The sequence below is a fragment of the Zootermopsis nevadensis genome, unplaced genomic scaffold, assembly GCF_977971745.1.
Source record: "Zootermopsis nevadensis isolate Lab colony 2312 unplaced genomic scaffold, Znev_1.0 Znev_ptg000002l, whole genome shotgun sequence".
Lineage (NCBI taxonomy): Eukaryota > Metazoa > Arthropoda > Insecta > Blattodea > Termopsidae > Zootermopsis > Zootermopsis nevadensis.
The window spans coordinates 3,922,402-4,957,044 of NW_028259134.1; the positions used below are offsets into that span (position 1 = coordinate 3,922,402).

General features: G+C 38.6%; 4 protein-coding genes and 2 long non-coding RNA genes across 22 annotated transcripts; 5 read left to right on the forward strand and 1 right to left on the reverse strand.

Moving 5' to 3' along the window:
- Nucleotides 1–1,481: 1,481 nt before the first annotated feature.
- Nucleotides 1,482–189,402, forward strand: LOC110828401 (5-hydroxytryptamine receptor). Of its 2 annotated transcripts, none has more exons than XM_022061118.2 (5): nt 1,482–1,612; nt 2,069–3,393; nt 142,010–142,253; nt 182,410–182,786; nt 187,361–189,402. In XM_022061118.2, exons 2-5 carry the CDS (start codon nt 3,036–3,038, stop codon nt 187,891–187,893), a joined length of 1,512 nt encoding a protein of 503 aa, XP_021916810.2. In that variant the 5' UTR covers nt 1,482–1,612; nt 2,069–3,035; the 3' UTR covers nt 187,894–189,402. The 2 variants fall into 2 exon arrangements, with proteins under 2 accessions (XP_021916810.2, XP_021916811.2); XM_022061119.2 differs by having other exon boundaries at nt 3,070–3,393.
- Nucleotides 189,403–200,874: 11,472 nt separating this feature from the next.
- LOC110833858 (5-hydroxytryptamine receptor) lies at nt 200,875–702,244 on the forward strand. 7 transcript variants are annotated; one of them, XM_087354865.1, is made up of 9 exons: nt 200,875–200,981; nt 201,462–201,799; nt 340,943–341,008; nt 415,388–415,444; nt 512,429–512,488; nt 609,751–610,240; nt 636,593–636,726; nt 693,257–693,366; nt 697,788–702,244. In XM_087354865.1, exons 6-9 carry the CDS (start codon nt 609,778–609,780, stop codon nt 699,037–699,039), a joined length of 1,959 nt encoding a protein of 652 aa, XP_087210991.1. In that variant the 5' UTR covers nt 200,875–200,981; nt 201,462–201,799; nt 340,943–341,008; nt 415,388–415,444; nt 512,429–512,488; nt 609,751–609,777; the 3' UTR covers nt 699,040–702,244. The 7 variants fall into 7 exon arrangements, with proteins under 7 accessions (XP_087210991.1, XP_087211010.1, XP_087210983.1 ...); XM_087354857.1 differs by lacking the exons at nt 200,875–200,981; nt 201,462–201,799 and adding an exon at nt 295,167–298,353; XM_087354884.1 differs by lacking the exons at nt 200,875–200,981; nt 512,429–512,488 and having other exon boundaries at nt 201,696–201,799.
- A 6,223-nt stretch (nt 702,245–708,467) lies between these two features.
- LOC110833861 (uncharacterized) lies at nt 708,468–739,188 on the reverse strand. The gene is made up of 3 exons (XR_002544369.2): nt 739,037–739,188; nt 714,102–714,400; nt 708,468–709,011 (listed from the first exon to the last, which is right to left on the reverse strand). It is a non-coding gene; the product is annotated as an uncharacterized LOC110833861 (long non-coding RNA).
- Nucleotides 736,590–859,557, forward strand: LOC110833860 (uncharacterized). Its single transcript, XR_002544368.2, has 3 exons — nt 736,590–737,522; nt 850,496–850,564; nt 858,820–859,557. It is a non-coding gene; the product is annotated as an uncharacterized LOC110833860 (long non-coding RNA).
- Nucleotides 859,558–905,136: 45,579 nt separating this feature from the next.
- On the forward strand, nt 905,137–970,120 carry tn (tripartite motif containing protein thin). Of its 9 annotated transcripts, none has more exons than XM_087354718.1 (11): nt 905,138–905,400; nt 909,254–909,352; nt 939,406–939,562; nt 942,587–942,865; nt 944,404–945,807; nt 953,499–954,969; nt 957,913–958,229; nt 960,793–960,933; nt 963,403–963,620; nt 968,599–968,831; nt 969,332–970,120. In XM_087354718.1, exons 3-10 carry the CDS (start codon nt 939,428–939,430, stop codon nt 968,810–968,812), a joined length of 4,179 nt encoding a protein of 1,392 aa, XP_087210844.1. In that variant the 5' UTR covers nt 905,138–905,400; nt 909,254–909,352; nt 939,406–939,427; the 3' UTR covers nt 968,813–968,831; nt 969,332–970,120. The 9 variants fall into 9 exon arrangements, with proteins under 9 accessions (XP_021928085.2, XP_021928086.2, XP_087210844.1 ...); XM_022072388.2 differs by having other exon boundaries at nt 905,138–905,358; XM_087354710.1 differs by having other exon boundaries at nt 905,138–905,344.
- Nucleotides 970,121–973,198: 3,078 nt separating this feature from the next.
- On the forward strand, nt 973,199–981,306 carry LOC110833855 (tRNA methyltransferase 10 homolog A). 2 transcript variants are annotated; one of them, XM_022072384.2, is made up of 6 exons: nt 973,200–973,641; nt 973,727–973,892; nt 973,977–974,120; nt 976,353–976,499; nt 977,930–978,035; nt 980,990–981,306. In XM_022072384.2, exons 1-6 carry the CDS (start codon nt 973,382–973,384, stop codon nt 981,163–981,165), a joined length of 999 nt encoding a protein of 332 aa, XP_021928076.1. In that variant the 5' UTR covers nt 973,200–973,381; the 3' UTR covers nt 981,166–981,306. The 2 variants fall into 2 exon arrangements, with proteins under 2 accessions (XP_021928077.1, XP_021928076.1); XM_022072385.2 differs by lacking the exon at nt 976,353–976,499 and having other exon boundaries at nt 973,199–973,641.
- Nucleotides 981,307–1,034,643: the final 53,337 nt, after the last annotated feature.

Sequence of the window (1,034,643 nt, forward strand, 5' to 3'; positions counted from 1 at the left end):
GTACAGTCCACACGAATTCACAACCCAGAAGATCAACATCGATTTGTTTGTTTTCCGACTTCACTTACGTCTAATGGTTTTCTGTTCTCCGTTGCATTAAACCACGTATTTATTTTAAGATTAAGTTTAAACGAGGTTACTGAATTATCATTTTTAAATAGAACATTAATTTACTTTATATTAATTTTTCAATCTCAACGTTTTACGTTACCGCTAATTTTAAATTATTCTATATTTAAGCCCTAATGAATTAATAAACGTTTACTGCAACTACTCTTAAGTACGTACTAAGTTTTGAAGAGATGCTCGCTTCTTAACTGTTGTTTATTCTTACATTTGTGCACTGTGCATTCTTTCGTATTAACTCACTTGTTTATGAGTGCCATCTGCAGTTTCTCTATAGTTACTAAACTCTCCGTGTGCCTGCCTCTGTCTTTAAGCTCCACCATTAATATCTTTCCCATTTATGGTCGCTGAAACTCTTGCCCAATTTCATGATTCCTTCTAGAGGATTATTCCTTTCACGTTTTCGTTAATTTTATTAATTTAAACCTATTACACATTTTAAAATAATTAATATCTTCCATCATCAACATCTACTTTCATGAATATTCCCATAATCTTATCCCATACATTGTATTTTTTGGGTGTTTTCCTACAAGTATAAAAATAATTAAATTAGACTGAAGTATGAAACCGATTTTACACGTCCATCAAGTTTAAGAAATGTGCGTGTTTACCTAAACGACATATATTCTCCTTCATAGCGTAGTGCTTAAACAGTTCCATATCTTATTGGCATTTTGCTCTCTTTCCTAGAGGGTAAAGACAGCGGGAGCATGACGCTGGCCATGCAATTCCACCGAGTACTGCGATTAAGAACGTATTTGTCGCCCCTGCAACTTATGCAGCCTGATGGCTTCATACGAGTGGTCGGATTAGAATTTGGCATGTTGATACACTATTCTGAAAGGGTTTTCCGTGGTTTTACTTAGTCCCTTTAGACAAAAGTTGCGATATTTCAATAAAATAGGACACGCACGCTTTATTCCACGCCAGTTCAACGTTCTCAGACCATCATACGTTCCACCATTTATCATTACATAACCTAAAGAGTTTGAAAGCGCCGGTGGACAGTTCACGAATCAGATTAGTTCCTGGCATGGTTAAGTTCTAACCATAACAGCTTACTAGCAATGATAGCAAAACGCGAATGTTTGAAGACACTAAAACCAAAACGTGCCTATTGATACAATTTTGAAGCTTTGTGTTATGCACTGTTTTGTGAGCGTGCGAATTTTGGGAATGTTTTTGCCGTGCTCTACTGATTTTCGTGTCAGCGGAGGTAGAGTGCCGGTTTGAAGCGCAACGGCTCGGACCGGTCAGCGCATGCTCACGAGGGATGTGCTGTGACGTAGCACGAGGAGGAGGAGTCACGTATGTCGTGGCGGGCGTAACACGTAGTCGGTGGACCAGTTTGACAAATGCACATCTCGCCCGCACGTTGCAGCGTGTGTAATAGTGGACGAGAGTTGTTTTCGTCAAATGCTTACCAGCTTGTGTGTGTAAAGTGTTGCGCTGAACATTTGTAGTTTCTTTATTTTTTAATCAGGTACAGTTATGAATACATTTAAAACCTTTAGAATCATAATGTGCAGTAATGAAAATATTTGTTTGGCTTTAATGCGAATTTTATTGTATGAAGTTCAGATATAAACAGCCTTCTTAATTCTGATGAAGACTGCCTGATATGGGGGACAAGTTTTCTAGAGTGAAATAATTTGACAGCTTTTGAAACTCAATAGACATATTTATTAATGAACTCTTTGTTTAATATTTCGATTTTTTACATGTGCACTAAGATAAATGTCGTTAACAATGTGGGAGAACTAAAGGCAAACGGACATAGTGGTTTTGTAACTAGCATCTAGTTTACAGATCGTGATCCATTAACTATTGAGTAAGCATGCGTTCTCTTAATTATGTAAATATTAGTTTTATTTCACGTATGTTACACTGTGCTATAATTAACACAACTAATGAAAGTGATGTGATGGTTATTTATCAGGAGTGGTGCAGTTGAAGTAAAGTTTCTCCTAACTGTGTAGCACTGTGAATATTTTACATATTTACAAACTGTACATTACGCAAATTCGTTAGCCGTGTTTATTATTAAACAAGACGCGAAAAGATTTTTCCAATCTGACATCATTGTTGAAGTTGTTTGCTACGAGGACGTGTGTTCTGAACAGCATAAAGCAACTTTAACTTTCTGTCAGTCATATTATACCCGAGGAAAAGCAGACTTTATGTAGACTACAGACTGAAAACGAAGAAAGAAACCGGAAGTGAAAAGTGAATAACGCAGAATAATAGTGCAGGAATGAGGACAGACAGAGAGGGGAAGACAGAAAGTAGCTAAGTTTTCGTGGGAAAAAAACAACCGACTCTTCGTAACAGAATATGATACGTAAAGGAAGTTTCCAGTAGAAGTGGCAGAAATACTTTTGTTGCTAAGAACGACTGTTAAACAGAGAGGTCGAAAGCCAGCGACTATACGATCCTGGACACAGCACGTAGCTAAGTGAAACCAAAATGAAGGCATCACGTTACTAAATTTATCTGTGTGTTTGTTTAGTGCTATAATAATGCCACCTATATAATATAGTGATTGATACAGCGTCGTAAAATAACTTAATTGAATGATGCAATGAAACTGGAGTTGTTTTATCTAAAGATGCAACGTATAAACGCATTATCGAACTCTGATTTGCGACTTATCGAACGTAGTACTTATGAAACGTAACTTTAATCCGAAGTGCGCGTCGTAATCTTGCATTTGTTTTGATAAGAACACGAGTTAAAATTGATGTTTTTTTAAAAAAATTAAGACAGTTGTTTATAACATGTTGCGAAGGGCAGAAGTTACATCGATATTAAGACCAGAAAATCTTCAAACGTATGTGTAAGATGCCTGGAATATCTGAATGTTCTCGCAGACGTAATATTTTTTCATAAAAGTAACATGGATTCAAATGGCGCCGATAAACAAATTTGTTTGCAATCTAGACTTTAACTCATTACGAAGATCAATAGAAGTTATGACGGCTAACAATGGGACTCGTCACGTCGTCAGTTATTGGACAAGTGCCGATTATTCAGATATCGATAATTCGTCAGTATCGACAGTAGAGGTACTTGAAAACAACGGGTCTATTTTCATTATGAATGGAACCAACATCGCCTCACATGCGGGACGAGTTGAACTAGACGCTGCGACGAACGGGACCGAGGATGGGGCCGGACTGTCTGACGAGGAAGCCACGATCGAGCTCATCACCATGGTAGCAACAGCCTTCGTCCTTGGACTTGTGATACTGGCTACTGTTATTGGTAAGTCGCACGACTTTTATTTCAGTCGAGTCATAAATCCTGGAAACGATACGTAAACCATATAAAGTCAGAAGTAGCATCCACTACTCGTAGCTCAGTGCTTATTTTACCCGCCAGGGGGGATAATTTATAAAGCAACGCTTGGGATTCGACTGAAGATATCGTAAATTAACCATTTCGTGATCGGTTTGGTTATTGGCACGTTCGTTAGAGACCCTAACAAAATATATATAGAAATATTGATTGATATTTTAGTCTCGCGGCGATGAATATGATCATATGGATTTTGACGACACGTAGAATCGAAGGTAGACGTTAACGTTTCTTAGAAACAAAGACAAAAGAACATCTTAAAAGTGTTCAATATAATACGCAAGGGGATGTAAGAACGAAAATTTAAATTGACACATGGATATTTATTAAAGTGTAAAATTTACATCTGAATTTAATCAAATTAATTACTGATTAGCGGAAAGATGGTTTTGAGGTTATCCCGTGCCGAATATGAAGTTGGTTGTCTTTCGGGTTTTGTGCCGTGTAGTGCGAAAGGAGTTTATCGACGTTTCGGAGGTAATTACTGCCTCCACCATGAGGGCACTGACGGTGGAGGCAGTAAGTTCCGACGAGACTAAACATCGCGACATCCCGGAAGACGGTAATCTTTGAATACGTAAGTTGAATACGTAATTTTGATCGGGAATAACATTTACTAAATGTTTATTTAATGTTTAACGAAATGTCATTTTATGTTAATTTCTAAAGTAAAGAGGTCAGATAAGAAAAGGAGTCTTAATGCAGCTTAGTGCAGTTAGATGTCGAAATTAACTACTTTACTTTGTTTAATCAAAGTACATATAAAATACGTCCGATATTTTAAAATCCGCACCTTATATATGTCACGATTTAATTGCGTATTTGTTTAACGACGTCCTTTATGGTGGACTTCCTGGAATCGTGAAATTACGTGTGTGAAACTTAAAGACGGAAATTGCTTGAGTAGACTCACTCGTCTTAACAGACAAGGTAATTTGACTTGAGACTACAACTTGTGACGATGACGTCACAAGATTGTTTGTCGTAAGTGTCCGCTTAGCAGAGTTACCGGAGCAAGGATCTGCATTCTGAACACAAATCCCGTCCGTTTGGATTATTCCATAGCTGTCGTCTCCTTCCTATATAAGGGGACATGATTCCACCGTGACATTATTTGCTGAGCAGAGACTAGACGTGTTTGCAACTAATTTGTTCTAAAGGGAGACACGCCATGTTACTCTAACTTGGCAACAAGTAATAATGCATTTGTAACAGGACAAACTCCAGTTATATCTGATACGTATTCAGTGTTCGGACTTTGGTACGGATCTTTAGGGGAAGAAAACTTTTGGAAAACCTAGGTGTAAATAGGAGGATAATATTAAAATAAATTTGCTATGAATATGTTGCAAGCATATATGCCACGGTGGTCTAGCGGTTAGAACGCTGGCCTTGTAATCCTGGGGGTCTCGGGTTCGATTCCCGGCGGTGCCCGAATTTATAACTTGTGTTGGGCAAGGCCGTGGTCTAGGCAACACGGAGTTTTCCTCCGGGGGCATCCCAACAATTACTCCATTCACACACAGAAGAAGGCAATGGCAAACCACTTCTGGATCATCTGCCAAGAACGTATATGAACAGGTCCCAGTCCGAGAAAAGGATGGAAGGATCCTGTTCATATGGACCTGTCGTCAGACAGAACACTAAATAATAATAAGATGAGATGGTATAGCGGTCAGAACGCTGGCCTTGTAATCCTGGGGTCTCGGGTTCGATTCCCGGCGGTGCCCGGGTTTATAACTTGTGTTGGGCAAGGCCGTGGTCTAGGCAACACGGAGTTTTCCTCCGGGGGCATCCCAACAATTACTCCATTCACACACAGAAGAAGGCAATGGCAAACCACTTCTGGATCATCTGCCAAGAACGTATATGAACAGGTCCCAGTCCGAGAAAAGGATGGAAGGATCCTGTTCATATGAACCTGTCGTCAGACAGAACACTATAAATAAATAAAAAATATTACAAGCGTCTGTAACGCAGAACCGATTAAATATGGATGGGAGTCTACTCTAAATTTTTTTCAGCGTGTTCAATTTGTTATGCATTCGGTTAATATGAACACTATTGTATATGTATGTCGCATAGAAATGTACCGACTTTTAAAAATCACTACATAACATAAATGTACTACATTAATATACATGTTTATTGCTTAAACATTTTTATGTATGATGAGTATTTAAGGATATGAAAAGCATATTAATTTATGATCTGAAGTGAAAACACTATTTGGATAGGCCTAGAAATTGATGGAATAATGTGTTAGTTGTTCAGGAATTGAATTGTGAGAGTGTAAACTGGATTCATGTGGTTCATGATCGTAACCCGGTTGAATGGTGGATCCTTGGGAACAAGGAATAAAGACTTAGCGTCTCTAGAAAGGTGGAAAGTTCTTGACCAGCTGAGTGACTGTTAGCTTCTCACAAGGACAGGCTCTACCTATTCTCAGTGGTTTTGCAGCAAAAATAAAAATCAGATCTTAAAGAAAAAGAAGTTACATTATTTTTATTTTATTTATCTTATATTATCGTAAACTGGTCCAAATTGCTTTTTAGGCAGACTGGATTGGTTAATAATTGTATTTGATAATATGAAGACTCGGAAATTGTACTTTTAAGACAACTCTACTTCGGAGCTGCCCTTTGCAGGACACGTATCCTTCGTCCTTAACTCTTCGTCATCTGCTGAGACTCCAAACAAATTTCCCTTCACTTGTTCTGACCTATCTAATATGCCGGACGCTTTATTTATGATACAAACTTTAAGCGAGTTATCACCTTAATAATTTTAGACTATCTTCACTGTATATTGAACGGTTTTAAAGCTACTTATGAAGTACGTCTTCCACCCGTTTGTATCTTATGAAAGGTTTCTTCTCTCTTTTCTGAATTGTCGACAGTACCACAAGCCCTTGGTCCTCTTTTATTTAACAATTTCATTAACGTTATTTCTGCTAGAATGAATAACACCAAATTTATCTTGTTTGCCGATGATCTGAAAGTGTATCAAGACGTAGTATGCTGAATACTGCGAAACTCCACAAGGAGGCACTGATTTGGTACACTAATGGTGTGTTGAAAACCGTGTGGAGCATTTAGAATATTAAGATCATATGTTTGTAGGAAAGACATTGGTATTATGTTAAACAGTAAATTGTATTTTCACTGTCATCCTGATTATGATTTTTCTCAACGCACTGACGAAATTAGGTCGAAGTTGTTGTGTGCCTCTGTCATATGGAATAATCTGACATCGATGGACTCCAATGAAATAGAAAATACATACGACGAAAATCTCCCAGTCTATATTATCTTTTATGTTGCAATATTGGGTCATTTATTTTTTCAGATACTTTATTTTAGGAAACGTCTCGATATTTTGTTTTTTATTGTATTCAAGGATCAAATAAATTGACATTTTATTATGGACACTGTTAATATTCCTGTGTATACAAGGCACATAAAAGAATTTTATACTTTCAAAATGAGCTGTGCACTAAGACGTAGTCCTTCAGATAAATGCGTTATTGATGCAAGTGACATGAATTTTTGGTAAAAGCGATGTATTTTTTTAATGCCATTTCGTCACGAGAAAATGTTCAGACTGGTTTTATGTATTTATAAGATAGTGTAATTGCGTCATATTGTGAATATTATATCAATTATTTATTTTAATCCGTCTGATCACAATATAATTTTTATTTAAAATTTCTTATAATTAAGATAATAAAATATCATTCATGTTCCTTATCGATTGATAGTGTAAATGTTCCGAAATGTAAATCGATCAATCGATAAGGAACATGAATGATATTTTATTATCTTAATTATAAGAAATTTTAAATAAAATTATATTGTGATCAGACGGATTAAAATAAATAATTTATGTATTTAATTGAATAAAAATTTACTTGGATATTATCTATCGTCTAGTAATAAAACGTAAAAAACGTAAAACGACGTTTCGGAGATGAGGCTCTATCTCCGTCTTCAGGTTCCTACTCAGTTGGGCCCACTAGATAGAGCTAATCCCTATCTATTTAGTTTAATATCCTTTTCACATTATTGTTATTTTCTGTCCTTAGTAATTATTTTATAGTGTTCTGCTGACTGTTTAATTGTCTTTTGAACCAGTTGAGCCAGCACGTTAAAGTAAAGATCTGAATTATTATTAATATGCCGTTTTTTGATATATAGTAAAACATTTCATTTATATTCTTCAAATTTTAGTGGTCTGGTGGTTTACTGCTAGCCAGACCGGAACAATTTCTTTGCAAATGAAGACTGTTTATTAAAAACACGAATAAGACGCGATATATTTCAAATTTATTTCGAGTTTTTATCCTGAATTAATGACATAGGACATGTGCTGATAGATCAAAAATTCTCAGAGGGGTGTCTAGTGCCCTGGTGATATTACGGTTGAGTGGCTGATAATTCCCCATCATGTATGTCACTTCTGCGCGCAGAGACCCATTAAGCTCGTGATTTTTGTAACATTTCAGCCGACATTTTAATGTACCGACGAATTTTACTACAGGTCCCGAGATTGAATTTCTTCAAGATCCGTTCAGCCGTTCCAGATATCTGAAGTGTAGAGAGACAGACAAGGCGAACCGAAGAACCACTTTTCCTTTTTGCCACTCTTAGTTGCCAGCGCTCGTCAAAAGGAGTGCATAAAGGATCTGGATCATTTTTTACGGACCCTCTTACATCCGGTCCCTTGAAGACTCCTTGAGGGCAAAGAGGCGACGCGGAAGAGTTTTTGGAAACCTTTATTTCTGTGGTGACCTTTGAAATGCACAGTTCAATACCGTAAATTTGTTTTTCATTGGATAATAGAAAAACTTATTTGATTGTTAAATGGCAACTGACGGACTGATTCGGGAAAATTAGATGACGTCACTTGAGTGGGTTTTTGTGTAACCACAGCGGTAATGTATGTTTATTAATCCAGTCTAGTAATATTGAATTGCAACCGTCAATAAGTATTTGAATATGGATAACGTGACATTTTAATCGTTCTGTGTGAGAGCATCCTCCTGTGGTATAATAATAAATAATCTGTATTATTTTATCCATCGGTGAACACACAATACTCTTACCATATCATTAACAGTGTATTATACATTGTTAATTTACAGAAGACCAACTATTATCTTGACTATGTTGTAGTAATTTTCATAGTTCCGATACAAACGTTTGAAAAGATAATCAGTAGCTTTAATGATATATTAGTATGAATAATTTCTCACTAAAATTTAGTATTTGAGTAACAAATATTACTGTATCACAGTCGATATATTTCGTTTATATCGATTAATATTATAGGCTAAATTTAAACTGTAGATTATACACAACAATTTTATTTTATTAATCGATACCCAATAGAGATCTATTGCTCACTGCCAGACGTTGACAAAATAAAAACTATAAATATGAATATAGTTAATTAATACTGCAAGAAAATGTAAAATTGCTTGTATAGTATGTAAAAAATTATTAAGTTCACTCAAGAATCTTCCCTCTGCCATAAAACCTTTTCTAGACCTCTGTATTGAAATACAGATGCAAGTCTCAGCTGGTCGATTGGTAATTGTCTAAATTCAACTGCCTTAAATTGTTGAACATCAAGCAGTCGGAATCGGATGGTTAGTAATTGGGTTAACGTTGCGGGTATAATAGTTCTGATCCTCCCTTTATCAATTTCTGATTTCAGTTAACTAAACACGAGAGGTTCATGCTGAATATTGTCGTTGAATTCCTGGGTTGCGTATTGTAGATGGATTCATTACCGGAGGAGAATTCTCGGCTCACGCCACACCTAATCAAAACGGCCACAAGGAGCTATGTCCCAGACAGGAATGTTCGATATATCGATCAGTTAGAGTTACTGAAACATCTAAATACTATTTACGAATGTTTATTGACTATGATATTAATGAATTCAGTCCCGACCGCTAAGAAAACACATCACTTCACCATTACGAAGATCAACTGGTTAATGCTGTTCAAAAAAATAATCCCAAGTTTACACTGAGAATTATGAATACAATGTGTAGAGTTACCTGTAATGATTGTTCAAACAGAATAATTTCTAAGCTATATAGTCTGAGGTACTGAAAAAACTATAAATAAATTAATAAATTCCGAGGAAGATATTTAGATTCAAAGACAAATTGTACAACGCGTGGAAAATACGATGTTTAAAACTTGTGTTTCTCACATAATACATTTAACGTAGTGTAATTCAACTATAATTTTGGGACATACATAACACATATATGGAAACGACGTTTCGGTTGAAAAAAAAACTAATGTGTAAATGCCTCTTAGTTGACTGAAGCGTATATGAGAGAGTACTATTAAAATAAACATGCTCTAAAAGTATGAAGTAATTTAAGTGATTAAATTGTACTGTAAGTGGGGTAGTTTGAGAACATTGAATGCTATTAATTTCACACAACAGCGGAAGTTTTGCATAGTTCAATACTTTATATTGTCCGCTGTTCAAAATTAATGGAAGACTGTAGTATGAATAAAAGTAGGTCGTTGTTTTATATATGTCGGATCTCACGTACCACTCTGAGCATTCATTGAGTTTCGAAAGGTTCAAGTACTGAATTACTAATATCTAAACCATGTATTAGACCCGAAACAAGTTTTTATTCATCCCTCGGTTATCCAAATATTAGCATAGCAGATCGAGGTTTTGTGGACTTTGATGACGTGAAATTTTGTAGATGTACTAGTTACAAACGCCTCCATCTTCAGAGTGAAATAGAATAGTCTTTACAACCCAGAAGACCAAGATAAACATTTTCATCTCTTTAGAACCTGAAAATTCTTAACACAGTTCATTACAAATCGTTATTATCTCTCTAAGGGCTCTTTTTTATTATTATTAGTGTTCTGTCTAACGACAGGTCCATATGAACAGGATCCTTCCATCCTTTTCTCGGACTGGGACCTGTTCATATACGTTCTTGGCAGATGATACAGAAGTGGTTTGCCATTGCCTTCTTCTGTGTGTGAATGGAGTAATTGTTGGGATGCCACGGAGAAACCGGGGAAGTCCTCCGGAGGAAAACTCCGTGTTGCCTAGACCACGGCCTTGCCCAACACAAGTTATAAATTCGGGCACCGCCGGGAATCGAACCCGAGACCCCAGGATTACAAGGCCAGCGTTCTAACCGCTAGGCCACCTCATCTTATTATTATTTAGTGTTCTGTCTGACGACAGGTCCATATGAACAGGATCCTTCCATCCTTTTCTCGGACTGGGACATGTTCATATACGTTCTTGGCAGATGATCCAGAAGTGGTTTGCCATTGCCTTCTTCTGTGTGTGAATGGAGTAATTGTTGGGATGCCACGGAGAAACCGGGGAAGCCCCCGGAGGAAAACTCCGTGTTGCCTAGACCACGGCCTTGCCCAACACAAGTTATAAATTCGGGTACCGTTGGGAATCGAACCCGAGACCCCAGGATTACAAGGCCAGCGTTCTGACCGCTAGACCACCGTGGCGTTAAGGTCTCTTTATCTGACATTAAAACGCATGAGTTGTAAATAATATTTAATAGTTAATTTTGTACCGTAAATAAAACACCACAATACACCATTACAAAGATAACTGGTTAATGCGTTTAACTAACTAACTAACTTATCCCCTGGAAGCAGAATTCGCAGGTTTAACACCGACAACTGCTGTCACCATCATCAGGGCTTAAATCTTACTTAAATTATCTTCTACGCACATCGTGAAATTAGTCATGACATTTAGATTTCGGTACATGACGGTAATTCCATGTGTGAGATCAATGTGTCTGACCGCTACTGACTTGTTGAATCATGGATGCAGCTCGTTTAAGTTTCTTTAGTGGTTTGATGTTAAAGCCAGAAACGAGCTCGTCCACTGCTTGTTACACTGCCCCCCCTTCTTCCCTGAGAACAACGAAGTCTAAAATCATTGTCTTGTTTCTGTTCGAAATTGAGATCGCTTGTCGATGTTCCTGTGGACTGTGACGCCGTGTACACTCGTAAGCAGATAGCGATGTTTCGAAGAGAGACAGTCTGTCATTGTCATCGCAGTGAAAATAGGAAATCTCTTAAGGCGACTTAATCGAAAAATAAACAGACCGATTTTATGTACAGTGTTTTTTATTATGTGATTTATTATTGTTGTTTATGATTAATTTATAAGAAAATATTGTTATCAAATGTGGCTTCCTCTTCGAGAGTTTCTGGTTTCGATTCTCGATTTTCAGATCAGATGAGATTTCATGACGGTGTCTCCGAGGTACTTAGTCAGTCCCTCTGGTAAATACTGGCATTGTACTTTAAAATAGGTCGCGACAATTTTATTGCGTATACTTTCTGAAGATTAATCGAATTTTGTCATCACAAAAACTGATCAAATAGGCATTTATATTATTTTTCCTCAACTCTTTATTTATAGTCATTATGACTTATAGGTTCCGTGTTCGAATCTGACTGCAGATAAGCAATTTTTATTTTCAAAATGCTTACTTTGTAATTGTTTTGGTTTGTAACGTATACTAATGGCTTTAAAAAATCGCAGGTTAATATTTTAGCTATTAAATGGATGTTGTTAAGATATAGAATCTTAAATAAAAGTGTCCAGGTCTGAAGTGTAACCCTATAAAGAGCCAACATAGTAAATCATATTCTTAAAAGTCACAAGTATCCTTTGCGAAGCAAAAACATTTTTAAAATATAAATGAAATAGTTTGTCTGCGGTTGGATTCGAACGCTGAACTTTTAAATTAGAATGACAGTGAACAGATAGTCAAGGAAAAATAAAGAAAATATCTGATTGCTTCGAAATTCTAGCTTCACCAATTTACCTCAATTAATACATTGAAAATGCTGACGGAATACATTTTGCTCGTAAATAAATAGTTGATGGCATGCACTCGCTATACGGACAATCTACAATTGGACATTCTTTATCGAATATCACAGTGTGAATATTTCGAGTTGCTCTTGGTATGAATTTCACACGGACGCTTTGAAACATATATTGTCAAATACTATATATAAAATCACACAATTTTAATTTGTGAGAACGCGACGCATGTTTTAAAAATATATTTCAACGTTGGTATTCGATATTGCAAACATGGTCTTTGCACCAGCTCTGGTCCATTGCCATCTGACGAGGGAACATGGGCGTGTAACCGAAGTGTAGCTTTCAATTGTTTTGCTTTGAGGGGGATTTGGAAAAGTCGTTAATATTAATTTTTTTTGAAATTCGTCAATCGTGTAGGCGTCTTTGATCAACAGACGTCTGGAATAAATGAGTGTAGTCAATTGAAGGTACAGGAAAGTCACACACTGACAAATGCAGTGATGAATTTTAACTCCAACTGTACTCTTACATCACTTCCGGTTTAGAAAATGTTCAAGTTTTGTTTTACGGAGTGTACACTCTTTTTCCGTTGTATTCAATTGAATGAAAGGATTAATTGTTTTTAAATGAAAAGAATTTCATTAGTCGAAATAATGTCAGATCCGATAAAATGGTTACTGTGTTACGTCCTCTGTGTTATCTGTGAATTTCAGTTCATTTGAATTGTCAGACAGCAGACTGTCGCATTTGCAAAGAATGACCACCACATAGTCGCTTACGTGCCACGTACAGTAGGGCACATTTTGTCAAATTGCGGAATACGTTACTATTTTCAGGCGGCATCAGAATCTTATTACTCGCACACATGGATGACTAGTGTTGCTAACTACTTCAGATATTTTAGGAACAGAAACGTAATTGCATGATTGCATGATTTAAAACAAAAATGTTAAAGCTGTACAGAAGGAATTTTATTACTTTTTGATGGAGTGAGTAGCTCCAAATTAGCTACTTAATTCCATACAGCTCACTCCTTTCAAAGAATCTGGTAGACAGATTCTTCGTCGATAATTATGTTATTGCAAATCAAAAAACGTATTAGCAATAACCCCTTTGAAAATAGCATGGCGTTAATATCTTAGGTTATGTTCGGCAACTATTAGATATTGGATGTACATAACTAACTAACTAGATGGCTTACCGAACACGAAGGTTCATCACCGAATTAACCAAAGCCCTCCACCGGACCCTGTCCTGGGCCAACAAAATTCAGTCTCCTTCAACTCCTATCTTCCATAGATCTCGCCTGACATTATCCTCCCATCTACGTCTAGGTCTCCCCAGCTGTCTCTTCCCTTCAGGCTTCGCAACCAATACCTGGTGCACACCTCTTGTCCCATCCATGCGCGCTACATGCCCAGCCCATCTCATTCTTCTCTACCTGAGAAGTAGCAAGCATTTCCGGAATTTAGTCTCCTCCTAACTTCCTCACGAGTATCATTTTGATTTGTTATTGTTGTTCCCAGATATTTGAACTTTTTAACCCTTTCAAAGGACTTATTAGCTACCCTAAGATAATTTTGCCCGCCTGTCTTCTGATGATGAGATACTAACTTGTACTTAGTTTTTTCTGAATTTACTTCTAGCCCCACTTGTCTACCAGCCTCTAGTAAACCTTCTGCGTTCCTCTTTATGGTATTCATATCGTCCCCCAATAAATTAACATCATCAGCATATGCCAACAGCTGATGTGTCCCGTTCAATTGCAAACCTTCCTGCCTATCTTGGACTTTGCTGATGGCATATTCTATCGCAAAGTTAAAGAGCAATGGAGACAAAGCATCTCCTTGTTTGAGACCGTTCTTGGCGTAAAATGAGTCAGATACTGGATGTCCATACTAATAGGAAATCTATAAAGCACCTGTTGCCGAGTTTTATAACTTCAGGGGTTTTTTGTATTGTACAAAAAATATGCGTACTAAATTCGTTTAATAAAATTTCGATTTAATAACAATTTTTATATATATATATATATATATATATATGTGTGTGTGTGTGTGTGTGTGGAGATGAATTTATTCGCTCTAATGCCCATATACACATGTGTGTAAAAACATGCAAAAAAATACTACATAAATATAAGTTTAATGTCCTTATAAGTTATGTATATAAAATTAAGGAACGTCTACAAGAGGAAATTACATAGAATTTGTAGGAAGAGACGGGAGTTATTCCCCAAAATCTGAAATTCGTGTATGACAGACTGAATGAACATATATAATATATATTTATTCATTACGGCGTCGAGATATAAATTTCGCCTAATATGAAAATATTATCGGTTATGCCATTTCTATCAGTCATAACATTTTCTATAATCTTTAATCCTGGATTCTGTGCATGTCATTAGCACTTCGTAACAAAATCGGTAGTCAGATAATAAATTTTTGTTTATAGAAAATATTAAATAATATCTGTGAACCATTTTTGTAACATCGTATTGAGTAATCAAAAATAATGTATCTGGGATAAAATATTACATGTGAGATGAGTGTAGGTTTGGGAAAATATATTAAAAATGCAATAATTTAAATGAATCAAAGCTTCTGGCAGATATTAGACTAAAAGTACAACTAAGAATATAGACTTAGTGGAACAAGAATCACACTTAAAAATTTGAGTCCAAAATCGGAAATGATATAGGCATCATAATTGCACTCATTCGTTATCTCCTGGTGTTTGCATGCTGCTTTCCTGTATTTATTAATTAAAATTTTTTGCACTAGAGACACCAATATGTGTACCCAATTAAAAAAACAATAAATTTAATTAATGCTAATTATATTTCCAAGACGTGAGACTAGGTCCCACAGCAAAGCGAAACTGAAGACTGTACTTCTCTTCGACATGTATTCTCACTTGGTACGAGAGAACAGTGCAACAGACTTGCGTGGCTGTCCCATAATTGCATGCTTCAAAGTCACTGGAAAATAGTAACCCGTTTCAACACGAACAGCGGAGCCCAATGCCAATGAAGACAGCTCACAACTCGCACTGTAGCAAAGCCAATAACGCTGTACTGTTTACTTACGGCTAGACGGGTGGAGGGGCGGTTGGTGGCATATACTGTAGCTTTAATGCGAAAGTCAGATATGTGAGTTCGATTCATAGGAGATGAGATATGTTTTTAATGCATGCATTACATTCGCTCAAATACTGAAATTGATTAGTTATGCATTATTTGTAAATATGTTTCAAAATTCCCATGCGAAGCTCATAAAAAGAGCAATTTTGAATGGATACCGAAATGTAGATTGTGACATTTGAAAGAGAATGTGTAATTATTGTTTGTATGTAAAGTATACGCAGTAACGTAACGAGCATAAACCAGCCGTCAGTATTATTATCCTCATTATTACTCTATTATATGTGCTCTATTGGTGAGGCTTCATGTGCGAGAGAGGTCCTCACACCTTTTATTCCTTATTATTATTTAATCGTCATTCTAGTTCAAAGGTTCCGTGTTCAACCTGACTATTATTTATTTAATTTATTTAGTGTTCTGTCTGACGACAGGTCCATATGATCCTTCCATCCTTTTCTCGGACTGGGACCTGTTCATATACGTTCTTGGCAGATGATCCAGAAGTGGTTTGCCATTGCCTTCTTCTGTGTGTGAATGGAGTAATTGTTGGGATGCCACGGAGGAAAACTCCGTGTTGCCTAGACCACGGCCTTGCCCAACACAAGTTAAAAATTCGGGCACCGCCGGGAATCGAACCCGAGACCCCAACCTGACTATAAACCAAAAAAAAAAAAAAAAAAAAAAAAAAAATTGCAAGAAACATTTTTGTTTCTTGAAATACATATATTACTTATACAAAATATAAAGTAGTATGGTAGTTAAAGGTGGGTGTTAAGTTCAACAAAGAATAGTATATACAGCTAAGACAAATTTTAAATTTTAATGTTAGGATTCTAATAAGAGACAAAGTCAGAAGCGAAGAAATGAGGAAACGATTAAAAATGAAAGATTATAGTAAAAAGGAATTAAATAATACAGCAACAAATGGAAAATCCTGAATATTTACCGAGACAAAGCAAAAGGGTTTTTTCGAAAGCTTTGGAACAGGATTTTATACCCAGTCCCGTGTTCAGGAAGGGCAGTTTGTTGATTTACGTTTGAACGTATTCGTACTTACAGGCTGAATACTAACGTGGCTAGACAATTTCACTTCACAGTGATTTTTGTTATGTACCTGAAGCGAAATATTATGTAAAATACCCACAGGTTCACCTGCGTTGTTTCCTACTCACTGACAACCCACAGTATAGGTCGCGCGAGTATTGGTGGCACCTACATGCGCGGTGTGTAAGCCGAGACAGGGGAGTTCAGTAGTAGTGGGGTGTCGGACAGTCTCAGCTGCGGCGACGCACCGATCTAAACGCAGCTAGAGTTACAAACCAACTGAAGCTGACACCCCTCTAGCGCATGATCGGACGACCAAAATCAGTCCTTTGCGCAAGTGTCACCACTTCTCGCGTGGCCTCTACTTCATTCGCATTGTTACGGGCTATATAGGCCTGTAGCAAGTGAGTTTCAATGACTGGCCTCACTTTGGACACCCGCGGTTTCCGAAATGTTAGAAGGCACTGAAGTGAATAATCGTAAAAGGTAATCAGCATATAAAAAGTAAACACTCTTTTATCCGCCGTGAATTCGGTTCTTTGATTTCAATAAATTTTATGTTTCAAGTACGATGTTCAGTCTTTGTATCAGCGGTTATTCGCAGATATCGATAACGTTAGCTCGCTGTGAACGTAATCAGGCGCCCGTCAATTATAACGAGGAAGCCTATTAAACTTTACAGAATTTTTGTGTAAATGGAGAGAGACCTTTTTTGTATTACACACACTTATATTTTCTATTTTATCATCACCAACAGTAACCTGTTTCGATCGCCAGCTTTGACCACTTGATCCTTCCATCTCTTCTATGGTCTACATCTTTTTATTCCCAGTAGGACGGTAGTCAAACAGTTTCCGAGGAAGCTGCTTTTATACCAGAGCAAACAACGCTATCTCTCTGTCAATAGATCGTGTTCTGTGTAATATACGCAGATGGTACATCGTCGTTGAGTACTCCAAGAATACTCCGTCACTTAGTTTAATAACATTATGTGAAGATTGCAAATTATGAAACTTATAATTATGTATTTTTTGTCTGCCTTTAAGTATGCATTATTTTTTATTTATTTGTAGTGTTTTCTCTGACGACAGGTCCATATGAACAGGATCCTTCCATCCTTTTCTCGGACTGGGACCTGTTCATATACGTTCTTGGCAGATGATCCAGAAGTGGTTTGCCATTGCCTTCTTCTGTGTGTGAATGGAGTAATTGTTGGGATGCCACGGAGGAAAACTCCGTGTTGCCTAGACCACGGCCTTGCCCAACACAAGTTATAAATTCGGGCACCGCCGGGAATCGAACCCGAGACCCCAGGATTAGAAGGCCAGCCTTCTAACCGCTAGACCACCGTGCTTCCCTTGTATCACCCGAAGCTTTCACGGCGACTGAGTATAATATATTTTTCTTGGTCTACCAGCCTTGTTAAGGTGGTTTCATGGTAAAACACCAACGTTTCGAGAACCATCTTTGTCCTCGTCTTCAGGGTACTGAAGTTGTTGTCTCCTGGTAGCCAGACGAGAATTCATTACCCTCGTCCCTTGGATTTATCCCCCTGACACCGATCCCCTCTTGGTTCCCATACGTCGTTAAATTGGATGTCACGCTTTGGCGAATGACTGCAATGAATGGACACGTGTCTGTTACTGAATAGCAGAATTCAGTTTGTTTAGGCTTCTGTGTCAGTTTTATCATCATTATTGATGGATAGTCAGCATCGATAGCTGAAGAAGTATCAGATAGTGTTTGATCCTGTTTCTATGTGCGCAAAGTCTATCAAAAACGGATACACTACACATCTATCTAAAATTGCGAAGTTTATTCAGTATAAACTCTTTGAAACAGCATTGGCAGGCTCTCTTTGGATGCGTTGTGGAAAAACAAATTTATCGAAGTACCTGGCTGTTTAGTCATGTCCGTCCTTGTGTCCGCAAAAGGCAGGGACCTGATTAGAGGATTAAATTTATACTAAATTTTGTCTAAATTTTATTTGGTAATTTTATTAATAATGAAGGCCTAAATATGCTTTATGTATGCTGACTTTTTATATGTATGACGGGCTTTATGTTATAATTATATGAATTTGTTGAAGTTCCAGGAATATTTTTGGGTACCTCACGGATTATTCGCCTTAGTGAAACAAGTATTGAACACAGAATACAAATACAGAATAAAAACAATTTAAAAAGAAAAAAACTTTCGATAAAATCACTAAATGTAACAGCAATACCGATTAACTTCAAGCAGAAGTCTTCCTTTAGACGCAAATATTCCATGAAAGTTCTCATAGTCAAGAAATTAATCGCTTTGAAGGTCCATATCCTGTTCAAAATAGCTCAAAATGTACTCTAAACTGAGACAGCTGAATCCAGTACGAATGTTACACCAAATTCCCTTAACCATCTTGAGCTAATATCGTTCTCCCATCAGCGCTTAGGTCTCAGATGTTTCTTTCATGTTTTTTTGAATAAAAACGCATTCATTTATCATCAATGCTTACATTTGTTATCAATCTTTATTGACCGAAAGCTTTAGTGAGATTCAAATCCAGGTCACTTTGTTTTTGGTTTGTGACTTCAGTTTCTGTAATCTGCTCGCCGAAACAAACCATTGCGATGTTCTATCGTGCTTAATTTCCAATCTACAGAAATCGTCTTCGCCGGGAATCGAATTCAGTGTAGTTTTTCTGGTCTCTAGCCACAGTTTCTCCAACGTCGTCGAAAGAAATAACATTAGTCTTGGCGACGTTTTTCTATCGTTGCTAGTTTCCAAGATGCAGAAACCACCATCATCAGGTTTCAAACCTATCATATTTTTTAGTGTATCCCCTCAGAGATTTATTCCTGATTTAAAGGAATGATCATGCCAAATTTGGTTCATTTCGGTATATCTGTTCTTGAGCTATAATCGAACACACGCATACACGCACATTATTATATAATACAGCAGCGGTTAGAACGCTGGCCTTGTAATCCTGGGGTCTCGGGTTCGATTCCCGGCGGTGCCCGAATTTATAACTTGTGTTGGGCAAGGCCGTGGTCTAGGCAACACGGAGTTTTCCTCCGTGGCATCCCAACAATTACTCCATTCACACACAGAAGAAGGCAATGGCAAACCACTTCTGGATCATCTGCCAAGAACGTATATGAACAGGTCCCAGTCCGAGAAAAGGATGGAAGGATCCTGTTCATATGGACCTGTCGTCAGACAGAACACTAATTAATTAATAACAGTAGATAAGTACGTAATGCAAATGAAACTTGCCATTCTATTACACACTAAAGGAGGACATGCCAGTACTGTTGCTGTGTTATGTCTGTCGCCAATGCATGTAAAAAGTCACGAAAAAGAATGTAGATGGATTATATTCCAGGAACGGGTACTTTGTTATATACGTGTCTTTAGTTTTTCTCGTAGACAGGATTCCAAATAAAATAAACGACTTCTTTACAAGAGGATCCCCCTCCGTGCGGTGTGTAAGCTTGTGTCATTCATACTTAAGACGAAATATATACAGCGGGGTGTCGGCAGTCATGAACCATGTCTCCCGTCTAGACACCACAAAGGAATTTTCTAAATTCTGATTCTGACTAAATTTAGTGGGACATGAGAGGTGTTTTGAACGCGGGATTAACATCCATGTCAACAGGACAGTGTGTTCTGCTTAAATATAAGGACGACAGTTGAAATGGTTACCGAAACGTTGGAAATACTTGAGCAATTTACGTGGATTATTAACTAGACGCGGAGTTATACGTCAGCTCTGTTAATATATTTTTCATGCAGAGCGCATGTATTTTGTCATTAGTTGGTCCATTTTTGTGCCATTCTTTCCTGATTATTCTCTGGGTTACTTAACGAGTCTAATACTGTAATTAATCGAGAGAAATTTGAGAGATAATATTTGTTCCTAATTTTAAAGTATCATATTTACTTAATGATTTAACAAAGCTATATCAATTGTTTTAACATATTTTAAGGCATAACTTTCTGTGCACATCTAAAGACGCTGTATCAATCGGGAAGCTAGTATTAATGCAGAGTGGCTTGTGGACGGATGATGAGTAATGAACCGAGATAAACATAAGACTTCTTGTGGCTTGTTTCAAGGTACTTATCAGGAGAAACACGTAAAGCGTGATTTGGAATAATTCATCCCCAGCCGAGATTCAAGGTAGGCTGTCCAGCATCACCGCTGCCCCGTTAGTGGTCACCTGACAGAGCCATTCCTGCTTTAAATCACTTGTCATCCTCACACTTCGCGTCCGAATTTCAATATCTAGACCGAGATAACACATTTACGCCAGTGTAACTGTCGGTTATGACGTGGATGATATCAAGCAAGCAAGCAAGCAGATTAAACACTTGAACACCAGTAAACTTCCATGGGTTATTCACCACAACTTTAAGGTTTTAACCCTTTGAAACCCGAAGCACATTTAAATAACTTAATATATGAATCATCCGCAAGGACGCAAGAAACCCTAATAATTTTCATTATAAATATGCATTACATGTGTGAACTAAATGTGATTCTGAGTCTTTTGCAGACCGTGCTCTTAAGGGTCAGTAATTTAATTAAATTCTTTGTTATTAGGTTGCTGCATCAGTAGCCATGAGATAGATTACAGATGCAACAATAATAATTATAGCAAAATAAAAACAGATAATCAATAAATTACGTGAGCGTAGAGAAAATTATTACACAAAGCCAACTTCTGAACATATCAGTATTATTTTAATAGTATTTTCAGTTAAATTAAGTCTGTAGTTTAAAAGGAGAATGAAACATACAAAACAAAAACAAATAAACTTGGTAATAAATCAGGGAATTTCTGTAATTAGGATGATTACCCATAATTACTCACTACTCAATAATGACAACAACAGCAAAATACTTTAGCACTGTGGTGCGTCTATCGTGGGGATTTAATGCTACATTTATAGGCAGGACGTGACTTATAGGCCAGGATTCCCACTGCTAATTTGCATCTGGGACTTCTATATTGTAAAAACATTTTAAAAATTCTTCTCAAGACAAATAAGAATGTCAACCGATAACTCTGAAAGGAAGATTCCACTTGCAAGATACAGTCATAGATGGAAACACGGGGCTAATATTGAACAGGATCTTCAGAAACGGGGCTCAAGTAACGCGGGGTAAGACCTAGTTGAGGGCCCTAGTAAACTTGAGAATGACACTTCTGGTTCGGTAAACGGTTGGAAGTTTTTCACTTAACTAACTAGATGGCTTACGGAACGCGAAGGTCCATCACCGAATTAACAAAAGCTCTTCACCGGACCCTGTCCTGGGCCAACAAAATCCAGTCTCCTTCAACCCCTATCTCCCATAGATCCCGCCTGACATTATCCTCCCATCTACGTCTAGGTCTCTCCAGCGGTCTCTTCCCCTCAGGCTTCCCAAATAGTGGACCCAACCAACCAGATGGCTTACGGAACCCGAAGGTTCATCACCGAATTAACCAAAGCCCTCCACCGGACTCTGTCCTGGGCCAACAAAATCCAGTCTCCTTCAACCCCTATCTCCCATAGATCCCGCCTGACATTATCCTCCCATCTACGTCTAGGTCTCTCCAGCGGTCTCTTCCCCTCAGGCTTCCCAAATAGTGGACCCAACCAACCAGATGGCTTACGGAACCCGAAGGTTCATCACCGAGTTAACCAAAGCCCTCCACCGGACCCTGTCCTGGGCCAACAAAATCCAGTTTCCTTCAACTCCTATCTCCCATAGATCCCGCCTGAGATTATCCTCCCATCTACGTCTAGGTCTCTCCAGCGGTCTCTTCCCCTCAGGTTTCCCGACCAAAACCTGGTGCACACCTCTTGTCCCATCCATGCGCGCTACATGCCTCTTCTATCCTCCATACCCCATCGTCTTCTCTCGTAAGCCCAAATATCTTCCTCAAGTCCTTATTCTCAAACACCTGCAATCTGTGTTCCTTCCTTTGAGTGAGAGACCATTTCTCGCACCCACACAAAGCAACAGGCAAAATTATTGTTTTGTATACTTTAATCTTCAGGTCCTTAGAAATCAGACGTGAAGACAAAATATTTTGAAGGAAGTTTCTTGGCAGGCTGAGAAACTTAAAAGTTTTTGAAAAATAACTCACGAAATTAAGTAATCCGTTAAATAAATAAAATCCGTCTACAAATATTAACAATATTGGTTTTCCGGGCGCTGGAAAGGTTATTTTGAATCCTCAACAAGTAGTAAATTGAATAATTTGTTAAGACATGAAGCTCAAGGACAATTATACCAATAGTTTGTATTGATAAACAAGTATTCGGGAAGTCCCGGATTCAAATCTCATCCCGGAGAGCGGGTATCCTGGCTGGGGTTTTAGTGCTTTTCCTCAGCCCCACCACTGAAATTCCGGGATAGTGCCTTAAATTAGACCACGGCCACTTTATTCCACATTCTTTCCAATTCGTTATTCACTGTCGTAGAATAAACTGTAAATAAAACGATAAACAACCGGCATAAACATTTACGTATGCAAACCCCAAAATACCAGATTTGAAATTAACCCATACAAATTTGCAGATTATTTGCTTATTTAAAGACGTAGAGGAAATTTACCCGGGAGCCGAACAAATATCATATGCTCAATAAAGCTGGTCTGGGAGTTAATCAGTTGATTGAACCGCCGAATCTCCTCAGGTCAGCATTCTAGTAGACTTCAATAAAGACCCAGCAATCAGGACGACCATCGCTCATTCTCTGCGGTGCAGACAAAACGGTCCCTGGGGCCACATTTTCAGGTTCTGCGTTTCCTTTCTTAAATCGGTTCCTCTAAATTCACGGTTCTGTGGTTTGCGGGCGTGATCCGTTGCTCAGTTAGAAAAAAAGACGATATCCAGTCAGAGGCTGCAAACATTGAACACCATTCTCATCAGAATTCAGAATGGCTGATCGACCTGTCTTGGTGGTTGCGTGGTATCAGGCGCGAACAGTTCAGAGCGCTCAGACACCGAGTCTGTGGGTTCGAAGACCGTTTTGAACTGGATAATTTTACTGTAGTTTCAGTATTTATTAAGAATCCACTAGACTTCCTCTGCAGTTTTTCACCGATAACAACATATTTTGCTAAAATAGATAAGCTGCTTAAGACATAGTCCATTACGTGATGAAGACAGAAATAGAAAATATGTAAACAAATTAGCAGTTATATCTAATAGAATCTAACACTTAAAGAGAACCATCTGAAGATAAGGTCGAATTAAGGTCGAAAGATGTAATGAATTCTAAATAAACATTAAAACTCTTATAGAAAATTGTTGTGTGGACGAACTGTCAACCTAACGATCAACACACAAAAGGATACATCCCTTAAAACTTATTAAATATATTAATTTGCTTACAGATTAAACGGAAGGGAAATGTCTCTTATTCTTTGTGGTATAACTTAATTTTATTCCATTCATTGCTAAATATTCTTTCGGGAGAGTTAAGCTAAATATGCCATGTGCATGTGATGTGGTCAGCTTTTTGTCAGAAATTAAAACCTGTTAATAGTTAACACTTTTTTGATAAACTTAAAGATTTATTTTTGCGATTAGATTGCAAGCCTGAACGGATTTGCAGAGTTCACGAAAAATGCAGGTTGCACCTTAACAAAGAGACCAAAGTACTGGGCCAAAAGAAATAATATTTATGTACACGAGCCGGGGGATGGGGGGATATTTCGACAGATTCACGTGAAAATACAGTGAGGACTGTTTTAATACAATTCTTATATATTAATTTTTAGCTTTGGTATTTGAATTTAAATGTTTCTGGAAGGAACATTTTGCTTGGCCGTTTCTTTCAGTAAATAATTTTTTATAAATCACAAAACTAAGAGTATTTTTAATGTAGCTGAATCAGTTTTATAATGTCTACATATATCGCGTTTTAATAATGAAGGAACATAATTTTATCATAGCCATATTCCGTTTAAATAAGTACCTTACAAAGTTTTAAGCCCAATCATGCAGTTTTATGCATAATTGAAGCTGTAGTTGTCAGCTGTCAGCATTCATTGCTCTCATTCAAATTAAATAAAACTCTGACGTTACTGAAATAGACTATATTAAAAAGTAATGTATTTATTTGTTAAACTAGCGGAATTAATGGCAATGCACTACTCTTTTTTAAAATGAAATAAATTACAAAGCTTTTGTTCTCCAATAGTTGTTACGATAACAAATGTTTCCCGATAAATAATTAAGCTTATTGTCTGTCAGCTTTGCTGATACCGCTCTATAATACATTTGCGTTTAAGGCTTTATATTACAGAACTCTTTCTTTATTTGTGTTGTTTTATCTGGAGTTGAATATCACGTTTCAAAACTCAATTTGTTACAGTTATCCCAGGTGTCAAAGCAGAAAAGGTATAAAGGGATCTGTAGTAAATCTCACCACCGAAACAAGAAATTCATACCCAATTTTTTTGGCATGGTGGGGTTTGTGGAGGGGGTAATGTAAAGTGGATAATTGCATGGACCAGAAATAGATGCAAATCAATGTTGAAATTAATTTCAGGAAACAGTTTTAGGGTTATTAATTGCGTTTCTCTGGATCGTGTTAATTGGTCTTCCAAAACGGTGATTCTCAAACATTTTCAGTTCGCAGAACATCTGAAAGTCGTGATACCTTCGAGGAAGCCCGAGAATTGGGAACAATATTACGAGCGGAAAATATGTTACAGGCCTGTTGTAGCATTTAGGATTTTCACGATTGTGAGTCCGAAGGTTGTAGCGCCGTGTAGTCTGGTAGAAGTTTGCCAACGTTTTATATGTCCTTGCTGCCTCCATCACCAGAGCGATAATGGATAATCAACCTGATGATGGAGGTATAAAGTAAGAGCTTTTCTGGCTGAAGGACATATACTATCAGAACCGTGATGTCAGTAAATATTATTAAAATGCCGCTATTTAAAAGTAAATTATTTGTTTTTGTAAACGTAGAATATTTATTCAAAATATAAACTAAATTCCACAGTTTATTCGGAAATATATTTTTAAAAAAAATTAATTTGTTACAACAAATTCGGAAATATATATTTTTTAAAAAATTAAGTTGTTACAACAAATTCGGAAATACATTTTTTAAAAAATTAAGTTGTTACAACAAATTCGGAAATACATTTTTTAAAAAATTAAGTTGTTACAACAAATTCGGAAATATATTTTTTAAAAAATTAAGTTGTTACAACAAATTCGTAAATATTTTTTTTTAAAATTAAGTTGTTACAACAAATTCGGAAATACATTTTTTTTAAAAATTAAGTTGTTACAACTAATTCGGAAATGTCATTTTTTACTCTTTCTTCCTGTATCCATGAAGAATTCATGAACCCGGAATTTTTGATTTCATTGGATATTTAATAATTTAAAAGATCTCTATTCCAGAGGGTAGAAGTCCAACTCATCCGTGACTCTTTGCTACAGTCCGCCGTTTGCGTAAAACAAATTGTATGCAGTCGTATTTAGTGAATACACTAGTAGTACGAATTCATGCGACCAAAGGTCGCAAGAATTTATATCCAGTAGCATGACAGGAGGTTTAGCTGGAATACTAGTCAGACAGCCAGCGAACGCTTGCTTACCGCCAGACAGATCGTGAGGTGCAGTACCTCTAACTGTGGCGATGAAATGCCTCACACAACCAAACGTCACTTCCATTCTAATCCCCTATGCTTAACATCTGACAGTAGAACCATTTTTAATGCATTCAGAGGAATGGTATTTATTTACCATAGATATAACCTCTATAGAGTATAGTTATTTTTTACATGCGGATATTTTCTCAGCTGGTGAAGACCCGAATGATCCTTTTATAAACGGTATTCCTCTGCCATGTCAGTCCAATCCCTTCTTTATTTAAAATCAATTTTAATATTATCATCGCAGCTGCACTTTGGTATTTAAAGTCGTGTTTCGGTTTTTCGACAGCTTTATCTCTCATCTCTCCGATGTACCGCCACCAAAGTCTCCTTGATCGCCCTGATGATGGAGGCAACAAAGATATCTGAAACGTTTGTATTTTTCTACCAGAGTACACGGCGATGTAGCCCAGAAGACAGCCATCTTCGGACTCAGCGCCGTAGAAACCTCAAATCGTACCCTAATAGAGCTTATGGTTTATTGCTCTGTGTAATATGATAGGTGTTTATAGACGTTTCAGAGATGATTGCTGCGTCGATCATCAGGGCGGTCAGTGCCATCTGAAACATCATTTTTTTTCAAGGATAAATCGTTGAAGAAATTACGTCACAAGTTGGTAGTTTCCAGAGCTAATGTACAGTGCCAGCCTGTCGGTTTCTGTCTTTACTTTTTTGGGGGGATAAGAAGTGGACGGCGGATTTGCCACAAACATGAACAGCCAGTAACTACTCCAAGTTAACTCTTCCAGCAAATTGCTTTGAGCAACAGCGACCTACGATTATGTTTCGCTTCATTTTAGGATGTAATCTCAAACGTACCTCTGCAAGAGGTAGGATTTTAGATTCTCACGGCTGTGTGTCCGAAGATGGCTGTCTTCTGGGCTACATCGCCGTGAAGTTTGAGAGACCTAATCGCCCTGATGATGGAGACAGCAGTGATGTATAAAACTTTGGTAAACTACTACCAGATTACACGGCGCTACAACCCAGAACACAGACATCTTCGTACTCTGTATTGTCTCTGGAGATTTAACTTCCAATCATCTGTGATTCAAATAAAATTAAAATAAGTGCTATCTTATATGAGTGTTAAACTTGATCTTTAAGAGGGGGGGGGGTGGATTGAAGGTTTTTGGAATCAAAGTGCTGAGAGGGATATTTTAATCACAGACAGTGGAATAAAGATGAAGCTGGAGAAAATTGAATTGTGAGGATCGTAATAATTTGTAGTTTTTATGGATAATATGACACTAATCATCAAATCGAGGAGGATGATATGAGGGCAAAATGTATAATACATGTGGGAGATGAATATAAATGAAACCTGAAAAAAAATAACTATTTGCTATACCTGCATGTGCGTCCGCAGGAAGATAATTTTGAAACGCGTAAATAAATTTGTCTAATTTGATGATAATATTTGAAGCAAAGACAGCTTTGGTCTGCTGCCACTTTAGAATAGTCCCGTCATGCGAGAACGATTAAACAACGTTATTTGTATTGATGAAGGACAGAAGATTTTTAATAAATGTTTTAACCCAGTCCAGTAATTGTATTTTGTACTTTTCTTTTTGGCGTTACGTAAATTCTGAGATGTTGTCCACCCTGACCTATGTACTGAGTAAAATGTCACTCAGTTTCGTGGAATATCTCGACATCAGAACATATTTAGTAGAGCTGTAGACCACATTTAGGCTTAAAAATACTATCCTTTGTCAGTCCTGTTTCTCAATTCAGTGCTTTCAAATTCTGCTATGAACAAGTTGACGTTTACTTGTTTTAACTTGACTATTTGAACATGTTTTAGCTTTGTTATTAAAAGGAAGGTACTGCTGTTAATGTTTTGTTACCCTTTTTCTGTTTAGCTTTTCTGTTCACAAAATCCTGTTAATCATGTTAAATTCACATGTTCTGTAATCTATATTGGTACACAGTCGTAACTCATGAAAAGAAATGTGTCATTTTACCCAGGGCCTTGGACTAAAACGACCAACTGTAGATATTTTGATAACCTTTTCTTTAACTATCCGCATGAAGACCAGTTTCATTTTTAAAACATTTCTTCACACTCCAAAAATTACGGAGAGCAAACAGTCGTACGTCTAACGACCAACGCTAATGTGTTAAACCGATTTGTATTTAATTATATTATGTCGTTTTAAATGTCATCCTACTTTACGGAATAAGAATCAATTTCAAGACAGTGTGTCCACTTCTGTCCAAAATAAGTAACTAGTAATTAATTAACTCATGGGCCGGGATTGCTCAGTCAGTATAGTGACTAGCTACGGGCTGGACGACCGGGGTTCGATCCCTGACGGGGGCAGAGGATTTTTCCTCTAGCCTCTGCGTCCAGACCGGTTCTGGGGCCCACCCAGCCTCCTCTACAATGGGTACCGGGGTCCTTTCCCGGGGGTAATGCCGGCCGGGGCGTGATGCTGACCACTCACCCCCATCTAGTGCCGAGGTCAAAGAAGAGAGGAGCTATACCTCCACTCACCCCAAACGCCTACATGGCGTATAGTTGGACAAACTTTACTTTACTTTAATTAACTCACGGGAACAGTCTTTCTAGAACATGCCTGCCCAACCTGTAGCTCGCTGGCAACATGTTGCCCGCGATACAGCGGAGACATTTGAAATTAGAAAACGTCTTTTAACGCTGAGGTAATTCCACCCGTTTCCTGGCAAACTAGGAAAGAAAACTTACCACTACTTCAATATTATCAGGTGAACCTATCATAAATCCTTATTTGTTAGGTTAGGATGTTATTTGCCGGGATTAAAATAACTGTCGACTATTGTCGGCATGTATTCTTACGGGGATGTTTTCTAGTCGACGAGTTGCAGATGTGCGTGAACCAACGCGGATTCTTTCTGATATTTTCATTGCCGGACTTACAGTCGGTCTTATTGTGCAAAAGATCACAACTAAGTTAAAATCTATGCAATAATAGTTTAAAAAAAGATTACGAGCTTTATATTTATGAAGACAAAAAACAGTACTAATTCATTTTGTAAAAATGTGCTAAAAATAAGCACATTTCATTTCTTTTAAAGATTTTTCACGTCATTACCAATATATTTGTATTGTATATAATGTAGAGAAAAATACGCAGATAAAAGTATATATATGTAATTATACGTATATATTCTACATTTTATATATTGAACTTAATGCTGCCCGCATACAGACCAAGTTTTGCCGAAGTTGCCCGCACAACAAAAAAGATTGGGCAGGCCTGTTCTATAGACTATCTGCCAGTCGCCTAACTGTTAAAGAAGTTTCCTCGTTTGTGGAACGCCAAAGTTCACTGCGATGATTATAAGAGCCCGCTGTTGGACCTCTCTCGAGTCTGTTGAATTCAGTTCACTGTCTGACACTCTATTTATCTTAACACCCGATTTAAGCTTATGTACCATCTATATCTAGGTCTCCGGAGTGTTGTCTTTCTTCCCTTCAGGTTTCTCGGTTAGAATTTTATATATTATCTTTCGCACGCCCAGTACATTATCCGATAATCTTCATTTCATCAAATTAATGTGGCGGTAATTGGCGAAGAGTGCATACTATGAAGCTCCTCATTACGTATTTTTTCCCATTTTCCGCTTACTTTGTCCCCGTAGGCTGTCTCCCTGTTCTCAGACATTCTTAGTCTTGTTTTGATCTTCAAACTGAGAGACTCTCCTTTGTCTTAAAACAAACTTTAATAAAGGCCGTGTGTTCCAAGCTCTGGTTCGAAGTCCCAGTGTCATAGTCCCCGTTTTACGTGTTGTGCTACCTGGATATATAGCAAATCTTACGAAGAATTCACGCCCCACATGAAGCATCCTATCTCTTCACTGAACAGGCCTGTAATTTGGTACATGTCTGCTATTGGAATGTGAACTGTAGTACCAAGAAGGGTAAAGGAATTTCATAACATCGTAAGGTCTCTGAACACGTCGACACAGGATCGAGGGAGGGTAATTTATATAAAGAAATATGAGAAGAGCTTCTATGTTTAATCACTTTGACTGATGAGTTTGTCATGTTTACTCCAACATAATAATATGCCCCAGTTTCTCCCTCTTAGCAGGCCTCGTGATCAGCGTAAAACATTTTTCGCACAAACATAAACAAACTTAAATAACGATACACAAAACAGGCTTCTTACCAGTCTACGTTGTGTAGAACGCAATACGAAAACATTGTTCAAGGAGGGGTAACATGCCAGCCTTTCAGTGAACTTGAAACTAACAAACAGGTTTCAGTACCCAGAGTGCACTTTGCAGGGGCGATGGTTCAAGTTGAATAACGTAAATTGTTGGTTTTGGGGTCAGAATTGCATTTAATAGATTCAAGATTAAATTACTTTGATCTTTTTTTTAGAAATACGTAACAAGGAAGATAAAAACAACACGAAGGGTAACAATAATTTGTAGTCTTCGAAAAATGTTTTTTGTATAGAATGATCAGAAATTGAATATTACCTGAGAGTGACGATTTAATCGATAAAGAAGTGAGGGAAAATGAAAACTGCAATAAAAAAATTGAAGGTTAAAAGGCCACCTGAAGAAACTGTAGCTTAGATAAGTTCTGAAATTTTATACTGCAAATGTACCCGAATGTGGTAGAACAGCGGTCTTTTACAAAGACAGAATTTGAGATTTGTGTTTCGTAATAGTAGGCGTTACCTTTAACAGCTGAATAATTACCATTTCCATATCCAAAACTAGGAGTGATAGAATCTGTCAGTTATCTAGATACTTGGAAAGTTGCACTGCGAATGAGAAAAATTTCTTCTTAATAGCCTAAAATATTAATCAAATTACTTTCGGTGAAGATAGATGTGTTACGAGCTTCCTGTTAGTTTAATTATTCGTGTTTTTTTCCCGTCTAATCACAATTGTATATAAATATATAAAATTTATACATAAGATATTAAAATATCATTTACATAATTGGTACATCTTTTTACTACATGTTTCGGTTACATAGAACCATCTTCAGGTGTAAAGTTAAAAGTTAAAAATTATAATCTTATAAACTAAAACTTAATTACTGTTGTTGTGTAACTTCTGATGATGTTTACTTCCAAATTCATTGGAGTGAGGGTATATTTTGAAGTGATAGTGGTTCAACATTGGCCTGTAACGCAAATAATTTAAAATATTTTTTTAATTATTACTGAACTTGAAAGAACGATTATAGAAGACAAAATGTAATAAGATAAAAATAAATAATGGAAAGTAAAAATGTAAAAAAATGAATGAACATACCGAGGAGGAGCGTAGATATGTCCTGTTAGTTACTAATGACAACAGAAAGAGACTGGTAAATGTATAACTTTCTGTGACCACACATTACATTTTTAAGGGCTTATAACCTTTTTATTTAAGTCACGTAACGAATTGATTAAAACATTGAAGTTTTGCTGATAGCTTAATTGGTGTCCCAAGCGACTCCAACCATTGATGCTGGACACATGACAACGGACTGGAGTCTCATCGTGACGTATGTAACCTCACCCCACCATCAGTAACAACCGAGTAACAACCACTACCACCTACGACTGTACACAAATAAACCCGAAAGCAAATCCATCCCCCAGTAACCCCCCCTCCCAGAACACGTACACACGAATTAAGGTCATTTTAGTTGATAGGCCGCTGCTGACGTCAGTTGCGCAAGAGGTGTACAGGCGCGAACGTGTTTTAATCGCAAGCAGAACGTGCGTTCATTCTCGAACAGTTATTTGGTACCGTTCGTGAAGTGTTTAACGATGCGTGCCCTGACGATAAAATACCCAATAAGACAACAATACAGCGACTGTTAACAACATTACGGTCACAGGAGGCTTTCGTCTGTGACGAGTGCTTCACAGAGCGACAAAATGGCCGAAATTACGTCCCTACGGATTTCAATCAGCTGCAAACAAATTTTGACACTGTTGCATTAATTCAATATTGCTGGTGCCAAGGGGTTTGTGAGTACGAGGTGCGATCGGAAAGTTTCAAGACTGCGCGTATAAAAACCCGTACACTTATCTCAGGTATTAAAGAAAGATTTCCAGGGATGCTTCCAGGCTTGGCAGCGGCGCTGGGATCGTTGTGTTCACTCCCAGGGGAACTACTTCGAGGGTGATGGATGAATTTAATATCTGAGATAAGTGTACGGGTTTTTATACGCGCAGTCTCGAAACTTTCCGATCGCACCTCGTAGTAGTTAGGGCTGCGTTTTAAATCAAACATTTTGGGCTCTCTGAAGCCGACTGATTTCCCGGTAGTCTTCTACTGAGACTCTTTACATTATATTTTATAAATGTTACATGTTATGCATTAAGTTTGTTGTGTAATTTACGAAAATCTCATTATGCAGTATACTACTTTATTTCAGTTTTGTCTGCGTTACATTGAAAAGCTTTTCACATTTAAAATATATAGATTAATCACACAAAACTTTACTGCTATCTGACTAGGCTACCGAAAGACGCGTGATACCATTCGGAACAGCTTTAAAAGAACGCAGAACAATCAACTTTGTTGCCTTAGTGATAAACCTTTTTGGTGTTGACCTATTTTTATTTAACGATGGTGTCACTAACTCATGGCGCCAAGTGATAGCATGACTATTGAACAATGACTTGGAAAGGCTATGGAAATAGGCGGTGGAAGACTGATTTAACTTACTATCTCGTCATTTGTTTGGAGAGACTGCGGGAAACCACGTAAAAGTCGGTCAAAATGTCTGATTTTCGGATTCTTCCTAATAGAAACCTCGCTGTCGAAATTATTAATGTACCATGAATAATACAGAAGCATTTACGAGTTGAAGTGTCAGACGTTTTTGCGAGCACTCGTACAAGAGTTAAAATAAATATTGCAGGAAGGGAAGACAAATAGCGATAAAACATTTGCAAAAATGTCGGCGGTCAGTAAATAAATGAAAAAATATATTTTGTGCTTTCTTGAACAACGCGTTTAGCTTTCGTTATTAACTAATGGACTTCTAATTATTTATTTTATTTATATTTTATTTAGTGTTCTGTCTGGCGACAGGTCCATATGAACAGGATCCTTCCATCCTTTTCTCGGACTGGGACCTGTTCATATACGTTCTTGGCAGATGATCCAGAAGTGGTTTGCCATTGCCTTCTTCTGTGTGTGAATGGAGTAATTGTTGGGATGCCACGGAGAAACCGGGGAAGCCCCCGGAGGAAAACTCCGTGTTGCCTAGACCACGGCCTTGCCCAACACAAGTTATAAATTCGGGCACCGCTGGGAATCGAACCCGAGACCCCAGGATTACAAGGCTAGCGTTCTAACCGCTAGACCACCTCATCTTATTATTATTATTTAGTGTTCTGTCTGACGACAGGTCCATATGAACAGGATCCTTCCATCCTTTTCTCGGACTGGGACCTGTTCATATACGTTCTTGGCAGATGATCCAGAAGTGGTTTGCCATTGCCTTCTTCTGTGTGTGAATGGAGTAATTGTTGGGATGCCACGGAGAAACCGGGGAAGCCCCCGGAGGAAAACTCCGTGTTGCCTAGACCACGGCCTCGCCCAACACAAGTTATAAATTCTGGCACCGCCGGGAATCGAACCCGAGACCCCAGGATTACAAGGCCAGCGTTCTAACCGCTAGACCACCCAATTATAATTTTTGAGGCCTTTGCGGATAGCAAGGAACATTAAGTAATGTAAAGAAAAATAAAAAGATTTAGGACATCGCGTACGAATCTTTGGAAAATGCTGGACATTGTTTTTTATTATTCATCTTATCAACTGTAAAATTGAAAGGAAAATTGAAAGGAACAAACAAGTTTACTTAAGCAAGTGACTTGCGGGCAAAGTAGGTTGTTAAGTTACCGGTATCAGGTACAGAAAAGTTTATACAATGTAATTATTCGATTTATATAACTTATAACATTTTCCATTAGGTGCTTCATGTGAAATTCGTTTTCGAAATCGTATCTGAAACAAAGAAAGAAAAGATAAATACAAAAAAAAAATGTACGGAAGCCCATAGGATATTCGTATATTTTTAAGAAACGAATTTATATTTAGAAAATTTGATAGGCTTAATAAAACATAATCTGATTCAAGTTTTATGCTCGAGGTTCTAAAACTCAACATTAAATTGAAAGAAGTGATTAAGTGTTTACTTTCGACTAACGAAGATTTTGAGACATTGTGAACACAGTATTAAATACTGGGTTTCTTGAATCAGGAAGTTTTTAAACAGCTTAGTGACTCTTAACTTCTATAGGGCGACCTTGCACAGTGAAGTTTAATTACTCAGTTACTTAAGTACTTAGGTATCGAATTACACAAGAGACGACGAATACAGAACTTTTGCTGTTAGAAATGCATTAGGTCAAGCGACTTTTATAGAAATTGTTGCTTGTCTTAGTTTAGTCTTAGTGAAATTAACAGTGAACGTTATTATTAGTTGCACTCCTACAAACTGATCTTTGTGTATTTTTTTAATTTCTTGCAACTTGTCTGCATGTACTTCTGAGTTTCGTCCATCACGTGCTTGGCAGTTCCTAAGCACAAGTGCCGTGTAGGCCGGAGACATTCTCTGCGGAATTTGGGAAACGTTTTGAATAATCTCCTTTAAATTTCGGACCTTGACTCCTTCGAGCCTATGGGAACAGTTATTGAGTGTAGAAGGATTCTTCGTTTTCACGGCGATATGAGTTAAATTGTGGTTTTCTGGATCCCTGCCCTGTGCAATCTTCTGGTTGTATATCAGAATTTCGGAGGAACGTATTATTTTTATTACCTAAGTCTTCGGGTTTGAGTTGAGATATTTTCACTCCTGATTGCCCAGCTCCGCTGCTGTTTCCGTGGCACCAACCCAGTGTTTTATGTTCTCTGACCCTAGACACTACCGGCTTTTGAACCCTCTGACTACTGTACTGAAGATGGAAACTTCATGTTTCTCCGAAACACTGTTTTGTAACGAGAAGACTACGATTTGTTCGTATTTGGAATTATCCAGTGAGAGACGATAGTTACTGAAAGTTATGGTGATTTTACTCAGTCACCTCTGCGAACACTGGTATAAAACCTTACTGTTGTGGTTCTGAAAGATTTTACTTCATAGTTTTTAATACAATTTATACATATATTTTATAAGTATGTGCTTATGGATATTTATTGAAACGCTGATAATTTCTTTTATGACTAAGAATTTCGTAGCTTAATGAATCAGAACTTTCTTTACCGTGTTGCCAATTACCTGTTATTGAACCCTTATCTCAGCCAGGTAGTCAACACCTGACACCTAATGTATTGAAATACCATTTTAATATCATTTGTTCTTCTACTCCTATGTCTTCCAATTGGTCCTTTTCCATCACGTTTAAGAACCAAAAGTTCATGTTCGATTCTCATTTTCACATGCATGGAACATACCCCTCATATCTCATGCTCTTTGTTTTAATTCCCGTAATGCATGTTGAAAGAGCCTTTGTAGCTCAGTCAGAAATGTCTGACTTTAGACCAGGATTCGATCCTTGGCCGGGGAAAATGAGTTTACTCCAGCTTCTGCATTTCGACCGTCTTTGGGGCCCACCCACACTCGTAGTCATTAGGTGTCAGGGGTTGTTTCCCCAGTTGTAAACCGCGGCCTGGGCGTGAGGCTGACTCCCACTCATCTAATGCCAAAGTCATGAATGCATAGGATAGTCACCCATAAAAAGCTCCTTGGCGTGTAATATGACAGCTTTACAAATATTTGACTAAAAAATCAATTTGTGAAGATCCTTCTGTTACTAATCCTCTTTTCGGTCCAGCTCTTTGTTCTTCAAACTCATCAATTTGTTTTCCCCTTAAGGTGAAAATCAATGTTCATACCAGTATAAACATTTAAAATCGCATATGCGTTGAAGTAAAATCAGAGTTTTTAAAGATGGCCGTCTTCTGGCTTATTGCCTCGTATAGTATGGTAGAAGTTTACCGGCTCATCGCCATGATGATGGAGGCATCAAGGACCTCTGAAACGTCGGTAAACTTCTACCAGACTACACGAGGCAAGAACCCAGAAGACGGCCATCTTCGGACTTACCGCCGTGAGAACCTCAAATCCTAAAGAATTTTTAAATTTTTATATGCGTAACTTACGGTAACATTTTATTCATTTTTGATAAAAAAATTCATCAGAATGGATAGACACACTTAATGGTGGAATATTAAGCAAGAAATATGATAATAAAATTTGCTTATTTCAAGTCTATATCCATATGTGCCTATAAAAGTTTAATTTTTTAACCGATGGTGTTCCCTCTGTAGAAATAAAATTACTACAAACGATGTTGATGCGTGATGTCATGAGTGTGATGTGTAAACGGACGTTGGAGTAGATAGTAGTGAGCTGGGGTGAAAATTAATTGTCCCTGAACTGTACGGTGGTTGCAAAATACGTTTCACTATTCCCTGAATTCGTGATTGGTTAGTGCTTTAAAACAGGCGTTAGACAACGACCTTTGTGATTTAATTGTTCGCCTATTTAAGAGTACAAACAAACTGAAGTACCATCAGATACGCGTAATATTCAATAAACATTACCCATATTGCTCGTGTTGTGTATCACCGCATTTGGAGCACTGTACATCGACAGTATTATGTGCATTAATTGATATTTGCGAATGCAGAAAAAAACATTTTATGGATTTGGCATTGAGTGGCTGTTAACAAATTAAATTTACCATAATTGTGAACAACAATACGTTTTTAAAAATCCACAGTATTTCCTGTGCTTGAAATACACAACACGCGCTAAAGATTTTATGCTTAATTATATTAATAAAATAATGTCGGGGTATCATCTACTGTGTAAGTTAATTAAAAATCACCAGAAGGAACTTGGTCGGTACAAAATCTTCGGTTGTCTCGGACACTCTGATTGAACTTCATCTTAACGCCAGGATGTTACCTGTTACTGATCGTCCCATATACGAGGTGCGATCGGAAAGTTTCGAGACTGCGCGTATAAAAACCCGTACACTTATCTCAGGTATTAAATTCATTCATCACCCTCGAAGTAGTTCCCCTGGGAGTGTACACAACGATCCCAGCGCCGCTGCCAAGCCTGGAAGCATCCCTGGAAATCTTTCTTTGTCAACCTGTCAAGCACCATCTGCGATTCTGCCTGAATCTCTTGCCAAAGACTCGCCAAAACGGCTACGGAAACCTATGAAATGCTAAAGCAAGCATTTGGGGAGTCCGCAATGGGTCGTGCACAAACTTTTGTGTGGCATTCACGTTTTAAAAATGGCCGAACCTCTGTCGATGATGACGAGCGTTCTGGACGACCATCTTCGAGCACAACGCCCGAAAATGTTACGAAGATTCGGCAGGCCATTCACGAAGATCGACGTCGTACCATCAACGACTTGTGCGACATTGTTGGGATAGGCTATGGGACCTGTCAGCTGATTCTAAAGGAAGAACTCCACATGCGACGCATCCTGTCTGAGGACCAGAAGCAGAATCGACTTCTCGTTTGTCAGGAGCTCAAAGATCTTGCAAGAACCGACCCCAACTTCCTTTCTAAGCTCCGTGTGACTTCTTCCTCTTCCGAAAGATGAAAATTCAGCTAAAGGGAAGGAGATTTGAGACGATAGAAGAGATTCAGGCAGAATCGCAGATGGTGCTTGACAGGCTGACAAAGAAAGATTTCCAGGGATGCTTCCAGGCTTGGCAGCGGCGCTGGGATCGTTGTGTTCACTCCCAGGGGAACTACTTCGAGGGTGACGGATGAATTTAATACCTGAGATAAGTGTACGGGTTTTTATAGGCGGAGTCTTGAAACTTTCTGATCGCACCTCGTAAAGTGATCTACACCCGTACGCTCCTTCTAGAAATTTTTCCACCCATCTGTAAACTTTCTTCTGGTTCATACACCTACTGCCATACTGTACAGGTCATCGTTCCGTAAATTTCAACCTCTCTTTTTCACACACTTTGACCATAAAGGTCGGATTAGAGATTTTGTTCTTTCATGGATTTTATCAATTTAGGAACAGCCATGTTGAACGCGTCATAGTGTTATCACTGCTCATAAGACAATGAAACCCAACTAAGTGGAAATGAGAGAAAGTTCATATCATTTATTTCCGCCACATTTGTCAGTGCTGCCAACATGACTGTAGAGGTAAACTAAAACTCCCGTTCTTTTCTCTTATGTCAGTGCTTTTCTGGTCGTGTCATTTGATATCAGGCGACTAACCGAATGTCGTGGAGGGGAGGTCGTGACCCGTGCTTCGTACTATGATGGTCGCTGATTCAAATCTCGGCACGGAGACCAGGTATTATTTTCGTTTCACTAATTATCCTCTCATTCGAGGCCATGCAATTTGAGGTAGTCACTACATTCTTAAATAAACCACAGATAAATAAATAAATAAAGAAACAAATACATTAGGTATTTATCTGAAATATACAAAATCATGCATACAAACAAAACTGTTTACACTTTGAAAAACACTAAGTCCCAAACCTCATGAGGTCGAAACGCGTTTTGCACTTAGTGTTTTTCAAAGTGGAAACATTTTTGTTTGTATACTGGGATACTGGGAACGTCCCGTTCTTCAAGTGCCTGAGCACTGCGGGTCCCAACTTTTCGTTGGCTCGATCTATAGACATTCGGTAGGACTCCTTGGACGAGGGATCGGCCTGTCGCAAGGTTTTGTTTGTATGCATGATTTTGTAAATTTCAGATAAATATTCAACACTGCACGGTATACATTGCTTAAAAATGTTAATATATTAGGTAATTACAAAACAAAATACAGTTTCAAACATTAATTGAATAAAAATTTACTTGGATATTATCCATCGTCTAGTAACTATAAAACGTAAAACGACGTTTCGGAGATGGGACTCTATCTCCGTCTTCAGGGTCCGGAGATAGGGATTAGCTCTATCTAGTGGGCCAAACTGTGTAGGAACCTGAAGACGGAGATAGAGTCCCATCTCCGAAACGTCGTTTTACGTTTTATATTTACTAGACGAGGGATAATATCCAAGTAAATTTTTATTCAATTTACTCTTCACCATCGTTAAGAAGTTTTAGATTTGATATTCAATCATTAAGTTATAAAATCCGTTCTTTAATTTTGTGTTACAAATTATTTGTTTATTGCTTGTAAAAATATACTTTTGAAACGAAAAATAATCAGTAGAGATACACCATAGAGCACAGTTATAAGCTAACGACAACTTTAAATTCTTCAACGTTTAATTTTAGCTTCCTATACCAATCTTCACAGCCACGGTGGTCTAGCGGTTAGAACGCTTGCCTTGTAATCCTGGGGTCTCGGGTTCGATTCCCGGCGGTGCCCGAATTTATAACTTGTGTTGGGCAAGGCCGTGGTCTAGGCAACACGGAGTTTTCCTCCGTGGCATCCCAACAATTACTCCATTCACACACAGAAGAAGGCAATGGCAAACCACTTCTGGATCATCTGCCAAGAACGTTTATGAACAGGTCCCAGTCCGAGAAAAGGATGGAAGGATCCTGTTCATATGGACCTGTCGTCAGACAGAACACTAAATAAATAATAAAATAATAAATACCAATCTTCATTGAATGCCATTAATTTGTTCAAGAGATGACGCCATCTGTCTCTCAGGCGTCCACTTTAAGCATGCCATGCATGTTTCTGCAAGCGTTGTCACTTGAAGCCTTCGTCTGTAACTTTGCAGTCTCAGAAATATTTGTCCGCCCCGTCATAAAAACGTTCAAGCGAGAAGTTAAATTAAGAAGTGAGTTTAAATAGCCACTAGCTAGCTTTTCATTGCGTGGAGAAAAAACAGCTTGAATGGATTCGTAACTACACGAAAAACAGAGATGAAACGTCACACTTCGCGAAACCAGCTAATGAGGTGGATTCTTTTCGGCGAAACTTAGTTTGAAAATAATCCGTTTCTTGGTACGGTCTGTGTTGAAGTCTTTAAGAGTTTCAGTTGACCTCTTAGTTGATAATTTTGTTCACTGTATATTCTAAGAAGTGTTGCAGAATCACATTTATTCTGCATGTGAGACCTAGCAACATGCATTTTAGAAAATAGATTTGGTATGGATTTTATTCGGCAGTTACAAATCTGTCACTTTTACGCGCTTTTGAAAAAGTAACCCTAAACAAAGCGCATGTTTCAAGTAAACAATTTCAGTACCTGCGTTGCATATCGCCTAGAATTTATCATGTGCGTGAATAATGCATGTCCACGCATGATAATAGGAAATTAACAGCATGAAGGTGTTATCATTATCTGAGGAACACACGTACGTTATTTGAAATTCTGCATTTCATTTATCATTTATTTCGATGTTCATTTATTGCAGATACAAATCTATCAACAACGCTTGAAAAACATTAAAAATATATTTCGCTAAGATACATTAATTCTAACAACACGACATTAATGAGTTGATAGCTGTTCAGCTGATTAAACAATGTCCTGCGTCCCAAAGGATCATTACTCTGCTCACATGGTGGTTCCAGTGGGCTGTGTCGAAAGCCAGATTAATCCAATCTACTACTAAACTTATTCTTCGTTTACTTACATTCTGTTTATTTCCCTCGAATACAATATTTTTTATATAACAAAAATATATGTAATATAAGAGATGCAGATATTAATGTTACCAATTTCTGCACTACATATATAAATTATTTTTCTGATTAATACTTTTAAGTAAGTTTAGGTCTGTAGATTTAGATTTCCTATGAGTTTGAGATTACAGTGGACTGATGTTGATTTAGACGAATTCAAATTAATGCACAGGGTGTTTCTAAAGACACGTTCCAGTTGTAATTACATATAATTACCTAACTACGTAACAAACGTCGCTGTATTTGGTGTCTTTTAGTTCAGTATTGCTGGGAGAATATGTTGCAGTTTACAAAGACAGTCCGCACACAATTTAAGAATTGCAACAAGACATTTCGGCACAAGTTTACAGCGCCAGTGTAGAAACTTGAGTTGCAGTTATGCGAAATTTCCCACATAGGCTGGAGATGGTCTTGGACGCCGGTGGTGGTCATATTAAAAATGTTTTTATGTGATTTTATGTTTGCCAAGAATACTGAACTCATATATACCAAATACAGCAATTTTTTTTTAAGATTCCTGTGTTCTGGGTTGTAGGAGCGTGTGGTCTGGTAGAAGTTTACAGAAAATGAAAGGAGTTTATATGGCCTGAAACAGATTTGAGGTGCTAGACAATTCAGCGTTCCATAGTTCCTAGCCTGTTAATGCAATTGCCAGTCCTCGGAACGCTGTATTTTAGATTAAACACGTCATTTATAATTTAAGTAGCTTAATGCGTCCACGTTATGTTTATGAACCTAAGAATCAGTGTATTTTGCCTATCTGTGTACCGTAAGGCGCACAAATTCTCAGGCCTTTAAAATGATTGCCAATTTTAACACTGCTTCGGAGCAATAACTTTGGTCCTTTTGTTCTGCTTCGTTTATTATATACGGAAAGATTGGCTTATATTGACACACGGTAACTTTGTCTGCCCGCCTAATAACATACGCAGGAATTATGGAATTTTATTAAAAGTATAAAAATCATTACGTTATAAGCTACCCCTGCTTTGTACCTTTAAATTTCATATTTAGTAATAAGATTCATGGCGACCGTGCGAACTTTAAATTTCCAGGCGACATCAGAGCCATTGATGAGGTACAAACGCATGATCTTGAAGATGCGAGACAGTAGATCTGGAAGGAGGGAGGGGAAGTGAAGAAGTTTCTTTGGGGTTTTCTCTGTTGACATCACCATAACTACAACGCGAAATCTACTGTATAAATTTCAGCTTAATTACTACGCCTGTAAATAATATCTCATATTTAATTAATTAATTATAACATTTCATTTGCATCTAACACATTGTGATTAAAAATGGAGCTTAATAAGATAATTTAATTTTCATACTATAATTAATTAGTAATATTATTAGGAAATCTATTAGAACGTTAAGCGTTAAACTAATTTTACCATGTCTACCACAAATAGACTACATCACATAATCAAATGTTATTTTAATTTTGTGAAGTTGAATCTTATCTAAATATGTCTAATATTTAATTTCTGTTTCCGTACGGCAAATAAAACACCATATTTTAACATTTTAAAGATTAAATCATGCTACTTAATTAAATAATCCTTTGCACTGATAATCTTAAAAAAACAAAAACAAATAAAAATGCAGACTTATTGATTATTAAAGCAGGTGGGACATAACAGTATCACCACGCTTTAAAAACTTAACTTGTGTGGTATACGAAGCAGTGAAGTGATAGACAGAAATTTGTCCTAGATTTTTCTGAGTTCGTCTTACGCACTCAGTACACAAGAGGCAGGATTTGTTTGGGTGCGAAGGCTGGGTATAATGCAATCCCGCCATGCACTTTCCAAACTTCGCTTCATGGTTCAGTAAGCATATTTATAATTGCCACCAGCGTAGATCGATAATTTATTTTGTAACAAGCTGTTATTACATCATTTTCCTGTGTAAAATAACCCTCATAGGTTTTCAGTAATTTTATGGAGCTTTTGATTGCAAACATAAAGCCCTCTTCAGTGCACTTTATAAATTCCTTCCCAGCAACAGTGTTTCTGACTTGATCAGGGCCTGAGTGGGTTTAGAGTGTCATCCGAACCTAGTTTCTGGTCCATATGGCTTGTACTATTGTCCGCGAGGCACGAGAGTAGACCTGGCATCTTTGAGGGAGGTGGGGGTAGACTTCTGTGCTACTAGCGGACCGAAAAACACCCGCACCTTATACAGGTCGTACGTCGTGAGCTAATGTACTGACTGACTGATAGGACAATGCTCTTAGGTAAGGAATACATCACCAGCGCATGCGCAGAACCCACTTTCCCCCTGCCACACAAGCAACGGCTGACAAGGCCACGTCTACTCTTGTGCCTCGCGGACTATAGATACATGAGAGGATGGAACCTTTTTCCATGCATCCAGTCTCCTCGGCCTGTTATGCTTAGGGCGAGCAGAGCAGACTTGCAGCACAAGTAATTCACGTAAAGATTAAAGAACCTGTAAGATTTTTTAAGGAGACATTAATTTATAGAAATTATTATAAAATCTGTGGTAAAAAAACCCGAAATCAAAGACCGTCGTTGAAAAGAAAGAAAAAGCCATTGGACATATTCCTGTTCAACTTCCACCATCGCAATTTTTTTCGATAGTTCGTATCGTATTCTCCCATCACTTTCTTTGTCGTCCAAGTGCACGTTTCCTAAAAGCCTCGCCCTACTTCTGTCTTTCTGCCTCCCCCCTCACGTAACCAAACACGAAACCCCCTGTAGCTTCATAGCTGTCAATATCATGACAATTGTAGGGAGTTTTTTAAATTAGGAAATTTCTTGTTTTATAATTTTTTCGCTAACTGTAATCTTATTGGCACCAAATATATTCCTAATAACTTATTTTCAACTGACATAATGTATGTTCTTCAATATAAGTAATATATCGATTTAATATCAACATACAGTTAAAAACGAAATATTAATTTTATTCAAAAGTAAACCGCATTAAATTAGTCGTTCTGTCTTCCATGTCCTTTTCCTCAACTTGTAAGATTTTTAATGTTAATCGAGGGAATTTTGAATTTCATATATGCATTCATTTACGAGATGGGTAATTGTATTATCTATGACGTGAGGTTTCTTCCACTATGCACTTAATTCTGTGCTCTGTCTGCGAAAAGATTGCAATTTTTTAGTTCAGTTGTCACACTTCTTTCAACTAGAGCCCTCTACTTGAGGGACAAGGTGAGATGTAATTCGATTATCCGGATTTCCACTTTAAAACGGAATAGAGACCGCTTAATGAACTTTACGTCAGACACGACGAAGAGAGACATCACGTTTGAAATTACACGTCGTGTTCCAGAGGAAGGCCGTCTCTCATGTCAGATGAATTTTAAGTTTCTGACAAGTGAAAAACCGATAAAATTCTTCGAATGCTATTGAGAGCAATGCGTTAGTTATTTTGTCTTTCCCATAACTTTTTCATCCTTTGTAATTATTCGTACACGACTATTTATAAAGCATGTTTTCCGTTTCCCATATCAAACGGGTCTTCGTTACTTATTTGGTTACTTTTCGTCCGTATATTAAAGAAATCTGGCCTTCTTAATGTGTGTAAGCTTTCCATTGAGGTCCTTCGTTACAGTTATTTCCAAAAGTTACATAAAATTATTAATATCTAATTAATTTTTGTGTATTTACTTTCTCTTATTTATATTGTTTATTGTTTAAATCTTGTCCGTCTAATCACAATAAATTCTTATTAAATATTAAAATATTATATTAATTAACATTTAAAATATTTAAAATATTAAATGATGTTCTTTATCGAAATATTCGATTTATATTAGACCATCATTTTTCACGACATGTTTCAGTTCCTAAAAGAACTATCTTCAGGTGTATATAATTATATAAATCAATAATAACTTAAATACAATTTCTTAAATACAATTTTTATATATTATTTTATTTACTTATTAATCTTGCTTGTTGCTCTTTTTCTGTTTGGTTTTGCCCCCAGTTTCTGTCCCTTTTACATATTTTTTCATCTTCTCTGTAAATTGTCGTGTTCAATACCAACGTCGCGTTTTCCTTCCGCGCTTTGTGCCCATTTTGAACGGAGCTCTTGTTACCACGTCAAGGTTTTTTGGTGGGTGTTCGAATGGAGGTTACAGTCTCAAAATGTGGATGTCTTAGGTGCAGTCCGTATCGAGATACACAGTGTCAACATGCGTTATTTGCGTCTTTGAACTTAAACTGAGAAAACTGACTTAAACTAAGTAGGATTTGAAGTTTTCACGGAGGTGAATAGGAAGATGGTTTTCTTCTGGGTTACAGCACAGTGTAGTCTGGTAGAACTTTTCAGATGTCCTTGCTGCCTCCATCGTCAGGGCGATATGGAAGTCGCGCTCGTGGGATTGGTCCGAAACGCTGGTAAACGTCTACCAGACTACACGGTGCTACAACCCAGGAGACAGCTAACTTCTGACTTCCAGTAAATTGCACCTCGGGTCTCTACAACTAAGCGTCCTCGTAAGGGTAGCAATAGATCAGAGACTACGAGGAAACATTGCCGTGTACTTCAAACCTGAGAAAAGATTTGTTTGTCAACTCTTGCTCACTTGTTATCTTATTCACAAAAGAAATTGTAGCGAATTGCAATCCAACCTGCGTAATCTTCAGTCTTGCCACTAACATACAAGAAATACTGGAAAACGTCTACGCTTTTGAAATGTTTTGTGTCTTCTCTAATGAATAATTTTTTTAACTGAAAATGATGTTGGAGAACACCATGGTTTTAAATATAGAGCCTCGACATTTCTCTGTCACATACCAATCAACTACATGAAACATACGAAAATTCTCGATATATATCGATATTTCTTTTAAAACCTGAAGATTTAAAGAAGACATATTAATAAAACTAAACATTCGTGCCACCTCATTCACCTAACTTTTATTTGTGACTTTACAAATCACGCGTTCTAAAAGTATTCTTTAAGTAATATAAATCTATACTTCTATATCACAATGAATTTAGCTCTGAGGTACCTTAGTGGACTTGTGGTCAGATGGCAGTGCGATCGATTAATGACAGTAGGATTTTATTGTTATTAATAGCAGGCGTCCATATCTATTGTTTTACATTGACAAGGAATTTCTTAAGAAGTTGTGTATTTTTCGACGATGTAATACAGCACAACATTTCGTGACCGTTCGTGTATTAAGGATCGCATGTATGGCTTATAGCTTAAAAGTTCGTTCACCAGCTGCGATGGTATTATCGATTGTACGAAATTAAATTTACGAAATTTGCGGTACATTATAATGAAATAACTTCCACACATTTTAGACTAAATGTTTTTATTCAGTGGTTCCGGAATTTAAACATGCGGACGGACAGGCGTTTATTTGATGATAATCGCTCAAGGAATACTTGGTAAGCGGTTGTGGACTGCCGATAAAGGGTGGTCTATCAATCAGTGTTGTGCTGGGGTGTTAAGAATTCCTTCCGAATAAAACCGTAACAGTTTATGAAATGTTTTAAGAACTGGGCCTTAGACTTTTACAAATTCTTCGTATGGCCTGAAGGAGGTAACGTGTATCAAGGAGAAGTAGAACTGGTTATATCAAGAGTCCTTATACGTCAGGCATTGCATGTTGAAAACTGTTCGGGAGACCTAAGGATAGATTAAAGGGTAATAATAGGATTTGAAGGTGTGGAGTGGATTCATCTGGATAAGGACAGGGTTCAGTAGCGAGCTTGTTTAAAGACGGTAATGAACTGGATTCACAAAGAAATATTGACTAGATGAGCAACCATTTTTCATGGTATTTTAAAACGGATTGTGCCCCATATAGTTGGTTTACTATCTCTTATGCTTACACTGTGATTAAAAGACATCTCGGCAGAAGTGAGATTTTAGGTTCTCACGGCGTCGAATACTAAAATGTCTGCCTGGGTTGTTTCCCTAATCTTACAGAAGTTTACCTACGCTTCAAAGCGGATTGTTGCTTCCATTTTCAGAATTATGATCCATTTCCGTCATGACAGAACTTACCGGAGGAGATTCCTAACACGTCGACGAACATTTCTGATTAGCCTGCAAGAAGATATATTTGACAGGCCGTTATATTCTTTGTCGGAGGACGAGTTCCCGAGTCCTTGATATCGTTCAGGTACCGGGAGATCACTGAGCGGCTGTGTGGCCTTCTCACGAGTAAACCACTTTGGAACGGATATGTAGGTCAGGGGTCACAGTAGACGATCAATAGGGTCCTTATGAATCCTTTATAGCAGTCCGGGTGAATAAATCAACAGCGATTTTTAGTTCCAAGCTCTGACAAGGACATTTAAGTTGTCACGAATGTCTGATGAGCTTGTCTGCTAGGTTATCTAATCACGTTCATCGCTTCCGGTGGTATTTCCAAAAGTAGAGATAATGCCGAAATGTAGGTCATTTAAATTTGTTGTGATTTATTAATTTATTTGTCTGTGTTTCGTATTCAAAACCGCTAAAAAATTCCGTGAAAGTTTTGCATAGCGTGTCAGCATGTAAATGTGTAAGGAAAATTGTATTTGCTTTGCTCATATCGGTCCATTATAAATACAGATTTACATGGAAGTGGATGCTTCTACATGAACGTGTATGAAATCCAACATGCAGCTCACCGCAAAGTGCTGCTTTTTATTTTGAAAAAATCACCCATTTTTTTTTGTAGAAATTTACCGTCTTTTAGGTGTTCTTTACGTTAATGTGAGGGCACGAAAACTCTCAGCCCAACTCAGTTGTGGAAATACACGACATGTTGCCAAAAATAATCCATTTCTAGTAAATTCTAAGTTTGTATATTGCGAGGTGCGATCGGAAAGTTTCTAGACTGCGCCTATAAAAACCCGTACACTTATCTCAGGTATTAAATTCTTCCATCACCCTCGAAGTAGTTCCCCTGGGAGTGAACACAACGATCCCAGCGCCGCTGCCAAGCCTGGAAGCATCCCTGGAAATCTTTCTTTGTCAGCCTGTGAAGCACCATCTGCGATTCTGCCTGAATCTCTTCTATCGTATCAAATCTCCTTCCCTTTAGCTGAATTTTCATCTTTGGGAAGAGGAAGAAGTCACACGGCGAATAAGGAGGGTGCGGGATGACGGCCATGGTGTTTGAGGCCAAAAACTGCCGAACTTTGAGGGCGGTGTGCGCTGGCGCGTTGTCATGATGCGTCGCATGTGGAGTTCTTGCTTTAGAATCAGCTGACAGGTTCCATAGCCTATCCCAACAATGTCGCACAAGTCGTTGATGGTACGACGTCGATCTTCGTGAATGGCCTGCCGAATCTTCGTAACATTTTCGGGCGTTGTGCTCGAAGATTGTCGTCCAGAACGCTCGTCATCATCGACAGAGGTTCGGCCATTTTTAAAACGTGAATGCCACACAAAAGTTTGTGCACGACCCATTGCGGACTCCCCAAATGCTTGCTTTAGCATTTCATAGGTTTCCGTAGCCGTTTTGGCGAGTCTTTGGCAAAATTTGATGCACACGCCATTCCGAAATCGCAGGAGGGTCGGTGTAATGCACTACCAAAACGCCCGTAACTAAGAAACAAATGCTAATTCGATGATGCCGGCTGGCACACTGATTCACTATGAATGTAGGCCGCACCCCTAGCGGCAGAAGCTCGTACTACATCCGGTTCGCCCTCTATTGACACAGTCTAGAAACTTTCCGATCGCACCTCGTAGTTTATACTGGTTTTATTCCAACTGAAATCCATCTAAATGAAATCAACATTTTCATGTGATTATGAGGAGAATATGGGAACTAAATATACACAAAATACTCAAGTTTGGAATTGCTAAAACTACGCAGTTATGATTTTCCTTACCCTTGTAATAGACATCTAACAGTCGTCCCTTTTTCGCACTGGATGTCGAGTTTGATTTACCTGCTTTACCATAAACGAGGAACATCTATGGGCCCGCCCTTGTCTCCGATTCTCGTCTCTCAGTCCAGATCATGCTGCCATATCATGACCCGAGAACGACTGTCATTTTATCATGAAATTTGGTATTGTGGTTATGCCGTTAGGGGACAGTCTTTGACTTCCAAAAATTTGACAACATCAACGCAGTGGCGGATGCTCAAAGTTGTGAGATAGCTCGATGACGAGGTTATTATAATCTGCGCATGCGTAGTGACCTCTTATCGCATTAACCTTGGATCTCATTGATGTCCGTTTGACGTTTGCAGAAACGCGAGAATAACGATGGATTTCAACATAATTTGGTATGGATGTTAAGCCTCCAGTCCTTGGTCTTTTATTTTTGTCCTTTCTAATTTTCTTATTCGTTAATTCCAAAGATCATAATGACGTCATCGCCCGTTACAACATCAATAATACTTTTGCAATATCAGTGTATTCGAAGGAGTACGCGTTCAAAGTCTTTTATAGAAGGTGAAATGTCATTATCGTATTCATAAAACCTGCCATTGCACCCAGTTTTGAACTAGTTGAAACCATAATACCCCTTCATATTCTATGAGACGTGTAAGACATTTTAATATCATATTTCTCTCTACTTCGGTGTCTCAGAAATGGACTCTTCTTAATGTTTTCGGCTAAAACTTTATTTTATGTGTGAAATTCTCAGTTCATCTTTGCGTCAGCCGGTCTCATCACCTTTATTATAATTATTCAAGACAGTGTGAGAGGAAGAGAAATCATTATCAAGTTCCTCAATGTGCAGTCTCTTTCCATCTTCCTTTTAATTCCTTCCTCCAATTTAGATATTCTCTTCAGAACATTCCATACAAATATTTAAAACACCTATATACAGCTGATTTGTTACGAAGCCGTCGCAGAATTCTTTAATTGATTCATAAGCTGACTCAGTTATATTCAAACAAATTGCAACACATGTTTATTAGAGATACATTTTAATATTATATTTTAATATACCCGATTTTCGTTTAACAATAAACAATTTTCAAGGAACTTCACGGTCCAGTGGGTATTGGGGAGTCTGAAGACGAATAATGGCGTGGTAATAATCCTCTTGCCGCTACGTACGACACACTCTCTGCGTCAAGGTCATTGGATGACTCGTTTCATCTTCGGTCTGGTCTCTGTATTTGTCGCCGTTGAGCCACAGATTGTATCCTGTCGCTTTCAGAGGTGATGACGCATACATACCTCAATTTTTCTGTTTTCACTTTCTTGTATATTCTGATATTGGCGCTGTTTGGTCGCCACAGTGGCTCTGTGCCAAAAAAGTGATCGGCTTATAAATTCGATACGAAGTCCTCAGTAATAAACTCGATGCTTAAAGTGATCAATTGTCAGTGTTAGTGTACGTACAACAAGCCACGGTGGTCTAGCGGTTAGAACGCTGGCCTTGTAATCCTGGGGTCTCGGGTTCGAGTCCCGGCGGTGCCCGAATTTATAACTTGTGTTGGGCAAGGCCGTGGTCTAGGCAACACGGAGTTTTCCTCCGGGGGCTTCCCCGGTTTCTCCGTGGCATCCCAACAATTACTCCATTCACACACAGAAGAAGGCAATGGCAAACCACTTCTGGATCATCTGCCAAGAACGTATATGAACAGGTCCCAGTCCGAGAAAAGGATGGAAGGATCCTGTTCATATAAACCTGTCGTCAGACAGAACACTAAATAAAAAAAAAAGTGTACGTACGTAGTTATAAAAGAAATGAGTTGTAATAGTCGGAGGTTATTGTTACAACACTATTCCGAAATTATCTCTTGTTATGGATAGATCTCGGGGAAGACGTAGTTGGCAAATTGTACCGGTTGTTGTAAGCGTCGTTGTTAAATTTTGGTGGTTTTTTTTTTGTTCGTCTGGTTCGAGGAGCAGGCAGTAAGTGTCTTCTGTCCCTCCGTTGTAACAACTTCTGCTTCTGTATTTGTAAAACTTCTCGGTCTGGTAAAAAATTCTTGCAATCTCCGTTTCTGTAAGCGAATCGCTTGTTTAAGGTTAATGTGATTGGAGCTAGCAACGCCTCGTCTCATCTCTTGAACACTCAGGTCGCCCACTCTCAAGAAACGTGCCATCGAGTAGTTACCACATTGTGGGAGTCCTGGTTTAAAATATCGACCTGGAGACCGGCGAAATTTATAGAAGATATCTCATGCGCTCCTTTAGCCATACCACGCGAAAGCTAAAATTATATTTGAAATGAACCAAATCTGCCATTGGAAATAAATATTAACATTAAAATATTTTATAACAAATCTAATTTTGTGAGACGTCATGCTATAACAATATAAGAGCAAAACTTCAGTTAAGCAATAGAATTAATTATTATATAATATCAGAATTAAATTACTTATAATATCTTATCTTAGAACACTGAAGGGTTATGAAAATAGATTATAATGTTATACCAGAATTAGTTCTTAGCAGAAATTTAGGGGCGCAGACGTCATAAAAATAAGAAAGAGTGAGAAACAGCGCTACTTTTCGTGCCATTTTAGAAACATCTAAAATGTTTAGATAATTTTGGAAATAATTGGAAAGTTCATAGTAAAATCTCTGACAAAAAAATGAGAAAGACAATGACGAGAAGAAATATATGACAAATTATCAAGTTAAGTGACACTCGTAACTTTTATTTGACACTAATATTGATATTTATGTCCCGTTGATAACTACGGGTCATGATCTCAGTAGTTGCTGTGTGCAGTCCTGTGTACCAGTATGGATGATTTTGGCCTACAGAGGGCAATGCATATTTTGGTTCGCAGATTTGAAATTTTCTGTGTGTTCAAAGACAAATGTTTATTTCTGTGGGTAGGAATCACCGTTATCTGATATAATGATGGAATATTATCGAAACAAAATAGAAGCAAAATGAACATTGTGATTTTCATTGTTTTTAAGTATCTAGATTTTGTTGATAACCGAATGTTGACGGTGTTGATAGATGGTTGATTTGTAATTTATTCAAATATGCTGAATAGATTTAGGAATATACCGATAGTTCAAAATGTTAAATTCAGTAACACTAGTGTCGGTTCTAGATTACAACTTTGCAAAGACGCCATGTTAGAATTTTTGATGATTTGCAGATGGCAGAGTTAATGCACAAGTTAATTATATTTTAAAACATTATGTCCATGGTGGAGGACATCGGTGATATCAGAGTTTCTGTATTCAGTCACAGATCAGAGCAGGATAGAGTCGATTCAATTATTTATTACATGGCTGAAGAATATTTTATAGTTAGAATTATTTGCAACTTCAGATACATGGTCTGTTCCAGATAAATGATTCGATCGGTGAGACGGATTGAGCATGAACCGATGATTTTACAGTTATCATAATGGCTTTAACAGACGCCAGACGCTAGACGGCTGTCGTCATCTGTGATACAGATTAGCAGACGTGGAATTAGTAATGCGGTAATCCATTCTTTGATGTATTCAGTTATTGAAAGGTTTGGTGCAAAAAGGGCATAGCTTTATGATTATAAAACTTGCTGAAGGAAGATGTTAAGTTCCCTTTGTGATACAGTTTAGACTTGTCAATCAGCTGGTGATGAGTGGTCAGCCAGTTTATTCCAAGTGAAAGACACCCAGGCAGGTGGCTGGGTAACCCAAAGGAGCACAGAACAGTCGCTAATTTTGAGAGTTAAATTTAGGTAATCCAACTTGTAATTACTCCCTTTACTGACTGAGCTATTGTGACGTATATAAATGTGTACGGAATAAATATGGGTAAAAAATGTGTTTGCAAGGCTATATATATATATATATATATATATATATATATATATATATATATATATATATCAGCGTTTTACAATCTATGGTAGGCGTACCACTGGTGGTACGCGAGCCAATGTTGAGCGGTACGCGAACTAGGTAAGAAAATCAAAAGTTATAAAATATAAAATATAAATTAGTTTCCCCTGAACGCATCTGGTTAGTGGTAAATTTAATGTGTTAAATCAGAATTAGTGGCACGCCAGCGAAAAAGGATGAGAACCCCTGCTATAGATAATATAAATCACGTTAAATCTGTATGCGGTAACATACGCATCTGTTTGGTGTATCAAGTCATATTAAACATGAAGAACGTGCAGATGAAGTTCTGGGGTGGAATTAAAAAAGATAGGTTTTGTTTGCACATGGCGTATGTCTGCTCTGCAGGTATGCAAATTGAGTTGTGGTACAGCTGTACAAACAGGAATACTTTACAGATAGAACTTTTGTATAATATACTAGTAATAATTTTAATAAACTGATAATTTTTTTAAAATATTTAATAAATAAATTAGTCCGTATAAGTTTAATTCAAAATGTTATTCTTCTAGATAATTACAAAATATTTATCCACGTTTTGTAGCAAGTTATTTTCATAAACTTCTGTTTCCAAGGTGATATTTCTGTTCCTTCATAGTCGAATCTTTTCAAGACGTCTTTTCGTTTCGTGTGATAATATTTTAAACATGTAGACTAATGCTTATTTCATGTTCGTAAAGACCGTATAAATCACATATGTGCTTCATCAAATCTTTCTTCGCTCCTCTGTCTTCATTGAACAGGCCTCGGTTTCGTATTGTGACGTAACCGGTGATTACACAATGGGTTCTTTACTCTAAAAACAAGAGGAATTTATTTGGCACAAATGCATTCTATTATATCCAGCATTAATGTCTATCGCATCACACATCGCAGACCTGGTTGTCTCGATATAAATGCTATCCTCACGCCGTATTGTTATTCCAGTTTTCAAACTCGGTCGGCAATGCAGACGCTCCACAGTGAGGATCTCAGGTCTCACAAAAAAAAAAAAAAAAAAGATTAAAAAATTAAACCTGACGCGAAATTCTTGATTCGCTGTTTCTTGATTCGGGGGAATATTATTGGATAATATGCAAAATGATCTCTGCATGTACCGGGTTTACGACTGAAGAAATAACTCGATAAAGTCACGTACAGAAGTTCAAAAATATTCCTATAAACAGGTTCGCCCCCTTGTAATAGACTCTTCAAAAGTATCCGTTGTCATTCGAATCAAGATTACTCTCGTTGCTAGGCCTCTGACCATGCCAATTGAGCAAGTGATAGGCAATTGCGAACATGTGGTCACAAGCGGGATGTCTGTTCATTGTCGAAAATTGTTTACTGAAAAGGAATTACTGAAGATGGCAAAAATATCATCACGGCGGCTAGTATCAAGATGGCTGTTTGCTGTGTTGTTGCGCCATGTAGTCTAGAAGGTTGCCGACGTTTCGGATGTGCTTGTTTCCTCCGTCACCATCTTACAAATACTATTGTAAGAGTTGTGCTTTAAATTGAACACCCTGTACGAACTTGTAGGATTAAGATAAGAATAGGATGCCCGGGTGTTGTGATGACCTCCGAATTTTGTGAAAGGGAATTTCTCGATCAGCTGAATAAACACTTACTTCTAAAGACGGGCCAATAGAATTGAGTTACATTCCAATGGAGCCCTAAGGAACACGGAAATAAAAAAACAGAAAATAAGGGGAGCAAAGGTCATTTTATTGTAGAAATAGAAAGAAATAGAGAATTTCGGAGTAAGGAAAATCCAGTTTCTTTACGTGATGAAGCTCGCTTTTAAAGTCCTTGTCCTTGTTGCGAAGCTTCTCATGAATGTTCCATGACGACGAAGACAGATCGCAAAAGCACGCACTCTTGGTCCGATCCACGGCTAGCACCGCTCGATGAGAGACTCATTCACACATCGCATCCGCGTCCTTTCTCTAACGCCCCGTTTAGAGATGTTTAATTACTCACTGCAGTTTATCGCAACACATTCTGCTTTCAATCCCTGTGAGTTACTGCCCTGCGTCATTTTTATCGGCACTAAAATATTTCTGCTTCAGTGAGAATCCATTACGAATTTACGTTTAATTTTGATGGATTTTCTTAATCTGATTGCTAAACCTTTTATTTTATGTGTGTGATGTCCAACTTGTGTTTCAGGCTTGTATTGATATAATATTATTTAAGAATAACATTTAAGAACAGATAACTGCCTTCTTGGGCACCTGATAGTCGCTAATCTGATCAGAAGATACGTCTCCACTTGTAAAATATAATAATCCATTACTGTGTACACAACAGCTAATCACTAGGCCCTACCATGAGTTTAAGATTGTGTCTATTCGATTTCTGGTGCAGTAAATAATGTGAAATCAGTCTCTCTGATCCACTGATGTGGTGTGGATTGAAAAATTGAACGAAAGGCAAAAAGGAAATATTTGTGAATCCATGCAATATCCGACTCTTGTGAACAACACTTTTCGAAGGCAGGACAACTTTTGACTGAGAAACGGTGTCGAGTAACGTCGTTAAATTTGTGAAAAATTGTACTGAATTACATTAAAGATTATCGAATAACCGCTGCTTTAAAGTAGGCCTAAATGTTTTACTTTAATGTAGTATTACTTATAGGTATTTTTACTGAATTATTAGAGCAATATTATTATCACTTATTTGTAAATTACAATTTAGTTTATCTGCTTGTTGAAACTTAATATAATTTTGTTTTTGTTCAGTATCAATGTATATTTAATACAATATACTACGGCAAAGAAATACCTTTATTTTTAATGTGAAACCAGCATAGTCTAACAAATTTAATATAGTATTTTATTCTCCGTTTTTATAACTCCAGGGTTTTTCTTCTTTTCGCTGTCTTAACTAATCTTATTCTTTACATTCGTGTTTAACGGTGTTTTACTTGGGAAAAGGCAGCTGTGGAGAAACGTAACCCTAGAGAAGAGATGATAGTTTTATTTGACAGAGAAATGAGTTCTTTGGGTCCTAAGAGAGGGATTTTCTGCTGAACGACGTAGACGTTGTTGGAACTGAGAAATGATTCGATGCTCAAAGGAAGGCATGGACAGGTCTCTCCAACTTTTATTTCTTTCTTTTTCAATTCCTACGTCATAGAGAACTAGTCTACATCGAGTCGCATTGGTGATCCAGTCCGAATGAAATGGGTCCTCTAAAGGAAATTTATTTAAATAAAATTAATATAAAAATTTTGCTAAGGTCTATGTTATTTCCAGATAGGATGTTCCGCTGTTGTCTCATGTGAATCTACCTTACAAAATTCGTACACACAAAGCAGGAAATACCTTTTGAACCGAGGTAAAGAACAAATTTCAAATTTGTAGTAAATTGATAAAAAAACGCGTTTGTTTGTAAGAGAAAATACATGATAAGGACTAAAGAAGGCCACAGAAAAGTGTGTGTGAGTTATAGCTCTACGTCTCGTTTGGTATTATTTATGTACCAAATTAATTTACCTTAAATTCTGTCGTACCTCGAATTTTGCAATAAGAACTTCGTCCAGAATTTGGTGGAGAATGCGACATCTTGGAAATTCTACAAAGCATTAAACGACTGAAGTGAAGGGCCTTGCTATTAGCGTGGTTATGTCTGATGGTATTATCAAATAATTAGTTACTTAATTCCGTGAGGGTTCGCTGTAGGCTATTGAGATAAATAATAGGGAGCTTTTTGTTTCGTTGCGGTTTCACGATCTGCGTGTTTCATTCACATTTCTGGAATCCGTGACCCCATATTGCCTTCGTATATTCATGAATAAAGTATTTCTTACACGCAAAATATCAGCTATCTACAATCTCAGTTCATATTAATAATTCTTCTGCATTGTACATTGTGCATTCGTCTGCAGATATCGCAAGCGTAATGTTCGAATCCAATCAGCGTGAAACAAACATCAATTACGAAATCGACCCAGTTTTAGTTTATTTTAAAAAAAAACAGGTTGATAAAGTGGGCAGATCATTTAGCGCTTACGACAGAGATGGCGATGACGCGTGATTTTTGCAAACACTTGAAGGTAATGGGCCTCTTGCAAGAACTACAATCTCTGGGATGACAACATTAAAATGGATTTCAGAATAACATGACATTAAATTTTGACAAGATTGAACTCTTTCCCGATTGGATTCATTGGCGGCATCCTGTGAACACGTAAATTAAACTTTTGGTGTCGTAATATCAGGAACTCTGCTGATTTTGGATAACGCTCGTATATAGCGTGTGATTAACTACTTATTTTCGAATTATTACGAATCATTTAGTCCTTGAAGTCTGGAACGTGAACATCAAACCGATTACGCACTGCATAATCATCGCATTCCACAAACATAAATTTTAACAACTTAAACATCGTTACAGTAAATTCCGTGGTAACAAATCCTGGAACATTTATGAACATTTAGAATGTCAGTTCCTGAACAAGCTGCTTCGTAACTCCTTGTTCTATGTGCCCTTCCAAATACGCTTTATAATACTACAATACGCTGGCCTTTTAAGCCTGGGGTCCCGGGTTCAATTCCCGGTGGCGCTCAGATTTATAACTTGTGTTGGGCAAGGCCGTGGTCTAGGCAACACGGAGTTTTCCTCCGGGGGCTTCCCCGGTTTCTCCGTGGCATCCCAACAATTACTCCATTCACACACAGAAGAAGGCAATGGCAAACCACTTCTGGATCATCTGCCAAGAACGTATATGAACAGGTCCCAGTCCGAGAAAAGGATGGAAGGATCCTGTTCATATGGACCTGTCGTCAGACAGAACACTAAATAAATAATAATGCAGCCAAAATACTTTTAGAAGCGGGTAGCTACCCCAGTTACGAGTACCCATAGCTTCAAAATGACTCCTTTGTTGGTCCTCTGTTGCGGAAACCAGTGTAGTGTTTCAGTTCCTAACTTAATTAATCACGTATTTCATAACAGAGAAACATATTTCTTTCTTATGTTTGGTTAAATAAACACATTGCAGAAATATTACGCGCAATGAATTTGAGAGATATTGATATATTCCGCGTTAAATAGGCTTGTTCGGATTTTTAGAAATTTAACAGAACTGTTTTTCAGCCTTTATTAAATTAACGCTGTGTTTGTGGCGAATAGACGCGCAGATGAAATGAAAGTTATAAGAAGCTTCCAAGGACGTGGCAGATTAAATAACAGCGGGAGGTATCTGGAATTGAATTGTTATTCTAACCGCGGGAGAATTTATGATTACAGCAAACAAACGATTAGACCATTTGAACAGAATGAATAGTGACAAACCAAAAGGACGAGAGGTTACTGTAATTACGACCAGCCTTTGACGCCTTATTCTGTTTAGATCTGTTTAAGCTTTGTACTCCTATCAACACCTATATATAATAAATTTCCTCTTTGCTCGAGGTTTAAGACTAAACTTTGTATCCGTTTCTACTCTTCAACTCACGTTTTGCAAGTTGCGTACGTCTTGTTCATTCCATATTTGATCGCCATATTTTTTGATAAAGAACACAGATTTTGTGACATGGTTGCAGGAAATACAGTTACTTTTTGCTGCTATTATTATTACTCTACTTAATTGCAATAGTCTCTTACATTTACTGGAAAATTTAGGGAATAGAGTGCTTATTATTATTCCATCTATTCACCACTTTATGGGTTATGTACTTCTATGTACCCGAGACAAACCTTGTCCCTAAGGTACATAGGGCAGCAGCTATTTCCAGGATACATTTCGTTGTTAATATGTATTACATGTATTATATTATTTTATTTTACGACAGCGTCTTTCTTATGATGTATGAAGTTCCCAAAATGGCGGTCTTCTGTAGTTCCCTGATGTCGTGTTCGCCCGTGATGTTGGTCAAATATTTCCTGAGTGACCTGGAGACAGTTCCAGTTGCTCCTGTGATTATTGGGATTATTTTTGCTTGAACCTTCCACATTCTCTGTATTTTTATGAGAAGGTCCTTGTATTTCAAGATCCTCTCTGCTTTCGTCTTAATCACATTCCTGTCAGTCGATATTATAATTATTATTGTTATTATTATTAATTGAATTGAATTATATAATATACATAGTTTTAAAGAGTTACTGGTTCTTCGATAATTACACCTGTGAGATTGATAATCTTTACGTAGGACGATTAACGTCGGAAATAACAGTAACCTCCCGATTATCACTGGCCGGAATAAGTGGGTTGCCGTTTAACCGGGGGTCGTCCCCCTGATGATGAAGTCAGCAGTTACCTATGAAACGTTATTAACTTCCACCAGACTACGCACGACAATACAACCCAGCCATCTTTGAAATCATTTTTTTTTAAAACCTGAATCTAACGACAATGGAACGTTATTAGAATCCATTGGTATCCTTTTTTTAAAAAAAATAGTTGGTACACATGTACTGTATTAAATTTTGTATATAATTTTTAGGAAGTATTTACAAATTTAAGTTGTGTGTATCTGTGAGTAAATTACGTCTGAGGAGAACTACGAGATATTTGAGTTGCCGGCTGCTGCGTTGAGAGTCGAACCCGATATCTCCCAAATAAAAAACTGTGGTGCCAACCGTCGTACTGTTCCTTCTCAAGATTTGTTAGGCGTAAAATTAATTTGGATTTGTGTGATAAGAACTCCAGGTTATGAGTTACCACACACAAGACGCAGAGACCGGATCAAGCCGAGGGGATGTTCCGATTCAAACCATCGGCTGGCTAGCTGTCGCGTGGACTGTGCCTGACCGTCAGACTTTCAGATCATCTTCCTAAGATTTATCTTAAGAGTCTGAAAAAAATGCGACACGCTGAAGGGCAGAATCCGGCCCGCGTCATGTTTACATATTTGATACTACAGACTTTATAGTTACTACATTTTTGTTCTTAATATGTTAAGAATATATTATTTTAAGAATGTCTCATCTCCGAAAAAAAGATTAATAGAAACAGAAATTCTGCTGTAAATTAAAGTTTTGTTATCAGTAGGTCACGTATTTTAATCTTATATTCCTAACCTTGAGTGGGGTCCATTATAGATGCAATTTGATACATGCATTATATTGAAAACATCGGATGGCATTTTTGAATATCGTTTCCGAATTGTTCACAGTATTACGTGTACGATTTTCTGCATATCTAAAAGAAAAATAAGATAAACTTATGTTTTGCTATTTTTAAACAATACAGAGCCTAAAATTCCAACATTTGTGTATGTTTATACAAATAAAATAAAATAATCCGAAAATAAACGAATAATTTGTCTAACTTTTTCTGAAAGCCCGTACAGTCGACTGTCATTACCAAGCTCAATTAATGTGAAATGTGACAAGTGTTTCATGTTCCCTTTTTTTTTGTGAATTTGCAATTTTTTTGTTGCAAGTTCCATTACTTTATTGCAATTGCATTGGAGCTGCACGCTTTTGAAAAAAAAAAGTTTGTACCTTCGACCTTTGAAGCATTTAGTTTCACGCTTTAATATCACGTTCTTCAAATAAAAAGGTAAAAATACGTTATTAAATTAAAAGTTATGATGTTTCTTTTCGAAGCAACGTTGTATTTTAGTTTCGTTTCAATTCACCTTATTTGATATTGGAGTGGGGGGAGAGAGAGAGATAGAGAGAGCTTTACGTGGAGCAACGGACGTGTGTGTGTGTTTGCCCAAACAATTGAACGAGCTGAAAGAGATTGGACTCTGCTGGACCAAACGGAGAAGCGGTATTTGTGTTCTCTCTTTTCATCTGTAACATTGCAGATGATGCTCCATGGTGCCTCGTTCTGTAATTTACCTTTCAGTCCTGTGCCTCTCAGCCTTTTCAGTTCGTTTTGAGAGCGAAGTTTTCTGGCCTATTCGTGTAACTATCTCTATTATTTCACTCAAATTATTTTCCTAATTAACATATTCATTCGCGATTTTTAATTTCTTCATTATCCTCAGATTAAAACGCAGAATAACATCAGTAAGTTACCAGATTCTACATTTGCATTAATGATACGTATTCGGTTTGAAAATATGTGAAGAGACGATCCAGTTCTCATAAGCATTTCTTGTTTTAGATATTTCGCAGAAAATAAAATATTTATGTGTGTCTTAAATTATAATATTCAGGAAATTACGAAATATGAAATGTGAGAGGACATTGGGATATGATATAACGACGTACTCCTTCACTTACGCTGGTCATAAATTTTATCTTAATATGTATTTATTATTTTATGTTCCAGTTTAAGTGATTACCTGTCATATATCACACACGCTTTGAAACATATTCGAACATAAATCAAATTTTAGTCGAAAAAATAGTAACAAATATTCCCTGACTATTTAATCGTGCATTTAATGGTTCAGATGAAATCTGCTTACTGTTTGCACTGAAAAGTACGGAAATTGTCTGCCTTTGTAAACGGGATGACAGAATTTCACACGTTCGGAGTAAAACTATTTTATGAGGTGTAAACATTTGTATGTGTGTTATAAGTAAATTTATTTTTGTGTAAATGTTTGTTTTTTTAAACAACACTGAGACGCCACACACAGCAGTGAGCAAAATTGTGATGAAACAGAAAATTTCATGATTCCACAACTAATGCATCCCGTTATTTTGTTATTAAATATTACGCTTAAAGTGGTCTGAATTGTGTACGTCATATTTTCTCAGCAAGATTTATGTTGCAATGCCGTTGGTAATGATTGCCAAGTTGCCAATGCGTTTAATAAGTATCGAGATTTTTAAACTTTAAAGGTAAGATTTTCTAAAGCCATATACCAGTAGTTAGATTGTTATTTATGGTACTGATTATATTTTAAGAACACTTTATTTCTGTTGTGTCCAGATATGAAACGAACGTTCGATTGCTTCTCTCTGTAAGGGTTTAAATTATTTGATCTAACAGCAAAAGTTAACGTTCTTACATCTATCCCACTGTCTAGGGCCCGAGGTGATAGAAAATAATGCTCTTTGGGTAGACTTTACTTAAAAAATGCCCCGGAAAAGTGAGGTGTAGCGTTTATGTTCAGCGGGTGGATGATTTATTAGCTTTCTTGATATACGACTGACTCAGCAACCGATGTTTAAAACTGCCCACTTTATCCTCATAATTTACTGTGAAAAGTGATGTGTACACTCTTACTACTCCGTGAACCAGAGCTCTTTTTGAGAAGTTAACAGTCGCACACCCAGTACAGAACTACTTCGTCTTTAACTCTTTGAGAAGAGAGAGAGAGAGAGAGAGAGAGAGAGAGATAAGAAGGATAGCAGAAGAGTAGAAGTTGCAAAGAGGAAATTTGTGGGTGGAGAAGTGAGAGACACTTCGATTTAAGGGCAGAAGAAAGAGAATCTTATAGTCAGAAGGTCCCCAGGCAATGCCCGCTCGTCCTTCTGGTATGAATAGGTTTAGTAAGGGCAAAAGATTTAGAAGGAGACAGGATTGAGTAAGAAATGGAGAGGGGGTTGTTCAGGGTCTTTGCGTTAATTTTGAATTTTGATATTGGCCTTGGAAGGGCGGCGTTTGGGAAAAGATTTACGTTAATATGGGGGGGGGGCTACTACAAAACGGAATTTTGATGTTAACACCGGGAAAACACCAAACTTCACAAATGGAACCCGTAGGTTCATTAACAAGCTAACAAGAGTCCACAGCCTCTTACGCTGTTTCCACAAGATCCATCTGAATAATATCCTCCCTTCTACGTCAAAGGCTCTCATTATAATTCTCATCCACAGGTTTCCGATACACGACTTTGTGTGAGTTTTTCAAATTCCTGGTCCCTTCTTCTTGTCCGATCAAATTTATGCTCACAGATTTTCTTAATAATTTTAGACGCAGAGTACAGATTGTGAAGTTCTTTGTTTATCTGTGTTTTGTTTATGGTATATTTGACGAAAATTTTCAATTATTGTAGCCAACGTCAGGGCCGAAAATTTAACCCGGGACTTTCACGGCTACGAAACCATCCACTCGATAGCTGCCACGGAATGTAAAATAACACGGTAAGCAGTGACGTTGCTCAACTCCTGTCCTACGGTCTTTACGTCGAGGAGACGAGATTCTGGCAGGGATTAACCTACTTATTTAGTATGGAACCACAAAACTGATAAAATGTCAGATATTCGCCAAGAATCAGCCTTGGGTAGCTCTCCTTTTCTCTGTCATTGGAGTAGCGATGTTTCTCGGGGTTTGAAACCGCCCGGATTGAATCGATTTTAATTTAGTTACGATCTGAGCCAGAGGTGTTGAAATTGTTTCAGGAGCAGTCAACCGACATTTATACGACCACAGCTGCAACACTCGTAGCACGTCCGATGGATTCGCTGGACCAATGTCTGACCTCCTTTGTTTGGTGACGACATTGTGTTTCGGCGGCCTCGGGAGATCATCAGAAACAGCTCTGGGCCGTATACAAAATTTTCATGGTCTTATGCCTTATTTAAATGGGCGCGGATCTCTCCCGGGAATGTCGAAATAATGTAACACCATTTTTCTTTTTCCGCGATCTCATGTTTTGGAGGGAAATAGACGAAGGTACGAAACAGATGAATGTAAGAAATACAGAGTGTACAAACCGAGAGAAAAAAGGGAACCAGAGAGAACCAGAAAAAGATGGTCTCAGACGTTAGCCGGAACAGGATATTTAACCTATCTAATAAATTTGTTCAATTTTATCAGTCTAATCACAATAAAATATTATTAAATATTAAAATATTATTACAATTAACATTTAAATATTTAAAATATATTAATATATATATATATTATATCTAATAAATCTGATGATAATGACAGGCAGAGAGAAAGGGATAAACACGAAATAAATAACACTGGTAGAAAAGGGTTAGATACAAACGTCCTTCAAACCTCAGAAGCGTTTTACTTGTGTTTTTGTATATTTTATTCAATATTTCCTTATTCTTCCTAGTAAAGATGGCTGTGCGAAGTAATCTAGTCTGTGCCTGTCTCTCATTTTTGGAAGTACAAGGAAGAATATGGTTAAAGCCTGCTTTAAGATAATGACCTAGTTATTTGCTAGTGGGACTGAATAAAACCACGGTAAGGACAGGAAACAAACATCTGGAATGAGAATCGAACCTGCAGCTTTCCGAATGTGATCCATTAATCGACAACTTTCGGCGTTTCTGTTCTTGACCGACGAATTATCCCGAAATGTATGACACCGGTCACTTCTTTGCCAATCATACATTATTTTTATATTTAAAAATTTATAATGTGTTAATGACGTCTATGTTATTCGTGCTATAGAAATTTAATTATATTATAATTTAAATTTTAGGTTCTCACATCTGCGAATATGAAAATTACTCTTGTGGAATGTTGCGCCGTGTGGTCACATAGAAATCGACCGACGTTTCGGAGGTGCTTTCTGTATTGGCCTTATGATGGCGGCAGTGAAATGCATTTAGTTTGTTTGCTAATATATGGGTTTATAGAGTTCAGCACGTTATATTTTTATAGACAGTGGTCCTCTTATTCTAAATTACACAAAAAAAATAAGAAAAAGAACATTAGGTGTAAGAGATTTTCCATAATCAGGAGAACATTTTTCTCGTAGGTTTTACAGTCGGTAAGTAAACCCTTAAATGCAGTTCCAAGATACGTTACATCGATGAAAGAAAGTGCATTAGTAAATGGCAGCGTCGATTATATCGATTCTTCATGTCCGATATGTCGATAGATTTGTATTCTTACATCGAAGTGGCCATTGGTGGCATAGACGAAAGTTGAGTGTAACAATATCTGAAAAATATAAAGATCAGGTAATTGAACAATTGAAAGTTCTAGAAATTATATTCTAATAAAACCAGTTATATTGAGTAACAACCTTAGTATATGTTGGGAGTTTAGAGGCTGTCACTAGAAAGATTAAGTTTTACCGGAACGCGCTTAGAATGACAGTGAGTCCATGATGGATGTTCGTTCTCTCGTCGCACGGCTTTTGAAGTGATTGCAGAACTGGGGTTTACTGAGTTGTGTAAGAAGTGGAAAGAGAGAGGATAGAATTCGTTTCAAGTGTTTAGATTTTCATGACATCAGAAACGTGGACTGTTTTCGTCAGCTTTTTATCGGTCAGTTTTATTTAGCTGACGTATTTTATCCCAATACATACACGTAATACGACAACCAAAATAAATTTGTTAATAGGGAACTTAAAATTTATTCTTTAAATCAGTTTTATGAGTACAATAAAATAAAAATAATATGAGTACAAGACCCTTTGAAACCTAAATACTTCTAACTAATATTTGAGAATTCGGTCCGGACCTAAAAGAAAACACAACACTATATTACAAAGATAAATCTGTTAATGCTGTTTAAATAAATAATTCCTGTTTGCATCGAGAAACAGACAATGCAAATAAACGCAAAACGCTCAGTTACTCTTTCTTAAAACACCTGGTACGCGTAATTCCCACTGGGCTTTAAGTTTTAAACAACACATCCTGAAGGTTAGACCCGACGCGTGGAAGGTACGATGTTCTCAGTGGGGTGACGTCATACACCGTGAGCGCAGTCCCACGTGTGTACATGAGTGTGTTTCTTCTATGGGCATCTGACACTGTGAGACGTCGTGAGTGTCTTCAGGATGTAATACCCTTTCTTGCTTAATCATTTCCAGCAGTTTTAACCAATCTGTTAGAGTCGTAGTGCCGTGGAGCTGAAATTATTGGTTTCTACGGCAACTGAGTTCACCCCCCCACCAATATCTTCGTTCCCAAACCCGAGTTCACACGCCTGTCTGATCTTTTTAAGAGTTGGTCCCCCGTTGCGGATGTTTCCATAGCAACGGAAATAAATTCCACGATAGATAAATTTAAGGAGCAGCCATTGCACACATTTCAGACACTTATCTAAAAGTAATAAGTAATGCAATTATTTTTTTTTTGTAATTGTGCGCCCTGTATTATGTCTTAAGAATATATTCTTTGTTTAAGAGTATACAGATGCATGTCCAAACAAAGTGTAATTTATATTATGTAGTCTGTATTTACCGCCATGATGGTCTAGCGGTTAGAACGCTGGCCTTGTAATCCTGGGGTCTCGGGTTCGATTCCCGGCGGTGCCCGAATTTATAACTTGTGTTGGGCAAGGCCGTGGTCTAGGCAACACGGAGTTTTCCTCAGGAGGCTTCCCCGGTTTCTCCGTGGCATCCCAAAAATTACTCCATTCACACACAGAAAAAGGCAATGGCAAACCACTTCTGGATCATCTGCCAAGAACGTATATGAACAGGTCCCAGTCCGAGAAAAGGATGGAAGGATCCTGTTCATGTGGACTTGTCGTCAGACAGAACACTAAATAAATAAATAGTCTGTATTTATGTTGCATTATAGTTAAACAGTGTTTTAACTTTAATCTTAAGTTAATGTGTAAATTGTACAGTTATATCTGTGCAGATTTTTTTTAAAAATCGACGAAGTTGATTTGAGAGAATTTTTCGAAAATCTTTTTTTTCGCTTGTAAACCAAAAGGTAAAGTTATTGGACGTGCCCGGTTCTCGGTCTCGCTGTTCGATAACTGTCCAGACAGTCAGATTGCTTATTTATATTGACACTTCGTCTTTCAATGTCCAAGGTTCTGCTAACTGTCGGTAGAGGGCACAGATGGTGTTTGCATTATAAAACAATATTTCCGTTAACAAGTCTTATTAAAAAAAGGAAAAATGGAGAACTTAGACGTAAGGATACGAAGTCAACATTTCGCAGGAAGTTGTGATGGGAACGCTACGTAAAAGTCATAGAGTGTAACATTAAAACAAGACAATAGATTAAAAACGTAATTATATTATCAAATAAGGAGAACGAACGATGCATGTATGATGGCGATTATAGAAGCATAAAAGTTTTCAGTAATGACGTTTCGTGACAAAATCTTATGTACCACTACCATTAAACGTATTTTTTGTCGAATACATTAAGAGAACGTAGTACAGTCCACACATTAGGAGAAAATCCCTGCTAGGAATTCGTTATACGCGCATGCGCAAGATTTCGCGGTGAGTTACGACCCATCTTAAAAACATTCGTTCCACAACCACTGAACGAACAACAGACAGACAGTTTAGCCCATATAATATCTAGGAAATGGGTGAAGGAACTTCTTATGAAATCTGGTATATATGCTAAGCCTTTTGAGCTTGGACAACAGTATTCCTTCTCCATTTCCAAAAATTTGTGATACAGACGTGACGAATTCTGAAAACACAAGTTTCGTTAAATGAACGAAAATAAAAATAAATTAAACGCATTAAATAATATAAACTGAGTTAACGGAAAAATTTATCATGTGATTGTGATAATAATATAAGTAGGGTTTGAGGTTTTAACGGCGGTGATTCTGATAATGCCTGTCTTCTGGGTTTTTCTGCATCGCCCTGATTATGGAGGCAGCAAGGACCTCTGAAACGTCGGTAAACGTCTACCAGGCTAAATGGTACAACAACCCAAAAGACTACCATTTTCAAATAATGTAAGTTGTTCAATTATTTTAATGTGAAGAGAATGTCTTCGGCAAAGAACGTAATGTATTCTGCATGAAGGTAGATGGTTTCTAGATAGGTGTGTAGTAAAATTATATTCCTGCATACCGAAGTTTTCTTCTCTGTCTTGATCCGGAAGTATAAAAGTCCAAAACTTTGCAGACAATAGGCCTAACATGCTAAAGAAATGGAGGCAGAGGGGTGGTAAGAGAGATGACTTTGCCTTTAGCTCGTCTTGAAGACGCTTGAAATATCAGAGGTACTTTCCTGCTGGAGAATTTAAAGTTGCATGGATATTGCTTTACTTTTAAATGGCTTTCGGAAACTTTGACAAATCCACGTCTTCATATGTCTTGAATAAAATAACAGTAACTATCAATATAGTTGATTAAAATGTACATAATTTACAGTAAGCCAGAATGATCCAACTTTTTTTTTTAAATGTCGTGTGACAAAACACAGTGATGTGGCTGTGGGCTTTGTCTGCAAACAATTTAGATAAACTGCAGCCATTTTCCGAGTTTATTCCACAAATTCCTTTCTCTCTCCTTTCTCTTCTGTACTCCCAACTTATTCCATAATGCATGATTGTTCTGTTTCCCCCCCCTTTTTATTGCCTTCTCGCGTCGTAACTTTGTACTAAATCTCAGTCATTTATTTTACTATTTCTCCTTATTCTTTCACTATTCTCATTTCATTTCTTTTTACGTGTCATTTATTTTCGTGTACATTTTTATCCACTCTTTTACCAGAGTGCGTGGTTCTACATTTTTAGACGTTTTAGTAAGTTCCCTGTTTATGTAAGGTGATGAAGGTACCTGATTCTTTTGTTACCTTATATGCCCTGACACAACTGAGCTGTGAGGCAAATTCTCGGAGATTTCCTTTCGTTTCAGAACACTCTAAGGTATCACCTTTATTGATAAAAGTTTTTCTCAGATGTTCTCAGTCCTAAAAAAATACCAACTCAATACGTCAAATTGGAAACCACAACCCTAAAGCTTCCTTCTGAATCTGTCATAATTCACTGTTTATCATCATCCTACTACATGACATTCTCCGAAGATAACCCTACAAGTTGAGATGGCGTCATAATATAAAGTTGACAAATTACTGAAACGAAACAATCTTGGTAGAAGTACTGCGTATGTGCGTGTCTTTTAGGTAATAGAGCACGCAGGACTGACTTTCTAGCCGGAATCGCGAATTCAAAATTATGTTTTTGCAGACGTTAATTTTTTAATTGTGTTGAGCTTTTAGGATCTCACGGCGATGGGACTGTGACGCCGTGCGAACTTGTGAGTGGACACCAGCTTTTCCGAGGAGAGTATTGGTTACATTTTCAGGGCGAAGTGAAGTTAAAAATTTGTATAATTGTGTCGTAATTTAAGGATTTATCCTAATTTTAATTATTTCGACTTTATTGCATTATCAGCGGAGAGCTTTGTATTAATATTATTCCTCTGTAGGTCCTAAATATGTATAAGTTATCAAATAATTATTTTGATGTATGTTTTGTTTTGAGATACAAACGTAAATGGCAAATAAATTTTAAAAAAATGTGTTCAGGAAATTAGACGTATTTGCACTTGAGATGGTCCGCATGTTATTAAGGAGGAATTACGTGATTTTTGTAGGGCACATTATTACACTTGCGAAGCCTGCGAGGATAATATGGGCCGGGTGCGTAGCAAGGGTTGGTGCAGAAAGGAAATGCATATAAAATTTTGGTGGGGAAAGCTCTTAGAAACTGGCCGCTCTGAAGAGTGTAAAGGATTTCAAAAAAAATACATTAATATCCGTGTTAGTAAGAAAGGTTCTTAGGTTGAGAGATTGGTTGAAGGAATTTTGTCTAATTCGGGTCTTCGTTGTTTACAGTTTTCAGTTTCTGATTTCAATATCAGAGATTTGACAATATCGGCTCCGTTCAAAATGATTGGAAAACTCCTTGCAACGTTTAATTTCCTTGTGGATCTCTTTTCAATCCGGTGGTAAAGTATAGTATTTCTTCTCCGGATTCCAAGTCAATATAAGACTGTCTTTTCTTTAATTTGTCTCTAAGAAGTTTTCCCTGACGCTCAAAATAATTTCGAGACTCCCTGCTGCATAAAACTGCTTCTGGAGAAACTGTTTTAGATTAAAACTTAAATTCAGGTGTGACATTACTTGAAAAGCGAAGTCCACTTTGCGGACTAGGTCGTACATTGGAGGGTAATAAGTTATTAAAATGAATCTTTGTGTAAATTTGAATGTGGTGTGGATTTTTATACTTCAGATACGGTCTAGTGGCAGGATTTGTTAGACATGTTCATGAGCCTTTAGGTTATACAACACTAAAGAATTTTGTTGACCAGCTGAGCGACTGTCATTAACTTTATAGGAATGACCGAGCTTAAAGTAGTAATTATATTTATTTAATAATATACTTACATTAGATAAAGCAGTATCCCTTTTCTGCTTCAGAATAAAAAAGTTCTATACACGGAAATGACATATGGACAGGCGTCCTATATGTAAAACTATGCATGAAGTTCTGTGTGTGTTTGTTTATAAAGAAAATAATGGGATGAATCTCAGTTGTTTCTCATGAGAGAGTCTTCTGTGACTTCCAGAGGCGGAATTTGTACCTAGGTTTATCATAAGAAAGATTCATGGAGTCTGATATCGATTTGTGGCCTTATATATCTGTGTAAGACGTGAAAGAAAATATATTTCCCCATAAACTCTAAGCCATATTCCAATAATGCAGAAAATCCGTATCTAGACTGATCCTACTTATAAATGAATTCTTTTTTGGTGTAGGTTGGAATCCACCACAATATTTCTCTACAATTCAAGGAATGAAATAAAGAAGTTAGAGCTACATTTTGTTCCTTTATTCCTTGAAAGAGATACTAGTTTACTTTAACCGCATCCTTCTCACACCCTAAAGAAAGATCGAGGGTATAGGGTGTTTTAGAAGTAAGTGTTGAGGAAATTAATTTAACCAAAGTAAGATGTAATAATAAGAAAGTGTAGCCTCTGTGACCTACGAATAGACGGGACTATTTGTTGCAACATATTTTATTATAAATACAATAATTTTAGGAACTAACAATAATAACACTGATGTTAATAGCAACAATAGTAAGGTCACTTTGAAAAGAAACTTTTGCTATAATAATTTTCAATTGAACATAAAACATTAACATGGAGTCATGGCGATTTATGTATTTATCTCTCGTTTTGACGCTGGTAACTGCTCAACCATTCGAACCAGACATACGTATGAAACTTATTAATGTATATAGGTTATAAATTACCTGCAAATATATGATGGAACAGATTTTTCTGTATTTTAAATATAAATATGGTTACCGCACGAACGTTTTATGATGTATGCGACAAAATTAATGTGGTAAGCGTAGGTTCCTGTGAAAATTTATGCACATAGTTAGTACATTTTCGTAGGCTTACGTCGGAAGAAAGCAATCATCATAAGTTCTTTACACTGATTTATTTATTTTTATTTTGACTGGCTGTCTGGAGCATCCTGAAATATCTTCAGTGCGTCACAGGTTCGATTTACAGAATCAGGAACGGTTCAGTAGTAGCGCTCTCTCGATCGTCATTTCATTTTCCTATCATGCCTGCCAGCAGTTTCCAGTCACCACTTACGCCACCCTTCTAACCCCACGCCTCACCCCCATCTTCCCGTCAAGACCTCCTGTTCCATCGCCAATCGACATCAGATATACTGAATATCGCCGGCTTTCACTACCTCATTTCAAATTTGCATTGGATTCTAGCCTCGGTTTTCACTGTCAGATTACGAGGGGTTCAAATGCCTCTTCGATTTCTGCAGATGCCTGTTAACTGAAATCAAGCCACATTAATGAGCTGTTCACAGAATTTACATGCAAGGAGAAGCTGACATTTTACTAGTAATTAATGACCTTGAAAAAACTTTCTACTCTAGTTTGTCATTACCTATTTCCTGATTTATATTTTACAGTAATTTTAATATATCTGATCCTACGCTACGTAATATTAGCAGTTAACAGTGACATAAGATGCTATCAGACATCGATATTAATTCCTTATTTAATATTTGAAACGACTCATTTGAAATGTTGAGAACTGGTTAAATTTTCAGTATCCTCTGTATCGATTTAGTGAATCCGTCCGCTGAGAAGGCTGAATAATACCACATCCACCTCTGTTATACAAGGTGATCGGAAAATTACGCAACCCATATTAAATATTTATTGATGATTGCAATTCAATACAATTCGGCTGAATCAATAGACACAAAATATCGCTGAGACCATACGAGATCCAAAGCAGGTCTCGTCATGTTGTAACCTGCTCGCGAAATTCCGTCCTTTGTCTCGCAACAGTCGAAGTGCAAGGATGTCTTTTGGACAAGTGCAAATGATGTTCATTGTGGAACAGTACCTGGCATCTCGTTGTTACTTCAGTTGCCAGAATGGGTTTAGGGATACATTTTCGGATCCTCCTGTGCCAAACAAATCAATAATATCTCGTCTGGCGAACCCTTTACCCGACACAGGAAACGTTCAGGGCAGAAACCATTCCAGTCGAATTCCGGCGTTAACTGGCGATATTTTGGATGATAATCATCAAAATTTGTTACGCTCTCCACGAACGTCGCTGAGAAAACTTTTTCTTTGGAGTAAATTATCCTACGTAAGTGTAATTACGGCTACAGAAATTTATAACTTCGTCCATTTCGTGAACATCTAATGCGCAAACTCAAGGAAACTGATAAGGCAAAATGACTTCAGCGCTGCAGATAATTAACGCATTTAATTCGGTGGGGTACGCACATTTTAGATAAAGTTTTTATTGTTGTTTAGATTTAAGATTCTCACATGAGAAGAATTTAAACAAAATACTGAGCTTCGAACGTCATTACAGAAACTCTTCACTGGGTTACATCAGACACGAGGAAAAGAGGAAACTCATGCATTGCTGAAAGCCTTGGACATTTCCGACACAAAATAAAACACTGTCTTTATTTTCTGGTTTAAATGTAATTTACGAGGTGCGATCGGAAAGTTTCAAGTCTGCGCGTATAAAAACCCGTACATTTATCTCAGGTATTAAATTCATCCATCACCCTCGAAGTAGTTCCCCTGGGAGTGAACACAACGATCCCAGTGCCGCTGCCAAGCCTGGAAGCATCCCTGGAAATCTTTCTTTGTCAGCCTGTCAAGCACCATCTGCGATTCTGCCTGAATCTCTTCTATCGTCTCAAATCTCCTTCCCTTTAGCTGAATTTTCATCTTTGGCAAGAGGAAGAAGTCACACGGAGCTAAATCCGGCGAATAAGGAGGGTGCGGGATGACGACAATGGTGTTTGAGGCCAAAAACTGCCGAACTTTGAAGGCGGTGTGCTCTGGCGCGTTGTCATGATGCGTCGCATGTGGAGTTCTTCCTTTAGAATCAGCTGACAGGTCCCATAGCCTATCCCAACAAAGTCGCACAAGTCGTTGATGGTACGACGTTTATCTTCGTAACATTTTCGGGCGTTGTGCTCGAAGATGGTCGTCCAGAACGCTCGTCATCATCGACAGAGGTTCGGCCATTTTTAAAACGTGAATGCCACACAAAAGTTTGTGCACGACCCATTGCGGACTCCCCAAATGCTTGCTTTAGCATTTCATAGGTTTCCGTAGCCGTTTTGGCGAGTCTTTGGCAGAATCGCAGATGGTGCTTGACAGGCTGACAAAGAAAGATTTCCAGGGATGCTTCCAGGCTTGGCAGCGGCGCTGGGATCGTTGTGTTCACTCCCAGGGGAACTACTTCGAGGGTGATGGATGAATTTAATACCTGAGATAAGTGTACGGGTTTTTATACGCGCAGTGTAGAAACTTTCCGATCGCACCTCGTATGTTTCGACAAACAACACGTGTCAGAAAGGGTTGCGTGACATTTGGATCAGCCTGTATTTTGTGTATAGTAACCTGAGTTTAACTCCATACTGTTTGTGCAAGAAACAATTTCAGTGCTGTGTTCACCAAATCCTTCGCAGTCACCAAAATGTTCCGCGCATCCGAATTCAGAATTCTAGACATGGCTGCTAGCCGAAAGGCCCTGTTGTTATTTCGGTTAACATAATCATCACAGCAGTTCACCCGACGTTAGGATATACCGTCAGTTGATATGGCATCTTTAAATAAGAAACTTAAGTGTGCGGTGTTAGCCCGGGTTTACTGTCACCTATAACTTTATGCGTTTTAATTTGTTCCTGTTACTTAGCTAGGACAAAGCTGTTTCTTCTAATTTCTTTCTACCAGAAGCTGCACCATGAAAGAAACTCTTTGAGTTTTATGTCCGGACCGTCTTCTATGCAGATTACTATAATTTTAAAGAAAAGCTGAATTTGGACTAAATGCTCACCGTGTTCAGGTGAAATGCCACAGAATTTTCATTAGCTCTCACTGACATTGTGAGCGCCTAACAGCCTTCAATCGTCTCTAGTGGCCACTGTGCATCTACAAGCGGAGGATTTACTATTCTTTGTGAATAGAAGGCTTCGAGCTCTGTTATAATCATGATAAGTCGGTCTACATGTAGTCTTGAGTTGTGACTAATTTCAGGTTCTTTAAATTTACAACACCAATGTTGATTACGAATGGTAATTATTAAAATAATAACATACACACATTTAAAATCAAAATTTTTTGTTGAAATATGACAAAGTTCCTCAGAGTCATCGCTTACTCTACGAATGATTAGGTAAATCATTGAAGGCAATTTCGTTTTAAAATATAAGAAAATATTTACACAAGTGTTAGACATGTATGCTGTTGTCCAGGAGTCCACAAATTCTCTAATCGTATATAAATAAAATATTTTGGTTTGGTCTTAAGACATTCTTGCTCCGCTATAATCAATGACTGATCTAATATCGATTTTCCAGTTGTCCTGGATTCTCTGATCGATTTACTCGCATAATCAAAAACACTCGTCCGCCCTGCTTTGAATTATTCTACCACTGACGTATCCTGTGACTCATACAGTTAACTTAATGTTATACAGTCATTGTTCAATACATTTTCCCATTTTTGCATCATATGACGGAGAATATCGAATTAAAGATTGTTGTTATGCGATACGATAATGGCTCATTTGGATGAAAACGCATTTCTTATTGTTAAGTCATATCACTAGCATTTGCTACTCAACTTTTCATACCTTATAGGTTTTACTCAAAAGGAAATACGTAAACTTATGGTAATACCATAACCTGTTATGGTTTTCCATTATAATTGAAAACCATAGCAGAAACTAACTTCGAAATGCAAGACCTAACAAGATATTAGTTTTAACAGATATTTACGATACTCTTTGAAACAATCGATTGTAATGATCCTTATTATGGCCCCGTCCAGTCTTATAGGTGGTTATTCTGAAGATAAATGCTTTATATTCCTTTTAAAAAAATCTTGGTAACCATTTACAAATCCACTCGGCGTTCAAACAAAGATCGTCATATCTTAGTTTAATTTATGTAAAGTCTTACTTTTACCTTTTTGAAATCAAGTACAAGAGATTAAAGATGTTTTTAAAGTGATCAAAACATTTGTGCTGCTGACCGAAGTTTTTCTGAACAGTGGCGCCTTTTTATAACAAAGATTGTTGCAAACAATGCTGTTAATTTCACAAGTGTCGTATTTCTCTTTGTTGATTTTGTCGTGGCCAACTTTTGCAGATATTTGTTTGGAACTCGACGTAACCCGTACGTTAATCCTGAAAATCTTTTTGCGAGTTAAATTCTTTGATCACTGGAACATAAGTGCGATATTTGGCTTCAGTGCTTTAGACACACGTAAGTGCTCGCCCCATTATAATGTTCGCTTTACACGTGGAATGTGATCCATTTATTAGATTTTTCCATGATTTCAGCAAGTGGTATTGCTTTGCATACAATCACAGTTTTTCTGTGTATTCTGTGTCTCAGGTCTGTAATCCCAGATCATGTACAACGCTTAACAAGACCTGCATTTATTTACAACAAAAGCTCCTCTAACGTCTCGGCTTACGTCCATGAAAATGTTCAGATAATCCCAGTCTTTACTCGACAGATCAGCATTAAAAGCTTTTCTTAGTCTTTACTTGCACTACCCGTAATCATACCCTCGAACTCATCTCTGACCAGGAGCTTTCCTGGTGTCTAGTAAGAAGTCGCACCTTATTACGTCAGACCGCCTTAATTGCCTGGTGCTTCAGCACAGAGACATCTTTAATTTGCTACACGTAAAATATTCTGTGAATCTACTTTAGAAATTCGCCAGTACTTTGTGCTATAGGTTATGACGACGTAGACTAGACCAGTGGTATTCAACCTTTTTTGTTCGCGTACCCCCAGATATAATTTCTCTTCAACTTTGTACCCCCAAAGTTGTTGGTGTATAATTCAAGTTATACATAGTATATAATCTGCATCTAAAATAAATAAAATAAATTACATTACTGATTATTCAGTGTTTATCATAAAATAACATATATATTTTTTAAATTTCACGTACCCCTTAAGATGTCTTCGCGTACCCCGAGATATAATTTCTCTTCAACTTTGTACCCCCAAAGTTGTTGGTGTATAATTAAAGTTATACATAGTATATAATCTACATCTAAAATAAATAAAATAAATTACATTACTGATTATTCAATGTTTATCATAAAATAATATATATATATATATTTTTAAATTTCACGTACCCCCTAAGATGTCTTCGCTTACCCCCAGATATAATTTCTCTTCAACTTTGTACCCCCAAAGTTTTTGGTGTATAATTAAAGTTATACATAGTATATAATCTACATCTAAAATAAATTAAATAAATTACATTACTGATTATCCAGTGTTTATCATAAAATATTTTTTTTTTTTAAATTTCACGTATCCCCTAAGATGTCTTCGCGTACCCCCGGGGTTACGTGTACCCCAGGTTGAAAACCACTGGTCTAGACTAATCTTCTCCAAGACCAATTGCCAGTGGAGGAAACGTACGAAAACATTAATGGACCTTGGGGTTAAATATAAGGTTTGAAATTTATTTACTAGGAAAGCGATTATTAGCTTCTGAGCGAGGACTCTTCTCCGTGGGGCTAGTTATTAAATAAATGAAACGTGTACCATACAAAGAGACCTGTTTGTGTCTTGTTGTCTATGGCTCACAGTTTTACGGCTACTGCTAGGCGTCGTATTCCCTAAGGATCTTCCTGTTCATATCCATTTCCGCTTCTACAATTTTACAGCCACACGGACCGAGGAAATTGGAACATAAACACTCTGAGATGGGGCCATAAAAGCAGGCCATGTGACCTTATACTTGTTTTGACGCATGTTGAGTTATATACGGCCTGAACGTTGCTTCTCGTGTGTTATTCCTCTGAGTGTAGCTGCTGCAATTACATCAGAATATTACTCATTACGGCGTCCCTGGAGACAGGACATGGACACAAATATTGATCAAGCGGGGACGTCTCATTGGGTCTGTTGGGTCACAGGTGCGCCTACTGCTACTCTCAGTTTAGTTTGGCTTACAGAAACTGCAGGCGCCTCACGAATGTAATTGGAGGCTTTGCCTCTACGTGTCGAAGACCAGGTACCGCAAACCTACGCACCTGGAGCAAGGTTTGTGTCGATGGCAAAGCTCTTCGGTGTAAAATACTTGTTTCCTTCCGTACAAATTGGCAAAAATTGTTCTCTCTTCAGTTATTTAACGACGCTGTGTCAACTGCGGGGGTTCATAGCATTAAAAAGTGGAGAACAGATAAGTATTTAGTAATGGCTGTCGTGGAATTCATCAACGTGATGACGAGAAGGTCTCTTGTTTGGAAATGGAGTAACTTTTGCTGAGTCGTACATACGAGGTGCGATCGGAAAGCTTCCAGACTGTGTGAATAGAGGGCGAACCGGATGTAGTACGAGCTTCTGCCTTTAGGGGGTGCGGCCTACATTCATAGTGAATCAGTGTGCCAGCCGGCATCATCGAATTAGCATTTGTTTCTTAGTTACGGGCGTTTTGGTAGTGCATTACACCGACCCTCCTGCGATTCGAATTTCGGAATGGCGTGTGCATCAAATTTTGCCAAAGACTCGCCAAAACGGCTACGGAAACCTATGAAATGCTAAAGCAAGCATTTGGGGAGTCCGCAATGGGTCGTGCACAAACTTTTGTGTGGCAGTCACGTTTTAAAAATGGCCGAACCTCTGTCGATGATGACGAGCGTTCTGGACGACCATCTTCGAGCACAACGCCCGAAAATGTTACGAAGATTCGGCAGGCCATTCACGAAGATTGACGTCGTACCATCAACGACTTGTGCGACATTGTTGGGATAGGCTATGGGACCTGTCAGCTGATTCTAAAGGAAGAACTCCACACGCGACGCATCATGACAACGCGCCAGCGCACACCGCCTTCAAAGTTCGGTAGTTTTTGGCCTCAAACACCATGGCCGTCATCCCGCACCCTCCTTATTCGCCGTGTGACTTCTTCCTCTTCCCAAAGATGAAAATTCAGCTAAAGGGAAGGAGATTTGAGACGATAGAAGAGATTCAGGCAGAATCGCAGATGGTGCTTGACAGGCTGACAAAGAAAGATTTCCAGGGATGCTTTCAGGCTTGGCAGCGGCGCTCGGATCGTTGTGTTCACTCCCAGGGGAACTACTTCGAGGGTGATGGATGAATTTAATACCTGAGATAAGTGTACGGGTTTTTATAGGCGCAGTCTAGAAACTTTCCGATCGCACCTCGTAGCTAATCTGATCTACGGAGTGGCTAATGCTGGACTATAAATTCCCCGTCTTTTATGAAACACGGATATTTATACTATTCTATTACAGAACTAGCCACCAAACTATGTTGTAAGCCAGTCGAGTTAATTCCACAGCTTACATTATTTTGCTTGAAGCCCTCTCTTAATATCGTCTTCCTTCTATGCCCTTAATCTTCCTTGTAGCTCGTTCGCTTAAGTAGTTTTGACTTAAGTTTTGTTTGCTTGTCTGCTAATCTGTGCATCCTATATTTCGAAACTGACACATAAAATAAATTATAAGTATTCTACATCATTTGATTAATTAATTTCTGTATATCTTTTTTGGTTGTTAATATTGTTCTAAATTCGACTGTGTACCTACTCAACTGACACCTGGGAATCATTTCGGTTTCGATTTAATCGATACAACAGAAGTAACAAGATTATTAAAATCGTTTGATTACTCCTGATTCGACGTAGTGTTACCCTGTAAAGGGCTAGTTAAAACTTTGAATTCTTGCTTTCGATCACATCGTAGACTGCTAGAAAATTCGTGCAGCCCAGAGTATTCGTTTCATTTGAGATAACGAGAAGCTCCACGCATCGAATACGTGAGACTTTGTTGTTAAAAGAAAAATAAGAAATCTCATTTTGACTGAGAATAGGTAAAACGGGACGGAAACACATCAAATGCCTTTTATTGAACAACAGAACTAATCATATGTTGGAGCCTCATTCATTTGACTCTAAAATGTATTATTATAATATTGGAATGGCGGATATAATTAACATTTCTACTTCCACGGTTCTCAACCTCGTAAAATCTGATAATGAAAATTAATTTCTTATTACTAAAGGCGAAAATTTGTTTTACAGAAACTGCCTGACGTGCTTTTACTTAAATCAGTCGAGAGCAGCCTGTGGTTTCTCACTGTCGATTGTTTATATAACTTTCTCTTTAATTACTTTAAAATATAATAATTGTATTGAATGAACTATTCTGTAGCTTAGAACAGACCTTTTTGCTAGTGTTAGATTTCGCATCTTCTGAGAACAAGGAGACCAGATACCCCTAGTTTATAAGACTCTTCTCCTGTTTTGAGTTTATTTAACCTCGCTGCCAGCCGCCGTCATAAGAACCTTATGCACCTCAGTGAAAACCAGAACATAAGCTGTCACTACTTCAAAAAACACGGAACGAAGACGCTTTTGGCCACTTTATCTCCTTAGACCCCATTGGTTGAACGCCGGACTGGCGTGGACACTGGACACAGCTGTGGCGAGGCAGGGAACTCACTGCTCTTACCAAGAATCGAACTCCAGTCACCCATCCCGTAACCAGTCACTGTAATATCGTGCACCACAGCTGTCGTCCTTACAGACACGCAACACGTGTTCTTACTTCGTTCAACGTGTTTTATCCACAGCGTCTGTTATGAAATTTATCTCCCATTTTGGAAGATTTCATCATCTTGTCCGACCAGAGGAACTGTAGAGCGGAGAGGGGTCGAAAAGAATAAAACTTCCCCATGAGGTAAAGTTTTCTTTCAAAAGTTGGCAGACGTTCGGTTGACCAAAAACGTAAACTATGCGTTGTTTTTATTACTATGTTAAAAAAGCAACCACCTTAGAGACCTGGATGATAAAATATAAATTGAAAATTTAACCTCGTTGATTGAAAGTAAAACCCTTAAGATAACACGTTCTGTTTTTCGTGCTGTTTGTAGTTTCTGGCTTTATGATGTGACACTAATTCTTGCTTCTTATCCCTTGTTTATTCCTTATGAATCAGTTTACGCTGCTGTTTAACTCTCGTCGTATTTTCTCGAGATCATTTCATCTTTCAGTTACTCCCGCATTTATCGTCAGCCTTAGACTTTTATGGCTTAACGTCTAACATGCCGGCTTCAAACAGAAGCACGGCACATTTTGAATGTTTCTCAGTCTGTCAGGGATTTCATCTAACACCTTGACAGTCCTCTTCAGATTCCTGTGTGTTGTGCTGTAATGTGTGGAGAAGCAGCTTTTCGCTTTGGCGAGCCAGAGAAAATTTCGCGTGTTTAAACTCGCTCTAAATACGTCCAGATATTCATGATTTATGTAGAATTCAAGTTGAGTCATTCCATTGAATTTACATACACAGTAATCACGAACTTTATTCAGTAACAACGAAATATTTAATAATTAATGCTCTTATTATATGTGATGGGAATATAATATTTGGAATACTATTAACTTTCTAAGTGCTTTTGTGTTAAACGCAGCGGTACAGTGGTTAGCACTCCTTCTTTTCCGGGTAGTTCCAGGTAAAAATATCAGCCCGGTGACTGGGAGAATTTTTGTGATTTTTCTCAGTAGTTTTTATAAATGCCTGAAAGATACCATAAATTATTATTCAGCCACTGTCCTGTCATTAACGCTATATAATTTCTGCTATTGAAAGCGTCATCGAATAAACCAAGTATAAACTTAATCATTCAGATTTATTTAATTGTCAATTGAATAAAAATTTCCTTGGATATTATCCATAGTCTAGTAAATATAAAACGTAAAACAACGTTTCGGAGATGGGACTCTTTGTCCGGAGATAGGGATTAGCTCTATCTAGTGGGCCCAACTCTGTAGGAACCTGAAGACGGAGATAGAGTTCCATCTCCGAAACGTCGTTTTACGTTTTATATTTACTAGATGATGGATAATATCCAAGGAAATTTTTATTCAATTGACTCTTCACCATCGTCAAGAAGTTTTAGATCTGATATATTTAATTGTTGTTCAGTGATAAATGACGTATTCGCAGAGCCATCTGTATTTCATGTGCGGAGTCTGACTCAAAGCAGGGACACTTCATTTAACTTCTCTCGCGAGGAGACAGGAAACGGTACATATTTTCTCTTATAAGAAATGGTAATGAAATGAAAATTAAGTGGCAGACGATGCAAGTCTATTCGTACAAACAAGATGCTTTAGTTTAATGTCTATGAAATTCTTGTCTTCTATTCGTGTGAGCTGTGTCGACATTGTGGTTCCTGGAAGTAATGGCTTGGCAGCTCTTTGCCAATTTCTTCTGGAAAGATAACACATGTTTGAGTGGAACTCTCACACAAGAACAAAAAATTTAATAAAAGTTTATTTATTCGTGTTGTGGCAGTGTTTTATCGACGTTTCAGAGGTGCTTGCTGTCTCCATCATCGCCCTGATAATGGTGGCAGCATGCACCTCTAAAACGTCGGTAAACGTCTATCAGACTACACGGCGCAACATCCTAGAACAGGGGTTCTCGGCCAATTTCTCCGGCGTACAATTTTTTCTAATTTAACACATTAAATGTACCACTAATTAAATGCGTTAAGAGAAAACTATTTTATGTTAATATTATCTTATTATTTTCTTCCTTAGTTCATTTATCACTCAACATTGGCTCGCGTACCATAGGTTGAGAAACGCTGTCCTAGAAGACAGCCATCTCCTTACTTGTGTTTGTAACCAGAGCTAATGAGCCAAGCTTGTTCAGTATAATTACTGATAGTCCTAACTATCGGGGAATGGATTATTCCCCGATCAATTGATATTGAGAGTAAGACGATTGGCCACTCACCTTCATCTAGTTCCGACCTAAGAATGCGTGGAGCCTTACCTCTATTTTTTGTGGTCGTTAAACACGGGTAACGCTGCTTTGTTCATCGAAGAGAGCTGAAATGAAAAATGAAAATCTTTTTAAGTCGTGAATTATGCTGTTTACCTACCACTGTTACGATAATTAAATCAGTGGTGGATATAGGAAAGATTAAATGTTTACATTTTTTGGCGGGAGGATCATTTACACGTTAGTCACTTATCACCACTAAATGACATTGGTCTTGAAAATTTAAACACTTTCTTGATAAGATGATAATGTTGCGTCATATTGTGATGATTATAATTGTTTAATTTTAACCGTATAATCACAATAAAATATTTTATTAAATATTAAAATATTATTACTACAATTAATATTTAAAATATTTAAAATATATTAAAATGATGCTATTTATATCGAAATGTTCGATTTACAATTAGAGCATCATCTTTTTCACGACATGTTTCGGTTTTCAATTAACCATCTTCAGGTGTATAATCGATATAAATAAACCCGAAGATGGTTCATTGAAAACCGAAACATGTCGTGAAAAAGATGATGCTCTAATTGTAACTCGAACATTTCGATGGAAAGAGCATCATTTTAATATATTTTAAATATTTTAAATATTAAATGTTAATTGTAGTAATAATATTTTAATATTTTAATATTTAATAAAATATTTTATTGTGATTAGACGGTTAAAATTAAACAATTAAACAACTTTCTTGATAGTTAATGGATTGTCCACAGCTGCCAAGAAAGTGTGTGACCCGTGTTCTAAAATGGAGAATGTGACTTAGTTCCAGTAGGATCAACGATTGTTTATGAGCAGTCGACAGCGTACTTCCAGAAGACTGCAGTAAGAACGACTTTGTGTATTTAGACAGTGTTTTGTTCTCGGTATGTTCAGAGTCCTGTCAGAACCCACACTACAGTTTTGTTAAAACTCTGTTCTGTAATGGATTCACTTTCTTACAGGAATTTAACTTACAATAATAGAAAGTTTTCGAAATAGGAGACAAAGAATGTGTTTGAGATATACAGCAAATCAACATGAATTTGCTGTTTACGTGGACGTGCGCCTTGTACGTAGTTTGTCTGATCCACATTTTCAGAAAGTTTACTTCTTTCCCGTACCTGAAATGCGTAATGTTCCATAGAACTTCTGAAACTGATTATCTCAGTTGGAGTTGATTGATAAACTCTCCTCGTTTTTGTAAAACCCGAAATGTAGTTTCCCTCTTTACAAAAGCTTACTTCTAGTCCCTATACAGAGCCACATGTACCAAGTCCTATAACTTTACGATCCTTTTTAATATTATATTTCTGTCTGTGCCAGATCTCCCAAGAGGCTTCCACGCTTTGTTTTGTGTGCATTTATCATCGTCAAACGTACAGGTTGTTCGAATTTGGTGGGACGAAACTCGAAAAGAAAATTATTTTGTATTCGGGATATACTTTAATGAAACGGAAAATTACAACATTGCGACCGCGGAAATAATTTTTGGTTGTATGTCTGTAGCGTAAGAATCACTGAAATTCTGCACGTGTAATTTGTACGGGTGACATGTTACTCACGTCGCACGATGGCGAGGATTGGAATAATTCCGACGCCTCTGTCGGTACTCTGTTCGACTACCGGTTGGCACTGGACAGTCTTAAATGTACGTAAATTTTTCCTGTCACGCGTGAAATAGACCATGGCACATTTCTGCAGATTGTTTGAAATTCACCGATATTGATCTCATATAATTTTTCACTTAAGTCCTCTGTAGTAGATACAGCGTCGTTAATTATTCGACTCTAATGTCCAGAATTCCATTCTTAATAAGAATAAAGCGATTTAAGAACGTAAATGATCCAGTGTTTAGGAACCATAAAATGGACAGCAGATTCTTCGAGCATTTTAATAGAACTATTTATTGTTTACAGACTCAAGTTTTTTGATTTTGTTTGCCTCAGAGAAACGTAAGGATAAGGATTGTCCACATACTCTGATCCGTTTAAGTGTTGTACTGTTGGGTGAGTTGCGTGGAGGCACGTAGATATGGAACCATCGTCCCATTAAGTAATATTCGATGTTTATACTCGGATCAGATAACTAAGTGGACATGCATTTAGTACGAGGACACGCCATGCCAAACATATTTAGACAGTCTAATTTCAACGGCCTGCAATATATAGTGTACGCAGTTGGCTGAGAAGTTCTTGACAAACTTCTCGTTAACTCCGTGGGTAAATTTGAGTGAACGTAAACAGTCACCAGTTCAGGGTCTGAAGGTTACGGCAATATATATCTAAGAGAGGTAATTAAATAAAGTTAGTTGTGACACATTTATTAACAACCAAACCGTCAGGTACACAAACCCAATTCACAGTAACTGCTGAAAGCGTCCTCCTTGGCATTCTGTGCATCGGTATTGACTGTGTGGCTTTAGCAATGCGTGAGGGTGTCCACGTCTGCAAGGACGACGAAGCAGTGTAGGTCCTCTGTCAGCCTAAGCCTCAATAATTAGAGCGCCCTGATGATGAAACGTTGGAAAACCTGCCAGACTACACGGCGTTACAACCCAGAAGACAGACATCTTCATACTCTGATGACGGAGGCAGTATGACCTCTGAAACGTTGGTTAACATCGACCAGACTACACAGCACAACAACCCAGAAGACAGAAATCTTCATACTCATCGCCCTGATGACGGAGGTAGTATGACCTCTGAAACGTTGGTTAACATCGACCAGACTACACAGCGCTACAACCCAGAAGACAGAAATCTTCATTTCTTGTAAGTTCTCATTTGATATTACTTACAGTCTCGATGAAAGTTTCACTTCTTTGTGGAAAATAGCATTGCTTTATAACCTATAATTCTATTCTGTTTTTCCTAAAGCCTGTTTTAAATTAATTTAAATTAAAATTAACTCGTCAATGATGGGTGTTGAGATGAAGATCCAAGCACGAGGTGAGGTTGGGTGGGTAGCTTCCAGATCCAGCTGCATTTACTCCCAGTAACAAAAATATAGTCGGCTCAGGAATTGTCTACCACACAACCGAATATCGAAGCTTGGCTGTTCAGTCCATGCCATGATTATTATATTTATATTCAAAGCCGCATGCTTAAATGTGATAAGTACGGTTCAAATAACCTAGTGTTGCTCTAGACGGATGTAAATTCGGTTTTGTTGACGTCACTCCTCGTACACGACGACGATCATAGAACACACGTCCCACTAGAAAGTATTTCACTAAATTTCAATATCTGTTCTGTTCCTCCAACAGCTGTAGCCTTCTTACGCTTGGCTTCATTCTGCAGAAGTTGCTTTGAAATCCATGCAAGGGACACCCCACAGTGAGTGTCTTCGTCGAATAGCAGTTTATCTTCCTTGTGTCCGATTTAACGTCTCTCTGTCTTCTTTCTCTGTCCATCAGCTTATCTGTGTTCTCTTTGTGCACTCCCTTGCTTTGAAGTTTCTCTCTACCTTAAAGTCTGTTATTGAATATACATCCCCTCCGATAGAGCCAGAATCTTCTATTAAATTCCTAGAATATATATCTCATTTCAGATTCCGATAATTAGAATTAGGACAGCTTCGTACAGGAGTCGATAAATGTTCTTGCATTTAAGCTTCGTTGCAAGGCAGTCTACGTAAATCTGTACCAAACACCATAAAAGCCATTTTGGTGCATGTGGGGTGTGTTTTGTTTTGCGTTGGCTGGTGAGATCATTAAATGGGCGTGGACTTCTGGTGAAATGGAATTACATAATACAAAGTGACAGCTGATACTTCACATGATTGTTCTCATTTTTCGAGCGGCGTTATTATATCGTAGATACAGGCAAACTGCTTGGGGCATGGGCGACTGTAATGGGAGTTTAGTGGTGGAAATCATGGCCACGCTTTGCTGAAAGAACTTATTTCAGGTTTCGGGTCTGGGTAATAGCCCAGTCGGGAGCGTGTTACACGATTATTCTGTTTGCGATCTGAGGTTCTGATTTATTTAAACACTGTAATATTCATATATACATATATATTTGTTCAAACGGTTTATTTCTTGAAGTCAAATGCTGTTTGAATGAACAGTAGAACACAGTCAGTGCTCTATAATTGTGACGCCAAAGTCACACATAGTTTGTATCTTATTTGCGTCATGTTTGTATTTGATTAAATATATTTATTTTGTACAGTCTATACACAAACGTTTGAAGTTTATTGGTGTTGTAAAAATTATATAATATTAAAACACCAGACACAGATTCGCTTCACCAGCTATCAGACGCACGTTACTCTACACAACATCTCTTGGTATGTTCCTCGTTTACTATTTTTAATAGATATTTATACGATTATTTATTTATTTCCTATGTCAATTCATACTCATTCCAAGAAAATAATTAAACATTAATTCCACAGATAAATATAACGTCTGACTACAATAAACAACTTACCATGAAAATGGAAAGCTACAAACAGAACTACGGATCATTATAATATATTGCATCAAATATCTAATAGCTTTTAAAATATTTTAAATTGATAAAAACCTGAAGACGACGGTATTACCCGTCGAAACATGTCGTTTTAATAAAAGCGCTAAAAAAATATAATGTAAAATCGTATTTACGATTAAGAGCGCTAATATAATATTTTACACAATAAAATGTTTTAATATTATATAATTTTTACAACACAAATAAACTTCAAACGTTTGTGTATAGACTGTACAAAATAAATATATTCACACATAGTTGTTTCCTGAAACGTTTACACGTGGACAGTTTTAGATTTGTAATACAGAGTTCAACAAAAATGCAACAACCTCAGCAAATAAAATTTTCTCTAAATTCCTATTAATACCAGATCTGCATGCAAAAAGGTACATTCTATGACTAAGGCAGAGATAAATATTAATACACAGAACTTAATAAAACTACACTACACAAAACTGTGAATAATCTTAATAACATAAATTTATCAACGTCTCGGTGTTACAGTTGTTAATGGGAAAATTAAAGGGATGGGAAGAATAACATCATTTGTTGGGGATCGGAGCTTTGACATCGCTACCTTGGTCTCATAAATAGCAACGTTGAATTTTACCTCGATTTTAAAATTTCATGGCCACGGACACAGAGTTTAATTGTGTGTGACTGTGTCACGTGTGGTAAACACTATTTACCGAGGCGTAGAATGGATAGTCAAGAACTTCAGGGTAGGAGGGAGGACGTACTGGTCGTACAAACTTCTTTCTGAAACCACAGTTTGATCAGTGTTTATTTCAGTGCAAGATTATCTGCATTTCATTCAAGAGGTCAAGATCGGTTATATAGACCGCTCTGTTTGTGATGAATTATATTAAAATGTGTGTTGAAGATGAACGTAATAATATCATCATTATCTTCTTTATCCAGCTCTCCTGCTCACCGCCTTCTAATCCATATCTTCCTGTTTTCGCTGTTGGCTTCATCCAGCCACCTTGCTTTCTGTCTTCCAGTATGTCCCTTCGTCCGCCTGGCTTTGTACGTATGTAGGAGTCGCTTGGACGTTTGGTTAACCCCCATGCGTTCTACGTGACCAGCCCAGAGGAGTCTTGTAAGTCGTATGACTGTTGTCAACTTTGATTCTTTTAATAACACGTATAATTCGCCATTATACCTATTTCTCCAGATGCTTTTGTTCTGCAATGGGCCATAAATTCTTCGTAGCGCCTTCCTCTCAAACCCATCCGATTGTGAGTATGTCCATCACTGGAGTAATAAGGGTTTCATATAATTGAATCTTAGTTGTTGTTGATAATAATTGAGATTTAAGTGTGCTTTGGAAAGTCAGAATAACTCCTATTTGTAGCCATTATTATCGTTTCTATCTCCTCCCCAAAAGGTGTCCTGGGTGTTTACTGTTGTTCCAAGGTATGTGAATGACTACTTGTTCAAACAGATATTCTACAGAAATTACGAGGCGTGAGATCTGGTGATTTCCTTCCTAGTATTTTGGGGGCTGCTAGCATAAATTTCATATTCTCTCGATTAATTTTGAGACCAATTTTCTTGGCTGATTTTTCAAGTACTGAAAATGCTTCTATTAAAGCAGTTTTTGATCTGACTACTGTGTCTACATAATTTGCATAGGCCATTATTTCGGTCGACTTATTAAATATATGCCCAGTGATCTGTATGTTTGCTTCACAAACAGCTTCCTCCAATGCTATATTAAATAGCAAACAGGCCAGTGGGTCTTAGCACGTTATTAACATTCAACAGTTCTCGAAAGAGAAGATGAAATCCGAACCTCTGTTACGTTATTCATCATGAAGATCTTGGTTATTTTAATAAGATTCACAGGCATTCCCAAATCTATCTATCGGCTTTATACAGTCGTCCTATCTTGACAATGTAATATGTAACTCTAAAATCCACAAACATTTAATCAGTTTCGATGTTATTATTCATGTTTTTTTTTAATTTGTCACAGAGAGATGATTCGGTCTGTTGTGGACTTTCCTCTCCGAAAGCCAGCCTGATAACTTCCTAATTCTTTTTCGAGTGAGGGTAAAAGGCGGGCATATAGGATATTTGAAATTATTTTTATGCGGAGGTCAGAAGAGATAACTTATGACTTATTTTTATGTATTGGCTATAAGTTGCCCATCCTCCATTTTCCGGTAGACTCTCTTCAATCCACACTCGTGTAATCACCTGGAGGACGTATTTACGCAGACCCTCTCCACCAAATTTTGTGGGCTCCACCTGAATGTTGTCAATTGCCGGTGATTTATTGTTTTTCATCTTCTTGATTGCAGCCTCAGGCTCCTGGAGGAATTTTCCTCTACCTCCTCTCTCCCTACATTCGATGTTCTTGTGGGAAGATCTTCTCCTTCTTCCTCAGAATCTACATCTCCATGTATTTCCCCATTCAGTAACTTGTCAATGTATTCTCTCTATCTTCCTAAGATTACGTTTTTATCTGTTATCAAATTTCCATTTTTGTTCCTACGCGTAGTATTTCTTGGCTTGAAATTATTTCTCACGTCGTTCTGTTGTTTTCCCACGTAACTTCCGGTTCTTTTAGTTTTTCCACGTGGTGACTTGTCTTCTTCCCCAGTGTTCTTTCTGCTGCTCGTACTTCAACCTCCTCGAGGAGTCTCCAGGTTCCTTTAAACACTTTGGGCTGTGTTGGTAATTCCTTTGTAACCTCAGATATTCTTTCCTTACAGTTCTTCGCCGTTGACTAATCGCTTATGCTTCCTACATCGTACCTACTTATTCGTTTTCCATTATCTTTCCTACTATTTAATATTCTCGAGTAAATTATAGCTACCAGAAGCTGGTGGTCTGAGTCCACATTGGTTCCTCTATACACTCTGACATCTGTGAGATTAGATCTGTGTCTTACATCCACATGATAAATTTTATGAACTGTCAGATGTTAGGGCGTTTTCCATGTTCCCATGTGGATTTTTGTATGCGGAAAATGTGTGCCTCGTGAGCTTGCGAAGTCCACTAGTCGCTGTCCATTATCACAATTCTCTTCATGGAGACCTTCCTTCCTACGTTGGGCTCACAAACGCTGTCTGTGCCTATTTTCGCATTAAAATCACCAATTACCACCTTTATGTCGTGTCTCGGGCATCGGCCAGTCTATCTTCCGTATTATCGTATATATTTATTAAATTGAAGTTGAATAAAAATCCAGCAATCCTGATGATGCATAATCTACGTCAGTGGTATTCAACCTTTTTTTGTTCGCGTACCCCCAGATATAATTTCTTTTAAACCTTTTACCCTCAAAGGTGTATAATTCAAATTATACATAGTATATAATCTACATCTAAAATAAATTAAATAAATTACATTACTGATTATTCAGTATTTATCATAAAATATTTTTTTTAAAAAAATTTCACCTACCCCCCTTAGAAGTTTTCGTGTACCCCCGGGGGTACGCGTACCCCAGGTTGAAACCACTGATCTAGGTGGAATCGGGTTTAAGTCGGTGACCGAATACAGTGTTCGAATATTCCAAGAGTATAATTTTATTTCCTTTACTCGTGTTCAAATGTTGCCGGTTCGTCGTCTCCAATAACCGTGTCCGAGGCTTCTTTTAGGTATCATAACAAGATGATTTTTACGGAGTGGGGTTGTTAACCCCACGCCCAACCCCCGGCCATTCCGGAGGGCAAACCTCGGGGAATTTCTGTGAGGGTTCACTCCCTTAGCCAAGTGCTCCCGTTTTAAGGCGCCGGAAGCTAGCCCCTCACCCCACGCCGTTAGCTGCACTCCGAGCCGCCATGACAGAGTGCATTGCCCAGGGTCACCACGTAGAAATGGATTTCGGATTCGCCGACAGAGCCATATTTATCAGGAAGGCGTGCTGGTATTTAGAGGGGCATACCTATTGGGATGACTGTACCCCACCAGCGCCATGTCGGCACATTTGACCTCACAAAACTAACATAAACATAAGTATATGCAGTGTGTGTACGAATTAATTAAAATTGTCTCAGGTAAGAAATAAGATGTTTTTATTGTTCAGACAGAATAGAGAATGGCTACTTCGCTAGTCGATAATGATGATAGTGATGATTTTATGATGATAATGGCAGATGTGAAGAATTTATTGTAATAAAATCCGCTTTGGGAGGCTGAATTCCTTTCCACAACTTCGATGTATTCTCTAGTGTCGAGTCCTGAAGAGATATTAGTGATTAATAACCCCTGAAACATTTCGGAGGAAATTACATTCTACACACTTCAGCAACGAGGTCATGAATCCCTCAGTATCAATGAATCTGCTATGCAAACAGTCATATTTATGTCCTGTGTTCGATAGTAGGGGTCCACAGTGCCCGCGCGGTCTGAGGCCTGGGCCTTGTGCCGCGTGGTCGCTGGGACCGTAGGTTCGAATCCCACTCAAGCCATGAATGTTATTCTGTGCTGTGCTGTCCTGTGTACAGGTAGAGGCCTTGCGACGGGCCGATCCCTCGTCTAAGGAGTCCTACCGAATGTCTATAGATCAAAGCCAACGAATAGTTGGGACCCTCAGTGCTCAGGCACTTGAAGAAGGGGTCGTCCCAGTATCTCAGTATAATTCTAACTGTACACAGTGATTATCTTCTTGCAGCTTTAACCAGTTTATCTTTGTAATGGTGAAATGTTTTTTTCTGTGCAGTGCGGTGAGGACTGAATTATTCAATTTTATTTGAGCAGAATCTGCCTTAAAATTATAATGAATCTCTGAACATAGTTTTCAATATTTTATGACCACTTTAAGGTTTGTATAAAGAAGTGTTCAAAAGCACCTCTTCAATTTTTCTTACTCGATAATAAATTTTCATCTTCCGTTACCTCAGTACATCGTCTTGGTGACAGACTGCGTCCTTGTATCACCTGACAGTTGATACTGTTTCTTTAGAATACATTACAGTTTTTATTTTATAACACTGAATTCATGAAACTAAATGTTTCGCGAGTACTCTTTGTATGTATATTACAAAAAAAAAACAGTTCCATAACATTGTTAAGATGGCCACGGTGGTCTAGCGGTTAGAACGCTGGCCTTGTAATCCTGGGGTCTCGGGTTCGATTCCCGGCGGTGCCCGAATTTATAACTTGTGTTGGGCAAGGCCGTGGTCTAGGCAACACGGAGTTTTCCTCCGGGGGCTTCCCCGGTTTCTCCGTGGCATCCCAACAATTACTCCATTCACACACAGAAGAAGGCAATGGCAAACCACTTCTGGATCATCTGCCAAGAACGTATATGAACAGGTCCCAGTCCGAGAAAAGGATGGAAGGATCCTGTTCATATGGACCTGTCGTCAGACAGAACACTAATTAATTAATAATATTGTTAAAGGTCTTTTCAAAACCTATGTAAGCCATGTGCGTTTACATGTTATATTTTCTTCTTTTTTCTTAATTGTCTATCCAGGTATGATCCTTTCTGTATCCCTTTTGTTCTTCGAAATATTTTGCGCTATTTCATTCAGTGTTGTAGAGTACAATTTACTACACGAACCAACCATTTTTATTACATTAGTTGTCATGTTATAAAGACACTAAGTTATTTAGCCCTCATGAAACCATCAACAGTGTTTCAGTCAGTGTTTCGTAAGTTGTTAAAATATCTGTTTACAACCTTATGGGCATTAATGTCACATTGTCGTATTGTCAAGTACACTATCAGAAATTTTATATACTAATATACAGTGTTACCTGCCCTGTTGTATAATTGATGTTCACTGGCCACACGTGTTGCAATAAGATTAACTAAATGCTTAAATGAAAAATTGTATAAAATTTATTTTTGACGAAAAATGTGGCATTGATTTGGATAAGTTTTTGAAGATACGTGTTACTAAACTTAAAACATTGAATTAGGATTTCTGAACGAGGGTCGAAACAACGACTGTGTCTGCATACCGTGGCAGTTGTTGTAATTAAAAGTACTTCCATGTGAAATGACTATTTTGTAGGAGAGCATTCCAAGTTGTTTAAATACATTGCGGTTGTCACTTGGTTTCATTTTAATATGACTTAATCATTTCTAATATGTATTCCTGCCACGCGCTGTCTATCGCTAATACTTGAGATTGACACAAGCCTTTGTACAGTATTGTTAAAGAAAACTGCAACTGCATCTTGCAACCTGAATGAATTATTGCTGTTCCGTCTCCTCGAGAACGTCATTATTTTTAAGCAAATGGCAGTCTGTCCGATCCGTCCACAAACTTCGATAGTTCTCATATGTCTCACTTTACAGAATACGATTTTGTCCTGGGACCCAGAGACTGACCAATGAGAAAATTAGTTATTCAAGTCACTACAAATATTGCTCGTTCAGAATTACCAATCCAAAGCAGAGAGCTCACAATTTCTGTGACCTAGAAAGTTCACGAGATGCAAACATCGGTTTGTCCATTTCTACTGTTAACTCATACGTCACTGTCAACATTTACAATTTATGCTGAAAAACGTAAAGGAAATCCAAAATCCAAGTTTGTATTTTAGAATCTTAACGCATAACTGAATAAAACGAACTTTAATTAATTACGCATAATTAAATGCGAGTGGTCTGTAATTCAAGAAGACCGATAGACCATTTTGTCTGGAAAATATAAGTTCAATATTTTTGATATATTTAAAGTGAACGTCTTCAGTCACTGAGTTAACATATTTTATTGGTTGTCTTAGTCACTTCGGTCACTCTAACTCCTGTAGTTACTACAAACATGGCCGCCGACACCCCGCAGATCAGTTACAGCTCACTGACACAACTGAGTTAATTCAACCACAGTCACCCTGTGCAGTAATCCTCTGGCGGCCGGTTATTATCTTAGTCTATTATCTATTCATCTCACATAGCTAATTGAGTATTACCTAACTCTGTTGTCCCGACTTACCTCGGTTCATTACCTTTGGACTAAGATATTTCCCTAATTATTATTCCTAATAATTACAAAAGCATTGTAAGATCGAAAAAGAAAGGAAAATGGCTTGACTGTCTGCAAACCTCTGGTGCTTTTTATAGGCCAGACATATTTTACATACGATTCACTTTTGATACAGTCTCCGGCAGATCTCATAAACCCCACACTCTGTATAAACGTGTTAATATTCTTCTCTCTCAAACAGATGCTAATAATAATAATCCGTGGCGTAACAGCCCTCTGAGAGCCAAAGCCGACTAGCTTGGCTGCTGACCTCACGTTCACATGCCTAAGCAGAGGTGAACGATCATCCAACGAGATATAGGGTGACATGTGGTCAGCACGACTAACCCCCCAGCTGGGTTGGCACCGGTCCCATACACCGGTCGAAATTCTCATGAGAAAATTCTTCTCCCCCGAGACTCGAACCAGCGCGCATTCCGTATCGCCGGTCCGAAGCCTCAGACCGAGCGGCTACGGCGTGGGGCCAGATAGATTCTACGTACATTATATTGTAATAAGTATCAAATTGGCTCATTTTTTGTCATTGTCATTATTTTTCTCCGAACAAATTGGACATACCACGTCATTAATTGTCTTCTCCCCCTTTAGCATTATAGTTCCCGCTTGTTGTCAGTTAACCATTCCAATTTATCTTATTCGCACGTTTTCTCAGCTCGTAAAACTGTTAACGTTCTTCGCTCCTTTGGTCTTGAGGGAGACCGTCCTAAACAATCCCTCTTCATTAATTTTGATAACCACTGTTCCCCCTGTTTATATAATTATAACTTTGAATCTCTTGCTGCCATTTATTATGTGTTAGCACACCTACGCCAGCGTAATAATCCTTGTCTTTTCCAACTCCGCTCTGAATCATCACATGCCTATTTACTTTAAATTATTTTATGTTTCTATGCTAATGTTCATTTATCTGCTTTTGAGTTCCCGTGTTAGTTAATACTCATTAGAATACAGGGGCTTCTGACATTGAAGGTTATTATTATTATTAAGTGTTCTGTCTTACGACAGGTCCATTGCTCTGTCCAAAAAGAGCTCTCCAGTTGTCCCTATTCTCGGCTTCTCGCTTTAATTCCTGGAACGTCATCTTCTTTCCTTGTTTAAGATCGTCGGTTAGGTGCATCCGTCTTCTTCCTAGTCCTCGCTTTCCTTCAACCTGGCCTTCGATGATATCACTCATTAATCCATTCCTTCTCATAATATGTCCCAGCCAGTTAGCTTTCCTTCGTGTAATCGCCTGCAGAATGTTTCTTTGCTCGTTGACTCTCCTCAATACTTCTTCGTTGGTCACTCGATCCGTCCACCTGATCTTCTCTATTCTTCTCCAACACCACATTTCAAAACTCTCCAGGTATTTCTGTTCCTTCTTCCTGAGTGTCCAAGTCTCTGCTCCATACAGCGCGACACAAATTTAAAAATATGTTCAACGTCGTTTGTCTCTTTGACGTAGTCCACGATGTTTATCAGTAAATCTGTTTTTAAATCCTGCAAATCCCCAAACCTTCGAGACTCAAGTTTGAATTTATAGTATGTCTTCTGAATGAGTTCTATAACTGAATCTCTTCCCAGATTTGTTGCCTTCACAACTGTTGTCAAATCCTTTGTATGATACTCTCACAAGTAAATCATGTTTGGTCGACGAATTGTGGGTCGCTGGAACGCAATGGTGATGACTGCCAGGCCCTCTATAGACCACCCTATTGCTGGAACATGGGCGCACCACAAAAAGTCGCCAAGGCCGATGCAGGAATACAAATGCGTCAAACCGCTTGAAGTGTGGGCCATGTTCCAGCAATAGGGTTGTCTTTAGAGGGCCTGGCAGCCATCACCACTGCGTTCCAGCGACCCACAATTCGTCGACCAAAGATAATCCACTTGTTTCTATACACTTTCCTTCTTGTACCTAGTAGACGCGACATCCGAAGTGTGGTCGCCTCTGTCACTAGACGCTGCGCCTCCTGTGACGACGCACTAAAACCAATGAAATAGATTTAATTGTATTTGAAACGATTTCCGCGGTAAGGCAAACATTCGTGACGTTGGGCGATACAACATGTACATTAGCATTCTGTACTATTAACTACTACGGTTATATACCACTGTTTATTAAGATAATAGACAGCATAAGTGGTTAAGTATTTGAGATTTTCACGGTTCTGTAAATACGGTTGATTTTACGGGCTGTAAAACCGTATAAACTTATAGGCAAATGCAAAATTATCTTAGAAACATGCTACCTCCACCTTCAGGACTGAATTAAAACATTAAAGCCGGCCTTTCAACTTTGAATGTGTTTTATCTTCACAAAAATGATACGTAATTAGCAGAAAAGATGTTGAAGGACACATTTAGAGCGACATGTCGTGAACTGTATGTAAAAGGTGTGACAATTAAGTTCCCGGAATGACCCCGTAAAAGCTGTATTTAATTACTCATACATTAATGATTGCTGTCTCCTTCGAAGTAAGCTCCTTGCCCACCAATACACTTCATGAGTCGGTGTTTCGTCTGCTCAAAACATTTCTGCAACTCCTCTTCTGGAATGCTCTTCAGGATGATCGTCTCATGTCACTGAATGTCGGCAGTGTCTGAAAATCTGTGGCCCTTCAAAGCGGTCTTCAGTTTTGGGAATATCTAAAATTCGTACGGGGCTAAATCTGGCGAATGGTCCAATTTAAATATCGATTTGTTGACCAAAATCTCCCGGAGACCGAGTGCGTCGTGAGCAGGGACATTTTCAAGATTCATGACACAAGCATCAAGCCGAACGTCAGGTCTTCTCCGACGAAAATCTTCACGCAACCTTGCCAATATTTCCAAATAAGAATTCTAGTTCATTGTTCGACCTTGTTCAAAAACCTCAAAGTAAAAAAATCCCTTCTTTTACACTTTTTGCCGCTCAGAGACACTCGGATTTTTCATAGCACCAGAAACATCTATTATCATCTGCAGATTTTCACTCGCAATTTTCTTAACTTTTCCCAGAACTATAATTCATTATTCAGCCGGGACGAATACACACGTTTCTGTAACCCTGCCACTGCTTAACCACTACTGCCTTATTTGCTTCATCAACAAACTTGACTCAACCACAGATATGACTTAACACATAGCTGATTAATTACTGCTCACTCGTCATTCCATTTGACATTTGTGGGCATTCCGGAAACTTAATTGCCTATAAATGGTTATAAAATCACCAGCTGATAAGATACAGGCTTTTTTTTATTTGTAGTGTTCTGTCTTGAGGACAGGTCCATATGAACAGGATCCTTCCATCCTTTTCTCGGACTGGGACCTGTTCATATACGTTCTTGGCAGATGATCCAGAAGTGGTTTGCCATTGCCTTCTTCTGTGTGTGAATGGAGTAATTGTTGGGATGCCACGGAGAAACCGGGGAAGCCCCCGGAGGAAAACTCCGTGTTTCCTAGATCACGGCCTTGCCCAACACTAGTTATAAATTCGATATTAGATATTTAATTGACTTTAGTCCAGTGTCTAATTATTTAGGACGATTAATAATGGTCGAATGGTTATCACTTGTGCTTTACATTCGGGAGTTCTCAGGTGATATCCCTACTGAGAATTTTGTGATTCTGCCCAGTCACTAGACAGTCTTGTAAAAATACTACGACCTCACCCTCTTCACATATTTTTAGTCATTTGAACCTAGATGACCTATGTGGCTGTAAAACCTTGTTAAAACACCAAGAATGAGCCAATCATGTTATTGTATGTAAGTCACATAACATTTAAAAAACACGTTGTGGAACTTTAAAATCCTTTTTAACAGTGTAATAAGAAAACATTAGTAACAAAGACGAGGTAATGAATTTTGATTAAAGATATCTGGTACCTTATAAAATAATCTTATTACGTAGACGTACTAGTATGATATCTTACTTTAAACAGAAGTTGACGTAGTCAGTAAAATATGTAAATTTTATTTTATATACGAAATGAATTAACAGAACACAAAGCTGACATTTTAAGAATTTATTATTATTATTATTATTATTAAATTGAATTATTGTGAGTGAAAAGCCTTGAGAAAGGAATGTGGGAGGAAGATAGTAAAAAGATTAAGATAAAAGTCTTAAAAATTATGTATACAATGTAAGAGCATGTAAATGATGGTTACCAGGTGGTAACAAACATAGGCCTCTTACACAAGTTGATGAACAGAATAAATTAATGTTGGTTTGGCCAAACACGGCTGTTTAATAATTGATGCAGAATCAACTTTACTTTTGATTGTGTGGGGATCATGGCCGAGCGTCTACTTGTAATTTACTCTCGGAGTGGCGTGCTGCAGTTTTAAAGCTGACGTGTCATTCGGACGTTTCAGCCGTTACTGAGTTTTCTTTCACCCGAAGGAACTCTCGGGATAAAAGGCTCTTATTATACTTTTAAAGTAGTGTAGGTACCAAGGATAAAGGATGTAATGCGTACAGATGGGTTTTATTATGGGTTATGATATATACAATTTTCCTTGCTTATCTTTTAAATAAATTTGACGAATATTGATTTCAGTGACAAAAAAACTAAATTCATTCTACAGTTGCCTGCCGTCTTTTATTGAAATTCAGGCCTGCCGAGTTGAGCGACATCGGGTTTGAGGGGGGGGCTTTGTGGTCCAGTGGATATTTCTCCTGCTTCATATTCTGTAGCTACTGACCTAAAATTTCCTTCCGAGTACTGATTATCCTGACATTTTTCATCCAAACTAATAGTGAGATAATATCTGAAAGTTTTCCACGTTCACTTCTCCCCTGCTGTGTTTATATTTCATAATTCACTAATCACCATTTCATTAGACGTTGTATAATTTTATGTAGTAGCACATAACTTTTTTATAATTCAATTCAATTCATTTATTAAAGTGCTTAACAACAGCCAAAAAGGCCAATAACAGCCAAGCACTAACAATACAAACATTACAATACAAAAACAAACAAACAATAAACTAAATATATAAAATTATTTAAATAATAATAATAATTCAATTCAATTCAATTCATTTATTAAAGTGCTTGATAACAACCTAAACGCCAATAACAGCCAAGCACTAACAATACAAACATTACAATAAAAAACAAACAAACAAGAAACTAAATATATAAAATTATTTAAATAATAATAATAATTCAATTCAATTCAATTCATTTATTAAAGTGCTTAACAACAGCCTAAACGCCAATAACAGCCAAGCACTAACAACAATACAAACATTACAATACAAAAACAAAAAATATATAAAAAACTGAATATATAAATATACAAAATTATACATCCGCTTTAGAATGAAGAGTTTTCTCTTAATCCCTGGACTCATGATTACTGGCTTATTTGTCCCTGATTGCGTCACCCCAACTATCACCTAAGGATCTAATAGGTTTTATTGCAATTTTGAAAAGCAACCATAGTCTCTTGTTACTACGTACAAAACCACATGGAGTCACAACACAGAAACCAATCATTTTACTGTAATTCGTCTTCATTAACTTATAAACATAAATTTCCGCGAGATCGTTTGAGTTGGTAGTGACATTTTTGCTGGCTGAGTGTAGAGATTTAAAAAAATTGTATGGCTGTATTAACCGTGTTTTTCTTAAAGGTAATTTTGTAATGTAAAATATCGTGGCAGCCACGAGAAACTGTACTTAACTTTCGGTATGACATTATTACCTAACGACCTGTTGAGGCTAGACGTTTGAACATTGATTAAGAACGAACCCAGACAATGTTCTTGAAATGTGCTTTGTACGCTATTAACCACAATTATGGCGATAACGCGAAACATTGAGGTTATATTTGAGAAAGTTTAATGTAGTCGGTATCTGTATTAGTTGGATGTTATGATTGTCTAAATTACTTCTTAGGCTCGTCACGTAGAGTGAAGTTATATTTATTATTTATTTTATTTAGTGTTCTGTCTGATGACAGGTCCATATGAACAGGATCCTTCCATCCTTTTCTCGGACTGGGACCTGTTCATATACGTTCTTGGCAGATGATCCAGAAGTGGTTTGCCATTGCCTTCTTCTGTGTGTGAATGGAGTAATTGTTGGGATGCCACGGAGGAAAACTCCGTGTTGCCTAGACCACGGCCTTGCCCAACACAAGTTATAAATTCGGGCACCGCCGGGAATCGAACCCGAGACCCCCAGGATTACAAGGTCAGCGTTCTAACCGCTAGACCACCGTGGCCATCATTTATTTATTTAGTGTTCTGTCTGAGGAGGTCCATATGAACAGGATCCTTCCATCCTTTTCTCGGACTGGGACCTGTTCATATACGTTCTTGGCACATGATCCAGAAGTGGTTTGCCATTGCCTTCTTCTGTGTGTATATGCGTCATAAATTCTTCACAGAACTTATTGGACTATTGCAGATGATGTGCCTTGATCGTTTGGAAGTAGCTCCTTCGTCTATAGTGACGCTGTTACACACTTGACTATTCAAACACCAATGCCACAAGTGCTAACACACCGTCGCTTTGTGAACCCAGTCTTACACAAAGGACCATAAATCAGCAGCCATGAATTTGCGACTAACAGATCGGCCACCATCGTTTGGCGCGGTCAGATGAACTATAAATTTACTATTGTTAACCTGTCATGCTGCAGTGTTCAGCACCTGAAATGATAAATGGTATAAATACAGGGATGGGCAAATGTAGTTTCAGTGTCAGACCCAAGCTTTACACTTACTCTGATAAGACTAAATACATAATTGAATGCGTGGTATTGAAAAGGGCACATGTAACTATTATTGGAAAATAGCGTGTTTTATAGAATATCATTCTTTAAGTATAGACATATAAACTTATATAATTAAACGACATATATCGCATTCAGATCTATTTTGTTAGGGTTTCTTGGTGTTTTACAAATTTTATGGGATGGTAACTTTTTCATAACAGAAACTGTGACCTGGTAGTGGGATCTTGAACTACAGATGTTAAATAGAAAAAGCCTAGTAAATTTCTTATCTAATTTGAATTGTAGACAAACGTAGAGTTTCGTATTTTTATGGATTTTACGCAAAATCTACCGTTCTCTCACGTACCAATGCATGAGATATTTTATCTTCGCCAGCTGAGTTCACATGAGACTGGAATTATTGTCCTAAGAATAATAAGTCTCATTGTCATCATAAAGGGAAAACTAACAGAGGTCTCAACTAAAAGTGTTTATTTTTACTGAATTATATCACAAATCGCGTATCTGAAACTGTCGAATAACTTAGTATATTTTCATGAAGTATATTCTTGTCAGATTCCTTCAAATATTAGCTGTTAATGGGAAATTTTAATTAAATTTTCCAAAATTTCCCTGTCAGAGGACAGTATTGGTTGTTATAAACACCAGAATAGTACCGCAAATTGACAGAGAAATCAAAAAAGAAAAGATAAGTTTTCAGAATTCCAACTAGCGCACACAAAATTTTGATCTCAAAAACCTGAAGCAAAGATTTCAATTCATTTTTTAGAAAAATTAACACTTTCTTGCCACGAACGTGACAAACGCTTAAACATTTTATTTCTTCAATGTTCTGCTTTGTGTATGGCATTTACGATGAAAGTGGATGTATTCTGTCCTTTAAGGCAAGAGTTCTCAGTACCTAGCAAAGTCAAATTTCAGGTTATCGTCTGAATCCTCTTTGAAACATTTTCTATCTCCTGGAATGTAGGCTTAGAAAAGAAATAAACAACTCACCATAATGTAACACGCTAATTGTCTCTCTCTTTACTACATAATTCAGGTTCCTTCGAAAATACATAAGATTTTCGTATTTGTCTGGCGGCTGGTTATTTGTGGCTTTAAGAATAATGAAGGCAGTCACATGATTTGTTTAACTCCATTTAATAATTATGTAGTACGGAACACATTGTTTGTTTTATAGATCAGTTTTGAATCACATTTCAAAGCTAAATAGAGTATGCCTAGTTCATGGAAGTACTTCAAACTTTAAAATTCTGCTATGGGATTCTATATGAGTTATTCATCATGCAAACTCTGTATAATACCAGAATGCGATGCTGTCAGGTCAGGAGATTGATCACGTACGAATAAACGGAGAAAGGAAAACAGAACAAACTACGTTAAAAGCTACTACGGATATTTCTCTCCTTTGTATACAGGTATTTTTTACGAAACTGTATAATAAATAAATATGACAAATATTTCTGTGCTTTTTATTCAAAGTGAATAAAATGAACTCAAAATAGAAAGTGTCTATCCATACTCCCCTGTACACCATTATGTCTTACGAACATTTTGATGGATTTTCTTGAAATTTGGATTTACATTTATGAAATAAATTCATTAGACATAGAAAGTTTCAGAGACTTTTGTCAGATTTATTAAAATTTCTCTCTTGAAATACGCTAAGTATAGGGCTGCGTTATTGTGATTAATAAATTTTATTTTAATTAATATGGGAACATAATAATGTTTGTACCTTCGATAGTAATAGGGAAGTATTTTAGGCACTGTAGTACTCTATTAATTAACTCAGGAAATCCTAGGTTCGTGTCTATAAAAAGTGCACGTCGAGATGAATGAGAGACGCAAAATGGCAGCGAAACTTGTGATTGTCAGTGGTCCTCTGCTCTTCCGACCCGGCCACTCCTTGAATTAGATTCATGCCCCTTTTTGCCTTGCGGTCTCCCTGGACCTAATTCATTCTGACCGAAACTTTACACCAGGTTATAAGACATTACCTAACTTTATAATGCAGTTTCTCTCTGCCTCTCGAAAACTTGTTACTGAGCTTGTCAAAAAAACTTTGTGCTTTTGTGGAACCAAAATGAAAATTACTGTGACCACAGAAGATCACCACAGGCCCCTGTCCTCAGCCAGCTTAATCTCATCTATATCCTCACACTATTTCCCTAAGATTTAACATATTATGAATTAATTACTTTAATATTGATCAATATTAAAGATTTTTCTCTTAATGGTTGAAATTGCTCCATCAAGAAGCTGTAAATATATAATTTTCATCTTTTTAATAATTTATTTTTTCTGCTGAATTTAACGGAAGGGATAATTAATGTGGTGTACCTTTATCATGAGCCACGGTGGTCTAGCGCTAGTTAGAACGCTGGCCTTGTAATCCTGGGGTCTCGGGTTCGATTCCCGGCGGTGCCCGAATTTATAACTTGTGTTGGGCAAGGCCGTGGTCTAGGCAACACGGAGTTTTCCTCCGTGGCATCCCAACAATTACTCCATTCACACACAGAAGAAGGCAATGGCAAACCACTTCTGGATCATCTGCCAAGAACGTATATGAACAGGTCCTAGTCCGAGAAAAGGATGGAAGGATCCTGTTCATATGGACCTGTCGTCAGACAGAACACTAAATAATAATAAGATGAGGTGGTCTAGCGGTTAGAACGTTGGCCTTGTAATCCTGGTGTCTCGGGTTCGATTCCCGGCGGTGCCCGAATTTATAACTTGTGTTGGGCAAGGCCGTGGTCTAGGCAACACGGAGTTTTCCTCCGTGGCATCCCAACAATTACTCCATTCACACACAGAAGAAGGCAATGGCAAACCACTTCTGGATCATCTGCCAAGAACGTATATGAACAGGTCCCAGTCCGAGAAAAGGATGGAAGGATCCTGTTCATATGGACCTGTCGGCAGACAGAACACTACAAATAAATAAATACCTTTATCATCATCACTGTAGCACGAAATAATGCATTGTTTCTTCTATAAGAAATCATAGATTTTATACTGGAGTCAGAGCCTCTAAATTCATACTTTTACAATTTCACATCAGTTGTTTTGATGTTCGTTTGTTACTGCAGATACAAGGAATTTTGGGACTTTGCCGATGAAATATGAACGGCCGAAGGAGACTTTAAATGTGAAGGAAGTGTTATCTTGGCCTAACGCTTGACTGATGATGGTGAGGTTATTTAACGAAGTTCTTCGAGCTACAGGCATGGTTATATAGAATCAATTGAGTTGGAAAGACGATCATAATTGGTGAATATGCATGGATTTAACGGACGCCCAAATGTTATGTTGAAGAATTTACTGGAAACACGGAATGCACCTCAGAATATCTGACGAGTTTTCGAACACATGTGCTCGTACATAAGAATACGGACATAAATGGTAACGTATACATTCACGTTGCATTCTGAAGTAGTCAGCAGATTGCGTGCAGTAATGACGTATCTCTACTGAAACTTTTATTTTTAAGCTACAGTTGCTTTAGTTAGAGTAATTTTAAATTTGTCAGAATTAAACTAGGAACGCATACAGTACTGAGAGCGTTTTATGTAGAGGTAAACAGCTCTGCCCTGCTTTCCGCTAGATGGCAGTGTAAACAGTACGTAGAGTACTCTAGCGAGTCTTTAACTTTGATGAAACAGTCTCCAACTGTAGCTAAGTGCAGCTGTCCGTTCAGAGTTGTGGTTAATGTGATTTTAGTTATTTGTAATAGAAATTTAAACCCTTCAACACTAACAATAACTAATTGTTATGGAAACAAGGAAGTTGGATTAAAAATTTCACAGAACGACGAATATAATTTTCAACTTTTAACTTTACACCTGAAGATGGTTCAATGTAACCGAAACATGTAGTAAAAAGGTGTACCAAATATGTGAATGATATTTTAATATCTTATGTACAAATTTTATTTATATACAATTGTGATTAGACGGAAAAAAACACGAATAATTAAATTTTAATTCACAATATGACGCAATTGTATCAACTTAAGAACGAGGAGGGTAAAATTGAGGTGGCACACAAACGTAAGTATTGTGTATGGATGAAACTGGCTCAGGACTGAGCATAATTACGGAATTTAGTATTAGCAGTATCGAAATTTCCGGCTGTGGTATCAGCGAATCGGATAGTCAGATTAGTTCGGGTGACCTGTTCATTTCAGCTGAAAATGGTTTTAACAAAATATTTTCTATACCGTACTGACGTCTGTATTTTATGTCAAGTGCTTATTTCGGGACAATGGAATATGATTCGAGGCCAGGAAAATTAAGGTATGACAAAATATAAACATTTTCCCAAAACGTGTAGTGACCATAACTAAATTTAATCGATATCGATTAAATGATTTATGATATGATACATCTTATCAAGCGAATTGCAAATTATAATGCTTTCAGTTTATTTATAGGCTGCACATGTGACATGTACTGTTGCATATTTTCAGTGATAGTCAGTAGTTGTTTAATTTAATGTTTGAAAATCGACCTGATTGCTCACTAACCAGGTTGTTGAATCTGAAAGCTCACTGATTTTAATTAATGCTAATAAGTCATTACATACATCGTACAACAACAAAGCACGTAAAATGACAGTTACTGCATTCTGTACGTAACAATACAGTGAGCCAAACGAGAGGAAATCGATTAATTATTTCATTGTCGATCGCTTCTGGTCCGAACGAGATAATACACATGAAATTGTTTAATGTTTACTGATTATTAATGTAAGTATAGCATCATGCTATGAAAATTCAATAGGCTTTATCAGAGCAGCTGATTTTAATATCAGGGTCTACAAGATGGGTCGTGCAAATATTACTTAATCCCCCAACAAAAAGAGCTAATGTTTCCAACAAAAACAATGAAATAATAAAATAATTAATAATAATATGGTGCTGTTATGTTATATAGGAAAATATTAACGTTAAGAGTATGGGAGAGATGGACATACGCATATTTTATTTGGGTAGCGTGGAAAGCAGACACAACCTAAAAACCTATGCGTAGATGGTTGGATAATATTAAAAATAATATTAAAAATTAATGTATGTTGATCTGGATTGGATTCATCTGACTCGACATTACATTCTGTTTCTGGCTTTTGTGAACATGGTAATGAATTTTCGGGTTGTATGAAGCACGGATTTTTTTATCAGCTGAGCAATACTGTCAACACAACATATGTAGTAGAGTACATGATCATTTAATTAAATCAAAATACAGGATAATAAAATCAATTAAGATATGATGAATTGGGCATTGGCACTTGGAAGACGTGAGAAATATATACAGAATTGTCTTTGGAAATGGTAAAGGTAAGAGACCTCTCGGAAGATGTAGTAATACATGGGAGGATAATATTAAAGTGGAAATTAGATAAATAGTTTTTGGGAGGGAATGGATTGCATCTTTGCTGGGAATAGGAACAAGTCTGGGGGCCTCGTTAGCGCGATATGAACCTTTGGTTTCCGTGAAGCTGCGACTACGTGAGCGTGGGCTACTATCAGCTTCTCAAGAAAGACTTTGTTCCAGGCGAGCAAGTTTGCTCAGTAGCAAAAGTACTGACTATACGGTTTCCAGAGGTATTCCTAATAAATGTCGTGTTAGTACGTAAATTACCAAATGACACAACGATAATAGTATTAATATTACAATATAAATATTATAAACAGAAACAATAATTATCTCCAAGGCCAACGTTTGACGCTGACTTGTACAAGTACACTTTATATCATGGTATGGTAGTATAATAATAACAAGAAGAAGAACAATGACTTGTGTTCTCTAATTCAGTGGTATTCAACCTTTTTTGTTCGCGTACCCCCAGATATAATTTCACTTCAACTTTGTACCCCCAAAGTTGTTGGTGTATAATTCAAGTTATACATAGTATATAATCTACATCTAAAATAAATTAAATAAATTACATTACTGATTATTCAGTGTTTATCATAAAATAATATATATATATATATTTTTTAAAAATTTCACGTACACCCTAAGATGTCTTCGCGTACCCCCAGATATAATTTTTCTTCAACTTTGTACCCCCAAAGTTGTTGGTGTATAATTCAAGTTATACATAGTATATAATCTACATCTAAAATAAATTAAATAAATTACATTACTGATTATTCAGTGTTTATCATAAAATAATATATATATATATTTTTTAAAAATTTCACGTACACCCTAAGATGTCTTCGCGTACCCCCAGATATAATTTTTCTTCAACTTTGTACCCCCAAAGTTGTTGGTGTATAATTCAAGTTATACATAGTATATAATCTACATCTAAAATAAATTAAATAATTTACATTACTGATTATTCAGTGTTTATCATAAAATAATATATATATATATTTTTTAAAAATTTCACGTACACCCTAAGATGTCTTCGCGTACCCCCAGATATAATTTTTCTTCAACTTTGTACCCCCAAAGTTGTTGGTGTATAATTCAAGTTATACATAGTATATAATCTACATCTAAAATAAATTAAATAAATTACATTACTGATTATTCAGTGTTTATCATAAAATAATATATATATATATATATATATATATTTTAAAAATTTCACGTACACCCTAGGATGTCTTCGCGTACCCCCAGATATAATTTTTCTTCAACTTTGTACCCCCAAAGTTGTTGGTGTATAATTCAAGTTATACATAGTATATAATCTACATCTAAAATAAATTAAATAAATTACATTACTGATTATTCAGTGTTTATCATAAAATAATATATATATATTTTTTAAAAATTTCACGTACACCCTAAGATGTCTTCGCGTACCCCCAGATATAATTTTTCTTCAACTTTGTACCCCCAAAGTTGTTGGTGTATAATTCAAGTTATACATAGTATATAATCTACATCTAAAATAAATTAAATAATTTACATTACTGATTATTCAGTGTTTATCATAAAATAATATATATATATATATTTTTTAAAAATTTCACGTACACCCTAAGATGTCTTCGCGTACCCCCAGATATAATTTTTCTTCAACTTTGTACCCCCAAAGTTGGTGTTTAATTCAAGTTATACGTAGTATATAATCTACATCTAGAATAAATTAAATAAATTACATTACTGATTATTCAGTATTTATAATAAAATAATATATATATATTAAATTTCAAGTACCCCCTAAGATGTCTTCACGTACCCCCGGGTGTACGCATACCCCAGGTTGAAAACCACTGCTCTAATTCATATAGAATTTTTTCAGACACTTTTCAAATCTTTTTCTGCATTTGGTATATTTTCACAAACGGAGGTGGAACCGCAACCCGCAAGACCTCTACAACACAAAAAGTATTTACACACACACGTACATGTCTGTGGAGTGGGATTCGAATTCACAGTCCCAGTGATAGAGCCTTAAACACCCCGGACAACCCAGTTGATATACAACACACAGGCCCATAGATGTATAGAAATTATAGAATTCAATTTCCTTATGTACTCGACTTTAGTGTTCCGTTCCAAGACGTTGTTCGTTATGTGTATCTTGAATTCCTGAGCTTTTACGATACGTATCGTATAAGTTAGCAGCCATTTTAAAGTATTAAAACCATGTACTAAACATCGAATGGTCTATACAGTAAGTTTTATTATAATGTATGTATGCGTTATGGTTTATCTTATACGATACGTAACGTAAAAGAAAATAAAAGATTAGTTTTATTAACCAAGAAAAGTTCAGTATAATTATCATATAATAATTTTCTGATAATTATTGTAATAAATACATTTTTTAAAAGTTTATTTATTTAAATCTTACAGTTATGTTCACTATACGTTTGGCATCTGGAACTCTATTGGCGACTTTAAGAAATTTTGAATGAATTCTGACGTTCGTTATAGGGAATGTTCGTAAATCGAACGTTCGTAAACCGAGAGTTGCATGTATTTCCTCGTTTACACCGAAAATCTATCTCTTTCTTATCGCGACGTTAAATAACATTTACAAAGCAAGTTTCAAACCTTAAATATTTCCGAACTGGCGATTTATTTAGCCTGTACGTGTTTCAGGTGCCAGGAGTCGGGCCTTACGTTGCGTTAATTGGCTTTATCGGTTTTCCATTTCAGTGAAGTTTCTTGTTTCTGTTTTTAACGTGTTTTAATTAACTACTTCCCAATGCACGGCAAAATTTAATTGCCAATAATATTAATTTTTTTAGCTTGTTAACCTCAGGTATGAATTTAATACTGTTGATTTATTAATTACAGGCATAAATTCTGACACCTATACGCGGGACCGCTTATAAATCTGAAGTAATTTTCTGCTGTAACAATTTCACTTTTAAACATGATGCCCCAATTATTTGATGGAATTTTCCCATCATGCATTTATGTGGAAGTCGTGTTAAGTTAGACAAAACGTTCGCCGTCTTTATTCAACTCTAAGATCGGTTGTTCTGGTTACAAGTGTCAGTCACTGGACTTTTTTCTGAGCTAGATGAATCCAATCCATTTGCTTACACCTTATTTCATTACACTCATTATATTATCCTCGCATCTATTCCTAGCTCTTCCAAGTAGCTCATTTCCGCCGGGACTTCAAACGAAATATTATATAAATTTCCCTTTTGCATGCAAACAGATATTTCCAAAAATTTACACAGCTCAATACTTTTTCTATTCCTTCAACAGAGAAGGCGTTCCCGTAACGTTACGATGTCAACATAACGTAATACATTGTAGCAAAGTCTCTGATGGATAGCAGCACGAATAAGTCGTATGTTCACAGACAGATGGCAGCACTGGCGATGACGTCGAAACGTTTTAATGTAGATGCGATATAGAATTGTTAATGTGACCACTGATAACAGATGGCGTCACAGTTAATGGCGTTTAGGCGGAAGATGACCCTCCCACCTGACGAATTCCAGCATACGCCACGTTAATAATAGCGATTGTACGAGGTGCGATCGGAAGGTTTCCAGACTGCGCGTATAAAAACCCGTACACTTATCTCAGGTATTAAATTCATCCATCACCCTCGAAGTAGTTCCCCTGGGAGTGAACACAACGATCCCAGCGCCGCTGCCAAGCCTGGAAGCATCCCTGGAAATCTTTCTTTGTCAGCCTGTCAAGCACCATCTGCGATTCTGCCTGAATCTCTTGCCAAAGACTCGCCAAAACGGCTACGGAAACCTATGAAATGCTAAAGCAAGCATTTGGGGAGTCCGCAATGGGTCGTGCACAAACTTTTGTGTGGCATTCACGTTTTAAAAATGGCCGAACCTCTGTCGATGATGACGAGCGTTCTGGACGACCATCTTCGAGCACAAGGCCCGAAAATGTTACGAAGATTCGGCAGGCCATTCACGAAGATCGACGTCGTACCATCAACGACTTGTGCGACATTGTTGGGATAGGCTATGGGACCTGTCAGCTGATTCTAAAGGAAGAACTCCACATGCGACGCATCATGACAACGCGCCAGCGCACACCGCCCTCAAAGTTCGGCAGTTGTTGGCCTCAAACACCATGGCCGTCATCCTGCACCCTCCTTATTCGCCGTGTGACTTCTCCTCTTCCCAAAGATGAAAATTCAGATAAAGGGAAGGAGATTTGAGACGATAGGAGAGATTCAGGCAGAATCGCAGATGGTGCTTGACAGGCTGACAAAGAAAGATTTCCAGGCTTGGCAGCGGCGCTGGGATCGTTGTGTTCACTCCCAGGGGAACTACTTCGAGGGTGATGGATGAATTTAATACCTGAGATAAGTGTACGGGTTTTTATAGGCGCAGTCTTGAAACTTTCCGATCGCACCTCGTAGGATATTAAGAGTTACGAATTTGGCACAGCGTGATCAAATCAGCCGTTCTCGAATTATTGTATGGCAGAACGTGTGGTTTGTAGGATGAAAGATAGATAGCAGCACTATTTCGGCTAAAGGACGTGACATGCAGAAAGATGCCAGCAAATCTAATATCGGGAACAAGGCCGGGTTGGACCATGGTATAAGTCTGGTCAGCAAAGCCACTGGAGTAGCAAGCTCAGAGGGCAAAGCCCAGAGTAAAAGGGTTTTAGTTAAAGACTCGAATTGTAAAGCCTCGGTGTGGCCAGCTCCGTTGGGAACAAGCCTTGTGGGGGTGTTCCCAGGGAGTGCAAGTCTTGGTGATGGTGCAGCCTCTGGAGGGGGGCAGTCCGTGGGTGGCAACGCTGGGGTGCTGTGACCGGACGATTTTAGGCCAGGGATGTCCAAACCCAGCGAAGACAAAGCCACCGATTTTAATACGTCCGGATTTGGATGGGGCACAGAGGAAAACTCGAGGGACAGAACTCGGAGGAGAGAAATGCCCGGGGGTCAAACCGTAGTGAGTGAGCGTGAATGTAGACAGAGCTGTTCAAACGAGTGATTGCAAAACCATGGATTTTTAAACTCTCGGGAAGGGGAGTCACGGGTGATGAAGACTGAGGGCAAAGCTCCAAAGGCCTCAATGTGGGGGGGGGGGGGTCCAAGCCAGGGGAAAGTTGTATAACACCGCGGGGTTTGCGAGTTCCGGTGCGAACCAAGGTATGAGAATTAAGCCTGGTGGACAAAAACTTAAAAGGGGGAAGGTTTTGGCTCCTGGAATCGCTTTGTTCTTTGGGGAAGACCTAGGGGTTTAATAGTTTCTTGGGGACGCCCTCGGATGTGTCATAAGGACTCGAAAGACAGGCAGATATAGACTTGCCCTTAATTTGTCCACTGTGAAGCTTAAAGGACATTTTATATCGTAATCTTTGTCATCATAACTCTGCTAAGGGTGTTGTGATCTTTATTATTATTGTTATTAGTGTTCTGTCTTATGACAGGTCCATATGAACAGGATCCTTCCATCCTTTTCTCGGACTGGGACCTGTTCATATACGTTCTTGGCAGATGATTCAGAAGTGGTTTGCCATTGCCTTCTTCTGTGTGTGAATGGAGTAATTGTTGGGATGCCACGGAGGAAAACTCCGTGTTGCCTAGACCACGGCCTTGCCCAACACAAGTTATAAATCTGAGCACCACCGGGAATTGAACCCGAGACCCCAGCATTACAAGTCTAGTGTTCTGACCGCTAGACCACTGTGGCGGCACGTTGTGATCTTATAAGATAATATTTACGCGAGTGTTTGAGTTGAGGTACGGTCTTACTGTTGCGTATCTGGTATGGGTGTTAATATTAAAAACCTACCGCTGTAGAATTGACTGCTTCGTAATAAAAATGTAAGGAACGTACAACGGGAGTTTGGGGGGGGGGAGATGTTGGTGGGAAATTGAATTTGGTTTACGAGACTGGTGCTAACGGTATTGTTGGTGGATGAAGGAGTGGATCTTGTTCTGGGACCAGGAGACGATTTATTATATTTTAAAGCAATTGCGGAAATAGGAAATTAAGATTATTACTGGGCATTTAGGCCCAGAATTTGATAAGTGAATCGAGGTGATGAATTAAGTGATTACTGACTGCTAGAAAATTGAAAGCGGTGAGAGAATGGGAGAATTGCAGCGGATGATAAACGGTGAAACAAGTCACCTTTAGGAAGAACAGAATATCAATTTTTTGTTGGAATGAAGAGAAGATGGGGTCAGTTTCTAATAGTCATTGAACCTGAAAGTTCGAACGGAAGCATTTTCTATATAATAAGGTTGTTCTGTTTCTAAAGGACGGAAAGACAAATTGGCTGCAGATATTTTTGAAATAGGGCGCGCTGGTAGTGGAAGGGCGAACATTCGATTGAGAGTAGACGACTTCTCAGGAACAGCGTAGACAGTTGTTCAGTAAAGAACAGGAAGTGGTGGATCCGGTTTCGGAAGTCTCAATGTGACACAGAAAGACAACGGCGTCTGGAAGAGAGGACGATAGGAGGCAGGAGTTTCTATGACGCAGCTTCAGAAGAGTAGCAAGATATCTTGTCAGAGCCGACGCGAAAGAAAATTAGGGTCACAGCACCGCGGATTCCGGTAAACAGCCACGTCGATCATATGGAAAGGAGTGTGACGTAATTACCACCTTCTGAGAGGCTGGCTTACCAACGACCGCGGAAGAGTTGATCCCACAGGAAAACGCGTGGTGAGCTAATGGAGGACAGGGTTGTAATACAGAGCGACTGGGGAGCGAATTGGGAAATATGGTTTCATTTCCTGAACTGTGTGAGCCTTGCGGTCTAAATAAGTTCTTTGACACAAAGCTGTAGTGCATTTCTTTGTCTACTTATTTATTGCTTAATTTTTAAGTGGTTTTCGGTTGGTCGTTGTGTTACATTTGTGATTTTTGCTTAACATATAGGATTTGATTAAGATATAAAATATGGTAAGATAGGAACTGAGTGATGAATTATATTAAATAAAGAAGAATTGAGATGTTTGTCATGATACGAAGAAGAACAATGATATGGTAATGATTCTGGAAAATTTAAGAGAACTTACGGTGAAACAGAATATCGTAATGCTTTTATAGATATTAGTGATCAGTGGTCATTTTGTGTACAGGAGCATTTATTTAATATGAAAGAAGACGGATAAAGCTGGTACTAGGATGCTGAGGGCAGAGGAAAGGATTTGAATATGGCCTGCAGATGAGATTATGTTGAGTTGAAACAAGAAGGGGGGGAAGCATTTCTTGAGATGAAATTTGTTTTGTTATAAAGGATGAAGGTGCTTAGGAGTTTGTAAAGTATATGTGAATGAAATTACAAAATAAGTTTTTTGTAACAGGGAATAGGGAAGGGTACAATTCTGTTTATTAGGTTTCACAAACATTCGGGATTTTACGGTAACATATGTATTGTAAAATACGCGAGAAAAAAAATAATAGTTTTGTGTATTGTCGTATTTTTGTATGAATCGGAAATTAAGCGATTCTGAATTGAAGAGAAGTATTCGTGAATTTTTTTTTTATTTTATATCGTACTGTTGTGCGTGTATAGTATTTCTCAGACAATGAGCAATGTATATCACAATTTTGTAAAAATGAATTAACCATTTTAGCATTCCTTAAGAGGATTATAATCGATTTGTTACGGCCGTTAAAATTATGTTACACGAAACGGAGTAGAATGTCTGTAGACACAGCCGTTTGCTGACATTTACGTTATCCTCTTCCAGACACTAAGCTAACTTCATTAAATATTTTTAAGACAACATGGAGGGCGATAATTACGACATATATAAATATAATAATTTTATTCACCGTCTTTACACAAGCTTATAGATTGTTAAAATCACATAAAATTATAACATTTCTTCATTTGATATTGTTACATTTTAAATGACGACATGTTTCGATGTTCATCCCATCATCGTCAGGTCTATCAATTAAAATTTAAAATCTGTTGCACTTGCTGCCCTGCGTATACTGATTTGTTCTACCCATTAGATTTTATTTGTTTAGCCTTCAGGCTTCTTCCATTAAATTTGGAGGCTGCGTCTAGATGCCTTAAATCTGCAAAATCAATTTTAATTTTAATTTTCATATCGTGATTCTGGATAATGACATAGGAAATGGAATAATTTTAAAGAATTATTACGCAATATATCGTAATACAAGCAAAAGAAAAGTAATCACAAAATATTTAAAGTATTATAACATACCGGGTTGTGTGTGATGTGCGTGTCCGAGTTCAGTTTCATATATAACAAACATTTATGGAAAACTTTAATTGTTAGTAAAAATACTGACGTCTGAGGACGAGGTTCGTGATTTGTTTTTTGAAAATAATAACATCTGGAGATTTATTTTATTATTTACTTTTGATGTGGATTAATAGAATTTTGAGTGTTTTTTTGTATGATTACGAGACTTGGTTTTTTCTTGTACTTTAAAGGAAAAATATAAATTGTGTCTGGAAAAACAGAGCTCGCGGGAAAGTATTTGACCAAAGAAAGCTAAAGCGAGAAATTCATGACATTTCATAACACGGAAGCTAGTGATTTATACTAACGAGCTAACGAATGTAATATTTTCTGGAATGATAAAATGTTAGAGCCAAGCATATTTCACGAATATGGGAGTAAAGACATTTGTACAGAATGCGATTAGAAGGAAAACTTGCTAGAGTGTTATTACTGGAACGGGTGGAATATTTGTCATCAGCATTCCTAGCCTACCTCCTATTAGATAATGTCTAAGGTTGCTACTGTAATTAAAAATACTTGATAAGCTGTAATAAACAGTTTCTGTAACTGATAAACATAACTCGTCTTCCAAGTTCTGAGCAAAATTTTTGTCCAGGTCAATTGCCTTTTTACATTAAACTTTGACACAGAGCTGTGACAATAAAAGTATTTACATTCGCGTGCATTTCTTTCAAATTTAACTTCCACAAAACCTTTTGAATCATTACAGTGATACAAATTGTCTCCATTTCCTACAGAAGTCTTCAATTCTAAGCCTTCCAAAAGAATATCAGAAACAAGTACGCATTTGCTTTGGTATTAAAATGTAACATAAACTGCTGCTGATGAAGAGGTTTCTGATTAACTGTTGAACTCCACGATGAAGGAACTTGCTTGAAAATTTAATAGATTCTCTATGGTCGAGAAACTACCTGCTTTTAGACAACAAAACAACCATAAATTCATCATAATCTTTACGATAACACGCCACTGGTACCTATCTTAAACCAGTTGAAACCAGTCCATAATTTCTCTCATTGTTTTTAAAATATAAGTTTTAATATTATCCTTTCACCTACGTCCAGGGGAACTACTTCGAGGGTGATGGATGAATTTAATACCTGAGATAAGTGTACGGGTTTTTATACCCGCAGTCTTGAAACCTTCCGATCGCACCTCGTATGCCTATATTTTATTTTTCAGCGGAATGTGGAAAGAAACTGGACGATCGGTTTTGGTACATTTAAAGGTTTATTTTGTTGCATAATTTAAAGTTGCAGGCTTGTGTTTTACTGGAAGGAATGTGGAAGGAGTCGGTAATGACTTATTTTGAAATGCTATCGCAGATTTTACTTGTAGGGCTGAGTGAAACCACGAAAGGCCACAGTCAAAGCACCTGGGGTCTGAGTTCATTTTCGAACCGGGGATCTGTTGAATACGAAACTGTGCTGGTCACTGCACTCGGTGGTCGATGGGGCAGAAAGAGGTTCCTGGCTGAATGTTACTAAACATTCCCCGAAATTAATCTACTCTTAATTTAGGTAGGAATGCCATTTAAATCAATACCACTTCTAATTATTTGCATGATTTATAGGAATGCGTTATTTAATTACATCGTGGACCCCTTGTTTGCTGCAGTGATAGATTACATGCCAGCCGTGTTGAAGTCACAGCTCGCCGATGAATGCGAGAAAACAATATATTGCATGCAACGCGGCTCGAAGGCCGTTGTTTGAACACAAGCCACTGTTCCGATGTGTGACGACGTTGGAACCCCGCTGAGCTAGCCTCGCCATTAGTCCACTCCCTTCTGATCGATGAAGCTAATTACCGAAGACAAGGAAAACTGGGTTTAAACTTTACCGTTCCGAGGCATTATTACGTAATTCAACGTGGCTCCACAGAAAATGTCTCGGTTTTAATTTACGTTGGTTGTTTATAGTACTACTAAGTCCACACAATTGTGGATTTAATTATGAAATTAATTTCTGTTCTGCTTATAGTACAGAAATGAGACAACGGATTTTATGATGAATCGATGAGATGAAACGGGAAGATTATTTACTATAAATTGTATTAAAATGAAAGAGTTGCGGTTTATTTCAGATGAAAATCACTTTGTAAGTGTCGAAGAATCGATTAAAAAGACCAGCAGGTTACAAGGAGTGACTGATATAACTAGAATCTTGTGCAATCTTGTGCCTCGCAAATATAAGTTGGATACTCCATGTCAATGAATGTTTAAGTCCTAACAGAAATATATCCGGTCCAATGACCACTATGTGTTCCAAAGCATGAGTCCTTAAGCATCAGCTGTTTTTAAAAGTATTTATTAACTATATATATTTATCATGTGGTAAGGTAGTATATTTGCGTCATATTGTGAATTAGGTTAATATTTTAATATTTTCCGTCAAATCACAATTTTTAATAAGATAATAAAATGTAAAATATTTAAAATATCATTTCACGTTCCGTTGTAAATCGATCATTCGATGCGGAACGTGAAATGATATTTTAAATATCTTATTAAAAATTGTGATTTGACGGAAAATATGAAAATATTATCATGTGGTGTCACTTTGTCCTGCATAATGATATCTATTGGAATTACACATTCGAAGCACGAAGTAAACTTCTGGCTGAAATCAGTCTCATTTAAGTGCCACGGAGTTTTAAGCTAAGTAGGTTATATGCTGGAATCTTAATACCTTTCTCTAGACCTAACTTGGTTTTTATGCAAATGAATTGTTTACCTTGCATCCTCCATTAATTAGATTCTCTGACGTCTTCATCTTTTAATTGAACTGGATGTTCATGCGTGTTTGTAAGTAAAAGTAGGCGGGGTCTCCTGTGGATGGAAGGCTCTAACGAGATCGGAGGTCGTGTATGCTGTGATTAACTTGGGAACGCATAGCCGTTCGGTGGCGCACGAAAGGGACGTGACGTGTTTCCCGAAGAGCTTCATTCAGCGAGGAGATCTGTTTAGCAAACAAATCTGCCCGTCAGTCCACAGTTGGGATCCTTCCCACAATGAATATTGAAGATTTAAGTACGTAACTTACAGACTTGTTTATCGTGGTGTCGCGTCCCACCGACAAAGCAGAACGCGAACTGAGGATTTCTTGTCGCATGTTTGAATTCAACGTTGATTTTTAACATGTGGTGAAATAGACAATTAGAACAAGGATGAAAGGCAGGAGAAGGAAGAATATGAGACAGAAGACAAGGAGGAACATAAGGCGAATAAAGAGAAAGGAGAAGACAGAAGGAAGATAATGAGGGGGATGAAGGAGGAGACAATGTTAAGGAGGACAGGAAAGTGTGAGAAGGGGAGGGGAAGGAAAAGGGAAAAGAAGATGGGGAAATAGAGTAGGAATAAATCAATGAAACAAAGACATGTTAATGTGTTATGCTATGTTAATCTTCTAGCTCTTACGGGTTTCCACCATTCCGTAAACATTAAATCAGTTGCTTACCTGGGACTTTATGGAATAAAATATTATTTGTATTTTGTTTGAACACTTAAAAATGTCTGAACAATAGTTAATTGCTAAAATTAGAACTATATTTTTCTCATTTGCGCAAAAAACGGAAACTCTGTTAAGAGACTAAGAACATATAAGTCAGTTTTAAATTAAGGTCGCAGGTATAGTGAACTTTGAACCGAGCCGAACTAAATCAGAATCAGAAAGGATCCAGACACGGAGATGCAAGGAAATCGGCAAAGTAGCATGGATGGTATTATTAACGGACGGACATGGCGAAACAAATAGATAATATTTTATTTGTATTCAGAATTCGTCAAAAATAATGCAGAAGTTCAAAGATTCAAAATACATACCTATTGAACCGGAGACAAGTTTACGGAAGATATTTTATGTGCAGAATGTTCACTTTATATTGGGACTTGAGCACCGCAGAGTCGATTGGCTTCCCCCCGATGAAGCCATAACCTCGGTAGCGCTGAAGGCCGATTAAGCAATAAACTGCTCACCCGGTATCAGTTTTTTTTTTTAAATCTGTTATATGAGTTCAAATCCTAGAATTTCCGCGTAGTTCTGAGACTGAGCCCCCTGTAATTAGCCTAATTACTGTTCAGATTTAGCAGTCACAAAGGTACAATAGTTGAGACACGTTGACGTGAATCTGAGCACTTATAAACATTTTGTTGTAGTTGCCTGATTCTAACCCGATGTCCCTAAAATCGATTTCCAATGCAGAAGCCCACTGGCCCCGGGGAACTTTGGTGATGGTTGAGTTACTTGGTACGTCCACTCCGAACGGGAAATTAAGCTTCGTTGTTTCGTGCTTAACACAAAATACGCGCATTATGCATTGTTTCCAAATGTGGTTGTTTCGCTTCTTGGGGTTTTATATGTGACTGTCAGTTTTCGGTAAAATCATTACTACTCTATTTTTTCCATTATAAATATGTTTTGCTTTTAGTGTGTTAGAGGTGCACAGACTATACTTAACATGGATTCACATGGCTTCTTACCTGTCATACGAGGTGCGATCGGAAAGTTTCAAGACTGCGCGTATAAAAACCCGTACACTTATCTCAGGTATTAAATTCATCCATCACCCTCGAAGTAGTTCCCCTGGGAGTGAACACAACGATCCCAGCGCCGCTGCCAAGCCTGGAAGCATCCCTGGAAATCTTTCTTTGTCAGCCTGTCAAGCACCATCTGCGATTCTGCCTGAATCTCTTCTATCGTCTCAAATCTCCTTACCTTTAGCTGAATTTTCATCTTTGGGAAGAGGAAGAAGTCACACGGAGAATAAGGAGGGTGCGGGATGACGGCCATGGTGTTTGAGGCCAAAAACTGCCGAACTTTGAGGGCGGTGTGCGCTGGCGCGTTGTCATGACGCGTCGCATGTGGAGTTCTTCCTTTAGAATCAGCTGACAGGTCCCATAGCCTATCCCAATAATGTCGCACAAGTCGTTGATGGTACGACGTCGATCTTCGTGAATGGCCTGCCGAATCTTCGTAACATTTTCGGGCGTTGTGCTCGAAGATGGTCGTCCAGAACGCTCGTCATCATCGACAGAGGTTCGGCCATTTTTAAAACGTGAATGCCACACAAAAGTTTGTGCACGACCCATTGCGGACTCCCCAAATGCTTGCTTTAGCATTTCATAGGTTTCCGTAGCCGTTTTGGCGAGTCTTTGGCAAGAGATTCAGGCAGAATCGCAGATGGTGCTTGACAGGCTGACAAAGAAAGATTTCCAGGGATGCTTCCAGGCTTGGCAGCGGCGCTGGGATCGTTGTGTTCACTCCCAGGGGAACTACTTCGAGGGTGATGGATGAATTTAATACCTGAGATAAGTGTACGGGTTTTTATACGCGCAGTCTGGAAACCTTTCGATCGCACCTCGTAAATGACATCTATGAGATGCTATGCAGTTGTTAATTACTAGTTGATCAAATGGGAAAACTAACCAGTTATAAAAAAAAATATTTTTCGCTTTAAAGCATTTTTACTGTCTAATTCTGCAATAATATACAGTGATTAAACTTGAAACATTTTCAGGGAATTATATTTCGGACCTGACGTTATGCACAGTACACGTATCGCATTGCTGCCATGATGGTTTTCTTAAATACAAAGCGTGAGAAGGAACAAATATTATTGGGCTCCGGTAACATGATATTCGTGATTATCAGTCATTTGTTTTATTGTTGTCATATATATTTGTGTGTCTCCATATTTGAATATAGGACTTAACTCGTAATTCAGTGTCCAACGATAATACAAATACAACCGAAACTAAGCCCTATGTTTATATAATATAATGTGTATTCGTGTTGTCCATAATTCCACGTTTTGTTTTGATATAGACCCATAGTTTAATATATGTACATTATATTTTATGGAAACACGTAACAAATTTATATTTTATTGTTGAATAATAGACGATAATAGTGAGAGGAAAATAAATTATTGAAGTTAAAAGTAGTTGTATTTATCCCTTTGAAACACGAAGTTTATTAAAATACTTTATTTCTTCCTGCCAAATTTTAGGTCTTGTGGCTTAATGCGTCTTAATTTTCGGCTCGTCTTTTCATATCGATCTTGTCTCTCCTTGGTCGATAGTTTAAAATTGTTTTCAGGAATATTTTCATATAAAGAGCCCTTTAGGTTAAGTTCGTACATAAAAAACGGGACTTCATGCAGTGATCAGTTGGCAAAATTGTTTCTTTTGGAAATATTCGCTGTTTATTATGAGAATGATATAGATTCATTCTGTGAGGGAAATGCGAAGTAACCGAATATCAAAGCTAACAGATGCAGTGTGTTTTATTTATTTGTGGTTCATTTACCGACGCTCGGACTATAATGGCGTCGAAACTCAGTACAAAACAGTTATATAGGAACACGAGAAACGGTATCAGTGTAACAAAGGAAGAGCAGTACAGGCAGATAAGATAACAAAAAAGGGCGGAACAAAATCCTCCTCCTGTCTCCCCACTTCATAGAAGCACCCCAGAAATCGTAGTGACACGACGCATCGATCCACAATGAATGACGCATATCGAGAACTGATCGACATAATTGGATCAGAGTCTGCAGATCTGTAGAAAGACACACGAAGCTTATGACGAGGGTTCAGAAAAAAACAATTAAATGAGTCCAGTTAGTTTCCGGGTAGAATTCCGATGCTAACTGACATCAGGCAAATAACTTTTCGATGTTAAAAACAGAAGTTAGAAACACGTGTTACATGACTCACAAAATTTGTATCCAACCAGGTTTATTACTTTTCTGTGTGTTTCCGGTGATGCCGTCAGTGGTTTACATATTTTTTTTGGTATCACCTAATAAAACTACTTTTGATTATTCATGCATTTCAGTGATTTTTAACCGATATTGCTGGACAAATAACAACTGACTATGAGGCCTACGAGTTTTAGTACGACACAAGATGAAACTAAAAATTCTGAAGCGAAAAATGAAGAGTGCCCGAAAATTATAAAAGCTTGTCGGACAAGAATAACGCATTTGTTGTGACGGACCAGATATTGGGCCGGATTTATATCGTATCAGTGCGCCTTACCACAAATAAATTTCAGCAGAGCGACTGTTATAGCCAAGAACGTAAAACACATGTGCATTCACTTTTTATCCAAAACAATTTAATATACAGGGTGAGTCAAAAGTGTGTTTACAAACTTAGTGGGCGTATACCTGGATCAAAAACAAGAAACAATGTTCCTATGAACATGTGGGCGCGAATGATTCTTTTTGAAAATGATAATAATATATATATATAAAATGAACCCAGCTGATATTTTCAGATGATTCTTACATGCACAAAATATATTTTCTTCAAAAAAATTATAATGCTACACTTTAGGAATTACAATGGCAACGGTTAAATTTTATGGCCTTCAAAATATAACTGCGGTGAATATATTGCTCTGACAGATTATTGAAAAGGGCATTTCAATATCTCTGTGAGATCAGCACAAAGTCACAAATACGTATCTCAATTAGTTTACAAGTTATGCTACTTTTTAAAAGACAATTTGTGGTTTGAATGAAGTTTTTAAAAACATTGGTATCTGCTGTCAAAAAAGTTGTGTCCATAAACAGTAAAATTTGGCTGGAATACGGTTGCAATCATATATAAATGTAATTTAATACTGAAGATGTCGTGTTGTAACCTGTACTGATTTGACACTGAATGATCCATGCTATTATGGTTTCTCACGCCCAAGACTTCTGAAGAAACCAAACTTCCGTTTGAACAGTGTAGCAGAATGGCTTGCCTGGTGTGAATTTAATTATTCTTTGATTCTACCGGAAGCAGTCTTCGCTTGAACCTCTGTCCATGTTACGACCGATTACACATCGTAAGCCACCTTTGGATTTCTTCAGCCATTTGTATATGTTCCTCAGGCCACACTAAATAATAACTCTTTCGTAAGTTTTACTAGTTTCAACATTCTTGACAAACCTCTCGATATATATTATAGGGTTCGAGGTTTTCACAGCGGTAAGTCTGAAGATGGCTGTCTTCTGGGTTGTTGCGCCTTGTAGTCTGGTAGAAGTTTACCGACGTTTCTGAGGTCATACTGCCTCCATCATCAGGGTGATTCATCTTCTGTCTTCTGGGTTGTTGCGCTGTGTAGTCTGGTCGATGTTTACCAACGTTTCAGAGGTCATACTGCCTCCATCATCAGGGTGATTCATCTTCTGTCTTCTGGGTTGTTGCGCAGTGTAGTCTGGTAGAAGTTTACTGACGTTTCTGAGGTCCTTGCTGCCTCCATCATCAGGGCAATGAGTCGTGATGACTAAGGCAGCAAGGACATCTGAAACGTCGGTAAACTTCTACCAGACTACAAGGCGAAACAACCCAGAAGACAGCCATCTCAAGAATCGTATTGTTTATGTTCGGTCTTCCTTTTGGTGTCACAATCTTTATGTTCGTAGAAAAATACAATTGCCTCCAGTCTCCGAATTTCCTTCGTAGTAAGTACCTTGGATTTGTAACTTAAGAGAAGATGGAATGAATATCATTAAGATAGAATGCTGGAATCGGGAACGGTGTAATTGATTTCATATTTGTGGCGTCTTTCAAAGAAACAGCCAATGGCAGAACACAATCTGAAGAATGCAGTATAAAAGTTACTAAAGAAGGTGAATTTTGGATCAAACTGTGTTAGTCGATTAAGCCCTGAACTTCTGTGGAGTTTTTGCCGCGCTGTGTGTAATGGAGTGCAGATTCCACTGAGAGGGTTCAAGCAGTAACGAGATGCGATCTGCCTCTCCCTTAGACGGAAATAGATGAACGTGAAATCACAAGGGAGACATAAGAAGAGTGTTCAGCACTGACTCAGTGAAGATGATGTAAGATGTGATTTCTGAAGTCCAGTGTTAGCTGTGGGTAGCCAGGCATATGAGCATCTCGAAACAAACCTGGCAGTATTTTATCTTATATTAGCGCTGTTTTCTACTTATAATCGTATTTCTGCCTTTAAAAACGGAAAGTTTGTGTTTTGTTGTATGATACGAGGTTTTCACAGCGGTGAGGATGAAGATTTCTGTCTTCTGGGTTGTTTGTTGTTTACCAACGTTTCAAAGGCAGTATGATCTCTGAAACGTTGGTAAACATCTACCATACTACAAGGCTCAACAACTCAGAAGACAGAAATCTTCATGTGTTTTGTTCTCAGTATGAGAAACTTCGTGAATGATAGGGAAAATCTTCTAGTGGTAGTCGAACTATTCCGAAGTTTGTAGAACAGGCTCGTAACTTTGAGAAAGGCACAAAGTTATTTAATTCTGGGCCGCCCGAATTGAGACAACACTCGATTAACATGTGACAGTGATGATTGTAGACTGTGAAGTGTTCTGGGGCCGAAAATGCTGTATTACAACGAACAGGAGAATATTTTTATCCAGATAATCAGGACTATGTGTTTTAAAGTGCAATAGTCAATTTTAATAGTGCAAAATAAACCCTTCGCGTATTTTGAACAAAGAACCTGCTGTGTAATGTTACCATACTTTTATAAAATCTTGACTGAAGCTGGCTTTATTACAAAGATATCACTCATTTTACGCATAGCCGATAACTGCGTTTTTGTTATAGAATTTCTAGAACTTGTCTCTAGATCCCTTATATGCTACTTATACATACGAGATCAACCCTAAATTAATTTACTAATTCTCGTGAGTTCATGACAATCCCTTGGTGTTCATTAAGAAGATCTCACGTTGAAAATAACTTAAGCTACAAGACACTGACTTCTTTTCGCAGAGTCCGGGGTTCAGTCGAGATTGTAACCGCTCATCCGAGTTTAGTTTCGTTGTAATTAATTCATTTTTTGTATATTTAATCTTAACCCTTCATTAGGTTATATTTATTTTGTACTTTTATGGCGTGTGAAGAAAGTACAGATTACGTAGTTGAAAATTCTGAAGAACAAACATTGTGTAAACCTTGTATAATAAAGAGAACGCGTGTATAAAAATTGATATTTCAGGCAAGGAGTCTACCGGATTACACGCCTATAATCTGTTAATTTAAACAACACAACTACGTTTTTATAAAACGTCCGTGATCAAATCTCAGAAATACAGTTCTGGGAAACGTCTCTTTCTCTCATAAACCCCGACCTATCGGGACGACGTGTTCAAACAGACCAAATCCCCCTTCTTCATCCACCACAATTCCGCTCGCATTCCTCTGGTTTCGTTTGAGGGTGCATGTTGATTGAAAGCGGAATTAGGAATTACCTGCTGCGTTATCGTTCGTTCGGTTCAATCAAACTACGTTGCTTTCACCCCCAAACTTCCTACCCTCGTCAAAACATGAAGAACGTTACAATCGTGTTTGAAAAAAATTCCATTCTGTTATTACTAACTGATTGAATTCACTTCCATTGTTTGGCGAAACACTAAAAAAACACTAAATCGATCACTACCGAGAATGGGTAGGTCTCAAATAAGACTTCGTGAATTAAAATGCATATTTTATTTTTCATTTCTGTTTTCTGTTCATAAACGTTTACCTTTTCCAGTGGAGCCCAAAAACTTAAAAATTGAAGTATGCAAAATTTAAATTTGTGTGTTATTTTGTATGAATTTGAAATTTCGGTCTGTTGGCGAAGCAGAAGATGAAGACTGAGGCTGTGATAAATTAAACAGGAAACAGTCTTGCTCTAAGACGAAAAAATGGTAGTTTTGTGGAAAAGTACGCATCTCGGACTCCATATTGTTACAATGCTGAAATTAAGGTGTGCATTAGTAAAAGAAGTATCAAAGTTTCATTTAGTTTGGATGCAAGAAGTCAGATGGTGCAAAGGTTTTACAAAATAAGCGGGCGATTATACAGTTTTATGGAATCACTTAGGGGTAATCTCTTTGTATATAAAGAATGAAATCAGCGGTTAAGACTTCGTGGCAGGATGCTGTGGTGCAATACACAAGGATCGTCTGTCGATGTTCACGGATGAACGGAGGATGAAACTGATCATACAAATTGCAGATTTTATGACTAACGAGAGTCTATATTAGGTCACTCCCCTAAGTACAACACGAAATCAGAAACCCCACCCATAAAATGCGAATGGTTGTCTATTTGCAGAGTTTCTTAATATGGGTAGAAATCACTTGATCAGCTAATGAATTCACAAGGGATTAACGATTTTACGTGGACTTAAACATACGTACACGCAAGAAATTATTGAAGACAGACAGACTGTATTTCGACGTAATCCACCAGTCACTGATTAGATATTCTGCGGAATCAGGTACTCACGAAAAAAAATTCGAATTCAGTTAGATCTGCTATTTAAATACTTGGAAGTCTTTGATGTAGTTTGTGGAGAAGCAGTGTACAATTTTCTCATTGATTTCGGAATACCCATGAAACTAGCTAGGCTAATAGTTTAAATGCGTCATGTTTGTGTTTTATAATTAAAATATATAATATAATTCAGGTCTATACACAAACTTTATTTACAAATGTTAAAATTTAAAATTTAAAATTTGCGCTATTTATCGTTACTACGATGTTACAATACTGCGCCTTCATTACTACATGTTTCGATGCGTAGCATCATCTTCAGGTTTTTCCTTTAAAACTACTTTATATTTCAATGCAAGTTTTTCATTTATTCATCTGTTTTGTAAATTTACAAGTTTTTCATTTATTCATCTGTTTTGTAAATTTACAAGTTTTTCATTTATTCATCTGTTTTGTAAATTTACAAAACAGATGAATAAATGAAAAACTTGCATTGAAATATAATAATTTATTCACCGTCCATACACAAACTTAAAATGTTGTTAAAATTACTTAAGATTACATAAAATTACAACATTTTTTTAGAATTAGATCTTGATACATTTCACATTTGACGACATGTTTCGGTGTATTACACCATCATCAGGTCAATCAATTTTATTTTAAAAACTGTTTTAAAAAACTGTTGTACATCCTGCTCCGCGTATATTGATATGTTTGACTGTTTTGATTTTCTTCCTTTTAATGCTTGGATGTTTATATCTGTAAAATTAATTTTCAAATCATGATTTTTGGATTTTGACATAGGAAGTTTGTGTATGGACGGTGAATAAATTATTATATTGATTAAAACACAAACATGACGCAGTTAAGATATATATAAAAAAAAATTGCATTGAAATATAAAGTAGTTTTAAAGGGAAAACCTGAAGATGATGCTACGCATCGAAACATGTAGTAATGAAGGCGCAGTATTGTAACATCGTAGTAACGATGAATAGCGCAAATTTTAAATTTTAAATTTTAACATCTGTAAATAAAGTTTGTGTATAGATCTGAATTATATTATATATTTTAGCTAGGCTAAGTAAAACGCTATAATTTATAAAAAATGTTTATCGCACCTTGTTCATCATTTAAATCATACCAAAAATATCACGTTTTGGAACCTGAAGTATGCATCTGATTTATACCTGAAGACGGGAGAAAAATCCAGGTTTCTAAACGTAATTTTAAGGTGTTCGAGAAATGGGCGCTGAGCAGGATATTTTGACGCAAGACGGAGGAATTAAGAACAACATGGATAAAACCGCGTAATGAGGAATGCCATGATTTGTGCTGTTCGCCAAATTTTATTGGGGTGTTAAAATTAATGAAGCTGATATGGGCGAGATATGAAGTGTCCATGGGGAAGACAAGTCCTCGGCTTGAAAACCTTTAGGGAATAGACACCTTGGAAGACGCAGACGTAGATGGTAAGGTGGGCAGAAATTGATGTTAGGGACGTAGTGTGGAAATGTGTGGATTGGAATATTTTCGGTCAGGACAAGGTCTGGTGGAGTGCTCTTCCGAGCTAGGTTATGAACTTTCGAGTACCTCAGTAGGCGGGGAAGGTCCTGAGTAGCTGAGAGCACTGTCAGCTTCTGAAAGCGTATCCTGCTGCGTGCAAGGACGATTGTGTGAGGAATTGTAACATGCTAGCGGGAGATGAGAAGCCACACAAACTGCTAGTTGGAAACACCAAAGGAAGACGCCACTTGTGCGTGCGTGCCTGTGTGTACGAGGTGCGATCGGAAAGTTTCTAGACTGTGTCAATAGCGGGCGAACCGGATGTAGTACGAGCTTCTGCCTTTAGGGGGTCTGGCCTACATTCATAGTGAATCAGTGTGCCAGCCGGCATCATCGAATTAGCATTTGTTTCTTAGTTACGGGCGTTTTGGTAGTGCATTACACCGACCCCAACTTCCTTTCTAAGCTCCGTGTGACTTCTTCCTCTTCCCAAAGAAGAAAATTCAGGTAAAGGGAAGGAGATTTGAGACGATAGAAGAGATTCAGGCAGAATCGCAGATGGTGCTTGACAGGCTGACAAAGAAAGATTTCCAGGGATGCTTTCAGGCTTGGCAGCGGCGCTGGGATCGTTGTGTTCACTCCCAGGGGAACTACTTCGAGGGTGATGGATGAATTTAATACCTGAGATAAGTGTACGGGTTTTTATAGGCGCAGTCTAGAAACTTTCCGATCGCACCTCGTATGTGTATGTACGTATGTATGTTACGACGAATGTGATGTGTGCCTGTGACCCTAAAATGGTCTGTTGTTTCAAAATATTCCCAACTACAAATTTGTATGCGCGTCTCACTTCTCCCGACCCCCGAGCTCGTATTCCACATTTTCCGCTATTTCGTCCTCATGATTCGATTGCTGTCAGACGGGCTGTTCGCTCGTCCTAGGAGTCCTACCAAATGTCTAAACCGATCATGCAACCTCCAAAAAGAGAGGGAAAAAGGAGACCCCCGCCTAAACGGGACAAATGCTAAGAAAAAGAAGATATTCTCATAATTTGTGGAATACGCGTGAAACTCATTTACTTTCTCAAAACTGACGTCCGTGTTAATAATTCTTACAAATTCAGTTCCTACCTCATCCTAAGGACAGTGGGTTCGTGTTTTATTCTGATAATCATATGAAATCCATAAATAAATTCTGATAACAAACCTCTGAATAACTAAATGTTACAGTAGGTGGTACATGTAATTACCACTGAGTTTTGGAGAAATTTACTTTTTTCGATGGTCCTGTTAATTCTCCTCTCTGACGTCCAAATATCACCTTTATCATGTCTTAGTTGCCATTGAGAAATGTTATTAAAGAACGCCAAGGCCCACGTTTGTCATTATATAGATTATCATGGAGAATTATAGTTGTGTGTGATTTATTGTTCAGTTTTAAACAGGCCTTTGACAGGATTATTCAAATCGAATAATATCTTAACCTCTAGAACAGTGGTATTCAACCTGGGGTACGCGTACCCCCGGGGGTACGTGAAGACATCTTAGGGGGTACATGAATTTTTTTTTAAAAAATATATTTTATGATAAACACTGAATAATCAGTAATGTAACTTGTTTAATTTATTTTAGATGTAGATTATATAATATGTATAACTTGAATTATACACCAACAACTTTGGGGGTACAAAGTTGAAGAGAAATTATGTTTGGGGGTACACGAACACAAAAGTTTGAATACCACTGCTCTAGAATGTAAGGAACGAGTAATTTCTTGTTTATATTACTCTGCATGAGAGTGATAAAGGGGGTTGAAGACTTGCACAAAAACCACTTAATGGAGAGAGAGAGTTCTGAGATGGATGCCGCCATCTTCATTGGCTGCAGGGACAAATACTCACGTGACGTCTTTTACGTAACTCATAATAAGTTGCTTTTTAGGAAGCACTTTCCGCGGTGCTCGAAATTTCGTTAAGCTTTCTGGATCCCCGCTTCAATAAACTGTTCCTCCTATTGTAGCTGAACTACCGTTTGACGTATGCTAAATATTTCAATCGGATTCCGGGAACATTTATTGTTTGTTCCAATGCCTTTGTGTAGCCGAAACTGCGCGTGCGGTAACTTCCTATTCTACGGAGAACACAAACGATTTGTGAAACCCTATTAAGAATTTCTTAAGTGAATCTGACAAGAGAAAGGAAAACTTTAAGAACAAATCTAAAAGGAAATTAGTTTTGAATTCGAGTATTCTTCAAGAGCGTTTCTTCGTAGAATGATTATGTTTCTTGGGTTATTTAAAGGGCGATTTCTCAGATAGGTTGTGTTGATTCGAGCGGTGTGTTGACAGCGGATGATGAATTAAAAGGAATATGGACTCGACAGGAGGAATCTCAATTAAAATACAATCCGAAAATTTCAGTAGAAAGACTGAGCTAATCCACGAAAATCTCATTTAATTTAATCCGCTTCTAGGCCGACAATATAAGACGGCATTTCAACTACTCGAGGTCGGCGACAGTTATGTGGAAGTATATTTTGGGATAGACGCCATAACACACTCGATAAATGTGGAATCCTCTTCAACTTCCAGATTTATTAGTTATTTATACCTGAATTGAACTCGCAGCTTGAAGTCAAATCCGTTAGTGTACTGAGACGTGTTTTAACTGGAAGGTTCTGAAGTGATCAAATTTTCTTCGATAGTGTTGAAACTGTTGCTCCTTTGTGACTGCTAAATCCGAACAGCATTCAGGTTAATTGAAAGTGGCTCAGACTTCTGAATACCACAGAAATTATAGAACTCCAACACACAGAAACTGATGGAAATGCTTTTAACGCTCACAAGTACGAAACTCATCAACCAATTTGAATAACATTTGGTATTACTGATCTCTGCTAAAAATTGTCTAAATTTCATTTCGACCCATAATGGTCTGTTTTATGTAACGCTTTGTAAAAAATGAGGACTCGAATTTTTTTTAAAATTTCTGAACTAGTTTGTTTAGTGACTAGCTACGGGCTGGACGGCCGGGGTTCGATCCCCGACGGGGGCAGAGGATTTTTCCTCTAGCCTCTGCGTCCAGACCGGCTCTGGGGCCCACCCAGCCTACTCTACAATGGGTACCGGGGGTCCTTTCCCGGGGGTAAAGCCGGCCGGGGCGTGATGCTGACCACTCACCCCCATCTAGTGCCGGGGTCAAGGAAGAGAGGAGCTATACCTCCACTCACCCCAAACACCTACATGGCGTATAGTGGGACAAACTTTACTTTTTATATTTAAGATTCCTAACATTTCATAGTAGCCTGTATATTTCATGAAATACAAGCACATTATTCTATGCAGCTTGCTATGAAGAGCATATTTTTATTTGTATTATTATCGTTCGGGAGCGCAGAATTGCAAATAACCAATTTATAAAACGACGAGTGCTGTTAGTTGAACTATATGCTTCAACGCTTGCCGTTTTTATTATGCTGAATGAACTGTCTTCATATTTGATCACAAAAGATGCAATAAAATATAATTTATTTTGATTTATTGTGTTTCAAAATACTTCAACATTGATCAATAATCAAATCGCAGACAATTCGATGTGAGCGCTATATAACTAAGGCTCCGTTTTAAACCAGATATGACCTCATATAAAACTACTAATCCTGTGATACTTTTAATTAAAACTGTTTGAAGGTAAACTTGAATGGTCGGATGTAGAGGGAACTGAATGGCATTTCAGAGCATTACGACCCTCTCTTATTCCATTCCAAAGACCCACATTCAATTACGTAGTGTTATTGAACGATGTAGAAAATACATGTTAGAACTATTAAAAGTTCATGAGTTAAAATAATTCTAGAGTTATGTTTTATTCAGGTCGGCGATTATTTTTGATATGTATCCTTCACAATATGTCTGAGTGTTTTTCAGCATTAACTTTTTAAAACCCGAAGGTAATTATATACACCACCTTATTTTATAATTAAAATGAACGTGTTTCGTATTATCCCCACTGAAATCAGAGATTATTTCTCTGAACGGCGTTAACAAATTGATAGCTGTGTTCAGAAAGTTTCTCTTTTCTGTATGGTGCCTACTAAATTCTTCAGTGCTGTTTAGACGGTCATCGGTTTCAAATGATTTATTCTAACTATGCACCAGTTGATGCAATTATGGCAATGGATCTATCTGATGACACATTTTGAAACTTTATGTGTATTCATACGGTTCTCTGAGTGCAATGAAAGAACATGCCTTCATTAAAATATGGAATATTAACTTTGTCATCATTCTCTGTGTGTTGTGTTTACGAGGAGAACCTAGTGTGGTCTGAAGTTAACAGATGGTACCGCAGTTATTTTTCCCGTGATTCAGACGCAAAATGGAGGAGGGTAGATTGACTTTCGAGTCTTAATGTAAATAATAGTTTTGGGACACTCTGTATTAATAATTCGCTGCACACTTTATACTATCGAATTATTAGAACTTGCATATTTAATTACACAAATTTCATGTTATTTTATAACATTTTTTTGAAACATAAAGCATGGGAGTGAACTATAATCTGTTTTATGTATCTGTTCTGAATTCTAGTGATTAGACATAAAAATACTCGTTGCTATAAATCTGTCAATTATCATCATAAGCGAAATTAATATATGTAGAACGTGATTATTCGGAACCTTAGAACGCACCGTGCCAGAGCCGCATTTATCCACGCAGAGTGTATTTCTAAAGGCGCTGATTGAATCCCTCCGCTCGGTTGATAACGTTGCTTCCATCTCACGTTTTGTTCAGAAAGGCCTCACATTCAGCACATACAATAAAGTGAAACTAGGAGATAAATCCATTGCTAGCAGACGCCCGGAGCCAGTGGCTTGTGTTGCGTACACATTGAAAAAAAGTTAGATCCGTTTGGTTGGCATTGGTTCTCCATAACGCCGAAATTTTGTCTACTAGCTTGAAAATAGACCTGAATACTTTTGATTACTTCTAAGATGCTCTCCTCGGTAGATACAAAGCTTTTTGTACAGGATCGTTCCATCCTTTTCTCGGACTGGGACCTGTTCATATACGTTCTTGGCAGATGATCCAGAAGTGGTTTGCCATTGCCTTCTTCTGTGTGTGAATGGAGTAATTGTTGGGATGCCACGGAGAAACCGGGGAAGCCCCCGGAGGAAAACTCCGTGTTGCCTAAACCACGGCCTTGCCCAACACAAGTTATAAATTCGGGCACCGCCGGGAATCGAACCCAAGACCCCAGGATTACAAGACCAGCGTTCTAACCGCTAGACCACCTCATCTTATTATTATTTAGTGTTCTGTCTGACGACAGGTCCATATGAACAGGATCCTTCCATCCTTCTCTCGGACTGGGACTTGTTCATATACGTTCTTGGCAGATGATCCAGAAGTGGTTTGCCATTGCCTTCTTCTGTGTGTGAATGGAGTAATTGTTGGGATGCCACGGAGGAAAACTCCGTGTTGCCTAGACCACGGCCGTGCCCAACACAAGTTATAAATTCGGGCACCGCCGGGAATCAAACCCGGGACTCCAGGATTACAAGTCCAGCGTTCTAACTGGTAGACCACCGTGGTGGCTCTTTCTTTAGATTACTGCACGAAAATTATTTTCTTACAATCTTGTTTCCTTCTACATGAAATTCGAGTTTCTTATTAAATGATTTTAGTCGTGACTCATCAAGGATTATAGTCCATTAAATGTTCAAATTTGAACACGTCTTGACACATATTTCATTCCTTGTGTTACATTAATTTCATGGAAGGTTTAAAAAGAAGTTTAAGATACTCTAAAATTTTTCTATGTAGTGTTTTATTGATAACTTGCTTTACTAACGTCTGTCACTATGATGACGCTGGAGCCATTCAGTGCAGCAGAAAGCAAGCAAAGTTTTGAGATTCGCTGACGAGAGTAATCTAATTCACAATGCCTCGCAGACGCTTTCAGAAATTAATCTGATTATTATTGGAATTGAGTATCTTCGACAATTGTTCTGGATTTTATTTTGCTCGTTAGTTTTCGAGAGTGATTTAATATTTTAAAAAAAGAGGTACAATAGGCCAAATTACAGAATTTGAAACTGTGTTAAAGTGCGATGTTGATGTATATTTCAACTTTCAAACGTCACTGCTGTGCTTTAGATAAACATCTGCGGAAATATTGTATCTGCATCCATCTTCAGGGTACACTGAAAGAAATACTGCAAATGTAAAGATTGCAAAATGAAGTTATTTATGTTTTTTCAACTTTTATTTCTGTCTTTTGATAATATTTAACAATTTATTCGATAAAGTTAACAAAAAAGTGTTTATGTTAATGATATATTTAGGAGAAAGACAAATCATGAAATTATTATTACTACAAAATCCAAAAAACCTTTATCCCATGGTTTTATAAAACTCGAATGATCAGGATTTTCAGAGAAATAATTTCCAATTTGTGTTTATGGCTCTAATACGTAGTCCTATTTTGAGGGGACAATATAAATTGCAGGTGTCTCAAGGCAGTGCTTGGTAAAATGTTAGGATCTAAGGACGATGTGAGTGGACAGTTAAATGTATCACATAACGACGAACTTAATGACGTGTACCAGTTTCGTGATGTTGCTAGGATATTAGGAGGATGCGGTAACGTAGGCATGCAACTAGGTAAAGGGAAACAAGAATTACTTGCAAAAATTTGGTTAGGAAACGAATTTAAGGAAAGGGATGATAACATTAATGCGGATCTTAGAGAACAGGTTGTGAGGATGGGAGGGTAATACGACGACCCCAGGAACGTGTGCAGTGATGGCCTTTCGTGACAGCGGCGATAGACCTCAGAGGTCTGCAGCCAATTATTTGCGTTGGTTCATGTTAATTGATGACGAATGTAATCGGTTGTAGCAATGCTATACAGAAGGGTGGCATGATTACGTCATATACGAGGTGCGATCGGAAAGTTTCAAGACTACGCGTATAAAAACCCGTACACTTATCTCAGGTATTAAATTCATCCATCACCCTCGAAGTAGTTCCCCTGGGAGTGAACACAACGATCCCAGCGCCGCTGCCAAGCCTGGAAGCATCCCTGGAAATCTTTCTTTGTCAGCCTGTCAAGCACTATCTGCGATTCTGCCTGAATCTCTTCTATCGTCTCAAATCTCCTTCCCTTTAGCTGAATTTTCATCTTTGGGAAGAGGAAGAAGTCACACGGAGCTTAGAAAGGAAGTTGGGGTCGGTTCTTGCAAGATCTTTGAGCTCCTGACAAACGAGAAGTCGTATTCGGAAAGTCTAGGCATGTACTTCGTTCACAATGCTTGTTTATACGTAATATATTTCTAACATTTAGGAACAATTAAGTAAAAACCTTGGAAACGCATAACAAATGCAGGAAGGAAAAGCTGGAGATCTGAGAAATAGCATTCTGGCAGAGTGCGCGTTGTTAGGTAGAAATCCGTCTCAAACAAATTTTTTCCGGAGTTTTTACACTCATATCTCTTGCTGGTCTCAGTAAATACGCGTGCAATGTCTGATGTAACGCGGTATAATAGTTCTCGAGCTATATGCTAACAAGTATTTTTAAGTTTGTTTATGCGAGCTTCAGCTGAAAGCGTAAATATACATATTATCTTTTCTTATTTTACGTTTTATTCTCTTCTGTTGCCTCTGTAATTGATTCGTATATCTGTTAAGTTGGTAATTTAAAATGAAGAATTAAATTTAATTAAATTATTAATTATAGTGTGCAGTTCCATGTAACTGAAATTATTTATACTTGTGGTATAATGTAGTATGCAGTATTATTTAACTGGTAGATCGATGTTTGAGGGAATGTTTCCTGTGATTAAATATCCAACATGAAAGGGGCATCTGCCAGTTCGGTTGACCTGGCCTTTCAGATTGTCTCTTCCGGACCGTTTCGACCGCATGAAATGCGCGCTGTTATCTGTCGTCCCCTACTGCTAATCTGTAAAGAACTGCCTGTCGGGATTACAGAGTTATGGCGGCCGAACAGTACATTGTGCTTTGAAATTTCTCGTTGTCTGCATTGATTAGCAGGTGGGAAATATTATGCTTTCTGTGTTACGTTACATCCAACGGATAATAATGACGTCAGGTCTGGTCTTATGTCGTCTCCTTCTAAACCAAGTATTGAATTTCGATAAAATTTAAAACGAGGAACGTAAAGCAAACAATTTTAGGTCGACCTTTGTTTCCATCCGTATCGGATGAAATATCATCATGACTTCTGCATCAAATGGAACACAAGTCTATTTTGATCAAATTTATCAAAATATATCGCCATATTATTCGGGCATATGATGCATTTGTTACCACGAAACCCGATGCAAACGGAACTCAAAAAAATATTGGACGTAGAATTTGGTGCAGTGCCAGTGTTTTAGACCTTACGCCGTACACGCGCGACGCAGAAGTTGCCGGACGAGTAAGGCAATACTCATCCATCTCACTGACACGTTGTTTTGAAGAAATATGGATCGCGTTAAATATTGAAATTTATCCAGCGTTTCCGAAAACATTTCAGTGACCACCTTCAGAATTAATATGCATTGGGGAATTGGGGAAAGTCTTTTTAGATCCTATCTATAATAATTTGAATCAGGAATATGTTATTTATTTATAACTTCACCACGCGCATAAGTGAGGAAGACAAAATTGGCTTCATGCTTTCGTTATACACCGAAGCTGTTTCGGCTACAGAAGTTATAAGATGACAAGGTTATCATAAAATTGTAAAATTGCAATGATTTGTAAATATAAAATTATGGTAAGTGTAAATACTTTTCCAAAATTTGTCTCTATAGAGACCTACGAAAAATCTGCCAAGACAGAACTTATTATCTCCTGAGTATAAATCAAAGAATTTTAATAATTTATTGTGCAATTGATAATTATTAAGTAACTTAGAAAATGCCTGTTATTGGATCCGAATATTTATGATTAACCTGATATTGAGTTGTGTCGTAAGCGAATTCAATTCGTTTTGACTTCGCCACATCCTAACGCTTTAGAACAGGTTACGAGGACCTCGTAACACATCCTTTCAAAGCCACCATCCACGATCATGCAGATACATTATAATGTAATAATTTATACAACTGAATAAATTTCATTAAATAAACCAAAAAATCAATAAGTCATTCGCGATACAATTTCCTTCTATAAACATATTTGTTTAAATCTTATCAGTCTAATCACAATAAAATTCCTATTAAATATTAAAATATTACTATAATTAACATTTAAATATTTAAAATATATTAAATGATGTTCTCTATCGAAATGTTCGATTTACATTAGAACATCACTTTTTTACACATGTTTCAGTTATAAAAGAATCATCTTCAGGTGTATAAAATTATATAAACTTAAATATAATTTATTAAATGCAACTTTTAATCAGATGTTTATCAGATTTCAAATGATGTTTTCTTCCAGATTTTATTGTATTTTTTTAATATCGTATTCGAAGTTGTTCTGTATGTACGTCGTGCTCAACATGATTTTGTGTGGGTGAAGGTTTTGTTGTTGTTTTTGTATCATCCTGTAAAGTAAATAATATAATATAAAGACTAAATGAATATTAATAAATTAGAAATAGAAAATAAAGTAATATATTGATAAATTTATTGATTGATTTGACTGACAAGATTTAAACAAATATATATTTATCACAATATGACGCAACTTTATTATCGTCTGTAAACATGTCTTGTGATTTGACGATCCACTTTACGACACACACCACCCCAGTACAAAATCGAAGTTTGAAAGATGATGTGCTTCTAACGGATCACCATGAGCTTAATTAAAGTCCCCCCCTCCCCCCGCTGGGCCCTGCTCTGTATTTATGTGCTGTAGGATCTGCCCATAAGGGCCGAAAACTGGCTGTCACACGCACGTAGGAGTTGAAAGGTAGAAACCGCCACATTGACCGCAGTCTCATGTCTCGTCCCTTTGCTGATAACATTATTACATCACTGTTTTGTACATGCAAATGAAAGGTTAGGTTAGGAACGACACAGGTTATGTCCTTTGTTTGACAGCACGAAATGGTACGTTGCATATCCGAACGGGAGAATACAGTCCTATTTTACCTTCAGCTTTATCATAAAATATTAAAGGAACTGAGAAAAATACAATAAACCAAGTAACTTTTATATCAAACTGCTTTCATGTCTATCATATCCTTGATTAAAGATTTATTCAGTGATGAATTTGCTACTTTTAATATCAATAAAAAGAGATTTATATCTGTGAATACAGAATTTATTGTCGTGTAAAAGAAATATATGTGTATACGAATATATTATACAGAATGCTTGGAAATATAATGTGTCTTTATTATCAGCGTTTTTATTATGAAGCATTTTTTATTATTAAGTCTTTTTTAGTTGTTATTATATTTCCGACAAATTCTTGATTTGCCATAAATTTGAAAAATAGCGTTCTGCTTCAAAGTGTAGGTCTAAGACTGTCCTTTGTTCCTTCGCATTTCTGTAGGCTTATTAGCCTATTGTAAGATCCTCATACCATTACTGTGGGTTTCCGTCTTTTGTAACCAACCACTTTTCCCTGTAGTCGTCAGTACAGAATACGGACAGAATGCCGTCTCGTAGGCTTCGTAGTTGCCACATCCTAAAGAATATTAACATTTAATTCTCCTTAAAATCATATCTTTTGATTCTGAACACTTTCGTTATTCAAAACAACACAATTGCTACACACTTATAGAAGTTCTACAACATACATCACTTTGTATGCCAATACATTACTTACTGCCCTAGCTTTTTAGGTTTAATAAACTCTGACAATGACACAGTCCTTCCTCTTCAGGTACTCAAGATTTTTCTTGTTGAATCCGTTAAATTCAGCTTACACTCACGCACTGTTTTTGTACTTTAATATTATATTGTCATATACGCCTGTGTCTCCCTGGTAGTCTACCTTTCAGTGTTGCTAATTTCTGTTTTGAATTCACTTATCGTCTTCCCGTGATCATTACATAAACTATGCTTGTAATTTTCCTTGATTTGATTATTTAATAATATTAGGGAATACTGAGAATTAGAGAGCTCATAGAACCTTGTTTTTGCAAATCTTTTACATTAGGGTGAGAGACATTGACATAAAACAGCAATATTTGAATTGCAATTTTTATTTTTCACAAAGGAAGATAAGATATTCTGAACTGAACTGAATGGAATTTTCACTCCTTACTTCGTTTCCATGTATTTTAACGTTGTATTAATTTCGTATTGTTTATTAATCAACTCCTGTTTCATACCTTTTACGAGACGTAAAATTCCTCTTCATGAGATTTTAGGACCTCACAGGAGTGGACATTTGGATTTTGTCTGTTAGATTGTAAATTTCGTGCAGCTTTGCAGGTGATTATCAGCGTTTCGGAATAAAATATCTCCTGCTTGTTCAGGGTGATTAGAAAGTGTTTTAATTTGAGAGAGCCGAATTAACAGGGGACCGAATGAAGTTTTATACAGGCTGGGGGTGTTTGAAAACAGGGTGTTCAGAATATTTGGACCTAAGAGGATACAGTGTGAAGAGACTGGAAGAAAATTGCATAATGAGGAGTTTTATAATTTATTCTGATCTGTTAGTAGTATGATAAAATGAAGGATAGATGGGTTGGGCATGTTGCGCGCGTGCGTAAGATGAGGCGTGTTTAAAAAAATATTCGTTGGAGTGTTTGGATGAATGAAATTATTGTAATGATCTTCGCATTTGTGGGAGAATAATATTAAATTGACTTAGGGGAACAGCGTTGAGGGTTTGGATTGAATTAATCTGGCTCAGGATAAAGACGAATGACCAGTGGACTTTTGTGAAAATAGTAATGGACCTTCCATAATAGTTGAGAAATTCTCGATTAGCTCAGCGTACTATCTCAAGAAGGATTCTTGTCTGCGGAGTTTGTTAGTGTGTTAAGGTGAGGAATGGCTTCATATTGATGAGGACAGCGTCCAGTGGCCGGGTGTTATGAACACGATAATAGACTTTCAGATTCTGCAGAAGACGAGGGAGTTCGTGACTAGTTCAGCAACTATCGCTTACATAGCCACGGTTTTTAATGAGACTCTTTCTTTCAACACCACGTGGAGTTTTGTGTAGTAACAGAAATTACAGTGGTTGTTCCTGTCACAGCCTTACTACGTCAACCAGTGTAGGCAGATTTCATGAGGAAGATTAATTTAAACTTCAATTAATTATACATGCAAACGTACTAAGCTCAGGTAATTAGTGGAACAAAACAACGCATATCATTTTCATTCAAAATGGCACCCTAAATCTTATTTGATAGAAAACGTCAGTGTAAGGTAGACTTTATCGAAGACGGTATCCTGCCATATGGATTGAGTTCGTAAATGAATCTTGCCATAACAATACAAGTTCGTGGAGTACAATAGCTTGTACCTGTCTCATAGGCGGAAGCCAGCGGAGTTTAATTGGAGGAACTCACATTCATCCAGGATAGCAGTTATAATCCTGTTATTATTAATGTCCCTTGTCATCCATCAGACCCCCGTGAGTCAAGATTTTATACGCAATACATCACTTTACAACTATACAGTAGAATCCTTCTTGAGAAGCTTATAGTTTCTCACCTGGTAAAGAAACTAACTACCTTTTATGAGACATGAGGATTCATTACTGTGTTCACAAGAGCTGTAACACCGCGGAAGGCAGATGAAAATAAGTGGGACAGGATTGAAGGGTGGTGGTAGTTGAACATCCGTCTCTCCTGGACGGGGTTCAATGCTGAAGATCTGTAACTGGCGGAGCAGACTCAAGTAATGTTGCTTCAGTCATAAAGACAGAACTGAAAGTGGCTTAACGTTAAGTTTGTGCCGAGTTCGCAGTCCAAGATGTAAAGAAACTGTCTCATATGACAGTAAATGTCTCCCAGGGTACATAATTACTTGAGATATGTGCTCTTTGAAGGCGTAACTGGAAACTCTGTAGTCTAGTGTTGCCTTCTGCGTTCACTATCAAGGTTCATCAATACATTATATCGTACTTTAACTTTTTAAAGGGGAGTATTAGGCTTATATTATCACTGTTTGTGTGTCTGCTCACGTTTGTCTTAATTATGTTTATTCTACTCTTCTTTGTATGAAAATTTAATTATAATAAAAACTGTTTTATAATTATGTATTTAAGAGAAAATTTAGTTATATAAAGAACTTAAAGAAGCCAGGTTTTTTTTAAATTCATCAGTAAATGCGATGAGGTCAAGAATTTTTAATAAATACGTATGAAGTTTAGAAATTCGATCTCTGCATAACTTTCATTTGTCATCGTATGTATTTTAATTATTACTATATATATATATATATATACTATGTTCATAATTTTTAAAATAGAAAATCATTTTGCATTTTAAACTTATACGAACATTTATGAACTAAGACCCTTCTAATTTTCACGTGTTTAACTCCAGTGGTTCATTAGTTACAATCGTCAGACAAGGAGTTAATATAAATGTCACGTACAATTTTACACTCTACAAAACATTAACTTGAGAGAAAGTGAATATTAGTTAATATATTATCATAATTTTAATTCCGGCTAAGAAATACATAAGTCAATACACTGTACTTACGTCATTCTTCCTTAATGAGTACCAAGATTTAATTTTGTATCCCCTTTTAAGTGGTCACACTTCCACCTAAATATTCGCATAGCCGCCATATTGACATTGATGATGGAATTAATGTTGTTATGCTTATAATAGATTGGTGTTCATTGTACGTTACGTGCTCAGGAAAGAGGCAGGCGACACGATAATACCATAAGCCTGATGTTTCCTTGTAAAATAATAAATATATTTTACAATTTGAGAACGGGATTAAGCAGCCTTCTTCCGTTCGGTGCAGAAGGGACGCTGGATTCGCTGGATTCTTTAGAAAGAAAAATAGAAGAGATAAATGTTTAAAGCTCAGTAATGTATTGATTCTAGTGTTAGCCAGATATTTATGTTTTCCTGTACTTCTTCAAAGTGCAGTTCCATCTAGGAACGTTAGAATTACTTTTCAACTCAAAGCATGAAAACATTTCCAAGATTTAATTCTTTTTCTGTTCTGCATAATATACTTCTAAAGATTGCTTCCAAGGTTTCATCCCCCCACCAAGTAGCGGAAAATAAATGCAAAATTCATGCAATCCTGCGCCACAATTGATATACCAATTCCGTCAAAAACCCCATTGAAACAGATAAATATTTACATTTAAATTTGTTTTTAGTCAGTCGAAGAAGTTCTTATACCACTAACACAAACGTGAGTCAGCCTAATCTAGACATATTTAATGTCCACATTAGTCCTTCCATCTACACCTGGGTCTTCCAACTACTCTCTCTTCCCTTCAGGTTTATCAAATTAAACCTTGTAATATTTTCTTGTGTCCCGGCTCTGAAATGGTCATGGACCAGCGTGCTGATGCTGTGTGTACGAATCTAAAGTGTTTGTCAGATCCAGGCGACAGGACCGAGCGACTTGCCTGGAAGGTCGAACGACGTAGAGGCAGTTGATTTATTACGTTTGCCCGACTCAGCGCTCGGTTATCCTCTTTCAACACACTTGCCTGTCCGTGTGTTTCCTTGACCTTTGTAGAGAACTGGGAATTGTCTTTATTTTACCTTGCAGCGTTAAATTATGTTCGCTTTTATAGTTCAAACCTTATGTCCCCAATTACATATTTTCTTTTTCGTCTGAGGTCTTCTGGATCCTGAGACCGTGTAGTCGTATTCGAGAGTTTCGACGTTTCGTAGGGACCTGTAGTCTCCGTTTGTATAATTACTCTGACCGCGGCGTCACAAGTCAGAAGAAGGTAGTTCCACTATTTACGGTTGTAGAAAATCCTCACGTCTCACACCATTTTATTAGTAGTAAATTGTCTGTCATTAATGACGAGAAAATATTAAATAGTAAACACTCACAACCATTGATATTGTGATATTGTCTCATAAGATTTGGAATTCTTTCTCTGAATTGTATACGAAAGTATGAGAGTGGAAATTGATCTCTCACGTTGAGGGAAGAAAACAGATTGATTGGGTTTAAGAACACGTATCTGAGGAGAATATTTGGATCTAAGAGAGATGAAATGATAGGAGGCTGTAGAAAAATCTGTAATGAGGGGATTCAAAATTTGTTATTTTCACAAAATTCTATTAAGATAATCAGATGAAGGTGGATGAAATGACGATGATATGCACAGCGCATGGAGGAGCTGAGAAATACGTGCAGAATTTTCGTGGAATAACCTGAAGGAAACAGAATAGTCGGTAGACCTAGTAGTAGGTGGGAAGATGATATTAAAATGGGCCTTGTGGGTATACGGTTTGAGGGTGTGTACTAAATTCGTCTGGTTTTAAGGGAGGATCTAGATTGAGCTTTTGTGAACGCGGTATTGAATATTCGAATTCCAATAAAGGTAAAAAAATTCTTGATTAGGTGAGCGTCTACTGTTAGTTTGTCAGGAAAAACTGTACTCCACGGAGTACTTAGTGATAAATATTAAATTTCGTGCAAGATATAGTATCTCAATTAAGTATACATTTTCAAAAAGCTGATAGTCTTTCAGGTGTCTGTAAATTCCCAACATTTTTACGAAACCTAACTGAGCACTACCGTGTTTAACAGCCCTTCATTAAACCTCATGCTGAAGCAGCTCAATGATGTCCAAACCATCGCACACTAGTTATTAAAGGTCCGTTTTAATATTATCCTTCCATCTACTGATATGTTTTCCAAATGGACTCCTTCTTTCATGTTTGCCGACTGATATCAGCGCGCTCTCTATGTTGTCTACCTCGTTCTCTTTGGTTTGAGTGCAGACAGAATATTACGTGAGAACGAGATATCTCGTGTTTAGCAGTCGTTGAGATGAAAGTGCTTTGTTTTGGCAGGGAACGTGTTCGTGATCGCCGCCATCCTACTTGAACGCAACCTGCAGAACGTGGCCAACTACCTCATCCTGTCTCTGGCCGTGGCCGATCTGCTGGTGGCCTGTCTCGTCATGCCTCTCAGTGCCGTCTACGAGGTCAGCAAGCAGTGGACCCTGGGTCCTGAGCTGTGCGACATGTGGACTTCCAGCGACGTGCTGTGCTGCACGGCCTCTATCCTGCACCTGGTGGCGATCGCCTTAGACAGGTGAGACGCCTCATCGTCGTTACAAAGTTGAAACATCATACCCGTACCTAAAAATAACGTTATAATAGCATGAATATCTGGTAGAGTCAACGTTAAGTTCTTAAACTCGACACCGGATTCAAATGAACGGCGAAGTTGGTGTTCCAGCTGCTGTTAATGTGAGGAAAGTGTCCAGCGCCCTCTGGGGGAACGTCAAAGCCGATGTTGACGTAATGACGATAACAAAATCTTCTGTCCTTGTTGACGTTCGAACATCATCCAGCTCGTAGACCATCGCCCTTTCTTACTGTGGTACCCCCATCTTTGGATTGCATGAATCCCGTTTAAAATCACCGGGGAACCATTCTTTTGTCCGAATCTCCATTACCGACCATCTTGGTATCACTAGAGTAGAGACTTTCTTCTTAAATTATATAAGGATGCACCACGCTGACTTATGGGTCGGAATGCCGGACCCTTAACTACAAGCCAACAAAAAACAGATTGATGAAGAACCGACAATTCTTTCACGGGCAGCGGTTAACAGAAGTGACTGAAATTACTACGAAGACATTACAAACGATTGCATATCTTTCCATAATTTAAGAAAAAAATATTTCAGGATTTAGCGGTAGCAATGTAATATAAAGACGACAGCACAGGAAGATGATATTAAAAAAACAGGGGTGTACAAGATTACGCTATTACTATATTTTTCGGTCTACGTGTAGGAGAGAATTTTGTTCATATCTTGTGGCACAACTGGATACCCATCAGTTTAGAAACATTATCCAAAGCACGGTTAAGTTAACCAGACAACACGCAAAATGTTGTACTGTTATACCCTGGTGTCTCGAAGAAGTTTAGAATCAATTTGGTTAATAAGAAATTTACAGGCGTGTTGGAAGTGTTTTAAGGCTGAGGGGGTGTTTTACGTGAAAAAGGAGGTTTTTGTTCTGTTTTTCGTAAGTTTAAATGTGAATATGCAGAATGTGTAACGAAACAGCTGGTAAACTTCCGGTGGGTGTCCATGGACTTATTTCGAGTGAAAAATGCCTTACCAACATTGGGTTATACATCTCAACCGTTGGGAAGTTTTGATGGATAGACGAAATATATAAAAAAGGGTTTGTTATTTTCTGTGACTGTTAGACGTGATCCCGTGCCGTTAGAGCAGAAATTATTACATTTTGTGTTTGATAAAGGACATTATTTTTGCCTAAGAGAAACGACGTATCAGAAAATCAGTGACGATTTACGAACGTAAACATGGCCTGCATTGAAGAGATATAAAATGTGCTTCGTAATTTTGTTTTAAATTTGGAAGTCTTGTAGAGAAACTGATAGTCACTTATCTTGCCAAGAACTTACTTAACGTCTGTGGAACCCGAAAATTTATATCCGGTTAAAGGAGCTCGAAACAGTGTCCAGCTTTTATATTATTTAGTGTTCTGTCTGACGACAGGTCCATATGAACAGGATCCTTCCATCCTTTTCTCGGACTGGGACCTGTTCATATACGTTCTTGGCAGATGATCCAGAAGTGGTTTGCCATTGCCTTCTTCTGTGTGTGAATGGAGTAATTGTTGCGATGCCACGGAGGAAAAGTCCGTGTTGCCTAGACCACGGCCTTGCCCAACACAAGTTAAAAATTCGGGCACGGAATCGAACCCGAGACCCCAGGATTACAAGGCCAGCGTTTTAACCGCTAGACCACCGTGGTCTGTCCAGCTTAATCCAATAAAATTTCTAACAATATATTTATCTAAGATCCATTTCTCTATAGCTCTGCATTCCACATTTAGATGTCTTTACGTTGTTTTCAGACAAAAATTTTATATTCATTTATTTTATTCCCATCCGTCTTTTCCTTCGCGATGTGAAAGAACACGAAAGGGCAGTCAGGAGGCCTGCAAGCTGCATGGTTAGGGATTTGCTCGTATCTAGATAACGACCTGGGGGGCGCCCTCTGTCAGATGCTCAAGTTACGCGGCACCTGTTGCAGCTCGTGGAGTGGCGCTGTTGTCTGTCAGATCGACGCTATGCGACGCGACGCCTCAACCCTGCAAGACACACCTCATTACTAGAGGCTAATGCTTCAATGAGTCACGCATAAAGTTGAAGCTTACAGCTGTCTCGGCTGGCACATCGCCGTACGTGAGACGGAACATTTAAATTTGGACCGAAATTCGAATTATACAAATATGGGAGCTCTTCGTAACGTATAACTACACTTTCATTCTTCCGAAGTTTGTGGTCTGTTACCAGACGGTTTGTTGTTAATGTTGCGTGATTACAGTTGTCTTATGATTTTATGCTGGAGTTAATAAGAGACCATGGAATTTTATGAATTTTACCACAGCATAGAATTAACTTTTTCTCCAAGTCAGTTGACCTCAAATTCCATCTAACTGCTATACTGTTTCCTTTCCATTACCTTCAATTATTATTCTGTTTGTTGTTTCGTATGCACGTATAATTTGATTTTTAACTATCCGGAAATAATTAAGATTGTGGGCGTATGACAACAAAATGCTGAGAAAAATATTAATATAAGGTTTTGAGAAAGATTAACTACCCAAATAATTGACAAAATTTCACGATAAGAAGCATCAGAATTCATACTATTAATCTAATATTTTTATATTATTTAAATCTTGTCCGTCTAATCACAATAAATTCTTATTAAATATTAAAATATTACAATAATTAACATTTAAATTATTTAAAATATTAAATGATGTTCTTTATCGAAATATTCGATTTACATTAGACCATCATTTTTCACGACATGTTTCAGTTCCTAAAAGAACTATCTTCAGGTGTATATAATTATATAAAGATTCAATATTAATACTTAATAAGAATTTATTATGATTAGACGGACAAGATTTAAATAATATATTTATTATATCACAATATGACGCAACTTTACCATCTCTAATATTTTTTGTTATGATTAAATTAAGAATAATAATTTACACAGGGAATGAAGCAAGCTTTGGATAAAGAACATTAGTTTTGAGTTCCTCGTGTAAAGTGACAGATGGGAGTTAGTATAATGACAATATTAAAAAGTATCATGGAGGCGAAGCGTGTAGGATGTAGGATTTGATGGAGGATGTTTGTGGTACTTCGGATGCAATGACAGTAAATAATTTCTGTAACAGTGGACAGCTAATGAGAACCCTTTAACATTCAGTTTGTAAATTGTTAGGTTACTAACTCAACTGTATTGATGATGAGGTGTTCATTTCTAACTTAGACTGAACTTTTGTACTAAATGCGGAAATGAAAGAGCGAATGTGGTTTCTCATCACTCGTCGAAAGCCGTCTCATACAGGACGGCAGAGGAACGCTTCAACTGTGACTAACATTTTATTTTGTTTTAATCTTCAGCTTCTCTGTGCCAAATTATGTTCTAGTACGTCGTATAGACACGTTTAAAAATTTTATGATACTTTAATTTATATTCCTCTCAACGTAGTGTGAAATAAACACATGTGACGTGTGTATTTATTCATTTGTTCTAACATAATTTAGGGATTTACAATTGTGTATGCCTTATAGTAGCCATTGTTTAGTAATAAGACGATGTCAATTTTAATTTCTATTTAAAATGTTTATCAACTACATCGTTCATACAGTATTCTGTACACAGAACAGAATATTGCATTAAGTGTCTAGGGATGCTCTGAGGAGGATGTTGTTTAAAGTGCAGTGCGTTACAGTGCTGCCACGGAACTTCCAAGCCGTCGTCATTTCCGGCTGTATAGGCCTACATCTGGAACAGAAGTAACTTGGAAATAAATCCTCTGTGGCTCAGGTAACGTTACTTCTGGACCGTCGTGTCTTAGTTCGTACTTGCCCTAAGCCCTGTTTCCTTGCATGCTACAATGCAATAATTTGATCCCAAAACATAAAACAGTTTTCTAGGACAACGTAAACTGTATATAACAGTGTTCTTTAAAATGTTGATAAAATTCTGTGTGGGATGGTTAATGTACCACTAAATATCAAAGTACATTTGTGCACAGTATGCTTTTGGTTTTAAATAACAGAGCAATCTAAACGAACAAGCATATATTTGACTCTAAGAAACTGACGTATTATTTTAACCTAATGCTTAACCCCACCCCCAACAACTCCCTTTCACTTACCCCCCCCCCCCCCCCCCTACAAACAACCACGATCAATAGTGAACACAGTTCAGTTCAAATACGATAGTACTTCCAGACAGTCGGAACTCATCTACACCTCTCATCTCAGACTGATATAAAAAACATCAACAAAAACATTCACCGACCTAAAAGTTTATTTGAATACGACGCACATATATAGAACAACTTCAAATATATTAAAATGGAATCTGGAAGTGAACACCACTACTAACTGTTAAACAACTACAAAGAAAGTTGCATATAAGAAATTATGATTAAGTTTTAAGTTTATATAATTGTAATTTTTACACACCTGAAGATGGTTCATCTAAGAACCGAAACATGTAGTGAGAAAGTGATGTTCCAAATGTAAATCGAATGTTTCGATAAGGAGCATCACATGGTATTTTAATTATCTTAATTTTAAATTGTGATAGACGGACAAGATTAATTAATTAAATTAATTAAATATTAATTAACTAACGGAACTGGGTTACTTCATTAATTTATTCAAGTTATTTTAGAAAGGTTACTTGTGAATGGTCTTACGTCTGCATGCTATCATATACACTTCTGAAAATTACGAACTATCTCTAAGTAGGACGTGCAGCTCTGTAACCCAGCGGTCTGCCTTATGTATGTCTGTTCGTAACACTGATGATAAAAGCAGAGAATATTACAGGTCAGAGTGGCAGGGTGTCACTATTATTCAAGTATGAACGTGTAACAGCTCCCCAGTTCTTATACGCAAGAACTGGACATTCAACGAGTAGTCAAAGAGAGGGACGATTATTAAATCGGGCGTATCGACGCCATGACAATCTTTTTTCTTAAGTTTTCGTTCGGTGGATTTTATTTTGCGCTCCCTGACAGTTTGGTGAAAAGAGGAAATAGAACTGAGCACATAAACGTCTGCTATCTAAATTTCATATAAATCTGGAATTAAACCGGCGCCGATGGTTATCATACGTTAATTAATTTGATGGTTCGTGGTGATTGAAATGTATTGTTACACACAGCGTAAATTGAATAGCAGTGTAACTATTCTATACAAAATCATCACAGACTGAGAGATCTGTTGCACAGACTACACCAAATCACCACTCCATAATCATCAGTGTCTCTGGTTTCAATTATATAATTGTTCATCGGCCGGCAGAAACCTTTCTCGATCAGCCAGCTCTCGTTGTAAAGCGCAACTGTACATATCTGATTAATCATTGGAGAGTTATCATCAGGCAATGAAACTCATTTATAATTATTATTCTTATTCCTGTAGAGCTACAGCCTTATAAGTTTGGCCTTGGCTTCCCTACCTGTCTTGTTTGTTACAGATGTGATTATAAGGCCATATGTGGTTATAATGCATACGAGCATAGTTTGAGCAGGAAAACGTATAAACCTGAAATTAAAGGATAAAAGTAAACGTTTTATTACACTCGCGAATAAGCTTATGCGGAATAAATAATTACCTGAACTTGCTTGTTTATTTATTCGTGTCTTATTTTAAGATAGTCACATTATCTAACACCGTGCTCGTGTGCAGTGTGGAATCATGGGATGATAAGTGAATAATTAATTGGAAAATCTGTGAAACGAAGCGATTGTAGCCTGATATGAGGCACTTATCTGGCATCTCTGTGCCCTGTGAGAGCAGAATGGAACCTCGGTCGCCCACCCAGGGGTTAGAAGCGTACCTGGGGGAGGTTGAGTCTCCGTTGCTACGGGAATTAGGAGTTCCAGAATATTTTCTCGTCTCTTTTCTTTTCTTATTGTTATCTGTAGGGAACAGACGAGTTATTTTCTTGCTTGAAGTGCCCTAGTTTCGTGATAATTTACCAGCTCGTATAATATCAGTTTTAATTAACACAATAATTTAGAACTTTTGTTAAAGGAAATGATAAAGCATCTCTGCTTTTACTGAAACATACACCAAACTACCACAGAACTAGAAGCCATATCTGTTACCTTTGTACAACTACGCTGAAGTTAGATATAGACGGAATGAAGTACAGAATTATATTTAACTGATGTGTGAGATATTTCTTGTCAATCAAACTCTTTTATAATCATAAATATTAAAATTCTGTTCAGTTATTTTTGTTATTAAATGCTGTCTGATACAACAAAGCAGGATAACTAAGTGATCTAAAGCTAATTGCTACATGGTGAACAGTCAGGTTTCGATTGCGCGGTAGGGACATGGTTTTATCCAGATCGGCCCTAGGGCCCATTATCCTCATGTCAAATGGATAAGATGGGGTACTTAGAGGGAGAGAGAACAGAGACGTCTGAGAGTGAATCTGAGCAATCAACGACATCTTTTGACGAAATTACGAATACGTGGAACTGTAACACTGCTGTCCATGTATTTTTTTATCCAGGACCTAACACAGGGTAATTTAATCAACGTTTTGCATGTATGTTTACCACACAAAAAGTAAGACAAACGTAGCAGACAATTTGGTATTGCTTACTAATATAAGGGAAGAAATTAGCAAGGCTGGAAAGTAATTTTCTTTTGGTGCAAGAGTTAATTTGAAGCCCCCCACCGCGGCACAGAGCTCGCTTTGTAATTAAAGAGTTTTGTATATTAATAGACGTTTTCTTACGTAAATAAGAAACGAATGACAAAGACTTGTTGCTCGCTGTGGATATTAAAATCTCTGTGGTACGACAAAGTGGTCTCAGCCACTTTAGTCATGGTAATATAAAGTTTCATTTCGAAAAGAGTGCTGCAAAGTCCCCCCCATCTCCTGTACCGATCCAAACAAGACAAACTTTCTCCTTCTCTTTGATATTTTGCATAATCTCAATAGTGTGGGGCGGGACAGCTAAGGTGGGGTAGACGGTGGAAGACGTTGCTGGGTTCATCATGGTTTTGAACCCACCCTGGAGCGAGGAAGACGTAGACCATTTCTAACAAAAACATCTGAAGAGAATTCAAAACGACGCTCCGGTTACTGTGTACATAAATGAAAGCAAGAGTCTCTTCGTATGCGGGGCGGGGGGGGGGGTTGTGTCCTGAGTTAAACCGCGACGTAAAGATTTTGTCGCCACGTATTGGCCTTTAGATCGCCCCCTTCTAGATACCTATCAATTCATTTCACGTGATGAAGAGCTTCACACTTCAAACTTTTCACTGTATTATTTATATCAACCACTTCAAAGCGGATGAGATGGGTGGAACATTGACGGCGTAAATTATGAACATGTACAGACATTTTATTGGAAAATCGTAAGTCCTGAGGCATTGACGTAGGTGGGGGAAAGTCTTGAACTGAAACTGTAAGAGATAGAATCTGAGTGTGTGAAATCTGTTGACCTAACTCAGGGTAGACACCAATGGTGGCATTATTTAACTGCCCTAAATTGTTCTCAAAAGTTCCGCCACAGTGGTCTAGCGGTCAGAACGCTGGGCTGGAGTCCCGGTTCGATTCCTGGTGGTTCCCGGATTTATAACTTGTGTTGGGCAAGGTCGTGGTCAAGGCATCACGGAGTTTTCCTCCGGGGCTTCCCCGGTTTCTCCGTGACATCCCAACAATTAATCCATTCTTATCTTCATCATCATTGCGGGTACAATGTGAACTCGCCACCATTGGGCGCACCCTGGGCAACGCCACTCGGCGGAAAAGTAGTTCACTACGTCGCAGGACTTCACGGCCAATGACGTAAGTCAAGAGCCACTGCATTAGAAAAATTGTTCTCTAATTAACCTAAAAGTTTCTTACCGTCCCCTTTTTCTAATATTAATAGATGCTGTAATAATAAACGAAACTGTTTGACATGTAATACTGTATTAAGTGTGTTCCATTGGAAATATTTTCTAATCGCCTGCTATCCCACTGCCATCTAGCTGCTGTCTCTTACAATGCATTGGATGCACCAGAACAAGTGCAAGCAAACAGATTTAACGTAAAATTTAGCTATGAGTATACATTTTTTTTATAATTTAGTATATATTATTCAATGCGTTTAATTTAAAAAACTGTAATAAAATATACGCTCTGAATTCTACAGCAGTGTAAGACAACTAAACTGCCTCAACCAAACAAAGGATGTTATAAATGTTTCTCCATATTTCGTTAGAAAAAGATTTTCATACAAACAACACACCCCCCCTCCAGAAAATCACTTGGGGCCTCCCAAGGGGGCGCGCCCCACACTTTGAGAAACTCTGACCTAGGAAGAAGACAATCGTAATGCCTAAAATTATTGCACAATTTTAATGCCTCCCAAAATAATGCATTTCTCGTTATTTTCAAAAATGATATAATTTTACACCTGAAGATGGTTCGATGAAACCGAAACATGTTGTAAAAATGTTCCAAATGTAAATCGATTATTCGATGTGGAACATAAAATGATATTTTAATTATCTTATTTGTAAATTTTAAATATAATTGTGATTAGACGGACAAAACCGAATAATTTATTTAAATAAAACTACATATATTTTAACTAAATTCTTTTAGTTGGTAATGGACAAGAATGCGTAGCATTTAATCTAGGATTAGAATGTATGCACGGTGACATAACGACTGTAGAAGCAAACGAAACAACAAAGCTGGATGTCAAACATTGTCGTCAGCAGAGCGAGAAAGAACATATAACAAGGGAGATGTGCAAACTGAAGAGATTATAAGAATAAGATAGGATTACAATTTGGAAAAAGAACTGGGTCGCTTTGAAGGAAGAAACTGAGACAATTGTCTGAAAGGAAGAAAAACCTTTAAGATCCTAGGACCAGGTGGAGATGTAGCGCTTGGAGAAATCCGTATATCAAGCGATAAAAATCGTTGTCTAAAGTATAAAATATTTGTATGAGCTGAAGCCGACTTAGGCACAATATCCCTGTATATCTTCTGCAGCTTTTCATTGAAGACTATTTTTGAAAGCGATCTGAAGGTTCTTTTGCAGAAACAGTCTGTTTAATCAAAACTTGTATATACCCAGCAAAGGTTTTAAGCTTATACTATGATGGACCATGTTTCTAAAATGTTTGATGTAACCTTAACTTGAGACTTGTCCAAACTGAAACTTTCGGGACCAAACAAAGTTCGCGGCTTTTCTCAAATGATCCAGCAATTGTTACGCAACTCTAACAAAACTTTTAATTTTCCCCTAAAATATTTTGACCTTAAAATTCCCGCTGTACAGCTGATGTATTCAGGATGTGCACAGAACAGTCAACCAACAAACTAACAGGCCAACTACCGAATTGAATCTTCAAGGCTTAAGACGGTGGTGCATTATAACGAGGTACATAAAGATAATATGATCAGTGCACGAAATATGACCAATTCTCTTCCACAGACTCTTAACAGAAATTAACATAATTATGTTGCAAATACTAAACAGTTCTGTCGATGGTGGATTGCACTTAAAATTATTCACTATGAACTTTCTCCATTGTCCTTTTTAAAAGAAAAAACCACGACGTTTCGGAGACTAGCTCTTTTTCCGTCTTCAGGCGAGGGGTACCTACTCAGTTGTTGTTAGACGCCATCACCAGGACTACAAAGGATTCATCGTGACTCTAACTGTTAGAACACAAGTAATGAACGTGCCATTATGTTCGTACATTTTAAATATATTCATTTGGTTAAGACTGAATCAAAAGAGATATGTATCTAATTTTATATTTTATGATTAGATTTCACGCAATGTTTTGTTATATCTCCTTTTTGTACAGGTAGAAATAAACATACCGTGTGTGCGGGTTATATAGCGAAACTTGCCAAATAAATTAACCGATTTGTTTTGATAAACCAAAAATAAAAACCACTAATGCGATTAGACGTCACGGACAAGACTAAACGTATTCATATTGTCGAGAAAAATGTTACAGGTCAAATTTCTTCTTTTTATAATAAAGATTTGTCACTTCATTTTAAATTAAACAAAAAAATGTATTGTCGTTGATTTTAGGTTAAAATTGTAAATTCGTAACAAGTTTTTAATATCTTAAAACTTTGCATATCGTGTAGTGTAATGAAATATAAAAATAAGCATACAAACAAACTGTTTACACTATAAATGACACTAGTGTAATTTATAGTTTAAACAGTTTGTTTGTATGCTTATTTTTATAACTTTTTAAAATCCATAGCTATTAATTTTTGCATTTATATCTGAATTTACATATTTTAGAAGGAAGAATTCGATTTCTTCATAATATCTTCATTGTGCTGGTAAAATGACCAAAAGCACGCCTTTGAGAAAATAATTACTTTATATCACCGTTAATAAAAGATAAAGGTTATAATATATGTTTTAAAGTAGCTAATTAAGTCCTGCATTGGGTGTTTATATAAATGTTTGTTTTAATTTAAGCCCTTTTCCATATCGTAAAAAAATGAAGAAAGTTACATATAAGAACTACCAAATATCAGTTTCAGTTGTGAACTGATCTGAACTACAGTATTAATTCCAAGAACTTAATGAGCTCTCAAATTATTCGAGGGTGCAATTTTGATTTGCTACTATTTCATGAATTTAGACACCATTTATTAAAATGAGATCTGAAGTGTAATTATGGAACGATGGAGGAAACCTTTTGCAACGGACTTCAGGAAGAAAGTATGCCTAGATACTACAAATTTTGTGTTAGGCGTATTCTCTTGAAGTCATTAAATCCGGAGGTAGACTGAGGAACGAGGAAAACAAACTTTTTAATGACATGGAAGGAACAGGGCAGGTGCTCGAGTGTGTAATGGCGTAGGAAAAGCATCGCGGATGAGAATCTTGCAGTTAATGTACGAAAAAAAAATTTCCACGAAATAAAATGTTAATGTAAAACAGACGAGCATAATTTTAATTCTGTTTAATGTCTAATCTGTAGCAGCGAACGTAGGACATGACAATTTAAGAAAGAGTTCAGCAAATTTACCAAAGGAATCTCAGAAGCGATGATTCGGGTGTTTCAGTATGTAACAGTTGTGTGAGATTCAAAGGATGTCCAATATTTTCGGTCGGTACAGTGAGCCTGATTGTTTGTACTTATGTATATAAATTCTATAACAAAATTCCGCAAGACTAATAAGAGAAGGAATTTCATAGGACAGTCATTGAATAAAAATTATAAATCTGCTCCAATAACTTCTGCCACATATTTTTTTTTCAAGGCTTCAATTCGAAACCCCTTTTGACTAATGTTATTATTGTAATGAATTTTATTCTGCGACAGAACCAATTGATTGGGATTAAAATGGTATTGTTATAGTGGTGGTCATAAAACCTGGTGCCCATATTTTTCAATCAGTTAGTTAATTTTAAACCTGTCAAAGTATATTATATGGCACATGTTTTTAACTGTTACTAGCCTGAATTCCTTCATAACATGAAAGAAATAAAACATTCCTTGTACTTGTATTTACACAGCAAATTAATGGCACTGTCAGGTACATTTACAGAAATGTAATTCTGAAGCGACAGACTTGCAATTACTTATGTACAACCTCATCTTCATGGTATGGTGCTGAATGAAGGAAGGGCAACCCTAACCTACAAATCAGCAATAATCTGCTTAGAGGCGAAACTACTATTAATGAGATTTTCTCACCTCTTTCTTGATGTGTTGGTGGCATGAAGATTATACAGGCTGAGTCAAAAATATGTTTATAAATTTTGTGTGCGTGTTTCTGTATCAAATATAAGGAAAAAATGTTTCTCTGAATATGTGGTCTCAAACTCTTCTTTTTCAAAATAATAGCAAAAAATATAAATTTCAATATATGCCTTTATTGCCCAGTATAAGGACGCACGTACGCACTCCACCCACATACATACGTTACCTATACTACACTGTAAATATATCTGTCTAAAACAGAAACTTATCGTACGTGGTGAATTCTAAAGTTTAATATTCGTTTAGGGTTCTCGTGACTGTATTTGAGCTAACCCTCAAATAGGCATAGTCACGTTGTATTATAGCCGTGCGCTGAAATATTGGTAGATTACTTTTTATATTCAAACTTTCTTCTTGTAAGAAATAATTCACATCCTCCATATGTTCTGTATAATATAAAAATTTCGATGCAAAGTACATTGTGTTTGTATATTAAAGTACAGCCATTATCTCTGCAGAAATATAAATCATATGGTTAACGAGCTAACTTACACGTAGAACAGTAAAAATAAACAGAAACTACGAAAAATTAATCCAGTCGTAACTCGCTTCAAAGTTTTTCTCTCTTACTTACATCTTCTCCGTGGCTTGAGAATAAAGTAAGAACCCTTACGAGCTTATTTCAATTTTCATTACCATGAGATAGAAATATGTTTATTAAAATTTCATATGGTATTAATCCAAAACTTTTACATGACATTTGTAATAAATCTAATACATTGAACGAAACGTAACTTTAAATGTACAAACTCAGCTACTTCTAGATGCTGCATACACTGTGTAATAAATTCATTTCATAATACACAATTAAGAAGCTATAAATAAACTGATTATGAAGATAGGAGATAGGGACTAGCTCTATCTATTGGGCCCAACTGAGTAGGTACCTAAAGACGGATATAAAGCCCCATTTCCGAAACGTCGTTTTATATTTTATTTTACTTCTTCTTTATTACGCCGCCTCCTTACAGAAGGATGGCGACATATTATGAACAGGATCCTTCCATCCTTTTCTCGGACTGGGACCTGTTCATATACGTTCTTGGCAGATGATCCAGAAGTGGTTTGCCATTGCCTTCTTCTGTGTGTGAATGGAGTAATTGTTGGGATGCCACGGAGGAAAACTCCGTGTTGCCTAGACCACGGCCTTGCCCAACACAAGTTATAAATTCGGGCACCGCCGGGAATCGAACCCGGGACCCCAGGATTACAAGGCCAGCGTTTTTCTTTTACTAGACGATGGATAATATCCAAGAAAATTTTTATTCTAATGACTCACTATCGTCAGAGACTTTTGGATTTGATGTTTATGAAGATGTCACTAGGGGCTGTGACTCAGGTTTCTGAAATCTCCGTTACCCACTTAAGGAAAATTCTGGGGCAGCGCGTAGACGGCGCCTTAGCAGAAGCTTTCCGCTTTAGGAATCGCAGTCAACTGAAGATATCTCTTTAAATAATGTAAACATCAGTAGTTGAAAACAGTCATTAAATAATCGAATGAACATGAAGATATTCAAATTTTCACGTCTCGCAAACTTTGAGACTACAATCAACTATAGAACAGTCTTTATACGTCACTTAGGAAATTACATTAGTCGTCAGGTCTTCAAACGGAATAATATTCCGGCTTGCACGATGTCAGGAACCCGATTGCCGTCGGATTATTTCCCCTTCCATTACAACAACGTGTTGATAATATTATTGCCATATTAAACAGAACGCCATTCATTCGTATTTATACGGATCATCAAACATTTTTCATTTCTTCGATTTCTCTCTCTCCACTTCTGTTCTTTAAAGAGTCATGTTTATATTCCTCCCGTGTAAGAAACGTGTTGGCAATAAATCACCGAGTTCTGACGTCACACGTATTCGTTATATGGAATATGAATTATTAGGAAAAGTATCGGGATTTTATTCTGGATGTCCTGTCACCTACTTGTTCTGTATGAAGCAGTAGACAGAGAGTGTTCTGTGTAATGTGCAGAACAATAAATACACTTACGATTTAAGTGACTAGACAACAGGAGATTCATAAATAAAACTTTATCACGTGATGGCTGTACCAGCACTGTTTTGCCGATCTGACTTGGTCATCGAAGTATCCACCAGAATGTATAAAATATAGAGCAATTTAGCTGTTGCCATTGCCTTCTTCTGTGTGTGAATGGATTAATTGTTGGGATGCCACGGAGAAACTGGGGAAGCCCCCGGAGGAAAACTCCGTGTTGCCTAGACCACGGCCTTGCCCAACACAAGTTATAAATTCGGGCACCACCGGGAATCGAACCCGAGACCCCAGGATTACAAGGCAGCGTTCTAATCGCTAGACCACCTCATCTTATTATTATTTAGTGTTCTGTCTGACGACAGGTCCATATGAACAGGATCCTTCCATCCTTTTCTCTTTTCTCGGACTGGGACCTGTTCATATACGTTCTTGGCAGATGATCCAGAAGTGGTTTGCCATTGCCTTCTTCTGTGTGTGAATGGAGTAATTGTTGGGATGCCACGGAGAAACTGGGAAAGCCCCCGGAGGAAAACTCCGTGTTGCCTAGACCACGGCCTTGCCCAACACAAGTTATAAATCCGGGCACCACCGGGAATCAAACCCGGGACACCAGGATTACAAGCCCAGCGTTCTGACTGCTAGACCACCTTCCTCATACACATTACTAATTAACCTTCAATAGGTATGAATATTATCTATTGCATTTTCTTACAATTTTTCGTCATTTATGTTAAGATTTGTCCAATCCTCCTGATTGTATTACATGTGCGTTATTTTTAAAATTTATACGTCAGAATTTTAAATTTATAAATTACATTAAAATTTGTTTTTGTTTTTGGTCAGGTCATTAGTATATAACAAACATTTCATTACTCCAGCACAGGGAGCATGTTGCCTTTTCTAGCCCCCTTCTAATCCGTCTTAGCCACCAAACATCCGTTTTCATTCAAATTAATACAATTTCTTTAATTTCTGGAGCATAATTCGATATACTCTAACCCACCCCATTTCTGCCTAATATCTTTGTAGAATAATAATGACGTCTTTTTGGACGTAATTGAAAATAAATGTATTCAAGTCCTATACTTTTAAGTCATCTTTCATCTTCTGCGCCAAGCTTTCAAGACTTCTGTCATTCGCATATTCGTAAGGCTGCAACGTTATTAACGGCAGAAATGTAATTTAATAAATGCACTGCCTCACAGGTAAATTTATTTTACAATGAAAGGTATCATGATAATGTACGATGTGCTTTAAAGTAATTATAAGCCAACAGGAGCATTATATTATGATGGATTTAAAGACGCATGGAACGTAGTAGGGATTTTGTAAGTTGCATCCTGTTTGTTAGTTTGTTTATCTTTGATTTCTGCTTCCGAAGTGTCGACTGAAACATCCAACTTTGTGAAGTACTTGCTACCCTGATAAGTGTGTTCCTCGTCGCTAAGCCATCGCCTGTCCTGTCGGAGGATATGGAGACGACCTACAGACGTTGAAGGGAGACGTAAATACGCTGAAAAAGCAGTTTTGGAAGCCGATGAGAGCGATGGTCCACCAGCTCGGCGGTTGGGCGTGGGATAAGAATTCTCTGTTACGAAAAGTCACACAGAGAATCGGAATTTGTCGGATTTTTTTTTAAAATTTTGTTTGGCAATGCAGTATTTGCTGAGACAGATCTAAGCCAGATAATGAAAAAGTGGACCTTGAGGTCTTATATGTTCTTTGCAAAAATTGCGTGACTTTTACTCACATTGGAAAGGATTTCAGCTTAATTTGGTTTCCAGTAATATTCTTGGGTAGTGTTTCTTTCTATGCTGGCTTTTAAATTGTTCTTATTTGAAAGTATGCATGTGAAAGAAACGACTGTTGAAAGGTCAATACGTCAAGGTCACAAGCGAGGTCTGCAATTATGCTTCCATACACATTGATATTTAAATTCATTTTTTCCGTTCCCAAATTTGTGTTGTTTTTGTCATTGGTAGATCTATTGCACAGAACACAGCTTAAGTCAGTATAGAACTTATAAGACTGCAACATATGAAAATAGATAAAATAAATGCCAGTTTGCCCACACAGATTTTTATGCAAATTTCAATCTTATTTGTCTTTTCACTGCATGTTGCAGTCAACATTTCCACGACGTCTGGTGATACAGCCTTGTGTGAAAGCTGAAATTGAACTGTCTAACATGTAATGTTAGAAAGAAATTAAAATAATAAAACACTTTAAGAGCAGTAGAATTTGAGGTTCTCACGGCGGTCAGTACGAAGATGGCCGTCTTCTGGGTTGTAGAGCCGTGCTGTCTGGTAGGAACTTTGACACGTCGGTAAACGTCAACCAGACTACAGGGCGCTACAACGCTTAAGACTGCCATATTCATACTCCCCGCCGTGAGAACCTCAGATCTCACCAAGATATAATTTATCTCACTTACCGTCCGCGTCAGATTTCTTCAAAATGCTTCATGAGTTCAGTTCAACCAATCGGAAAAGCAGATTGAGGGATACAATTATTCATTATGATTTATGTTTTTACTGTAAAGAACGCATTAATTTTTTTTTTTTGCGTTTCATTTATTTAGTAGTTGTTTTGTTATGGGATGTTTGCATCGAAATCTGTCGGTGCCCTACGTCATGATGCGAGTCACTTGATGTTAGTAGCAGAAATTAGATCATCCGTGACGGACAACCGATAAACCTCACATCCGGTGTGATTACAGAGCGCCACTGTAGCACGCTGCCGGACAGTTAGTGCTAATATAATTATGAGAAAATTAGATTTCCCTGTAGAGAGCAAATTTCTGTAGTAGTCAGAGGGGGAACAGGATTGTTGTGCATCGTGACTCGTTTACCGGAGGCACAAATGATAGTACAATAGTAGGCCCGATTGAATTGCCTATTAAGATAGACAGAATTGTATATTTTCTCAGAATATTATTATTATTATTTAGTGGCCTGTCTGACGACAGGTCCATATGAACAGGATCCTTCCATCCTTTTCTCGGACTGGGACCTGTTCATATACGTTCTTGGCAGATGATCCAGAAGTGGTTTGCCATTGCCTTCTTCTGTGTGTGAATGGAGTAATTGTTGGGATGCCACGGAGGAAAACTCCGTGTTGCCTAGACCACGTCCTTGCCCAACACAAGTTATAAATTCGGGCACCGTCGGGAATCGAACCCGAGACCCCAGGATTACAAGGCCAGCGTTCTAACCGCTTAATTTGGTCCACAACATGCCGCTAAAGTACAATTTGAAGACATCTAGGCTGTACCTTTTTTACAAGCAGACATACTTTGCATGAGGTAAATAGAAATTTTATTGTACGAAGATGGCTGTCTGCAGGGTTATAGTGCCGTGTAGTTGAAGTTTAACAACGTTTCAGAGGCCCTTGCTGCAGCCAGAAGACGGCCATCTTCGGACTTACCGTTGCGAACACCTGAAATGCTAGAAAAGGTAGTCAGTCTGACTGCACGTTTTATTTCCAAAATCGAGCAGTGAGATTCGATTAAATGTGGTTTAAAGACTATGCAGTCTTAACATGTGAACAAACTCTCGCTGAGAAGCTAATATCCATGCAGCTGGTCTACAAAATTTCTCCGCATTTTATATGACCAAAAGATTCATTCTTTTTGTAAGATCCGACTACTGGAATCAAACTTCATTCATTTTATTCGAATAAGCACGTCTAGTGACAGAGACTAGCTCTATCTAATAGACCTAACAGAGTAGATACCTCTCACCTGAAGATGGAAACAGAAATAACCTCCGAAACGTCGTGGGTTATTAAAGAAAAGACGATGGAAAGTTCCTGATAGTGAATAATTTTACGTTAACGAAGATTATTTTTATATCATCCATCAAACCGAACGTCATGATAAAGTCTCTAACAATCTGGCTACTTATTCTGGAGGTCCATGCTTCAAATCTCAACAGGACTGCCTGTCCTTTAACGGAGCTTCCTTGGTTTTCCGCAGGTACTGTAGGAAATACTGGTTCAGTGTGACCTTCCTTCCACGTCTGTTCTAATTCATTATTCACCAATCATGTAGTCATTCAACGCCATGAAATGTGATAAATTGAAGCCTCGTTAAATCAACCAACAGTCTTACGTATCAAATTATATTTGTTGTGGGTTTTTGTGTATGTGTATGTTCGCTTATAGCTAGAAAAGAGTTCACTAATTTTCCTCATACTTGATATGCTTATAAGTTAAAAAGACATGAACGTGCTTTATAGACGTCAAAACTCTTAAAAGTGTCCTAGGTTTGAATCCCAGTGAGGATGTTTTCTGTACTTTGGAAACTAACGATTTGAAGCAACATACACACTGGCATGACACGCTATTTCTCGCAGAAAAGTGTCCGCGTTTTGAGTTCTGGTGAAGATGTTTTTTCTGTATATTAAAAACTAATTGTAGATTATAATGTGAAGACAGAAGAAACTAATATGATGAAACAGTGTATTGCCAAACTTTTCTTTCGGAGAGGAGATTAACATTAAAAATTATGTGATGGGACAAGCCTTCAGGTTAAACATTTAATTAATATATTAGAATCAATCATTTTAATAGAATGTGCAAAAGATGAACTGAATTTATTTACAGAAATAGTTTCTTATATTAAGCTTCATCATTAAACTATTGCAAATATTAATCACTACTCAAGTATATTCTTGTGTATTTATAGATTCTAATAGTTAATTTCATAAATTAAACTTCCGTTCGAAGATTTAATGATGTATTTGTTACTTTATGGGTAAGATTCTGACGAACATTTTTAAAACTAGTTAAATTTCAGGCACTCTGCCACTTAGTAAATAATATTTACTCATTTACAAAGTCGTATTTCCGGGGTTCGATCCCCGACGGGGGCAGAGGATTTTTCCTCTAGCCTCTGCGTCCAGACCGGCTCTGGGGCCCACCCAGCCTCCTCTACAACGGGTACCGGGGTCCTTTCCCGGCGGTTAAGCCGGCCGGGGCGTGATGCTGACCACTCACCCCCATCTAGTGCCGAGGTCAAGGAAGAGAGGAGCTATACCTCCTCTCCCCCAAAACGCCTACATGGCGTATAGTGGGACAAACTTTACTTTACTTTTACAAAGTCGTATTTATGTTCTACTATAATTCTGTGGAAATTTTGTCACATTTAGGATACTGAGTGATTTTCATATTCTCGCGACTGGAAAATCCGCCGTTAGTTACGTTGAAGCTTACCAAATTTTCAGAGAACTTGCTGCCTCCATCGTCAGGGCTATACAGCAAGGTAATTCCAGGTGTTTGGGAGGAATATACTGTCTCCCTCTTCATGGCAACAGATTGAAGGAGTGTGATTCTCTGAAACTTTTGTAAGCAGCCGGAGGATAGCCCGGAATATCACCGTCTATAATTTGCATTTTCCCTGAAGCTGTGTATTGTTGTGAAAATCATCATTTTCCAAACTGGACATGATGCGAGAAATGCAACGTGCACTACAATATTTTTGTGATGGGTACAAATAGATCCCTTCCTCTCTCGATTCACATAACACGCACGGATAAACAGATGACACCAATATATTTGTAATTTTGCGTTCACCGAATGACCAGAGTATTCAGCTCACAAACGTCACTTCAGATTCACAACTTTTAATTACACTTTTCTAGATTTTGAGGATAAAGTAGGGTTGCTTGACAGTGGCAGTTCTGCAAGGAACAAGGAATTTACGTGTTATTTGAAAGTGGCAAAATACGTTACTAATTTATGTAAAATTGCGTGTCTCATATCCACATCTGTCTACCAGATATCGATTAAATTATGTACATAATTATACGTAGTGCACAAAAATACATTTTCACGTATATTTCGTATGATCTGAAACTGCCATCTGTCATGTCAAGAGGAGGAACACAGATTGATGTTTTTTCAGAAGAAATTCTGAAAAGAATATTTGAACCTATGAGATATTTCAGAGCAGATTAGAATTGAGTAATGTTTGTACCATTCAGTTCAGAACCTCTCGTATTCTCTCCCAGTCTAACAACTTGAAGATTAAAATATGGAAAGCTATAATTTTATTTGTTGGTATTTTTGGCTTACAAACATGAATTACTTATTAATAACATCGAACGAGGAGAATATTTCGAACTAAGAGAGAGGATAAAATAATTGCATGGCGAAGACATGAATAATTCTTACTCGTTATACTTAGTACAGATAGCTTTAAAAAAAATTACGTCTTTTTGTCATGCGACATGCATAGAATATATTAGATGCAAAGTTGAAGATAAGAACCGACTTCGGAGCCCAGATATAGATGTAGGGTAGTCTAATATTAAAATGGATGTTATGGCGATGATTCATGAGTGCGTGGGCTGAATTCATTTCGCTCATTTTGGAGTCCAATGGTGTGTCATTGAAAGCGATAATGATTCATCTGGTTCCGTAACTGGAGATGAATTCTTGACCAGCTGAGGGACTATCAGCTTCTCGTAAAGGACTCTGCTCCATGGAATCGGATCTAATGAAACACATTGTCTGTTTCCTTGCTGATGATATCGTAATTTTTGTCTTTCTATCCTGTCATTTAACGACGCCACAGCAGTTTCTTATGGTCCATGACTGAAGTTCTGACAAGTGAACTTGTAGGACTATGGTAGAACGCGGTTAGTTTATTAACCCGGAGGTCACAGGGGAAAATTTTTAGAAACTGTAGTAAGTTAGATTTGCCGGTATTCAAACCCGGTACCTTCCAAATGCTAATATTACCTGTTTGATCATTGTCTGTTCATTCCTTGAGGTGATAACCCATTCATTGTTGTTTCTTGTGATATAGGTCGCGCGAGTAGTGGTGGCACCTACATGCGCGGTGTGTAAGCCGAGAGAGGGGAGTTCAGTAGTAGTGGGGTGTCGCACAGCCTCAGCTGCGGTGACGCACCGATCTAAACACAGCTTGAGCTACAAACCAACTGAAGCTGACATCACTCTAGCGCATGCTCGGATGGGTCCATCTCACACGACCAAAATCAGTCCTTTGCGCAAGTGCCACCACTTCTCGCTCGGCCTCTACTCATGATCGGTTATGCTAACTGTTCAGTGTTGTTTCATTTCAATGGCCTTTGTCATCACATGACGAGGTGCGGTGGTAAATACTCTGACATATTCGGAAGGTGGGAAGTTCCAATCTCAGCTTGAGCGCTGACTGTCGCGCCTTGTTTTCTGCGTGGTTTTTCTCAGTACCGCCAAACACATTTAGTTACGGTGAGATATAAAACTTGCATTTGCTTGATTAGAATTATATGATTTATGCACACAGAATTTCTCGCTAATTAAATTATAAAGCATTTAAATTGGCCACGACCTTTAACTTCTTGATTTAGCATTCGCAATAATTTTTCTGTATACGTAACTTAAGCAACTAGCAGCTGTGAATAAAGTTTTGTTTGGTAATAATACAGAATTAAATTATTTATATAAATTCAATTAATAAATAAGTAACCCTGTGAAAGGAAATAATTTTTTAGAAGTTAGTAGCCACTGAGAATATAAAGAGAATCCCTGATTTAATAGAACCCCAAGCTTCCTTTCCGTGTGACAAAGGATCTCACCATTAACCCTGCTTAACAAGTTTAATCCGATGTGCTACTTCTCTTACATTGTTTATTTGTGAATCAATTTAATATTATTCTGTAATCTACGTTTAATTTCCCAAACTGATTTCCCGTAAAATTAATATAAATCATATGCAGGTTCAATAACACTTTTGTATCCTAACTGACGTAAAGGAGAATGTTCTTTGAATTACAAGATAGCGTAATTATCCGAGATTTGAGTTTCTTGTGGTCGTGAAGATGTCGTCAGAGGTCTTCTGGGTTATCACTTCGCGTAGGGACCGACGTTCTTAACCATCAGAAAGAATCAGGTGTATCTCTTGTCCTTTGTTAATCTATTGCATAGGGCAAAATGGTGATTATACTTCAGTAATACCTTTCTCCGGTCCTAGCGTTTGCTGTTTAACGCGGCAAACATATTAATCACTTTTCCTAACTCGATTTGCTATGCGTTGAATCCCGAGTCGCTTTAAACACATCGCCATCTTTGTTCACGATCACGACCTACGCACGGCAGACCAAACCAGTACCGTGACTATTTAATGACGTTTATTTATTTCGATGAACATAGTAAGTGAGTGGTTCGCACTCCTTAACGTATCAGATTCGACTCTCATCCCAAAGATCGACTATCTTCACTTGACCTTTGTGAATTAAGATGGTCTGAGATAGGCCACGGCCGCTTACATTTACATCATTTGCAGTTTACCATTCGCTGTCATCCAAGCGTTCGACGATAACTTGATACAGGCATAAAAGTTGCCCTATATAACCGAGTAACCCATTTGTATGTCGTCTTCATCGACATATTTGACCATTTAAATCCAAGTGGTATAGTACAATCGGTGATTATTTACGTAAACATAATCAAAATTTTGTGTTTTTAGAAAATAATAATGCAATTGGTCCACTAAGAACTATTTTAGGTTTTATTAATTTGTTAATTATAGCGCAACGTGTTTTTAGCAAAATAAGGTCATCTTAAGGTGGGTGCTGTATATTTTAGAATAGTAGTGACTGTTAAGAACAGTGCGAATTATAAAATACATAATTAATAGTTAAAAATTGTTAAAATTAACGTGTAATAAAATTATTAAAAATAACTTTAACAGTTGGATATGATAGCACTGATGGAATTGTATTACAAAGTTTCTGTTTATATTTGGTTGATGTGATTCGGTGTTATTCTGTAGATGTTTGTCTTCTGTAACAGGTTAGGTTTCATATATGCGCTTGTGCGTGAATATTCTAGACGCCTAAATCTCACGAATTTCATGAGTAAATGGAAACATAAAATGTAGAAGTTACCGGTTAATGAATCATTAGTGGAAGTGCGTGCCCGTTCAGCTGTGAAGTGACTCTGATGGCGAGGGCGGAGGGGGGGCCTTCATCTCTCTCAGGACCCTGAGCTGATGCGTGGAGGAAATGACACGTGTTCTGTGAAGAACTGCAGGATATCTTCATCCTGGCATTTTCGCGTTTGCAGCAAGTAGAAATATAAATCCACTTTTTTTTTTGCGAATGGTAGATTTCACTCTTCGCCTACCGTATAAATTATAAAAAGAAAGGATTGGATTTGGCGATACAGAAGTTCTGTACTTAGCTAAAAATCCCAATGCTCACACCGGGACCTAAACCCGGTTGCTAGCTCATTTTGCTGACGGAAGCAGAAATTCCTATTCGCCACTTTACATTGCTTCTATATGCTTTTGGTAATCTTATTGTGTTAAGAATCGTATATAACTATATGTGGTGATAAAACAAAGGATTAGTACGGAAAGGTTCGTGGTATTTTTGAACACACAAACCCGGCATTCGCTTGGAGAAAATGAAGTCATCTACAAGGAGACTTTTTGATCCGCGTTCTGTTCAAGTAGAAGTCAGGTTTCTTTAGAATTCAAATTAAGCACAAATAACGTAAGATTGGAAATAAAAGAATTATTTACTTAATTTGTATCTTATATGCGTCATGTTTGTGTTTGATTAAATATATTTATTTTGTACATTCTATACACAAACGTTTGAAGTTTATTGGTGTTGTAATTCCACAGATAAATATAACGTCTGACTACAATAAACAACTTACCATGAAAATGGAAAGCTACAGACAGAACTACGGATCATTATGGTGTATGGCATCAAATATCTAATAGTTTTTAAAATATTTTAAATTGTATAAAAACCTGAAGACGACGGTATTACCCGTCGAAACATATCGTTTTAATAAAAGCGCTAAAAAAATATAATGTAAAATCGTATTTACGATTAAGAGCGCTAATATAATATTTTACACAATAAAATGTTTTAATATTATATAATTTTTACAACACCAATAAACTTCAAACGTTTGTGTATAGACTGTACAAAATAAATATATTTATTTACTTAATTAATCGTTTCTTAAAGAATTGTTGGCCGGTATCGTATGGCTGACACCCGGTCAAGTATTAATGAACGTCCACACTACATGACTGTAAAGTCAATAATTTTAAATTGCAGTTTTATTAATACATTAAAACTTACATAAAATTGTCAAAACAGTGGATAACTCACAGAGACAGATAAGTGAACTATAAAACAAAGAAATTCATTGGGGAAATTGTGTTTAAATTTAATTTTCATTGGACTGAAAATCATCTACAGTTATTATTTTTTTAATGTTCGCTGAACACTGAATCAATAATGACTACAAATTATTTAAAACTGTTATTAGTTTTAATTACTGCATATGTCGCTGAATGTGACGTCTAAATTCAATTTAAACCATTCCCGTATGCAAGCATGGCGTTAGCAGTCCCGTAGCTGATTGTCAGTAATTAAAATGTTTCCCCGGGTAATGAGGCACAGACGCTCGGCCGACGGCTACCGCAAACAATGCCAATATTGTTCTGCAAAACCGCTCGCAGTTCAGGGGTCCATTACTGGTTACGTTTCTCTAACACGCCTTAAACAATCTTCCATCAAATACCAGTTACCGTTAACATGATTTAAGGTTTTATGGCGGTGAGCGTCAAGATTGCTGTCTTCCGAGTTTTTGCGCCGTGTAGTACTCATCGCCCTGAAGATGGTGACAGCAGGGACCTATGAAACGTCGGTAAACTTCTAACAGACTACACGACGCAACAATCCAGAAGTCGGCCATCTACCACTTACCGTTGTTTAACAAAAATACTTTCGATGGTGCCTTGATATTTTCCGTTTTTCTAAAATTTATCGTAATGTTAGTTGCTTAAAGTTTTTAGACATTTGCTCAAATGTTTCTATTACCAATAGATTTTCTCGTTGCTGCTTACGTGTTATGGATTATGTGACATTCAGTTTCAACACGAAGACAGTGGGTTTTTTTTTCAACGAGAAGCATTTGAATTACATATATTCTGTGTGTGTTTCATGTAACATGATTTTGACGGAATTTTTTAGATAAATATTATGTATTATTTTACTAAATTCTTATCTTACGCATGTTTAACAGTTCTTTTTTACTTACGGTGGTCTAGTGGTTAGAACGCTGGCCTGGTAATCCTGGGGTCTCGGGTTCGATTCCCGTCGCTGCCCGAATTTATAACTTGTGTTGGGCAAGGCCCGTGGTCTAGGCAACACGGGGTTTTCCTCCGGGGGCTTCCCCGGTTTCTCCGTGGCATCCCAACAATTACTCCATTCACACACAGAAGAAGGCAATGGCAAACCACTTCTGGATCATCTGCCAAGAACGTATATGAACAGGTCCCAGTCCGAGAAAAGGATGGAAGGATCCTGTTCATATGGACCTGTCGCCAGACAGAACACAAAATAATAATAAATAAAAACATGGAACAATGCATTAATTCCTCATTTTTTAATCTGGTTTTACACTCTTACATACATACAGGCAGGGAATAACTAAGACTGATGGATAGTTTGGTTAAATTTTTACCGAAAACAGTATTATGGCTTCCATGCTGGTTATTACCTTATTAGTACTAACCAGTGCTTTCTAATGGCAGTGATACTTAGCAAATGGAAAACTTCGCCATCTGTCGTCACGTTCAGGCTCTGTAAAGACACCAAACGTGCAGCATATGAAGCAAACATTAAACAGGGTTTATGTAACCCATTAAATCATCTAATAATATTTTGGGCAAATGTTCTTCGTGGTAACTCTAATGGAACTTAATTGTAAATTGAGTTATATAACACATAGCCTCTTGAAGACTGCGTATTTTAGTGAAGACGACTTTTTATATCAAGTTCAGTAGATATGCATTGTGAGAGACGAAACATGAAGCTGAAGTTGTATGACTCTCATTTTGAATTTCTTTCTCAAATTGAGTGTTAAAAATAATAAAAAAAAAACACAATAGCAAGCACAATGTGGGTAATTTCATCGAAAAATACAATCTCCGATGTCAGGATCCATCTATTCGTAATATAATATACAATGTCCGTCACGCTTCACTCTACGAGTGACCCATTCACCTTCATATTATTGCCATAATAATATTAGATGAAAATAAATTATGAAATGCCCTGCAACTTTATTTTACCTCTGTCTTGGATCCAAAAATTCCTCCCAGTGCCCCATTCCCATACTACATCAAGTGGGATAGGCCAGATTTTACTCAATTACGAAACAGTTGATAACGATATAGTTTTTATTATATTTAAATGTTTTGGTTTATCGGATATAAATCTGGAAAAAAAATATATTTTATGCTGAATTGTGCGAAGCACTTCTCGAATTTAATCTTCCCTCAATTTCATTTTATTTTGATTTGTTTCTGTCTTGCCCCGGTAAAGTGAGAAGCAGCACTAAGAGAGAAATAGTTGTTTGTTTTGGAATAAGTTGATTAAATTCATGTTTCCAATCCAGTAAATCATCCTCCATACTCGTCTTTCATAAAGGCGACGCTGAGCAGGATAGTTGTTTTGAGGGCGAACTGCCGAGGGCAGAGAGCAGCTTCCCTGGCTTCAGAACTAAAGTGTCGACTATCGATTTCTCCCTCTTTTGAGCTCTGCGTTGTCTCGACTGCATTATTAAGGGGCCTGCTACCCCTGTTCGCATGCAACACACATGCCAAGAAATGGAAATGAGCTACTGAAACGTCTTCCGGCAACGCTTTTTGTTTAGTCATGCGAATAAATTTCATGAAGTTACTTAGTGATCCTTTCACGCAATGAATAAGATTAATGCAAAATAAGGACTTTTAATATCCGCCTGTATCATCCAACTGTGCAATAGATTACAATAAAAATTGATATCCAAAGCGCATATTAAAATTTGTTGGAGGAACTTAGTTTTATTTTACATGGGTTCTCAATTAAAATCGAATTTTTGACTAGGATTTGAGATTTTTACGACGGTGAGTCTGAATGTGGCTGTTAACGAGCGAAACAAATTGTAAATATTTTCATACACATTTTCGATATGTGCTTTGTGCTGCATTAGCTGTTATTTATTAGCATTTTGGTTTAAAGTTTCCATGTTTGAATATGACTGTAAATCTATTCCAATTAATTCCAAAAAAACGTGAATTAGCATGCCATACCTTGAGGTATTGTTCAAAATCTGCCATCTTTAGTAATATGTACAGAATTGCTGAAAATTTCCGGTTGCTATTGGTAATTTTGGAACGTATGGTTGAATATTTATGAGACTACAAAATTTGCATAAAATACATGTGTCGATATCATGGCTGGAACTCAAATTTGACTCACCAATCAACATTCACCTTCTGTCATACTCAGGTTCCACTAGCGGATATGGATGTCCAAACTTCGCCTTCGTATTGCCATAAAACTGAATAAAATGTCTTGGAAATGTCATGAGTTTCTATATATTTGGCAGAGGTATCGATATATTTTCTTACCACACACCCGACACAAATATTTTTAATTAATAGAACGTGGAGAAACACGACATTGGACAAATATGAAGAAATTACAGGTTATTGAAATTATGTCTCCAGCTGTACGTTTACATCATTTCCGATTTTAAACTTTTAATTTTTAAACACTTGATTTTTTTTGCACAGCGTATGTACATATTTTTTATCTTCTTCGGAAATATCCCACTATTCCGGGCAGTATACACTGTATGTCGACATTACGTTTTTGCACAAATATTTTTCGGGAGAATTAAAATATATTACTTCCACATGGCATTAAATTGTGTTGTAACTGATAATAAATCTCTGTTACGTATCGGATATTATGGAATCCGATAAATCAATAATTAGTAGAACGGATGGAGTAACAATTAAAAACGATATTTATGATAAGATTAAAAACATATTAAATTCAGGAAATGCTTCTTATCATACGATACAGAATCTCTTTGTCGTCCTATTTTATATTTGAAAATAAAAAAATGTAAAATGAATGCAAAGCCGTAAGTTTATATCTTAGTTTCGTGGCGTGTTAAATGACTCTCGCTTAAAGAGAACACAAATTGAGAATAACATTAATAATTGTATTGAAGATAATGGTGGTTATAATATTTTTAAAATTTTCGGCGTTTCGGAAACTGGATCTGTTTTTTTCTGAACTTTGTGCTTGAAAAGAAAAATAGACAGATAGTGTCCACAATAATTATCATGGTTATAACAACACATCATGGTGGAAGCATTTAAAATAGCCTAAGAATCTTCGAGAACAGGATAGGCGTGCATACCTCTAAAATAGACATATGTTCAAATCCTTTGCTTCACAGATTGTCTTTATTTACATTTTGTTCCCATCTTAATCAGTTCGTCATATTCAGGCCCTACACTTTGAATGAATTTTGTATTATACAGGATGTGTTTGTTCCCTGCTGTGCAATCGGCTGTTTAAGCCCCAGTCTGTCGCGTCTTTGCGGCTGTAGCAGTCGGTGACAAAATCATATTTTAGCCAAAATTAACTCACTTATTAGTATTAACTAATATATTCTTCCTTGCGGTAATGCTTTAAGTATGTATTTTCTTTAAAAATAAGAAGATTAATAAACATAACACATGTAAGACTTGAGGTTCTCACAGCGGTGAGTATGAAGATTTCCGTCTTCTGGGTTGGTTAATATCGACCAGACTACGCAGCGCAACAACCCAGAAGACGGAAATCTTCAACATAACACATGCTTTGCATTATATATTTGGATGTTATGTAATGATATTCACTAACTGTAGGCAGTACCGAGAAGAGAACTTTACGTAAATGTCATAAATGAACGAGAAAATATATTTATATCGTATTTGTAAATCGTTCTTGTTAAATGAAATGGTAGTACGACCTTCTGTCAGATAGTTTGCACGATAAACATTTCTTGCTAAAATAAATTTTTATATTTCTTTCGCATTAGGTATTGAATTCTATAAACTGTTTATGGTAAATCGTCGTTTCATGTTTCGTACCATAAATCAGTCTTGCAAAAATCAAAGTTCGATTTGATTTTCATGTCAGAGTCCCATAGAATAAAAGCTCATTCTAAAATATTATATTTTACCTAGGGCTATATATATCCGATACAGCAAATTTTAATTTATTCGACAGATTTTTGTGTGGATGTCGAACACCAGATTGAAGTATGATTTTTTCACTAATGTGCCGGGTTTTACCCGCAAGAAATAGGCATTTGCTTGGTGAAAGAAATGAAAAACAAACGTGATCAGCCTTCGATTTTATTTCGGGAATTCTTAAACGTAGCTGCCAGGAGAATGTTGGTTCTCTCATATCCACCGCAGAATTTTAAACTTTCATTAAAAATTTATTTATTATAAAAGTTTCTTCATTCAAAAAATTGATACATGTTATAGGTAAATTTTAATTCAAAGCGTGCTCCGACGAAGATACAGAAACTATTCGTGGAAAAGCTAAGAATCAGGGCCGCTGTTCTTCTCAGCAACGTCATTAAGACCTCTGGAGCCCATGAATGACGAAAATCATCGAAATAACTGTTATAAATGCGGTTATTATTATCAAAAGTAGCAGGCATTGTCACCGTTAGAAATGTAGGAATATTTCATTGATCGTACGGAAAAGTTTGATGTATTTTCTTAAAAGCAAACTAATTACTTTATTATTATAATTTTATGGTACTTGCATTTTATCACATTATTAACTTCCCTTTTCTCTGTTCTTATATGCAACTAATGTAAAAATGTCTGTTTGAATAATCTTTGATATATTGTATATTTCACGAATTCTCTGTTTACCAGTAATAGATTTTAATACTTCCTGCAATTATATATATATATATATATACTATTGATTTATTTTATGAGCTATATATGTCTTTTGCAAACTTCTTAATTTTTCCTTCTCCACAAAGATTCGTTGGTTTAAAGTTCGTTGACAGATTATAAAGTGTTTTGTTCTAATTAGCGAAATTACATCTCGATCAGGAGATCGGACATCCTGACGGAGACCTTTAATGACCCTTCTCAGTGCCTCCAGGAAAGTGTCGGTATAGTAATTTAAATAGGCCGTAACCACGTCTGTCCATATCCTTTCAATGTATTAATCTTCCATTCTAAGGCATAACACTGTCTGAACTGCCGGCAACATCGTTAAATAAACAACAAATCCTTTCTCCATGGTGTCGAGTCCTTCTTGAAAAGCCAACAGTCGCTCAGTCGTTCAAGAAGTTCCTAACATTTTATGAAACCCGAAGGTTCATTACAATGCTCACAAGAGTCCGCCACTGGTCCGTATCCTGAGTCAGATTAATCCAATCCATGCCACATATCTCATTTCTGAAAGATATTAACTTTAATATTGTCCTCCCACCTATTTATACGACTTCTTAGTGGTATATTTCCTTTTGGTTTGCCCACAAAAACCGTGTATCCATTCATTATCTCTCCCATGCGAGCTGCATACCTTGCCCATCTCACCCTCCTTGACTTTAATTATATTTGGCGAGGAGTGCCTTCTAGTATTTCATCCGTCTTAGGTCTAAATTTTCAACTCGGAACCGTGTTTTCAAACGCCCTCAGTCTACGTTCCTTCCTTAGTGTCAAACATACAAAACTACGGGCAAAATTATAGTTTTGTATATTTTAATAAATAATCCACATATAAAGGAACGAAATTGCAGTGTTTAAGCATTTCAAGCTAGCGAACAGGTCGTTTGGATGGTCTTTATATTGCAAGCTGAAGCACGCCTTTTCGACTTTGTGTTTGCACAGACAGCCCAGCGAAACGATATTGCTACTCTTGTCGGAACAAATAACAGCTTCTTTAAAACGGTGCAAAGTTTAGAGACATTGGTTTTGTTTTGTTCCTGAGTTCAACGGAAATTAATTTTACTGTGGCTGGTACAACACACCGCCATGTTAACCTCCACGTTCCGATGGCGGGTCTCGTGCCGCTGAGAAGCACGACTGAGCGGAAAACACAGTAGCATTCTGCAACTTTTCTTGTTTCTCTGTTTAACAGATTCTGTGATTCTCACTGTTTAAATGTATTCCCTGTGAACATTTTTCAATTCCTCACGGATATCTTTTAACCATCATTGTTTTATCTTCCCATACCACGTTTTTATATAGTCTTTGGTGATTTAGTAAGATGAATGGACCTGACGCTGAATCATCTGTATAAGGTGTTTAAGGTCGTGAAGTATGATCGAATGATCAGGTTCGGTGAGCTTTAAATGGTCTGTTTTTGGCCGAAATTGTTTGTGGCCTATTTTAAGGCACTTTTATTTATATTTAGTGTTCTGTCTGACGACAGGTCCATATGAACAGGATCCTTCCATCCTTTTCTCGGACTGGGACCTGTTCATATACGTTCTTGGAAGATGATCCAGAAGTGGTTTGCCATTGCCTTCTTCTGTGTGTGAATGGAGTAATTGTTGGGATGCCACGGAGAAACCGGGGAAGCCCCCGGAGGAAAACTCCGTGTTGCCTAGACCACGGCCTTGCCCTACACAAGTTATAGATTCGGGCACCGCAGGGAATCGAACCCGAGACCCCAGGATTAAGGCACTACCCCCCAAAAACTGAACTGAATCTATTTCGCGGAGGGAGTTAACGTCTTCGGACGGTGAACAGGGTTTCGTTCTACCGAAGCCAAGATATGTGATACCGTACCTAGAGATAAATGGCACAGAAGAGATTTTAGCAGGGTCGTTAACGATCCACCTTTGGGGCAGCTGGCAGAACGTCAGTCGTATTAATGCTTTCCACCCGTATGGGGCTCTGCGGGCGGTAAAGTTTGTTCCCCGTCTCTCGATAAACAAAAATGGAACACTGGAAATAACGAGAAACAGCAGAAGCCGTTCAAAGGAGCTTTCTAACACAGAGCCTTTGTCTAAAAGCTGATTTCTCTCAGCAGAGAGCCAGATATTCTGATATATCGCCTGGGGTGTTAACAGTTTCAGCCAATTCGGGGAAGCTGAAAATCTTACCGGGTCAAAGGTTTACCTGCTGTGAGAAACCTACATTTAGTATTTAAAGAGGTCACCTCCCAGTGGGCCAGTAGTTCTGGCATACCATAAAATGGAGCTGACGTTTTCACCAAGCCTCTGGTCGAAGGCAACCCGCAATATGTAACTTTTAAGGTAGTCAGGTTTCGTCTGACAAAAGCCAAGTTTCTGTAAATGCCAGGATCTCTCAGCAACCGGGACACGTGACACTACCCAAGTCCAGGGTGGCCCAAACTAGAGTCCCGAAAAAAAATAAGTTTTAGTGCAGTCCCCTAATTAAAGGGTCCAACCCTTTTCAGACCCAGGGACTCTACGATTCCAGATATCTATAGGCAGGGCTTGATTGTGGATAGAAATGAAGGCGATTTCTAACACCTTCGTTCTCAAAGTTGATTTCTCACAGCAGGAAGCCGCCATTTCTGGCATACTACCTCGCTTCTCTGACAATATCAGCCAACCCGGGAAGCTGAGATGATGACACCTGTTACTCGTTCCCCGTAGGGTTAACTATAACATGTAAATTAAAGAGAAAGTATTGCAAGCCTCACGAAGCGGCCATCTGTCAAAGAACCTCCATCAAAAGTTAATTCCTCTCAGTAGGGCGCCAGCATTTCTGGCATGCCACCTCGGAGAGCTGAGAGTATCGGTCAATCTTTGAACGCTAAAAAGCAACCGAGGGCAGGGAGACTACGACCAGAGTGCCTACACCACATTTAAGTGCACTAATTGAAGAGGTTCCTATTAACCTCCAAAATGACCCAAGGACTACACAAGATCAGGGACATACAGAGAGACAATCAACGAAACAGAAATTTCCCTCACATTTTCTGTGTTTCTGTAAGGAATTGAGTGAATTAAGATTTCGTCAGTTGGTTGAGAACGTTATAATTACGTGATTATTATTGCACTTAATGGTACATACGGGACTACTGTATTGATATCATTTGAGCTCGACCAAGATCCGAACATTGTTCGAGCTACCAGTTCGAGACCCGGGAGACTCTTAACCTCGAAGCAGAAAGATTAAAACTCCTTAACAGACTCTCGAGGTTGTGCCAAATTTACGGAAAAATAGAAAATTGAATCAGGAGCTTCCTTCCCTGCGTGGAAAACATTGTCAACGCTCTTCTAAGTGGACGTTCACGTGAGTGAGCATGAAAATGAACCTTAGGTTCTTTCCGAGGTGAACAATGGTGAATGAGAGAACAGAGTTGTTAGATTCTACTTGAAATAGACAAAGAACCCGTCGTGGGAAGGCGTGGTTATTTCCTCCCACTCGAAACTTTTCTTTTCTCGATTTAAGTATATCTCCTCCCATTGCATTCTTCCACAAGTCTTCCAGTTCACGAGAGACCCGTACATTTTCCCAGTTCCCAGAGCCGAGCGAACATTCCACTGAAACACGCTTAAAAGCGTCATTTATTTCCAGTACAAACATGGATGTCTTTTGGGCTGTCTGGTAAGAGTTTACCAACGTTTTATAGGTACCTGCCGTCTCCATGATCAGCGCGATTGGAAGGCGCATATACGAGGCTCGTCCTTAAAGTAAGTTTCCCTGGGGCCGTTTACAGAAACAAAACACAATTTCATGGAAATATTTATTGCAACAGATACAGCAAGTGTCCAGCTATTTTTCAACATATTCGCCACCGGAATTGAGACATTTGTCATACCGTGGGACCAACTTTTGAATACCTGTGTCGTAGAAGTCTGCCGCCTGGGATTGGAACCAGTGTGTGACAACCATCTCCGCCTCTCTGTCATTCTCAAAACGCTGACGCTGACCGGACAGGAATTTCTTGAGGTGTAGGAAAAGATGGAAATCACTGGGAGCGAGGTCCGGGCTGTAGGGTGAATGATTAAACACCTCCCAGCTGAACTCCTGCAGGAGACTTGCTGTCCGTCGAGCCATGTGCGGCCTAGCGTTATCACTGACCGCACTTCACAGTCGGCGGGAGCTGGAATAAGAACCTCCATCTTCAACAGCTGCAACGATGCTACTGTGAGAACGCGGGAAGTACCGTTAGTGCATGCGCCATGCTACGTCATTGCTCTATCACGTACGCAGAGTCGCTTCGCGCAATATAAGGTTTGCTAGCTGTGGGACGAGTGGGAAACTTACTTTTGGGACGCGCCTCGTACCTCTGAAACTTTGGTAAACTCCTACCAGACTACACCCCGCTACAACCCAGAAGACAGCCATATTTATTCTAATTCGTGTTATGAAGGGGTCTCTGCAGTCACTGCATTACGTCGTGTTTTAACACTACGTTCAGTCTTACGTCGTGTCTTATCTTAGCACGTAGCGAGCGCTGTGTTGTGTGCTGTTACTTCACGAGCTGTCTTCAGGGAGAACACAACAAATATCTTATAATTAAATTTCTACCAAATAATATGCAGATGAGTTAATAGTCTCTAGTTCAAATTTATACCTAATGGTTGGGTTGAGATTGCACGAAGCACATTAATAGAACAAGACAGGCTGCAACTTAAAGCTGGCATCTAAATATGTGTATATTGCCGTCATGCAAGGAATCGTAAAGACTAAATCACTCATCCGGTTGACATCCTCCTTCGCAATATTTGCTGTTAGACAGGAGTACTAAACGTATAGTCCACAACCCTCTAAAGCCCAATGGATCAGTCTTGTATGTTTGTCACTGATTTTTTTCCTTAAATATCCTCACGCTGTTATCTTTGTAACAGTGAAATGTGTTGTTTTCTTTGCGGTACGGACTAAATATTAAATATTTTTTAAATATTTTTAGCTTTAAAGGGTCTAATGCATTTAATTTAGATACTTGTAGGATTCTCATTTTATTTATTTAGCGACCTAATTGCTTAGAATAGATTAACAGAACGATGTGAATTGTGAAGCAAAATGTATATCCAACATTGGCCTACGTATTTAAAGAAAGACACAACGAGAAGGCAGGAGATTCAGTGTCATAGTCGAAATACGAATCGGTTTGCTTTAAGATGAAAGCCAAACGTGTCATCGCTTCTTTTCATTGGTTCTCTGTTTAATGACTTTTATAACCCAATAAATTTTGTACCGTCGTATGCTAGGATGATACGTTAATTTAATTGAACGTCGAAGGAAGAGGGTGTGACATTGTTTAAGGTAGGGCTATTTCTTTACCCTGCATTTGTTCACAAATACTGAGAAAACTTGTAACATCTTGGCCCCGATCCGTGACCGAAAAGTAAGAACATTCTTCTTATTCTTCCTAAAGCAGTCAATTTGAAATTTAGGGTGAATGTGAGAAAAAATTAAATTTGACCTTGGAAAAGATAATACGAGGTGCGATCGGAAAGTTTCAAGACTGCTCATATAAAAACCCGTACACTTATCTCAGCTATTAAATTCATCCATCACCCTCGAAGTAGTTCCCCTGGGAGTGAACACAACGATCCCAGCGCCGCTGCCAAGCCTGGAAGCATCCCTGGAAATCTTTCTTTGTCAGCCTGTCAAGCACCATCTGCGATTCTGCCTGAATCTCTTCTATCGTCTCAAATCTCCTTCCCTTTAGATGAATTTTCAGGCTGATAAAGAAAGATTTCCAGGGATGCTTCCAGGCTTGGCAGCGGCGCTGGGATCGTTGTGTTCACTCCCAGGGGAACTACTTCGAGAGTGATGGATGAATTTAATACCTGAGATAAGTGTACGGGTTTTTATACGCGCAGTCTTGAAACTTTCCGATCGCACCTCGTATACTTCAGTTTCGTAGTAACTTGTTCTCTGCGTGCCGATACAAATTTGTGCTAAAGTCGTTCTACAAACATGGCAGCCGATTATTTCCTTGAACAATTCTCACCGTAATGAAACGTAGTTTTACACGTCTTAGTAGACCACTCGTTCTGGTCCTGCACTGAGGGAAATCCGTGAATCGCATGCATTACTCGTAGCATGATACAGATTTCATGCAGAAATTGTGACATCGGTAGATTTCCAACCCTAAAGCTGTGATTAATGCCCGCATGAAACAGGATTTTGAACTGTCATAAAGCTACTGATATTGAGTTTATAGAACGTTTTATCTATCGATCTACGTCCTTAATGTCGTTTCCTGTTACAGTGATGCTTGTAGCAGTTGTTATGAATGTTCCGACTACTGGCTAAATGCGTCAGTTTGGAAACTTTCCAATCACGTGCGTACCTATTTAAATAACAAAGTAAGGACACTGTTATGCGGGTTGCTTGTTACTACGGCGCGCCGCGGATGGCGTAGAAGGCCTCAAGTTACGGAAAGCAGTTGCGAATATGTTGAATAAGTAGTCGCGGATAGCCTACAAGGGGTGGTCCTCCAGCTCGGGAATTTAGCGTGGGGCTAAGAACCCCCTCACCGTAAAAACTAATTTTGTTACGAAACGTCTAAAAGAGAAGCTCTTTACAATATTTTGCTTGAATCTGGTATACCTAAGAAGATAGGCTAATTAAAACATGTTTGATTTCAAACTCTAGCAAAATTTGTGTAGGTAAACATTTGTCCGATACATTTCCTGTTCCGAATGGCCTGAAACAGGGAGATGTTCTATTGCCACTGCTTTTAAATTCTGCCTTAAAATATGCCGTCAGGAAAACCCGAGACAATTGGGGCAGTTTGGAATTTAATGGAACACATCAGCTGCTGATCTATTCTGATGATATTAATCTGTTGGGCGATAATATAGATAATATAAAAGCAAAAAAGTTACTCTTAAGGGCTAGTATCAATGTTGGTCTAGGAATGAATGCAGAAAAGACTAAGTATATGATCATTTCTCGGCATCAGAATTCAGGACAGAACCAGAATATAAGGACAGGTAATGAATAGTTAGAAAATGTGACTAAATTCAAATTCATGACGAAACGAGGATCAGATTAAATTCAGGGAATACTTGATATTATTTAGTTCAAAATCTTTTGTCCTCCCACCTTATATAAAAAAATCTAAAGATTAAAATGCACAAAAGTGTAATTTTGCCAGTTGTGCTGTATTGGTGCAAAACTTGGTCTCTCACTTTGAACGAGGAACATAGATTGAGGGTCTTTGATAACAGTGTGTCGAGGAGGATATTTGTACCTAAAAGTGAGGAAGACGGGTAATGGAGAAAATTGTATACTGAAGAGCTTTACGGCCTGTAATCATAACCTGATATTGTTCGGGTGGAATCGAGGAATATTAGTGGGCGGGAGAGGGGTGTACAAGTTATTGGTTCGGAGGCCTGAAGGAAAGAGACCGCTGGGAAGACCTAGACGTAGATGGGAGGATAACATTATGACAGACCTTACGGAGACAGGAATCGATGGAGCGAAATGGATGGAGCTGGCTCAGGATTGAGTTCTGTTGCTAGCTTTTGTAAACATTGTGATGAACCTTTGAGTTCCATAAAGAAAGTGGGCTATCTCTGATAAGCCAAGTATACAATCGAATTTTAAAAGATTGAGTGAGTGATATGAAATTAAGGAAACTGGTTATTAACGACTAACTAACATTAATAATTCATAATAATAATAATAATTCACTAATAATTAATAACTAACTACCGGATGAACTAACCTTATAAATAGAAGCTGTGAAAATAAGTTCAATAGTAATAATAAATTAAGTATCGGGAGAATTAAAACCAATATAAATCTCTACTTACCTTTGTAGCAAAGGAAGGCATCACAAGTTCTTTTCTTTTCAATACAAGGTCTAGACAGCTGACCCAATATTTTCCTCAGTAGCCCCATGTCTCTTCTTCCACATATTTCGTAGTTCAAGCCTTGCTCTGAAATGCAATCTCCATCCGAAATTTAAACACGCTCTTCCCATTTTATTACGCTCACTTATTTTTCCCCTTATTCAGTAAATATGTCTGATACGTAAATGTCTTATCCAATCTGTTACACTACAAACTTTTAAAGGTCTCAGAGATTTAATCTCTGCTGCTTGCATCCGTTATCTGGTGTTTTGTTTTAGCTGTCAATGACTCTTTGTCATATAACAATCCTTGGCACCGCCATAACTTTCCAGAACTCGGCATCGTTTAAGTTCTGCTCCTTTTTAATGTTCTAGATAAAATGCCACGTGTTTTAAAGTTTGTTTTTATTTTTATGTATTTTTACCCTTCGACATGAGTAAATAAATCCTTCTGGGCCCTTTCATGTCTGTCTGTCTGTCTGTCGCGTCTTTGATGACACTGTCACAGTGTCCTAATATTACATTATACAATTATCTTAAATTTAATTGTTATATCAGTGCTCTTAGATACAATTATTTCCTTTAATAACAGTGTTGTTTTTGATAATGATGAGCTTAAAAATCTGTACACCTCCCCCAATATTGTTAGGGTGATTAAGTCGAGAAGAATGAGATGGGCCGGGCATGTAGCGCGCATGGATGGGACAAGAGGTGTGCACCGGGTACTGGTTGGGAAGCCTGAGGGAAAGAGACCGCTGGGGAGACCTAGACGTAGATGGGAGGATAATGTCAGGCGGTATCTATGGGAGATAGGAGTTGAAGGAGACTGGATTTTGTTGGCCCAGGACAAGGTCCGGTGGAGGGCTTTGGTTAATTCGGTGATGAACCTTCGGGTTCCATAAGCCATCTGGTTGGTTGGGTCCATTATTTGGGAAGCCTTAGGGGAAGAGACCGCTGGGGAGACCTAGACGTAGATGGGAGGATAATGTCAGGCGGTATCTATGGGAGATAGGAGTTGAAGGAGACTGGATTTTGTTGGCCCAGGACAGGGTCCGGTGGAGGGCTTTGGTTAATTCGGTGATGAACCTTCGGGTTCCATAAGCCATCTGGTTGGTTGGGTCCACTATTTGGGAAGCCGTAGGGGAAGAGACCGCTGGGGAGACCTAGACGTAGATGGGAGGATAATCTCAGGCGGGATCTATTGGAGATAGGAGTTGAAGGAGACTGGATTTTGTTGGCCCAGGACAGGGTCCGGTGGAGGGCTTTGGTTAATTCGGTGATGAACCTTCGGGTTCCGTAAGCCATCTGGTTGGTTGGGTCCATTATTTGGGAAGCCTGAGGGGAAGAGACCGCTGGGGAGACCTAGACGTAGATGGGAGGATAATCTCAGGCGGTACCTATGGGAGATAGGAGTTGAAGGAGACTGGATTTTGTTGGCCCAGGACGGGGTCCGGTGGAGGGCTTTGGTTAATTCTGTGATGAACCTTCGGGTTCGATAAGCCATCTGGTTGGTTAGTTACCTTTGATAGTCCCTTGTTTTCACCACTGATGTATACAATCGTATGTGTTGTGGCGTTAAGACCACTTTTTTAATTTTAGGGTACTAAATAATTAACCTTTCTAATATTGTTTATTTATGTTTTTATTGTATTTTTATATAACAACACAGCGAAGATAAATATGTAGTTTATTCTAATAATGTATCATGTAACACTGTCTTGGAACGTTTTTTTTAAAATCCGTAATCTTTGATTTTATGGCAGACATTTTATAATCATTATTTAACTCACACCCAGTTTTTTGAATGCAATAATTGCTGTCTTTTGTTGGAAGTAAATCGAAATAAGTGACGAGGCTTTAAAATAATATTATTTCTTGATTAAAATTCTACGTATATTTTATTCAGGTTTCGTATTGCATCGTATAGATTTACACAGTGAACACAACTGATCTGAGAAGTTTCAAATATTTATTCAGCAAAAACTAACCGGAATGCAGAAATGAAACTTACACCACTGGAAGCAGAACTTCAGAAAGTGTTTCACTGCTCTATTCTCGTTCCGTCCGTGGCTTTGCACACATCAAAGCGACACTTCATTTCTTGCCAGACACTTTCCAGAAACACACTAGGAACTTTACTCATTCCATCCCTTAAATTTAACAACGTTGCTCTCAGTGGCGGAATAACTTGGTCCTTCGTAGAGCCCCAAAAGATGTCGTGTATTCGAACTCCAACATATAAAACGTTTTCTTGGACTGAGTCGCCATTTTACAGACGTCAGCAGTTGCGCTCCTAGTGGTTACCTCTGGAGTTACGTAAATTCTTTCGTATACTGCAAATATAAAAAAGAAGAACAAATATGTTGTCCCTCCAGTAATGTAAGTTTAATTTCTGTGTGATATTTAGATTTTGTTAAATATTTTGAAACCGCTCGGAATGTTTGTATTTACCCTCTATATTTGGAGAACCTTGAAATCCGATTCATCATTTACTGTAAGTCGTATATTATTCCCAGAACCATCCAGTTATCAAATATTCGTCCTGAAGATGGTAATTGAATTGTTGGCCGAAACGTTGGATGAGTTGTAACGTGACCTGGACAACATGTATTTGTAACATCTTTCGTTATCTCAAATTAAGACACCACATTTCACACCTGTTTGCATATGCCAATAAGAACTACTCGTTGAGCTCATAGTTACTTGTCTTCAAAATAAAATTCCCACATTGTCTTTGCAGGTATTGGGCGGTGACAAACATTGACTACATTCACCAGCGGACTGCCCGCCGAATCGGTCTGATGATCCTCGTGGTATGGTCTGTTGCATTCTTCGTCTGCATAGCGCCTCTGCTGGGCTGGAAAGACCCGGAGTGGGGGACGAGGGTGTCGGAAGATCGAAAGTGTCTTGTGAGTCAAGACGTCGGCTACCAGATCTTCGCCACAGCTTCGTCGTTTTATCTGCCTCTTCTCGTAATCCTGTTCTTGTATTGGCGCATCTTCCAGACGGCAAGGAAGAGGATCAGGAGGCGAGTCGCGGCGACGGCGGGATCAGCCGTGGGGGGCGCTGGCGGCGTGAGGAACCCTGCCTCCGGGGGCGTCATTGCGGGGGCAGCAGGTAAGGCAACTCGCGTCATCTATGCATCCTGTGTGGAGTCACGTGTAAAACACGACCTTCATAAGCCATTTACAGAATTGTTTTTTTTTTCCTGTACCATCGGGGTCGGAGCCGACCCCTGGTGACATTATGAACAAGTTCCCTCTGATAGGGAGCTGTTCATATACGTTCTTGGCAGATGATCCAGAAGTGGTTTGCCATTGCCTTCTTCTGTGTGTGAATGGAGTAATCGTTGGGATGCCACGGAGAAACCGGGGAAGCCCCCGGAGGAAAACTCCGTGTTGCCTAGACCACGGCATTGCCCAACACAAGTTATAAATTCGGGCACCGCCGGGAATCGAACCCGGGACCCCAGGATTACAAGCCCAGCGTTCTGACCGTGTCGGTTTACAAAACTGTAACTCTACGTTATTTTATTTGAGTATGAGGCTTTGTCTTTCGTCCTGAGGAAGGTACGTAGATTTAACGTAGTTATGAGCAAACTATGAAGGGAATTATTTCGACCTAAACGACAGGAATAAACAAGGATAGAAACAATTATTTAACGATGAAACTAGTAATTTTTGATCTCCACCCTAATACAGTTGGATTCATGAAATCGAGAATGTTTCAATCATAACGGAGCCGGAAGATGATTTTCGCCTGAAACCCTGGCGGGAAAAGTCTGTTTGTCAGACAAAGGAGTAGAGAGGAAGATAATATTAAAATGGATAATACTGGAATTTTTTTTCGAGGATGTGGGCAGGATTCAACAACTACAGGATAGAATCCAGTGATGGGAAATTATGAAGACTGTAAAGTACATTGAATTTCCAGTAAAGTGGAAAAATGTTTTACATCTGAGCGACTAACAATTTCTGAGTATTGTTAATTCATGTTAATTTTTAATTTAGAATAAAGTTTGTATTTTTATTGTTATCCTCTGGACACTTAGCGGGAATTATAAGGTGAGCATTTTAAAGTCTAATAAATGTTCTGTACTGAAGAAAATGTACAGTGTTACGTGGTGCTTGATTCTTACCAGAGCAAAAGTCTTATAAGAGGTAGAAGGAATTTATGACGTAAAACATTTACTTTTTATTCTCTACAGGAACGCCAGAACCAGCGAAACGTTTGTAAAAGAAAATTGAAATACCAAAGGTGACAAAACGGAGTAGACTTCATATTATGCATTACAAAACTTCATTTTCCTCCTATTCTGATTTGACTTTTCTTGTAATCCCTTTAGATTTACACTGTATATTGTAATGTTGAAACATATTAATTTTAAATTCACCAGGGAATTACTGAATAAGGCTTATCAAAAATTAATATGTTAAATTTTCCATCGTGGGAAATATTTTAAGCGTAAGATTATAACCTGTTTCAGAAGTTTGAATTTGTCCCTTTTTGCTGATTCAAATTCTGATTGTTCGTAATATAAGTGCGTAAACACTTTGTTTAGACTCTTGAACTTCGCGATATTACACATAGCAACTGCTGGATTATTCGAACAACGTAACAATAGTTGTACCGCCTCCCACAGAATTAGCACAATTTTAGTGATGTTTCAATATTTGGCAACAAAATGTGTGCTCATTTATGACGATGCCCGAGTATCAGACACCCCCCCCCTTCCCGACCTAACTACTGAATTTGTTACGTTTCTATCATTGCTGTCAAAGGCCATACTAATATTGCTAACTTTCAGTTTTCTGTCATCAGTAATAAATCGTGGTAGCAATATTTCTGTTGGGAGCAACATATGTGCCACTTAATTTATGATTATGAAATTTAGTAGACATATGAATCAATATCTTAATGAGGAAAGCAAGAAAGTCATGTAGAGCTTTCCGCATGAGGTGGTAAGCAATGAATCACTGTAACTATAAAAGTGAAATAAGTCATCTTTTTTTAGATCGTAAGCTACTTAAGGACCGCAACGGTCGTCTAACGGTTAGAACGCTGGCCTTGTAATCCTGGGGTCTCGGGTTCGATTCCCGGCGGTGCCCGAATTTATAACTTGTGTTGGGTAAGGCCGTCGTCTAGGCAACACGGAGTTTTCCTCCGGGGGCTTCCCCGGTTTCTCCGTGGCATCCCAACAATTACTCCATTCACACACAGAAGAAGGCAATGGCAAACCACTTCTGGATCATCTGCCAAGAACGTATATGAACAGGTCCCAGTCCGAGAAAAGGATAGAAGGATCCTGTTCATACGGATCTGTCGTCAGACAGAACACTAAATAATAATAATAATAAGCTACGTAAGAGTTTTATACAAATATTAACATGAATGTCCACTCCCCTTATTTCTTACTTCTCACCGTAGTCTTTTCCCCTTAGGTTTAAGCTGTCTAAATATATTATTAAAATTGCACATTAAAAAGGTCTTCGCCTCTCGTACGTCCAAATATTCACCTGAGCACACTGTTCTGAAATACCGTAATTAAATTGTATTTTTTCCGTGTGCAGGACATGGTTTAAATCCTTAACGTCGTGATAGCAGAAACGAAAGAATCAGTCCTGCCAATATCAAAGCGCATCATTGGTCACAATCTGATCCAGTGAGATGTTTATTCATGTTATCTTAAAAATACTTTCTTCGTCTTCAAAGTGGCTGTGTTACGACAATATCACGTATTTTGGCGTGTTTCTGAACTGCCATGTGATTCCTCAATGTCTTTCGTCTTGTATGCCACATGATGCGAGAGATTGTTTTGCCACTGAGACTTACAAAGACCTCTGGCGACAAATTTCAAAAGGTGTGTAAACGTTAGAATCACATGATAATTTCTGCTTCCCAATTTAGAATCAATTCAGCGCAATTAGGTACAAGAAATTACTCTTAAACGTTATCTTCATTCATCAGAAATGACGTCTAGTTTTCCTAATGACTTATGAGTTTCCAGTCCCCGCGCCACACAGAGTGTTATAAAACTGTTCACGTCCGTCCCTTCTAATTTAGTTTTCACTAGAAGTTCCACGATACATTAATCAATACATAAACTTACGTAGACCTAACCTAACCTAACCTACACAATTACAAACTCACTTTCTGAACTGTGCAATGCAATGCAATGCAGTGTCATCTCCGGCAATCAGCTAAATCGACATAGAATGAGTTGTTTAGGAAACTTTCACGGCCTACATCATCAGGAATTGATATGTTGTGGACAGAGACTGATCCCAGGGGATTTTCAGATGTGATATTGTTTTACATCGCCTTTCATCCTGCGCTGAATAAAATCTCCCGATAGCTTATAATCTACGAACCAACAAAGCTTCGACTATTTAATAATAATTATTACAATTATTATTATAGCTATCAATGTGGTTTTATTTTGACTTATCCTGTATTACACACTGCATCACTCGTTAATTGCTGTAAATGTAACAGAAATAATTCTCTGTACACTAATAAACCTTTTATTTGAAGCGATAACATTACATTAAGCACGTATTTACAATTATTTTTACATTTAATTTCATTCTACCACGAGTAAGGATTTAGCTTGAGGAATAATAATTAGTTAACGTATTAAGTGTGCTTAAATACGAGGTGCGATCGGAAAGTTTCAAGACTGTGTCAATAGAGGGCAAACCGGATGTATTACGAGCTTCTGCCACTAGGGGGTGTGGCCTACATTCATAGTGAATCAGTGTGCCAACCGGCATCATCGAATTAGCATTTGTTTCTTAGTTACGGGCGTTTTGGTAGTGCATTACACCGACCCTCCTGCGATTCGAATTTCGGAATGGCGTGTGCATCAAATTTTGCCAAAGACTCGCCAAAATGGCTACGGAAACCTATGAAATGCTAAAGCAAGCATTTGGGGAGTCCGCAATGGGTCGTGCACAAACTTTTGTGTGGCATTCACGTTTTAAAAATGGCCGAACCTCTGTCGATGATGACGAGCGTTCTGGACGACCATCTTCGAGCACAACGCCCGAAAATGTTACGAAGATACGGCAGGCCATTCACGACGATCGACGTCGTACCATCAACGACTTGTGCGACATTGTTGGGATAGGCTATGGGACCTGTCAGCTGATTCTAAAGGAAGAACTCCACATGCGACGCATCCTGCCTGAGGACCAGAAGCAGAATCGACTTCTCGTTTGTCATTAGCTCAAAGATCTTACAAGAACCGACGCCAACTTCCTTTCTAAGCTCAGTGTGACTTCTTCCTCTTCCCAAAGATGAAAATTCAGCTAAAGGGAAGGAGATTTGAGACGATAGAAGAGATTCAGGCAGAATCGCAGATGGTGCTTGACAGGCTGACAAAGAAAGATTTCCAGGGATGCTTCCAGGCTTTGCAGCGGCGCTGGGATCGTTGTGTTTACTCCCAGGGGAACTACTTCGAGGGTGATGGATGAATTTAATACCTGATATAAGTGTACGGGTTTTTATAGGCGCAGTCTTGAAACCTTTCGATCGCACCTCGTATGTACTGAGAATGTAATTAATAATCAACTGAAGGTCAAAGGGTGTGTAGGAGTAGAACCTTGCCAGAAACAAACGCGTTGGTGCATGGCGGGAAAGTAACTGTCGAAGAACAAAAGAATTCTAAGTACCGCAATGTGTTATTTCAGGTACAACAGGAGGAATAGCAGCGGCGTTGGTCACCGTGATCGGACGACCTCTGCCCACAATCTCTGAAACAACGACCGCCTTCACAAACGTGTCCTCGACAAACACCAGCCCTGAAAAAGGTTCTATCGCAAACGGACTGGAGCCGGACGGTCCAACAGTGACGGACTGCAATATTAGCCCCAGCTACCAGCAGCACCACCATTATCCTACCAAGAGAAAATCAAAGGACTCAGCCGACTCTAAAAGAGAGCGGAAAGCAGCCAAAACCTTGGCGATCATCACCGGAGCTTTTGTGATATGCTGGTTGCCATTTTTTATAATGGCGATTCTCCTGTCTGCCTACAGCTCGTACGAATTCAACGAGTACATGATCGCGTTCTTTCTGTGGTTGGGTTATTTTAATTCCACGCTTAATCCCATCATTTACACGATATTTAGTCCCGAGTTCCGTCATGCTTTCAAGAGAATTCTCTGTGGAAGGCGCAGTTTGAAGAGGAGAAACAGGCACTTCGGTGTGAGATATCTTCAGTAGATACCAGAACGCAAATAGAAATATTAGAATTAAAACTCGTTCCGTGTTCCATTTTTATGCTCAATTCTAATTGTAGTTTTTGTGAAAATTGAAAGAACTTGTGATGAGTGACACGAAGGAGGAGACTGCAGAAGTTTTATCAGGATTATTTTTAAATTTATTAATAATTTGTTTGCGTTATTAATGTTAATATTTAAATGAAAAGCGTTGTTTTATTAAATATTTCTGTTTTAACATAAATTAAGTTGAGATTTACTGCAGAGTGTTGGTTTAAAGTATCATCAGATAGCAGGATTATGTCACAGATGGAAGCTACTTTAAAATGATTAAGACGAAGACATGGAAATTTTTAATCTCAGGTTAACATCCTGAACTTGTCGGTCCTTGTATTATCATACCACCGGTTCGAATCCCTTTCGATAAAATTATGCTTACTTGATTTTTCATGCTTTCTGCTTTCAAGGGGAGAGATCTTAAATTTTTGCTGTTAGCAATTTCAATATCCGATTAACAGAATTAATTTTGATTACATTTCGCACTTCATATTTTCCACTAATTTATTGAAACTTCTTGCCTTTGTTCAAAAACTGAGGATTTGCGGACCAACGTGTAAATGAACTTACAAAATTGTTTTTGGATGTAAAACTAATTACCAAAATTTTGCACGTCTAACACAGAATTCTGTATACGAAGCTCGTGATAAAATTTATATTTTATCAGACAAAAGAAAAACATCACTTATAAGTGTGCAAAAATTAAATTGTGCATTTTAGATTATAATAAATTTATAATATGTAATTTATGTATTAACTTAGCACTGTCTCTACTGATACATAGAATTCGTAGCGTCGTGAACACAAAGGTCCATAGGTCCTTCAAATAATGTAGGCAAAGTTACTGGAAATTCCGGTAAGCGACTCCTTAGTCATACAGTGATTAACCGGAAAACTTATTCAATACGAAACAAGAGAGAGTAATGCTCAGTAGGAACTAAACTCAAATGATCAAATGAATGTGAAAATCTTTCACGAAACTACTCAGGCATGATGGAGGGATTCAGCGTTTTGTATTGATAATTTGGTCATTTAACACTTCCTTCTAGTCTGGATCTGGCTTCTTATTTAAGATAGTCGAAAGAAAAGTGCCACTTCATCTTCTAGCAGCTAATGTCATCCACTCGTGACTTTTTAACAATATAATTTATACGTTGTCATGGAACTATAAAGTCAAAATTAATGAGAACTGATAACAAAATAAAAAAAAACGGAAATACGCACGGGAATATTTTTAAAGTAAATGCATTGTTACTAAATACGGGTATAAATCAAAAAGCTGGTTTTGAAAATATACGCTTAGTTTATTTTAATAGACCTACAGATAAGCTTTAAATTTGTTTTAGAATAATGCTCTTTTGTTTCGACAACTCTTCAGTGACCTGATATACGAGGTGCGATCGGAAGGTTTCAAGACTGCGCGTATAAAAACCCGTACACTTATCTCAGGTATTAAATTCATCCATCACCCTCGAAGTAGTTCCCCTGGGAGTGAACACAACGATCCCAGCGCCGCTGCCAAGCCTGGAAGCATCCCTGGAAATCTTTCTTTGTCAGCCTGTCAAGCACCATGAAAATTCAGCTAAAGGGAAGGAGATTTGAGACGATAGAAGAGATTCAGGCAGAATCGCAGATGATGCTTGACAGGCTGACAAAGAAAGATTTCCAGGGATGCTTCCAGGCTTGGCAGCGGCGCTGGGATCGTTGTGTTCACTCCCAGGGGAACTACTTCGAGGGTGATGGATGAATTTAATATCTGAGATAAGTGTACGAGTTTTTATACACGCAGTCTTGAAACTTTCTGATCGCACCTCGTATAGGCCACACGGCGGTCTTCTGTTGGTTTAACAGAAAGTTCGCTGTATCAATTATTTTCATTAATTTGTATTTTGCGCTGTTCGTCAACATGTTTTCAGGATCATTCTTTCACACAAACAACATAAACCCCGATAAAAATTAAATCGCCCCTGCTCATGTTACAGACTTTCACGGGATGTTGTTTTACGTGTCGTGTATATTTCTCTGCAGCGATCATTTTTTGTAAAAGGATCGTTTATTTCTATTTGAGTTTCATATAAAATGGGGGTTATAAAAACCCGACACGTACCAAAATGGTATGAGTCAGATAAATTTACTGTAGCCCCAGTGAAAAATACAATCTTAATTTATTGAACAAATTCAGTTCCCCTTAATACCAAACGTTTACTGCAGTAGGAATATCATGATTTTAAGTACAGAGATTAGAATTTTACAAACGTATTCAAATAAATTATTTGTATGTAAAAGGTAAATAATATTTTAAAAATTACGTGTTGTAGATACGAAGAGCACTGTGATATAAATGATTTTCTATTGGATTCCTCATTTAAAATTACAAGACGATAAACCCCCGAATTAATACAGAGGGCAGAAGGATTGTGGGTTGAAAACCGTGGTTGAAATTTTGATAGCTAAACCAACCTTTCTTAAAATGAGTTTCTTATATAAATTTCATGAGTTATATTTAAGTCTTACACAAAATTGTGGTTACAGTGGGCTAATATGTACCAAAATGGCAAATTGTTTAAAAATCTGTTAAGTTATTTTGGAAGTAAATCATTTGAACGTAAAGATGGACCCGAAAACAGATAAGCAGATTTCTTGGACGTAATGAACCGTTATCATTGTTTACATCAGTGTTTTCCTGTTATTGGCTTCTTTATGTTGGGAAACACTTAAATAGATTAGTTGAAATGAATTGAATTAGGGATGGGCACGTAGTTTTTATTTGGCCGTCGGATGGACAAACAATCTCGCGTGGAGAATATTGTTGTTATCAGAAATGTGAAGATTTCTGAAGATTATGCACAGAAATTGGTGAAGGTCTCTCGGAATTTATGTATCGTCTACGTGGTATAAAAATTACGACGTTTCGGAAATGGTTATACTTTCATTTTTAGTTGAAAGGAGAAAAAATGCCTAATCTATTCGACACCTCGTTTCAGTTAGTCTCAAACCTCGACTAGCAAATCTCAGATCTGATCAACCAGGGTATTAAACAAATATGTTTGTCATCCTTTCACCTGAAGGCCGGAGTAAAAACCTGCTTCCGAAATGTTACGGTTTTAAGAACACATAGACGATGTTAAAACTCGCTGTAGTTCTTCATTTCGCCGAATGCCGGACGAAAGGTTTCTGGGAGAATTTTGGTTGCAAACGTCCTATGCGGTATCCTCTAAAAATGTTATGCAGACGATGTGTGTGTGAAATGAAACCGCTGTGAGAACACCTGGTGAATTTGCCCCTGTTACAAATTGCCCGTGTCAAATGAAACAGAACTACATTACTCGGTTCTCTCTTACTCAGCCGCTTTGAAGCCACCCGTGGAGAAAAGCTATTTCAAAGAGAAATCTCAGGATTGGAATGGAAGAGGACGGTGACATTTATTTTAAATGCAAACGAGCACAAACCTCTCTTCAGCCAACTATAGCTAGTCACAGTTCAAGCCAGACTTCTTGTTTAAGTAAATTTCAGTTCAGTTTTGCTTGCGACAATTTTGTGTACTTAAAACTTAATCTTACTCAGCTGGAATAATGGAAGTTACAATTCAACACCTATAAAACTCAAACGATGGTACATACCTTTATTTTTTTGTGGAGTAGAGTTGTTCTTGGGAAGATGATTGTCGCTTAGCTGTGAAATCCAAAGATTTGTTACCGTGTTCACAAAATCCCTCCACGATGCAGTTTCGGCGGAATTCAGTCCACACCCTGGAACCTGTTTATTTACAGCAAACTTTCGTAGTTGATAGCAGACGTCGACAGTTTCTTAATAAAACTTGTTAATAACAGGGTAAGGATTATATATTTCTCGTATTTACATTTGTAATAAATCATATTTCTGATATGTACGCAGTTTTGTGACAAACGATACGTCTGTTAAAATACCGTCGATAAGATCAGGGTCGATTTATATGTGGCAGTACCATTACAATCGATTGTTACCCCACTAATTATTAAACTTTTATCCATCAGCCACACAGTAGTGGAAGATTTACACAAAAGATGTCAGAACATACTAGACTTTGTAAATACATGCACAATTACATTTGCATGCTTAAATTTAAAGACGATATACGGATTTGTATGTATTTTCACACTGCATCCATACTTTTTTCATATAGGCTTGTACGCAAATTTACGTAAACATCTACTTGTTACAATTTTAATCTCAGTGTAGTACTTCGGCACACCGTTTTTATAGGTCACAGTGTAACTATGACGAAATAATAATATTAAGATCCGCCATTCGACATAATTTTGAGCCAGTTAAATCCACTTCTCAATGCTATAAACGGTTTCCTAAAGATATGTCTCAATGAAAGAGATGTCCTGTTACAAATGTTACGTGTAATGTCACTCAGGTCTAGATACTCGCGTAGTGAATCTTAACCTCCAACACAGAATGCCTGCTAACTTATGTCAATGCGTCTAGGTCTTATTTCTGTGGTCATACCTTTTCGTAAATGTCATGTTAACTGACATATTCCTGATTCAAAACAGAAACGGAGCTACGGGTAATTGAAATTTAACATTTTTATTTTTCCTTCAAAGTATAAGGTCGTGTTTCATAGCCACGAACAACATCTGGAAAAATTATTGTGTCATGTATCGACTTGTGCAGTCTCTTCAGCATCGACTGTGTTCTCAGAGTACAGAACTTCCCGATGATATATGTGATGGTAATGACGCTATTTTAATAAACTATAATATTTACAGTTGTAATAATTGTGATATACAATCATAAAATTCAGATTTCCACGTCTTTAATTTTATCTAAGTAACATATAACTTCTGATGTGGTAAGAGAAATTAGTAATAAATTATATCCAGAAATTCTCATTCCACGTGATCATAATAAGATAGCAAATAACTTAGCTAGAAAGTGTCTTCTTAATAGAAATTCTTAATATTTTGATAAAATGTGGTTAAATTTAGAAATTTGAACATTTAAATAGGCACTAGTTTGTAGTTAGTTAGAACGTGTAACTGCACTAGAAAATAAATTATCTGTCGACAAAAAACATGTTGGTTTGATGCAAAAAGAGCGGTACTACAGGCAGTCCCAATTTTTCTGATATTTCTAAAAATAAATATTTAGATTTATGACAACGTCAGAGAGTTTGCAAGGTCCCACTAAAAATGTACCTTTTACTTTTCTGTCATTATATTCCAACGTATGATTTTGACATGTTAATCCTCCGTTTTATATATGTAAATATCCTTCCAACGTGGTCCATGCGTACGTCTGAGCTGTGACCAACTCTGTCGTCTTCTGTTTATAATCTAGAAACTTTGTTGAGTAAAAAACGTAATACTTTTATAAGTTACATTCCAAGAAATAAAAAATAGCAACAAGTATTTTGTTCTGTGAAGTATTTTAACTTGACGTTTAGATATTTTATTGTGATATATTTCAAATTCAGTGTAAATAGTCTTATGGCATATGAAACATGTATTTTAGTTCATCTTGTGATAGCAACGCTTAAAATATTCTGGAAAATGTCCGTAATTTTGAAAATTTATTCGAAAAAATGTCACCGGTCGTGAGTAAATCTGAGAACAGTTTACATTTTCATATTATACAGCTGAATTATTCGGCTTAAAAACATATATAACTCCACGCACAGTATAGAGGCTATTTGAAAATTTTAATAAACAGAAAATATAATTAGAATACTTCTTGTATTAATTTTATGGGTACGATTTTTATGACGTTATGGTGTTTAATGTCATTAAAATGGGATTAATATGCCATATAGGACAACATATCAGTAACAAAATAGGAGTAACCAACAGAGTCCTCTTCAGTCGGCGAAGCAAAGTCACTGACTCAAGATGGCTCTCTTCTGTGTATTACGCCGTGTTGTCTGCTATAAGATTACCGACATTTCAGAGTCAGTAATTATCTAACTGATGATGGAGGCAGCAAGTACCTCACGATCTAAGACTTATGTCAGGCAAGGTCAGGAATAGACTAACTAAAGTTAAGATATTATCAAGTTATGTTTTATTCTCTGTATTTATTGTTTTCAGTATGAATTTTTTTTTAAACGGGTAGTGTCTGAAGGTCCTGACTTATATGAGAACATTTACGTCAAAACTTCTTCAATTAATTTCAGAATTCTGCGTTCGAATGAACACACACTTGCAATTAAAAATCCCCTAGTTAGTTATTTTCCTTCTGGTATATCTAACCAGAGGTATGTTCTACATTTAGCCAGAAAATAGGAATTATCAAATGTGAGAAAAATCAGTCAAAGCTCGAAATAAACTGATAAAATTTGTTGTTTTGGACATTGTTAAAAGATACCTGTCTCAACCACGCATGTAAACCCTTGTTGATTTCAGTCGTGGTGATGTTTTCCCACGTCGTTAGAGACGTCTCTATCTAATATATTCATACTTCATCATTATTTGTTTTGTAATTGGTCCACTGATCTACAAATTTTCTTTCGATATCTGTTTATTTTAAGTTCAGGTGTAATTTGGTCACAGTAATTGTTCGCGTGTCACCTAAAGCGAACTTGTGTCCTATAAAATTAAACAATATGGAAGATTTCTCTTTTTACGAATTTGTTAATTTATTTTCTGTGTAAATTTATATGTGTCGCCATATTGGGGTTTTTTAAATTTTAAAAACAATTCTATAAAATGTAATTAGAATAAAAGTGTTTAGGGCTACAGGGATTACAAGGTGATGAATGAAAAATAGTCTGAATATTTTTATAAAATGTGCCAAGCTGACTGTGAGTTTGCAGATGTTTGTTCTGTGAATGATTGATGGATCGATCGCTTTAGCAAAATCTCTGTTAGCAGACTGCATGTAGCTACGTGACGTTCAAAGAGTCGATCACAAATGTACAGTCAGAGAACGTTGTATAAATGACCTATAGAAATATGCTTTAAATAAAGCTGCAACCTAAACGCTCTCGTTCTGCGGAAAGTACAGGAATTTTAGAAGCGATTTATGAACGAAAATGCCCTCTATACGGTTCTCTTATCAGTAAACATGTATACACAAATAGGTTAAAAATTATCTTTGTATTAAACAATTTTCAAAACAATGTCTTCGTGGTTTTTCTAACACGAGAGATTAAAATTCGAATACTAAATAAAGCTAATGGTAGAGTATTCACTGTTTGGTTCTAATTAACTACACACTAGATTTTACAAATTACGAAATTGATATATTTATTTTTATATATTATTTTAGTAAATAGTGTTCTTTTTTCGCAGAAGATATGAATGAAACCAGTTTTAACCATGTTGTATTATTTTACGTAATCCATTTGTTATCACAGATCCTAGTCTTCAAAGTAATTTTTCAAAAATTATAACAAACTGTGGAAAAAATTACTTTATATAATTTTATTAATCACTTAGCTAATACGATTTATTTTTGTATTATTTCGATACAAATCGAACAATAATTAATTCATAATCTGTGCTTCAATCCATCGGTTTGTGGATTGATTAATTACGCTTTATTAATATCAGACGCGATTTCCGATAAATAATAGAAAAAAATGTTCGTATATATTAAAGTGAATTCAGTCAGGGCATATTTTAAGGCCTTCGTTTGTATGTTTGTTTGTTTGTAGCTTTCAACGACGCTGTCCTCAGCTCAAACAGTAGATAGTCAAATGAGAAAATTATAATTGTTTAATGAATTTGAAAGTATATGGAAGAATTAAAATTTTAACAAGTATGGTCGGTCTCCGAGCTGACATTCTGACATAAGATCAAAATATTTAAATGAATCTTAGATGAAGAAATATTGAAAATAATAGTGGACAGATTTCAACTAATATTTAGAATACGAATCGGTGGCTGGCTCTTGGGAAACAAAAGATGGGGATAGTCTTGACTTGATTATGGTTTCTTCAGTAGGACTACTGCGTTAAATTAAAGAGACGTTTTCTCAAAAATAAAGTGTGAGCTGCAGAAGTGAAGACATTATATGAGACTCTGGTGTTCTGAGTAGTGACGAGGTGTGGTCTGCTAGGTAGTTACTAGCGTTTTAGAGGAATTTATAGCCGTAATTTTCAGGAGACTGTGACATAAGTGTGTCTTAACCAGAAATGTTTTCGCCGTACTTCGCTTCTCGTTCGTGTCTGCAACTGTATAATGTTCATACAAATATTTTACTTTCAGTTCGTAAATAAATAGAACATCAGAGCACCAAACTTCCATTAAGACTTTTGTGTGAAGTCTCTAGCTACATGACAGTTACTTTCCGGAAATTATCGACATATTTAAAATCAGAACCGAGGAAAAATGGCGTGTTCTGTAGACGAGAAGTATCGCTTCCTCAACTGCAGTTTCATTTTGATAGGCTTAAGTCAGGACGGAAGAGACGGCTTGACATGACCACCGTCTCATTCAACTTTCTGCCCTTAGCGATGAAGATCTAGAGGTCTCTGTGGCTACCTAGAGTTACGCCTTACGTTGTCTTCCTCACATGCTACAGTACCTCAAGCCTTAAGGAGCCTAACTACGTATATCACTTGCTTCAACAACCGTAAACTCAACATTTTGAATACAGAATATATTTACGAATTTCATATGAATCTCAGAATAAACAGCAATTACTAACCCAAACAATATTAACATATTAATATTTACGATTACAAAGCGTTTCTTTCAGAAAGCAACTGAATTTTTTAAATATTATTTTGATTAAATTCATGGTTCAAAGTTTTAAAATATGCTACAATTAATTTCTTACAAATAAGTTTATTTTATTTATAATTATAATATTCCAACAGTCGATACAGAGTTATTAAATAACTCAAGATACATAGTATCATTCTAAACTGGATCATTACTTGTTTCTAAACAGTTTTCAGTGTATGTTGATTATATATCAGAATTGGAATAAAGTTTTTTTTTTCTGTATTGTGCCTATACGTAATGTAATATTTTGGAATGTTTTAAAAATGGAAAAAAGTTTTTCGTTACAAATTAACGAAGCGTGTGTTTCGAAATGAACAGAGTTTCTAATTTTGTAAACAGGAGACAGACCATTAATAGTATGAATATTATTTAATACTGCATACTTAATTAAAGTAATTTCACTTGCATTTAGGGAATATATGCATTGCCCTGCTTCGGAATTTCTTTTCTGGGCAGGACGCTACTTATATACTAATTACCCTGTTAGTCTCATATGACACGCAGATTCGAGCAGAATATAAACAGCCTTGTTACGAAGTGATGATAACGCTGACACAGATGTTGCAGAAGTATCCAAGCGATAAACTGCCTGCTCTGTGGTTGCTAACATTATTACAAAACTGTTCTTTCATATATCATGTAGACAGTAATTAAAGTTCTGAGCAGTAACTCGAGTACATATCACCGCAAATCTGGCTTCGGTATCGCATTCTTCCTGAGCCCAAGGGTACGATAAACAAACCAGGAAACTATTTCACTTCATCAGCAGTAATAAATGTTTTAGTTAACGCTTCGACTGTGAATGTTAGAAATACGCGTAATAGTTTATAAAAAATATCACGAAACATGACAGAATGTGGTGTTCTGTATGTCTGAACTAAGTGGTTTTTAAAAGTGATATATGCTTAAAAGTATTAAATTCCACTTATTAAATAACATTTTTGTGTATGTGCTGTGTAGATCATAAAAAAATATAAACATAAATTATTTATTTAACCCCATAACGATTTCAAAACTAAAGACTATTTTACACATATTCCTATTAAAGTCTTCTTTTACGATACTGTAACTATATACAGATAATCGTAAAAATAATATTTTATATCTGAATATAGTAACTGTTTTCCTTTGTCTTGTGGTACAAAATGTTTTGGTTGAGACTGATTACTTAGATTAATAATCCTTGAGCAAAGATTAAAACAAATGTTATAGTGTATATATAAAAATATGTGTTGTGCATATATTTTGACTCTCATTGTCTTGAAAAAATGTACAATTAAAATTGTTCCGTATAATTTATGTATTTCATTTGAGCTTTACTCCTCCAATGATATCCTTTTCCGTCAAGCACATGAACACTTATGCTTAGAGTACAACACAAATACACTTAAAACAGTCTAAAACGCGTGTTATCAGTGTCGAAGATACAACAAAAAATTATAATGTTTCTAACAATACTAAGTTTTATTACAGTAATTATAATATTTTCGTTTCATGTACAAATTTTACTCTGCAGAAAATACTAGTTAATAATATACTGTTATTTATTTATATGTTTAGTTTCATAAATAATACAATACTGTAATGTATTTATTTATATATTTATTTAGTGTTCTGTCTGACGACAGGTCCATATGAACAGGATCCTTCCATCCTTTTCTCGGACTGGGACCTGTTCATATACGTTCTTGGCAGATGATCCAGAAGTGGTTTGCCATTGCCTTCTTCTCTGTGTGAATGGAGTAATTGTTGGGATGCCACGGAGAAACTGTAATGTATTAGTCTTAATGTTAATACCTACACTAATGCTCGATTTTATCCCGGAGGTCCGCCATTCGAATCCACGCGTTACGAAATATTATTATTATTAAAGTCATTATTAATATATATGTTAATGAAGATAAACTTCCTCTTATTAACAACGTTGATGTATGGCTTAATGAATGTCTCTTTGCTCCATACTGCAAACTGGCTTTAGCCCAGATGTGTCCCTCCAGTTTACTTGTCGAACGTGTCAATACAGGAACACCTGCTGTTGCTACGCAGATCAGATCTGCTAGATACAGAACGGTGCATGCTGGAAGCGGTCCACATTTCGACACCATTTCTGACTGTTACACTACGCATCGCAAAAATCTTCTAATTTACATTTCTGGTGCTGGTTTGCGATTCAGCAGAGGAAATTCGATGCACGTCTTCTGGTTCTTGTATTTAAAAAAAAATATGACGTCATCGTTGCCATTTAATCTTTTTCGTGCATTGACCTCATTATATTAACTTCCTGTTCTGAATTCTGAGTTGTTCCTTCCGAAACTATGCTCCTGGGGATTGTGTTAAGCTTTACGACATTGTTTCTGTATATGACTGGACTTTAGTGCATAAGCAGTCCCTTGTTGGCCCTGCTGTTATTCTACTTTGTAGTTATTCTTTAAATAAAGCTGTTAGTTATGTTTTATAGAAATTCCAACTTAACATGCTAGTTTGTGCTCACGTCGAAACGTTGCATTTCTATAATGATTTATTTGTTATAAAAATAACGAAATCTGGGAATATATACTATGTATGTAGTTCAAATCTAAAACTTCTTGACGATGGTGAAGAGTCAATTGAATAAAATTTTTCTTGGATATTATTCATCGTCTAGTAAATATAAAACGTAAAACGACGTTTCGGAGATGGGACTCTTATCTCCGTCTTCAGGTTCCTACTCAGTTGGGGTGGAACTGGGGAGAGACAGCAGGAGGAGCAAGGTTTTAGGGTTGGTCACAAAATTTTGGTTAAGGATTTTGCAAATGGATAGGGAGGATTTAGTAAGGAGGTGCTACGACTGGCAGGTACTGAACTTGAAAATTGGGTGATGGGCTAAGGGGGTAAAAGAGGAATTAGATAAATTAGGGTTGGGGTATATTTGGCAGGATCCGCAAGAAAGAAGTGTGGGCAGGACGTGGGAAATTTTAAAGGAAAGGTGCAACGCCATAGAACGACAGAACGTTTTTGCTAAAATTAGAGAAAAGAGATCTTTGGCGTTGTACGGGGAGATGAAATCAGGGTGGGGTAGACAGGGTTACATTGGTTGCTGTACGAGGGTGGAGAGGGAGGGATGGGCATGGTTCAGAGCGGGTATTTGGAAGCTGAGAGGGATGAGGGGGGGCATGGATGGGAAAATATGCCCTTTATGTGGGGCGACAGAAAGCGAGATTCACATACTATTAAAGTGTACGGAAACCGGGAGGTGGAGGGAACAGCTCCTGAGGAACAAGTGGTTCACCGTTGGTGAAGAGTTGGCCTTCAAGAAAATTTTAAGCACTACGAATGACACGGAGGTCAGGGATGTGGGGAAATTTCTGTACAAAGTAAGATGTAAAAGACAGGTCAAAATTAGGAATTTAGAACTGCCACTGGGGTAGAAGGCACGAGAGCAATACGGAAGAGTTATGTAAATAGTATTAGGGATTAAGGAATAGTCATGTAGAGTAGCATTAGTGAATAGTTGTAGTAAGCAGTAGTGCTAATAGTGCTACGTATGTAAGGACTGTGGCCGTGAAAACCTGGTGTTAGGCGGCCACAGATCTCTGTATATAGTTCTAAACCAAATATATTATTATTATTATTATTATTATATTACTCAGTTGGGCCCACTAGATAGAGCTAATCCCTAACAGCCGAGAGACAGACTAGGCAGTGTGTGTATGGAATACCGTGTGATTGCGGTAGATGATATATCGGCGAAACCATCAGAACTCTGGAGGTACGCTTAAAGGAACACAAATATAATTTCAGACAGGGCCTGCTGGAGAAATCCAGATTGGCCCAACATGCGTACGACGAAGATCATCATGTCTGTTGGGATGGGGCCAGAGTATTATTAACAGAACCCAATACCATCTACAGAAAATACAAGGAGGCAGCACACATGGCACTACTCGCCAATCCTATCAGCCAGCCTAGTTTGGATTTATCTCCTATTTGGAGACCTGTAATCTTTGAAGAAATCCAAGTTGGGCATCGAGTTTCGTATTAATATTCATGTGTATTTATTCCCACCTTTTGTGAGTTTTGTTTTTTTGGCTTTATCGTGTTTATGAATTTTGATTTCTACATACTATTCTTTTACGTCCCACGGATGGATGGTGTGGTAATGCCTTTTTATTCTGGGACTTTCAATTTTTACTTTGTCCGGAGATAGGGATTAACTCTATCTAGTGGGCCCAACTGAGTAGGAACCTTAAGACGGAGATAGAGTCCCATCTCCGAAACGTCGTTTTACGTTTTATATTTACTAGACGATGGATAATATCCAAGAAAAATTTTATTCTATGTATGTAGTGTTCATTTCAGAAATGTTTCCACAGATATGGATAAAATTTGATATTGGTAGTATACGCTGATATTTAACGGCGGAATTAAATTTTGGGTCGTATTAGCCCAATATAACTAGTATTTTACATGAAGGTCATACTAAATTTTTATTTTAAAAAAATTATAATTTTACAAAAACCAACACGTAACGATAAAAAATAAAGATATGAAATATCTCATGACAATTTTACAGATGTTAATTTATACTGTTGTTTAGTTTTTGAAATGCTAAATTAATATTAAGTTTAATGGTGTAGAATCACAGAAAATATGTGTATGTAAACATATGAAAAAAATAGGCGTACTGTAAAAATCTTGACATTTTAATACAATGTCTTCTGTAACAAATTTTTAAAAAATCAACGCGACCCCTGCCAGAATCAAAGTCGTCCGTTTGACAAAATATATCACTCATTTCTTTCCTCGTTCATTCCTCCAGGGGGAGAATTTTCAAGGTCGTTCACTTTTCCTTGCTACGTCATCGTGTGGCATTACCGATGGCTGACGAACATTCCTCCGAATTTATCCGATTAAGACAAACAAGTGAACGTCATTGTGCACTGTGATGGCGGTGGCGTGTGCAACAGTTTTGTTAAGAAGTAAAGTGCGTCTTATATTTGTGTTACTGGAAGTGAAAACGTTACATACATATGTGAAGAAGTGTAAATTTAAATATTGCTTCGTGTGTTATACTCTGATTGCTTTGAAACTATCGCTTCTTTCTGTTTCAACGGTAGAGAGAAGCCTGTGACATGGAAGCCGCTTGTACATGGAAAGGTAAGTACAGCATTTACACGTTTTAATGCATGAACAAAGGAGGGAGATTTTGGTGGAAGTAACTCTTTCTACACTGAAATGTTATCCTATAGTTCACACAGCACTCTATTCCTCTCAGCTAATTTAAAAAGTAGATATAGGTCTGCACGTGTGAAATAAGAGGCCAATAGTAGGTTGTCATAATTAGAAGTTATTTTATATAACCCAATTCCCGAATTAAGCCGTAGGCTAATGTAATGGAAGGACATTTTTAAACGCGAATGAACAAGCGCTGAGAAGTTGGTTTTACAAAACCAGAGTTAGGCTTATTGGTATTCTTACGTTCATAAAATAGTAATATAAGCTGTAAAATATTCATAAATCTATGCTGAAATTGTTTGTTAACCAAAATATGGAATAAAAGATACGTGTTCAATAAAAAGTAACTTTACGTTTGTAATCAGCACAAACTTTTGACGTTTTAAATTTTCCTTCGTGCAACAGAATTTGTTGCTGAGAATGGATAAAGGAATTTTGTTTTGCAATAATATAAAGAAAACACTGAACACTTCTCCTCTCATAAAAACATTCTGGCTTCTCACTCGGCCCATAAATGTCTATGAGACTAGATTAGGATAAATTATAAAATTCAAGAGTAAAACCTTAATATAAATGAAAATTGGTCTAATCAAACAGCAGAGGGAAATTATTTGTATTTGGACGCTGGATGACTTGCTTTAAAGTAATATATAATTATTTTCACAGACTAAATATAAATGTCGCGTATTATGATACTCAATAACAAGTCCATGCAGCATAGTTCTTCTTGAGAAGCTGACAGTCGCAGAGGTAGTCAAAAAATACCCAATCTTTAATGGAATCCAACACTCCTCCCACCCCGAACTTAACCATCGTAGGCCCCACGTATTATCTCCCTTGGTTATAACGCACCAATTTAACATAATAAAAATATTATTGATAATTAATTCGCATACGAAATCACAAATTCCGATTATTATCAACGCTGAAATGCACGCATTAAACCTAATATGGCTATTACTGCAAGTGTTATTGTCTGCCTAAGCAGGGAATCTGCTCTCGACCTTGCAGCCATGTTTCTATACAGCGTATTTGAATGGCTTTGCGGTTGTGCAGAGGAGTGCTTGTAGGTCGAGTTAGGTTTCAGCTTGGACAGTTCTACTGCTAATGATACCCATTCTATGAATGCTGCTGTTTGAAAGAAGGCTCTTATTGTACTAAGCTCTCTGTTTTCGTGATGAAACTGGTCTGTCACTTTGAGTGAATCATTTTAACAGCGGATGACGACGAGTCTTATGGGCAGGTGCGTCACCACTGCACCTTGCATATAAAATAAACAGTCTTTCTCAGTACGACGCTGTTTCCAATTATTTAGACAACTTCGCCTTGAACATGGAGAAAACAGAGTACTTTGTAAAGTCAGCAGCATTACAGCCTACGTCTACACTGGCTGACTGTCACCTAGCAACAGGTTCCGTATTAGCACTCAAACGCCGCGAATCGTGAACCCTTTCTGGAGTTTGAGGTTTTATCAGAGCAAAGTACTCTGAAGAAGAAGTAAATTATGTAATGGGCGGAGATTGTAGCACGCAGGAAGAATGAATACCGTAGAGCAGAATTTTTTGTCTGAAAACATCCGTGATTAATAAAAACAAGTAATTTCCTGAGCCTTTCTAATAATTATGACTTGTGACGTAAAATGTTTTTCAAAAAATTTTGCCTTGTAGATTATAACCTGATTCATATATTTAAAGCCGAGAACTAAAGTTGTACCTAAATTCAGATACCAGATATTATTAAAATGAAACTTACGTGTCAATATAGCAGTCATTAGCGTTAGTCCAGCCATCTTGTTGTGGCACTATCTTTTGACACATCACCAAATGCTGGAAAATTACGTCAACTTTTAAAGGCAGTTTTGGAGATTGTTTTGTGATGAATTAGTCTGTCAGTCACTCGTAAGTTATCGATTGTAAATACATTTTTCTTTATTTTCTAAGCTTTTGTATAAGGTTGCGCTGCATAGTTTCCAGACACCCTTTGTCTATTTCGTTAATATTACCGCAAATTTAGGTTGAACACGGATGAGTATTTATTAATGAAACACAATCATGAGCACCTTCACAATCTCTTCACAGCTCAGATGTTCCAGCTACGTTACGGTACAAATTTTTCAGCATCTTCGGACCCCTATCTGTTGCCATTATTATAAAAAGATTATGAATTTTATAAAGAATTAACAGTAGCATTTTTTTACGTTGGCTGATTTTTTTAAGTGTGGTATTACTACTAGTTTGATCACAAATTTTTTTTCAAAATGTTATACTGCATTCTGTTCCGCTCTGTATAATGTAATTACCATGTACATAAGTTTTTTTTATCAGAATGATTAGACAAAGCGTAACATTAATACGGAATTCTTTGATATCTGATATTTCTTTTACATATCACGTAACATTACAGCCATTTTAATTCGTCAGTATTTCGAAACTGTTTGAACTGCAGGGTGACTGGAATACTAATTTACAAAATTTCTCTTCCCTGACAAAGCACCCGTTTTATGACATCGAAACCGTTTAGTATCGTCTTTATTTCTTACATCTCTCTTATTTGTTACAATTATTCCTCTATTTCCCTCATTTGTTACATTATTCCTGTGCTTAAGAATCGGTGGATGTGTGGGACGTGATTAGACGAATGAAAACGCTGAAACACCCGATTTAGGAATAATAGCAGCATGTTTAGAAAGGGCAGAGAGAATGATAAGGACGGACAGCTGAAGATGATGTATAATTACAAACATAGAGTGCGAAACTGACCACCGATATCCTGGAAATTACATTTTGAAGCCAGTACAGGAATTAGCTTCTTTAAGGCGTGAATAAAAGTATGTTATTTAATCTCGCTGTCTTTTATTAACAAGTTTAAAAGACAATTTTTCTAATTATAATCTCTGTCACATACCCACCCTTCTTACACGGAGGTCTGTTTTCGAAAATTTGGCGTCATTTAAATTTTAGATTTATTTGAATAAAGAATTGTTATTAAAATTATACTAACAGAGTTTAATGCAGATTAATAATTATAAATGTTATCTACATCAGCTGTGTTTGAAGGCTGAAATATTCGGACGTTTCAGATATGATGTCTTCATATTAAACTCTTCGTTTTTGTGCAGTGAAGTTGTAACACTAAAACTATTTTCCTCGACTCATTCACAGATAGGATTTAGCCAGGCGTAGTTATTAACCCGCATATTTTAATCAAGAGCAGGTTTACTTAATATTCCACTCCACACACACACAGCCACCCCAAATTTATGTAAATTTATTCTGCGTTTTTGTGGTAGTAAACATGAGCCCGTGGGTTTAAGGACCGGAGGTCGATTCCAGTCTAATGGCAGCAATTTCCCTCTTCATCCTCACCGAGTGTAGAAAGCTCTGACCCAGCTAGCTTCATGCCCAGTGAGTACAGTGTTTCTTTCACAGGGATAATGCAGCCTGAAGCTTGAAGCTGTTTTAACATCTGATGTATAAATAAATAAAGAATGGAGCTTTGAAATTTCTCCTCATGAGCTTTCATGTCATGGTACTTAAGGGCAAGAAAAATTGGATGCAGCACACATAAAAATTTCTGCCATATTTACTCCGTGTTACAAGACCACATAAAACGAACGCTCATTGTCTGAGAAATATATTAATTGGCTATGACACGTGTACAGAACGAAGTCCAGTAGAACATCAATGGAATACAAACCATTGAGGCGAAAGCTTCATTGGCACAAAAAGTAAATAAATAAATGAATAAAGCCCTTTCCAATGAAAACAACACCTCGAGGAGACGGACAGCAAGACATCTTGAAACTCCACTGCAGTGTACTAAAAAATTTACTAAATTAAGCATACTGATAACACGTTCTCATATTACTCAATAGTTTTCTTTCCACAGAGAGTCATTAACGAGGTTTTCGAGAGATATTTCGTGCGGCTGTAACGCGAGTAATCTTTCAGTGTAAGGTTTCGTTCCTGTCTGTAGCTGGGATTCGATAGCATCTTTCCACGGTCATCATGATGCACATCCTACTGTCCACAGATCACGAGAAAAACCCTGCTGGGGGAATGTTTACTACCAGGCGGACTAGATGGCTGCTATTGGTGGGAAGTGTGATACGTCAGAGTTTTACGCTACTACACAGACTGAAAACATCAAGCCGTTACGAGTAGCGTGTAGTGAGCGCACCTCTAATGTGTTCTGTGGGTGTTGCGATAATATTCTAGATTAAATCGCTGTGCCACTGTGAAGTAATCTTAAAGCTGTACCCATTAGAACACATGAAAGCCTGTCGTCCGTTGTTCGTTGAGTGGTTGTGGAACGAATACTTTTAGGATTGGTCGTCACTCACCGCGAAATCTTGCGCATGCGCGTATAACGAATTCATAGCAGGGATTTTCTCCTGGTCTGTGGACTGTAGTTCTTGATTTGAAGTTCTTCATGAAGCAGAACATTTGCTCACAGCAATGGTTCGTGCATTAACAAAGCCTTTTTCCTGGTGTCGGTTAACCATTTGTCTTCGTACGGAGTGACAGGATGTAGCGGAAAAATATATGCTGGCCTTTCAAATCACATCGGTAGGCGTTGATTAAGAGTCCCTGACGTAGAGGGTTTAGCAGCAGGCAGCGAAGCGTTAACGATGTATACATACAAATCCAACAGAATGGAGTATATATTCAGTCTGAATTCTTATTACTCCACCTCACATGTGGGACTCAATCTTTTTAAACCTTATTTCGGCTTTAGAAAACGGAGGGAACAACACATCAAACTCCCTTCTGCTGCTGAGCTTGAATAGGCATCGAAAGAGATTTCTAGCTGGCAAAAAGTAACGTAATCTGTTCTCGGTAATTTCAGTGGCGTAGCAAGAGTCAGAATTTGTACAACGTTGGTACCTTAAAACTTGTAATATAAATGGTAGCGTATCTGTTAACGTCAAACTATGTAATCCGGAAATGTATAGAATGCCTAAAATCAGTAGGTAAAGTATGAAATTAAGACATTCTATGGAATGCCCAGGTAAATTTACAAATGCATAGAATTTTAGGCAATATATTAAACTAACAGTTTATTTTATATTTTGCTTAGGTATTCCATAGAATACTGGGGTCTCGGGTTCGATTCCCGGCGTTGCCCGAATTTATAACTTGTGTTGGGTAAGGCCGTGGTCTAGGCAACACGGAGTTTTCCTCCGGGGGCTCCCCCGGTTTCTCCGTGGCATCCCAACAATTACTCCATTCACACACAGAAGAAGGCAATGGCAAACCACTTCTGGATCATCTGCCAAGAACGTATATGAACAGGTCCCAGTCCGAGAAAAGGATGGAAGGATCCTGTTCATATGGACCTGTCGTCAGACAGAACACTAAATAAAATAAATTATATAGAATACTTAGGAATTTTATAAAATGCCTCAGATTCTTTAGGCGAAGTGTATAACAAAGAGGTTTCTATAATACTGTTTATACAGTTTTATTTATCTTTAATATTTGCAAAAACTTAATATAAAAACTTTTTTTAATTCTCAAAACTTTTGTTATGTTCAGATTCAGTACCTTGGTGTTTTCGCTATTATCTTGCACAACCTCCATCTTGACAGCTCATCCAATCGATTTTGATTAATTTTAATTTACACAACCAAACAATATTAACATTACGATATATTTCATACTTTGCCAACTGACTTAGGCATTCTATACATTACCTATGTATTCTATATATTTCCGGATTTCATACATTGCCGGTAATATATCCACTGTGTGATGTTTCTTCAGTTTACATCAGTATCTCGAAATGAATGTAAAAAGTTAGTGATAATTCCGTTTTACAGAGGTGCACATGAACGTCTGTGTTCGGCACTTATACCACTTTACCTCTACATAACTATAAAATATTCTATGCCATCGTATATCGTGAGATCAACCGTAGACATTTCTGTGTATAATTACGACCGAATGTTTATTGTTCATTAGGAAAGGCAGACTTGTCTATGTGTCCCAGAAATAACGTACGAGTTTTCGTCGACATTTCTAGATTTTCTGCTATTGGAAGCAGTCACGCGGATACGTGAGATTATGTTAACAGTCCATAATTTAATGTCGGATCTGAAAACGTGGTAATAGATTAAAATATTTTCTTCTAGCAAAGTAATTATTATTTTTTAAAACATAAAGAAACTTGTCAACGATCATAATTTAATATGGAGTTTTGTTTGATGGCTGTAATTAATGAATCAGGAAATATGACATTTTATATGAAGACATCATATGTATACCTAAAAATTTCTCCTTTGTGTTAACAGTTACAAATATGCTTACAGCATGAAACCTCGAAGTCATTTCCAGCAAATTTAAAGATGCCAGAGACTGCACTACTGGACGTAAATGAACTAGCAAATTTTATAATTAAGTTTTTAAAGGCCAATGGCAAATACATGTCCCACCTGCTTCAATAATCAGTAACAATTCATTTTGTATCCATCGATCGTTTTTTCAAATAGTGTTAACCAGTTGATATTTGCGTAATAAAAAGGTGTTGTGTTTTCTTTGCGGTACAGACTCAGTTATTAAATATTATTTACATAGGGCTTTAACGGTTGAATAAATTGTGGTTATTGCTAATTCAATTATTGGCCTGAAGCTTTTGAAAAAACAAAAAAAAACAAGTATTTTGACAAGTTCGCTCCAGAACGATTTAGAATATTTTGGATTCAATATATTTTTAACAGAATGCCAGGTAAAAGATAATGTGTATTATTTTGTTACTTAAAATTCATACTTGCTTATCTTCTTGCAGTAGTAAATGTGTATTTAAAACAGACTTAAATAAACATGACGACAAATATAGATGATAAATATATAAATACTAAAACAGAAAATTTTGTACTCTACGGTGGAATAGCTAGACTAAACTTAGTTGAAAGAAATGTCTGACAAGATGCAATAATTTGCAACGCCACTGGAATGGCAGGACAGGATTTAGCGTGTAACAAGTTTGAATGTAAACCAGTATCAGACCTAGGAAAGAAACGGGAAATAGGAATTCAATCTGCGCCCAATTTGCAGAACGGGACTTGAAGACGAAGAAGATATATGGTCTAAACGCTGCGAAAAGACTTATAGCTCTGAAACAGGCTCAGACTAAGCTTGTTTCTGTCTATTGTTTAATGGAAAGTCTCCGGCCACTAGCAGGCTACACTACTGACTTAGAGCGCGTATCGTCCTCGTATCATTATCCAACAGACGAGAAGTTAAGAGAATAAGTTACGAAGTCCACTCCTCCCCGAAGCTCCATTAAATACAGTTAGGTTACCAAGAATTACGGCCGACTATTTATACAGTTTACTAGTTCATTATTTATAGTAGTACTTATACTGGCTTCATTAAATTTGCTACAAAGTTTTCCGCCGTCACCACGGCTATAAATGTCAATTTATAAAACCACTCTCCATGCATAATTTGTAATTATGTTAATTTTACGTGTACGTACAACATTTAATATATATTTGTCGCCATTAGTTCGTTATTGTCATCAAACCGAAAGTTAAATGTGGATTTCGCGCGACCGACATGTTTAACGTCAGATTTTTCCCACAACCTCGAGGCTAATACTCGTATAATTGATGGCAGGTGATTGGATTGATAACTTGCAATATGAATGTGACCTCAGATCTCTTAGATATTCGTGTCAGGTTCCATAGGAATCCATCAAGTGGATCTAGATTTATTAAGTCCAATGAAAAGGTGATAAACCAAATATAAGAATCCGTAACACGTCAGAACACTTAAAAGTTGACACTGAAAGACTGAGTCATCCATTGATTGATTGTTTAACAAAGAAGAATTCAACTTGATTGGTTATGTGGCGTACTTAAATAGAAAGGAACGTTTACTGCATGAAATACGAATATTTCATTAGCCTTTGTGATTCTCTGTTACAGATACAATTGAGTTATACTAAAACTAATCGAAAAATCCACGACGTTTCGCCCGGAGATAGGGATTAGCTCCATCAATTGAGTAGGTCTACGTAAAGACGGAGATAGAGTCCCATCTCCGAAACGTCATGAATTTTATGATTTTAATTATTAGACGATGGAAAATATCCAGAAAAATCTTTACTTCAGCAACGCAATGTCGTCACAAACTTTTAGAATCGAACTAAAAATAATCAAATTCCTTAAACAGAGGAACATATTCTTCTTGCGTTGTCATTAAACAAACACTTACAGGATTTCGTTGATTTATATTTTGTTCAAATAAATATTTTTGATAAAACTGAGAACATATTATTTTAGTTTCACGAAAACTAAGCGGCCCACTGAAATATTACGAATAAACATTTCTGGGATAATTTTTTAGACTAGTCTTTTTAACATCCTTTTTTTAAAAAATTATTGTAAGCGATTTGAGAATTAAACTTATTAAAATTAAATTAATTGGTTATTCCGTCAAATCACAATGTATTTAAAATAAGATAATTAAAATAATTAAAATATCATTCTGTGTTCCATATCGAATAATCGATTTACAATTGGAACAGTTACAATATGTTTCGGTTTTATTAAACCATCATCAGGTGTAAAATTATATTAAATTTAAAACTCAATTACAATTTTTTACAATTTTTCGTAGTGTAGTTTTTTGGAGGTTGTGTCCAGATATTTTCATATAATGGATCAACTTTATTGTTTGAATGATGCTTTTGATGTTTACATCGGTCAGAGAAGAAATAGTAGACAACACAGTTGTGTCTGGAGGTGATCCAGAAGTATTACCGTATCCGATCAAGGTTTATTACTGAATATTTTATGAATTAAACTTATATTGAAACTTCTCAGTCCCTTTTTTTAACTGAACACATAACCTAATAATTTTGTATATCTGGGGTACCGATTGGCGAGTTATTTGGTTGTGCTGTGACGTTAAAGCTGCAGAGAACATTTTTCTGACGTGTTTTTAATAATAAAAGTTTTAAGAAGTTTTTATATTCCAGGTCAAAGTAAATGGATGTAATGGATGTCGTAGGAGGAGCTACCACCACATCATATTTGATCAAGGGGGGGTTGGTTCTATTCCTAGAGGCTATGTTGTCATTAGGCTGCAGGTGAGAGAACTTTGTAAATCCCTTTGACAGGAAATGTAGGCCCGTTGCTATATTAATTAAATTATCTGAAACTAGTACAAGCCTATAACTGTACATCACAAAGTGGGCGGAGCTGGTTGAACTATATTTCTCGTTCAGACTTTTATTCGTGATTCAAAGATAAAATGAACATGTTTTGTCATCACAGAATAAATTAAATCATGTTTATTTTGTGTATCTTAATTCTTTCTCTCCAGTTCATTTACTCTCGTTTTTGGATTTAATCAGATTTCAAAGATACGTCGACATTTGTACGTTTTAAGTTATGTTTACAGAATCAAAGTTTCACATTATTAGCTATTATTCTGTAGAGAAATATTTAATTAAAACTTGAAAAGAAAAACTGTGAGTTTAATCTATTCATTATTACAATTAATATTTAATTGATACAATATTTTATTTTCCTTCTATACACAAGCTTAAAATAATGTTGTTTAAAATTACTTACGTTTCAAATTTAAAAATTGATACACGCAATTTATTTTTTTTAAAAAATAATAATATTTAATTGTTTAATGCTCTGTTTCTTCAAAAATTAGTCTTGATAAAAGATGCAAGGCTTCACATTGGGTATGAGTGTTTCCTTCTTATGAATGCAGATGGCACTGCTATCTTCGTCACAGTCGATAACTGCTCGCTACTTCCGCGTCGCACAATCTCTTCACCGTAGAACACAATTTAGAATTTGCCTGATCCACACAACGTGTTGACCTAAATTCATACTTTGCTCGTCGAGAGCAACAAGGCGCGGCAGTCATCCACAGGTTTCTGGATATTTCTCGTTATTTTGATTCCATCCATCTAGTGCAAAGCTAATGCTGTATCGAGCGAGAGAGTTAACAGCTCACTGACGTAATCACGAGTAATTTTAGCGAGTACCTGCAGCAATATTTTTTGTGGCGTTTATAAGTGGCGCAGAAGTAACTCCCGGTGAATAAATAACTTGTAGCCTAAGAGCTAATTGTGATGCGGTCTAAAATATGAATACCAAATTAATAAGTTTATAAATAAAATTATAATTATTAAGAAAATGTCGAAAATAAAAAAAATGTTTATCGAAACTTTAATATTTATTTAGTTATAGGATAAATGGAAGATTGTAACCAACATCTATACATTACATTTTAATATGTATATCTATAAATCGCACGTGTTAATGAATTATGACATACTGTGTTGAGCTTGAAAATTACTGCAATAAAACTTTTTCATTACTTAGCATAAAACTACATATGAATAATAATATTTACTCTGGTTCAGGACGAGAAAGTGGGGTGGTTGAAAGATATGGTTAAACTCAAAATGAGGATGTGTCTGGTTCGAATCCCTGTCGGATACAGGCTAGATTTATTGCAGTTCACAGTACTTTTACTACGAGATAATTGAGTAATTTCGATACGAAATTCACTTTCTGGTACAGTTTCTGCACCTGAAGCTGATATTCGGTATGAATATTTTGATTATTTCTTCTTAGTTTATGTAACTATCCAAATGAAATGTAAATATAATCGTGAATGACGAATAAAGAAAGATTTAGAGGACAATGGATGCAAACTGTTCAAATGTTTACGACATTATTCTGAAGAAGGGCAGCTGGTTAAGCTAACAGGGATTCGAACCGTGCTGTTTTAAGACACAATTTCACTGCGTTACTGCTGCGCTAACTTTCTGTCTGGGATCTTGAATTTCATCCGTATTACTTGAAGGTTATAACTGTTCAAACATCCATTAAGATATAAACATTGCACCTACTCCCTAAGCAACATCTTCCCTTCCTGTCGCATCAGTTGACGTAACTTGATCGTAAACATTACTTTCCCTTACGCAAACACTGAACTTGATGACACAAATTCATTTACAAATTCACGAATCATATAAGAACTATACGAGATCGTGTAGGCAGTAATTTCTCTTCGACTTCTTGGTAGATGTTTACGTTTTACAGTAACATACTGTCTCCATCTTCAGGGCCGACGTTTCCCATGAATCCACTTATAAGTACACAAGGTGTTACTACCCAGAAAATGAAGATCAGCACGTGGGAGCTGAAGAAAATTACATTTGTTCCCTGTCTGTTTTAATGTAACGGTTAAGTTGCCTTCGTCATAAGTCTTACACCATGTAAGGTGACGTAGGGGTAAATCTTTATATTGGGGACATCGGAATTCGAGACGTACATAAAATGAATGTGTTAAGGAAACAATGCCTAACCCTGCGCTGTCTCCAATGAGCAGAATCATTTATGAGAAAGTGATAGTCTGACACGTGTTCGGCAGAAAAATCCATTCCCATTGGGTTACAGCTGACTGGGACTCCCTTGGTGAAAATCCTAGGAGATAAACTTCAAAAATTTTAAAGATTTTACTCAGTTTCTGTCGGGTGGTGTGTGGGTTAGATTACAGATCATATGTTTACTAACAATGCATGTAATACATGTATGCAATTTACAGATTGAAGTATGTTCCATTCCTTATCCTCATATTTGTAGGCATTTCTTGGTTTCATTCCACGTTCTTTTCCTCTAAACCAAGATGGAATATTTGTTTACGTAAATTCTCTTGGTTTGTCGCATAGACGCACTAACTCTTTCTACGAGTTTGTATCTCAGTGATTGACAGTAACCGGAGAGGAACCATTAACAAGGCGTGGGCATCTTCTGTTCTTCGCTGGCTTATACAGTAGGCGGGACCAATCCGCTCGTTTCGCTTACGTCACTGACTTACAGGTAGAAGGAAAACAAATGAATATAACGTAAACCAAAGATAAAAGAAATTAGAGAACTACAAGGTACTCCCCCTGGCAAATAATATTTTTAATACGGACAGAATATGTTTCTTTGCCTCGTCAACTCCATACGTTTTATATTTATCGGACGTCCAACGCACAGATTCGCCCCGACTGCTGTCCCAGTGACGCTTTGACACTCACCGACGGATGGAGGATCCTCCAGTAAACATTTCCTGCACAAGGCGAGTTGAAACTGGAAGGAGAATATGTTTATTAATAGTTTCACGGGTCTGCTGCTTTGTTTTATGAATACCTCAGGACACCGACTTAAGTTCTGCCACTCCACGCCTGAGAACCGCGCAGTGGAGACGCAAACCGTGTGACGTAACTGGACTGTGCAGCGATAGTACTTTGAACTTTTATCCTACGCACACCCCGATATTTCTTTGAAAAGCTTATCTGAGCTTCTTACCACGCCAATGAAGAAGCTCTTTGACATCCCAGAACTAAGAGACGTAGGTGAGAAGGAAAGCAGGAAGATTTCTAAGGCTAAAGAAAGACTGAATTGTAACTTTGGAAAACTAACAGAATCGAACAAAAGAACCCCGGTTGGAAATTTTGAAGATTGGTGAAATAAGTAACGAAATAAATCTGTCACTCTCTCTGTTCATCTACAGAAGAACTGAATTGTGACTTGAGATCAATGCAGTAAGCTCTTTTTTGTATTTACTCAAGGTTACTTGTGTTTTGTGACGTGATGATATAGGATTTAGTAGAAATAGGCATGTCACTTCATCTCTGGGTATTCTAAACACCTTCAGCGTCCCTGAAAACGCAGTTTCCTCTGATTATTCGGAACACGTGGTCTCGTGTATTAACAATATTAAACGTGATGTCCTCCGTGGCACCACGCCGTACAGATAAACATCGATGTGTTATATACATCGGGCAGTGGATGTTCAGCTGCGGTTCCTTTCCGGGAAAATATTTTCCGGTACACAGTAGGCAGTTTGTTGGATGCACTTCAGAGCCCATCTCGGCGCAATATAGAAGAGGAAATACTTTACTCTACTGAACATAGAACCCAGTTGAATAAAAATTTACTTGGATATTATCCATCGTCTAGTAAATATAAAACGTAAAACGACGTTTCGGAGATGGGACTCTATCTCCGTCTTCAGGTTCCTACACAGTTGGGCCCACTAGATAGAGCTAATCCCTATCTCCGGATGGTAACCACACACTTTACTGAATCGGTTATCACGATTTATTCTTGAACATATAAGTAAATTATTCGAAATATTTTGAAATAAATTTCTCACATCTGTTCTGCAGCCTGTGGTCTTTTAAGGAAACCCGTTGTCTAATTAATAAGCCATTTGGACTTCTATTCGTTATTTACAGTCATAAAATTAGCTCGCGCCATGCAGACGAGCGGATGTCTGGCAGTTGTCAGAATATTCCAGTCGGTTAAACAATAAACAATATGCATTCACAGGGCTTACCTTTTCTGTAAATCCGAGGACAGAAGAAAGGGTATGAGGAGGTCTTGAGATGGAGGCCTGTGTTTTGACTTAAGAGAATAACAGAATAGTGGAGATCATTATATAACGGAAAGTTTCATTTCGTAATTTTAAGGCTATTATATCTTGAAGCATGAGTTTTGCGGAAAATATTTGAACGCATGAGGAAAGGAGACAATTTATAGTCTTGCAGAAAAGTCCGTATAAAAGAGAAACGTGTGATGAGTATTTTATTATTTATTTATTTATTTAGTGTTCTGTCTGACGACAGGTCCATATGAACAGGATCCTTCCATCCTTTTCTCGGACTGGGACCTGTTCATATACGTTCTTGGCAGATGATCCAGAAGTGGTTTGCCATTGCCTTCTTCTGTGTGTGAATGGAGTAATTGTTGGGATGCCACGGAGAAACCGGGGAAGCCCCCGGAGGAAAACTCCGTGTTGCCTAGACCACGGCCTTGCCCAACACAAGTTATAAATTCGGGCACCGCCGGGAATCGAACCCGAGACCCCCGGATTACAAGGCCAGCGTTCTAACCGCTAGACCACCGTTGCTGCATGTGATGAGTATAAGTAAACAAATTTTGAAATTGATACAGTTTTGATTAGATTAAATAGCTCATTTATAACCATAGGCGTTTTTTTGTTGACGGTGATAAATACTGGCTTCATATCTCCCACCTACTAGTCACAGGAGAGCATGAAACACTGGCGAAGTTTGCGAGTTTAACATCACTGGAGTTGGAACATCGCCTTTAAAAATCGAGCGGAAAGTAAATTAATAACATGGAATCTGTTTTACGTCATCCCCATTAAGCCACAGAAACTTTATTATAAATCTATATTAATGGCTGCACATGTGTAAGTTAGCATGTCGGTCCAGTTAGATTTGAAGTATCGTGCTAAAACATCGTTCATCATCATTATTAAAGCATTTACCGTCGCCATCATCAGCCTCCATTGATACTCCAGGATCACTCTTCATTTTTATTATTAGCCGGCTATCGTTTCATTGGTCTAACCACGTTTCTCCTCTAATGATGTTTATTCAAGTGCGCTACCTTGGATAATTTTGAGCTTACCATTTGTAGGATTTGAATTGTGTTTACATTTGTTATACATTTTCCTTACACTATTTACATAAACTGTAAAATAAACCAGATATTTCTACAATCTACATATGATTTATGGTGTAATCCTGTTTTTGATAGTTAATTATTAATGATGGATTTTTTCGTAAAATATTCTCCGATATCGAAAAGAGACGAGAAATATAAGCCGAACCATATTGCTCTCTACACATGTTCCAGTAGAATAAAACACGTTCTGGGGGGACAAACATCAAAGAAATTAAACATCAATCCAAGTTTTTTTATTCACAATGATCATCAAATGTCATCAGACGCTGAATACGCTCAATAGTTGACGTCTCATTCAACTTCTTCGTACAAAACATCCTCTCATCAGATTCGTCGTCAGACAACTTTCGAGTTAATTCAGCGTCGATGAACGTCATCATTACTTTGTCTGTTCGCATGTTGGGCTGAGAAGACCACAGGATGTGGTGGTTACATAAGGAAGTTTCCATCTTCCATCTCCCGGCCTACTCGTGACGCAACCAGCACGACACATCCTTATAACAAGATGTCGTTATGACGTTTCCTCAGACGACCGCACATTAATTAGGGCAAAGTTTCCACACTGAAACACTTGTTCTGAACAAAGGTCGACGTATACACTAGAAGCTAATTAGAAGGTAATTCAAGGAGCGCCTGAGAACACATTCACTTCGTTAGTTATAAATGAATCATGGTCAAATTTCTTGCAACTCGCGCCACGTGCCATCTCGTGACAGTTAAAATGTCTCTCACTGGTGTCGCCTCTTGGATGCAGCTCAGTTTGGGAACTTCGTCTTTTGTGAGCACGTAAAATAAGTTGCTGCAAGTCGGGAATCTGAGTAATAAATCTCTCTTGGCCTATTTTAACGTAATTTTATGAAATGGATTGGAATAGTTCAAGAAACTGTAGGAATTTAATCCGTTCTACTTGCGGTGGAAAATTAAGTATAGAGCGACGATATTTTGTCTAAGATGTCAGACGAGTGTCCACCGCCAGACTTTAATAGCGGATCTGGATCGGAGGGTAACTATCGTCGAGGTACCCACGTTAGTACCAGATGGATGTTATCGAGTCCGTCTCTTTGTGTCGTAAACGATTCGTTGAAAGAGCACGTTTTATAAAAGAAATATAAATTTACAGAATACATTAGAATAAAAATATGAAAGAAAGATAAAATATAGAAACGGAGGATTAGGGGAGACCGGGTAAATTGGAGCTACCTAAGAAAGTTAAAATGAAGATTAAACTACAAGCCAATGTTGTATTAAATAACACCCGATTGTTTAAACTTGTAAATCGTAAGATATTTTTAATTGAAACATTACGTTTTGATTCACATTAGGAATTTGAAAGGGCAAAATTTATCACCTTTACTCTGCAGTACGGGAAAACGCGGACCAATTACTACGTTCATTATGATAGAACATACAAAGTGGAATAAATCAGATGTTCAATTAAAATTTTGTCCAGGTTTCCTCGTCATTATAGGAGCAGACGTTAGACCTCGTTTCAGTCTTGTCTTTAGTATACTGTAAGGTACTCCATTTACCTTAGGTACTCTGTAAACAGACCTTCCAAGTTCCCGAACAATCGGGACTGCCATTTCTACAAATTGTTTTGTCCATGAACGTTATGTGCGTTTTAATTTGTTTTCGAGGCGTGTGCAAAATAAAATCATTAGTTTTCACGAATAATAATTCAATTCATTTCAATAATAATAGAAGTAAAACATTACAAGTACAAAAACAAACAAACAAATTAAAATAAATATATAAATGTACCATATTGAACAATATTTCACAAATAAATTGGCTAAAAACGATACCTAAGTAATATAATTCAATTCAATAATTATAAATAAAAATATTAAACAATAAAAACAGAATAATAATAATAATAATAAAATGTGCCGTAGTCGTAATTTGCAACATGGACCCAAATACAAGAATGAGAACCAGAGTTGGGCCAATAGAAACTGATGATGGTTCTCATTACCCTGAAGGAGTTCATAGTATCTGAAGTTTATCACGAATTTTAACTTTTATATTCATTATAAAACAATTAAATAAATGCCTTTTGAAGTGCTTGAACTTTGATGAAATATGTAAAATATACTTACTGTGTCTTTAGTAATGCATCACTTAATAACGGAGATACAGAAAATGCATACATGGCTGTTGAACGACTACCTGAAACTGAATGTCGCTCGCTTTCCTCTGGCAGGGTTATTTATACTACAGAGCTATAGAGAAAATTACTTTAAAACCATTTTAAACTCATCGGCGTTCTTAATAACGTGGCGGCCCTGATTTCCCGTTGATGTTTCTTTATAACAGATGTTCAAAGGTTGTTCCTCCATTCTTCACACATTCACGAGCACGACGTACACACGACTGACGAATTCGTTCGTACACCCCAGGGCTTCCTCGAATCATCCGGCATGCATTCTGCACACGTTCCCATAGGTCGTCTTCATTGTTTATGGGTGTTGCATAAACGACGGACTTCAAGTGACCCCACAGATAAAAGTCCAATTGAGTCAGGTCCGGTGACCTCGGCGGCCATGCTACTGGGCCACCACGCCCAATCCATAGCTGAGGGTACTGTTCATTGAGATAATATCTGACGCGACGGGAGAAGTGTGCTGGGCTCTGACGTGCATAACCACATTTTTCTTCTTGTATTCAGTGGCACATTTTCAAGGAGACGTGGCAAGTGTTTTCTTAAGAATCACCGATTTGATGGTCCTCTTAGACGTGATGGAAGCATGTGTGGACCAATAAGTATGTCGCCAACAATTTGTGCCCAAACGTTAATTGAAAATCTTAGCTAGAGGCTGGATTCACTTTGATATAAAGTCATTTCATTTGAACTTATTTTTGGCTGTTATTTCGAAAATGAAACATTTGCGACCCCAAGTTCATAGGGACATTTATTCTTATTTTTGATCCTGGAACACGCACACGAAGTTTGTAAACATACTTCTGACTCACCCTGTATATACACGTATAACCATAGACAGTGACTCACCTTAAACCCAAAAGAAGGAAGTAAATGTACCTCTGCTATGATGAAGCGACAATATCATGTCTGTCAGTTTAGCCCGTAATATATAGAGTTAAGATTATTGAATATAATTTACAGGATAATTTGCAAGAAGGTTTATATGTTATATGTTTTACACCGAAAGAAATATAATTTTAAATAATTATTTTACTTCGCAGAACTACAAATATGGGTTCTATGGTCGTGGAAACAATTTAAAAACTGAACATTTTATACGTTTTTTTATCATTTCATGTCGGAAGACAGATACGTAGATTAGAAAATAATTTTTTTTTTACAAACACTGCAACTTATATTAATATCCTGAACATTAATGTAGCTGAATATTTTATGATACAAAAGTATCCGTTCCTCATGTGGGCCTTTCTTAAAATAAACTGAACCGAAATAATTATTTTTATTATTTAATTATTACCGCAAAGAAACCACCACACTCAACCATTGCAAAGATCAGTTGGTATACAAATACAAAATGAAAAGTTACAGATAGTTAAGTCAGGTGGTACATGTAGTTACCATTGGGCTTTAGAAGAGTAATATGCAATGATTCATTAACCCTTTAAAGCGGAATTATAACTATATGCACTGTACCAATTATTTAAAGAACAATGGACGCTAAATTTTTATATTTAAGAGTTTTGCATTATTCTCATCGTAAACAGGAATTATTTCTCTAAACTGCGTTAATCAGTATATCTTTGTAATAGTGAAGTGTAATATTTTCTTTGCGGTAAGGACTGAATTGTTATAGGCGAGCTTCGGTTTTAAATGGTCAATATACAATGTCAATGTAAATGATTCCTGTGAGTCCATCGATGTTGGGATTCTTGTTCCTGTGGACGTTCCTTTTCAGTATTCCCACGGGAAATAACTCAAAGAAACATTTGCCAGGAGATTACAGCCGTTTCTACGGACATGCTACAATAACGTTCCGTTTGTCGGGGGGGGGGGGGGGGGGTAACTTTCATCAGCTCACGTGACGTGGTGTAGTTTTACAAGTTGTGAGTTATGCATCAAAGGCATTAGATCACCATTCCTTCGACCTGTGTTCTGTTGTTTGCTGCTGTGACCCAGCTTAATAATTCCTTATTAATAGTTGCTACTCAATAGAAAAGCGGTGGAAAGAGACCGATTATAAATTTGTACCGATAATAGAAAATTAATTAAACAGCGCTAGATGTAGATATACCGCCACGGTGGTCTAGCGGTTAGAACGCTGGCCTTGTATTCCTGGGGGTCTCGGGATCGATTCCCGGCGGTGCCCGAATTTATAACTTGTGTTGGGCAAGGCCGTGGTCTAGGCAACACGGAGTTTTCCTCCGTGGCATCCCAACAATTACTCCATTCACACACAGAAGAAGGCAATGGCAAACCACTTCTGGATCATCTGCCAAGAACGTATATGAACAGGTCCCAGTCCGAGAAAAGGATGGAAGGATCCTGTTCATATGGACCTGTCGTCAGACAGAACACTAAATAAATAAATGATGGCCACGGTGGTCTAGCGGTTAGAACGCTGGCCTTGTAATCCTGGGGTCTCGGGTTCAATTCCCGGCGGTGCCCGAATTTATAACTTGTGTTGGGCAAGGCCGTGGTCTAGGCAACACGGAGTTTTCCTCCGGGGGCTTCCCCGGTTTCTCCGTGGCATCCCAACAATTACTCCATTCACACACAGAAGAAGGCGATGGCAAACCACTTCTGGATCATCTGCCAAGAACGTATATGAACAGGTCCCAGTCCGAGAAAAGGATGGAAGGATCCTGTTCATATGGACCTGTCCTCAGACAGAACACTAATAAAAAAAAATAAGATGTAGATATCTTTTGCACGATGAAACGTTCAATGTCGACTGTCAACAGGACCAGAAAAATATAAATTATTTTATATTTAAGTAAGATTATTTCATGAATGGATCGGGTCTACTCGAAGTAGCTGATTTGGAATTAAAACGTATCATTCACTGAAATCGGTAATTGATTTTAAAAAGTTCAATAGTATAACTTGGTTATGTCCCACAAGACAGGGGATCGTAGAGTTTATAATTTTCTGAGACACTCCTAGACATCACTAACCCATGATCGATTTTGTATCTCGCAAAGAAGTTTTTGTTCTGAAACAGTGGCACGCTATAAATTAAAGTCGGAGACATCCATTTACCTGCAGCAGCAGGCCATGTTCCGGTTTGCTCTCTTGACTTCCGGTCTTGTCATGCCAACATCTTGACACTCCCTACATCATCTGACACAAGAGCAGTCGGCCATTAATTTGTCTACGTTTCACTTGCAGACTTCTCCCCAACATATACTAAATTGGAACCCATTATCACTTTCAGGTCGTTTGTCGGTATAGCACAATAACACGGAAATTGCGTTCCGGACCGACCAATGCCGGGCTGGGTTCGGTGAACTAAACGTTTCAACAAAATGAAGGAAGTGTTAAGACAAGGAGATAGAAAGCGAGGTACAGGAAGGAGAGGGAAGAAACCCGAAAGAAAGAAAATGGAACGAATAAACCGAAAGGAATAAATTAAAGAATTAATAATAATAATAATATATTTGGTTTAGAACTATATACAGAGATCTGTGGTCGCCTAACACCAGGTTTTCACGGCCACAGTCCTTACATACTACAGCTTACTACAACTATTCACTAATGCTACTCTACATGACTATTCCTTAATCCCTAATACTATTTACATAACTCTTCCGTATTGTTCTCGTGCCTTCTACCCCAGTGGCAGTTCTAAATTCCTAATTTTGACCTGTCTTTTACATCTTACTTTGTACAGAAATTTCCCTACATCCCTGACCTCCGTGTCATTCGTAGTGCTTAAAATTTTCTTGAAGGCCAACTCTTCACCAACGGTGAACCACTTGTTCCTCAGGAGCTGTTCCCTCCACCTCCCGGTTTCCGTACACTTTAATAGTATGTGAATCTCGCTTTCTGTCGCCCCACATAAAGGGCATATTTTTCTATCAATGCCCCCCCTCATCCCTCTCAGCTTCGAAATACCCGCTCTGAACCATGCCCATCCCTCCCTCTCCACCCTCGTACAACAACCAGTGTAACCCTGTCTACCCCACCCTGATTTCATCTCCCCGTAAAACGCCAAAGATCTCTTTTCTCTAATTTTAGCAAAAACGTTCTGTCGTTCTATATTAATAAAATGTGAAAGATATAGATAAATAATGAGGGATAGAACGAAATATGTAATCCTGCGCAAAATCGTCATTTAACATTATGGTAGTACCTTATCTAATTTTTGAAAAATACAGGAAATTGTTTATAACTAGTTTGATGTGATTATGTAACGTAATCCTTGTGCCGCTTGGTCGCTGGGACCGTGGGTTCGAATCCCACTCAAGCCATGGATGTTTGTCCGCGTTTTCTGTGTTGTGCTGTCTACTGGTAGAGGCCTTGCGACGGGCCGATCCCTCGTCCAAGGAGTCCTACCGAATGACTATACATCAAAGCCAACGAAAAGTTGGGACCCGCAGTGCTCAGGCACTTGAAGAACGGGTCGTTCCCAGTATCCCAGTATTTAACGTAATGTGTGCCTCAGATGTTTCATTAACATTTCTAACATTCGTGGGATTTGGTTGAGCCTTTTGCTGACCACTTCCTGTCCTTAGCGAATACGCATAACGTCGTTCCATCCCCTCTCATTTTCCAAGTTTCTCTGCTACTATCGTCTCACCAGAGCCCGGTCCTACCCGGGATGATCTCCGGCGTGCTGCGGTTTGGAATTTATCGCTCTCTTTGTGTTCTATATGCCCCGGTTTCTAATCCCGTGTCGGAGACCGGCTTTCTTGTTTGAGAATTTCATCTCCTTCCTTGATCTGTTGAGGCAACTGTTGAACCAATGCCTACGCTAATACCACTTCCTGTCAAATCCTTCCCAATTCATCGTCTGCTTCAGCCTTCCGGTCAATATTATGTACAGGTGTGTACCATTTAAAACACAACCGAATGAAGTTCAACCTAGTACACGGTTCAAAAATGAAATCAGAAGCAGACCTACCGCCATGTAGTAGAATCTCCCAGTTGATTAAAAGCTGTGTAGTTGCTAAAATTGCTTATTAATGAGCAGAATGTATGTTCCGTCTCGAAAATTATTTCATATCGAAATTGTTTGCTACTGGTCGTGAAACATTTAGTTATGCTTATCATGACAAGAAAGTACGGGTTAAGACTACAATACACAGACTGGTAACGACATTTTGGAACTCAAAAAATGATCCTGAAGCCCTCCAGACAAATGCTACGAATGAATTTTTCTCGTGTATATTCGAATTATTAAGATATCCGTCTTCTGGGTTGTTGCGCTGTGTAGTCTGGTCGATGTTTACCAACGTTTCAGCCGTCATACTGCCTCCGTCATCAGGGCGCCCTGATGACGGAGGCAGTATGACCTCTGAAACGTTGGTAAACATCAACCAGACTACACAGCGCAACAACCCAGAAGACAGAAATCTTCATACTCATCGCCCTGATGATGGAGGCAGTATGACCTCTGAAACGTTGGTTAACATCGACCAGACTACACAGCGCAACAACCCAGAAGACAGAAATCTTCATACTCATCGCCCTGATGATGGAGGCAGTATGACCTCTGAAACGTTGGTTAACATCGACCAGACTACACAGCGCAACAACCCAGAAGACAGAAATCTTCATACTCATCGCCCTGATGATGGAGGCAGTATGACCTCTGAAACGTTGGTTAACATCGACAAGACTACACAGCGCAACAACCCAGAAGACAGAAATCTTCATACTCATCGCCCTGATGATGGAGGCAGTATGACCTCTGAAACGTTGGTTAACATCGACCAGACTACACAGCGCAACAACCCAGAAGACAGAAATCTTCATACTCATCGCCCTGATGATGGAGGCAGTATGACCTCTGAAACGTTGGTTAACATCGACCAGACTACACAGCGCAACAACCCAGAAGACAGAAATCTTCATACTCATCGCCCTGATGATGGAGGCAGTATGACCTCTGAAACGTTGGTTAACATCGACCAGACTACACAGCGCAACAACCCAGAAGACAGGAATCTTCATACTCATCGCCCTGATGATGGAGGCAGTATGACCTCTGAAACGTTGGTTAACATCGACCAGACTACACAGCGCAACAACCCAGAAGACAGAAATCTTCATACTCATCGCCCTGATGATGGAGGCAGTATGACCTCTGAAACGTTGGTTAACATCGACAAGACTACACAGCGCAACAACCCAGAAGACAGAAATCTTCATACTCATCGCCCTGATGATGGAGGCAGTATGACCTCTGAAACGTTGGTTAACATCGACCAGACTACACAGCGCAACAACCCAGAAGACAGAAATCTTCATACTCATCGCCCTGATGATGGAGGCAGTATGACCTCTGAAACGTTGGTTAACATCGACCAGACTACACAGCGCAACAACCCAGAAGACAGGAATCTTCATACTCATCGCCCTGATGATGGAGGCAGTATGACCTCTGAAACGTTGGTTAACATCGACCAGACTACACAGCGCAACAACCCAGAAGACAGAAATCTTCATACTCATCGCCCTGATGATGGAGGCAGTATGACCTCTGAAACGTTGGTTAACATCGACCAGACTACACAGCGCAACAACCCAGAAGACAGAAATCTTCATACTCATCGCCCTGATGATGGAGGCAGTATGACCTCTGAAACGTTGGTTAACATCGACAAGACTACACAGCGCAACAACCCAGAAGACAGAAATCTTCATACTCATCGCCCTGATGATGGAGGCAGTATGACCTCTGAAACGTTGGTTAACATCGACCAGACTACACAGCGCAACAACCCAGAAGACAGAAATCTTCATACTCATCGCCCTGATGATGGAGGCAGTATGACCTCTGAAACGTTGGTTAACATCGACCAGACTACACAGCGCAACAACCCAGAAGACAGGAATCTTCATACTCATCGCCCTGATGATGGAGGCAGTATGACCTCTGAAACGTTGGTTAACATCGACCAGACTACACAGCGCAACAACCCAGAAGACAGAAATCTTCATACTCATCGCCCTGATGATGGAGGCAGTATGACCTCTGAAACGTTGGTTAACATCGACCAGACTACACAGCGCAACAACCCAGAAGACAGAAATCTTCATACTCATCGCCCTGATGATGGAGGCAGTATGACCTCTGAAACGTTGGTAAACATCGACCAGACTACACAGCGCAACAACCCAGAAGACAGGAATCGTCATACTCACCGCCCTGATGACGGAGGCAGTATGACCTCTGAAACGTTGGTAAACATCGACCAGACTACACAGCGCAACAACCCAGAAGACGGATATCTTCATACTCACCGCTGTGAGAACCTCAAGTATTACATTCGAATTATTATTTGTCGATAATTTAAACATTTTACGTCATATAATCTGAACTGCTAGCAGCGTCGTTAAGTACATCGCGGATAAGTAAATAAAATTCGAACTTCTTTTCTGAAGCTGCAGTAGTCGAAAATTTCCCGTCGGAATCGGGCGATACGCACATCACCTCTTCATTGGAGGTTATCTGACTTTTGCAGTAAACACAGCTTAGCCTCGTAACACGGACAGAGGCGAAACTCTTGTGTACCTGAATGCTCCGAGATAATTTCCGTTCCACATCCCGTAAAGCCGGAATACTTTGGCTAATCCGGGACTAGAGAATAAATAAATGAACAGTTGTATACTGAGGAGTTTCATAATTGAATCCTTGCAAATTAAAGTGGCACATGTTTAAACACCAAACTCCTCTCAAAGTTAATAATAGGCTGTTTTTAATGTTTCAGGAAGTAGAAAACTCGAGTAACACTGTTTCTAAACCGCAATTAACAATATTGATATTCCTAAGTTTTTGTTATCATGAATTATTTGTCTTTGAATAACACCAATTTCGTAATCCTATTTGTCATGTGCCCGTTCCACGCTTTATATAAAGGTGTTTTAGAGGGAACGAAAAATTACGATTATGAGACGTTAGTAAATTTCTACTAGACTATTTGACGGAACAAACCACAAGACAACCATCTTCAGGGTTGTATCGCCATGTAATCTGGTAGAAGTTTACTAACGTTTCAGAGGCCCTTGTTGCTTCCATTATCAGGGCGAAGTTCTCTGAACTTCCCACCGTAAAAACCTCGAATTCTGCAACCATCTTAGTGATCACTATGCACTGTGACCAGTTACTGAGCTCATGCCATTAGCGAAGGTTTTTTTTTTAAATTTCATACGTCAGTTTTTTGGGGAGAACAGAAAGGAGCCTGAATTTGTTTGTGGTAAATCCATCATTGAAAATCGTAGAAGTGACTTCAGTTGGTCTCTGAGAGATGTATTCACACATGTACTGCTGTGGGGAAAATAATTTCCTGGCCCCTGGGAACAGCTTTGCCGTGGGAATGTATTGACGTGGTCTTACTTCGTAAAATTTTAGTCATCTTCCTTTATATTCTGTGCAGAAGTTGTCGCTGGGCATGGCTACTGAAAACTTCCATTTTTTGACAAATTGATTTCTCAGTCAATGTGCCAAACTCTTCTGGTGTATGCACGGTACTTTTTTGTGTATAACTCTACCATTAAATTAACATTTCCTGTACCTAGGTCCCCTAAAAAGGAAGTATCAAAATATTCTGTTGAAATTCCCATTAGCTGCTAACGATGCAAGGAACTTAACAAAACTATAATAATAGTTTTATCCAAGAAATTTTTCGGAAATAATACGCAGTTCCCTGACGGTTCCAGATACGTCCTTTGTCAAGAAAAAGGAACATATTTCGTAGAGTCCTCTGCTAGTTTTTTCTTCATGTTAAAAATAAGACTTATTGTTTTTGAGTTATTGATTTCAAACACGTGTAACCAGAGCTGACGAAAATTAAAAAAAAATCTTTTTGTGAGATATACGAATGTTGGAGCGGTACAATTTGCGGTTTATACTTAACAGAATTGTAAGATTGTACTATCAGAACACAGCTGTATCTATAGAGTGGCACAAGTGAGTTACTCCAGACTTTCTCAAAGATTTTGTGTAACAGTAACGAACTCTGATAAACCACACGTGAACTATTTATGTGCTGTTATCATGGAAGTCCACGGGCCTGCATATAAAGAATCGCGTTTCATAAATTTGTCGTTTTGTAAAAGTACTAACATGCGCCCTTTTTCTTCTCTCGCATTTAATTAATACTTTTAGCTCAAAATTGTCAAGCTTATTAAGGTAGAGTGGATGGAATAAGCAGGACACGTAGCATGCACTGTGGAGATATGACAGAGCTTCAGTCGGAAAAAAAAATAAAATTGAAGCCTGCACTTAGGACACCCACACGTACTTAAATGGTGTGGGGTCCATTTTTGAAAGGGATCTTAACCAAATAAAATGTGAGGGTGCAAATGTATTGATCTGACTGGGATTGAGCCCATTGGCACGCTTATGTGAAAACGTCAGTTCACCTTTGGCAGGCTGCAAAACTGATGGAATTGACTTACCAGCTGAGGATCTAGAAAGTTCTCAAGAAAGTCCGCGCCACGCAGTTACTTAAAAAAACAACACTTATTTGCAATAACTTGTAATGAGAATAGCAACTTCTAAACATCAACAAATCATCCGTTAATACATTTTACAATAAGAAGTAACAAAGAAAAATATATTCTAATACACGGAAGTACCAAAGGCGTTCTTTACGTCACATCCGATAGTCAGTTACTGAAGAGAAAAGCTTTGACCGTGGCAATACGGGCGTATGTCGTGGAGGGCACGCATTGACCTTGTCAGAAACAAAAGAAAAGAAAAGAAAATGTAACTCACATGTCCATATCCCCTAATTTGGTTTCAGTTGGGTGATGACTTAATGACGGAGAATTATACTTCGTGGCTGTTAAACTAGTATGGGTTTACTCATCAATAACTTTCGCCCAAACTCCAAACGGCAGTGATGTGGGGAGGGGGAGCAAGGTGTTGACTGGACTTGCCCCTTACACCCATGGCAGACACTGATAACCGTTACTCGATTTTTGAACACGTGAATGGTTGGGGAATCCCCTGGCTGGTGTTAGTGACTATCATATTATTTAAACTCTCCTTGGGTTGATTTTAATCGACAGAATTAAACAGTCCATTTTGAATCACGCAAGTGACGTCAGAGTTGTCTGAGGTCAGTTCTCTTCGCATGGGTGGAGAGATGTTCCCAGTCTGGATTGATAATCGCGTTTTCAAGGATCACGGGTTATCGTAAATGGAAACGTCACCACGTGGAGGCCATATCCAGTTGGTATGTTATCACTTTGTTTGCATGGCCAATGATAGATGGCTGCACGAATAGTTCGCACTGTCACTGACAGATGTCACTACGATATTTTCGCCTGGTAGATGCAACAGACCGATACTTGGACACGACGTGCCCATAGAGTGTTGTTCGTTGACAGCGAAGTGTAAAGAAATTTAGCATCCGTAAACAGACAAATCTACGTATTTAGTATATTTTTATATGAACAGTTATTGATTAAATAAAAGAATATTCCAAGGTTGTAATAAAATATTTATGTAATTTAAAGTTTATTTTTATAAAATGTACTGGCAGTGTGGTGTTATTTATATCAGTTGCTGATTTATTGGTATGAAATGAGCGCATTGCAATGTTACGTTTACAGTGTTGTGCGCCTAGCACGATATGGTCTGATCATGTGCTTATCACGCGTGTCGGAGAAGTTGCCGTTGTAGTACGGCGATCCATTTGATCGAAAAGATGTAGTTTTTCATGTAAACATCGTTTTTATAAGTGCGTTGATGTGTAACAGAGGGACTGTATTTAAACTGTCAGAGCTAATAGTGGATAAGATCACTAATATCAACAAAATCTTAGTGACATGTTGGAACCAAGCGGTGACGCATTGTCACTTCTTTCCAGGGGTATATAAGGTGAACTGTAGACTCCGAAGACCTTCTCTGAGTAGAAACGCAAGGTGGGCCACGATCACGTTTTCCGGAGGAGTTTTCAGTTCAGAAAGTACAATCATTGACATGGTCCATACACTTATTTCACAAATGTAAATTTTCTTCGCTCTGGTTCTCAGAATTAATTGAATTTTCTAAACTTCAAGAGACAGAAATGTACAGTGTTCTTAATCGAGATACAGCTGTAGTACATTAATGGGACATGAAATAAATACAATATATTGCAATCTATCTGGATTTCAAAATCGCGTCTTTGAGACCTTGACGTGGTAAATTCTCAGTGTTTCTGTGTTTCGCTGAGCTTAGAGGCAGGAAAAGTCTCACAATAGGATACAGTCGTTGACTTCATAAACTGGGTACCGGATCTTTGGTTCCGGTAATTGCTTGATCAGCTGAGCTATGCAGTTAAACGTTTTAGGACTGGCCACGATTGGAGTCGGATTATCTACAAACGGTTCTCCCGCGTGACTTTACTGTGAGGCCTAAGGCACGAGGGTTCTCGAGTACATGGAACTTTAACTGGGCGTTTGAACAAAGTGGTCTTTGTGGTGGGCCAGATTAAATAAAAATAATGACGCGACTGATTTTGCTTGTTTCTACCATGAGGAGATTAATCGAAATTGGCTTCCTTACATTTACGTTGATAGGGCGGACAGATTTGCTTGGCGAAACACCGATAAAAACGCTGTTTCTTGTTATTCCTAAAATAAATACCACATAAGGAAAATTCTGATCAAACGTTAATAGAATCTAATAGGACCTGCATTTCTAATATTCAGTTTGGAGAAAGTGTGAATAATTTTAAAAATTTAGCTTTTAATTTTTAAAGTTTGAGGTTTTAATTGAACTCATTTGAGCCGAAGTCCAGAAACATTTGGTATATACCACTGACACGAAATCTGAACGATACTCCGGAATGCATTGACTATCTCCGACTGTACAATGTGATTCCAATTTCAGATCCTACTTGGGATTTTAATATCTGCCTTCGTCTATATGAACCATTCTCTGAATAGGTTTAGAGAGCCTCAAAAATTACAAAAGCATCTCTTGGTTCGGAACGTGCTACGTAAAATTCTCAGCTCTTGAATGAATTTTTAATGAGGAAACGTTCACTTTAATATTCTGTGGAACAGTTATAGTATAATATCTACCTTGGAGGGTTTTCGACGTGCTTGGAGCTTATTTAATGTTCAGCTTAAGAAAGGGTCTTATTTTCCTTCAAAATCTATTGTACTTTTGTATAATACAAGATACCTTGGAGCTTTCAGTTTGACGTCACTTCTCCTCCCTGTTACCGGTTTCAGCTAACAAGCCACTGCGATGTCTCGTTCAGTTCGTGCTGTGGGGAGTAGGCGACTGGAGGCCTGTTTTTAAACAAGCATTAAAAGAGCATTTTAATTCTGTAAGCATGAACGTTCACGAAGGCAGTGGAGCATGAAACACATGCAAGAGTGTGTTCCTAAATCATCAAAAAACACAGCATGTTATGTAGAATAAAAATTACTTTACATTTTACCTTATTCTGTAAAACAATCAGCTTTCGGCTCATTGAAGCAGATCATGTAGCGTAATTCATTTACGTTCTTATATTATTAAATAAGTAGATAACTGCGATAGTGCCCTATCCTCTTTAAAGAACTGATGACACGGTTTCCTTTCGTTTCAAATGTATTATCTTCACGTACATTACAAGATATATTAATTTTACGTGACAATCCTGTTTCAAGATTTCTGTCTTCTGGGTTGTTGCGCTGTGTAGTATGGTAGATGTTTACCAACGTTTCAGAGGTCATACTGCCTCCATCATCAGGGCGATGAGTATGAAGATTTCTGTCTTCTGGGTTGTTGCGCTGTGTAGTCTGGCCGATGTTAACCAACGTTTCAGAGGTCATACTGCCTCCGTCATCAGGGCGATGAGTATGAAGATTTCTGTCTTCTGGGTTGTAGAGCCGTGTAGTATGGTAGATGTTTACCAACGTTTCAGAGGTCATACTGCCTCCGTCATCAGGGCGATGAGTATGAAGATTTCTGTCTTCTGGGTTGTTGCGCTATGTAGTCTGGTCGATGTTAACCGACATTTCAGAGGTCATACTGCCTCCATCATCAGGGCGATGAGTATGAAGATTTCTGTCTTCTGGGTTGTTGCGCTGTGTAGTCTGGCCGATGTTAACCAACGTTTCAGAGGTCATACTGCCTCCGTCATCAGGGCGATGAGTATGAAGATTTCTGTTTTCTGGGTTGTTGCGCTGTGTAGTCTGGTAGATGTTAACCAACGTTTCAGAGGTTATACTGCCTCCATCATCAGGGCGATGAGTATGAAGATTTCTGTCTTCTGGGTTGTTGCGCTGTGTAGTCTGGTCGATGTTAACCAACGTTTCAGAGGTCATACTGCCTCCATCATCAGGGCGATGAGTATTCAACCAACAACCCAGAAGACAGAAATCTTCATACTTACCGCTGTGAAAACCTCAAATCTGACAATTCTGTTTCAAATGAAATCTCAGTATTTAGTTGTAAACTTACGTATGTGACGCTATATAGCTGAAAATAATCTCTTTCGAACACGGTAAACAAGACCAAAGGATAAATATGAATAATAAGGACGGGCAAAGAAAATAAGTGTACAAGTGGAAATGCGTGTAGAAAAATATTTATACCTACTTACAAGCTCGGGTTCAATTATAAGAACACAGACAAATCAACTTCTACCTCCACTTTGGTCAGAGAAGCGCTCTCGTTACGGTGAGGGACTAGCTTTTGTTACCATAATAAGGATATGTCTCTCCTCAGTAAATTTCTTTCCATCTTTTTACCTGGTAAATATTTGTGTTTATCTGCTCTTTCACGCTGTTGTATCCGCTTATGGTGTTCCGCATTTCCTAGTTAATTCATGCTGAGGTGTGTGTATGATCCGATTATGATATGCTTCACCGCTTAGTGACAACCAATAGCTTTATATAAAGGATCCCACAGGACAGACAGCCTTCTTTTGTACGTGAAGGCGAGACAGTGCCAAATCAGTTAAATCTCATACGTATGTACTTATGTGTGTCCAGATAGTGCGGATTTCTTACTCGGAGGTCCAGGTTCAGAATGGTTATCCTGTCTGAGGTGTTTTGTAGTTTTTATCAGTTTCTCCGGATAAATATCTGAACAGGACCTTTAATTAGGCCACGCCCGCTTCCTTTATTATCCTTTCAAATTCATTATCATTCATTAATCATTCTTCATTTGGTGCTAATCGTTTATAATCTGAGGTGGTGACAGCGTTGTCATATAAACCACAAGTAAATAAATTCACTCAAGCATTGGAAGTTGTCCAAGGAACATATTCGTAAAGGAATGTTCAGTGTATTCACTGACAGAGATAAACACATATGTAAATTTTCGGCTCTCGGCGGAACTGCTTTAACATAGGAAATTGGTTTTATTGTTTGTGTGGCAAGACAGTTGTTGACTCTCATCGGGAAAGGCCTGTAGCTCTTGGCAGCATCTTGCAGTTCCAGACGGCAGCTTGGAAGCAACAGCTGTTTTGATCTTATTTAATAAAAGTGCTGCAATTGTTTCGTTTGTTACCAGTGGCTTGAGTAGAGAGTTGCTACCCCTAACGGATTAGCTCCATCCCTTTTGAATGAGACTTTTATTTTGAGAGGGTCGTCGTTTGAGTCTCGAGAGACCAATGGCTGAATTTATCGTCGTTACAGTCCTCGAAGCGAATATCTCAGCCACTGCAGATAATTCCGTAATTACTGCTAAAAGTTGCTGTCTGTCTCTCATTTACATCGAATAAGCGGGTTCACTGGTACACAAAGTTTACTAAGGTTTTATTATCGAGACGTAGATGGGAGGATAATATCAGACGGGATCTGTGGGAGATAGGGGTTGATGGAGGCTGGATTTTGTTGGCCCAGGACAGGGTCCGGTGGAGGGCTTTGGTTGGTTCGGTGATGAACCTTCGGGTTCCCTAAGCCATCTGGTTTGTTGGGTCCACTATTTGGGAAGCCTGAGGGGAAGAGACCGCTGGGGAGACCTAGACGTAGATGGAGGATAATATCAGACGGGATCTATGGGAGATAGGGGTTGAAGGAGACTGGATTTTGTTGGCCCAGGACAGGGTTCGGTGGAGGGCTTTGGTTAGTTCGGTGATGAACATTCGGGTTCCCTAAGCCATCTGGTTGGTTGGGTCCACTATTTGGGAAGCCTGAGGGGAAGAGACCGCTGGGGAGACCTAGACGTAGATGGGAGGATAATATCAGACGGGATCTATGGGAGATAGGGGTTGAAGGAGACTGGATTTTGTTGGCCCAGGACAGGGTCCGGTGGAGGGCTTTGGTTAGTTCGGTGATGAACCTTCAGGTTCCCTAAGCCATCTGGTTGGTTGGGTCCACTATTTGGGAAGCCTGAGGGGAAGAGCCTCTGGGGAGACCTAGACGTAGATGGGAGGATAATCTCAGGCGGGATCTATGGGAGATAGGGGTTGAAGGAGACTGGATTTTGTTGGCCCAGGACAGGGTCCGGTGGAGGGCTTTGGTTGGTTCGGTGATAAACCTTCCGTTTCCGTAAGCCATCTAGTTAGTTAGTTTATTTTCTTTTAAAGGTCCTAGAACCTAAGCCCGGGTTTCATATAAAACTTGTCACAGTCCTTTTAAGATTGTAACGGGTGACTTTTAAGAATTTTCTTTAGTTAATTATCAATGACCGTTGTTCCTAGCACACGTATGTTTTATGCATTGTTTTATTAGGAAATAGATCAGAGGAGAACCAAAGTTGTAATGAGGTCGGAATGAAGACTCAATTAAAATACAAACGTCGAGAAATAGAAACTTTTCAGTTCCTTACTGAGTGAGAGATGAGGGTTCATTGTTCTGTCTACGAAGGTTTTAATGATTTCTACTAAAGATGGGGCGAATTGTTGAAATTGAAGCCAAAACTTTGAACCACACGTTTTTTGGGTAATCCACCGACCCCTGTGAAATATTTTGTTTTGGAAGGCCAGCGAGTGGTATTTCTTTTCGTGTTGCCTGATTTTTACCTGAGGCGGGTCTGTCGATATTATAGAGGCAAAGAAATATATGCCTATACCGTATCCCAGAAAAGTTGATAAATTGTAAAAATAAATTTTCGTGTCCTCTAACTCCTTTTGAAGCATTTGGTAGAATGTTACTGTCTGTCCTGAAAACATATGATGCTTTCACTTTGACACTTTATCGATTACTGAGATGCTGTCTGCTTTCTGGACTCTGTAAATATTCAATATTCATTAAGAAACTCTAGATCAATTGTGCTTTGTTATCACATTCAATGTTGTTTCACGCTATACGCGACATACATTTACGAAACAACATTGAATGTGATAACAAAGTACAATTGATCTAGAAGAGAATAACTGATATTTAATGGACATCTGACGAAGGATTGCATTTAGAATATTACATTTGAATTTATATCGATTATAAACCTGAAGATGGTTCATTGAAAACCGAAACATGTCGTGAAAAAGATGATGCTCTAATTGTAAATCGAACATTTCGATAGAAGGAGCATCATTTTAATATATTTTAAATATTAAATGTTAATTGTGTAATAATATTTTAATATTTAATAAAATATTTTATTGTAATTAGACGGTTAAAATTAAACAAGTATGTGACTTTACAAAAAATAAGTACTATGAGTCACACAACAAACGAAAGTATGTTTTCCTTATGCGCAGTCTTTAAAGTTGCTGGCTAACGCGCCGTTACAGTAAGTGTGCTACCATCCCAAATAGTTTGTACAGAAAGAATTTAAGTATCATCTGTAAATTCAACATTTAACACTATTTATCTTTATCGCTAAAAATAATAATGTTATTGCAATTTTATTCTTCGGAAGAAACAATGAGAGCAATGTGAATTTACTCCGGATGAGGGAGAGGCTTAGGAAGAATTTCCGCTTGGACGACTTTCATTCGCCACCTCTCGTTTTATCTCGAATGACTTTCTCTTGAGAGAAAGCTAGTAGCTTTTCTTCGTCGTTACATACCCACCACACAGCTGTTTACCACTTCTACTTTATAAGTCGCCTCCGTACAGCTCTCACAGTCAGTTTTATATACTGCTTGCGGTGTAGCAGCTCCCTTTAGAGCCTTGCAATAGTCCAACATTTATACCACACACTTTCTCTTTTGTACAGGCGCAGTGAACACGAGACGCTGTCTCGCCTCGAAGCAAAAAGACAGACAGACTTGCAAGTAGCAATGAAGGGGCTTCGTTAGAAATGCCATGCCACGAACTATCCTAGAATGTCATTTAGTAGGGAAATGATCTAGCTTCGTTATCCGTCTTTTTATATTTTTTAAAGTTTTACAATTATATTAGTGTTCCCTAGGTGGACTATTTGTTTTTATTTATATTTCTTCATTTTTTGCTCTGTGTTAATATTGTTTTTATTTTGGGTTTGCCTGTACTTGGCAGTTATATTTAATACTGTACATGTATAAGTTTAGTTAATCCGTTTGTGTAATATTATCCATTATTATTTCACTATTATTGTATATATTATCAGTGTTTGCCTGTTATTGGCTTCTTGCTGTTGGCAAACACGTAAACAAATTAATTGAATTGAATTGAATTGAATTTGTATTCTAAGTATAGAAGAAATTCTTCGGCAAACGTATGAGGGCCTTATCCTAGACCGTTAATTTGTTTATAGATGTAACTTTTCGATATAATGACCTTTAATACGGGTACTATATAGTCAGATCATATTATCTGGTATCATAGTATTGTTCGTGACGATTTAATTAATAATTATGACCACTTGTGTTAAAATGTTGGTGTAGGACAAAGTGTTAGTGATACCGAACGAACAATGTTTAATATCTTTATGGACGTGTGTTAGGTGGAGTGAGGTTTTAATGTTATGTGTTGCGAAGGTCTGTTTTGTTCTGAAATATTTTGAGAAGAAATTTGATATTTTATATGCAGGAGTTTTGTAGACAGGATACACACGGTGAGATTAGCAACTGTTATAAATAAATAATTGTACAATTTAAAGATTATTTTCTAATTAATTTGTACAAGTCACGCGGAGTCCTATTTGTCCTAAATAACCACATAGTTTTGTACCGACGCTAAGTTTATAATCGCTTACATTTAAAATTCTTTTCTCATTACAGACATGATTGCCACCTCAGAAATATTCATATAACTAGATGCAGTGAATCATTAGTTGTTGCCACCAAATCAAAATATAAATAACGCTAGACTATCATATAACAGAATTTTATTTTTATTAGGCTGATTATACGGGTTGTTGGACTCCCTTAAATCTGTACACAAATACACATTTGTGCTTTCTTTATATTTCTGCGAAGAATGACTGAACTATATTCCTGGGTTTGTGAGTGCACTGCACACATTTACCGTAGTAACATCTGTTTGGGATTCTGCGAAGTCGTTGGATGTTCTCTGAACATCTTTGGCGATGTTATTATAGCACTGAATTCTTTATAGTAGTACTTTATCCATCGTCTGCCCGCAGACCGTGAATATCTTGGTATACCCGATCTAACACAGTAAGTGTCTCCATCTGTACCTGTTGACAAAAGAAGATCCATCCTTTAAAACTTAGTGATTTTTAAGCAATTTTATGAACTCTGAACAGACGGCCCGATGTAGTATACGAGGCTCGTCCTTAAAGTAAGTTTCCCTGGGGCCGTTTACAGAAACAAAACACAATTTCATGGAAATATTTATTGCAACAGATACAGCAAGTGTCCAGCTATTTTTCAACATATTCGCCACCGGAATTGAGACATTTGTCATACCGTGGGACCAACTTTTGAATACCTGTGTCGTAGAAGTCTGCCGCCTGGGATTGGAACCACTGTGTGACAACCATCTCCGCCTCTGTCATTCTCAAAACGCTGACGCTGACCGGACAGGAATTTCTTGAGGTGTAGGAAAAGATGGAAATCACTGGGAGCGAGGTCCGGGCTGTAGGGTGGATGATTAAGCACCTCCCAGCTGAACTCCTGCAGGAGACTTGCTGTCCGTCGAGCCGTGTGCGGCCTAGCGTTATCACTGACCGCACTTCACAGTCGGCGGGAGCTGGAATAAGAACCTCCATCTTCAACAGCTGCAACGATGCTACTGTGAGAACGCGGGAAGTGCCGTTAGTGCATGCGCCATGCTACGTCATTGCTCTAACACGTATGCACAGTCGCTTCGCGCAATATAAGGTTTGCTAGCTGTGGGACGAGTGGGAAACGTACTTTGTGGACGCGCCTCGTAATAACAAGAAAGGAACTTGTTGGGTGTATTAAAACCCCAAATTGGACAGGTAAATGCCTGTTTAACACTTTAAACTCCAGTGGTAAACGTACATACCAACTGATTTAATAACCAGTAAATTAACATTTTACCCACCGAGTGTGATCAGAATCAGAAGTTAATAATTTTATTAAAAAACTTTAACCGGTTTATCTTTCCAATGGAGACTCAAAGTAGTTTCTTTTTGGTAGCAATTAAGATTTTTAATATTATTTATATCAGCATCGGCTTCCAAGGATTAAATTCCCTCTCATTTGCAGCGTAAAGATTAAAGACGATGAAATCGTTAATACTTTGTGACGGTAATTAATTTGCTTGCCACTTTCGGAATAAGTAGATCCGTAAAGAATAACCGACCCTCAATTAAATGAAAATTAACGCTTTACTTCTCAAAAGAGGCGTCCCTACAGTTACAATTAGAAAACATGGGTCTACGTTGGAACGCATATGAAAGTCGATGAATTACAGGTTTGATGTATGCGAGTTGATAAAACAGCCTGTAAAAAAATAATTCACTATATAATACGTTTTCAACTAACAATTTATTCATTTGACCTTATTTTCGGTTTATTTAACGACGTTGTCAGGAGCTCAGACTTTTGTGCTGTAAGGTCGAATGATACGATTAAAGAATTATGAATAGAATAGCGACCGGAAGGAAGCTGTCGTGGCATATTTTAAGGCAATATCCCGACGTTTGCCTGGAGGGACTGAGAAAAATGATAACCGATGTTCGGGCCGAGATTTGAACCCGGAAAACTCGAAATACGATGCAGTCGTGTAATTACTCGACCTAGATGTTCAATCTGACTGATAGTAAGCAGTAAGTCCTTGAATTGTAAGTGCTGACGTTTTTAGTTTGTTTAATTAAACTTTAATATTTTAATAATACTACGTGGCACAGTTACACCCTGCATCATTTAGATGTTAAATATTTTGGTGAGACGAAGTTGGTCCCTTGCCAGCGGTGCGTGGTGCGTTCTCAAGTTGAGGGGTGGGGGGTGGTAGACGGTCTCCAGATTTAGAGGGTAGTTTCGAATGTAGTAATAAATTCGGACAGCCAACAAGCGGTGATCTTCGAGTTTGAAGTTAGGTATAGGGACACAGTTATGAAGGAAAATAGGGTGAATTGGACGGAGCATTTTACACTCAAGTAAAGTGGAGAGAGAGACAGACAGGCGTCGCGACGCGCCAGCTGAACTTCTCGAAGGCTCACGGTCTAGTTTGAAAAGTTAATGTTAAAATGTTTCAGCCTTGCAGTTACTAGAATTAAGAGTCAGACTTGACAGGGCAACCATCCGCTCTGTTGTAATTGACTGTGCCGGATATTATACAACCAGGAGGTGATTCGGGACGTGTTTTCGGGTAAAGTCTCTTAATAGAACATTTGTCCTATCTCCAAATGTTGAGCAGTCATGTCGGTTTCAAAGTGCGCGCAAGGAGAAACAAACGAGATTATTATCCGGATAAACTTGATGCTCGGCCATGAAACCAGAAAACAAGTTAACTTGTTCAAAAGAGACCACAGTTTTTATTTATAAAGATGCAGCTGAATGGAGTCCACGAAATCATACACCGTTGCTTTAAGATTTATTTTAATAATATCCTTTCAAATTGTTGGCCGTCTGAGTGGCTTCTTCCTTCAGGTGATTTGAATAAAAGGCACGTTTGCACATTTATTATCTACCCTTGCGTGCTACATGCTGCACCCACTGTATTAAGTTCGATAAGGCCACGCAAATATGAATCTCCGAACTATTTTATCTCTGCGGGGGATATTTGTAGCGTGGCTACCAAAGCAGCAGCCAGTTTCAAGTTCAGTAGTAGATTTATATCTATTAGAACTGAAGAACGACTCCGGTACTGTGTGAAAATTTGTTTAAAGAACTCTTTTTAAGAATACTGTAATACAAATTGATAGTCGTATTTTACTTTCGGCGTATGTAAGGGTTGTCGGATGCATTTTCCTGTCCAGTTGTGTGGTAAACTGCAGACACGGGCCACGGTTCCCAGGTTGCAAACTAATTTTTTCTACGTATTTGTCATCGTCCCAGTTCTGTACTATCTTCTTTACGAGAATGTCATTGATATGCGCGTTCTAACAGTGACATTTGAATAATACAAATTACGAAGTTCCTTCCTATGTATTTTTTCTCTGAGGTGCACCTGTTATCAGACATCCTCCATTTTCAGGATCGTTGCCTTAGAGTGGTAGAACATCTAGCTATGAACTTTAATAACTACTTAATAACTATTTCTTTATGTTAGGATTTTCACAAACACACACATACACATATGTATGTGTGTATATATATATATATATATATAAAACTGTACCAACAGTAAACATAAAATAATATTAGGGGAAAGCAGCCAAAGATTCCAGATAGATTACTCTAAATTTAATAATTGTAAGTAGTTTCATGATGTTTAAATTAGTGTAATTCTGTTCTGTGAAGAGTAAATTGTAAGCTTTTGAACGGATATCGAGTTCAGCAACTTCACAGCAAATAAATACTTGCCTTATCACCTCATTCGAAGCTACATAACCACTTAAATTGATAATACGTCATTAAATAAGCCTCGAACCAAATAATGCTAGCTGATATTCCACTGAGGCATTCACGGACCTTCTGTAAATTGATGGTTGATTCAGATGAACTTGGTCTTGTCGTCTCGAGCACGACAGTAACGTATTAGACCTCCATGACAGGGTCAGTTTGACACCCTGTCTTCTATGTAATTAAGGGCCCCAGTGGCGTAATTAGTACCCTGGTATCACTACTCCCCCAGAACGGCGGCATAAAGACGAGAAAACGTGTTACTCTGTGAGATAATTGATGTGAGCAGTGGATCTTTGTCCTTTGCACAATGAAGACGGTGTACTGATCCACAATTTTATGGTGGCCTCTGTCTTGCGCGAAAATGGGGAGACGTGTAGTTTGTGTGTGTGGGAGGGGGGGGGGGGAAGGAGTTACATGGTGCCTTTATGTCATGTTATTTGCGTGAGGAGAGTCAGTTACAGAATGACCACTCTTTTGCTGCGCAATAGCTCAGGAGAATCCGCTGGGTTCGCGTCTAGCTTATTACATACGGGCGGTATCGCACTAGGATGCCAACGGGAGACCATGGCGCAGCTGCCAGCATCTCGGCCAAACTCAATGTATTAATTTAGTAGTCTTATATCGCACCTGGCATCCGTCTGGCAGCGCTTCCAACATGGCATCGCTGCCAACGACGATGCCAAGTGAAAATGTTACTGGCATCGTTGCCACGGCCAAGGACAAATCAACAGGCCAGTCCATTGACGTCCGTGCGTGTATGTGCTTGTGTTCTTTCAAACATGGACAATTTCGACACGGAAAGATTGGTAATTGAAATTCAGTCCCGACCATCATTATGGGATTCATCCTGTATTGAATACGCAAACCGGGACTTGACAAAAAAACTGGGAAGAAGTTGTGCAAATATTTGTAGGAGGGGATTTATCTACAGCAGAAAAGAAAGAATTTTGGGTAAGAAGTGTTTCTATGGCTTTATTTGTGGGGCCGCTTTCCAATATGGCAACTCGATTTTTAAGTTTTTTGTTTGTTTAGCAATCTATATATCTATCTATATATCACAAATAATGTGAATTAAGAAGAAACTTGCTTTTATAATGTTTTATGAAATAAAGTTTGTTCATGTAATATTGCATGTGATTTGCAAGAACTGAAATATTTCAAATTCAGTAATATATAATGTGTATGGACGTGCAAAGTTTGTGTATGGAGAATATTTTTTACTTATTTCTTTGTTACAGATTTGAAATTCACTCCAGGTATGCAGTTTTGATAAAGGTAAATCTCATTTTCTCAAAAGTGATAAAAGTGGACATTTCTCCTTGCTAATAGCCCTTCATTTCGTTATATGAAAATGTTGATGCATCTGTTCGCTCGACTGGCGTCGAAAACTGGCAGCTTGTCTGGCGTCTTTTTCTGACAGCTGGACGCCATGGCATCGCTGTTGGTGTCGCTGCCATGGCATCCTAGTGCGATACCGCTCTACGGGTTTTGTAGTGGACAAACTGACACCGGGAGAGGATTCTTTACGAGTTCTTAGATTTTTTCCTCGTCCCACCGTTGCTCCATTTTCGTTCATGTTATCTGAGGGATAACAGATGTCCTTCAATGGCCAAATTGCAAAGAGACAGAATATTACCCCATCGAAAAAATGAAAGAAAAGAAGATATGTTAAGCAACTTTATAATCGTATTTCTAAGGGATGAATCTTGTTGTGTGTTGAACGTTAGGTTGACAGTCCGTTTCTACAGCAATTTTTGATTAAAGTTTCAATGTTTATTAAGAATCCACTAAATGTTTCGACCTTAATTGGTCATCTTAAGATTGCTTTTTTTTAAGTTTTCTAAACTAAAAGATTTGACTTCTAATTTGTATTCACATTATTTGTTGCTGACTTCATCGCCTAATGGACTGTGTCTGAACCCAACGTTATAATAATTTATTACCACTACAGTTATCAAGAATAATGTTTAAATTTGTGCCAGTGGATTCTGAGTGATCAGTGTTTCACTTATTTGGATATTTTACCACGTATCGTAGTTAGTTTAGGCTGAGTGCTAAGTAGTCTGAGAGGAGGAATGTTTCATGCATGCTAGTATCACCACTTTCTGTGATCCTCTCTCTCTCTCTCTATCTCTCTCTCTAATACACTTACTTCTGTAAGCAAATCGAAATATGCACCCACTAAGAACCAAGTTTCTGAAAGTGGATTCGACCGAATTTCCAGAGCAACCAGAGACACAACGGCTATCATGAAATAATTGCGTGATATTGTACGAACATCTTAATTTCTTCAGTAACAGAACCCATTATTTAGTAGTCAAGGGAACACATGAATTTGCCCATATTTGAACAAGCTGCAGAGGAGTGTAACAAGTTTGAAATAAAATTCCAGTCGTGTTTAATCTCGAAACTAGTGGAGTTCATGCCCCAGAAGTCCATTTCTCCAAATGATGAGGCCTCGAGACGCATTGAACAGCAACCTAGCTTAGGCGAGGCCCACAGCAATTTTGGATTTGTTCATAAAGAAAATAAAATTCGAAATGTGCCATTTGTGACATTTAATCTGTCAGATTCCTTGAACGCATTAGCCAAGTGATTATTTCTCGTGTTTCTTATTTAGAATGTCTGGGGTTATAATGTCGACCTGGAAACCGGCTATCCTGATGAATGTTCATCTAGGTTTTCCTCAGTACCCCCAGAAAATTCCTAGATATATCTTAAATTCGGTGACGACCGCTTCTTTCGACCTTATTTCCAGTCTGTTATTGGTTAATCGTTGTCATTCTGTGGTTTTATACATTAATGAGATACAGTGTCGTAAAATAAACAATAAATGTATTTGTTGATTTTCGGTCACTAAACATGCATTTAAGAAATAGCATTGAACTGGACTGCTCTTTCCGCTGTCTATTAAGTTATCGATAAGAGACGTGTTACAACGCCTAACGGCATACATAATTTTTTTTACTTAAAATTTATTACCGATGTAAATTTTATTAGTAGATTTATTATTTAATATAAACTAATAATTAATTTGTATAGAATGGTTACAGATTATTATTAAACATTTCTTTGTCATATCCTGGAATAAAAAATAAACTTTCAAATCATAGTTATAGACTAAAGCGATTTGTGTTTGTCACACAACAGTTACATCCATTATCAGTCATTTTCGGTCGTGATATACACATGGTTTATAACAGATCGATACGTCGATAATTAACGTTGAAGATAGAATCCTCACACCAAACAGCATCTAAACCCGTTCAGTTATTTCACAGATGAAAATCAAATACACAGAGAACTGTCCGTTCCCGTTATTTATCTACTTCTTGCCTTAGCTAAGCACCTATAAAAACTTGTAATCTATTGCAAGTGTCTTTTTGTTTATAATTTTTCCTCCCATCTACATCTTTCAAGTCTTGGCAGTTCACTTTGATATTCATATAGAACGTAGTGTATTTTTAATTGGGGCAACATTTGTATGTCGTTCCTGTAACTTATTGTTATTCACTTTGAAACCAGTGGCTGTTGGTTTTCTTTAGAACTACCATAAGAAGGTCGTCTGTGATACTAGGTAATTATATTTAATCCTGTCACTCTGTATTTGGCGTAATGTTTTGTCTCTAATTCGCAAGAACAAACAAGTGTCTGAAAACTGCAACACGTATTACGTGTCTTCGTCTCTTTGAAGTTCCTCCTTTTCGTTTGCAATCTAAAGTGAAATTTTGTATGTATTTCTTCTTGCATTATTTGTATGTGTATAGTCTAGTCACTTTCACTTTTATTGTTTTTCAGAATTGTTTAATATTTTTCTCATGCGCTTATTTTGCTGTTTGAATACTAATATCGCCTATAAAAGCAAGTCTCAGGAACCCCGTTTAAGTAACTTCAATTATTTTTTCTCAATTCAAATCACTACGAGTCGGATAAAACCGGAGCTCTTAGATTAACTTCTTCTGTTTACATTCGAAACTTTATTAACCAAAGTTGAAGTAAATTTTAAAGAAATTCTGTTACTTAAATACAGTTTGTCATACGAATAAATTTACCGATCAGTTGCAGTCTAAAATTTAATTAATTGGTTGGAAGTTATGTATCTGAACAAACTGGAACTTAAAAAGACGATATACTAAAATAAAATTTTAGTTAGAAATCTAAAGTGAACAGAACGGTTGGGGAAATTACTCATCTGCGGGAGGATAATATTAAAATTAATTACAGAATACTGAACTAAGCTGGCTCAAGACTGAGCTGAGAGGCGGTCTTTTATATATACTGTAATGAATTCCTAATTTGTTTAATCCTAGACTTTCTGTACGGGCTGAATGATCATCTACCTTTAAAGAGAAATCACTCACAGCAGACTTGATTTAATCGGTATTAAAGCTCGTGATTTGTATACAATATTGCCACAAGCAGGCCTTCAGCTTATGCGCAGAATACGCAGGAACATGCCCGATATCGGTGGTGGAAGATGTCGCTGAATTTGCTTCTCGTTAAATGCAATGGTGATACGGACGGCTGCTAGTTCAATTACACATTTATTCCTCCAACTTGCAAAACATACATATAACTGGCTGCTGTCACCTGATGTCTACATTCTGAAATATTATGCTGTGCCGAAGAATTTACGCCACTACACATTTCTCATCCTACATTTCACACAGAACACCTGCTTTCCTCTCTTCTGTGACGCGACCAGCTCCATGGTACCGCGGGGTCGGATGGGGTTTGCTAGAATGTCTCAGGTAAACATACTGAGTCCAGAAAAAAACACTTTATACAAACAACATTAATTTAAAACTGTGACAAAACATATTAAAAATATGAACCGTGGTTGATAACGTCCCGTGGACACTTTCCCAGATCCGTACATTCACTGCTTCTTGGTAGAATTAGCACAATCTACAAAAACTCTCCCCACATTCAAGGAATACGAGGAATCATAATCGCTAGTATGTAATCCAGCTACTTGAAATAGTTTTAATCCAGTTCAATAGTTAGGGCATCTTCATAATCCAAGGTCTATTTTAATAATATCCTCCTTATTTATTTAGTGTTCTGTCTGACGACAGGTCCATATGAACAGGATCCTTCCATCCTTTTCTCGGACTGGGACCTGTTCATATACGTTCTTGGCAGATGATCCAGAAGTGGTTTGCCATTGCCTTCTTCTGTGTGTGAATGGAGTAATTGTTGGGATGCCACGGAGGAAAACTCCGTGTTGCCTAGACCACGGCCTTGCCCAACACAAGTTATAAAGTCGGGCACCGCCGGGAATCGAACCCGAGACCCCAGGATTACAAGGCCAGCGTTCTAACCGCTAGACCACCTCATCTTATTATTATGTAATGTTCTGTCTGACGACAGGTCCTTATGAACAGGATCCTTCTATCTTTTTCTCGGACTGGGACCTGTTCATATACGTTCTTGGCAGATGATCCAGAAGTGGTTTGCCATTGCCTTCTTCTGTGTGTGAATGGAGTAATTGTTGGGATGCCACGGAGAAACCGGGGAAGAAGCCCCCGGAGGAAAACTCCGTGTTGCCTAGACCACGGCTCTTGCCCAACACAAGTTATAAATTCGGGCACCGCCGTGAATCGAACCCGAGACCCCAGGATTACAAGGCCAGCGTTCTAACCGCTAGACCACCGTGGCGGTTAATATCCTCCTACTTACGCCTTATAACTCAAGTCGTCTGTTCCTGTGAGATTATGTAGCTAAAAGATTCTGCTAATTTGTTGGTTCCGTGTGCATGCTACATATTTTGCCTTTATAATTTTCTGTTTTTTGTAATCACTCTTAGGTAAAGATAATTTGATCTTGCACTTCCTTCTTGAATGAGACCAAGTTTTACACCCATATAAAGCAGTTCATTAATTCTTTTTTGCATTATGAACTGCAGATGTCATGACAGAACATAATTGCTATGTTCTATCAGGTTGCACGATTATCGTGAATGGCGAATCGTAGGGGACGGGCAAGGACACGCCCTTGACTTGAAGAAGAATACTGCAAGGTGGACCTGAGTAAAACTACGAAGGCCCTCAGTCAGTACGAACAGTTTCAGGGCCGAGATTTGAAACTGTGGCCTCCAGAACACGAATTAATGAGTATTGAGTCTTCCAAACACAAGGGTTTCTGTTTCATTCACAGTTATTTCTGAGTCTTCGAAAGAAAGCGGGACATGGAATTTTATTAAGTGAATGGTAGAATGCATTTCCCTTGTTTATTCTGCCCTTGGTTTTAATATAACAAGTATTTCGAGTCGAAAAGGTCGGTATGAATACAATTATAACAAGCAAGACAAGCAGAAAAGATAAACATGACTTACAAATCTGGCTTTGTCCTGGTATTCATGTCACAGCGTCGACGGGAAAGGTTTATCTGCTTGTGGCTTAGTTCATACTGGTACGTACATGCAGCTGGCTGTCCGTCGTGCAAGAAATTCCCTTTCAAATTTTTCGGAATATTCAGCAAAACGAAACGCAAACATATTTTCAAAAGATTTAATTCTGATTTTTTTAGTCTCTCAGAGAGAAATCACATTTGTTTTGTGGATGTTGTTGTTTACTTAGCCTAATAGTCTTTGGTATTCCAGATAAACAAAAAATAGGGCCAGAAATAATAAAATCAAATCAGATATTGAATGTAAATCTCGATATTTCAAAATGATAAAACATCTAATCATACTAGGAGGTGCGATCGGAAGGTTTCCAGACTGCGCGTATAAAAACCCGTACACTTATCTCAGGTATTAAATTCATCCATCACCCTCGAAGTAGTTCCCCTGGGAGTGAACACAACGATTCCAGCGCCGCTGCCAAGCCTGGAAGCATCCCTGGAAATCTTTCTTTGTCAGCCTGTCAAGCACCATCTGCGATTCTGCCTGAATCTCTTCTATCGTCTCAAATCTCCTTCCCTTTAGCTGAATTTTCATCTTTGGGAAGAGGAAGAAGTCACACGGAGCTTAGAAAGGAAGTTGGGGTCGGTTCTTGCAAGATCTTTGAGCTCCTGACAAACGAGAAGTCAGTCGATTCTGCTTCTGGTCCTCAGACAGGATGCGTCGCATGTGGAGTTCTTCCTTTAGAATCGTATGCTGTGGAATTAGCAATAAATTATCTTTGAATCTGACGTGGTTGTCGTCATAATTATTTCACCTTAGAGTATCAGTAATGCATTTGCGGCAAGAGTAGAGCACAAAACCACTGATTCCACGTAACAAAATCCATCTTCAGAAACTGGTCGTAGCTCACATGTTTAATGAGATTTACGCGTTTATAAACCCCGGTTGTTTATTTGTCATGTTCACAAGGCGTGACACTGGGCTGTATAATAAATCATTTGATTTATTTCAAAACATCACATCTGGTATTTTTAAGATCCATTTTAATATAATTTCGTCGTCTACGTCTATGTCTCACTAATGGTCTCTTTCCTTCACGTTTTGTGACTAAAATTCTGAAAGAATTTCTTATAAACATTTTATTATTTATCGTCTCTTCTTCCTTTTTCTTTCTTTCTGTCTTTCTTCATTTGCTCTCATAACTTTCTAGGGGTCAGCAATCTGACGTGTCTGTGAAAGGAAACACAATTTATCAAAGGAATTAAATTTGTAAATATCGATCTTTGTACATCACTATCATCAGATTTAATGGAGTTACTTTGAGTATAAAATAATTGAGCACTAACAAATTACAAGTACATATTTTTTTTTTTAATATCGATATTGATATCAGTTCTCAGCCTTGAAGATGGTGACAGTATATCCCTCCGAAACGTGGGTATCTACTTAAAGGTCCTCGCTGCGAAATAACCAAGAAGACCAACAAGATTTTTTTACTCTTATTAAAGACTCAAATATGACTATTATTAACAACTTACTTTCTACTTGTGAATCTGCATTTTGAGTTTAAATACTCGACAGAGATGGTGATGATTGACTGGCCGACGGACTTGTACGTTGACATGCCGCGAAAGTTTCGTCTGGCTTGCGACAAGCTTAACGTCAATCTAAAACTCTACCCAATCTGCCTGCATTTACACCGCCAGCGCAATTGATACCAAAGTTTTGTGCTGTGAAAGATGCTAGACACTGAATGTTTTCGCCTCTTCTCACTGTTGAATCGTATCTGGAAATATGAAGTGGGGAGAATTTCATTTCTAGGGATAGGTCGGGTGGAACGAGAGAACAAACAGACTTGTAATTAAACCGTCAGAAGTCTGGCTCTAACTTCAGTCCATGTGAGGATTGTGTGCCAGCCATGAGTCGCGTTTGCTCACATCTCCAGAAATGGAACGACAGAAAATCACAACAGTCATTTATTAAGACGGAATTTCTTTTAATTTTTTTCATATTGTGGCCAGTATTTTTCATTTCAGCTACGAAATAGTCGAACTAACGAAATAAAAATTTAAGATGCTTCTCTTCTGTAGTCTGGTATCTACTGACAGACGTTTCAGAGGTACTTATTGCCTCCATCATCAGGGTGACAATTATCAAAGTCTTACAGTGATATTAAAACATAACTTAAGAACTTGTAATGTTATTATATTTTAAAGTCGAGCTATATCTTTACATTTTTTAATCTATCATCTACATCCATATCTGTCAAGTGGTAGCTTCCATTTGGTCTTAAACAATTATGTGCCAGTATGCCCTTCTCAGTATTTGTTTGCCGCGTCCTCCGTGAGATTATCACCTTGACAACCTCAGTGGAACATTTCTCGTTTCAATTTTATGGCAAAATCTTAAGACCAAAAACAAAAATATATGTGAGGTTGAGCTCGGAGACACGGGAACGTGGGGGGGTAGTTTAGGAGTTCTAACAGCAAATCTTCACTTTCATCCACTGGTGCACTAGACAGCCAGACACTTTGCTTTATTTTCCCCCCCAAATCTCACTTCAGTCACGTCTGCAACAGATTCAACTTGAAACCAAGTTTGATTACCGAATTACATTACTTCTACTGCAATCTAGAACGTTGCTGATTGAAACCCTTTAGTTTGTCTCCGTATTTGCTCTTGATGGGTTTCTACTCTCTCTCTCCTTTACATTAGCACTCTAATGCATGCAGTATAGGCCAGGGAAGATACACTTTGAGTTACTGTACCCGGGACTAAGCTGTGCGTTTTGCTTACGTCACTGACTTACGGGTAGAATGGGGGGAAATAGCGCATATACTACGTAAACCAAAGACATTACCAACATAAGGACTAAGACTGCTAACTACAAGTAATGTTTTTAGTACGGACAGTATATGTTTCTTTACGAGGTGCGATCGGAAAGTATCAAGACTGCGCGAATAAAAACCCGTACACTTATCTCAGGTATTAAATTCATCCATCACCCTCGAAGTAGTTCCCCTGGGAGTGAACACAACGATCCCAGCGCCGCTGCCTAGCCTGGAAGCATCCCTGGAAATCTTTCTTTGTCAGCCTGTCAAGCACCATCTGCGATTCTGCTTGGTGGATGACCGGAATTCGAATCTTTGTAGAGCCAGGAATCGATTTTACCCTCGTCACTCACTCCTGTGTTTATAATGACTCAGGCTCCACCTATTCTTTCATATAACCGATATCTGATGGGGTTAAGGTAGCGTCAGCGTAAATCTGACCACTCACTTCCATCTATCCACGTCTCTCGTGCGTAGAGTTTAATTAAGCGTGGAGACAGCTTAATGAGGTCGTCTTTCAGAGGGTCCGATGTTGTGAATGAGCCGGTATTTGTTTACACCAAGGTCTTATATTCAACTGTAATCATTGCTACTGTTGATTTCGATCTGCGTCTAGATGAATTTCTTCACAGCGAACGTTTATAAATGTTTTAACATTGGCTTTGCGAATGTAGTCATACAGTCAGACGCGTCACGTGTAACAAAATTAAGGTCTGTAAATTTACTTATTCCTTCTATCATTAAACGCGTAAATAAAAGTTTGAAAGACTTTGCCGTCATGAAAAAGGAGTTTTCCTTAGGTGCTGTTACAAACACTTGCCTTATTGAGGCGACATGACATATACATTTGATTTCCTTTTATTCTGCATCACATTTTGTTTCCCTTCCTTCGTGTCCTTATAACCCACCTCTTCTCCTTTTCTCTCTCAATCTCCCCCTTCTCCTTTCTTACTATTATCTTTCTCTTCTCTTTCCCCCTCTTTGTTCCTGAACGTTATATTCCCTGTTTCATTTTCGTATTCCTTCTACTCATTAATCTGTATTCCCTATTCTTCCTGTGCATCCTATGCTTTGGTTTGTCCTCCGCATATTATTTTAATCCTTTCTTTACTTCATCTTCTCCTTTCTCTCCCTGTTCTCATTCTAATTATTCATCTCATTCAGTATCCTGAGCCGCGCTACTGCGTCTCCAGTCAGAAGGGGCGTGTATGTACGTCTCACTCGCAAGCGAGTGAGACGTACTCGCAGCCGAGTTGCGCACGCATCGGTTAAAGCAGACAGGAGTAAAGACGCCACTTCCATAATCCGCCGTGCCTGAAATATATGATAGCTGGTCTGAGCGCCGCCGCGGAGACTCATTATTTATCTTCACACAGCAATGAACTGTTCTAACATACGGGCAACCACCAAAACAAAGTTTGTCAACATTTCAGACTACTTTATTCCGATATAATGTGACCATGTGGCTTAGACTGTCTTCAGAAACCAGGAACAACTGCTAAGAAGCAGATCTTCCCGTCATCAGCAGTTCTTACTACTGGGAGTGGTATTAAATGTTTCCTGTCATGAAAATGCCAATTGTTTTCTGTGTCATAAGCAGATATAATTTAGTTGGCACTTTCACATGGTTTTCTAATATCCACACAGCTCTGTCATATTTATTTATGTATTTTACATTTGCTAGAGATTTTGTGAGTCGTTCGTTTAATATAGTTTTGTTTACAGAACATTTCTTCCAACCCTGTTATGTTCAAGTCGAAAGTACCACAACGCAGTCAATACCTTTCCATTTTCCATTTAATGGAATATTTTGTATTGAATAGCTAGTATCCTTTAATTAGCTAAAATATCCCCTGTCTAATTTCGTTTTTAATCAAGAGATAGCTGTCTTCTGGATTGTTGTGCCGTGTAGTGTGGTAGAAGTTTACTGACGTTTCAGAGGTCCTTGCTGCTATGAATCATCGCCTTGATGATTCATGCATCTTCAGACTCATAGCCGTGAAAACCTCAAATCCTACATAAGAGATATGTGTTTAATCTCATCATGCATGATTTTAATGGTTTTGTTCATTTGTACTCAGTATAAAACTAAGTCTAACTCTAAAACTTTTTCTGAATATAAAAGTACGTATAACTATTCTCCCACAGAAAAAGTTACAGTGGAACCACGGTTCCGGAGAATTTGACGTAAATACGTCTATACGGAAAGGAAGTTTATTTATTGGTTTTATTCTAAATATTTCCTCTATACATGCTTTACAATTGAGTAAAGTTTGATTAAGACTTTGCTTATTTAACTTGAATTATTTACGCTTAAGATGGGTCTGTGATAGATGAATGTAATGTAAAGTAATGTATTTTAATATAATGAAATGCAATGTAACGTTTCCTAGGTAACAAAAATTCCGAGTAAACACGACGTTCCCTAGGTACACTTGTTACAATTTTTCGTTTCCCTTTTTCGTTAAACTTTTTTGCCGAATGACCCTTCCTTATAGACGTATTTACGTCAAAATACTCTCAATATTACGAATGAAGATTAAGTGTAAAATTAAACTCTGCTACATAGTATATGCATTACAGTCACAGAAGATTAAAATGATATATTGTTGTTTCTATAATGGCGCATTAATCACTCATGTCCTTTTAATCTACTCTGACTACAATGTATGTTCATAGCCATCTGTAGAGAGGCTCGGTGTCCAGTGTGTGGCAGAATACGAATCGTAAGCCTGGCACGCCCTAACATTCGTGCATGAAAAAAAGTATCAGATCCTGTAACCTGTACGTTTTGTTTTAAATTTTCTCATGCCGACAGTTCCGTCAATATTTAATGAAATTCCATCGTTTTCAAATATGGTCTTTTTCTCCATTCTCAGTGTAGTTTTGAAAAATTAAAAACATCGCTTATACAGATGTGGTAAAGAGATGAACGGACAATGCTGAGGCATCTAACACGTTTAATAACACTGGTTTCAAGCTGTATATTTATTAAAGAGTGAATTCTTATCTGTGTTGTGGGATTGAAATACAGTTAATATACTTTAATATGCTTTGGATTTAAAATATGACTGACCCGTCACGATCATCACCATAAATCTGCAAACAACTGCCATACATTGACTCATAATACCTTATTGAATCAGGTCTTCAATAGTACTAGAGAAGCCTATAGAAAAGCCAATAGCCAACCACACTCAATAGTAAACAAATACTGACATACACAAGGTATTAACGACAAATCATTACTTTTTCTTCTCATTATAAATAATTTTGTAATTTTCCCCGCTACGTCTCAGGGCTGCCACCATATTGGGCGGACGGATTGAGTCTCTGTTACGGTAGGTGAAAACATACTGGCGCCGATGGGGGGGGGGGGGTGTAATGAGTCTCCAGGCAACAGCTGCAATTTCAGTACAGGATAACGTGAAGTGTCTTAAATTTACAGATGATTGTTTTGTTTGTATTTCATTGGATGGAACTTTTTGATGACGCAAGGTGGCGCCACAGAGGATTTTGGTGTTAATCGCCGGGAGTGTGTACAGTGGTGGTGACGCAAGGGTATTTGGCACCCTAGGCGAAGCTCAAGTCTTCCGAAAATGAATATAGTGCATCAGTATGGCCCTTTATCATACTGACAGGGGAATACAGTTCGATTATCTTATTCATTTTAAAGTATATAGAAAATTTACCAGTCACCATAGGTGGTCATTTCTCCGCCTCAGCTCCATCACACGTGTTCTTCTAATGGCTACGACTGGTAATATATTACTAGCTACTATAATGTTTTAGGGAAGAATACATTTTTACTGCTTTTATTAAAGACAGCTTGATTTATGTTAATGTGGAACATATATTTTTCCATTTCTTTGTGTTCTTGAACTTTTATTGTTTATGTCTTTATTCCCTTTACATTTACAGTTTACATCCACGTTCGCTATACGCTTTCTTTACTCGCTGGGTTAACACCTCCAAGCCGAGGAAGAAAGCAATGTCACAGAGGACGCTGTTGATGAAATTAGTTGCCCTAACAAATATTTTCTGAATACATTCTTTGTGTTCACCATTAATCTCGTACAATGAAGTAAGTCGTTAAGTAGCTTGTAGCTTCGTCAATATATGTGGCAATGAAACGAATTACTTCTCTGAGAGAGAAGCCTAACTGCGAAGTACTACAAAGTACTACAAAAGGGTTTTTTTATTTGTAGTGTTCTGTCTGACGACAGGTCCATATGAACAGGATCCTTCCATCCTTTTCTCGGACTGGGACCTGTTCATATACGTTCTTGGCAGATGATCCAGAAGTGGTTTGCCATTGCCTTCTTCTGTGTGTGAATGGAGTAATTGTTGGGATGCCACGGAGAAACCGGGGAAGCCCCCGGAGGAAAACTCCGTGTTGCCTAGACCACGGCCTTGCCCAACACAAGTTATAAATTCGGGCACCCCCGGGAATCGAACCCGAGACCCCTGGATTAAAAGGCCAGCGTTCTGACCGCTAGACCACCGTCGGTCATTACAAAAGGGTGTTTAGAAGAAAATAAGAAAGCATTGTCGTTTCGGCATTGTTAGTTAATTCATCTTTTCGCCTTTAGGAGACACTTACAGTACGTCTGGAAATTGAACATTATTTCCTCGCGTCATAAACAGTTGATTTGTTTTCCCGGTATTAAGTATCGCTTGCTAAACAAGTGAATATAAATTAATAATGAAATTCCATTTTTATACTGCAAATACGGACAGGTCTGTGATAAAGATTAAGCTGGCGAATAACTTTCTGAATCATGACGAATTAGAGTGGACATTTTGTAAGTTTTGTGGTTATAATAATTTAATATTAAGAATTGTACCAGGTCTGCCAGGCTGCGTGTGGAAAGATTTGGAATGTTAAGTGACACGAATTATAAACTGGATCATTTTACGAAGTCAAATGCATTCAGTTTCCTCTGTATTTCGGTTCGCGAGGAATGTTATATTAAAATAACATACATTTCATGTGTACAGCTTGTTTTGTGCCTGTATTGATATTAATATCTGTTACATTATCACTATTAATGTGTTGGCCGAAGTATTTGCTATATGGATCCTCTTATAGTCTTTAATAATATAGTAGTAATGTATCAGTATTACCATTATCAGTAGTTCTACTGTTGACTGGCCCTCAGCTCATTATTAATAGGTTTATGCGAACTCATGTTCATGCTTTTAACTGTGTCTACGAGGCGCATTGGAATTATTGTAGATTTGGGTCAGTTAAAATAATTGCAATTTACAACAGCGCAAATGAATGTATGTGAAATTGAGAAAGGGGTTGCATAACTTGTGTCATTTACCGCATTACATTACCATCTGCTGTGGAACATTGAAATATACACAAGAAGTCATATTGAAATAGTAGCGCCACAATATCACAGAATGCGCCACAAGTTACTTGGAGACTCGACTCAGTTTACAACTACAGGTAGTCCTCGATTTGCGCCGATTCAGAATAACGCCGATTTTTAAACCAGCTAGTTAAAAAGTCAGAAAATATATTTTACTGTTAATTATAACGTTTTACAATGTTTCTCGTACTGATTCTTATACTAAATCGTAAATCTTACTTCCCTGATTTTGAAAAAAAATTAGAAATAGTCATCTCTGCAATTACGTATGTTTCGTTAACGCGAATTTGCTCCAATGATATCGATGAATTGGTTAAAGCTGTTTTTGAAACGCAAACTTTTGCATATGCGAGTTTCCTCTTATGCACTTTAATTCCTGGCGCTTTAAACTTTCAAACGACTAATTTAATCTCTGCGGAGGTTCCAGGGTTATTTTTACTACGCGATTTTCTATAGGTCGGCGTCTTACATGAATGAAACTATCGTATAACAGCAGAGATGACTGTACATTTTAGAGGAAGGAATCGCTGTCTTCTTTTGTTATTATTCACACTGTGTGAGGACTGCTAGTTACCGATTATTGAAGCGTTTGGTAGACATAGTTACCACTCGACAAGGAGTAAAGAATCTTTGTAACTTCAAATACTGGAATATAAGTTTGGTTTCTACTCTTGTTTAACAGATTGCAGAGTCACCTATTGAGACTACGTCGAACTTAAAGTAGCGGTAATATGTAACAGAAGGCGCCACTTTCCTGTTATGTGTTAGCAGTTCCTTACGTTACGTTACGCTAGTCATAAAATCTGTAATCGTAACGAAACAATACCAAATTTTGTTGGAAAAAGATAAAGGAGTCCTTAATTGGAGCAGATGAGTAATAACTGATAGAATATAACATGACAGATATGATGGAAATACGAAACATCATTTGTTGCCTGATAGAAATATTTGTACTGAAATAAACAAAGAATTTTGCCAAACACACCTAGTAAAATAGAACAAAAATTAACGAGTCATACTTTGTGACGGGTTACGGAAGCTAATTTATTTTAATTTTGAGGCCATCGAGACGGATGGAATGTGGCTCTCATCAGGTCAGACTCAGCCCGACGAACACTTGAAAGAGTTAACTGTACCTTGAGATTGAACAAACTGTTCACTCTCACGTTATTCAGCGATGCAGTTTTCAGTACAGAGGTTATAAAGCGTCGATGAGAAGTCGAGTTACCCTACATAATGAGTGACGAATCTGAAAGGTTATGAAAGGAGGCGGTTGTAATCTATTTAACGGCAACCTATAAGTTTATAGATTTGGTCAGGAGACTGATTAAAACTACGACATGCCTCAGAGCAGACATGCTGAGATTCTAAATGGACCACTTCCAAACAGAGGCGCTTTGTCTAAATGAAAGGATTTCTGAGGGTTAATTTGTTTATGAAACTGATTGAACAGTTGACAAACCCGTTTTGTATCGGGTTTGATTCTCGACCTAGAAGCTGGCTAATCTAATCTAATGTTTTCGATGTTTTATCCAGTACGTTCAAACAAAGCCCGTAGGAATACACCGAGAATGGTTATGATCGCTGTCTTTCGGTCTTAAATACTTTCCAGTTAGTCATTTACAATCATTTTATTATTTGATATATGCAACTCAAGGAGTCATTAAATGATGTAACGATTAATGCTTGTAATTAGGTTCATGAGGCAGGACTTAATTCTTCAGGACTTTCTTATGCTGAAAATTACTTTCAACTTTTCGGTAAACGTTGAATTTACCATATTCACGTTGAGAGTCTGACGTGATAATTGGGGGGGGGGGGGGGGGTCCTTACACACATCTGGCAGTGAATATAAGTGGTGGCGAATCTGTTTGCTAGCGATCATTTTACTCAGGAAGAGAGGTGATGATGAAAGTCTGGGCACTTGTTCTGCCTCTCGAGACAATCCTTCAACTTTTGACATCACCTTCTTTGTTGCCACGTGGTCGATAAAACTCTCCTGAAAACCTCTTTTCATGAACTACATGGTCACCCTTCATTAAGCTCCTCACAGGCGACCTGTTAAAACATGTGCTTGAACTCTGATAAATAAATGCACTGAGCAATGGGTCTCGTTTGCCCTCACATGTAATAAATAAACTATGACTTTTTCAGTCACAGCTTCTGAGAGTTCTGAGTGATGACGCTGCCTGTTGTTTATTTATTTGAATTTTGGTTTAGGTTTACGTACATCAAGAAAAGAAATAGGAAATATATTTGGCGCAAAAGCTTAATAAACTTAACTGCAACAGCAAACGTTTATTGTCAAAATTACTTTAAAATGCATTCGAAAATTTAACATTTGTTGTCCAGCAAAATTTTTCATTTGATTCGCGAGAGAAACGCGAATGTAAGGAAATATATTTTTCCATAATGGAGTTTTATAGTCAGACATATTCTGTATAATCTACTGAAAAATCACTGTGTTCAAATGTCCTACATTTTAACTGTTTGAACTGCGCTGATCACTAAGTATTACCAGAATTGTGACGTCACATATTTAATTTGCATATTTTACCTGGTCAAAATTGTGGCCCTATAAATATCAAACCGATCCACATCTTGCCCAATTACGTAAATCGTCTCCCACCAATCTTCCATTACCGGATGTGTAGAAGAACATTCTGTATCGCCCACTCACAAATATAATCTCAGTATTTGCTGAAAACATTATACGTCATGTGAGTATTACACCCAAAAGCCCAGCTATACCGAGTAAATCGATTAAAAATGAAAACAGGTCTTCGCTAGCATTCACTTGAATATTATGCATTATTTTTTCTCGAACCAAAAATTCGATTTGTGTAGATATTACATATTGCTTAATAAACCTTGGAAACATTTTAGTACGAAATCACTAACAGAAACTTTAAGTTTCAAAGAAATAAATCCGTTCGACTGCAAAATTAATATACTGAACTAAATTACAAAAACAGCTGAGATATTAAGTATCTGAGACGTCAGATTTCACAAGGATGTTATAATGACGTCTATAAAATATGTCGATGTGAGAAGATACATTGGAGCATGATAATTGCGGAGATAACACAAAACTTTTATCGTGAATTTAAATTTTGCTTAATCCGTTAAAAATAGTGTACTCATTTGACGTGAAATATAGTTATATTATTACACGTATAGCAGAAGTTTTTTGATCAGTTTTAGGTTTGTATCTTAAATAATTCCGTTGTCTTTAGATGCGACATTATAATGTGCCAGTGGCTGATGGAACAAACAACTTACAAGATTAAACTAGCATGTATCACTTTCTGCAGTGTCAAGATAAGCAACTCGCGTAAAGAAACATTTATTTCAGGAATGAAAAATTACTAATCCATTTTAAAATAATGGATCATGAACGTAATGGACCATAACAGTTTACAAACACGTGTCTGTTCTTATCTGGGTGAAGGAAGACCATTTTCATGTGGCTATGAATTTGTCATAAGCTTCAGTTTAATCCGTAAGGAGAAGGCGAACTTAGCTGTAACCTTGATATGACTTTAGTATATAGCAGTGCGGATATCCAGACGCGGAGGTAAATAGATCATGCTCTAATGACGCTCGTCATGAGGCCTTAAGGATCCCACGGGGAGGTCCACAGTTCTTTACCTCCGTTCTAGGTGAAGGTGAGTGTAGACCTTTGAGTGGTGCGTCTCCAGGGGCGAGAAACTTCAAAGTCGGCTGCCTGCGATTGAACTCAGAAGCCAGTCTCTTTACAAGTGACTAATTAGCTAAGTAACTCCATGATTTGTCATGAAATGTTCATAGTTGCTCAGCTAGCTAAGAAATTTACCCCGTTTTATAGAACGCTCATTACTGAGCTCACAGTCCGAGTCAGATTCAATTCACATCGTTTTTATCTAACATACAGTTAAGACTTTTAACCTACAGTCTTAGTATAGGTATTTCAAAATGTCTTCCTTTGAGATTTTCCGCGTAATATTTTATATGCATAGCTCAACTTTCTATGTACTCTCCACGTCCTGTTCATTAAATGTAACCAACTGCATGAAGAAGTGTCCTTAATGATAATCTGACAGTCGCTCATGTAGTCAAGATATGTCGCACCTTTATGAAGCTCAAATATTTATCACCTTTTATTCACAAGAGCTCAGCATCGAAATCAATTCAGAGCCAGAAAAATTCAGTGCACAACCTAACCTCTGTAATTTCCCAAGATATATTGTTTTTCCACCTGACGCCTACGTCTTTCTAGTTAATGATCTCTACGTTTTACAAATAAAAATGATACACGCATGCGCGTTACGTATCCCATAATTCTCATTCTCCTTAGTATGATTACTCTAATAGCATTTATCGGAATAGTTAAAATATATGAAGGTCTTGTAATTTTCTACGGTGGGGGGACCAAGTTTTACATCCATACAATACATAACGCAAAATTGTATTTCTATGTATTTATATTTACATTTCTGTTAGCATACAAAAGATTCTGAACATCGAAGCAAAACGCTTTCTCCGAATTTAATGCTCTCTTTGTTGTATTATTACCGTTGATCTCAAATACTTGAACTTTGTCACATTTTGGGATGATTAATGATCCACCATTTCATCATATCTTATTTGATTTGATCACATGAATAATATTAAAAAAGTTTGACGTTATGTAATTCTCATCATTCTCTCTTATTTTCTCTTTGTTAGGGGGGTCATATATTTTCCTCACCAAATTCTTCTCAAATACCCTCAAACAGTGTTCTTCACATCGAGACAACAAGTTTTATATCATCTTTGATTTCTAGTAGAAGTTACTCAACAACCAATACGCTTGTTCGAGACGAATCGATAAATCACGATATATGAAAGGACAAGGGGATTTTAAAGAAGATTTGGTAGAGATGAAAGAAAGCAAATCTAAAAGATATAAATCATCTTTGTTGAATGCACAATTTACGCTCTCTGATAACTATGCTCTGTCAATTTCTGAGTACGATATTTTCTTCCCGACAGTCTCTTGGGATGATACAACGCAACGCATTTATATTATAGAGGTTTTCCGTAACAGTTTGATTGAGTAGTTCAGTTAAACCACTGTCGTTTTCCTACTTCTGTTGTACACAAAGTTCCCCCTCTCGGAAGTCAATTTTTCAATAACTCAGTCATCAAGCAACCCTGAGTGGAGGCAAAATATAAGACAGCGATCTCTCCTGTGGACCGGAGAACACTAGAAAAATAACTCTCATTTTCTTTGTCATATGCTGTCTGTCGTCACGCGTTTGTTGTGGGTCTGCTATAGGTTAGGTTAGGTTTGGGGGGGGGGGGAGGTTTGAGGAGGTATTGGAAACCTAACCCAAAACATCGCAGTTAACAAAGGACGGAAACATTGTGGCGTTACAGTAACGGTATTGGAGAGGATGAAAGATTTTCTTAACGACGAAATACGAGACAGAATTCCATTTTATTCTGAATCCCACAATGGCGAGATAAAATCCGTAGAATCGAAGTGATTAAAAATGATATATGTTGTTGTGTCGTCAGCTGAATCCAGGGCGAGTTTATGATATAAGGGAACCTAGGAAAAAAAAATTGAAAATATGAAAACTTTCAAGTGTTTGGGAATAATATTCTCATATAAAAATTGTATTCGTAATGAAATGAGGGGAAGATTAAATTTTTGCAAGTGTTTGCTGTTATTCAGATCGGAACTCATTATTCTGCCGGATCCTGTCTGACAAAGCGTGTAATGAAATATTCACGAACTTAAATTTGCCTGATTTGTTGGTGTGAAATATTATCTCCCTAGGGGAAACACAGATTAATGATTACTGACAACATAGACAAGCAGATGATAAGAGAAGATAAACCTATAAAATGGTGTTTATCTCAAGTATTATGAATTGTTGCATAGTCTGTTAATAAGCTTAGGTGACATCACCCTAAATGTCATATCACTTTAAAATTTACAAATATAAATATAATATAATTATATTAAACATAAATTTATCGTTTTTATAGTCTAGTAGATAATTGTCATGACAGCTTTAATAAAACAAAGTAATAAATATTTCTTGGTTTTTTATTTATTATATGTTATGATCCTGTGGATAATTTTTAGGTTTACTACTGATGGAAAAGCGAAAGGGACATTGTAAACCGAAGAAAAATATCATTCTATAAGAATATCTTGCATTTAATTTATACCGAACGAAATTTTAAGTTTATAGTGCTATTCTGCACGACCTCAAAGTCGTGCTTTTGAATATCCATTGGGCGGTGTTAAAAAAATGACGGATGAAAAATTCGTGTAGATATTGAGGTGCTGCGATCTGGTGGCCAAAGTGGAGACTATCGATACCTCTGAATACATTTTGTAAAGAACGTATGAAAATATTATGTATATTCCAGAAAGGAATACCCTCTTCGTAACTCATATTTGTGAGTAGCAATTACTAGCAACGTTGCCATCGTGTAAAACTCTGTTGGATTTTATGTAATACGTATGTCTACAAATTGTGTGCGACGGTCCTCTGAAACATAGAGTTATCGACTTTAATATTATCCTGTGATATTGTCCTTTAGTTCTGTCCTCCGTGTGCTTTGCCATTGCCTCCAAACCCATCCTCTTTAGATCTAATCGCCTTGGAATATACGCAACTCTCGGTATCCGAACGTTCGACTTACGAACATTCGGTATAACGAACGTCTCAATAATACTAATAATTATTCATTTAAAATTTCTTAAAGTCTCCAATAGGTAGAGTTCCAAATGTATAGTGAACATGATTGTAAGATTTAAATAAATAAACTTTTAAAAATGTATTTATTACAATAATTATCAGAAAATTATTATATGATAATTATACTGAACTTTTCTTGGTTAATAAAACTAATCTTTTATTTTATTTTACGTTACGTATCGTATACGATAAGCCATAACGCATACATACATTATAATAAAACTTACTGTAAAGACCATTCGATGTTTAGTACATGGTTTTAATACTTTAAAATGGCTGCTAACTTATACTATACGTATCGTAAAAGCTCAGGAATTCAAGATTCATATAACGAAGAACGTCTTGGAACGGAACTTGTTCGTAAACCGAGAGATTCCTGTATTAGGTAAAGAGGCAAATGCTGAAGTTCCCTCTCGCGTGATTTTCTCCATCCCCACCCCTTCAACACGTGTCTTTCTGCTCTGCCGTTGAGCGTCTTGACGGCCAGGACTCATCCATCACCGTCCTGGTCTAATAACATTGTTCCATCCATTTTACAAAATTACTGTCTCGCGTACTGAGATGATACCCATAACCTCTCCGGGTATGGTATCGATATTACTTGATAAAGAAAATCGACTATCGTAATACTCCTTTGATGAAACATCCATGTTTTTTTGACAGAATGATTCGCACGTGTTTTGTGGGGACATACATTATGTACTTTAAGGAAAATGTTGGCGAATTTTATAATTGTACTTCTGGGTAATAAACGAGAAACGCTCATATAATTTTGAGTGGATAACCTTAAATGAAGTGACTGCATGTTTGAGGTGGCAGGAGAGTATTAAAAGAGATCTCAGCTAAACAAGATGTAGAACAAGTGGATTCAGGTGAATCAATATAGGTCCCAGAAGCCTGATGTACATTTCACGATATTCGATCTCCATGTTACAAAAGAGGCGCCAAATTTCATGAAAACCTGATAGTGTCACTTTTCAATAGGCTATTTTACCATTGGCCGAATTCTGGTACTTCATTAATGTTCTAACTCATTATTATCAGCGCTACGCGTGTCATTTATTGATCGATACCTCAAGTGTAAAGGACATCGTGGGTTCAGATATGAGGAGAGTGTTCGTATGGGTTTTGGATGTCCATTGAACTGGCTCAATTTATACTCTAACATAATACTGTTTTGTGAGAAAACTTAAGAAGATATCTTAAATCAGCACTTAAAATAAACCAAGACTGCCTTATTTAATGTCTTATTCAAATCATTGACATTTGAGTGTAAGTAAACTACGCAGTTGATAAAGCATTGACATACAAACAAATTAAATAATTTATTCAGTCATGTACATAGAAATGAAGGGATTATAAATAATAGCCTTTAAATGACGATGTTTTAACTACAGAGGGAGTGGGAGACGGTAATGACATTTTATGATACCATCTTGCGATTGAAGTCACTGAGGAAAACTGTGAGAATACCATTCAGATCAGCTGGCAGCGCCTCAACCTAGATTCGAACGGGAACTCGATGTGCCTAATTAGCTGGTCAAAAACATCGCTTCTTTTATGGAACTTTCACTCCATAACCTTATTCAATTAATTTAATCATCTTATTTCACTTTTATAACATTAGTTATACTCCCCCTGAATATTCCTGGGGGTTCAAACTGTCTTTACCTTTAGGTTTTCCGACTAATACTTTAGACGCATTTCTGAGCTATCCAAGCGTGCTACATGCATCACCAATCGCAGATAAGATTAAGTAATTCTTTGTGTAAGTTAGTCTGTCTTCTTCTGTTTTTCTCTTTATTAGGCCTTGTCCTTTTCTTTCAATACTTGATAAAATAAAAATTTCTCGCTCTAAATAATTTTATGTCAGGAACAGACGCAATTAGATTTAATGTAAGAGATGGTAAAGTTGCGTCATATTGTGATATAATAAGTATATATTAATTTTTGTCCGTCTAATCACAATAATTCTTATTAAATATTAAATTATTACAATAGTTAACATTTAAAATATTAAATGATGTTCTTTATCGAAATGTATATATACAGAACAACATCGAGTGTGTTATTAAAAATGGAATAAAAATCTCAAAAAGAACATCGTTTGATATCTGGTAAAAATCTGATAAAAAATGTACGCTAGCATAATGTATGAAAATTGTATTTGAATTATTTATCGTTTTGAAGCTTTATATAATTATATACACCTGAGGATGGTGCTTTTAGGAACTGAAACATGTCGTGAAACATGAAAAATGATGGTCTAATGTAAATCGAATATTTCGATAAAGAACATCATTTAATATTTTAAATATTTTAAATGTTAACTATTGTAATAATTTAATATTTAATAAGAATTATTGTGATTAGACGGACAAAAATTAATATATACTTAATGTAAGAGATAAATTAAGTTCTGAGATGAGTGCCAGACAATTGAAAGCAGATTATAACGTTGTAATACATCAATTAAGCAATAATATATTCAGTTTTGTGTTGTAAGACGCGGATTACAAACTCCGCAAATGACTGAATTCATGTAACGTCTGAGAATAAATTTCCGGCGAGATTTGCTAAATTAATTTGTAACAAGGAACCATTTTCATACGTAAGAGCTTCTCCCATTGCGTACCAGAAGACCTCGTTTGTCGAGAGGGAACTGAAATGACGAGATCAGAGAGAAGTGGGGGAATAAGAAGTGAGATAAATACGGGTTGAAAGGCGGATGGTACGAGGATGGAGTGGAAGGTGATGGTTACATAAAGAAACATAAGGAAGAGATAAAGAGGAAGGACAGAGACAAGACGATAGGCGAAGGCAAAGAATAAGTTAGAGATACAGAGGAAGATGAAGGCGGAAGTAAATAAAGGAATAAGGAGAAAGAAAGGAATAAAGAAATTGAGGATGGTCGCTTGTATTGAAAGAGCATGATGTGGTTTTCATATCAAAAATCTATTTGTTAATCATATTAATTTTAATATTATCCTCATATTTACGTTTCTGTCTCCGACAGAGTTCTTTAACCTGTGAGATATTCGGTTTTCACAGCCGTGAATGTGTAGATGGTTTGCGACTTTCCGCAGTTTTGAATGTGGTCACCGGAGTTTTTGGGGGACCCCACTGCCTCTGGCTTCTTAAACCCTGATGGTGGAGACTACAGATTATTCATTCGACTAGGAATCATCTCGTCACAAAAAGGAGAAAATTTTCATAGTGAAACTAGGATTGATCCATCCCCTAGAGCAGAATACTAACCTACGATTCCCCTGTAACTTAACTAATTTCAGAATGGGGAGTAATGTAGTTGTTTGTTGTGAAATCACCATGGCACCATAACTGTTAATTAAAAAATGTGATCAGCCTGTGAAAATCCATTTCCCTTACTTTGTCGTATTTTGTGTCCGATTCCTGATCCATTCAATAACCTGGGTATAAGAGTCACTTTATGAAACGGAACAAGCGCTTTTGCACACAGCGGCCTTTGTTAGCACTCCGACGCTACGCCGCCATCCGCTTCAGAGAAATCCGAGATATAAAAGAGACTTGAAAAGCAACAGATGGAATAAGAAATCAGTGGAAACTTGAGGCTAGACAGAATAGCGATTCGCACTTTTTTTTCCCCGCTGTCACGAGTTTGTGAAGGTGAGAGACGAAGAAGTGACGTCGCTTTACAAACCGCCTGGAAGAGACGTCTGTGTGAGATTCAGCACAAAACAAACTTCAATCACAGAACTCCGTGTAGCTTTGATGGCGCGTGTGCAGGGCCACGTACACGCTGAGCCATTCTTACGTTCTGAGGATGATGGAAGTTGTGAATGATGTAAAAGAAAACAAATTCTTCCCATTTCCCAGATACAATACGCCGAACCTACTAACATCTGTCATCACCTTCACACAGTCCAATCTGTGACTACATTAGTTGTAATAAAATACAAATATATCTGGTTTCTTTAAGGCAGCCACTGATTCGATACAATTGTTGATTATGCTCTTTGTGTTTTCGGAGGAACAAACCCTGAAGATGGAAACAGTATATTTCTCCGAAACGGCAATCCAATTATCTGTGTGCAATGTAAGATAAAGAGCCACGGTGGTCTAGCGGTTAGAACGCTGGCCTTGTAATCCTGGGGTCTCGGGTTCGATTCCCGGCGGTGCCCGAATTTATAACTTGTGTTGGGCAAGGCCGTGGTCTAGGCAACACGAAGTTTTCCTCCGGGGGCTTCCCCGGTTTCTCCGTGGCATCCCAACAATTACTCCATTCACACACAGAAGAAGGCAATGGCAAACCACTTCTGGATCATCTGCCAAGAACGTATATGAACAGGTCCCAGTCCGAGAAAAGGATGGAAGGATCCTGTTCATATGGACCTGTCGTCAGACAGAACACTAAATAAATAATAAATAATGTCAGATGGATCTTTAGAAATCGGACAAATCTTTTAAAGGAATTAACACATTAAAGGCCATATGCAGTACAATAATTTTATTTCAGACCAGAGCGCGCTGTCAGTGTCAGAGATTATTAATATCTTGAAGTCGAGGATATTGAGTGATCCCTTTCGAAGGCCAACGTAGTTTTAAATTTCGTGCAGTGGTCAGAGGAAACAACGAGGGACTGGAATTGAAACGAACGGCTTTATACTGAAGATGATAATTTATTGCAGTAGCTTAACAAAAGGAATCATAGGTCACTGAGATGCTAGTGGGAATGTTGGTCTGGATTAGGTTGTCTGGAATTATGGGAGGCTTTGGGACACGCTGTGTTATTTCCGCGTGAATTTCTGGTAATATTGTGTCATCATGTGTGATGAAAAGCTGTTATCTGATACCAGAAACACGTCATGTTGAAACTTAAAGAGTATCTATCACTACTGAGGATGTGAATCTTACTGTAACAGCGTCAAGACCCATGTCTCAGCGGCTTGGAGAAGAGCTTGGTTCGCCTTGGCCCTTGCAAGGTCTCTCCCGCTGGCCGGCTGAAATAACAAACATCCGAAATATCGTACGATTTATCGTTTTGCGGACTGTAGAGGACCGTCTGACATTTGAGGTTTTTACGACGGAAAAAATGTCCAGTGTTGTCTTTGAACTGTGGTTTAACGATCGTATCACATCCATTTTCATGGTAGAAACAAAGCTTCCGAGAGTTACATGTTGCAGTAGTTACTCTCACCACAGGGCTGGTTTGTGCTTTCACTATGAACTACCAGCATTTTTCAATACGATCGCATCATGTAAATTTTGTTTCAAGGTCACGGAAAGAGTCCCCCGTAATTTACAATTACAGCGGTGTTAGCTTTGCTACTCTCCGAGTTCTGAGCTGTCTTCACCCATCTGAGCTTCGATGCTCGTACTGCAAAGTTGAATGATTTTGTTGTGACCTTGTAAATTCAGTTTGGTGACAGTGAGTATGAAGATGGTTGGTCTGTGGGTTATTGTTCTGCGTAATGTAGTAGAATAGACGGTTAGAGGTTCTTGCTGTCTCTATCATCATGATGGACTTGCACCATACCACACCGCGCAAAAACCCAGAAGACAGCCATCTTTAAAGTCGACGCCATGAGTACATTACATTTCGAAAGTGAGAACAAATCAATCCGGGCATGTGTTCCTGGTTGCAGAGGGCACATTCGTACTCAGTACTCAGATACTTGGCTTTGCCTTGTTCTACGCCAGAGTTACATCCTGTCTTCTGAATCCCTATTTCATCCGACCTTCCCCTTTATTATTTGAGAAATCTGTCGCTCCCATTGCTTGTTCTAATACATCGGTTTCCCGTATTTCCTAAATGTCGTAAGAAAACGAAACAATTAAATAAAGAAGAATTGTAGACGAGAGATAGAGCAGGGAAGTAATAATAATGGAAGGAGAATTACATACTGATCTAGGAGTATCAGGTACGCATAATCTAAAATGGCGTAGTGGTCGTTTAAACATATAGATATAACATGTTTAATTACTGTAATTAATGAATCATCTCTATCATCAAAATATTTAGTATGGTAATATTATGTTCCTGGTCACAGTGAAACATTTTTCCTTGAGAAAAAGTGCATAAGACTGATCTTTCTAAGATCTCTCAACGTACAAAGGAACATGAAGATAAACGAATTACAAGATAAGTAGAGCCATAACTTATGTTTTCAAAGTTTCTAATATTAAAGTAATCTATTCTGGAAGAAGCATATGGGTGATTTTACAGGATGATTCTAAATTACGTGACGTTAACGACAGAAGAGCTTCAGGCCATGAATATGAGTAAAAAAAGAGACAATGAAATTGGATCCATAAATGCTTCTGTAAAAAGTTATAGAGCATGAAATTCAATAGTATATGACGTCGCAAGGCTGGTTCAGTTGCAGTAATGCACAATGCTGTTTAAAATGTGAATCGGAGTCTTCGGAGATCACCTCACTGATCCAAGTATCCTACCAGCAAAACTGCGAATTCTCTGAAAACACCTAAGCTCTTCGAGGGTGTCTCGTTTGCGCGCACATCAGCAGATGTTTTGCTCCTACACATAGCCTGGCACTTTGGCAGTGGTTAAGAAAGATTTGTCCCGGACGCTAAATTGGTCGTGGTTCCAAGGCTCCTGTATCGTGGCCACCGTGGTCACCGGACCTTCATTCCGTAGACGTTTACTTACCAAGTTCGATGATAAACGTGCTTTGTGTCAACACGAAATTAGGCAGCGCATACAGGATGCTGGAAACAAAGATGTTAACACACCTGTGTGTTTCGAGCTTCGTGCCAGCATCGTGTTGAAGCATGTGTTCATGCGCGTTGAGGGAATTTTGAACACTTTTTTAACACGTGAAACATATAAAGAATTTTTCAGCATCTTAATGATTTTGAAGCATGTGTTCATGAATGTTTATCCTCTGTACATCGTACTACAATATTTCCGGACTTTGTTCATTGGACCATTTGACTCATGTCGACCGCCTGAAGCATCCAGATCATTTATAACACTTGGTTTAAAACCACCCCCCCACCTCTTGGGATAATAAAAAAGACTTGCAACATTCTGGTTGCAATACCACAGCTGAAGGAATTACTTGGAAGTCCTGGGCATTCATGAGACAAAATATCATACAAATGAGACTTGATTTTGTGGTCTAGATTCAAGTTGTAGAGTGTCTTCCTTTAACGTGATAAGAAAGCTGCGTGATCCTGTGAGTTGGACATTTCATTGCCTTCTGAGCTGCTTGTAACTTTTCAAGAAAACCTAACCTAACCTTGCAGTTAAGCTTAGTTAAATGATTTTACCGGTGTGTTACCATAAACATGATACTTTGAACGTTTACCATGATCGTGGGTTTGTTTTTTAGTAATTTCAAGCGACTTTTCGGAAATTTGGTCTAATTCAATCATCAGGTTAACGTTGCTACTCAGCTGGATCTTTTGGGTGGAACTGGTCTCGATCCATAAGATGAAGGAAACAGATACATTTTCCGAAACATCGTGTTTGAGAAAACGCACGACAACAAACAATGTTTGTTACATAAAAATTACTTTGTGTCTTTGTTAAAGCGACTTAAAATTAGTAAGGTGTGACGGGGACGGCATGTTGTCTTACAAAATATTCCCCAAAACTGACGTATTAAAATATTTACGTCAGCAATTCGTGGAATGCTTCGGTCCACTAAAGAGAAAAGTTGTGTTCTTTCGAGACCTATAAGTTGTATTTTCATTGAGTCGTATCACATCGTGAAGGTTTTTCGGGGTCATCTTATACATACGAGCCGTAAGGAATTTTATCATCGAATTTACTGCCTCTCAGTAGTTCAAGTGTTGTCCTGCCTTGTCTGATGCTGAGCGAATCGATAGAAAAGAAGGAGATGAAACCACATTCATGGTTCTTGAGAGAATTCACAGGTCTCTTTGCTACAGAAGATTCCCAACCCGAATTTTATGACCCAATCTCAGTCACATGTAAGGATGGGAGAGTTTGGCCTTTTAAGGACTAATGGTCTATATATTGAAACGAAAAGTTTTATTTCCGTTTGCGTGTGTCCGAGTTGGGGAAGGAATTCCTAGAAATGTCGCTTTTCCACAGAGGGAGGAGAGGTTGGCTACCATGAAAATGGTTCTCAGCGTGAGCCCTCGTGACTGTTTGGTTTGGGGAAGTTTCTCGTCGTAGGCAATAACTTCACGGATTATGTTCATGACCTTTACTTTTATTGTTACTTCCAGATGGACCAGCCCTAAAATTTCTATGTTAATAGAGATGTGACAATCACAAGGGGAGTACCTCGATAAAACCAAGACGATTTGACGATTTACTCACACTGTATGATTAACGTTCCAGACCAAATTTCGTCTCCGGTAGAACCTACGGATACACACATGTATACGTACATAGGCCTACATGCATGAATATATACAAACAGATGAACACGTAAGATGTATGTATATGTGTATATATATATATATATATATATATATATATATATATATATATATACTATTTCTACACTAGTCACTATCGTATAATTCAATAGGATGTGAAATCACCAAATATATTCTGTGTGAACTTAATTTTACAAAGCCAGTTCCTCGATGAAGAATCAAAGCAAGTGATTTTTCGGATGGTCTGGTACATTCGCGCTTGGTGTCTTATAGGAGACAGAATTAACAATGTTATGAGAGGAAGAACTTAGTGTCCGAACTGCGTAGACATTTAATTCGCATTTGTGAAATAACAGAGGTCGGATTATTAATTACCTCAGCTCTCCTTTTGGCCATTACGAGGTTCCCTGGTGTCATATGTTTTAATCTATTCTGGCAGTCAGCTCTCATTAGTAGAAGGTTGGAACAGTTTTGCATAAAGATTTTCCATTTACCCAAGGAAACTCGTATAACAAACACCACTTTAAAATCGTATTAATTATTACAACTTTTCCTAACTCTTCAATTGTCTATTATACTGTGAAAACAAGCTTGGTTTGCTTTAATATGAATATTGAGATTAATATTTTGGTTTGAGTACAGCTTTAAAAGGGAACTGGTTGAATTGTAGGTTGGCTGTTAATTGTATTGATCTATTAGTTTGTGTACTATTTAACAGCTTACTGAAATAATAATTGGTGTTTGTATTCAAATTATCTTCGTGACCTGCAAATACATTACAATGTTACGTGTTGGCAGGTCTTGATAGATTAAAAATAAAATTATGACTCATTTTAATATTATTCTCCCATCCATGCCGAGGTATTCTAAACGGTATCTTTTCTTGAGATCTTCTTACAAAAATGTTGTAATTAACTTTCATTTCCCCAAGATTTCTAAATGGCCAGCCAATTTCATACTCCTATGTTTGATCTTCCAAACAGTATCTGGTGAAAAACGAGCTTTAATTGGTCACAGGAACCGACATGATGGCCCACGGAGGTCAGAAAAGTGTCGAAAAATGTAACGAGAGCAATAAATTTAATGTGGAGGATTTGTATTTGACGGTTCTAATTATCATCATTTCATGAATATAATGGAATGAGTTACACAACATTTAATTAAACCTTTTAATTATCCTAAAGTAATTGTTTTTGAGCCTGTGGATGACAAATCTGAAATCGTAACTGCTCATTGAAACTGACGACCCTAATTAAAATAATGCGTACAGTCTGCACGTGAAGTGGTTGGATATTCAAGGTAATGTTACCTCACACTATCCGCTGTAACAGTTTTGGCATTCTCGTGATATTTATTGAATTCTCTCAACTTTGATCCTCAATAAATGTTCTTTGTTGAAAGGCAAAGCCCATTCTTCATGTTGGGTGGTCAGAATGTCAGATGAACAGGAAGGGGAGCGGTGAAAATACAAGAGGAAGACAGAGTTAATGCTAATCCTACTAGAAATTCAACTATTTTCAAGAAATCAAGAGGAGAGATGAATTCAGGGAAAAATGAAGGCATAAAGATGAGATGACAGATGAGGTAACGGTGTGTAGGAATCGGTTGATCGGAAGTGACGTGGCTTCATACAGGATCATTTGTTCTGATTAACTGTGATTGCTCTTCGTTAGTTTTATTGATGTATAACACAGTCGATACTTATTACAGTATCCGCAGATATCAGATGGGCCGAGACAGCTCAGTCATTATGTTGACTGACCATCTGGTGGACAAAAGAGCTTTGATGCCTGACAGCAATAGGGAAATCAATCTGTTTTCGTCATACGTACAGACCGACCACAAATACCACAGGACCTCGTGTTAAGTGGGTTTTGAGTGTCACGTGTCTGGAGCGTTAAGCTCATGACTTAACTCTCTCACTCACTCATCTACTTACAGTTATAGATTTCAGTTATATTATTACGTGTTGTTTCGAGGAATATGTGTTTATACCAAATTTAAAAGAAATCCGTCAATTAGTTAATACGTCGTGTGGAAAAGTGTAAAGTACAGAGTTGGAATCTTCTAGTTCAGTGTTCTATAACCGGTGTTCCGAAACAAGGTTTTTTTTAAAAAAAATTATATTACGAAGATTTCTGTCTTCTGGGTTATTGCGCCCTGATGACGGAGGCAGTATGACCTCTGAAACGTTGGTTAACATCGACCAGACTACACAGCACAATAACCCAGAAGACAGAAATCTTCATACTCACCGCTGTGAGAACCTCAAGTTTTATAAATTATATTACATTTTTATAATTAGAATTCGAAACAAACCCACACACAGGTTCGTCATCTAACGTTTTGTTTAACGTGTGTAATGTTTTGTTTTCAAGGCCTGAATACGTATAGTACAAGCATATGTATGTAGATACATATTTATGTGTATGCATAGTTTTGGAGCCCCTTTCATTGAGGTAAGATTTTGTGGTGTACCGTCATGTATCTTTGACAAATTAAGGTGTGTCGCGAGTAGAGTCAGGAAAGTTTTGCGGAACACGCTCTAGTCGTATGATGTTTGCTCTAAATGTCATTGTAAATTCGTCTGTTGGCTAATCGTTAGTAAGGGAGAAGTATGACGTATAGAAATGGAATTAACTGATGCAGGGGTTTCCAAAGTATCTAGTATGAACGAAAAGTGATGCTTGAAATACAGAATACGAAGCGTAAAAGAATTTTGAGTATTTTTCAATTTTTTATTTCCAAAATAGGAAACTAATAAATATTTATGATGTTATATAGTACTAAAGGTTGAAACGATAATGGAGCATTACAAACTTAAATATCAGAAAGTTCACAACTTCAGGTGGTATCTTGTAATGAAACTGACATCAGAGAACTAGCAAGAAATGTGGTGTACTATGTTGCGTTCCTTCTTAGACATGAGCAAATAAGCTCGAAATATTGGTGTAAAAATTCAGATAACCGTTCTTAACCTCGGTATGTTAGAATCGCGTGTTACACGAGAGAGCAGTCTACATTTATGAGCAAAATTTTGGATTCCTGACATATAAAATACCTCAAAAGCGTTTAACCTGTCAGTAACCACGCTGAAAGCATTTATTTAAAAGAAAGCAGTTATTCTCCTGCTGTAAACAAGAGAGATTCTTGAGAAGATATCAAAGAAATTTTCCGACGTTCGGCTTTGCTTATCAATTATTTATTTTAATCCGTCTGATCACAATATAATTTTTTATTTAAAATTTCTTATAATTAAGATAATAAAATATCATTCATGTTCCATATCGATTGATCGATTTACATTTCGGAACATTTACACAACATGTTTCAGTTTTTATAAAACCATCATCAGGTGTAAAATATATCTAAGAACTTAAAAACTCAATTATGATTTCTGTAGTTTTTTGGTGATGTTTCATTACGTTTGTTTTTCCATTTTTGGGCGAAGGTGGTGTTTTTCTTAAATGTTATTAGATGTACATATCGGCCTGTAAGTAAATGATTGAAAGAAACACTAAAGAATTTGAAAGAATTTATAGAATTATAGAGAATAAAATGCAAAATATATAAATTATAGTTAGAAAATATCAATATAAAAATAAATATAAAACATACCAAAGATGTAGGAGTGAGTGTCCCGATATGTCCAGAAGTACTAGTGTCTTCGAATAGGTGTGGGTCAATACTGAATGTGGTTGCTTGTGGAAGAAGTAAGTGAAAGGTGGCTGTCGGGGTTGGGGTTAATGATCTGTAGAGCATTGAGATGGGGTTATTAAGGTGTATGTTATTATCATTTAGACAAATGTTTTGTTTAAATGTTTGTTGCTTATCAACTTATCCACAGTGCGTTGTAAGTGGTAAAGTTCTTTTAATCGATAGTTTAAATGCAAGAAATCCGAGCATGTTGTTGACAAGACATGCAACTCTTGCGAATAAATTAATAGACTTTTTTGAACAAAAATTGCTAGAAATTCGGTAACAACTAAACTTGATGAAAGGAATAGTCGATTCTTCCACAAAGGCACTACTAGCCTCATTTGAGATCTCGTATTTAATTGGTAAAGTAAGAAATCTCTTACCATCTGAGAGCCCTTTTCTGACGCCGCCAGCCATCAGAATGTTTTGAATTATGATCGGTCAAAACTACGGCCAACAGCTTAAATCATTTCCTTTCTGAAACAATTCCTTGATGCGAAGAATTAAATCAGTGTAGGACATCAAAGGACAGTTTGCTAACCCGTATTAAACGTGGTCTGTAATTTTCACTTTAAATCGATTAATTGACAGATGTTACAGGGTTACATCTGCTACTTTCGTTTTCCAGGTAGTACATAGAAGAAAAAAATAATGAACATCATGTTTTATCGGCACCGAGAGCAGAACCATTGAACGTTGTAATTGGAAACCAACAGATGGAGAATGTGGAGCATTTCAAGTACTTGGGAAGCATAGTCACGACGGACGCCCTATGCACCAAGGAAGTAAAAGCAAGGATAGCCATGGCCAAGGCAGCTTTCGTCAAGAAGAGGATACTTCTCACCAGCAAGTTGGGCTTGGAGATGAAGAAGAAGCTAGTGAAGTGTTACGTATGGAGCAGAGACTTGGACACTCAGGAAGAAGGAACAGAAATACCTGGAGAGTTTTGAAATGTGGTGTTGGAGAAGAATAGAGAAGATCAGGTGGACGGATCGAGTGACCAACGAAGAAGTATTGAGGAGAGTCAACGAGCAAAGAAGCATTCTGCAGGCGATTACACGAAGGAAAGCTAACTGGCTGGGACATATTATGAGAAGGAATGGATTACTGAGTGATATCACCGAAGGCCAGGTTGAAGGAAAGAGAGGACTAGGAAGAAGATTGATACAGCTAACCGACGACCTTAAACAAGGAAAGAAGATGAAGTTTCAGGAATTAAAACGAGAAGCCGAGAATAGGGACAACTGGAGAGCTCTTTTTGGGAAGAGCAATGGACCTGTCGTAAGACAGAACACTTAATAATAAAAATAAATAATGTTTTATCGAGTACTAAAATAAATGATATGTTCAAGGCTGTATCATTTGAGAAGACATTTGTTGGTCAGATTGTGTCGGCATCTGTGAGGGTGGAACAGCAGCTTTGAGAGGAAACAGAGATTTCTCCGATAAATTGAGGCAAGTTGCTCCTCACGTAAGCTTTACACATTGCATCATTCATAGAGAAGCTTTCGAACCACGTGACCTTCAGCCACAGTTGGGTTCTGTTCAGTAGGAGACCGCAGATGTCGTGAACTTGGTGAAAGCTCGCCCTTTGAACTATGACTCATTAGCTGTCTTGTTCGTGGATGTGAAGGCAGACCACAGATCTCTTCTATTGTCTTCTTAGGTTAGGTTATGTTATCAGAGATAAATCTCTTAAGCGACTAGTTGAGTTGAAATAAGATATACATAGGCTTATTACATTACTGGTTATCAAATTCATTTAAGAAAAAGTGGCTTATTTTTTTGTTTATTCAACAAACATACATGTTAAGTTTAACAGACTAATTACCACTCTTCAAGGTATAAATGCATTTAATTTTCAGCCTTTTAACAAGGTTTTAGAGTGAAAGTATCAACAGAGAAATATTTGTTTACATTTGTGTCTACCTAAAGGTAAATTTTTATGAATTAAAAGAAACGAAGTTCTGGCCCACCTCGCTAATTTTAGATCAATTTTAAGAGCCTGGGTTTAGACATTTTGCCAGTATGTATCGATCATTAATCTGTTTTTAGTTAGAGTCGAGGAGGACACAAGTCATGTTCGCATAAAATCCCAGGAATCACAAACTAAACTTCTCTACAATTTATTACTTAAATTTAAATATTGAAGCTTTACCTCTTCGTGATTTTTGGATTAATATCAGAAAACAATATTTAAAACTCTCACAACTAACGACCGATTTATTAATACTTTTTGACGCAGGATACCTGTGTGAAAAAATGTTCAGTAATGGCAACAAAAACTCATAATACCATAAACGCCTTCATCCTGAAAGTGGATGTATGAAGGAAACACTGGGCGATAATTCTCCTGCGCAAATACGCAGGCCCATCCTTACCAGTAAAAACACTCTTAAGTTTACGTATTTGAGATATAAAATATTTTATGTTGAGCGAAAATTTTTCTTGTGTCAGAGGTGGGGTTATAAAAATACTTGGGGACCAATGGTCTAGTGGTGTGATATTCACACAAGGCATATTAGAATCTGTCCACAGGTTATTTATTACAAAGTTTAAACTGCGGAGGTGGAGTCCTCTAGGGGCGAAACATTTGGAACGAGTTAAATTAAAATCCCTCTATTCGTTAATGCATTTTTGGCGGAAACATGTTAGTTAAAGCATAAAGGTAAAGAGATTGAGGTCGCTGTTGCTGCCCGGGGTCATCTCCAGGGCAGTCAATGTGGGATTTTTTAATGACAAACTGACAGCGGGACAGGTTTTTATCCGAATCCTGTGGTTTATCACTCAAAATATGATTCCGTGATTTCACTCTTGTATTATACGGCGGATGGACAATGAGCCCTTTTGCAGACGTAGGTCCATTGAGTAAAGTCTTCTAAAACAATATCTAACTAACTAACTAGATGGCTTATGTAACCCGAAGGTTCATCGCCGAATTAACCAAAGCAATCCACCGGACCCTGTCCTGGGCCAACAAAATCCAGTCTCCTTCAACTCCTATCTCCCATAGATCCCGCCTGACATTATCCTCCCATCTACGTCTAGGTCTCCCCAGCAGTCTCTTCCCTTCAGGTTTCCCAACTAGTACACGGTGCACACCTCTTGTCCCATTCATGCGCGCTACATGTCCTGCCCATCTCATTCTTCTCGACTTAATCATCCTGACAATATTGGGGGAGGAGTACAGATTTTTAAGCTCATCATTATGCAGTATTCTCGATGCCCCATCGTCTTCTCTCCTAGGCCCAAATATCCTCCTCAACACCCGATTCTTAAACACCTGCAATCTGTGTTCCTCCCTCTGAGTGAGAGACCATGTTTCGCACCCATACAAAACAACGGGCAAGATTATTGTTTTGTATACTTTAATATTCAGGTTCTTAGAAATCAGACGGGAAGAAATACAAAAACAATATCAGAGGCGGGAAATCTTTGGGGGGGGTGCAGGATGTTTATACTAAATTTCGTTAAAATGCGTCTACCGTTAAATACGTTGTTAAGGGGAAAGGCACTTGAACGAAACAAAGTGATTCAGTACGACTTTCTCATAAAGAAGAAAAGCAGACTAATATTATGAGTCTGTTATACGCATGGAGTATCGATGACTTCTTTCCTAACTTCTGGATTGCGATATATTACGATCATCAGTTTGATAAATTGCCTGTTCTGTTTGGTGAATGTTTCAAGTCTACAGTTCTCTTACAAAATTGCATCTGAAGCAGACAACATATTAGGGTAGCGGCTGGTAACAATGAGTTAGAGGAATCCCAGCAACACCGAGGAAAAGAAAATGGTACGACGATGCAGTGGCGTTCTCTTCTAAGCAATTCTCGTAGGTCCCAGCGCCTTTGCAAGCAATGACTGTACAGTATTGTGCTTTGAAGAACTTACTCCGTGGTACAGGATTAGTCTTATGTTCAATTTTAACCGTCTAATCACAATAAAATATTTTATTAAATATTAAAATATTATTACTACAATTAACATTTAATATTTAAAATATTTAAAATATATTAAAATTATGCTCTTTCTATCGAAATGTTAATAATATTTTAATAATTAATAAAATATTTTATTGTGATTAGACGGTTAAAATTAAACAATTATAATCATCACAATATGCCGCAACATTATCATATTATGTTCAAGAAATTTTATCTTATTGAAACGTCCATCTCAGAATCTTGGTATTGATATTATCAGTTCTGTAACATTAACTGCTTTCGAATGTTGGCAATAATAATTCAATTCATTTATTTAACTGCTTAACAACAGCCAGATAACCCCAATAACAGCCAAGCATTGAAGAATATTACAGAATAAAATATAATATAATAATTAAATTCATTTTAGTCAGTCAGAAAATATTTGGGCAACATCCCGGGTGAACTCATCAGGGAACTGCCATTTTAGGATCTTCATACATCATTCGAAAGACTTTGTCGTATATAGTCACCCCTCACAATAAAACTATGTAATATATGTAAAACATATTAAAAAGAACATATATTTTGGAAATAGCTACTGCACTATGTACCTCGGGGGAAAGGAGGGTCTTTGGTACACAAAAGTAAATGTCCTATAAAGTGGTGAATAGATGGGATATTAATAATAATATTTTGCATGTTTTAAGGTGATTTTTCGGTATTTGTGAGTAATTTCAGATTAAATTTGTAAATTATTTGGTAAATTTATTTAATTTCACATTATATTATCCGGTGTAAAACGTGAGAAAGAATGAATAACGTAATCCAGTTAATTTCATTTAATTACGTGCTTGACAGCAGCCAAAACAAAATTTTAAAAAAATGAAGTTAATTATTTACGCAAGAGATGAGAAGATGACATTCTGAAAATATAAAAACAGTGTCCAAGTCCAGAAAATAAAGTCTGCAGAAAAAGGACAGAAAATGCCAAAAGAGCATTTGTTTTTAAGTAATGTTATAAAACGTTCGTAACCGAAATATAATCCTTTTTATAAATATCGATATCTTTGCAAATAGCATCGACAGGAGAGACATTCATCTGAGGGACTGACCTTGAAATTGTAATTGCAATTATCTAGTAGGAACCGTGCATTGGCAGAATCAAAATTGGACGAACATCTAACGTTGTTATTAATACGTTGCTGAAGGAAGGGGCATACAGATGCTGCCGCCTGGAATAAAGTGTTGAGTGCCTCAATCTTTCTAATATATCATCGTAATTATTGTAACATACGCCCACAGTTTTCTTTGACATTTTTCGAGCAATAAGAATGACGAATGTGGCTCTCTTATGGACTTTAGCGCCATGAAGTCTTGTAGGATACACGGCGTTACAACCCATAAGACTGAAATCTTCATACTCTGATGACGGAGGCAGTATGACCTCTTAAATGTTGGTAAACATCTACCAGACTACACATCGCAACAACCCAGAAGACAGAAATCTTCATCGTCCTGATGACGGAGTCAGTATGACCTCCGAAACGTCGGTAAACATCTACCATACTACGCAGCGCAACAACCCAGAAGACAGAAATCTTCATACTCTGATGACGGAGGCAGTATGACCTCTGAAACGTCGGTAAACATCGACCAGACTACACAGCGCAACAACCCAGAAGACAGAAATCTTCATACTCTGATGACGGAGGCAGTATGATCTCTGAAACGTCGGTAAACATCGACCAGACTACACAGCGCAACAACCCAGAAGACAGAAATCTTCATACTCTGATGACGGAGGCAGTATGACCTCCGAAACGTTGGTTAACATCTACCATACTACACGGCGTTACAACCCAGAAGACAGAAATCTTCATACTCTGATGACGGAGGCAGTATGACCTCTGAAACGTCGGTTAACATCTACCGTACTACACGGCGTTACAACCCAGAAGACAGCCATCTTCTTAGTGACAGAGAACCTCATATCCTACTTAGAAAAAATAAATTCACACTTTTATAACCAAATTTCATTTGCAATTATAGAAAGAATTAAACTTGATGTTGCGTGTACGTTTTAATGTACCTATAAGTGTGCATTACAGATTGCCCCAGAAAATGTTTACACTTTATACTGCGGAATATTGACCTTGTTAACGATCCCTGTGTGTTATGTTTACGGAACACGTGGACGGTGGTAATTTTATTTACCTACACTAGTTTCGGTGATTCACTGAGTGCCGGTGCTGACGTATCTAATGTATTTGATATGTGTTGGATATTTTAATTGGTTTTGATTTAATAATGATATTTTACTTCTAAACCTGCGAAAATCGTTTCAGGAGTCCATAATATGTTTACAAAAATGTTTCTACTAAAAGCACAAATGCTCACAATATCTGCCCATGTCAAGGGAATTGAAGTGGGAGATGCCAAGTCTTCATGTATATTTATTAGAGTCTGAAATAACAGTACCAACCATTACTCTAGAGCGGAGTTCTTATGCCAGCGACACGCTATTTTCAGCGTTATTAATGTCTGTTTGAGTTCAAAGTGAAGCTTTGTATTTTAAAGGCAAACCGCTCGGTCTAAAGCCAGCCAGTGTTTCTTCCAAGTTCTGTACGTCACAGCTAAGCAATAAGGATCATTATTCTGAACACTGAAATGAACTTTCGTGTTTAATTAACGGCAGGGAATTTATTATAGCGATTTCAGATTATTGATTGTAGATTTCAGCTCACAAAAACCGGTCACTGTTTGTACAGCAGCCTTAATAAAAGATGAACTCTCTTCGCCCATGCTTCAGAGACGTAAAAGGGAGTGTCATTTTCATTGAGGGCGCTAGTAATTGTCTTCTGTATCCTCTCTGAAATCATAAAAATCAAAATGTAGGCCTAAAAGACGAATATTTACCTTTTTTGTGATAACGTGAAAAATCATTCTTTGAATTGGATCTGAAAAAACATTGCTGAAAAGAAATTTTTACTGGGAAGAAGTAACTTGATAATAGGACAATTCCATAATTAGCCTCGTCATATCTCGTAACCTCACCAAGTGATGATCAAATTAATTAACTTGGATTAGCTAATGTTAAGTTACTTTACGTTATGTTAGGAAAGTTCAGGTTAGGTTAGGTTAAGTTTAGTTGGTTTTGGTTACTTTTCATTAGGTTAGTTACTTTTTAGTTTTTTGAGGGTATTTTCATAGTCTGGTTGATATCGATATATCTATTTTTCATTATTGACATACATATTTCTACATATCTTTACATCCACTGGCTGTTACTTCAGTCTATTGGTCATCGATATAGTAACTAGTCGATTCCGACGTAAAGGTTGATCGATAAAAATATATCGATTGTCCCTCCCCACAGGCTTTTATCAAAAACATTCACACTTCTTAAGTTTTGTTGATCTCAGATATAAAAACACTTGTAATAAGAGAACTATGAGTATAATAAGAATAAAAGGAAATTTCGATACGTAAAGTACAGATGTCAGCCACGCGAGGCCCATACGGGACTGAGACCCTTGGCCTTCGCCAATTTCTCCTACCGTTTCGCCGCCACTGGAGTCTGATACTGCTCATGGAATAGCATGCATAATACAAGGTACAGCCAGAGGCATACCTCGGGACAAGGTTATTGTCAAGATATCTCCAGTTAAGAAATTTTATTACGACTCCATGGGGACTCATACACAAACAGAGTAGACTTTTGAAAAGTTCTACTCGTTTCAACAGCTGTCGGCTGAATGGGAAAGCTGTTTTAATTCTTGACTTGAAATGTTCAGGTGGCTAATATATATTTTCAAAATAAACCGTTTGCAGAAAGAGGTTATGGGGTTTGTGTTTATCAGAGCGGTCAGTACGAACAAGGCTTTCTTCTGGATTTCTGGGTCTTGTAGTCTGATGGAAGTTTACTGAAGTTTCAGAGAAGCTAATCATCTGAAACTTAAGTAATTATCTACTGCACTGCGCAGTAACCCAGAAGACGGTCATCTTCAGAATCAGAGTGGTTTAAATGTCTGACGAAAAGATTTTGAACAGTCCTGTGACTAATTTGGTAATTAAAGAATCAATAATGTTCCCCCGCTTGTCACTCGAGCAAAGCATTTTTCATTTCCGTACGTAGTAATACCACATTTTTCCCTCGAGGCTCTTTTGTATAACAAGATATTGGACCCTTGTGGATCTACTTCTGTAAATAGAAATAAAATTTTATTTATTTTTATAAGTTTGTCTCTCAAAGAGGAACAGTTTTATGGTTACCGTTTTTATATGTGCTGCGTTTAGAAGAAACAAAACGGGACAATTTGAGTTTTATTGTGAATGATCACTGGACGTAATTTAAATTTTTACATTATTAATTAATTTAAATAACGCGTTTCTTGGTCATTCTGCTTGCTGGACCCACGAGATTCACACGTTTCACCAATTTTTAAAATACAACTGTAATAGAGATTCGGGAAACTGCGGGAAGAATAATAATGAAATGGACCGAGAAAATTTATTTCTCAACCGAATACTGGATGAAGGATACCACCCCAAGAGATTTGCAGTAGCTGGATTTAGACTTACAGATAATCTTCCTAAATCCACATTCACATAACAGAAACTGCATTCTCACCCAGATCTATTTCAGAACGTCCGATGCATTACAACGTAAAACTTTGACCTTGAAACGCAACCCGTTCGACGTCTGCAGACCGTTCTGTCGTCTCCAGTATCATGTCGTAAACCCAGCGTTCACAGATTATGAATTTGATTGGAGTAGAAGGATCGTTGTGTGTCATTTTGAGAGGTTAGAATAGAAGTGCTTGAAAACAGAGCGCCGAGTCAAATAGTCGGATGTAAAAAGTTTGAAATAATGAAATTCAGAATGTTTCGTAGCTAATGAAGAAGTAGAATAGTGTTTGTGGCTGCGTTGGGAACACAGACAACCGACAAATGAACTCGGTGGATGAAACTACTCACGTTGCAGTCCAAGAAACAAATGATAGTGTACGAAGAGATAGATTGTAGCGGTGTTCAACCATCACTTGCACTAGTGGTAGCCACAGAAGTATTGTTTGATGCAGTGCTGTCTTTCGGGCAAGGATTTGTTGTTCCTTGAGAGAGGCGGTGGCCAAGTGTAAGGCTGTTATAAGGCGTCCACTGTCCGTCCTACAGAATCTGGAAGTGAACATCACCAAAATGTTGCATATCAGAAATTGTAATTAAGTTTTAAGTTTATAATTTTTAACTTTTACACCTGAAGATGGTTTATATAGAAACCGAAACATGTTGTAAAAAGATGTTCCAATTGTAAATCGATTGTTCGATGAGGAACATAAAATGATATTTTAATTATCTTAATTGTAAATTTTATATATGAATTGTGATTAGACGGACAAAAACCGAATAATTAATTAAATTTCACAATATGACGCAACTATATCATCCTACAGAACACAGAAACGCTGTAGATACAAGTGTGTGTTTATTGGCATTTAAACCACGAGAGTCTTAAGGAGGCGGTCGAAGATCTTGTGGGCCTTTACTGATTAAGCCACTTTGTTGCCATCTGTAACAAACTAACCTGCCGAGTACTATCATACCCTGTGCAAAACAAATTTTGAAAAGTTATTGCAGTACGTAAATTAGACTATAGACGTTTTCAAACAGCGGTGTTGAAAGGAAAAGAACTTTTTTTTTTCACTGTTACTTAAAATTTCTTGCCGAGTTTCGGGATGCCATCAGCTTTTCAGTTGGATTATCGCTGTTTAATATCGGTCACCGCAGATAAGTCAAAAAATGTTTGTTTCGTCCATCTACAGGATGATAGAAAAGTCACCCAAAACATTTCTGACATGTATTATTATTGTAAAAGAATTAATTCGATTTTAAAAAAAATATCAATTTAAAATTAAGTCTTGGAAATTTCCGCAGCGTTCTACGAAACATGGATTAACTCCGTTCCTGGTGTTTGGTGCAACGCAGTGAAGTTTCTGCGATGAAGCTTGAAATGAACAGCTCAATATTGTCGACTTTTTTGTGACACAGAATTATCCCTAAGTTCTTTCTGGTAAGATGAATAAGGAGGACATGCCAGGAAGTGTTCGACAATGAACACTCGTTGCACTTGTGATAGGACATCCTCGCACTTCGATTGTTTGAGGACAACTGACGGAATGGCGAGAGCATTTTACAACAAGACGTGATTTGCGTGGGCTCTTGTACAGCCACATCGACATTGTGTGTTTATTCCAATCGAATTGTGTTGAATTTCGACCAACACCAAACAATTTTATTATGGTTTGCGTGACTTTTCGGTTATCCATGGAATTGAAGACGAAATACTGCTTTCAGATTCTAACCCGAAATTAAAAATGGTACAGAAGGATGAGATGTATAGGATTTAAAGTTACCAAGATCAGGGAGAAAGGAATTATAAATTGTAGTTAATATAATAAATAGATGTATGTATGAAGATTTCTGTCTTCTGGGCTGTTGGTTGAATATTCATCGCCCTGATGACGGAGGCAGTATGACCTCTGAAACGTTGGTAAACATCGACCAGACTATACAGCGCAACAACCCAGAAGACAGAAATCTTCATACTCTGATGACGGAGGCAGTATGACCTCTGAAACGTTGGTTAACATCGACCAGGCTACACAGCGCAACAACCCAGAAGACAGAAATCTTCATCGCCCTGATGATGGAGACAGTATGACCTCTGAAACGTTGGTAAACGTCGACCAGACTACACAGCGGAACAACCCAGAAGACAGAAATCTTCATACTCTGATGACGGAGGCAGTATGACCTCTGAAACGTTGGTTAACATCGACCAGGCTACACAGCGCAACAATCCAGAAGACAGAAATCTTCATCGCCCTGATGATGGAGACAGTATGACCTCTGAAACGTTGGTAAACGTCGACCAGACTACACAGCGGAACAACCCAGAAGACAGAAATCTTCATACTCTGATGACGGAGGCAGTATGATCTCCGAAACGTTGGTAAACATCTACAAGACTACACATCGCAACAACCCAGAAGACAGAAATCTTCATCGCCCTGATGATGGAAACAGTATGACCTCTGAAACGTTGGTAAACGTCGACCATACTACACAGCGCAACAACCCAGAAGACGGAAATCTTCATATTCATCGCCCTGATGATGGAGGCAGTATAACCTCTAAAACGTTGGTAAACGTCAACCAGACTACACAGCGCAACAACCCAGAAGACAGAAATCTTCATACTCATCGCCCTGATGATGGAGGCAGTATGACCTCTGAAACGTTGGTTAACATCGACCAGACTACACAGCGCAACAACCCAGAAGACAGAAATCTTCATACTCTGATGACGGAGGCAGTATGACCTCCGAAACGTTGGTAAACATCTACCAGACTACACATTGCAACAACCCAGAAGACAGAAATCTTCATCGCCCTGATGATGGAAACAGTATGACCTCTGAAACGTTGGTAAACGTCGACCATACTACACAGCGCAACAACCCAGAAGACGGAAATCTTCATATTCATCGCCCTGATGATGGAGGCAGTATGACCTCTGAAACGTTGGTAAACGTCAACCAGACTACACAGCGCAACAACCCAGAAGACAGAAATCTTCATAGTCATCGCCCTGATGATGGAGGCAGTATGACCTCTGAAACGTTGGTTAACATCGACCAGACTACACAGCGCAACAACCCAGAAGACAGAAATCTTCATACTCATCGCCCTGATGATGGAGGCAGTATGACCTCTGAAACGTTGGTTAACATCGACCAGACTACACAGCGCAACAACCCAGAAGACAGAAATCTTCATCACCCTGATGACGGAGGCAGTATGACCTCCGAAGCGTTGGTAAACATCGACCAGACTACACAGCGCAACCACCCAGAAGACAGAAATCTTCATACTCATCGCCCTGATGACGGATGCAGTATGACCTCTGAAACGTTGGTAAACATCGACCAGACTACACAGCGGAACGACCCAGAAGACGGAAATCTTCATATTCATCGCCCTGATGATGGAGGCAGTATGACCTCTGAAACGTTGGTTAATATCGACCAGACTACACAGCGCAACAACCCAGAAGACAGAATTCTTCATACTCATCGCCCTGATGATGGAGGCAGTATGACCTCTGAAACGTTGGTTAACATCGACCAGACTACACAGCGCAACAACCCAGAAGACAGAAATCTTCATCACCCTGATGACGGAGGCAGTATGACCTCCGAAGCGTTGGTAAACATCGACCAGACTACACAGCGCAACCACCCAGAAGTCAGAAATCTTCATACTCATCGCCCTGATGACGGAGGCAGTATGACCTCTGAAACGTTGGTAAACATCGTCCAGACTACACAGCGCAACGACCCAGAAGACGGAAATCTTCATATTCATCGCCCTGATGATGGAGGCAGTATGACCTCTGAAACGTTGGTTAATATCGACCAGACTACACAGCGCAACAACCCAGAAGACAGAAATCTTCAAACTCATCGCCCTGATGACGGAGGCAGTATGACCTCTGAAACGTTGGTTAATATCGACCAGACTACACAGCGCAACAACCCAGAAGACAGAAATCTTCATACTCACCGCTGTGAAAACCTCAAATCTTACTGATGTATGTATGCATGTACGTGTGTGTATGTAACCAAATATGACCCACGCACCCTGGTTATTCCTGTAGTTGTAAGAAATCTTTATTTTGTACCGTGTGTTTTAAATACGTGTTCGACGAACGGGGAATTATTTAGGGAATGCGAGGGAGAATTCTGTAAATTGGGGAGGTAATTAATTATCCACAAGGCCACATCAGAATTCACGACACACGCTTTAGTCGGATGCAGTGTTTGTTGGTTAAACAACGAGATGAGTGCAACACAGGAACATTTAACAACCATTCGGGTACATACGTTTGTACTGCGTGTTTCACACAAGTTGGAAAATCTATAATTACTTAAATGATCAAGACCTCACAGTCCACAAAGACCCTAAGGGTCATTATTAGCTCTATAGCCGGTCTTGGGACCTATCGACACCTGAAAGTCCGTAATTCTCAAACATCCATTTTAATATAATTCTAGCTTAAACCCACATCTCCCAAGTAATTTTTTGATACGTATTTAAATATAAAAGTTTAGACGAATCGTGGTTGTTGCTACTGGCCTGTATTTTGTTACCTGTAATTTGCTGTAAGTTCTTATTTAAGATGTTTACTTAGTTAATCATGTACTGCATATAGATTATTTTAAAACATCAATAAACCTGAGTTTTGGGGACCTCGAAATTGTTCTTTATGTGTTGAGCTTCAACCACAATTTCGGTGACACTGGGGAAATAATCCAACGAAATAAATTGCACAGAGAAAACGACACGAGGCCGCAAGACCACGTTACAGCGATATGAACTACTATGAAAGAATTTTATGCTACATTTAACTTGATCTCAGGCGTGTACAACATATGAGAGTTCGCATCGTAAAGACTACACGTTGAAACTAGCAGGAACACACACAAAAGTGCATTACACTAATAACTAAATCTTGTATTTTTGTAGCATTCCAAGCACAGAACTAGACATCGCACAAAATATTCTCTCATCTCTAGTACCTTGTTTAACTTCTGAAAGTGGATGTTATAAACTGTTATGTTTGCATAGTTTAAAACATAATCATTAACATTATTTCTGAGATATTAGGTGTTTACGACGGTGACTGTGTTCTGGCTGTAGAGCCGTGTAGTGTCGAAAACATTTACCTAAACTTTAGAGATACTTATTTCTTCATTATCTCGGCAATGACAGTTATCGTTGAGGTATAAGCACCTCTGAAACGTCGGTATATTTCTACGACAGAACATTTTATTATCCCAGAATACAGTCATTATTGACAGAATTCTGGTATCTTGCTCAAAGCTTGGAAGAGAATGCTGTACATAGCAGAAGATTTCCGTCTTCTGGGTTGTTGCGCTGTGTAGTCTGGTCGATGTTTACCAACGTTTCAGAGGTCATACTGCCTCCGTCATCAGGGCAGTGAGTATGAAGATTTTTGTCTTCTGGGTTGTTGCGCTGTGTAGTCTGGTAGATGTTAACCAACGTTTCAGAGGTCATACTGCCTCCGTCATCAGGGCGATGAGTATGAAGATTTCCGTCTTCTGGGTTGTTGCGCTGTGTAGTCTGGTCGATGTTAACCAACGTTTCAGAGGTCATACTGCCTCCGTTATCAGGCCCTTATGATGGAGGCAGTATGACCTCTGAAACGTTGGTTAACATCGACCAGACTACACAGCGCAATAACCCAGAAGACGGAAATCTTCATACTCACCGCTGTGAGAACCTGAAGTCTTACTGTACATAGCTGTTTGTCTGTAGTTTGAATAGTCTGTAATTGATCGAGTTAGCAAAGCGATGTCTCCTTTGACACTCGTGTAAGAACATTTCGTGCGTTTATCAGGCATTGAAATAGATTACGACAGCATCGCGTCATATTCGTTGTTTATAACTGCCATAATACAGGAATGTGTTATTCGACGACACATAACTCCATCAGTTGATTAATCCATGGACGTCTAATTTTAGTCTTATAAGAAAGTTTCATCTCTGAACTCACTGATTCATATTAAGCTTAAGATAATAAACCTTTAAATGCTGTACTTCTAGTAACCAATTTATTCGAAATGCCACTGGTAATTAGGATCGCAAATTATGACAGGGAGATATTAGACGAAGCGGATTAGTATTTACGTTACACGTGTAAACAAAATCAGCCGCTGAATCAGAAGTCTGAGACGATATATTATTTAATTTGTAACGTTGAATTGTTGGCTCGGACAGACAGATTTTTGGAAAATACGGTATTAGAAAAATGTTGACATAATTTTTGTACATTAAAATTGTCATATTCCACCATCTTTGTTTGTATTTACTCGTGCTGTGTTTGTCTATAGGAGGTCGTCGATTCACACGAGATATAAATTAGTTACGGGCCTCACACTCGACTATGGCATGTTTAAGAAAACAGTTTGTTACTTGATATTAAATATTACATTATCTAAGATAAAGGTTAATAAAATATTCTCGGGGAAAGTTTATTACGTACCGGATTACACACAATAATTTTATGTGTTCTTTGGAACGTGCGTTTAGTGGTATTTAATCCGCTTGGTTCGTTATTTCCCACTTCGGCTACCAGATTGCAGCACTTCAATGTCTGCCTCGCGAATTCCCTCATCCGTCATTTTGTTATCAACGCACGCAGGGTATTTCAGCTGCAACAGTAATTATCATTACCACCTTCATGTTTACATTCCTCATGAATTGTAGTTCAGTCAACACGTTTTTGTATTTTTATGCATTTTTATCAAATTACTCCACTAAATTGTATCTATCAGTGGTGAAAACTGCAATTAGTAAACACGTTTCTTTTCTGTCATGGTATGTTTCTGTTTTAATTTGTTTGTTCCATAGTAATGTTTATGGTATTTGTTCTTTTACAGTTTTACTCCGACCTGTTTACATAACATAAAACATATCTGTACGTACACACCGATATGACTTTTTCCTAGCTAAAATTTTGCGTGCATCTCTTAAGTGTGCTTTGTTTAATCAGACTGCTGACAAACTAATCAGCCATTTTCATTGTCTCTAGAGCATAATGTTTGACATTTAGTACCTCAACGTTTGAACAAGTTACATCACATTCAGCTCATTCCTTAAGTTCTACTCTTGCGAGCCTAAGACAATTCTTTTTCGTTGATAAAGTTAGGCACGAACTACGAAGTTTTGAAGTTGCCCATGAACTCAGCAAAACTTTTAAAGAAGGTTTTAGCCTCTTGGAGGTAACTGTACGTAATATTCTGATATCCTTGTCAAATGTAATAATGAAATAGAGATGTGTGTAACATGTGACGTGGGATCAGTACACGTTCATGTAATATAAAGCTTTGACATGTAAACTGTAAAACATTCCGTGAAGGAATTCTGAAGCCCACTTTCTTTAAAGTGCCGAAGGCTTCACCTAAGGGCCCTACATGAAAATTAACAAGAATAATTTATATTACGCTGCGTTTATAAATGGCATGATGATTATAAAATAAAATATTCCACTCTGAGTTTGTGGAAACATTCCACGTACCATGCTTTAAGGTCACGGACAACTTTTCAGGACAGAAAGCGGAACCCAGTCGAGTGAGGACAGATCAGAACTCGCTGGGTAGCAAAGCTCGCAACCCAGTTCTGTTATGAGTTAGGTGAAGTCGTTTCGTGGCCTTGAAACATGCATGTTGATGACGGCTTATGCAATTTCGATGTCAGCTATCGTAGTTATCGCGTTTTCAACAAACATTTAGCAGAATCTCCTTTGCAGTTTGTGACTTGGGTTAATGTTTGCTGGCCTCGTAGTAGCCTACCCTCAATCGCCAGACGCCAAGCTCTCAGATTCGCTCTCTCTCTCCCTTTGCTGACCAACTTGTCTTCCTGGAAGTAAATTGACTGCTGGAGTTGCCAGGAGTAGAGTAGAGCGAACACATGTTTAACCTTGGCACCATAAGATCAAGTAATCCTTTCACACAGTTTATCAGGTGTTGTGATGTTGTGAATTATATTTGCCTTGATAGGACTTTCATCCTTGAGGTTATGTTTCCCTTCTTTCGTCTTTGTAGGGCTGGTCAACCTCTGGCGACTGTGCACGTCCTACAAACCAACCCGATATCGGCTGAAAGGATTCAAATTAAATTTAATATTAAGGAGTTTCACATAATTGCGCGGATCTTAAATATGCAATTTTGATGCTGTGATGTTGAAAATATTTAACAACGGCCACAGAACGTTCTTTAGCTAAAAATGTTAAACGAAATCTTATGGAAAGTATAATTATAAATAATCCGCAATTCAGTAAGTATTTATTCAGTTGGCGCAAGTTGCAGCGAAGTTTTGAAAGCACAGAACATGGAGCCAGCGACATCTAATTTTATCTTCATTACGCAGATCCTGATGAACTTCATCACATGCAGGACACTTAGTTGCTTCCGGAAGACTTTTCGTTCTTCAGTCGCTTTAGATTATTTTATTGACAGATTTTTAAGATGATAGAGTTGCGTCATATTGTGAAAATATATATTTAATTAATTAATCTTGTCCGTCTAATCACAATTTAAAATTTAAAATTAAGATAGTTAAAATACCATCTACACCTCTCATCTCAGGTATGTTCATATTTACTTTTCAAATATATTATTTTGTTTTCTATTCTTTTTATTCTTATTCATTCATTAATATTCATTTATTCTTTGAATTATTTACATTACAGACTGATATAAAAAACATCAACAAAAACATTCACCAACCTAAAAGCTTATTTGAACACGACGCACATATATAGAACAACTTCAAATATATTAAAATGGAATCTGGAAGTGAACACCACTACTAACTGTTAAACAACTACAAAGAAAGTTGCATATAAGAAATTATGATTAAGTTTTAAGTTTATATAATTGTAATTTTTACACACCTGAAGATGGTTCATCTAAGAACCGAAACATGTAGTGAGAAAGTGATGTTCCAAATGTAAATCGAATGTTTCGATAAGGAGCATCACATGGTATTTTAACTATCTTAATTTTAAATTGTGATAGACGGACAAGATTAATTAATTAAATGACAGATTTTTATTCATTCCTTTCCTGAAATTACACCTTTTTTGTTTTAATCTTGATTTGATTTTTATGGAAATGGCATTTCGGAAACGTTTACCTGCTTTTGTTTCTTTAATTACTATTACATCTTCTGAGCCCAAAACTGTTGCTGTTGATTTTAATTAAAAATTATGTAATGGTCTTATTTGCGTTCGTATTGTGTTAATGATATTGGAGTTCTGTTTTCATTATCACGTTCACCACACACTAATATTTCCTCGAGGCATAAAACTGTTTCGTTTTATTAGTCATATTACGTATTCTTTCTCCACTGGTTACAGCCATAGTATGGCGAAGCTGAAATATGCATCTGTTGCCTGGCGCTACGTTACATCGACGAATTCATGCACACTCGAGAGTGTAAAAAGAAATTTTGCTGTTTCATGATACAGAAGTTCTTTTTGTGAGTGTACGTTGGCTGGACTGAGTCTCTCAGCACTATTCCATGCGGCGACATCTTGATGCCTTATTAATGCATTTAAAAATAAATTAGGCGTTTTTTCCATGCTTTATTCTCCCAGTGTACGGGCACCTAATAGGATAATTAATCTTATACGTTTGTGTGAAATCACAATTTAGAAGTCGGTCACTAAGCTACACGTGTTCCTGAGGCCAATCCAGTTTGATATCACATCGCAGTTTATACGAAGTATATTTCACTGACGGACATAATTAGACTTCACTTTTAACTTTTCCTTCATCATACCCTCTTGGTTTCGTATTGTACACTGTGTAGAACAAAAACCAAGCACTTTAAGTTTTCTAAGTTCCAAACCGGAAGTTATGTAAGCGTACAGCTGGCTTCATAATTTCAGTCATTTGTAATCTCTTTGTATTTGTCCGTGTGTGGAAAATTTCAAGCTCTAGATTTTTGTTGCCCACTGGACTCTTCTAAACTGTTGTGTGATTTTACTACATTGTTTATACTGTTCTGCTGTTTTATTATGAAGGCTGAAACTGGTATTTTTATTGTTGTCAGGCATATAAATACACATATAAATAATAATAACTTTGTGCTGTATTTATTTATTCATTTTCCTTGGTTTTATTCTTTAAAGAGTTTTGATTTTGGTGAAAACTATTTATAGGTCAGATTTCTTCCTCTCATAAATTTAAGTAAAGGGAATTAATATTGTAACTTGACCGTGTTTTTTTGTTATTGTTTATAACAAATTCATACTTCTATAAATTATTTACTTGAGTATGGTACCGAAGACGTTGTTTTAAACAGTTTTGTTTCATTAAATATTTATGAAAGGAATTATTTATTTATAATATCGATTTTGGTATCACCTACGTAGCTACAATTTTATGTGTATATTCAACACTTTTTGTTGTTAAATTTTCTTTAAGTTTTCGTTAAATCTTGTGTTTCGAGCTTATATATCCTTCAGGACATTCTTTAAACAAACTAAAAGAACGTTATTCTAAGATCGTGATATTATACTCTTTGTGTTATTAGCCCGAAGCCATAATTGGATTCCACTGTGTCACTTAGAAATAAAATATGATTTGAGAAATCCGTACAGAAATAATGGATGCCAGGCGGTGAAATGGAGTTGGAACTTGACCGGATACAGATCTCCAGTTAGTTCCGTTGTTTCACATTCAGAGAGCGCGCAGTGACAATTACATAAAATAGATTGATGCGTATAGTCATTGGAGTTTATAATGAAAATGTTTGACAGTGGTAAAAAGCTCCCCATTCCTTCAACAGCTGACCACAACTCACAATGTGATTTCAATGAGTGTCTGAGTGTGACAATGGTTATGTAATGGAACATGTTTATTCATATGAAGTGGTACTCTTTATGGTATAGCGACTATAAACAAGCATATTCTGGTATAACTGAAGTCATACGATTCTATTTTCTGTCCTGTGTCACGTTGTATAATTAGTCGATTATTTATTTGCAAATAACTGTTAAACTCTTGTCTATTTTGGAAACCACAGATGACTGATGTATATAGAGCAAATCACTTTGCCCCTCTGCGTGATTGTGTATTGTCGAGAGACAATATGTTACAGGACTTTGAAATCAAAATGCTCTTGAAAACATTTGGCCTCAGCAGTGGAATGGAAGTTTACAGCTCACAGTTCGTAAATAATAGAACTCATGATATGAATGTTGATGAAAGGTACAACGGATTTAAAGAGCATTTTGGCGCCAAAACAGCTAGGAAAGACTAAAAACTAGTTTATTTTATTGCGAATGGGTTGTGAGTGTTGGAACTTGGTGGGAGGGACTCTGAGAATCGTTTCAAGTGGCAGGTTTTGGTATTGGAGCCGTTGGATGTATTATCAGAACTAAAATAACAATTTACATAAACTGTGCTCAGTGGAGACAAACGATTGTGTCCCTGTTAGGAGCAACAGCGGGGCAAATCTCCTGCTAAAAGAAATAGATGATGAGGAATCCGTTTTGTCGCGAAAGTCTAGATCAATGGTATTCAATCTTTTTTGTTCGTGTACCCCCCAGATATAATTTCTCTTCAACTTTGTACCCCCAAAGATGTTGGTGTATAATTCAAGTTATACATAGTATATAATCTACATCTAAAATAAATTAAGTAAATTACATTACTGATTATTCAGTGTTTATCATAAAATAATATATATTTTTTTAAATTTCACGTTCCCCCTAAGATGTCTTCGCGTACCCCAGGTTGAAATCACTGGGTTAGATTATGCGTCCTGCAGAGACGCGAGATAACAATTGCCGGTGTGTACAGACACCTGCTCTAACGACACTGTATCTAAGTCTTGGGACCCATGACTCCGGTTCATAACTCTGCTTGTGCTCGGGAAAACGTCCACATTTACGGAACACGAACACGAATAATCTGGAGGCATCTTCTTCTTCTTCTTCTTCTCCTCTTTTTTTTTTTCTGTCTGACGACAGGTCCATATGAAGAGGATCCTTCCATCCTTTTCTCGGACTGGGACCTGTTCATATACGTTCTTGGCAGATGATCCAGAAGTGGTTTGCCATTGCCTTCTTCTGTGTGTGAATGGAGTAATTGTTGGGATGCCACGGAGAAACCGGGGAAGCCCCCGGAGGTAACTCCGTGTTGCCTAGACCACGGCCTTGCTCAACACAAGTTATAAATTCGGGCACCGCCGGGAATCGAAGGAACCGGGATTCAGTAATTTTAATGACCAACACTTGGCGGTATAATTTCAATTTAATGATTTCTTTTATCATTGATGTATGAGATGCCTTGCAAACACGTAGGACTTTGCTGATTTTATCTAATTGTCTCAATAATTTTCTTTCTATATAGAAACTTGAAATTTTGGTATAGATTTATAAAATGTATTCTGATATATGTCGTTATAATTCTTTTCTTTTTTAGCTAAAGTTTATGAGTTATGAAGATGACCACAAACTGGTCGAAGAATTTCGCTAATATCCTCATTCCTACGACAATTTTATGCAAGTGATGGTTGTTACTTAAGCTCTTACACATTGAGCAATTCGTAACAACAAAATAAGAACCATATTCGCGATAAAATTAGCTGAATAAATTAATGGAAATGTTTGTTTATAATAAATTCGAAAAATGTTGTGTCATCTACTTTTCAAAACGTTAATGATCTGAGTACTCAAAACAATTTACTTTTACGTTGTTTTGTGTGGGTGTGGCAAATATCTCTTTCAGTTTCGTGAGTTCCTTGTAGAACGTGTATATTAACGATGTTGAATCTGCTTATTGTTATTTATACTTCAGTTCATTGGAATCGAACTCTTCGGTCACCATGTTACGCATGTACAAGTGACGACGCAAGGCGCATGCGCGTACAGCCTCGTCTTCTCGCCGCGCCTCCAAGCGACCGACGGGCCGAGTCTGTATTACCGTTGAGCTTGTCCCGCGAGTCGAGAGCTCGTAAATACCTGATCGATTGTAAGGCCCTCTGCCGTGCGACTGACCAACACATCCGCTCCATAGTGCATCGCAGTGGACTGACGCTAAATTTTCATCAAATTTGGAGTTTCTCTCGTCAGATACAGTTAAATTTGAGTGAGTTAACTCGGTCTCCATTTTATTGAAAAGTGACAAATCCGGGAATCATATTTACTTTTATAATGTACTTTAAGACGAGTGAAAGAAATCTACTTTTTTTAAACTGAGTTAAATATTAAGTCAGCGCATAAGTGACATACGAAACGATTTTAGGATCGTAAATGTATTAAGTGCTTTGAATTATTTCCGCTGGTTTCCTTGTGTTGAAATTAGATGAATTAATTTTAGCACGAAGAATATAGAACAGAAATAGTTTGTTATTAATTTTTGGACGTTAATCGGTGTAGTGGGTGGCATTACGCAGTTGACAAACGTTATTTTAGTGCGTATATGTATCCTATAAGTGACAAATTGAAGAAAAAATTACGTAAATCAGTATTTTAAGTTTAAACTGATGACTGAAGTTGAAACTGATAATTTAAAAAGTGAACGCCATAATTAGATTTCATGTATGTTTATTAATTTTAAAATAATTTTATATATACAAAAATAAAAATCATAAAAGTATAGTTTGAACGTGGTGTAACATAGACAAAAGTGTGATGGTATATACTCCTTGCCTACTAACTCACACTTTCCCGCGTTGTGATGGTTAAGCATTCACGCAGAAAGTGAACATCGATTTCAGACTCCATATCACTTCAAAATAATGAAGTTAAACAACGCACGTTGGAGAGTCAAGGGCGGGGTTCAGTGAAACGGACGGCTAACAAGTGGTTTCTCCTGTGACTAGCCAACCAAAAGATTAGCTCGGAAGAGAAAGGTACAGAAAGAGACTGACTTCTAAATTCTATTGAAGAACTGGAAAATGTATCATAATCTCATATTAAGTATCGTATATGTGAAGCGTTATCCTTGTTACAAACGTAAATATTGGACATCAACTTTCGTCGAGGTGTGTTACGTGTTATAAAAATATAATTACAGAAGATAAATATATAATTGCTGAATAATTTTCGTGGCTATAAATAACAACTAACATTGTACTTGTTGTCATTGTATTCAATCGTACTTTAATCCGGTAGGACTTCTTATGAACTTGAAAGTTACAGTGTTTTGAACTATAAATTGGACTCTAAGCGAATTGCATTTCTCCGGAAGGGTAACGTGTTTCATTCAACGGCCCATATAACTAAATTATATCTCTTAATTAACTTGTTTGCTTTGTTGTGTATTGACAAAGTTGCAATGTATTCGGAAAACAAAGGGCAAGACAATGATTTCTGAGATAAATTTGAACAGGTTTTAACGAATATCTTCAAGGGATGTTCTTGTATCAAAAATTTATAGTGAATTACGAATAGTAATATTGCAATATTTGCAGCAGAACTGTGAAGAAAATATATAAGAGTTTGTGACGACTAATTTTTTTTTTCAAATAATAGTAAAATAATTTATAGTTGTGAATACTGTATTATTATAACAGAATAGTAAATTAGGAATTAAAATAAGCATTAGTCCAGTTTGACCCCGATATATACCAGAAACGTTTACACACAAATTGTTAGTTTTTTAACACGTAACATGCAAAGTTACGTGTTGAAGATTGGCCGTTCTTTAAGAAGACCTTCCCATTTATGATGCATATCTCAGAATGTACTAACATCAGTTTACTGTGGTATATATTTTAAATATGTATGAAGTAAAATTTGTAAAGTTAACAAGCACGTGCGAAATTAAAACAGAACATTAATTTGATAAAGATGTCACAAGTAAACAGATTTTTTACAATTTAAAATCTGTAATTTAGGCTATATACTGTGATTTAATCGTAGGCCTACAGCTGGTGGTTATTTGTAAATAATTTCTTATTGATTTTTAAAAATTATGTTATATTTGTTATTGATGTACGTAGAATATACCCAATTCAAAGAATGTTTTGTTATTGATGTTAAGTATGAGTTCTAAATAATCTTCTGAAGGACGAACAAAATTATTTTAAATAAAATATACTACCGTGTATAGAAATATGTCTATTAATATAAAAAGACCAGCTTTAGGTTTGTTAAATTCTGTAGAAGAAATAGTGAAATCTCTGTCAAACTTTAAATATACGTGATTTGTGTTGAATGCGTTTGAATGTAGTTTCCGTCATTAAAAATGTAAGACGTTCGACACCATGAAATTGTCATACGTTTTCGAGTGTGTAATGAATAACCTTTTAACAAGAAACTTACGTATTAGGAAAAAGTAACTATAACTCAAATATATTAAACTACTCGTGAGTTATTGCTTCGTCATATGTATTTATGGCTGTAAGGAATTGAATTATGACTTAGAGGGCATTTGAAACTAGTTCCGTAGACTTTAATATTTGAAAATGCAGAAGATAGTAACTGCAAATATTAAGAGTATGTGAATTTCAAAACTGTTCTTAAGTAAAAACTTAGTTTCCATTAATTGACAGTTTAATTTACGTTGTTGATATGTAGAAATACTTTGCCAATATAAATATATATCTTAGCAACAAATCCCAACAGAAGAATTTAGTGTGTTTTAAATTAAATCTCTATTAGTGAACTATTTTGTAAAACTACGATGTTTCATAATCGAAGAAAATAATTTTACGCAAGATCAAATGCGTTTATTTACTTGTCTGTGCCCTTATGACATTGATGTTGATTACTAAACTCCAAAACATAAATTTTGTAAATCCACAATAATATATTTTTACCCCTGTGACTGGAATAAAAAATGCATCGGTTTTATTTTGCGATGTTGGTGTGTAAAATTAAAGGTGACCTTGAAAATCTATATATGAGAACGAAATACATGTTGGGGGCTTTATTTACGTAACAAACGTATGTACGTCCATGTATTCTGTACGCTGAGCAGTGCCCGTGGAACTGAGGGGGGGACGAAGGAACGCGTACTTCCGACTTTCACCCAGGCAAGAATGAAGTTTGTGATTAGTCGTGTTCTAACGTGTGTTGAATCGAGACCCATCCACTTCAAGTGACTCGCAGAGGAAGACGCCCTGTGTCCTCGTACAGCGTTTATTTGTGGTAAGTAAGAAATCTGCAGACCAATTTTATTCGCTTTGTTTCTTTTTGCAAATTGCAGAGTTGTGTCCAAGATTTTGTGCTGTTTTCCAAATACTCAGGAATAAGACTTTCTATCGGAGGTAACAGAATGTAATAGTTTCGTCATTGTTTTGTTCAACTCTTCAATTCTACTTTGATTGTGGAATCTACAAAGACTGATAATTTCTATCCTAGCCGAGATCGAAACGAGTACTTCTTCAGGATTTGCCAGCTACTTACCTGTTGATATCGGACTTCTGAGTTCTAACGACATGCGGACTTGCAGGTACATACTGCCTCCATCCAAAGGGTAGACTTCTATAACGGGAAGCAGGCTTATGCACTACAGTTTGTGGAAATTCCTTCATACGTATTTGCATCTTTGCAAAACAAATATTTTTGAAGGTGTACTTATTTCCAAAAACTTCATCTCTTCTTCACGAGAATATTGGTCCAAGTCTAAAACACCGCACCAATCATGATATTGGACTAGAAGCTTTCACGGCGACTGAAATCGGTGTAATCTCATGGACATTCCCCTGATGATGGAAGCGGAAATGGTCTCCGAAACTTTGGGATATTTTCCACAGATGAGACTGCTTGTTGTCCGAGAAGATATTATTGAATCATGATATTATTTACCGCCATTGATGTTGAAGATAATAGACGAAGAAACAGTAGTTTAAGGGTAAAAATGACAGCCAATTATACTGAAAACTGATTGAGCATACGTGTGTCTTATACGACACAATTTTTGTTTCACTAATCTCACTGTGTTGATGTTTTTCCTGCAATATTTATTATTTATCGGTGTTTTTAGAGGCTGGGAACGCACCCGAAAAGATTCCGTCTTGCGGTATAGGACATGTCGACCTAGTACTACGTATAGGCTCATTACACCCAGAAAACTAATATTAAACAGGTGACAAGCTTTAGTGACGCACTTTGATCAAAATTGCGGTCTGATTTGAGCCAACGTTGAAGAATGTAAAGTGTCCAACGTAACTCGGGACCCACCTACTAGCACGAGACGGCCGTGTTCTCCGCCGTGACAACTTAATTTTCTGGTTCCGGTAGTTGGCTCGCTGCTATGTCATACAGTCGTCGCGGGTTCTACGTTAAAGTGGACACTGTATAGATGTTGAAGCTAGGTTTCTGCATGAGTTTACATTTAATTGAGTAATCTCGATCCGTTTTATACTTTCCAAACTGGGGCTAACGCGAGATGTCTCATAGTTCTTTAATAGTAAGTATAATGGAACTATTAAATTCTTACATGTTCTCTGGCGAATATCAGTTAAAAATTAATGTCTAAGCTAACGGTAAGTTTATCTGGTGCTTTATTTTACATTATAACATCACAACGCCGTAATTATTAAGAGGATTGAAATGTTTTAAGCGTTTATAATATGAGACTCTAAATTGTACCTTATTTATTAATATTACTGAGAATCTGGGCTTTATTCATCTTCGTGTATTCTCTTTCAAAAAATATGCCTGTTCTTTGTGTCTGAGGTTAGCTCTTTCTTAGGAACATAGCTGATAAGGTATTTCTACCTTTTTTCGCATGAGGACGAAACTTTGCTATAGTTTCGAAAAAGTTGTGCTGTTTTCGGAATACCAGACGTTGCTTACAGTCCAAAAATTAGTAATATTAATCATAATATACCAGTGTCGTTACAGTAATTTACTATGTAGCTTATACAGAGCGTCTCTTAAAACGCAATCCAGAACATGAAATAAGAATCAGATCTTACCCTTGTACCAGAATCTCTTGGTGCGTGTGGACGTTACTTCAAATAGAAGTAGTTTGCTGCTCTTTGAGAAGAATTTAGGAACGCATGTCCTTATGTCCTTGTAAGGAATTGGTACTCTGCTGCTCTACAGTCGTTGATGGTACGACGTCGATCTTCGTGAATGGCCTGCCGAATTTTCGTAACATTTTCGGGCGTTGTGCTCGAAGATGGTCGTCCAGAACGCTCGTCATCATCATCGACAGAGGTTCGGCCATTTTTAAAACGTGAATGCCACACAAAAGTTTGTGCACGACCCATTGCGGACTCCCCAAATGCTTGCTTTAACATTTCATAGGTTTCCGTAGCCGTTTTGGCGAGTCTTTGGCAAAATTTGATGCACACGCCATTCCGAAATCGAATCGCAGGAGGGTCGGTGTAATGCACTACCAAAACGCCCGTAACTAAGAAACAAATGCTAATTCGATGATGCCGGCTGGCACACTGATTCACTATGAATGTAGGCCGCACCCCCTAGCGGAAGAAGCTCGTACTACATCCAGTTCGCCCTCTATTGACACAGTCTTGAAACTTTCCGATCGCACCTCGTATATAGTAACAATTTATTTTTATTTTTTAAAGATCACAGATAATATTTGTCCCATTAATTTTTATACAGTACAAATTGCCCGTCAAAATATTTCAGAATTCTCAATGTGCTGTTTGTAATGTTTTGATGTAACTTTTCGTCAATGCTCGACCTTTGTACTACATTTAAATATTACCACTGCGTTGAAGTGAGGGTTACTGTTTATTTCTGGTGGCATACCAACAGTTGATCCTTTTACTTATTATAAAATAATTTTTATTTTGTGTGTGTAAAATTGCTTCATGAATAATTAGATGCAAAGTTTAGCAGTGGACTTGTAGAAACACAGACATGATCTCTTTATCAGTACGATCGTTAACTGTCGCCAGGGAGCGGAGACATTTGGAACGCTGAGAAGATATTGATGTTAGAAAAAGATAGACTCCGAAACGGTTTTAACTCGACAATAACACAGCACATCGCCCGAGAAGATTTTATAATGTGCACCTTAAAAGTTTCAGATTTCTGTACTCCTTCAGGTTGCCAAGATACTTTGCATTGTGCAGTGTCCCAACAATTACGAGACTCAGAGCTTCAAGTAAATATTTTGTTAGTATTGTAAGTAAACTTCCGAGTTCCGTTCTTAGTGGCAACAATGGATTATTTTAACTCCAACAAGTCTGTGGTGACTGTCTTCTGGGTCATCAGGGTTTCGTCGCCCTAATGATGGAGGCAGCAAAGGCCTCCGAAACGTCGGTGAACTTCGACCAGACTACTCAACTCCACATAGCTGAAGACAGCTTTGCCGATTTCAACAATGTGTTTATTGTTGAAAACTACTTTCGAATTTAGTCGTATGTAACAGTTAAACAGGCATATCAGAGACGGTTTTTTTATACTGATGCACCAAATAAGTCAGTCACTTAATGAATTCGCAGAATTTGTACGAAAATGTTGAAATGGAATGAATTATGTTTTCAACACTGAGAGGAAATATTCAACGCATGTTTTAATTATGACCTTAATGTGTAATGACGATTAATATGTAGGTCTATAGTGAACATACATTCACGGTGGTCTAGCGGTCAGAACACTAGCCTTGTAAGCCTGGGGGTCCCGGGTTCAATTCCCGGTGGTGCTCAAATTTATAACTTCTGTTGGGCAAGGCCGTGGTCTAGGCATCACGGAGTTTTCCTCCGGGGGCTTCCCCGGTTTCTCCGTGGCATCCCAACAATTACTCCTCTCACACACAGAAGAAGGCAATGGCTAACCACTTCTGATCATCTCTGCCAAGAATGTGTATATGTATGAGCAGGTCCCTGACAACCTGAAGAGGTTGGAAGGATCCTGTTAATAATATATGGACCTGTCGTCAGACAGAACACTACAAATAAAATAAATAGTGAACATGTCATTCGAATTTTGGGTTTGTAGCTTTGGGGACGCAACGTATATGTTCTGAAATTCCTGTGCCATCAGAAAGTTTCAACTATGCCGCGAATTGTTATAAGCGATTGTATATTTGCTCGTTACAATTATAAAAAGGCAAATCTTATATTTAATGAACAGGAATTTTGTAATACACTCTCAAAGGCTCGGCGTCGAAATTTTTATCCAACATGTGAAATGTTTTGTTCTCAAATGTCTGCATTCTTACAGAGGAGATACTTACATGTTGATACATTATTTATGACCGTGTATAGTCTACTACGCCCTTTTCGTGAAGCAAAACTTTGTGGTTTGATGTAAAGTGTCTTTAACAAAGTATGGTGTAAAACGTTTTCGGGACATTGATATATTTAATATGCTCAGAGTTTTAAGTATTATTATAATGCGTACATATCTAAACTGTGGTATGAAAATAATGTTACGTTTTTAAAGAGATTCTTGCTTTGATAAAGGGATTGTACGCTAACGAGTGAGCCCGTTATTGAATAAAATAGTTTTAAAAACCTTTAAAGTACCTGTCCCAAAGTATTAAATATGAAAAGTTACGTTCGCTGTAATACTGATGGTGCAAATTTACCTCTGATAAAGATAATCGGGTCACTGAATAATTTAATTTTCCATGCTGGTTTTTGTATTTATTGCCATGAAGGATTGATTCGAGTATATAAAATTGTTTTGTTTTATATATAAACAAGGGAGAGGTGAGGTTTAATATTAATTCTTGCCAGAATTCTGTTCCGACAGCGTAGGTTTCCAAACACTTAAAAAATAGAGTCTGAAAGGATGATTTTCAGTTATGGTGGCATTGTTTACTTTATTGGATTTATCAGGTTCGTTTAATCTGCTTAAATGGAGAACGAGACGATACGTGAGGAAAAGGGTATTTGGTAAACGAGGGGAAGAGAGCAGATGAAGAAGAATCAATTATCAATATCCTGCATCCTGAAGGATTATTTTATTTCATTTATTAGTAAATGATTTTGAATTTTTATTATTGATATATCTTTATATTAACTGGTATTTCCTGTATAGTTTTGTTTCTTTTTTTGTAGGAGATATATTTCGAGAAACTTTGTATTTGAAGAATGTACTTAAGTTTAAAAATTGTGATTATGATGCACAGGACCGTAATTTTGCAGTTAGTGCAGAGTTGTGTACGAGTGAAATCCCATTCGTGTCTTTGACGTTCGCGTCACGTAACAGAGAACGAATTATAATTACATTTTAATTCAAAGTTTCCATTAAGATCTAAATGTAGGGCGAAAGAAAAAAGGCGGAACCCATTTTAAATTTTATTGCTCCTTTTATAATTACCGGTTTAATTGTTAAAATAATAGCTAAAAGTTTTGGGAAGAACAGTACATAACCTTACACATGATAAGTGTACAGTTTTATTAATTATTGATTTAAATGAAAACTGTTCCTTTAAAATCTCTCCACATAACAAAATCTTCATCGTATTGGATGAAAATGTTGTCTACAAATCCTTAGCGCTGCTAATTGTAGTTGTTGTAAAGCTGCTTTGTTCTACCGGTGCATAGAATGCCAAAAATATAGGCATGAATCATTTCTGTCTCTTAAAAACTTTGACAAGACAGGACATTTTCCTTAAATATATTCCAGTATTCCATTTAATTCTTCGTCGGGGTTGTTGAACGAACTACAAGACGATATTAATGGAGGTTTAAATTTTATTCTGTAGTCGATATTTCTGTAAAGCTGTTACAAACATTTTATCAACGTAGTCCGTTAAAACAGGATTATGGCCGGGTTAATATTTTTTGATAGTGAAAGCTCCCAGTTTGCGTTTATTATGTTTTTTTAGTACATACGCAACCAATGGAAAGAAAATAACTCCATGCTGTCATAAATATAAAGATTAATCTATGAAGATTACCGATAAACTGGTTCTGAAGAGATAAACCTGATTTTTGTTCGGATAGCTTTTGGTGACCGACGGATATATAATCTACCAACACTAACAACGTATTAAATATTTTTGAAATCTATTTTCTGTTCGGTTTCCTAATTCATTCGCCCCTAAACCCCCAAAAGGAGAGTTAGGGATTTTAAAAGGAGGAGGTAAAATAAAGGAGCGAAGTGGTGGAGCCCTCCGGCGATGTTGGTGAACTAGGTACAGATCCTAGTATGCCCATAATTATAATCTTGCAGTGCTTAACTAAGCGAGCCAGTTTTCGACTAATACTTAATAATAAAATCATCTTCTTGACAGTCGTACGTCGTTATTACTGGCAATGCTGTCCAAAGCAGTGCAGATAATGTGATAATGTAGCTCAGTATTATCACAGTGCAAAATTAAAGTTCTGTTAAAGCGAAAACATCACCGCATTTCTGTCAAAGAATATAATTCCACTTTTTTCCTCTCCAAAGTGCACTCTCTATTACTTGTAATATTTTTCTTCCTTTGACCTTGAAGATGGTTGTAAAATAAGCTTCCGAAACGTTATGATTTTAATAGAACTTAGACGGTGCATAATGTCACTGAAAAAGCAGTTTAATAACATGTCATACCATCGTCAGAAACCTTCTAACTTCATGTCAAAATTGTTTCTAATTATTTCTTATTCAGTAGAAATGTGCACAATAAATGAGTTAATTCATTCCGTGTTAGGGTCTGTTTATGAACACTCTTGTGTGCATTTTGATATTGAAAAAAGTGTAAATTTTTACCAAATTAAGTACATGGAGCAGAGTACATCTTCAGATGCTAAGGGTTGTTATTACTAAGTAGGATTTGAGGGTTACAGTGGGGTGAGTCTGAAGAAGGCTGTCTTCAGGGTTGTTACGCCGTGTAATCTGGTCGCCCTGATGATGGAGACAGCGAGGACCTCTGAAACGTCGGTAAACTTCTACCAGAAATAACAACACAGAAGACAGCCATCTACGAATATTATTACCATGTACAGAAGATGCAGTTTGTGGTCCCTGTTCTGACTCAGGAAAAACATCTTCACATCCTTCAATTCCACGGATTTAAGATGAATTGTAATATCACCCCCTCTCCATTTATTCCTATGTTTTTCAAGCTTCGTTTTTATTCTGATTTTCCCGACTATTATTTAGTATGTGTTTCGTATCTCCCTCTTGCTTGCAACTGAGTCTAAATATTTAATTGTACTTAGCTTTCAGAGTGATAAAATTCCGAAGCACAACTTACTTCGGTGGGGAAGTTAAGCCGGCGGTCCCATGTCGTAGGTTTACGGCATGTAAAAGAACCTTACGAGCATGAAACGAGATGTTTCGTAAGCAAAATTCTGTGACCATTTCTCAACCAATTCTCTCCTGATTCACTAGTAGATGGCTCTAGCAGGATTAAGAAGAAATTGTGCAGAGGCAGTAGTGAGCTGGTCACTCACTACTCATAAATGCACATTTCAGAGATTATGAAGTCTCCTAAAGAAGGCGGCGAAGACCCACAACTGGGTTGTGGAGCCAAGAAAAAACAACAACAACAACAACAACAACAACTTCACCTTTCAAAACAGTGACTGATCTTATTTTATCATCCACTCTTTATGGAATTCTGTAATATTCATGTTACTTCCAGAACTAGAATCTTCAGTGTATTTGAATGCAAATTCTCTGCTGTTACTTATGATTAGCAGAAGGGTCCGTCTTTCTTCCTTTCCTTTCCAGTCCTTCTCCTCTCTTTAAGAATTTTCGGACAAAAATAAAGACAAGAACAAAATACATTTAAAGAACTGTTAGTACGTTGTGACAGTTGTCACATTATATCGTCACTGATAATTGGAAGCTGTCCGAACATGTTAAGCTGCGATCTCTCCAGATCCCATTTCTCTGTAACCTTCGAATAAATTCTTATATTTATTTTCATTTATTTCCATTACCCCCGCAATCAGATGCTTCTGCTGAAGAGAGTATCTCGTCTTGCGTTAAACGAAGGACGTGTGAAAGCAGCAGCTGATATTTTTCGAAAATGTTTTTTATCATCTTCCTTCCCGATCAAACATTAATTTTAAAAGCCTCGGGATGTGTTTGTATATTCATCAGATTTATATTTTATTTATGGCAGCAGTTTGATTTGTTTGTCTTTGTTCAGCTTCGTGTGTCAACTCACCACGGAGTTTACACAATTCACACGGTACACATTTTTACGAAATATAAGTTTCATAGGATAAATTTTATGAAACACTTACAGTAACTCCCCCCCCCCCTTTGATGAGTATCACACAGTCTTTCTGCCTGAGTTTCGTTCATATTAGCCGCACGTCGTAAATTCTGTACCCGTTCTAACCAGAGTCATTCATATTTGCTACACGCCGAACACTAACCAAGAGAACGTAACGATTTCAATATTTCTTCCATCGTACTCGTAATTAAAGCACATTCATGTCGTTATTTTAAAAGTAAAGTAAAGTAAAGCCGTCCCACTATACGCCATGTAGGGGCTTGTGGGGAGTCGAGGTATAGCTCCTACTCATTCTTGACCTCGGCACTAGATGGGGGTAATTACATCGTCATTATATTGTTGGCAGAGCCATCTAGGTGGTTTTGGTAATTCTACTACTATTTTGGGGGAGCAGAAACTTGGTATTAGCACTGTTTCTCACAGTATTATTACCTTTTATGCGTTATTTGCACGAAGTGTGTCTGTCTGTCCACCCGTTCGATCGCCCGTCTCTGTTCAGGATTCAACTCGAAACACACTGGACTGATTAGAAAGAAATTTGATGTCAAAGTTGTGCTACTGGGAACTACCCAAAAACAAGAAATTTTTAATTTAATTCGATCGGTAATAACAAAACGGCGGTTGACGAAGTTCTTAAGGTAGGAGTGGTGAAGTTTGTTTAATTTCGGTTAAGGAATTTTAGGTCGTTTTAAATATGGGGATTCTGAAGGTTTTCAATTTAAGATTTTGAATTTTCTTTTAAACTGTTGGTTGCTCACAAATGTTGATAATTTTTAAGTTTCTTCAATTTTGAAATTTTTCATTTTTGAAAGGATTTGGACATTTAAAATTGTTGAAAATTTGTAAATTTCAGAAATGTAGGTGTTGTTAAAACTTTTGAAGTCTGAGGGATTCTAATTTAATTTTTTTTAATTTAATAACATCTGAAATTTATGGAAGAACAAGAATTTTGAAGTGGTGTTTCCTTCGGAAGTTTTAAAAATCTGAATTTTTTTAAAAGTTCATCATTTTAGGGAATTATGAAATATAGAAGTTTATAGACTTTGAAATTTAAAAATAATGAATTTCTTGAAATTTTGTGACTTGGAATTTAGAATTTAGAGTCTGGTTATGTTAGGTTATGTTCGTTTGTTTTATTTTCGATTACGTTAGGGTGTTTTATAGGTAGGGTTTTATTTGGCTTGAGTTAGGTTTAGTTAACAAATGCTGCTTTAGTTTAATGCGGATTTAGATGAAGTTTCGAAGGATGGGGTAGACTAGAGAACACTGAGGAAGTGCAAAGAAAGCTTGTGGAAACTCTGTTCACCCCAGGAGGGAGAACTACTTTCATGTTTGTTTAATGTATAGAAAGATATTGATTGTTTTATCCATTAAATTTTTGCCATGCAACTAATTAGTGCTAGACATGGAGAGCTTTTATGACCAGCAAAGGCTGTTACAGCCGTCTAGCAACAAGGTCTGAATCAGAAGCATCGAGGAATGTGGATAGATCTTAATCATTGATTTTGCAGTGTAAACATACGGAGAAAAGTGACTGCGTGGACGATTTTAGGTAAGGCAGAGAAGTACCTCAATATACGGAAGCAGAGGGGCGTAACTCATCCGTGTCCAACTGTCGGGCAAAGTTAATTTTCTCCAAACCCGCGGCGCAGTGAGAAATGGGATTTGGGGTGCGGTTGTGTTGTCCGCTTCCCTGAGAGCCCTCTCATACACCCCCCCCATCTTATATTATCAAGACGGTGAATATGGTTTAGGCGTACAACAACCAGGCCCTGAAGGAACTTTCTGGATATTACGTCTAAAACGTGGCTATTCGTGTCAGTTTGATTTTTGTTATTACGAGACAATTAATGTTTTGTTTGTTATACTTACGTAAATAACAGTTTATCCATTCTTTTACTTCTATAATCGCAAGATACACTAGTCATCGTCGATGTTCAAGGTCTGCAGGCCATTGTTTATTTATTAGCAATGTTTTGGCTCCAATATGATTAGTTACAATCTTAGTACACACTTAGTGACAGTCTCAAATTCACTGTTTTGTTGATATATGATTACAATCGTGGTATTCTACAGTAGGTTATGTTAATGGTAACATGGAGCTGATGGAGACATCGGAACGTTCACTTATTTGTTCCGGGAATTCGATAATTGAATCACAAACCTCTTCTCATTTACAGACCCCAGCGTAAAGTGTTTACTTCCATTCGACAAGCTAGAAAGCTTTTCGTGATGGACGTTTCTCAGTGTAGATGGCGCATTACAAAGCTCAGAATTTGCCTGAAATATGTATTTTTACTGAGCTATGCTACGGTTCGAATCTCAGAGTTTATATCTGTTTCCTTTTTTTATACTCTGATTTCGATTGCGTATTTCCTAAATAGACAGCGACTATTTTGTCACTGATACATCCACATTCTCTGACGAAACATTAACAATCTCTGCAGTTAATTCAGCATCGTCACGCACTCAAACAACCGGTTATTAAATGTAAATAATTCATATTATCTATTTTTAGTTTCCAGTTACATTTGATGGTGGTTAAAAGTGTTTTATTGTGGCTAACGTGAAAATGTATTTTTTTATCACTTGATTTAACAAATCGAACTGGATGCTGTGGTACTGAAGTAATTAATTCAGCATCCGTGAATGCATTCCTAATTAAAATTTGCATAAATTATATTTTCACACATGTTCACTGTGTTCTGTTTCAAAATGAGCTATATTCATACGCTATTCTGCATCAAACTGTCCTATTTGACGTTGAAATACTGTAATTGTCCGCTTTCAAGTACGGTTATCATCCAGAATATCAAAGCCGTCTTATACACAACAATATATGAAGATCAATATTTTGTAATTAACTTTTGCAGTCCTGCACGTTTTATCGCACTATGGGTGATACTCAGGCGTTTTAGATTTGCACTTGTTGTGAAAAGGGTGTAATTAAAAGGAAATCTGGTGTAAAATTGTAACACTTCTCTGGTAATGCAGAACTCTCAGAACTAATATTATAGGTGAATTGTTACAATTAAAACTTATTACGCAACATTTATTTTATTCAATTTAAAAATAACGTTATGAACAGGTTAATTAATATCCCTTAATAGATCAAAGAACCTACTTTTGCAACAGTACAGAAAATGTGTACTGTTGTGTTTTAATCTGAGCAGTTCGCCTATTTTTATAAAAGGCCTCTGAAGAATATTGTACACGTCCTGGAGAGGGAGTCAGTTGTGAGAGGTGGATCTTCAGATTTAAGTGATTTATTCGCTACGATTATATAGGTCATTTTTTCCTGTTTTCTGGTAACGAGACATATTCATTTAGTTCCTTTTCTCTGCTTTTAATTGATGATTGATTAACTTAACTTTTATTTATTTAGTGTTCTGTCTGACGACAGGTCCATATGAACAGGATCCTTCCATCCTTTTCTCGGACTGAGACCTGTTCATATACGTTCTTGGCAGATGATCCAGAAGTGGTTTGCCATTGCCTTCTTCTGTGTGTGAATGGAGTAATTGTTGGGATGTCACGGAGAAACCGGGGAAGCCCCCGGAGGAAAACTCCGTGTTGCCTAGACCACGGCCTTGCCCAACACAAGTTATAAATTCGGGCACCGCCGGAAATCGAACCCGAGACCCTCAGGATTACAAGGCCAGCGTTCTAACCTAACCTAACCTACCCTATTATTTATTTATTTATTTAGTGTTCTGTCTGACGACAGGTCCATATGAACAGGATCCTTCCATCCTTTTCTCGGACTGGGACCTGTTCATATACGTTCTTGGCAGATGATCCAGAAGTGGTTTGCCATTGCCTTCTTCTGTGTGTGAATGGAGTAATTGTTGGGATGCCACGGAGAAACCGGGGAAGCTTTATTAGACACTAGTTAAGTTATCTACGCCACTGTGGTCTAGCGGTTAGAACGCTGGCCTTCTGATCCTGGGGCCTCGGGTTCGATTCCCGGCGGTGCCCGAATTTATAACTTGTGTTGGGCAAGGCCGTGGTCTAGGCAACACGGAGTTTTCCTCCGTGGCATCCCAACAATTACTCCATTCACACACTGAAGAAGGCAATGGCAAACCACTTCTGGATCATCTGCCAAGAACGTATATGAACAGGTCCCAGTCCGAGAAAAGGATGGAAGGATCCTGTTCATATGGACCTGTCGTCAGACAGAACACTAAATAAATAATAACTTTTGGATATGTAGGCCTGGCAACAATGCGAAATGAGCTTAGAGTCAATTGTTGCGACTGTAGTTTTACATAATAGGTGGGTATAAATGAAGTAAGGCCCATGTTGTTTATGTACGCCATATTTTTCTGTACATTAAAATTGATTTTGAAAAACAGGAATTAACATGAACGAGGCATAGTGTCGTTCGTTACTCCAGTTTCTATTATTTAGATTTCAAGAACTTTGAACTGACAGAAGGTACCACTTACGTCGACTGTTTGTGCCCTGTAATTGTCTCTTGCCCTGACATTTTTATGAGCTTCGCGTATAAACATGACAGTTTGCGAAAATTAGTTACAAGGCATTTCACTTCTCTGTACTCAGATGTCACTTATCAACTGAAAACAGAATTACTTAAAGTTATGCTGATACGTATGTATTATTCAAAACGAAACATTCTGGCTAACCTCAAGAATAAAATTCCGTCATTTGCGATCTACACTTACCTTCTTCAACGTGCATTTCTTGTATTGTGATAATGATAGATTCTGATACCATCCCCACACATCTGTCTCAGCCGATTGGGAGGTTGTTATGAACGTCAGGCATCTGTAGCTTTCCCGATTTTTTATTTGTTATTTTCCTATCCGGCTCTGTGGTAGCAAAATCCGTGGAATCAACCTTACTAATACCAACGCCGGGCGCTGGAATCGATCCTAAGCCATTACTACCCACCTCCTCTAAGATCCGCACATAATGTCGTCTCTAGCTGTTACTCGGCCCTCCAAATGGATGTTTTCCATGATAGATTCATACTACGTGACCAACCTATTGTAAACCTCATAGATTTCACCAGACTTTGAATCTTATATGATTTGCATAAACACGAAGTTCCTCGTTAGACCATAAAGCGCCATTTCACATATGTTCATTTCCTACTCTGTATCGTGTAAGCTAACTAACTAACTAGATGGCTTACTGAACCCGAAGGTTCATCACAGAATTAACAAAAGCCCTCCACCGGACCCTGTCCTGGGCCAACAAAATCCAGTCTCCTTCAACTCCTTTCTCCCATAGATCCCACCTGAGATTATCCTCCCATCTACGTCTAGGTCTCCCCAGAGGTCTCTTCCCTTCAGGCTTCCCAAATAGTGGACCCAACCAACCAGATGGCTTACCGAACCCGAAGGTTCATCACCGAACTAACCAAAGCCCTCCACCAGTTCCTGTCCTGGTCCAACAAAATCCAGTCTCCTTCAACTCCTATCTCCCATAGATCCAGCCTGAGATTATCCTCCCATCTACGTCTAGGTCTCCTCAGCGGTGTCTTCCCCTAAGGCTTCCCAAATAGTGGACCCAACCAACCAGATGGCTTAGGGAACCCGAAGGTTCATCACCGAATTAACCAAAGCCCTCCACCGGACCCTGTCCTGGGCCAAGAAATTCCAGTCTCCTTCAAATCCTACCTCCCATAGATCCCGCCTGAGATTATCCTCCCATCTACGTCTAGGTCTCCCCAGAGGTCTCTTCCCTTCAGGCTTCCCAACCAGTACCCGGTGCACACCTCTTGTCCCATCCATGCGCGCTACATGTCCCGCCCATCTCATTTTTCTCGACTTAATCACCCTGACAATACTCTGGGAGGAGTACAGATTTTTAAGCTCATCATTATGTAGTTTTCTCCAGACTCCATTATCTTCTCTCCTAGGCCCAAATATCCTCCTCAACACCCGATTCTCAAACACCTGCAATCTGTGTTCCTCCCTCTGAGTGAGAGACCATGTTTCGCACCCATACAAAACAACGGGCAAAATTACTGTTTTGTATACTTTAATTTTCAGGTTCTTAGAAATCAGACGGAAAAAGAAAATATTTTGAACTGAAAAGTAGTAATTTGTTTGCAGCAATGCTTTTTTTACGATACAAATAATGCATTTTTTCTTTTTGCCAGATAAATTTGTTTGGAGTTCACAAACGACTCCATTTTTTTTACTTTTGTTTTTCTAAATCATTAAATTACTGTCCTGCGAAACAATACATGTTTCTGAATTGTTACTTTATGAGATCTTCATTTTTATAAGCATGGATTCTCTTCAGGTAACATTTTTGTAGAATGAAAAACATCTTGATGACAACACAAAATTATTTTCGGCTTGTAATTTGATGGCGATAACTGATGAGCCATTACAATTAGGAATTTGACAATTTTTTATCGAGATAGATTTTAGAGATACCAAAAATGTAGCGTGAGGATTTTTAAGTGTCAAAATTTACTGACATGTTGACTGTTTGAAACGTGGACAAGGCGCCTTGATTCGCTAACATTTTTACACACAGCGTTGAATGATCCCTACCAATGAAAGGTTAATTACATTGCGGTCGGAGGAATTCGTGGCCTGTCTTAAGGTTCTATATCAACATTTAGCTGGTGGGATTAAGGAAGAACACAGAGTGCCTGATTCACGATCTCTGGGTCTCGATTTGAACCGGATAAGAAGCTGGAATGCTAACACTCGATCATCGCTTTGTATTTCGTATCAGAAAATAAATTCTATGTGAAACATTTTGTATATGTTAACAGTCAGGAACATGGCGACAATTGTGTTAAGATTTGAAAGGTTGTGTGTGATAAATATGAGCCGATGTAGGCTTAGTTTAGCAACAGAGACAACTTTACCCTGATGACGGAGGCAGTATGACCTCTGAAACGTTGGTAAACTTCGACCAGACTACACAGCGCAACAATCCAGAAGACATAAATCTTCATACTCATCGCCCTGATGACGGAGGCAGCATGACCTCTGAAACGTTGGTAAACATCGACCAGACTAAACAGCGCAACAACCCAGAAGACAGAAATCTTCATACTCATCACCCTGATGACGGAGGCAGTATGACCTCTGAAACGTTGGTTAACATCGACCAGACTACACAGCGCAACAACTCAGAAGACAGAAATCTTCATACTCATCGCCCTGATGACGGAGGCAGCATGGCCTCTGAAACATTGGTTAACATTGACCAGACTAAACAGCGCAACAACCCAGAAGACAGAAATCTTCATACTCATCGCCCTGATGACGGAGGCAGTATGACCTCTGAAACGTTGGTTAACATCGACCAGACTACACAGCGCAACAACTCAGAAGACAGAAATCTTCATACTCATCGCCCTGATGACGGAGGCAGCATGGCCTCTGAAACGTTGGTTAACATTGACCAGACTAAACAGCGCAACAACCCAGAAGACAGAAATCTTCATACTCATCGCCCTGATGACGGAGGCAGTATGACCTCTGAAACGTTGGTTAACATCGACCAGACTACACAGCGCAACAACTCAGAAGACAGAAATCTTCATACTCATCGCCCTGATGACGGAGGCAGCATGGCCTCTGAAACGTTGGTTAACATTGACCAGACTGCACAGCGCAACAACCCAGAAGACAGAAATCTTCATACTCATCGCCCTGATGACGGAGGCAGTATGACCTCCGAAACGTTGGTAAACATCGACCAGACTACACAGCGCAACAACCCAGAAGACAGAAATCTTCATACTCATCGCCCTGATGACGGAGGCAGCATGGCCTCTGAAACGTTGGTTAACATCTACCAGACTACACAGCGCAACAACCTAGAAGACAGAAATCTTCATACTCACCGCTGTGAGAACCTCAAGTCTTACAACTTTATCTTTAGTCTGCAAAACTTTACTCAGTTCGAATGTAGGCCCTTAGAAGTATCGAGTTATAATTAGTATGAGTTGGAGTGTTCAGTTTTTGCTGTATTCTCATACATATCAGTATTTGAGGAGAAGGTGCGAGGAGTTTTGCCGGAAGATGTTTATGTATTCAGGCTTACGAAGATGAAGCCACCGTTCTGCTGCCACGTGCGTAGGTCTCGCATTGAGTGACCTACTTCAGCGAGGATGTGCACAAATTAATGAACTACTAGTGGCAGTCACGTTAAGTGAGGTTTGTGCTGTGGAGCAGGACAGAGTAGAGTCATTGCAGGCGAAATACAGCTGATCGAAAGTCAGCAGAAACCCATACCTGACACGTGTTCTACTCATCAAAAAATATATTACACTGATATCAAAGAAACAATGTTACATTTGATGTCGGAAATGCCCACAGCCTTCGGCGATGCAAGCATGTCATGTTTGTTCCAATCCTATGTCGTGGAAACGTTTCGTTTGTCCCAAGAAGATCGGAAAATGTAGCCCTAGACTTGTGATTGGCTAGTTAAGTAATGTTTGTCAATGAATATACGTTGCACTTGTGAAAAACACGGCCTTGTTCTTTGACTTTTTGAAGGACTGGCGCGAAAAGGTCACCACGTGCTGTAATTTGCGTGGGCTCTTATACAGTCACAGTTTATTAATCCAGTTGAACTGTGTTGAATTAAAACCATCAAAAAATATTTAGAGTTGGCTGCCTTTCAGTAATTCTGTAAAAAAATTGGCTTTTCATGTGGAATCCTGTGGGGAGGACAAACAAGATTAACATTGTAAGACCAGGTTAAGGGCATGGCACCTTGTGTCACTGAATGAGGCAACATTTGTCCCGTGGTCCAAGCGCGTTCTACACCCTCTCGGTTGAGTCGACGTTCCCAATGACAGCCAAATTCACATCGGCGGCGCGAAAACTTAAGACAGATTCAGTTGTTGGCTGACGGAAATACTGATTGTTTTTCATGGGATTTTTATAACTTTACATGTAGCGTGTGGTAACAGCCCTGAAGGAGGCGGCTAAGAATATGTAGCCCTTCGGATGATGTGACACGAACACTTAATTTCTTTTCATAGTTTCTAATACTGCCCAGAAATTATTATTAACCTCGTAAAATTTGTTCAGATGAGATGGGTTGGTCATGTAGCTCGCTAAGGGGAGATGATAAACGCTTGTAACATTGAAAGTCTCGAGTATTTACATATTAAAACTTTTAAATGAAACTTTCACATTTATTTTGTAATATGTTGTAAGTTATGTCGTTTGTAGATTGGAAAGTATTCGTCAAAAAGTAAATATAATTAAATTTTTCACATGAAACAGAATTCTTCTTGAGAAAACTATGCCCGCGTATCCCAATTTGTATGCAACCCTTTGGTTCAATGCATTCAAAACCCTGGACCCTATTCGAAGCCAGACGAATAGTCTAAAGCACACATGGCCACAATATTTTCCTCTAATCTTCATTTTAATATTGTCCTGTCATGTATTTATAAATGTCCCATTCAGTTTTTCTACTTACAGTTCTGTACGCATGTCTTTTCATGCGTGCTGCATACCCCACCTACATTCCACTGTTTTACTTATAAAGATAAGGAGAGAATGTGTATTAGATTTATTCCTTCTCATATTCAGTATCCTCTTAATATTTTATCCGTGTTTTCCCCTCCAGTTCATTTCAACCTCTACATCGCCGTTGTCTGTTACCGGATATCTTGACTATTTAACTTAAGCATGTTAATAGGATTTTGTGTTTGAGTTCGATAGATTCAGAGGCGAATCAGTAGGTGATTCAACAGTAGGCGTCATTGTGCTAGGTGTTTCAAGGTGACAGAAAGGTTATTATGCAAGTTTTAGTATAATTAGCTGATTCAAACCGCTTTATTAGAGTGGAAAAGTTTGCTAAACTTTTGATTTCAACCGTCTGTAAAATTCTTATTTGTAATTGGATCTGTGTGATATTTTGATACCTCCGTTGTCAAATTATTTTTTAATGTACGAGGCTCGTCCACAAAGTAAGTTTCCCTGGGGCCGTTTACAGAAACAAAACACAATTTCATGGAAATATTTATTGCAACAGATACAGCAAGTGTCCAGCTATTTTTCAACATATTCGCCACCGGAATTGAGACATTGGTCATACCGTGGGACCAACTTTTGAATACCTGTGTCGTAGAAGTCTGCCGCCTGGGATTGGAACCAGTGTGTGACAACCATCTCCGCCTCTCTGTCATTCTCAAAACGCTGACGCTGACCGGACAGGAATTTCTTGAGGTGTAGGAAAAGATGGAAATCACTGGGAGCGAGGTCCGGGCTGTAGGGTGGATGATTAAACACCTCCCAGCTGAACTCCTGCAGGAGACTTGCTGTCCGTCGAGCCGTGTGCGGCCTAGCGTTATCACTGACCGCACTTCACAGTCGGCGGGAGCTGGAATAAGAACCTCCATCTTGAACAGCTGCAACGATGCTACTGTGAGAACGCGGGAAGTACCGTTAGTGCATGCGCCATGCTACGTCATTGCTCTATCACGTACGCACAGTCGCTTCGCGCAATATAAGGTTTGCTACCTGTGGGACGAGTGGGAAACTTACTTTACTCGTAACTATACCTTTTTAATAAACACTCTTTCTGTGTCGTGCAATGTTAATAAATGGGCAAACCTGTCTTTAGTTTTGGAATTATTATTCACTGTACACTTGTTAAGCATTTGCGTTCTAAGCACTGGACCGTGAAATTTAGCCCAAGGTTCCGACTTTATTTATTCGAAACCGCATATGAAACAGTCATTAAGTTTACGAGAGAGTGTGGTGTTGTTTTTTTGTGTCGTGTGCACTGACCCGGATTCTTTTCGCTGTGATGCTTGCCATGATTTCTTTGAGTTCCGTGATCCACCACACTTCACTGGCTTTGTAAAAGCCGATGTTTCGGATCATCATGTTTCTACACAGATTCAGTAATATAACGCAAGACACAAACTGCAACGGATATTATGAGCTTGTGAAAGCGAACGAAAGATTAAAATTCCCAGTGCAACTGTACCAGACAGTATTATGTGACCACGTGCTTATGAGTGTGGACAACTCGGAAATCGCTGCGCAGTGAAGCTGGAAACGCAACCTTACTGTAAACGGGTGGGAGGAGGGGCGATTTGTATATTTGAAAAGCGTAACTTGTTGACTGCTAATACAGTTAACCTCGACCAGACAGCTGGAATAAAAACAATGAAATGTTGATTTGGTACGCTTCGTGTTTCATGAATTTTTAATTATAAGAGCTTTTACAGTGAGTGGGCATGTCATGTAGCACGCTTGGGCAGACCAGAACTGCATGCAACATTTTGGTCGGGAAACAGCCAAATTAGAGAATTATAAGTAAGAGGTAGGACGACATTAAAACCTGTTGTAAGGAAAATTGTCTGACAAATGAGCTGGACTAGGGTTTGGGATGACTGCGAAATTTTGTGACGGTTCTAATGAACGTTTAATTTCCCTAAGAGCAGAGAATTTATTAGCAGAGTTGCAATTGAAATACGAATCAACTCGAAATTAATTCTGATATCGAATTTAATTTTTGTGGACTGTAAATTTTAATATTTTTTTCAAACTTTTATAAGTGAGAAATTATTTTTGTGTATCTAAATTTATTCATGCATTTGACCTAGACGTAGATGGGAGGATAATCTCAGGCGGGATCTATCCGAGATAGGAGTTGAAGGAGACTGGATTTTGTTGGCCAAGGACAGGGTCCGGTGGAGGGCTTTGGTTAATTCGGTGATGAACCTTCGGGTTCGGTAAGCCATCTAGTTAGTTAGTAAATTTTAATTTTTTTTCAAACTTTTATAAGTGAGAAATTATTTTTGTGTATCTAAATTTATTCATGCATTTGTCCTTACCTCATGATCTGCTTTCCTTCGATCTAATTATCAGTTGCTTTGCTAGCTTGACCTTTATCTTATTGTTTATTTGCCAAAACGAAACGAAAAAGTAGTGTTCACAGTTTTGGTACTTCGTGTTTATTGGAGTACTTCCTGTCACTAAAAAATTAATTAATTCTTAATGCTGAAAAGAATCACTCTGTATAGACAGCAAAACCCAGCGAAAGAATTAACCCGTACTTTTTACGGGCCATAAACTCTGAGGTTATTCAGAGCAGGTGGTCAACGTCTCAGAATAAAATATCACGTACGTAGCATAGAAATGGTTAAAGACCGAGAGAATAGACGTTAATTATGTTAATTCATAGATATATATAGTAAAACTTGGGTAAATGAAATATGAACTGCCCTGCTTGGTGGCATACAAAGAGTTGTTAAAAGAAAAGAAAAGAAATTAAGGAATGAAAATTGGAGATAGGGGAAGAAACATTTGAAGAAAAATAAACAAGTACGAAGTCTGAACGTGATTAAGAAGGTGAAAATAGACGAGAAAAAGAATGAAGAAAGAAAGATAACATTAAGATAAATGGAAGTTAAAGTCATGACACAAGGTTAACAAGAATTCGTTTCACTACAGGAATGCGCGACTCTTCATTCATCCTATGGTTTAAATAGGTCACAATTGTTTGCTCCAAAACACTTCCAGAGTGAGGATCGCATTCATACGGCGCATCGCGAGCCTCACGACACGTTCCCGGCAGTAGATAAGCATTCTTAAATAACGCAGGAGGCAATCCATCACCGAACTGACGGGGTGGGAATGAGATCGACGCTTGCCGAAGTGTTTGGGATTCTGGAGAAGAAGATGAAAAACACGGGAATCAAGTTGTGTTGGCGCCCGAGGATCAGAGGACATGCAACTTACCAAAAGGACGGGAAAATAAAGTATATAATAACGATTCTTTACAGAGTAAACATAGTGAAATATTTGCACAGTGGTGTTACGGAAACACGGAATAAGATGTAAGAATAGGCGAGAGTTTTTCGTTCAGCAGGACGAAATATGGGGCGGCGATGCAGACCGCATGACATAAATTTGCGCCCGTGCTCAGTGGAATGAGTTTGAATTTTAGGCACAAAATTTATTTATCAGGATTCTCAGAATACAGAATGATTATTACGCGTTTTTGTGCGCTATGGATACTGAATAAACTCATGTAAGATGATATTGATAATCTCGAGAAATATCGGACGGATTTTGACGAAAAATTTTTATGGAGATTATTACACTGAAAAACACCACAAACTCAGATTTATTTTTAATTTTACACAATCGTTAATACCATGATTGACTCACGGAGTTGTGAGATGGCAGCAACACTAGCGCCGATCAATTTGAGGATCTAAAATTATGAATTATAACAGATCTTGTAAGTTATTCAACGTTTGTTGATTTTCTTCTTTGTTAACTGTGTAACAAAGAAATTTCGGCTTGATGGTAATGACAATTAAACTTTTTTAGCGAGGCATTTAAAATTTGTATACATTTATTTTATTTTATTTAGTGTTCTGTCTGACGACAGGTCCATATGAACAGGATCCTTCCATCCTTTTCTCGGACTGGGACCTGTTCATATACGTTCTTGGCAGATGATCCAGAAGTGGTTTGCCATTGCCTTCTTCTGTGTGTGAATGGATTAATTGTTGGGATGCCACGGAGGAAAACTCCGTGTTGCCTAGACCACGGCCTTGCCCAACACAAGTTATAAATTCGGGCACCGCCGGGAATCGAACCCGAGACCCCAGAATTACAAGGCCAGCGTTCGAACCGCTAGACCACCTCATCTTATTATTATTTAGTGTTCTGTCTGACGACAGGTCCATATGAACAAGATTCTTCCATCCTTTTCTCGGACTGGGACCTGTTCATATACGTTCTTGGCAGATGATCCAGAAGTGGTTTGCCATTGCCTTCTTCTGTGTGTGAATGGAGTAATTGTTGGGATGCCACGGAGGAAAACTCCGTGTTGCCTAGACCACGGCCTTGCCCAACACAAGTTATAAATTCGGGCACCGCCGGGAATCGAACCCGAGACCCCAGGATTACAAGGCCAGCGTTCTAACCGCTAGACTACCTCATCTTATTATTATTTAGTGTTCTGTCTGACGACAGGTCCATATGAACAAGATTCTTCCATCCTTTTCTCGGACTGGGACCTGTTCATATACGTTCTTGGCAGATGATCCAGAAGTGGTTTGCCATTGCCTTCTTCTGTGTGTGAATGGAGTAATTGTTGGGATGCCACGGAGAAACCGGGGAAGCCCCCGGAGGAAAACTCCGTGTTGCCTAGACCACGGCCTTGCCCAACACAAGTTATAAATTCGGGCACCGAGTTGAGTCAAAATTATGTTTGGAAAATTTTAGGTCATGTTCTCGAAACCAAAACAATCAAAAGAAGTTTCTATGAACTTGGGGTTGGAAATACTTCCTGACCTAGATATAACTTCGCTGGTCTTCTAGTGCCCCTGCACTGAACTTTGTACTATCACATACTTTTCCACTAAGTCGGACAACAGATAACCGGTTGTGAATGGTGTTAGAACGACTTCAAGAATTTATATTCATCGGTATGCAGTTTACGTTTGAAGAATTGAGTGACATCCGTCTAACATCCGGCGAAATGTTATTCAACTCATCACATTCTGCGCGTCGCCGTTATTCAGAAACAGACGCTTGCCATCGGAACCTTCATTTATTGTTGTGTATCACCGTGCACGTGAGAAAGGATCCCTGTGCTGGAACCGTCATGTCGCAAGTCGGACCTCTTGCGAAACAGCGAATTAGATACATCGCAATAAACAATTTGTAACCGGAATGTGTGTTCTTCATTCAGTTATAATATCGATATAAGGGAGGATTTTCGACCCCATGTTCATGGAAACTTTTTTTATTGTTCTAGTTGTAACCCTGGGGTCTCGGGTTCGATTCCCGGCGGTGCCCGAATTTATAACTTGTGTTGGGCAAGGCCGTGGTCTAGGCAACACGGAGTTTTCCTCCGGGGGCTTCCCCGGTTACTCCGTGGCATCCCAACAATTACTCCATTCACACACAGAAGAAGGCAATGGCAAACCACTTCTGGATCATCTGCCAAGAATGTATATGAACAGGTCCCAATCCGAGAAAAGGATGGAAGGATCCTGTTCATATGGACCTGTCGTCACACAGAACACTAAATAAAATAAAAAAAGTTTCCAAAACATGCTATTAAATTTTCCAAACATACTTTCGACTCCCTCTGCGTACAGTTATGATAAATAAAACGTTTTAATACAAATTGTATATTAGATTCTGTTTCTGTATCAAAATTTAAAGAACTGAGACTTCTCATGTTATATCCTAAAAGTTTAAAATTCTTTCTAAGATTAAATTGGGCGAGTAAATAAATTAATATTAATCTTTAACGTATTAAAAATTTAATATAATAAACGTTTACTCGGCAGGGTTTTTGGTTGTATGCCCGTTTGCGCAAGAGTGCAACATGCTTGCCTGTGAGCTTAGTTCCGGTGGATACCAGAGTCTCTCTAGACATTGTACGGAAAAGTGCTTTAGACGTGTCTCAAATCGAACAATGAAGTACAGCCGTCGAAGTATTAGCGACTCGGAACAGAAATGTCGCAGTTGTTTCACGTATCAGTGGAATTCTAGAAGTACTCGGTTCGAAATTCGTCAATTATGACATTGCTGTGATTCCTTTCGGGCTCCATTTGACGGATGTTTTGAAAATACCTTAGAAGGTCGTTGCATGAATATTTTCATGACCTTGCTAAGTAACAGAAACGGACTGAAACGGACATTATTTGATTAGTTATATTTTTCCTTTGCAGCAAAGTTGGAATGGGCACACAGGGATTTTGTTGGGAATGTTATAGGTGTTGAAATTACATCCATTGTTTAACATCATCTCAGACTGTTCACTCATGATCGGTTGACGATAGGAAGTCAGTAGTGATTATTTGTCTTCCATAAGATCGGGGAATGTACTGGCTGTCTTAGCGACTATAATTAGTTTATTAAGGACTCTGTTCCATTGAGTTAGACAGTTCGTATAAATTTTGCTAGTCATGTTGTCATTTATTTTATGGAATATTACATTTTATGTATAGCAGAAATGTGTGAAATTAAACAGTGTCATAAAATTTACGATAACATACACGAACAAGCAGGTGACGTATTATTAATATAATATTTTTACACAAAAATGTCCGTTTATATTAGGTTTATTTTACAATAAGGTGAAAACTGATCTGGTGAATTATTCATCAAAAGAATGAAGGACATTTATTGCAACGTAAAGATTTTTACTACGTTTTTTTTTCTTCAAAATATGGCAAAGGTGAAATATTTGGAAACGACCTATAAAAATAATATGATTTTAGTATACCTTAGTTTGTCTTCAATGTCAAACTAATTGGGTAATGGGCCGTGTACAGATTTTTAGCTGAAATCGGTATTAGAAAGAAATAAAAATTCAGAAAATAATTGTTGTAAAATGGGTCTTAGTAACTATTTAGAGGACTTCGAAATCCAGTAAAATGAAAGTTTGTATATTCAGGGTGGTTCACGTATTTTGCCATAATGTAACAAGAGAAATGTAAAAGCAAGCAACCAATTAAAGGAAACAGAACGGAGATGGGATTATACAGGCTCAGACGGAGCTTATGAACACGATAATGAACATTCTCATTTCTTACGAGCAGGACATTTTTTACAGGCTTAACTTACATTAACTTGCACCTTGGCGTACCGTAGTTTCTTGTAGGGAAGAGGGAGACTCCTATTTGTATTTGTTATCCTAATTTACTTTATTTTGGTAGGAATGAGCGCGGTAATCTCCAGTTCGCAACTTACTCGCAGCTTCCACGTCAGTTTCCCTTTTCTCTGTTCTGTTAAGGAGCAAACCCTGAGTCGGATTCAGTGTGTCTCTTGTCCTGATTAGGACTCTCTGCATTACAGAAGCAGCTGTAAGCTGAAGACAAAACCTTCTGTTGCTTCGTATTCACCGCTTCAAACGTCATCCGTCCTCATGTTTAGTTTAAATGTTTATTCCGGGTTTAATGTACGTTTAATAACTTGTGGAGAAGTGAGAGACACTTCGATTTAAGGGGAGAAGAAAGAGCATCTTATAGTTAGAAGGTCCCCAGGCAATGCCCGCTCGTCCTTCTGGTATTAATAAGTTTAGTATGGGCAAGGGATTTAGAAGGAGACAGGATTGGGTAAGAAATGGAGAGAGGGTTGTTCAGGGTCTTTGCGTTAATTTTGAATTTTGATATTGGCCTTGGAAGGGCGGCGTTTGGGAAAAGATTTTCGTTAATATGTTGGGGGGGGGGGGGAGGTTCTATAAAGCGGAATTTTGATGTTAACACCGGGAGCTGCATGAGAGCCTTGCAGAGCAACGTGGAATTTGGGAACCAACTCAGCATTTGCTGTAGTACCGAGGAAAACCGTGGTCGAGTTGGTCGGTCGCAGGACATTCCGGATGCGTTCTGACTTCTAGCCAGCAGTCCGGCATTTAAAATCGCGAACCCTGTCCGCGTTCTTCCTTTATTAAAAATTTATACTTTTTTTAACATAGATATGTTTTGGATAGGAAACGACCAACTTGGTTCGTTGCTTATCCAATTACAAAAAAGTTTACAGTCATATTCCAGAAGTCACTTTTCCATTTTCTTGTCGTGGTCGTCCTGTGTCCTTTGGTTCACAGTCCGTACCGCGAAGAAAACACAGCAATCGCCATTATATGGACCAACTGGTTAATTCTATTTTGGAGAGAATAATTGCTAGTTGCTCCGAAAATCGAATGAAACCCTCAAGTACAAAATGCAGAGATGTTGATTGTAAAGCAGGTGGTACATAAGCTTACCACTAGGCTTTTAAAGATTTATACTAAGATTGGCAACAGGCTTATGTGATATATAGTGACCCATGCTCGAAAGTTAATAGAAGATTTTACTTACTTCTTACTGTATTATTGATAACCATCGCTTTTACGAAGGTAAAAAAAGATTTCTCAATACTTCGATCTTCTTTTAGATTCTGTCACAGGCGTTCTTGTGCTGTACGTCTCACGGTGAGTCGGTTAGTTCAAACGGTAACTCGTTAGACTTTCACGCCGATGGTCACCTGTGCAGACCTAAGTCTTTGGTGTCTTGATTGAGGTTCTCCGTTGTTTTCGAATATCCGAATAGCGAAATAGACCACGGCACATTTCTCGCTCGTAGTGACCCTTGTATCCAGTGTGACGCAAAATTTTTGAAACCATTGAAACAGAATATCAATGCTCAACCCCCTTTGACATTGCTCCCCTACAGAGATTTTAAATCGAATGTTACCATATTTTTGTAATCAGAATGTCCAGGGTACACATCTCGAATGGCAGACTGACTTTTCTGACTGAGGTTTACGCTGTTTAACTCATTCACTTTAAGTAACTACTTGAAATAGACGTAATGCTTCTACACCCTCGAAACTTCATCGTTAATAAATCATCTCGTTTGACGTTATGTGATTTATGTCGTTGAACGGCTTCTTATAATGATGCAAGAATCGATAGGTACTGGAGTGATTGGCTTCCTCGGTTTGTTCCCGGGTGAGGGCATTAAGCTAGTACGAGGTGCGATCGGAAAGTTTCAAGACTGTGTCAATAGAGGGCGAACCGGATGTAGTACGAGCTTCTGCCGCTAGGGGGTGCGGCCTACATTCATAGTGAATCAGTGTGCCAGCCGGCATCATCGAATTAGCATTTGTTTCTTAGTTACGGGCGTTTTGGTAGTGCATTACACCGGCCCTCCTGCGATTTCGGAATGGCGTGTGCATCAAATTTTGCCAAAGACTCGCCAAAACGGCAACGGAAACCTATGAAATGCTAAAGGAAGCATTTCGGGAGTCCGGAAACGAAGCAGCAATCTTCACAATGGAAGAGCCCATCGTCACCACGACCGAAGAAGGCAAGACAGGTCAAGAGCAATGTGAAGTCAATGCTGATCTGTTTTTTCGACCAGGAGGGGATCGTCCATAGGGGGTTTCTTCCTGCAGGTCAGACGGTCAATGCTGAATTTTACTGTGGGGTCCCGAGGCGGTTGCGTGAAGATGTGAGACGGAAGCGGCCGGCAAAGTGGCGCAACCACAACTGGCTGCTGCATCATGACAACGCGGCAGCGCACACCGCCCTCAAAGTTCGGCAGTTTTTGGCCTCAAACACCATGGCCGTCCTCCCGCACCCTCCTTAGCTCCGTGTGACTTCTTCCTCTTCCCAAAGATGAAAATTCAGCTAAAGGGAAGGAGATTTGAGACGATAGAAGAGATTCAGGCAGAATCGCAGATGGTGCTTGACAGGCTGACAAAGAAAGATTTCCAGGGATGCTTCCAGGCTTGGTAGCGGCGCTGGGATCGTTGTGTTCACTCCCAGGGGAACTATTTCGAGGGTGATGGATGAATTTAATACCTGAGATAAGTGTACGGGTTTTTATAGGCGCAGTCTTGAAACTTTCCGATCGCACCTCGTAGCTCACCTCCGTGTGGTACGAAAGGTTTGCAGGATAGACCTTAAGGATATTGGAGAGTGTGGATTGGATTAATCTTGTGCAAACTGGAGATTAGTCGCGGGAAGTTTTGGTCGTGAATTTAAGGTTTTTGTTACGTAAAAGGCGTTCATATAATGTTATGAGTGCGTCACTGGCTATGTATGAACATAATCGCGTGCCCAATGTTAAAGAAGATATAGTCTTGGATGTTTGACTACTTCGTATTCAGCAAATGAACTGCAAATAATTTCAGTTGAATACACGGACTTTGTACTGTCGTGACTAAAATACATAAATATAGGTTTTAAAAGTTTATTCTTCTCTAGTCATTCACTTGTTTATGGGAAATTGATTGACGAAAGAACACATTAGTCGGAGATAGAGGACGTTGAATAATTTTGATTTTTCAACATATGCTGTAGATATCGAGATTTGTTTCAACGCGATAAATTTAGAAAAGAAGTATTTACAAACTAAAATGTCTGTTGTCTTCATTGGGCCATACTTTTTTTTTTTTTTTTGTAAATTTACAAATCCTGTGATCGCAATTTCTTCTTACATAATTATGGAAATTGTGGGTTTATGTGTTTCTATTTTGTGCTTATCTTATAGGTCGAGAACGAAAGTACCAATTTGTACTAAACTTGGTATGCTTATTCCTTGAGACAAGACGGAGAACATAGGAAGGTAAAAACTCCAGAAAATATTACGAGTTTGAGTCCCGTTGAGATTGTTTTATTTAGCTTGGAAACTAAGGACGTTATAACTGCGTAAAGAACAAAATTTTTCGATTCGGCGAGGATATTTCAAGGACTAAAGTCATAAACCCATAAGAAAACTGTCCTGAGTTCGTGTCCTGTTGAAGATATTGAGTATAAGGATAATAATGTTTTCTCTGTAATATTCAACGGTACGAGTCGAATGATGAGTTATGTGGTAAGCATCGGAAAATAAAAATTGATAAGAAATGTAAGTATTTGTTTAATTTCCCCACATTAACACGGCAGGCACTTTACTGGTTAATAAATAATGAAAATCTGTAAATTTGCAATGCAGTAAAAATTAGCTCCGTGTTCAATGATGGTCTTATGTGCAGATTTTGTTTCTTTCGCGGAACAGTTTTCATTGTAGAAACATCAGAGGCAAGGAATGCGATTTCATTAGACGCCTTAGAGAAGGGGAAGACTAAATTCTGTCCCTTTCTGTTAGGGTTTGATGGAATATTTCGTTACTTTGTATATGAGCGGCGGGTCACAAGGAATTCAAAGCGAAATGTTTCTCTCTTTCCCTCCACCCCCTCGCAATCAAATTTAATTTCTGAGAAAATATCTGAATCAAAAACAGACAGTAATCATCCTCGATTGGGAAACTTATTTTCTAGATACCTTTTTAATTCTCTGTGAAAAGAAGAGAGAGTCTTAGACGCCATTATTCGTAAGAAAACTTCATTTTATTGCTATCGTACAACTGTACTCTGTCTGCTTTTAAACTACCATCTCACTCGTGATTCACCGATGCCAGTGACTGGTGTTCGTTTTAGTCATGATTGCTTTATTAACCAAGGATTTCAGAATTATAAATACGACTTTATTATCGGACAAGACGTAATGACACCATTTCACACATACAGAACAAAATTGAAGCTACAGAATTTCCACAATACACAATTTTGTGTTTTAGTATGCTTGCCCTTAAATTTACATTCAAACTCCATTAATACATAGAGTACTTGTTTATTAAGACGCTATCAAACGCTCAGCTGGTCAAGATATTCCACGCCTTTTATGGAACGTAAGAAATTGTTAGTTTCTTGACTTCAGTTTGCTGTTAGACTAGACCCTTAGCCGTTATAATTTGGTATATATCCTCATTTGTTGTACAGTAAAACCCCTCAAGTTGGACACCCCTATATCCTGGACACCCCTTTATATTGGACACTTTTAATTGGAATCGGCGAATATCCTATAATTTTACATGTCCACAATCTTGGACACATCTATATCCTGGACACCCCTTTATATTGGACACTTTTAATTGGAACTAGCGAATATCCTATAATTTTACATGTCCACGATACCCTATTTCTTGGACACCCCTATATCCTGGACACCCCTTTATATTGGACACTTTTAATTGGAACCGGCGAATATCTTATAATTTTACATGTCCACGATCTTGGACACCCCTATATCCTGGACACCCCTTTATATTGGACACTTTTAATTGGAACCGGCGAATATCCTATAATTTTACATGTCCACGATACCCTATATTTTGGACACCTCTTTATCCTGGAACTTGAACACCACTTTTGTTGTAACTTGGACAGGTTCGTGCTTCGATGCTTTTCAGGGAAACTTTTTCAGTTACATATTTTTAATTTCTGACTGATGAATGCCTCCTCTCTGGAGGATTATCTTATGGACATTGAACCCATCTTCGGAATGCATTGCAAGTGTTTAACTGTTCTTTTGCTGAACCCTTAATTGGACTACAGTATCGCAGAAGACACAGTTTTAACTCCGTCCGTACTGTGCTTGCATTTGAGTTCTGACTGTGTTAACAGAAACGGAATTTTTCTTTTTGCGTTGGGGAAGCGAAAATTGGTGGAATAAACTTTAGAAAATGTTATTGAGGCTGGGGTGTAATGTTCAATGCATGGGAGTGGGCTTCAAAAGATTATTATTAATATTATTGTCATTAATTATTAATTCAAGTAAGCCTGCAGTAGTTAGTGTATTTAAGTAAATAGATTATTTTGTCATTAGACCACAATATGATTTTTCTCTTTCCCTCTATCTTGGACATCTCTTTAAGTTGGACACATTTTTGTGGAACCCCAGGTGTCCAACTTGGAGAGGTTTTACTGTATTCAAAACAATTTTAATCTTATCCTCTACCTCTGAGTATATCTGTTCATTTATCCTCCTTCGAGTTTCTACCCTAATAATACTAGGTGGTGTAAGAGATTATATGACTCCTAATTCTCTCCATCCTCTTGTTAAGTTTTCAGTATTCCGGCTAAATGTTTTACTAGGCATCTCTGAATCTTCGTTTCTTCGTTAAGGTGAGATCGACTTTCACACTCTAACGAAAGAAATTATAAACTTATGAAGTCGTACGAATTTTACGGATTTAGATGAGGAGATGATAAAATATTACGGAATGAATAATAGCTAGCATTTTCGTGATTTATAGCATCGGCGTTTTAAACGCCGTGAAGACCTCATACCTTGAGGTGGCGCATGAACATGTGTACTAGGCTTTCGTATCATTTACTTCTAAAGAAACCTTATGTAGGAAATTTCTACTGGAGCGTAAGGGCCTGATATTTATATGTTTCCGACTAAAGTGTTAGCTTATATCCAGTGTCTTTTACTGAAAAAATTGCTTCTTGTAAGGGGAAGATTTTGGTGGATTATATGAATTATTCTACGCACTAAAATATGGATCCTTCTTTGATCATCTCTTTAAGCCCTATCATGAACGTCGTTTCTCCTGCGACGTAGAGAACAAGAACAATAGATAATCTTTAGAAATGAGTTGAACAGGTGTCATTTACGTGGGAACGGAACTGGGAAAATTGAATTACAAGGCTCAACTGCATTTTATTCTGTTCGAGACAGCTTCTTACTACCCTCATACTTCCTCCTTAATATCCTTCTTAATTTCCGGATTGAATAAGTAATAGGCTGCAGGGAGTTATAATAATAATAATAATAATAATAATATATTTGGTTTAGAACTATATACAGAGATCTGTGGTCGCCTAACACCAGGTTTTCACGGCCACAGTCCTTACATACGTAGCACTATTCGCACTACTGCTTACTACAACTACTCTCTAATGCTACTCTACATGACTATTCCTTAATCCCTAATACTATTTACATAACTCTTTCTTATTGCTCTCGTGCCTTCTACCCCAGTGGCAGTTCTAAATTCCTAATTTTGACCTGTCTTTTACATCTTACTTTGTACAGAAATTTCCCTACATCCCTGACCTCCGTGTCATTCGTAGTGCTTAAAATTTTCTTGAAGGCCAACTCTTCGCCAACGGTGAACCACTTGTTCCTCAGGAGCTGTTCCCTCCACCTCCCGGTTTCCGTACACTTTAATAGTATGTGAATCTCGCTTTCTGTCGCCCCACATAAAGGGCATTTGTGAGAGACTCTGATAGTTGCATAGCAGCCACTGAACGTGGCTGTAAGGTGCAGGACGTACCTACAGTTCGTATCTCAGACTGTGACATTAAAGATGATATCCAACGCCATGACAGTGTGTGCCAGTTGTTGCGCGGAGCGGACATGTTTACTAATTAATAGTGGTCTGTTGGTCGTAGAAAGTGATCTCCAACAGTGAGGTAAAGGACATGTATTGGGGCACTGAGCAGATACTTGAGTCTCGTAACGGGTGAAAGGAAAGTACATAATACTTAGCCCAAAATCTTTTTTTCGACAGATATTGTTGTGGGTATCAAACCCCAGTCAGTCACAGGCTTTATATATTTTCTAATACATGCTTCTAGGTAGGGTCTCTAGTCGATAGCCACAGAATAATATTTTAAAATAGGCTACGACTTTATTAATCCTTGTCTGTTCAGCGTTTATGATAATATTTCCAACACGATCGATGGTACACGTGTAAAATTTGTTGTGTGATCGGCGTTATAAAACTACCTGCGACTATAAGTCAATACTGCAAGCGAGTATCGTTGATTTCTGGGAAACTGGTCGACACGTTACTGGTTAAGGTCAGTAGCACTTTGAGCTACATTTCGTGTCTACATTATTAGTAATTCTGGGTCTATTACACTGGATCTTCTTAATTACATTTCACATATTTGCCCTTCAAATTCTAATTTTTAGTCAAGTCATTTATTTCTTGTCATGATTTTAGTTTAATGTAAATATTAAAAACTTGCATACAATGCAGTGTTATCTAAATATATAAAATCATGCATACAAACAAAACTGTTTACATTTTGAAAAGACACTTAGTGCCAAACGCGTTTCAACCTCAAGAGGTCATCATCAGTGCCACTTTTCAAAGTGTAAACAGTTTTGTTTGTGTGCATGATTTTATATATTTAATGTAAATATCAGTAGGAATGACTAACGAACAAGAAGTTTGCCTTAGACATATGACTTTTAGGCCCAAGTAATTTAACTCTTGAACCATCAAACATAGGATGATGTGGTTTTCTTGTCTTGTTTTAAAAAATAAAGAAAACTTTACCATTGGATGTACACGGACAGTATTTATGAATGAGCTACTTAAAATGTCGAAGTGACTTTGTGGTTTACCTCCCGTTGTGTCACTAAGTGTGTGGTCAGACTCTCCCTGGCTTATGTAATGATTCTGCTAATGCTCGCTTTACATAATAGGCACAGAAGTGTTTGTTTTAGCGAGTCAACCACTCTCTAAGAGCCGAGGTAACTCAGTTTGTGGCGTGTCTCATCTCGGACTGGACGACCGGGTATTGATTCCCGGCAGGGGTAAAATATTTTTCTTATAGCCTCTTCGATCAGACCGGCTCTGGGGTGCACGCAGTGTTCTATCCAGTGGGAATCGGTGGCCCCCTTCCCCGGGGTAAAGGACGGCCGAGGCGTAACGCCATCTAGTGTTGCGGTAAAGAATGAGTCTACATCCTCTGACCCCAAAAGGTCTACAAGGCGTGTATTGGGTGGCTTTAATTTTGCTTTTAAACAGATCTCTCGTTGGACTGGTTGAATTGGGCTGCAATTAGATTTTTCGTAATCATAATAATTTACGATGCCCTAAAGTATTCAGGGTTACAGGAAACCATCACTTAAAACAATCATAAAAGTTCTAATTGGAAAGGATGTGCATATTAAGAGTAACAAACCGAAATATAAAATGTACACATCAAGGTTTTGAAATTTAAGTATAAAAATATAGCCCTTTTTGTCTTCCCTTTGAAGAATTATTCAGTTTCCTGTTTTATTATCACAGGACAGAGTCATTGACCTTAAAGACACAATTTACACCTATTATATATTTCCTGGAAAATGGGTTTGAAGGTTTTGCCATTGGAAGTCGTGAAAATAATTCAGATAACGTTCTGATTAGGTAAACCATATTTTAATAAATATTGTAGTAAATATTAAATTATGTGAAGTAAATATTACGACAGATTAAGATTGATATTAAATATTATTTAAATCTTGTCCGTCTAATCACAATAAATTCTTATTAAATATTAAAATATTACAATAATTAACATTTAAAATATTTAAAATATTAAATGATTTTCTTTATCGATATATATTATTTTATTTTCTATTTTATTAATATTCATTTAGTGTTTATATTATTTACATTACAGGCTGATACAAAAACAACAAAAAACGTTCACCCACACTAAAGTCATATTTAGCATGATGTACATATACAGAACAACATCGAATATGTTATTAAAATGGAATGAAATCTGAAAAAGAACATCGTTTGATATCTGATAAACATCTGATAAAAATGTACGCTAAAATAATATATAGAAATTGTATTTAAGAAATTGTATTTAAGTTATTATTGATTTGAATCTTTATATAATTATATACACCTGAAGATAGTTCTTTTAGGAACTGAAACATGTCGTGAAAAAATGATGTTCTAATGTAAATCGAATATTTCGATAAAGAACATCATTTAATATTTTAAATATTTTAAATGTTAATTATTGTAATATTTTTAATATTTAATAAGAATTTATTGTGATTAGACGGACAAGATTTAAATAATATTTATTATATCACAATATGACGCAACTTTACCATCTCATTGAAATTAAAGTTAATATTGGGTGAAAATAATTACCACAGGTAAAAACAGAGAAAATTTGTTAGATGCTGATAATGATCTTGGCCTATAAATAAGAGTAGAAAAAGTTGTCATAAACGAACAGGTTCAGATGCTTTGAAGATGAGGAAAAATTTACATACTACAATAACAAACCAGAAACATATTTACAATTAAACTTTATAACCCATTGGTACCTATATTTACCACCTGATTTAACAATCAATATACATATATTTATTGGTTTCGTGTGGTTGTCAGATTTCATGTCGATTATTTATTTAAATGACATCAACCAACTGGAAATGGTTGAAGTGTGCCGTTTTCTTTGCGGTACGGACTGAATTATTAATTATTTTGGGCGAGCTTCGGCTTTAAAGGGTTAATTGAATAAAATTTTTCTTGGATATTATCCATCGAACAGATAGATATAGCTCTATCTAGTGGGCCCAACTGAGTAGGAACCTGAAGACGGAGATAGAGTCCCATCTCCGAAACGTCGTTTTACGTTTTATATTTACTAGACGATGGATAATATCCAAGAAAAATTTTATTCAATTAACCCTTTAAAGCCGAAGCTCGCCCAAATTTTATTCAATTGACTCTTCACCATCGTCAAGAACTTTTAGATTTGATATTCAAAGGGTTAACTGAAAAGCTGATTTACCAGATAATTCTTTTTAGCTCCTTGGTCCCGCCTGCTGTCTCAAAAGTATAAATTAAAATTTACATATCTGTGTGTTACTTGTTTGATGATAATGTTGTGAAAATCAATCAATCATTATAATCATTAATGCCTCAGATTCCTGGATACAGTTGTGTTTATTTAGGGCTTGTGGACGCTTTTGAGTGTTCTGTTATGATTTCGTACGCAATTAAATTTTTAAATGTTCATTACTGAGGTCGCTGTTGGCGTTTGTTTCCACACTGTAATGGGCCATAATAATCGTGGCGTCGTATTAATTTTTTTTTCTGAGGACACACATGCCTGGTACATTTAAGCGCGATGGGGTAGTTTTTCAACAGGTGCAGTACTGTTACAATAGTAATGGAATTGTGGGACCGCTTGCCGAGGCGGGACAGAGGATTGGAACGTGTGATACTTTTGATGTGCACGCAGATGACAAAATCCCACTCTTTAATGTGGCCATACTGTTGCAAGTGGACTGTGAATTCAACTGCTCTTCACTTTTAGTCATATACGGAAGTGATATAGAACTGGGTTATTCAGACAGAAATACGAGTTTAATTAATAAAAACTGTATAACGTAGGACAAAGGGCGACATTTTAAAATCCGAAGCAGGGGAACGTAACTAGTACTTATTTTATTTTATATCTGATAGAAATTTTCAGGCATTTTTTTATGTATTTCTTCTTAATTTTGTAATTAATGGTATAAATATGAGCCGGGTTAGCTCAGTCAGTATAGTGACTAGCTACGGGCTGGACGACCGGGGTTCGATCCCCGACGGGGACAGAGGATTTTTCCTCTAGCCTCTGCGTCCAGACCGGCTCTGGGGCCCACCCAGCCTCCTCTACAATGGGTACCGGGGTCCTTTCCCGGGGGTAAAGCCGGCCGGGGCGTGATGCTGACCACTCACCCCCATCTAGTGCCGAGGTCAAGGAAGAGAGGAGCTATACCTCCACTCACCCCAAGCGCCTACATGGCGTATAGTGGGACAAACTTTACTTTTTAATGGTATAAATACAACAAATCAAATGATTTTAGAATTACATGGAAAAGTAAATATACCCGACTGATAAATTGAAAGCTAGAACTCTGCAAAATAATTCCTAACTTCCCTGTTGCAGTTTTTGAAAAGAAAATTTATTATTTCTATCGTTTTAAAGTTTGCTATCCGACTTAACGGTTGGCTTGGGTGTGCCATAGCTCAGGCGGTTAGCCGTCAGCCTCACACAGCGGAGACTCGAGATGGCTCCGAGGTCAGTAAATGTAAGATTTGTAGTGGCAGAAATGGCGCTGGAACGGGGTTATCTCAGAGTCCTTCGGTTTTCCGCTGTTGGTATCATTCTGCCCTGGCTACATATTCGCTCACATTATTATCTGGGGGATAGACAAAGGGTGCTTTTACGGCCCTTTTCCACAGAGACACAGTCTCACTCCATCGCAACAGAAGTATCGTTCACATTGACATAGCAAAACGAACACAAAACCTGCACGAATATTTTAGTTCTGGAATATAAAAGTTCTTTCTGAAAAGTTGTAGTTGGCTAGACTGAAAACGTATTTCTATACAATTCAATACGACAAAATATATTTTTTTTTTTTTGGATTTTGCAAGTTTCTTTCTTGAATGATCATTTAGGAAATGAGAAATGAGAGGACACATACTTTCTTTTTACAATGTACGTGGCCTGAGAGCATGTTATGCAATCATTACTTTCGGATTATCACAGGGGGTGATGAATAAAAGCACTGAGACGGTGGTTACAGTAGAGAGTAAATGTGGTAAGTTGGATTATAATATGAAGGCTAGAAATGAAAGTAAACGACAAACACTAAATCCTTGGTTCGAGTCTTAATTAATGTATAAATTAAGGACGCTTATGATAGACGACAGTCTAGGTGTTTGGATTACGGATTTTTGGAGTAGTAAAGGTAAGTTGAGTAATCTATGTGGAAGGAAGTAAACGAAAGAGTAGGAAGATGGCATTGGAGTCATTCCACGCCCTCTGAAGCATGTGAGAATAAATAAATATATCATATATCATATCATAGACGATCATAGCGAGCTAAACGAATTTGTTTCTACAAATAATTGTAATAAATAAATAAATAAAATAATTGTATTAATGTTCCGTACGGACTTCTTATAGAACTAACTGCTGAAAAGAGAGGGGATTTTCCCCAGAAATTACATTAAAAACCTTACGTGTTCTCTCAATAAGACTACTTTTGCAAAATTTACACTCCCTGTTAAACACAATAGACCTATAGACCTTTTCGTCCAAGCGTAACATGGCGTAGGCCTAAATAATGACTACAGCGAAATGAAAAATGTTTTTTCCCGATATTTAAGGAAGTTTTGTGTGTAACTCGCCCATATTTTTTATTAAATAATTAAAAAGTCTGAAACTCAGTGTGTGTAATTTTGAATGGTTTTGAGGTCTGTCTCCATGCGTCTTCTCAACACTTCCAGTCGAACTGATTTTATATTTCAAAATTTTTCCCATTAAAGGTCCTGCTTTTAGATCTTTTATTATGTATTCGTTTCTATTATGGTTTGTCCAAGTGCATTTCATTCCGATGAATAGCGATGGCATTCTAAGATATGATTAGCACCGAATTTCACATTTTAACAGATATCTACTTTTCCCGTAATAATCACGTCTATTTGCGTTCGTGTGAACCTACTGCTTTATTCAAGGTAATTTATTTGGTTTCAGCGGCCAATTCATCACTGAGAAGAGCTGTACTAGTTAGGTTTAAACCACCTACTGATTTAGAAAATCTTCATTCACAACTTTCATGAGATGATAAAGTTGCGTCATATTGTGATAAATATATATTTGTTTAAATCTTGTCAGTCTAATCACAATAAAATTCCTATTAAATATTAAAATATTACATAACTAACATTTAAATATTTAAAATATATTGATGAGTTCAAACACGGCAATACTTCCAGACAGACGTAACTCCTCCACACTTCATTTCTGGCTGATACAAAAACCAACAACAAAACGTTCACCCACACAAAATCATAATAAGCACGACGTACATATACAGGACGACTTCTAATACGATATTAAAATACAATAAGGTCTGGAAGAAAACATCGTTTGAGGTCTGATAAACATCTGACTAAAAGTTGCATTTAAGAAATTGTATTTAAGTTTATATAATTTTATACACCTGAAGATGGTTCTTTCAGAACTGAAACATGTCGTGTAAAAAAGTGATAATCTAATGTAAATCGAACATTTCGATAGAGAATATCATTTAATATATTCTAAATATTTAAATGTTAATTATGTAATATTTTAATATTTAATAGGAATTTTATTGTGATTAGACTGACAAGATTTAAACAAATATTCACAACTTTATTGTACGTCTCCATAGCTACGGTTTGGACGAACACCTTTCGATTCCCGGTAGGGGCAGAACCTTCTCGTTAGTACGTCTGGACGGTCTGAGGGGTACGTCCCACATCCTGTCCAGTTGATACAGGATACATATTTACCGCACCTTAAAACACACCACTTTCTTCCGCAGCTGAGTTTAAGAATGTGTATAAGTTTTACTTCACTGCACTGTGCTTTTAACATTAACTCTGTACTTAATTTTGCTGGTTATGTTGAAGCTCTAAGGAGAACGTCAGGCTCTAATGAGTCCTTTGGTTCTCGCACAAACAGGATTTCGCGCGTGTTCTTTCGAAGCAGAACTTTGAGATTTTGTCTTAAACGAATAATGTCTCTCCTGATTCACTGCTAGATGGCTCTGGCAGTCAAAATCAGGACTTAGTGGAAATTGTGCAGAGGCAGTAGGATTGTCACTCACCACTCAAATGCGCCTTACAAGACTAATAAGGAGAAGTTACATTTAGCAAATGTCCCGGAACGGGCCAATAGGCCCAATCATTGTAGTAGTTGATGATGATGACGAATAATCTTACCGGTAAAGCGTACATTCCATGACGTGGAAATGAAAAATATCCACATCGAATTGAGGGCTTCCTTTCCATTTTCGTGATTGCTTCCAAGGTCGTCCGAACCCATAAGAAGATGGAGAAAACGCAGTGAATGTGTTGGACTGTTAAGGAAATTGAGTTAAAATGATTCAGGCGGGATTACGTTCACAAAAATCTGAGTTATTTTTGTAGTTCAGGCTTGTATACAATAACTGGAACAACTCTGAAAAGTCAAGAAGGGCTTATATCAAATAACATGTATTAGGTTCATCTAGGAAGCTGGCCGAACATATTATCCGTAAGTGGGCACAGAATTAAACAGTAAAGGAAATTAGACAAACTTAATTCTTTTTATAAGACGCATCACACTTAAAGATGTATCATCTGTAGCTTCTTGAGCCGACATTGGCGCCCCAGGATCAGAACGCCGAATTTCGCAGGTAAAATTCGCCAGCAAAGTGGGGGAGAGAGAATGAGAATGAGGTGAATTTGTGATGATGCAAGGCGGAGTTCCTGATAACGGTGCTTCTGAGCCATTCTCTGTGGATCAGTGTTCGTTCCAGGTTGATGTTTCCTCGAGTTGACGCTCTCACGATGACTGGAAAAGTTTTCAGTACTGACGTTAGATTTTAAAATGTTATATTTTACAGCTGATATTCTCATTACGCAGATTTTATAAGCACGTCTAATATGCGCGACGTAAGTCTCGTAATAACTTTGTTCGGATCATGAAAAACTTTGTGTTTAATACGAATGATACTTTGTATTCCTTTAAGTTCACAGAGATAGGAAAGGAATTGGTGAGGAAGTCGGGAAGGAGATTAATATACAAACGAGATGAAGATAAGAAAGGGAGAAGGGACGAGGATACAAATACATTATTTTCTCGTTGAATTTTGACGGGACTTTTCCAATAGTTAGTGTGTCTAAATTTGTGTACATAAAGCATATAGGTAATATTTATTTGGAGCGTTCTCTACCATGATGGATATTTGAATAAATGCGGGGATTGTAACTTGTAGGTAGGCGTTGAAATGTTTGTTATGTTTTTGTTTCTACCAACAAGCGTACAATTTAGGCCACTTTTCTCATTACGTAGTTCATTACTCGAACTACTTCCATCAAATTATTTATTATTATTATTATTATTATTTAGTGTTCTGTCTGACAACAGGTCCATATGAACAGGATCCTTCCATCCTTTTCTCGGACTGGGACCTGTTCATATACGCTCTTGGCAGATGATCCAGAAGTGGTTTGCCATTGCCTTCTTCTGTGTGTGAATGGAGTAATTGTTGGGATGCCACGGAGAAACCGGGGAAGCCCCCGGAGGAAAACCCCGTGTTGCCTAGACCACGGCCTTCCCCAACACAATTTATTCAACAGAATTACTGCATTATGGTACGAATAGTTACCGTTTATACGTCCTATAATGAGCTCGTATAGGTTATTCAGTGAAATGAATATACACGGGTTAGAATACCTACCTTCTTTTTCAGACGACGGTAAGGAATTTTCGTTTTTGTACGACGTCTCGACCTGGTGTTCTGCCGGATTCTTATTCAAAACGTACTGTAGGGCAGTGTGACCGTGTAAAGCTGACCTATGACCTCGTCTATCGCGGAGGTTGAATGGCTAGCCCTATGCACTCTGTCCCGAATGCCTTAATGGACCGATGCTTACCATAGAGCGAACATTGTACGTATTGAAAGAAAATTCTTTGTGTAATGCGATAGAACGTGTATTTAAATAGATTCAGCAGAGTGTGTTTGTTCTGAAAAATTATAATTTTGAAGCGTAAGTAATTCTAATATATCGAAAGAATTTGCCCCTTTTTCAATTCTGCATGTGATGTAGTTTTCAAGTGCCTATCCTAGGACGTGATGCAGGGGTTTAAAATGATTGAATTAATAGCTCGATTCAATGAAACGCAGATCAAAGTATGTATGAATTTATAAGTACTTCACAAAATCCCAAAGCTACATAAAAAGATAAGTTATTTTCGTACGATGCCACTACATTTGTTACCTTTCCACGTTATACGTATAAAATTAATGTCTCTGAGAAAGAAATTAAGAAAAAATAATTTCGCCTTTTAACACGAACTAACAGCATACACAAAAATTTACATTACAGTTTCTCCAAGTATGTGCTGACTGACGTAATTACTGGCGTCATATCCGCCATGTACACTGTACAGTATTAATCGGTTGCATGATTTGTTAATTTCATTAAGTTCAAAATTTGTTACTGCCATATCATTTGTCAAATTTGAAATCAGGGCTTTTAGACTGAAAAAAAACATTATAACTAATAAGAAGCTCACTAAAATGTTGGAGCTAATAAGCCAGCAGTAGAACGTGTTGGATACTGCGAAACGATCTTGATCCATACAGGCCACAGAATGTTATTAATATACTGATTCTTAAGGGGACGCGGTTGGTTGAGGGATACGATGAATGTTAGAATAATTTCAGTGGGGAAACCACTTTTGAAAATGTCACACAGGAGATTTAGGACAGGACAGGACAGGAGAGGATAATAACAGATCGATGTTAGGAATACAGATTATGAGAATAGTAAGGCGGCTTACGTAACTGGCCGCGGTTTGTGTCTCCTGAGAGATCTCCGACCTTATATCAATGCGTAACAATTACGGGAGATAGAACATCTGGGATGGTATGAGATGTTGACATAAGAGTCGTGGAGATTATTCGACTGACACAAAAAGGTGCAATTGTGGGCTTTTGTGATAATGTTCTCGCATTTGTAAGTTATATAAAAACCGGCAAATATATCGAAGAGATTCTCGATTGTCGGCTCTATAATACAAAAGTCTGTCAAAGTTTTCGCGACGTATATTTTAGTACCGAAATGCCAAATAAGCAACATAATCTTAGCTTGTTATTTATTTACCTTTGCAGTCCGGTTGATATCATTATTAATTCGTAATTTACAAAAGGTGTTAAGTCAAGTTTTGTGTCTGTCTTCAGTTATTCAATTTATTCTCGTGTTACTGTGGCAGACAAGAGTAATTAAAACTGCCTGTACATCTTGTACATTAATTTCAGAGGTATTTTCGAGATAAGGCGAGAGTTAGAGCCTCAAATAGTAACTGACCAGTTTTCGGACCTTGTGTTCTACGTCTGAAATGTATAAACTGTACCCAGATTCTGACTGTGTCGTTTTAGTAAATACTCCTCTGTTTAGATTGTTAGATTATTTGTTTTAAATATTTTTAATTTCAATAACATTTATAGGAACTTTATGGACACTCTGTACAGAATGTAACAAATTATTTTAGGATACGTCAGAACGAGGGTCATTAAAATAAAAGTTGTTGATGCTCCTTTTGTCTGTATTTTATATTATGTGCTGTACCTGGGTGTTGTGCAGAGAAGCGTTTTGAATTAAACTGATAACATTTGATCTGGGTTTCTCGAGTGACTGGCATTAAAATAGAATGTGTCTGCCAAATGTCAATTCTGACCCTCAATATCAAATTAAACGAAATTTCTTAAAATTATTCTCGACATCAAACATGAGGACTGTCGAACAGACAGACAATTATCTTTTATTATTTGTTAATCTTTTCTGCTTTATACTAACAATGCAAAGACAGTTTAATTAAAAATTGTCTGGTATTTGGGTAGTGTGAACTGTTGCTGGAAACATGAATCAAATCTGTGTTCCTACTATATTACTCTACAAAGATACTGACTAGAATTGTAAAAATTACGGAAGGCATTTCTTAACCAAATTATTCGCTTTGTTTTCAGGCTTCAGAACCTGTGTCTGAAAGTTCCCGGTCAGTACAAGTCATTGGCTTACTTCAAACTGTAAAGGTATGTGATATATTTTAATAATAATTACAATAATAATAATAATAATAATAATAATAACAATAATAAATATATGAACAAGGTATCTGCAATACAAAGGACTGGCACAAAGTATTAGCAACGTTATGTTTGTGACACAGACTAGTTTATACAAACACGACAAAGGAACGGAAACTGTAATTAATTAAGCGAGCTCAAGTAACGATACGGATGCTTTTAGAAGGGATTTACGAGACAGACGAATACAGCGTCTGCAGAAGATATGAAATTATTGGAATATTACCTTGTGAAGGAGAAATCGATATTAGGAGAAATAAATATTTGGAGATCATGTTGCAACTGAGTACGTACAATCGTTTGCTAAACGAAAGGCAGATATTTCAACTTACTAGGGTCACTGGATGGAAGATCTGAAAATTACTTTAATATGGCTGTCTTCTGGGTTGTAGCACCGTGTAGTCTGGTAGAAGTTTACCAAAGTTTCGGAGGTCCTTGCTGCCTCTATCTTCATAGCAACGAGACTCATCGCAGCAAGGATTCTGGTAAATTCCTGCCAGACTACACGTCGCTACAACCCAGACCAGAGCCCACCTTCGGACTCACTGCCGTGAGAATCTCAAAACCTGCAGAAGGTAACGTGTCGGGTGATGTCACTGTACGTAAACATCGGAAGAAAACGGATGACCGAAAATGTCATTAGAGAGAGAGAGAGAGAGAGAGAGAGAGAGAGAGAGAATTTAATCTCTTTTTTTCACTTCTGAGAAACAGAATTATATAAAATTGAGGGATCATGATTATTGTATGTTGTGCTGTGTTTCTGCCCAATGTAGTGCATTTATTGTAACGCTAAAATCTCTTGAGATATATATTAGGCAATGTTTGTACATGCCATTCCATCAGACCTAGTTAATTTTCTTTGAACTTCGAACACGAGCCCATTTTCTAAGTGAATGTTAAATATTACCCCCTTTGAGGCCAATTTTCTTCAACATGTGGCAACCGATAAGGACCAAACTGTACTTCTCTTGAGTTAAAAATCACTTTATGTCATTATTCTTTTCGTAATTTAAATTTTGTGATTTGAACAGACAGAGATTCCTCTTCAATGAACACTTTATTGCGTGTAAAACAATCGGAATCTGAGAAATATTTCCTTACTTATCTGTTTTAGTTCTAAGATTAGAGAGGTGAGTCTAACGGTGGAATTCTATCACCCTTTCGTCTTTTGGGCGAATTTTATTCACATGACAAAGGCCGAATTACTTCGGGTTTAACTTTTTGCAGGGGCCAGTGAGTCATCGGATGTAGGCCTAGAGGGTTGGTATCGCTTATTTATTTTTTCCTATTGTGGATATATGCGACGGCGAAAGTGTCTAGGTACCCGTTTCACTGCATCAGATTCAGGTATCTGACGCTCGCCGTGCAGCTGTGATAGGGGTAAGAATCCTCACTCCTCTCCAACAGCCGGACGTGCTGTAGTTGGCAGAACCGTTAATAAAAAAGAAAAATCATAAAATATTTTACTGGGCAGTTCATATGACGGGAATTCGAAATGAGGAACACTTGTTCTCCAAGTTGATGATGGTAGGTGGGGACAGTTTTATCTAAGCCCCTCTGACAGATATCTGTCATTAATTTTTTAACGAAACGCTGACCGTCTGCTGACTGTTCTCTCGTCTGTATTGTCGACATAAATTCTCAGATAATTTACACGATTGTACAGCATGTTTAAAATGATCAGGAACATAAGAATTGGCTATATTTAATGTACCAGAGCAGTTAAAACAGTCAAGTAACTTACATAAATGCAGACAAACATTTCCAGTTTTGTTCACATGTGTTTAGTATGCGCGCCATGATTAATCTCTAATCGATGTTAACATTCCTCGCACGTGCGCTGTTGTATTACTTCAATTATTTTAGTAATCCGCATTTGAGACCCGTTGTCATAGCTCTGGTATGGATTTTCACGATGATGGTCTGTAGACGCAGTCCTTGATGAAACTGCAGATTAGGAAAATCAAGACTTAACAGGTCTGGGGATCTTGGTGGTCAGACTAACAGTCCCCCGTGCCCTGTAAAACTTTCCGGCAGCTGAATATCGAGAAGCGCTCTCGCGTCCAACTGAAATCGCGGTGACGCCGAATGGTGGAGGAGTAAAGGACCAGGAAGGTTTTCCCTGAAATGGGGCCACAGCAGAAGCGTCTCAAGGCATGTAAAACTGGTAACCGTAGCCACGCCATTTTAGATTAAGGACGGCGGCAGCGCTGCATCGGTCAACAAGTGAACTACTTCATGCAACCATGAAAATTAAATTATTTCTCTACGTATACGAAGTTATTTAAGTTTTTATAACTCAACTGGTTCATTAAATATAGCTAGTTATAATCATCTTATTTATTCTGAATCACGTTGTATTTTTAATTCATAAACGGATACCTGAAAGATACTTTGATTACCGGCCATTACAGCGTTATTAATAATAATCTGCCGTTACATAGCAATATTACATTTTTAAACTACGTGGAGAAGAATCTTTAAGAAGTTAATAATCGCTTAGCTTGTAAAGAAATTCCTAGTCTTTATGCATATGGAGTGTCGCGCTGTATGGAGCAGAGACTTGGACACTCAGGAAGAAGGAACAGAAATACCTGGAGAGTTTTGAAATGTGGTGTTGGAGAAGAATAGAGAAGATCAGGTGGACGGATCGAGTGACCAACGAAGAAGTATTGAGGAGAGTCAACGAGCAAAGAAACATTCTGCAGGCGATTACACGAAGGAAAGCTAACTGGCTGGGACATATTATGAGAAGGAATGGATTAATGAGTGATATCATCGAAGGCCAGGTTGAAGGAAAGCGAGGACTAGGAAGAAGATTGATACAGCTAACCGACGACCTTAAACAAGGAAAGAAGATGACGTTCCAGGAATTAAAACCAGAAGCCGAGAATAGGGACAACTGGAGAGCTCTTTTTGGGCAGAGCAATGGACCTGTCGTAAGACAGAACACTGAATAATAATAATAATGCAATCTTAATGTAAAATAGAAATGCTCTTTTTATGACCACAATCTCATATCGACAAACCGTATTTATTTATTATTCTTTATCTATGCCTGAAGTTAACGAGTTCTCTTTTTTCAACTAAAATGTTCTGGTTAGCTTCTTAACTTCTTTTATTTTCACCATAAGCCCATACCTCACCCTTGTCATGCAGTTTATTCCAGTCTCCCTTCTCAGTTTTAAACGTTCTTTTCAGCGCCCTGTTCTCAGACACGTTCGACATCTGACCTCTTAGAGTAAAATACCAAATACAAAACATAGAATAAAATTAATAATTGTTACGCTTGAATTTACAAAACCAGTTCTCGTGATTAGTAACAACATTCGAAAGGAGTTATAATTTCATGCTGGTCTGTGCTGTTGGAAATTTAATTGAATTTTTGAAACTAAAACAACCGCCAATTAGTCACCAGTAATCGATTCTCAGAGCTCATGACACACGCTTCAGCGTTTAGAGTTTCAGCGTCATCATTTGGATGTGTGCGACGTATAATATAAGTCAGTCACATGTTACTATAGCAAAGTGTTTTTTATCCTGTTGTGCCCTACAACTTAATATTAAAATTTATTTGTGTGTGTTGGATTAATGTGGCTCAGGACATGGTCCAAAATCTCAATTTCTTAAAGCGTCGTGGGATTTTTGGTGTTCTAGGGGGTTAAAAAATTCATGCAGCCCAAATTTGAATATGACGTTTGTTATAAACAACATACTTGATTATAATTTGTATCAAAAGGTAGAAATTACTCTATATATTTAAAGTGTCCCCAGACCCTGTTTGCAGACGTAACAAACCATTTCAGTGTACTCACTCAATCACTATCGCACTGCATGTTGCAGGAAATTCTTTTAAAAGTTGATTGTATACTCGACTTGTAAAAGAATAACACACTTCTTTATGTAACCCAAAGGTTCATCACCATGTTTACAAAAGCCTGCCACAAAACTCAATCCTGAGCCAGCTCCATCCATTTGGGTCCATAGATTCCTGTCTCCTTAAGGTCTGTCATAATGTTATCCTCCCATCTACGTCTAGGTCTTCCCAGCGGTCTCTTTCCTTCAGGCCTCCGAACCAATAACTTGTACACCCCTCTCCCGCCCACTAATATTCCTCGATTCCACCCGAACAATATCAGGTTATGATTACAGGCCGTGAAGCTCTTCAATATACAATTTTCTCCATTACCCGTCTTCATCCCTTTTAGGTATAAATATCCTCCTCAACACTCTGTTATCAAAGACCCTCAATCTATGTTCATCCTTCAAAGTGAGAGACCAAGTTTTGCACCAATACAGCACAACTGGCAAAATTACACTTTTGTTTATTTTAATCTCAAGATTTTTTGATATAAAGCGGGAGGACAAAAGATTTTGAACTAAATGATATCAAGTATTCCCTGAATTTAATCTGATCCTCGTTTCGTCATGAATTTGAATTTTGTCACATTTTCTAACTATTCATTAGCTGTCCTTATATTCTGGTTCTGTCCTAAATTCTGATGCCGAGAAATAATCATATACGTAGTCTTTTCTGCATTTATTCCTAGACCAACATTGATACTAGCCCTTAAGAGTATTGTTTTTGCTTTTATATTATCTATATTATCGCCCAACAGATTAATATCATCAGAATATATCAGCAGCTGATGTGTTCCATTAAATTCCAAACTGCCCCAATTGTCTCGGGTTTTCCTGACGGCATATTTTAAGGAAGAATTTAAGAGCAGTGGAAATAGAACATCTCCCTGTTTCAGGCCATTCGGAACAGGAAATATATCGGACAGATGTTTACCTAAACAAATTTTGCTAGAGTTTGAAATTAAACATGTTTTAATTAGCCTATCTTCTTAGGTATACCAGATTCAAGCAAAATATTGTAAAGAGCTTCTCTTTTAGACGTTTCGTAACAAAATTAGTTTTTACGGTGAGGGGGTTCTTAGCCCCACGCTAAATTCCCGAGCTGGAGGACCACCCCTTGTAGGCTATCCGCGACTACTTATTCAACATATTCGCAACTGCTTTCCGTAACTTGAGGCCTTCTACGCCATCCGCGGCGCGCCGTAGTAACAAGCAACCCGCATAACAGTGTCCTTACTTTGTTATTTAAATAGGTACGCACGTGATTGGAAAGTTTTCAAATTGACGCATTTAGCCAGTAGTCGGAACATTCATAACAACTGCTACAAGCATCACTGTAACAGGAAACTTTGCTCTCTGGATTAACCAATTGTTATTCGCCATGCAAAGACGTACTCTAATCGTGGAAAAATAACATATGTAATAAATATATATATTTAATTCTAGGCCTGTGTTTAAAATAATACTAGCGGAGTTAAAAAGCATTTGAAACATCATTATACTTTTACCTATTTCTCAATGTTGTTTTTTCATGTAAATATATTTTAAAAAGGGGTATTAAATATGTTACGTATAAAATTAATAATATTACTCCTTGAGACGAAGTAACGATTAAGTTGTATTCCTCTTAAAAGTTATACTCTAAAATGACGGGCGAAATTACTGTCTGACATCGAAATATAAATATTTCTATCTTCCTTGTAAAACAGATGTGTTTAAAAAATCTTTATACGGTGTAGTTATTTTGTAGTGTTCTGTCTGACGACAGGTCCATATATCATGAACAGCATCCTTCCAAACTCTTCAGGTTGTCAGGGACCTGCTCATACATATATACATTCTTGGCAGAGATGATCAGAAGTGGTTTGCCATTGCCTTCTTCTGTGTGTGAGTGGAGTAATTGTTGGGATGCCACGGAGAAACCGGGGAAGCCCCCGGAGGAAAACTCCGTGTTGCCTAGACCGCGGCCTTGTCCAACACAAGTTATAAATTTGAGCACCACCGGGAATTGAACCCGGGACCCCAGGACCGTGGACGGTGTAGTAGCATAATACAATTTAAAATATGATAGATACTTATAAAAATGGTTGGAAAGTTGAGTTGTATTTATTGAAAAGTTATTCATCCTATTCAAACACTGTAACAAGACGTACGTTCTTTTCATGTTGATAACATAACCTCATTCATCTTGGTAATGTCTCTTTTAAGAAGCTCTTCACTTCGCACTTCTTACATACTTGAGAAGTGTTTTGCTTTATTGTAATACTGGGTAGGTGACTTAACATTTATGTCAGTTGCTTAAGTAGTAATCAGTTTTTTTTCTAGGGTAAATCTTCCATTTTGTCATAGGCTGTACGCAATAGATACTGATAATTCGCCGTAAGTCAGCGAATTTGGCACTTGAGTCAGCTGTAATAGTATTATTTTCTAAGAACGTTACTTTCATGTAAGAATCTGTTCATTTCCTTAACTAACTAGATGGCTTACCGAACCCGAAGGTTCATCACCGAATTAACCAAAGCCCTCCACCGGACCCTGTCCTGGGCCAACAAAATCCAGTCTCCTTCAACTCCTATCTCCCATAGATCCCGCCAGACATTCCCATCTAAGTCTAGGTCTCCCCAGCGGTCTCTTCCCTTCAGGTTTCCCAACCAGTACCCGGTGCACACCTCTTGTCCCATCCATGCGCGCTACATGTCCCGCCCATCTCACTCTTCTCGACTTAATCACCCTCACAATACTGGGGGAGCAGTACAGATTTTTAAGCTCATCATTATGCAGTTTTCTCCACGCCCCATCGTCTTCCCTCTTAGGCCCAAATATCCTCCTCAATACCCCGTTCTCAAACACCTGCAATCTGTGTTCCTCCCTCTGAGTGAGAGACCATGTTTCGCACCCATACAAAACAACAGGCAAGATTATTGTTTTGTATACTTTAATTTTCAGGTTGTTCATTTCCTTAAGATTATTTAAACCCAGAGGACTTTGAGAATGCATTCCCTCTATCACACACTCTCGCTCCTACAACTATGTTCGATAAAGGCAGAATGTGCGGAATGCCAATTGTAGTTTCCAAGCTCTGTGATGTTGATATGTCAGTATCTCATAGCGGCAAGATCTGTGAAGATGTATTACCGTCATATTTTGATAAAAATATGCAACAGCAACAAGATGAACAGGGACAGTTATCATAATCCTAAATTCCAATAATTCTGAGACACGATAACGTTGAAGCTGAGTCAGAATACTCCGATAACAAAAGAAGACGTTGAAATGTAACAAAGAAAATCACAGAGATGTTCCACGTTTATGGTAGTAGATTGTTCGTAACGATATGGCGAAAATATCTCATGTATCTCCTTCCGTCTCCCTCTGTTTCTGACATTCTAGAAGTGAAAAAAACTGTTCACCAAAAGAAATATCCGGTCATTTTTTCCGATGGAAACACGACCAGTGAAAATGTATGTACCAGCAACTGTTTCCGTTGCTTAAAAAACTATTGTTATTCTTTTATATATATATATATATATATATATATATATATATATAAGAAGATTATACGTATAATGTTTGTGTGCGTATATATATGTATAATATTTGTTTAATTTCTTGGGAACCATTTAATACGGAAACATAAACGATAAGTCTCAGGCCTGATTGGTTGCGAGGAAACCGTTTTTAGTGCATGAAGCGATCACGTTACGACGCCGCGTGGTGGCATATAATAGAACATCGGTTAATTGGGATGTGTAGAATGTTCGTTATAACAAAAAAAAAGTTTAATTCTTTCAGTGTATTTCACAGGAAATTGGGATAACTTTTTATTTACTTTGAACACAGAAAGTTTTAAGTACCTATTCATGACTTTATCGTAATAAGGAAGGAAAATTATCATTTAGATTCGTCTGTAGATTGTTTTGAATGTCCCGGACGAAGAGTTGACCTTTAAATTTATGCTTATATCTTATCGTATACTTTGAAAAATGTGAGAAGAATTTGTGGTTAGAAATTGGAAGTGGCTGTCGACTTGCAACCGTGAATGACATAAGGCATTCCATACGTTCATATACTTCACGTGATTTGTCTTCCTACGTCTGATTTATGGCATGTTGAACCATTCCTGGAATGGCTTACGCTTCTGTGTAGCTCAGCCAGGGACATTCCAATAATTTGATAACAATGTAAAACATCTTTGGAATTGCCACTCAGATAGACAACAGAGTCAGAGCAGACCATAACAGCAAAAGTGTTTAATATTCTGAGTGAACACTAGGCGTCTGGGTGTAGTGGTTAGCACGCCTCGTCGCCAGATATCCTGACTCGATTTGTCCCCTCCGAGAATTAGAATATTTATTTAAAGGTGTTATATATTCCATTAGTCACGTGGTCTCGTCTTTTGTCGCTCTGTGAAGAGACATTTCTGGAAACTTCTGGTATTTCGCCATGTCAGAGGTAAAGTAGTTACTGTGTAGGGTTGTCCATATTTGCCTAAGTGGCTCATAAATAGTAGTATAGAGCTTCCGTAACATGAAGCTTACAATTAAAATGTGAACAATTGTTAAATATATTAAGTTAAAGACGAATTATGACCTGAAAATAATAGTGCTCTCTTCTTATTTTACTTAAAAAAAATTTCACCGTCACTAATGACGTAAAAATCTGAGGTAATGCTAAAACATATTTTTATCTACAAGTCAGTGTAGAACATGTATTTTAACATATAGTAGACAATTCATTAACTTTTGATCCGATAAATAACTGAATTAGCAGTGGAAAAAAGAAACAACTTTCAAAACGTATGTTCATGTATGTCGGTAAAATTCGTGGGGGAAAAATAAATAAGTAAATAAATGAATGAATAAATAAATAAATATATATATATATAAGATATTGTAGATGCGTCATGTTGTGATTTATATAGTATTAAAAATATATTAAAATTAGCCGTCAATCACAATAAAATATTATTAAAAGATTAAAATATCATTTTACGTACCCTATCGAGTACTCGATTTACATGTGGAACATACACGACATGTTTCAGCTATATATAGCTATCATCAGGTGTTATGTATTAAAACTTTTCACTGAAGACTAAAAATCATTAAAAATCAGTAAAAAATCAGTAATTCAGTGAAAAGTTTTAATACATAACACCTGATGATGGCTATATATAGCCGAAACATGTCGTGTATGTTCCACATGTAAATCGAGTACTCGATAGGGAACGTAAAATGATATTTTAATCTTTTAATAATATTATATTGTGATTGACGGCTAATTTTAATATATTTTTAATACTATATATATATATATATATATATATATATATATATATATATATATATATACGTACACGAATGTGTGCGCGTAGTTATGATAGAGGATACCAAAAATGCACGCGGACGGACAAGAGAAAACTGAGTCCTTTTTCAAAAAAGCATTTTAAGACCAGTGGATACTAGACAGAGACGTGAATTAACTGGCATTCTCTGTCAGAGTCCACTAGAAGGAAAGTAGTGAAAGAGACAAGTGTCTGTCCCTGCAGGAATATAAAGTGAGCGAGGTTGAAGGTTGAAGGTAAAAGTCAGGAGCGAGTCGGGTCCACAGAGGGAGTGAAGGATGGAAAATGTAACTGAACTGTACGGCTGTGTCAAGGTGAGTCCTGAGTCCTTACTTCAGTTAACCTTGAAGTGTGAGAACAACGCAGCCCAGACGGGAAATAAATTGCAGAGGGCCACAGTTTTTCTTGGGAATTTTGCTTTTTCTATGCTGTGGAATGATGTTAACTTTCATTTTACAATTCCACGTAGACGAATACTTCCTTCGGAAGGTGATAGTTATCACATGGCCAAGGAATTCCCCGCCGAATGTTCATTGCCGTGTTCCAAAGTGCAAGCTACTTTGCCTTGTCCTGAGCAGCTGAATCCAGTTCAAAACCTCACATCTAATCCTTTAATATTCATCCTTCTATGTCTATTTCCTACAAACAAAATGCTTTGTTCACTGTAGTATCTTGGATATCGTACGGTGTCCACCTATTTCGGAAGAACTTACCTCGTTTTTGAAGGTCGGAGGATGGGATTTGAGGTTCTGACGGCGGTGAGTCTGAAGATGGTTGTCTTGTGAGTTGTTGCGCTTTGTAGCCTGGTAGAAATTTACCAATGTTTCAGAGGTCCTTATTGCCTCCATCATCAGGGTCCCAAATGGATATTAGCGTGTTTACTGGTATTCAAACGTAGTGAATCCCAAGAGACCGGCATAGAATTATTATAACTTATCATTATCTAGCGGTTAGAAGGCTGGCCTTCTAATCCTGGGGTCTCGGGTTCGATTCCCGGCGGTGCCCGAATTTATAACTTGTGTTGGGCAAGGCCGTGGTCTAGGCAACACGAAGTTTTCCTCCGGAGGCTTCCCCGGTTTCTCCGTGGCATCCTAACAATTACTCCATTCACACACAGAAGAAGGCAATGGCAAACCACTTCTGGATCATCTGCCAAGAACGTATATGAACAGGTCCCAGTCCGAGAAAAGGATGGAAGGATCCTGTTCATATGGACCTGTCCTCAGACAGAACACTACAAATAAAAAAAATCATTAAATAGTAATAAAACGAAAGGATGTGCTGTCATGAATCTATTATTCTGTAATGTGACATACTTTTGGTTCCGTGTTGAAACACCTTCTGTTTACATGCAACTTATTTTTCACAAATACACGTAACAACTTCAAAACAACGAAACAATTAAAATATAAGCCCGCCATTGGCGTGATACCAGATTTCATTCACGAAATGAAGTATATATTTTTAAATAAACATTAAGATTTTTAGGAAGAAATGTATTGTATCGAAACGTGCAATAAAGTGATAAGGTATAATTTACATACCTGATGATAACTTCCAGTCGAAACACGTAGTCGGACAAAGAAATGGACATTCATTTCTTGTTATTTATCGCCACAATTCACCAGTGTGACGTTTATTGTAAATATCAAGTAGATCGCTGGAAGCATTATGCTGTGTGTGCTAACTTAGCAGACTGACAGACTGACAGACAGGTGGACGGATTGAGAAAACTGAAGGGTCGATTACGGTTGCCCATCCTACGGAAAACCACGATCAAGTAGACATATCGAAAAATGAAAATACTTCTTGAAGGCGGAGACATGTTAGGTTAACGTAAATAAATTATATTATTATGAGATGATAATGTTGTGTCATATTGTGATGATTATAATTGTTTAATTTTTAACCGTCTAATGACAATAAAATATTTTATTAAATATTAAAATATTATTACTACAATTAACATTTAATATTTAAAATATATTAAAATATATATTAAAATGATGCTCTTCCTATCGAAATGTTCGATTTACAATTAGAGCATCATCTTTTTCACGACATGTCGTGAAAAGATAGAAAGAGCGTCATTTTAATATATATTTTTTAATATATTTTAAATACTTTAAATATTAAATGTTAATTGTAGTAATAATATTTTAATATTTTAATATTTAATAAAATATTTTATTGTGATTAGACGGTTAAAAATTAAACAATTATATTATTATGTTATATTTGGATGTTTCTTTGGTGTATGATGGAAGACAGCTGGTTTTTTTACAGAGGTTTTATAATATAATTTAATTAATAAAGTGTCGAAGCTTCTAGGGATTGTCAGTGGTCGGACGAGCGTAAACGCAAATATGATGCCCGGCTGGAACCCGCGCATAGCCATTGTTATAGCGATTAGTACATGGCGAAACGAGATGGTCATTTTCCGAGCACTGCACACGAAAGGACTTGTATTATTAATGTACATAATGAAAAACGTGAATATAGAATGCCCCAAAAGACATGCACAATGCTCATGTATGTGATGGTTGTGTGTATAAATTGTTTTAGGGACACTCTGCACACACCTAGTCGCGGATTTTGTTTCCTTTTATTTAGTGTTCTGTCTGACGACAGGTCCACATGAACAGGATCCTTCCATCCTTTTCTCGGACTGGGAACTGTTCATATACGTTCTTGGCAGATGATCCAGAAGTGGTTTGCCATTGCCTTCTTCTGTGTGTGAATGGAGTAATTTTTGGGATGCCACGGTGGAAAACTCCGTGTTGCCTAGACCACGGCCTTGCCCAACACAAGTTATAAATTCGGGCACCGCCGGGAATCGAACCCGCGACCCCAGGATTACAAGGCCAGCGTGATTTTACTTCTGCGTTTTCCTATGTCTGCTGATTCATTTCAGTATTATCATGGCGACCAACAATATCCTACATAACAACCACATATTAAAGCCTGTAACCCGCATGAAAACTTCTCCAATCTTATGAGGAAATGCGATTCAGATGATAAGCTAAGCTTCGAAGAATTCTGGCGTAAGTTTAACATCAAAATGGCGTTTTAAGTATACAGAACGATATGCAGGAACGCATAAATGTACGTTAACGTTAAATGTAGCTACAGCGTTTTAAGAAATGTTGAAATAAGATTGAACATCTTAACAATTTACGTCTTATTAACAGTCATTAAGACCGCCACGGTGGTCTAGCGGTCAGAACACTAGCCTTATAAGCCTGGGGTCCCGGGTTCAATTCCCGGTGGTGCTCAAATTTATAACTTGTGTTGGGCAAGGCCGTGGTCTAGGCATCACGGAGTTTTCCTCCGGGGGCTTCCCCGGTTTCTCCGTGTCATCCCAACAATTACTCCACTCACACACAGAAGAAGGCAATGGCAAACCACTTCTGATCATCTCTGCCAAGAATGTATATATGTATGAGCAGGTCCCTGACAACCTGATGAGGTTGGAAGGATCCTGTTCATAATATATGGACCTGTCGTCAGACAGAACACTACAAATAAATAAAATAACAGTCATTATAGATGTCCCAAAAAGATATATACTTAAGCTTAATATCTCGTATAATGATAATTATATATATGAATCCTTCTGTGACCTTTATATATACAACGTAAGTTCTGATAACACACGCAAATCCAGTTGTTGAGGAATGTGATAAATTACGATTTGAACTTCTTGAAGTTTTAATCACGATGGATGAAATCTAAATCCGCCATGAATCATTCTGTTAAAAACGCAACACAGTTACACATGTTTCAGCACGTTTTTGCAGACACAGGAAAAGTGTATGAGTGTCATGTTTTGAGGAAAGGTAAGAATTTGTTGAAAAGAATTTTAATGTGTGTAGTAGCATCTGATTATTTCATGTTCCGAATTGCCTTAAATAGCTGCTTTATCGTAACTGATTCTCAACTTTGTTGTACACAGATAGGAAGAGTAGAAACAGGGTTTGTAATTGGATACATTTCATCTTTTCTGGTATATAATTTATTGGTTGAAAACAAAGAACAAATTATATCGAAAACCATTAAATAATTTTGTAGATGAAGTATACGTACAGACAGACAAAAAGATAGATGGGCCCCTGATTGTGCGTTCATAAAGGAAATATAACGGATATTTCTGAGGAAAATAAATTTTTCTTTGTGCTTAATTAAGCACTTTTTCACAAAGAAGTTTCACTGAAATTTATAATATTTTGAGAAAACGTAAGAATTAGTTGAAAATTCAGTTTTAAATGTGCTGGAGTCTGATTGATTTTCTGTTCAGAATAGTTTGAAACCAGAAACTACTCTGTCGACTTTGATTTTCAGTTTGCTTTATAATACGCCAATAGAAAGACAGAAGCTCTTCGAGAGCTCGAATCTAACATTACACGCAATTTTATTATCTCAGCTGATTTTCATTTCTTTAAAAGAAGTTTATTGAGCGACGCTTTCAGTAGCTCAGATTATGTAGCGTCATATTATAGTACTTAATTAATAAGGAACTGCAAAAGATGTGGAAGGAAGTGACCGTGGACGAATTTAAGGCCCCTGACTAGCATTGGACTGAGGTGACTGAGAAAAATGCCGACTACCCAAAGTCAGTATAGTCTGGGCCGGGATTTTCACACGAAACATTCCGAATACGAAGCAGGAGTACCAACAAACTCAAATGTCAGGGTCGAATCTCTGCGTTTGTGTCTTTAGGTGAAAAAAACAAATTTTGTGAAAAACTCCTAAACCGTAAGAGTTAGCTGAAATCTGTTTGCAAATTTGAAAATCTCGCGCTTATTTACGTATTTAACTCGCTATATGTCCCGATCTAACTCTTAAGCTTTAGACGTGGTAAGCGGTTGAAGTTAAGGAACGAGGGTATAGTTATTACGTTTTGGGTAATTATTTAAACAATGTGTGAAAATGCATTATAGAATAAAGTAAACATCATGTAGAAAAAGCCCTTTATTTACTCTTTAATTTATATATTACGTTTATATTCTCTATCTTACATAGGTCTCGAGTTATTGGCGTTTGAAAAGTTACACACCAGCGTTACCTTACGTCTTACCATGATTTTATAAAAGTTTTTCAACGTTGAAACTCAGAACACTGCAGTGAAACGCATGGGGATATAGGTACGTTTCTATTCCACGCATTTAGAATGGAAGGCAAAATCATATTCTGTGTAAGTCCTTCCGAAATGTGAAAAATTTGTCATCCTGAAACGGCAATATCAAATCAAAATTACGTTGAAGAAAAGTTAAGAATAAATTAAATTTAAGAAATTCTTGATTACTTTCCGATCATAATCCTTCATCTTCTTGTCTGATACTTAAGATTATTGTAGATTAAATTTAGAAAGGTATAAATTTGCTTGTTGGAAACTTCATTTCTCATCTTGAAAAGGATACATTGATTTTATTTGAGAAAGAGATGTTGAAGACATCACTTGGACCTAACGGAGGAGACAGGAAGTGAAAATGTGGCGGGAAATTAGCGTAACACAGTGCGTCATAATTATGCTCATCAGAGAATATTATTGGGGTTATAAAATCACGGAGGATGAGATTAGTGTACATTAATACTCATTTGGGAAACGAGAAATACGTCGAACACTTTCGGTCGTTGAACGTAAAGGAAAGAAATATATAGGATAGGAGGATAATATTAAAATGTACCATAGTGAAATAATTCGAGGTCGTGGCAGGAGTCGGTTTTCACAATGGTGGTCTCTTGTGACCATTGGAGTAAACATTAACTTTCTGTAATTTAGGTGTCTCAAAAAAGATTATGGTCTATCCAGAAAGTGAATGGAGGTTTGAATAATTTTATACTTAATTCCGTCATCATATTTAATTACGTTCATTTTATGCTCATGTTGAATTAATGGGTTTTAAACTGTTATTACGCGTAATCTGTGACTGAGAATCCGAAACACAGGGTACCCCAGAAGCACAACAGCATATTTTGTGAACACTTGTCAGTCAATTGCTTGACGGTTATGCCACGGACCTAACGGTGGTCATTTTGAACACTTACATTAGATTAGATAATTCATTAAGGGCGAATTTTGACGTACGTATGTAATGGTTTAGTTTATTTAAATGTTTTATTTCATTTCGCTGAATGTGTGCATACATTTTTTTGGGGACACCTGTAGATGTGCATATATTTAGGAGCACGTTTTATGTTTCTCATTGCGTCGCACAGTAGCACAGTGGTTCAAGGCTTGAATATTCGTGTGAGCCATGTAATCAAGATTTCACACTGCTTTGTATGGGGCAACGGTTCCTGAACGCTTAAAGGGGCGAAGTGGTCTAAGAAAACACTGAGTCTGGAACAGACGCAAGTTAATATAAACGTTCTGAGCAGGAAAAGCACTTTCTCAGGGGCTCGAAGGGGTTGAAGGCACTGATGTGTTTTCATCGGTACTTGTGATCTTGATGGTTAAAGAGACGTCAATGGGATGGGATCTACATGGGCTTACACTCTGACCAACAAAGCCTCAAGATTATGATTGGTACCAAATCATTTCTTTGCCTACAACGCCTCTTAAAGTGAAGACGTATCAGTTGCTGTTAAGTCCGTCTGGTATATTTTACTTTCCTTTGTATCAAACTACTTACCTTGACGATATATTCTCAGGTGTTTATTTTATAATACTGTGCTAACTGCAAGCTAAGTGGTGGAGCAGTTCCTCCTAGCTCGACCTCATTCTGTGAGAGTTTTGTCAGTTTGAGTCACCTGATAACAAATCAGTTCATCGCATTCGTTAGTCAGACAAATTATAATACTTAAATTATTGTAATCGACATCTTAAATAGAACAGATAATATTAATCGTGGACGGGTCACAAGTGTAACAACACATGAAGTCAATAATTAATAACGGGATACAATACCTCTGTGTCCAAGCCCCATGTTTGTCTCACCTAAAGGTTCGAAACACGTGATCTCGAACTGAGGTTACATGAATACCGACCTGTATTTTTATAATAATCATTATTAATTGATCGTTTGATTATCATTACTTCGTGCCACGTGTCAGGCTCCGTGGCTTTTGGCAACATTTGAATATATAATTGTAGATGTCAATATTATGGATGTACGAATATTAATATTCAATTTATCTGGCGGTCACGTATACTCTAAAACACTCCCCGATACTGATTTAATATGAATTATTCACATATAGGCTGGCATACGTAACTGATGTCTATTTAAGGTATTTGTTTCATGTTATTGCGTAAAGCTGTTTTGTATTCAGCTCTTGCAGTGCCGTAATTGGTCATTAGATCCCATTATACCGTCTCTTAGTGGGACACCAACTCCTTCCTCATCACACTGAACCTCACCCCCCCCCCCCCCGTCAGAATATCCAACCCCTCTGAGCCATGTTCCTTCCCCACTGTCATGTTTCTAGGATAGTGTTGAATTAAACATGGCGTTTAACCGGACCTGTAGTCCTCTGTACCCACAAACTCTGTCGCCATAACAACCCGGTTTTAGTTGAAGAGATTCAGTGCATGAAGGGCATTTGAATATCACATAAAGAATGTGGGATTATTCCACCTTTGGCGTTGAGCGCGGGACTTTTTATTACGACAGAATCACCGTTCGTCGTCTTCATCTCTTATCGACTGGACCTCTAACCTGTGCCGGGAACCGAAAGTGACAGTTTCGTTTAACTTTAACAGTGGACACAATGTGTATTAAGTAGTAAGACTTGAGGTTCTCACAGCGGTGAGTATGGAGATATCCGTCTTCTGGGTTATTGCGCTGTGTAGTCTGGTCGATGTTAACCAACGTTTCAGAGGTCATACTGCCTCCGTCATCAGGGCGATGAGTATGAAGATTTCTGTCTTCTGGGTTGTTGCGCTGTGTAGTCTGGTCGATGTTAACCAACGTTTCAGAGGTCATACTGCCTCCGTCATCAGAGTATGAAGATTTCTGTCTTCTGGGTTGTTGCGCTTTGTATTAAGTATGATTTCTTGAACAGGGATAACGTCTACACTTACACATAAAGCTCTAAAAGAGACGTCTACGCTCTTAGTGGGATTCAAACCTGCGACTCCGCGCTCAAATAGTCAAAGAATGTACGCGGTTTTAAAACGCTATTGTCGTCATCTTCAAATAGGCCCATATATTTAAATCGTGACATGCAATTGTAATTCTGTGTGTCAGTTTATTTACGATCGAAGGTCTTCATCGCTAATTTGTATTCTCTTATTAATATTTTGAGCAAGAACATGAGTGTAAGGAAAATAGACATCACAGTCTTAACTCAAAGTAAAACATCATATGACAGTTTTATTTTACAAATCCCATTATCAGTCTTCAACGAGGTTTTCGGAGGATGTTCTGTAAAAGTCCTCCTTTCTATGGTTCAGCCGCCATTTAACTAACATGTCAACACTTAACTTTTCTTGTGGACATCGGAGTTACGTCACTTCTCCTGCAAACAACAGACTAGTTTTGAAGTTCGAGTTTCAAATGGCGCAATTTACTTTTCTGTTTGCCTTTGGGTTTTTATGAAATATGTGAAAGCACCCACATCGCTCGTGACTACTATGTATTCAGTAGAACAGTTACGTAAGTACCGAAAATTGATTATCCCAGTGGTTTCTTCATCTTTAAATGGCGAAACTTAAAAAAAAAATTACCCGGAAATAAGGACTATTTATGAGAAAGATTGGCAAACTGGATCGAAAATTTAATTAAAATTTCTTCCTATATTTGCATAGTTTTCAGAGAATACGTACTTAGTGCTCTGTTCGGTCCATGCTTATATCCTCTGAATGCTGTTTCAGCCAGCGAGCTTGTTTTAATTAAAACTTGTTATGAATATTATACGAATATTATATACCTTCTTACATTTGCAATCGAAGCGAGGGTAATATCATTTAATGCAGTGTCCCAATTTTGGTTTAAATAACGACCTTCAAAATATTTCCAGCTTTTCTTTTTAGCGTAAATGTCTGAAAACTGCAAGACGCAATATGGCCATTTGAACTTCCCGTTTGTGCAGCGATAACTAGTGAACCATTGGAACTATGCATATTAAATTTTAATGTAAGGTAATACCTAAAACCTGTTTATGAAACGTTACTTTAAATGTTATCAATTACAAATTTAAATTTTGGTGGCTAGCTACCACAGTCCAAATTTTCACCAACTTCAAATACCATTTACAAACATGGCAACGACGCGAAACTTTGAGGTTATGTCTAGAAAGTTTATAGCAGTCCCTCATACTTGTTAGTATTATTGTGCACATAAATGGATCACGAAATTGTATTATCGCTAATTTAGAGTTCCTGCTTGCTTTACCATATTAGTTGAAACGTACGAAGGACAGTGGATTTAATAACTAGGTTAATAAGTCCTTCCATGTATTTCAACATGAAAATCTTGCGGTATACTTCGGCGCAAAGTAAGAAGATTTCTAATGCCAGTCTTGTTTTTTAAGTGGATGGCGTATTTTTGTTCTAAACCCGAGGAATGATTTCATAACTTCATATCCTCCAGATGTGCTGAAACTAAAAATGGATCTTGTGATTGGCTGAAACTGTTCGCTAAATATACATAACAGCGACAAAGCTCTGTCTGAAACCGCTGTATTCGATTAGAAATGTTATTTCGTTTTGTGAGTACTGGAATCTATCTTGCTGGAGATGAGTTACGGATTGTGTAATCGCACGGTTTATCCCAGCCGCCAATCAAAACTTTGCGTCAAGTCTATTCAGCATCTATCGTGGGTGTAAGAGTGGCATAAACCGGAAGGACCCAGTATTTACCAAAAAGTCGTATCACAGTTTGGCTTCTGTGTTGAGGACGACTGATGAATCTGATAAAAATCTGGTATATAAAGAACATTTTTATATTTTGTTTCACTCACTGGGGGTCTGAAAGTTTCCAATAATGTCCCCAGTTAAACAAATATTATATTTTACAAGTGCTGATACCAGTAGGGAGCTTCTATATTCAGGGTAATTGCTGACAAATATCGTAATTTTTCTGACGTAAAAAATAATTTATTCGTTTTTTTTTACAAATTCGTAAAAATTGGATCACGAAATTCTTGGACTAAGTTCAACGTCTGTGTTTTTTAAAAGGATACTACGTTTCGGAAGCTGGATCTGCTTCCGTCCTCATGATAAAAAATGGAAGAGTGGCACTTCCTTTGTTGTGTCGGATAGAAAGAGCTAATCTCAATTACTGAAGAGTATCCAGCTTCCGTAACGTAGTGTTCTTTTTAAAAATACAGAATATGGACATACTCCAAGAATTTAGTGATCCAGATTGTAACACACCATCGTCAGTGCCCTTTAGAATTGAATCGTAATGTCTGTGGTTTCGTAAAATTGCTATGTGTTGATAAGGATAATCGATCTGAAACGTCCTCGGCTGTTACAACGCCTGTTAAGCTAAACTGACTCTCAGAAGCTGCAATTAGAAGTCAGAATAAGAGGACTATTTAGATTGTGTACAAGTCTTCAAAGACATTTCTTAGCAAGCTGAGTATTTCAATAATATTTGTGAATGTGCACGCTAAATCTCAGAACGCCAAACCAACTCTTTTAATTGCATAATTACGAAGCGTACAGTATACGTAAACATGTACTGTATGTCCTCATAAAATGAAATACAGATTTTAATCTAGTTTTAAACAACTACAAATTTATTAATAATTATACATTATTTCTTACAGAATCCCGTCTGTAATTATGTTTAAATGTTCTATCATTATTTGTAAAAATTCCTTAATCTATTTGTCCTAATAAGATGTGCATTCTCTTCTGAGATTTATATTCATTATTCTACCCAAACGTTTCGTTCTTCCAGTTTCATTTACAATCTCATTTCAGCAGATTTCATATTGATTTTGTCCTTTTGTTGGCATTGGAATACAGTCACCATGCAATAGAAGAGAAATGATAAAATATTTTGTAAAGTCTGTTTTGTGTTTTTACTCTTCGTCCCAGTTTATATTTCGGAAACCCCGGGTACAGAACTGGTCCCGGTAATTAACTAACCTATCTAAGTATTTTTATGGTTTTCCTTGGTCCCTGCAGTAAAGTTTCGTGATATTATTACCTTGCATTAGACCACAACAATTTCCTTCCGCATCCTTTCTATTTCATTATTAATTAATCATCTGTTAATGCTATAAAATACCACGGTGGCCTAGCTGTTAGAACGCTGGCCTTGTAATCCTGGGATCTCGGGTTCGATTCCCGGCGGTGCCCGAATTTATAACTTGTGTTGGGCAAGGCCGTGGTCTAGGCAACACGGAGTTTTCTTCCGTGACATCCCAACAATTACTCCATTCACACACAGAAGAAGGCAATGGCAAACCACTTCTGGATCATCTGCCAAGAACGTATATGAACAGGTCCCAGTCCGAGAAAAGGATGGAAGGATCCTGTTCATATGGACCTGTCGTCAGACAGAACACTAAATAAATAAATAAATCCTATGTAGTCATAAGGCGTCGATAAACAAATAAGTGATATCGTCCATATCTTTGTTCCATTCTTTGTTTAAGACCCGCGGCAATGATATTTATGCATCAGGGCGCATGCTCAGAGTGTCACTTTGTATAAATATGGTGCTGCAGTGTAGGGAAACAGAGTAGTTGTTTAATCTCAAACCAAGTGTTACGCCATTATGTAAGAAATATTCACATTATTGAGCACTAATGGCACTTCCGATAACACGCAAAAAACGATCTGAAGTCGTTGTTGGAAGAAATTGTTGGGCAGAAATGTTTTGGGAACAGATATCAAGGATGGACTCAGACGCAACAGTAATATTTATAAAAGAATGTCCTAAGGCAAACAGTGTACGTGGATCACAATAATCCAGCATTTCTCCAGTTGCATCATGTGACCAGAGGTCATACGACGAAACTTGTATGAGTTAATTTCATGAACATGATACAAGAAACGAAAAATAACTAAGATATGATTGTAAAGTTCACGAAGAATATTATTTGAAATGTGTAGAAGTCTAGGGATTGTAGCTTCTGTGCATAAGCAAAATATTTCGAAATTGAATATAATTTCGAAACATTTTTAAAGACTGAAAAATGTGGAGGTTTGAGTTAAGAATTTAACGATTAAATCAGGAAGAAAATGTTGGATTATTTAAAATGTCAAGAAGTTGAAGAGTGTCAAAGTAAGAATTAAGACAGAACGTTTATGGAACAACGAGTAAAGAAATAAGTAATTGTGGGACAGGAGAAAATACCGAAATATGTTAGACAGAATATAATATAAAGAGAGCGACGTTTAGATATTGAAGGAACAGAAACGAAAAATCAGCAGATACGTAACATAAAGAAATGGGTGTTAACTGATTTTTGCTCTGACGTTAAGATAAGGAGAATGTCGGTTTTTAATAAATTAATTAATATTCTAGAGTTATGTTTATGTCAATCAGCCGATAAATATAAGCGCACAACAAAATGTAAGAGTGTATTAAATGCAAAAGCTGAATTTATCTTTTTTCAATTACTTTATCATATTCAAATTTATTTTTATTCGTGTTCAGACTTTCGACGAGACAGTTCTAAAAACTGCTGGTCAGATATTTGGAACAGAAAGGGGTGGAAAAGGATGGGGAAATGAAACAACGTAGAGGAGGGTTATTCGTATTTTACTGTAGGAAATACGTGGATATCCACAAAGATGTGAAGAGATTCTAGACGCAATAAGTCGTGAAACGCAAAACAAAAACAATGTATGTGGAGGGACTCTTGAAGTTTTCTGACGCCCGTGATAAATCTCGACGAGAGCATCGCTTGTCGCCTTGCAGACATCCTCGCGGTATTCGGTTTCGTCCCAGGCAGGACGAAGCATGTACCTAATGTGCAGGAGAGGACATTCTATCTGAAGGGCGCCGTAAATCTCGGACCCTCCTCGTAGACAGTGTTTTGCACACATCTCACATGCAGAGTATCCAGTGTTGTAAGATCTGGATATCTCAGGCGCCAGGTTATCGGTCAACTTCTCCCATTCATCGATTAGTAAACTCAGCGTTCAGAAACAGTCGAGGGTGGGTTGGGCCCCGTCTTGTTGAGGACCAACCCCAGTTCATTCTCGGCGTCATTGCCTTAAACTTATGGAAAATCAGACAGTTTTGACATGTTCAGATAAATGTTTCAGTTAATGGCGTATTTTGCAAAAAGCAAAGGAAATTTTTAATATACGAGGTGCGATCGGAACGTTTTCAGACTGTGTCAATAGAGGGCGAACCGGATGTAGTACGAGCTTCTGCCGCTAGGAGGTGCGGCCTACATTCATAGTGAATCAGTGTGCCAGCCGGCATCATCGAATTAGCATTTGTTTCTTAGTTACGGGCGTTTTGGTAGTGCATTACACCGACCCTCCTGCGATTCGATTTCGGAATGGCGTGTGCATCAAATTTTGCCAAAGACTCGCCAAAACGGCTACGGAAACCTATGAAATGCTAAAGCAAGCATTTGGGGAGTCCGCAATGGATCGTGCACAAACTTTTGTGTGGCATTCACGTTTTAAAAATGGCCGAACCTCTGTCGATGATGACGAGCGTTCTGGACGACCATCTTCGAGCACAACGATCGAAAATGTTACGAAGATTCGGCAGGCCATTCACGAAGATCGACGTCGTACCATCAACGACTTGTGCGACATTGTTGGGATAGGCTATGGGACCTGTCAGCTGATTCTAAAGGCAGAACTCCACATGCGACGTATCCTGTCTGTGGACCAGAAGCAGAATCGACTTCTCGTTTGTCAGGAGCTCAAAGATCTTGCAAGAACCGACCCCAACTTCCTTTCTAAGCTCCGTGTGACTTCTTCCTCTTCCCAAAGATGAAAATTCAGCTAAAGGGAAGGAGATTTGAGACGATAGAAGAGATTCAGGCAGAATCGCAGATGATGCTTGACAGGCTGACAAAGAAAGATTTCCAGGGATGCTTCCAGGCTTGGCAGCGGCGCTGGGATCGTTGTGTTCACTCCCAGGGGAACTACTTCGAGGGTGATGGATGAATTTAATACCTGAGATAAGTGTACGGGTTTTTATACGCGCAGTCTTGAAACCTTTCGATCGCACCTCGTATGGCGACACGTAACCGCATACCAGAGTTCAGTGTCCGGATGTCGCACAGAACGTCACGTGACTGTAGTTTCTACTAACTAACTCGTCCGTCAGTGATCAACAGAGCTTCGTCTGTGAAAAGTGTTTGCTTTAGGAACTGTTCATAAATTATAATTGAAGTGCAGCTTTTATTTTAGCTGTTTTTCGGAGAATTAGTTTTTTTGATTCGATGTCTTAGTTTGATTTTGTGTGCACATAATGTCAGCCGTTTATGCAATACGTTTTGGATTTACTGAGGTCCAATTGATGATCGTTAATCTACAATATCTGGGACTCCGTCAACACTTCGTCCTTACGTGTTCGATATCCTCTCCGTGTTCTTCCTAGTAATGTTTACTTTATGATAATTTCAGTTTCTTTATATTGAACAAACTTGAATAAACGGGAAACAAACCTATCTGTGACTTTTAACTACTCTTCCACGCTTAAGTCGAAAATTGCGCTGTACGGTCGTAGTAATAGCCACGGTGGTCTAGCGGTTAGAACGCTGGCCTTGTAATCCTGGGGGTCTCGGGTTCGATTCCCGGCGGTGCCCGAATTTATAACTTGTGTTGGGCAAGGCCGTGGTCTAGGCAACACGGAGTTTTCCTCCGGGGGCTTCCCCGGTTTCTCCGTGGCATCCCAACAATTACTCCATTCACACACAGAAGAAGGCAATGGCAAACCACTTCTGGATCATCTGCCAAGAACGTATATGAACAGGTCCCAGTCCGAGAAAAGGATGGAAGGATCCTGTTCATATGGACCTGTCGTCAGACAGAACACTAAAAAAAAAAAAAAAAAAGGTCGTAGTAGAATTGAAGTCCGCCATTTCATATCACTGTATTAGGCACATAACATTATTTCAAAAAGTACGCATTTCGCAAGAGGAAAGAAACTAAAACTTTGTGAGCTTTTACACATTTCACAACAAACTCTATTGTTACATATCCCAACTCAAATAAAACGTCGATAAAAAGAGTTATGACTTTGAATTAGATGACCGTATATAATGTCATTGTAGAAAATACTTGAAATCGTAACATAAATGCTTAATTTAACAAAGAAATCTTAGCTAATATGGAAATCATTCTAGTGTATATACGGAAATAAATGCATACAACTCTGTATCTCACAAACTCCATAGAGAAGTGGCGTCTTGTAAGGTTGGTAGCCTCTCGGGTATTTTTTTTTTGTATCCTGTGTCCGGAAAGTTCATTACTGTGTTCGCATAAGCGGGCTAGTTGACCCGATAATCAGCCGACTTCAACCATTTCCCGCAGTTACGCGATATTTTGGCAAGATGTATTTTACAATTATTTTTCCTTCAGCGTCGTGGTCATCCAAGTGGTCATTTTTCTCGTGGCAGTCAAGATGAGGAAGTTACTAGGAGACTAAATTCTGGAAATGCTTGCTACTTCTCAGTTCAAAATATTTTGTCTTCCCAACTGATATCTAAGAACCTAAAGATTAAAATATACAAAATAATTTTGCCTGTTGTTTTGTATGGGTGCGAAACATGGTCTCTCACTCAGAGGGAGGAACACAGATTGCAGGTGTTTGAGAACGGGGTGTTGAAGAGGATATTTGGGCCTAGGAGAGAAGACGATGGGGCATGGAGAAAACTGCATAATGACGAGCTTAAAAATCTGTACTCCTCCCCCAATATTGTCAGGGTGATTAAGTCGAGAAGAATGAGATGGGCCGGGCATGTAGCCCGCATGGATGGGACAAGAGGTGTGCACCGGGTACTGGTTGGGAAACCTGAAGGGAAAAGACCGCTGGGGAGACCTAGACGTAGATGGGAGGATAATCTCAGGCGGGATCTATTGGAGATAGGAGTTGAAGGAGACTGGATTTTGTTGGCCCAGGGCAGGGTCCGGTAGAGGGCTTTGGTTAATTCGGTGATGAACCTTCGGGTTTGCTAAGCCATCTGGTTGCTTGGGTCCACTATTTGGGAAGCCTAAGGGGAAGAGACCGCTGGGGAGACCTAGACGTAGATGGGAGGATAATGTCAGGTGGTATCTATGGGAGATAGGAGTTGAAGGAGACTGTATTTTGTTGGCCCAGGACAGGGTCCGGTGGAGGGCTTTGGTTAATTCGGTGATGAACCTTTGTGTTCGCTAAGCCATCTGGTTGGTTGGGTCCACTATTTGGGAAGCCTGAGGGGAAGAGACCGCTGGGGAGACCTAGACGTAGATGGGAAGATAATCTCATGGGAGATAGGAGTCGAAGGAGACTGGATTTTGTGGGCCCAGGACAGGGTCCGGTGGAGGGCTTTGGTTAACTCGGTGATGAACCTTCGGATTCGGTAAGCCATCTAGTTAGTTAGTTAGTAAAGGGGAAGAAAGGATGAAGAAATAACACAAGGCAAACTAATTTTTAAGGATTTTACTGTTCAGGAAATCCTCACTACTTGAACAATTCGCTCGCATCTGACCGCTTGATTCTGAGAGGGATGTGATACCGCACTCGTGGAATAATTTATTCCTGTTTAATTTCCGTGTTACTATACCTATTCATAGAAGCCACAACAATAGATTACACATTGTTTTCAGTAATTTGTTTCCCTTAAATAATGCATGAGCACGTATTGTTACTTAAATACAATAAGCGTTTGGCAATAGCCAGGTATTGAGTTTTGCATTGCGTGCAGAATGCCATATGTATGGTTAGGAACAATGGAACATATTCCATATGTATTAACTAAAATTCGCCGAAGAGAGGACAATTTCATTTAAAGACGTACATAAAATTAACATGACAATAGGCGTGATTAGAGACGGTGCCAAATTTCCTTTAATATCTCAAATCGAAGGCATTAAACAGTTTCAATATTATTCGATAACTCTTCCCATATACGTGTATGTAATTACCAGCGTATTGCAGGAATAACAAATAAATATTACTGTGAAACTGTGCTCCGGTTTGGTATGACCAGTTCAATTCCAAGTCCAGCTTTGTTTACAGTATACATGTACGTATGTATATTTGGTGTTTGCAGTTCGATCATTATTCAGCTTTGTCCTTCCATGTAGCCACTTAAACTAGGTCAAAAACAGGTACAGTCCACAGAGCAGGAGAAAATCCCTGCTTGTAATTCGATATACGCGCATGCGCAAGATTTCGCGGTGAGTGACGACCGATCCTAAAAGCATTCGTTCCACAACCACTGAACGAACAACAGACAACAATCTTTTATGTGTTCTAATGGGTACAGCTTTAAGATTACCTCACAGTGGCACAGTGATTTAATCTAGAATATTATCGCAACACCCACAGAACACATTAGAGGTGTGTTCACTACACGCTACTCTTAACTGCTTGATGTTTTCAGTCTGTGTAGTAGCCTTAAACTCTGACGTATCACACTTCCCACCAATAGCAGCCCTCTAGTCCACCAGGCAGTAAACATTCCCCCCGCACCGCACCAGAAATGTCGTCCCACGGCAGGGTTTTTCTCGTGATCTGTGGACAGTACTATTGGGCCAAGTTAATTACTATAGTTACATATTTACAACCTCTAACAAAGTTATTTTGAAGTTCGCATATTATAGTAAAGAAGCGAACAGAGTTTTTTTTACCAGCTTTGTCAAGTCTTTTGTCTCTACACAGACCCAGCCAATTTGGCAAAGTAATTTTGTTGTTGCGAAGATTGCAAGAATTTTAAGTTTACAACCGATATACGTATGTATACCGCTGTTCGTCCTTCATTTGTTTCATTAATTACAAAGCTTTTTTTTTCTTTTTGCAAATCGGTAGATATGTTGGTGCATACATATTCTGATATTCGGAATATTTTCATAAGACAATAACTTTCAAAATCGGATTGCTAACTAGACGCAGATTCATATGTACACGTCACCCGGTCTGTCTTCACCACCATGTAAAAACGTATCGCTATTGATTTACGTAATGAAATAATCAAATACAAATAATGAACGGCTAAACAGAGTTCTGTATTCCTTCCAAAAGTTTTCTGTGCAAAAGCCACTTACATTTCTCCCTTGTAGTGTAATACTAAATAAATACATTTGATTTTTACAATAATATAAAGCTTTGAGTAAGTAATATAACAATTATGTACTCATTAAATTATTTTAATAATTTTATGACTTTTCTTTACTATTTCGTAGACTACTGTACGTTGTTTTAGTCACGTTTAACACGTCAAATAAGTTACATTAATAACAATAAACTTTACTAATGAGAGAGCTACCACGTCTTCTTTGCAGATTATCTTATACCCTTGTGGATATCCCAGGAGTTTCAGACCTTGTCGGGGTTGCACTAATGTTGATAATAATAGCTGAAGTTGCATCATCTTAACATAGTATACACGTATTGAACATCTGTTATCACAACCTTGAATCTAGCCCATTACCTCAAGCCATAACTGTCTTAATGATAGAAAACACTAGCAGATATTTTATAAAAACATGTCTCACTTTTAATTAAAATTGTTTGAGTTACATCCCACTCGATCTTATGGTCAATTGGAGGGAGACCTTTACCACAACTGTTCATGTCTTGTACCCACTGGCTTCCGGGGACCCTTTCTGCAAGATAAAGCAGTCGGAGACTTGAATGCTTCTGAATCCTAGGAGCTTTGTCTCCACTGTTCATGGTGTGGTGGTTTAGACGCCGGGTGCCGGGCGGGGGGGGGGGGTCGTAGTGGGCGCCATCTGTGTCTTGGACTCGAAAACAGATTTATAGGATACTGGGAATTTAATTAATATCAGAACTGCGGACCGCAACGGGACGGAGAATGAGAATCGAAATTAAAGCTTTGCTTTAAAGTTGCTGCCCGCCCCAGCTGGCTTTGAACACCGAGTGAGTGATCCTAGAACAGAGCTCGAAGGTCATTCTCTTATCCCTGCATTTATGAGCATCACCTTTTCTTTTGCATTAAGAAACAGAGGAATAAAAATTCTCAGTAACTCGTTGAAATTTTAATTTGTGTATCGCAGTCAAAAGCCTAAATAATCTTATTGTGCCGTAAGATATGGACATTGCCACATTCGAAGGCTTTGTCTGGCGGAAGCCCCGGAGAACGCAGAATCGATATCACGGGCACGCGTGCAAGAAGGAGGGAAACAAATTCCGGCGGAACAGAACAAGAGTCAAAAAGAGAAGAAGACTCGGCCGGAAATGAAATTGCGACAGAACGACAAAGAAAAGGGACAGAGAAATACTAAGGAGATCTTTTGGAGAAGCGAAACGGTGGAAATATAAGGCTCACATCTACAAAAAAGAGAAAAGAGAGGATTTGAATGAGTACCGATAAACGACGCTCCGTCTCATACGACGCCGGAAGTCTAACCATTTTTTTCTCATCCATTTTCAACTATTTTATTACGTCATGAAATTTGTATACCGGAAACCCTCATCCTTATGATTGTAAAAGTCAAGGGTCGTGGATATCACAAGTAAAATCAATTAGCTGGATGTGATAGCCTTTCGAGTTGAATGCAGGCAGAGAACATGGCAGTTATTGTACTTCGCATCAGCTGAATATGTTATTTTGCGTCGGAGGGTAACTAGGCCACATGCTAAAGTATAAATAACTACTGAAGCTGATATATTGGCCTGTTTGAGAAACTATTCTGTCATGGAGGATCTGGGGATAACATCGGATAACATCAGTGTTGCCTGTATCCAGAAGTAGACTGCAAGAGTTTTCTTTCGAAAATGAATAAGGAGAAATATCCGTAACATGAGATCTGTTTTGTAGAAAATGTATTCATTGACAGAGATCCAATATTTGGAAAACGTATCGAGGTATCGGTGACATTGGTTGTTCTGAAGAAGGTAATTTGCATGGCATATGCTGTGGTATCGAAATGAGGTGGTAAATCGGAAGACAACATTTCAACCCTAAATTTTATAGAGAATATTTATAAAAATATGTAATATCTAGAGTCAGCTATTTACAATTATCGTTGATATATCTACAAATTAAATGCGCGTGGAGTCATAGGCGCTTTTCCTTCATTGTATATTGAAATTATGCCTTAAATGTAACACTCGAAAACTTTTCACATGTATCATGTTACGACGTCGTTGTTAAACGTCTAACATAATCAGCCGAGAGGTTACTCAACTTAAAAGAGAGAAGGAACATGTATATGATCCGAAATGAAATGCACCTCCATTTTCGAAGTGAAGACAATAGTTCCATGTAGCAGCTTGCAAATTAACTACAGAGGTGTGTAGTTTTAAGCTAAAAGGCTCTTTAACCGTGGTAAACTCAGTCGAGATTTTGAACACCAGCTGTGAATGTGGCATTTGAATTTATTTTCTATTTTTTATTAAATAAATACATAAATACTTTTTCCCCTCATTATTCATTCTGTGTAATACCTGTGTTCTAGAAATGTCAAAGAGCTCTGTTACAAAAGGTGACGTCACCATGTGCACAACTCTGTAACGGAGTTGTGATGCTTTTACAGTATTTACTATTGGTGCCTAACAGCAGTTCAGTTTCTGGAATCGTAGTAATGTTCAACGACGATTGTCATGTTGTAATTACATGCTTGATTAACCCCTAGCGATCGGCAAATATGCATAGCCTTTGGTAACTATATGCGGAACACATCTACTCATGTGTTCCGTACACAGTTATTCAAGGCTATGTATTTTATACCGAATGCTATGGTGGACATGGTGGTATCTGCACGGTCCAAGAAATTTACAACACGTATGATTTTTAAAGGACCCCATCTCAAAATAGGGCTGTTTCTGGACCATTTTCAATTTGTATCCTTTACGTGTTTATGGTCATATAACATGTCGTCAAATTCATGAGAGTTATTACTGAATTATTCTGTGTAAGGCACACTTCAGTAGCATAATGCTTGCCTTAGCTCTTTAGCAGACCGGGCTGACCGGCTGACAGTATTGCTGTTGTTCGTCTTGTCTGTAACTGCATGTTTTGGAGGACAGGAAAAGAGACAAAGTGTGAGAAACGGATATGGAAAAGAGAAAAGGTGATTGAGGTTCGAAACTGTGAAATAAATCGTTCGCCGTTCAAATTCGAAGGGTTTTAACACTAGTTTATTCGAAATCGAAGATTTGTGACAAGCCGATTTGTCCAACCATATCCACTTGGCGGAGCATTAAAATAGAGTTCTTCTGTCTGCAGACAGAATCACGTGACTTTTTAAAGTTGTGTTGGTGTGTGGATGTGTGCATAAATTTTATACGTGCTTCATTTTACTGCTTACAAGACAATGTCGTAATATGCATTACACTTTGCAGAAAAGTTCAAAACATAAGCTTTTACGTGGCGGGTAATAAAGAAAAGTGACGGAGAAATTTAATATTTATATTAGTAATTACTCTTATAAAAATCGCGGTATGCAACCAGTCAAAAATAACACAATATAAATTTGCTGGAACTAATGGGATAATAGAGAAAAAAAATTGTATTTGATGGAGTAACACACGAAATTCTGATGCTCTGTTACACCACTTACATAAACAACAGTCAGGATATGTCCTATTTTTGATTACAGTTGTGATAATGAAAGTAACAGCAGTACAAATCAGTAGGACTAGAAAAGACTGTGTTATCAGGGCGATTCACCGCCCTGATGACGGAGGCAGTGTGACCTCTGAAACGTTGGTAAACATCGACCAGACTACACAGCGCAACAACCCAGAAGACAGAAATCTTTATACTCATCGCCCTGATGACGGAGGCAGTATGACCTCCGAAACGTTGGTTAACATCGACCAGACTACACAGCGCAACAACCCAGAAGACAGAAATCTTCATACTCATCGCCCTGATGACGGAGGCAGTATGGCCTCTGAAACGTTGGTAAACATCGACCAGTCTACACAGCGCAACAACCCAGAAGACAGAAATCTTCATACTCTGATGACGGAGGCAGTATGACCTCTGAAACGTTGGTTAACATCGACCAGACTACACAACGCAACAACCCAGAAGACAGAAATCTTTAGTCTGAACTTCTTTCATTTGACCCAGGTTTGAGACCAGTGACAGGTTTTTGTGAACACGATATTGAACGTTTTCCTTCCACGAAAGCTTGATTAGCTAAGTGACCATGAGCTACTGAGTAACGAATCACCATCACGAAGCAAGTTAGCTAGGTGGTTGTGAATATTGTAGGTCAATACGTGTTTTTCATAAACCTTTGCAGTTAAAGCTGTAGACTGTATCGACTACTGGAAAATCTTCTGAATCGGATTATTTTGCCGACTACAAACGCTGCTGTCTGTGTGTTATTCCCTATGGAGGAGACTCCAGTGCCGGAAAGCTGTGTTCTCTATCTGATTACTTTGAAACGAAAACAAATAAATTCAGTGTATCGGAGTAGGGGTTTTTAATTCATATTCCCATCTAGGATGTGAGGCAAATGGGAGGATCATAAATAGCTGTGTACATATCGAAACAATATAATGAATACTGGGAACTCAGTCTGCTGTTTTCATAACTTCAGAGTACTTATTTTCGTTCGTATCTGTTTCTTTGCAATCACGAATCAAATGTATCTGATCTAAGTAATTTTGAATGTTTTATAGCTTAACTGTTAATTATTAGAATCGATCAGTAAATCTTTTAATACATTTTATCTCCATACAGTTTTAATTAATAAAAGGTTTTAAGATATTGTAGGTGCGTCATATTGTGATTTTATTTAAAAATAGTATTAAAATATATTAAAATTGTCCGTCAATCACAATAAAGTAATATAAGATAATTAAATGGTTAAATACAAAGAACACATAGCAGCCATAAAACACAATAAAGATAGTTCTGCATACTCTAAACACATTCTCAATACAGGAGATGCTTACAACACAATTGACGAAACAATGGACATATTAAAAATAGTAAAAAACAAAAGACACAGAGATACAATAGAAAAATATCACATATATCAAACTTATAAACAAAACATATGCCTTAATGATAATAACATTTTGCTTAACAACCCCATCTTTAATGCACTCCAGTACCTTGACCCCAACCCTGACAAACCGCCTTTCACCCACCAACACCGCAGTCAATAACCAAACCTCGCTCCGATACGATGTACTTCTGATCTCTCCTCTTACAACTTCGATATTACTCCTCTGGTAAGTTTATACGTTTACTTTCATTATTTATTTTGTTTTCTATATTCAATTTCATTAATGGTTTTGAATCCTTTAATTCACAGACCAATATACGCAGCATTAACATCACTCCGACAATACGATTACATCAATGTTATATAACACATCAATAAATGTTGATACAATGAAAAACGAAGAAATGATAAGAAAATTAAGAAATTAAAAATTAGTAATTGAATTAAGAGTTTATAACATACACCTGATGACGGCTCTATGAAAGCCGAAACATGTCGAGAATGTTCCATATGTAAATCGAGTACTCGATACGGAACAAAGGATAATATTTTAACCATTTAATTATCTTATATTACTTTATTGTGATTGACGGACAATTTTAATATATTTTAATACTATTTTTAAAAGGTTTTAAATGTTTTCAGCGCGAAATGTTTACTGCATTGTGTCCATCCGGGATTTAGTATGCTCTTCAGTGTCTCGCATGTCATATACTTCGTGTTAATATTCAAAATTACCCGCTGAACCCAGGAATTGCAATGACAACAATTTACAGCTTGTGTGTTGAACACGCGGCTGGCGGGCCACATTTTGCCCTTTTTGATTCTGTATTTCTCAACTTATGAACAACGTTCTGCCTAAGACATCTTATTTTAAATAAATGTTAAGTTTTACAAACATTTCAGTGGTTCCATGGCAGTTAACCTACATCCATTTTTCCTTTACCAGTTTTGCGTTAACTTATCTATGTTATTTTTGTCTATGAGACATTTCATTGAAGTCTCTTTTGCATTCCTCATTTTGGCCCAAACCTATTCACACACGTATGGGGTTTTACCAGTCAAATGGAGCACATTGGAAAGTGTACAGTTTCGTTGAAGTGAGAGAGAGATTTCTTTTTTCAAGAGTTTAGCACAAAATTTTCGAATTTCACGGTATGTCGGAAGTTATACAGAATTTCAAACTATGTGTCCGTTATCTTCACGAGTTCCTTTGTTTATTAGCCACGTAACTGAAAGAAGATATTCGTGAAGTTTTTATAATTTAATTTTAAAACACATAGTTATGGAAATATTATCACAAAATATGCGATCTATTTTCCAACTTTTGTGTTTTGGCATAAAATTAGAAAACATAAAAAAATTCATAAGGTTTATTTCTAAATGTCTTCATTATTTTCATATGAATATCCAAGTTGATATTATATATGATAGATCTTATTTCGTACCCAGTATTAATGATTTTGCTATTTGTTACTCACGAGAAATGATATGACCTCGACGTTGCGGTCGGAAGTTGTTGGGGGACACGTGCTCCCTGTTAAAAAAATTACGCTTCAGTTCTGCATAATTCCTCCCGCTGATCCATCGTCTGATGTAACCAACATACTAGTTCTCTGTCCTTTTATGTGCACGACATGTTATAAAAAAATCAGACTGTTCTCCAGAGAGAGTTGAATACACCGGTAATTCACATGATTTGTCATCTTCATTATTTCAATATAAATGGCTTTTTCCTCCGTTCGACTGCTAAACATTTGTGAAGTAGTGACGTAAAGAAATAAATAAGAGAAACTAATGAATAATTACTTGCATTGTACCGGACTACGATGTAATGTCTTCTCAGATGGAATACATCGGTTTCTAACCAAAGATTTACTACCGTAGGACTTCCACATGGGTTTGTACTGCCGAGGTCTAGAGCATTCTCCTGAGTAACGTCCAGTACTTCACGTTCATTCGACTTTGCATCCCACACATGGCAGATGCAATCGCGCACACCAAAATTGTGATCTCTAACGAGCTAAATGTATGATGCATCCCTTCTGACAATTCTCCATAGATTTGAGAGCACGAACAAAACACATACCCCCTCTCCCCTTACTATTCCCTGACAATGAAATAATATTTACAACAGTTGTGTTCGTAATTTTTATGTAAATTTATCTTTATCCACAGATTCATTATATTGAGAGGAATGTTTTGAGTTATTTTTCATTAATCTAGAGATCGAAAATACTTGTTCATTTTGAGCTATCGATAAATATAGAACTTCAAGTGTTCCGAGCGTCTGTTCTGTATTTTAATCCATACGTCTTAGCCAGGAACATTACTTTTAAGATAAGAGTGGGCGTTCTGAAGCTCCTAATTAATAAATTTCCACGATTGTCTCTACACAATGGCGCTTGGGTTCACATTTGTTAGGACGCGAGTAATTTTAGCAAATTCCGCCAGGCTACTGAATTGTACGGTAATAAATACAGTTCATAAACTTCTGCATGTGACTTAAGTTATGAAATCGCTGCACACGTGTTTAGATTATTTTTGCATGGAACGTATTAGATCGAGCTAAAACACATCTGATGTGTATTCAGAAGGTACCAGCTTCGAATATCGCCTGGGACATCGACTATCTGACAGCTGATTGTTATGTACCTCAGATACTTCGAGGCAAACGCAAAAATGTGGCCTACACACAGGCTACGACCACTTCTTTCCCAGTCTATGCACAAATGGGAAGTCGATGTATCAATTACTTTACGAAAAAACATTTTATTTACCATGAATTTTAATTTTTCGCTGTGATGTGGTTCAAGTTTGCACCGTGTCGTATTTTATTTGCATGTCAAAGTGTGGAAAGGCAAATTAGCACCCGTTAACTTCTGCGCTAGATGGAGGCGAGTTGTTAGCTTTACTTACCGGCCTCCTTACCCCCGGAATCCTCTGGACGTGTTTAAGAAACCGAAGATAAAACAAAGATCCCCGCAATGTTTCTGCGCTCGACGCCATCTTGTGCGATTTTAATCAGTTATCCAGACGCCTCTAATTATGACGACAGAAAACCAGTAGTGAGCTATGAAAATCAGTAATCTGAGGACTGGGCTGAAATTTGCGTAATTATTAGTAATTAGCCAATTTGAACATTTCAGTGACTCAAAAGGTATTACCTGACATTTGTATTTGTTTGTATGTGCGGTAAATAGGATTATATATTGTTGGTAATGGAGTTGGGTTTCCATACACGACAGCCAAGGTCTCATAAATTGCATTTAATATGAAAATTTATCTCTCACTGTCCATTTACTTAATATATTTCATGTGTTAATTTTTTGTTAGGTCTTATGTTATCTTGTTTATGAGTAATGGGGTGACCGTGCTGGATTCATCTGTCCGAGGATAGGCACCTTTGATGTTCCCTTGTGAATATGGAAATTAATTAGTTTGTTAACGAGCTTCTGGCTACCTTAAGCGTTACTTTACCATCAAATATAATGTTCTAAAACATGCGAACATTTGAGAGAGGAACAACATTGCAATGCTTGGGCATTTGATAGTAAATGGGAGTTTAAAACATATGAAAATTTGTGTAGATATTTTTTACGAAATTGAAACATAAAAGGGTAACTGGATGAGCTTGGACACTGAAGTGTAATGAGGGGGTTGAAATAAGTAAAAGGGGAAAATAGAAGGAGAAAATAAGGAATATCGAAAGAGAGGAAAGAGAAAATAATAAATATGAACAGTAAAATTTATAAACAAACGTTAATGTTGTCATGTCATGTCCGTATCTGTAAATTTTGTAGCCTGTCACCTAGCACAAACATATTTTTTTTTTCCATTTTGGTAGTAAAATAAAACAGTAAGGTTAAAAACATATGAAGAACTGAACTGGGATGACACACAAGTAGCAGGGACACACATCTGACTGGGGGAAAACTCCACATTCTGAAAGTTTAAGGGATGTAATGGTAGGTTTAACTTTAATCTTCATTTCATCAGTGTTTATCATCAATTACGGTGTTCGTGACGTCTGCACGGCAGATCGAGATGTTTAAAAAATGCACAGAAAGGTAACAGAGTTTATATCTAACTTCAGGCTGTGTGTATTTTGGCTAGCTTTCGTGTTGTAAAGCCACGAATAAACATAGTAGCTTTGTTGGGTTTAAACTCATTAATCAGTCAGAATAGTTACTGAGGTGTTGTCAAAATTTTAAACAACGCTAATGCCTGATTTTTACATACATCACATTTGATTAGGCTCCAATTTTACACTCTACCCCTCCCCATAAAAATTATTTTCTGCTATGAAGACATATGTAGAAATCTTATTAGTTGGCCACACTTAACTTTTGATTTTATACATCTTACATTATCGGATTTTAAGCCCATAGTGCAATAACCAACCTCGAGGGCCACAAATTTTCTGTTTACCTTCGTTATAGGTATGGGGAAGCATTTTAGACACCAACTACGCTGGCACTACGTGTCCCATTTAGTTACCAAAATCTTTTATATCAGTGCCCATTTTATACGTCTTCCGAGGTGTCCAGGTCACATCAGAACCCTGATGATGGGGACGGAGTTGGTTCCCGAAACGTCGGTTTACTACTGTAACTAGTTGATGCGGCTGATTGCCCGAGAAGATCTTATTAGTTGGATATGATGTTGATAGATCAGATAATTAAGATATAAATTAGAGATATGAGTGCTCATGGCCCATTCATTACCTGTAATGTTGTGACTGGTTTGATACTAGACATGTGACACTTTATGAAAAGTAAATCAATCACGAACACACACAATGGATATCGTTTCTAAATCATAAAAACTTCTATCACGCCACTTTATTGCACCAAATGAAGATTGATTGCACGTAGAATTTTGAATACATACAATAAACGATGTAGTGTTAAACAGAAACTCGTTATGGAGGTGTTACAAAAATGCTTAAAATTATACTTTTTAAAACGGTTATCGAATGTATCAGCCATGTTATTTCAGTAATCACTGTGTGAACAGAACAGTCTCATGAATTGTTAATTGTGATTCCTGTTAGGCATTGGCTGTCATTGTCCAAGAAGATTTGCGTCTTCAAATACTCGACGTTGGCACCTCCTCCATTTTCTTTCAGTTCAACATGCATAATAATACGGTCACGCGGTATCTGATCGTATTCCGGAAATATTCTTGAATTATATCTACATTAATTAGAATAATTTGCACTGTATAATCATGGATCCACAGTGTGTTAAGTGATGAATTATTAACAGACATACTGAAATCCCCAATCATCAGATAATTCCGTACTGCGTTGAATTCATAATTTATTTAGAACTATATAATACAGGATGATCAAAAGTCTCTTAACCTAATTTAAAATATTTATAAATAATTGAAATTCAGTACAATTCGACTGGATCAATAAACATAAAATATCGCTGTGACCATATAAGAGCACTAGAAGGTGACGTCATGTGCTAACTTTCCCGAACCAGTTTGTCAGCTGTCTTAAAAAAGTCGAAGGGTAAGGTAGTCTTTGTCATAAATACGAGTGTTCATATATACGTATTCCGATTTTCCTGTGCCAAACAAATCCTGAAAATATTTGGTGAACGTTTCTGTGACAAAGGAACTGTTCATCGGGTTGCATAAAACATCGGGAAAAGAGCGAACGTCTGCATTGCTGAATGCGGTGGACATTCCCAGCGTTTGATGTAACTATTTATTGTTTTTGTTTTCGCATTTCAGCGCGATTTATTTTTTGACAAACGAAACATGTGTTAGGATTAGATTGGGTGACGTTTCGATTAGCCTGTGTAACGTACGAGGATGAGATGGACTAGACATGTAACACGCACGCTTCATCGGAAAATCTCAAAAGGAAAAGATAATTTGAATGAATTTCTCAAGATTGTTGTGTAATTTTAAAGTTGTTTAAACTCCGTTTTGAAGAAATGAGACGTGAAATTGTGGACTGGATGGTCAACATCTTGATAGTCAGGAGGAGAGCACGTGTCAATATAGTAATTACCTTCGTGTTTCTTACAAGCAGAGAATTTATTTGCTGGCTGAGAGACAATTAACTTATCAAGAAGAAGTTTACTTCATATAATTCATTAGCTAATAATTCTGAAATCGGATGTTCGTGATACATGGTACATCATACATTATTCAAATGAAATTCTTTGCCCCTTTGCGTGTAACATGCCACGATTCGTAAATTAATTCTGACCACCTGTATTTGATTCCCAGCTCTTCGGCGTCAGATGAACGTAGTCTTTGGTATAAGACAACTCACGTTTATAAATGTTGTTAGTAAATAATTAAGTAACATATTCCTTCCGTTGGTGTTATAATATAACACAAATCGTAAACAGGGATTCTCTGTGCTTCTGTATCCTGAATAATTTTCATACTGTAAACCGTAAACTCCAATCAGAATCATTGCTTTTTCTGTTCTGAATATCTTTGGCATTAAACACCATCAGTTGAAGATGCCTGTTCTTTTTTAAAACAATTTTTGGTGTTTAGTGGTTGGTAATTCTGTCTAAATTAGCACAGCTGTTTTCCTTTCTTATAATTACGACACGTATTCTGTCCATTTTTTCTCGTAACGCTCTGATTTTTTAAATAAATATCTGTAAACTGTAAACAAGAAAAGTGCGTAATTTTGAATAGCGAAGAGCGAGTGTGGAGATAGGTCGCTTTATGCTGTGTACGGTCTCCTACCAATCACGAGACATAGAAGACGAAAAGAACGTGAGACAGAAGGCTCTTATACTGTAGAAGATTGATGTAGGGTGTAAGAAATCTGACCTTCTTAGTTAAACCTTTATCACACCAGCAAAGCACGTCACTACACACTTGATTGAGTCTTACCAGTGCAGTTCATTTGTCAGATTGCCACAGTAATGGAGCGGTTCTTGTGAAAATTCGTGACTTATGTTTCATTTTAGAAATGCTGGTTTCGCTACTTACAAATACCACTGTTGCATTGTAAGTTAGAATTTAAAATAACCCCGTGACGTACGGACGATTACATTAGAATTTATTTTGCAATCTGGCTTCTCTGTCATAAATCAAGTTGTTGAGTTTTGAAGAAAATTAAACGAAATCTTAAATGCAACGAGATTTTTATCTGTGAAGTCGTAATGTGAATTAATAGTAAAGTTACGTTTAACGTTACACATTAAGATCTTTACGTGTGATTAACAGGAAGAAACATTGTGGTTTGGAATGCAGGATTTAAAGTGGCTTGACGACGTATGGATACTGTTGTTTTATCTTGTCATTTACGGGAAGGAAAGTAAGAAAAACAAATTTTCGTTTCCAATACGTCTTTTAGATTTCCTACTAAAAAAACCCTACACGCAGTAAATTGTAAAATAATGGATGAAAGAAAGTGATGAATTACAGGAATACCAACAACTCCATAAGAAAATTCGTGGCAAGTAAAGGATCGTAGGTTTGAAATCTACAAATATAGTCTTTATATTAAAAAATGTATATCTGGGAACAACAATAACAAATCAAAATGACACTCATGAGGAAGTTAGGAGGAGATTAAATTCTGGAAATGCTTGCTACTTCTCAGTTCAAAATATTTTGTCTTCCCGTCTGATTTCTAAGAACCTGAAAATTAAAGTATACAAAACAATAATCTTACCTGTTGTTTTGTGTGGGTGCGAAACATGGTCCCTCACTCAGAGGGAGGAACACAGATTGCAGGTGTTTGAGAATAGGATGTTTGAGGAGGATATTTGGGCCTAGGAGAGAAGACGATGGGGCGTGGAGAAAACTGCATAATGACGAACTTAAAAATCTGTACTCCTCCCCCAGTATTGTCAGGGTCATTAACTCGAGAAGAATGAGATGGGCTGGGCATGTAGCACGCATGGCTGGGACAATAGGTGTGCACCAGGTGTTGGTTGGGAAGCCTGAGGGGAAGAGACCACTGGGGAAACCTAGACGTAGATGGGAGGATAATCTCAGGCGGGATCTATGGGAGATAGGAGTTGAAGGAAATTGGATTTTGTTGGCCTAGGACAGGGTCCGGTGGAGGGCTTTGGTTAATTCGGTGGTGAACCTTCGGGTTCGGTAAGCCATCTGGTTAGTTAGTTAGTTAGTTAGTTATCATCATTTATGTTGATGAGTATCGTACTGAGTATCCTACAGTATATTAATTTGGACGTGTTTATTATTCTTTAAGCTGTGTGGTGTATAGTAGGAGGTTGCTTTGTTCTGTGGCTGTTTCGAAGATCTGTAAGAAAATTGAAACAAAAAACACTTGTATCTCTTCTGTCAGTCGTCCATCAGAATAGACTAATTCTGTGACCAATTATATCACAAGTTAAACTCCTACTTTTTGCTGCGTACTCTGTGGGGCATTGCTGTCAATTGAGCGGAGGAATATTTTCGCCCTAACCGAGGCCCATTTTTTCCAACATTACATAAACAAGGATTTGGGCTCGTCGACATGGATAATTAAAAAAACTTACTCTTCGAGTTAATATATGAGTTGAATTTTTCTTATTTCATTTAGCTCGATAGATGACCCATTGCCGTCCGCATTTGAGAGCTGTTAAATGATAGAGGATGTTCCATTCAACGCCAAAGAAAGAATTAAACTCGCTTAAGAATTATGCAAGTCTTTATCAACGCTAGTAATGGTGCCTTTAAGTTGTTAAAACACTTTAAATTGGAGAGTGATGTGCTTCACTGCCCCAGTAATCAAAACTCATAAAACAGCTTTGATTTATAACCTCAGAATTATCAACAAAAATCTAATTGGGTCACCAGAGTTTACAAAATATCGCCGTGCCAACCGGTCAGGAAAGATCAGGGTGGTTATCTTGAGTTCGTGTTGCATTGAAACAAACTTAGAAAATCTCTCCACAACTTTCAGCTTTGTGTTCCCTGCGAGGGACCAGTTCAAATAGCTGATGAAGTCAGGAAGTTTTATAACCATGGGGGCCGCATGCTCTGGCTAAGGGCCTTTGGCGCGGACACTACGCGAACTAATAACCAACCGGAAGTGGCGTAGGCGTACAGCTGGCGACGCACTTACATTCTTTCGTAATCTCCTCGTATTTGTCCGTGTGTGACCTTACTCTGACGTCCATTAGTTACGGTGGTTCATCCCGGATTACTGTTAACGAAAGACACCACCGTCATTGTCTAATTGATTAAAACGTTAATTAATGGAAATGAATTTTCTGACTCTGGGGAGAAAACGGAGCTGAATGTTGTATTTCCTACGGTTGGTCGTGTCTTCTCGTTTACAGTTCGCTTCGTTTGGGGATTAGGATTGAAGTGGATATTGTGTTTGTGTGTTGAAAACGTTCGAATGCAACTCATATCAAGAGAAATTGGAATTGGATTCCAAAATATGCAGAATTTGGTATTTAAAAAAAGAATGTTTAATAGATCCTTGTTTCATAAGATGGTAAAGTTGCGTCATATTGTGATATAATAAGTATATATTATATCTTGTCCGTCTAATCACAATAAATTCTTATTAAATATTAAAATATTACAATAATTAACATTTAAAATATTTAAAATATTAAATGATGTTCTTTATCGAAATATTCGATTTACATTAGACCATCATTTTTCATGTTTCACGACATGTTTCAGTTCCTAAAAGAACCATCCTAAGGTGTATATAATTATATAAAGCTTCAAAACGATAAATAATTCAAATACAAGTATAATTATATACACCTTAGGATGGTTCTTTTAGGAACTCAAACATGTCGTGAAACATGAAAAATGATGGTCTAATGTAAATCGAATATTTCGATAAAGAACATCATTTAATATTTTAATATTTTAAATATTTTAAATGTTAATTATTATAATATTTTAATATTTAATAAGAATTTATTGTGATTAGACGGACAAGATTTAATATATAGATCCTTGTTTGTAAAACACACGCAATACATTATCTTTTGTTACCGCAGATATCATTCACGTTATTAATGTATTTTGCGTGACGCATTGGCGAGGTTAGAAGGGCGGAGAGGATGGTATTTGATTTATTCTTTAGTGATATGTTGTTTATTGCGGTTCTGATTTAAAGTTTCCGTTTTTGAATCTGACTGTACGAAATTTATTTTAATTTTTAAAAAAAGTGCTTTAGAAGTGATTTTGTTTTGCTCACACAAATATCATTCAGTTAAATAGCCCTTAAAATGTCTACGTCTTCAACACGATGTCCAAAATCCCCGATACTCAGCGTCGAATCGAACTCGTCTCGTCAGGGACTCAATTATAGTTCGCAAATAACTCCGAGATGAAGTACCGTTATCCAAAGCGTCTGACGCAGGGGTCCAGAGAGCTTCTCTGTTTCTCAGACGGGGGTCAGGACAGATTTCCTGTACTTTTCTCATCTTTATGCCACGATAGTGATTCTTGAGCAACGTAAGAATTGAGAAAGGAGGAGTTGTCTTGTTGGAACTGGAAGACTCCGTTGGGATGGATCGCTCTTACAGATGGCGCCGTTGCGTTCCTTAAGATGCGTTTATAGTAAAAGCCGTCTGAGTGTTGCTCTGTGTGATGAAGTGTACCAGCCCGTTCACTGGACATGCAGCTCAAGCTAGCAGCAACCGCGAAATGGTCCCTCTGAGCTTCGGCTACTAACGTATCATCCTGAGTTGCACTGGATGCCCACTATAACCAATATCCTCTGAACCTTCCAACTATGTCCATCGTCCGATATTTCTGTGGATAGATCTCGCCGTGAGTCCTGGAACATCACGACATCCAGGTACACTTAAACAGCCCTCTCCAAAACAGGGTTTAATCCCTCGGGAACAAATCTGTCGTTGAGTCACCGTGATGAGAATGAATATAGAAGGATTCCAGCCTCGTACGTCAGTTATATTGTGGCAGACACCAATGATATGAAACGATAACCAACCCCCCCCCCCCCCAATCCTTAATACTAACCCGTTGCACCTCAGTGTAATGAAATGTAATTGCTCCTGTCTGACTTACAAAACATCTCACATGAATGAAATACTAGAACGTTATTGATCTGACACATTTTGGGTGAAAGTGTTTCGGTGCAGCTGAGCCAATGTTCCACGGCGTATAAAATAGGCCCATATCCAGAGTCTATAATTATTCCAGGAACTAGTATATGAAGTAAGTATTTGGAAGGGGATCGAATATTTAAGAATTACGTTAAGAAATATGAATTACACTCACGGGAAATTACGAGGAGAATGAATTTGTTGAATACTTGCTACCATGCGGTTTAGAAACTTTTGGGCGGGGCTTGTCTGGGGGAGATAAGAAACGCATACAAAATTATGGTTGTTAAACATGAAGGTAAGACATCCACTGTAAAGTAAAGTGAGTGTGAGGAACTCGATGTGACATACCTGGTTCAGAATTGGAACGGCTAGCGGATTGTTATGAACGTTGTAATGAACATTCGGACTCTATAAAATCTAGTAATGTTTTGACTAGAAGCCATCACCAAATTGCACCCATAGTGGGCATACAAGAGCCCCCCCCCTCCCCAAACCGCTTGGTTCAAAGTAGCCAGTGCAGCGTTACAGGCTCTGTTACGCTATAGTTCTGAGCTGTCTTCGCTCGTCTGAGTTTCTCTGTCCGTATGGCGACGGTGCACAATTTCTTTGAGACCTCGAAGTATGTAATTTGGTGATGGCTAATATAACTGAGCGTACTGTTAGCTTCTCAAGGACTCTGCTTTAACTGTACAGTACGTTCTATAATGTGTGACGTGATTCATACAGTTTATCTGATATTGCATGAGAGAATTCTGGGAGATTGAAGTGGGCTGGGCACGTAGCTAGATTGTGAAGAATTTTGTTCGTAAAATACTTTTGAATAGCGGATACTTTTTAAGACCGTGAACGAGGTAAGAGGATAACATTAAGATTAAATGTAGAAAAAAGAAGTTTTAATGATTCTTTCCCCAGTGAGTGGAAAGACACCTGTTGACCAAAAAACTCCGTTAGATTAAGTAAATTCCCGTTTTAGTTATAAGGCTCTACCATTTCCAGCAATGCGTTTTATGCGCAGGAATGGTGTTACCTAACAAGGGACGATGTCCTGTACCCTTAGTTAGCTTTTTGGTTGGGTGGTCGCATGTTGACTCTTCTGATTACTTGCATAGGACTTTAGTTATTTGTTTAGATGTGCTTATGTAGATATTTAGTTATATAGTTAATTAGATATTCGGTTGGTTATATTGAGAGTTTGATTTTTGGAGAGCTGATTACATAGAAATTTATTTAGATAAATAGCAAGTTAATTTGGCAGAAGTATCCCAATAATGTTTCCTACCAAATCGATATATATCGAAACATGATCTCAACGTTATTAAGACGTAAACGTTTACATGTATTATTTTAAGAACCGAATTAGGGATATACTATATTTATTTTACAGTCTATACACAAACTTATTTAAAATAATGTTGTTAAAATATTATAACATTTACAGTATAAAGTATATTATGTTATATTTATGGCGTTCCTTTATCATAGTACGACATTATATTATTCAACGCTTTTATTTTTGTTTTTGGACGACATGTTTCGATGTTTTATGACATCATCTTCAGGTTTATCAATCTATATCATTCTAAAAACTATTATACATTTTGATGCATTGCATTTATTGATCTTTTAGTATGTTTGTAGAATTTTCCGTCTTCATAATGATCTGGTGTCTGTATTTAGACGTTCATTATCTGTGGAATTAATTTCCAAGTGTTATTATGCAAATGAGTATGGAATTAGGGATGTTAAATAGACGATTTATGGCATTTGTACATGATCGGAAATGAATCAGATTCAAATATCACGGCAAATGAATGATATGTGTCATGAGAAGCGAGGACTTACTCCTGATGATGGAAAGGAAGACAGTCTCCGAAACGTTGAGTCCTGACCCCATTCTCTCATTCCTAATCGCCAGAGAAGAATTTTATGCGTTAAAATTTATATACGGATTTGTTCTACCGCGAGAATCGAGCTTGTGACCCCAGTATACGTTCATTTCTCGTTTCTTTTGTCATTTACTCTTTCGCTTAAATTACGCTCTGCAGCTGTTGCCGAATTTTCCCTTCCGCGTCTGGCCCTCCCTCGCTATCTCATTTGAATTCGTTATTCAATTCGGTTATGAGGACTTGTACGTAGGCCGTTGTTTTATTTGCATGGAACATGTTGTGACTGAATTCCTTTGTTCAGAACATAAATACAACATAAAGTCAATGGTGCAATGCAGTCTTTCGTTAAATGCTCGTAGTTGCTCAGCTGGTCAGTGCATTTTCATTAGTATTCCACTACGCCATGTAGCATGTTACGTTTTGAAAGAAACATGTTTCGCCCGTCACACAGTCATCATCAGGTTTATTCTATATTATTATACTTTGATTCTGGAAGCCGGTGCACTTTCTTATTAAAATGTGTTTGCAAAGTGGCTAAAATACATTAAAACAATAGAAACACAATAAAAACTTAACAAATATTTCTTGTGTTTCATCAATATCTCGCGGATGGTGTCGTGGTCTGACCTCTGCTTTTATACAGCCCAAAATGTTATATTTTAACGTAAGCCCGCCATTTTAGGTTTTCCTCAACGAATAAAATGTCAACACTTTTTAATATCATCATTAATCCAGGTTCGCATGGTTCTTATTCTAAAACGCATGACAAATCTCTCTTTAGTCGCATTCTGCTTCATTGATCACGGTGGTATCACTCGGTCAAGAGTAGGAATTTAGGAAGCTTCATTCTTTGTCATGGTGTCAGCCACATTTCACCCTTTGAAGTCCAAATATTCTCGTAATGACCTTTTTCTCAGTGTTCCTCCCCTGTCCGTAGTCTCGGAGCGTGGAACTTGTCTGACGCCAATGTACAAGACATTAATAAAATAAACAGTTCTTTGACTTGCGTATAAACACCTTAGAGCGTTATGGGAATACATCCCTATGTAAGGATAACAGTGTCACTTTGTTTCAAATTGCATCAGATATTGATTATCCAAAATTAAATGGTAACATCTGCGTAGAGCTGTCTTTCCGCTGCAGCGTGAAACAAAGCCCTGATGAAGGAGGCAGTATGACCTCTGAAACGTTGGTTAACATCGACCAGACTACACGGCGTAACAACCCAGAAGATAGAAATCTTCATCACCCTGATGACGGAGGCAGTATGACCTCTGAAACGTTGGTAAGCATCGACCAGACTACACAGCGTAACAACCCAGAAGATAGAAATCTTCATCACCCTGATGACGGAGGCAGTATGACCTCTGAAACGTTGGTTAACATCGACCAGACTACACAGCGCAACAACCCAGAAGATAGAAATCTTCATCACCCTGATGACGGAGGCAGTATGACCTCTGAAACGTTGGTAAACATCGACCAGACTACACAGCGCAACAACCCAGAAGACAGAAATCTTCATACTCTGATGACGGAGGCAGTATAACCTCTGAAACGTTGGTTAACATCGACCAGACTACACAGCGCAACAACCCAGAAGACAGAAATCTTCATCACCCTGATGACGGAGGCAGTATGACCTCTGAAACGTTGGTAAGCATCGACCAGACTACACAGCGTAACAACCCAGAAGATAGAAATCTTCATACTAAGAATCGCCCTGATGACGGAGGCAGTATGACCTCTGAAACGTTGGTTAACATCGACCAGACTACACAGTGCAACAACCCAGAAGACAGAAATCTTTATACTCTGATGACGGAGGCAGTATGACCTCTGAAACGTTGGTAAACATCGACCAGACTACACAGCGCATCAACCCAGAAGACAGAAATCTTTATACTCTGATGACGGAGGCAGTATGACCTCTAAAACGTTGGTTAACATCGACCAGACAACACAGCGTAACAACCCAGAAGACAGAAATCTTCATACTCTGATGACGGAGGCAGTATGACCTCTGAAACGTTGGTTAACATCGACCAGACTACACAGCGCATCAACCCAGAAGACGGAAATCTTCATACTCACCGCTGTGAAGACCTCAAGTCTTACACAGTGCAGTACAGTTTTTGTTAGGATCTAAACCAGTTATAGAATCTTAAAGATTTCCTCAACGGAGCAGTGGCTGAACAATACTGCAAACTACAAAACAGCTAGAAATTATATCCTTATTTTCGAATTTACCAGTACTGTAAGAGCGAAAGAGACCCTTCGCAGGCAATCAAGTTTCGGAATGACGAACTTAAATTATTTCAGAGCAGAAATGCCTAAAGAAATCTTACGAAATATACATTTGGGAAGCCTTTCCAATAAAATATGATCAAGGGTTGTTGGTTCTGCAAATATGCCAGTGTTTCCAGCAATGGGCATTTAACCATTATATTTCAACGCCTTTCCTAATGAGGCTTTAACGACCTAATTAGTAACAGAGCAACGGCGTGTGGAAACAAGGATCCTGGTAAATTTGGCATTTATGAAAAACAGACAAAGCACAAGATGTTTGCTGCCAAGAGAGAGAGAGAGAGAGGATTAAAGTGTCTACAGCTATGACGTGAGCTCTCCTTGTGACAACAAAGATTGAAGTTTCTCCATCACTGAGTTATGTAATGGTTCACTCTCGAACATGACAACAATTTTTCAGCAATCTTGAAAACTTCAGAAATAAATACAATGAAGACACGTGGTAAGTGTGAGGATTCTAATTGCCGAGTGATGAGTGGCTGTGTTATATTTCGGGTTAAAACTGATGAACCCCCTTCAAAGAAGGAGTACTATCAAAGTCGCCTGAAACAAATGGAGATCGGGGAAAGAAGACTAGATACTGTTTGCACAGAGTTGCAGAAAATAGATTATGTTCCTCGTTCTTGAAGTATGTGCACAAAGAATGTTTGGGCATTACTACTAAAGACAAGTGCATCCACATCAAAATTTCAGACTGTGAAGATTCCTATTAATTTTTTGCAATAATATTTTTTTTCGAATTGGTGGATTTTTAAATCAGTATTTACTTATTTCAGATACTAAAATTATAACTTGTTCTTTATTCATTTGCAGTCTTCTTCATTTGTTTTTATTATAAACATATTTCTTTAATATGGCCTTCTTTTAAAAACAATACCTGATTATGGAGGCAGCAGGGACCTCTGGAACGTCAATAAACTTCTACCAGACTACACGGCGCAACAACTCAGAAGACAGCCATCTTCAAACCTCATTTGGCAAGCAAAGGTTCAAATTAATGAACGTGTTTGGTTATCAAACTTCGCTAGAGAAGTTTTGAATCCAAGCCAAATGTAAAATTAATCAAATTAATTAAACATGCACCCTAAAAGCAGTTCCAATTTCCATCCTCTAGTATGAAATATTATTGTCTTCAGATGTTGGGCTTTTATTAAGGAATATTTAAAAAATATTTTAAGGAAGAAAGGATACTAATATTTATTCTGAGTTACGATGGAAACATTTCTTCATGTGTCTTAATTATAACCGGGGATATTTTTTTTTAAAATCAACGAAATCGAATGGCATTTAACCTGGCCGAATGGGATATTTTCTTTATTAAAACACGATATAGGACTTCTGTTATGACATGAAAAATTACAATTCGTCTGTTTAACATAACACAAATGAATCTGATAAACAACGTTTTCAGCGGAATTATAATCCACATACCTAGTGTCTGGGTGTTTGCGGACATTGCAAGTTAAACCGAAATATGCCTTTTTACCCTCCCCACACTCGCACAGCGGATGATAAACAGAGCTAACGTTCTCTGGAATGCTCATAGGCGGAAAGTCTTACGGTGAAGAAATTGAGGGAAAATTTAGAACTTTTGGTAAAACCGCAAATTATTGTTCTAGGTTCTTAACAAAAAGGAACTCTCCTCAAGTAAACAATTATCTTAAATCCTATATAGCACCTTTTTCACTTTTATATATTTTCTTATACATGGATTTTAGTCTATTGCAAGAACCAAATATTGAATTATTCTTATTCCAGAAATGAAACTGCTTGAAATGACGTATTTTATAATTGATATTATTTTCTTTCATGGTTGTGAAACAGCGAAACTGTGGTGGGCACATGTAAATACGAGGTGCGATCGGAAAGTTTCAAGACTGTGTCAATAGCGGGCGAACCGGATGTAGTACGAGCTTCTGCCGCTAGGGGGTGCGGCCTACATTCATAGTGAATCAGTGTGCCAGCCGGCATCATCGAATTAGCATTTGTTTCTTAGTTACGGGCGTTTTGGTAGTGCATTACACCGACCCTCCTGCGATTCGATTTCGGAATGGCGTGTGCATCAAATGTTGCCAAAGACTTGCCAAAACGGCTACGGGAACCTATAAAATGCTAAAGCAAGCATTTGGGGAGTCCGCAATGGGTCGTGCACAAACTTTTGTGTGGTATTCACGTTTTAAAAATGGCCGAACCTCTGTCGATGATGACGAGCGTTCTGGACGACCATCTTCGAGCACAAGGCCCGAAAATGTTACGAAGATTCGGCAGGCCATTCACGAAGATCGACGTCGTACCATCAACGACTTGTGCGACATTGTTGGGATAGGCTATGGGACCTGTCAGCTGATTCTAAAGGAAGAACTCCACATGCGACGCATCCTGTCTGAGGACCAGAAGCAGAATAGACTTCTCGTTTGTCAGGAGCTCAAAGATCTTGCAAGAACCGACCCCAACTTCCTTTCTAAGCTCCGTGTGACTTCTTCCTCTTCCCAAAGATGAAAATTCAGCTAAAGGGAAGGAGATTTGAGACGATAGAAGAGATTCAGGCAGAATCGCAGATGGTGCTTGACAGGCTGACAAAGAAAGATTTCCAGGGATGCTTCCAGGCTTGGCAGCGGCGCTGGGATCGTTGTGTTCACTCCCAGGGGAACTACTTCGAGGGTGATGGATGAATTTAATACCTGAGATAAGTGTACGGGTTTTTATACGCGCAGTCTACAAACTTTCCGATCGCACCTCGTATGTTGTCCCCTAGCAACCAGATCTAACTCGGTAAAACACAGATAGAAGGTAACACCTCGCTAGACCTTCTGAAGTAGCAACACCTTTCGGGTCGTTGCATGTTCACACATAGTATATGCGTGGGCAAGTGTTACAACCAGAAAGAACGACACTGCATATTTGTATAGTTAGACGTCATGAAATGAGTAGTGTTCCAAACAGTTGGAATGTTCAGCGAACATGCCAGTATCGATTGGGCTCTGATGTTTTCTAAACGTGTAGTAGCTTATCGCTGGCTTTTCTTTAATCTGTTCACTCCACGTCTGAGCACTTTCTCCACAATTTCTCTTGCGGTTTCAAGTACAGCTTTTGTTACCTTCAACCGAGAATTATTTTATCAGAATAAAAAAAGAACATTATTCAATTCAATTCATTTATTAGAGTGCTTGGCAACAGCCAAACACTAACAATAAATATGAATCATTAATAGATATTTTGCGTCGTAAATAAATATTAACATAAAGACACTATGAGATGCATTATTATAAAGAAAAACAATTTATGTCAGTTAAAGACGTGTATTTTGAATCGGCACTCAATTTGAAATATACATACTTTTATTCTACCACAGTAAATCTCAATTTCATTCCGTTACTATTTGTAAGATTTTCACGTTTTATATGTGCTATTCCGTGCCTAATTTAGTCGGCTTGCTTGAAATGTGTCCCAGAAAGGCTTTATATCAATATTGCATAGATATCTGGATCAATGAGCCATCCAAAATTTCAGACAAATATTTTGGAAAATCTGATGTTTTTGAGTTTCGAGTAATTTCACATTTAATTTTTTTAAGTCTTAGAAGTATATAGGAGAATAATATTGAAATTAATATTTGTTTAAATATTAACAGTCTAATCACAATAAAATTCCTATTAAATATTAAAATATTACTATAATTAACATTTAAATATTTAAAATATATTAAATGATGTTCTCTATCGAAATGTTAGATTTACATTAGATCATCACTTTATAGTAATATTTTAATATTTAATAGGAATTTTATTGTGATTAGACTGATAAGATTTAAACAAATATATATTTATCACAATATGACGCAACTTTATCATCTCATTGAAATTAATGTTCATGAAATGTGTTATACACTGACTCAAGATACAATCTAATCGCCGATGTTACAAAATACGGCAAGAAAACATCCAGTTCTACAACAGCAGGGAATACATTGATTGGCTGGGCAACTGTCAGTTTGCAATACACCGTTCAAAATGGAGTGATATAGCAATTTTGCAATATCTCAATCTCTCAAGATTTCAATCTTGCATTATTTTAAACTTTTTATGTTTTTTTTACAAATGTCGAAATAACAAACAATTGGCATTAGTCCCATAGTTTCAAAACTTCACGTTTTTCATGTTTAATGTAAAATAGTTGTCAGGCATTTGGTACGTGTGAATTTTTTTGTGTACGGAATTCGACATCGGCAGATATAAACCTCTTGCCATGAATTTTTACAACCCAGCCAACTGTGCCGTGTTTCCCACCAGGAGAAACCTGCCTCGCGTTTACAGCGTCGCACTCATAAGAACTTCTCCCCGCCTGAGTCAGCCGAACCTTTGGCAGATCATCCTGAATGCGTTTGGTGCCTCAACTGCTAAAGACATCGCGCGGTTTCAGGAGACTCGCTCAGCGCCATAAAAACGAAACGAGGGGAAAAGATGGATGCATAAAGCTATGACGTTGCGAGACAGGGAACTTCTTTGAAAGCTTTCAGAATGGTACATTTTCATATGTCGACTCATTTCCGTCTAATTACGTTCCGCACATGATGTTATCTGACAAATATTTAAGTCCTTCAAATAAAGAAGCTTTTCAATTCTAAAGGGTTTTGATGACGGTAGTTTACACTTAAAATTGTTCGTTATCAAAACTTTTTCCATCGTCTTTTCTTTTAAAATCACGACGTTTCGGAGGCTGGTTCTGTCTCCGTCTTCAGGTGAGAGGTACCTACTCTGTTGGGTCGCTTAGATACAGCTAGTCCAGTGACAGAGACTTTGTCTATCTAAGGGATTCAACAGAGTAGGTACCTCTCACCTGAAGACGGAGACAGAACCAGCCTCCGAAACGTCGTGATTTAAAAAAAAAACAGGCGATGGGAAAAGTCCTAATAAAGAAACAATTTTAAAGAAGCTTTTGTTACTTACCTTAAGTTACATTCAAATTTCATGTATCTCATTGCCTTTGCAATGCCCGGAATTATTTCCCTAAATGGTTTTTGTTAACTACTTTCATATTACATTTATAGTGTCTGATCGTCTTGAAGTCATTCAAATCGGTATTATTTGAAGAAATTTTTGGTTCGGGCAATTATATTTTTCACACGTCGCAAAAATTGGGTTTTACGGTGATTGTTTCAAAATTTGTATTTATTTGGCCGAATTGCTTTACAGAGTGGACTGCGTTGGAAGGCGCACGAGAGAAAATCCATCTCTTGGGGGAAAAAAATTGTGTTATTTGTTCAGCGAATGTCCTTCTACAAGCGTGTCGAATGTTGAATGAGCTGTTTTCTCTAATTTGGTTAACAGATTCTTAATGGATATTTTCTTTTTAGCAAGAAAGCATTTTCGCACTTGTTTGTTCTTTAATCTTAACATTTTTGCCTTCTTTGACTTTTTATCTCTCTGTACGACCAAAAAATCATCACGTCATTTCTTATGGAGAGAGCTGGCCCTGTGTTCTAGCAACTTACCACTCTTATTTTTGGCAAAGACACAAAACATTGCGCTGGCTAAAATTTTTGTCGCCACAAAGCTTGACACAAAACAGATGAATCGTGTAGTCACGTGATTTAACACTCACCCTCACCAATGACGTCAGTTGCTGACGTAAAAATAAATCTGGTTACTTTCGGACCTCGTACGCGGAGTTTGGGCTTTTGAGTGAAACACATAAAACATGTGATTTATTATTATGTTGGCCGGATTATTTATTTTAAATGTTTATAGCTGGTGTGGATCGAACCCATAACCACCCTTTATTGTACTAAAGTAGTAAGCACACGTCATTAGTATCAAAGACATCCAAGTCGTATCGATCCCTTGCTCTGTCACCATCAGATAATAATAACCTGATGATGGCAACAGACGAAACAGCAGAAGCTTCTTATTTGTTAACTTTGAAGCCGAGGAGAAAAGAGAGAGGTAACAAAGATAGCAGAAGCGTTGTTACGAAGAGAACATTCTGGGGGAGAATTGATTATTTCTGGGGGGGCGGGGGTGTTAGAAAGAGCATCTTATAGTTAGAAGGTTCCCAGGCAATACCTACTCGTCCTTGTGATAAGGATATAATGTAAGTGAAGACATTTTAATTATTGCTTGATAACAGAGACAGTAGAGTTTTTTTTACGTTTTGGTGCGTTTTTATATTAAAATTTCGAAATGTAAGAAATTTAGTGGCCTCCACAGTAAGGTGGTAAATTTTAATGATTTGGTAACCATCTCAAAATTTGTTAAGAGACAGAGGAAAACCGACAATTTTTCGAAACGGTGTTAAGATGGCTGTCTTCTAAGTTGTTGCGACGTGTAGTCTGGTAGAAGAGGCAGCAAGGACCTCGGTAAACTTCTACCAGACTACACGTCGCAACAACTTAGAAGACAGCCATCTTCAGACTCACCTCCGTGGAAACCTCAAATTCTACTAATGCTGTGTTATTTTTATTAAACAAGTTGGGGCTTTTCGTTAAACTGTGCTAATTATGTAAGCTTTGCAGTTAATACGGCATAGTTACATAGTCTGAAAGGACTTTATAAATGGGGTCTTTGTCTGAAACTTTTCATGAAAGGCTTCAGAATGAATTTTTGTTCCCTTGGCGCACTTACGTCGCTCTTATAAACCATTGCATACGAGAACACGTGGAGCTTAAAGAGGAGATGTGTATGACGATGGCACCCTACGTCCTGTGTGCAATTCATTTGTTTTATACCTTGTTCGTCGCTGTAAAAACTGTTTCTGCACAAATAACGCACACTAATAGGAGTAAATTCTGAGAGTACAGACAGGCGCGCAGTTATCTACAGGAAGAAAATCTTATGGAAAGTCTACATTAGAATACGACTGCTCCTTGAACCTGCTTAAAGGTCATTGCAATTCAAGTAAGACGTCCTTTGAGCCGAAATAATTCCGTGGCCACCAATGGTGAATTTAATTTCATTCTGATCTACAAGGCTAATAAAAGTTCAATCCAGTGCTGTCTCTCTCCTTCATTGCCTTCTTTTTATCCTGATATCCCGTTCGTTTTCTTTACTTTTCTGTTACGCTCTTCGTTTTGTTGACGTCAGAAAGCAGGATTGTTCTTAGCTGAAACTTATTTTCATTCATAAGTTCCGTGGTTCTGATACCAACGTCGTGCTATTTTGGAATCCGATATATTCTTTGTTTTTTCAAAAGATCTTGGCCTGAAGATTTCTGTCTTCTGGGTTATTGCGCTGTGTAGTCTGGTAGATGTTTACCAACGTTTCAGAGGTCATACTGCCTCCGTCATCAGGGCGATGAGTATGAAGATTTCTGTCTTCTGGGTTGTTACGCTGTGTAGTCTGGTCGATGTTAACTAACGTTTCTGAGGTCATACTGCCTCCGTCATCAGAGTATGAAGATTTCTGTCTTCTGGGTTGTTTCGCTGTGTAGTCTGGTCGATGTTAACCAACGTTTCAGAGGTCATACTGCCTCCATCATCAGGGCGATTCTTAGTATGAAGATTTCTGTCTTCTGGGTTGTTGCGCTGTGTAGTCTGGTCGATGTTAACCAACGTTTCAGAGGTCATTCTGCCTCCGTCATCAGGGAGATGACAGAAATCTTCATACTCACCGCTGTGAAAACCTCAAATCATACAAGATCTTGGCAGTTTGTCGTTGACCGTATTTTCTCGTATTCGGTCATCCTGATTTTACTCATACCATCTCCTTTTCTTGTTTTCACTTGGTGATTTGTTGAGGGACTTTACCCCTTTGTAAAGCACTTTCTCCCATTTGAGATATCCTTAATTCATATCCCGAAATTGTCTTTCAGCAGGTAATTCGTTCTTTGTTTGAGCCCCGATGGTGCCTACTGTCTGTGTAGTTCAGTGGTATTGACTGTGTTGTTAGAAAATGCACCTTCTCTCTGAGTGGAGGTGGCTAGACGTCTGTCACGACTTCTTGCGTCATTTTACGAGAATATTTACACATTGCTTTTACTAGTATTAATGTAGGTAAATCTAACCTAAATACAGTAGTTGATCTTGAAAAGAAATATACCGTTTTCCTTAGGGAAATACTTGAGAAAAATTAAAAGGAACTTTACGATTGCATGAGATAATTTAGCCTGATGAGGACAATTGAATAGCCTTTTTCGTTACAGTTATATTTTAACTTGATACAAAAAACTGTTTTTATAGTGCTAGTATGAGTGAGGTGTTTATATATATATATATATATATATATATATATATATATATATGACGACAGGTCCATATGAACAGGATCCTTCCATCCTTTTCTCGGACTGGGACCTGTTCATATACGTTCTTGGCAGATGATCCAGAAGTGGTTTGCCATTGCCTTCTTCTGTGTGTGAATGGAGTAATTGTTGGGATGCCACGGAGAAAAACTCCGTGTTGCCTAGACCACGGCCTTGCCCAACACAAGTTATAAATTCGGGCACCGCCGGGAATCGAACCCGAGAAACCAGGATTACAATTGAGAGTATGGAAATATAATTCTTCGGGACCCCTAAACGCACAACGCCAACGACAAAAATTTTCCTTTTTGTCATGGTTTGTACCTACGGGTGCTGAAGACCTGAGAATTAGTTTATGATGAGAATCTAGTTACCACAACCTTCTCAGTTCGTTACAAAATGGCCCCGAACTAATTCCCGAGAATATAATTTTAAAGCTTCTACACTTGTGATCCTAACATATTGTGATAATGTACGTGATAACTTCGTTCCAACGAGTAGCGGAGGAAGAACACTGTGAATGAATATGGAGATGTAATTTTCTAGTTGTAAGTACTTTTGACGATGAAGGACTCCTACTGGGTTAGGTTAGGTACTAGGCCGTATGTTTAGTGAATTTGGAAACATACCTAAGTCCACTTATTAAAAGTAAATTAACATGTCTTCAGACTGCGTTGGTTCTGGGACAGAACTGCACTAGATAAATGGCTGTTTAAATTGATGCGCCGATACTAGAAACGCACAGCTAGGTTTGAAGAGAGCACGGGTCAATTATTCAATTCAATTCAATTCAATTAATTTATTTAGGTGTTTGCCAACAGCAAGAAGCCAGTAACAGGCAAACACTGATAATATATACAATAATAGTGAAATAATAATGGATAATATTACACAAACGGATTAACTAAACTTATACATGTACAGTATTAAATATAACTGCCAAGTACAGGCAAACCCAAAATAGAAACAATATTAACACAGAGCAAAAAATGAAGAAATATAAATAAAAACAAATAATCCACCTAGGGAACACTAATATAATTGTAAAACTTTAAAAAATATAAAAAGACGGATAACGAAGCTAGATCATTTCCCTTGTTGAGAACGTTCGCTCAAGGGAGACAATGTTTATGCTAAATACGTCCAAAGATTTACATATGTCATTTGCAGCGATGACGCACCTGGCTGAAGGACTATGTCGTAGTGCACTGCTCACACTAAAAGTAGAAAATTCTCTTATTTGCCTCGCCGGCACACGTAAACCAACAGTGTCCATAATGGAATGGCAATTTATTTTGCCCTTAAATACATTAATAAGAAATAACGCATCGAGATGTCGTCGTCTGGAATAAAGTGTTCTAAAATTTAAAGTAGATAGGATCAGTTCATATTTTCGGGGGATATTAAACTGGACAAATCGGTAATTGCATAAACTGGCAAATTTTCTTTAAATATTTTCTAATTTATTAGAATCTGTCTGTGTAAGATTATTCCAAACGACCGAGGCATACTCAAGCTTTGACCTAATTATGATGTTCAAATAACAGAAAGGAGACTGTAAACGTAGGAGGATTTTTAAAATAACTTGTTTAGAAATCTACAGTAAATGCTCTTGCTTCTGAACCCCAGAGTTGTGGAGACATTTTTTTTATTTTTCTGATTTTCGCCCACTAGTAGATTTAATTTGGTTTATACTGTTTTGCATAATATGTGTCTGAAAACTGAAACTAGACTCTAATAGCTATATTACTTTATTCTTGCGTTCCAGCAACATAATTCAGTGAAAAGGCATGCATACGTTATACGGCTTAATAAACTTCAAATTATTCAACAAAATTGATCTCAGTAGACTCACATTACTCACAACTTGCAACACAAAGAATAAAAATGAAATTCTAGGAGCCCTCCTTCGTCACGCGTCGCATGCCAAAAATACCGGGGGAGGGAGAAATTTTCCCTCGTTCCCATTTTCCTTACCTTCCGATACTTCTCTCTGGCATTTCCTTTCCTTCTTTTTCTCTAGTTTCTTCCCTTTTACATATTTTAAATATTCAGTTGTGAGTAAAACGAACAGAAGAAGGAACAGTTAATGCTTTGCTAACTTGGTATATTACATCGACGCTGGTCATAAGCAACCATCCGAACAAATTTAAACTGTACCTATTAAGAACGCGTTGCTAACTTTTTCGTATTTTGTATATGTAGAATTCGTTTTCATTATCTGCATAAATATAGTCATCCCAGACGCCTAAACTTTTCTGACATACGAAAGCACACAGCGGTTACACCATCATAAAACTTACGATCTGTCCAAACCGTGGTTTAATTACATTAGCTCTGTCTGAGATATCACATGTAGCAGATATGTATTAATCAAAGTTATCTTGCATCACGTGAAACGTAGCTGATGTGAAAACTATTTTATAATAACAGGAAATATGTTTTCGAAATTGTTTATAGTCCTCAGTTTTCTCATCGAATTTTTTTTAATACACTATTTTTATAACTGCAGATACACAAATACCATCTTTTACTTCATATTATTATTACGCAGACCTATTTCTTTATTGTATTGTTGGCAGAGTCATCTACCAGCAGAATTATGTAGCTCTATTACCAATGTTAGCTGAGCCAGCTGACGGTATGTATTAACATAGACACATAACATAATAATCCGTCTTTGTTGTGTAGAGAGATACATACATATGCAGCATTCAGTGGAATGATTAGAAACTTACGGACAAATAACGAATTACGAGAAACAAACAAGACATTGAAGATGCAAGGAAAAGAGGAGTGAATATAAAAAATATTTACTCAAAAAAGAAAGACGCACAGATAATCGCCATATATAAATCAGCAAGAATAGGGCATATATAAAAAATGAATTTTAATTTCTGTTAAAGATTATAAGTGATGAAGGCATCATCTTAAATTCTAAATTTAGTGACAAATGACCCCTGATGACATCGGAAAATTGTGAAGAAACATGTCAGGCTAAGAAAATATTTCATATAGTAAAGATGGCTGCCTTCTGAGTTGTAGCGCAGTGTAATTTGGTAAATGTTTATCAACGTTTCGGGGATCCTTGCTGCCACCATCGTCAGGGAGAAAATGCCATGATCATGGAGGCAGCAAGGACCTCTGGAACGTTAGTAAACTTCTACCAGGCTACACAGCGCTACAACCCAGAAGACAGCCATCTTTAAACTCAACACCCTGAGAACCTTAATTCCTGTTTCGCATAATGTTGTATTGTATGGATATATTTACGTATGAAGTTTATTTATTTTATTTGTAGTGTTCTGTCTGACGACAGGTCCATATGAACAGGATCCTTCCATCCTTTTCTCGGACTGGGACCTGTTCATATACGTTCTTGGCAGATGATCCAGAAGTGGTTTGCCATTGCCTTCTTCTGTGTGTGAATGGAGTAATTGTTAGGATGCCACGGAGGAACCGGGGACGCCCCCGGAGGAAAACTCAGTGTTGCCTAGACCACGGCCTTGCCCAACACAAGTTATAAATTCGGGCACCGCCGGGAATCGAACCCGAGACCCCAGGATTACAAGGCCAGCGTTCTAACCGCTAGAACACCGTGGCGGTACGTATGAAGAAAGCAAGTAAAATTTAGCGGGTCTGGAATGTATAAGAAAATTTCTGTTCGACACTAATTTCAGTTGTTAAAGCTTCTGAAAGTTTTAAGTTTACACTTGAAATGAGAATGAAGATATCTGTCTGGCAATTCAATGAGTTTCATAATATTTCCATTAACTGTTGTATTCGATATGTCTTAATTTCTGAAGAGCCATTATCTTTCGTAAAATCTTCCCCGTATTTCTCGCCGCAAATGAAATAATCGAAAAATGGAGAGGAGACGCGGAAACTGAAACTTGAAGCTAACGGAAGTCGCTCTTTGACCTCTAACCATTATTCTGGAAAATGCTCCTTGTAGCATCTGTAAGACGACACTCTGTGGAAAGGAACTTTTAATTACACTCAGTACAGAATTCTGACGTTAAGGAATAAGCGAGGTTAATGTGGAATGAAAATGTAATTTCTTAGTTGCATCCAGACATAAGCGTCTTGTGAGATTCGCTCTCATTACACTCCAATTAATCCAGTTTTATTTTCAGACGATAACAATTCTTGTCATAGTTTAATTTTACCCAAGATCTTAAGCCTCGTATCACTTGCAGTGGTAAGTGGTTAATGTGTTTAAGAACAATTGTGATTTGGGTCATACTTCCACATTAAAAACCGAAAATTAACGGCGGTATATTTGAAACTCATTGCATGCACACTTTTCAGGAACAATCACTTTACTTTGTTGCCTGTTTACGAAGCTTGTAAGATCTTTTCATTTAATCCTGGGGTCTCGGGTTCGATTCCCGGTGGTGCCCGAATTTATAACTTGTGTTGGGCAAGGCCGTGGTCTAGGCATCACGGAGTTTTCCTCCGGGGGCTTCCCCGGTTTCTCCGTGGCATCCCATTCACACACAGAAGAAGGCAATGGCAAACCACTTCTGGATCATCTGCCAAGAACGTATATGAACAGGTCCCAGTCCGAGAAAAGGATGGAAGGATCCTGTTCATATGGACCTGTCGTCAGACAGAACACTAAATAAATAAAATAAATAAATGATGGCCACGATGGTCTAGCGGTTGGAACGCTGGCCTCGTAATCCTGGGGTCTCGGGTTCGATTCCCGGCGGTGCCCGAATTTATAACTTGTGTTGGGCAAGGCCGTGGTCTAGGCAACACTGAGGCTTCCCCGGTTTCTCCGTGGCATCCCATTCACACACAGAAGAAGGCAATGGCAAACCATTTCTGGATCATCTGCCAAGAACGTATATGAACAGGTCCCAGTCCGAGAAAAGGATGGAAGGATCCTGTTCATATGGACCTGTCGTCAGACAGAACACTAAATAATAATAATAATAATGTACAGTCAAATAAGGAATTACTGATTAAAGCTCAATGTTCAATCGTTTAAGGATAATATTTGAATCTAAGTGAGATTCAGCAATAAAGTAATTAATTACGTAACATAAAGAATAAAATCTCAGTTTATGCACGTCGCATAATAATGTGTGGATTATTTGTTCAGTTTTATAAAGAACGTAGTATAACGTAAGTTTATTTTGATGACATCGTATTTCTTCGATTCTAAGACTCGCGTTTTACATTTTAAAATTCTGATATCATGATGCTTCTTACATTTGATGGCGTCTAAGAATGGATATAGCGTGTCTTCCCACATAAAATCCTGTTAGTAACTCAAGGGTTCGTCTTAAAATCAATGGCATTTTAAAATCTAGGTAGTAGGATAATACTGATTGAATTTCAATTAAGTACATTACAGAGCTGTAAATTTGATTTAACTATTGTACAAGCATAGTCAATATTTTATTTTTCCGTAGATCTACTGATTACGTGATAACGTCTTAAAATCGATAATATCTGTGATTTGTTGGAGAAAAACCGTATCACGCAAGCTTGAGGTGGTTGATGTTCATTGTTTTATTTTATTCGTATCACTGTGAAGAAGGAAGGATAATATTAAAATGCTATTAAATAGTATATGAGGGTGTGGACTAGACTCACGTCTTTCGGGACACTGACCAAATGTGTCCTCTGATAAATACGAAAAAAGTTTCGGGTTCAATAACGAATGAGAAATTCGTGTCTTGTAACTTTAGTTGGCTTCAGCGCTATTTCAGTGCAGTTGCTGAGAAAAACTTGGAGGAAGAAGTATATTATATGTTGTGGATACTAGGTAAGGCCTTTGCTGTTACAGACACTGATTAGATGTGAATTAAATAAGTGAATATACATACACCGCGATTTAATGAGCATAATTTTGGGTGAAAATTATATATTCTGGACCGATTTAAGAATGTAACGTGTCGTATAATTATGTTCGTATGTGGCAACGGATCATTGGATATATATGTATATAAGCCGTGACAAACGAATTGTAATTGATGATACTTTGAACGTTTTGGTTTGTATGACTTTGCGCTTAAGAAATGGATAAAATCATTAAGCACGTGGTTTATTAAAAGTAAGTATTACACTCTCGAAACACTATCACATGCTGCCATCTCTTGTACATTCCGTCCACTGGTAAAGTTTAACGCAAATGACACATTCTGGATCCCGACAAGAAGTGCTATAACATACTTCGATTTTATTGTTTTGATTAGCAGTGGATGTACGAGGTGCGATCGGAAAGTTTCAAGACTGTGTCAATAGAGGGCGAACCGGGTGTAGTACGAGCTTCTGCCGCTAGGGGGTGCGGCCTACATTCATAGTGAATCAGTGTGCCAGCCGGCATCATCGAATTAGCATTTGTTTCTTAGTTACGGGCGTTTTGGTAGTGCATTACACCGACCCTCCTGCGATTTCGGAATGGCGGATTTTCATGAAAAAATAAAATTTTGCCAAAGACTCGCCAAAACGCCTACGGAAACCTATGAAATGCTAAAGCAAGCATTTGGGGAGTCCGCAATGGGTCGTGCACAAACTTTTGTGTGGCATTCACGTTTTAAAAATGGCCGAAACTCTGTCGATGATGACGAGCGTTCTGGACGACCATCTTCGAGCACAACGCCCGAAAATGTTACGAAGATCGACGTCGTACCATCAACGACTTGTGCGACAATGTTGGGATAGGCTATGGGACCTGTCAGCTGATTCTAAAGGAAGAACTCCACATGCGACGCATCCTGTCTGAGGACCAGAAGCAGAATCGACTTTTCGTTTGTCAGGAGCTCAAAGATCTTGCAAGAACCGACCCCAACTTCCTTTCTAAGCTCCGTGTGACTTCTTCCTCTTCCCAAAGATGAAAATTCAGCTAAAGGGAAGGAGATTTGAGACGATAGAAGAGATTCAGGCAGAATCGCAGATGGTGCTTGACAGGCTGACAAAGAAAGATTTCCAGGGATGCTTCCAGGCTTGGCAGCAGCGCTGGGATCGTTGTGTTCACTCCCAGGGGAACTACTTCGAGGGTGATGGATGAATTTAATACCCGAGATAAGTGTACGGGTTTTTATACGCGCAGTCTTGAAACCTTTCGATCGGACCTCGTACTTGGTTCTTAACGTGAAAATCTTCAAGTGCCTGGCGGTGATTCATGCACTTCCAGCTGGAAGCTTTGAGTGACAGTTGCGTTTCAACTTTATTAGTGAACTTACTGTAAGGAAGCCCTGACTTCTGGGAGCACGTTGGATGTCCAGAAATCTAGTCCGCTGTGACGTTTAACTGCAGTCACGTCGGTGAGAGAAAGTAATACTTTCTATATTATAAGATCTGCGCTTCTCACTTGTCTGTGTTTATCTTCTGGGTTGTAACGCCGTGTAGTCTTGTAGGCTCCAGATTAACCGAAGACGACAGCTGGACTTTCCTTTGTTTCTTCCCGCCACGTTTCTTAAACCGCCCCGAAGCGAACGTGTGGCTGTAATTGGTTCATATCTGATATGACTTTCAATGAGGTTTGTTGAAATCTGAGGAAATATCAAGACAACTAACAAGCTCTTGCTAAAGCGTGCTCCATCCTGCCAGAAACAATATGAAATGTGAGTTACTGCAGTTTTTATCTCTTACGTTTTTTATACCTTCAACCCTGAAGCGTCGATCTTCAACACCCGCCATATTACCCCGTTATCAACAAGTTGTCTGAGAATCGCTTCACATCTGTTCTTATATGGAATAGAAAGAGTCTAAAGAAAAAGAAATCTCACATCTGAACTCTCCTACCGTTTTATTGTCAGTAGTTGAGGAAGTCTGTGTATAAAATGGAGCTCTTAAAGAAAAGAGCTTCGAAGTGGATTTTCACATCAGAATTAGTTACCACTTATGATCTGATAGTCTTAAAATTATGTTCAGTCCAATGGAAACGTTCTTCAGTTTTCCATGTTTCGTTCTCTTAGAAGGAAATTTTCATTAATCTAAAGTCTCTTTCATTAAATATTTCTCTTGTATTTATAAGGTAACTGGAACCAGCTCATACAGCGTCGCGTAGTGAATATACAGGAACCAAGTCTCGTTATTGAAGAGTCCTCTTCGTTTGTTTAAAAGTAGATCATCATTGTTTTGATATGCGATTTAAACAATTAGGAACACTATGAAGTTAGTCATAACAGTGTATAATTAGAGCGAACTGTAGGGGAGGTTATATTGACAGAATTTATAACACGAAGGGGGGTAAGAAATTCCTGCAATAATTTGGCCAGGAGACAGCATGAAAAGTTACAAATGTGTAGATTGGTGGATAATATTAAAATATATTTCAAAGTAGTATGCTTTGATGCTGAGTGGATTCAACAACCTTAGGAAACGTTTAATGCCGGGTTTATTTGAACACGTTAATGAACCTTCAGTTTTGTTGAAGGCAGGAGATAACTAAAGTTTTCAACCGAGGTTCTGCAACATGGAATTATGGCCAGGTATAGTCGGTTTCTTTATTGTTATGAATTGTCAAGTTATTTGCAGAATTAATAATATTGTAGTAACTTGCTACAGGCCACGGTGGTCTAGCGGTTAGAACGCTGGCCTTGTAATCCTGGGGTCTCGGATTCGATTCCCGGCGGTGCCCGAATTTATAACTTGTGTTGGGCAAGGCCGTGGTCTAGGCAACACGGAGTTTTCCTCCGAGGGCTTCCCCGGTTTCTCCGTGGCATCCCAACAATTACTCCATTCACACACAGAAGAAGGCAATGGCAAACCACTTCTGGATCATCTGCCAAGAACGTATATGAACAGGTCCCAGTCCGAGAAAAGGATGGAAGGATCCTGTTCATATGGACCTGTCGTCAGACAGAACAATAAATAAAATAGTAACTTGCTAGAAAATTACCCACCAATAAAGAATGGAAGGTTAGAAACAGTACTGTTAGAACACAAACCAACGAGCAAATATATTTCAACGTATATCGTAGGCTGTACAATGACATATATTAATCTATTTGTAATCCGATATCAAGGCCGTTTATCTCTTTTTGGCATGTTTCTTTCTTTAATTGCTTCATTGTTAATTCCTCATTCCTATTCTGTCAAGAATTACTTTGCAATAAACAGTTGAAACAGTAGACAGAAAAAGAAGCTTGAATCTCGGGTTCATATATTTAGGTGAAAATTGTGGAAAATGTCTATATTAGATTGCAAAATTAGCTCGTTTCTTTAGTTGATGAGACGATTAATAATATTTGTAGGTAAGAATCAATTAATCAGTCTATCGTCTGAGAGAAGCTTATGTTTTTACATTACTTGTAGTCTAATATTTATTTTAAAATAACTACAAACCAGGACTTGTTTATTATATAGACATATTATTTTAAGCCATCTTGTCAGAATCACTCAAGCATCGCACGATTATGCTCCAGTTTACTTTGCTGTAAACAGAAACACGTAAATGGCGGTCTACGTACATGAGATACGTATTACACGAACTCTTATCAAAATCTGATTTAATTACTTCTCTCAGATTTTCAGCAAAGGACTTTATTCGACACTCGGAAGAGAACACCGGCCCTTATCCTAATGATACAAACAGAGGACACATCCAAGAATCCTTTGCATGAGCACTTTTTGTCAAGGCAAGACACAAGCCTCTGTTCGTAGCTTTCTTTGACATTGTTAATTACTTGGTGTTGTTTTATTACAGAAACAGGAATTCGAAATATATTTAATTTATCTCCTCTTTTCATCTCACATCCTTAGACAGTCACATTTACGCAGCGACTGTGAACAAATCTAATTGCCTGTCTAGACAAACATGTATCATTCCAACTATCTGTCCATCCTTTCATGAATCAATCCAACCATCAATTCTTGTATACATTCATCCACCCAGAAACAATCGGAGATCTATATTAGGGACATGGCACCGAACTACACCGAGTTTCTTTTCACTGTTCGAATGACAACTTTGCCAGGAAAAGAAGTCAGACTTCAATCAATTCCAGCCCAGAAAACTATGTTTTAGTTTTCCCGTGCTCATACGGATTCTGCGTAACAAAGATGACTGAATTATTGAATATTTTGGCTACACGATGACGAAGCTTCCCACGTAAACAATTATTCTTTTCAAGTATTTGTGTTCTTAGGACTCTGTCACAGAGAAACATTTTAAATTACGAGAAAACCTATGCTGCGTAAAATTCCGCAAGACCAGGAAGACGTTGAATTGATGTATTGACTATTATAATAAATTCTGGAACACATTTAACTTCTACGACACCTTGAATTTCGTCCTGAAGCTCTGTATCACAGTTATTATGCGATTTTCTACAAGAGTTTAATACAGAGAAAATATTTAGTAGCTGTGCCGCGAGGACTAGGACAATTGACCCATTGATCGCGCATAACGGAAAGGCAGTGCATCCGGCACAGCCGCCAAATGTTCTTGCAGTACCAACAGTAATAAATGCGAACTCTAATTTACGTCATATTAATTATCACTTAACATTAATATTTATTAAATTAATACAGAACAAAATTTCCCGATGCGATTGTTACAACCTGTCTTTGTAAATATGAACAGATACATGGTAATGCTGAGATATGCAGTTTTTCAGATATTATATTGCTCATATTTTTAATATATTTGCACATATTATCATTTACAAATAATTTTGTCGTCGACGTCAATGAATTCTGTACCCCCACATCGTACTTCTATGAGGTCTAACTTAATTAATGTTATTACTTTTCATTTAAACAAATATTTGCCGAGTTGTCTCCTCTTTCCAGGTTTTCTGACTAGCCTCTGTCTCCTTCTCGTATCGCTCACATGATATGCAGACGGCACATAGGCTAAGGCATGCATGTAACGTTTAGTCTTCTGTTTCCATAGCAACCGTGCCTTGAGACCTGCACCGACTAAATACAACATAAGTTTTTCTTCTAATTGTCTTTCTAATGACTCCCACGTTTCAATTTCCATATGTTTTGTCCTTATTCCTTTGCTTATTTCATGACAAATAGTCTGTCAGAGTCACGAATTCCTAAGCATTGTTTATTAATAGGGGTTGTAGACTCTCCAGCCATCCCCTGTAATACAGAATCACGCCTCTTCGGAACTGTCCATGTGCAATATCCACTGATTGCTTCGTTCATGTCCTGAGGTCATGTCCTCAACACCAGATAACGTAAAACAAGACAGAAGTAGACACACATAGCTACCCCATTTCCAGAAAGTAACTTACTTGTCTCATTTTAAAATCTTCGTAATAATATTAAGAAGTTTAATAGATTACTTAAAGCTATTTCTGACGTAGGGAGATAAATGAAGGTTGGTAACATTGCTGAAGATTACTGTAATTAAGATGAATACATGAGATCCAAGATGGAATTAATGTAAATGTAGATAGGTAATGTTTTAAATAATATCTGCTCTGAAAAGACAAACTCATTTAGTTTTAAGTAGTTTGTCTCCAAGTTTATTATAATTATTATTTATTATTATGATTACTGTCATTCAATCCCATGAGCTTTCTTGTACGTCCTTGCATCCATATGTTATTTGTCGTGAAATGCTGAATGTTTCAACCTCTCGGAGTCCAATGACAATACAAAGTTCAACAGATACTTTATTCATTCGTTACCGTACGACAAAATTTATTATAAGTGTCGGAAACCTTTAAGACGAAAAAGTTATATTTTAAAGGTAGTTTAATACAACTAGACTCCATTACTTCTGTAATAAGTATTGTCTGAAGATGCACGTACTTAACCTAATTTTTGAATATTCATCGCCCTGATGACGGAGGCAGTATGACCTCTGAAACGTTGGTTAACATCGACCAGACTACACAGCGCAACAACCCAGAAGACAGAAATCTTCATACTCATCGCCCTGATGATGGAGGCAGTATGACCTCTGAAACGTTGGTTAACATCGACCAGACTACACAGCGCAACAACCCAGAAGACAGAAATCTTCATACTCACCGCTGTGAAAACTTCAAATCTTACATAAACCTACTTTTTGCTTTACGAGTGTAACATTGCTCTCAATGTCAGCCACTATTCAGCACGCCGGTCACCCTGATCGCACTGACAGGAAGTCCGCAGTGCTGGGGTCTGATCATTAGTAACCCTTCAACCAAATTAAATGTTTTAAGGAACATTAACTTATATCATGCGTCGTAAATTGAAATTTATTTTTATAATGTAAATCAATGGGAAGTCAATGATATGCGTTTCCAGCACCCAAACATTGACGAGTAATATAATGGCGTTACATTTAAAGCTCTGAAATAACGTAAATAAAATAAAGGGAATTTAAAAAAATATCATACATTTACAATCATCAATTCGTTGGTTCCTGCGATTGACTGTGATTCTTTCATGTGTACAATCATCTCTGCTGTTATGCGATAGTTGCATTCATGTAAGACGCCGATCTATAGAAAATCGCGTAGTAAAAATAACCCCGTTACCTCCGCAGATATTAAATTAGTCCTTTGAACGTTTAAAGCGCCAGGAATGAAATTGCATAAGAGCAAACTCGCATATGCAAAAGTTTGCATTTCACAAACAGCTTTAACCGATTCATCGATATCATTGGAGCAAATTCGCGTTAACGAAATATACGTAATTGCAGAGATGACTACTTATAATTTTTTTCAAAATCAGGGAAGTAAGATTTACGATTTAGTATAAGAATCAGTACGAGATACATTGTAAAACGTTATAAATAATAGTAAAATATATTTTCTGACTTTTTAACTAGCTGGTTTTAAAATCGGCGCAAATTGAACCGGCGCAAATCGAGAGCTACCTGTACTGAATTTTGAAATTTGATTTTTGAGAAACCTATTACACGATAAACGCATTTTAAGACCTTTATGTAATGTGAAACGTTAAAATGGTGACCGCTTGAAATCTATTGGCCTGGTTAGTTCCGAGCGATAACTAATGGAAAGTCGGAACAAGGTGCGTGAAATTTGATGTGAATATAGATAATATATACACGCAAATTCGATATAAATATTTATATTATCATTTATGATATTGTGAGGGTTAGTCCTATCTACCAAATGTAACGTGGTCGGAATCAGTAGACCCATTATGAAAATTATAGATTATTAATCTTTTAATTACTTGTTTATAGCTGTTGTCAGAATCTCCATATTGAGTGGAGCATTTGCGCTTATACGAGCGTTTCGAGTTCTTCCTAGAAACGATATGTTTTGTTTTTGGATCAAATTAATGCAGAACGAGAATCTGTGAATTAAAATTTGTCGGAATAATATTTCTCTCTTCCTTATCTCTTCAGTATGCTCCTTACGTATCATGAAATTTAATATAAACTTTTATTACATTTGTTCATAATATAATATATTGGTATCTTAGACACCTGTGTGGAATATTTGTTATTTTCGATTATTTATTTAGGCTGTCGTTATCGAAACAATAGAGTTTATATCTCTGTTCAACATAATGTGTTTCTCTTTGGTATGAATATTTATTTTTATGAGAACCGAGTCACGGCATCCAAATTATGTTCATTCCTTCCATACCCTTCCTAGTTTATCACTGACAAATCATCTAGGCCTTTAAAAAAGTTTAATTAAATCTACCTAGCATGAATCCAATGAACCTAACTGCAACTACAACCCGACTGGACCATTACATTGCACTTTGGGCAAGAGGTGTACACCGAGTATTGGTCGGGAAGCCTGAGGGGAAGAGACCGCTGGGGAGACCTAGACGTAGATGGGAGAATAACCTCAGGTGGGGTCTATAGGAGATTGGAGTTGACGACGATTGGATTTGGCTGGCTCAGGACAGGGTCCGGTGGAGAGCTTTGGTTAATTCGGTGATGAACCTCCCGGTTTCCTAAGGCATCTATTTAGTTAGTTAGTTACTTAATTATAAGCAAGTGTGAAATATAAAATAAAAGAATTGATTAATTTAAGTTAGAAACATCCGATACTGGATGGTCGTATCATGCTCCCACTTTCTAGAGTTATTAAAAGAATTTAAAATGCAGAATTTTGGTGTCGTCGTTTTTCTGTTTATAACGCGATGAAACTTTCTTAGAAATATTGGGGGTGGGGGGTGGTTTCATTGTAAAGAAAATTTTAATTCACCTGAGTTCTTGATTGCATAAAGTTCCGGCTAATGAAATAATATCCCATTTCTCCAATCTCATTCCTTCTACAGGTCGGTATATTTTTGCATTATGAGAAGAAGTGCTTTGATTAAATCCAGTCAGTGATGTTGATTGATGAAGGTAGACAAAATAAAAAGTAACTGTGAAGGATGTTACATTCTGTAGATCAAAATTAACTTTTAACTTCTTTTTTTTTCGTAAAATAAAAACCGTTGAATATGCAGAATACGAAAGGTGAACCATTTCAGCATGGTGTTGTAAATTTAGAATTTAATGAAAGAAGTGAAGTGAGTAATGAAGTTGGTTCTACGGTTTTAATCTGCCTTGTAGATTAGAAAGGTGAACACAAGATCCATCTTATTTTAAGTTTTTCTCCCCCTTGTAACTTCATCGGACACAGCTTTCAAAAACAACACTGTAAATAAACCTTCAAACGGACCTGCATCGCAAGACCATACAGATTGCTCCTGAGAAGAATAGAAAACCACATTTAAGCTATTCGTTACCTTCAAAGATAAAATAAATTAAACATAAGACTCCCCATGTGTTTTCTTGAAGCTAAATGCTCTGCAGCCGTCAGGAGGTAACCCTGTTTGAACAGGCTTTTATTTCAATAAATCTTTTCTTATGACATTTCCATCTCCAATATAATCTATTTTCGTTTCGGAACCAATGCACAGTTAATTGCAACTGTTGATAAATGACGTCACGCGATCTTTTCGGACATCGAACAATTCAAAACACCTTTCAGAAACTTCTTCTGAGAAAGACAAGTCAGTAGTAACATGGAATGAGCGAAAGGTTCTGTTTATGAGCAAGAAAAATTATTTAGATATTTTGTCTACTTTAAACGTCGGTTCAGATTAAATTTATTAGCGATTTCCAAGAAATAAACACTTCAGAGCACAGTGGTAACTATATATCACACCAGCTTCAACACTCTTTACTTTGTGTTTTTGGGTCCCGTTAGATTTTCATTATAAACAGGGATTATTTCTTTAAACAGAATTTACCGGCTGATCTTTTGTAATTGTGAAGAGTCGTGTTTTCTTTGCGGTACGGATTGAATTTAGACAATCTTCGGCTTCAAAAGCCTACACAAATTCACGTAATGTCACGCTTAATTTAATCCAAACCTCAGCACCACATAAAAGTGATTTTAATATTTTATTTACAATAAACTACTTGGTCGAGTAGTTAGCATTCCTATCATCTATTCAGATAGTATCGGGTTCAAATCTAGGCTAAGATACCAGTTATCATAACAGCGCTTTCTCTAGATGCATGCTTGATAGAATCTTAAAGTATGTAAATATTGCTTCCTTAAGCTACTAATTAATTCATTAATAGTCCTATAAATCGACGCTGCTAGAATCATATATACAGAACGGAAATTATTATAATTCTGTATATTTTTACCTAGCGGGTATGACATCATGTATTCCAAACTACTTTTGAAACAAGCACTTCCCTGCTTCAGTATACTCTTTCTTTAGTTATTATAATTCTTAAATATTTTAAATTTTGCCACATTTTCGAAGGTATTATTAGATTATATAACAAAGATGATTTTTTTCAGAATTAAATGCAGAAAAATGTACCGTCATTAAATATCAGCGCAAAGTCGTCATATAAAGGCACTTAATCGGGCGTCAGTGTTCCGAGAAGACGTGGGAGAATTCAGATGTGTTCAGTCTCCATCAGCCGCTCAATGCATATCCTGTGTCCGGAAGGTTGTTAGGAAATTAGTCACTTTAATAGTGTTATAGCTTAGAACGTAAACAATTTTGCCCAGGTTCGTGTGTTTCCGCAGAAATAAATTACTAAGACAGTAAGTGTGATGAATATCCAACAGACTCGCACTGCTGAACACTTGGATAGTATCAAACCTCTAGATCCACGGTTCTAGGGTGTCGGTAAAAAAATTGTGATATCTTGTTAAAAAAACTTTCATTTACGTTGTACTAAATTAGTTTTCTTCATCATAAATGAGTGGATTTTCCGCTCCGGTAGTTCAGTCGGAAAATGGCTGAAAAGATACCGGAGGTCCGGACTGCGATTCCCAACAGGGGCATCAATTGTTCTGTTCGTCTCCGTGTCCAGACCGCGTGTGGGGGTCTCACCTCGCCTCCTACTAAATGGATCTTATTCTCCGGGGATTAAACAGCAGCACCCTAATGCTCAATAATGGCTTCCACTAAATTCCCCGGTCTCCCGAGTCCAGAGACGGAACTTGGTCACTTTCTTAGGTGTAACAATTTACAACTGTCGTTTGAAATGGACATTAAACCCACAGGAACGATCACTGTAACACTTGGAACACAGAATATCGGAAAGAATTTCTTGCTATGTTTAATAGACACTTTATATATTCCATACCTTAAACAGGGAAATAAACACAGCCGCCTATTATAAAACGTTTACTACGAGATATTCAGTAGCACTACTGAATCATCCAACGCGTTCTTCCATAAATATCTACCACTGTCATCTTTTGCTAAATGTGTCATGAAACTATTTAAGAAGTACAATGTTTACATAAGTTTATCAGCACTGAAACTTTTTTATTTTTATTCAGTGTTCTGTCTTACGACAGGTCCATTGCTCTGCCAAAAAAGAGCTCTCCAGTTGTCCCTATTCTCGGCTTCTCGCTTTAATTCCTGGAACGTCATCTTCTTCCCTAGTTTAAGATCGTCGGTTAGCTGTATCAATCTTCTTCCCAGTGCACTGAAACTACCACTGAAGAATTAACACAACAACCCGAAATATATATATATATATATATATATATATATAAACTGTTTCGGGCCTTTGTATTGGCCAGACTGCCCTCTGAATTTCATTGGTCATCGTGGTGTACACTGTACAAGATTCAACGAACACATTCAAGAAACGCGTATTAATAACAACGCTTAGGCCATTAAAACATATTTTGAGTACCTGAGACAAATTTGGCTTTAAAGATGAAGCTTTGACAGTTGTAAGAACAAGAATAATTGTTGTTGTTTTTTTTAAATCGAAAATAGAATTTACATGCGGACGAGTATCGTTGTCATTAAAGATTTCACAGTCCCTCTCAAGGGACGGTACTCTGCTTGATTTACGCGTCGAATGTTTCGTGTGTGCATCCTTCAGGGAGGACAGATATTTGTCTGGTTTTATAGAAAGTTATTAACTAGTAACGCAGGCCTACATCTCACTTACATGTTGCCTTGAAGTTTTCAAGGGCACTGAATGATGTCCCCTTCACAACCATAATAGAGAAATGGATGTTCGATCTATACTAACTAGATTACTTTCTTTGAACCCTCATAGAATTTCAGCTCTCAGTGATGTAAGCATACAGATGACGTCATAGTTATTCTTAATATGGCTTTTATATACCTTATTAAATACGTACCAGGCGTCTTTTTAGCAAAGGCACCAATATGTCTGTCCAATTTTGAAGACGAACATGAATAAATGAATTCCCGGAGACGTTTGACTGGGTTCCACAACAAAAAAAGGTGAAGAGACTCTACTTCCGTTGTAAATGCGTATTCCCTGACAGACAGGTTGGTAGCATTGATGTGAAGGCCAGGCACAGGGTTTGGAGTTCTCACGCTAGAGTACGTCTTTTAATCGGCACAAATACTCATTTTAACTGTGCTGTTGTGTGTCATTCGGCTGTATATATCAGACATTACCTGAAAGGAATTTAAAAATGATACTGATGAATGTGTATTGTGTTTTAAAGTGTGAACAACATTTATAAACAAGTGAAAGGTAGTAGTCAGTATATTATTATCTGCGCTGTATTGGCAAGCCTAGAAGTACGAGAGAAGGTGATGCATCTTTTATTTCGTCGTGATTTGATGTTGATGGCATTTTAATTTCGTCAGACCTATTAGTTAAATTTTAAGGTAACTTAGGCCGCAATATCTTCCTTACACGTTTTGTATGCCATCCTTCAGATGAAGATAAAATATGAACGACGAGAAAATGATAAGAAAAATAAAACTAAAAATCATTAAAAATCAGTAATTCAGTTAAAAAGTTTATAACATAACACCTGATGACGGCTCTATGATAGCCGAAACATGTCGTAAATGTTCCATATGTAAATCGAGTACTCGATACGGAACGAAAAATTATATTTTAATCTTTTAATTATCTTATATTGTGATTGACGGCCAATTTTAATATATTTTTAATACTATTTAAATAAATCACAATATGACGCACCTACAATATCTTATACAATATCTTACAATATCTTCAGTCATTCTGCTTTCAACATTTAGGTTAAAAGCATTTTGTAACGGCATCTAAGAACAAAGGTTCAATTAATAATACAAATTGTGTTTCTACACCCACAGGAACGCCACGCCAGTATTTAAAAATCCGGTTTTTAATGTTTATGGAAACTTCTGCTCTTTCGTTTGATGAACTGATTTAAAATCTGAAATGTCGAGTAATAAATTCGTAACTTTCAGTTGTCCGTCATAATTTCTGTCTCTTACTTGCAGGACCTCACGAGGCGTAGGACCGTTCACTGGGTACAGATCTACTTTGCACTGCGAAAGGTGAGTAAATTTATTTTGATCACATTTCAGATTTGTATGCCTGATCTGTGTTGCTTCCCCATTATTTATTTTGCAATGATTATCCTAAAATTGCTTTCTCATTGACTCGTTTGTGTCTTTCGTTTTGAATGTCTCGGAAACACAAAACACAGACATGGTGTTTCGAAACCGGTCTCCTATACATCAGAGGTGATTTGCGAGGTAATTTCGAATAAAAAGTCCTTACACGATATTGGTTATATTTACATCCAATTTTTGTGCTACGAACATTTTTAAGGGTGCTGATAAGAACTGTACAATAATCGGGATGAAACAGCGCGTTTCGTGTACGTCACTATATTATGGTTACACGATAAACCAGAAACATTACCGATAGTGGAATTGTGACAGCGAGCATTTAAGTATTATTTTATTTATTTATTTAGTGTTCTGTCTGACGACAGGTCCATATGAACAGGATCCTTCCATCCTTTTCTCGGACTGGGACCTGTTCATATACGTTCTTGGCAGATGATCCAGAAGTGGTTTGCCATTGCCTTCTTCTGTGTGTGAATGGGATGCAACGGAGAAACCGGGGAAGCCCCCGGAGGAAAACTCCGTGTTGCCTAGACCACGGCCTTGCCCAACACAAGTTATAAATAATGTTTGTTGTTACAGAGCACATGTTTCTTTACGCTACGTTCAGAACACAGTTGCGTCGGACCACGTTATGTTCAATTAACACTTTCTCTCATTTTAGTACGTAACATAGTCATTCATAAATGATGCAGATATCGCTGTAATGTGGAACAGATTTCAAATTGTGTTTGAAAAGATGTGAAATATAAGCGCTATTGAATTATACCAAAGTTGTATGATGATATTGAGGTAACACCGAATTATTAGAGTGAAAAGCGATCGATATTTCAGTTTTGTTTTATGTCGATGAAGAGGTAATAATTCTACATCGCAGCATCCTACCGTGTACCGTAATCTTAATGCATTTTATTATCGTCACTCGACCTCACACCATTCGGGAATAGCAGACTGGGAACACGACACAGTTACAAAATACCATCACGAAAGAAAATCTCGTACATTCGTTTCAAAGTTTTAAACATTTTAGAACTTATATATATTTATAAAAATATTTCATAGTAACCTTTCAGAATAAATTCTAACATGATATAATCGCTTGGTATTTAATAATAGAACAGTGACCACAGAGAACATAGCTGATAGCAAAGTATACACGAAAAACTTATTTCGACGTAAAAACGAGCATTAGTTAAATAGTGTAATAACGTGCGTAAACGTGACGACAGTTTAAAACATGAAGAAATAAGATCAGTTTAAATTGTTGTTAAAACTAACATCTTTGCAACTGTTACTACTATCAGCACACCATTTCGGCGCCGAAGGACGTGACATGAATTTCCTCAGTATCTTCGGGATATCTTATCGCATCACCCACACTATAACAGTACTAAAATGTAAACTTTATAATGATTCAACTTCTCTGAAACTAAAAACGTTAACTGGTGTGGTATTTAAACAGTAAGAAACGTTCAATATTTGCTTTGTAACATCACAGCTCTTGATGTAATTATTTGTATGAGGATAAATTATGGCTCCGTCTACACCCGGTCCCAGCACACAGCTCTCTGCTCACTGCTTCTAGCCGTGGCCCATTGATAATTCATGGACGGATGGAGAAAGTTTGTGCATGTGGGGATTACGCATCTAACTCTTCCTGGAATAAAAGAGAAAGACTTTAATTATTCAACCACTCCGTTGTCATGAAATACTTAATTTAGTAATATTTTATGGAAACATGTGAGTCTACAGATTAAAGGAACAAATAAAAAACAAATTTATTCTCAATGTTGGCCACATCACATTGCAAACAGCAAGAGGCCGTCATTGTAATAACACCACATTGAAATATTTCGCATAATTTATATGTCTCGACGAGCTATTCACATGCATTTTTATCAGTATTGATCTTTCAGTTGTTCGGGATACACTGATCGATCAGTACTTTAATATCAACGCGTTACAGTTATTGGAACGCGTATGAACAACGCTGGTAATTTCTTATTCAAAGATTTCCACCGAATCGTAAAAATTTGTTACGCCCACTGTGTCACCGCCATATTGAACTCTCATTCTTCGTGAATGTAATCTCTTCCACGTCTATATTGGGTCATAGATCGCTGGTTTCCTTTTAATTCTTTAAATCCGTTATAATTTTCAGTGCTACCAACATTACTATAGACAAGAATTGTCTTTTCAGTCAACTTTTACCTCGTAGTTTTTTAAACGCTGAGTTCTCTAGGTGTATCAGAGCTCGTTTTTATTTTACATTCAATAACAAGATTTCTAGGGGAAATGCATTGTGTATTGACTTAATTGTTAAGTAAAAATGATTTTTGAAAGTATTTCAAGTGATGCTATTCTTCTCAGTTGTACTTCTGCGTTATCATCTGAGTCATGAGAACTTCAGATCGCATCTCAACGTAAATCAGTATCTACAGCAACCATTATAAATAAAATCTTAAAACAATTAGGTATTCATTTCTATTGTTCCTTATTTTACTGGTACCTATAACTCTGCAAAGATGAACTGTATGAAACTGGTAAAATGACTACTACTCTCTGCTGTATTATCGGAAGCGTAATGCATTCCAAATACCATCAAAAGTAACGAGCTGTAGACCGCTCTTGTAGCCTACACGTTCATCTCTTTCCTTCCTATATCCGATGGGTTGTGTACGAGGCTTGTCTGTACATAAATCATCATACCGATGTGTTACGAACTGAAAGATGTAATCCCCATGATAGACATTCAAATGGTTTCGTTTAGTTTTCATGACATATATTTCCAAATCCGTAAGCCGTGTTGCACGATGTTAAAGCAGGAAATCTCCATACTGACGTCAGATTTTGACATATATCGTTATTAAGTAGCATCTACAAGAACAATAATACTTCAGAAATCTGTATATTTTGCATGCCTTTGCTATAAACTCTAGTATGATGACGTTATTAAACATTGTTCAACGAAAATTAGCGCAGTAATCAGATCAGGTATCGTTCTGTGTGATTTAACAAACACGAGGAAGATGATAAATGAGTTGAAGAATTTCGTCGTAATGTCGCAAAGAGACCACTTGGCATACTTAAGCTTAGATGGGGACAATATTAAAATGGATAGTAATGGATTAGGGTGTGAATTTCACCCAAGTGGCTCAGGAAAATGCCCAAAATCGAGTGTTTTTAAACATGGAGATGTACGTTGGGATATGTAAGAGATAGAGATAGAGAGCAGTGTCGCTGACAAATTTCGTGCGCCGCGTATTTATCTCAGTTAGTTGTGAAATACGTATTAAGTTTTTGTAAAAAGCTTCACGCTTCAGAATGTTAAGCACAGTTTCTAGACACAGATGTGAACTGCCATGATAGCTACTGTTCAAATAAAAATGCGATAAAAATACGTAAAAATGTTTGGCACAAATTTAAAAAAAAAAACGCATCGAAAATTTGAAGACCACGTTGATTATTGTTAACAACCTAACCTAAGAGGTTCAAACGGTAACTGCTTTGATTTTTATCCTAGACGTGTCTTTGAAACGGAGACGAACACAACCATTTTCAGGACGTTTGATGAATCATTATCGTAATTACAGATTTATGTAATTAAATCGCGGCCTATGGGCTTGACGGCCTGGGTTTGGCCCCCGGCAGAACAGTATCTTTTGGCGAGACGTCAAGTTCTCAGCAGAATACGTGGGACGTCACCTCAAAAGTCCTGGTTCTTTGCCACGATATCCATACGTGCTCTGGGGCTCTGATGATGGAGGCATCAAGGACCTCTATAACATCGGTAAACGTCTATCAGACTACACGGCGCAACAAGCCAGAAGACAGACATATTAGGCCAACAGAAATTTTCAGGGACACTTTTGATTAATTGGTGTGAGCAGAGTCCTAGCAACCAGGGTGACCTCGACTTAAGTCATTGAGGTGTTGGTGAGTGTTACCCGGAGGCGGTGGGGTGGACCTTCTTCTGGATTGACTTTTGTATCGTAGTACGTAGTTAAGCTTGGATTTTACGTAGTGAACTGTGAAGATGACAATGTAAGAAGATAAGTTTATTCAACATTTCTTGCCTTAGTTAAACAGTTGTAAAATGTTGAAACAGAATACATTTTCTCAGAGAACTTATGACTTGGTTAAAGAAAATTATTGAAACAAAATGACTGCTTTAAATATAATCTTATGTTTATGTGGGACCATGTACTTTATCCCAATAATTAGGATATAAGCAGCACTAATAACGTCATGAATAGGTGTGTAGCTCACACAGTACATTCAGAGACGTTTACGTTTCTCGGAATAAGTAAAGAATGTTTCTTCAAACACAGTCAACCGACTGTTCTTTGTATCAGAAGTATGTTAAATTATACCTCCTTAAAACTTACAAATAGGTAAATAGGTTATTATTTGTCTATATGAACTTTGAAATTCGTTCAATAAACGTCTCTTTTAAAATTGTTGATGTAGATAAAATGGAACAGCCGCGATGGTTTTATTACCATGTAACTGGAAACTTCGTATATTTCTTCCTTCGTCGCATTCCCGCCTGTCTACATCCGTCGTTGCGTCTACAGGCAGACGTAGAAAATACGTCTTCCTTTGCATTCAATTCCAAATGTTCACCACGCGTACAAGGATTCGAAGTTCCCAGCGAAAGAGCAGTCATTACTCACTAGAAGGAAAGAAACACAAAGACCCTTACCTTTTCCCAGTTCTCAGTTGTTAAGAAAATGTCGACAGTCTTGTGATCGAACTCAGGCACGAGTCAGTTTGCTCACTAAGTCATAACGTCCTTTGAAATGCGTAACAAGTCTTTGTGTTAAAGGTGCAAAAAGGATGTATGTCCCTCAACTTACTTCTTCTCTCGTCTTTTATGGTATTATATTCTTAGTATGCTTATATAGTAGAGATTAATTCTTATTTGAAGACGTTCAACCTAGGGGAGTTCTGTTTGGATATGTAATGACTCTGTATCACCTGCAGTGATTATTGAGATTACGATAAGATAAAAGACCTGGAATGAGTGACAGATCATTTATTATTTTCAGGTATTAACTTGGCGTTTGTTTGAGAGGCCTTATCAAGACAATGAAAAATACATAAGTATATTATGGCCTGAGCTTGCTTTGCAGACGTGTTTATGAAAATTAATTTTACGGACTCTGTAGGTTAAGAAATACATCGAATTAATTTTCTCAGCTGTACAAGTAAATCCACGTTTCATTGATCTCAAAAGTTCTTTAACACTTTAACGAAAGCTAGCCATTGGCTTTTATCCTAAGAATTTTTAATCCAATTTGCACCTTCGCATACATTTGCTTCAAATCAACATTAACACCAGTTGCCCCCCCCCCCCCCCCCAATGTGCTAATTGTCTCATTTATATCATCTTTCATATACATTACGTAGCCCTTCATTATGTGATTTTCTCCATCACACTTGATTCTTTCATAAGACATTTTGTTACCAAACACCCTCAATTTCTCACCTTCCTTTACAGTGAGAGATTAAGTTTCACGTCAATACGAGACTGTCTTCATGGAACAAAGTCGTTCTTTTTCAGTCACGAAATTTTTTCCCTTTTATACAACATGAAGGTTTCTTACTGTGTCCACAAGAGCCCGCCACCGTTCCGTATCCCGAACCACATGAATGCAGTTCACACGCCCCAACCCAAATTCCTTGACACCGGAGATGGCTATATTCTGAGTTGTAGAGCCGTGTAGAAGTTTACCAACATTTCACAGGTCCTTACTGATGATGAAGACAGCAAGGACCTCTGAAATGTTGGTAAACTTCTAGCAGACAACACGGAGCTATAACCCGGAAGACAAGCCGTCTTTATCCTCAATCTGCATTCTTTTAACGTGAAAGATATTTCCACACCTGTACAGAACAACACGATTAATTATGGTTGGTTGTATTTTAATATTGACGATGTTAGATAGCAGACGAAAGAGAAGTTTTTGAAAATCTTGGAGAAAGTATTCGTACAATTTAGATTGTTCCTCGATTTCCATGTTAATGCAATTATTTTTTTACCGTTTATTCCAACTTCGCCACATTTTCAGGTAGTTTCTTGGGTACCTCTGTGCAATATAATAATTTATTCCTGTAATCTAGTTACGAAACTTGAAGAAAGGCCTGTACTCAGTTTAATCTGCGTTCACTTGCAGACTAGCCTTTATTAGCATCGAATATAACCTGTTTTTTTGTATATTTTTGAGATGATAAAGTTGCGTCATATTGTGATAAATATATATTTGTTTAAATCTTGTCGGTCAAATCACAATAAAATTCATATTAAATATTAAAATATTACTGAAATTAACATTTAAATATTTAAAATGATGTTCTCTATCGAAATGTTCGATTTACATTAGAACATCACTTTTTACACGACATGTTTCAGTTCTAAAAGAACCATCTTCAGGTGTATAAAATTATATAAACTTAAATATAATTTCTTAAATGCAACTTTTAGTCAGATGTTTATCGGATTTCAAATGAAGTTTTCTTCCAGATTTTATTGTATTTTTTAATATCGTATTCGAAGTTGTTCTGTATATGTACGTCGTGCTTAACATGATTTTGTGTGGGTGAATGTTTTGTTGTTGTTTTTTATGTCATCCAGAAATGAAGTTGTGGAGGAGTTATGTCCGTCTGGAACAACTTCGAATACGATATTAAAAAATACAATAAAATCTGGAAGAAAACTTCATTTGAAATCTGATAAACATCTGACTAAAAGTTGCATTTAAGAAATTATATTTAAGTTTATATAATTTTATATACCTGAAGATGATTCTTCTAGAACTGAAACATGTCGTGTAAAAAGTGATGTTCTAATGTAAATCGAACATTTCGATAGAGAACATCATTTTAAATATTTAAATGTTAATTTTAGTAATATTTTAATATTTAATAGGAATTTTATTGTGATTTGACTGACAAGATTTAAACAAATTGTATATTTTTGTTTTAAATCTGTAAATTAACATCATCAGAATTGATCAGAAACTAATGTGTTCCACTGAGTTTGTTTACTTAAGTTTTCTTAATGATCTCATCTTAAGCAGAACGAACAGTGCGTCACGTGGTTTCTCGTTCTAACTGTCCAACGCAATTTTCTCCGAACGTACGGAAGATAACATCAAGTGCGAAATCGATTTGTCATTTGTTTACTCAATTTAAGGAAACACGAAACGACTTGGGTTCAAAATGGCCGTCTGTAGATGAGGATGCCTTGTGTACTTCAGAGCAGTCTATCGGCCTTAGCAGTTTGCAACGTTGCATGCCCAAAGCCACGAACACAACGTGTTGCATAAACGGTTCCTTTCTTTTCCCTGACGTGGCGTCACGGTATAGGAAGTGTTGAAACAGCCACACAGTTTCAAGGCCACTGCGCATGCCCGACGAGGAAGAACGGAAATTTGATTCTTGAACATTTCGTAAGAAAGTTTATGTTATACCTTAATTAAGTGAAAGACTAAACTTAAGCACAGATGACCCTGTATAATTAAGGAGTCGTTCAGAAAAGAAAAATTATAATATGCTGGTGTCTTCTGGGAAGTAATTTCAAAACCTTTGTAAAGCTTAAATTTCACATGCATATTTACTGTGACATGAAGTAAATTAGTTAAGCGTTTTGATGGCTTCTTGCCTGGAAGTGTGCATACTTAGCACATAACTGTTCCTCTAGGCTGTATAGATTTCAACGTGAAAGTCCTTCCCCCTACGAAGACAATACGTGATTCACTGCCAACCTAATGTTCATAGAAACTTGACATCACCTCAGATTAAATCCTCTCATATACTTTACTTAACATAAATACATGAAGCCTCTAGCTCATCAGCTTTTCGAGTCTTATCATATTTCCTCAGATTCCGTAACTTAGAACTACGTACAAAGGACACTGAAAATGTTACATAACTTGTAGTAATAATTTACCTTTGTTTCTGATTTGAGTTAATAGTAACTCATCATCTTCCGGTCTCTCTCGTTCCCATAAACTTCTGGACAAAAAATTGTGGCTGCAATTTTTGCAGTTAACCTTTCGCGTGGGGTCTTGTCATCTTTTTATCTGTTCCCTCATCACATTAATAAGGACTTTTGATTCATTTCTACACATTGATAACAAAAAAAAAGCACTTTGTAGTTCCAAACCCATCCACTCGTGGCGCATCTGTATTTTATATTAATTTAAATTGTTATGTCAGACGTATTTTTGTCAAAGACACCAAATTGTCTGCTCAGTTTGAAGAACTTCAAAAATATATAGACTCTTCCGAGCCGTGCCAGTAAGTACGACAGCAAATCGAATGTGAATATCATATTTATTTTGGACACCTATATCCGGCAGCGAAGATGTGAAGGAAACTCTTTTTTGAGCTGGCTGCCATCTTCCCTCCCCCCTTATCATTCTCCCAGTGTGATTGTTATGTTGGCTCAAACAATAGTTTTAACTGTACAATTGCATTAGCCCGTTATTCGATATGATTCAACATTTATGTCTGCAAGTTTTACCGAGAGTAACAGGGAAATGGATACCGGATGTATATTGTGATATTTGAAACAGGATATGTAATTGTTATTTGTATGTAAAGGGAATGTAATCCTGTAAATACTTGATAACGAGCAGAAAGTAATCATCGGTATTATTCGTATTATCACTGTGTTGTCGGTACTGCATTGGCGAGTGTAGAAATTCGAGGGATGCTAGCATTACGTTTATTTGTAAGATTTGAGGTTTTCACAGCGATCTGGTCGATGTTTACCAACGTTTCAGAGGTCATACTGCCTCCGTCATCAGGGCGATGATCGCCCTGATGACGGAGGCAGTATGACCTCATAAACGTCGGTAAACATCGACCAGACTACACAGCGCAACAACCCAGAAGACAGAAATCTTCATAATCACCGCCCTGATGACGGAGGCAGTATGACCTCTGAAACGTTGGTTAACATCGACCAGACTACACAGCGCAACAACCCAGAAGACGGAAATCTTCATTACGTTTATTTATCTATGATTTGCTTCTCCTTTGAAATCTTATTTAAAGTTTACTCGTTCCAGCCTCACTTTAGAGAAATCGTTTTATTTTCCAAAACACGTACTTTGGAAGCATTTTTGTTTTCTATATTATATAACAATATTATATACGAAGTATAAATTAATATTTTAACCCTTAAATGACCCGTTTGAAGACCTGACATGTAATAAGATGTCCAGATTCCAGAGTCTCAGTAACAGATCTCAATTATCTTGGCATGGACTGAATCAGAGGTCTAGTATAAAGTTTGAGACGAAAAACCTTTATCCCAAGCATCTGACACAGGGGTCGAGAGAGCACCCGGGTCTCCTACGTAGTTTTTTAACTTAAATCCAAGTGATACCAGTAGGGTTAATATCAGGCTCTCGTGGCAGCCAGTCAATGATTTTGGCATCGTTCTGGCGCTATAGCTTTCACTGGAAAAACACGAGAAACGTGAATGGAGGAGTGGCCTTGTTGGAACTGAATTACTCTATGGGGATGAAGGACACTTGGTATCATAACGCATTTTAGAATGTGGTAATGTTGAAAGCCGTCTGGGTGTTTTGTACGATGAAGTGTTCAGAGAGAGTTTCAGCACAAACAACAGGTAGATACAAGACCACTCTATATGGATGTGGTCACACATTGAGGGTTGTAATTCACCCCGTAGTCTGTAAACTAAAACCGATCTACCATTTTCCAAGCTAAATGTAGATTTGTCAGATAATATTACCTTGTCCCAATGGCGATCCAAATTGCTCTCAGCAAATGCTAGGCGGTGTAATTGATGTTTATTGGCGACTACAAGCTTTACCGCGGGCTGTCCTTATCTGAAAATAGCTTCTTTTAGTCTAGAAATAACCGCACGTTTCTGTCAGGCAAGTGGTAGCCGCCTCAAGCTGCCTTCCTCTGGCGAAAGGTTTCCTTTTAGCCTGACAGAACCCTCGTAGGATTTCAGTTTGTTAAATTAACCGCAGGCTCACTGATGTTCACCTCATAAGAAGCCAGAAATGACAACTGTGATGAAATTCATAAAGGCCGATTAGCGGAAAAATTGCGTTTATTATTCTTGTAGCACAGAGTGTTAACAGCCAGAGCCTGCGAGCTGCAGAAATGTTGTAGACATAATAATTGAAACTGTGAAGGACGCAAAAATGTCGGATGAAACCGAAACAAGTACCAAACTTCGGATCGAATATCCTTACGAGTTCATTTGCCTATTCCGAAAAAAGACGATATATAAGTTATTTTGTTTCGTAATGTTCCTCAACAGGTTTTTATTCAATCTGTGTATATTTATATTACTAGGAACACCCTCACGTTTGTATCTTATAAATTAAACTTGGTGTGGCGAAAAGGATTCACTCCATATTATACAGTTAGAACAAACGTCATCTGTTAACGATGACACAAAGCAATGTTGCAATACGCACACCGAATGAACCTCGTGCGACTTCCTTTTGCGAAATATCCCATCTGTTTACATCACTTTCGTTCTTAATGTACAGTTTATTTAACGACGTGTTTCCAGTATTACGACTATTAACACTGTTAAATGACACTATTGCCATACGCATTTCAACCTCAAAAGATCATTATCAGTGGCAACTGGGATATTAATTCGTTTAACCAAATGGTTCAAACTGGATTTAGAAATAAATAAGGTGTTTCACAAAAGTTATTTCAAACGATACTGCACTAGATGTTGTTATTCACAGAGTAGAACTAGATTAGAGGATGATAGTCAATAATGAATTGGAAAGGATGTGGAAGGAAGCAATCGTGGATTTTTTGAGGTACTGTTCTGAAATTTCCCTGGAGGGACTGAAGAAAACCACGAGGATAGTTTTTTAATGAGACGAAGTAAAGCGGTGAAATTCTTAGCCACGCCTTGCTTGAAAATATCTGATACTTCATTTCTAAATATCAGTTTAAATCATGCAGTACGCTTGTTAGATTTGAGGGAGTATAATATTAAAAAGGTATGTTCGATACCTATAGTCCCGTAAGCAGCATGACTTCACTGTGTTGTTACTGAGCGTGATGTGACAAAGAAATGACGTAATCGTTCAAGTAATCGTGTTTTGTCAGAGATGCTTCAGAAGTTGGGGAATGTATATCAGTTGTGTCAGACTCATGTATTTACGAGGCGCGTCCTCAAAGTAAGTTTCCCACTCGTCCCACAGCTAGCAAACCTTATATTGCGCGAAGCGACTGTGCGTACGTGATAGAGCAATGACGTAGCATGGCGCATGCACTAACGGCACCTCCCGCGTTCTCACAGTAGCATCGTTGCAGCTGTTGAAGATGGAGGTTCTTATTCCAGCTCCCGCCGACTGTGAAGTGCGGTCAGTGATAACGCTAGGCCGCACACGGCTCGACGGACAGCAAGTCTCCTGCAAGAGTTCAGCTGGGAGGTGTTTAATCATCCACCCTACAGCCCGGACCTCGCTCCCAGTGATTTCCATCTTTTCCTACACCTCAAGAAATTCCTGTCCGGTCAGCGTCAGCGTTTTGAGAATGACAGAGAGGCGGAGATGGTTGTCACACAGTGGTTCCAATCCCAGGCGGCAGACTTCTACGACACAGATATTCAAAAGTTGGTCCCACGGTATGACCAATGTCTCAATTCCGGTGGCGAATATGTTGAAAAATATCTGGACACTTGCTGTATCTGTTGCAATAAATTTTTCCATGAAATTGTGTTTTGTTTCTGTAAACGGCCCCAGGGAAACTTGCTTTGAGGACGCGCCTCGTATTATTGTCCGACACTTAAAGGATAAACTGTGGGATGTGTCTGTGTGGATAGGATTTAGCTGGCAAAGGACAGCGAGTATTGGAGGACTTTCCTTAATTATATGAATAGACACGGATTTCTTAAGAACATCTTGGTTATTTAACTAGTTTTGTTACCCTGTCTAGATGTTTCTTCTCAGCTAGGAAACAGGCCATGTTTTATCAACATCAAAAGCATCTGCTCACCGAAGTAGTACTTATTTCTTTAGTGTTATCTGTATAAAGTGTCACATATTTTGCTTGTCAGAGTAATGTTTAGATTTTGGTAGTTATTAATGCTGTAACTCTTGATTTCTGAAGTCTACAGTAATCGCTTCATATTAGATTCATGGATAAGTCGATAATTGTTCTACAGTAACTTTGTTTATACGTCTAAATGTGTGCAAAATGAAACACTTGTGCAGTTTGTCCTAACGAATGAAGTGAACGGATTACGATCCTGTATGTGATTCAGTTCTGTGAATTTTTGTTGGCATTTCTTATATTCGTGACAATTATACGAATTTCAGTAGAATTTAATCTGTTAGGTGTACACTACAAGGCCATTGGGCTAAATGCAATTTTTACGTAGGCAACCTCTCTATTAACCAATACCCTCTTCAGATTCAATATTTCTGTCAGTGTGGCATGTTGTCATGGATTACCCGCATAACAGCTAGTTTTAAGTTCAAATATAAATTAATTCTGTAAAAAATCTTCTTCAGAACTTGTGTAGATGAAATATTGTAGGTATTTCATGTTTCCTGAGACTTACTTGTCCAGCCCACAGTGACCTTTACCATTTAAATATCTTTAGAGTCTTCAACTCCGTGCATATATTACGAAATTCCTATCCTCCATTCCCAGTTTCTTATCATTTAGCGACTCCAAGAACTGCTTTCCGATAAACTACGTTTTCATCTGAGAACTGCTTCGTAGGGCAGATAAAACGACGGTATATAATTCCATTGTCGAAATCTCCATTCGAAATTAGCATTTTTTAATTACTTTTCCTCACTTCCCTGCTTCTTTGTGCAATGAAGAGAGAGCGAAAAATCTCTTCCTTCCTCAGATATCAACCGTTTCCTTTGCTCCGTGAAAGATGAATGGGGATCTTTTTAACCGTCGCTGAATCCCGAGCCTTAATCTGCGTTTATCCAGAATAAAATGTTGCAAGAGAGACAAGGACAATTTGATTATGCAGGTCGCGTGTACCGGGATTGAAGCTTGGCAGAGGTTGAATGACACAAGACGAAGACACGAGGTTACAGTGTGATTTCAGCTTATCCTGTCAGTTTGTCGTCTTCCTTGTTACCAGTACGACTGCGGACACGCCCAGTCTGTCGTCTGAAACAAATATACGCCTTAAACTTCTCTAGAGTGACTGTGAAAAATCTTATCATTCAAGCTATAAAAATCTACGTCCGAAAGTGGATATTATGTGGGTTGTTTCACCATGCAATGTGGTAGAAGCTTACCGACGTTTCAGAAGTACGTGCTGTCTCCATGATCGCACTTCTAAAATATTAGATATTGTAGGTGCGTCATATTGTGATTTTATTTAAAAATAGTATTAAAATATATTAAAATTGTCCGTCAATCACAATAAATTAATATAAGATAATTAGATGGTTAAAATATTATCCTTTGTTCCGTATCGAGTACTCGATTTACATATGAAACATTCTCGACATGTTTCGGCTTTCATAGAGCCGTCATCAGGTGTACGTTATAAACTCTTAATTCAATTACTAATTTTTAATTTTCTTATCATTTCTTCGTTTTTCACATTGTATCAACATTTATTGTTGTGTTATATATCATTGATGCAATCGTATTGTAGGAGTGATGTTAATGCTGCGTATATTGGTCTGTGAATTTAATTCACAGACCAATATACGCCTGATGACGGCTCTATGAAAGCCGAAACATGTCGAGAATGTTCCATATGTAAATCGAGTACTCGATACGGAACAAAGGATAATATTTTAACCATCTAATTATCTTATATTACTTTATTGCGATTGACGGACAATTTTAATATATTTTAATACTATTTCTAAAATATTGGTAAACTTCTACCAGAAGACAGTCATATTTACACTCATAGCCGTGAAAACCTAAAATATTGCCTTGATAGTAGGTGTTTCGATAGGTTTGTGATTGACGCAGTCATCACGTGACAAATTTGGCGACTGAGAGCTAAGAGCTAATAGTTGTCTTGTTTGGATTGAAGAACACAGTGCGTCTTCCTAGAAAGTTGTACGCTTCTGTTGCATCCTGACTGCCGGTAGGAACTGATGTCCCACCACCAGCCACGACAATATTTTTCTGATACGAGTTAAGAGTTAGATATCCGATGGAACTGCTTTAACATGCCTTAGAATAAATTAGACTTCCGTTATCTGAGAGTTTATTAAAAGAGCGAGTGTCTTTAGGATATGCCTAGAAGTAAATGTAGACAAAAATAAATACATGGGCGTAATACGGGATCAACATCAGAAAGAATGGCAGAACATAATTATAATTAACACATCATTTGAAAAAGTTTTAAAATTTAAGTATCTGGGAACAACATTAACATATAGAAAGGAGGTCCATGAAGAAATTAAGAGTAGAATACATTTAGAAAACGCTTGTTTTTATTCGATTCATCTCGTTTTCTATCCAAAACACTAAAAATTAGGATATATAAAACAATAATTTTGCCTGTTGTCTTGTATGGTTGTGAAACATGGTCTCTTACCTTAAAGGAAAAACTTAGATTACAAGTGTTTGGAAAAAAGGTGCTCAGGAAGATATTTGGTCTTAGGAGGGATGAAGTAAGTGGGGAATTTAGAACATTGCATTACGAGGAGCTGCGTGAATTGTACGTGTCACCTAGCATAGTGAGGACAGTGAAATCTAGGAGCCTTCGATGGGCTATACATGTAGCACGTATGAAGAAGTAAGGAGTGCGTACAGAATTTTGGTGGGAAATCCATCTGGAAAACGACCATTGGCCAGACCAAGAAGGACGTGGAACGGTGACATCAGGATAGATGTTAGAGGTGGGGATGGTAAATTAATGGGGTTTGTTCAGGATCGTCTCCGGTGACGGGCTTTGGTGTTGTCGGTGGTGGACCTGCGGGTTCTGATACCAGGGAGCTAGTTAGTTAATTAATCATTAGGATATACCTCAGTCTGCATTAATATTGATTTGGACTTCTTTTTACAGAATGCAGTTAAAAATAGTATTAAAATATCTTATAGAATGCAGTTAGTTTCGTGTTCAAAGGCGACATTTCGGGAAGAGAAGGTTCTGTGAGATAACGAGACGCTGTGGACGTGACTTTGAATGTGAAATTCGCAGAGTAACTCGTTTGTCATTCAGAGTTTGCCGAAAACACGTGTCAGACGGACGTAGCCGAATTGGCAGGTTAGGTTGAACGCTCTGTCATTGAGATTCGTACAGGCCTTGTGGTACGAAAGCTTGACGTCACAGCCGCCTTGTTGGAAGAGCCTATCAGTTCGCTGCATTTCTTCAGAATGTTTAGGTTTATTCGACCTCGTTTGGTTTTAGCGTTGGTCTGTCTTCGCTTATAGAATTCACTACAAGTTCCTACATGAAAGCTAGATACATAAACCAACAAAATGAATGCGAATTTTATTTTTGTGAAAGGATTAGGGTGTACGAACCAAAGCAAACGTATCACAGCGTCAGCAACGTGTTTTGTCCTCTCCGGAGTCCAGATTACTGCAGCGAAGAAGTTCCTGGCACGCCTTGTTGCCCAGATCCTCAACATGATTATATTCCCTGTGGCTGTGGACGGGGTCTACCGGAGTGCCCAGTTCATAGAAATAATTCTTAGTACCAAGTCAGGCAGCCTAGTGTTAAGCGAAAGGTCGATTACGATAGGAACACTGTTTTCTATATTGTCCGTTGTCTGAGGTACATTTAATAGCCAAAACACGACGTTTCGGCATTTGGCTCTACTCCCGAATTACCATGTATGTCAATGCAATCTCAGACGATTTGCATCGTTCAACACAATCTTTTTGTATTGGATCAACAAAAATTTATAAAATCAAAATTTTCAGAATTTTCCATTAATTATTCCTAGTGGCGCTTGGAACTCGGAATTTCGCACAGCAGCCATATTGGTATTAGCGATGGTAGCTAATGAAAGGCTACAAACTGTAGTGGTATTATGTTCGTACAAAGTTTTATGATGATTTATCAGTTGGTCAGAAGTTATCACACAGTTAAGGCGGGCAGACATCAAACTCTGCGGTCCCGTGTCACCAGTGTGTTTAGCCAAGTTTTCACTCAGCTGAATCAAAACGCACCCGGTGTTGGTGAAACCACCAAAAGAGTTGAAATTTGTGCTCAGCTTAATTACAATTTGCAAAAGCCTGGTTAATATTGTAGTGTCCACAGAATAGCAGATGCTGCTACATTGTGATCTGCGTAATTTTACATGTCTCTTTTGATCCGAGTACCTTTCATAATTAACTTTTAACTTCTCCGGATATGTCAGCTGCCTCCGGATTCAACTGCTATGAAAAACATTCTTCTTCTTATTCTTCTCATTATAAATAATAATTTACGATATGAACGTATGGCCTATGATGGGGTTCCAACTTGTGTAATAATGTACTAATTTTTACGAAAATCGACCTAAACTCGCCACTGATTACAATCGATGATTGGTTCCCGCGTCAGGCCATTTTTCAGCACACAATAATAATGATAATAGCCCAGCAATTGTTAAGGTAAGTGATAACCAGTCTAAATTGTTCAGTAAGTGGTGAAAAATAAACACATTTGTTTTCCCTGTTACCAAACCCAGAGCATTAAGAAACAAACTCCAAAAGTTAAGTTGCATTAGAAATTAAAAGAAACGTAATTTCTGAAGTGAGTTTTGCGCCAACGCGGTGCCCGAATTTATAACTTGTGTTGGGCAAGGCCGTGGTCTAGGCAACACGGAGTTTTCCTCCGTGGCATCCCAACAATTGCTCCATTCACACACAGAAGAAGGGAATGGCAAACCACTTCTGGATCATTTGCCAAGAACGTATATGAACAGGTCCCAGTCAGAGAAAAGGATGGAAGGATCCTGTTCATATGGACCTGTCGTCAGATAGAACACTAAAATAATAATAATAATGTTAACGATGTCCATTATTTATATGTCTTGCTTTTAACAACTGCTCATGCGCGTTGACCTTCACCTGTTGAACGATAGTTTACCTTGAAGAAATATGCTATTAGTGTATTCCATGGCAACGTATTATTCTTGAGAAACAACAACTCTTTAAAGTTGGAAGCCATTCTTTCTGCTAATGTTTAGAAACACCAAATTAATCGTCATAACGAGTACGTACAGAGGAAAGGGTTAATTGTGTGTTCAGTATATCTGAAGCTTTTCTCGTTTTGTGATCCCAGAATATTTATGAGTGAAATTACTTCAGAATGGTGAGATTTCAAATTCTCAGGGCATCGATGATGGTTGTCTTCCGTGATATTGGTAAGAGATACCGGCGTTTCGGAGACTTTTCATTTCGAACAGAGTGTTAAAAACCGTGGTTTAGGAAGAAATTGTCTTTGTAATTCTCGTGTTTTTACCCGGAAACTCACAAGTGGAACTGCCCTGAGCACTTCAGATTCCAGTTAAATTCAACAGACTAGGTATTCTAGTCTGTCTAACAGAACATTCATTGCAAACGTGTGTGAGGTTCCTCCATCCCACCTCGGTTTATCACACACTGGACACATTCTTAAAATCAGATGGTATAAAACCTATTCGTTTTTGTGATCGTTAAAAGCACGGCCAATGCAGGAGCTGCAGTCAGTACCCAGTGATTGAAAACACGTCGTAATCGGATTTGGTATTACGGCTTTCAATTTTGGGATTGGTGCTAGATACAAGAATGCAGTTTGAGATTAGAACTTTCCTATCCGTACATTGAACATAGTTGAAAACAGAGGCCTATTTATTCTCCAGTTTTCCGATTCAACGCGACTGACACTTCCAACATACGAGGTGCGATCGAAAGGTTGCCAGACTGCGCGTATAAAAACCCGAACACTTATCTCAGGTATTAAATTCATCCATCACCCTCGAAGTAGTTCCCCTGGGAGTGAACACAACGATCCCAGCGCCGCTGCCAAGCCTGGAAGCATCCCTGGAAATCTTTCTTTGTCAGCCTGTCAAGCACCATCTGCGATTCTGCCTGAATCTCTTCTATCGTCTCAAATCTCCTTCCCTTTAGCTGAATTTTCATCTTTGGGAAGAGGAAGAAGTCACACGGAGCTTAGAAAGGAAGTTGGGGTCGGTTCTTGCAAGATCTTTGAGCTCCTCACAAACGAGAAGTCGATTCTGTTTCTGGTCCTCAGACAGGATGCGTCGCATGTGGAGTTCTTCCTTTAGAATCAGCTGACAGGTCCCATAGCCTATCCCAACAATTTCGCACGAGTCGTTGATGGTACGACGTCGATCTTCGTGAATGGCCTGCCGAATCTTCGTAATATTTTCGGGCGTTGTGCTCGAAGATGGTCGTCCAAAACGCTCGTCATCATCGACAGAGGTTTGGCCATTTTTAAAACGTGAATGCCACACAAGAGTTTGTGCACGACCCATTGCGGACTCCCCAAATGCTTGCTTTAGCATTTCATAGGTTTCCGTAGCCGTTTTGGCGAGTCTTTGGCAAAATTTGATGCACACGCCATTCCGAAATCGCCGGAGGGTCGGTGTAATGCACTACCAAAACGCCCGTAACTAAGAAACAAATGCTAATTCGATGATGCCGGCTGGCACACTGATTCACTATGAATGTAGGCCGCACCCCCTAGCGGCAGAAGCTCGTACTACATCCGGTTCGCCTTCTATTGACACAGTCTTTAAACTTTCCGATCGCACCTCGTACATCCTATGCTGGACCCTAATGGTCGCCTTAAGCAACTGCCTGGGATCGCGATTTCGAACCTCGCACGTATCATCGTTATTTACCCTCTGTTTATTGAACACGCGCCCTTACGATGGGCTTAATCCCCGTCAAGGGAGTCTTCCAGCTATCTCAGCAGTTGTTTAGAAAGCCTGTTAACAACGCGCGATAAATTTGATTCGCGCTGTTTGTCGGAATTAAGGCAGATAACTGGATCTTGCAAGGAGAGGTGTGTGATCCGACATAGGACTTTCGTACGTTCGTACAGGCATAATTTTGACATTATCCGTCACACCACAGGCTTGTCAGCAAATTCCATGGTGCGGAATCCTCTTTGACAAGCTGACTGTCAATAATTTGGTAAAAACGTCTTTTATGGTAACAGGCTGCATTATCTTTACACTACTGGACTCTCCTAAGCCAGTTGAATCTAGCCCACACGTTCACACCACATTTATTAACGACGTTTCTTTAACATTCTCCCAACTACGACAAGGTCATCTCCAAGGTTATATATTTAATTCAAATTTTCTGATTTAAAATGTGTACGCATATTTTATCTTCTCCATGCATGCCACAACATTTTTCTTGGTATGATATTCCTGAAAATATCCGATGAAGAGAGCACGTGACTTTGTGCACATGCCTGCTATTTCCACCTCTTCAGGTGGAAATACTCTAAGTTTCTTACCAAATTCCCTTGTCATAATTATTCCCCTAGGGCGGGAGACCATGTTTCGTACCCCTGTAGAAAATCAGGTTCAGCCTTTTTGTGTAAGTTATGATAAATTTTCTCGATTCATGGAAGTAGACGAGAACTTGAAAAGTATTCTGAAATGATGGCAACAAACCTTCCCCGAATGTAATCTGCCGAGCTAGGATTATTTTCAATACATTACACACAGATCGTTTGTATTTCGGTGTTAGCTCTGTGGCTTCCGATGATAAATTGCTCGCACGTATTCAGATTTACGTGGTCATGACGGCGAAAATGGGAAGTATTACGGTCTTCAGAGTTATCACGCAGTATATTTTGTGAGTAGTTATCGACGTTTCGGAGAAACAAATCTCCTGAGTCTTAAAATGTATTGGAAATTCAGAAGATGCATGTCCTGAAGTTGGATGCTGTGTGTCCTAGCGAAACGTCCGTGACCATGTAGAGGACGATACGGATTCACAGTCGGTATCACCAAAATCATCATTTGATACTTGTTCTGTTGGAATTTCATAAATTTATCGTTTTGATTTGGACCGATAGAACCAACTTTTCGCTAAACGTGAAATGCTTCAGGGTTAGGCTTCTTGTAATCATATAATTTATAACACGTTTTATTTTTAAGATTTACGGACAAAGTTGTATGCTCCTACCTCTTAACAATTTTAGCACGAATTTTTATTGAGATTTTTTTTATAACTGGAAAATGAACTTAGTATACGTATTTTATACACGTTCCTTTCCAGAAGGCGTAACTTTGAGACTTATACAAGATTAAAATGTCGTAATATTCGTAATTTAATGACAGTTTTTCAACTGACCAAACTTCGCGACGGAGTATTGAGCACTGTTATTTAGTTTTCGAGACGTCCGTGGTTCGAATATTGACCAGGACATAAACTAACCTACAGAGTATTTTCGTGGTTTTATCAGACCCACTGGAAAATTCCGAAGGCCCGTCTCTCTCTCTCTTTTTTTTTGGGGGGGGGGGGGGGTTACGACCGCTTACTTTCAAATGTGTTGCAATTCATTAATTATCATGCACAATCCGAACTAGGAACAGTATCGTTAAGTAAATCATCAGTGAAAATAAATAGCCCACATTTCACAATTGCATGTTTTATACAGAGTGATTCAAAAGATTGGGGCCACACTGAAGGAGCGTATAGAGGGACTCAGAGAGAACAACTTTCGAATAGGAATCTATGTCCTCCGAAGTTATCCTGAGTCAGTCGAGTCCATTGAAGGTAGGGAAGTCTGATAACATAACGCTGAAATAATTTGGTTTGTAAGATTGTTAATGTAATCCTTGTATATTAATAAAAAACAAAATTAAGCTAGTAGGAGAATAGCAAAGTACGATGAATCTCCCTGATGATGGAGGCAGTATGACCTCAAAAACGTTGGTTAACATCGACCATACTACACGGCGCAACAACCCAGAAGACAGAGATATTCATATTTTTAATCACCCTGATGACGGAGGCAGTATGACCCCTGAAATGTAGGTTAACATCGACCAGACTACACAGCGCAACAACCCAGAAGACAGAAATCTTCAACTGTTTGAGTAGTTCTTTGACCAGCTGAGCGATTATGAGCTTCTCAATGAGGTCTGTGCTTCATGTAGCTGATTAAATAATTCAGTGAGTTTGTTTGTGGAAGTTTTTGTATCTGATCGGTATAAAGACAAACGTGTAAGTTTGCTAACAGTTTGTGCGCGCCATTTCCAGAGCGGAACAAAAATACCATCTCCAGTTTCTGAACGGCCACTCTGCTATCAAAACGTTAAAAGAAAACGAGCAGACTCACGTTATAATCGGATTATCTCGTTTCATAACCTCAACGTTGTGTCACGAACCTCCATTTTGGAAAGTGGCAGTGACGTGGCTTCTCTACTTTCCTGGCGACGCCATGTTTCTGACGTCACCTTCACGCTATTGAATTGTGACCTAAAACCCACGGTCCATTTAGTTAAGTTCCATAACAGCTGGATATTGTTTATAAGACAGAGATGGGGGAGTCGGAGTCAGGCTACACAGTCCCTATGAGGTCATTTTCTGGTCGTAATCTAATTGGTTAACTAAAACCACTCTGGTTAGATATATTTTTCCGTACATTCTCTCAGTAAGTCAGCTTCTTGTATTTCTTGATTTCCTTTTACCTTTATTTCTTGTTCTATAAAACTTGGCATTAATCTGAAGAACAAATATGGCCACTATTTTTTCCGAGACAGCCCAAAAAGAGATTAGCGCGTCTCAGGGGAGTGGAGCCTGCGGTGAGGTTAAGATCGTCTTTGTATTTATGTCCCCTTGGGGAGATCTACACACGCACTGTGCTTCTTACCAACCTGTCTTACCAGAAGTGGATACTTTTCGCTGCAGCTAACGTTAATTTAATGTTGGGATATCTATATTCCCGGACTCGATAAAATTGAGAGGGAGTTTCCTTCGTTGTTCTGTGGAATTTTTCTCAATATTTATTTATATAGTGTTCTGTCTGACGACAGGTCCATATGAACAGGATCCTTCCATCCTTTTCTCGGACTTGGGCCTGTTCATATACGTTCTTGGCAGATGATCCAGAAGTGGTTTGCCATTGCCTTCTTCTGTGTGTGAATGGAGTAATTGTTGGGATGCCACGGGGAAACCGGAGAAGCCGCCCGAGGAAAACTCCATGTTGCCTAGACCACGGCCTTGCCCAACACAAGTTATAAATTCGGGCACCGTCGGGAATCGAACCCGAGACCCCAGGATTACAAGGCCAGCGTTCTAACCGCTAGACCACCTCATCTTATTATTATTTAGTGTTCTGTCTGACGACAGGTCCATATGAACAGGATCCTTCCATCCTTTTCTCGGACTGGGACCTGTTCATATACGTTCTTGGCAGATGATCCAGAAGTGGTTTGCCATTGCCTTCTTCTGTGTGTGAATGGAGTAATTGTTAGGATGCCACGGAGGAAAACTCCGTGTTGCCTAGACCACGGCCTTGCCCAACACAAGTTATAAATCCGGGCACCGCGGGGAATCGAACCCGAGACCCCAGGATTACAAGGCCAGCGTTCTAACCGCTAGACCACCTCATCTTATTATTATTTAGTGTTCTGTCTGACGACAGGTCCATATGAACAGGATCCTTCCATCCTTTTCTCGGACTGGGACCTGTTCATATACGTTCTTGGCAGATGATCCAGAAGTGGTTTGCCATTGCCTTCTTCTGTGTGTGAATGGAGTAATTGTTGGGATGCCACGGAGGAACCGGGGAAGCCCCCGGAGGAAAACTGCGTGTCGCCTAGACCACGGCCTTGCCCAACACAAGTTATAAATTCAGGCACATTTAGTAACATTTAATGGGCGGGTCGTAATATTTTATTAATATTTTCAATACATGAAGCTTGTTGGCTGTAGTTCACAATATTTCGGCTGGTAGCCACGTTCCTGTTTGCCATATTCGTAATGCTTCAACCTAAAAGATCACATACACGTTGATACAAGTTGGGATGCGTGTAGCTGAACAGAGTACCATGATGGAAACTGTAGTCTGAGAAGGGAGGAAGGTTGTATCGCGGATTAAATTGCAATGGTTGCTTTACCAGACTGTGATATTAACGCCCAGGGTGAAGAACCCGGGGAGCGGATTAAGCCGCTTGCACAAAAAAGGTTGAAACGCGTAGTCTCCGTGTTTCAACATGTTGCGGAATTGGTTCATGCCTTTAGTATTTTTAGAAACCTTTGAAGAGAATGCATGGAGATTATAAGGGGAAAAAAATTATTAATTTGTGCAGGATCAACCGATGTACGTAGAACAAGTTTTCCAACAAATCTCTTCGGTAAAATTCTTACAATGTCTTATTAGAAAAGTGAAAAGAGCTGTTTTCCGATGGAAATAAATGAATTTTTCGGAAAAATTTTCGGCGATATATAATTGAAAAATAAAGTAATTTAATTAACATTTTTTTTGGAAATAACACGTGAGTTGATGCATTATTTCTTATTAATTGAAATAATTTCTTCTAATTTTACTACTCTTTATATCCCAATGTAGTTTACTTTTAACCTAACGTTTACTTTGAAATATTACTTGTAGTTATTTGTATTCTGTTTTGCTGAATCAGTGCGTTTTGCGCTGTATTTTGCAGTGGAATTAAATAATTTGCATTTTTCCGCCAGGGGGCCTCAATAAATTGTTGTATTTAGAATCTTCGTCGTCAAAAATCTCATTTGGTGAATAACTTAGAGAGTTACGTTTTAAATAAGTGTACAAAGTACAAGAAGCTTAAACCAACCTGACATTAATTACTATGTCAATATGAAATAATATAAAATGAGAATCCAGTGATTCAATAACGTTTTTTATAACGCGTCGAGCTCTGCTTAAGCCGTTGTTGCACATCTGTTCTCATTCGTTAATCCCTTCTGCGGAAACGGTCTGAGTTTATTTTCAAGTAGTGTATAAGCCTCGTCTCCAATAAAACGGGAAAGCTAGTGAACACTGGATTCCAATAGGAGTTTCAGGTGGTGTAAATTGTAACGACTTATCGTACAGGCTTGTGATAAAACCACTTTTCTTGTAGCTCGGCGCTAAAGCCCGGAAGACATCTTGTTTTAATAAACTAGCAACTGAATGCCTTTTTCTGTTAGTCAGCCATCTCGTGAACCATTTCCTATTTTTTATACATTCACTCACAGCAATACCAACAGATGCCGAATTTGTTACATGTAAATTTGGTACCGACATCATTTTCACTAGAACTTCGCGTTGTTTCAAGCTATGTGCTTCTTCTGGTATCAACGTTTAAGGGGTACTTAACTTAAAGGCAACGAGGGGGTCACTGTAACTGTGTGCAGCCTACACAGTCACGGCGTGTAGCAACATTTTCCTAACTTTATACATCTCCTATTTTATGATCAAACTGTTTCATTATTCTACCAGAATGTACAAAACTCGTGCTTTAAAAAAAGCAAATATTTAATACAGGCTGTTAAACGCACTGGTATGAATGCTATTATAAAATGTAACATGTCGTGAAATGTTAACAGTTAAAATCCAGATTAAATTAGTTTAGCGGAACCGAAGTGCCACGTAGTCTTGTCGGTGATTACTGACGTTTCGGAGAAAATAACTAACCCCTTGTAGAGTTTATGAAAGCTACATAAGAAACATCTTTGCTTTTATCCTAAGTTTCTGTCTTGAAGATGGAAGCAGTATATTCATCCGAAACGTTGATAATATTCCACAGGATTACGCAATGTCACAAACAGTTATACGGCAATGAGATTTTTAAATCGCCTTGGAAGTGATATAGAAAATTGAGCTATTTAATCGCGTCTGTGCTGTTTGGTATAAAATCTCCCGATTTGCTTACTCTCGTTGTAAACGTAGATGTTTACGTACGTGATTGCGTAAGGGGAATGAGGGAAGTAAAAATAGATCCATGTAGTTCGCTTATAGATTTCTGGAAGAAGACTGTCTTCAGAGCCCTAACAGAGAATCCAAGTGAAGGAATAAATGAATTTTTTTTTTCTATATTTCTGAGAAGCAGCATGCTGAAATATCATACAAACCATATATTCAGCAATTTTATTTTCTTCTCATATCCCTGCCTTCTCGCTGTAAAAACTGCTGATAACAGCAAGGAACAAAACAGAGGTATCCATCTTACGTAAATAAAAAAGAAATGGTGACTGAAAAACCTACTTAGGCAGTTTCGTGGAACTGCATTACAGTGTTGTCAACTTTACGCTCGTAAACTTTCGTGTCTGACGCGAGTTGATACATAGTAACTCATGTTTGTGACAGCATCTGCGCAGTGTTCTGTCAGTGACACACAATGTCACGACTAGCAGCAGTCACACTGTTCTGATGGAAACAGGTTAAGGGTAAGATCCCTTCGCTTCCCTCCCCACACTGAAACTGTGAAAGATAATACCCTAACTGTAACACATAGGACACGAACCAAGTTGATGTTCACAAACTTTTTATGACGTGGCCAGTCACGTTAATTGGCAGGACGACTCAGAAATATACAGTACCGCTGACAGCAACACCCTCTACTGGACGCGTCCCATAATCACAGTACTCTTTCGTGGGATTTATTGCATTCTCGCCACGGAACTTGAAACTGACCACACATCTCCATTTAGTGACGAAATTAAGAGAAATGGAGCCTTCCATACATTCCCCTACATCTTTTAATAGTGTGGCGACTAACTGTGAGGCCAGCGTCACCCAAACATTTATTATTTTTTTTATTTATTGTTTACAACTGTTATAATAAGATTGTTTGTTACTAAAATAATAATTTGCAACTGATGTGTTGTATGTTGTTGTTATTTCTAAAGTAAATTTGAAACGGTGTTTGAAACCGTCACTCTAAACCAAGGAAACTGTAAGATTTGCGCTTTTGTTCAAAAAAAACCCAAAAAACACTCCTTCATAAGGAATTGCCCGTAAAGCATTGTCTGTACTGCAGTTATTCGGAACCCCGACCCACACTTCAATATTTGTATTTCTGAATGGTGAAATTGTGCAATGTTAAAGCGCGAACAACAACGAAGTATTTAAAATGAGACTGAAAGAGGCTGAGTTTATTTACCTTGGAACCAGATACACTTTTGTTTCAATGTCCTTTTCTTTCTTCATCAAAGACAAATATAAACCACATTCTCTGAGTAACAGTCTGCGTTTTAGCCAATAAGATGAATGATCTGACTGTCTGACTGAACGACTGAATGACTGAACGACTGAATTAATGACTGTCTGAAAGATTGAATGACTGACTGACTGAATGACTGCCTGAATGTATGACTGACTGACTGACTGACTGACTGAATGACTGCATGAATGAATGAATGAATGAATGACAATAAATATATGAATGACTGACTGAATAACTGCTTGAATGAATGAATTACTGATTGAATGACTGCCTGAATGTATGACTGACTGACTGACTGACTGACTGACTGACTGAATGACTGCATGAATGAATGAATGAATGAATGAATGAATGACAATAAATATATGAATGACTGACTGAATAACTGGTTGAATGAATGAATTACTGATTGAATGACTGCCTGAATGTATGACTGACTGACTGACTGACTGACTGACTGACTGACTGACTGAATGACTGCATGAATGAATGAATGAATGAATGAATGAATGAATGACAATAAATATATGAATGACTGACTGAATAACTGGTTGAATGAATGAATTACTGATTGAATGACTGTCTGAATGAATGAATGAATGACTGTCTCACTGAATGACTATTGAATTTACCGATGACTGAATGCGCTTCTGAATAAATGGCATAGCTATCGAATAAACTTCGTGACAGATTAATATTTAGGCTGATTTAATGGCATTATTGACTTATTAAATACCCCGACAGACTGGCTGAGTGACGAAACATTGAATGACATGACTTACTGTCGTAAATGCTGAATGACGCAACTGAATTAATGTGTGCTCTTCTTTGCTGTTCGTCGTTTTGTGTGTTAACTGAACATGAGTCTCGCAACAGCTGCAGTATTCTTGGTTCGTACGACCCAGAACAGTCAAATGTAGTTTTCCTTATGTCCTCAGACATTATTTTAAAGGTACGTTCATCGCGATCAGTCGGTGATCCATGCCTTTTTTGCAGATGTATTAATTTTATTATATATATTTATGACTTACTTGCTAGTAGAACACAGCTATCTCCAGGCTCACCGCCGTGAAAACCTCAAATCCTACATATTTGGTCGCAGTTCAGAGAATGTCGTGCTCTGTAGAGTCGACGTAATCTCATGTCTATATATAATATAATATAATATATTTGGTTTAGACTATATACAGAGATCTGTGGCCGCCTAACACCAGGTTTTCACGGCCACAGTCCTTACATACGTAGCACTATTAGCACTACTGCTTACTACAACTATTCCCTAATGCTACTCTACATGACTATTCCTTAATCCCTAATACTATTTACATAACTCTTCCGTATTGTTCTCGTGCCTTCTACCCCAGTGGCAGTTCTAAATTCCTAATTTTGACCTGTCTTTTACATCTTACTTTGTACAGAAATTTCCTTACATCCCTGACCTCCGTGTCATTCGTAGTGCTTAAAATTTTCTTGAAGGCCAACTCTTCGCCAACGGTGAACCACTTGTTCCTCAGGAGCTGTTCCCTCCACCTCCCGGTTTCCGTACACTTTAATAGTATGTGAATCTCGCTTTCTGTCGCCCCACATAAAGGGCATATTTTCCCATCCATGCCCCCCCTCATCCCTCTCAGCTTCCAAATACCCGCTCTGAACCATGCCCATCCCTCTCTCTCCACCCTCGTACAGCAACCAATGTAGCCCTGTCTACCCCACCCTGATTTCATCTCCCCGTACAACGCCAGAGATCTCTTTTCTCTAATTTTAGCAAAAACGTTCTGTCGTTCTATGGCGTTGCACCTTTCCTTTAAAATTTCCCACGTCCTGCCCACACTTCTTCCTTGCCGAACTCTTTATTTAATTTGCAATGATTCCACCATATTCAGCTTACATTTCTTCAGACATGCATAACCCAATCACCACGGATCTATTTAGGAATGAATGCACTGCCAGGTAACCTGTAATGTAAGGAACCAGAATGCTGGACGAAATTGAAAATCGCCACATGTAACTTAATCTTACGAATTTAATTTCTACTCTTAAGACGTGTCCAGATTTGCAGGTAGACTGAAAATATATCATTTTAGGTTCATCGACGCCTTTGGCAGACACACGTGGCCTCAAGAGGATGGTTCATTTTAGTGCTTCACATATTAAAAATTAAATCACAAAGCCCAAGGGGATATTCTGTGTTTATGTCAGCCATTATTATGCATGGATACTCATTATGACGGAATGAAATGTAGTTTGGTGTAATGAATAACTGATTGTTTTTTCGAACACTGCTGCCTGTTGTAATGAATTTTGCTCTGAGAAATAACAATGTTTGTGAGTTTATGAGAGCGCCGTCTCATTGCAGGGTTCAATATTTTGTGTGCACATTTTTCTAATATTCTAATGCTACCAACCTCGACTCTGTGGTGAATATTTAATAACTATTGGTTTGATTCTGCAGAAGCATGTAACTTTCAAGATCACGAATTAGTTGGTTACAAAATGCAAGAGAACTGACCTCTTTAAGATGGTGTTTGTTTCGTTACTTATCTAAATTCTATACGGTTAATTTATGTTCTAATTCTTAATATTTTAATATTTTCCGTCAAATCACAATTTTAGTAAGATAATAAAATATAAAATATTTAAAATATAATTTCACGTTCCGCATCGAATGATCGATTTACAAATTGGAACGTCTCTTACGACATGTTTCGGTTATATTTAACCGTCCTCAGGTATAAATGAGATTGGTAAATTTAAAACTCGAATTACAAACATTTACAATGTTATGTAGTTTATTGAAATGTTCTTATCAGATTACTCTTATATATTAGAACGAAGGTATTGTTTTTTATATGGCGTGGTTCATCTGATGTTCAATATTAGTCTGTAAAGCAATGATTTAAATAAAACATTAATAAATATGGAGTAATATAGAAAACAAAATGATGGAAGTAAATAATAAAGTTCTAATTCTTACTCAGAATTTCGGTTGCGTAACTCATGTGTAATTTACCTCCTGCTGGTGGTTCTCAGGCACTCCACCGCCTACTGTAGCGCTTAGCAACCATCTTGTCGCGCTTTGTCACTGGACATTCGACATAAACCGTCTGTTTCTTGGTCAGCTACTAGCATTTCGCTCTGTGAGAGCTGCAACGTAGACATCTTTTAATTTTGTGTTGTCAGTTAAAATAAAATATCAGATCTTTCGCGCTAAAAATGAAAGTGCTTGTAATGGGTACCTTATCACAGACGCTGATAGCTGTGCCGATTAGTTCAGATTAATCTTACCTGTTTCATCTTGGTAGTATTATCCTCGGCTAGAGGGCATCGTTATCGTTGGAATTCTTGAGTAAGCCGTTTTAACCCTTTCTCCGTACACATTCTCATATCACGTTCCCATTTATTTCCGGATTTATTTACAAACGTACTTCGTATGAGTGAACACACACATTACTTAATAGGTCCACTTTCGATTTGACAAGTCGTGATCTCGTGACGTCTCCTCGTAGTCCGTACGTTTCTCGGAATCATTTTTTCTGTCTTTTACAAACTGAGTCAGCAAGACTGCCCTAATCCAAGGTTTCACTGCAGCCTTTTCTTCTGTTTTCCCAAACCCTCACTGTTTCTCTAATTCCATCATCTGTTCCGTGTATCCACCTGCTTCCAGCATCCACTCCTTTCCTGGTTTTTTTAACTTAACTTCTGTAACCTGGTCAGCATTTGTCCAAAACTGATTGTTAAATGACGGAACTGTTACTAAGTAAACTGCAAATAAAAGTTACTGAATAATGCTGACGACAACCAAACTCAACTATCGCTCGATTTTTTCCGTCACTACATATTTTTTCGCAGAAAATTACCTTTCCATTATTTACTCTCTGTCCCCAGTATTATTTTTATTTCAGCTGTGTCATGCTATAAAAAAATTAATTAGGTCGAAACGGATAACATTTTTGTGAAATACTTTTTATGAATGCAATCCGATCAATAGTCACCGGTGATCAAAAGAATAAATCTAATGTGACGAAATAATAGAAGACTGTTTAAGCGTGTTGCCTAACGTATTGAGACTCTGTTAGATGTGTACAAATATAGATGTCAGCAGCTCCGAAACTAATGCTGTGTTTGCAGCCTTGCTGTGACCTGTGGCTTCTATCCGTCGATATTTCATTTCACGACGTTTTATAATTGTAGCTTGTTATTATCCAGTTCGAAACACATTAACATCCCATCTAATTTTAAAACGTGTAAAATAACGATGTACAAAATTGCAGTTTTTCAAATTATTTTGCCTGACATGTGGTTCCTTACTCTGAGAAAATTTCTTGTTGTCTCTTGGCTCTACAACCCGGTTGTGGGTTTTCGCCGTCTCTTATTAGGAGGTTTCTTGGTCTTAAAGTGTGAATTTATGAGTACTGAGTGACCAGCCCACTGACTCTGCACAATTTCTGCTCAATCCTGATTTGACTGCCAGAGACATCTAGCAGTGAATCAGGAGAGACTTGGGTGAGAAATGGCCGCTGAATTTTGCTTACGAAACATCTCGTATCATGCTCGAAAGGTTTCTTTACGTGCCATAAATCTACGACATGAGACCTAAGGCTTTATTTTACTCCGAAGGAAGTTGTGATACGGATTTTTATCACCCTTAAAAACCCATCGACCTCGACCGGGATTGAACCGGTGAACCTTGGGTCCAGTGGCGGACACCTAAACTCTGAGTAAAGTATTTGAGGAAAATGTTTGGATCTTAAAGGATGAAGTGTACAATTTAGGATGATATTAACGAGGAACATCCGAGATGTATACAGATGTTTCATTATGGTAAGGTCTATGAAAGTATTGTGGGTTGGACATTTGGCTCATAAGAAGCAGAGATGACATACAATACGCAGTAATGGAGTGGATACCTTTAGAAATGTCCTCTTAAAGACCAAAATGATATCTCTGGATGAGGGTAGACGCGGCTGGCTCAGGACTCTTAACGATGCCAAATCATCTGGAACTGCTGCAGTATCACTGTTCTTGAATCCACGGTATGGCGCGCCCTCGGGATCCCGTTGAAGAAGACGGGAACAAGGTAGCTGTGAGTAAATACAGTGCGAAGACGCCTACAGCCGACAGTGGGCAGTCTTTAATGCGGATGCTGGGCGTAGCAATGAAAAGCTTTCGCCCTGGAAAACTTCTGTTAACAAAACTTCTAATTCTTTGCATTTTTGGAATTCCTGTTATGCAACCGAGGCGAATTTTTTATTTGATAAGAGTTTGAATCAATACTCGGACGTTTCGGAGACTGCCTCTACACGTCAATATTGATTTTTAATGCTACTGATAGAGGCGTAGAGTGTCCAATCGTTTGAATTTTCTTTTGTATAGGCGAAGCCAGTGGCCCGAGAGAGTACACGTATTCAGTGCCTTAAGAACTGTGAATTTGCATATTATGCTTTTAGTAGCAGTTGTTAATTGATACGTTCTTGGTTTGTTTGTAGTCTAAAGGTTAACGATATCTAACCTAACCTAACCTAACTCTAACTTAATCACGCCCTTTTTATCTCGCGAAATGAATTTATTTAGCATGTTTCTGATTTGTGGTTAATAAAGATAACACCAGCCATAGATGTTACTGATTGGCCCTTTATAACGCTGTCGTTGCTAGAACAGAATTGTGAATAAAATTTAGCCGGAGGATATTTGGCCTGTCTTGTTACCCATATTAGACATAATTTGAGACCCTGAAATGGTATTCGTTTTCTCACCTGACAAGCGTTGTCCAACACACTATGCAACATTCCAAATGTAAAGCTGATTTTCCTCAGCTGCTAACAGTCGATGACCGTCGGCCCTTGTACCTTCTAAAAGCATGGCTTGATTTTCGCATCATTAAAGCGCCTGACAAGGGTGACGGTCGAGGTACGTGTTCTGTGGAAATTCAAGTGTGTGGGCTATAATGAAAAATGAATGGGACATCAGTCTTTGTAGGATTTGAGGTTTTCACGGCGGTGATGGCTGCCTTCTGGGTTGTTACACCGTGTAGTCTGGTAGAAGTTTACCAGCGTTTCACAGGTCCTTGCTTTGTCCATCATCAGGGTGACTCATCGCATCTGAAACGTTCGTAAACTTCTATTAGACTACACGGCGCTAAAACCTAGAAGACAGCAATCTTGAGACGTCAATCTTTACCTTAATCTATCTTCATTTGCAATGTTTACAACAAGATTGCTATTGTGCATGAGTCTTGCTTAAACCATCTCTTCACTGTTATTGAGTGAAATGAACCAGAAACACACACCTCATTCTGTCACATTAATCACATCATGCCTCTGATTTGGTAAATAAAACCAGCTTGATATCTGAAACAACACCTAGCATGTAGAGTAGCAATGCTAAAGTAATCATTTACCAGCACTAAAAATGTGTAGAACACCCAAGTCGGAAGAAAATGTCCTCGGGTTAAACACAGAATAAAACACGCTGGCTGTTTTAGAAAGGTGGTCAGTCGATGTACTGATCCACGGACCGGAAATTCAGTAGTCGGCTACCGTAGACCGTTGACGTGTTTGTCTCACGACGTACTGCGAACATGTGCAGATCCTACCAGAATGTTCACGTAACAGAATCAAAGTAGCCTTACTATAATACACAAAGGATATCTAACAAGATCTTTGACAAAATGCAGTAGGCTGTAGGCGTATTCGACAAAAAACCATTTATTCTGTGTCTTGAAAGGTTAACGAATAAATATACTCATTATAATGTAGGAAAATTATTACTAAGGATATATAGGCATGCGTTTTCTCCTTTCGCGAGCCCTCTAAAACAAAACACACTTCCTCATACATATATATATATATATATATATATATATATTAGTGTTCTGTCTGACGACAGGTCCATATGAACAGGATCCTTCCATCCTTGTCTCGGACTGGGACCTGTTCATATACGATCTTGGCAGATGATTCAGAAGTGGTTTGCCATTGCCTTCTTCTGTGTGTGAATGGAGTAATTATTGGGATGCCACGGAGAAACCGGGGAAGCCCCCGGAGGAAAACTCCGTGTTGCCTAGACCACGGCCTTGCCTAACACAAGTTATAAATTCGGGCACCGCCGGGAATCGAACCCGAGACCCCAGGATTACAAGTGGGAGGTAAGTTTTTCCCTGTACCTACCAAAACACTCCTAACCAGGACACTTGGAGGAGGTTGACTTGCGTGTTTCGCTCTCCGACAGTCGTTTGTGCCCATTAAATGGTTGTGCTCCAGAGCCACCTGCTTGCAGGAAATCTAACCCAGATGATCTCAGTCTCGTAGCTTTTCTCTTTTCGGACTGAGATATGCAGGCAAAACGGGAGGCGACCCGCGGAACACAAGTTGACAAACAGACGCTATGTAGTGTGATGTACGCGAAGCGTGATGTTGGAGATATGCATCGTGTCGCCTGAAAGGTTCAGGAGACGCTTTGTACTGTTGCCTCCGGCCATAGTGTATCTGAGAAGCAACGGGAAATGTATGTCGCGGTGTTTCATCGCTCGCTTTGTTGGCTGCATTGCACAGAGATATGGCGGCCAGCCGGTGCTCTTGTACGCGGGAACTGATAATGTGCAGCGGTGAGATGTGGAACTAACAAACTAATGAGTCGTTTGGTGAGAATATTTCTTGGAAAATGTATACACGCTCGGCTGGTCGTCGTATTCCGCAACTTTTTATGCAGACCGGAAGTTCATCGTCGTGTTCACGAAAACCCACAGAGGGACTGTGAACGTTTATCCGAAATTACTTTGAACCAATCCACTTCGTCGCTACTGTGTCTCTGACAACCATTTTGATACTGTCCTCTCATATTCGACTATATTTAAAAAACGGTCTCGTTCGTTACAAGTTCACCACTAAAATGTATCCATGTGTGCTACACGCCTTTCCCATTTCATTATCCTTGATTTTATAAGCCCATTTATATTCTTCTGTCTTAGTTGCAAACACAAATTTTTGTTACTATAAACGCTGCACAGTTGTGAGATCAGAAATGCATACGGAATTTTGTCCGGAAAATCTTAAGCCTCTGTTATAAAATTCTAAGGGCTGTTGAATTGGATTTCAATAGCTGAGTCACATCTGGCAGAGAATATTGACTGCCAGTGGTGACCTCTTGTGAACATGATATTAAGCTATTGGGTTCCATAAAATTCAGGCAGCTACTCAAGAAGGATTCTGTTGTTTGCAGTTTATCAATTCAAACTATAATCACTGTTCAACAGCGATTGGACTTTCAGTTGAGGCTCCAGAACAAAGAATCCGAAGAGGGTACACTTGGCTTTGTAGTGTAGTGTTGTTTTCTTCGGTAGACCAGTGGTTTTCAACCTGGGGTACGCGTACCCCCGGGGGTACGTGAAATATTAAAAAATATATATTATTTTATGATAAACACTGAATAATCAGTAATGTAATTTATTTAATTGATTTTAGATGTAGATTATATACTATGTATAACTTGAATTATACACCAACAACTTTGGGGGTACAAAGTTGAAGAGAAATTATATCTGGGGGTACGCGAAGACATCTTAGGGGGTACGTGAAATTTATAAAATTATATATTATTTTATGATAAACACTGAATAATCAGTAATGTAATTTATTTAATTTATTTTAGATGTAGATTATATACTATGTATAACTTGAATTATACACCAACAACTTTGGGGAGAGAAATTATATCTGGGGGTACGCGAACAAAAAAGATTGAATACCACTGAGGTAGACGATCTTCATCTGTTCTAATGACGTGTCCGCTCCTGTCTGTTGGTACACCCTGACTGCAAATACCAGTTCCTTGTCTTAATATATGATTGTTCCCTTTCAATACCTGGTCTAGCTTATATCCTACCGCAAGTCTAAGAAAGTACATTTTATTTATTCTGTTATCGTTTGTTTCTTGCTCTGTTAATTGGATCTTATGACATAATATTAATCTCTCAAATGTACTTTAAATGTTCGTAATGAAACTAACTTTTGTTTTTCGCTCCCGATATGTAACTACCACCAATGATTACTCGGATGTTGAAAGGTTAATCTCGTAATGAGGGGATTCGTTGATAAAATGAAGGTAGCTGATATTGCTAATCCAACAGATGGTAAACGAATGACGCAGATCGGCTATCATGACTTGAATAATAAAGTTGTTATTTTTTAAAACAGAAATAGCCTATGTAGCAATTTGTTTTTTCTACCACAGCGTCATATGTTAAGCCGAGCAAAAGCGACCGGACGTATTTTATATTTTGTAGCAGTTAGCCGGGAGCGAATGTATATTTATCCCGCAAGTTTCGATAGCATTTTCATCTGCCCACACACATTATTTCCAAAAGGCGGCTTCTCTACTGATTTAAAGCTTCCTGAATTCATACCTCGGCCCATTAAAAAGATTAAAAGGTACAGGATGTTTGTTGAAAACTTTGCAGTAACTCGTGTGGTCAACGGGTTGTCTGCGACTGTGAAATTAGAGGTCCATGTCAGTATTTATTTAATAACTTCATTGGGATGTATCCGAGCCATTTGAATTTATTTATTATTTTATTTGTAGTGTTCTGTCTGACGACAGGTCCATATGAACAGGATCCTTCCATCCTTTTCTCGGACTGGGACCTGTTCATATACGTTCTTGGCAGATGATCCAGAAGTGGTTTGCCATTGCCTTCTTCTGTGTGTGAATGGAGTAATTGTTGGGATGCCACGGAGGAAAACTCCGTGTTGCCTAGACCACGGCCTTGCCCAACACAAGTTATAAATTTGAGCACCACCGGGAATTGAACCCGGGACCCCAGGCTTACAAGGCTAGTGTTCTGACCGCTAGACCACCGTGGCGGTTTGAATTTATTACACAAAGATAATTTGAACTTTGTTATCTACAGCTTGGTCTACTAAGTGCACTCTTTTCTGAGGAATTCCCACAAAAATGTTTTTATAAAATTTATCTGTGAGAGACGCTTTAATTTTAATTTTTATTATTATTCCGTTTTAATTGAATTTTGGTATCTATAATTCTTCGGAAGGCATATGGCGTTTTTTTCATGATGCAGTATTAAAATTTAACAGCCAATTAATGAGATTGAACAGTGAGATTGTTCTGAAGTATATTTGCGATGGTCCTGACTGCAGAATTAAGCACATGTCGGAACCGTGCAGACAGGAAAAGTCAGTAGGCGAGTTTTCGGACAAATTGCAGCTGCTGACGTCTGTAAACCACATTTCAACCAGAAGACAGAAGGGACAAGGCCCTGGGGACAATCTGAAAACTGGCTGCCGTCCCTCTAAATAAAACCGTTTATTTTGCAGGAAACATATCGAGTCTAAATACTTCGTGTCATTTAACACAGGTTAATTTATGAAGTGAGGAGATCTAGTCACACACTTCTCACCACGGAGACACGGGTTCGATCAACTTTAGTGACGCACAGACTTACTGCAAGGAAATTTGGTTCCGAGAAGCCTGATTACTTTTTCTCCTGCAAATCATCAATCCCCGTCAGCATAGATCACATAATTTTTTAGGAAGGCTTCAAGTTTCCGATTGTAACTCTTTCCTTATAACGTGTGATGTTCCTAGTACAGATTATTTTTGTACAGACTATTTTTAATAAAAACCTGGTATTGTTTCCATGTATTTTAATTCCTTTGTCCCTTGTTATCAATGATTACCAGTATGACAAAGCATTTCTGTACTTAGACTTTAGTTGTATTTCAATTTCTGATAGGGTTCATTCCATATTTCAATCCTGTTCGATGGTTTATTTTTTTTATTTGTAGTGTTCTGTCTGACGACAGGTCCATATATCATGAACAGGATCCTTCCAACCTCTTCAGGGTGTCAGGGACCTGCTCATACATATATACATTCTTGGCAGAGATGATCAGAAGTGGTTTGCCATTGCCTTCTTCTGTGTGTGAGTGAAGTAATTGTTGGGATGCCACGGAGAAACCGGGGAAGCCCCCGGAGGAAAACTCCGTGATGCCTAGACCACGGCCTTGCCCAACACAAGTTATAAATTTGAGCACCACCGGGAATTGAACCCGGGACCCCAGGCTTACGAGGCTAGTGTTCTGACCGCTAGACCACCGTGGCATTGTTCGATGGTACTGCAACATATATCAGTGGGCGCGAATGTTTATTTCTTGTTTTTAATTATAATGTCTGGACTATTTGCTATCTGCGCGTATTCCCTTGATTTCATGGTAGTTTATTATTATTATTATTATCCCATCTATTCACCACTTTATGGGGTTTTTACTTCCATGTACCCGAGACAGACCTTGTCCCTAAGGTACATAGGGTAGCAGCTGTTTCCGGGATATATATTGTTTTTAGCAAGTGCCACATGTATTATATAATTTTATTTCATGAAAGCGTCTTTCGGATGATGTATGAAGTTCCCAAAATGACAGTTTTCTGCAGTTCCCTGATGTCGTGTTTGCACGGAATGTTGTCCAAATATTTCTTAAGTGACCTGGAGACCTGTGGCTCCTATAACTATTGGGGTTATTTATTATTATTATTATTGTTGTTGTTGTTATTTGATTAGACTGCAATCTCTGCTCTTGCCTTCGTATTAAACTAAATAATTTTACAACGTGTATAAATGTTGGGTTTGATTTGGTACGTTACGCCCAGGTTCCTCGCCTTTTGGTACCCGTTCGATTTTAAATAGTTAGTACCCTCGCGTGATCAAAATTTGAATATGCGTCTGTTGTCTACATCACAATTACAGTTACTGACGACATAAAATAATTTATAGAAATCTGTAGTTTTATGGAATACCAGATTCTTTAATGTCAAGGGTGACTGTAAATATGAAAACACTTTAGTAAGAATCATGTCACTTGATACAATGAGGAAACAGTTTTATTCCTTCTTCCTAATAAGTGTTTTATTGGTAAAATTAGCTGATCTTGCATTTTGGATACCGCGAGCCTGCCCACATTCACTATTTTCCGCAGAGGCCACGCTTTTACCGTGATCGTAATTTCAAGGTCATTGAATCAGGCAGACGTTTTCTGCGCTCAGATCTGCACGAGAAATGACATCTTTAACCAAAATATTTTTATCTTTCTTTTATATCGACTTGTATATTTAATTTATTTATTGTTTGGTCGTTGCTTGGTTACATTTCTCTTGTTACACGCCAATAACTGAATTCAAATGAGGTATTTAGCTTCTGAAGCGGTGCTCCTTTTTATGTGTAAGTTAGCCTTAAATGTTTACTGCAGATAATTCACACTAGTTGCTACAGAGCTGTCTCTCAGTGGTTCATGTTGTGGGAACACAAACATTGATAATTAATAAAATCGTATTTATTGGAGTTTGAAGACGTGCAGTCATTCGATTTATGTATTTGGAGTTCTGGAATCATTAAATGTACGTCAGACATAATTACAAGTCTAACGCATTTGCCTGTAAGTCAGTTACAGTTCTTCCAGCACAAGAAACTGAGTTTGTAAAGTTTGTAAATTATAAAACAAATAATTTTAGCTCGTTACTTAGTACTACTGCCTAATATTTAAGTCAGTCCCTACATTACCCTATTGCACACTGTCTATGAAATATTTCGATTTTAAACATCAGCTGTTAGAGGCTGGATGTGTTTATATTTTTATGCTACCGAAGAAATAAATATCTTTCTCCATTACGTTTAAAGATAACTACACCTAACTACGTGTATCTTTCCAACGAAAGATGGTATATTTTACAGATAATAAGAAAATGTTTCTGTAAATAGCATATAACCATAGCCAAAGTAATTCACAGTTTTCCATAACCCAGAACATTAAGCAACTTTAAAATGTAATTGTTTGTAAAATAAAATTCTCAGATTTACTCTGTCTGCTTTATGAAAAGTAACTCATTTTAACTAAAACAAGAATTTACTGGGATAACTAATGGCGTCCGTTTTATTAAAATACTTTACTTTGCAAGTTATCAGCAAAGAACCCTCGTTCACAATTTAATGCTGTAAACATATTGTATATTTTCCTTACGTTAAATAATCCAAGTAATATCCTAAATGTTTCGCAGCATCGCCATATTGGAAATTATTGATGAATGAACAATATTACATACCAGATTTACATATTTATTTATGAATTCTTAGCACACAAAATTACAAAATTTCATTGGCCTCTTTCCATGGATTTGTTAGTTATCGCTATCATGCTAAAAAACAAAATTGTTCTGTCATTTTACGTTATACAAAATGCCTTAGTTTACAAAACTTGCACAGGATAGTCTTCGAATATTTGTTACTACAGACAATTTGAGGTTCTAAAATTAATGTTAACAATTATTTATTTTAATCCGTCTTATCACAATATTTAATATTTCTTATAATTAAGATAATAAAATATCATTGATGTTCCATATCGATTGATCGATTTACATTTTGGAACATCCTTTACACAACATGTTTCAGTTTTTATAAAACCATCTTCAGGTGTATAAGATTTACGAACTTAAAACTCAAATGACGATGACAGTCGTACTTCTGGACATATCGGAACAATCACTCCTACATCTAGGACCGATATGTACATCTGATAAAATTTAAGAAAAGACAACACCTCGCCCAAAATTGAAAAACAAATGGCATAAATCATCACCAAATGGAATCATATTTGAGTTTTAAGTTCGTAGATATTTTACACCTGAAGATGGTTTTATAAAAACTGAAACATGTTGTGTAAAGGATGTTCCAAAATGTAAATCGATCAATCGATATGGAACATCAATGATATTTTATTATCTTAATTATAAGAAATATTAAATATTGTGATAAGACGGATTAAAATAAATAATTGTTAGAATATTCACAATATTACGCAATTACACTATCTTAAAAATTAATGTTGCTCATGTCTTATGATCGCATTAATCAAGCTACGATATTAAAACTTACAAATATGGACTGGGACTCATAGCGGTTTAATCTTATACGGCGTTTATTGAAAATGTGTGTTGTGGTTAAGATTTTATTAAAGGGCTAGTTTGTCGGAGGGAGCGTACAAATTTGATGATATCATAATCAGAAAAATATCGCTGTGCTAAACAGTGTCAGAGGCGTATAAAACATGCAATGGTCTGGAGCATAACCGAAAAATATTTTCAAATTCCACTTCTCAGGAATTAAAACGAGAAGCTGAGAATAGGGAAAACTGGCGAACTGTTTTTTGGACAGAAGAATGGACCTGTCGTCAGACAGAACACTAAATAAAAAAACAGTGGTCTAGGCAACACGGAGTTTTCCTCCGGGGGCTTCCCCGGTTTCTCCGTGGCTTCCCAATAATTACTCCATTCACACACAGAAGAAGGCAATGGCAAACCACTTCTGGATCATCTGCCAAGAACGTATATGAATAGGTCCCAGTCCGAGAAAAGGATGGAAGGATCCTGTTCATATGGACCTGTCGTCAGACAGAACAATGAATAATAATAATATCCCACTTCATTGCCAGCAGCAGGACTAATTAATAAATATGGTTAGCTTTACATTAAAGGCATGGTTTAATATGTAGTACCACGTCTTTTTCATGAAAGTATTGAACTACCCACACGAAAACAAAGGAGCCAGTTTCTATCCGTGTGGATTATTTCAGATCTCTTCAGCCGTTTCTAAAGTACGTCTGCTGTCCACCGAACGTTGTAACGATTCCACTTGCCTGGAGACTTGAGCTGAATCGAAACACAGGCAGGAATAAAACTGTTGCAGAGGGATTGTCTTTATTTGGAGTGGGAGCTCGTTTCAGGCTCTCGGTTTCGTGTGTTTCTCCGAAGGAATACACTCCTCCAGATAACGCCGTGACATCATTACGACGAATTCTAAACAGAGTGCAAGCTACACAGGTCTTAAGTGAAAGCGAAGGAGGATTATTACCCAAACCCGCTCACATGCAGTGAAGCAAATGGGACATACAAGACGATGCAAGTCGCCATTCTGCTGCGTGTACCAAGAAATCCTGCAGGAACTGATATCTTAAGTTCCTGACCACCCACCAACCCACCATAAAATCTGGACGTTCCACCTTCTGATTTACATCTTCTTGTATTCAACCACAAGGGCTCTTTTCGTGGCATAAGGACATTGTGGACCTCTGGGCTAAGAGAGACTACGTAGAAAAGTTATAAAAGTGCAAACGTTCACAGCAGCTAAATCACAAATAACTGCAAATACGTTTTTGAATCGCCCGGGACATCTCAGTCAGTAAGTGACTAGCTTCGGGCTGGATGTCTCGGTTTCGATCCCCGACGGGGGGAGTGGATTTTTCTTCTGACCTCTGCCTCCGGACAGGCTCTGAGGACCACCCAACCTCCTATCCAATGGGTACCGATGTCCTTTCTCGGGGTTAAAGCGCGCCCGAGGCGCGATGCTGACCACTCACCCCATCTAGTGCCGAGATCAAGAATGAGTAGGAGCTTACCGCCTCTCCCCCCAAACGACCTATATGGCGTGTAGTGGGACTGCTTCATTTTTACTTTAGCCTGTTAATCACAAAACAGAAGTCATTCTATGACACTCCTTGTGACCGGCAAAATACTTTCTTATGTGTTTGAAAGAAATTACTAAACAAATTTCTAACGAATTGTTAACTTACGTACCGTTACGTGTGGTTCAGAATAAAATTTGTGTATACGGTATCTCCCCAGAAACACGAAAGCTGTAATTTGTTTCACTACAGAAATGATAACTGCTTTGCCGACTAAAAACATGGAGCGATTCGTCCTGTGATTTTGTTTTCGATTGCCGTAGATTTCAGTGTTGGTCGTCATTATATCTTCTTTCAGACGATAAGCATTTCGCCGTTTATCTTCAAATTTCGCTATAAAAAATTTTATTTTAAGACTGGTGTAATTGATATAAAAGCAAAATTGATAGTGTGGTTTATATAACGTCGTCTGTTTTGAGGAATTACGAAACTGAAATAAATTAATTTAGCTGAGAAGTGAGTAAGAGGAAATGATAATTATATATAATCACGTAGGCTTAGAACAGTAAATTTGACACAAATTCCATGTAAGTTTATCTATTGTAGCATTTCCAAGTTTCGATGTCATTATTGCTGGATGTGGTAAACCATTTCTGAAATCAGAGTAGTTATAATGGAGGCCGACCTCTCTCAAATCTACCAAAATAGAACAAGATACGAGGCGCGTCCCAAAAGTAAGTTTCCCTGGGGCCGTTTACAGAAACAAAACACAATTTCATGGAAATATTTATTGCAACAGATACAGCAAGTGTCCAGCTATTTTTCAACATATTCGCCACCGGAATTGAGACATTTGTCATACCGTGGGACCAACTTTAGAATACCTGTGTCGTAGAAGTCTGCCGCCTGGGATTGGAACCACTGTGTGACAACCATCTCCGCCTCTCTGTCATTCTCAAAACGCTGACGCTGACCGGACAGGAATTTCTTGAGGTGTAGGAAAAGATGGAAATCACTGGGAGCGAGGTCCGGGCTGTAGGGTGGATGATTAAACACCTCCCAGCTGAACTCCTGCAGGAGACTTGCTGTCCGTCGAGCCGTGTGCGGCCTAGCGTTATCACTGACCGCACTTCACAGTCGGCGGGAGCTGGAATAAGAACCTCCATCTTCAACAGCTGCAACGATGTTACTGTGAGAACGCGGGAAGTGCCGTTAGTGCATGCGCCATGCTACGTCATTGCTCTATCACGTACGCACAGTCGCTTCGCGCAATATAAGGTTTGCTAGCTGTGGGACGAGTGGGAAACTTACTTTTGGGACGCGCCTCGTATTTGTCCAGCAGCCGAAACGCAGCGAAAGGGGATTCTGAAGGAACAAGAACTTTTATGAGCAACTTGGTCATATTTACATTCGTGTTTTGTGGAAGAACATTCATCCAATCTTCAGGCCGTTTAACCTCACAGTTCGTTTGTGAAAGATAACGTAGTCCCTGAAGAACTCAGAAAATTGGCTAATTTAAGTGGAACACTAACTGGGCAAGATGTTTACTGTGGATGCGTTTTCAGTTTCTCTATCCAAAATAGTTTCTCTTGTGACTGACGGTATTTTTGGCATGAGTAATAAATTAGTTGGACTTCTAAAATTTCTTTCAGGAAAAACAGCTTTAATGTGCTTTGTTTGTCTGTAACAGTGTTTGTTTGCCTCATTGCGAGTTGGTGTTTGTCGGACATGTTTGAGTATCAATATCCAATAATAATCTTCTTGGCGGGAAGAAGTTAGGAAATGCACATATATCGTAATATTACCGGTAAAATGTACCATAATTTGATATTTGCAAATAGGGACAATAGTGTCACTTATCTCAGTTCTAGTGGCGGAGTGCCTACGACCACTCCAGCAAACTCAGAGTCTGATTTTGACCTCACGTTAAATTAGAGGATTTATAGAAATATAATATTTTTACAATTATAATTCAAGAGTTGTATTTCAGTGGCATTTGAATTATAATGTGGGGAGGTGGGTTAACTCTATTAATTCTAATTTCTATATCAAAATTCGAATATTGTCTTTAATACTTACGGAAATAGGCGAGAAAATTACAATTATTTACCTTACGAAAGTAGGCTAAACTCTAGAGAAGAGAACATTGTGCTGTGTTATCTACAAACATATTTTATTGTATAATAAACTAAGCTAAAATATTCCTTACAATTTGATATTGATTGTTTTATAAAATGTTTTGATGTAAACAAAATTATAAAGTCAAAATTTTTTCGTAAAATTCTCCAGTATCTTAACACATTTTAAATGTAATCTTTAATATTTAGGGAACCCAGTTTTACCATGTTCGGTATAATTAGAGCATTTGGAAAGAATAATTATTCTTTCAACATGACTTAAGTAGTCATAGAAATTATATTAAACTAATGCCCCTCAAGCCCAAGTTTTGGAAGCTTTCTAATGTACCATTGTCAGTAACGTGTGGAATCGATTTTGAACTAAGAAAGCATATTAAAGAAACTGAATACTAGATAAGGTCTGAACCTGAAGCAAGTATTTCAGTTGAAGATGAAATTACTGAAGCTTGGAATACTTTCCTATCAACGTATTGTCCTGTGAATACATCTTTCAGTGTCATTAATAGTTTTTCATTCTATACACAAAAGTATTAAAGTATATTTTATACTAGCTACTACGTAAAATTCGATTAAGCAGCGACTTTGTAGTGGTAATTGATGAACGTTATACATCGTTAGTACCTAAGATTCAGCAGCCGAATTCTTAACTGATACTTTATTTGAAATTTAATACTGTGCCATAATTATTTGAGAAGCTGATAGTCTCCCAACTAGTCAATAAATTGAATACGCGAAATGAAAGCTGGAATTTATTATCCGTGTTTAAAACACCCCGTTATTGCGTCCTAAGTCATTTTAATCCGTCAGTTGCTTCTAATTTAGATTCACCGAAATATTTTACTAGCGTTTACAGCAAGATGTCCGATATGGCCTCATCTGTCAGGTTTCTTTGCTTCAGAAACCACATGATAAGTATGTGATCAGTTTAAATTATGAGGCGCTCAGTTATTTTCATACTTTTTAGTACAGTTAGGATTTTAAGGCTCTGGATTCACTCCACACCGTCTTATCATAAGTTTATAATAATTTTCTGTGTCCAGGCAGGGGTTATGAATACTTGGAATATCAGGAAAGGTGATTGGCGAAAAATGTCTGGACGTTCTACTACGCCTGAGTAAATGAATCGTCTGTCTTGTAGAAACGTAATCATCTCCCTTCGACTCTTCATCGTTATCAAAAACGGTCCAGGCTTTGACGACTTCTAAAATGTTATTTCAGCAGACTGCGTCTTTCTTTTGTCATTGTGTAAAATCCCACTTTACGAATCTCTGTTTCTGGTACAAAACTCTGTCCTTTGTCCATTTAGCTACAAAACTGAACGGGGACACGCGAAGCGTGAATGCCATTATGGCGAACAGAGAGCCTCCTGGGTGTGTGAGTGCATTATGGCTTAGTCCAGAGACGGAGAGAACGCTGTGCTAGCCTTCTGCGGTCATCGACAGCTATATCTATCAGTGGATAAAGACCTAAAAGGCATTTGCAGTACGCACCGCGTGGTACTGGCGTGTTTAATGGCTCGGCGACCGGATTCCCTCACGCAACGTAAAAAGTGCGTTTGTGTTAAATGGGTACAGTATATTATATCAAGTTTCTTGAAGCACAGTTTCCCTTTACAAGCTGACAGTATTCTGTGATTACCTCCTACCTTTCATGATTCCGAGTTGTTCATTACCATTTTCACAAAATCTCGCCAACTGCCCCTATCCTCAGCCAGATTAATCCAGTTCATATGATTTTACACTATTTTCTGAAGGTCATTTTCGTCTCGCCCTTCTAAGTGCTCTCTTTATTCTAATTTTTCAGACTGTATTATTCTCACATCGGGGTCCTCAGTGGCCTCGCGGTCTGAGGCGTGAGCCTTCTGCCGCTTGGTCGCTGGGACCGTGGGTTCGAATCCCACTCAAGCCATGGATGTGTGTGTTGTGTTGTCCTGTGTACAGGTAGAGGCCTTGCGACGGGCCGATCCCTCGTCCAAGGAGTCCTACCGAATGTCTATAGATCAAAGTCAACGAACAGTTGGGACCCGCAGTGCTCAGGCACTTGAAGAACGGGTCGTTCCCAGTATCCCAGTATCCCAGAATTATTCTCACATTTATCGTCTCTCCCATGCGTCTAATTCATCTTCTATCTTCGGTCATAACAATAATGACGGGCCAAGAATAAGAATTACGAAGTTCCTCACAGTTCAGTATCCTCCAGTTCACATCCCCGATGTCAAAGTATTCTCTCAAATGCCCTGTTTTGAAACATCCTTAACATGTCGATGTTGGTATTTTGTGTGGTAACGTAGAGTAGTCCTCAAGATAGAGGCAGTCTGTTCCTCAGAAAATTTGTTGTCTAAAAGCATGTCGGAACGATGTAACATTTTCAAAGGCAACCTTGACAGCCGTGAAAATCTCAGACCTCTTCCATTAACATGACGGATAATGAAGTCTACTCAGAAGTGAATTGGATAAGTTAATTCGTGACATTTTATTTCGCTTCTTTTGTTCTACGTACATAAAGAATTATCCTGAGCGCATGTCAAAATATACACGGTTACATGAACAAAAGAAATCCACGCGATATATTTCGGAATGAAAGCGTTTTCCAAGAGATGGGAAACCTTTCAAGCAATATAGGCAAAGAAGCAGATGGCTGAGGGCAGCGTGGAGATGGTTTATGTTACATCTACAGGACGAAGATTTAAAGTGGACCAAAGAGGCGATAAACAGCTGAACAATGTTAAATTCACCCACTTTAAATGGAAAACATTAATTATTGGCTTCCTACTTGAAGTGCAAAACAATTCGGAATATTTTTGCTGGGTGTACAGACCATGCTGAAGTTTGGCAAATCGAAAATATTGCAGAATCTGCAGTGATGAAAACTTCGTCTCACTAAAGCGACAAGATCGCATAAGTTAATACCGCTGAATATACGAGGTGCGATCGGAAAGTTTCAAGACTGACACAGAACTGGACCGGATGTAGTACGAGCTTCTGCCACTAGGGGGTGCGGCCTACATTCATAGTGAATCATTATGACAGTCGGCATCATCGAATTAGCATTTGTTTCTTAGTTACGGGCGTTTTGGTAGTGCATTACACCGACCCTCCTGCGATTTCGGAATGGCGTGTGCATAAAATTTTGCCAAAGACTTCTTCCTCTTCCCAAAGATGAAAATTCAGCTAAAGGGAAGGAGATTTGAGACGATAGAAGAGATTCAGGCAGAATCGCAGATGGTGCTTGACAGGCTGACAAAGAAAGATTTCCAGGGATGCTTCCAGGCTTGGCAGCGGCGCTGGGATCGTTGTGTTCACTCCCAGGGGAGCTACATCGAGGGTGATGGATGAATTTAATACCTGAGATAAGTTAACGGGTTTTTATAGGCGCAGTCTTGAAACTTTCTGATCGCACCTCGTAATAACAAACCACTTATTGCTTTTGCTTTGTGAAATAGAAGTTTTATATAAAAGTGCGTTCTCTAATCAAAATCGCATTTTGTAAATGTTGTAGCTATGAGCTTTTTGTAATATGACTTGACGTTTACATAGAATAGATACCGAAGGAATTGCTATACTACGCTTTTAATGAGATATCCATAAAATCACCAAGAGGCCTTTAACGTTTCAAATTAATGCAAACCAATTAATGTCCTCCTGTATATTGAGCACAATAATTATCAGAGTTAAATAAAAATTTCACGTAATCCATACAACTTAGGAAATTAGCTCAGTTTTAAATATTATTACGCTTTTTTCAACAGTGATTGAGATGTGCTAAAAACTTATTTATCTTCCAATCAAAATGACACGTTATATTTTCCGTTTTTGAATTAAATTCAGAATGGCGTGTTTCTGTTTTGGAACTGCAGCGTGAAGCTTGCAGTTGCTAAGTTACTGCATGAAGAAAGTTTGTAGAGAATGATGTTCATTCCGACACGGTTCCTCTATATTTTGCGCTCACTTTATGCACTGTCTACAGGAAAATCATAGGTTTCTTTTTTAAAACACACAGACACTATACAACAGTTACGATTATAAGAGAATAGTCATCCATCGGCCCGCCTAGTTGGGGTGAATTGCACACTGTGCGATGATAAGATGATAGTGAGGTCGAAACTGGCATTCATTTGATTAATTTTTGATGATAATGAGATCTAATTCGATTGAAATCCCTGCAGCGGCTGGGAGATTTAAAGGGACGCGGAAGGAGTGTAAGATATTTTGGTTTAATCGGAACAAAGATAATGGTCCACGGCAGTGTGTGATGCTGAAGCGCATTAGTCTGGCCATGAATTTCGCCTCTGAGGCCCTAGTAACGGGGCGTGCACCTCATGAAAGTCCCTATTTTCACCATACGTCAGTACAAGGGCCTATTGTTCTGTGCAAAAGAAAATTCTGGTTTAATGGTCTTTTTGATCTGATGGAATTAGGCAGCCCCGCTGAACTGCGTTCAGCGTCGGAAGTTTATAAGAAAATAATTAGTTCAGTTGTCTTTCAGAGCAGTTTCTTATTCTGCTTCATCCATTGTTCGAAACCTCATTTGAATAATCCGGTAATTATCACAAATGTGCTTGGGTTCCATTCTATGGTTGAGACACCGCCAAGTCATTCTGAAACAATTTATCTTTTCCGACTAGCTTTTGTGTAAAAATTATCAGTTGAAAGAAAGTTCTTCTGATGTATCTCGACGCTTACAAGCTTCCATTTTCAGATTTTAAACTAATAGGAACAATGAGGTGTCATGATAATATTTTAATACAATAATTTTTAATAAAATGTTTATCATAGAAATAGTTAACTCGTTTTATTGTACATACAAATTCAGTATTTTTATCTCGCATTTTTTCTCTGAAATGACGTACTTTCCTTACTTTACGATAAGAATTAGGCTTCTGACAACCTGTCAGGTGTTTATACATCCTCTGTATAAACTTTATAAAAGTTTCTTGAAAATTGTCTGCATTGTATTCCGTTTAACGTAAATTTCACATCTTATTGTGCGGTTATAGGCCTTTCAAAAATGTTTAACTTTTCTTAATTATTTGTCTCCGTGGTGCAGAATAATTCTCGAAAACTCTGAAAATCGTGATAATTTCCTGTCATTATGGAACCTTAGATTTTATCTCCGTCTACATAACATCTCGCCATTAGCCTTTCTTTTTCTTGAGTTACTTAATTTATTTCACTCTGGCTCCATAATTTGTTTAGGCTAATTTTAATATTATTTTTCCATCTGTTGATTATCCTTCTACAAAATCGTGTCTTATATATGTGCAATTTTTAGTAATGAGTTCAGCCACTCCAATAGTAATATTAAACGATGTAAAAATTAGATACTGGGGGATAAAACCGCCTCCTTTCACATCCTTTCCAATTCACACTTCAGTACTCCTGACTAAACTCTGTGCAGTTGAGGACATATATCAAAATAAACTACTGAACATCATAGCAAAGTGGCTGGCAAATCTTTACTCCATCTGGGAGTCTTGAGGTCTATTCTCTGTCTGGATACTGACCATCACTGAAGGTTTCGTGTTTTTCTTCAGTAGCCCACCTCCAGGTAATGACAGTGACAGTTAACTTCAAAATATTCCATAGTCACTTTCAAAATTCAATTCATCACGATTGCACTGAATATGACGTAGGCAGTTCGAGAAAAGTAATTTAGAATTTATTTACAGAACGTAATAACTACACTTTAATATCATGGAGCTGAAAACTGAGGTCATGACAGAATAATTCCGAGACACTGGCAACTAATCAGCGTGTATTTCTTGAGATTACTGCAAACGAAGTCTTACGTTCATTTGTTTTAATGCGTCAGAGCCCACTGCCCCCTTCCAGCTGAGTGAAATCTGATCCCCCATAACAATTTCACAACTTCGTGTCCTAGACATAGGATCATAACCCCATTAGCGGCTGGTAGCGTTAAGCTTATGCATTATTAATTTCTGTCGTTTATCGATACAATTCTTTGTACAGTAAATGAGCATTTTATCTCGCCAAAGGAATGCTGTGCACGTACTGGAGTTATAATAGATCTAAAATGTAGGGGGATTTTTAATATACACACATCCATTCATACGAATGTAATACAAATATTAAAAGAAAATGTTAATACACGTTTCGATTTAACAATCGTAAAGTAATCATACATTTGTTTGTATAAGATGGTCCAGCTTTTAAATGTATTATTTCATTGCGCCATAAGTATCGCGATCCAATCATAATAAATTTATTTCGGTTAACCTTAAGCCATGGTGGTCTAGCTGTTAGAACGCTGGCCTTGTAATCCTGGAGGTCTCGGGTTCGATTCCCGGCGGTGCCCGAATTTATAACTTGTGTTTGGCAAGGCCGTGGTCTAGGCAACACGGAGTTTTCCTCCGGGGGCTTCCCCGGTTTCTCCGTGGCATCCCAACACTTACTCCATTCACACACACAAGAAGGCAATGGCAAACCACTTCTGGATCATCTGCCAAGAACGTATATGAACAGGTCCCAGTCCGAGAAGAGAAAAGGATGGAAGGATCCTGTTCATATGGACCTGTCGTCAGACAGAACACTAAATAATAATAAGATAAGGTGGTCTTGCGGTTAGAACGCTGGCCTTGTAATCCTGGGGTCTCGGGTTCGATTCCCGGCGGTACCCGAATTTATAACTTGTGTTGGGCAAGGCCGTGGTCTAGGCACACGGAGTTTTCCTCCGGGGGCTTCCCCGGTTTCTCCGTGGCATCCCAACAATTACTCCATTCACACACAGAAGAAGGCAATGGCAAACCACTTCTGGATCATCTGCCAAGAACGTATATGAAGAGGTCCCAGTCCGAGAAAAGGATGGAAGGATCCTGTTCATATGGACCTGTCGTCAGACAGAACACTAAATAAATAAAACCTTAAGCCATTCTTTCACCGCCTTTTGACATGATTGGTGCTCATTTTGGATGACGTTTCATCATTGATGACTCTTTGGTTATCCTGGACACGCTAATATAAATCTTTCTTAACCACAGTCCTTATTTGTTCTGAATCTTTCAATTAAACCGTGAACTTTCCATTGGCATATGGAGTTAATATCTCACTGAGTTAACATTTGTCCACACGCGTTACCAGTTTTCTCACCCTTAAAACAAAAGAGTCTAATGTCATAAAATTGTTCTATGCAGTCAATGGATCAGCCATGACGAACATGCTATAGTATCATCGGACAACAATTAAGAACTAATCCCCGTCTAATTTGGTATTGTCGAAACAAATGTAAGAAATGTATTAGAAAATGAAGGGAAAGGAGAAATTTTAAGGAGGCCGAGAATGGGGTGAGGTCACAAGAAACTCGAAAAAAATCATTGAATGTGTGTGTGGTTTTATTGTCACCAGAGTTTCAAAGTTAGCCACGAAAGTTCTGGTGGCGACATGTGGAACTTGGTTACATTCCCGATATACACAAGATGTTTTTTTCTTACCACCATATGTATAGCCGATCAGCGGTTAAAGAACTTTCAGGAGATCGTTAAGAAGAGTCCAGTCGACATCTGGGTCTAAGCACTGCTCTTCTGATTCACAGCCAATTTGTACGTACAGATGCCATGCGCTCAGTGTCCTTCAGTTCTGAAGAGACGGAAAGTTAAATATAAGTATTTGCAGAACAATTCTATCATATTCATTTACAATATCGAGAAATGATACATGTTACTGTTTTGTGTTATGTTCTTAAAAATCCGTTTTACGTCGTTCGAACATTCAGCCACATTTTATCAGGTACATCTGCTTACACTCGTAAAAGGATTTGCCACTGTCTTTATAACCCTTAACTACAGACACTTTTACGCAGTTTGAAAGCGGGAATGTTTTTGATAACCACGATTGAAAAGTAAATGAAGCTATTTAAATTCCGACTGTCTGAAAATAGTTCCGAGTTTCAATACTAGTAACTCCAGACTTCTTGCTAAGGCGATTTCAGAGAAATCTACAATCTTTTAGGAGAGTTGAAATTTATGAACTAGCTACTTGGCTGTTTAATGAAACACCTGAATCCAGTCCACATCTGATTTGTTTTTGAGATTAATTTTTACATAAACCTCTTACCTACGTCTAGGTCTCCAGAATGGTGTCTTCCTTGAAGATTTTCCGATTGAAATTTTTCATACGCGTCATACATGTATATTTCGTTCTCCTGACTTTATCGATCCAGATTGTACGGTGGAGAGTGAAAGTAAACTAGCTTGATCTTCGGTCAAAGTGGCCGTCTTGGTATTATTCTCATAAAATCGATCTGTTTCTCTTCCATTGCGATGTTAGACGAAGACGGAACAAAAAGTTTTGTTTGCTGCGTGTAGACAAAATGTCCTGAACTGAATTGTACCAGGAATCCTTCGAATTAATTTGCACATGTACAATTTTCTTTGAATTTACTCTCAGACTTTTCTCGCCATTGGTCTACTTACTAGCTTTCGTTCAATCGACATTTTGGCGCTCCCTTTGCTGAACTGAGGACGAAAATTGATGTTTTCTCCGATATGATTCTCCATAGAAATTTCTAGAACTAATCGGCTTACACCATCTTAATTTTCCGATACCAAGAACCCAATCAGTAAACGATTAACAAAGCATGCAGTCAAGAATAATGAGCCTACGTCATTGGTCATTTACAGGAATTATGAAAAGCCTTAAATTTGTTCGTAGGCCACTTGTAAAATGAGATCGCTCTTTCGAATCCCGTTCGGATCACTTAGTGATGTTTTCATAAGTGTAGGAATGAAGTTAGAAGTCACCATTCGTGATCTTTACTCAGAATATCACCGGTTTGGTTATCGATCTGGAAGCCGTCTATCCTGACTAAGATTTATCGTGATTTATTGTTTGATTACTGATGGTAAAATAACACTTTTATTCCAATCCATTACTCAAAATAGTCTCATCATTTGATGATTTGTAACCTAACGTAAACAGTTAGGAAACCGTAGTAAATATCCCACGAATCAATAATGATGAAGGAGGTGAGCTTTAAATAAGAGCTACCTTTGTTTCTACTTAAACGTTGCAGCCATATTTTGCAGCTATATTAATGTATAACATTTGACCTTAACATAAATTTGGTCATGAAAGAGTCCAAAGTGTATGACTCCAATAATTTTCATGATTTAGGACTCTAAGTATTTCTTTGAGCTGACCGGCGAACATTTTGACTAGGGGTTGAGGGAGGTAGTTCTGATGTGGATCTTAGCTTGAAACGTTGTACGTACAAACTCAAAGCAGGTGGAGTTACTAACACGGTCAATGCATTTTGTTTACATATTCTTTTAGTAAAATAAGCAAGCAATTTTTATAAAGCGGTTTTTCGTGATTTCTTCAGGTCATCTGGTGATAGGTTAGTGAAGTAAAGCTGCTGAACGTTTGCTTAGGATGATGGAGACAAGAAATGCAGCGGAAGTTTAGGAGAAATTAATAGTATAAGAGAGCATGATGTATATATACAGAACAACATCGAGTGTGTTATTAAAAATGGAATAAAAATCTGAAAAAGAACATCGTTTGACATCTGGTAAAAATCTGATAAAAATGTACGCTAGCATAATGTATGAAAATTGTATTTGAATTATTTATCGTTTTGAAGCTTTATATAATTATATACACCTGAGGATGGTGCTTTTAGGAACTGAAACATGTCGTGAAACATGAAAAATGGTGGTCTAATGTAAATCGAATATTTCGATAAAGAACATCATTTAATATTTCAAATATTTTAAATGTTAATTATTGTAATATTTTAATATTTAATAAGAATTATTGTGATTAGACGGACAAAATTTAATATATAAGTATAAGAGAAGTAACAAGATTTTTAAGAAAAGCTGGACCTTTGGTAAATAATTATTCAGGCTGAGAGGTGGGTCATAGATGACTCAAGGTCATCTCCATTGTCGGGGTTAGGTACCAGCCTCTCAAATTCTCCTACTACACAAATAGAGTTAAGAGTTTCCTCCTGACCATTATGAGGTTTTCCGCCAACCCGATTTCATGTGAAGTAATTAATATCAGAAATGCATGATTGCTTTTCCACGTATTAGATTCCATTAATTTTTATTAATTACTTTGTCCACATTCTTGCTTGCAAGTAAACTGTCTTATGCCACATTGCAAAACTTCAGAATTATGTTTTAATAAAGCGTTATAATAAGCATATCGGAGTGTAAAATTATCTCTAGAGAGGAGTACTGGATATCATACAGCCATACATGAGCGTGTTAATTCGTAGAAGTGATAAACATTTACGTAAAGCAGTAGATATATCAATGCATTAACAGTAGAGACTTTTGGGTAGCCCGTAATGCCAAAATGATAAAAATTAGGGACGAATCGGAGAACGATGTTTCCTAATTATTCATTGCCTTAAAATAATAATAATAGTTTGTATTATATTAGTCTAGTCATAATACACGATTAAATAAATTGACACCAATTTCTTAACGCTCCTTACAACTTTTTCTAAGTGTATTATTACAACATTTGTGGTAATAATATGCCTTATTCTCCTCTTGTAATTTTTGCCTGCTACCTAAACGGGACTATATTTTAATTGTGTAGAGCTTAACGACAAATTTGAAAGAATATTTTTGACTCAAAATATGGTTTAATGGGCATTTTCTCTTCCATTTAATATTCATGTGGCTGTCATTGCGTGTTTTACATAATTACGTAAATAAAGTACAGGGTGTTGTCTTTATGACGAGGCCGAGCGCTTTAGCGTAATCCGGCACTGACCCGCGTAAATAAAGACCTGTATTTATTTTATTGGGAGTTGAACTTCAGCAAGTTGCATTATCAACATTAATCAACCTAACATAAGTCCATGTAACGATGCACTGAGGTTTCAAATTGATTGGTTTGAAGTGAAAACTTGTTTGGCCTGTGAAGAAGTAAGGTTTGATAAATATTCTGCAAAAAAGGATTCCCTCTTTACACGGTAGTGTGTAAACTTACGAAACTTGCGTGAGCGAAGTGACAGACGATAATTGGATTCTCAGTAGACGCAAGGTTTTTGTGCGTCTTCAAATTTTTAAAAACGGAGTGCATGTGAATGGTTAAGAGAGTGTGGTTAGAGTAATGGCATTAAAACTTTTATCTTACGGGAAACAAAAATATGGGTATCCTAACCTCATAACGGCAGACACTGTAGTCTGCAAAGTATTGGAACTTTTTTCGATATTGGCAAAATATCGTCATATGTTCAGTGAAATTAATTTTGTTATTTATTTGTTTTTTGTGCTCTTACTGTAATGCTGTTATCGTGATTAAATCAATCCATATAAAATTATGTTTCGAAAATATAAAGGGGGAACCCAGTTTGGGATTCCTACACCTATAATAATTTTTTTAAAAATAATTACGGTTATAATATTTGGATTACATAAAACTGGCTCCAAACAGGATTCATAGGCGGATTTGACGTAAACATTGTAATAAATCCTGAGTATTAATAAAAGCGGGACGTTTGTTGAACAGCTTAGTAACTATAAGCTTTACAAGAGAAAACCTGTGTCATGTAATTATTTTTATGTTTATGAAGATTTATATTGTCCTTTATCGCCGCCAGTTAACTGGCAGCATATGTGTCTGTCCGTCCATAATTTAATACCGACTTCATTATTCTTTGATATTTGAGGTTTCTACGTAAGTAATGATGATGATGTTCTTTTGGGTTTTGGCGCCGTGTGGGACGGTCGATGGACGCACGTAGGACATTATATTAATCTCCTTTCCTGTAATTAGATCCAAGCTTTTCCGGTCCTCACAACTCTGTTCTCGTCTGTCTTCGCCTTGCTGCATAATCTGTTTAGGTAGCCGTCAGCTCTTAAAATAGCCGAGCAAGTGTTCAGCCCCTTCTGTAGACATCCTCATTTTTAATTTTATCCTGCATCACTTGATAGTTCCTTATACCAGTGTTTAGCAACCTGCCTGCCGCAACGAGGTTTTAAGCGTGCTTCGAATTTTATTAGAAACTGCACATTCCGTCATCAGAGTATGAAGATTTCTGTCTTCTGGGTTGTTGCGCTCTGTAGTCTGGCCGATGTTTACCAACGTTTCAGAGGTCATACTGCCTCCGTCATCAGAGTATGAAGATTTCTGTCTTCTGGGTTGTTGCGCTCTGTAGTCTGGCCGATGTTTACCAACGTTTCAGAGGTCATACTGCCTCCGTCATCAGAGTATGAAGATTTCTGTCTTCTGGGTTGTTGCGCTGTGTAGTCTGGTCGATGTTTACCAACGTTTCAGAGGTCATACTGCCTCCGTCATCAGAGTATGAAGATTTCTGTCTTCTGGGTTGTTGCGCTGTGTAGTCTGGTCGATGTTTACCAACGTTTCAGAGGTCATACTGCCTCCGTCATCAGAGTATGAAGATTTCTGTCTTCTGGGTTGTTGCGCTGTGCAGTCTGGTCGATGTTTACCAACGTTTCACAGGTCATACTGCCTCCGTCATCAGGGCGATCATCGCCCTGATGACGGAGGCAGTATGACCTCTGAAACGTTGGTTAACATCGACCAGACTAAACAGCGCAACAACCCAGAAGACAGAAATCTTCATACTCATCGCCCTGATGACGGGGGCAGTATGACCTCTGAAACGTTGGTTAACATCGACCAGACTAAACAGCGCAACAACCCAGAAGACAGAAATCTTCATACTCATCGCCCTGATGACGGAGGCAGTATGACCTCTGAAACGTTGGTTAACATCGACCAGACTACATAGTGCAAAAACCCAGAAGACAGAAATCTACATACTCATCGCCCTGATGATGGAGGCAGTATGACCTCTGAAACGTTGGTTAACATCGACCAGACTACACAGCGCAACAACCCAGAAGACGGAAATCTAGTTCTTCAGTCCCTCCAGACGAAAGTTTAAATATAACATTCGAACTAGAGATGACCTCCAATCATATAATTTAATCATTCTGTAAAAAATTCGGCGCTGAATAGCATCCATAGTTGATACAGCGTAGTTAACTTACTCACAAAAGGACAGCTGAAATCAGCCACCCTCAAAATCGGCCACATACGAGGCAACGCGTTCACCCGGAACTGTATTGCCAGCTGTAATCTGGTAGGTACGACAGGCGACGTTATTGCAGGCGAAGCCGAGCTGATCTCTGTATATTGTTCAGATTTCAAAGCTGTTATTTGGTCAGCTCATTGTCTTTATGCGATCATAGAGACAGGTTAACAGAGCATAGACGTGGGTGGAATTATTGTGTATGGGGATCGGCCACTGGCTCTAATGGTTAGTGCAGTTCATCCACGTCCGGTGAATGAGTCTCTCGCCACTGTGCGTCGATGATAATACTACTTCAGCATTCTATTATTGTCACAGTGATAAGATGTATGAAAAATTGAGTCAATTCATCAGGCCATGGTTGTGTCTGGTTGCGATAATATTTCACTTACTCTCTACTTTTGTTGCGCGTGATATACGATTAAATAGAAATATCACACTACACTTAATGATCGATTGTTCTGATCTATCTGCTGTATTAAATCATTTTAATTAAAATTACTATATACGCCCATAATGATGTATATTTGTACATTAACTCTTCTTTAAAATATACCTGCCTACGTTAACTACGCTACAATTATAAAGATGAAAAGTACTTACGGATTGCAGGTGTAAAATTTAACCTGTACTAAGCCGATTTCTATAAAACCTCCTAGCAAAGCATTTTCATATCGGTGTGTGATTTGAATTATTTTTTAAATATTAGATTTTGCTGTTCCAAGATGGTGAAATACTTCTTGTTACAGAAGTTCTCAGACACGATATATCAGGCTAGAGGGGCTATTGTTGTAATTAAAGTATTTCATGCAGAGCCTGGAGACGATTAATTACTTTTTAGACTTCAAGACGCAAATTAAAGACCCAGCGCAAGGCTACAAATCCTTAGTAACATAAATTTGTGTTCTAAGATGTTAAATTAATCTAAACCAAGATGCGTGATACATTTTCTGAATGATGATTATTGTTTATATTATTTTTTAATAATCTTGAGTCAACCTGGGGTACGCGAAGACATCTTAGGGGGTACGTGAAATTTAAAAAAAATATATGTATTATTTTATGATAAACACTGAATAATCAGTAAAGTAATTTACTTAATTTATTTTAGATGTAGATTATATACTACGTATAACTTGAATTATAAACCAACAACTTTGGGGGTACAAAGTTGAAGAGAAATTATATCTGGGGGTACGCGAAGACATCTTAGGGGGAACGTGAAATTTTAAAAAATATATATTATTTTATGATAAACACTGAATAATCAGTAATGTAATTTATTTAATTTATATTAGATGCAGATTATATACTATGTATAACTTGAATTATACACCAACAACTTTGGGGGTACAAAGTTGGAAGAGAAATTATATCTGGGGGTCGAACAAAAAAGATTGAATACCACTGATCTTGACCACAGTTCTTTACAATGCGCAGAATCAAATATTTTGTGAAAAGGAAATATGTGGAAGCGTGTGGTCGTGGCCTATTTTGAGGCACTAGCATATGATGCCTGGAACGTCTTGCTGCTGACATCCGTGCCACAAATGACAACCGCAATATGCCAGAACGCAGGGCCCACAGACCTGGCTCCTTCTCGTGCGATATTATTATTATTATTTAATAAGGAAAAGCATGCTTCTGGCATCACAAACTCACGGTTTGAACTTAATACCATTTGAGTTACGCAAACGTTGAACGTTTTATGTATGTTTCTTGTTTTAAGATCTCAGCTGGTAGGAAAGAAAAATTCAACATTTAAAGTAAATGTGTAACAGTTATTTCTAAATGTTTTTGTAACCTGTGTTTCTGAATGCGAATTTTATGAGATTTTCGGAGTAAGAAATTACATTATAGAAATATAGTTTTTTCCAATGTGATATTTAGTCTTTTATTGTTTGTAGTAGACCGGATACAATCAAGGTACATTAATTTATTTGTCATTATTTTATTTTATTTATTTAGTGTTCTGTCTGACGACAGGTCCATATGAACGGGATCCTTCCATCCTTTTCTCGGACTGGGACCTGTTCATATACGTTCTTGGCAGATGATCCAGAAGTGGTTTGCCATTGCCTTCTTCTGTGTGTGAGTGGAGTAATTGTTGGGATGCCACGGAGAAACCGGGGAAGCCCCCGGAGGAAAACTCCATGTTGCCTAGACCACGGCCTTGTCCAACACATGTTATAAATTCGGGCACCGCCGGGAATCGAACCCGAGACCCCAGGATTACAAGGCCAGCGTTCTAACCGCTAGACCACCTCATCTTATTATTATTTAGTGTTCTGTCTGATGACAGGTCCATATGAACAGGATCCTTCCATCCTTTCCTCGGACTGGGACCTGTTCATATACGTTCTTGGCAGATGATCCAGAAGTGGTTTGCCATTGCCTTCTTCTGTGTGTGAATGGAGTAATTGTTGGGATGCCACGGAGGAAAACTCCGTGTTGCCTAGACCACGGCCTTGCCCAACACAAGTTATAAATTCGGGCACCGCCGGGAATCGAACCCGAGACCCCATATATATATTCAGTATATTTCTCAGTACGCACTGGAATAATCATACATAAAATGCCCTCGATGACACAAAATATATACAACTTTTTAGTTTGTTTTATTTTCGTTTTATCAGTTAGATATTTTATGTGATTATGATTTAATTTTGAGTCATTTAAACTCCCAGACGACGACATGTTGATGCTTTATTTCCTATTATTTTTTTCAAGGGAATCGTAAACTCTATTCGTATTTCTGTGCCAACGAGGCAAATAAGAGAATTTTCTGCTCTTAAAGTGAGCAGTGCGGTAAGACATTTAAAGATTTCTGGAAATTTTTTTGGCAAAAACATTCTCTCTTTAAGATCACTTTCCACAAACTACAACGTGTTTGAATTTGTTATATGTACAGAGTAGTTTATATTTGTCTCCGTTTTTGTTTTAATTGTTTCCAGTTATGTGTATTTGTTTTTTATTATGCAAAGCCATTGATTGGCTTCAGCAGTTAAATAAATAAATAAATAAATACTGTATTCAACGGGACTCAATTATTAATGAGAAGCCTATTGTAAGATGGTAAATAAATTCCGCGCCTTGTAGAAGCTCTGTGATTCGTTATTGTGTTCACAACAGCCAGTCCAATCCATTACGTTATATTAATATTATCTTACCGTACTAAGTGATCTCTTGTTTCACGTTTTAAATAAGGCTTTTGTATCCAGAAACAGAAATTGCTGAAGGAGATGGCGCGAACATATTACACTGTTGCACGGATGACGTTATTGATCTCACAGTGCCCATGTATGTCTCCCGAATGGATCGGCTCTCCCATTGCGCTGTACTTGAGACTGCAAACAAGAGAGCAACGATCCAATGCCAACCAGGCTTCATTTTTTTTCCTCTCCTTCGCCTCCGAAATTCCTTTGTTCAGAAACAAGGCAAGGGATAATTCATTGTTACGATAAAGAATGGATTGATGAATAGAACACCTCTCGATACTTCATCGTTCTACTAAATTTTTTTGTAGGAGGTGCGTGATTCTTAGAAAATGGTTTCACCAAAAACAAAGGAACGTGTGTCAGAATTAATCTAGACACTCCCCGATCTATTTTCGAAGCTGCTGTTTCTACTACATGTATCCTTCTTCAGTGTCATTTATTGGTCCGAATTAAAACTTCTTGTAGCTGATTCGTAAATATTTTTAACCTCCGTCCTCAATATCATTTCACATATTTTCATCTCTGGGATGTCATTAGCCCAGTTATAAGTATATGTCCTTTTTATTTACCTTCTTATCTAGTTAAAAAATATTTAATGTGCTCGATCAATTTTTTAACAATCGTCGCTTCAAGATGTTTCAAGATCCTTTACTCATGAATTTGAATTCTCTTCTGACACTTTCTAACTACCCCCGATTGCCATTAATATTCCGTACGTCTTCTGAAAACATCGCTTATCTTTTGTCCTGTCATAACTTAACAGAGCGGTGACGAAAATGTTTGATCGTAAGACGGAGTAAACGATAGGTTATGTAAGAAGAAGCTTCACGAACTGGACATGCAAAATTGTATTGAGGAAACCATTCAAAGGAAGAAATATCTTCGATGAAAGGGTGTGCATGAACTTAAAGGTATGTGAGATTTTGAACTGGGTACAAGTGTCAGAGGACAGGGTCCACAGTCTGGCTCTTTTAGAGATCATAATGACAATTCGGGTTCTTAAATACGCGGGGAATTTCTGTATCAGGTGAGCAACTTTCAGCGTATCAAGAATGACTGCTCCGTGGTTTAATTTTCCGTAGCAGATCTGCATTCCTGGTAGAGAATGTTTGGAATTTCTTTAATGTGGTAAAATTTCCTCATGTCCGCGTTCAAATGTGTGTACTGGGACCACCAATCTATCTTTTTTTAATCATGAATGTTTTTATTTTTCTGTGAAGTTAGTCTTTTTGTGTATAACCTAACTTTTTATTTTTGAAAATGATTTAGAAAAAGAAACTTCTCGATTAGATTTGGCTAAATTTTGAATCATATTTAATTACCTATAATATTATTGAGAAGTGTTTAATTAAATAGTACATACCGGGTTGTATTTAAGTATTTGTCTGTTGGCGTGTATTTCCATGGTGCCCGAATTTATAACTTGTGTTGGGCAAGGCCGTGGTCTAGGTAACACGGAGTTTTCCTCCGGGGGCTTCCCCGGTTTCTCCGTGGCATCACAACAATTACTCCATTCACACACAGAAGAAGGCAATGGCAAACCACTTCTGGATCATCTGCCAAGAACGTATATGAACAGGTCCCAGTCCGAGAAAAGGATGGAAGGATCCTGTTCATGTGGACCTTTCGTCAGGCAGAACACTAAATAATTCAATTCAATTATAATAATAATACCGAATGGATAATCACCTTTAAATGTTGACAGAGAAGAAATCGCATATTAAATACATTGCAACCCCTAGGACCAGCTTTACTAAGCGAGTTATCTCGTGCGTAGCAAGGAAACAGACAATGATACGCCATACTTTAAACATATGTTATATTTATGTCTCACTCTGATGGCCTCCGATCGGTTGGTTCGCGTTGTCTGTGCTTGAAAATGCCTTCAATGTTTTACGTCTAGAGTAAAGTTTGACCAGTGACACGTGGTGTAAGTAATCTCTCATACGGAAAAAAACTTGCAAAATGTTTTGAGTATAAAAGAATTTACAATGCCGTTTACGTAATACGGGTTTTTTTAACAGTGACATCGCTTCTGTTAGGAAGAGGCTTTGCAGTACAAAGCGCTTTTCTGTAATAAAGTGAATTCTGCGTGATGCGGCAAGGACATTGAATTTAATGAAATTTCACAAGACAAAGGACACGCCTACATGAATCCTTGTACTGAGCGGATGAAATTAAATCGCTTCTAGTAGAAGCATAACACATATGAACAGCGATTCACACCTCTGAAAAAAAAAATCAGATATTCACTTGCCTATGGATAAGGAGATTTGTTGCAGGGGAAAAGTGTTGTTCGTTTACTTCGACGTACTCACTAAATGTCATCCGTTGGCGGATGTCACTTATCCATGATATAGATCGCGATTGGGGCCATATGACGAAACTGAGCGGTTTTGTGCTCGGCGTCACAGTGATCTGAAAATTCTTTTTTGCAGAGCACGTGGTCAGTTCCTGTAATCGTGCCAACCATTCATAAAATGGAACAAAATGGAAGCTTCTAGCTTCTAGAAAATACAAGGATGCTGTTTTTGAGGACTTATGCCGTGTCAATTTCTTTTAATTAAGTTATGTTTTTGCATCAGTTAAGAGTTTTAGGTTCTCATTTTTTTAGGTTGGCATCACTGACAAAGTAATCGACGTGGCGTGCGAGGTGGGTGGAACAATGAAGCCGTACTAACCTAACCTGACACCTGCATAAATGTTCAGATAATTACGTCACTTTTGACAGTCTAACCCATGTATTTACAGTTTAGTTGCTGTTCATTGTTCTTCTGCAGTAGGTATATGTTATTCAGTCTCTTCCAATATATACGAGGTGCGATCGGAAAGTTTAAAGACTGTGTCAATAGAGGGCGAACCGGATGTAGTACGAGCTTCTGCCGCTAGGGGGTGCAGCCTACATTCATAGTGAATCAGTGTGCCAGCCGGCATCATCGAATTAGCATTTGTTTCTTAGTTACGGGCGTTTTGGTAGTGCATTACACCGACCCTCCTGCGATTTCGGAATGGCGTGTGCATCAAATTTTGCCAAAGACTCGCCAAAACGGCTACGGAAACCTATGAAATGCTAAAGCAAGCATTTGGGGAGTCCGCAATGGGTCGTGCACAAACTTTTGTGAGGCATTCTTGTTTTAAAAATGGCCGAACCTCTGTCGATGATGACGAGCGTTCTGGATGACCATCTTCGAGCACAACGCCCGAAAATGTTACGAAGATTCGGCAGGCCATTCACGAAGATCGACGTCGTACCATCAACGACTTGTGCGACATTGTTGGGATAGGCTATGGGACCTGTCAGCTGATTCTAAAGGAAGAACTCCACATGCGACGCATCCTGTTTGAGGACCAGAAGCAGAATCGACTTCTCGTTTGTCAGGAGCTCAAAGATCTTGCAAGAACCGACCCCTACTTCCTTTCTAAGCTCCGCGTGACTTCTTCCTCTTCCCAAAAATGAAAATGCAGCTAAAGGGAAGGAGATTTGAGACGATAGAAGAGATTCAGGCAGAATCGCAGATGGTGCTTGACAGGCTGACAAAGAAAGATTTCCAGGGATGCTTCCAGGCTTGGCAGCGGCGCTGGGATCGTTGTGTTCACTCCCAGGGGAACTACTTCGAGGGTGATGGATGAATTTAATACCTGAGATAAGTGTTCGGGTTTTTATACGCGCAGTCCTGAAACTTTCCGATCGCACCTCGTATATGCTGCACACCGAATGCCACTGAAGTGTTTTACGTACGTACTTTCAATATGGTTGCCACAAATCGACTGGGGTATCAAAAATATTTTAAGCATCGTAGCCTTTTTAAAAGGCATTTATTACTTATTTCACGCGAAGAAACGTTACCACAAGAATGTCTTTATTTTGACGCTGAATAACTTAAAATTAGAAACTTTGTGCGATGAATTGTATAAACTGACAAAGTTTCGCATTTCAAGTCTGTGGGATAGCAGGTCTCAGAAAGTCGGCTTTAGATTTTAAAACTGCGTATAGTTATCCATACCACGACGAATATTTGCGGGATTGAAAATATCCAAAAGTACTTAGTTAAGGAATAAGAACATTGTATACTTTGTATAACAGACATAAAACGTTTGAAGGCTTCTATGTCCCAAACCGGAAATGATGTAAACTTGCAGCTGGCGCCGTAATTCTAGTCATTGGTAATCTCTTTGCCTTTGTCAGTGTGTGGTTTTTCCTGTGCCTTCTATTAACTGCAATGTTTTATGCCAGACGTCTGTCAGGCAGACGCCTACATTTCTGTTAATTTGAAGTAAAACATGACTTTGGGTCCAGATCTCCGAAAGGAAAATAGAGTTCAAAATTGAACTTCGGTTGTTTGCGTATGTTTCCCTGTAGATGACTTGATATTCTAGGGGTTGGCGTCGATGCCAAGTTTTCTGAATTTTTCCTTACTTTTCCGCGATTTATTGATCAAGAGTCTTTCTTGATTATAGATCCCGTATTCGTATCTGACCATAGGCAGACTATTTGTAAAGACACGAACAGAGAATTTTCTTGTAGGATTTTAGGTTTTCACAACGGTGATTCTGAAGATCGCTATATTTTGGGTTGTTGCGTCGTGTAGTACGGTAGAAGTTTACCGACGTTTCAGAGGTTCTTGCTGCCTCGCGATCGCCCTGATGATGGAGGCAGCAAGAACCTCTGAAACGTCGGGAAACTTCTACCATACTACACGACGCAATAACCCAGAAGACAACCATATTTAATTTTTTTAAAGTACAATAATTTTTTATACAATATTAATTATTATATTTCCCATTAAATGGGTGTCTTCAAGGCCTGCAATATTTAATAAGACGTCCACAGACTTTGAGCATCAACCACGGATCACATTCGTATCGATAAGGACTCAGCATTAAATGCAAGCCTGAAACATTTTCATCACCAGAATAGACGCTCGGCGTCATCACATAAGGAATTGACGCCCGCCATTACGCCACCAGCTGCATGGGTTTTCTGGCTCCCACCGGTGATCCACCGACTCCACGGTGCGCTCACGTAACGCGATGTCTCCATATTGCAAGCATATGCCATGTAAGTGTGCACATGCATTAAAGTCTGAAGCTGACTTTGCCTCGTTCTGCGTAATATGACTCTACTCAAATATTTGCCTAACACACTGAGACCTGCCAGCTAACCCACCGAGTTATTCCACATATGATATTTACATATCTTCACAATTGATCGTGGAGCATTCAGACCACACGTGGTTGAGTTTAATCGTGTTGAAATATGAGACTGCAGAATATCTTGTATTCGTCCTATCCGAGTTTCCGACGTGATACGCGATACCTGATCTGGGTAGATATTGCAAGTAGAGTATATATGGTGACTACTAGCCTTTATACATTTCCGGGTATAGCCCTCACACGACAGAGAGTTCTGTGGGTAATAAAGGGTTCTTCAAAATAACCCAAACAAATTTCCAAGAACGTTTCAGTATTTTCTTTTCGCTTGTTGAAGGCAACGCTAGAACGAATTAGCGCTACCATTTAACCCCAGCACCTGTCAATGTTATTATTATTTTTATTTAGTGTTCTGTCTGACGACAGGTCTATATGAACAGGATCCTTCCATCCTTTTCTCGGACTGGTACCTGTTCATATGCGTTCTTGGCAGATGATTCAGAAGTGGTTTGCCATTGCCTTCTTCTGTGTGTGAATGGAGTAATTGTTGGGATGCCACGGAGGAAAACTCCGTGTTGCCTAGACCACGGCCTTGCCCAACACAAGTTATAAATTCGGGCACCGCCGGGAATCGAACCCGAGACCCCAGGATTACAAGGCCACCGTGGCTGGTACCTGTCAATGTACCGACAGAATTAGTTAAGAACGTATTGCTTTTATCTTCGGAGTATCGTTCGTAAAATGGTTCTGAAAAGAAAAGAACATGGTGTCTTATGTTACTGTCCGTGCTAGCTAACATGAAGAGTTCATTATGAATGTCTTCTGATGTGTTTTTAGGCACACGGGGGGGGGGGGGGGGGTGAGAAAGTGCCGTGAATATACCAAAGCTGGCAAAGGTGAAGTTGAAAATCCTTCCTTTTAGATCGAATATATTAATTAAACCGAATAGTATCAGATGGGGAGTAAACGTTACTTGAATTGTTTAGAGCAGGGGTGGCCAACCCACGGCCCGCGGGCCGCATGTGGCCCGCCTTGAACATTTTTCCGGCCCGCGAGATTCATCACACTTTTACAAAATATATTTATTTTATAATGGCCAAAGTAGTGAAAACCAATGTTATAAAAACAGTGAATTACATTCGATCACATGCACTTCCGCATCGACAATTTAAGGAGTTCCTGAAAGAATTAGATTCTGAATATGGTGACGTATACTTCAGTCAAGTTAGATGGTTAAGTCGTGGAAGATGTTTACAGCGGTTTTATGAGTTACGAGAAGAAATTGACTTGTTTATGAATGACAAGCAAAGACCTGTACCAGAATTAAGAAATGATGAGTGGTTATTGGATTTATGCTTTTTAGTGGATATTGTCGAAAAACTTAATCAATTAAATATATCATTGCAAGGAAAAGATAACCTTATAATCGATACATTTAATCACATCAAAGCATTTCAGAAGAAATTGTTGTTATTTGAATCGCAATTGAAAAGTAATAACGCTCACCACTTTCCATTGTTGAAAGAATTTAAGAAATCAAAATGTAACAATTACATCAAATATGCAAAAGAAATAAGAAAACTTACAGCTGCTTTTGAAAGCCGATTCAGTAATTTAGAGTTAGACAAATACAACAAAATTTTTGAAATATTCATCTCCCTTTCATGTTAAAATCGAGTCGGCCCCAGAATATCTCCAAATTTAACTGGTTGACTTACAGTGCAATATTGAATTAAAACACATTTTTGAAACATCAGAATCAAAAATAGATTTTTATAACACTTACGTCACAAAAGAGAAATTTTCCAATTTGAGAAATCTGGCACAAAAAGTTGTTAGCGCTTTTGGTTCAACTTACACCTGCGAATCGTTTTTTTCGAAAATGAAATTTACCAAACACAAAACACGCTCAAACATAACGGACGCTAACCTGCAACACCAATTACGATGTGCAAATACCCAAATTGAGATCGATTTGCAAAAGCTAAGTGAAAGAGTGGAGAAACAAATATCGCACTAGTAAAATAAATATTTTTTAATGATTTCATTATTTTTATTTTATTCATATTTATATATTTTTTATATTTAATTTTTAGTGCTATATATTTCTTTACAATGTACGCTTAGTATCATTATTATTATATTATCTATTATTATATTATGTGGCCCGCGGAGTTATGATACATTTCCAAAGTGGCCCGAAAGATCATTTGGGTTGGCCACCCCTGGTTTAGAGAGTTGAGGGACCGGGTCTTTAAAGTAAGCAAAGTATTCGATTAGTACGTACTTTTCAGAGAATAAATATAAAAATTTTACTTGTTTTTATAGTCACGAAATGTGATCAATAACTGACCTATTTCACCTTTAAGATTGTAACAATCTGTTAATTACTCAGCCATGCAGGCAGCTGTTCGTGTGCCCACGGATCTGCATTAAGCCTTGTGATTTATTGAACAACGCAGTCAGTATTTCAGTTGTCATAACCGTCGAAAGATGGCGTCATTAATGAACAATGAATTCTAATGAGTGTGGAAGGAACCGGCTGTGACGTATTGGGTCGAACGGAAAGTTTTTGCCTTTCTCAAATAAAAAGTCGAAATCATTTTTTTGTTTACAAAATATATTTACAATATTTAATGTTATATCATTTCCATTACTTGCTATTGTCGTCTCTCAACGTGTCACAAGCTTTTTATTTCCGGTCTTGTAAAATGTCCTTGATTTTGATTCAAAATATATACAATAAGATAAAACCGTTGACCTCTTAGAAACTTTAAAATTTCTTGTTATTTAAATGGATTTGCAATGATCTGGATAAATGATAATCGGATTGTATCAAATTCAGTTAATATGACGCGTGATCCAAAATTTTCCAATTCAGTTCCTTTATATTTTGCTGCGTCGTTGAACTGACGTGTGACTGGTGAAAGACAACTTCTTTTCTGTTAAGAAGATGTCGACATTTTTATTTAGGGTATTCGTTTAATCGGTTCAGTTCTTGACAGTAAACTTCTTGATTTATGGTTTTGTTGGTTTAGAAAACGCAAAAACTTTCCGTTCAACCCAATAATTTGTGGCACTGTCTTCGTATTTGCGTGGAGGCAATCCGGAAATGCTCTGAAGGCCTTAGCATTGCTGGTTTCCGAGCCGAAATTCAAAACTTAGAGCTACAGAATACAACCTGTAGTCAGCAAGATCTTTAGTATCTGATATTTTTCATCCTTCTAAAATGATATAATCTGTTTTGTAGATTCTGTTTTGATTTATTTATGAATAAGCTCATGTGTGCTTCTGAAACATCTACGTCCCTTAAGTGATCCAGTGAACTGTATCGTGCCAGGTCAAAGTCAGATCTGATCTCACCGAGACAGACATTATAATGTGTAAGCTTCCTGAAAACAGACCAAGTCCTCTGTTTCTGCTGTAGTTCATTGCATCATTACGTATTTAAAACGGGCAGCAATTAGAGAAAAGTGCTGACATACATTTTGGAAAGGAAAAACATGGCATGTGCTCCCCTAAATTTCCAACTTTCTCCGGGAGAGTTTCTAAGTAGTGCAGTTTCAACGTAAGGCAGAAACCACAGTGTCGTGTGTCATCCTTCGTTAACCTTAAGACAAATTAGATGTCGGTAAATTCGCTCATGCTTTTAAAGTGTCACATCTTAAAATGTCAAACACTGTGGCGTATGGTGAGTGCTTCGCTTTCGAGATGACGTATCCTTTTAGGTTTTAATCAGTGCAACGCGTGACATATTTTAATAGAAGGCACATAAATGAAACGTCACTTCTAGATCATAACATATTTTGTTTTAGTAACAACATTAGTATTTTTACCCTCTAGCATTCAAAAGAAATTCCTTTGTTTGGTTTTTATTTTATTTTATATTTGCTCGCAAAGATAATCACACAAAAAATTATTATATTCGTGGGGTACACAAGGAGTGTGTACCATTTTATTGTAACATTGGCCATGAATCGAAAGGAGGAGGGGTGGAACTACTTTGGAGTAAATTATATGATGGAGTTTATAATTCGCGCCGTTTGAGATTGAGTTTCCAAATCTTTCCACCTGAAGCGCTACAGTCAGAGTTGTTAAAATGGCGTCCCAAATAGAAAAAAGTAAACGTTTAAAATTTAACTTGCAAACACCTAGTGTTTGCAACATGTATAACTGACCAAAGGTAAAGAATTTTGATGCATATTCTGTTCTATCTTTCAAGACCAGACGGCGACGACCATTTGCTGACACATCTGTCTTCAGCGACGAAGCCACATTCTATTTATCTATCTGGAAATGTTTGATAGAAATAACCTGAGAATTTAGGAAGCAACAATACGAGAGACAATTCAAAGTTACGACATCTGCCGTGTCTTCAATAAACTGCTGTAAAATGTAGGTCACAGAAACTCGATTATATACCCTACTCGACTACGTCTAGTTTCCATTCGCAATTGGCTTTTATCACATGAGATACATTACAATAAAATGGTACAGGGTGAGCACAAAAGAACTTACACTTTACAAATAATACACGAAACAAATATGGCGTACTTAGATCTTCACACCAGGGTATAAAAAAATTATCAAAGCTTTGTTTCCAATCAACGCGGGTGATTATTGTTGCGCGTCTCCGCTAGATGTCACTAGCTTTGAAAATCGCTCGCCAATGACACAGGAGTTGGTGTGTTCTGCAGTTAGCGTAGAAAGAGTCTGTAACAGCTGTGCAACGTTCATCTCGAACACAATTTCACATGGAAACACCCAGCCGAGTAGACATTTACGCCTCGTCAGAGAAATTCGAAACAGAACTGCCTTAGCTTCTATAATCAAGGACACTGCTGAGAGTTTAGGACGAGTTTGATTATCGTCTCGACATTTGCCATGTGAGGCGTGTCGATTGATGGTATGAAGATGTAAGTACAGCACGTTTATAATCTTTATCATTATTAAAGTGTAAAGTTCTTTTGTGCTCATTCTGTATATAAAAAATGTTCCGAAAATGTTTCTTGTGGTAGTGTATTTTATTATTTAGTGTTCTGTCTGACGACAGGTCCGTATGAACAGGATCCTTCCATCCTTTTCTCGGACTGGGACCTGTTCATATACGTTCTTGGCAGATGATCCAGAAGTGGTTTGCCATTGCCTTCTTCTGTGTGTGAATGGAGTAATTGTTGGGATGCCACGGAGAAACCGGGGAAGCCCCCGGAGGAAAACTCCGTGTTCCCTAGACCACGGCCTTGCCCAACACAAGTTATAAATTCGGGCACCGCCGGGAATCGAACCCGAGACCCCAGGATTACAAGGCCAGCGTTCTAACCGCTAGTGAATTGTAGGTAAAATTTGGAATCCAGAAGTTATCTGAAATGTTGCCTAATTTTGTCCCCATTTGACGAGATACCAGTGGATAAGGTCAGAGCGAATTGTGATTGATGCATCAGCCCCTTACAGCATTGTGTCATTGGAGAGAGCTGTGTGTTGTGACTTTTCGTATACATTTCATATGACGTGTTTAACCTCGTGAGGTTCAGCTGTTCTGGTGTGGAAATGTAATCCGTGAGAATCCGTAGAACGAACAGAACGTTCACCTGGCTCGTTTTAGAACATCCTGCAAGCACGTTTTTTATCCGATGTTAGAATTTGAGGCCAATTTTATTGTAAGTACTAGCAGAATAAATATCAAGTATCACTCGTAGGTATAATCCACCGTTTCGGAGGAACATACTGCATTTTTCTCTAGGGTTGAGTCTTCGTACCCATTCGTGATCTATCATCTGACACGGAAAGTTGTAGGTTTTGTAGATTGTTGTGATTTTATGAAGATCCATTAATTTTCACACCTTTCGATCTTAAAGATCGAAAACATACCGTAGATGTTTTTATCACATTCTGTATCTACAAGCAGGAATCTTAAACGTGACATAGAAGAATGACACTCATATTATCATGAAAATCAACCTTATGTTAATTATGAATTTTTCATATTGTCTGTTACCTTCTTGAGTATTATCAGCGGCAAATTAAAATTGATTTTTTTTTTCAAATTCTTTGTCAACTGCTGTATTTAGCATCCGTGAAATTAAATTTTTGTTAACGTATATTTATATTATAGCTGAGGAAACCTCGACAGCTCAGCCGGTAAAGTTGCAAGCTACTGATTCGATCTATATTCTCGGTAGATCTGTTACATATGCTCCCATGAACGAACATGTGGCTGTTTGGTTATCGAGCGTCGAATCAAGCTCGTATCAGAGTGTTAAATGCATAATTGAAAAACTTGGAATGGACATGTGATTGTGAATAGTAGATTAGGTCCTGGAAGAGAGACCCATTTTAAGCTGCCGTCATATTACATGTATCTAACGATTTAGTAATTTTAGCTACAACGAACCATATATGGCAGAGTATTATACAGTGAGACAGTGACATTTGATTTATTTTCAGAATTATATAAGATGATAAATTAATTATGTGCTAACAACTATTATCTTTTCAGAAACAAACGTTGAGGAACACGTAAGTTCTGATGTTTGTGCTGCTGTATGATGTAAATGTTTGATTTAAAATTTAATTCCGCTTATATAAAAACTGTCTTAAGTTAAGTTCTTATTGTTATCACTGCGTAGTTTTCTGACATATGTGGGAAAATAGTGGATGATTTTTCAGGGAGTCAAGAACCAATCAGAAATTCTTACAATGAAATTAATGTAAGAAGATATCCGTCTTCTGGGTTCTTGCGCTGTGTAGTCTGGTTGATGTTAACCAACGTTTCAGAGGTCCTTGCTGCCTCCGTCATCAGGGCTGTGAGTATGAAGATTTCTGTCTTCTTTGTTGTTGCGCTGTGTAGTCTGGTCGATGTTAACCAACGTTTCAGAGGTCATACTGCCTCCGTCATCAGGGCGGTGAGTATGAAGATTTCTGTCTTCTGGGTTGTTGCGCTGCGTAGTCTGGTCGATGTTAACCAACGTTTCAGGAGTCATACTGCCTCCGTCATCAGGGTGATTAAAAATATGAAGATCTCTCTCTTCTGGGTTGTTGCGCCGTGTAGTATGGTCGGTGTTAACCAAAGTTTCAGAGGTCATACTGCCTCCGTCATCAGGGCGATGGGTATGAAGATTTCTGTCTTCTGGGTTGTTGCGCTGTGTAGTCTGGTCGATGTTAACCTACGTTTCAGAGGTCATACTGCCTCCGTCATCAGAGTATGAAGATTTCTGTCTTCTTTGTTGTTGCGCTGTGTAGTCTGGTCGATGTTAACCTACGTTTCAGAGGTCATACTGCCTCCGTCATCAGAGTATGAAGATTTCTGTCTTCTTTGTTGTTGCGCTGTGTAGTCTGGTCGATGTTAACCTACGTTTCAGGGGTCATACTGCCTCCGTCATCAGGGTGATTAAAAATATGAAGATCTCTCTCTTCTGGGTTGTTGCGCCGTGTAGTATGGTCGGTGTTAACCAAAGTTTCAGAGGTCATACTGCCTCCGTCATCAGGGCGATGGGTATGAAGATTTCTGTCTTCTGGGTTGTTGCGCCGTGTAGTATGGTCGGTGTTAACCAAAGTTTCAGAGGTCATACTGCCTCCGTCATCAGGGCGATGGGTATGAAGATTTCTGTCTTCTGGGTTGTTGCGCTGTGTAGTCTGGTCGATGTTAACCTACGTTTCAGGGGTCATACTGCCCCCGTCATCAGGGTGATTCAAAATATGAAGATCTCTCTCTTCTGGGTTGTTGCGCCGTGTAGTATGGTCGATGTTTACCAACGTTTCAGAGGTCATACTGCCTCCATCATCAGGGCGATGAGTATGAAGATTTCCGTCTTCTGGGTTGTTGCGCTGTGTAGTCTGGTTGATGTTAACCAACGTTTCAGAGGTCATACTGCCTCCGTCATCAGGGCTGTGAGTATGAAGATTTCTGTCTTCTTTGTTGTTGCGCTGTGTAGTCTGGTCGATGTTAACCTACGTTTCAGGGGTCATACTGCCTCCGTCATCAGGGTGATTAAAAATATGAAGATCTCTCTCTTCTGGGTTGTTGCGCCGTGTAGTATGGTCGATGTTAACCAATGTTTCAGAGGTCATACTGCCTCCTTCATCAGGGCGATGAGTATGAAGATTTATGTCTTCTGGGTTGTTGCGCTGTGTAGTCTCGTTGATGTTAACCAACGTTTCAGAGGTCATACTGCCTCCGTCATCAGGGCTGTGAGTATCAAGATTTCTGTCTTCTGGGTTGTTGCGCTGTGTAGTCTGGTCGATGTTAACCTACGTTTCAGGGGTCATACTGCCTCCGTCATCAGGGTGATTAAAAATATGAAGATCTCTCTCTTCTGGGTTGTTGCGCCGTGTAGTATGGTCGATGTTAACCAATGTTTCAGAGGTCATACTTCCTCCTTCATCAGGGCGATGAGTATCAAGATTTCTGTCTTCTGGGTTGTTGCGCTGTGTAGTCTGGTCGATGTTAACCAACGTTTCAGAGGTCATACTGCCTCCATCATCAGGGCGATGAGTATGAAGTTTTCTGTCTTCTGGGTTGTTGCGCTGTGTAGTCTGGTCGATGTTTACCAACGTTTCAGAGGTCATACTGCCTCCGTCATCAGGGCGATTCATTGCCCTGATGACGGAGGCAGTATGACCTCTGAAACGTTGGTTAACATCGACCAGACTACACAGCGCAACAACCCAGAAGACGGATATCTTCATACTCACCGCTGTGAGAACCTCAAGTCTTACAAATTAATGTAAATTTTATTTTCAATTTAGGAATTTTCACCTGACGAACAGTTTTTGTCGAACGAATTTCGTTCATAAATCAGGCGATGGATGAATAAACTCGGATCGACTGAAAAAAAAAGAAATATATCTGTCGAGATTGTCGGTTTCAGGGTTGAGAATTGAACAGGAACTTCCGTTATACTAAGAAATATTTGATATCAACTTTTAGTGTAACACGCAACCCTGGGGGAGGGGGTTTGTTTTATGAGGTACAAAGACTATTGGAATCAGAAAGCATATAATTACACTGTATGACGTCACGCCCTAGTACAGGGTTTGCTGTGGGCTTAGGGGATGGACTTTCACATTTTAGATTGATTGTGAGGCAGATTGGCTTCTCTCTGCGACGCTCTATCCACGATGACCGAAAACTGGACCGCTATGTCTACAAACGTCACCGGTAAAAAAACACGAACAAGTGCCTGCCATTTTTTTCCCCATGTCCACATCGAAATACAAAAAATAAAGTGTTGAAACCCCATATGCTTTGATCAGGAAATTAATTTTGTTGTCGGTACCAGTTGAATAAATATTATGATTATAAATATAAGAGTAATAATTATAACAAAAATAAAAAGAATTGTATCTAACATTAAGAACCACCTAGGCCTAGGTCTCTTATTTGGGTCCTTCCTCGTGTTTTCGAGGTTAGAAATTTTGATTATTTCTTCCACGCTTACTGTGTTTATCAAGTCTTATTATTCTTGATTTAATTATCCTGACAATACAAGGTAAATAGTACACGTTATGAAGCTAAAATATATGTGATTGTTTACATTTTTCTTTAAAAAAATATGTCGAAACATAGAACAAAGATGGACAACAGTTTTAGGCAGGGTCCAAGTGTTGTGATTTTTGAAAGGGATAATTTCGCAGTGTAAGGACCTGTGGGGGTGTTAAGTTTTGGGATCACTAACGAAGTCCCAAGGCATATTATCGGCCTTCTCTCCATCGGCTGTCAGGTTAGCGAAGCGTGACCAGCATTTTTGTTCTCGTGATGAACTGGACCCGTCAAGTTGATCAAGCCCGTAACGTGACGTTTGTAACAAGTATCTTGCGGTCGTACTGCAGGAGGCGACGTCCCTAGTGGACAGGAATGCGCCTCTGGGCGCCTTCCAGAGATGAAGGAGAAAGAATGCGGTAGATTGTTCCCTGAATATCATTTTTAATAATGCCCCAAGGATAGGGGGTGCCTGGATCAGTAAATTTGATGGGTACAGAGTACGCAGAATACTGACAAGATAGACATTTTTCCTCTTCTATTCTCACTTCTGCTTGAAATCGTAATGTTTTAACGCAAGTACTCTCTTTTCGAAGAGATTTTAGTCAGATTAATGTAATAAATGATAATTGGAAAGTGTCAGTGAGTTCTTACAGTGTCAAAGACCTGCTCGTGATACATGCGAGTAAACATAACCTATAATTGGTGGGCACATGGTTTTCCGCAACCAAGAAATGTTTTAATATAACTAAACTATATACTCTTTTAAACCCATCCTGTGTACTTGCAGAAAGAGTTTGAAGAATGGATCGCTGTGCTTCTTGAGAGTGAGAGACCATGTTTCGCACCCATACAAAACAACAGGCAAAATTATCGTTTTTTATATTTTATTCTTTAGGTTCTTATAAATTAGACTTATACAGCCACGGTGGTCTAGCGGTTAGAACGCTGGCCTTGTAATCCTGGGGTCTCGGGTTCGATTCCCGGCGGTGCCCGAATTTATAACTTGTGTTGGGCAAGGCCGTGGTCTAGGCAACACGGAGTTTTCCTCCGGGGCATCCCAACAATTACTCCATTCACACACAGAAGAAGGCAATGGCAAACCACTTCTGGATCATCTGCCAAGAACGTATATGAACAGGTCCCAGTCCGAGAAAAGGATGGAAGGATCCTGTTCATATGGACCTGTCGTCAGACAGAACACTAAATAAAATAATAAACCGGACTTGAAAACAAAATATTTTGAACTGAAAAAAAATGCTAGATACTGAAACTGCCATGGCCGAAGGGCGTCTTCTCTTTTATACTGTGCAAGCGATTTTGATTCACAAATACGTTTATTGGGTAAACTGTAGAAAATTTAATCGCTTTGACAGCTTATCTTTCGTGATGAGTAAAGCAGTCATCCTCAATTTTTGCTAACTTAAACCTTTCTTGTGAAACACCGTTTGTCTGCCTGGACAGATTCTACTAGACCGGTTACTCCCACTCTTTAACCAGTCACTCGCGCCTCAAATGCTGCGTTTAGAGGCGATTGGGTAAAATCGCCAAGGCCAGTCAGCGGTCAGTCGTAGGGATGAATTGAAAGGAAATGCCTTTGCTCAGGTGATATAAATCAGCTGACGAGCTGGTCGAGGGGGATATGTGGGGACCGATATACAGTCATATTACTTTGATACGTAGCAGCTGGAAACAGGGAAGTTTTAATTATGTCCTGCTTATTTGTTCGCCAAAAGCAGAATTTACGTGACAGTATTTCACACACAAATGCACCGAAAGAACTCTGATTCACTTGTAAATAAAATTAATTTCCGTAAAACCGAACACGAAATAAAATTTACGTCGCTGAACTAAATTAATGAGCGTAAGGCAACGAGTTTTCAGTAGTTTTTAAAATTTGTAAAATTTAAAATAGACTCGGCTACAAAATATCATACATTTCCCTTCTAAAAGTTATATAGAAGTGGTTCCGTATATGAGCACCCGAGTTTCCTGGGAATTCTCCCCTCTTCGTCTCAGATTCTGCATATTAAAACCCACTGATGTGACGTACCCGGATTTCAATACGTTCACCTGTGATTTCCTTCTCATAATTCAGTTGGTTGGTTAGCTAAATCGCCGTCAAGCTCTGCAGTGTCGCTAGTGCCCACACAGCAGGTCTTACTCTACTGTGACGTATGACATGACACCAATTCCAATAAGTCGTAGTTTATAACTGGGGTTTGGGGGGGGGGGGGTAGTGACCACGCCCAAATACGAAGGTCGCGTCTCAACTTCCCAGATCAGAGGTTCCCAAACTTTTATACCTTACGCCCCCCTTAAAACATTTAATAAATTTCACGCCCCCTTTCAGAACAAGTGCAAGCAAACATTTGACATAAAATTTAGCTATGTGTATACATTTTTCTGTAATTTAGTATATATTATTCAATGTGTTTAATTTATAAAATTGTAACTGTGCCGCGGTGGTCTAGCGGTCAGAACGCTGGCCTTGTTATCCTGGGGGTCTCGGGTTCAATTCCCGGCGGTGCTCAGATTTATAACTTGTGTTGGGCGAGGCCGTGGTCTAGGCAACACGGAGTTTTCCTCCGTGGGCTTCCCCGGTTTCTCCGTGGCATCCCAACAATTACTCCATTCACACACAAAAGAAGGCAATGGCAAACCACTTCTAGATCATCTGCCAAGAACGTATATGAACAGGTCCCAGTCCGAGAAAAGGATGGAAGGATCCTGTTGATATGGACCTGTCGTCAGACAGAACACTAAATAAATAAATAAATAAATAAATGATGGCCACGGTGGTCTAGCGGTTAGAACGCTGGCCTTGTAATCCTGGGGTCTCGGGTTCGATTTCCAGCGGTGCCCGAATTTATAACTTGTGTTGGGTAAGGCCGTGGTCTAGGCAACACGGAGTTTTCCTCCGTGGCATCCCAACAATTACTCCATTCACACACAGAAGAAGGCAATGGCAAACCACTTCTGAATCATCTGCCAAGAACGCATATGAACAGGTACCAGTCCGAGAAAAGGATGGAAGGATCCTGTTCATATGGACCTGTCGTCAGACAGAACACTAAATAAATAAAATATAAGCTTCATACCTGGATTAATGGGATGGATGTGGTTGATTCTGTGAACATAACTTATCATACCGAGGTTGGAGTTTTGAAAAGGCCGCTCTAAGGTCGTTTTCCAGGTTCATCGTAGAACGATACTTTGTTTTCTACCTCAATCAAGCGAAGGGTATTAAAAATGTTTCTCCATATTTCGTTATAAAAAGTTTTTCATACAAACAACACCACCCCCCCCCCCCCAGAAGAGCACTCGTGCCCCCAAGGGGGGCGCGCCCCACACTTTGGTAACCTCTGTCCTAGATTGTAATCTGTCAGCCACTTCACCTTGTAATTTGACGACCATCTTGGGACTCCAGAGTGGTCGCATTAGGCCAACCGACCACTAAAAACGTAGTGTCTGAATTTCACCTCGCTACTTAACAGACCGTAGAAACTAATAGCTCGAAAATGGCTGTCTTATGGAATGTTGCACCATGTAGTCTGGTACAAATTGGCCGACGTTTCACGGGTGCTTAACTGCTTCCATCATTATCGCCCTAATGATAGTGGCAGAAAAAGGACCATGATCATTTTATTTCGCAGATTCTGTGTACCATGACCACGTGGACAGAATTTGTTAAGTGTAACTTTCCTCATTTGCATTCTTTGAACGAGTTTTCTGTTTTGATCGTCACGTGTAGTTTTATAATCTTATCATTCTCCGACGTTTTTCACTTCCTGTATTTTGGCGCTGGTATATAGGCATTGATTTCGATAGTGCGAATTTTCTTCAAGCGAGTAAGATAAATATTTATTGTTTAATTTTAACTGTCTAATCACAATAAAATATTTTATTAAATATTAAAATATTATTATTACAATTAACATTTAATATTTAAAATATATTAAAATGATGCTCTTTCTATCGAAATGTTCGATAGAAATAGCATCATTTTAATATATTTTAATTATTTTAAATATCTTAAATATTAAATGTTAATTGTAATAATAGTATTTTAATATTTTAATATTAAAATATATTAAAATGATGCTATTTCTATCGAACATTTTGATAGAAAGAGCATCATTTTAATATATTTTAATATATTTTAAATATTAAATGTTAATTGTAATAATAGTATTTTGATATTTTAATATTAAAATATTTTTAAATGATGCTATTTCTATCGAACATTTCGATAGAAAGAGCATCATTTTAATATATTTTAATATATTTTAAATATTTTAAATTTTAAATGTTAATTGTAATAATAATATTTTAATATTTTAATATTTAATAAAATATTTTATTGTGATTAGACGGTTAAAATTAAACAATTATAATCATCACAATATGACGCAACATTATCATCTCATAAATATTGATGTTAAAAAATATTTTAAAAAGGCGTAAATATCAGGCGAAGGTCCCTTTGGACGAAAACGTGATGGAGGCCATAGACGGGCTGCTCGTCGCTGTGGTAGTCTATTGTGGCTTGGGCGTGGTGGTACCTTACTGAACGGTGGACAAACGAAATGAGTCCAGCTTGCTTTTGGGGGTGATGGTGTTGGATGTAGTGGGCGATATTAAAGTATCCATAAAGCGTCTTTGCCTCGCATATGGATCTGGTTTTGTATTTCATGTAGTGACGTTCCAGAGACGAAAGAATTTGATGCATGGAGATAACACATTTTATTCATGAGAGTTTTACCTGTATTTTACTGTGTTTAAAGCTTATTTGTAGTAGAGTGAGTGTGTATTAAAGGGGACGGTTACTGACAAAGTATAAATATTGACAGTAGTTGGTTTATTGTGTGTTCTTTGTGTGTTAAACATTTACCCAGTTTCAAAATTGTTATTACTAGTGCCTTATTTCGTTCTTACATTGTTTCTATACTAACGTAAAAGGAATATCTTATTTAAATTCTTACTCTTTCTTGGCATAATGATGTTAAAAAGATATATTTTACCATGAACTGGTGTTATAACGAAGGTTTAGGCACCTATTCCCAAACAAATATATATTCACATGCAGTCCTATATTCAAATCCGTATAAATTCTAAACTTATATTTATATTTTGGGGTAACATTACTGATTCTGAGGTTAAAAAAAGCTGCCTTTTTTATGCATTTAAAACGATTTTCTGTATCGTGAAAATTGTTGTTTTATTTCTGGACAAATGAATCCAGCTTATTTTTTGGTTTCGTTTGTAGTCAGCAGTGTGCTACATTTTTCGAGGTCCAGGTCCGTTCTTTGTTCAATGTTACTGGTAAAATATACAAAATATAACAGATTTTTAACAAATTAAATAGTATATTTTGTCTTTTGATGAAATTCAGGAAGTTGGTTTGATTTAGAGTAGTATTACAAATATAGTTTTCATTTTCACAGTTTTGTTTAAACTGTACTAACTATAAATGTGTAAGAAACCCGTACTAGAAGTTTATGAGTGTCTTATGGATTTGTTGAGCCGTCTAGTTTGGTAGAAATTTACCAACGTTCCAGGTTCGCCTAGAAGATGGAGGCAGCAAGGACCTCTGAAAAGTTTATAAACTTTTACCAGACTACACGGTGCAAAAACCCAGAAGATAGTCAGTCATCTTCGGAGTCAATGCCGGGAAAACCTCAAATCCTACATAATACAGGGTGATTCAAAAGTCTCCATACAGAGGGAAAATGGTCACTTCTTTAACAAACCGTCACTTTATTCACAAGACATTGCTTTACATGGTTTCCATTCCTTTGAAACCACATAGGATGAGTCTCTTCCATTCACGATGAACTCGCGTTAACACAACTGGTGTTATGCGAGTAATTATATTTCGAATGCGTTCCTTTAGGTGATTTCCATGTGAATGGAGACTTTTAAAAATCATTTTGTATATGTATTTATGAAATGTGTTAATAGACGGAGCTGCATTGGGAAAGAACTTTGTTCTTCCTAAATTTTAGTGGTAGCTGGCGAATTAATATTCGTACTTTTGTATGGATTATATATTGCGACCAACCGTACTTCCTTCGTAGTATTTATGGATTAATTGTATTGCTTTACCCGGATGGATACGTTCTTTCTCGTAGATCTCAGCGGGCGATATTACTACAATATGAATCCGAAAGGATTTTATAAGACATGAAGGAAGTTATGGCGCAGGTGTGCGTGATGGTATTGAGGTAGATGAATCTTATTTGTGCATTTCATTCTCAAGTAAATTGAACTGAACCGAACCGAACCCTGAAACCGCAAATTTACTATATTAACGACATTAGAAACGCTCTGTTTGATTTATTTCAAGAATTGTTATTTAATTCCTTACATTTGTCTCACTGAATTCGATTAATTTAAAGTTCTCATTTGAAGTATTTTCTAACATTTACGAAGTTGGAATTTAAAATAAGAATGTCCTGACATTCTTCAGCCAATCACCAATGTTTCTTGAGACAGCTCCTTGCTAGTGCCCTGGAAAGTCGGACGCTCTGAGTTCATTCGTTGATTCCCTGGTGACATCCGGTCAAATATTTGGACTTTTCTTAGTTCAAATTTGAATCAGTTCAGTGAAATTCAAATGTGGATGTTTTGGAAAGTTTCAACCCAAAGTTTGCTTGACGTAACACGTATTAGACTGCAGTTCCTGTTAAGAATGGAGCCTGAGACTTAACTTGGACCTAGTAATAGCGTACGTATTTATTTACAGACTGCAACAGCAAAATCTAACTAAATTATAAAATAAAATTTCGACAGTAATTTTTCCTCTTTTATAATACAGGAATGTAATTATTGTGAAAACGCGCAGTGCAAAGGGGGACAAATTTCAGACAGTATTTTAGTAAGAAAATAAATGTGAAACAAAAACAAATATGAGCGTTTATAAACTGCTCAGAGTGTGTTCAATGCTGAAAATACAGAGTGTTAAAAGTGAAAGACTGCCGAAATCAATTTTCAGATATTAATTTAGTCAGATTATAATATTCGTAACACGCCATTTCTACAGAACATTTCATCTTATACTGCAACCAACAAAGTTGACCTCAGAAAGTGATGTCTTATAACAAATAACTTTGCTTTATTGTACATTTAGAATACTTTAATTATCCTCGTAACTGCATTACTTAATCCAGTTCAGTTATTCTGCAGCACATATGTGATTTGAAGCCAACAGAATCGCATGTCGTCATCCACATGTTTTAAAGATATTGTAGCTTGCCAACTTCCCATTGTGGATTAGGGGCTATTTAAAAAAAAAACAAATCTGTGCATCTTACATTTAAATATTTCGTCTATTTGATTCATCGCTGTATATATTATTACCATATAAAAAAGAATATATTAATTAATTTTGGCATTCATTGTGACATGTTTTGACAATACTATATCATCTTTTTGCTATACTTTTCCTTTATATTCTATGAAAATGCATGTATTAATCGTGTAATATCACCTAAATATATTACAAAATTAAATATTTATTATACTGTGTAAATGTACCTCGTATGTAATAATATTTTGTTATGTAGAAAGATCATAATTCTTCAGTCTAATACGTTTGTATAAAGCTTGCAGATAAGACAGGGTTTTAAAATAAGTTTGTTTTAAGCTGTACACGTACAAATAAGAAAACGCATTGGGCTAGTAACATTTTGATTTAAGTATGACGTACACTGCAACCACAGTGCGTGAGTACGGTAGTCTAAAAACAGACTGATGTTGCTAATATAGGCATCGAAACTGAGTGTGCGGTGAAGTGGAGTTGAGTATCCATGCATTCTAAACATTAGGAATAGTTGAACTCAGCTTCGTATTAAAGTCACCTTCGACTAGGGGAACATTCATAATTGGACAGCACACGTAAGATAATGACGATGGTAATAATAATTCGATTATATTTCATTCTTTATTGTAGCATTCTAACTGAAGAGCTGCAGGAACAAATCGCAGAGTTAGCACAAGAATATAAAGTAGATAATGACAGAACACAATAGAAATACACGTAATTACACTGAATAGTCGATCATGTAATGAATTTAAACCTTATGTTATATGGATAAAATGTCCTAAAGATAGAAATAAAAAATCCCAAGAATCTGCTATGTAATTTGTAAGAATAACGCACGTATCTGAAGGATTGTGTCTTAGTGCACTGCTGAGGCTGACAATAGAAAACTCTCTTATTTGCCTTGAAGGCACGAGAATACTAACCGTGTTCATGATGAAGTGACTTTTTTGCGCCGTTGAAGACATTTATAAAATTAAAGTATTGAGATGCAGTCGTATGCCAGAATAGTAAAATAATAATAATATAATTATATGTCACAGTTTTGCATATGTTAAAGTTTCACAGAATATCGAACGTTACCAGAAAATCGCTCCTGTGTCGATTGTATCGAATTGAATGACATGACTAATTGGAATTCAGTGAATTCTTTCTCTCATGGTTGAACATACATAGCTGACAGAGGAAAACGAAATTAAATTTGTGATATACGTATGTCCCATGTAGTTTTATTGCTGACAATCGATATCAGCTGCAAGATAATCGCGGTTGAATTTTTTTTTAATTACTCTAACCTACGTGACTTGTCATTTCAGAGTAAACTTGTAAAGACACTTACTTATGATCGAGAATCATTTTGATAACTTGTATGGTAGACTTTGTACACATCTAGAAAAAAGAACACAGTGCTTCCAAAACACAGAAGACACCCAATACTCTCCCTTCTCACAGCCTAATTTCTGCAAAATTTAAAAGTATATTGCCCACGAATGATTTAAGCTAATCAGTGCTACAGACAGACAAAATTTGCGTAGCTTAATGTAACACTGTGCGTACAATTTATGCACACGAGCATTGATCTGCCATTCAATTTATAAGCTTCGGTAGAGGACTTATAAAGAGCCTGACAGAACACACTGATGGACATACGTAAAGAACAGCTGATGGCGAAGCCAGCAAAAAGAAAGTGAACTTGCACATTACTAGAGGGAGAAAAAATAATATGTGCTTATTCAAACTATTTCAAAAACAAATCCTTGGTTCAATTAAAGTTTTCAACGGTGATTCAGTTTCACTAACTTCGGTTGTCAGTTCCACAACACTTCATAACTGTAGGTTGTGTTCGTCTAATTTATGACGTTACATTATGAGATTCGTGTACAGTATATTAATTTTTAAATGTTGAATTACATTATGGATTCAATGCTAAATAAATGATAAATAAATAATTTGCCTATACTGCAAGGAAAGAAAAAATATATATTTATAGAAGGTTTAAAAGAGACGCCTATCGAGAAATTGCTAGATTCCCTGATATGCTAAACGTATTCAGTATTAAGAAAAGGGAATTCTTGTACAACAGCTGAGAACATATATATATTCATGACACTAGATCTTGTGTAAATTATCATCAACATGAACATACACTTTAAATTTATTATACTAAATATATGAATGTCTGAGGCTATAATTTATCGATCTCTCACTATTGCAATGAATAATTTTCCCATTTGCTATGTAATAATAAGGATTTGTAAGTTTCCTCGTATATGTAATGGTATTTGTGTATTTTGGTTTTGTGATATTTCATTCAGTACAGATCTTCCTTATTCTGACATTGACTGGTCGGAGTTTTATTTAGTGTTCTGTCTGACGACAGGTCCATATGAACAGGATCTTCCATCCTTTTCTCGGACTGGGACCTGTTCATATACGTTCTTGGCAGATGATCCAGAAGTGGTTTGCCATTGCCTTCTTCTGTGTGTGAATGGAGTAATTGTTGGGATGCCACGGAGGAAAATTCCGTGTTGCCTTGCCCAACACAAGTTATAAATTCGGGCAACTTCTTGTGTCCTTAAAGTCATACCACCTGTCTGAAATTTACATAAATTAAATTTGATTGATCTAGTACTGACATAGTATATGCCATGTATAATGAATAAGTGCATACACGTTACAAAGTAATTCCAACTAAAATCATCTCCGTAATGATGTACGTTATTTGAGAAACTAACAGAAGCCAAAATCATTGTCAACCATCTAGACCATACGATAAAATATCAGTATTTACGATTTCGAGTAGCATCCTGACTCATTATTGTCCAACGAGCATCATTTCATGCACACAGGCTCAAAGTGGGACAGACATTTGTATATCACACCCCTTTTGTCGACTGTCAACGCTAGATCGAGTGGAAAGTTTCCATTTTACTGAGAAATAAAGATATGTCATGATCATATAATATTTAACAGCTTGTTCATTTCGAAATTGCTAAAATATATTATTTATGATGTATTATGAACTGTGAAGCAGTTGCCATGTTCCATCTTATGTAACATTTCCAAATATATTCTGTAAGCTGGATCTGATGGTTGTCATGTGAAATGGTTCGTCATATGTTTGTGTTAAGAATGACGTCATTTCGTTTACCAGAATAAACCCTGGTGTGATGTCATGACAACCAGAAATTTCGTCCCTTCAGCAAAGTAAATATAAAGAGTCCCTATAGCAAATATCAGTTTCTTAATTCATTCGCAACTTTCAATTCGCATGTTCACTTTCTCTGATGAAAGATGCGCCTGATGTTCAGGACGCAACCATGCTCACACCGAAGCGTTAATAACACCCAAATAGCTTTACAAACTTTTAATAGATGCTAAATCAATTGGTTTAAAAGAAGGTTTGTGTATATGGTAGTTCGATCATCCAGCGACATCTCTAGGCACACATTCTATGATCACAGCTGGTCTCTGTATTTTGTACATATCGCATCAGGTAGTCTATTAATATTTCAATCCCTTAGATTGAGCTAGGCCTATTTATGTATGGTGTTTCATTACTTGGAAACTGCGGAATGTAACTTTGTATTACACAAGAAAAATTAATTATCCTTCCATTACAAATGTAAGCTCATTATATATATTTATTCCTTACACGTATTTTGTATTTGATATTTTCTTCCGCCCTCGTCCAATGTGAACAACGGGTTATTAAAATCATTATAGGTCTCACCAACGTTTCGTAAAAATATACTGTCTCCATCATCATTGCTGAAGATGGTGTTAGAATGTTTCTTCGTAACGCTGGTATGTACTTACGCGACCACATGGTGCCATCACTCATAACAACATCGTCTTCTCCCGGACTGTCCCACCTCGTTTTCAAGACCCGTCTTAATATTACTCTTACAACAACGTCTTTACCCCCGTCTTCCCTTTACGTGACCTCTTAGGTTGAGGTGTATTCAACTATTGTGCTTTATTTTTATTAATCCCTGAATTTAATACAATGTTCCACCCATTTCTTACTGATTCTTCTGAACTGTTCAAATTATAACATTCAACAAGATTGTCTCCGCTCCTACATTCTGGTTATTCTCTCTGACTTAAACCCTGACACTGCCCTCAGCGCCATCTAAGAATGAGAATCTAAGGTGTCTCGCCTGCAGGAACCAACAGGTTAAAGTTGGCGAATGGATTCGTAGATTTTAATGCTACATCATATCTGAATTCCTTCTGAGGCAAAACAGCTCTTCATGTTAATTTCCTGTGGAATTTGTCACCTCGGAGGCTACTGGTATAATATTGGGGGCGGATAACAGTTGCATACACCGGATAAGGAGTTGCCTTCTGATTGGTTCTGTAGCTTATCCTTATTCAAGCTCCTCTCTCTACCTCATCTTCACAGATTAACAGCTCAGTCTCTGACAGTAATTTTGATGTGAAAGAATCCTACCTGTTTGTATCTGTCCCACTGCAATGTGACAAACAAATGATGACACTTCTTAAAGCGAACGATAAGTCACCTTCTGGGTTTGAACCGGTGTTTCTTAGTTACAGATTCCCACGTGATCTGTTAACATTCCTTGAAATCAACTGCGAAGGCGTAAAGAAATATTGTCACGTTGATTTTCTGTTGGTACCTTATTACGAAATCTGATTACACTTCTTAAATTCATCGGTAAATGAACAGCGATTATCGATGTTATAGACGAAATAACAATATCTATTATAAAAATTTGTGATTTATCGTCGTCGCCAACCTAGTTGTAGCCAAAAAAAATGACGTCATCTGAACAGCGACGTAAAGAACTAAAACATCAGAACTATTTAACAAATAAAAAGGAAGACTTACATTGATAAACGAAGTATTAAATATCAACAGAAATTGATAAACGATAAAAATTCATCTGTTGAACAAACGTTTGTGGACGATGAGATCGGAATACAATATACGTCACTTCCTATCGTTCACGCCAGAGAGAAGAAACTTATGAAGCGTAGGTGAAGGTTGGCTTTATTGGAAAATTCACGTTCTTACTCGTGTGTACATCAAACGATCCATCCATCCATCCTCTACCGAGGCGGTTACACGGTAGAAAGCAAGAGACGTGCCCCGTGTCAGATTTTGTCAGACATTCGATGTAAAGTGAAGCAGTAAATCGGGGTTTATCAAGAAGTGTGCCGCATATATGCATCCCTCCAAGTGTTCGTCAGTGAGATGAGTCTTGGTTTCTCATTTGATATTCTTCATTAAACAGAACAGTTTCGTGCAGCGATACTTACTGCCAAATTCTGAATAAATTACTTAAATATATTTCCTGATATTCTTAAGCTAAAATATAATAAACAGTATTATAAACGTGTGGTTACGAGAGACTAAAGCAACATCTTGCGACTTATCGATTTTTTAAAAAATAAAATTACACCTATTTGGAACACTAGGTCTCATTTTCTACGTTTTAAATAAATTGCCATGGCTTTTCAGTGAATAGTCGTCGTGTGTTACGTTATTCCTGAGAGTCATAAGAAAGTGTGATTGTGTCCCAGCAGATGTGGTCTAGATTGATAACCACTGTAGTAAGTCAGCGTTGTGGCACTACTGTCTAAGATGAACCAAATCCCCATGTCTTCATACCACCCAGTTCATAGAGCGTTCGTATCTGAATTCTGGGTTTTTTTTATGACTCTTTCCACCCTTTTATTATTATTATTTATTATTGACTACAAATTGGTTTATACCCGGTGGCAGTGACCTACAATAAGATACAAAACAATGATACACAACAGAACAATGAGATACATCAACACAATGACACAGAACAAAAACAATAAAAAACTATACGACACAACAAAACAATGAGATACCTCACCACAATGAGACAGAACAAAACAATCAACAAAAGGACACAACAAAAACAATAAGACAACAAAACAATGAGATACATCAACACAATGAGACAGCACAAAACAATAAAAAAAGGACACAACAAAAACAATAAGACACAACAGACAATGAGATACATCAACACAGAGACAGAACAAAACAATAAAAAAAGGACACAACAAAAACAATAAGACAACAAAACAATGAGATACATCAACACAGAGACAGAACAAAACAATAAAAAAGGACACAACAAAAACAATAAGACACAACAAAACAACACATCCCACTCAAAATCAACCAACTCATAAATTACAAAACCATCCAACCTAAACTACTTAACTTTTTTAACGTCATGTACCAAACCACTTCACAGACAGTGACGAAGTTTTGTGTAGACTGATCGAGTCTTATCTTATTTAACGACAGTTTTTTCATGTCCATAGATAAAATATGGAACGGTTTATTTGAAGACTTCGTAGACATAGAAGTAGATGGAATGATAACATTAAAACGAATCTTAAATAACTAGGGCCTGAGTGTGTACTGATTAAACTAGATTGGGATGAGGTTTAGTGGTGTAATAGTAGGAAAATGGTAATGAATCTTCTGGTTCCATAAGAACGAGTAATTTCTCTAACAGCTGAGCTGCTGTCAGCTTGTGTTGACAGTACTACGTGTAACTACATATTATGTAGTGCTTACCTCCTTTTGGTGCCGAGGTTAAAATACGTTGAACTTTGCCTCCACTCCCCCCTGCGTCTTGATGGCATGGCAGTTAGCAGAGGGACAACTTTGTCGTTAAGTTCTTTCGGTTACGTCACGTGGTTCATTGTGGATGATGAGTGAGGACAGATGAGAGAGGAAGCTGTCATGGCCTATTTTGATGCACGAACACTTGGCTGTATGAGATAGAATAACCCGTAGTTACAAAGGAAAAATATAGCTCATGAGGAACTTTGTGGATTATATCTTCGTCTTTTGTTAAGGCAAATTTATGAAATATGAGTTCCACGGAACACGGTGAAGATGACAATAATTCTCGCAGAATTTTAGCAGCTGGACCAAAACGGAAGGGACTACGTGTGAGGAGCTTGTAGATGGGATGACGAGGTTAAATAAAGAGGGCTTGAAATTACGTCTGCAGTTACTTGTGTGGGGATTGTAAGATCAGAACTCAGAATTTTGCTGTCTGAAAAAATAATTCTTTGGGTAATATTTGATCCTAAGTGGGAAGAAATTTCAGGAGAATGTAAAAAATCATATATTGGGAAACTTCATAACGTGATAAATTCATGGAACACTAGTTGTGTGTGAAATGAATATATCTCAATTGGATAACTTCAATGAGAGTTCCGGAGATAGGGATTAGCTCTATCTATTGGGCCCAACTGTGTAGGAACCTGAAGACGGAGATAGAGTCCCATCTCCGAAACGTCGTTTTACGTTTTATATTTACTAGACGATGGATAATATCCAAGAAAATTTTTATTCAATTGACTCTTCACCATCGTCAAGAAGTTTTAGATTTGATTCTCCGAAACGTCGTTTTACGTTTTATATTTACTAGACGATGGATAATATCCAAGGAAATTTTTATTCAATTGACTCTTCACCATCATCAAGAAGTTTTAGATTTGATTCTCCGAAACGTCGTTTTACGTTTTATATTTACTAGACGATGGATAATATCCAAAGAAATTTTTATTCAATTGACTCTTCACCATCGTCAAGAAGTTTTAGATTTGATACACTTTAATGAAGTTTGTGTACTTTGTAGGCTAATATTATATAGGTATTAGAGAAGTTTGATGTTGGTTGGATCTAATTGGTTTGGGACAGTCTAACTTCGGATGTGTGTCAAGGCGGTAATGAACTTTATTTTTCCTTCAAGCTGTAAATTCTTTGATGGGAAACTGGTAACAATTTATGGAAGATTAAAGTAACTCTAGAACAGAGTGTGATTGGGCATTCTAGGTGAATGCTACTTGCAAAACACAGTGTCGAGGCACTTTGCCAAATACTCGCTTTGTTCTCTCTTTTATTTCCTTTCTTGCCATATTCTCTACACTCTGTTACCAACGTCTTCAATTACACTGAATTGACAAGGGGATAGAAAAAGTAGGCTGAAGTTAGATGCGAGCATGACTGGGGAGAGGGCGTCTGCATGGGAGCTTGTAGGGACGCTTCTGGTATTGGTGCATACCCTCCGTGCGATTAGGCTAATGAGGGAATGGTAGAAGGACTTTGAAAGAGTAGGAGGACAAGGATTTTAAATATCTGTTGTTTGTAGCAGCAGTAATCCACATGCCAGAAGAAATTACCAGTCATTCTTTCCGCTTTCCCGTTTCTCTCCATTCTTTACCGATTCAGTTCAATTCGATATTATCGAATCGATTATATCGAATCGATACTATGAAACAATCGACCTTTGGTACTCAAGCCTGTGATGAATGTTACATTAAATGTTAAAATAGTTATTATTTCTTGGTTTATCTGACGATACTTTATCAAATAAATAATGTGGAAGGGGCAGTGGATTTTCAGCACGGAGTGACCTCGGTAAAACGCAAATAGTCTGTTGATTAAAGTGACGGGAAAAAAAATGTTTGGTTTTCAGTTCTGTAACAAGTACATCTGTATGTCTCCACGGGATTACGCTTGTATGTTAAGGTTCCTTAGTAATAAACTGGATGTCCTTTGTTTATCTGTAGCAAGGATCAAGTATTGGGAGTCACAGTCATTTATTCTCTTCATGTGGGTTAACCATTTATTCTCAATCCGTTGTTTCTCATTAAACATATTATTTACAAGACGTCCAAACCAACTACTGGTAGAAAATTTGTCTTGAATCAGTTTTATTTAATCCTTTTAAGTAGTCGTACATTTTCCTAAAATCGCAGGTACAAAACTGAAGTTCAGAAATAAAAACAGAGCAGGCCCTCTGGTGTTTCATTCCACCACACACTGGGACTTCATTACTGCGATTGTCTGTTGCTCACTTGTTCTCTTTGATTTACCGTTTCGTCGGTTCTCCCACTCAGACTACGTTTTATTACATGCTTCAGACCTCTGAAAGCTCGCTGTGAATCCACCAGCCACCGAAATACGTGATTTCTTTTACAACCGTCGCTCTATGTATGCCTACTGTTTGCTGCTCTGTTCGTACTTGTTCGACAACTTCTATCATTTTCCGACTGGAACGCGTATTGAGATGTACCTGGCTCAAATAACATGCCGTCTCGAGTAAATCGAGATAAATACGGTATTAAAGTGACCCATGACCGCGTATGTCCCCGCCCCTTCTTATTCGTAACCCTAGTTTTCGACTACGTAGGATTTGAGGTTTTCACAGCGGTGAGTATGAAGATTTCTGTCTTCTGTAGTCTGGTAGATTCATCGCCCTGATGACGGAGGCAGAATGACCTCTGAAACGTTGGTAAACATCTACAAGACTACACAGCACAACAACCCAGAAGACAGATATCTTCATACTCTGATGACGGAGGCAGTATGACCTCTGAAACGTTGGTAAACATCGACCAGACTACACAGCGCAACAACCCAGAAGACAGAAATCTTTATACTCTGATGACGGAGGCAGTATGACCTCTGAAACGTTGGTAAACATCGACCAGACTACACAGCGCAACAACCCAGAAGACAGAAATCTTCATACTCTGATGACGGAGGCAGTATGACCTCTGAAACGTTGGTAAACATCTACAAGACTACACAGCACAACAACCCAGAAGACAGATATCTTCATACTCTGATGACGGAGGCAGTATGACCTCTGAAACGTTGGTAAACATCTACCAGACTACACAACGCAACAACCCAGAGGACAGAAATCTTCATACTCTGATGACGGAGGCAGTATGACCTCTGAAACGTTGGTAAACTTCGACCAGACTACAGAGCGCAACAACCCAGAAGACAGAAATCTTCATACTCATCGCCCTGATGACGGAGGCAGTATGACCTCTGAAACGTTGGTAAACTTCGACCAGACTACAGAGCGCAACAACCCAGAAGACATAAATATTCATACTCATCGCCCTGATGATGGAGGCAGTATGACCTCTGAAACTTTGGTTAACATCGACCAGACTACACAGCGCAAGAACCCAGAAGACAGAAATCTTCACACTCATCGCCCTGATGATGGAGGCAGTATGACCTCTGAAACGTTGGTTAACATCGACCAGACTACACAGCGCAACAACCCAGAAGACAGAAATCTTCATACTCATCGCCCTGATGACGGAGGCAGTATGACCCCAGAAACGTTGGTTAACATCGACCAGACTACACAGCACAACAACCCAGAAGACAGAAATATTTTGTTTTCGAATATTTTCTATTGCACATTGTAAATCCTCAGTAATTAATGTAGGATCTTAAAATATTCGAATAAACCAAACAGGACGCAGGATCAGTACACTTGTTTTGCAGAAGAAAGCTTTATTTTCCTGAAAGGGCGTCGGATATCCTGAATTATTTTCTGTAATTTTCGTCAGTAACTACAAATTAAGGTTGAGAAAATAATTTAACACTCTTCATACTGATTACTTAAAAGCTTTTATCCTCTCAACGTATAATTTTCAAGTTAAAAGGCAAGAATAACTACCTTCAGCTGTTAAGAAACTTTATACGAAATTTCTTTCATTGGTCTCGCACACCAAATAAATTCAATCCGGAAGGGACGCTGCTCCTAAAGACGTATCTTGAACGTAGCATTCGAAATGTTAAATTAACAACTGCTCGTTTATACAGACTGTTTTTTGCTAATGACTCCGGAAATCTTTTAAGCAGCAGTTAGAAAATATTCTTGTCTTCTTAGAACAAAAAATAAAATCGGTTTCTATATCCATAAAAAAGAGGTGCGATAAACTTAAATTGGCCCCAACATTAGACAGATTATAAATCTACGATGCTCTACGCGCCTTCAGATATTCATAATTACTCAGCAAGTCAGAAAATTGCATGTTTTTGTGGCGTCCGAATGTTCATCACAACACTTACAATAGTCGCCATGAACATCAAAATCTCTTATCACTTTTAATGTTATCCTGTCGTCTACAAAGACTTAGAAGTTTTCCGACTAGTTTTTGTATGCATTTTTCATGTTCCTGCCACCACACCCCATCTTATGTAATCGCCCTCGTAACAGTCGGTGAAGAGCACGTTACAAGAAGCATCCCATAAAACGTCATATAAGGCAGTTCATACTCTGTCCGTCATTGGCTACAGTCACAAAGGAGAATCAGTTACCTCTTGGAGGATCGAGCAGTTAATGTTTATTCCGGTCAGGGCTCTTCTGTTTAATTCCTTTGATCCTGCTCCATATAACTTAACAATCTCCTAAATTCTTCTTTCTCCTTTTAACAGTCCGTGTTTTGAGGTTCGTATATTGCTGCTTGTTGTTATTTATTTAGTGTTCTGTCTGACGACAGGTCCATATGAACAGGATCCTTCCATCCTTTTCTCGGACTGGGACCTGTTCATATACGTTCTCGGCAGATGATCCAGAAGTGGTTTGCCATTGCCTTCTTCTGTGTGTGAATGGAGTAATTGTTGGGATGCCACGGAGAAACCGGGGAAGCCCCCGGAGGAAATCTCCGTGTTGCCTAGACCACGGCCTTGCCCAACAGAAGTTATTAATTCGGGCACTGCCGGGAATCGAACACTAGACCCCAGGATTACAAGGCCAGCGTTCTAACCGCTAGACCACTGTGGCTTGCTTGTTGTTACTCACTTATAATTTAATGTTTTGTGAGTTTGTAACAAACTCGTGGCAACATAAAGTTTTCACACCTCTCTTAATCTGGGATTGGTAAAAAAGTCAACTACATTTTCGCGTATAAATTTTGTTCAGTTCTGTATAATTTAGAAATATATGCACCTTATTTCCATATAGACATAATATTAAAAAGTTCTCAATTCTAAAATTTGTTACTGTCGTGCGTTGTTGAAGTAAGCTGTTTTCTGGATATTATCTAACGTCCGATATTAAATAAAATCAGTAAAAACCACGACGTTTCGAAAATGGGAGTCTATCCCCGTCCTCAGGTAAAACTTACTCTGTTGGGCCCAATCAATAGATCTAATCCCTATCTCCGGACCTGAGGACGGAGATAAGATTTCCATCTCCGAAACGTCGTAGTTTTTGTTGATTTAAATTAATCTTAGACGATGTAAAATATCCATAAAACAGTTTACTTCAATTAAAAAATTAGTTCAAGATATTGTAAAATAGTAAGGTAGCTGTCTTCGGGATTGTTCGTACTCATCTCCGTCACAACCTCAAATCCTACTTACCATAGAATTCTTATTAAATAAATATTACATTATTTAGTATTTCATAAAACAAATGGATCTTGAAGTAAGTGTGTTTATTATCAGCATATTGAAGTCTAGTACGTTCTTGAAAGGATTCTAATTGCAACTTAGGGCAAAGAAAATAAGTTGAAGCCTGTCTTTATCACATCGGATTTAACCTCAAACATCAACTTTGCCTCAGTATTAAAAACATCGCATTTATGTCTTCGCCTTTGTTAAATACGTTCGTTATGTTTTGTCTTTTGTTACCATTTATTTTGTTCTATTCTACGTGGCATACCCAAACCCCCTAGACCAGTGGTATTCAACCTGGGGTACGCGTACCCCCGGGAGTAGGCGAAGACATCTTAGGGGGTAAGTGAAATTTAAAAAAAATATTATTTTATGATAAACACTGAATAATCAGTAATGTAATTTATTTAATTTATTTTAGATGTAGATTATATACTATGTATAACTTGGATTATACACCAATAACTTCGGGGGTAAAAATTTGAAGAGAAAGGTTGAATACCACTGCTCTAGACGACTATGTGTCACGTGGTCTTGAAGAAAGACACTGCATTACGGATTATACCTCTCACGTCGAAGTTTTACCCTGAATTTTCGAATGTTTCTGAAGGAGAAACACTGCAGTTTTTATTCTTGTAGCATAATCTGTTATAAGACTAGTTACAGTGTTTATATTTAAATGGTTTGTCTTTCCAATGTCATATTAATTCGTGGTTCCCTGCTAAAATGGTCACATTGATAGGAAAACTTGAAGAAAAGTTGAATTACACATAATAAACCATTTCCTGAACAACTCTTTTTCTGTAGAGGAACCTGAGTTCATAGTTTTATTCCAAGAATTGCACTGCTACAAAGCCTTACGCTTCTGTATCTCAGGAGAGCTGTAGTAAATTATTTACATATTTCTTGTGCGAATACTAACACGCCACTCTTAATGTGCTTACCGCCAACGAATGCCAACGAAGACACTCTATACTTTGAATGGAGCAGAAATCTTTACATTTTAAAGTTTCGAAATATTAAACCGTAGTATCTAGTTGGAACGGGGAGAAAATTAGTTCGATAAATAAACTCTCTTAAAAGATTGTAGTAAATTTTATGTATTGAGAATATTAGATAAAAATCAGATGTGGCTAAGAAGAATATCACGATGATAGTTGTCTGTGCTGTAGCGATTTATTTATTTTTGAAACAATTCGACCTGCAATTGATACAAATTTTATACATCAGCTCTTTCACACGTGTATTATACTTATATAAGTGCGGGTGTGCAATTTGAAACGCAACCCATAAACAGTCAAATATCAAGGCACGAAAGTGAAACAAGAACGGGTACATTTCCCGTACAACGGACCCTCCCACAATCCCCCATAACTTTAGCCAAGGTCACTCTGGTTGATAGGCCACTGCTGTATGTAAGATGGCGTATTCACGAACAGAATGTACGTACAATTTCTGATATTGCTTCACATCCAGATGACTGTATGTTATTATTAACATTTAATTTTGAGTGTTCTAACACTGAACCACCGAACGAGACAACGGTACACAGACTAGAGACAGAATTTCTGGACACAGGGAATTGTTTGCCATTGACAAAGTGGCTGAAATTTTGGATGTACCGATTTCAAGCAGTGCATCGCCTGCAACTACGGAATACGACTTCGTCTTTTTAGCGCGAGAAAAGTATCATATCCAGTACATAGGTTTCGTTTTAGTGGAACACCTGGAATATCGATGTAAGACTTGAGGTTCTCACAGCGGTGAGTATGAAGATTTCCGTCTTCTGGGTTGTTGCGCTGTGTAGTCTGGTCGATGTTAACCAACGTTTCAGAGGTCATACTGCCTCCGTCATCAGGGCGATGAATATCATATCATAATATTCATCGCACTGATGACGGAGGCAGTATGACCTCTGAAACGTTGGTAAACATCGACCAGACTAAACAGCGCAACAACCCAGAAGGCAGAAATCTTCATACTCTGATGACGGAGGCAGTATGACCTCTGAAACGTTGGTTAACATCTACCAGACTACACAGCGCAACAACCCAGAAGACATAAATCTTCATACTCATCGCCCTGATGACGGAGGCAGTATGACCTCTGAAACGTTGGTTAACATCTACCAGACTACACAGCGCAACAACCTAGAAGACAGAAATCTTCATACTTACCGCCCTGATGATGGAGGCAGTATGACCTCCGAAACGTTGGTAAACATCGACCAGACTACACAGCGCAACAACCCAGAAGACGGAAATCTTCACCTGGAATATCGCCAGAAATAGTTTTACATTAAGTTTATCAATAGTCCGACTAACGTAATGAATTATCCGATTATTAGACTCAACCCTACAGGGTCCCAAACTTTCTAGAAATTTCAAGCTTCCATTACTACTTTCTTTTCTTCCTTCTTTTGTTTCTTGCATTTGCTTTTACGCTTTTCTTTCGTTTTGTTTCATCCTTTCCTTCTTGTGTCCTTTTCTCCTAAGTTTCACAGTCTGCCATTTTTTTCCTCCCTTTCTTTTCCGTGTTTCTCTCGCTCTTTCTTTTCTTTCTTTCTTTCTTCTGTGTTGCATTTTCCGTGAATGTCGATCAGATGGCAACAGAGAATCTTAAAGGGTTACTCCTAACACACATCAAGCAGAATGAGGAACATTACGTTCGACAAACGGACTGTTTTGACGTCCTGTTTGAATTACGTCGCCAAATATTACAGTCATCTGTTGGATTTCAGGTTAGCAGCGCCGCCGTTGGTGTCTCCTAGATTCAGTTCGCGCCACGAAGAGGCCCTGAGGTGAGTAACAGAATTTGATTGCGTAGATCTATTCTTGGGGTGGAATGGGGGGGTTCTTTATCGAATTTCTGGTTTGGTTTTACGCATGAAGAATCTTAACAGTTTGTGTCGGAGGATTATTTCCTGTGACGCTGATAGTCCCATCAGAATGTAGGATGAAGACTGGAGTGTAAAAAGGAAATTTCTACATCCGCTAGTTGGACGTGCTGTGATGTGCCCCATTGTTTTTTGATTGCTGATCTCGATACCGAAACCTTAAATTTGTGCCCGTATACGCCTTCTAGTTAGCATACCTTCATGTACACGTTACAAAGGCAGGAACACGTTTTGTTTACCACTTCGTTTTAGTCACCATATTTTTAATTTATTAAATCGAATAATGACATTAATATAGTAAAATATTAATTCCTAATATCAGCCTTCACTCACATGACTGTAAACCATCCACTGAGTGTTTCGATGGCAGGACAACGTTCTTCAGGATGTTGGGCCTTGTTTTACAGAAAACTGTCTCTTTGCCAGCCTGTACTACAACATTCATAAGTTGCAATGTTGCGTTTTCTAGCCACTTTGTTCCCCCGAAAAACTTATATTTTGACCTACTGAATGTTTATAGCGTTGTTTGATTTAATATACTAATAGAGCCATTTGCAAAAAAATGTCCGTTTAAAATCGACAAGGAAAGAAAATTTTCTTAAAGCCTGCAATAAGAATCATAATACCAACAACGTTTATCCTCTTTAATTAAGGCTGATGATGATCTTACCAAAAGCGTTTCGGTCCTATCGGGCCATCTTCAGTAGTGACTTTACGATACTTGGTTTCAATGCAAAATTTATTTGTCCTGTATTCTTTATCATGCCTTTCAGCACGAAATAATAATAAACATGTACTATGTCGTTATTTAGACGTTTCGTACATCTACATTTAACTGTTTATAATAGCTACTCCTTGGTAGCAGAACTTATAAATCAGATGATGTGTTACCTGCTCTAATTTGTCAGACTGTCTTTCAACAGTTCTGGAAGGTACTTAATATTTCGTCGCTGAAAGACACAAAAGGAAACAGGAAGATATGACGATGTTCAACACACTTTTTTTTTTCAAAAGCAGCCAAATACGAACTCTTACTTGTAAATTGCGAAATCACAAATTTAAGTAGCTGACCGACGTTGATCGGTGGATCATCTGTTGAGAAACACCCGAGTTATTTAATGTGGCAGTTTATTTCACTTTAGTACACAGGAAGTTGAATCAGTACTTGATTTACAGTTGTGTAGGTAAATAACTTTATTTATACAGAGGAATGCATTGTCAGTCCCCGAGGCTAGCAACGGGCTTGGCATACAAACATACGACATGCGTATGACGTCGACACAGTTGAGTGTTTGATCGCTGATACCGACTTGCAGTTGAAACCGATTTGTTACTTATGATTAATCTCAAATAACGGCAAATTCGTGACCTTATTACAAAACACACAGACCTCGTCAGCGCTTCAACATATTTAACCCTTTGAAGCCGAAGATCGTCTTCATAATATTTACGAATCCAGACCGTACCGCGAAGAAAACACTACACCTCACCATTACGAAAAACAACTGGTTAACCCTTTGAAGCCGAAGCTCGTCTTCATAATATTTACGAATCCAGACCGTACCGCGAAGAAAACACTTCACTTAACCATTAGAAGTCGAATCAGGCGATACCATAATAGATTTAACAAAAGAACATTCCGGTCAAAGCCTTAACATTCTAAAAAGGAAAAGTATTTCGTCACAGTGTGAATTTGCAACAGAAATATGGATATCGCCATAGGGCCACATTAGCTTCCGCGTTACCAGAAGTGGTAATTCAGCTTTGAATTGGAATCTGAATTGTAGTCTTATACCGAGTATTTCTACGTTTAAAAAGTTGAGAAACGTGATTTGTGAGGGCTTTAAAAAAATTTCTTCTCTTCAAATTTTTAAGATACGTGAGTATTTGTTTTTTCATCTGCGCCATGGTGTGTTCTGTACCAACACCTACTTGCAACAGACCTAAAATTGAAAGCATTTATTTCATTTGCAATCATAAGAATTTAAAGACTGGTTTTAGTTAACTTGAAGTAACTCCTTGAGGCGCAGATCGCGTTGATAAGACGTTAGACGCTCTGTAGAAGCCCGGAACTGGGTCCCAACTTCAGCTAGTTGAATCCAATTAAATCTGTAAGGTTACCTGTGATGTGTTGTTCTCTTTTCAAAGCCTCCGTCTTCCATAAGAAGATTTTGAAACTAAAGTGCTACACGCATTTCTTACGTAATTTGTTTATGCTACACGTTCCGCCCATCTCATCTTATTATATATATTATTATTTAGTGTTCTGTCTGACGACAGGTCCATATGAACAGGATCCTTCCATCCTTTTCTCGGACTGGGACCTGTTCATATACGTTCTTGGCAGATGATCCAGAAGTGGTTTGCCATTGCCTTCTTCTGTGTGTGAATGGATTTAATTGCCGTATATTCCCAGGATATGAAATTATTCATAATTTAACCCGTTGCTTCTTTCTATTTCCCAGTATTCACCTCAGAATTCTGCTTCCAGTTACTCTCAGTCTGTCGTCTTCCCTTAGATTTAGTACGGACAAAATTTCATAACCATCTAAAACAAAAGGTAAAATTAATTTTCTGAAGATAAATCTTTAGAATTTTTCATAGACGGCCGGAGGATAAAAATATTATCATTTGGATATTAAGGGATATTTCATAAATTCAATGTTTCCTTAACGTCTTCTTGAATGTAGTTTTGGTTTAGTCGTCTTCTTCAGTTAATTGCAATTTGGCAAACTTTAAGCACACATTTCTCATGTTCCCCTTGTCATTTACTATAACTTACTGCCTTCTAATAGTCCATACTGTCTATTTTCCTTCATGATCTATTGCGTCATATCATCAGAGGAAGGCTCTGAAAAATTCTCTTCGAATCATATCAATTCCAATCCTTAAAATAACGCAGTTTAGTTTTAAAACAATAAATTCTACTATCTTTGCATACTAGTGGCTCTATAAATTCTTTATTACTTTAAAATAATTATCATCTGAGCTGTGTGCGCTATGTAACCTACTTTAAGCTCGCCGAAGATTAATAGGTGCTTACTGTCTCCACCGTCAGGGCGATGAGTGTTGAGTGCTGGTGATGGAGGCAGCAGGTATTTTTAAAATTTCGGTAAATTATATAAGGCTTCACGGCGATACTTCCCAGAAGACAGCCTTGTCAGTAGTAATCGCCTTGAGAACCTGCCGTTTCATCTTCATTACTTATTACAACAGCACTTTGAAGTGTAGGACTGGCGGAATTTTATGCCCAAGACCGTCGTCAGTCATGTGACTCGTTCGTATTGAATTGCAGTCCTCCTATGTAATCATACGTCATCGTTGATAATGTTGACGGGTTGATAAGGAATTATAATAAACTGGTGTGGTTTGGACAGGTAGTGGGGGAGGGGGTGTTGCATCAACGCCCCCCATTTGGATTGACTGAGAGATAATGGGATTTTACGGTCAGGATGATCCACAGGGCTCATCGGTACATGCTCCACGTGCTGACAAGTTCCTGATTGTACCGCGTGTTTCGAAATACAAGCAACTCTCGGTTTACGAACATTCGCTCTAACGAATGTCAGAATTCATTCAAAATTTCTTAAAGTCGCCAATAGGTAGAGTTTCAGATTCCAAACGCATAGTGAACATAAATGTAAAATTTAAATAAATAAACTTTAAAAATGTATTTATTACCATAATTATCAGAAAATTATTATATGATAATTATACTGAACTGTTCTTGGTTAATAAAATTAATCTTTTATTTTATTTTACGTTACGTATCGTATACGATAAACCATAACGCATACATACATTATAATAAAACTTACTGTAAAGACCATTCGATGTTTAGTACATGATTTTAATGCTTTAAAATGGCTGCTACCGTGTACGGTTTATTATTTTTATTATTATTAGTGTTCTGTCTGACGACAGGTCCGTTTACTTGGCAGATGATTCAGAAGTGGTTTGCCATTGCCTTCTTCTGTGTGTGATGATGAATGTGAAGTAATTGTTGGGATGCCACGGAGAAACCGGGGAAGCCCCGGAGGAAAACTCTGTGATACCTGGACCACGGCCTTGCCCAACACAAGTTATAAATTTGGGCACCACCGGGAATCGAACCCAGGACCCCAGGATTACAAGGCCAGCGTTCTAACTGCTAGACGTATGATACGTACCGTGTACGGTACGTATCATAAAAGCTCAGGAATATAAGATACACATAACGAACAACGTCTTGGAGCGGAACTTGTTCGTAAACCGAGAGTTGCCTGTAGTTAGTTTCAAACTGAGAGGAGCCCAGACGCCATGGTGTTCTTTAACAGAGCGAGTTTGTCTGTGGATGTTACTTGTTTTTCACTCCTGATTCTTGTTTTGAAATTCCTAAGTTGTAGCCTAGCGCAGCTGGACTCGATATTTGCTGAAGAGTTTTTATTTTCTTGAGTTATCTACGTTTTGTTGTCTTATTGTTTTTGTTGTGTCTTATGTCTTTTTGTCTTACTGTTTTGTTGTGTCTCATTGTTCTGTTGTTTCTTACTTATTGTTTTTGTTTTTGTTGTCTTATGTTTTTTGTGTTATTGTTTTGTTCTGTTTCATTGTTCTGTTGTTATTGTTTTTGTTGTCTTATGTTTTTTTGTGTCTTATTGTTTTGTTCTGTCTCATTGTTCTGTTGTTTCTTATTGTTTTTGTTGTCTTATGTTTTGTTGTGTCTTATTGTAGGACCACTGCCACCGGGTAAAAACCCATTTGCAGTCATATAAATAATAATAAATAATAATAATAAAAAAAATATATATATATTGAGACAGTTGACCCACCTTGGGGACGGGCCATGAACACTTCCTTTCCGGTTCATCGTTGTCACTTATCCTGTAATCTTAACGCTTTATCAAATCGGTGTTGCGTGTGAAATTTCTCGAGATGAAGGATCTTTAGAAAACCGATCGTCTAGAACGAACTGTGGGGAAATTATGGCGTTGGTCTTTAGGTGTATATAGTCCACACTGCGTTACAGCCCACAAGACATCCATCCACACCTTCGCCGCCGTGAGAAACTTACGTGGAGTCTAATTGTTATAACCGGTGGACATCCATCTTGAACGTAACTGTGAATCGAAGAGAAAGGTACTATAGCCTATTTTGGTATAAATCTGTTTATTTTGTCTCTAGATATTGAATTCGTTAACGCTGTCTTTAAAAAAAATCATAATTATTTATTTCAGGTTGTTTGTTTCATTAACACGCGTACTTAAAGCTTTCTGAACAGAGAAACTGACAGGAATTTGAGGGTAATAGGCTCATCTTCGCAACTTCTTTGTCACACGCAGGCTGCTACATCGTAATTGCTAGGCGAATTGCATCCTGTTGTCATTTCTTGCTTAAAATTAAGGAAAACCGTTTCACTTCATGGTCTAAGAGAAATGCAACGGCAACTCTGTGGTATTATTTTTAGGTCGCTGTCGAGATTTGCCCAGCATGATACCCTCCGAGTCCACTAATAGCCACTGTGCGCGTATGGCATGAGACGAGACACGCAATGGCTTGTGTAGTTTCAATCAAAAACCCCGAGAGTAGCGGCCACTTTGATGACCCAGTTCTGGGTACGAGGATTATTTTAAAATTGCGACCATCACGAATCAGTCTTTCTGCTTGTTCCGATTGCAAAAATCAAAACTTTTCATTCACCTTAAACTCGACTATTCTCTCACTAGTAGGTTTACTATAAACGAATGATTAATTACGTAAAAAGTAAAAAACTTTAAAAAAATATATTTATGTTCTTTATGTGGTGACTGCGGTTTGAGTGGAAAGTACGAGATGGAAGATGGGTGTCTTCTGGGTAATAGCGCCGTGTAGTATGGAAGAAGAAAACCAATGTTTTATACGTCCCTGCTGCCTCCATCATCAGGGCGAAAAAATATTTTATTAAAGCAGCCAGATGATGGAGGCAGAAGGGACCTCTGAATCGTCGTTAAAGTTCTAGCAAACTACACGGCGCTACTACACAGAAGACAGCCATATTCACCAGGTAGTTAACTAATTAGACAACTAATTTGCTTGCCGTGAAACCCTGAAATCCTATTTAGTACTTTGATCGATTACAATTTGCTTATTTTTATATATATATATATATATATATATATATATATTTAAAAAGATGACAGGTCGGTAAGAGTGATGAGTAAGTTTTGTATTGTGTAGAAAAGTTCGCTGAGGTTTCTACATCACCTGCCGTCTTATCTTGGCCCGCATGGAACGTACGATTGACAACGCTCGTGTAATGTGTCGAATGAAATGTACTATAGTTTCTGCTTTTCTAGGGGCATTCAGAATGCAAAGAACGCCTATATAATGCCTGTATTCCGCCGCGGATTACACCTTTCCAATTTTTGTCGCTGTTAAAATGGATCGTAATAGATTCGGTGTGATGCTGTGGCCTGGATCGAATTGGCTCAGGATAGGATTTAATAATGTCTGGGTTTAGCGAACGGGGTAATTAATCTTCGCGTAGTGTAAAAGACCAGGGATTTCTTAAACCCGCAGAATAACTACAAACGTTCAATGGAAATCTCCGCATTAATGAGTAGAATAATTTGTCGGAGGAATTAATTTGTCCTGTCGAGGTCAATTCCTTTACGTCTCTCTTCCAACCCGTTTTCTCATAGACGAACCTGAGGTGAAGAGAGAAACAATGAACGGGAAAATGTGGATATTGGGCTTCTGGGTAGCAACGCCGTGTGGATTTGTAGATAGATCTTAACGTTTCGGAGGAACATACTGCTACCTTCTTCAGTGCGTGTACAGTTGTCAAGCACGGAATTTCTCTGTATAAAAGTCCCGGGGAGGGGCGTTGAATTTGTAATGTCCTTGACTCGTGAGACTCTGTGTTTGTGGTTCTGACCTAGACCCCACGCCCGAGATACGCTGAGCGCACTGACACAGTCAAGTGCTTCAAAAATTCTGTGTGATGGAGGTACGGACGTCAGACCTGCTGGGAAATGAAATTTAGATGACGGATGTGACCCCCACACCATCCACCTCTCAAAACTACAAGATGTTATTCGTGTAACAGTGACATATATCTCTGTTTTAAGAGCCGTCGAACTCTGAGAGGTCAGTGAATCGAACATATTTATCTTGCGTCTGATTTTTTCCCCAAGATTTTATGGTGATTTCTTCTGATACAAGGCCTCAAAACAGTTTATGTGCTTGAATGTGATCCTATTTAATGACGCTTTGACAAGTGTAAGAGGAATGGAATTACCAGGCAAGTTGTGATGTCACGTGAGGTGAAACGTCGTGTTCGTTGTAGTCTGTTCCTTGGGTAGGCTGCGATGGGTTGAGCATGTAGTTCGAATAGAGGAACCAGGGAACACTGAAACTTTTTTATTTTTATTCAGTGTTCTGTCTTACGACAGGTCCATTGCTCTGCCCAAAAAGAGCTCTCCAGTTGTCCCTATTCTCGGCTTCTCGCTTTAATTCCTGGAACGTCATCTTCTTTCCTTGTTTAAGGTCGTCGGTTAGCTGTATCCGTCTTCTTCCCAGTCCTCGCTTTCCTTCAACCTGGCCTTCGATGATATCACTCAGTAATCCATTCCTTCTCATAATATGTCCCAGCCAGTTAGCTTTCCTTCGTGTCTTTGCTCGTTGACTCTCCTCAATACTTCTTCGTTGGTCACTCGATCCGTCCACCTGATCTTCTCTATTCTCCTCCAACACCACATTTCAAAACTCTCCAGGTATTTCTGTTCCTTCTTCCTGAGTGTCCAAGTCTCTGCTCCATACGTAACACTTCACTAGTCTCTTCTTCATCTCCAAGCCAAACTTGCTAGTCAGAAGTTGGGCTTGGAGATGACATTATAGTAGTAAAATGTTTGGGGAAACATAGGCGATGACTTTCAGTGACAGCTTCTGACTTATAATTCTGGTTAAACAGCAAAATATGCGAGTAAAATTAAATGTAGAAATTCAGCCATATTTTAACATGATGAACTATAGTATGATGATTTACAGTTTGTGTGAAAAACAAGTTGCTGTTACGAAATTTTAAGGTTGTTTTTAATGTCACGTAAATACTAAAACATTGACTTTATTTTCGCAAAACGTGCTACCACAGGATATTTACGAATGTTAACACACGTCGTTATGAAACATAAAGGGTACCGAAACGTTTCCGTTTAATATATTGAAATATTTAAAATACTTGTTTATCTCAGTGGCTAAATGTGGTTTTCTACTGCTTGTTAGGCAAGAGGGGGTGATTTCTATTGAAGAGTGCCCGTCTCTCCACATGCCGCCACTCCCATCGCCATGAAATGCCACCTGAACTGGGGCATTCCTTTGAACTAAGAGTCTAACAAGGCTGCATCTGAAAGAATCTACTCCTTTCCTCGAAGTTAATGACATCACAAACTTTGAATTACGGTCACCGGTGTATATATACTATATATAGCTTGTTTATTTAAACATAATATAAGAATAAGCCAAAATAATTTCAACATATTTAAGCTGATATCATATTTGAGTTAATATTTTAAGTAGGGCTCCTCCCCAAGTGGACTAATTGTCGAACCGACTGTGGTAACTTTAAGATGGCTTTGAAGGAACTTAGTGTGAAAATTGATGGCGGATTGAAGTAGTTCAGGTTTGCCTTGAACGGCGAAATTTCGTACCGACGTTGTTGAAACTTTAGTTTGTGCTGAAAGGGGGTTAGTTAACAGCACTTACTGCAATTGACTTAAAATTGCGTGTTGATTATATAGGCCATGGAAGTAAACAGTCTTCTCCCACAATGAGGTATAAAACATTTGTGAAACAATGCCTCACAACACAGGAGACAACAAAATATAAATTTTCACTACCAACAAAGCCTCTTCGCATTTCAATATTCACAGCCCTTTTAGTATGACTTCGATATTTTATTTTAAATTTCGTTTCAATTTTGATTATACTTATCTTTACATTTCTATGAAGGAGGAGAGAATGTAAAGGCTTCCTAAATCAAAATCGAGATGTTTGTACTCGTAAGAAATTATAAATGAAATCCAACGTGTCATATTTGAGACCACGCTGGGAAGTTTCTGGAACTCTTGAAGATAATTGAGCAGGACAACCAAATCCGTGCTTCTAATGAATGTCTATCCTAATTACATTGCACAATGCTTGATTTTCTGTAATATTTAACATTTTAATGCAGAATCATATTTATATGAACCGATAAAAAGTGAAAATCTTCTTGTATTATTTTCAATCATTTGAGGCCCGTAAATAATATTTAAAATTTCAGTCCGTACCGGAATTAAAATGCAAAACTTCGCCATGATAAAGGTCAACTACTTGATGTTGTTTAAAGTCTTAATCAGTGAATAACCCTTAGAATAAAACGAAACCCATAAGTACAAAGGTACCTATTTAATATTACCAGTTAACTAACTAACTAACTAACCAACCAACCAGATGGCTTACCGAACCCGAAGGTTCATCACCGAATTAACCAAAGCCCTCCACCGGACCCTGTCCTGGGCCAACAAAATCCACTCTCCTTCAACTCCTATCTCCCATAGATCCTGCCTGAGATTATCCTCCCATCTACGTCTAGGTCTCCCCAGAGTTTTCTTCCCCTCAGGCTTCCCAAATAGTGGACCCAACCAACCAGATGGCTTACCGAACCTGAAGGTTCATCACCGAATTAACCAAAGTCCTCCACCGGACCCTGTCCTGGGCCAACAAAATCCAGTCTCCTTCAACTCCTATCTCCTATAGATCCCGCCTGACATTATCCTCCCATCTACGTCTAGGTCTCCCCAGCGGTCTCTTCCCTTCAGGTTTCCCAACCAGTACCCGGTGCAGTTAACTTAAAATTAAATTGAAAAACAGATGTTTATTCATTTAAATCTCGCAAAGACGGCCTTAACGTCCATATTTCCTCCATTTCGAAGGGTGCTGACTGTGAATTTATATTGGAGAATCTCTTAATAAAACCTGAATTCGTAATATACTTATTGAATTAAATTAAGTGTGAAAACGAAATTTTATGATCAGGTAGGAAGGAAAACGAAGTGCCTCATTTCAAGGTAGAGGAACTGAGGAAAGCCACGAAGAATTAGTGTTTGAAACTGGTACTGTCATTCGGATAAGTGACAAACACAAGTAAGAGACGCTGTTGTCATGAACGAACTTAGTAGGACTTGGTAACGTAAAAGGTGGTGAATGTGTAGGATTTGGAAGGAAAAGCTGTCATGATCTGTACAAAATGAATGTAAGTTGTGATTGTGTAGATTTATGTACATTCAAGGTCCTCGTGTTTAATTTACCTGTTCTGTTATTCGTAATATGCTCATCCCTCACCTAGGGAGCCATGAAATTGTACGCCCTCACTTCCTCTGTCTTTCGTGTTGTTGCAGTTAAAGAATTTGCTAATTAAACTTAATTACCGTATCGAGGTAAAATAAAATGAATGGTCTTAGCAAAACGTAGCTTAATGTTAAATGTCCCATCAAGACAGTATTACAAACTGTTTTATGACACTGCTCGTACCGGGAATACGTACTTCATTTCTTCAGTGAAATAACAACGACTCGACGACTATACTGATAAAGATACGAAGAACAGTGTTCGGTAGAATGTGATCATCGTCAGAGTAAGTAATTAATTAACTGGCTGCAGAGGATAGAGTTTCTCTTTAGGTACGCTGATATTTGCCCAGATGTTTCCTGCATTTCGTGAGGTACATAGGTTTATTACCTTGCCCACAAGACCTCGCCACTGGTCCGTATCCAAAGAAAGATGAATTCAGCCCACTTTCCAATATACCAGTCTGTCAGATCTACCTTAATGTTTTCTTTTCGTCTGTGCGCATGTATTGAAAGTGGTATTATTCAAGCAGGTTTTCCAGTCAAAAATCTGCGCATTTAAATTGTTTCGTATTTTCCTGAAGTCAAAGTAACCTACAGAATATGTGTCATTAAATATTAATCCCGAATCTAAACCAGACCCATACAGTAACCGATTCAGTATCACTTAACTAACGCCCTGGTAGCAGGACCAGCAGGTCCAACACCAACAACATCAAAGCCCGCCACCAGACACGATCCTGAGCCAACTCCATCCATTTACCATTCTCACAACTCACCTCCCTAAGATTCTTCTTGATGTTATCCTCCCATCTCCTTCTTGGTCTGTCCAGTGGTCGTTTTCCAGAAGGATTTCCCGCTGAAAACTCTGTTTACACCCCTTGCCCGCCATTCGTGCGACATGTCCAGCCCATCGGAGCCTCCTAGATGACCTGTACAATTCACAAAGGTTTTCGTTATGTAATATTCTAAATTCCCCACTTACTTCATCCCTCCTAAGTCCAAATATCTTCCTGAGCATCTTGTTTTCAAATACTTGCAATGAACGTTCTGCCTTCAAGGTAAGAGACCATGTTTTACGACCATGCAAGACAACAGGCAAAATTATTGTTTTATATATCCTGGCCTTCGGTGTTTTGGATAGCAAACGAGATGATAACAGTTTTTGAATTGCTTAAAAACAAACTTTTCCGAATGTATTCTACTCTTAATTTTATCATGGACCTCATTTCTATTTGTTACCGTTGTTCCAAAATACTTAAAATTTTTAAAAATTTTCAAATAATGTGTTGCTTAAGTTGATCCTTTATTAAGCCCATGTAATTTACTTTTGTCTACATTTACTTCTAGGCCTATTTCGTTGCTAGTCTGTAGGAGAGTTTCTGCATTCTTGTTTCTGGTACCCACACCATCCACCAGCAAATTGACATCATCAGCATAGGCAAGTACCTCATGGAGACCATTCAATTCGATCTCTTCCTAATGACATGTTTTAGAACAAAATTAAAAAGCATTGCGGATAAAGCATCCCTCTCTTTTAGGTCACTGTGCACTGGGAAAGGATTCGACAGAAGGTTACCTGTTCGAACACTTTCCATTCACATCTTAATTAACCTAACAAGTTTCTTTGGTACTCCAAACTCAATCAAAATGCCATAGAGTACGTCTCTTCTAACTGAGTCATGTGCGTTCCTAAAATCCACAAACAATTGGGTACTTATCCGGATTCGGTGTCAATGGGATAATATAAATGTTATTCTATACTCAAACCGCCGTCATGTGTTCTGTGACTCAAAGGAAATAGTCCGTAGTTCCAAATAACGAAGTGTCAAGTTTTAACGAATTCCCATTTCAAGAGATTCTGTCAGCATTTCTTCAAATTGTAAATGGAAATTATTTTTATTAAAATCTCCAGAATTTTCTTTACGATCGCTACAAAATCCTATCACTGGACTCTTTCCTGAAATATTTAAACTGATTTCGCGTCTAAATATATTTATGTCAACAGAATTTTAATGTTAGTTCACTCAACTATATCCGAGTCTCTAAGTACTTTTTCGATTAAAAGAATTTGTGTGACTGTACTTAACTGGTCCTCCTTAATCGCTGTAGCATTTTCATCTAAAGCTTTTCATTGTATAACTTTACCTATTTGTTTGTTACTGTGTTGATCGTAGCTTGTTAACTTGTACGTGTTAACCTTAACGTAAATCCGCCGATAACTGCGCATGACCAAACAAACTCTTCGCTGTGTTCGGTTACTGCGTGCACAGAGCGACCCAATTAGAAGACATCTCTATTCATGTCAGTCTGATGCATCTCCGTACCCACTCGATTACTGTCGCAATTAGTATAGGTTTAAATTAAAGGCTGGAGCAATTTACAATTGCAATTAATGGCATAGTTACATTAAATTCAGGCCTATCCAGAACGTGTTTCATAAATGTTCCCCAGATATATCGATAAAATTTGTTGTCCAAATTTTTTGTTTTGCAGTATTTCAGCTACAAATATTTATGTATCGTGAAGTGAAATAAAAATGAGTTTATGCTTTTATGGAATTCTGGTTCTCAATACGAGGTGCGATCGGAAAGTTTAAAGACTGTGTCAATAGAGGGCGAACCGGATGTAGTACGAGCTTCTGCCGCTAGGGGGTGCGGCCTACATTCATAGTGAATCAGTGTGCCAGCCGGCATCATCGAATTAGCATTTGTTTCTTAGTTACGGGCGTTTTGGTAGTTCATTACACCGACCATCCTGCGATTTCGGAATGGCGTGTGCATCAAATTTTGCCAAAGACTCGCCAAAACGGCTACGGAAACCTATGAAATGCTAAAGCAAGCATTTGGGGAGTCCGCAATGGGTCGTGCACAAACTTTTGTGTGGCATTCACGTTTTAAAAATGGCCGAACCTCTGTCGATGATGACGAGCGTTCTGGACGACCATCTTCGAGCACAACGCCCGAAAATGTTACGAAGATTCGGCAGGCCATTCACGAAGATCGACGTCGTACCATCAACGACTTGTGCGACATTGTTGGGATAGGCTATGGGACCTGTCAGCTGATTCTAAAGGAAGAACTCCACATACGACGCATCGCAGCCAAGTTTGTGCCAAGGCTCCTGTCTGAGGACCAGAAGCAGAATCGACTTCTCGTTTGTCAGGAGCTCAAAGATCTTGCAAGAACCGACACCAACTTCCTTTCTAAGCTCCGTGTGACTTCTTCCTCTTCCCAAATATGAAAATTCAGCTAAAGGGAAGGAGATTTGAGACGATAGAAGAGATTCAGGCAGAATCGCAGATGGTGCTTGACAGGCTAACAAAGAAGGCTTGGCAGCGGCGCTGGGATCGTTGTGTTCACTCCCAGGGGAACTACTTCGAGGGTGATGGATGAATTTAATATCTGAGATAAGTGTTCGGGTTTTTATACGCGCAGTCTTGAAACTTTCCGATCGCACCTCGTATTTAGTTGAAGACTGAGAATTTCTAGATTAGTTGAGCGACTGTCAGTTTTCAAATAGTGCTTTCCTCCCTGGAGGTCCACGTATTTTCACAAACATCGTATTGTTATTTTAGGCCTACTTTCCTTTCAGATTTCATTTTCATGCGGCGCAATGTTTCCCTAGGTTGGGGATCAGCCTTCAGATTCGCAAAAAAAGTAATTTCAGAAGATAAAGTGTTTTCGGCTTTAAATTTCTCTAATATCTTGGATGTTCCCTAACTGAATTTTCTATCTATTTGTACACAAAGGCAAAGTAGAGGAACAATTTGAATGTTTTAGTGCTCGAAATACATCGTTTATCAGGCCATTAGGTTTATCCGTGACGTCAGACTTTTCATGTATGACCACCGTCTTTCTTTTTATTTAACTTTCATCTCTGATTAGAGTGGCCGTTGATTACGACTGATTTTCATAAGGTTAGCACGAGGTTAAAAAATGTTTGGTTTGACGTAATGTACCACGTATTTTGCAGCCATTACTCACAGCCTCTCTGTCTTGTATAACACGGTTTGTACTGAAATATGCATCTGTTGTTTATTCTCCGTTACATCGAAAGGTTCGTCCAACCTCGAAAGAGTTCAAACAAAATTTGCAACTTATGCCAAAACACGTGGGAATGCGTGATGAATTAATAATAATGAAGGTATTTTAGCCAGGCCGAATCTCTTAGCGGTTTATTCCACGCTTCGGCGACATCTTGAAGTCCTTTTAATTGTTAATTTATTAACAACAGGTTTGATTGTTCTTCCATATTCGATTATATTAGTGTAAGCTTTCTACTACGATAATTACTGACTACTGTATGTTTAATTAACAATTTTAAATTCAGACTCTAACCTTCATTTGTTTCTGTTTCTTTAATACGAAAGTGACGTTTCATAATATAGAAACTTTCTTTTAACTTTTGTATATCCGTACTCAGTAGGTTTTATACTGGATATTTTGACAACTTTTTAATATTATCCTTGTGTTTTTTATCTCTCGGTGATTTTATTATATTAATTCTTTATCATGTGTTGTTTCAATGCTTGACTGCAATTGGCCTGTTTAGTTCCTATTCAGCACGGAAGTAATTAGATTTAATTGTTATTGAGATCGTTTTATCATTATTAGTATTAAAATATATAATAAAATACAGGTCAATACACAAAACTATATTTGGGTGTTAACATTTAAAATTTAAATGTTAAAATTTAAAATTTTAAATTAGCGCTATTCATCACTGTAAGGATGTTTTAAAATTTAAATGTTAAAATTTTAAATTTTAAATTAGCGCTATTCATCACTATAAGGATGTTTATTATATATTTTAATTCAAAACACAAACATGACGCATGTAAACCCTAAACATTATTAGTATGTTTCTTATTAGATGTATGATATGTGTTCAGTTTTGTTTGTGCTAATATGTATACAATATATATATTTGCCTGCACAGAACATTAAAAAAAAAATTTTCCCCATGGTAACATCGATCTAGTACGAATGTTGGTATAAAAGTAAAATTGTAATTATGTTCCGCACAAAGCACCATCACGTGGAAGTATTCCGAGAATTGAAAGGTCTGGGTACCACTGGTATAAATAAGTGGATATGCGAAAACATTTTGTATGACCTATGTATAAATAAGCCGTCGGAATCCTAATTATCTCTTTGCAATGTCATTCTGTGTTGGATACAAGGACAACATTATGTTACAGGCAATATAAAATTGCATTTCATTTACAATTAAAATCAGTTGTACAAATGGACTGTGACGCCAAATTTTGTAGAAATACTTGGATCTATTAATTGCTAGTCTAGAAGGAACAATAACACAGTAGAATTTAAGGTTATTACGACGATGAGATTAAAGATGGCTGTCTTCTAGGTTGTAGCGCCGTGTAGTCTGGTAGAATTTTATCGATGTTTCAGAGGTTTTCCTGCTTCCATCATCAGTGCCCTTATAAACTACCAGACTACACGGCGCTACAACCCAGGAGGCATCCATCTTTGAATAAGGCTGTACTTTATAATACAGTGATCTGTTTAGGCTCATAATTTCCCCTAGTATAAATTTACAAAACGCTACAATTTTTTTGAAATGTAATCTTCGTATTTTCCTTCTTCGTCATATATATGTATATAAAATATTTCATACCGATAGTACTTAATTTGTGAATTATTTATTAATTTGTCTAGACAAATTTTTACGTGACTGGTTTGAATGGTTCATTCTTCAGTCGCGGGTTTTGCCGGAACTTTTTTATCTACATTCTACAAATAGTAGTGAACACCTTAATAGACGAATAGACACTGATTTTTTTTATCCAATAACTATTCGGGTACAGGATCTCAGGACCTTATATCACGTGGCGTCACTGGTGTTTATATTTTGAAAGTTCATCCCCAACAAGCCGGAGTTTGCTGACGATAGGAAATTGAAAAGTGGCATCTAGGAGCATGGTGTTCATACCTATTTGGTGAATATTCACGATTGTGTTCCTCATAAGGTACTGGCAGTGTAAATCCGTATGTCAACAAATATTTCCTTATAAAAACAGCGTATGTCGTCCCTTATACCACTGATGCTCTCTAGTAAGTGGGTGTAGTATGCGCGCAGGCCGACAGGCATATGTTAGCGTAGTTCCATCCATCACCGCCTTTCCTGGGCTTGAGCGTGACAAGGTCTCCTCTGCTGTATGTGTGATGGATGTCGGTGATTGGCCTGGACAACTCTAAAAATCTCATCACCGTATATTGGCTAATCAAAGCGTGTTATGATGAATGCGGTACAGGTTCTTCTCTAAAATAACGCCATTTTGTGGTTCCTGTAAACAGAGGGTGAATGGGGGTTTCATAATTTGTGAGAGTGTGTTGAAAAAAAAATTCTTGTGTTTACATAAATGCATAATTGAGTCACTTGTTTCTCGTCAAATGCAATGGCTACACGCTGTATTCCTACATCACGAAAATATCCCCGGAACTTTGATAAAACGAACTGTTATAAACACTACAGAATACAACAACGCAGTTCTTTTTCTGAGGGCGGAGTTAGGGAAGGTTAGGTTACGTTGGACGAAACTTTTGTACAGCCATACCTCGGAGATATTGCGGTTTAGGTTCCAGACCACCGCAATAAAGCGAGACACGAATTTTTTGGTTTTTCAGTGCATATAAAAGTTATGTTTACACTATACTATAGTCTATTAAATGTGCAATAGCATTATTTATTTATTTATTTAGTGTTCTGTCTGACGACAGGTCCATATGAACAGGATCCTTCCATCCTTTTCTCGGACTGGGACCTGTTCATATACGTTCTTGGCAGATGATCCAGAAGTAGTTTGCCATTGCCTTCTTCTGTGCGTGAATGGAGTAATTGTTGGGATGCCACGGAGAAACCGGGGAAGCCCCCGGAGGAAAACTCCGTGTTGCCTAGACCACGGCCTTGCCCAACACAAGTTATAAATTCGGGCACCGCCGGGAATCGAACCCGAGACCCCAGGATTACAAGTCCAGCGTTCTAACCGCTAGACCACCGTGGCATTATGTCTAAAAAAACATTACGAGAATTACCGAAATGTGACACAGAGACACGAAGTGATCACATTATGTTGGAAAAATGGCGCCGATAGACTTGCTCGACGCAGGGTTGCCACAAACCTTCAATTCGTAAAAAAAAACGCAATATCTGCGAAGCGCAATATAACGAGGTATGCCAATATTCGGGAGTTTTACGAATAATTTTCGAGCTATCTGAACTTGCAGGATTTGAAGCCCTCGCTATACTGAGTACAAAGATTGCTGTCTTATGGTCTCTAGCGACGAGAAACTTACGTGTGGACGATCTGTCTGCATTTCTACGCCCTTGTTGCGTTATATCGTCATGGATTCAGTTCGGCTGATCAAAATGTGACCTTTGACCTATCAATGGCTGGAGAAATTTCCGGTTTGGTTAACATATTAGGCTTGTGTTCAGAAGGCTCCTGGTTCGACTAAAGCCGTGCCCACTAATTTAAAACGGCCAACCCCCTAGTGTAATGAATGGTACACTATCTTAGTATTTAAAAAGTCCGTGGTTCGACCCAAACCTTTGTAAGTAATATAAAACTGATCCGAAGGTAATCTCTTAGTTAGCGTACTATCCAAAGGGTCACATTATAAGGTGTTCTTTTGTCCGTTTGTTTGCTTACGAGCGTAACAAATATCTAAAAAATAGCTGGAAGGAATTTCATGTAACTTATTACTGGGGGAAATCATGAAAAATTTAGAAATATCTTTCTTCATTCATGTCGAACAGTTTTAATGGCCACGTTACATAAGAGAATTTTCTTAATAAAATGTTCGAGTCAGCCAATTGATTTTTGTAATGGTAACGCGCCGTGCTTAACTTTCACATAGGAAATTAATAATCTGGTTGCCATGGCAACGTCGTATTCTATTGAAGGCTTTTGGTCGTTCGACACGCCTGATTATAAGAGACCAATGAACGTCGTACACGAAATTAAAATCTAGATTTAAGAAAGAAATCGAAAGGTCCAGAAATGTTACGCTATGCCTACATTTGCTAACTTAATTGTTTGCTTTTGTGGTGCCTTTTAATGATTGGTTTATGCATTAAATAGTTGCTGAATAAGGAAAGAAAGATTTGGAGTAACTGGATCTAGCCGAAAATTTCACTCGTACACAATAAAGGTTGTGATACGAAATCGGAAATGAGCTATATTAAAATTGTCACAAAATACGAGGTGCGATCGGAAAGTTTCAAGACTGTGTCAATAGAGGGCGAACCGGATGTAGTACGAGTTTCTGCCTTTAGGGAGTGCGGCCTACATTCATAGTGAATCATTGTGCAAGCCTGCATCATCGAATTAGTATTTGTTTCTTAGTTACGGGCGTTTTGGTAGTGCATTACACCGACCATCCTGCGATTTCGGAATGGCGTGTGCATCAAATTTTGCCAAAGACTCGCCAAAACGGCTACGGAAACCTATGAAATGCTAAAGCAAGCATTTGGGGAGTCCGCAATGGGTCGTGCACAAACTTTTGTGTGGCATTCACGTTTTAAAAATGGCCGAACCTCTGTCGATGATGACGAGCGTTCTGGACGACTATCTTCGAGCACAACGCCCGAAAATGTTACGAAGATTCGGCAGGCCATTCACGAAGATAGACGTCGTACCATCAACGACTTGTGCGACATTGTTGGGATAGGCTATGGGACCTGTCAGCTGATTCTAAAGGAAGAACTCCATATGCGACGCATCCTGTCTGAGGACCAGAAGCAGAATCGACTTCTCGTTTGTCAGGAGCTCAAAGACCTTTCAAGAACCGACCCCAACTTCCTTTCTAAGCTCCGTGTGACTTCTTTCTCTTCCCAAAGATGAAAATTCAGCTAAAGGGAAGGAGATTTGAGACGATAGAAGAGATTCAGGCAGAATCGCAGATGGTGCTTGACAGGCTGACAAAGAAAGATTTCCAGGGATGCTTCCAGGCTTGGCAGCGGCGCTGGGATCGTTGTGTTCACTCCCAGGGGAACGACTTGAGGGTGATGGATGAATTTAATACCTGAGATAAGTGTACGGGTTTTTATAGGCGCAGTCTAGAAACTTTCCGATCGCACCTCGTATATGGAAAATATTAAATCTATATAATCTGGTCAATAATTTTTCGCGGTTTATAGGACGCGATGTTTCATATCCGTGTTCTCCGGATCTTATCATCAGCCAGTTGAATCCAGTTCACACCGTTTTACCCAGTTCCTTTAAGGTAGGGTATAACATTTTTCTGCCATCTTCCCCTAAATCTCAGACTAAAACTTTTCACGTATTCTTGATCCCTTCCATGCACGCTACACTCTCCGCCCTACCTGATGTCCTTTTATAACATCGGATGAAGATTACGAAACATAAAGCTTTTCAGACATTTTGATCCTATCTGGCCTAATCCTCTCAGATCTTAATATGCAGCAGAGTTTGCTCTTAATACCTGATCTTCTTTTATTTTACGTATAATCCTCATTTCTGGCAGATTGTTCCTAATTCTTCCTTATCTTGTCTCCTTGACAACACTACACACGTCATATAACAGTACAGTTCTCAGGCGTTGTCTTGTTTGTGACGAACACAAAATGTGATTAAGTCGTTACAAGATCTCTTCCAAGGGCTTCTGAACAAAACATAGACGTCACAGTTAAGAAGTCAGACTATTACGTTATCAGGTAATGCATTAGTTCGTGCAACTTATGTTACAAGACGTTCCTCTTGTATCTATCAGACTTTGTAGCCGGGTGTCAAGACTGAAGAATGTCACGCGTCTACATAACTCCCGTTGTGTGTTAACGGGCGTTGTATACACTGGATCTGGACGCCTTGGACTTTTAACTGTGGGGTCATTTGAAGTCCCTGGTGTATTCAACGCCAGTTAACACACAGAGGGAGCTATGGAGACGCGTGTGGGTTGTTCGTGAAACGTTTAAAACGAACCTAGGTGTGTTCGAGGTTGTTCGTCAGTCCACTGATCGTGCATGTGTACAGGTGCAGGGATCGAATATTGAACACATTTTACAAAATCGCGAATCAGATACATCGTAATAAATACTTTGTAACAGGAATATGTGTTCTCCATTCAGTTATAATATCTAGGTAAGAAAATATTTCTGAACCCTATGTTCATAGAAATATTTTTTAACGTTCTGGTTGCCATAACAAGCCATTGAATTTTCCAGACACAATTTTGACTCATCCTGTATTGCTCGATAACTGCTCAACGGATTTTCGTCAATTTTTCTTGGAGGCTGCTCAAGACTCTTGCCCTCAAATACCAATGAGACTTGAGAGGTCATTACCATTACGTCATCGCCAGTGATGCCCGTCTCTGCGCTTGTCGAGAAGGGCTGGACGGATTTTTATTAAATGTAGTTTGGGGGTTATGTCATTGCAGTTTCTTGACGGATGTTCAAAAGTGTGGGTGAATAATTCCCGTATTGAAGTCATCACGCAGTCAGTGAGCATACGAGTGTTTCATGTTGCCATCTATCAGTGGCCGTCTTAATTATTAAATATCACATCAATTCGATATGCCGCAAAGAATACATTGCACGTGTCCAGTCTTATTCTTCATCGGTACATTACCACACAGGTTACCGTAATTCTGCCATCTTGAGGATTTATTGAGGTTTTGGGATCTTGACGATGGCATGATGTTGTTTATCCTGAATGTCCTGAATGAACATACAGAAAACAGAAGCAATGTCTTGATAACTCTTGTGCTATATGGGGGATATTTGCGAAAGAACGTAGTGGATCAGTTATTAACTGTGTGTAACGTTTGCTGCTTACAATTGTATCATCTTTTTGGTGTAGAATGTTCTTGTCGACGTTTCGTAGGTCCTTGTTGCTTCCATCATCAGGGAAGACTACACGGCGTAACAATCAGAAGACATCCGGCTTCTTCTGGAATGTCTGAGGTACCATTTCCACAGCTGTATGACTAATTCGTAATAAGAATGATCATTCTGCAGAAATTTGTGTTGACAGTCTGCGACTCTTTGTTTAATTAGATGGAATTAATTGCTTCAAATTTAAAGATACGACTCTAATGAATTCTTGAAAGGATAAGGTGGCATGTACCATAATGAGAGTTAATTGCATTAATTATGAGCAAACCATTTTCACAGTCTTCTGCGTTGTACGGAAATGTTCTGAAAACATTACACGGCGTTAAAATTACACATATCATATGATATTAAATAAGAAATACTTAAAATAGTGTAGTTGCGTCATATTGTGATTTATTAAATTAAAATTAAATTATTTGGTTATTCCGTCAAATCACAATGTATTTAAAATAAGATAATTAAAATAATTAAAATATCATTCTGTGTTCCATATCAAATAATGGATTTACAATTGGAACAGTTACAACATGTTTCGGTTTTATTAAACCATCATCAGGTGTAAAATTATATTAAATTTAAAACTCAATTACATTTTTTTACAATTTTTCGTAGTGTAGTTTTTTGGAGGTCGTGTCCAGATATTTTCATATAATGGATCAACTTTATTGTTTGAAGTGATGCTTTTGATGTTTACATCTGTCAGAGATGAAATAGTAGACACCACAGTTGTGTCTGGAGGTGATCCAGAAGTATTACCGTATCCGATCAAGGCTTATTACTGTAATTTTAAAGAAATACTTAGATTGGCAGGGGGCACACAGTGGACCTACTTACGTGAAATGATAACTTGACCTATTGATAGGTTGAAGAATAATATTTTTATAAAATATATTTATTAGTACTTAAAACTTACTCGTATGTACATGCGGCATCTTGTATTGCCTATGTGCATCTACTGTCTCTATCACAGTTAACAGTTTTCAGCCTCCCCCCCCTCCACAGTGCTTGTTCGCGTGGGTTTAAATCGATGAGATTCGTGTTTAATGGTGGACGTTTATGTTATCGGTGTAAAAACTTCGGGGTGTTTTAGTGCAAGATTAGTTTCTGCAATGAGATGGAAAATCCAGACTTCATTCCGATTTTAGCTTTTAAATAAGAATGTCTACTGTCTGGTAACTTCCGAACAAATTAAATGAATTTTTATATTATACTTTCTTTCTTCTGGGAGTCTTGCAAGTAACATTTTTAAAGAGCTTTATTCACCGAAATTCTGTAATATTTTATTATCCTAGTCTGAGTGCAATATTCAACCCATTGTAGTAGCCATCTAGCTTGAATTCTGAACGAATAAGGCAGAAAGGAAATGTTCAAGAGGAAAATACACCCTACAGATTGTTAAGCAGAAAATACCAGCAGAATAACTTTTACGGAATAATGTTCTTGCATCTCTTGAAAAATTGCATTCTCGCACATTCGAAGCTTTACCCTTGGATGTACGATATTGTCTCTTTTCCACGTCATCTCTCTTTGGATCCCTTTCATTTCCAGAGTTGTTTCCAGTCGTCAGTACCATACTACAAAAAATGGGGTCACAAGTAGACAGCAGTTAAAAAATAGCCAAACGTTGGCGAGACTAATGAACTCCAATAGACTCCCATGTGCTTTTCGAATTGGTAAAAAGTATTATATATTTTTCAGAAAATAATATCGTGTCAGAAGATTTCTGTCTTCTGGGTTATTGCGCTGTGTAGTCTTGTAGATGTTTACCAACGTTTCCAATGAATCGCCCTGATGACGGAGGCAGTATGACCTCTAAAACGTTGGTTAACATCGACCAGACTACACATCGCAACAACCCAGAAGACAGAAATCTTCATACTCATCGCCCTGATGATGGAGGCAGTGTGACCTCTGAAACGTTGGTTAACATCGACCAGACTACACAGCGCAACAACCCAGAAGACAGAAATCTTCATACTCATCGCCCTGATGACGGAGGCAGTGTGACCTCTGAAACGTTGGTTAACATCGACCAGACTACACAGCGCAACAACCCAGAAGACAGAAATCTTCATACTCATCGCCCTGATGACGGAGGCAGTATGACCTCTGAAACGTTGGTTAACATCGACCAGACTACACAGCGCAACAACCCAGAAGACAGAAAACTTCATACTCATCGCCCTGATGACGGAGGCAGTGTGACCTCTGAAACGTTTTTAAACATCGACCATACTACACAGCGCAACAACCCAGAAGACAGACATCTTCATACTCATCGCCCTGATGATGGAGGCAGTATGACCTCTGAAACGTTGGTAAACATCTACCAGACTACACAGCGCAACAACCCAGAAGACAGAAATCTTTCTACTCACTGCAGTGAAACCTCAAATCATAAATATCGTGTCAATTAATTTTTGGTAGGTCGAGATGGAGATGTAAGGATAACGTTAAGATCTGGTTGAGCCCTTGGGAGCTGTGTCGTGGTCTTGGGCTCTGGACGGAATCGTTTTATAATGGTTCACAGCTTTGGACGTCGTTTAGGTACAGAGATGTAGTTCGTATTCCCTCGGGACATGCATATTTGTCCACGTTATTCAGTATCGTCTTGTAATGATGTGGGCTTCCCGATTTGATAATCCATCATTCTACCTGCCCTACAAGTGTCGGAATGGATTAATTTCATAAGATTAATTCTGTGTGTGCATGGATAATAGGGCTTAATTCAACACAACTATATTGCCGCGTGGTTTATCGAATTTGTGCAGATAAGAAGTGTCAATTACATTTGCTTTGCAGAAACTACAGCGACAAGGATATTATAAACACTAATTAACCTTATTCCAATAGCAGCGACATTAGTAATGGATTTGCGTTCGATACTTAACAATTCGCCCACTATCAAGTCTTATAGTTACGTGTATACTGTTCTTACCAACCACAGATCGCACCCGTTAGATTTATTCAATTGTAGTCGAGAGTTCGCGTTGTTTGTTATGTTCTGTTTCATCGTTCCAGAATATTTTTACGTCAGTTTTAATCTGAATAAGGATTAAGCAAGTTTCTTATTTGTATTAAGACAGAGCCTTCCCTTTCTAGTTACAGGGCGTGCTAACACATATTTTCATGATTTATCTCATTTACCCAACGCGAATTCCTGAACAACACCAAATACGAAGCAAATTCAACGTAATTATATATTTGTATTACTTCGTACAGAAGCATCCTTTCAAATTATCTATCTCTCAGTATTACCAACGTATGATACGTAGTTAAAATAACTGACCTATATAAATTATGAAGACTCTCGTTATAGAAATTATTCCTCCCACCTGTTACTTTTGTTTTGGTTTCAATAATCTTCCCAGCACTGGGGTCTCAAGAACCTCGATTTCCGTTCTTCCCTGGCAGCAACCTGTTCCAGTTTCCAGCCGTGCAATAGAATAGGCAAAAATGTGAATTGTCTGTACCGATGTTAATATTTAGGATGTTCTAAAGCAGTGGTATTCAACCTTTTTTGTTCGTGTACCCCCCAGATATAATTTCTCTTCAACTTTGTACCCCCAAAGTTGTTGGTGTATAATTCAAGTTATACATAGTATATAATCTACATCTAAAATAAATTAAATAAATTACATTACTGATTAATCAGTGTTTATCATAAAATAATATATATATTTTTTAAATTTCACGTATCCTCTATGATGTGTAAGCGTACCCCCAGATATAAGTTCTCTTCAACTTTGTACCCCCAACGTTGTTGGTGTAGAATTCAAGTTATACATAGTATATAATCTACATCTAAAATAAATTAAATAAATTACATTACTGATTAATCAGTGTTTATCATAAAATAATATATATATTTTTTAAATTTCACGTATCCTCTATGATGTCTAAGCGTACCCCCAGATATAAGTTCTCTTCAACTTTGTACCCCCAACGTTGTTGGTGTAGAATTCAAGTTATACATAGTATATAATCTACATCTAAAATAAATTAAATAAATTACATTACTGATTAATCAGTGTTTATCATAAATTAATATATATATATTAAATTTTACGTACCCCCTAAGATGTCTTTGCGTACCCCAGGTTAAATACCACTGTTCTAAAGGACATGGGAAGTTTAAAAATATTCTGAACTATATGATACCAAGAATGGATATAACCTGGCGTTAAATTAATCATGAATATACGTAGTTATGGTTTGTTATGCTGTACCACACCTTTGCCACATTCTCGATGGGTTTACTCTCTACTTCCTGGTAGCATTCATCATTCTACGTTTTACGACACTTAAAGACGATGCTCCACTTTAAATTAAATGACAAAGTTTGCGAAGGTCGACTTAGAGTGTATCTCAGTGTGCGTGTTTATCTCTGCTTCCCACCACGATGAGAGAATCCAGAACAGAAGGTTAGCCGCTAATCTCTGAACTTTGCATTGAAAACTGGTCTCCCTAAGCTGCAGAGATCACGCTGTTTACACTTCGCTTGTTTAATTTTCTCTCAAATACAGCGTTTAGATACTTGTATGACTGTCATTTGGGTTCTGTGTGTGTAAATGAGGAAGAAACTATTATATATGTGACTTTTAGCAGAATTTGTAAGAACTGGGAGAACACGAATATACGAGGCGCGTCCCAAAAGTAAGTTTCCCTGGGGCCGTTTACAGAAACAAAACACAATTTCATGGAAATATTTATTGCAACAGATACAGCAAGTGTCCAGCTATTTTTCAACATATTCGCCACCGGAATTGAGACATTGGTCATACCGTGGGACCAACTTTTGAATACCTGTGTCGTAGAAGTCTGCCGCCTGGGATTGGAACCACTGTGTGACAACCATCTCCGCCTCTCTATCATTCTCAAAACGCTGACGCTGACCGGACAGGAATTTCTTGAGGTGTAGGAAAAGATGGAAATCACTGGGAGCGAGGTCCGGGCTGTAGGGTGAATGATTAAACACCTCCCAGCTGAACTCCTGCAGGAGACTTGCTGTCCGTCGAGCCGTGTGCGGCCTAGCGTTATCACTGACCGCACTTCACAGTCGGCGGGAGCTGGAATAAGAACCTCCATCTTCAACAGCTGCAACGATGCTACTGTGAGAACGCGGGAAGTGCCGTTAGTGCATGCGCCATGCTACGTCATTGCTCGATCACGTATGCACAGTCGCTCAATATAAGGTTTGCTAGCTGTGGGACGAGTGGGAAACTTACTTTTGGGACGCGCCTCGTATAATTTAATTTAATAATTTATTTAATCAAAGTGGATATTTTATCTCCGACATATTCTTGTTTGTTTTTTTCACAAGTTACATAACATTAACACGTGTTAAAGCATTCATCAGTCTGCACGTTTCGTAACCGAATCAACTGGATTTTGTGTTTTGTGTTTGAGGAAACATCAAAAATTCTCAAGTCACGTAGTATTTGAGGTTTTCACTGCATTGGGTCTGAAGATGGTTGTTATCTGGGTTATAGCGCCATGTAATCTGGTGATGATGGAGGCAGCAAGGACCTCTGAAACGTTAAATTTATACCAGACTACACTGCGCTACAACCACGGAAGACAGCCACCTTAGTTCTCAAATGAATTCATTTTTATGTGTATTCAACATATATCTTTGATGCTTGGTAAGAGAGGTTTTAACTCAATACGAATTACGACTGATTTAAACCATCTTACCGAGAAGAAAAATGTAACCCGTACATTACATAAAAGTGACTTAGAACTTATGTTTTTTTTTTTCTCAGAAACTAATGAGCGTACAATGCGTCTGCAAGAAATACGAGGTGCGATCGGAAAGTTTCAAGACTGTGTCAATAGCGGGCGAACCGGATGTAGTACGAGCTTCTGCCTTTAGGTGGTGCGGCCTACATTCATAGTGAATCAGTGTGCCAGCCGGCATCATCGAATTAGCATTTGTTTCTTAGTTACGGGCGTTTTGGTAGTGCATTACACCGACCCTCCTGCGATTTCGGAATGGCGTGTGCATCAAATTTTGCCAAAGACTCGCCAAAACGGACAGGAAACCTATGAAATGCTAAAGCAAGCATTTGGGGAGTCCGCAATGGGTCGTGCACAAACTTTTGTGTGGCATTCACGTTTTAAAAATGGCCGAACCTCTGTCGATGATGACGAGCGTTCTGGACGACCATCTTCGAGCACAACGCCCGAAAAACTTTCCGATCGCACTTCGTATAAATGCCTGTCTCAATACGATTTGAAATTATTACTTAAACATTTGTATGTAAATGCTTAACTAAGTATTATTTTATTCTGGGCTAGTGCCAAAATTTCCTTCCGTACATTATCCACCCACCTCATTATTGATTTGATTATCCTAATTCGGCGTAGAATACAAATTATTAGTTCATTATGCATTTCCCAGTCACCTTACGTCATACTAAGGCGGTGTTGGTGAAGTTATGAAGCTGTTTACTAAAAACACCGGTAGGAAAGACATTTCAGTGGAGAAATTAATTAATGCTGGTAATGTAAACGAGCCACGGTGGTCTAGCGGTTAGAACGCTGGCCTTGTAATCCTGGGGTCTCGGGTTAGATTCCCGAGTTTATAACTTGTGTTGGACAAGGCCGTGGTCTAGGCAACACGGAGTTTTCCTCCGGGGGCTTCCCCGGTTTCTCCGTGGCATCCCAACAATTACTCCATTCACACACAGAAGAAGGCAATGGCAAACCACTTCTGGATCATCTGCCAAGAACGTATATGAACAGGTCCCAGTCCGAGAAAAGGATGGAAGGATCCTGTTCATATGGACCTGTCGTCAGACAGAACACTAAATAAATATATAAAAATAATAATGTAAACGACTTCCTAGTAGAATATTTTAACTGAATCAAATGAATTGTGACAAAAGAGTAGCTGACACGCTGAGGTTAATACGATCGTAGCGCTGTTAAATTGGTTCGTTACACACTGCATATTGATCTAGTATATGCAATGGGTGTCACCTGGAGTTGGCGGGCACACGTTGACACGTGTTATAACCCTGCAAGTTATGCGTGTGTTGGGCTTAATGCGAAGTGTTTAGACTCAAAGGACGCTGTTTGCTGCTAATGTCTCATTCCATGAGCATTCATTGCACGAATAAATGCCTGGTCCAATTGTGACGTTTAGAAATAGCAAATAGACAAGCAGAGTTTATCGGAATTTTCTTTAACACGGACTGCGACGGTCATGGGTCGATTCTAGGTGTTCACGGTTTCGGACAGTTTCAGTTCTGAAACCGTGGGTTCAAACCCCGCTGCAGGCAGAAATTATCCGACTTATAAGGAAATCAGGGGACCGTTATCGTTTTCACGAGAGCCTATCTAAGCCATGTTTGCCAAAGTTATTTATCTAAAATCTATATTAATATTATCCTCCTACTTACGCCTGTCTTCCGTGAGGTGTCTTCTTCTCGGACTGTCCATCCAGTATTTCGTGAGCATTTAAAATCCTGTGCGCACTACAAGTATTGAATTTTTAATTTGGTTACCATCGTAGATTGGCATAAATTAATTTTGTTCGTAACATCTGAAGGGATTCATTTATTGAGTCTAGGTGTAGATAGTTGGATATTATTAAAATGAATCTCAAAGTAATAGGGTGCAAAGATGTGAAATGTGTTTATGTGGCTCAGAATGGAAACGGATGGTGGGATTTTGTGAACAATTTGATGAACCATCTGGTTTCAAAGAAGACGGAAAATTGTCTGAGCTACTATATGCTTCTGAAGAAGAATTTGGTTTCATCGGGTTTTGTGTGGGTCTGTATATATATATATATATATATATATGGGTAAATATGTAGGTATATGTAATAATAATTTTGAAGATTTCCGTCTTCTGGGTTGTTGCGCTGTGTAGTCTGGTTGATGTTAACCAACGTTTCAGAGGTCATACTGCCTCCGTCATCAGGGCGATGAGTATGAAGATTTCTGTCTTCTGGGTTGTTGCACTTTGTAGTCTGGTATGTGTAGTATGACCTCTGAAACGTTGGTTAACATCAACCAGACTACACAGCGCAACAACCCAGAAGACAGAAGTCTTCATACTCTGATGACGGAGGCAGTATGACCTCTGAAACGTTGGTTAACATCGACCAGACTACACAGCGCAATAACCCAGAAGACAGAAATCTTCATACTCATCGCCATGATGATGGAGGCAGTATGACCTCTGAAACGTTGGTTAACATCGACCAGACTACACAGCGCATCAACTCAGAAGACGGAAATCTTCATACTCACCGCTGTGAAAACCACAAGTCTTACAATAATAATTTTGTTGATAGTTTTGTATTGGTGCATGGGATATTTTTTTGAATCTCTGTTGCTTCTAAATGCACCCTCACATTTTGGAGGCAGTGAGATGCTGAAGGGAAGGAATACGTGCAGAATGTTGATGGGGAAACTCCAGGAGGAATGAAAGGGAGGATAATATTAAAATTGATCCTAGATAAATATTTTGTAATAATAGGTGTATAAAATGGCTCGAATTTGCAGTCAATGGCTGGATTTAAAATTCAGGATATTGGGCATTCACGTTTTATTGACATTGAGTTATGTAATTAATTATCTAATTAATTATATAGTCAGACTGGATAACCAAAAGGTTTATTTCATATATTACAAGCATATCGTTACAAAATAGGGAGTTCAAATTAATCGTCTTTTTCGTGAAATTGATTTGTCGATTAGAGCTTCAATGAGCCAGTCATTAATCGTTCATCGTTTCACGTCGAACAAACAGCGGAGTTAGGATGACAGTCCTTGTACGATCGGGTGTAATGTTCGCGGACCAAAGCTGTGTTTGTGTTTTCTCTCCGCTCCTTGGTAAAGGGTTTTGGGGTCACAACTTCAGTTAAAGTACCATAATTCTAATTTTGAAATTGTGGGACAGGGGACCTCCGTTTAATCTCTCAGACTCTGGACGGAGTCAGTCAGAGCAACGTACAAACGTTTTGGATTACCTTAGGAATCAGGAAAATGTCTGTCTGGGTCAGGAATTGGCATCCTTTTAACGTAAATCCTGGGGTGCAAAGTGGAAGGCGATTTTGAGAATTGAATGAAAGCCATAAAGAAAGACAGAAGACCAGTAGGAAAAGAACGAAAGAATCGAACAAAAGTAATATGAAAAGAGAATTAGCGAAAATAATAAATAAGGCGAGTAGAAACGAAAAATTAAATGAGAGATAGAAAGAGAGAAAGAAAGAATGTAAGAAGAAAAATGAATAAATGCAAACATAAAGAAATACGTTTGTCTTCTGTTTGTTGTTAAAGAAACCGCTACTCCTTTAAAATATACTTCTTTCTAAACCTTTTGGCGGGAAGATAATGGGAAAGAAGTCGAGATAAGAAATGATGATTAGACAACTCACGGACTGTGTCAGATTATAGCACCGGTGAAAGGGGCACGTAATTCAGACTGAGAGAAGACAAGAGGAAGAGATGTCAAGCTGGAATAGGTAAGGAACGAAGGAGTCACGTGTTGTAACCGGGGCGCGAAATGAGATCCAACCCGACAGATACATTAAATTCCCCTGTTCTATCAGTTGCGAGAATTTTCTTGCTCGTAGTTACAAAAATGAAGGAAACTCGTTCTGCTTTTTACTCATCGTCGAGCTGACAATTCCCAACCTTTTCCTGCGTCACTGCATGCCTTTCTCGTCGAACTACAGATTCTGAAGTGTCTGTATTCGACACGTTAAGCTGGCCTCATCATATTATGTATTTTCATCGTCTTGTCTGAATTACCGTTTCTCTATATCTGCCCTTACTCAGTTTTAAAATGTTGCTTAATCTCGCAATTACCGGCATTTACAGGCCGTCGTCCTCCTCTTTTTTCGTAATTGGGAGTTCCCGATTTTAAATCTCGGCTATCGTGCTTGCCCTCGTGGTCTTCGTTAGTCCGCGAGTGTCTCTAAATATTCAATTTTGTATCATATTACCTTTTCTTTCCGTATAATTTTCAAATCATTTTTCAATGTCAGATTCCATGTCGTCATATCTGACTCAGTTTTATTCCAGAGGCTACCAAAATATATCTGGAAAACCGAAAAATCATACCGGTATCCAGATTCGAGGATACAGGAATTCTTTTATTAAAGTGTCCTGATTATACATAATAAGATTCACATAGGCCAAATTGTAATCAATTTTAAAATCAGACTACAGTGACATACCTAAAGTGAAAACATAAACGAAGGGATTTGAAATTTGCTGTTCCTGTATTAATAACAAGTATTTTTGTAGTCCAATAAACAATTACTGGGATAATTGAATAAAAATTTTCTTGGATATTATCCATCGTCTAGTAAATATAAAACGTAAAACGACGTTTCGGAGATGGGACTCTCACTTCTGGAACTTTCACTTTTTATTTTCTCCGGAGATAGGGATTAGCTCTATCTAGTGGGCCCAACTGTGTAGGAACCTGAAGACGGAGATAGAGTCCCATCTCCGAAACATCGTTTTACGTTTTATATTTACTAGACGATGGATAATATCCAAGAAAATTTTTATTCAATTGACTCTTCACCATCGTCAAGAAGTTTTAGATCTGAATTACTGGGATACTGGGATCGACCCGTTCTTCAGGTGCCTGAGCACTGCGGGTCCCAACTTTTCGTTGGCTTGATCTATGGACATTCGGTTTAGGTCTCTACCTGTACACAGGACAAACATCCATGGCTTGAGTGTGATTCGAACCCACGGTCCCAGCGACCAAGCGGCACAAGGCCCACGCCTCAGACCGCTCGGTCACTGCGGACCCCAATAGACAATTAAATCACAAAAATAAATTATTCTAATAAAGATGGTAAAGTTGCGTCATATTGTGATATAATAAGTATATATTAAATCTTGTCCGTCTAATCACAATAATTCTTATTAAATATTAAAATATTACAATAATTAACATTTAAAATATTTAAAATATTAAATGATGTTCTTTATCGAAATATTCGATTTACATTAGACCATCATTTTTCATGTTTCACGACATGTTTCAGTTCCTAAAAGAACCATCCTCAGGTGTATATAATTATATAAAGCTTCAAAACGATAAATAATTCAAATACAATTACAATTATATACACCTGAGGATGGTTCTTTTAGGAACTGAAACATGTCGTGAAACATGAAAAATGATGGTCTAATGTAAATCGAATATTTCGATAATGAACATCATTTAATATTTTAATATTTTAAATATTTTAAATGTTAATTATTGTAATATTTTAATATTTAATAAGAAATATTGTGATTAGACGGACAAGATTTAATATATACTTATTCTAATAAAGTTCAATTAACTAATATTAAAGGAAGCTGTCACATCTTCCTATACGGACAGAATGATGGTTTAATCCATGAAGAGAAGCAGGATGATTGCTGATTTGACCTCGTCTGTACACCATCTAGACAAGAAAATTCACATTTAAAACGTAACCACAAAGCAGTGGACAAACACTAGTAGGGATGGTGGACACCAGACCGCCAGGTCGCCTGTTACACAAACCCATCGACGCTCTCCTACCTTACTACAGATAAATGTACAATATCCGCTGGTTACACACACGACACGTTTAATATTCAGGTCTCATGCCAGCTGTTCTATCCGCTGTTAACTCATTATATTCATCTAGTCACTGGCATAGAAACCACTACATGAGGAAGTTATTTGATCTAGTGACATGAGCTATTCCACATGTGTTAGACGTGGATGTTTGGTATCACTGCATAATTTTACATCAAATTGAGTATTTAACAATTTGATGGAAATTAATAAGTCGATCGAATGCATTAAGACACTTCAAAGATGTTAATTCAGCTGATATTAAGAACAAGAAACCAGTAATTTCTTAAAAGTGTAACGAGGTACCAATCTTGCCTTTTGTTTCAAATTTTGTTAGTCGGATACTTTATACTTTTATTGACCCCTGATTTATTTGTGATTTTGATAACTGCACCTTATGGTACCATGTCAAAGAATCTGTCGAGAATTAAATACACAATCGTGTATAATTCCTTAGTGTTACTAGTTGCATTTACGTGGTCTCTGGAATAATAATTTGCTGCCTCTGAAACGTCGGTGAACTTCTACCATGTTATTCGCCGTCGTGAGAAACTTACATCTGACAAACCAGAATTAAACTTGAACTTGTCATAAATTCCATTCATGTTGAGTGAATCTATTTTTAATATTTTAAATTTTCCGTCAAATCACAATTTTAATAAGATAATAAAATATAAAATATTTAAAGTATCATTTCACGTTCCGCACGTGCGGAACGTGAAATGATAAATGATAAATGATAAATGATATGTGATTTGACGGAAAATTTAAAATATTAACCTAATTCACAATATGACGCAAATATACTACCTTATGAATCTATTTTTATTTGTTATAATCGTGTTGTCTGACGATCATAACCTGCTTTTCGCTGGGTTAGTTGAACTTCACATATACGCGAAATTACGATGTTCCTATCTTTCGAAATCTGTAAGTAAAGGTCTCTTTCGCCTGTTTCCTGTCACAGTGTTAGAATAGAACATTCCACACAGTCTGTTTTTCGTAGTGGGAAACTAGGGCTTCGATACTTTTGATAGTACTTGCCTAATTTGTGTCGAGTTCCACAGTTTGCTTGCACAGCACTCAACAGAATTAAAGTTTTACTAGCGTCTGTTGCTGTTCTTCTGTTTGACGCTGAATCTTCTGGATCTGCACATTTAGCAGTTGAACTTGAATATTGGATTCGTCATTGAACCCTTCTCAAAGCCGTACGAATTCATTCTACGTCGCCATACGCTGTTCCTTTAAGATTAATTTCAGCCTTTGAAGTCGCCCCACCTGCTTCAGCCGTCAGTAACTCCTTATTTTGTAGGAACTGAATAATATTTAGACGAACTTTGGCTTCAGAGTTTTTCCACCTACACAGTTCTCATTTACATTCAACCGTACCGAGGTTTCATCTGATGTGCATTTCCGATCTCCATGTATCTAATCATTACAAAAGTATTTGGTGAAGGTTATTTTAATATTTTAATATTTTCCGTCAAATCACAATTTTAATAAGATAATAAAATATAAAATATTTAAAATATCATTTCACGTTCCGCATGGAATGATCGATTTACAAATTGGAACGTCTCTTACGACATGTTTCGGTTATATTTAACCGTCCTCAGGTATAAAATTAGATTGGTAAAATTTAAAACTCGAATTACAATCATTTACAATGTTATGCAGTTTATTGAAATGTTCTTATCAGATTACTCTTATATATTAGAACGAAGGTATTGTTTTTTATATAGCGTGGTTCATCTGATGTTCAATATTAGTCTGTAAAGCAATGATTTAAATAAATAAAATATTAATAAATATGGAGTAATATAGAAAACAAAATGATGGAAGTAAATAAATATAAATATAACCGAAACATGTCGTAAGAGACGTTCCAATTTGTAAATCGATCATTCGATGCGGAACGTGAAATGATATTTTAAATATTTTATATTTTATTATCTTATTAAAATTGTGATTTGACGGAAAATATTAAAATATTAACCTAATTCACAATATGACGCAAATATACTACCTTATGAAGGTTATTTTACAAATTATTAAGCTACACTTGATGTATTTTTCTCAGTTCCCGTCTTTGTTTTTATTCCATGCAAATATTTTCCTCGATACTCTGTTCTGGAACACTTTTGATCTTTGTCCACGGCGTAAAGTAAGAGATTCACTTTAAAACTCATAGACCACCAAACCAAATGAGAAATATTGTACAAATATCATAAACGACGAATAATTGTTACAGTATTTGCTTATGCTTAATTATTTTAGACGTCTTAATTATTTCTTAGCGTTAGAGACCACTTAGAGACAGAATAACTTGTTCTGAAGATATTTTCTAAATCCTTAATAGAATTTCTAGGACGAGGTACCAGAATATTGTAACAAACACACTCTTTACCGGGTATTACAGAGAAAGTCTGTGGTGAGAATGAAGTTTGAACCCGTGATCTGGATGCTAGAGAATCTCAAGACCCTTCGTGTAGCTCCCGACAACGACATACTAATTCTTTGGAACCATAAAACGTACCATGTCAAGACTGAACTTCTTGGAGCTTCATAAAGCAACAAGTAATCACTTGTTCTTTGATTCACTACATAACCAGAGTCAATAAACAGTTCCTTAGCCACGTGTAAACTGACACACATCCTGGTCCTTTGACTCAGAAGGTCGCCCTCATCCCAGAAATGAATCTTCTCGTGTATCCTTCAGAGTGACGAAGTTCACAAACAGTGTTTCATTTGAATGGATGTGTTCTATTTTTAAAATAAATAAGAAATGATTAAACTTTCCTTTTGATACTGATGCATGATTCACGACGGCAACTGAACTGTAGTGATTCGTAGCTCACACCTCTTCGCATGCTCTCGAGAAATTAAAAGTGTATTTAAAGTGTAACTATAAATACTTTCACTTTTTTGTGATCTCCTAAGGAAATAAATTGGAAGTGTACACTTCGTTGTACAGGAAAACGTTTTGAATTAAGATCCGTCAATGAGGGTGAGACTGACGTATTACACAGAATGTGTGATTTCAGGTTCTCAGGGCCACGTATTCTGGTAAAAGTTTACCAACGTGTCAGAGGTCATTGCTGCCTTCATAAATAATACAATGGAGGCAGTAAGTACGTCGGTACGTCGGTAAGTTTCAACCAGAATACACGGAGCAAAAATCCAGAAGACAACCATCTTCATGAAACAGAATATTTATTTTTCTGAAGCTAATTCAAGAGCGGTAACCACTCAAACACCGTTACCAAATCTGGATTACAGGTGTTTTATGTGCGATGCACCTACAGAAAAACGGTATACATACAGACTCAATTAAAATTTGCTCCGAATTCTACGTTGTCTCACGGGCGTATTCTTGCAGTTCTATAAACATTCCTGGCACAGTCGGCATGACGCAGTCTCCACAGCAAGAAATATCGGAGACCATATTGGTCCGTCGTACAGGTGACTGTTAGCTGGTGGCGATGAATATTTAGTTTACACAGTAAATGTGAGAAGTATTAGCAATGTGGTGAGTGAAGCCTAAAGCGAAGAATGCTCTCGGAAAACCAAGAGCTGTATGGAAGGATAATATTAAAATGTATCATAAGTAAATTGGGTGGGTGCCTGGATGTGGGCTTCATGTGGCTTACAACATTGGTATTCAACCTGGGGGTACGTGAAATTTAAAAAAAAATTATTTTATGATAAACACTGAATAATCAGTAATGTAATTTACTTAATTTATTTTAGATGTAGATTATATACTATATATAAGTTGAATTATACACCAACAACTTTGGGGGTACAAAGTTGAAGAGAAATTATATCTGGGGGTACGCGAAGACATCATAAGGGGTACGTGAAATTTTAAAAAAAAAATTATTTTATGATAAACACTGAATAATCAGTAATGTAATTTATTTAATTTATTTTAGATGTAGATTATATACTATGTATAACTTGAATTATACACCAACAACTTTGGGGGTACAAAGTTGAAGATATTATATCTGGGGGTACGCGAACAAAAAAGGTTGATTTCCACTGGCTTAGAATACAGACCCGTGGCGGTTTCTCGTGTTCGTGGTAAAGAACCCTCTGGACCATTAAGAACGTATAATTTCTTTACCAGTATCGACATTTTACTTCTGAGAAAGAACTCTGCTCAACGGAGTCAAGCCAGTAAGATAAAGTATGTAACATTTTGTTGGAGATAAACTATTATAAAACGATAACTTTAAGACGTAAAAGTGACTGGAGGACGACAATCCTATAAAACTGTCATGATCTGATCTGGTTGAAACATGAACTTGAATCTACATATAGTATATCTTCATGGTATTTGTTGTTGTCGCAGTGGTAAAGATGTCTGTTCTTGTCCAATGGATTATAAGGATGGAATATGTTGCCTCTTACCTTTAGAGCTGGCAATATATTGCACCGAAACAGGGAATCCAGTTTGTGCTTAGACCGGCCGGCTAGAAACTTCTTCGCCTACACCGACCCATTGCTTGCCGACAAACTTTCGCTGCGGGATCCAGTGTTCTCGTTAACTGAAACCTTCAGTATTAACAACGCCGGTAGCCCAAATGCTTTATGCTGAAGATTCACACAGTAATCTACTTTAAATATTCCCCGGTAGAACTTGAAATTTCGAACTGATATGTCTTTTATATTCTCTAACATAGAAATGTTTGTCTGTTTTTATTTGCGATTAATTAAATGGCTGGTTAATAAATTGGGAAGGATCTGAAAGGAAATGGTCGTGGTCTGATTACAGATATTTTCCCGGAATTTGCCTATCCTAACAGACAAACCTCAAGTCATCACACCCGGTCTGAGAGCCGAGGTTTGAAGCTGGTACCCACCGTATGCAGTAGTGGTAACTATTCGACCACAACTTTTTCTTTGCATGATTATATTGTCAGTACGGAGTTTCATATCGATCTGTAAATATCTCCAATAATATATTATCCGTCGTCATCAAACTTGAAACCAAATTGGTATACAATGTATATGTCGCGCACTGGCGTTCTTTCAGTGTTCTGTAGTTTACGAAGATATTTTATGCAGAAGAGCAGACTACTTGGCTTGTATGTGCCCGTTGTGAAGGAAGTGTTGACCACGTCTTGCTAAAAACATTTCTTTCAGATTTCAGTTTTGATTCGCAGTTCAAGTTGTGAGGTCAATTCCATGTTAGTTACGCGAACGTTCAGTTTGTGTTTTAAGATTCCGTTTCTTGACAAGAGACTATCTTGTTTTCATTTAAGTGGCTAACGTCTTCAGGTAAAATGCGTTTTCGATGTAGAGTAGAATCGCATCATCATTTCGCACGGCCGCCATGTTGGCGTTGCGTATGGAAGGAAAATAAAATATACGAAGGTGGGGCTATTGAACATGACATCAGTTCCCGTTCTGAGGAAAATCCTTGTTTCAAAGTTATTATTTGCAGAACGCACGAATGTGCTGATACCGTGATTAATAAATTTCCTTGTAAAATCATGACCGTGCGCTAACGTTTCATCGCTGTTTTTCGCATCGTTGACGTCATTGATATAATCATAGAAGGTCTTGGTAGCCGTGAGAGGAATTATCGATGACACCAGTGTGTTTGTAATAGCTTGACTGATGTTTGACTTCATAAACAGTTGGTATGTTTCGCCTTAAATCTCGTCTAGCGACCTTGATCTCGTGTTTTCTTTCTGACAGATGGTCCGTTACAACTTATTTTCACAACGTTTACATATAAACGGAGATGATCAAAGGGCAGAGTAGAATGCCTGAAGACCCCCCCTCCCGCCACAGTATGAATATGAAATGAAAGAATCTCTTCAGCGTTCGTTCTGAGACTCGGAAGACGTATTTCTGTTGTGCTAGCTTAGAATCACAAGACTTCACTTATACTTGCGGAAGGGAAAATATGATATATCGTACTGATTTCTAGACTATTTAATGTCTCTGTTTCAACTGCAGAATTTGCCTAGTGTCGGGAGATATGTAAATATCAGGAAGAGAGAATTTGGAATGAGCTGGATGTGGCCTTTGTGAAAGTACAATTCAAGAATATGGATTTAGCGTTGCTCAGACTTCGTAATAGCAGGCTGAGATTCGAACAAGAATTCGGAGCCTTAACACTGTAGCCTGTCGTCTTGTTATTATTTATTATTGACTGCAAATGGGTTTATACCCGGTGGCAGTGACCTACAATAAGATACAAAACAATGAGACACAACAGAACAATGAGATACATCAACACAATGAGACAGAACAAAACAATAAACAAAAGGACACAACAAAAACAATAAGACACAACAGACAATGAGATACATCAACACAGAGACAGAACAAAACAATAAAAAAGGACACAACAAAAACAATAAGACACAACAAAAAAATCCCACTCAAAATCAACCAACTCATAAATTACAAAACCATCCAACCTAAAGTTCTGTGATTAATCTTCAGCGTTTACTTTAATGTAGATGTAATAGTTTCTGATCTTGACAGTTGCAATGGTAGGCCTAATCTGCATTTATCTTTAGTCTCTTGTAACAAAAAATATAAACTTTAAATTGTATATATGTTTTTTCACATATAGCTTAAGAACGAATTTTCCAATTTGCATCAAACTTGACAAGCGAATTCTTTGAGACTATGACTAGACCATAGGAAAATAATTTCGGAGTAGTCTCCTGGGTTTGATTCCCAGTAAGGGCGATTCATATAACTCGGAAACTATAGATAGAAGAACGACTCCAAGACCAGAGTTGTTTGATTCGAAAATAAGATTATAGAAACAAAATTAACAACCCAGAAGAAATGTCCTATGTTTTATTTCCGGTGAATATGGTGTCTTTAGCCCGGATAATAAGCACGATAAAAAATCTACTCCAAGAAGAATGTCGTTTGCTTTCAATTTCAGACTCTCGTTTCTTACGCAGGAATGGTATAACCCAGTGGTATTCAACCTGGGGTTCACGTATCCCCAGATATAATTTCTCTTCAACTTTGTACCCCCAAAGTTATTGATGTATAATTCAAGTTATACATAGTATATAGTCTACATATAAAATAAATTAAATAAATTACATTACTGATTATTCAGTGTTTATCATAAAATTTTTTTTTTTTTTAAATTTCACTTACCCTCTAAGATGTCTTCGCGTACCCCCGGGGGTACGCGTACCCCAGGTTGAAACCACTGGGTTAGACTATTCCTGCGTAAGAAACGAGTGTCTGAAATTTCTGAACGGTGCCTTATAAATCATAACTTGCTCACTATAAAGGGGTTGTTCTCCTTGGCGTAATGCCCTGACATGATCAGACTAGGGGTTATTGCTGTTGGAGTAAGGGTGATTCCATCAGCATCTTGTCCCTTGCTAATAAAACTTTGGTTGGTTGTATGTGTGAGAGTTGAGCCCAGACAAGTTGGGAATCTTTTACTTTGGGGAAATCATTTTGCCTTAAGATCTCTATGACTGGGATAGGCGAGCCATGCTCCTTTTAAATTATACCCTGGAATTTGCCTTAAAACTGAGGAAAAGCACGGAAATCTTCAATCAATGCAGTCAGCTAAGTTGTTAGACCACGTGGCAGTCTTACTAGGGACATCCTCTGCTATCCTCCTGAGAATCAGTTCACGTCTGTTCCTCGTGGGTGAGGTCAGCAGCCTTTGGTCGTCACAAGTGCCTTCCAGTTTGCCGAACTAAGGGGTTTCCCGCTTCAGCTAACTCGAAACTTTCAGTCGGTGTTCCGATGTCGTCTCTTACCTGGCGTATCAAGATGCGATGTTCCTCCTATTTGCATCTCTTTCCCATGTTTGTCTTTCGCGCCTCCCAGCCCATCTTTTATATGCATTTCTCATTTCCTTCTGTGTGGCCAGAAGTCTTGATCACGCTTATATTAATATCAGGCATATTATTATGGTATATATTTATTTATTATTTCAGTCTATACACAAACTTAATTTTTAATGTTGTTGTTGTTAAAGTTTGTGTATAGACTGAAATAATAAATAAATATATACTGAATTTCAACACAAACATGACGCATCTAAACTACAAATTATTATGGTGTTTCGTCGAATCTTTTGGTATTTTCTCTAACGCATGTTCAGATATTCTCTTTGGCACTTTGGTGTTGCCAGATACCTCGAAATAGTTTAAAGCAATTTCTTTTTCTGCAGCTGTGACATTCTTTTGTTGAATGTAGAGTTTTTTAAATCCTCTATTGAGCTAAGACGCGTGAGTGTTTTAAATGACGTAACAAATTCTGACGTAGCTTAACGCAAAGCATGATAATGGAGGTTAGCATGACCTGGTCTATAATCTGCTTGTAATAAGCATGGGTTTAGAACAATACCTACGTCGCATGTAGTTTTAATTACAAGCAGCAAGAGACCGATATTGGATTCTGTGTAAAATCTGAGCACAAAACGTGTTTTGGTTACAATAAGAGATGGCTAAAGCCCTGGATTACAGAATATGACGACGGATTAATTCTTGGGAACAGAAGCGAATTGAATTTTGTAGCTACAAGGCATGAAACAACAGCTGTTAAACGATAGTTAATGTTTAGAGTTACTGACGAAACGGATATGAAGTCAGACACAGATTATTGTATTTTCAAATTTCAAAATGCAGCCTCCCCCACTCCCCCAGACAGTCCTTGTGTGTCCAGTCTTAATTTCTGATCGTAGAGGATAGCTAAGCAAGACAAGGGAGTAGACGAGATTAAATTTCTCGAATGGACTGGAGCAAGGCGTACGATGTTAGCATGAACCTTAAAGTTTCGCGATATGTAACTTATAATCTAACATCTCAAGAGTCCTTGTCCTTGACTATAAATATGTCCATCCGTCTGTTTTCACAAATGTTGCGTCGTGTATAAAAATAATCCGGTGTTGTTTTTGAGAGACAAACCAATGGAAGTATTTTCCCTTATTTCGGTAATTAGACATAGGGTGTCCAAGAATTAGGGTGTCGTAAAACAAGACTGAAAAGGTGTTCTGTTTTGCAGACACCAAAATTCCAAAAGTCCTTACACCACACTGTGTTCCGAGGTCAATGTTGCAACAGACTTTGGATATTATTGTTGTATTATACCACTGTTGCATTTAGTAGGATTTGATGTTCTCACGACGGTAAGTATGATATAGTTATAAATTATGTATACAAACAAAACTGTTTATACTATAAAGGACACACATGCATTAGTGTATTTCATAGTGTAAACAGTTTTGTTTGCATACATACTTTATATTTCAATACACTACACGGTATGCAAGGTTTTAAGATTATGAAATAGTTGTCTTCCGGATTATAGCGCCTTTGTATTGTGGTGGACATATCCGAAGTTTCAGATATACTTGCTGTCTTCATCATCAGGGCGATCGCCCTGAAGATGGAGGCAGGAAAGACCTCTGAAAGTTAAAACGTCAAGTCTGCGCAGCGCTACAACCAAGAACCATGAAAAGAGCAGATTTCCAAAAGAATCAAAAGACCTATATTAAATTTTTAAGAGTAGTAGGAAGCTATAAATTACTAGATTAAAAATAGAAGTGAAGAGAGAATGAAAGAATTTTTGGTAAAAGAATGAAGTGAACGGATCCAACAGCAAAAACTACAGTGGACATAGCACGTTCTGAGAATGAGTTCTAACAGACTACCAAAGATTGTTTTACGATATAAACCGGAAGGAAAGAGACAGCTAGGACGACCTAAGAAAAGATGGACAGACAAGCGACATATTTAATAGGAGTCGGAAGGGATCCCTTGGGAACCAATCCTTGAAGATGATGATGATGAAATGTCAAATGAATTATTTGTAGGTTAAAAAATTGAGATAAATACATAAATACAAAATGAATAGTTGTTGACTGTTGAAACATGTGTTACGTGGGTCTTTAAATGGTAAAAAAGATTCCGAATCACTTTTCATGCTATTCACATTTTGAACACAAGGAGTGCACATCGATTTGTTGGTGAAAATTACTTGAAAATTGACGATTTGGAAAAACGCAAATGGGACGGAAGGATAACACAAGAAGAATATGAGAGGATAGAAATTTGATGGTACTTAGTGTGGGCTTTCTTATTGGATTTTGATACGACAAGATGGAATTCAGTTTGCCCCTCGTTACATCAGGTCGTCAATACGGAATGTTGGCACTGTTTCCACTAACCCCACCCCACCGACAGAGATATGAGAACCTTCAGTCTGCAATTTGCCACAGTGATGCAAATACGAAATAAAATCTGTTATGTTGTCTGAGATAGAATGTTTGAGTTGTGAAAATGACATGCATTGAGAAGAAGATGAAATTGCCCCTTATCTGTTTATTTTTTAGATTTTGGTAAAGAGAGAAGATACAGGTATTAGGTTCATAAAATCAACAATAACTTGGCCATTATCATCTCTTCTTAATGACCTTGAAATAGGCGTTAAGCGTTTCCGTGTGTATTTTAACATGAGCAAGGAGTAGATTAATTACGTGCGTAATCTGTTCTGTAAGAAATTAACACTTGATTTTATAAGGCGATTTCTTCTAAAGTGCTACTTGGCGTGTGTTAGAATAAATTTGGTCAGGTAAGCGGTTTGCGATTTCGCCACTTTAAGCTTGCATTTATGGTTTGTGTGTTTACATGGCATGGTCCTTATTGTTCTCCTACTTTCTTAAAACCACCCTCGTAATCATAGGTTTAGTCCCTGGTGTTTATGTTCCTTACTCAAGTCATCTTTATCACTACCCTAAAACGCTATTTTAAAATTGTCAGTGATTTTAATACTTCAGATAACATCCTCTACTTATAATTCATGCCCTAAAGGTCTAAATGTACTAATTTCGTTTTCCGAGAATGGTCGAATAAAAGTCATTAGTTCTTTGTAATTTTCCTCTTTGGACATTTTTCTTTCTGGCGTCGTGTTCTAATTGCATGTGGGAAGCAGTTTCGTTGTTTCCCCCACGTACGCTTTGCATTTAGTTGCTGTAAAACTTTAATAAAACACTAACTGTAATACGAGGTGCGATCGGAAAGTTTCAAGACTGCGCGTATAAAAACCCGTATACTTATCTCGGGTATTAAATTCATCCATCACCCTCGAAGTAGTTCCTCTGGGAGTGAACACAACGATCCCAGCGCCGCTGCCAAGCCTGGAAGCATCCCTGGAAATCTTTCTTTGTCAGCCTGTCAAGCACCATCTGCGATTCTGCCTGAATCTCTTGCCAAAGACTCGCCAAAACGGCTACGGAAACCTATGAAATGCTAAAGCAAGCATTTGGGGAGTCCGCAATGGGTCGTGCACAAACTTTTGTGTGGCATTCACGTTTTAAAAATGGCCGAACCTCTGTCGATGATGACGAGCGTTCTGGACGACCATCTTCGAGCACAACGCCCGAAAATGTTACGAAGATTCGGCAGGCCATTCACGAAGATCGACGTCGTACCATTAACGACTTGTGCGACATTGTTGGGATAGGCTATGGGACCTGTCAGCTGATTCTAAAGGAAGAACTCCACATGCGACGCATCCTGTCTGAGGACCAGAAGCAGAATCGACTTCTCGTTTGTCAGGAGCTCAAAGATCTTGCAAGAACCGACCCCAACTTCCTTTCTAAGCTCCGTGTGACTTCTTCCTCTTCCCAAAGATGAAAATTCAGCTAAAGGGAAGGAGATTTGAGACGATAGAAGATATTCAGGTAGAATCGCAGATGGTGCTTGACAGGCTGACAAAGAAAGATTTCCAGGGATGCTTCCAGGTTTGGCAGCGGCGCTGGGATCGTTGTGTTCACTCCCAGGGGAAGTACTTCGAGGGTGATGGATGAATTTAATACCTGAGATATGTGTACGGGTTTTTATAGGCGCAATTGAAACTTTCTGATCGCACCTCGTACGTTTGCTGTGGTGTATATAAGAAACTCACTTGTCTGATCCCAACCCATTCCCTTTCAAGGGACATGACGCATGGGTCGAAAGCTTGGATGAACAGACATTTCCCACATCGTGCGGAACAGCGTTGGTTACGTGGAATTCAAGCACATAACAATATGTTTTGTTCCTGTGGCATTGCATGGCGTCTAGTAGCGTGCAGTTGTGTGCGGTAAGTGGAATTCCACCTTGGAAATCGTCTGTCCCAGTAGCAACCTCTCCAGGGCTCGGATACAGCATCAAAGCTCGTTTGTGATAGGTAACTTCTTCTAAGTTTGGTGCTTGCTTGTTGAGAAGTAACCAGCCGTCTGGTAGAGTTCCTTCCAGGTATTCAATTATGTAAAGCGTTAATAAACTTAATAACAAACCAACAACCAGTAACTGTACAGCACGAACGACTTTATTGTCCAGCATGGACGCCATGTTCCTTGTTCAAACATCTGTCCTCACAATGCCCTGAGCTCCGCCATTGTGTCAGCTTATTTGCTCACGTGAATCTGCTGGATTCTGTATAGTTTGAAGAGGGGGGCGGTAGTTCGGGGGGTGGGGGAGAAATAAAGGTCCTTGACGTCACAAATGAAAAGCAAACTGTAACTCCAAAGAACTGAGTTATTTTCGAGTTTCTTATTGACTCGTGTGATTAAGAAATTTCCTCTTAGTGGAACCCAAAAGGTTGCCGTTGGCTGCTCAAAAATCCTATATCAATTTTACTCTTCGATTCAAATCGACACTCAGGCACCTTATAATATCTAAGCTGTATATTAGCCTATAAATTTTTCTGACAAGTTAAATCTTAAATTTGTTCAATTCTAAATGGTTTTGACGACGGTAGTTTACACTTAAAATTGTTCGTTATCAGGACTTTTTCCATCGTCTGTTCTTTAAAATCACGACGTTTCGGAGGCTGGTTCAGTCTCCGTCTTCAGGTGAGAGGTACCTACTCTGTTGGGTCCCTTAGATAGAGCTAGTCTCTACCAGCGACTAGAGACTAGCTCGATCTAAGGGACCCAACAGATTAGATACCTCTCTCCTGAAGACGGAGACTGAACCAGCCTCCGAAACGTCGTGATTTTAAAGAACAGACGATGGAAAAAGTCCTGACAATGAATAATTTTAAGTGTAAATTTGTTAATTTTCTACGCAGTTGTAAGATATAAGTCATTTTATGATAATTCCATTTATCAGCTCCAGCTGCAACAGGAAGATTTTCCTACAAAGGGCGTCAACACGCCATGCAAGTCTGAATGTTTAAAGAAGGAAGTTTTGTAAGCCAGAGTACGCGCGTTGCTTTTCTCGACTGTCGTGTGGCATTTCGAGAACGGCGAGCCAGTAATTATTGCGTTGAAGTTAAGCGTGCGTACGATGAAAATTTGTAATGAAATGGCAGGGAAGGAACATTCTAGTTGGGGAAACAGTGTGATTCCCTAATATAAATAAGAAACTTCCCCACACACACCACCTCCGTTCCTTAATTAAGTATACGGCCTTACGCAGACATCTGATTGCCCCTAATGTTATTTGTGATAATCCTCAACCTTAAAAGATAGGGTTCACTTTTCAGACATTTGTGTTACAAATTTTCTTCGTTGCTTATGCGCCATATTCATGTATCATTTTTTCTTCTTTATATCCTTTTCTTTTCTTTCCTACCCTCTGATTCTCTCTTTCCTTTTCCCTAAACTACGGCGTTCCAAACAGATTAATGATATACAAAAGTATATCTAATCTAAAACGTCTTTACGATGGTGAAGAGTCAATTGAATAAAATTTTCTTGGATATTATCCATCGTCTAGTAAATATAAAACGTAAAACGACGTTTCGGAGATGGGACTCTATCTATATTGGTCCGGAGATAGGGATTAGCTCTATCTAGTGGGCCCAACTGTGTAGGAACATGAAGACGGAGATAGAGTCCCATCTCCGAAACGTCGTTTTACGTTTTATATTTACTAGACGATGGATAATATCCAAGAAAATTTTTATTCAATATACAAAAGTAGTTTGCCTCTCATTCATTGAAGACGCGATGGATGGTAAATCTGTGGAACATCAAATAACTTAGTTGACTACTTAACAGAACTCTGTGATAAGTGAATTTTGACTTTTCATAATTACTGAGTAACAAGAAATTCTGCTTCAACCACCCAATAACCAAAGAGGTCAGATGGCCTGAAGTTTGAGAAGATGAAAACTTTCTGGTTAGTGGGTAGAAGGTAAGGTGTCTTGGGTCTGTTCGAAAGTTCTGTTTGAACTGTCGTAGTTTGCTTTTGTTTTTAGTAAAGGCATTTATTAATACGTGAACTGTTACTTGGTACAATCGTCTGTTTTGCTATTTTGAACGCGTATTTTTGGACAAAAAAAATCCCGCGTCGGTTTCTGTAAAGCTTTGCTGAAAAACATCGCTCAAAACCCCTAAAACCAAAATATCTGAGTGGGACGCTCTTTGACTTCCGATTCCTTTCTTGTGGCTTTCAACGAAAAAGCGCTTTCAAAGCTTTTCATCGTACCGAGGCTTTTCATTTGTTTCCCTTTGAAGATTCGGCCAATTATAATTCAGTAATAAAATTCTGTAGTAGCGAAACCGGAAGTAGCAATTGCTTTAGTGTGTAAGACGCCTGCCTGATGGCTTTATAAGAGGAAAAATGGATTTTACTGCAATCCATTTAAAAGGCGAAAGGAAATTGGTGGAGATTTATATTAATGAAATCTTTACTACTGTCGTACGCGTTATTTGAAGGCGTGTCCATTTGTGCCATACCCGAAATTCTCAGTGGATTTTTGAGTAAATTAATGCTTGTAATTGGTTTAAATTGTTGGGCCAAGTGAGCTCTGGTTCTTTTTGAGTTACGTGAGTCTCAAACGCGTCTCGTTCCACCAAGTTGTATCGCATTTCTCGGTATACGCTCTGGCCTCGGCTTGGAAGCTCGTGGCTCGATTCCCGGAAGGGAAAGGAAAGTTTATTTAAGCTATCCCGGCCTCCTATAAAGTCAACACGTGGGCTCATTCGTAAGAGTTAAAGCAGCCGGAGCTTGAATATCACGGCACACTTTCTTTGAAGTGTCACGGATGTTAAGATGTTTAATATTTATTTGAAAGATTTTGCAATGTGCCAAATGAAGGACAGATGGCGTTTTAAAATATCAGGCGTGATTAGCTTTGCAAGAGTGCACACTTGTATACCATCGCCATAACTAATGTGTGAAAAATTACAAAGAAAACAGTTAAAAATACGTGGACTCGAAATTATAGTAGTCTACACCTTATACCTACGCCCTCTACTTCCTGTTTAAGTGGATGTGCAATTAAAATTGTCAGACGTGGTGTTGTAAATCTTGCATTGAAACCAGACGGTAATAAAATCTAAACATGAAAAGAAAAGAATTAGTTTAGGGAAATGTGCATTATAACATTCATTAATGACGTTTCGTAATTTGGTAAACGAACTTACAAATTATGCTCGATGTTGAGTAAACATCAAAAATATTTCGACTACAATTACATTCTGGAGATGTGTTAGTTATGAATATATTTATACCTATAGCATAATATAATACAAAATGTACTCGTAACATGTCAGTATAATCATTTCTCGGTTACTATCGTCATGTGAATGTACTTTGCATAATTCCACGTTTGTGATTGTTCGTGTGATAATTGTAATAGTTTCACAGAAATCAGTAACTATTAATGCCCATAGATTCACATCTGTGGTCACGTCACGTGACACGCTGACCTCTTTATAAGATTTTTAAATGCATTTGATTACCCTTCTAACGCTAATACATCACGCAGAAGAGAAAACTTGATATTTTAGAAGTAATAAATTTTACAGTTGTTGACATTTAAGGTTCTCACAGCGCCGAGTATTAAAGTGACGGTCTTCTGGGATATGGACTGTTAGACGTTTACATACGTTTCACACGTGCTTGCTGCCGCTATCTTCAGGGCGATGATTGTTTATTCCAAATTAAAATCTGTCGATTATTTTATTGTTAATAAGTGAAGAGGGCAGACACAGAATAATTTATGATCTAAAACTTTCATCTGCAAACTTAATTAATAAAATCCTCTTGGGCTATCAGCCTCAGAGGATTTAATTAATACAGATTTTTTTTTAAGTTCAATGTTTTGTGTTTCAATAAATTACTGTGATCAAATTGTCCATTTACAACTGTGGATAAGACATCCTCTTTGGTGAAACAACCATTATGTTTTGCGACGAACAGTTCTGTCCGTCAGCTACGCACATCATAAACGCATTAAATAGAGCATTTGTCTGTAAATAAACAAACTTACATTTCCATGATTATGGAGGCAGTATGACCTCTGAAACGTTGGTAAACGTCTACCATACTATACTAAGCTACAACCCAGAAAACAGCCATCTTCAGACTCACCGCTACGAGAAGATCAAATCTTATCTCTGTACACGACATTTGGAAATATTTAGAACTGACCAACCACTAACAGCAGCTTCGATACGCTTTGTATAACAGAATGAATCAAGGGAGTCACGTTATTTATATTTCCAGACGTGCGACCCGATTTCTGGTAAACTGTATTCTTAATGTGAGTGTCTGACAATCGTCATTTGTTGTAAAACATAACAGTTTCTTTAAAACGAAGTGACTGATTCGCGTTTGTAACTGTACACCACATTCTGTAATTTATTCAAAAATATATAGTATTGTGTGTAATTTCGGCCTTATTAACTCATAAACATATTAACAGATTTTTCATTTCATTGAACATTATGTCGACAGAAATTATCCACTCCCAAACTCGTTTACTCCTTAAATTCCTGTTATAAGATCAACGTGGCGGCCGTACGAGCTTATACTATACTGACACCACTGAATGTAGTGTTATGAAATTTCGTATGGGAGTAACAGAATTTCCAACATCATGAAGGTGAAGAAAAGATTCGAATAATGAATTTAAGAGGACAGAGTGACAGAAGTTCTAGGAGGCTGATGCCAGCTGGGCAGTCCAAGACACGATTTCCATATATTAAACAGCACACTCACTGTGTGTTGGTTCTCATTATAACGTCGGCGAACTGAGGTCGTTAGGGTGACGTCGTACGAGGGAACTGATTTCAAGTTTCTCTACGTCAGTGTCGTGGAAATTTGTGGATATGGGGGTTAGAAAATGCGTTTCGGATATTTCCAATAATGTTCTCATAAATCTTTATCCCCTCCCTGTTGGGATTTTAAAATGCAATTACATGACTTCACGTGGCACGGAACAGAACTTGGACCTCCTTAATGTTACTAGCACACAACGTATCCATGTCTAAGTAATCAAGGGTTTTTTTTAGTGTTCTGTCTGACGACAGGTCCATATGAACAGGATCCTTCCATCCTTTTCTCGGACTGGGACCTGTTCATATACGTTCTTGGCAGATGATCCAGAAGTGGTTTGCCATTGCCTTCTTCTGTGTGTGAATGGAGTAATTGTTGGGATGCCACGGAGGAAAACTCCGTGTTGCCTAGACCACGGCCTTGCCCAACACAAATTATAAATTCGGGCACCCCCGGGAATCGAACCCGAGACCCCAGGATTACAAGGCCAGCGTAATTATGAGTTGGTACCGAAATATCATTCTGTCGTTTGTGTTTTCGCAGTAATTCCTGCCAGAAACAGCGCAGTGGCTGTTTAAACTCACGAACGCTGGAAGGGCTTAAATGTAGCTATTACATCATGGATGTTCATGCAATGTGTGGATCAGGCTGACTGTTTCGCTGTTTAAAGTTCCAAATTTGCTGTTGAACCATCAGTGGGAATTACGTAGGCTTCTCAAACAGGAATTTTTCGTTTTAAGCACGTGCATGTTTTGTTTTGTGTACCAATAACTGTACAACCGTCGTTTAAACCGTTGGCGAATCTCGATTTGAAATTCCAAACTGATATATGAGGGAGGATGAACGGACCAATTCTCACCTCAGTTAGTTTGAGTTGTGCAGTTTATACAACAAAATAAACGAAAACTGAAATTTACCCTTTTCATTACTGCATGCGCTGTTAATTCCCTAAGAAGGCGTGTTACGTTACATAATTACGATAACACGCTGTGTTAGTTTTGTGTTATTTTGAGTGTCTAACGATGCGTCGCTCTGATATCTGGTACACAATTATGTAGGAAGAAAATTAAATAACACATAAGCCCTTTTTGCACTGAGTTTAATTTGATTTTGTAATTCAGTGGATTCCCGTTAATTGGGACACATCGGGACTAGAACACTTAGACCCAATTAAGCGGGTTCTCCAATTATGCGAGTTTCCACGTAAAAGAGTTAGAAAGATTTTTTTCTCTAAAATTTTTCCAAAATAAACGGCTACCCCGTTTAACCAATGGCCCAATTAACCGGAATCTACTGTATATAGAATCTGCTATAACAGATGTAGCCAGCAAATACAGGTCTATCAGTGCACAGAAGCAGAACACTAAGAATGAACTGAACTTACACTTAGTCTGCTTTTTGTAATTTAAATTTTACGTACAGTTTTGTGTGTGTGAAACTTGATCAGCCACCCAAAAAGAAGAAACACAGATTGAGTTAGTCTGACAGCGAAATGCTAAAAAGAAACTTTTGGACGTAATGAAGTATAAATAACAGAATAACAAAAACATAACATAACAGCACGCTCCATAATTATACACTTCATCGCCATCGTAATTAAATCAAGGAAGACGATGATATTGGCATAGATTGAAGGCTATAAATGCAGATTTTGGAGGGAAAAGGACCTGCTTCGAATCCTATGCGTATATTAAACGATCATAAAACCAAGGTCGATTTATTTAGCCCAGGGCAAAGTCCAGCGATGGGCTTTTGTCTACACGGTAATGAACCGTCTAGAATCTTAAAAGTGTTGAAACTCTCGAAATTGTATCATAATTTCTAAATGGCTAGTAGTTTGGTTAGAAATATATTTAATTACATACGCTAAATATATATATTATTTTATTGCTATTATAAATTTAGAAGGCGTTTTAGGCATACAGCTGTTCACCGACGTAGTTAACAGGAGTTAATTTGTTCTTTGTAACATAGTATTAGTATTTGAAACTGTTAGATCCATACATCTTCTCCTTGAACGAGACAATATTTTTTGAATGTCTAGGAGACACGGATAAGTAGAGAATTTTACATGTTTTTTTTAAGATATCTATCATCTGGATTGTAGTGCCGTGTAGCCTGGTAGAAGTTTACCAATGTTTCAGAGGCCTAAAAATGGAGAGAGTAAGGACCTCTGTAACGTTGCTGAACTTCTACCCGGCTACAAGGTGCTGCATACCAGAAGACAGCCATCTTCGGACACAACGCTTTAAAACCTCAAATCCTATTTACATGTTTCTGCTTTTACATAAGAGTTGCCTTAAATAAGTTGCACATCAACGTGTCTTGTCTTTGAAAAGTATGTTCAATATTATAGTTGCAATGCCTGAAGAGGATACATCAACGCCTATGAGACCTAGACGGCAGTGTTCTACTGAAAATGAGTTTTATGAAAGTGGGGTATGAGCGTGCGGACAGAACTGATATTTCTGTGGATCGCGTCATGCTGTGAGGTCTTAGTAACAAGGTAATGAGCGTTCTGGGTTTTTCAGTAACATGCAGTTCCTGGACCAACTAAGGGACAATGAGTTCCCGAAGGACGGCTGTAATCCATGAAATTAAACTGAATTAGAATAACAGATGTCATAATGGCGTCCTTTCCAAACGACCCACAACGTCACAGCGAGTCAGTGATTCCGTGGAAATGACATACAATCTCGTATTTTTCAGTTGGAACGTTTTGTGCGCGAAATAAATGCGTAATGGACTGACTTTATCCATTCGTACATTTGTTCATGCCCAGAACCGATGGACGGATTTGGATTAAATTTGGTATATCAGGGGTCTAACCTAAATCGTACTTTTTCATTTTCTACAATCGGAAATACCAACATGACAGACGAACATATTTGTATTGTGGGATCCACCACTTACCGTAGAACCAACAAATTATTTAGGTTAAATATTTTCAAAAAATACGCACTCTGATATAGGATTTCTTTCTATAATGTAAACAACAAGACGGAGATTTCATGAAAGATAAATTACATTGATTTCACCGGAATTTAATCGTGCGACCACAAATGTGCGAATCCAGTATACTCAACGCATAATTGGTATTGTGCTATGTTCTTATTGATTTGTATCGGTAAGATGATGTTAAGGACATACGATCCGAAAAGTTCGAAAGTAAAACTTGTTTAAGTAACATAATTGACATTATCTTTTATTAAGGATAGAGTTTATTGTTCTTAAAATTAAGAGCTTATTATTTATAGGACATTCATTAACACTTTGTAATACAAAGTCAAGGACTTCTGAAACTATGCTGTTCTGTTAACAATAAGTTAGTGATAAACGTTTGAATGAGCATAGAAGGTAAACAACATTTTAAACTTAATGTAAATATATTTTAGTGATATTAGTAAAAATGGAAACGTAAGATTGAAATTCGCCCGTTCGCTTTATTAATAAGGAGATAATTCAAGGTGCAAAGAACGCATGTGTGTATTCTGTTCCGAATCACACTTCTTCGGGTTGTTATAATTGAAGGTTATTGTATAATATATTATTTTTGTGTAAAACTTCATTTGTCCTAATGTAATAAAAAGGTAATGTATTTTCTATTATTTGAGGAAAAAATGTAATCATTTATAATTTCATCTTTGTGATTTTAAATATACTTCGTTATTTCCGTGAAAATTAAGCTTCATTATTCGTACCGGTACGAATTAGTCAACCAGAGTATTTGAAGTTCGATACACTTTCAGTATTGAAAGCACAGGGCTAGAAGGCAGTTCTGTAAAGTGGGATTCACAGAACATGACGAGAACCCTGGATATAGGAGTGGAAAGATAGATTTCGATGAATACCCGAAGGCAACGTTGAAGCTAAATTTGATAGATAAATAGAAGAAAGATGCAGAATATAAACCCATGGGGAGTGTCAGACACAGGAAAACTGCTGTTCCTTCCGAACTCTGCAGTAAACGGGTTGCCCACGTTTTAAAATTTGAACATCTTCTATTACATTTATCGATGTTTGCTGAGCTGAACAGTCAGAAGCCAATCCGTATTCACACAATGGAACAAATATTGCTGGGAAAAGCAGATGTATATTTATGGAAATATACTCAGTATAATTCCTTCACAACTGTTCACTCTCAGGAAATTACAACTTTCTTGATGGTCTCGTACAAATTAGCAGATTAATACCGCGTATTGTAATAAGTTCAACAAAACATTTACTTTGTCATCATGATTATAGAACTTAATTTGACTTAGATACCTTATATTAAGACAACATCGATGATACCGGGGTTTCTACTAGCATTTAAACTTGTAAAATTCGTAAGAACATCATGAAGTTGGAACGCGTATTTTATGGAACTGTTAACCGCCTGTGATCACAGAATGCACCCCGCTGTACAGTCTGGGGGCTTCCCTCTTGGTAGCGCTTCGGGGAGGGCAGAGGGCCAGTAACTGAACTTTACTTTTTACTAATTTATTATAAATAAATGACGGCACATCACTAAATTTCGCCTCACAAAAGAGGGTAAGAAACTTTTCATGGATATAAAAAACATATGCATTTTGTCGAAAAAGAATGCAGGCATGTGGAAACAAAACATTGCATGCGTTGAATAAATATAATAATATTGAATCATTTTTGTGCGTGTTTTGCGTGTTCAATTTCCCTGATTATAAAATCCGATTATGAAATTTATTTTCAAAATTTGCGGCATACCTCTAACCTCATATCTGAAAACCAATTGTGGAAACATCCCGTCCCGCAGAACAAGCCACACTGGAAACCGAGCGTCCAGCTGAGCAACCAAGGCCCCAGTACCTTAGTATTAGGATTCTGGACTTTTATCTTAGCCCAGAAGCATTTTCGTTAAATTTAAATTTTATCGTCAAAGACCACCTGTTAACAATCCACGAAGATGAAACGTAACACTTGGGAACGTTTCGACAGTTGCATTTCGTGAATAAATTAAACAGCCTCACTCTCTGGACAGGTTATGTAGTCACGTGGCACAGTATTTCACAAAATTTCCTCACCTTGAAGACAACTGAAGTATTACGGTGCTAAAGCGATGATTCGACTTGTCTCTTTTCCGCACGAGGTTACGCACAGCGTTGCACCATCTTCAGATGTGTCGGGGTCTTTTGTCTGAGAGATATTGGCATTTGTGAGAGAAAATAGCATTTCGGCGCATCAGTTTTTATTTCCCGACGGGTTCCATCCGTGAGCGTGCTTACCTCCATCGCCACTGCTTGTTCCGTTTCCGTGGATTTTGTTTTGCTGTAGTCAGGGTTGTTGCTGACACAGGAAAACACGCACGAAAGTTTTCTTTTTTTTTGTTTATAAGTAAATATTCAACGTGATCGAATTGCGACGAGCTCGTAAGATATAGATTTAGGGCTATTAATTTACCTTTAGTCTAGCGGTTAGAACTCTGGCCTTGTAATCCTGGGGTCTCGGGTTCGATTCCCGGCGGTGCCCGAATTTATAACTTGTGTTGGGCAAGGCCGTGGTCTAGGCAACACGGAGTTTTCCTCTGTGGCATCCCAACAATTACTCCATTCACACACAGAAGAAGGCAATGGCAAACCACTTCTGGATCATCTGCCAAGAACGTATATGAACAGGTCCCAGTCCGAGAAAAGAATGGAAGGATCCTGTTCATATGGACCTGTCGTCAGACAGAACACTAAGTAAATAATAAATAGTGACATTTATTGTAATTTCAACATTTGTGTTTGAAATAGATGTTATAAACTACGTTTTATATTTGTTAACCTAAATTCTATACTTTCAACAGGATGTAATTTGTAATGGTTTATGTTTGAAATGTACACACAGATGCATGCTTTTCTTTGCTCTCCTCAGCATGTACGGGTTTCTTTTATACATATTTTTTTGAAATATCCACATATATGAAAGTTATCTGGAGCTAGGTCCGGAGACCTTGGTGGCCATGAAATCTTATGAGTTCTCACCATACAGTTGTTATGACATTGCTACAATCTTTTCATATAACTAATACAATGTAGAGTATTTTGAGGCCAAGTGATAAAAGTGTTACGTGCTCTGATATATAACAGCTTGAATGAGTTAGTCTGTACAAATACTGTGCGCCTTACCCTTCGGCATACGAGGTGCGATCGGAAAGTTTCTAGACTGTGTCAATAGAGGGCGAACCGGATGTAGTACGAGCTTCTGCCGCTAGGGGGTGCGGCCTACATTCATAGTGAATCAGGGTGCCAGCCGGCATCATCGAATTAGAATTTGTTTCTTAGTTACGGGCGTTTTGGTAGTGCATTACACCGACCCTCCTGCGATTCGATTTCGGAATGGCGTGTGCATCAAATTTTACCAAAGACTCGCTAAAACGGCTACGGAAACCTATGAAATGCTAAATCAAGCATTTGGGGAGTCCGCAATGGGTCGTGCACAAACTTTTGTGTGGAATTCACGTTTTAAAAATGGCCGAACCTCTGTCGATGATGACGAGCGATCTGGACGACCATCTTCGAGCACAACGCCCGAAAATGTTACGAAGATTCGGCAGGCCATTCACGAAGATCGACGTCGTACCATCAACGACTTGTCCGACAGCGGCGCTGGGATCGTTGTGTTCACTCTCAGGGGAACTACTTCGAGGGTGATGGATGAATTTAATACCTGAGATAAGTGTACGGGTTTTTATACGCGCAGTCTGGAAACCTTTCGATCGCACCTCGTATACGAGCTATCGTGGCTTTCACAGCTAGAGGCACATTTAAGCAACCCAGTAGAGCAGTTTCCAGAAGATCAGTCTGCCAGTTGGCAGGTAGGGGTCTACGAAAATGTCCCCGATAATACCAGCCCAAGCGCTGACGATGAAGCGGACTTTATCCCAAGTTCGCGGATACCTTGAGGATTATCCCGTGTACGTGCGTCGTCTGAACATAGACCTTTTTAAAAAAAATTGTCCGTGGCGTCTTGATATCGTGAACGTTCGCAAAATTGCATCCTTAGAGGACGATCGTCTGGAAACAGATGTTCGCTCCCCTAGTAGCGGTACGGATGGAATTGCTCGTCGTGAAGACATCGAGGTTGGGACATCTCCGATCCTCGTGCGATGTCGCTCGAGCTTCTCCATGCCTCGTTCCACATATGCAAGTATGGCGTCTTCATTTAGTGGTTTCCGAAGGCGACCTGCTTTTTCAAATTTGCCGTTGGTGTTACACGTCCTGTCCTATGGAGAAACTGCTCCAGTCGTCGAAACACAGCGTCTGGATGGCGTCGATCATGATAACGAAGCGCGTAGTTCGACTTTTACAGGCATTGAGGGTAATGATAATGTCGAAGTATTCGTCGTGTGTGTACTCAATAATCATTAGGTCACAACTGAGCCCTGCTGAGTACTTTGTGTCTTGAGTACGTCTAAGAACACGACTCACGTATCGTTTTAACAAATAACCCCTTTTGACAGTGACGTGTGTCACGAAAACTAAGCATCTCAGGGCGTCTGTTGTATAATATGACTTGATTCACGCTCCTGAGAGCTTTTTCGCGAATTTCATTTCATTATGTATATTTAATACGTACTCTCGGACAGTGGATAAGGAGTTGTACTTCAAGTAGGGGTTGGGCGTGGGGTTAACATTTCCTCAACGTACAAAGATTATGTTACGATTTGACCTCCGATGGGCTTATGTGTACACGACAATCGGGTTCGGTGTGGCCTGTCTTATTTTTTTTAATTCTGCGAATATTATGATACCTTGAACAGGGGTTGTTGTTCGATCGTCACTTTATTCTAACGCCCAAAATTTACCTGTTAATTGTACGTGACAGTTTTAGTCAAAACTGTTTCTTCAGTCGTCTGCAATTTTTAGATTTGGGAAAAGTGGAAGTTATCTTAAAGTGGCAAAGAAGTGTAGATTATGGATTGCATACATTAGTGTGTCGAGTGGAGGTCATTAATCAATGTCTGTTCCATTGCAAACAGCTTGACCAGACACTGACTTTCTTTTCAATCCACGTAAGCTATTATATTTGGCCATTAATACTCACGGTGACCCGTTTCCAGCAAGTATAAAATAATTGCTTTTTATTTAATATTCTCTCAAGGTTCAAGATAAAGAGTATGATATCATTATTTAATTATTTAATTAAGAGGAGTTTAAATTCGCCTCGTACGGCTCCAAAACTGACATATTAATAATTTCTTAAAGTTTTATTTGTTTCGCCGTCTCTGTCCTAGATTTAAGGCGACAATTACAGATTTCTCCTACTGCGTTATACAATATACATCGACCTTTGTTTCTAACAACATTGCATAATGCATAAAGCGATCACTACGCAACTGCAGGGTAATGAACAGTAAAATACATCGGCACGTCACGTTTATTTTCACTTCCAGTATTATACGCTGTATTTTCATGGTATCAGCAAACTGTAAATACATAAATTTCGTCTGTTATAATAAGCATGTACTTTAATTCTTAAGTTCGGTTTGTTCAAATAGAACCTGCCGAAGAAGTTCTCATCTGAATGCTTTATTCTAATTAAATTTTCGTAACTTTCATGGTCCCGGGCCTTATGTTACATGAATCCCTGAGATTCAGTCATTAATTTGTTTGCAGACGTACGGAGGTTTCATTCTGAGAATGGCCGTACAAACAAAATTTGAATTTCAATGAGTCAGACGGAGAGACAGTGAAATTGCACAGAGACGCAAAGATTTTCCTGTATATAAATATATCACAATAAGCCGTATGACAGGATGAAACATTCCACAGACAACCGCTGAGGTTCCCTGATTTGAAGCATGCGTGTTTAATGACGTCCGAGGAATTCAGAAGACTGAGGCTTGGCTGGATAATACACAGGAGATTCCACAATAGTTACCTATGGGACAGAATTTCGAGCCAGCGGAGTCCAACCCAAAACCCCATACTTTATTTCTATAAGACATATATAAATATTTAAGACGAGACTGAAGAAATTTCCATAATGAGGCTCATGATGAATTTTACCCATCAGTAAGAACGATAATAAAATCAATATGGCGATTGAAAAACCTGAAGAATCCACTGATAAGTCATAGGATAATATTAAAATTGATCTTAAGTAAGTAGAGAGGAAGACTGGACTGCTTGGAAATGAGATTGCAGTGGCGGAATCTTGTAAATACTTTAGTAAATTCTCGAGTTTCATAACTGTGCCAAATTTGTTTACTAAGTGACTATCAGCTTATCAAGGACTCTGTACGTTGTATCAAATTAATTAAAGCACATTTTGATATTTCTCCCATCTATGTGTGCCCCTTAACTAATGTCACCCTGTTTCATGTAATCGACCTGATATTGAGTATAAATTGTGAAGATATTTTTGTGTAATTGTCTCAGGTCCTGTGTTCCCCTGAGTCCACTTTTCTCACCCACTCTCGATCTGTTCGATTGAAGAACCAGGTTATCGCTTTCCGTACGTCTGTCCTGGAGCCATTGCCCAATGCCAGAGTCCCAAAATGAAATGATTGGAAATCATTTGTTGGATAATCAGTAAATCAATTACGGAGTGTATTGGACTTCAACTGGGCTGTGTTAGTAGTCTCCTGTTAATGAGGGTCGCTAGTTGATAATTGGACGATAGTGAATTATGAATCATCGCATTAAGACCATGTGGGTGGGGTCCTGAGCCGTCTGCAGAATCAAATTACATATTTCACTCTTGTTCTGCAACTCGATAACGGTCCTTGTTCTCTGACTGTGGACGTCTTGCAATGGGCTCATACCTCATGTACTGAAAGAGGTTCAGGAAACACCAGTTGTTGGGTTGAAGCCCTCGAAGTGCTGGTACATTGCGGAAGGAGGCCAGTTTTTTGGGACAGGAACACTTCAAAGTGAGATAAGAAAAAATCTGAACCTAATGTTGAAGAGTTATCAGAGGAAGTAAAATTGTACGCAATGAGGGGCTTAAAGTTTGATATTTTCATCCTCTAAGTAAGAATAATTAAGTCGAGAAGTCATAAATAGAAACAAAATTTATACACGTTCTTTGTTGGAAAATATCGTAGGAAAATATTGATTATTAGTCCACACTGGAGAGTAATATTAAAATCAATTCTTTGAAGGATTTAGGGCGAGATGCTGTGGAATGGATTGGGTTGGGTTAGTTCATTATAAGGTTCAGGTTTGAGCTTTTGTCATTACTATGATGAACCTTCCAATTTCACACAACCAGAGGTTTAGTGTACTACTGGTTAATTTGTCAATAAATAAACTGTGTTATGGAATGAAATGATTAGAAGTTCAGATACTGTCTTGCTGAAAATAACGCAGAGTTGAGTAATTAATATTGACTTAGGTATGAATTGTCCCACTTTTATGGTGATAACGAACAACTTAAAGTAATAGGGCGTGACAAGTGAAAGTGTAAGATCATAAAAATATCCATAAATTTTATATGTATAATTTTAACTTTAAATAAACCACCGTCGGTTCCTTCCCAAGTCGTTATCCACAAACATCCTACCAGTAAAAGTTATAAATCAGAACAAAGAAATTAGATATTAAATGGTTAAATCATTCAGGTCACGAAGGTAATTTTCGTTGTTAAAACCCAGTCGAAATCACATCAGGAGATATAACAGTGGGGTATTTGTGTTTGATGATATGTTGACACTGTAGAGTAGTCTAATGCCTGTCATGGAGATCAGCGCAGGACTCTTGTCTGCACAGAGGGATCGAAGGGGTCTTGGTACGTCGTCTGAGCGATGACGACACAAATATGTTATCCTCTCTGAAAAAAAATATTCAAGAATTCAGGCTTTAAAACACATGTGATGGATGATGTAAGTGATATACCTACAACGTGGAAATATTCTGTCTGATAACGGCTCCATTGCGTTGGATATCAAAGACTGCGGAACGTGGGTTAGCCAGAGATTACTGCATTCCGATATCTGCCTTTGTAAACTTTACTATCGCAGTATATCGATAACTCCGTTTCCAGACTTTTGGACAATAATTAGTTTCCTTTCTTTCTCGGCGAAACCAAATTCTGTATCACTAGAAAATTCAAAAATAAATATTAACGTGTGATAACAAATATTTCTGGATACAGTGAAAACTGTTTGGAAGAAAACTGGAGCGCAAATAGGTCCAGAAATTTTGTCTATATTTAATGTTTCATGTATTCTGTAGTTTTACTTTGTTATGTCCAGCAAAAAGTGAGATGTTGAATATCGACTAAAAGTCAGTCCCACGGACGTGTGGTACAAGGCTTCTAGGACCGTTATATACTCACACTTTATATCGACTGAGATACACTGCTATCGAAAACAGTTTCTCATGTCGCTTAGTACTTCCCTTTAACAAATTTATTGATTTCTTACATTCATAATTAATTTAAAATTAAATAAGTTCCTTTTAAAAAGGTGTTCATGCTTCTTACTGTGCAACACTACTTCAGATGTGGGTCGCGAGAAACACATGTTTGGGGAGCCGATTGAGAACCCCTGGTGCGCAGTTCGATACTTACGAAGGAAGATCACAAATTTTGCATCTGATCCTCACATTAGAGCCACTGCCATCATCGCCTTATGGCAATTGTGTTTCAGGTTTCACTTCAATCCAAATGGCGAAAACGGTGGTACTACATTCAAATACGTTCCAACAGAGTTTTTTTATAAATTACACTAGCAGTTGATAGACAGCGGTTAAATGAACTACCAAAATCCACAACTAAACTTATCATCAGTACGTACCAACGATAGAGTAAGTTTATCACCACAGACAACATTAAAAAATCGTTTATGTGATTCTGTCAGCTGTCGAGATGTAATGCAATGCGTTGTAAATCCAATGGACAAAGATAGATGGCAGTGGGACGTAGCAACGCTTTCGATGACGCACGCTCAGTAGGTATTTGAATTGTGACATTCTCAAAAAACTATTTTTATATTACATACTATGTTTCAAGAGACGTAACACTTAGGATAAACACTTTCTTTGAGGCATTTATACCACGCTGTAGTCTTTCCGCTGATAAATCAGTAAAGTATAACAGAAGATACGTTTAGGCCCTTAAATACTGCGGGCCGGAATGCAAAATGAAATTAATCAAACCCACGCGTTGTATTGCGACTGTAATGTAAGTGTGATATGCTGACATTCATAAAAAATCTGAAACGCTGGTCGTGTAAGTTCATTTGGGTACCGGAATAAAGTGACACTTGGAATATCACTGAAGCGAATAAAACTCACACATGATAAAATTCAGATAACAAAAGTTCCGAACGTAGATTGGTCCCATTGAATTCTTTTAAAAAATTCCTCATAAAGCTCCAATTACTATATGTAGTCGTTTTTGCAGATAAGTAACTACACGCTTCGACAGCTTTATACCCTTAGAAGGGATCGCCTTTGTATACTACATAGGCCGCGTTTCATTGTTTCTGCCACGAATCGATATCTATCAGCTGATTGACTGAGCTATTCCAATTTACACATACATGTACGAGGTGCGATCGGAAAGTTCCAGACTGTGTCAATAGAGGGCGAACCGGATGTAGTACGAGCTTCTGCCGCTAGGGGCTGCGGCCTACATTCATAGTGAATCAGTGTGCCAGCCGGCATCATCGAATTAGCATTTGTTTCTTAGTTACGGGCGTTTTGGTAGTGCATTACACCGACCCTCCTGCGATTCGATTTCGGAATGGCGTGTGCATCAAATTTTGTCAAAGACTCGCCAAAACGGCTACGGAAACCTATGAAATGCTAAAGCAAGCATTTGGGGAGTCCGCAATGGGTCGTGCACAAACTTTTGTGTGGCATTCACGTTTTAAAAATGGCCGAACCTCTGTCGATGATGACGAGCGTTCTGGACGACCATCTTCGAGCACAACGTCCGAAAATGTTACGAAGATTCGGCAGGCCATTCACGAAGATCGACGTCGTACCATCAACGACTTGTGCGACATTGTTAGGATAGGCTATGGGACCTGTCAGCTGATTCTAAAGGAAGAACTCCACATACGACGCATCCTGTCTGAGGACCAGAAGCAGAATCGACTTCTCGTTTGTCAGGAGCTCAAAGATCTTGCAAGAACCGACCCCAACTTCCTTTCTAAGCTCCGTGTGACTTCTTCCTCTTCCCAAAGATGAAAATTCAGCTAAAGGGAAGGAGATTTGAGACGATAGAAGAGATTCAGGCAGAATCGCAGATGGTGCTTGAAAGGCTGACAAAGAAAGATTTCCAGGGATGCTTCCAGGTTTGGCAGCGGCGCTGGGATCGTTGTGTTCACTCCCAGGGGAACTACTTCGAGGGCGATGGATGAATTTAATACCTGAGATAAGTGTACGGGTTTTTATACTCGCAGTCTGGAAACCTTTCGATCGCACCTCGTATGCATGCATTTATGTGTGTATATATGTATTAAATCTGTACTCCTCCCCCAATATTGTCAGGGTGATTAAGTAGAGAAGAATGAGATGGGCTGTGCATGTAGCGCGCATAGATGGGACAAGAGGTGTGCACCGGGTATTGGTTGGGAAGCCTGAAGGGAAGAGACCTCTGGGGAGACCTAGACGTAGATGGGAGGATAATGTCAGGCGAGATCTATGGGAGATAGGAGTTGAAGGAGACTGGATTTTGTTGGCCCAGAGCAGGGTCCGGTGGAGGGCTTTGGTTAGTTCGGTGATGAACCTTCGGGTTCCGTAAGCCATCTAGTTAGTTAGTTAGTTAGTTATGCATTTTTAATTCTTGTGGCTTAGTGACGCACTGTTCAGATGAAATTTTGTTATGTATAATATTGATTAGTAGCTTTGTATTGAAATCTGTTCAGTGCGGTTAAATGCAGCAAGGATGGAAATTATATTCTGTGGTCCACAGGGGAGGTAGATGGTCCAGGAGTCCGAACTCATTTTATTTGCTGGTGACAGTGACCGGCTTACACCCCACTGATATGAAGTTCAAAGGTACGACAAAGTATGTGTGATAATGGAAATAAATGTTAGTAGTACACAAATTCCAGTTGATACAAAAATGAATTTACATAAAATCGTGTCAGAGCAACACCTGTTAGTTTTGGTCGTAAAATTTTAATTTTAAATCAAAATAAAAGCGACAAATAACAGGCAGATGAAATGCTTCTTTGAGACAAGTACAAGGCTTTATTAGATTATAGAAACATATGCATTTTTTTACACAAAATCGAAAGTTGAACTAATGCAGGCTGAGTAATGAAAGGATAAACACATAGTTGAAGACATCATTTACAGAGATTGGTAAGGTAAACGTCTTCCACATTTGGCACTCCGTTACACTCTGAAGGGACAACTATATTTAGGTAGACCAAAACGACGATGGAGAGACCTGATTCATCATTGGGCCGTCTTTAGATTAACAGAAACAGGACTGGATGATATAAATACAGGACAGGGACCGGTGGAAGTCTTTGGTTAATTCGGCAATTAACCTTCGGATTCCGTGAGCCATCTAGTTAGTTAGTTAGTTAGTATTAACGGCTAGTAATAATCGATAATTTTGTCCTCGCTATCACCGTGTCTCGAACCCAGCGTGAACTAGAGCAAAGTGATCCACACACCCAATATGAAGGAAGTTTATGAGAATATGTAGCGTCCAAAATGTTTCCGATCAAATAGAGCTCAGTAAAAGTAAAAGTAAAGTTTGTCCCACTATACGCCATGTAGGCGTTTGGGGTGAGTGGAGGTATAGCTCCTCTCTTCCTTGACCTCGGCACTAGATGGGGGTGCGTGGTCGGCATCACGCCCCGGCCGGCTTTACCCCCGGGAAAGGATCCCGGTACCCATTGGACAGGAGGCTGGGTGGGCCCCAGAGCCGGTCTGGACGCAGAGGCTAGAGGAAAAATCCTCTGCCCCCGTCGGGGATCGAACCCCGGTCATCCAGCCCGTAGCTAGTCACTATACTGACTGAGCTATCCCGGCTCAGTGGTTTTCATAAAATAGCAGGACTTTTGATGCGCGTCTGTGTATATCTGGACCAGTCGCAACGGAGACAACACAACTAAGGGCAACAATAACAAACCTTGCGTATTGTTAATTTGTTTTGCTGTTTTAAACGCGTGAAATATTCACATATGAACTTGTTATTTTGTAAAGTAAATGAGATAAAAAAACGTAATTGGCCGCGTTTACGCCACACGGAATTTTAATATAAATACTTATTTGCATGAACAAGCTAGTGGGAATATTTGCATGGGAATACTTGAATTAACCACGAAACTTTCTCATACCTAGTCTCGCTTGATTTATGTTTTGCATAATGGTAATATATTTGTTCACAAATTGTGATAGTTTTCCCGTGAGTCCGCTGGATATGTACTATTGTTTCTACCGAGTATTATACCAGCAGTTATAAAAAGTATAATGTCTTTTTACGTGATATAATGATGTCGTTTAAGCTCAAAATCATAATCGTAAGACCATATATTTCTATTTAATTAAGCTCCGAAGGAATTGTGATCTGTGTCTTTTCCGTGTTATCTCTTATTGTAATGCAGTTCACATTTACGAGTTCTGTTAATTAAGTGGACTGGCGGTTTTATGTATCAACTGACAACGTTTCTAATTTACCCGCGTTGAATCATGTAAACTACCTGATATGGCAGCGTTGTGTGGATGAGTCGTTGGGATTAAGTTTGTTCTGACACTTCAGAGTTTTATCAGAATTATGATAAATAAAATGTTAGAACACAAAACACAGGCTCTCAAGTACAGTATGTGGAAGAATTCATGAGCCGAGACACAGACCTGTAAATATTTACAAATGTCTTTTGTACCAAAATGGATTGTTGTTTGATATTGTTCTCAACTTACACAAATGTTTGGATGGAATGAATATCATATGACCCATTCGACGATATGGAGGCTGTGACCTAATTTTAACTGTGTACCGTAAGGAAATACTTTAAAATTATACCATTTTAAAACGTTTAGTGCCTATTGATTTTAAAGTTCTCGAAAAACGTTCCTAATAATATTTCTAAACACGTCTAAAAATAAATATGCGGCCTTGTATTCTTGTATTATAAGATACAATCCTTCCTGTGAGTTACAAATATTAACACGTAGAATTATTTACATTAATGCGATCAGAACGTTTCTGAGATGCAAATAGTTACTTGGTTAGTAAAGAATTTCCCCGCCTTTTATGGAACCAATATGTTCATTACCTAGTTTGCAACAGCCTGCCACTGACCCCCATTCTTTCTGGGTGTTCTTATAGCTTTAGTCTCATCGAAAAACTAATTGTGAACGTGTTCTGTGATATTATAATCTCGTTCAGGCGTCTATCGATATACGCCACGTGTTACTTTGAATGAAAATGTTGGTATGTACTCTACGCGTTGTTGGTAAATGTTCTTGCGTTAGGTTCTGAGCCCTGGATTACGTGTCGACTTCTTTTATGGCTTCTTGTGGGTGTGTTCCGTATACGAAGCACAAGGGAATATTTCACAGCCAAGTGCGTGACTCTGAGCTTTATTGTTCTTAATATTAAGAGAGTTACTTAAAGACTTTGCCATAAAGAACACGACCTCTATTAGACGGTAGTAAGGATACAGGACTAAGACAGGTAAAGGACTAAGTATATGGTCATATATCTTCATCAGATCACGGAGAATAATCAGAATGTAAGGCCTCTGAGACTAAGCGAAGAAACGTATACGTAGAATATGGACCCTGCTCTTCTGTGTTGTGACACCTTTGTTTTGTATGCATTAAAGAACATTGCGGACAAAAGTACTGCCTCAGTCTCATATTTCTGCCTTGAAGATAGAAACAATATGTTCCTCCGAAACGTTGGTAATCCTTGCAAAACCTTCAGCGGATTACAACGCTGGAGACCATAATTTACGTAGACCATGCAAACTAAAGCATTATCAACAAATACAATTTTGGCATAAAATTATATGTAAGTGAAAAGAATTTACGTGAAATTTCGGCGGTTTAACTGGCGTTTTCCTTAATTTTCAGATGATTTTCTGTAATTTGAGAGCAGAAAATTAAATTAACCTCATAAATCCGAGTGTTTACTGTATGTTTCATCTGTTTTAACAATCATTAACTCTTTCATGTTGTATTTATGGTTTGGTAGGCCTCTCAGTGTAGGTCTGAACAGCAATTATTTTCTTAAACAACGTTAAGTAGTTTGAATTTTTAACGGCGAAGTGTTGTTCTTTGCATTACGAAATTAATTCATAATAATATATAGGCGAGCCTCTCTTTCAAAATGTCAAAAAGATTCTCAATCCAGTGCTTTCTTATTTTAGAAATCTCATTTTGACAGCTGTGATCAGTGCGAAGGCAAATAATGGGATGTTGCCTAGGACACGTCAATCGCCTCGAGATAACATTACGAATAAACCAACGCCTTAGAGTTCCACACTACTTGGGTTCACCACTTTTCCCCTGACTTAACTTTCTTTGACAAGAAAAGAATTATTGGAAGATATTTAACGCGTATTATCAGTCTGTATTTCGGCACGACGATAACAAGAAATTCCCCTTGACAATTACATTTGATGATCCATTTCTCTGTATGCTTTTTCTAGTACAAATTCCCAATGTTGCATTTATGTGCCCGACATAACCTCAAAGTATTCCATTTTAACCTCAAATATTTTTAGTAAACAGAAAATACACAATTTGTATGTGAGTTTCTTATGTCTTTTTACAAAACTGCACAATACGGAACTAATTCATCGTTATGAAAGTTGAAGATTGTCCTAAATACAATGTTTTAGTAACAGCCATTTTGTTGGTTATGTCTGTAGAAGTTTAACATCTTTCGGATAACCGGTAGAACACATTTCAGTATTCTGCACTAGTGCAGTTATTGTGGCGCTAGTGTCGCTGTCACGTACAAGTTCGCGCAGTCGCCACGTTGCGACATTTCGGCAATAATACGTGGAAAGGCAAGTCATTTGTTGAACCTACAGACCGAGTAAGAACTCATCTGCTTTCCTCTCCGGAGATTTCTGGGTCAAATATCGTCTATAAGACTGGTTATCCTAAACAAAGTTTTCCTTTATTTTACTCAGTACTTTAAATTAGGCCGCTACGTATTCATAAAACACAGTTTCCAAATAATTTTATTAAAATATTTATTATAATTTTATTAAAATAAAATTATAATAAATTCCGATGCAAAGAAGCAGAATAAGGACAAGATGATACAATAAGCTTGTATTCTCTCAAAACAGCCGAAATGTTTCCGTGTTTTCAATTGTAATAAATATTTTACTATTTTTCAACACTTTAATTATTCTTGGTTTTTAAGAACATTTTTCGCCGAGGTAAAATTCCTGGAGTAATGACAGAAGAAAATTTCTTTAAACAGAATCCATTATGGAATTTGTAGAAGTTGAATACTCCATCCATATTTAATTTGATCTCTTGTACTCTTGTACATTTTAGCAACATTATTTACGATTGCAACTCATAAGATGTTGTGGATTTTGTGTATTCATAAGCTAATTGTTGAAAAATTAAACAGAATTAAACTTTGTGTGCAACGAATGTTAAAAAGCAAAATAACATTTTCCAGTTTTCGTCTACTGATCGAAAATCAAGCCATGTGCCCCATTCACTGCCAGAGATTAAATTCAGACACAATCCTGTTACAAAGTCCGTTTTAGAATAAATCGATGTTTTAATCCTGGAACCGATGCCAGAAACCCTCTGGCGTCTATAAAGCCTTTAATAACTGTACCTACGGACACTGTGGCTGTGTGGTTTCAATTTAAAAGTATTTTGTTCTGAAAAAGTTGTACTTTGCTCGTGACGGTAAAGTGGAATTTTTTTCACACTGACAATGAATTGATCAGTCTAGGTCAGTGGTATTCAACCTTTTTGATCGCGTACCCCCAGATATAATTTCTCTACAAATTTGTACCCTCAAAGTTGTTGGTGTATAATTCAAGTTATACACAGTATATAATCTGCATCTAAAATAAATAAAATAAATTACATTACTGATTATTCAGTGTTTATCATAAAATAATATATATATATATTTTTTTTTTTAAATTTCAAGTACCCCCTAAGATGTCTTCTCGTACCCCCAGATATAATTTCTCTTCAACTTTGTACCCCCAAGTTGTTGGTGTATAATTCAAGTTATACACAGTATATAATCTACATCTAAAATAAATTAAATAAATTACATTACTGATTATTCGGTGTTTATCATAAAATAATATATATATATATTTTAAAAAAAATTTCACGTACCCCCTAAGATGTCTTCGCGTACCCCCAGATATAATTTCTCTTCAACTTTGTACCCCCAAAGTTGGTGTTTAATTCAAGTTATACATAGTATATAATCTGCATCTAAAATAAATTAAATAAATTACATTACTGATTATTCAGTGTTTATCATAAAATATTTTTTTTTTTTAAATTTCACGTACCCCAGGTTGATTACCACTGGTCTAAGTAATGCACAATAGAAGGAAAATGGCTGTCTTCTTGGTTGCGCCGTGTAGTCTGGTAGAAGTTTACCACCGTTTCAAAGATCCTTCCTGCCTCCATCATCAGAGCGTGCCCTGATGATGCAGGCATCCATCTTCGGATTCACCGCTATTAAAAACTCAAATCCTATTTAATACATTGCAACTCACGATGTTACGGGTTTGAAATGTAATTATTTTCTAGACAGAGTAAAGGGCGAATGTGACAGACAGACGTACTGTAAAAAACAATTTACGTTTGCTGAGTCTTGAGAGAAATCTGTGTGCCTGGAAGAACAACGAGTAGAAGTCACGGAAATTTCAAATTTCACGTTTCCTATTTCTTTTATTATTATTTTTATCGAGGCTGCCTAGCTATCCAACACGGGTGAGTTGACGACCTGTGAACGGAATTTATGGCTCGTATTTTGGGGATGGAGTGTAGTTTTCTTGTGATTATGCAAGTGTGGGATATGGAGGAGACGCAGATATTTTTGGTCGATCACATTAATTTTAGGAGAAGCGGTAATATGCTCTTTTGTTATATAAATATGAAAGTAAATTTTGTAAGAATCGTTTCTGTAACTAATATCGAGACCGATCTTATAAAAGACGCCTAGAAATAATTTATAAGTTTTTGTACAAGTCTTGTTTCCTAATTGGTGTATATGAGCCCCATTTCTAACCTAACCTAACTTATGTGTATAAGAGTAACCCCTATTTCGGGTTGTTGTTAATGCTGTGATTAACCTTTCGATTACACAAGAGGCTAGGACTTCTCAGTCAGCTGGGCGACAGTAAGATTTTTAAAAATTCTCCCTGTTCACGAATGATTTTTTTAGTATATTTATTCTGTTGTAACAATAAAATAATATTCTGTGTCTAAACACCTTGTTTCGTGGTATAAAGCGGTACCATCAAACAGAATGAATAATTCACAAAATACATTAGTCACTACAAAATATATTTTCTTCTTTCATTCAAGAAAATAACCTTCAGATGTCACATGCATTTCTTGGAAGATAATTTTCTAGCTAGGGAAATGGACTAGATCCCTATGTTAAAAATGATAGGTTCTTTAGAAGCTAAAATTACGTGTCTTTAAATTGTAAAGTAATTAAATGAGTGGAATATAAGAGATATGTTTTCGAATAGCTTTCCTCTTTCCAATAATGAAGGAAAACTCTTGATGATACTTTTTCCTTGACTGATCTATAGCAAACTTACAACAGTTAGTTTTTTCCTATAGGTCTGTGCCAGCCACTGACACGTGTTTCTGAAATTCCCAGAACCTACGTTAACACTCCTTGAGCAGTTCCCATCCATGGATTTTGAAATGCTGACATTATAAATTATTGTGTCATGACTTGAAACATCTAACACAAACTATTATGTACAGATATATGTTAAAATAAATTAAATTATTATCTAAAAAATATGTCGCTGCTTAAAACCTGTGATGCAAGGTATAATTTACAAACTAAAGTTTGATAAAAGTTAAAGGTATCTCACTGGATGAGATATAAATGTACAGGAAGTCCGAGAAAGAGAGCACACATTTCAAACCTTTTTATTGAGAGAATAAACAGACCTAGGAGAGTACAGTTTTCACCACGCGAAACAGCAACTCTGAAATATTTTACCACCTTTCTCTAAGTCACTGCACTTCTACCTGAGCTCACTTTGTTGCTCGCAAAATATCCATCCAGTATTCAAATTCAGGAAAGCGTTGCTACACATTTGAGTCGTGATTCCTTCCACATAATTGACGATGCGGTTTTTTCAAATCTTGCAGACAAGTGACTTGTGTGCGGTACACCTGATCCTTTGTGAACCCCCAAAGGAAGAAATCCATGGGCGTTAAATCCGGCGATCTTGCAGGCCATGCAATCCATCTTGCAGGAAACGTTGTGTGGGGAAAATAATTCCTGAGTTACTTTTCATGTTGTGAAAACTGTACTCTCCTAGCTCTGTCTATTTTCTCAATGAAAATGTTTAAAATATGTGCACTCTTTCACGGACTATAATAAATTACTTAACTGAATACAATATTTTTAAACTGAAACCACTTGACTATTCTGTGAATACGTACTTAAACAAGAGGACCTGTAGGTACAAAGACGTTCTAGCAAGAATCTGTAATTTTCTCCTGAAATATTTTCCAGCTGAGCAGTTGCGTAGTGCCTATTTGCTAGTTCAGATTTAAAAAGAAACTACTTTTCTGTTAGGCTACCCATATGTCAAACATAATAACTTATTATTTGAAGAGCTCCAGGCGGTTAACATTTACGTAACACCATGAACGATACAATCTGTCGCTACTATTCTCATACCAAATTCAAAAACCAAACAATTGATATCAGTAGGGCCAGTGTTTCTAAACGACTTATCTCGTGAATAGCTTCAAATTTATTGATGTCATATTAATACGTTTTTTTATAGACTTTCGATTGAGGTTACAGTTGCTATGGTCTGAAATTATAACGACATATTTTACACGTTTATTTGAATGCCAGTCATTGTAGGAGCAGGCCTTCATCACAGTCCATTCTCGAATGTTGATGTGCACATTTTCATACACTACACACCCTATCCATTTTTAATTAAACTTTGAGCCCATCTCTTCAGATCCGTATCGCAAATACCTCCAAGTATTAAGCCACGTGTTTCATTATCGTGTTTAATTGATCCGTGTAATCATTCACTACTGTAAATCCCGCGCCAGACACATTACAACAGTAGTTTTATTAGAGAAATACAACTTAATTTACTGTTTGTAATCTGATCACCACAGCACAGGGCTTAAAATGTGAACTGAAGTTTTACGGTGTATCCAATCGCATTCCACTACATTTTTTTATTTATACTAATTTATTGCAGTCAGGTGCCAGGCACAAGCAGTTTTAAGCGTATTTCACCCATTATCCTGTCCAATGGGTGGAGGGTGATAAATCAGCTGGAGCGTGAAGCATGCAACTGAATACCACCTAGTGAGGACACTAACAGCGCTGTTATTCTCCTCACCTGTAATTTGACGTGCTCAGACCTATGAAGATGTCGATTGTTTGGTCTGTAACGCCATCTAGTGTACCGGAGTTTACCGGAGTTTTGAAAGAATGTATCGCCTCCTTCTTAAGGGTATCATCTACCATTAAGATGGACGTATGAGCCTATATCTCAGTCACCAGTACCAACTGTTTCTTGTGCTCCGTTGTGCTGTCAAGATTAACGAGAAAATTTTTATAAAAATTTCGAAAATGCATATGAAGATTTAAAACTGAGACAGAAAAGTAAATGAGTTGATACAAGACGTAATTAGTGCTTTCAGCAATTTTGAGCAGAATGTCTGTACCTGAAAGAAAACACAACACTTCTCTTTTACGTTAATAAAATTTCGGGATGAGAATAACAGCGGTGAGTATGAAGATTTCTGTCTTCTGGGTTGTTGCGCGTGTAGTCTGGTAGATGTTTACCAACGTTTCAGAGGTCATACTGCCTCCATCATCAGAGTATGAAGACTTCTGTCTTCTGGGTTGTTGCGCTGTGTAGTCTGGTCGATGTTAACCAATGTTTCAAAGGTCATACTGCCTCCGTCATCAGAGTATGAAGACTTCTGTCTTCTGGGTTGATGCGCTGTGTAGTCTGGTCGATGTTAACCAATGTTTCAGAGGTCATACTGCCTCCATCATCAGAGTATGAAGATTTCTGTCTTCTGGGTTGTTGCGCGTGTAGTCTGGTAGATGTTTACCAACGTTTCAGAGGTCATACTGCCTCCATCATCAGAGTATGAAGACTTCTGTCTTCTGGGTTGTTGCGCTGTGTAGTCTGGTCGATGTTAACCAATGTTTCAAAGGTCATACTGCCTCCGTCATCAGAGTATGAAGACTTCTGTCTTCTGGGTTGATGCGCTGTGTAGTCTGGTCGATGTTAACCAATGTTTCAGAGGTCATACTGCCTCCATCATCAGAGTATGAAGACTTCTGTCTTCTGGGTTGTTGCGCTGTGTAGTCTGGTCGATGTTAACCAATGTTTCAGAGGTCATACTGCCTCCATCATCAGAGTATGAAGATTTCTGTCTTCTGGGTTGTTGCGCTGTGTAGTCTGGTCGATGTTTACCAACGTTTCAAAGGTCATACTGCCTCCGTCATCAGAGTATGAAGACTTCTGTCTTCTGGGTTGTTGCGCTGTGTAGTCTGGTCGATGTTAACCAATGTTTCGGAGGTCATACTGCCACCGTCATCAGGGCGATGAGTATGAAGATTTCTGTCTTCTGGGTTGTTGCGCTGTGTAGTCTGGTCGATGTTAACCAATGTTTCAGAGGCCATACTGCCTCCGTCATCAGAGTATGAAGACTTCTGTCTTCTGGGTTGTTGCGCTGTGTAGTCTGGTCGATGTTAACCAACGTTTCAGAGGTCATACTGCCTCCATCATCAGGGCGATGAGTATGAAGATTTCTGTCTTCTGGGTGGTTGCGCTGTGTATTCTGGTCGATGTTTACCAACGTTTCGGAGGTCATACTGCCTCCGTCATCAGAGTATGAAGATTTCTGTCTTCTGGGTTGTTGCGCTGTGTAGTCTGGTCGATGTTAACCAACGTTTCAGAGGTCATACTGCCTCCGTCATCAGGGCGATGAAGATTTCTGTCTTCTGGGTTGTTGCGCTGTGTAGTCTGGTCGATGTTAACCAACGTTTCAGAGGTCATACTGCCTCCGTCATCAGGGCGATGAAGATTTCTGTCTTCTGGGTTGTTGCGCTGTGTAGTCTGGTCGATGTTAACCAACGTTTCAGAGGTCATACTGCCTCCGTCATCAGGGCGATGAGTATGAAGATTTCTGTCTTCTGGGTTGTTGCGCTGTGTAGTCTGATCGATGATACCCAACGTTTCAGAGGTCATACTGCCTCCGTCATCAGGTCGATTCATCGCCCTGAATACGGAGGCCTTATGACCTCCGAAACGTTGGTTAACATCTACCATACTACACGGCGCAACAACCCAGAAGACAGAAATCTTCTGAAGCAGAATTTCTTGAAAAGTTCAGCGACTATCACTTTATGAAGAATCATTCGAATCGATGAGAGGTAGAGTGTGAGGCTCTGCGTATTGATTACGACGCCACCCGGGATTCACGATCTGTCCGTCTTTATTTATTTCTAGGATTCCCAAACTATTTTATAAATACAATCATCTGACACAGGCCTATTTCATGAAACGATATGTACCTGATCAAGAAATTCCAGATTTTAATGGGTCAGAAGACCTTCGCATCGGATTTTCCCTGAACTATTTAAATTTAGTCAACTTCTATGCCAATTGCTTGCCCAGGCCCCCTCGAAATTATCAGCCTTCTACGTAACACTTTGATTTTATGTAAAATGGGTCGAAACTGCAAACCAAAATTGGAAACTAAATATAATTTCTACTTTAGCATTCAATAGCTGGGAATTTTTCTCACAAAATGCACTTACGAGTTAGGTATGACTTATAATACAAAGAAATTATTTCCATAAATTATATGAACCACTTTAACCGCTACTGAAGTCGGAAATGAGAGGAATTCAGTCCAAATCTAGAACTTTTTTTTTTTAATCAGTTGTAATACTCTGTTTTTCTGACACTCGTGGTCTATTTCCTTCAGATTTTCCGAATAGAATTTTATATATATTTCTTATATGTGCCATACGTGATTCATGCACAAACGATCTCATTATCTGATTTCATTACAGTAATTTCACATATCTTTATAGTCCATTATTATCTTTCCTACAAACTTAAATGAGAGTTCTAGTGACAGTTACCGTGGTGTCTTAGGTAGATGAAACATGCGGACGGAAATATGAACATGACCTCTAAATTTCTTGGTGGCATCCACTTTGTTCAAAGAATTTATAATAACTGCAGTGCAGAAATTTACTGTAGGGAGGTGGGCGAAGGAATTGCTGACAACCAACGGTAAGATATTGGCTCTGCTCTGTAACTCAGGAAATTGGAAGGCGTGCCTGCAGTTTGCAGCCTCTCTGCGTGTAACCCAATACCAGGGCTTGTATTTTTTTTACGTTTCAGTCAGTTCAGAAAGGCAGTAGGAGATGAGAAAGGTAGGAATACGTAAATGGAAAGTAGAAAGAGGAAGAATAAAAGAGGATTAGAAGATGAACGGAAAATGCAATGTAAGTTACCATGCTAGAGGCGAGAAACGAATTGGCATCATTAAGACTTGCAGAACTTTGTTCCATGCCTGCTTTTGTTTCCTCTGACTTTTTGGTTCTGCCATCACAAAGATGTGTGTCTTCCTGGCTCAATAACGTGCTTCAGCCAAACTCGGCTTCTTCATCGAAGTTTGAACTCGCGTCTGATTTAAGTAAAATAATGCCAACTGCACCTACTCTCTCACTCAAGAATAAGTTCTGAATGTCTCTTCATATTCGTTAGACCCCAAATTCAAAACTTTAACGGCAGGGTGTCTGCTTGGATTATTATCCTTCCAGCATCTTCTCAGTCACTGCCGTTAAACCTTAAGAAAGACCACGCTTACTTCTTGCGTAATAATGTATCTTAATCTTAACCACCGCAGATCGTAGCTAAACCGAGAAATATCCATCAGAATTCTTCATCTACTTTCAGATGTGTTCTACTGGACTGTAACGCGTGTCGTCCTCCGGACTAAGAGTATCGACTCTAATTTCAGGATCGATTCGTTTCTCCAAAACAACAGTTGGCACTTCTTTGTCATATACGGAGGGCACGGGAGTGATCCTGGGTTGAAATATCGTCTCAGAAAAAGGCTATATTGACTGAAGTGTTGCGTGGTATTCCTCAGTCTGTCCGAGTAATTTCGGGATTTTACATGTCGTCAGATGACCGCTTCCTCTCGTATCCTTTCCTATTCAATATTCATAATCATGCCATTATTCGACGACATACCTGGCAGTAAGTGCCACGGTGGTCTAGCGGTTAGAACGCTGGCCTTGTAATCCTGGGGTCTCGGGTTCGATTCCCGGCGTTGCCCGAAATTATAACTTGTGTTGGGCAAGGCCGTGGTCTAGGCAACACGGAGTTTTCCTCCGTGGCATCCCAACAATTACTCCATTCACACACAGAAGAAGGCAATGGCAAACCACTTCTGGATCATCTGCCAAGAACGTATATGAACAGGTCCCAGTCCGAGAAAAGGATGGAAGGATCCTGTTCATATGGACCTGTCGTCAGACAGAACACTAAATAAAATAAAAATAAATATCTGGCAGTAAACCACAACCACACACAGTTACAACCCTTAAGTCAGAATGTATCCAGCGGAGTGGAAACCACAAATCTCTTTATTTAGTAAGTAAATTTTCTTTTTGTTTGTATCTGAGAAATAACTGGCACGTAGAATTATAAAAGCAGGACTAGCTCAGTCCACCCGTAACATATACCGACATGACGTTCAGTATAAATTACAGGAGTTCTGATTGGTTATCTGACAGATTTAACATAATCGCAATTAGCAACATTGGAAATTAAGCACAAGTACGTGGTATGCAATAACTAAAGAGTGTAATTGTTATTTGCAGTTCTTTGCTACCGTCACCACGTACTTTTTGAAGGAAAGTGGGTGTCGTCACACGTTCTTACCAGAATTTGTTTGTTTTTGTTAGTTTTGAATGAAGTGTTGGCCTGTGACATGCCATTAAATTACAATACCTGTTTGACGTTCCGTGTAACTTAGAGCTGGAAACGGCGACTTTTTTATTCCGATAGAAAAAACATCGTTTTCCAGAGCCATTGCAGTTTTCGCTCTAACTTATTCATTCAGCGTCTACATTTCTTGCTGCGTTTGGCAGTTGACAAGGGAACTTTAGTGTTACAGGGGGCGGTGGAGAAAAATGGGATTTACAGTATAAAATGTAGTCTCCCTTGAAGTTCCAGATGCGCGAACGAATGGCATTTTCATGAGTTTTTTAAACGTGAAAATTTATCTTAACGTTTGTCACACTTGAAGTTTGTAGACGGTAGAAAAATTTTAGCTTGTGGTTTATTTTCTGTGTGTGTGTTCCATTCAGGATGTCCACAGCATGTACAGTATCAGAGATCGTCTCATGAGCATTATATCAGAACTTAGGGTTGGAGTGGGATTATATGTTATGTCTGCTTGATAAGCGACAGTGAAGTTAAATATTTATCATATAAACTCGTAGTTCAAATACTTAAATATTTGTGAGAATTTTCAGTACTCTTTGGAAACATAAACGCGAGTTTAAACAGACATTTATAATAATCTTGAACGAATAAAGTAACAAAGTGACGATAAACAATTTTATTTAAAATAAATTAAGGCATGAATAGACGAAATTTTTTTAAGGAAATGCATGAATGGTCGAATGAATGTTTTCTGCAGATCTAATACTGATATAATGAACTCAGTAATCTTATAATTGATTCCCATTGCACAGTTAAACATTAACACGTAAGCAGAAGTAAATTTATAACATATTTCAGTTAACATTCTTTGGGAAATTATTTTAACGTTGAATAACGTTTATAAAATCACGGTACACTCGACGGAAACTTTAATATGTAAGGTGTGTAACTTCTGCAAACGCCAATAACTCGAGACCTATGTAAGATAGAGAAAATAACCTAATATGTAAATTAAAGAGTAAATAAGGGGCTTTTTCTACATGATGTTTACTTTATTCTATAATGCATATTTTAAACATTGATGAAATAATTACCCAAAACATGTAATAACTATACCCTCGTTCCTTAACTTCAACCACTTACCACGTCTAAAGCGTAAGAGTTAGATCGGGACATATTGCGAGTGAAATACGTAAATAAACACGAGCTTTTCAAATTTACAAACAAATTTCAGCTAACTCTTACGGTTTAGGAGTTTTGGCCATTTTGGTAACAAAGAACGGTTCTAGAGTGAGTATGTTGAGTACATGACGCAACACAGATAAGCTGTCGGCGGATGACGTCACGTATAGATAAGATGTAAAGTTATACATTAATGTGTAAATAAAATTTTATTTCAGTACAAATATATTTTTACAGTTAAACGTTAATCCGTGGTTCCACTGTCAATTTTTCTAAGTAGTGATTCACCTACTTGTGGTCTGGTAGAAGTTGACCACCGTTTCGAAGGTCCTTACTGCGTCCATCATCAGGGCGATATAATGGAGTCAGCGTGAGTCTCTGAAACGCTAGTAAACTTCTATCAGACTACAGGGCGCTACAGACCGGAAGAACTTCAAATCCTACTTAGGGTAATTTCTAATGTTTTGGTTTCTGGACCCTGAGACACCACCACGAGACCCGAAATAAGGGATACGTTGTTTAATTTATAGATGGGTAAGGAGATTGCGTTTCGTCTAATGGAATGGTACAAATTTAAACGGATTGAATAATGAAAGTGAAGCTATTGCATACGGTCAGTAACAGCTGTGTTGTGGTTTTCGGTTTTCTGTATGTAAAGAATACAGAAATAGAATGTGTAATCAATACAGCTCCATGGTGAGATTCAGACCACATAATCATACTGTGATGTCACTTGTTTGTGAAGTATCGTTTCGAAAGGGACCGGTGTGTGAGAGTGGATGCAATGTATTGATGAATTCAAAGGGCTACGTTGAGCTTCTGATATCGTGACCTCATCCGTGGTCGTTCCAGGTTATATTGGACACCGCCCTCTTTTGTTTCTGTTCAGTGCCACATCACTGCTGCAATTACTCCTACAGAAACATCCTTCTACGTACTTTAAATAATTTAACCATGGTTGAAATGGCTATTGAGTAATGTGTGTTGCTGAGAGGCTGAATTCGTAGAAAACTTTGAAATTGCGTAGGGAAGACCGAGTAAATTGGAGTCAGACGAGGTAAAGTTTAAAAATCTACTTATTTATTTATTTATTATTTATTTAGTGTTGTGTCTGACGACAGGTCCATATGAACAGGATCCTTCCATCCTTTTCTCGGACTGGGACCTGTTCATATACGTTCTTGGCAGATGATCCAGAAGTGGTTTGCCATTGCCTTCCTCTGTGTGTGAATGGAGTAATTGTTGGGATGCCACGGAGGAAAACTCCGTGTTGCCTAGACCACGGCCTTGCCCAATACAAGTTATAAATTCGGGCACCGCCGGGAATCGAACCCGAGACCCCAGGATTACAAGGCCAGCGTTCTAACCGCTAGACCACATTTTATTCAGTACTGTATTAACTAACAACTGAATATTCATACTAATTGTAAATCATTTGCTGTTTTTCAATTAAAACATTACGTTAGGATACACAGGAGGAAATTCAAAAGGAATACAATGACCACCATTTCCCTGCAGTACGAGAAAATTTCCATTAAGAAAGAACAAAAGAAATAGAATAAATTAGAAGTTTATTTAAAATTGTTCACAAGTTTCCGTCCTGTTTCATTAGCAGATGTATTTTCTGAATTATACTGTACGGTAGGCCGATCCCTCGTCCAAGGAATCCTACCAACTGTCTGTAGATCAAAGAAAACGAAAAGTTGGGACCCGCAGTGCTTAGGCACTTGAAGAACGGGTCGTTCCCAGTATCAAAGTAAGTACTGTAAGGTAACTCATATATAAAATTAAAAATCAAACATTTTACCTTTGAATTTCGACTGACATTTTGCTCTAGTTAGTGTAAACGTTTCAGTTTTGTAGCTACGAAAAAGTAGCAGTTAAGTTATCTGTGTATGTAACATGTCTTGGAGGTGTTCATCTTCGGTGTATGCAGTTTAAAATTCCGAGGAACTAGATCTCATATACTTCAGTTGAGGCTCAGTACGTTGCTACATAATGTGAATGAATTTTACAAATATTAGTAGCCAAATTACACTTTGATTTCACATAGATGGCTCTGTGATCATCTTGAATTAATTGTTCAAATGTTCAGTTCTTTTGAACATAATTCACGCGCCCATAATCAAACATTATATTAGTTGTTTTAGTCAGTATAGTGACTATCTACGGAGTGCACGACCAGGGTTCGATCCCTGACGGGGGCAGAGGATTTTTCCTGTAGACTAATATAATAATTACATTATTGATCATGAAGCAAAGTCCTTCTTGACAAGCTGTTAGTTGCTAGGCTGCTCGAAACATTTTCCGCGTTTTATGAAATCCGGAAGGTTCTTGTATTCACAAGTTCCTACGAATTCGGGTCAGAGCCTACTGTTTTAAGATCTGTTTTAATGTTATCCCATTGCTTATAAGGTTCCCAAGTACACTTTTCTCTTCAGGTTTTCCGCCATCTTCCGCACGTTCCTTCCGTGTCCTTGTCTTCATAAAGCTAATAATGCTGGTATATCCGAAGTTCTCATGGCAGCGAGTATGAAGATGGATGTCATCGCCCTGATGATGAATCAGAAACACCTCTGAATCGCCTGCAAATTTTAACAGTCTAAACGGCGCCATCTTTCTAATAATGCTAGTTTAAGACAGGGATTGGCGACCACGTGCCCGCGTGCATCTTAATTCCTTCAAAAGGGTCTGGGCTGCCAATGAGAATTTTAATATATTCATAAGGAACTTTAAATACTTAATTTTCTTTGTTGTTCAGTTATTTTTCATTAATCTCATTATTTCATTACATTTTTTTTTAAGATTCCAACGACGGTGCTGCACCCAGTCTCCCATCATTACCTTCTAGAATTAAATCTGGGTGATCCCTGATTTAAGAGTACGTATTATACAGGATAAGTCAAATGTAGCTACAAACATTTGGAGAACTGTAACCGTGTTACCTGCAGCCAAAATCCGCTGATATCAGCAGATATCTGTAGAGCATAACCTCAAGTTTCGTTTGTTTGTTGTAGTTATTCGCATTGCCGCTGAGAGCGCTTGTGAATTGTGGAAAACAAAATGGAGACTTATAGTGGCGCGGAAAGAGCACATTGTGTGTTCCGGTTCGAACAAACGAATCCTCTTCCGTATTTATCTAAGATCGTTGGGTAAGGCTGGGTGGTAAACGTGATCCTTAATGTATCCCCACAGGAAAAATATTTACTGGTGTGAGATCCGGTGAACGAGGTGGCCAAGCGATTGGACCTGCTCGCCTAATCCACCGACCTGGGAAGTGGAGATCCAAATATGCTCTGACATCTGTATGGAAGTGAGAAGGTGCACCATCTTGATGAAATTGAGTTAAATTCTTCGTTTGTTCGAACCAGAACACACTTTCTGTTCTTTCCTCGCCACTATAGTAAGCCACTCGTAAGTCTTCATTTTGTTTTCCGCAGTTCACAAGTGCTCTCAGCGGCAATGCGAATAACTACAACAAACAAACGTAACTTGAGGTTACGCTCTACAGATATCTGCCGATATCAGCACATTTTGGCTGCAGATAACACGGTTACAATTCTCCAAAATTGTACAGCTACTTTTGACTTATCCTGTATAATATTTGTGCATTCATGTAACTTTTCCGTCTCTTAGTTTCAAACATTCTCTTCAGCATTTTCTTCTCAAACAGCCTCAAACTGTGTTCTTAATTTGGTTACGACACAAATATAAGAGGTGATTTTCTAATTTTCCGTGTATTCCTGTTTAGGTTTTATATAGGGGAAGCAGAGATAAAGGTTTCAGAGCTGAAAGGAAGCTGGTCTTAACCGAACTTGGTCTGTGCCTAATTCCCTCTTAAATATAGCTTAAATATAAATCGTTCTTAGATATGTGAACGCATGCTGCTCGTTCACTAATTCTAACAGAAGAACAGAGGTCGAGGAGGGTCCAGAACATTCTTCGTAGCATAAGAGTTTAATCTAAAGGAAACGAATTAACATAAATTTAGATTTTACCTGTCTGCGAGCTTAAATTAAAGAAGAGGGCGTGTGAATGGATATGGAAAATCAAAACTCGTTTTAAACATGAAATAAAGAGATAATATAAATAGAAAGTATCAAAATGGATCTAAAATAAGAGTACATTAAAGTTCGTTTTCCTGATTTTGTACCGACAGTAATGAACTTTCAGTTTCATGGGATCAGGAGGTGTCTTTATCAAAAGTTTAATCGCCCACAAATGAAGGAAAATCCAACACGAAGAAGAAATATACGTAGAATAAGTGAAATAAAATGAAAATTCTGTAAATATATACATTTATAAACTGTATTCTTGGTAACATAGCACAGAGTATCGTAGATTTTTATCACTAATTATGGATCAGTGTCAAGGTACAGAATATGCAAATATCGATACAGGATTTTATGCTAACAAATTTCGGTATTTGTTTCGTCCTTTGAACGATTACAAAATTTATGAAATTTTGTCCATATTTTGAACTAAAGTGCTTATAGTTTCTTGAAGGAGTTTTCCGTAGTGTCCTGCCAACACGTGTTGTTTGACCTCCCTAAGAAATGACGTATTTTATAAGTAGCGTCTCTGATGGTTTGTAACAAATGGATCATATAATTGATGAGTAAAATCAGAAAGTAGGAACTTGTACTGAAGTGGAAGTTATTGCGTCCTCGCAAGTCATATTTGGTTCCTGTCTGTGTTCAACCGAAGTTTGAGTTATAAAAAGTCTCTTTGGGGTGACGAATGAAGATGGAATTTGCCCATCTGTTTCCACAACAAGACATGTAAGCAGACAAGCATTGTAATGGATGATGATGGCTTGGCCTCAAATGGCTCTTGATGCTTTCATACAACAAAAAATTATAGGAGATATAAATTCAATACGCTGAGTAAGAAAGCGTTCTTCTACCTTTCGCATCTGAAGGTGATTCAGGGATGTGAGTGTGCCCGGATAAACTACAGAACATCGATCTGTGTTGCTGTGCAGACCCTCGATACTTTTCTTATTGTTCGTATTTACAAAATGGAAATGTAGATTGACTCAAGGTAACTAAACCTTCTTGAGAAGCTGATAGTCGCTCCTCCGGTTATAGAACCAGAAGGATTCGTTGCCATGCTCACAAAAGCCCGCAACTGGTCACTACGCTGAGTCAGAGTGATCTAGTCCAGTGGTATTCAACCTTTTTTGTTCGCGTACCCCCAGATATAATTTCTCTTCAACTTTGTACCCCCAAAGCTGTTGGTGTATAATTCAAATTATACATAGTATATAATCTACATCTAAAATAAATTACATTACTGATTATTCAATGTTTATCATAAAATAATATATTTTTTTTAAAATTTCATATTCCCCTTAAGATGTCTTCGCGTACCCCAGGTTGAATACCACTGATCTAGTCAACTGTATCACATTTCTGTTCTTCAAAGTCTACTCAGATATTATCCTTCCATCTACATCTAGGTTTCCTAAGTGGTATTTTCCCTTCAGGTTTCTCGACGAAATTTGTGCATTATCTACAGGTTTCTTTTCTATAGAAAATCCCTGTTTTAGTGTCTCACATTTTTAATGCGTGCTACACACTCCACCCAACACATCCTTCTTTAGTTGATCATCTCAGCAACATATTGAATTTGTAAATGGGTCTCCTATGTTTTTATACTTTATTTTTTAATTTATTATCATTTTAAATAATTTCCAGCAATGGCTTCTGTGATGACGTTTGTGAAATGTCTGTTTCATGTACAATTACCGAAATTTCTGCTTTAGATATTAGGAATCAAGTCGTACAAGAACAGCGTATGTCACAGCCTTAATGCCAGGCGTATTTGGATAATTGTCATCACAGCGACGAAAACTTCCACCAAACATTAATTCAGTTACTTACATACTTTCCAACTAAATTCGGGTCAGGCATACTAATTAATCTATTTTATGTTTCGATAAGGCAACAAAGACTCGACTACGAGAAAGAAAGTTTACATGTGGCCAGTCACCTGATTCTCGGTTCGGCCATTGTCCCAAAGCCATGTTCGTAAAGAGGACAGCAGGTGGCATTGGCGGCGGTCTGTTTGGGGGGCGGGGAGGGGCGATACAAATACAACTGTCGTAATTTGAACCGAGGCCGTCACAGGTTGGAGCCAGTTGGTTCATTGTTATCAGCATGTCACAGTGGCTCTTAAAATAAATTGCATTTTTTGCTTAAAATGTCAACCCAGAACGATGTATGTGATTTACAAACTGTTTTTGTAAACGAAACTGCAAACAGTTTTCAGTTCAATTTTCCTCAGGCCAGAACAATCGATTCAAACTAAAAATTAACATAAGTTTTTACATACATTCAATCTAAACGTATGAAATCTCATACCTGATCGATCAATTCTTTTTGTGTTCCGGGCTATTGAAACATTGTAATTTACTAAATAAAAAATGTAACTTAATATTCAGTAAGTGAAATTTGGATGTAATTACATCTGATGATTTTTAAATTGCGATCTGAAATACCTATGGCAAAAATACGAGGTTCATTCTACTTCTCGTGTCAGCTACAAAATTTATAGTCATGTTTGCGTTTGCATGATATGAATATAATGCAATCACTAATGGCAGCATGGCGTGTCAGGTTGTGATAATTTCTCATTTCAATATCCGCAAATCGAAAACAGAGATCTTTTCTAGTCTGCTATTCTTATTATATAAGAAAAAGTTCACTTTTAACTTGGTGTCACGTCTGTGTGTGTCCCTGTTAGAGAACAGCTGAATCCATTTTAATTATTTTTTTCCTGGAAAGGTTTGCTAAATTTTATCACTAAAATTCACGTTTGGTTAAAACACGGCAAAAAAAACGAACATTTTACACGATGTCCTGCATGCAAGTGTCTGTATGTTTTATCCCCGCGTGGGGAATCCTCAGAGAAACGGGTTCGCGTATACTACTTCGGGATTCCTCGATAATGACGTCACTACTAATAAATCTCTGTAACTAGTCGTGTGATGTTTTATATGGAGGTATAACATAAATAGAGCCACGGTGGTCTAGCGGTCAGAACGCTGGCCTTGTAATCCTGGGGTCTCGGGTTCGATTCCCGGCGGTGCCCGAATTTATAACTTGTGTTGGGCAAGGCCGTGGTCTAGGCAACACGGAGTTTTCCTCCGGGGGCTTTCCCGGTTTCTCCGTGGCATCCCAACAATTACTCCATTCACACACAGAAGAAGGCAATGGCAAACCACTTCTGGATCATCTGCCAAGATCGTATATGAACAGGTCCCAGTCCGAGAAAAGGATGGAAGGATCCTGTTCATATGGACCTGTCGTCAGACAGAACACTAAATAAAAAAACTGTGGTCTAGGCAACACGGAGTTTTCCTCCGGGGGCTTCCCCGGTTTCTCCGTGGCATCCCATTCACACACAGAAGAAGGCAATGGCAAACCACTTCTGGATCATCTGCCAAGAACGTATATGAACATTTCCCAGTCCGAGAAAAGGATGGAAGGATCCTGTTCATATAGACCTGTCGTCAGACAGAACACTAAATAAATAAAATAACATAAATTTATCTATTATTTGTATATGCTAACAATTGAAAACAGTGAGAATGTACACGTCTTTTGTTACACGTGACAAATTTAGGGTATCTAGAATAGTGCTGGATATGTTTAGTTTCTGATGGAGTTATCTGTTATACTACACAGACTATACTTAAAGAGTAGCAAAGATTCAATCAGTACTACGAAGAACCTTGGGCTTAAGTGAAAGGTGTCTAGCTTTCACTTTCTTTGCCACAGCGCGGCGTTCAGAGGGGGTGAACGCACGCTAAGAATCTTGTACAGTTTCCACCTGGCTTTACCAGGGTTAAAGCTAACATAGCTTGAAGTTGTGAATTTATCTTCATCAGTCCTGAGGTTACGAATGCATGGAGAGTTTATTTTACTTCCTTCATAAGCCTGGATAACCCAGGAACACCTGTGGATGAATCTATTTCATGTTAATTTACATTAGAAACGACGTATTTAAACGAGCCTTGCGACGGGCCGATCCCTCATCCAAGGAGTCCTACCGAATGTCTATAGATCGAGCCAACGAAAAGTTGGGACTCGCAGTGCTCAGGCACTTGAAGAACGGGTCGTTCTCAGTATTTCAGTTCCTTCTCTTAACCCAGAGCCCTGGATTTTTAATTATTGCTACACGTAATGATCATCGAAGTGTAAGATTAGGGTTTGTTACACGGCCGGACACTAATTTGTGTTCACGAAGACGCCTATATCTGTCCTGTCTTATTACCCGTGGTAAAGCGACGGGACTTAACGCTACCACTTACCCCTTATCTACAGCTGAAGATTATTTATAGGCCCATAACCTTAAATTCATCTTCATTCAGCGCAGGGACAGTGTACTCTTGCTCAAAATAACCCACGTGCATAACGTAAACACATGTCTGTTTATTGTCACAGAATCTTAGATTAGTTTTACCACAGGTCTGGTGGAGTAGTGAAAATATTTACGCTTCCATTCGGGGACATTTCACAGCTCTGATATTAGCTGTAACCTCACCCAAATCTCCAGGCGTCAAGCCTCCACTATAGTAAGTGGATCGAAAGCTGGATAGACGGCAGGGGACTCTGGCGTGTAGAGCAGTAACCGGTCATGTTCCCCCTTCCATTTAGATGGGGCACCGATACGAATGCATACACACAGTAGTGGAGATAATCACAGGCCAACATTTGGGGGCTATTTTACCGTGATATTGGTTTGATATCTGCACTTCATCCTAACTAGACCCTCGTTTGCGATAAGTTCACCGATATGAATTTAAGGGTCATGATAAGACTTTCTGCAGCTAAATTATTATATGTAAGATTTGAGGTTTTCACAGCGGTGAGTATGAAGATTTCTGTCTTCTGGGTTGTTGCGCTGTGTAGTCTGGCCGATGTTAACCAACGTTTCAGAGGTCATACTGCCTCCGTCATCAGGGCGATGAGTATGAAGATTTCTGTCTTCTGGGTTGTTGCGCTGTGTAGCCTGGTCGATGTTAACCAACGTTTCAGAGGTCCTTGCTGCCTCCATCATCAGGGCGATGAGTATGAAGATTTCTGTCTTCTGGGTTGTTGCGCTGTGTAGTCTGGTCGATGTTAACCAACGTTTCAGAGGTCCTTGCTGCCTCCATCATCAGGGCGATGAGTATGAAGATTTCTGTCTTCTGGGTTGTTGCGCCGTGTAGTCTGGTCGATGTTTACCAACGTTTCGGAGGTCATACTGCCTCCGTCATCACGGCGATTGAGTATGAAGATTTCTGTCTTCTGAGTTTTTGCGCTGTGTAGTCTGGTCGATGTTTACCAACGTTTCGGAGGTCATACTGCCTCCATCATCAAGGCGATTCTTAGTATGAAGATTTCTGTCTTCTGGGTTGTTGCGCTGTGTAGTCTGGTCGATGTTTACCAACGTTTCGGAGGTCATACTGCCTCCGTCATCACGGCGATTGAGTATGAAGATTTCTGTCTTCTGGGTTTTTGCGCTGTGTAGTCTGGTCGATGTTTACCAACGTTTCAGAGGTCATACTGCCTCCGTCATCAGAGTATGAAGATTTCTGTCTTCTGGGTTGTTGTGCTGTGTAGCCTGGTCGATGTTAACCAACGTTTCAGAGGTCATACTGCCTCCGTCATCAGGGCGATTCTTAGTATGAAGATTTCTGTCTTCTGGGTTGTTGCGCTGTGTAGTCTGGTCGATGTTTACCAACGTTTCGGAGGTCATACTGCCTCCGTCATCACGGCGATTGAGTATGAAGATTTCTGTCTTCTGGGTTTTTGCGCTGTGTAGTCTGGTCGATGTTTACCAACGTTTCGGAGGTCATACTGCCTCCATCATCAGGGCGATGAGTATGAAGATTTCTGTCTTCTGGGTTGTTGCGCTGTGTAGTATGGTCGATGTTAACCAAAGTTTCAGAGGTTCACCAGAATTACTGAATAAATTTATCTTTCTGAAATCAGTACAAGATCAAACTACCAAATACAAAGAGTTTTTGCTTTGGAATGAATATAATTCTATGTTCATAATATAAATGTAATGCAAAAATGACACACAAACTTACGATTGAATATTCTTTAGGTTTTTAATTTGTTCGGTGTTTGTCTTAAATTTTGCAGATTCAATCATTTGGGTGTTTTTGAAAATTGTTTAGGGCGACTGAGATTTAGACAGACATTTATCTTTGTTTATGTATTTCCTGTCTCATTTTTTATTACTTATTCTTACAGCCTTAATTCTTTCTGTATTTTTTTCTGTTCTTCCTTCCGCGTCTCTTTTTCTCTTGTTTTCACTTCTACCTTTTCGCTATTCTTCTCTCTCATTTCTCTTCCCTTATTTCGAACATTTCTCTGTTTCTTTCTCATCACACAATTTTCATTTACGCACAAACCAAGACTGGAAGTGAACGCTGTAGACAAACGTCGACAAGGCAGATCTTCCCACTGCCAAGACATTCATTCATTCTTATTCTTAAATGTTTCCATCCGGATTAAAATGAGGAAGGGTTGTGGCACAGGGTTTATGAGTATGATGTAGAGAAACGTTTTACGAGGGTTCAGCTGGGTTTAAATTCCACCACAACTATTAGAAATTAAGTCTTAATTTCCGTCTTCAAAACGATGTAATTTCCTCTAATTTCACCATCAGCAAGCGCGTATAAAATGAAGGGCAATTGGAAACAAACTTTTCACATGATGATCGTATCATCTTCTTTCAGTAAACGTTCGTTCTATCGCTCTGAAATTAATACTGCAACAGAATTCGAATTTCTGTTCATGTGATCGGTGACCTGTCTCTTACCGTAGATTACCGGTCCATTCCCAGGTCTGTGCGTCTGGACTTTGTGGTGAAAACGTGGCGCTTGAACAATTTTATCTCTAAGTCCTTCTGTTTTCCTCTGTCAATATCCACTGCATCGCTGTAAGATTCTCACTCTTTATCATCTGTGGAATTAACAGTGGGCCTGTTAGCCGCCGAAATTCCACATCTCTCCATCGTAACTATAAAAAGTACAAAATTGCACGTAATAGTCTTCATGGTAGCAGATACTTCTCAGCAGTGAAAAGGTTTACATTTAAAGATTATAATTGCCCCAAGTTTCATTAGTGTTGAAGAATTGCAATCCATGTCGTATTGTCGTGCAGAGTTATTTCCCGGAGGACACTCCATGGCGTTTGCAGAAAGCAATATGTCATTTTTGGCGTCGCTAGTGGCACTGACATCGCTGTCGTTTTCAACTGCTTCTGAACAAGGGAAGACGAATAACAATTATAAATCATTTGCTATTAGAACATTATTGAATGCATTTTCCTTTTTCTCTGTTTTTTTTTCAATGTTTTCTTCTAATTTATTTTATTTTCTTATTTTCCACTGTTTTCATTGTTTCTGTCTGAAGATGTTGTCTGCTCGAGAGGACTCTGTTGTAATTGGCTCAGTGCGTCTCGTACCAGACCACTGATCGAGTGATGTGGTCCCCCTTCTCTTTGGTACAAGCGCAACATTAAAAATGTTCAGAAAAACACATCACTGAAAATACACGTTACCAGAAGTTTCTAACAGAAGACACAGATAACAACCGAACGTCTGGTATCAACGAAAGAGCAAAATTGGTCAGCAAAATGTTTCGGTAACGACAAAGTGTCGCGTGCAGATCAGCCCTCCGGAGCTGCAATCCTGTCATTAAATGAGTTTAATTCTCAGCAAACTAGTTCCACACACGTTTTAATATCTTTAATCTATCACATGTTGTATACGGTCTTCTAAGTTTTTTCACGAGACTTACCAATCAAAATTTTTTTTTCGCACTTAACATTCTCACAGATTCGCGTTAAACTTTCATTTGCATTTTTTTTTTCAGAATCTAGACTGGCTTTTAACACACGTTAATGTTAATGTTAATGTTAGTGTTATTCTCAACAAGATCTTGTACCAAATTAGACACTACTGAAATACAAAAATTTGTACGACGTTTCGGAGGAACCTAATTTCGCCCATATTTTACCCTGACGATGCAGGCAACATGCCCCTAGTAAGCGTCACGTACGAGACTGCACGGTGTAACATTTCAGAAAGTTAGTCTGCAAGGATTGACAGTGTTCCATTGTTTTAATCTTTTCGCCGTGCGTCCCTGAGGGCTCCTAGTGTCATATTGATGAAACAGCTTCCGGGTTCTCTTGTCATTCAAACTGTCCAAATGTTACAGTCGTATCAGTTGACGGATTTCTGTTATTGTTACCATTGTACGTTCCTTCTGTATAGATCCTCACTACCGCCTTCATAGAGTCTCTGACCGGTCATTCGGAATCCTGCGACCTTCCAACAGTCGAATCCGTGTGGAAAGAAATGCGTTATATTAAACAGCTCTTCAAGACTGAGCTAACTTTACTTTGAACATTTGTTTTGTTTTGACTTAAATTTTGGAATTTACAACAAGACCATTATCTCTGTCATAACCTGTTCTGTATGAATAGGCACATTGCAAATTATTCATTTCTTCAAATATGTTATTATTTAAAACAATCTATGATTTTATAGTTACATTTCTTCTAAACTTCTTTATATTTTTATTTTTATAAGAAATGATCGTTTATGTGCATCTAGTGAACGACTCTCTGGAAAGTGTCTTCTTTGCAGACAACAAATCTTCAAAAAATTAAAGAGCGAGTATAGTCCGCGACTTTAATCTTGAGACTTGCGGGGTGAAGAAGGATGGAGTTTAAGATAGCGTCTACCTTTAACGCTTCGGACTTCCTGCATTCCTTGCAAGTCTCAAGATTACAGTGGCTTACTTTATAAGATGGCTGTCTTCTGTGTTGGTACGGCGTGTAGTCTAACACAAGTTCACCAACGTTTCTGCCTCTGTTATTACGTCGATTTACAAACAAACTTCTCTGAATTGCCTTTAAAATTCCACCAAACTACACGCTTAAACAATCCAGAAGACAGCCATCTTTTACTTAGGAAATAATTACGTACTTTAATAATTCTGACGTGTTCTTATTTTTAATTTATTTTTTGATCCATAAAACGAGAGACTAAGGATTTCAAGCATAAAGTCTGATAAAAACTATTCTGACGGTCCTCGAGTTATGACACAGCATAAAATTACGCTTGTTAAATTATCTGATAACCCAAGAGAGATATGAAAAGGATGAATTGCGCATAAAATCTGTTTTTTTCTCTGTAACATTTTCCTAAACATTTTTGCGACGAAATGTATTTAGTCTAGAAATGAGTGCAGAAAAGAATGTTGGTCTTTATGCAAAGTGTCCGTTATTATTTTCTCATTTAAACCAAAATCAAATTTATCGATTTGTTAACATGCGAACAGCCACACGTGGCGTGGTAAAGCTAATACTCGTACTTTCGCAAGTTTATTTTATTTTATTTTTTTTTCGAACGCGTTTAAAAAGTCAAATGTAACTTCACTAAGAGACGTCGACATTTATATGTAGCTACAGTTTTAGGGACGAGAGTCCAAACGGCAGTCGATATTTCACGTTCCGCTGTTCGACAGCGAACCTGAATTCAGGATTGTTTCGCCCGGGTGCAGTAATAATCAATCGTAGAGACCAGTAGGAATCTGACGACAGACAAAATCTACCGAGCTGCATTGTGTAACTTCTCTCACTCACTTCAATGTGGGATGGGTCGAGGAAGGGTTTGAAGATGATCATAAAGGGTGAGCAGACTGTCCAGCAGCTGGAGACTTATATAAAAAGCAATTTCGCACGTAGGCATCCTAGCGGAACAGCGCACGTCTGGAACACATGTGCGCCATAAAACACCGGCTAGGCAGTTCTATATCACGTTCTTCCTTAACTTTGTTGTGGGGATAGCCCTATCGTTAACACAAGTGCAGAAAATGGATACTCTTTATTTGGCCTAATCCTTTGATCGAAGTATCTGTTCCAGGGGAAAATCTGAACTCCTAGCAACCATTGTACGAGGTGCGATCGGAAAGTTTCCAGACTGTGTCAATAGAGGGCGAACCGGATGTAGTACGAGCTTCTGCCGCTAGGGGGTGCGGCCTACATTCATAGTGAATCAGTGTGCCAGCCGGCATCATCGAATTAGCATTTGTTTCTTAGTTACGGGCGTTTTGGTAGTGCATTACAGCGACCCTCCTGCGATTTCGGAATGGCGTGTGCATTAAATTTTGCCAAAGACTCGCCAAAACGGCTACGGAAACCTATGAAATGCTAAAGCAAGCATTTGGGGAGTCCGCAATGGGTCGTGCACAAACTTTTGTGTGGCATTCACGTTTTAAAAATGGCCGAACCTCTGTCGAAGATGACGAGCGTTCTGGACGACCATCTTCGAGCACAACGCCCGAAAATGTTACGAAGATTCGGCAGGCCATTCACGAAGATTGACGTCGTACCATCAACGACTTGTGCGACATTGTTGGGATAGGCTATGGGACCTGTCAGCTGATTCTAAAGGAAGAACTCCACATGCGACGCATCCTGTCTGAGGACCAGAAGCAGAATCGACTTCTCGTTTGACAGGAGCTCAAAGATCTTGCAAGAACCGACCCCAACTTCCTTTCTAAGCTCCGTGTGACTTCTTCCTCTTCCCAAAGATGAAAATTCAGCTAAAGGGAAGGAGATTTGAGATGATAGAAGATATTCAGACAGAATCGCAGATGGTGCTTGACAGGCTGACAAAGAAAGATTTCCAGGGATGCTTCCAGGCTTGGCAGCGGCGCTGGGATCGTTGTGTTCACTCCCAGGGGAACTACTTCGAGGGTGATGGATGAATTTAATACCTGAGATAATTGTACAGGTTCTTATACGCGCAGTCTGGAAACCTTTCGATCGCACCTCGTATCTGTTGCAGGGGAAAATCTGAACTCCTGGCAACCATTGTAGAGTCGCGATTTGATGACTGCTCCATTCGGCGCTCAGCCCTGTTTAACTAGAACCACCATTTGACTGATATTACCTATACATCTCCCGTGTTGTCAGTTTTCTTTTGAATTTGCGACCAATGTCTCTCTCCAATAATATTCTTTACTGCTGTAAAATTGGGAATGCAGTCTTCGATGTTTAGATTTGAAATTATGAGCTGGCAATGGGGCTACATCTTCCCGCGGGGGCTGGGGCTTGCTACGTCACACACAGGCGTTACTTTATATAAATAGTGAAAAACCTTCGTTCAAAACTTATAGCTACTTAGCTCGTAAATACGTGTCTTTATCTTAATTAACAATGACGATAATTCATTACCGTTGTCATACAAGTCCACTATTATCTTTTGATTTATATTATGATTTAATTTTTTGATGACTTCTTGAGGTCGAAACGCGTTTGGCATTAGTGTCCTTCATATTGTAAATATTTTTGTTTGTATATATATATATTTTATATTGCTGATAAATCTGCGGTTAGAACGCTGGCCTTGTAATCCTGGGGTCTCGGGTTCGATTCCCGGCGGTGCCCGAATTTATAACTTGTGTTGGGCAAGGCCGTGGTCTAGGCAACACGGAGTTTTCCTCCGTGGCATCCCAACAATTACTCCATTCACACACAGAAGAAGGCAATGGCAAACCACTTCTGGATCATCTGCCAAGAACGTATATGAACAGGTCCCAGTCCGAGAAAAGGATGGAAGGATCCTGTTCATATGGACCTGTCTTCAGACAGAACACTAAATAAATAAAATAATCAGTATGGCTAGCCATCTGTTTCTCTGACAATATTCTTCCGGGTTCTGGAACCCTGTAGACAGGTCGCTAGATTACAATGTTTCTGAGAAAAAAGTATCAGTTTTCAGCCCTGGAGATGACGACTTTATGATTCTCCGAAGCGTTAGCAGCTACCAACGATTCTACACTGCCCAAACGTAGAACATCGTCCTCAGCGATCTGAAAACGTCGTATCTGACGCATGTCCGTCTGTTTTTGTTTCTTTATTTTAATTAAACTTTCCTTTGCCTTTGCTGTTTCCGTGTTGGACTGAGGTCAACAGAAGACCTGAAATGAAAACGTTAAGACACTGACAGTCTCTCAACAACGGAACTTCCTTTCGTAACACGTCGTTGGACACATTCTGAGAGTTCATGGGTCTGAGTCATGATACAGATAATTAAATAGTTGTGTTTCATACGGAAACACGTGTCCGTCCGTGTGCTACCTTGCTGCTAGGCACAGTTCGTTTAATGCGGGTTGCAGTAGACACCACTGCAGGCTACTCTACTCTGCGTTAGTGATGTGATATTCTGACTCTGCTCCCGAAAACGTGACAAGATGCCCCGAAGCAACAACAGAGTTGTCAGCCCGCCGTATTAAAAATATAGAATTAGGAACGTAAAGATAACGACACGAGCACGACACGAGCCCTTGCCGATTTTTCAGAAAACATTATTCAACGTTATTCTATGGAAAAACGTTGGGGACGTAAGTTGGGCGAGACTCGTTCGTGGAACGGACTAGCTCGGAGTCAATATAAACAGTTCCATTGAAAAAAGTTGAATAATATTTTGTGAAAAATCGGCAAGGGCTCGTGTCGTTATCTGTCAAGCACCATCTGCGATTCTGCCTGAATCTCTTCTATCGTCTCAAATCTCCTTCCCTTTAGCTGAATTTTCATCTTTGGGAAGAGGAAGAAGTCACACGGCGAATAAGGAGGGTGCGGGATGACGGCCATGGTGTTTGAGGCCAAAAACTGCCGAACTTTGAGGACGGTGTGCGCTGGCGCGTTGTCATGATGCGTCGCATGTGGAGTTCTTCCTTTAGAATCAGCTGACAGGTCCCATAGCATATCCGAACAATGTCGCACAAGTCGTTGATGGTACGACGTCGATCTTCGTGAATGGCCTGCCGAATCTTCGTAACATTTTCGGGCGTTGTGCTCGAAGATGGTCGTCCAGAACGCTCGTTATCATCGACAGAGGTTCTGCCATTTTTAAAACGTGAATGCCACACAAAAGTTTGTGCACGACCCATTGCGGACTCCCCAAATGCTTGCTTTAGCATTCATAGGTTTCCGTAGCCGTTTTGGCGAGTCTTTGGCAAAATTTGATGCACACGCCATTCCGAAATCGCAGGAGGGTCGGTGTAATGCACTACCAAAACGCCCGTAACTAAGAAACAAATGCTAATTCGATGATGCCGGCTGGCACACTGATTCACTATGAATGTAGGCCGCACCCCCAGCGGCAGTAGCTCGTACTACATACGGTTCGCCCTCTATTGACACAGTCTTGAAACTTTCCGATCGCACCTCGTACAGTGGGTTGAGCGTATAGTTTGGATAGTACTTTGCGAATGAATGGAGACTTTTGGTGGGGAATGCTACTGGGAAACGTTTATTTAAACGGAGAGGGAATGAGAAGAAACGATTAAAATGTATCTCATGGCACAGGTTGTGATAATGAGTTCAATGTAAATGTTGCTGAAGTTTAAATGAAAATTGCTGGAATATTAGTTCGTTAGGTAGATTCTCAAGTTTTTTATTTACTTAGTTATTTTCTTTGATACTTCCACTCGTTTTCTTGCTTTTGTGGATTAGGCAACATAACACCTGTACCGGCCACAAAATACTCTTCCGGAAGATTATTTGCTCTCCTGTTCTCCCCTACTTATTCTTTATCCTTTGCCATGATCTCATCTGGTAGCTGTTGTCACTCATTCACATCCGTTTCTGCTAGAGCAACACAGGCCGAGTGTACTTTGAGACAATTCAACTCACAAGTCCACTTTCATTGCAACACAAGTGAGCAAAATACATGCAATCTCGAAACACAGCGAAACTGGGGAGAAATTTGGAAACTCAGCTCTCGGGCACGTCAGTTTGCAGTGAGTCGAGTTTCCGTGACTGTGGGAAAGAAAGACTTCGACGAAATAAATATTGTGTTGCTGAATTGTTTTGAAAAGGAGGAAATATAAGCCCTTTTATTCTAGGCTAGATAAGGGTGGATAAATCTCCTGAAATTATATGCCTGGAAAATCAGTAAAATGGGGCGATTTTTTGAGGAAAGTTTAACGTTTATGGTTTGGCGTGTGGAGTTGTCATAGTGACACCATGAAGATTTATGGGCCGCTGGGGGTTAAGCTTAATACTTTCTTGATCTCATCACTACATTCACCCTAACGCTGCGGCCATGTTTATCCGTTGTAGGAACCTAGGGAGTTGGTTTGGTCTTGGCCGTGTCATTAATCGAACGCCTGTCTTTCAGATCGTAGACAGTCGGTTTACTGAATGTACGAGGCGCGTCCCAAAAGTAAGTTTCCCTGGGGCCGTTTACAGAAACAAAACACAATTTCATGGAAATATTTATTGCAACAGATACAGCAAGTGTCCAGCTATTTTTCAACATATTCGCCACCGGAATTGAGACATTTGTCATACCGTGGGACCAACTTTTGAATACCTGTGTCGTAGAAGTCTGCCGCCTGGGATTGGAACCACTGTGTGACAACCATCTCCGCCTCTCTGTCATTCTCAAAACGCTGACGCTGACCGGACAGGAATTTCTTGAGGTGTAGGAAAAGATGGAAATCACTGGGAGCGAGGTCCGGGCTGTAGGGTGGATGATTAAACACCTCCCAGCTGAACTCCTGCAGGAGACTTTCTGTCCGTCGAGCCGTGTGCGGCCTAGCGTTATCACTGACCGCACTTCACAGTCGGCGGGAGCTGGAATAAGAACCTCCATCTTCAACAGCTGCAACGATGCTACTGTGAGAACGCGGGAAGTGCCGTTAGTTCATGAGCCATGCTACGTCATTGCTCTATCACGTACGCACAGTCGCTTCGCTCAATATAAGGTTTGCTAGCTGTGGGACGAGTGGGAAACTTACTTTTGGGACGCGCCTCGTACTTATACATTTTCCAACATATTTTAACATTTTCTCGAGCGGCAGAGAGAATCAGAATTAACCAGATGTGTGTCGCCATGATATGCGTTAAAATGTTTGGATTACTTTAATTCTGAAAACATGTCTACTACACGTCATTAAAATATTTCGTATCAACTTCTACAGATACTGTTGATCTGATGATTCCAAATCCTAAAATACTCTTATTATTGTACTTTCAGATCTGTTATGATGTATATGGGCCCGCCATGGATCTGTTAAACGTCATACAGCCATCGAAAAACGCAAGAAAGCGGGCAGATCTACAGGGTCATTTGACTGTGAAGCCGCCATCTGGGCCCGTAAAGCTGACGATTGCCGAGGCACCGATCGACAATGGCGTGTTTGTGCAGCCAGAGGACACGTTCTCGTCCCGCTATGCTGATGATCCGCTTACAGCTCTCGCCAGCAACTCGCCGACCACGGTCTTGCCATCTTATTTCGATGATGTTATCGTGGGTCGTATCACGTGCAATAACACGGCCGACGGAACACCATTCTCGTCCTTCCTGGACTGTTACAACGATTCGTATTTTGGGGCGATGTTCAACAACGGCACCGGCACCAGTAATGCCACCGGAGGACCAGCAAGAGACGAACCACTCACTGACGTCATCCTCATGGGTGTGACGTCACTCATCCTCGGCCTCATGATCCTCATCACTGTTATCGGTGAGTGCAGTAGTGAGATAAGTGAAGAGATATGTCAGGCGTAATTTAATTTCCCGAAATCCACAATCTGACAGGAAATTTTCACATTCTGCAAGTACGTAGTCCCACATGGAATTTCCAACTTTCAAACTGACAATCCTCAACGGGAAATTGTATTATAATGGCTGGCATCTTCCTAGTCACCGCTGTGAGAACCTCAAATATACTTTTAAATTATATTTTCTGTAAAGTCACGTGAAAATTCTTACAGATCGTCTCTCCGTGTCGAATATTAAACCAGGATCTTCTTTATCGTCATTATTAGTAGAAGAATTTCCACATGAACTGCCCTGGTCAGTGGGTTTCGTGGCGGAGAGAGTGGCGCTGGAACACGGTTTTCTAAGAGCCCTTCGGTTTTCCCCTGTCAGTATCACTCCGCCGTGGCTCCACATTCATTCATCATCTGGGGGATGGACAAAGGGGCCGTTAGAGGCCGCAGTTCCCACAGAAACATAATTTCACCCTTTGAAACAATGACAGTAGCAGTCTGTGTAAAATAAATTAAACCTATTGCTAATTTTAATAATAATTTGTTTACATCGTACTTCAGAAGGGTCGATTCGTGCCTCTAGCCACAGTAGCCGTACAGTGTTGGTGTGCTGGACAGAAGCCTAGCCGCGGGTTTATCACCCTTCCAAGGAGTCTTCCCAAATGTCTAAACTGATTCATAATTGGAAGATTTCACAATGCCTAATCCGTGAGAGTTCATGTTTCGATAATAAAATTGCTTTATTGGAAGTAAGTTTGGTTTATTACATCAGCTGTTTATATATTTGTAGATGATTATGGACCGGTAAGGCGATAAATATTTGTCCAGCATTCACATTAAATGAGTACCACCTCCCCCCATAAAACACGTTATCTTAATTATGTTGCTTTGATAAACTAAATTCAGTGCACGAAAAAAATTAAATGAAGTATTTCCTATTTGAATGCCATGGAATAATGTCCGACATTGCTTTGGAGTATTGAATCTGCGACAAGGAAAGTGCATGAGAACGAGAGTTAATGAAACTGAATGTAAGAAATCAGACGTTGGTTTCTGCATGTAAACTTGTTCCCTCAATCTTCCTACAGTGAAATTTCGAGAATTATTCAACGCACAAATACGAGGCTTGAATGAATCGCTTCCAGATTTTTCACAGAGTAAGTTTCATTTCCGTATTTACTTAAATATCCCCTATTCTAAGCCAAATATTTACGAATTCTTCTACCATATCGAATTAGATATTACACCAGTCGGACACGGACCAGTGTATATAAAACAGATCTTATTACATTAGTTTACTTCTGTATCAAAACCCTGCTTTATGCCTTCAAATATAGTGTCACAAAAATCATTACTTTTGAAGCTATGGTAGGGCGTTGATCGTAGATCGTGATAGGCTTAAGCCTCAGGCAATGACGGTACAAATTGAGGTAACCGGAATTTCGAGAATGTCTGAAAATTACTTCCATATTGACTCGCTCTGTGCCCTTAACCCTCGTACAAGGGAAAAATGAATGACCCGCTGGATAATTAAACTTATTACACGTGGAAGAATTACTGTGTCGCGAGGTTACACGTGGTGTTGCGTGGGGTAAAATAATGTGAACGCGTTATTACGTTCAGTGGATTGGACAATAACAATCTATACGAAGTCTCTAGTGGTCAGATGTTTTTGAGACAGGCACCTTGCCCATTTGCTCACTTTATATCCTTACACCTAGTTTATTTAAGATCTCTCCATCCTAAGTCTTTCTCCAACAAGTGGACTAAGTTCTTTAGTTTTCATACTAAATTTGTGAAAAAATGCTTATCACACTATTCGTGCTACATATCTCGCTCATCTCAAGAATTATCTCTGAATTTATTGAAACAGGTACGAGACATGAACATCAGACAAGATAGCTTGTGATACAGTTGAGATTCGAACCGCATACCTTCCATAAATGGGACACGTTTTGCTGTCAGTGTATCCTGTTTTGTGAGCGTTTTTAATCCAGGACCCTAAGTTCAATTCCTGATATTAACTGGGTCACATCCCGTGAGGCTGAACACAGAAATTTTTATACACACGATTATTATTTATTTAGTGTTCTGTCTGACGACAGGTCCATATGAACTGGATCCTTCCATCCTTTTCTCGGACTGGGACCTGTTCATATACGTTCTTGGCAGATGATCCAGAAGTGGTTTGCCATTGCCTTCTTCTGTGTGTGAATGGAGTAATTGTTGGGATGCCACGGAGGAAAACTCCGTGTTGCCCAGACCACGGCCTTGCCCAACACAAGTTATAAATCTCTGAGCACGATATATGATTTTTATTTCTTCTCGTATTACATGTGCCTTTCAATCAATATACATGTGTAAAGAATATCAAAATATATACCCTATCTTATTAAAATCTGACAGGATGTTAAAGAAGACTTTGTATTTATTCAAAGCACTTCTTCGCTAAATTTATGTATTCTTATTCCACGAAAAATGTCTGGTGCTAAGGAGCTTAAATATAAAACTTGACAAGCGTGAGATGTGGTTTGCAAAAGTTCATTTTACGACGGCGAACAAGATTATCTTTCGAATAAATGTACCCATCTGTCTTACATAACAACATTTTTTTCTTCGAAGTCATACGTTTCTTTAAGGCAGTGATATTATAACCAGAAATTAATTACTGTTCATTATTCTTTATCTGTTCGTCAGATATCATGTCATGAAGGAAACTGGAAATTCATTTCGGCAGGCGGCGATGAGTCTAATCCAGTCTAGTTTACGTGATCAGACCAGTTTATCTGAAATTAATGTTAATGTTATTCTTTCATTCTTGCAAATTCCCTGAAGTACTTCCCGTCTGGGTTGTCCAACATCTCGGAAGTCAGTTACGTGTTGTTCCCTGCCCATTCTAGACGCGAAGTGTCCCTTGTCCCTGAAACTTTTTAACTTAATTGGCCTATTAATAGCAAATAAAGACGATAAACGAGGTTAATAAAGTAACCGTGATCTTTTATCACTCCTGCTTCATATTCGGGAGGTCCCGAGACCTGACTGAAGTTCATCGTGGTTTTCCTCAGGTCCTCCAGGAAAATTACGGGATGGTAACTGAAATTAGATTATGACCACTTCCTTCCACATCCCGTCCAATTCATTGTTTTCTGTCAGTGTTAAATTTGCATCGTCAAGTTCAGTAATATTGTTAGAAGTGATTTCTTGCTTATTTCTTCTATTTTAAATTAATCCTTAACACAACTTTTTCACAGTGCAAAGAACGAACATTTCATTGCGAAGTTTCTGAATAGCGTCTCATTAGAATCTAGAGCCTTTTACCTAAAAGTTTCATTCTTTTTCTAATACAGTAAGTAGCCCATGTAATGCAAATCTCGAAATCAAAATTTTGCAGCAGAAGCTGACGCCGTAGTCGAGCCAATGGTAAATTGAGCCAGGAAAAGAGAATTTATACCTGAATGGAAATTTGGTAAATAAACGTCAGAGTAAGTTCTTATCAGGAGTACCTAAGCTTTGTGGCGAACGTTTCACAGTTGAAGCTACAATGAAGAATTTTTGCATTCGATTTTGCTGTGTTTCAGTAGGGAACATTATGTCTGCTTGATGGGATAATATCTTCATTAATAGACGAAGACAATGCAAAGACTATGGATTGAAACATACCGTACTGTGCAAATGTAAGCGGTGTAATGTTTATTATAAGCCACCGGTGAGTTAAGTATTTCTGCGAGGGGAAAAGCTAAGCTTGTTGCAGATGTACAGGCGTTTAACGTAATATTAACCCACCTTTTAAAAGTGGCGTACTGTACGTTATGGTTAGGGATATAAAACACAAAATTAACTTAGTTTTCAAAAATATAAATTGTAAAGTTCTAGCTGTGGAATATTTGAACCGATGGAGATAATGCTCTATGCAAAATGTGAATAAAAAATAGATATTAAAGAACATTGCCTGAAAAGTTTCTCCATATTTTCTGATCGTGTCAATAAAATAGAATCATTATTACTTATTCATAGTTTCCTTAGTTATTACAGTAATGTCCCACACAATCATCGCTGTAAATTAACACAAGTTTTTGTTATAACTAACTAACTAGATGGCTTACCGAACCCGAAGGTTCATCACCGAATTAACCAAAGCCCTCCACCGGACCCTCTCCTGGGCCAACAAAATCCAGTCTCCTTCAACTCCTATCTCCCATAGATCCCGCCTGAGATTATCCTCCCATCTACGTCTAGGTCTCCCCAGCGGCCTCTTCTCCTCAGGCTTCCCAAATAGTGGACCCAACCAACCAGATGGCTTACCGAACCTGAAGGTTCATCACCGAATTAACCAAAGCCCTCCACCGGACCCTGTCCTGGGCCAACAAAATCCAGTCTCCTTCAACTCCTATCTCCCATAGATCCCGCCTGACATTATCCTCCCATTTACGTCTAGGTCTTCCCAGCGGTCTCTTCCCTTCAGGCTTCCCAACCAGTACCCGGTGCACACCTCTTGTCCCATCCATGCGCGCTACATGCCCAGCCCATCTCATTCTTCTCGACTTAATCACCCTGACAATATTGGGGGAGGAGTACAGATTTTTAAGCTCGTCATTATGCAGTTTTCTCCACGCCCCATCGTTTTTCCTCTTAGGCCCAAATATCCTCCTCAACACCCGATTCTCAAACACCTGCAATCTGTGTTCCTGCCTCTGAGTGAGAGACCATGTTTCGCACCCATACAAAACAACAGGCAAAATTACTGTTTTGTGTACTTTAATTTTCAGGTTCTTAGAAATCAGAACGAATCACTATTAAAGTATTATTTAGGCAGTTATAATTTTATTATTAATAACAAAAACTTTTTTATTACAAGTTTTGTTATTAATAATAAAATTATAACCGCCTAAATAATACTTTAATAGTGATTCGTTCACACTTGATCATCTTCTTGGTGATGTCTTCTCACGCCTTCTTAGATTCTGTGCCTTTTGTCCTGTAACGGAATGAAACGTTGATATTCGTCGAATCCGCTCATTTGTCCTGCTCCGTCGCTTGCAATAGCCGCCAAAGGACAAAAGACGTCGTGGTCCGGACGACAAAGCAAGACAAAACTTTCTGTCTCTGCCAGTGACTTGTGCGATTGGATCGCCGGCATTTAAATCTCTTATCTCTGGTCTGGTCTTCTTTGGTCTGTTAGAACCCTGCTGTCCAGCAGAAACGGAATGGCGTGTGTCTGACGTCACGAGCATGTGGGTCGCATATAATTATGTAATTATAATAGGCTGAGCGTATAATTCCGATTTTGATAGAAATGCTAATAATATTTTGGTGGGGAAACCTGTTTGAGTTTGGCCATTTAGAAGACAGGAAAGGAGAGTCTGGGGCAGTATTAAAGTAGGTTTCAGGGTAGGGAGATGTAAGGAACTGAAATATATCGAACAATCTCAGGATAATATCCAGTGACAGGAGTTTAACATTCGTGTGTGTTTGCCACGACAGACGTTTATAAATTTCTAAATCGTAAGTCATTGACTTTAACATCTTGTTTGCGTTACGTAATTACTTCATTTAAAGGAAAAATAAAAACATATAAACATGTATTTCGGGGTGTCTGAGACTGGGTTACTGTTAGACTGACAGGGAAGGGATGACAGGAGGGTGCTGAAATTTGCCTAATGATATTCTCAGCAGATGTTGTTACAACGATGACATTAAGGGGGGGGACGTGACATGTAGCAGGCACGAGAGATGATAAATTCGTGTAAAATTCCAATCTTAAAACCTGAAGCAACGAGACAATTTGGGACGCCTTGAGGTGGGCACACGTAAAGCCGGGTGTACTAGTGCGAGCAGAGTTATTGATGGCCTCTTATGGACTGTGACGAAAGTTTCAACTCATAAAGTGTAAAGGAATTCGTTACAAACTGAGCGAATACCAGCGTCTCAACAAGGACTCAGTTTCTGTGACGTATCTTCTGTAAAACGCTTCAGTGAACAGTTTTGCATACGCAGTAGGAGTCCTATGCTTTTTGTTTGGGTAGTAAATCGGCCAGAGCGTGAAGTAATTCCCCATTAAAACATATTTTTTTGAGTCAATTGAATAAAAATTTACTTGGATATTATCCATCGTCTAGTAATAAAACGTAAAACGACGTTTCGGAGATGGGACTCTATCTCCGTCTTCAGGTTCCTACTCAGTTGGGCCCACTAGATAGAGCTAATCCCTATCTCCGGACAAAGTAAAAAAGTGAAAGTCCCAGAATAAAAAGACATCACCACACCATCCATCCGTGGGACGTAAAAGAATAGTATGTAGAAATCAAAATTCATAAACACGATAAAGCCAAATAAAACAAAAACTCACAAAAGGTGGGAATAAATACACATGAATATTAACTTGAAACTCGATGCCCAACTTGGATTTCTTCAGAGATTACAGGTATCCAAATAGGAGATAAATCCGGAGATAGGGATTAGCTCTATCTAGTGGGCCCAACTGAGTAGGAACCTGAAGACGGAGATAGAGCCCCATCTCCGAAACGTCGTTTTACGTTTTTTACGTTTCATTACTAGACGATGGATAATATCCAAGTAAATTTTTATTCAATTGACTCTTCACCATCGTCAAGAAGTTTTAGATTTGATATATTTTTTTGAGAATTCAAAATTTGTGATTTTTATCACCTATTTCCGTTCACACCTTCTTGGTCTAGTGATTAGGCATTGGTTTGATGTTCATCAGTGCTTAAATTGTTGCTTACATATATAGTGCATATGTGCGAGTGTGCATACGTATATATCGTATGTATTTACGCACTTACAAACGTAGAGATTTGAGTTAGAATAAACAGACGTTCTCTGTATCATAAACGACAATTTACATGAATTTTACAAAGGTATTAAGGTCAGGATTTCAGTTTCTGTTTGAAGTTTCTGCTGATTCAAACCTATGATCATTTTGATCTCTGAATACTCTTAGTACGAGGCACATCCACAAAGTAAGTTTCCCTGGGGTCGTTTACAGAAACAAAACACAATTTCATGGAAATATTTATTGCAACAGATACAGCAAGTGTCCAGCTATTTTTCAACATATTCGCCACCGGAATTGAGACATTTGTCGTACCGTGGGACCAACTTTTGTATACCTGTGTCGTAGAAGTCTGCCGCCTGGGATTGGAACCTCTGTGTGACAACCATCTCCGCCTCTCTGTCATTCTCAAAACGCTGACGCTGACCGGACAGTAATTTCTTGAGGTGTAGGAAAAGATGGAAATCACTGGGAGCGAGGTCCGGGCTGTAGGGTGAATGATTAAACACCTCCCAGCTGAACTCCTGCAGGAGACTTGCTGTCCGTCGAGCCGTGTGCGGCCTAGCGTTATCACTGACCGCACTTCACAGTCGGCGGGAGCTGGAATAAGAACCTCCATCTTCAACAGCTGCAACGATGCTACTGTGAGAACGCGGGAAGTTCCGTTAGTGCATGTGCCATGCTACGTCATTGCTCTATCACGTACGCACAGTCGCTTCGCGCAATATAAGGTTTGCTAGCTGTGGGACGAGTGGGAAACTTACTTTGTGGACGCGTCTCGTAAATACGCAAGGATCTATAATTTCAGCGCAAAAACATTTTGTAACATCTTAGCGACATCTCGTTTGGTATTATAATCAGTCTTCAGATAATATTTGCTTTATTAAAATATGCTGGAATTTAACCTGCTAAAACTTCAGACGTTTTGCTGGCGACTGCAATTTTGAGGGAATAAAATGGCCTATGTTTGTTCCAGTCAAAAATGAAATTCTTATAGACCGTAGGGATAATTCTGCGTATTTAGTGTTAAAGCCTATGGTTCATGCACTTGCGGTTATGCTGTAAGGAGAGAAAATAGTAATTTATAAAGTCGTGGGCTCAGTGACCAATCGGTTCTGGCCTAGATCAAGGGTTTTATATCTGTCGAAGTCATGGACGTTTCTGTGCGTTGCCACGTCACTTTCCGTAAAATCGCATCAAAGCAGTGAACTGACCATCTGTACTGAAAACAGAATTGGAGCGTTAAAAACTTGGTATCGAATTTTCATCATTAAACAACTCAAACAACAGGGAAAACTCTGCTGTAAAAACAGAGCTGTGAAATCATTAAAACATGCAAAATGCTTCCTACGACCTTTATGGAAGGGCAGACATGTACGTCCCCTTCTGGTAAGTGACATTTGGCTACGTCATAATTATTCGAGCTTCAGAAAGTAGTTCTGAATTGTCGATTCTGACGTCACGTAACTATGGTAAATTAATATCTCATGAAATAATGATTTCCTCATCATGATTGTTGGGTTCGCCGTGTAGGTAATCCATTACTGAGTCTTGAGAAGTGTCACATTGAGAATTTAGATTACTTCTGAGGAAAAATTGAAGATATCAGGGATGAAATTCAACCGGTAATAAGACTGGAGTCACGTGAAAAAGATATGTGGATGACCCCAAAATGAAGTCGGCATTATTAGTGGTCTGTTACATTTTGTGCAAATTATCCAAAGCCCAAATATTCACTTTTCCTGCAATGACGCTTCTAAGTCACTTGAATAAAAATGCAAAAAACAGTTCAATATGTTAGAGGAACAGCCACGGTGGTCTAGCGGTTAGAACGCTGGCCTTGTAATCCTGAGGGTCTCGGGTCCGATTCCCGGCGGTGCCCGAATTTATAACTTGTCTTGGGCAAGGCCGTGGTCTAGGCAACACGGAGTTTTCCTCCGGGGGCTTCCCCGGTTTCTCCGTGGCATCCCAACAATTACTCCATTCACACACAGAAGAAGGCAATGGCAAACCACTTCTGGATCTTCTGCCAAGAACGTATATGAACAGGTCCCAGTCCGAGAAAAGGATGGAAGGATCCTGTTCATATGGACCTGTCGTCGGACAGAACACTAAAAAAATTATATAATAATATATGTTAGAGGAAGTTGCGGTAATGATCAGTTACGACGGAAACTGTGGGAATATAAGCAAATATTTAGTCGTTGTTGTCCCAAATAAAGTCTCGCTAGCTGATACAGTATGATAACACAAACTCTGAGGAACTGCTGGAAGTAACAATGAAAATGATTGCATTGAAGGGACAGCTCGATTTGGATTGGATTAACACGATATTTCTCGTGGACGGTAATTCAAAATTAAGTCGGGCAGTCTTCCTTATGTCATACTGTGAATACATTATGCCTGTGCATCATGTAATATATTTCTTTTTATCCATACGAGAATACCCAACATTAGTAGAATTTGAGGTTTTCACGGCGGTAATTACAAAGATGGCTGTCTTCTGGATGTAGTCTTATCCAAGTTCACCGACGTTTCGAAGGTCCTTGGATCGCCCTGATGATGGAGTCAGCAGGTACCAGACTACACGGTACTTCAACCCAAATACATCCATCTTCAGGTCCAACATTCTTTGATACATTTCACAAATTTGAAGTGCATTGTTATTTTTGGGACTGGATGTGTGTCATATTGAAATATCTGCAAGACTTGTTTTTCAGCGCAGAGAGAAAAATCTAGCACAAGTAAGCTGCCTCCGTCCTCGTCTGTCTCCCACTGACTCAGTTATAGTGATCAATAATCTATTACCGGTTTTAGCGATGTTTGGTATGATTGATCATCATGCCAGCGGATGACTCCTCAGCTTCGTAAATTTAACTGCTCACTGCCAGCATCATAAATATAATGTTAGTAGGCAGTTGAAAGGGTTGAACAATAATAAAGTCCCATAGGCTACTGTATGATTCTAAAAAATTGTGTGGTGAATGATATGTTTTTAAAATGAAATTTTTCTCTTAAAATCAGGGTTACGAACACTTAAATATATCTAAATATATTTTCCTTAGATGGTGATAAGTGGCGAATCACTGCATTTGCAACTCAGTTAGACTACTATCTTAGTCGGGGCACGTATGTATGAATCCTGTAGAACGAGAATTGCATACCAAACATTCCTACGATGGAAATTGAGAAGGACAGAGCAACTTTGCAGTTCTGGGCATAGATTGGAAGGTAATATCAATATGGATGCAGATGAAATGAGATTTGGACTGGATTCAACTGACGCAAAGTAAGGCCTAGTGCTGGGCTTTTGTTAGCATGGCGATGAATTTTAGGTTCTATAAGAGCAGGAAATTTCTTGGACGACTGAGTCTCCGTTAACTTACGAAGAAGGGCTCTGCCCTACGGAGTTAGCCATACGGTTTAACAGAATTTTTTTCAAAATAATGCCTTGACACGTACAACTAAGTAGAATGTCACAGTTCATAGACGACTTTTAAAAAAGATATTACGGATTGCAATGCCTGCTTTGAAAGAACTGTAGGCTAACTGAAGCTTCTAAAGTAGCATTTTAGAGTAGCTTCAAGATCTTCCACTAACCTGTCGGTTACATGACGCAGAGGATAAATCACTCTGCTGTTGGGTGATGTTCCACGCTCCTCTTCATTATTGGAAGTGTGGGGGGGGGGGGGAGGTTGAGTTATAAGCAATAAGACACACCTAAAGCCCTCCTTCTTAGTTTTCTCTCGAATTTTCCTGAACGAAGAAAAATAAGTTTTATCTCTTGTGCGTCGTCATGAATATGGAAAATTTTACAAAGAGATTAATATTTGTATGCAATACCCTTACAGACAAATCGATATCTTTCTTTGTTTTGATGCTGTAAAGGAACACGTAAGATTATAAAATGTATAACCTGGTTACGTCAAAGGGCAACAAAGCTGTTCCTCAGAACTCAGGCCCACTTTAATTCAACGTAACTGAAAGAGAACAATGTCGCCTTAAGGGTAGGAGGGGAGGGGCTTGTAAAACTTTTAATTATTTCTCTTATAATCGAGCAGACGTAAACTGTTTCAAAGTTTTCTTCTCCACATAAAAAACTGAGCAAAATGGCTTAGCGGCAAGGCATTTGATCTTCATTCGAGAAATTCTGCATCCAACACTCTTGACAAGATTTCTGCTGTTCGCATTAATCTCCGAGTTTCTGCAGTAACTGCTGGGTAGAAAAATACTCTACGACGTTTTCCATTGAAAATTGTTCAACCATCATATGTTTAAAACGTCTTAAATTTAAGAAATTTCGGAATTACATTGGAGAGGTATCCGAGCTGTGTTCGATGACTAATTTTATGAAATTTCTTTTGTCCTTCGATTAAATGTAAAAGAAACATGTTATCTGAGCCAAGAGTGCTTCATTAAACGTTTACCCCGATATGTACTTCACCTGACCACCCTTTTGCCAGCGGCTAGCGGTGGCAATGAAACTCGAAGAACCCTTACCTGAGTGCACGCACGAGCGGCGAAACAATAATTTCTTTGGATACATACACAGGTCTTCATACAAGGTGCGATCGGAAAGTTTCAAGACTGCGCCTATAGAAACCCGTACACTTATCTCAGGTATTAAATTCATCCATCACCCTCGAAGTAGTTCCCCTGGGAGTGAACACAACGATCCCAGCGCCGCTGCCAAGCCTGGAAGCATCCCTGGAAATCTTTCTTTGTCAGCCTGTCAAGCACCATCTGCGATTCTACCTAAATCTCTTCTATCGTCTCAAATATCATTCCTTTTAGCTGAATTTTCATCTTTGGGAAGAGGAAGAAGTCACACGGAGCTTAGAAAGGAAGTTGGGGTCGGTTCTTGCAAGATCTTTGAGCTCATGACAAACGAGAAGTCGATTCTGCTTCTGGTCCTCAGACAAGATCCTTGGCACAAACTTGGCTGCGATGCGTCGCATGTGGAGTTCTTCCTTTAGAATCAGCTGACAGGTCCCATAGCCTATCCTAACAATGTCGCACAAGTCGTTGATGGTACGACGTCGATCTTCGTGAATGGCCTGCCGAATCTTCGTAACATTTTCGGGCGTTGTGCTCGAAGATGGTCGTCCAGAACGCTCGTCATCATCGACAGAGGTTCGGCCATTTTTAAAACGTGAATGCCACACAAAGGTTTGTGCACGACCCATTGCGGACTCCCCAAATGCTTGCTTTAGCATTTCATAGGTTTCCGTAGCCGTTTTGGCGAGTCTTTGGCAAAATTTGATGCACACGCCATTCCGAAATCGCAGGATTGTCGGTGTAATGCACTACCAAAACGCCCGTAACTAAGAAACAAATGCTAATTCGATGATGCCGGCTGGCACACTGATTCACCCTAGCGGCAGAAGCTCGTACTACATCCGGTTCGCCCTCTATTGACACAGTCTTGAAACTTTCCGATCGCACCTCGTATAACTTGTTCGCTAGCCCTTAAAGGCTGTTCGTTAATGCTCGCAATTTTCTCTACATTGGGTCGTACGTGTTCACATTTTCACGTACGCGGACACATGTAATCTTGTACTTTACATTAATATTACTGTATGCACGGTTATAACATGACTTAAATCACTACCTGCCTGAGCGTGGATACAATCTGAATGTAACGAGGGCTTTAAGCTGGTTGAACGAGCACGCGTTGCAGCCTGTAATTTATATTTGAAACACTTTTTGATCTCGTGTTTATTCACCGAGATAAGACTACAGAGTAATTTACGACTACACGCAGTCAAATAGGCCTATCTGTGTTAATGAGTTTTTGTTACAAAAAAATTTATGACCTAATGTAACATATATTAGAGTTCTCGTGCACCAAAATATTATCTGGAATGGAATGAAAATTGCGACGAATAGAGAGTCGGAAAAATGAAATTGGGCCCCAAAGTCCAGTAAATGTTGTTTCTTTGTCCTGTTTGTCTGTGGTAAATATACCGATCAAACAGAGTCTGTAATATTGATACGTATCTTAGCATCAGTAAAATTTTGTAAATGCAGGAAACTGCTGTTTGATTGGAGTCTGACTTCATAATTGAAGCTTGAGGCGACGGAATCACACGGCTTTACCTGCCGTAGAAAGTTAATGATTTATGTGCGTGCAAGAGTGATTTACCAGCCTGAACAGAGTAGTGATTAATGTTGTAGCCAGAATATCAAAGTACATTGCGTGTAGTAAACTAATTGCAGAGGGCACAGGTTCATATCCCGTTTAATACACCAGGTGACTATAAGCGGAAGTGTTCCTCATTTGACGTCACCCGAGCTGTTTACCTTCATTCACTTTGTGGATAAGTGACATAAAGATAACTCATTTTACCTCTTGTTTTTACGACAGAGAAAATTAGTTTCTAATCCTAAGGAAGGGCGTAGATTATGATTAGAGAGAAAGTAATTAGGATCTAAGGGAAATAGAGTGGCAGGGTCCTGGATTAAACTGTGTACTGAGGAGCTGCATAATTTTATCCTTTACAAGTTATTATTACGGTGATCAAATCAAGTATGATAAAATGATATGAACGCAGATGGAAGATTATAAAATGCATATAAAATTTTGGGTGTAATAACTAAACGGAGGATACAACTTGAGAAACCTACTCACAGTGGCAGGGTCGTATTGTAAAATGAATCTCACAAAAAATTGATGTCAGGATATCAACTAGATTCTATTGGCTCAGGTTTCAGTCAGTGGTAAGCTTTTGCGAATACTACAGTCGACAGATTTTTTTTTTGAAACATTGAGTTCTCGCGGGACTAATATAGAAAAGGGCGAAATTCATTGAAGATCTATGTTACTATCAGCTTCTTACTAAAAGCCTTCACCACGTGGCCATTTGTGTTTTTCTGTGATGCTGTGCCAACTCAATCTGTTAACCATCGAGAAAAAATATAAGGAGGATTACGAACACCCTGTATGTAAAGGGATGGTCGTGTTACTTTTCTTTACCAGGTACAAAAGCTTAAATTGCGTGAGGAATTTGAGGAACACCAATAAAATCCTTAGTAATTGAAACCGACACCGCCTGAGGATCGAACTAAGTACCTCTGAAGCCTTCCCATACACGTCACCCCTTTGCGAACAGTCTTGTTTAACATTCACCGTTGCGACGTATAAGTGTATAAAAGTCTATGCATGTTAATTTTCAATCCACTATAATTATTTCCGGTTTTAATTGGTGATTCCTGACGAGTAACTGCGTTTTCTGAGTTGCAGGCAGCAGGTTATAGTATTAAGTAATAGGAAAATTGCTATTTATAATCTGCAAATGCGTGGGAATAATATATTGTGGCCTATTATGAGTTGTAATTCTAGAATCTGAGGAGAACCTAGGAAAGCCTGTCACTGTACCAATAATTTGGATCAAGACTCGAACCCATTGCTTGCTAATATTTAACTGCGAAGTTACATCTATTCTGAAAGGTGCTGCTGTTTCAAAAAACAAATAATACTCTACTGAAATAATAGACGTGACCCATTTTATTATTTACAAACGTTCTTATTTATATCCTATATTGAAAACTTATTTAAATATTTGTTATTGGTGAACTCATTTAGCTTGAAGGCAAACAGTAAAACCTATCCATTGTTTTAAGTGCATTTTTATCGTAGCAAAATATTATTCTTCATTTTATTTTATAATTGCTAAACCGACGGAGTAAACACGTTTTATTGCTGTATTTTCACATGAATATATTTCAGGTAATAATATATCCTGCAAATACGATGTTATGCAAGCGTATATTACAGTTTCCGTAATAGTGTGTTAAAATATTGTTCCTCATGGTCACCCAGAATGATGTATGCATTTCTAACCTGCAATCTGCGTTTCATAAGCCCCGCCCACCTCAGACACAGTGCCATGATACCCCTAATAATATGTTCCCTGTCACAAGCTCCCAACTATTGATAATTTCTATCACCAATCAATTTCCTTCTAACGATGTATGGACTCTTCATTACCACTGTAGGGTACTTAGAACTCCACCTTCTACGTTTCATCCATGATATTTACAATTTGTTTAAGAATTCGTTATTTTTTCCATAATTATGGGCTTTTGAAATTAGGTTTACAGCCGGACGAGAATGTACGGCGAACACTGGGCCTTCGATTTAAATGCCGGACGAGCCGGTACGTCGCCACAGGGCCTAGGGTTAACGACGCTCTCATTACCTACTTAAAGCATCGAATGATTGTGTATCAGTGAATAATGAATTGTAAAGGATATTAAAGGAAGCTGACGTGGACTAATTTAAGGTACTGTCCTGGTGTTTATCTTAAGGGACTGAGAATAACCACGAAGAACCTTAGTCAGTATATCCAGTCCACGGAGGTTTGATCTCTGATAGGCGTATTTCGTCTCTTCGTCAACTCGCCCACCCAGTAGTTTGAGGTTGAATCCGTCACCCACATCTCTCAGTTCAAGAACGTGTGATGCATCTCCTCCACACACGCCCCTCCCCTAGCAAAATGCTTACTCAAAGGCGCCTTTGTGTCATAACAATGCATGGCATTGAACCAGAACTGAAAGCGGTTCATGATTCACACCAGGTGTTCACCGGTAAGTGACAGGCCCGCTGCTTCAAGCATGACCGTCAGACCTTCTGATCTCCGCAGTTGGAACAGCTACTGAGTCTCTGAAACAGCATCCCGTGATCTGTTCTTGTCGTCTGTGTATATATGTGCTGCCGCCTTTGGAAAGCTTGGTAACTAGATAGCTTCCCACTCCTCTACGTCGACACCGAAGAACTGGTGTCGTCGCCTTGTCGTCGATTCACGATTGGTTATTCATTACATTTGCGTGCACGCACCTAAATCCCTTGAAAACATGGCGAAGTTCAGCTCGTACATGGGACGACAATGAAAATGAAAATTACATTCGGGATTAAATTAGAAGAAAATTCAATTCGGGAATTGCTTGCTACCGTTCAGGTAATAATCTTTCACGTTCGCGTCTCCTGTCTGAAAATGTAATCATTCTCCTTCTTTTTCTACAGTGAGGACTGGGGCATCCCGTCCCACTTTCAAGGTAACAACGCTGTTCGCACTGTCTCTATCTAGCACAATGGATCATTTGATCATCCTCGAATAACATTAAATTATACGTATATTTTCATACAAATGTACTCAATTTGGTTTCGTCTCCTTACATTCGTATTTTATTAGATTTATGAACAAGTAAACAGATGAGGCGAGGGGCCCGTATTCTTGTCGTAATCCTCTGTTGCCTGCCTAGCAAAGGCCCTCTGTTTCATCTTAATAATAGTACTTTTACATGTATTTAATGGAATTATTTAACTTCTTATGCTCGTTCTAACTAAGTTACTACGCTTTGGTATTTGTTTCGAGTAATTTTATCATAAACTTGGTTAATAATCCAAGGGATTCAGAAAAAAGTCTAAATTGTATTCTCCTTTCTTCGATGTTTGATTTCTAATAAATACCACACAAACAGGATTTACCCTCACATAATTCACGCTGATCTCTATGATTTATTCTTTCTATTGTGAGCTGTAGTTTTTAATCTTTTATTATCGTTATTATTATTAAGTGTTCTGTCTTACGACAGGTCTATTGCTCTGCCCAAAAAGATCTCACCAGTTGTCCCTATTCTCGGCTTCTCGCTTTAATTCCTGGAACGTCATCTTCTTTTCTTGTTTAAGATCGTCGGTTAGCTGTATCAATCTTCTTCCTAGTCCTCTCTTTCCTTCAACCTGGCCTTCGATGATATCACTCAGTAACCCATTCCTTCTCATAATATGTCCCAGCCAGTTAGCTTTCCTTCGTGCAATCGCCTGCAGAATGTTTCTTTGCTCGTTGACTCTCCTCAATACTTCATCGTTGGTCACTCGATCCGTCCACCTGATCTTCTCTATTCTTCTCCAACACCACATTTCAAAACTCTCCAGGTATTTCTGTTCCTTCTTCCTGAGTGTCCAAGTCTCTGCTCCATACGTAACACTTCACTAGTTTCGTCTTCATCTCCAAGCCCAACTTGCTAGTGAGAAGTATCCTCTTCTTGACGAAAGCTGCCTTGGCCATGACTATCCTTGCCTTTACTTCCTTGGTGCATAGGGCGTCCGTCGTGACTATGCTTCCCAAGTACTTGAAATGCTCCACATTCTCTTTAATTTCTTCGTTAACACTATCTTTGTCAATTGTTTGTGCTGTCCTTCATCCTCCGTCACTATTTCTTTCTTTCCATGTTTTATTAAATGAGCTTGTCAGATGATGTTTAATTTCTTTGCTGCAACATTTTAATGATTCCGTCCGTCCCTCGGACCTTGATTCAAGTCTCATCAATTAGTAAGAGCAAAGCCCTGAAGAATGCCTTTGGGGCCTAGGAAAGATAATTCAAAAGGGGGATGAACACAGTTACAAAACTAGGTGTTTCATAATTTGTTTCCAAAATCTGACAAATGAATCCGTCTACTTAGAACACTTAAAGTTACTTACAGATGTGACTTTATCGATAGCTTATAGTTTTATCATCTTATACTCTTTGTTAATCAGATATAGAATTAAACATTGTGAATATTAATTAAATTAATTTATTTGTACAATATTTCCCACGTTAACTGTCAATAGCCTATTGTCAATTTGTGTATAGAAGGTTCGAGCTTCAAATGTCTGCTCACAGACAATTTATCCTTACTCAAAATTATTTGTGGGTTTTCGTTGTCCTTTCGTACAACTGTCATTATAATTTCTTAAAACAGACTAATACTGCTTTCCACTTCCTTTCTGATTTGCTATTTACAAATCATACTTTCAAGCTTCGCCATATAAATTTGCGATCAACCGTGGTATTTTTCTTCATGGTGGTTGTTCGTCGTTTAACAAGTATATCAAGAGTTTCACCTCGCAGGTAAACATTATCTCATCCGTACATAACACTTTCTATGCTACGCACGATATATCTCGTTTTAAAATATTGGTCTTAATTTTTATGTCTTTCACTATTCTGGTTTTCAGTATTAGGAATTATCATAAGACTGAGCTCCATCGTATTCTTCAATTCGTTCTATTAAATTGTGTTGCCATCGACAATTAATCACAAAGTATAAACGTTTCTGCTTATAAGTTCCATCACTTAACATTAGCAACATTGTGCATATTATCCACAGTATACAAAATATGAGATTTGTCTTCAAACAATAAATACGTTTCCATAAATTTAAAACCAGAAGCCTTAAACTGAAAATCTTAATTGTGTGTTATATCGTTTTGTAAAAACTGTGTGGAAATCTATTTTTCATTAGTAAAGTACGTTTTATAAATTCTCTATGGAGCTTCTTTATTGCTAAATGCAAATTTATTTTTATGAAAATGGATATTTACAAAATATTATCTACTTAAACATGACTTTTATTCTCTACATGATTATGTTTTGGTTATACATGGACATTGTACTCGAGGTTAATAAGGTGGTAAGCCTTATTTGTACATAAATAATTAATTTTGTGGTGTCTGAGAAGTTAAGTAAAAATAAAAATCTTATTTCCGACTAGAAGTTTACGATTTACAAATAAATAATAGTTCTGCACACGAAAAAGTTTCCAAATAAATTATATACAAGTGATTAATAAGCGTTCGAATAATCTCACATAAACTGAAAACAAAATGACGTAGCTTAGTCTCGTAGAAAGAGTTCATCACATTAATTTAGAGAATTACATTTTTGTTAGCTCGCCGTATTTTGTAACACACCTCTTTGCCTGACTTCTTATTCCATTCAGTAGCGCTGAAAGTATAGCGTTGCCTGATTACCATGACTAACTAACTAACTAACTAACTAGATGGCTTACCGAACCCGAAGGTTCATCATGGAATTAACCAAAGCCCTCCACCGGACCCTGTCCTGGGCCAACAAAATCCAGTCTCCTTCAACTCCTATCTCCCATAGATCCCGCCTGAGATTATCCTCCCATCTACGTCTAGGTCTTCCCAGCGGTCTCTTCCCCTCAGGCTTCCCAAATAGTGGACCCAACCAACCAGATGGCTTAGTGAACCCGAAGGTTCATCACCGAATTAACCAAAGCCCTCCACCGGACTCTGTTCTGGGCCAACAAAATCCAGTCTCCTTCAACTCCTATCTCCCATATATCCCGCCTGAGATTATCCTCCCATCTACGTCTAGGTCTCTCCAGATGTCTCTTCCCCTCAGGCTTCCCAAATAGTGGACCCAACCAACCAGATGGCTTACGGAACCCGAAGGTTCATCACCGAATTAACCAAAGCCCTCCACCGGACCCTGTCCTGGGCCAACAAAATCCAGTCTCCTTCAACTCCTATCTCCCATAGATCCCGCCTGAGATTATCCTCCCATCTACGTCTAGGTCTTCCCAGCGGTCTCTTCCCCTCAGGCTTCCCAAATAGTGGACCCAACCAACCAGATGGCTTAGTGAACCCGAAGGTTCATCACCGAATTAACCAAAGCCCTCCACCGGACTCTGTTCTGGGCCAACAAAATCCAGTCTCCTTCAACTCCTATCTCCCATATATCCCGCCTGAGATTATCCTCCCATCTACGTCTAGGTCTCTCCAGATGTCTCTTCCCCTCAGGCTTCCCAAATAGTGGACCCAACCAACCAGATGGCTTACGGAACCCGAAGGTTCATCACCGAATTAACCAAAGCCCTCCACCGGACCCTGTCCTGGGCCAACAAAATCCAGTCTCCTTCAACTCCTATCTCCCATTGATCCCGCCTGAGATTATCCTCCCATCTACGTCTAGGTCTCCCCAGAGGTCTCTTCCCCTCAGGTTTCCCGACCAAAACCCGGTGCACACCTCTTGTCCCATCCATGCGCGCTACATGCCCAGCCCATCTCATTCTTCTCGACTTAATCACCCTCACAATACTGGGGGAGGAGTACAGATTTTTAAGCTCATTATTATGCAGTTTTCTCCACGCCCCATCGTCTTATCTCCTAGGCCCAAATATCCTCCTCAACACCCAATTCTCAAACACCTCCAATCTGTGTTCCACCCTCTGAGTGAGAGACCATGTTTCGCACCCATACAAAACAACAGGCAAAATTATTGTTCTGTATACTTTAATTTTCATGACAGTGATATTAATAGTCTCTTTGAGCGTTAGATCGTGTTTGTACAGAAAAGAAAATTACGGTCACCTAGCAACGGGACTCAGGACGCAGAAAGCTGTAATAGTATTTTATGTATAAAATATAACATTGTTCTTACATAACGTTTCAACATTCAATTTTTTACGCATTGGCAAATTTTGTTTTGAATAAAAAAATACCACAGTTATTTCTATTATACGTAATCCCATATTTATGTTCACGTCCTGCAGATAAAAAAATGCTTTCAATGCATTTGCCTTTCAAAAGACAAACTCCATTGAAGCTGAATGTTGTGTACATATGAGGGGACATGGGTAATAATATATGGTTAAGAAAGAAAGTATGATAAAATCTTGATGAACTACTCTGAACTGTGCTTCATACTTCAATTTTACAGGAGCTGCTTGTGTAATATAATCTAAGTGCCCGTGTAAATGAACTTCCCAGAGAGCACATCTCTTATTCAGTAAGCGACCGCGTGTTAAAATTTCTAGTTACTGTTTTTCAGTGCGTAGATATTCATCGTCCTTGGTGAATTGAATTCAATTGAATGTACGATGCTGTGCATATATCATGTCGAGGTGGGTCTGTTAGCTGCACGAGTGTTCCACGTTCAATTAACGTGAAAGAGATACTCTGTATTCAAAGGCTGTGTCTTGCTACTGTACAGTTCAGAATATTCCCTTCTCCTATTCAAAAACCTACAAGTAAAGGAAGACATAACTTTATTCTCTGTTAAATGTTACACTGAAGAATTAATATTAGACTGGTGATGTTTCTGTACGAAGTCGTGAGGAGAATTTTTGTACTTAAAAATGTTGTAATATGATTATGGATTAATAGTTATCGAATCGACTATCGCAATATGGACGAGTCGAGTAGCATTCATAGGGGAAATAAAAAAATGCATATAATTTAATTCGGAAAGCCTTTAGAGGAGGTAGGCAGTAGAGAGTATAATATTAAACTGGATATTAAATGAATATGACGCGAGGATATGGATTTCATTCAACAGTCTCTGGGTAGAGCGTCTGTTATGATGAGCTGTTGTGAATACGGTGATGAACCTTCAGGGGGATTTTCTTCTCAAACTGAACGAGTGTTGACTTCTCGAGGACTCAGCTGAATCAGGACCCAGGAGCTACAATGCTTCAGTTTTAGTTGCGTTGTTTGAGAACTGCCCGCTACTTAAGGTAGACGTGTACCTGTCTACAGCTTGAGAGCCGGTCAATGGCGTGTTCTGTCCTGCTTCAGATACCACTATTACGTAATTCGGCTGTAATCCCACCTCTGCCTCAATGTTTGATCAGCATTTGGGGTAATTTAATCTTGTATCTAAGGTTTACTGTAAACCACTAATCTCCTAGATAACAAAATTATTAATTAAACGTACGGCACCAAAGGAGACGCACGACTCAATTGGCAAGATGCAGAGAGTCCCAGAAAGGTTAATATTCCGTATTATAGTATATGTACGTATTTTTTGGGACACTGTATAACTGCACTTGTGTATAAAAAGTAGCTCACATTGCCGGGGTAAATGTCAACTTTTTCGTGTCCTTCATTAAGCACTGCACTGGGGGGTGATTCTGTAACTCTACACTAGATAGAGATGAGTAATCAGCTTCACGTTCTAGCCGCTTAACTCCCGTAGAAATAGCACGGGATACCAGTTGGATGGGGAGTTGGATGTATTCTTCCGCGATTCTGGTCGCGGTGCCAAAGAGAGGCATCTCTGTCATTGGCAGGGTACCAAAAATCGAACTCGAATCGGACACGACAGGCAGATATTGCACTGACTGTGCTGTCGAGGCAAGTTTGAGCGTATTTTATCCGAACTACGCTGTATGACCACGGCCCTTATAGGGTATTATGTGGTTACGTCTTAAAATTATGATGATGTCCCAGTTCCTGACCAAGTCATGATCATTGCGTTTAGATCGTTGTGATTTCATTATCTCTGTTGTCAATGAGACAGAATTTAACGTTTATAATTTATGAATTACGACTATTTGGAACCGAACTCATATTTTAAATTTAATGTTGTGATTGTTTAATCTGATATTTGTCCTCGGGCACTGTTAATTGCTTTCTGCAAAATATTGATTGCTGTTTGCATGAAACAAGGCCACTTCGGACAGTCCAGAATCTTGTGCTAATAGGCGTAACCATTATATTTGAAACGAAAATTAGTGAAATCGGTCTTTGGTTATCGTGGAGTGGTTCCAACCTCTTGTGGCTGGAGATGATGACCTCAAAGTGCGTAGTAGTTGCGAGTGCTTGTCTGTCCTTTCGCCATTAACTTTTAAACCTAGTGGCATTTTCATTAAACCGTGTATGAACACCGAGATTCACTGTTAGTGTTTGCCAAACTTGCGTTAAGGCTGTCGGTAAGTAATACAGGAGTGCAGAAGTTGACCTCGTGAAATTAAATGATGCAGACTATAGGGTTGAAACCTCAAACATTCCTGCAGCCTTGGAAAACTTTAATGGTAATGTGGACATCAACAGAGCTTGGGAAAATGTTGGAGAGAATATCAGAATTTCAGCCAAAGGCAGTTGAGATCGTAACGAGTTAGAGCAGCATAAAACGTGGTTTGACGAAGAATGTTCAAAATGTCAGATAAAATGGAGCATGAAAAATTGCGGCTACAGCAGAATCTGAGCAAAACGTATGGAAATAATATGGACGCTGTAAATCGCGAAGCTAGGAGGACTTTCATGGCCAAATAAAAAGGACTTGTGAAATTGATGGGATATAAGCAATCGGAATAAAAATATTGAAGACCCCCCCCCCCCCCAATACAGAGACATAAATACGTTTTGAAGGGTTAACAACCGAGAAGTAATTTGGTTAAACTTAAGAATGGTAATCTATAAAAATAAAGTTTAAAATGCAAAAAAAAAATTCAAATTTTCTGTTGCATATATTGGAAGGAAAGTATGTCTGTCATGTTAAGGGAAGAACACTGACCGAGGGTGTTTGAGAACAGGATGTTAAGAGAATATTTGGACCTGAGAGAGGTGACGTGAGAGGAGGGTGGAGAAAAGAGCATTATGAACATCGTAGTTTGCAATCTTCGCCAGATATTGTTAGGGCGATCAATCAACCGGGTTAAGATGGGCTGGGCACATAGAGTAAATGTGATAAATTATAAATATACTGAAACTTATATTGGGATACCTGAAGAGATGGGCTCACTCTCAAGATCTAATAGTAGACGGGAGAATAATATTTAAACGGAACTAGGAAGATATTTTTGGGGTGTGGATTGGATACACGACGGACCATTGTGAACAGGGCAAAGAACTTCCGGGTACCATAAAATGATGTTAACTTTGTGACTGGTTGAGCGTAATGTCAGCTTCTGAAGACGTCAGTGCTCCAGGGAGTTCATTATGAATGTCTTGACTGTAAACCTAATCTTATTTTTAATATTGCCATCATGGCGTCGTTACAGACATTGGCCCCACTAGTACAATGCAGAATACTGTACACGTATCTTTCTTAATGTCACTAACGTCTTCCGGTTTTCAAACGCCGTTCTAGCTTGTACGAGGCGCGTCCTCAAAGTAAGTTTCCCTGGGGCCGTTTACAGAAACAAAACACAATTTCATGGAAATATTTATTGCAACAGATACAGCAAGTGTCCAGCTATTTTTCAACATATTCGCCACCGGAATTGAGACATTTGTCATACCGTGGGACAAACTTTTGAATACCTGTGTCGTAGAAGTCTGCCGCCTGGGATTGGAACCACTGTGTGACAACCATCTCCGCCTCTCTGTCATTCTCAAAACGCTGACGCTGACCGGACAGGAATTTCTTGAGGTGTAGGAAAAGATGGAAATCACTGGGAGCGAGGTCCGGGCTGTAGGGTGGATGATTAAACACCTCCCAGCTGAACTCCTGCAGGAGACTTGCTGTCGGTCGAACCGTGTGCGGCCTAGCGTTATCACTGACCGCACTTCATAGTCGGCGGGAGCTGGAATAAGAACCTCCATCTTCAACAGCTACAACGATGCTACTGTGAGAACGCGGGAAGTACCGTTAGTGCATGCGCCATGCTACGTCATTGCTCTATCACGTACGCACAGTCGCTTCGCTCAATATAAGGTTTGCTAGCTGTGGGACGAGTGGGAAACTTACTTTTGGGACGCGCCTCGTACATCCGCTATAATTCATCGCCATCTCTGGATGTCACTGCATTATTCATCTAACGGTCCAGTCTTCCTTCGTTTTTTTGTTGTTAAAATATCGAGCACTTGTTTGGACAATTCGTTGTCTAACTGGATCATATATTCTCCGGTGTTCTTTGGATGTCTGCGTTGAATTAATTCCTCTGCGCTTACATCTTCCAAAACAGAACATTGTCTTTCCTTGACGGTGTTCTTCATCATCATCTCCCAAAACGTCCGTTTCCACTTCCAGAAGATGTCGTTCTCATCATAGAATGCCTCTCTTATGAAACACAGCATCATAGCGTAATAGTATAGCAGCACATCAGCACAGTTACCGCAGAAGAAAATTAAAAGTCGGACAATAATTTAATTTATGAGAGATGAGGTTTTTATGCCGGGGATGATAATTCTGTTCTTGTGGATTTGAGCGGAGTGTAGACTCGTCGGTAGATGACGACGTTTCGGAGGAACATACTGTCTACATCTTCAGAGCCAAATATGGAGACATGGAGATAGTTTTTTTTTCTCCGAATGCTCCTCGTTGTAACCTTTCACCATTCATAAATCTTCGTATAGGCCCGGAGCTTAATATTTTGGTACAGTGTACTGTAATTCTCTCCTCCTGCCTGTCCATTTAGCTCTAATAGGGCGCATGTTCTTGGTAATGAACTGTGCGTTCATTGACGAATGAATGAATGAATATGTCTGTGATATGATTGGGAGGGGTTAATGAACTGTTTCCTCCACAATAAACTGGACATCGGGCTCTTACTTGTAAATGGAACCAGGGGATTGGGCAATTGTTCGTTTATGAATTCCCTGTCTTGTTGCACCAGGTACTGTCCACAGAACACGAGAAAAGCCCTGCAAGGGGAAGTCGTTTCTGGTGCGGTGCGGGGGGAATGTTTACTGCCTGGTGGACTAGAGGCCTGCTATTGGTGGGAAGTGTGATACGTCACAGTTTTACGCTACTACACAGACTGAAAACATCAAGCCGTTAAGAGTAGCGTGTAGTGAGTGCACCTCTAATGTGTTCTGTGGGTGTTGCGATAATATTCTAGATTAAATCGCTGTGCCACTGTGAGGTAATCTTAAAGCTGTGCCCATTAGAACACATAAAAGATTGTTGTCTGTTGTTCGTTCAGTGGTTGTGGAACGAATGCTTTTAAGATGGGTCGTAACTCACCGCGAAATCTTGCGCATGCGCGTATATCGAATTCCTAGCAGGGATTTTCTCCTGGTCTGCGGACTGTAGTATCATCAGTGGACAGAGGCCATCTTTGCGTACATGACATCATCTAGTACAAAGTGCGACAGTAATCAGTCTTGTGGTGTGACGAGTCGGAATGTTCCGTTGTGTTAGCTATTTTGATGTCTGTGAAACATCACCGGACATTGTAATAGAAGATGGCTGGGCGACAACCACCTCTGAAACGTCGTTCAAATTTTACCGGACTATACGGTGCAACAACACAGATCGGAGTGTTCTGAGGACACGTGCAATGTTCACGATAACTCTGCGCAGGAACAGACTGGGTCGGGGTTCATCCCGCAATTTGGACGGGCAATTTCGGGTTCAGTGTCCTCCGCCACAGACGAACGCCGATCACAGCTTTGCAAGCCTTCTGCCGTCTCCCCAAAACATTCCATCGTGTCCCGGTTCAAGTTGCCTTGCTTCTTTACTGACATACAATTAAACCTTTCAACGTTAGTTCTGTGGGGCAAAGTCCGTCTTGAGAAGCTTCTAGAGTCTTACGTGATCCAAAATTTCCTCGCCTTTTGTAAATCTGAAAGGTTCAATATCATGTTCATAATACTCTGTCCTCAGCCATGCGAATTCAGTGGGCACATTCATACCCAATTACTTCGAGAGCCAATCAATATTATCGTCACGGCATACGTCGCTCAAATAATCTCTTGTTTTTAGGTTTTACGACGAAAATTCTGAATGCAATTAGCATCTACCTTGCTTGCGGCATGCACCCTTGAATCAATCGACATAATTTTCGCTGAAGCGGAATTCTTAATTACCTTGTCTTATGTTTCTTCTGCATTTTTCTCTCCCTCAGGATCAGACTTTGCCGTCATCACTGCGTTCTCAATAGCCCCCAATTTGCTTTGTTCCTTTTCCGTCCTAACTCGAGATCCTGTGTCACATTTCATTTCCGGCGAGTGGCTGCTAAAACCCGCTCACCCCAAAGATGTAACCTGAGGGCTCTTTCTGTGTTGTGCAGGGAACGTGTTTGTGATCGCAGCCATCCTGCTGGAACGCAACCTGCAGAACGTGGCCAACTACCTGATAGTCTCACTAGCGGTGGCAGATCTCATGGTGGCGTGTCTCGTCATGCCTCTTGGTGCTGTGTACGAGGTAAGTGACATCTGGAATATCTGAAGCTGTGAAGCCGTCGTCTGGTTTATAGCGCCTTTTGATCTGTTCGAAGTTTGGAGACGTTTCAGAGGTACTTTCTGCTTCCATCATCAATGCGATGTATCCTGAAGACAACCATCGTCATGCTGGCCGAATCTCAAATCCTGCTATGAATTCATTTGTTCCTTGTTTCTCAAATATTACGAAGCTTCACGTTACATTCCGTCCTTCTGACCCCCATAATGAAAGGGTTCATTCGAGTGAGTGACTTGGTGTTACGCAAGAGCTCGGAGTCAGCTTAGAACCGACGCATCCTAACTGTTGCATATGTGAGAAAGATATAATTTAAGTTCTTGCAGTGAGTTACATACATATGCGCTGTAATCGCGGACCATAGAAACTTTACTTTATCAACATTCAGAATCCCCAACAGTCACACGTTCCTCATTTACATGTTTACGGTTTAAAGCGACTAAGGAACGCGTTCTAAGGGATCTGTAAGGGGCGGCGTGGCTGTTCAAGGAGACGTTAACATTGGATGCAACTGATATATGATTTGAATTATTTTTAACTAAAGTGTGAATTCAGACTGTATTCGTCTGGGTTGATGCATGTGAAAGTTTCGACGAAAAATACTGCATCCATCTTCAAAGCGGTTGTCAGAGGTATTACGAAATGCATGTTTTATATGAGACAGGAGATGACTCAGGCTAAGGATAAGAGTATGAGGAGGGGAGATGGATTACTAATCGGCCAAACAGCAAAGGAGCGTTTAGAGGGCCTTATATAGACAACGCTAGATCAGTACAGACAAAAGAGACAGTGGGGCCCACGTTAAAAAGAGGATTTCTTGAAGAGAGTTGTCATCCACTGTTTCACGGTGTCAGGAAGGGGTTTTCATAACATGTTCAGCGAGAATACATCCCGACAGTCATAACCTGTACTAACCAGCTTTTATTACTCTACATCAGACATAACTTGTATACGTTGCGGGCTATGACCGATCGCGTCATATTCTACTAAATGATTCTGGGAAAAAATTCTTTCCTAGAACAAGATTACCTCTTATCACACCTTCTTTCGTTGTACTTACAAGGGCTGTTTTATTCTTTCTGTCTTTTTGTGACCCATCCTGTGTATCTGGTGCCCTGAAAAGGGCCAATTTCTAACTTCCCGGACACGGCAGCAGTTCGTCTTCTCGTCCAACGGCTCTGACTGACCAATCTACGGATCTGAGCTTTCCTAACAACCCTACATAAACTACCCACTTTCTGAAACTTCCCCTTAGCAGTTTTTTTTTCTCCGAATAGTTGGCACGAGTCCTTCAATCTTATTGAAATTTAACACTCTTATGGAAAATTAACTTTTTTTATTTATTTGGCGATTTTCAAGAACGCGTCCACCGATTAAAAAAAATAAATTGCCGTAGTCTGTACGTATTACAAGCCCGGCTTAATTTAATACCCGTTATAAACAGAGACTGATATAAATATACGTAAGCACGGGTTACGTTTTATCGATTTTCTAGTCTATTTAAAATTACAGTTGTGAGCCTTTAAATATTATAAATTTAACGTTGATAAAATTACAGAAATGTATCATTCACATTTAATAGTCGTTGTTGGCTTCATTATATAGCACTCTAAGGCACATTCTTCCCAGAAATTCTGCTTCATCTGTGTTTTACCTCATGATGTTAGCCGGCTTGAAGCTGAAACTCAAGCCCTTACTAACGAAGACCTCGGAGCGAAACATTCGGATGTTTCACTACCTAAAACGGAACGCACTTCGAATTATGGCCTGAGATTCCAAGGCTATTTTCTCGGAGGCTATTATATTTTGTGAAATATGCGTATAGTTCGTGTTCAGTGACGTACGTTATAGAACACGTTTCTGTTATTCAGTGAAATATTATTGGATTTCACCCACAGTGCAATATCAGATACGCGGCTGTACTGAAAATACATTTTACATCTGGTGATGGTTACCATGCCTGAGCTACGAGACCATTTGCTGAAATAGAATTTACAGCTTCCAGCTATCAGTACAGTCAACCAAAACAAGATAACGACAAGTACAGCATGGTCCAGCATGCAGTAAACCAATACATAAAAGAACTCTACATGCGTCCTTTTTTCAGCTGATCATTTCCACTTTATAAAGTGGCAATTATTTACAATTCACGTGTATCTCAATTATATAAGATGGCTGCCTTCTGGGTTGTAGCGCCATGTAGTATGGTAGAATTTTACCATCGTTTCAACGATGACTTCTCGCCCTGACGATGGAGGCAACAAGGAATTCTGAAACGGTGATAAAATTCTACCAGTCTACATGGCGCTACAACCCAGAAGGTAGCCATCTTCGGACTCAACGCTGTGAAAACGTCAAATCCTACATCTTAATTATATTTATATTAATTACCTCTTATTACAATATATATACTATATTTAATAGCGTCTAATACAGTCTTTCGTCTCATTTCAAGCCATATTTTCCTATTTATTTATGTTTGTTGTCTTTAATATGTGCTTTGTATTTGTTAGTATTATATTACGCGTACCTGTACACTGATTATACAGGTATTATTGAGTCAAATTTACGTACTTGTGATTTAAAGTTAAAAGTTGGTGTATTTTGGTAAGTTTCTGTTCTATACGTTCGTCTCCTGTCTAATCCTTGTGGTTTTTCGTTTTATTGCTGTTAATGACTCTTTGCTGTTCGTTTGTCACGGGAACTTGCAGTCCATCCAATTACGTTAAAATAATCCACGATCGTTTGTTTCTGCATATGTGCCAATTTACAGCTCACTTTGGCCCTCCAAATCACCAATGCGTGTTCATTGCAGTTGGAGATGTTTAATTTAATAAGCTAATAAATCTGGTTAAAACTAGTTTAATCATTTTGATCGGTCTAGGATTATGATTGTGTTATTGATGATTATTATCTATAGGGTTTAATTAATCCTTTAGAACCCTGTAATGCATCACGATAAAAGCTAATGGTTTAGCACATTATGTTAATATATAACGCTTTGAAGTCCGGTGGGAACCAAATGTTCCAGCTGCTTTTGTAATCAGTAGCCATGCGTTTTGCAGTTGTGGGCATTTTGGGAATTTTGTACACAGTCGCTCGTGTGAGATAGTATATCTTTGGTACTTTCGTCGGAGTACTGTTGCGTTTTTTTATGGTTAAACTGTACCACACAGCTAAAATGTATATGGACAGTTGCGCTCTAGATAGCAGGATGGTGGTTTCTTCAATTTCTCAGTCTTAGAAGCTTCACAAAGCAATCAAATGGAAGCTGCGGTCCTCAGTTCAAATGAAGCAGGGATCAAGTTACTTCTAAATGAGGTTATGTGTGTCCTGTTTGTTCAGGCAGCAGTGGCGTATGGCTACCACTTTACTACTGAAGCATCTCAAGAGTTCGCAGTCAATAAAAGCACTTCGCTGTCTGTTTAGACTTTATGTTAACTAACAACCCGTTTGTATAGAGCCTCGGATTGAAGAGCCAATGACAGGAACATTCATTTTGGCTTTCACTTGGGTGTGTGAGCGTCCGAAATTCAACACGCTGCATATTTATGCCAGCATTATTCTGATGAATCACAATTACTGGAAAATGGCCGGATTCCTATCCAATCACAAATAATGACAGTCTGTTACACGATCCCACACTACTTTTATTACTTTCACCCTGAGAGAGCAGAAAGTTTATCCGATAAGACGATTTTTTGTATGATACACGAATAATGTTGTACCCAGAACAATTTACAAAGGGTTTGCGGTTCCAAAAAAATGCCTGTTATACAACATGTTATAAAATTATCGTTATTTTACACCATTCACGAGCTGTTTCAGACCATTTCTTATCTTCAACACATGCTAAAAGAAGATCTATTTGAAGATCATCTTCTAGTATCTTAACTGGCCTCAACTGAGGTTTTACGTCGTCTCATATGTGTGATATATGCTGCCTTGCTTACATTTATGCAAATGCCTTGTCGTTATTAGGTTAAGAATGTGAATGTGTGGGGGACAGAACGACACATGTGACTGTAAACAACATTTGAAAAAATCTTGTAGAGACAATTAAAAAATAAAAGAGATTACTGAAGTTAGCACAGTACTGTAAACCCCTTGACAAAATTAAAAAGAGATTTTTCGAGAAAGAGATTTAAGGCCAATTATTGAATAAGCTGTGATTTGATAGGATTTACAAGTCTAAATTCCAATTAGTTCATTAAGAAGATGATTTATAACCCTCAGGATATCAGGACTTTTGTCTCACCGTTGTGATGAGTCGGTTTGGTGATTTGGGGAGGACCTGTACTTCCCCATGAAGATGAAAACACGCCGACGTTTTTAAACAATGAAACTTCAGCCGATATTAACACTTACAAATGAAATCGTGAGGTTGCCTATGTACATATCTCCTAATCATCTTATGTCGAAATAATCTTCTCGCCATGTTATACACCCATGCATTTGAAATCGTAGTTTTCAGTGTTTTTCAAGTTCACCAAACTTAATCGTTCTCTCATATCATTCGACCGTAGCGTAATAATAATAATTGGTTATCTCGATAATCGCTGGTGAATTCTGCACATTCAGGGCTGTTGTCTGCTGTCAGGTGTTGCAAATTTTCACTTAAAAGAATTTGCAGAAGAAATTGTATTTCAGTATTACTTTCCATCCTGTATTTCATAGTTCTCGGCAAAATGACAATTTTTTTAACATTTGAAAGTCTGTAAGAGTAACATTCCAGACCTGTGGCAACTTAATGTACAGATGATACAGATTTTTATAGCAGTTCGTGAAAAGATGCAAATCAAATTTTGTCGCTTAGGTGCCCACCAATGTCACTCAGAATGAATAAAAAAGCAGATAATTCTGTTATGATTAACATAAAATGTCATATTTAAATTTGCAAGGAGCCAGACATGAACATAACAGTATTTGTGGTATTTCAAGGTCATTGTTGTATATGGGTAAAGGTTATATTTAAATCCGTCTGAAACATTTGAAAGTATACAGCTCAATAAATTGGTATTTTCTGGCACATTTAATTGAAAAAAAAACATTCGGTGAGAATAAGTGATAAGGGCTTAGTTACAGCAGAAAACATGCAGTTAAATGCTTCGGTTTACCGAATATAGTTTAGTTGATCAGGTCAAGGATTATGTCCTTGGCGGTTCGTGTTACCTCTCGGGGGACACTAGGAACGTGCAAAACCCCAATTTTAGACTTGGTTGTGGATGAAAGGACAATACTAAAAGGGGATATCAAATTCATCATATAAAGCCATGAACTGTACTCAGCGACTTGCTTTGCTCGGAAGGCACTTCACCCCGTGGAGACAAATAACAACATTTACAGATAATAAGTTTATTATAGAACCCATCCCGCGCCAGTGAAAATGGAACTTCGATATCTTTATCGCAGTTATCCGAGACACGTTTGACACCAGATTTCAAAATCGAATCAGTCTGGCCAGACAAGAAAATATGGTTTTCGTTTATTAATTTATAAAGTATCTTCCCGAAAATAAATCCTGGGCCATTGCTGTAATCAGTAGTGCTAGTTCGGTAGTGAATATTCATTACTTAATGTTTTTTTAGAAGTGCTACGTAGTTATTTTACGAGAAGTGTAATTAATTATTAGAAAGTTGTGAACGTAGCTTCGAGTTGTTGGAACAATAGCCATTACCGTATCACATACTCACCTACCAAATGGCTTTATCACTCATCGACTCTCATAAACACATTTTTATCATAATTTAGTTTTAAAATTAAAAGAGAGTCTTAAAACCAATTATTTAACGAATAGTCTAATCACTGTGTGACCTTACCAACAAGAGTACAAAGCATTTATCTTTTTTTTAATTCTCAAGCTTTTACAAAGCCATTTTTGTTCAATTACTTCGTTTGTGAGTGGGGCATATTTTTCAAAACATATAATGAAATTTATTTTATTATTACGTAGACCAGAGAACATAATATGCGAGCACTGAACAAAAATCTAAAACAGTTCAAAATTTGCGCGCTCTGTTTGGCGACTGGTGAAAATCAGACAGGCCTAGTTTTTAATACAATTTTAAAAGCAACTCAACAATAATCACGTTTTATTATTTTATTTAGTGTTCTGTCTGACGACAGGTCCATATGAACAGGATCCTTCCATCCTTTTCTCGGACTGGGACCTGTTCATATACGTTCTTGGCAGATGATCCAGAAGTGGTTTGCCATTGCCTTCTTCTGTGTGTGAATTTAGTAATTGTTGGGATGCCACGGAGAAACCACGGAAGCCCCCTGAGGAAAACTCCGTGTTGCCTAGACCACGGCCTTGCCCAACACAAGTTATAAATTCGGTCACCGCCGGGAATCGAACCCGAGACCCCAGGATTGCAAGGCCAGCGTTCTAACCGCTAGACCACCGTACTACGATAAAAATAATAATAATCAGGTCCACCCGAACGCAGTAGAGTCCTTCAAATCTCCTGCGCTACACTCGAGTCGGCGTCACTTTAGTTGCTAGGCCGCTGCTCAGAGAAGTTGCTCAAAAGCTTTGCAGGTTCGAACATGGCGTACAGACGAGCAGAACACATAACTTCGTATCGAAAAGCTTTACTGCTGTTTATGAAACATTTAGTGGTGCTTATCTTTAAAAGGAATTACCGAATAAGACACAGGCTGGCAACAGAATTTGTGCGTCTTCTAGAAGGCGGTGAAAAATTGCTGTAAAGCCTATTCTGACAGTTCTTTCTGAATGAAAACTAAAAATCAACTCGTTTGTCTTGTTACATTCGCGCCACCAAAGGTTACTTACGTTGTTGTAGCTTCGTCCTGTATGAAACACTATATACTTTATATTCTCTTATTAGATGTTATTTAAAGAAATGCAAAATTTAAGTGTACGCTTTATTCATCTGTCTGAGGATAAATTCAAATGGCGGACTTTTGTGAACATAGACCAACATCGACATGAAAATTATTATTTGGATTTCATAAAATGTTGAAAATTAGGACCCAGTGGTTCAGTACCGTCTCCTCATAAGCTCGTCACTGAACCCAATTTATGAGCCAGTTGAATCTAATTCACATACTCGTATCGTATCCTTTTAACATGTACGTTAATATTACTCGACATATTACTCAGTCTCCTGTGATCTGTTTCAACAACCCTTACACGATCAAATAAAAGTATTTATTTAAACGTAAATCGTCTACTCTCAATTCCAAATTTACAATTATTATAGTAGTATAAAAATAATTCTGCAACTTAAACATCAGCTTTTTCTTCAGTTTCATTCTTCTTATATTTTGTTGGATCCATTGAAACAGTTTCCAATTTTATTCAAATGAAGTTTAATGTATCAAGTATGAAAGTTTGCATTGAGTTGGTTAAAATTAATGTTAGTAAAAATCTTTCATAAGATAGTGTAGTTGCGTCATATTGCGACTTATTAAATTAAAATTAAATTATTTGGTTATTCCGTCAAATCACAATGTATTTAAAAATAAGATAATTAAAATAATTAAAATATCATTCTGTGTTCCATATCGAATTGTAAATCGATTATTCGATATGGAACACACAATGATATTTTAATTATCTTATTTTTAAATACATTGTGATTTGACGGAATAACCAAATAATTTAATTTTAATTTAAAAGTCTTTCAATAAAATCTCCCAAAATATAGAATAAGTCCTGCATTCCCAGTTACTGTCCTGTATGCCACTTTTGGGTTTAGTGTCACGACATAGAAAGGAGAGAGCTAAAACCTCTTGAAAGTATTTGGCTTGGATAGATAGACTAAATTCTATTACCGAAATGGACTTTTAAAACGATTGAGTGTGGTTACTCGGGGTCTAGTCCATAGTGCGAGCTCTTGTTTGTAATTTCCTACAAGGACATTCGCTCGTCACCATAGCAACAAATACAAAGCAGTCCTGACACGTGAAGGCAGCACTGCGACTTAAATTACGTTGATTTGTGTGTGATTTTTGTTTTCTGTGTGTTATTCCTGAGACCTCCTCTACTTCTTTCCTCCCACTCAAGTTTTGCTTAATATTTCATGGATACGCGTACGCAAGCCTTGAGAGGGAATTTTAGTTTCCTCCTCAAGACGAGACGCTAACAGCGCCACAATTCAGTCCTATGTAGAGTCTTCTACATTTACAAAGGACTTGACTTCAAAATTACTGCTCGCTTTTAGATAATGCATAGACAAGCATTACAACTTTACAAACACGATTGTACTCTCGTATGTTTGGTTAGTTTCAATAACACATTTTGTCTTCTGTAGATGGGAACTCAGAACACAATATTCTCTACGAGAAGTTTATCATAAATAAGTGAATTCTGAAGTAAGTTACAACGTAAGTAAAAGTTTTCAAATATTTTGTATTTAGTTGTATTTTATGCAGATTCTGAACCTTCATGAGTTACTTGCACGCATAATTAAAATAACTCATTTGCATATTCGAATACCACATCTCTCAAATTGTTTATCTTTTCGATTACACATTTGGAGTAGAAGGAAGGTAGTTTTACACTAACTATTCAACTTTCTGTAAATTATTACCAATTGTCTGTATTATTGGCTTGAACATATAAACGTTAAATTGTCAGAGATTATTTAAGAAATAATATTTTCTTATGGGTTTTATTGTCACTGTAATGAACAAATGTATGAACCGAATGGCCACTTGTGTTCGTCTTACTGACACTACCACAGCCAATTTAACAACCTCTACCTCTGACATCCAGTAAGTTAGTAACTGTGGACTAATCTTGTCTTTTCAAGTGTTGTATTCGCTAATTGTGTCTTTTCTGGGTCTGTCTAATCTAATCATTTCCTTTATAGCATTATTTTGTCTAATCATATCTTTTCTAGAACTTCCTTGTCTAATCGTGTAATTCAAACGTTGCCTTGTCTAATCGTGTCTTGTATTGACGGACTGGTATGGGTCCAGCCTTGTCAGTAGTAAAAAAATTTTCTATTGGTCCCAAAAACACGTGTTATAATTTATAATAGTGAAAATTCTATGTTTTGTATGTGAGCTAAGAATTAAAATGCATCTTCAAGTGACGGTGGATTGAAACTTTCTGACTTGGGAGAGGCCCTAGTCACGCAGTGTTATGAATACAGTTATTTACTATCGGATTTCGTTAAAAGATAAGTAATCTCATGACTATCTAAACGATTTCCAGCTTCTCTTGTTACTGACCTTAGTACTGAAATGGACAGACAAAAGTATTAAAGCTGGTGATGTTTGAGGTTTTCATGGCGGTTGAGATGTCTATGTTAGTGTTAATCGTCTGGTTTATAGTGCCGTGTGAATTTTTTAATAGATTTCAAGGTTTCGGAGGCAAATAATGCCTCTATCTTCAGGACTGAAATTTTTTATCTACATACAAGATCACGCGGCATTACAACTCAGAAGATCAACGTCGACAAATTGTAAATGATAGTGTTTTCAGCCTGGATGTCTCTTGTTCTAAACAAAGAACAAAATTTTTCTCATTGAACGTGAAAGCTGTTTCGCCTTGTGGTATTCCTTCTGCGTTATGGTAGTGATGTAGGCTTCAATAGACGTCGGGCAAACTGACAGGGCTTATGTTTAATTTTGCGTCTGTTGTGGTATTTAAGGAAGATGAGTCCGTTTTCAAATTTATTCATATCTAATGCCTGTTTCTTGAGCAGAAATAAATATCGTGTTATACCGATAACGCCGTCTTCTGACCATGTGACACCACGTGGACTTGCAGGTGGTTACCGTGTTTGGAGACGTTTCGGGAGGACATGTCGCCTTATACTGAACCCACAACCTAGGATACCATTAATAACAGCGTTAAAACATTTCTTAAATTACGTATAATAAAATCTCTGACACAAGTAGAAATCGATCATGTGAACATCTACACAAGAGTTCAGGGCTCCAGCGTCTACATTTTATCGTTTCGCTTTAAACTTGTAGTACTTAAATATAAGATTAATGATGGTGAATTGTAGGAATGGGGGTTTATACTGTAATGGAGTAGACTTTATTAGTTCTGCCCAGAACGTCTTTTTTTTTTCGTTTCTGAAACCGCTGTTTATTGCCGGGAGTCTGTTCAGATTTACGTCCGCTGAAATGAACGAGCATTTGCATTTCGCATCTGCGGCTAGAATAATTACGAAAACTTTGTTTCAGTGTCTGGTCGTTGTGATAGGAACGTCGCTGCCGTCGTAAGATCTCTTTGTGAGAGAGAAAACTTCTCTCGATGACGCAGACCGTGTTATTACACTTACATTTGAGGACTGAACAAGAAACAGCTCGTTGACCTAAATAGTTACGCCCACATATATTGATGAAGGCAGAGAGTACTTGCTGTTCAAATTTAAGTGAATGTTAAACAAACGAAACGACCACCTGATTTCACAAAGAGTGGGATCAGAAGTCACTGTCCAACTCAGCTACAGTCATATGACGAATATTTTGGCCACAAATTCAAAATTAAATTTATCAAAAAAACAAGATTTTGTGTTAACGTATGTGTACAAGATAAAGGTGGTGGTTAGTGAAGACAACATTACGATATTCTTTATTAAAATTTTAAATACTCATTCAGTTACTCTGTGGTGCAGGAATTTCTTTAAAAAACCAATTGTATACTCAGCTTGTAAAAGAACAGCCCACTTTCTTTACGGAACCCGAAAGTTCATAACCGTTTTCACAAAATCCCACTACCGGGCCTAGTTCCCTCCATCCACCCCTAATCATTTAAAGAACCCTTGTAATAATTACCTCTTCCTGACGAACACGTTTAGACCTTATTAAGCCGTCGTCAGCGCCTTCTCACCAATATCAGATCAACGTAATAAACCCGGGAAGAACTATAAAGCTTCAAAATAGGCTAAAAGTGTAAAGACGAGATAAAGTGTAAAAGTGGCACAGAGACATCGTAAATATCAATTACAATCTTAAAAAATTCACAAAGAATCTGAAAGCAAGTCATCAGGATTCAGAGTTACATACACAGAGGTAATACACGATTAAATGCACCATTTGCACCCAAAATGTTGTTTCTGAGTCTTTCACTCAAATTTGTCATAATTCGTGAAATTTTGGTTTTTTGTGTTATTGTAAAATGCACCTGATTTGTTCGTTTCTTTTGGAATAGGCCTGCAACAACAATTTTAGATGATAACATTATTTTTATTATAATCATAAGTAAAATAATTTGCATCAACATGAATGTCTAAGTAGGCTTAATTTTTGTGTAATTTATTGGAAAATAAAATTGAAATTCCAGTTTTCCTGCCCAACTCTGGATAACTCAAAACTGTCATTATGCTTTCTGTGAAAGATGTACAAAAATATAACCCACATAGGGATGATCATGTCTGTCTGTCTGTCCCCATGCTTCACCTCTAGTACCGCTTACCGGACTTTCATTAAATTTTATATGTATCAGCCCATTATCTTTATTAGCTGCTTTCATATGGTGATACATTTTAGTGTATGGACTTTGTACCAATATAGGCCAAACTACGTTTGTATTTTTATTTCATTCTCTACCAGCAAAGCGAGCATAGAGACTTATGAGATGGAAGCTACATTAAGGTAACTTAATAGCTTTTTAAAATGATGTGTGCTTCATTTGTTAGTTGATAACAGCTGATGAATTATTAATCTTAACTTACGTTGGATACACGCGCTATTACTGTAACATTGCCTGCACTCTATTGGTGCGCTTGTGTGGGCACGACGCGTGCGCAGTAGACTTGTGGGTCTAGACGATGGTATAGCGTTTAGAACGCTGGCCTTGTAATCCTGGAGACTCGGGTTCGATTCCCGGCGGTGCCCGAATTTATAACTTGTGTTGGGCAAGGCCGTGGTCTAGGCAACACGGAGTTTTCCTCCGTGGCATCCCAACAATTACTCCATTCACACACAGAAGAAGGCAATGGCAAACCACTTCTGGATCATCTGCCAAGAACGTATATGAACAGGTCCCAGTCCGAGAAAAGGATGGAAGGATCCTGTTCATATGGACCTGTCGTCAGACAGAACACTAAAAAAAATACGTTTCAGCTAGTATATTCAGATGCAAAAGTGTCAAGACCGCGTATTTAAACCGCGCGTGTTACATTACTGATCACAGCTTTCCAACATTGTTCGTGTTCACAGTGTTTATCGCTGACAACGTTAATGAACTAATTGTTTTCTGAGCCGAAATAGCTCGGTTGTTTCATTGGTTGTTTGATCAGGACTCAAATCTCGACAGTGGTAGGGATTTCTCTCTTCTACAGCTTTTCCAGACAAGCTCTGGGAACCATACAGCATTTTGACCCTTGAGCGTAGGGGATAATGTGGCAATTCGTCTTTGCTGATTTCTAGATAGATTGGGTCTGTACTTTGATGCGCTATATACACCACAACGCGATCGATGGTGCTTAGGAACAGTGTTAAATTTGTCTTCGCCTATAATGCTTTAGTCAATAATGAATCGTTTTCAAAATATGCAATTAATTACAAGGACTAAATTTGATGTGGGGCTCAGTGAAACGTGTTTGGTTCTATTTGTGTATTCTCTCTTGTCTGTCAGATTAAACTGACACCGACTTCCGAAATTATTCTCAGGAGTTACTGCAGCTAGACTGTAAGATTGTTCAGCGTTTCATAGTTTACGTGACAAAGTGGCACAGGCCACAACCAGAATCAGTTATGGTAATTTGCATAGTTTCCTCCGTCCACGAGAGTTCCCTGTACTATTTTGTGTGCTTTGCAGGTAACTGTTGTTTGTATTTTAAAGTTTGAGTGGATTCAGGATTTGCGAACTTTACATAGATTACTAATTAGCTTCTTAGTTCATCAGAAGTTTGAAATGCAAATAGAACTACACAACATATAAAATTTTCTTAGAAATATTTCTGCAGCGTAAAGAATAAATTATCTGCTTATAATTAATTTCCAACTTTTCCTCTCTCTTTTATTTTATTCTTTATTTATTTCCATATTTATAATTTTTCTTAGTAAAGGAACATGAAATAAAAAATATTTAGCTTGCGTATTGCTCGAGCATTTCCATTGGTTGTAATGTACAATAGAAAGTGACTGAAGGATTAAAGTATTTGGCAGCGAAGTACGGAATTCGCAAAGACGTTCATCCCTAGAATTATATCCTTTGTATTTTTCAAACAATTGAATCGAAGTTCCGAACTTTTTCATCTCTACTCATAACTCAATTTTAGAAGCCGCTTTATCAGTTGTTTAGGGACATGGAGTGAGAAGGAAAATCTATGTCGAAGTCAGCTCTCAATTAATTACAGTCCTCAGGATCAACGAATTTATAATAATAACTACATACCTCAGTATCACGAATTTATAATAATAATTATAATCCTCAGGATCAAAGGATTTAAAATAATAATTACAATCCTTAGGATCAAAGAATTTATAATAATAACTACATTCCTCAGGATCGAAGGATTTATAATAATAACTGCAATCCTCAAAATCAAAGGATTTATAATAATAATTACAATCCTCAGGATCAAAGAATTTATAATAATAATTATAATCCTCAGGATCAAAGGATTTAAAATAATAATTACAATCCTTAGGATCAAAGAATTTATAATAATAACTACATTCCTCAGGATCGAAGGATTTATAATAATAACTGCAATCCTCAAAATCAAAGAATTTATAATAATAATTACAATCCTCAGGATCAAAGAATTTATAATAATAATTATAATCCTCAGGATCAAAGGATTTAAAATAATAATTACAATCCTCAGGATCAAAGAATTTATAATAATAACTACATTCCTCAGGATCGAAGGATTTATAATAATAACTGCAATCCTCAAAATCAAAGGATTTATAATAATAATTACAATCCTCAGGATCAAAGAATTTATAATAATAATTATAATCCTCAGGATTAAAGGATTTAAAATAATAATTACAATCCTCAGGATCAAAGAATTTATAATAATAACTACATTCCTCAGGATCGAAGGATTTATAATAATAACTGCAATCCTCAAAATCAAAGGATTTATAATAATAATTACAATCCTCAGGATCAAAGAATTTATAATAATAATTACAGTCCTCAGGATCAAAGAATTTATAATAATAATTATAATCCTCAGGATCAAAGAATTTATAATAATAATTACAATCCTCAGGATCAAAGAATTTATAATAATAATTATAATCCTCAGGATCAAAGGATTTAAAATAATAATTACAATCCTCAGGATCAAAGAATTTATAATAACTACATTCCTCAGGATCGAAGGATTTATAATAATAACTGCAATCCTCAAAATCAAAGGATTTATAATAATAATTACAATCCTCAGGATCAAAGAATTTATAATAATAATTATAATCCTCAGGATCAAAGGATTTAAAATAATAATTACAATCCTCAGGATCAAAGAATTTATAATAATAACTACATTCCTCAGGATCGAAGGATTTATAATAATAACTGCAATCCTCAAAATCAAAGGATTTATAATAATAATTACAATCCTCAGGATCAAAGTATTTATAATAATAACTACATACCTCAGGATCAAGGAATTTATATAAATAATTGCAATCCTCAAAGTCAAAGGATTTATAATAATAATTACAAACCTCGGGATGTCCAACAAAACTGCGTTGAAAGTAATCTACATTTTAACCATCAAGTATATGATGTTAATAGAATAACACGGTAAGAAATAACGAACCTTATTTACTAGATTATTCGAAGATAATTTTACCCGAACACAATTTTGTGTCAAAGAACGCAGTTGCACCATAATTTCAGAGACAGTCTCCAGAAATTGTATTAGTTACAGCCAATTGAGTGTTAAATAAAGTAGATAATGATAATATTACTTCGAAGAAGAGAATTTACTCGGTACAGCATAAGTAGAATTTTCTGTCTATATATAAGCTTAGTAGCCACGGTGGTATAGCGGTTAGAACGCTGGCCTTGTAATCCTGGGGTCTCGGGTTCGATTCCCGGCGGTGCCCGAATTTATAACTTGTGTTGGGCAAGGCCGTGGTCTAGGCAACACGGAGTTTTCCTCCGGGGACTTCACCGGTTTCTCCGTGGCATCCCAACAATTACTCCATTCACACACAGAAGAAGGCAATGGCAAACCACTTCTGGATCACGTATTTGAACAGGTCCCAGTCCGAGAGAAGGATGGAAGGATCCTGTTCATATGGACCTGTCGTCAGACAGAACACTAAATAATAATAATAATAATAATATAAGCTTAATAGAATTGAAGAACCTTAGATATATAAATCCGAAGTAAATTAAACACGTTTAATGTTAATACCTTTCTCTGAATTTTATTTCATTTCTTCCATGAAAGGAACTGGTAAGGAACATCTGATGAACCACACACACACCATGAAAAGAGAAACTTTTGTCATATCACAGGGGATTGTTGAAACAAAGTTAAAAGTGAGAGTAATGGAAATTAATATTCAGCGAAATTACATCTCGCATACGCAGTGTGTGTTATTCTTTATTTCATGTGTTCTAGTGAAACATAACTATATGTAAATAGGGACATACGAAACGTCCCGTGATAAATTTAAAATGCAAATTACTAAATTAGGAGTTTAATTTAGAAACTGGGAAACTTGTAATCCAAAGTACGATGAGGTGGGACTTTGTACCCAAAGTAAAACAGGAAACGTCAGATGCCCTCATGTTTCAGTGCGCAGAACAGCATCGCCATCCTCACCGCCGTCAGAACATCAGACTTCACAAGGAGATGCTTTATTATCCTTGCTTTTAAACTTTGCTTTAGAATACAGTTACAAAAAACAAAGAAGTATTGAATTTGAACATCAGCTCATATGCTTGTGATGTTAATTAAGTAGGTGGAATTATACATATCTTAAAGAAAAACAGAAGTTCTGTTAAATACTAGCAAGGAAGTTGGTTTTCAAGTAAATTCAGAGGGAATTGATTACATGTGTGGTCATCAAACTACAGAACAAAATTATTATTATTATTATATAAAGGTATGTAGCAAATACTTTGAAAGCATGGCAAAGTCAAAATATTTTTGGACGGACGTTTAAAAGTAAAGTAAAGTTTGTCCCACTATACGCCATGTAGGCGTTTGGGGGGAGAGAAGGTATAGCTCCTCTCTTCCATGACCTCGGCACTAGATGGGGGTGATTGGTCAGCATCACGCCCCGATCGGCTTTACCCCCGGGAAAGGACCCCGGTACCCATTGTAGAGGAGGCTGGGTGGGCCCCAGAGCCGGTCTGGACGCAGAAGCTAGAGAAAAAATCCTCTGCCCCCGTCGGGGATCGAACCCCGGTCGTCCAGCCCGTAGCTAGTCACTGACTGAGCTATCCCGGACGTTTACAATCGACAGTTTCACTCACGAGGAAATTAAGTGCAGACTGTTCGGGGGAATGCTTGCTACCACGCTGTTCAGAATGTTTTGTCTCCCGTCTGCTGTCCAGAAAAAACTTAAAGATTAAAATTTAAAAGCTATTAATTTACCTGTGATTGTACGTGTGTAAAACATGGACTTTTACACAAGGAGAAAAACACCGATTAAGATATATTTAAGAATAGGGCGCTTAGGAGAATATTTAGACCCAGAAGGGATGAAGTGACATTAGAATGCAGAAAACTGTATAATGACGAACTCCATACTTTGTAGTGTTTACCCAATATTATTGAGGTTATCAGACGAGGAGGTAGGGGGAGAATAGACTTAAGAAATGCGGTAACTTCTTTGTAACACTAAAATCGATCTTGGAGAAATTGTGTCGGAGGATTTGATTCATATGATTTAGGATTGGGATTAGTTGTGGGCTCTTGTCAAGATTACTGAACCCTTGGGTTACATAAAAGCCGCGAGAATTTGCTGACTTTCTGAGCGTGTACATTAGTTTCTGAGGAATATCTGCCCCATGAAGGTATTAAGTTTGATTCTTAAATATTGGAAGGCGGTATAATCCATTCGCAAGTGGAAATTCTGAGCTTTTATTGTTGAAACAGACAGAATTGCAGCTGTTTATAGCGTGTTTACGAAAATGAATTATGACAAACATGGCGACCACGCGAACACATTTAGTTTGTTGATGGTAACTGACCTAACTTGTTTACATCGTGCGGTGTGTTGTAAATGTACCGATTAATAATAGTCTATTTATTCTTTAAGTGTTAGAGATGAAGCTACGAATTCTTATAAACGTTTCTAGGATTTTTTGAACGGTTAATCGGCCGGTGAAGAACATACACCACGTAGCACAGACACGCAGGAATGGTTCGGTTGGTATTCGAACCCGCGATCAGAGTTTTTGACCTGCCAAAGACTGTTTGATCAATTACTGTCGCTAGTAATCTGATCGGTTTAAAATATAACTAACTACTTTCTAGCAGAATCCGGAGTTAATCATCTGCTAATACAAAAGCCCATTGGACATCATCCGTCCACCTTCGATTGTTACAATCTATCTCCCAAAGTTTTTTGCTAATATTGTCATTTCATCTTTTTTTCAGTCTACCAATTTTCTGTTTACAATAATATTGTAGCCACAAAAATTCTGTACGAATTTCTTGTTGTCCATACAAGGCTAGTATATCGTGGCCTCCTACATTTCCTAACTAACTGAATAAACTCAACGTGTAGAATTCTTTTTGAAGAATTAGAATTGGTAGCAGTTTAGCTGATCAAGAAATTGCCCGCGCCTTGTGGAACCTTAAATTCATTGCCGCCCTCATAAGAACTCTATCTCTATTTCTAAATAAATTGGAAGTCCCTGATTATAAAATGTCTTAAATATTAAACTTACTTCACCGTTGCCAAGGTTCAGAATTTTCTGAGTACTCTTCTTAATTCTAATTGATGTATTCTCTAAGCAAGTTTTAAGCCTGCTTGGAGTAGACACTGCCCGTGTTCATACAAAATAATCGAAAAATCGCGCAATACATTCTTGACAAAAATTCAATTTTTGTCAAACAATAAATTGCATTGAAACCATAAAATATCAAAACAGTGTTGGATATGCCCACCGAGTTTAACGATGCATGCATTAACTGTTTTCCTCATGCTTTATGCAACCCGGTGAAAGATTCCTGGGTCACGGAAACTGTTATCCAGACGAGATCCTGTCGATTTGTTTGGCACAGGAGAATCGCGAATTGAATTCCTAAACTTCTTATGACAAGCCAAAGATGCCAGGTAGAAGTATTTGACAATGAACACTCGTTACAACTGTGAAAAAGACATGTTTGCACGTCAACTTCTGATAGACAAGTGACGGACTGGTTCTGGCGAGTTAGAACATGACGCGACTTACCTGAACTTCTGTGTCATCAGAGCGGTATTGTGTATTTATTACTATATTGTACTGAATTGCAACGAAGAATAAATATTTTAATATCGGTTGGCGTCAATTTTCGATCACCGCGTATCTATTCAGTGTTTCGGAGATTAGACACCCCCCCCCCCCCCCGATTTTTCCAATGCTACTAAACGTTAAGTAATGTTCCGTTTTACCGAAGTCTAGCTGTCTGTTCAACTTCAGCTTCCCAAAGAGGCCTCTGTGCAGGTCAAACGAGAGACGTCTGGAAGCTTGCACCCTGTAGGTGCACTGGTAGCTTTTCACTGTTGCAACGAGTGGAAATAATTAGATTCGCTTTCACACAACTTTGCTGATACAGCATGCGGAATAATCCGTCTGGAAAGGGAGTTTCTCAAAGTACAAACTGGAAGAAAGCTTGTCTGTGTGTTTCAGTTTCAAATTCAGACCCAGGCAGACCGAATGTGCCTTTATGTTACGCTCTAGAAATTGTTTTATATCAACGTCAAAGCTTTTCACAAACACAAGATGAAAGAACGCGGCCTCTAAAGTCAGTGACATTTTAAGGGACGCCTGTTTGCTACGTTAAGATGGCGGCTGGCCTTCTACACTTTCTCCAAGCTGCTAGTCCGCACGATTGCCTCGTTCGCATTGTAGTACATTTTATTTTAACACCAGGACTGCATCATGGACAGGTCCGTACAGGGTCTTGTGTCTAGTGCCTTAAGGAGGCAAGAGTTCGAGGCTCCACTTTCCGAAAATGTACATCCTATATTTTGTTTTTGTAAACCGTTCAGTTAGAAAGCCGAGAAGATGATGCATAAATAATATTAAAATGGGCCACACGCAGTTGTATTACGAGGATGGGAGGCTGAGGATAGCATAGAATGGCGGGTTTCGTTATTAACATTGTTCAAGGAACAGATAATGAAAGTAGCAACGAGGAACAGAGAGAAACAAAGAAAGACCACTCGTAGGTTTTGAGGTTTTCACAGCGGTGAGTCTCAAGATTTCTGTCTTCTGGGTTGTTGCGCTGTGTAGTCTGGTCGATGTTAACCAACGTTTCAGAGGTCATACTGCCTCCATCATCAGGGCGATGAGTATGAATATTTCCGTCTTCTGGGTTGTTGCGCTGTGTAGTCTGGTCGATGTTTACCAACGTTTCAGAGGTCATACTGCCTCCATCATCAGGGCGATGAGTATGAAGATTTCCGTCTTCTGGGTTGTTGCGCTGTGTAGTCTGGTCGATGTTTACCAACGTTTCAGAGGTCATACTGCCTCCGTCATCAGGGCGATGAGTATGAAGATTTCTGTCTTCTGGGTTGTTGCGCTGTGTAGCCTGGTCGATGTTAACCAACGTTTCAGAGATCATACTGCCTCCGTCATCAGGGCGATGAGTATGAAGATTTCTGTCTTCTGGGTTGTTGCGCTGTGTAGCCTGGTCGATGTTAACCAACGTTTCAGAGATCATACTGCCTCCGTCATCAGGGCGATGAGTATGAAGATTTCTGTCTTCTGGGTTGTTGCGCTGTGTAGCCTGGTCGATGTTAACCAACGTTTCAGAGATCATACTGCCTCCGTCATCAGGGCGATGAGTATGAAGATTTCCGTCTTCTGGGTTGTTGCGCTGTGTAGTCTGGTCGATGTTTACCAACGTTTCAGAGGTCATACTGCCTCCGTCATCAGGGCGATGAGTATGAATATTTCCGTCTTCTGGGTTGTTGCGCTGTGTAGTCTGGTCGATGTTTACCAACGTTTCAGAGGTCATACTGCCTCCATCATCAGGGCGATGAGTATGAAGATTTCCGTCTTCTGGGTTGTTGCGCTGTGTAGTCTGGTCGATGTTTACCAACGTTTCAGAGGTCATACTGCCTCCGTCATCAGGGCGATGAGTATGAAGATTTCTGTCTTCTGGGTTGTTGCGCTGTGTAGCCTGGTCGATGTTAACCAACGTTTCAGAGATCATACTGCCTCCGTCATCAGGGCGATGAGTATGAAGATTTCCGTCTTCTGGGTTGTTGCGCTGTGTAGTCTGGTCGATGTTTACCAACGTTTCAGAGGTCATACTGCCTCCGTCATCAGGGCGATGAGTATGAAGATTTCTGTCTTCTGGGTTGTTGCGCTGTGTAGCCTGGTCGATGTTAACCAACGTTTCAGAGGTCATACTGCCTCCATCATCAGGGCGATGAGTATGAAGATTTCCGTCTTCTGGGTTGTTGCGCTGTGTAGTCTGGTCGATGTTAACCAACGTTTCAGAGGTCATACTGCCTCCATCATCAGGGCGATGAGTATGAAGATTTCTGTCTTCTGGGTTGTTGCGCTGTGTAGCCTGGTCGATGTTAACCAACGTTTCAGAGATCATACTGCCTCCGTCATCAGGGCGATGAGTATGAAGATTTCTGTCTTCTGGGTTGTTGCGCTGTGTAGTCTGGTCGATGTTAACCAACGTTTCAGAGGTCATACTGCCTCCATCATCAGGGCGATGAGTGTGAAGATTTCTGTCTTCTGGGTTCTTGCGCTGTGTAGTCTGGTTGATGTTAACCAACGTTTCAGAGGTCATACTGCCTCCATCATCAGGGCGATGAGTATGAAGATTTCTGTCTTCTGGGCTGTTGCGCTGTGTAGTCTGGTCGATGTTTACCAACGTTTCAGAGGTCATACTGCCTCCATCATCAGGGCGATGAGTATGAAGATTTGTCTTCTGGGTTGTTGCGCTGTATAGTCTGGTCGATGTTTACGAACGTTTCAGAGGTCATACTGCCTCCATCATCAGGGCGATGAGTATGAAGATTTCTGTCTTCTGGGCTGTTGCGCTGTGTAGTCTGGTCGATGTTAACCAACGTTTCAGAGGTCATACTGCCTCCATCATCAGGGCGATGAGTATGAAGATTTCTGTCTTCTGGGCTGTTGCGCTGTGTAGTCTGGTAGATGTTAACCAACGTTTCGGAGGTCATTCTGCCTCCATCATCAGGGCGATGAGTATGAAGATTTCTGTCTTCTGGGCTGTTGCGCTGTGTAGTCTGGTCGATGTTTACCAACGTTTCAGAGGTCATACTGCCTCCATCATCAGGGCGATGAGTATGAAGATTTCTGTCTTCTGGGCTGTTGTGCTGTGTAGTCTGGTAGATGTTAACCAACGTTTCAGAGGTCATACTGCCTCCATCATCAGGGCGATGAGTATGAAGATTTCTGTCTTCTGGGCTGTTGTGCTGTGTAGTCTGGTAGATGTTAACCAACGTTTCAGAGGTCATACTGCCTCCATCATCAGGGCGATGAGTATGAAGATTTCTGTCTTCTGGGCTGTTGCGCTGTGTAGTCTGGTCGATGTTAACCAACGTTTCAGAGGTCATACTGCCTCCATCATCAGGGCGATGAGTATGAAGATTTCTGTCTTCTGGGTTGTTGCGCTGTGTAGTCTGGTCGATGTTTACGAACGTTTCAGAGGTCATACTGCCTCCATCATCAGGGCGATGAGTATGAAGATTTCTGTCTTCTGGGTTGTTGCGCTGTGTAGTCTGGTAGATGTTAACCAACGTTTCAGAGGTCATACTGCCTCCATCATCAGGGCGATGAGTATGAAGATTTCTGTCTTCTGGGCTGTTGCGCTGTGTAGTCTGGTCGATGTTTACCAACGTTTCAGAGGTCATACTGCCTCCATCATCAGGGCGATGAGTATGAAGATTTCTGTCTTCTGGGTTGTTGCGCTGTGTAGTCTGGTAGATGTTTACCAACGTTTCAGAGGTCATACTGCCTCCATCATCAGGGCGGTGAGTATAAAGATTTCTGTCTTCTGGGTCGTTGCGCTGTGTAGTCTGGTAGAAGTTTACCAACGTTTCAGACGTCATACTGCCTCCATCATCAGGGCGATGAGTATGAAGATTTCTGTCTTCTGGGTTGTTGCTTTGTGTAGTTTGGTCGATGTTTACCAACGTTTCGGAGGTCCTTGCTGCCTCCGTCATCAGGGCCATGAATTCATCTTTAATTATATTACTCCATATTATCTTTTCTCTTACACTTATATTCTTCTTTTACCGTATTCCCTTTATTTATGCTTCCTTCCTCTTTATTTCTTTCATATTCTCCTTCTTTTTGTGTTACTTTCTGACCCGCATTTATCGTGCGCCATCACCGTAGAGGCGCCGGTCTGATACAATGAATTAAAATTTCTTTGTGCTAAAATAACCGTATCACCATCTTTTAACTCGTTCACACCTTTGGGGACCTTAATTAACCCCGAGATTAAACGCAGAGCACACAAGATCCAGCTCTTCCTTGATCACCGCTTTGATAATGTTCACTCGTATCGCTACGTCATTAATTACGAAATTACTCCACCTACCCCAGCTTCTTACCTGACGCCATCGTAAAAACTGGCTCTCTATTATGTGAAGACCCGTACAGAATTCAGAAAATACTCTTCCTTCAGTTTGTGTCTCTCTCTGTATGTAACAGAACGAGCAGTTGGCTGGTTGGTTGGGTACAGTTCATGGTCCGCTGAGGTTCCTCTCTTTGGTAATCCTAGAGCAAACCGAAGGCAGAGCAGTTTCTTGAATCATCTGCAGACCACTGAGCAATTTCGAGCTGCCGAGGAGAAAAGCAACCGGAAGGAGTTGAAGTCAGTTCGCCTGTCAGCTGTTTTATCGCGTAATCATCACACTAGCCAGTTTAAAGGGCAGTGACCGGAATAGAGGATGAAGGTTCCTCTCACAGCGGCGTTGAGTAATTTCATTTCCATCTGACATCATGTTCCCCCTCCCAAACAGATCTTCTCGAGAATAAGAAACAACGATGTCTTCATATGAGCATTTTAAAATGCAATATGACAGTGAAATTACATAGAAATGTTGAATGAAGTTCATGATAATTGGAAAATGTATCTTAACATTCCTACTACACTACTGGACTAAAGACAACGACCAAGGGGCTTTGCCACTTGGTATTTCCATTCCAGGCTTTCCAGCTAACAGTTTGTGTGCTTTATTTCTTTCTTCCATTCATTCTACATATCATTATTGACACCAAAAACAATATTATTTACTTCATCTTCATTAATACTAATTCCATAAATAGTCGTATATATTCCATGCGCAGGATAGTTGCCTCCATGAACTGAAAGATAAATTACCCCAATAAAGTAGTACGGGTTACACTTGCATATCGATTGGGAGGACAGGATTATCGACTGCAGGGAAAGGATTTTCGACTGCAGGAACAGGATTATCGACTGCAAGGATAGAATTATCGACTGCGAAACAGGATTATCGACTGCAGAGACAAGATTATCGACTACAAGGAAAGGATTTTCGACTGCAGGAACAGGATTATCGACTGCGAAACAGGATTATCGACTGCAGAGACAAGATTATCGACTGCAGGGAAAGGATTTTCGACTGCAGGAACAGGATTATCGACTGCGAAACAGGATTATCGACTGCAGAGACAAGATTATCGACTGCAGGGAAAGGATTTTCGACTGCAGGAACAGGATTATCGACTGCAAGGATAGAATTATCGACTGCGAAACAGGATTATCGACTGCAGAGACAAGATTATCGACTGCAGGGAAAGGATTTTCGACTGCAGGAACAGGATTATCGACTGCGAAACAGGATTATCGACTGCAGAGACAAGATTATCGACTGCAGGGAAAGGATTTTCGACTGCAGGAACAGGATTATCGACTGCAAGGATAGAATTATCGACTGCGAAACAGGATTATCGACTGCAGAGACAAGATTATCGACTGCAGGGAAAGGATTTTCGACTGCAGGAACAGGATTATCGACTGCGAAACAGGATTATCGACTGCAGAGACAAGATTATCGACTGCAGGGAAAGGATTTTCGACTGCAGGAACAGGATTATCGACTGCAAGGATAGAATTATCGACTGCGAAACAGGATTATCGACTGCAGAGACAAGATTATCGACTGCAGACACAGGATTATCGACTGCGGGATCATGGAATGCAGGGACAGAACTACAAGCTGCAGGAAGAATAATTTAGCCACTGAAACGGCAGCCTTTAGTCCTCGAACAAGGTGATACTGACTGCAGGAGAAGTAGCATTGATCCAAGGGCTGAAGTTCTGTAATACCGACTCCTCGGACACTAATCTCCACACCAGGATATCACCCACAATAGGGAGTGACTGACACCGGGGTCGTAGTATTGACTCTCGTTAACAAAATATCTGTTCCAAGGACCGAATTACTGACTCTTGAGTAGGAGCAATTGACGATGGCGACTGCAGTTTTGGGGCTAAAACTGTTAGCAATGGCGTAAGTAGGTAATTTTCTCGCACGTAAAATTAATTTTGTGATTCAGTAGGTCCACGATACTAAACTCAATCCCTTGCTTCTGACGTTAGGACCGCGGGTTCCTATCTCGCCCAGTCCAACTTTTCCCATAATCGTGCTTCCATCATAGACACGCAACGCTTCTGTTCTCTTGAATGACGGTGAAAAGTAAATATAATTATTTATTTATTACACAAACCATTTCATATATATTTCAGTGCATCAGTTTCAATTCTACGGATGCTGACTGTTTTAAATTTGTCACACATAGTTCGAATTACTTACACCATTTCCATGTTCGCTCCTGTTCACGTGCCAATAATTATTCATGACCATTTGTACGTTGTCACCTATCTGCAAACAAATTATCGCTTGCCTGTATGCAATGGTTCATTAGTTGTCGTCATCAAATGTGTTATCTCCCGTGGCATAGGCCTAGACCGCTGTGCTAACCGTGTCGGTGAGGAAGAGAAAAATCTACTTCATATTCCTACCATCCAGAAGCGTAGCTAAAATGTATGCATTATTTCCATTACGTTTGGGTTTCTAATATAATTAAAGGCTACTCCACGTGCAGGAAGTGAACTCTGACCCCGCGGTATCAAATCGTATATTTCTCAAAAAGTAATGAATAAATTACCCCAGTGATGATTACATCATAGTAACAAAGACTCAGCTTTGCCCCGAATCGTGTATAATTTTTTAAATTATATCCGATTTATGTAGCAATAAACATTTCTTGATTCTAGGTTGTTTTGTTTAAATACTGTATAAAATTGTTATTTATAGGGTAACTGGAAACAGTATTAATAAATCAGCATCAATTTCTTGAAGAAACTAAAAGTAGGTTAAATTTGGGTTGGGGGTTGTTGGTGTTTTGGAAACCCTTAGCCTTCCCATCCCCTTACATTAAGCACGAAACGTGGTCTCCCGGTCAAAGTTGGAGACAACACCCTGAAGGTCTACGGTTGTCGTGATATTTGGCTGAAGAGAAAATATGGGTAATAGTAATAAATAATAATAGCCATTGTCCTTCGCGTCTGTGCTAATTAGTTAAAACCGTTAGCATGTTAAAGCTGTTACGGGATTCTAGGCCTTATGGGTTTGCATTACTGGCCATCGAAACGTACCCATTACGTCTGGATAATTACAACGCTCTATCCCTGGAAATTCAGAATAGCTCCTGGGTTTGAATCCCAATGAAAATATTTGCTTTGGCTCGTAAACCAAACGCGATTGCAGAACGGCGAGCAGACTGTGAGAACAGGGATCACAACGATGATAAATCTGCCCTGGTTCCGATTTACGGTGATGTTTTCTGTATCAAAGCAAAGAATTTGCAGGCATGTAAACATTTGTTGAATTTCCCCAAATAATCACTGCGGACACACTGATAGTTGCGTATTATGGAGGTTCGTGATATTATGCGTCTGTTGTGTACGTAATTAATTACAGAATGTCCGTCTCCACACCGCAAATTAATGTAAAGTCATTTCACTCACATTTGTTAAAACGTACGCCACTCCGAAAGCAGACCGAATCCTACAGGATTAACCATCAAGTTTATTCTCACAGAACTTCGTTAGTAAAAGCTTCAACAACAAAAAATCTGCACACAACTGCTAACTGCACAAAATGGGTATTTTTATGACGAAACTGGCCAGCTAATTCTGTTATAGATCGTATGCACACCGCATTTTCAGTGTGAGTTATTTAATCAGTTGATGTTGCCCAGTAAATTTAACTGAACATTCATATGTTGAAAATAGACAGAAGTAAGACTTTGTGGGTATTTGAAGTCTTCTGTCGAACGTCGGATGGATGCGGGCCTCTGTGAAGGGAAGGAATCGTGAAGCCTCGAACTCAGCGAAGACGAAGACATTAAACGTCAATTGTAAATCCACGTGTCAGGTCGTGAGACTTAATCAGCGAACTCTGATTTTTAGATCCTAGCATACCATACAGAGCCCAGTAGTCTTTAAAGCGGTCATACATACTGTATTGAAAGAGTAAGTAGTTAACTTCTGGAGCCCAGAATAACAACATAATCTGTTGCTTCGATTGTTTCTGCCATCTTAATTCATGATACTTTAGCAATCTGGTTCTTGAATACCCGAATAAGTCGTCATGTTCCTGGGTAAGGAATCTCTTGAGCGGCTACTTAATTATCTTATGAAGAGCGTAGTTTGAAGTTTTTGCTCTAGCGGAGGCCTGAATGTTCTCATTAATGAAGTTACAAGGCAAAATGTCTTATTTTGCAAGTGCTACTAATATTAGGAAACTTTTAAAACTATTTCCGGTATGCAAGTCAGATACGTTGAATGTGTGTTTTAAGCTGCTTAATTGATATGGCTGATATTGTTTATTGCAGTCGTGGGTTGAAAATACGGGAAGAGGGAAGATGATTAGGTACGAAACGGATACGGAAAAGACAAGATATAGGTCATTTCACAAGACAATTTAAACGTGCCTTTTGAACTCTTTGTGTAACCTGAAAAATACGTCATTTTCGTTGTCCACTTTTTACAGTAGTAAAAGGTGATAGTAATATTCTTCCTACATAAACCCCTTTTAAAGCACGAACTTTAAAGAAGACTTCCGAAAGCATTATTAATTAATTGTTTAATTAAGTTGGCGGGAGTAGCGCATTCTAGGCGACTTATTAACACCTCCCGAAATGTTCCACCACGCTCGCTTGATTTCCCTGGGGTTTAGAGGGGGGAGGGTCGACACCTGCTTGCGTTGTCACCCCACGAAGAGGGCCATTAGAAGCGCTTAACACGGACCGACGTCGTAGAGTCTGGTGCGTGAGCTAATCCCTCTGAGGGCGTATGGCACAACTTACGCAAACAGCACGTAAATATCTTACTACTTAACAGACTCCATTGTGCTCGGACTTACTTGAAAACGGTAATGAAATTTGCCAGTTTTACTAAAGCCGAACGTTCTTTACTGTATTCGTAAGCGTTTAACATTGTTTATTTTGCGGACGTTTATCCGAAGTCTGTTGAATGTCTGGTAGAAATTTACCTACGTTTCAGAGGTTTTTGCTGCCTGATGATGGAAGTCTTCTACAAGACTACACAACGCTACAACCCAGAAGACAGCCATCTTCATATATTCCTTAATGAAGTCTGCCTGATACATCATAACTAGCATAGTATGATCTGTCGAAGTTTACTTTAATGAACCCTTTTTGTATTTAACAGCAACATTATTTTCCTTTTTCAAATCGCATCGAAAGTACATTTCTAAAATTTCTTTTAAAAAGTTGCCTAGTTAAACGTGAGAACATACATCGTTCGTATTTTTGCTACCAGTGTCGCCACCGTCAGAGCTTAATTTGAAATTTTTCAGAATGTGAGGAACAGGACGTTTGCTATTATACAAAAGTACATATTTGGTTTAAACCAGGTTGGTGTACTCATAGGTTTCCGTAGCCGTTTTGGCGAGTCTTTGACAAAATTTGATGCACACGCCATTCCGAAATCGAATCGCAGGAGGGTCGGTGTAATGCACTACCAAAACGCCCGTAACTAAGAAACAAATGCTAATTCGATGATGCCGGCTGGCACACTGATTCACTATGAACGTAGGCCGCACCCCTAGCGGCAAAAGCTCGTACTACATCCGGTTCGCCCTCTATTGACACAGTCTTGAAACTTTCCGATCGCACCTCGTATTTTCTCTTCGACACCGACCCAGGAGGCTCCTTATTATAATGACGAATCGGAGCTGTTTCTCCTTGTTTAAAGCACCCGGAACACCAAGCTGACCACAAACCTAGGCCTTCATATGTCGATGTTAAAGAATGCGTACGTGTTTAGACTAAGGATAGCTTAATCTTACGGGGAAGCCTGAAGACAAATTAATGTGCTGGAAACGAGCCTTACTCCCTTTTTGAATTTCATTAAATATTATTCGTGTCATTAGTTTGTTTCGACACTAGCGGTTGGCATCCCTGTGTGACACTGACATCTGTTGCTTGTTGCACCAGAATGCACCATTAATGTGCCCGTCCTCAGTAAACGATTAGCGTTGTATTCGGGAAGTTTTGACTTCGATTCCCAATCGGATGAGAAACAGTTGTCAGAATTTTTCTGGTCTGTACCAAGATGTTGTTCTTTGCAAGTACACACATCTTTCAGCAATAATTTGCATCTGTCATTTCCCGTACAACACACAAGTGCAAGTAATTGCGATTTCACGAAGCTGTTGTCTGCGTGTGCTTAACTTCCTTATTCCGTGCCCAGTTCAGCGATTATATGGAAGCTGAATTTAGTTTGTATACTGTATGTTAGTTTCTAGAAGAAACTGTGCAGAAACACTTTCATTTAGGAAGAGTCCATTAGGCCGGCCAGACAACGTAAAAAGGGATGGAAATGTAAGTTTTATACCAGAATTTACTTATTTTGTACACGTTTTTCCGGTAATGTTTCCATTTCCGGATCAACGCCCTTCCCAGTAGCAGGTTCATTTACTCTGTCTGCCCGAATGTGATAGGTCGCTGTTTACGCCGCTAAACTCAGGTAACAAACCACACTCCGTCCTCAACATGCTACAGGTGTTATTTTTTCTTTAAAGGGATCAATTTCGTAATACGAAGTTGGTACGTAGTGCTTTCACGATTAAATTTTTCAATGCGTTGACTGTATACCCGCTGGAATCAGAAAGGCGTGGTTCTTTGTCGAATTGTATTACAATTCTTAACAGTACGTTTCTATTGCCTTTGGGAAAATACATTAAGTTCCTTGAAAGGATTAATTTTGTTTATTAAGTGGTACGAATGACATGTTATTGCATTTGTTCCGGTGTAGATTCTCATTTGAATCGGACACTGTTTTAAACTTTGATTTAGCGTACATGGATGATGTTACCACTGCTCTGGTCCTTGGTGCCTCCATCTTCAAGGTGATATATCTGAAACGTTGGTAAACGTCTACCAGACTATACGGCGCTACAACCCAGAAGACAGAAATCTTCAGACTCACCACCGTGAAAACCTCAAGTCCTAAAAATAGAAAGCTTTTTTTACCCAAGATTCTACAGCTTAGTCGACGTTAATGTAGTGAAATTTATACAGTATGCATTGTTTTAGATTTTATAACACCCTGTTCCAGTAGACGACATCTGAATGTTTTATGTCTTATTAATGTTTTCATTAACATCATCATCATTATCATTCTTCATTAAAGTTTACTTGGACACAGTTTCCATGCTACGCACGAGATATCTCGCTTACAGACACTGTTTCTCTGGTCTAGATTTATTTTATTACATCGGTATAGGACGTGACCCGCGATCTCCTAACACAGAGAACTAATTATTTGTGTGCATGAAAAAAAATAGAAATGATATGATTACTTGAAAAATTATACCAGATGAGAACTTCATTAAAGAGAAAATGTTGGCAAGAGTTTGTATAAATAATTTTCCCAGTGTGCTAGACGTATAAATGGAATTAAATACGAAAATAAATATTTGGTATGTATCACCGGACACTCTGTATAGAATTTCACCTGAAATTCAGAATTGTATGAGAACAACGAATAATAATATCTCCATGGAGCAGAGTCCTTTTTGAGAAACTACTTGCAAGCTCAGCTAGTTAAAAAATTCCCGCATTTTTTGAGACCTCAAGGTCCATTACCAAATTCACAAGAGACTTCCACTAAAATTACTACAATTTGTGCACTCTTATTTACGTAATATCCATTTTAATAGTATGCTCCTGCCTAGGCCTTGGCCGTCACAGTGGTCTCTTCCGTTTAGGCCTTCCAACCCAAATTTTTCACGCATTTGTCTTCTCCCCGTGCGCTCCACATGTCCGTCTGTCGCTACCTCTTTGACCTGATCTTCCTTCGGCGAAGAGTTGAAATTATGGGGCCCCTCCTCATGAAATTTCCTCCGTCCTCCAGGAATGATCATTATAACAATAATATGAATGTTTGTTTGTAATGAGTATTCTTAGTGGTATACCCTGAAAGGAATAAATCATTGTAAATATTGTTAAAATCACCCTGAGAAGATTATGGGACCTGTCAGCTGATTCTAAAGGAAGAACTCCACATGCGACGCATCGCAGCCAAGTTTGTGCCAAGACTCCTGTCTGAGGACCAGAAGCAGAATCGACTTCTCGTTTGTCAGGAGCTCAAAGATCTTGCAAGAACCGACCCCAACTTCCTTTCTAAGCTTTCCTCTTCCCAAAGATGAAAATTCAGCTACAAGGAAGGAGATTTGAGACGATAGAAGAGATTCAGGCAGAATCGCAGATGGTGCTTGACAGGCTGACAAAGAAAGATTTCCAGGGATGCTTCCAGGCTTGGCAGCGGCGCTGGGATCGTTGTGTTCACTGCCAGGGGAACTACTTCGAGGGTGATGGATGAATTTAATACCTGAGATAAGTGTACGGGTTTTTATAGGCGCAGTCTAGAAACTTTCCGATCGCACCTCGTAATTAACTCCATATCCCTATAACAGAATCCTTCTTTATCGGCTAACTCAGCTAATCAAAAAAAATTCCCGCTTTTTATGTAACCCAAAATATCATTATGTCGTTTTATGTATATCTTCGTTTGGTGTTTTTCCTTAACGCTTACCACCAAAACTTTGTATGCATTTCTTGTCTTTCCGTGGGTGCTACATGTCCCGCCCATCTAACCCTTCCCTTCTCAAACTCCCCTAAAGTTCTTTAAGGTATTATACATTATCAACTTTTCTTTCGTTTAAAATGAAAATTGCACTTGTCTCAGCATGGATTTATTAAATAGAAATCTACTACGATAAATTTAATTACACCCATGCTTTAACAGTGTTACACTTAATGTTTCCTTAGAAGGGTAGAATGATTGCATTTGCTTTGATCTCAGTCAAGCTTTTATGAAGTTCGCCATTCTCTTTTATTGCATAAACTTAACAGTGTTTAATTTGTCTATAGAACATGTTACATGGCTGCAAAGCCTTTTATCAGACAGCTCTGCTCCAAAGAGGAATTTATACGACCCCTAGGTTTCCCTAACTTGTGCCATAGGCTTCATTGATACAGTCAGGTACATGTGGTGTAATACTACAACATAAGATGATGGATGGATGCAGATCATCCTAGTTTCCAAGGTCTTCTTCAGCTGTTGGGTTCGTGGTTTTGTCCATGGTAGGGGTTCCGCAGGGGCGTCCTCCGATGAACGGCTGGCTAAAATGAGTAACACGCCAACCTACAGTACCAATTTAAAGACAACTCTTCTAAACTGGTCAGCTGAGCCTTATTCATTTTCTCCATTCAGTCAAAGCTTGGGTACGTCTTTGAAATAACCGAACTTTATCTCTTACTAACAGACTTCGGAATACATAAAAAATGCATACTTATGAAACGGTCAGATGTTCAGAATTATTTATTCTCGTAATTAAGATTGGATTTTTGGAACTTTTAAGTTTAACTAACTAACTAACTAACTAGATGGCTTACCGAACCCGAAGGTTCATCACCGAATTAACCAAAGCCCTCCACCGGACCCTGTCCTGGGCCAACAAAATCCAGTTTCCTTCAACTCCTATCTCCCATAGATCCCGCCTGAGATTATCCTCCCATCTACGTCTAGGTCTCCCCAGCGGTCTCTTCCCTTCAGGTTTCCCAACCAGTACCCGGTGCACACCTCTTGTCCCATCCATGCGCGCTACATGTCCCGCCCATCTCACCCTTCTCGACTTAATCACCCTCACAATACTGGGGGAGCAGTACAGATTTTTAAGCTCGTCATTGTGCAGTTTTCTCCACGCCCCATCGTCTTCCCTCCTAGGCCCAAATATCCTCCTCAACACCCGATTCTCAAACACCTGCAATCTGTGTTCCTCCCTCTGAGTGAGAGACCATGTTTCGCACCCATACAAAACAACAGGCAAGATTATTGTTTTGTATACTTTAATTTTCAGGTTCTTAGAAATCAGACGGGAAGACAAAATATTTTGGACTGAGAAGTAGCAAGCATTTCCGGAATTTAGTCTCCTCCTAACTTCCTCACAAGTATCATTTTGATTTGTTATTGTTGTTCCCAAATATTTGAACTTTGTAACCCTTTCAAAGGATTTATTAGCTACCCTAAGATAATTTTGCCCGCCTGTCTTCTGATGACGAGATACTAACATGTACTTAGTTTTTTCTGAATTTACTTCCAGCCCCACTTGTCTACCAGCCTCTAGTAAAACTTCTGCGTTCCTCTTTATTGTATTTATATCGTCCCCCAATAAATTAACATCATCAGCATATGCCAATAGCTGATGTGTCCCGTTCAATTGCAAACCCTCCTGCCTACCTTGGACCTTCCTGATGGCGTATTCTAGCGCAAAGTTAAAGAGCAAGGGAGACAAAGCATCTCCTTGTTTTAGACCGTTCTTGATGAGGAATGTCTCAGATACATATTTACCTACTCGAATTTTGCTGCAGGTTTCATTTAAGCACATTTTTATTAGACCCACTAGCTTCTTTGGTATACCAAATTCAATAAGAATATTATATAGCACTTCTCTCTTCACAGAGTCATAGGCTTTTTTGAAATCTATAAATAACTGATGTACAGTCCCACCGAACTCCCATTTTTTCTCTAGTATCTGACGAATGCAAAAGATCTGATCAATCGTTGATCTGTTTCGTCTGAACCCACACTGATGATCCCCAATAGTTTCATTCGCATATGGGGTTAATCTTGCCAAAAGAATGTTGGATAGAATTTTGTATGAGGTTGATAGCAGCGATATTCCTCGGTAATTACCACACTCAGTCTTGTCCCCCTTCTTATAAATAGGAATAATTATGGATTCCTTCCATTGATGTGGCATCTCTTCCTTATCCCAAATTAACTGAATAAGCTTATGGATCCTCATATGCAACCCTTTGCCACCTGCTTTAATTAATTCGGCCGGAATCTGATCAATTCCTGGAGATTTATAACTTTTCAACTTCCCAATGGCTAGTTCCACTTCATCTAAGCTAGGTTCTGGCACCAACAGTTCAGCTGTATGCATTTTAATCTGTCTAATATCACCAGTATTATGAACATTTAAGAGCTCGCTAAAGAAATTTTTCCACCTATTCACAATTTTTATTGGATCTGCAAGCAAATTGCCACTATCATCCTTTACCAAATTAGTCTGGGGTTGATATCCTTTCTTAAAGTTATTAATGCCTCTGTACAGGTCTCTGATGTTTTTTTCCTTATTATTTGTCTCAAGTTCAGCAATTTTGCCCTTCAGGTATTCCCTTTTCTTAGTCCTAAAGGTTCTACTAGCCTCACGTCTCACGTTACATAGATTATCCGCATTTGTTTTGTTTGGGTTCTGCAACCATTGAAATTTTGTTTGCTTCCTTCGATCTATTAATTTTGAACATTCTTCATCAAACCACGGTTTATTTTGCTTTCTCCTGTAGTATCCTAGTTTCTCTTTTGCTGAAATTTTGATGCAGTTTCTGACATTTTCCCACTCCCTGTTGATGTCCACACTTTCATTATCCTCATTTGTCTCTAAAATTTGAAACCTATTCGAAATTTCAACTTGATATTGTTCCTTTGCCTCTCCCTCACTTAATTTTTTCAAATCAAATCTTTCTGTGTCAAAATTTTGTTTAGTTCGTCTACTTACTGAAAGCCGCTCCCTCACTTTTGCTACCACCAGATAATGATCAGTGTCGCAATCTGCTCCTCTGAATGATCTCACATCAATTACATTTGTCTGCCTTCTCTTATCTACTAAAACATGATCTATTTGATTGTGTGTTCTGCCATCTGGGGAAGTCCAAGTGTATTTATGAACATCACGGTGTGGAAATTTTGTACTTTTTACAATTAAATCTTTTGACGTAGCGAAGGTCACTGCTCTGACGCCATTATCATTACTAAGTGCATGGAGACTCTCGCTGCCTATTGTGGGTTTGAAGACATCCTCCCTCCCAATTTTTGCATTGAAATCTCCTAGCAGAATTTTCATGTGATACTTGCCAAATGTATCAAATACTGATTCCAATTCTTCATAAAAGCTATCCTTGATATCATCGCTTTTGTCTTCAGTTGGGGCATGAACATTAAGGACAATGATGTCGCACCAACGTCCTTCCAAAATTACGTAAGACAACCTGTCACTAACAAATTCTACTCTCTTAACTGCTGCCCTAATTCTGCTATGAACAAAAAAACCCGTCCCTAGCTGATGATTGTCATTCCCCTTTCCATAGAAAAATGTAAAATTGTCCACTGGGATCGTGCCCTCCCCCTCCCATCGCACTTCCTGCACTGCCACTAAGTCTAACTTATAATTCCCTAATTCCCTACACACTGATTTCAGTGCCCCAGCCCTATAGAGGCTCCTAATGTTCCAGGTACCAAATCTCATGTCCTTTTTCAATTGCCGTGGTCGTGCCAAAGAGTCCGTCCTGATCCGAGGCTTGGTTGATTTTTTCGTAACACATATTTTTTTTTAAAGGTGAAAGGTTGTTAGCCCTACACCCAACCCCCAACCTGGAGGACCAGGGTATCACTCTTAGTCTAGCGCATCTCCTTAGACCTGTCCGGCTTGGGTGACCCTACCATGAGCCGAAGCTCAGGCCGGCATAGCCCTAAGGGTCATTTGAGCACGCAAGCCTCCTCACCCGGCAGATTGCCTTCGACAAGGTGGTGATACCTTCGAGAAGGTTTTAAGTTTAACTCCTTATACAAAACATCAGGCATCATGACATTCTGATTTACTTTTATTGTCCTTTAAGCATAAGATATATTGTTATTCAATCAGGACTACCAGTAGCCTTCACCTTCCGACTAAACCAATTATGGACTTAACATTTTCATCGTAACCACCGTCTTAAGGTGTAGTCCATCGGCTGGAGTTCAAACGCTGTAAGAACTATTTGGCACTTCTTAGATTTTGGCAGTAAAGCTGTTTTTTAAAGATAAAATAATTGTGGCACGTTCATAGTTTATGAATATATATTTAAGTACCTTATTTTATTAATTTGTTCTAGGTTTTATATTTAGCTTAGTGCTGCCATTTTTAGGTTTCGCTGTTGGAAATCAATTAAATTAAGGACTTGTTATTGTTGTTACATTGCAATAGTATAAATTGCACACTATATTTAATTCTTGGCTTGGAAATATCCCTTTTTGTGTAACATCAGGGAATTCGAATGAAATTACTTTTTCAGACCTTTTCAAGATCTACGAATTGTATATAAAATTGTAAAATTTCTGTCGGTTGTTAAATAGTAACCGATTTGTGTATGTCCTTTTTTAAAGCGGTTTGCTCTTATTTAAAAAATAAATAAATGTATAATGAATTTAGTTCGACTTTACCATATGTTTTATTACGTAAAAAAACCACTTTAATTGGGTTGAATTGCCCACGAAACAACAACTGAAGATTATTATCACACCTCGTTCTAGTACACAATAGAGTATCGTTAAATAATTCATAGGCCAGCCAGCATCTAGAGCAATACATGTGGGTGGTTGGATATGAATTTTCAATTACGTGCTTTGAAATATAGCGGGTTTTGTCAGCAAAAATCTAGCAATTAAAAATTCGTACGAACAATGTGCTAACGTTCAGATGGTGATAAGCGTTATCCTGTCCTAAACAGGACGTAATGGTGTGTGATACAAATACAGGCTCACATGTTTGTATGTCAGAGAAAGAAATTACGCAACAGGAACACAATAGGTGTATAGGCAACCAACAAAATATGTCCGGAACACGGAGTACCTTTCAGGAATGGTGATTAATTATGAGGAAGCTTAAAGCTGTCATTGTTTTCGCTCTCCTGTTAAACCTTGTGTAACAAATGATACGGTATTAATAATAAGTAAAGACGTATGAAGTGTAACAGTGTGGATTCAGATAGGCATTACATACTCCTAGGCATACACTCCATGCCTTGCAGTTTGGCAGTAATTTATACTTAAGAGCGCCAGATTTATTTGGCAGAATATGAATGAAGTTGCCAAAGTATCTGAACATGTAGCTCTAGCCCTGGTATTGAAATCTTAACCTGTCGTCTTACGAAGCGTCGATTACAGTCTGTTCATCGACGTCTCTGACAGTCCGCCTCTTTGAATGCCTGTGTGTGTGACTTTCCGATCTGTCTATCAGTATATATCTTATTTCAGTAACTTTATTGTTATTGAATTTGATCCATAGCAAATTTAATCCAAACCACATTCTGTATTTGGTTTCTTACCTTCAAATTGAACGAACACCATGTCATTTAAGGCTAAAATCCGCCATTTTTACTTTCTATCACTAATAATAACATGGCAGAAATGCGAAATTGTGACGTGTGGTGGTAAACGAGTCATCAGAAACATATAAGATTTGTGGGATATAGACAAACATAGCTGCTTCTTGACACTGAATCTGCAAGGTAGATTTCCATTTCATCTTCATATATTTTACTTTGAAACATAGACTCAAAGTTTACTGTTCCTGGATTTCTGGTTTTCACATCTTCTGGTTTTCTTAAATAACAGAACGCTTCGGGAACTTGATCTGTTCATGTCCTCAGGTGAAAAAGGGTGGAGTATCTACTGAGTTCGTTCCGTCAGAAACTGGACTCTTGTCCAGCTGAGTAGGTGAGGATAAAACAAATCCAATTTTCGAAAAAGTTGTGTCGTTTTCAGGACTGCAGACAAAGAAAAGAGTTCGAAAATCCAGTGGTAATAGCTTTTGCATACAAATTCCACCGTCTGAACCCATTAGAATTTATTTAGAACTATGGAAAATCAGTAAAAATATAGTAAAATTTTAAATATAGTGTGTATCATCGTATACGTAAATTTAAATGTGGTCTAAAATACAAAAATATTAATTTACTCTAGCTATTGAAATCGATCCTTGGCAGCTGTGTCATTCAGCTGACGAAGAAATTACCCACTGTTTATATATTTCGGAGGCTCATTACAGTTTTTTCAAAATAGGCCATCACTGGACCTTGTCTGAAGCCAGATGAATCGTGTATACCAGTGGTATTCAACCTTTTTTGTTCTCGTACCCCCAGATATAATTTCTCTTCAACTTTGTACCCCCAAAGTTGTTGGTGTATAATTCAAGTTATACGTAGTATATAATCTACATCTAAAATAAATTAAATAAATTACATTATATTAAATATATATTAAATTTCACGTACTCCCGGGGGTATTGCGCATGTGTTATGTCCTACCAATTTTATTTTTCCTGATTTGAGTATTTCAGTTACTTGTTTTATTGGTGAAAATTACAGTGTATAGAGCTCCTCACTTTGCTTTGTTCAAAATGTAGTGTGTAATAACGAAAATAACAAAACAAAATTTTCCTCTTCGCATTGAAGCAATATTTTATCGGGCACAAGGAGAGGACACACAAAAGCGAGATTTTACGTAACTTGCAAACATTACGTATAAAGAATTCTGAAATGATTATTTTGAATAGGACTTTGAATTGGAGAATAATACTGAATTCTTGTTTTAGACTTTTTCGGTTCTTCAGCCGAAAAGACAAAATTTAATTTATGGAAAGGTGTTTTCAACTTCCCAGACTTCTATTCTTTCCTCGTGAATGAAGTTTTCAAGGAAAATCGCCTACGGAATTTCAGAGGGACAGAGCGGTTTGAATGAAACATCCTTTCGTTGGGTTTTTTGGTAATACAGGAAGGGCGATTAATAAAATGGAACGAAACTGACTTCAGAGAGACATCACAGAACTTCCATTCTGAATGGGTTTATAATTATCTAATAAGTGTCTCTCACGTTAACCAGTACAGAATGAACAAAATTAATTAACTGGATCATCGCATGAAACTGAGTCTGTTCCAGAAGCTGCAAGTCGCTCAACTGTCAATAAATCTTCTGTCTTTTACAGAGCACTGAATTTTAATATCGTGTTCGCAACATATCCTGGGACAATTGGATATGGTCCACACATTGACATCTTTTTAATTTAGAATGATCATTCTACGCATGACTCAGATGTGTTCTCTACCATTCAGAATTTCCATTTAAAATGTTGTATGAAATTCTGATACCTCCTATGCCCTGTTCGTCTTAACCTCATTGATTTCATCGCTGTAGTATTATTTTGTGAAGAGTTTAAATTATTAAGAATATCATCATAGGATCATGAAGACTTCTCGAGGCCCTAAGATATTGTAAAGGAGAGCTAGATATAATAAACTATTTTAAAAGTTGTTAAATCTATTGTTGATAAACATAAACGAATTTATTTGAATAATTGTATTGGCACGAAATAATTTAACTGAAACAAAACAGGTTTTTTTTCATCGTATGTTTCATTTCTGTTGTTAAAGATTCAAAACACTGTCGACTTTATCTTACGTCGTCTTCTTCTTTTTGCCATGAGCAGAGTTTTGGGATTTACAGGGTTTCTCAAGTATGTTATGTGTACGATTGTTTAAAAAAATTCACAGACATGGACGCCCGTTACCTGTAGCTTGTCTTCGTGTAGAGGGAACAACTGGCAAACTCTCGACTTCGCTGCCCTTATAAAATTATGCACAGCTGTGTCAACATAACTTAACAGCTCATATCTGCCAAACAGCGCCTCGGGGAAACAATGACAAAAACAATTTATTTTGAAGAGTGAACCACAGGAAAATTATAAACCCTCTCAATTGGTTGTTGGTATTAATTTTTAAGTTATGTACTTTAGGTTATATGGTTTTGTAATATTATGAGTTGTTTTATTTTGAGTGTGGTGTGTTGTTTTGTTGTGTCTTATTGTTTTTGTTGTGTCTTATTGTTTTTGTTGTGTCTTATTGTTTTATTGTGTCTTATTGTTCTGTTGTTTCTTGTTGTTTTTGTTGTGTCTTATGTTCTTTTGTGTCTTATTGTTTTGTTCTGTCTCATTGTTTTGTTGTCTCTTTGTTCTGTTGTTTCTTATTGTTTTTATTGTGTCTTATGTTCTTTTGTGTCTTATTGTTTTGTTGTGTCTCATTGTTTTGTTGTGTCTCATTGTTCTTTTGTGTCTTATTGTTTTTGTTGTGTCTTATGTTCTTTTGTGTCTTATTGTTTTGTTCTGTCTCATTGTTTTGTTGTCTCTTTGTTCTGTTGTTTCTTATTGTTTTTATTGTGTCTTATGTTCTTTTGTGTCTTATTGTTTTGTTCTGTCTCATTGTTTTGTTGTGTCTCATTGTTCTTTTGTGTCTTATTGTTTTTGTTGTGTCTTATGTTTTTTTGTCTTACTGTTTTGTTGTGTCTCATTGTTCTTTTGTGTCTTATTGTTTTTGTTGTCTTATTGTTTTTGTTGTCTTATGTTCTTTTGTGTCTTATTATTTTGTTCTGTGTCATTGTTTTGTTGTGTCATATTGTAGGACCACTGCCACCGAGTAAAACCCCATTTGCAGTCAAATAAATAATAATAATAAATACCCAGAAAATTAAGGACGGGATTGTTCAGAACAGAGCTTCGAATTTCTTCGGAAGTGCACGTCACACAAAAAAAACGTGTAGATGCAAAAACGTTCTTATCGGAGAGAAATATTCAGAAAATTAATTTCTGAAAAGAGATTCAGGAGTTTCCTAATCTGGCTATATGCAAAGTATCTACCAAATGGAGTGTCTTAGGAAAAATATATTATTATAAAAAGTTTTTTTATATATGACAACCGCTGGAAAACTATTTCATCTCGAAAATTATGCACAGGTTTGTCAAAAACACACAAACAACGGCTAGTTGTAAAGTAGTTGCAAGAACAAACGCAAAAAAAAAAATATATATCCTGGTGACTCCAACCCGGAAACTGTTTTCGTTTATTTTTCGAAGTTCGGCGCATTGGAGTCTGGAAACATGGCGCCCGTTGTCTGTGGTGTGAAATACGATTTCTGTCGTTGCAAAGACTTTTCAATCCCGTCTACTGAATATAAGTTATCATCTCATCTTTAGAAGAAAAAAAACATATTTTGCATTCAAATCGAATTTCTACGGGCATTGTTAATAGCTAAATAAATTACAGAATTTCTGTCCTCGGCGTGTCATGAAATATGTCACGGGTGTCAGTCATAAGTATAGAGAAACTTAGTTAAATATTGTCCATTTTTTAGGTACATTTAATGCACAGTGGTCTGGACGAATCTGTGCGTTCGACGCCCGTTGCTATAAAAGGCAAAATTATCAGGAGGCGATTATAGTAGCAGATAAGGAACCAAATTCAATCCACACTACAAACATCAGATCTCGGCTCCAATAGTTTATCTCTGTCTTAATTCCTTTGTTTGTAATTTCTTTAGGTAACATAGTATATGCATTTGTTTTCCTTCTACTCGCTAGTTAAAGACGTAGGCGAAATGCACGGCTTAGACCGGGTTGTTGTGATTTGGCTCTGTTGAGTGACAATGGTCAGGATTTCGAACATCGTCACAGACCTTTAGAACACTATCAGTTGTCAAGCTTACTTTGATCACATGGACCAGTAGACAGATTTTTATGAAACTTGGTAGGAAGGACGATCTCCTAGAGGCCATCCCCTTGGGACATTTAAATTTCCTGACATAAGTGATACCAACATGACGACCAGAGAAGTGTTGATTTTTTAAACGGATCTTTGAAATATACCCAGCTTCTGTTTATTATTCGATAAAATTCACTCCGTAGCAAAGTCGGAGCAGATTTTATCTAATGTTTTTATTTGGTTTAAAGCTTGTTTTGTCATTTTAATCATATAGGTGGCTACCAATATATTGTCCGATCTTCAGCACAGAAGCGAATTTATAGAGGCGATATGTTCCTCCGAAACGTCGATAGCCACGGTACGTAAGGTGGAAAATCACAGTAGACTGTAGTGGAGACCTTCAGAGTATTTGCTCGTCTTTTGTTCCAAAGACTTAGGAAAGAACACGTGATTCAGTGATTGTGGCCGGGCGTCGTGGTGACGTCACACGTGTTGCCTCTCTGACGTTGTGGAATATCGCATGCACGGACGTTCCCGAATACTTAAGGCATCTGGAAGCAACCTGTTGCTGCCTTGCGTCCTTCTGGGGTTTCAAGCGGAACGTGTCCGTGATTTGTAAAGACGCTAAAATTGATTACGTAATCACTTCGTTAATTCCGCAGGACGGGCAATTTGTATCCACAGTGAAGCTTTCCATTATAAATGAAAGAGAAAGTAAATTTTCAAGAAATGTAAATAAATTAAACTCTTACCAGGGTTTAGACCAATAAATGAGATTTCGTTGTAAGGAGAGTAAACTTGTTGGAGACATTTTCCTTCGTAATATTTGTTCTCTAATTGTATACGTTTAAACGAAATCAATTTTACGTCTTTATTTCTGAGGAAGTCATCAGCATTCTACGTCCTGATCACAATTCACTCGTTGTGTGTCGTTGGATAGACGTGGTTTGGTACAAAACAGGGCCGTAATTCAATGACAGCTAATGAATTTCTTGAAATGTAACAACAGCAACAAATCAAAGTTATATTCATAACAAAATAAAGACCATAAGGTTTATTTCAGAAGCACGTTCTACCATTTAGTTAAGAATCTTCTGTCTTCCAGTCTTACGTTTGAAATCTAAAGATTAGAATTTTAAAAACTTTAATTTTCCCTCTATTCTTGTGTGGGTGTGAAAATTGGTTTATCGTCCTAACAGGGTGTTTGAGAACAAAGTGATGGCAGTTTTTTGTTGCCTTACGAAATTCATTATAGGACAACGGGCGGAATTATATTAAGAGATTTTTACCTTGCATCTTTACCTCAGATTTCAGTGGTATTTACATTAAATAGCATGAGATGAGCTCAACACGTAGCACGCATATCGGAAATTAAAAATGTATGTAAAACTTTCGTCCCGATGACTCGAAGGAAAGAGATCTCCATGAAGATCTGCGTATAGATGGGAAGATATACCGAATATAAATTTAGAAATTTGGCAGTTAGTGTCCAGCGGTGTTGACAGGATTCGGACTGTAATGGCGATTTTTTGTGAAGACGACAACAATTCTTCGGGCTCTGTAAAAGATGGTCATTTCTTACCAGCTGTATAGTTACAGATTTAGATTTGTCATGTGAGTAATATCTTGGGTTACCTGTCATTCTCGGTCCCCACTTTTGTTGTTGTCAAACGAATGCTCTTCGCGGGTTTACAAATATAAACAGCAAAAGTTGATTTTAGAGTTTAATGTACCTTTGTCCCATAAAGTACCTGGTCGGTATTTTTAAACTTGGCATGCAAGATTGCCGCTACGGTGGTTAGAACACTGGCCTTGTAATCATGGGGTCCCGGGTTCGATTCCCGGCGGTGCCCGAATTTATAACTTGTGTTGGGCAAGGCCGTGGTCTAGGCAACACGGCGTTTTCCTCCGAGGGCGTCCCCGGTTTCTCCGTGGCATCCCAACAATTACTCCATTCACACACAGAAGAAGGCAATGGCAAACCACTTCTGGATCATCTGCCAAGAACGTATATGAACAGGTCCCAGTCCGAGAAAAGGATGGAAGGATCCTGTTCATATGGACCTGTCGTCAGACAGAACACTAAATAATAATAAGATGAGGTGGTCTAGCGGTTTGAACGCTGGCCTTGTAATCCCGGGGTCTCGGGTTCGAATTTATAACTTGTGTTGGGCAAGGCCGTGGTCTAGGCAACACGGAGTTTTCCTCCGGGGGCTTTCCCGGTTTCTCCGTGGCATCCTAACAATTACTCCATTCACACACAGAAGAAGGCAATGGCAAACCACTTCTGGATCATCTGCCAAGAACGTATATGAACAGGTCCCAGTCCGAGAAAAGGATGGAAGGATCCTGTTCATATGGACCTGTCGTCAGACAGAACACTAAATAATAATAAGATGAGGTGGTCTAGCGGTTTGAACGCTGGCCTTGTAATCCCGGGGTCTCGGGTTCGAATTTATAACTTGTGTTGGGCAAGGCCGTGGTTTAGGCAACATGGAGTTTTCCTCCGGGGGCTTCCTCGGTTTCTCCGTGGCATCCCAACAATTACTCCATTCACACACAGAAGAAGGCAATGGCAAACCACTTCTGGATGATCTGCCAAGAACGTATATGAACAGAAAAGGATGGAAGGATCCTGTTCATATGTCGCCAACCTCCTGTAAAGTCGACGGCGTAATAAAGAAGAATACAACACTATTGACTATGCGTTAATTTAGGCAAAGTTTCTCTAAGAGAATTTTTATTTTAGCCTTGCTTTATGGGGAATTTTTGTTACACTTTTTCGGCACAGACAATTTGAGAGTCTTTCTCGTATGCTGTGACCTGTTTTACGTATCTCACGGGCATCTTCTATCGATATTCATTCCCGTGCTTTGTCTTTTATGAAAATTGTATGAAGGCATTCGGCTTTCTTTTTTGAAACTTATTTTCATAATCTTTTATAATTTCAGTATCCGCTGTAAAATAATTTGTCCTTCATGCACTGCGTTCATTGTAATCTTCTTCGCCTTCACGTATCTTATTCACATGGTCTTCCCATTTCCTCCTTTGTTTCTGTTCCCATATGTCTCGAAATCACATTATTGATCTTTTAACGTATTAATTTTTCGCTTAATCGTGCGTATTTATCTTATTTGCAAGTTTTCATTTGTGTAATTTTTATCCGAATTCTAAGTGTAATTGAAATATATTAGGAGATTTTGAAAAAAAAAAAAATTGAAACTACGAACTTTTGGAGAGGGAATTTTAACTCTTGATAGACTTTAGTCTTTCTGTACAAACAAAACAAAAATTCTGTAATACAAAAAGGATTAAGGCCCATCTGACTGAGAAACTCAAATGTCAGAAGCAGGTGAAATCAAGTTAACTCTTCTTAAAACCAACACATCACGTATTTCAATAGAGCATACAGATATTACAAGAACAACCTAATTCTTATCATTATTTGCTGGGATTTATTTATGTCACCTAACTGAAGGGCCACGGAGCCGAAACGAGTCTAGTGAACTAAATTAAAAATATATTTGGTTCTTGTAATATTTGTACTCGTTAGCCTAATTTATTTAAGGGTATTTAATTTCCCAGTAAAACTTTATTGCATACAGACGAAGATTTTGTCGTAAAACTAAAGGTAATGCCTTAGTTTTTCCTCAAAGAACTATCAGTTTTATAATTGTTTTTGTTTAATTTTAACCGTCTAATCACAATAAAATATTTTATTAAATATTAAAATATTATTACACAATTAACATTCAATATTTAAAATATATTAAAATGATGCTCCTTCTATCGAAATGTTCGATTTACAATTAGAGCATCATCTTTTTCACGACATGTTTCGGTTTTCAATGAACCATCTTCAGGTGTATAATCGATATAAATTCAAATGTAATATTCTAAATGCAATCCTTCGTCAGATGTCCATTAAATATCAGTTATCCTCTTCTAGATCAATTGTACTTTGTTATCACATTCAATGTTGTTTCGTAAATCTATGTCGCGTATATCGTGATCTTGCGTGAGTGAAATGTTTGTAGTGGTTTTTTATAATCGGTCAGATATGAAGAGTGGAGTAGGTCCGTCTAGAAGTAATGTTATATTTCTCAAATTTTGATACATCATTCTGGCGTTATGCAAGGAGACAGATTTCTTAATCCATTAAAAATATTTACAATCCGCGTTGATTAAGGAACACAAGACGGCATTTAAACATATTTAGGGCAACTGCGAATAGAAGATTAACTCATTAAACTTATTAAACAATTGCCGTTTGTAATGGAGATCCATCGTGTTTTGTATTGGGTAAGAAATGATTTTTTTATGTAATTTCGACGAATTTCGTGATGCGACCGCTGTCAAACGCTCCCTGCATTTCAGAACAGAGACGAGACGAGGCTGTTGCAATGCTATCGATTGTGACCCTTCCTGTCAAGGAAGGTCGCAGGGTGAAGGGGTGACAGTGCTTGGCCACAGGTGCAAATCTCCGGTTCATCTCAGAGTAAACAAACCGCCATCACCCGGGACTTCCTCCGGAGCGCCATTCCGGATCAACTTTCACTTCTTGTCGATGGCGTGTAAGTTATTTAACGACGCTTTAGCACTCAGTGAGATGAAAAGACGGTTGTGAGAGGATATGTAAAGGAACGAGGGCTTAACGACGACATATCACCTGACAAGGTTGCTTAATGGAGAATTTGTTAGGAAAACATTTCTGATTATAAGCAAGCTTGGGGCGTCAGAGAAATACGAGGGTGATGGATGAATTTAATACCTGAGATAAGTGTACGGGTTTTTATAGGCGCAGTCTAGAAACTTTCCGATCGCACCTCGTACAAAGGACAGTTAATAACACCTGGTGCTCAGGATGTCATGGAATCTTCCAGACACAAGTTATGACTTTGGCTAAGCTCATTATTTTATTCATTTTATCACAACTTTTCTTCTTTTTACCTTCAACCTATGTTCACGTTACTAAAGTTTCTGCCTCATTTCTCCCATGTTTCTTATTTTGTCCTTCTCTCTTTTTACTCCTTCCTTCATCCCCGTAATTACTGTAGGATTCTGTGTTAATTCACCCGTGTCTGCTGTTTGCTGTCGTGCTAAGCTAGAACACTGTTGACTGTGTTATCAGAACAGCCGTTGAAAATTTTGAATGCATCCGCGTAACGAACCATTTTCGTGTTCTTAAAATGCACATTCAGATGAGTGTCTTGACGAAGTTAATCAGACTTGCTATCCTGGAAACAAAAATATAAAAAAGCAGCCAATATCTATTTAAATTTTTTATTTCTTGAAATTGGGTTTGTCATGAACGGTTTGCACGTACAAGCATGTTTAAGTTTTGTGTACTGAAATATCACAAATCATAATTACTTTCTCCTGGTTCTTAGTCTATTTTTCTTATACAGAGAGAATGATACACTGAAGGCATCATGCCTTTTCATCTTGTCATTATGGATCACATTCAAACTTTGTACCTCTCTGCATCAATCGTATGAACATGGCGACCTTGTTTTTCAGCGATCGGGCCACAATCATAAGGTCCTGGAACTTTAAGGGAGACATATTTCTTAAGAAAAATATAAAAGTTCTGCTCAAAAACGTTTTATCTTCCTGTGAAATGGCGATAACTAGTGAGCTTCTTTATTTACACACGCTAAATTTTGCAGGAAAACGTCATGGGTATACCTAAGAGTTCTATATAAAAATTTTCATGACTTAATTATTACAAATACGGATATTTTCTCAGCAATAAAGCGACCGGAGCTTGTACCTGAGAAGTCTTTAACATCTTAATTCAAAGTTGAAAATTCTGTAGACCTGCCCTCATATTTATGTACAGGGAAAATATTTCCTTTAATTTTACTAACATTTAGCTTAAGTTGAACACATGCTTATTACAATTCGAGTATCTCTGTATCCTTCAGAATCCATACCTGCAGAACAATTTCGCACCTGCAGTGGGCAACATGCTGGCTGCTGGCTGATCCGACAGCCACGAACAACACCTGGTGTAACATGTGTTTGTCTATGTTAATGTCTGTGACATGTCGCTTAATGAATGGCCCTGTACCTGCCTTGTATGAGAGTAAAACTACTTTACATCGTTCATTAAATGAGCTCGTTAGTTGGTGTATAAACTTACTTAGCTACTCTTAATTCTTTGCTACTCAAGTCTTTACTATTCAGGATAAAACTTTTGATTCAACCACACCCAAAGTGCTAATGGAAAACGTTATGCTTGTTTGCAAAACACGGACGACAAATTTCGGTTCCTAGTTCGATCACGCACCACGTGGATATTTGGCAACCTCAAATTTGCATCTCTTTGACAAGTTTCTCTCTGAATCATAAATTAAGATGAATATACAAAACCTATTGTATTCTCTAATACATGGGTCTGTTTTCACGTTCTTGTGGTCTACAGCTCTTAAACTTCTACATCTCAGCGCTACAATCTCTCTCTTCCGGATCTGTTTATTCCCACTACTTCTTCCGTTCCAGTAAAATTTAAGGGACCGTGTCCAGTATTTCCCGCCATGAAGCCTTCCTAAGAGCAAAGGTTATCTAAATAATATTCAAGGGTCATAAGATGGCTCTCTTCTAGATATTTCCGTCATGTGTTCTGGTAGAAGTTTACCGACGTTTCAGTGGTCGTTGCTGTCTCCATCATCAGGGAGATTATGAAGGCAACAAGGACCTGTTAAATGCCAGTAAACTTCTACCAGACTTCACGGCGTATGTTTACCAACGTTTCGGAGGTCATAATGCCTCCGTCATCGCCCTGATGACGGAGGCGGTATGACCTCTGAAACGTTGGTAAACATCGACCAGACTACACAGCGCAACAACCCAGAAGACATAAATCTTCATACTCACAGCCCTGATGATGGAGGCAGTATGACCTCTGAAACGTTGGTAAACATCGACCAGACTACACAGCGCAACAACCCAGAAGACGGAAATCTTCATACTCACCGCTGTGAAAACCTCAAATCTTCCAGTAGAATTAATTAAAGTAGTTGGCAAAAAGGTTGCATATAAGGATCCATAAGCTTATTCAGTTAATTTGGGATAAGGAAGAGATGCCACAACAATGGAAGGAATCCATAATTATTCATATTCATTAAAAGGGGACAAGACTGAGTGTGGTAATTATCGAGGAATTTCTCTACTATCAACCTCGTACAAAATTCTGCCAAACATTCTTCTGGTGAGATCAACTCCACATGTGAATAAAATTGTTGGGGATTGTCAGTGTGGGTTCAGACGAAACAGATCAATAATTTATCAGATTTTCTGCATTTATCAGATAGTAGAGAAAAATTGGAGTACATCAGTAATTTATAAATTTCAAAAACGCTTACGACTCTCTTAAGACAGAAGTGTTATACATCATTCTCACTGAATTTGGTATACCAAAGATGCTAGTGAGTCTAATAAAAATGTACTTACATGAAACCTGTAGCAAAATTCTAGTACGTAAATATGTATCTGAGTCATTTTCTATCAAGAACGGTCTAAAAAAAGGAGATGCTTTATCTCCACTGTTCTTTAACGTTGCGCTAGAATACGCCATCAGGAAAGTCCAAGATAGGCAGGAGGGTTTGCAATTGAATGGGACACATCAGCTATTGGCATAAGCTGATGATGTTAATTTATTGGGTGATATATATACAATAAAGAGGAACACAGGAGTTTTACTAGAGGCTAGTAGACAAGTGGGGCTAGAAATAAATTAAGAATAAAACTTAGTATATGTTAGTTTCCCGTCAGCAGACAAGTGGGCAAAATCATACTAGGGTTACAAAGTTCAAATATTTGTGAACAACAATATAAAAATCAAAATGATATTCTTAAGGAAATTAGGAGGAGACAAAATTCCGAAAGTGCTTGCTACTTCTCAGTTCAAAATATTTTGTCTTCTTGTCTGATTTCTAATAACCTAAAGATTAAAATATATAAAATAATCATTTTTAAATTTGTTTTGTATGGGTGCGAAACATGGTCTATCACTCAGAGGGAGGAACACAGATTGCAGGTGTTTGAGAAAAGGGTGTTGAGGCGGATATTTGGGCCTAAGAGGGAAGACGATGGGGCGTGGAGAAAACTGCATAATGATGAGCTTAAAAATCTGTACTCCTCCCCCAGTATTGTCAGGGTGATTAAGTCGAGAAGAATGAGATTGGTTGGGCATGTAGCGCGCATGGATGGGACAAGAGGTGTGCACCGGGTACTGGTTGGGAAACCTGAGGGGAAGAGACCGCTGGGGAGACCTAGACGTAGATGGAAGGATAATGTCAGGCGGGATCTGTGGGAGATAGGAGTTGAAGGAGACTGGATTTTGTTGGCCCAGGATAGAAACCGGTGGAGGGCTTTGATTAATTCGGTGATGAACCTTCGGGTTCGGTAAGCCATCTAGTTAGTCATTTATTACACATTGAGTTCTTAACACGTGATGAATTTATTTCACAATGTTACGAGTACAGTTGAATTTTTTTATTAATCCGTGACGCTCCACAAATCCATTCCTGATTATTTGAAGCTTATTTTATGTCGTTGTGAACTTCCTCCGGTCTCGTGTCGCCGGTCGATAACAGCTGGCTCCTGACACTCGGTCGGTACACGAGTGCAGAGTACGTCACAACCCACAAAAGTGTCTTAGTCTTGAAAATGAACAATCCACCGGCTCTGTGTTCCAGCATCTTGTGCTTCTATTTCCTCCAGAGTTGGTACTTTGGACTTTCCAATAGTTTTCAGAACATCCTTCACCATTCTGGATGTTTTTACCGAGGCGTTAGAACATCTCGCTGTTTCTCGCCATTTGCAGATTAGCTGAGCAGTTGCGACGGACAAGCGATCTCAGTCCATAAATCCGATATGTAATTCGACATTACATGCCCATTGAACATGGTACAGAGTCGTGTAATAACCAAATAATCAACCTGAATACCAATCTCTTCGTGTAATTAGACGCTGCATAAGCATTGTAATTATTACAGCGTAGTTTAACAACCACGGTGGTCTAGCGGTTAGAACGCTGGCCTTGTAATCCTGGGGGTCTCGAGTTCGATTCCCGGCGGTGCCCGAATTTATAACTTGTGTTGGGCAAGGCCGTGGTCTAGGCAACACGGAGTTTTCCTCCGGGGGCTTCCCCGGTTTCTCCGTGGCATCCCAACAATTACTCCATTCACACACAGAAGAAGGCAATGGCAAACCACTTCTGGATCATCTGCCAAGAACGTATATGAACAGGTCCCAGTCCGAGAAAAGGATGGAAGGATCCTGTTCATATGGACCTGTCGTCAGACAGAACACTAAATAAATAAACAGTTTAACAACCAGAACGTTTATTCTGTCGTCTGATTTAACATTATCTAAATTCTGCAGTAGCTACACCATCGTTAAATAAACAACGAAATAACACCGTGGTAATGTGAACTGTCATACTCAACTACTATTAATATAATTCTCGTTCATATTTGAGTATCAGTAAAACCTCTTAAGCTACACTTTTAAAATGTTAACGTTCAACTCTGCGTTGTGAGTAAGGGTGATTGATCATTGAGCGTGTCAGAGATTGACCGTGTTTATTATGCGTGGGCTCTAATGTTGGGACTTCAGGAACGTTGAGAATGCAGACATCGAGTTTATCCTTTTTTTTCGCATTGTGTTATTTTACTCCCACGTTACGTGTCACAAGTATCTCTGTTCAATTTATGAAATTACTTCGTGCTCTTGTCTGTACGCACGACAATCTGATGATTTTTAGCTCGAGTATTGTTCATGACAAGTTTATTCTCATAGCACCTTATAAATCACACTTTATTCGTTGTAACTCCCAACTCGATGTTCGTTTTAATACGGGTCTTGGTACATTTTTGGGGCCATCGAGCACGAAATAGCGAAAGACTCGCGTGCTGCAATTGATTTATAACGAGGACCTGCAATGCGGTTGATAATTTTGGTGTTTACATTACGAAGCCTGTGCTATATATTTCATGCCTGCTACGAGTCAACAGTACCAATTCTCTCCATTCATAACTGAATACGATCATATTCTCTGTAAAATTTATTTTATGTTAAGTTTTACTATTTCTGTCCAAAAACATGGCAGAGGTCACAACCTCCAGTTGATGTCTGTACGCTTTTAAAAAATAATTTTTAAACTAGTATTAAGTTGATAAGAGTTGCGTCATATTGTGAAAATATATATTTAATTAATTAATCTTGTCCGTCTAATCACAATTTAAAATTAAGATAATTAAAATACCATGTGATGCTCCTTATCGAAACATTCGATTTACATTTGGAACATAACTTTCTCACTACACGTTTCGGTTCTTAGATGAACCATCTTCAGGTGTGTAAAAATTACAATTATATAAACTTAAAACTTAAATATAATTTCTTATATGCAACTTTTTTTGTAGTTGTTTATCAGTTTATATAATTGTAATTTTTACACACCTGAAGATGGTTCATCTAAGAACCGAAACATGTAGTGAGAAAGTGATGTTCCAAATGTAAATCGAATGTTTCGATAAGGAGCACCACATGGTATTTTAATTATCTTAATTTTAAATTTTAAATTGTGATTAGACGGACAAGATTAATTAATTAAATATAGTATTAAGTTATAATAAATGACTGATTTATAAATTAATAGTTTAAAGTTTTGCTTCTGTTTTTCGGTATTGGTAATGAGAGACTTCCATCTCACAGTAATGCTACAGAATTGTTTGTCTTGTGGGGATCTTCAGCAATAATTCAGCTTTATCGCAACATAATTACGTGACATAATTTAAGACAGTTTTTAAATATTTTCCACCTAGTTGCAAAGTAACACACAAGTTAACATTTCACGATACTATAAATAATATATCAATGAAACACTTCCTGCTTATATCGCTTGTGATTTTTATTTATATTTAGGCTTAATTTCTTATTTGATCCATTAGAGTTTATAGACTACTCAAGATATCAGGCAACCCACTCCTGAGACATGTTTTATTTATAAAATAATAAATCACATACGAATCAGAAAACAAAAATAACTCTTTCTTGAGCGTTAAAAATGTTCACCGCTTTCAGCAATGCATGTATCTACTCTTTTCATCATGTTCGATGCAACCCGGTGTACAATTTGTGTAATGCCATTGAAATTCACAATTCAATATTTTGTTTCAGTTCTTCAAGTGTTTGCGAGTTTTGGATTTGTACACGTTCTTCTTCGAAACCCTCCAAAGATAGGAACGCGGTGGTCTTAGATCCGGAGATCGAGGGGGCCACAAATATGCAACCGTTTAAGAGCTTGCTGAACATCTTTGTTGAATTTTCTGTTTACGCAAAAGCCCCATCTAGCTGAAACCAGCAGTGTTCTTCGTTAAAATTCCGAAACGGAAATTAAATTCATAACCAATTCCTGTTAACAGCTGTGACCAATTATCGTCCATCGAAAGATAGCACCGAAGATCGACCGGAACCTTTTCTGTCCTGAACGCTTCCTGTGTGACTGAAACGGTTCACCAGATGAGATGTTGTGGGTTTGTTTGGCACAGGAGAATCGCGAAATGTTTCCCTAAACTCATTTTAGGAAGTTAAGTAAGGACAAGATCTCAGGATGTGTTAGACAATAAACATTATTTGCACTTGTGAAAAAGACATCCTACCATTTCGATTGTTAGAAGAGAGCTAACAGACTAGCGCGATCAACAGCACCTCGGTTAATATATAATAACGCATTTGAATTATAAGTTTTCATTAAATTAATGATTCGGTTTGTCCGTCTAATCACAATTATATTTAAAATATTTAAAATTTAAAATTTACAATAAGATAATTAAAATATAATTTTATGTTCCACATCGAATAATCGATTTACATTTGGAAAAAACCGAATAATTAATTTAATATTTGTTTCACAATATGACGCAATTATACTATCTTATAAGTTCTCGAAAAAAAGGAATTTATAAACATTGCATCGGCTCCAGAAAGATACAGTAGTTTCTCATGAGGGTTTGTAGATAGGCTAGGCTCAGAAGATTTTTGTAATCTGTCGTCTGTCAGAGAGAAATATTACACAGCACACAAAGATCAAATTACTCTTTTCTACGAAAATTAAGAACACGAAGATTCGACGCTTCCTTTCGAATTTCTTCCTACCAACAAGTGACTACGTGAATAGTTACATAACTAACCGTAAGTCAGTGTTTCCCAAACAGAATTTTAATTTAAAATTTGTTTGCACAAGTTGACTGGTCCTACATTATACCAGCGGATGTCAGATCTCTTTCAGAATACATATTTTTTCCTAATTTCGATACTATGTCAGTCATGATTTGATTTTATCACTTCGTTTGTAAAATGTGATATGTTAAATTTTTCTACGAACTTTAAATCGTATTACAAAAAAATGAACGTTCTTGAATGAGAACTTTGCAGATTACAGTTGAGATGTGCGCAGTGAGGTGTTGAATTATGGGCCTTTTTCCAGTGTCTGACACATACAGATTCGAGAAACATTTAAACAAATGAATCTGTTAGCAAGAATTTTTCTTCTGTTTTGAAAACAGAATTTCACATCCGTCATCTTCAAAGTTCACTAATGGATGTCATCCTGAGCAGCACTTCCAATTAACGCTGAAATATTTCACTTCAACCGACACAGTGGCCGCGTGGGCCTTGTACCGCTTGGTCGCTGGGACCGTGGGTTCGAATCCCACTCAAGCCATGGATGTTTGTCCTGTGTACAGGTAGAGGCCTTGCGACGGGCCGATCCCTCGTCCAAGGAGTCCTACCAACTGTCTATAGATTAAGCCAGTGCTCAGACACTTGAAGAACGGGTCGTTCCCAGTATCCTAAGTATTGCTTTACTACATATTTAACTTTCTTTTTAATAATATCTCCCATACACTCCTGTGTCTTCCAATTGGTGTTTTCCATTGTTTTTCCTCCATAAAATTACGTGATGGTGTGCATATTGAAATAAAACAGGGGATGGTTTCGGAAAATATCGGTAGAATCCAACTATGGACACATCTATTTTCCCCATGCGTGCTACATGTTCATCTGATTTTATTGTCTCAAATTCACAAGCATAAGAAAATCCAGGAGGCTGTACTAAATAATATGCTGATATTACCTTGGAAATAGTCGCTTGTGTTTTTGAGGGGTGGATAAACACTTGAAGAAAGAATTTTGATCGTGTCAGAAGGTACAGAATGGTGACACGCGTTGAGCACCGTAGCAGAGTCGAAACTTGTCCCCGGTCGCTGCAGTAACCGAAGGGCTTTACTTCAAAAGTTTGTAGTTCCACGAATCCTTAATAACTTCCAGGCTTCTAAGGAACTCAAGCTGTTCATTATCGTATTCACAAAAGCTACTGGGCCCTACCCTGAGCGAAACCAGTCCAATCCATCCCAGACTCAGCTGCTTGTGTTTAACAGAGCGAAGTCCGAAGGAAGTGTGATTTCTGTTACCGGAGTTAAACCCCAATTCCAGAAGCTGTAAAAGTTTGCCGAGGGCCGGAAACGGTTGTACCATAATTAGTAGCAAGTTCTATCAGCAGAAGGAAGAGGGAAGTTATGACCGGGTGGAGGCAGGAGGTGGAGAATGAACTGCGAAGGAGTAAAATTGGGGAAAAGAAATTGACACTCCCGAGGGCGAATTTCATACGCTGAGTAAAAAGGCTGGTCGTTAGCTGCGTATTAAATTCTGCCACGAAATTTTTATACCAGTTCAAAGAAAAACTGCAGCTCGGTTGCTTTCGAGGCTTCTTGTGAATTTATTAATTAACGTTTTCCTACTTTTAGTGTTCATGTTAAAAAAACGTCCTCTGTAGAGCGCTGCAGAGGACCAGATTTTTTGAGCAGCAGCCCTGACGATGAGAGCAGAGATTGCTCTCGAAACGTTGGCAAAGATACGGTTTATTCACTATTCAGCCACGTGACGTAGCTCGTAACCCGAGAGTCTGCGGAAGCTTCACTTTATACATCAGAATTAACCTGTGTTGTAGACGTATTTCTTCACAGATCTTCAACTTTTGAAAATCATTTTTCCGTACGTACGTGTCTTAACCTCGGTCCTAACTCAGAGGCTCAACCTTTGACACAGCACCCAGATTGTCTCGGAGCGAAAGTAAGCCGGTTTTCATGTTTCAGATCGGTAGAAAATTTATGTACAAGAAAAGCTCAAATTATATGACGCAATAATGCCGCAACATTATTGATCACTGGAAAAGGACTACAAATATCTGTATTTATTTATTACTAGATAAATTTATTGCAGTTCGCTTGTGGGGCAATAATTCCGCAAAACGAGACAGGGCTTATATTAAGACGCGGTGTATCAATATTTGATTTGAAGATGTCTGTCTTCTGGGTTGTTGCGCTGTGTAGTCTGGTCGATGTTTACCAACGTTTAAGAGGTCATACTGCCTCCGTCATCAGGGCGATGAGTATGAAGATTTCTGTCTCCTGGGTTGTTGCGCCGTGTAGTATGGTCGATGTTAACCAACGTTTCAGAGGTCATACTGCCTCCATCATCAGGGCAGTGAGTATGAAGATTTCTGTCTTCTGGGTTGTTGCGCTGTGTAGTCTGGTCGATGTTTACCAACGTTTCAGAGGTCATACTGCCTCCGTCATCAGGGCGATGAGTATGAAGATTTCTGTCTCCTGGGTTGTTGCGCCGTGTAGTATGGTCGATGTTTACCAACGTTTCACAGGTCATACTGCCTCCGTCATCAGGGCGATGAGTATGAAGATTTCAGTCTTCTGGGTTGTTGCGCTGTGTAGTCTGGTCGATGTTAACCAACGTTTCAGAGGTCATACTGCCTCCATCATCAGGGCGATGAGTATGAAGATTTCACTCTTCTGGGTTGTTGCGCTGTGTAGTCTGGTCGATGTTTACCAACGTTTCAGAGGTCATACTGCCTCCGTCATCAGGGCGATGAGTATGAAGATTTCTGTCTTCTGGGTTGTTACGCTGTGGAGTCTGGTCGATGTTTACCAACGTTTCAGGGGTCATACTGCCTCCGTCATCAGGGCGATGAATTCATTTTCATACTCACCGCTGTAAAAACCTCGAATCATACAACACAAATGTTGTAACAAAGTTATAAAACTTTGGAACCTTACGATATACCACACCACTGTCAAGTGCTTTGCTACTTTAATGATGCTTCTTCGATAACAACTATAGTATACTTGCAGGATAGTATGTAAACGACCATGGGAACCTTATACAACTAAGCCACGTATGCTCTTTATAACAAATTATAACTTACTATTAATTAAATAAAAATGTAACAAAACCTAAGTAAAATCACCGCAGTACGAAAAAGCTGACCTGCCAGCGTCTCTCCGCCCTCAATCGCCCAGAAGTCACGTGCAGTAGCTCAAACGACTGCTCATATGCAGCTCAAATATTGACATGTCTTCCTTCTTGTGATTCCAGATCAGCAAAGGATGGATTCTGGGTCCTGAGCTATGTGACATGTGGACTTCCAGTGACGTGCTGTGTTGCACTGCTTCGATCCTCCATCTCGTAGCTATCGCCGTCGATAGGTGAGATATTTTCATTTTATATGACGTTTTATGCTTACCGTATAGATAAACCTGGCCTCTGCAGGCGCCATCTTCTTTCAGAATATAATCTCATGTTTCAACGTCACATGATCGAGATATTTCCTGGTTTCATGGGACCCATAGGTTCGTCGCCGTATTCACAGGAGACCGCCTTCGGACCCTTTCCTGAACTATTTGAATGAACCCGCATCCTCGCCCGCCATTTCGGTATTTCCTGCTCATCTGCGCCTGCATCTTACACGTGGTTTCTTATCGTAGGCTTTTCTAGCTAAAATACAAGCTCCGTCCATCCTCATAATATTTTTTTTAAGTTCATAAGCCCCGCTCACCTGATTTTCCTTAAATTTATTTTCCTAGTGATATTTTTTTAATTTTATAAATTAAGAAATTCCTAATATGTAGTTTTTTGTGTCCGTCTATAATTCCTTTTCATCGGCCTATTATCCTCCTTACCGCCATTTTATCACGCTTACTCAGCCGATGTGCTTTCCATAGAGCGAGGAACATAATTCCAAAATTATTACTTACCCTGACCGACCGCATGGACCCAGCTTACTGATTACGTATTTCGGTAATTGTGTCTTGTCTCATGCCTTTAACGGAGACAGTTCCATATTTTTCTATGAGCTTCTGAAGCTAGCAACTGTATCGATTTCATAAGTTCCCAATATGACATTGCAAACTTCTGCTGTGGGAACGATACTAAAGTAATTTATTTAGAGTCAAATTTTTGAAGAATCTAATATCCTTCGAAAATGCTCAATTCTTTGTTTACTTTCCTCTTTTTATGACGATAATTAGGACATACGAGGTGCGATCGGAAAGTTTACAGACTGCGCCTATAAAAACTCGTACACTTATCTCAGGTATTAAATTCATCCATCACCCTCGAAGTAGTTCCCCTGGGAGTGAACACAACGATCCCATCGCCGCTGCCAAGCCTGGAAGCATCCCTGGAAATCTTTCTTTGTCAGCCTGTCAAGCACCATCTGCGATTCTGCCTGAATCTCTTGCCAAAGACTCGCCAAAACGGCTACGGAAACCTATGAAATGCTAAAGCAAGCATTTGGGGAGTCCGCAATGGGTCGTGCACAAACTTTTGTGTGGCATTCACGTTTTAAAAATGGCCGAACCTCTGTCGATGATGACGAGCGTTCTGGACGACCATCTTCGAGCACAACGCCCGAAAATGTTACGAAGATTCGGCAGGCCATTCACGAAGATCGACGTCGTACCATCAACGACTTGTGCGACATTGTTGGGATAGGCTATGGGACCTGTCAGCTGATTCTAAAGGAAGAACTCCACATGCGACGCATCCTGTCTGAGGACCAGAAGCAGAATCGACTTCTCGTTTGTCAGGAGCTCAAAGATCTTGCAAGAACCGACCCCAACTTCCTCTCTAAGCTCCGTGTGACTTCTTCCTCTTCCCAAAGATGAAAATTCAGCTGAATGGAAGGAGATTTGAGACGATAGAAGAGATTCAGGCAGAATCGCAGATGGTGCTTGACAGGCTGACAAAGAAAGATTTCCAGGGATGCTTCCAGGCTTGGCAGCGGCGCTGGGATCGTTGTGTTCACTTCGACGGTGATGGATGAATTTAATACCTTAGATAAGTGTACGTTTTTTATATATATATATATATATAGGCGCAGTCTTGAAACTTTCCGATCGCACCTCGTAGTCTGAGAAACATTTGAAGTGAAACAGATGGGCCGTGAACTTCTCGCTGTTTTGTACGGAATCTGAAAGTAATAGAATAACAGTCATTTGAAATAGTTCGGCGTCTTAATTAGTGTGTCGTTGTAACATGGCGTGCGCATTTAGCGACATGAAGTTAAATCCTTTGAACCCTAAAGAGTACATAACTCACAATTTTGTTTAGAATGTAGTAAGATTATGCAATGAAAATCCGTTACAGAAGAATATCTTGCGATATCAACAAGATTATAACCCATGACCCCACACGTCATTCTGCTCTAGTTCATAATTTGTTACGTCAAATGACGTCAACTATACACCAGTGATTAACAGGAAACAATCCTGTGAATCAGTACAACATTTCACACGCTGTGTTACTGTAATTTGGTCCATCGCAAATCAATTGACTGCAGTCAAATAACCATTAAGTTATGTACGCAATTGCAAATAAGGTTCACTTTATGTGACCTTATACATCAAAGTGTACTTAACGGAGAGTTAAATTAGAACACTGTAGTGTCTGATTATTGTTCTTGTCTAAATGCCGAGTGGAACTGCACAGTGACTGTGTGACCTGTCACATTTCATCATAATGTCTCGTGGTTTGTACACTAAATTCCCATTTGTCGCTTCACGAGGGACCAACATACAGAAATATGAATGTATCTTAAGTAAAATTAAGTCTATTTTATTGCAAAATTTTATCAGGTATCAGACACACGTAACACGTGCTTCGATGCATGGCCCTAAGGTTTGAAAAATTCTAGTGATTTATCCAAAACATATTTTCTGTTATATCTTCAGCCATGACTACATTTTCGCTGCATCTCCTGAGCTTTGTGGTTTGACTGAATGCATTTCCATCGTTGGCTGATTCTTCGGTTGTCCTGTACACGCTCCCAGAGCTGCTACTTAATTTCAAATCATGTTACGAGGTGCGATCGGAAAGTTTCAAGACTGTGTCAATAGAGAGCGAACCGGATGTAATACGAGCTTCTGCCGCTAGGGGGTGCGGCCTATATTCATAGTGAATCAGTGTGCCAGTCGTACCATCAACGACTTGTGCGACATTGTTGGGATAGGCTATGGGACCTGTCAGCTGATTCTAAAGGAAGAACTCCACATGCGACGCATCCTGTCTGAGGACCAGAAGCAGAATCGACTTCTCGTTTGTCAGGAGCTCAAAGATCTTGCAAGAACCGACCCCAACTTCCTTTCTAAACTCCGTGTGACTTCTTCCTCTTCCCAAAGATGAAAATTCAGCTAAAGGGAAGGAGATTTGAGACGATAGAAGAGATTCAGGCAGAATCGCAGATGGTGCTTGACAGGCTGACAAAGAAAGATTTCCAGGGATGCTTCCAGGCTTGGCAGCGGCGCTGGGATCGTTGTGTTCACTCCCAGGGGAACTACTTCGAGGGTGATGGATGAATTTAATACCTGAGATAAGTGCACGGGTTTTTATACGCGCAGTCTGGAAACCTTTCGATCGCACCTCGTACAATAAATGACGCACTCGACCAATAACACTCGTCCGCCATTCTCTGAATTTTTCTACCATTCACAAACTCTCTTCTGGGTCACACGTAAGGAACTGTCTTTCTTCTTTTAAAGTAACCTCACTGACCACAAATATTGGATCCGGTGAATTTAACCTCTAGAGGGGCCATGTTTATGTCCCTAGTCCGTGCTCATGTTCGGTAACGTTTTCAATGCTGCCAACATCATCTCTGAGATAAAATAATATTTACTTTCACTTTTTGTTTTATTGCCTACACTTTCACGCCAACAGCTGCTGGTTGTTGTCCATACTGTGTCCGGCGGTAGGCATCTTATTCACCAAATGAAAATAAGTAGGCCTAAGTCCGTTGAAGGGATTCTTTCGGGAGAAAATAATAGTTTCTCAGTGAAGTAGCTACCCTGTCTTATTTGAAACTCAAAGATTCATTACCGTTTTCATAACAAACACTTCGTTAGAATCAATCGTGAGCCACTTTAATCCAGTTCAAAACCTCTACCCTATGTCAGTGTAAGGTTAGATCAAGTAGATTTTTTTTCAGAATCTTGTTACTGATGTCATTTTCGGTCAGAAATGTCGTGTCGACATGATCCCGATTCTCAACAGTCATGGCGCCGTGATAGAAATTACTGATAATCTGAACGGTCAAAACACTATTATGGACGCAGTTCCGCAGTGACTGCGCATCAACACTTGAGTCGACACGTGACTGAGTACCCGAATAAGTAGTTCCGTAGTCAACGGATTAGTCGTGGTGGTCCACTGCGGTCGCCTGACCTCACTCCCTCCAGACTCCCATGTTTGGTGTTGCATTAAAAAATGCTGTGTTAACGCAAATTTAACAGGGGAGAGGAATTATATCATCTGAATTTGATGACTGTCATGTTTAAATCATCTTTAATTTCAAATATACAATTTCTTAACTGAATTTAAATTCATATGAAATGTCTGATTGGAAATGAACCCAGGAGCGAGGTCCTCAAATGTGGAGGTAAGGTCGCCGGACAGTCTGTATATTTACGATTTGTTTTAATATTATACTCCAGTCTTTGCCTTGACCTGACAAGTGGTATCGTCCCTTGAGGGGGGTTTTTACCCCTGGACCACCAGTCCTTCGGCTAATGCTGTGTGTAGAGAAGCCGTGGAGCCTGTGGCTGTCATTATGCGGATTGCTCTGTTCCAGGTACTGGGCCGTCACGAACGTGGATTACATCCACACCCGGAACGGCACCCGGATCGGCGTTATGATTGTGGTGGTGTGGTCTGTGGCACTGGTTGTCTCTCTTGCACCACAGTTCGGCTGGAAAGACCCGGATTACCTAGACCGTATAAACCTTCAACAGCGCTGCCTCGTGAGTCAGGACGTGGCCTATCAGATATTCGCCACCTGCTCCACGTTCTACGTCCCTCTACTCGTGATCCTCGTGCTATACTGGAAGATATTCCAGACGGCAAGAAAGCGGATACACAGACGACGTCAGCAAAGAACGACGGTAGGTGGGAATGTCGCATCTGGTGGCGGGACCACTAACAAGTCTTCTAACAAGAACCCTCCACCACCGACAGCAAACGTATGCACTAGTAGGTTTATAACTAGAAAGAGATTCAAAAGAATCAAATCAAACAAGTCTTCTGCCGCAGAAGCGTTAGTATCTTCGTTAATACTTGTCGAAGGACATTCCACGGCATCTGTGGACGTTACCGGCGAGGAAGACGGTGACACAGTCGACCAGAGTCAGAAGAACTCTGATACAAGCGGAGCGTCTGGAGCCGAGGGCTGTAGTGATGCAGGAAACTTGAAGGACGCTCATAGTGTTACTAGCGTTGCTGTTGTGGACGGTGCTAAGGTAGTCACAACGGCTTTTACTATTTGTAAGAGTATAGACGAATCTAGCGGTGCAGTTAGTAGTGGGGACGGTGTCGGCCCCTTGACAGCCACTCCTAATAACGTTTCGCCTGAAAAGTCTTCTGCAGCGACGACGACCAACAACGGATCTGCGAGTCATCAGAGCCACGTCAGTGACGTAAGTCGCGCTGAGATTCTGCAGAGGGAGTCTTCGAACGTGACCGCTGGGGGTGGGAACGCGAAGGAGAAACTGTTGATGACGAACAATCAGAGACGTGACAAGAAGGAAAGTCTTGAGGCGAAGAGGGAGAGGAAGGCTGCCAAAACTTTGGCTATCATTACAGGAGCCTTCGTCGTGTGTTGGTTACCGTTCTTTATAATGGCTCTCCTAATGCCTCTGTGTGACGCTTGTTATATCAATGACTACATGCAGAGTTTCTTCTTGTGGTTAGGATATTTCAACTCCACGTTAAATCCTGTGATTTACACAATTTTCAGTCCTGAATTTCGTCAGGCTTTTAAACGAATTCTTTGTGGGAGTGGCAGAAGATCGGCATCAAGAATCTTCAGACTGGGAAAACTTAGGTAGAAACTAGAAATCCCTTGAAAATAACAAAAATTTTTAAGGCCTACTGACGATTATTTACACGTTATAAATATTAAAGTATGGAAGTTGCTGTGTGGAACAATTTTTTTTTTGTTTATTTTGGAGCAAGTGGGCAATGACAACGAAGCCTGATATCTCATGTTAATATGTATAAATTAAAGTTTGTTGTCAAGACTTTGTATTTCCCAGATAGTTGATAGCTGTTATTTTAAATATACCGAAGTAAATGTTACATTAGATTTAATAGACAGAAGAGAATTAAACTACCACGTCTTTCTTAGTAGTCGCGTATACATATGGGAATCGTTGGGTTACGCTCCAATGTTCATAGGTTGCCATTTCGTATTTAAAGTTGGATAGTAAATTTTAAACAAGTAGTAATTAGTAAAAAAATCGATATGTTTATTGTCGCGCAGTTATAAATTGTAGGCTAAGAGATTAATTTATAAACGTACTTGTGAAACATAATTAATTATTAATATTCTAATGGTCTGTTGTAAAGACTATTCCTAATTTCGGTGAAACGGGCAACAACTCTTAAAATGTAAATAATACGAAAGGGCTGTACCCGAAATGTCGCTGTTACAGGCTACATGAATCTACAAGGTGCTTCGATGTTGTTTATTACGTATATCTCGTGTTTGTGGACAGAAAGTAGGGTAAAATATAACGTGTAGATTAGGTTAACGCTGTGATAACTTTAGTTACCGCAACTTCCCATGATCCTTGTAGTTAGACGAGCTAAGAATTTCTGGTACAGCCTTTGTTTTTATAATCTGTGACGTATGTAAATTAGCGATAAATCAGATTCGTAGCTTCATTTTATTTGTAACCAAAGTTTATCTTATGTCAGGAGCCTTTAGTCTCAAGGGAATTCGTGTTTACTGAGCTGTATTAGGGTCTACTTTGAAGAGCTTTTCATTCTTAACGTTGCTACTCTGATAGCCTTTTTGTATAGGAAATGAATTGTGACATATTAATTGTTCTCCGGTGCTATGTACGTTATAATGTTTTGCATACATGAATTGTTTATTGCTGGCAGTACGTGTACTTCCAACATATAATACTATAATAATAATAATAATAATAATAATAATAAATCTTTGTATAATTATATTAATAATCCTTGGCTTATGTGCATGTATATACGTAATGCATTCTTTGGGAATGTTATCAAAAGAATTTAATCAAACACCGCACCCAGGTTACTTTTTTTTTCCATAATTCGTACAAAATATATTGGCCTACGCAAAGTTAATCGCCAGATTCCTGTATTTTATAAATTAAACAAGTATTAATATAATCTACCATCACAGTTGCAATATTGAGACACGTATAATGCGTCAACATCTTTGCTTTCCGGTAAATACTTGTGCTCATATTTCGTGTTGACATCATATCTTCTCATAAAATTATTTTAATGACTGTACAAAACGTTAAATGAGAGTAATTTAGTACGAAGGTAAAAAAAATGTGGGACTTTTATGTGATCTCTGAAATCATTTCTATACGTTCTACGTTGAAATAGATCACGTAAACGCAACCATATCAGTATACAGTGTTTATAACGGCATAGCCCTCTGTTGTTAACTCTGTAATAGAGACGGTTCATATTATAATATTACTCTGCACAATTGTACTTTTAATGTACGTGGGCATTCATTACTGAAGGTGGCAACTGGCATCTGGAAGCTAATAATATCTACAAATGTCAAACCAAATAATTTCCGCGGTGATGAGAGTTCACGTATTTTAGGTGCAATTGAACGCGGGATATATATAGCATGCACGTAAATAAACTGCGTTCATAGATGTAATTTCTGCAATCAATCGTTTATAATTACGTGTTTACATATTTTCGAAGTCCACATCGTTTTATAATCTTTATTAAAAAAAATACTTAATCCTGTGCGTCTGTTAGATGATAACAAACCACGGTTTTATATTAACAGCAACTTCCAACAGAGAATTATTTATAAGTAATTTAATGCTTATTGTAATTAATATTTTCAACATTTTTAAAGAAAGTAATTAATCCTGAATTATTCAACTTTAATGAATTAATAATACTTTATTTTAAAAGGAAAATTTTACGAAAAGCACACGCCCACTAAATTCTAACACATTGAACAGAAATAATTTGACCATTAATATTTCCTTCAATATTTATATTTGATATTCCAATGTGAAACGTATTTTTTAAAACTGAGTCATCATAAAAGCAGTTTAGATGCGTTTGTATGTTCGTTTGACCCTAGATGTTGAAGCATGAAAGGTTAACTCTGAACGTCAGTTTCGTCTACATTTTACTGTTACTGACGGCAATATAAATGTTACTCTCGACTCAGTCATTTACGTCTGCAGCAAGCCAGGACGCACTGCGACGCCTTGTAGCCAAAGCCGTGGCTACACGAACGGGAAATGACAAATTCTTACGATGTTAAAATATTGCGTATCATAAAAAATGAATTTGTGAAATATCGTGATACAAAAATATCAACAAATTCTTAAACAAATATTAAGAACATAATCACTTAATCTGGGCGGGTTTATGATAATTGAAGTTGAGATTTAATATCGGAAGAAAAGAGAAAATTTGTCAAAAGTGTTCCAGTTCTTGGTATTTAACAGAACGTGGAGTTGAAATAATCCAAAAAAAAAAAACCTCTATTCTGTTTTTCAAGTGGTTTCAAGTGACAAGGAACAACATGGTGTAGTTTGAGAGATTCAAGTGACGTTATTTTATTTTAATAACTTTTAAATCGTATCATACATCAGTAAGCGTAATAAAGCAGTCTCCAACGTGCTTTATCAATTCAAGAATTTCTGTGTAATTTAATAATTAAATATGCAGTGAAAGTTGTGAAGAAAAATGTACCCTCTACTCGTGTATTAATTATGCAAAGCAAATTGTGTAATGAGTATGTCTAGAAGAAGACTTTGCAATCAAGGAAGTGTTTATTAATGTAAAATACTAAAGTTTTTGTGTTTGTGAAAATCCATGCCCAGATGGATCAAATGAGTACTTTTAGTCTGTATATCATGCCGTTGTGCGTGTTTCATAATATTATCGCAGTTATATTCTGCTACATCTGTGTTATTTCATGAATGCAAATTTTTGCCAACAACGTTGTTGTTACGTATCCATATACAAGTGTAAATACAATAAAATAACAACAATATGAAACTGCTGTTTGGTGTTCTGAGGATATCCGTGATTTTGGTTTTGGTTCGAAGTTTTCGCATTGTCATCTTAGATCTAAGAACTTGGGTTTTTGTCGATTTGTGGTTTTGTGTATTACTACGCCGTGTAGACTCGTAAGTTGCAACCGGTGTTTTGGAGAATCAAGTTGCTTAAGTTATGGAGTTGATCCATTATTTATCACTTACAAGACTACACAAACGAGAATACCACAAAAGACATTTTCACATCTGTGGAAACCTCAGGTCTCTGTGAATTTTTCCACTAAAAATTGAACTTCCGCGTGTGTCACGTCGCGTCCTCTACCTGCCATGTCTTCAACTTCATTCGCCGTAAGGGGCCATTCTTACGCAAACACTTCCGGGTGTTAAACATCTTCCTTACATAAGATTTCAGTCTTTAACGACAGCTGAATACAAGAAAGTGTTCTCGGCGATCGGCCAGTCATCGAGTTATAATAAGCGTTATTGATATTATGTCTTTCTCCATCATCCCCCTGATAACGGAGAAAGAAACTGTCTCCGAAACATTAGATTAAAGTCGTATTTACATGGCTGATTGCCCTAGAAGCCTTTATAGCATATTTTTCACTAATAAACATATGTGGTTAGTTGAGTACCTAAATTGCATGGACTATACTATTTTATTTATTTAGTGTTCTGTCTGACGACAGGTCCATATGAACAGGATCCTTCCATCCTTTTCTCGGACTGGGACCTGTTCATATACGTTCTTGGCAGATGATCCAGAAGTGGTTTGCCATTGCCTTCTTCTGTGTGTGAATGGAGTAATTGTTGGGATGCCACGGAGAAACCGGAGGGAAACTCCGTGTTGCCTAGACCAGGGGCTTGCCCAACACAAGTTATAAATTCGGGCACCGCCGGGAATCGAACCCGAGACCCCCAGGATTACAAGGCCAGCGTTCTAACCGCTATACTATAATTTCTAAACGTCAGCACGGACGAATAGAGTGTTGGCAGTCCAGGATCTGAAAACAAAGCGTGTCGTAACGTCGCCCCACAGAACCGTCTAACCTCAGGTCTCCCGGTTTATTCTCGACATTCACAATTTCGAACTGTGACGGCCTTCAAATGCCTTTGTGTTATTACACACAGCGACCCGGTCGGACACTGACCCAGGAGCTTCATTGGCGTCTGTGGGGCAAATTGTATTGTCTGCATTTTAAGAACGTAAATACGTTTTTTCCAACCAAAAATATGTTTGTGCTCACTGTCTCCAGAAGATACTTTCCCAGCACATTGTTCTGCCGCGAGGCGTCCCACCGACAAATGTCTTTTGCAACGTCGGAGTCTACTTCGATTTTAATTTTCCAGGAAGACGGAAAGCGTGAGGAGGAAATGAGCGGTGGTCACGTGACGCCACCTGACGTCAGCCGGGTCTCCGGCAAAATAGCGTCCTCTATACAAGAACTCATGCGTAAAACGAGGTCCTGCGTCTACCTCTTTCCTTTGTCTCCCCTCGGTAAGTCCTCAGAGAATGTGATAACGCTCAGATATCTAGAAACGAGAGTAACAGATCAGAATCGTATTTCACGAAGAATATAAAAGCAGATTAATTTTTTAAGAAGCTTGGTGTTGTTCAGCAGTTCAGAATCGATTTATTTCCCCTCCTCTATATTAAAAAATGATGTATTCTAATTTTACATGTTGTTTTGTATAATTGTATGAGCCGGGATAGCTCAGTCAGTATAGTGACTAGCTACGGGCTGGACGGCCGGGGTTCGATCCACGACGGGGGCAGAGGATTTTTCCTCTAGCCTCTGCGTCCAGACCGGCTCTGGGGCCCACCCAGACTCCTTTACAATGGGTACCGGGGTCCTTTCCCGGGGGTAATGCCGGCCGGGGCGTGATGCTGACCACTCACCCCCATCTAGTGCCGAGGTCAAGGAAGAGAGGAGCTATACCTCCTCTCCCCCCAAGCGCCTACATGGCGTATAGTGGGATAAACTTTACTTTACTTTACTTTGTATAATTGTGAAATTTTCTCTAGCATCCAAATTCAAAAGGGGGCAGAAAGATGGTTTTTGGTAATAAAGTGTAAATATTTTTATCTAATAACATGTAAACAACAGAAGCATAAATATAATTTCGTGATGAAGAGCTTCTTAATTATGCTCTTTGCAAAACATTATTAGGACCATCAAATCAAGAAGAATGGTATGGACGAGACACGTTAGAATGCATGAGACATGCTAAATTCATCCCGATGTTTCGTAAAGCAAACCGAAACACTATGGAGTCATAGGAAAAGAATACAGCACAAATTTAAAATGTATCTTTGACCAAATATTTCTTAGAGTGTGGACGTGTTTCGACCAACCCAAAATCGCGTCCAGAGGCGGGATCTTATGCATTAGCGTAGGGGACCACGTGACACGAACCAATGTTCCTGAGCGTCATTGATCGACATTTTCCTTGCTGCGTTGTTATAGCTACGCAGGAAGATCGGAGGTTTCTGAGAGGCTGGACTCAATTGTACGGAGATTTTGCGAATTCTATGGGTCATTTTCAAACGGGCCCGTCCTGTTCAGGATCACTGATAACCTTTCGTGTCACGTCAGGTTTTAGACGCGTTCCCAGCTGAAATTTATAAAAGTTCGCCTCTTGGTTTCGTTATGTCTTTATGCCTGTCTGTCCGTCCATTCACATCGAACAAATGGAGAACATCTGAACGGACTTTTTACCAAATTTGGTATTTGGTAGTTTTATTTATATTTGTCGGTATAATTGTTTTTTATTATAAATATTATATCAATGTGACGGACACGTTTATGATCGTTGAAGTACCTCGGTGCGGATTATGAAAAGGTTAGCTCCATTCGTATTATATCAGTACTGTTACCTTACGTTTATTTTAAAGTGAGCTTAAAGTCGAGTGTCATTACTGAGTTCAGGTCCTCAGCGGCTTGTTCTCAGTTTAAGTAAACCAGTTTCGCGCCACCAACTCTGTAGCTACATTAAGTCAAGCAGGGTAGCACAACGGTAGTGGAACCAGCTAATATTTAAGAAACAGGAAGGCCTAATATCTTCCTACTCCTTTCGTTTATTTCTTCAGTTTCTTTAGACTATCGTTGGGACGACAACTTTACCATCTTTTCACTTTATCAGTTGATTCAGTTTCGAAAATAATTTACCCCCTGTTTTATGATGTGTTATTGTTTTAATTGTATGGTTATACTTCATTTTATGAAATTTAAACATGGTGATGAACTATAATAAATCGGCGAGAGCGCTACAAAGGACCAGATTTGTTACGCAGCAGCCCTGAGGATGGCAGCAGAGATAGCTCTCGAAACGTTGACAAAAGATACGGTTTATTCACCATTCAACCACCTGACGCGGCTCGTAACCCGAGAGTTTTTTATCAACTTTAGTCGCCGAGAAGGTTTCACTTTATATATAGTGTAATTAATACGGTTTTTAAATGACGTAGTCCTGGGGAGTGTGAAGGCATTGTCTCGACATATCCCTAGAAGGGCTCAGTAAACCCACTAAATTCCTTAAAAAGTCTTGTCGACAGTGTCTTGAAAGAATCCACTAGAGCCTAAACCAATTAACACGCGAATATAACAGCTTTTATACAGGGTGAGTCGAAAGTATGTTTGGAAAATTTAAGGTTATGTTCCAGAACGCAGGATAATACAAAAAATTTCTGTGAACACGGGGTCTAAAATGCTTTCTTTCCTAGATATTATAACTGAACGGAGAACACACGTTCCTGTTACAAAGTGTTTATTACGATGTGTCTAATTCTCGATTTTGAAACAGGTGTTTAAAATTCGATCTCTCCACCTGTACACATGCCCGAGCACCTTGAACAGTGGACTCACGAACACACCATAGCTCGTGTCGTGTGTTAACGGGCGTTGCATACACTGGACCTGGACGCCGCCTTGGACCTGTGGGGTCACTTGAAGTCGCTGGTGTATTCAACGCCATTTAACACTCTGGAGGAGCTTTGGCGACGTGTATGGGTTCCGACCCCATGTTCATAGAAACCTCTCTATTTTTTTTGTTCCCAGAACATACACTTAAATTTTCCAAACATACTTTTGACTCACTCTGTATACGTGAACACGGTGACAAACATTAGGGTTCCATAAAAGTTTGGGAGCTTTTAATCTGCTGAGCGACTAGCAGCGTATCATGGAATACTATGCTGCATTGAGGTTTTTATTGTTATTGTTATTTAATGTAAACTTTGTATTTGACTCCTTCTTCTATAAATGAGAATGTGAATGAGACACACGCTTGTTAAGGAAAGCAGATGACAGAAGAAAGGAGTGTGAGAGAAGTTTGAATAATTAATAATGGTAGCCGTATTCCTTCCTCTTCGAGATTTCAATTACAGAAGCTTCGCTGAGATCTGGCTTACACAATCAAATTAGAACGTACACTTCTGTAGACGTACAGAAAGTCTTGTTTTACAATATTTAACCAAATAGCCCATTCTTTGACGTCAACTCTATTTGAGTACACACTGAGACATGAGGTTGTCCCATTGGGACGGCAACTAATTTTAGGCTGGTACAATGAGCTGTTGAATTTCAAAAAACTAAAATATTTTTTTTACTTCACAATCCACGTATAATATGAGTACTTATGTGATTACATAACCCTTTTGGATCTATAAACGAGATACTTAATTTAGAAACAGTGGCGTTGTATGCTAGGAATATCTTTATTGTTCAAAAATTGTCGGTGGAAAAACCTTGTTACGTTTCTTGCTGTAAATCTCAATTGTTAATTACTGCTTGCTATGGTAATATGAAAACAAAGCAAAGCATTCCAGTCTTCATCTGTCACTTAAAGTTTTCAGACTGCAGTAAACCTTTGTCCAAAGCAAAGGACATCTTCCTCGAAAACGGAGCGTTCGGTGAATCCGCGTTGAGCGAAGTCAGTATTGCATTCGATTAATGGGGATACGGGAACAAAACTGTGTAATATGAAAGTAAATAAATAATTAAATCATAAATACACTGAAATGATATTTATTTACGAATAAACTTCGTAATATAATATATCATCATTGAAAAACTAAGCATTAAATTACAATATCAGCTTAAAATTTGACCTCAAAATATCCGCGGAATGTCAGACCAAGTGCCACTGCGCTCATAACACCGCGCAGTTAACCTATAATCTTTATTTTATCACAGAGTGTCGTGACCTTACATCTTTTCTTCAATATCACTCGTACATTTAGGTTTTGATTACATAACGCCGTTCAAGGACAATATTATACGGGACTAAAATTCGACACATGTTAACGGGGACTGAGACCCCGAGTCACAGGCGATTTATGAGCCGTAGAGGGGGTGAGAGACGCGGCAGGAAGGTTGAGCTGAATATTTACTCTTTATACGAGGTGCGAACGGAAGGTTTCCAGACTGCGCGTATAAAAACCCGTACACTTATCTCAGGTATTAAATTCATCCATCACCCTCGAAGTAGTTCCCCTGGGAGTGAACACAACAATCCCAGCGCCGCTGCCAAGCCTGGAAGCATCCCTGGAAATCTTTCTTTGTCAGCCTGTCAAGCACCATCTGCGATTCTGCCTGAATCTCTTGCCAAAGACTCGCCAAAACGGCTACGGAAACCTATGAAATGCTAAAGCAAGCATTTGGGGAGTCCGCAATGGGTCGTGCACAAACTTTTGTGTGGCATTCACGTTTTAAAAATGGCCGAACCTCTGTCGATGATGACGAGCGTTCTGGACGACCATCTTCGAGCACAACGCCCGAAAATGTTACGAAGATTCGGCAGGCCATTCACGAAGATCGACGTCGTACTATCAACGACTTGTGCGACATTGTTGGGATAGGCTATGGGACCTGTCAGCTGATTCTAAAGGAAGAATTCCACATGCGACGCATCCTGTCTGAGGACCAGAAGCAGAATCGACTTCTCGTTTGTCAGGAGCTCAAAGATCTTGCAAGAACCGACCTCAGCTCCGTGTGACTTCTTCCTCTTCCCAAAGATGAAAATTCAGCTAAAGGGAAGGAGATTTGAATCGATAGAAGAGATTCAGGCAGAATCGCAGATGGTGCTTGACAGGCTGACAAAGAAAGATTTCCAGGGATGCTTCCAGGCTTGGCAGCGGCGCTGGGATCGTTGTGTTCACTCCCAGGGGAACTATTTCGAGGGTGATGGATGAATTTAATACCTGAGATAAGTGTACGGGTTTTTATACGCGCAGTCTTGAAACTTTCCGATCGCACCTCGTATATACTAAATAAAAATTACCAAGTCGGTTATAAACATACACAAGCAAAAACTAAGCTATTATATATTTTTATGTTATTAAATTTATGTGCTCCCTGTAAATACAGCTGTTTTTGGTTTACACAAATTTTCACTTTAAATTTCGTTATTTACAGTAGTTTGCTATTTGGTATATTTCCAAATGTGAACCGATGCTTATGAAGAATAGCAGAAACGGAATAGTTGTTCACCCTGTTGACGGAGCATAAGAACTGAGTACTTTCTTATATATTCCATAATATCATTTATAAAAGTGTTAAACAATTATGGGCTTAAACTTCACCTTGGTTGACCACCCTTGATTAACAGAAAGCCCTGATATAACATTTGAAAATGTGGCGAAGTTCAAGTACTTACGATACACAATAAGGCTTTCACAATTGTCGATGGTCACATTAATAGCAGATTCAATTTGCATATCGTTTACTGTCGTTAAATTCAAAATGTTACAAATCTCCCCGTCGCTGTCTGAAAACATACAAATTAAAATGTTCAAAATTCTAATTTCATCTCTCTTTGTGAAGGGAGGGACAAAGTGAATATTTGAAATAAAAATACAAAAGTATCGTGAATAGTTATAAAATTACAAATATGAGCCTCACGTCGTACACACTTGTTACATTATTATTGTTATTAACAAAGTAATTTAACTTATTATTATTATTTAGTATTATTTATTTTATTTGGAATTATTAAATTGAATTATATTACTTAGGTATCGTATTTAGCCCATTTATTTGTGAAATATGATTCAATAAATGAATCTAATTATTATTATTATTAATATGGTACATTTATATATTTAGTTTCATTTGTTTGTTTTACTTTTATTATTATTTAAATAAATTAATTACTTATTATATTTTATCCTGTACTCTGGTTTAGTGCTTGGCTGTTATTGGCCATTTTGGCTATTGTCAAGCACTTAAATAAATGAATTGAATTGAATTGAATTTTAAGGGCAATTAACAAAAACGAATCGACCGAGAATCTAGGACGCGTGTGATAAATAATTTCGCACAAAATTTTTAACTTAAACCTCAATGTGAAGGATGTCCCGTGAATTATAGGCACAGATTCTAATGAAATATTAAATTATAATAAAATATTTTTTTTAAGCCATGAACTTCTGTCACGTGATCTGGATACACAGGCCCAATTTACCTTCATCACATTTCATATTGAATAGCATCGTCTCCAGTCAACTACACATGTGCGCTGTTTGCAGTAAATCATGTTCAATTTGCTTTTGTTGTTCAAGTGACAATAGCGTTCAGCCACAAACAACTAAATCATAGCAACTCGGGGTTTTTACCAAACGGTCTTCGTGCAGAGTCTGGCCGTCGGTTCAACCCAAAAGGTTTTACTATACAAACTGCTAGCTGCATCACTGTTTGATGTTCCCGTCACTCTGGGTCTCGAATGCCAGTATTGTGTGTTCGAATCTCGCCCTGGGCGTAGTCCTCGCGGAAATGATGTGGAGGCTTCAAGGCAGGTTGTGTTGGAACACGTGTGTGACATCTTCTACCTCAAGCTTCCCGGTTTGGCATCAACGCAAGTGCCATCCACTAAGGGCGATATCGCACTAGGATGCCAACGGGAGGCCATGGCGCAGCTGCCAGCATCTCGGCCAAACTCAATGCATTAATTTAGTAGTCATATATCGCACCTGGCATCCGTCTGGCAGCGCTTCCAGCTTGGCATCGCTGCCAACCAAGATGCCAAGTTCAAATGCTACTGGCATCGCTGCCACGGCCAAGGCCAAATCAACATCACATGACAGTCTGGCCAGTCCATTGACGTCCGTGCGTGAATGTGCTTGTGTGTATTTCTGTTTCTTCCAAACATGGATAATTTTGACACCGAAAGATTGATAATTGAAATTCAGCCCCGACCATCATTATGGGATTCATCTGCTATTGAATACGCAAACCGGGACTTGAAAAAAAGAAACTGGGAAGAACTTGTGGAAATATTTGGAGGAGATTTATTTACAGTAGAAAAGAAAGAATTAGGTAAGAAGTGTTTCTATGGCTTTATTTGTGGGGCCGCTTTCCAATATGGAAACTTGATTTTTAAGTTTTTTTCTTTAGCAATCTATATTTCACAAATAATGTGAATTAAGAAGAAACCTGCTTTTATAATGTTTTATTAAATAAAGTTTGTTCATGTAATATTACATGTGATTTGCAAGAACTGAAATATTTCAAATTCAATAATGGTATGGACTTTCAAAGTGTGTGTATGGAGAACTTTTCTTACTTATTTCTTTGTTACAGAATTGAAATTCACTCCAGGTATGTAGTTTTGATAAAGGTAAATCTCATTTTCTCAAAAGTTATAAAAGTGGACATTTCTCCTTGCTAATAGCCCTTCATTTCGTAATCTCATAACGCTGATCCATCTGTTCGCTCGACTGGCGTCGAAAGCTGGCAGCTTGTCTGGCGTCTTTTTCTGGCAGCTGGACGCCATGGTATCGCTGTTGGTTTCGCTGCCATGGCATCCTAGTGCGATACCGCCCTAAGGAGTGTCGTTGAAGGAGAAAAGTAGCCGGTCTTTGTAGTAAGGAACTTCGCTATCTCTGCCTTCGTCATAGCCAAAACAAGTAGAGACGATAAACGAACAAGGACGAGCTGAATCCGTGACACTCATGCGTAATCTTGGAGGTGCATTGTGGGAGCGAAGGTAGAGTTTTGTACATTCCCGATTTCCAGTGTATATTGAGCTCAGGGTTCGGAGCCAGGTAGATAAGGTCAAGGGACAATGATGAGTTCTTCTGAATAAGGTGAAGAAATATTAGAATAGAAGACGTCCATTTTCCTGTCTCTTTCCCGTGAAATCAATGACTGATCACCACTCACGTTTCATGATTCGGGTCACAATAGGGTTCGACTCTTGTAACGGAAACAAAGTTTCGTGACTGCCGAAATCCGTAAAAGAAAACTTGACATGCCATTATGTTGCGTTCATTCTGAGTTCGTTCTTTAATTATATCTTTTTCGTGTAGTGTGTATTGAGATTAATAAATCATGCAGTTAACTTGTTAAACTACTCATTGTTTTGCGTGTTCCTGAAATAATAACGTGTAAGATGTATACTGATAACAAACAATACTGAAGAATATTTGCCATATTGAAGTTAAAACTGATATTAGTGGTGATTAAACAAAATTTACCATAACCATAAAATAAATCTTCTTGATTAAACTTCAGCCTCAATCACTACAATTTCATAATGGTATCATAATCAACGTTTCATTTCCGCCATATATGAACAATATTGCAAATTCTAAAATTACAGTTTATAATGTTCACAAATGTGTAGTTATTAATGTAAACCAATTACTACAGCGTTACAGCTTCAAGAGTCGTCGCTGGTGGCTTGTGTTTACAGTTCGAATTGGGTTAAGGGTGGACGTTTGGGTCACGTGTCCCCTTTACATTGTAATAATATTGTTACGAGTCACTTATGATGGCGACGACAATCTGTCTGTCGAACCAAACAACTGATATTCGTAACTAGAACCATGCGTAACGTTCATTTCCTATTACATCAGTAACTACGAGGTGCGATCGGAAAGTTTCTAGACTGCGCCTATAAAAACCCGTACACTTATCTCAGGTATTAAATTCATCCATCACCCTCGAAGTAGTTCCCCTGGGAGTGAACACAACGATCTCAGCGCCGCTGAAAAAGCCTGGAAGCATCCCTGGAAATCTTTCTCTGTCAGCCTGTCAAGCACCATCTGCGATTCTGCCTGAATCTCTTCTATCGTCTCAAATCTCCTTCCCTTTAGCTGAATTTTTATCTTTGGGAAGAGGAAGAAGTCACACGGAGCTTAGAAAGGAAGTTGGGGTCGGTTCTTGCAAGATCTTTGAGCTCCTGACAAACGAGAAGTCGATTCTGCTTCTGGTCCTCAGACAGGAGCGTCGCATGTCGAGTTCTTCCTTTAGAATCAGCTGACAGGTCCCATAGCCTATCCCAACAATATCGCACAAGTCGTTGATGGTACGACGTCGATCTTCGTGAATGGCCTGCCGAATCTTCGTAACATTTTCGGGCGTTGTGCTCGAAGATGGTCGTCCAGAACGCTCGTCATCATCGACAGAGGTTCGGCCATTTTTAAAACGTGAATGCCACACAAAAGTTTGTGCACGACCCATTGCGGACTCCCCAAATGCTTGCTTTAGTATTTCATAGGTTTCCGTAGCCGTTTTGGCGAGTCTTTGGCAAAATTTGATGCACACGCCATTCCGAAATCGCAGGAGGGTCGGTGTAATGCACTACCAAAACGCCCGTAACTGAGAAACAAATGCTAATTCGATGATGCCGGCTGGCACACTGATTCACTATGAATGTAGGCCGCACCCCCTAGCGGCAGAAGCTCGTACTACATCCGGTTCGCCCTCTATTGACACAGTCTTGAAACTTTCCGATCGCACCTCGTACTCTGTCAGAATCAAGTCGACTGCCTTCTAAGTTGTAGACGTGTAGTCCGGTGTATGTTTACCGACGTTTCAGAGGTGCTTGCTGCCTCCATTTTCAGCTTAGCCGTTCTCTGGGTCGCAATGACATCATATACGTTACAGTGCAGGATCATCCTTCAAAAACTGATAGTCGCTCGGACGGTCAATAAGTTCCTTACTTTTAAGCAACCGGATTACTCATTACCTTTTTCACAATGACATCTCGCGGTGCCCTTCCCGACAGGCGACATAAATACCGTCAGTTAACCCTGTTTAAGGAAGAACAGTTTCCAAAATATCCCCCCGTTTATCCTTAGGTCTACCAGTTGCTCCCTTATATTCATATTTTATATATATTAATTATTTATTATAATTTCGTTCAAATTGATATCTGCCTCTCCTTCTCACTGTAAAGTTTTAAAGTTAAAAGTACAAATTATTAATCTTCTGTGTAAGACTTGAGGTTCTCACAGCGGTGAGTATGAAGATTTCCGTCTTCTGGGTTGTTGCGCTGTGTAGTCTGGTCGATGTTAACCAACGTTTCAGAGGTCATACTGCCTCCTTCATCGCCCTGATGCCGGAGGCAGTATGACCTCTGAAACGATGGTAATCATCGACCAGACTACACAGCGCAACAAACCAGAAGACAGAAATCTTCATACTCATCGCCCTGATGATGGAGGCAGTATGACCTTTCAAACGTTGGTTAACATTGACCAGACTACACAGCGCAACAACCCAGAAGACAGAAATTTTCATACTCTGATGACGGAGGCAGTATGACCTCTGAAACGTTGGTGGACATCCACCAGACTACACAGCGCAACAACCCAGACGACAGAAATCTTCATCGCCCTGATGACGGAGGCAGTATGACCTCTGAAACGTTGGTTAATATCTACCAGACTACACAGCGCAACAAACCAGAAGACAGAAATCTTCATACTCATCGCCCTGATGATGGAGGCAGTATGACCTCTGAAACGTTGGTTAACATCGACCAGACTACACAGCGCAATAACCCAGAAGACAGAAATCTTCATTAATCTTCTCATTACTTAATATTTGCATTCTCCACTGTTTCTTACTTACTTCAGCTATTCTGATCGGCACTTTCTTCAAACAGCCTCCATCCACGATCTACATTCGACCACCTTGGTGCTGTGGGGTCTGGTTTCGTTTTCATGATGTTCCCTTTTGGAGCATAGTCCCGGAAACCTGCCACAATCACTGAGGGTTTCCTCAGTCCTTCCTCTCATAGTCTAGGGTATTAATTAGCCTGTATTAAGACATCTCACGACGGCTTCGTAATAAACCATTACAAATTCATAGGTCACAGGCCTTGTACCAAGACCACTTCACATCGTACGGAGTTGTAAAACGTCGTAGATCTACGAGAAAACAGTAAAATTGTGTTTTTGTAAAATCATATTTTAATTCTTTAAAGCCTAGTGGTATATGTCTGTCCTATTTGCTTAACAATCTGTAACTCTGCAACATTATAAACGAGCTTTGGCTTCAAAGTTTAAAGAATTTTTATTGTATGGATTTTCACTGTGTACGTCGTGCTCGGGCATGTGTGGAGAATCGAGGGGCAACCTTTTAGCATCTGTTATAAAGAAACATCCCCGTCCTTATACTTGGAAATAAAGGCATACATTTATTTTCGTCTATTATTTTGAAAAAGAAGCATTTGCGACCACATGTTCATAGGAATATTTTTTCTTATTTTTGATCCACGAACACGCACACAAAGTTTGTAAACATACTTTTGACTCATCCTGTATAGACCTACGTATGACGAGACTCCTGTTAAGCAGCTAATTTCAAAGACAAAATATTTATGAAGTAAAAGTTCCTTATGTTTCTACAAACACTGTAGTTTCTAAACTCAAAAAGTGTGTGTTCTTATTATCCTCTCTAAGCAAAGTAAATTTACAGCAAAATGTGAAATGTGAGTCGCTCGCAGATGGTCGTGATATCGAATCTTGGTCGAGTTGATTTTCTTGTAATAAAAAAAATTCTCGTACCATCGGCCGTGTAAGATTATTAAAATGTTCGGACGTTATGGGAACTCTCTCTTTTCTCATCCACAAGGCTACTTATACCTTGTTTCTAAGCGACCCACATATATTACTGTTTTAGTCAGTCGCCATGCTGTTTCAGCCTACATTACACAAAGGTTGAATGTACCAACGTTGCGTATTTTTCGAAACTCTATTATCGTGTATCATTCAATATATTGACACTAATATCACTGCTCGTCATGTTGGTAACACCGATAACAGGGCATGAAACCGTACGATTGCATGGCAGCCTTTAATGGTACATGGTCGACACCAAATTTCATCAAGAATCGTCCAACTGTTCTGGATCTAAATCATGCGGACATGCTAACATTTATGTTTTTCCGTTGCAACTACTTTAATCGATGTCGAATCTAAAACTCACTGCAAAACCTTGAAATGTAGGTTTTTAAGCAAATTATGAATTAATGTGCAGATATAATGAGACATGAATGACTTTTAGTGCAGTCAGATCGTTTTTATTCGAGACCCCAGGTGTCTCCTTCGGGGATATTTGTGGCTTTCAAGACCATATCGGTAGTGCGCCACGAAGAAGCCTTCGATAAATTTCTCCTCATTCTCTTCCAAATCAACAGGCATGACAGTCTTACCATGTCATCTCCAGTTGATACAGCGTCGTTAAGTAATATAGGAAAATACTTTAGATTACACTCGAATTTCATGACCTGGTGGCAATTAGGAGTGAAATTTGAAAACCTGACGAAAAGAGACCACTAATAAGGACTAAGCGTAGGTGTGAAGATAATATTAAAACTGATCTTAAATATAAGGAATGTGATTTTGTGGAGAAACATGGAGACAAGTAGTGGGCTTTTGTGAACACGGTAATGACACTTATTTTGCCATAAGAGACTGGAGATATTCTGACCGAATGAACCACTGTCAGCTGTTACAGAAGGGGTCTTCTCCATGTTGTACTTTGCACCTGCTGTTGAGTAGCCTTCCCTGTTTCCGTTTACAAGGCTTGAAATCTCGTACATCACGGAGAGTCAACGAGAGGCAGAGAGAGGACTGATAGAGAGAGGGTACGTCGGAAGGGGGGGAGGAGAATCTCGCTCTAAACCTCTAAACAGGAGGTTTGTTTCGTTGCTGTGAGCTTAACTAAGGATTGCCTCTGCGTGCAAGCGAGATTAAACGCGCTTTTGGTCCGGTCATCAGCAGTTGAAAAGGTCACAAAATGCTCGCTACGTAGCATTTCAAATTACTCTTCTAAGCTTCATGCAGTCCTACTACTTAGATTAATTGCCGAGGATAAGACACGTTAAGCATGACGTATTATAGACGATAAGTGCGCACTAATGAGATGACTTTAAGGAAACGTAGAACTAATTTTGCAAAAGCCACTCTGTGCTTTGTTACAAATCGTACTCAGTAATTTAATTATGTGAACATATTACTATTTTAAGCTTCTTTCAGTGAGCACTGTTACTCAAACTGTGTTCCGCGGAGCCATGGGGATCCGCAAAGTCTTGTCAAGTTTTGAGTGAGAAAATAATGTCTAATGGCGGACTAGTTCATTTTACAAAGTCTTTCTTATCACAAGAACACATTTAACTTTGTCCGTTGTTCCATTACTATTTTAAATTACACTGTGCCGATTTATTATTATTATTTGTAGTGTTCTGTCTGACAACAGGTCCATACGAACAGGATCCTTCCATCCTTTTCTCGGACTGGGACCTGTTCATATACGTTCTTGGCAGATGATCCAGAAGTGGTTTGCCATTGCCTTCTTCTGTGTGTGAGTGGAGTAATTGTTGGGATGCCACGGAGGGAAACTCCGTGTTGCCTAGAGTATGTATTGTTGTTTGCATTTTCAGCACAACAATGTGTGCTGGTAAGTCTGTCAACTTTTAGAATACTAGAGCAACACGCTCCTTTCGGAGCGCTTTCCTCAGAGTCCTTGTCGTTCATTCTCGATAATTTCGCGTTTTTCGTCAATCTGTTTCTGTTGATATTTGATACTCCGTTTTTTTATGTTCTTGTTGAATAAGTTTTTCTACGTGTGTCGTTAATATGGTCTCGTTTTTCAATGTAAGTCTTCTTTCACTTTTCTTCATTTCTTAAATAGTTCTGATGTTTTAGTTCTTTACGTCGCTGTTCGGAGGCCAAATGTCAGTCAAATCTTCATTTTCAAGAACGCGATGTGCTGCTTTTGGAGCAGTGATAATGCGACTGTCTTGGTAGTTGGTGATCTCGTCGTTGTAAAGCGTTATTTGTTTTATGACGTCATTGTTTGGCGACGACGAACAATCACAAATTTTATATTAAGAAGAAGAAGAAGATAAGAAAGGAGATAAGAGGTGGTACTTTGTTGTTAACAATTGAAGTTGCTGCTGAATGTCATTTCTAATAAAGTTTGCCAGTCCATGTTGTTTTCATAGAAAAAAAGACTGGTATCTCTTTGGTGTTGACTGTTTGTCATTCTTACTGACTTGCAATGAAAGTGTCATCGCGTATTGTAGCCAACCTTACCTGCATTTCTGCAGATGTTAAAAACATTAATTTGGGAAAATATCCGCTTACGAAATAATGACAGTGGTAACAGAAATAATTAAGGTGGTCTGGAACAACAGAGTTAGGTAATACTCAATTAGCTATGTGAGATGAATAGATAATAGACTAAGATAATAACCGGCCGCCAGAGGATTACTGCACAGGGTGACTGTGGTTGAATTAACTCAGTTGTGTCAGTGAGCTGTAACTGATCTGCGGGGTGTCGGCGGCCATGTTTGTAGTAACTACAGGAGTTAGAGTGACCGAAGTGACTAAGACAACCAATAAAATATGTTAACTCAGTGACTGAAGACGTTCACTTTAAATATATCAAAAATATTGAACTTATATTTTCCAGACACAATGGTCTATCGGTCTTCTTAAATTACAGACCACTCGCATTTAATTACGCGTAATTAATTAAAGTTCGTTTTATTCAGTTATGCGTTAAGATTCCAAAATACAAACTTGGATTTTGGATTTCCTTTACGTTTTTCAGCATAAATTGTAAATGTTGGCAGTGACATATGAGTTAACAGTAGAAATGGGCAAACCGATGTTTGCATCTCGTGAACTTTCTAGGTCACAGAAATTGTGAGCTCTCTGCTTTGGATTGGTAATTCTGAACGAGCAATATTTGTAGTGACTTGAATAACTAATTTTCTCATTGGTCAGTCTCTGGGTCCCAGGACAAAATCGTATTCTGTAAAGTGAGACATATGAGAACTATCGAAGTTTGTGGACGGATCGGACAGACTGCCATTTGCTTAAAAATAATGACGTTCTCGAGGAGACGAAACAGCAATAATTCATTCAGGTTGCAAGATGTAGTTGCAGTTTTCTTTAACAATACTGTACAAAGGCTTGTGTCAATCTCAAATAAGAGCGAAAGACCGCGGGTCTGAAGAACACACATAGATATAGCAAATGACGAATTAATATTCAAATTAGATTAAATTAAACAAAATTAACCAGAATGCAAAAATAATTTAGTCCCTAATGATCGACGGCAGGATAAGTCTTGTATTTCCTTCAACCTTTATAATGGACCGCTGGCTCGAAACCAGAATATTAAATAAAAATGAAAGCATAAACTAAGAGCAGCTAGAGGAAAGGGAAACAGATGGAGCTACAAATATTTCAAGTATAAAAGAAAATTAAAAAATAAATTTAAATACGATAGATATCCCCAATTCGAATTTTGTATTTAGAACTAAAATTAAAATTGTATTTATGCCTTAGACGTGTTACTTTAAAGGTAAAGTTTATGCGTTTTTGAATTATGATGATATGGGGCGTTCTCGAACTAACCGTCATCAATGATAGAAGAGAAAATTGTGAATCATCAAACAAAGCGAGCTGTCATAAATATCATCATAACTTACGAAGAAGTATCTTCGTGAGTGCCTGGTGACTTGAAAGTTAAACTTTTAGATTCTACAGTTTCGTGAAGAACCGAGAATTTAATACGGAATGTTACTTCATTAACCTCTGTGACGTTTTCCTTTCTCTCAACCTATTCCCAAGCTTCGTTATTTTCCCGTCAGAGTGTGCCCTGGCCTTCTGTTGTTTTCTTACGTCGTACATGGTCTAGCCCGAGTCAGTCTCCGTCCGATGGTCGGATGTTCCACGTCGCTTTCATTAAATTTCGGCCCAAATTGGGGTTTGCCTTTCTGGATATAAAACTGTGGGGCAGAGATCCCAGTTGAAACAACAAAAACAAGCACCCCTTTGTGAAACAATATCGGAATGTGAACTCGCCCAAACCCACGGCGCACCCACAAACGAGAGGCCAGGAAGAATCTTACGGAGAAGCAGAGCGTAACAGCGTAAACTCTGCACGTCTGTACGCGAGTAGCCGCAGGACATTCATTCCTACGGAGCGTCGTCTGCGAGAAACAGGTCTTACGCAGCCCATTATGACAAAAACTGGTACACCACGAAGTCGCAGGAGCACCGATGTGAAAATTGTTCTGAGTGCCGTAGAATGAGCCCCTGGTACTGTAAGCTATTCCCACTAAGATGAGAGCCGGTCAAAACAAATTCCTTCTCCTCCCACTCCTTTTGAAACACGTGGTAGCAATGTTACTGTCTGTCCTGCAAACATCTGCTGCTATCATTGTGGTACTTTATCTATTACTGCAATGCTCTCTGTCTACTACGTTAAAATATAATGTAGCTTTATATTATACACACCAGGCCTCGCGAACAAATAAACTATTACTTTATAACTGTGACTTCACAAAAATTACTGTTACAAGTCACAGAACTCATGTTTTCGTCATGGGTAGTCCGTCAACTGGCTGTTCAACGCGCTGTTCCAGTAGATATACATCCACCCCATATCGTTTGTACAGAAAGAACTTCAGCAGTGTGTATAACTGTAACATTTAACACTTTATGTAATAAATTCTTTCCAAAATGAAGCTCCAAACCGTTATGGCTGCAAAGAATAGTATAATTGTTATTGCATTCTTTTTTAAAAAAGAAAGATCAGAAATATGAAACGGCACCGGATGAGGGACAAGGTTAGGTAGCGGTAAGAGACCTTCACCTAATGTGACTTTATTTACATCGTCTCTCGTCTTACTTGGAACGTAGTATAATAGAACCAGGCGGTTGGCTCGTCACCAGATTTCCCAGTACACGGTGCCTGTACTTAAGGTATGTAATTAGAACCTACTCTGTATGTATATAAAGTTTAAGAGGAAATAAATGCTCGCTTGATTATCATACAAAAGATGTTTTCCCTTGTCATCAGTCTCCTGTGAAGATATTTCCAAACGTAAACGAAACTATTGAAATTGTACGTTTTAAAAAATGAAGAAAACTGAATTCAGTGCGTTTTATGACGAAATGCTTACAAGTAGCAATGATTGAATGCAACTTCTGCTCAAGAAATGTTTTCGGTGCTAAATTACCTTCAATATTTTATCACGTCTGTAGAAATCTTTGTCTGTTCGTACTAGAGGTGAATATATTTTTTGGTAAAATTTTCTTTTTATGGCTGAAGAAAGGGTTAGTTGGAAACGTGTTGATATTTTGCACAGATGTTTTAAGATATGCACCGTGACACCACAGATTATCAAACGCAATATACATTGTACAAAGATAAAAAAATTGAATCTGTCATTCCAAGGTACGACTATGACAATTATCTTGATACTTAACAGAATCGTTGTTACGTTAAATAGATTTTTGCAGTAAAAGCCACAGATTGATTTTTTGACATTAAATGGTTTTGTTTAATATACTAGAGAGTAAAATAAGTGATTATTTTTGGTTACAAAACCCGTTTATTTTCCTTCTCATAGTGTAAAGATTACAAAACAATAAGAGATTCTGACTGACATTTCAGTGTCCCCGAATTTGAACCTTTCCTCTGATAAAGTTTTGGACTGATCACATTTCAAGTCCAGCTGTGAAGAAGCTACTTCCGTTTCCATCTGCGCATCTGTGCGAAAAAAACATTCTGAAGATATACTGTAACTAAAACGACATATCGAAATAAGTTCACTGCAGAAGACGACGTGAGGAAACACACAGCTTTCCAGAATTCTAAACTTCAACTCCCTCGTGGCATCCAAGCAGGTCCACTCATCACGAAAGTTAATTACAACATAAAATGATTTAATTGAAGTGGCTTCATGTGGGTCTATGATATAGCCGCTCAGTGATAGGAGCTTGGCTCCTCATAGAAACTTGAATCTCTCCAGAGGTGTTAACGACATGTAACTGCCACGGTGGTCTAGCGGTTAGAACGCTGACCTTGTAATCCTGGGATCTCGGGTTCGATTCCCGGCGGTGCCCGAATTTATAACTTTTGTTGGGCAAGGCCGTGGCCTAGGCAACACGGAGTTTTCCTCCGGGGGCTTCCCCGGTTTCTCCGTGGCATCCAAACAATTACTCCATTCACACACAGAAGAAGGCAATGGCAAACCACTTCTGGATCATCTGCCAAGAACGTATATGAACAGGTCCCAGTCCGAGAAAAGGATGGAAGGATCCTGTTCATATGGACCTGTCGTCAGACAGAACACTAAATAATAATAAAATGAAGTAGTCTAGCGGTTAGAACGCTGGCCTTGTAATCCTGGGGTCTCGGGTTCGAATTTATAACTTGTGTTGGGCAAGGCCGTGGCCTAGGCAACACGGAGTTTTCCTCCGGGGGCTTCCCCGGTTTCTCCGTGGCATCCCAACAATTACTCCATTCACACACAGAAGAAGGCAATGGCAAACCACTTCTGGATCATCTGCCAAGAACGTATATGAACAGGTCCCAGTCCGAGAAAAGGATGGAAGGATCCTGTTCATATGGACCTGTCGTCAGACAGAACACTAATAATAATTTATAGAGTTGCAATCTACAGCCCCATAATATCGGACGTACAACGGATCACTTACAACCCGATATAAACATCCAAGCATTAAAAGGAAGAATATCAAAACAGTCAAACGTATCAATATACGCGGCGCAGGATGTACAACAGCTTTTAAAACAGTCTTTAAATTGATTGACCTGATGATGGTGTAATGTGAAATGTATCAAGATCTAATTCTAAAAAATGTTGTAATTTTATGTAATTTTAAGTAAATTTTAACAACATTTTAAGTTTGTGTATGGACGGTGAATAAATTATTATACTACTAATAATAATAATAAACTGCCGACAACTAGAGGCTGTCGCTATTGCTGTATTATATATTCTTTTCTTTTTATACTATTTATTTTATTCAAGTTCAATACAGACGCAAGACGATGATTTCAGAATTGTATACGATTTGCGTGCGACTGTGTTCAAAGTTGCGCTGCTGTAAGCGTCCTGTCCCTGGTTCGAAACATTCAAAACCAGTGACGTATTCACTTGCATACAGTTTTTGCGTCTAATTGGGTCTTTCAAAGTTTCTCCCTCACACTCCTTAATGTGTATGGTCCAGTAATATTTGTCTGCTGAGTGACAATGAACCATAAAATCCAAAATGACTTTTGACATATTGAAGCCATAAATGTCGAAGTGTGACACGTGGGACCACACCCAATTAACGACAATTTATTACCCATTAGTGTCAAAACCAAGAATTCCGGGAACCGAAGGTCCTCGCACGGCTGTGTCTTAAACACTTATGTAGATACCAGGGAGTGGAAGTATCCAGCCCAGTATTACACTCCGAACACCACAAAAAGTTTAAATTTTGAAAAATAAACTTAAAACAAATTTAGATTAATAAAATAATAAGAAATTAAATAGTACGATTAAATTACCTCAGCAGAAGATGTAATTTGGACAGTAGCAGTGAATTATAAATAATTACGGGAACTTAAAAAATGTCTCTATTTCGAGGGTTCGGCAAAAATATTTTATTACTGAAAAGCAGAAAAATGGACACATGATCAGGGGTCTCTTCTGTTAACCTTACGTGGTCACTTCGTAACTGATACACTTAACAGAGATGTCTCATTTGCATGTTTTACCGTTACTTAGTAATAAATAAAATGGTGATCCACATTTCCTTGACGGTTCATGTTATATTAATATATCTCTAAGGTAAATATCCATTATTCGTTACAAACAAAGCCTTGGTGTGAATTATCCGTCTCCGGAGCTGATATTCAGACACTGTGCGTTCCCGTATAAAAAGGAAGAGTGGTAATGGTTACACGCTGATAGTTGAATCTCTATTTCGTTCATTTTTGGGGATCTATTTTAAAGTTATCGGTTTGATTTAATTCTAATCTGCATTTCTACATTACAGTTTTCAACTTTCTACTAATCTTGTTTTACGTAAATTCCAAATAGAAGTTGGATGAATTTATAAAATAGGCTTATCATAATCTGATTTCAGACACAAAATATAGAAACGATTAATACTTGGAGTATGTCTTTTAAGTGATTTTCCCAAATTCTTTTTATTTCCCAAGACAACATAAGCTTAAGCAGTCAACCAATTAACATGGTATTATAAACCCTAGTGTAAATTTCACGCCATGCTACATTAAACGTAATAAAGTTTCAACATGAACATTGTAAAAGATGCTGGCATCGACCTCCAGAAAAGCAGCAACATTATTCCATTAAATATTGGAGTATGAAATTTGGTATGTTAGTAGGTATTCGAAAAACGACTTTTTGATATTCCTCCAGTTTAATCGCAACAAGTACTGAGTCTCCGGAGTCAGACATCTGAAATGTTGCATAAAGTTAGATCATAAAATTGAATAACTTCGATTATGCACGACTTTGGGGCAATCTCTTATCAATTCAGTGTACAGGGAATTTTTATTGGCACAGAAACTGATGGCCGAATTGTATAATTAATTACCAATTTACAGCTCTTGCTAGCCTTTGCATATTCTTGTAGACAGATGCATTTATCGGAAAGAAGATTCACAATTCCTTATCATAACGTCCTGGTTCTCGGATGAAATGCGCAGTTAGCAGATTTCCACCATAAGAGTTGGCCACATTCACGCACGCACATATTTATTCCCTGCAAGACGGTTTTATTCACATGAAAAGTGGAATTTCACGTCACGTGATCAATTTTCACATTCCCTTTATGGAATTGCATTTCTCAACGTTTCTGCAGAGATTGGTTGTATTGTTGGCCGTACGAATACCGATCCGTTCAGCGGAAGGTAGAATTAAGAAGTTCATGTCTACGCCTACGTGCCATTGTTAGTCTTTTATTATTATTCACATTATTCCAGGTTCATTGAGTGTATGTCCCGACGTCTCCCGTTGAAATTCGGTATAAAGTTAAATCTCCCCCCTCCCTCGCCAGGTTTTCAATTTCGCGGGTAGAATCATATTAGGATGGTTGATAAATCCCTTGAAAGCATGACAGATATTTGGGAACAACAATATTAAATTAAATCATGAGAAAATTAGGAGGACACTTAATTCCAGAAATGTTTGTTACTTCTCAGTTCAAAACATTTTGTCTTCTCGTCTGAATTTTATTTTATTTAGTGTTCTGTCTGACGACAGGTCCATATGAACAGGATCCTTCCATCCTTTTCTCGGACTGGGACCTGTTCATATACGTTCTTGGCAGATGATCCAGAAGTGGTTTGCCATTGCCTTCTTCTGTGTGTGAATGGAGTAATTGTTGGGATGCCACGGAGGAAAACTCCGTGTTGCCTAGACCACGGTCTTGCCCAACACAAGTTATAAATTCGGGCACCGCCGGGAATCGAACCCGAGACCCCAGGATTACAAGGCCAGCGTTCTAACCGCTAGACAATTTTGCCTTTGTTTTGTATGGGTGCGAAACATGGTCTCTCACTCTGAGGAAGAAACATAGATTACAGGTGTTTGAGAATAGGGTGTTGAGGAGGATATTTGGGCCTAGGAGAGAAGACGATGAGGCGAGGAGAAAACTGCATAATGATGAGGTTAAAAATCTGTACTCCTCCCCCAGTTTTGTCAGGGTGATTAAGTCGAGAAGAATGAGATGGGCTGGGCATGTAGCGCGCATGGATGGGACAAGAGGTGTGCACCGGGTACTGGTTGGGAAATTTCAGGGGAGGAGACCGCTGGGGAGACCTAGACGTATATGGGAGGATAACCTCAGGCTGGATTTATGGGAGATAGGAGTTGAAGGAGACTGGATTTTATTGGCCCAGTACAGGGTCTGGTGGAGGGCTTTGGTTAATTCGGTGATGAACCTTCGGATTCAGTAAGTTATTTTGTTAGTTAGTTAGTTCTAAATTTCCTTGACTTTAGGTTTACTTCTTAAGCGTCTCCTGTTTCTAAGTCCAGCGTATGTTAATCCGATACCCGTTTATTCTTTTCGCCATAACGTACAGATACGCTCATTGGTACACTGGACCCCTTCCCCCAGAAGGTGGTCGTAAAGGGTCGTGAAGTTTCCGAGTTCTCCAACGCGTATAACTTAACCATTCTCCCATTGTACGTCATAATGACGTGCTTATACACAGTGGTAACATTGTCTTAATCCCGCCGATCGTGAGACAAGCTACACTGAATAATGCATGACAGAGGAAGAAGAAGAATAAGTTGAAGTGTTAAAATCCACTTTCTGTTAATTAATTTTCAACCCAGTCTGATACTACGCATGCCCCATTGTAAACTTACCCTTCCAACAAAATCTGACGCAAAACTTTGCTTTATTTGTTCCTGGAATATCTGCCTTTTTATAGCTTATATGTTCTTCAAGAAAATGGCTGCCAGTCAGTATAGTAATGGAACATATCTGACGTAAAGGAAAAACTCCTAACGGGGGCATTATAATCAAAAACTTCTGAGATCAGGGGTTTCCACCCTGCACCAAGTCCATGTCGTATGCGCGCCCCGAGAAAATATTGTGAGATGAGAAGTAATTGCTTGATACCACAAAATACTGTTTCTTTATCAAGTTATTATTCGGCAGTACTTCTGGCTATGGGCAACTATAATTTAACACCAAAACAGAACTTCTTTATACGAGGTGCGATCGGAAAGTTTCCAGACTGTGTCAATAGAGGGCGAACCGGATGTAGTACGACTTTTGCCGCTAGGGGGTGCGGCCTACATTCATAGTGAATCAGTGTGCCAGCCGGCATCATCGAATTAGCATTTGTTTCTTAGTTACGGGCGTTTTGGTAGTGCATTACACCGACCCTCCTGCGATTTCGGAATGGCGTGTGCATCAAATTTTGCCAAAGACTCGCCAAAACGGCTACGGAAACCTATGAAATGCTAAAGCAAGCATTTGGGGAGTCCGCAATGGGTCGTGCACAAACTTTTGTGTGGCATTCACGTTTTAAAAATGGCCGAACCTCTGACGATGATGACGAGCGTTCTGGAAGACCATCTTCGAGCACAACGCCCGAAAATGTTACGAAGATTCGGCAGGCCATTCACGAAGATCGACGTCGTACCATCAACGACTTGTGCGACATTGTTGGGATAGGCTATGGGACCTGTCAGCTGAATCTAAAGGAAGAACTCCACATGCGACGCATCATCACAACGCGCCAGCGCACACCGCCCTCAAAGTTCGGCAGTTTTTGGCCTCAAACACCATGGCCGTCATCCCGCACCCTCCTCATTCGCCGTGTGACTTCTTCCTCTTCCCAAAGATGAAAATTCAGCTAAAGGGAAGGAGATTTGAGACGATAGAAGAGATTCAGGCAGAATCGCAGATGGTGCTTGACAGGCTGACAAAGAAAGATTTCCAGGGATGCTTCCAGGCTTGGCAGCGGCGCTGGGATCGTTGTGTTCACTCCCAGGCGAACTACTTCGAGAGTGATGGATGAATTTAATACCTGAGATAAGTGTACGGGTTTTTATAGGCGCAGTCTGGAAACTTTCCGATCGCACCTCGTATACTCAACCGAAGCATTGTGAATTATTCCACTAATAACTCATTTTGATAAATTTATTCTGGACACTTCTCGTAGATATCCTCAGAGTTTCCAGCCAGGACTGTTAGACTACAGAATAGTGACTATCATTTTCTGTCTAGTACATTCAACTTGTATTCCTGTTGTCCTGTCGAAAACCAGTTCAATATCAGTCATTTCCAGATCATATTTATTATTATTCCAGCCTTGCATGCCGTCGTTAAATTACCAGAGTCTCAATTAACGTTAACAAGTCACGTGTCTGCCTGTAAGATGTGTTTAGGGGACTGTGATTTGAACTACGCTCCACAGTTTGCTATTTAACATTTTGAGACGTGCAGAAGACGTGAAACCAGCACACATTACACTACGTCAATTTCATTGTCTTATTATGCTGGTATGTTTTGTATATACGAGGTGCGATCGGAAAGTTTCCTGAATGCGCGTATAAAAAAAAACCCGTACACTTATCTCAGATATTAAATTCATCCACCACCCTCGAAGTACTTCCCCTGGGAGTGAACACAACGATCCCAGCGCCGCTGCCAAGCCTGGAAGCATCCCTGGAAATCTTTCTTTGTCAGCCTGTCAAGCACCATCTGCGATTCTGCCTGAATCTCTTCTATCGTCTCAAATCTCCTTCCCTTTAGCTGAATTTTCATCTTTGGGAAGAGGAAGAAGTCACACGGCGAATAAGGAGGGTGCGGGATGACGGCCATGGTGTTTGAGGCCAAAAACTGCCGAACTTTGAGGGCGGTGTGCGCTGGCGCGTTGTGATGATGCGTCGCATGTGGAGTTCTTCCTTTAGAATCAGCTGACAGGTCCCATAGCCTATCTTAACAATGTCGCACAAGTCGTTGATGGTACGACGTCGATCTTCGTGAATGGCCTGCCGAATCTTCGTAACATTTTCGGGCGTTGTGCTCGAAGATGGTCGTCCAGAACGCTCGTCATCATCGACAGAGGTTCGGCCATTTTTAAAACGTGAATGCCACACAAAAGTTTGTGCACGACCCATTGCGGACTCCCCAAATGCTTGCTTTAGCATTTCATAGGTTTCCGTAGCCGTTTTGGCGAGTCTTTGGCAAAATTTGATGCACACGCCATTCCAAAATCGAATAAGGGTCGGTGTAATGCACTATCAAAACGCCCGTAACTAAGAAACAAATGCTAATTCGATGATGCCGGCTGGCACACTGATTCACTAAGAATGTAGGCCGCACCCCCTAAAGGCAGAAGCTCGTACTACATCCGGTTCGCCCTCTATTGACACAGTCTTTAAACTTTCCGATCGCACCTCGTAAGTTTCTTCTCTCTCGACAGAAAAGCAATTTTATTTCATAAATGAACGACTACAGTTTTTGATCAGGAAATATACAAGCCTGACAATCCAACCCTTCTCTTTTTTATATAAATACAAATTTTGTTTTCTTAAGCGATGTTAGAAGGTACCAGAGATGTAAAGCAATTTGCCAGCACTTGCTTGTCACGTGACGACGCGACCGTTTGTCAACTTATCAGGAGAAGGGAAGGGTAGAACTAAACCATCTCTTCTAATCTAATTTTCGGTGAACCACATTCAGATTTCTGTCTAACCGTTTCGGACGCGCGACGTACACTTGTGTGATAACGTCGTAAAGGAAAATAGGAGTAGCAGAGAATAATAAGTAACAGGGAAGGAAGAAGATAAAGGATGAGAACGTATGACAGAAAGAAAGAAAAATTTTGAATGAGATAGAGTACAATAAGTAAACATAGGAGAGGATAAAGAACAGAATAAAGATATTATTTTTCTCGTCATCTCCTTACGATTTATGTGTTTTAATTTATTGTCTTCTGTAGGAAGAGGCTTTTAGGTTATCAGAGCCTTCGTCACACACAGCGTCGTATAAGGGATGCTGTTCACCGGAAATCTAAGTACAAAGAATTCCCATGAAGACCGTTCTGTTTAAACACTAACAGAGACGCGCGTGATAATGAAATGTAAGCATTGGATTATACATGAGCTGAATGAGGCCTGAGGTTCTTACGGCTAAGAGGATGTCGGTATTGGACTTCTGCGCTGAATATGTAGGTATTGTGTTCCTCCGAAATGTCTGAAAAATATCACAATTTGTCATTGGTTCAGAATAATGCTAACGGTTACGAATTGTATTGTGATTGGTTATAAGTGTATAGATGTAACTAACTGCGGCATTTGGACCACGAATGGACCACAGCCGATGCTGCTGCTAACCAGACTGCTTTTGTCATTTCGGATATTTCTGTTTGCCCATTCATTTCATTTGTAATTTGAAAATGACATTTATCTAATTTTGGAATCCCTGATATTACGTATATTTATTCAGTGACTGAAGTACATGAAATGTAAGGTACATTTCAAACTTATGTTTCACTAATGCTACTGGCACAGACCACTCTAAATTTCAAACCAACAATTTTCGAACAGGTAAAAAGAATTGGCATCAGAACAATTCAACTCTTCCTGTCTCAACGAAAAGTGGTGCTCACTAAATTTTGCTGTTTGAACAAACTAACCCAAGACTTGAGGTTCTCATAACGGTGAGTATGAAGATTTCCGTCTTCTGGGTTGTTGCCTTGTGTAGTCTGGTCGATGGCCCTGATGACGGAGGCAGTATGACCTCTGAAACGTTGGTTAACATCTACCAGACTACACAGCGCAACAACCCAGAAGACAGAAATCTTCATACTCATCGCCCTGATGATGGAGGCAGTATGACCTCTGAAACTTTTGTTAACATCTACCAGACTACACAGCGCAAGAACCCAGAAGACGGAAATCTTCAAACTAACCCCAAGTTTAAAGAAACCAAAAACATAGTGGACTATGAACTTTGACCTCTGTACCCGCCATACAGTCTTATAATGTAACCAAAACATTTTATAGAAATTTGTACGACGTAAAACATATGTAATCGTATTGGGCCGCGGTTTATCCGAGTCCGCGCTATAACGAGGCGCGGTATATCGAGGTTCCACTGTATTTTCTGTTTTTTTCATCCTACGTCGCAACTGGGGGCTTTGCTGAAGCCGATTGTAGGTTTCAAAAATTAAATTGATATTTATATATACTCTTAGGTCTTCCTGTATCCCTTTTATTCCTGAAATTATTACTACATACAGTTGTCGGCATCCTTTATTCTTACACTCTAACCTATATATTCTCGAGCTTAAATGGTAGGAGTGTATCTTGCCAGCGATATTTGTAGTTTGCTGTTACTCCTTACGTCTTCATTTGTAGTCTGTCGCTTAGAATTGCCCCCAGCAGCGAACTAAGGAACCCCACGTGTGTAGTTACATTTTGTCTTGCCATTCCTCTTAACAACCCATGTTTCACGGCCGAAAGATAAATTCTATGTGGATAAGATATTATGTAATTTCAGAAAAATAGATCTTCCCGCATTAATTTTGGAATGACCATTCATCGTTCTGTCTAATATGTCGCTGCAGATGTGCATCTAATTATTCTTTGTAAGGATTAATTGTCTTTCACAGAACGTGTTTGGAGCAGGCGACATGTTAATAATATGAACAGTCCAATAATTTGTTTATTTAAAATTATTTTTGTGGTATTCGCAGCTGTAATAACTATGTGGGTTTAACAGTCAAGAAAGTACTAAGCAGAGTCCTTCTACAACAGCTGTTAGTTATTAAGCTATTCTACTAAACCACCGCCTTTTATGGAACACTCCTATTTAGTACCGTGTCTGCAAGACACCGTCATTAGAACCTACCCTGAGCCAGGTACATGCAATCCACACGCAATCGTATTCATAAGACCCGTTTTAATATTATCATTTGATTTAAGTAAGATTTGAGGTTTTCACAGCGGTGAATCTGAAGATTTCTGTCTTCTGGGTGGTTGCGTCGTGTAGTCTGGTAAACGTTTGTCGACGTTTCAGAGGTCATACTGCCTCCGTCATGAGGGCGATGAGTATGAAGATTTCTGTCTCCTGGGTTTTGCGCTGTGTAGTCTGGTCGATGTTTACCAACGTTTCAGAGGTCATACTGCCTCCGTCATCAGGGTGATGAAGAATTCTGTCTTCTGGGTGGTTGCGTCGTGTAGTCTGGTAAACGTTTGTCGACGTTTCAGAGGTCATACTGCCTCCGTCATCAGGGCGATGAAGACTTCTGTCTTCTGGGTTGTTGCGCTGTGTAGTCTGGTCGATGTTAACCAACGTTTCAGAGGTCATACTGCCTCCATCATCAGGGCGATGAGTATGAAGATTTCTGTCTTCTGGGTGGTTGCGCTGTGTATTCTGGTCGATGTTTACCAACGTTTCGGAGGTCATACTGCCTCCGTCATCAGAGTATGAAGATTTCTGTCTTCTGGGTTGTTGCGCTGTGTAGTCTGGTCGATGTTAACCAACGTTTCAGAGGTCATACTGCCTCCGTCATCAGGGCGATGAAGATTTCTGTCTTCTGGGTTGTTGCGCTGTGTAGTCTGGTCGATGTTAACCAACGTTTCAGAGGTCATACTGCCTCCGTCATCAGGGCGATGAAGATTTCTATCTTCTGGGTTGTTGTGCTGTGTAGTCTGGTCGATGTTAGCCAACGTTTCAGAGGTCATACTGCCTCCATCATCAGGGCGATGAGTGTGACGTTTTCTGTCTTCTGGGTGGTTGCGTCGTGTAGTCTGGTAAACGTTTGCCGACGTTTCAGAGGTCATACTGCCTCCGTCATGAGGGCGATGGTTCATCTACCAGATTACGAGGCGCGAAAACCCAGAAGACATCAATCTCCATTTGATTTAAATTTTGCTTGTTTCTTATCTCATTCATCTTGCCCTCAGTGATTACATCACTTCTGTACTATTTTGTGAAGGAAATAATTGTGAATCCTCATTAAGCACCTTTATTAATCAACTTTCTATATTCTCTCTTTTACCTTCCTTATTCGATTTCTCACAGTTGCTTTTTCTTCACATATCCATAGTCTATGTATCTCCCTTAGGTCCACATACCAAAACCAGTGAATCAAAAGATATTTTCGCTTACTTCTATATATATTTGTATAGGAGTCTGGGAAATAAAGAGAGGCCAAAATTGTGTCAAGCAATCCCTGGATTGAATAAGCTTCTATCCTATCTTCTGATTTGTCTCATAACTTGCATCTTGCACTGTTATTCTCGGAGCCAAGAGGTCACAAAGCTTTAGAGAGGTCATTATAGTCTGATTCACTTTATTTCTTCCTAGGAATTCTCATAAACAATTTGTAAACAGAACTGAAATCACTATTAAAATAACATTTGAGAAGGTATGGTTGATTCGTAGTTGTTTAACGAAGGTTTTACAACTGGATTAATTATGGTATGCGGCAAATTTTTTAATGATTTCGAATAGCGAATTGGAAGAATGTGGAAGGAAACTCAGCAGGTCTTCGGCTCAGGTTCGAACGTGATACCTTTAAATTATGAGGCTCGGGTGGTAACTGATGTATATCGATGAGGAGATAGAATGATAATACTAAAATGGATTTTTTGAGACAGGTTATAGATTTATTAGTACGTATCTCAGGTTCGATTCCAGTAACTGGTTTTTTGGTACTGGTGTTATCGGAACTTGAAATTTTACTACCTGAAGACTAGTTCATTTCTGTTTGTATAATTTTTTAGTCTTATTCTTCCCATACAGTGTTCTTTTTAAAGCGTTTTGTCCTCTGTTTCTCTCGCCTTAAATACAGTAATGAAACAAAGTTATAATTCATTTACAAACATAAATGGATTCTTTGACGAGCAAAGCGGCACCTGGACGAAGCTTTCTTGGCGCATTTACCCTGTAATAGCATTATTGCATTTCTTTTATAAACTCCAGACATGCCAACAAACTGAAGTTCTCGTCTACAGAAACTCTCTCAAATTGGGTTTTCCACAGATTAAAGTAGGGGTGTGCAAACTCAGCCAACTACTTCTTCGAAATATATTTGAAAATAAGAAAATCCTGTCTGTTCGTTGTATACACCCCAGACTGTCATTATATTAACTTTACATTACACTGAAAACTAGTTAAAGTTATAATGTTACATCGTAACTAGTTTTGAATTTCAGAACTTAAACTGATCAACACGTTTACAATAAGCTGTCCCAAAGATACTCGATTATGTTCGATTTCAGTTACATATAATGTACTGGTTGCATCTGACATATACTAACCAAAATTAATTTGACATAAATACATTTAATCTAAATCTGTTGATTAGTTTCAATGTACCGACGAATGAACAACAACATATTCCATTTTTGGGTTAAGTGCATGTTTTTTGTGGAGATAAAGAAACAATACAAGTGTAAAAGCCATTTTGCATATTTGTATACGAAGTCAGACATAAAACACTGACGTTTCAGTGGTTAGGAATTTGGTTGAAAATACACGTACGACAGTCTCGTTCCAGCAAGATGGCGCCACATTACATACTACATGATTATGAGTATGGAAAAGTTGTGTGAATTTTTCCGCATCGTTTAATATCACGGCCACCAAGATCGCCTGATCTCTCAGCCTCCTACAGTTTCTTGTAGGGTTAATCTGAAGAGTCGCGTATTCAAGACGCTGCCCTCATCGTAGACATGATATAGATTAAGGCCAGCATCTGATAAGCGATTCGGGATGTTTTAACGCGTGGTGGACGATTTTACTATGCGCCTCTAAAAATGCATCACTGCAGGAGGGAGAATTTTACTGCATTGTTCTTTTTAAATAAACATCACATCTATCATACTTAATTTATAATAAGTTGGTATAGTTGCGTCATATTGTGAAGATATATATTTAATTAATTATTCTTGTCCGTCTATTCACAATTTAAAATTTAAAATTAAGATAATTAAAATATCATGTGATGTTCCTTATCGATACATTCGATTTACATTTAGAACATCTTTTTCTTACGACATGTTTCGGTTCTTAAATGAACCATCTTCAGGTGTATAAAAATTAAAATTATATAAACTTAAAACTTAATCGTAATTTCTTATATGCAACTTTTTTATAGTTGTTTATCAGTTAATAGTGATGTTCACTTCCAGATTCCATTTTTATATATTTGAAGTTGTTTTACATATGTGCGTCGTGTTTAAATAAACTTTTTTGTTGGTGAATGTTTTTGTTGAAGTTCTTACATCAGCCAAAGATGAGAGGTGTAGATGAGTTCCGATGTGTCTGGAAGTATTATCGTATTTGAAATACGATAATACTGGAAGTGAACATCACTATTAACTGATAAACAACTATAAAAAATTTGCATATAATAAATTACGATTAAGTTTTAAGTTTATATAATTTTAATTTTTATACACCTGAAGATGGTTCATTTAAGAACCGAAACATGTCGTAAGAAAAAGATGTTCGAAATGTAAATCGAATGTATCGATAAGGAACATCACATGATATTTTAATTATCTTAATTTAAAATTTTAAATTGTGAATAGACGGACAAGAATAATTAATTAATTTATAATGTTTATGTTACATGTTTGTGAGTCAGCATATATTACTTGCTCTATGAAACAGAATTTGTTGCCGGATGAAAGTGATCAACAAACACACACACAATTGCATTGCAGAAGCCGAGGTATATGTCTCTATCATTGTGGCAACAGGTTCCTGGTTATTACAGCTTTCCAAACATGAGATATGCAGGTCACAGGCAGGAAGGCGAAATATGCTACTGTGTAACTTTTAGTAAAAGGAGCTTCCAAGGGAACAAATCGCGGGTTTTCCGGGGTTAATGTCTTCATAGGGAGAAAGGGAAATTCTTTCTATAATTTAATATAATGGCTGGATGTTTTAAGCGACACGAACTATCGCTATACAGGGTGATTCAAAATGTTAGGGACAAACTAAAAGAGCCTAGGGGCCTTTTAGAATCTGACGGGATACGTGTGATTCAAAAATAAGTTAGTAGGAAAATAACAAAGTAAGATTATTTCAGCGGTATGTTATCAGACTTCTCTATGTTCAATGGCCTCTACTGACTCAGGATAACTTCGGAGAACATGGATTCATATTCGAAAGTTGTTCTCTCTGAGTCCCTCTATACGCTCCTTCAGTTTGGCCCCAACCTTTTGAATCAACCTGTATAATGGGGGAAAACCCGTGCTGAAGGTTTAAAATTGTTGTTTAGGTTTACATGAGAGGGAATAATTGCAAAGAGTATATTACGCTATAAGAAGACTGGAAAGCTGTAATCCTTGACGTATTATACAGTTTTCAGATACGTTATTTTAAAATTATGGATTATGAATGCTCTCAGCTGGAATAAAATAACATGTCATGAAAATATTGCGCACGCGTAGCGACTGATCGCAGATGAAGCAGAAATGTAAGCGGATCTCTTAAACTTAATAAGATTATTTATTAACTTTTACCGATTTAGCTCATTGTTAACAAAATAAACGAGTAAATTTCTATCTAATGTAGGCTATAGAATTCCACAGTTTTCATAAAAATGCATGAACATGCATTTTTAACTTTCTTCTGTGTTGCTTTCTAAAATATAGGGAACAGCACAGACCCAGAAGGCTTTGATAATGAATTACAAACTGATCAATAAATACCACCTGTATGTCTTAACCTGTAAAATTTAAAGAAAAAATATTATTAAAATATTTCAGAATTTATTTACACAAGTTTAGTTTCCAACTTTGCATATCATGTGTTCCTACGTCTTCTTTAAGCCCTGAAAGTCATTACCAAAATAATATAATAATAAGATATATTTGTGTAAGCGTCATCGTATCGATTCCCGGCCAAGTAAAAAATTTGTTTTTCTTATAACCGCCATGTTGTTTTCGAAATTACGTAAAAAATTACGCTATTACGCGTGTGTCAGAGTTCATTCTATCTCATAAGTTTGCCGTCCGCCATTTTGTATGAAAATAAGAACGATTTTAGGATAAATCTCGATGACGTAATGACCATGCAAAATTTAACCCATATTCGTCCAGCGGTTTTCGAGTTAAGTCACGCCGACAGATATACGGATGGACGGACAGCCCTATATGTGTTCGTTCCTCGTAATTTGCGCAAACAACGCATAACAGCAGATAACAACACATGACAAGAAATACCTATATACAATTTCATAAACCCTAGAGGCACGCTGTAATATTTTCTTACGCATAGCAAGCAGTTTCCATGGCAACAGCAGTCACACGATACACGCCTGTTCAATCTTCATCAGGTGGATCTTGATAAACTTCGTCACGAACAGGAAATCTCATTTCTTGTGGATGACTGGCTTGAACATTTCTCACTTTTTGTGTTTCTTGCCCATTCATTTTACCCCCTTTCAAGCATCAGTTGTTTCTGATAAGATCTGAGGTTCTTACGGCGACAAGTATGATCGTGTCTGTCTGCTGAGATGAAGAACCACGTAGTCTGCTAGACAGAATGACGTTGGTATACAAATCGGCTATTATTTCAAATTCGCCATTCGAATATTTTTTCTATTGCCGTCACTCTAATAAAAATAGAAAACAAAACTCTAGAATGATTTATTCATTTGTTACGTTCTTCTATCAAGTTTGTTGTTCCATGTTACGAATCGTTCTATAACACTCGTCACTAGTATTTACGTTTCATTGACCTCGATATAGGAGTCACTAGCGCTATATGTTCTTCATTTGTTAGGTTGGGAAAAAATGGCGCATGCGTATAGACCAGACGGAACGAAACATGAATTGGTTTGCTGTAAAAGGTGGTAAATTAACTATATTTAGGAGTAATATTCACGTCGTCGGTCAGAGAGAAGTACTTACGTGTACAGACATTAGTAATTTACGTGTATATTTTTCGATTTGTATTTAGACAGCGAAATTGTGATTTCACCAGTGTACGAGTAAATTGTAAGTTACTCTCTGGTCCATAGTTGGCTTTGTTCTGTTAATCATCAGGTTTTTCATTGTTCACTTTCCACGTTCATACTTTTTATAAATGTTTATTCCAACGTGTTTCTCGATGTTCAGTGTTTTGAAAGTTGTGATGCTAATGTCTGTAACTGTTAAAAGTTTAGAAATATTGACTTCCGTATCTTATTTCCGTTTCATGTGACACAAATATCCGAGGTAAACGAAAACACTGACTTGCTGCATTATTTTATTACGCGTCTGATGTCTTAGTTGTTGTGTGCTGTCGCACACAAAACGTCATTCTTTACTGTCAATATTCCCACAGGTGTCGTATTTCTAATTATAGAGCAGGTATCTGCAGTTTATTTACAATCAAAGCGCATGCGCGTTTAAGTCATGTGACTAATCGCAAGATCAGTTCTGTTCTGTTAAAGAAACCGGTTTCTTCTGCTTACTGAGCAACACACACGCTGAACAGTTTTATGTTTAAAAGTGCACAACCTTTGTGACTGTAGCCTTATCCTTGGAAGTCGAATGAAGACAACTGTTTGTGTTGTGGTTTCAGAAACAGAGTATTTACTCTCATTTGGCTGTTGTTGTAAAGATATATAATTTATTTGCGTAATTTTTGAGTGATACAAACTACACACAGAAAGGGAAACAAATGGACGGTTCTTCAATTCTTCTGTGCAACGAAGATCGTGGAATAGCTGGTAAGTACAGAAATGTCATTATCCTATTGGATTTATTCTTTTTTCTCCAACTGAATTTGCAATATCATTCGTTTAGTCATACCTGTCCTTATAACGGTCATATATTATAGCTGCCACATTTTGTCTAAGAGTTCTGTTTATAATTTTTGGAATACTGTATTTTGTTACTAGTATTTTTAAATAAAGCACGCCTTATCTTTATCATACCGTGATCTTTGTTAAATTCAATTTGTTTCTTTTTGGAATCATAACTGTAAATGAAATCTAAGACTAATGTCGAGTTCCTGGACTTGTGAAGGTTATGTTGCGTTCTGCAGATGTTTAACAACCTGAGTTCAGAAACGGTTTCTGTATTCGGGCCGTCATCAAGGTCAGCGAGTTATAAAGTAAGTTGCAGCTTCTCAAATAGAGTTTCAGATTAGATAATGCACTGATTTTTTTCTATGATTTTTATATGTAAAAAATAATTTTACAAATTCTACCGTCTCTTTTGTCAGACCTTTGTAAAGTAATATGAAGTCTTATGAAATTCTCATATTACATAATACACGATTTTATAGGATATTGTTCTTATAAATGTTTACCTAAAATTAAATTTAATGAAATTAAATCACCTTTAATTAATAATAAGTGGGACTATTTGTTCTTGATTTTGCCCGGTTCACTATTTAATGTTAAAATTATTTGTGGTATGTTTAAAAACTATAATATATAATTTACAATTATTACAAATGCGTAATTATTAGTACGTGTAATTAACATATTTGCAAATTGAATAATATAGTAAGTGAAAATAAATGAGACAACGATTGTGACTTGTTTAGCTACGTATTAATGCACTAATCTGTAAATTCTATTTCCAAAAAATTACATGTTTTTTTATGTAATACACTGCACCAAATGTATTTACCTTTACATGATTCTGTTTAAAATATTCTTACGATATTTCAGTTCCCTAGATCCAAAATTAGCTCAAAAGACTCTGCTATTTTACTTCCATTTTTCCAATTTTGAATATTTGTTGTAGATTATATGTTTACGTAACGCAGTCAGAACTTTTTCCTTGTGTATAACTCATTATTTGCGGAAGAGTAATTCTCTTTAGTCTATTTTAGGTACACAGAACTTACACGTATACGTATTACCATGGCATAATCTGTTTCGACGTAATCCGATTTGATACATTTTCAGGGTTGATTCAATATACATTATGTGGTCACAATAACGTAATAGACACAACGTATAAACAAAACATTGATATTGTTTTCGAGGGTCCCGCTAATAGACGAATATCTCAGACGGAAAAGTCGGACTTAGGTCCACGCACTTAGCTGGATCATGTGACTGGTGTCTTCAGTGACCGGTTTCAGTGGCTTTGTGGGACTTTGTGCTGACGGGTTTGAAACTCTGGTCTTCTGTACAAAGCGTCTGACGGATTTTCGAGTTACATGTACAGACCTATCTTAATCAATCCTGTAAAAAGTTCTGGGTTAAACTGTAATATCCTCACTTACGCAAGAATCTTCAAGTTACTTCTCAGGTAGAATCAGTTTTCACTTAGGCGTTCCTAAGCACTCGCTCTGTGTTTTGTCTGTGGTGTGTAGACACTGAAAGAAACTGAGCCATTGGCTGTTTATCGCAAGGTCTTGGAATCTACGACCCTGCAGTGCCGTGACGCATATGATCGCTTCAAGGTCGTAGATTTTTACGACGCTTGGAAGAACAACTCGCTGATATGTATGTACAGGCATACCTCGTTCTATTGCGCTTCGCAGGTATTGCGTTTTTTTTTTTACAAATTGAAGGCTTGTGGCAACCCTGCGTCGAGCGAGTCGCCATTTTCCCAACAGCACGTGCTCATTTCGTGTCTCTGTGTCACATTTTGGTAATTCTCGCATTGTTTTTTTAGACATAAAACTATTGCATACTTAATAGACTACAGTATAGTGTAAATATAACTTTTATATTTGCACTAGGAAACCAAAAATATATTGTGACTCGCTTTATTGCGGTAATTTGAAACCGAGCCCGCAATATCTCCGAGGCATGACTGTATTCGTGTGAACATTTCCATTTCGAGTTTTAGACTAAAATATGGAGATTAATCATAGTCACGTGACATTGATAAAATATTTTAGACATATTCTTATTTTGCGCAGAAAACAGTGGCATATTCTCAGTAGCTGAAGTTTGTTCTCAAAACAGTCCTGCTACTGTTATACTTAACGGACATGTTATACAATTACATTTGTGTTAACCTGTTTGTAAGTGTATGAACGTGTATGTTGTTCTTTGTTAAATAGTGTCTAGTTTATTAGTTGGTTCATGCAGATTCCTGCAGCACTAATAGCGTTTATTATAATCAAAGAACTCTTAAAATTAACGTTTCAATAAATATTTGTTAATAAATTATGCAGCAACAGAATATTAATATAATTCAGTGTTGTCGTTTGAAGTTTATAAATGCTTCAAACAGTTTACATTTAGTCAATTTTAAAAGGTTCTGAAGAAAGTTTGTTACTCTGGGCATTACGAAATTCTTGGATTTTAACCATCGTCTGGTGTTCAGTGACTGAGGACTGCTCTTTCTAACTGTCGCAACTGAGTAGCTCCACCTTCCACCTATTTCAGCTCAGGACGGGAACTCCCATTTTCCTTCCGAATACCATACAATGGGCAAAGTCCAACATTTTAGTAATCTCGAGTTTACATCTAAGTACTCACTGGGTGCTACGGTGGTCTAGCGGTTAGAACGCTGACCTTCTAATCCTGGGGTCTCGGGTTCGATTCCCGGCGCACCCCCCATTTGCACAGTCGATATAGACGGCATTTTTTGTACAAAAAGTGAGTGTGAAATGAAGAGCTACTTGTGAAAGGGTACCGAAATCCAGGAACACGGCGATGGAGTCGATGCGATGACCCCGTGATGACCCGCCAAAGCCTTATGGCTGTTCATCATACACATACGATCTGTTGCGACACAGAGTTTAGTTCAGTACTGTACATTATATTTCGCAGTATTACAACGATTGTGTTTAAACATATCGTAAAATTATTTTATATTACATTTACATATGCTTTTTTTACTCTGGTATCTTTAAAGAGGGCCTAGCTCCTTGGGCCCCGAGAAGTGTAACTATGGTCCTGGACAGACAGGAAACCAACAGACATTTAAACACCATTTTCACAGTAAACTGGTCGCCAGTAATCAAATTTTTATAAAAATATTAAATTTTGTCCACCCATTATGATGATGTTAATTATTTTCGTACTAAGGGTCACTGACGTTATAGCGTAAGTAAATTTATACTTGTTTTACGTGTATATTTTATGTCCTTCCGACAGATTTAATAAGTATTACAAGAAATGTGTTCTATTATAGGGCAATTACCGTATATGATTTTCAATCGCTTTAATTAATTTTGAGCGTTTTGTCTACTCTAGACCAATGTATTTTACGTTCGTTGACTCTAACCTTATAGACCTCATTTCCGAATCCAATTTTCCTCTTTTATCTGTGAGTAAACCTCTCGATCGAAACTCTCCCTAAGGGCTCTTACAAGCCACAATGATTTATTCACCAGCAACGCAGATAATGATAAGAATACAAGCTTAAATGACTATACATATTAGTAACTAGCATAAATATGTTATTTTAACTTCCTCGATACTTGGAATACAGTCGTAAATTAGCAATTAATCGTGCCATTTTCTCGATTCGTTGTTCGGAAATTGCGTATGAACAATTCCTTCACTCCAGATGTCCGGTGGGATTTTGTGTTACCGGATGCCAAGATTCGGTGCCCAGAGCCCCGGTTTTAGAGGTAGCTTTTACCACGTGACGACGAGGTGACGCTGAGAGAGGAGAGGATTTACACCCAGCTTTCGAGGCGCTGCTGCACAGTCCCCACTAAATCCTTTGAGTCCTTATCCCATTTCCACATACTACTGTAATTTGTGCAGGAACAAGGAATTACATTTCATCACCAGTTGCCTTTCTTATCGTTAATTCCGTTAAGAATTAACTTCACCGTTCGTTTCCCGAGTCTCATTTACACACAGTCCATAAACCTAATTTTCCTTTGTGTTAATGTGGGTATGAAACTCTGAGGGAGTTTTAGAAAATCATGAGAAAATTTTGACCCAAGGTACGTGAAGTAAGAAGTGGACAGAAAAATTAAGATTTTCATAATCGGGGCTACATTATCATTATGATTGAAAGTGGGGGTGGAGTTCCAGATTTGAAACAAAAAGGGAAACAAGAAGAATATGAAGAATTTAGTCGCAGAATCCATGAAAATATATAAATTTTGATATTTATGCGGAAATTGTAGGATAATATTAAAATATTTCTTAAACGAAATAATTTACTGTACTGAATAAAATTGTCTCAGGATGGTGGGTGTCCGTCAACAATGTAATGCACCTTTTGGTTCCATAAATCGTGGAAATCTTCTGACCAGGGAATGTTTCAATATGATAATACGTCATCTCCGGGATTCTCGGTTGTCTCCTCGTGTAGCCTTGGACATGCTTACAAGTGGTTTGGAGCAGCGTGGTGCATCTGTTCTTAGTTTAGAAGTAATTAAACGGCTTCAAAACCCGGAATATCGGAGTCGAACCTCGGATATCCTACGAAATCAACATCAATTTATATGTACTTCAGGTAAGATAATATTAACACGAATACACAGTATGGACGCCACGTGTCTGTCTGTCTATCTGTCCATCCTTCCGTACACCCGCGTGCTATCTTCAGAACCAAGCAAAAGCATTCAGCGATATGTAATATGAAATTTTGACAATAAAATTTAAGGGGGCCATTGTTAATGTGACTGATAGTTACGGTGCAACAAAAACACTACTTAAGCAGAATTTTCGGAACTTCTCTTAGAATGAGAAGGACAAATTTGTACGTGACGTAATAAACATAACCATATATGTTATCTTTTTATAAAATATATTCTTAATGAAATGGTTTATATTGACAGAATTTGCGGGAAGATAATTTTATTAATTAATTATTTAATTAATCTTAGGTTTTGAACGTATGAAATGCCTAAAATGAATAACCTATACGTGCTGGTAATTATATTTTAAAACAGTGAATTGTATTGTGTTTAAATAAGTAAATGTCATGCTTACAGGTAACTTACTAACTAACTAGATGGCTTACGGAAACCGAAGGTTCATCACCGAATTAACCGAAGCCCTCCACCTCCATCCTGGGCCAACAAAATCCAGTCTCCTTCAACTCCTATCTCCCATAGATCCCGAATGACATTATCCTCCCATCTACGTCTAGGTCTCCCCAGCGGTTTCTTTCCTTCAGGCTTCCCAACCAATACCCTGTGCACACCTCTTGTCTCATCCTTGCGCGCTACGTGCTCAGCCCATCTCATTCTTCTCGACTTAATCACCCTGAGGAGTACAAATTTTTAAGCTCATCATTATGCAGTTTTCTCCATGCCCCATCGTCTTCTCTCCTAGGCCCAAATATTATCCTCAACACCAGATTCTCAAACACCTGCAATCTGTGTTCCTCCCTATGAGAGACCATGTTTCGCACCCATACAAAATAACAGACAAAATTATTGTTTCTTTGTATATTTTGATCTTTAGGAGAAATTCCTCACTAATTGCCCACTTCTTATGGATAGAAATATTTATGAATCCCTTCCATTCTTGTGGCATTTCTTCCTTATCCAAAATCAACTGAAAAAGTTTATGGATCTCCATATGCAACCTATTGCCACCTGCTTTAATTAATTATGCTGGAATTTGATCAATAACTTGCTTATAGATAGGGTACAAAATGACAAATAGTTTTTTTTAAATTCTACTTACACACAATAGGAGTACAATTATTTAAATTTCTGTAAAATGTGTGGATCTTTGTCCCTCTTGGTGAGATTTCTTATGGGCTCCGTTTTTTTCTTATTTCTGTGTCGTGAATTCTAAAATATTTATCTCTTCCCTTTGAGCAGTCGTTTCAGCGAATGGTCGTTAAGAGCTTCAAATGTTAAAAATACTTTATACTGACGTCAATAAATTTAATTTATGTGACCGTAGAAGCACTTCTTTGTGTTGATTCAAAATGTAAAACTTGAATACAGACTGAAATAAAGCAGCTTAAGCTAGCTTCCTAGTCTGAAAACAAGAGGAAAATGTACAAGTTTTGTCGTCGTGTGTTTTTCCTTGTTCAGAATATGAGTAGTGAAAGCAAGTTTTCAGTCAGAAGAAAACTTTATGGGCTAGTCTGAAACGGCTTCTGTGCTCTGAAGTTAGGTGCAATAATTCTTTATCTTTACGTGAGATACTAACACTGTTATGGCAGAACACGAAGGTTCAAAACTGCCGACACTAAAGGCCGCCACTAGATATTATACCAATCCAGCTGCATCCATTCTTATTCCATCATAATCTACCTCTCTAAGATAATGCTTAATGTTAACCTTTTATCTTACTGTCGGTTTTACGAGCATCTTTTCACGAATTCTCCCACCAAAATTTTATGTTCATACCTTGTTTACCATATCCATCAGCTGCTCAAACCATCGCAGCCTTACAGATGACGGAAAACAATTTTCTTATTCTGAGTTTGTGCCGTGCAATGCAGAATATCCTTTTTGCTTGTCATATTTATGTAGCGCTATTGTGTGTCTGAAACTTAAATGGAAAACAGAAATAAATATTAAACCTGAGGGACTTATTTACCAGTACCACGCTTGCCTTGTAATCCTGGGGTCCCGGGTTCGATTCCCGGCGGTGCCCGAATTTATAACTTGTGTTGGATAAGGCCGTGGTCTAGGCATCACGGAGTTTTCCTCAGGGGGCTTCCCCGGTTTCTCAGTGGCATCCAAACAATTACTCCATTCACACACAGAAGAAGGCAATGGCAAACCACTTCTGGATCATCTGCCAAGAACGTATATGAACAGGTCCCAGTCCGAGAAAAGGATGGAAGGATCCTGTTCATACGGACCTGTCGACAGACAGAACACTAAATAAATAAATAAATAAATGATGGCCACGTTGGTCTAGCGGTTAGAACGCTGGCCTTGTAATCCTGGGGTCTCGGGTTCGATTCCCGGCGGTGCCCGAATTTATAACTTGTGTTGGGCAAGGCCGTGGTCTAGGCAACACGGAGTTTTCCTCCGGGGGCTTCCCCGGTTTCTCCGTGGCATCCCAACAATTACTCCATTCACACACAGAAGAAGGCAATGGCAAATCACTTCTGGATCATCTGCCAAGACCGTATATGAACAGGTCCCAGTCCGAGAAAAGGATGGAAGGATCCTGTTCATATGGACCTGTCGTAAGACAGAACACTAAATAAATTATTATTATGACTTAAATAATTATCAGATTAGGAAAAGGTGAACATTGTTTCACTACTCCATAGCGCGTCCTTTGAGGACGATATCTTGAAATGTAGGGTTTCTTCGAATACGCTCGATAAGCTATTGCTTGAGTGTTATTCCTATTTGGAGGTTGGGCATGGACCAGTTTATTTCATATTTAAAGTGTTTTGCGTTAGAGAAGTTCTCGAAATTGAGAGGATTATTTTAAACCACCAAAGCAACATCTAAAATGCGCTAGCATTGGTACCTGAAATGTTACGATACATAAAATATATTTACGATTATGAGAAGTGGAATGAAACTTTTATGGCCAGTAGCAAAATGCACACCAATGTATTATGAGTAGAATGAGAATATTAGAATGGGTCTAGGCACATTTAGTCTGAGACGATCGGTAACAGAATATGGAAACAAATTGAAAGACATTTAGAACAATATCCAGGTAGTACGCTTAATACAATTTGAAGCTGTAATGTTACTAAGTTCACTCGTCTTACGTACTGTTTTCTGTTGCAATAACGATACTATCGACTGGCGTACTTAGCCACCATCTTGTCGTACACTGTACGATCAACGCACTACAAATGCAATTTGTTTGACCGTCGTGTGTGTTGTATGTAATGTGTGCGAGTAAGCCCCTTCTTTTACAGAGCAGTCACATACATAATTCTGTATAAGGAAGTGTGACGTTATCGAGATAACCAATCAGCAGTGACTAGCTGCTTCATGCAATGAATTCGGTAATTGTAGATCACATTAGAGCAGAAATAATCAGATTTGCCATTCGAAATATCCAGTCAGCGGAAAATGACGTGATATTTTACAGGTTAACGAGAATGTATAAACCTTGACAGTTATAGTATCAACCACTAGGAAGAAGTTTCGGTCGATCAGGAACTAGACGGATGAAGTGTGATTATCTGTGATAATGAAACTAGAAAATGCCAACAGGTCTTATTCTTGTAATAGATGGAGGAAGGTTGTTGGGAGGAATCTGTTACGGAGCTGTTTATGTTGACTTAGAAACATAAACAGACCAACAAAAATGCAGCAAATTCAACTGAGCGGCGAGATAAACTATGAATCTTTATTTAACTACACGAAACAGAACGTGGACCGGAAGGTGAATTTCGGCTACGTACTGAGTTAGCCCTGAAGCATTAGTTACAAATGTGGGGTTTATTACTGGCAGATAAACTTAAAACTAAAGAAACACAGATAGTTAAAATGGTTGTCTTTTGGGTTATAGCGCCGTGTAGTCTGGTAGAAATTTACCATCGTTTCAACGATGACTCATAATCCTGATGATGGAGGCAGCGCGGGCCTCTGAAAAGCTGGTAAACTTCTACTAGATTACACGGCGTAACAACCCAGGGGACAGCCATCTTCAGACTCATCCCCGTGAAAACCCTCAAATCCTACTTACACAACTAGTGTCTGTGCAATGTATTTGAAACTTCGGTTAGTAAGGTTTGTTACTGGCGGAATATGTTACTTAAAACTTTAAAATCGGTAGTGCAACGGTATTATCTATCACAAATGCGCATGCTAAAACCGAATGTATAAATAGCTATAAAAATGTATTTTTCATGAAGAAAAATAGTTCATTTTTAATCAATTTTGTGAACAGTGTATCAATGTTAGTATACGAGTATTTGTTGCTGAAGACGAACAGGATATTTTTTTGAAACCAATGACAATGAATAAGAGTTCAGAAGAAAATTAATGATGATAATGACATCACTTCACTGATATTTGACACATCCAAACATCTGACTGTCGATAGCATAATTTTTGACGTAAATACGTCTATATTTTAGGGTCAGTGTCATTCGGCAAAAATGTGTTACGAAAAAGGGAAACGAAAAAATGTAACTTCATTGTTATGTTACCTAGGAAACGTCATCTGTTTATCAACAAATCAACAATAATGATTACCTAATGAACATCTATTTACTCGGAATTTTTGTTACCAAGGAAACGTCATCTGTTTACTCGGCATTGTTGTTACCTATAAAACATTTCAATTACATTACCTTACATTACATTACCTTACCTTACCTTACTTTACATTACATTTCATTACATTCAGCTACCACAGACCCATCTTAAGCATAACTAATTGAAGTTAAATAAGCAATGTCTTAATCAAAATTATCTCAATTGTAAAGCGGATATGAAGGAAATATTTAGAATAAAGCCAATATATAAACTTCCTTTCCGTATAGACGTATTTACGTCTAATTCTCCGGAACCGTGGTTCCCCTATCACTTTTTCACAAACTCACTTGAAGTTCTCTGGTGGCATGACACATAATCAGATTGATCGTATTTTAATTCACAGGATGAGACATCCAAGTATGATTGATTTTTGGCCTCACAGAGAGCTGACGGTGTTATTTATTGGGTGCAGTAACCAGTAATCGGAAAACTGAGGGAAGGACTCTCACTCAAAATATGTGGAAGAGAAGAATCCAATAAAAATGAATTTCTCTAAAATGAACAATACAAGACGAAAAATATAATATTTGTTTAAATCTTGTCAGTCTAATCACAATAAAATTCCTATTAAATATTAAAGTATTACCATAATTAACATTTAAATATTTAAAATATATTAAATGATATTCTCTATCGAAATGTTCGATTTACATTAGAACATCACTTTTTACACGACATGTTTCAGTTCTAAAAGAACCATCTTCAGGTGTATAAAATTATATAAACTTAAATATATTTTCTTAAATGCAACTTTTTAGTCAGATGTTTATCAGATTCCAAACGATGTTTTCTTCCAGATTCTATTGTATTTTTTTTAATATCGTATACATGCAGAACACCTTCGAATACGACATTAAAAAATACAATATAATCTGGAAGAAAACATCGTTTTGTATCTGATAAACATCTGACTAAAATGTTGCATTTAAGAAAATATATTTAAGTTTATATAATTTTGTACACCTGAAGATGGTTTTTTTAGAACTGAAACATGTCGTGTAAAAAGTGATGTACTAATGTAAATCGAACATTTCGATAAAGAATATCATTTAATATATTTTAAATATTTAAATGTTAATTATGGTAATATTTTAATATTTAATAGGAATTTTATTGTGATTAGACTGACAAGATTTAAACAAATATATATTTATCACAATATGACGCAACTTTATCATCTCTTGAAATATAATACTAATGCAACTTTTATAGGTCATTTATAACAATTTGTACCGTTTCTTTTTATATTTAGAATGTAACTGTACGCCATTCATAATCTGTATAATAAATGTCGGTAGCTCGATTGAGTGGTTTGTTATAATTTGCTGTTAAAGGATTTTGGGCCTTTGTGGATACATTTATAAACGTGTGTTCTTAGAATCATTGCCATGTAAATGCTGTTAAGGGATTTTGGACCTTATTCGAAAATATTTATCACTATTATATGTTCACTACTTTAGATTTTCCCGCCAAGACGAAAAATTATGCAGTCTATTTATAGTTTTATTACGTTCCCAAGAAAAGAGCTGTAGTCATATTTTATAACTGCGACGCGTCGTACTTTCTGGGAGATAAGAACATTGTTTTAAAATCTCATTAATATGGATGTCTTCTGTCCTCAGAGAATCGAATAGTATGCATTATGAATATTCATAATAATGTTGCAAAATCGACATTAATGTTGACCCTAAAAGCATTAATAATATTATAAACATTTCAAGAGTAACGTTTGTATGAGACACAATTTAATGTCGTAATCAATGGTGTGATGACGATTAATCTAGGTGTTAAAATTAGAGAAAGAGTGTTACGGTATATTTCTGCCCAAATAAATTAGCCTCAGTTTTTGCATTCCACGAAATATAGTTGAAATTCTTGTAAGTAATGCATTTATAGGCAAAATATTAAGCGAAGGGCCGAATACGTCTTTATTGGTTGAGACCAAGAATTTCTACAGCCTCACGTACCCCTGAAACATTCTGCTAGGCTTTTTCTAACGAAGCAAACAGCTACCTGAATCTGCAGAAAGGTGGTTTTACCGTGTGTCAGAACTCCGTGTTGAGTAAAGTTTTTCGACAAACTGACTCACTTTCAAAAGCTCCAGCAGTATCCCGGTTTCATGTAATCTACAGGTTTATTGCCGTGTTGACATAATCAAAGCATTGGACCATAGCGAGTCCAACGAAGACCACAATTTCTCTTAGATCCGTTATATTCCGTTTTTCCCACCTCAGCGCATTCACACAAAGCGATCTCTTTCCTCTTATAGTAATGTTTGCGTTTCTCGCATGTCCCTTGTATCACTACCACCTCCGAAAACTGATCTTACCCCATGCTCGTAAACAACGTTTAAAGCTACGTATGCCCTGCGGAAGAGACTTTAAACCATTGCAAACGAACCTCAATATTATTTAAGAACGCAGTCCGTACCGCAAAGTAAACACCATACTTTATCATTGCAAAGATTTACGTATTAATTCTGTTTAAGGACATAATCCTTGTTTACAGTGAGAATTATACAAAAATAATAAATACAAAATGCATTTTAGCTTATTGTTAAAGCGGTTAGTACATGTACTTAATTTCGAGTGGACTTTAAAGTATTAATATTGAAATTCTTCGCAGGTCTATATGCAGAATTTTAATTGGCCGAACGTTGAGAGATTTTGATAACTACATTAAGAATATTCCTTTTATGACATTAAAAATAAGTGACAGATTATATTCTTCTGAAGTGTTTAACAGCGAATGTTGGGCAAGTCGGAAGCTGTTATGATTTTTTTTTTAATCGTGCATAAATTTAACGGAAGAATCGTGACTTGAATATTTTGTATTTAAATTGACGTGAGATATGGTCCGACTGTTAAATCCTCAATTGAATTTTAGAACAGAAGCAGGGATAATGTGATTTATTCTAACGAAATCATTCGTATTCTCTGTAGTTGGTACAACTGGCTTCGGATTGCGACTTTATGTTTCTCATAGCATCGTTCGGTAGAAAACTTCTAATATTATACGTTATATCAGTCCATATTTACAACACCAAACCCTGTTTTTGCAGATAGGAAAAGTATTTTTGTTTGTTGGGGTGTTTCTGAATAACAGCAAATATGTACTTCTATTCCGTTCGGAAAAAGTTTACCCAGACACATTATATCAGTGGTTCTTCCCGTCTAATAAAATTGTATTTTGTGTCTTAAGGTGTGTTAAAATTATTAGATCATGTAAATGCAAATATACATGGATATTCGAAAAAGAATTGATGAGAACTGGGGCGAAAGCCTCTTCCTCATTGTATCCTTGTGGTGATTTCAATCCCTTGCGTCAGCAAGTCTGAATTCCCTGACTGTACTCAGCGCTGTTATTACGGGCACGTGGTTATGAAAGATTCCGCCAGGGAATTCAGGCCTATAAAATTCTCTGTTGATCCGAATCGAATAGGGCAGAATTTATATCGACTTCCGCAGAGGAAAATATAACAGTGCAGTAGAACAGTTGGTGATGAATTGATTTTCGTCTACACCCGAGTTTATTCTGTAATAACGTGAAACGGTCTAGTATTTATTGGGCCTACTCCGCGTCTGTAGGTCCCGGCTTCAAGTCTCGGTCCGGATTTCGGTTACCCTGGAAAGTATTTAATGTCATTTCCCTGAAGCTCTAGATTATTGGATAACGCCTTAAACTATGTCATGGCCACTCCCCAGTTCGTTATTCACTTGTCATCCTATTGTTCTATCCTATATCATCTGAAAAACTGAATATGTCGTTAAATAAATCAAGAATAAATAAAATCCATGGAACACGAAAGTTCATTGCCGTGTTCAAACTAATATATCATATGTAAGACTTGAGGTTCTCACAGCGATGAGTATGAATATTTCCGTCTTCTGGGTTGTTGCGTTGTGTAGTCTGGTCGATGTTTACCAACGTTTCAGAGGTCATGCTGCCTCCATCATCAGAGTATGAAGATTTCCGTCTTCTGGGTTGTTGCGCTGTGTAGTCTGGTCGATGTTAACCAACGTTTCAGAGGTCATACTGCCTCCATCATCAGAGTATGAAGATTTCTGTCTTCTGGGTTGTTGCGCTGTGTAGTCTGGTCGATGTTAATCAACGTTTCAGAGGTCATACTGCCTCCGTCATCAGAGTATGAAGATTTCTGTCGTCTGGGTTGTTGCGCTGTGTAGTCTGGTCGATGTTTACCAACGTTTCAGAGGTCATACTGCCTCAGTCATCAGGGCGATGATGATGACGGAGACAGTATGACCTTTGAAACGTTGGTTAACATCGACCAGACTACACAGCGCAACAACCCAGAAGACGGAAATCTTAATATATTATACTTTGTAAGTATCTGAGTTCAGTCAAGATTCTTTCACGTTGTTCCTGTAAGATCGATTTAAATATTGTTCCTCCATCTACATTTATGTCTGCCAGGTGGCCTCTTTGTTTCTGATGTTCAGAATGAGATTACGTAAGCATTTCTCATCATATCCATGCATGCTGCATGTCTCGCTTATCTCATCTTCCTTTACTTTAACAACCTAAGTTGTATTTTGCGAGGAGTATAAACCAGTAAGAACCCTATTCTCCCATTGCTTAGCTTTAGTCTGGACGTCTCCTCTGTCCATATAAACAACACTATAAAATTATATTTTGGTTTACATCTGTAATTAATGTTTCAGATACAATGTAAATTAAAATTATTATACTATTATTGTACTAAGCAACACCAAATTATTATAAAGATGCTTTTTAAGTTTGATTTTATTCCATATTACTTCCTTATCTCATAAAGGGCATGATTATCAAGACGTATTTCTGGTTTAACAGTCCAAAAATGATACGTTCTGTTAGCCATACCAAAATTTCACAAGTAACACATCAATTTTGTAGTGAAAAATTCCTACAACTTGGTACGAATGTCAAGTCATTTCAGATCACTCTGCTTTACCACCGTCAATAAAACCAAAAGGTGGTAACGCGAATTTCTGAGGTGTGAAAGATGGTGATTACCCTAAAGGAATTCTAGTGTACTACATCCTATAGATTCTCAAACAGTAAGTAACAGTAATTTCTGTATAACTCGAATCAACATGGATAACGGCGTGAATATTTTAATTAACTTTTACTGTGATGACGATAACTAATTAATCAATGGATCACACAGGCTTGTCATGAAAGTTCTTGCAGGGTATACGTACACTTTTTATGCAATGCCAACTAGTGTATAGGCCGATGAAATTTAACAGGGGATATATATTTATTTTCACAGTCTATACACAAACGTTGTAGTTTCGATGGATAAGACCTCATCTTCAGGTTTATATCAATTTTATAATATTTTAAAATTATTAGATATTTTTATGCAATGTATTATATTGATCTGTGGTTTGTTTGTGGATTTTCTATTTTCATGATGAGTTGTTTGTTTTGTAGTCAGACGTTTATTTTCTGTGGAATTAATGTTTAATTATTATCATGAAAATGAGTATGGAATTGACATAGGAAATAAATAAATAGAATTATTAAATGTAAAATGACGCATCTAAGCTACAAATTAACAGGGGATGTTTTCATATCTTAATTTCTCACTTTCTTTCTGCCTTTTCTATTTATTTTTATTGGCTACTTTTTATCCTTCACTCTTCTCTCCCGTATCTTTTTCCTATTCCCTTAATATCTCAGTACATTTTCCCCTTCTACCACTTTCTTACTTCTCACGTCTCATCTCTTCGCATTGCCTAAAATTATTTATATAAATATATCACGCTTCCTTCTTAAGTAACCTAATATCACATAAACCAGGATTATACGCACACTTCATAAAAATGTGGTCTTATATTATCCATCCCTCATAACTTATTCCGTTAAAACTGTTCTGCTGTTACGTCGTATCGATATCTCGTGAAAACAAAGAACCACATTCCAAATTATGTTTTGGTTCCTCGAAGACAGAACATTTTGTCATCTTACGTCATTGCTTGTAACTTCATTCATCAACGATTTTACGTCATACGTTGTTAAGTCACGTAGCGTTTCCCGCAAGGTCCCCGACAATTCACCGCGAACTGCCCTTTATGTGTATAATCATAAACATGACGACGTTGCGAAGCTTTGAGATTATGATGTGAATGTCGTCAGGTTAAGGTACGGAGGAATGGGTTTGTCATTGGTGGGTCCATTAGACAGAGCTGGGTCTAGTGATGGACACTGGATCTGCCTACGGGGCCCACCACAGTAGACACCCGTCTCCACAACCCATATCTGACGACTGAAACAGAATCAGTCTCTGAAACGTCGTGTATTTTTTAACAAATAACCAAGCCGATTGCCAATGTCCAAAATAACGGCCAAGCCTATAGTAACACCACTGTCAGATCCTTTTAGATTTAACTCGGCTGAATTACTTCCTTCTTCCGGATAGCCTTACCATATGGACCAAAGTACAAGAAAAGATTGTACATCTTAAGTTTCCTCAAAACGTCTTGTTAACGTGATAGAGGATATTTTTTTGGAACGGTTCAATATATTTCGACACAAGTAGCTGGAAAGTATATAAAACTAGACCTATGATATTATTTCAAACTGTATTTTCATTCTTTAAATTCTTATACTGTCATAGTCCAATTTCAAATGGCCCTAACTAATAAATTAACTCCCTGATAGCAGAACCCGCAGGTTCAACACTCTCAACACCAAAGCCCAATACCAGACTTGATCCTGAGCTAATTCTATCCATTTACCATCCTCATGGCTTACCTCCCTAAGATCTATCTTGATGTTATCCTCCCATCTCCTTCTTGGTCTGCCCAACGGTCGTTTTCCAGGATTCCCCACCAAAACTCTTTATGCACCCCTTGCCTGGCCCATGTGTGCTACATGTATAGCCCATCGAAGGCTCCTAGATTTCATTGTCCTCACTATGCTATGTGACACGTATACGAGGTGCGATCGGAAAGTTTCAAGACTGTGTCAATAGAGGGCGAACCGGATGTAGTACGAGCTTCTGCCGCTAGGGGGTGCGGCCTACATTCATAGTGAATCGTAATTCTCGCAGCTTCTCGTAATGCAATGTTACGAGGCGCGTCCACAAAGTAAGTTTCCCACTCGTCCCACAGCTAGCAAACCTTATATTGCGCGAAGCGACTGTGCGTACGTGATAGAGCAATGACGTAGCATGGCGCATGCACTAACGGCATTTCCCGCGTTCTCACATTAACATCGTTGCAGCTGTTGAAGATGGAGGTTCTTATTCCAGCTCCCGCCGACTGTGAAGTGCGGTCAGTGATAACGCTAGGCCGCACACGGCTCGACGGACAGCAAGTCTCCTGCAGGAGTTCAGCTGGGAGGTGTTTAATCATCCACCCTACAGCCCGGACCTCGCTCCCAGTGATTTCCATCTTTTCCTACAACTCAAGAAATTCCTGTCCGGTCAGCGTCAGCGTTTTGAGAATGACAGAGAGGCGGAGATGGTTGTCACACAGTGGTTCCAATCCGAGGCGGCAGACTTCTACGACACAGGTATTCAAAAGTTGGTCCCACGGTATGACAAATGTCTCAATTCCGGTGGCGAATATGTTGAAAAATAGCTGGACACTTGCTGTATCTGTTGCAATAAATATTTCCATGAAATTGTGTTTTGTTTCTGTAAACGGCCCCAGGGAAACTTACTTTGAGGACGAGCCTCGTATAAATTACCCACTTATTTCATCCCTGCCAGGTCCGAATATCTTAATGAACATTCTGATTTCAAACACTTGTAATCTACGTTCTTCCTTCAAGGTAAGAGACTATGTTTTATAACCATACAAGACAACAGGCAAAATTGTTGTTTTTTTTCCGTGATCTTCAGTGTCTTGGATAGCAAACGAGTTTTAATTTCAAACGGTTCAGTAAGGAGAGATAATATGTTATTAAAGGAAGATACTAAGTGTGGATTTTTTGTAAGTTTATCAGATCAAGGGAAAGGAAAGGAAATTACAGCCCCAGAAATCTGACTCCCTGCAGATTGATTAGAAGCAAGGAAACCACTGGTTCAAAGACTTTTATAAGGCGGCATTTTCCAGGAATAAAACAGGAGATCAAGGGAAAAGTTTTATCTCTGTTGTTCAAAAAATAAGTTCATAGCCGGATGAAAATCTGTGCTACAAACTTGTAATCCGTGACCAAATTTTAGCTGTTTGTGACATTTGAGCTTAACGATGAAATTAGTGGCTTTAGAACCGAGGACGGTATTTGTACCTAAGCGAAAGAACGTAACAGGAGGACAGAGATAATGGTGTGGTGACTTCATGGAACTCTTCTGCGCTTAATGTTGTTGTGGTCACTGAATAAATAAGATGAGACAGGTGGGACATATAGCACGCACTGGGATATGAGAATTATGTGAAAGAGTTAAGCGAGGTGAACTTCAGAAGAGGCCTCTTTTGGGGCCTAGGGAGGATGGATCTGAAAAACGGGTTGTGGCACGTGGACTGAATTGAACATTCTTAGGGTAGAGCCAAATAGCGAGCTCTTGTAAACACGGCGATTAAACCTTGGTCTCCATAAAATGGCCAACTTCTGACACGCTTAAGAAAGGGCTTTTTAGACAGCAGAGCAGGTTCATTTGGTGGGTTAGTTTATAAGTATAGGCTAATGTCATAAGATTAAAATTAATTTTATCCCATTATATTATTTTCATTTGTTGACTGACGTTTATGTAATTAGTGAAATAACTAAAAGGAAAAGTTAATTTTACACAGAATATACACATATATCAAAGCCCACTGAAAATATAGTAAATGTTTAAACATTTGGGACAGACAGTAAAAAAATATAATTAAATTCAGAAATACACTGCGAAGAAACAGCCTACTGGATGACACGTTCTACAGTTAAGTTCTAAACCTTCAAATTTCCATTCGCACTTAAAAATTTGGATATGCTAAACTTCTTGTGTTTTACGGGTGTTTAAATTTGGCCTCTCGGTCTAAGGGAAGAACATAGAAGAAATTCTTAGTTGACAACTGAGGATGATGTGTGATTCTAGTCAGGAAGTAGATGTCGCTGCTTAAAAAGATGCTTCATAACTCGAAGTCTTTACCAACTGTTGTTAGAAGAATTGAATAGGCATGGCATGTAGCACGCATTTGAAAGGGTATAGATGATAACAGCATTCAACATTTTAGACCTGAAGGGAAAGTATCAGTTTGGAGACCTAGGAGTACACAGTTCCTCTAAAAGATGGAGAATTTCTCAATAAAATAAAATGTTGTGGAGAATTTCTTGTCTAACTCTCAAATATTGACTTCTCAAGAAAGGCTGTGACACAGAATGTAACGCTTAGTGGTACATACGAGATAATTGAGAATTATACTGAATAAAGCCCTGGATGCCTGTTTCAATTTCCTGTGATGTCCTGAAGGACAGATGGTAGCAGTCATGATAATCACACCGAGATAAAGGGATTTGAACATGGGACCTACGGAATATGAAACAGGACAAATCACCGAACGAGGCATTCAGTGATTAGTTACGCGTTTGGTTCCAACTTTCCTCAAAAATCCTCCGAGTTGTTCACAACGAATTTTTGTTTTCGCCATGGACAAAAATAAAAGTTTCAGCACAAATCTCGGGTCTTTTAAATCCGATACAAAGGAACGTATGACCGATTGGCCAGTCTGTAGAATATCTCAGATTTCGTGCAAATAAGTGATTTTTTTTATAAAATAAAAGCATACTAACCAAAATGATGGGTTTACTATGGATATATCAGTGTTTATGCGTAAGTCATAACATATAAGTATCTTATGATTAATCATTAATGTATGTACGCCCTTATAATAAAATTTATAACACGTGGAACGTCATATCCATGTTCCCTATACGCTGTGACAGGTTAAAACATTGCTAGATCTGTCGAAATATAACCTAGTTCCACAGCTTGTTTTAGACACAGAGTAGGAAAGCAAAGACATTTCTGTAAGTCTAACAAATTAAACAATAATATGTTTATAGTTTAGATGCGTCATGTTTGTGTTTTCAATTGATACATATATTTATTCTTCAAGTCTATACACAAAACATTTTAATATTGATGTTTAAAATTAAAATTGATATAAATAATTCGCGCTATTCATCGTTTTTCTCGATGTTACAATTTGCGCTATATATTACAACATGTTTCGATGTCTCAGCATCATCTTCAGGTTTATTTTTTTTATTTTTTTTTTAAACTATTCAATATTTTTTAATGCACGCTTTTCGGTAATTGTAGATTGTAGGTTGTAGTTGTGGATGTTCCTTTTATCTTCTGATTCTTTGCATCAATAAACATCAATATTAAAATGTTTTGTGTATAGACTTGAAGAATAAATATATGTATCAATAATATGTTATTGTTAAATAAGTGTGTTACAAATGTTATTTTAAAAAATCATTTGATATTTCATTTAAAATTATAGTAGTTGCTAAAGGCTTCCATAGTTGGACAAGCCTTACAAAATAAAAGTTGTGGTCACGTGTCAACAAACTAAGTAACTATCCCAATTCCAAGTAGCAGAGACGTTCCTGAGAAGCTTACATTCGGTTATATTGGTTTTACAGAAGAAGGGCAATATCTTGACCGTCCGAGCGACCATCCGTTTCCGCTCCATTTCACTCCTTGTTCCAACTGCTTTGCCGCATTGAGGTCGTCGCCCCGTTCGTCGCCCCGTTCGTCGCGATGTGTAACTCTACACGAGGACACAGCATTTTATCTCTTCCCACTTCTTAAAAGTTTCAAGTTCCGTTGCTTTGGAGGTAGCGGTCTAAATAACTTCAAGATCTTTCTGTGTTAAGAATTCTTTCTGTAACTTTTTGCGTGTAAAATTTATGTAACATTCACACAACGACACGACGTAGCGAGAAATGGCCGAAGATATCAAATATCTAAATATTTTAGTGTTATATTTGCCTGTAATGTGCCATGTCAGAAGTTTTCAGCGACTTAATACTGAATAATGTATGGAAGTTGGTGGTACTTTTATCTTATGTAGCAAGTGAATAAACTTAACTTACTTATTTTCTAGAAATTAACACACGCATTTCTGATAATGGTATCTAAGTAAACCGGTATGTCTGGAGTCAGTTCACGGAGTCAGCGGGGTTTTCCTCAAGACACACCACCATATCTAGAGAGCTCTGGGGTCTATCCAGCCTACTATTGGCGGTACGGTCAGTACAGATGGCTCATTTCGCCAGGGTTAAACCTAACTGAGCGTGAAGCTTGTAACTGGCCTCCATTTTTATCCGAGGTTTAGAATGCGTGGAGATTTTCCTTCATTTCCACACCTCTCTACATGGACAGTTGTAACATTGATTTTATTCGTTTAAAAAGGTCAAATTCTGTTTGTTTCCTTGATGAAATCATTACCACAAAAAGAAGCCAAAACGAATGTACTTATCCGTGTAAATCGCCCGTTGTCGTCCAATTTGAACTGAAAATAAAGTGTCCAGACAATTTTACATGAAATTTCCGAATATCAGATTTCATAGAAATCCGTTCCGCTGATCACGGACGGATGTACGGACAAAACTATTTAATAGGCGGTCCACGGAGATGAGAAATTCGAGCTCTGAATTCCGGGGCTCGGATTTGTGTATTGGAATTGTGTTATAAACGTCCCGATTTCAAGCCCGACCGTTGTTGTTAATACAGAAAGGCGACTCCGCTGGGCTAGTGGTTGACGTACTAGTCTTTTGTTCTAAAAGTCGATAATTTGGTCGCGGTTATATCTCTGCAGAGATCCTGTTAATTGGTCCTTCCATCAGCCTGTCTCACAAACAACAGACACCCCAAATAATATAACAATCGGATAGAGACTAAAGCGATTTTCGTAAAATGTATCACTAGGAGCTTTTGCTATTAATTGTCAGCGGTTTCTACTTTAATGCAGATCGGGAAATTTTAATGACCACTTTACGTAAGACCATTTACTTAATGGATCGATGTTGACCAACTAATTGGTCTTTGTAATGGTTGCGCTTTTCATCTTAGTAAGTCGTACGTGGTGTTTTCTTTGAGGTAGGAACTAAGTATTCTGTTTTCCATAACGTCAGACCAACCACAAAAGTCTTGGACTTTTTTAATAAGCTGATGCCCCCCTCCCCCCCCAAGAAATAAATCGTCTCTCACCTCTAATTCATAATTCTTTATGTTTCCGCTCCTAACTACTCTCCCCCTCTCTCTCTCTCTCTCTCTCTCTCTCTCAACCAATTTATCTTTGTAATGGTCGAGGGTTGTATTTTCTTTGAGACAGATAATTAATGTTCTGGTTTCCATGACAACGTCAGACCAACCAATGGGACTTTGTAATGGTCACACGTTGTTTTCTTTTACGTAGGAACTGAATGTTCTTGTTCCCATGACACCGTCAATTGGATGAGCAGCTAAGTCCCGAAAAATAGCGAAAAAGAAAGTCCCTCTATGAAATTAATTGACTTTCCCAAAAACAGTCCGTGACTCGTTCAAACGGAACCAAGCAATTTAAAACATTTATAAAGCTTCAGCATTCTGCACATTCAGGAATTACGTCTGCAGTTTGTATATTTTAATGACGGTTGTCGGCTAGAAGTCTGTATGTATCTGAAAATTTCTGTTATCGGCCAGCATGACCGAGGATTCCGACGTGTCGTTCTGTGAGAAATTTGAGTTTTAACCATCGTTTAAAATTACACTTGTTTGCTTCAAACATACACAGTCCTACTCTAGGTTTTCACAAAATTTTGTGTCAGATCAACCAACTCATGAACGTGTTTTTTTTTTTTTTTCATGACGTACTGAATTTTCTGCTTGCCACGACAATGTTAAATCAGCGTCTAACCTACTGAAATTTCATGTTCGTCCGTTTTTAAAACGGCTTCAACACTTCGCTTTGATTCCTAACGCAATAACAGAGCGAAAACTCCGTAATAGTTATAAAAAATGAGTACATTTGCTCTTTTTTATTTATTTTTTTTATTAGTGTTCTGTCTGACGACAGGTCCATATGAACAGGATCCTTCCATCCTTTTCTCGGACTGGGACCTGTTCATATACGTTCTTGGCAGATGATCCAGAAGTGTTTTGCCATTGCCTTCTTCTGTGTGTGAATGGAGTAATTGTTGGGTTGCCACGGAGAAACCGGGGAAGCCCCCGGAGGAAAACTCCGTGTTGTCTAGACCACGGCCTTGCCCAACACAAGTTATAAATTCGGGCACCGCCGGGAATCGAACCCGCGTACCATTGTCTGGAAATGGCTTCTATCTGCAAAAAGGAATTTGGCCATTGGACAAATTTATACACATTTCAATGTCACTTAATTGAAGTTAGTCCCACTTAAGACGACACTTAGGTTTTGCACGACGTGAAGTGAGAATTAACAGTGTTTATCAGCCCACATCAAAGCCGACATGGAAATTGAATCAAAAGGAAAAATGTTAAATTCCGACATTATACACAACCGATCTTTCTTTTCATTAAATTACCCTCTGACAGCTCGACATAGACGCAATTTTCTGTGTACGTATCATGATCAAATGTAGGCTTAGAATCGCAGGCTAGATAATTTAAATTAATCACACTTCTTCCAAAAACCTTTCATTAAACCACTATCTTTGATCTCACAGACTCTTTTCCCACAAAAGAACCATTACCACTATTCATTCCTTGCGAATGATTCTGTGAAACACACGAAAGCTAAATAGGACGTCGCTTTTATCTGTAGATCAGAAACTACTAAAGTTTGCATTGGAGGATTAAAATTAATTTTTTGAACAAAATTAAATTTTGTTACAAGATTTCTGCCTTCTGGGTCGTTGTAACGTGTAGTCTGGTAGAGTTTTATCAACGTTTAGAGGTTCTTGCTGCCTTCATTATCAGGGTAACGAGTGGTCCTGATGATGGAGGCAGCAAGCACCTCTGAAACGTCGGTAAACGTCTACCTGACTACCCAGAGGACAACCATTTTCATATTCGCAGCCATGAGAACCTGAAATGTTATTAAGTCAGGCTTCACTATTTCACTATTATTGTATGTATTATCTGTGTTTGCCTGTTATTGGCTTCTTGCTGTTGGCAAACACGTAAATAAATTAATTGAATTGAATTGAATTGTTTATGACAAATTTAAATACTGCCTTACGGCAGTTGTCATAGAAACATCTCTTACGAAATATTTATGTGCGACATTAAGTCTGGACCTTGATAACATGTGAAGTTTTTAATCTGAAACATTTTTGTGGATGTCGTGAATATTTAACTGAATGCAATGCTGCATAAGTCCTTGTTCTATGCAGCGTGCATAATTTTGCTATTTCACATTCAGTATCCGAAATTGTGTTCTAGCGTTCATTTATTTTCTTTATACTGTTGAATGAAGTACATGTCTCGTATTTCAGGAGAAATTTGTTCTTATCAAACATGCGATTTCAATAGAAGTTTATTTGATTCATTGTATTATATAATATGCTTTCAAATTTTATTTTATTTATTTTAGGTTTATTTAACGACGTTGTCACTAACTCGGAAGTTTTAATATCACGTGGTCTGAATGGTGACAGGACGGAGCAGATGAAACACAGACATACCCTCTTCACGTTGTCAAGAATATTTTGAGTGGGGGAACGTGCAGAACGCACATCTTGATTATGGGGCGAAATGACGCGATGTTACGTCACAAGTCAGGATAATATTACATAAAATATATCTTGAAATGCTCTACAGATCATTAACCCCAACCCCGACAGCCACCTTTCACTTACTCCTTCCACAAGCAACCACATTCAGTATTGACCCACACCTATTCGAAGACACTAGTACTTCTGGACATATCGGGACACTCACTCCTACATCTTTGGTATGTTTTATTTTTATTTCTATTTTATTGATACTTTCTAACTATAATTTATATATTTTGCATTTTATTCTCTAAATTCTTTTATAAATTCTTTCAAATTCTTTAGTGTTTCTTTCAATCATTTACTTACAGGCCGATATGTACATCTAATAACATTTAAGAAAAACAACACCTTCGCCCAAAATGGAAAAACAAACGTAATGAAACATCACCAAAAAACTACAGAAATCATAATTGAGTTTTGAGTACTTAGATATATTTTACACCTGATGATGGTTTTATAAAAACCGAAACATGTTGTGTAAATGTTCCGAAATGTAAATCGATCAATCGATATGGAACATGAATGATATTTTATTATCTTAATTATAAGAAATTTTAAATATTGTGATCAGACGGATTAAAATAAATAATTGTTATATCTTGAAAGAAAATATTGTAAAATTACATTGAAATAACTCATTGCATTGGAGAACAATTTGGGGCTTAATTGTGCGGAGCCTTTCGAGTCGAATAAATATTAAGTGTTCAAGAAATATCCAGTCAAATAATATTCTCCTCCTCTGGACCAAATGTGTAAGCGGTTGTATTTTAAAGTCCAGTGACTGAGTGAGTTTCATTAGACGCTATTAATGGACGTAATAAAATGCTGTACTGGTTATTTGTTTCATGTAATTCTGATAACCTGTTGTGATTTTTTACGTTAATGATCTATTTTATTTGTTATTACAAATATTGTTAACGAGTTCATTATCCACATTCTTTGGCTGACAACTCGGCAATAAAGACCGGTTATAACTTGTGCTTCAGAAATTTGGAAAACATTTGGAAAACCGAGAAAGAGACACGACTATTACACTAAGATAAATCCTCCAGAAGTAGGTTTCTATAATGGGAAGTGGATGAAACCGTAGTAAAATTGTGTCAAAAAGCGATTAATGTCATTAGAAAACATTAAAATTCTGATATAGGACTTCAGACTTTCGCGGCGAGTGCAATCAATAAAATCTTCTCGGGCAATCAGCCGCGTTAAATGGTTACCGTAAATCGACGTTTCGGGAACCACCTCTGTCCCCATCATCAGGGCTCTGATGTGACTAGATACCTCGGAAGTCGCCTTGCGGCTGATTGCCCGAGAATATTTTATTGATTAAAATTCTGGATCTAATACCACGATGTTGGAATTAATAGTGTACTTGTGTATATCAATTATTAATTCTGGAAGTTGTAACTGTTGCTGTCAGCTCACAGTGGCTGTTTTTATCAGTAACTGAAGTGCATCAGTCCCCGTGATGTGCGTTCTTAAGGGAACAAGGTGCCGCGTTAAATACGTGGAATGAAAGAGGAGGATGAACAGAAGTGTATAAGAATTTTATTCTGCGCGAAATATTATCAGAGGAATCGTGCGAAGGATACTGACATGCATGCAGAATTGTAGTCTGAAACTTGCAGGTTCTAGGTGTAGATGATAGGGTAATATTAAAATGAATCTTGAAGAAACATATCATGATGTGAAATGAATGTATGTATCTCGTGGTGGGGTGTTGTTAACAGGTCAGTGAGCTCCGGGGTTTTATAAGAGGATAGAAACCTCTTGGATCAGCTGAGATCGTCTGTTAAATAGAAAGACGGTCTGCATTTTCACATTTAATGACCAATGCCTTTGAATTTTTGTTATGTAGTCCCGTACAACAACCGTTAAACACTCTTACGTGAAGACATCAATTTTTATTTCATAGTACAGTCAACTTTCTTTTACCCCCGCCCCCGTAATTTTATCCCTTGTGTCACACATTCATTTCTGAATGTGTGTGTACAAAAATTGTATGTAGTAAATCCAGCCACTACTCTTAGTCGGTTAATGCACAGCGTATATTATATTTCCATTGCATACACTTGGATGAAAAAAAAAAACACGAGGCGTTGTGCGGGACTGTATAACAAAATATTTGAAGGCGTTCAACATTCACTGCGTATATGGAGGGAGACTCACTAGCAAGTTGGGCTTGGAGATGAAGAAGAAACTAGTGAAGTGTTACGTATGGAGCAGAGACTTGGACACTCAGGAAGAAGGAACAGAAATACCTGGAGAGTTTCGAAATGTGGTGTTGGAGAAGAATAGAGAAGATCAGGTGGACGGATCGAGTGAGCAACGAAGAAGTATTGAGGAGAGTCAACGAGCAAAGAAGCATTCTGCAGGCGATTACACGAAGGAAAGCTAACTGGCTGGGACATATTATGAGAAGGAATGGATTAATGAGTGATATCATCGAAGGCCAGGTTGAAGGAAAGCGAGGACTAGGAAGAAGATTGATACAGCTAACCGACGATCTTAAACAAGGAAAGAAGATGAAGTTTCAGGAATTAAAACGAGAAGCCGAGAATAGGGACAACTGGAGAGCTCTTTTTGGGAAGAGCAATGGACCTGTCGTAAGACAGAACACTTAATAAAAAAATAAGGAAGGAGAAATATTTGGAATGATGGAGCCAGTTGGAGTCCTAATTGTGAAATGTTTGTTTGTTGGTTATGACAGCGTCATTTACTATATAATCCTTTTACAAACACTTTGTAGTCGGAAAGGTCAACAGTAGTTAAGGACAGAGATGGGAAAGTATTGTATTCAATAAGAGAGATTTCCGGTGAGATTCACCAAAGACCTGGAGTTTATTGTTAGATGTCGCGAAGTTAAAACTCAGAGTCAATTTGTCCGCTACGGTAAGGCAGAATCATCGCGAGAACTGGGCCAACCGATCAGAACAACACGCTACGCGTCTTAAACATCGGTAAAATCAGGAAGGAAGTGACGACCAGAAAGTTTGAAATGAACAACGTACACAGTTTTGTTTTATCTGCGTCTCCGATTCAAGTTCGAACTGTCTTAAACACCTGGACGGGACGGAAATTGGAAGACGCGCGCTGCTGTCACAATTTTCTTTCAATTTCCCATAGTTCTTTACTTCTTAAAAGGGCTCAGCGGTCTTTGCTTTAGATCGTCTGGATACTCTTCCTGACTTGTTCATTTCCTTAAAATATATAATATAATTCAGGTCTATACACAAACTTTATTTACAGATGTTAAAATTTAAAATTTAAAATTTGCGCTATTCATCGTTACTACGATGTTACAATACTGCGCATCGAAACATGTAGTAAATAAAGGCGCAGTATTGTAACATCGTAGTAACGATGAATAGCGCAAATTTTAAATTTTAACATCTGTAAATAAAGTTTGTGTATAGACCTGAATTATATTATATATTTTAATTATAAAACACAAACATGACGCATTTAAACTTTAAATTTAATAATTGTTCATTTCCGTTTCTTCTCCCAGAAATAAATAATTACCTTATCACACTTCCTAACAGAATGAATACGTCTACCCGTCCATTTTCACATTTTTATATGAAAATTAGCATCACGGACACTAATTAATTGATTTTTGCGACAATCTGCTTAGATAACATGATGTGGCTTCCGGAAAACCTGCTGTCTCTATTTTAGAGATGGTTGTTTTAACTATTTGCGACTGACAAAATTGATCTAATCACGATAATTAACGAGCAGCAAGAGTTGTAACTTCGGAGATTTTCCGCCGGAAGAGGGGATGATTGTCTCTCTACACCGGCTGCTTGCCTTGCCAACAAGACGCGCTGAAGTACTACAACAATGATTTAGTTAATAGGATTAGCGAAGATGTGAAGAGAAGAATGCAAACTCAATTACACTCTCGTAAGAAGATTAGACTAGAACGCTGCTCACAGAAAAATAAGTACTTCTTATCTCGTCACTAGAAATCAGGACTATATAACATTAACAAGTGTTACAGCTAATAAATTCTTCTAAAATGTGGCCGAGCTTAAATATCTGGGAACGACAGTAAAAGATTAAAATTGCTTTCACGAAGGAGTAAACAGCAGATTAAATTAGGGATTTCGCATTATGACTCACTACAGAATCTTTCATTTTACCATTTACCGTTAAACAAGATGAACTGTTCTTCTTATCCTCTGGAGCAGGCTATGCCATCTCTCCAAAGGCTTTCTTCATCCTACATCCTATGCACAACGCCATCGAGGAATTAGGCGTCATAGTTTGGTGATGACGTCACCAGGTGTGATACACCCAACTCGGCCGATGACACCACTTACCCTCAGATGATCACGGTAATGGAGTCGTTATCCTTGCACCTCGTATACTTGTCCACATTAGATTAGACATCGATGATATATCTGATTAGATCTACCTGAAGACGGAGGTAGAGTCCCATCTCCGAAACATCGTGGATTTTATGATTTTATTTATTAGACGATGGAAAATATCCAGAAATCTCTTTACTTCAAGTATTACTATAGTCAATTGAATAAAAATTTACTTGGATATTATCCATCGTCTAGTAAATATAAAACGTAAAACGACGTTTCGGAGATGGGACTCTATCTCCGTCTTCAGGTTCCTACACAGTTGAGCCCACTAGATAGAGCTAATCCCTATCTCCGGACAAAATAAAAAAGTGAAAGTCCCGGAATAAAAAGGCATTATCACACCATCCATCCGTGGTTTTTTTTTTTGGCTTTATCGTGTTTATGAATTTTGATTTCTACATACTATTCTTTTACGTCCCACGGATGGATGGTGTGGTAATGCCTTTTTATTCCGGGACTTTCACTTTTTTATTTTGTCCGGAGATAGGGATTAGCTCTATCTAGTGGGCCCAACTGTGTAGGAACCTGAAAACTGAGATAGATTCCCATCTCCGAAACGTCGTTTTACGTTTTATATTTACTAGACGATGGATAATATCCAAGTAAATTTTTATTCAATTGACTCTTCACCATCGTCAAGAAGTTTTAGATTTGATATATTACTATAGTGATTAAATTAAGGCGTATCAGACTGGCCAGCCATGTAGCACGCATGAGGGCAAAGAGAAGTGCATACACCATTTTCACCTTTTGCCATATCTAGGCGTAGTTCGGAGCATAAAATAAGTGAGGATTTTAAAGAAAATAGGCAGTGAGATCTGATTGAATGGATTAATCTGGCTCGGGGACTCTTAAAGTGGATGGCTGTTATGAAAACCGTAATGAGGAATCAGGTTCCATGGAGGAGGTTATATTTTTTGGCCAAGTTAGTGACTACAAATTTGTCAACATTGACTCTGACATATCAAGTGTGCTAGTTGGCGTAGGGAAAGCACTCGGCTAGAAAGATATCAAGTAATATTGTGAAAATAGATTGTGACGCGACGCACACGGCAGTTTCAGTGGGTCATAATCAGTCTTTTTCATCCCCGTCTCCTTTTATAATTATCAATCACAAAGCAGAGCGGTCTGATTATTATCAATGTTAGAGGCCGCGCGAGTAGTCGTGGCACCTACGTGCGCGATGCGTAAGACGAGAGAGGGGAGTTCAGTAGTAGTGGGGGGTCGCACAGTCTCAGCTGTGGTGACGCACCGATCTAAACACAGCTAGAGTTACAAACCAACTGAAGCTTACATCCATCTAGCGCATGCTCGGACGACCAAAATCAGTCCTTTGCGCAAGTACCACCACTTCTCGCTCGACCTCTACCGCTGAAGAGCCCTGTTCTGTGTTAACACTGCTGCTGGTAATCTTGCGGTTACTGCGTCACTTGAAACAAAGTGCTGGCTGCGAAGGTCTTGGTATCTTTAAGTCGCGTTGAACATCTTAATGTGCCCACAATACAAGACGACAAACATCAAGTTTATGTTGAGACGCAGCTCCACAAAATCTTTTGTCGCAAACCATTACTTGCATCGTTAAGCGACATTATCGACTTCTTTTATGATTTGTTTTGTTGTTTCGTGTCTCTATAAACAGAGTATACGGTGCGGAGTCGTACTTCTGTGTCTGATAGTAATTTAGCTCTTCAACAAATTCCTTACTTATTATGAAATTGTACCAAGTGAACCAGTTAAATCCGGTTTAAAGTTTCAAACCTTATATCTTTAAGCCATCTTAACATTAGCTTCCCAACACGCCTAGGTATCTAAGGTTGTCCCTTGCCTTCATACTTTTCGAACAAAATATCCTTCACTGGCTACACATCCCACTTGTTTCATGCTTCTTAATTGTGTTATCCTAATAATATTTCTAGAAGAATATAAATTATGAAGTTTCAAGTAATGAAATTTTCTTAGTGATCGTCAAATTTACTCTTTCGTAGGACTAAATATCTCCATCCCGCCAATTTTTCTCAGAATCATTTGGTTTTTTGCTTCAAGTATTTTCCTCTTTTGTACGATTCTAAGTAGCCTCAAGGTATGTTATCTAAAATTCTGCTATTATTCATCATATACGTATATCTTCTTATCTGTCATATTTTAGAAAGATGTTAAAATCACAACGAATAACATACAAACTTTCAATCGTGATGTGCGTATGTTGTATGTGAACATATTTCAAGGAAAGAAAATGAATTTTTTTTCAAATTATTTACAACCTGTGTGTTACATCTATCCAATACTTAGAGCGAGAAGCACTGTTTTTCTTGTTTTGTTACAGCAAGGAATACAGTGCAACTTGTGTCTTGTATTCAGATACCCACGGGGCATGTAAAATATCAAAATACAAGTTCTGAGTAAATCCAATTTGGTCTACACTTTTCTGAATATCGCTTAAAACTGTAACACAGTTAAATAAGGGTTGTAGCTTGAGGTCATCTTGACTGTGAAACGCTGTGAACACGTAGGTGGTTACCATTTGTTCCTAGAGGCAGTACGTCGCTCCTAAACTTTGGTGACCACTCATGATAGTACGCGGTGTCACAAAATATAAATTGTCAGTGCCGTCAAATTTCTCAGACTTTAAAATTTAGATCTGTGATTCTCACGAAGCTGAATATTAATATGGCTGTCTTCTGGATTCTTACGCCGTATAATCTGATGATGGAGGCAGTATGTACCAGACTGCACGGCAAAACATCCAGCAGATAGTCATCTTAATTAAGAGTTAATTCATGAATTAGACACAGTAAGACAACAGGACTTTTGCCCGTTCCTTGACTGTTGTCGGTCTTCCTGGGGATTCGACAAAATAACTTGCCTCACGGCGGTTCTAATTTTGGACCCTAATTAAAATGTAAAATCCTGATTATGAACTGACTGTGTCTCTCAGGTTTTCGTTCTGGCTACAGTTCTACCCTTGGAGCGAGGAAGGAAAAGATTTTGAACGATTTTCGATAGTTAGTCAAACAAATGTGTATGTCCTCGCCATATCAAGCATTCATTAGTCTGTTGTGTATTTATTAAGCATTAAATCTATCCACAGAAATCATCTGTTGTGTAGAAAGTTCGTAATTGAACACTCATTGTGGATGTTTCTCTCTATCCACATCATTTATTCCCAAAAATCTTCATTCGTGTTTTCATAAGATTTATTGTTGAGAGTCTGTATTTAAAGTCGTTGGGATTATTTAGTTTCGGTTTATATTGGTCCAATGGTGTAACATCCTGAGGGCAAATTTATCCAACAGAGTGAAGACTAATGTGTTTACTGGGAGAATGAAAAAAATAGATTTAAGTAAGTATGAAGGAAATTATACGAGCTAGTCCACAAAGTAAGTTTCCCTGGGGCCGTTTACAGAAACAAAACACAATTTCATTGAAATATTTATTGCAACAGATACAGCAAGTGTCCAGCTATTTTTCAACATATTCGCCACCGGAATTGAGACATTTGTCATACCGTGGGACCAACTTTTGAATACCTGTGCCGTAGAAGTCTGCCGCCTGGGATTGGAACCACTGTGTGACAACCATCTCCGCCTCTCTGTCATTCTCAAAACGCTGACGCTGACCGGACAGGAATTTCTTGAGGTGTAGGAAAAGATGGAAATCACTGGGAGCGAGGTCCGGGCTGTAGGGTGGATGATTAAACACCTCCCAGCTGAACTCCTGCAGGAGACTTGCTGTCCGTCGAGCCGTGTGCGGCCTAGCGTTATCACTGACCGCACTTCACAGTCGGCGGGAGCTGGAATAAGAACCTCCATCTTCAACAGCTGCAACGATGCTACTGTAAGAACGCGGGAAGTTCCGTTAGTGCATGCGCCATGCTACGTCATTGCTCTATCACGTACGCACAGTCGCTTCGCGCAATATAAGGTTTGCTAGCTGTGGGACGAGTGGGAAACTTACTTTGTGGACGCGCCTCGTATGTTTCGGAGTTCCGATATTTGTCCTCATCATCAATCGCAGTCTGTTTTTTCGGTTATTTTCTGCTAAAATTTTGGCATAATCTCAAACATGCACTCTGCAAGTTCCGCCAATTCCACCGCTTTCATCTTACTTACCCGATAAAATTAGACAAGAAATGCGTATATAAAACGCTTCATAACGAAATTTCCTCCATTACCCTGTTAGTTTATCTTATTTTACTAAAATATTTTCAATGTAATGTACTTTAAAACTTTCCGTGTTTTCACTGAGGCATTCGACTTCACTCAAAGTAATGAAGAGGATCTGATAAAATATAAAATTTTAGATGTACTACGAGGGACAAGTTGTTTCAAGCAAACCCCATTAAGCAAGTTGTCTTTCTTCGCCAATTACGTTGACACTTTTAGTCAACTTCAGCTGATAATTAATACAGTTAATCCAAGCGATACGCGTTCCTCCGCCCGTTTGGTATGCAGAAATTTAATGAACGAAGTTTGAAATTTATAAACATGCATAAAGTCGTAGAACTCTGAGTAGGCTACATTGAGGCGTCATGCTCGGTGGATCTTCTAGACATGGCTGCATTTACATAATAATGAATGCGACGTATGTGTCATCAGTTGTAAGTAAACTGCGTGTTACATCGTACAGACATTATTTGCAATGCCTGTCATCTTGTATGAGTTGTGCGCCGTTCAAAGACAGATGTACTTTGGACCTAGAAGCTATGACGCGGGCGGTTTATGATATCACTACGCACATGAGAGGATCTTCGTGATTTATAGAGGTCAACTGCTATTGTTAGGACAGTGAAATATAGAATGGGCAGGAAAGCCTGCGTGGATGTTATGACGGTAAACTCCATACCACCAAATACACAGAAACTACATGGGGAAATGTCTTGAAAGGCAAAGGATAACATACCCCTTTAAAGCCCAGTGATACATATTTGCCCCCCCCTCCCACCTGCTTAACATTCTGTAAGTCTCCATGTTATGCTTCGTATAATTCTCAATCTAAACACCAATTATTTCCTTAAACAGAGCTAACAAAATGTTCTTCGTAATGGCGAAGTGTTTACTTTGCGGTGCGGACTGAGTAAATAATATCAGAATGTCCGCGGCGCTACTGAGGAAAAATTCGAGAAACATTTCTGCTTAACAATCTCTGTTTCCCGATAGCTTATCACACGGCTATCACACGTTTCGTATCGTTCAATATCATAGGAAAATAGAATTCCTAAAAATAAGAAATTTCTCGTTGCAGTATATTCTACGGCAATTCATTTAAAAGATATTCGACAGAACTTCATCAGTTTCCCCTGTCTGCTACTACACTGTGCCACAAACAAAATGGTTAGAACACGGAAGTGCTCGGGGAAATTGAACTCAAAAACTGCTGTTATCTACTCGACTCCAGCTCAGTCTCAGATGATCCTTTTGCTCGGTACAAGGCTCTGGTACAATTAGCAAGGTTAGATTGGGATACCATTAGGTTACCATGGAACAGGTTTGATTTTGTTTGCACAGAATTGCGCACGTTATGTATTCATCTGAAATATTTTTAAAAACAGCCTCAGTGTCTGGCACCTTCCGTCGCTAAAATTTGGTAGTTTGACATGAACTGCGTTCAGGTGAAAATCCCAAATCTCTGAAGACGGAAAAAAGTGTGTTTTGATAAATTGCGCACACTTTCACAGACGTGTTATTTGCTACTCTTTATACCTCGCTGATCCTGATGCCAAGTTACTGCAGTCACATCTACGAGGTGCGATCGAAAGGTTTCAAGACTGCGCGTATAAAAACCCGTACAATTATCTCAGGTATTAAATTCATCCGTCACCCTCGAAGTAGTTCCCCTGGGAGTGAACACAACGATCCCAGCGCCACTGCCAAGCCTGGAAGCATCCCTGGAAATCTTTCTTTGTCAGCCTGTCAAGCACCATCTGCGATTCTGCCTGAATCTCTTCTATCGTCTCAAATCTCCTTCCCTTTAGCTGAATTTTCATCTTTGTGAAGAGGAAGAAGTCACACGGAGCTTAGAAAGGAAGTTGGGGTCGGTTCTTGCAAGGTCTTTGAGCTCCTGACAAACGAGAAGTCGATTCTGCTTCTGGTCCTCAGACAGGACGCGTCGCATGAGGAGTTCTTCCTTTAGAATCAGCTGACAGGTCCCATAGCCTATCCCAATAATGTCGCACAAGTCGTTGATGGTACGACGTCGATCTTCATGAATGGCCTGCCAAATCTTCGTAACATTTTCGGGCGTTGTGCTCGAAGATGGTCGTCCAGAACGCTCGTCATCATCGACAGAGGTTCGGCCATTTTTAAAACGCGAATGCCACACAAAAGTTTGTGCACGACCCATTGCGGACTCCCCAAATGCTTGCTTTAGCATTTCATAGGTTTCCGTAGCCGTTTTGGCGAGTCTTTGGAAAAATTTGATGCACACGCCATTCCGAAATCGCCGGAGGGTCGGTGTAATGCACTGCCAAAACGCCCGTAACTAAGAAACAAATGCTAATTCGATGATGCCGGCTGGCACACTGATTCACTATGAATGTAGGCCGCACCCCCTAGCGGCAGAAGTTCGTACTACATCCGGTTCGCCCTCTATTGACACAGTCTAGAAACTTTCCGATCGCACCTCGTACTGTTACAGAACCAATCACAGGTACGCAGGGTGATAAATTATTTGTTCATTGGATTTCCCTGAGCAAGAAACATTATCATGCAGAAATTCCCTTAGGTGATCTGCAGTCGCCCGTTACATTTTCAGCTAGAAATGTGGGCATGAACTTGGCGTGCTGTAATATTTGCAATATTTGTCAGAGCTACGTCAGAGTCCCCACGGCTGCCAGACTCAGAACCTCCGATCCTTAATCTTTGCAATCTCCCAAGGTCACTTGGTTTTTGTCAAATGACGATTATAGAAACGGAACTGAGAGAAACAGTGATTTTGTTTTCTTATCTTATTCAATTTCATCTTGTAGTTTAATTTTCTTCGTCAGCTCCGTCTCCTTCTCTGTCTTTTTATTGTACTCCTTCAACTCTTTCTCTATAAACTCTTTTTACACTTATTCTGTTTCTCCTCACAATATTCCTTCTTCTTTTCGTTTTTACTCCCCATTATATTAATTTACCCTCCTCTTTATCCACATTTTTCATTCTTCCTTCTTAACCATCTTCTCCCCTCCCACTCTTCCATTTATTTATTCTATTCTTCATTCTCTTTCCTCTTTACAACCAGTTTTTGTCTCTCCCTTTTACCTCCATTGCTCTATCCAGCACTATCGCACGTTCAATTTAGATTACATAGGCCTTATGTAGCCACAAGGAGATAGAAATTACATTAATATCTGTGCCGGACATTCCTGCAGCGTATTTAAGAATGGATATTAAAAATATAAAGTAGAATCGAACAGTATAGATTATACATGAGGAATCTGAAAGCTGTACCTGAAAATCTACATCAACCCCCCCCCCCCCCCCCCCCCATGAAGCAGAGGACAATAATGGCGGCGTAGCGTAAATATAACCGCTTAAAATAGTTAATTAAAACCGCCGAGAATAGCTATTACTATGTATAAAAGCCAATCAGTCTTTTTCATGTCACGCCAGCATGGACTGCGGTGGTTTTGAATTTCACTGGTTTCGAGACAGATTGTTATCGGCGACAAAAAAGGACGATACATTTAAAAGGATATGTTTATACAATAACATGATTCATAACAGTAAATCTGAAAGAAAAGTTGCCATCTAATTTTTGCAGGAAGTTGATAGGAGGAAGACCACTTCGCCTGCACCTTTGATATCCTGCACCTCTTAACGGATTTCGATTAAATGCAGCATAAGAGGGGTGTACAGTATCAAATTGTGTATGCTAATTATTTATCAGCACGTTTCGTCTTAATAAACGAACTACTAGTTACTACTAGCACCCGGTACACGCCATATAGATCGCTTGGGTGGAGAGAGTATAGCTCCTCGGCACTAGATGGGGGTGAGTGGTCAGCATCACGCCCCGGCCGTACTTTACCCCCGGGAAAGGATCCCGGTACCCATTGGATAGGAGGCTGGGTGGGCCCCAGAGCCGGTCTGGACGTAGAGGCTAGAGGAAAAATCCTCTGGTTTGTCAAGTTAAGGGAAGAACGCAGGCTGAGGGTGTTTGAACCTAAGAGGGAGAAAACGACAGGAAACTGAAGACAATTGCACAATGAAGAGCTCGATCATTTCTAATCTTCATCAAATATTGTTAGAATCATTAAATTGAGAAGGGAAAGGTTGGTTGGGCATGTATCGCCCAAGTGATCAATGATGAATGCGTACAATACGTTGGCTTGAAAGTCTGAAACGATTAAACATCCCCGAAGACCTAGTCATAGATGAGAAATAATTTTGGAGGTCATGGTTTGAATTGATCTCGATTAGGATAGTAACCAATGGTGAGCTTTCTGAGTTCGATAATGAACCTTCTGTTTCCATAAAAGTCAAGGAATTTCTTGACTAACTGAACAAGCTTTTAACTTCTCACGTACTCTAACCCAAATACTTAGTTAAATGACTGTTTGAACTCTTCTGCTGAGAAATGATTAACAATTTCTTTCTTTATGGGGACCTGCGGGTTTCAGCTGCGCTGGAAGGCGGTCGAATCCACTCTCATAAACACAAACACTTCTCTTAAAATCTTTTTGGAGCAGCCGCGTACGAGATAAGTCGTGTGTGACACTGTAACGTCGGTTTTATATTTGTACCACGCGAACCACGAGACCAAATTGCGTGCTGCCGAGCAGAACAACATTGTACAGTCAGAAATCTGGTGGCCCAACAATATAAATCCTTATATATCAGCGGCTGAAGCTTAATTAGTAAATTTCGGTTTTCGGAGATAAGCCATGTAAAAAATATTTAGTTTGCCAATGTTTTGGCCAATATTACAGTTGACGTACCGCCACGGTGGTCTAGCGGTTAGAACGCTGGCCTTGTAATCCTGGGGTCTCGGGTTCGATTCCAGGCGGTGCCCGAATTTATAACTTGTGTTGGGCAAGGCCGTGGTCTAGGCAACACGGAGTTTTCCTCCGTGGCATCCCAACAATTACTCCATTCACACACAGAAGAAGGCAATGGCAAACCACTTCTGGATTATCTGCCCAGAACGTGTATGAACAGGTCCCAGTCCGAGAAATGGGTGGAAGGATCCTCTTCATATGGACCTGTCGTCAGACAGAACACTAAATAAAAATAACATGAGGTGGTCCAGCGGTTAGAACGCTGGCCTTGTAATCCTGGGGTCTCGGGTTCGATTCCCGGCGGTGCCCGAATTTATAACTTGTGTTGGGCAAGGACGTGGTCTAGGCAACACGAAGTTTTCCTCCGGGGGCTTCCTCGTTTCTCCGTGGCATCCTAACAATTACTCCATTCACACACAGAAGAAGGCAATGGCAAACCACTTCTGGATCATCTGCCAAGAACGTATAAGAACAGGTCCCAGTCCGAGAAAAGGATGGAAGGATCCAGTTCATATGGACCTGTCGTCAGACAGAACACTAAATAAATAAAAAAATAGGTCAGGTAGTTGGAGACCTTTCAGGAGGCTGGAGGCGCGATAAATTTTATTTCAACAGTCCTGACATCGTTCTGCTATTCAACTTCTCTTCCGACACCTTTTTTGTTTCCTGTCTTCTTGTCGTCAAGAGAGATACAGGATAAACTGTAACCTCTTCTCTTCTGTATGAAGCTTATTCCATTCCCATGAACCTAACAAGTCGGCAGGCAAAAACTCTTTAAGCATCTTTTCGTAAGCACCCAGCTAATAAAATCCTTCTTAAATCTCCTCTTCTGCTACCTACTTCTCAACACCTCATTTCTTTGTCACATTATCACTAAACTTTATTTTATCTTCTCTTCCTCTTACCGAGGAGTCCCTAAATGTCTCCACATGACCTCGTTTCTTGGACCTGCTCATTCCCGATTGGACAACAGCCTCTTCCCCTGTTTTGCCAGTCTCGTTCTTCGAATTTCACTCTGCCTGCTACATTGAGGTCGCTGGTTGTTTATTCTTCGGTTGATCATATGAGGCTTCCTCTACCCTCAAAATACTTTCACCCTGAACATGGTAACCGCACTGTTTGCCGAAACGTTGGAAAATCTCAATTTTGCTTTGGTTATCAGTGAAAACCGGGCATTAATACCAGTCTTGCCTTTCGCTGCGTTAATGTATTTCGTTAGGCCTGTAATTAATTTAAGAAACAACATTGCTGTACTGTCACTACCTCCTGCTTTGCTGTCTGCATCGTGCTCCTCCGCCACAGGCAAAGTTCCTGGAACAACAATCTGATCATTTACCGCGTATTGCTGTCTTTGTCTGCAACTGAAGTTGTATTTCATGTTAACATTTTCCTGCTTCTTCGCTGTTGCTTAAGATTCAACTTTATTTTTTCATGGTACATTTTCCCTTTAAACACAACGGAGGCCTATTAGTTAGTGGTTAGCAAAAAGCTTTATCATGGCGACGGGCTGTTGGAGGCTTTGTACCATAGCTGGCTTATGATATAGTACATGTCAGGAATAATAAAAGAAAATGCTTTCGGGGGAACAACATGGTGTACCAAAAGTTTGCAGCAGTAAATCAAACTCTGCTCGGAGGATATGAGGCTCGCTGCAATCATCGCGCCTGCAGTCACTGCCTCCTCCTCCTTCTCTTCCTCCTCCTTCTCTTCCTCCTCCTTCTCCTCCTCTTCCTCCTCCTCTTCCTCCTCCTCTTCCTCCTCCTCTTCCTCCTCCTCTTCCTCCTCCTCTTCCTCCTCCTCTTCCTTCTCCTCTTCCTCCTCCTCTTCCTCCTCCTCTTCTTCCTCCTCCTCCTCCTTCTCCTCCTCCTCTTCTTCTTCCTCTTCCTCCTCCTCTTCCTCCTCCTCCTCCTCTTCCCCTCCTTCTACCTCTTCCTCCTCCTCCTCCTCCTCTTCCTTCTCCTTTTCCTCCTCCTCCTCCTTTTCCTCCTCCTCTTCCTCTCATTCTACCTCTTCCTCCTATTCCTCCTCCTCCGCTGCGGGTCACTGCCGTAACAACTTTGTTCATAACTCTGTTAATTGATTCGGTACCTGCAGTTGAAAGAACCTTACGGGACATTTAATGTGGTAATTATTGGCTTTTATGCGCACGCGCATGTGTGTGAGTGTGTGTGTCCACATTCCCGCTGCACAATGTGGGCGAGAAACGTAATTATTAGCAGCAATTAGGACGCTCCTATTTTATGGACGAGGTGAAATGGCTACATTTGCTTTTCCTGGTATCAGATTGTAAGCGGATAATTAATGAGGAGTTCTAGGATGAGTGTCATTTGAAGATTAATGTGTCAAAATAATCATCACCATCCAACAGTCACTTGTTCCGTTTCTCGCTTGTTCGCCCGCCCGAAATTCACCTCCAGACGTTGTGCTCGGCTTCCTAATGCACGTGGTTTGTAGTTTGTTAATAGTTTCGGAAGTCTGTCACTTTGCATTCTGTCAACATGTTGAGTCCAAATGGTTTCACGAGTTCTCCTTTGTTCGGCGGAGGCTGAAGTTCTTTTATGTGTCTTCGTTTCTTTTATAGTCAATCCAAGTGTGTTTCCCTGTTCTCATAAATTTCATTTCAGCGAATGTATTTCTTTTTTCCTCCTTTGGTGTTTTCTTTTATTGATCAGTTTTTACTCCCATATGAAATAATCGAAATAATGCAACTTTTTCTATAACTACCTGGAATTTTATATTTTTTCAGAACAATTTAATATAGATCAGGTCATCTAGATACTACCCGTTATGTACAATTATTGGCATAGTGCTGTTGTTATAGATCACGAATATCACATGAACGTCACACGGACTATAATTATAAAGTTCAAACCAGAACTCTTCGACCATATTTCTTTTTTAATATTATCCTCCCTTCTTCACTTAAGAATCCCACTTGATATAACAATGTCCCTGTCATAATTTCATTGTCATTCGTATCTAACAATATTACCTACAAATTCCTACGTTATTTTAAATAATAACAAGGTTTAGTTTGTGTAAATATAGCATCATTTATGTTATTTCTTTCAAATAAATACAAATATTAATAGAAGGGGTGTTAGCAACAAATGGACACACTGTGTGGTTGCGAAGTGTACTACTATTGTTGAGTCGCCCTGATGATGGAGGCAGCAAGGACCCATCTTCTAAATAACATCTGTTGAAGCAGCATTATCTTAGGGTAGCTAATAAGTCCTTTGAAAGGGTTACAAAGTCCAAATATCGGGGAACAACAATAACAAATGAAAATGACACTCATGAGGAAGTTAGGAGGAGATTAAATTCTGGAAATGCTTGCTACTTCTCAGTTCAAAATATTTTGTCTTCCCGTCTGATTTCTAAGAACCTGAAAATTAAAGTATACAAAACAATAATTTTGCCTGTTATTTTGTATGGGTGCGAAACATGGTCTCTCACTCAGAGGGAGGAACACAGATTGCAGGTGTTTGAGAACGGGGTGTTGAGGAGGATATTTGGGCCTAAGAGAGAAGACGATGGGGCGTGGAGAAAACTGCATAATGATGAGCTTAAAAATGTATCACTCCTCCCCAAGTTTAGTCAGGGTGATTAAGTCGAGAATAATGAGATGGGCGGGACATGTAGCGCGCATGAGTGGGACAAGAGGTGTGCACCAGATATTGGTTGGAAAGCCTGAGGGGAAGAGACCGCTGGGGAGACCTAGACGTAGATGGGAGGATAATCTCAGGCGGGATCTATGGGAGATAGGAGTTGAAGGAGACTGGATTTTGTTGGCCCAGGATGGAGGTGGAGGGCTTTGGTTGATTCGGTGATGAACCTACGGGTTCGGTAAGCCATCTAGTTAGTTAGTTAGTTAGTTAGTTAGTTAGTTAGTTAGTTAGTTAGTTAGTTAGTTAGTTAGTTAGTTAGTTGAAGCAGCATCGTTGAGTTTCCTAAGAATCGCGATGAAATTCATTACATTTAACACAAAACAAAATAGGTCTGTTAGTCAAGTGACTGACTATAGGCTGGATTACTGGGGTTCAATTCCCGACAGGGGAAGATGTATCTTTTCGCTGTCATCCATCCCCTATCCAAAGGGTATCCAGACCCCTTTCAACGAGGGAGTTGGCCTGAACTCTGGAAGAAACATCTAGGAATCCATAAAACACCTGTCAGGATTCTGTTGTAGCAGTTACTCTCTTCGAAATCAGATATGACAATTTCAACCTTGTCAGAGTCAACAATTTTTTATTTCCTTTCCGACCTTGGGTTAAACACAAAATCAAGCCACGTTAGTCATGGGTCGTAGCTCAACTTTTTTAACACCCTACGACATTTCATATTGGCTAGTTAGAGCAAGGGACAAGTCCGTAGCTTTTCTTTGCTTCACTGACCAGGAGTTTAAATTCGAAGAACCATCATTAAGCCAATCAGAGATGTTTTCTGAAGTGTGAAGATTCATAATCAGAAGCGTATGGTTAGAATTATCCAATCACGTGTGAGGGATTCACGATTTCCAAAACCCCACACTCGGGTACGAAATATTGAACAGAAGAAATTTTTCTGTGGGCCAGGGTGAACTATGACCACTATTAAAATTAGAAGCTACCTAAAAGAAAATATCTAAAATTTACAGATAAAAATGACAAATTAGGATAATAAAAATATCAAAAGTATAGACGTAGTTCTAAAAAAATTAAAGAAGATTCACAAGAACTGGTAAGCAGATCAGTAAATATTACGAAAATATATTTGCAATATTTTTTCGGATTTTTATTTTTGAAATATTTGCTTTTCTTGTGGGGAAATACGTGGATTATAGGAATTTATACCCTAGTATAAAAGTGTGTAGTTTTAGAGTTGACCATCCGATAACACGTCTTGCCAGTTTATCAGGCTCCCATGTTGATTAATTAAAGCACTGAACAGTTTAGACCGCACATCCCATTAACACTGCGCCGAACCCCAAATTATTTCCACGTCAACCCTGAAGAAATTGACCGTATATCTTCTAAGAAAGGCGGTTGTACACCATATCACTATGGGCTTCTATTCACGTCAATTTTTCACAAATTTGTAACATCTATTATTTATGATATAGAATATTACCTAGAGCTGATTGTAGCATCAACAGAATCAGGTAAACTACACTTAACAAGCTCCTCGTAAGTGAAGTATCCACACCGTTCAAGGTGTAAGTCTATTGTTTTGTTTATTTCACGTTGTGGTAATCAACGTTTAACAAACGCACGCTTCAAGGTCAAGGAATGACTTCACTCCTCGCAAGGGAAAATAGCGACAGTGACAATACCGTCGTACCAAGTTTTGCTGAAATCTGTTCAATTCTTCCGATGACATATTGCAACCATGGCTGTGGAGTCGGAAGCAATTTTAGATGGAGTCGGTAAAAATGTACCAACTCCGACTCCAATGTCAATCCTTAAAAAAATAATATTTTAACACTTTCGCTGTGAGCCTCCGGTGGCCTCACGCTTAGGTACATTCAACGACGCGTTGAGCCACGTCGTGTGGGAATAATGCCTTGTAATTTTGGCTCCGGTACCTTAAGAATACAAACTGTCTACAAATCAACCGATTTCTACAATAACCATTAGACTTATACTTAAATGTAGGTTGTAAGTCTAAAAAGTAGCCTGATGATTCACTGGTGGGGATGAAATCTCTTATGGTGTCATTTACCATTTTAGTAGGTTTGCCCTTATTAATACATATTGAGCTTTTATGAAGGATTCGGGGTCGGAGTCGGAGATTTTAGTACCGACCCCACAGCCCTGATTGGAACCAAACCATTTATTTTAAAGGGACTACTGAACTATGAAGGAACCAGTAGAACTGTCATGGCGTCTCAGACAGTAGCTTAAAAAAAATTTCACGTCACTTTAATCCAGAGTTATACTAAGTCCACTTTGATGTAATGCGGATTAAACATCGTAAAGCAGATTTCTTTCCCAGTTAACCGCAGCATGGTTAGTCCATAATCCGGATTATTTCGGCAAACAACGAGCGTGAAGTAACCTGGCCGACATTATATACGTCTCTATCTTGCGTGTAAGTGGATCCAATTACAGTTAATTTAATTGGATTCTACTGGGTGTTTAAAAACTTATTTCTTTGTATATATTTATATATATATATTTATTTTGTACAGTCTATACACAAACGTTTGACGTTTATTGGTGGTGTAAAAATTATATAATATTAAAACATTTTGTTGTGTAAAATATTATATTATATTAGCGCTCTTAATCGTAAATAAGATTTTACATTATATTTTTTAGCGCTTTTATTAAAACGACATGTTTCGACGGGTAATATTATATAATTTTTACAACACCAATAAACTTCAAACGTTTGTGTATAGACTGTACAAAATAAATATATTTAATCAAACACAAACATGACGCATATAAGATACAAATTATTTCTTTGTGTTCCGGTCCTCTGGGCTGTTGTTTCATGTATTGTTGTACGTTCGTTACTTCAACCCTGAAGGTGGAAAAGGAGCTAGCATTTTCCTCCGAAACGTTTGTATGCAGAAAGAAGACTACACTGCACATGCACCCAGAAATCCAGTCTTAGACCAGTCATAGCTTGTTTCTCTCCAGTGTCGATTCTCTGTTACTGCTCTTAATTTTTCAGAACTATTTTAATTGTATACAAGAACAAACGATGCCCACGCAACTAATTCCCTTGTGTAAAATTTTATATTTAAGCACCGCTAATATTTAAATTCGCCGCCACTAAACAAGATTTTGACCTATTTTTATCCATCACAAAAACTTAAAAACCTATTTCCCTGAGATCAAACTCAATGTTATCTTTTATTCTCTTCATATATTTAAAGTATTTTACGACATGACCTCACCAAAATTCGGAATGCATTGTCTTTCTCATCTAGACAATATTCGCCCATCACAGCCTTCTAATCGAGATACAATAGATCTATTACATATAACACTAAAAGATCATGGAGACTTTGTTGTTTCCTTCCCAATACTTCCCAGTTTACCGGATTTAGTGTATAATGAGAAACTCATCTCATCGTTAAGTATGAAAAATTACTCGAATTTAAGATGCGTGTTAAACAATGAGTTATGTAGGTCGTTAAAAATCAGATGTTTCTCCGTGGCTAAGGCCAACACTGTGGAGACGTACAACGGACCTTGAGATAAAGCTCCACGTACTCTTAATCTCGGTCCCATTCGGTGACTGGAGGGTAGCTGTAGGCCCCATTGGAGTGAGTTACTGAACCCAAAAACGAACACAGAGAACATCTTGTTGATGTGTGAAGTCTTCGTCCTTCTGAGAAGTATAGTTTGATAATCAGAGATCCTTAATATGGATTGGTACGGTGAAGTCGTATTGGATTAACAATCAATAAAGTTACGAAAACCTGCTTTCTCAGTTTTAATCAAACAGAATCATTAAACATCGCTCTCTGTTTCTGATCGTGTTACCAAAATTAGCAGCCAGCTGCAGCAGAAAGCATCAACAGTCCTGAACAAGAACCAATTCTTAAATATAAACAAATCTAATTCTACCTGTTGTTTTGTATGGGTATGAGATTAGATCTCTCACTGTGGGTTATTATTATTTAGTGTTCTGTCTGACGACAGGTCCATATGAACAGGATTCTTCCATCCTTTTCTCGGACTGGGACCTGTTCATATACGTTCTTGGCAGATGATCCAGAAGTGGTTTGCCATTGCCTTCTTCTGTGTGTGAATGGAGTAATTGTTGGGATGCCACGGAGGAAAACTCCGGTTGCCTAGACCATGGCCTTGCCCAACACAAGTTATAAATTCGGGCACCGCCGGGTGTCGAGAATAAACTGCCGACGAGAATATCTGGAACTAAGACACAGGAATTATTAAGAAAATGAAACCGAGTTGCGTAATGAGGAAATTCATAAGTTAAAATATTTCGAAAAAACTTTTGTTGAATGAGCAGTTGAGGTGGAAGGGGAAGATAAGAGTGGAGCATGTAGCATGCATGGCGATGTGAGAAATGCAAAACAGTTCTGTTCTACAACTCTGAGCAGAAGAACGAACTAAGGGGATTTAGGCACAGATGGGACGAGGTCCTAAAATTGAATCAGTCGTTTACAAAACAGCACGAGTCCACAGCTATTGCTACCATGGTAATCACCACGCATCGATTCCCATCAGAATCACATGAGTCCAAGCCTGTATTTTTCGTGTACAACCATATCTATCGCCTGCCTGAAAACAAAACGACGTGAGTCCTGGACTTATGTTATGTTATTGATCTCCGCTGACTCACCATAAGGAAACAACTGGAAACCACAGACAGTTAAATGGGTCAACCCAGCCTCGTTCATACCCTGCCTTTTTCCATTATGTGCTACAGGACAGTCACTGATGTGGATATTGCATATCGAAAGACCGAAGTTCGAATCCGACACACTGCGGGAAACTCGGTGACAATTTAATTTGTTTGCTGAAAGACAAAGTCTTAAACTAAAGTTGTTCCTGCCCTTAAGAACTGAACTACAAAGGCGTATGGTGGAGTGGAGGTAAAACTTCTCGAAATCCTAACCTCGGCATCGGGTCATCAGTGGTGAGCTTCACGCTCAGACATATTTGCCCCAGGTTAAATAGTCCTTGCTATTCGTTACATATAAGGCTTAATGGGTCCAAGGAATGGAAGTTTGGGCAAGACAACCCTCCCCCCGCGCCGCCAGATATCGACCCACAGCAAGTCACTTCACCCATTTGAGTATCCCGAAACTTCAAATGCAGTTTGAAGCAGGAAACTACGTTTCTTTCTCGGCGTGTCTGACATCGAATGTCGTAAGGCAGCCTGGGTGTAGCGTCTGAATCCCGCCCGGGACTCTGGATGTCCTGACTCATGTTTACGTCCTCTGCTCCGAATAGGATACTCCGTGTCTCTGGGAAAATTATGGTGTAGTATACTGAGGCAGGTCAGTACAGCCTTCTTAAAGTATCCTTATCCATAATAATCCTGTGTAACTCGTTAAGTTACTAATGAATCTTCAAAACCACCAATCACCATTCTATCTCTTCACCACTTTTTAGGGTATTTACTTCTATGTACCTGATACAAACCTTGTCCCTGAGGTACATAATGCAGCAGCTATTTCTGAAACACATTTCTTTTTAATATGTATTGCATGTATTATTATTATTATTATTATTGTTGTTGTTATTTGATTTATTTATTATATATTTATTTATATATTTAGTTTAGTCTATTTGTTTTTGTATAAGTATGTATTATTTATGTTCGCCTGTCATTGGCTCCTCGCTTTTGGCAAACACTTTAAATAAATGAATTGAATTATTAATATTAAATCGATCTTTATCAGTGTGGCCACTATTGTCATCAGCAGACATAACAATTTACCGGGATTGTTCCCGCGTTATTTAAAATATACCGCATTGCAAAAAACAGAACTGCGCCATATTCAGGTACTACGACACACAAGAGTCCTTCATGTTGCGTGTTACGACAATGGACCGCAAGAATCTTCCATTCCCTCGTATGTCCGTGAGAAAAGTTTCACAGGTCTGGAAAGTAAAATTTTACTAAGGTACAGTCTTACGCTTTGTGTACGAATTTATACACACATACGAGTATAACTAAATACAGTACCTTTCAATGCAAAGTTACAAGATAAAACCCTTTACTAATATAAAATGTTTTGTGGTGATGTTTTCACCTGCCATTACCTTCAGTCCTTCGTAAAATTTTGGAACTGGAGAATCAGTGGCGGTGCTGTTCAGTGGCGTGTCTGGCCCGTGGTAATACGCCCCAAATAATTCCATGAAACAAGGATGATCAACCTATGGCCCATGGTAAAGAGTTTCTAGTCTGCACAAATACTTGGATATTATTAAACACACGATATTATATAAATGTTAATCTTTCCATATATACAACAAACGTATCGTAATCGAAGTAAATAAATACATAATAATCGAGTCGAAAAATGCAAAATCTACATGCCTTTTCTGTGCGTAGAAGTTGGTACGATAAAATAAAGGTGTTCCAATTTTATATTCTGTGTAATGTCCATCTCAGCACTCTGAGAACAACTAAAGTTGTCAGAAAAATGAGGGACAATGAAGTGTTTATGATCTGTCTGTCTGTCTGAATAATTCACAAGCAGTTAAGAGGTTTTAAGTACATGTTTTTATCGTGAGGTTCCCCGTCCTAGCAGCTCCTACGAAGACCCCACTCCTACCTTGGCATGGACAGTACGTGATGACATATTTCTTATTCAAAGCAAAATAAATCAGAATGCGATACTAACAACAGAAGAGCGTTCTAAATCGGTTTGCGCCTGTAATCCGATATTGTAAAGGAAGATTTCCTATAGCCTTCGGCGTAAGTATTCAGGAATAGAAACTCTTGTATTCTAAACATAAAGATTTATAATACTAAAAGAAACAGGATTTATTTCTGCACGCTCAATCAGCAGCTCGGCTTGCTTTGTCCAATAGCACATTTCCCTTCGTTGCGTCTACGAATGAGAAATAAAATGTGAAAAGAATTACACAAAATAGTGAATGAAACTAAAGAAATCTTAACATCTTGTTTTAAAGTCAAATATGTGAGGCTTCTATTTGATACACATGTACAGGGTGATTCAAAAGGTTAGGGCCAAACTGAAAGAGCGTATAGAGGGACTCAGAGAGAACAACTTTCGAATTGGTATCCATGTCCTCCGAAGTTATCCTGAGTCAATCGAGGCCATTGAACGTAGAGAAGTCTGATAACATACCGCTGAAATAATCACAGCCTATGGGCCTTTTAGAATCTGACGGTATACGTGTGATTCAAAAATAAGTTAGTAGGAGAATAACAAAGTACGATTATTTCAGCGATATGTTATCAGACTTCCCTACCGTCAATAGCCTCGACTAACTCAGGATAACTTCGGAGGACATGGATTTCAATTCGAAAGTTGTTCTCTCTGAGTCCCTCTATACGCTCCTTCAGTTTGGCCCTAACCTTTTGAATCACCCTCTATAAAACTGTATTAAACGTGTACATGAAAATATAAACAAATCCGCAATTGTAACGATTGTCCGCCCCGTGGATATTTTTCTTCAGATTCGTACAGTAACAGTCATTTATTTGAGAAGCAGACCGACAACTGTAGATGAGATCATTTGTAGTAGCCCCAGGTGGTCTAATGGTTCGCTTACTAATCCAGTATTCAAAAGTGGCTAATCCCAGTCTATAAGTCTGTCAATTCCAAAAATGCGCAATACTATTAATCCCTCCCCCCAACAATTTCACCGCAATGCTAAAACATGTTAATAATAATAATAATAATAATAATATTGTTTCTTTGTATTCTTAAAATTTTTGAGAATTGGACCCAGGTTTAATCCTGAATTTTGTCTTATAAAAGGAAACTGTCAGTACAGTCACCTGAAGACGGGAATAGAGCTAAATCCCTAAACGTCTCTCATATCAAATATACATAAAACAATGCACAATATGGCGTTTTCATAATAAATTAAATATTGTCGTAAGTATTCAGATAATTAATTTTGATCTTTCTTCGTGCCCCTTGATATAAAAACGCTGACAAAGTTTTAAACGATGCACAGTTACTGCTCGCCATTGGTACCGAGTGTTGAATATTGCGACTGGTAACATTATATACCGTTTATTTCTGGTACTACTCGTCACTGGATCGCTGGTTGTAAACGACTGCTCGTATTTGCATGAAAAACTTGTTTTTTGTGTGTTTCTTCCCTTCTCTGCTGTTTCTGGCCGGTGTTAAACCCCATAAATCCCAAGACAGCCACTGAAAGCTCCGAATTTCTTGAAAAACAAATCCTGTAGAGTTACATTATGGGTTCTATGAGCTAGACAAAAAATACTGCTAATTCCCCACAATTAAGCCTACTAAGAAAGTTTAAAACTGAAACGAATATGGCTGTCTCCTTGGTTGTAGCGCTGTGTAGTCTGATAGACGTTAGTCGGCTTTTCATAAATCGTTGTTGCACAGTAAAATTTTAAAGTACTGAAGAATTAAGTTAGTAAATCTTAAGGATAAAGACCGAAATACGGAAACTTCTAAATAAAGAAGATTATCAGAATAAAATATTTTAAACTACACTGCATAGGCGAAAAATAATGCAAAACAGAGTTATATTAATATAATTACAGCAGAATTTATGTCCAAATCTTAAAAAGTATCACCATATTATTCTTAATATTAACTTTATTTCCGTAATTATCATAAATATTACTTTTGTTGGATTATGTTGCACACCTCATAGGACGTCTTTAGAGTAAAAGTGAAAAGAATTTAAAGATTGCACATTATAATAAAACAGAGTAATAATTATGATAATTACGGAAATAAAGTTAATATTAAGAATACGTATTCCTTGAAGTCCACTAACATCGCAAAGGCGTTCTTCATACCACATAACGTAGGCCACGGTCATTGTTGCGTCTTAGGTCATTCTTCCACTGCTATCTCAGGTCATACACGTTGAGTACGCTTATGTAGATTCAGTATTTCTGCAGGAACAATTACCGATGGATATGCACGTTGAGTACCCCGTAGGAACAATGACCTGTGTTTATGTACGTTTAGTATTCCCCTATTTTATACGCTACAGGCACATGGACGGGCCCACGTGTCGCGCCAAAGAGTGAGGAACAAATACAGATACAAGTTTTAGGCCGGGCGCAAGCGGAGCCACTAGTGGCTAAACACGACCACTAGTGACCGCCACCGGTGGCCGCCACTTGTGGCTAAACACGACCACTAGTGGTCGCCACTTTATGCAGACATTTTCCCCAACCGCGCGTCAGTAGCACGATGGACTCCGATATGGAAGCATTGGTCGCAATGCTAATAATACGACAACGCCGACGTAAACGACGACAGAGACAGCGCCGTTTTTGGATACATTCAATATTGCGAACTCGCAGCGAATACGGCCATTTTACTACGCTTTTTGAGGAGCTAACGAGGCACGAAGATAATTTTTTTAAGTATTTTCGAATGAGTTTGACAACATTCAATGATAAGATGGTAAAGTTGCGTCATATTGTGATATAATAAGTATATATTAAATCTTGTCCGTCTAATCACAATAATTCTTATTAAATATTAAAATATTACAATAATTAACATTTAAAATATTTAAAATATTAAATGATGTTCTTTATCGAAATATTCGATTTACATAAGACCATCATTTTTTTTAAACATGTCGTGAAACATGAAAAATGATGGTCTAATGTAAATCGATTATTTCGATAAAGAACATCATTTAATATTTTAAATATTTTAAATGTTAATTATTGTAATATTTTAATATTTAATAAGAATTATTGTGATTAGACGGACAAGATTTAATATATAACATTCAAAGAATTATTGTCCTTGTTTAAAACGCCAAGATACCATCATGAGAGAAAGCATTACCTCCTGGAGAAAGACTTACAGAACAGCAACTGACCTGACTGCCCTGCCAGCTGTGTTGAGGGTAGTGGGTGGGGAGCGAGGGTTTTTATGGCGGGCGCTAGTGGCTACGTCTGCGCAGGATAAACAGTGGTCGGAGGCAGCCACAAGTAGCGAGACACGGCCACTACGAACGCCGTGTCTGCGTTGAGTCTATTAAAACTCCATACAAAATACAGTCCTCAGCTTGTGGCGGCCACTAGTGGCTCCGTTTGCGCCCGGCCTTAGAAACAAAGTTAATATTAAATATATTTATTTTGTACAGTCTATACACAAACGTTTGAAGTTTATTGGTGTTGTAAAAATTATATAATATTAAAACATTTTGTTGTGTAAAATATTATATTAGCGCTCTTAATCGTAAATACGATTTTACATTATATTTTTTTAGCGCTTTTTATTAAAACGACATGTTTCGACGGGTAATACCGTCGTCTTCAGGTTTTTATCAATATAAAATATTTTAAAAACTATTAGATATTTGATGCAATGTATTATAATGATCCGTAGTTCTGTTTGTAGCTTTCCATTTACATGGTAAGTTGCTTATTGTAGTCAGACGTTATATTTATCTGTGGAATTACAAAGTTAATATTGCAATTTGTTCTTTATTTGTGCATTTCGTCCTTCTTCCCCTCCCCCTCTGAGTTTCTTTTGTGTAGTTCATTTGTTTATCATTTTACCCTCCCTTATTTATCTTGAAGCTCTTGCCATTGTGCAGTCACTATTCCTTTCGGCGCGTTTTCGGGGTCAAAAGGTCGCGCGAATTCAGATCGGTCCCTGTGTCAGTTACACACGCAGACATATTCTCTGATATATATATAGAGCTGTTGTCATGGCTACGTTCACGCACAGCGCCACGGAATTGTGCGAAATTGCAGAACACAGGAAGCCGTTACGTGTCTCAGTGGGCAATGTTAACGTTCTATGTTCACTCTCCATCATTTAACACGTCACGTGCTCCAAACACTTAAACTGTGTAATGTCTTTGAACTTCGTATTAACCGGTATTATCACTGAGATAAATGGAATGCACACCTTCTGAACTCAATAACAATAGCAATGCTAGAGAACGTCTGACTCACTGTCAGCAGACAGCAGGAAGGACGCAGATAAAACTTTGTTAAGTTGTTCTTAGACGATTCTTGGGTTACTTGTCGATGATTGTTAGTTGCGTGGGTAAAGACACGACAGCTGTAAACAATAAGTACGAAAGAGTGTAAAATTGGCCAGACTAGTCCGATGTATCATCCCAGGATCGGTCCTGAGCGACCTAGGATCAGTTATGAAGGTCTTCGGACTGAGGTTCCGTGAACTTGTTGAATCTGGTTAAATTTAATGGCTAGGGAAGGCGAAAACTCAGCTCTATGAAAGAAATTATGACGGAAATGAAAATACATTCGTCGTTGGAATGGGAGATCTTAGGGTTCCAAATGAATGAGTTTCCTTCTTACTATACTGTTACGATTTATCTTTAACTGATTTTTAAATTAAATATTGATTATTTAAACTTTCTAAATTAGACAACATTTTCTTATTACATTTGCTCAACGTAATGTTTACATTTAGCGTTTACTGTCCGTATAGACCAAAAATTATACTCATCTCTGTATCTTTTCTGCACGTTTAACATAAGAAAAGATGAAAGATACTGAAATAAAAGTTGTTAAGAATTCTCTGCATGTAGTCAGCTCGTATTTGTGTTTGAAACTATTTAAAAATTTGGACCATACGTGATATTTTTTTCATATTAGATGTTGTATTCCGTTCTTGTAACGAGACACGGACATTTTTTATTTGCATGTACTTGAGATATTTATGTTTTGGCCCAGGACAATTAACACTGTTAGCGACTACGTTCCAATCCCTCTATATTGAAATATAACGATTTTACTCAAATTGTAAATGACTTTATTTTCTTTAAACGAAAAAAGATTGGCTGGAAATTACTTTAACATTAAAACAAAAGTTTCGGATTCAAAGAAAATTTTTTATGCATTACGAACACATAAATTTTATCAAAATCTTGTGAAATTTCAGGTTCTCATGGCAGCGAGTATGAAGATGACTGTCTTCTAGGTTGCTACGCATTGTGGCCTGATAGAAGCTTATCGAAGTTTCAGAGGTGCTTGCTGCCTCCATGAACACGGCGATTCGGAGGCTGAAAGAATCTCTGAAACGCCGATAAGTTTTTACCTGAACACAATGCGCAGCAAATCAGAAGACAGCCTTCTTCAACACACCCTGCCCGCAATAACTAATTTTTCCTCACTTATTGGACCAATGCAAAAAAATAAAACCTTTAACATTCAACGGGAAGTGGTTTGTTTCGTACCTTTATCACTCATCATCTTTCTTCAATTATTTTATCTTCTCGCTCCTTTGTCTCCTCACCTCCGGAAAAATGCAGTTGCAGATGAACAAAAACAAAAGAATTAGTCGCGCTATGTCATTCGAATTTGAACTTTTACGGCGGAATCTGATTGGTTTTCTTTTCAGAGCGCAGGGAATCATTTAAGTAATACTCAGATTTTTTTAAAATAAACATGCTATTTTTATTTTTAGATTTCCTTCCATCCTTAAACCCATTAACTTCTTCAATGTTCATTTATCAATACTCAGTTACTGTTATTTAGCACTGAGCTACTTATTACATTCAGTTATTGTCACTTTTATACTTGAAAGAGATTCATGGTCCAATTTTAAGGGCTAAATCACATTTTGTAAATAGCACTCAAATAGTGCCCGCATGTTATATCGCGATTCCTATTATATCAACAGTTGCCCTCTCTTAAAATCATAATAAATTCAGAATGATGACATTAAAAATTGTTAATATTTTAAATGGAATATTTTATATTTTAAGCGTTCTGTACACACAGGTGTCCTTTAATTTTAGTCCATAACACAATCCAGAATTTTCGGGATAAAATTATAAAACGATATGGAAATACGAATTCCCGTTATCAATTACGCAGTCGTCATTGCGTGGATGTATACCCGACCTCATGTTATCGACAAATTTCATAAGCCGTGCATGAACTCTTGCACAGCTGAGTGATAAACCGCGAGTTCCTGTACAATCCACAGCCAGGAACATATTCTGTCATTAGAAAGTGTTTTACTGTTAACGCAGGACAGAACGAAATCCTGGGCGCATTGGTTCGGCTACCAGCTGGACCACTAACTACGTCACATCACTCTGAGTACATTATCTCAGCCCTTTAAAGTCCAATGGTAACTATATATACCACCTGCTTTAACCCCTTAAAGACTAGCGGTACATATCTGTCTCATTTTCTTGACAATCTGCAAGTCTCCACGTTTTATGTTTCTTATAATTCTCAGTGTAAACAGTGATTCAGTTTATTAAACGTCAATAAATAATAAATTGTGTAGCTAATAGTGCAAATTTAATTCATCTTCTGTTAAAATGCTCTGTCTAACCACCAATTATTTTACGATACATTAAGAAAATCATGATGATTTCGTTGGTTTCTGGTACGATGATGACGACGATGATTACGTGAACACTGAATATTTAAGATTTGATATTGATACTCCTGTTTTGTATTCCGCAGGGCTCGGTTTTAAATATTATCTATATTAACAAGGATTTTTTTGTATTTTTTGACGTAAATACGTCTATAAGGAAGGGTCATTCGGCAAAAAAGTGGAACGAAAAAGTGTAACCTGGTTACCTAGGGAACGTCGTGTTTACTCGGCATTGTTGTTACCTAGGAAACGTTACATTACATTTCATTACATTACATTAAAATACATTACTTTACATTACATTTAGCTGCCACCGTGGTCTAGCAGTTAGAACGCTGGCCTTGTAATCCTGGGGTCTTGGGTTCAATTCCCGGCGGTGCCCGAATTTATAACTTGTGTTGGGCAAGGCCGAGGTCTAGGCAACACGGAGTTTTCCTCCGGGGGCTTCCCCGGTTTCTCCGTGGCATCCCAACAATTACTCCATTCACACACAGAAGAAGGCAATGGCAAACCACTTCTGGATCATCTGCCAAGAACGTATATGAACAGGTCCCAGTCCGAGAAAAGGATGGAAGGATCCTGTTCATATGGACCTGTCGTCAGACAGAACACTAAATAAATAAATAAAATACCACAGAGCCATCTTAAGCGTAACTAATTCAAGTTAAATAAGCAATGTCTTAATCAAACGTATCTCAATTGTAAAGGATGTATAAAGGAAATATGTAGAATAAAGCCAATATATAAACTTCCTTTCCGTATAGACGTATTTACGTCAAATTCTCCGGAACCGTGGTTCCCGTATCACTTTTTCCCTCACATATATTTGGGGAAGCATTACACAAAAAGTCGACTGTCCTTTTCAAATCTGTTCTATTTCATCAGTCACGATCATAAAACTATTTGCTACGAATGCTCATCAAAATAGCCGATCTACACAGACAAACAGTCCGAGGATATCATGGGACAATTTGTTGGCTTCTCGTACTTTCAAGTTCTGCACGCAGGCCTGTAATTATTTTGTCAACCTACGCTATTGTATGCAGTTGTCTCCCTTGAGGGCACGTTCTCAATAAGGGAAATGATCTAGATAGGTTGTCTTATAGATGATCTAGCTTCGTTATCTGTTTTCTTATATTTCTTTAACGTTTTACAATTATATTAGTGTTCCCTAAGTGGATTATTTGTTTTTATTTATATTTCTTAATTTACTTTGCTTTGTGTTAATATTGTTTCTATTTTGGGTTTGCCTGTACTTGGCAGTTATATTTAATACTGTACATGTATAAGTTTAGTTAATCTGTTTGTGTACTATTTTTCATTATTATTTCATTATTATTGTATGTATTACCTTACAGTACTTTAGTCCGTTCCAAAATTGAGTAGGCTTCCGTTGATTGGAACTCTATTACTAATACTGATTCCTTTAAATTGGAAAGGATTCAAAGGAAATTTGTAGCTCTATGTTACCCTCGATTCTTTAATGGCGTTTGTGCCTATAATTATGATGAAATATTAGTTAGATTAAATTTCTTATCGTTACATTTAAGGAGGAGGCTTTTGGATGCTCTTTTCCTCATCAATGTTTTTAAAGGCAAAATTATTTGCTCATCTGTTTTTGATACAGTTAGTCTCTGCATACCTACTAGGTCTATCAGAGACTATTCTACCTTTACTGTACAACGTAATTTCAAGGCCAGTCCCTCTGCCAGATGTGTTTCTGCTGCCAATGCAGTCTGTAGGAGCATCGACAGCTTTAACAAATATCGTGTTTTGCTTACTGAGGTCAGTCAGCTTTTTAAACAATAATCATTGTATTTTATTGTGTACTTAGTATAACATTTTATTTTGTAAGTTTTTTGTCCAAAATTAAACTGTTTTTAGTATAATCATTATTTTACTTATCTATAACATTTAGTTTTTTACTTATGAGTTATTTTGCAATAAATCAATATTGTACAGTTATGTTTTCAGTTCTTTGTTTGTTTACTTTTGTATTGTAATGTTTGTATTGTTGTTAGTGCTTGGCTGTTATTGGCTTCTTGCTGTTGGCAAACACGTAAAGAAATTAATTGGATTGAATTAAATGCATCGTTAGATAAAGACAAACAAGGCATATACGACGAAGTTAACAGTCTTGGCTGATTCCTTATTTCTTTATTTGTTTTGTCAGTTTCGTAAACGTCGCTTTTAGGTTTCAGATCATGTTTGTGGGTCACTGTTCCCGTACAATGCCTCTGCATTATCCATCAGAATTTCAACTTCTTAGGGTAATAATCAGGGACCCAAAAATTATGAGGAGCGTTTTTTGTTGTAGTAGCGGTAAAATATTATTGCCGCCGTAGAAGAACACTTTGTTTAAAATTTAGCTTTTTACATACTTACGAGGTTGATTATGGTGATTAAAATTCATTACGAGGTCTGATGTTGAAGGAATATTGTGTTGATGTGACTTTTTGTTTTTGTTAGTGGTTTGTCGTATTTTACATTAACCAATGTAACCGATACTTCAAGTCTTTGCTGTTATTATTCAGTTTTTCAACAATTTAACCATTCTGAAATACTTGTAACGTAAAATAATTTTTCTGTTTTCCGACAAGTCTGTCATAGATAATGAATTACTTACGTAATGAAGTAAGTAACCAAGCGACTAAGTAATAAGTAACTGACTAACTAACTAAGTTTCAAAGTTATTGGTTAATTAAGTAGCCGATGGCGTAGGTGTGAGTTCAAATAAGTAATTAATACACTAAGTACGTATAATTAACCAAAATAGTTACTATATCAGGTACCATGTAAGTAGCTGATTAACTGACAAAGTAAGTTTATTACTAACCAAATAATCAAGTGACTTTGTAAGTAGTTGTTTGTATTTTGTGTAAATAAGTCATTAAATAACTGTTCTAACATGTAAACTGATAAATAATCAACAATGGGAAATAAGTAATTAAAAAGTGTGTATTCTACAGGGTGTTGCATGCTACAGGGACCTTGTTAATAATCTTCCTTTGTGCTGCTGATCTTAACATCGTCAGCTCGCCACTTTAGCCCCAGCTTAGTGACCTTAGCTTTGATCTGTATATGTTACATTGCCTGTCGAAATTATTGCTTTTGAATTACCAGAGCAATTCTGATTAGGGTTGTGTAATGTATACTAATGTTATGTACAAATATTCACATCACCACGTTGTTCTTACGTACTGTAAATTCTGAGTGGGTGACATCGACTTCTTGCGACTAAAGATCGAGACACATATCGAACATAGAGTGCGCTAGTTGCTTTGTGTTTATGTGAATGGGAGGAAATCATAAATTGCCAGTGCACTAAAACAAAGAACAAAGGAAATACTTGGAACTAACAGGATGAATTAATCGAAAATTTATGATATTACGCAACGAGAAACTTTGTGATTTATGCAGATCAGCTAGCATTGTTCCTACTGTGAAATCTAGGAGGTTGCGATGGGTTGGGCGTGTGGAATGATGAGAAAATTAGTTCATAGGTGTGCAGAATATTGATGGGGAATTGTCATGGAAAATGGATACTTGGAAGTCCTATAAGATGGTAAGATAACATTAATATGCGTCTCAACCAACTAATTTACGGTGATGGGAAATACATAGAAGTGACTCAGGACGTAATCCTATGGAATTGGTGACGTTGAACCTTCATTTTCTAGTATCACAAATTTTGTTGTTTAATTACGCGGTTAACTTCAGAGACCACGCATTGTGACGATTTCATCAGAAAACTATCAACTGTTCAGTCTACAAAAAATTACGTTTGAACGTTTGAGGACAGAACTGCTTTATACAGTGTGTCCCATACGTGCGGGGCCATAGGAAAACTTACTTAATTTCAAAATGCGGAAAGTTGCTTGCAAGTTTTGTATTTCCAATGTCAGGTGTTGGACGTTTTTCCTATGACGAGCCTTTTGGGGCACTACTTTACATTTTATTTATTATTTATTTAGTGTTCTGTCTGACGACAGGTCCATATGAACAGGATCCTCTCATCCTTTTCTCGGACTGGGACCTGTTCATATACGTTCTTGGCAGATGATCCAGAAGTGGTTTGCCATTGCCTTCTTCTGTGTGTGAAAGGAGTAATTGTTGGGATGCCACGGAGGGAAACTCCGTGTTGCCTAGACCACGGCCTTGCCCAACACAAGTTATAAATTCGGGCACCGCCGGGAATCGAACCCGAGATCGATAGTAAAATGGTATAGCGATGTTACCACGTTCACATGAAAACAAAAGACTGATAGGTATCCACAGGAACAGCATAGCGAATTATCACGTCAACGTAGTAACATCTTAAAAATTTACTATATTATAAAAGGAATATAAATATAACAGCTCATTTTAGATATTTTAGAAATTCCAAAACTTGAGACTGCAAAGACATTGTATGCAATAGCTCTCCTATGTTTATAATTTATTCGGTATTTTGCAAATAAGTGACTTCTGTGGCCCCGGACTTTTGGACAACCTATATAAGGTTAAACTAACGTAGGGAATATTGTGACGCAAGACGTGTTTAAATAAACACTAAACCTCTTCATTCTCCTTACGTAAGACAAACTCATTTGGATAATATGACGAGAATTCTCGTCAAAATAAACGACGACGGCTCTATTCATATACAGATGCTTGCGAACTCTCATATAATTATTCAAATGAGATATTCTGGAGTGAAACATTCAGGATAAATATGTCACTGCTCCTTAAACGCCGATGTCTTCACAATGTAAAATTATCTTGATGTATCCAGACTGGATGAGTTCTTAAACGTCCGCAAATGACTGATGCATGTCTCTTCAAGAACTTCCAATCCTAGGCCTGTATACATGTTCATCGAAAAGTCATGCAGACAATTCCGGACACATTTTCTGTCTGTCAAAACATAAACTGCATTGAAATATGGAAAAAACAGTGTTACGTGAAGTGTTGGAAGTGCCTGCAAAGTTCAGCGATGAATTCATTCTGTCTTTCACTCACGTTTGATGCAGACCGGTGTAGAGTTTCTGTAGTGCCCTTTGAAATGGAGAACTTTGTATATTTGAGTGTCCATAATACGAGGTGCGATCGGAAAGTTTCAAGACTGCACGTATAAAAACCCGTACACTTATCTCAGGTATTAAATTCATCCATCACCCTCGAAGTAGTTCCCCTGGGAGTGAACACAACGATCCCAGCGCCGCTGCCAAGCCTGGAAGCATCCCTGGAAATCTTTCTCTGTCAGCCTGTCAAGCACCATCTGCGATTCTGCCTGAATCTCTTCTATCGTCTCAAATCAAAGTTCTTGCAAGAACCGACCCCAACTTCCTTTCTAAGGTTTCCTCTTCCCAAAGATGAAAATTCAGCTAAAGGGAAGGAGATTTGAGACGATAGAAGAGATTCAGGCAGAATCGCAGATGGTGCTTGACAGGCTGACAAAGAAAGATTTCCAGGGATGCTTCCAGGCTTGGCAGCGGGGCTGGGATCGTTGTGTTCACTCCCAGGGGAACTACTTCGAGGGTGATGGATGAATTTAATACCTGAGATAAGTGTACGGGTTTTTATACGCGCAGTCTTGAAACTTTCCGATCGCACCTCATATGTGCAGGTTTGTTTCGTATACGTTCACCTTCTATAACCCACAAAGATATAAATCTGGTGGCGGTCGATCCTGCGATCGAGGGGGGGCCACAAGTCTCCAGAAGTAATGCGAAAACCGAAGATGTCGCTCAAAATCTGCATTTTTGAATATTATATATGCGCACTAACCCCAAATTGTTGAAAGCTAAAATTAGTGATCTTATTCGTCAGCTAACAAAATGCAGATGAAATTCATAACCAGGTTCTGGTAACTTTCAGCTGTTATCGTTTCACTGAAGAAAATGGAATCAGTTTTCTTCCGTCAATTATCTTCCGTTGAGAGAGTTCACGCCATTCTCTGGTTTTTAAGGAGTGTAACAGGTTTTTCATGGAAGGAATTCTGCTTTTCAACACGTCATATTTTCTGTTTTGGCTATTAGCTTATTGACTTGCGAGGAACAAAGCTTTATCGTTATAGGAAATATTATCTAAAATGAATTAAATGCGTTAATTATCTGCAGCACTGAAGTCATTTGCCTTAGCAGTTTCCTTGAGTTTGCGCATTAGATGTTCACGAAATAGACGAAGTTATAAATCTCTGTAACCGTAATTACACTTACGTAGGATAATTTACTCCAAAGAAAAAGATTTCTCAGCGACTTTCGTGGAGAGCGTAAAAAATTTTGATGATTATCATCCAAACTATCGTCAGTTAACGCCGAAGGTAGACCGGAACTCTTTCTGTCCTGCATGCTTCTTGAAACGGTTCACGAGTCGAGATATTTTCGATTTGTTTGACACAGGAGAATAGGGAAATATATCCCTAAACACATTATGGCAAGACAATTAAGAATGAGATGCCAGGTAGTTTTCGACAATGAAAATTGGTTGCACTTGTCAAAAAGAGATCCTTCCATTTCGACTATTTGAAGGTTTTTGGTGAGTAGGTTACAACATGTCGTGATTTGAGTGGGTTCTTGTGTGATCATATCGATACTGTGTGTTTATTAATTCTGTCAAGTTGTATTGAATTTCAACCATCAATAAATATTTTTATGTGGGTTGTGTGACATTTGCGTCATTCTGTATGAACAAAATTGTGAAGACGAAATTTATAGAAGTATGTGAGGCTCGATTTATTTATGTTGTATCATATCGTACGCATAACTAACGGAATACCAAGATTATCTCACTAAACGTAAATTCGCTAATGTCAATTCCACGGTAAACAGTGTTCCAGTGAACGCTAACAGTCGCTCATTTGGTGAAAGTTGCTTTTATCCTGTCCACTAAAGTGAATTTAATCAGGAACCATGTTTGGATTCTATAGAATTAAGCTGCCAGATTATGATTGAAATATGTCGTAATTTATGTACAATTTACGTCCTAGACTTTAAAGCGTTGATCTGAAATATTGTCATCACTCAGACGATAGAATTTTACTGCAGGTCAGAACTTGAATCTGATATAATTTTTACTGATTTATAATGTTACACTCAACACAGCGTATCTAAAGGGAAAAAGTAATGTTTAATGAAGTATATTGTACGACCGTGACACTAATTATCCACGAGACAATCTGTAATAAAGGTTCAAATCTATTAGTAATATATACTTTATTTCCGTCTATGCACAAACTTAGTTGTTAAAATTGGTGTTATAAAGTTTAAATTTAAAACTTAAAATTGGTGTTATAAAGTTTAAATTTAAAACTTAAAATTTGGCGCTCTTCATCGCTATTACGATGTTACAATTTTAGCGCTCATTATTTTATTTGTAAGTTATAGAAACACCCTACAAAATGAAAACTACAAAACAAACAAATCAACGATAGTTGCATTATAAAATATACATTAGTTTTAAAGAAAAAAATAACGATAAGAACCTGATGATGATACGATAGTATCGAAACATGTTGTGAAATAAAATAATGAGCGCTAAAATTGTAACATCGTAATAGCGATGAAGAGCGCCAAATTTTAAGTTTTAAATTTAAACTTTATAACACCAATTTTAAGTTTTAAATTTAAACTTTATAACACCAATTTTAAGTTTTAAATTTAAACTTTATAACACCAATTTTAACAACTAAGTTTGTGCATAGACGGATATAAAGGATATATTACTGAATTAAACACAAATATGACGCAATTAAACTACAAGTTCAAATCTATATTTCTTTGGGTGGCATTCTCGTCAAGGAGCGAAATTTCCTGAAGCAAAATCTGACAGACTGTCAGAATCAGGGAACACTTCTTTTTTTAGGGATGCTCTCCACTGCAAGCTGTCGATGTAAAACATGATGGGCACAATTGAAGGGAGTAAGTAGTTCGAATGCTAAAATCTATCCGGTTGTTCTTATATTAAAAAACAGTGGAATAAATTTATTCGGTTTGAGAAAATTGTAGTGTCAATTCGTAAGACGCCATGAAGCATTACTCCGAAATGAATCTACTTGTTCATTCATATCTTGATACTGAAACGAATATACACGGACGTTAAACGTTGAGACGTTAAGTGGAACCAAACTGCCTGTGTGTGGTTTGGACGCCATGGACCTGTTGACTGTCGCTCCAAGCGATCGGCGTTCCATTCTGTTTTGTCAATAGACATGTCGCATGTGTAATTTCAAGAGGTACACGAAAACGGTTGGCCCATCCATCACCACGCGGACACAAGCTGTTATTATCACTGACGGCCGTTCAAGACGATAATGTACGTGTGTGTGTGGCAACATTCGACACCATGGTTATCCGATGCATTGTTTCTAACACTGCACTCTGAGGGATTCTAATGTTATCCTTGCTATTAACCATCGAGGTACTGAACTTCGTTAATAACCGAATTTTTCTTACCTAATAAATAAAGGGATTCATTATCGCAGTAATCTTAACTATGAGGATCATTATTGGAAAGCTGACAGTTGCTCGGATATCCAACCTATATACAGATAATCCTCGATTTGCGCCGATTCAGAATAACGCCGATTTTGAAACAAGAATATATTTTACTATTATTTATAACGTTTTATGTTTCTCGTAATGCTTCTTATGCTAAATCGTAATTCTTATATCGCCGATTTTGAATAAAAGTTGTAAATACAGTCATCTCTGCAATAATGTATGTTTCGTTAAAGCAAATTTGCTCCAATGAGATAGATGAATCGGTTAAAGCTGTTTGTGAAATGCAAACTTTTGAATATGCGAGTTTCCTCTTGTGTAATCACATTTCTGGCTCTTTAAACTTTCAAAGGACTAATTTAATCCTGAAATTTTGGAAGAAAGAAAGTAAGAAGAAATCACGTCAGTCGACACCACATGCCTTCTTTAAAAAACATGACGATCCTCAACTAGGGATTTCGTCAGAGAACTAACGCCGCTTCATCACGTCATCGCCGATTATAAGTGTATAAAATATGTTTTTTAAATTCCCTTTATTTTATTTACGTTATTTCAGAGCTTTAAATGTAATGCCAATATATTACTCGTCAATGTTTGGGTGCTGAGAACGGGTGTCATTGACTTCCCATTGATTTACATTATAAAAGAGTTTCAATTTACGCCGGTTCGTCCAGGAATGCATCCCCGGCGTAAGTCGAGTGCTATCTGTATATTGGTTTCAACGCCGCCATTGGACAATCTCCTCAGACAGTTAAATTGAGTCCACACCTATAACTTTATTTCTTTAACTTAAATATTAATATTATTTTGCCATCTACGTCTAGATCTACGAAGTTTTCTCTTACTTTAATATGTGTTTTATCAACCTGACGCTGCATCCCTCATTCTCCTTCGTCCTTCTTACTTCATAAACCTAATCACATTTTTCTATAACTGTGTCACCGCTGTTGTACATAAGCTGAAAAATCTGTTTTTTTAGCAGAATGTTGTAAAGAAATGTTTGCCGGACGCGTTAATCAACACAATCTAAAATAAAAAGTGTACGGGGAAGACCCTTTGATGTATGGAAGTTTAAATTCTGAACACGGCCCTTGCTTTGGAAACTCTGAAGACGTCAGATCTCAACTCAGTGCTTCTAGAGAAAATATTCGTCTCTGTTTCCCTCTTTCTCAGTTGTCTCCTTTATTTCTTTATTTCGTTCTCTCTTCCTGCCCTTATATTCTCTGTTCTGCCTCCCATCCTTTCGTTCCATTTTCTGAATCACACGCTGTTTCTCTCTGCTTTAGCAATTACGTTTTGGGGTTCAGGAATTTATGGCATCAGAAATAGTGAATCAGAAGCACATTATAATATTAACGATGATGATGAGACAATAATATGGAAGAATTAAAGTTAAGTCGATTTCAACTTCGTCGCCATATTCTTATTCAATAAGAAATCACTGCACTTGAACAAGGTTCCAAATATGTATTTTGGTGTACAATGACATTCCATATTTGTTCCTCACGTTAAATCACTTACGTAATTGTTGCAAAAACGTGATTCAAGGTCACTGTTGCATGACAGTTTTCTAACAATGATCTTAGGTCAATCTTGCAGCAATGCTGTGACAATAATGTCTAGTTCTGATGGCCAAGGCAAGGGAGAGGTGGCTCGTGGGGCAAAGCCCCTAGAGCCACAATAGCAGGGGGAGAGGCCCCAAAGAATTTGGCGAATGTGTTTTTCGCTCACATTATAATAATATAATAATAATATATTTGGTTTAGAACTATATACAGAGATCTGTGGCCGCCTAACACCAGGTTTTCACGGCCACAGTCCTTACATTCTACAGCTTACTACAACTATTCACTAATGCTACTCTACATGACTATTCCTTAATCCCTAATACTATTTACATAACTCTTTCGTATTGCTCTCGTGCCTTCTACCCCAGTGGCAGTTCTAAATTCCTAATTTTGACCTGTCTTTTACATCTTACTTTGTACAGAAATTTCCCTACATCCCTGACCTCCGTGTCATTCGTAGTGCTTAAAATTTTCTTGAAGGCCAACTCTTCACCAACGGTGAACCACTTGTTCCTCAGGAGCTGTTCCCTCCACCTCCCGGTTTCCGTACACTTTAATAGTATGTGAATCTCGCTTTCTGTCGCCCCACATAAAGGGCATATTTTTTCCATTCATGCCCCCCTCATCCCTCTCAGCTTCCAAATACCCGCTCTGAACCATGCCCATCCCCCCCTCTCCACCCTCGTACAACAACCAGTGTAACCCTGTCTACCCCACCCTGATTTTATCTCCCCGTACAACGCCAAAGATCTCTTTTCTCTAATTTTAGCAAAAACGTTCTGTCGTTCTATGGCGTTGCACCTCTCCTTTAAAATTTCCCACGTCCTAAGATTAAGAACACCCAACGATTCACGGTTGCTGGGTTACATTGGCCGCCACTGAAACGAACATGACCGCAAAAATCTTCACTTTCCGTTTCAGGCACTCGTGTGTCTTCACAAAAACTCAGGAGGCTCCACATCAAAGTTTTCCTGATGAAATTTAATACAACTCAAAAAACGAAGAAGGGGACTCCTCAGTGGAGACGAGTGAGTTGAATGTTTCTTCTGAACGACTCTCAGCTCGACTTCATCTTTATTCAGTATCAAGTAACTTCGGGAAGAGAATGTTCTTTCATGAATTACGAGGAAAGACACTCTGGGCTATCAGGAACGTTGTAAACTTATTTTACACGTCGTTAAACACGACCACGGTAGATTAATTAGTAATTAAACTCTCACAAAGTTTTGTTTTAAGTAAAGACGACATATTTCTTAACTGTCCGCATCTCGATACTTCCATCCACAATCTGACGCCGGTCGTTCAGTGACCGGAAAGAATAGTTACCACTTTTGCTTTGGACTTGAATAGTCCTGGGTTCGAAATTCGGCGCGCAAACATACTATCTTGACACGGTATTTGTAATTTTTTTCAGTCCCTTAAGTAAATATCGAAAATACAGCGGCTTTGACGTGTCAAAAGAGCTTTTTTCTGGTTTATCATTTTATGATCGTCGTATTGATACATACAGTGAGTGTTGTATATAGTTGAAATGTGTTGTTAAGTAAAACCAATAGTCATGGCTCCAATTAAAAAATACAAACTATAAATATATTTTGCTCATTTTGCAGTACCAATATTCGAGATTGTCAAATGTTTCAGGCATATTTAGTTTACATGTTATTTCAGGAGGTGTCTCCACCGTCGCTTCCTAGAGACTAATTTTAGTTACACTGGCACATTTTTTTATTTTATTTAGTGTTCTGTCTGACGACAGGTCCATATGAACAGGATCCTTCCATCCTTTTCTCGGAGTGGGACCTGTTCATATACGTTCTTGGCAGATGATCCAGAAGTGGTTTGCCATTGCCTTCTTCTGTGTGTGAATGGAGTAATTGTTGGGATGCCACGGAGAAACCGGGGAAGCCCCCGGAGGAAAACTCCGTGTTGCTTAGACCACAGCTTTGCCCAACACAAGTTATAAATTCGGGCACCGCCGGGAATCGAACCCGAGGCCCCAGGATTACAAGGCCAGCGTTCTAACTGCTAGACCACCGTGACTACAATTAAATTAAAACTACAAACCTCTCGCTCGAAATGCCATGTGCATTAATTGCAGGCCTGCGTCTCGATGTGGGAATAAACAAACTCATCTCTTTGTTTAGGTTCATTGCGTCTCACACGTAAGAAAACAAATATTTTACTGAAATATTCTGCTTCAGTTATCTCAAAAACAGTCAAATCCCCCTCTACGACTGAAAATTTGTCCACGTTTTTGTCTGATGTGTTACATTGGCAAATACCTTTTGATAGTCTCTTTCTTTATTCAAGGAAACCTATTCCTCATCACAAGGATTCAGACACCCATTTTAGTACCAGATCAGGCTGCAGCGAAAATAACCTTTAAAATAATAAAATGCCTCGAAACACTGAAAAACAGACATTTGTGTAAGATTTGAGCTTTTCACAGCGGTGAGTATGAAGATTTCTGTCTTCTGGGTTCTTGCGCTGTGTAGTCTGGTAGATATTAACCAACGTTTCAGAGGTCATACTGCCTCCATCATCAGGGCGATGAGTATGAAGATTTCTGTCTTCTGGGTTGTTGCGCTGTGTAGTCTGGTCGATGTTAACCAACGTTTCAGAGGTCATACTGCCTCCGTCATCAGGGCGATGAGTATGAAGATTTCTGTCTTCTGGGTTGTTGCGCTGTGTAGTCTGGTCGATGTTAACCAACGTTTCAGAGGTCATACTGCCTCCGTCATCAGGGCGATGAGTATGAAGATTTCTGTCTTCTGGGTTGTTGCGCTGTGTAGTCTGGTCGATGTTAACCAACGTTTCAGAGGTCATACTGCCTCCGTCATCAGGGCGATGAGTATGAAGATTTCTGTCTTCTGGGTTGTTGCGCTGTGTAGTCTGGTGGATGTCCACCAACGTTTCAGAGGTCATACTGCCTCCGTCATCAGGGCGATGAATATTCTGATATGATATTCATCGCCCTGATAACGGAGGCAGCAAGACCTCTGAAACCTTGGTGGACATCGACCAGACTACACAGCGCAACAACCCAGAAATCTTCAGACATTTGTGATTTTAACATAATAAATTCCAGCTACCCATTTGCCGCAAAGTAAACTGATAACGTTTGGTATTTTACGGCATTCACCAACGATTTGATGGGCATGATATTGAATACCCTACAGAAACCACTTGTAGATTTCTCTGAAATTCGGTGTTAAGATTGTGCCACGTGAGGCAAGTCCAAACTCTTATTTATTATTTTCTATAGTCAGTAATACCAACGTGAGGAATGCTCAAAGTACTGATCATCCGCCATATGTCATTTCCCATCATAATCTGCGACGACTGATGACGTAATTTCCTGTGACGTCATCTATCAGCAATTACAGGTACTACTTATGTTGCCATGTACCAATTGTCATGTGAACGCTTTTCTACCACAGTCATCAAAAGACTGATGACGTAATTTCCATTATGCCAACACCCGTCATTGGCTTGGATACCCAAAATAATTTATTGAATGCGTACGTTGTCATTGTAACGTCAGATGGGATGTTTTGTTCTGTTGATGAAAGTGAATTATTGAGCACTCTAATTTATGAGTAGCCTCAGAAAGTGCAAGAATGTGGAATAAACATAAGAAAAGATTGTTAGGACAGGGAAAGTAGATCTTAATAGCTGTTGGAAAGTGTTTAGAAAGAACACGTGATATTAGAGTAAAGATTTTACAAAATTTATAAGATAGTGTGTGACGTGTGGAGTAAAAAGTATGGGATTTAGTGAGTGAAAAAAACTGACAGAAGGATGGGGCGACTTTGTTCAAAACTGTTAAGGATTTCTAGAGTTGCAGCAAATGGAACAACGTAATTGGATATGGGAAGGCAAAGCAGGAGATTTAAGGGGCTATGTTTGGCTGCGAAGTATTCTTAAAGAATTTTACAGATGAGAAACGAACGGTTGACGAGTGCTGCTAACTTCACACATTTCAAAATGTTGAGGTCGCGAAACGCTTTCTAAAGAGGGATTAGACAAAATACGATTAGAATTACATGTGTCAAAATCTCCAGGAGAATATTAAAGTACGCTGCTACAAAATCGAAATACAGAATTTGTTGACAAAAAAAATGAGGCCGCAGGATTTGAGGTTTTCACAGCGGTGAGTCTGAAGATTTCTGTCTTCTAGGTTGTTGCGCTGTGTAGTCTGGTCGATGTTAACCAACGTTTCAGAGGTCATACTGCCTCCATCATCAGGGAGATTCATCGCCCTGATGATGTAGACAGCAAGGACCTCGGTAAACTTCTACCAGACTACATGGCGCAACAACCCAGAAGACAGCCATCTTTAATAAATGAGGCCACCAATATTTTATTATGAAATGAAATTGCAGTGAGGAAAGGAACAATATATAATTTGCTGAACAAAAAATGTTATAAGTAGGTTAGCATTTGGAAACCGACATGTCGGAGGAGGGGATTTGAGGGATAAAGGGGTCCTCTATGTAGGGATTATGAATATGCTGTACATACATTGTTATTAAAGTGCTTGTAACCAAAGAAGCGGAGGGAATACTTTTCGTTATAATTGCTAAACGTTTGATGTCGAAGCTCGTGTACATAATATTTAATAATTAATAATCCAGTCCGTACGTCAAAGAAAACACAACTGTTTACCACTACAAAGACCAGCTGGTAAATTCTGTATAAGAGAATAATCATTGTTTACTGCGAGAATTATACTAAACCAGTGTTTACAAAACACAGAGTTATTGATTGTTAATGTATGATACAATAATTATAAATATTGATTTAATAATTGTATCATAAACGAAAATAAAAATAAAGGCACAAAAGAGATAGATATATATTCCGGACTAGAGAAAAACAAGAGAACAGCGGTTGGTGTAGAAAGAAACTTAAATCAAGAATAAGTGGATAATCCTGGATTAAGGACACGATTAGCACAATTAAAATGAAAACAGAAATATCACACTGCCGCATCGTAGGAGCACATGCATCAGTAGGAGGGAAAGTGGAGGAAACAGAAACTTTTTATAAAGAACTCCAAAAGTTTAAATTGGGTAGAAATAATATGATGACACCTAAATTAATGAGACATCACGGAGACAGATTAATAAACACTTATGGGAAACTTCTGCATATGTAATAATATATGAATTGCAAATACATGTTAGCCACACAAAGAAATAGACAAATATGCCTCCAGAGGAACAGGCGATATGTCTATAATCGACTTCATAATCGCAAATGAGGAAACATTGCCATATGTTTTAGATACAAGAAGTTATAAGGGAGTTGAAGTTGACGCAGACCATTACATTGTATGCCTCAACGGAAGATTGCCCAAGATACTCTTGAAGAAATCAAACACATCAGAACTTGAAAAGGTCGAAACATATAATATTCATGTACTTTAACAACCAATTATAAGACATTTATATAAAACGAGTTTAGATAAGCATGTAAACGGAAGATAATGAGACATGAATCAAGATTGGACGTCGCTAAAGACGGTAATAACTTAAACAGCTAAGAACGTATCAGGACTACAAAGCAAACAAAAACCAGGAAGGCCAAACACGTGGACTGAAACGCTCGAAGCAAGAGGGAAACTTACCTTAGGTTAAGCGAGGAAAAAGATTAATATTATATTTAATATACAAAAAAGGAACAATAGTTCGAAAATTATCTAGGGAACCTAATGGAGAAAGCTGGGAACAATTTGATGAAAGATGACACGACAGGAGCACAGAGATTCCGCTTGAAAGTGCACAGAAACCTAAGAAAGGAAGTAACAGATAAAGCGAGGATTGATGTGATTTCAGAAGAAGAGTGGAAAAATCATTACAAAAATATTTCGGGTAAATTAAAGAAAGGAATAACCAACCTCATGCTATGTGTGTAAATGAATACAACAAGATCAGTGTGACTGATTTACAAAATTCCTTATGGACGTCCAAAAGCAGAAAACACGAAGAATCGACGAAATTAATAAAAAAATTATAAAATGTTCAAGAATAGAAATTAAAAAAAGATACATACAACTACTCAACGATATGATATATAGAAAAAGTAGGCATAATAAAAAGATCAAATTATAGAGGGATATCTTTTCTGAGTTCTGCATATAAAATATAAACGACAATAATAAAATGAAAATTACAGTGCACAGCAAAAGATATTTTACAAGAGGAGCAGTGGGACTTCCGTAGAGATAGATTCTGTACGGATGCAATTTTTATTACAAAACAAATAATGGAAAAGAGGAGGAAATATAATTTTCCTCTTTTCCTGCTCTTACTGGACTATGACAAAGTTTACTACGGAGTGGTCCGATGTAAACTACGAAGCATTTTTATTAAATATGATAAAATATAAATATGATTAAGAAAAGGCAACACCTCGCCCAAAATTGAAAAACAAATGGCATAAAACATCACCAAATGGAATCATATTTGAGTTTTAAGTTCGTAAATCTTTTACACCTGATGGTGGTTTTATAAAAACTGAAACATGTTGTGTAAAGAATGTTCCAAAATGTAAATCGATCAATTGATATGGAACATCAATGATATTTTATTATCTTAATTATAAGAAATTTTAAATATTGTGATAAGACGGATTAAAAATAAATAATTGTTAGAATATTCACAACATGACGCAATTACACTATCTTATGATCTTCCATTAAATCTGGTGACAATACCTTTACAGTTCTTGATAAGGAAAACAAAGATATCACAGGATCTCGTCTGAACTTAAATAAAGGGTTAAGACAAGGCTTTGGGTTATCCTAAGTGTTGTGTGTGTGTGTGTGTGTGCGTGCGTGCGTGTAAACAAAGTCGTAGAAGAATGGAAACAAACAATTCAAAAAGTAAACAAATGTAAAATAAATATACAAACATTCTCTTGCGGGCGATCATGTACTTTCGACAGAATCCTAAGACCGTTTACAAGAAAAGTTACGAAACTAAATAAATTATAAATTAATAAAATATTAACTTCGGGATATCTACTAATAAAAAGAAGTCATTGTGATTGGACGATAAGTGTCTGAGAAGACAGTCATTGGTGATGTCGTGATTGAACAATCAAGATCATTTAAGTAATTAGGATGTAATACATTAGCATATAAAATTAAAGTGGACCAGAAGGCAATGTGCAAAAATATAATAAGTTAAATGGATGCATCACAAGATATTTGTGAAAGAACATGAGACGATAAACACAACTATGATTCCGTAACATCATTTCGGATCCTGTCCTATAGTATGGGAGCGAAACATGGATAATAAGAGAAGAGGACAGAAAGTGAATAGAAACATGGGAAATAAAATTTCTGATATCTGTTTTGGAAGTTCCACTAAAGGATAAAATGAGAAATGAAGATGTAAGGAAACAACTAAACACAGAACGAATGGATAAATAAATACGAGAATACCAAAAGATATGGCACAATCATGTAGAGAGGACGCCTCCTAAACCCTGCCTTGGCAAACATATTTGTATGAATGTACCGGAAAGCAAGACATTGGGCGACCAAGAACGAGATAGAGACAATTGATACAAGAACAGCTATCTTGTATTAGTAAGCAGTGATTATAGGAATGCCCGTGTTACAGCGCAGGGCTGACCAAACTCGTGTTGTTTTTATTATTATTTCATCTATTCACCATTTTAAGGGTTATTTACTTCTGTGTACCCGAGACAAACCTTGTCCCTGAGGTACAAAGTGCAGCAGCTGTTTCCGAAATACATTTTGTTTTTAATACAAATTATACAGTTTTAGTGTTAGAACTGACTATATATTTTACATGAGCGTCTTTCGAATGATGTATAAAGATCCTAAAATGGCGGTCTTCTGCAGTTCTCTGATGTCGTGTTTGCCCGGGATGTTGGCCAAATATTTTCTGAGTGACCTGGAGACAGTTCCAGTTGCTCCTATGATTATTGAGATTATTTTTGCTTGAACCTTCCACATTCTCTGTATTTCAATGAGAAGGTCCTTGTGTTTCAAGATCTTCCTCGCTTTCTTCTTAATTACGTTCCTGTCAGTCGGTATTGCTATATCAATTAAGAGACAAGTTCCATTTTTGTATCGGATTATAATATCATATTTGTTATTTGGAGTGTTTCTCCTCTTATAAATAAATAGATTCTCAAAGCGACTATTATTTACCTCCTCCTGCAAGATGTCAATGCAACCAAACAAGCAGGTTAACTCGGTGTATTCGCACATCAAATATGTGTGTGGAAGGTACACCGTTTGATTCCTAGCCTCGGATCGGTTATCATGTCGAGAATTTCATCTGTTTCTGTCAGTAAACAGGGAACGAGGGCAGCTTACTATTAATCCGATAGTTTACTTTATAATTCGCCGTATATAAACACTTAATATCATTAACGCCAATAACAAATTCTTCAGTTGATATTCATACATATTTTACTTCAGTGCTGAAATGCATGTTAGAGGTTCAGTGTGACACCTCGATTACTTTCAAATTATTAAGAATCAAATCTAAAACTTCTTGACGATGGTGAAGAGTCAATTGAATAAAAATTTACTTGGATATTATCCATCGTCTAGTAATAAAACGTAAAAAACGTAAAACGACGTTTCGGAGATGAGGCTCTATCTCCGTCTTCAGGTTCCTACTCAGTTGGGCCCACTAGATAGAGCTAATCCCTATCTCCGGTATATCGGCGAAACCAACAGACCTCTGGAGGTACGATTGAAAGAACACAAATATAATTTCAGATAGGGCCTGCTGGAGAAATCCAGATTGGCCCAATATGCGTACGAAGAAGATCATCATGTCTGTTGGGATGGGGCCAAAGTATTATTAACTGAACCCAATACCGTCTACAGAAAATACAAGGAGGCGGCACACATGGCACTACTCGCCAATCCTATCAGCCAGCCTAGTTTGGATTTATCTCCTATTTGGATACCTGTAATCTCTGAAGAAATCCAAGTTGGGCATCGAGTTTCGAGCTGATATTCATGTGTATTTATTCCCATCTTTTGTCAGTTTTTGTTTTATTTGGCTTTATCGTGTTTAACGAATTTTATTTATACTATTTATTCTTTTACGTCCCACAGATGGGTGGTGTGGTAATGCCTTTTTATTCTGGGACTTTCATTTTTTAATTTGTCCGGAGATAGGGATTAGCTCTATCTAGTGGGCCCAACTGAGTAGGAACCTGAAGACGGAGATAGAGTCCCATCTTCGAAACGTCGTTTTACGTTTTATTACTAGACGATGGATAATATCCAAGTAAATTTTTATTCTATTAAGAATCAGTTGTAACTGCGATTAATTGTGAACACTATATTGACATTTATAAGGACAGCTGAGGGACTAATACCTGCTTAAGCAGAACTGACGTTATATTCACGTGTTCTATAAATGATTTTGTTTTACAGTATTCCTCCAAGTTTTTCCTCAGGCTTCCTACATCTATGATCTTGAAGGTTCTGGATTATACTAGACACTGTCATTTGTGATATTTTATATTGTTTGTAAGACTTGAGGTTCTCACAGCGGTGAGTATGAAGATATCCGTCTTCTGGGTTGTTGCGCTGTGTAGTCTGGTCGATGTTCACCAACGTTTCAGAGGTCATACTACCTCCGTCATCAGGGCGATGAGTATGAAGATTTCTGTCTTCTGGGTTGTTGCGCTGTGTAGTCTGGTCGATGTTAACCAACGTTTCAGAGGTCATACTGCCTCCATCATCAGGGCGATGAGTATGAAGATTTCTGTCTTCTGGGTTGTTGCGCTGTGTAGTCTGGTCGATGTTAACCAACGTTTCAGAGGTCATACTGCCTCCGTCATCAGGGCGATGAGTATGAAGATTTCTGTCTTCTGGGTTGTTGCGCTGTGTAGTCTGGTCGATGTTAACCAACGTTTCAGAGGTCATACTGCCTCCGTCATCCTGATGACTACACAGCGCAATAACCCAGAAGACGGATATCTTTATATTGTTTGTTGTCAGTTTCATAAATTCACATTTATCTTATTTCATAATGTGTAGATAACTGCACGATTAAATTGTATTTAACAATTAGTAACGTAGAGCCGAAATAGGAAGTTTAGTCGAAATCCGTTAAGTAGTCTGCTGGGTAAAATACTTGTGTAGTAAGGGAAGCTTGATGCGTTTCTAAAGTATCTCGAAGCTGATAACCTCGTCGCGTTTCAGTGAAACCTTCGTCTGACGTTTGCATCGAAGGAAGAACGAACTGGTGTTCATAAAATATGCATCATGATTGTGATTCTATGGCAGATACTCAGAAAAGGAAAACTCGTAAATGTACATCAAACTTACTAGTGTGGATGTAACCTGCTTTGTGTTCAACTTCTTGAATCTTTACGTGATACTGACGATATATACCACTCACAGTCAGAAAGAGGTACGGGCCACTTTGATCTGAATGTATTTGGTATTTTAGAAAATCCGTCAAAGAAATTTCTTTCTGTCTCGTAACATCTTACGATGTTTCTAGCTTTAAATCGATTGAAATGACACGTTATCGCGGAAACGTACTAACGGAAAAAGGTTTTGAAATAAAAACCATCTTCGAAGATATTATAACCTCATTTTTATTTGGAATATGAAATAGAATGTTATATAAGATTGTGTCAAACATAATGGCGAAAAATATGCTAGTATGTAAGAGAATAGAATCTTGCAGTTGTTTAATTTGTGAGCTTAATTTGAGCACTGTAACAGACCGGCTTAATTCTTTTAACATTTTTAGCGTGAACTTCCAGTTACCAGAATTTATACACTTCAGTTACAGTTAATTGTGCACAGATCCAAAATGAAAATTATCCCGTTTTTAAATACGTACGGTGCACGCCATTTTCCACATGGAAAGAACCGCCTACCCGATGCTTAACACGGTTATAATTATCTAGAGAACCAAACTACACTGGTGTGAGGTTTATATTACAAGAGGAATAAATGTAAGAGAGAAGACGAAGGTCCGAATAAGTTTGTTTTATTATAAGAAATGGTTATACAGAATTTTCATATTTGTTTGAACCGTACGTTCCAAAAAGAAAAATAACAAATTAAAGTTGCTTTTGCCTATTTGAGTTTATAAATTCGTAATATTTCCTTCATAATCTATATTAATGCATTCAGAAGTATTAATTTGATTGTTTTAACAATTTGAAATCTAAATAACAATTGGTATAATATGGTTATAAAGAGAGCAGCACCACACGTTAAAATTCAAACGATAAATTAATTAGTGCTATTCATGGACACTATCTTGTAACTACAAACTGAATTTTTATTTCTGTTAAATAAGATAGTATATATACTAACTATTGGGTTTTAAAAGGTTAACACACTTGTGTAACCTCAATTCCTTCATGTATATATAATTTATTTTTGTATCTGAGGCATCATGCTTCGGAACCGGCGATACGGAATGCGCGCTGGTTCGAGTCTCGGGGGAAAAGAAATTTCTCATGAGCTTTCTACCAGTGTATGGGACCGGTGCCAACCCAGCATCGTGAGGAAATTGGGAAATTGAGGAGCTACAATGAGTAGCGTAACCCGGTCAGGAAAACTAGCAATGGCTGGGGGTTCGTCGTGCTGACCACACGTCACCCTGTATTTCGTTGGATGATCGTTCACCTCTGCTTAGGCATGTGAACGTGAGGCCAGCAGCCAACTAGTCGGCTTTGGCTCTCAGGAGCTGTAACGCCACGGATTATTATTATTATTATCCTTCCTTCACTCGAAATGTTCTTCAAATACACTACACCGAAACAAGTGCTTATTTCTTGTACATTTACCGCACATCTTTAACGAAATCTTACTTCCACTTGTCACAATGCATATGTTATAGGATTTGAGACTTTCGCGGCGAGTACAATCAATAAAATCTTCTCGGGTAATCAGCCGCGTCAACTGGTTAACTTAGTAAACTGATGTTCCGGGAATCAACTTTGTCCCCATCAGAACCCTGATGATGGGGACAGAGTTTGTTCCCGAAACGTCGGTTTACTACGGCAATCAGATGACGCGGCTGACTGCACGAGAGGATTTTATTTAACGTATATATTACATTAGTCTTACACATGTATCTTTAATAAACTTCATAAATAACAATGAAAGATAGAATCAGCATTGTAAGAAATCAATTCTGAAGTGTTTTTACATAATCACATTACATTCAAGTATTATTATTTATTTAGTTTTCTGTCTGACGACAGGTCCAAATGAACAGGATCCTTCCATCCTTTTCTCGGACTGGGACCTGTTCATATACGTTCTTGGCAGATGATCCAGAAGTGGTTTGCCATTGCCTTCTTCTGTGTGTGAATGGAGTAATTGTTGGGATGGCACGGAGGAAAACTCCGTGTTGCCTAGACCACGGCCTTGCCCAACACAAGTTATAAATTCGGGCACCGCCGGGAATCGAACCCGAGACCCCAGGATTACAAGGCTAGCGTTCTAACCGCTAGACCACCTCATCTTATTATTATTTGGTGTTCTGTCTGACGACAGGTCCATATGAACAGGATCCTTCCATCCTTTTCTCGGACTGGGACCTGTTCATATACGTTCTTGGCAGATGATCCAGAAGTGGTTTGCCATTGCCTTCTTCTGTGTGTGAATGGAGTAATTGTTGGGATGCCACGGAGGAAAACTCCGTGTTGCCTAGACCACGGCCTTGCCCAACACAAGTTATAAATTCGGGCACCGCTAAATATTAAATACTTTTGGGCATGATATCACGGATTTTTTTGTTATTTACAACCATAACGTCACGTGGAGTTTGTTATCGCAGTTACGAAACAAAGGTAGGCACAGATCGCTTTATGCATTTTATTTTATCTTGTTTCCTTCCAACCTTAGATTGACATGAAAAGATGGGGGAGAAAGGAAAATTTATTTTACACACGCTCAGTATACTTCTCTTTCTGTAGTTCATCCACATTTGACAATGGGAGCTCTATCACTGGGGATAAAGTGGACTAAGCTGGAAACCAAACCCTGCCATCGATTTGGTAAAATTTGCCGCTATATTTTTCTTCCAGTTGGAATCTTGGGTCTAAAGGGCTCTTGAACAGCATTACGTAGTTAAGAAATTCTACAGCTATTAGCATCAAATGAGTGTGCTTTGTACATACACTGAAAGGCAAAGAAATAACGTAATTAATTCACAGACTATATAAGAATTAATCTGTGACCGGTTTTTCAGTTAAACGAATAATGAAGTTTGTCTCACTCGGTTTTTTAACATCCACTAATTAAGTGAAAACAACCAGACATTTAATTCAAGAACAAGCTTTCAGTATTTCTCACTGACTTCAATAAGCTTCACTGAACTCAGTGTCTCAAATTCAATCTGTATTTCAAAACTAAATACAGGCTTGACAAATAAGCATTTTTTTTCGTCAGATGCAAGACCTGAAAGTATAAAATATACTTTCAACCTCTCTATTATTCTAACAGCCACACCCCTCCCTTTTTAAAAGTTTCAAACATTTGAACACAATAATACTTTACCATTACAGAGATCAGCTGGTTAATGCTGCTTAAGGATACAATCGCTGTTTACATTGAGACATTCGAAATCCATAAACACAAATTAAATTGATACTGATTTTTAAAGCAAGTGGGACACTTAGTTACCACTGTACCTCAAAGGGTTTTATTTTATTTGTAGTGTTCTGTCTGACGACAGGTCCATATATTATGAACAGGATCCTTCCAACCTCTTCAGGTTGTCAGGGACCTGCTCATACATATATACATTCTTGGCAGAGATGATCAGAAGTGGTTTGCCATTGCCTTCTTCTGTGTGTGTGAGTGGAGTAATTGTTGGGATGCCACGGAGAAACCGGTGAAGCCCCCGGAGGAAAACTCCGTGATGCCTAGACCACGGTCTTGCCCAACACAAGTTATAAATTTGAGCACCAATGCAAGAGTCGTCCATTGTTGCTCTAAGCGTCGACAATAATTCAGTCAGATCAGCCACGAAAAGTAATTTAACGTCGGTGGATAAAGCCAGATATTGTGAATTCTGTTTACGAAGATCGGTACTGACAAAACTGTTGTGGAAAAATACCGATATCACTAAATATAGGCAAAACTGCAAACACTTCTTGATAACATTTCAAGGAGAACAAAAGAGATTTATTCCTGAAGTACTTCAGTGGCATTGAGAAAATGCACGTGGTGAGAGGAAAGTGAAGATTCTTTCTTATCTCTTAAGAATTCTATTAAGTGAAACGACATCAACAAAAACAAAAGCATGAACTTTACTTCCGTCTTTCCAGCTTTCAACAATCAGGGTGGGGGGGGGGCCGAGAGAGAGGTTGGAGAATGGGGGGGACAGTGCAGGATATTGACAAATGAATGAATGGAAGAACCGAAACCTCTGAAAAAAGGAGATAAGAAGAGGAAAATGAGAAAGAACTGTAGGTAACGGATATTACGTGCGTCATTCGTGAATTCAATTCTGAGCTGCCTTGTTCTCGTGGGAAGTGGATCAAAGGCACGCACTTTTGGGGGAGTTTAACTGTTCTCCTCTCTTCAGTGAGGAAGAAGAAGGTTTTCAGACTGAAATTCTATTTCGTTGCAGGATGTGAAGTGTCTGGGAATAACACTTTCTGCAAGGAGCGTTTGCTACCTTAGCGCGTCGTAGTTTTTGGTTGCTGAAACACGTCTTTCTAAAGCCACTGATTCATAAATACGACACTAATTTCTTAGCTACAGGATCTACAACTCATACAAAACAATGCGTTTATAATAGACCTAAATATTTATAAGATGGTAAAGTTGCGTCATATTGTGATATAATAAGTATATATTAAATCTTGTCCGTCTAATCACAATAATTAAATTAAATAATTAAAAAATCTGAAAAAGAACATCGTTTGATATCTGGTAAAAAATCTGATAAAAATGTACGCTAGCATAATGTATGAAAATTGTATTTGAATTATTTATCGTTTTGAAGCTTTATATAATTATATACACCTGAGGATGGTTCTTTTAGGAACTGGAACATGTCGTGAAACATGAAAAATGATGGTCTAATGTAAATCGAATATTTCGATAAAGAACATCATTTAATATTTTAAATATTTTAAATGTTAATTATTGTAATATTTTAATATTTAATAAGAATTATTGTGATTAGACGGACAAGATTTAATATATACTAAATATTTATCTTTGTTCTTAGGTATTCGACAACGCCGTTCGTCTTAGGTCTACGGAAGGACTGGTCAGGACATACTTTGACATGGACAGTTTTCTGAAATAATTCCACTAACTCAACTATGTTCAGACTGAGAATGTTTAATCTTTCTCGTGGTCCTTAGTCAAGTATCTGCTAGTGATATTTCGTCGTATTCAGGCACTCACAGGTAGCTTCTTACATTTGTAGTGGTATGACGAGGTCAGAGCCACTGTAATTCTGTTCCAGACATTACCCCGAGGGACTGAGGTTCGAAGCAAGGATATCCCGAAGTACTATCGACTCGATCGCGATACAGTGGTTCAGCACATTGTTTATAAAATCCCACCATTGTGTTCCGTCCTGAGACAACTTAATCCAATGAACACCTTCAAACTGGGTTACTTGAACTCAGATTCCATTATCATTTTCTCTCTACGTCTATGTCTCCCAAACAGTACCTTAGTTTGACTTTTTCCTACCAAAATTTTGTATGCCTTTTCTATTTTTCATGCGTAGTGTAAACATCGATTGTTTCCTTAAACAGTAGCATTAAGCAGTTGATCTTTGTAACTGTGAATAGTGGTATTCTCTTTGAGGTACGGACTAAGTGGTTCTTTATAGATAGCACAATAATATTGACCAACTAGGTTATTTCCAGGAATATACGTCGATTAGCGCCACCATGTCTGTCTGTCCGCATATGAAAATTCGAGAATCGCTGACAGATTTTCATTAAATTTGTTGCTACAATTTGTCTACACATTGTAGTTTTTGTTAAAATCGCATAAAAATAATGGTTGCTTTTCATGAGTTGATAACGTGCGTCTTGAATGTAATTTAAATGTAAATATTTATCGGGACGAAAATGTTTCGCAGAGAAGTTTTAAGGAAAAGTCTTAACACACATTTTACGCCAAGTACAGGTTTCCCATAGATCTTACTGTTTTTAAGATAATAAAACAAATTTCTTTCTACGCTGTGTCATCTCGAGAGTTGTTACGTTAATTGATCGTATTTTATATCGATGGCTTTTGTTTATCCATCCGATTTCTTTGTTCGCTGTTTACAACAGGGGATCTAACCTTTGCATCCATAAAATTAAAATATATTGGTAGTAGTAAATCAATTCCTTTCTTAATTGTCGTTAACGAACTTATCTTTGAAACGGAGATGTTGTGTGTTTTCTTGGATGTAGGAACCTGCTTTGTAAACAGGCCTTTATATTTTGATGAACTTCGCACTTTAACGGATTAATACTGCGTTAGTTCTCAGGATATAATTAATTTTATTTTAAACTGTGCTAAGTACCGTGCACAGCTCAAACATTTGTCCTGCGAATGTTCAATTGATAATAAATTGTAAAAGCGCGCGATGTGCGTACAGCCTCATTTCTCGGTCCGGTGACGGAGTTCTAAGCGGACAGCACTCAGTTTAATTGAAACAAGTTTTCGTGTTTTAAATTGAAGATTTGTACTACTGCGCACAGAAATTAATCCCGTATCAGGTTATTCAACATTAAGCTCGCTAAGAAACAAATTGCATAAGAAAAGATAAAGTTTTATCGTGTTCTTTGTACAGGCTTGCAATTTTGTCTCACGCTGTTAGAAGGGAACACAGATTAAGATTTCCAAAAGAATAAGTTGATGACGTTAGAGAACAGGATGTTGAGGATATCCAGATCCAATAGGGATAAAGTGAGAGGAGACTGGGGAAACTCTCTTGATGAGGAACTTAATAATTTGTTTTAAAAGCCTATTGTAGCATTCCACCTTTATTCATTAGTATTTCCACAAAGACGATTATTTTTAAGTAGGATTTTAGTTTCTCGCGGTGGTGAGTCCGAAGGTGACTGTCTTCGAGGCTGTAGCACCATGTAGTGTGGTAGATGTTTACCTGATGATGGAGGCAGAAGGGACTTCTGAAAATTCGGTAAATTTCTACCAGACTTCATGGCGCAGCAACCCAAAAGGCAGTCATCTACAATTATTTTTATGATGTACAATGTACCACTTCATGGCGACATTTTTCGACATCTGCCACAGCAAGCCTTCTTAAAGCCGAATTTAATGTAATGATCTATTCAATGCATTATTTTCTATCATATAAGCCATTTAAAAAATACTGTAAATATAAATATATTTTTGGTTTATATAAAAATGGCGCAGGGAATGCCTGAGCAAATTAAAGATGGTGTAAAGATGAGATCAGATGATGAAATGTGTCTCCATGAAGTGATGTATAAAAATTAGTTACGTAAATGGAAATATAAATGAACAGAATTCATAGTTTGTATTCTTCGCTAAATTATATCGAGGATTATACTGGCGGGGCATGTGGTATGCACGGAGGAATGATACACCTATACAAAAATTTTAGTCGGAAAACCTGAAGGAAACATGCCGCTTGAAATATGTAGTCCTACGCATTTCCTGGAGTATAATATTAAAATTGATAGAAAATAAATCGAATTTATGGATGTTTGGTAGATTCATCTAGCTCAGAATATGAGTCAGTGTTCTTGTGAACACAGATTTAAAATTAGATTCCATAAAAAGTAAGGAAATTCTTAGCCAACTGAAAGGATAAGAAATTCTCAAGGAGGATTATAGTCTTTGGAGTCACTATGGAGCAATTAGGAGTTGCAAGAAAGCGCCTTTTCTATTTGCCTTCGTGTAATTACTCGACAAATGTTAAACACATTTTTATTGAATCTGATATTCGTTAGTTTTATTGAAATATGCTTACATGTCGCAGCTGCTTATAGGCCAATTACGTGTTCTGCGGGGGTGCTGGGGGTTTGGCGGTAAGCAGAATCCCTAACCACGGTGCGTCTTCAAATGCATAAGCAATTCTGAATCCGATAAACCCCAACAGAACCTAGGAAGCTGTTTTCAATCCAAACGACTGGCCTGAATTCGTAATCTGCTGACAAACGCGACACCCGACAGCCAATCAGTCGCATTTGGTGCTGTAGGTGGTAAATTTCAGCTCCAGCTAATGAGATAAGAAGGTACAACCAGTGACGTCACTGGCTGCTAATCCCTTTCTGTCGTGAGGCAGGCAGACAGCATCCCAGGGGAGTCTTACTTGCGTTAACAGAAAAGCCCTGAAACGTCGAACGTGTGTGTTGTTTGCCAACTGATTAATTTAGTCTTATAGAAAACCCTTTATCGCGCGTGTATTTCAGTGCAACAAGCAGTCCTCCCTCTTCTGCGCTCCTTTATTTCCATTCCCCTTTCAAGATTACGTTGTTTCCTTCGAAGTTTCTCTCGTTTTCTCTCAAGATTTTCCTCAGTTTCTGCAATTTAAATGGCGCAGCAGCACCCGATAATTGAGAAACGACTCCCAACATCTGTTCACGTCAGCCATTAATATTCACCTTGCCGCGTTATTTTCGACAATTCATAATGTTAACGAATCAATCAAAGACTCAAAAATCACAAAAACAGACATTAGTAATCTTTAATAAAGTATTCTCGGGCTATCAGCCGTGTTAGATGTTGATTAATCGCCGACGTTTCGAGGACCATCTCTGTCCTCATTTTTCAAGGCTGTCGTTGACTTTATTAATAAAAGCCGCAATGAAAGCTTCACATCATATATTTGTAATCTTATTAATAAGGCAGGAATTATCAAAGGGCTAAGGTCAGTGAGCTTGAATCATTTAGGTTGAAAATATATTTCTGAAAATGTAACTGATTCTACATATTTGATAGTGAATTACGCAATGGTCTTATAAGAAGATGCTTTACAGATATTGCTTTCCAATTTCAATTCCAAGAAAATCAGTGGGACTGGAATTCAATGAAACCCATCTCCTTTTCTGTCTTCCAAGTGGCGAGAGATAACCATATCAAATTTTCATATGTATATCGTATTTCACTGTCTTTATCAATAATTCTGTGGCCTGTACAAATTACAAACTTCTTCGTTTTGAGGCCTGTTATATTCTTTCTTCGTGTTTTTCTTATTCAAATATACTTTATTTTACTTCAGGATACATTAAATTATACTCTTTCCTCGTCAGCACTAATGAAATGGTTAGTATACATATGCACATGTGTACACCCCTGATTATAACGTAGCTCCGACTTGTGGCGCTGTCCAAAATGTCCTGCATTTGTTCAGTAATTTTGTAGGGGTAACTGTTGAACACATCGTAATTAGAAATTTTCCTGATATATCTGTGGAAGGCATGCATGAAGATCTGAGGGTGACAGCCCCAAGATTTAGCATGCAGACTATCTAAAATAGTATCAGTTGTCCAATGAAACTAGAGGCCTCCTTTGTCCCTACAGTATGATACAGGCATAAAATATGAGAAGAAAAGAATATACGAGGTGCGATCGGAAAGTTTCTAGACTGCACCTATAAAAACCCGTACACTTATCTCAGGTATTAAATTCATCCATCACCCTCGAAGTAGTAGTTCCCCTGGGAGTGAACACAACGATCCCAGCGCCGCTGCCAAGCCTGGAAGCATCCCTGGAAATCTTTCTTTGTCAGCCTGTCAAGCACCATCTGCGATTCTGCCTGAATCTCTTCTATCGTCTCAAATCTCCTTCCCATTAGCTGAATTTTCATCTTTGGGAAGAGGAAGAAGTCACACGGAGCTAAGGAGGGTGCGGGATGACGGCCATGGTGTTTGAGGCCAAAAACTGCCGAACTTTGAGGGCGGTGTGCGCTGGCGCGTTGACATGATGCGTCGCATGTGGAGTTCTTCCTTTAGAATCAGCTGACAGGTCCCATAGCCTATCCCAACAATGTCGCACAAGTCGTTGATGGTACGACGTCGATCTTCGTGAATGGCCTGCCGAATCTTCGTAACATTTTCGGGCGTTGTGCTCGAAGATGGTCGTCCAGAACGCTCGTCATCATCGACAGAGGTTCGGCCATTTTTAAAACGTGAATGCCACACAAAAGTTTGTGCACGACCCATTGCGGACTCCCCAAATGCTTGCTTTAGCATTTCATAGGTTTCCGTAGCCGTTTTGGCGAGTCTTTGGCAAAATTTGATGCACACGCCATTCCGAAATCGCAGGAAGGTCGGTGTAATGCACTACCAAAACGCCCGTAACTAAGAAACAAATGCTAATTCGATGATGCCGGCTGGCACACTGATTCACTATGAATGTAGGCCGCACCCCCTAGCGGCAGAAGCTCGTACTACATCCGGTTCGCCCGCTATTGACACAGTCTGGAAACTTTCCAATCGCACCTCGTATGTTATCCTTTACACATGTCATATTTTGCTGTGTTATACGCTATGTAGTGCTACACGTCACAATTTCGTAAGAATTTTACGCTAGAAAAATTGTGTTTCAATGTTAAAATACAACAATGTTTAAACATGTAGGGTAAGTGACTGAGAAAGGAAAATTTCAAAAGGAAGACACCCATTGCATTTTCCAAACACATACTTTTCATTTCAGGTCACGTACTGTTAAACAAAGTTTCCTGATTCAAAATTCGTATCGCGTTTTGCGGGACTGCAAAACCGGCGCGGTGTCTGTATATTTTTTTTTCTATCGTATATAAATCTCTCACGATTTGGTACAACCGCGTGTAGATCATTGGACTGTGCATCGGCGAGAAAATATGACGTCAATGAAACCAAACACGTCTCTGTCTCTCAAGACTACCAATGGCTTTCGGTGATACTCCAGCATCGTCGTTTTCCTTCGATAGTTTTTGACGTGTAAATTAAGCTCTTCAAGCTGTGCCAGTTTTTTTATTCTATTTACAAAATCTACAGCACAAAATACACATTCTGATTTCTTAATTAAATAGCCAAGTAATACAATCTATAATCGATTTATAGATTGTTACAAAGAATGTCCTTACCCCAAAGGAAGAAGCCACACGTCACAACGTTACAAAACTGCGAAAGAAATAATTGTTTTATATATTTCATACATGTACATAAACTATTTTTAAAGAGAGACAAAATTTTTGGTATACACTAATTCGAAATCCCTGCCAACTCTGTTTTCCTTATTTAATCTTGATTGGGTTTTTTCGTGTTATGGTTTTAATATTTCAATATCTATGACGCACGCATACACTTAATACTTGTCAGCTTGAATCCAACAAAAGTGACGCCAGTTTAAATGTCATCTCCTACGACAGCACGGCAGCCATGTTAGCATGATTACAGCAGAAAATTTTGAAATACGAAGGTATAATTACAGTAAAATGATATTCAAACCTACTTTCTTGGTTTCAAGTTTATTAAAGTGGACACACAAGGATGGGATTACCCAAGACCTTTTTTAAGAATAACAAAATTGGTTAAAAACAATTTTATTAATGCACAAAATATACAGAAACTCATTAGTTAGAATCTTTGGAAACACGTGTAATGTCCAACTAAAACTTAAACTTCATTCTGTTGAAGTTTTAATTCAACCACCAAAGTCAAACTGAAGTACGAATATAAAATCCCCTCAAAAAAACCAAGCAATTAGCAGCGAGAAACCTTGTCAACTTAAGCTTCTATTCATAATACGTGCTTCGCGAAGTCATTACTAAATAATGGAACGTTTGGGATTCTGTATCATGTTAAAAAGAATGTGTCTCAGTGTGAGATTGAAAGTCCAGTACTGAAGATGACTGTCTGCTGGGTTGTTGCGCCTTGTGGTACTGTAGAAGTTTATCGACGTTTCAGAGGTCCTTGCTGCCTCAACAACCCTGAAGACAGCCATCTTCAGACTCACCGCCGTAAAAACCTCAAATCCTACAAGCCCGATATTACCTTCCACTCTCCTTAAACCTCTGGTTACAAAAGAGCAAAGAACTTTAATGGCCTTGAAGAAGATTATAATTTAATTTCAGAATGCCGGGAGTGCAGGAAGGCAGGTGAGACAAGCGGTCGTTGAACTACCAACAAACTATACGTCTCTACATAAAATGGCCGGTTGAGGGTCTTAGCCGTTCCATCAAGGGGTTCGTGGGTTCGAATCTTACTCGAAGCATGGATGCGTGTCCTAGATTCTGTGCGTTGTGCTGTTGAGGACATGTGACGTCCCTCGTCCAATGAGTCCTGAAAAATGTCGAATGACGTTCGGATATTTGACAGAAAATTCTCCAGAAACTCTAACGCTCGCATTGGGCTGTTGTCCGTAGAACTAATGCAACAAGAAAGCTTATTAATGGTTACGAACAGGACAATAAGCTCAGTAATTTACTGATGTATAATTGACTGCGATACTCATCAGGATCTAATGGTTACCTTAAGTAAAGAAAACAGCTGAATTGGAGATAATTATATCGCGAAGAACTTCGTAACTTGTAGTCATCATAATATTAGGAGCACTGAGCTGTTTATATCAAGGGTGGTATGTACCTGCGGTCATTTTGAGGCAGTAGTGGACCCTGAACACTGTATGAGCCTGGGGGTCCTTTCTCTGAAATTATTAGTTCAAGAAAGTACGTTATAATTTAACACCAAAACAGAACTTATTTATATTAATAAAAACAATAAATATAGTTACAGTTTAAAAACGTTAACTAAATGCGCGTAGTAGAGTAGGCACTTATTGCAGTAGCCCACGCAGCTGATCAATACATTTCCTGCCTTTTATGGAACCACAAATGTTCATTACCGTCATCACAAGAACCAGTCACCGATCCCCATTCTGTACTAGTTTAATTCAATCCACAGCCTCCAGCAAGATTTTTTTCTAACATCCAGTTTAATATTATTCCCCAGTTAACGCCAAGTTTATCCGTGTAGTCAGTTACATTCAGTCTTCCCAGCTAAAATTTTATACTCATTTTTCATCTGCCCCATGAGGCACTACCATCTCATTTTCCTTTATTTCATCATCCTAATATTATTTTGTAAAGAGCGCAAATGATCTAACTCCTCATTACACAGTTTCCTTCAGCCTCGTCTTAACTCATTCCACTCATCTACAAATATTCTCCTCAGGATACTCTTATAAAACATCCTTACTCTGTACTTTAAAATTACTTTGGGAAAAATAAAAAAAATTCTTATATTTGTTATCAGTCTTTATTGCCCGATTCATTCAATACGTATCATTAAATATAATAGAATAAATAATACCCCTAAAATATCTTCACCGAGACTCGAATCTAGGACAGTTTCTTCGGGGTTATGGCCATTGTTCCTGTAGTTTTCTTGCCAAGACAATTTTGATCTTCGCATCGTGCTTAGTTTCCTAGATACAGATGACATCTTTACCGGGAATCAAAACCAGAACAGATCGAATGTGTTCTGGTCTATTCTTCTGTGACTTATTCTTCGAAAAGAGTAGCTTTGTTCTTGGCGTCATTATTCTATCGCAATTAGGTTTCTGATTTACAGGATGCGCCCTCACCGAGACTCGAATGTAGGACACTTTCCGGACTTTTGACCATTCTGTATTCATGCCAAGTTCGTTGCAAATAGATATATCCACTCTCGAACTAGAAATGTACAACACACGCACATATAATTTCAACTTTTTATGTAACATAACTTTATTTGCGCGAACTTCGTTTTTAAAGGATAAAAAAATACTCCGTCAGTGAACACTAATAGTAAGTTTAAGTTTGACAGAACTCATTTGACAAAACATTGGTAAGTGGAATGAACGACCCATTTGTAGAGGAACTCGACACACATATCCAGTATTTATAATGCGCTTAAAATGATATGTCAACAGCCAATGGATATGCTTAAACAAAACAAGTGAAATTGGTCAACAGTAGCTAAACCAGATAAATGACGTAAAGTGTGTACGCGTTCAACCACAGACTTCCCTGAACTAGTCATGCAGATATTTGAATTCTGCGCAAGGCAATGTAAATATTTGGATCTGTGTGAAATTTGTTGGGCGGTTATACAAACATATAAACAAAACTCAGATCGCGGATAAATCTAATAATATATTTGGGATAGGAAATAAATGCATGTTTGTTATACAATTTGTAGATTTATGATTGATCACATCGTCACTTTGCAATCAAAACTCAGAGTAACAGGATAAAATAGTGATCTTTCTTTTTCCGGTTTCGGGTTTTAAATTTGTGTGATTTGTCTCTCTGATTAGAGATCTGATTTCCCAGTTGCTGACATAAAAACTTTATAATGGTCATTATTTTTTTTCTACCATTAATTATTGAAACTGTTCTTTCACTAATTGTTCCAAAAATATCAGTAGGATCGTATTGAGGCTGGTTAAAATGGAAAATTTTAATTGAAATTTTATATACAGAGCTTTTAGCTAAAATTGCTAAAGGCTGTGTGTACCAAACGTTTTGCAACTTCTCATTTGTAGTTTTAATACTCTCACTAGACAGTTTGACTCACGTGATATTTATTATTCCTCTGCTCATAGACTAATACAAATAATTATAATTATTCTTCCTGTCTTTCGTTCTTTCTTTCTTTCTTTCTTCATTTATTTCTGTATAGTTTGTTCTGTCTCGTCTTACAGAACTTTGTCTAAACTTCTAAACCTGCAAATTCCATCATCAACGTCCGTCTTCACAGTAAAATAATGTCCGCTCAAACATCTATATTTAGATTTGAACTTTAAAAAACCAATAAATGACCACGATTGACAATAATAACTGTCCAGAAGTATAAATACTGAGAAAAAACTATACGACATGACAACTGTTAGCCAGACAAAGGAGGCAAGGCCGTGGTCTAGGCAACACGGAGTTTTCCTCCGGGGGCTTCCCCGGTTTCTCCGTGGCATCCCAACAATTACTCCATTCACACACAGAAGAAGGCAATGGCAAACCACTTCTGGATCATCTGCCAAGAACGTATATGAACAGGTCCCAGTCCGAGAAAAGGATGGAAGGATCCTGTTCATATGGACCTGTCGTCAGACAGAACACTAAAAAAAAAAATGTTAACCATAAAGCTGAAAAATATTTAACGTTGCCATGGCAACGGCTATAATAAAAGTAAAAAAAAGTAAAGTTTAGTACCACTATACGCCATGTAGGCGTTTGGGGGGAGAGGAGGTATAGCTCCTCTCTTCCTTGACCTCGGCACTAGATGGGGGTGAGTGGTCAGCATAACGCCCCGGCCGGCTTTACCCCCGGGAAAGGACCCCGGTACCCATTGTAGAGGAGGCTGGGTGGGTCCCAGAGCCGGTCTGGACGCAGAGGCTAGAGGAAGAATCCTCTGCCCCCGTCGGGGATCGAACCCCGGTCGTCCAGCCCGTAGCTAGACACTATACTGACTGAGCTATCCCGGCTCATTATATATAATAACGGCTATAATAATGTATGCAAAACACATGCGACGAAACGTTATGTAATAAGGCCAAAATCCCTTAAAAGCATTACCAGTGGTGGTCATTCTAATCACTTGTACACATCACGCAGCCATAAACAGGTTATCGTATTATTATATAAGAAAATAAAATTTAGTTATGTGTCGGCATCTGATTATCGGCTTGCTCAATGGGTTCAGATTCCTACACAGAAAACTTCCCAAGAAATTTCCCGCGATTAGTAGCACGAGGATTTAAGGCCGCGCTCACCAGAGACCGCCATTGGTCCCTATCGTAAGTAACATAAATGAAATGCACAACTTCAGAACCTATTCCTGTGCAAAGTCTTTCATTATCAACAAACCATTCACACGTTGGTCCAAACAGTTTCTTTTAATTTTATGGGTCGTATTTCGAAAGCTCCACCAAGCATCCTATCTGTTATCCTAATCCGAGCAATGGTTCAAATATCGAGCGGTTTACATGTAACATCACAGAGATTTTCGTCAGAATCACCGGACAAGTACTGTTAATACGCTGAAATAGGCCACGAGTCTCTTAAATTGTAGCTAATCGATATTCATAATGATCTTCCCATCTTAAAAATTTTATTCGACGATTTCAGTTGAGTGATGGTTGATATCACGTCACGGTGGTGAGACAGAAGATGGCTGTCTACTGGCTTGTTGCGCGGTGTAGTCTGGTAGAAGTTTGGCGACGTTTCAGAGTGGTTGCTACCTCCATTATCAGGCGTCTCAGGGCACCTCTGAAAAGTCAGTAAATCTTATTCTGGACTATTTGGCGTAACAACCCAGAAGATAGATATCTGAAAGAAAATTGTTAAACAATCTATGAATTAATCGACGTTGATAAACGTTGCAGTTGATACAGTGTGATTAAATCAGTGGACGCAGAAACAGAGGCACTACCTTTTGAGAAATTTGTTGGTTGAATTTCTTCTTATGAAGGTAACACACAACAGCATCCGCTGATAAAGCGAATTTGTTGAGAGTCTCAGTTTCTTTATTAAACCCAGGGATTCCCGACTCAGGATACGAACACCGAAAGTCACTTGTGCAGTTTATGCTCTCAGTGTGAGTTTGAATTATGGTAAACAGGATGACCACTTTAAGAAATGTTGATACAAAAATAGCATCTGTAAATAAATGAGCTCTTTTGACAAGTCTAGAAAAATTTCCTCTAATTTCAGCGTAATTCTTTCTGTGGACAAAATGTATCCTCGGGTCCTTAGGGTAACGTCCTCAGTTAATGTTAAAAGAATGAGATCGGGCTCAGTTAAAAAGCTGGAAGACTATTTTTACATCAATCTATCAACATTTTGTGGGAATCCTTGTCAAAGTAAGGAACTCAAGAAAATGTCCTGGTGTAGAGGTGGGAAATTAATTTTATTAAATTGTGAGTTGCTCCCAATTACATTGCCGGTGGCTTTCTACCATATTTCTTTACATTTTATTTTCTCCATAAATTTAATATGACTTCAAATTCAAATCTCATATTCATATATATAATTCTTATGTTCGTCGTTCACTTCTCATTCCCTAATACCGTTGCTATAGTAACGCGGTATACAATTCTAATAAAATTTCCCTGTATAACATACTTCCCAAACGTTTTCCTTCATTACCCAAAACCGCTTATTAGAAAGTCCTTTTTAACCAATCTAAGTAAAACACTAACTGCACAGAAAACATATATGACAAGTGAAGATAGATCGGTAGAAATTAGGAAGCAAACAATATGTTTGATGCAATGTCTTTATTTTAAAAATCTCTAAACATTTTAGCAGCCATAAAAAATTTGGTAATTATTCACCATGAATATTTCATCACCCAGGTCCCAGCTAATGAGTACAAAGCCACTGCTCCATCTTATTTTCTAGTTTCCCAAAATTGGGAGTAAATAGCATATAAATACTTGTTAGACTGTTTTAGAGTATCGGTGCACAATGACTGATTGCATTCTTCAGAGTACTTCTTCAACACTTTTACGGTAAATTTTAATGTGTATTCCGAATTTATAACTTGTGTTGGGCAAGGCCGTGGTCTAGGCAACACGGAGTTTTCCTCCGGGGGCTTCCCCGGTTTCTCCGTGGCATCCCAACAATTACTCCATTCACACACAGAAGAAGGCAATGGCAAACCACTTCTGGATCATCTGCCAAGAACGTATATGAACAGGTCCCAGTCCGAGAAAAGGATGGAAGGATCCTGTTCATATGGACCTGTCGTCAGACAGAACACTAAATAAATAAATAAATAATTCCGAGGTATGTCGTTACCCTAAGAAAAAACACTTTTACCCCTTTTTCGGTAATTTATCCGGGTTTGGGGAGCACTGACATAGATGATACGTGAAAAAATCATAAAATATAAAAAAGTTTACCAATCTTATTTTTCTCAAGCAATAATAATGGCATAACTGAGTAATTAATGACAATAAAACATCATATAAAATGAATTAGTTAATGCAAAAAAACATACGTCACAATTATAAAATATTACAAATTCAATTAAATATGACCAACATGCGGTCTGAAGCTGGGATATTTATATTAATGTAATCAGAAGTTCTGACAGGCAAACGTTATTTTTCTCTCATTTTCTGATTTCTGTTGCTTTTAAAATAATCTATTAATTAAATAATTTATAAACGACCAATATTCTTTCTATGTTATTATTCGTCTGCTTATCTTTCTGTTTCTTACCTGTTCAAGGGTAAGAGACTGGCTGCAGTTGAGCGATACGTAGAAACGCATTTTCAAATTTGGCTACTGGTAAGCTGATGGTAGGGGGGACTTAACTTACCTTTTCGCCCATATTCGCCCACATTTGCGTACGTGACAGCTCTGTAACCCTCTCATTGATACCGGGAGCAGTAGAATTATAACATTTATTAACTTTATCTCTCCACCCAGTGGGAATATTAATAAACGGCGGACGCTTATTTCAAGTCAGTTAAACTGTCCATGTGGTAATAGTGATATTGTCGATTACATATTTTATTGGAAAATGTAATATATAGGTCGATTCTGCAACGAGAAGTATTGTTTAAAAACAACTTTGTATAGCTGTTTAAATATTCGTTTGAGACTACTGAAACAAATCGAGCGAAATTACTAAATTTACTACGGTAAAAATTTAACGCGGCTGATTGCCCGAGAAGATTTTATTGAATTTATTCCCGAAACGTCGGTTTACTACGGTAACGAGTTAACGCTTCTGATTAATTATAGTATTGTGAATATGAGCATTCTTCCATGTGAGCATTCGTACGTGTGAGCATTTGTTCGTGTGAGCATTTATCAGTAAAAATTTACTACGGAATATGTTCCCGAAACGTCGGTTTACTACGGTAAAAATTTAACGCGGCTGATTACCCGAGAAGATTTTATTGAATTTATTCCAGAAACGTCGGTTTACTAGGATAACCAGTTAACGCAGCTGATTGTTATCGTGGTAAACCGACGTTTCGGGAACAAACTATGTCCCCATCTTCAGGGTTTGTTCCCGAAACGTCGGGTTTTTACGGTAACCGGTTAACGCTTCTGATTACTTTTAGTATTATGAATATGGCCTTTCGTCCATCTAAGCATTCGTACTTGTGAGCATTTGTCCGTGTGGGTAATTTTCGTGTGCGGTTTTGTCATAGAACCGTGTAAATAAATAGGGAAATTAATTTTTTATAGGGAAATATTAAATGGTCTGTGCGTATGCCTAAGTACACACTATGAAGATTATCCTGTAAGTTATACAGCCTTGGATTCTTCTTTGTGAATTTGCATACGCCATTGTTTCGTTGTTTGTTCATTGCACGTAAAAAATTAGGACTGTTTTGGCTCATCCGAAGATCAGATCTGACAGCTACTAAGTCTCAGAAGAGATCAAAAATATTGTTTAAACTTAAGAACAACAAACTTTCGACATCTCGCGACGTCATCCAAGTGTACTACCTCTGAATACTGCTTCTGACATCCAACTTTTCAAGTTCTCAACTGTTTACTTTTTTACCTTCAAACATGAAGGATATTTTGCAGATGGATTGTGTGACTCATACCCTATAAAACAGCGGTAGACATTTTTCTGCATGTAGTGAACTTCTCACATGGCATTCCTTTTACGTAACAAACAAGACGGTCTCGTTTCCATGGATTCAGATTTGTGCCCTGGGCATTCTTATCGAATTTATTAAATCTTGAACAGCCATCTGTCTCCTACTCGTGTTTCTTGATTTAACTCTGCCCACGACACCTTTAGGTGTTAAAAAACACGAGATTCTGATATATAAATTAATCTGACTATTACAGACCTGTTATGGATTATACAGAGTGATTCAAAAAGGACTTTACAACTTTGAAAGTGTTTAGAAATTTATTCAGAAGGCTCACAGAATCGGTTGAGGTGTCATTTTGTAGAAAAACAAATCACGTTTTACCTCAAACAGGCATTTTGGTTCGATGTGATTGCTATTGGTGATACTGCAGACATCCCACCTGAAATCAATTTCTTACCAAACACGATCCAGCATATCCGGTGTCACTTCTGCAACTGCGGCGGTGATTCGAGCTTTGAGCTCAGTGAGATTGGCAGGTAAGGGTGGAACATACACACGATCTTTAATGAAACCCCATAAGAAAAAATCGAGAGGTGTCAAATCTGGAGAACGAAGTGGCCATGCTATCGACCCTGTTCGACCAATCCACCGACCTGGGAAACGGTTATTGAGGAAATCCCAGACTTCTGTGAGGTAGTGAGGTGGTGCGCCGTCTTGCTGGAAGTGAACGCGTCCTCTTTGGTCATCTTCGTCTAACTGTGATATAAGAAAATTTTCGAGCCATTTTCAAATGCACTACCTCTTGCGCTCGCGGTGACGGAATTCGGTACTACAGCACAACGTGAGTCAAACGTAATTTGTTTTGCTACAAAATGACACCTCAACGGATTCTGTAAGCCTTCTGAATAAATTTCTAGACACTTTCAAAGTTGTAAAGTCCTTTTTGAATCACCTGGTATAAAGCGGGGGGATGTTTGTAACTGAAAAACGGTTAGTTTTAAGGGGTGTATCCTGTTGCATGTTAGTCGTTATGTAGACAGTCAACCTAACGAATAACATATAGAGTGAACAAACCAACAACTATTAACACTATAATGGAAACTATTGCCATACGATTTTAAAACTAGATTTAAAGAACACATTCACGATATCAGATTCAATTTAACAAAATCGAAATATTCAGAACACATCCTTGAACACGGACACGAATACGGCCCCATAGATGATATCATGAACATATTAAGAGTAGCTCCAAAAGGTAAAATGCTAGATATCTTAGAAAAATTCCATATATACAAAAGTAGTCAACAAAAAGCTATCATCAACGAACAAAACACCAAAGATTCTAACGTATTATTTGACCTAGCATTAAACAGGAGAAAGTATTTTTTTCAATAGTTGGCCACCCTGATTTCAAGTTTATATATACCCATGCATTTCCAACTGACAGTCTCTCGCCGACTGTTCTGGAGTTCACAGGGACAGACGACGCAAGTACAGCTCGCCGAGACCAGCAACGGCCACCGAACACGGAATCAGCAGCTAAGTGCGAGTTTTACTCCTGTGAATAACAACATCTAGTGCAGTCATATTGTCAATTACCTTTTATTTTAATTATGAAATTTGTTCGAACCATTTGACTATATGTATTAATTTTCCTGATGCCACTGATGATGACCTCTTGAGGTCGAAACGCGTATGGTAATAGTGTCCATTATAGTGTTAATAGTTGTTGGTTTGTTCACTCTATATTCAAATACACTACACGGTATGCAAAGTTTTAAGACTAACGAATAACGTTTGTTTAAATTTTAAACAACAGAATTGGATTTTATCATATTTTTCCATTTGGAGCTATGTTGTAATCTTCCTTATACTAACATCAGAGGATTCCATAGGATCCACGCGGTTTTTCATAGTGCAGTAAGCCACAAACGCTAATCTGCTTATATTTTTATTATTACTATATAAATTTACACTCAATACATTTATATACATTTTCCAACTTTCTCTCATCCACTACTCACCTTTGTTCAACGGTAGGTTAATGATTCTTATTATGTAAATTCTCTGATCTATTACTTTGTACGTTTTGCATATTATCTTCTTATATAGTCTAAATTACTTACGTTATTGCCTCTATCATGCCTATAATCATCTAATTTTAGATAATTTCTTTGTTGTTAACATTCTACATAATTGTGTTGAGGTTTTTCTCACTTTTGCTGTATCTGTAATTGGCCTTCTGGCTGTTGATATAACACACTAATAACAGAGAATTCAATTTAATTAAATTACGCAAATTACACTGTATGCACTTGAAAATTAATTGCTTTATGTTATGTTAAATCGAAGGGACGAAATAATTACCTACATTGAAGTTTCTAAATTAGAAATTATTCACCGCGTAACAATTTTTAATCGTTCTTTGTCCCGGAACTTGTGAAAATAAGACAATGAGACATTAAAATTGATTATTTCTTATACCCCACGCCTTCTTAATAAAGTGTTGGCGTGTATATTAGAATAAACCTGAAAAAATATCTTAAGCAATAACAATGTACTGTAACCTCTTAAATGACACGTTTTAAGATTTATTTATATATTTATTTAGTGTTCTGTCTGACGACAGGTCCATATGAACAGGATCCTTCCATCCTTTTCTCGGAATGGGACCTGTTCATATAAGTTCTTGGCAGATGATCCAGAAGTGGTTTGCCATTGTCTTCTTCTGTGTGAGTGTGAATGGAGTAATTGTTGGGATGCCACGGAGGAAAACTCCGTGTTGCCTAGACCACGGCCTTGCCCAACACAAGTTATAAATTCGGGCACCGTCAGGAATCGAACCCGAGACCCCAGGATTACAAGGCCAGCGTTCTAACCGCTAGACCACCTCATCTTATTATTTATTTAGTGTTCTGTCTGACGACAGGTCCATATGAACAGGATCCTTCCATCCTTTTCTCGAACTGGGACCTGTTCATATACGTTCTTGGCAGATGATCCAGAAGTGGTTTGCCATTGCCTTCTTCTGTGTGTGAATGGAGTAATTGTTGGGATGCCACGGAGAAACCGGGGAAGCCCCCGGATATAATTATATATTGATTGGGATTGAAATAAAACAATAGTTCTTAGCTACGTATTATCTTTTCATGGTACCTACCTGATTAAAACATATGTATGGAGAGAATTTAACGACCTCCACATCGTGCATTCACTTCATACAATTTATGGAAAGACCGCGTGGATATTATTTCTTGGTTTTTTTTTTCTTAAATGGCGTTTATCAGATGTGTTTCTTAAGTATCGCCCAGTAATAAAATAAGCTGAAACGTTTGCTTAGGAAAATGTCGTCACTGCATTCTTCTGGGTTTAGTGGAAGACCCACTGAAATCTTCAGCCATGACAGCAGGTCTGTGTCGTATCTGAACCCGCGACCTCGCATATGTGTAACAGGACTGTGACGTACTGTCAAGTAAAGAACTGAGTCACTAGACAAAAACGAGAATCGAACCCGGTTTCAATTACATACTTTCACTGAGTGAATCTGGAAAGCCATTGAGAAGAAAGTTTTCTCTACACACACAGGTTTACCTTGAAAGGATGATACCTCAAACGTTAACATTACACGTGTGTTTTCTTCTCTTGATATGGTAATGAAATTACCACAGTAGGAGCTACACAAAATGCTGTATCTGGGTGTGGTATGATTGGAACGCCATCCCGCCGTGGCAAGCAAACATTCGCCCCGCCTCGGTACGTATATAAAATTTAATCACATTTGCACAAAGAGACGCAGCGCCAGGTTTCGATCGACCGGTGATGCAATTTGTAAGCTTTGCCTCATCTTTTCTCATCAAGAGATCCCGTGGACTGACATTGCTTCTACCGTTACTCATTGATTAACAACACGGGTTTTCATTCAAACGACAGTCTCCTTCTAACGTCACGTCTCAGTCGACAGAAAAAAGAACAAATTTGTTTCACCAACACAGTAAACCACGTTCAGTCTAGACCTTAATCCAAAAAGACAAAAACTGGGATAGTACACGTGTTCGAAGACGATCTTTTTATTTGGTATTCCTCACACTAACTCCATGGGGCAAAACTTTTCTGGGAAGTTGATAGTCGCGCAGAAGTCAATAAATAGATTTTCACACTTCATAATTATTCTGTACTATAACGTAACACCTAGTGGTTAGAACGCTGGCCTTGTAATCCTGGGGTCTCGGGTTCGATTCCCGGCGGTGCCCGAATTTATAACTTGTGTTGGGCAAGGCCGTGGTCTAGGCAACACGGAGGTTTCCTCCGGGGGCTTCCCCGGTTTCTCCGTGGCATCCCAACAATTACTCCACTCACACTCAGAAGAAGGCAATGGCAAACCACTTCTGGATCATCTGCCAAGAACGTATATGAACAGGTCTCAGTCCGAGAAAAGGATGGAAGGATCCTGTTCATATGGACCTGTCGTCAGACAGAACACTAAATAATAATAAGATGAGGTGGTCTAGCGGTTAGAACGCTGGCCTTGTAATCCTGGGGTCTCGGGTTCGATTCCCGGCGGTGCCCGAATTTATAACTTGTGTTAGGCAAGGCCGTGGTCTAGGCAACACGGAGTTTTCCTCCGTGGCATCCCAACAATTACTCCATTCACACACAGAAGAAGGCAATGGCAAACCACTTCTGGATCATCTGCCAAGAACGTATATGAGCAGGTCCCAGTCCGAGAGAAGGATGGAAGGATCCTGTTCATATGGACCTGTCGTCAGACAGAACACTAAATAAAATAAATAACGTAACATGAGTTGAGAAAGTGTGAAATGTTATCTTAGTGAGATTTAAGTTTCTCACGGCGTCGAGTATGTACATGGCTGTCTTATGGGTTGTTGCGTCGTGTAGTCTGGAACACGTTTAACGACGTTACATATGATGTACGCAGTAAATACCTGTAACGTCGTTAAACTTTGCACAGTGCATCAACCCAGAAGACAGCCATTTTAAAGGGTTCTTTCCATTTTTAAATTATTTTAATACAGAATAAAAATTTGAAAAAGTGGGAGATTCATACACCTCAACCAATCTTGTGATTGCATTGGAATTAGAAACTTAAAGATGGACTAGTAGGGCATCTTAGAAAATCAGACACTGAGGATAATATACACCTCCGCTGTTTCCGTGTCCCATATTATGAAGGTATATTACGAGCTTCTCCAGACAGATACGTTATGATTTTTTGTGTGTTGTTGTTCATTTATTACAAATACAAACGTATTGCTTCTAACATACCACTCCACAAAGATGAAAAACATATTATTTCTTGTATGTTTTGAGGTTTTCACAGCGGTGAGTATGAAGATTTCTGTCTTCTGGGTTGTTGCGCTGTGTAGTCTGGTAGATGTTTACCAACGTTTCGGAGGTCATACTGCCTCCATCATCAGAGTATGAAGATTTCTGTCTTCTGGGTTGTTGCGCTGTGTAGTCTGGTAGATGTTTACCAACGTTTCAGAGGTCATACTGCCTCCATCATCAGAGTATGAAGATTTCTGTTTTCTGGGTTTTGCGCTGTGTAGTCTGGTAGATGTTTACCAACGTTTCAGAGGTCATACTGCCTCCATAATCAGAGTATGAAGATTTCCGTCTTCTGGGTTGTTGCGCTGTGTAGTCTGGTAGATGTTTACCAACGTTTCAGAGGTCATACTGCCTCCATCATCAGAGTATGAAGATATCTGTCTTCTGGGTTGTTGCGCTGTGTAGTCTGGTAGATGTTTACCAATGTTTCAGAGGTCATACTGCCTCCATCATCAGAGTATGAAGATTTCTGTCTTCTGGGTTGTTGCGCTGTGTAGTCTGGTAGATGTTTACCAATGTTTCAGAGGTCATACTGCCTCCATCATCAGAGTATGAAGATTTCTGTCTTCTGGGTTGTTGCGCTGTGTAGTCTGGTCGATGTTTACCAACGTTTCGGAGGTCATACTGCCTCCGTCATCAGGGCGATTGAGTATGAATATTTCTGTCTTCTGGGTTGTTGCGCTGTGTAGTCTGTTCGATGTTAACCAACGTTTCAGATGTCATACTGCCTCCGTCATCAGGGCGATGAATATTATGATATGATATGATATTCATCGCCCTGATGACGGAGGCAGTATGACCTCTGAAACGTTGGTTAACATCGACCAGACTACACAGCGCAACAACCCAGAAGACAGAAATCTTCATACTTTTCCTTGTATTCGTTAAATATGCACAAAATAATAAAATAAGTTAAACCAAAGCTGTAGTCTTTTGTCAGGCCTGAATTTTATTACACCTTTTAACAAACCATTAAAATTTTATTTGAATACCATGCAAATTAGGTCTTACAATGGACCAGCCACCGAAAGTGGAATCTTTTTAGACATCGTGGAACACTCTGGAAGACAGACTAGTGGACAATGCATCCTCAGTGTGCACTGACTGTATCCACTTTACACACGCTATTAACGAGGAGCATACAAAAGTCCTGTGAACACTGTTACACAACTACTAAAGTTTTCCACTTAGATATAACCGCAGACCTTTTAACTGCACAATAGACGTTTCAGCCATGGAAGGTAATGGAAAATTAATGCAGTACAAGTTTAAGTCCGTCGAAGGGCATTCCGGCACATATATTTACTGAAAATAATTTTAAAATATTAACAAATGACAGTATGTGCCACTGTTAAATATTATATTCTGTGTAACAGCATGAGTGGTATAACGTAAAACATTTGTGAAGCTTACAATCACAGCCTAACTTGCTCGAATAAACAAATAAGACTTTAATTTGCATATTCAGAATATTGGAAAGTGGGAAAGGCTTGGGTAATTAACATACTTATGTTTATTGCTAGCCCTACAGCAAAAAATTATAGCTTATTCGATAATTGCAAGCCAAAAGGCCAAGATCGACATTAGTTCTACAGAGTGTTCCAAAAGTCACGCAACCTACATTAAAATTCTGATTTATCGTTACATTTCAATTGGACTAAACAATATCGCTGCGACTATACGCGGTGAAACTTAGCACGAAATTGTTTCTCTTTTTCTGATTTTAATGTAATTTATTTTCTAAGAAATAAAACACGGCTCATTAATGGTAGCGCGAGCTTTCGATCGTCCTGTATAATTGTCTTCAGTCTCGTTGTACACCCTCCATGGTCCGAATTTCCCACATTTTAAGACTTCTTCTCTAATTCAGTCTATCCGAGGGACACCCTAGATTGAAGTTATATTATTATATTAATTTCTGCAGCGTTTATCTATAATTTTAATCTTGATTAAAATGGTAGTAATGTGCGTAATTCTCAAGAAATGTGTTTCTGATGCTTGATAATGATTATCTTTCCTTATCAGTGGATTTAGTACGGAGATAAGACTGTGTTCTCTTCTTGTCTGTTATCTTCAAGAGGAACTTTTTCAGTGGCTGTCTGAACAGATCTGGTTTGGATAAAGCTCATAAAGACAATTTTATGCTTTCCACTTCTCTTATATTCCTACTTCTAGTTCATCCTCTTCCTCTTTTCCCTTTCCTTTCTTCCTCCGTCACTCCTCCATTCTCTCTTCTTACAGAACTTTTCTCCTTCATTTTTTCTGTTCTTCGTCTTCCTTCTACTTGTGCCCTCTCTTCATCTTCTCCACATTCTTATTTCTTCCCCATTTCATTCCCCTTATTCCTTCGTCCATCTTCTTCCTCCCTTCATTTCCTCCTTCGAAATCTTAGTCTAATTTTTTACCCCTCTATATCTTCCTCTTCCATTACCTTTTCTACCTTTCCCCCTTCTGTCCTCTCTCTTACTTCCTCCTCTCTTCTCTCTTTTCTTCTTTTATTTACCCTTATTATCGTTTATCTCTCCATTCCGAATTTTCATCTTTAACTGCTTTTTCTCTTGTATTTCTTGCACCCCCTCCTTTCCTTTATTTTCCCCCTTTTTCTTCCTTCGTTCCTCTTTTATTCCCTCTCATCCCTCCTGCTTTTCTTCATCTTCAGTGTCGATATCAGCGCAGTAATGCGTCCAGGGTCTCAGAGTGTCACACGCGTCGGGTCTGCGTCCCGAGTCGTCGTCGTCCTAATGGATCGCTGGAGTGCACCGTCTCACAGAAGCAATTAAAACTGTTGTAACGCGTTTGTCATTTAGAACAGACAGCCTGACGTTCCTTTGTTTTATTGATCGTACTCCTGTCGCGAGTACCACGTCCAGAATCAACATGGAGCGCTGTCGGGAGAGAAGTGCCCCGAGTTTTTATTCGCAGGCAAATGAATCTTCCTATCCACGAAATTCAAACTCATTTCAAGTCCCTCCCTTCGTACACTTTAGTTAACATTGCTTTCCATCTCTGCCTGTGTCTGCCTTAGCAATTCTCTGCTTCTGAATTTCCCTCCAAACTCGTACATGCTGTTAGATAAACATATACACTGATGACGGAGGCAACAAGGACCTCTGAACCGTTCTATTACTTAGTTTCTACATTGTCCAATATTTTGACGTTGAATTTCTCAATCTGCTCGGCCTGATTTTTGACCGAGATTCCTTCCTTCAATTTTGATATCACTAAATGTTTGTCAATATCACAGTCCGTTCCCCTATGAGATCGCACGTCTACGATGTTTGATTGCCTCCTCAGGTCGATTAGAACGTGATTATGGGTCATCCCATAAGGGGAAGTCCAATTAACTATTAATTAATATCCTGAATATTTTTGCCTGTCAAATGTCCTTTTCACACTTTTCTACGTATAAGTGATTTTGACGAAAGATAATTTACAAGTATATAAAAATAGTTATTTTATTTATTAAAATTGCTTTGGTTTACATTTCATTCCACTGTGTTTGTTCCTTGCTCAACGTCTTATTTAACTATTTCTCTTTGCTGGTTGAGTCTCAATGCCAGTCTAGAGTTCCAAAAATCTTGGTGATTGTGGTCAGTAAACTTCTGGACCTGTTTGATGTCGTCCATGTTTTTGAAATTTACTGTGAACATGCCATTAAGGAAGGCATCTTTTTTCGGGTATTCTGCACGGTACAAAAAGAAGCCTGAAGTCCTTTGTGACGAAGCCATTAACAAGATTTCTGGTGATGCATATTCCCATATTTTGTGGGCTATTTCACGAACGTATTATTGTGAAATGGAAAACTAACTATTAGCCACCGTCGTTTATGATCCGTAACGAGGTTTTTGTTACATAATGTTGCTTAAAACGTCCCTTTTCTGCTTAACTGCTCAAACAATTTGCGATACACTCCTGGTGTATACGCAAGTTCCAATTCTCTGCAACAGACCAGAAAATGTTGTCCTCTGTGAGGGAAGTTTTGAAATATTTCATTTAAAGCTCCCGTTAGAAGCTAACATTGCGAGAAATATCACAATAATATGATTTGTCTTTTATCCAGGACAGCTGTCGGAAATAAATACGAAATTTCCCGGGGAGTTTCAGGTTAGTGGTTAGTGATGTTATCCAGTAATAAGAACACATTTCTTTGGATCTTGTGTTAGCTTTCCCTTCATGATGCGGATAAAATTGTAATAATATTTTTCGGTCTTTTAGTCAGAATTGACGAAAATAAAAATTCTTTTGCCCTTGAAGCCTATGTGTGGGACCAGTGGATGTTGCACTAAATCCATTAAGATATTCGACCCAACACGTAAATTTGAAAATTATTGGAGCTTAGGAGTTAAGTGAGAAGCCACGGTGGTCTAGCGGTTAGAACGCTGGCCTTGTAATCCTGGGGGTCTCGGGTTCGATTCCCGGCGGTGCCCGAATTTATAACTTGTGTTGGGCAAGGCCGTGGTCTAGGCAACACTGAGTTTTCTCCGTGGCATCCCAACAATTACTCCATTCACACACAGAAGAAGGCAATGGCAAACCACTTCTGGATCATCTGCCAAGAACGTATATGAACAGGTCCCAGTCCGAGAAAAGGATGGAAGGATCCTGTTCATATGGACCTGTCGACAGACAGAACACTAAATAAATAAATAAAATAAATAAATAGGAGTTAAGTAGACGGTATCCAATTAACCTTCTGATACTGGGGATACTGGGAACGACCCGTTCTTCAAGTGCCTGAGCACTGCGGGTCCCAACTATTATATTATTATTATTATTTATTATTTATTATTGACTGCAAATGGGTTTATACCCGGTGGCAGTGTCCTACAATAACATACAAAACAATGAGACAGAACAGAACAATGAGATACATCAACACAATGAGACAGAACAAAACAATAAACAAAAGGACACAACAAAAACAATAAGACACAATAAACAATGAGATACATCAACACAGAGACAGAACAAAACAATAAACAAAAGGACACAACAAAAACAATATGACACCCAAACAATGGGATACATCAACACAATGAGACACAACAAAACAATAAACAAAGGACACAACAAAAACAATAAGACACAATAAACAATGAGATACATCAACACAGAGACAGAACAAAACAATAAACAAAAGGACACAACAAAAACAATATGACACACAAACAATGGGATACATCAACACAATGAGACACAACAAAACAATAAACAAAGGACACAACAAAAACCATAAGACACAACATACAATGAGATACATCAACACAGAGACAGAACAAAACAATAAAAAAGGACACAACAAAAACAACACATCCCACTCAAAATCAACCAACTCATAAATTACAAAACCATCCAACCTCAAGTACTTAACTTAAAAAAAAGAACTTAATACCACCTAGACATAAGACAATAACTGTAATGTATTACAAACGTCATGAACTGATGCACTCACACAACAATACAATGAGACACAACAATACAACATACCACACTCAAAATAAAACATCTGACACAATAAAAAAACACACATCCACTAATTAATCACAATACTTAAGAGTGGAATATAAAGTCCGCTCTCAGTACATGAAAATTTTATCCCAAAGAACTACAGCCCTTCATCACTTGGAGACTAAGACACTTCACTTCACTTATCACCATTTATTCCCAACTTAATAACCCTTAGCTTGTAACTACTTTTCTGACCCTCTTTCTAAAGGTGCCTAATTTACAGGGGAAAGACTCTAGCACGCCTGGAGGTAATTGGTTCCAGCTTCTTATGGTCCTATTTACAAAGGAATATTTGCCTACATCCGTTCTTTGTTTCCTAGTCCTAATTTTCCGAGTATGATCGTCCCTGCCCAGGTAGCATGGCTTTAATAATCTATCCTCTATCATTTTCCAAGCCCGGCCCCCCGTGTATTCGTTGGCTTTGATCTATAGACATTTGGTAAGACTCCTTGGACGAGGGATCGGCTCGTCGCAAGGCCTCTACCTGTACACAGGACAGCATAACACAGAAAAACGCGGACAGACATCCATGGCTTGAGTGGGATTCGAACCCACGGTCTCAGCTATCACAAGGCCCACGCCAACCTTCTGATATATTTTGCAAAACTTGAACAAACTTTAGCAAGATTGATTTGAATGGGATATGAGCCGCTTTTATATAAGTTCTTGATAACAATAATATGCAATAAAAAGTCTCGTTTTGCATATACTGACACGTGACCTCTTGAATCCCTCGCATGCGTTTATAATTACTGTGCCATTCCACGCCATGTGAATTGTGAAACTGTTTGAAGTGTCGAGAGATAAACATTCACTGTCAGTGTATATAAATCCTGGAAATGGCCCTCAGGTCGCTGCCAGAAACCGGACAATTCACTTGCAGGCAGCCATTTGCCTCAAGTCCTACAAGAAATAGAGCGTGCTTTATGCCACGTGTGATCGATCGGATAAACCAGATACCATCAAGTGGACAGACCCGACTGACTGCTGGGTTCTCCGCATTTTTCTATGGCGACCCGTGGGTGGGATTAAATAAACGTTTACCATCACCCTATTCCTTGTTTATCGGATCATTTTTACTTTTTACTTTCTTTCGAAAAAGCAAAAGAACTGATAAATTGTGCTCCCGAACTTGTACGTTATCCAAAATTTCGCCTCTCCTATCCTGTTTAAGCCTAAAAGTCGCGTCTTAAGAATACCATATTATCGACCTCACGAAGCACAGTCCTTCTTTGAGTAGCTAATAGACGCTTGGCTTATCAGCTTCTCAAGTTAAATGAAATTACGTGCGTATAAGATTTGACTTTTCAATGACTACATTTGAACTAAAGAATTTTCTGATTTTAAACGTAAAAATTGCAGTAGTATGGGGAAACCTTTAGGCCTCATTCATCATAGTCAATTTGACGAACAGTGCCCGGGAATCCTTGAAGGTATATAAGATTTCCTTACGAATTATGCATGATTGGACACAGAGGTACGAAAGAAACTGTGACGCTTGGTAATCTGGTATGGTCACCCACAGACGTCAGACCGCAACAAAGTTTGTTGCGAGTCATTTAAGAGCCGAACTCAACCAGTGACGCCGTTGACTTTAACAAAACTTCTTTTATATTTCCGTTAATTTATACGATTTTAAGTCGAATTAACCTAAGTACTAAAATATTTAATTCTGAAATAACTAGACATCGAATGTAATGACTCAGATTATTTTTCTCATCAAAGTTAACAATTTTAATTCTTCCTGATTTGCGCCTTCAATTTTTATTTTGCCAGGAAGTTGCTCCAAGGTTCAGCAAGGAAACAATTTCAGAGCCAGTGACTATAAGAAGCGAACTGCATATTTCTATTTTCAAATGCAAAGTGGACCATCTGTTGAATTCAAGAGAATTATTATTGGATAAACCACGTTTTGAATATGAATATGAGCAAACAGAATTTCCATATATGTGGATGGATAAAGCCAGAATCCGACCAATGAAAGTGAACATAAAAATGCAGACGTGTTTTGTGCTATATCTACATAATGCATTACGCCACACGACCCTCCGCTGTTAAATCTCTGCCAGCCACTGATGTGTGCGTTGCGGGACGGCGACCTCGTCCCAAAATTTGAAGCGATGAAACCAAATCCCATAACAGGGTAGTGGCCTCACGCACAGTCCTCAGTCCCTCAAAAATAGTAACAGACCACTTTCTTACACATTCCGCGCAATTAATCGTTTAAAATCATTGTAAAATGTGTAATTCGGCATTAGACAGATGCAGAAGATAACACGGCTTCATATAAGAAACATAGTTAGCGTTAAGAGCTGATACATCCTGAGTTTAGCCAAACGTTCTCCGTGTTTTACGAAAACAGAAAGATCATTAGCGTTTTCAGAAGCGCCCACAATCGAACTCCGCCTTGATCGACTTGAATCCAATCCACAACTTCATTCTGTTGTCTGCCCCCTGATTACCGAAGTGGTCCATCTCTTCAAATCAGGTTTACCAAATAAAATATTTGGAAATATTTCTATCACCTCTTGCCTTATATTTATTTGGACCAAATGTATTCCTCAACACTTGATTCTCAGATAAATTTCTATCCACATTTCTTTGAGAGTCTACTTATCTATCCATCTAAGGCGAGAGGCTAAATTTCGAATCCCTACAAAAAATATAGAGTTTTACTTTATTTTTACATTTTCAACATAATTTTATAAATAAGATGAAGCTCTCTGAACTGAATGTATTTTTGGGTTTACATTCACGTTTGTTTATACTTACGGTAAAATAGAGACTGTTACATTAAACTTAACATTTACTCATTAAACGTAGGCGGTTATGGTCTTCACCAATTCTTGTCCTTAGGTCTTCGCGGCTGGAGTTCAATATTTAAATTTGGCTTTTGGGTAAAAGCCGATATACGAGGTGCGATCGGAAAGTTTCTAGACTGCGCCTATAAAAACCCGTACAATTATCTCAGGTATTAAATTCATCCATCACCCTCGAAGTAGTTCCCCTGGGAGTGAACACAACGATCCCAGCGCCGCTGCCAAGCCTGGAAGCATCCCTGGAAATCTTTCTTTGTCAGCCTGTCAAGCACCACCTGCGATTCTGCCTGAATCTCTTCTATCGTCTCAAATCTCCTTCCCTTTAGCTGAATTTTCATCTTTGGGAAGAGGAAGAAGTCACACGGAGCTTAGAAAGGAAGTTGGGGTCGGTTCTTGCAAGATCTTTGAGCTCCTGACAAACGAGAAGTCGATTCTACTTCTGGTCCTCAGACAGGATGCGTCGCACGTGGAGTTCTTCCTTTAGAATCAGCTGACAGGTCCCATAGCCTATCCCAACAATGTCGCACAAGTCGTTGATGTTACGACGTCGATCTTCGTGAATGGCCTGCAGAATCTTCGTAACATTTTCGGGCGTTGTGCTCGAAGATGGTCGTCCAGAACGCTCGTCATCATCGACAGAGGTTCGGCCATTTTTAAAACGTGAATGCCACACAAAAGTTTGTGCACGACCCATTGCGGACTCCCCAAATGCTTGCTTTAGCATTTCATAGGTTTCCGTAGCCGTTTTGGCGAGTCTCTGGCAAAATTTGATGCACACGCCATTCCGAAATCGCAGGAGGGTCGGTGTAATGCACTACCAAAACGCCCGTAACTAAGAAACAAATGCTAATTCGATGATGCCGGCTGGCAAACTGATTCATTATGAATGTAGGCCGCACCACCTAGCGGCAGAAGCTCGTACTACATCCGGTTCGCTCTCTATTGACACAGTCTTGAAACTTTCCGATCGCACCTCGTATAATAGGACTGTACTGACATGGTGTTCTTATAAACGTTTGGTCACCGGCCTTTATAACCCGTGCAGAAGTTGCTCATGGCTGCTGAAAACTTCCCTTTTCTGCTATCAAGCGATGCTCTTTGGGTGTATACACCCTATTTATTTTGTGTAGAACTTTTTTAATAAGACCAAATTTCCTGTCATAGAACAAGAAAGGAGTGCCCTCTGACAGCAGGGAAGTACTGAAAGGTTTTGTTGAATTTCCCATTAATAGTTGACGATGCAAATAGTCTGGTAAAGACTTTGTCTGGTCTTCTATTAGCTTGGTCTTCATAATGCAGGTTTGCACACTGAACCAGATATGATTAGAACTGTCTCAATAAGGACAGTGAGGTGACGGGGCATGGCGTATAAACTTTTTTTGCCTGAAAGGAAGAGACAACTTTAAAAACACAGTTGTAGATTGGAGGACAATATTAAAGTTGATCTTAAGAAAATAGGTTTGGAGAATTTTGATTGGATTCTTATGGCTCGAGATAGGCGGTCTGTTGTGAATACGGTAATTAATGTTCGTTTTCTATAAAACACGAGGAATTTGATTGGTTTCTAAAAAACTGCTCTGCCCCACGGAGTTAGTTACGTTCGCAGTACATCGAATCCTGGCAGGGTTTATATTTGACTCGAAATTATGACTCTTTGCACTGACGCACGTATGATTATTGCAGGCTCCCCGCAATGGAACAAATATGAAGTTATTATGTGTAGGCGTACTGTTACATTTGATATCAGTCTGTGTCATGATCGCTAATGGAACGAAACTCTTAATCACAATTCAAAACAGAAAGTACACCGTTCATAGTAAACACGTCGAGTACAGCACACACCAAGTTTACTGCCGCACTGTGTTTACGTTCTTACACGTCGACAGCTACCGTCATTCGCCAAGGTGATTCCTAAAGTAAACTGTACTTAAAATGAGCACGCTTGTTCACAGTCAATGAACTACCGTTTATAAATTTTGTTGTTTACAGTTGTTAAACACCCAGTTGGTCGCTACAGGAATTAAACCGTTGCTATGCAACGCAACGGCGGTCACTTTAATCGCTTTATGCATTATTAAACCGTTTATGTTGCGTGAATACGAGACTGAGGAAAATATTGATATAAAATTATTTTTTGAGTAAGGTGTCTATGGAGTGTTAGAGAAAATATTGCGTTGTGTGTGGCATGAATAAGGAAGATTATGATGTGATGCACACACGAAAATGTTCAGCTGAAACACGTTATCTTTCCACCTTTCTGAAAATTCCTAAATATTTTACTAATTGTAAAAACATCTGATATAACATATAAAATTACATATTTTATAGTAAAAGGAGTCTGAAAAATGAGGAACCTTAATATGAAAGCCCTCCACTAGAAGCGATATTCAGCCAGTTCTATCCAACTCTTTCTTGCTCTATCAAGTGGATATATTTTTGAAAGTTTCCACACTCTGATATCAAATACATTCCTTGTCCGACGAAACAGATTCTTAGATTCAGACATACAAATAAAAACTATTTTTTATCGTATTTTTGTTATAGACAGCAAAGGACTTGGAATATCCAATGATTTTACTTGAACAGTGCCAAAGTAAGACTGGTTATGAGGCTGTAATATAAGGAAAAAGCTCTTATGGTTGTTTAGATATAATATTTGTGTTGTTATAAATTGGTACATGTGCACCCTGGCGAAAAAGTTGTTACTTTGCCACTGTTTACTGGGGTAGAGCCTACAAATCTGGGCCCTCAGAAAGTTCCAAGTACTGGAGGAAGAATCCTTTTATCACATTCTCTGTCAGTGATCATCGTTGGTTAGGCTTAGATCAGAGATCATCGGCTGTGACGATCGGTTGAGAAAAGAGGCGACTGTAACGCCACCCTTTAAGCAGGATGAAAAATAAAATTCGCCTACCTTCAGTAATTCAAGTCTTAAGCTTTATAAGCATTTTTCGTTATTCTATTTTTCCACAAGCACATACAATTGTGAGGGAGGAACACAGATTGCAGGTGTTTGAGAATCGGGTGTTGAGGAGGATATTTGGGCCTAAGAGGGAAGACGATGGGGCGTGGAGAAAACTGTACAATGACGAGCTTAAAAAATCTGTACTCCTCCCCCAGTATTGTGAGGGTGATTAAGTCGAGAAGAGTGAGTTGGGCGGGACATGTAGCGCGCATGGATGGGACAAGAGGTGTGCACCGGGTACTGGTTGTGAAACCTGAAGGGAAGAGACCGCTGGGGAGACCTAGACTTAGATGGGAGGATAATCTCAGGCGGGATCTATGGGAGATAGGAGTTGAAGGAGACTGGATTTTGTTGGCCCAGGACAGGGTCCGGTGGAGGGCTTTGGTTAATTCGGTGATGAACCTTCGGGTTCCGTAAGCCATCTAGTTAGTTAGTCATACAATTGTGAATATTAGTGAAGCACATTTCCACTTCATTTTTTTTCAAATATAGAATATGTCTAGCATTTGACATGACTTTGAAAAGTATAATTTATTACAATTGGGGCATTTTGGTTCGCACGTAGTTTGTGATCCGAAAACTGATTCGGGGACACACAAAACTTCAAAGAGTGCCTCGCGTTCGACACGCCTGCCCTGAACGATTAAAATTGATATTTCGTGTTTATACAGAATTTGGGGCACCTGAATAATATAACAGCCTGCGGCTTCATTGTCCGTGCGTCAATTTTCTGCATGGACCCACATTTATTTCTCGTGGCCAGGGTGTTCTCAGAAGCGGTGGAGCCCGACCTCCCCTCTGCCCATATTTACGGGGTCTCGTGTGAAATGTAACCGGGGTCTATACTGGGTCATTCAGGTCATTCTAACGGTGAAACCTGATATATTTTCAGCTTTGCACTCTGATTACAAAGCTTCATAGTTCGGAACTTAGAAAGAGGGGTAATTTAACATAATTTCAAATTAACTAACCACTTTCGAATCTTTTGAACATATGAGCACTTGATTTTGTAAAAATGGGAGAGGCTGAATAAGAGCTATGTTTTATGTTCAAATAATAATAATATTATTATTATTATTCAATTGAATTTACTGTACGTCAGTGAATTGTAGAAAAATGTCTTATCGATTTCACTCATATAATGTTTTTATTTAATTGTATAAGAGAATGTTAATGTTACTGTCCACTTTTGTTGTAATTATTCTACGACTACAATTAGAAGTATTTTGCTTACTCAGTTTCATAAATATTCAAGCCCTCACTGCAAATGGGCTCTCGCTTTTTCGGCGAAAAATTTCGCGTCTGTAGTTACTAGTTCTGCCACTGCTGCGACAATCCGAACGCCTCGTCCTTTTTCAACTCACAGGGGAGATACGTAGAATAAATTCGCCACCGGATCGTCGTTTCACGCCTTTTTAAACCAAGCACGTATATTATATCCAGTTGTATAAAACAAAAAAGACAACATTGTTTATTTTTATTCGTCTGCCTTATAAATAATTCAGAATGCGTCTCCCCCTCTTAGCCCCCCATAGACGTTTGTGGACAGAAATGCTATTCATCATTTGAGAGTCAGGAATAAGTGTTTCGATTCACCGCCTCCGTTCCTTTTTACTGCCTGTAATAGTTGTATTTAACTCATGAAGCCGGAGTTCGTCTAAATAACATCCAGTTCGTACCTCAAAGAAAACACAGAAATTCACCATTACAAAAATCAGCTGGTTAATGCTATTTAAGGAAATAGTCGCTGTTTACAGTGACAATTGTATGAAACACACAATTACAAATGATTTATTGATAGTTGAAGTGGGTGAGACATGTAGATGGCACTGGGCCTAAATAAAACATGGATACATATTTACAAAACGCTGTTTGAATTAATTCTGGCCTGCGTGTATAATGTAAATAATGTGTCTCATATGTTAAATCCACGGTGGTCTAGCGGTTAGAACGCTGGCCTTGTAATCCTGGGGTCTCGGGTTCGATTCCCGGCGGTGCCCGAATATATAACTTGTGTTGGGCAAGGCCGTGGTCTAGGCAACACGGAGTTTTCCTCCGGGGGCTTCCCCGGTTTCTCCGTGGCATCCCAACAATTACTCCATTCGCACACAGAAGAAGGCAATGGCAAACCACTTCTGGATCATCTGCCAAGAACGTATATGAACAGGTCCCAGTCCGAGAAAAGGATGGAAGGATCCTGTTCATATGGACCTGTCGTCAGACAGAACACTAAATAAAATAAAAAATATGTTAAATATCAGTATAAATAAACAGCAAACAAACTACTTTAAAACTGGGCTGTCAATAACTATCTTCACTCTCCTTTTTTTTCAGAATGAAGGTGCAGACAGACAGAACGACTACGTATTAAACGTGAGACGCAAGTAGAAGACGCCATCTTTGGTGAGTTTTGAAATCAAATTTTAAAGCCCATATATGTTCCTTAAATCCTCCTGTGTCGTTTAGCAGTGTTCAGTCCATAGAACTAACTTGAGTCCAAGCTTCGAATAGCACCCCCTATACTAATTTCAGAAATAATTTTACTTTTGGTTAATTTTAAGCGCCTTTTTACATTACGATAATTGCCATCTGAGTGTTTCATAAGGAGGTACAATTTCCTCCATGCAGCAGGGCACATCAGGAACTTAAAGTCCATCAGCTGCTTATGATATTTCCTGTATTTTATAGACCCCAAATACAGATTGATATCCTCAGAAGAATCTGCCACTGGACTCTATCCTGAGGCAGGTTATTCCAGTCTATCCTGTCACAAAATATTCACTTTATGCCCACTTTAATATTATCCTCATCTATGTCTAGGTCTTTACGTGATCTCTTTACTTCAAGTCTTTTGACAAAATATTTTTGTGTTACCCATTTCTCCATGCGTGCTTATAACCCCGCCCATATCACATTCTCAAACTTCCATCGCCTTTAATTATTTCTGGTGAAAAGTACGTATTTTGGAAATTCACCATTCTTTTGCTTTCTTTCCCTTGAGATTAGACATCCCCCTTAGCACCCTACTCCCAAACATAATACGTCTATGTCCCTTTGGAAGCTTAAGATATTTAGTGTATGAAGATACGAACTGAACGGAGTCTACTGAAAACATGGTCTGACGGAGGTAACTTCTCTCTCTGCTTTGGAACGAACCGTTAGTAAGAGCACTTCTGGTGAAAATCAAGTTAGACGTGGACTTGGAAAGTGGACGTTATGACGAGATTATATAATTTCACTTGTTAATCAGGCGCGTATGAAGCCTCTCCGCAGGGCGTCATGTCATGTTCTCATAGCCCACAGATATCCGAGTCACTGAGCATGAACTTCAACGTATAAATAATGTGGAAATCGATCTGCTTTCAAGGAATAACCCTCCTCCCCACCCCTGCATACTGACTATACGTCATTTGACGTCAAAGCTGTCACTTCGTCCAGAGTCAGACGAAGGTCTCGTCCACCGAGTGGAGTGCGTGGCATGTCTGCTGGTGAGAGGTGTGTCGGGGAAACGTGGCGTAGAAAACACGATATACGAGGCGCGTCCCAAAAGTAAGTTTCCCTGGGGCCGTTTACAGAAACAAAACACAATTTCATGGATATATTTATTGCAACAGATACAGCAAGTGTCTAGCTATTTTTCAACATATTAAACACCAGAATTGAGACATTTGTCATACCGTGGGACCATCCCGCGCCGCTTGTTCTAAATGGCCCGTCGCTAAAAATTGTCTGCACCAGCGACGCACCATCTGCTTGCTCATAACGTTAGGCCCATAGACCCGGCACAGCTGACGTTGAATTTCGATCGGCGCTATGCTCTGTGCATTCAAAAACTTTATCACTGACCGCACTTCACAATCGGCGGGAGCTGGAATAAGAACCTCCATCTTCAACAGCTGCAACGATGCTTAGTGCCGGTATTGTCTTCCTGCACGATAACGCTAGGCCGCACACGGCTCGACGGACAGCAAGTCTCCTGCAGGAGTTCAGCTGGGAGGTGTTTAATCATTCACCCTACAGCCCGGACCTCGCTCCCAGTGATTTCCATCTTTTCCTACACCTCAAGAAATTCCTGTCCGGTCAGCGTCAGCGTTTTGAGAATGACAGAGAGGCGGAGATGGTTGTCACACAGTGGTTCCAATCCCAGGCGGCAGACTTCTACGACACAGGTATTCAAAAGTTGGTCCCACGGTATGACAAATGTCTCAATTCCGGTGGCGAATATGTTGAAAAATAGCTGGACACTTGCTGTATCTGTTGCAATAAATATTTCCATGAAATTGTGTTTTGTTTCTGTAAACGGCCCCAGGGAAACTTACTTTTGGGACGCGCCTCGTATATCCATATTACGAGAGAAAGAAGTATTTTTGCCCGGAAGGCTCAACTACGCAAGCGTTAGAACCATCACCGCCCTCATAAACGTATCTGTTATGCTCGTCTCATATTTGTAGTGGCGTTTCTTATGAAAATATCTCCACCCACCTCATATTAATTCTTCCAGATGTCCATGTCAACACCTCACCACTTTAATTCCAAATATCTTTCCCTTTTTTAACACTGGACATTAATGCGATAATGCGATATTATAATGTCCCTGGCTGAGCTGCATTAAATAAATGCAATATAATTGTATTTGAGCTTCGTGTTGTGTCTCGTCGACTGTCACGGAGCGAGATGGAATTAGTCAGTTTAATCCCGCACTCATACCAAATTCCTGCAAAATCCACTAAGTACTAAGAGGCGTGAGACATTTCCCAGGCTGACTGTCGTTTAATTACGTTGTTGCATTCGCTTTACAACTTGACAGAAATGAGCCCATCGAATTTCACTCATTATAATTCAATATATTAAAAGAATATCGTGATATAATAGACCTATATTACAAGCAATTTCAGTTAAAATTAAACGGGAAATAGTGTACATTTGTGTGTATTTTCTGGGATGAAATGTCAAGTTGCTTCAAATCAAATTCTTCATATTCGTTGTTCTAACACCAATTAGCCTATTTTCTGAATATGCAAAATCAATATATGATTAAATTTGTCGCCCCAATATTACTTTTGTATTTTCACGCCTTTTCGGAAAAACGCGTCGTTTTGTAAAACTCCGCCCAATTTTCGAAACATAAAAATTGTTTACAAAGCGTCTTTCTAGACAAACAGGATGAAATGGACGGACGGTTAAATTTTGAGTTAAAGTTTAACGGGAAATTCAAAGTTTGCCTACTATATTCTTTCCCTCTATACACTGTTTACTAACATTCAGTTGTTTTAAATAAAAATATAAATGGCGCAGAAGATTGCATTCACAATTTTTCTAACGCGCCAAGCATTTGGATACCCCTGTCCCAAACCGTCAAAATAGAAAATTGTAATTTTTCCTGAGCTATCTAACAGGATAGTTTGCGTGTTCATAATTTGTCGGCACGGCCGTATCTAAATTTTTAAATAACGAAAGAGAATAATTTGGGAAGAAACAATTTTTGTTTACCTTTTTCCATCGAAGCACTATTTGTTTGAAAGGCGTAGTTATACACGCCCACTCTTTGGACACTCCTATGACTAATTTTCAAAATAAAGACTCTTTTCTTAATTATCAAATTTTTCTGCACTGTGTCTGTGTCCTTGTAAACTGGGTCGGTGAGAATTAGAAAACCTTGTAGCAGAAATGGTGGAGTTGTTAAAGGGAGGCATGTTGAAAACAAGGAACACTGGCGCTCTCTAACGACCCAAGTTGGAGTTAATTGTCCGTGGCAAACGAATGGAGATGATTCGCTTCTGTCTTCACCTCCTTGGAACTCGTAAATCTTCTTCTTTCTCTCCTCCAGCAAAATATAAAGAAAAGGGAAAAAGCAACAGACGAGGAAATAAAATGAAACATACAAAAGAAATAATCGGAATTATAAATAGAGAACTTTGCTGAGAAATATACAAGAAAGCAAATTAAGTCTGTATTCAGCACTGCATTTTTCAGACAATATATCATTTTAAAGAAAAGACGATCACTGCTTTGTTTAATGATATATTTTACCACTTTATTTTAATATTTTGAAAGTCTTTTTTCTACTCTGATGTAAACTATGTGAATTGTCTCGTTCATTGTAAATAATTGTAGACAACCATGATCCTATACTTGCTCAATTTTATCAGTCTAATCACAATAAAATATTATTATTAAATGTTAAAATATTAAAATATTATTACAATTAACATTTAAATATTTAAAATATATTAAAATGATTCTCTAATATTAAATATTAAAATATTAAATATTAAAAATGTTAATTGTAATAATATTTTAATATTTTAACATTTAATAATAATATTTTATTGTGATTAGACTGATAAAATTGAGCAAGTATATATTCAACACAATATGACGCAACATTATCATCTCAAAACATGATCCTGTTCGTTCATCGGCAAAGCACACGCCGTTTCAGCAAACGTACGGATGTACATTCCCCTCTAATGCGTTCTTCAGTAAGGTTCATATGCTCCTTGGATTAGCCCAAACTTTTCAGCAAAACGTGTGGGTATGTAAGACTTCTGGTGGGAAACTGACACTGAGGTATGTCCATCACCGAAATCTTGGTTTCTCCAAACATCCGCCGTGTCACTACTGCTGCATCCTCGTGATCTGTCTTCTCGTCAAGTAGAACCGATACAAAATGGGCATCTGAGTATGAAGTACAGAAATCCTAATTGATACGTTTATAATGGCGAAGTTGGTAGAGAAATTATAGGTCTTCATGGAGCCGAAATATTGTTGAAAAGTTCACTGTAGACAGTTCTGAACAAAATCATGTCACAATTATAGTTTATAATTTTATGATATGCTTTAATAATATAATTTCATATATGCCTGGGCTTCGTAAGTAATCTCTTTTCTTAAGACTTTCCGATTAAGGTGTCTTAAGTGTGTAAGATTTGAGGTTTTCACAGCCGTGAGTATGAAGATGTCTGTCTTCTGGGTTGTTGCGCTGTGTAGTCTAGTCGATGTTAACCAACGTTTCAGAGGTCATACTGCCTCCGTCATCAGGGCGATTCTTAGTATGAAGATTTCTGTCTTCTGGGTTGTTGCGCTGTGTAGTATGGTAGATGTTGACCAACGTTTCAGAGGTCATACTGCCTCCATCATCACGGTCTAATAACGGAGGCAGTATGACCTCATAAACGTTGGTAAACATCTACCAGACTACACAGCGCAACAACCCAGAAGACAGAAGTCTTCATGTCTTAAGTATCTCTCTCATCTCTCCACACCAATTTTTTTCCAAAATTCATCTTGAAGATTTGCAAGGAGGATCGAGTCTGGGAACACAGGAAATGTGCACAGTGAGAAGCCAAGTCTGGGTTATCTCGAGCGAGGAACAGGAAAGTGCATGAACATTCCAACACTTTTCACTTCAACCCTGAAGATGGAAGCAGCATATTTATCAAATACTTTGGTGTACAAATAAGGATAAAGTATCGCGTATGTTGTTTTGGTAACATTAACGTGCTTCACAACAGAGATTGGCCCCATCAGCTTTAGTGCTCCTTGTACCAATATGTATTCATGTTTAAGTAAATTTAGGTCACATTTATATTTGTGAATAATGACAAATCGCTTTAACTGTTTAAACATGCCGAGACACATTCATTCCATCTATATCATTAAAACTTAGAAGGGTCAATGATTTTATGCGAGATCTCTCTTGCGTGGCGTTTAAGCGGATAATATTTGTTTCCGTGTCGAACAGCGAGTTTGATGATGGCTTCAACATAATTCACGTAGACGACATTACTTTGATGTTTTCTTTGTTTTGGTTGTGTTGACAGCAAAATCTTCACGCCCCGTGTCCCGCTCAGATGAGGAACTTTTTTCTTTGTTTCTACGAAAAAATTCATGTAACTTTTTCTTCAGACGTGTGAAGTTGGTCTTATATATTTAGTTACTGCTTTCTATATAAGGAATCCCATTAAAATTGTGATCTTGCTTTCTTATTTAAAGAAGGATTCTACTTTATTTGCTGGTCGGAATTATTAATTCGAGTCATAAGTCAACTTCTGTACCTACTGTTTTAGATGTTTACTTTAATTTTGAAAAATATGGTCTAGGGGAACTGCCAAAGTAGAGCGATAAAACGATATTTATATTACATGAACGACTTTACGGTGGGAAGAATAGAAGGAGATTCGGAACTACAATAAAAACATTAACCCAGCAGAATAAAAATTTCGCTGAAGGAATTACATATTCAAGCAGTTCTTCAACAAGCACGAAGCACATTTGTCTTGGCGAGTTTCATGCTTCACGGAAATGACGGGAGATGGCAGCGTGTCGCAGTTAAAGTGGAACATGTCTCATCATCAAAGGGGAATCTTAACAAGGATTGAAATTCGTACTCTACAAGAGTACACAAATGATTCAAAGGCGTTCTTTTACCCAGAGATGATACTATTTTGAGAAAATTAATCGTCTTTGGTAATACGTGTTAATGAAAATTAGAATGCATAATACATAAGTCAATAAACCGTACAGCAGAATAGAGAATAATAGGGGAGGACGGGGTAATGGTGGTCAGGTACTTTTTTTGATAAATGATAGCAGATGATTCAGGAGGTGCTGCCACCTAGCCCTTGATTTAGTGAAGTTCGAAAATGAATTCTGCCATCTGCTTCTGGGTCAGTTTTATGCTCCCGTGAAATAATATTTTGATTCATGCATCTGACTTGAGTGAACTCGAACTCTGTGCTTATACGTAAAAATATTATTTAGATGTATAAATATTTCGTAAGTTTTATAATTATCAGTCTTTTTTACAACTTCAGTTCACTTTATAACTGTGCTTTAATATGTCTTCCGCTTATCACATCAAATATATAGTGGTTGAGTACTTGAAAGCTTCTTAAAGCGCCAAACCATTTACCCTAAAAATGACAACGACGATGTTTGCCGAAACTTTGGTTAATTTTTTTAAATTTTTACTCTGCTCAACCCCATAAAACCGAAGTTACGCATTGAATTTCAGCCTCGAAGATCCAAGGACGAGAATGGCTTGGACTTTACCACGACTTTGGATAGCCCTGTCCTGGTAAGCTTCACTCGTGCGTCCATAGACCAGTCATCCATAAAAGATGTGAAATATTTCCAGTTTTTAGACTTGCAAATTCGACATAATCAAGACGTGAGACGAATAGGAATATAAATTGCACTCACTCTGGACTTAAGTCGGCATTTTTTCTTTATCTCTTTCATTCCTTGCCTTATCATTATTAAAACTCTGCGCTCCCGAAGGAAATCGTCATTATTCTGCATCTTTTCCGCCCGACATCAAATTAGGAACCTACTCACCCGAGAATGTCTTTGTTGATGTTGGTCCAAGTACTAGGGACCTCAGTATTCATTACGGTAGACTTCGGACTATTCTGTTCAGCTAGAGACGTCGGTTGAAATCCGTAATTACGTTAGAACTACGCGCAACAGAAATCAAGAACAAACGAAAAAACAAATAACAAGAAAAATGATTAAATTCGCTGTTATTATTGGAAAAAACGAAATTCTTGGAAGTTTAAATAACAAGCAGTCGCATTTTTCTCTCTGTTCTGATAAGTTATTGCGTCTTCCTTGCACACTGTATGGAATGAACTCATACGAGGTGCGATCGGAAAGTTTCAAGACTGTGTCAATAGAGGGCGAACCGGATGTAGTACGAGCTTCTGCCGCTAGGGGGTGCGGCCTACATTCATAGTGAATCAGTGTGCCAGCCGGCATCATCCAATTAGCATTTGTTTCTTAGTTACGGGCGTTTTGGTAGTGCATTACACCGACCCTCCTGCGATTTCGGAATGGCGTGTGCATCAAATTTTGCCAAAGACTCGCCAAAACGGCTACGGAAACCTATGAAATGCTAAAGCAAGCATTTGGGGAGTCCGCAATGGGTCGTGCACAAACTTTTGTGTGGCATTCACGTTTTAAAAATGGCCGAACCTCTGTCGATGATGACGAGCGTTCTGGACGACCATCTTCGAGCACAACGCCCGAAAATGTTACGAAGATTCGGCAGGCCATTCACGAAGATCGACGTCGTACCATCAACGACTTGTGCGACATTGTTGGGATAGGCTATGGGACCTGTCAGCTGATTCTAAAGGAAGAACTCCACATGCGACGCATCCTGTCTGAGGACCAGAAGCAGAATCGACTTCTCGTTTGTCAGGAGCTCAAAGATCTTGCAAGAACCGACCCCAACTTCCTTTCTAAGCTCCGTGTGACTTCTTCCTCTTCCCAAAGATGAAAATTCAGCTAAAGGGAAGGAGATTTGAGACGATAGAAGAGATTCAGGCAGAATCGCAGATGGTGCTTGACAGGCTGACAAAGAAAGATTTCTAGGGATGCTTCCAGGCTTGGCAGCGGCGCTGGGATCGTTGTGTTCACTCCCAGGGGAACTACTACTTCGAGGGTGATGGATGAATTTAATACCTGAGATAAGTGTACGGGTTTTTATACGCGCATTCAGGAAACTTTCCGATCGCACCTCGTATAAGACTGGTCATGTATGTCTGTCAGAATGATATAACGCAAGAACCCCTGAAAGAATTTGGATAAACTGTTACCTAGATGTCGTGTCGTTGGAAACTGCCCTAAAATCACAATTCTCATTTTTTTTACAGTCGGAAATACCAATATGAGGGACGAACAAACTTCGATTTTGGTTTTCCGAAACTACAAAACATTTGTAGGATTTCAGGTTGTGACGGCGGTGAGTCTGAAGATGGCTACCTTCTGGATTGTTGCGCCTTGTAGTCTGGTAGAAGTTAATCGTCGTTTCAGATGCACGCATTCCTCTAGCACCTTTTCTAAGTCGGTAAACGTCTACCAGAATATACAGAGCAAGAACCCGGAGGACAGTTGTCTTCGTCTGCAAGTCCTCACGGCGTCACAACCGAGAAGAGTATCATCTAAAGCAGTGAGAAGATTTTGTTATTTTTCTTGCGATTATAATGAATAATGAAGAGTAATTCTTTACTAGTTAAGAGTACTTTGCCCTGTGCCTCATGACTAGTAGGAAGTTCGATTTCTAAGACAGCGTGATTACCTCAAATGTTTGTGATGACTAATGTCAGGGCTATACCAGAGAATCATAAGTTAATAGAAGTTATGGAAAATATATGAATGACGGGTAAGTGTTCGTTGTGTATTCCCGAGTGAAATTACCGTAAACAGAATATGTGTGCTGAAGAGAAAGTCTGATTCTTATATATTTTGTGTGTCACGATGTCTGTGAGATAAATTTTAAAGTTTTCTTTAGTCATATCTGTAACATGTATTAAATAAAATTTTAAGAAATCCGTTATGATGAAAGTCAAGTCTTAAACATGTATATCAATACAGCCAAGAGAACACACACAGCCGTGCATTTGTAATATAATTCGGTCTAAGAGAAGAAAAAGAACGCGAACCTAATACTTAGGCTCAGTTCTAAGCTTTGCAAAAAACGCCGTGTAACAATAATGCTTCACTTGTCAGGATTTAAATTTCCATACTCTAGCATTCGGCAAAGAACGACACAACTTTCCAACCGCAAATGAACATTTCTGTGCAAGACTTCATTTTCTCTATCTATAAGCAGATTCTTAACAATACTATAAAACGAACAACCACGTCCCCCTGGGTTTTCAGCATGTGTACGGACACACGTTCTGAACACTTCAAATATGCGACGGAATATATTTCGACTGCAAACAGACCTGTTCCTTTGTAAGACTTGAGGTTCTCACAGCGGTGAGTATGAAGATTTCCGTCTTCTGGGTTGTTGCGCTGTGTAGTCTGGTCGATGGCCCTGATGACGGAGGCAGTATGACCTCTGAAACGTTGGTAAACATCTACCAGACTACACAACGCAACAACCCAGAAGACAGAATTCTTCATACTCATCGCCCTGATGACGGAGGCAGTATGACCTCTGAAACGTTGGTAAACATCGACCAGACTACACAGGGCAACAACCCAGAAGACAGAAATCTTCATACTCATCGCCCTGATGACGGAGGCAGTATGACCTCTGAAACGTTGGTAAACATCGACCAGACTACACAGGGCAACAACCCAGAAGACAGACATCTTCATACTCATCGCCCTGATGACGGAGGCAGTATGACCTCTGAAACGTTGGTTAACATCGACCAGACTACACAGCGCAACAACCCAGAAGACAGACATCTTCATACTCATCGCCCTGATGACGGAGGCAGTATGACCTCTGAAACGTTGGTTAACATCTACCAGACTACACAGCGCAACAACCCAGAAGACGGAAATCTTCATACTCTGATGATGGAGGCAGTATGACCTCTGAAACGGTGGTAAACATCTACCAGACTACACAGCGCAACAACCCAGAAGACGGAAATCTTCAGACCTGTTTCTTCACTGACGTGCACAAATTACGAGTGCAAAAATTGTTTTTCTGATGCTTTTTCAGTTAACCCTCTAAAGCCGAAGCTCGTCTAAGTATTTATGCAATCAGTCCGTACCGCAAAGAAAACACCACACTTCACCGTTAAAAGTTCAACTGGGTAAGGCTGTTGAAGGCAAAAATCTCTGTTTATTTTTGGCTTTCACAGACCTATCAATACAAAATACAGCGTTACTGATCTTTAAACCACGTGGTACACATATTTCACAAAACATAGTTACCTAGGCTTTCAAGGGGTAAAACAGATACATCACGGAGAATATTAATTATTCATGTGTCGATCCACACAGAATCCAAACCAATTAGCCCGACTGTGTCAATTCTAAACTTGTACAATAATTTTAACACGAGAGCAGTCAGAGAATAATTTTATATCTTGAATTTCACAAAGTACGTCACTACAAATACATTACGTTTGTTTGGACCTTCAGCCATCATCGTTTTGGACCCGAATAGAGCGACAGGAGAAACTGTACCTCCGCTCTCCCGTCACATGATCATTCGTTCATCTCACAAGATGCTATAAAACATATTTAGTTGATACAGTATCGTAGGATAACCAAGGGAGCATCTCCCGCGGCCGCCAGGAGGTCAAAGTTCAGGTGTGTGTGAGCATTATAAAACAGCTATGGAGTGGAGTATTGACAGAAGAGAGCCTCCCTCCCTTCCTCTACGTCTTCTCTTCCTTAAATTCAACCTCTCATCTGAATGAGAAGAGATGATTTGAATTCTTGAATACATCAATGGCGCATAACCTTGGATTCTCCCCAGATGTGAGGATGCATTATTTATGTCGTGACCTGCAGGTTATGCTTTGTAATCCTCAACACAGATTGCAAGATTTCAAGCTTCAGGTATGTCCGTATTGATTTCTTTCTTATACTGTTTTAACCTAGAAACAAGTATGTTAATATGAAACTGAATAATAATTACCACCTGTATTAAAAACATCTGAATTACCCTTTAAACTTGGTCTTCATTAACTGTCTCCATGGAGAACCGTTTTTTAACTATCTAATAGTTGCTCAGCTAGTCTTGAGGTCCTCAGTTTTTCTGTAACCCTAACTTTGGTTGAAGTCCTCGCAAGAACGCGCTCCGCTCTCTTTTCTTACGATTATTTTTAGTATCTTACCCCAAATGGTATCTTCTCTTTGACTACAGTTGTTTAGTTTTCCCTCCTAAAAATTCCAAAATGATATCTTGAAGAAACCATGTCATGTCCTTGCGACATTCCTCTAAATTAGGTTTTGCAATATTATTCAATGTTACATAACTACAGTAGTTGATACAATGGCATATATTCGAATAACTAACCGTTCTGAGTCTCAACAGCTGACTATCACCTTAAATCAGTCACGACCGCCTCCATGTCCTTAGAAATTCGCTGCTACCAATCATTTCGTCTCATCGCAGAAAGTTCTGAAACATTTAATAAAAATTACCCGGGTGAGATTCCTGAACAATGCAGGTATGTACATTACATAGATTGTGATGCCATGTGACCTGGTTGGGTAGATACCAGAGTTTAGGAGAAAAACGTTGTCTTCAGGCCTGACGATGGAAACAGAATGTTCCTCTAAAAGTCTGATATTTACCTACAATTTCACACGGCGTCAAACCTAGAACAACAACATCTAATGTCTCATCGATGTGAGAATATCAAATTTTCGCAATAACGTTTGTTCCTTGCATTCTTCTACTCTTCTGTTTTCCTTGTCTGTTATCTTCCTCTCTTCTGCTTCTTGTCTTCTTCATTCTTAATTGCAACTATCATGAATCCATAGTCCCAAAAGTATGCTACATATTTTCTATCGCGTAAAATGCTTCTTTAAATAACGTCTTGTGTGCAGAAGACTGGGGCAGTATGGTCTTCCGAAACACTCGTGTGTACCTACAAGCCCACACGGCGTCACAAGGCAGAAGACCAACACAGACATCTTCATTGTCGTGAAATCCACAAATCTCGTCATTTCAAACAATCCATGAAGTGGAATTCAATTTGCACGTATGGTTTTTATATTTGTCGCTTCAAGTAATAAGAGAGTTCGTCACGTTGGTGGAACTCTTCATTCGCAACGGCAATCTCAGTGACAGGACGGACCTGCTCAGAGTGAGCCCGCCGGGGAACGCTGAGGTCGTATCGACTCGCCCTGAACTTTTTACAAACAACGAAATGTATACCGGCCCGATACATAGGCGAAATCTTCTGTGAGAATTTGTTTTGATCAAGAGACAAAATAAGTTCGGAGGCTGCCCCGATCTCCTGGGAAGTTCAGGTAACTGCACAATTTCTCATGGGAGGCAGCAATCGGATTTACGGTACTCAGACCTGGTTGACAGCAAACTCAAAAATTGGAGCTCATCGCTTAATTGGAACCATCCTCTGATGACAGAACACTGAAATCAACGAGGGCACAACTGACGGTGTGTGCCCAAGATGTGGACTACAAGGAATACGTACTGAATATTTGTCATTAAACGACTTGAAAGACCTAGGCGGGAGGATAATATTAAATGGACCTTAGGGATAAAAAGTAAGCTTTCAGGTTCATACGGCAAGTGTGAAGTTGTCGTTCTTCTGGGTTGTTACGCCCCGTAGTCTGGTAGAAGTTTACGGATGTTTCGGGGGTGGTCGCTGATTCCATCATCAGGGCGAAACTACCCAGAAGACAGCTATCGTCTTCAGGGACATAACGTTTCTATAGATGAGAGATGCATAGAAGTAGCTCATGTCCAGTCGCTTTAGCTCTAGCTGTACTAAACTTCCGGAACCTGCTTTAGCAACGTAGTTAGTCGTTAATTATTTCTATCGTTTTTGCTCGGTTAATTAGGACTCTTTCAGGAAATTTACGAGTGGAAATATTCTCTGAATTAGGATAAATTTTGCCATTTGAAACTTAATTTTTATTTATTATATGTATAAATCTCTGGTTTTAAACCCGTTCGCACTGCAAGTACCACACGTCAAAAAGCCAGGACAATTTTTTCCCTTTGGTTTCATTATATGTGCATATTGTTTCTGTGAGTGCGTGAACGATGTGTAAAGAATGTGTTTTGTTTCCGTCGTCATCTTTTACAAGTTAATAGGCAATTAAATCCACTGATTACATTCATCGCTGTGGAAACACGTGAGAAACTTAAACAGTAGCTGGTGGCCTGTTCCGAATTCGAAATGAGTACCTATCATATACAAGACTTAAAGCTATTTTGCTAACTCAGCCTAATCTGTAGGTTTGATAACAATTAGTTGTTCGCTTATTGTAAGTGGCTACTGAAGACAATGTTTCAACTGGAAATTATGAACGACGTACAGTGTGAAAGATTCGTGATTTCAGTAATTTTTAGTTCAAAATGCTTCCCAGCACGGATACAACCGTATGAAATTTTGAATAAATTTGTATTATTAAATTACACTCGTTCCGTAGTATCCACAATCTCATCTACATTCGCCTTTGTCAGAAGTCCTGTAATTGGCCACTGTTGTTCAGCTTTGTAACTGAACCGCCAGGCTCGCATTTACAACTGCAATCAGCAAAACTTTAGAGAAGCTTTTTATCCTTTTCTGTAAAGCTCAGAAGTGGATTTACCCTAACGGACTCGGGACATTGCTGTTTCCTAAGCTCCGGATTTCCGAGATATCCTCCGCCTATATTTGTTCCCGTAACGGAAAAGTTTTCATACACCACAAAGTGAAAAGTTTATATGCTGTGAGGTTAAACTCTGTCTGCCAGTATTTTAGTGTTTAAAAAAGTAAAATCAATTTCGTAATTAAACGAAATTAAATAAATTGCACACTTAATGGTTCCTAGATTCCTTTCTTTTCATGTTTCGGTGCGGAATTTTATGCATGAGTGTGTTTAATATATATATATAAATAAATATATATAATTTTGTAAAGCCGACCCTGCAAATGCGGGACAAATCCGAATGAAGAAGAAATATATATATATATATATATATATATATATATATATATATGATTTGAGGTTTTCACAGCGGTGAGTATGAAGATTTCTGTCTTCTGGGTTGTTGCGCTATGTAGTCTGGTCGATGTTAACCAACGTTTCAGAGGTCATACTGCCCCCGTTATCAGGGCGATGAATATCATATCATAATATTCATCGCCCTGATGACGGAGGCAGCATGACCTCTGAAACGTTGGTTATCATCGACCAGACTACACAGCGCAACAACCTAGAAGACAGAAATCTTCATACTCATCGCCCTGATGATGGAGGCAGTATGACCTCTGAAACGTTGGTTAACATCGACCAGACTACACAGCGCAACAACCTAGAAGACAGAAATCTTCATACTCATCGCCCTGATGACGGAGGCAGTATGACCTCTGAAACGTTGGTTAACATCTACCAGACTACAAAGCGCAACAACCCAGAAGACAGAAATCTTCATCGCCCTGATGATGGAGGCAGTATGACCTCTGAAACGTTGGTAAACATCGACCAGACTACACAGCGCAACAACCCAGAAGACAGAAATCTTCATACTCTGATGATGGAGGCAGTATGACCTCTGAAACGTTGGTTAACATCGACCAGACTACACAGCTCAACAACCCAGAAGACAGAAATCTTCATACTCATCGCCCTGATGATGGAGGCAGTATGACCTCTGAAACGTTGGTTAACATCGACCAGACTACACAGCGCAACAACCCAGAAGACAGAAATCTTCATACTCATCGCCCTGATGATGGAGGCAGTATGACCTCTGAAACGTTGGTAAACATCGACCAGACTACACAACGCAACAACCCAGAAGTCATAATATATATATATATAAAATTGTGTGAGGCAATAGAATTTTTGAGTCACCGGAAGCTTGTACGAGAGTGTATGACCGCTCATTCGGAAGGAAATTTTGACCTGATAACCGGAAAAGTAAATGCTATGTGATCACACGTATGATAGCTGCAAAATTACGCTGTTTCGGGTAACCGTTGTTGAGCGTTACCACAAAAATCCGTGTTAATGGGAAGTATGTATATAAGTCCATAGTAGACGAATAAGCAGACATTTGTTTGACTGCGTTGTTTTCATTCTGCAATTGTTAATTATATTTGGATGCCAATGTGTGAGGTTAGTGTTTGGCAACGATTTAATTTAGTTTAGTAGTTTTTAAAACATTTTAATATATGATTTTATCGTTATTTCTGGAATGAAATATGGAGGAAGAGACATAACCATAAGCCATGATGTTGAAATATCCAAAAAGCCAAAATTTCCAGAATGAAGTAGGCAGGACCTGCTCAGAACGAATGATGAAGGGCCCGAAATGAAATTGATGCTAGAAAAATCTGATAGTACAAGAAGACGTGGAGGACCCAAATTTCGATGTATTTATGGGCTTGAAAAGGATTTCCATAACATCGGTATTAGAAATTGAAAAAACATCGCCCCTGACCGTTCCCGACGAAGGCGTTGTGTTGAGTAGGCCCAGACCCACCCTGGGTTGTAGCACCCATGTCGATGATCGTTATTTCAGGACATTGGGGAACGATCCTTAGTGCAATGACAAAGAAGCGAGAAATTGAACTTGAAGATGTCCATATTAATTCGAAACATGTTATAGGATTTGAGACTTTCGCGGCGAGCACAAGTACTTCCGAGGTATCCAGTCACATCAGAACCCTTCTGATGGGAACAGCTTTGGTTCCCGAAACGTCGGTTGATTGCCGGAGAAGATTTTATTGATCGAATCAAGTGAACTGTGTGTGTGAAAAAAGACATGCAGGAAGACCAAGAATTCGATATATTAATTATTGACTTACATGTAACATCACATCCCATATCACAATAAATGAATAGCAGAATGATACGGTTCTAGTCGGCTACATCGTGGCGTACATTACTCTTAACACATCTGAATCCGTCCAGCTGTTTTGGATTTTAGTCATGCGGACAGACAGAAGGAAAGACTATCCCTCTATTCTTTCATTTTGTGCATAACGTCAAAGAACTTTTTATAAGGAAGTAGTCTACAGACAGACATTTATTGGCCGTGTTCATGTTGGATACTAAATTATTATGCGGGGAAAAAATTTAAATTCAGAAACCCATAAAAAAATTTTAACCCCCCACTGCAAATTTTATTTTGTACAACGAACTTTGTATCAGATAAGAAAGAAACAGTTTTTCCTTTCTCTTTCCTGTGAGAGTTAAATTCAGATTTCAGCCTGTGGTTAGGCGCCTCGTAAATGTGACGCCTCACTTCCTACAGGTATTTTCCATTAGACGCTACTTTTCTTTAAAATTTTACAACTCTGTCTGAGGATCAAGGAAAGTCTTCTCGTTTAATAAAGCCTACCTCCTTTGCCACCAGAATGTCGTGTGACCTCGTAGCTTGCTATACCTGAATTAAGACACGTTTCTTGTATTTGGAATATTACTATCGCTAATTTAGCTGATTGGTTGTAAATACTGAATGAGTCTGAGAATAGAAAGCTGTGAAGAACGCCTGGCAGACATGAGAAAATTAATTCTTTCCGGCAAACGTGAAGTAAAGCGACCACTTGCGAGACCTAAATATAGATGACAAGAAAAATAAGTGTGAGGGTATGAACTGTGTACATTTAGCTCAAGACATGGTCCAGTGCTCGGTTCTTATGATCATGATATAGCTTTATGTGAAGTTCAACGACCATCAGCTTTTTAGTAAAGACTCTGCAGGTTAGTGCTACTTCACAGGGTTCCATAAAGCGTGGGGAAAAGAATGAATGTACGCGGTGGATTTTTCCGACACTTAATGTAACATGACTTAGTGTTCCTTGATTTCAGTGTGATTTATTTTTTGGCAAATATAATAAGTGTCGTGTGACTTTTCGATGACCCCATAAACCTAAATGTTTTATACGTAATCCCATGTCTTTGTTTTGAATTCCCAGACATAAACAATGTTAACATAGCGACGATACGAGCAGGTGTACTGCTATTTAGCACGAGCCCTGAGATATGATGCGGTTGTATGCCTGCATCTCACAAAAACGTGTCTTCCGACCCTGAACCAATAACATTATTCATAAAGAAAATACATATTTAAATTTTTAACCAGTAAGTAGCTCTTGTTGCCCAACAGTGGCATATGTCTCCGTTCGAGTTGTCACATATGCCACTGTTGTATAAAGATATGTCCTGAGTTTAGTCGTTTTCATTTCTTAAATAAATGCTGTGCAGTCTGCATTCCCTTGTTAATAACATTAATTCAAAGGGGATAAGATGAGCTGGGAATGTAGAAAGATAATGCGTGGAAAAGTTTTGTTGCAAATTCTGAAATTAAGAAACAATTTCGAAGGAATAGATAGTTATAAATAAAAATTTATTATTAATGTACTTATTGATTAAAGTAACTGAGAGTGTTTGGAATGAATTCATCTGGTTCAGGAAAGGGACCAGTTGTGGACTCTCGTTAACATAGTCACGTAACTTCGTTTTCCATAAAAGGCGGAAATTTCTTGACTAGCAGGGCTCCATAAAATTAATTATTAAGCCCTGTTTATTTTATAGTGCCTTAATTAGCATACAGCTTTCTAATCCTCTTCAGTTCTTGCTTCATTTGACATTAGAAATCACTTTGGTTTCGGAAATTTAAATCCTGAAACGTGGCATCTATTTAAGCTCCTTTATAATATAATATACATTATATCGATTATCAATGTCCAATTCTGTGGTAGGTCTGAAACTATTTAAAATGATTTTGGAATTGTAGAAACTTGACTAAAGGATGACTCAGCGGTTGAGCAGATACTACCACGTCGATCAAGTATTCTGCGCATTATTTAAGTACCTACCATGCTTCCACTAAAGTTGTAACTTTCACGAAAGATGTAGGTTTAAAAACAAATTTTCTGTAGCGGGTAATAATTCTACAGTTGAACATTCCGAAGAACGTGAGATGTAATTTAGTTCCGTTAGACCAGTGGTATTCAACCTTTTTTGTTCGCGTACCCCCAGATATAATTTCTCTTCAACTTTGTACCCCCAAAGTTGTTGGTGTATAATTCAAGTTATACATAGTATATAATCTACATCTAAAATAAATTAAATAAATTACATTACTGATTATTCAGTGTTTATCATAAATTAATATATATTTTATTTAAATTTCACGTACCCCTTAAGATGTCTTCGCGTACCCCCAGATATAATTTCTCTTCAACTTTGTACCCCCAAAGTTGTTGGTATATAATTCAAGTTATACATAGTATATAATCTACATCTAAAATAAATTAAATAAATTACATTACTGATGATTCAGTGTTTATCATAAAATAATATATTTTTTTTTTAAATTTCACATACCCCCTAAGATGTCTTCGCGTATCCTCGGGGGTACGCATACCCCAGATTGAATACCACTGCGTTAGAGCATCGAAAACATAGGCACATAGTTAATCTAAGGACAAATGTTGGTACAGGGAAATAATCTACTAGTGTCTGCACCTTCTTTGCGCTATTCATGGCATCCACCAGCACAGCTAGATTGGATACATTAAGATTTTAAGTGTATATTGTTTAATTCAACTTACTCAGCAATTCCATGCACGAAAGTCTTATAGAAGCTTGTACGCACTTAGCTCGTCAAAAACGTTTCTAAATTTTATGAAAGCCGGAGTTTCTTACCGTCTTCCGAAAGGATTCTCTTTACATTTTGCAGAAGACTGTTCATTTATTTTCCATGCATTCTACAAACGCAAACACATTTCACCTTTTTTTCATTCAATCACTGTAATAATATTAATGACCGTCATTCTCTCTGCAAACAGTACGATGCTTTTATGTCAATTTGTAACTGATCTTTAAGAAACGTGGACGGTCTCAGATCCAGGTGAAGGCTCCAGAAATTCCACGCTATGAATCCATTTCATAATTTGGTTTGTTTTCTTACGAGTTGTTTACGCTTTATAGCAAGCGAAGAACAACTTCTCTGTCTGTGTCTGTCTGTCTGTCGCGTCTCCCAGCCTAAATAGTGCTGTCATCTGTCGGTGGCACACGATTACGGAGATGACATTGAGCAGTGTGTGGCGTAAAGGAACTCGTTTAGAGCTCTTGTATACTCCGAGGAGGACACCTTTACCGCCTTGTTATATCACAGTAATTACTGAACCAATTACAGGAGCCAGTAGTTTTGTAAACCGTTCCGTAGACGTCGTCCAGTAAATTGAAGCAAAATCGATTTCCCAGCCTTCCAATTAAGATGGATATAACTGTGTAGAAAATTATAATCAGTGCAGCTCGGAGATCTGATGACTCTTATCTAGCAGAATTGGCAAAATATGCAAATCTCGCAAAACTTCTCTGTGGTGGCAGTTTGATAATATATTACAACATCTCGCTGTGTAACAATCCCGCCATCGTCTTGCAATCATGTAGTTAAATGAAGATTTTCGTCTTCTGGGTTGTTGCGCTGTGTAGTCTGATCGACGTTAACCAACGTTTCAGAGGTCATACTGCCTCCGTCATCGCCCTGATGACGGAGGCAGTATGACCTCTGAAACGTTGGTTAACATCTACCATACTACATAGCGCAACAACCCAGAAGACAGAAATCTTCATACTCACCGCTGTGAAAACCTCGTCGCCCTGATGACGGAGGCAGTATGACCTCCGAAACGTTGGTTAACATCTACCATACTACACAGCGCAACAACCCAGAAGACAGAAACCTTCATACTCATCGCCCTGATGACGGAGGCAGTATGACCTCCGAAACGTTGGTAAACATCATCCAGACTACACAGCGCAACAACCCAGAAGACGGAAATCTTCATACTCATCGCCCTGATGACGGAGGCAGTATGACCTCTGAAACGTTGGTAAACATCATCCAGACTACACAGCGCAACAACCCAGAAGACGGAAATCTTCATACTCACCGCTGTGAGAACCTCAAGTCTTACATATAGTTAAATGTAATTGAATAATTTACAAATCCTTGGATGTTTATTGACTCATCGAGAAGACAGTCTATTCTAAATTATACACTTGTCACAGAGCTTAGAATCACCAGGAGCTTGCTGAAGCAACGATATTTTAGACTTAAATTCGAGGTGTATCCGGTTCTAATCTCGGCCAGACTGCCATGGCAGTGCTTTTCTTCGATATCTGCTGACGAACAACAGGCAATTCATCTGCGTATATGATGACATCTTGTCACTATTAACATCGGTTGCGAATATACGCAGAGTGCTAACTCTTTTATTTATTACGTCATCATTGATGGAATGATTGTGTCTACGTGAAACGAACAAGATTTGTTGAGGATACGAAATAGGAGTTCATTCTTCGACTGATTAGTAACTTTGATCGTTACTGGTTTTATACAGTCGAATGAGCAGGAGAATTCGCAACACTGATGCCCTTGTGTTTTTAGGTGCGTTTGTGTGAGACTGGAGACAGCCTGCAGCCTTCCATCCGGGACACAGTGATTTAGCCACACTTTTCCAACTGCAGTTTCTTAAAGAGCCTTTCATCTTTCATCCCACGAACTTGTTACTCCTCATTTTTACTTCGTCATTGCTACCCTGCTGGTCTTCATGTCTATTATTCTCAGTTTCCGTACGTTCTTATATTTCCCGTACCGTGTTCTGTTTCTTTAGGCTGTATGTAGCGTGATGGACCTAATCATGACTCCCACACTAACAGACGCCACTCCTCAGAACTTCCTTTCTGACGTCATTGAGACCTCACGCACTGCCTAATCTAAATAGGCGCCAACGTCCTTTCTCTGCTCGTTATCAAAGCTTACAGCCTAACCCCATCACGCAAAGTACTTCCAGAATACTTTATAGTCACGCAAACTGTAAATAAATTCCTAGCCGTTATATAACCGGAATTCGAGAGATTCCGGGTTTAAATCTAGGCCCTGAAGTCGGCTATCCTGACTGACGAATTTCGTGGTTTTCATCAGTCACTCCAGACATATTTCAAGGTAGTACCTAAACTCAGGCAACGCTCTCTTCCATCCACATTATTTCCAATTCACTATCAACATCTCTTTCGACCGAAAGAGCGTAGGTAAATAAATAAATGGAACCTGAATATTCATTACTAAATTCAAAATGACCGTCACTGTACCCTGTTTGTTTAGTGTTCTGTCTGACGACAGGTCCATATGAACAGAATCCTTCCATCCTTTTCTCGGACTGGGACCTGTTCATATACGTTCCTGGCAGATGCTCCAGAAGTGGTTTGCCATTGCCTTCTTCTGTGTGTGAATGGAGTAATTGTTGGGATGCCACGGAGGAAAACTCCGTGTTGCCTAGACCACGGCCTTGCCCAACACAAGTATTAAAGTCGGGCACCGCCGGGAATCGAACCCGAGACCCCAGGATTACAAGGCCAGCGTTCTAACCGCTAGACCACCGTGGCCATCATTTATTTATTTATTTATTTATTTATTTATTTATTTATTTAGTGTTCTGTCTGACGACAGGTCCATATGAACAGGATCCTTCCATCCTTTTCTCGGACTGGGACCTGTTCATATACGTTCTTTTCTCAGATGATCCAGAAGTGGTTTGCCATTGCCTTCTTCTGTGTGTGAATGGAGTAATTGTTGGGATGCCACGGGGAAGACCCCGGAGGAAAACTCCGTGTCGCCTAGACCACGGCCTTGCCCAACACAAGTTATAAAGTCGGGCACCGCCGGGAATCGAACCCGAGACCCCAGGATTACAAGGCCAGCGTTCTAACCGCTAGACCACCGTGGCCATCATTTATTTATTTATTTATTTAGTGTTCTGTCTGACGACAGGTCCATATGAACAGGATCCTTCCATCCTTTTCTCGGACTGGGACCTGTTCATATACGTTCTTGGCAGATGATCCAGAAGTGGTTTGCCATTGCCTTCTTCTGTGTGTGAATGGAGTAATTGTTGGGATGCCACGGAGAAACCGGGGAAGCCCCCGGAGGAAAACTCCGTGTTGCCTAGACCACGGCCTTGCCCAACACAAGTTATAAATTCGGGCACCGCCGGGAATCGAACCCGAGACCCCAGGATTACAAGGCCAGCGTTCTAACCGCTAGACCACCGTGGCTTCTCACTGTACCTTATACTGATATAAATGTATCGTTGCTTAACATTTCTCCAAGATACGTTTTAATATTATTCCTACTTCAGTGTCTACATTTTTCAAAAGGAATTGTTCATTCGTGTTTTTCGACTAAATTTTCTGAATACTGTTTTATCTCCCCCCATGATTTTTATGCGAACATCTCGTCTCATCCTTCTTGCCCTGTTCAGCCCAGTTTTATGATATCTTGCGGAAAGCACGAATTTAGTTAAAGCCCTCAAAAGATATGTGATATTCCACATCACTTGCCCTATCTCAGATCAAACATTCCTGTCACCAGTTTGTTCATGACCAACTTCAGAGTGAAAACCCAACTTATAAACCTACACACATTTCCTCTGCTTCTGTAGACACGTGTATGTTTGTATTCGAACTGATTAGCTATAAAATTTAACAATCCGTGTCATTTCACACATACTGTGAGTTTACATATTCACTTTGGTTTCTGTAATGAGCAGTCGTTAATTACCAAGATTTCTTACAACTGATTAGTGTTACTGACAGATGGCATGATTTGTGCATTGTACTAGCCAAGTTTGGAAGAAATAAAATTACGTTACCAGAACGAGTGCTGCCTGCCAGTACACGTACACTGCCGCTCAACGCCGTGAACGAGCGGCAACTTCTTCGCATTCTCTGTTATGCATGTAGTCTAAGCACATTGTTGCAGGCGGTTGTGAGTCGGTAAATACAGAAACAAATAAGTTCAGAAATAACCGACGGGTAACAGAGATGAATAACTAATAAATTTTTGTCTGAAAATCTGAAATAAAGACTGGAACATCCATAGAAAGTATGGAATGTTTGGGACTAGACAGAAGTACCTCTGGATTCAACAGCTGGCTTTTGTAAACACGGTAATGAACCTTCGGTTAGAGCGGTTAGAACGCTGGCCTTGTAATCCTGGGGTCTCGGGTTCGATTCCCGGCGGTGCCCGAATTTATAACTTGTGTTGGGCAAGGCCGTGGTCTAGGCAACACGGAGTTTTCCTCCGTGGCATCCCAACAATTACTCCATTTACACACAGAAGAAGGCAATGGCAAACCACTTCTGGATCATCTGCCAAGAACGTATATGAACAGGTCCCAGTCCGAGAAAAGGATGGAAGGATCCTGTTCATATGGACCTGTCGTCAGACAGAACACTAAATAATAATAATAATAATAATAAAGTTTTTGAAGAGTGGAGTGACACATTGGAGTTGTTAATCACATACTTCTTTACAGTTGTTCGTCTGTCCGTGTAGGAGATATAAACTGATTGTAACTTACCGAAAGATCCGTTTATCTTGGAATGTCCAGTCTTCTGTAGACTAGATCTGAGGTATGACCACAGTCTGAAGCCTTAGAGACGCTTTGTTACTCACTACCACCTCCTTAACTACGTGTAAGGCGAAAAGACTTGTAGATACAACGGATGAAAGCAGGTGTTTGAAGATAACAGCGAATTGCAATCCTGCGCGATGAATGGTGGAAGCCAGAAAAGAGGTTTGAGGCTCGTATAGGCGATGCGTCACGGATCTGGGTATCGACGAATTGTTTGAGAATCTTTGAAGTCAGAGCAACAAACAAATTGTTTTTCTGTAGTGACGAACATTGTTCTCAGTAGGACACTATGGCGTCCGTCTAAAGTCAGCAATTCTGGAATATTCCATTATTTATGTTTGACATAAATCTGTCCGTCTGGATGATTTTGTACCTTTTTCCTTCTTCCTTACCTTTCTTGGTCTGTTTACTCTCTAGCTAGTTGGTTGACTTAGGTAGTGCGTGGGTAAACATTTTGCTTCCTCGTTTCAAGTTCAATATGGCCTGTTCACGGTCTGGCTGTAACAGCATTGAATAACGCTGAGTTACAGAACGCAGTTACCGTGTACAATGATTTCAGGCATTATACAGTGGCATATAACCGTACAAACATAAATAACAAATAGAGTAATACCCATAATACCACGGTTCGTATACGACCAGTGGTAATGCATATAAAATGCAATATACAGTGCATTCAGTGTATTGTCTAGTCCATGAACACAATGAAATGACAAAAATAATTGTCAGATGAAAGTCCAGTTGACTATTAAACAGTAAGGGTCTTAAAGTATGTTTATATATCACTTTTATTAATATTTACCTTCGTGAGAGCATTAATAATAGAAGTGTAACGTTTTGAAGTCGACTTTCATTCAGATTTGTATTATATTTCAACATATTTCAGTGCTCGTGCATCATGCTTAGATATAATAAACTTCTAGGGACTTTGCCCCTGCTCCATTCCACCGGGGGCCTCCCCACTATCCCTCTTTCGCTGTTTCTGCCCCTTTATTTCCATCCCGTAACTTTTAACAACTTCGGAGGGTAAATGAAGAATATGAAGAGAAATGTACTTAAAATATCTCAGCTTTATTCAAACTGGTCACAGTCGCAGTCAAATTCCCGTCCCCGTCGCATTTTCATTCACATTTGCTACTCTTCGTTATTTTGTTCTCGGTGCAACAGCTGACATTTTCAGTTTCTGTCGCCTTTCCTCTGACTTGTCGACATTTGACGTCCACTCACTTTCACAGTAATCGTAAGCAGTATAATTACTGCACGGTTTAATGTTGAAGGAAGGACCATTTAACGGCGAAATTAAGTATCCTAAAACCTCGTACTTTGTAGCGCCATCTACTGGCTGACGATTTTATTGGACAGAGTAGACCGAGAAGAATACTCTAGTTGCAAGGCCGTGGCCTAGGCAACACGGAGTTTTCCTCCGGGGGCTTCCCCGGTTTCTCCGTGGCATCCCAACAATTACTCCATTCACACACAGAAGAAGGCAATGGCAAACCACTTCTGAATCATCTACCAAGAACGTATATGAACAGGTCCCAGTCCGAGAAAAGGATGGAAGGATCCTGTTCATATGGACCTGTCGTCAGACAAAACACTACAAATAAAAAAAAAACTTTACCAGAAACAACTTAATCACTTAGTCACTTAAATCACTTTATACATCGCGTCAGTTAATCAAGTTCAATGAAATTCTTACTTACCTGCTCCCGAAAGGAACTGCAGTATGAATTAAGTAACACGTATCGTGAATACTTTGAAGCTCTTGGCTGTGAGTCATGCAGTTCCGGCCGGGATCCGGGAAGTGACAGTTATATTCAATTTTAACAGTGAATGCACTGTAATAAGTGTTTCTCTCCCGTTTTCACACAAACAAAAAATCACGTAATTTCATCACTGAAGTTACTGACAGATTGAAAGATGGGCTTTGAATTTCCGTCAAAGGTTGAGACTTTCCTGTTGATCATCAGGTCCGGACCGCGTTGAGACCTATCCAAAGGATGTTGAGGGTTCTAGTAAAATGATCCCTGCGTCTACCCTGACCATTCGTTAAACTATCACCAAAGTTAAGTGTCCGTGAAACTTTACCTCTACTTAATCACATCTGGTCAGCAGTAAGACGGCGAGTTCCTGGGAGTTCAGGGACATACCGACAAGAAACACAACGGACACTCAACCCTACGAACTGTACATCAGCAATTGATCGCTTTCTCATACGATACACGACAGTGTGAATGTAGACTGCGTGCCTTAAAATAATAAATTCGTTAAGTCAAACATAAAGTCCAGACGTGATTGGTTAGTGTCTCTGCGTTTTGTTAAATTTAAGCCGCGTTGAAAATAAATTAAATAAACGTTACAAATAAACTTTTGATCGTACTGTATATTTTATGTCGCAGATCCACTGATTTATCTTTTCCACGGGAAAATACGAAGAATTTGTTTCTCAAATGAAACACGCGCTGAAGAGAGAGGGCGAATCGGTCGACCTGCGCACTTAAACTCGTCGGTGTTGCATTTCGAATGCTTCAAGTAACTTTTTACCACACGGAATAAGTTTACTGTCTCTGAAAAATAACAAAATTTTGTGATGACTGCCATCATAAAAAAAAATACTTGGTAAATTACGCTTAAATAACTTCATGCAGAAGAGACAAAATCGCATTTATTCGATTATGTAGTACATTTTAGCCTGTATAATATTTTGTTTATTTATTTCATGATCATTAAATTTTCATTATTCCATTTGCAGTGATAAATAAATGAAAAACCAGTCTCAGTCTATTATGGTTAACATTTCAGTTTAATAGTGAAACCACCAATAAATTTCTTTGGTATTTGATTTATCATGCTTTCCGCTTTTGTTGTACATTTTGTTATATTAATCTCAGTTTAATAAATTTCAGACTCATTTACTTGTCGCTTGACCGGTTTATTTACACAGCAGCCTCCACTATTTCCAAAACGTGTTTCTTTTCTTTCTTTCTTTCTTTTTTCTTTCTTTCTTTCTTTCTTTCTTTTTTTCTTTTTTTCTTTTTTCTTTCTTTCTTTCTTTCTTTTTTCTTTCTTTCCTTCTTTCCTTCTTTCTTCTTTCCCTCTTTCTTTCTCATTTCTCATGTGTTTTTACCTTCTGTGTTCCTGTTCCTTGCTTCTTCGATTAATTATTTCCATTTACCTCTCCTACCTGTTATTTCATTCTTTGTTATTCCCATTCTGTTTCTTTTATCTTCCTTGCCTTTGTTTCGTCGTCTGTTGTATTTTTCCCACTCATTGTTCATTCCTATGTTTCATCGTGTCTTCTTTCTTTCTACTTGTATTTATTACTTGTCTTCTTTTATATTCTCTTTGTCTCATTGCTTCGTGTTTATCCTCACAAGAGACACACTCAGTAATTGTAAAGAGTTGAAACAACACGCATTGTGTGTTCTTACATCAAAGGCACCACTAGTCAGAAGCTCTAAAGAGCGTCACTGAAGGAATCTGGTTCGTTAGATAACAGGCAATCTCTCTCTCTCTCTCTCTTTAGAGATTTTCTGTGTGTTCGTATATTGTAAAACACTAACGTGTGGCGTATTTCTTTTTTTTCGTTTCTGGGACAAGGCATTTATTCGCCCTAGACGAGGTTTAAAATTGTGCTCCGCCAGCAATTGAAATACTAACACAACAATTATATCACCTCTTAACACGGTAGTTTATTTCAATTTAAAGTTGTGTCAATAACAGCAGATCAGAGTAATGTTTTCTTAAGCGGGTACAATTTCAAACGTAATTGTAATTACAGTACAAATTCTCTCGCTTTAATGCCTGCGAAGTCATTGAGTGCATTATTAAAATCAGTAAGCTTTTCAATAAAATATATTATTCAGGCGGCAAGAACCCTATACTTATAATCAGTAATATTTGAGGTTTTCACAGCGGTGAGTTCAAAGATGGCTGTCTTATAGACTGTAACGGCGTGTAGTCTGATAGAAGTTTACAGACTTTTCAGAGGACCTTGTTGCCTCCATCGTCTAGCTGTTTTGTTAAAATATTTTTCGCCCTGATGATGGAGGCAGCAGGCACACTCACCTCAGATTGTGGTCACATTGCGATTATTAGTGACAAGAATTCGTAAGATGAAATATATCATCCAATACATTTTTTTTATTTTTTTATCAGATTAGCTGTGACAGCCTCTATGAAGTATGGATTAATATCTTTCAGTTTAATGCGGTATAAAGTAGGTAGGAGTCTTTGGGGCCAAAAGGATAAACGCTGTCACAACCGTCACGTCAAACAAAGCATTGATAAAACGTTGATTTTCTAATGTAAATTCTGTGTTTTTTGTACAAAATATAATTGGAAATCCTATATTTAATTTCGAAATATTTTTTTTTTAAAAATTCTGATTGTTTCGAAAGACCCGGAAAGGTTTATCTATATTTACTCTTTCTCCCTGCATCCTTGAATAATTTACGAACCCAGAATTCTTTAGCTTTTGGGATAAATTATATTTTAATATCAATCTTCTCCAAAAGGGTAGAAATGTCTCTCGTCCATGACTCTTTGGTACAGCTCACTGTTCCCGTTAAGCCAATTGTATACATTCGTGTTCAGTGTGAACGCCCTGGTCTTATAAATGCGTACGAGCAAAGACCTTATGAATTCGGATTCAATGAGACCGCAGCCTCAGACTGAACCCGAGGCTCCAAGGTAGCGCTCATCCACCATCATCGGTGATAGCGTTCTGGTCAGAACAGCACGCCCCCACTACGTAACGAAGAACTCATTAAAGTTTGGCCGTAATTTAACTTTAGCAGAGTATCAGGATCGGTGTACGTTTGCTACCATAGAGTTCAGAATCCTTTATCTTTGCAGCTGCTATCTAGGAATGTTTTATTTATTTATTTATATAGTGTTCTGTCTGACGACAGGTCCATATGAACAGGATCCTTCCATCCTTTTCTCGGACTGGGACCTGTTCATATACGTTCTTGGCAGATGATCCAGAATTGGTTTGCCATTGCCTTCTTCTGTGTGTGAATGGAGTAATTGTTGGGATGCCACGGAGAAACCGGGGAAGCCCCCGGAGGAAAACTCCGTGTTGCCTAGACCACCGCCTCGCCCTACACAAGTTATAAATCTGAGCACCACCGGGAATTGAACCCGAGACCCCCAGGATTACAAGGCCAGTATTCTATCCGCTAGACCACCGTGGCTGTAATCTAGGAATGCAAAGACAAATTATAAGGAACTATAACTTTATCCGTTGTTTTGTATTATGTGAAATTTGGTCTTTAGCGACATGGGAACATCACAGAGAATATTTGAATCTAAAAGAAATGACGAGACAGGACGTTTCAGAAAATTGCAAGTTTGTTCTCTTGACCAAATAGGATTAGGGCGGTGAAATCAAGGAGATTCAGATGGGTGGGACATATAGCACGCATGCGGCCCAAGGAAACTCGTACAGAAAATTTCTTGGAAGACCCCAAGTGGAAAATAGCACTGTGAGACCTAGACGAAGGTGGAAGACAATAATAAAATGAATTGTGTTTGGTGATATAAAATAGGTTCATTTAGCTCAGGAAGAGGAACGGTTACTGGCCCTTGTGAACGCGGTAATGAAAATTCTGGTTCCATAAATGTCGAGGAATTTCTTAGCTAAATGAGCGTGTATGACTTCTCAAGAAGGACTCAGTTCCAGGGAGTAAGTTACCTGGATGGAATATTAGAATTTTCACTTACTGAACTGGAATTTTCTGGCTTTAAAAAGCGGACATTCATGAAAAGCGATTTTAAAATATCCGTCTTTGCCCATTATTCGACAGCATTCCTTCCTTATCCCTGCTCTGTTTTTCTTACACTTCCTGGTATCCGTTCTGGGTCCATTGTCGGCGTGATACATCAACACTCAGGTCGCATTGTTATCTTCCAAATGGCAGCTGTCTTTTGTCCTCACATTAATCTCACATTTACGTCACCGAGTACAGAATTTCGTGCCAGCGAGGAATAGTGACTTGCTAAGAAGTGAGGTTTGTCAGAGCAGTCGGCAGTAGATAATTCCAGCACTTCGTGCTGTAAGAAAGGACCTCGCTATGTAAGGTGCAAAGAGGAAGGCGGCTCATGTAGAGAGGAGGAAATATAGGATTACGTCGTCCTAGAGAACACTGCTTCTGTCTGATGAGATGGGAGAGAGATGAAAAAAGGTACAGAATGGCGGCACAGTTTTTATACCCCCTCCCTCAAGTTTCTCTTCATTTTTGAACGCGAGAGAGATTAATGAAGAGAAAGTTTGTAATAACACAATGAGAGCGGATTCGAGCGAGTGTGTCTATTCGTTCTCTGGTTCGTACTCCGTGTCAGATAAGAAGAAATCTGCACACAGAATTACATGATAATAACAACTGAGTACTAATTACTACACGAATTATCGTTCTGCATTAATAATAATAATAATTTAAATACAACGAATGTGGAAAGTGAAAGCAAAAGTAATTCCAATAATTATAGGAGCAACTGGAACTGTCTCCAGGTCGCTCAGGAAATATTTGGCCAACATCCCGGGCGAACACGACGTCAGAAAACTTCAGAAAACCGCCATTTTAGGATCTTCATACATCATTCGAAAGACGCTCATGTAAAATGCATAATACTGTCTCACACGAAATCTCGTATTAAAAATAAAATGTATTTCAAAAACAGCTGCTGCACTATCTGCCTCAGGGGCAAGGTTTTTCTCAGGTACATAAAAGTAGATAACCGGGTCCCGGGTTCGATTCCCGGCGGTGCCCGAATTTATAACTTGTGTTAGGCAAGGCCGTGGTCTAGGCAACACGGAGTTTTCCTCCGGAGGCTTCCCCGGTTTCTCCGTGGCATCCCAACAATTACTCCATTCACACACAGAAGAAGGCAATGGCAAACCACTTCTGGATCATCTGCCAAGAACGTATATGAACAGGTTCCAGTCCGAGAAAAGGATGGAAGGATCCTGTTCATATGGACCTGTCGTCAGACAGAACACTAAATAATAATAAAATAATAATAACATATAAAATGATGAATAGATGGTATAATAATAATAATATTTATTATTATTATTTATCCCAAGTCGTCTCGTATCTTCAGGTTTTACGGATAAATTTTTGATGTTTTCTTATCTTTCCCATTCGTGCCAACATTACCAGGTTAATCTCCCTGAAGATGGAAGCAGCAAGCATTTCTGAAACGTCCGTAAAATGTTACTAGACTATACGGCGCAACTACCCAGAAGACAGCCATCTTTATGCTCGCCGCCTTGAGAACCTGAAGTCTTGCACATATTTTGTTATTTATTTTTCATAGTACAGCGCTTGGGGAGATGAGAAATACGTACATTTTCTTAAAAATCTGAAAAGACCAGAACGCTTAGAAATCTTAGGTTTATGTTGGAGAATAATATTAAAGTGGATCTTTGAAAGATATAAGTGAAAGTTTGTGTGGTAAAGAGAAATGTGTTAAGATATGGAGCAATCATTGTGATGGTAAGCGTACTAGTCGGTTATTTAGTTGGTTAGGTTAGATGCAAATGAAAATGAACATCGCTTGAATACCATTTCGTCAGACGATAGCAGTCGCTCCGGACGGAACAGTTTAGCAGTGGAACGACAAGGAGCCAAGAGAGGCTGCCGTATGCTTGTCTGGGAGTCGAATTATAAAACATTAATCAAGTAGGCAGAAGGAGTTAGGAAGCGAAAAGTAATTTACTGTCCAAGTCAACACGCGGGGTATTTTCCCTCCCATGCGGGCGTTGGTGGTATTTAACACAGGACGTCCCGCGATCTAGGGTAATTAAACCGGTCCCTGACGAGTAATTAATGGATTTAGCATTAGGCGGACTGCCTTGCCTAGGATGTGTGTCCTTGTCTCAGTGGTGCAATGCCCTTTTCGTTAGCCCAGTGACGTTTGAACCAGTTCTTCTTAATTGCCAAACAACCACGAAGTTTCATTTATTTCAAAAATCGAAGTTCGGTAAGTGAAAACCATGTCGTGTTCGATCACTCCTTTCTTTGCATCGCTTACCTTCGCAACTTCGAAGACACTGGACATTTCCCTGTATCAAACATCTCTGTAGTTTCTTAATGTAGGAAAATAACTCGTAGAGTTGGTATGGTCTTGAATAGTTCATAGCTATTTACTTTAGTAAAGATTTTAACTGATCTAATTTCTGTAATGTGTTAACAAAACCTCGCCATTTTATCGTATTCTGACGTACTTCTGTAGAATCCTGACCTTCATTCTCTGTTTCGACATCAAATTAACTCGTAGTTTTCAATTGAATTTTAGATTATTTTTATTATTATTTTATTTAGTGTTCTGTCTGACGACAGGTCCATATGAACTGGATCCTTCCATCCTTTTCTCGGACTGGGACCTGTTCATATACGTTCTTGGCAGATGATCCAGAAGTGGTTTGCCATTGCCTTCTTCTGTGTGTGAATGGAGTAATTGTTGGGATGCCACGGAGAAACCGGGGAAGCCCCCGGAGAAAAACTCCGTGTTGCCTAGACCACGGCCTTACCCAACACAATTTATAAATTCGGGCACCGCCGGGAATCGAACCCGAGACCCCAGGATTACAAGACCAGCGTTCTAACCGCTAGACCACCTCATCTTATTATTATTTAGTGTTCTGTCTGACGACAGGTCCATATGAACAGGATCCTTCCATCCTTTTCTCGGACTGGGACCTGTTCATATACGTTCTTGGCAGATGATCCAGAAGTGGTTTGCCATTGCCTTCTTCTGTGTGTGAATGGAGTGATTGTTAGGATGCCACGGAGAAACCGGGGAAGCCCCCGGAGGAAAACTCCGTGTTGCCTAGACCACGGCCTTGCCCAACACAAGTTATAAATTCGGGCACCGCCGGGAATCGAACCCGAGACCCCAGGATTACAAGGCCAGCGTTCTAATCGCTAGACCATCGTGGCTCCGAATTTTAGATACCAAACAAATTTTATATTCTTCTGTTTCTTATCTATCATTTCTAACTGCGAATTAGCTGACATAGGCGGAAGATAATCATAAAATATTCTATACAGATCAATAACATTCTTCATGTAGTGTCGAATGGGCCGTAAGGATTTGCAGGGAAATATAGTTTTCGTCGTTAATTTCAGTGGCACAAACAAAGTAGGTACTTTGATTAAACACACAAAATTGTAACCAAGTCTAATTTTTTTACTCTTTGACGAATTTACACATAATTCTATGTAAACACAATGGAACAGTAACCATAAAGACGACGTAAAGCTGTCTATGTGTCTATTCGTCACATCCTGAGGTAAAGCTAGACGTATTCTAGACTTGTCTCAATAAATAGAGCATTTACTTATGTACACGTTAATAAACTGTGTTTACGAAAGGATGTTCACACATCTCCTCACTGCGCGACCTCCTATAACACTGCGTCCACAAATCGTTATTAATTACCGATAGACAATAAATATTTCGTCGATCACTTTCTAACTGAAAGTAAAATTCCTGGATTGTGTCATTTCCATTATAATTGCAAACCTGTTACGCTTACAAGTATAGGAAGATCGAAAAGTCATGCAACTCATTCCTGACGTGTGTCTCATTTGTCAAAAAATAGATTACATTGAAATCAGAAAACAAAAAATAGTTTTACGTTAAGTTTTGAAAATGTCCACCGCGTTCAGCCCTTTTTCCCGATTCTTTATGCAACCCGATGAGGAGTTCTTGTCACATGGAAATGGTTCACCAGGCGAGATTTTACAATTGTATTCCTAAACTCATTCTGACGAGTTAAGATTGAGATGCCGGGTAGTTTTCCACAATGAAAACTCGTTGCACGACCGGAAATGATTCTTGCATTTCCAATGTTAAAATATAATTGACGGAGTGGCGAGAGCAAGTTAGAACATGAAATAACCTGCATCGGTTCTTGTATAGTCACAGCGATATTATGCGTTTATTAATCGAATCCAATTGTACTGATTTGCAACCATCAATAAATTTTTAATATGGGTTGCATGACTTTTAAACCATCCTGTACTATAATTTACTTCCGTAATTTTCCGGACTTTATCGACTTCTACCCTTCGATTTTTGAAACAGAATTTCTGCACTCCGTTCTTCTAAAACTGTTCTAAAATTTCGACGTGCAAAGAAAATTACAGTAGTTTCGCCGTATAAAACGGGCCGAACACTATATTTGTCGGCGAAGTGCATTAGTATGTTCAGTTGTTGATTGTCATTCGCAACACTCGATTGCTGCACGAGAATCGATTCTGTCCCTTGGGCGTTTTCATCTCTGGCTGCTGGAACTTGGCGAACGGATAGCAGCCGCGGTGACTTAGCAAAGTGCGGACTGCGTACAGATACAGCGCGCGCAATACCACTCACTGTAAACATCTGTACATAAAATATTTATCATATAATCTGCTGGAATTTCTTTAGTTCTGTCTCATTTGTCTACGATCAATATTTCCGGCATCTCATGTATACATTTCATTTTTTTACGTAATTTATAAAGGAATTCTATTTGTTTAAATCTTGTCAGTCTAATCACAATAAAATTCTATTAAATATTAAAATATTACTATAATTAACATTTAAATATTTAAAATATATTAAATGATGTTCTCTATCGAAATGTTCGATTTACATTAGAACATCACATGTCGTGTAAAAATTGATGTTCTAATGTAAATCGAACATTTCGATAGAGAGCATCATTTAATATATTTTAAATGTTTAAATGTTAATTATAGTAATATTTTAATATTTAATAGAATTTTATTGTGATTAGACTGACAAGATTTAAACAAATATATATTTATCACAATATGACCCAACTTTATCATCTCAAAGGAATTCTATCTTCTACATTCAACAGATCATTACCAAGTGAAAAGGAGTTTGTATTATTAAAGGTGTTTCAAAATTTGTTATGAATATAGCTCCTTGTTAATCTGTATTACGACAACCAAGAATTTTCAAATGCAAAACACTCTTCTGTCACTTAAAACACCACGGATAAAACTTGCGTATAAAATGTGCGCCAACATCTTGCAGTTTGGATTATGGAAGTGATGTGAGCTTACAAGAACTGAAGACAGCTGGTAACTTTCAGCCCACGTCCGCTCTCGGGTTCCTTGTTCTATACGGTTATTCCTATGAAAGGATAAAAATGCACTATAAAAAGTTTCTTCCATAATATTGTTCCTTGTCGTCTCCTTCGTTCTCTACCTCTTTTCCGTTTCCTATGGCGCCGTTCTACATGAATATTTTCTTCTTACGTTCTAAGGATAAAGCTGGTTACGGCTTGCTGAACTATCGAAAGATGCCACGAATTTTATTAAAAGGCAAAAATTCTTCATCCTTCTTGGGTTCTCATACTTTTTAGATATTTGTTCTGTGTGAAAGCACGCAGAAGAAGACAATACATGCGTTGTAACGCCATGATGTATAGCTATTGAAAACACTGTGTACGGCCCTCTCTGGTGTTAGACGGTATGTTAAAGAGGAGGCAGCTTGCTGGTGGAATCCTTCCCCGAGGTACAGACTAACTCTGTAAAATGTAGCATCCTGCCACAGGAATCTGAGATGCACTCTGTAATATTCCGAAGGCTATAAATGTGAGACCGGAGTTTTCATTTTATGAATGTAGCGTCGAGCTTTTGCATCTTACTCTTGTAAAATAAAAGAGGCGTAGTTATTATGTAGGCAAAGCCGCGTTGTAGTAGTCGGAATAAGTTTAATCTCGTTTTATAAAGAGACGTCTTCTGAATATGTAATAACTAACTCCGTGGAGCAGATTTTTTCAAAAGCTAATGGTGTCTCAGTGAGTTAAGAAATTTCCCGTCTTCCGACGAACTAAAATAACAATTACCGTGTTTACATCGTGAGCCAGATAAATTTAATCCAAATCGTTAACCGAATTTATTTGTGAACCATTTTAATATTGTTTTTCCTTTCTCGCAAATGTCTTTCAAGTGATCGCTTTGTTTCATGTTTCCTGACTGAAATTTTGTATGCATTTCTCATAGTTCATGTGCGTGCTAAATCCCCCTCCGCTCGTCCTGTGAATATACATAATACAGGAAACATAAATATGCAAACAACACCAGATATTTTTTATTTAAAAATAAATTATTTGTGAAATTTTTGAAGACATGCTAACTAACTAACAAACAAACACGTTGCTGAGCACTGACAGCTAGCAGCCTGTCAGTTCATGGAAGTTTCCTGTGACCAATCTCTGGGCATGCCATTGTTCAGAAAGTGGTATTTTGTTATGAGGCGATTAGGTAACGAAATACCCCCAAAAAAACAGTTTATTCTTGTTCAAATTTTCTTTCCGAATACCTGACGTCATACAACAGCTGTGTTGTTTTTTTGTGTCTCATTGTTTTGTTGTGTCTTATTGTTTTGATGTGTCTTATTGTTTTATTCTGTCTCATTGTTTTGCTGTGTCTCATTGTTTTGTTGTGTCTCATTGTTTTGTTGTGTCTCATTGTTTTGTTTTGTCTTATTGTTTTGTTGTGTCTTGTTTTATTCTGTCTCATTGATATCTTGTGTCTTATTGTTTTGTTGTGTCTTATTGTTTTGTTCTGTCTCATTGTTCTGTTGTGTCTCATTGTTTTGTTGTGTCTCATTGTTTTGTTGTGTCTCATTGTTTTGTCCTGTCTCATTGTATTGTTGTGTCTCATTGTTTTGTTGTGTCTCATTGTTTTGTTCTGTCTCATTGTTTTTTGTGTCTCATTGTTTTGTTGTGTCTCATTGTTTTGTTCTGTCTCATTGTTTTGTTGTGTCTCATTGTTTTGTTGTGTCTCTTGTTTTGTTGTGTCTTGTTTTATTCTGTCTCATTGATATCTTGTGTCTTATTGTTTTGTTGTGTCTTATTGTTTTGTTGTGTCTTATTGTTTTGTTCTGTCTCATTGTTCTGTTGTGTCTCATTGTTTTGTTGTGTCTCATTGTTTTGTTGTGTCTCATTGTTTTGTCCTGTCTCATTGTATTGTTGTGTCTCATTGTTTTGTTGTGTCTTATTGTTTTGTTCTGTCTCATTGCTTTGTTGAGTCTCATTGTTTTGTTGTGTCTTATTGTTTTGTTCTGTCTCATTGTTTTGTTGTGTCTCATTGTTTTGTTTTGTCTTGTCTTATTGTTTTGTTCTGTCTCATTGCTTTGTTGAGTCTCATTGTTTTGTTGTGTCTCATTGTTTTGCTGTGTCTCATTGTTTTGTTGTGTCTCATTGTTTTGTTGTGTCTCATTGTTTTGTTTTGTCTTATTGTTTTGTTGTGTCTTGTTTTATTCTGTCTCATTGATATCTTGTGTCTTATTGTTTTGTTGTGTCTTATTGTTTTGTTCTGTCTCATTGTTTTGTTCTGTCTCATTGTTTTGTTGTGTCTTATTGTTTTGTTGTGTCTCATTGTTTTGTTCTGTCTCATTGTTTTTTGTGTCTCATTGTTTTGTTGTGTCTCATTGTTTTGTTCTGTCTCATTGTTTTGTTGTGTCTCATTGTTTTGTTGTGTCTCTTGTTTTGTTGTGTCTTATTGTTTTGTTCTGTCTCATTGCTTTGTTGAGTCTCATTGTTTTGTTGTGTCTTATTGTTTTGTTCTGTCTCATTGTTTTGTTGTGTCTCATTGTTTTGTTGTGTCTTATTGTTTTGTTGTGTCTCATTGCTTTGTTGAGTCTCATTGTTTTGTTGTGTCTTATTGTTTTGTTCTGTCTCATTGTTTTGTTCTGTCTCATTGTTTTGTTGTGTCTTATTGTTTTGTTGTGTCTCATTGTTTTGTTCTGTCTCATTGTTTTTTGTGTCTCATTGTTTTGTTGTGTCTCATTGTTTTGTTCTGTCTCATTGTTTTGTTGTGTCTCATTGTTTTGTTCTGTCTCTTGTTTTGTTGTGTCTTATTGTTTTGTTCTGTCTCATTGCTTTGTTGAGTCTCATTGTTTTGTTGTGTCTTATTGTTTTGTTCTGTCTCATTGTTTTGTTCTGTCTCATTGTTTTGTTGTGTCTTATTGTTTTGTTGTGTCTCATTGCTTTGTTGAGTCTCATTGTTTTGTTGTGTCTTATTGTTTTGTTGTGTCTTATTGTAGCACCACTGCCACCGGGTATAAACCCATTTGCAGTTAATAATAAATAATAATAACAGCAGAGGCAAAGAATTCTGTTGCCTTGTTTCCATGGAGACCTCTGATTTCCGATGACACAATAAATAACAACAGGTGAATTCGTTACCAGTTCCAGAAGGATTATGTCTTTCTTCGTCTCTTTTGATTCTCCAAGTCAGATTTAGTCTCCGACTTCAATCTGTGCTCCCAGTAAATACAGACGTTCTCGAAAGGCACAATCGAAATGCGACATCGACGCTGTGGCTTTTATTGCCTGAATCTGTCTGGAGGGGGCGGACGAACAGCGTCGTTTCGCTTCGCTGGAAACTCACCATCGCTATAGATGAGGGATAACGATTCAATAGACCTCAGACTTTGATGCTAGACAGACATAGACTTCTTTAACAGTTTTTAGATTCCAAGCTGGCCAAAATGCTTTTTGCCTTCCATGAGTTTGCGTCTAGATAAATATAGTACACTTTGTCACATCCTGCTGTTCAAACATTTACTTTGAAATCATCCTCCAATTTACGGTTTACCACAGTCTATCTCATTTCAGCTCGACCTGAATATTATTTGGTCACGTATTGCTGAATCTCCACAAACATTTTCCTCATTGTAAGATTTGAGGTTTTCACAGCGGTGGTCCCTTCCACGTTTCTGTTACACCGCCCCTCTTAGGTCGAAATATTTTCTTCGCCATCCAGTTCTTAAACGTCCTCAGTCCGTGCTCTGACCTTACACTGATAGACCAGGTTTCGCACTCTTAAAAATGACACGGTGTTCTCCAATTAGTTTACAAAAATTCTAAGTGTGTTTATACACAAATGCGTTCAGAACTAAATAACATCTGATCTGAACGCTATTTCTGACTCACATATTGTACAGTTTGGAATAAGATGTGCTTAGTCTATAACATCCTATTCCTTAAGATCCGTTTTAATATTATCATCTTATATGGGACTTGATCTCTCAAATGACTTCACTTCAGGTGTTCCTATTAACATTTTATGTACATTTATGATCTTATCTCATTCATACCCCTGATGACAGCCATCTTCTGACTCAAAACAGGGAGGCTGTCTGTATTTTAGCACCTACGAAATAGCAATTAATTATATTATTTTAAAACAATTCGGGAGAGTTATAGTCAGCGCAGTGGTTTTTGGCCGGTGGAGAAGCTAGCGGAGCTGGCGGACGGGCCTACTCTGTGTACCTGAGGTGGCACGGTCAGTGTATTACTTTTGTTTGGGCGTTCAGTCCGATAAGCTCCTCGGTGCAGTCAGCATTATACTATCGCACAAGAGACTCGCTCCTAACCTTCCCCTTGAAAATTTCACCGGCTAAAAACTACTGCGCCGACTATAATACAGGGAACATATTTCACTCTATTCTAGCAACTAAACCAGAGGCACCATCTATTAGTCAAGTATCAGAAATAAATCCTTAGTAATGCCTTTGTAAGTAGCGACATCTGAAGACTGACAACGAATTAAAACAACAATTTGACGTGGCGGTCTGCGTCCTCCTGCTGCCAGTGAGATCTAATATGGATCTCTAATCTTCCGTAAACACAAAACATTTTATTTCTGGACGCTAACGTTCAATCACCCGACTTAAACTTCCTTGACTAAGCAAATAACGGGCTTCCTAAATCTGTCTGCATAGCTACGTAGGTAGTTTCAAATATTCTTCATCAGGAACTGTAAATAAAGTGGAAAGACTCCTAAGCAAATTACGAATGCATTCTTCCGTGGTTCTTTGTCGCTAAAAATGGCGCGCGATCCAGGCTGGCTAGAGGTGAACAGCCAGGACATTAGAATTTGATTATTATAAAAGAAATATTTTAATATACTTAACGCAACAGCAACATAATAATATTATTACATATTACAGTAAATTATTGTTATTAAATACCTAAGCATTTTGGTGAATTTTTTAGGATTTAATATTACTGCATAACGCACGACCTGAATTCTAGATCAGGATTTTACCGTTTGACGTTGTAATATTTAAACATACCATAAAATATTGTCTTAATATTAACAATGAATTTTCCTAAGTTGGTTCATATTCTCTTTAGAACGCTTAAAACAATCTGAGAGCAGTGAAACTGAGTAAGACTAAGTAATTTTCATTATTAGAACTGTAAATGAGTTTAATTTGTCATCTTTTAACTTTAATTTCGTCATATTTCTAATTATTAACACACGCCTATAAATAATGTATCAGAACGTTTATGACCTATCGACTGTATTTCTACAATTCGTTATATATCGCCGTGGAACGAGATGTTATTGCCTGATCGCCATGTTGTTTTACAGTCTACAAAACAATTAGCTTCCCGGGAATTGCATTTTCTTTTATAGTTGACACACAATTTCCAGTCCCTGAATTCAGCTCCCAGCTTACACGTCAGTTGGACTGGGCATTACATTGATCACAAGTATTGGATATCCTCTAGCTGAGGTTTCACGACTGTATGCAGTGTGGTTAGAAATTTGTTAATAAGACCCTTCAAATATTATTGTTAACAAAAGAAACATAGAATATTGAATTCAGGCAACACTGAATGTTAATCATGAGATGGTAAAGTTGCGTCATATTGTGATATAATAAATTGAATTTTTATATAATTATAAACACCTGAAGATAGTTCGTTTAGGAACTGAAATATGTCGTGAAAAATGATGGTCTAATGTAAAATCGAATATTTCGATAAAGAACATCATTTAATATTTTAAATATTTTAAATGTTAATTATTGTAATATTTTAATATTTGATAAGAATTTATTGTGATTAGACGGACAAGATTTAAACAATATATACTGAATGTTAAATTCATGTATCTCGGGAATTGTTATCTTCATGAATTTCGAAGACACAAAAACCCACGACTGTGTATACGACAGGGAGCTTAAGACATAATTGTTTAAAATTAATAATTACAACAGTCAAATGCGACTATCGAATAAATATCTTTATTATTATAATCGGATGTCTGTTCGTCATTCAGCCTTCATAGTTGCATCTAAGAGTTTATTTACTGGTGGAATGTAGTGGTAAAACGCCATTTTTATATTACAATGCATAATTGTATTTTAAGTCTTGATAACAAAATATACTGAACTTTGTTTTAAGTTAGAACACACTGAAGGTCTTTTCCCTTGCAGAATTACAGAGAGCTAAAGATTATCATAATTTCTTTAATTACATTTCTTTCGCAAATGTTTTAAACCATAAACAATTCGATTATGATCGTTCTATAAGTCTTTAGATGAGACGAGAATATAGACTTATTTGCAAAGTAAGCAGCGATGTTTCGGACGCAACCACGTGGTCTAAAATAAATTGTACAAGACGATTCTTAGCCAGAAGTCTAATTTTAAACTTGGAGATCGCTGGCGCATGAGTTGTTGGAGCAGGCGGGCAACTAATTTGAGATTCCCGCACCATTTTGCAACTTGTCTTAACTGCACGCATGAAGAGAAGGTAAAAGGATACATCAGCGTCTAGAGAGTGAGGGCGGGTACAGAATTTGCTACTGACGACATCAGGATGTGTATAAATAACACTGTCTAGGTGAGCATTCCAGATTTGAATGAGAAGTAAATGCAGATATACGTTTCCGAAATGGATGCCATAAACTGTTTCTGTATTGTGTGCAGTCCTTGCGTGTATTATGTAGAATGCATATATGATGAATATCTAAAGGTGTATGTCCTTTTACGAGTAAAATTTCTCAAATTACGAATCCTTTATTTAAATAAGTCTATCTGATCACTTCAAACGGGCATTGCGAACAAGGTAATGACAGAATATTTGGACCTGCGAGGGTTGAATTAATATGAAACTGGAGAAAACTACATAATGAGTAACTTCATAGTTCCTGTTCATTGCCAGACATTATTACTGTGATTCAGTTAAGATTAATGAAGGGCTATTAGAAGAAAAGAGACAATATATTTAATATTTTGATTGGATACCCTGAAGAGAAAATGTCACTTGGACGTCCTCGGGGTAGGTGAGAGTACAATATTAAGATGTGTCTTAGAGAAATTAGAATGGTGTTTGTGGTTTTTATTCAGCTGTCTAAGAACAAATCCAGTTGGTGGGTTTTCGACATTTTATTAAAATTTCCGGTTCCGTGAAATGAGGAGAATGTCTTCACTGCCTGAACTTCTATTTACTTATCAAAAAGTTCCTTGCTGCGTATGATATCCTGAAGATACATTTCTATGGAAACTTGCGATTCGTGTTGTTTTAAAGCAATTATTAATTAATAAGGATGAAAAAATATTTAAGATATAGGTTTTGTTTTTTTCGATATTGCGTTATAATCTAAATTGAAATGTAAGGAAGAGGGGGGACTTATTTCTTTGTGCTGGCAAATACTTTTCTGAACTGATTCCTTGCTTTTGACAATTCAAGAAAATTCTTCACGTCCGAATCACTAAACTGTGTGTTTTTCTGATATAACAGTATTGTTTAACCCTTTAAAACACGGTGGTTACAATGTGTATCAAATCACTTTTTAATAATTAGGAACTTTGCATTTTGTCTAGACTTTATGGGTTTCTTACGATTCAGAATAAACAGTGATAATTTCCTTAAACAACATCAAACCAGTTGATCTTCGGTCAGCAGATCGCCAATCCCACCTTCCTTGAAGACCACAAATATTTTTTTTTATTTTTTTTATTTCTTTAATTTCTAAGTTGATATAATTGCGTCATATTGTGAATTAAAATTTAATTATTCGTGGTTTTTCCGTCTAATCACAATTGTATATAAATAAAATTATACATAAGATATTAAAATATCATTTACCAAATATGTAAATGATATTTTAATATCTTATGTATAATTTTATTTATATACAATTGTGATTAGACGGAAAAAAAAACACGAATAATTCTTTAATTTCCTTTACACACTTCCTCGTAGAATAGCAAATTTTTGGGAAAGTTCTGACGTAATGCGAAGGGACAACAGAATTGGTCCTGAGTCTTTCAAAGAAGCCGTGCTGTACCGTGCAATGACATTTAAAACGTCCAGCATTTGCGTCAGTGTATAATATCTGTGGCTTACATAACCTGCAGTTAATGACAAAATTAATATCAATGGCAGGTCAGTTCTAATTATTATGTCATGTTTGCATATCCTGCCTCGCAAATTAAAATGTAATATTAACATCGCTCGTTCCCGTTTGAGTGAATTTTAACGGGGAAATTAACGTCTCGCAAACCGGAAACTGCAATTTGCAGTGGAGGTATGAAAACATAATGTAATGCCATATTGGCTGCTTTGATACTCTGTTATTTTATGATCCTGTGTCAACTAATCAGGCCTATGTTAACTGAAGAAAGATTTCGTGTTTTATGCAAGTCACATGCTATTGTTTGTGCAGTAAAGTCGATGAAGTTCCCTTTTGCCTGACGCCCTACTCGTTGAAGATCCGTGTTAATGTAGTTGTCCAGTCTACGTACAAGACCTGTTAAGTAGCAGCTTCCCGTAAGTTTTGGGACTAAAATTTGGTACATATTTCTAGTCTCTCCGACTCGTGTTTCGTGTCCTACTCATATTATCCTGTATAATAACATTATGGTTCTAACTCCATGGAGCAGGGAACTTCATAACAAGCGTACGCTCAGCTGATAAAGACATGGCTCTCCTTCTATGTGACCTTAACGTTTATAGAGATATTCACAAGAGCGCGCCATTAGTCCTTGTCATGAATCATTTGAATCTCGTCCATAGCCTTCCACTCTATTCCTGATGGATCCATTTTAATATTATCCTCCGATTTGTGTCTTCCAAACTTTCCAGCGAAGATTTTTGTACGCATTTCCATGTTCCCATGCGTGCTACACGCCCTTCTCATGAAAAATTTTTGCAACATTAATTTTATTGTTAGGCTAATAAACCGGGAACAACGAGGCGTCCACTTCGCCTGTTCAACGAGATCGAATGTCAAATTCCCTCTTGGCGACGGTGCCAAAGGACTCGGCGGGCTATTTGCATCATCGGTGAAGCAGCCCGCGCCATGATCTGTTCTTAGTGTCTGTCTGTCTCTTTCCTTTCACATTCTTTTCATTTATCCGTCCACGTTTTCTTCATATCCTGTCTTCTTTTCTTTCGTGCCATGTACTTTCTTATCTCAAACGACTCTAAATAATTGCAGCAGTGCATAAAATGTCGTTTAATAATCAATTAATTAAAGATAAACAGATAATATATGACTTCCGTTTTTAAGTAACACGCAATGACGGTTTTCGTTGAAGGTGAAATGGAGGTAAGGCTCCACGCATTCTCAATGATCGTCGGCCGCAGTTTCGTATTGTGGAGGTTCCGTTTTCAAATTTCTGTCTTGACCCGGAGCCCAGTACCTGCTGGTAGTCGATCGCCGATTACTTAACCCATAACTTCATCTCACAGTTCATTCGATGTCACGTGTTATATTCTCGTCCCGTAGTCTGATGTCACACGCATGAAATCACACAATACAGCCATACCTCGGAGATATTGCGGTTTAGGTTCCAGACCACCGCAATAAAGCGAGTCACGAATTTTTTGGTTTCTCAGTGCATATAAAAGTTATGTTTATACTATGCTGTAGTATATTAAGTGTGCAATAGCATTATGTCTAAAAAGCAATGTACATACCTTAATTAAAAATTACTTTATTGCTAAAATATGACACAGAGACACGAAGTGAGCACATGCTGTTGGAAAAATGGCGCCGATAGACTTTCTCAACGCAGGGTTGCCACAAACCTTCAATTTGTAAAAAAAAAAAACGCAATATCTGCGAAGCGCAATATAACGAGGTATGCTTGTACGTATTGAAAAAAGAGGAGAGCTATCTTTAGTACATCTGTCAGTCAGCGTGTTTCATTCCACAAACACTAATCGTGTTCAAGTGAAATGTAGTGTGGAATTTCTGAGTGAAATTCGTTTTGACTAGTATCGGTTCAGTACAAACCCGCTCGTAACAAAACGTAAATCGAATTTAGTTAAGTTTATCAAAAACGATTTATCGCACAGAGGTGTCTGCATTTCATAAAATACAGATCCCTTAAGTAATATCTAAAATAATTCTGTGGCTCCATTCATATATATTTAAATTAATTATATAAACATTCAAATGTGTCTGAGACATTTTATATAATATTTGTTTTATTATTATAATTAATAATGAACGAAATATAAGGAATAGATTTAATTTCTGTCTGCTCAGAGTCTTATAAGCAATGTTACCGCATCTATATCAATGGGTTTCAATCTCCAATAAATGAATATCAAAGCCATTTCGTATACAAAGTCTCGAAGAACAGGAATTTATGGGTTGTTTTATTTTCCTCGCATGAACGGCAAGGTAGAAAGCACATTGTCTGTGAAACACTTAATCCAATCACAAAACAAACTTAATTCCAATTAACTTTATAAAATATTTCCGAATCATATATTTGCCTGATTCACCGTTTGTCAACTCGCCTGTAATATCAGTTTTACCATGCAAATTTCAATCCAGTTATTTAATTACTTTACCTTTTATTAATTTCTTTTTGAATTTTTGTCTGTATAACGAGATAAGAGAACAAATTCTTTTCTGCTAAGTATCTTTATCAGCAGAACAATTTAACAATTACAACATAAATACGAGGTGCGATCGGAAAGTTTCAAGACTGCGCGTATAAAAACCCGTACACTTATCTCAGGTATTAAATTCATCCATCACCCTCGAAGTAGTTCCCCTGGGAGAGAACACAACGATCCCAGCGCCGCTGCCAAGCCTGGAAGCATCCCTGGAAATCTTTCTTTGTCAGCCTGTCAAGCACCATCTGCGATTCTGCCTGAATCTCTTACCAAAGACTCGCCAAAACGGCTACGGAAACCTATGCTAAATCAAGCATTTGGGGAGTCCGCAATGGGTCGTGCGCAAACTTTTGTGTGGCATTCACGTTTCAAAAATGGCCGAACCTCTGTCGATGATGACGAGCGTTCTGGACGACCATCTTCGAGCAGAACGCCCGAAAATGTTACGAAGATTCGGCAGGCCATTCACGAAGATCGACGTCGTACCATCAACGACTTGTGCGACATTGTTGGGATAGGCTATGGGACCTATCAGCTGATTCTAAAGGAAGAACTCCACATGCGACGCATCATGACAACGCGCCAGCGCACACCACCCTCAAAGTTCGGCAGTTTTTGGCCTCAAACACCATGGCCGTCATCCCGCACCCTCCTTATTCGCTGTGTGACTTCTTCCTCTTCCCAAAGATGAAAATTCAGCTAAAGGGAAGGAGATTTGAGACGATAGAAGAGATTCAGGCAGAATCGCAGATGGTGCTTGACAGGCTGACAAAGAAAGATTTCCAGGGATGCTTCCAGGCTTGGCAGCGGCGCTGGGATCGTTGTGTTCACTCCCAGGGGAACTACTTCGAGGGTGATGAATGAATTTAATACCTGAGATAAGTGTACGGGTTTTTATAGGCGCAGTCTGGAAACTTTCTAATCGCACCTCGTATAACGAGATAAGAGAACAAATTCTTTTCTGCTAAGTATCTTTACCAGCAGAACAATTTAACAACTACAACATAAATATAATGCCATTTCTAAGTAGCTTATCCAGTTCTTCAATTAACATATTTGTCGTGATTTGCTGGCTTGGGTCTGCTTAATTTCCCTCCAGAATACCTTCGTAGTTGTTGAAATCTCGACCCATGTTTATGGAACATTTTTCACTCAAAATATTTTTCATAAGTTTGGCAGAGGTTTCGTGAGACACTCTGTAAATTCATGCCTCAAGCGTGATTCGAAACCTCCAGTTCGTCAGTACCTTCTGTACATTAACAAATTATCTGTGTAATTTTAATTATTACCGTCGCTCAGAAATCGATGTCTTGGCCTGACTGAACTAGATTTCTCGTCTCGTCCCACGAATTAAAAAAGCAGTTTTCCCCTTTGTTCCTGCCAATTCTGACGTCACACTTTGCCTTGCGTGCCCTAGCCACGTCCGGTACCTGGCCGTTTGTTCTAAGCTTAAATTTTAAGACTGGTGGAGCGCAGACAGAGTCTAGTGTTTGCGGCAGCTCCGTTATTAATCACGAGAATCATAATTCACAGGTTACAATGAGCTTTCCTCTTACTTAATATGACGAAAAGAGTACTTTATGGTCCAAACGCTTTCTATGACGTTTCGCATAAGTCGCTGGTCTTGGTATTCATTTACTGTGACATCTCTTTAAAACTCTTTAAGCTGCGTTAAAAATAATGTGACACATAAATTATGGTAATGTTAATGAGGTTTGTACTTAACGAATATTATGCAATTTTATTTTATAACAAGTCGCTTCTGGGAACTATTACGAGGTTCATTTTATATTATAATTAGTTGTTGTACACAATTCATCGCTATTTGGGAAAATTAAATTCGGGCAGCAGACTTTGCTATGAACCGAACAATACCAAATTTCGCCTGAATCTTCCCAGTATACTGAGTGACAGGCCGAAGGAGATTGTCATAAGCATTTTACTCTTTCCACGTTTTTTCAAGAACGTATATAAAACACTAGGACCCTTCGGATGTAACCGTGTGTGTATCACGGGTAAAGAACATAATCTGTTATTTCATTTCATAACAAATACAGGTTTTTAATACATTGACATTAAACGTTGCATTTAAAGTATGCAACCAGACACACTTAATGCCCATTAACTGGGTATTTCTATAGACTAGGGATTCTCCACCTTTTTCATTGGCGTACCACTAATTCTAATTTAACACATTAAATGTACCACTAACCAAACCAACCAAACTAACCAAATATTTTGATTTTCTTACTTAGTTCACGTATCACTTAAAATTGGCTCGCGTACCATAGGTTGATAAACGCTGCTATAGACTACCTAAACGAGACCAGGTCATGCACAGAAATAAATTATGATTTATATATTTTAGCTACAGATAATATGAAAGTACGTTAATTTACGTTTCATTAGGTTAGTTTAATTAAATCTCACAATAAACCTTAGAGCTCAAGCAGAGTTAATGTTATAAACCAGGCTAAAGTAACCTAACCTAATTTAGGCATCGTATTTGAAGTAATTTGACGTTTTTACCTAACTAAAATACTAAAATCAAAATTTAATTTTACATATTACCTGCTTTCCACTATTTCCACTGTGGATTACCTAGTTAAAATGTATAAACATGTTTGACTGTTTAATTTAGATGTAATGTTGAGTTAATTTATGAAATATCCAGGTATTTAATGAAATGGCTCTCCCCGTGCGTCAACTGCGACATACAGACAATACGTGGGATTCACTATGGCTGTCACCGGCCTGAACCTCCCATTTCCCTCATTTGTTCCTGTTCCCAGCCTCCCTCCAGCAGCCCTCTGGATCCCATAATTTAATCCACATCATCATCAAGTTTCTTCTGGTCTTCCGAGCCATCTTCCCTCCGCATGTTTTCTGACGTACATCCTCAAGGGCCATCTATCATCCCGCTTTCGTCGTATTTGTTAATTACGTTTGCTTCGCATAGTTATTTAAGTTGTTCCTACAATTCCCACTCTTTGTCTGATAATCTCAACAAAACACTGGACCAAATACCCGAAAGAATTTAAACTACGTAAGAGAAAGTTTTAAGGCACAACAAGAATATATATGAAGATTTCTGTCTTCTGGGTTATTGCGCTGTGTAGTCTGGTCGATGTTAACCAACGTTTCAGAGGTCATACTGCCTCCGTCATCAGGGCGATGAATGCAGTATGACCTCTGAAACGTTGGTTAACATCGACCAGACTACACAGCGCAATAACCCAGAAGACAGAAATCTTCATATTCACCGCTGTGAGAACCTCAAGTCTTACAAGAATATATATTTCGAGGTGCCTGAGTGTAATCTCAGCAAGGGCTGTGTGTATAATAAAGGCACAGGAGAATAATAAATACAGAACGGAATGCTGTTCGACTTGTAAATTTCTTTCTGTGGAATTATAAACTAAATTAAAAAATAAATAAAATGTATCGCGGTAATATAACATACGAGGTGCGATCGGAAAGTTTATAGACTGCGCCTATAAAAACCCGTACACTTATCTCAGGTATTAAATTCATCCATCACCCTCGAAGTAGTTCCCCTGGGAGTGAACACAACGATCCCAGCGCCGCTGCCAAGCCTGGAAGCATCCCTGGAAATCTTTCTTTGTCAGCCTGTCAAGCACCATCTGCGATTCTGCCTGAATCTCTTCTATCGTCTCAAATATCCTTCCCTTTAGCTGAATTTTCATCTTTGGGAAGAGGAAGAAGTCACACGGAGCTAAATCCGGCGATCCGGCAAGATCTTTGAGCTCCTGACAAACGAGAAGTCGATTCTGCTTCTGGTCCTCAGACAGGATGCGTCGCATGTCGAGTTCTTCCTTTAGAATCAGCTGACAGGTCCCATAGCCTATCCCAACAATGTCGCACAAGTCGTTGATGGTACGACGTCGATCTTCGTAAATGGCCTGCCGAATCTTCGTAACACTTTCGGGCGTTGTGCTCGAAGATGGTCGTCCAGAACGCTCGTCATCATCGACAGAGTTTCGGCGATTTTTAAAACGTGAATGCCACACAAAAGTTTGTGCACGACCCATTGCGGACTCCCCAAATGCTTGCTTTAGCATTTCATAGGTTTCCGTAGCCGTTTTGGCGAGTCTTTGGCAAAAATTTGATGCACACGTCATTCCGAAATCGCAGGAGGGTCGGTGTAATGCACTACCCAAACGCCCGTAACTAAGAAACAAATGTTAATTCGATGATGCCGGCTGGCACACTGATTCACTATGAATGTAGGCCGCACCCCCTAAAGGCAGAAGCTCGTACTATATCCGGTTCGCCCGCTATTGACACAGTCTTGAAACTTTCCGATCGCACCTCGTACGTACAGCTTAAGTTTTAAATGGAAGACGTCCTGAATAAAAGCATTTCCTCTGCTTGTGTCCAAATGTTCAACCCATCACTGTTTTAAGCAACCCCCGGATCTGTGTTGATGAAGGCGTATTGAGTATTAATGCAATCGGCAGGTTAATTCCATAGCCTTTTCATGTCTCCGGGTCTTTGGTCCGGCCGCAAAGTTATTAGCTCACTAGCCTCATGTAGAGTCCGTCCAATCAAGTCTTGGAAACGTAAAGTTCATGAGAGGCGAAGCACTGACCTCATTCTGTTAATCGGATCACAGAACTGTGCATCATTAGACCTCTGCTGCTTTTAATTACCCGATGGGGTTACAAATATTATTAATTTTGAATGCTGTTACACAAAATACATCACTTTTACATGCTGTAATTTAAAAACACATAAAGCGATGTTAAACATTAAATGTAGCTATCAAATGTTAGACCTTTTACTAAGGAAATATTCTAAATTGTTGTGATACAAGTAATTCTCCCATAATTAGTCGTTTTGGGTTATTTGAATACTTTATATATAAGAATTCTACTATATAGCCACATGAAAACCAAAAACACTTAGGATGTCTTGCCCGCGACTAGGATTTGAATGGAAATCTCCCGAATTTCCGATATTCTACCACATTTATTTGTTACCTGCAAATGTAGATTACACATGAAATAGGTTCTCCCCTCATTTTTTTACTTGAAGATTGAGGAAGATCCACCCTTTAAAATGTAGTTATTTTAAGGTTTTAAGAACTTTTAAGACTTTTGATAAACAAATTATGGATACGTCTAAAATAAAGAAAATATTAATAAAAAAGCTTATTTTAATAAAAATCAGCGTGGGAAATTTTGAGCAGAATATTTCACTGTGTGGCATGCTGAAGTGTTTAACTAGTCATTTCTCAAAACTGTATCACTTCCAGAGGTTATGTACGGCCGAGTAGAATCTAGCTGTTCCCTACGTTCAGCTGGAAATTGACTGTAAAAACATTGTAGCCTATTTAAGAGACTAACTCCTATGTCTTTTCAAGCAATCATTGGAACATATATTATCAAAACATTCTTTCTAGGTAATTCACCTAGTAAATAATTCTCTTATCTAGCCTAATTTAGAAATAAATAACCTATATAACTGATGCAGCATCACTTTATATTCAGACGTTCTAATTCACTTCATTTTCGCTCTGGTTAAATTCATTTATAGTGCTGTCCGCAAGCTGAAAGTATTTATAGACCATTACTTCTAGTGGATCTGACGTAGCCCAGTTATGCAGGAACTGAGTGGGCGTGTCATAGAGATGTGTGAATCTTGGCGACGTCTTGTTCTTACTACGTCTCTATTTCTCTACGTATTTGCGGATAAGACTTATGGCTCTGTTCCGACTCCATTTTGTAACTGATCTTGATCTATAACAAAATGGAGGTTTACAATGCAATGTCCGTGAGTCTATGTGTTTGTCCCTGTGTAAGATTTTTTGATTACGTTTTAAATCTGGTACGAAATCTTGCCACTAGACGTCACTCTACATTCTTTACGCTTACGAACGTAGATGCTGTGTGGAATTTTTATGCTGGATGTGATACATCAAGGGGGAGTGATATTTGGTGTAATTATACATTTTCCAAAAATATTAAATTTTGTTATAGCTCGCTGGTTTTATAAAGTTAAGAAATAAAGCGTCACCCCAGGGCAAATACTGTTTACCTCCAGACTCAATGAAAATTTATAATGAAGTTAATCTTATGAAATTTTGAATGACGGTAGATAATAAATATTACCTACAGATAGCTTTATGTTTCAATATTTACATATTTTTGCTGAAGGTTAATATTATATAATTAAGATTTAATGTAGTGGGAATAAATATTAGTGAAAAATATACGAGGTATTTCTTGAATAGCTGTGCTAATATCAGCTTCTCCATGTAGTTAATTGACTTATTGGTTATTTGATTGTTGTTTAAGCAAATATAAATACAGATTCAATTCTGAAAGATCGCAATTGTAAACTCCACGTGTTCCAATCTTGTAAATGTTGTCGACACATCAGTCGTCTGCGCAAATGTTCGCATCCAACACAATGAGTTTATTTCTGCTTTCCTGTGCGTCATGTTCTGATACGAGGGGACTCTTGGTGGACCTTTGGCTCTCAGGCCAGCACAGGTGCGCTAAATATTAAAATGGCCTAAGTCTCATTTAACCAAATCGAGATTATCGCACTAGAAATATATGAGTCATGTTTATTCTTAATAATTATTGCACTGTATGTTCTATTGAACACGGACGTGTGTGACAAGATTAGTCGAGTGGTATTACTCAGTCTCTCCAGGCAAATGCCGGGGTAGTTGCTTAAATTAAGCCGCGACCGCTTCCTTCCACATCCTTTTCAATTCATTAGTCACAATCTTACGCTCATTCGACGCAGTATAGTCTGAGCGTTGTTAAATAAACTACAAATATATACGAAATTTTTGAAGTTAACCTGACATTAGTGAGAAGTTTAATTTTGAAATTTTGGATGAATTAGATTGTTAATAAAATATTATGTATGGACACTGAAAGATTGAAATCAGTACAAATAAGATATAATGATATTATACGCCATTACAAAACTATATCATCAACAATTTATACATTTTAAAAAAATTGAAATATTATCAGTGAAACTGAAAATTACAAAGGATAAAATGAAGACAGACTACCAAAGCAGACAACTCTCTGGATCTACGAGATTCTTGGTGCCTGAGAAAGACTAAGAAGCCTACTGTAAGTGTAGGATTTTACCACAAGCTGCTAATCGTAGCTTATGATGATTATTATGATACAGGAAACATAAACTGACAAATAACGTAAGTTAATTGACAAGCTTAAGAAAATGTTTGGCTTAAGAAATACGAGGAGAATGCTGAAAATTACACCATAAAAAACTTTATAATTTGTACTATTCTCCTGATGTTATTGGTGTAAAAATATCTAGCAGACATGAGCTAAATGAGAAATCAAATGTTTCAAATGGAACCCTGAAGGAAAAAGGCTATGTGAAAGACTCAGGCATTGAGGATAATATTAAAGTGGACATTAAAATACTGGTACGTGAATATGCGGAATACATTGAACTGGCTCAGACTCGATCCAATGTTTGGCTTTTACGAACATAATAATGTAGCTCTGAGTTTCTTACGAGCGAGAAATTTCATGACCGGTTGGGTTATTATCAACTTTCTATGATAATCATTAATTACGAAGTTGGTTAATGTATTTCATAAAACAATATTTCAAACATGTAATAATCAAGATCAATAATGTTAATATATAAAGTAGACCACTTGATGATAAAATATATTCACAATTAGACCTACTATATGCTAATTTTAAACACAAGAAAGTCAGTTGTTATAAGAAAGATCATTACATGGTAGTAGATTAGAGCCATGTGTTGCTTAGCAACGAAAACAAAAGTCTTAATGGTGACCTACCGAAAAATGTTTTAACATTTTTAGCATTGAACAGCAAAATGATATTTATGATACATTGGCTCAATGCATGCATAAATTGAGAGTGGTCGAGGGTAATTTTCATATCGAGACTGCATAATGCTAAAGTAAGTATAAAATCTGAAGAGAAAAGTTTTATATCTGACATCGATCCAAGGTCTATGTGGTACGGGAAATTTCCAGAACAGGCCGGACCGACACAGCAAATAATTGGCAGCCTTTTTTGGCAGAAGGAATTGAATAAATATGTAGAAAGAGCAATGGCAATTATACTCTAAAAATCGATTGGAAGTCTGCAAATGTTCATGAAATATTGCTTTCTTGCAATGAATTACGTGTTACCATTATTTAGCATATCAGACAACTCCCCTACTCTTATATAACCTGTACGTTCATCAATTCAGTCAGAAGAATCCGCCATTTGCCAACATCCTGAGCCGGTTGAATCCAGTTTACATTTCACGACTTGCGACTTACATTTTAAAATAATTATAAAGTAGCTTGGTTGTCGGATGATTTTAGCTTTTGAACCAACAAAATTCGTGAAATGTTTTACTATGTAGCCAAGTATCAGCTTCTCATGAAGGACTCAGCCGTATTGCTTTTTTAAATCACAATTTCCTTCGTAAATCCTCGGTGCAATGTTCCAGCATTGACAATGTCAGCTTTACGGATTTAAAAGTAAGGTGGGATGTGATTAATATGAGTGACAAAGCTGAAGGCTGGGGTTTGATTTACGGCAGGGACATTCCGATATTCTCTTCCCCGGAATGTCCAAAACGAGTCTGTGGTATACCGAGCCTCTTATCCGAGAGACGCAGTTAGTTTAACAAAGAAATAACAACAAAGGACGAGGCAGAGATAAATAAATCTTTCTCTGATTTTGTCACACTTTGTTTACTGTCGTTAAATTTTTAGAAACGCAATTTTAATTTCACAATGTCACAACACATCGTTTGACAAACAGCAGAGGAGCTCAAGTGAGGAAACCAAATATTTTCATGCACAATACGAAAATAGAGGACAGATTTAAGAGCGTATCAAATTACAAACCAACGTTGACATCGCCTGTTTTCCAGATGCCACTAATTAACTCAGTGTCTAAAATTGAATGCGGCCAAGGCTAATTTGTGCATGCGGACTAGTGATCTATAAATCGGGTCACGAATTTATCTCGCTAATTATCCCACTGTGAGAGTAATTATATTATTTTTATACCGGACATCACAAAGCTTTCGCCGTATTGTTGATTCGATCGGCTGCGACAGTCTGTACGCGACGGATGAACTTCGTGACGAGCGACGCCAATGACTGGCTTTGTTCAGGCGTTTCCGACGCCATCCACCAGCTCAGCACTCGAACCGCGAGCCGTCCAGGTCATGAGACGAGTTCCTCGTATATCTGACGTATTTCTTCCGCTGGGCGTGAACATAAGCCACTGATACATGTAAGAGACGAATGATTTACAGTGCCAAAAATCTCAAGGAACCTTCGCTTCTCCTGCCCGTACCTCTCGCCCCCTCCCCCTCCACAGTGAGGAGGATTTGCTCTGTCGTCGTCACCTCTGATGCATTCCTGTGGGACTCAGCCCAAGCCCACAGTGGGAATTCATCGTAAGCACCGCAGTGAGTTCCCTTCCTTTGCCTCAATGTAGGCCAGTTCTTCGTGAAAGTGTTTCTAAAAAGACTTATTTTACGGAAGAACCAATTACTGTGTGTGCGTGGGTACATTCGTAATTTTACCTCGTTTATCTCTGGACAGTAAGTGTATTCCTGTAAGTACAGTTGTAGTGAAACAAAGTGTACTCGAGTGAATGGTAAGATATCCCGCAGAAACGCACGGAGTGCACAGGGGCTCTAACATTTGGAAAGATTTCGAAAGCATTAAACCGACTGTTAAGCTGAAAAGCTTTTTAAGTAGAGAAAGACGAAATTACTTGGACGTTCCATTTTAAGGCTGTTTTACACCGAAAACAGTGAGCTTCGTGCTGTAATATCCCAGTGGTCTGTAGAATTGCACCTTTAACCTTCGAGACTCAATCAGGAATTAAAGCTGATGTAGTGCAGTGGAAAAACGTCTTCGCTTTTTCAGTTACCTAACGTCGAGGGACAGAGTCGTTCATAAGAATCTGTTCGTCATAAAATTCACTATAAATCGCCATTTTACACGCCCTGTTTCATCTTAATTCTAATGTAATTCTTCCATCTATTCCGTGATCTTCCAAGTGTTCACTCTCCAACAAGTTTATCGACAAAAGTTCTATTATATATGAACTACCCGTCTCCACAATACGTTCCACGCATTCTGTGTTTCTAATTTTCCTTTAATTGTATCCCTTAATATTTTTAATATAAATTATGAAGTTCCTTATCATGCACTTGTCTATGCTAATACAAGGCTTAGATAAATAATTACTGTAAGAATTAGCTTACTGTAATATGGATTCAAAATAGTTTCCAAATGCATCCTTTGAGATCTCGCATTTGTTGGCTATTATACGTTCTTGGCATGACGTACACGAAACGAATACAAATGGAGTTGGTCATGTCTGTCTGTCTGCGCGTATATTTGCATGTTTCAACTCAAGAACAGATGGACGGATTTTTATGAAAAATCTGTACTCCTCCCCCAGTATTGTCAGGGTGATTAACTCGAGAAGAATGAGATTGGTGGGGCATGTAGCGCGCATGGATGGGGCAAGAGGTGTGCACTTGGTCGGGAAGCCTGAAGGGAAGAGACCTCTGGGGAGACCTAGACGTAGATGGAAGGATAATCTCAGGTGGGATCTATGGGAGATAGGAGTTGAAGGAGACTGGATTTTGTTGGCCCAGGACAGGGTCCGGTGGAGGGCTTTGGTTAATTCGGTGATGAACCTTCGGGTTCGGTAAGCCATCTAGTTAGTTGGGTCCACTATTTGGGAAGCCTGAAGGGAAGAGACCTCTGGGGAGACCTAGACGTAGATGGGAGGATAATCTCAGGCGGGATCTATGGGAGATAGGAGTTGAAGGAGACTGGATTTTGTTGGCCCAGGACAGGGTCCGATGGAGGGCTTTGGTTAATTCGGTGATGAACCTTTGTGTTCGCTAAGCCATCTGGTTGGTTGGGTCCACTATTTGGGAAGCCTGAGGGGGAGACACCGCTGGGGAGACCTAGACGTAGATGGGAATGTCAGGCGGGATCTATGGGAGATAGGAGTTGAAGGAGACTGGATTTTGTTGGCCCAGAACAAGGTCCGGTGGAGGGCTTAGGTTAGTTCGGTGATGAACCTTCGGGTTCGGTAAGCCATCTAGTTAGTTAGTTATTGTGCCATTCGAAGCTATCCTATACAATAATATAATATAATTTATTTTGTACATTGCAAATGCGTGAAAAATGCAACTTTTTTAACTCGGTCAGAATTCGATGCCATAACTACTAGCGCGTGATTGTGATAGGCTGTCACGTTGCTAATTATTACCCTAGAGTAGCGAGATGAAGTTAAGCCGCATACAGAACACGTGACTTTTAAAGTTAGAAATTAAACTTGTTCAAGTGAGACAAAGTACGTCACGGTATCTTTCGGGAACTTTAGAATTAATAAGTTAAGATACATTACGCGATTCTAGGGTATGTACTTCATTTCGGTTTGTATGCAACATTAGAAACAAAGTCAAGATCCTGTATTTGAAACAATTCTGGCAACAATCAGGCCCAGATAAAACTAAATGAGTCGGTAGAGAAGAAATAACACTTTTAAAAGGCACGCATTTTAGTGGTAATAATTTAACTGGATCAGACTCAGTTGCAATTCGCTCCCGTCTCTTTTGCGAATAAATAAAGAAGATTTCTGTCTTCTGGGTTGTTGCGCTGTGTAGTCTGGTCGATGTTAACCAACATTTCAGAGGTCATACTGCCTCCGTCATCAGGGCGATGGATTTGAAGATTTCTGTCTTCTGGGTTGTTGCGCTGTGTAGTCTGGTCGATGTTTACCAACGTTTCAGAGGTCAAACTGCCTCCGTCATCAGGGCGATGAGTATGAAGATTTCTGTCTTCTGGGTTGTTGCGCTGTGTAGTCTGGTCGATGTTAACCAACGTTTCAGAGGTCTTGCTGCCTCCGTCATCAGGGCGATGAGTATGAAGATTTCTGTCTTCTGGGTTGTTGCGCTGTGTAGTCTGGTCGATGTTAACCAACGTTTCAGAGGTCATACTGCCTCCGTCATCAGGGCGATTCATCGTTGGTAAACATCTACCAGACTACACAGCGCAACAACCCAGAAGACAGAAATCTTCATACTCACCGCTGTGAAAACCTCAAATCATACAAATAGGTAAATCTTTATGAATATATTATACGTTGCCATTGATCTATTGCCCCGCGTGTGTGTGGAGCAAAGCTGATAGCCTATATGTACAATTTTATAACGAGAGATATTATAGAAACTGAGCCTTACGATCTGTGGCTTTTTTTATTTCTTGCCTTTCAGACTGGGAAATTCCTGTGTTTGCGACCGTCTTCCATTGTTTGCAGACTGCGCGCTGGTATAACACGGATAGTTGTCTTTCTTGCTGTTTGATGTTCATTATAATCTTTTCCTCGACTTACTTGTTTACTATTTAAACTCTCTCTTTCTCTCTCACCAGCTCTGATCTTGGAAAGTTTACCAACTCCCACGGAGCAGAGTCCTTCTTGAGACGTAAGTCTCTTAAGTGGTTGGAGAACTCCTTACGTTCTATGGTCCCGAAAGTTGTATTCTGTGTTTATGAAAGTCCGCTTCGAGACCAAACCCTCCGTTTTACGCGGGGGTAATAAACTTGAATGACTGAGAGAGGTGTGGGGTGGTACCAGTGTTCATTCGGTGGTACTCAACGTGTATTACAGGGGGCGGAGAGTTATTGTTTCTACGGGGGGTGAATAATCTGCATAAACTGGGACGACGGCGAAAAAATGACCTAAGTCGCTACAATGACCACGGATCAGCGATGTCACTGTACTCGAACGAGTACGCCCTTCAAATATCCTTGTTGTGTGGAAAAATTTAAGCTAGCGTTTTGCCACGTCCACAACGAAAAAATTGCAAAAGGGCGCTACTGTAACGGGACGTAGCCAAATCCCTAACCGATGATACAAGTTGTACGTCGCGGGATGAGCAACGCTGTTAGAACCGGGTCGTGGCCTTCGCCTCGTTCGGCCTGTCCTAGACATTTTGGCTCCGCCATGCTTTCTTGTGCTTATCTGTCTGTCCGCACGTAACAACTACAAGACCATTGAAGGGATTTTCATGAAATTTGTTATTTATGAATTGTACGAAACTTTGTAGTCACTATCCAGATTTCTTTCAAATCGGTCAAAAATAACGCGAGTCTTTTCATGAAGGTCACATGCGTTACTCTACTCGGGCAACTTGGGAGGATTCCCCAGCCATCCGCATTCCCAGGAGAATCCTCCAAGATTACTCAATCTCCCAGCTGGAAAGGCACTAGACACGCCTCCCAAGCAGTCTTTGATTCAAGAAAACTGTGACGCCATTGGCGTAATTTGCAAAGTTTAAAAGAGAAATGTTGACAGGTGTGCTAGAATTGTTAATTTGTGCGTACACTATGTAACTTGTTAAATTTGGTTGAAAAAAATGTCTACCTTCTTGAGTTAGAGAGCGTGTGTCCTGTTTTGCTGACAATTCGATTTATTCCAGGACGACAAAATGGAACCCGGTGGGGTCAGATAGCGGCTGCTTTCCCCTCGGGGCCTCGGACGACCTCAGCCCCACGTAAGGACGACATCATCACACAAGGTAAGTGTGCAGAGCGCTACTTCTTTCTGCACCGCGGTGACTGGACGGCGGATGAAGCCGAAGAAAGTGACATGAATTTGTCTCAGAGAATCAGATCCAAATCATCAGCCACGTTCTGAACAATGCAAACATTTTCTGCTTCCTTCGTCCTTAATGTCCTTGATGTCATTTGATGTCCTTGATGTCCTCCACCTCTGCCTCCGCCTTTACTTTTATCACCTAATTCTCACCCTTCAATTTTCCTAAACTGTTTCTCCGTTATCATTATCCTCGCTCCCTACTTTTCCTTCACTTCTTTGATCACTTTTCTCCTTGCTGTTATCTTATTCTCATTCTCTTTGTCCTAATTCTTCATTTCCTTATTATTTCCTCCTTGTTATCTTCCGTTCCTCTTCCTTATAATCCTCCTCTTCCAGCTCCTTCCTTTCCTCCTACTTCTTCTTATCCATCTCCACATTGTTTTCCTTATTCTCGTCTTATCCTTCTCACTCTTGTCTTCCAAAATATATTTCTCCTCTTACGCTTTATCCCTTTCTCCCTTGTTATCTTCCTTCTCCTTCCCCTCATACTTTTCCTTTCAGTTCCCCCATATTTTCCTTCTTTCTTTCTGCTTATGCTTTCAACGAGTGTTTAACGCTCTGGCACGAACGAAATCCACCTTATCTGTCTTTCTCATTGTCGAGATTTCCCTTGGAACCAGCCAACCAACATGACCACACAAATTTCTTATATTAGACAATGATTAATCATTCTTTAATTTTTTTGCGAACAGAGAGACTACACAGATGGTTATGAAATGAATACAATAATAAATAAACATTTTCTTGCAGTTTCGTGTAATTTTTATTTAATTTTATACAAAGTTCGTAAAAAATAACACATAAGAAGTTTGGTATGGTTTTTAAATCTGTTAGATCAGACTTCATAATTTTCTCAGAAATCGATTATCTTACAAAATATATACTTTTTCTTCGTCTATAAGTTTTCTCATTACAATTTGTGTTATGTTTTATAATAAACGAAATTCATAAAATAATAAATTACGATTATTTTCTGATTAACACTCTTTGAAGAAGTAATCGCTGTTTTACACTGAGTATCATACAAGACCTGCATGTACAAAATGCACGATTACTGATTCAGAAACCTGGTGGTTCATGGGCTTTAAAGCGTTAAACTAAAATCCAATATAATTTCGTCAGATTTTACGTTATGCTAGCCTCAATATTCTGTGTTATGTAACGGATAAATATATTTTCACAAGCGCATTCTCCTTGAAATTTTCAAATCGGGCTCCATCCCCCCTCCAATTTCCGCCCCGGTAACTCTCATACGCGGACCCAAAGCGTCCACAAATATCACGTGACGAAAGCAGAGAGCCAGTCAAGAATGTTCCATGTTCGAGAGCCTTTATTAAAACTGAAAGAAATCTCTGTAGCTCAAGAACTGAACATGTTTGAATTACAATTTCCGTCCTTATTTATCAGATCCACAGTTAGGTCTTTCAAGTACGTATTTTTCTACGATTACTAATATGATAGTAAAAAAATTAAGTTTGGAATTGGTATAATTTTTTAATATGGTCCTTAAAGTCGTGATATCTGTGTGTTGAATAATATTATTCACTGAACGAACGCGGGATGCTTAGGGCATCTTTGCTTGCACGTGAAGAGAAGCGCATATGCCAGGGCAATGGTCCAGATGGATGGACGCCGAGCGGGTATCGAAGCATGCTACTGCGCATGCGTGGGGCATAGCTGCAGACGGGGGGGCAAAGTGAGTGAACAGTGAAAATAGAATTTAATCAACGGATTTCAAATTGATCGATTATTTCAGTCCATCAACTTACCTCAGCATACTTTATGACATTCGATATGGGGGGGGGGGGTTACTGAAAGGTGTAAAAAAAACAATAATATTCACTTTACCTGCGTTTCTGCGTACTGATATAATTTGGTTAGAAATTTCAAAATGGATAATCCCCTATCAACCGCGCAGTCACATGAAGAGTCTTGAAGATGGCTGTCTTCTTGGTTGTTACAACTACCAGACAACACGGTGCAACAACCCAGAAGACTTCAAACTCACCGCCGTGAAAACCTCGAATCCTACGTGAGGAATCTTCCCTCGTTACGTCATTACACATTTATATAGACAGACAGACGCCAAACACCACACCCTCAAAAAGGTAATTACCCCCAGGCATTCTGACGTCACTAGAGCCATTGCCAAAGGTCACAGGTCGAGTTCCATTGGGAGCGGCAGAATTGTTATGCTATGCATACATTTCCTAACTTGTTAAATAATGAAGTCAGTTATTATCTAGTAATGAAGGATGTGCTTCAGTTTGACGTAATTCTGTTCTTTGAGTTGAATGTACGTGTATGTGGTCTACACTATCTAATTCAGTGGTTAAATTACACACAAACGTAAAATACAATTTAACCAGAAAGTCACGCAAACATATTGAAATATTTGTTGTTGGTTGCAAATCAACTCAATTCGATTTAATTAATAAACAAACAACGTCGATGAAACGAGATCTCACGCAGGCCACGTCCTGTTCTAACCTTCCTGCGCCAGTTCGCTATATATTTTCCGACAACCGAAATGTAAGATTTTTTTTTTTCAAAAGTGCAACGAATGTTTATTGTCGAAATGCTTCGCTCGTGTAACTTGTGTTTTTCTTGCTCTCGCGAATTCAATTTCGTTCAACAGTAGACTTGCAATAAATTCATAATTTCCCCGAATCTCTAGACAGTTCTTGTAAAAGTTTCTTGTGAATGTTCACATTTTGTTAACTTTTTTTTTCTTTTGACGAAATTCTATGAAAGGGTTCGGAGGCCTTTCAGTATGACACACAAAAACACATCGTAACAAAAGGATTCTTTTTATGCAAGCAAAATTAGTAAGCTTACATCAAATTTTCTCCACTGACTTTTAAATAGACTTCATACAATAATTATTATATTTGTTTACCGTCAAATCACAATAAAATAGTAAGATAAGATAATTAAAATGATTAAAATATCATCTTATGTTCCATATCGAGCATTCGATTTACATCGGAACATTCACAACATGTTTCGGTTTATCAAACCGTCATCAGGTGTAAATTATAAACTTTTAAACTCAAATTACAATTATTTATAGTTTTACAATTTTATACTTTTATCATCTGTCTCAGTATATTTTTTGGAAGTTGTGTTTAGATATTATTAATATAACATTATTGTTGAGGTGGTGTTTTGATGTTTTACGAGTCATATATGAAATAGCAATCGGTTCAGATGTGTTCAGAGGACAGATCCAGAAGTGTTACCATCTCAGAACGAGGTTTGTCAATAACGAACCACCTCAACAATAATTTTATATTAATAATATCTAAATACAACTTCCAAAAAATATACTGAGAAAGATGATAAAAGTATAAAATTGTAAAACTATAAATAAATGTAATTTGAGTTTAAAAGTTTATAATTTACACCTGATGACGGTTTGATAAACCGAAACATGTTGTGAAAGTTCCGATGTAAATCGAATGCTCGATATGGAACATAAGATGATATTTTAATCATTTTAATTATCTTATCTTACTATTTTATTGTGATTTGACGGTAAACAAATATAATAATTATTTTAATTAATATCACAATATGACGCAACTATACTACCTCAAGACTTCATACAGTCAAGAACCTTTATTTGATGTAAATACGTCTAGTCGAATTTAACAGCTGGCTGACTAAGTAACTGAGTAAATTCATGGTACAGGATCGTCTCCAGAAATTTGACAGTAGCTCGGCCGGCCAATAAATTTACAAGCTTTTAGGGAAATTGAAGGTTCATTATCGGTTTCACAAAAGCCTGTCTTTGAACTTTGTCCCGAATGACTTTGACCAAACTCCAAGATGAATTTTGATATTATCCCATCTACTGGTAGATCACGTCTGATTCAAATATGGATGTGGTTAGCATGTCACCGATTGACGGATTTAAATGCAAATCCAGTAAACTCCATTTTGTGGATAAAATTAGTTAGCTATTTTATAAGATTCTTTTAAACCTATAAAATGCCACCATGTAACCCATTTATTTTAAACCGTCGTTATAAATTGTATTTTAAACTTCGAGAGTTAGATTCAGAAACAAAAATAATATCTAAGCTAAGATGGCCGTCTTCTGGGTTGTAGCGTTTTGCAATCTGGTAGAAGTTTACTGACGTATCGCCCTGATGATGGAGGCAGCAAAGACCCCTAACGGCGCTACAACATAGAAGACAGCCATTTTTATATTCACCACCGTGAGAATCTCAAATCCTAGAATATCTAAGATATTTTCTTGAAATGGTCACGTGACAAAATATCTTCATCTAGGTTCCTAGCCCTTGCGTGTTAGAAATTTGCGAAAAATGCTGTGAGGTTGTCTGTTTTCTTTCATTCTTTCTCATACGTGTTTTAAGTTTAATATAAAATGTTTCAGTTATTTCAACATCAGTTGCACCTACAGAGGGACTGAAACGTTTACAGTAGCCAATCCAGTGGTTAATTTAATTATCGAGATCAACGATTGGAACTTCCTGGTACTGGTCTTTAAAGGAATAATTATCTAATTATAATTTAGTGGAATGTTTCATGGTGAATTTGACTTGTATCGGTTTTGACCTTCTTTCATTCAAATGTGTGCCTTAATTAATTGTCAATGTAGCGAGATGACACCTTTCTACCTTGTTGATAGGCAGTTATTCTGAGAACAAAGTCAGGCCTATTGCAAGAGGTGGGTACCGTAAGTAGCTTATGGCTTCCTTTCAGTACAATATAAATCGATCGGATTAGCTCAGCGACTTCCGACTTTGATTCAGCCGGATTTAATTCCGTAAACGTATTACTTATCTTTTGTAGTTGGGTCCATTTTGGAGACAATGCGCCGCAGAGCGACTGTTGATGAAATGACCGCACTGTTTGCTCTTACATCATAACCATGACAACCAAATCGACTAAAGACCCATGTCGAGTGGCTTTTAGAGGCGAGATTCATTCACGTTTTTGCGTCTCGCAACGATCGATATAACCCTCAGAGAGTTCGGTGGTTTCTACAGCTCCGCACAAAACTGCTCTTGACATCAAAAACCAGTTAAGTTTGTCGAGTAATGAAGCCTCTTCTCAAGATTGGTTTATTCTCTTTGATGTCAAAACCACTGCAGTCTCTTTCATGTTCGTTTGTCCTTTTCCAGACGTTGTTCAATGAACTGCAGGCGTCGGTTTGTGCTTGGATATTAAGGAAAAACTACTTTGCACGAAGTTGAACACGAAATTCTGGGAAAACGTATGGTGACCACTCTCCGTCAAATGTAACGGTATAATAATTAATAATCTCTATTTACAGACACGTGTCTATATAAGCATGATTTCCAGCGGTACAGAGCACTACTACACGCTTTCAATTTTACTACCATAAGCTAAAAGTTTGATACCATCGCTAAATTTGTGATCTTAATACATAAAACGCTTTATACATAACTTATATGTATATTTAATATCCGTAAAAAATGGCAGATTACTAGCTCCTATCTTTCAGTGATTATTGTAAACAATTGGAAAAGTAACTTTGGATTTTATAGAACTGTCATATTGCATCTTATTATTTAAAAATGAAACCTGACTAAAAGTTACATATTTACATTAATATTATATTAAGTGTAGCTATTATCGTTGTTCTTGTGATATTTCTGGATGTACTAAATCGGCAAACACAGTGCGTTTACTGGTAAAATAGACGCAACTGTTACTTTCCGGCTTCTTCAGGGACTATATCACTCACCGCCACGAGCTGCAGAGTTTCCAGATACGAGTGAAGTATCTCTCCATAAGAACAATAAAACCAACCTACTTTGCTCATATTTTATCAATTCATACCGGGAACAAGGAAGTGGTAATTGCGTTCAACTTTAAGAGTAAACGGAGATATCTAGTGATTGACATCCAGACGAAGATTAATAAAAATATGTTAATAGGTTAAAAGTTCATTTAGGGAACACAATAACATGATGATACTAAAATTATTGCGGTATAAAACACAGATATTTGGCTAAGAAGGGGGCGCACAATTGAGAGGTAATGTTTCAAATAATTACGAAATATACCTTTAAATTTATCGTGTTAAATTTGCTTTGATTTAGGATTTGAGTTTTTAACGGCGGAGTCCGAAGACGCCTGTCTTCTGGATCTTAGCACCATGTAGTCCGTTAGAAGTTTATCACAAATCGTCCTGATGATGGAGGCAGCAAGGACGTGTGAAACGTTGGTAAACTTCTACCAGACTACATGGGGCTACAACACAAAAGACCCATCTTTTGCTCTGATTTGCTATGACCAGCAGCTTTTTCTATCCTCGCTATATACACTTAGACGTTTTAACGTTGGATACCGTCAAGTTTCTACGCAGAATTTCTTGTTCGTGAAAACGCAATATAATGGCCCATCAAACAAAACGTTGGCACAAGAAGTTGTATACACACAACGTTAACATTCCGTGTTATAATGTGGGGCATGCTGCATATAACTTGTATATCTATATATTGCAAGAGTTTTTTTTAATCATATGAGACCGACGTTCGAGTCAGATGTTTAGTATATTCGCAACTGCAACCAACCTCATCGACACTTAATTAAATTTCCCCCCTTTTTGAAACTCTGTGTTATTGACAAATTTGTGGCTACTGATTCACATGCAGCGTCTCGTCGAAAGTTTAGAGGCGTGGTTCTTCTCGGTCTGTTTACTTCAGAAACTCGGTTAAAAACTTTAATACTCCTCTTGTATCCTTTCAGTTAGTCAGTCCTGTGTTTTACTTCGACTTGTCTTTAAGCGGGAACAAGTTCCGACTTTTCATAATTTCGTAACATTTTCGGGCGTTGTGCTCGAAGATGGTCGTCCAGAACGCTCGTCATCATCGACAGAGGTTCGGCCATTTTTAAAACGTGAATGCCACACAAAAGTTTGTGCACTACCCATTGCGGACTCCCCAAATGTTTGCTTTATCATTTCATAGGTTTCCGTAGCCGTTTTGGCGAGTCTTTGGCAAAATTTGATGCACACGCCATTCCGAAATCGCAGGAGGGTCGGTGTAATGCACTACCAAAACGCCCGTAACTAAGAAACAAATGCTAATTCGATGATTCCGGCTGGCACACTGATTCACTATGAATGTAGGCCGCACCCCCTAAAGGCAGAAGCTCGTACTACATCCGGTTCGCCCTCTATTGACACAGTCTTGAAACTTTCCGATCGCACCTCGTAGAATCGGTGGGTAAAGACATCGTGAAAGAATGTCTTTTTCTCCTGTATTTTTCCTTATTTAGACAGACATATTTGTTGATGACTGGTCAGTATGAATTAACAGATCAGAATTCGGTAGTAGAAATTAGCCAATGGCGAAGCTGGAATCTGCTTCTAGTTTATGAGAGGGTGAAATTTATCATTTTTAAAATCGGAGATAAGTAAAATTTATTCTCGAGGTCATATGAAGAACGTAGGGGTTTGTAACCCATCTCAAATTTAGGTCAATGAAAAGTTACCACGACATCAAATTACGAAATACACACAGCGTAACAGGACTGGCGTGTGAGCTAGGTTTTGACCTTGAACTTTCTGAATGGTACTAGTGACGTCAGGATCGGGGATTTTCCCAGTTGCTATATGGGTCATAACGTCATAACTTTTCATGTGTACACTCTGTATTAATTTCGGTTGAACATAACTGAATAAGGTACTAACCTAGCTTGGAACGTTTTTGTTTTCACGAAACAAGGTAGCAACGTAATCAGCAAGATTTTTTTTTGAGGAATATATATGAACACACACAAGTACGACTGTGAGAGGAGTAGACAGTGTTGTTACAGAAATACGGGGAGTAGCGATTCAGGAGCAGAGAAATGCAATAGGGAGTGTAGACGCAACCCAGCACCACACAATGTCCCAACACAGTTATATTTTTGCTAATGCCTACTTTAGGGCAAACTACCGTTCTAGCTCTGTGTAGGAAGACAATGCACTGCTTCGATTAGATTTTGAAATCTAGGATCAGACCTCTGGTCTTCCAAATTAGAACTCAAGCCTCAGTTTAATTGTGGGATCATGAAGCAGACTGATCTAGAAATAAACGCAGACAAGACTGAGTACAGTCTTCAGCAAATTGCGTTCCGAGGACCGAATCCTGCGAGCGATATTGTTTTTGTTTCCTTCTGTCACCGATGATACTGTAAAAATGTACTCATAATAAAATTATTAAAATGAATTTTTAACGCAGTGTGGGAACTTCTCTCACAACGACGGAAGAAACCGAGGGCTTTACTGCACGTAAATTTTGAAGACATGAATATTTATTAAAGCCGCGTTCCTTAACACTCTCTGAGGTAACAGGTAGCCGCTGCCAAGAACATTTGCCTGCAGAACGGTAAAAGGAGAGGCAGAATTCTGAGGGAAATAGATAGAAATTGCAGGTTTTTAACAGAATGTGGGCAGGATATTATTTCATCAACTGACTGTGTCTAAATTACGTTGATGTAGCTTTTTTGTTCAGTGCACACTATTTAAGATGAAGAATGTTCTCGAAATAATGCAAGAGGAAAGAAAGTTAAGGAATTGATACCGAACGTAAAGGAAAAATAAATATGATTTACGTCACAAATAATTGTGACTCCATCAAGTGCTTGGATGTTGTGTAACGCTGAAAAGTAAAGCAGACAGCTTTCTGATGATGAATTAGTGATAAGGTTTGTGTTAGCTTATCTGTAGCTAAGAATTTTGCCCCCAAAACAGAGCAAAGCCCGAGAATATTAATTTGTCCATGAAAATAACTTTAAGCAATGTTTTATAAAACCGCTAGGCTGCAGAAGACAGTTCAGACATGTGTGTATAGAAATCGGGAAGAATCTGTACGTTCCACGTCCGTTATAAATAAAATGCAAGGTTATCAGAGGGGTAGAAGATAAGGAAGCAAGTTCTTTCCATACTGTAAATAGTACTTGGTACCTCTCTGTCTGACTTCCTGTATTCGTAAAGTCTCTGGATTACGTAGTGGGCTAAATAAGTTTGTTTTCGTTCTAACTGCAAAGTAGTGACGTTGGCAAAGCGCGCATTTTCGTTCGGTACGTCACAGACAAACTCGTAAGCGTTTTCATAGCTGCATCGCCCAATCTGATGGGTAAAAACCTACGCGTTTTTTTAATGCGGGATGCAATGATTGGAGATTGTCCTGAGTGAGATATTTTGTTTCTGAACCACATTATTTTACCAGGAGTCTCTGTGCAAAGATGATCTCGACATGAATTAACTGATAAACACAGCTATCGAAAAAATTGCAAAATTTAAGGAGTAAGATGACTGGACCACAGGCAGTCTACACCCTTAAAATGCGAGAAGCGATGCTTTTTAATATTCCACCATTCCATGGCGGTTCTCAGGTCCTCAAAAGAGTGCGGCTATTTATAGGAAGAAATAATTATGTTCTTGGATATCAAATGCAAAGTGCACTGTTCTAACAGCTGAAAGACAGTAACTGGGAACCTGATGTGGAATTTGTGGTTGGCAGTGTTCAAGACAGTACTGAATCAAAATTATATTCAAGAAGAAATTAACAGCACATTATATTCGGAAAATTTGTGATACCACGTAGTTCTTTCGTGTGCCGTATACAAATCTAAGAATTAAAATGTACAAAAGTATTGTTATATTTTTGCTCAAAAAATTTCCTCGTTTAATAAAACCTTCAGTGACGTTTCCTCCTACATCTGAAGTCCTGTGGAACGACAGGACCCTTAGCACACACCCATCGTTTCCTTACACTGAGCCCTAAAACATCGTGAGCATGCATGCACTCCTATTTCAAACCTTCTTCGTAAAATGTTTGTCGTATGAGGGAGAAACATGGCCATTTCACCGACGCAGAGCCAGATAAGGGAGACTTAACAATTCTATACTGCAGATGAAGCCAGAGCTGTCACCGAGAAAAAACATTTGCTGTTCGATGTGTGATAAATTTTACGTACAACTTACTTTCAATTAAGTAATTTAAAATTATTCTCTTTGCATACGCATCACATCATAATTCATATGGGGCGCAGATAAAGCTCCATGCGTTTTTGACCTCGACACTAATGAACTGAGCGCTCTGTTTTAAAACTGTGCCGGTTTATCCCCAATTGTAAAATGTGCCCCAGAGCCACTGTGGACGTAATGGGGAAGGAAATCTCATTGTAAGTGCCAGGAATCGAGCCCCTGATATTCAGCCCTTAGCAAGTTACTGTATTGGTCCGGATATTATCACATGATGATTCTGGAAAATTATAGATCTCTGTTGTCCAATGCCCTAGTTCTCTAACAAAAGATTGAATTTCCCATCTATGTATCAATGGTAAGACGAGGACTGTCAACCCATCCGCTCTTTCCCTTCCTCTGAGCAGGATTTAGTAAAACATATGATGGTGTTGCAGTTCAGTGGTTTTTATTTTGCATTTGTACGTTTGTTTATGCTGTATACATGACGCGATCTTAATCTTAATATTTTGCATCTTGTTTGTCTTATATTTTCCTTACATGTGGGCAGACAACTTAACTTTGTGCTTACTGCCCCTACTTATATGAATTATTGAAGCAGTCACCAATTTGTGTACTTCAAGGCCACCGAAAGACTTTAGTTTCAAGCATAAAATTAGAATAGTTCCAAGAAATAATAATTATTATTATTATTATCCCATCTATTCACCATATTAAAGAGGATTTACTTCTATGTACCCAAGACAAACCTTGCTCCTGAGGTACACAGTGCAGCAGCTGTTTCCGAAATACATTTTGTTTTTAATACAAATTATATCATTTTATTGTTAGAGATGACTACATATTTTACATCAGCGTCTTTTGAATGATGTATGAAGATCCTAAAATGGCAGTTTTCTGAAGTTCCCTGATGTTGTGTTCGCCCGGGATGTTGACCAAATATTTTCTGAGTGACCTGGAGACAGTTCCAGTTCCTCCTGTAATTATTGGAATTACTTTTTGAACCTTCCACATTCTCTGTATTTCAATGAGAAGGTCCTTGTATTTAAACATCTTCTCCGCTTTCTTCTTAATTTATTATTAATATTATTAAAACTATTGAAGAAAATTTGAAAACCCAACCAAAGCACTTTTGGAAATATATTTCTAATTTCAAAAAGAAAGACCAGTCGATTACACAAATTAAAGTTGGAGACAGTTTTATCACGGAACCCCAGGCAATTGCTGAGGCTTTTGCTGACCGCTTTCGTTCTGTTTTTAACTCCCCTTCTTGCGTTAATGTTACGACTAGTTCTGACTTCGCCTATTCTGATGTTTTGAATATTCCTCGTATCTCTGTTGATGATGTTACGCGGGCAATTAGTCGTCTCCGTTCGACGAAATGCGTCGGACCCGATGAAATCCCGACTTTCGTCATAAAAGGTTGTTCTGAGATCTTAACTCCTCTTTTACGCCATATTTTCAACCTTAGTTTATCTAGTGGGAACTTTCCTTTGTTATGGAAGCGAGCGGCTGTTGCGCCGATTTTTAAGAAAGGCAACAGCGCCTTAGTTTCTAACTATAGGCCTATTTCGATCCTTAATAACCTCTCCAAAATTTTTGAAAGCATTGTTCATGATCACCTTTCCTTTTATTTCAAATTCAAATTACACCCCAGTCAGCATGGTTTTTGTAAATCAAAATCTACGGTAACTAATTTAGTTACCTACCTTAATGATGTTCAGCCGTCTGTTTGTTCACAGGGACAGATCGACTCTGTGTATTTTGATCTTAGGCAGGCCTTTGATTCAGTCCCGCATTCTATTCTTTTGAAAAAGCTAAATAAATTTGGACTATCTTCTCCTTATGTCAAGTGGTTCCAAAGTTATTTATCATCCAGATCTGCCTTTGTTCGCATTTTAGGACAGTCCTCTTCTTTCTACGCGGTGTTATCTGGAGTTCCACAAGGCTCTACCTTGGGACCTCTCTTATTTAATATTTTTATTAACGACCTTTGCGACAAAATTAAGTATTCTAAATTTCTCTTATTTGCCGATGACTTGAAACTATATCACGATATTAAATCTGTGCATGACTGCAGAGCTCTTCAAGCAGATATCAATTCCGTACATGAGTGGTGTAATGATAACAATATGGAACTTAACATAGAGAAAACCAAAATTATATCGTTCACACGTAAAACCAACAGTATCCATTTTAATTACATTGTTAGTGACTTTTTAATCTTGCGTACAAATTGTATAAAAGATCTTGGTGTTTTGTTAGACAGTAAACTGTATTTTCACTGTCATGTAAATTGTGTTCATTCCCAGGCACTAAGGACCTTAGGGCTTATTCGTTTTATTACTTATAATTTTTCCTCTTTAGACAGCCTTGTTGTTTTATATAATGCTTTAATTAGGTCAAAGCTTGAGTATGCCTCGGTCGTTTGGAATAATCTTACACAGACAGATTCTAATAAATTAGAAAATATTCAAAGAAAATTTGCCAGTTTATGCAATTACCGATTTTTCCAGTTTAATATCCCCCGAAAATATGAACTGATCCTATCTACTTTAAATTTTAGAACACTTTATTCCAGACGACGACATCTCGATGCGTTATTTCTTATTAATGTATTTAAGGGCAAAATAAATTGCCATTCCATTATGGACGCTGTTGGTTTACGTGTGCCGGCGAGGCAAATAAGAGAATTTTCTACTTTTTGTGTGAGCAGTGCACTACGACATAGTCCTTCAGCGAGGTGCGTCATCGCTGCAAATGACGTATGTAAATCTTTGGACGTATTTAGCACAAACATTGTCTCCCTTGAGCGAACGTTCTCAACAAGGGAAATGATCTAGCTTGGTTATCTGTCTTTTTATATTTTTTAAAGTTTTACAATTATATTAGTGTTCCCTACGTGGATTATTTTGTTTTTATTTATATTCCTTCATTTTTTGCTCTGTGTTAATATTGTTTCTATTTTGGGTTTGCCTGTACTTGGCAGTTATATTTAATACTGTATATTTATAAGTTTAGTTAATCCGTTTGTGTAAGATTTTTAATTTTTAATTTTTATTTCACTATTATTGTATATATTATCAGTGTTTGCCTGTTATTGGCTTCTTGCTGTTGGCAAACACGTAAATAAATTAATTGAATTGAATTGAATTGAATTGAATTTTCATTATTATTTCGTCAACACCAACATCTTCTGAGAGGTCTCTACCCTTGAGATGTTTCGGCTGTCCCTTGTATTCGTGCGTCCATCTCATCTTATTTAATCTGATAACAGTATTAATATTGTATGAAAGTATAAGCCATGAAGCTCTTGTGTTTGAAAGTTTCGCCATCGTCCTGTTACTTCTTCCACAGAATGTTCAAACATTCTCATAAGCAATATGTTCTCGGGTACCTTCAATCAATATTCCTCCCTTTGAGTGATCGTTAAATTGAAGGGATGAAATTAAAGTTTATTAGACTACATATTTCAATATCTTATCGTTAGTTACAATATAAAATACTTTGCACCGAATTATTACTATAATTTTTCTAATTTGATCTAATCTTAATTTTAGGTGAATTGGGAAAACTGTATTAAATTTTTAAAAATAAACGCAGTGCGATTGTCTGAAAAATTTTAAGAACGTATCATATTAGTTTGAAATGTCATTATTCTTAACCTATATGTGCGAAGGTTGTCAACATAATTTCAGTCTAGTCTCACCCACAACCATGTCAAGGCGGTGCTGAATTTGAAGCGGCATGCTCATTAACAGATGTCGGCCAGAGACGTTGAAATGCGGTCACTTGGATTGGCGCATTAAAATGGCCGACGTCAGATTGTAATTAACCACAGTCTGAGTTATTTTAAGAAATTCATACCTATTGACTCACCAAACAAATCATTGTTAACTTCTCAGACATTAGGCAACTGGTAATTAACTATCAATAAATTGTTCGATGTTACAGAACTCGAAAATTCCATCACTGGACCACCACATGAGACAGTAAAACATAAGCCGCTTTCGTTCTCAATTTAACGCACAGTTTGTTTGGAACAACACGCGACTTTGCGATGCGCAAATCCGATGCGCTGTTTCAAGTTCTGTCTCTCTGCTAGGAAACAGAAATGGGAGAACTGGGTGATCTTACAGCGCATGCGCAAATTTCCTGTCGCTATTTCAAACACATCTCACTTCAGTAGTCTCCAACACTGCAGTGAATTGCGTTGCAGCGGTGGACGCATGTTTTCTGAAAGAGTAATAGCGTAGCCGATCACGTTCACCCCACTCACAACAGACTTGTGTTGGTGCGTGGACATTACTTCGTAGTCCGTCTCGGGCAATGCATGTACGAGGGTCGCTCATTAAGTAATGCCCCACATTTTTTTCCTCAGAACATATTTATTCAAGATGGCTCAAATTTAGTGACAATATAAATCAATGTTTCCTTTACACATACTATTTTTCCACATAGTCCCCATCAACTTGTACGGTTTTACGCCAGCGTGGAACAAGTGCATGCATGCCTTGCCGGTACCAGCTCTTGTCCTGTGCACGTAGCCATGTCCTCACTGCTTGAATCACGCTCTCGTCATCTTCAAATCTTGTTCCGCGGATAGCATCTTTAAGTGGCCCAAAGAGATGGAAGTCGGAGGGTGCCAGATCTGGACTGTAGGGTGGATGGGGTAGCACCGTCCAACCCAATTTGGTGATTTCTTCCCGGGTTCTCAGACTTGTGTGAGGGCGTGCATTGTCGTGCAGGAGCAAAATTTCTGCTGGATGCTTGTGAGGCCGAACTCGTCGAAAACGCTTCTTGAGGTTTTTCAGGGTCCTGATGTACGCGTCTGAATTGATGGTCGCACCTCTTGGCATCACATCCACAAGAATGACCCCATCACTGTCCCAAAAGACAGTCATCATGACTTTTCCGGCGGAGGGAGTTGTCTTGAATTTCTTCTTTCTCGGTGATTGAGGATGATGCCACTCCATTGACTGCCTTTTTGTCTCTGGCTCAAAGTGGTGTATCCAGGTTTCGTCACCTGTAATGATCCGGGACAGAAAGACCTCTCCCTCAGCATCAAAACGCTCCAACAATTCAGAAGAAATCGTTTTCCTTTGAATCCTGTGGTCTGCTGTGAGACTTCGTGGAACCCATCTTGCGCACACCTTCGAATATGCGAGAGCCTGGATAATTGCAATCACACTTCCATTGCTGACTGAAAGCTGTTGGGCCAATTGTCGAGTTGTGATGCGCCGATCCTCACGAATAATGGCATCCGCGCGGTTCAACATGTCTGGAGTGGTGGCTGTGGCAGGACGCCCAGAGCGCGGCAGATCACGGAGCTCGGTTTCTTCACTTCCTGAAGCTTTAACTCTCTTAGCCCAGCGACCAACAGTGCTCCTATCGACTGCACAGCTTCCATACACAGCACACAAACGTTTATGAATGTTCACCACCGTTTCTTTTTCAGCAACAAGGAATTCAATTACAGCTCGTTGCTTGTAACGAGAGTCGTTCACAGACGCCATTTTAACAGTTCACTACAGCTCCGCTATCGGTTGGAATCATTTGAAACTCCGTACACGAACGCGGGAAACATCAAATCTCAAGCATGTAAAAGTACACTTTTCTATCTTCATTATTGGCTGAGAAAAAAAATGTGGGGCATTACTTAATGAGCGACCCTCGTACAACGTCATTCTGAACACAACTGAAAATAGAACGAGTGTACGAGTATTTGAATCCAGACGTTTAGTCCAAAACAAGTTCTTTTACTGTGCATTATGCAATCAGACTTTGTGGTTGCCCGGTTCAAATCTCGGCCGAAACACAACCTTACCAGGCTGAGATGATTTACCTTATTTTTAGTCAAATTTCGGGACAGTTATATTGTCGTGAAATAGGTCATGGCTATTTCTCTGCAATTCTTTCCAATTTCCCCAAACATGCTCCCCTTTTTTATATTATCCGGGGCAAGATGATCACTACATTTTGCACTGTGTCGTAAAATAAATTTCGAACCAAGGTCTCTGAGTTTTTATAGCTCAGTAGTTTAAAATAAGTGGCAATCAAGTGCGTATGTAAAACTTCGTTTGACTCCAACTGAAGAACATTTGACGCTTTGTGAGAATAATTCGCTGTGGATAGTATTTGAACTCAGGAGACATAAAAAAATCACAGTAATTAAAAAACTGTTTTTCAACGCCATTAGTAACATAAATTCTTCTTTAAATATTATTAGGATCTTTAAATTAAAAATTATAATATGGTAAAGGCATGTGGGGCTCGTGGGGAGATGAAACGTCCAAATATTTTGTGAGGCAAGTTGAAGGAAGATTAACGCTCAGACGGGAGCCCTGCTTATCTGAAATCAAAATTTTGCGATATATGAAATGCACAGCGGTTCCTTAAGCGCCCAAGAAGCAAAGATAACACAAAATATGTTCAAGTGAAACCAATTAATTTCGTTATAATCCCAGAACACAGATAAGAATACACTTTTTAACAAATATACATCTTGTCACCAGTAATACTGAAATTACAGGTCACCGCATTTCTTATTTACCTTTGTTCTTTCTTTCTTTCTTTCTTTCTTTCTTTCTTTCTTCTTTTGGAGTATCTTGCTTAGACTGTTTCGCCTAGGACCCTCTACCCTTCTAGTTAAGTTTCAGGTGTCCAAAGGCGTGCTTTAATGGACACGGGAATTTAATCTTAGCTTCCTTGAAATGCAACAAAATCCCAGATTAGATTAGCGACTATCATCTTCTCAAAAGTCTTGTGATCCATAGAGTTTGTTGAGTTTGCATGGACAATAAGACATTTAAAAACATTAATAAGATTTGAAGGGCGTACTCCTCTGAGTACACTTACATCGCAGAGGTGTTCCTAACTCTACGTCACGTAGACGGACGGACATGGATGGGTCTATACGGTGTTCATCGCTCACACTAGAGTGTGAGGAACGCACAAGAACAAGTGCGGAATGTAAATTCAATTTTAAACATTAATCCCAAAGGAAATGAAGAATAGACGCTTGGGGAATTTGAACCGATCCCGACGCTGAAATGAATTACGTTCAAACGACGATTATAAGCGTCTTGTACCGGGGAGTGTTCCGTCATGAGCACGTCACACGCGCACACATGCCACGTGTAACAACGGAGAAAACGCGAGAAGGATTTCGAAACCACGTAGCGGAGGTTGTCTCATGTGACAACTGCTATTTAACCAGTCTGTCTCATCCGGACAGATGTAAAAGCAGAGAACATTTAGTAGCAAGTGTGCGCTATAAAAGGATGTTAATGTCTCGCCACTAGCGATCAGGACATAACCATTACACGAATAGAGATGCTTCTCTGAAACTGAGGCAAAGTTAAGTCACTTGGGACGAAAGGCAACAAATCAGAATTATATTCACGAAAAGATTAAGAACATGTCGAATTCGGGGATTCTTGAAACCATGCTATTTAGAATCTTTCGTCTTTCCATCTTCAAGGCCGTGGTCTAGGCAACACGGAGTTTTCCTCCGGGGGGCTTCCCCGGTTTCTCCGTGGCATCCCAACAATTACTCTATTCACACACAGAAGAAGGCAATGGCAAACCACTTCTGGATCATCTGCCAAGAACGTATACGAACAGGTCCCAGTCCGAGAAAAGGATGGAAGGATTCTGTTCATATGGACCTGTCGTCAGACAGAACACTAAATAAATAATAAATGGGATAAAACGTGGTCCTCACACCAAGATGTTTGAGAACATGGTGTTGAGGCAGTAGGAAGGGTGGAGTGACATGAGACTAGAGATATCTTCATAATGTGGAACTTTCGAATTTTGCCCTCTTCGCCAAATATGACAAGATCATGTCAAGATGAATGAAATTCCGGGAGTACGTAGCTCGCATATGGAGATATGGTATGAATACAAATTTGTGGTCGAAATATCTGAAGGGATGATACCACTATGAACGACGGAGGGTAAATTTAAAATGGACCCTAAGGACGATTAATAGGAGTGGACTGGATTCATCTGCCTTAGGCATTGAGACAGTCTTAATCTAAATAAAAAGTAGCTACCGTGTACTATAATAATCAGATAGAATAGGTCTAAGTTGTTTTAGTCTCACAAACTTAAGTTTATTTACTTTATAGTTAACATAATTCTACCGACGGGAAATTTCTGAGAACCTAAGGTAATTTATAATTGTCATGTTGCCACATGCATATTTATTGTTGTGTACTTACGCAGATGATCCAGAAGTGGTTTGCCATTGCCTTCTTCTGTGTGTGAATGGAGTAATTGTTGGTATGCCACGGTGGTCTAGCGGTTAGAACGCTGGTCTTGTAATCCTGGGGTCTCGGGTTCGATTCCTGGCGGTGCCCGAATTTATAACTTGTGTTGGGCAAGGCCGTGGTCTAGGCAACACGGAGTTTTCCTCCGGGGGCTTCCCCGGTTTCTCCGTGGCATCCCAACAATTACTCCATTCACACACTGAAGAAGGCAATGGCAAACCACTTCTGGATCATCTGCCAAGAACGTATATGAACAGGTCCCAGTCCGAGAAAAGGATGGAAAGATCCTGTTCATATGGACCTGTCGTCAGACAGAACACTAAATAAATAATAAAACTTACGCAATATACATCATGAACTGAGATCGTCCATTACTGTTACTAAAGAGGCTGAATTACAAATTATTAGACATACTTTGGGGTTCTTTTCTGTAGAAGCACTATTTTCATATTATGATGACAGATCTTTTGGATAATCAGGCAATGAACACACCCTGACATCTTCCCTCTTCTCTCAGAAGTAAAAAAGAACTTGAAACAGAGACAATCATCGACATATTCACTGCAGTATATACCTGAAGCAGACATTTCTTATTTTGCGACTTGAAAAGCAGAGAATGTCCTATCTGCCTTACAGCGAGACAATAATTTATCACTACAAAAGTTTAAATTAAAATAGGTTGCGCTCATAACTTTGAGAACGTCTCCGGATAAAAATACCAGAATTTAGTCTGTGGTCAAAGGCAGACGCCGAAGGCCGTTGACTTCTTAAGTTGGAATCTGTTCATGAGGTCTGTCACATGTAAGCTGCCTGAACGTATAAGTACGTGTGATTAGTGCACACGGACTTGAAAAGTCGCGAACTCTGGGTGGTGGAAGGGGGGCGAAGGGAGAAGACTTTTCAAAAATAGACCGACGTCCGTTGCATTCGAATGCTGCTTTAGTCAGTTACTTCTTTGTGTTGTATGAATCGTGTTGTAGTATTTCTGAATCTGAGTATATTATTTAAGAAATACAAGGAATTATCAGCAACCTCTTACTCTGTAACATTTCTTTTAGTGAGTTTTTAACGTTGAGCTGTTATTCTTGTCTTGCAAGATGAATACTTTTATTCCGCAACGTGCCATCAGGTTTTAGTGTCTTATTTGATTTGGTTATTGAATCGGTGGATTTCAAGCTGTGAAAAGAGGTGAGTTCAGTACGCACTGCGTTAGTGTTCTTTGGAAGACACGTCGTGAAGACATGTCAACGACCAGTAACAGTTTCCATTGCTACTCAGCTTGAACTGGCGTCTTGGTAAGTTCGTGCTTTAAAACGTCTCTCTCTCTGTTTAGACTGATTGCTACTGAAAATTTCCATACACAAATACTATGTTTCTTACCTTAAACATCCATTCAAAGTCTTGTGAACTTCAGAATAAGTTAATGTGACTGATATTTATCTTCATTTCTCTTAATGTGTTCCGGATATAAATTTGTTATAACCGATCTACACTTAGAAATGTTCCTAAATCCCTCTTGCCTTTCCGTTTAAATTTTATTTAAGATGTTTCGTTCTTTAAATGTGGTAATTCCATCTGTAGCCTCTGTCCTATTCATGTCAGATGTGTATACCCTCCGTCTTGCAGTTTTTCTAATAGCCTTGCTCATCGATATGTCTTCGTGATCTCAGTTCATAGAACTGGATCAACATCACCAGTCTCGCTTCACATCTATATAAACCGTCTTAACTTTTGATCTCTCTATGTCCTTTCAAAATTCCTTATGCAGTCTTACGGTATAACACGCTTAGTAGAACATCCTTATTTGTTATTCATCTAAATTTCACTATTTAATGATTAATGGTAACCTAAGAAATTAAAACTTGAAACATATCTCAAGAGTCTTCTTTTATTTAATTCGATACCATCAACATCGGTTTCTCTATTGGTGTTACATTCGTAGAATTATAGCTTTGTGTCATTGTGTCATCTGAGGCTATTATCGAAATTTACGATGTATATAAACGCAGTATAAAAATTATTTGTTTTAAAAGAAAATTCTTTTTCACTTAAATGTGAATGAAACACATGATTCTGGCTAGAAATTTACCGGAAAGATAATTTTCAACTCGGGTTACAGAGAGGTCTCTCATAATTACGTTGGTCTTGGTGTTGACTAGAGAACGCACTCAGAGCTCTTTATTGAACGTAAGCAGCAGAAACTCAACATGTGTTGCGGGCGAGTATAAGTACGGAGCAGGCTTGTGTCCATGGAGACCCTGCTTCAGTCCCAGGTAATGTGGGTGAGATTCCTGATGTACGTAGCAGCTCTGTGGCAGGTTTCTCTCTGAGTTCTTCGCCTTTCCCTGCTAATCAGTACTTTGCCATACTTTTATTATCACTGCCAAATGACGTGTGTGATAATTCTGGCCTTCAGTTCAGACAAGGAACGTGGCTGGTCTCGCAGGAAAAGTACCAAACTACACAGAAGTATAATAGTACGTCCGATTAAATTTTGGAAAAAATAAACCAAAAACTATTTAGAGAATTTTTTAAATTAACGTTGAAGTAAATCCTCAGGATAACTCGTTCTGTGTCAAATGCTTACATTTTGTAAGATCATTCTTTTTGAGAAGTAACATTTTAATAGCAAAATATGACGTTTGAAAACTGATAACACCGAAGTCCGTTCCACTCGTATTCACCTTCCTCAGATATTTTGTCTGTCCTCCATCTTTTTCTTGGTCGTACAACATGGCGTTTTCCACCAGAGTCACGGTTTCAAAATATGACTCGTAGCAGAAAATACGTTTCATATTCAGTCGCAGACAAAAAAATGATTCTGCGGGTTAGGGGTTGGGCTGTAAGCCTTTCACATAAAATGTTCAATTACGTGTTCCTGAGCACTGGAAATATAGATACTGTATGTTAGCCAAATCGCCGATCGAATGCAGTGATAATTAACACACAGTAAGTTCGCTAGTGTTGCTCCTGAATCAAAAATTCACAAGACCGCCATGTTAATGTTATTGACAGCAGGAATTTATGGTTTAAAAAAGTACTGGCTTGATGCTCATAGCGAGTTTAATAAAAGAACAGTTCTAAGGTTATTTCGGTGAGACAAAGACTAACATGATGGAGACGTAACTATTGGTCAAAACTTGGACTGTCGATCAAATTCCACGAGACATGCGCTTGTTCACACGAGGACCACCAGGTGGCATTTCGACTGCATAAAGCGAATGGACTGTGGTTGTACAGTTGCCAACCTCATCTGAAGCCAAAACATTGCTGAAGCAGTTTGCAGAATTCCTAGAATGTTAATTAACAACTTAAGTTCAGCAAACCAGTTTGAAGTTACTAGTTTATGTAATAAGGGAACAAATACCTAGGAAGGTAGATTGAAAATGACGGAATAAAATGGTTACAGCAGTATTTTAAGATTGAGGAAGGTACAAACATGAGATCAAATATTACCAAGATGGGAACAGGTTAGGAAACATGTCAAACACAAAGAAGGAGAACATGAGAAAAAATTGTGGAAGGGAAGGGGAGGTGTGGGATGGTAACTAGACTATTGAATAAATGTCATAAGAAGAAGAAGAAGAAAAGTAATGACGTGCAGCAGCAATATGGGGTTCTGAAACATTAAGTATTAGTCACTCCGTTTTAATAATACACTAATAAGATATTCATAACATGTAACCTTTTGAACGTCACGTGTCAATTTATAGTTACCGGGCTAAAATATTTCGCGCGAGAGCCAAAGCCCTCCACCGGACCCTGTCCTGAGTCAACAAAATCCAGTCTCCTTCAACTCCTATCTCGGATAGATCCCGCCTGAGATTATCCTCCCATCTATGTTTAGGTCTCCCCAGTTGTCTCTTCCCCTCAGGCTTCCCAACCAATAACCGATGCACACCTCTTGTTCCACTCATGCGTGCTACCTGCCCAGCCCATCTCAGTCTTCTCGACTTAATCTCCCTGACAATACTGGGGGAGGAGTACAGATTATTAAGCTCATCATTATATAGTTTTCTCCATGCCCCATCGTCTTCTCTCCTAGGCCCAAATATCCTCCTCAACACCAGATTCTCAAACACCTGTTCCTGCCTCTGAGTGAGAGACCATGTTTTGCACCAATACAAAACAACAGGCAAAATTATTGTTTTGCATATTTTAATCCTTAGGTTCTTTGAAATCAGGCGGGAAGACAAAATATTTTTCACTGAAGAGTAGAAAGCATTTCCAGAATTTATTCTTCTCTTAATATCTTTCTAAATATTATTTTGATTTGTTATTGTTGTTTTTGAAATACATCACCATACATAATTTACATATTTAAAATTTAATTCTGCCATTTTGCTTTTCACTTTGTGAAATTTGTGGGCGCCATACTGGTATTCGTAATGTCAGAGAGTCAAACAAACTAAGACGGAGTGACCTCCAGTGGCGTGTCATTTATACCGAGACTCAACATTGGGGCAGAATATTATAAAATTTGTAACAGAATGAAAGAACAGACAATTTCCCTATATTAGGGATCGGCCCATCCCATTGCCTGTGTCTTATGTAAGAAATGACGGCAAATTTGACGCTAACAGACCTCCATGTTCATGTTGAAATTCGAATAAGCTGTTCCAATGTGCCGGCGGCCTATGACCCTTAACATTTAATTACTCTGTGATTTGCTATTTGAAAGTCAGTAGTTAATTACAAGCTGGATTCATTGGAAATAGCAGCAAGGTAATTTGTAAATGTAATGGCAGCTGAGCAAATCAGATCGGAGGTGAGATGCATTTCACATGCTGATGATTATTCGTGTTTCTATGGAAATGATTTTACTGGTTCAGAATTTTATTCAGTGGCAGGTTTTCTTGTATACGATAAAATTTCATGTTCTGTACAGCAGAACATTTATTTATTGAGCTACTATTAACGTCTTAAGCAGAAGCTACATAATAATTTTAAATTATTGATTAGTTTGATCAATTAATTAATTACTTTATTTACACAGGTACACATTAATTCTGTAATTTGCCATGTAGTTACTCAATCATAAAGTTTATAGTTGATGCTGGCATTTTAACTTTGGAATTCCATTGCACAAAAAACACAGACCCATTTAATTATCATCATGATCGTAGCAAAATACGTGACGCGATCATAAATATTTACTGGCGGAATCAATAGCAACGCTGCGGAAGTTTCGTCAGCAACGATTCTTTAAATAGGATTCGGTACTCAATCGCCTCACACGAACTTCATAGTCTGTTACCCAGAAACAGTTTTCAAAAACAGAATTTATTTTATAGTCTTCTAGATTCTTTGAGATTTGCGGTAAATACATTACGTAGCGATTTGATATCAAATTGAGATCATTACGTACGTGGAATTTAACATTGATATAAAGATACCTGTTCCACCAGCCTAGATTCGAAATGGGTGCCTCTTAGTACAAGAATTTCAATGTTTGGAATCCATTGCGTACGTAAGAGGTTTATTTAACGACATCGTTCCAACTGTAAACCTACTTTCCTTAAACAGGAGTGGATTAGTGGTTCTGAAGAGAATTGAAAACGGATCTCAATAGACCAATAGTGGTCACTGTTGACAACACCATCTCCTGACTTAATAAAAATGCCGTCTGAAGTAATGTGAACATTTCAGGAGAGAAGAGAGTTTTGAGCCGAAAGCCGATTATATTTGTTGTCAGTAATTTGGGGAAATTAATGCTGATGGAACAAAGTCCTTGTCTATTTAAGAACCGATTAATTACAGGTGTGAAAATCTTATTGAACGTTAAGTCAAGGTAAATTGTACACGAAACGGCTGTGACCAGTTTTAAGACGTAGGATTTGAGGTTTTCACAGCGGTGAATCTGAAGATTTCTGTCGTCTGGGTTATTGTGCCCTGTAGTCTGGTAGATTTCCACCAACGTTTCAGAGATCAAACTGCCTCCGTCATCAGGGAGATGAATTGTTGGTGGAAATCTACCAGACTACAGGGCGCAATAACCTAGAAGACGGTAATCTTTACTTCTAAGACGGTCTGCCACCTAGAGACTAATGAGATGCAAGAATTACCTAGGTCAGGTTAGCAGTGTCCCAGAAAGAACTGAACCTAGTACGTCAGCATACAAGCTATTTTGTCATCATTTGCCTGAATATGTGCGGGTTTCAGAGTCAGTGGACAGTTTCTGAGACTTTCCAGCTACTGCAGAAGCCTTAAAATAGATCATCTAGGCTCGTGATTGAAGCGTGCGGGTCTTCCAACAAACCTTCTCAGATGGAAGTCATCGGGAACAAATCGGTTTTGTGAAATGTTGTTTTCTTCCTAACAGAACAGACATTGAGCTGACGACAAACAATAACTTTGTTTGTTCTTTATATTTGTGCTTTTCTTATTTTCTCAGTTCTCTTTTGTCTCTTTCTTGTTCATATCTCATCTCCCTCCCCTTTCCTGTCATCCTCTTTCTTCTTAGTTTATCCTTTATCTTCTCCTGTCCTTCATCTCCTGCCCTTCCTACCCCTTATGAGTCCAGGGTCTCAGAACCATAAAATTACGTATGTTAAGAAGGCTTAGGCTAGTGATATAAAATGTTTACTCAGAATTTTGCAAAATAAACTGGGCAATAAAAACTTCACGCATTTTCCTTTTCGCTAAAAATGTGACGAAATGCAAGGCTTGCGACTAAATTGTCTGATAATTCTAATTCTGTTGCATGTTTCCCCACGATGATTCCTTCTCTGTATAAGGGTCTATTTATATAGGAACGTAAAGATAAAGACACGAGCCCTTGCCGATTTTTCAGAAAATATTATTCAACGTTTTTCAATGGAACTGTTTATATTGACTCCGAGCTCGTCCGTTCCCCGAACGAGTCTCGCCCAACTTACGTCTCCAACGATATTTTTCCTAAACAGTTCCATTGAAAAACGTTGAATAATATTTTCTGAAAAATCGGCAAGGGCTCGTGTCGTGCTCGTGTCGTTATCTTTACGTTCCTATATAAATAGACCTTAAAGCTTAAATTAAATTTTACTTCCAATTTAGTGTGTTTCTACGAGCTGGACCATGTGGGTTTGATACCCGGAAGGGACTTTTTTTCCTTTCCTTTCCTCCTACCTAAAGAGACTGCAGGCTTTCCACCTGCGACGAATCAGACACAGCGTAAAGGTGAATGCGTGGAGCTTTACATTACCAACAAAAACGAATTTTAATTGTTCTTTGGAGTGCAGCACACATAATTTTCAAATACGTTACCTAAAAATTTAATTTATTAGGTGTTGATGGTCATTTCGTAGGCTGTGTGTACTTCTCAGTTGACTTTCCAATTACAACGAAAGACGGAGACTGTTCTTTAGTGCTGAAAAAACGTCTCCCACCTCCCCTGCTCTTCCCCTCATTACCTAACACACTGTATGCGAAATGCTATTCCTTCAATCCATAGGTTCGTATTTCATAGACCTAGCGTAGATGGGACGATTAAGTAAAAATGCGTCCTAAAGGAATCATTTGTAAGGATGTGGACAGGATTTATGTTGTTCGCTACAGGATCCAATGGAAAGCCCTTGTAAACAAGTTAATGTATCTTGGAATCTGTGCAAAGGACAGGACATTCCTTGACCAGTTAAGCAACTATTCAACTTTTTAAGAAATACTTTCCTCAATAGAGTTGGTTAATTGACTTAGCTGGTAATAAAATCTGGAAATTCTTGTCGTTATTCAGATCGAAAACTGCTATTATTTAGTCTAATTTAACAACTCCGAATATTAAGATATCCTGTATAGAATAATAGGCCTCGTTTTGCTACTAGTTTTGTGTGGGTGCGAAAATGTCGCCCCTTGCTTTACATTTATAGGTACGTACTCGGTGTCTGAAAGCCTAGACGTAAAAATATTTTTGTTTCTAACTAGGTCGGTGGATCAGAGTTTCTCTTGAAAAGCCAGTAGTCGATTGGTTGACCAAGAAATTTCTCACCGTCTTTTATTTTTAAATCGGTCTATCACCATAACGATTTAGTCCACACTCTCCCTGATTATTCTTTTCAGATCCATTTTAATATTATCCTCCCATCTATTTATACGTCTTTCAAATAATTTCTCTCTTAGTTTTCTAGTCAAATCCTGTACGCCATTTTCATAGTTGTCATTCGTGCTACATGCCCGTTACACTCAAATTTTTTGATTTGGTTCTACTGACAGCTGATGATTGATGGATATTATTATTATTATTTAGTGTTCTGTCTGACGACAGGTCCATATGAACAGGATCCTTCCATCCTTTTCTCGGACTGGGACCTGTTCATATACGTTCTTGGCAGATGATCCAGAAGTGGTTTGACATTGCCTTCTTCTGTGTGTGAATGGAGTAATTGTTGGGATGCCACGGAGGAAAACTCCGTGTTGCCTAGACCACGGCCTTGCCCAACACAAGTTATAAATTCGGGCACCGCCGGGAATCGAACCCGAGACCCCAGGATTACAAAGCCAGCGTTCTGACCGCTAGACCTCCGTGGCTACGATTGATGGATACAAATCATTAATCTGCTCGCCGTCCTTTTTCCCCTCACTTCCTCCCCTCGGATCCAAAAATTTCCCTCGACTAATTCACTTCAGTCTCTCTTCAACTGCATCTAGCAGTTTCAGACCGCCATAAATTAAGCCTAGTCCAGTCAGTCGTGTGGAGAAATTCCTCCGACATCTTGCAGAGGACTGCTTGAAATGTTGGCGCGGAAGAGACATTGACGTTGGCCTGCGTATATCCGGTCGGAGCCTCAGGCTTCCAAATCTTGCGTGGGTCGAAAGTTCTTAACAAACCTGGAGATAAATGTGAAGAGCAACCTTGTTCCCTCTCCCTCGGGACGAGGCACTGTATGTGAGGAGCTAAATGTGGAATCGAACAGGGGAAGGGGGGACGGGGGGTGTCCGTCTTGCGGACCTCAGTCGCGAGAAGACGGCGCGAGTTCAGCTGGGATGGGAGCGTCCGAGAGTCGGAAAAAAACTTTGGCACAAAAATAGCAGAGTAATAACACGAAAGTTTATACAGTGTTTTGAAGCTGGAGTTCAACACAAAGAAATACATTTGGAAACATTAAAGGTAAGTTAAAACTCTTAGCCGTCGTGTTCTGTTCATTTTTGGCTTTCTCAAGGAACATATTTTATTATCTTAAAGAAAGCAAGAAATGCGATACATCTGTCCGTCGACTTCAGTGAACATTTATATCTGACAACGAGGAACGAACATGGCGACCGTGCGAATTTCTGAGATATGAAAATTTTGTGTCATTCTATGAAGGCATGTTTTTAAGTCATATTTCTTCTAAATATGCTACAACTTTTTTTAGGAATATGGAGATTTACACGGTTTCAATCACACGCGCAGTGATTTGTTCTCTGTGACGTCAACTTATGTATCGCCGTAAGCAGAGACGTAAAACGTGTGTTATATTTCATCACAAATACGTACCAGTACAATTAAACTGTGCCAAATGTTTGTTGATCCCAGGGCCATTTTCTGGCTTGCATTGACACAAACGACATTTCGGTATTGGTTCTGCAAACGCACATGCCACAATGCCTCTCTTCAACTGGTTCGCTCTCCCTAATTCCATCCAGTCAGTAGGGAGCACGTGGTTGAGGAACAGATGTCACGAAAAAGAATTTTAATGGTCACGTGGTAAGGAGAAAAGCTTGGGGAAGAGATTCTAGTGATCACGTGGTTAGAAGTGGCGACAGACAAAAGTAGTTATGAGAGATACGTTTGTGGAATGTAACTGAGAAAGGAAGCGATGTGAAAGTTCGCTGAATCTGTAATTCATATTAATGTCAAAGATGGCGACTGCAATTTTTTCTTGCCGAGCCACTTGGTAATCCTACAACATGTAACGCGGCTTACCCTCGAAGGTCGAAGTTATGCGTTGTAACTTTTGATCAATCATTTGGCAATCCTCGTCAGGCTAACATTTTTTTGCGGAAAGATACCTATTGCTACCGTCTGCTACACAAATATTAATGCTGTTTCGTCAGGAAACTTTTATTGTATCCTCATACACATTTCGGAACTCGGTCATTCATGTGAATGAACTTAGTGAAATAAAAATAAGTGTCTTACAAATTTGCATTGATTTATCTGCTTCTTGATACATTTAGGTGTTCTGGGTTTCGTAATCAACGCCTGGCTTAATGCAGTGCAACCAGCTCTGTAAATAACCTATTATAAATTTGTGAAATCGACCGGTCCTCGCCTAGGGTTTTCTTTAAACGAGTTATACTCAAATAATCACATTCTTATTTACGAGGTGTTATCCAAAAGTTCGGAGAATTTGAATTCCACGCGCGAATCTATTGTGGAATGGCCTGCCGCCACTAGATGGACGCATTTGGTGAGAATGCTATGAGTCAATATAAAACGTTTTTGTGGTACAAACACTTTGAGGATGGACGAACGTCTGTCGACGACGATGAGCGTTCAGGACGACCATCGACAAGCACAACATCGGAAAACATCGCGAAAGTGCGAGAGGCTATGGTTGCAGATCGTAGACGAACAATCCATGATGTTTGTGAAGTTTTTAAGCGGCTATGGGAGAGCGTTCGGAAAATTTGGAGAACAACAGCTGGGTTCTCCACCACGACAACGCGCCCGCCCACACATCGCTCTTTTTTCGGCAGTTTTTGGCTTCCTTTTATGGGTGCCTGAAGTTTGTGTTCGCTACAGACCATCAATACTGAGCCAAATGAACACAGCCCACACTGTCGAGCCCTGTATTTTTAAATAGTATTTTTAATAATATCAACATACAAGATTTGACCGTCAGTGCTGTTTACTCGGTTGTTGGCTCCTTCCTTTTGCGGGCATTTCTTGTTTTACTAAATTCTTCCATTAGAACAGATGTCATTAGGAATTTATACACTTGAGGGATGGTTTAAAACTACATTCTAAATTAAGGAAAGGCATACAAGCAGGGGCAGCCAACTTAGTATTGTCTAATTAGGCCAATTTACCAACAAGCAGTCAGTGCAGAGGTCATCCATTTGTTTGTTGGATAGTGAAGATACAAAAGTAATTCAGGAAAGTGGCTATGAACGGAGAGGGACATTGTGGACTAATTTCCACTCATAACCTACAATTCCGGGTTAACTTCGTTTCTTTGGCCCACAGTGACGGCTGAGGCGACGAGTAAAGGCTAAATTTAAACGGGCGGTGGTAGGACAGCCGAACTGGGTCACACACTCTATGTAAACTTATCCACGACCGTAAATTAACACGTTGAGAAACAGATATTTTAGAAGTCATGTACAAGATAGAGTTTCCACTTATGGAACCTTGTAACTTAAAGTTTTTCATAAAAAAATATAGGAAAGGTCAAATTAAAGATATTGCGATACGAGGGACATTAATGACGCATGGGAAGACAAGAACTGCGTGTTCACTTATTGTTGCAACCACTCGGAAGACTTAGTATATAAATAGAGGGATAATATTAAAATGAATCTTAAGTTGGTAGGATAGTAGTTTGTAGACTGAATTGAACTGCTTCAGGATAGGGACTCGTGGCAGGGTCTTCTGAATGCAAACCCTCGGCTCCTATAAAGGGAGAGGAAATTCTAGAGTATCTTAGTAATTATCGCCTTGTCAAGACGTGCGTTGCTTTATGGAGTTAGTTATTTAGTTGATTAGTCAGTTCCTACCACAAAGGAAACACAGGCTGCTCTAAAAGTTTACCGTTTTTATTGCAGAAACTGTTTTGCTTACTTCAACATGGAGCAGTTTGAACAGCTGTTGACATGCGCCATCTGCCTCGATCGCTACCGAAACCCGAAACTGTTGCCATGCCAACACTCGTTCTGCATGGAGCCCTGCATGGATGGCCTGGTGGACTACGTCAGGAGACAGGTAGGTTTCGTCACCAGCGCGGTGCTCTACTCTCGAGATCACAGAATTTCCAAATGACTCCGCTTTAATTTCGAATCTCCCATTGGTCTCCATATTCAATCACTGCAACACAAAGGTAATATAACCATCTACATAATTAGCTGGCTTAAGGAACCCCAAGGTTCATCACCGAATTAACCAAAGCCCTCCACCTGCCCCAGGGAAACCAGAGAAGTAAAGCTATCCAGCTACACCCCATGGAGGCGCTTGGGGTGAGAGGTGTGTAGCTACTTCTCGTTCTTGGCCTCACTAGATTGGGGTGAGTGGTCAGCGTCACGCCCCTGCCAGGCTTTACAGCAGGGGAAAGGACTTCGGTGCCTCAGGGTGGGCCCTAGAGCCCAGGGGCTGATGCAGAATATTTTTTTCCCTGCCGGGTATCAAACCCTGATAGTCCATTTTGTAGTCAGACATTGCACTGACTGAGCCTCGCCGAACCCACTGATAATATCATAAAACATAAATTATGTTCCTGAATGAAAGCTGGTAGTCTAACACTATTATTTTTTTATTTAGTGTTCTGTCTGACGACAGGTCCATATGAACAGGATCCTTCCATCCTTTTCTCGGACTGGGACCTGTTCATATACGTTCTTGGCAGATGATCCAGAAGTGGTTTGCCATTGCCTTCTTCTGTGTGTGAATGGAGTAATTGTTGGGATGCCACGGAGGAAAACTCCGTGTTGCCTAGACCACGGCCTTGCCCAACACAAGTTTTAAATTAGGGCACCGCCGGGAATCTAACCCGAGACCCCAGGATTACAAGGCCAGCGTTCTAACCGCTAGACCACCGTGGCCATTATTTATTTATTTAGTGTTCTGTCTGGCGACAGGTCCATATGAACAGGATCCTTCCATCCTTTTCTCGGACTGGGACCTGTTCATATACGTTCTTGGCAGATGATCCAGAAGTGGTTTGCCATTGCCTTCTTCTGTGTGTTAATGCCACGGAGAAACCGGGGAAGCCCCCGGAGGAAAACTCCCTGTTGCCTAGACCACGGCCTTGCCCAACACAAGTTATAAATTCGGGCACCGCAGGCAATCGAACCCGAGACCCCAGGATTACAAGGCCAGCGTTCTGGAAAGTCTGGTTAATAAATCTCATATTATTTCCGTATAAACTAGCTAAAAACTATATATATCGCCATGTTAGTAATGGCAGGGAATCAGCTCACGAACAGAATCTCCACGTTTCAGAAAAGTATTCGGTTCAATCGTATTCATAATTATTCGCTTAAATTGAGCGTAGTCGTGTTCAATATACACTCATGTAAAAGGGAATTGAAGGATTCAGTGGGTGAATGAAATGAGAGCAGAAGAAAGAGATAAAAACGAACAGGTTCGAGATGGACTTGATGCAATAAATTTCAGCTCCTGCTCGATCCACCACCTCGCCATTGCAATTTAGCATGATAATAAGCTTGCATCTGTGTTCTACAGACAACTTACGTATGAAACCTCAAGGATTGTTTAACAGCAGGTGGCAGGCCTCCTTAGAGAAGACAGCTTGAAGCAATTTCGCCAGAATGGCTCGACACTGTGCCTCAAATTGCACGCAAGAGCATGACGGGAACGCCATGTTAAATACGTCAGTTAACGATAACAACTTCTGGCAAGAACAAATTAAGTCTACTTTCCTTAAACGGTTACAGTTCAACTGGTGAGGTTACCAGGGTCTGTAATCAGTATGCCAACTATTTACAATTTAGTGAACCATGTCTATATACAATTTTCACCAGAACCCCTACTGACATAGGATTTGAGGTTTTCATGGCGGAGTCTGAAGACGGCTGTGTTCTGGGTAGATACCAGACTACACGCGCAACAACCCAGAAGACAGAAATCTTCATACTCATCGCCCTGATGACGGAGGCAGTATGACCTCTGAAACGTTGGTTAACATCGACCAGACTACACAGCGCAACAACCCAGGAGACAGAAATCTTCATACTCTGATGACGGAGGCAGTATGACCTCTGAAACGTTGGTAAACATCGACCAGACTACACAGCGCAACAACCCAGGAGACAGAAATCTTCATACTCTGATGACGGAGGCAGTATGACCTCTGAAACGTTGGTAAACATCTACCATATTACATGGCGCAACAACCCAGAAGACAGAAATCTTTATACTCTGATGACAGAGGCAGTATGACCTCTGAAACGTTGGTTAACATCGACCAGACTACACGCGCAACAACCCAGAAGACAGCCATCTTCAACCCGACTGCCGTTAAAATTATTAGATATAACCTAAAAGTTTCGTCGCCATATTTATAACTTTTAAGAACTTACCAGTATGTTTATCACTTACCTGTAACGAAATTTCACGTCTGCAGTGGTGCCTTATTTAACGCAATTAAACGGAGGAGTTTAATATACCTGTATTTCGCGTGGTCGATATTTACTTAGATGGCCGTCTTCTGGGTTCTAGCTCCGTGTAATCTGGCCCAATTTTATCAACGTTTCAGATGTCCTTGGTAAATTTCTACCACGCTACACGGCGCTACAAACCAGACGACAGCCATCTTCGTACTCACCGCCATGAAAACCTCAAATCCTACCGACATTATGTAATAATAGTTTCTTAACCAGCGTTGTATATTTTTGTGATTTTTAAATCTTTCACCACGCTGCATTAAATTGCGCAAGTTCGTAGGATCTCCATATTTCTATTGCTTATGATGATAAATGATGTAGGTAGTAGCTGTCACAACCGAATGACCGCTTGTCGGGTTACAAATAGAGAAAACGGTCGCTAGCAAAAGGAAGTAGCTTGGAATATGCTGATTAAGCATTCGTGGGCAGAGGACACGCAGAGTGAGATGGACATGGAAGTGAACTAATGGGTTCCTTGAGAGAGGAAATTTTATCTACAACTTCGAGGTTAGCTGCTCAAGAAGATCACTACCCCACGACAATTTTAAACAATGTTGCCACATAAGTTAGGTTCATCGCCAGTCATATATTGATAATGCTGTTGTAGGTAAAATGTCCGGAGTGTCGCGCAGAACACAGGATTCCGTACCAGGGCGTGCAGGGTTTTCCAACAAACGTGACCTTGCAGCGGTTTCTGGAACTACACATCGAGATCACGGGCGAACTTCCAGACCCGACAAGTGGTCAGGTCATGGAACGTTGCAACGTCTGCTCGGAGAAGTCCTACTGTTCCGTGTGTGTCCACTGCGAGAAGAAGATTTGCTCGGATTGCAAGGGAGCTCATATGGACATTCTGCGACGCGAGATCGCGCGTATCAACAACCAGGTGAGAATTGCACAAGGTAACTTGTTCGCAAGAACCTATTAGCCAACCAGTTATTTTGCTACTCACTCTTAGGAACATTTCATGTAGCCCGAAAGGTTATTACCCTGTAGGGTTGGTCGGTTTTTAAAAACAGGTTTTAAAAACAGGTTTTTTGGATAAATTTGTAAAATTCGAAAACCTGTTTTTAAAATTTAAAAAACCGGTTTTAGATACTAGAATTAATATATAAAAATTTCTGTTAAATGAACTAAAAAATTTAAAGACTGAAATTAGTTCCAAATTATTAAATGCTTTAGAAGTACGAATTCAAGAAAGAAGACAAGTTGGATTGGTAACCCTTTTGCTATATTTGCAAAATCCACGAAACATTTCAACAAAGAAATCTAGTGTATTTCCACTAGCTTCGAAACTCGATATTATTAAGTTATCTGGAAAAATATTGTCTATAATATATCCAAATTCTTGTATGGGAACAGATTCCGATGATGAATATATCGAAAAAGGAGAAACTATTAATCAGGGCAATGCTCTAAAAGAAGCCATGGAAAAATCAATTCATAGTTTTCTTGAGGGACCTGAAGAAATAATATCAAATTCGAAGACATTGAAGGCCGAATTTTCAGTATTTGAGGCAACAAATAAAAGAACAAAGAATTTAGATTTATTATTTGATGCCCTGAAAACGATAAAACCAAGTTCAGTAGCCAGTGAGAGAGTATTTTCTATTTCAGGCAATTTTGTATCTAGAATAAGAACAAGATTAAGTAATCGTTCAGTGGACATTTTATGTTTTTTTGAAATCATATTTCCTGAAGAAAAATTCTAAATGAAATCAAAATTTATAATTTATACTTTGTACGGATTTTAGTTATTTTATTTTTTGTTTGATTTTGTATGGAGTATATTTTATTTTGTTATATTTTTGTAGTTCCATAAATATTAAATAAACTACAAATTTTAAAATAAGCATAAATATTTTTTACTGTTTTAATTATATTTTGTCTTTTGTAAAAATTTGAAAACCGGTGTTTTTAAAAGTTGTTTTTTGTATAAACCCTATTACCCTGTTACCAAATTCGGCACTGTGTCCTGTCCTACAACAAATGAATTCCGTATAAACACACGTTTCTTTAAGGTCCAATGTTGACGTCACCCAGTGTAGTTCACCCAAGTTATCTCTCTCCTTCAAGCGTTCAAACTAGAAAGTGTAAACTTCTCATCGACCTCGTGCATTTTGCATGTCCCACCCTCTGATCTGCCTTGACCTGATTACGGAAATAGTATTTTGCAAAGGGGCATAAGTTATAAAATGTTTATTATATAATTTTATCTCAAATATTCTCACTCCCTTCCCTTCTCTTAGGTTTGAGAGGATTTTCAAGCTCATGAATTAAGACAGTGGGTGTTGTAAAATGTAATTATGCTGAATTGGATGTGCATGCGATTCTGATCAAAGCCTTCGTGGTATGCAGTGCCGGATACAGTGCAACGAAGGATTCAGAGCCTTTCGTCACGTCGTTCCTTTGTCTCTCTTGCAGGTGCGACGGGCTCTCCACCGTCTGCAAGACTCCCTGGCACTGGTCGAGAAGAACTCGCTGAGCCTGCAGCAGAACTGCTTGTCTGTATCGGAAGAAATCGACGAGATCTACCGACGCCTCAGCAAAGCTCTTAAGGATCGCACCGAATTCTTGAGAGGCGAGATAGATCGATACCTCTCGACGGAAGTGCGGAATCTCTCTACTCTCAAACAGAACCTAGAGCTCGAGATATCGAACATACAGAGCAACTGCGACCTGGCAGATAAACACATGACCGAGGCAGTTGAGTGGGACGACTGTGAACTAATGGACGCCAAAGAAATATTTCTAAAAACTGTCGAGTTCATCCGGAATTTTGAATACGAAAATGCAGACTATAATCGCAGAGTGAGGTTCTCAATGTCGACGGATCCAAACCAGTTGGTCCTGCATGTAGCTGGATACGGCGAGCTAACAATCAACATGCCGCATCAACCATTTATTGGCGTTGGGGGAAGTGGAGGTGGAATTGTGTCCACCAGTAGCAGTACAGGTCTTCTTCAGCCCCCGGGTGGACCTGGACTCATGCGGTCAAAGAGTGACCACCGCCTGGCATCTCAGTTCAGGCAACAAGAAGAGCGAGGCGTATATGACAGAGGTTACGGTGATGGCAGTGGAGATCCCAGCGGAACCTCAGGCCGAGTGTCTCCTCTAGGCCGCAAGTTCGGCGAACGCCATTCGCAAAACCGTGGAGGTAATGACAGGTACGAACAACAGCAGTCCCGCTATGGGGGGCGGTCTGGTGGAGGCGGCGACTACTCAGGTGAGTTCGAGTCGCCCTATGACACCGACGGGAACAGACCCAGGTCCAAATACAGGTCCAGATTCTCACGTCACCACGGCGACAACGCGGATTCTGACAACGACACGCAGGGGAATCGGTCAGTGAGATTCTCCGAGGGACACAAGGAGCGAGAGCGGGTGTTGGACACTGAGGACGTCGCTCGAGGCCCACTCAGCGGCATCAGCCGCTTGTACGATTCTCCGCGAGTCATGAAGCGTCTACAGGAGTCGGAGCAGCGAGGAAAGAAGAAAGAGACGGTCCCACCCACTCAAACCCCGCCGCTGCAGGTTAAGGCCCCACAACAAGTTCCAAAGCGCACGCAGAGACAAGTCAGCGAGGAGGACGAGATTTCCAAGATAAAGCGTGCCAACAAGACTGGAGCTTCAGCGTCTGTGGCAGCGGACACCACGACTCAGCCTACCCAGGAAGTCGGCCGACCGGTGTCAGAACGGATCGCGGCCCTGAAGTCGCCGCGAGACACGTCCTCGGACGATAGAGACAGCAGTCAGCCGTCATCACCCACGAGCAGACTGCCACCGCGTGACCTGTCGTCGCCGACCAGAAAGACTCCAGGAACTGAGGTGAGTGCTAGTTGGATGTGTGAGTTATTTCTGCATGGCATCCAGCTAAGTCTTACTCCGGAGAGACCTTTATTTGAAACCCTTTTCGTGAGATATCTGTCAACATTGAAAAGTAAAGAGTTTCATTGCGTAAAATTATATTATAGGGGGGGAAATTACTGCTTCAAACTTTAAAACAATCGCCAGCCTAATAGAGCAATCCAAGGAGTTTAAAAGTAAGTTAGAAACAGAAATATCTCGATTTTGATTCCTTGTTCCATCAATAAATTTGTATCCATTCAGTGCTGATTCTTGCTTTCGGTGCGGTACTGTGGACAAGGATGTGAAATATGAATGAAATCAGTATCGCAATATTATATGGAATTAAAACATATGTATTTTTTTAATAAGTTATCGAAGGCTAAAGTGTAACGTCCATTTTAAGAATTTTGTTGTCATTTGTGGGACAAAATGGTTCATTAAACTGTTCAGAAAGTTTTACTTCCCTGTTTTAATTTACGTCCGCCATTTTGTATACAACAGTGATAGAATCCAAATGAGATTCAAACAAACTTAAATGTAAATCTGACGTTCCAAAATACTATAATTTTGTATTCACATAATATCTCGGCAGGTATAATTTTAAAAAATGCTGCTTTTGACGTATTATTTTTACTCCTATATCATCAATAAAGTAACGAGTTTTGGGCTGGACAAAGGAGTTTAACTCCTGACAGCAGCAGAGTTTCTCCGTGCCAGTGCTACCAGATCGGTTTTCGGGACCCCTCAGTGGGTTCAGAAGGTAACATACCATACCATGGGGCAGGGAGAGGACCACTTTTATATATATATCAATATACGAAGTACGATCGGAAAGTTTCTAGACTGCGCCTATAAAAACCCGTACACTTATCTCAGGTATTAAATTCATCCATCACCCTCGAAGTAGTTCCCCTGGGAGTGAACACAACGATCCCAGCGCCGCTGCCAAGCCTGGAAGCATCCCTGGAAATCTTTCTTTGTCAGCCTGTCAAGCACCATCTGCGATTCTGCCTGAATCTCTTCTATCGTCTCAAATCTCCTTCCCTTTAGCTGAATTTTCATCTTTGGGAAGAGGAAGAAGTCACACGGAGCTAAATCCGGCGAATAAGGAGGGTGCGGGATGACGGCCATGGTGTTTGAGGCCAAAAACTGCCGAACTTTGAGGGCGGTGTGCGCTGGCGCGTTGTCATGATGCTTCGCATGTGGAGTTCTTCCTTTATAATCAGCTGACAGGTCCCATAGCCTATTCCAACAATGTCGCACAAGTCGTTGATGGTACGACGTCGATCTTCGTGAATGGCCTGCCGAATCTTCGTAACATTTTCGGGCGTTGTGCTCGAAGATGGTCGTCCAGAACGCTCGTCATCATCGACAGAGGTTCGGCCATTTTTAAAACGTGAATGCCACACAAAAGTTTGTGCACGACCCATTGCGGACTCCCCAAATGCTTGCTTTAGCATTTCATAGGTTTCCGTAGCCGTTTTGGCGAGTCTTTGGCAAAATTTGATGCACACGCCATTCCGAAATCGCAGGAGGGTCGGTGTAATGCACTACCAAAACGCCCGTAACTAAGAAACAAATGTTAATTCGATGATACCGGCTGGCACACTGATTCACTATGAATGTAGGCCGCACCCCCTAAAGGCAGACGCTCGTACTACATCCGGTTCGCCCTCTATTGACACAGTCTTGAAACTTTCCGATCGCACCTCGTATATCGCTACGAGATCCAGAATATGTGGAGCTTTTACCTCCACGATCCAAGTAAATCTTATGGCTGTGCGCTTAAATACAACGCATTAATGAAACTTGAAAAGAAGTTTAATAAAATACTAATTAGTGCATGCCCTGCAAGTAATGTGTTTATTACGTGTGAATTAGCATGTTCTTACTCATTTAGAGTAGGGTTTCTCAAGGAATAAGATCTCGACATTGTCACTGAAATACACGAATTGAAGCAGTTAATATATTGGCGAGTGGAGTGTAATATGAACAGATATTATTAAATACGTAGTGTTCACTCATTTATATCTGAAACTGAAAAACAAGTGCGTAAGAAAGTTATTAGAATATCAGACGAAATATATAAGATGCGTGAAGTCTTTAAATATCTGCCGTTCTGCTCCATTGTACTCCAATTCTTTCTCCAGTGTCTTGCTAATGCAGATTGGTCAGCAGTTGATTGATTACGTCGAAATCCACAGTAACAGAGTTAACTTTTACAGAAGAATGTCGGGTAAAATGTTTATGTATTTGATAACAGTGATATTTCTCGAAGAAACAAGATCAGTTGTATCACCTTCTTTATCCCAAATAGAATTAATAAGTAGGATTTTATATTTTCACGGCGGTGAGCCTGAAGATGGCTGTCTTCTGCGTTGTTGCGCCTTGTTGTCTGGTAGAAATTTACCAATGTTTCAGAGGTCCTTATTGCCTCCATCATCAGGCCGATGATGGACGCAACATGGACCTCTGAAACGTCGATAAACTTCTACCAGACTACAAGATGAAATAATCCAGAAGACATCTCTAAAATTAATAAGTAACCTGAGGACACAATCTGCTGTGTTGACAAGGGACACTATGATGTCTGACATTCGTGGACATGAAATCTGTTGTTACTTTATGTCGGATTTCTTGCATTCTCTTCTGAACAGATACAGAAACCGCAAATATACTGCATAGTCATTATTTAAATTTCTGGAAAGTTTTATCAGCGGTAGAAATATTACACTGGACAAAGTTATAAACTACATTAGACTCTAAATTATCCGGGGGGGGGGGGGGCGGATGAACCGGGGTCTTTCTGATCTAAACTAAAATCAAAAATTAATTTAGAAAATCAGTTTTAAAAGTTTTGACCGTTCAAAAATAAATACAATAATGACATACTATTTAATGTATTAACATAAATAAATTATTTGCTAAAACCTTACGTTTACGAGAATGGAACGTATTGCTTTCGTTTTTTAAAATAAATAGATGGTATACTGTATTAAATTTTATATAACATCACTTCTGTAATTAGCAAATGTTTAAGAATTCAAGTAGTGTATGTCTATGAATAAGGTTAGGTATTTATTACATTTTCCCGGATTATCAGGGGTTCGATTATGTATATTCTTTCGTGAATTGTTTGCATTTTTTCGTTATATTTCGTTAAAGTAATCAGAAAAAATTTATATCGTATTCCCGTACAATATAACATCGCTACTGTCTATAACAATTTTCAGCAACAGAAATTATGACAATGCAGTAGCCTATATGTGGTATATTTAGTGTCGTATCTGCTCATAACACACGCGCACTAATTGTAAAGTAAATTAGCAAGATTCTTCATGTCCTCAGAATAAACCCCGCGTACTACAAATTTAAGAACAGCATTCTACTCTTATTAACTATTCGACGTACTTTGACATACGATTTAGGGACTTTTGTTGACTGAGATGGCGTTAGTTAACGTTTATTTCTGTGAAAAGTCACCGATTAAAAAATCTAAATAGCATATGTGAAGTTTTGTACCAGAGTTGAAGCTTGTATTCTCAGATCTTTTAAATTGTTTTATATTCGACTTTAATAGCAGAGAAAATGAATTTCTATAGGCCAACGACCTCCAACGATCGAAGATTTTGGTGGCTGACTGTTGATCGATCACTGCAGAGTCCGGATAAAGTCACGATCTAGAAGGCTTTGAGAAACCTTGCTCTATGATTTTCCATGAATATATTGAGACTATTACAGCTTCTGTGACGTTCTGTTTCCAGTCTACGGAGAATACTTGACACCTGTCTAAAGCCCTTCCATACGATGGCACGTAGCCCTCTCGACGTGGTCTTCTGTCAATATTTGCTAAGTTCTTGTGAAATTATTTATACATTAACACTACATAACTAAGAGAATGCAAACCACACAGTAGTTTTGATGTTTAGAGCTCTATAACTCACACATGGAACACAATATATGTATGAAATCTATTAACAATAATAGAAGACAAATAAAAATGTTATATTCTTTATAGGCCTACGAAATTTATTACAAATAACATGTACTTTTATGTGTTTAATCAAAATAATGTTTTGCATCAGATTATATTAAATGTAAATGGTGAAAATCTTATCTTGGACACGCGAGAAGACCTCATAAAAAAAATGCATTCTGTCGTGCAAATAGTCTAATATGAGAAGAACGTCACAATTTTATATTTAAAAGTCTGCGACTGGAAATCTTTGACCTGAGAAAATTAAGACTCGCGATAGAACATTTTAAAACTTTCGTACCTTTGAGAGGGAACTTCGAATGAAACTTTTTGTCGGGACTTGTGCCCGCCATCTTGAATTTTAGTTTTTTTTTTTTGTAATTTTTTACTTCACAGCAGGTGAATTACTCAAGAGGACCAGAGCAAGCCAGTTACTGGTAATTCCATCGAAATATTGGTACGAAAATATGGAGCTGTCTATAGTTTTACACGTGACCTGGTTAATTTCTATCCAGATCTGGATGTGTTCAGCCAATACAAGAACACATTTCACAGAGTTCTTCAGACATTTCTCCGGCCTGAATCTGTAGACAATGTACCTTGTTCTCTAACGAATCAGTGTTTAAAAAGATCGTCTACCTATCGCCTTTAAATTGTTCCCTGAACCCACTTATTTTCTTTGACAGCTATCGGACGTAAGATTTTTTGGATGATTGACAGTTTTTACGTGACAATGGATGTAAGTCCAAACAAGTTTCTTATTAGATGATAAAGTTGCGTCATATTGTGATAAATATATATTTGTTTAAATCTTATCAGTCTAATCACAATAAAATTCCTATTAAATATTAAAATATTACTATAATTAACATTTAAATATTTAAAATATATTAAATGATATATCTGGTATGTTTCAAATTAAATTTATCAATATATTATTTTATTTTTTATTTCTAATTTTATTAATATTCATTTAGTCTTTATATTATTTACTTTAGAGGATAATACAAAACAACAACAAAACGTTCACCCACACAAAATCATGTTAAGCACGACGTACATTCAGAACAACTTCGAATACGATATTAAAAATACAATAAAATCTGGAAGAAAACTTCATTTGAAAATCTGATAAACATCTGACTAAAAGTTGCATTTAAGAAATTATATTTAGGTTTATATAATAATTTTATACACCTGAAGATGGTTCATTTAGAACTGAAACATGTCGTGTAAAAAGTTATATTCTAATGTAAATCGAACATTTCGATAGAGAATATCATTTAATATATTTTAAATATTTAAATGTTAATTATAGTAATATTTTAATATTTAATAGTAATTTTATTGTGATTAGACTGATAAGATTTAAACAAATATAAAGTTTCTTATTAATAGACACAGTTCTACTAACACCACGGTCTCTCAACCAGCGGTCCGCGTAATTTTTTATAGTATTTCATCCGGCTGTAAGATAAAAGTATGTTTGTATCATAAGTTATGTGTTCAATTTCATGCGGATTTGTTAAATAATATAACCCGTCGATGTATTTGTTAAATACGATTATTAATTAATAGGCTAATATGTTAACTTGTTAACGATAGTGATAACTAGAATTTTAGTACATGTATGACGTTTTAATAAATTGTTCCGGCAGTAAGTGAATCGAGAGGAAATGATAAATATGTGAGAACCCCTGATCTGCGGGAGCAAATTTGTGATAATTTTGAAACAAATATTTTGATAGCTTTCATTTAATTTTTTAAATTAAATTCTGCGTATACTTGGTATCATGTTGGTCAGAATCTTCTGTCTGAACGTCTGAGCGTAAAGGTAAATTTATAAAAACTATAATTTTTACCTGTTGTTTTATATGTGTTTGGAACTTGGTCTCTAACCGTAAGGGAGAACAGACTGGGGGTATTTAAAACAGGCTGTTTAGCAGAAACTTTGTTCCTGAAAGAATAATGTTATTAAACCAAGAAGAGTGTGTTAAGCGGGGAATTTGGGGCACATGGGTGAAGCTGAGAATCTGATACAAATTTTTAATTTAAAATTCTGAAGAGAATTGACCACTTGGAAGGCATGGGATGAGAATTATTAAATGGGTCTTTGTGAGTGTGGCTCAGGATAGGGGGCCAATGGCTGGCTGTTGTGAATTCGGTAATGAACCTTTGAGTTGAATAAAAGACGGGGAATTTCGTGGCTATCTGAGAGTGCCAAAGTCTTCTCAAGAAACGCTCTGTTGAACGGAGCAAGATAGTTAAGAGCTAAAGTGTGTACAGATTAAAACAGACCGGCTGTACCATTGTGCTGAAATCATGCATTTTTCTATCTTATTTGAATTCTTATCTGATGCAAAATATTTTTATTATCACAGACATTTACTAGAATCGAATTTCACTTATTCAACACAACAAATACTTTCTTATAGCAGGCAAAGCTTTCGTCTTTTTATTCTACGAAGGGTCAGGAGACTCTACTGCACTGCAACAGCTGACATCTGCATGGCATATAAAGAATATAATTTGAAGCACGAAGCAGCCTTTCCAGAGTTTTAGGCAAAATAAGAAACCTAACCTAACTTCTTTACCGTTATAATCAGGAAGAAATAATTTTATTTACTCTCTGATTGATCTACGACACCCAGAGACAGGTTAGGAAGATCTGCTTTGAGGCTTCTGTCCTCTGTTTATACCCCTTTCTCGTCATTCACGTGACTGAGAAAAACCACAAAAGACCTGAATCACCTTACGCGGTGTCAGGGTAAAACTGGAATCGGTGACCAGCGGAATGCAACTCAGAAGTTATAATCACTACACCAACATGATCGAGGAATTATTTATCTTAATTCAGTGTTTTCCGTGCAGTTGCTTCAACTGCATTGAAGAAATTTAGAGACAAGGATGTATTTTATGGTTTGTGCCTTGGAAACAGGAAGAAATGCGTGTTGAGCTGTTTAGCTTCTTGCTAAAACATTTCAGAGATGCAGTCAACAAATGTCACGGTCTTTGAGTAGTGTAGTACGTTGCTATGCTATTATTAGACAAGAGACGAGAACGAACTTTTAATGTAATTTATTGCAACATTATCTTTTTTAAATCGCATTGAAAGTACAACATTTATAAAACGTCTTCAGTAAATTAAATGTGGAAGCTTCCTCACAGTGACTAAAGCCTGCCAAAAGTGACCGACTGTCTGTAGACTGTGCCCAACCCTGGCATAGACGCTGCCATAGCCTCGTTTGTATTTCTTGGTACCAGAGTCGAAACTGTCAGAACGTAATTTCAATTGTTTCCGCATCGCTCTAACAGCGCCCGCGTCCAGACAAGTGTTAAGTCATTGGCTGCTATATTAGGAGCAGTTGCGTGGTTCAGTGATAATCAAGATAATCAGTCTTATGATTGGGCCAATGAAATACTTTGACTTCTCTGAGACGCCCGTCCGTGACATCGGAGACTTTTATGGGTATAAATCATCATCGAATGAACGTATAAATGCTTTCCTGCTGTATAATGTGTGTACTGTAATTACACGGAAAATTGTAATAATTTTAGAACATTTGTTCTGTTTTGAAATCAATGAAGCCCTATTTTATAGGAATTTTCAGTCCAAAAAATACCTTACTCTCTAAAAAGACTATTTTTTTGTTTGCACAGCACGTGGCCTATCAATTAATTTCCTGATCCGTAGGTGGCGTCCAGCGACGCCGAGTCCGATGACGGCTCGTCAGTGAGTTCACTTCAACAAACGCAACGCAAGACACCCGGAAAAACCGGTTCCGGTAATGTGTCCAGGCGATCTTCCGGTTCTTCCGACGTGGCGCCCCACAAAAAAGCCACGCGCTCCGCCAGTTCTGACTCCAGCACGTCGTCTGAGTCTTCCGCCGCGTCTACCTCAGCAGTCAAGGCCACGACGACAACGTTCACACCTGAGGAGCCGAGACAGAAGGTGAAAGTTTCTCCGGCAGAGAGTCCGGCTGGTTCCGGTGCATCCACACCGAGAAACCGCTTGTCCTCCACCGGTTCCGATACTCCCAAGAAACCGTTCCAGAGTCGGTTTTTACCCAACAGACAAACACCCACCACAACCCCCCCACCGGCTGTGGAGACGCCGACTAAGGAAGAGGAGGAAGATGAAGAAGAGGAATCTGAAAGCTCCTCGGAGTCTGAGGAAACGGATTCTGAAGATGAGTCCGCCGATGAAGCTGGTAAAAAGAAGCCTGAACCACCCGTCGTGAATAAATCTGCGATGGAAAGGTCTGATATTGGACCTCTGCTCGCCCGAAGTGCCCAGGCGAGGGACACGTCTGAAGCCGCAAGGAAAAACAGCAAAGATGAAACCAGCACGACTAGCTACGGCAAGTCACGCTACGGCAGCGGGGCAGAAACGACCCCCAGTAGTTACCGACAACCATACTTCCCGAAGGACGATCCTCCTGCCGCCCCTACAGGAAGCAAGTACCTTAGCCGGAGCCGCGGATCGGTGGACGAGGACAGCTCCCCGCCGTCGCGGTACGGGTCAGGGAGTGGATACACGAGCAGGTTCCTGAACAAGTCGAAGAGCTCTGCTGTGATGTCTCCAGACGAGGAGGCGGACTCCGGAGGCAAAAAATACTCCACCGGAGACGACGCCAGCAAGTACCCCAGTGGTAGGTCAAGGTACGCCGCTCTTAAGGATAGGCGTGCCCGTCTGGCGAGGAGCAGGAGTTCCCACAACTTCGGCGGACCTGATGACGAAGAGCCTGAAGACAGTCCTTCGTCTCCGACTTCGTCAATGCCTGCGACATACCTGGCATCCCGGTACGGTCCGGGGTCCCAGAGCAGCAACGACCTCGCAAGAAGTAGATCGACTCACGCGCTCAAATCGAGGGACAACTCGCCTGACAGATCTGCGGCGGGAACCGAGAAGGACGGCGCGGCGCTCAGCTCGTGGGCCAGGTACCTTAAGAACAAGTACGGCAACAAGGCCAGCAACAGGGACGGCGGAGGCTCGGGTAGCGGCGCCTCCTCATCTCCTTCGGCGTCTGCAACAGCTGCCAGACGCCTCTCATTGGGTCTCCCGCTACGTCACAACTCAGCAAGTGTCGACAGTTCAGATGACGACCAAAAAAACCCGGGAGGCTCCCCCACTTCCCCTACAGCAGCTACGGTGGCGGCAACAGGTAACCTAACCTAACCTAACCCAACCTAACCTAACCAAACTATCCTAAACTAACCTAACCTAACCAAACTAACCTAAGTTAACCTAACCTAACCTAACCTAACCTAACTTAAACTAAATCTATTGCGTTTCCTTCTGAAATAATTTACTAGGTTTATACGAATATTTTCTATGACAAAATTACTGTCAACGCGATAAATACATATGATATAACTTCTCATGGGCGAATGTTAAACATTACAGCCGGTCTCCAAGGCTAAATCGAAGATTTGCGACCTCCGAATAAAGCAGATGAAGTGCTAGGACGCTGTATCAACTGCCGATGATATTTATAGTAACTTGAGAGATGCAAAATGGTTGTAAATTATGAATAAGAGATATCAGGAAATGGCCGTGGCCTGTACTTGGGTACTGTTCCGAAATACGTTTCAAGAGATTCAGAGTGGAAGAAATCTAGAATAGCCTCCTGGGGCCGATTGTCGTAATTCTGAGTTAGGGCCTTAACTATCTAAAAAACAGTAACAACTTACGTCTATCACCACTTTAATGTTTAGTACCTGCATTTTTAGCCAGAGTTCGTGTTTATAAATCGTATATAAGGAACGATAACTTCGCTACACAGCATCAATCAATTTATCTCAGTTCTAGAGTCATTTTGCGTTTTACCACGAGGTCGAATCTGATAATTTAAATGAACTCCGTGCTTAGAGGGTTTAAATATTTCTTTCGATAATACAGGCCTATAATATAAGCAGTTGAGAAGAATTCGTTGAATAAACGAAGAGCTATTAATAACCCCTGTTGAGGCAACCAGTTGCTAGCCGGTATTCAGTTGTACCGTCGTGATAACCTGCCCGATAATGGTTACAGGTTGGGTTGTAGATCCTAGCACCAAACTGAGTAGACAGTTCTCATATTTTAAGCAGCTATTTCTCATGCGAGGATGAACGTTAAGTGCTCTTTGAAACCGTGTGCTAATTTTAACACGATAATAAATTAATCACTTAATTTCGTGTTGAACAAGCGGTGTTCTGTAGTTTCGCCCAAGAATGCGAAGGCTTTCAAGTAAGGCGACATCAGAACACGAAGTAATTATGTTTTGGCGTCTCACACTCTGCAAGGTCCCCAAATTAAGGAGGTCATCTATCACAGACCAGGCATGCGAAAAGACGAAGGCTGTCCCCCGGAAAGACAGTAGCTACAGGAGCACAACAACTTGATGTGTTTCAGCATGACAGGACTAGGATTTGATGGCGGTCAGGCCCTGCTGTCGGAAGAAATAAGAAAGAATTGATGAAACACAAGAAATAAATTAAGGAAAGAAAGAAAGCGAGAATATAAGGAGAGAGATGTTAGGAAAGGGATGATAAATATCCTAAATAAGGGTGGGGGCGAATAGGGGGAGATAGAGAAAGAGTAATCTAAAGAAGGGAGGGACACAAAGATTAATTAAAAACGAATGAAACAAAGGATGAAGGAAATAAAAAAATATATACTATTCAATTATTTCGTTCCTAATGTCTTGTTATGTTTCGAAGCTTTCACCGGAAGTAGGGTTCCAGTCAGGCGCTTGAAAGAACAAATTATCTGTAATTCAGACGAAATAAAATGGGTCTGGTGGACTGTCACATGTAAACGTAATTGGCGTCGCGTGGCTATGAGCTGATGAGCAACGCGTAATAAACCGTATGGGGCACCTTAAACTTTTACTTAAACAACGGCCTCTAGAAAGTTCACCAAATAAAAGTTCAGGTCTAAATGAAATGCTAACTTAAATTTGTGAACCTTGTCGAGTTCTTACATGTTTAATGAAGTATTGTGTAAGGTAATATCTCTGAGGCTTGGGGTACTCAAGGCGATGAGAATGTTACTTGTTGTCTTCTCGGTTGTAATACCGTGTATTCACGGTTTGAAAATGGCGATTATTGTTTCGTCCGAAACGTCGGTAAATACCTAAAAGATAAAACGACATACAATCTAGAAGAGCAGAGTCTGTACACGATGTAATATTACTGAGTTTCTTTAGAATCTTTGTCAATAATATAATCTATTTGATGTATTATCTCTACCTCTTTCGTAAACATTTTTTATTTATACAGACTGAATATCAAAACTAATTAAGAATGATGGCAGATCGCAATGAATTATTCTGAAATGGTGTACTCCATATTGGAGCGTTGCCCAGTACCTTGCAAGAAGTTTCTTGTTACCATCATCAGGATCCAATACCTCCATTTATATAGCCCATCACATCTTTTCTAACAGTTTTCTCTAGACATCCAATCGGACCACACCCTTGTGATAACTTGAGTTTATACCTGCCAGAACATCATCTTTATGGACCCAATCGATATATCCCAGAAATCGATAACGGCGTGTTGTACTTTACATTCTGTAAAACAAATTACTGCAACAAAAGTTGCATGTTTTTTAATATCAACAAAATGTCAGGACCCTGCATTAAGTGTCGCTAGTGTCATTCCCACCTCAAGATCGCCATTCTGGTATCACTTGCCGTATGAAATTACAGAGTACAAAGTCTAGGTCAGTGGTATTCAACCTTTTTTGTTCTCGTACCCCCAGATATAATTTCTCTTCAACTTTGTACCCCCCCAAATTGTTGGTGTATAATTAAAGTTATACATAGTATATAATCTACATCTAAAATAAATTAAACAAATTACATTACTGATTATTCAGTGTTTATCATAAAATATATATTTTTAAAAAAAAATTCACGTACCCCCTAAGATGTCTTCGCATACCCCCGGGGGTACGCGTACCCCAGGTTGAATACCAATGGTCTAGGTAACCTCTAGTGACACACTGTTCATACCAAGATGTCTTCCGATTACGTAAGAACCTAAGTCTACGACAGACGCCCTGGTATAAACTGAAGTACGTACTTCACTGGTGGTCCCAAAGTTGCGTCTTGGTCCCTCAGGTTTCGCGGCAGCGGCAGGTTCCTGCCCTAGAAGCCAGTACCTGCAGAAACGTCGCCAGCAGTTCAAGATTGGGAGTCGGGGGAGCGAGCCTGGATGCTTCACGTGGCCCCGCGGCATCGCCGTGGGTCCCGACAACTCTATAGTGGTCGCAGATTCGTCCAACCACCGCGTTCAAGTCTTCGACGCTAACGGAATCTTCGCCAAAGAATTTGGCAGTTACGGCAATTCAGAGGGCGAGTTCGATTGTCTAGCCGGCGTGGCAGTGAACAGGATCGGCCAGTTCATCATCGCTGACCGATACAATCACCGCATACAGGTAATGCAAGCTCCTGCAATACCTACATCAAGGTTTTGCCCTGGGCTCGTTAGTCGGGGAAAACCTACAGCTGCAATTTATTAAGAATTAAGTAGGATTTGACATTCTCGCGGCTGCAAGTCTCAAGATGGCTGCCTTCTGGGTCGTTACGTCTCTATCATCAGGGTGACCGCCCTGATGATGGAGACAGAAAAAGACCTCTGATACGTTGGTAAACTTCTACCAGACTACACGGCGTAACAACCCAGAAGGCAGCTAAATTCAATGCTTATAACTGTTACTTTTTTTATATGCAATAAATTTAAGTTGAACCGCCAACTCCTTTCCAAATAAATATTCTACAACTCATAACTTTTACGTGATTATAATATGAAAACGATAATTCTGTATGTTATCTCGCATGGACCTGAGAGTTTTTCTCTCGCCTTCAGGGAAGAATTTGCATGTAGATCGAGATTTCTTGAGACCAGAGTGCTGAAGAGAATATTTGTATCAAACATGGTAGAAGAAGTAGGAAGATGGAGGAAACTGTGTATTTTGTGGTTTCTTACTTTTGTTATTTTCAGAAGATCGAATCGGGGAGAGCGATATGGGTAGGACGCATGGGAACGATTAGAAATTTATTCAACGATTTAATTGGAAAACCCGAAAAGAAGAAACCACTTGATAGATCTAGTAGCAGATGTAAGGATAATTTTAAAATGGATGTCAAAAATATAAGGTGTGAATTTATTGATTGTATTCAGCTGGAAATAATGTGGGATTCGATGTCGAACTCTTGTAAACACGTGGCTTCCATAAAACGTGTGATAGGAAGACTATTTTTAGTGTTCTGTCTGACGACAGGTCCATATGAACAGGATCCTTCCATCCTTTTCTCGGACTGGGACCTGTTCATATACGTTCTTGGCGGATGATCCAGAAGTGGTTTGCCATTGCCTTCTTCTGTGTGTGAATAGAGTAATTGTTGGGATGCCACGGAGAAACCGGGGAAGCCCCCGGAGGAAAACTCCGTGTTGCCTAGACCACGGCCTTGTCCAACACAAGTTATAAATTCGGACACCGCCGGGAATCGAACCCGAGACCCCAGGATTACAAGGCCAGCGTTCTAACCGCTAGACTATCCTCTTCTAAAGAGTGGCACTGCTTAGTTGGTTGGTTATTTTATACATAATAATATCATTATTTCAAGCTTTAAAGTACGCAGGTCGGTCATGAGAAATCTTCGTCCTAGCGCAGAAGCAGCCGAAGACCTCACGGTCTTACCGGATCGGCGTACAAAGTGACTACAATCCACTTCAAACACACTGTACAGTAGTTGAAACGTGCCCCGTTTGGCGAGAGAACGTAGCAATGCCAGTCCCTAGACAATTTGGTCTTGAAACGTTCGAAATGATGAAAAGGTTAAATGTCACGGAAACCCTTCAATGGAGGTCGTCAGTTACTGCTATAGATCTCAGTTTTGGTTCACATGATACGAGCCTTTGTCTCAATGTGATAGTAGATCTCTGTACGTCGTGTAGACCGTGTTTGTGAGACATAAATCCTCTTCATCCAAGGGGTAGGAGACCATTTTAATGGCTGCCGTCACGAAGGGCTTTAGACCTTGAGAGCATAGTAATGTGGGTCACGATATTGAAAAGGAATAGAGTGAGAATGAAGGATTTAGGCGGAGGAAGATGAAGAAACAGTGGATGAAAAGGAGGGAATTGAGTCCTAGGAGAGAATAAATGAATGAAAAGAAATATAATAAATGAAATTGCTGTCTTCTTGTGTCACCTCCAGAAGGAACATCGCCATAAGAACGAAATAATAGCTGACTAACAAACGAAGTACGAGGCTCGTCCACAAAGTAAGTTTCCCTGGGGCCGTTTACAGAAACAAAACACAATTTCATGGAAATATTTATTGCAAAAGATAGAGCAAGTATCCAGCTATTTTTCAACATATTCGCCACCGGAATTGAGACATTTGTCATACCGTGGGACCAACTTTTGAACACCTGTGTCGTAGAAGTCTGCCGCCTGGGATTGGAACCACTGTGTGACAACCATCTCCGCCTCTCTGTCATTCTCAAAACGCTGACGCTGACCGGACAGGAATTTCTTGAGGTGTAGGAAAAGATGGAAATCACTGGGAGCGAGGTCCGGGCTGTAGGGTGAATGATTAAACACCTCCCAGCTGAACTACTGCAGGAGATTTGCTGTCCGTCGAGCCGTGTGCGGCCTAGCGTTATCACTGACCGCACTTCACAGTCGGCGGGAGCTGGAATAAGAACCTCCATCTTCAACAGCTGCAACGATGCTACTGTGAGAACTCGGGAAGTACCGTTAGTGCATGCGCCATGCTACGTCATTGCTCTATCACGTACGCACAGTCGCTTCGCGCAATATAAGGTTTGCTAGCTGTGGGACGAGTGGGAAACTTACTTTGTGGACGCGCCTCGTAACTTCAAGACGCAGGGTCGTCCTTGAAAGGTTAATAGACGCTCGGCCAAGCGATTTCCTGATTTTAAGGAAGCCAAAACAACAGTTCAACCAATTCTGTTTCCGCTGCATTACAGGTGCTGGACCCTTCTGGTCGGTTCCTCCGAGCCTTCGGGAGCCAGGGCACCGCTGACGGCCGCTTCAACTATCCGTGGGGCATAACGACAGACGCCCTCGGTTTCATCTACGTTTGCGACAAGGAGAACCACCGTGTGCAGGTAAAAAAACGTACTGGAAGGCAGGACCAGATACTGCGTCCAGGGCAGTGTAAAGCTTGAGGCGTGTTGGAATGATAAATATTTCCGACGTTTCAAATGAACTTACTTCTTCCTTCTTCAGGACCTAAGGAATGTAAAAGTAACGACTTAACCGTTCTGCCTGTCCGGAAATTATAGTTAACTCTTTAAAGCCCATTAGTAAAAACATTCTCCGCCTCCTTTAACATTCAGTAACTCTGCATTTTGCCCACAGAGTGTATTTGTGTGTTCCGTGTGATTTTGAAAATAAACAACGATTTTCCCGTAAACAGCATAAACCTACTGGTCTTTGTAATGGAGACGCGGTATATTTTCTGTGAGGTTAGAGCTGAATATTTAAATATTGTTCAGATGAGCTTCGCGTTTCAAAGTCTCTCGCCTGGTCAAGGAATTGTCCACCTTTCATAGAACCCGAATGTTCATCGCCATACGTGCGCAAGAACTGAACAATTTAACCTCTTCCGAGCCAATTTAATCCAACCCGAAACCTCACATTCTATTTATTTTCATTCTACTTTACATTATTTGTCCATATCCACCTGCCTATCCCGAGGAATGTCCAGCGTTTGGAGTCTTCCGACAAAGAATCCCTATCTCACATAAGCAGCTGAAAAGCTTACAGTTTATATGTAGCTACTTTTATCACACTCCTTTTTTATGGGGTTTCAAGATGGCGACCGACCGAGGGATGAAGAAACAGACGCGGAAATATTGGTCGTTCCGTCCTGCAACCCCCACGATTAAAAAGTCTAAGCCACGTTACGAACCACCAGATACTTGAAAGTAAATAATGTCCGAAGAATCATCTCGTATGCCCGCCACATGCATAGTGATGTTCTGTGTGGGTTTTGTTAGAATTTTCATTGAAGTTCAACACGAATATAAAGTTGTCTTCTGTGCTTCATCACGAATGGGGTAGCTACACACATTCTTAACCTTAACACTGGCTGACGCTTTGTATCTCCAGTCCCCTTCATCAAACCTGAAATGAGAAGGGACAAACTTGGCTGGGGTGTGATGTTCTGGTGGCCTTGAAAGCAATGACGAAGGAGAGGGTAAGAACACCGCAAACAAATGGCAGCAGAGCGTGGTTTTCTAAACAAACATAGTGTCGTTCCTGTCTTCATTTTCATTAATTTAAATTAAACTTGAGCAATTTGGTTTGCATCTTTCATTCATGCTTTGTCCCCTACCTCGTTTCGGTAATTAACTTTGCGTTCTGGAATCTCGGTGTGTCCTGCTCGCATTGCGGGCATGGTAGATCGGCTGCGTTCGTTTTGCCGAGATCAGTCTTCACAGACGAAACCACGGGCACAAAAGTCGGACGATGTAAGCGACACTTTCATGCCTAGGCATTCATGGTTGTCATGGTACTGAATCCAACTACGTTGCATATTGTCGACCCCTGTAAAATTACCAATACCGCACTGTTGGTCCAAAGCCAGATGTGTACAGTGTCATGACGGGTTTCTGGCTGGTAAACTCTGAATTTGAAATTGTTAAGCGCCACCATTTCATTTTGTGTTCATCAGCAAAAACTTCCGGTTACTTAGGTCTACTTGGAAAGTTATCATCAGCACTATCTTGGCCTCATGCAGTCAAGTGATCACACTGTTTATTTCTTCATCAGTGAGACGAGATGTTGAGCAAAATCCTCTCTTGTAGATATCTCTGCCTAAAATATTTGTCTGTTGTTTCTTTATTTCCTTTCGATTTTTATGCGAAGCATAGTTCACAAAACGAGATGTATAACTTGGCAGGTAAATTTGGTTCTGTCATGTTTGAGACGCAAAGAGACTAGCCCGAATCGAACGTACCCGATCAGTGCAAGGAGGCTGTTTGGCTAACTAGCAACGTGGTGTTTAGACTTATGTTTCGGTCATATCCCAGATTAGGTTACGTGGGCTGCTTCCCGGTTCAACGAACAAGCCGTTGTTAGAGGTGTTACAGGTTAGACATCATCGTTCAACTCGTCATTCTGAATTGATTGCACAGCAATTATATTAGGCCAGCAAGCAGGACCTGGCTGGAAAATAAGTGAATCCTCAGATGGTGGGTGATGAATCATATATATTTATTTTGCTTATCTGTTCTAAATTCCTTTTGGAGGGCCACTTTATTGCGTCAGCCAGATCTCCAGACTTTTGGTATTGTAATTGGTTATTCTTTAAAACTTGTCCTTTCCCTGGCTTCTACCTAGTTGGTATAAATATTATATTAGCCTGAACTACACCAAGAACTCTAATCGGTATGGAGTTAACACATGCGCATACTGCAATTGATCCACAACAAATTGTTGCTTTAGGAATGGTTCAGACTTTTAAAGTGCCACCCACATTTTCCCACCATCTGAAGCACATGGACGATGCAAAAGGGTCTATCTGAAATGGAATAATGTGTTGCTGCACTATAATGTTTTCCCTGGCACAGGTTTTCCAGTCGGATGGAACATTTGTCGGTAAATTTGGATCGTGTGGAAGTAAGCCTGGCCAATTAGAGCACCCACATTACATTGCTGTATCGAGCACTAACCGGGTCATCGTGTCAGATTCCAACAATCATCGAATTCAAATTTTTGATGTCAACGGTCGAGTACTCACCACCTTTGGCAATGAGGGCTCTGAAGAGGGGCAGTTCAAATTCCCCAGGTAAGTAAATCTGTTTCTCCTTGTTCAGTGGAAAATGTTTACAGGAGGGATGAAGTCACTGCATCTTCCAAAGGTGTTATTAATTCTAATTTTTATCTTCAATACTTTGTTTACATACATTTTATCTTAATTTATCTGAACATCATGAATTCAGTTACACCTTACTTCATCATTTTCATGTGTAACTTCTTACACCAGTTTTCTTGCCTATCCAATAATCTCTTCCTTAACATGTCCCACACACCTCATTTCAGAAATATTATTAAATTTATTGTTCATTTGTGTGTGTGTTGCTGCTGGCTGGTTAATTGTAAAAGCACTTTCGTAACAAAACAGAGAGAAGTTCATATGATGTAATATTCATCACAAATATTTTCCTGGTACTTGTGGGTTATCAGGACACAAAACGGGGGAGACAAACGAATGTTTCATTGTAGAACTACGTGACCATTTGTTCACAACTGTAACTTATGTCATTTATCCACACACATTAACCTAACCTAACATAACATAACCTAACCCAATCCAACCTAACCTAACCTATTTTTAAAGCAATGTGTCCTGATAACCCACAATCACCATTTTCCTATAGAAATGTTAAGGTGGATAAATCAATCGATCATGCTTTCTGGTTGGTTGGTTTGTTGGTGGGTATGAAGTAAAATGTTTATTCATGGCTACCAACAATTACGATGGACAACGGGGTACAGACTCTTAATAATTTTATGTATGAAGCAATACTGACACAAAAAAATGCATGGAGATCCTTCTAACTTATTTGTAGTCCATGCTCAAATTAAATGTGCGTGGTTTTCATGTATGTATCCATTTAAGGGACCCTTTTTGTGTTATCAGTCATTGGAGGCCTACTTCGAAATGTCTGTTGCTTGCTTCAGCTCTTGAAATCTCAGTGCCCTCTTTAGTGTTGGTTGGACATTACTCTCAGGTTCTAATGGAATTTACTTTAATTACTTTTCACGGCAGGTTTTATGTACATGTATGACTTGATTTTAGGGCACATTCTATGTGATTTTATTGAATGCAGTAGATAGTCAGGAAGTTTAATATTGTGTGTTGATGGGTACCACTTCCTGAATTGGACATTGGCAGGACACAAGTAACCGCCATGGTGGTCTAGCAGTTAGAACACTGGTCTTGTAATCCAGGGGTCACAGATTCGATTCTCGGCGGTGCCCGAATTTATAACTTGAGTTGGGCAAGGCCGTGGTCTAGGCAACACAGAGTTTTCCTCCGGAGCTCCCCCCGTTTCTCCATGGCATCCCAACAATTACTCCATTCACACACAGAAGAAGGCAATGGCAAACCACTTCTGGATCATCTGCCAAGAACGTATATGAACAGGTCCCAGTCCGAGAAAAGGATGGAAAGATCCTGTTCAAAATATGTCGCCAACCTCCTATAAAGGAGACGGCGTAATGAAGAAGAAGAAGGACACAAGTGAAGAAATAAATGAGTGGCTGATTTACACTTTATAGAATACTCATAAAAATGCACTGGACTGGTCACTGTTACCAAAACACACAAATTAAATACCAGGCTGAAACACTCATAATGGAATTCCAATAATTTCAAGTAAGAGGTGAGGTTTTAGTTCAAAACATGAATTTGTCTCTCCATCGTAACAGACTGGTAGCAGATTCAACCTGAAACACATAAACTGAATGGACTTTAATTGTCTAAAACAATATAATTTATGTCCACCACTGTTTTTATAAACTTTGATATATTATCGAAGTTCAGACACCTCCTATTTTCCTTGATGTGCATGTTGTGCTATCGATTACTTACTTGTAATTTTCTTTTTCTGGTGTATATCACCCCCTGCTGTATAATCCATAACTCTGTGTGTATTGAAGTGAAATTCTCAGGTATTAAGGAAAGCAGTTAATGACTTTTCCTCTTTCAAGCGTGTGGTTAAAATTTGTCAGACTGCAAATGGAAGGTTTGGCTGACAGTCAGTCAGATGACAATTCACTTCAAGTTTTGTTACATGTTAAATTTTCACTGGACTGAAAATTATTTTAAAAAACCTTTTTACTCTCAAAATATTTTATATCTATGTGCAAAAAACATACAATATTATTCCAAGCTTATATTTTCCTCAACATGTTTTGATGTGTTTTATATGTAATCACCAGGTGACAGCTCTATTTAACCAATTACATTTTCAATTTGATGCTCTGTTTATTACCACCTATCGTTTATCCTTGGTTAAAACAATTTTTTGTTTATGACAATGAAAATAGAAAATGAAAATGATAACTTGATTATGGAAAAGCAGTCAGTAATAACATACTGAATTAAGCAAGGCAGAGGACATATTAAAATAAAAATCCATTAGTAGTTACATGCTATAAATAGTCAGTTGAACAAAATTTAAAAATATTTAATATTTTAACACACATGTTTTTTAATCACTGACTTAATAAAATAGTAATCATCTGTGGGTCTACAACCCAGTGTGGGTCTCGGCCACCTGTTTTGGAGGTTACGTGATCTATTTAGACTTTTCGTAGGACTCCTTGGATGAGTGATCAGCCCGTCACAAGGCCCCTACCTGTACACAGGACAGCATAACAAACATCCATGCCTTGAGTGGGATTCAAACCCAGTCTCAGGGTCAAAGCATACAAGGCCCACACCTCAGGCTGCGTGGCCACTGTGACCAGCCCATGACAATAGTAACAGACAATAATAATTAATTTGCAATTAAGTTGAAAGTGGATCGAACATCTGATAATAGGTGGTAATAAATGTATCACTAGATTAAAATGCTATCAGTTAAATTCACCTGCCACATGTCCACATATGAAATACTTTGAAACATGTAATGATATGATATACAATAAGATTATATGGCTATATTTAAGTAATACTTCAAGATAATAAAGATATGGAATAATTATATTAAAATTCTCTGAACTCAGCAAATTAAATATTGATGTCTCATTTCACAATTAATTTTCTCAGTCAACCTAATTTGAAGTGGTGCACTTACAGCCTCAGTATTTTTTTGGTGTGTCCAGTACACACCATTCAGCATGGTGTGCATTGGTGGTTAGCAGGATTCACGATCCATCAGTACATGGGTTCGACCGGGACCGCGACATTTAACGCTCCTGCTGTGACCCCCTTTTTGCGAAATGATGATGAAAATTGTTAAATGACACGCCATTACATGGAACATAAAAGTAGCTTATTAAGGGTTACTTTTTGAATGTTTTGCTCATAAGATGTCTAGCTCACCATCGTCTGCTAATTGAAAAGTTTAAGTAGTCACAAAAACAATTTGTCTTTATATTAAACGTCTAATATTTAAGGGCTAATGAAATCGTAAATAAACGAAAGGTGTAATTCTTGCAAAAATAATGGAGAAAGGAAGTGAAAAATTCTATAGAAGCTGAACTGCAATGAAATAAGTTAACTGCCTAAAGGGAATAACTAAAAATTCACAGTGACACATCCCATGGTCCTTTAATTGAACTAAATATATATATATTCTGATTCATACATTAATTAAATGTCAGTTGCAGGTAAACAATTTCATTAAAAAAATGTTTATGAAATTTGTACAGTAAGAGAAAATGTTTGAATGTCAAAACAAATTATCCTGGTACGTTTAACACGTCTGTTGATCCACTTGTCTGTTTTTTAAAGTAATTAATTTGTAATGGATGATGCTGCACATTTTCAGTTTTAAAATATGGGCCACGTATGAGAATTTGTCTCTGCAATAACAGAACCCTGAAATTTAAATGCTAATACCAGATCCCACAACTAGGCATAAACACGAGTTTTAAATTTGATTTACATCCTCAGAAACCATTTCCCAAGATCCAATCGAGTGTTATATCTTAGTTCAATTAAATTTTATCCCTAAGGTAGGTATAATTTAGTCTTTTAATAAGAAATAATAGCAGATCAAATATAATACCAAGTTATATATATATATATATGTGTGTGTGTATGTTTGTGTTTGTGTGTATACTTTACCTTTAGAATGTGACAAATTTTATTTTGTTAGTAAAAGAGAGGATCAGCCACTTGGGTTCTGTACCACTTCTCTTAAACACTGCTGATTCAGACTGAAATATTTATAAAATCACATCCATCTGTACAACAGTGGGATTTTTTTAGATTTTACTGAGTTCCTCCTGGCAGATGCTGTGATAATAACTTACACTTAGGCCACGACCACTTCCTTTCACTTTCTTTTCAATTAATTATTAATTGAAAATCTCGTCATTTTATGTTAAGTAGTCTGAGCTACTGACAGCATCATTAAAAAATTCAATATTGTTATAACGAGATTCTCAGACAACGCGGAAGAAAACAGACACTTCTAAAGCCAGATGTTTTTACACTTAGTAAAGAGAAAAAGAATTCTCCTGCCCCTCTTTCAAACTGTACTCCAAACATTAAAAAAAACACTATTTACTTGAAGTGCCGTATCTTGCAGATCTTTTACCCTTCTTCATTGTTTCTGGGGCCTAAGCCATATGAATTTTGTAGAACTGATTTTATGTGATTTGTATGTTTTCAGTGTATCAAAAATAAATCCATATGCATGTAGTTTTATGGGAAATATTCACTATAGCGTGACGCTAAACCAGGACTGTTGTCCAAAATTTACAAATGGAAAAATTATCTTTATCATACTTGAAATTCACATACAATATTTCTAATATTTTGAAAATTACAAATGAAAAAAATAATTTCTCCATACTGCACTTGAACTTCTAAGTTTCTCGACACAAAGCCCAGTGCCCCTTAAGTTTGTCACAAGTCTTAGATTACAGTCTAAAAATATTCACTGGAAAGGTTAGCAATGATCAGTTTTTATTTTCACAAATATAACTTTATCTTACCTTTAAAAAATGGAATTTACATCTCACGTGTAAGAAAACATCACACACAGGAGCTAGAAGTTAATATAAGTATGTATTTTAATACACAGAGGAGTAGCAGTGGACGACCAAGGTTACATATTCGTAGCCGACTCGGGCAACAACCGCATACAGATCTTCCATCCAGATGGAACATTTCTTCGGGCGTTCGGATGCTGGGGATCAGGGGATGGGGAATTCAAGGGACTGGAAGGGATCGCTGTCATGTCCAATGGCAACATTCTAGTCTGCGACAGAGAGAACCACCGCATTCAAGTTTTCTAACTGCTCCAGCAACAAACAGGTCTGTTATATCATTAAGTAAACCTTTCTCTTCAAAAAATTTGAAATTCATAAATTATATCAAAATAGTTAATTACAAGTACTCTCTCTGTATGTCAATCATTTTGCTTTTCGAGGTTTTTTTATTTTATTCCCCATATGTCAGTTTATAAATTGGGAGAAGACTCAGAAAGCCACAGTTAATAAAATGTTTTCACTCCATTTTAAAGATCTTGATATAATGATCCTGTTTTATTCAACCCAATGAAGGAAGAACATTAATATATGAATTTTTAAGTATTTAATGAATAAACCTACCATTTTCAAATGTTTTTAAAGACTCAGTGATAAAATGTAAGGCGGTATTCAAAATTCATACATTGCTTTAAAACATCAGAAGATAAATAGTCATTATTTTTCATTTTACTTTACTTTGGGGGTTGTCTATAGCTGAATTTTTGTGTATTTTCTGTGAACGTTATTAACATTTTTTTCTAGCAACTGCCAATTCCTTCTCAACAGGCCCCACCTGATTAATAGATGTGTGACCTCAGTTCAAACAAAAACCATGCCGAGAACTCAATCACCAGTGTACTCAACTCCTGGGAGAAGACTGACAACAAAATTTAACCTACGAAGATCATAACCAACCGTGGATATGTACCTGATGTACATTAGAGTATTGGTACTTAGCATGAAAATTAAAACAATTTCTCTCCATCAGATTATTTCAAGGGCAATTACTTTTTATGAAAAGTCTAAGCGTTCATGAAATAATGATAAATGCATTAAGAGATCACATTAATTGCCATGCTTTTACATGTAGGAAGCTTCTGTTATAGAGTAAATGTAACTCCTCAGTGTTTTTTAATAATGAATTATTTCATCATGTTTTGCACTTTTTCTAGAGGTTTCTCTTCTTTTTTCTACTTAATTTTTGATTTTTGCTAAGCGATGCTTCTATAGATCACTAGATACACCTCATAACCTTGAAATAAAATGGCATAAGGAAGCAACCTTAATTTGAAGCTGTTAATGTTGAATACACATTAATGGTAATTGTGTTGATTGGGTTTGGTATCCAAATCTGATTTAACACTTCAGGTAAGAAGTAAAATGGAATAGTTTTTAAATATAAATCTAGTCAATAAATATTTTCATGATATAAAATTGTCAATGTTAATTTAGAACACAGCCTTTGTAATATTTATTAATGTCTTCAGAAGTGCGTCTCCCAACTTACAACTTGTTCAGTTTGTAAAAAGTGTGTATACTTGACACCCCATCTAGTAAATAAAAAGTTACAAAGTTCTTGGACCTCTCTCTCACCTTTTTCTCCATCTCCCTCACACCCTCTCGCCTGATTTGACACCAGTTCCCTTTGATTAGGGTTAGGCTACTCCGTTTACTGTCCGGTCTCTATAAACTTAGCCCTTTGCGCTCAATTGGCTTTGACTCCGCCCTTAGTTAGCTTTTTGGTTAGTTGGTTGCAATTGGCGTATTCATCGCCCTGATAACGGAGGCAGTATGACCTCTGAAACGTTGGTTAACATCGACCAGACTACACAGCGCAACAACCCAGAAGACAGAAATCTTCATACTCACCGCCCTGATGACGGAGGCAGTATGACCTCCGAAACGTTGGTAAACATCGACCAGACTACACAGCGCAACAACCCAGAGGACAGAAATCGTCATACTCATCGCCCTGATGATGGAGGCAGTATGACCTCTGAAACGTTGGTTAACATCGACCAGACTACACAGTGCAACAACCCAGAAGACGGCAATCTTCAGACTCACTGCCGTGAAAACCTCAAATCTTATGTTACAAAAATTATTTGGATCATTTAACAGAATAACTGAGACAAAAACAGAAAGTGTATAAAGGCTTACCACTGAAACATGCTTGTATACGACAGTTTCTTGGCTGTGTTCAGATCACTTCTGAGTAACACTGTAAAGTTTTCTGGATTTGACGATATTAAACCTATCCAGTACACTACAATATTAAAAGTTGAGCCCACAGAATCTCCAGGATGTTCATTTGCTGCAGATACAAATTTGTTACTGATAGGAACATTTAACAGTTCAGTTATTACAGTACCTAAATAAAATCATGAATGTTACTTTTGAGTTAAATCAATCATAAAATATGCCACACAGCTTCAATTTTAAAAATTTTGCACCATACTGAAAGCTGTTACAAATTTTCAAATTTAAGTCAAGGATTTTAAAAACTGTATGTTTTATATTTTGTGAGACAAGTATGTTATAACAAACTGATAGGGACTAAAATTAAATTAGCATGAAATTTATTAATATAGATATTACCTATTAGTTCTCATGTAAAACCTCTGGTTGTTCGTGAGATGAAAACCGCAGGTGGACAGACAGTCGTGAACTTAGAGCCATGTTTTCCGCTTTCTGTGTTATATGACGAGTCCATAAACTGTATTTTCATTAGCCTAAAGTATAAAGTGTAATCTACAGAAACAAAAGTAATAGATGTAGTATAAATCATAATGTATTTCCTTACACTTAACAAGCTGGCTTCCATGAAGGTTACCAGTGGTATTATATTTATTTAGTGTTCTGTCTGACGACAGGTCCATATGAACAGGATCCTTCCATCCTTTTCTCGGACTGGGACCTGTTCATATACGTTCTTGGCAGATGATCCAGAAATGGTTTGCCATTGCCTTCTTCTGTGTGTGAATGGAGTAATTGTTGGGATGCCACGGAGAAACCGGGGAAGCCCCCGGAGGAAAACTCTGTGTTGCCTAGACCACGGCCTTGCCCAACACAAGTTATAAATTCGGGCACCGCCGGGAATCGAACCCGAGACCCCAGGATTACAAGGCTGTGGAGTGAAATAGTCTATTTTTATCACCACAGCTGGGAGAGGAAAAATGCATGAGGTTTGTGAAAGCCACCAGAGTGTCACATGGTTCTTACACTAAGAATTAAGTTTAGGGTGAGGGTCACTGACAGGTTATGGTACAAAATTTATGCCCAGTAAAAGTCACTTAGAATCCATTGTGTTATACACAATTACTTTTCTCATATCCATTTTAACTTTTGCTGACAGCAAAATGTTACCTCATGTGCTGTGTAGCGTACTACTACAGCAACTTTTTAAGCAACACCAATGAGCAAGTGTGCATAATATATGATTTATCCTTGACATATGCATAACTAATTTTATGGAAAGGCACAATGCAAAAAATAAATATAATTTATATCAGCTTTTCACCTGTGCATTAGGCTTCTTTCCCAGCTCGGCCACTCTAACAAGAATCTCAGTAAAAAGTCAAAATACAATTCCCATTTCTAAACAAAGATACACTTTGTCCACAAAAAGAGGCAGGTTGCCCTCAGGTAGTCCTTTGCTTACACTAGTTAACAAATGCCCTTTCACAAATGTTTCCATTAAATCATACTTTAAAAAATTATCTGAAGGTAGTCATCCTGCTTTCCACATTTGTCTACTCATATTCAAGAGCAAAACAACATGAATCATTGATTTATATTGTTTCTGTTCTCATCTGGGAATTCCTTAGTTAAAAAATGCAACAAACTATAAAAAAATAATGCAGCTCATATGATTTCATATACAACCTTCACAGAATGTATTTCAACTAATAACTCAACTCTGAAAGAAATCCGATGTCTTTTCGTAAATCACCAATTAAATTGGTTGATACTGTTTAGGAAAATAAGTGGTTTATTTCGAGAACCATAAGGTAAAAGTGAAGTCCCCCAAGCACCACACATTCCTGTTTATTCAGTTATGTTTGTTTTTTTCTTTTCATATTATATATTTTGTACTGACTCTGTAATTGGCTTCTGTAGCTGTTGAGTTAGCACGTTAAAATAAAGAATTGAATTATTATTATTATTATCTGCTGCCAATGCAGTCTGTAAGAGCATTGCCATCTTTATCAAAGAGTGTATTTCGCTTTTGCGTATTATTTAGTCCTTTTACTTATACTATGATTTCTTACTTGTCTTTTTTATCATATATTGGTTGTTTAATTGATCTATTATATATTTAGTTTAGTCTGTTTTCTTTTTGTATATGTACATATTATCAGTGTTTGCCTGTCAATGGCTACTCGCTGTTGGCAAACACTTTAATAAATGAATTGAATTTTTCCCCCCAGAAGATGGATCTGGTTTCTCGGAGACACAGAATATTTGTGATATCAGGGTTTCAAAATCATTCATGGTATATGGTTAGGCTTTTATGGGGGGCGGGGGTTGAAGTTTGAAGAATAGTTAACCTTCTTACCGACTGGGCTACTGTCGCCGTTGTGTTTATTCCGTGAATCACTCAATGGATGCAGCACAAGCACGGCGCGGTGTTGCCCAATACTGGAATTGGTCTTGTGCATCCGGTTAATGTGCGGGGTTATCTATGCCCATGAACACATGGTGTTGTGCTGTCGTGATTATGTGGTAGGTTTCCGATTGTTTTCTTGCCCTTACTGGATGAAAGTTGATTACATGTGTTTGTTCTGCCCCAACTGGAAAAACGTGGGGCATAACAGTTGACACCTGTTTTAATGGATGTTTCTAACAATGCTGTCAAGTGGCCATTCTCCAAAGTCTGAAAAAGATGTATCAAAATTCGGTAAAGACGTTGATGAAGCACCTTCTGAAAAAGGAATTACATTTGAAAATCTTTGCAAAGAAGAAGCAGGCGTGTTATCTGCATGTGCATCATCTGTTAATTGGACGAAGACTGAAATGCCAGAAACGCTTTCAAAACGACAACTAAAGAAACTAAGAAAGAAAGAAAAATGGTTAGCGTACAAGCCTATTAAAAGGTAAAACTGTAACATATATAAAGTTCAGTGTATTTCTGGGTTCGATAATTGTACTTATGCATTTTATTCATGATTTATTTTCCAGAGCCAAAGAAAAATTGAAACTGAGACAGAAGAAATTAGATGCACGTCAAAATAATGTTAAGCTGGGACCATCAAGGAAAGAGCTGAAACATTCAAAAATGTCACAGAGTAATTGTAAAGTTCGTGTAGCAATTGATTTGTCTTTTGATGACCTAATGAATGATAAGGTATGTTGTTTTCTCCCAGAAAGAATGAGTGGCATTAATTTTTAAAAATTAAGCATTATTGATACCTTTTTCTTATATCCCTAGGAAATTAGTAAATGTGTCAAGCAGCTGTTACGATGTTACAGCCTTAATCGAAGAGCCAAAGATCCAGTGCAGTTCTATATTACAAGTTTTGATGGAAGGTGTAAGGCAGAAATGCAAAAGCACACCGGGTACCAGAACTGGGATGTAAGTCTGTGATTGAAAGTTGGATTTTCAAACAGGTGAAATAAGGATATATTTTTAGTAATGGTTTCTGGCAATTTTTTATTCAATGAAAAGAATATCCAGTAATTCAACAAAATGACCCCAGATTATCAAGCTTCGTATACCACATCTCCTAGATGCCCACCTTTGTAATTTTACCACATATTGTCAACTGTGTCTGACACAAATATCTCTCAGTGAAGTTTTTTGTGAACCAGTTCCATATAAGCAGGGAATTTCTCCAGCTGCTTAGTGATGAAACTTCTCAAAAATGATTCTGCTTTGTTAGTCTCTAAGTTTGTCTTCATGTCCCCATCTGAGCTGTGCTGACAGTAGGGATGATTGATGGAATTATGTAGTTTGTTAACATTGTATTTACATCTCCAATAGTCAAATATTCTTCTTAGACTTTTGTTTTAAAATACAGTGGCCCTCAATGTTCATCATTAAGTGATTCCATAAAAGTGTGGTGATTAAGGAAACAGTGGATAGAGAGCAATATTGCACATTGTAAAAACAATTTGTTCCAGGGAAGTCATATGAAGTTGAGCACTAAACTCATTTTTCAGGTAAATAAACACAAATAACTACTAGTCTGAAGACTGCTGAAAATCTGCCGAGCCTTATCAATGTTCAATTCACTTTTATCTCCTTTGGCGTGATGATCAGAAATCCAAATCAGTAATAACTTCATTATCTGCATTTATTTATGAAGGGCACTGCTAATGTTGCATCATCTTTATTTATTTTGAATTTTGTATAAAAAGTGGGCACTATTCTTCGCTGCTTAGCATTCTCCTTTGACTTTACAAACATGGGCACTGAGTTTCTTGCAAAAGTGGAGGAAATAAAAACAAACTAGGAAGGATTGTTTCTGTTTGACTGATGTTGTTGAGGGTTAGGAACTTAAATGTGATACATGGGACAGGTGGCAACACGATGACAGATACAAAATGGTGGATATTGGAAATGAGAAGTGATGGGCTGGAAAGTCACTGAATATCTTTGTACCACTGTATATTTTATATTTTTCCTTTAGAGTCAGAAATTACTATCGTTGCCCTACAGATTTGTGGGTAAGTAATGTTTTATATTGAAAAATAATTACTGTTTTCAAACAGAATAACATGCTCTGCACAATTTTTTTCTTGTCTTTTTTACTTTTGGACATCATTTTCCCCCCTGGGTGTTAATATTTCAAATGATTAGTTTGATGTTGTTAAGAGCAAGGATGGATCAGTAAGATCATTGACATGGCTGGATGAGTGGGATTTAATTCCTGACAGACCCACTGATTTTTATCTTCATATCTTCTTCTTCTATGGCTCTCCGGTCCGTATTCGGTCCATGGCCTCCTCGATTCTCCTCTTCCATTTGGTCCTCTGTTAGGTCCGTCTGTCCGAGGCTTTGATTGAGGTTTCGAAACATCTTCCTTTTTACGGTGCAAGGTTGCTAGAATTGCGACAAACCCCCAACCTGGAGGACCAGGGTACCTGTCTTAGTCTGACCTCTCCCCCTCGACCAATCTGGCTAGGGAGGCCCTACCAGTAGGTCTTGGGATCACTGAGGTACTCAAGCCCCACCACCATGACAAGGTGCAGGTACCATTAAGGCTTTGACCGGGATGTTCTTTTGTTAAATCTTATGTGGTACAGCCTGATTCGGCTTCTAATGGTGAGGTGAAGTGTTTTCTTCGCGGTACGGTCTGGATTCGTAAATATTATGAAGACGAGCTTCGGCTTCAAAGGGTTAACCAGCTGATTTTCGTAATGGTGAGGTGTAGTGTTTTCTTCGCGGTATGGACTGAATTCATAAATAATATTCAGACGATCTTCGGCTTCAAAGGGTTAAGTGGGGTTTTATCTTCATATCCAGAACAGTTTTGGAGTTCACTTAGCCTTCTCTCCGTTATTTATAGGAGTCTCTTTCTCTCAGGAAGCAGCTTTGAGAACATAAAGTTGCTCACTCATATTCTTCTGGTACTTGCGTCTGTAATTGGTTACTTAATACACTTTCTTGCCATGGTACTTATGTACATGAGCAACTTTGTTAGCTGTTTTTACAGTATGACCCTGTTAGAGTTTTTGATTTTCACGCATAGTATTATATGTAATTCTGTGAGTGTGTATTTCTAAACCATTATCTCTATTATCTTCTAAAATAGTGTCTTTATTAATAAATTCACTGTAATATTGCATGTTTTGATCTTTTCAGGTATATTTTCATAATGAGAGTTATGCGGATGTCTTCGAATCCAAAGACTTGGTGTATCTAACGAGCGAATCACACAGTGTTATTTCTTCGTTAGAAGCAGATAAAGTTTATGTTATAGGAGGTCTTGTAGATCACAATTCTTATAAGGTAGGAGAAATGTGTTGATTGCATTTGTTTTATCATTGCCAAGCATTTGAACTACATGTTCTCTTTAAACTGGGGGATTTTTAAGGTGCGTATGAATTTTCAGTCTTTGAAAAACCTTTCTGAAAGTAAAGATTCAAATGTAACATTGATATCAGGAGTCCTGAGAAGCTCCGGCTGAAGATGCGAAGTGATGGGTGATGTCAGAGATACACAAACGCACTCGCGTGTACGCCAAATTTTGATGATACTGTCCATTCTGAAGAAAATTACTTGCCTCGCAATAATTTTAATCTGCGAGTGGTTGTGCCAGTTCTGATGTGTCAGTAACATCAGAATCCCCAATTTTATCTATTGTGCTATGAGAATTATGCGCTAATAATGATTGGTTTCTGAAGACGAGGAACGCGACACTCGTGCCTACAGAAACGGGGTACGCCAGTCTCAGGTATTGAACCCCAGACTTAATGAATATTAAGCATGAATAAATAATCATTACATTGTGATATACAGCCATAATTTATTATCAGTAATATAAAATTCAAAACAAGTAATTTCATGCGCAGTAGAGTTTTCAGAGTTCAATATTCACTTTTTCAATTTTCATCAAAAAACAAATTAATTGATAGCAAGAAATTTAAACAAAAATGGGCCTGTATTAAAGAATTAAATTGTAAGATTTGTACAAGACACCTGGCAACTCTAGCCTACAGAAATGTCAGTAATGATATATTAATGAAAATACTTAAGTGTAACGTATATTGTGTGTAATCTTTCTATCTCTCAGAATGCCCCATCCCAGTTCATGATCAGGGTTGGTCCATGCATACGCATGACCCTGCTCACAGAGGTTATGAACACTTCTGTTTTGCAAGTTAAACACTTGCAGTATCAACTTTTATAATATTGCACGCATTTGCATGTGCATGTTTGTGGAATGGGAATGAAATCACATTTAGAAGTTCTTCTTTAGCACTACGGCCCTTTCAGCGTAGCCTTGGCTTCTCTTGCGATCGATGCCCAGTCTTCCCTATTCTGTGTTTTTCTTCTCCAGCCTCTTACGCCCATCTGTTTAAGATCGGACTCCAAGTCTTCGATCCGCCGGAGTTTCAGTCTTCCTTTCTTTAATTTGCCAGGAGGTTTACTATTGATGATCATCTTACATCCTCTATCGTCACTCATTTGACATTTAGATAAACATAATGTGTGGAACATTTCTTTAACACGATTGCACTCATTCTCTCGATGCTCGTGATGTGATAATTATAGGGGGCGAATGTTAATTCTGAGCAGATGTATGATTTTGCAATGAACAATAAAGTATTTCCTCCTACAAACTCTTCCAGTAACTGTAGTTATCTCCCAGTCCAGTACATCCAATTTGTTAGCTGTGTAGTTCAGCAATATTGTCCTTGACTTTTTGTGTTGTGCAGGGCTTATGTCATCAGATTGCTGAAGAGAAAGGGATACGTCATGGTCAGTTGCCCATTGGAGAATTTCTGGAGATGAAAACCAGAAAAGTTCTGACAATTGACCATGGTAAGTGGAGTGATTTGGTGAGAATTACGTGTGGCATATAATTTTAAAATTCACAGGAAACATTTCCTGCATGTACTTTATTCTTTTGATAAATTCGTAGATTTTAACTAGATCTATATTTTATTTGATGCTTCAATTTTTTGTAAAATAAGCTGCTGTTTGTTTCTTAAACAAAGTCTAGTTTTATTCTAGCTTCATACAATTCAGGCTTCACAGATCACTGCAGAATTAATCTGTCTCTTTGATCTCTTTCTGCAGCTGTTTTTGTGATATTGCTTGAATTTAAATGTCACTAACTTAAGACGCAGTGTGGTAGAGTAAGCATTTTGACAGCTGCATCCACTGCTTGCCAGTTTGGCTCTTTGCTCCATTTTCCAATTTTATTGTTTACTTCAAAAACTACATCTTTCCAATCTTTTTTAATTAGGCTTCTACTTGTGTCAGTTAGTGGTTAGTATCTGGGTCTCCATACTGTCCTTATTCTTTTTCTCATTTGAGAGACTTTTTTTGGAATTCGCTCATAGTCTTGATATCACAATCTGTTTTCAGTTAAATGCTGTACATCTTGTGTGTTGCTTTTGTTGAATATCCGTAATGTCTAACTGAATACATGGAGCAGAGTCACTCTGCTAGTCAAGAAATTCTCTGCCTTTTATGCAACCCAAACATACATTACTTTACATGATTTGAAGTTCCTGCCTCGACCATTCAAACTAGGGTCGGTTGCTGCTCATGGGAGGTTATCCTGTCAGGCAACTTGTTCAAAAAATTTGGTTGGTTCTCTGGGGTTTGAACCCAGAGAGGGAGGGGCACTTCGGCTGAAGGCCTCTGCGGCTTGGTGGGGGGGGGAGATCACTTCAGCTGAGGGCCTCCATGATCGGTGTAACTGGATACCACAATTGTCACCTATATATACCTGTCTGGGACCAGTCCTCGTGTCTGGACCGTAGCCAATCTGAGCTGGCAACAGGATACATGGATCACCTTGTAAAAGAAGCCATAGAGATCTGCATACATCCCAATAACTTCAATAGGGACAGAGGTTTCACCTGGTGTTTGGCATGGTATCCCATGACAGATATGCTCAAACAGTCCGGCGGAAACACCAACACGAGGGTCACACAATACAAGTGATTGATTCCGCCTACTGGCCATGAAGAACGGTCCCAGACAGGTATATATAGGAGATGACAGTGGTATCTAGTCACATCAGAATCCTGATGATGGGGACGAAAGTGGTTCCCAAAACATCGGATACTTAGTGTAACCAATTGACGCGGTTGATGGCCTAAGAAGATTTTAGTGATGTGTTAATTTGCTTACAAGTTCCTGCCACTGATCCTTGTTTTGAGACACAACTCTAGTTCATCCTTTTCCATCTTATTTCCGTAAGGTGCGTGTTAATGTCCTCACATGTACGTCTAGGTCTTCCAATTGATTTCTTCCCTTCAGGTTTTCTGACCACAATTTTGTATATATTTCTCATCTCTCCCATGCATTCTACATGCCCCACTATCTCACTCTCCTTGATTTGATCATTCTTTCATAATTGAAGTATTCATCACAATATACAGGGAGTCCAGAAAATATGTATACACACATTCAATGAAGGCATTTTAATAGACTAAACCATTACATACATCAGCATTGTCACTTAGTGAATTAGCAAATCTAGTGTAGGTGTTGAAAATGACCACTGTTAGCTTTGTGGCATATTTGACGGCACTGACCATCTGACTGACAAATGGCCACCAAAGTTGTTGCTGGCTTTGTTGTGTACGCTGCGTCATTCAAGTGACCCCACAAGAAAAAGTCAGGTGAAATTGTGGGGGGATTCATCAGATCCTCTGTGTCCTATTTGTCTGTCAGGAAAAGTATTGTCAAGATAGGCCCTGACATCATGATGGTAATGTGAGGGGGAGGGGAGGGGGATTTGCCCTGTCTTGTTCGTACAAGTCGTCATCTCCATTCACCTGATGAACAGCGGGGACATTGGATTCTTGAAGCATGTTGAGGTGTGCAGCACAGTTACTCTCTTCCCTTCAAAGAGGAATGGTCCCACAACACCCCTAGATAACACACCACATTTGACTGAAAGTTTTGATAAATTCACTGCCTTGTCAACAAGAATATTTGGATTTTTTAGAAGTCCAGTACACACAGTTACACCAGTTCACTGTACCATTCAGCCTCAACATCACCTTATCAGTCTATACAATCTTACCCACTTTCCTCTGAATCCATTCACAAAACTCAAGTCTGCAGTCAGAATCATCTTCAGTCATTGTATACAGTAACCTTGCCACTTGGCTGTTTAGAGAATCTGGCGTACCCTCGACTTGGAAATCCCGATCTCACTAACACATAACCTAAAGATATATTCATTGGTCATGTGAACTGCAGTGACCTCATAGTAGAAGTGTTTTTAGTTGCTGATTTGCGTGATCTACGAGACCACGTGTTGTTCACAGTACCATACATCTCAGCTTTATTTTCAATTTGTGTAGTTGGTAGTTGTGTTGGAGGCATGGTTTAAAATTCACATGTCCACCAACTTTGCACTTCAACACATTCTCATATTTTCAGTACCACTTTAAAATTAATTTGCTTTGCTCGAAACTCAACCAGCCTTCCGCCATTTTGTGTATCTGAATCGTGGGCGAGTTAAGTGTAGACTATACTATGTTTCCCATAAAAACGCAACCCACAGAGATCGTTGACAAGGTTGATATTCCATATTGTAATGTGTATACATCTTTTTGGGGCACACTATTCTTTATGTCTATGTGAATGAAGTTGCTCATTGTGTGCGCGTGTGTAACCCATATTCTGCGTGGACAATGAAGGTTCCTCTCTAGTACTTACTTTCCATTTCTTTTTAATCTGCTAGTCTTTGTACAATCTTTACCTAACAATTCGACATCAATGAAAACAGTATGATTTCTGCATTTCAGTGTTTGAAATCATCTTGGAAGTAACAAGAGGAAAGTCTTGGAAAGAAGCATTACTCAATGTCCTGCCGCCCAGAAAAGGAGCTGTTGAAAAGGTGGAAGAATTTGAGACATTTAGTACTTCTCAGTGCATTGAGAAGAAACCCATAAGCACTGTTCCAGAAACAGATACAGAGTAATGTAGACCCACAGTAAGTCAATGTTGTTGTTATGTTTACTTTGATGTTTGCGACAACACGACTCTCGCTTGGCGTTGCCAGTTGTCTGAGATGTATTTGATATACAGGATCTCAATAAAGAACCTTTACAACTGAGGAAAAGCACAGAAAACCTCAGGGTAGCCGAGTGGTCTGGCCACTCGTTGCGCCGACTTGGCCATCTTTTGGGGACAGCTTCGGCTGGCCTGCTGAACATCGGCCCTCCTCGGTTGCCCGGAGTTGCCGGACTAAGGGGTTCCCCACACCAGTTAACTTTAGAGTCGAAATTCACGGTCAGTGCTCTGATGTGGTCGGCAAAGAGCGGGATCCTCAAATCCTCGTGTATTTGCTTGTTACTAACGTACCAAGGCGCGTTAGTCGCAATGCGAAGACACTTGGATTGCAGAACTTGCAGCTTCCGGACATGGCTGCGGGCAGCTGACCTCCAGATCGGGCATGCGTAATCCATCATGGGACGGATGAGCTGCTTATAGAGCAACACACCGTTCCTGATGGACAGGCCACTTCTCCTATTGATGAGCGGGCCTAGCACACCTAATCGTTGCGCCGCCTTCTTTCCCACCTGGTTCACGTGCGCCGACCAGGTAAGCCCGGTGTCAAGGGTGACCCCTAGTGCAACCGCCCTTCCGCTGACTGTTTTTCTTCTCACTCTGGTTGCCCCGGGATCAAACCCAGTAGCGTGCCCGGTTTGCTTGCGGTTACAGCTTGATATAAAGCGGAAGGATATAAGGAATAATAATTGGTGTAGGGTTTGTCGGCGAGCAAGATTGTCCGACTCTCAGGGATTATACGGGGACTGTGATAGTTGGAGCGGCCGTGCGCCAAGGACGTGAAATCTGTGGGGATGATCAACTGCAGACCACACCGAAGTCACCTTGGAAATATTCCACCTTTTAATTCCTTTCAATTAGTTATGCTGATTTTTGGGCAGCGCGATGATTCGGCTGTTGTATTTGTACTTGTAATTTGATGAATCGAGGAGAAACTGTCTGCTTGCCTTGAAGAACCGAACTTTTTAGAGAGCGAGCCCCAACACAACCTCGCTTTTTATATTCCCGCAACGTAACTGTTTTTGAATTTTGAATTGAATATGACAATCCGATTCGTCCCCCAAAAAGTCACTTATGACGTCGGAAACGTGCCGAACAGCCACATTCAAATTCCATTGGTCTGAGTCGTAGTGGAGCAGCGGTCATCTGGCAATCGTCACTTCACACCTACTAGGGCGCCCGAAACCAACGTTCACTAAACCGAATGTTGGGGGAAGAGACTTTCACACGCCAGGATGGCGCCACTCTCTTTCCCAATGTGATACATTGGACAAAGCCAAAACTTAATAAAATCACTCAAATTTTGATGAAGTGAGGTGTACCAAGTATCATCTAATCACACCTCCTTCGTTCATATAAACCAGATTAATATGCCAAAGCCTGGTTTACCCCTCATCTCAAGTTTCAGTCCGTTCGTGAATTGAACCACGGACCTGGACTGGCACACTAGATACCGCGCTGTTTTGACCCATTGGATCGGCTGGCGGAGAAACTGCACTGCCCTGGGCTGTTGGATGTGTCTTCTCGCCGAAACGAAGAGAACCGCGGTGCTCTTCGAGACGTTGATAGCAATCCTCCAGGCCCTAAGCCAGAGTTTCAGTCTACTGAGGTACGTCTCCAGATACCCGACGAGACGCGTTGGGCTACGGGATGTAACTACGAGAGCCGTGTCGTCCGCGTACTGTGCTAACTCGACGTGGCGGGACGGTGTGGGTATGTCGTTGACATACGGACTGAAGAGCACAGGGGAGACGAGTCCGCCCTGAACAACTCCTGCCCGCATGGCACGACGTGTGTACGTGGCCGACTGGAAGGACGTTTGGAAAGTCCGGTCAGCGAGGTAGGAAGAGATGGTTTTTACCAAGTACGACGGGAAGTTGAGGACGGTCAGTTTGTATAGGAGGCCTTGGACCCAGACTGTGTCGAAGGCTTTGGCCACGTCCAGGAAAACCGCGCCGGTTAGCCGCTTCTCATCAAGGTTTCTGTTGACCCTTTCGACGAGGCGAGCCAGCTGTAACGATGTGCTGTGTCTGAGTCGAAACCGAAACTGCTCGTCGCGCAGCAGCCCGCGTTCGCTGACCTCGTGTAGGACCCTTGTTAAAAGGATCTTCTGACAGAGCTTGCCGACCGTGTCAAGAAGACTTATGGGTCTGTAGGAAGAAGATAGCGTGGGATCCTTCCCCGGTTTCAGTATGGACACCACGCGAGCGTGTTTGCATGCCGAGGGGAAGTGCTGCCTACGGAGGACCACGTTGAACCCTTTCGTGAGAAAGGTTATCGCGCGCCGTGGAATATGTCTCAGGACCCTCTTCGGTATAACGTTGGGACCCGGAGCCTTGCCAACCTTGAGTCCCTTGATGGCCTGGATGACCTCCGAGGGACTGGTTAATTTCGGTTCACTTGCGGGCGCATACGCGTATGCTCGCATCGCCTCGTTAACCATGTCAATAACAGCCGGGTCCGACGGGTCGTCCACCGGCTGGAACTGGACCTCAAGTTTGTCGGCCAGGGCTTCTGCCTTCTCGGAATTCGAGAGAGCCAGTCCTCCCGGCACTAGCAAGGGGGCGACGGAGTGGGGACTCGCATCACCCGCTTAGTCATCTTCCAAAGCGACTGGTCCTCGCAGTCTAAGGATTCCAGCGTGTCGCACCTCTGGAGTCGGTTGACCTGCGCATTGAGAGCGGGGTCCCTCGTGATCTGCCACCGCCTCCTCAGCCGGTTCTTCAGGCGTATTTCATCCTGAATAATAGCGGGCAGGGGCGGTCGCCTATCAACGCGGGGTCGAAGCTTGGGAGCGGACGCCGCTATGCACTGGTCAGCTCCTCGAGGCAAGCCTGGAATGCATCCCAGTCCATTCTCGCGAAGTCAGGGCGGTCAGGTAGGTTCTGAAAGGATGATCGGCACGTGCTGTCGATGAGGACGGGCAGGTGGTCTGAGCTGCGCGCGGGTCAGACAGTCAGATGCACTGGTAGGACGAAGTCCTTGATGAGAACAATGTCAAGGACACCGGGGGTTCCGTTGTGTGTGTAGGGACCCGTGGTTGCAGTAAGTGGAAGGAAGCCAAGGCGGCCGCTGCAAAGCGTGCCAGAGGAGAACGCGCCCGAAAGGACGGCGTCTCCACGCTCTTGCTAGCGCTCTCATCGGCGCCAGCTAAGCCTTCTCCGGAACTGGAGAACCTGGGCCATGGCTGGAACCACGTGGTCCGTAGTGGCCGCGTCGTCAAAGCCAAGGCTGCGAAGAACCCCGCCTCAACGCCGCCCGGTGTTATTACACGGACTGAGCGGCGGGCTGTCCCTAAAGTCGGCAATGCCAAGCCCTCTCGTCCTGTAGTGCCGGTGGCGAATCCCACTTCACCTGTTCCCAAGAAGACTGGACCCGCCCCACATAATGTTCAGTCTCCGCTCCAGGGCATCACAGATCTCCTGGAGAAACTCCCGACCAAGGCCTGCGTCGAGTTGACACGCCGTCTTATCGCCGCGTCCCCATCCGGGGAGGCCCGATCGCGATCCTCAAAACCGTTTTCCTTTTCAAAGCCGAGTATGACTGCGCGGCCTAGGAGACACGGAGGTAAGGCCTTGCGGCTGGCTTACTGGAACACCGACGGTGTTCTCGGCAGGAAGCTGGAGCTGGAACAGTTCCTCGTTGACCACGGAGTCGACGTTTGCCTCCTGAACGAGACTCACCTCACGACGGGTCGGGTCTTGAGGTTCGCGAACTACGTTTGCCACCGGGCGGATCGCCCGACGCAGGGGGGAGGCGCGGCGATCCTTGTCCGTAAGGGCATTGATCATTACCCTGTGCCGGTCTCGGGTCTGCAGCAACTGGAGGCAACCGCCATTCACCTGGTGATGACAAATAGGAAAGTGAAGCTTGTGGCGGCATACCTCTCGCCCACGCGGCTCTGGATCGAGTTGGACCTGTCCGAGTGCCTGAGCGGGGGTGTCCCGGTCCTATTGGTTGGTGACCTCAACGCGAAGCACACGGAATGGAATTCTAGGCTGATCTCTGCGAGGGGTACGCATTCGGATGTAAGTATACGACTCCCAAGAGGAACTTCGTGTGATCGTTGATGGCAACGTCCAATGGGCATATGTCACCAACGGATGATTCCTCTATCTTCAGTTTGCGACTCACGTCGATGGTGCGGATCGGTTTGCATTCACTCACGCTATCTACGTTTCTGTAGATCGCAACACCTCCAGCGGCGGAAACGTTCGCCGGTGGCTCGGACGACGTAGACGGTCGATTGCGACGATTCTCGATCACAGTGTTCTTGCAAGCCTTCATCTCGAAGCCGCAGAGTTGCACGGGTTTCGCATCGTCCATCCATGTCTCGCTGACGGCCAGCTGTCTTCTGCGTGAGCCACCAAACTTTGGGCGTTCATAGCTGAGACGATCACGACCAGTTGTCGCGAAATTTCGTCGCCTTCGTCTCGTACGTTGGGCATTTCAACGTCCCGCGTGATCGCGGTTAGAACGGAGTCTCGTCTGCAGAAGTCGCTCACTTGTTTCGCCAGCGTGGGTAGCCGATGTTTCATCATCCGTTCGTACTCGTCACGAATTTCTTTGACTGCCGGTGCTCTGTTTCCGTATCCGTGATAGAAGTTGTAATCGTCCCGTTCGTTAGTCACATACAAACCATCGAGCGTCGTTACTCTGCTTATCGCGTTGATTCTGCTGTGACTTGTCGTAGTTGAATACAACCTCGTCAGACGTGCCACCCTGCGAATTGTGAATCTGATTCCGTCTGCACTTCACTGTACCACCCAGCGGGATGTTATCGGACATAGTCGCGATGGGTGTCCACTTCAAATCCAAGACGTCGCGTTTGCACATCACGTGTGATTTCGATTTCACTCGACACATCTGGCCCATGCTCGGTTTCGGAAACTCCAACCAGAGACTCACTCGCTGCCGTAGGCTGGTTGATGTAGACGGTTCGTCGTGGTCGGTCGGTTGCTGTTCTTCTGTTCTTCTTCCTCGACGGCGGATTGATCGTCCTCAGTTAGGTGTTCGATGTGTTTCAGTATGCCGATTACACCGTTCACGAGACCGTCTTCGACATCGAAATTCGTCGTGATCATGTAGGGATATCCAACTGCGAGTTTCAAACTGTACGGCAAGCCACCTGCTTCGACTACACTCATCTTGTGTAGTTTGCGTCTACCGGCTGCGATCTCCGTTTGATTCTTGTGACCTAGCATCTTGTCGTCGGCGATACTCTCGAACTGTGGCACGATCGCGCTGTTGTTGTACGCGTCCACATCGTGATTCCGATGAAACAAACGAATGGCACTGGCCAAGTTCTCGTTGCACCACGCCTTGCTTCGGAAACGAGCTTCGATCAACTGCTTCTCGTCCGGGTCGAGTCTGTCGCAATTGCCGATCTTGGTAAGTATCGCCGAGAACGTACAGTCGCTCTGTCTCATCACCTGCTCGAGTGGATAATAATTCAACGATTGCCACAGCACACCCCCGCCGACTATGTTGCGCGCTGCTTTGTAAACCGGCGTGGCGTTAACGGGCGGTAGCTGACGAAAGTCTCCGCAGAACACCAAGTTGACACCGACGAACGTGTTTCTGTAGTTCTGTAACACCTCTCTGGCCATCGTGCCGACTCGCCTGGACTGTGTGATTTTGAAAGCCGAATGCACGGTCACGCCACCCAAGTTCACCGCCGCTTTGCCGGTGGATGAGCAAACGACGTATTCGTTGCGAAGTGAATCTGTTGTAGGTCTCCATGAGTAGCTTTAGCACGTAGGTCTTGCCGGTGCCCGCTGGGCCCGTGAAGAAGATCTGAATGGGATCCGAATCGGGTGTGTGCAATCGATGTATCGCCTCGAGAACTATCCAACGCTGTCCGGTGTTGGTGCTTCGCATCAACCGACAGTAGTCTTGCTTGGGCATAACGTTGCTGCGTTGGCGCACAGCCGATATCCCAGTCGAGTTGGCGACGGACTCGAAGTCATCGTTGTTCTCCCGATCTGCGCGCTGCAGAACGCTTCTGACGAATTCGTCTCGTTGCTCGCCCGAACCCAAAGTCAAAGTCCTCGCACATCTGTCTTAATTCCTCGATCACCTTCGCGATGTCGATATTGGACTCGTACTCGGCTCGCTTGGACATGATCTCCGCTTCCCTCTCGTCGTACATCCCCAGGAAAGCGTTGCGATCTAGAATCTCCACAGCCTCGTTTCTGAAAGGCAAGTACAGCGTAACCATCTCTCGCTTATAATTGACCACGTCGTCCAACTCGTAGCATCTGTAGCGAATGACTAGCGGCGCAGACCTCCTTCGATACTTCCTACCGATCACAGCCGCCGAATCGTAAGGAACGTTGTCCGTTCTCGGTGCTAGCTCATCCTCACTCACATCGCCTTCTTCGTTGAGGCCTCCGCCTCTTTTGTTAACCGGCGTGTACCACGCGACGAAATCCGCGAGACACTCATCTTCCAGTTCCACGTGTCTCCCTTCGTATCGCTGCACGACCGTCTTAGTCCAGATGTCTGTGCTGTTGTCGTCTAACTTCTGCTTTCCGTTTACGCGCCTTCTGCCGTTCGTGGGGCCACACAGTCGGGATGTAGCTCACTTCTGGACTGCTGCGACGTCATCTCTACCGTGTTCAACAGTTTCAGACTAAGCTGCTGCATCAATTGCAGATACTCTTTGTCCGGATTCAGTTCCTGCAGCTTCATGAGTTCGCGGTGCAGGTTGCTTATGCCTCGGTTGGATTTGTTAACGTACTCGACAACGTAGGCCGCGCAACTGTACTCCTCCAGTATGAACTGCAGATCGCTGTTCGAATTGAGCGTCCTCGCAATCCACGGATTGAACGTGTTCGTGTAGATCTCTGAGAAGTTGCGCTTCAACACCAGCGTGGGGCGACGCAACGTCGCTCTGATAGTATCGAAGTAAGATGTCATCGTTAGGTTGTTGTCGACCAGAAACTCCTCGAGGGAATCGTAGTTCTTCTCCTCGAGCAACTTGCGCCCGTCGTCTTTGGCCATCTGCAGCAGCACTCTGGTCTCGTTCATCGGCCAGACCGGAATGTTGGAACCACAAGCGGTCTCCCCTCGCTTCGTGCATTTGGTTGGCATACAACTCGCCTGGTAGATCGTCTCGACTAACCGAACACAAGTCGGTTACGAGCTCAATCGTCTTGGGCATGTTCTCGGGGATCTTCTCGCGCGGATCGTAAGGAAGATCGTGGGCTTGCCCAGCTGCCGTATCTTGCGCGTGATCGACTCCGTTTGCTTCACGCAGCGAAACATGTTGTAGATGCCTTCTACGACGCGCATGCGCAGTATTTTCATAGCCATGTACAGAACGTGGTCGGCTGTTAATCCGCGACGGATATCGCTGGTGGACATCATGTACGGCGGGACTCGTACGTTGAGATCGAACTGCCGGTGTACTCCGTAGTATATCTGAGGAAACGACAGCTCTTCAGCGTAAACGTCGTATATGATATTGATCGGTGTGGCGTGTTCGGGAACCGAGTCAGGTTCCATGCACTCGATCGGGCAGTCGTTCTCGACGCTCTCTTCTTCGTCCGCGTCAATCGCACTCCAGTCGATTTGGATATTTTAGTGCTTGTACAGCGGCTGTTTCACCAAGTAGCGCGGCCAAGCCTTCACGACTGCATTTCGCACGAATCCACTCAGATAACTCGATTTGTGTATCAAATTCTTCTTTATGTTGACGTTGAAAGCGAAGTCATCGTCCATGCGTCGCGGCAGCTGCTGCACCATCATGTTAACGTCGACCGGAATGTTTATAACTTGGCCTACTATGCCGTAGTTGCCCTCGTAGCGGAGTCTTCGGATCTACATGAAAGGCAAGCGCGGCAATATCAACCGAGCGCTGATTGGATCCAACAGCGGCAAACCGACGGGCTTCGGTGGATATCTGAAGCCCTTCGAGAGCGACATCGCTGGGATCTTCTTTTGTGTCGAGCGACTTATTGCAAGTGCCGAACAACTGAAACACGGCTGTATCCTCACCGGGAAACGGGGATTCGAGCAGTGGGATCTGATGAGCCTTCACCTTCTTCAAATCTTTCGCAAACCACAGCCGATCACAAACGCCGCAAGACAAACCGAACGGATTGTTCACAAAGACGGCTTCGAAAAGTTCGTCGGCTGCACTCCACTGATCGTGCATGACATCGATTCTGTTGATTTTCACTTCCATTGGGCTCGCAGTCGTCTTCGGTAGATGCGGGAGCCTCGTCTGAGCACTGTACCTCCATCGGCTCAGCGATAGCGGCCGTCGAGGTGCCCGCGCCGAAGTTTGCCGTGCGCGCCGCGTCGACTTTCCGACGTTCCCGAAGCCGTCTCACTCGTTCCTCCACGGACATGTCGATACTGATCGATGGCTGAATAGACAACCTTCCCGATGAGATGCGTTGCTTATATTTCCTCTAGGCTTTTCGGTGAATACGGGCCAACATCAGAAATTTTAATATTACACGAATTATTTTTGATTTGTCACCAACAAATATTTTACAAAGTTCACTTCTTATGGCTTAAATGGAAAGATCTAGAGTCGCGAGACATACTGACCGGAAAGTTTTGCCCACGAATAAAATGCCCGCCAGTCGATTCGCACGTCTCAAGTAGTGAGAAGTCGCATGTCCCAGTTCTTGAGAAGTCGAATGTCCCAAGTCGTGAAACGTCGTATGTCAAAAGTCTTGAGAAGTTGTATGTCCCAAGTCTTGAGAAGAATGTCCCAAGTCGTGAGAAGTTGTATGTTCCAAGTCTTGAGAAGTCGTATGTCCCATGTCGTGAGAAGTCGTATGTCCCAAGTCGTGAGAAGTCATATGTCTCAAGTCGTGAGATGTCGCGTGTACCAAGTCGTGAGACGTCGCATGTCCCAAGTCTTGAGAAATCACTTGTCAAAAGTCTTGAGATGTCACTTTTCCCAAGTCTTGAGAAGTCACTCGAACCAAGTCTTGAGAAGTCACAAGACCCAAGTTTTGAGAAGTCACATGTCCCAAGTCTTGAGAAGTCACTTGTTCGAAGTCTTGAGAAGCCACTTGTCCCAAATCTTGAGAAGTCACTTGTCTCAAGTCTTGAGAAGTCACTTGACCCAAGTCTTGAGACGTCACTTGTCCCAAGTCTTGAGAAATCATGTGACCCAAGTCTTGAGAACACACTTGCCCCAAGTCTCGAGAAGTCACTTGTCTCAAGTCTTGAGAAGTTCTTGTCCCAAGTCTTGAGAAGTCACTCGTCCCAAGTCTTGAGAAGTCACTCGTCCCAAGTCTTGAGAAGTCACTCGTCCCAAGTCTTGAGAAGTTCTTGTCCCAACTCTTCAGAAGTTCTTGTACCAAGTCTTGAGAAGTTCTTGTCCCAAGTCTTCAGAAGTTCTTGTCCCAAGTCTTGAGAAGTTCTTGTCCCAAGTCTTGAGAAGTCACTCGTCCCAAGTCTTGAGAAGTTCTTGTCCCAATTCTTGAGAAGTCACTTGTCCCAAGTCTTGAGAAGTTCTTGTCCGAAGTCTTGAGAAGTCACTCGTCCCAAGTCTAGAGAAGTTCTTGTCCCAAGTCTTGAAGTCTTGTCCCAAGTCTTCTCTGCTTGTTTAGGGCTGTGCCTCACCCGTCTTTGCTGAATTCAAAATTGTTCCGAAAATTTCGAAAATTCTTAGTTTTCTTCGCGTTTCACGCCATTTGCAGACGTTTTTAATTTTTGAAAATTTCGAAAAATTTTGAAAATTCTCAAAGGGGTACCCCTTTGAGAAATTTCAAAATTTTTCGAAATTTTCGAAAAATCGAAAAACGTGGCAAATCGTCTAAAAAGCGCACAAAACTAAGAATTTATGATAATTTTCAACTTTTAATTTTTTTCCGAATTTTCCGAAAATTTTTGGTTTTGTGCGCATTTCAGAAGGTTTTCAGTGTTTTTTGATTTTTCGAAAAATTTGAAATTTTTTTCTTCTAAATTTGACCTGTCCCATCTCTATCAGGACTAGACTCCCAAGTCTTGAGAAGTCACTTGTCCCAAGTCTTGATAAGTCCTTGTCCCAAGTCTTGAGAAGTCCTTGTCCCAAGTCTTGAGAAGTCACTCGTCCCAAGTCTTGAGAAGTCACTCGTCCCAAGTCTTGAGAAGTCACTCGTCCCAAGTCTTGAGAAGTTCTTGTCCCAAGGCTTGAGAAGTCACTTTTCCCAAGTCTTGAGAAGTTTTTGTCCCAAGTCTTGAGAAGTTCTTGTCCCAATTCTTGAGAAGTCACTTGTCCCAAGTCTTGAGAAGTTCTTGTCCCAAGTCTTGAGAAGTCACTCGTCCCAAGTCTAGAGAAGTTCTTGTCCCAAGTCTTGAAGTCTTGTCCCAAGTCTTCTCTGCTTGTTTAGGGCTGTGCCTCACCCGTCTTTGCTGAATTCAAAATTGTTCCGAAAATTTCGAAAATTCTTAGTTTTCTTCGCGTTTCACGCCATTTGCAGACGTTTTTAATTTTTGAAAATTTCGAAAAATTTTGAAAATTCTCAAAGGGGTACCCCTTTGAGAAATTTCAATTTTTTCGAAAAATTTCGAAAAATCGAAAAACGTGGCAAATCGTCTAAAAAGCGCACAAAACTAAGAATTTATGATAATTTTCTACTTTTAATTTTTTTCCGAATTTTCCGAAAATTTTTGGTTTTGTGCGCATTTCAGAAGGTTTGCAGTGTTTTTTGATTTTTCGAAAAATTTGAAATTTTTTTCTTCTAAATTTGGCCTGTCCCATCTCTATCAGGACTAGACTCCCAAGTCTTGAGAAGTCACTTGTCCCAAGTCTTGATAAGTCCTTGTCCCAAGTCTTGAGAAGTCCTTGTCCCAAGTCTTGAGAAGTCAGTTGTCCCAAGTCTTGAGAAGTCACTCGTCCGAAGTCTTGAGAAGTCACTCGTCCCAAGTCTTGAGAAGTTCTTGTCCCAAGGCTTGAGAAGTCACTTTTCCCAAGTCTTGAGAAGTTTTTGTCCCAAGTCTTGAGAAGTTCTTGTCCCAAGTCTTGAGAAGTCACTCGTCCCAAGTCTTGAGAAGTCACTCGTCCCAAGTCTTGAGAAGTCACTTGTACCAAGTCTTGAGAAGTTCTTGTCCCAAGTCTTGAGAAGTTCTTGTCCCAAGTCTTGAGAAGTTCTTGTCCCAAGTCTTTAGATGTCACTAGTCCCAAGTCTTGAGAAGTCACTCGTCCAAAGTCTTGAGAAGTCACTCGTCCCAAGTTTTGAGAAGTTCTTGTCCCAAGTCTTGAGAAGTTCTTGTCCCAAATCTTGAGAAGTTCTTGTCCCAAGTCTTGAGAAGTCACTCGTCCCAAGTCTTGAGAAGGTCTTGTCCCAAGTCTTGAGAAGTCCTTGTCCCAAGTCTTGAGAAGTCCTTGTCCCAAGTCTTGAGAAGTCCTTGTCCCAAGTCTTGAGAAGTCCTTGTCCCAAGTCTTGAGAAGTCCTTGTCCCAAGTCTTGAGAAGTCCTTGTCCCAAGTCTTGAGAAGTCCTTGTCCCAAGTCTTGAGAAGTTCTTGACCCAAGTCTTGAGAAGTCACTCGTCCCAAGACTTGAGAAGTCACTCGTCCCAAGTCTTGAGAAGTCCTTGTCCCAAGTCTTGAGAAGTCCTTGTCCCAAGTCTTGAGAAGTCCTTGTCCCAAGTCTTGAGAAGTCCTTGTCCCAAGTCTTGAGAAGTCACTCGTCCCAAGCCTTGGGAAGTTATTGTCTCAAGTCTTGAGACGTCACTCGTCCCAAGTCTTGAGAAGTCACTCGTCCCAAGCCTTGGGAAGTTATTGTCTCAAGTCTTGGGACGTCACTCGTCCCAAGTCTTGAGAAGTCACTCGTCCCAAGTCTTGAGAAGATCTTGTCCCAAGTCTTGAGAAGTCATTTGTCCCAAGTCTTGAGAAGTTCTTGTCCCAAGACTTGAGAAGTTCTTGTCCCAAGTCTTGAAAAGTCACTCGTCCCAAGTCTTGAGAAGTCACTCGTCCCAAGTTTTGAGAAGTCACTTGTCCCAAGTCTTGAGAAGTTCTTGTCCCAAGTCTTGAGAAGTCACTTGTCCCAAGTCTTGAGAAGTTCTTGTCCCAAGTCTTGAGAAGTTCTTGTCCCAAGTCTTGAGAAGTCACTCGTCCCAAGTCTTGAGAAGGTCTTGTCCCAAGTCTTCTCTGCTTGTTTAGGGCTGTGCCTCACCCGTCTTTGCTGAATTCAAAATTGTTTCGAAAATTTCGAAAATTCTTAATTTTCTTCGCGTTTCACGCCATTTGCAGCCGTTTTTAATTTTTTAAAATTTCGAAAAATTTTGAAAATTCTCATAGGGAGAAATTTCAATTTTTTCGAAACATTTCGAAAAATCGAAAAATGTGGCAAATCGTCTAAAAAGCGCACAAAACTAAGAATTTTTGAAAATTTTCAACTTTTAATTTATTTCCGAATTTTCCGAAAATTTTTGGTTTTGTGCGCATTTCAGAAGGTTTGCAGCGTTTTATGATTTTTCGAAAAATTTGAAATTTTTTTCTTCTAAATTTGACTTGTCCCATCCCTATCAGGACTAGACTCCCAAGTCTTGAGAAGTCATTTGTCCCAAGTCTTGAGAAGTTCTTGTCCCAACTCTTGAGAAGTTCTTGTCCCAAGCCTTGAGAAGTCACTTGTCCCAAGTCTTGAGAAGTTCTTGTCCCAAGTCTTGAGAAGTTCTTGTCCCAAGTCTTGAGAAGTCACTCGTCCCAAGTCTTGAGAATTCACTCGTCTCAAGTCTTGAGAAGTCACTCGTCCGAAGTCTTGAGAAGTTCTTGTCCCAACTCTTGAGAAGTTATTGTCCCAAGTCTTGAGAAGTTCTTGTCCCAAGTCTTGAGAAGTTCTTGTACCACGTCTTGAGAAGTCACTCGTCCCAAGTCTTGAGAAGTTCTTGTCCCAAGTCTTGAGAAGTCCCTTGTCCCAAGTCTTGAGAAGTTCTTGTCCCAAGTCTTGAGAAGTTCTTCTCCCATGTCTTGAAAAGTCACTCGTCCCAAGTCTTGAGAAGTCACTCGTCCCAAGTCTTGAGAAGTCACTCGTCCCAAGTCTTGAGAAGTCACTCGTCCCAAGTCTTGAGAAGTTCTTGTCCCAAGTCTTGAGAAGTCACTTGTCCCAAGTCTTGAGATGTCACTCGTCCCAAGTCTTGAGAAGTTCTTGTCCCAAGTCTTGAGAAGTCTCTCGTCCCAAGTCTTGAGAAGTCACTCGTCCCAAGTCTTGAGAAGTCACTCGTCCCAAGTCTTGAGAAGTCACTCGTCCCAAGTCTTGAGAAGATCTTGTCCCTAGTCTTGAGAAGTCATTTGTCCCAAGTCTTGAGAAGTTCTTGTCCCAAGACTTGAGAAGTTCTTGTCCCAAGTCTTGAGAAGTCACTCGTCCCAAGTCTTGAGAAGTCACTCGTCCCAAGTCTTGAGAAGTCACTCGTCCCAAGTCTTGAGAAGTTCTTGTCCCAAGTCTTGAGAAGTCACTCGTCCCAAGTCTTGAGAAGTTCTTGTCCCAACTCCTGAGAAGTTCTTGTCCCAAGTCTTGAGAAGACCTTGTCCCTAGTCTTGAGAAGTCACTTGTCCCAAGTCTTGAGAAGTTCTTGTCCCAAGTCTTCTCTGCTTGTTTAGGGCTGTGCCTCACCCGTCTTTGCTGAATTCAAAATTTTTGTCGAAAATTTCGAAAATTCTTAGTTTTCTTCGCGTTTCACGCCATTTGCAGAAGTTTTTAATTTTTTTAAAATTTCGAAAAGTTTTGAGAAATTTCAATTTTTTCGAAAAATTTCGAAAAATTGAAAAACGTGGCAAATCGTCCAAAATGCGCACAAAATTAAGAATGTTTGAGAATTTTCAACTTTTAATTTTTTTCCGAATTATCCAAAAAAAATTGGTTTTGTGCGCATTTCAGAAGGTTTGCAGCGTGTTTTGATTTTTCGAAAAATTTGAAATTTTTTCTTCTAAATTTGACCTGTCCCATCCCTATCAGGACTAGACTCCCAAGTCTTGAGAAGTCACTTGTCCCAAGTCTTGAGAAGTCCTTGTCCCAAGTCTTGAGAAGTCACTCGTCCCAAGTCTTGAGAAGTCACTCGTCCCAAGTCTTGAGAAGTTCTTGTCCCAAGGCTTGAGAAGTCACTTGTCCCAAGTCTTGAGAAGTCCTTGTCCCAAGTCTTGAGAAGTCCTTGTCCCAAGTCTTGAGAAGTCACTCGTCCCAAGTCTTGAGAAGTCACTCGTCCCAAGTCTTGAGAAGTTCTTGTCCCAAGGCTTGAGAAGTCACTTGTCCCAAGTCTTGAGAAGTTCTTGTCCCAAGTCTTGAGAAGTTCTTGTCCCAAGTCTTGAGAAGTTCTTGTCCCAAGTCTTGAGAAGTTCTTGTCCCAATTCTTGAGAAGTCACTTGTCCCAAGTCTTGAGAAGTTCTTGTCCCAAGTCTTGAGAAGTCACTCGTCCCAAGTCTAGAGAAGTTCTTGTCCCAAGTCTTGAAGTCTTGTCCCAAGTCTTCTCTGCTTGTTTAGGGCTGTGCCTCACCCGTCTTTGCTGAATTCAAAATTGTTCCGAAAATTTCGAAAATTCTTAGTTTTCTTCGCGTTTCACGCCATTTGCAGACGTTTTTAATTTTTGAAAATTTCGAAAAATTTTAAAAATTCTCAAAGGGATACCCCTTTGAGAAATTTCAATTTTTTCGAAAAATTTCGAAAAATCGAAAAACGTGGCAAATCGTCTAAAAAGCGCACAAAACTAAGAATTTTTGAAAATTTTCAACTTTTAATTTTTTTCCGAATTTTCCGAAAATTTTTGGTTTTGTGCGCATTTCAGAAGGTTTGCAGCGTTTTTTGATTTTTCGAAAAATTTGAAATTTTTTTCTTCTAAATTTGACCTGTCCCATCCCTATCAGGACTAGACTCCGCCGCACTGTCTACTTCACACCGTCTCAGCCGTACTCAGAATGTGAAGCAGCCGGTATCTGCTGTACACGGTGTGTGATTCACCAAGTCTGTGCTTGACTCCGTCTCTGGTTAACAAGGTCTCTGCGTCACTCGTCATGCGCATCTCCGGTCTCTGCTTGATGCGGTGTGTGCATCAGCCTCTACATGCTTGACTCGGTGTCTGCCTCATCCGATCTCTGCTTCTCAATTTCTGTGACTCACCACGTCTACGCCTCACTCTCTCTGTCACACTTATCTGCTTGTTTAGGGCTCTGCATCACCCGTCTTTGCTGAATTCAAAATTTTTGTCGAAAATTTCGAAAATTCTTAGTTTTCTTCGAGTTTCACGCCATTTGCAACCGTTTTTAATTCTTTTAAAATTTCGAAAAATTTTGAGAAATTTCAATTTTTTCGAAAAATCGAAAAACGTGGCAAATCGTCCAAAAAGCGCACAAAACAAAGAATTTTTAAAAATCTTCAACTTTTAATTTTTTTCCGAATTTTCCGAAATTTTTTGGTTTTGTGCGCATTTTAGAAGGTATGCAGCGTTTTTTGATTTTTCGAAAAAATTGAAATTTTTTTCTTCTAAATTTGACCTGTCCCATCCCTATCAGGACTAGACTCCCAAGTCTTGAGAAGTTCTTGTCCCAAGTCTTGAGAAGTTCTTGTCCCAAGTCTTGAGAAGTTCTTGTCCCAAGTCTTGAAAAGTCACTCGTCCCAAGTCTTGAGAAGTCACTCGTCCCAAGTTTTGAGAAGTCACTTGTCCCAAGTCTTGAGAAGTTCTTGTCCCAAGTCTTGAGAAGTCACTTGTCCCAAGTCTTGAGAAGTTCTTGTCCCAAGTCTTGAGAAGTTCTTGTCCCAAGTCTTGAGAAGTCACTCGTCCCAAGTCTTGAGAAGGTCTTGTCCCAAGTCTTCTCTGCTTGTTTAGGGCTGTGCCTCACCCGTCTTTGCTGAATTCAAAATTGTTTCGAAAATTTCGAAAATTCTTAATTTTCTTCGCGTTTCACGCCATTTGCAGCCGTTTTTAATTTTTTAAAATTTCGAAAAATTTTGAAAATTCTCATAGGGAGAAATTTCAATTTTTTCGAAACATTTCGAAAAATCGAAAAATGTGGCAAATCGTCTAAAAAGCGCACAAAACTAAGAATTTTTGAAAATTTTCAACTTTTAATTTATTTCCGAATTTTCCGAAAATTTTTGGTTTTGTGCGCATTTCAGAAGGTTTGCAGCGTTTTATGATTTTTCGAAAAATTTGAAATTTTTTTCTTCTAAATTTGACCTGTCCCATCCCTATCAGGACTAGACTCCCAAGTCTTGAGAAGTCATTTGTCCCAAGTCTTGAGAAGTTCTTGTCCCAACTCTTGAGAAGTTCTTGTCCCAAGCCTTGAGAAGTCACTTGTCCCAAGTCTTGAGAAGTTCTTGTCCCAAGTCTTGAGAAGTTCTTGTCCCAAGTCTTGAGAAGTCACTCGTCCCAAGTCTTGAGAATTCACTCGTCTCAAGTCTTGAGAAGTCACTCGTCCGAAGTCTTGAGAAGTTCTTGTCCCAACTCTTGAGAAGTTATTGTCCCAAGTCTTGAGAAGTTCTTGTCCCAAGTCTTGAGAAGTTCTTGTACCACGTCTTGAGAAGTCACTCGTCCCAAGTCTTGAGAAGTTCTTGTCCCAAGTCTTGAGAAGTCCCTTGTCCCAAGTCTTGAGAAGTTCTTGTCCCAAGTCTTGAGAAGTTCTTCTCCCATGTCTTGAAAAGTCACTCGTCCCAAGTCTTGAGAAGTCACTCGTCCCAAGTCTTGAGAAGTCACTCGTCCCAAGTCTTGAGAAGTCACTCGTCCCAAGTCTTGAGAAGTTCTTGTCCCAAGTCTTGAGAAGTCACTTGTCCCAAGTCTTGAGATGTCACTCGTCCCAAGTCTTGAGAAGTTCTTGTCCCAAGTCTTGAGAAGTCTCTCGTCCCAAGTCTTGAGAAGTCACTCGTCCCAAGTCTTGAGAAGTCACTCGTCCCAAGTCTTGAGAAGTCACTCGTCCCAAGTCTTGAGAAGATCTTGTCCCTAGTCTTGAGAAGTCATTTGTCCCAAGTCTTGAGAAGTTCTTGTCCCAAGACTTGAGAAGTTCTTGTCCCAAGTCTTGAGAAGTCACTCGTCCCAAGTCTTGAGAAGTCACTCGTCCCAAGTCTTGAGAAGTCACTCGTCCCAAGTCTTGAGAAGTTCTTGTCCCAAGTCTTGAGAAGTCACTCGTCCCAAGTCTTGAGAAGTTCTTGTCCCAACTCCTGAGAAGTTCTTGTCCCAAGTCTTGAGAAGACCTTGTCCCTAGTCTTGAGAAGTCACTTGTCCCAAGTCTTGAGAAGTTCTTGTCCCAAGTCTTCTCTGCTTGTTTAGGGCTGTGCCTCACCCGTCTTTGCTGAATTCAAAATTTTTGTCGAAAATTTCGAAAATTCTTAGTTTTCTTCGCGTTTCACGCCATTTGCAGAAGTTTTTAATTTTTTTAAAATTTCGAAAAGTTTTGAGAAATTTCAATTTTTTCGAAAAATTTCGAAAAATTGAAAAACGTGGCAAATCGTCCAAAATGCGCACAAAATTAAGAATGTTTGAGAATTTTCAACTTTTAATTTTTTTCCGAATTATCCAAAAAAAATTGGTTTTGTGCGCATTTCAGAAGGTTTGCAGCGTGTTTTGATTTTTCGAAAAATTTGAAATTTTTTCTTCTAAATTTGACCTGTCCCATCCCTATCAGGACTAGACTCCCAAGTCTTGAGAAGTCACTTGTCCCAAGTCTTGAGAAGTCCTTGTCCCAAGTCTTGAGAAGTCACTCGTCCCAAGTCTTGAGAAGTCACTCGTCCCAAGTCTTGAGAAGTTCTTGTCCCAAGGCTTGAGAAGTCACTTGTCCCAAGTCTTGAGAAGTCCTTGTCCCAAGTCTTGAGAAGTCCTTGTCCCAAGTCTTGAGAAGTCACTCGTCCCAAGTCTTGAGAAGTCACTCGTCCCAAGTCTTGAGAAGTTCTTGTCCCAAGGCTTGAGAAGTCACTTGTCCCAAGTCTTGAGAAGTTCTTGTCCCAAGTCTTGAGAAGTTCTTGTCCCAAGTCTTGAGAAGTTCTTGTCCCAAGTCTTGAGAAGTTCTTGTCCCAATTCTTGAGAAGTCACTTGTCCCAAGTCTTGAGAAGTTCTTGTCCCAAGTCTTGAGAAGTCACTCGTCCCAAGTCTAGAGAAGTTCTTGTCCCAAGTCTTGAAGTCTTGTCCCAAGTCTTCTCTGCTTGTTTAGGGCTGTGCCTCACCCGTCTTTGCTGAATTCAAAATTGTTCCGAAAATTTCGAAAATTCTTAGTTTTCTTCGCGTTTCACGCCATTTGCAGACGTTTTTAATTTTTGAAAATTTCGAAAAATTTTAAAAATTCTCAAAGGGATACCCCTTTGAGAAATTTCAATTTTTTCGAAAAATTTCGAAAAATCGAAAAACGTGGCAAATCGTCTAAAAAGCGCACAAAACTAAGAATTTTTGAAAATTTTCAACTTTTAATTTTTTTCCGAATTTTCCGAAAATTTTTGGTTTTGTGCGCATTTCAGAAGGTTTGCAGCGTTTTTTGATTTTTCGAAAAATTTGAAATTTTTTTCTTCTAAATTTGACCTGTCCCATCCCTATCAGGACTAGACTCCGCCGCACTGTCTACTTCACACCGTCTCAGCCGTACTCAGAATGTGAAGCAGCCGGTATCTGCTGTACACGGTGTGTGATTCACCAAGTCTGTGCTTGACTCCGTCTCTGGTTAACAAGGTCTCTGCGTCACTCGTCATGCGCATCTCCGGTCTCTGCTTGATGCGGTGTGTGCATCAGCCTCTACATGCTTGACTCGGTGTCTGCCTCATCCGATCTCTGCTTCTCAATTTCTGTGACTCACCACGTCTACGCCTCACTCTCTCTGTCACACTTATCTGCTTGTTTAGGGCTCTGCATCACCCGTCTTTGCTGAATTCAAAATTTTTGTCGAAAATTTCGAAAATTCTTAGTTTTCTTCGAGTTTCACGCCATTTGCAACCGTTTTTAATTCTTTTAAAATTTCGAAAAATTTTGAGAAATTTCAATTTTTTCGAAAAATCGAAAAACGTGGCAAATCGTCCAAAAAGCGCACAAAACAAAGAATTTTTAAAAATCTTCAACTTTTAATTTTTTTCCGAATTTTCCGAAATTTTTTGGTTTTGTGCGCATTTTAGAAGGTATGCAGCGTTTTTTGATTTTTCGAAAAAATTGAAATTTTTTTCTTCTAAATTTGACCTGTCCCATCCCTATCAGGACTAGACTCCCAAGTCTTGAGAAGTTCTTGTCCCAAGTCTTGAGAAGTTCTTGTCCCAAGTCTTGAGAAGTTCTTGTCCCAAGTCTTGAAAAGTCACTCGTCCCAAGTCTTGAGAAGTCACTCGTCCCAAGTTTTGAGAAGTCACTTGTCCCAAGTCTTGAGAAGTTCTTGTCCCAAGTCTTGAGAAGTCACTTGTCCCAAGTCTTGAGAAGTTCTTGTCCCAAGTCTTGAGAAGTTCTTGTCCCAAGTCTTGAGAAGTCACTCGTCCCAAGTCTTGAGAAGGTCTTGTCCCAAGTCTTCTCTGCTTGTTTAGGGCTGTGCCTCACCCGTCTTTGCTGAATTCAAAATTGTTTCGAAAATTTCGAAAATTCTTAATTTTCTTCGCGTTTCACGCCATTTGCAGCCGTTTTTAATTTTTTAAAATTTCGAAAAATTTTGAAAATTCTCATAGGGAGAAATTTCAATTTTTTCGAAACATTTCGAAAAATCGAAAAATGTGGCAAATCGTCTAAAAAGCGCACAAAACTAAGAATTTTTGAAAATTTTCAACTTTTAATTTATTTCCGAATTTTCCGAAAATTTTTGGTTTTGTGCGCATTTCAGAAGGTTTGCAGCGTTTTATGATTTTTCGAAAAATTTGAAATTTTTTTCTTCTAAATTTGACCTGTCCCATCCCTATCAGGACTAGACTCCCAAGTCTTGAGAAGTCATTTGTCCCAAGTCTTGAGAAGTTCTTGTCCCAACTCTTGAGAAGTTCTTGTCCCAAGCCTTGAGAAGTCACTTGTCCCAAGTCTTGAGAAGTTCTTGTCCCAAGTCTTGAGAAGTTCTTGTCCCAAGTCTTGAGAAGTCACTCGTCCCAAGTCTTGAGAATTCACTCGTCTCAAGTCTTGAGAAGTCACTCGTCCGAAGTCTTGAGAAGTTCTTGTCCCAACTCTTGAGAAGTTATTGTCCCAAGTCTTGAGAAGTTCTTGTCCCAAGTCTTGAGAAGTTCTTGTACCACGTCTTGAGAAGTCACTCGTCCCAAGTCTTGAGAAGTTCTTGTCCCAAGTCTTGAGAAGTCCCTTGTCCCAAGTCTTGAGAAGTTCTTGTCCCAAGTCTTGAGAAGTTCTTCTCCCATGTCTTGAAAAGTCACTCGTCCCAAGTCTTGAGAAGTCACTCGTCCCAAGTCTTGAGAAGTCACTCGTCCCAAGTCTTGAGAAGTCACTCGTCCCAAGTCTTGAGAAGTTCTTGTCCCAAGTCTTGAGAAGTCACTTGTCCCAAGTCTTGAGATGTCACTCGTCCCAAGTCTTGAGAAGTTCTTGTCCCAAGTCTTGAGAAGTCTCTCGTCCCAAGTCTTGAGAAGTCACTCGTCCCAAGTCTTGAGAAGTCACTCGTCCCAAGTCTTGAGAAGTCACTCGTCCCAAGTCTTGAGAAGATCTTGTCCCTAGTCTTGAGAAGTCATTTGTCCCAAGTCTTGAGAAGTTCTTGTCCCAAGACTTGAGAAGTTCTTGTCCCAAGTCTTGAGAAGTCACTCGTCCCAAGTCTTGAGAAGTCACTCGTCCCAAGTCTTGAGAAGTCACTCGTCCCAAGTCTTGAGAAGTTCTTGTCCCAAGTCTTGAGAAGTCACTCGTCCCAAGTCTTGAGAAGTTCTTGTCCCAACTCCTGAGAAGTTCTTGTCCCAAGTCTTGAGAAGACCTTGTCCCTAGTCTTGAGAAGTCACTTGTCCCAAGTCTTGAGAAGTTCTTGTCCCAAGTCTTCTCTGCTTGTTTAGGGCTGTGCCTCACCCGTCTTTGCTGAATTCAAAATTTTTGTCGAAAATTTCGAAAATTCTTAGTTTTCTTCGCGTTTCACGCCATTTGCAGAAGTTTTTAATTTTTTTAAAATTTCGAAAAGTTTTGAGAAATTTCAATTTTTTCGAAAAATTTCGAAAAATTGAAAAACGTGGCAAATCGTCCAAAATGCGCACAAAATTAAGAATGTTTGAGAATTTTCAACTTTTAATTTTTTTCCGAATTATCCAAAAAAATTTGGTTTTGTGCGCATTTCAGAAGGTTTGCAGCGTGTTTTGATTTTTCGAAAAATTTGAAATTTTTTCTTCTAAATTTGACCTGTCCCATCCCTATCAGGACTAGACTCCCAAGTCTTGAGAAGTCACTTGTCCCAAGTCTTGAGAAGTCCTTGTCCCAAGTCTTGAGAAGTCACTCGTCCCAAGTCTTGAGAAGTCACTCGTCCCAAGTCTTGAGAAGTTCTTGTCCCAAGGCTTGAGAAGTCACTTGTCCCAAGTCTTGAGAAGTCCTTGTCCCAAGTCTTGAGAAGTCCTTGTCCCAAGTCTTGAGAAGTCACTCGTCCCAAGTCTTGAGAAGTCACTCGTCCCAAGTCTTGAGAAGTTCTTGTCCCAAGGCTTGAGAAGTCACTTGTCCCAAGTCTTGAGAAGTTCTTGTCCCAAGTCTTGAGAAGTTCTTGTCCCAAGTCTTGAGAAGTTCTTGTCCCAAGTCTTGAGAAGTTCTTGTCCCAATTCTTGAGAAGTCACTTGTCCCAAGTCTTGAGAAGTTCTTGTCCCAAGTCTTGAGAAGTCACTCGTCCCAAGTCTAGAGAAGTTCTTGTCCCAAGTCTTGAAGTCTTGTCCCAAGTCTTCTCTGCTTGTTTAGGGCTGTGCCTCACCCGTCTTTGCTGAATTCAAAATTGTTCCGAAAATTTCGAAAATTCTTAGTTTTCTTCGCGTTTCACGCCATTTGCAGACGTTTTTAATTTTTGAAAATTTCGAAAAATTTTAAAAATTCTCAAAGGGATACCCCTTTGAGAAATTTCAATTTTTTCGAAAAATTTCGAAAAATCGAAAAACGTGGCAAATCGTCTAAAAAGCGCACAAAACTAAGAATTTTTGAAAATTTTCAACTTTTAATTTTTTTCCGAATTTTCCGAAAATTTTTGGTTTTGTGCGCATTTCAGAAGGTTTGCAGCGTTTTTTGATTTTTCGAAAAATTTGAAATTTTTTTCTTCTAAATTTGACCTGTCCCATCCCTATCAGGACTAGACTCCGCCGCACTGTCTACTTCACACCGTCTCAGCCGTACTCAGAATGTGAAGCAGCCGGTATCTGCTGTACACGGTGTGTGATTCACCAAGTCTGTGCTTGACTCCGTCTCTGGTTAACAAGGTCTCTGCGTCACTCGTCATGCGCATCTCCGGTCTCTGCTTGATGCGGTGTGTGCATCAGCCTCTACATGCTTGACTCGGTGTCTGCCTCATCCGATCTCTGCTTCTCAATTTCTGTGACTCACCACGTCTACGCCTCACTCTCTCTGTCACACTTATCTGCTTGTTTAGGGCTCTGCATCACCCGTCTTTGCTGAATTCAAAATTTTTGTCGAAAATTTCGAAAATTCTTAGTTTTCTTCGAGTTTCACGCCATTTGCAACCGTTTTTAATTCTTTTAAAATTTTGAAAAATTTTGAGAAATTTCAATTTTTTCGAAAAATCGAAAAACGTGGCAAATCGTCCAAAAAGCGCACAAAACAAAGAATTTTTAAAAATCTTCAACTTTTAATTTTTTTCCGAATTTTCCGAAATTTTTTGGTTTTGTGCGCATTTTAGAAGGTATGCAGCGTTTTTTGATTTTTCGAAAAAATTGAAATTTTTTTCTTCTAAATTTGACCTGTCCCATCCCTATCAGGACTAGACTCCCAAGTCTTGAGAAGTTCTTGTCCCAAGTCTTGAGAAGTTCTTGTCCCAAGTCTTGAGAAGTTCTTGTCCCAAGTCTTGAGAAGTCACTCGTCCAAAGTCTTGAGAAGTCACTCGTCCCAAGTCTTGAGAAGTTCTTGTCCCAAGTCTTGAGTAGTTCTTGTCCCAACTCTTGAGAAGTTCTTGTCCCAAGTCTTGAGAAGTCACTAGTCCCAAGTCTTGAGAAGGTCTTGTCCCAAGTCTTCTCTGCTTGTTTAGGGCTGTACCTCACCCGTCTTTGCTGAATTCAAAATTGTTTAGAAAATTTCGAAAATTCTTAATTTTCTTCGCGTTTCACGCCATTTGCAGCCGTTTTTAATTTTTTAAAATTTCGAAAAATTTTGAAAATTCTCAAAGGGGTACCCCTTTGAGAAATTTCAATTTTTTCGAAAAATTTCGAAAAATCGAAAAACGTGGCAAATCGTCTATAAAGCGCACAAAACTAAGAATTTTTGATAATTTTCAACTTTTAATTTATTTCCGAATTTTCCGAAAATTTTTGGTTTTGTGCGCATTTCAGAAGGTTTGCAGCGTTTTTTGATTTTTCGAAAAATTTGAAATTTTTTTCTTCTAAATTTGACCTGTCCCATCCCTATCAGGACTAGACTCCCAAGTCTTGAGAAGTCACTAGTCCCAAGTCTTGAGAAATCACTCGTCCCAAGTCTTGAGAAGTCACTCGTCCGAAGTCTTGAGAAGTTCTTGTCCCAACTCTTGAGAAGTTATTGTCCCAAGTCTTGAGAAGTTCTTGTCCCAAGTCTTGAGAAGTTCTTGTACCACGTCTTGAGAAGTCACTCGTCCCAAGTCTTGAGAAGTTCTTGTCCCAAGTCTTGAGAAGTCCCTTGTCCCAAGTCTTGAGAAGTTCTTGTCCCAAGTCTTGAGAAGTTCTTCTCCCATGTCTTGAAAAGTCACTCGTCCCAAGTCTTGAGAAGTCACTCGTCCCAAGTCTTGAGAAGTCACTCGTCCCAAGTCTTGAGAAGTCACTCGTCCCAAGTCTTGAGAAGTTCTTGTCCCAAGTCTTGAGAAGTCACTTGTCCCAAGTCTTGAGATGTCACTCGTCCCAAGTCTTGAGAAGTTCTTGTCCCAAGTCTTGAGAAGTCTCTCGTCCCAAGTCTTGAGAAGTCACTCGTCCCAAGTCTTGAGAAGTCACTCGTCCCAAGTCTTGAGAAGTCACTCGTCCCAAGTCTTGAGAAGATCTTGTCCCTAGACTTGAGAAGTCATTTGTCCCAAGTCTTGAGAAGTTCTTGTCCCAAGACTTGAGAAGTTCTTGTCCCAAGTCTTGAGAAGTCACTCGTCCCAAGTCTTGAGAAGTCACTCGTCCCAAGTCTTGAGAAGTTCTTGTCCCAAGTCTTGAGAAGTCACTCGTCCCAAGTCTTGAGAAGTTCTTGTCCCAACTCCTGAGAAGTTCTTGTCCCAAGTCTTGAGAAGACCTTGTCCCTAGTCTTGAGAAGTCACTTGTCCCAAGTCTTGAGAAGTTCTTGTCCCAAGTCTTCTCTCCTTGTTTAGGGCTGTGCCTCACCCGTCTTTGCTGAATTCAAAATTTTTGTCGAAAATTTCGAAAATTCTTAGTTTTCTTCGCGTTTCACGCCATTTGCAGCCGTTTTTAATTTTTGAAAATTTCGAAAATTTTTGAAAATTTGAGAAATTTCAATTTTTTCGAAAAATTTCGAAAAATCGAAAAACGTGGCAAATCGTCTAAAAAGCGCACAAAACTAAGAATTTTTGAAAATTTTTAACTTTTAATTTTTTTCCGAATTTTCCAAAAAATTTTGGTTTTGTGCGCATTTCAGAAGGTTTGCAGCGTGTTTTGATTTTTCGAAAAATTTGAAATTTTTTCTTCTAAATTTGACCTGTCCCATCCCTATCAGGACTAGACTCCCAAGTCTTGAGAAGTCACTTGTCCCAAGTCTTGAGAAGTCCTTGTCCCAAGTCTTGAGAAGTCCTTGTCCCAAGTCTTGAGAAGTCACTCGTCCCAAGTCTTGAGAAGTCACTCGTCCCAAGTCTTGAGAAGTTCTTGTCCCAAGGCTTGAGAAGTCACTTGTCCCAAGTCTTGAGAAGTTCTTGTCCCAAGTCTTGAGAAGTTCTTGTCCCAAGTCTTGAGAAGTTCTTGTCCCAAGTCTTGAGAAGTTCTTGTCCCAATTCTTGAGAAGTCACTTGTCCCAAGTCTTGAGAAGTTCTTGTCCCAAGTCTTGAGAAGTCACTCGTCCCAAGTCTAGAGAAGTTCTTGTCCCAAGTCTTGAAGTCTTGTCCCAAGTCTTCTCTGCTTGTTTAGGGCTGTGCCTCACCCGTCTTTGCTGAATTCAAAATTGTTCCGAAAATTTCGAAAATTCTTAGTTTTCTTCGCGTTTCACGCCATTTGCAGACGTTTTTAATTTTTGAAAATTTCGAAAAATTTTAAAAATTCTCAAAGGGGTACCCCTTTGAGAAATTTCAATTTTTTCGAAAAATTTCGAAAAATCGAAAAACGTGGCAAATCGTCTAAAAAGCGCACAAAACTAAGAATTTTTGAAAATTTTCAACTTTTAATTTTTTTCCGAATTTTCCGAAAATTTTTGGTTTTGTGCGCATTTCAGAAGGTTTGCAGCGTTTTTTGATTTTTCGAAAAATTTGAAATTTTTTTCTTCTAAATTTGACCTGTCCCATCCCTATCAGGACTAGACTCCGCCGCACTGTCTACTTCACCCCGTCTCAGCCGTACTCAGAATGTGAAGCAGCCGGTATCTGCTGTACACGGTGTGTGATTCACCAAGTCTGTGCTTGACTCCGTCTCTGGTTAACAAGGTCTCTGCGTCACTCGTCATGCGCATCTCCGGTCTCTGCTTGATGCGGTGTGTGCATCAGCCTCTACATGCTTGACTCGGTGTCTGCCTCATCCGATCTCTGCTTCTCAATTTCTGTGACTCACCACGTCTACGCCTCACTCTCTCTGTCACACTTATCTGCTTGTTTAGGGCTCTGCATCACCCGTCTTTGCTGAATTCAAAATTTTTGTCGAAAATTTCGAAAATTCTTAGTTTTCTTCGAGTTTCACGCCATTTGCAACCGTTTTTAATTCTTTTAAAAATTCGAAAAATTTTGAGAAATTTCAATTTTTTCGAAAAATCGAAAAACGTGGCAAATCGTCCAAAAAGCGCACAAAACAAAGAATTTTTAAAAATCTTCAACTTTTAATTTTTTTCCGAATTTTCCGAAATTTTTTGGTTTTGTGCGCATTTTAGAAGGTATGCAGCGTTTTTTGATTTTTCGAAAAAATTGAAATTTTTTTCTTCTAAATTTGACCTGTCCTATCCCTATCAGGACTAGACTCCCAAGTCTTGAGAAGTTCTTGTCCCAAGTCTTGAGAAGTTCTTGTCCCAAGTCTTGAGAAGTTCTTGTCCCAAGTCTTGAGAAGTTCTTGTCCCAAGTCTTGAGAAGTCACTCGTCCAAAGTCTTGAGAAGTCACTCGTCCCAAGTCTTGAGAAGTTCTTGTCCCAAGTCTTGAGTAGTTCTTGTCCCAACTCTTGAGAAGTTCTTGTCCCAAGTCTTGAGAAGTCACTCGTCCCAAGTCTTGAGAAGGTCTTGTCCCAAGTCTTCTTTGCTTGTTTAGGGCTGTGCCTCACCCGTCTTTGCTGAATTCAAAATTGTTTAGAAAATTTCGAAAATTCTTAATTTTCTTCGCGTTTCACGCCATTTGCAGCCGTTTTTAATTTTTTAAAATTTCGAAAAATTTTGAAAATTCTCAAAGGGGTACCCCTTTGAGAAATTTCAATTTTTTCGAAAAATTTCGAAAAATCGAAAAACGTGGCAAATCGTCTAAAAAGCGCACAAAACTAAGAATTTTTGATAATTTTCAACTTTTAATTTATTTCCGAATTTTCCGAAAATTTTTGGTTTTGTGCGCATTTCAGAAGGTTTGCAGCGTTTTTTGATTTTTCGAAAAATTTGAAATTTTTTTCTTCTAAATTTGACCTGTCCCATCCCTATCAGGACTAGACTCCCAAGTCTTGAGAAGTCACTAGTCCCAAGTCTTGAGAAATCACTCGTCCCAAGTCTTGAGAAGTCACTCGTCCCAAGTCTTGAGAAGTCACTCGTCCCAAGTCTTGAGAAGTTATTGTCCCAAGTCTTGAGAAGTTCTTGTCCCAAGTCTTGAGAAGTTCTTGTACCACGTCTTGAGAAGTCACTCGTCCCAAGTCTTGAGAAGTTCTTGTCCCAAGTCTTGAGAAGTCACTTGTCCCAAGTCTTGAGAAGTTCTTGTCCCAAGTCTTCAGAAGTTCTTCTCCCATGTCTTGAAAAGTCACTCGTCCCAAGTCTTGAGAAGTCACTCGTCCCAAGTCTTGAGAAGTCACTCGTCCCAAGTCTTGAGAAGTCACTCGTCCCAAGTCTTGAGAAGTTCTTGTCCCAAGTCTTGAGAAGTCCCTTGTCCCAAGTCTTGAGAAGTTCTTGTCCCAAGTCTTGAGAAGTTCTTCTCCCATGTCTTGAAAAGTCACTCGTCCCAAGTCTTGAGAAGTCACTCGTCCCAAGTCTTGAGAAGTCACTCGTCCCAAGTCTTGAGAAGTCACTCGTCCCAAGTCTTGAGAAGTTCTTGTCCCAAGTCTTGAGAAGTCACTTGTCCCAAGTCTTGAGATGTCACTCGTCCCAAGTCTTGAGAAGTTCTTGTCCCAAGTCTTGAGAAGTCTCTCGTCCCAAGTCTTGAGAAGTCACTCGTCCCAAGTCTTGAGAAGTCACTCGTCCCAAGTCTTGAGAAGTCACTCGTCCCAAGTCTTGAGAAGATCTTGTCCCTAGACTTGAGAAGTCATTTGTCCCAAGTCTTGAGAAGTTCTTGTCCCAAGACTTGAGAAGTTCTTGTCCCAAGTCTTGAGAAGTCACTCGTCCCAAGTCTTGAGAAGTCACTCGTCCCAAGTCTTGAGAAGTTCTTGTCCCAAGTCTTGAGAAGTCACTCGTCCCAAGTCTTGAGAAGTTCTTGTCCCAACTCCTGAGAAGTTCTTGTCCCAAGTCTTGAGAAGACCTTGTCCCTAGTCTTGAGAAGTCACTTGTCCCAAGTCTTGAGAAGTTCTTGTCCCAAGTCTTCTCTCCTTGTTTAGGGCTGTGCCTCACCCGTCTTTGCTGAATTCAAAATTTTTGTCGAAAATTTCGAAAATTCTTAGTTTTCTTCGCGTTTCACGCCATTTGCAGCCGTTTTTAATTTTTGAAAATTTCGAAAATTTTTGAAAATTTGAGAAATTTCAATTTTTTCGAAAAATTTCGAAAAATCGAAAAACGTGGCAAATCGTCTAAAAAGCGCACAAAACTAAGAATTTTTGAAAATTTTTAACTTTTAATTTTTTTCCGAATTTTCCAAAAAATTTTGGTTTTGTGCGCATTTCAGAAGGTTTGCAGCGTGTTTTGATTTTTCGAAAAATTTGAAATTTTTTCTTCTAAATTTGACCTGTCCCATCCCTATCAGGACTAGACTCCCAAGTCTTGAGAAGTCACTTGTCCCAAGTCTTGAGAAGTCCTTGTCCCAAGTCTTGAGAAGTCCTTGTCCCAAGTCTTGAGAAGTCACTCGTCCCAAGTCTTGAGAAGTCACTCGTCCCAAGTCTTGAGAAGTTCTTGTCCCAAGGCTTGAGAAGTCACTTGTCCCAAGTCTTGAGAAGTTCTTGTCCCAAGTCTTGAGAAGTTCTTGTCCCAAGTCTTGAGAAGTTCTTGTCCCAAGTCTTGAGAAGTTCTTGTCCCAAGTCTTGAGAAGTTCTTGTCCCAATTCTTGAGAAGTCACTTGTCCCAAGTCTTGAGAAGTTCTTGTCCCAAGTCTTGAGAAGTCACTCGTCCCAAGTCTAGAGAAGTTCTTGTCCCAAGTCTTGAAGTCTTGTCCCAAGTCTTCTCTGCTTGTTTAGGGCTGTGCCTCACCCGTCTTTGCTGAATTCAAAATTGTTCCGAAAATTTCGAAAATTCTTAGTTTTCTTCGCGTTTCACGCCATTTGCAGACGTTTTTAATTTTTGAAAATTTCGAAAAATTTTAAAAATTCTCAAAGGGGTACCCCTTTGAGAAATTTCAATTTTTTCGAAAAATTTCGAAAAATCGAAAAACGTGGCAAATCGTCTAAAAAGCGCACAAAACTAAGAATTTTTGAAAATTTTCAACTTTTAATTTTTTTCCGAATTTTCCGAAAATTTTTGGTTTTGTGCGCATTTCAGAAGGTTTGCAGCGTTTTTTGATTTTTCGAAAAATTTGAAATTTTTTTCTTCTAAATTTGACCTGTCCCATCCCTATCAGGACTAGACTCCGCCGCACTGTCTACTTCACACCGTCTCAGCCGTACTCAGAATGTGAAGCAGCCGGTATCTGCTGTACACGGTGTGTGATTCACCAAGTCTGTGCTTGACTCCGTCTCTGGTTAACAAGGTCTCTGCGTCACTCGTCATGCGCATCTCCGGTCTCTGCTTGATGCGGTGTGTGCATCAGCCTCTACATGCTTGACTCGGTGTCTGCCTCATCCGATCTCTGCTTCTCAATTTCTGTGACTCACCACGTCTACGCCTCACTCTCTCTGTCACACTTATCTGCTTGTTTAGGGCTCTGCATCACCCGTCTTTGCTGAATTCAAAATTTTTGTCGAAAATTTCGAAAATTCTTAGTTTTCTTCGAGTTTCACGCCATTTGCAACCGTTTTTAATTCTTTTAAAAATTCGAAAAATTTTGAGAAATTTCAATTTTTTCGAAAAATCGAAAAACGTGGCAAATCGTCCAAAAAGCGCACAAAACAAAGAATTTTTAAAAATCTTCAACTTTTAATTTTTTTCCGAATTTTCCGAAATTTTTTGGTTTTGTGCGCATTTTAGAAGGTATGCAGCGTTTTTTGATTTTTCGAAAAAATTGAAATTTTTTTCTTCTAAATTTGACCTGTCCTATCCCTATCAGGACTAGACTCCCAAGTCTTGAGAAGTTCTTGTCCCAAGTCTTGAGAAGTTCTTGTCCCAAGTCTTGAGAAGTTCTTGTCCCAAGTCTTGAGAAGTTCTTGTCCCAAGTCTTGAGAAGTCACTCGTCCAAAGTCTTGAGAAGTCACTCGTCCCAAGTCTTGAGAAGTTCTTGTCCCAAGTCTTGAGTAGTTCTTGTCCCAACTCTTGAGAAGTTCTTGTCCCAAGTCTTGAGAAGTCACTCGTCCCAAGTCTTGAGAAGGTCTTGTCCCAAGTCTTCTTTGCTTGTTTAGGGCTGTGCCTCACCCGTCTTTGCTGAATTCAAAATTGTTTAGAAAATTTCGAAAATTCTTAATTTTCTTCGCGTTTCACGCCATTTGCAGCCGTTTTTAATTTTTTAAAATTTCGAAAAATTTTGAAAATTCTCAAAGGGGTACCCCTTTGAGAAATTTCAATTTTTTCGAAAAATTTCGAAAAATCGAAAATCGTGGCAAATCGTCTAAAAAGCGCACAAAACTAAGAATTTTTGATAATTTTCAACTTTTAATTTATTTCCGAATTTTCCGAAAATTTTTGGTTTTGTGCGCATTTCAGAAGGTTTGCAGCGTTTTTTGATTTTTCGAAAAATTTGAAATTTTTTTCTTCTAAATTTGACCTGTCCCATCCCTATCAGGACTAGACTCCCAAGTCTTGAGAAGTCACTAGTCCCAAGTCTTGAGAAATCACTCGTCCCAAGTCTTGAGAAGTCACTCGTCCCAAGTCTTGAGAAGTCACTCGTCCCAAGTCTTGAGAAGTTATTGTCCCAAGTCTTGAGAAGTTCTTGTCCCAAGTCTTGAGAAGTTCTTGTACCACGTCTTGAGAAGTCACTCGTCCCAAGTCTTGAGAAGTTCTTGTCCCAAGTCTTGAGAAGTCACTTGTCCCAAGTCTTGAGAAGTTCTTGTCCCAAGTCTTCAGAAGTTCTTCTCCCATGTCTTGAAAAGTCACTCGTCCCAAGTCTTGAGAAGTCACTCGTCCCAAGTCTTGAGAAGTCACTCGTCCCAAGTCTTGAGAAGTCACTCGTCCCAAGTCTTGAGAAGTTCTTGTCCCAAGTCTTGAGAAGTCACTTGTCCCAAGTCTTGAGATGTCACTCGTCCCAAGTCTTGAGAAGTTCTTGTCCCAAGTCTTGAGAAGTCTCTCGTCCCAAGTCTTGAGAAGTCACTCGTCCCAAGTCTTGAGAAGTCACTCGTCCCAAGTCTTGAGAAGATCTTGTCCCTAGACTTGAGAAGTCATTTGTCCCAAGTCTTGAGAAGTTCTTGTCCCAAGACTTGAGAAGTTCTTGTCCCAAGTCTTGAGAAGTCACTCGTCCCAAGTCTTGAGAAGTCACTCGTCCCAAGTCTTGAGAAGTCACTCGTCCCAAGTCTTGAGAAGTTCTTGTCCCAAGTCTTGAGAAGTCACTCGTCCCAAGTCTTGAGAAGTTCTTGTACTAACTCCTGAGAAGTTCTTGTCCCAAGTCTTGAGAAGACCTTGTCCCTAGTCTTGAGAAGTCACTTGTCCCAAGTCTTGAGAAGTTCTTGTCCCAAGTCTTCTCTGCTTGTTTAGGGCTGTGCCTCACCCGTCTTTGCTGAATTCAAAATTTTTGTCGAAAATTTCGAAAATTCTTAGTTTTCTTCGCGTTTCACGCCATTTGCAGAAGTTTTTAATTTTTTTAAAATTTCGAAAAATTTTGAGAAATTTCAATTTTTTCGAAAAATTTCGAAAAATTGAAAAACGTGGCAAATCGTCCAAAATGCGCACAAAATTAAGAATGTTTGAAAATTTTCAACTTTTAATTTTTTTCCGAATTTTCCAAAAAATTTTGGTTTTGTGCGCATTTCAGAAGGTTTGCAGCGTGTTTTGATTTTTCGAAAAATTTGAAATTTTTTCTTCTAAATTTGACCTGTCCCATCCCTATCAGGACTAGACTCCCAAGTCTTGAGAAGTCACTTGTCCCAAGTCTTGAGAAGTCCTTGTCCCAAGTCTTGAGAAGTCCTTGTCCCAAGTCTTGAGAAGTCACTCGTCCCAAGTCTTGAGAAGCCACTCGTCCCAAGTCTTGAGAAGTTCTTGTCCCAAGGCTTGAGAAGTCACTTGTCCCAAGTCTTGAGAAGTTCTTGTCCCAAGTCTTGAGAAGTTCTTGTCCCAAGTCTTGAGAAGTTCTTGTCCCAAGTCTTGAGAAGTTCTTGTCCCAATTCTTGAGAAGTCACTTGTCCCAAGTCTTGAGAAGTTCTTGTCCCAAGTCTTGAGAAGTCACTCGTCCCAAGTCTAGAGAAGTTCTTGTCCCAAGTCTTGAAGTCTTGTCCCAAGTCTTCTCTGCTTGTTTAGGGCTGTGCCTCACCCGTCTTTGCTGAATTCAAAATTGTTCCGAAAATTTCGAAAATTCTTAGTTTTCTTCGCGTTTCACGCCATTTGCAGACGTTTTTAATTTTTGAAAATTTCGAAAAATTTTAAAAATTCTCAAAGGGATACCCCTTTGAGAAATTTCAATTTTTTCGAAAAATTTCGAAAAATCGAAAAACGTGGCAAATCGTCTAAAAAGCGCACAAAACTAAGAATTTTTGAAAATTTTCAACTTTTAATTTTTTTCCGAATTTTCCGAAAATTTTTGGTTTTGTGCGCATTTCAGAAGGTTTGCAGCGTTTTTTGATTTTTCGAAAAATTTGAAATTTTTTTCTTCTAAATTTGACCTGTCCCATCCCTATCAGGACTAGACTCCGCCGCACTGTCTACTTCACACCGTCTCAGCCGTACTCAGAATGTGAAGCAGCCGGTATCTGCTGTACACGGTGTGTGATTCACCAAGTCTGTGCTTGACTCCGTCTCTGGTTAACAAGGTCTCTGCGTCACTCGTCATGCGCATCTCCGGTCTCTGCTTGATGCGGTGTGTGCATCAGCCTCTACATGCTTGACTCGGTGTCTGCCTCATCCGATCTCTGCTTCTCAATTTCTGTGACTCACCACGTCTACGCCTCACTCTCTCTGTCACACTTATCTGCTTGTTTAGGGCTCTGCATCACCCGTCTTTGCTGAATTCAAAATTTTTGTCGAAAATTTCGAAAATTCTTAGTTTTCTTCGCGTTTCACGCCATTTGCAACCGTTTTTAATTCTTTTAAAATTTCGAAAAATTTTGAGAAATTTCAATTTTTTCGAAAAATCGAAAAACGTGGCAAATCGTCTAAAAAGCGCACAAAACTAAGAATTTTTGAAAATTTTCAACTTTTAATTTTTTTCCGAATTTTCCGAAATTTTTTGGTTTTGTGCGCATTTTAGAAGGTATGCAGCGTTTTTTGATTTTTCGAAAAAATTGAAATTTTTCGAAAAAATTGAAATTTTTTTCTTCTAAATTTGACCTGTCCCATCCCTAACAGGACTAGACTCCCAAGTCTTGAGAAGTTCTTGTCCCAAGTCTTGAGAAGTTCTTGTCCCAAGTCTTGAGAAGTTCTTGTCCCAAGTCTTGAGAAGTTCTTGTCCCAAGTCTTGAGAAGTCACTCGTCCAAAGTCTTGAGAAGTCACTCGTCCCAAGTCTTGAGAAGTTCTTGTCCCAAGTCTTGAGAAGTTATTGTCCCAAGTCTTGAGAAGTTCTTGTCCCAAGTCTTGAGAAGTCACTCGTCCCCAGTCTTGAGAAGTTCTTGTCCCAAGTCTTGAGAAGTCACTCGTCCCAAGTCTTGAGAAGTTCTTGTCCCAAGTCTTGAGAAGTTCTTGTCCCAAGTCTTGAGAAGTTCTTGTCCCAAGTCTTGAGAAGTTCTTGTCCCAAGTCTTGAGATGTCACTAGTCCCAAGTCTTGAGAAGTCACTCGTCCAAAGTCTTGAGAAGTCACTCGTCCCAAGACTTGAGAAGTTCTTGTCCCAAGTCTTGAGAAGTTCTTGTCCCAACTCTTGAGAAGTTCTTGTCCCAAGTCTTGAGAAGTCACTCGTCCCAAGTCTTGAGAAGGTCTTGTCCCAAGTCTTCTCTGCTTGTTTAGGGCTGTGCCTCACCCGTCTTTGCTCAATTCAAAATTGTTTAGAAAATTTCGAAAATTCTTAATTTTCTTCGCGTTTCACGCCATTTGCAGCCGTTTTTAATTTTTTAAAATTTCGAAAAATTTTGAAAATTCTCAAAGGGGTACCCCTTTGAGAAATTTCAATTTTTTCGAAAAATTTCGAAAAATCGAAAAACGTGGCAAATCGTCTAAAAAGCGCACAAAACTAAGAATTTTTGATAATTTTCAACTTTTAATTTTTTTCCGAATTTTCCGAAAATTTTTGGTTTTGTGCGCATTTCAGAAGGTTTGCAGCGTTTTTTGATTTTTCGAAAAATTTGAAATTTTTTTCTTCTAAATTTGATCTGTCCCATCCCTATCAGGACTAGACTCCCAAGTCTTGAGAAGTCACTTGTCCCAAGTCTTGAGAAGTCCTTGTCCCAAGTCTTGAGAAGTCCTTGTCCCAAGTCTTGAGAAGTCACTCGTCCCAAGTCTTGAGAAGTCACTCGTCCCAAGTCTTGAGAAGTTCTTGTCCCAAGGCTTGAGAAGTCACTTGTCCCAAGTCTTGAGAAGTTCTTGTCCCAAGTCTTGAGAAGTTCTTGTCCCAAGTCTTGAGAAGTTCTTGTCCCAAGTCTTGAGAAGTTCTTGTCCCAAGTCTTGAGAAGGTCTTGTCCCAAGTCTTCTCTGCTTGTTTCAATTTTTTCGAAAAATTTCGAAAAATCGAAAAACGTGGCAAATCGTCTAAAAAGCGAACAAAACTAAGAATTTTTGAAAATTTTCAACTTTTAATTTTTTTCCGAATTTTCCGAAAATTTTTGGTTTTGTGCGCATTTCAGAAGGTTTGCAGCGTTTTCTGATTTTTCTTCTAAATTTGAAATTTTTTTCTTCTACATTTGACCTGTCCCATCCCTATCAGGACTAGACTCCCAAGTCTTGAGAAGACACTTGTCCCAAGTTTTGAGAAGTCCTTGTCCCAAGTCTTGAGAAGTCCTTGTCCCAAGTCTTGAGAAGTTCTTGTCCCAAGTCTTGAGAAGTCACTCGTCCCAAGACTTGAGAAGTCACTCGTCCCAATTCTTGAGAAGTTCTTGTTCCAAGGCTTGAGAAGTCACTTGTCCCAAGTCTTGAGAAGTTCTTGTCCCAAGTCTTGAGAAGTTCTTGTCCCAAGTCTTAGGAAGTCACTCGTCCCAAATCTTGAGAAGTCACTCGTCTCAAGTCTTGAGAAGTCACTTGTCCCAAGTCTTGAGAAGTTCTTGTCCCAAGTCTTGAGAAGTTCTTGTCCCAAGTCTTGAGAAGTCACTAGTCCCAAGTCTTGAGAAATCACTCGTCCCAAGTCTTGAGAAGTCACACGTCCCAAGTCTTGAGAAGTTCTTGTCCTAAGTCTTGAGAAGTTATTGTCCCAAGTCTTGAGAAGTTCTTGTCCCAAGTCTTGAGAAGTCACTCGTCCCAAGTCTTGAGAAGTTCTTGTCCCAAGACTTGAGAAGTCACTCGCCCCAAGTCTTGAGAAGTTCTTGTCCCAAGTCTTGAGAAGTCACTTGTCCCAAGTCTTGAGAAGTTCTTGTCCCAAGTCTTGAGAAGTTCTTGTCCCATGTCTTGAAAAGTCACTCGTCCCAAGTCTTGAGAAGTCACTGTTCCCAAGTCTTGAGAAGTCACTCGTCCCAAGTCTTGAGAAGTCACTCGTCCCAAGTCTTGAGAAGTTCTTTTCCCAAGTCTTGAGAAGTCACTTGTCCCAAGTCTTGAGATGTCACTCGTCCCAAGTCTTGAGAAGTTCTTGTCCCAAGTCTTGAGAAGTCTCTCGTCCCAAGTCTTGAGAAGTCACTCGTCCCAAGTCTTGAGAAGTCACTCGTCCCAAGTCTTGGGAAGTTATTGTCTCAAGTCTTGAGACGTCACTCGTCCCAAGTCTTGAGAAGTCACTCGTCCCAAGTCTTGAGAAGATCTTGTCCCTAGTCTTGAGAAGTCATTTGTCCCAAGTCTTGAGAAGTTCTTGTCCCAAGTCTTGAGAAGTTCTTGTCCCAAGTCTTGAGAAGTCACTCGTCCCAAGACTTGAGAAGTCACTCGTCCCAAGTCTTGAGAAGTCACTCGTCCCAAGACTTGAGAAGTTCTTGTCCCAAGTCTTGAGAAGTCACTCGTCCCAAATCTTGAGAAGTTCTTGTCCCAACTCCTGAGAAGTTCTTGTCCCAAGTCTTGAGAAGTCACTTGTCCCAAGTCTTGAGAAGTCACTTGTCCCAAGTCTTGAGAAGTTCTTGTCCCAAGTCTTCTCTCCTTGTTTAGGGCTGTGCCTCACCCGTCTTTGCTGAATTCAAAATTGTTTCGAAAATTTCGAAAATTCTTAGTTTTCTTCGCGTTTCACGCCATTTGCAGCCGTTTTTAATTTTTGAAAATTTCGAAAATTTTTGAAAATTTGAGAAATTTCAATTTTTTCGAAAAATTTCGAAAAATCGAAAAACGTGGCAAATCGTCTAAAAAGCGCACAAAACTAAGAATTTTTGAAAATTTTCAACTTTTAATTTCTTTCCGAATTTTCCGAAAATTTTTGGTTTTGTGCGCATTTCAGAAGGTTTGCAGCGTTTTTTGATTTTTCGAAAAATTTGAAATTTTTTCCTTCTAAATTTGACCTGTCCCATCCCTATCAGGACTAGACTCCCAAGTCTTGAGAAGTCTCTTGTCCCAAGTCTTGAGAAGACCTTGTCCCAAGTCTTGAGAAGTCCTTGTCCCAAGTCTTGAGAAGTTCTTGTCCCAAGTCTTGAGAAGTCACTCGTCCCAAGTCTTGAGAAGTCACTTGTCCCAAGTCTTGAGAAGTCACTCGTCCCAAGTCTTGAGATGTTCTTGTCCCAAGGCTCGAGAAGTCACTTGTCCCAAGTCTTGAGAAGTTCTTGTCCCAAGTCTTGAGAAGTTCTTGTCCCAAGTCTTGAGAAGTCACTCGTCCCAAGTCTTGAGAAGTCACTCGTCCCAAGTCTTGAGAAGTCACTTGTCCCAAGTCTTCAGAAGTTCTTGTCCCAAGTCTTGAGAAGTCACTAGTCCCAAGTCTTGAGAAATCACTCGTCCCAAGTCTTGAGAAGTCACTCGTCCCAAGTCTTGAGAAGTTCTTGTCCCAAGTCTTGAGAAGTTATTGTCCCAAGTCTTGAGAAGTTCTTGTCCCAAGTCTTGAGAAGTCACTCGTCCCCAGTCTTGAGAAGTTCTTGTCCCAAGTCTTGAGAAGTCACTCGTCCCAAGTCTTGAGAAGTTCTTGTCCCAAGTCTTGAGAAGTCACTTGTCCCAAGTCTTGAGAAGTTCTTGTCCCAAGTCTTGAGAAGTTCTTGTCCCATGTCTTGAAAAGTCGCTCGTCCCAAGTCTTGAGAAGTCACTCGTCCCAAGTCTTGAGGAGTTCTTGTCCCAAGTCTTGAGATGTTCTTGTCCCAAGTCTTGAGAAGTTCTTGTCCCAAGTCTTGAGAAGTCTCTCGTCCCAAGTCTTCAGAAGTCACTCGTCCCAAGTCTTGAGAAGTCTCTCGTCCCAAGTCTTGAGAAGTTATTGTCTCAAGTGTTGAGACGTCACTCGTCCCAAGTCTTGAGAAGTCACTCGTGTCAAGTCTTGAGAAGATCTTGTCCCTAGTCTTGAGAAGTCATTTGTCCCAAGTCTTGAGAAGTTCTTGTCCCAAGTCTTGAGAAGTTCTTGTCCCAATTCTTGAGAAGTCACTCGTCCCAAGTCTTGCGAAGTCACTCGTCCCAAGTCTTGAGAAGTCACTCGTCCCAAGTCTTGAGAAGTTCTTGTCCCAAGTCTTGAGAAGTCACTCGTCCCAAGTCTTGAGAAGTTCTTGTCCCAACTCCTGAGAAGTTCTTGTCCCAAGTCTTGAGAAGTCACTCGTCCCAAGTCTTGAGAAGTGACTCGTCCCAAGTCTTGAGAAGACCTTTTCCCAAGTCTTCTCTGCTTGTTTAGGGCTGTGCCTCACCCGTCTTTGCTGAATTCAAAATTTTTGTCGAAAATTTCGAAAATTCTTAGTTTTCTTCGCGTTTCACGCCATTTGCAGGCGTTTTTAATTTTTTTAAAATTTCGAAAAATTTTGAGAAATTTCAATTTTTTCGAAAAATTTCGAAAAATTGAAAAACGTGGCAAATCGTCCAAAAAGCGCACAAAATTAAGAATTTTTGAAAATTTTCAACTTTTAATTTTTTTCCGAATTTTCCAAAAAATTTTGGTTTTGTGCGCATTTCAGAAGGTTTGCAGCGTTTTTTGATTTTTCGAAAAATTAGAAATTTTTTCTTCTAAATTTGACCTGTCCCATCCCTAACAGGACTAGACTCCCAAGTCTTGAGAAGTCACTTGTCCCAAGTCTTGAGAAGTCCTTGTCCCAAGTCTTGAGAAGTCCTTGTCCCAAGTCTTGAGAAGTCACTCGTCCCAAGCCTTGAGAAGTCACTCGTCCCAAGTCTTGAGATGTTCTTGTCCCAAGGCTTGAGAAGTCACTTGTCCCAAGTCTTGAGAAGTTCTTGTCCCAAGTCTTGAGAAGTTCTTGTCCCAAGTCTTGAGAAGTCACTCGTCCCAAGTCTTGAGAAGTCATTCGTCCCAAGTCTTGAGAAGTCACTTGTCCCAAGTCTTGAGAAGTTCTTGTCCCAAGTCTTGAGAAGTTCTTGTCCCAAGTCTTGAGAAGTTCTTGTCCTAAGTCTTGAGAAGATCTTGTCCCAAGTCTTGAGATGTCACTAGTCCCAAGTCTTGAGAAGTCACTCGTCCAAAGTCTTGAGAAGTCACTCGTCCCAAGTCTTGAGAAGTTCTTGTCCCAAGTCTTGAGAAGTTCTTGTCCCAACTCTTGAGAAGTTCTTGTCCCAAGTCTTGAGAAGTCACTCGTCCCAAGTCTTGAGAAGGTCTTGTCCCAAGTCTTCTCTGCTTGTTTAGGGCTGTGCCTCACCCGTCTTTGCTGAATTCAAAATTGTTTCGAAAATTCTTAATTTTCTTCGTGTTTCACGCCATTTGCAGCCGTTTTTATTTTTTTAAAATTTCGAAAAATTTTGAAAATTCTCAAAGGGGTACCCCTCTGAGAAATTTCAATTTTTTCGAAAAATTTCGAAAAATCGAAAAACGTGGCAAATCGTCTAAAAAGCGCACAAAACTAAGAATTTTTGATAATTTTCAACTTTTAATTTTTTCCGAATTTTCCGAAAATTTTTGGTTTTGTGCGCATTTCAGAATGTTTGCAGTGTTTTTTGATTTTTCGAAAAATTTCAAATTTTTTTCTTCTAAATTTGACCTGTCCCATCCCTATCAGGACTAGACTCCCAAGTCTTGAGAAGTCACTTGTCCCAAGTCTTGATAAGTCCTTGTCCCAAGTCTTGAGAAGTCCTTGTCCCAAGTCTTGAGAAGTCAGTTGTCCCAAGTCTTGAGAAGTCACTCGTCCCAAGTCTTGAGAAGTTCTTGTCCCAAGGCTTGAGAAGTCACTTGTCCCAAGTCTTGAGAAGTTCTTGTCCCAAGTCTTGAGAAGTTCTTGTCCCAAGTCTTGAGAAGTCACTCGTCCCAAGTCTTGAGAAGTTCTTGTCCCAACTCCTGAGAAGTTCTTGTCCCAAGTCTTGAGAAGTCACTCGTCCCAAGTCTTGAGAAGTGACTCGTCCCAAGTCTTGAGAAGACCTTTTCCCTAGTCTTGAGAAGTCACTTGTCCCAAGTCTTGAGAAGTTCTTGTCCCAAGTCTTCTCTGCTTGTTTAGGGCAGTGCCTCACCCGTCTTTGCTGAATTCAAATTTTTTGTCGAAAATTTCGAAAATGTTTAGTTTTCTTCGCGTTTCACGCCATTTGCAGCCGTTTTTAATTTTTTTAAAAATTCGAAAAATTCAATATTTTCGAAAAATTTCGAAAAATTGAAAAACGTGGCAAATCGTCCAAAATGCGCACAAAATTAAGAATTTTTGAAAATTTTAAACTTTCAATTTTTTCCGAATTTTCCAAAAAATTTTGGTTTTGTGCGCATTTCAGAAAGTTTGCAGGGTTTTTTGATTTCTCGAAAAATTTGAAATTTTTTTCTTCTAAATTTGACCTATCCCATCCCTATCAGGACTAGACTCCCAAGTCTTGAGAAGTCACTTGTCCCTAGTCTTGAGAAGTCCTTGTCCCAAGTCTTGAGAAGTCCTTCTCCCAAGTTTTGAGAAGTCAGTTGTCCCAAGTCTTGAGAAATCACTCGTCCCAAGTCTTGAGAAGTCACTCGTTCCAAGTCTTGAGAAGTTCTTGTCACAAGGCTTGAGAAGTCACTTGTCCCAGGTCTTGAGAAGTTCTTGTCCCAAGTCTTGAGAAGTTCTTGTCCCAAGTCTTGAGAAATCACTTGTACCAAGTCTTGAGAAGTCACTCGTCCCAAGTCTTGAGAAGTTCTTGTCCCAAGTCTTGAGAAGTCACTCGTCCCAAGTCTAGAGAAGTTCTTGTCCCAAGTCTTGAGAAGGGCTTGTCCCAAGTCTTCTCTGCTTCTTTAGGGCTGTGCCTCACCCGTCTTTGCTGAATTCAAAATTGTTTCGAAAATTTCGAAAATTCTTAGTTTTCTTCGCGTTTCACGCCATTTTCAACCGTTTTTAATTCTTTTAAAATTTCGAAAAATTTTGAGAAATTTCAATTTTTTCGAAAAATCGAAAAACGTGGCAAATCGTCCAAAAAAGCGCACAAAACTAAGAATTTTTGAAAATCTTCAACTTTTAATTTTTTTCCGAATTTTCCGAAAATTTTTGGTTTTGTGCGCATTTCAGAAGGTTTGCAGTGTTTTTTGATTTTTCGAAAAATTTGAAATTTTTTTCTTCTAAATTTGACCTGTCCCATCTCTATCAGGACTAGACTCCCAAGTCTTGAGAAGTCACTTGTCCCAAGTCTTGATAAGTTCTTGTCCCAAGTCTTGAGAAGTCACTCGTCCCAAGTCATGAGAAGTTCTTGTCCCAACTCCTGAAAAGTTCTTGTCCCAAGTCTTGAGGAGACCTTGTCCCTAGTCTTGAGAAGTCACTTGTCCCAAGTCTTGAGAAGTTCTTGTCCCAAGTCTTCTCTCCTTGTTTAGGGCTGTGCCTCACCCGTCTTTGCTGAATTCAAAATTTTTGTCGAAAATTTCGAAAATTCTTAGTTTTCTTCGCGTTTCACGCCATTTGCAGGCGTTTTTAATTTTTTTAAAATTTCGAAAAATTTTGAGAAATTTCAATTTTTTCGAAAAATTTCGAAAAATTGAAAAACGTGGCAAATCGTCCAAAAAGCGCACAAAATTAAGAATTTTTGAAAATTTTCAACTTTTAATTTTTTTCAGAATTTTCCAAAAAATTTTGGTTTTGTGCGCATTTCAGAAGGTTTGCAGCGTTTTTTGATTTTTCGAAAAATTAGAAATTTTTTCTTCTAAATTTGACCTGTCCCATCCCTATCAGGACTAGACTCCCAAGTCTTGAGAAGTCACTTGTCCCAAGTCTTGAGAAGTCCTTGTCCCAAGTCTTGAGAAGTCCTTGTCCCAAGTCTTGAGAAGTCACTCGTCCCAAGCCTTGAGAAGTCACTCGTCCCAAGTCTTGAGATGTTCTTGTCCCAAGGCTTGAGAAGTCACTTGTCCCAAGTCTTGAGAAGTTCTTGTCCCAAGTCTTGAGAAGTTCTTGTCCTAAGTCTTGAGAAGTCACTCGTCCCAAGTCTTGAGAAGTCATTCGTCCCAAGTGTTGAGAAGTCACTTGTCCCAAGTGTTGAGAAGTTCTTGTCCCAAGTCTTGAGAAGTTCTTGTCCCAAGTCTTGAGAAGTTCTTGTCCCAAGTCTTGAGAAGATCTTGTCCCAAGTCTTGAGATGTCACTAGTCCCAAGTCTTGAGAAGTCACTCGTCCAAAGTCTTGAGAAGTCACTCGTCCCAAGTCTTGAGAAGTTCTTGTCCCAAGTCTTGAGAAGTTCTTGTCCCAACTCTTGAGAAGTTCTTGTCCCAAGTCTTGAGAAGTCACTCGTCCCAAGTCTTGAGAAGGTCTTGTCCCAAGTCTTCTCTGCTTGTTTAGGGCTGTGCCTCACCCGTCTTTGCTGAATTCAAAATTGTTTCGAAAATTTCGAAAATTCTTAATTTTCTTCGTGTTTCACGCCATTTGCAGCCGTTTTTATTTTTTTAAAATTTCGAAAAAATTTGAAAATTCTCAAAGGGGTACCCCTCTGAGAAATTTCAATTTTTTCGAAAAATTTCGAAAAATCGAAAAACGTGGCAAATCGTCTAAAAAGCGCACAAAACTAAGAATTTTTGATAATTTTCAACTTTTAATTTTTTCCGAATTTTCCGAAAATTTTTGGTTTTGTGCGCATTTCAGAATGTTTGCAGTGTTTTTTGATTTTTCGAAAAATTTCAAATTTTTTTCTTCTAAATTTGACCTGTCCCATCCCTATCAGGACTAGACTCCCAAGTCTTGAGAAGTCACTTGTCCCAAGTCTTGATAAGTCCTTGTCCCAAGTCTTGAGAAGTCCTTGTCCCAAGTCTTGAGAAGTCAGTTGTCCCAAGTCTTGAGAAGTCACTCGTCCCAAGTCTTGAGAAGTCACTCGTCCCAAGTCTTGAGAAGTTCTTGTCCCAAGGCTTGAGAAGTCACTTGTCCCAAGTCTTGAGAAGTTCTTGTCGCAAGTCTTGAGAAGTTCTTGTCCCAAGTCTTGAGAAGTCACTCGTCCCAAGTCTTGAGAAGTCACTCGTCCCAAGTCTTGAGAAGTTCTTGTCCCAAGTCTTCAGAAGTTCTTGTCCCAAGTCTTGAGAAGTTCTTGTCCCAAGTCCTGAGAAGTTCTTGTCCCAAGTCTTGAGATGTCACTAGTCCCAAGTCTTGAGAAGTCCCTCGTCCAAAGTCTTGAGAAGTCACTCGTCCCAAGTCTTGAGAAGTTCTTGTCCCAAGTCTTGAGAAGTTCTTGTCCCAACTCTTGAGAAGTTCTTGTCCCAAGTCTTGAGAAGTCACTCGTCCCAAGTCTTGAGAATATCTTGTCCCAACTCTTGAGAAGTTCTTGTCCCAAGTCTTGAGACGTCACTCGTCCCAAGTCTTGAGAAGTTCTTGTCCCAAGTCTTGAGAAGTTCTTGTACCAAGTCTTGAGAAGTCACTTGTCCAAAGTCTTCAGAAGTTCTTGTCCCAAGTCTTCAGAAGTTCTTGTCCCATATCTTGAGAAATCACTCGTCCCAAGTCTTGAGAAGTCACTCGTCCCAAGACTTGAGAAGTCACTTGTCCCAAGTCTTAAGAAGTTCTTGTCCCAAGTCTTGAGAAGTCACTCGTCCCAAGTCTTGAGAAGTCACTCGTCCCAAGTCTTGAGAAGTCAATCGTCCCAAGTCTTGAGAAGTTCTTGTCCCAAGTCTTGAGAAGTCACTTGTCCCAAGTCTTGAGATGTCACTTGTCCCAAGTCTTGAGAAGTCACTCGTCCCAAGTCTTGAGAAGATCTTGTCCCAAGTCTTGAGAAATCACTTGTACCAAGTCTTGAGAAGTTCTTGTCCCAAGTCTTCAGAAGTTCTTGTCCCAAGTCTTGAGAAGTTCTTGTCCCAAGTCTTGAGAAGTCACTCGTTCCAAGTCTTGAGAAGTCACTCGTCCGAAGTCTTGTGAAGTTCTTGTCCAAGTCTTGAGAAGTCACTTGTCCCAAGTCTTGAGAAGTTCTTGTCCCAAGTCTTGAGAAGTCACTCGTCCCAAGTCTTGAGAAGTCAATTGTCCCAATTCTTGAGAAGTTCTTGTCCCAAGTCTTGAGAAGTAACTCGTCCCAAGTCTTGAGAAGTCACTCGTCCCAAGTCTTGAGAAGTCACTCGTCCCAAGTCTTGAGAAGTTCTTGTCCCAAGTCTTGAGAAGTTCTTGTCCCAAGTCTTGAGAATTTCTTGTCCCAAGTCTTGAGAAGTCACTAGTCCCAAGTCTTGAGAAGTCACTCGTCCCAAGTCTTGAGAAGTCACTCGTCCCAAGTCTTGAGAAGTTCTTGTCCCAACTCTTGAGAAGTCACTTGTCCCAAGTCTCGAGAAGTCACTTGTCCGAAGTCTTGGAAGTCACTTGTCCCAAGTCTTGAGAAGTCACTTGTCCCAAGTCTTGAGAAGTCACATATCCCATGTCTTGAGAAGTCACTTGTCCCAAGTCTTGAGAAGTCACTTCTCCCAAGTCTTGAGAAGTCAATTGTCCCAAATCTTGAGAAGTCACTTCTCCCAAGTCTTGAGAAGTCTCTTTTCCCAAGTCTTGAGAAGTCACTTGTCCCAAGTCTTGAGAAGTCAATTGTCCCAAGTCTTGAGAAATCACTTGTCCCAAGTCTTGAGAAGTCACTTGTCCCAAGTCTTGAGAAGTTATGTGACCCAAGTCTTAAGGAGTCACTTGTCCCAAGTCTTGAGATGTCGCTTCTCCCAAGTCTTGAGAAGTCACTCGTCCCAAGTCTTGAGAAGTTCTTGTCCCAAGTCTTGAGTAGTTCTTGTCCCAACTCTTGAGAAGTTCTTGTCCCAAGTCTTGAGAAGTCACTCGTCCCAAGTCTTGAGAAGGTCTTGTCCCAAGTCTTCTTTGCTTGTTTAGGGCTGTGCCTCACCCGTCTTTGCTGAATTCAAAATTGTTTCGAAAATTTCGAAAATTCTTAGTTTTCTTCGCGTTTCACGCCATTTGCAGCCGTTTTTAATTTTTGAAAATTTCGAAAATTTTTGAAAATTTGAGAAATTTCAATTTTTTCGAAAAATTTCGAAAAATCGAAAAACGTGGCAAATCGTCTAAAAAGCGCACAAAACTAAGAATTTTTGAAAATTTTCAACTTTTAATTTCTTTCCGAATTTTCCGAAAATTTTTGGTTTTGTGCGCATTTCAGAAGGTTTGCAGCGTTTTTTGATTTTTCGAAAAATTTGAAATTTTTTCCTTCTAAATTTGACCTGTCCCATCCCTATCAGGACTAGACTCCCAAGTCTTGAGAAGTCTCTTGTCCCAAGTCTTGAGAAGACCTTGTCCCAAGTCTTGAGAAGTCCTTGTCCCAAGTCTTGAGAAGTTCTTGTCCCAAGTCTTGAGAAGTCACTCGTCCCAAGTCTTGAGAAGTCACTTGTCCCAAGTCTTGAGAAGTCACTCGTCCCAAGTCTTGAGATGTTCTTGTCCCAAGGCTCGAGAAGTCACTTGTCCCAAGTCTTGAGAAGTTCTTGTCCCAAGTCTTGAGAAGTTCTTGTCCCAAGTCTTGAGAAGTCACTCGTCCCAAGTCTTGAGAAGTCACTCGTCCCAAGTCTTGAGAAGTCACTTGTCCCAAGTCTTCAGAAGTTCTTGTCCCAAGTCTTGAGAAGTCACTAGTCCCAAGTCTTGAGAAATCACTCGTCCCAAGTCTTGAGAAGTCACTCGTCCCAAGTCTTGAGAAGTTCTTGTCCCAAGTCTTGAGAAGTTCTTGTCCCAAGTCTTGAGAAGTCACTCGTCCCCAGTTTTGAGAAGTTCTTGTCCCAAGTCTTGAGAAGTCACTCGTCCCAAGTCTTGAGAAGTTCTTGTCCCAAGTCTTGAGAAGTCACTTGTCCCAAGTCTTGAGAAGTTCTTGTCCCAAGTCTTGAGAAGTTCTTGTCCCATGTCTTGAAAAGTCGCTCGTCCCAAGTCTTGAGAAGTCACTCGTCCCAAGTCTTGAGGAGTTCTTGTCCCAAGTCTTGAGATGTTCTTGTCCCAAGTCTTGAGAAGTTCTTGTCCCAAGTCTTGAGAAGTCTCTCGTCCCAAGTCTTCAGAAGTCACTCGTCCCAAGTCTTGAGAAGTCTCTCGTCCCAAGTCTTGAGAAGTTATTGTCTCAAGTGTTGAGACGTCACTCGTCCCAAGTCTTGAGAAGTCACTCGTCTCAAGTCTTGAGAAGATCTTGTCCCTAGTCTTGAGAAGTCATTTGTCCCAAGTCTTGAGAAGTTCTTGTCCCAAGTCTTGAGAAGTTCTTGTCCCAATTCTTGAGAAGTCACTCGTCCCAAGTCTTGCGAAGTCACTCGTCCCAAGTCTTGAGAAGTCACTCGTCCCAAGTCTTGAGAAGTTCTTGTCCCAAGTCTTGAGAAGTCACTCGTCCCAAGTCTTGAGAAGTTCTTGTCCCAACTCCTGAGAAGTTCTTGTCCCAAGTCTTGAGAAGTCACTCGTCCCAAGTCTTGAGAAGTGACTCGTCCCAAGTCTTGAGAAGACCTTTTCCCAAGTCTTCTCTGCTTGTTTAGGGCTGTGCCTCACCCGTCTTTGCTGAATTCAAAATTTTTGTCGAAAATTTCGAAAATTCTTAGTTTTCTTCGCGTTTCACGCCATTTGCAGGCGTTTTTAATTTTTTTAAAATTTCGAAAAATTTTGAGAAATTTCAATTTTTTCGAAAAATTTCGAAAAATTGAAAAACGTGGCAAATCGTCCAAAAAGCGCACAAAATTAAGAATTTTTGAAAATTTTCAACTTTTAATTTTTTTCCGAATTTTCCAAAAAATTTTGGTTTTGTGCGCATTTCAGAAGGTTTGCAGCGTTTTTTGATTTTTCGAAAAATTAGAAATTTTTTCTTCTAAATTTGACCTGTCCCATCCCTAACAGGACTAGACTCCCAAGTCTTGAGAAGTCACTTGTCCCAAGTCTTGAGAAGTCCTTGTCCCAAGTCTTGAGAAGTCCTTGTCCCAAGTCTTGAGAAGTCACTCGTCCCAAGCCTTGAGAAGTCACTCGTCCCAAGTCTTGAGATGTTCTTGTCCCAAGGCTTGAGAAGTCACTTGTCCCAAGTCTTGAGAAGTTCTTGTCCCAAGTCTTGAGAAGTTCTTGTCCCAAGTCTTGAGAAGTCACTCGTCCCAAGTCTTGAGAAGTCATTCGTCCCAAGTCTTGAGAAGTCACTTGTCCCAAGTCTTGAGAAGTTCTTGTCCCAAGTCTTGAGAAGTTCTTGTCCCAAGTCTTGAGAAGTTCTTGTCCTAAGTCTTGAGAAGATCTTGTCCCAAGTCTTGAGATGTCACTAGTCCCAAGTCTTGAGAAGTCACTCGTCCAAAGTCTTGAGAAGTCACTCGTCCCAAGTCTTGAGAAGTTCTTGTCCCAAGTCTTGAGAAGTTCTTGTCCCAACTCTTGAGAAGTTCTTGTCCCAAGTCTTGAGAAGTCACTCGTCCCAAGTCTTGAGAAGGTCTTGTCCCAAGTCTTCTCTGCTTGTTTAGGGCTGTGCCTCACCCGTCTTTGCTGAATTCAAAATTGTTTCGAAAATTCTTAATTTTCTTCGTGTTTCACGCCATTTGCAGCCGTTTTTATTTTTTTAAAATTTCGAAAAATTTTGAAAATTCTCAAAGGGGTACCCCTCTGAGAAATTTCAATTTTTTCGAAAAATTTCGAAAAATCGAAAAACGTGGCAAATCGTCTAAAAAGCGCACAAAACTAAGAATTTTTGATAATTTTCAACTTTTAATTTTTTCCGAATTTTCCGAAAATTTTTGGTTTTGTGCGCATTTCAGAATGTTTGCAGTGTTTTTTGATTTTTCGAAAAATTTCAAATTTTTTTCTTCTAAATTTGACCTGTCCCATCCCTATCAGGACTAGACTCCCAAGTCTTGAGAAGTCACTTGTCCCAAGTCTTGATAAGTCCTTGTCCCAAGTCTTGAGAAGTCCTTGTCCCAAGTCTTGAGAAGTCAGTTGTCCCAAGTCTTGAGAAGTCACTCGTCCCAAGTCTTGAGAAGTTCTTGTCCCAAGGCTTGAGAAGTCACTTGTCCCAAGTCTTGAGAAGTTCTTGTCCCAAGTCTTGAGAAGTTCTTGTCCCAAGTCTTGAGAAGTCACTCGTCCCAAGTCTTGAGAAGTTCTTGTCCCAACTCCTGAGAAGTTCTTGTCCCAAGTCTTGAGAAGTCACTCGTCCCAAGTCTTGAGAAGTGACTCGTCCCAAGTCTTGAGAAGACCTTTTCCCTAGTCTTGAGAAGTCACTTGTCCCAAGTCTTGAGAAGTTCTTGTCCCAAGTCTTCTCTGCTTGTTTAGGGCAGTGCCTCACCCGTCTTTGCTGAATTCAAATTTTTTGTCGAAAATTTCGAAAATGTTTAGTTTTCTTCGCGTTTCACGCCATTTGCAGCCGTTTTTAATTTTTTTAAAAATTCGAAAAATTCAATATTTTCGAAAAATTTCGAAAAATTGAAAAACGTGGCAAATCGTCCAAAATGCGCACAAAATTAAGAATTTTTGAAAATTTTAAACTTTCAATTTTTTCCGAATTTTCCAAAAAATTTTGGTTTTGTGCGCATTTCAGAAAGTTTGCAGGGTTTTTTGATTTCTCGAAAAATTTGAAATTTTTTTCTTCTAAATTTGACCTATCCCATCCCTATCAGGACTAGACTCCCAAGTCTTGAGAAGTCACTTGTCCCTAGTCTTGAGAAGTCCTTGTCCCAAGTCTTGAGAAGTCCTTCTCCCAAGTTTTGAGAAGTCAGTTGTCCCAAGTCTTGAGAAATCACTCGTCCCAAGTCTTGAGAAGTCACTCGTTCCAAGTCTTGAGAAGTTCTTGTCACAAGGCTTGAGAAGTCACTTGTCCCAGGTCTTGAGAAGTTCTTGTCCCAAGTCTTGAGAAGTTCTTGTCCCAAGTCTTGAGAAATCACTTGTACCAAGTCTTGAGAAGTCACTCGTCCCAAGTCTTGAGAAGTTCTTGTCCCAAGTCTTGAGAAGTCACTCGTCCCAAGTCTAGAGAAGTTCTTGTCCCAAGTCTTGAGAAGGGCTTGTCCCAAGTCTTCTCTGCTTCTTTAGGGCTGTGCCTCACCCGTCTTTGCTGAATTCAAAATTGTTTCGAAAATTTCGAAAATTCTTAGTTTTCTTCGCGTTTCACGCCATTTTCAACCGTTTTTAATTCTTTTAAAATTTCGAAAAATTTTGAGAAATTTCAATTTTTTCGAAAAATCGAAAAACGTGGCAAATCGTCCAAAAAAGCGCACAAAACTAAGAATTTTTGAAAATCTTCAACTTTTAATTTTTTTCCGAATTTTCCGAAAATTTTTGGTTTTGTGCGCATTTCAGAAGGTTTGCAGTGTTTTTTGATTTTTCGAAAAATTTGAAATTTTTTTCTTCTAAATTTGACCTGTCCCATCTCTATCAGGACTAGACTCCCAAGTCTTGAGAAGTCACTTGTCCCAAGTCTTGATAAGTTCTTGTCCCAAGTCTTGAGAAGTCACTCGTCCCAAGTCATGAGAAGTTCTTGTCCCAACTCCTGAAAAGTTCTTGTCCCAAGTCTTGAGGAGACCTTGTCCCTAGTCTTGAGAAGTCACTTGTCCCAAGTCTTGAGAAGTTCTTGTCCCAAGTCTTCTCTCCTTGTTTAGGGCTGTGCCTCACCCGTCTTTGCTGAATTCAAAATTTTTGTCGAAAATTTCGAAAATTCTTAGTTTTCTTCGCGTTTCACGCCATTTGCAGGCGTTTTTAATTTTTTTAAAATTTCGAAAAATTTTGAGAAATTTCAATTTTTTCGAAAAATTTCGAAAAATTGAAAAACGTGGCAAATCGTCCAAAAAGCGCACAAAATTAAGAATTTTTGAAAATTTTCAACTTTTAATTTTTTTCAGAATTTTCCAAAAAATTTTGGTTTTGTGCGCATTTCAGAAGGTTTGCAGCGTTTTTTGATTTTTCGAAAAATTAGAAATTTTTTCTTCTAAATTTGACCTGTCCCATCCCTATCAGGACTAGACTCCCAAGTCTTGAGAAGTCACTTGTCCCAAGTCTTGAGAAGTCCTTGTCCCAAGTCTTGAGAAGTCCTTGTCCCAAGTCTTGAGAAGTCACTCGTCCCAAGCCTTGAGAAGTCACTCGTCCCAAGTCTTGAGATGTTCTTGTCCCAAGGCTTGAGAAGTCACTTGTCCCAAGTCTTGAGAAGTTCTTGTCCCAAGTCTTGAGAAGTTCTTGTCCTAAGTCTTGAGAAGTCACTCGTCCCAAGTCTTGAGAAGTCATTCGTCCCAAGTGTTGAGAAGTCACTTGTCCCAAGTGTTGAGAAGTTCTTGTCCCAAGTCTTGAGAAGTTCTTGTCCCAAGTCTTGAGAAGTTCTTGTCCCAAGTCTTGAGAAGATCTTGTCCCAAGTCTTGAGATGTCACTAGTCCCAAGTCTTGAGAAGTCACTCGTCCAAAGTCTTGAGAAGTCACTCGTCCCAAGTCTTGAGAAGTTCTTGTCCCAAGTCTTGAGAAGTTCTTGTCCCAACTCTTGAGAAGTTCTTGTCCCAAGTCTTGAGAAGTCACTCGTCCCAAGTCTTGAGAAGGTCTTGTCCCAAGTCTTCTCTGCTTGTTTAGGGCTGTGCCTCACCCGTCTTTGCTGAATTCAAAATTGTTTCGAAAATTTCGAAAATTCTTAATTTTCTTCGTGTTTCACGCCATTTGCAGCCGTTTTTATTTTTTTAAAATTTCGAAAAAATTTGAAAATTCTCAAAGGGGTACCCCTCTGAGAAATTTCAATTTTTTCGAAAAATTTCGAAAAATCGAAAAACGTGGCAAATCGTCTAAAAAGCGCACAAAACTAAGAATTTTTGATAATTTTCAACTTTTAATTTTTTCCGAATTTTCCGAAAATTTTTGGTTTTGTGCGCATTTCAGAATGTTTGCAGTGTTTTTTGATTTTTCGAAAAATTTCAAATTTTTTTCTTCTAAATTTGACCTGTCCCATCCCTATCAGGACTAGACTCCCAAGTCTTGAGAAGTCACTTGTCCCAAGTCTTGATAAGTCCTTGTCCCAAGTCTTGAGAAGTCCTTGTCCCAAGTCTTGAGAAGTCAGTTGTCCCAAGTCTTGAGAAGTCACTCGTCCCAAGTCTTGAGAAGTCACTCGTCCCAAGTCTTGAGAAGTTCTTGTCCCAAGGCTTGAGAAGTCACTTGTCCCAAGTCTTGAGAAGTTCTTGTCCCAAGTCTTGAGAAGTTCTTGTCCCAAGTCTTGAGAAGTCACTCGTCCCAAGTCTTGAGAAGTCACTCGTCCCAAGTCTTGAGAAGTTCTTGTCCCAAGTCTTCAGAAGTTCTTGTCCCAAGTCTTGAGAAGTTCTTGTCCCAAGTCCTGAGAAGTTCTTGTCCCAAGTCTTGAGATGTCACTAGTCCCAAGTCTTGAGAAGTCACTCGTCCAAAGTCTTGAGAAGTCACTCGTCCCAAGTCTTGAGAAGTTCTTGTCCCAAGTCTTGAGAAGTTCTTGTCCCAACTCTTGAGAAGTTCTTGTCCCAAGTCTTGAGAAGTCACTCGTCCCAAGTCTTGAGAATATCTTGTCCCAACTCTTGAGAAGTTCTTGTCCCAAGTCTTGAGACGTCACTCGTCCCAAGTCTTGAGAAGTTCTTGTCCCAAGTCTTGAGAAGTTCTTGTACCAAGTCTTGAGAAGTCACTTGTCCAAAGTCTTCAGAAGTTCTTGTCCCAAGTCTTCAGAAGTTCTTGTCCCATATCTTGAGAAATCACTCGTCCCAAGTCTTGAGAAGTCACTCGTCCCAAGTCTTGAGAAGTCACTTGTCCCAAGTCTTAAGAAGTTCTTGTCCCAAGTCTTGAGAAGTCACTCGTCCCAAGTCTTGAGAAGTCACTCGTCCCAAGTCTTGAGAAGTCAATCGTCCCAAGTCTTGAGAAGTTCTTGTCCCAAGTCTTGAGAAGTCACTTGTCCCAAGTCTTGAGATGTCACTTGTCCCAAGTCTTGAGAAGTCACTCGTCCCAAGTCTTGAGAAGATCTTGTCCCAAGTCTTGAGAAATCACTTGTACCAAGTCTTGAGAAGTTCTTGTCCCAAGTCTTCAGAAGTTCTTGTCCCAAGTCTTGAGAAGTTCTTGTCCCAAGTCTTGAGAAGTCACTCGTTCCAAGTCTTGAGAAGTCACTCGTCCGAAGTCTTGTGAAGTTCTTGTCCAAGTCTTGAGAAGTCACTTGTCCCAAGTCTTGAGAAGTTCTTGTCCCAAGTCTTGAGAAGTCACTCGTCCCAAGTCTTGAGAAGTCAATTGTCCCAATTCTTGAGAAGTTCTTGTCCCAAGTCTTGAGAAGTAACTCGTCCCAAGTCTTGAGAAGTCACTCGTCCCAAGTCTTGAGAAGTCACTCGTCCCAAGTCTTGAGAAGTTCTTGTCCCAAGTCTTGAGAAGTTCTTGTCCCAAGTCTTGAGAATTTCTTGTCCCAAGTCTTGAGAAGTCACTAGTCCCAAGTCTTGAGAAGTCACTCGTCCCAAGTCTTGAGAAGTCACTCGTCCCAAGTCTTGAGAAGTTCTTGTCCCAACTCTTGAGAAGTCACTTGTCCCAAGTCTCGAGAAGTCACTTGTCCGAAGTCTTGGAAGTCACTTGTCCCAAGTCTTGAGAAGTCACTTGTCCCAAGTCTTGAGAAGTCACATATCCCATGTCTTGAGAAGTCACTTGTCCCAAGTCTTGAGAAGTCACTTCTCCCAAGTCTTGAGAAGTCTCTTTTCCCAAGTCTTGAGAAGTCACTTGTCCCAAGTCTTGAGAAGTCAATTGTCCCAAGTCTTGAGAAATCACTTGTCCCAAGTCTTGAGAAGTCACTTGTCCCAAGTCTTGAGAAGTTATGTGACCCAAGTCTTAAGGAGTCACTTGTCCCAAGTCTTGAGATGTCGCTTCTCCCAAGTCTTGAGAAGTCACTTGACCTAAGTCTTGAGAAGTCACTTTTTCCAAGTTTTGAGAAGTCGCTTGTCCCAAGTCTTGAGATGTCACTTGTCAAAATTCTTGAGAAGTCGCATTTTCCAAGTCTTGAGAAGTCACTTGTCCGAAGTCTTGAGAAGTCGCATGTCCCAAGTCTTGGGAATTCACTTGTCCCAAGTCTTGAGAAATCAGTTGTCCCAAGTCTTGAGAAGTCACTTGTCCCAAGTCCTGAGATGTTGCATGTCCCAAGTCCTGAGAAATCACTTGTCCCATGTCTTGAAAATTCACTTGGCCCATGTCTTGAGAAGTCACTTGTCCCAAGCCTTGAGAAGTGACTTGTCCCTAGTCTTGAGAAGTCATTTGTAGCAAGTCTTGAGAAGTCACTTGACCCAAGCCTTGAGAAGTCACTCGACACAAGTCTTGAGAATTCACTTGTCCCACGTCTTGAGATATCACTCCACCCAAGTCTTGAGAAGTCACAAGACCCAAGTCTTGAGATGTCAATTGTCCCAAGTCTTGGGAAGTCACTTGTCCCTCGTCTTGAGAAGTCACTTGTCCCAAGTCTCGAGAAGTCACTTGTCCCAAGTCTTGAGAAGTCACTTGTCCCAAGTCTTGATAAGTCACTTTTCCCAAGTTTTGAGAAGTCTCTTGTCCCAAGTCTTAGGAAGTCACTTGACCCAAGTCTTGAGAAGTCACTTGTCCCAAGTCTTGAGAAGTCACTTGTCGCAAGAAAATTGTTGTGTACTTAGAGACACCTTTAAAGTTCTGCTCTGGCATTATATTATGCGTCACCTTTCTAAACCTTTTACTAAGGTCTTACTGCTTACGTATTGACGGTGTTAGGCCCATCACATAAGTTATTTTTATTTGTCTGGGAATGGAAATTATGCTGAACTTTCCAAATAACTAAATTGTCCAGAATAGTGTCAGAAGGCATGAACTGCTCTGCTATGCCTCTGTGCTTGATTTTCTCAGTACATTGCATGGACGAAGCACAGTTCAGAACAGAAATATGTGTATATTTTGTATTATTTATTATACCATGAGCGATCGGAAAGTTTCCAGACTGTGTCAATAGAGGGCGAACCGGATGTAGTACGAGCTTTTGCCGCTAGGGGTGCGGCCTACATTCATAGTGAATCAGTGTGCCAGCCGGCATCATCGAATTAGCATTTGTTTCTTAATTACGGGCGTTTTGGTAGTGCATTACACCGACCCTCCTGCGATATCGGAATGGCGTGTGCAACAAATTTTGCCAAAGACTCGCCAAAACGGCTACGGAAACATATGAAATGCTAAAGAAAGCATTTGGGGAGTCCGCAATGGGTCGTGCACAAACTCTTGTGTGGCATTCACGTTTTAAAAATGGCCGAACCTCTGTCGATGATGA

What these genes read in the sequence shown, in the direction of transcription:
- LOC110828401 (XM_022061118.2), top strand. Translation starts at nt 3,036, where the DNA reads ATGGCGCCGATAAACAAATTTGTTTGCAATCTAGACTTTAACTCATTA. An exon ending in GATACTGGCTACTGTTATTG is followed by an intron (nt 3,394 to 142,009) that starts GTAAGTCGCACG and finishes TTGTTTTGGCAG; the next exon opens with GGAACGTGTTCGTGATCGCC. An exon ending in CGTCATTGCGGGGGCAGCAG is followed by an intron (nt 182,787 to 187,360) that starts GTAAGGCAACTC and finishes GTGTTATTTCAG; the next exon opens with GTACAACAGGAGGAATAGCA.
- LOC110833858 (XM_087354865.1), top strand. Translation starts at nt 609,778, where the DNA reads ATGGATCTGTTAAACGTCATACAGCCATCGAAAAACGCAAGAAAGCGG. An exon ending in GATCCTCATCACTGTTATCG is followed by an intron (nt 610,241 to 636,592) that starts GTGAGTGCAGTA and finishes TGTGTTGTGCAG; the next exon opens with GGAACGTGTTTGTGATCGCA. An exon ending in CTCTTGGTGCTGTGTACGAG is followed by an intron (nt 636,727 to 693,256) that starts GTAAGTGACATC and finishes TTGTGATTCCAG; the next exon opens with ATCAGCAAAGGATGGATTCT.
- tn (XM_087354718.1), top strand. Translation starts at nt 939,428, where the DNA reads ATGGAGCAGTTTGAACAGCTGTTGACATGCGCCATCTGCCTCGATCGC. An exon ending in TGGACTACGTCAGGAGACAG is followed by an intron (nt 939,563 to 942,586) that starts GTAGGTTTCGTC and finishes ATGCTGTTGTAG; the next exon opens with GTAAAATGTCCGGAGTGTCG. An exon ending in GGGCAGTTCAAATTCCCCAG is followed by an intron (nt 963,621 to 968,598) that starts GTAAGTAAATCT and finishes TTTAATACACAG; the next exon opens with AGGAGTAGCAGTGGACGACC.
- LOC110833855 (XM_022072384.2), top strand. Translation starts at nt 973,382, where the DNA reads ATGTTTCTAACAATGCTGTCAAGTGGCCATTCTCCAAAGTCTGAAAAA. An exon ending in TAGATCACAATTCTTATAAG is followed by an intron (nt 976,500 to 977,929) that starts GTAGGAGAAATG and finishes TGTGTTGTGCAG; the next exon opens with GGCTTATGTCATCAGATTGC. An exon ending in AGTTCTGACAATTGACCATG is followed by an intron (nt 978,036 to 980,989) that starts GTAAGTGGAGTG and finishes TCTGCATTTCAG; the next exon opens with TGTTTGAAATCATCTTGGAA.